This window comes from Streptopelia decaocto (genome assembly GCF_964273445.1).
Source record: "Streptopelia decaocto genome assembly, chromosome: 11".
Classification (NCBI taxonomy): Eukaryota; Metazoa; Chordata; class Aves; order Columbiformes; family Columbidae; genus Streptopelia; species Streptopelia decaocto.
Window position 1 is genome coordinate 10741131 of NC_138666.1, and position 1105276 is coordinate 11846406.

Below are 1105276 nucleotides of genomic sequence, written 5' to 3' on the forward strand. Positions count from 1 at the left end.
ATACCCACGAGGGAATCTGTACTGATTTCCTTTCAATGATCAGCAGCAAAACAGTTAATCATTTAGCTTCTGATTTTATTATTTTTAGGCCTGCAAGCCTTTCTTTTTATCTGCCATGTGTCCCCGAACCACTAGGAAATGGAAAACATTGACACTGACAAGTCTCCTTAGAGCTGGATGTTGAAAGTCACTGCAGAAAAGGGAGAAGAGTTCACACCTCAGTAAGGGTTATTGACAAGTTCGTTCTCATTTCGAGAAACCATAACTTGGGGCTCTCAGCAGACTTAGGTAATGTCCTATTTCAGGTCACACAATAATTTATTTTCACAATAAGTAGTAGAAATTTTTAACTTTATATAAAAAAACCCTTTATTGTGCAGAAACTGATGTGGATCCTTGGGAGATCATCGGTGTGAGCCACAGTACTGAGCAATGCTTTCATTCAGCCACTGTCTGCTGGGACTGGTAGACAGACCGGCTCCAAGAGCTCCTCCAGCCCTGGTACCTGCAGTTCTCCTCAGCTTTCCTGGCAGATCCTGGCATTTGTTCCTTTCCGCTCAACACATCCCAATCTCTCCCTGTTCTTCTCCTCTCTGTGGCCACAGAGACGTGAACACAAAACTTTCTGAGGTTAGTTCTAAGCACTTTGAGGACAAATTGTTGTATCTCTCTGCCATGCAAATGTGTTCGCCACTGCCACTCCGGATGGCAAATGTTTCTTGTCCTGTGAGCCTTTGCCCAAAAACTTCACCTGATTGCAAGACAGGAGTTGTAAGTGACTCCCAGGTCCTCTAGTTATCATCATCCACCTGGATGGGCATGGAAAACTAACAAAAGGAGGATTTTCAGCATTTGTCTAAACTTGGTCAGGCTGTCCAACTTCTTGATGCCAAGTATATTGCAGGTGATATTCTTAACCACAGATTTGTTAATGTTTTGGGCTTTTTTGTGTGTGTGTGTGGTGCTTTGGTTTGTGTTACTTTGTTATTGTCGTTGGGGTTTTTAATATTGATATCTCATTCTTGTTTTTATATCTATTTTCTACACAGTAAACCCACCCCACACTTTCTCTTCCTTTAATACTGGTCTCTACTTCTCCAAGTCACAAGTCAAACTCTAAGGTGCTTCCTCATTTGATTTGCTGGAGTAGAACACATTTGTGGGGTATAGAGTGAGTAAGAGTGAGGTAAGGATATTTGCAACCTGACCTAGTATCTGTGCATTTCATTAATCCTTCCTCCATCAACCACTTAACCTTTATGGGCATTCTTATTGCCTCTCATTGTATTGATTTCTGTCCATTTCTCCAATTTAGTGAGATCATGCAGTATTTTAAACCTGCCTTCTACTGCATAACTAGGTTTAGCCGAGGGGTAATTTACATCAATTTAAAGAATGAAAAATTAGTCTGAATATCCGGGGAAAACTTCCTAATGGTGAGATCTGCTAGAATGCATTGCTGTCTCTCCATGGGATTGGTGGCCCTTCCATTAGCATGTGCATTAAAACTGTACTGAAGGAATATAAGATTATAGATTGGACAGAACCATACTGAGTTAGGAGGAGAAAGACAGGCTGCAAAGTACCATCATCTCATCCTGGATTTGCCCCACTCCCTCTTCGTACCACCCACCAGTTCATGCTGAACCAACAATATCAACTAATTATGGGGACAGGATCCAACGTGCTGCTCCCTCCAATATTATTGCAGTTTCAGTTGTGATGGGAGTGTTGTGGTAGCTGTGGGACTTTAACTTAATGATACATTTTTCTTGGGGCCCACTGGATAGTTATCCCACCTTGATTTACCACCTGCTGGCAAGCTGTGAGGCATCCAAGAACACATGCTGGCATCAGTGGAAGGGGTTTGCAATCGCTCCCCAAGGCCACGTCTGAGCTCTGAGACCCAGAAAGGGTCCCTAAGTCCTGGGTCTGCGTGTGCTCCCTGGCTCCCACCTCGTCACATCACCTCCTACATTTCTATGTGAAAGAAAAAAAACCAGAACAGATGCCTGGGCTGGAAGAAAGCCAGAGCACTCTACAAACCCCTGACGTGGGACGCTGAGGTGTCCTGGAGGGCACATCTCTCCCCAGCCTGGATACAGCCAGGAGAACCATTAGAGATACCAGTCACTGCAGGAACACAACACACCTGAGATCCCAAGTCATCATCTGTCCCACAACATCACCTTGGCACACCCTGTTTCAAAGGCATCCCTTGGTTCTGTTACCATCCTTCACTTCTTAAAGAAATGACTACCTGATTCATTTTTTCAGCAGAATGGTTGAAAACTGGTAGCAGAAAGAAGCCTGTTTGTGCTGAGGCACAGATCAGAGATACAGGAGAATAAGGATTGCGGTTTAAAACATACTGCTGGCTACTAGTTTTGTAAAGACAATAGTCCAAGCAGAAACAAACATGTTCATTATGCACATCAAGTGAATTAGTTTAATTGCAGGAATGGCCAGAAAAAAGGTTCTTCTCCCCACCTTTTATAGAAGGGTTCTGTTATATTAAAAAAAAAAAAAAAAGCCTATTTTCATCTGAGGTTGTTATTGCTAGCAACCTCTTTTTCTTAAAAGAGGGCTTCTGTCAGCTCCTGAAAAAAGGAAACATCATTTTCAGCAACAAAACCCGACATATTTATATCAAAAGCCAAGTAGGCTGGTATGTATTTTGATTTTTTGGTGGGGGAGGCAGGCTTTTTTCTTTTCAGGTTCTTGAAATTCATCTGCCATGAATAAGCAGATTTTTCAAAAAATGAAATTTCCCTCTAAGAAAATTTCAAAGGAAATATTTCCATCAGCTCTGTTCAATTAGCAGCAGCACAAAAATGGTTCAAAAATGATTCAGTTTCACAGCTGCTCCCCTGAATCCTTCCAAGAGCTGGGAGAGCAAGAAGACTTGGCCATTTTGGATTTTCCCTTAAGAAGAAAATTCGAAGATATCCCTGTAGTGATGGGGATGTACATAGGACAAAGGGCTGAGCACAGACTCCACACTGGTCAAGCAGAACAGAAATCATTTTCTCCATGGCAGGAGGCACAGGCTACAAATTTTGTCAGATAACGAGTAGCCAGAGGCTGATACAAAAGACTAATTCTCTTAGTAAAACCCTTGGAGAGTATCCCAGTATGACTGCGAGGCTGGCAAGCTGCTGGAGAAGATGGGGAGAAAATGCAGCCATCTCATGAGGACACGGCCTCTGGATTTCTTGATTGCACTTTTCCTATATGGCACTTTTCATAATGCCCTCTGGCTAGAACCATTGAAATGAAACTTATTGATTGAAATTCTGATCCTATTGATTTTACACAAGAGATTTGCGCGAATATGAAAGAGCAGGAACTGCTCTGTAACCATTCCCATCTCCGTTTATTCCCTGCTGAACACAGACGGTAGGCTTGCTGGTCCATCTCAGTCCCCTGAGCTTCCAGAAACAAATTACCCAAAATTCAAATATACAGTACCTACTTGCTCACAAATGTGCGGTAAATATTACTGGTGTCTGAATACACTAACATTATTTATGAGTTCCCTTTTGCTTTCTTTTGTCTGCTTCTGCCTCACATATTTTCTTTAAGCACGTGCCATGTTTTTCCCCTTCATTTCAGAAGTGTGGAGGGAAAGAGGGAAGAATGTGTTCTGGGAGGAAGGTGGGATGGGAAACAGCACTGGGAGGAGATGACTTTTGCCTGGAAGGAAAGCGCCAGGGAAGTCATGCTTAAAATACCAGAATTACTATCAGAAATCGTATTCCTACCCCTAAAGGAAGGGTCCGCAAATAAGGCAAGTGCAGAACTCAGGACAGCAGGGCAGAAGTTGCCAGAGGAAGCAGCGAACACAAGTCTGACGTGGAAAACCAACACGGTGTGAGTGTTTGTTCTCCCACTCCCCACACCAGAAATGGGAGCGCTCTGCCTACCCCACGTCCCTGCGAGGCCCCAGCGCAGCCCAGACCCACCACACAGGGATGTTCCTGTCAAACCTCCTGTAGCCGTTTGATTTTTTGGCAGGGAGGTGGAATAGGGGTCAGAGGCAAAATCAGCTGCCTGCCTGTTCACATCTACTTCCCAACAACCAAAGCATCCTTGGCAGACTTCTTGTTTACTGAAGTAGTGGGTGTTCTTCCCATAAATCGGGCAGCAGTCCTTGATTTTGCTCATTTTTGTTCGAGGCATTTTAGTTTGCTGTGCTCAACTCTTTGTTCTTTCTTCCCTAGATCTTTTTATAGTCAAGACTGTCACATATCAATCAATGTTATGGATTAAAGTTGAATATATCGTGACTTGCCTGGGCCAGTAGGAAAGCATTTTAAACAAAGCCCTATTTATTTTATTTTCCCTGTTAATGTTTGTTTTCCTCTCTATTTCCAACCTTGTGAAATAGCAAAACCTGCCAGGAAAATTGCAGGATTTTAACTGGCTAGAATTCCTGAATAATTGTTAGATGTTGTGGCATGGTTAGTGACAAGAAGGTAGGTCATCTGGTGAGAAAGAGTCTGCGATTGCAGTGCAATACAATGGGAAAAACAAACAAACACACACACACAACAACAACAACCACCACCACCACAAAAAACACCCCCGAAAAACACTAAACAAAAAAAACCCCAACCACTAAATTACAGTGATGGAAAATATAATAAAAAATAGTGGTAAAACTTAGAACCATAGAATCATGAAAGTGAATAGAATCATTGCAAGTGAAAACTTGATGTGGTCTGTGGGAATCATTTTATGTAGAAGCGAAGTTTGGCCACAGAAGGATGAAAGCTGTGGCTGTGGAAGGTGATACAGGAACATCACAAATGAGTTTAGGGCAGAAAATTACCGAGCATGCAGTACACACAGCGGGTACTTGTGGGAAGGAAGAACTGGGGGCAAGAGGGTAAAATAGCTGTTTTCATATAATCACAGAACAGTTTGGGTTGTAAGGGACCTTCAAAGCTCACCCGGTGCCACCCCTGCCATGAGCAGGGACATCTGCACCAGCTCAGGTTGCTCAGAGCCCCGTCCAGCCTGGCCTGGGGTGTCTCCAGGGATGGGGCATCCACCACCTCTCTGGCCACCCTGGGACAGTGTTTCACCACCCTCAGTGTAAAGAATTTTTTCCTCATGCTGGAGAAGCTCAGGAGGCTGCCTGTGTGAGCGCTGGCAGACATGAACTAAGCCTGGGGCAGGTAAGATGCTGATGGGTACCCCCTTGTGCCTTGTTGCTGACTTGTGGAGTGCAAGTGCAGCACTTCTAGCTCTGTAACTTGATGGCTTGCATCGAGCATGTAGATGATTTGCATTGCAAGTGCTGATCAAAATTATTTAACCACGAGGCACTCCGGAAGGGCTCCTTGCAGGTTACATACACTGTGGGCTGGATGTGAGCACTGCGCACGGGAGCCATGGAGAACGCTCAGGGTGTGCGGGGAGCCAGGGCACCCACACGCTGCCCCGGCCACGCGTGTCCCCGTGCGGAGCTCGGCCCTGTGCCCCTGGGCCATGGCAGAACCCAGTGCCGGGTCACGGCGAAGTGGAGGCAGGAGCTCAGGTCCGGGTGAGGGCAGCGGCCCCGGGGAAAGCGCAGGAGTCCGGGTCACGGCCTCCCCCTGTGACCCGGGCCGAGCGGGACGGACACCCAGGCCGCGATCTCTCTCGGGGCAGGGCGGCGGAGAGGGTGTGCAGCCCGAGCCTGACCGCGCCGGGGCGCCTGCCCCCCAAGAGCCGCGGAGGGGCCGCTGGCCCAGGCGCGCCCTGGCCGGGACCCCCTCCGGCGGCGCCCCGCGGGCAGCGCGGCCCGGCCCGGCCCGGCCCTGGGGAACCGCGCGGGGCCGGGGCCGCCGCGAGCATGCGCGAGCCGCCCGCGTCACGGGAGCGGGCGAGGCCGGCGGGAGCGCGGAGCCCCGGCGCGCCCCCTCCCTCTCTCCGCCGCCGCCGCTCCCGCGCCTCCATCCGGCTCCGCCGAGCGCTGCCAGCGCGCTCCGCCGCCGCCGCCGCCCGTTAGAGACCCGCTGCGGAGAGGAGAGCGCGACAGCCGGGAGCACGGGAGAGGGAAGGACCCTCCCCCCGGCGCGAACCCTCTTTTTCTTCCTCCTCTTCCTCCTCCCCCGCCTCCGCCTCCGCCTCCCGGCCGGGAAGAGCTCGCCGTGCCCGCAGCAGCCCCGCTGGATGCACTGAGCGCTCGGGCGCGGGGAGAGGGGCAGGAGGGAGCCGGCAGCCCCGCCGCGGAGGCGCTGCGCTGCCCGGAGGCTCACGCCATCTGCTTTAATTCTTCGATTCCCCCCGCCCGCCGGTGGCTGGCTTTGCCCCTGCCTCCTCCTCTGTGCCCGCGGGAGCCAGCCCAGGCGGCGGCGGCGGGGGCTGCTCTTTTTTTTTTTTCCCCTTCTTTTTTTTTTTTTTTTTAATATTTTTTTTTAATAAATTTTCATCGCCGCCATGGGATGTACCCTGAGCGCCGAGGAAAGAGCCGCCCTGGAGCGGAGCAAGGCCATCGAGAAGAACCTGAAGGAGGACGGGATCAGCGCCGCCAAAGACGTGAAACTCCTCCTGCTCGGTGAGAACCCGCGGGCGGCCCGGTCACCCCCCGCTGCCCCGCGTCCCCTCAACCGCCGCCGCGCTTATCCCCCCCTCATCTCTCTTTCAACAGGGGCCGGAGAGTCGGGAAAAAGCACCATCGTGAAGCAAATGAAGTAAGTCCCGTGGGGGAAACCGCGGGGGGGGGGGGGGGGGGGCGAGTAAACGGCGTTGAATGGGCGGGAGAACGGGGCGGGGGCTCGTTGAGGTGAGTGAGGGCCGCGGGCGCCATGTTTACCTGAGGGGACCGCGAGGGCGGGAAGGCGAACGGCGGGGGGAAGGCCCCCGGCGCCGCCGCTCCCGCTGCTGTTCAGGGCCGACGTGGTGCTGAAGTGTCGGCCGGCGGCCTCGCCCGGCGGCGGGGAGGAGGGGAAGGTGCGGAGGAACCGCGGCCGCGGTTCCTCCGCACCTTCCCCTCCTCCCCGCCGCCGGGCGAGGCCGCGCAGATGTCCCCGGGAAGCGGACCGCTGTCACTTAAGCTTAATGTCGCGGTGTTATCTGCCGGCTCTGCGGATATGAATCAAGGCTTCCTATCGTTCAAAGCCCCTTTTTATTGAGATTTCAGCCTCTCCTTTTAATCAATGAAAGACGAGCGTGGCCGCCCGTCACCAAACCGTCCTGCCAGTCCTTGCCCTGGGGTCTGGGTCTCCCCAGGGTGCCTGGTGGGGACCGAGGTGGTTCCAGAGCCCGGGGGTGCCTCTCGCTGCTTAATTAGACATCACTGTGCAATAAACAGAAGCGAAAAACCCTATTGCGCGTCTCCTGCAACACATCACCGTGGCTGGAGTAATTGCATCCCATAGGAAAGCAGGTGTAGAGGAAGGCTAGTGAAGGGATGGAGGTGCTCCCGTGGCAGCGTTATTCTTCCTCCCTCCTCCCTTTTTAATTAAAATACAATGAAATACCCCGGCTTCCCACCGAAATAGACATGATGGGCTGGTTCGAGGCTGGCGCCATCACGGAACAAGCCCGGAGCGCTGTTTCAGGGTCTGGATTTCAGCTGGGGAGAGACACGGGGCGGTTTCTGCTTTGCGATGCCGGTGGTTGCAGAGGGATCCGTGGCTGGGAGGGGCCCCCCGGGGACCGGGGTTGCTCAGCGATGTGGGGAAGCAGCAGAGCTGGGTGTGGATGGGATGTAGGGAGGGGGTGCTGGCTGCGCTCCGCAGCCTCGGGAGCGGCTGCCTTTGCCGGGGGCCGGGCGGTGAGCTCGCCGCCGCGGGGGCAAGGGCTGTGCCGGCCGGCAGGCAGGTCCCGGCGCGGCTGCGGATTTCAGGCGGTTCGCGTGGTGGACAGCGCCCAGCGGGGACTCGAACCGCTGGCAACGCTGCCGCTTCGGCACCGCTCGGCTCCTCCCGGCGACGGCCGAGGCCGCGCTCGGCCACCTTCGGAGACCGCTCGGAGGAGGTCGGAGAGAAGGCGAACGGAGTCGGAAAAAACCGAAGGGGTTCATGGCCGCTCGGCAATCTGTTGCCCTGCACTCCCGTAGCCGCCCCAAGCGTGAGTGTGAGCGTGAGTGTGTGATTGTGCGTGTTAGTGTGCGTTGTGCGTGTGCCATGGGGGCAGATCGGGGCCTTCAGCCCAGCTTCTCACCAGCCAGAGTGGCTTAGCGGGTGACCCGGATATTTCTGTATCAATTCTGCAGCGGCCGTGTCCAGCCAAGCCCTCAGGGGCTCACAGGGGACTAAACCATTATCCCTGCCTGAGGCGACTCTTTTCCCAAGGCGCTGGGGGGGCTCACTGTGAGGAAGCTCACCTCCAGTGCACGGTGGTCTCCATAGCTTTTCCCACTGACATTTCTGTACCCTGCTTCTCTAAAGGCTCCAAGCTTCCCCTTTAATTGTTTGAAAAGGGGCTTTCCACCCCAACAGTTTGATTTAGGGCTAGGGTGAGTTTGGTTTGCATTTGTTTATGTGCAAAAGGTGGATCAAGAGAGATATTACTGCAGTTGAACACCTATAAATTATTTAATCTCTAGGAATTGCTTCTGCAGAAGCATGCTGGAATGGCGGGCAGTGGGTTTTGGTTGAAGGGAGAGGCTGTAGGTACCACAATAGCAGTGCGGCAGTGCTTACACCTCGAGCCCGCAGGCAGGAGGGCAGGTGGAGACCACTCTGGCTTACACAATTAGTGCAACTCTTGTTTTCCAAAGAGCAGAGCTCTTGTTTCTTGAAGCAAATTGCATCAAGATTGATGATTCTATGATTCTAAGATAATAACCTGTTTGTTGGACTAGATCAGCATATTGAGGACTGAAATATACCCTGTTATATATCTCTCTCTCTCTATATTTTTTAAATAAATATATAGGTACATTTTCCACGAAACAGTCTGAAAGTAACACATGCTAGGCTTGCCAGGCTTTGTACCTGACTTGAAAATGCCGAGAAGGCTGCTATGGTGAAAGGGCTTGTAGTGTCAGAAACTGGGAGGCGTCCGTCGGTGTGGAAACTCCAGTGAAGTGTGCGGAGGCTGGGTGGGGACAGCGGTGTTGCTATGAGCGCGGCAGCAGGCAGCTGGAGAGAGCCGCGCAGCCGCGGGGAGAGCGATGTGCAGGGAACAACTCGGGGAAATTAGCATTTCTGAAAATTGATTTAAATATAATGCAGGCATTAGCATTACACCTGGTCAAGCTCCATTAGATAGGCTTGCTGAGAACCTAATGAATTCTTAATAAAGATTAAATCGCGTGTTCATTAGATTTTGATGAAAGAGACTGCTATTTTATTTTTTTAATACTGTGTTATTGGTGTGCTTATAGATAATAAATCTCATCCTCATGAATTGCTAAAGCAGCTTCACACTTGGATATTGCCTTGAAAAGAGGCACAGGAATCTGTAGATAGATGAGAAAACACTAAGACAAAGGAAGATGAGTAGACATTGTTACAGAGGACTAAGAAAAGGTTATATGCTGTCCAGTTAATCCTTGAAATATTGGGTAGCAGGAGAAGTGACAAGTAGAAATCACAATAATTTCAGAGTGTAGCCAGGTTGAGGATTAGGACTTGTAAAATTAATTAAGCATGTTTTAGTGAAACACTGGGAGATACCTTTCAGCTGGTGATCAGGGAGTTATCCAGCAAAGCAAGAGGTACTGGTGAATGGCAGGGAAGTGGAACTGGAGGCCAGTGTGTACGTCTCGAACAGTGGCAACACAGGCTGGGAATGGCACTTTCCTTAGCACCCAAGGTCATTTTGACAACCTCAACCCTTGTACTTTGACTACGCCGATCTTGGCTTATTAGGTTTGCGTGTTATTTTTTAACAACCAGCCCTGCAGTCCGGATACTTTCACCCACCCCTTAAAATGTAAGGTTGGGGCCAAGCTGGTCAGGGGAAGAGTCCCAAAAGTCATGGTTCTGCCATGCAAGCCAATGACACTCCTGAGTGTGCCACAGTGTTCAGAATCAGGCTGTGACCAGATTCTAGTTTCACTCAGCTTAAACTAAAAAACAGACTTAACCAAGCAAATCTGCTGCCTCCTTTAAAGAACCAAGCCAGAGAGTGAGAGTTACCAGACAAAAGAAATTCTTCTTCCACTCCCACCACTCCATATAAGTAAATTCACTTTGGTGTAGGACTGCATTGGATGTCAAACCTTTTTAGAGCTTATATCTTGAAATAAATGTTGAGCACATGCAGAATTTGGAATATGTGATCTTCCTTCCTGGAATATGTGGATTGTAGCATGGAATAGAGACTGCTGTTATTCTAGGATGTTTTTGTGGGGACTTATAACATAGTGAATGTGTTTGTTCATCAAAAGCCCTAGCCTAGGAAGACACCAAGCATATCTCTGTCTGTTACTGCTCAGTAGAATAGTTAAATACGTGCAATGGTCCAGTGGTGAGCAGCGATGGACTGCTTGGGTGGGGACACCACCCACTGCCATCAGCGTGAAGCTTCTAGGGAATTCAGTGTTTAATTGCTAAGGCAGAGAGGCTGAGTTAGCTGCCGTGGCTTCCCAGACAAGGTCCTACCACCTACTCAGCAGCAGCCACTCTGGATGGCGAGGCAGGGCAATACTTCACCTTCCCCAATGAGGGGTTAGTGGTGGCTGTGGCATTCTGAAGGAAACGTGGCTTCACCTGCCCATAGGAAAAATCTTGGGGACTGGGGTTTGGTTTTGGATTTTGCCTCTGCAGAAGTAGCAGTTTCTGTTCCCTGCTGAGTTGGGAGCAGAGAGCTGGGTCTCACTCCCTCTCAAAAGATGCCAGAGCTTCCAGCCCTGCATGTCCTCTAAACCAGCTGTCTCACTTCTCCAGTAATGCTGGCAGTGCCTCCCTTGATAGGCTTCTTTGCTTTGCCATTTTTTGCAAAATGTTTTTAGGTTATGTACGACAAGGATGGGCATATGTAATGAGGAGAAAAATACACTAGCATACAATGCTTATCTTTAAATATCTACTATCTCATCCCGAACAGCCATCAGTCCCAATATCTGTCTGATATATTGTTTTGACCTTTTTCAAAAAACCCCTCAAAACAGCCCCAGGCTCTACTTGCTCTGTGTGTAACTGAATTACTTATAATCTAATGAACTTCTTCAGAGTGAGAAGCAGTCCCCGCCCACTGGTTTTACAGCCCATCTCAGCAATTTGATGGTAAATGCCATTGAAACGAAATGGTGTGTTGTGAACACCCACTTGAGTGCTCTTTGCTGCATATGTCTGCGTCTCAAAGCTGTAGCGATTTCACACTCGCAGTTGCTTCCCCCGGGAATACCTCACCCCACGGGGGCTTATAGCGTGGGGCTGCTTCGTCTTTGTGGCGTGTTCCCGAGGAAAGGACTGTGAACAACGTTTTCGTGGTCCATCCCACTCCTCAGCGCAGCTTTTCTGCTCTGCAGCAGTGGGTGCAGACCCCACTCGGCCATGGGTGAGCAGAGGGATGCCTTCCACCAGGAGCTGTTTGATCACAGTGTGAGCAGCAGCCCAGAGGCACAAACCTCACTGGCGCATCAGGTCAGAGCTGTCCTCCTCCTTACTTGTCTCCTGCTCTGTTTTCCAGGATTTCTGTGACTTGAGGCCCAAAGTAGGGCAGCGACAGGCTGCGCCTGGGCACTGTTTGAACTGGGTTTCATTAGGCAGGGGAAAGAGCTTTTTTGGTGAAGTTGTGTCATTCTCTCAAGACCTGCTCCAGTGCACTCTGTCACAGTATGTATAGCATACACTTGCTCTTCAGATCCCAACAGAGAGACAGCTCTGCTGGGGCTGTTTTGGCAGTGAAACCTGTGTCTGGTTTTAAATGACCTGCTGTGGCAGTTCTGGGGTGTGGGATGGCAGCTAGTTGATGCGTTGGCTGCCTTGGGGACGGCGGAGTCTCCTACTCGGGTGTGAGTGATCATTCCAGTGGAGTCTGCTGCAGGACAGGGCTCTCCCTCGCTGCAGCTTTTTCCCTCACCTCCTTCCCAGGTGCTTTCTTGCACCCCGGGATGCTCTGAGTAGCACGTTCCACGCCCTGCAATGGCACAGCACAGGGAGATTGCCTCTGCACCAGGCAGCAGAAAGAGCTGGGAACAGAGGAAAGTGAGGCTGTTCATTTTGGCTTGTAGTTGCAAAGGGTAATCATGTTTTCAGCGGTTATTTCCTTCCTTTTGGATTATTAATTGCGCTTATAAGCCAAAACATTTAACAACCATAGTTCATTCTTTTATACTTAAGGTTCTTGTTATTAGACTGAGAGAGGTTTCAGAGAAAAGCAGTAACAATATTAGCAGGCAGGATGGAATACAATTTGGGTTTAGTTTTTTTCTTTTTCCTTGACAGTTCTTAATTTGTTTCTCATTTTAGGGACTCATAAAAGTAAAAATATCTTTCAGTGACAACAGTGAACTGCATAGCTTCTCTTTCAACCTAGTTTTAAAACCTTAAAAGAAATTTGCCTGTCATATTCTGACATGGCACATCTAGTCCTGTTGGAAATGTTTTAGCAGTCTAAGGAGATGAAAGCAGTTCTTTTAATGAGCTCTGAAGAAAGAGACAAATCTGTACAAATGTAACCAGGGACCTGTTTTGTTTTATCTTTGGCTTGGCTAACCCAGAAGTTGTAAAAGACATTCAACTGAGTCATGACAAATGCAAAAAGGCTGTGGTTTTCCTCTTTGGTCTGTCCTTTTCTATCTCTCTGGGATACAACTTGACATCTGATGGGAGTTCTCCAGTATGCTCGTAGTCAAAATGGGGGAAGAGTGGAAAAGAGACAAAGTGATGGAGGCAGAGGCACTTTCTTGCCTCTTCTACTTGATCAAGAGGAAGAGTGAAATGGAGAAATGTTTCACTGCTGGCCAAGGCAGGAGTGGGTTACTGGTCAACTGGAGAATGAGAGTCAGGCAGTCATTAATGTCTTAGAGAATCATAATGAGCTTCCTATGCTAGAGCCTTCTTCAGTCGCTTTGCAGAGTTACAGCCAACCCCTCTCAGTATCGAGCTCCCCTGGTTTCTCCTGGATTTGCAGGATACAAAACCACAAATGAGTGTTGAAGCTGGTGGATTTGCAGCCAGAAAGCCTGATGCAAGTGCAGGGTCTGAGAGCTCAATTTTGCAAACTTCTGAGTTCATTTACCTCCTGCTCAAGCCGTGAGGAAGGTAAAAAGCTTTTCTTAGGAGCCAGCAGCAGTTCACAGTGCACAGAAGGACCTGTCCTGTGTACTCTGAAGTCCATGGTTAAACCCTGAGTGCAGAAGATGGGATTTAGTCCTTTTTTTCATTATGGGAATGTGAAGAGGAGCTCTGGCAGAAGCAGATTGGCAAAACCTTCTCAAATTCAGGTGGTCAGGGTATTTAAGAGTCTTGTCACTCTTCCTGGTGCAATTGCAAATCTCCCAAGATTTGTGGTTTTCTGTAGAGCCTGAAATTACTGTTGTGGAGCCTGGACTCACATGATGACTGGATGAGCTGTTTTCAAGTGTTCTTTGCTTACTTCTTCCTTTTGTTTTTGAAAGAAAACTTCCAGCTCTCCTCACTTTAGAGAAAAATTAAAAAGAAAATGTCTTTATTCTAGCCTGAGAATTGGGAGCAAAATAAAAACCAGCCCAAATGAAGAGACAGAAACCAAATGCATCTCAATTGCAGCCCCACTTATTTCATTTCCATTTCAGTGCTACTGACCCCAAATCCTCTCTTTGACCTCACTGGACTTCGGGCCAAATTCTTCCTACGCTGAAGATGGTGTCTATTCAATGTCCAATTTTTATGAGATCTGATGAATTTCAAATGTTTGCGTGATACTTGGTGGGATACTGGAAATGGCTACGTTTCATTCACAAAAACAAAACCAGGAAACAAAAAGCATTGGCACATTAAATGTAGGGCTGTTTTTCTTGCCTCAAAAATTCTTCAGTTTCATTCTGAGAAGGAAATACTAATGATTTTTGCCATGATTTTCCTAATGCTGAATAAATGCTCTGCCTAATGTAAAAATCCCCCTAAACTGTTAATTGAATCATTCTCATGTTATTTTTAAGGCCATTCATGCAAATGGCAGATGTAGGGAGGTTGGAGGATTACAGTCCTGATTATAAAATGCAATTAGAATTCTGCCTAAAATCAGAAAATACAAATGCCTGAAAAATGCTACTGGATAACAAAGCAAAGGAACTGATGGTTTTCTAGTGCTGAGCAAAAGGTAGAAAAACATCCTTTAATCCAAAGCTCGATCATTGTGTGCTTATTGCGATAATAGAATAAAACTCTTGATGGAGGCATTTCTTAGCTTACTAATAAAAATGCTTACCCTCCCCAGCTTTCAAGTTAATTGAGGAAACTGAGGAGCGCTCTCGCAGAAGGGAGCCCAGGGAACTGTATAGTAAGCTGACATCATGCCTGTGTTCACATCGCTAATCAATAATATTTTTGACATTGAAAGAAAAGGATTGGCAGAGCTGAAATTGCTTTGTCTTTCTTTAGTGGGCATGACCTGCTCTGCTTGGTCACCAAAAATTCTATCAGTTCATCAGCAGACCTTTCATCCGAATATAAAACCTGTAAGCTTAAAACAAAGGAGCTGAAGTACAGGTTGAGAGGGAGAAAAAAGGTTTGGGTAACATGGGGTCCTCCCACAGCTTAATGAGTAGGGACCATGGCTGTTAGTAACCCCCTCTGCCCTTCATGCCATCCTGTGGGATTTTGTGTCCTCAGGAGCCAAAGACAATTTATCACACATTCTGTTTGATACAGGGTAACTTGTGCCATCTTTCCACAGAAATTCCACTTGGTTAACATTGCGGGAGTTGCTTTTGGGGAAAGGTTGGGAGAAATCGGTCCCAGTAAGTGCACTGAGGTTCCTGTTCCCTGAGAAAGCCTGAAGGTGTTGGCTGACTCTGTTTAGGCTTGTGGCATTTGGGGAAACCTGGGAGTGGGTTTGGGCAGAAGCAGGGTCCAGTGCTGGTAGGAAATATAGGGTTTAACAATAAGGAAAGGAATTTTCTTCTCTTTGACATGTGGCAGGGTATTTGATAAAGAAATGCAGGAGTAAGTATTTCACGTGGGGAGGCCATGAGGGGTGTCTCTGGGAGCTGCTTCAGTGAGCAGAGAGGAGCGCAGCAGGTTTCACTGCCCCAGAATAACATCCCACAGAAACACCCTGTTCAGAGAATCTATCACCCCAGTATTAGCACCTTGGCAGAGAGGCCAGGAATGGACTTTTCACCTCTGTGTATGTCCCTCCTCTAAACCATCACCCCCCCGTGCCTAAAACAGTCTGAAAGGCAGAGCAGTGACTCAACTTGCTTTGAGGCTCTCCAGCAACTTCAGACTTGTATTAAATGCTCTTGTGTACAAGAGGGTCATCAACAGCAGCTTGTACACACTGTAACAGTCGGGCACATGACTTGGATCATTTCTGCATCAGCTGGGAATCATCATAGAAAGGGATAAGAACGGCCCTGTATTAAGGAAAATATCACTCAAATAATAAAAAATGTATGCTACCTCCTAGCAGAATTTGGTGGTTTACCCTCTCCCTGTTCGAGCTGATTGGAGTTAGTAGCTCCAGTTTTAAGGCATTAAGCAAAAGTGCGTAGGAAAGGCTGAGCGCACAAAACAGATGTTAGGCAGAATAATCTAGATAACAAATGAGAGGTTTTATTGCTAGAGTTCTGGAGCTGTGGTATGTGGTAGCTCACAGTGCTGTAGCGATGTTTCCTCACTGCCAGTACTGTGCTCCTTATTCATCACAGCCCTGCTCTTTGCCACCTCGGTAGCGTGGGCCTTGCCATAATCTGGCTCCTGCCTCTACAGCAAAGGTGATAGAGTTATCATCTCATTTCAATAGCTCTCAATGAAAGAGAACCATGTCTGTATTTCTGGAGGAATTTTCTGCGGAACTGGTGCCAGCCAGCTCTGGGTCTCCCCAAAGTTTGTGGTGAGATTTTCAAACCACTTCCAGGGCATCACAAAGTGGATCTGCATGTCTGAATTGGAGGTGGTGATAGCTAAGCCTACGTGAATTTGTCTTCCTCTCTCGTGCTCCTCTGTGGCTGGCATGGCAAGGATGTGTTCCTCCACAGCATGGAGGGACATACCATCCTCACAATGGCTTTTGAATGTAACAAAATCAGGTTGGCTACTTAAATAGTGCAGAACTGAGTTTTTGATTCAGTATATTTGGGGAATTTATTCTTACCTACCTACAGCATCTTTACATCTGTAAGGAGTGCAAAAGGGTGTTACAGAAAGGGCAGTTAGAGCTGGCTGCAGCTAAAAGAGCCCTTTCCACTGGCGAGATAGAGCTCTTTCCACGTGGCCCATGTGAGAACAAGACATTAGTCGCTTGTCAGCAGGTTGGTAAGGAGCACTGATGCCCTCAGGGTAGATGCTCCTTTCCAAGGTTAGGTGAAGACCCCATCTCATTGCCTACAAATTCTGAAACAGGCAGATATTTATCACTGTAATGTACGTACCCCCAGCACAGATGTTGCAGAGCCTTTATCTTCACACTTCATCGGTAACACTAGCATAAATCACTGGGATGAAAGAAGATTGCCGTGATGAACATCCACCTCAGAATGTCATCATACTGTTCATTAACACCAGTCACCCTTTGGTGATTAATAATTTAGCCAAATTGGACAAACTTTTCCACATGAATGAGAAGATGTTTACTTAATAAACTAGAAAGCTCCTAGTAGCATGCCCTTGTTTTCCTTGATTTAGCTGTACAACAGATTTATATTCTCCTGATTTACAGCTCGGCAAAAACCCAAAGTGCGCTGTCAACTTGTTATTTTCAAGGTGGTTGCTGCCCGGCCAGTTCTTCAGCAGGAAACCTGATGCTGCCCAATGTGTGCATTTGAGATGTTCAAGTTGAACAGCAGATATATGACCCGATGGTCCTTGGTTTGTTATCCGCATCTCTCTGCGTGCACTGAGCCCCCTGGGATGTGCAGGAGAGATGAAAGCTGGTGTTGGCCCCGAGGGATCCAGGTATTGATAGTGAATCAAAATCTTGGTATGGTCCTTGGTGATACTGATGTCTTTTCAGTGTCTTTCACTGTAGCTAATTATTAAAAGAAAACAAAAACAAAAAAATGTGAATATGATAGAAATACCAAAAGAGAGCCCATAAATTATAAAAAATTACAAATCAGTAACTTCCATGTGGTTCAGTAAATTCAGAATTTAGGCTTTATTTATCTAATTTTTCTTTTTCTGCTTCTTCTGTTTACTGATCCTTTCAAGAAATGAGTCTGTCTGTAATTCATATTTGAATAAAAAATTTGTAAAGTTTTTTGTACATGACAGAGCATGAAACTTGATTTATTACACTGGTACTTCTAGTTCTGATCAGCAAGATCAAATTTTACTATTTTTTCCCATCTGTGATCAAACAAATAGGGAGGCCTCCTGGCATAAAAAGATATTCAGGATTAAATTTACATTCTGATTTTTTTAAGTGCTCCTGAATAGGGCTTTCAAAGAGGTTTTTGGAGTTTCCAGTAAAAAATAGAAAAAAAAATTCTTACAAAATGTCCATAAGAATGATACAAACCCAGGCAAAGTGGTGTGTTTAAATTCCACCGTAACTAGATAAATATACTGAGATTTTTAAAATAACCAAGATCATAATGTTTTTAGTGGCTCCGTCATTAAGCTGGGCACAAACCCATGCAGGCACAGTGCCTGTCTGAAGCTCTCTGACACATCCTGCTCCCTCTGTTCTCTGGGAGAATCCTTCTCATCCAGCAGAACAATTGTCTGGATGCTCCTGAAGCCTTGCTCAGTGCTTCACTCCCCACTGTCGGTTTTCAGAAGCGCTCAGCCCCTCAACTGCCTGATTTCAAGACACTAACAGCTGCTCAGTACTGCTGACAGCGGCCACAGGACTTGTGGTGCTGCCAAATTAAAGATGCTACTGATCTGTATTTAGTTAAGTCCCAGCGTTAGACTTAACTCATGTTTTATTCATGCTCAGATCCCAAACCCCAGAACAATTGAGTTTTTTAATAATGTGCACATCAGCATCAATGGGCTCGAAGAGAACAGGGTTGTTGCACGCAAATAGGTTTGTGTGCACCTAAGCTTTGAAGACCAGCTCATCTCTGCTTGTGCTGATTGTCACCCTATTTTAGCATCACTTTGTGTATTCAACCTTTGTCCAGATATGCATTTTGTGTCTTACACCTCTTGGAAAACAGAGATCAGGAAAACAAAACGATTCTTATGTTGTGGACTTTTTTATGCCACCCTTGATTTCTTTTTGCCTCAGGTGCTCTCAGGTACCAGCTCTAAAATTTATTTCAGGTACAGTTATTTGCGATATTACTTGTATCGCGAGACAAAAAAAATACTCTCTAGTTTTAGGAAGTGCAGGTTTAACTGCAGCATTTTATATATGTATTTAATGACTTCAGTAAACGAGGTTGTGTGAAATCATTTGTAACTAAATCTTGCCTGTTCCTCCCTACTTAGTACTCCCAAAGTCGCATCTAAAATGCAGTGTTCAGTTTGGGGTCTGCTAAACCAAGTGGTAAACTGGGGCTCCCAAGGTTTTGGGGGCTGCTGCGCAGGTTGAGCCAGGGGAGGCCGAGGGAGCTGGAGAAGAGAAAGCTGAGGGAGATCTTACCGCTCTCTTCCACCATCCAAAGAGGACTAAAGATATTAATAAGATCAAGCCAGATTCTTAGAGATACACATGAAAGGATGAGAGGCAACAGACACAAATTTCATGGAAATTAAGACAGAATCTAAGGATAAAGTGCTTCATGGGGAGGTTGATGCAAAAGTGGAGCTGGGCCCTGGGAGGGAGAGAATTGTCATCCCTGGGGATTTTCAAGACTCAATAGGACAGGGACCTGTGCACCCTGACCTACCTGAGATGGCAGCTCTGCTCTGGGCAGGGACTGCTAGCCCAAGTTATTCAATGATTCTGTGACAAGAAAATCCAAATTAGCCTCTTTATTCAATGTGCCTAACTTCTGTTTTAACTAAAGAACTACCCCTCTATTTTAAAACCATTTGAGGGCCAATATTTTGCAGCATTAGAGAATTTTCCCTTAGAATGCATAAAAAATGAGGCTTAGCTGGGAGTATTTTGATTCCCCTTCACATCACTTTGGTCTGTTTCTTTGCTTCTAGGTGTTGTTTTCTTGGATTTATTCCATGCAGTATTTCACAGGCAACCTTCTGAAATCCTAAACTGGGGTTTGATTAACATCACTTTTTGTTGGTGGTGTGTGTTTAAGTCACCTTTGTCTGTCCCTGCTCAGCTATGGTAGTTTGATGATGCTTGTATAGATCTAGGTTAACATAACTCAAAAAAAAACCCAACCCCCCAGAAAAAACCAAATCAAAACCAAACGAACAAATCACTGAAACCAGAAAGAAATATCCATCAAATGCTCCCATAATGCTGCGGTATACTGAAGTTTGAGATGTGAGATTGTATTGAAAGATTCAGTCACTCCTGGCTAGTTGAGTGTGATAGGGCTTAATTTTTGAGGGCAACTTGGTCACATTCAAAGACTTTGAAAAGTAGTTTTCAAAAGTCTTTCTGTACCTTTAATCTTTTAAATGACGAGTGGTTTTTTCCAAACCAGCCTTTCTTTCTCCTATTAGTTCATATAAGAGAAATACAAATCTTTCCGTGGCTTGAAATTTTTGTGTTGTTTTAAATAAGTTTCCTATGATCCACAACGCAGAGAAAACAACGTGTTTCAGTGTATTTAGACCATCTTTTATGTTTGTGGAGGTCAAATCCATTTAATCTGGTTATGCTATTTCAATCACATTTACATTTTTAATGCAAAGCTCAGGTTTGCTTCACACTAGAATGATCTCTCTGGTTTTGTAACAAGCTTTAGTTGTCCTGGGCTTTGGAGACTTCTCTCTTCTATTTTCCCTTAGCCTTAGACACAGTCTTTGTAATTTATAAGGTAACTTTCCTCCACCGGGTTGCCAAAATGCTGCAAAATCCTGGTTAGGTAAGTGGTGAACAACACTTTCACATTCCATTTTATTGGGAGCAAGTTTTGCAGCCTGGATTAAAAGCTTGCTCCTGAATTTGAACAAACCACCTCTCCCATTGCCTTTTGCAGCAGTGACCTTCAGGCTTTAACTAAGTTCCTGTCCCCAGAGGGAACAGAAATGAAGTACCCACGTACTAACTTTGTTGACTTGTAACAAACAAGCAGCCTGGTAGAGGTTTGGCATCTCCAGTCCAGACAAGAAGTTACTGCGACAGTGAAACGCAAGCAAGAGGCAGAAGGAGATGGAGTTTGATCTCTAAAAGCAGGAGTCAAATGCGGAATCATGATCAAGTTCAGGCTCTGGGTAACAAAATGCGGTTGTTTCCTAAGCAGTCATCCAGAAGACTGACAACAGCTTGATACAACAGTGCATGGACTGGACACTGACATCTTCATGTGAACCTTGCTCAAAGCAAGTGCCAAGAATAAGAGAATCGGAGCTGTTGTGAAGGGAAAAGGCTGGCAGGAGAAATGGCAACCCCCATTCGCACTGTTAGATGTGCATGGTAGGATGTGACAATAAGAGAATGCCAACAAGAGACATCCCAACAAGCCCCCCTTTCGTGGTAAGCCTGGAAGACTAATGTCCTAAATGAGGCTGCAGAAGCAGGACTCAAAACTCTGCAAGCTGAAAGACAAAATGATACCATGTGCTTTTCCTTTCTTAAAAGATATCCTTCGATAATCAACACTAAAGCACAGAGGAAAGGGAGAGAAACTGTTCCAGTTCAGCCTGAGTTACAAGCAAGCCTTCTCTAATCTCTGATTTATTCTCTCACAGAAGACCTCCTTAATATCAGTATCATGAGTAGCCATCCTGACTGTAAATGGAGAAACACTGGACCATTTGCCCAAAGTTCATGCAGTGTATATCCAACAGCAGTGTGATGGGTGTGAAAAAAAATGCAAACGTACATAGGAACAGAAGCAGTTCTTATATCCAGTAGCAAAACCATGCTTAATTATTAATGCCTGAAGTGCTGTAGTCTTTCACTTAGTAGCAAAACATACCCTGAATGTCTCTCAGGTTATGTCAGATTGACAGACCGTCACTGTGAAAGACAGTGTCAGCTTTTCAGTGATGCATCAGTGCTGTGTATAAGAGCAAGAAAGGTGAGTATTCAAATGAGAATCTCTTTTTCCTCTGAATGCTATTTGGATAAAAAGCCAGGAATTCTAGGTTCAGGAACTGATTGATGGAAGTTGCCCTTGTCATGGACAAAATGGTAAACAGCTTCAGAATAATGAATTACAAGCAGAAATTGTACTAGGCAGTGATGGAATAGATCATGGAAAGGTCATTCAGTCCAGCTTTGCCCTAATGCAGAACCCTTCTTGATCACATATTCTGTAGCTTGTGTGATGTACTTATGAATGACCTAAAGAAACCAAGATTTTCACAACTGTACATCACTCCAAACTGCAAACAGATTTGCATTAAAGATCTTTCTCCAATGGCCTGAAATCTTTGTCTGAAATTTCCTCTTGCTTTTCCTTATCACTTCTCAGCACAGAACAGCTCTTAACAATGTCAGCTATTGGCGTACAAATACAAACTGGTGAATCTCTGGGCTAAAATGGAGCTTTCCAAGCCTTTTTACCAAAGTTTGGATGGAGAAGCTGGTGGGGCTTTCCTTTTCCCATACTGAAGATCTCCAGTGTGAGAGGTGTTGTCCTCAACCACAGGCAGGAATTGTTCAGTTGCCACAATGGGAGGAAGTGGTTGGAGGAAGCGGTACCAGTACAAGGTAGAAGGTTTCAGCGGTTGCATCTCACATCCCTCTTAGTGAAATTGTAACTGGCTGTGTCGAAGAGAGCAACCTCAAAGCTGAAAGATTGCAATGATGGCAAATGAATCTGGAGTAGAGAGGTCGTGGCTAGACTGCATTTTGAGTCCTGGCATTCTGGAGAATGTGGAGGAGAAATCCAGAAGTGTTTCTTTTTGATGCTATTTCTATTTGATGTTTGTCTGATGCAGGAGAACAGAGCTTGTAAACCCAGACATGGCTTTTTGTCCTCTGCACTGCCAATGTGTAGCTCTTCAGTCTTCCGTGTCCCACAGATGTTTCAAAGAGAGCAGCAGAGTTAACGAATAGCCTGGTCTTTCCGACAAGCAGACTTCAAGCTTCACAGAACAAACACACATGTTACTTAGCCTCTTGGTGGTTTTCTAAAAGTAGGAAGATGCCCAAGAACTCCCTATATCTGCAGCTGGTGCTTGGCAGAAACGGTTGTATGATCTATATGGATGGATGGAGAAAGAGGGGCAGGAGGGGAACAGGCCTCGGAGGGAAAACAGCTCAGGAGATACAAATGAGAATTCAAACTAGCATTGATGCTGTGCTCAAGGCTGCTGCTGAGTCTTGATTTCATCTCTAAATCTAGCAAATGAAGAAGGCAACAGTGAAAAAAATAAATAAGCACCTTGAGAGGAGCTAAATTAGATGACCAGGAAGAGAAAAATATTCAAATAAAGATCTTTTATGATATGTATGTCTAGAGCTTGTAACAAATTCAACCAGAACAATAGATCTTGGCTTGTAACTGTTCCAAAGCTTGTCCAATGTATAAGATTATTTTTTTTCCTAAAGGACTGAGTTTATTTGCCAACTGGAAGACTTGAAATGGACAATGAATGTAATCTCCTGTTGCTTTCCACCCTGGGTAGCCATCTCAGAATGATGCTAAGTGGATATATTAAAATCAGAATGGTGGCACATTGCACTCATTTGCCTTCTGCCCTCAGTTACACTGATGTGGGATATAGAAAGGGATCTGTTGTGGTTGTTCTGGTTGCTACTGGTTTCTTGTTTTGTGGGAAAGGTGTGCAAATGCTTGGAGCCATAAATTCTTGTAGCAGAGAAGCTGGATGGTCCTTTCTCTCTTAAGATAAACTGTAATTCTTCCAGAAGGTGGTTGCCATCAGTTTATTGCAGCTTTATTTTACTCTTTGCCAGCTGTGTAAAGAGCATGTTCAATATAACCAGTCATTCCAATAGCTTAATTTCTGCCATAAGTATTTTGCTTCTTTTGGCGGTGTCACCACAATCCCATTTAAAAGCTTACTAATAGTAATTGAAAGCCCTTTTAAGCTTGCACATAGTATCGGAGTTTGAAATGTGTTTTATTTCTGTAAACCAGAAATAATAGTTAGCCATGACAGATATGAGGAAGCTAAACAACAACCAGGGCTACCGTGCTTTTGGAAACCTACATTGCTTAAAGAAACTCTCAGTGTACAGGCTTGATCCAGAACTCAGTGAAATTAATGTAAATCTTCCTGAGGACTTCAGTGGGCTTTTGGTCGGGTTCTGAGTGCAAAGTGTGCTCAGCAGCGGCCAGGAAGAGGTTAAGCATAAAATAATGAGGAAATTTGCCTTTGCAAAGAGGCTGCCTGTGTCTTCAGCCTGTGTTTTAGAGGAGTGTTGTTGATCGTTCTGCAGACAGTGATGAGGAACAGCAGTGAAAGGGTGCTGGCTGGGTTGGACTAACCCAGATGCAGATCAAGTGGTCCTCTAGACCACTTGCAAAAGGATACCAGCTTTGTTGTGAAAGGTAAGTGGGCTGATGCTATCTGTTCAGTTCCTCATTCTTAATTATTTTAGCTGATATAGTCTATATGCTAAGTCAATCACAATGAATGGCATTTGAAACATCCAGACCAAAGTCATTACATTATCACATTCAGGCCAGGCTTTAAGTAAAAGAGATTTGGCTTGTTCTTTACACTGCTTGGCCCCTGTCCCGAATGTACTGCCATTATAACGGAGGATTATCTGCACTGGAGGTTTTGTTCATTTCCATTAGGAGAAAAAATTTCATTCAGCGCAGCAAGGGCAGCCTGAGATGGCAGGAGGAGATTGGCCGCATGCTGACGCCTTTGTTATCCGCCGAGCAGAGCCTGACATCCCCTGACACTGCCGGGGGCTTGGCGAGGGGCTGTTATTTATTTCAGTGTGTGGAACACATTGTTTTCCGAAAGGGAGGAGAATCAGCCCTTTATTGAACAGAAGTCACCGGGCAGTGTAGTCACCGAGCTGTAGTAGCTGGGGTTTGTTGATATAGTTGTCTTTTCAGCAAGTGCCTTTGTTGGGTTTATCGTTTCTTTTAGTCTGCATCTCTTTGCTGGTGTTTAAGGTGGATCTCGGCTCTGCCCGTCTTTCTCAACCCCTCTGCCTTTTCTAACATAAAACCACAGTGATAAAAACAGAGAGACTCTTATTTTTCAAGCCTAGGAATCTCCATAAGGCCCCTTCCCTGAGACACATAACAAACTTCTCATATAGAGATACCATCTGTCCTGCTGTGGGTTGCCTTAGTTCAGTGGGTTTCTCCAGTTATTGCGCAGGCCGCGGGTGGCCCGTGCTGCTCTGGTGTGAGCTGGTTTCAGGATCGCACTACGCCCACGCGTAGGGCTGCTGCTTGCTGCTTTACACCAAAGCTGTAGCAAAGCACCATGGCCTCTTCTTTGTCACGTAACCCCTTGTAACAAGCCCCATGACACATTCGCGTTGAAGTGGAAGCCAGCCAATGTAGTAGCCTCTTGTCTTCCTAGAGCCTTGACACTGCACACATGGTCCCCCCTGCCCTGAGAGACACTATATGAACATAGGACTACAGGAAGACTTCGTAGCACAGACCATTCTACACCAAATTCACTTAAAAGTTGAGAAAAGTCAGGCTTTTTCTTTTGGCATTAAGAACTGAACGAGCAGCAGTGCAGGTGTGGAAACCATGAGTTTTTCTCTGGTGTCAGGGGAGCATTAATCTCGCCTTGTGTGACAAATTCATCCTGCAATCATCCCCACTTGGCCCAACCAGAGCATTTTTCAGGGCCTTGGTCATCCCAGAGAAGTCTTCAGTTTGAAAATCTAAACCCAGAGTTGAATCAAGAGTCAGCAGTCTCAGAGTCTGCTCTGGACCAGTCGCTTACAGGTCAGTTCCTGCAAGACACAAACCCAAAAGTGGAAAGCAGCTGCTTTTCTCTGCCAAAAAAAATTGGAAACCTGGCTACAAGGGTCATCCAGTAACCCTGTATACACAGCCGCCTGCCCTTCCCCATGCTCATCTCATTGCTGCAAGGCTCCACGTCTAGCCAATCTCAGGACCAGATGTGCTCTGCAAGCCTGCACCACGCTTCACGTTAGGGTTTCGCATGTGTATTTGTGATGCTCAAGACAAAATTCAGGTCGCTATCTTGTTAGAGTGGCTGCTAAAGTAACGATTCAGGGGGCCAGGTGACTCACCAACAAGTTCACAGAGCGCTTTGAGTTCCCCAGCTAAAAAGGTCTGCTATAAATACATTTTTGCATGGAGGGGAGAATATATAAGCATGCAGGTTGCTTTTATTTATCATTTTTATCCAAGAAAAATGTTAACAGTAAAGCAGAAAGGGCAGAATATTTTGGCATGTATCCATAAGGAATAGCAGTAAAATGCTGTTTGCTGACCAGGATGGAAGTGTGACTTCAAACCCAAATGGAGAGAACTTAAGATCTGTAGATGTGTGTTAAGATAACTGATTCAGTGCTTGATGTCTCTGGGAACCTAGTAGATAAATAGGCCATCTCACAGATACCCAAACAAATTTAATCCAATACTGAATTTTCCATTTCCGGTTGATTTCTTATATTATGAATCTTTTAAACAAATCTGTCAATGTGTACTGCAAAACATGGGAAAACAGAGCTCTTATCTCAGCTGGAGGAGGAGAATTACCTGCGTTTTTTAATGCCTGCACAGAACAAACTGAAAGCATCCCAGGGCTGTCCAGCATGGCTGAGGGTCCTTTGGTGGGTCCAGGAGTGGGACGAGGACCTGTCCCAAGGCTGGACCTGTGCTGGGGCACAGATCTGCCCGCAGGAGCTGGCTGGGAGATGTAGCTGGGCTGTGCAAGACAAACCATGTTCCACTCGCCAGAAAATAAACAGGTTGGGGTTCAGCAGCTCAGCAAATTCATGACATCTCAAGGAAGATTTTCTTAAAACGTGCTGCTGGATTATTTGTTGGTGTTTCTCTGATCAAATTTGCTTTGGTGCCATAATAGTAGTAAACATGGTACATGAGAAACTCAGGGCGATGAGCCAGGATAAAGGGATAAGATAATGGATGTTGCTTGAGCCTTTTACCGTCTTTGTAGTTAGAGTAGTTATTGGAAGGCACTAATCCCTCTCTGCTGATTATCGACTTTTGAATGAATCCTCATACACTCTCCTGCAGCAAAACTTGTGGGTTTTCAGGCTCAGTAAAGCTCAATAGAACCAAGACCTTATCATTTATTTTCACTGGTACTATTATTTTTCTATTTCAAAGCAGAGTTTTCTGCTGTGAATTCCCCACTGTTTGATCACAAAAGCAAGCAAGGGAAATTGTTATTTTTCATCCTAAACCTTTTGTCCTTTTTATTTTTATAATCCACATGAGGCAACTTTGCTGGTCATTAGCTGAGTTAGTAAAGCGAGCTTTCTTTGTTGGGCGATAGCAGGGAAACATCAAATGTCTGGTTCCATGGTAGCAATTTGCTCTTGAAATAAAGCAAGCGTTGATAAGTTGCTACCCTCAGCTATATTTGTCCTAGTAAATAAACATCATCCGGATTTGAGCACAAATACACGTTGTTTTGCCCTGTTTAGCTATTCTGAGATTGTGTCAGGCTAACTAAATTTCCTCCACGTCAGATATCCTTGTTCTGTTGCGCTCTCATTCACAGATGATGGGTGTTTCTGCACACCTAGCCAAAGGTGTGGTTTTTAGGCATTGATCAGCACAGCAAACACCCCTGGAAATGCATCCCCTTAATGCAAGGCGGTGCATGCTTTTGGTGGGTTTCCTTTTTAGAGGCCAAGGGTTCTATTGGTGGAATTATTTGCCTCTGTGGTGCCTTGGAACGGCAGATTCACTTTGAGGGAGCTGTGGTTTGCCAGCTCAGGGCATGTGAGGGACATCACACCCTCGGTGCCCGTGCTGCCTGGCCAACATAAGGACAGCAATTGATACAGGCAGGCTTAAGCGAGCCAGAAAAAGCCCTGAAGATCTGGCTTTGAGAGAAAGATTCTGTTTTCCAGGATACCCATAAAAAAGGTCATTAACTATTTGGTGACGTGCAGTGCAGCTTAGAAGTGGAATTCCTCATTTGAACCTCAAAATCAGGATTGTGCCTCTTCCCTGACAGGCAGCAGAACCCAAAATAAAATGAAAACAGCAGCAGGAGACCAAGCGAAACACGACAGTGACATTTGTTCCACTTGGAGCAGTGGAGCCACTGCTAATTTGGGCTGGAGGATCGGAGCACATGGCAAGAGGTGGTTTGATGGGTTCAGGAGACAAACACATTGGGTCAGCCCTGAGCTGCAAGTGCCGCACGATTTGCAATGACGTGAATCACAGCAGAAAGAGGCAAATTCTGCCCTTTCACCATCACTATACCCCTGCTAGAAAATTCATTATATTGTTATACATGTTCCAGACAGAATCCTAGCATTTAACGGGGGTTTCAACTGCTTGGACATGCTGCAGGATTTGCAGTGTGCATTGCTCTTCCCCCTCACTTAAACAAAATGATGGCTGTACTCAACAAGTTGGTTGAGCACCTGAGACCCAGAGAAAATGCCTGTCTTCACACTTCGGATGAGCAGTAATTTGATTAGAGAAGTTCATTGTGATGGAGGATGTCTCTGCTCCTTGGAGGAACATCCTGTGGCAGTCAGTAGGAGAGCAGGACAGCTCCGTTACTGTGATTAACTCTGGGCTTTGCTGGAGCACACGCAAGCTGTAACCTGAGCAAGATCCAGTCGTGCTGGGAACTGTACATCCAGCACGAGAAGACAGTCCCTGCTGCAGGGCTCATGCTCCCCTCTCCTTTTAAACCACCAGATTAATCAGATCATGCCTTGAAGAGAAGAAACGGTGAGTTCCAGCTTGAGGGAGTTTTGTCTCAAGAGTGAGCACCGGTTTGGTTCCTCAGGGGTACGTGCCTGTTCCTGAGTGAGGGAACAGGGTGGGTTTCTCTGCTTTACCCTGGCTTTTATTTTCATACCACTTCCAGGAGCACAGTGCCTTTGAGGCCTCCACCGGATTTGGTAAAATTGGCCAAGAAACTGAAACATTACGGAGAGAGGGGCAGGAGGATCCCGCAGGAGCAGATGGGCAGACATGCAGCAGGTGATGCACTAACCTGGGGACCTGGAAGAGCTGACCGAGAAATGCATCATGGGAAACTATTGCCCAGGTTTCCAAAACCACTGGACAAATATTAAACCTAATTAGTTGTAGGCAAGTAGTCATACTAAAGCCACTCTGAAAACATTCTCCACTGAAACATTTTTTTTGACAAGGAAAAACTAATTCTGGGCTTATTAATCAGTTTCAATAAATAGAATCACACTGATGAACAGACGCTGCTTAATTGCCTTCCATAACATAGCTGGGGAACTAGGAGCTGAAACTCCAGGCCCACAGTCCCCTTCTTAGCGCTTCCCCCTCCCTTTTCCCTGAAAAACAACAAAAAAGATCAGATCCACCTTCCGGCAGAGATCAATTACATGCTGCTTTTTCGCAGAGTTTCAGTATATTATTCTCCAATTTAGGCCAAATTCAGCGGTGAATCTGAAGACGGTTAAGATGCATGTCAGAAGGAAATTGGTCAGAAAATGGATGTTGGGTGGGCGTGAGTAGCACAGCACAGTGTCACTTGCAGCACTTCAGCAGTCAGTGGGAGAGCAAAATTGGTTTAAGTGAGAATAACTTACACAGATTTGGGGCGGGGGTGGATGTAGAAGTACAAATTCCGAAAATGGCGTTTTTTTCTTACAGGGAAAGAAAAGGAGAGGCTGGGGAGGGATCTGTTTGTGGTGAGAAGCGGGTACCAGCCCCTAGGAACAAAGGGCCCTGTTTGCAGGATGTGCCCTGAGCAAAATGCGGATCTGTTCCCTCTTCCCGCTGCTGCCCCGCCAGCCCCCACCCCAGCAGAGTGCAGAAGGATTCATTTAGGGTTTGTTGATTAAAACAAAGCCAGGGAAGAGCGCTGCCAAAGCTGGAGGTGACTGGCAGCCCCCAGCCCCTGTGATTTTGGTTTGTCGTTTCCTAAGAGAGGGAATAATGCTCATGCTGATTGCTTTGGGGTAAAGAAAAAAATAATTGCTGTAGTAACAGAAAAATGTGGAGCTTAGATTTTGCGTAGATGGCTTATTAGGTCAGAGCTGGAACACGCTTTGATTTGTATTCCTTATGATTGTACACGGGCACTAATTGGCCAAAGAAGCAAGGGATCTTTGTTGCTTTTGTAGTTTAATGAGGAAAATATTGTGTAATGTGATGATTACTTTTAAATCAAAAAGCAGAGGAACAGAATGGGAAAGAAAACCTATGAATGAATAAAGACTGTAATTTTAATTAATATTTCCAGTTGCTCTGTTCTAGAACCAGTTGTTAGCCATAAATATGCCATAAAGTTATATAAATATAATATAAATTAATATTTAGTATTATGCTTAATACTATAGAAATATTTCCCTATGCTAAGTGTTTTGCCTATGCGTACTTTCAGTCACATGTGTGGGCCCATTTAAGCCAACAGGACTGCTCAGGGACTAAAATGAGACATTTATGTTTGCAGGATTGGGGTCTTTTGTGTCCTGTAATTGAATTCAGGCAAATCACTGCTTGTGTTTGTAAAAGCAATATGTAGTCTCCCTATGGGAGAGCCCTGCGTTCTGGAAAGTGAGGCAGGGACTTGTACTAAGCCAATTTAGAGCTGGATTCTGTCCTCACATCCAGTGGTGCAATTCCCTGCAATCCAGTGGGACTACCCCACTATCCAACAGTCAGATATTTTCTTTAATGAGTGATTTGCAAGACTAGATGGATAGATGAGAATAATACCTGCCTAGGCATTTTTATTAGTGAATCTCAAAGCATTTCCCAAGGTGAGATCGATATCATTGCTCCATTTTACAGGTTGAGGAACTGGCTTGTGCATCTGGCACAGCCAGGGGTCAAACCCAGAGGGTCTCCCATCCCCTCCCTCCTCCACGTCCTAACCACTAATCCTCACTTCCCAAAACACGTCCCCTTTCGGCTCATGCTCATGTCTTCACACACTGTGCGTCTTGGAGAGGGGCTCTCAGCAACTGACACTTTGTCCTGCACAAAGCAGAGCTGTTTGCAAAGCTGAGCCTAAGGAAGAGTAGGATGCCTGACACACCACTGTATTTTAAACAAAGAAATGTGAAGGATCAGAAGCAATAAAATGCCAGTGATCCCTGCAGCATTTGGAAGAACAGGTTGGTGCCTCTCTGGGTTGGAAGGACTGTTTGTCATGGCCATTTAGGTTCTCACGAAATATTCAGCGTGACTCTTTGCTACCTTTGGGTCTTGAAAGAAATGAATCTGATTCACTGAGCTTTCACATTACATACTGCTGTGGAGTTGTGGCTGGCCTGAGAAGCTCTGAGCTGGTTACCTGCTGGCAACAAAAAACCTCCAGTCCCTCATTGAAGCATAATCTAAGCAAATATTATTTGAAATGAAGAAGCAGGGCTGGCCATATTTAAAACAGCCATAAGGGATTATACATTTCAGTTTGACAGACAAATTTTGGAGCATTCAGTGAACAAAACTGGACCTTTATTTAGTAAATAATAGTGTATAATAATCGATTTGAGGTTGGCGATTTGTTTCTTTCAAAATAAAATGGTGATGTTAAGATTCCGTGGCTCTGCTCCCATAATTTCAGTGTACTATGCTCAGAAGCCACTGCAAGGTTCCCACTTCTGCTCTTCTGGGAAGTCTCATGAAGCCTCCTGGATTCTCCTTAAAAGCCCCCGAAGGCATGTGAATTTGAGAGACCTCAATTCCGGTTTTGTTGGGGGGAAAAAGATATCCTCTGTAACAGCATGGAAGTTGAAGGTGGACCCATAAACCTTAAAAATCCAAATATAACTAGAAAAAAGTGTGTGTATTAGTCATACTTATAAATAAGGGATTTGAGAAATGCAATTCTTATATGCTTTAGAACAGCATGCCTAATATTAGGCACCTGAAAATCTGCAAAACACCTAATAATCAAGATTTCTGTGTGTGTGACTTGTGTATGTACCGTTGCCAGTGTTCGTGGCTGCATGGTGGTTACACGTTCGATCCCTCCTTGAAAGTCTTTTGCCTTCATCCAGCATATGTACCTCAGAAGAGGACTCTGGTAATCCTACTCAAGGCAAGGCATCCTCCTTTCTGGCTCTTTGCTTTCTTGGTCTAGAGGTTGAAAAAATTAAATTTGGGCCCTCAAAATCAGCAGACTGGAGCCTGCACATCCCCCAGGAACAGAACTGCTGCTTAAACATGCACTATTTGCAGACGCTTTTTGAAATTGCTCTTTCAGAGCATGATTTCTTCCCTGTAGCCTGTAAGTTGCTAAAGTGGGAGTGGTGCCTGCAGAAAAAAAAATGTTTTAAAAAAACATGGAGGGGAAGGGGAAGAAACTTCATCCCCTTTGCTGGCATTTCGTAGAGGACAAGCCCTCTGAGAGGCACAGCCGGGGCTGCTCACACTGAGAGAATGGGGCCAAATGTCCCCTGGTTTCTTTGCAACAACACAGTATTTTCCTTATAAAATTGCAGAAATGTTAATTATCCTGATTCAGTACCAGCAATTGTTAGTTATTGAGGCTTGCTGCTTTCCTACCCAAGCAGGGTCTGGATCCCCGGCGGAACTGTTCCTCAGTGGTGTGACAATGACCGTCCCGGTGTGACAGTGACTGTCCGCTGCAGCACTTTCCGAGCATAACAAAGATTTCTTCACAGCTCCCCCTGCTATAGCACAGATTCGACAGAGGCAAAAGGAAAGAGAGTCACTTGCTAACACACCTTTCTCTTTCTGTAGCATATTTCTTTCTTGGTACTTCTCATGGCCTTTTACACAAGATAGAAAGGTGATGTTGCCTGCATTTTACAGAGTGGAAACTGAAGCCCAGAAGGGGAAAGTGACTTACCCAAACTTTTTTTCTGGTGACTGTCAGAACAAGGAGCAGGAGCGCCGGCCAAGCCCTGATTCCCTGTGTGCTCATCCAGCTGGAGTAACAGCCGCTCCATTTCCATGCACTTCACCTGTGAGCTCTAGGCAGAAGGGGAAATACAGAGTGTAATACAAAATTTTATACCCCTGTCGCAGTATCCGCCAAGCCGCTACTTTGTTCCTCCTTTGCCATATCGTGTACTTTGGGGACAGGCTGCACACATGCTGATACAGGGTACTTTGGCCCCCATGCATATTCATACCAACCAGGCTCCAGTTTCACTTCACCCAGGCTTTTCTCCAGGCAATTTTTGCTGCTGTTGTTGTTGTTGTTGCAAAACATTTTAATTAATCAGGAATTTTAATTAATTGTAACCCTGCTGAAAATGTCAAGAAGAAAGCACAAATGTAAGGGGACAGGTGCTTAGGTCAGAGCAGCCCATCTTCAGTTAACAGTGCTGGCTCGGAGATCATGCAGTGTAATTACAGACATGGGCACAGGGAACACGTTGCGTTCTGAACGGCATTTTAATGTCGTGGAGAGAGATGGTGTTTTTATCGAGTCGGGAAGCCTGTTTTGAAGCTCTGATGGTGGCACTGGGCTGGCACACTGTTAACTGGAAAGCCACATCCCAAAAGGATTATGGTGATGTTTTTTTCTAGTTCTTCAACTGCTTCAAACAGTTTCAACAAAGGACTTTAAATGTTCCGTGTTTTTATGTAGCTGATTTCTAGACTGATTTCAGTTGCAATGAATGAATTAGCTTGGCTGCCGAGTTCCACCTTGGGCTGAGCCACGTCCCGGGACACGTTGTGTGCTTTGGGGTGTTAATGGCCGACAGAGATCCCCTCTTCTTGCTCAACATGTCTGGAAAAGAAAAAAATCTCATTCTGGCCTTGTTACTTGTCATCTGGCCACAATGCCCAGCAAAGTGTGTCTCCTTTGGTAGTGAAGTAATTGAGGTTCCTTTGTCCAGTGATACAAAGGCCTGGACCAGCTCTCAGCACACAGATTCAACTTTTTGGGCCCAAAAGTAATTTTCTACCCTCTTAAAGTGCTTATGTGCCTTGGTGCACAGTCTGGACAAGCCCCAGTACACCATGAATAATAAATTATGAAAACCTGTAAAAGCTTTATTTATTTAAACACCTAAATACTTAGAATTCATTCATATCATTGGCATATTTGCCCCACTTTCCTGGCAGCAGAAGGTCTCAAAAAGGTTTCCACCTTGTAAACCTGCTGCGAGCAGTATTTACAGTCTGTTGGCTGATGCGCATTTAAGGTCCACACGTGAAGCAAACAGAGTTTCACCCTTGGTGAGTTTGCAGCCCAACCCCTCCTCTTTCTGGAGAGCTGGTTGGATGGGTTGCATTTTTCACCACAGAAATTCGTGTTTACAAATGTGACAAAGCCACAAGGGTTTTCAGGGTCTTTGCTCACCATACAACTTCATTCCCCAGTTTTCTTCCAAATTGGGGCTAACATGAACTAGTGCAGAGCATGGGGATCTGGGTTCACCTCACACCTTTTCCGTTGACATTCTGCTGCTTTTTCTCACCGTTTCTCTCTGACCACGACACGTGCTGTGTCCTGCTGGGGAGTGAGCTCGTGTGTGCAGGGAAGGGCTCTCACTGCGCACTTGTGTTCTGCTCTCTTGCTCTTGGCTGAGTCCAGGCTCGGCTCAGGCCCAGTGATAAGCAATTTGGAGGCTTAGCAAGAAGCAGGTGCGAGATTCCAGTGACTTGCTAAAGCAGAGGGGACGGGTGGGAGGAGAGGAGCTGTGCCTTATCTCAGGGCTTTCTGCAATACCTGCTGTTTCCTTCCGAGCTGTGCGCTTGCACGTGGGCACAACAGGCCAGGTCAGCTGCATCCCTAGCTCCATCTGAGAGCTTGGAGATGAACTTCAACAGCAGGACAAGAGCCATTTTTGTACACTGAGACTATTTCTTCTCTTGTTGTAACTTGTGTAAATCCACAGAGCTCCATCAACCTCAGCAGTGCTGCTTTGGGGGGTGAAACCAAAGACAACCATGTGCTGTAGCCTGGGGCTGATGTTTTACTCAAATTGATGAGCTCCTTGAGAAGATAGCTCTAAGTGACTCAGCTCTCAATCCGTTTAGACCTACTTCATGGATTGAGGTGAATATTGAGCCTAAGTAAAGTTACTCCTCATCTCCCAGGTTATACCTGGAAAGCGACACTTTGCCTGTGCACACTTCTTTGTCACAAAGTGGTACCTTAATGGCAAAACGCCCTTACTCAAAACCGCAATGTCCTGCAAGTTCACGCTGTGCACACACAGCTCTTGCTCTGCGCTGGGCAAAGCTGATCACTGTATTATCCTATGGCCACTTCTCCTCTTCCCCCATGTAATCTCCACTCATTGTCTCTTCTTATATCACTTTCTCAATCTTTATGGTTTTTATAAACAATTTTCCCCCCTATACTTGACTATTGTCTTCCTCTAAAACCTACCTTTTTTTTTCTAGACATTTGAGGGTTTCTAGTATTTTTCCTAATTAACAACTTTTTTTTTCCTTGCCTCCTTCCTGTTTTCTTTAGCCACAGGATTTCACAGCTCTTACAGCTCCGTTGTCCTCTCCCTGCCTTCCCGGGGCAGGGCGGGAGGGAGTGCTGGAGCATACATCCCACTTGCCTTCCAATGTTGACAAGGCTGTTTTGGAGGACAAGTGACTGACAGACAAACACCAGCCTCAAATACTCTGAATGTTCAGTTACTAACAGCTTTAGTCTTGTCAACACAGTAAGCAAAATAACCCTAGAAAGGGATAGGCCATATTTTTAGCCAACCTTAACCTCAGCTTCTAAAAAATAGCTTTATGCTCAGCTGTATGTCTCACTCCCTGGATTTATGTTCCCCAAGCAGATATTTAGAGGACTACTTTTCACTTTGACCTGGTAGGGACATGTAATTAAACTCTTGGAAGTGACGTTTCTTCACCACCTTGCAATGCCGCGTAGGTGGGACCCTGCAGCTGACCCGCAGCTGAGTGGGACGTAGGAGCCAGGAGATGCTCAGCTGGGGCTTTGCTGCAAACTGGGTGAAACTTGAACTCCACCAGAAACAATTAAATGATAACAGAATGCCAGAGTTTCCGCACCAGCTGCAGTCACCACCGAATTTGAATCTTGATTATTTCAACATATCTTGAAGGAGTTAAAGTTTAGAACAGCTTCGGGAAGATAAATAAGGATGTTTCTGTGCTGGTCTCTGATGTGTTTGACTGTGCCTTCCTCTTCTCCTATGGGCCTTAGGACAAGCCCGATTAAGGAGTGATCTCTTCCAAACAGTCTTCAGTTTAAGCTTGTAAACAACAGCAAGGGTGGAAACCATTGCAAGATGGATAAAGCTTAGAAATGCCAGCTGGGATTTCCCTGTGACGTGCCTGTAAGGAATGTGTGCTGGTTAACAGGGTTAATTCCTTGTGCAATGCTTGTCCTCTGGTTCTATGTGTGGTTCGTCTTCCAGCTTGGTCACTCACATCCCCCGTTGCTCACCAAGGCCACCACAGCCTTCAGAAAGCAGGGTCCCCATGGGACGTTAGCAGGGACAAGGATGAGGACCTTCCCCTGGGAGGAGGCCCGGGGGCTCAGCCTCTGTGGTCCCAGTGCGGCTGTGACAGCTCAGCCGTGTCCCTTCAGCCGGACACCTGCCCTTGCAGCAACCCAGCTCCAACAGCACTTTGACAGCCAGCCAAAAACCATCGCTGCTCAGCGTTACTGTGGTCTGTCTTCTTACAGCACTTTGTGTCAACACATCCCTCGCTCGAGCAGCTCAGGATCGCAGGCAGTGTGCTCAGCGAGGGCTCCGTGCTCACTGCTCCTCTAGGCTGGACAGAAGCCAGGGATCCGCAGGCTTGGGAGGGCTGGCTTGTAGCTGATCTGTTTGGGGCTTTTTTTCACCTGCTCCCTCACACAAACCGAAAAGGCTTTTGCCGGTGGCAGCATTAGAAGCTGCTGAGTTTGAAGTGCTCTCATTTGTTTTAAGGGATGTCTTGTTTATGGCAAAACAGTTCTGAAGCAGTAATTACAATGCAAATGAAGAGGTGCACCCTTTTATGGATTACCCCTGAAGCTCAGTGCAAGGGGAAAAAAAAAACCAGACCACTAGTTTAGGAGAACAAAGAGGGATTACAGAAGTGAATGTTGCTGTGCCTGACCTTAGCAATGAGGGATGCCATCAAAAATTAACAAGCAGTGGTATAAACAGCACCACATTGTTTTCATTGGCTTCCAAACTGAAGGAGTGCTTTTCCTGACATGATCTGGTCCTGCTCCCAGTGCTATTCAGTGTTATCATTCATGTTTGGGGTAGTAATATAAGAGTACAACTCAGAAGAAGATACAGCTCAAAAATACTGGGGAGGGGCTGCAGGGGCTGAGGAAGAGAACATCAGAAAGAGTGGTGCTGAAACGGCCCAGTAAAAGCAATGAGGTAAAACTTCGTAAGAAATACGAAGGAGTGAGAAACTGGATTGTCCCAGAGCTGCAGCTGTCCTCTATGTGCCCCACCAAGTTAAGCCAGGTCTTATGTAGGTACACTCTGTCTCAAGCCAGTGCACTGCAGGAAACAGCCTCAGTGCTTCGCGGCCAAGAGCCCAGCTCTAAGTGAAAGCCGTGAAGGAAACCCGCCCTCGCTGGTTGCAGGGCTGCGCTGTTCGCTCTGTGAAATACCCTCAATCCCCGGCTCTGCCCAGGCCTGGAGCAGAGCAGCCGCCCTTCCCCAGGCACCTCTGCTTTCAGATGCCACTGCTGCACATCCAGTCAGGAGGGGATGGCAAACCATGTCTACTGGTTATAGACAGACTGCTGAGAAGGGCTTTTCTCTCCAAACCAAGAAGGATCTTCTCTGCTAGCAGGGCCTTTTCTGTTCCTTTGGCAGTTCCAGCTGGATTACAGAAAATCCAGCCCAGCTGCAGACTTTTAAGACATTGTTTTAGGACGAGACCACGAGGAATGAGGCATTTAAGTGTCGAGTCCGCTGATGCTGTGACTGTCACATGTGCACAGGAGAGGCTATGTTTGCCTTTGTGCCTGCTGTCCTTTCTGTAGCTGGAAAAAGCAAGAGCCAGCCCAGTGTTTTCCTTTGGCCATTCAGCATTGAGTATGCCAATAATAGCACAGTCACATAGTCAGAGTTTAGGAGAAGGGACCATGTCTTCATCACAAGGGATGAGGCCCTGGCATGCAGGGGACAATGCTGCTACACACATAATGAACAGAAAGTGATGCTCCTCAGCAAATTTCTCCACTCGCCTTTGCTCTTGGCATAAAGCTATGATGCCCTTGGTAGCTGTACTATCAGAATGTAAATGTGGAAGGCAGGTCAGAATTCAGATGCAAAAGCTTCCGGTTGCTTAAGAGGAAAAGTCAGAACAAGTTTCTTCAACCTTCAAGAGGGCGGTGGGGTGAGGGACAGCCACCTCTAGCCCGTGGTGATAGGCAAGCGGGGCTAGTTGAAAGCCAGCTTTGCAGAATTAAGACTCCCTCCCTCCCCCAGATCAGGGAGAGGTTGAAGAAAAGCTTTTGGAGGACAGAGGGAGATTGCATTCAGACTGCACAGGTCAGATCAGTTCACGATGTGATGTAATTGATTGCACTGCAAGGAGGGCCTTGGGAAGCCACGTCACTCTTGAATCTTGCAAGGAACAAACCCCCAAACCCCATAGGTGGTCAGAGAATCCGTATTTTCCTGTCTCACAGGACAACCCGTCCTGTTTGCAGTGCTTGCATGAGGACAGGACACCTTGCCCAAAACATTAAGGAAAAGGAAGTTCTGTAGGGGGATGGTAGGGCCAAGTTATCTGCTAAAACTTGACCGACATCCTTGCTGCAGACCTGAGCCAAACCCTCTGTGGAAGGACTGCCAGGTTCAGTAAATATATGGAACCATCTGTGTATGCAGGTGTGAGTGACCATAAGTCCTCTGAAGCAAAATGATGGAAGTTCACCCAGTCGGAGATGTTTGCCACTATGTTTCTTCAGTGGATTTTTACTTGCCACAGGTTTTTTCCTTTCTCTGACCGCTCTCTGGTTTTCATGCCCATTTTTTGTATTTTCCCTCTGTTGTTTTCCTGAGCATTTTCTAAGTCTGCTGCAAGTCCAAACAGCCCTCAAGTTCTTGTTGAACTTCTGAACCCACGCTGCTCAAGTGGGTGCTAAATAAGGCAGGACAACTCAAACCAAGTCTAATTCTGATGACAGCAATTGCACTTTTGGAAAATAATTGACAAACATTCTGCTTTTAGACAAAGCCCGTCTAAGGGAGAGAGAATGCTTATATTTTGCAGCTCTGGTCTGCAGAGCGCCAGTGTTCAAGTAGGACATTTTAATAACATCCTTCATGGACAAGTGTTTTGCTTGGAACCATTTTTTCCTCCCTCCACTCAGACAATTGTCAGCAAAGGGACTCGCAGAGAACAAAATGGAATTAAATCTATTCAGAAAATTAGAACAATCTGCACTTCTTTCTTTCTGTGCTGGATTCATTACTAGCGGGGCTATAATCTGCATTTTTTTGCCTGAAGCACACTCCCACTCTTACCTCTTCACAGCGATGCTGCAATTCTCCCAGATAAACAGGTCCTCCCTGAATGGATTATAGCTCTCAGCCAAAGGCAGGCTGGTGACAAGGAAAAACAAACAAATGCATTCCCAGGGCCTGATCCAGCTCTTCGGGAAGAAAATAGAAACCCTCAGGGATGTCAATAGAGTTTCTCTCCAGCCCTTAACAGTCCTTTTGCTGATGGCTACTTGCACAAGGCCCAGGAAATTTGGGTTGTGAGGACTCAGCGTACGTTGTGTCTTCACTGGGCAGTTCAGGGTTCCCCTGCACAGCCACAATACCAACCAACTTCCTTGGAACAAGGACACTTTTGCTTTCCATGTGATGCAATTCCTTCTCCTGCCACACGTTATCAAGATTTTCTGAAGCTGTGAGTTCCTGGCTGGACAAACTGGCCAAAGGAAGGATCCAAACTACCAAAGGCAGGGGCTGAAGGGAACAGGTTGGTGAGGGGTGACACTGAGCCAAGACTGACAGTAATAGTCACGCTCCAAGAAAGGGAGAGTAAAAGAATGTAATGAGAGGCAAATGAAAGAAAAATAAGCCAGAAATATGTATTTTGAGATGGGAAGCTGCTAGCGAGGGGAAAGTGAGATCTGAGTTGAATGGTCAGGACATCGTGTTGGTGTTGAGGTGGAAATTTTCCTCTGAGAGAAGGCTCTTCCCCCCGAGCCCCCTCTGGAGGGTCTGTCAGCCGCCTGCTCATGCACCCATCGCTCTGTGCCGCTTCTGCCACTACTGGCGCATCTTTCCATCCTAGCTATTTAAACAGCTAGTTTATTTTTATTTCTCCCACTCAAATCTTGCATGCTTCTGCAGCTGGGCACCAGTGCTTTCAGCGGTAATAGGCTCACTATTGCTTTGAATTAAGAGGACTTTTATCAGCCCACTGTTCCTGTAATTTACCGTGGTTTAGAGTGATAATGAGGATTTGGGTATGTAAAGAAACCCTAAAGTGCACATGGAAATCAACACAAGGGAGTGCAACTCTGAGCCTTGGGCATTAGTGACTGTGAATGGGTGAGTGAGCGCTTAGCACAGGAAACCAAAACAGGGGAGACAAAAGCCACACATAATCTTCCTGGGCTGGCAAATGCTGTTTATCTTGTTTGTTTAAATGACTGAAGAACAGAAAGCTTTGCTTTTGTTGCTCTGTAGCTGTGTTACAGTTTAGCCTCAGCTGTGCACAGTTGCTTGCATGACTTTGGCAAGAAAGCCATCCTGGACAGGCCCAGCATGGGACTGGGAGGTGGTCTGGAGAGTCCAGGAACTGTGGGCATGGGTCCATCGCCCCACCGCAGAAACCAAAAGAATCGAAGGACTCCTTTCGATCTTATTATGTCTGAAGAACCACGAATAAAATACCAGTGGAGAGGAAGTTCTTTAACGTTCTTTTGGGGCAAAAAATGTGAAATGTTTCCTTGCCAGGGACAGTTTCTAGCAACAAACATTAACTGTGCTCACAAATAACCCTGCCAGTGGAGATGTGCCTGCTTTGAGGGGACAGCAGCATAACTGCACGTGCAAGTGGGGTGGAAGCACATTGGTTCGCTACCAGATTCCATAGCAGTGCAAACTGTTTGCAGCATTCTTGGCACTCAATTAGTGCTCACATCTATAATTTCAGAAGCCTCCTTCTAAGGGGGGAGGGAATACATCAGGCCTGTTATTTCTGCTGGCAATGCTGGTACTAAAAATAACCATGTGAATGACATTATGGAAGCTTTATTTGAGTTTGTCAATAGATAAATTTTGACAGGACAGCAGGAAATGTTGCTAATGATTAATGTGTTACATTGTGGATTATTACCCCTGGAGAAGAGGTGAAAGCCTCATTGCCTGGGAGCTTTTATAGGGAGGATTTAGGAATGAAGAGGAAGGAACATTCCTGCATCATGCCCTGATATTCTGAGTATTTGGGGGTCCCCGAGAGGTACCAGTAAAGAGCAACCATAGAAATCTCACTCGTATCAGCCATATGAAGGAGTCCACGGCTGGGTCTGGTTCCCGGATTGGCAGTGGCAGACTGGGGCTCCAGGGCCCACGTCCCTTCTTCCGAGGGCCAAATCCTGACTGCTCTCAGGTGCCCATGGGCTGTCTGTGGCCACACATTTCATGGCAGGGGCTGCTGTGGCCACAACACGCCTGTGAGAGATGCCCCTGGCTGGCCTGAAGGTGTCTGGACAGATAGATCTGCCAACCACCCCCTGAAAGGGGCGGCACCTTGACACTGGGGTCCTGTGTGGCTCAGGCTCCAGTGTGTGAGGTGTGGGATGGGAACCCCTCCGGACAACACAGCCTGCATCTTTGAGACTTCCCTCGCACTGTGGTTTAGTTCCTGGAGGGCATGTTGGAGCTGTTTCAACAGGTGCCACCGTATCGAAGTCCCCAGAGGCCAGGACAGCGAGGGCAGAGAGCAGCTCTGCCCCAGCCATACCTGGTCCTTGGAGATGCTCGCAGAATGTTTTTCCCAGGGGACCCTGCTCAGTTTATCGGTCTCCTTCCCATCTTCCCCATTCCCTTGCCCCTTTCTCAGGCTCTTGTTTTGGCGTTAGTTGGGATAAATGTGATTTCCAGCTCTTCACTCCAGTTCCCAAGCAGAGGCAGCCCTGCCAAGCAGGGACAGAGCTGCCTGCCCAGCCTCCCCCAGCCCTGCCTGCACCCTGCCAGGGCAGCCGAGCAGTGTTTAGCGTGAGTTATTCCATTTAACTTTATCAATTGATTGGTTAATGAGCCACTTGTTTGCCTTGGGTTACTCAGCACTATTGCCTCTGCTTATAGATTAGGTGCTGCTTTTTATCACGCACTTCCCCATATCCTGTAGACTGTAAATCTATTATATAGATACTAGTAAGCTACAATTACCACTGTTTAATGGGGACACTGGCAGTGCTATAAAATGCTAAATCAGCACTCCCTTACCTATGTTTCCCAAGTTCAGATCATCTTTGTGTTTGTTTTCTTGTCTTCCCGCCAACATCCCCAAAGGGCAGAGATGCTCCCAACCGCTCTCCTCCCCAGACCTCATGGTAGCAAAGCTGTGGGCTGTTGTTGTTCATGGGACTGCAGGTGAAGGGAGAAAAGCTGGGCCAAAGAGGAAAGAGAAGGTCTGCGCTGTTTGGAAAACTCAAAAGTTTTGAGAAACTGATGAGATGCCCAAGCTTTCCTAGATACATTCTGGAAAAACCAAAGCCTACCCCATCAAAATGGTGCATCATCCAAATGCCAGCAGTGCACCCGCTAGGTGGGTGGGAAGAGAGAGTCAGAGTAGTCTACACTAATTAAACCTCAGCCTCTACGAATCCAATCAAACCTCTCCAGAAGGCAGGAACATGTTACACCAGGGACAGTTAAATAATACTAGAGATAAGCTTAAACTCTGATGATCAGATGCAGAGTAAATTTATTACGAGGCAGATTTACCAAATCTTGCTGGATGCTTTATAATGCGATTCAGACATTTGCTTTGAACTGCAATGTGTCTTCTCAGATACTCTTGGTAAAGACTTATAGGCATTTGCAAATTAAATCAATAAGGAACTTTTCAATTGAAGATGAGGACATGGGGGTGACAAAAGGCTGATGAAAGTAGTAGGAGGAACACACTCATTTTCTGAGATGTTTGCCACAGCATTTGCTTCCCAGCACAACAGGCAAACATATTTATACATCCATTTAAATGCAGTTCTGCTTTCAGTTATTGTGTCTACCTAGAAAGCTGGTGGTGGCTTGTTGAACCAGAACTAGTCCATACACCAGTGACAGCAGCTTGCACTGTGGTACCCGCTGCTTCTGCTGGGGTCTGGTGGCCACCATGCAGTGCAGTAGCCAAAGAGGATGGGGAAGAGCAGCCAGCAAGCTTCCTGACAGCTGTCCTGAGGGACTCGCTTCCCAGCAGTCTCTGTCTTGTTTCTTGGTAGTGCAGTGCTCCTGGGGCTGCCATTAACAGAATATGGGCCTGACAAGGAGAACTTAAGTGCCAGCCTGGCTCTAAGCCAGGCTTTCAGATGCAAGAGTGTGTCTGGCCAGGTTATCCCAGACACTTGATTCTTGATCACTCCCTTCTGTGCTGGCAGGAGCTGCCATGCCAAAAGCTAACATGACACTCTAGGAAAGCGCAAGGACCTGTGCCTCATCCAGTGAGTGTGGTGGATGCTGCCACCAGCCTTTGGTGTGCCTAGGGGACAAGGGCAGCCTAAGTATTCCACCAGGCTGGCTGAGTCACCCAGGGATATAGGGGAGCTCCTCTGCTTTCTGCCAGCGGCCAGTCCTTGGTCCACTGATTTTATAGGAACTCCCTCAGTTAGAGCCACATCCTTCCCTCCTGCTGCTGCCGAGAGGTCACAGGGCAGTACTTGGATCTGGTTACAAAGCTCCAGCTCGCTCCTGCAGAGCAAGGACAAATAATTATTTGTGGGTTTTTTGGCAGTGGGTGCATTCATTGTGGCATGTTGTATTCTTCCACTACTCAGCAGAGGCATGGGAATATTTGGCAGCACACTGCCTCCCAGTTCAACCCAGTGCCCCGGCACTGAGATGCTGAGGGTGACCGAGGTCTTCAATCCTTTTTCAAACCGTGTTCCTTTGGAATAGCTTGACTGAAAGGCTTGGGGAAACACTGGGCAAAAATCGTTCCTTCTGCCTTCTCCAGGTGATTAATTGTAGGTGCAAGACTTGGAGCTGAGCCTTCCCCTATTGCCACAGATAGGGAACATCTCTCTGAGTCAGGCAAGATCTTGTCCCCTACTTGTATTTTCTAAACACCAGCTGCATTTGAGAATCCCCAAAGGGTTAACGTGATTTGACTGAATCCTTGTGGCAGGTGTCAGGGAAAAGCTGTGCATTTGTCTTTTCTTCAGATAACCTGTTTTCTGGGTACAAGTGTAGAAGTTATGATTTAAATATATCCAAATGCATGTAATTAATCACAAGTGCAACATACCTCCTTCCTGCTGCGAAACCTTATTAACGATGTGGGCGGAATCTTAAAATACTGTATCTGCCACATTTCAGCTCAAACTCTTCAGCTCGGGAAGCCTCAGCACAGCCAGGCTGTAGGAGCTGAGACCCATGACCTGGTGTCACTGAGCACAGGAGCCCAAAGCAAGAGCTCACCACTTCCTACTTGGAGAGGTCTCTACCTCTGCTCCATCTGAGCTGTGGTTCAGCTGCACACAGAGGCTTCCACGTCACTCCAATGAGTGCAGCCAGCAGGAATTTGGAAGCCCCACTGCAAGAAGTACCACAGTTAGGAAGGCGAGGTTTGGGTTTATGCTGCCTGCAGCAGCGGGGGCAACAGAAGCCAAACTGCTGTTCCTCTGGACTTTTATCATAGAATCATTTCAGTTGGAAGAGACCCTCAGGATCATCAAGTCCAACCATAACCTAACCTAACTCTGGCACTAACCCATGTCCCTAAGAACCTTGTCTAAACATCTTTTAAACCCCTCCAAGGATGGTGACTCCACCACTGCCCTGAGCAGCCCGTGAATAATTTTTTTCTTAAAATCCAATCTAAACCTCCCGTGGTGAAACTTGAGGCCGCTTCTTCTTATCCTACCACTTGCTACTTGGGAGAAGAGACCAACATACTCCAGCCTCCTTTCAGGCAGTTGTAGACAGCGATAAGGTCTCCCCTGAGCCTCCTGTTCTCCAGGCTGAACAGCCCCAGTTCTCTCAGCCGCTCCTCATCAGACTTGTGCTCCAGAGCCCTCACCAGCTTCATCGCCTCCTCTGTGCTCTCTCTGCTATTTCAATTTCCTTCTTATGATGAGGGGTCCAAAACTGAACACAGGATTCAAGGTGCATCCTCACCAGCGCCGAGTCTATACCAGACCTCCTCATTTTGATTGCAAAATTTTCTGGCAGTGGAGGATCCATCGCAGCCTTTGGGGGTTTTTTCTGAGCAGACAGATACTCTCCCTCGGACTGTGATCCTCTGGGTGTGGTGCTTGATTGTATCCTCTGACGGAAAGGCAGCACATTGCAGAACTGGGAACACCATGACTCAAAGATCTCTGAGCTGAGATTAGTGGAGGTTAATGTTGGCTTGGCAGCACACCCAGGGGCCTGTGGCAAGCACACAGCTCAGAGATGGAGCCCCTGAGCTGTAATCATGCCAGGGGAGATGGACAGGGTACGAGGAATGGCATAATCACTCTTCCCAGAATGGATTCCTTCTCAGCTTAACATGTTAAAACATCAAAGAACTGAAAAAATCCCCATCTGCTACCAGAGCTAATCAAACACATCAATTATTGCTTCAGAAAGACAGTTGCTGCTAGATTTGATATCCCAAAAAAGCAAAGCTGCTTTAAAGCGTCTTTTTATTTTAGCTGAGTGTTTTCATGACAGCACGCGGTTCCTAATGAGCGATAGTACAGCTAGGACATACAGGAAAACATGTCAGCTGTGCAAAGATCGACTCGAGACACAGGGGAAGGAGCTCAGAATCCCAATGGATTTCAGCAGAACAGGGGGCTTTGGAAGCCAGGTTTGTCACATGAGGGATGGCAACCGGGTACATCCTAGCAAACCGGGTACATCCACACCAAGTCGTGCATTGACCTTTAATACCTGAGTAAAATACGCAAGGTTGCTTTGTTCTTCTTGTGGGACTTGGTGGTGGGACTTGATTATTAGGATGAAATGCACGAGCCAATGAAAAGGTTGTGTATGTCCCTTGTTTCCTCTATTGTCCGCAGAATATTTGGTTATGGAGAGCAACATCTGAACAGGTTTTGAAAGGCAAAGTCACCTTCCAGCCATCAAAACACTTCAGATGAGGCAGATGAGAAACAAAAAATATTATTTAGGTTTGGGCAGTAAAACTGACATTGAACCCATTTGCTTCATTTTTCAGGCTTTGATGATAGTTAATGACAGCTTACAGAAGTTGTGAGTGATCTAAAAAAGCCATAAAAAGCTGCTTTGTGTCCTTGTTCAGGGGATGAATTTAACAAAACCATTATGGGGCTTTAAAACACCGTTTTGACTTTCTGGAACCAGCTGTGGGATGATCCAGCGGCAGTTGGATCCCCCTTGCATCTAAGAGAACATTTAAGAGGATTAATCCCAATAATTTTAATTCAACAAAATGACCTTATGTAACATTACTGAGGAATTAATGAGAATTCTCTCATGTGGGTCATCACCGGCCGCGTGGATTTCTTTTCCTCGGGGGATCTTATTGATCTGAGGCAGAGCGTGGACAAAGTAGATTGACTATGTAGCACATTGCATGGGATCAGAAGATAAGTCACTGGGAGCAGGAACCCCTTTTCCTTTGCTGAATTATTATTTGGGAACGCATAAACAAGAACACAGCTGTCAGCCTCCACTGGTGCTATTTGAAACCCTTTTGGCTCCAAGGCTTTTTCCACAGAAAAATGCAATCTCATCTAATGCAAATGCTGCTGCAGGAATTGTGTAGTCCAGCTGTCTTTTTTTAATCGAAACAAATCCTGATCTAATTGTTTTTGACTGTGTTTCTTCTCTGTTCTTACTGAGCAGAGCAGGACGCATATTAAAGCTAATTAGGTGCATGTAGGGTATTCAATACTTGATCTTAATATTAAAGGCCCCTGGAGAGGGCACATTATCAAAGTTACCCAACTGCAAATTTTAGTCAAACTGAACTGTGCCAGTGGCCTGACATTGCATAAAACCCAACTCTGCGCCGCTCCCCGCTTGGTGTTGGACGTGGGGTCTGGGGCAGCCACCTTTGTCCCTGATTGCGCGTTGGGCTTCTCCTCTGGGCAGACAGGGCTTTTGGGAGCAGAAGAAGCTGATTTGGGGCAGCAAGAAGGAAGGTTTATTATATTGCTTCTGTATCAGCAAGCCTGGTGGATTTATCTTTCCCCTGACCGCAGCCCCGCGCCACCTGTGTCTGTGCTCTGAGGTTTGGTTTGGTACTGAGCCAGCACCGGGGTCGGGTCCTTGGCAGGAACCGGTGGTTCCTTGGGGAGCCAGGAGCTCATTTCTGCTGTTGTCAGCACCTGGGAACAGGGTGCTGTGTCTGGGTGCTGGGACTCCTCTCTCTGGACACCAGCGGCCAGTGGTCTCTGCAGGAAAAAAAACTATGATTAGGTGAGTAAAACCACTTCTGTGGTTGACTCTGTGCAGTCAGGCTTGGTGTGGGAAATAATTAGGGATGCTTCATTTTCCTGACTTTGCAGTGTTAATTTTCAAAGGATGACTACGTCCCTTTTGACTACTAGCACAGTGGATTTGCTCTGCCTTCTTTTGAAATGTCAGTAGTGGTGTCTTTCATTTATCAGCAGTAATTAATTACTTTCAGGATGCAGTAGACTGTTTATGCTCTTAAACTTATTTTATACACACACTTAAAAACAGAGTATTTCACTCCACTGCTTTCCGTTACAAGATGTGAATGTTGAAATAGTCCTCACAGAGCAAAGATGGGAAGGGTCGTTGGTGCATCCAAAATGCAGGGTACAAAAACCAACCCAGTCCGATGCAGGACATGTGGCAGGGAACTGAGCATGCAGCCCAGAACAAATCATCTCTCCTCTCAGCTACAGTGTGGGGATCACCCCTCAAGACAGCCCAAAGCCAAAATTAAGCATTGGTATAGAACTCAGTTAAAAAATAATAATAATTTAAAAAAGACTAAGAGATGCTTCCAAAAAAACACAGGGCAGTGGGGATGCAGCACCACATTGGGAGTTTTCTCTAGTGCACTTGTTTCTGGTTTTGGTCTGTATTAAACTGGAAATGAAGAGAATTCTGCATATATTTTATACATCTGAAACCAAGCGGAATCAAAGGTTTTCAGGAAGATGCAGTATCTGGCCCCTACATGTCTTGAAGTTCATCATCGTTAGCGCAAGAGCTGCTCATCTACAGGCAAAAAGGTGGTAGCAACGTCCATCCTGAGTAGACACAAGAGAGTTTCTTATCATTTTCTAGCTTTTTGGCCCACAGTTAAGGTGTGGAAGTGCATGCCCAGCTTTAACTAGACCTCAGGAAGGCACCAGTTGCTTACAGACCTTTATATTAGGTACAAATTTATCTGCCTGAGAAGAGCAAGAATGTTTCTGCCCTGTACAGGTTCATGAAACTTTTGCAATTGATGCGAATAAACTCGGCCATTTCCAGGGTTATAGATTTCATCAGTATTTCAATTGCCTGATGGATTTGCCTATTTTTTAACGTGAACCAGCTGGTTAGTTAGAATAACATTTTTGCATGCAAGAAATACTTTGGTAGTAAGAATTCAGTTTTGAGTGACCCAAAAGTATTTCCTCCAGAAAGGAGATTTTCCCCAGCTGGGAGTCTGTCACAGGGCTCCATCAGTATTTATTGGACTGGGGTTAAAAATCCACTTTGAAAAATGATGCTTTTTAAAATTAGCTCCGTTTGCAGTTTTTAGGTGACCTAAGGAAGCTGTTTTTCTTTTCAAAAAAAGCGGGCGTGTAGGCAGTCATCCTGATCTCCATCTCGGAGAATTTCTTGCAGGAATGGGATGTACAATGTGTCATTCAAGCACAGCCAGAGGGGAAGAAGAATGAGTTTTGAGAGATTTGCACCCTGTCACGGAGGTCTGAACTGTGCCTTTGCAGTCTTTGAAACACAAGGTCATGGCCATCTGCGTTGATTTAGTTTAACATAATCCAGGAGTTTTTAATCGCATTTCAAGCTATTAAATGAGTGAGAAGAGAATCACTGGAATTTAGCTTCATAACTCCCTTGTAAACAAACTTTTTAACCTCATATCAAGATAAAAATAATTTCAAAGTAGCTGATTACCTCTAGCAGAGGATTTTCTATCAAAATTTGATCAACCCCTTCTCTTCCCTACATATTAAAGTCAGATTTTTGCATTATGATTTTCCCCTATTTGCAAACAAAGCTTACAGAGTTTTCTTCAAAATTAGAGGTTTTTCTTTTGACTCGAGCCCTCCCAGCCTCACCAGAAAAAACTGCTTGATTCTGTTATGAAACGTAAAAGACTATTTTTGAAAGAAAAAGAGAAGAAGGGAGAAAAAAAAATATCAGGAAAATTTGCCAAGCAAAAATAGATTTGTGTGTTCATTCCTAAATTCTTCGTGTAAAATCCACCTTGCATCAGTCTATACCCTGACCATATACATGTGAATGGGAGTCTCAGCAGCCTGAGCACAAATGCATCAGTGGGCAAATGCCCCTTGTCCCTCTCATGCCACCTCCCTCTGCCATGGCCCAGGTGATCTCCTGTGGCTGCAGGGAGCACTTTACACCCCATAGCATCTCACGCTCCTGGCATCAGCAGGGAAATTTTCCCTGCACGTGTTGTCCATGTGAATGAACTTGAGGAGCTCCTCGTGCAGAGCAGTGCGGAGACCTGAGCTGTCCTGCCGGGAGGGGAGCACTGCGGATGGACAGACAACCATCCAGGTGACAGGGAGCGGCGGGGGGTACAAAGGGTACCCCTGCCAGCCAAAACGAGCTCAGTGTCCCAGGGCTCGAGAAGTGGAACTCATCATCGCTGGGGCACAAGGCTCCGTAGGAAAGCTGTGCAGCGACCTTCAAGTACCTTAATTTGTCCAGGTAAAGGTGGGGAGCAAGAACTGGACCGTTCATACAAGGGGTGATGGTTTTAAACTAAAGGAGGGGAGATTCAGGCCAGACATGAGGTAGAAATTTTTGACACTGAGGGTGGTGAAACACTGGCCCAGGTTGCCCAGAGAGGTGGTGGATGAACCATCCCTGGAGACAGCCCAGGCCAGGCTGGACAGGGCTCTGAGCAACCTGATCTGGTGAACATGTCCCTGCTCATGGCAGGGGTGGCACTGGATGAGCTTTGAAGGTCCCTTCAACCCAAACTATTCTCTAATCTATGATTCTATTATTCGCAAGGTATTTGCTTGTGATGCACTTTGAGTGTAATAATCTCCCAGTGATTTCTGTAACTGTAACTGTAACTTTTGGAATGTGCATTGGTATGGGAAGATTTCATTCAGCTGGAAACATCTTGCTGATTGAAAGTATATCACCTTATGTAAAACAGAAACAGTATGGGATTTATTTTCTCTTGTAGGCCATTTGAAGTCTCCATGTGTGTCTTTTACAGTGATGTGGACAGTTTGAAGCCACACAGAGTTCCCTGAATTTAGCCAGAAATGTTTCAGAGGCATTAGCTCGAGGTTTTGGGGCTGATGGCAAAGTGCAACAGACGAGACAGGGCTGTGTCAGTCCCGAAAGGAGAACCCATCTTGCAAAGCTGTGACAGGGATGGAGGACGCTCAGTGCTGGCAGGAGGAGAGGGAGCAGGGATGTCCACAACAGGCTCCGCTTGCCACCATCTCTCTCCCTCTGGCACAAGAAGGGCAAGTTTTGTACAATTAAATGTCTACAAACCCGTGGTGTTTAAGGAACTTCTAGCTACATACTTAAAGGCTCTGCTGGCGCCATCTCAGAAATACAAACAATTCTCCTTGAGAGCTCTTGGAGGGCAGGTGAGATACCAGAAGAAAAAAATGTAAACATGGTGCCTATCTCTAAATATAGAAGGAGAAAAGAGGAGTAAGAATTATAGACCAGTCAACTTCTAGAAGCTTTCAAGAGAATTGAACTATCAATCAAAAAATTTGCAAGCACCTAGGAGATAAAAAGGGAGATGAGTGATATCCAGCATGGATTATACAAAAATGAGGCATCTTAAACTAATCTCATTTGATTTCTCAGCAGAAGTAGGAGAGGAATAGCTGGTGCCATATCTAGATTTTGGGAAAGGTTTGATACGATCCCACTTAACTTTCATAAAGTGACCTGGAAAACCAGTCTAGACGAAACTACTTCAGATCTTACACAAAAACGGATAAGTAGCACAACTCGGTTACTGGTGGTTCATGGTCAGAGCAGAAGACTCTGTTAACCAGGACTCCACAGGGTCTGGCAAGGTTGAATTTCTACAAAATTTTCAGCAGAGACTTGGATGAAAATACGCAATTACCCTTGGCAGTGATGTGGAGCCCATTGGAGGATAAACTTTACAGCTTAAAATGATCTTAGCAAGTTAGAGAAGTGAGGACTGAGTCTCTGTGCCTCAGGAAGGAGTAGGATCCAGTTGGAGAAGGTGTAGGGAAGAGTCATTGCATTTGCTAAACCTGACTGAGGTTGGAAGGGCCAGAAGGAAAGTGTCAGAATAGCTTGTCTGGGACTGGAGCAGGGAGGGGGGAACTGTGGCCTCTGCTCCAGGAGGTTTTCAGGACAGATGGACATGTATTCCCCCCAGGAGTGACCCGGACAAACTGGGTCCTCGCCTGGGCCAGGCCTGGCTGAGCTCAGCCCTCCCACGCTGGCGCCGTCCTGGGCCTTGCCCAAAGCTGCTGTTTCCCAGCTGCTGGGGCAGAGCGTGTCAGCAGCCACACATGGCAAAATTATCTCTGGCTTTGCCTTCTTAATACGTTCGTTTTGTAGTGAAAGGCTGAAGGCACGTAAGTGCTTTGTTGAACGGAAGCCAAAGCGAGCTGCTATGCAGAATGCACCCCCCTGTTTCCAAGTATTTCATTTATTTTGTGATTAAGCAATAATCACTGAGGCACTGGGCACTTCTTCAGGATTAATGACTTGCTAGGGGATGGCAGAAGATCTGATCTGCAGTGGAGCCATTTTCCCCAGCAAATACCTGTCTGTTAATGCCATTCTAAAATGAGTATGACAACATAATATGCAAACATATGGGTTTTGCTGTTAGCAGTTGAGGGATGGGGAGCAGGCATTAATAAGTACATTAGACAATCAGGTTGCTTCAGTTGTCTCTCACCATTCCATTCAGAGCATGGTGTTTCATTAGTCACTTGGTGAATGAAATGTCTTTTTAATTGCCCAGAATCGCTTTTAAAAATTACAGCATTGTCTCCCCCCACCCCCAGCCCCCAGGGATCCTCTTAAATCCCTTTTTTTCCTTTGCCCTGGAGAGAACCGGATCCAATGTGGCAAAGAGGAACCTGCCTGCAGCAGTTTCCTTTGCATTTCAGATACAGGATAAAGTATGAGCGAATTAGAAAGCAGAGGATTCACATTTTTAGTGTTGAAAACCCTCTGTTCCCATTAATTTGTGGGTTGCTTAAGGAGTAGCTCACCCTGCCTGTACCTTTAAAGACTTCTCAGTCTTGACACACTGCTCACTTCTGTTAGTTCCTACCCACTGTGCATTTTTAAAGCTCACAGCTCATTACAGTATCCAAACCCCATTGCTTCTTGTGTCCTGGGGCACCCAAGCTGGCTCAGGCACCCCCTAACAAAATACCTCCCAAGAGTGTTGTTGGAGCTTGACATGTCCTCTCGGCAGTAAAGCACAATAGCAGGTGAGAAGAAAGGTGTATCCCCAATGGGTGAGTAGCAGCATCAGCATTTCCAAAGGTCTATGGAAAAAGCTGCCACTGGAGTTCAGCCCTCAGATGGCCAAGGCAAGCAGGAGGAGAAACGTTGACTAAAAGCATATAGGACAATAAACCAGTTCACGGTGTCCTAGCAGCCTTTGGAACAGCACTAGTCAGCGGGGATTTGCTTGCTCAGATATTAGGTAATGTTCTAACCGCATGATTGATTAATCCATAGGTACTTCCTACAGCAAAACTTCAATACTGGCATCCGCAGCGCTGCTTTCAGTTGCTGTGGCCACCTTCCCGGAGAGATTTCACAGAAGAACAATCAGGGTGGTTTTTTCTCCACGCTCTTTTCTGCCTCCTTTAAAAGTAACGCTTTTATGTCTGCGCTTTGAACGATGTCGGCGTTGCTGCCCAGTCAGCATTATGTTTGCTGAGGGATATCAGAGCTGTTCTCCATTGCTTAGTTCTGCCCATTCAACACAAGGAGCCCTGTTACTTGATGGGGAGCTTGCTGGTTTAGAGTATTTGGAAACACTGAGTACATAGAAGTGAAAATTTCAGGCAACAACTTCATGGTGCAAGGCCAGAGATGGTTTAAGCTCTGAAGAAGACCAAGGCTCACCTCTTGCCCTCTTTTTGCCGTATCAAGTCCCTAGCTGGTGCCTGTCAGTGAAAGACAGAACCAAAGGCAGCCTGAGCTGTGGGCACCACTCCGGTCTCCACCAGCGTGGTCCATGGCTGGACCAGACAAATCTCAGCTGCATCCTTACACTGCCCCTCGTGCCTGTCCTCTTCTCACCCCTTTCTTATCCGCCTCTCACCTCTCCTTCTCCAAGTTGCCCTAACATTTAGACCACTCTGCCCCAAAATCCAACCCCAAGCCAACCAGACAGAAAGAATGAATTTTTTCTGGTGTTGCTTTTGCTGCCTGCCTGCCTCCCGGGGGACCCCTGCTCTGCCGAGCTTCTCGCTGTTGTCCTCATAACTGCGAGGAATCGGTGCTGTACGGTCCCTCTTGAATTCAAACAGGGTTGATGCAGATCCTTGTGCTTTGTACCAGCCATAACTCTTCAGGTTTGACTGCAGCTTTTGACAAAGAACACATTTCCCAGAAGTTCAGCAACTTCTCTGAGTAACAGTAAATGATCCATGAGATGTGGTGCCGACACGGCTCTTCTGGCCCTCTGCCTTCTCCGTTACTCAGATGTTGCTACTCCAGACCTTGGCACAAGCACTGGATTCATGCAAAATAAAAGCTACAGAGTACAAGGTCTGCTATTGCCCACATCTCTTCATCAAAATCAAAACTAGTTATAGAAAAAGTTTGGACAAATTGGCAAGTCTAAATTTACTAAGTCAGAACAGTTTTCATCCACCCCTGCTGAGGTGGATGCACAGCTCCTCGTGCTGTTCCCATTCCCCCTTCCTGGGGCTGGGCGACCTGAGCAGGGGTCTCTGCCCAGTTCCTTGGATCAGTGCCTTTAACATTTCCTGGACAGCAATTAATTTGAACCACCGTCTGTCTTGGTCTTTTTCCACTAGTAGTGATATTTTTCCAGGACTTGGAGGGTGTTGGAGCAGCTTCTCCCAGGAGCTCAGTGTTCAGTGACAAGTGAGAGAAGGTTGTGGTGGGGACAGCAGAGAGTCAGTTGCTTGTGTTAGAAAACCTTTCTGTGAGCTTCACATCACGGGGAGTAGGTCTGTGTCTTTGTCAGCATGTTTCCATCAGCCTTGTTCTTCATGTAGTCATCTGTTAATAACACGGGGCTGGCATCCAGCCCCGTTCTCCGCTGCCATCCCAGCGCTGTATCTATTGCAAGCTCACTATGATCCCTGCGAGCGCTGCCTCTCCCCGGGGGGATGCCAGCAATGGCCAGGACCTCGGTTTGTGCATCTGACTTAGGAAAAAAAAAAAAAAAGAAATAAAAATCCTGTTATAGACAGGCTGCAAGGTTTGATCAGTGTCCAGGTCTGTTACTGGAGGCCTCTCTGTTGTCTAGTGAGATATGAGGATGAGCAAGCAAGGACTTCATTTCAGCTAAGCAGATCATTCTCTCTGCCGATATTTAAGAGACAGGATCATAACTTATGTCTTCACTGGGAAGAATTATTGTCAAACACAATTAGCTCTGCAGATCCTAGCTGTTTTCTAGACACACCCGGGCATAGTTCTTGAGCTACTTAGATATGAAGAAATTACAGGGGTCAGTCATCTGACCAGAGCAAGGAACTGCAAGAACTCGCTCCATCAAATAGTTCCTTTTGCAGAGTTTAATAGAGACTAATACAGAGAGCGTCCATCCCACAGAGAACTGTGGATTTCATTCCCATGGTGCTTCAGGAACGATAACATAACATAACATAACATGCATCTAGGCAGAAAAACTTCCAGCACTGTTTTTAAAGGAGGGGGGAAGGAAGGAGGAGGTGTGAAGGGTTGTAGATACTTTAGATGCTGCACGACTAAGTCACTTCCCCGCTCCCTGCCTGTGTCCCCATGCGCACAGGGATATTTCCACTCCGGTTTGTTCTGTAAGGCACCCCAGGAGTTACTATGAAAAGGACTAGACAAGAGCTAGGGTTTTTCTACTACTTATTTCGGTGGTTAAGATCTGATCTGATGGTCACTGGAAGCATTGAACATACTTCCATGGACTTTGACAGGAAAGGTAACATAGGACCTGGAAACCTCCCCCTGTGACCAGTGAGCTCAGGAATACAGGGCGTTCCAGGCTCCAGTGTTCACGGTTCGATTGGGAGGGAGGGACTGTATGCGCCGAACCTGCACAAAACTTCATGAGAGACAGCTAAAGGGATGCTAATCCCCAGCACTGGGCTCAGACAGACTGCTGGTGAACAACTAGAAAGTTTCAAAAGAAATGCTGACTAAATTAAGTGAATCAAGCTAGCAGATGTGCTCTTCAAAAGAGCACAACTGTCTTTTGAACGCCTCCCCCATTGAAATTACATTCTCAAGAGGTTCTTGTCCTTTGCATTTTCTTCAGGATCATCCACGAGGATGGATTCTCTGGAGAAGACGTGAAGCAGTACAAGCCAGTGGTCTACAGCAACACTATACAGTCACTGGCAGCTATTGTACGTGCCATGGATACCTTGGGCATCGAATATGGTGACAAGGAACGACGGGTAAGTGAAAATCACCACTGCTTGGGTACAGAGAACTGAGCACCTGGAGACCCCAGAGCACAAACAGGAGGCACTTGCACAATCTGAATACCTTGGAGGGAAAAGCAGGGAGGGGAGGCAGTTTACATCACTGTTGTGTGCCTATTGCACACACGGCTTCTGCAACAAACAGTGGCACAGGCATGCCATTCATACACCTGTGCGAGGAAGTGTAGCCCTGGGGACCTTGGTGTCACAACAGCCACAATCTCTCATGCTCTGGCGGTAGCCAGGTCAGTACAAAAAAAAAAATCTGTTATCTGCAGACAGCCTAGATGGGAGGTACTGATAGGCTTGGGGAAGCGGTGAGAACATGTGTCGTGTCTACTCTGCATGTCCTGGATACACAGGCTGCAAGTAGAAGTGTCTCGGGGAGAAGTCTTGCTGCTGTTCAAACCCCTTCCACCAGCCTGATAACACAGGAAAGCTTTTACGATTACCTTGATTTTGCAGGGCCTTGACTGACTTTTACTCACACTTCCCCCATTTGAGTGTTCCCGAACAATTTCGCTTGTGAACAAGGGGAAGTATTACACCAGTGAGGTTGTTATGGACAGGGTCTTAGCCAGCAGCGTTAGCATGTGTCTTATCAGAATAACTGTGTGATGTCTGGCAGCCTTCTCATGCTATACACCTTAGCCAGCCTGTCAGTTGCTACTCTGTCATTACTTTAACCAGTTCCCTATTTTTAAACAATGGCTCCTCTGTGAGGTGCCCCAGCCAGCCTCTGCCTTTCCTCTTTGCATTTCTGGCTCAGACCAAGCCCACATTGAGAAACTCAAAGCCACACAGAAGTCAAGACTACCCTTTTTTTTGCATGCTCCCATCCTGGAGAAAGTAGAACTACTTGGTTTCACTGGAAATAAAATAATTTTGGATTAAAGACCTGGTAAAGGCAATGTCCTACATGACACTGAATTTATCATGACTATTTTTAGGTAGCTATGAAATGACAGATGTACGACATACCCCGAACTCCTTATCTGGGGGTTGATAATAAAAGCATTCACTAGAAAGGATGCCAAAATCCTGCTGTGGTGTTACTGTATGAAGAGGTACCTTATTTCTCCCCATCACAAAGGAATATTTTGATTTCTTTGCATCTAGGGATTTTTCCCACAGGAACTCTAAATCCTGGAGACATTTACATCCCAAACATAGAGATGATACCATAATGGAGTTCTTGTGAGCTTGCCGAGAACTAATGCTGATGGCTTTCAAACTGAATACATTAATCTGTTGATTACTCGGTGACTCAGCTCTCAGCTAGGCAACGTATCTTGTCTCAGCTAAAAACCTATGCCCAGGAAAACAGAAACAAATCATTCTCCATGTCTGATAAGTAGTCTGTGGCAGACAGCTTTAAATTGTAATTTTTTAATTTTTTTTTTTGTAATGCCTGAAGTCCTAATTTGAGGAGGAAAACTCAGCGCTGCTTTAGTGCCAGGCCTGGCAAAGTACGGGGTGTGGAGTGGGAGAGCTGTTATCACGATGGCCAGGAATGAGAGGCGGAGTATTGAGCTGCACAAAATACCTTGTCCGTTCATAATCCTATGGAAAAGATGCCAAATGTCCCTAAGATCATAAGATAACTTGGGCTGGAAAGGACCTCAGGAGGCATCTAGCCCAGCTTCCTGCTCAGGCAAGGTCAGCTCTGAGGTCCAGCCAGGTTGCTCAGAGCTTTATTCTGCCGGGTCTGAAGTCCTCCAATGCTGGAGACTGCCCAGCCCCTTTGGGGAACCTGCTCTACTGCTTTACTGACCTCACGTTGAAGAGGTTTCTCCTTATGTCCAGGGTGAACCACGCTTCTTTCAATTTGTGCTTCATGGCAGTAGGGATCCTGAGTTACACCTTGCAAAGTAAAAACCAAGTTAGATTAAATTTTCCCCAACTTAGTTTCCCCTGAAGTATTTAGTCCTGGAGGAATTACTTCTGTCTGAAAACACTGTCATGCTGACCAAGTACAGACAAGCCTGCGACAAACCACATAAACCAAACCACAGTCTGGGGGGGCTGATTCAGAGCATCTTCTCCCTTTGTAGATGGGAGCAATATTCCTTCATCCAGCAGTAGACAAAGGGGAAAGAAACCAAGTCTCTCACGTTGTTGTCTTCCACTTGCTCCTTTCTCTTAGTCAATCTCCACAGAAAGTTGCTGTTATTAGTATGAAATAGTATTTATTTTAATCTTACAAAGAAGCACATGGCTTCTGCTACCCTGCTTTTGTTATTAATGCACAGCTGCTATGAAGAGAGGCCATTAAACAGGCGATTTGTTGAGTATTATGCTACACGGTTCATCCCTTTTCAAGCAAAGCTTTTCTATTTTAAAAGTCATTTCTTAGCCAAGGCTTTCCAATGCAAATATTTTAGCGGGGGATTTTCCCCTACTCATCACTTAAGACCCCAAGAGAAGAGAGCTCAGGAGGGGGAGCCAGGGCTGTGGCTGCTCGAGCCTGATTCAGCAGCAGGGAAGGAGGGGACACGGACCCAGGACACGTTTTCCACTGGGGCTGCTTGGCTCTTGCAGCTTCCCCCACCCCGACTTCATGGGAGATGCATCTGCCCCTCTATCCCTTCCAAATAGCACCCTGACAATGTTCGGAGAAAAAAAAACCCTCCCTTACTTAATAAATGCGAATGAGATGATTTGTGCTTTTGTTATTGAAATAAAATAACCAAATCCTCCCTCACTGTTCTCATTTTTCTCCTGCCCATAATTATATTTAGTATTTAGTCTAATAGACGTGAAAGACTTGGGGAAGAGTCCAGACCAAACCCCTTTGCTTTTGTCAGTCAAAGTGAGCTCAAGGTAGGAAATAGGAGCCAAAACAACAAAATAAATCAGGAAAAGCAGATGCTCCAGGTCTCGCTGACCCTCTCTGCTGATAAGAACCTGTCCCCTGGTTAAGAACAAAACAGTCTGCATGTAGGATTTCACTTTTATACGTGCTCCTTGTCCAGGAGAGTGGGTTTTCTTGCAGCTGTGCATGGCTCAGGAAAGGTTCATGACCTGTGGGCAGGACCTAGGTCCTTGTTCCACATCCTTCAATGCAGGGAGGCAGGAGCATATCCAGCCAGCTCGTGGCACGCTGTTACTGCTACACAGCCCCGGAGGTCAGTCTGAAACTCTGGAAAAGCTGTGCAAGTGCAAAATCACAAATCCTTTACGTATTGGGAGAGGTCAATGGAAAAAGGAACAGTCAGTAAGGAGACAGGAGCCAGCTGCAGGAGGAGCGGCAGCCGTGGGTGTTTGTCATCCCCAGAGCCATCACTGCCCAGGTCTGGAGCCCCGACTGGCCAAGAGCCAGGGGTTACACAAGGGAAGAGGGGCAGAGGTCTCGCCTGGCTTCTCAAGACCCTCCAGCTGGTCCATAGGGCACTCCTCAGTCCTTACCTTTCTAATCAGATTAGCAGGCAGGAACAAGTCGGGCTGTAGCCTCTGGATTAAATGGTTCTCTAGAGTGCAAACGTATTAATAAAGCAAGCTCCTTGCTGAGTCCCTGTCAGTGTACTCAGGCAGGGCAAATGGGAAACGAAGGTTTGAAGCCAGGAATGCAGAAGCCGGTACAGGTGGTTGGATCTGCTTGAGCAGGAAGGGCAGGGAGGTGATGGGTTTTCATCTCTCCATTGGAAGAGCCAGTTCCAAAGTCTGGCTTCGGAAATCCCAGCCAGAAGGCATGTAAAGTCTCTTTATCAGTGGGTCAGTGCTGACCTCAGAAGCTGCTTGGAAATAGTCTCACTCAGGTGAAATGCTGGGCTAGGGGCTCTGGGGGTGTCCACAGCTTGGAGTGTTCCCAGGCTGCAATGCGCCTGCCCAGGCAAGCACACTGCGCCGTGCAGGCTGGTATGAAAACAGCTGTGGACCGTGTTCATATTAGCATAAACCAGACAAAAACAGGATGAAATTGTTCAGAAATTACTCAACATATGATCTTAATATCAGCCGTGTGGCTCAGATACAAGTGTCAGAGGTGGCAGGGTCACAGGACCAGTGCTTGGGGTCCAGAGGTGGCACATAGTGACCTTCAAACTGAACATTTTTCCTCGTGGGAGTCTGGGAATGTCTCTGCTTCAACTTGAAAGGGAAAACTAAAAAGCCACTAAAATGTTAAAAAATTCTGATAGGGAATTTTTTTCTTTCAGGCTTTGTAGCAAAATGTGTTTGGGGTGACATTATGCTTTATATAGTGTGTTACTCCTGAACTGTGAGCTAAACAAAAATATACCTGAGACATTTTAAAATATTGTTAGCAATATTAAAAAATTCTCTTCAATGTAATTGAACAGCCCACCTGAGGCAGCTGGCCAAGGGGGCCACGTGCACTCGAGCTGTGTTTAACCTGCTTCTGAACAGCAGGGTGCAAATGGAAACTCGGTGCTTCTCACACCATCCCCTCCGCACGTGCTGAAGGCGATTTTAGGAGCTGGCCTGATTTTAGGAGCTGCCCTTTTCCCCTTGCTCCTGTTCAGCAGTTTCAAGCCTGGGGACGCAGCCGCTGTCACCCGCTGCAGGAGAGAGCAGCCTGTGGAAGGAGCTCTCTTTCCTAAGACCTGCTCCTGTGTAACTGGCTTTTTCTACTTGTCAGCTCAAGATATTTGTGGATTTGACTTCATTTCAGGCAGGTGTCTGTTTAGACCAGCTGGCTCCTACTGCATGTTCCTAACCCAAAGCTCTCTGAGAAATGCAAAAAAGCTGCTAATAACTTTAGGGAGGGCAGGTGAGGTTAATCAGGCACTGCCGTGCTGGTAGGAAGCCTCCGTTTGCTGACTGGTAGCTAATGGGATGATCTGGGGATGGACACAGGATTCCTGGGTTTCTGCTGCTGCAGGGGGACATGGCCAGGCCTTGTAAGTGATGGAGCGTCACAGCAGTGAAGCGTAACTTGGGGCTGCTTTGTGCAGGAGCAGGATGGAGTGGGAGAAAAGGCAAAATGGAATTAAGGGGCATTAGCCACCCTGTTAATTTTACCGGGTTGCCAGCGTTTGTCTGGATGTCCAGCTGCAGCCAAGGTCTGTTTGTTTGCTGCATGCCCTATAGCAATAGCCACAGCATGTATAGAACCCTTTCTGCTATGCTGGGTCTGCTGGGCTCATCACAGTAATAGCACCAGACAAATATTTCAGCCTGCCCTTCACTAAGGTGTAAAGATCTGTCACTCTTTTGCATTAAGACCAAAGCTGTCTTTCTCTCTCACCTTCCCCTTCATCTCTCCACGGGCTGCGTTTCTGTTACCATCATTCAAGTTTTTGAGCAGTGGAGACACATAAAAGCCAGGGCATTTCTCACGAGGTGGGAAACGTAAAACAGAAAGGAAAGCACTTGTTATTTTCACAGCCTGCCTTGTTGCCGGGGAGATGGTTGGCTCATTCAAGAAAGGCTGGTTGTCGCTGGCTGAGATGGCCCATGTGCTGGGGATCATTGCTGCAAAATGAGGCTGGAGGAGAAAGAGGGAGACTGCAGAGAACAAGGGGAATCCCAGAGTCAGCTCCCTCTGCATGGTGCATGGCGCATGACCCACCAGCCTCGCTGCATCAGCTCTGGAGTCTCTCCAACCAAAAGCTCCATCTTGCACATCCCACTAATGTATTTTCTTCCTGTGCCGCCTTCCAATCCCCTAAGCCCTTGAAAATACAAAATCTTTCCCTAATAAATGTTCGCAGTAAAGTAACAGCAGAGCGTGAAGACAGTTTATGGGAGCCCTTTGCTCCAACTAAGAGAGCCTGAAACAGTCAACTTGGATGACTTTGCTCTGCCTCTTAGGGAGAGTCGAACTCAAAGAGATCCCAGCCAAGTTGGCTGAGACCCGCGGCCAGACCCAGGGGACCTTGTTTTGCTGCAGCAGCACCGGCACATTGGCTCTGCACGACTGCAAAGCTGGAGTCCTGATCATCCAGTCAATGACAGATGATGATCTTCACATAGCAAAAAAGATCAGCCCAGAACTGGTGTCTGGTTCACTGCAGTCATGCTACTAATAAAGGTAACATTAAAAAGGGAGACAAAATAAGCTTGTGTCGTGGCTATAAGAACATCAAGGCTTGGTCTTGTAGACAGAATTTGGCCTAGAAGAGCCATCCAATTAAATAAGCAGGTTGGAGGGTTGGAGGCTGCCAAGTCTTCATGCAGAGTTTTACTTAAGCTAATTTTGTCCAACCTGGGTAGTTAAAATAGAAAACTGGTGATTCATTTGGGGCTAAAATGTGATCTTAGCTCTGGCACCACACAGATTACAGCTCTTTATAGGACAGCAGTAGTGATGATGAACAACAGGCAGGATCTCAGCCTTCTGCAGACCTGTCACAGTGCTGGTGAGCAGGAAGAAATCCTGAGTTTGTGAAGGAGGGAGATGATACTGGCTCTGATGAAAAGGGGAGGGATGGAGACTCAAATAGATTAACAACCTAGAAAACGCAATAGCAGTGGCAACAGCTGGGTTCTCTAGTCAAGCAACTGAATTGCGTGGACACCGCTGCACCCCGAGGCGGCACCAACTTGACTTTCTCCCAGCAGAAGACTCTCAATCACTAACGGGGCTCTAGAATCCCAAACTTCCCCAGGCTGGCCCAATGTACCCATTTTTAGTTAAAACTCCTAAAGAGTGAAAGAAGGCCGTGTGAAATAGAGCCAGAGGGAAACAGGGGAGAGTGGGCGGCAGTCGCGTAGCAAGTTGGAGACGCGTGTCGAGTGGAAGGAAGGCTGCTCTCTGCAAGGTGCCACCTTGCCGAGTGGTTGATGAGCCAGCGTGATGTTTTGCACATTGGTCCTGCTTCGGAATGCTGTCTGTGGTGTAGGCATGGCAACGCTTTAATCCTCACTCAAAAGTAAACACTGGGTCTGCTTTTCACGTTCTCCCCGGTGGTGAATGGGCAGCAGTCAGGGGACAGGGTGGGACAGAAGTTTGCCTGATCTTCCAGTCCCTCTGTGCAGTCAGAAAGCTGTTCCTAAGAAATGCATTTATAAGGAAAAAAAAATATTTGTATGCTCTTTAGCATCATTTCTGAGTGAGCCAGATGAGAATAATTGATGCAATTGCACCTCAAAATACCACTCAGGTCTGTTTCTTTGGTGGGCGTTTGGCGTCAGCCAGACATGGTAGATTGGTGACACTTGCCATCCATGCCGCCTTCCTAATTCTGAGATTAGCTTTATAGCTAACCACCCTATAAAACCACTGACCAGAACAGATACCATCAATTAAAATTAGCCTTTTAATTTTCTTTTGAAGAAAAACAGAGGAGGGAAAGAGATGTCTCGGGAGATGATTGATAAGAGAGAGACCACAGTCATCTAGTTCCAACTCCAAGCTCCAGATTGAATCTAACCACATCTTTCACCACCTGAAGAGGGTTTTAAAGATAATGGTGCCTGAATCTCCACGGAGCGACACAGTGAGGGGTCAAGGCAGTGGTCAGTGGTGAATTTCAGATGTACACGGGCTGGGCTCGTAGCGCTTTCCCTCTTCTCTCCATGCCGTCAGGAGAGATAGGACAACCTGCTCTGGAAGGGCCACCCAGCCCTTTGGGCATTAGAAGTATGGAGGGGTAAGAGAGACCTGAGGACTTTTGCATATGGAAGAAACAGTGAAAATAGGAAATACCCAAAAGGTGATTTTTAAATTCTGAGTATTGCCTTCCCCTTCAGCCAGCCGCCCGGAGAAACGCTTGTCAGATGACTTCTGGCATTGTTTGCTCCCTGGCTGGTGGCAGCACAACCTCTTCAGGTGCAAATCCATCTTTAGATCTGCTTTTTTTTTTCTTGTGCCTCTGCTTTCAGCTGCCATTCCAGGCTTGATTTCTGAGTAATGGAGAACAGCAAAGGGTGCACTTGAAAAGAATCCCTGACCTCCCCCAAATTGTCCAGCATCCCTGTTCCCTATGAAATGCAGAGCCGGTGCTGTAGGAAGGTTCGGCTTTCCTGCTCCTTGCATGCAGACTTTCTCTTTTCACTGACAGAGGGATGTATTTTTCCTCCACAAGCTTCATGTGTTTGATACTTTTTTTTGGATGATGCAGGGAGTATTTTTAGTTTGAAAAGAAGAAGAAAAAACCTGTACCCTTGGAAGAAGGGCTGCCTGCCTTCCCCTGTGTGATTTGTTATTCAAATGCAGCGCAGTTAGGGCTGCCAGGGAGGTGGTGTGACAAGGAAGCATTGAGCACACAGGGGAGAGCGAAGCAGCCACGGGACGGTGACATTAGCGGTGACTTACTGAGAGGTGGGGTGCTGCTTTCCATTCCCACAACATACCAGAGGAAGATGGCTTCTCTGGGAGCCCCTGAAAAGTGCCAGAGCGGGACAACACGAAAGGCAAGACGTTCAAAAATATTTGGCAGAAGAGCACAGCTGGAGCAGAGCCCTGAGAAGGTGAAGACTTCCCCTCTGCCCGCAAAGGGGCTTCCTGGCAGCTCCTGGGTGCAGGGTGGGCTGCGGGTGAGGTGAGGGGCTGCTCCACAGCACCACCCGCTCCTTCCCAGAGGATGGCACCGCCTGGCCAAGGTGGATTTTGGCCCATCCGATGGGGCTCAGCGCAGCCGCTCCCCGCAGAGCAGACAGCAGTGGCCTTGCCCTGGGCAGCATCCGATGTCGGTGAATACTATTTGACCTTCTCTAGAGCCTGTTTGTCCATGAAGGGACTGAAGGACCTGTCATCCAGAACAAAAAATATGTCTGGTTATTTGATGTACTGCACAACTGAGGAGCTGAGGTTAAGCACATGCCACGGCAGAGGCTTCAAAGATGCTTATATGTGTTTCTGACTGTATGGGTGATCGGACACTTGCTCCAGTCCTTCCAGAAAGTCACCACCATTTTTGAGACTGAAGTTCAGGTTGCATCTGCTTGCATCCTGATGCGGACAGGGTGCTGTCTCCAGTTCTAATTGCAAGTCAGCTCTCCCAGCAGCAATTGCAGATAACTACAAACTACTCAGCACATTTCAAATACATGTCAGTTATTAAGTGGATTTATTTCCATCTCTGGGAAGTGTTGGGAAGCACTGCTGAGTCACACTGCTTACTCACTGGTTTTAGGAGTGCCATTTAAAATATTTGTTTTCCAAATGCCTTGTGTGATGTTCCTATTATCTGAATATCTCCAGATGTGAAATGAAAACATTGATGCAGGGTATCCCTGGCCTTAAACAGATCTCTGTTGTGTTAGCTCACAAAAAGACATAAAACAAATGTCTTGGGAAGGGACCTCTCCTGTGGCCCTGTTGTTTGATGTTTGTTCAGGGATGGCAGTGAGGGGTAGCACAAGCTTTGCTCGGAAGCAGCGAGAGCTCAGGCAGGCTGGGCTTGTGACAGTGGTTTGGGAAATGGGAAGGGAGGGAGGAAGGAGAATCCGGAGCAGCCGCCTGGCTGGGTCTGGGCATATGGGAGAGGAGGGATGGGGGCCATGGTCCCTGTTTACACTGGGTGCTAGTAAACTCTGGACACAATATTCTCCTGCAGTGGTCTGCTCTGGCCACAGACCCCACAGCAATTTGCCCCCCAGAGGGACAGGACATCAGGTGCACTGGGTCCCAGGGCTGAATTCTGGCGCTCGGCCACCTTGGGCTCTGCGCAGAGCAGGTTTCCTGGCAGCCCCAGCAAGGAGGTGTGCGGGGACCTCGCTGACAGCCCAGTCCCTTCGCACGCTCAGATCAGCCCAGACAGGGGAATAGACAGAGCGGAGAAGACATTTCTTGGCCTGTGGCGGTGAAGTCCCATCCTTCCTAAAGGGAATTTTGCTGAGCTGGTGAGGCAAGGAGGCTGATGCTCCCAGGTGATACACTGCCCTTGAGGAAAGTAATACGTGCCCCAGGCCACCCTACTCCTCCCTAAGGGGAACCCTGTCCTTCCAGAGCAAGCAGCTGCTCCTCGCAGCCCCGGTAGGTCACGGGGGGAGGCAGCTCTTGCAGCCACCACAGGTACAGCCGCCGTCCCCCAAACAGAGGCACAGCGAGACGGCAGCACCTCAAATGCGTCCCTTGTCCTGCATCCATCACAGGGGTGGCAGAAGACCTGCCACATGAGGAGCTCATTACTGGAACATGCGTTTTACTGAGGCTGTTAATCAGTATTGTATGCATTGATAATAACTGATTAAAGATACCACATGGGAACTCTTTTAACAGCTTGTTACTGCTTTGACATGAGCCTCACCTGCTGAGTGGGGCGTGAGGATGTTTAGTGGTGCCACAGGGATGAACCTCAACCAGGGCAGCCAGATCCCAAAGATGCCGTTTACCTGCATCAGGACTAGGGACCGGGCAGGAGTTCCTGGAGTTTCATTCAAACAAAGGAAAGAATCAAGGTCCAGATGAAGATTAGAAACAACAAATCCTCGAAGGCTGCTGTAAAACAATATCATTTTGCACCATGGCAGTGTTTAACCTTGTAGTCAAAGACAGAGAGAGAAAATGTGCAGGAAAAAAAGTGCAGGAGATGCGAATCAGCCTGTGTCCGGATTAGGGTTTTTGATAGATAGTCGCTGGGGGCCTAGGATGCCTCATCCTTCTCTGAATCCGCAGCACGTCTCCCCGGAATGGCTCCAGGCACTGCAGCACATCCCTCCGAGTGTCAAAACCCACTCGGGAACCGAAGAAAATCTCACCCACTGACTCTGAACAAATTTCCTCTTTTCTGCTGTGCTCTTCGTTTTCCAGGGCTGTAGGAGTTTCTGGCTTGTGCCATATTCTGTGTTGATGGCATGACTGTTGCTAGATACTTTTCCCTTGATAAGAAATAATTCCCCTAGGTTGTCTGTTCTTCATTTTCCTATAGATTGGTTTAAGACTAGATTTGAAACTCCACTGATTAGAGAGGAATTACTCCTGTTTTACACTGAGATGATTAGAATGGAGAATCAAGTGACACAGAGGAATGGTCCCACAGTAACATGCTCTGGTTAGTTATATGGTTCTCATCCACTTGTGATACCAACTTTCTGCATTTGAAACTGTCCCTGAGCAGATGTTTGCTCCGTTGTGGCAAGGGGCTTCACTAATTGAATCTTACCTGCTGGATATACACATTACAGATGTTCAGTCAGGTGTCCAGGCTGTTGGGTCATATGTTGAATACAGCCAGTTACTTTTTAGTTAGGCTGATATAGCAAGACTGTACTCCAGAGAAATTGCTTCCAATTTGAAGAGGTTTTACAAGTAGGGACAAGACAGGAATGTGTCGCGCAAAGGAAGTGAGCATCCGTTAATGAGAGAAGATGCAAACAGACTTAAAAATAGCTCTTCACAAGTTTGGGAAGCAAAAAGAATCCTATCCTGATCCCTCCTACCTGCCGGCAACCGCTGTGCTCTGGAGGAGGAGGAGGAGGTGGCCTGGCCAAGCCTTCCTCAGGCAGAGCCTGGCGCAGCTCAGCCCAGCTCCCGCCTGTGCCCATCACCCCGGCCACCAGAGCCCAGCAACAGGAGGCAGCGGTGCCAAAGTAGAGACCGTTTTTATCGGGTTTCTATTTAAAATTATGAGAGGTTTTAGTGCTGGTAAATGATGTTCCAGGCAACAAAGGAAGATTTTTCTGAGAAGAAAGAGATCCCTATAGTCTCCATCCAGTGAGTTTGAGTTATTTCTGTAAAGTTACAAATTAGTTTCTTCCAAGTGAGAACCGGGTCTCATCTCCATTCCTCCTCTCTACATGTCATCGCATTTGTGTACATTTTTATCTCTTATGCAGGACAGGTTTTGGCAACGCAACCTATCTGGAGGTGCAGTGTTGACATTACTGTGGATGCCAAAGACACTGGAATTTTAGGCTAGTTTTTCCTCACCACCTCACCAGCACCACAGCCAAAAGTCTCAAAGCCATTTTTCTTCCAGCTTTTACTCTCCTTAATTACTGTTATTGGTACTATAAGCTTAGGAAAGCTTTTCTGTTGCCAAGTTCACTGGCATATTAATGAGGCATGCAAAGGTTTCTAACCGGTGATATTGTGCTGTCCTCCTCGTCCCTTAGTTTTAAACAGACTTCTGTTTTACTACAGCTTCCCTCCATGTGCATTGCAGGCAACCTCTCCCATGGTGCACAGCTTTTTGCTGGCGAGTTCAAATTCTGCTTCTCTTAGCTGCTGTGGCACGCAAGTGTCTTCCCTTGCCCACTTCCACTGGTGAGATCCTTCACCTGGCATATGGCTTGGGGCTAAATCAGCTGTCTGCAACTGGTGTACGGATGGCGCTATTGCAGTCTTCTTCATTTAATTTACTTCAGAGGCAAAAGACGCACCAAGGCTGAAAAGACCATATTCAGCATTACAGTGGATCATCAGCCAAGTTCAGGCTGGTCTTGTGGTGAGTGAGTAGGCAAAAAACCTTATTTCCTCCACTTTCTCTCCAAGAACAAAACCTCAGGGAAGGCTACAGGACGATTTGTAGCAGCACACGAGGCTTTGCAGGGCTGGGCCTTTGGCTCAGCTGCTCTTTATGGCATTGCAGACTAAGCAACGAGCACCTTTTCTTTCCTGTTGGTGATCCAAGCGAAAAGTTTACATGCACAAAACAACCCCAACGCTAAAGCCCTGAATCATGTAGCAGGAGGAGGAAGCCTGTCCCTCAGCATGAGGACTCTGAGCAATTTCAGCGTGGCCCTTGGGCCATGAGATTTCAGAAACCAAGAGGAGCTGGACCCAAACTACACTGCTTATTTCGCAGTCATTTCACAGACATTTTACTATACTGAATCAGCCTAAAAGCCACCTCTTGGGCTGATACCCCTTTTCTGGCTCCCCCCTTCTCTTTCCTGAACGAACTGTAGAGTGCAAAGCCTGGCCCTGCTCAGGTAGTTGCCTCACGCGACTTCGTCCAGCAGCCGCCAGCCAGTCATGCCACTGCCTGCACACATCTCCAACAGCCCTTCCCTGGGCATCGCTGCACCGTCAGGCTGAGGAGCGAGCCACGTCCGGCGCATTTAAAACCAGAAAGCATGATCAGCTGATACATTTATTTGGAAAAAGAAGAAAGATGATAAGGACAGAGCTGCTAATAGTAATCCACACAGGCAGCGGCTCTGAGCTGCCTCTCCACCACTAATCATCTGTCCCCTAAATTCCTGGGCAGGCGAGACCCCAGTTCTGGGGTCATGCTGCTTGTCAACATGCGTTTTCAGCTTCATTTCTCTGGGTTGATCCAAGAGCACAAAGGATAGAGGGAGTGGACAGGCTATTCTGCTGTGTCCCTTTCTCCTTTGCCATCAACTTTGCAAAGGAAGAGTGGGCAGCAAATAAATAGTGAGGGCTGATGGGGAGGGGAAGCCTATCACTCCACACCATCATTACCTGACTTGCCTTGAAATCCTCCAAGAGATCACCAGGAATTAGTTCCAGTGCTAGTGAGTCTTCAGTGACCCTTTAGGAAGAGAACTGAGCTCAGCAGCCAAGTCCACCACAAAGCACCAGCTTTCTGCGAGTTAAATTCCAGATGTAAACAGATATTCTCCCCAGCAGCCCTTACAAGCCCTGTTACACGCATCAGGCAGCTCCAGCACACTGTGCAGTTATAAGCACTTTTCTCTAAGAAGTTGTAGGGATCAGGAAGAATTAGTCCAGCAAGTTCCTCGAGCCAGAAAAATCAGATTTCCCTTCATACTAATTATGCAGTTCCTGGTTCAGACCAGGAGTTACTGACCACATTGCTACACTCAACACTGCGAAGGAGGTTTAATAGTGCCAGGACAGTTTCCAGTGAGCTGCTAGTCCCTATACCCCTCACCAGCACTGAACTAGGTTCTTCTTCTGGCTGTTCTAGCAGAGGGATAATCATCCACAGGCTAAAGTGTCGGATCTTCTTGAGCGTGCAGGAGCGATGCTGACTTTGCTTTATTTCTTCCTCGCTGAACCAGATGTTTCCTCTCCTCCAGGGTGGGAAATGGGGGAATTATCGGTGCTTCCTTCCAAGGCGAGTGGCAGGATGTGGGTGAGCATCACTCAGGCATCCTTGCAAACGGCAGCCCAAATCCAAACACACCGCAGGGAGACACCGACTTAATTTGTTTCTTCTGAGGTGGAAGGGGAGGCTGCTAATCAAAAGTGCCCATTAATACTTGCAGTAAAGGTGTTAGTTCTGTGAGATGAAATTTTTCCAAATCCACAGAGACCTGGCCCTTGGCCTCTATGGTGGGCACAGCTGGGTTTGAACCAGACATCAGGACACTGTGTGAAACAATGAGCTGAACTGCCAGCACCTTGGAGCACACACTTAAAATTATAGCTATAAATCCAGGGCGACTGAAGCAGTGCCTGGCATCTCAGTCTGGGTGGACATATGCTAGAAGTGGTCAGAAATGAAGTGTTTGATGTATGGAAGGAAAAGAAATCCAATTTCATTCACAGGACCACCAGCAAAGCTTCTCAGATGGTTGTTTTCAGCTCTTACAGGAAAGAAAGGGGCAGTAGGTTCTAGTTGAATGCTAAATAGGGTACCAAGTGGTGAAGTGATAAAAGTAGCATCTCAGTAACCGTCAAAGGTTATTCTAAAGGTCAGATCTGCATGTACTCTCCTAGCTGTGCAAATAGCTATCCCTTCCATCCACAAGTTGAGCTTTTGACTAGGACAGGCTGAACTAAACAGAGCTAAAGCTGTCCCGTCCATTATCGCTGGGAATGGCTTGTTTCCAAGAGCAGGCTCTGCCTCTGCAGATAGGACACCCGACGTGGCAGAGAGCAACCCAAGCAGGCAGATGGCTCACGTGGACCATCCTCACCACCAAGCCTTCATCCCCTGGTTTCCAGATGCCGCAGTGCCCCTCTGCGGAGAGGCAGCGATGCCGTCCTGCTCGCTGCCAGCACCCCCGCAGCGCACACCTCCTGGCCAACCCCCCCAAATGCCCGGGCAGAAGCCAGCAGCCTTTCCTTCTATGTACACTGCCCAAGACTATTTATCTGGAGCTAGGCTTCTTTTTCCATCCCCTAAGATGTCAGTAAAGAAACTCTGGCAATTCTGCCTGTGTTTTCTCTTTCTCATACCAAGCCAGCAGAGAAGTGCCCCGCAGCCCTGATGGCACAGATGGACAGACTGACAGAGCTGCTCTGCACAAAGGGGACAAATGAGGCTCCGATGTTTGTGCCACCTGAGTTCCTGGGGGTAACACAGCCCTGCTCTTCCCATGCTTTTGTTGACGTCCTTCTGTTGCTTTAGCAACAGGGAGCTTTAATTGGCAAGTAAGAAACAATATTAAAACCAAAGCAGTTTATTAAATGTGAACCCAGGTCATTCTGCCTCACAGGAATGCCCCCAGGGCAGTGAAACGGGAGTGCAGTGACTCTCCCGGCGTTCATTCAGGAGCAGGACGTGTCCAGCAAATGGACGGGCGTGCCGGAGGAGAAGGGGACAGTTCCTCTGGGTCTGCGCATTGCCGTCACCTCCGCAGGAGGCATCCTGCCTTCTTCACACAGCAGTCCAGGGATGCTAGAGCCAGCCAGCCCCTGAGATACCTGTCTCAGCAAAACCAGTCCTACATGCAGGTGTAGGTGGAGGAAGGCAGATATCTTTGCAGGCTATGCTAAACCTCAGCAGACTACACAGTGAGGAGGAGGAGTAGTAGTCCTGCTGCTACCACCATCTCCATGTGGCCCGGGGGAAAGTCGTCAAGCAAGTGGTGGAATCATGCCCATTATGAACAGAGTCCAGTCCAGGAACCTTCTGTATCAGCAACCCTCTCTGCTTGGCCAATATAGGTGAAGTAGGCTGGGAGATGAACTCTGAGCAAAAGCAGCTCATCTTCATCCAAAAACTTTTAAAATGTTGTCAGTGACCCCTTCGTCTATGCCCAGAGAAAATATAAGCTGAAAGACTTAATTCCTACTTGTGGAACTAGAGAAACTAATCATTGCTATCCTGGGAAACAGCCGTCCAGGGTCGGAGGTAGGAAGATCTTAAAAGTGCTCTGGTTTCTGGTGAAGCAGCTGATCCTGTAATACTCTTTTGCTTCACCAGATTTCAAGAAGTAACTTCTTGTTCATCTCTCCAGCTGTCCTATTTATAACCAGTTTATGTATTACAAAAAGTGTATAATTCACAGTGCTTTCTAATTAGATGTTGGAACTACAGTCCTATTTCACGCCACTCAAATTTGCTCCATCACGTTATTTTAAAGGTTTGTATTAACTATAACATGCAGGGAGAACTCTTCAAGAGTGTGAAGCCAACAGTTATGCTTCACTTTGATTTGCAGATAAAGCTGATGTGAGTTCACATGGCAACATTGCATCATGATGCCTGAAAACCTAGGATTAAAAAACACTGTTAAAGCTCTGTCCAAAGTCAGGGGTCACTTAGTCCAAAGTGTGGCAACTCAGAGCAAGCTTGCCAGGCTAGAAAAGATTTTGCAGTCCCAGTCACTTCTGACCTTTCCAGAAGGACGGAATTTTCAAGAGTCCATATTTGGTAGATCTCCAGAGCAATCTACATCTAAGTTTGTGGCTGACATTCAAATCTCTAAAAATGGAAATGGGCCTTTGCCACTTGAACTTGAAGATTATTCGTTATAGAGGGAGAGATCTTGGAAGTAACTGGGCTAATGTGGTTAAGCAACCATGACCGGCTTAGCAAAGGGCAGGACTAGACATTTGCCATTAGCACACTGGCATGTGTAATTGCAGAAGCGATGTGGGCTGATTTTATATGTTATGATAAGTATGTGCATACAACTGTGCAGATCGGTTATCTATCTGATTCATTAAGAGGCTCCTTAGTAGGTGTGAACACCAGAGGTTTGCTAAATGCACTGGCAGAATTGGCCATAGAAAGTTTTCCCATGCACGTTTTAACCTTGGACCTCTGGTGTGCTCTTTGCAAGCGTTTATTAAAAAAAAAAAAGAACCAAACACATTTCCCTGGTACTCACAGAGCTAAAAAAGACAGCAAGACTGTAGAGATATTTTCAGGGGGCTGTTCCTCAGCTATGTGTTTTGCTTAGGAGTTCCAATTTGGGAAAAGCAACAGTTTCTAGAAGTGCTCTGTGTCTGCCTTTGCCTCTACCTCTCTCTTAAGGACCAAAACCTTTGAAATCCTGCAGACAGATGTGTGTTAACAACAGCAGAGTTGGTCTTGCCAGGTTTCTGACTAAAGAGAGTAGCAGTCCTGGGTCTCTCCCTCTTCCCCCTCTGCCCTCAGCCCAGATCCTTAGTCTGGGCACATCCAGTGCCCTTAAGTGAACCTGGCCCCGAGGCCTGTTTTGGCATTTTACACCAGAACAAATAGAGCAACTTTTCATAAACATCTTAATGAGGCACACTGAAGAATGCCCAGGAGACAGAGACAATATCAGTGTTCTTTTGGCACAGGAGAAAATCAAAGGCATTTGTTTGCTATCTGAAATGTCGATCTATGTTCCTTTCAGTGGTGGGCAGACATTTTTACAATGTAGGTCCCTGGAAATACTCAGATGTCACTGTTAGTGCATTCCAAGAGCACTGTTTACTTTCAGATGTACCTATAAAAACCGAGAGTGAAGCGAGGAAATATTCAAAGTCATTATGGAGTAATTAAGCTTTAAGTAGCACTTTGCACTCTCCGTGGCCCCAAAAGACCTAATGCTTTTGGACCCATTCTTCTTCCCATTGAATAAGAAATATATCATTGACTGGAAAAAGCCCTGGTAAGAGAGGAGTCCACTAAATCTCCCAGGGTGGAACCCAGCAGAGATCAAATTGAAAAGACACCAACTACATCTGGCTGGGACATTATGGGAACACTCTGTATCCTGTCAGAGTGAGCATTTGGGAGCAACTGGCCAGAATTTAAACCAGAGACCCCAGAACAGCCGTGCACATCCCACTGCATTACAGCACAACACAGTTTATGAGTGTGAGACCCAGCCCAACAGCCAGGCCAGTTCTCCAAGCACTGGAATCGCCCTCTCGCCTGCGTTGTGACAGCTGCTGAAGTCTCACCTACGATCCTGATAGTGCCTTTAGAGAACATGCTGTTCGCTCTGTCAAGCTTGCTGCTTTTTTTTTAAAGTTTTGACACCCATTAAACATCTTCCAGTTCTCTAGCCTTGGTAACCAGAAGACGTATCCCAAAGGCAGAAATACCAGTATCAAAATACATTTGGAGTCTGGCTCAGGCTCGCATTGGGACAGGGACTAGGACAGTGTCGGATGTGTTTGCTGGGACGAGATCACAGCAGGTGACCTCAGATGAGTCTCCTCAGGTTTGGGCACCAAAGCTCTTGAGATCTGCCCCTCAAGCAAGTGGCAGAGACAGACCAGGCTGCCTCTCCGCTCCCCCGCTGGCGATGGGGTGTTTGCCAGCCTGGTGTAGCTGCAGGTACAGGTGATGACAGGAGAGTTTGCTGCACTGCAATCCCAAAGCAGACGTGCTGCGGGATGTGTGCATCCAGGTAGGCTGGTCACAGGGGAGAGTCAAAGCCCAGGGAAGGGGAGCTGAGATGACTTATTCTTCAGAACAGCTCAAAACATCCTTTTTAAAGCCCTGAACAGTAAAGGCTGCTGTATTATTAAGAAACCAGGCAATTGGAAGGTATTATTCCATTAAAGGAAATATGTCTCCTGCAAAACTTGTTTCCTAAGGAAGCAGTGTTGTTCTGCTAAGGTCGACCTTGACAGAGACTCCTCTGTTCTCAATTGGGTCTGGGAAGCAAGTGCGTTAATAAACTCACTGCTGAGCAATTTAATGTTATGTTGCACAATCTACTCACTCTGGAAGCCCAATTAAGCATAAGAGAACAATGAATTTTTGCTTATTTAATAATGTTTCTTTCCTGAATGTCACTGCTTAAAAAAAAAAAGAGCAGATGAAATAGCCCCACACTCCTCAGCCCCCCCATCCCAAAGCCAAAATTATCTCAGCTAGGTCAGTTATGTTCATTGTGGTTTCTCCAGTTACAAAGCTGTCGTCTGTCAGGGTTGTAATCATCCTTTCATCAAGACTGTATCAGCTATCCAGCTTGTAAGAACGAACACTCTTCTGTTATTTTTGAGGACACACAGGCTGTTCCACAAGATCAGCTCGTGCCCACTATTTCAGAATGCCTCTGCAAGAGATTGAAAAAAGGAGAAGAGTGGTTAAAAAAAGCAATTCAGACATTAACAATGTCATGGCAACAGCAAATTAGAGCCTCAAAAGCAGAGCTCAGCTCACTAAAGGTTTAGGGAGTCACTGCACTGCGGGACTGAATGAAATATTCAGCACATAAAAGAGGTCCCCAAATGTTTTTTGTATGTGTGATAATGACGCCAAGCCGACTGCTATTTAAGTATATTCTTGCCTAACTGTGGAATTTTTTTCCCTGCAGAAGATGTAAAAATAGTATACTTGACAGGTAAACGTGGGTCTGTTTTTTTTCTTGGGGAACTTTGGCATTTGCAAGCATAATCATAAACATTGGCTTCTGCTCATGCAGAAAGTGACTGTTGTAGCAAAAATTGATAGAAGGAGAAACTGAGCATTTTTGGAAAAGTTACCCAGTAGGAGCTTTTGTATGTTGAGTAAGATGATGTACCACGAGGTGACAGCCTGACCCGTAACCAGTCGTGAGGTATGCATTCTCCAATTCTGTGTTTTCAGCTGATGCTGTGTGTGTGTAAAAGCAGACAATAAACCTCCTTTGCTGTTTTTTTCCCCTCACCACCCAACAGCTTCTCTTCTAGGTTTCTCAGCCGTTTTCTTCCCAATTAGGTCAATCCTGTCATAGTGTCCAAATATCCAGTGGCCATTCCCACCTCCCATGAGCTTTGTTTGCCTGACCTTTACTTCAAGCTTCATTCTAGTGCTTAGTGTCTTGATTATATTAGCTGCCCGTGGCTGATAGCAGTAACAGGATAGGATCAGGGAAAAAAAAAAACTGCATTGCAAAAAATATCCTCTAGTTCTAATTTGGGTTTATGCCGGACTGGCAGGGAGATAAAAACTCCAGCAGAGTATGTTTCTTACGCTAAAGAAGACTCTGAAGTGAGACAATACTCAATGTTGATTTGTCTTGTGTTTGTATCTTTCTTTTGTCCTCCACACCTCGCAACTCTTACCCTTCCCCTTTAACCTTCCTATACTCGCTTGGGAAGCAGAGGCAAGGTTTGAAACACCTTGGGACTTTCTGACCATGGAAGTGATCTCTCATGGAGCACTCCTTGCTGACATTTTCAAACTCATCTGCCTGGTACTGCATGGCAAAATCTCTGAGCATCTGAGGCTCTTGCAATATTTGCCCATTTGGTTGCCACATCCGGAGATCCTCCTGCCTTTGAAGATGCCGGGTATCTTTTAGTTCAGCCTCTACTTCCCGTTACATCTCTAAACTCTTTCAAGTAATTTCTTACAATGCTGGAATCTTCTGGTTTTGAACTTGACCTTAAAGTGAAACTTCATACACTGCTTACACACACACCCCGAGTCAGAGGGTCAGGTCAGTTTGAAGCTGTGAACTTTCCCAGTGTTTCAGACCAAGTTCTGCCTCCCAGTGACTCAGCACCAACAAGTCTTCAAGCCTCGTACCGTTAATACACAAGCATTAGAAAGACAGCAGCCTAGCAGGCTTTAAAAGTTCAGCAGCTGGGAATTCCTGATTCCTGCATCCAAATCCACTGTCCTCTGTACCGCCGGAGGGATTGGGGAGCACTTGGGTTTCAAATCAGTTGGTACCAGATCTGCCACTGAGTGAGGGTGGAAGCTTTTAGTGATTTGTGCAATTAAGCTCAAGTGAGACAAAAAGGGTTTTCAGCCTGTAACAGCGCTCCAGTTAGGGCACGGTGAAATTTGAAATCTGCTGTTTCTTGTGCTGTAGTACTTAGCACTGGCACTCCCGGACACTGTCATGGGGTTGTCTGGTGGGGGGTTTTTCGGCTGAATCTGGCCAGTGGGTTACTGAACAGGTTTAGGGTGGCAAGACAGCTTTGCATTTCCAGAAGGTGAGCAGGGAAATTACACATACACAAAACAAGATCTGAATAGTGTAACTTAAGAGCAAAAATTAGCTGCAAAGAGAAATAAAAGGTGTTCAGAAGTCAAAGTCAGACGAGTTTCCAAGGGTCCAGCCTCCAGTTTATGGCATAGTTTGCCATTTTCCTCTTCTTTAGGAACTTTAAAAAAAAAAAAAAGTATTACTATGGCTTAGATGTCTCGGATTTCCCTTTCTTCCCCGCCTGAGCTCCTGACTGTTCTCACTTACAGGAACCCTGAAACCAAAAGTACCTCCTACACTGCTGCAACGCCCAAGCAGTTGAGCCAGAGCCCAGAAAAGCCTTTATTGTGAAAGTAGTAGAGATTATTTTTCTCCCAAAAAAAGTGTGGAAGACTTAGATCCTTAGTCTCAATGCCGTGACATGAGTGCCACCTGCTTTGGGAGAGGACACAAAGCTGCGTGCAGACAAACAGCTAGCTGGAGAAGAGCAGTCGGGTTGCAGGCTGAATCGACTGGGGGCAGATAGCTTGGGTGACCCTTACAAAATGGGCATTTTTGCCTCTCCGGATTTAGAGAGGTGGCTATTTTGGAGAATCTATTGCATGCAGATAGACTCTGAAAGTGTTAGAAGGATGATGGTGAAGGGAAAGACAGAAGACACCAGCTGTATCCCTCCAGCTTTTTACTTGCTTGCCTATCAACAGCTCCACCTTAAAGAAAGTAACTGCTGTCAGGAGCTTCAGAGCCCCTCTGAACTCTGCTAATCTCCTGTTACTGTTTGTCAGAAGCCCCTTAAAGCAGAGTATAGATTTTCTAACAGAAGCCATAATTGCTACATTAGAACATGACTTATCCTCTCGAGTATGTGGAGCCCTTGAGTTATCTGAGATAGCGAGCAAGAGGTGTTCCCTCAGCTTTCCCCTGCATCTGCTCAGCTCTCTGGCATCCCTCATCCCCAGTTCCCTGGAGCTAAAGCCCTTCTGGTGCACTGCTCTCTCCATTTTTGTGGCTCTGCTAACCATCAAGAGCAGATGAATACTGGCTCTGTAATTGTCTAATGAAGAGTTCCTTGATAAGGCTGGGCACAAAATATTTGATGGAGCATCTTTAGGCTGAGACTAGCTGTAGTTGTTACTGGTTGTGAGCACTGGGGCTGTGCCCCAGCCTGCCCAACTCTAATGTGCACTTGCCCACAGATGTGATTCCTAAATCCCACACCTCTCTGACCAACTTGCTTGTGCTGGTACAGGAAATACCTGTGGGTTTTGTTAACCCTTGTTTATCTGCCTTTCCTGTTGCTATTCCTCTCAATAAACCTGCAGGGTGCTGGAAAGTGGACCTGGTGCTTTGTTTTTCTGCGAGGTGTGTATTTGCATGAGGCTTAGGCAGCTTTTGTTCCTGGGCGTGTGTTCCCCGTGGACATGCTCCCCGTAGTGCTCCCCTGTGCATGTGCTACCCGGTAACTTCGGAGAGTTTATCAGGCTCCCCAGGAAGGTAAGAGGAAGGAATGCAACTCAGGCCATCACAGCGGTATGTTCCCCTGACATTTTCTTGGAAAAGCTTGGTTGCTGTGTGAACTGCATGGGGGAAGCGCTGGCTCTGGGGTGCGATGTCGCACATATCACTGTGGAAAGTGAAGTGCTGTTGGGAGCGCCCTTTCCCTCTGCCACTTCTTCATCATTGCCTCCAAACCACCTACTTCTCTGTAGTTTTTGCCTTTAGAAACTTCCATCGGAGCTTTCAAGAAGAAGGGGCTGCCAGCCTCGCTGTCGCCCCATGTGTGTCTCTGATCTCCACAGCCACCCCTTCCACAACACAGGGCACCAACAGTGACCGGGGGACCCAAGCAGCCCGAGAGCTCTCCTGACCCTACACCTTGGCTGTCCCCTTTTGAAGATGCTATGAACTGTGAAACCACTGTAGAGCCTTTTCATTTAGCCCATCCCACACTTGAAATGCAGTAAATGGAGAAAGCATGAGAAAGGGGGAAATGTTTATTTTCCACTGATGTGCCAGGTGGCATCACCGTTGCAATGCTGAAGAATGAGGCCAGGGTTTGCTTCCTATCCCCCCAGCAAAACCTCCCAGGTGCTATGCTTGGTTCTTCACCACCAGGGCAAAAGTATCTGAGACACTTGTTGCTACTTCAGTGCATGTAATTGGCAAAAGCTGCCTGATGGATCAATTAGCACAGAATTTCTGGTCGTCTTAGCAGAAGATGCACATATGAGGTTCTTAGGGACATGGTTTAGTGCCAGTGTTGGGTTAACAGTTGGTCTCGATGATCTTGAGGGTCTGTTCCAACCAGAACGATTCTAGGATTCTATGAAGGAGCTATTAATAAGCAGTTACCTACAGATTTAATGGTCTGCAGATGAACGTGTCCACAATCTCTGTAACCCTTTAACCTTGACATAGTGGTTGTGCATGGGGTGGGAATGACCACCAAGCCGCACTTGGAGGTAGCTGGTTTCATGGTCTTCTGTCACTGTTCAAGGATAAACTTTCCTTCTTGCTGTCTGACACGAACACGCTCTGCATGATGGACAGGAAATTGATATTTTTGGACATTTTAATCATCAAAACAAATCAGAGACATTTTTTTCCTGCACATCCAAGTGAACAAATTTTAAAACAACTCTCCTTCCTCTAGATGAAAGGAGCTGAGCCAATGCCAGCACATGCACTCTATCCAATTTTATCTATTTCCCAGTAAGTAATCTTCTGTCTAAAAACACAGCTTTCTCAAAATCCCACAATTTTTAAGGAAATTGGTTCTGCTGGAATTTTTGACAGTGAAAAGCTGAAGAGAACAGTTTTAGTGTCTTCATTTTTGCTACATAGCAATAGCAATGCTTAGCTGGTAAGTGGAAGTGAGAAGAAAAATAAAATGGAAGGAAAAAATTAAAGGATGATATTTTGTCATTACTCTAAAGTAAACATTTAATACTGCTTCAGTGAGAGAACTTAATGCTATCTAAATGCGGCATGGAGAGACCTACTTGCCAAAATCTGTTGGCATGTTTGTTTTGTAAAAACCAGCATAACTTCTTGTCATGGCACAGAGGAGAAACCCCAGCATCCAGCTGGCTGATGGACACGGGATTGGCAGAACCGAATAGACATCTAGTGTCAAAAAAGAAAAAAACGGAAGCCTGAATTAGCATGAACATCAACTCTCCTTCCTCACCTAAATCAATGAAAGCAATGAGTGATCACCTTCTTTGCAAGTGTTGACGACAGCTCCGTGCAGAGGCTGGTGACACCTCAGCCAGGCACCCAGGGTAGGTGGTGTGAAAACAGCCCCTGCTCCCCCCTCTGCAGGGGGTTCCTGGACGCGGTTTGGGGTTGGCGCTGCTGGTTTCTCGCAGGAAGGCAGATCCTTCATCTGGCACCTGAGCCTCTTGGAGCTGCAGGCATCCTTCCTACCAAGCATCTGTCTCCTAGTCCTGCGGATGGGCACACTCCAACCTGCATCTCACACACTCCTGTTGCCTTCACATGATGGAAGAAAGGTATCACACGGACAGTGGTGGAGCAGGCTCGTGGCCTCTGACTCTCTTTTAAGTTAAGGCTGCCCAGGGAACTGGTTGAATCACCATCCCTGGAGGTGTTTAAAAGACACATAGATGAGGTTCTTAGGGACATGGGTTAGTGACAGTGTTGGGTTAACAGTTGAACTCAATGATGTTGAGGGTCTCTTCCAACCAAAATCATTCTGTGATTCTATGAACAGAGAGTCATTTCACAAAAGCCACTGGAATTTCAAACTGTGAGAGAGAGGAAACAGGACCCATCCATCTATATACTTTTCAAGGCTGGAGATGTTCACCTTCAGTTGAAGAGATGCGGAACAAGAGGGAAAGGTGGAAACTGTCAGTGAAGAGACAAGGAACATACTTGGTAGGAAAGAGAGAAAAAAATTAAAAAGGACAGAAAGTGGGCATTTATTGTACTTCTGGAAATGCTTCTCAGCTTGAAAGCATCTGAGTACAGGAAAAACGGAGCGTTGCTGTCATGGTCCCAAGAGAGAGAGGCACAGTTCTTAAAGTATGTGAACTTCAGAGAAATGCAGTCATCTGTTATGGCTATGAGGCCTCTATTTTATTTTATTTTTAATTAAAAGGATGCTTTGAATTTTTCCCACTAGCTCTTTCATTTTATTCTCTGATCTAGTCAGAAATCAGCTTCTAAGAAGGACTGGACCTGGAGAATAACTCAATGGGAAAGCACTAATGAATCTCTGAAATAAAGCTCTCCATCTGAGACACAGGACAAAAACAGTGCACAGGGGCTTCAGCACAGTGGAGACACACCAGGTGGAGCACAAGACATCTCTGCAATGGGCAAGTTACTTCCCACTATCTACTCGGGTACTTGGAAGGTACCTTGAGTGTATCTTCCAGGAGGGAAGAGCCTGGCGTTTTAATTCTGCATGAAATGCCGTCTGGTCCGTGGGGCCCGCTGGGAGCAGCGCGCGCCTGTGCCGAGACGTCAGTAGCTTTCCACTTCAGCTCCATGAACATGATTCCTGTGCATAACTGTCTGAGCATCTTTACTCTCCAAAGATCTCTGTGATTTCAGCCGCTTCCTTTGACAATATAAATAATACGGTCTATTCTTAGCTCTCCAGAAGTATATTCAAATCTTTATCTAATTTCTGCAGAATTTTCCATTTCAGATGTTTGGGCTTCCAGAAGCAGACTGTTGCTTATCCCATGTATGGTATTATTTCTTTGATACATGATCTGAAAATTCAATTATCAGAGCAATTACTGATTTTTCTGAAATTTACAAGGAAAATATTAAAGTTTGATTAAGTGAGAATTCCCACTGGACTGATCAGCAGTGAGACGAAAATCAAATTGAATTTTTAATAGCTTTGCCAGGTTGCAATGTATGAGCAGTATCTGAACGCGAAAGCCCGTTGGCAAAAATCAAAACTCCGAACGCTGAGCAGTGGCAGATGTCTTTCACTCATCATAAAGATGAATATGTGCTGCTCTAGTGTCACAGCAGGGCCAGGGCAGGTGGTGTCAAAGGTGCCTTTCCAGTGGCAGCACTGGGAGTGAGCTCCTCACATTAATTATACATTCAGTTAAACTTAAGTGGAAACAAGATGGGGTCCTCACCCTTTGGTGTTACAAGGTGCTGAACAGCATCATGTGGAGGAGCAAAGCAACAGGAAAATAACCATTTCTTATCTTGGAGCTGGATCAGCAGCAAAATGATGGGGCGTTGTCATCCCATGGTGACCCAAGAGACGCCTTGAAGCAGAACTAGGACAGCAATGTCCATTGTGGGCATCTCCAAAATGCAAGTGAGGGCTGCTGGTTGCGGAGCTCATGCACCTAAAAGATACTTTACGGGATAGATAGGTTTATCCCTTCTAGCAAACTGTAGTATGAACCCAACTTGTTAAGGGCAGATAAACATCTGCTTAATTATGCCCTTTCAAAGATCAGATGGACATCTTAAAATACGACACTTGTGCAGGCAGTTCATTTGCCTCTGCAGTTTGCAGGTGTGAAAAAAGCAAATTCTTTTTAAGCATCTGCTTGGGGAACAGATGAATCAGTGAAGAGTAAAGGACAGAGATGCAGATATATCCAGTTGCATCATCAATTAAATGAGTGAAAACAGCTTAGAAACTCCGAGCTCAGTCAGCTGCGGGTTTACAAACTCAGTGAGAAGGTGCAGTGTCTGTGCAAGGTCTCTCTTTGGACCTTGTGCCTGTTCTGAGTCCTTGCAGTACCCAGAACTACATTTCTTAACAGGGCTGTAGATGAGGAGTTGGGTACTTTTGTGTGCTGATGACACAAAACTGTTTAGAGAAAGTAAGGAATTTACTAAAGGAGGTTTGAAATGTTTGAATTTGGTAAGAGGTGTTAACGCCAGGGGAACACACGTCCTTCAGGAACTGTGAAACTCTTTCCATTTACACCGTGGCAATGGGTGTCTGGGCGCGGGAGCTGTAATTCTCCCATTTCACCACCCCCACAACATCGCTCCATCTTCCAGTGTGACACTGAGGAGTAAGGAAAAGCACAGAAATGCCTCTTAACCTGCAGCCTCCATCAAATCAGAACTCCCTGACACGGCGCACTGATGCATAATGCATGAGCGCTTAGTGTGCTCCCGCCCCTTCCTCACGTGGAGGGCTAATGAGTGAAACTAATTGTGTCGTGGGGGGCCGGATTCCTTTAGAAAGCTCGTCTCCCCTTCCAGAACCTCTGGATTCATCTTTCTTAAATAAACACACTTCAGAAATCTTTTGGAGTGTAAATAAGTCAGAGCAGCAGCAAGAAAGCAATTGCCAGTGAATAATTTGTCGAGCTGCTTGCAGCTGGCCTGTCCTCCTGGGGCCAAACCTGCTGGTTGGCGTTGCCCTGTTTATACCTTGTTGATCTCAACGCATAAGCTCCTTCATTTAAAGAGTTTCCCATGATCCCCGCTCATTTTTTTCCTCCACCCTCCCCCTCCTTTTTTGAGCTGTAATAGCCACGGCACTGTTGACTGCGAGTACTTCAAACAATAACCTTCTGAATGATTTAGCAATGCAGCTCCTTCAATAACAGCTCCTCTTGGATGAAATACATTCATATTTATGTAGGACAGAGGTTTTGGGATGCTATTAAATTTACATGGCGAGCTGGCACAGCAGCCATCTTCATCTGATATGGAGAAAGGGAAAAACAGCCTCGTTGCAGCAGCAGGGAAATATTTACGAACACAGAAAAATCCTGCCAGTGTTCATTACCCAGCTGGGGGATGAGGACAGTTAACATTAAAATGGAAAAACTTACTAAATTATGAGTCCATCAGGCTGGCCCGGCGGGGTGGGATGGAGAGTTTGGTGGTGTAGGTTATGCATGGGGTTTTTTCAGCTGGTTGTTTGACGAGCCCGTAATGTTGGAGGGGGTTTTGAGCAGCTTCTCACAGAAATGAAGAAGGAAGAAGGGGAAAAACTTGCTGCAAAGCAGTGAGGGTGGGTGGAGATACCACATCACACAAACTGGTTTGGACATGGATGGGCAGGTGACAATAGCATGACTAATGGTGAGGAGAGGGGAATTAGCTCTCCCACGGAAGAAGCAAAGCTCAGTCCAGTGCATGGACATGGGCAGAGAGGGGCCCAGCACCAGACAGCACAGCCCAGAAGGATGCTCACTGCACAACATCGTGCCTTAGGAGCTCCTTAGCCCTAACCCAGCAACGTGCAAAGCTTGCAGATGGATTTTAAAGACAAGACTCACCAAACCCATGACAATAAACAGAAATCAGGTTGACACAACACAGCCTGCTCTAGACCATGACCCTTTCAGCTGAGACTTTAGAGGAAGGAGACAGACTCATCTCTTGGGGCTTCAGCAGAGCAGGAGCTACCGATGCAGCCAGACGGTTCCTAGTCCAGCCAGAGAGCTGGAGTTAAAGAATGAGCCAAAACACAGGTGGTGTGGAGCCCTACTGCAGTGCAGGGTTGATGGGCCATGGTGGAGAGGAACCTGGGCCCACAAGTGGCACATCCCTGCTTTACCCGCCATGTCGGGACTGGGAGCAGAGCTGCTGGAAAGCTCTTGTGCCACCTCCACATCGCAGCGGGGCTCGACTGCCAAAAACACAGCACCTTAGTGCTGCAAAGGAGTTCAATATTGCGTAACCATGAGTGGGCTCAGCATGAGCAGCCGAAGGTCCATCAGGAGCAGCTGTGCTGACTCTGCTGCGACACAGCACCAGCGCAGGTGCTGGCAACAACCAGCCCCACATGTGTTTGCTGTGTCCAGGGCTGGGAGAGCCTGGTGCCTCCCTCCTGCACCATTCCCTGCCTGTGTGCACCAGCAAGCCAGCATCTCAGCTGCACCACCAGCCTGATGTCACTGGGAACGGCGGTGCTAGGGCTGCCCTCCCCTCCAGTGGCTCGGGCCAAGCCAGGATCAGTGCACACAAGGACAGATCGCTCAGGCCGGCCTTCCGGCAAGGAAGAAGAGTGTTGGAGGAGGGATGTAGGGCCACTGAGCACACAGCATCCTTCCCCACCTCGGGGCTAGCCTATTTTTCCCTTCAGTGTGGGGGGCCCAGTGTTGGCAGAGAGATACAACCCCGAGCAGCTGAGCACCCGTGACCTTTGAAGGGCCAGTGGCACATTTTTGCGAGAGCAGAGAAGCATTTACAGCGGTGCCATGGCCAACCTCCAGAGTGTGCAAATTATGTTTTGCCTCTTTAAATATTCTTTGCGGTGTCCGTGAGCTCTAGTAATGCCAAAAGCACTGGAGCAGCTCCAGCTGAAACAGATAACTTGGTGTTATTCATTTGGCAAAGCAACTTTTACACCTCCCATCCTAAACTGTTACACGTGGTAAACAAGCTGTTCAATAGCCCCTGTGTTTAACCCCGGTGGCAGCTGCCTCCTGGCCGTTTGCACGGTGGTAGATCTGTGTTAAATAAGCAGTTTGCACAAAGTTCTTTGGGATCCAGAGCATTATGGAAATGTACAATCTCCTTATTAAACTCACTGGGCTTTAGGTGGCAAATAATTTCAGCAATTCCCAAATGGCCTCAAAACATAGTGACTGCAGAAAGGCGAATTAGTCATTTTATGCTCTAAATACTTAATGTCAGTGCTAAAAATGAAGAGATGGAAGAACGTCCTGAATAAGCAAATCGGGATGCAGCCGAAAACAAACCCCATCCTCATCTGGTGTGAATTGGTGCTGAGCAGCAGCAGAGCCGGCGCAGCAATACTGATTTACACCCAGCCAGTAATGCCGGCATCGCTGCCCAAGCAGTGTTACGGGAGACACCCATACGATGCTTGAAATATTTATACTGAAAACCAACAGTCTCCTCTCATTTCTGACCGAGCAAGCAGAGTTTGAAACGGAGGCAAAAAAGATGACTTCACGTGTGCTGCCCGCTGACAGGCCCGGGGGATGTGAAAGGAACAGCATGAGGCTTTTCTCCTCCTTGTGGGAAAAAAGGAGGGGAGAGATAGGAAGCTGGCGTTTTGGAAAGGAATTTTTTAAAATATAAAGGCCTAAAGAGTACAGGCCGTGGTGTGCCTTGAGAGGGATCAATGCGGCAGCTTTCTGATGTGGGATAACTGAGGCAGCAGTAATGTGGACCGGGAACGGCGGAGCCCACGGCTCTCGCCCTGGGATGGGCAGAGCAGGAGCTGCTCAGAGCCCACGGGTCCGGCCAGCGGGTGTTGTATCCACAGCTTTGAGCTGGGAATGGAGCCTGGCACCGGGGCTCTTCAACTCGTTTGATTAGCTCCTTTTCCTTTGGCAGCTGAAAGGGCGCTTGGCAGCACCAGGGCTCCGCATCTTGTTGAGCTGAATAGGAGGGAGCAGGGTTTTGGCAGGCACAAAAGAACATGCCACGGCTCCATCAATGGCCTCATTACAGAACGCTGTGCCTCGCAAGGAGCGGCAAAGAGCAATGGGGAGCTTTCTTCTGGTAGGCAAACACGAGTTGGAAATGCATTTCCAGCTTGACCTATTACTCTGAAGATAGCAGCTCAATGGAAAGTTGAAAGCTTGACAATTTTTATCTGCAGAGATGTGAGCATGCATTGTCTATCCCTGGACTGAGGGTCTGGAATCAAGCCTCTGTGTGTGTCTGTGGAGAGCAAGCGAGCTAAGCCATCTGAAGCAGAACAGTTGCACAGAAAATTAAGGGACAGGCAGGTTTTCAGGAAGGAGTCGGAGTGCCCCAGATGTTCAATGGGTGCTCAGCACCTGATCACGTTAGGACCAAGCATGAGATCTGTATTGTCTCCTGTTCGTGCTTCCTGAAAGACTGAAACAACATGAGAAATCAGCCAGTAATTACTCTGAATAGGTAGCTGGTCACCCAGTTGGCTGTATTTTAGCTCTAATTTATTCTATAAATTTATTATAGTATCAATACTATTTATTCATTCAGACATAATGACAAGACCGTTCATGCAGATGCCATTAATGACCTGAGCAGATACATTTTTAAAGACATGTAGGTGAGAATTTTAACAAGCCAATAATAATGTATCCTGCAAAGTCTATTTTCTCTATTATGTCCAAGCGACAGGACTTTCAGGAACATTCATTGTTCCCCGTTGATAACAATCTGCAGCTGAGCTCCGTGTGAATCAGGTTAGGTCAATACCAAGTGCTTTGGAAAATCCCCAGCCCCCTTATTAATATTATGAACTATTCTGAGAGCCAGTTGTACAGAGGGTGGCACTAACCACACAATATATGTCATGTTGAAGTGGAGCTGAGCACTTTGAAAGAATATTTGCAAGTGAAAACTTGATGTGGTCTGTGGGAATCATGTCACATAGAAGTGAAGTTCGGCCAAGGAAGGGTGAAAACTGTGGCTGTGAAAGGTGATCCAGGAACATCACAAATGAGTTTAGGGCAGAAAATTACCAAAGTGCGATGCACACGGCGGGTACTTGTAAGAAGGAAGAAATGGGGGCAAGAGGGTAAAATGGCTGTACTGGTTTTCATAGAATCACAGGATAGTTTGGGTTGGAAGGGAACTTCAGAGCTCACCCAGTGCCACCCCTGCCATGAGCAGGGACATCTTCACCAGCTCAGGTTGCTCAGAGCCCCATCCAGCCTGGCCTGGGATGTCTCCAGGGATGGGGCATCCACCACCTCTGTTTTTGTTTTGGTGCAAACATCCAAATCCCACGCTTTTCAGATTCTTAAATTCATGTCTTGTTCCTGCCAGTCCATCCCCAAGCCTCAGGAGCTCCCAATTGGCCGGACCTGCCCCTGTCAAGTGTCCCCTGGGATGAGGGGGAGCAGAGTGACACGTCAGCCTGGTTGTCCCCAGCTTTCTCAGCAGACTGGTGACGACGGGCAGGCTGCCTGCTCACCCGGGCAACATCTTCTCACGGCTCAAGGGATGGTGACAAACAGGCGCCGCCTGTCACAGCCTGGGCTCTGCTCTTGGGGGGAAGATGTGGTGACAGCAGCCTGTGCCCCCCCGCAGGCAGACCCGAGGCAGAGACAGCCCCTCCATCTCAGTGCCCAGGGCAGGGTGACAGGTCAAATTCTAGCCTTGCTATACTGGGACAATTTCAGAGGAATTCCCTGGAGTTAAGCTAAATTAAAACCATTTCAAGGAGGAGGGGTGAGAAACAAAACAGCGTCATCTCAAAACCTGCTCAGATGGAGCTCTGCTTGGCATACCAAGATGAATAATAAATAGCAGTTGTCCATCCATGTGGATGGATTTGCTCTGCCCAGAGCAGAGGGTGTGAAAAAAAAGTGCAAAGGGAGCATCTCCCAGCAGCTCTCCCTCTGCAAACCTCTTGCTCACATGGTATTGATTGAGAGACAGTACAAAGGAAAGACATTAGTTAAATAAAATGTTTTAACATGAGACGGGACATCAATAGCTGAGTTGTTCATCATCTCAAAGAGTCTCTGAGGAAAAGGAGCGTGGGCCTGCGACTGGCTCCAGCCCAGGACAGAGACCAGCACACCGATGTCCTCCATCCTTCCTGGCCACCCCAGGGAAACACCCAGGCTCCCTCATCCTCCCCTCCCCGTGTCAGGAGCTCCATCCTGGCGTGGTGGGGCTCCGTGTCGGCCGTGCTGCCGTGGAGCTGGGAGCCATCTCCAGAGGAGCTCCCGATCCAATGCCTGTCACACTCCCCGGGCATCTGTGCCACCTCCTGGGACATGGAGGAGAAACTCCATCAGCTCACTTGGCGTCACGATCCCAAGCTTTTAGGCGTTCCCGTGGGACGTGAGGGAGAAGAAAAGCAGGAGCAGGGCGCCTGCAGGCAAACGTCTTGGCTGGCGCTGGGGAGCCTCTTCCTTCTCAGTCTGATATCAATCCCATAAATGATCTCGGGGGCATTTTACTGCAGCAGTGACTTGCGTAAAGGCAGCATGTGTGTTAAATAGCGCCGCAGCGGAGCCACAGACCTGCTCTCTTGAAGAGAAGGTGCTGTCCGACAGGGGCCACAGCTGTCACCGGTAGGACATGGAGGACAGAGGGGTCTTTGCTTTCCCCATGCCTGAAGCCTCAAATCTGCCAGCCAGCTCAAAATGCTAAACCATCCTTGCAGCCATAGCGAAAAAAATGATTCTGCGGTTTGGATTGCAGACAGATTCACATACTGCACAACTCTGGAAACCTAGAAAAATGAGTGAAAACTTGTTTCTTTCTTAATGGGAAGCGCCGGAGGGATGCTCCCGTGCTCTGGCACCTCCCGCCTCACTGCCCGGCGTGGTGGAGGGGAGGAGGCAGCTCCGGCAGTGGGAACCTGGGGTGAGGAAATCAAAAGTGTGCTACAGCACTGGCTGAAAAGCCCCTGGGACCCAGGAAGGTTCTGTCTTGGACAATGGATTATTTTTAACTAGCTCAAATCTTCAAACACTGTAGCTTAAAAAAGGGGGAAAAGAAAAGAATAGCCGATTTGTGCAAGCTCCCCTGCTCCCATTAAGGCGGTGGAAGTGGTGCTGTGCATTTCAATGGGGACAGGACTGTGCTTCTCATGAGATAAATTGCACCCTGGCCCTTCACGTGCTCCGTGCAGCTCATCCTGGCTCGCTCAGCTTCGCTCTTTCCTGCCCCCCTCTAAGAACACCCCTCCTTCCTTGATACGCTCCCCAGCAGATTTTTGTTGTCGTTGTTGTCACTGAGTTATTCATTTTCCATAGGCTGCCTTCATTCCCGTGGCCTTTTGCAGCTAGGAGACAAGATGTTGCCTTGGAAACAAAGCCCCTTAGATGTTTGGAGTCTCTGGGATTGCTCTGTCTGCTCCTGAGTACTTTTAGGTTATTTTTATTAACCACACAAAGATGCAGCAGGCTTGTAGCCAAGGCAGAAAGTAGCCCTAGGAGGTGGAGGGAAGGCGAGCATCTTACTGGCATCGTTCGCTCCGCTGGGGATGTTTTTTTTGCAGTGTAGCTCGGGCTGAACGCTGCGAGCGAAATGGCATCTCTGGCAGGGCTGTTGTGGGGCTGGGGATAGCTGCGGGCAGGCAGAGCTGCGGTACTGCCAGGGAGAGGGAGGATCGCCGGGGAGGAAAAGCCAAAGTAACAGAGAAGGGGAAGAAAAGAGGAATTAAGAATGGCAGACATTCGGGTTTGTTGGGGTTTCCCATTTTCCCACCAACCATGCGATGGAGGGACCACCGTGCCGAGATGTATGTGGTGGTTATAGGTCCCGTCTATTCGTTTTAGAGGAAATCTCATTTCCAGACCGATTAGAAAGCTGTGGAAATCTCTGCTCTGAGGTTTTGTTGGCAATTCTGCTCTGTGGCACAGGGCGAGTCAGCAGCAGGACCAGACCACAGCCTGAGCTTTGCGGAGCATATCAGCTTCTGCCCCAAACCCGCCTGTGGAGAGCTCTGACCCCTCTGCAAGGGGGTTTGTGAGGGATGAGGGGCTGACCTGTTCCTATTTCCCCTTATCCAGAGCCTTCGCTGCAGGACATGGCCAAATCCCGCTTACTCTGTGGAGAACATTTCAGAGTAGGCTTTTACTCCTTCTTCTGCAAAGATGTAAAAAAAGAAACAAAACAAAATAAAAGAAGCTCTCTAATCCCACGCTGGTACTTGAAATATTTCCAAGCCAGCAAAAGCATTCCAGAAAAAGAGTGAATATACGTTATCTTCCAAAAAATAATCAGTACATTATTAAGCCTATGCCTTGTTTCTCATGTCGACACGGTCCTCTGCTCCGTACAGCCCCGAGGGAGGGCTCCCAGCCACGGCGGCTGCGTGACTTGCAGAGCCGGGGAGACTGGTGCAAAGGGAGGAAGGAAAGGATGGGGCTGGGAGACAGGGGACGGGGACTGGGAGCGTCACGCCCCTGAGGTGAACACCACCAGGAGAGGTTCCATCGCAGTGCTTGAGATGTTGCAGCCATTTCCATTCGTGACGACAGATGGGTGTTGATGCCATCCCCACCGTTTTGTGGTGCTTGAGGTGCTCTGCAATGGCAGCAAAGTGTTTTAAGGGAGGAATTCACCTTGTATTCCCCATATGTGTCATGTATGATTGCGCACAAGGGAGGAATTTCGCTGTTTCGTGGCATTTTGCATTGGAGCTGAGCCTCACAGATGCCCAGGCTAGCAAGATGCTTGCAGATTTTCTTATCCTTTCTGGTGCATCCCCACCGGAGCGATGAAGTCTGCCTCATCCTCGCCAGTGTCACAAATGCCAGGCACTTTTTTCCCATTGTTGCTGATTTTCTTTGTCAGTATTACGTGATGCCGTGGTTATAGAGATGTAGGACTAATCAGCTACAGCAGGTTGTGGACTTTTTGGTTTTAACATTCTTTGATGCTATATTTGTGCCAGAAGAATAAATAATAAATACACAAAACAGCATCAAAGATTTCTTCCGGGCCCTATTTCTGCCTACCCTTGTTAAGCCACTATAAAGATATTTCTCTTCCAGCCTCTTATTTTACAGACTATACTGTCATCTAATGCTGCACCGGAGGTCCCATTTATCCACTCTCTTTGAAAAGAGCAGTTAATAAAAGAAAGTTCCTGTTAATAGCCTGAGAACAGCTTCCCCTGGCATGGCAATGCTGACACCCAACCCACCAGATTCCAAATCCTTCCCTTCTCTCTCGCTTTTCCTCTTCTTCACCCCCCCCCTTCCTCTGCCTACCAAAGTGTTGGGGAACTTTTTTGATGTTCTTGTAAAGAAAATATAGGACATTTTTTCTCTGCAGCAACCTGAAATGATATATAAGCAAATCCGTTAGTGTGTGAAGTGCCTCTGCTCGGGTAAAGAGGAACTTGCTGGGGTTTAGTCTCTGTAATCCCCGCTGATCAGAGGAAGAACTCCTCTGGGACCATTACAAGCACTCAAGTCTTGATTTTGCTGGCAATACAGCAGCACGGGAGAGATTTAGCTACAAATTCATCTTTCATTTGTTCCAAACGCTGGGGCTCCTTCTAGGCAGCCACAAACACCTCGACCAGTAATGTCTCAGCCTCAGCCCCGTCAGATGCAGCTCCCACTCACAGCAAGACCTCAGCCAAATGCTCCCCCGCCCCAACATCTTGGTCGTCCCTGCAGAGGAGGGTTCACAGACAGCTGGAAATTAGGAGAGAGGGAAGCTAAATGAAAGTTGTAATAATAACAACTCACAGGCAAAACTTTGCTAACCAGCCACTCAGTGAATCACATCTTATTTCAGGCCATCCCCTTCATGGTGTTACTATGACGTCTTTTGAGACCGCAGAGGCCCCCAGGTCACCCTGCGGCTCCACCACTGGCTGTGTGCAGCCTCAGACCAAAAAGCAAAGCGTTATCAAACCAGTGCAGGCGAAGGCAGTGAGCGTATGCATTCATAGGATTTTGGGTCTGCAGAAGCATGCAGGGGAACATGTTTGATCGAAGCTGGTTTTTTTACATCACCGTTTTTTTCGGTCCTGCCACCAAATGGAAAATCCCATATTATTTGGCTGCTGTGATACCTGCTCTCACACCAGCAATGCAAGAAATAATTTTGAGACACCCTGTCGGGCAGAAGGCTTGTATATGGACACCAAACCCACCGACTGCTGTCACTGTTTCAGTGGAGCACAGTATGAAATCCCTACCCAGATATCCCAATTATGGGTTAAGGAGAAGAGGTAACAGGGAGATGAAATTTAGCATGTTTGGGCTGGAGGTATTTTTACTCTCCACCTTGTTCCTTTGTCTTCAACACAGATCACCCAGTAAAACAGGACCATAAAATGCAACAAGGCTCTTTCTGGTTGAAACACCATCTCTTTCTTCAGGGACAGATGACTGTAACCCACAGCCCTAGTCCTTCATCATACAAGGCACTGATAAATCTGCGAGATTAATTGTGGAGTGGAGATTAGCACCCACCGTTCAGCATCAAGCTCTGAGCATTAAACTAATTACTAGTTCCAGCACTGCACGGCTTCCCAGCAGGAAGGCGCTGCCCTGTAAATCATCACACACGAGCGGCATTTAGCCAGAGATGTTTAAAAAATCTGGCTTTCTCCTGGGAATACTCCCACCATAGGGACTGGTTTCCCTTTCTGTTTCAAAGACAAAGCCCTGTTCTCCCATTGTGGTGGGAGAGCTTGGAACGTCACCATGTCCCCTCTGCCCTGCCACACTTGCACAGTTACCTGGAGGGATCTTGGGGTGGAAAATCTTAAAGACATTTGAAAAGTGGAAGACGTGCAGGCTAAAGCTGCTGGGAATTCCCAAACCCTGAGCGGCTTCCCAGAGAATCGCCATCACTCTCGCGTAGCTTGTCCTCAGCCATCCACTTTGCAATGAATGTAAAATAGCCATTTATTTTATAAATGCCTGGAGCTGATGCAGCGTCCCCACCTGCTTTCCCCCTGTGCAATATCAGGCATTTCCCCACCGTTTACTGCAACACAAACATTCTGGTGCCATTGCAGTTTATGGACTTCTAACCAGCAGAGAGGATTTTACAGCAAGCAGAAGAGCAGCAGGCTGCAAGGATTTTGTTCTCTCGTCTTTACGTGTTTCCAGCCTCCTCCTCAGCACCGCGGCAGAGCACTTCCCTGTGGAGCACAAAGCCATGCGGAGGATGTCCCCCTCTGTGACCCTCTCTCTGATCCCCTCGCTGGTGGGCAGCGCTGTGCCTGAGTGGTCCAAACGCCATCAGTGAGGGGTGATGTTTGTCTTTGTGGATCCCATGCCCAGCCCTTTTGCTCAGTTCTTGTAGGACAGAGGACCCATCAAAGCATCCCATGTTTAGGGGGATGCAGGTGAAGTTTGCAGCGGCTCTTGGTCTCTCAGGGATACCGACTTCTTGAATTTGAAGTGACTGGGACAGACAGTGGTTTTCTCACCTTCCATTGCAGCTAGTAGGTCAAAACCGATTTTGAGACCATTTGACACATTTTCTGGCTTTCCCATACTTGCTATCAATGGGAATGGGAAATGTCAGCTATCCACTGTGTTTGTCTTGCCCAGCTCAGGAGCTCTTCTGAGCTCCTCCAGAACAGGGGAGAACCTACGATTTGCTAGAACAAAGCAAATTTGGGAAATGACTTGCCCTTTGGTGGTATTCCTCTTGCAGGCTGAGTTCTGTGTTGTTGGGTGGTAGATTTTTTCCACCTCTCTGGTGAGTGAATTGCTATTTCCTACAGGACGTAGGGCTGTAGGAACTCTTACAATGGTGTTGGCCAACTAACAGTCCAAGGTCTTAGTCTAGTCCATGCGCTATCCAGTCCCTGGATTGCCAGATAGTCAGTAGTCCAAGCAAACATGGAATATTATTGTATGTGTGTTGCAGGAATGAAAAGAAGCTTGTACCCACCTAAGAGCTAGCAAATTTTATTTGCTCATCTGCAGTACCATACAGAATGGGTAGGAGTAAAAGTAGTACCAAACTCAAAGCAACTGGCCTGCTTCAGAGCCGTAATAATCTATAATATCAGTTCTGCTCAACATCTCCCCAAATAGGAACCAGCAGACAGAAAATACAGCAGTAACAAGGTTTCAGGACAGACATCCTAGACCAAGTACCAGACACACAGAAGTTGTTTGGCCGAGACAGAGGTGATGGGACCATCTTGGCTCCAGACGGATACAAAACGCAGGGCTTTACTAATTTCTAGCCAGACTGCACAGCCTCAGCAGGGGAGATCTGCACGTCACCGTGGCTGTCGGGTTATGTTTTCTGTACAAAACTGTCTTTGCCCGCAGCCAGACAGCAGCCCTTTGGCATTGTACCCAAGTCAACCGACCTTTTTGTGAGTTGTTTTACACGAGCAGGGTAGAAGATGGCCAGCGTGACACTGTGGAAAGCCAACCATCTCTAACTTAATTTGTTAGGCTTAGCTTTGCTGTGTGATGCAAATTGCTAGAGAGCGCTACGCTGAGCTTTGCATCAGTGTAAACCTGTCTTTCCCAGACCGCTGGGATCTGTTTCAGGAGCTTTCCAGGTCCACCTCCAACTAACAAAAGTGCAGAGGGGATGTAGTTTGGGTGCCCACCTCAAGGTATTCTCTGAGGGATAGATTTGAATAAGCTACTGGGTAGTTTTTTACTAGCTCAGCGCCTTCCAGGGTCTCTCAGCAAGCCAAATGCCAAGAAGACGTGGGAGGCCTTGATTAAATGTTCTGAAGGTGGATGAAAGAGTGGAGGAGGAAGGGAGAAGGTTGTCTCTCCTGCGATGCACAGCAGCTGCTTCATGCCAGACAGATTTCCACAGATTCAGAGGTCAGCTCTGAAACACAGATGTGTGAGAAAGAGAGGGAGAATGAGGGGGAGAGTCATACGTGTAGCTGTTTATTCAGCATCTACAAAAACTCATATGGACTTGGAGCTGGGCCCTGGATGTCTCTGAGAGAGGCGTATTCACCAGCCCAGCTTTGTTTCCAGAATTCATTCAGGCTGTAAATGCCGTGAAAATAACTGGCTTTTGCTGTGGTGTGGCCACACTGCAGCTGGGAAGCAGGGTCCAGATTCCTGACATGCTCTGGGAGGAGGAGGTTTTCAGTCTATGAGCCATGTTCTGCCCCCAGGTTACCGGACCTTGTTTCTCACTGAAGTAGAAGCAGGTACTGTCCTACCCCGAGGTCTGGGTCTGAGTCCTCCAAGAAGGTCTCTCTCCAGAGACATCCTTTGGGGATGCTTGATGCTTTCAAGACAATCAATCAATTTGATTTCCCCCAGGTTGCTGGCTGGTGATGGCCACCAATCTTCACAATATTGGTTTGCTGATAAATAGTACCATGTCTCCGATTTGTCTTGCGTGGCCAGGAAAACACAACGTTTGTCTTTTCTCCCCACCCCATGGATTTTCTGAAATGCTCTGAAATGCAGCTTTGAGTACAACCACCAGAGGCAGTTGCCCCAGTGTTAACCTTTGAGATGGGCTGAGTGACAAGTGTGATTAATCAGAGTAAATAACAGCAAAAATGATATTTACTGGAATTTAATTCACCAAAAGGAAAGCACGGTACAATGTGACACCCTGGGTCAGCTCTCCTGTGGGTGTAAGTCAGTGCAGCTCTGTAGGGTTTTGCAGATTTTTACCACATAGCTTCACATAAGGCTTTGCCTTTCCCTTAAATTGTCCCCTTCTAGAAAACTATTGCTTTTGGGGAAAAAAAAGAAAAGGAAAAAAGTCCCCTAGTTAGTGTCCAAGTATTTCCAAAGGATCAGAACCAGGATTTGTCTTGGGATGCTCACAGAGATGAGGACCTGGGTCCCACTCCAGTACAACTCCATGGCAGGCAGGGCAGGGGCAGCTCTGCTGGTACCTTTGTGGGCACAGATCATGGCTGGTGATGAGGAACAAATAATGAGGGGTGATATAGATCTTCATGATGCAAAATAACTGGCTTGCAGAGACAGACATGACTGCCAGTAACGTCAGGCTGCTAGGAAGTGCCCCTCTCCCTTACAGCAAGGTAACAAATTAATTGGACTCTGTGGCTGTTGCAACTGAAGTCACAAGTTTGCTTGCTGAGCACAGCCTGTGTGCTTGGTGACAGTTGACATATGGGAGACAATTAAATAACCGTGGTTATGTCCAGGTTAGTGAGAAAACAAATCCCCTTATGGACTGAATTTGTACCATGTGTCTGGTGCGAAGGTAAATGCACAAACCGGGGTTAGAAAGGAGACGCGCTGCCTTCCCACTAAGTTTACAAGCTTCTTGTTCACATCTGCCTATGGATTTTACTGTCATATTAAAACCCCGCCTTGCCCTGGCCCTACCGAGCCCTCTCCATTCCCTGACTGATACGGAGGTTTGCTCTTTAACAAGGGGTCTTCTAGCTTGATGGCTGAAGCCATCCCAGGGTTTCTGAGCTCAGCTGTTTCCCCAAGCCAAGCCCAACCAACTCCAGGTCTCCTGCTGTAGGTAGACACGTCCAGCGCTCAGGAGTGACCCAGAGATTAACAAATCGTGCCCTCGGTAGCAAACAACCCCCATGCGATCAGCTCAGGGCTGGAGGCTTTGACCCTCTGTGGAAAACACGGGCAGTTGGGGAGTGGCAGCGGGACGCCTGGGAAAGCTCCAGGGATGGGCTGGGATGCTCCTGCCAGGTGAGAACCAGCCTGAGGAGACCAGCCCATCCCCTTACCCTCCTCCCGGCCAGTGGTACCGAGGGGACGGGAGATGGAGCAGCTGGGGAAAGGCGGAGGCAGCAGTGGGGGGAGCAGCCCTGCACCAATTTATGGCTCCTTCCAGCAGTCTCAGGGGCAGAGCGCTGCCTGCTTTTAGCTCCCAAAGTAGCTGAAATACCACCGTGATATTCATTAACGAAAACCCTGTTGGATGGGAACTGTGGGGTGGGGGGCTGGTTGGTTGGTCTGTTTTGTTTTGCTTTATTTAATTGCTGGCTTTAGTACAGAGGCAGAGCGTGGCAGGAGGTTCGGCTCCTCTCGCCTCGGGAAAAGCGGGAGCACCAGACCCAGGGGAGGCGGGAAGGCAAAAGTCAATCAGGCCGTATTTAAAAATCTACCTGCTGGGCCCAGGGGGGGCTGGAGATTTTAATGTCATTCCCAGCTTGAGATGCAGCCTGGAGAGTGAGAAAAGAAAGGGGCATCTTTTCTTCTTGGATCATTAATTGCTCGTTAAATCATCTAACAAATGCCTGAACTCCTGGATGGCCCCATGCTCCTTGACAGAGGGACTTCATCCTTGGTAGGGGGGAGGAGTATTTTTAAAAATATTCATTTCACCTGCTTTTTCTGTGTCTGCACAAAGGAGAGTTCAATGGCTCACTCTGCAAAATAAAACTAAGGCTGGAATATTTTTATTACCATTCAGCAGGAGCAATAAACTTTCCTACAGGTCATTCCCCTGTCAGTTCTCGGTTGGCTGTGCGGGAGGACAACCTCTCCCATCCCCAAAAGGGACCTCTGGTGACTGCTGAGGAACATGGACCAACATAATCCCCTGTCCTACGAGCTCAGCCTCACTTCTGGCCCAAGCAGACCTGATAACCGCGGGCAGGGGTGCCTGTCCTGTTCACTCCCATTCTGCCCGGTCATCGCTGTTTGGCTGTGTCTTTTGCTCAAACCCTCTTGCGATGCATCGTAAGTCACAAGGGACTTCCACAAGTCTCAGTGGTGGAAAAGGTGAGGCAGCTCTTTCCCAGCACAGGAAGTGCGATGACTGTGATGTTCCCTCTAAAGCTTTGCAGAAAGCAACCTGCAGTTGAATACACAAAGCTCAGAAGCAGCCCAGACCCTGCCCATAAGAGCTTCAAATGTGCTTTACCATCACAGACAGATGAACAGATCTGTGACTTACACCTATTATTCCCCCGCAGTAGTCAAGATAACACAGGAAAGACCTCCTTCCTACCTGACTGAAAGCATGGATGCTTTTTCTGCACTACCCATGCACAAATAGCAAGGCCACGCCAGACCGCAGCTCAGAGCGGACTGGCCATTAGCAGGTTTGGTGTTATTTAGAGTCTGTGAAAAGAGCAGAAGTACAGCTCCAGCAGGGCAGGAAAACTGTACTGATGATTTGTGAATATTCACTGAGCTCAAGAAGCACTCCGGGGCAGAAAACAAGCTTTTGAAATTAACTGAACTCTTCAAGGTTTTTCGTTTGTCTTGGCTTTGAGGTGTGAGTCACCGATACTGTATCTGCAAAATGAGCAGTCTGTACAGAGGGCCGAGAGGATTCCTGGGCAGTAAAATATGAAGTTAAGTATTCTGCAAGAATACTTAAATGTTCATAAAGTCTTTGAAGCATAGAGACTCCACCCCATTAAATTTTATGGGATGGTGTCTCCATACAGTATGGAGATTTCCGCAGCCCATAAACACTGGATGTTCCGGGGGCTTGGGGCTTTCTCTGAGTATTGAAACCTCCAGCAGCACCAGTCTCCAGTGCTAGTGGTTTGTGATTTTTCAGCAGTTTCAGTATTCAATAAAGAGAGGCTGCAGAGGAGTTTTGATCCTGGCCTTGCAGGCCGTGTCGTACCCCTTGTCCTTCCCACCCCTGCAATTAGGTTATCGCAGCGCTCTTCAACATGGGCACTCCTCCACTTCTCTTTGTACTCATGACCTAAGGTGCAGTCTACTTGCTTTGCCACAAAACCTGTCACACCTTGTCCCCAGGGGGGAGCGACCCATTCCGCAGTTGGGCTGTTTCCTTTAGAGCTGCCCAAATCTGAGCATCAGGCAGGAGGACCAGCTGGGTGGGTAGAGGAGCAGGACAGAGCCTGCTGCAGCAGGAAGGATGGAGAAGTTCCTCCAGCAGATGATGCACAGGCTCCCCAGGACCTGCACACTCAACCGTGTGTGGCTTTGGGCTCATGAAATAGGTCACTGGGATTGACAGGGGTTGTTTGGCCATGGGACAGTGACAGCAGAGGACGGACACTGCCTGTACTCCTCTTTGTGAGACTTATGTTTCTGGTCAGTGTTCACTGACTTAGACCAAACACCCTGGAAGGAGAGGACTTCCACCTGTGTTTGTCAGAGAATGGGTTCAATCTAGCAGACAAGAGAAAGGGTCTCCTCCTTTTTTTAAAAAAGGAGGTTGTCTTCACTGTTTTATTGTAAGCACACATAAGGAATAAGATCTCCTATTTTCCAATTAATTATAGCAATAACAATTAGCTTTGTTTCAGCTGGTAGAAATATGAGACATGTCCAAAATTTCTGAATCAGTGAAAGAAGAACTCTGCCAATTAACCAACACCCTCGGGGTTTCATGAGTCTGTGGGGGGTGTGGAAGATCCACTTACTGCAAAGCAGACAGAGGGGGCCATGAATTTGGGCGTCCTGCTCCGCAAATGAGTGAAACATCAACCACTGTGGACTAGTACAGTAGGGCTGGACTCAGCTGTTCCAAGGCTGTCTAGACATTCCCATCCTAAATCTGAGACATCCTCCGGACCTGAGCTGTGTCAGAGCACTATCCTTCAGGAATAGACGCTGTTCCAGCGAATCACATTTTTCTCACCAAAAAAGATTCCATCTTAAAACAGCCAGCTGGCCCTGCCCTCCCTGCCAGACTCCTGAACCGCAGGAGATTCCGCTCCCTCTGAGTCACAAAGCACCACCGCCAGCCAAGGTGGTCTGTGTTAACAGGAATTATCCCCTGGAGCAGGGGCTCAAAGCAAAGAACAAGAATTCAGGAAAAGCAATAAACCACCATACGACAAAAAATTGTTTCTGGAGCCTTTTTGCTGTTTTTTGTGATACAAACAGCCCCTACTCCAGCAAGGTTACACGCTCATTTAAAACGGGTATCTTTGCAGGATAGTGTGTCACTTTGCTAACAATTTAAAATGTGCTTGTACGTATATGAATTTCCTTCTGTTCCCAAGAAGCTCCACTCATGTAGTATGGACTGCTTTGCCTGCTGAATACAAATATTTGTTGATTGCACTAATAGCTTCTTTCCTTCTGGTTTCCTTGCTCCATCCTCCTTTTGCCCTTTCTGCTGGATCATACAGTGTGGATCCCAAAGCCTCATCCCAAGAAACGGAGCCTCTTTGCCCCTGACAGTTTGTTGAACTTTTTCTGAAATCTCTGGCTTCCAGTTCTGCCTTGAGCGTCTCTGTGACCTCTTGTTTCTCTCCTCTGCAGGCTGATGCCAAGATGGTCTGCGATGTCGTAAGTCGGATGGAGGACACAGAGCCCTTCTCTCCAGAGCTGCTGTCAGCCATGATGAGACTCTGGGCAGACTCTGGGATCCAAGAATGCTTCAATCGATCCCGGGAATATCAACTTAATGACTCGGCCCAATAGTGAGTATCCCTGTCCATAGTCTTTTGTGGAAAGGAGCTGCATTTGGGCTTGTTAAAGTTTTAACTGAAATTAATGACCTTGTAGCAGTGGATCTGAACGTGGTTCTGCTTACAGACTGAGATGAATGTTGGTCACAGGCTGCTGCAAGGCAGAAGAGAGCAGGCAGGACATTTGTGTCCCCTCTGGCCAGTCTGGGGTCAGGTCTGTGACCCCAAGGCCAGGCTTCCAAACTGCTCCCAGATGGCTCAAGGTAGGTTTCTACAAACACGGATCTAGTGAGCAGGGACAGACCAAGCAGTGGACATGGCTGATGGCTTCTTCCTTTGTCTGACAGAGAACAGAGGGTGTGATCACCTGCCGTGTACAGCGGCACAGCTCCGGGGTTTGCTTTTCTGACAGTCATGCACTGTACTGGTAGGCAGCTGGATTACAACCGAGAGGAAGGCATGTCTTTGCCTTTATAGTGCCGTTGTCTTATTCTCGTCATACAGCCGGTGGCATCTCTACCACCAGGGACCACATCCAGATTTTTTTTAATGGTAATTATCTGAATCCATGTATTTGGTTCATCTTCTCATAAGGACAGGACGTCTAATAGCTGCTCTGGCTCTGAAGAAACATTGAGTGCTTCCTCAGTTTCAGTTCAGACACATTTCAAGTGATAACTCACCCAATCTGTTTGCATCCACCTAGGCAAGGAGGCTAAAGCTTTTCATCCTATCATTTAGATCCCAGCAGCTGTTGCAGTCAGGCAAAATACCGCCTGGCCCTGTACCGAGTCAGTAAAACGTGGTTAAGTATAAGAAGGAACAAGCAAGCATGGAGTGATCATTTCCCCGGTTATACCGTTGGATCTTTTGGTAGTCAGGAAAATAAAGGCTTCCCCAAATGGTGACAGGGGAATGTGATGTCCATACTTTTGGCTTTCACAATATCCCTTGTCAACAAGTTCACCAACTCACTCATGCACTTCTGGAGCTGTTATTGTGTGTTCGGATTCTCTGGCACCTCTGCTTAGGGTTTTCCTGGATATCTGTCAAAACACAAACCCAGACACTGGTGTGGTTGATGGGATTTTTGTGTGGTGAGCCTGACTGCCCCCAGCCTGCACCAGCTCCTCCCATCCCAGCTGGCCGGGCAGTTAGGGAGCGCAGGATTATTTCTGCTCTTGTGGTGCTGCAGCAGAAGGCGAGTGATGACACATCACTTGGCATTGACCAGAAACCAAATGGGAAACCTGCAGATGTGTGGTTGGTGTCACAGCATCCTACCCAACCATTTCTCACCACGAGCGACTACATCTCAGGGATGATCCTGACATTATGCTGCCTTTTAATCACTACTGGGTGGACATCCATGTTTAATATATATTTCATTGCCTGGAATAGCAAAATCAGCCTTCTCTTGCCAGCAATTTCTTTTTTCTTTTTTTTTTTTTTAAGGTCTGATGGCAAAAACATACCTTTAGAGATATAAATTACACAAAACGCCAGTCCTAATTGCATTACAACCTTGTGGAAAATTCTTCAATTGTTTTAGAGCCAATTACCTTGAGGAAAGTATTTTGATTTTCCTTCCGTGCAAGATAGCAGTTGAAAATAATAAGCATAGCCCTCCCAATGTGACCAGCTGCTGGGCAATTCATCAGCAAGGGCTCTGAAACCACAGGCAGTTTCTAGACATCAACTGAAGAGTCTGTGCTGTGGTCTTTGCAGCAATATCAACGTGTGGTTGCAGCCCCGCAAAATGAGTTTTTGTGTCTGTAACAAAATCTCCTGCACCCAGAGGAGGAGGCAGGATCCTCCATGCCGGGGGAGGGCTGTGCTGCCTTTCTTCTTGGCCACACTGTGAATCGTGCCATGGCTGGACACTTGTTTTCTCCGGGCTGGGTCAGATGGTGAAGCTGGAGATAACAAAGTCCTTTGCACTGGTGGACCTGCTGCTGTTTAGGAGGCTCTGGTGGTTCTGTCACCAGGAGCAGAGATGCTGTCACAGTGCCGGGCACTGTAACGCGTCCTGCGGCACCTCTAGGCCTTGGTGCCATCACACCAGATGGTGATGCGAGTGAGAGCTCAGTTGGCGCTTATTCACGCCCAGTGGACACCCAGCGAAAAGAGGCACATTTTTCATTTAATCCTTCAATGCTTTGGGGTTGTTTTCTTCTGCATGAGCAAAAGATTTGAGACAGTTTTCTTTTCTTTTCTTTTCCCCCTGGGAAAGGGCTTATCTTTATCGACACTGATATTGGATTTAAAACACTAGCAACTACAAAATGTGTTTTCATTAGGGCTGAGAAAAATAAATTCCAGACAAGAACTGCATCTGAAGTTCCCCAAAGTTTGAAAAACAGTGACAGGCAGTGAGCTGGACTAGCATTGCTCTTATCTCAGGCTTCTCTCGGTGCTAAGCCACAGGGACTGGTGTTTTGCTGGCAATAGGGCAGTTTGCTGCAGGAGGTAGAAATAGCAGTCTGTGGCTGCTTGACGCATGTCACAAAGCCTGAAGGCACCAAGCGAGCAGGTCCTGTCATGGCCAGCACAGGTGGGACCTTCAGGAATGGTCCAGGTCCCTTCGCCCCAAAAACCACCCATCGAATGCCCTGAATGTTTTTCAGAACGCCCCCTCCACTGCCTGGCTATTTCTGAGGAACCACCACTTGGGCTTCTCTGAGTCAGTGCTGCTGTTGTCCTACGTTGCTCCTCCAGTGCTTTACCTTGAGGTTTTTTAAACAGCTCAAACAACAGACCTTCTGTTACGGCCCCTGGGAGACCAAGTCACAGGCTCATCAACAGCCTGCAAGAGCTAGCAGCGTGGTTCTTATTAGTCTATGATTAATTTAACTGAAAACAGATTTAATGTTTTGTATTAGTCTAAACAAAAAGTGAGTAGTGGCTTTTCTCTTCTATGAAAGATGGGCAGGAGCGCATTGCTTTCTACTCTGCCGTGCATGGCTGCCTAATGGTATGAACTTCCCTGCAAAGATTTGCTTCTTCTAGGTTCTAAAGTCAGCTTGTCCCTTAGCAAGGATTTCATAACTAGTGCGAAGGAACAGAAGGAAACAGCACTTTTGAAGAAAAAAAAAAGCACAACCAAGGAAGAGAGGAGGTTCTGTAAAGGGACTCCGGTGTCTTGGACCACAAAATGTAAAACCATAAGGACAGCAAGGGAAGGGAAGAGAGTAAGATGGAGCAGTTGGTTTCATCTTTTTGTCATTACTGCATTTCTTTCATTGTTCCCTAAGGCAAATTTACGGGTGGGTTGAGTCCCATATTCCTAATCTCTTGATTATGTTTTTGTTCCTACTTCATCTCCTCTTCCTTTCTTGTCTCCATGCCTGGGAGCTAAATCTACCTCTGATCATCAAAGAGTGTGGGCACTGCTGATGTCTTTTTCTTCTCCAGCCAGTTTCTGTCTGTGGAAGCACATCTGTGACCCACATTTTGCTTTCAAAATCAGCAAAATAGAGGTTTCCAGCTGGCTTCCTTAATCTCCTACTTTTGTTCAGATTTTTAAATTGTCTTGTGTTTCCTTGCCTCGAGTTCCTAACTAGCCTGGTCAGTGGAGTACAGTGCATAGGGCAAGTTTGATCTTAACCACCCAGGGGTGGGGTCCTGCTTCGAATGGCCTCTGAACTTCAGGGGAAGAACAGAGCAGACAGAGCACCCACTTGAGCACCCGTTTTCTGTGCACATATCCAAACCTGCACCGGCCCTGCAAGATGTGTAGGCAGAAACAGTTTGCGAGTACACAGACACAAAAAAGCCAAAATCTGTCTCAAGTTATTCTCCTCCTGCTTCCAAGTACATTGAAAGAGCATTTGATAATTCCAGGGCTGTGAAACTACCGTGAAAATGTAAAATATTTTAGGCCTGCGTTCAACCTATCCATCTTCACACATATCGGAGGTGTCAGGAAGCTTGTTGCTCTTGGCTCTCTCCAGAGGGAGTGACAGGAGGGAGAGATGCCTCTGGAGACGGATACAGACCTCACTGCTCCGTGGAGAGAGATGCAATTGTGTCTGTACCATAGCTGACCACTGCCCTGGCATCTCAAGTCTATGCCAAGTACAAAGCCCAAAACAGAGAACACTTTGGTCGCTTCATCTTCAAGAACTCCTCTGGCAATGCCTTATAGAAAAGCGGCGTCAAACTCAGAATAAAATACTGCAGTGCCTTCCTTCTCACCCTGTCTCACGTGGGACTGATTTCTGGTCTCTTTTCCTTGCAAAAGAATTGTCTTTGCATGATGATATCACCTTCCCTACCGATACTTATTGCATCCCACATGCCAACGCACACTTTGGATCAAGAAAACAGTTAAGAAATTTGAGCCAGATGTTGTTGTGATGTGGTGAACGGCTTCCAGACTGAGCCCCGACCAGGCAGCATTGGAACAGGCTGCACAGAGAGGCTGTATAATCTCCGTCCTTGGAAATACTCAGCTCTGAGTCACCTGAGCTGACTTTCAAACTGAATTTAACTTTGAAGTCGGCCTTGCTTTGAACAGAGGAATGGTCCAGATGGACTCCAGAGGTCCAATCCAAACCGGCACTTTTGGGTTTGCCTTTTGTTTGTTTTTCTCCTCGCTCTTTCTCTCAAGACACAGGGTTTAGAAGGCAGAAGGGGTCTTTAGGGTTGGCTGCAGTCTCCTGTTCCCAGGCATGCAGGGCCATGCAGCTCTGATAATGCCCACGGCGAGCAAGTCCCATGGTCTAAGTATTTACCTTGCTGGTTTCACCACGTTTAGACCGTGGGACCTGTGGGACATGGGCATCATGCACGGCTGTCAGGACATGGTCTGTTTTAATGAGCTGCAATTGTTGCTAGCTCCCTCAGACTGAAAAAAGAAAAATTATAGGTCAAGGTTCTGCATTAATATTCCTGTCAGGTGCATAGATTCCATTTTCTCATCACAGCTTTTGCATTAGAATATGGTTTTCTGCACACCCATCTTACTCGTGCCTGTCACTTGCCCTCCCTTGCATTTAATTGGAGGGAGTAGAAGCATAAATAGAACAATACAATTAATTGGGATGACTTGCGTTGTGCTGTTTATTGAACAGCCCACCTTTGTTTTCTTGGAGCCCAAGCACCAATAAAGCAGAAAGGGAAAATACATCACAAGTGGAGATGTAGATACATTTGTCTGAATTTATGCTTTAATTTACCTCCGTGAGTAAATATGCCCACCAGCTTTGAATAATTAAGTTCCCCCTATGATAAGCAAAAAAAAATGGCTCGTAAAGGCCAGAGCTGGTTGACTGGAATCGCCAGCCTTGCTCAGTTCCCACAAATGAGATGCAAATAGATGTCCAGGGAGGAGCAGCCCTGCGAGGTCTGCGGTGCCAGGTCTGGAGCAGGGCTGCACCTGGAAGCACGAGGTGGGGGAGATGGGCACGGGCTGAGCATCAGCTGGTTGGAGTCTAGCAGGGCTTGGTAGAGGTCTCAGGCTTCGTTATGGGCCTCATAAATTAAGGAATAACTGTCATTATATGGTTACACCTAGGGCTGAGTATGAGCTGGAGGAAAGGCACAACAGGAAAGATATTGTCTTTGAAATCAGCTGAATGTTTTCCAACATCTCCCCCTCAGTCTTCATCCACCTGGAGATCCAATTTCACCAAAATTGGGTGCAGTCTCTCCAGAGGCTGCCTCTGTTGGTCCAAAGCAGGGTGGAGACCATGTCACAGTACTTTGAAGGTGGGTGTTAAACAATGCTCACCTTCCCATCACACCAAACACTGCCAGGAGAGCGTGAGGACTGAGCTTCCTCACCAGCAAACCAAATTACGAGCAGGAGGAGCAGAAGCCTGCAGGACTCTCTGCATGACAGCTCCATCGTGAGACATTGCCACTTGTTCTAATGGCCACCCCACTTGTCCCTTCTCAGACGCAGGCGCAGAGGAGAGGCCACCCAGAAGCTCAGTCCCAGAGCTGGGATCTGCCCTTTACCTTTTCCAAGCCACACATGTAAGTCAACAAGGAAAGGGAAGACTGTCTTAAAAGACATTTCCTGGCTGGAGCTCATGCAAACTCTACAGAAAATGAAGGAGAAGTAGGAGGTCCCATCCCTTGTGAACACCTGGTTTCTGAAGGACTGTATCCCCTCTTGGCCTGTGTGAAGGTATCTGAGATGCCATCACCCCCCCACTTAACTTCTTCCATCAAAAGGAGGAGCTACAGAGCTGGGCTTTGAAAGGGAGCTTGAGGCAGCACCCAGCGACATGGAAACATCCAGGAAAGCGTTCATCAGCTGAACCATCTGAAATAGCAAGTTCTGCAGGCACCTTCACTAAAAACTCAGCACCTCTTCTAATATGGATCTTGCAGGCAAAAGCTGGTGGTATAGCACTGTCACTTCCCCTCTCCTAATCCTGCTTTATCCCCAAAAAATCTCTCTAAGGTCTGTTTGAAGAGACCCAGGAGACAACACAGACTGCTCTGCAAGGAGGAGCTGAGAAGTTACATAGGTAGTTCATTCCTCGGGGACAAAGAGGCAGCAGTACCTGCCACCTCCCTGCCATTTTCATTGCCACGTTGCATTGTAACAATGTTGTCTTTGGCCTGGGGATTAGTAAAATCTTGACATCTTGACTTAATAAATTGCTATTTAATGACCCATAATACCCATCAGGGCTGTCCCACTTGTGGCAAGTCTCCCACCTGAAAGGGCAGGAGCCAGGCAGTAGTTCACGCTGCCTGGAGGAGGGGACACTGCCAGAATTTGGGAACAATCTCTTCTCTTTTCACACTTTGCTTAGAGATGAGGCGCAGCCAGCACCACTGATAAACATAGCACAGGGCATTCACCCCCAGGGAAACCTGCTGAACTGCCGTCTTGAACTCTGGATAATCTGTTCTCATCGCCGGCTGACAGACCCAACAGGAACGTCTTCCTGCCTTGCAAAGGGCTGTGGGTGACAGATTCAGTGCAGAAAGATTTGACTTTTTTTGGCTGAGTATTTGTCTATTTTTAGGCTGAAACGTCCTTACGAAACCAACTGGAGCTGGCAGGCTGCCGCCAAGGCTTGGGTTTGTGGTTTTTTTCTGTTCTGTTCAGTTTGTTTTCTCACTGCCACCCTACTGCTGTCCGCAGCCCCCCTCCCTCGGGCAGCGCTCACACCTGCAGCTCTCCCATCACCGCCGTCTCCCACCTTTCACCCCAACCTCCTTTCCACACCGTGGGACGGCAGCGCCGGGATACAGCTCCACAGCCAGGGAGTCCAGGCTCTCCTGGGAACCTGCAGCCCCTGCTCATCCTCTCCCACAGAGCCAGGGAGCCCGAGCTTCCGCCTCCCGTCCTGCACCTCACAGTTTGATGTACCATGCACTCCCAGCTCCACCATCACAGCCTGTCCTGCAAGACAAACGGCGTCACCCGTCCAGGGTGAGGGCACAAGACAGGGTGTCTCCTACCAGAGAGGGTTCCGACTGCTGTTAGAAGCTCCTTAAGGAATCGGGTAGCTCTAGCAAAGATGTCCCTCTGCGTGGGTAATTCCTGCTTTGTGCCTGCTGGTCAGTGTCCGGCTCATGGATCACCAGGGGCTGTGAGCCCATGTGTGGCCCAGTGGGGACCGGCCGGCTGCTGGCAGCCCCAATGGGTCTGCAACATGTCTGCAGGCAAAACTGTCAGGAGAGCACCGTGCCCTGGATCTTCACAAGCCTGGCGTCAGGTCTGGCACCATCTGCAACACTCGGAGGCGAGCGTGGTGGTGGCACGTCTTTTCCCGACGTATTTGCTGTCTGTTTGAAATCCTTAAATGGCAAAGAATGGCAGGAACGCAGAAATTTCTTTGTAGCCAGGCTCCAGCACAGAGCAAGCTGCCTTCCACGTGGGTCTGCAGACATCAGTGGCAACAGTGTGATGGGAAGATGCTCCCCTGCAAGGGTCCTGTCCCAGAAATCAGATAAGCCTCATGCTCTCAGGATGCAGTTACCTCTCTCTTCCCTGCTTTCACGGTTTCACGACCACCAGCCTTTCCCTGCCCCGGGTTTCTCATCACAATGCTCCCCACCCCAGACCACAGCGCACAGGGGTGCAATTCCTCCGTTGTTCACCGTGTCCCCTGTCCTGGCCCTGTTCAGGGGCTGTGCTGTGCCAGAGCAGTGCAATTCCTCAGGCCCCATGGCACGTGAGATTGGATATTAGGAAACATTTCTTCACGGAAGGGGTTGTCAGGCATTGGAACAGGCTGCCCAGGGCAGTGGTGGAGTCACCATCCCTGGAGGGGTTTAAAAGACATATACATGAAGCTCTTAGGGACATGGTTTAGTGCTGGAGTTAGGTTATGGTTGGACTCAATGATCTTCAGTGTCTCTTCCAACCAAAATGAGTCTGTGATTCTGAGAAAGCCCCAAAATCAGGTGAGTTAGTGCTGGATCTGTGCAGCCGCTGCCATCCCCCTGCCCTCTCTTGGGGTCCAGCCTGTGCACACACACACTGCCCCTGCTAGAAGAGGGGGAGAAGTGTAGCACCCCTGTGCTCAGGTGCTTAAGGTTAGGAGTTAAATCCAAAACCAATCATGAGCTTAGCTAAAAAGCCCCTGTTTTTCAATATATATTAAGACAACCACTGGAAAATTGCTTTTATCTGCTGCTTCCTAAGCCCTCTGGCTTATACTTTAAAGCCTTTTGTCTGTGAACATGAGAGCTGGAAAGTCCTTTTTTATTTCTTTAAGCAAATAGTCCATCTCATGTCCAGCCTTGAGGGGCTGGGCCTTCGAGAGAGAGAACAAAAATTAATAAGAAAATAAAAAATGTAGCAAACATTGTGGCAATTGTCCTGAAATTCCAGGACTCTGCAATGAAGGGGATGAAGCACCCAGAGCTGTACCCACCGAGGGAGGGTGGCACGGCCCCGGTAGGAAGGCAGCGCTCCACGAGACCCATCAGTCAGCGGGTTGAAGCTCCTTGTCTTGCCTCCCCATTGAGGACAATAAACACACTCCTGTTAACGAGACGCTGATGTCTATGGTGGTGAGGGCAGGGGAGGCAGCAGCAGAGCCAGGCAGGAGCCTGTTGGGTTGGGCAGAATGTGGCAGGGGTGTCCGGTGAGCCCCATGGGAGCAGAGTCCCAGCGCTCGGCCCAGACAGTCCTGCCGAAATCGGGATTCACCTGGTGGAGCTGTGGTCACTGCTCATTTCACAGACAAATTGATGTAATAGCTCTAATTAGCCCTGTAGCAAACACCACTTTGTCTCTTGCTTATCCAGGCCAAGCACTGAGCCAATATTCAGCCCCCAGCTGTTGGTTTCCTACTGCCTTTTGGGTGGCAAAGGGAGAAATATGGGGTTTCTTTCTTCAACTAGAAGACGTGGCCAGGGCTGGGCAGACTTGGCAGCACAGGCATGTGTTTGGGCACAGCTGGGGCCATACGGTGTGTACTTGGGGCATCTCGGAGACCTGGCACGGGGGTGTCTGGCCGCAGGCAGGGCAGGCAGGACTGTGCTTTCCCTCAGCCCTGTGGAGAGCAGCAGGCACGGCTGCTCCACCCAGCGCCTTGGGCTCCACAAAGTCGGCAGGACCAGCGAGGAGGGATGTGTCACCCGGCCATGGCCAGCTCCAGGCTGGGTCAGTGCCAGGGATGGCCTCGCTGCCTCCTCCTTCTCTTGGAGACCTGACAAAGGGCTCGTATCTGTTTTTTCCCAATGCACATGCTGATGAGACGATCATTGATTTGGGCAGGGGAACGTGACGCTGCAGCGTTACTGCCTCACGTGCCACTCTCCTGTACAAGCCAGACATGAGCCCAGCCAGCACAGTGAGCCAGATATACTGTAGGGAGATCTTTGGCCTTTTTCTATCATTACCTATCGTTACACAATGACCGAGTGCTAGTTCTGTATCAGTTAGTTCATCTGTACGTTTTACATTGACTAACTATTAGAGGGAAAACAACACTGAAACTGTCTATAAGTTATTTTACCTTCTCCAGATCCATTCCTTGCCTTCAGACCACTGGCATAACACACAGGTCCAAACCTACAACTCCTATTTTGCCAGCCCCCATCAGAAAACCATCTCATCTCCTGCCTGCCTCTGACCTCCTGGCAGCCTGTGCTCTCGGGGTAATTCTGCGTGGGCTACTGTGGACAGACACACACTTGCTCCGCTCTGTGGGCACAGGCTCTGGGCAGGCTGCTTGGTTTGGTCACAACCACACAGTTCAGAGCAGAAGGAGGCTGGAGCAAACAACCATCTCTGTGCCAAAATCCTTGTGCTTACACCTTCCTCACCTCTAATATGTTTAATGCATTTAACTGCTTGAGTGCCTGGAGAGGCACCTCCTCCGAGGTCCCTGGGGATTTCTTCTGGGGCTGAGTTTATTTGGAAAAAAGAGGAGAAATGGTGCTGAGTCTGGATCTTAGGCAGCACCTTCTCCACTCGGGGAGGGGAGGGAAGAGGTTTAGGGAGGAAAGAAACCAGGCACAAACCACGCTGTGGAGCCATGCCAGGGAAGCGTCAGCTTGGGTTTTGGTGGTTAGTCCAAGTCTTGCTGGGGATTTATGATGCACTTTGCCTCACTGTAACCCCTTCCCTGCTGGGCTACATTGTCACCTCAGTGCTGAGCATCAGGTTTGCTGGAAGCACCAGCACTGAAAAGAAATTCAGTGCCCCAGAATAGCAAGCCCAGGCCATGAGATACCCCATGAGCAGGCACTGTAGCTCTGAGGCTCTGACGGCACTTTTAATGGCATAAATCAGCATTTCCCAATCTTTCAGTATTGCTCTTGGTGCATAAAGTTTGATGACAGCATAAGAATAATTTCCAAATCCTTGTTCAGGCAAATAACAGCCAGTACATCCTACTGAGCAGCGTTAATGTCAGTTTAACCATTTCCAGTTAAATAGTCTTGCAATCCCCAACATGAGAAATACTGCACTGGGGATTGTGCTGAACAGTGAGGCCAAACCTGCAATGGGCAGGGATAGGAGAAAGAGAAGGAGGACGTGGGCACTACCTAGCAGCTGCTGAGAGCTGAGGAGTGGCAACAGAGTCCAGGCAAAAATCTTTGCTCAAATGCTGGAAGCAGCAAGTTTTACTAAGAAATCGCCAGAGAAGTATCTCATTGAACAAAAAAAATGTAAACAAAGAAATGACACAAATATCAAAGTTACAAATAAACTCAGGAAGAAAGGCTACACATTTCTACCCAGGAGCTCAACTACCTGTATCCTGCCCAGGGGACCACCACAAAGGATGTAAGAGCCTTTCACCACCCGCGATGAAGAGCTGCATCTCATGACCCAGAGTCTCAGCCGGGTCCCACCTGCACGCTGTGACAACAGTGCAAGTCCCGACAGTGACAGAGGGGACCTTGTATTACAGGGCAATATTTGAGAAGCATTTGGACAACTCCCTCAGACACATGGTGTGAATTTTCAGGTTGTCCAATGTAGGGACAGGAGTCAGACTCAATAATCCTTGTGGGTCCCTTCCAACTCAGGACATTCTATGATTCTATGACACCCTGGGTGTATCTCTGGGCCACTTCTTCCACCCCCGCCGCTCTCTGGGGAGGGCTGGAGGGGTTTTCCACCTGCCTATGCTTCCCAGCACCAGTGGAGCTTCCATTGAAGTGGAGCACACAGGCAGGGCACTGATGCTCATCCCCGCTGTGTTCATTCAGACATCTGCCATCTTTGTCTCCACTTGCCCCAGAACATAAGTACCATGGGAAGGCTGCAGGTTTTAGTTTTGACCCTGTAGACTCTGCTTGGTGAGTTGCTGCTTTCCACCACCTTAACAAGAAATCTGGGTGTATGATTAGCCCTTGTCCCCTGCCTGAAGCCCCAGCAAAGAACATCACAGAGTGGGACCCCCTGGCTCATCAGGGCATCTCACAGTGACAACAGGGAGCAAGCATCTTTGCTCCACGGGAGGAGAGATTTTCCATCAGACTAGACACAAGGAAGAAATTTTTGACACTGAGGGTGGTGAAACACTGGGCCAGGTTTGCCCAGAGAGGTGATGGATGAACCATCCCTGGAGACATCCCAGGCCAGGCTGGACGGGGCTCTGAGCAACCTGAGCTGGTGAAGATGTCCCTGCTCATAGCAGGGGTGGCACTGGATGAGCTTTGAAAGGTCCCTTCTAACCCAAACTATTCTATGATTCTACATGGACGTATAGCCCACATCAACAGGGAAAACCTGAAAAACAATTATATGAAATCCAGTATTTGCCTTTAAACATGCTACCTCGCATCCCATGCCATGTGTTCCCATAACAACAGAGCCAAATTATGCACCTCCATGGTTTCCACCACAGTCCCCCAGCTGCTCCCTTCACCCCATGGTGTGACACATCCCGCTGGCTCCCTGCCCTGCACCCCGAGCCGGGATTCTCTCTGGCACATGGGAGATGATCCCAGGGAACACTGGCTGCCTGCTGCTTCCTCCACACTGCTTATCCTCCTCCTTTCTCCTCACTTATGCCTTAAATCTCATCAGTCCAACCCTCAGCCCTAGGGACAGGTGGGTCGTGCAGTAAGTGCATGAAGAAGACCCAATGTGAACAACCTATATGGGTGTGCAAAGGCAAGGCCAAGCGAGCGCAACAGTGCAGGGGATTATTTTTATTTTCACCTTGCAGTGAGAGCCAAAAAGCTCTTTATTTTGAGAGGCTTCAAACATTGATTGGATACGGCTGAGCCTTCCATCAGCTGGTGCAGTGCCACCAGATGAATAAATCGTGCATGCATCTGTAATTACCACTTAGCTTGTGTTTAAATGCAGCGTCATTGATCTGCAGAATTCATCAAAATCTGTATAGGAATGCATGAAATTATATTGGATGGAGCAGAAAAGTACATGACAACATCCATTTTCAGTTTGCTTTGTTCACAAAAAAAAAAAAAAAGAGCATTTATTTATCTCTGTTCTGGGTTAACTTACAATTTAATCATCAATTGTAACACTGTTTTATAGGCTGCTCTTCATGTAGGGAATATATTTCTTTCTACCAGCCTTATCTGCCCCTACATGGGGAAAATCCCTGTTAAAAGCATGGAAGAATATTTTTTAAGGGTTATAAAACTCAGTGCAGAAAGGTCTTGGGTTTAAAGCTCCTGACTGCGATTTAGGGCATCCAAACTAGCTTCCAAGTACCACCACAGACTTCCCATTGTGTCCTCAGGCAAGTCATCTACCCCTTAGTACTTAAATTCCTCCTCAAGCGAGTGTGATTAATGACATTTCCCTACCCTGGTGGGAGGTTGGGAGGACACATCAATCATGCTCAGCAAGAGTTGAGGTGCTCCAGCAGCAGAGAGTGCAGAAACATGGGCCGGGCAAGGGCAATGCTTGTGCTAACCAGCCATCTGCTAGAGATGTTCTTCTCCCCTTCTGCAGCCAAGGGGAAGCTCAACAAAAGCATTTATTGGCAATAATGTCTGTTGACTGCTAGAACTTCTGATGTTTTCCAGACCTAATGCTACTCTGGGCCAGCTCCGTCCTCCCACTGGAACTGAAGTGCTCCTGGGTCAGTTCAGACGTCTTCCACCAAGCAGGCAGGGATTCCTGGTCTGCCCGCCTGGCTCCCTGCAGCACTTTGGCCCATGGCTCACTCCCAAAAGACGTGGTCACTGGCAGGTCCATGGGCAGACAGCAGAGACTGTCTCATTGCAAAGCCTTCTTCTGGTAGGAATGTGTCCCCAGGGCACAGGGGAATATCTCTACTCAATGTCAAGTGCAGAGATAGTAGCTGTCTCCAGCCGAGGTCGTGTCCTCAGCTCATCTCCCACACCAGCTCTGCAGCTGGGCCGTCCCATATGGAGCATCTCAAGCTGATTTTATCCCACACATGTCCCTGATGCATCTTCAGCTGAACACAGGGATCAGCCCACTCCTGCCGAGACCTGGGAGCAACCCAAACCACTGTTAGGTGGGCTGCAGGAGCCTGACCTTCCAGGGGTGCTTGTCTGGTGACAGGAGACAATGGCTACAGACTTCTCTGAGGTTGCTCATGCCCCTAAGAGAGAAAGGAACATCAGGACATCTCACCAGCCCATCCTAGCCCAGGTGACAGCCTTCCCTGGTGGGAACGATCAAGCCTTTTTGATACACGGCAAACAAATCTCCTAACAACGATTTGGATGAATGTTTTCTAAAGGGATGAGAAATTCCATTAATTTTCCCTTATGTGTCTCTGTTTCTGGATCCGGCCTGGACTGAAACCAAAACACTGCAATACTGCAAGCAAAACCATTCTCAGAGGAGCCTCAGCCTGACAGACGCTGAGAAGGACCAGAAAGTCCATTCATAGCACAGATTTTACGTGCCCCAGAGATCCAAGATATCTGGGATAGCCAAGACATTTTTAGCGGGCAGCGAAAGGGTGGAAATGCCAGGTTTTGCTGTTACTGGCTGTGGGTCACATCTGTCCGTGGCAGAGCATTGGCTGGGTTTGGTACCCATGGTTTCAGGCAGGGGTGCCTAAATGGGATTTGAAAGCAGAAATCCCTATAGCTTGTTAGTAAGTCAGGAAAACAGACAAATGAGAAGATCCAGAAACATGATTCCCGCTCCATCACCAGCAACCCATCTTCCTCAGCACAGTGAGCGTATAAACAAGGCCCCTGATCAAAGTCAGCTCCCGATAGACCCCCCCACTTCCTAACTGCGCCATCATCCAGCTACAGGCGTCCTCTCTCTAGTTGCTACAAGAGCGCAAATCTCAGTAATTAAGACTTTCCTCTGTGACTTCAGATCTCAGTCCCTCCCCAGTGCTGCCCTGCCGCAGACAGACACCTAGCACTACAAGAACACTGCGGCTACATCTAGTTTTTTCCTTCCAGTTTAGAAATGATGACGTTAATGCTACTTCACTGCCCACCACAAGTGTGTAAATGGATGTCCTGGGCCTTCATGCACACCCTGGTGAATCTCCCTGTCCAGTGGCTGATGAAAAGGTTAAAATCCATGGGAGTGCAGTCACAGCTGTTTGCTTTCCAGGGTTGGAGTAATTCTGAGTAATTAGCTTGTGAGATTGCCTTGGGGCCAAATTGAATCGGCCACCGTGTGATGGAAGGAGGGCTGGGATCGCAAGCCTTTGTGTTGCGTGTTCCCGGGGCTGCCGTGGGTGGGCTGGGGGGCCTGTCCCCTGGTTGGGCTCAGTGCCGTGCAGGTGAGTGGGGAGCCCGGCTGCAGCACGGGAGCTGCGTCCTCTCATCAGGGCTCCTTCCCAGAACAAGCCCTTCATTATCCCAATCTCCCCATGGCTTATTTTTAATCCCTCCTTTCTTTCTTTTTTTTTTTTTAATGGTATAGAAAGCCATCAGCTCCACTGTCAGCAGTTTAGAACATCAGTCCTGGAGGAAAAAAAAAGCATCAAACCCACTTACTCTGTTGCATAAAGGTTTAGGCATAGATCCTGCTCACTTCCAGGGTGCCGAGTCCCACCACGCTCGTCCCTGCTCCAGCTCAGCCACTGTCCTTCGGAGCTGGTTGTCAGAAGGAAGCAGAGGCTTAGATAAAGCAGGAGCTGGGCGGGGGCTGTTGAGCCGCCTTCTGCTTCAGCCGGGGTTCCATCAGTGCCTGCGTCTGCCCTGCCGTGCGGAGGACACCTGCATGCAGGGCCACCGGCAGAGAAGACCTTGCACGGCCAAGCCATGCGTCATCCCAGCAGGCTCGGATTGACCTCGTGCCGCTGGAAAGATCCAGCCAGACCCTGTACAAATCTTTTCATTATGAAAACAAAGGCGAGGGTGCCCTGTGGTCAGCAGCTCTGTGCTAAACAAGGATTTAAATCGCAGAGGCTTGATATAAACAGTGGCATCGCCCAGATGAGGACACTTCTAAAAGGGACCACAAGACTGCTAGCAAACCATGGTCACCAGGTCTGCCTGTGCAGCAGCTCCAAGGGGCTGGCGTTAAACTCACTGGTTCTCAAAGTAGCACCATATAAAGTGACTGTAAAGCAGATGGTAACGTATAGGTCAAGGCAGCTGTGGGTCCTTCCTTTCCCCATCTCAGATGGGATCCAGGAGATCAGGAAAACCCATCCCAGTGTGACAAAAGGCTCCATGCACGAATGTCATGGGAGCAGAGATGTTCCTCAGGGGACGTATGGAGGTCTGTGGAGATGTCTACAGAGAAACAAGTAGGGAATAGGGAGGACAGGACAACTGTTCCAATACAATAAGTAAGAAAATTGAACTCTGACATGGCAGTTTAAAAAACAGAAAGAGGCAGTTTTTCACAGACAGTAGCTGAGCTGGGAAATTTCTTGGTGCAGATGTGGCTCTTAGAAGTTTCCTTTGCTTCAAAAAGCACATAAATGCATTTCTGGAAGAAAAATCATTGAGGGGTAATAAATATAAAGATATTACACCTCTCTTTGAAACTCCATTATGCGTATGAAGTATTGGAGGCTGGGAAAGACGTCTGAGTGCTACATACTTGCCCTGTGTTTGTATTCTTCTCCCAGCATCTGCTCTTGAACCCCAGTTATTCTGGGCTGGTCACTGGTCTGATCCAGACACATTGTTTTTCTCTTTTGTAAGGACTCCAGCATGTAAAAAAAAATAATCTTTATCATCCCCTCTTACATACCGTCCAATTTTCAAATTTCATTGCAGAAAGATGAGCCCACATCTGCTTTCCCAGGGCTGCTCCAAAACCATTTCTGAGTAGATTGTTAGCATTGGCTTTTCCTCCAGAGCCCATCTCTCCCCCAGCCAGAGCTCTCTGATCACAAACTCAGACTGCACCACACTCTCCTTTTATTTCAGCAGTAACAACACCGTGATATATTGCTGACCAAACCACCACCAGTGAGCAAAGCTTATGCTTGGAAACTGGCAGCTCGCACTCCCTGGATGTCCTGAAGTACCTTTGTTATACGGTTGCTATTTAATGACTCTGCTCATCCACACGCGATGCTAAAAATTGTTCTGGATCCAGTCATGCCTTGGAAACCTGCAAGTCTAACTAGGACAGCTAAACTCCAACCTGCTTTTGTTCGTTCCTCCTTCCTATCATTAGTATTAATATCAACTTGTCAGGTTGATCTTGATGTACAAGGCCTGTACAGCCCTGCTTCAATGCAGGGAGGCGGGGGGAAAAAAAGCATTGCAAAGTAGCACTGTTCTGTCAAGATTTGGCACCATCCTCCTCATTTCTCAGGGTACAGTAATGAAAACCCAGGGTATCCAGCACAGTTCATTTGAGAAAATAACCCCAGTAATCTCTGGGCCTGGTGACCATCACTCCAGCCATTAGCTGCCAGCAAGAAACAGGCACTAGAAATGTCTTGTCGCTGGCTGGATTTAGGGGGGGGAAGCTGAAGAGTGTCCATGCCAGTATCTCATATGGTTGGAAGTAAGATGAGATTCATCATCAAGAGCAGCAGCAGAACAGCATAGCCTGCTGTGTAATTGATGTGATTCTCATTGAGGCAGGACTGGCCAAGCAGGGAACACAGCCAGAAACACAAAATGTGCTGCCCGAAGCCCAGGAGTGAATTCCCAAGACCTCACTTCTCTGGGCTGGGCTCAGAAAATGCCAGATGATGCTCTTGCCCTCTTAGCTGAATTACTTATCTCCTAAGGTTTGTTCCTCCTGCCTGCCATAACCCACCTGGAAGCTCCCGTGGAACAGCACGTAACACCTGATGGATTTGTTAAGGAGGACATGTTGTGGTCCCCACTCTTCAGTGGGATTGATTTCTGAAGGGACACAGTGTGACAGCGTGGCTCCATTTCAAGCCTTTCATAACTGACGATTATTTAAGACATTTCTTGCATCACCGCTGTGTGTGCTGGATGAGCGCTGGGCTCTGAGAGTGGGCTGTGGTTTATTTTTCCCCTTCTCGTAAAATAATAGAGCAGATATGGCTGGGGATGACATCTGCAGGCGAAATGCCGCGGTGCCACAATCTCTGGGTGTTTGCCCAGCGCCGGCTGCCCTGGGGAGCTGCACCGAGCTGTATCACACCTTCAGGAAGCAGCGCCCACACGATTCTACTCTTCTGGTAGAAGATACTACAAGAGTTTACTATGCTGTTGTAGAGCCACTACTGACACCCCCTAAGCCCCTTATCCTCTGAATCCTTACTCTACAATCAGTAAATATTAAATAGTTTAATGCTAAATATACATTGAACTATGTGTTCATCAGTGAAAGGAAAGAAGCTAGGGTACAAGCTGAGGTCAGATGCAGATAACCTTCCATCCATGAACCAGAAAGGAGTGCTCAGGTGGACACATCTTCACATAAGCATCTGGAGTGAGATGAGATGGATCCTGCTTGTGACAACCTTGATTAAAAACTCAGCATTCGCCAGGACACAATGTTGGAGCTGACCCTTGAGCACCTCTGTGCGTAGAGTAGAAAATATCCCAGTGGTGACTCAGCTGCATCTGTTGACAAACGGGGATCTGCTTTTTCAATCAAATACAACGCCAGCCAACAGAACGAGGCCAGGGTGTCCCACACACGGCCTTTCCTTCATGGAGGAGACATGGACAGAGGCCAGGACTGGCAGAACAGAGGAACAGCTGGGAAGATGCCGCTGTCTCCAGGTTTGTTCTCCTGAAGCTCCCACTCGCCTGTCCCAGACCAAGACCAATCTGTGGCCACTGCTGCACCACCGCTTCTCAGGCACTGGGAACGTGAGCTTGGCGTTGGCACAGTGTCAGCACCTCAGGTGCTGGATGCTGCCTGCCAAAAGCCTGCCAAGGTGTCACCTTTGAGGCAACAAAAACCCAACGGATGTTTAACCACTTTATTGCCATTAACCTCAACAGCCATGAATGTATGTCTGTGTAAGCCTTGCCACAGGTATCCAACTCCAACTGCAACCAGCGACCTCAGCTCTGCTTCTTCAGACAAGGAAGCCTTCGACATAGGCAGCACAACCCTGGGAGAAGGTTCCCATGGTGGCAGAGTGCCTGGGGACAGATTCCATCCACGCACTGCACGTAGGCTGCTGACACCGCTCTGTCCCCATGGGATAACTCAGACAACAGCCCTTTCTGCCTGCAGTGTCTCTGGCTCCAGCAGTGCTGCTACCCCATGACGTTGGAAACAGCAAGTCAAGGCACAAGAAACTATATTTACTCCCTGTTTTCAATATTATTTTCAATATTGCTGCTTGAAGATATTTAATAGCAACTAGTCCTTACAGAGTGTCTGCCATTTGTAGTCTCACTTTGATGAGCTCCTCTCCCTGTATTTGGGAAATGCCATTTCTTGCGCATTTTGCTTTTAGCAGGGTAATAGAGTTGGGCTTCACCTCCCTGAGCCCGATAAACTGACTCAGAAACCTGCAATCTGCTTCAAAACAAAGTATTTAAGATAAAAGATATAAGCAGTAATGGAGCTGCTCAGCTCAGGAGTATAAATGCTAGAGGGTTACTCATGTGCTCAGAAACCTTCTAACCTTTCTTCAGCTTTTTTTAACCCCTCCAAGCCGTGGGCAAGGCAGGCTGCAAGTAAGAGCCGATGTGTCATTTCAGATGCGCTTCCACTCCAGCGTACAAACCCCGGAGCTGGGAAGTGGAAGGAGCTCTGATGCCAGCATCATGCAACGAAGATGATGTGGAAGGGGGAGAGCCGAGAGCTTGCTCCATGGCCTCTGAAGTGCTCTTATTTCTGCTGGTTAAACAGATGCCAGCTTTGGAGCAGATTAGGTGTCATCGAGCCTGTTGGCTGCGACAACTACTCATCTCCAGCAAGTTTGGCTTTTAGATTTGCAGTTCAAAAGACATACCAGGAGTGCTCACATCCAGCACCATGTGTAGCAATTTGTCCCCAGGTGGGTTTCCCTGTTCCCAAAGAGATGACACCCCCAACACATCCCACCCTCTGCCAGCTCAGGCTCGCACCCAGCAGGTCCTTCCAAGCAGCATGGGCAGGGAGCACCAGCGCTCCCCTGAAGCCTCAGAGATACCTGGAGTAGGAACCGAGGGGAACAAGCAATAGCTAACATCAGCTCAACATCCAAACATCAGCCTGCCCAAGCATCCCATTCCCACAGCGGGACGTTTGCGTGGCAGCTGTGCCGTGGCACACTCCTGCGGCTGAGCTTCCTGGGGTGCATGTGCTGATGTGGCCCACGAAGCTGCCACCAAGTCCAGGGGAAAAAAATATAGCTGCTGCAGCCTGAGATGGGAGAAATTCCAGGGGAGAGCAGCCAGAGGAGTAAACAGTTTTGGAATGTAGCCTCTAAACCACCACTGAAAATGTATAAATTGATGGCTGACCCTCATTGAGACTACAGGGAACAGACGAAAAGCAGACCCAGGCAACTGAGAGAATTTAGGGCATTGAGAAATGCACAGAGAATCATGGAAACGACTAGAGATGAGGAAAGAGATGAAGCGGGGAGTTAATAGAAAAGGCAGAGGGTCTGTTGGCAAGCTGGGCTTAGAGCTGGGGTGCCCACCAGCCCGGCTGGATGCATCAGCCTGGGAGTGACCAATGACCCCAAGGCACTGGGCTCATGGAGCTCAGCTCATCTGAAGCCAGGACAGCCTGAGTACAGGGGATATTGAGTGTTCCTCAGTCACGCCACCAGTTAAGCACTGGGAAGCAGAGCCCTCACTCAGACAGATGCTAGAGAACCCGCAGCGAAGGTTCCTATGGAGATACCCCAACTGGGACTGGAAGCTGGATGCTGTCAGGACGGAGACGGTGAATGAGCTGGATCCTGTCACCATCATCCTGGCCCCTCAAGAAGCTGCATCAGCTCCCCCAAACCTCTCATACCACAGAGCAACTCCAGTGGAGCCGGGCATATGAGGCTGCATCACCTCCAAGGACAAGGACATGAAGAAAGGCGATGCTTTCCAAGCCAGGTTGTGATATCACATCACATTTCCAAGCCAGGTTGTGTGCAGGATCAAATCAAATCTGGAAATAATTCGCTGTCGAGCATCCAGGGAGAGGCACTGTGGGCTGTGCATGCCAGCAGCGAGAGAAAGAACCCCTTGAAGTCCCGGCGTGCGGCCTGGGGTTTAAAGGATGCTGCTGTTCACAAGCAAATCACTGCTCACCGAAGGCGGTAATTACAGTAATGAACTTCTCTGTCACTGTACTGCCGGGATGCCAAGTCCTCTGGCCAGTTTGCAGTAGATTTCTTCATTTGCTGCACTCCCATCATTAAAGGAGGATCTCAAAGAAAAGACTAGGGAATAGGAATAGGAATCAATAGGGAACGTTAAATTGAAGAGAGTTAAATCATAGGAAAATACAGAAAATTAAAACAAAGGAAGTGATAAAGGTCTTCAGGGTACTACCAAGAGCTGCAATAGGGAAAGAAAATCCTTCCCTCTCTTACACCTCCATTTTTTACCATCACCTTGAAGTATTTTGTTCCTGAGGACAGAGGAGGGCCTGGGTCTCTGGGTAACAGCCCTGCAGAGCTGCCTCAGTCTGCAGCGACATGTGAAGAAATCCAGCTGTCTCTTAAATAACAGGACTTGACACCAGTTGTGAATAGATGAGTGATCGTGGCTTCAGCTGTCACAGCGGAGGATCTGATTTCAAGTGAAGCCCCATTCATCCATCCAGGGCCCATCATAAGGCTATTAAGGGAGCATCTGTCACAAAACCACAATGCCTTTAAATGCTTGAAAAAAGGCACAATAAAAATAAGCCTGCTTAGCTTATATACTTTTCTCTGGGTGACATGATTCTTGCAATTCTCCAGCAAAAAGTGAATGATAAAAATGATGGGTAGCCAAAATACATGATGCAAGCGGGGTGAGGTTTGTTTTTCACCTTAGTGTAGAGTTTGGTTGCCTATTTGCTTTCGCAGGCTGGCGGGGTTGGCAGGAAAGCCGGTGGCGATGAGTTCTCCGGGGTAGCAGAGTGCAGGGCCTGGGCACACCAGGTGTCCTGCTCCAGCCGCCTGGCTCAGAGCTCTCTCTCCAGGACATGATGGAAAGCAGGAAAAGTTCCTCTGATGCCACCGGGAAAGCACCTCCAGCAGCAGGACAGGACATATCATTCAGGCCCAGCAGGATGTGCTTTTGCAAGGAACAGAGGGAAGTGTGCTCGCTACCGTGTTGGTGTGACTGCTCATCAGGACTAAACCCACAAAAGAAATCGTATTTAGCTAAATGGAAAGAGAAAGTCAAGCTTAGATATCATGGCTGTCTTTGCCCCTCTGCTCCACTCTGGTGAGACCCCCCTGCAGTGCTGTGTCAGTACAGGAAAGACCTGTTGGAGAAGGGCCAGAGCAGCCACAGAAATGATCCGAGGCTGGAACAGCTCTGCTGGGAGGACAGGCTGAGAGAGTTGGGGTGTTCAGCTGGAGAAGAGAAGGCTCCAGCGAGACCTTATTGTGGCCTTTTCGTACTTAAAAGGGGATGATAATAAAGATGGAGACAGACTTTTTAGCAGGGCCTGTTGCAACAGGACAAGGGGTGATGATTTTAAACTAAAAGAGAGGAGATTCATATATAAGGAAGAAATGTTTTACACTGAGGGTGGTGAGCCACTGTCCCAGGTTGCCCAGAGAGGTGGTGGATGCCCCATCCCTGGAGACACCCCAGGCCAGGCTGGACAGGGCTCTGAGCAACCTGACCTGGTGAAGATGTCCCTGCTCATGGCAGGGGTGGCACTGGATGAGCTTTGAAGGTCCCTTCCAACCCAAATTATTCTGTTATTCTGTGATTCTATCTCATGTGAATGGTTCCAGCTCATATGTACTTGCACTCACTGGTAAACTCATGCTCACCAGGTGTAACAATGTCTTTTCCTTCCCTACAACTGCACACCTCCTCTTGCCACCCTTTATTCTCTGCAAAGCTGCCATCCTTTGGCTGACACCTGAATGGGTACAGGGGTTCCTGTCCCCTGCCTGTCACCTCCTGCTCTGCTGCCTCTTTGGGCAGCATCCAGGCTGCCAGAAGTACGGAGATCCCAAGGGCAAGAGCACTGCTCATGCACAGACCTGCTTTATTATATTCACAGTATACTGAATGCATCGCATGTGCATTAGGTTGATGCTCCTGGGGCAAGAGGGATGCACTTAGGCCCTGTAATGCACATCAGACCCCCTTTAAGAGGAACTGGAGTGTCTGCATGCAGCTCAACAGCGGTGAGAAAGACTTTACTGCATGACGCAGCTCTGTGTTTATAATTCGTACTAAATTGTAATCCAAATTCCTCTTTTCTTTATAAAATACATTTAGTGGGGCTGAGTTGTTTTGAAAACCATCTTGAATACAGATGAAAAAATTGATTGTGGTCATATGTGCACAGCTGTTGGGTTCCTCTACAAAAGCATTTCCCATTGAAAAACAAGACTTCCTACCCAGAATTTCAGCATATGGAGTCATTGCCTATGTTCCTAGACTTTAAGCCTAAAGCAGAATAAGGGTAAATATTTTTAAAGTATCCAAGTGTTTTAGAAAGCTAAACCTCCCCTCCACCCCTCAAAAAAAACCCCTCAATTTAAACTCCCAGATTATCACCGTCTAAGCAGGCCCCTGGATTTTGCCCAAGCGCTGCATCTCCCGCAGTCCCAGCCCTGCGCTGGGTTTCAAACCGAAGCGGTGACTCACTCAGGCAGGTTCATCTCCCTTGATCTGAGTTGACTGAAAGCAAAGCATCTCGCTGGAGCAAGCTGCCCCGTCTTCCTCCCTTCCCAGCAGCCAGAGAGGGATCTCCCAAAGGTGACTTGCCCTGTCTGTTCTGGGAGAAAGATATATATGCTCCAACCTCTTATCTGAATAAACCCTTGCAGAGAAGCATGTGTGCATACAGCATCCAGCATGATGGACCGACTGGGACCTTTGTCCCTCAGGGAATAAAAATAGCAGGTAATATTAAAACTGTGTATTTTCACAGATTGCAATCAGGGCTCACAACACACACACACACTTAATTTCCTGCTTTCGGTTCACTATCAGATTTTATGCTTAGGTTAGTGGGCTTGTTAACATTTCTTCTTCCCCAGAATAGGATTTTTTTTCCTTTAACTACAATACATTCCGCTGTGAAAAATGAGATTGAAAAAGATTAATAGGAAGCTGAAGGATTCATCTGAGATTGACAAAGATTAGTGTCTGTCTTACTCTTATCTATTTTCTTTTTCTTTTCTCTTTTTCTTTTAGCTACCTAGACAGCTTAGATCGAATCGGAGCTGCAGACTACCAGCCCACGGAGCAGGATATCCTCCGAACCAGGGTCAAAACAACTGGCATCGTAGAAACCCACTTCACGTTCAAAAACCTCCACTTCAGGTTAGTCTAAAACTGCATGTACCAGTAAATTTTCAGGGCATCTCTTTGTCATGGTGTTTCCCCATAGCTCCCAAAGGAAAAATTGTTAAATTGCCGGTTAATGCATGGATAGCTCCCACTGCAGAGGACCCAGCATTTCAGGGAGTCAATGATATGCAGTGTTTGCAATCTTGTCTTGAAAATCACTGCCTTTAACATAGATGCTCATGGTACCTTATTCTAACCCAAACGACACCTCTTTGTTTGGAGGTATGAGATCATCCTCAAGTCTGATCAAGCTCATAAATGTAAAAATATTTGGTCAAATCTTTTCTCTAAAGCGGGTCAGTCACATGTGGTTAATACTATATATTGAATTCATTATGCCAGCCAGTAAAGAGAAGACAGAAAGCCACACACAAACAGTATTTAGAGCACATAAAACTCAAGAGCATGCCATATCCACCTGCACAGACCCCTTGGGACCCAGCACACTGCTGAACCTCTCCCACAGATTCCCACATCTCCTGCTGCAACTGCTCCTCCTGGGCTCCAGGCTCTGGAGGAGACCAAGGAGGTGGTGAAAGACCTGTTGCTTTGTGTTTGGAGCCTTCCAGGGACCATATAGTCGGAAAAAAATGTCAAGTACGCTAAAGTTTCTTCATAACTAAGTAAGAGCAGGCACTGATGTTCCTCTCCTGTGCTGTAGGCTCTTCGATGTTGGGGGCCAGCGGTCAGAACGCAAGAAGTGGATTCACTGCTTTGAGGATGTCACAGCGATCATTTTCTGTGTCGCACTGAGTGGCTACGACCAGGTGCTCCACGAAGATGAAACCACGGTGAGTGTAACTGGGTCTTGGAGACCCAAACACTTCTTTATGGGATACTGTGTAGCCAGCAACTGCTCAGAGCTCACCGAATACTCACTGGGGTGCTACAGTAATGTGCTTTTGTCAGTCGCTCCCCCTTGACAATGAAATCCTGGGGAGATCTGTCCTCCTCCACAGTCTTCAAAATCAAGTGCTGCAAGCCCAGGTAATGCTTCCTTGCACCGGTAAATTTGCAGTGTTTTATTTCTCTTTTCTAGCTGACCTATGTGTTTCAAAGTGTGTTAATGTGACCCTATATCCAACAAGAGATATAGCTAGGTGGGCTTTTAAAACAAATGTGCGGGACTGTTCACGCCATGGTGCAGAGGTGCAGGACGGCCATGCACACCCGAGGCAGGCTCGGTCCAGCAGTATAACCTATTTCTTCAGGTTACAGAAATTCATTTTCTTGAGTGAGATTGGAACTGTTTGATTCCTTGGGTAATTTGCTCTAGGTGAGCTTTTATGACTTCCCACTGTGACATTAGGCTCAAAATACCATCTGGAAATAAAGCTAGTGAGGACCTGTGTGCTCCCTGATATTAGAATGCAATTAATACAAGTGAATTAAATACACAGAAAGGATGCGAGAAGACTCATTACTGTATTCTGGCCGGTCATTCACTATGACAGGGATGCATGCTTTTGGAAGTAATGAGAGCTGTGGCGGGCACCCACTTGCATTTGTCTAACGAAAAGGAATCAGAGGCCACACTCAGTCTTGACAATGATTTAATCCATGTCCAGTCTGCAGCAGCACGGAAGGTCCCTCCTGCCAGCTCTGTCTCTCTGAGGGTCTATGTTCTCCTGCTGGTAAAGATGTCTGGCTTGCAGAAGGCTGTTGATGAGGAAGGAATCAAGGGAAAGATTGCTCTTTGGTATCTGTTGTCTCTTCCCCAAAAGACTGAGGGGGCTGTGGTTTCTGGCCTTTTCAAGCCATATTTATGAGTTCTGGCAAACTGTTTGATGAAGTCACCTGTTTGTTTGGGTCTATTAATGTCAGAGTTTGGGGTGATATTAACATCATAACTGTATGTCCCTCCAGACTGACTGAGACACCCTATACCTTCTCATGACCACTTATTTGTAATCCTCAGTTGTCACCTCCCTCTGACACGCTCAAGGATGCTCAGTCGTATAGGATTTACTGGGAAGGAACCAAAAATCTCCTGACGTGATTTGAAAAACTCAGCCATTAGCTCAATGCCACTGAGCTCTGCAGCTGGGCTGGGGAAACACACCCAGGAGATTAAGAAGGATGTGCAGGGAGAGGGCAGAGCCAGGGGGCAAGGAGCGATGCTGCAATCTGAGCACAGAGCAAGGTGCTCTGTCAGTATAACTTGGGCCGTGACACTCAAACCTTGAAGCCAAAGGCAACCTTTAATGCAGGTCAGCTTTGGGCACCTGTCTACACAATCCTGTGACTCAAAGCCATGGAGCGCGAAATGAAAGGACCTGAATGCCAGCGCCATTTTTTTAAATGTCAGCCTTAAGTCAGGTCTGAGGCTATTTTGTCTCATTTGAGATGAAGGTTACAGCATCTCCCTGAAGTGCCCTGCTGCAGAAACCAGGATTTTTGCAGCTCCAACTTCTCTCTTGCATACAGAAAGCAAGCAAGCTTGCTTTCCAGACGCAAGAGCGAAGTTGGAGCTGCATTCTGGTGCAGTGCTGACATTTGCTTGTGATTTCAATCCCTTTTCACAAAGCGGTTTCTGGGGATGCAGAGCAACAGGAGGGCAGAGGCAGCTGCTGTTCATTTACACATTCGGCGTAAACAGGGAAAGGATTCAGCATCACCTGCGGGACGCCCCTGTCTAATCCAAATAAACAAACCTGAATGAGGCCAATGCAAACAGGAAAAATTGACAGTGTCGGATCTTGTCTGCCCTATTATACCCCCAGTGCAAATGGCAGGTGGAAAATGCAGCTCTCACAGACTCGATCTACTCCTGGCTGGACCCGCAAGCACTCGGTCTCCTCCCTGCTAAAGTGGTCCCTCTCCAAAAACCCAGCGGTAAAAGCAGCATCTCTTCAGTCAGCTGATTTGCCGTCTGTCTGCATCCGTCACATCTGCTGGCTTTAATGACGTAAATCAGCTTTTATTGCCTCTCACTTAGAAAATACGAAGAGGAGGCAGCTGAGAGAGTGAGCTGGTTGCTGCTCCTCCATCTCAGTTTTCTATAAAGATACTTACTACGGTCCAGGCTCTTCCAGGTGTATTAAGCCACTGAAGGTTTGGGGGCTGTACAGATGTCTCTGTGAGTATAAAAAGACTTGTAGAGCTTTCATTGCTGCATGGAACCATGAGAGGGAAAGAGCTCTATTGCATCTCAGGTGCCCAGAAAGCTGCTTGCAAAGCTGGGTGCGTAGGCAGAACAGCTTTTCCTCGTGCGCTCGGCTCCCTATTGACAACAATTACAGGATTTCACAGGGGCTTTTTGCATTTCTCTAAGTCAAACCTCACTTCAGGCAGATGAAACTGCAGTTTAGGTAAAGTCAGCCTAACATGGAGCAGGGCCTTGCCTTGCTAAGCTCAGTTTGTGTGGGACCCTTGGGACCAGCCTAGTCGTAGGGTCAGCTTGTCTCGCTGAAAGCGGCTCACAAACAACAGGTTTACTGTGAATCCTTTCAAATGAGACTGAGCAAAGAACTGGTTGAACAAGACTGGGTGAAGCACCCCCTGAGCTGTCCCTGCCCTTAAAAGTAAAGTGCAGTTTTATGTTCATTAAGTTTTTGGGGGGTGTATTGCGCTCTTTGTTTTAAAAGACTGAAGACCCGTCCTCCTACAGCAGCTAAAAGGGCTGTTGCTTGCAAACATCACTCCCTGAGACCAGGTAGTCTTCTATAAGCAATATATTTTCTCTCCAACTCCCTGCCACAAAGAGCAACATGGCGGGAGTGAAGGAAAGTAAATACTTCTCTATGTCTGGATCAGAAAAAAGGTAAATAAAATTAAGAAGACTTTCTGCATCTGCGATTTCTAGGCCCATACACCCGTAAAGACCATGCTTTGCATAGAAATCCTCAATGCTGTTGAGTCCACCCTCTGCCATTGCCCCCAATACCTTCTTACACCACTTTTGATGGATCTAAACTGCTTCCCTGTGTGTCCGGCTCCCAGGGGAGGTGAGCAAACCTCCAGGGAAATTCAAGCAGCGCCTTTGCCAGTCTCACTGCTGCCAGCCACAGCCCACAGCTAGAGCTGAGGCAAAATTACACCCTCAGCCCAGCCCATCCAACCCACAAGACACCGTCTCCAAGGTATTACACCTGCCTCTGCATCTGCCTTTAGCGAGGAGCTGCAGGGCTCTCTGCCGTGTTTGTGCACAGTGGGAACATCCTGCCTTAACTAACTGAGCAACTCCATGGATTATGTTTTTGCATAACGAGGCTATTTTGTCTCATTTGTGACTTATCTTTATGTTTTGTAAGCTGATGTTACAGGAGGAAAAGCCTCAGATCTGTAATCTGGGAGGAGAGAGGGACAGCAGTCATGTTAATTGGTAAAATGGAGAAGATGATTAACAAAGGTAGATTTTTATTGTTCCTTCTAAATGGATTCCTGATGGAATTGTTAAAAAGGCAGCAATGTCATGGGACCTGTGGTGGGAACTGAGACTATCCTCTTTGGTTTTTAGCTCGCCAATTCAAAGGAGTCATGGCAAGAGAGGGAAACATTGATGCTGCACATTGCTGCCTCTGAAACTAAGATATTTAGGTCATCCATATCTAGCCAAGACATGCAAGTATTGTTCGTGTCCCCATTGTGGACATGGGATGGGTTGAAGGTGCTGTGGTGGTGACCCTTGGTGTGCATTAGTGTTGGCCTGTTGGTTCCTATTTCACTGCATGACCTGGTTAGCGTGCTCTCTCTGCTGTCATTGGGCAAGGAAAATTGAATTGCAGGGCTCAGAAATTGCCTTAGGAGTGATAAAGCAAGTGGAAGTGGCTCAGGCATCGTAGGAAATGTAAGCAAGAGGGGGAATATGGAGATTCTGTGCCTAGGATAACCATCAGCGTCCTTATAGTTTGCATGACAGTTAGCACTTATTCACCAAGGAAAAAGAAAAAAAAGATTGAATCAGCTGTGTATTGCAGAAATAACCAAGTCTCCTCCCATGCTCTGGTGGAAGAAAGATGGGTTTTATGAGCATGTTTCTGCCTGAGCAGAGTCTTGAGCGCAGCGTCCTTCATCCCTTACGCTCAGCAGAAAGCTGCTTGCCCTTCACAACAGCAATGGGAAGAGGGTTGTGCAATGGCATCTGAACTCAGCTATAAGCGATTCTGTCTCTTGTCCTGTGCAGGAAAAGTTAACTGGACTTCAGATTTGTATGGGTGAGTGGTTTTTGCCTTGTAACCTGGCTGATGGGGCTGCTTTCCTTACTAAGGAATAAATATTTGCAGGCGTGGGGATCCAAACTACGGATTTTGAAATAGGAAGTGACATTAGAAGCCAATGTTTTGAGAGCCCTTCCCTCAGTGATACACCCAACATAAAGTACGACAAAGCAGCACAATGAGTCCAAAAGCAGGTGAAGTGGTTTCTATCACTTTGTGTAGAAGTATGAGCAGTGTAATCTTTAGTGCCTCCTAGCAGAGCAGGCACGTCTGCCCCATCACAGCAGTGCGGGTGCTCCTGAGAGGGGCCCTGGGGAAGCTTTAAGGGACTAAAAGGGTCTTTCCCTGTGGATTCACTGGTAGAAGGGGGATTATTTGAGGGCTTTAACTTCTGACTCCTCCTTTAGCAGCAGCCTGGCCTTTTACATGTGGTACCTAGAGACAGCGTCCCCATCCTCACGCCTCAGCCAGGGCCTGCCTGAGCTGTTGGAGGGCTCCTGCAGACATCTAGTGAACAAATAATGGTTGGGAAGGGGAAGGAAAGGGAAGCAGTGGGGCATTCCTGGTGTTAGCCAGCACCAGCACAGCTTGCATCCATGCATGGGCTCCCAGGAGCCCTGCTGGGATGCGACAGCATTTCCCCCGTGGTACCCAGGTTTGGCACCAGGAGCATCCATACCTGCTCACCCGAACATTGCTCCTCACCTCTGCTGCACACAGAAAGCGGTTCTTGCTTCTGAGTCATGTCGTCTTGTCTTTAGTGACGGAGAAGGAAAAGGTGGATTTTGAAATCAGAACTTTTCCCTCGTAAATAAGGAAGAGCGGGCAGAGGGGGAAAAATCAACATGTAGAGACCAGAAAGCCAGGTCAGGCAGCCTGAGGGAGCTTCAAAACTTGTTTCTGGAGTCTGAAAGGAATGAAGGTGTTTTATTGTAACTCTCATTTTCTACAAGGATGTGTCATTTTGTGCTATGTATATGTTGTGGTTACGGCTGGACGCTAAGAGTCACTGTTTCTTGGGAAAACACTCTCATTTCCTGACAGGTATTAATTAACGCAAATTAATCAAACCACATAAGCGAAGCAGAAGGATTTCTGTAGGATCCTTACGTAGTCTTGCTGCTGTAGGAAAGTCAGCTTCACCTAGCCACAAAGCCCAGCTTGGGAGAAGTCCTCAGCTTCTATTTCCTAACCAAAACCCATCTCACTCATCGCGGTTGCTGTGCCAGGAGGTGCAGTCGCACACGGCTGCTCCCCGCAGCGTGGCTTGGGCTGGCACGGGCAGCCTGGTAAGCCAGGGAGCCCCAGGCCAATGGCTAATGCAGATGAGGGAATGGTTTAACCTACCAGCAGCGTACATGTGTTTCTCTCTGCTTTTATTTTAAATTGGCAAGGGTGATAAAAATGTCATAAAACATGCTATATGAGGGACTCTGCTTAAAAAATGGTTAATTATATTTGCTTTCTGTTCCCCTGACCGCCCTCCGCTTTCTTCTCTCCTCCCAAAGGCTTTGGGTAGCCAAGGATCTTCTGTACAAAACCTTTGCAGGTTTCTACATGGTTGCAATTTTGACACCATAAATAGCAAAGAGAAGCTTTGCTCTGGGGCTCCCACACCAGCCAGCCCAAAACGGGTTAGCAAAAAGCAGCACATAGACGTGGGATGGTCCAGATAAGCAACGTTTTGCAAGTGAAACCCAATAAGTAAATGCATTTTTACATCTGTACATGATCACTTCTTACAGTGCACGGTGGGGAGATGCTCGGTCATTTCCAGTTTGGTAGCAACACGTGTGGTATATGGTACAGCAAATTGTGTGCATCCTCTTTCATTCTGGGTCAGATTGGATGATTCCTTCATCTACAGAGCCACTTTTATCTAAATAAAACATTCAGCAGCAGCTAAAGTATATCAATGAAAAGGAAAGTGTTAATCAATAAAGTGCTGGGCTCAATTATGCTGCCAGCACAGGCACGAAATGGAGCGGGAGAGGCGTGAAAGCCCCCGGCACTCTCCTGCACCACACCGAATTTCTAAATCCGGGAGCGAGGGGGGAAAAATGCTGCACCTGCCCCCAAAAAGCCCTCCGGCAACGAGCCCGCGCAGCCCTGTTCTCTCTAGCGTCTCTCCTGCGGTCGCTGTCACCAGTCTCGTATGCGGCCTGGCGGGATTGGGGAGTGCTGTCCCAAGGAGATGCCGCTGGGAAAAGCCGAGGAGCCGGTCTGGTCTGTGCTGGGCTTTGCCTTTGCTGCTTCGTCCTCGCCGCGCCTGCTCCGCGCTGCTCCCGGCTCAGAGGTGGCCACGCGACACATCGCCAGCCTCGGCACCTTCGCAGCCTTTCCTCGGCCGTCTGACCTTATCTAGCCAAACAAAGGCCAAAAAATGAGCATTTGAGAGACCAACCAAATTTGGCAGGTATGAAGCTTCTCTTGAACGGAGAAAAAAAAAAAATGAGAGTTGAAAGCAGCAGGGAACATGACACTTGGTTGACTTTGCCGTGAGCTCTTTCCACCACCATAAAACCATGTGGCAGACCTCGCCACTCTCTAGCTGGTCTGTTTTTTTCACTTCTCTTATCTCTTTCCTTTCCTGTGTCGTTTTTTTGCATGACCTATAACCAAAGCGCTGACTTCTCGCTGTGTGTGCGTTTGAACGTATGGCTCTTCTGCTGGCGAGTAGTAATGTTCTAGAGGCATGAGCTAACATCAGTCGTAGCTGCCTGACTCCTAGTCTGGTTGTTCTTAGATGCCCTTTGTTATATTTCTCCTTTTTATACTATTTCCTCTTCCTTTTTCACTTTTTTCCTCTCTGCCAGACACTTTGTGTTGAGCCATCTTCCAAGAAAACTAAAATTTAAAATTAAAATCCCAACACCAGACAACACTACTAAACAAAATAACAAAACATGGCAAAGGTCACGGCAAGGTCATTTCCAAAATTATGTCACCTTGATATCTGCTTCCAACTCTAGATTAATTCAAGGATCTACCAGTCCTTGGTTAATGTATCCAACCAATTGTGTGCTACACACACTCGAGAAAGTAAAAAAAAAAAGAAATGAAAACGTTTTAGAAAATCTGCATGAGCTACACCGACACCTAAATCTGATCAAGGGGCAAAAGTAACTCCCCATCCATGCATGGTGCATGATGATTTCTGTGAGCTGGGATCCTGTAAATTACATGCTATGCAAAAATCAAAACAGCTCTGTAAAGTTAAATGCCCTTAAGTTACTAACTGTATGTCAGATGTTATAGGGATTGCATCTGTGTACGTATACGTTCAGCTGTATGTATACATAAATTTATTATGTATATGGTAGCTTTTTTTTTGCTTTCCTCCTTAATTTAGTTGTTTTAGATTTCCCTACATGTTGAACATCCCCGAGTCGCTGTCTTTGGCTTGATGTGATCTCTCCTTTCTGTTGCAGAACCGCATGCACGAATCACTGAAGCTTTTTGACAGCATCTGCAACAACAAATGGTTCACAGAAACATCTATCATCCTCTTTCTAAACAAGAAGGACATATTTGAGGAGAAAATTAAGAAATCTCCACTGACTATCTGCTTTCCTGAGTACACAGGTAATGAGAGAGCTGGCTGTACAGGAATGTGTAGCGAAGGGATCATGGAGCGTTTCCCATCTAGGCTGATGCTGTGGTGATTCACAGGCCATGAGGCTAAAGATGTGTAGCTACAGCTCCCATTCGCTTCCCTGCAAGTTTTATTTCAATAAATGCCCTAGGATCACCGCTACCATGTTCAGTGGTCCATGTAAAGTGTGAGGATGTCTTAAACCCAAGTTCTTTGCCAGCAAAGGGCCAGTAGTGCTGGGCAGGGCATTTGGTCTCTGCCCCACGGCTGGTTTCGATGCCAAGACCCACAGTGAGGCTGGCAGAACTCTCCCTAAACCCACATGTGGGTTCCCAGCATTGCTCAGGGACACGAACCCTCTTGCAGGTCTCTCAAAAAGATGCAGTGAGCTTAACCATAACAAATGGGTAACCGGTGTCCAGGAGACCAACACACAGGGCTTGTTAGGCTGTCCTGAGCTGAGTCCAGCTTTGCTGTTTCACAACCCATCACCTTCCCTCTGAGTCCTGGCTGACTATGATGAGGATCCCTCAGCAGTTCCTGGCCACCACCCGCTGCGAGACCCCAAGGGGCTGCAGGACCAGCCCACCAGCTGCAGACAGCAGGTCCCACCACTTGGCTCCTTCAGCTCAAGCTGCACATTTTTATCACATTACTTTAGGAGGTCCCCAGTTTCGCTCTCAGGCTCGCTGACGTCAACCATCTGGACATGAAAACACTTCCAGCTAAATGCAGATAGAAAACAAGGCGCTTCGTTTTCTCGTCCACTGGCCACCCACATCTCTTATCCCATGGTGCAGGCAGGGAAAAGCCGTGGCGAGCCATGCCCCGAGTTTGGCTAGGGAGGAGGAGACCTTCCTGATCCTTGGAGATCCTAGAAGACTCTGCAACAGGGCAGCGTGCGAGAAGCCGAGAAGCCCTCACTGCTGCTGGCTGCTGGCATCTGACCTGCTCATGATGAGAATACATCACCCGTGCAAAGGCTGCAGCTGCACCCCGCCGCTTCCCACTGCATCTCGCCAGCTTCCACAAACCCTCATTACCATTCCAAGACGGCTTAAAAATAAACTTTTATTGTCATGAATTATTTAAGCTCACCGGAGACATCCAGATGAATCAAGCCAACAGACAGAGAAGCAGATCTCTTTGTCAGGAAACACAGTTGTGAACTGGGAGTACCAAGAGTGTCACATTTCTGGGCAGGCCAACAAATTATTAACCAGAGCTTCCTATCTCTGAGCACTTGATTTTTCACTGTGAACAGGCAAAAGCGATCCATCATTGCTGCTTTGGGCTGAATGGTCTGTGACTATGGAGCTCGACAACTCCATCTGAATTCAGAAGAGCCTCTGCAGGCTTCCTCTCTGGGGACGGTTTGGATGTTTGTCACTAGCAACACGTTTCAGCCTCAGCTGCTTGGTCCAGACAGAACCAACATATTCCTGACATGTTTGTCTAAAAAGATCTAATAATGGAAATTTCACAGTCTCTACAGTCGAAAGCTCACAATAATGCCAACCCCAAATTTTTCTGGTTGCAAATTAGATTGCTGCTTGCCATCTTTTGGATGTCTTGTAGAGCAGATCCTCACAATCCTCTTTACAGCAGTGCTGCTATGTACAGGAAGATTTTTATCCTGCAGTCTTTCTTTTTCCCTTTTCTCCGTGAAGGAAATCTGCACCTTTCACTCCTTCCTGATTACATTTTGTGGACCTGGCTTTGTGGATCTTCACTGAAGTCTCCCAGTATCCCACTCTGAAATAATATCTTTACATGTCCCTGATGGCAGAGAGACTAGAACAAGAAGGGATCTCGGTTTACATATAACTTTTCCATCTCAAGCTACCCCAGCCCAAGGGAGGAGTTCAGGGGGAGTCAGACCCTCGTACACCCTCTCAGCTGACTATGCAGAGGAAAACAAATACAGCTTGTTTCTGGAGCACCTCAGCCCCAGGAGAACCAAACCATTCCTCTTCAAATCTCAGAGAACTCCAAAGATGCTCTGAATTCCTTCCAGGTGCTGTTCTGGAAGCTGGGAATTATCACAATGCCGGGTACCCTCCGCAGGCCTCATTTCTCTCGTGCCATCGGAGAGGGCTGGAAATCTGAAGGCTGAAAGTCTTTCCACTGATCCAACAGGTATCTGAAACAGAACTGAAGAATATTGCACCCCAAGGCGTTCAGCAGTTCTGTTAAAAGTTGGAAGGTAGCTCATACTAACATCAAGCCAGACTTTAGACCCAAGCGAACACTTAAGCTTGCTCACCCATGCCTTGCTGGCCACAGCTGGGTGGATGAAGCCCTTGTTGCCTTGTGAAAAAAGCAGCATTATTAGAAAGCTGCCCTGGAGTTAAAAAGAGTTATTTGATGAAAACCTATAAATCAAACAAGCAGACTTTCAACGTCACAAGTCGGTTCCACAGAATGCTTTTAATAAAATTAAGTTCCTGATGTCCATTAGTTCTGCTGACAGGGAATTATTAGAAGACTGCATCCACAAATTTGCTTGCTATATGCTGGAGCACTGACTGTTTCCATCCCCTTAATTCACTCATGCTTTTAACTAATCCACAATACTTAGTGAAACAGCAGCAGAATCCAGGGCATGTTTTAAACCAAGCTGGCACTACTGATTCCCTGCTTTCCCAGGTGGAATCCAGCATCTAAATCCTCATGCCTTTGAACAACCAGCTTCCCTTTCATAAAGGACCCACCTGGTGGTGTGCAGCATGTGAATCTCTTCCCAAACTCTTTACACAGGTTTTCATGCAAGAACCTGCTTCCAGCAAACATTTTGCTTGTCTTACTTCAAGCATATTCTTAGGTCTCACGGTCTTCATGAGCTCTTGTCTTCAACTAGTGATGCATGTGTAGAATCATAGAATGATTTTGATTGGAAAAGACCCTCAAGATCATTGAGTCCAAGCATTAACCCAACACTGGCACCAACCCATGTCCCTAAGAACCTCATCTACATGCCTTTTAAACCCCTCCAGGGATGGTGACTCTACCACTTCCCTGGGCAGCCTGTTCCAATGTCTGACAACCATGTCCATGAAGAATTTTTCCTAATATCCAATCTAAACCTCCCTTTGCATGACTTGAGGCCATTTCTTCTCATTGTATCACTTGTTACTTGGGAGAAGAGGCCAACCCCCCTCACTACAACCTCCTTTCAGGTAGCTGTAGAGAGCAAGTATGTATACGTGAGTGCAAGCGATTTCCCAGATCAGCTGCCTTCAACCACAGCATATCTCAAGCCCAAGTAAGCTTCTCTTTGGCAGATAACAACATTTCCCATAAGTGAAGCATCATAAAGGGATTCAAGAGCACTAGTAGTGTGACCAAGGTAGAGGCCACCGGGGCTCGGGGGTGCTGTGGGGTGCACTCCAGGCCAGCCAGAGAAACTGAGCCAAACTGGGCTTATCCAGGCTAAGCAAGTGCCAGCATGGAGCTCTGTGTGTGAGCACTGTCCAGGCTGGCCAGACCAGAAAGGATCTGCTCGTTTGTGTGGTGCTCTCAAGCTTTTTTAGCACAAAACCTGATGGCTGATCAGGTTTGGCACAGACATGTCTATACATCAAACCAAGAAACTCCTTGTGGTGTGATTTTAGCCACAGCTCTAACAGAGGGTACTGGCATCCGAGTTCCTCAAAAGGAGGGACATTTTGTGTTACCTTTTTGTGGGTTTTTTTTTTAAAGAACCCCACTTTGCCCTGTATTAGAGGCTGGATCTTTTCATGTCCTTTTCTCTTAGTGATTCAGGAAAAGAAGGGCACAGTTACCAATACTGCCTTCAATCCATGGACATTTTTGCTCCTCTTTTCCATCAAAAGCTGAAACTTTAATAAAAAAAACTAAAAATGGGAAAAAGCTAGGCCTTTGCACCAGGTCAAACACTTCCCGCATTCCTGGCAGGTCCTTTCTCTTTTTTGTCAGCATTATTTCTTCTGGCTTCCCCATCATAGCCTGTTTAACACTTGGTTCCCTCACCCATTTCATCTCTATACACTATAAAGAGCAACTCAGAATAAAAATACAGCTGAGCTGACAATCAGAGAACATCTCCTCCTTGCCGCAACCCTGGCTGGTCATAGTGCCTGTCCCTGAGATGGAGATGGGGCAACTGGGTTGCAGCAGCCTCATATGAACTTGCCATGAGCCCTACAAAGGGGCTCTTGCAGGCACCCAATGGATTTAGGGTTACGGGATCACTTTGACCCACTCTTTTTCCTTTTGTCTCGACTCTCACAGGCCCCAGCTCTTTCACAGAGGCGGTGGCTTACATCCAGGCTCAGTACGAGAGCAAGAACAAGTCCCCCAACAAGGAGATCTACACGCACATCACCTGCGCCACCGACACCAACAACATTCAATTCGTCTTCGACGCCGTCACGGATGTCATCATCGCCAACAACTTACGGGGATGCGGACTCTACTAACGCACTCTCCTCCCCTCCTCGCACCCGCCTGGGAGCATCATCCAGTCCCACGGACAGGTCCTCTCTCTTTCTTTTTTTTCCTCCTCAGAAGATGACGAGGAAGAAATAAATCCCTCCTCCTGTCCCAGAAAACTTTGCAGCGAGTTCTGCTTTCCCCAGGCCTGTTTTATTTTATTTTAGTTTATTTTTGGTTCATTCCCTTGCTGCCTCGTTCTACTCCTCCGTTCCAATTCACAGCACTGTAGGGGGAGCTACCACATTGCCCACAAAGTGCTTTTCAGCTGTCAAAAGACAAAAATACATCAGTTTTTTTTAAAAAAAAGGAAAAAGAAAAAACTCAAAGCCTTAAAAAGGTCAGCAACAGTGTAGTTTGGAACCAAAACTTTTCTTGTCCTTGAAATTAAGGGATGTTTTTAATTCTCCTGGCTATTTATCCTCTTTTCGTAAACACTATTCATTTGGGAAGTGCTAGGTAGAACATGATCATTTTGAGGGTACCTTACGGTTCCAGTTTCTACCCCAGAGCCAGAGGGGTTGGTGTTGAATGCAACCACCACAGCTTGAATTTGTTTATTCTCCTTTTTTCCAGACAGCTATTTGAACAAGTAAATCAGCCAGATTCAGTTCTGCTGGTGTCTGAGTGAGAGGGACACTGTAAAAAAACATACTAAGCCTTATCTAAAAGCATTCATTACCAGTAACAGTTTTACCTCAAGTTTTTAAAAATTGATGTTAAAATATGTCTAGTGGTTTCAGTAACCTGTATGTGAGGCGCTTTGCTGGGCTTGGATCCCTGGAGCGTAAGCAGCACGGATGTCCTGGGGACAGCGTGCTGGTGAGGACCCTGCACGTGGTGACATCCCAAGGAGGACACCAGCTGGGGGACCCCAGGACGTTTCCCAAAGCACCTCCCAGCCTCATGATTTCAGCACAAGCAATGCTCCTCTGCAAATATGTGGCATCTCTTTCCAGACTTTGACCCTAAAATACTTGGGGGTGCACCAAAAATACTTAGCCCTGGCTTCTTGTGGGCAGGGTTTGACCTTCAAGTACCTAAAATACAGAGAGGTGTTTTGGGAAACCTCAGGTGCCTGGGTGACTGCAGGGTGTGCAGAGCCTCGCGGCTCTTTATCACACCTCAGGCATGTAAATACCCTGGAGAAGCCCAATCGCAGGAGCAGGGAGCTTGCCCATGTCATCTCCTCCCTGGGCATCCAGGAGAGACAGCTCCAGGTTTGGTGTCTGCAGTCAGGGCATCTTTACCAATATCTAAGGCAAGAGGGATGGTTCATACTGGACATGTCATGGCAAGGGAAGGGTCAGGAAGCTGATTTGAGCTGCTTGATGGAATAGGAAGGAAAAGTGCAGAGAAGAGAGAGAAAGGAGGAAGGAAGGCAGGGGAAGAGGTGTGGAAAGGGCAAGGGGAGCACCCAGCACAGTGAAACAGGGAGGAGGACAGACATGGGGAGGACAAACATGGCTGGGCTGGGGTACGTGTGGCCAAGACTTGCTGTTGGGTGAAGGCAGAGGGGAGTGTAAGATTTGGGGTGTCACCTCTGGGCAGGTGGAGGGACCCTTAGAAACCCACCCCAAAAGCTTGTTTGATGGCTGGGTGACATGGCCACCTCTGAGGTCCCACGGCATGGCACCTGAGGGCACAGAGGCTACACTGGTCCCTGCCTCTTCTCTGCCTCTCCAAAATGTCCATGATCCTGGAAATCGTGAGGCTCTCCAGGCTGGCCACAAGCCCAGCTGTCCTCTCCTGGGAGCCCAGGCTAGGGGTGGCTTTCAGGTCTCAGGAGGTCTGAGTTTTCTCCAGTGCCATGTCTGAAAGGGACGACACCTCCCTTCTCACTGTGCCCACCTAGGATCGTGTGAGAGCAGCCTGGAGCCCAAGGCAAGAGGGGGCACGGGGTGGAGAGGTCTGTTGGGAAAGGTTTGCTGGGGTCAGATTGGGACAGAAGTTTTAGAAGGGAGATGAGGCAGGTTGAGGCAGCTGGAAGGAAGGGAAGGGCAGCTGTGAGGTGAAGGGAAGTCCCCAGAGGAGGCTGTTTTGCTGGGACAATGTGGGACAACCATGACAAAACCCAGCCAGGGATGCGAGTGGGAGCACCGCGGGGCAAACAGGGGAGGCCTGTGGAGGAGAATAAAGTGGCTTTTGCCCATCTAACCAGCTCCCAGCCCAGCTTGGGTGGCAGCTGGGTCAGCAACCCCCTAGATAGCGATAAATAATAGAACTGGATTTAATATTGGACCCTGAAGCTCCACTGCTGCTCTGCAGGATGCTCACAGTAATGACACGGGGGCTCTGCCTTCCCTGTTCTGACCCATCTTTGTCTTCTACATCTCAGCCTTAAAATACCTCTGGCAACATCAGCTCCCACAAAGAGCTGGCCAGCCAGCAAAGCCAGGAGCCCCTCTCTGCTCCTTAAGGCACATCCCACCCCTAAGTCTTGTTTTCCCAGGTCTCAGCCCTTCTCCCAGCTCCATTTAATGCCAACACACCCTGCTGTACAACCGTAAACCAAAGGAACACTGACCACAAGGCCTGTGTGTTTAATTGTATTTGGTTTAGCTCAGGATTTTCAGAGCCAGTGGGAAAGGTTTTCAAATAAAGGATTTTCAGTGGGAAGCACCTGCCCAGTCCTCTGGTTCCTTGGAAGGGACCAGCCACATGCCCCAACCCTGAAGAGATTTAAGTGCATGTTGAGCTCTAGTCCCTGGATTAAAACCAAGGGAATGACAGTAAAATGCCACCAACCTGTTTGTTTTTGCAGGAAGAGAAGTTTGGTGCACAAATAGGCAATGAGAAAAAGAAATATGCAGGAATCAGGGCCACCCCTGCCAAACTTCCCCTCCACTCCAAGCTGAGCTTTCTGCTTGCATCCCCTCTGCTGATCTCAGAGGTCATTTTACTCCAAATTCAGTCCCTTGCTTTGCTTTTCAAGCAATGCTCAGTGGCAACAGGACAGTGTTTCTGCTACAGAAGGGGCAGGGAATTAACTAGAGGGATGCAGAGGAGCAGGGATGCTCCTGGAGCTCATCCCATGCAGGTGACCAAGTCCCATCAGTAACACCCACTATCCAAATGTGTGCTGAGTGTCAGAATAAGGGCTAAAAAGCTGAGTGTTGGTTACATTTGGCACATGAAGCATACGTAACAACCAGACCCAAAGTGAAGCACCAGAGCTGCGTGTAGTGGTGAGTTCATGACTTGGGCTAGCAGTGAGGCAGGTCTTTAGGAAGATGTTCTAGAAGGATTTGATCAGCAGCACTAGAGGTTTGGAGGTTTTCTGTTCCCACCCCTTGCTCTAGGTGACATTTTATCCAAGCAAACAAGTAACAGAAGCTGTTCCCAGTGAAGGCAGCACCAAGCCAAGGCTACAGGAGTTCCCAGCGTAAAGCACACAGGAAAATTCTGGTGAAGACAATTTAAATTAACTCCAAACTCTACCAAATGCATCCGAGTCACCAGTGTCAGGTTGGTGCAGTTGTGCCATCCACCACACTAGATTCAGGAGGCAACCCATGCCCAGCTGTGAGATCCAAACCCTCCTGCCCCAGCCATTCCGAAGCTCTTGCTGGTTCCCTGGCACGGTGATGATGATCCACGGCTGGTGGTCCACGGGGAGAAAAGGGAGAAAAAGAGGGGGAAATGTTGACAGGCGGCGCCTTTTCTTTCATTTTCTTTGGCATATTGTATGTCTAAAGCTTCATTTCAGCTGCTGCTGCTGACATTCCCTCCCTCACACGGGTGTCGTGAGGATTCACTGACAAAGGCTGAACACAGCGTTTGGAAGATGAAATGCTTCCAGTATTAAACACTATTATTTCTCCCGCTTGATGGCCTTGTATAGATTTTTGTCTCCAGAATGCCTGCCAAAGCATTACTCACTGCTGGCTTTCTGCATCCTCCCAAGCCTTTTCTGACAGATGTGCCTTCTGCAGGCAATCTTTTGCCCCGCGCTTTTTCCAAACTCCAGCAATCCCTACACCAGTTACCTAGAAGGATCTTGAAATGCATCCCCTGCTTTCAAAAGCCCTCCTCTGAATAGTCCCTTGTGCTTTGCAGTCACAACACTCCAAATCCAGACCCTCAGAGGCCCCGAGTTGTGTTGAATTTGCCGTCACCCCGTAGTAGGGATGTTGCAACTGGTAGAGATGCAATAGAAATCATACCGGGCCATGGGGGACATGTTTTAAAAGCGCAGTGATTCACAAAACTGAAACACATACACCCTGCTGCCCTTCAAACCTAACATGAGAACTGGCAAAAGATGCGCTTTTTGGGGTGCGGGAGCTTTTTAATGATTCAGGTTACTTGTCCAGCAGCAGCATCCAAGGGGCGTTATATTGAAAGCAGCATTAGCAACTCGCAATGAGCTTCAGGCAGCAGCAAAAATAAAGAAGGGAGCCCTCCTGTTTGCTCCATCGACAACGAGAGGGTCAAAGGTGCAGAGCTGTGAGACAAAGAAAAATGCAAATAGCTCCTTTCTTTAAACAGCAATGTCAATGAAATAGAGAAACCTGTAGAAGGAAAACCTTGAAATGACTCTGTAGATGAGGCTGCAGAGCACTGTGCTCCTTGGGAGGATACAGGAGCTGGGCTTGTTAGGAGAGTGAGCAATAAACACACACGAGGAAAGCACACATTAAAATATTAGTACAGCCACCTACTTCAAAGGCCAGTTTTGTCTTTAGCAAATAGAGTTCACACTCTTGTTTTAACAGGCGGCCACAGGAGCCCAGGTGAGCAGCAGGGTAGCGGGACCATCTGTCCCCTCCGTCTGCCAGCCCCGGGCTGTCCCTGCTGCCCTGCCCTCCTGACAAGCCCAAGCCAGGTCTAGCGAGGGGTCTGTCAGGCTCCCACCGCCCTCCCAGAAATTCTTCCTCCTAAATCTCTCTCAGGAGTGTTGTACAAGAATTAGCTTCTTGCCTTCAGCCAGCTTTCCTGGCCAGTCTGTCCCTCCACAGGGCGGAGAGCATCCTCAGGAAGAGGCTGCCGTGCCTCCTCAGTAAATGTGATTTTGTTTTACAGGACACTAGGTGTATTAATGAGAGCAGTCAATACTGTACTGTAATGTAACTGGTGGGTTTAATCTGTTGTGGCATGAGCCAAATGCTTGCCTGCAAGGGAACAGACTTTGTTCTCAAGCCAAGAATGCCATCTCCAGGAGGTCAGGGTGGGACACCAATATGTCCTTTTGCCAAAACATCCCCATGAACCCCGTTGCTGCTGTGTAAAGCATCAGGCAGCCCTCACTGTGCTGTTCCACAAGGCACCGGGTTCAGTTGGGGGTGCCAGACATCCCTCCATGGATTGCGCAGCTGATGCTGTAAAAGGGACCAACCCTGCACTGTCGCCTGTGCGATGTGCCCGAGCATTTTGTGGCCAAAAACTCTCCAGCTGTAGCCAGGGAGACATTTGTTGTTGAGTTCCTGGGATCAAGGCTGACCATTTGTCAAGTCGATTAGAGAAGCTTAGTACTAGTGTGTTTGTGTCTTTGTCGTGGGCCAGGTTTGTCTTTACAACTAAAAACTCCACAACCATTTCCAAGGAGACTAGAACATTCATTAATGATCTGATGCTGGATGCGTCACGGTCAGTAGGGAAGGTGCTACTGAGCATCATCCCCAACCACCCAAACCCCTCACACACCGGCATCCCTGACACACACCCCAGAAAGCAGAGACGTCTGGGTGGCACTAAGGAGCGGGTCGCGGTCCTGCCTCCATCTCCTGGAGGAACCAGCAGACAGAAACACTCTCCCAAAGCGCCCAGAGACTTGAGTGTATGTTGTAATTTCTGAGCTTCTGTAATGACATGAGATAACTGGTGCTGACAGATATAGGTACGTGACCTATATGAGATGTTACATGGAGAATGTGGCTATAGAAAGGGGCTTCTTACAGGACTGCTTGGGTCTGAACCAGCTGCCTGCGAGAGCTTTATTTGTGCTGCCCAGGCTGGCGAGCAAACAAGAGCAAGTACTGCTCTGAAACGCTGAGGTGTTAATAAGAGGGGGAGAACCAAAGCCTGACAGCCAGCACCCCACAGGGGAAGGAAAGGGCAGGGAGCCAGGTTGGAGACAAGGCAGAAAAACCCATTTCCATCTCCCGAGAGAGCAGCTCAGCCCTCCCAGGCACTGTGAGCAGCAGGGATGGGAGCAGAGACACGGGGAGGAGGTGGAGGGCTAGGAGCCGGACTGACGCTCGCTGTCCCAGCCCCTCTCCCACCCAGCGCCTTGGAGATTAGTCTTGAGACCAAATCCTGACTGTCCTGTAGTGCAGGCAAGTGGCTCTGGGTCTAACTCCCCTGCTCCAGGTGGGTAGAGGAGATCATAGCGGGTAACAACAGGATTTGCAGCATTGCTGGAATCTCACCAGTTTTTCCAGTGCAGGAACAACCCAGCAGCACCAGACGAGCAAATAGGGTTGTTTAAAGACCGGATGTTGCTCCATTAAATAGCCCAGCCCCTAATTTAACATCCTCACCCCTTTCCCCCCCACCTCCCTTACCTCCTTTCAGCTCAACAAGGGAACGGTGACCATCACCCGCCTCTGGGCTTCCCACTCCCACCACAGCTCTTCCCCACGGATTGCCAGAGGCCGCCACGAATTTCTTTTTGCTGATTTCCCGCTGCATCATTTTCTCCTGCATGTTCAATGGCCCAAACTGTATTAACTGTAATTTTGTACGAAGAGTGACTGTCCACTGGTTTAATAGAGCATTAGTTATTGTAATAATTTATTGGCTGTTGGTAATGTATTTATTAGTTACAAAATGTTAATAAAGTGCCAGCTCTTTTCTAGTGTGAGAGGGTTTTTATTGTGTCTCCCTTGAGCGTGTCCGGCTGCTCAAGCCCGTTATTTACCCCACGTCTGCTCTGTGCATACACGTATGACATGTGCCTGTGGTGTCAGTCGTCTCCCACAGCCTTATTCGCCTGGAAATAAGAAATTTGGAAAGGATGTAACCAAAAGGTATTTAATTGTATGTAAGTATTTGATGGGGATTTTTTTTCCTTTGTTTTCCTGGCCACCCTCTTGCTCCTCCAAATGAGCAAGATTTGCAGTTCTTTTTCCGCCATCTCTTCACACGATCCTTGCAATCAGAGGCAAAAAGAGCCATTTCTGGGTCGATTCAATAAATGGTGCTTTTCCCCCCTATGCAGTTACACAGTACTTGGAGCACCTTTCTCTTCCTTTGAAATAACATTTGTGCCAGTTCTTTTATGTTTAAACCAAAGATCTTCCATTATTTGGGGCATGAAATAAACGCAAAGAACTTGAAGAAGCCAAGAGAAAATTTTCCATAAACCTCAGCAAAGGAAAAGAAACTGTTATGTTTATCAACTTCACCAATTTCCAGTGATGCGACTTCAGCTGGACCCATCCTTGGGCACGTATCCCCAAACGTCCCACCCTGCGGATCAGACAGAATTAGGGGCCAGCTCCGCGAAAAACTAACAGCTCTGAGGTAAAGGACTTTTCTTTGTATACTTGTATTGGAGATTTTTTTAAAAATTCCTTGAGAATTCCATCCCGCCCAGGGCCCAAAAGCCTCCAGGGCTATTCTCCCTGCGCTGAGGATGCTGAGTCCCACGGACACATGCTTTGTTTCAGCTGCTCCTCCTCCCCACCACCATCGCACCTTTATATAAACATACATATATGGGACAACAAGGAAAAAGCCCACCCAGACACTTTCCATGAAAATCTTAAGACCCAGCATTTTTGCAACAGCCGCAAGTCAAGAAGAACCACATCCTTTTGTGGCAGTTTCTGTTTTCCCTGTGAATGAGGCTTTTTTTTTTAATTCTAAAAGAAGGATCAGATGAGGACCTGAAGCTTTGGAAAGCAGTTGCTTGGCATCCCTCGCTACTCTTTGTCAAGGAACCAGCAGTGTAATCTCAGAGCCTTTCAAGATGAAATCAGACATCTGCTAAATTTTGCATGCAAAGCTACAGCTGAAGTGTAGCTAATAAAATGACTCACTAATAAAACATTCATGGAAAACTCCAAAATGTGTAATTGGGTCATCATTTCATTAGGAAACACGTGTGTTATCGCAAATCTTTGGCAAGACCAAAGCCTTCCCTTGCTGCGCCGCCAAAAAAATAAAGGGGCTGGGGGCGATGTTGCTGCAGGAGGGGGTCTCTGCTGCTCCCGGTGTCACCCAAGGCTTTTCTAAAGAGCTGGGTGTCCCTGTGTGACCAGCCCCGCCAGCACCTGGGGCTCAGCCCCAGGAGGGGGTTACAGATTGGGCAACAGCAGGACTAGCAGCTTTGGACTTTCCCAAGCCCTGGTTTGGAACCAGAAGCTTTGCAAGCGCAAGCAGTCAGCAAGGTGGGTATTGGCAGTTTGGGCACAGAGCGCCTGAAAGTTCTCCCAAAGTCATTAGTGGAGCAGCATGGAACAGCTTTCTGTTTATTCTAAGAGCAAGTTAATGATGGAGAAGATGTTTTGAGCCCTCCTCAAGAGCCAGATCTGTCCTGTCCAGTAGCACCTTCCCACTAACAGCAAGTGCATGTGCCTGCCCGCATGGACACCTTGTGGCTGCTTGAGTGACACCTGAAAATATGCAGTGGTGCCCTGTGACAGCTGCTTCGGCACAGGACAACCCCACCTCCTCCTCCTCCTCTTCTCCTGTCCTCCTGTCTGCTCTCTGCTCCTTTCTGGTAACAGCTTCTGCAGCACAGGGGGGAAATGGCTTATATGGCTTTGGTCCACATGTGAAAGGAGAATTACTGGGTTTTTTTTAAGTTACAGCTTTGTGAGATTTGCCTCTATTTATGCTCCTACTAAACACTTCTGTGCTGAACATCTCTCTGGAGCAGCCTGCAAGCCCAGGGTGCTCGGAGAGCTGTGAGGTGGCCAGCAGAGGCACCTGCAGTGGGTTCCTCACCCACAACCCAGCCACCACCATGGTATTTTCAAAGACTGGCTGAATATTTTCGCAGGGGCAGAAGGGCACAGCCAGGACAGGACCTGCCTCAGCCTCTGGGCAACCCCTCAGCACCGGTCACACCACACCATGGCACTGCTCAGCACATGTCCCCCTCCAGGCAGGTCCATGGGACCACGCCAGATGGCCAAAACTCCCTCCATCCCAGTCCCCGTGCCCAGCACATCTCAGCTGGTGGCCAGTGCTGCCTGTCCATCCTTTATTTAGGCTCTGCAAGTGATGCTTTGGGGTGACCAGCCCCTGAGGGGATGCAGGTGAGACCAGAAGGCTGCAGCCCCCTTTCCCACTCCTCAGTTTGTGCAGGTGACAAGAAGGTGAGGGGGTTTTTCTGCTGTTCCTTGGAGCTTCAGGCGTCAGCCCTGCTGGATCAGCGGCAGAGGCTCTGCAGGGAGATCAGCTGCATCCTCCAGCCTGGGCCGAGAGCAGCATCCTGTCTCCTCCTCTTGTATAACCACTCGCATTTACCGGTGTCTTGTTTTAGAGATTGTTTTTTTCTTTCTAACCATTTCAATTCAGAAAAGTGTTCTCCTCTTCTCTAACTCTTTCTTTCTCTTTGCCTTTCTCTCTCCCTTCTCCTCCCTCTGTGTTCCCTGTTGCAGAACCGCATGCACGAATCTCTCATGCTCTTCGACTCCATCTGTAACAACAAATTCTTCATCGATACCTCCATCATTCTCTTCCTCAACAAGAAAGACCTATTTGCCGAGAAGATCAAGAAATCACCTCTGACCATCTGTTTCCCTGAGTACACAGGTAGGTGCCAGGGCTGACACGGCACAGCCCAACATGACGCCCACCACTGCACCGCCGGGGCTGGGGGCTGCATCTCGCTGCAGAGCTGGGCAGGGGGACGGAGGGAACAGGGCATCTTTATGGGGGGGCAAAAGCACTGCCCACCTTGGAGAGCTGTGGTGCAGCTCCAGCACCCTGCTCCTGGGGAGGGGTCACGTCCTGCGCGCGGTCGGTTCTTACGGCAAAGCTGCACAACCAGCCAGTGGGACAGAGAGATGGTCAAGATGATGATGATGGTCAAGATGATGATGATGGTCAAGATGATGATGATGGTCAAGATGAGTTACGACAAATGGAGATGAGCTTTAACGAGTCTGGCCCCAGGCAGCTGTGGAAAGGAGAAGCCTCGGTGGAAGCCAACTGCCCACGTTTGCTTAGAAGCTCCTGCTAGAAGAACCAAGACATATGGTCCTCTGAGCTGCATCCCCTGTTTGTGTCCTCCCAGGAGTGCCTTCGCACAGGGTGCAGCTGGGGATGGAAAGACCCCCTTTACAGCAGAAATCTGTGAAACCACAAGATCATATGTTTTTAACTGAAACCAACGTTGCTTGGCAGAAAGAACAAAACCCAAGAAAATGGAGCAAGAATAGATGTCCCTTCTGAATTCTCTCAGGGAAATAAAAAAAATAAATCAGTTCAGATTCAGAGGCTCCAGCGTCTCCTACAGACACCTGAACACCTCTGAACAATCCCATCCAGCACACACCCACCCTGGACTCCAGACCCTGGGGACAAGTGGGTCCCCCAGCAAGACTGGGCCCATCCTCCCACAGCACCTGTGCTCCAGCATTTCCACCAGAGGTTCTCAGGTTTCTCCAGCACAACAGCAGCAGTACTTTCATCCCAGCCACCTGGGGAACATGCCAAACTACCCCACATGGAGCTGTACAGCACATCCCAGCCACCCCAGGGAGGCTGGGGGGGGGACACAGCCCAGTGTCACTGAGCCACCTGCCGCATCAGGAAGGAAGAAACCAGCAAACTGGAAAAGGAAAATAAATCTCCAGATAACAGCAGCTCTTCCAAAGGCGATTTTAGGGGCGTAATTCAGGCTTTGCAGCTTCCCCAAGGGGCTGGGCGCAGCCACTCTCACTGCCATAAGCAGCTTAATGCAATAATGCACATTTTTCAGCTCAAACATCTGGCCCCTCTCCAGTCTGCATTGCCAAAGTGAACCCCCCCACCCTGCTCAGCTGAGCGAACACAACAGCAGCGCATCCCTGAGCAGCTCCTGTTCCCCCAGCCCAGGCTCACAGACCCCGCTAAGGGGACCCACCCAGCACCCATGGGTGACATTGCAATGGCTACCAACCCTCCCCCTGCCTGACCAACCGGGGGGCCACCAGGCCCCCCGGCCTTTCTCCCCCCCACTGTGGGTCGCGCCATGGGGAACTCACCGGGGATGCTGGGACGAGGATCTGAGCATCCAACAACCCCTAGCACAGCCCAGCAGGGCGCAGCTGGGGGCTGCTTCCCCCTCCCTGGGTGATAAAGGAGAGAGGGTGGGGAGGGGAAAGTGGCAACACCTGGGGAGGGAGGGAGGAGGCTCCAACAGAGCCCAGGTGCTCGGTGATTTGGGGCAAAAGGGAAGGAAAATCACAGAATGTCAGGGATTGGAGGTGACCTCAAAATCTCATCCAGTGCAATCCCCCCATGGAGCAGGAACACCCAGATGAGGTTACACAGGAAGGTGTCCAGGCGGGTTGGAATGTCTGCACAGAAGGAGACTCCACAACCTCCCTGGGCAGCCTGGGCCAGGCTCTGCCACCCTCACCCCAACAAGTTTCTTCTCATCTTTAAGTGGAATCTCCTGTGTTCCAGTTTGTACCCATTGCCCCTTGTCCTATCACTGGTTGTCACTGAGAAGAGCCTGGCTCCATCCTCCTGACACTCATCCTTTATATATTTATAAACATTAATGAGCTCACCCCTCAGTCTCCTCCAGCTCCAGAGCCCCAGCTCCCTCAGCCTTTCCTCACACGGGAGATGCTCCACTCCCTTCAGCATCTTTGTTGCCCTGCGCTGGACTCTCTCCAGCAGTTCCCTGTCCTTCTGGAACCGGGGGCCCAGAACTGGACACAATATTCCAGATGTGGTCTCCCCAGGGCAGAGCAGAGGGGCAGGAGAACCTCTCTGACCTACTGACCACCCCCTTCTAACCCACCCTGGGTACCATTGGCCTTCCTGGCCACAAGGGCCCAGTGCTGGCTCATGGTCATCCTGCTGTCCCCAGGACCCCCAGGTCCCTTTCCCCATACTGCTCTCTAATAGGTCATTCACCAAAATGGGACAGATGGGGTGGAAAAGTGTAGGTGGGAGGGAAAGGATAGGGGGAGAAGGCCTAAATGGACCCTGCTAAGGGGTGAATTGGGGGGAAAAAAGTGGAAAATAAATATGTTTTACCTATGTTTGTTTTTTTAATAGACATAAAGCACTTTGCAAGCAGCGAGGGGGTGGGAAGGTGGTGACCGTGGCTCTGACACCCCCCGCTCTGTCCCCCCACCTCTGCCCGCAGGTCCCAACACCTACGAGGACGCGGCCGCCTACATCCAAGCACAATTCGAAAGCAAAAACCGCTCCCCCAACAAGGAGATTTACTGCCACATGACGTGCGCCACAGACACGAACAACATCCAGGTGGTGTTCGACGCCGTCACCGACATCATCATTGCCAACAACCTGCGGGGCTGCGGCTTGTACTGACCCACGGCGGCCACCCCGGCACCCGGAGAATGGAGGAGCAACAAACAAGTAAAGTTAAAAATAAAAAAACAACAAAAAAAAACGACGCAACCACACACAGACACACAAACACACACACACACACACACACACACGCGTGCGCGGGAATGAAGTAAAAAAAAAAGGCGAAACAAAATGAAAAAAAATAGATTGCGTGAGAGAAAAAAATCGTAATCGTAATCGTGCAAGTTGGTAAATAAAAAGGCGTAAGGAAAAATTATATATATACGTATATATATATATAAAAAAGAGTCCACACCCACCTCTTTAGTTAGTCTGACGGGGCTGCGGGCAGAACCCCCCGCACCGTCCCCGGGTCCCAGCGCGGGGCATTGGGGGCCCCCGAGCGGCACCCCCGCGCTGCTCCTGCCGCGGGGTGTTTGACCAGGGGGTTTATTTTTGAGTTATTGTTATTAATTTTGCGGGTTGGGTTTTTTTTTTAGCGATGACGAATTATTTTGATTTCCAGCGGGGGGAAGGCCGAGCTGCCCCCGCCCTGCCCGGGCCCCCCCGCCAGCTCGAGGAGCTGAAAGATAAAGTGTTTTCAATAAATACATAAAAACGGGGGGGATTGAACACTCGCGCCCCGGCCCGTCCATGTGCTGTAGCGTGAAAGAACAGTGACAAGCAGAGCTCTCCCATTTCCCGTGGGGGGCGCTGGGCTGGGACCCCCTCCTGCCGCCCCCCCAACGGGTTTGGGGTGTTTTGGGTCAGATTTTTTCAACCCCCCCCCCCCCCCCCAAAAGCCAACCCCCCAGAGCTGGAGCCGCGGGGTTTGTCCCCATTTTCACCCCCTCATGGTTTAACAACCCCGCTCGCTCTCTGGGTTCGGATCCAAAAGCACAGCCCGGATGGGACCCCCCAACCCCTCCTATCGGGGCAGGTTATACAGATATATATATTTTATTTTATCTTTTTTTGTTTGTTTGTTTAGGGTATATTTTGGTTTTGTTTGGGTTTTATTCATTTTTAACCCTTTCCGGTGAACGCTTTTCTGTGCTGCTTTCTCTTTCCCCCCCGCGACCCTCCGTCCCCCCCAGTGAATGGTGTTTTTTCTCTCATGTGGGGATGTTTGTGCTGAGAAAACAAAACAAAACAAAAAAAGGACAAAAAAAAAGAAAAAAACTTAAAAAAAAAACTTTTAAAAAAAAGCAAGAATGAAAATGATTTAAAAATTTTAAAAAACACACACAAAACCACAAAAAAATAATTAAAAATAATTTAAAAAAAAAAAAAAAACAACAAAAATCGAATGTAGTGTTTACATCGGAGCCACCGTTTCCATGACCAATCCTTCGTCATTTCTACTTTGGTTGGTACCCGACGTCATGGTTTCACTTTGACCTTTGCTGGAGAAGAGCGGTCACTCCTGTTTGAAACAAAACCCATAAAGCAAGAGGAAACTAAATAAAAAAAAAAGGAAAAAAAAAAAAAAAGAAAAATATTATATATATATATATAAAGCGCCAGGTCTTTCTAAGCCTTTCTATTACCAATCAGTGAGGTTTCTGTGATATATTACACACTGCCAATCTCTTTCTCTGAATAATGGAAAAATTCATGTGTAGCTCAATAAAGAGAATGTTTGTCTGTACCCCGGGCTCTCCCCCCCGCGCCTCCGCCTGCTTCTTATGGGGGGAATAACAGAAAAATAGCAACAAAACCACATTTTTGGGGGGTTTTCTGCTGGTAGCAGGGCCGGGGGGTGGGCTGAGAGCGGGCGCAGTGGGTGCGTGGAGCCTTTGAGACGGCTCAGGTCGCTTCCCAACATTGCTGGAGCAAAAATCCCTCCCAAAAAATTCCCCAAGCAATAAACTATTTGTGTTTATTTCAGGAATGCAAAGAGAGTCCTCAGGGTAAGTCCTTTGTCTTTGTGGCAACATCGGCAACCCCACAACGTGCGAGTTTTTTTTCCCCTGAGCTATAGAGGAAGGTTCTCCGAGAGGTTGGGATCTTCTCACTGCTGCAGAAGCAACTTGGGTTGGTTTTGGTTGGTTGGTTGTCGTTATTTTGTCTTGGTTGGTTGGTTTTGGTTGGTTGGTTGTCGTTATTTTCTCTTGGTTGGTTGGTTTTGGTTGGTTGGTTGGGTTTTGTTGTTTTGTTTGGCTTTAGTTGGGTTTTTTTTTTTGTTTGGTTTGGTTTTCCCCCACAATTTGGGTTTTCTTCTCACAGTTCAGGGTTTTGGGGATTTTTGCAGTTTGGGTCAATTTTCTTACATCCTCCTTGTCCCGGGTCGCCCACCGCTCCACACGCGCCTCTGCCCAAACCAGCCCCCGCCCCTGCAGCGAGTTGTGTCCCCAGGGTGCGTGGGGACAGATCCCGGCCAGGACCTGCTCCCCAGGGAACAGCGGGAGAGAAGGTGAGAAATCCAAGAGGAGCAGTCTGGACAGAAGAGCCCGGGAGTCTGTGAACCATCCCACCCGCCTCGGTTCAGCTCCAGGAGTTCTCGCATCAGCCCCTTCACTCTCCCTGCGGCAGCCGGAGCAAGCGCAGGGTGCTGGGTTTTCATAGAAACACGGAATGGTTTGGGTTGAAGGGACCTTCAAAGTTCATCCAGTCCCACCCCTGCCATGAACAGGGACATCTGCACCAGATCAGGTTGCTCAGAGCCCCGTCCAGCCTGGCCTGGGATGTCTCCAGGGATGGTTCATCCACCACCTCTCTGGCCAACCTGGGACAGTGTTTCACCACTCTCAGTGTAAAAAATGTCTTCCTCATGTCTGGCCTGAATCTCCCCTCCTTCAGTTTAAAACCATCACCCCTTGTCCTATTGCAACAGGCCCTGCTAAAAAATCTGTCCCCATCTTTTTTACAGGCCCCTTTTGAGTACAGAAAGGCCGCAATTAGGTCTCCCTGGAGCCTTCTCTTCAGCTGAACACCCCAACTCTCTCAGCCTGTCCTCCCAGCAGAGCTGTTCCAGCCTTGGATCATTTCTGTGGCTCCTCTGGCCCCTCTCCAACAGGTCTGTCCTGTGCTGAGACCCCAGAGCTGGACCAGCACTGCAGGGGGGTCTCACCAGAGCAGAGGGGCAGAATCACCTCCCTGCTCAATGGGCTCACGACACCTTCTCCTTCCCAGCTGATCTGCTGCTGGGTGAAGGGCTGGACCCCCCAGAGGGTCCCTCAGTAGGCAGAGAGGGGCTGGTGGCCAAGAGTTGCTTTAATGGCACCTTTCCAGGCCAGCATGAACATGAGAAATCAGGGATTGATTTTTCTGTTTTGTGGGGGTGGCTGAGATGCCGCACAGCTCAGCAGAGGCCGGGGGTGGTTTGTGCGGCGCTACTGCCCAGGGAACCCCCAGGGAACTGGGGGCTCTTCAGCTTCTGCACCTGAGGAGAGAGAAGGAAACCTCTCCAGGGGCAGCTGTCCCTCCCTGGGCAGGCGGGCAGGCTGGGAGAGGACACACCAAGGTGGTGGAGACCTTTAGGCCAAGCCCAAAGCTAGGCCAAAGCCTGTCCTGGCTGCAGGATCCCCTCTGATGAGATGAAGGGTGAGGGAGTCATTCTGCATCATCATGTAAAGTCTCCCAGAAATGCAGCAGGACAGAGGACCCCGAGGAAGCCCAGGGCAGGATTTCTGTGCTGTTTTCCCCTCTCCCATCTGTGCTCCCAGAGGTAACATCGACTCTGCTGCTTGAATAAAGCCCCAGCTCCCTCCTGTTCACACGTACAGCAGCTCTCACCCCTTCTGCACACTGCCAGACAGTTCAAAACCCCGTTTGATTTTTACAGTCACTCAAGACACTATTGCTCCTCCATTCCTATGCTCACAGCATGATAATTACAGGAGCAGCTCCTGCTCTGCAGCCCCAGGCTTGGGAAAACGTTCCCAAACCCGGCGCTGGGCGGCTGTGCCCCCTCTCATCACGACAGAAAGTGGGATGGAAGGGGACCAGGTGCTACATTTACACACCGAACACACACCAGGAACATAAGAAGTCACGCTACAGAAATTTCCAAACAATTTCCAACACTGACCAAGAGTTTATTTTTTTTTTTAAACAATAAAAACAAAGCAGCTCTGAGCAAAACCAAAGATCTCAAAAAAAAAGTTCTTTGAAGTTTACTAATAGCATTGCAAGGTAAGGCTTCCCAAAGAGTTTTATTGAAATAAATTATTTTCACCTAAACATCGAGATACAACTCCTCTCATTAAATTCACCCTCAAATGTCCTAAAAACCAACAGTAAAAAAAGTTACCAACAATTCTAGATAACACTGGGTTCCTTCTAAAGGACAGCAATACTAGAACTCACTCTTCAGAAGTTTAAAAATTAAGTAATTGCCGTGGAAAACTGAACTACGTGAGCTCGCTCCGGCAGCTCCACGGGGATCGAGTGTCAAAAGTTCTTTAAAAACACCAGAGGCTGGCGGGCTGGGCTGCAGGTGGGGCCCAGGCGCCCCGGCTCCCCGGCGCTCTGAATCAACTCACGGCGAAATTGTGGGGTTAAAAAAATGAAATAAAAAGCAAGATATTGGAGCTTTCTCCATGGAGTCCCATCCGTGTTGCTCCAGAGTCCAGAACAGGCGGGTTTTTCCTCTTATACTCCCTTGGTTTATGGTAACACTGCGTTGCGGGGGCTGGAACTCACCTCACGCCCCGTCTTCTTCACTCGATTCCCCTCAATCTCGTGCTTGTTTCTGGTCACAAAAGGCAAAGGAAAATAACGCAGCCCCTGGTGAGGGAACAGAGCCAGAGTCTGACAGTGCAGAGGGGCCCAGCAACTGTAAACAAACTATTTCATGCTGGAATCATGTGAACCGGCGCTTGCTACAAAATGCATTAATTAGGTTGGGTTTTTTTTCTGCGTTACGTAGCCAGACAACTTCCATCCATCCGTCTGCGAACGGACTTTCCAGCGACGCCACCCCGGCCCTTCACAGCGCCCTGTGTAACACCCGTTATTCTCGACACGCACAGGGACTGCAGAGCGGGCACCTGCTCATCGACCGCAGGGTTTGCTGCAAACTTCTAAGCTTTCTTGGTATAACTCTCCCTGACCTCGAGCTGAACGTGCCAGTGCCCTCCGCAACCTGCGCCCACAGCTGCCAATTCGGAACACACCTTCCCCGGCCTCTGCTGCGCGGCCGGCCTGGTACCACACGCTACCTGCAGAAATCTCGCCCGCAGTTTAGAATTTGCCTTTTGCTTGTGGAGGGGATCAACGTCACATAGAAAATATTACAAAAAAGGTTAATTTGTCAGCTGTCCAAACATTATTAGACCACATGCTTTATACAGCAGAGAGGCAGCCAGCTCACTCGGCAGCACAGCTGGCTGGACTCTGAAGAGACACTTTCCTGCTGGTATAGAAAGCGCAGGGGGGGTTGTATTTAATTTATTTATCAGCATTGCTCACGAGGAGGAGGGGGGGCCACGAGCGCTAGGAGTTCTGCTGCATCTGGAGCCTCCGTTCGGCGGCGGCAGCGAGCGTCCTGCGGCGCAGCGTGACGGCATCGGCGGGCGCTCCCTCGGGCGCAGCACAGGGCTTCTCTGGGGCCAGCTCCTCGTCAGAGGTTTTGTTTAAATAGCGCCTGCAAGAGGAACAAGGAAAAGACGGGTGAGCAGAGCCTGCCTCGTGTGGGCTCTGGAAAAGACATCACTGGTGCGTCCGTGGAGTCAGGGAAGATCGCAAGGCTCACCGAAAGCAGGAACATACCTTGACACAAGCTACGCACTCCAAAAACAGCCTGTATTACCTAAGACAGGCTTTGCAGAGCTGGCACAAGCTCTTAGTTTTTGTGCAAGATTCCTGTGTCCATAAGGAGCCAGTTCTAAGGGCTGGGGCTCTACCCGTAACTCAGAGCAGCTCCCTGAGGCTGCAGGTGAGTTACTGAATCTCTCTGCTCCTGTTATTCCACCACTTGTAAGATGCTGCAGCATCCACCACAAGAAGTCCCACCCTGATGATGAGTAAGCCGTGGCCAGAAGGGGCACCAGGGCCGCAAAGTGAAAGATGAGGCAAAAATACAAGGAAGCAGCTGCCAGAGTTAACATCCCAATGAATTTTTACACTTAGTGACAAAATATAGAAGTTTGTGATTCTGCAGCTCTTCACCGTTGGAAAGGAACCAGTAAACTAGAAAGTCAAAAATACTTTGTTGCCCTAAATGCCATTTTTCAGACATCAAGGAAAACGATGCTGTAAGGCCCTGGAGACAATTATTTGACATTTCAGTCTCTCACAGATGCTCAGAACAATCCTATTTATAGACAAACTCTTAAAAGGTGTCATAGTCCCATGTATTTATATGATGGCGTTTCAGTGTGGGGGAAAAAACAAAAAGAACCCCCATCAAAACCAAAAAGCCCCAAACAAAAACCCAACAGTGTAGGCAGCCTGATAACACCAAAGGATGCATAACTCAACATAGTTTTGCAGACCCTGTCCGTTAGTCTCCCTGTGATACAAATGCCGGGACAACATTTCTTACAAATGCTAAAAAGCTTTCTCTACACCACTGAAGTGCTTTTCGTTCTCTTTTTAATCAGCAACTGGATGCTAGTAAAGCTCCTCAATATGACTGGAACGCATGTAAAAGAAAAGTTGAACTCTACCTATAGCACCCATTTACCAGCTGGGCTAAAAGACGCCGTCCAGCTGGTCGCTCTCTCGCCAGCAGCGGTGACCGCGGGTCAGGAGCCGCTCTCTGCGCATTCGGAAGGGGGTGCCGGCCAACTGCAAACCGCTCCGTGCTGCAGGCACTGCTCTGTACCCGAGAGGAGCGCTGCCCGACAGCCGGGTCAGCTGTCAGAGCACAGGCAGCGCGGGCTGACACGTGTGCTGGGAGACAAGCTACAGATTACCAGAGAACTCGGCACAAGTGACATGTTCTCACTTATTACAGGCTCAGAATAAAGCCCATCGAAGCTGGAAAATCACCCTCTGATTTCAAAGAGCTTCGCATCAGCCACTTAGGAAGCTGTGTACACGTTGGGACACACGGAGCTATTTCAGAGTTGGGTTTATCAGTTGACTTAACCAGCACCCTGAGCCTGCTGGAGCAGATGTGTTTGTTCCTCTTACTATTTGGATCAGCTCAGGGTCTCGGTGGTCACAATCCATTTGCAACCCATTCTGGGGCACTATAACCAAGTACTCATCCTGGAACGTTAGGAAAGAACATACTTTCGAGCTTGCTGCAACAAGTCCTCCTTGCGCTGAACCAACATACGCTGCCTTTCATCCGCTGACTTGGAAAAGCGACTTCCCCTGGCCTCAAAATCTTCTGCTTCACTGGGCTCTGCTTCCATTTCACTGAATTCTGCCATTTCTTCCAGTCTTGAGTTGAGTTCGAGTGGCACTCGCTCAGTCTAAGAGAAAAGAAAAAGGAGAAAAAAGTCACAAGTCTCTGCAAAATTTGCTAACAGGTCTTCTTTGCACCAAATCAATGAGCTACAAAGAACTGTCATTTTCTGAGGCACTGGAAGAAACGAGACTCTCACCTGCTGTACCCAATTCCCTTGGGCTCCTTTGAAAACCTCAGCCAAAATACATAACAAAGCTATTTCAAAACATGTTCAAAGAGCCTGTATTCTATAATGCTGTATCTTTTATGCCATGCTTGAAAGTAATCTCAGAGACAAACATTAATTACTCATAATTAACGCTCTACGAAAATGGGGCACTTCTAATAGTCAGATTCTGCAGCTGACTTGACAAGCAATGCAACAGTAAAGAGTTGAAAGAGCAGCAATCCATGTACTACAGAAAGAATAGCAAATGTATTTGCAAAGAGGATGCGTGCTTGAGAAGGGAATTTATGAGGCTTCGGTTCACTGAAATCATCGTGTATTCGGGCTGCTGGCGCGGGGCTGGCAACGTCCCAAGCGCGGCGTGTCAATGAAAGGAGCTGGCAGCCCCGCGCACAGCTCGGCACCCCGAGAACTGAGCTGATGAACGATGACGCTGGTGAACAGGTGAAGCAGCAGATCCTGATCCCATCCTGTCATATACGATCAGATCAGCTCTGCGATGGAAAGGCAAGATGTTACTAAGCGTGGTAGCATCAAAAAACAAATCACCTCAATGAAAGGCTTAAGGATTGAGCCATTATTTGGTATCCCAGAGGATTACTCAAGTAGGACGCATCAAAGAGGTATTGGCCAAAGCAGCTCCTACCGTGAGTCTTGGGCCTTTGGTGCCCTCGTGCAAGAGCCTCGACAGATGGTGATGCGGCGACCGCGGGGGAACCGCTGCCCAAGTCCCACCAGCCCAGCTCAGCCGTATCACAGTGCACGATGTTTCAGCAGCTGATGTGCAAAACAAGTTGAGTCATCCCAAAGCCCTAGAGACGTCCCAGTAACGCCACCTCGCCAACGCAACGCCTTCGGAGCGCAAACACCGGGACGGCTGTCACTTCCCATCAACGCGGTGAACCAAGCAGGAAAGCCAGGGCCCCAGCCAGAGCAGGGCAAACACCGCAACCTCAAACACAAGTATGGCTTCAGCCTATTTCAGCAAAACCCATCAATTCCAGCGTGCTGGGGAAGGGCTCCCTGTGTCACACACACTAATGCACTGGGATAACATGGTGGGGCACTGCTGGACGGCCTCAAAGCAGTGCCACAGCTCAGAGGAGGAAGCCAGAGCTCCGCGGAACAATCTCCCAGGTTTTACACAGACTCACGGCAACCTCGGCAGACCAGGTATGAACAACCCAACGGCTGCATCCCATCATCACACAGGTGGGTGCGGAAAAGGGCAGCTCTGCTGGGCAAAGCAGCGAGGAGGGTGCTCATTAGAACCAATGTTCACGCAAGAACATTTTTCCTCCCTGGGCCATTTGTATCAGAAGATCCAAGCTAGCTCACAAAGATGCAAAAATCAATACCCAGAGCCCATTCCTTTATCTGAGCACAAGAGCGGTTACTGAGGAGGTTTTAGAGACAAAAATATCCTAACTAATTGCAGTGCGGGTTATGACAAGGCTCAGTTTGAGAGCAGATCTCAGATGCAGAAACCTGTACGCTACACAAACTACTCCTCCTTCAGGCTCCAAGAAGAAAAAAAGTTACTTTCATGAAAGCCATGGGATGCCTCAGAAGTGTCCCTAGAGTCACCAAGTACTTCAGCAATGACAATAAACTGGATTCTCAAGGAGGGGGCAGGAACTGCAGCAGGCAAATTTCAGCTTTGTAACAACAGCTTACTAGTGAGGTCTGAGCAGTCCTGCCCAATCTCCACCCAGGATTATAGAAACAGATAAACAAACACACAAAATTTTAAAGGATAATCTTTAAATACATTTTAGTACAGGAAAACACAAGCTTAAAGAAAGTAGCTGTAGCTGCTCCGGGATCTGTTGTTACAGGGAATAACAGCAGAGTGAGAAAAGGGGAGGGAGGGTAAATATGACGGGGATGGAGAGTGAGCGTGTGACCAAGGGACACGCTGCTGGAAACATTCGCATTTCCATGCACAACTGGAGAAAAGTCTGTGCACAGCGTCTTGTGAAGCGTCCAGGCCAGGGCTGTCAGAAGTTGTCAACGTTCAGAGCATTATCTCACAAACCTTTAACACGATTTATACCATGACGGTGCTCAGAGATGTCTCTCAACTACCCTTATGTCTGCACTGACACCCCAAAGCCGTAAGCTATATTTTGGGGGTGGGGGGGAACAAACAACAATCATCCCTATTTTAACATCTTTGAATTCTAGATAGAATTAAGCCATTTGACATACGGCACAGAAGAAAATCTATGCTACTCATGAAGAAGGGTGCTTTTATGCTTTTATTTGAGCATGTGTACTCCCCTAAGTACTATTTCTAACAAACAGAACTCCAATGGGCCTGGCACTTGCTGTTGGAGATCTATAAAGATTCTCAATAAGTGTGCTGATTTAAAAAAAAAAAAAAAAAAAAAGAAAAAAAGAGATGGAGAGCTTGTAAAACTTACTCCAAGGCTGCAGCACAAAGCAACGAGAGCTGCCACAGTCTTTCTTGGGGACTGTGCCATAAGGCGTGAAGTCACATCTACCCACTGTCTGTAAATACAAGTCTTACCCAGAGGAGATGATGATGGCTTCTTATGTTCCTTCCCACTTGCATTTAAAAAGCTTCCTAAAAACCAAGCGCAACCTGCTGAAGTAGCTTGTTTACTGCTAGACCTTTCCACACAAACTAGAGTTCAACTGACTACAGCAACATATTCTCCTGGCAAGAAGAAAAAGAACATCTACAATACACCAGGTGCTCAGTTAAAAACTGAAATCAGAATCAAAGAGACAGAAAAGCGACACGAGTTTCCCAGAGGAAGGACACCCCTGGGCTCCTGGGTCTTCTCTCCACAATGGAAATACTATGGATAGCAGGAAGGTGAGTGAGCTGGACTCCTGGGCAGAGCTCTGTGGCTGCATGACAAGCATGATCTGATTGTCTGAAGCCAGACGAAGTTAACACTAAATGCACAAAGCATTTACGAGGCAGGAGGAGGACAGCAGCAACTGGAGCTTTCACCACACTACCCAGCAGCAAGTTTTTCTGGGTGCACGGCAGTCTCAGTCTCCCACTTCAGCCTTTGCCTACGAACCCCATTTGGCACAGTAAGTATGCAGATGGGAAAACCTGCACGGAGGACACCAGCTTGTTCCACAAGTACAGCCACCGGCAGCCCTGCTCCGCCACGGGAAATGCACAACTCCTGACGTATCTCCAGGCTACCCCTGTGCTATTTCACAAAACAAAAATACAGTCTCTGTCCAAACTGCCGTTTGCTCCAACTAAAACACATCATTAGAGAACATGTTTTCGAGGATGTAACGCATGAACACCACTCCCAGGTTTTTCAGGTTCTGCAGAAGGAAGGACAGACACACAGGCAGTGCCAGGCAGGCAGGTGATCAAAGTGAGATTTGAAGACAGTAGCAAACTAAGGAGCATGAGTTAGATACCATTTGCAGAAAGAGAGGTTTTACTCATAAAGAACAAGGAAAACCAAAACCTTCAAGTTAAGCCGAAAAGTCACTAAAGAGTTGCTAGACTTAGATCAAGATTTTCACTCCTGCTACCCCAGGCTCTTATCAAACACTGGTACCGAGCCCCAGCACCTCTTCTTCAGCCTCGACTGCAGGGTCAAACCAGATTACATCTTCTCCTGCCTCGCAACCTGCTGACGAGGGAACTGCCACAGTTCAACTGCAGGTGAGTAACAGGGTGGCTATTCAGGTTATTAAAGGTTGCAAAGGCAGAAAGTCACAAATCTCACAAATTCATTCTCTAAGCCAGCAGAATAGGAGGATTATAAAACAGAAACCCTCACAATTTTGCTACTACAGTCAAGGAAAAGGAAAGTGGAATGAAACCTTATTCTACTTGCAGACTATTTTTTTTCTTCCTGCCACATTTTAGTTAGCACATGCTGCCTAATAAAGCCCTTAGTGAAGAACAGCAAAACCCATTATTGTGGTTTATACGTAAAAAGGTTGTTATCTCTTGGTCTTGTTTGTTATCCCACTCCGTTCACCTCAATGTTCTCGATGTCTCCAAGTGCTTACTCCAGAACACAAAATAATTCTTATACCCAGAAGATAAATACTAACTCATTTTAGGGGAAGTGTCTGGAGATGTACAGGATGGGAAGGGGAAGAGGAAGGAGAAGGGCAAAGCGTCCTGCTCTTCATATTCCACAGATGGGCACAGGCCTGACCAGATGTGAACAGAGATGTGATCTTTTCTGTTCTTTGTGTCACTTGAGAGCGCTTTCCTTCGAGGAGCAAAAAGAAAAGCACACAGGTAATTCTTTACAACCTGAACTCATACAGAACCAATCTGTCTGTGCAGCTTCTAATTGTGCTTTTTGCCCGTTTTGATGCCAAATTACCTGAGTGACAGTTTCAGTGTCCTCCTGATCAGTGCTGTGCCGATCCATAGAACTGTTCAATGCAGGTCTAATGCTATCTGCACGCTGAAATGCAAACATTGTGGGTTAATATTAATACAGCGTGTAAAACAGTAAAACAAAAACGAGCTGTTTGAACGCATTCAGACTCTGCCTTCTGCAACGTCATGTGTTATGTTCAATTTAGAAACAGATAAGTTAGCAATAAACAGAGTGCACTGTGTCGAAAGAGAATTGTCTCTGCTTCCCCGCACGCAGACTCCAGATAACAGTACTATCTGATGTGCACAGAATGAGAATTCAATATTCTTATTAACAGGAACATGCTCCCCAGACTGCTCTACTGAAATCTGCTGTCATTAATTAAGGACAAGGCATCATTTTGCCGACTACTTTCTTTGCAGAAAACCTTCCTAAGTGGTACAATTCAATTATCTGTCAGCAGAGAAATCAACTGGAAATGTTCTAAAGGCTCTGCACAAAAGGGACTGAGAAGAGCTGCTTTAACTGAGCAAATATTTTTCTGTAGTCTAGCTAAAACATTTTCAATATATTTTTGGTACATGACTGAATATACTACGTCTACAGAGATTTAAACAAAGAAAAAACAAATCCTGAGGTTTTTTAAGTAGAATTTGGCACTACGTAATGTGTTTGAAACTATACAGGCAAGCACTTTGTGCATCCTGCAGTCCAACCACATCAATCAGAGACAAGCTCTAGGGCACAGGTGATAGACCCTGACTTTCCTTCATAAAGAAAATACCCCGTATTAGGATGGATAATGCTAAAGCACACCCGAGACCCATCCTAATATATTAAAAGGTCACCTTCTAAGGGTCACAGCAAGGAACAGACATGTATACCTCAATCACACACCCCTGTGAGACCTTCCAATTGAGTCAGATGTTGCAACATGCAAAGACTAGATTGCCGAAAGCGGTTTGGCGCTTCCGACTACATCACCTTCCTATCTGAAGAATACTATTGCATTAAGCTAAGCTGGATTCACCAGTGCTTGAATTTACCTTGTTCCCCTCACTCATTATTAACAGGTTCAGCTCTGCAGTAATTAAGAAAGTTAGTTATTTTAGGCGTGATGATGACTTACCTGTGTGGGGAAAGGTACCTGGACGCGCCCTTCCAGGATGTTGTCAGTGGTGATCTCTACGGACCGGGTGAGCTGCAGATCCTGCAGAACTACGTGATAAGGAACCTGAGGGAACATCTCCTGAATCTGATGGGCCTGGAGAAAACAAGGTCAATACAGTCAGTATCAGCAGTACACAAAAGTTAGCTGGGAAGTATCTCAACAGAAAGAGATTTAAAAAATGAACAGCTCAAAGCTGCTGTTTATGATATGAAAACCCACACGCAGAAAGAAAAACAAGAGAAAGAAAACCCATGCTGGTATTGGCTTACAGGACAATATTTTGACTCCATTGAAGCCAACAGCAAAACTGCAACTCCTGTGAAGACACCACATGGTCCTGAAAATTTAGTTCCCTGAAAAGTGCTTGTAGATGCACAAAGGCTTCATCAGCTTCCCGACCCTCTTTTTATGACAGCCTTTTTAATAAAGATCTGCACAAAATTCACATGAGTGACTGAAACTAGATCAACACTGGAAAAAAAATGTATCTTTTTCTTTACCCCAGATGGGTTCTGAAATAGTGCTGGTAAGGACAAGCACAATAAGTTTTTTTAACCTACTCTCTTCAGCCACCCTGCCTACAAAACAGTTTAATAGGGTCTGAAAGCTCATGTAAATTAAACCAAGTTGTTAGGGAACTGTTACTATTGAATTTCAAGTTACTTAAATAATATCCATATTAAAAAGATTTATTAATAAAAGTAACAGGGCAGACAAAAATACGCTTTTAGAGACCAACAGCTAGACTTCATTAAAGACTAAAATCTCTGTTTTAACTAGTGCTGAAAGCTATGGGAGGGGCAATGAAGACAACCACAGTAAGAAAAGACGGGTGGAAGGAGTTTTGAGAGCAAAGCAAAAGCCATGCACCAGCTGACAGTGAGCTCAAACACAAGCAGCTACAGCAAACCTACCTCTCCATTGTACTATCTTGTGACCAAAATGACCAATTTAGAATTTCAGCCTCTGGCCTTTCTCTCAAAATACTTCCCTAGGTTTTTATTCAGCTACACAAAGGAGAATTTCATTTATTTTCTATTAAAAATGTGTAACACTTTTATAGTTTGCTAACCTGGGACTTTCCATTAAAGCAGGAATTTTCATATAAGTTGCTACTGTACTTTTAATCATACACACTGCTAAGAAATCATTACTCATCCTTAACAAAAGCCTGTTTGTGTCACTCTGCCAAGTAAAAGAAGAACGAAACTGGCCTTAAGAGATTTTCTGCATATTTAACTAGTCTATCATTTGCCTACACACCTCAATGCTCCCTACCCGTCCTCCCTCAAACCCCCTAAAAATCTTGGCCTTATCCTGTTGAGGCTCAAACAGTTGTGAAGGTTATGGGAGAGATCTCGCATTCTGAAAATGTCATCACTTTCATAAGATACCTCACTGAATATTAATTAATGTGCTCTAGCACACAGCAACTTTGAGAACTCACAAGAAACACCACTTCTCAAACTAAATGTACTAAGTGTGTTTCACAGGGCCGTATCCTTCTCTTTTTTGTACTACATTAGTGTTTATGTATGAAGTCAACAAACCTGGGATTTCATCCTCAATACTCCTATCATCATGATGAATCAGCAAGAATCGACTGTGCTACGGAGAGCCCCATCTCACACTGACAAGACACTCAAACAGAAACAGCTATACTGGAGCCCAGTGCTATTAAAAATAAATACTAAAAAAATCAAAAGCTATAGAATGCGTTTGATCAGTTACCACTAGACCAACAGCTAAATTCTCTGGTTATAGACTCACATCCTTTGTGACCGCAAGTTATGAGTAAAGAAAAGTACTAAAACAAAAACACATAAGTTGCTCTGAGCAACCTGAGAAAAAGTCTGCCTATCTACACAGAAAGTACATGTAATTTTTCTCTCTCATTTACCTACCTCCAGACCTGTTCTTTTATATTTACACACTTGAAGCAACGTACAGCCCTAACTTCACTAAAATAAAGTTTCTCTCACTCAAAAGAATAGCTTTCTTGTAACATCTAAACACTGTTCTGACTTCCCTGTTATGTTCTCCATCCACATGTATCTTTCTCCCCACATCACAAAGAGGAAGGCTGAGGCGCAGACTATTAAAGCAGCCTTACCATAGCATTCAGCTGGGAGTTGCTGGCTTGTGTGATTCCGAGGATGTTTGTAGTATGCATCACTTCCACCGAGAAACTGGGCAGCCAGCTGGCAATCCGAGAGCCTAAGAATAAGAAATCACCAAGAAAGTCAAGCAAGAATACGAGGTTCTCAGCAAGCAAAGTACTTCTACGTGTATTTAACATAACTCTTCATATTTCCACAAGGTATACACAGGGAGTTCCGCAGTGTGATCCACCCCTGACATCTCCCAAACATGGAGATAGCTGGAGCGAACAAGTAACTGCTGACAGTCTCTTCAAACACACCGTCATAGCGGCTTAACAGCCTGAGGGCCAGAAGAGGATCGAGAAACACCACATCCTTGTTTTCTTGTTTTAATGTCCCCATTAAAGGGAAAATTAAAATAATCCAGAGCCAAAATCAGTTCTGGAATACATTAATACCTCCAGCAATTTTACCGAAAACAGGCCACCTTCTAAACAGGCTGAATCTGGTCGCAAAATGGGTCACCTATACAGGGCTAGCATCACCCAGAAAATACTACCACAAAGGGACACGGAGTAACCAAACAAAGTGACTGCTGCTGCAATTATGTGTTCAACAGAGCAGGGCGCATGGCTGGCTCTCCTCCTGTGCTTCTTTTTAAATAAACACAGGGGTTGATCTATGTCACTTCTATCTCCACAGTAATTTTGTGGATCTCCAAGCCACAGGAGAGCACTGGGGAGGACAGCTGTTGAAAACCAGAGTGGTATTTTAAATACAAACGTCCTCTGGAGACCTAAAGCACCCCAGAAGTGGGAGCCATACATGAATCTATCAGCCAGTCTCAGTGTACCTAGAAACGTCTGACCCTTCTCTGACAACATCGAAAGATCGCAAAAGCTGCACAGACAAAGGCACTGTCTAAGTTTGCAGCATCTCAGCTACATCATGGGAGCTCCACAAGGACAGGGCCCGAAGCTGAGTATTTGCACTGGTGAAACCTACTGAGAAGCAACAAGACTACCATCAAAAACCTGGGAAACTGTGGAAGACAAGTACACACTAACACCAAAACTATGAAAAAAGAATTCAAAGATAAGCAACAGAAATTGTCTCTTACAGAACAAGTTTGTCTGCACACAGAGAACTCATCATGGTCTGAAATCCCAACTGCTTTGTGAGTAGTAACAACACCCCATTGAAAAAAATACACGTAAAACTGTTTGGGTTACATGATTCCTTCTAAAATCAAGCTTCTGCAGACTTCTGCACCGAAGCAAACATTGCAATTTTCTTGCAAATTAAGTGGCAATGGACTTCTGACAACCTCATATTAGCTACAGATAGAAGAAAGATCAACTTTTAGACAGTACCATATAGTTGTGGGCTTTTTTCTCTTTGACTGTCGCTGATTAACCAACCACCTGGTAACAAACTAAGACACATGAATTTCCCATTCTGTTAGTCAACAGGGCACACAATGAATAAATGCCAGCATTAAAGCTGCTAACCACAATAAATCAAGGAAAAGGGAGTACTTGTACAAAGTCTCTGAAGAAATCTCTGTAGCTCTGGACAACCTGAGAGACACTTACCTGAGCTCTTTCAAAAGAACTGTAAAAAACAGGAGTTTGACAAATGCAAGCAGAGGCACAGTTTAAATTTCAAATTAAACACAGACAGAATTCCCTTCGTTTCCTCAGGCAACAGTAGTGGATGTCAAATCTGCTGAGCTCACCGTCAAAGTGGAAGAAGTGATTGTGCTGGTTGAGGCGTGGTCTGCCTTCTGCTACTGCCACGGGGACCAGGTTCTCATCCAGATTTTCCCTTTGGTGATCCTCCCGCACGTGGTGACTGTCGGTGATATTAAGAGACATTCTGCAGGTGGGGCAAGATGTGTCTTGTTCCAGCCAGGACCGCAGGCATGAGCTGACAGAAAAACAGCAGTATTGTGGTGAGATTGCAGCGTTTTTCCAAGACGTCAGTATGATGAGTACATCAAGGAGTTGTAGCATATTCTGTACAAAACATCAACAGTGCACATGGGCTGTTCAGAGATAACCTGTGAGGTACACTGGATGAGCTCCTGGTGACTCTGGCACAGGGTTCTTATATCTTCCAGCTGAAATACTCAAGTGTTCACATTTTATAAACAAGCATGCAGATTTACCACTTAAAACACTCTCCCAATTTTGTTGTTCCTCTAGCTCAGAACAAGCAAGTGTTGCCTGGAAGGGGAAACAAAGTATTTCTCTTGTTTCACCATCCCCATCTGAAAAAGGACAAAAACCAACTGGACAAGCATCTAAAATGTACTGACACATTTTCACAGCAGTTCTGTCAGGGTGATGTGGCAATGGCACCTCCAAAGTTTTTCAAATATCTTTTCAAAAATATCAATACCCAACTCACCACTCTGTGAGCTCTCTGAACAGATTTATTAACTAACCAGTGCTGTGACATTCCGATGTTTACTTAATTCTGAACATTTGCTCTCTTGCAGAAAGTGAGAACTGTTTGAAATGCAGGTTTCACCACTCAGAGCTGTGCCTCCTTTTTGATTCAGACCGATATGACCTCGTTGTGGTATCTGTTGGCACATTAAACCTAATTTTCAGTATGGAAGAACAGAATTTCACAGAACTGAACATATGTCAGTACTACCACATGTACTTGCAGGATGGTGGTGGTGGTGTTTTTTTTTTCCAGCAGAAGGTCTCAAAATACTTTGGAAAGGTAGAGACATTTAAAAAGTAAAATAAACCTGTTTCCCAAATTGTGTATGTGCAAATAAAGGCAGAGATCACAGGTCTGGGCAGACAGAGCAAGGAAAAAGTCCTAATTGCAGGATTACAGCAAAGTGAAGGACACAAGTGCCCTGCACGACTCCTAAAGTTGTAGCGTACAGACATATCGCCAAAGTGGTTTCCATCATATTTAAATGGAGGGATACGCAGCATGTTCAGAAAGTTCAGTGATGGGCTTCCCAGAAACAACCAAGACACTACAGTAAAGTTCTACCATCTTCCACCACCCTGGTCATCAGCACAGCTCAGCACTGCAAAACCACCCTGCACACAGCAAACTCAGACTCTGCTGGAGTTGTACTCAAAAGGTCACTTATAAAACACCCAGACTGACACAAGCTCCCATCATACAGCTGCTCCTCAGCCGCTGCGGTGCTGGAATGGACACCAAGCCCTTTCAGGCTGAATCAGAACCAAACCCTCAAGGTTTGCAGCATCCAGCCGTGGTGATACCATCCTGTACCACACAGGCAGAAGGGCTCAGTCACCTACAGCACCTCAGCAGAAGGATGACTAACAACAGGTCAAGGCTGGCAATGCTTCAGAGAAAGAAAAATCTTTTGAAATTGCTTCCTAAAAGATAAAGGAGAGAGTTTCAACAGAGTCTAAAAGATTCAGACACCCACTCCTGTTAAACTTCTTAATATTCAGGCACAGAGATGATCTCCGCAATGTGAATTTTCCCTGCTGCCATCTCTTCTACTCCAAATAAATGGCTATGAAAAAATTCCCCTGTAATTGAGAATGGACACAATGTTTAGCCTATTGGCAAAATCATCAGGCTTTTATGAGGAGACAAACCACTCTGAGGTTGTAAATAATGTTATTAACTACATCTGGTTTTATATGCAAGCTTAAGTCATCCACTTTAACATGGTCCCTCCCTAAATGCACCAAGGAGGTAAGTGTAACTCGGCTTCAGAAAAAAATACAAAAAGATCCTTTTAGATACAGAGAAAACCACTTTCTGAAGAGAAGACCCTGGGCTTCTCAAGTGCTCAGCAGGTGATTAAATATTCATACGATTCAGAAGCATTGGAAGACGAGTTTCTGCTACAGGGGCACATTATCTCATTAGAGACTTCTTGGAACACGGATAAATATTTATGGCAAGGTTTGTCATAAATGACAACAAATTAGCACACAGATTATAACTTCTGGTTTGACAGTTACCAGAAAAAGCAAAAAGCTATCTGCAGAAAATAACTTGCTCCTATGACACCACAGGGACAATTTAACTGACCGTGCATGTAAATCACACAGTACTTCACAAGCTCCTGATCCCATATCTTCTTTCATTTTTAAGCACTGCTAAAAATGATCCAAGAAAAGGTGCATCTAGCTCAGCACATTGTCTCCACAAGCATCTGCCGCTCTTCACTACTGAGTGAGCCTAAGAAACAGCATATAGAGATCCTGTGGCCAAGAGCCTCCAAGTTTCAACTACCAGCTGCTTAGGGACATCTTCAGCTGATTTGTTTAACGGCTTTTACAGGTCCAATGGACTCATCCCCCTATGAAATCATGCAATCAGACCTGGTCTCCACAACTGTCCTGGAGGACTCATCACCATGCAAGGATACACCATATAAAAATATTCCCTGTTTTCTCTTTAAAGCTGATATCTGAAAGGGACTTAAGCATCTAACTCCAATTTTTCTTCCTCACCTAACACCCCCTCATGGAAGAGGTAATGGACAGGATAACAAAAGTGGGAAAAGCGTGTGCCTTACCAAACAGTTACACAGCAAAGCAGGGCACAGACTTAAAACTGAAATACCGTAACACAACGCTATCTACCCATTAGTTGACAAGATGCATACTCTTAGTTTGGGCAGAAAAAGAAATGCACCAACAACTCAAACATGAAAATGACTGAAGTGAACATGATTTATACTTTGTTATTCCAGGCAGACCCAGATGACGCAGGCAGTCAGCAATCACAGCTTTGCTGATGGTTTGGTACTTGCCATCCTGCTGTAACTCCCAAACATGCCCATATATCCCCTCCTTGTCACAGCCAGGTGTCCCCGTCCAGTCCCAGGAACGTACTTGTGGAAGAGGTGGCCGCAAGGGAGTTTCCGTGCGGATTGCATGGAGTCCCAGCAAATGGCACAGTCATCGTTATTGACTGCCAGCTCCTCCGGTGTTGCAACTGCAAACCTACAAAGAAGAAAAAGGAAGAGACAGGAGTAATGATTACACCAGCTCAGCGTGGCCTCCTGGCTAGAGAATCCCGCACTGAGAAAACCTTTTCCTCCACATTAACTTTTCCCTGGGAGAGATGTGCCAGCAGGTTTGCTGTTTCTTCCATAACAAACTCACACTGCAAAGACACAAACACACATTCCTCCCAGGACTTCTTACAGGCATTTTTTAATTTTTTTTTCTTTTACACAGCTTTGCATCCATTGTAGGTTCAAAAAGCTTTGTCTTAGTATCTTTCAAGAAGTACGATCATTAGGTTGGGAACCTCAAATTATTAATATAACCTGTATGGATTTGGCATATGTCATTTTTTAAAATGAGCTTTAATAGCCATACCCATTAAGATGTCTTATTGGGATCATAAGCATTTATGGTCTGACTATTTCTGGCTTCAGACTGTGCCCACCCCCATTTGTCTTTGATTTTTTTTTTTTTTTTTTTTTTTTTAAACTACAGTGCCTGCAAGCAGCTACTACATAGTACCCAAAGATGGACAATACAGAGCTGAGTGGTATAATAACATTTCACAGCTCTGCTGGTATGGAATATACCTGTAAAACAACTGCCCAAACGCAGGGAGCACACTGCCATTGCCAGCTTCAGGAGGAAGCTACAATGTGGTTCTTCCAGAACAGTCAGAATGACAAAAACACATTAAGTCGCTCAGACTGAGACACTTGCAACTCAAACAGCTTTGTGAGCAGCTTAAAGGGGTTGAGCAGCTGCATCTTACTGAAAAGAAACAACGTGTTGTGGATGAACTTTATTACGCAGATCTTAACCTGGTATTAAATGACTTTTCACAAAGAAAACTTTGTGAATTTCTAGAGAAACCAGTCTTCTCCATCTGGACTACAGCGGCCAGCAGTGCTAGCCAAACCCACTGAAGTCCACAATGAAAATGGTACAGCAATGTACAGAAAAACTCCGTTTTTCTCTTAAAATTGTTAAAGACATAGCGGAGTTATCAAAACATTGGATCAGAGGGGTACCTGGCACAACACTAGGTTCTAGCAGGCCTCTCGATTTCTCTGTACTGCCTCACCACAGCGGGATGGACTAAAGTAATCCCAAGGCGCTCTCAGCTCTGTTTGGAGTTGGCTTCAGGTTTCATGAACACATGAAGATGAGCAGGTTTTAATTAATATTAATTAATACACTCATCTCATTTCAGGCAGTAACTGAATGGTATGGCCTAATGAAATTACAAGCATTTATTTCTATCACAGCCAAAGTCAATATCTGACAAGTGAAACAGGTAGAGCTCTGCAGAGCTTGTCAGCCCACCAGGGGAGTCTACAAGAGAATACAGGAGAAGCAATACTGGACAGGGGAGTTCACTTGTTGCCAGTAATATGTTACCAGTAATACTATTATTATCCTTATACATCTGTTACAATCAGAAAGGGTTTCCACAGCAACCAATAATGTGTAAAAGCATACCCTAAGCGTAAAGACTTAAGAGCCAGATTTGCAAGATGGCATTTCTCCAGCTTACGCCATGCTATTGTGTATCAAAGAAACATCAAGGAATCCCAATTTCCTTATCAGGATCCTCCCATCAGGATCCACATCAAGATCCCAGAGCAAATAAGGGGCTCACCGAGCTTCCATGTTTCCAACCACGCGCAGGTAGTTCTTGTGCCGCCGAATTCTTCTTTGAACCTCGTGAAACAGGTAGCGCAGCTGCATGAAAATCACCAGGCTCGCCATTGACAACCAGATATTGCCAAATAGCTTTGGGGAAAAAAAGAAAAAAAAAAACACAAACAAAAATCAAAAAACACAATGGTGATTAGAAACAAATGCCACGGGAAACAAGAGGCTGCTACAAGAAACTGCATCAGGTCTTAATAGAAAAAGAAATCAAGAAACCAGCACTGAAGAATGTTTCTTTTGTGGAGACAACTCCGACTAACCACACGTGTCCATAAGTATTACTGGTTGTTACATCTTCAGATATAACATAAGCAGCGCGGCATTTGTAATAAAGATAAACTGCATTCGGTCCTGTTCAGCTTAATGTTCCCTGCTGCCAATGAAATAATTCAGTTTGATATTCCTCTATAACAAAGCCAATTAAACACCTAGTAAACAGATAATTATAGAGTAGTTAACAGTCCATAATAAAGTTATTTGTGAGGACTCCAATTACACAGGAGGAAATAATGCCAGAACCCACCACGCTACATCTTCATCTTCACTTAAATAACTTCTCTGTAATATTTGGTTCTTAAAATAAGCAAAGCAAAAAAATATTTAAAATATGTATACCTAGCACCCTTTATTTTAAGGCCCATCTATTTGCTTAACATTATGTCCAGTATTTCATACCAGCATATGAATATGATGCATCAAGTCCAGTGAAAGCAAGGTTAGCTCCATGATGAAATCTGTGTAGTAAACGTAAGTGCCTTTGCCCTCCCACGTTCCTTCATGGTTGAGATCCCACAGATGAATTACATATCTGCAAGAGCACGGAAATTAACATTATTTCATTTTTTTTGTTAAATAGCACCTCTAACATTCAAACATCCATTTTTTAAACAACTTCTGGATATGGATTATTTGCCCTTCCTAAGCCCAGTGCCCACACTCTGCTTTCCTGGGGGACTGGTTTTAATGTTGTTGGTTTCAAACAGCATCATTTTAAAAGGGCAAAAAGCAATCAATGCTTAGCCCACACTGGCATCACAGATACCACCAGCTGTCAGAGCAGATGTAGCATTTGCTTAAAACTCCTGTGAGTACCAGAAGCCAATCTAGGGTAACTTGGGTAACTACAGACCCACATTTTTCAGGGTGTGAGGTGTTTCTCAGGTGAGGCATTAGTTTGGCGACATACCTGAAATGCCAATAGTAACTCAGACAAAGAGGTTCTGTGCTACACGTCGTGTCCTACATATGCATAAATGTGTGCATTACAGATACACACACGTGCTGCTTTTTCAAAGCAAAAGCTCTAGAGATTAAGATCTGAAAAGAAACCCAGTAGGATGACATTAAGTAGTATATATCAACCCTCATACAGCAGCACCGATGCATTTTAATCTCTGCCTCGAGCCATCAGCACCCACTAAAGCTACCCACTAAAAGAATTCATGCAGAATTCATGCTTAAAAATAGTACAGGCTAAGGTTAACCAGCTTTGTCCATCTCCAAACGTGCACTTGCAATTCAACAAGGTAACTACATACACCTCTGAAATCAACAAATGCTACATGCACTACCTTCCTGAACAACCATCCTGCAAAACATAAACTACTCACCGTAAAATCACATGAGCAGTTCTGACTGTCACAAGAAGAGACTGGGGACAGAAAAATAAAGATACATTAACGACATCCTGGCAGGGACGGTGGTGCCGAGGCCGGAGCTGAAGGGCTAAAACACAAAATGCATTTAGTACAGCTTAACAAGTTCCTGTGAAGCAACCGTCGCTATAGATGACTGTGTGCACAAAATACCTGTGACAAAGATGAAGCTTATAAATAAACATGGAAAACATGACTCTCAAACACACAACGGTCTTGGAGCAGCCACTAGCACCTATGTTAAGTCTCACTTTTTGCCCCACTATGTAGGACATATCACCTTTTTTGATTCTTATCACTCAGTGAGTGTAGAGACCACAATCCCACAAACTACCTTTCCTCATGCCAGTGCTCAAGAAAAATCTGAAGAACTGAACAGAAGCAGGAATTTGAGGAAGAACCATGGAAGCACTTCCAAATAATTTACCCCTTTTGCCAAGATGTGAATGCTACAGCAGTAACCCTTCTCTTTAATCATACTTACTTCTAAAGGCTAAGCACAAATAAAAAAAATGAGTATATCAGAAAGTGTAAGTAGATCAAAAGTGTAAAGACAAACGACCACAAAGAACTGTTTCCAGTATTAAAAACAGCACAGAAGCAGTATCAAAACTACTAACTTCCCAATATAGCAACGAAACAGTTGGTTTGAATTAATTTTTCCATCTGTAAAAAGCATTCTTAAAATGCTTCTGTGCATGTTTAACCCTTAGCAATATCCAGCATATCTGCCAACTGTTTAATAGTTGGCTTTAAAGTAAGTACTGCTGTGACTATTTGAATACTGCTGCAATCTTTTATCCACATAAGGGATTCAGGATAAGATGCACGCATCATTCAAATAACAAAAAAAAGTCAGGAAGATAACAGCAAGTCATCTAGCATGGTATTCTGTTGCCATCACAAACATCTTTCATAAAAAAGTTAAATTAGCACACCACGTGCTCCTGCAAAGCACTCTAACGAGACGCTCTTCTGGCTCCTGTTATGCTGCATGTGGGTACCAGAAAGATCCTACATCTTGTTCACATGAGGTTTTTGGCTATGGAGAAACTCTGGGCAGACCACAGAGGAAAAGTAAACACATCCAAATTCTAGCCATGTAAGTGGTGAAACAGAATGATGACCTGAGCTGCTGGATGAATGTGCCATTGAGCACAAATCTGTGCCTAAACCAGTACACATGGCAGAAGGTCTCCAATAAGGAAGACAGCTGTCAGGCAGAAATCTGAAGAGTCTAGTCTCTGTGACTTTTGAGAAGTTAAAAGTTGACAAGACGTAATTTATCCTGGCTAGTGCTGAGGCAGCAAGAGCAACAAGATTAAAAGGACGAGCTAGTGCAGATTTGGTCAAGGCACTTGTCTCTGGTTCCTCCACTGTTTCAAGAAATGCATTTCAGCATTCTGACAAAATAAGCACTTTGCACAAAGTACAACATTGCATTACAAGTTACACATCTCCATAATCTGAGGTTCTAAATGGACAGCAGGACATTTTCAGTGCCAGCACCTCTAAAGCTCTTGCTCTGCTCCACTATCCACACACTTATTGCCCAGGGACTCCGCGGTACTGGCAGATACTGGTCACACAGATAAGCACACAACTGGGAAGCATTAAACCCTGACATAATGGATGCAGCGTGAGAAGCTACACAGGAAAATATACTGTTACCTGTAAGGTACAATTCTAAGATTTGAATATCAGTATCATTATATGGCCTTAGCTGAGATGTATGAAACAGGATCAGAGGACAGCTGCTATAGGAATGGAGTAATCTTCCTTACAATTAAAAAGGTGCAAAGATAGACTGGACATTACTTGCTACACTATAATTCTCAAATACCATATATTAAGGCAAAAACCTTAATGCTCACTTAAAAACACAGACTGTCCTTATTTGACTCTGGGCAATTTCACATTTCACATCCATTCTTTGCAAGATAGAAAATGCTGACAACACTGAAGAAGGGGAAGCCCAACTAGAACCCAATAAAAACATCTGTATTGCTTTCTTGAAAACCCTGAGGCACCAAGTGAAATCAGTTTGCAGGGTCAGGAGAAAGATGAATAGCTTAATGTAACTTAATGTAATTAAATACACACTAATGGAATACATTTGGCAGGGTCCCTCTCGAACAGCATCACACAAGCCATCACCAGGAAAACATTCTAGTCTGCAAGATTTAACACTTTTTGCTGAGCTTGGGGACTGCCACGAGGTGTCACTGCTAGTAACTGTAGAGAAAGAAACCTCAATGTTTTATTCCACTTACAGGAGTGCCAGGTATTAAAATCGAGGAAACTACTTACGGTTACCCAACCCATGTAGAGCATATTTAAAAGCTTCAGGAAAGGGTGAGATATTAGACAATCTCATGTGAGTAAATATTAAACAAACTACGATTATTTTGCTTGGAAGAAAAGTCAGAAGGGGAACAAGAGGAAGGTCTATAAAATCACAAATGGTGTGAAGAAGAGTAAAGAGGGAATGAGTCTGTGCAGTTTTTCACATAAATGTATTAGATGATAGTCAGGGACATTATCAGACAGATGATTCAGAACAACTTTGCCTCCACAAAGCCAAGTTAAATGTGGAATTTGTTGCCTTTAGATATTGCAGAGGCCAAAGTATAAATGAGTTCAATAAACAATCAGTCAACTTTCCAGAGTCCATGTGAGGATATCAAACCCAACAGGCTTGTGCAACCCTTAGCCCAGGAATGTCCTCAAACGCCGGCTGCTGCAAGCGAGGGTAGGAGACCCTTTCCTAGACACTCCCCACAGAGCTCCTCTGCTGTCCAGCAGCCGCCCCAGCTGGTGCTGTGGCCAGGGAGCACCCACGGTTGCTGGCTGAGCCATCCTTTGTTAACACGGAGACAGAACAGCTCTCACTGAAACAGCTGAGTCCCATCCTGCAACCCCAAAAGCATACGCGGTGCGGTGCTAACAAGGGAACACTTTGGCACCTTAACACTCCCTGATAAACCTACACCATGCTGGTACAAGGCTGATAAATCCATCTGCCAAGCCAAGATAAGAGACACACCACCACCAAGACCCCACCTACGAGAGACACTGACAAATCTTCAACACCATTCCACGGTGTAATTACAAATCTGGTCTCACTTATTCTCGTATTTAGGGAAAAGTGAACTGACAAATAACTGGTGTGACCAGCATCATATTCTCCTACCAGTAACTCCAAGTATGAATTCAAGATAGGAGAAGAAAAATAAACCATATATACTACTTGTAATCTGAACTAAGAGCTTCCTCAGGCAGAGCACAACCACCCACCTGTCCTGGGTTTGGCTGGGATAATCTTCACAGGAAGGTGGGAGAGCTGACTGGTCAGGGAAAGGGGATCACTGCCTGAGAGTGGGCTAGGCATCACTGGGTGGTGAGTGATTGCACTGTGTATTCCTCACCTGTATATTATCTTATTGTTGTTTACCTCTTCCTTTGCTGTCCTGTTAAACTGTTTTTATCCCAACCCAAGAGTTTTACCTTTTTTTTCCTGATTCTGGTAGGATGGAGAGTAATGAGTGAGTGGCTGTGTGGTACTTAGTTTCCAGCTGGGGCTTAACCACACCACCACCATAACATCAAAAACATACTGACGTTCGCTCCACAAACATATTGATGTTTACTCCACACTGCAAAGGGTTCAGAAGAGCACAAACATGAGTTGCTCATCTCAGCTGAGAATGCATCTCTTTGAACAAACACAAGCAAATAACACAAGCAGGCCTTAAGGAAAGGATGTTAGTCTCATTCCTGTTTGGGAGGAATGAAATAGAAAAGACAACCTCAAAGAAACAGGCTGAGGTGCACACTACACTTTCATATATGCTCCCTCTGTCTCTCTAGTGGCCATTTCAACTAACCCTTCCTGCAAAGCTCACGAAGCACAAGCATTATTTTTTCATAGGCTGCCATGTGATGTCAGTGTCATCTTGCAGATTTATCCTCTCATTCTCTTTCTCAGACAAAGATTGTTTTTTCCTTGACAGCTTAAACCCTAAAGAGAGAAAGCACGCAGATCTGGCTACTCTAAAACAGAGGAGGGCTTGTTTGCTTCTCTGAAGTTTCTTCCTTGTGGGAAACTGAAAGAAAACCCACCACGTGCCATGTTACCCCCACGTGAAGGACGAAAAGCAAAGCAGAAACCACCGCACGTATGAAGGAAGTCTCACCTCTGCTGCCATGAAAGCCAGCGTGTGCATGCCATGGGTGTAGCCAATAATCCCACAGATGACGGCTAATCCGCAGCAGGACAGGAGCATGGCTATGAGCAGGGTCAGGACTCTGATGTGGCTGCTCATGGGTGTGGTAGGAGAAAAGGAAAGCTGCAACAAAAAAGACTTTAAATACATAACAGGTTTAAAGGAGTCCTTCATCCACCCTGCCTTCCATAGTCACCTCATCAAACAGGTTCTTATTCAGGAAAATTTTTTGCTTTCTAGAATAAAACCAATTTCACAACCCAAATCACACAATGTAGTAACAAATGATACAGAATAAAGCTAAAACCACGCAACGTCTCAAAGACTTGTTCATCTCGCTGTCATTTACATTCACCAGGATTTTAAAGCCAGAGGGATCATTAGGATTATTTGGTCTAATGTTTAGATCACCTCTGCATAAAAATCATAGACACCTTCTCACATGGTAGTTTCTGCATCAAATCCATGGCGTCTGCTCAGGATGAACATGTGTTTTAGAAAGACACCTAACCTTAATATATAGTCTTTGAGCAATAAGCATAATTGTTCTGCCAGTTTTTCACCTTACAGCTGATCTGACTTCATTCAGCTTTATCTTCCAGCCTCTAGTTCTTCCAATGTCATTTTCTTCTGAAAGAAAGAGACATCTCCCCCAAAAATTTAACTTGCAGCTAAAGAAGGCCAGACAGAGTCTACTGAAAATAGCTGTCTCATTCAATAGCATGTATAGAATACTAATTTTCTAAACTACCTTAACAGTTGGCTACACCTAGGCTGTCCAGGTCAAAGACAATCCAAGAGACAAAATATTTAGGTGGTCCGTCCCCTTATTTTCAGGGCAGGAAGGGGGAAGAACAGGCCAAGGAAAGAAGGAGTTCCCCAAAGATTCACGCTGGTCTGACTGATGAAGTTGAGTCAAATGTTTTGTTTTTACAACAGTTCTTTCTTTCTTGTTTATATCTGGTTCAGTTCCACAGACCCCTGAGTTTGCAAGGCAGATCACACAAGTACCATTTGTCCAAGTAAGGAATTACGATATATGCTTTGAACGTGGAAGGAATATAATAACAATTTCTTCCCACATGAGCTTTGTTCTTTAACAGCTTTCTGAACAACACTAAAAATAGCAAATGACTGCCTTGTTCGCTTCTGTCTCAATTTTCCGAAGCCCAACCAATCTAGTTTCAAGTTGAGTTCTTAGCTACTTGGAAATTAACAGGCCTCACTGGTTATTAATAAAAATTTAAAAATAATTTTTTTTTAAAAATTGCAAATCACAGAACTACCAAAAAGAAATTCACAGATTCAACTTAGTTCAAACTTCTACTCCAGGACAGAGGAGCTGAGGAAAATGCATGTCCATTCCAGGTGTTTAAAGGACAAGTTTTACTGTTCAAATTCCAGTTCCTCCTTCCTTGCCTAGCCTTCAATTTCTGCATCTCTACTAAATTTATTCTTGATATTAACAGAAACCGGTATGTAGCTATGGAGAAAGTTGCACTGTACGTTGCAAAGACAGCGGCAATCAATATTTGGTAGATGTAAATAATCTTGAAACCTGCACAAACAGCCTTTAGAGGTGAAACCCAAAGGCCACCAGTCCCAGGGATGTTCTCTAGTCAAGATATTTTCACTAAGGGCAGCCAGGAAAACATCTCCCACAGTTACATAACACTAATTACAGGGCACAACTTATCAAAGAAAATAAGTAACTTCAGCTCCATCTGTCTGACGGGAAAACTGAAGGAGTAAGACTGACATTGCACTTTGAAGCAAGCGTGTTCAGCACTGCCAGGTGAGGAAAAGGTCAAACCGATCTGTCCCTAACCAATCACGAGCCAGTGTCCGAACCAGACACAGCTTTTGCATGTCTCAAAAGAGAGCCCTTAATCAAAACTTACATATTCAAATCGATCCTTGCAGAGTTGAACCATAAGATGAAGAAATACAAGTCCAGAGAACCAGAGGCACCACATCACCACTTCTTCCACTGTCTGCACATTCAGCACACCAAAAATGAAGATGAACTTGTAGAAAATGAAATTCCAGAATTTATCCTTGAGATGCTGTAAAGCAAAACATTTGGTTACTGCAGTGAAAGCACTGAAAATCTACATGCAAGGGAGAGAACAAGGGAAAAGGAAAAAAAGATGGAGGTAGAAATGTGACAATACATTAGTAAAAGCCTGCTGCGTGCACATCTTGAATAGTATTTGTTACCCTTACTGAATTAAAAATATATTAGAAATATTAGTGGCCCTTAGTATCTACCCAGTCTTTTGTACCAACCGCAGCATAACTGATCTCAGTTTGATTTTCCACACCCAAGCAACACATCTAATGGGCTGCAAACACAACGTCCTCTTTGCTAGGAGAACTGCTACCATTAGTCACACAAGATGCCCAAACCTTGCTTCCAAAAACCTGTCAAAAAGTACAGATGATTAAGAAAAGATGACAAAGCCTGCTCTTAAAAAGCACAATGCCTACAGTGGAGAAGGGGATTGATGAGCAATTAAAAAAAAAATCCCACGCACACACAGTATAAAAGAAACAATACGATGGTCTCAAGCAGCAGGTAGTAAGCCAGCTTCTTGGGGATTAAAAAATTAATGAAATAAAATATTTTGTTAAAGAACACGATGAAGTCACCAGGAGTTTGGTTAAGACAGGCCCCAAATTCCTTTGTGATGTGGCCATTTTTGGCTCGCCAATATTAATAACCAGCTTTCCTTTACATGAGAACTGAAGCAAATGCAAATGGATTTACATTGTTACTGCTTTTCACTTCAGTTTTTAAGAGGGTAGAGAACATCCTGGAAATTATCATGGGTTAAAATTCCACACCCTTACAGTCAACGCAGACTGGAAAGAAAATTTGGCCCAATTCAGTTTTGAGAGTGCCTTGTTTTTAATACACTCCACTCGGAGGCTCTGTGGGGTTTGAATCACAAACACAATAGGCTTTGAGAGGTCCATGGCTATTAATGAAGCTTTACATGCCTCAGTTCTGCATGTCAAAAATCCTCATGGCCTGATTTTTCCTAAAGCACTGCATTTACACACTTAAAAAAAAAAAAATGAACATACTTCAAACCACTGCCACTGAGCTCACACAGAGCAACTTATACATTTGCCTTTCTTTTTTTAAAAAAAAAAAAAAAATACAGATACTGTACAAACTGCTGCTGCTTTTATCTTCTGCATGATACTGTTTCTAAAAAGTCTGGACTTCAATAGTTCCCTCGCTGAACTTTTAAACATTCTCACTAAGCTCAAGAGCAGGACTAAACAGCTTTTCAGCCCGCTTACCTCCTTTCTCCAGGCATACACCTGCCTACTCCCCTGTAAACCTGAGGACAGGTAAACCACTCGCACCTATCTGAGCATGGAAAACACTTCTCCAGCAGTCAAAGCACAAAACAAGGTACAAGAGGGGGCTCAGCCTGCCAGTGTTGATAACTAACTACGAAACACAATGGAGAAATGCTGCTAAACGCAAACTGAGTAGAGAAGAACACTTTATAAATATTCTGAAATGAGGGTGCACTTGTAAGAAATCTGAAAAAGTTCATTAAGGAAGCAGGATTTTCAATTTGACTATAAGTTTATAAAATACAACAGCAATAAGGAGAAGCAAAAGTTCTGTTCAGAAACCAAGTGGAAGCTTGTGGCTGTGGATATCCTAGCTAACCGTGAAGGGTTTCCTGGGCAGACTCTCTTCTGTATGCTTTTACTGGACAGCATTTTCAGAAGCAAGAAGTATAACGGTAAGACTTAAGTTGTCCTAAAACTCATTTTTCTCGTGTAGTTTCAAGCAATTCCACACAGAACACCACACCAGTCATACACCAAAAATACTGAACCACAGATACCCAAGGCAGCAAGTGGCTGTCTTACCTGCCTCTCACTGACGCGAAGAGGACCAAACACCATGCACTGGATGAGCTTAGCAACCAACATCAGAAAACAGCACGCAGTGTTCACTAGTACCTAGAAAGAAATAAAGCAGTCAGCGACAAATACTTTTGCCCTATTTAGAAACAGAGAGAGAAAGCAAAAGAATGCATCTAACAAAACCTACCATTGTTCACAGACTAGTTTCAGTTGCCTTTTTTTTTTTTTTTGGTGAAATTTAAGCCTGGCCTCTTCCAAGACACATACAATAGCTCATAAGTCACTTAACTTTTTTCTAGACATACTAACACAGTCAGTTTGATACACCAGCATATCCAACAGACAAACATACCTCTTCCTGATAAATTGGTTTTTATATATTAACAAATCTTAGCACCAAGGGACATTGGGACAAAGTTACAGATCACCAAGATGCTCATTTTGTTTAACATATGGCAGATGAGAAAACTCCAGTGTGAATCTGTTGTTACAGAAAAAAGATTCAGACGCTGTTTTGAAACATACTGAGTAACACACACTCCTTCTGTAACAACAAGGCTTAAATCCTTCTCAGGAAAGTGCTTTAAAGCAAAGCAGCAAGGAGCAGAATACATGGGCCTGGGAAAACTCTCACATTTGACAAAGACACCTGTAATTGACTTTTGACCTACACAGAACACTAAAAAGGGGAGGAAGGGGTGACGAAGCTGCCTCACACTGTCATTTCTCTAAAGGACACACAATCAGCTTTTCCAGGGCTTGTTATTTAAGGCCCTAAGACCAAGTTTCACCAGGCTGATTGTATTTGGTATATTAAAAAATCAGCGGCTCAGCAGGCAAGCACATTGTAAAGCAGATGTGCAACCAACACCACCTCTGACTGAGAGACACATAGAAGTTCAATAGCAGCCGCTCAGCCAGGTTTTTGATATCTCCTTGTTGAGCCTTTATTTCAAATACAGAAATTTGTGAGCCAAGATTTATACACCACTGCCAGGTTTGGTTTAAAGAGATACAGAAAACTTTGTTTTTCTTAAACGGTGAGAATGCTTCCTCTTACCCGCACGACTTTAAACGTTACTTCAAAAAAAGAAGGCAAAGCTTGGGCTCGAATAGCTGATGTTCCTCACACGGGTTTGTGGCGGAGCAGGGCGCACAGCGCTGTGAGACGCGCAGGGACAGCGCCCGCCAGGCACCCAGAGCTTCACCCAAACCCCACCCGCGGCGACAGGCGGAGGCTCAGGGACGAGCACAAGCACCCAGCTGAACCTGCCGGGCGCTCGGCTTCAACCCGCCCCGGGGAGGGCGGGGGACACCGGCGGGGCAGCCGGGCCGGCGGCTCCCGCCTCTCCTCACCCAGCGGCCCGGGAGCCCCCTCTCGATTCTGGGAGCAGCCGTCAAACCGCAATAAGGAAACAAGCCCCTCCGTGGCCCGCCCGCCTCCCCCCGCCGCCAGCCGCGGTGAGGTGCTGCCACAGGCCGCCCCGGCTACCCCGGCCAGGCCGCGGGGCCCGCCGCGCCGCTCCACCGGGCCCAGTCCGCCACCCGCCCGGCCGGGCCCGCAGGCCCCGCCGCCGCCCGCCCCGCTGCGCTCACCCAGACGCAGAGGCTGTCGGAGAACAGGTAGTAGGCGACGTCCAGGGCCCGCGGGCCGCCGCGGCGCAGGGGCTCGGCCAGCTCGGTGCCCGCCGCTTCGCTGTCGGGCTGGGTGCCGCCGGGGGCCTGGCTGAGGGCGCGGTAGGCGCTGAGGCCGGTGCCCAGCAGGGCCAGGGCGCTGAGCGCCGTGTAGGTGCGGAGGCTGGGCCAGGGGAAGCGCTCCAAGAACAGCAGCGGCATCGCGGCGCTCTCGCCGCCGCCCGGCCGCGGCCCCGGCCCCGGCCCGGCCCGCCGCGCTCCCTCCGCTCCTGCGGCCTAGCGCCCGCCCCGCCGCCCCTCCCCGGGGCCGGGCCGGGGGAGGAAACGGGCCCGAACCACCCCCGCCCCGGCTCCGAGCACCGCGTCCGCCCGCCCCGGCCCGGCCAGCGCTGAGTCACGGCCGGGGCGGCGCTTCCAGCCGGGCCCGGCGGTGCGGGAAGCGCTGGACCCCCCGCCCTGCCCGTTGGGAGGAGGCTCCGCAGCCGGACCGCTCCGGGGCTGCTCCCCACCAGCAACCAAAGTTGGGGGATTGTGAAAAATCAGGAGTTCTCCTGAGGTAACTCCGGAACCTACAGGCACAGAGTCAAAGGAGAAAGCCGAGCACTGCACCCCACACCTGCGGCACTTCCAGAGGTGGCTCAGTGCACTTGGGAGATAAACTGCTCCAACTCAAAGTGGCACGCAGCGGTGGGAGATGCGGGATGCCGGTCAATGCCAGGCCGTGAGAGCAGTGCCCTGCGCCTTGTTGCTCCTGTAGTGTCTGACTTCCAAACCTTCCTCTTCCTCACTTCCCCCTGCAAGAGTTGTTCCGTTCTGCACTCTGCCGCTAGCTTTATTCTTCCCATCCGGCAGTTGCTTAAGAAGCCATGTTTTGCTAACTGTATGTCCGTGCCACATTACGAGCAGCAGCTGAGGGACCTGGGGCTTCAGCCTGGAGAACAGGAGGCTTAACTACTCTATAACTTCTCACTCTCTATAACTACCTGAAAGGAGGTTGTAGCACGGAGGGGGTTGGTCTCTTCTCCCAAGTAGCAAGTGACAGGATGAGAGGAAACAGCCTCATGGGAGGTTCAGATTGGATATTAGGAAAAAATTAATCATGGAAATGGTTGTCAGTAATTGGAACAGGCTGCCCAGGGCAGTGGTGGAGTCGCCATCCCTGGAGGAGTTTAAAAGGTGTTTAAATGACGTTCTTAGGGAGATGGTTTAGTGCTAGAGTTAGGTTATAGTTGGACTTGATGACCCTGAGGGTCTCTTCCAACCGAAACAATTCTATCATTCTACAACTCTACATTTTCCACTATTTTTTTCAGTATTGATCCCATACTGCCCAGCTTCAATTTGCCTGAAGCATCAAGATGTCACAATTGTTCTGCACATAGCTTACCAGTACAACTGGCCACAGAACCAAGCTCTTTGGCATGCTTCAGTTCTCTGCGGCACACACTCTCCAACACTGCCTTCATAAATGAAGACAGTGCACAAGCAACAGTGCACTTTCTGATCAGAGGCAGAATTTGGAAACAAGTCTTTTAGAAATAGCTAAGCAAAACTTTGGAAGGCTAAAGGCATTAGGAAGTGACACATCCAAGCAGAGTTGATCTTTAGCCAAGTATGTAAAAAATCCAAAACTAGTAAATGTTGGTATTTTCTCCCTGCAAGACTGAAATGTTGAGAAGCACCACAAGTATGGATAGCCCTTGCAGGATGACCCAGCACACTGGTCTGCTACAACAGCTCAGCATAACATGGAACCACTTTGCATACCGCATGGGCAAAACATTTCAACATGACCCAAATTCTCTCGTGTGGCTATAGAAAGTATACGACATTTATTTCACTTTCATATGTTAACTGGATTTCAGGCCAGTCTAACAGATTTTGTTGTGGTTATTTTCTTAACAGGGCACAGAAATAGAAAATACGTTGTATTTCCTCCAAACCCTATACTAAAAGTAATGCTTCCAGATCAGTTCTGGTAAGCTTTGAACAATTGCTACACTTGGCCTCAAAACAGCAATTCTGTTCTCTAAGGAAAAACTTAAAATTATCTCGCACCTACTTATACTGTTTAATCTCTCCTTCAGACTAACTATCTGCTCAGGGATGTAGAGATCAGAGCATCCAAATGGTCCCTGAATGGGTTAGGTCCTCCTCTCAATTCCAGGATCTTCTTTATTCCTGAAGGAAAGTACTGAAGTTTAAATAATGTACCTAAAGTAGGAGACAAAAAAATCACCACACCCAAGAAGGCACACATAATCTTAACCATTTTGTTTAATGTGGTACAAAAAAAAATTGGTGAGTATTAAAATGAAAAGTGATTAAAACACTGATATCATGTTGCCATCCCACTACCTAAACAGTTGAGGTTCACTTCTCTATTCATACAACAGAAAGCTCACTGGCCTTCAGGAAAAGAAAGACAAAAAAAAAAATCCTTGCATCAGACACATTCTTCTCTCTACATTTGAAAGCTGTGCTCACAGAGACGGCTTCTTCTGTCAGACTCTTCAGTTATACAGGAATTCAGTTGTAAATAAAGTTGAACCTAAAATCAAAAAGGATTATACCAGGTGAGGAATTTTCATTCTTTTTATTTAAGTGACATTTTTGAATACATAAATGATTTGTTTCCGCTCTTGATAAGCCACCATCTGACAGAACAAAAGTGTATTTTTTAGCAAGACAGCTTTATAGCATAGCAGGAAGCATAATTTTTAACAGCCAGTCCTACACTAGCACTGCACAACAGGCTCTTAAGGCTGCAGAAGAGCTAATAATTAACATTACATCTCTTGAGAGACCTTCACAGATATGAAAATACCAGTTATGTTCCCCCATCAGCAACTCTTTCGCAGTGTTTCTGCTGTCAGGGCCAACCTTATATACCCCAAGGTAACATGAACACACTCAACAGAAGAGCCAATTCTTCTTGAATTTTCACAGGGAACAGCGTTCACACCATGAGAGCAGGCATTCATCTCATCTCCCTGATATCCATCTTTAGGAAGTGTCTCTTGCACTGGCACCAAACTGGAGTTCGGCTGCACAATAACCAGTGCTTTGCTGGTACTCGGGAGAAAGAACCTGCTGTCTTTAGAGCAAGGGGAGGGGGAAGCCCCCATAGCTACAACTGCCAAAATTTGGACTAGACAGAGAAAATATTAGCACTATACAAGCCTGTTATGGGCAATACCAGTGCTGAGATTCTGCTAAGAGACTTTGTTCATCAAAGTACGTAGGTGACAGAACAGCTTCCCTGATTAACAGCTGACAGGCTGTGGGATGCCTGAACATTTGCTGAAGTAACAGAAACCAGTGAGACTGGTGAGCTCTGGAGAAGCAAGTTACAAACCATTTTCAGGTAAGAAAGTCCAAGAGTGTGTACATTGGGAAAAGAAAGGAAAAAATACAGCTGTCCCTACAGATACTTTTGTAAAGATGCTACATGTTATAAACTCTAGTACACAGAGTCTAAAAAGACCCTTCACACATAATCAGCACAAAGCTGTGATAACATGCACACCTAAATCCATGCTTCCAACACCCAGCTTGGCTTTTACTCTCAGTGTCCCTCACAGTTGGAAGAAGCTGCTCCTCAGCCTGCGCACAGCTTCATCCTCCCTGTCTTTCACATCCTTCACATTTTCCTTTACTACAACTACTTGGCGGGACTTTGGTGCTAGCAAGTTGTGATCAGTGCCTCTAAGTTGCCCATCACACCTTGTTATGAGGTAGATTCTAAGCTCTTTGGGAGAGCTACAACCTTTTCACAACTGGTTTCTGCAGTGCCTAGCCTTGCTCTGGTGTCCCACAAAAAAATGTGTTCCCAAGAACTAGAAGACAAATAAATTGTAATATACCTGCTCAAAAGTTGAGGAAGGCTGGAAATTATGGGTCCATATCCTGGTGCATTGTCATAGAGCTCAAACAACGGTGCAGCGACCAGCTTGTAATTCTTGGGGACTGCAAACAAAGCTAAAAACAAATACAAGTTGAGTAGTAAGAAAAACTATCATACATTCAGCCAAGGTATCACTGCCCACCCCCCCCACCCCCCTCAAAACAAGCTCATTACAGAGAGCACTATAGCAGGTTTATTCCTTTCCTAGTTAAATATGGGATTTATATACTGATGCAGGAGCAGGAATGAGAATTGACATGTCCAAAGGATCACCTACCTTCACAACTGCTGTCAGCATTTAACTTTTTTAGTGATCAACTATAAACAACTGCAATCATATGAACACAAACTTGCTACTACATTTCCATGCATGAAATGCAAGCATTTAGACATGGTTAAATACAATCCTTTGTTGCAAACAAACACTTACCTTTTTCTTGAAGCTGGACCAAGAAAAGCTTTTTATGCTCTTTTGGTTTCGTAATATGAGCTGGGATATAGGGATACTGGAAGAAAATAAAAATCAGTTGTACAGAGCTTTGAAAATATTGTGCAATCTTAAGTGGTACTTTATAAATTTTCAAGTACTGTACAAGCTTTCAACCTGTGGTATATTGTTCTTTCATGGCATCAAATAATAAAAACCACTTTTGTAAGGAAGCACTCAGAAAGGAATGCTGTTGTGGTCACAGCTATTGACAGAGGCACCAATACTCGTGAGCAGTTAAAACAACCCAATAAGACATAAATGCATAATGGCAAGCTGAGCAACTGTTTTCAGTATTAAAACATTTAGAAATAGGGTAGTGAGAATATTTTGTTTGCTGGGCATCTGTTCTCTATGCAGCAGCACAAAGTTTCCATTGTGGCTACAAAAGGAATTTAAATGGTGCATCTGGCTCAACACAGGACTGGAAGCTGTTACATTCCAGTGGTTTCTCATCCATCAGGATGGGTGTGGGGAGTGAGACAGCTTCCAGAAAAAAAAAAGTTTGCAGTTTCTTCTCAGTCACAGAAAGGAGATGAAACAGGTAAAAATGAGAAAAACTTATTGCCCATGCAGAAGGTATTTAAGCAGGCTAACTGGTAGGTTGATGGCTTTTGGAAGAACAGTATTTGACAGAAAAAGATGAAAGCCAGCATGAGTACTCACCTGTGGAGGTTCAAAGTTTGGTCTCCACCAGTTACCAATGCAGTCATCAATCACCCAGTCTTGCTGAACACCATCCTGACGACCCAGTATCTACCAAAAATCCAGTTACAGTCAAAACTCTAACCACCCCAAGTCTTTTTTTTTTTTTTTTTAACGTATAATGGAAGCATGAAGACTTGCTGTAATAAGGGTCTGATGTAGTTCAGAATTGCTCTGGAACAGTTTTTAATAGAATTCAGAGTATTTTTGTATAAAGTGACATTTTTTTACTAAAAGCCTCACCTGACAAGGACCCCTTTGAGAGCATTTCAAATTCCAGCTGAACTGAGTCCCATCAGACCAATGGGAAAAATTAAATGCATTGTTACGCAGAATTAATTTAGGCTACTTGGAGAGCATGGAATATTAACTGGTGCATTGGGAAGACTATCTCAAAGGCAAGTCCTTATCAGTTGTGCTCCACAACATATTTTATTGCCCATCTGCAATTTACTTGCCTGAAGGCAGCCAAAAAGCAAAGCTGCAAATGAACACAGGACATAAGTGGCAGGGAGGGGCTCAGCCACTGGACCACTCTGTCACACAATGCGGATAAATGAAAGCTTACTGCTTTATTTGTTAACCACCCCAGAGCATCACAAAGCATTAAAATAACAGAAGCAATAAGGAGACTTTAATGCTTTGGTTTATTCTATTAACACTAAACTAAACCAACATTCCAGCATAGCAAGATAATGAAAGAAAACAGACCTCTGTCATTAAGCGTTTGAGCCCTTCTACCTCATCTTCTCCTGGATTGAGTTCACCACCAGGTCTGTTAAAACAATCAATGATGACAGCTAAAGTTATCTTTTATTGTATTTACAGACTTTCACAGGTAAGTCTGGATGTGCTTCCAAGCAGGGAGTTACAAATTCACTCAAAGCCATTAAGTCAGAAGTTCCAAATCTAACTTTGCTGAACTTGGAGACAGTACACTAATTTTCACCAAAACTGTGACCAAAATGGCTACTGTATGTCCCTTAAAAACACCAACCATTCTAAAAGTACTTTAACTTCAGCAGAACAAAGTACAACAATGCACATGATCATAACTGGGACACTTAAAATGTAAAGTTTAAACAACAATATAAAACCACTAGAAATTGAAGAAAGGGTTGGAAATACCAACCATATTTGTTCTTATCTCAAGAACGGCACTCACTGAAGCACACAAGATGCAGAAAATAAAACTCCTGTGGGGAACCATCTTGCATTTGATGCAAGGTTAATGAAAAAAACTAAAACCAGATTTACTTCATAACAGACTTTTGCAAAACTTTTAGAGTCTAGCCTACTTTGTCCAGACACGTCCCCTCAATCAAGATGTCAAAAAAGAATCTGTATAAAAAATTAGATTTCACACACACAATTCAGAACAAACAATTTAAAAGTTAAAAACATAAGACCAAGAGCACAAGCAGGATAACTTGAGACAAGGCAAGACCTTTCAGTTTTTAAAAAATACTACAAGCACTGCTACCAGCACTATAACCATAGGATCCAAATACTAAAATTTCACTCCCGCAGTGATAACTATGAGATGAACTGAAGCAATTTTCTCAAATTCAGATGCCTGCCTTCCTTGCTGTACCCAGCTCACCTACTTGTTTGTAACCAAATACCATTCTGCATTTATTGGAGTTTATTCCTTGAGCTTCACTTTACCATTTTTGTAAACAAAAAGTTACATTCAAGAAGCAAACACTTACAGCTTGAAAAAAGTTGTACCGAGCTGCAGCAACAGCACGTGGGGCAGCCTGTGCTCATGTACGATGAGAACTCCTTCCACTGTCCGCCTCATGCCGATCTTGTCAAACTCTTCCCTCATGCGCTGAAACCGAGCTGCCACGGAACTGTCCTTCTCATACAGGGGCTCCTTTGTACCAAATGTGTAATTTGTCAGAGGATACCTATAAAGGGAGAAAATGTTACTGCATAACAAGAAATCTAAGTTTAAAAATCACTATGACACAGCATGTACCCTGAGGCAGAACCTTCTGTGCCTGATGGAATGGTAATTCATCTGTGGCGCTAGCCTAGAAGTTCTTGTCTGTGACTTATGGGGCCCCACCACAAAAAGATCTGCACTACGGTACATCCAACTGCAGAAAGGCCTGCTGATCAACCCGCTACTGTGGTGCTGACTCAAAAGAAGAACCAGCAGCTACTATTAGTCAACCAGAACCCTTCTTTGACCTCCACACTGCCAAGAAAAGGCAGCTGAGGGGTTAGAGAGGGAACAGGAGAGAAAAGCTCTGCTGAGACGGAAGGAAGCTGCATAGGACAGCAGGGGGTTTTCTGCAGAAGTAGTAATGAGCCTGAGACTAAACGATTAGAAGTGGTTTTGTTTTGAAGAGGGAAATCAGACATCTGGATCACAAAAGAGGAGCAATGCTGAGTGTCTACACGCAGGGTCAGGATCAAGGGCTTGAGCAGATCACCCTCCAGGAACTTGGCATTCTCCAGTGACAGCGTAGTTGAAACTCAAGAGATTTCTGCAACGGGGACTGAAAAAAGAGTCAGAAAATACAGAAGTGCCTAGTCAATAAATAGGTCAGTCCTGGAAAGCACAGATGGCAAGAGGAAAATGCTGTTGCACAACAAAATCCAGGTAACAAAGAGACCTGATAGCACGAGGCCTGGTGGGAAGACAGAATCATCAGGCTAAGTAAGAAGGGGAGAGGAAAACAGGTCTGGGCAGAGCAGTAACGAATTAGCACCACAGTTTTATTGACTTGGGGCATAAAGCAACTGAATTAACAAAATAAATGGCTGAATTAATGGGGAATGTTTCCCTTGAGATGCGTCTCGTCGTGTATTCTTTCCCCAATACTTAATCCTGTCAAACTGAAGTAGCAAACACCCTTCCCCCTCAAATTCCTCCCCCCACCAAAAAAAAATTGTCTCATGTTTTATAGTGGCAAAATCACAAGCCAGTTGCAGTTGTTAGAGCCCTTTCTCATGTACATAAGCCAAAACAACCAATTTCCTAACTGCAGATTCATTTATTAGCAAGCTCGTACCCTTTTGCCTATAGCTTAGAACCCTCTACATTTCTTTTTCCATTCATTTCCATCTTTAGATACACAAATAGATTTATTAATAACCTACTACACAAACCCATACTATACTAATGTAGGAACATCAATCTGTACATCAAAACCCTCAGCCTATACTGATGCTGATAACACAGCTTCCTGATGAGTCTTTTCTTCAGAAACACTATAAAAACATTCCAATCTCTGAAGTTCATATTTGAACTTCCACAAGATTCTAGCTAAATAAACACAGGTATACCAAAAAATATACAAGTCTGTGATTAATGACTAAAATTTAATACAGACAGTTAACACTTGCTGTTTCTGCAACTTGACAGATGTACTTAGCAAAGAATACATCAATTTGAGTTTGCTAGAAGAAGGTAAAGTACACAGCTTCTCATACAGAGGAAGGAAATAGTTACTAGCTAATAGTTTGCATCTATGACAGAAGTAAAGTTTCCCCTGGTTAACCACGCTGAATTTCAATGGCAATACCGGCACCAGAGAACCAGCAAACCCCAGGAGCACCCAAACACACCCCAGCGTGCGCCCACATCCCGCCAGGCCTCCAGCCCACTGCTCTCTGCTGCCGAAGGCAGATGCCGATGGAAGAGTGTACAAGAATCATGTATCAGGCTCACGGTGTCTAAACTCTCCCTAACCGTGTGATTTGGGGTTCGCACTTCCTGAGTCACACGCTCCTGCTATACACTAAAGCACATATACCAAACGCCAACCCTTCCCGATGGCTGGTGAGCTCTGAGCACCCGCACTATCCTACAGCTCAACTGCCCGCCCTGGCAGAGGGGCCGAGACCCGCCGGGCTCCCGCGCTGCCTTCCCCTCAGCCCCCGGAGCACCGGGATCCCGCGCGGCCCTTGCACTGAGGGAAAACCTCCCGCCGGCTGCCCAAGCGCGGTCCCGGGGAAGGTCTCGCTAACGGGACGGTACGGCGCAGGGAGGGGACCCTGGCCCGGACAGGCCCGAAGCAGCGCTCACAGGTTGATGGTTCTCTCCAGCGTGAGCGGCTTCGTCTGCTGCATGTACTTGTTCCCGAACTGGTTCACCCCGCGGGGCCAGCCGGTCTGCGAACGGTTTGGCGGCACCACGGACATGGCGGCGGGGCGGGAGGCGGCGAGGGAGCGTTCAGTGCTCAGAGGCGCGAACCGCGTCCGCCATTAACCTCCCGCCAGCCCGCTCACCGCCTCGCCGGAACCTCCCGCCGCACTTCCGGCGCGACCACAGAGAGGAACCACTCTGCCTCCACCGGCACTTGGCGGCCGCGCTCCGCCTTTCCCCCAACCCCTCATTGGCCAGCGGACCACGGCTCCGCCCCCCACTCGCGATCCGATTGGCCCACGCGGCGGCGCAGTGGCCGCCGGGAGCTGTAGTCCGGCCGGGCTTTTCAGCCATGGGCGCCAAGCGGCGCGGAGCCGCGGCGGCGCCGCTGGGGAAGAAGCGCGGGAAGCGGGAGGCGCGCACCGAGCTGTGCGGCGCCCTCAGGGACGCGGCGCTGCGGGAGCGGGCGGCGGCGGCCTGGGCCCGCGGGGAGCCGCTGCGCCACGGTACCTACCGACCCCCGCGCCGGCCCGCGCGGCGGCGCGACCGCTCCTTCCCTCACCGGCGTCGTTTCCCTTGCAGAGGCGGCGGCGGTGGAACCGGCCCCGTTCCTGCACGGCATCATCCCGCGCTTCCTGGCGGGCCCGGCCTTCGCGGAGGGGCTGAGTGACGAGCTGCTGGGCCTCGGGTTCCGTGGACGGCGCAACGACCTCCTGTCTCTGCGGCAGGTGGGCCCCGGGCCGGGCGGGCGGCGCTGAGCCGGGCCCGCCGCCCTGACCCCCGTCCCTTCTTCTCTTGCATGGGCCGCAGTCCCAGGATCTGGCGGGAAGGCCGGAGCCCCACGTCGCCGCCCTGAGGTAAAGCGCCGGGTGTGCCCGCTCGGGTAGAATCATCCGGTCTGGGACGGGGTGGGACCCACAGGGATCACCGAGTCCAACTCCTATCCCTGCATAGGACATCCCAGAATTCACATTATATGGCAGAGGACGTTGTCCAGTCTCTTCTTGAACGCTACCGGGCTTAGGGCCGTGGCACCTCCCTGGGGAGCCTGTTCCAGTGGGTGAAGAACCTTTTCCTCATGTCCAACCTCAGCCTCCCCTGGCACATCTTCCTGACACTCCCTCGGGTCCTGGCTGCCAGGAGAAGCCCTGGCTGGGTCCCCCAGGAAGGCAGTGGGCTGCAGGGTGGGCCCAGCCACCCTCTGCCATGGTGGTCTGGCCAGAAACCAGCCTTGAAGAGCCGAATCTATGTAGATCGCGGCCCTGAAGTCAGTTACCGGTTTTCCACTGAGCTGTGTGGTGTGATTCAGGCCTCGTGTACCCATCACTTCTGAACTGCTTAGCTGTCCCCTTACAACTGATTTCACACTCGCTGTTGGTTGTTGTCAGTGACAATGTGAGCACTGGGCTGTTTTCCTGGCCAGTTCTTTGTGGTTCTACTCTGTCACCAGCAGCAACAGCACCTTTAACTGTTTAAAGAGTTGGAAGGGAGATGATAAATTAGTGTAGGCTATAGTGATATGCTTTATGACACAAAAGGGCACTTACCTTGTGCTTGTCTTCCCAGACATGCTCTGTGTGACGAATTCCGAGCGTGGCTTTCTGCTGTGACCCAGATTGAGCTGGAGCCAACTATTGACATCTCCTGTGCTAAATATGAATATACTGGTCAGTCTATAAGCGATCCTTTCCCTAAAAGTTCTGTGGGTGTGTAGGAAACAAAATCTCTACAGAATACCTAATTACACAATCCACCCCAACTCCTCTCTAGTTCCAGAGCATCCCGGAAGCTATCAGCAGCAAATCAAAGTTTCTGAAAACGAAGTCACAACTATGGAAAAACTGTTGCTGTAGTCACGCTGCTGATAGCTTTAACTGGGCCCGATGCTGTTGCAAGCCCATGGCTTTTCGGAGATGTTCAGCCCGTGTTTGTGTACCTGCTCCCATGCAAAAGGGTGACATGTTCAGCTTCCAAATGCCACAGCTGAGTTTGTGAAGTCTGATGCTAAAACATCACCTTGGTGAGTCCAGTTTACAACTGTGCTTACCCTTTTAGTCATGAAAAGTCACTGTAGGAAAGGGAAAATTTTTACTGCTGTCAGCTCTGCTTTTTGAAAGTCTTTTGTGCAATTAAGTGTTGGTCCAGTTTTTTGTTCCCAGGGCTCCCACTCCCCTCTATTCTAGCAGCAAACCTACTCAAAGAGCAGTTCTGTATTTAAAAGAGCTTGGATCATTATTTAAGTCAGGATTCTCTGTCCACTGCCCAGTGACTGCCACAGAGGAGTGGATGATGAGTTATAACTGCCCATGCCTTCAGAGCTGGCTAATTCGCCGATAGTGCAGCAATCCCACAGAAATTAATCTTGCAGATCTTGGGCTGGCGATGCTGACAGGTGAAAATGCAGTTCTTGGGACTGGGCATGTTTTTTCTTGTATTCTTGCAAGGACAAAGCTGGGAGGCAGCCACCGGAATGAATCATGTGCGTACTGAAAAGGTGCTACTGCAGCAAAACGTGTGTAATTGCAGATGTCTTGCTGTGCCACGATGATGAGCTGGAAGGTCGGAGAATCGCTTTCATCCTGTACCTTGTCCCACCCTGGGAGAAAAGCGACGGGGGAACGCTGGACCTGTATAGCACAGACGGTAAGAGCTCGGAGCTCAGCTTGAGGCGGCTGAAAAAGGTGAACTTTATACAACCCTTGCAGCAACTCTCTCCTCAGACTGTACGAGGGAGATGAAGAGTTTCTCCTTAATCCGAGAAGCTGACCTATAGGTAAAATTCGCACCTTAGAGATGGTCTGTAGCAGTCAGTCAGTGCTAATGGGCAACAAGTGATGTTTTGTGCTCAGAACTCTAAAGTGATGAGGATAACTCCCCACCCCAGCAGCAGAAGTCCACTGATTCCTCTTCGAGCCCTTGCTCTGAGCTCCACCCCTGATACCCAGGTGTCGTGCCAGTCGCAATGTCATGAAGTCAGAAGGAGTTCTAGTGAGTTCCAGTTCATACCTTAACCAGAATACATTTTCTTCCTCCTCAGAACACTTTCAGCCACAGCAAATTGTCAAGTCATTAGTGCCTTCGTGGAACACGCTGGTTTTCTTTGAAGTGTCTCCAGTCTCTTTCCACCAGGCAAGGAGCTGTCTCTTGTTCATTTTCTGATTCTCATTGTTGTGGTTATTCCCTCTTTGTGTTGTTACAGTCCTGGTGGGGAGGGAGAAGGGAAAGGGAGATGTGTGAGTAGAGTGGATACTTGTGCCAAGTGCTGTGTGTTAAAGGCAGGACATCAAGGACTTTAAGGAGGACAAGAACTGACAAAGCCAACTTTAAACTGTCAGTCATCATCCTGGGGGAAGAAAAATTTCCATTTCTACTTTGCACTGCTATCGTGGCAAGCCATTGCTGTGGATTTGGCTGTGGTGACAAGAGAGATTTCTTGTTTGTTCGCTTGTTTTAAACAAGCTCACATTTTTCATGCAGATGCCATGACTTTGCTCCAGAATTGCTCCTCAGCGCACCCACTGAATCATTTCTTTGACCCTCTCATCAGTAATTACCATTAGAGTACTACGTAGTCAGACCAATACAGAGCCTTCACAGCACATGCCAACCTTAAAGCCCTCTCAGGCATCAGGCAAAGGGCATTTAGTCAGTACTTCCTAACAGATCTTCAGGTTTTGGCCTTCACGATGTACATTTCTTGAGGAGATGGCAAAGAAAGCTGTGGGTGTTTGCTGAGCAGAGTGAGTCCATGAGCTTCTGATGCCAGGCAGCTTTGTGGTTTCCATTTCCAAGAGATTTAGAATTCAGTAGCCATTCCAAATAGCCAACACCTCTAAGTCATGCAAGAAAAGGGCCACTATGGATCTGTAACAATCAGTAGGAGCCAAAACCTTTCCAGAACAGACTGTTTTCTCCTCCTGTTCTATGAGTTTTTTCTAAAAAATAAACTAAAAGGTTTTTATGTGCTATTCAGAAATTCACAAGAGTTTGTGGCTTGCAAACAGTCAGAAAGGAATGTCTCTTTCTTCACACTGCTATTACAATACAGCACCCTAGAACATTAAATTGTTCAATTTAGCTGTGCTTAGCCTGATAGGTGGGTAGACAAAGAGCCAAAGGCATCAGGCAAATGCCCTTCATGATGGCTTATATTACAGCACTTTTAAAAAAGTAAAAGACAAAAAAGTAAACCAGTATTGTCTCCTGCAGCTCACAGATGCTCGGTGTTTTCTGAGTTTCCAGATTAAGCTGTGACAGGTCATTTTTACATCCTGGGGTAGCTGGTTCCTCAATACAATAAACAGTAGAAAAATAAAATTCAATTACTTTTAATAAGAGAGTGACTCAAAGCTCTCAGAGAGAGGCAGTGAATTCTGCTGGGAGCTTGGAGGAAAAGCTTGGACTGGGATTCTGGAAACCTGCAATGGATTTGTGCATCAAGTTTGCCTTGAGCCGAGAATAATCCAGCCTGGTCCAGCCCTTGTCAGACCTCTCTGTGTATGCAGTAGGCTCCCCAGAGTCAGGTCCATTTCCTATAATGAGTTTACACAGTGCCTGTTACAGCTGCTCCTTAAATGGTTTGTAGTCTGAACAGTGACGTGATGCTCAATGTTGTTCCAGGTGTCAGAAATTCTGTCCAAGGAGAAATGCCGCCTGTCAGTGAGCGGCTGGTTTCACGGCCCGTCAATAGTCAGACCCATGCGCCACATTGAAGCTCCCTTGCCCAGGACCCCACACATCCCCTACGATGTGAGTAACAAGCCTACATCTGCTGAGCTGCATTTCTGTTTCTTTTGTGTCCCTGGAATACCTGTTATAGGATGCACTGATGCTTGGGTATGCTTTGTTCCTTAATTTATCCCTTTCTCGTTTTTGTTTCCTGTCCCTAAAGTTGTAGCTGGTTTTTTTGTTGCTTATCTTTCTTGACTCTATACATTCTGCATATCTACAATAGCACGGAGAATGCACCAAATACTCATGGTGCAATTAAAAAAAAAAAAAAAAAAAAGGATTGGAGTGTGTGTGGGGAGGAATCCAGCCCTATGGCCATGTGGAAGAGGGGGAATCCTTGTTATTTTTGCAAATTGATTTCCCTTCCAGCATGAAATCTTGTATGAGTGGATCAATCTAGTTTATTTGGACATGGACTCCCAAGCTCAAATCCAGGAGGAATTTGAGGAGCGATCAGAAATTCTCCTGAAGGATTTTCTTAAGGTGAGCCCAGTGGTTCAATCTGAGATGTTCTGCCAGAACAGGTCACAGGGCTGGTGGGTACCACACATGATGCAGGTTGGGAAAGGCCTTGGTTCTACAGCTGTCTACTCAAACACCTTCTAGTTTCCTTCCCTCAAGGGGAATGGAGCAGATCACCTCCAGAGGACCCTTCCAACCTCAACCATTTTGTGACAGTGCAGATGGGTCCCCTCTGCCTGCCAGTACACTGCTGCACAGGGACTCCTCAAAAAAATCACAACATTTGCTTCAGCATTCTTGTTTCCTGCAGGAAACAAAGCAGAAGGGTGGAAGCATGTAATCCATCCTGCTTCTAGCACACCAAGGGAAGCCTGGGAGTAAAATGTTAAAGTTTCTGCACTATTTTTCTCTCCTAGAAAGAGAAATACCAACTACTCTGTGAAGCTTTGGAGAGCAAAGACATCCAGTGGAGCAGCCGGGGCCCTGCCAATAAAAGGTGGGGACTGACGGTGCACTGCACTCATTGATCAGCCAAGCAGGAGCTGCCACGAGGCTGCACTGCTTGATGCTGCCCCCGTGGACATGGTCCTTGTTGGCTTTCCAACAAGGAGATATTTCTGTTGATACCTCTGCTGTGTTTCAGACTCTATGAGACAGCGGAGGAAGACAGCCTCCCCGATGTCCTGAAGAAATTCCTGCAGTTCTTACGCTCTGAGGCCTTGTTTTTACTGCTTTCCAATTTCACTGGCCTAAAGCTGCACTTCCTGGCTCCCTCTGATGAGGACGAAGATGCTGAGGAAGGAAGAGCAGCAGACACCGCCAGGCACAGCAGTCCCAAACAGGCAGAGGCTGAACAACACACTGACAGCAATCCCCATCAGCCAGACAACATCCCTGGAGCACAAGACAGCGAGATGCAGAACAGTAAGTCCAGCAGCAGCATCATGAAAGGACTTGAGCAGAATCCTGATGTTAAGGATGTTGGGAGCAGACTTCCCAATGATTTTTACGGAACTAGGATCTCATTTGTACTGCAGTCAGGACAAGGCACCAGCACAAACATGGGACTTGAAGCATGTCAGGCTGGGTGTCCAAAATAAGTGACCATTCTAAAAGAAATTGGAATAAAACAATTACTAACTTGAAGATACTGTTTTGAACAGAGTTAAGTCTTAAGGGTGAGACTTCTGTAGGAGTTAAGGCATGGGTGAGGAGGGGATTGTTAATTAATTGTGCAATAATCTTTTGCCGATAATTACACCCTTGCTTCATATAAAGCAGATTCTTGTACGAGAGCAAATCAAAAGGATGTGAACAGATCAGAAGTAAGGATCATTAGAATGAGAAAACAAATACCTAAAACTAAGATTTAACTTTTCAGAAAATGCTGCCAGCCTAAATAACCACTTAGTTGTCAGCAACAGGGTATCATTGCTATAAAATATTAATTTTTGATTCATGGATTGTGGCTGTTTATTTAAAACAATGCCTTTGAAGTTTAAGGGTAGAATTTTTGAAAATGCTCACCTTGTACTGAGTCAGGCAAGTTAACGGACACTGGAATAAAAGGTAATGAAAAACAAAGGCCTACTGAAAATCCCACCAGAAGTCTTACCTGGTACAAAGGCTTTGTTTTTCTGATTTCCACAGCCAGTGATTTTGCCCCTTTTATCTATGTTCCCACCATGTGATTTTAAATTCACAAGAGGAGGGCATAGTTTGGGGCTGCACGGATTGAAAACTGAGCTAGAGCCAGGAGAAAAGAAAGGTTTCCCCAAATTCTGGCGTACCTCTTGGGATGGCATGTGAAGAGTGAGTTCAGAGCAATATCCTTATCCCTGAAGCATTTGGTAGTTGCAGTGTACTTCAGAGCAGATAGGTTGCTGGCTCTTGAGGTTTGGAGCGCTACTGTAAATCCGGGGAGGACAAAACAAAAAACAAAGAACTGGGTAAACCAAAGCGCTTCACAGCTTGGACCTGTCAAAGAGCAAATCTTGGCCACACTCCTCCACAATGTTAAAAGGACGTAACTTAGAGCCACCTCTAGAAAAGAACTTAACATGAGATCAATGGTTTTACTTTGTCTTCCTGTTACACTTTGCTGGGGCGGGGAAGGATGGCTCCATGAGCCCTTGTCCCTTACATGCCTTGAACTCAGCAGGTGGCAGCTGTTGTGCAGCTTCATTGTTTTTCTGGCTTGTTTGCTCCCTCCCAGGCTCGGGTACCCCACTGTGTGCAGGGGAGCTGAGGCGCTGGACCCACGGGCACTACACACTAGTCCATGACACTCAGGCAACAGAATTTGCTCTCGACCTGCTCTTCTACTGTGGCTGTGAGGGTAAGCAGACAAAATACAGACATGTCAGACTCTCCTTACAAAGTCTGCATAAAGGAAGGACTTCTGAATTCTCAGCAGTGCTGCAATTGCGAAAATTTCCCTGCTTTTTCCTACAAAGAATGGCTCTATAGACTTCATTCTAGTCCCAGCTTCTGCATAAGCCCTGATTTCAGTAGCACTTAGACAAAAATTAGGAATTGTGGCCTTGAGATCAGCTCTGACCTTTTCTGGCAGGATCCAGGCAATACTGCTGGGGCAGAGAGAAGATCTGGGAGACACATACTCCCACTGTGCAGTGGGTCTGGGCATGGCGGAGGGTCTGGTGGCCAGAATACCCACTAAAAGTGTTCCCTTTTGCCCCTTTTCTCATCTAAATTATCCCCGCGCCTCCAATTCACGATGCCCAGGGGTTTCAAAAGTTACTTTATGCATGTCTGGGCATTTTAGGTTGATTGCTAGTTAGATAGTGGTGAAAACAAAAATCTAAATAAACCTAAGCATTTTGGACCAGCTGAGCCCAGCATGCACAGCCGAAACCACCTGGCACATGCTGGTAATTATACTGAAAGCCTTTTGCATATCTGCTAAGGCAAAACTGCTTTACACATGAGGACCAGAGAGCCAAAAACCTTAAACGGCCTGTCTGTGGTAAGAGGCAAATCTACATTTGCTTCAAGTTGATTCCAATTTGGGAAAAAAAAAAAAAAATAAAGATTGGCGGGAGGTAAACTGGAGATCATCCTGTATCCAGTAGCTGTGGGGAGTGGGGTGGAAAAAAGGCATCTCCAGGAAGGCTGCGTGGAGCCTGGACAGTGTTGGCCTTTCTAAGAATCTTTCTTTTCTGTTTTAAGGCTGGGATCCAGAATATGGTGGTTTTACTTCCTACATCGCTAAAGGTGAAGATGAAGAGGTAAGGACCTCCGTTGCCAGCTGCAAATTAGATAAAATTGTTTAGGGTAGAGAGACATAATTACACTTTGTCCTTACACTGACATAATCCCGAGGGTGCTCAGTATTGCACAGGAGCCTTCCTGCTTCAATTACTGTCCCTGGGCGTAGCTTTGGCATCAAGGGATGAGCATTCACTGTAACAGTTATGGCGCAGCTCTGATGGTGCCTGGTACCACCAGCACCATTTGGGAAGCCTTGGAGGGGCACAAGGCTGTCACAGAGGTGATGTTTTTCCAGGGTAGTGCTGATTACTGGGTCACATTTGGTATCCATACCAGTGACAGTGCTGAGTAGCCACTCTAGTAAGTCCAGAACCCCTTGCTGTCTAGTAATGGCTTCAGGTTGAGGGGTATGAAAATGAAAATAGTGACCTAGCTTGTTTTCTAACATCAGACCTTTGTTCTGAGTAGCTTTTGACATTTTTTTTGTTTCTTCCTAGAAATTATATCAAAGCCATTTTTATGAAACTCATTTACTCCCTTACTTTCATTCCTTCTAGCTGCTGACAGTGAATCCAGAGGAGAACTGCTTGGCCTTAGTTTATAGAGACAAAGAAACCATGAAGTTTGTGAAATACATCAATCATCGTAGCTTGGCACACCTGAAAAAGCATCCAAACAGAACAGGGTTTTGGGATTTTTCCTTTGTCTACTATGAGTGATGGCACAGAGTGTGACCATTGTCACAGAAAATAGTAGGGGTGGGTGGGAAGTGGGGGGCAGGCTTCTCCCCAGGCCAGACAAACTTCATCAACATTGTGTACGAGCTGTATCCGGCTGAGTGGAGTTCAGGTGACTTTTTTATTACTTGTACAAATGGAAATTCAGTCTCCTCCCAAATCCTTTGTTACAGGCACTCTCGGCTGCTTTTAATGCTATGTGGAGGGGGTCATCACCACAGAACTGTCAGCTTTCCAGCTGCTCACATGGAAGTAGCATGGTGGGATGTGTTTTTTAACTTATCAGGGTGAAAATTACTATTAAATATTGCCTGAAGAAATGGGTCAGTTAAATGCTTCAAAGTCTGGTTGAGCGAGTTTTGTTACAAAACACCCAAGACATTTTCTGGGGCTTAACTGTGTTTGCTGTTTTGTAGAGTCAGAAATAAATGAGCTGCCATGGGAAATATGAGGTTTTTCCAGCTGCACAGCTCTGTGGAGTTGGGAAGGAAGGCAGTGAGGCTGTAAAGCTGCTGGTGTTGAGAAGGACCTGGCACCATAACAAGGAGCAGGACTTTATTATGCTAAATGCTGGGCAGACAGACCCAGATGCAGGCCTTTCTCCAAAGAATTTACAAGCTAAATAGACGAGAGAAGAGACCTGCTCCTGTGTCCTTCTTTGCCTGCCTGGGTACATGATTGGGTCTGTGATTCAGCTGTGAAAGGGCTGTCCCTCCAGCCTTGGAACGGGCAGTGGGCTGGTAGCAGGATGGCAGTAACTCACCTCTCCTGGCTTCTTGTCTGCAGGCAGGAGCGTCCTGGGGTCTGCTGGGCTCTAACATGGCTTCTGTCACTGGAGATCAGCTCAGATCTTCCCGGGTAGCAGATCTCCAGCTCCTGTGGTAAACAGCACAAGGAAGGTGGTGCAATACCTTCCCCCTGCACACACTTCCAGTGCTGCATGTTCATGGCAAGCAGGACTGTGCCAGGCAGAGGTGTCCAGCCCACCAAGAGGTGTTGGTCGCTTTGGGAGGAAGCTGCCCTGCAGAACACCTGGCCGCAGGCTTGGCCCTGGCCTGCACCTGCTTGCCTGAACCTTTTTTCTTTGACAATGCAGAGACATAGGTTTACTTTTAGCTCATCCAAGCCAGACAGTGCCAGCCATGGGCTTGCAGGGAGCTGCGGAGAGTGTGTGCACATTATTCCTCGTGCCTCGCCTGGGTTGGGAGATGGTGGCTTTGGGTTAGTCTGCTGTCTCTCCAGTCCCAGGTCAGTTCCTGAAGCCCAGCACAGTGGTGCAAGGCCCCAACTGGCAGCAGGGGAGCAGTAAGCTCAAAGCAAGGCTAGCTGCATGGGCACAAGTGCTCTGCACCCCTCAGCGCAGCTGCAGGATGTCCTCCAGGCACAACTTCATGAAGATACAGGAGAAACAACCTTCAGCTGTGATCCCAGCACACCAGGTTTGTAAAAGGAACCACTGAAGCATTAAGCTGCTGCCATTGCTTCTAAAAATGAAAGGTGTCTTGGCCCCCACTGGTGCCAGAGCAAGAGGCAACCACAGCCGCTGAGCAAGTGGTGTACTGGGCTGTGCAGTGACCATGTCAGCTCAGTCCTGGACCAGGAGCAGTTGCTGTGTTCCAGCTGTTCCCTCTTGTGCTTCTGGGCAGGGAGAACAGCTGGAACGTGGTTGATCCAAGCTCCTCCTGTGAGATCTACAGCATCTTGTCTGCATTCTAACTTGTCTCCCTAAGCTGACTTCTCCATGTGCTGCCAAGACTTTCTTGCTCAGTTTTAATCCTTCTTTGCTACTATTTTGTGCTACTTAGAAAGACAAGGGGATGACACTAGAAATAAATCCTGAAGTGAGGACAGGACTCTGAGTCATCAGTTTCTGAGGCATTCTGCTGCCTTTCTGGGAAGCAGCTGTTCTTGGTGAAAAACAAGTTCTCATTCTGAGCCGCTCCAGTACAAAAACACAAGCAACAGAAGTTTTAAAGAGGGGAAAAAAAAAAAGGCAAAATTGTTTGGGCTATTTCTAACAAAGATACCACAGCTATTCACACTACACTCAGCAAGGCAAAGTGGGGAGTAAAATAATTAACAAAACGAAGTTACTTATTCTACTGCATCACCAACCAAAGAGTGTGCTTGGTAGATCTTGGAACAGCGTCCCAGAAGACTGGGGAGAAGCAGGGCTCCCTGCAGCTTGCTGGTTTTTAATAACAACTAACACACTAGAGGGCGTACCAGCCTCTGCTTGAGCGAGCCGTATCTGTCTGATCACACACGGAACCACCCTTCTGCCTCCGGTGATTGACATGAAGTAATTCAAGAAGCCAAATTTGCAGTTAGCATTCCAAGATTTAAATATCAACACGTCTCTGCTCTCCCATCCACCCTGTTTGGTCCCAAAAGCCAAAGGCAGCCCCAAGCATGGCTGCTACCGTGGGTACAGGGGAAAGACTGCGCTCACTGATATTTCAAATGACGTGAGCTACATGGGAGAGAGGGACATGTTTCCTTTCAGATTGTACAGATAATGTGAGTCCTCTCTATAGGTGCTCCTGGTGGACACGAATCTACATTTACAATTAGGTGCGGCTGCTTGCAAAAGTACTCTGATCATTATGGAAAGGAATATTAATATATCACAGTATCACAGTATGTTTGGGATTGGAAGGGACCTCAAAAGATCTAGTCCAATCGGAGATATATATTAATACATACCCACAAATGAGTAAGCAGGACAATATAGAAAAATAAAATTGAAATACAGTCGGGAACAGTAAGTGAATGGAGTTGTGGAACGTGAGCAGCAGAGAACAGGAACTGTACCAGGTAAGATGGCCTCATGCAGATGATGATCAGCTCGGCTGTACAAGGATGCACGTTTCCCACCAGCTGACTGCACCTCCAACGCCTGGCATTTGATCCAGGGTACCGGCAGCTTCCAGTTACTGAAGTGCTGAGTTGTCCAAGTACTTCACAATACATTTTTCTGCATTTGGTGGTTAGTTATTTGCAAAGCAGCTGAAAATAGGAACAGTTCAATACGGAGCAAGATAAAAGCTTAGTTATAGACCAGATTAAAGGTATGGTTTTGGCATTCATAAATATGCAAAGTAGTTCTGACACCAGGTATTCAATGAATTAGTATTAATAAAGATCAGCAGCAATCCATGGGACTTTGAGAAATGGGCTAAAATCAGATAACCTGTTGTCAAGTGTCAGTTCCAATTGTTTTTAGGTTGTTTTGTTTTGTTTTTTTTTAACTCCAAACTAGAACTTGAATTAGGACACTGAAAATCACTGTTGCATAGACCTCCCTTCCGCAGGCGCTGATCCAAGCACAGTACTTCTTCAGCGTGCGTCCCAGGCAGCAAAGGGCCCATATGAGGGAGGCTCCAGCCCAAACGGAGGTTCGGGCAGGCACTGAAGTGCCCCAGGTAGGGAGGACCATAGTTGAGACCCGACCCCAAGTTCGTGTACCAAGGTGTGGTGCCATCTAAGCAGCCTTGCCCATGCATTTTTAGCAACACAGCTCTACTAGTCTGGTTTCATCAGAGGTTACTCCATAGTTGACCAGCAGCTTAACCTGCTGTGACCAGTTCCCGTCCTGTACCCGAAAATGGGATCACTGGACTTTAGTCCTGGGCTGAATCATAACAGCAGGGACTGTTTGTCACCGATCTGCTGGTGCAGGTTCAGCTTACGTCAGCCAGCTGCTGCGCACCAGCCAAGGGCTGCTTTATTTCAACAGGCAATTGCAAACCTGGTATCACTTCAGATTACCGGATGTGGATTTTACATTTGGCAATGGTAAAAGTTGTTCTTACAGGAAAATAAATGACACGTCTGTTGTCAGAAATGTAGCCAGAGGAAGTCAGCATTACCAGAGGTCTGGACTGTGACTGAAGGACTGACCTCACTGCCAAGAACAGAACTGGGACTGGAAGTACCTGGTGTGTAGCTCTGAAAATCAGGCTGATGGGAAAGCTGCTTTCTGATCAGAGCCACTCTCTTATCGCTGAACGGACTACATAAATATAAGTAAGTAAGCGTTAGGATTCGAACACCAGAACAGGAGGTTGAAACAGTGGGAACAGGTACAGCAGGTGGCACAAAGCCCAGCACTTGTGCCAGGAGACTGTTCCATAATCAAGTCTTAAAGCTCGCTTGCTTAGAAAAGCACGGGTGGCTCACCAGCCCTTTGCCGAGGAGCTGGATTTGACTAACAACCAGGTTCTTAAAAGGACTGAAACAAGCTCCTGCTGCAGATCTGAAGTGACAGAGATCTCCGCTTTCCACAGCACAGTTCTCCGTACTGAAGGGGCCAAAACAGCAGCAGGGGGCTGTTTTGGGGATTACATTGCAAGGATTACGTTCCCATTGAACTGATTACCTGCTCACCAGTTGCTCTGTCATGAATGCTGGGCTGCCAGCTTTAATTCAGCAGCGGCAAGTAAGAGACAGCCCAGTCACAGGACACGGATATTCCTGACAGCCCTGAGAAGCGACCCAAGAACTTTGCTTCACAGAAGCGGACTGGACTGCCCCCTCCCCACAGGCGTTGCAAACACCGACCAGTGCAGTGAATGGTGCAGGAGCTAGGAGCAGTGCAGCCCAACCCTCACCCTGGGCAGGATATTTTTAGCTTCTAGAAGAAATTTGCTTTGGCAAAGGTTCTAAAATATCTTTAGATCTAAGATATAGCCTTATTGTAATATTTTAATCCAATTCTAAGAGATCCCACAATTAAAAAACAGGTTTGAGACGGGAGCCAAGAGATGTTTCAATACCTCCTTCTTTTGATCCCATTAAGTACTGCCAGCTCTTCATCAGTATGCACCAGCTTGAGTGTGCAGTTTGTTTTTATTGTTCCTGAAACGCACCTTTGCCCACCTCAGTGTCTGCAGTTTTTTCCAGCAGTAGCACAGAAACAGCAGCTGGAAGCAAAACTTTTGGCAATCCAGGTGTGGGGAGAGTGTTGGGTATGGAACAGACTGCTTCCTACCTGCATGCATCCTGGAACTGGACAGCTTTCAAAGATCTCAAAAGCCAGCAAGGAGATGTTATCTCTTTGGTGCTTCTAGTGCACTGAACTGTAGTTTACCTAGAGAGCAGCACATCCCTGCAATGAAACCCAGGATTCTCTGACACAGAGTTTAAATGCCTAGTGTGCACAGACTACGCAGCAAAACCAGAAAAGTGGTTGGTTGTTTTGTTTGTTTTTCAACAAATAAATGTAACCATACACATCTCCCCAACTAATTCAGAGCAAAAGCAGTCAAGCCAGTCTATGTTTTAATGGAGAAGGCCAATGCCTTAACTACAAAAGATATTAAAATACATAAATAAGTTACTGTAAGAAAAATAACTGTTCCAAGGTTATACCTCTGTCTTGCATAAATCTCACATCTACACTTAAATTCTGATGCTTTCTTCACGAAGCTTGCTGTCCTTTGGCCTACGTAACAACATTTATTGCCTGATGGCTTAACTAAAATGCTACCTTTGCAATTATTTCAGCCTATAGTGGAGGACTGAATTAACCGCTTGTCATTACTGGTCTGTTATCTGCCACTGCCCCTGTGCGACTGCTGCTCTTCCAGTCATTTTAAGAAGAGGCTGTTCCCACACACATTATCCTGAACAGCATGTTAAAGTTGTTGCTTCTTATTGCATCCCGACAAGCACTGATCACTTGTGTTTTAGGTTTGCCAACTGTAAAGAGAAAAAAGAAAAGAAGAGAGAGAACACTTCAGTTATTGAATAAACTGGTAAAAATGCTTAGTAGGTCTAGTCTGAAAATTTAGGGGTTCTTTCAAATATTTTTTTAAACACACAATGAAGTGCCACCTTTTTTCTAACACACAAATAAAATCTTTTGTTTAAAGAAGAATTTTCTGCAGAGCTACTATAGTAGAGCTTAAAGGGCTTGTTGAAAGGGGAATGCTATAAACATACAAAAAAACACCTCCTTCCTCAAAGACCTATAGAACTAGTATAGATAAACAACCTTGCTTAAGTTGATAGATTTTCTTTTAAAGCAGAATTATAAATGAAGAACTGAAGCACTATTTAAAAACATTTTTAGAGTTGTGTTCAACAAAACTACTGATTTTTATACCACTGCTTCAAACTGTTCTTTCTAAAACTGTGATCCCAGATGATACTGGACATTCACAGTTCACTGTCACAGGCAATTGGCTATGACTGAGAAAGGCAAGATTACTTCTACTAATATAGCTTCAGGCCAAAAATCCTGAAGTCATTAACTAACCCAGATGGCCTCTGAGACACAGCTTATCTGCCTCACTGGGTCCATGACTCCCTGTTCCCTACAAACACACAAACACACACTTACCACGTAGCCTCCCAGCCCTCTGGATTGCCTGATTCACAGCTTTCAGATTATTCAACAGCTCTGTGTGATTGTTGCAACGAATTTTGTATTGATTTATTAAATCTCTGTTAAGATCATACAGCTCAATGTACCGTGTCTTCATGTTTTTCCTGGGGGAACAATCAGTCCAGTTATTTGAATCTCTGGGGACAAGAAAGTTATTCCTGGTTCGTCAGTATAAAGGTGCAGCAATATGTGGGTGTGATGACCACAGTTATCCACCTGCCTGCCAGCTACAAGACAACAGTCTTATCTAGACATGTTGGTTATACTCAATATTTTACTGAAAAAAAGGGTCTATTTTTACAGTTACTTTATCTGGCAACCCAAATAGGAGATGCCACCTTCCCCAGTGAAAGTAACACTGCATTGGCTCAGATCTATTTTCCTGCTGCTCTTGACAGTGAAGACAAGACATCAGCAAGAGAACACAGCAAGTCAGAGTTAAAGGACTGACACATCAAATTTCTTTCTTGGTGTTCTCAGAAGTTCACACACCAGAGACAGCTTTTACTGCTGTCTTCCCTTAATGTGTCTTTTCTAATTATCTCACCATCTCAAGGCTTCACCTGCTCTATGCTAAGCCCCTACCTCTGCACTTTCACCTTCCCCAGACTGGTTTTCCACCTAAACAAAAAAAACAAGGCTCAAGAAGAGCTCAGCAAAGGTACCAATTCTACATCAAGAGTTGTAACTCAGCAACCTCTATATCACACAAATGGTTTTAGGTGCTCTTTTTCTGCCTGGAGAGCCAAGACTGGCCATGCTACACCCAAACCACACAAGCTAAGCAGCAATCACTCACATGTCTCCCAGGAGTCGTGCATCTTCTGCCTGAACCAACATGCTGCGGATGAGGTTGGAGTGTTCAGCCATGTTGGCAGTGAGCCTCTGATTCACCGCGTGGTGTTCGTCCACCTGCCCAAAGCAAACAGGCATGAGAAAGAGCCCCCGGCAATCAGGACATACAGGTAATGGTTCAAGCTAAACCTTGGTCTGATGTAACAGCAAATAACATCCCAATTTAAGCTACAGCATCCCTGGGACCATCCTCCTTCCCCTCAAGCCCTGATCGCCACAGTGGTACCTTGTACCCCCAGAACAGGGCGATCGGGCTGAGATACAGACCTTACACCCTGACCCAAATCCACAGCTCAGTCTCCCAGATGACATCTTTATATTATTCTAAACAATAAACTGCTGGGGACCAAGGACTTTTTCCACGGAACAAACAGAATGCTGAGGGTGTCCCATTGTCTTTGCACAGAATATACAGCAAGCCATCACTCGCTGATTTCCACAAAGAAGATAAAGCGGTTTAGAGATACTGTCATACAAATGCCCACAGTGACTGCTTAGCTACCCTTTTAGAAACGCCCAATGCCTCCTCACCTTGACCAACACTTTCCGCAGCTCCTCAAAGTATGCAGGGAAATCTGCTTCCACCTGCAAATCTTCGATGGCCAGAAAAGAGGCCATTGACTGGATGATGTCACCAGCAAGATCAATATCATCTGTGTTGATGGAAATCTGTCAGATAGGAAAGAAAGCACTTCCTTGCTATTCTGTAACAAAACATCTTGCAGACTCACCCAGCAGGACTGTCTTTCCAAAAGCTACTGAGGCTCAAAGCAGTTCATTCTATCAAAAGGCAAAACTGTTACATGAGCAAGCTCTACACCGATTTCAGTGGGGCTTTTATTTGGGCCTGGGGCAAAGAGGCATCTGTGCATACAGGAGCAGTGCAAAAGTTACAGGCAACCTTTGTGCCCCAAATTATGGCTCCCTGAAACTACTCTTGTGTGGGAACAAACACTTTCTACAGATCTGTAAGCTAAGCAGTTTTCTTCATTTAATAGGCCCTGGACTTTTACACACTAACAGTAAACAGACCCCAAAGTTTCCAAAAACATCCCTAAAACATGAGTATTTCCTCTGCCTTTTAATTCCCTTCATTTTCACTTCCTCATGTTGGCACCACCCTTAAGTTTCACTTGGGTACAATTAAACAGGTGTTCCCCTTGTCAACAAAGGTACTCACCTCTCCACCAGGCTTGATTTTGATGCAGAGCTGCCCTGCATTACGAAGGGAAGTAAAGCAAACCTGAAAGGGAGCGCTCTGAAACTCTGCATCCTCTGGTAGTAAAAAGCTCTGATTCAGCCACATAACAATCTTGCAAAAATAAAATAAAAAAGAGCATCAGCCATCACCTGTGTGGAAAGCCTGGAGAATCACATAATATGGTTCTGCACGTGATTTGCACCAGGGCACTCTGTTCAGGGTACCCTGGAAATTTCGTTTAGTAAATTTTATCCCCTAAACCCACATCAGGAACTTGTTAGAATGAGGACAGTTGAATCCTTGCTCCAAAGCTGAATATTCCTAAGAAAATCAGATCCAGCAACCAGACAACAACCCAAGGTCAAAACATAAGCCCAGGCCTTGAGACCAGGAAAAGCCGGGAAGCAAGGCTTGGTTCTACTGCAAGAAGTTAAAGGAAAGTTTTGTTTCATCCTGTTTTTTGCCTTCTTGTACTACCTTTTCTTGTTCTATGCTCATTTACAAAATTCATCACTCACTACAGGGCTCTTGCTGCTGACATCCCATCAAGCTGTCAGTAAACAATATCTGCAACGCCTCATGATCCCAGGCCATTAGCTTCTGCAGGAGTTCCTGAAGCAGGGAACACCTCAATTGAGGCATCTTTTAAAGAAGGGAAAAAACCCACTGAGTCAAGTGTAATACACAGACTCCAAAGGCCAGCAGTACAGCTCAGAGCACAATTTTTCATTTGCTATTGCAAATCTTAAGCTAATTGTGAACCCTCCACCTTCACAGGACTGGAAAATAGGAAGCGGACCAGAAACTCACCCTTTGAGGCCTCTCATTTGTTGTACAGTTAACAAAGCTCAGGGGCTCCGTGGCGGAGTCCGGGCTGCTCAGGGCATACATGGAAAAGCGGGGAAGCTGTCTCGTCAACTCAAATACATGGAACTGTGTGCTGGAAGCAATCCAAAGGAAAAATAGAGACAGTTACTAACATACTAGGGATTCACCTACTGCATGGTTCTTTTTTAGCTGGCTACTGACATCAGCAGCTTCCAGCTGTGTAATCTGTTGCTTACTGTTTTCCAGGAAAAAACACTGGAACTTGGAAATTCCAGGCTTATCACAGCATGAGATAATTCCTCCCCATTGCTTACACTTTCCATAATCCTTCCAATGAAATATATTCTCTGGGCCAACACATTTACTATTTTACTTTCGTGACTAGATATTTTCTTTTCAGGTTCAGTGAAGTCTTATTAAAAGCAATGATGAAAGACAAATACAGAAAACATAAGGTTAATCCAGTCCTCTATGTTCTTCCTGCAGTAGTTGACCATTTCTCAAAACACACCTCCGTGTTCAGGGAAAGGATGCTGCTTCCAGGGGTACCGTCAGTTCTGGGAGAAGTGAGCAGGAAGAAAGTTGTTTTCAAGTATATATGAAGACATATTTTATTTCTATGGGAAACTGGAAAAGTGTTGTCTTGAAATAAAGCATATGCTCCTTTCTATTTGCCCTGAAAACAAATGGGTTCAGGGTTATGTTGTAGTTTGACAGACACCACTGTGCCTCCAGGCTTGCTCAAGTACTTTGTCCAAGTACTTTGAGCCAGCAATGTGCCCTGTGGCCAAAAAAGCAAATGGTGTCCTACAGTGCATTAGGAAGAATGTGACCAGCAGGTGCAGGGAGGTTGTCCTCCCCCTCTACTCCACTCCAGTGAGGCCACATCTTGAGTTCTGTGTCCAGTTCCAGGCTCCCCAGTTCAAGAAAGACAAGGAACTACTGGAGAGAGTCCAGCAGAGAGCTACAAAGATGATTAGGGGATTAGATTTACTGTTTCTCATGAGGAAAGGCTAAGAGTGCTGGATCTGTTCAGCCTGGAGAAGACTGAGAGGAGATCTTATCAATGCTTAGAAATATCTTAAGGGGGGGTGTCAAGAGGATGGACCAGACTCCTTTCAGTGGTGCTCAATGAGAGGATAAGGGGCAATGCGCACAGACTGAAACATGTGAAGTTCCATCTGAATATGAGGAGAAACTTCTTTACTTTGAGGGTGCCAGAGCCCTGGAACAGGCTGCCCAGAGAGGTTGTGGAGTCTCCTTCTCTGGGGACATTCAAAACCCAGCTGGATGTGATCCTGTGCAATCTGCTCTGGTGAACCTGCTTTAGCAGGTGGGTTGGACTGGATGATCTCCAGAGGTCCCTTCCAACCCCAACCATTCCATGATTCAGAGCAGGCACCATTTGGGGCCAAGAGAGCAGGCAGTGGTACAGCCTCTGCCTCTTGAATCCCCCCACAACGACCCACACTAAAGCATCCCCTGGACAAGAAATGTTCACTGCTCCTCTAAAGACAGAGCTGGAGCACAACAGGTCTCAGTGACTCCAGAGCATTTAGACTTTGTCTGGAGAACAGCTCAGTATCACGGTTGTAACAGTGTTTTTGAGAAAGCATTCCAGCTCTCCTTCCAGTAACACAGAGAAGTGGGGCACCAGGGAATTAACGGTGCACTTCCCATGGGACAAGCACGAAGCCACATCATTGTGTTTCCTGGTCACACAGTCAGGTCTGGAGACCAGCAGAGATCACAATACAAAACTCACCTGTTCCTGTAACCCACAAAGGCCTTGATGTGCAAATCCACAGGGACATCTTTGGGTGGTGTAAGGGGAACACGAACACAGCTCGAGAGGTTCTGGAGACTGGGGTGTACCACATGGCTCTCTCCTTCAAATATGCCCTCAGCAAAGATCAGCACAGCACGGATGATTGTGTCTTAGCAACAGGAAGAAAAAGCAGTTCCTAAATTAACAGCTGCCCTCTGGCAAGAAACCACCACTGTCTTCAGGATTAAGCACAGTCAATGCTTTACACCCCTTCTCTGAATTGTTAAAATACCCCTGAGGACCAGCACTACCATACCGGGACCCAACTGCATCCTCAGCGTGCCTGATGCTAAGTGAATTTGCTGTCTTGGGGTAGTTCCAGTTTCGCATATAAAGTCAGCTGAGGCCCAGCTGCAGTCATGTAACACCCTCACTAACACGGCTGCAAGTTAATGTTTAATGTCAACACAAGGAATGTTACAGGGATTATCAAGACTTGTTTCATCCAAGTTAAATGTTAATTGCCTCAGAAAATAACACGTAGTAAGAAACAAATCCCATCAAACTCCTCTCCCGAGACCCAAAGGAACACAGCTTGATTCAAAACTCTGTGAAGGGAAAGCAACCACAAAGTGGAAATTACAGACAATAAAGGGGAGACAGGCAAATCATCAGCTAAATATAACTAAACATTTGCATGAATTTACATAAAATAAATGTCAATGGTTACAGGTTACCACTCACCATTTGTGGTGGAAATACACAGCTCTACATGGGCAGACTGGCTGTCAGAGCCCAGATTAACTGAGAGGGCCGTCTGGAGTTGAGTATTTGCTGGAATCACACCTCTCTGCCCATCAGCTTCCTTCAACTGAGTGTTCAGTTCAGCCTGTTGCAAAACACACACCCTTCAGTATGAGAATTTCAAGATTTTCATTCAAGCAACCTAGTAAACATATGCATAAGTCAGTTCTCTTTTTTTTCAGGAGAAGGTTGTACTACAGCAATTCCCAGTCACTTCACATAGCTATGAACAGTGGCCGGATTAGGCATGGAGCTGCAGACACTTGTGCTACAATTTGTTCAAGTGCTTTATTGTTGACAGAGCTCAGCTCTGTATCCAAACTTCTATCCAGAAAAGCACTTAACATATATTATATTTTAAGCACAAGCTTATATAATTCCATGCTTTTGCTATGGTGGTCATTTACTGTTCAAATATGAGTTTGCTCTTTCCTCAGACTACTTTTGAAGCTCTTTATTTCAGCCACAAGTGTGCTTCCTACACCCTGTCAGTGCTCCCAGCCTTCACCCAATTACTTGATCCCCTCACACAATCTGACCCCCGAGTCAGCTTATGCATTGAAAATTACAATTTGCAGTCATAAGGCAAAGCACAAGACTGAACAGAATCCAGCTCCAAACACAACTGCTCTGGCAAGACAAAGGAGCAAGGAAAATGTTACTTATTAAAATACAAAAAGCAAGTTCTGAACTTGCACAAGGAGCAACTCGGATGCAGAAGCAGGAATCCTCAGTAGACAATCTCACTGCATCCTAACAGGTTACAGCTCTGACTTGTCTGGACGGCCTCACAACGGGCTTCCCAGATTACTCAGATTCACAGCAACAGAAAGGTGTGTTTTGGCCCCAAACATTGTCTAAGTAGTACCTTTGCATTTTCTTCATAATTTTTTAATTCCAGCAGCAGATTTTGTTTCTTTTGACTAAGTTCTCGGATTTGATCCTGCTCAGCACTTGTATCCATTAGGTTTCCTTTCATCTCCTCACCTCCTGGTAGATAGCCTCGGACTGTACAGAAACAAAACACGGCCAGTTTCAGCAAAGCCTTTTACAGCCTCTTCAGAACTCTAGTTTCCGTAACAAGTTCCCTTTGTGCCATCTCAGCAGCAGACATTGATTCTGGTCTTTAGGTGTACCGTTCAGCTGAAAACCTGAGCACTGATTTACACCCACAGAGGCTTTGACTTTCCTGGTGATAAGAGAATTGCACACTTTAAAGGAGGTGATTTTCCAGCCTGTCTTTAAGCTGCCTTCACCTGACCAGACAAGCACAGCACCTGGTCCTTTTGTAAGAGGATTCCAACTGAAATAATTCTTTCAGGTGCTAAGGCAAGCTTGCAATTACACAAAATTAATAACTGTGTGCCTGGATTTTTAGAGCTGGTCAGAGGAGTTGTTACTGTCTGGAAGTGACTGTAATCACTGTCAATCAGCCAGTAAACAAGATTTACTTGGATTAGTTTTTCCCCAAATCATGGGATACTTCATCCCAAGGGGTAAGACCTGTTTCCCAGTACCCAGTGGAGCACAGAGTTACAGAAATATCTCCAGCTGCCTGCGGAGACAGGAGAGCTGAAGAGAGATGAGACAAAGACACATGCCGTAAACTTCCATTTTGCTCTAGGGCTGTGCACTCTGATTGCAGCTGACAATGAAATCCAGGGACAAACATCTTTTATCTAGGAAATACATGCTGCCTGACTGTGTAACCCCCATAAAAAGTTGCAGGGAACTTGAACAACATCCAGCATGCACACTGTCCTCTGATGAAAGGACCCGCTTTATTATTTGAGTGAATCATTAATTTAAAATGAGAGCAAGACAGAAAATATACTGAAACACAGGAGAACACCTTATGTGAAAGGATGCTGGCCCCAAACAGAGCTCTAATGACAAGGACTATGAGGATGTGTTGTCCATGTAACACCAACAACAGGCCTATTACTATTTAGTAACACATAAACACTCCAGCCTAAAGGGATCCCCATCATGCCAAGGTTGTTTATAATGGACTCATCAGAAGAGGATGATCATGTTCAGTGATATTAACCTACACAGCTCTGCTAGCACAAGGTATCTTCAGAACTGTGCGCAACATTCCCCTTCTATGAGCCTGGGAAAAAGGTTTATATGCTGAAGCCCAAGCACAGCAAATCCCTGCAACCTGTGATTAAGACAGGCAGCAAAACACTGTGCTATTTAACAAGGACGGGCTTTTGTTCCAAATGGGTTGTGCCAGACCTGCTTGTCTCAGGCCACTGACGCCAAGCAGTCAGATAATCACACCTGTGTCTTTCCTGGAGCCATCCCTGTAAATTCACACTGAGCTTACTTACATAATTTCTGATCATATTTGTTTCCACTCACAGTAACCAAGTCTGACTCCTTGAATGCATGGTGGGATAAATCCACCAGCTCTCCAGTTTCAGGAAAGCATTTTCCGGGAAACAAAGCACTGTTAACATCTAAAACTTCTACTATAAAACTATTCATCTTGAGAAAAAAAAAAAACATCTAACCCGCCTGGACATGTTCCTGTGAAACCTGATCTAGGTGTTCCTGCTCCAGCAGGGGGATTGGACTAGATGATCTTTCAAGGTCCCTTCCAATCCCTGACATTCTATGATTCTGTGAAAACACACATACTGTTAGCTCTCTAAACACCTTTACCCACTGCAAAGCACTGAAGAATTATCACATTGAAAAAAAAAAAAAACCCATCTAAAATAACGTTGCCTGAAGAACCACAGTCTGTACCGAATATAGTTATCTTTGCATTATTAGGATGGAACTTCTTCCATTAGGCAAATAAATTTTGATGGCTTCTTGAATCATAATGAAACACATGTTGATTATCACAGAGAAGGCCAAAATCACTCTTCCAGATAGCATAACTCAAAATTCCCTTAACTTTGCATATGGCAAAGGGAATCTGGCACACAAAAATGCCTGTGGAACTAATCTGTAATGACGTGCCTGATATTATTGTGTATTAAATTAATATCCTGAACAATGCTTTTACCTTCACCATCAACTGAACAGCAGATTAACTGGGTGCTCCCATCCATCCTGTAATCCCCCTCCACCACTCCTGCAATGGAGGAAGCAAAGTTGTCCTTAAAGATGACCTCCCCTGTCCGGTCACTGCGTGCATCAACCTGGAACAACAAAGAGTTCCAAGGCACAGCGTGAACAGAAAAGTTAACTCCAAAATACATGCCGTACTCTGAGCTGTAACCAAAAGCCAGCTCCACTCACAGAACTGCAGGTGAACCTGCAGCTCTGCTGATCAGACCAGCACACATCAAAAAAACACCATCAAGAAAAGACCTCTGCACAGACTCAGAATGAACTGCTCTTCAGAAATGCTTCCTTAAGTTACAAACCAGAGGAAGGGAAGGAGGACTGCAAGTCTGCACTGGGAAGGTTATGAGCACACTAACGCAGCAGTGATGGGACTAAACCAGAAATAATCTTAATGCAATATTTACAATCTCCTCTCTCAACTGCAGCCCTTGTGCAGCGAATTATTTTTTTAATCCACAAATACCACAACTTTTAATTATCTTTCATTGGAGAAGAACAGAGAGGGGCCTCAGTTCCATGCAGTGTGTCCTTGCCAAAGCACACGACCCAGCTTTACTCTTTTTAGGCGCTGGAGAATGTTTCAGACCGACAAACAGGGTAGAGACTGCCAGCGGAAAAGAACAAAGAGTAAAGCAAGGAGAGGTTCTGTCTTTAACAATGTTATACACCTAATCCAACATAAATTACAACATATCTGGGCTCTAGACTGCCAGATTGATATGAAGCTAATTAAATTCCCCCTGGGTAATAAGAGTAATGAGAGGTGTGAAGAAAGAAGCATAACATTACCGGAAAGAAAAAAAAAAAAAAAAAACACCACAACTGGCAAGCTGTGTCCAGGAGAGATTTGGCAGCTAGAACAGACATTTCTGGCAGAGACTAGGACTGAGTTGTATAGAACGCCTTTACATAAAAAAATTAATGCTCGATTAATCCTGCCAGAGTCAAGACTGACGCTGCTCTCCTGTTACATAACCATTTGAGAACATTCAGGAAACATCACAGGGGATTATTAGCATGTGCTCAAGACACAGCTGAAGAGAGACACTCCAGAGCTCTAGGATGTGGCATATGATCTCTGCTACCATAGAAACAACTCGACACACCTTAGCAATCGACTCGGAGCTAATCAGAGGAAGCAGCTTTTCTCTGATCTTGTTGCACTTGGCAGAGGATTCGCCAGCCAATCGAGGTTTACTGCAAGAGTTCTCCAGCACTCAGCTTTCAACGGTCTTTGAAAGTTTTTCACTGTTCTTCAGACAGTGTAACCGCCTTGTTCAAACACAGCTTCCAGACTCACAGGTCCTCATTTTCCACTGTATAAACTCACCTTCCCATTGGACCAGCCAGTGATTAACTCACACACACCATCAGAGTTCAGGTCAAATGCGTGTATGCTCATCGCGTGGTTCTTAGACTGAGGACAGAAAACAAAGAAAAAATTAAGCTTGTGTATGTTTTCTAAATTGCACATGATTGAAACATGCAAGATGCTGGAGTCTGAAGCTACAGAGATTACAGTAAGGAATATTAAATATCTCTTAAGATGAAGTTTGAGCATCACTATCTTTAAGGCCACACATGTCTGAAATCTTAGCCTTTGCATTACAAATCTAGTCCACTGCTCTCAAAGGAACTGCTCTTTCCTTTAAATACATTTTTATCCAAGCAGATGATTAGAACTCACAAAAGAATGGTATACAAAGCCAAATTCTGTAAGGAAAAAAAAAATACCAGGGCTTCAACACGGTCATAAAATGATACTATCACAGAAAACCATTAGTCTCTTCCTGCTACCTCCTAAGGAATCCTTTCCCTTATTACTGTTCTAATCCGTGTTATATTAAGAATATTTAAATGAGCATCACGAAAGGATCTTCCCAATATGACTTCCCGCAGCCGCAAATTGCTCTGGATGCAAAAAATGAGCTTTGAACGTACAGAATACAAGATTAATTCAGTCTCTGCAAAACAGTTTATTATTTCAACAATACAGCCAGAGGCATTTTTTAAAAGTGAACTCAAGTTTCTGTGTTGCATCTCTGCAGCTCAAGTGACCTAGAACAGACGTTTCTGGCAGATGGGATTAACAAGCAACAGGCTTGACCCTGTGAAGCTGAAGCATCCCTAGTTGTATGGTTGTATCAGTGCCATTTAAGCCATTACCAACAATCCCAAAAGCACTGAATGAACTGACATGGTATTAATATTGCATGCATATATAAAAATGCATAGATTTTTAAGAACAAAATTACATTAAGTGTTATGCTCACCAGAAAATTTCAAATTAATCTAAGGAGTCAGTATAACATCAGAACAACCTGAGACTAGGTACCAAATCTCCTAGCAGCCTTCAAGCTTTCAGTGATGATATTCCAACATGGGACTAACCTTAATTCTCCAGTAGCGAGCTGTCTTGTCATAAACTCCAACCGTCCCATTAGCGAGCGCATAGCCAAACCGACTGCCATACATGGGGCTGAGTGCAGTAATTGTCTTGTGGGGAAAAAGGGAGAGAGAGAACACACGAGTGAAAACTTCTGCATCTTTATGTAACAGAGAACAGACTGTACAATCTCTCTATTGTATGAACTCTACACTGACTAAATGCTAAATAAGTCTATTGTAGGAAGCATTAAGTACTGAAGCAACTGTTTTTAAAAATCAGTTTGAAATCACCAAAGGCCTTGTAGGATTTTCTCACCCAAGCTGCATTGCCAGTGTTAAGATACATCTCAGCGAAGACTGCAGAATTGCCCTCAAACTGTGTACTCTGACCAAATATTCCCTGACACAAGCAGCAGCACAACTGCTCACAGGATTCCTGCAGTCATCAGCACTAACATATTATAATTGAAAACCTACTCCAAACACACGACACTCCTTAAAGCTTCAGGACCTGAGGATGCCAAGGAGTTCAACTTTACACGGGTTTGGAAAGCCCTAGAGAACTTATTGGTAGAAAATTTTTGCCCCAGATTAATGAGATAAAAATTAACAGCTCCGATCAGAACACCAGGGTAGGTATTACCTGAATAAGTAACTGCTCCAGGGAAAAACCCAAGAGTCGTAACTCAGCCTGTTTCTCACTCCTTTTAAGACCTATTACCTTACAATTCTTCATTTTGCTGAGACTCTCAGTGCTTGGAAATGCAGTTTTTTTCCACACACTAAACTAGACATTTTCATGTCAGGAGGAACAACAGCAATTGTCTGTGTGGTCTTCTATACAATGTAGCACAGGAAATGTCCTTATATTAAATCCTTCATTAATTGCTTAAGCTCAGCTGACTGTGCTCCTTGATTTTTTTACCATTAAATATGGCTTCCAAACCCTCTACCCTTCCATCTGACAGATCTTTTACAAAGCCTTTCCCAAGTATCAAAACCCTTTAAATTTCAACCACCCAGTAAGGAGAGGAGATGCCAGCAACAGTCAGAAACTCACAAAGGCAACAACACTTCCTTTAAACCCTGGTTGTCCATTTATAAATCCAAGAATCACAACAGTCTACAGTTTCAGTTTCAACAAACTGATTAAACACAGAAAATGCAAATTATTCAAGTCTTCCAAAACAAGCACAATGTATAAAGCCATTGTTCCTTGAATTTACCTTCCCAAAAGGAAAGGTTTAGGTGAGCTCAGTCTCTCTAAATTAGAACAGTAGGATTGTAACAAGCCTCTAAAGACTCTGCAGGTCTGAATTTAAAACAATTCTACAATGGATCTGAAAGTAAATCATACAAGAGAGTGACAGACTTCCCTTTAACTAGAAATCACAATATCACTCTAGACTGGCTACTGTACAGACAGCAGAACTTATTATAGGCTCAGTTCTAATTCTAGCTACAGCAAGAGTTTCCTTTTCCAGAACACTCGTGTATTTGTCTTTAATAGCTCTTCCTAAGTGGTTTAATAGCTAACTAAGCCTTTTAGTCCCAACTTGGGCTGGGGGAGACCTCAGATCTCCAAGGACAAAGGTCTGTAGTGTGTCCTTACACTACCCTGGGCCCAGAAGAGTCATGAGAAGGCTAAGAAAACTCCTAAATGCAATGATAAGGGTATTTTTCTCCAAGTACCTAAAATTTAACAATGGGGATCTCTCAGTTCTTAAACTAAAAAGCAACTCTCCTGGAAAACCTACATGCCCCATATTTTACTTTAGGCACTACAAAGGTGCAGCTCTGTTGATACAGCCAGTATGTAACTCTAACTGCAATATAAACCCCTGGTTTTGCCTGGGCAACCCCCTCTGCCCTGCCATGCACTGTCTGGATACACACAGGAGCAAGTTACTTCATCATGATCGTGTTAACACATTTGAGGAAAACTGTAGAGGATACTCTTCTGCTCAGAAGGCACTGAGAGCTTCAGTCACAATCCAGTAAGCATCATCACCTTTGGACAGGGCCCTAACTTTCAGTCAAGCAATAGTTACTCTTTTCAACCTGGTGAAGGATTTGTAAATAAAGCAAGCAAAAAAGCCCATCTATAGTGAAAGACACTATGAAACTCTAACTTTCACAGCTCTAGTAGAATAAATGCTGTGCCAAATAGTTAAATAACTATTTAGCTACACAATATATTTGAACCAGAGAAGCTTTACAGTACACAATACTTTCAGCTCCATCAGCAGTTACAATAAACAATAGCTCAAAGCAATTTACCTCTGTCTCTGACATCTCTGCTACAATTTCATCTTCTTTAAACACTCGGATGTCAAAATCTTCAGAGCCGACAAGAAGCTAGAAAAAAAAAAGAAAAGGGTCTACCTTAAGAATAGTTATTCAGGCTAAAGAAATAAAAAGGACATTCTCCAGGACCCAGAGGGCAAATAAATATTCCAAGTCTGGCGATGAAGAGGTTTTAACAACTGTGTGAAGAGCTGCCAATGGAACAAAAAAAAAATCTTGTCAAGACAAGATTTCAGAAGTCTCCCATTGATCGAGTATTAGTTATACCTTTTCCTGCCAAGCCAGACTGTACAAAAGCATAGTAAAATATCTGGGGTAGGAATGAGAAAAGATACTTTGGAACATCAGGGCTATGCTCCTTTCTTACTGTAAAACATTCGGTGTTTTAATTTGTAACTACAATTATACACACCAAAAATACTATATTGCCTGTGTTGGAGCAGGAGACCTGCAGCTCAGTTCTGACTTGTGCTACGTGGGTTCAGGGAAACACCAACTCCCAGTTACTGGCCTGTGAACAAACAGCGGGAGAAAAATCATCGCGTAGCACTGAACATTCCTCATTTAATACAAACTCAAACCATCACTGCTCCTCCAAACTAAAGGGTGGCTGCCATTACTGCAAAGCATGGGTAGAATGGGCTTTAACCTGATGTAAACCATTATACAAATAGGACATCAGCACTGAATTGGGTCTTCTGCATTCTCATTCCTTACCCTTTCTTACATCTTAGTTCTTTTCCTATTTCCTAGCTGAGCAGGTAGAATCGATTCACCAAAGCAAGGCAGTAATGCTGTAAAGACCCCAGATACACCTAATTTTACACACTTCAAATAGTGCCAGAGACCAGTGCTGTTCCCTGTACATGGACTGAGCATTTGTGCAGATCTTTGCCGGATTAGAGCCTGAAAAAGGCACAACTTCCACACAAAGATCACTTTAGCTGGTAATATAAGGCACTCATATTTGATAACCCATTTTTAAAATTATAATTTCACTACAACACCATGAAAGCAGTTGAAATCACATGTAAATGGTTACAAACCTCAGTTTTGCCATCACCATCGAAGTCACACAGTGCTAATGAACGAACATTGTCTCCTGTAACCTAAAATAAGACAGACAGTCCTCAGTACAGATGACAGCTGTCAGAAGCTGAAGTATTTTCATGATCTCAACTGCAACACAACAATGAACACAGTCAACACTCAAGCAGTATCTGAGTGCACTGAATACATGATCAAAACACTTCATCTAAGGTCCGAGATAAATTAGGAAATATCTGATCTGTTTGACAACCAAATCAGTATTTATCATATAAAAAAAATCAAGGGGAATTAGTGCCATTGAAAGAACCTTGTAATAACATCAAAAGCACTATGCATAGCCTTACCGTCCAAAAAAGGTCATTTCCTTCATAATCAAAGCCCTGCAGGGCACAGTTTCCACCAATAATAGCAAGTGGAGATGAAATATCTCCCAGTTTTCCAAGAACTATTGCATTGGCTCCATCTGTAACCTACAGAGAAACATTAAAGAAACATGGCAGAGAATGAGACATCGGAGCACATATATCAAAAAGAGAGCTCCCAACGTTATCATGTTTGTCTCCTCCCTAATGGTGCCGAAGCCTTGCAATAAAATCTGTGTGTGCAGACCCACTCCTCCTCATGGATCCAGTTACAGCGGCGTAACCGTAACGCAAAGCAAAACTGACAATAACCATTTCTCAAACAGGCTAAAAATAAATGATACATGAAGTCAGGCCAAGAGGTTATAAAGTCAAAAGTAAGTTATTATGACTCGTTACGCACACGTTGACAATTAACCTCTTACTACATGCTGAAAAGTCGTACTGTTAAATAAATCAAATGCCGTTTCAAGTTTTTGCCATTAGTCTCTGCTTCCTTGACAAAAGCCACGATTCCCACCATTGCCAAGAACTGTAACTTGGATAGATTAGGGTGAAAAAGCTTCACCAGTGAAAATCGGTTTAATTGAGCTCTGAATGCCTATTAAATTTATTAAATTTTGTCTTGCTAGGTGATGTGTGACATATTATGAAAAGTTTTCTCGCATATGCATACACAGACATACATCACGTCCACACTTAACTTTTTAAAAAAATACTCCGGATATTCTAAAGGCAAAATATTCTCAATGCAGTAATAACTAACACAAAGAACAGAAGCATAACTGACAAAGTAACATAAAACTGTGGTCTTTAGAATGGAAAGAAAAAGAAAACGAAGACACTAAATAAAAGCAGACAGTTAAATTAACTTGCCTCTCTATAAAACAAATCTGAGTTATTATATACATCGTAAGCCAATAAATTAGTCTGTGTTCCAACCAGAAGACAATCATAACCAAGCTGAGGGTTCAGCACTCCCGAAGCCAGACAAGTGATCCCTTGATTAATGTTGAGAAGTGAAATGTCAGAATCTTGGTTACTTTGCACCATTCGGTTTGTGCTTGTTCTCTGCCCACGGGCATGAGGATTATGAATAAAAACCTGTAGAAACAGAGATATGTATATAAATATTATTAAATATTATATATGTGTTTGTACACAAACATTAAGGACTATTGTTTGGATAATAACTATGATGAGGAAGAAGGGTCTGTCCTCAACAAAACTGAGGACAAAAGACTGGGGGTTTTGCTGACACTACTGTTTCTGACAGTTATCCTTTAGTTTTAAATGATAACCACAAAAAGGGAAATGGCAGGAAAACCCTGCTCCAGCCAGGGGAGTTCTGCCACCTTTGTTTTGTTTCTGAAAATGGCAGCTGACAAGTCTATGGAGTAAGATAAAAAAGCCAACCAAAGAATGCAACAACAAATCAAACAAATTCTATCCAGCTGGTGTGTTACCAAAAAAACCAAACATTAGGACCATTTACCTGGTACCTATCTGTAATCTCTATCTGTAGGTGAACATGGTTAATTTAGAAAGGGGCCTGCAATAATGATGATTTTATTCTCACTCTGACCAATATTTAGTCACTGTAACTGTTTGAAGCAGTCAGGAGACCACAGGATAATACACTTAATAGCCTTTGCTTTATGTCTGTAGAGCCTGTGTCTTGAGCAAGCCCTTGTTCTATGCTGCTCCTAAAGGCTCTGAAATCAAATTAATACTGCTGAGAAACACCACAGATGAACCACATTTGTATTTACAGCAACCTCTGTGGGCTTATGTTTGAACCTGTTTTGTTTATTAGTTTAGTTGTATTTAACCCTCTTTTGTTTGTATTTCAAACTCAAACAGAGCACACACAACGTTTTCTGTTCCCACAAGGATCATTTATAGAAACCTCAGCACCGTCTCCTTCATCAGCACCAAGCTAAGTCCATAACAACACAAAGCCTCGCTGCTGTAACCGAGAGCGGTACAACAAAACGCATGGCTTGAAAAAAAACCCATTGTCCGCTAGAAAACGGTAAAGTTTCCTTAGCGACTTGAGTTACCAGCTATTAATTTCTGCGCAACCCCTGTCAGCACGCAGCAGAGCTGGACAGCCCCGCTGTCCCCGCCTCGGCCCCGGCCCCGCACGGGGAGCAGCAGCGAGACCCGCTCCCCTGCGAGGCTTTCGGGGCTTGGCAGGGACCGGCCGGGCGCCCACACGCTGCTCTGCGGCGGACACCAGCTCGGCACCGGGGCTGTTCGGCACAGCCGAAACCCCAGAGGCCGGCGGCGACCTCTGCGACACCCCGAGAGCCGCGGGCCCCTCCGAGCGCCGGGCCTGCGGCGGGAGAGCGCCCGCCTGGGTGCCCCAAGAGGCGGGAGAAGCCCCGGCGGCCCCAAGAAGGGCCTTTCCCGCTCAGCTCAGCGGGCGCACGGAGCCTTCCGCCCTGCCCGGCCCCGTGAGGGGAGGCGGGCGGGACGGCGGGCCGCACCGCCCCTTTACCTTGCCCGCCTGCGTGGCGGCCGCCAGGCAGGGGTGCGTCCCATCGAACCGGCCCAGCGCCACCATGCGGGGTAGGATCTTGTGGTTGAGCTTCAGCGTGAACACGGGCACCAGCATCGCGGCGGAGAGGCCGGGCCGCGGGGCCCGCCGCTACCCGGGGCCTCCGCCGGCACCGAGCACCGCCCCGCTCGCGCACGGCCCCGCTGCGTCACTAGGAGGGGAAGGGGTCGCGGCGGATAGGGGCGGGGTCGTGGCGAAGAGGGGCGGGGTATCGATGGATAGGGGCGGGGCTTCAGCAGAGAGGGGGCGTGCTACGGCACCTGGGACGGCTGCGGGGAGCGCTGTGGGACCGGGGGGGCAGTTGGGGCAAACAGGGGGGCAGCTGGGGTGTGGGATGGAAGGGTGGGGGCAGCAGGGGGAACTGGGCGGTGGGACTGGGGAGGGCAGTTGCAAAGGTCAGGGGAGCTGAGGGACAACTGGGGGCACTGGGGGGCATCTGGGAGACAGCTGGGGTGTGGGCCTGGAGGCTCTGGATGCGTGGGGCATTTGGTGGGGCTGAGGGGCAACTGGAGGTGTAGGACTGGGGGGAGCATTTGCAGAGGTCAAGGGAGGTGGGAGAGCAACTGGAGGAACTGGAGGGCAAGGGGGGGTAGCTGGGAGCAGGACAGCAGAGGTCATTGTCCCCTGGGCAGCAGCAGCGGTCCCCAACGCCTGCACCACCTTCCCAGTCCTGGCTCCCCTGTGGGGTCAGCACCCAGTTGAGGCCAAGAGGTGTCCCCTCCCTGTCCCCAGCCCCCCCACCTCATCCTAATGCTGCTTCTCTCGGCATCTCTCACACCTTCGCCAGTAGCCTAGTGCTCAGTTTTAAACCAAGACAATCTGGAACCGACAAGCAGGAAGCCAACAAAGCCAAACCTCCTGTTCAAATGCTCTGTGCTGCCTGCGAGAAAGCAACCTTAAAGTATTGGTGCTGATGTTCGTTGGGCTTATGCACCACTTTGTACAGAGTCCGGCCATCGTGGTGCCAGGAGGAGGTTGAAATGTCAGGGAGGTGGAGGACAAAACCTGCCAGGCCACAGCATAAACACTAATGCCTGTCCCCATCCCAGTGTGGATTTTGGTATCCAGACCCTTACAGGTCTCCAGGGTCCCTCCTCCCAGCAGTGACCACTCCCTACCCATCCACAGGCTGGATGGAGAAACCCCAGCTCAAGGTCGTGACTTTAGACATTCTTAAATTATTAAATTATTTTGAGTTTAAGAAATAATTTTAACACAATAACTTTCAGGAGTGCTGTAAATATGCCACCCCCTCTGACCAGCACCTGAACCAGCACCTGCGATCCACTGGCATCATCCATCACCCCCATCCCAGCAAGAGGCAGGTTTGGAAAAGGAGGCGCTGGGACAACAGCCTTTCCCTGCAGAGGCCACCAGATTGAGGCAAAGCTTCATTTATTTCTAGGAAAGCTGGCAGACGCATTCGGGTTGGCATTTACTTGTGCATCAGCCAAGCCCCGGCCGGCAGCAGTGTCCCTGCCCTGCATACGAAGGAGAGCTCTCAAAGGCAGCGCTTGAGGAGAGATCATGCGACTCAATGCGACAACCACCTTTTAATCTTTTTTTACAATTGTTTTTACCAATTTTTTCTGGAAGCTCTATCAATGTACCATTATACTTGTGCATAACAAGGCAGCAGTCACATGCGGCATATTAAAGAGGGTTTTTTTTCCCTTTGTGGATCTACTTTTGGGCGAGCACAGGTCTCAGTGCCAGCCTTGCAGTGAGTCTCCTCTCCTGGGTTCCGTTTTGGATATTGGAACACAAAGGCAAAGCACCAGCATGAACTCAGGCAACAGAGTGTTTGCTCGAACCCAGCAAATCCTGCTGCCCTCCCAGCAAAAATCCCCAGTTCCCTTCCCAGCAGCACCAAGCGTTGATCTGCCAGGCTCTGCAAACCTGACTGAGCAAAACAGGGAAAAAACTACACTCAGAGCTTTTTATAGTAAATTTGCAGCCAGATGAAAATACCAGCTTCTTGCTAAATATGTATGATCTGGATTGTAAATATTGTTTTGCATCTGTAATTATGGTATTGGGTTTAGTGTGTCTGCAAGATGGTTAAATTACGCTGCCTGTTACAGCTGCCACTTTGAATTTGCTGGCTCTGAAACCCTTAAAATTGAAATAATGACTTAGCACTCATTTCCCTTCGTTTGAAAGGCCTGACGTCTATATTATATGTACAGCATCTAGTCCTGAGTTTTGCAACTGCCCCACTCACATCACAGCCGTCCAGCTGTGCTCAGGACAGGACTCCTTCCCTTTTCCCATCTTTATCGCAGGGGAAATCCCATAAAATCCTTGCTGAGCACCCAGGAAGAGCACCAGTGTATTGCTGCTGCACAGCTGGGGTTGCAGTTCAGCTGTGGTGGGTGCAGCTGCACTCAAGGGGTGATTTGACTGTGTCATCAGGGCAGGAGTCTCAATATCCAGCAAGAGATCATGGCCATCATCCCTCCTGCATGACCCCAGAGCTGCTCTGCACAACCTGAGCAAGGCCATGTCCTATGACGAGTGTTTGCTCTTTTCTAGCTCCTGGGGATATATATATATATATATACATACACACACATATGTATAAATAATATCTCAATATAATATATTGAATTTTGACTTGATGTTCCTTATGGGTCCCTTCCAACTTGAGATATTCTAATATTCTATGAGTATAATTTATTGTAATGTTACATACACAAGATAGACTAGACTAGACTAGACTAGAACCACACTTGGTCGCTGGCTTTCTAGGCAGGTTGCACAGAGAATCTGGCAATGATAGCACAACAGGTATGAGGATCATCACCCACCCAGGAGCTGTTTCTTGGCAAAGACTTAAAGACTTCAAATCTAACTGAAAATTCATGATTCACTATGCCCTTATTTGCCTGGCAGGGGATCCTCCTGCTTGGTCTTCCCAGTGAGATGCTAAACCCTGAGGAGCACTTAGATACTGAGCTTAGGAAAAAATTGGCAAAAACAACTATCCCCAGCCCTCGAGGAGGGGATAATATGGCTAGAGGGAGTGGGGAGGGGTGAGCAATAGCATCTGCGCTCCAAATACTTTTTAAATTGAAGACTGAGCCTGTCTGAGCAGCAGCAAACCAGCTTTGCTATCTGCAGGGGCTTTTCTCTTTCCACATCCCAGGTTTGCTGCCTGAGACAGAGCAGAGCTTCTCCCCATTTCCCATGTACATCCCTGGGATGGGAGATGCCTTCGGATGGGGGTGAGAAGAGCCGCTGTGCTGGCGCAGCAGCTGTGTGAATCATTCCGGGATAGACAACCATGATCTCTGGATCTCAGGAGCAGGGCTATGAATACATCAAGGAAAATATCACATCCTTTTATTTCACACCTTTATACCAAGGGGGCTGGTGTTTGCTTTACAAGCTCAGACAAGTGCCTACTCGACATCCCAGGGGATTACTCATCCCCTACACTCTTGGCTTCTAATTAGCAACTAAAAGGGAATAAAATAATTAAATATGCCCAAGGTAACGATACTTGGAAACTCCAGGTCACGTTTCAGCCGGAGGAGGTGGCAAGTAGTTGGAGCAGGTGAGTTTGAAGTCTGTGGGAACCTGAAAGACACAAAGGCAAGGGAAGATGTAGGGGAAATAAAAACAAGAGAAAGAAGAAAATCCAAATTGTACACTGGGAAAGCATTACGTTTGTGAGCAAAAATGATGACAAGAGTTAAAGTGATGCTTAAAGCTTGTCTGTGCAGGTGCCAGCGGTGCTGGGCAAGGTGGGGGACATTTGGGGATCCCATTTCCCAGGAGGGTCTGCAGGGATGCGGGGGAACCCCTGACCCACCAGTACCCTGCTCTCACTGGTGGGGGACAAGGTAAATTTGAACCCTTTTTTTTGCCAGCCAAAGCTTAGTCCATCTTCCCCCCTTTCTTCCCCTTGGGGGCTGCAATTTTGCTCTCGTTAGGCCTCGAAGTAATTCCCATTAACATTTATGAGACTTTCATGATCAAAAGAGGAATCAGCCCTTTCATCTCCCAGGCATGCCCAAACACACATCACCCAGCCCAAAAACCCCACACCAGCAGGTGGGGGCTTGTGCTGGGGTCCCCCACCCCAAAACTGGTGGGGAGTTTGCAGGGTCAGGCTCACCCTCCTGGACCCAACTTCACAGCATCGGTTCAGCATTTCTTCCTTTCCCTTCCCCCTAAGGATAAATAATCAGCAAATCACCACCCTCTCAGCACTGTTTTTTCAAGAGGGAGGTAATATTGATAGCTCGTTTCCAGATAAGAAATACAGAATAAATTTCAAGCCCTTGCCCAGAGCTATGGGACAAGCTGGTGGCTGAGCCTGGCTCAGAAACCTGGACTTGGAGTCCCAGTCCTGGCACAGCAGGCTGGGTTGCAAGGTGGCTCCCAAACAACCCACATCAAAGCGCACTGCAGGGTTGTGAAAGCATTGCAGGATTGCATGAGGTGCAGTTCCTGCTTAATGAAAATCTGCTTATCCCCTTCCCACTGCGAGCAGGGCCCGTGCCAAAGGTTTCTATTGCTACAGGTGTGATCATGGGCCAGCGAAGCCCACTGAGGCGTGTGTTTACCCGGGCAAACGGAGACACGCCATGTCTTTGCTGATAGCTGAGCATCTGGAGAAGCGTCAACTGGGATATATTTTCCCAAAGCTGTGACTGAGGTGCAGGCAGGGCTTTGGCAGGAAAGCGGGCAGCTCCTGGGAAAGGAGTGAGGAGGGAAAGAAGGTGATGGGCTTAGCTCATGTCTGCCACTGAGACCAGAACATGTCTTTGCTCACCATTTCCTGGGGAAAAAAAAAAATAAAAGAAGCCTCCACAGTGTGAAGTCAGCCCACTGATCCGGTTTCACTCCCAAATGGTTTCCAAGGCTTTGCCTATGCGCATGGGGAACGGTTGGGATCGGCTTCCTGGGGCAGGCGAGGGGTGATTCATCCTCTTCCTCCTCTGCCAAAGGGCTGGCAAGCTCTGGCAAAACAAAATGACATCAGCACCTATTTCCCATGTTTTAAACACTTGTTTATCATCAGCAAATAATAACCTGAGATACCCGTCAAATAAAAGCCGAGTCTGCTTTCTAAGCAGTGATCACTCCCATGTCTTCCTGCTGGCTTTCAGCATTTTGAGCGTGCTGTGTGTTTGCTGGGTGCTGGGGGGGATGCGTAAAACCCTTATTTCCTCTTTTTTGGTTTGAAGATTGGTCCCAGGTGGGTGATGGCTCCTTGCACTCCCAGCAACTCAGCCCCAGCCATGGCTCTCCTGCCCAGGCTCCAACATGAACAGGGAGCTGGAATGGGCAGAGCTGAGCTGCCCTCGCTGCCACCGCAGGGTCAGGGACACCCCTGGGTGCCCTGCACACCCAGGATGCCATGGGCAGCAGCACCCTGCCTGGCAAGCAGCAGGCAATGGTGAGGGGCAGTGTAGCCCCAAGGACTGTTCCCTGTGATCTCTGTCCTGTGCCCACACTGGTTTTGTATCTCCCTGGCACCTGTACCTGTGGGCCGTACCAATTTGAGCCATGGTGCTTTGCCAACAGAACGATGGGTCACCCAACCCAGCACTACTTGGGAGGGGACAATGAGCACAGAAAGAGTGCCTTGGGGACACACATACCCTCAGAATGGGAAGAGTGGGACCTGTAGTCACCCACAGGGTCTGCTGAAGGTGATGTGCTGGGGTGACTACAGAAAATCACAGGCAACCGGAGGCAGAAGCAGGTTTGTCACGTGCCACAGCGTGACTGTGGGTGACAGGAGCCACACATCCCTCAGCGGGGAGTCAGGGCAGACCTGTGCCAGTCACCTCCTCGGGACCTGGCTGCTGCACGCTCCTCCTCACCTGCCTGGCACCAGCCTTGAGTCACTGCCAGCCACCGGCACCAGCCCCAGCGCCATCCCATGGCTTTTGGCAATCGGCTCTAGGCACCTTGGGTGTCACAGATGCCTGTCACAGGGATGGGTGCCTCCACCGTGCCTTCCTGGAGGTTCCAGCCTCCTTCACTCCTTTTTGGGGAGCCCCATTCCTGCCATGCCCTGCAGAGTCATTACCCAGGCTCAGCCATCACCAACCCACCAGTGAGTGTCATCTCCAGCTTTGCCTGAAGCATCAGAGCATTGTGCTGACTCACCCGCCCTAATTTGCCCAGCAGTATTGGGGTGATTGTCACGGATGTGCCTGGGGACGGAGCCAGGAATACCATGCAGGGGACATGACCACCAAGGGGTACGGCTCTGGCACGACAAGGGCTGGTGAATAATGGCTGTGCAGGGATGCTGCCTATTTTGCTGGGCTCTGGGGAGCAGCATCAGGCTCATTTAAATTATGGGGAACCCCCAGGCTTTCCCAGCAAATGGAAAGCATGGACCAAAAGGGAAACTGGGGCTCACAGGGCCTTGTAACAGGGGTATTTAAGCAGCAGGCGGGTTTTCCTGGGGTCCCAGCTCTGCAGCTCCAGGGTGCTCCTGGAATTGCTGTGGCTGATGCACGTCTGTTTAACAACACACTGCTCTAGCTGTATCTCAAATTAGTTACAGAACAAACTGGGAGCAATACAGGACCTCCCAGAACCCAGACCCCTGCTCCTGCATCACCTGGAAGATGCTTTTTCCCTTGCTGGAAAGAAACAAAGGAAAGAAGAGCAAAAAGGGATGTGGTTTGAACTGAGGTGCTGAAGAGATTTTCCTCTACCCTGTACTTTCATGGCAGGGAATGCACAGCACAGCTGATGTTGTTCTGTTCCACTGACATGGGCTTCACCTTCCTCCCCTGGGCTGGAGGAGAAGGACCACTTCAGAGGGGCTGCCTGTGCCCGCATCTCTGGGCCACCACCAGCCAGGGACAGGGACAATCTGCCCACACTATGGCTTTGCCTGGGTGGCCAAGGGTGCTAGACAGTGGGGGATGACACAGTGGCTGCCACGGTGGTGTTGCTGTTCCCCATGCATCCATTCCAACACAGCGGGAAGCACTTTCCTGGGCATATTCCTGCACTGTGGGAGTGCTCAGCTGGTTATTTCAGGAGGAGGACTCTGAGGAGATGTCCCCCCACTTCTGCCATGACACCCACAGCACAGGGGGCTGCAGCCAAGGCTGGTGGGCAGTCACTTGCATGCGTGTTCCCCAGCACGTTTGTGTTTCCCTGCTGCTGCAAGAGCGACTGACGCCCTTGGCACGCACCCGGTCCCTGGCACCGTCCCCACCATCACGCCCCGGTACATCAGCAGCAGCGTGACACTCACACGACCGCGGGGCTGGCATGCTGGGGCACTAACGAGCCACTGCCAGGGCAGCAGGGACGAGGAAGGGGCCCATCAGCTCTGCCTTCTTCAAGCTTTTATGTACCAATTTCCCACCCTGGCCTGGCTGGCCAGGAGGAGACGCCAAGTCGGGTGCTGGCACTGCTCACCACCCAACAAGCTCCAAACATGCCCAGACAGCTGGGTGGTAAAAATACTCCATGGCCCGCTGTTTCGGCTGGATTAGCGTTGCCTCCAACAAACCGCCTTAGCCAGGCACCGCAGGCAAAACCCCAGATGGGATAAAACCCCGAAGAAAAGGAGTTTCAGAGTGCGGGGCAGCCAGGCTGGGATATCACCAACATCGGGGAGCACACAAAACCCCAGGAGTGAGGAGGAGGGATGTTCCACAGCTGTCAATGCCTCCTGGCTGTTGGGCAGTCCCTCTCTGCACCCAGCATCTCAGAAAGCATCACTTCACACCTTCCACCCCAAACCCTCACTGCTCTTTCGAGTGGGTGGGTAAAACCTGCCAGAGGTGTTGACCAGGGTAATGGCAGCTTGCCCGTCACCCTCCTCCCCTGCACACCCGGATAATGGTGTGCGGAAATTAATTCAGATAAGTGGGACGAGGCACCAGAGCCGGGAAGGAGACAGGGCCCCCGAGGTGCCATGCACGGCGCCGAGGGGACGTGGGCGCCGCCATCCCGGGGCGCTGGGAGGGCATGGCAGGCTCTGGCTGGGCCAGTTCAGCTTGTTGCTGGTCCTGCTTGTGGGGAGGGTGTTGGAGCCACAGGATGGGGTCTGGGACAGGGACTGCACCCCTGTCACCTCGCTGTGCCAGCTCCCCATCACCCCACTGTGCTGGGTCTTGGAGGAGGGGTTGAGAGTTCCCAGCAGTGGTGGCAGCCCTGGGACCAATGCACCCCCACAAGACATCTAGGGGCTCAACACCTTGATTTTGGCAAAGCCCCTGCCTGTGGGGGGTGCCTTGCTGGGTACACCCCCTCAGTCCCTGAGAGTGCAGCAGTGCTCCCAAAACAGGTGCCATCCATGTGATGAGAGCTGGCTGTTCTCTGCACCCCTCCACCAACATCTCAGTGGCAGAGTGGTGGACACCCAGTCAGACCACCTGCTGCCACCAGCACCAGAGAGGGGACATGGGAGCCCCAAGTCCTGCCTGGCTGCCCGGGGAGTGAATCAGCAGCGCCCGGGGCAGGTGCCGGGCTGAGCCGTGTGCAGGCTGCGAGGGGCGGAGGTTTTGCACTCGCTCTCGCCTGGCCAAGGATAAATAGGAGGCGGCTGTGAGTCCTGCCAAAGCTGCTCTTCTCACCGCCCAACGCGTCTGACAGCCAGCACACAGCCCAGGCAGACATGGACTCCCAGGACTGCCCTTGTGCCGCGGGTAAGGCAGCGCTTCCTTCCGCCTTGGACCTGCGGGGATGCAGGAGACAGAGCATCCCTGTGGGACCACCCGCCTGGTGACCTCCTCCGCCGTCCCCGATGCTCTTGTCCTGGCCGGGCTGCCTGCTGGAATCCTCCTCCAGTGTTGCGGTGTCACACTTGGAGCATCTTGCTGGGAACGGGCGGGAATGCCAAGACCTCCCCACCGAGGGAGGCTGAAGCTTCAGCCCCAGCCACTGCTGCTGGAGAGAGGATGCTCAGAAGGGCAGTGGTGCTCTTCCTGCCGCACTTGCCCGGAGCATCCCTGGGGATGTGGGGATTTCTTTCCACCACTTCCTCTCAACCCTTTTTTCTCCTTTTCTCTGTGTTTTAGGTGGCACCTGCACCTGTGGGGACAACTGCAAATGCAAAAACTGCAAATGCACATCATGCAAAAAAGGTAAGGGGGAGGAGCCCAAGCCCCACAGGGGGCTGGGAGGCAGAAACACACGTGGGGGCTTTCACTACATATCCTTGGACACACTGAATTAAAGCAGGCTCAGTGTTGCCCGAGTTGAGTTTATTCCTCCTGTATTACTTTGCTCCCAAAGAAGCGCCCCATGAATTCCCCCTTCTGCCCCCCCCACCAGGTAATATGAGCCAGATGATATAACCCAAAACTCTGTGTACCCCTCACTGGTGCCTCAGGCCCAGGGCAAGGGGATGCTGCGTGAGGAAACCAGAAGTGGGAATTCTTCCAGCTGCCCCTGGTGCCATCACCCCGGGGCAGAGCCATGTGCGGGAGGGTTTGCACAGAGAGGGGCTGGGGGGTGCCCAGTGAGCCTCTGGGGTCCTGCACCCTCCCAGCCCTGGATGCAAAAACACCCTGGGAGATGCTGATGGGGTTGGGTATGCTGCTGAAGGGAGAGGACACGGGTCGGTGGGAAGTCTCCAAATGATCCATCCCCTACGGGACACCCCCAAGCCCCACCAGGAATGTGCCTGATTTCTTTTTCTTCCCTCCACAGGCTGCTGCTCCTGCTGCCCGGCGGGTTGTGCCAAGTGTGCGCAGGGCTGCGTGTGCAAGGGGCCGCCCTCCGCCAAGTGCAGCTGCTGCAAATAGGGACCCCTGGCTGCACATCTGCGGGTGCTGCACATCTGAGGGGCTGAAGAAAAATAACCTTATTGTGTATGTTGGAGTTTTTTTTATATGTGTTCAGGTATCTTTAGTGTTTGCCACTTTAGACATGTAATAAGCTACCTAAATAAAGCAATGTGTATATAAAGGTCTATAAGGAACCTGGCACTTTTGTTGAAGGGGGGATTTCCCTGGAGAGTGGGAAGGCAGCACATTTGGGGGTCATGGCAAAGAGCCCATGTCTTATTTTTGCTCCTTTCTTCCACTCTTGGCTCTGCCCTCCTTGTCAGCAGCTCTGACTCTTATTTTAACACTTTCTCTGCACAACGAGGTAATTTATAGTTTGGGGTTTTTTTCCCCACCCTGTTGTTACCCAAGGGCAAATCCCATGCTCTCTTCCTCCACCAGAAATCCTTGGGCTAATGAGCAGCTCGTTATTACAAGCCTTCACCGACAGCATAATAACCGCTGCAGCCCTGCCCATTTCCAGGGGTAACGTTTCCATGGCAGGTGCTGTGGCAGGGGAACAGGTTTGACTCCTGGCAATTTAATTGAACTGGCTGGAAGAACCACACTGCTTATCCCCCCCCAACCACTGTGAGCCTTGTGGGGAGCTTCTGTGGGGAGCCCCGACCCCCATGATGGGATGTGATGCCCATGATGGGGTGCGACGCCCATGCCAGAACATGATGCCTGCAATGGGATGTGATGCCTGTGCTGGGGTGTGATGCTCACCCTGCCCAAACACAGCCACACCACTGCCAGGATGCTGCCACAGGGCACTGTGCTGCTTCTTAGGACACACAAGGGGTCCTGTCTGTCCCTGCACTCCCCAAATACAGCCTTTTGGGGCTTTTGTAAGCTCCAAACCCCTCCCTGACCTGACCAGCCACCACCTCCAGGACTAAGCCAGGGTTTCAGCACATCTGAGGCCACCTCTGCCCACCAGTCCAGGAGGGCTTTTCCCCCAGGGCATTTCCTGAGATGTCACCACCACCCCACACTTCCGATGAATGTGAAGTACGTCCCCGTGCCAGCTGAAATGTAGGGCAGGGCAGGTATGCCGCAGGCAGGGTGCAGCACCGGCTCTGGAGCATCCACCTAAACTCCATTCTGCAAACAGCAGAGTTATCTCTGTTCCTTCCTACTCACAGAGATTTATGTGCCAACATTGTAAAAAACACCGTAGGTGAGCACCCAAACTGTGAATCCTATTAGGATTTATCCCCAAACATGTGGTTTAACCACTGGGGCAGACAGCAACCCTCCAGCCTTGCTGTCCCCAATGGGTTTGCATCAGTCCTGCCCTGTGGCTCTGCCCCTTGTGCATCCCCATGGTCCATGGCAGCACAATGGAGAACAGCTATCGGATGCTGTGCTCTGCCTGCGTGGGAAGCAGGGGACATATGGGGGTCCCAGCAGCCCAGCTCTGAGCCCTGACACCCATGCTGGGCAGCTGTGGTTCCTCTGCTCACTTTACAGCTGCTGTAAAAATCAGAGTTGGACCTGGAACTCCACAGGCACAGCCTCGGGATTAACTGTTCGTGGCCGGTCCCAGGAAATCGTAATTATCAGCAGCAATGTGAGAAACCCCACAAGGTCCCCACTCCCAGCTGATGTCTGGCATGTGCCCTGCATCCCGGCATTTGAGTAAGCCTGCGGCTCGGGGGGAGACATGGCTCATTCATCCCTGTCTCACCACGGAGTGAGTTCATTATCCAGCAGAAATGCCCAGATTGCAAAACAGGGCATTTTCCAGGTTCTTTTCCCGTTCCTGCTCTACACACTGTTCCATGGGGATGCAGTGCTGCCCTTTCCCGCTTGCAGTGACTGGAGGCCTGGGGCCACGTGCCCTGGGACCTGGCACAGCCTATCCATGGGTGACCTGGGGGGATTCCTAGAAATCTGGGAATTCTCCTGCCTCCTCCGCAGCCTCACCCCTGTACAGTCATCCCCTGCTTTCAGTACAGCCCCATGTTGGGGTGCACGTCCTCATTTTTGGTTGTGGGGGGCTCTGCTTTCTTCAAACAGGGGTGTACCAGAGCTCATCCCCGCTGGAGGGGGGGCAGAGGAGCAGCACTGGCCAGCAGCAATGTGCTGGGTGAGTGTCCAGGAAGCGATTTCACAACCCGTGTTTATGTGCAATAAGACCACACGTGCACTGTGACTTCACTTCTCCTCCTTTCCCGCTCAGCCAGTGGCAAGTGCAACGCCTGCTGGCTTAGCCTCGTATTTACACTCCCTCACTGCTGCCCGTGAAAGACTGCCAGGAAAAAAAAATCCATGTTTTTGCAAACAAGCACAAGCCGTTCCCTGGCACAACCTGCCAGGGCCACCAACCTGCTCCTCATTCCAGCACTCGCTGGCCCAGGCTCTGTGGGGACCAACCCCGTCCACACACCAGCACTGAGCCCAGACTAGTCCTATTTGCAACAAAACTGCCACCACCACGAGCACCAGGGCAGGTGTGGAAATGTCCTGTCCCTCACCCAGCCACTGTTTTCCATGCCAGACGCCAAGCTGGCTGTGGGCAGGAGGGGGGCAGTGGAAGCTAGCTGGGACGTAAACACTGTGACAAGGGGGACAACCCACAGGCACCAGCAGTGACACAAAGCTATGATTCCCAGCAGCCACTGGGCAGACTGCGCCACGCTCCCACGCTGCACCCCAGTGCTGCACCCCTATGCCCACCCCTCCTGGGGTCCAGCCCAGCACCCCAGCCCCATGGAGGCTGCCCCAGGGCCATCCCACACTCCCCGAGGATGCTGAGACTGCCCCATCCCTGGGGACAGCCACACACATCCCATAGCCTCCCCAAGGGTGGGGGCACAGCCGCATCCCAGCGCTTGGGCACGTGGGGCTGAGAAGGGCCAGGTGTTGTCACGGGGCTGTCCCAAATGTGCAAGAGTTGGTGGCGGTGCCGTGCCAGCACTGTCACCCCCCTCTTGGCATCTTCCAGCATCATGGACCCCCAGGACTGCAGCACCCTGCCAAGGGGGTGGTGGTAGAAAGGGGTGCGGGTAGGACCCCGTGGCTGGAAGCCATGAGGGGTGCGAGCAGGTCCGTGACCCGGGGTGAGCACGGCACAGCCATGGGGACAGCACGGCACGGCTCTCCGGTGACGGCACGGCACCACGGCACTGCCCCACGCTGGGCACGGCCCAATGGCACGGCCCCCAGTGAGCACGGCACCGGCCAGGACGGCGCACGACCCCCGGTGAGCACGGCCCTAGGGCACGGCCCCTCGGGCAGCACGGCGGGCGGCTCAGCGCCGCCCCGGGGTGCGCACGATCCCGGGTGCGCACGGTCCCGGGTGCGCACGGTCCCGGGTGAGCACGGTCCCGGGTGCGCACGGTCCCGGGTGAGCACGGCCCGGCGGTGAGCACGGCCCGGCGGTGAGCACAGTGCCGGTGCGCACGGTCCCGTCCCGTCCCGCCCCGCCGTGCGCAGCGCCGAGCACCGCCCTGCTCCTCCACCCCATAAATACCGGGCAGCCGGGGCCACTCGGTACCGCTGCGAGCCCAGCCGAGCTGTGCCGTGTGTAGCCGAGCTTATTCAAGCCGCGCCTAGCCGAGCCATGGATCCCCAGGACTGCACGTGTGCCGCCGGTAAGTGTGCTGTTCCGTTCCCCTCCCGGCCGTGCCCGGCCAGTCCCGTTGCGGCGAGTCCGCTTACGGCCCCTCTTCTGCCCCTCTTCTGCCCCAGGTGACTCCTGCTCCTGCGCCGGGTCCTGCAAGTGCAAGAACTGCCGCTGCCAGAGCTGCCGCAAGAGTGAGTGGGAGCTCAGCCCGGGGGGCACAGCTATTCTCTTGGGGGGCTGCCCTTGCCCTGTTGGACCCTCATGGGCACCTCCCTGTCCTTTAGTGGTACCCCCATGGGGCCCTCCTGACTCTTGTCCTGTATAGAAACCCCACCTTGCCCTGTGGGACTGCTTATGGAGACCCCACCCCTCTCCCGTGGATGTGCCTCTGCCCTGCAGTACCCTCATGAGGATCCTTCCTTCCTCCCTTGACCCTTGGAGACCCTCATGTTCCACTTTGAGGGGGTGTTCCTGCTCTGCAGGACCTTCATGGGGATCCTTCCATCTTCCCTTGCCCCCTGGAGAATCCCCCCCTCTCCCTTTTGGGAGGCTGCACCTGCCCTGTAGGACCTCCATAGAGACCCCCAACTGCTGCCCTGTTGGGATCACAGCCCTACCCATGGGGTTGGCGGGTGGGGTGTGTTTCCCACTCTCCATAGGGGTGCCCCTGCCCCATGGGACCCCCATTCCTTCCCATCCACCCCCTAACTCTCATGTCCCCCACAGGCTGCTGCTCCTGCTGCCCCGCAAGCTGCAGCAACTGCGCCAAGGGCTGCGTGTGCAAGGAGCCGTCCAGCAGCAAGTGCAGCTGCTGCCACTGAGCCACTCAACTCTGCCTGTAAATAGCTGGCATGCTTCAGGGATGGGGGGTGGGGGGCACAAAAACCCTGTTTTTTTCATGTTTTCTATTTTCTGTACCAGTGGTGAAACTGGAGGAAAATAAAAGACCTTGTCTGAAGGTGTGAGTGCTGCTGTTGTGCTGGAAGCTGAGCCCTGTCACCGCTTGTGACTCCTGTGTGGGAATTGTTGTTTTGGGGTGGTGGGGGGCTGTGTTTTGCGCCCTGATGGTGGGTGGCTGCAGCGTGCTGGAATCAGGAGGTGGGCAGATGGGAAAGTGTGTGGGGCTGTGATTTACTTCCGAAAGTCTCTGCCAAGTGAAAGTTGCTTTTTAGGCACAGGAGCTCCTGCTGCCGGCTAGGGTGGCTGCTCATGCCTGCCCGTGCACATCCCCTGGGTGTGCCCTGCCACAGAAGCAGGTTCCCAGCCCTGCTGCCAGGCCTGGCACCCCACTGCCATTGCCCCTTTCCTGCCTCTTCATGCAGAGGGACAGCTCAGCCCAGCGGGGATGTCCCCTCCAGCCCTTGGTGATCAGGTGCCAGAGACAGGATGAATTTACAAACCCTGGGGCGTGAAATGGAGGCCCTTTGACACCCATGCAGTCCTTTCTGCCAGGCTGGGTGGCACAAGGAGGGGTGTCTGCAAGGAGGGAATGTGGCAGTGCCAGTCCCTAATGCCCAAGCCCTTCCCAGGATGCTCCAGGCACCCAGGGGAGTTGCTTGCCCCTTCCCCAAAGGTTTCCCCAGCTTCAGTGTATGGCTCTGCAGGGGCTGCCTAGCCTGCTCAGCACCCAGTCTCACTAGTGAGAAAAGCAATACCCAGCTCAGCACCCATTTGCCTTTTAAATGTGTTGCCTTATTGCATTAGTGTGTCTTTTGCCTAAGCAGCATCCTAGCACCCTGTCTGTGTTGCAGTAGAGGCTTAGAGCTGAAGTTGAGGTTTAAGGGCATGCCTTGTCCTTAAAAAAAGGACATGGAAAAAAAAATGCGTTAAAAAAAAGGGGGGGGGAAAGATGCTTTGCTGCAAAACAAGACTGCTGGGGGGTTGATGTGGCCCCAATGCTGGAGCTGGGTGCAGCAGGGCTGTGACCCCAGCCAGTGCAGCAGAGGGGCTGTGGGTTGAGCTACCCCCCTGGGGCCAAACACCACATCCTTCGCCAGAAACAAAGCTGGGATGTGGATGGGGTTTCCCCTCTCAGGAAGTGCCCCGGGCATCAACTGCTCCCTGTTCCCAGAGGTGTGCCAGGATGGTACATGGGCACGAAACCTCCACACCTGTGGCTGCCAGCCTGCCCTGCCTGCTCCTGTACACCTATCTGACAGCAGAAGCTGCCTGAGAGCTGTGGGCCCCCAACCCCAGTGCCTTCTGCAGCCTCCCCAGATAAGATTTGGAGTTGGGAAAACCACCAGACCAGTGGAATGGGTGCAGGTGCCCATGGGAGGTGCTGGCCTGGGATGTGCACAGTGCCTGTAGCTGAGGTGAAGTGCCTGAGGACTTTCAGGTCCCCTCAGGAGCATTTTTTTCAGAAAAAACACTTTTTAATGAAGTGACAACTGCTCTCAGCCCGCACACAGTTGTGTGTAGTGGGAGAGCTGTGGGATAAAGGTTCGATTCAAGAAGAGACCAGTGTGCTTTGTCCAGCCCCTTGAAAAAAAGCAGAGCTCAGCTTGCAGAGGTGGTTTGAGGTGATCGTGTGTCTCCCATGGGCACCCAGGGGAGCCAGGGCAGAGGTGTCCTGGGCGCATAGCCAGCCAGGCAGCCGTGCAGTGGGGTGCAGCAGCCCGAAGAGCTGTGCTAAGCACCAGTTCTTGCTCTGCATGAGCCCCATGCAGCTGATCAGTCTCCACAGCCCTGGGTGGTGCTGGCACGTGTCCTGTGGAGAAGGGACAGGCACCATGTGCGGACAGGATGTGTACCCTGTGCACTGTGTGCAGGAGAGCTGTGTGCAGAGGGGACGAGCACCTTGCACACACGACAGGCACCCTGTGCAGGTGGGACATAAACCCTGTACAGTGGGGACACGCACTTTGTGCAGAGGGGACATGCACCGTGTGCAGAGAGTAAATACACCCTGTGCAGAGTGGAGATGCACCGTGTGCCAAAGGGACAAACACCCTGTGCGCACGGGCATAATACTCTGTCCTCAGGAGATGTGCACCCAGTGCAGAGGGGACGGGCACGCTGTGCACCCAGTGCAGAGGGGACGGGCACGCTGCGCCCCCAGTGCGGAGGGGACGGGCACGCTGTGCACCCAGTGCGGAGGGGACGGACACCTAAAGCAGAGGGGAAATGCACCCAGTGCAGACCAAACATGCTCTCTGTGCAGGGCAGACAGGCACCCCGTGCAGAGGGGACACATTCCCTGAGTAGAGGGGACGGTCACCCAATGCAGAGGGGAAATGTCACCTGTGCAGAGGGGGCAGGCACCCCGTGCAGAGGGGACGGTTCCCCCTCCCGCAGGAGCGGCTCCCCAGGGCTCGGTGCCGCCGAGCGCGACCGTAGGGATTTGCTGCCACCTGCCTGTGCCGGGCTCAGCGCCGCCCGCAGCACCGGGACCCGCCTGGCCCGGCTGTCCCTGCGTGTGCCCGGCTCCCCCCGTGCCACCTGCCCTGCAGCGCGGCAGCTACTCCCAGCCCGCCCCGGGGGGCACCAGGACTTGTCCCCGGGCTGCTCAGCGCTCCCTCCCGCTGGAGAGCTGCCCCGGGAGCCCGGACAGGCTGAGGGAGACAGCTGGGGTGACATGGCCACCCTGTCAGGGCACCCATCCCACCAGGACACCCATCCCACCAAGACACCCATCCCACCAGGTTATCCATCCCGTCAGGGCACCCATCCCACCAGCACACCCATCCCACTGTGTTATCCATCCCATCAGGACACCCATCCTGCCAGGGCACCTTGCCAGGAACCAACGCACCCCTCAATGCAGCTGGCCCAAGCACCCCAGTGACACAAGTGCTCTCTCTCCCTGCTAATTTTTGGGATGAAGCTTCATGAAGGGTGTAGCCGGGCACCCTGGGGCCATCGCAAATGCAGCACACCCCAGGGCATGAATCAGTCCATGGCATGGGGAAAAAATGCTTTGTATGTGCCAGCTCTCGGCATATGGCACTAAATGCATCAGAAAGAGTTAAAACTACAGATTCATAAAGAACACGGACTCTGGGGAGTCAGGCAGGCACCCAGCATTAGAAAAAAAATTGATTTTTGAGGGGTTGCTAGCCAGCTGCTGAACAACTGGTGAGTGTCACAGCACAGCACAACCTATCTGCCTCACTAGCTGCCTCACAGGGGGGAAAATTGGGGTTTGCACTTTTTTTCTTTTTCCCCCGGGAAAGGCAGCTCAGCTGGAATGGCTGCGAGTCACCTTTGCCTCCTTGGAGACATGAAGCAGGGCCAGTGGAATTGGGGCAGCCCCCGAAGGGCTATAAGTTGTAGCAGACATGCTTATGCACCACCCCATACTCTGATGTGGACCTAAGTCTCTGCCCTGCATTAGAGATGGTCCTGCCCTGGGTGTTGGGGTATGGGCAGACCTGAGCATTGAGGAAGGCAGCTCCCTGGCTAGCTACATTTTAGAGCCACCTTGGGTGGTTTTATATGCCCTAAGTGATGCTTGCAACTGGGAAAAAATGAAGTGCAGGAGGTGATTTATGATGGCTTTAAAAAACTTGCATTTAGTGAAGCAAAGAAACTCCTCAGGAGCCTTCAAGGAAAGCCATGTTCTGATATTTGTCATCCTGTGTGCAAGGAGACACCCTTGGGAAAATCTGGATTGTGGTGCTGGGACAGGCTGGGATGTAACTCGCCCAAGCACAGCCCAGTGAGTGCAGATTTCTGTGCAGCTGCTTCACAGGCCAGCAGGCAGGGCCATGAATCGATGGACAGGGATGAACCTGGACCCCCTTCCTGCACTTTGCAATTAGAGGGTAGCAACTGCAGCCCGTGTCAGCGCTGCCCCTGGGCTCAAAGCTGCTTTAGGCATGGGAACTGCTTTTTACATGGGAATCTTGTGCACAGAGGCTGTATTAATTGAGAAATCCATTCAGCTTTGAAGGGCTGTAGGAAATCTTGGTGTTGCATCTGTTTTGCTTACTGGATATAAGGAATGGGATCGGAAAGTGTCACTGCAGCTGGACCATGGCACTAAGGATCTCCGCAGCAGGAATAACTCTTCACCAGAGAGCAAGGTGGTGGGATATGGGGAGAGCTGGGCAAATGGGAGTCCCATTAAAACAAGCCTTGAGAAGGACAAAAAACATGACTGTAGTTATGAGGGAGGGGCTTTGAAGGTTTGATGGGTGATGTTTCAGAGCAGTGACGAGGTCTGTCCACCACCTCTCACACAAGCAGGCTCTTGGACGTGCCCTGTCGGGGTCCATGAAATCCCAGTTCCCAGATCTTGCCCTACGAATCCCAGCTCATTGGCAATATCTGCTGTAAGGCTTATGCTAATGTCCTGCCCCACCCTCTGCCATTATGCGTGTGTGCTTAGGAGGGGACCAAACGCAACGTGTCCCCGTGCACCTTCAGGAGCCTGTTCCACTGGTGATGGAGAACGTACAGCGCCGAGCGCACGGGGCGGAGCGGCGCAGGGCAGTCTCGAACCCCTGATCTCCGCAGGCAGCCGCCCCCCCAACACTCTGTCCGTGTCCGTCTCCGGGCGCCTCAATAAAGTTGTTGTCGCGAGAGGGCGGGAGCCGACGCACGGGGAAGAGCGGCGGCTGGACCAATAGAAGAGCTCGGCGCAGGCAAGCGCGGCATCTCGGCCAATGGGAGCGCGGGTTGGGACGTGAGGGCGACCAATGGGGACGCGCGGCGCGGGGGCGGCAGGCGCGGCGGCCGGAGTGGCGGGCAGGTGAGGGCGGCTCGCGGGTGTGTCATGGCTTTCCCTCCCGCCGCCTCCTCTTCCCCCTCGGTGGGCGGTGGTGGCTTCTAACGTCCCCCCCGCCGGGTCCCGAGCCCTCGGCAGCCGCCCGGGGCTCTGTCTCCTCGGTGCCCTCCGGTGAGGGGCTCCGGCGAGGCCTCCTCTGAGGCGAGCCTCCTCCCGGAGAAGGCTGCCTGAGGCCGCATGTGAGCAGCCCCGGGCGGCGCCACGGCCCCGGCGCTCCCTGACCAGCGCCCCAGCCGCAGTGCGGGCCGCTGCGGCAGGAGGCTGGTGGGAGCACTTGCAGGCCTCCCCGGGGGCTTTTCTTGGGCTCCTCGGGAGTTTCTATATATGTACTCGGAAAATAACCTGCGTTTAAACAGCGGAGCTGGTTTTGTATGTGTGAGGAGCAGTCTCTTCATTGCTGGTTTGTGCTGGTTTGCAGTGCAAAGCCCAGCTACAGAGGGAGAGCTTAGTGTTTAACCGAGGTGCTGTGTTGGAAGCTGAAGCTCGTTGTTTGAATGGGGAGGTGTCAGGAGAGCAGGGCTGTGGTTTTGTGTGGTTTGTCCTCACCGTTTCAAGTTCTGTGTGTGGGGGTTATTCCGCACCATGGTGGGGTTACAGGTTGGTTGCTGGCTGGGGCCAGAGCACCAGCTGCCAGGCATCTGGTGGTGGGAGCTTGTGAAAGGCACAGTGTTCTGTTAATGAGTATAAAACTTCCTTAACAGTTCTGTGCACTGTCCCTGGCTCAACGTCTCTTCCACAGCAGGTTTTGGTAAGCTCATGTGACCTTGTAGTTGCTAAGCATTACTTTCATATGTGCCTGGGAGGGTATAGAAGACTTTTGAAGGCAGCACGTAAACTGTAGATGATACTTGGGATTCTTGTGTTTTTCAGATCAGTAAGTTTGATGCAGGACAGGATAGCTGTCTTCAAACACTTAATGTGGACCCTTCAGACTGTCCTTGAATGAGAATGACGACTGTCTCTTTCCCCCTACCCCAGCTCACAAGTCCTCTCTGCAAGTGGCAGTGCCGACTTCTTAAGCAAAACAAGTGAAAATGACTATGAGGATTTCTTACAGAGCATCTTGGATGCAGAACTTGATATCTGAACCTAAAGAATGCTATTTGTTAGTCCCTCCTAGGCAAGATTCACTGTATGTTATGGTTTTGATTTTCCTAGAGTTGTCATAAAGCGTACAAAGTAACTTTTGCTGTTTGCCAACTGTGGGCAACAGCCAAACTTCTGTGCCATGACGTCGAACTGCCTTTGTGTTAGAATTTGAGCTGTGGATGCCCTGGGTATTGGTATATAATTAGCAATTACTGTGGAGTGCTGAGTGCCATCTGTGTCCCAATGTTATTCTAAACCAGAACATGCTAACATGAGTGGGCAGGGTTGAATTAAAGTCCAAGTACAAACAAGGGCTCCTCCTTTGATGTGACCATGTTGTCTTAGGGGGCAGTAATTAGGTCACAGAGAATTAAGGTGACAAAGAAAAACAAGTTTCCATGTGCTTTACTGCTCTTTTTACTGCTCTTTACTTGTGTCTCTAAAAGGGTTCCCTACTCCTTGGGTAAACTTCTAGGGGCTTGGAAAAACTTAAAAACTGCTTGGAGAATGTGATTCTGTGCCCTAAATCCATAATGTTCCTGTGGTGATAACATCACAGCAAATTCAGCGAGGGGAGAGGATCTGGGTTTTGATATAAAGATTTTCAAATACCAAACTAAATGTTCTGTTTAATGAGGGTCAGTTTGCCATCCTGTGGAAGTTAGTGACCTGCTGAGCTGGGTGAGAGTCGGGTGCTTAAAAAAAGTACTAAGTGTCTGGAAAAGAGGGAGAGTGATGAGATGGCAGAACTGCCAGCTGAGTCAGTTATTCAGGACAGTGGGGACTTGAGACCTCTGTGAGGAACTTCAAAGTCAGACGGCAGATAAAAGGCAGTATCGACAAATGTGTGACAGTGTATATTGGAAGAAATAATGTAAAATGCCTGCTGTTCAGTTCAGATTAAATAATGGACGGGATAGAGAAGAGTTGTGTGCCTTTGTTTGTCCTGTCTCAGAGTGCAAATAACTGTGAATGTTATTGCCTTTAAGACTTTGAAAAAACACTTTTATTCAACATATGTACTGTAAGAGCTCTTGAGACCAAGTGCTTAATACCAATCAGAGCAAGATTAGACATTTGCATGTCTACCTACAGATGAGATTAAAAGCCAAACATACAGGGCTGAAAATCTTATGGGAGGCAGGGGAGGAGTAACTGGTAGGTGGTAGAAGATAAGTAAGTTGCAAGATTGTTATGTATTCTGTTCCATTTTGAATTTTCCTGCATCAGCCTTTTGTTGCTGGGGGGATGGGCTGTTGTACCAGATGGAGTACAAAGTATAGATTGGAGCTTATAGGTATTTGGTTTTAAGCTGGCCTATCCTGACTTCATATTCATTAGCATAGCTAGCATATGGAAGTTTTCCCTTTGCTAGGTTTGATTAAACATTTATTGTTGTACTTTATGTACTAGAGGGTGATCTGTTGACAATGTGTAGCAGATATTTGGGTTGTACGTGGTCACTTCCACTTGTAGAACACAGAAAATAAGACAGGAAGAGACCTTAAGAGTTGACCTCAATGATGTGTCTCTGCTCCTGGTGAGGAGTCAGCAGGTCTAGACCATTTCTGCTTTATACCCATCCTACTCTTAAAAAGCTCCAGTGACAGAGCGTCTGCATGCTTAGAAGGCAACTTATTTCAGTGTCTCACTAATATCCTGTAAATGTAATTGTGCTTTCCTTTAAAAACAAACTAAGATTTGGCCACCTGCTCTTTGATTTCCATCTCTGCTTTTGTAAATCAGTTCTGTTGTCTGTGACACGGGGATTACGTTGCTGACTTCCTCTCTGAAATGTCTGGACGTCTGCTTATGCAGAGTGCTGTGCGAGAGCTGGGCATTGTTACTGCAGTTCATACACAATTCCCCAGGCCTGCAGAATTGGCCTTTTACTTATTCATGTGAAGCTTAGAAGATAGAAGCTGCTACATTATCTGTAGCAGCCCAGGCTTGGAGCCTATCAAAAAAAGCACTTTTGCCTCAGATTTCAGCTGCAGCAAGTAAAGAATTGCCCACTTCTCTTACTAGTGTGCTCTTGTGTCTCCCTTCCAAAACAAGCTGATCCCATCTGGTCAAACTGGGTCTCCTGACTGCTCTGGGGCAGAAGCCTCTACGAGAGGCTCTCCGATGCTGGATTTTTTTCCTGTTGGTTTTCCATTTTGAAAAATCTCTTTGCAGCTTGTGGAACTGTATTGGTCCATCAGTTATCCTGAACGTAGTGGGTGAGGCTTTCCTTCTCCCCTCTGAAGTCTTCCTGCTTTCTTTTTTCTCAAAGCACTGGAAAAATATATATATTTTTTTTTAGTCTGTTTCTCAAAGTTAATTAATTAGGTGACACAAAGACTGTCAGTATGTGAAATACAACAGATGCTTGCGCACGCATTGGAATATTTCAGCTTTGTGTCTTTCTGAAGCTAGAACAGAAAAATCTTCAACATGGCTGTATTGGAGTATAATGGCTACAGTGTTCTTCATTAGATAGCATTGTAGTGCTCTTGAGGAGTTTTTAGGGTTTTTTAGGTAATAAATCATCACTTATCACCAGTCTGAATAGACTTAAGAAATCTGTCATTATCTTTTCTAGTTTTTGGCTTAAATCCAGTCAACTTGTACAATATACAGCGTTTATTTGTGGTTTTAAATGTTGGGGAAACATTAAACTGGGCTTTAATGGAATAGCAGTCTAATGCAGCAGCTTCTATTGATAAGTCATCAAAGTTGTTTTACAGAAGAACCTTTTCAGTCTGGCTTTTAGCCCAAGGTCGCTCTGGTTTCACAGAAGTTAGGTTAATTTCTGATGTATTTTCTTTCCCTTAGGTGTCAGTTGTTGCTCCTTCCCCAGCCAGACATGAAAATCTGCCATCGCCCTGCTCGTTACTGTGGTAGCAGTTTCCATCCTGCACAGCAGCATTAAGAGTCAGACTGCAGTCTCTCGAATGCAGTAAATTCTGTCAGGGTGGAGACAAAGTTGTTCCTGCTGTTACTCCGTCTAAATATATGAGTTCTGCCGCTTAGGAAAAGCTGTTTACTGTTGGCTCTCTAGATAAGTTTTGAGCTGTCATTTCCAGCGCTTGGTTATAATCACAGGTAGTTTATCTTGCTCCAAAATAACTAGTTTATTCTAGATTTGCTGAATTCAATTCAATCTCACAGAGTTGTTGCAAGTGTCCTACATTGGCAAATTTAGGGGACAGACCTCATATGGTATTGATGTGGAGTCTGCAGATGAAAAGTGCAGGTTTGGGAGCAGTTTTATACTGCGCTGATTCTCCATGCTTTTGGTTTCAGTGCTCTCTGAGAAGTTAGTGCCTTCTTGCACTCCTGGCTTTTTATCTCATTGGTAATGAAGTGGACCAGATCAGATCAAATCAAGCCCAAGTCTGTTCTGTTCTTGCAGTTGCTTCTGGAGGATTTGTTTGCTGCATTCTTAACTGTATGGGAGTGTGGCTGTTCTGGTCAGTGTCTGCCAACAGAGGCAGCTTCGGCAGGGGTGCACCTGAGTTATCGCAAGTAAACGGTGGAAAGATGTTCTGTGCTGCATTGCAGGGCATGAAACTGCTGATTTCCACACCACCCCTCCCTGTTCCCCTCCATCTCAGTAACATGCTAATCTGTTCAAACAAATCCAGTCTCTGCTATCTCACCTGATTAACAAGTCAGTGCAAATATGAGCGCTGCCTCCCCCGGCAGCTCTCAGCTTTCCAGAAGTGGGTGGGGAGTGCGTGTGAAATTCCACGTTTGTTCCTGGATGCCGGCTGTCAGGGTTTGTCCTGGCACCCAGGCAGTACGAATCAGTTTCTCCAATTGCATGTGTCTGAATGAATCATCATGCAGTGCTTTTAAATCACTTGTCCAGACAGACAGATGCAGTGCTATTGCCACTGGTAGTTGTACTTGGGAATGGCTGTGAGACTGAGAGTGTGAGGAATATTAAAATCGTACTGTTAAATTGCTTTGGTATGGTTGAGGGTTACCAAGAAATGCTGAGTTGCAGGCTGTTTACAGTCTGAAAAAATGCCCTGTTTTCTTCTTGGTGGGCTCTGTTGAACCAGATTGCCTCCATTGATTTTTACTTTCAAGTAAATGATAAAGAGCTGGAATTAATTAATTGAGATCTGTTTTGTCTTGCTTGATCCCAAGCACTTTGAGTGAGGGTGCAAATGCTATGAGAGGTTGTACTGGACACTCCCATATCCGTAGCACCATTCAGCAAGACGAGATTTCTGTTCTCTTCAGTGGCTTTACAGAGGTGCCATGTGCTTGTAGCTGCAAATCATGGATTTGATGTGTGAAGTTGAGGGTTTTGTTTTCATATTTCATTAATGTGGATACCATTGCTGCTACATTTCTGTTTCCATGTTGATCCCAATCATGTACATTTTTGTCCTTTCTGTAAAAATAATGTACTCTATTCCAGTTTGGAACTGTGTGATGCTCTAATGACCTCATCTGTTACAACCCTTGCCTGATGCTGTGTAGTTTCTTTTAACTATTCTCTCATTTGGTCTATGCAAGCAATTCTCACACACACTAGTAAAACTTTCTGCATGCATCGAAGTTGCACACACATCTACGCTGGAACACCATATAATTATTTCTTTTGACTTGGGGGGTTAATGACATATGGATTAGCACATTTTAGTAGATGGCTGTTACAGCTTCTATGTACACACTTGTCTGTTTTGCTATTAATTTAACCTCATGGTGATACGTTATGTGTGTTTTCAGGCCTCGTGTATACCTATGCATGAAGATGTATGTGACTCCATTTATAATACATAGAAATATAGAATCATAGAATATCTTAGGTTGGAAGAGACCCTTGAGGATCATCAAGTCCAGCTCTCCAAACTACTGATATGTATACAATTAGTTTATAGCTAAATTAACACAAAATTCTTCACAGGGACTTCTCTGCTTTCACTCTCCTTTGTATCAAGGCAATACATGAACTGTCATATGGCATCTGTATCCCACTTCTGAGAGGTCCATAGATCCGTCTTTCCTGTAGGGCAAAGCTCTCTGAGGCCACTTGAAAGTATTTCCTTGATGTTTAGTGCTTGGGGAGGATGGGCAGAAGAGGATCCTCTTCCAGAAGACCCACTCTCGCTGGTCTGTCTGTACCACTGTCGGTATAGCAACTGTTGATAGCTAAGCAAGAATTTTCTCTTTCTCTAAAGGTTTCTGTGCATCTTGAGTGAAACCTGCACCAGAGATGGATACCGATGGCTTTGGAGAGCTTCTCCAGCAGGCAGAACAGCTTGCAGCTGAGACAGAAGGTATCTCTGAGCTCCCTCACGTCGAACGCAACCTGCAGGAGATCCAGCAGGCCGGGGAGCGCCTGCGATCCCGCACTCTGACCCGCACTTCCCAGGAGACTGCGGATGTTAAGGCGTAAGTGTGGAGCATGGGCATTGGAAACTCTGTGCGGAGGGTGGAAGCTGTTTACGTGTTTGGTTTCTAATGTGTGGGGAGTCTTGCTGGGAGGACACACCCTGGAGAAACAAAATGACTGCAAAGCTGTTTCCCGCCACTGTCCCTTTCTCTTACTTACAAATAGTGGTTGAAGGATTTATCTGAGGAGCTACCATTCCTGATTCCAGGCACTGAAGCCAAGAAATGCAGTACCTTGTTCTGGTGGCTGCTGAAGACGTTTACCAACATGCTATAGAATTTTTCTGTCTGGAAGGGCTTGGCAGCTGTGCAGTACTGCAGTGGCACAGCAGCCACAGTTCAGCCGGGCTGAGGTGGTTAGATACACACACAGGGCTGTTCAAAGTTACATTTTTGTGCAGTTTTCATGACACAGCTGAAAGCACTGTGTGTACATTGCTAGCTGCTGGCCTAAATATTGGCAAAGAATTTGGGGCTAGAGTTCTGTCTGTTCTATACTAATTTCATAGCTGTACAATTTCTTCCTTGTAGGTCTGTTCTTCTTGGCTCTAGAGGGCTTGATATATCTCACATTTCTCAGCGACTAGAGAGTCTAAGTGCAGCCACTACTTTTGAACCTCTTGAACCCGTGAAGGACACGGACATCCAGGTAGGGCATTTCTGGCATGTGAATTACACAGCCCTTGTAACTGCTGTTCCTGTTGTTGTGGATTTCTCTTGTTTTTCCTTTCTGCTTTAAGAGCAATCTTATTGTGGATTCTCAAGCCCAGAAACAGTGAAGCTCTTGACTCTTTGAATCTGAGATTTCTGCCACATGAGAAAATGGATAGGACTGTGTAATACTCAAATTTTAGTTTATTTTACTGGTTACCTAACCAAAATGTGAAGGCTTTCTTCTTTCTTAATTATACCAGATCTCAAGGCCTTATAATTCTCAGTATATTTTCTCATCTCCAGTATATATTTTTTTTTATGACCCATGTAAGTATTTGAATGTTTTTCATTAGAATGCATTTGTTTCTTTAAAAAAAGGAAGGGTTTAAATTTGAATTCATAGCAGTTGACATTATGGACTAAGGTTGCTTATAAACTATTGAAATTGTTTAAATGAAAATAAGCATATTTATTTTTTAAACAAAAAATAAGTGACAGATGAGATTTCTTAATTGGAAAAAGCTTGAAGGATGTAGGAGGAGATTTAAAAAAAATATCTTACCACCTGAAATCAAGAGTTTTTTCAGCCAATTTGGTATCTGAGACCCATTGATTTCAACTCTAGGTGATTTCTGTGGGAACTGGGTACTTGCCTTAGGTAGACATTTTTGAAAGTTTATTAAATGTTAGTCTGTTTGCATGTTTAGGTGCTGAAATACTGTGTCCAGCCATCATTTTCAATCTGTCTTTTTGCCGCTAATGTTTGATTTCTTTGGTCTCATAGACAATTTGAGATGCAAACATTTTGAAATACAAGTTGGATACTCTTTCATTTTTATAAGGAATTTTAATTGACTGAACATTTTTATTTGGTCTGTTTCTCATAGGAGTCTAGTCCATCCTAGTGGAGCTTGACATTAAGCACATGTGTAAATGCATGTGTGTCATCTAGTAAATAAGAAATTCCTGATTTATTGTTTTCAAGCTTAATAAAAATGTTTAAGATACTGAATAAATACTGTTCTTTTAAAATAAGTTTGTATTGTGAATATAGATACACTTGTGTCTTCATGTTTAGGAAAAGCTTCAAATTTAGCATAAAAGCAATATTTAATTGCAAGTCAATGTGTTTAAATGGCTAAATCATCCAATGAGATTCAGCCCTCCCTTTAGGAAAACAGCTAAAAAGTACAAATGAAAAACAGGATTAAAATCGATAGTCTAAATCAAAGTTCCCTGCTTGCTGTTTTGAATCATGATTAACACTGGTGATTTAATCAGTGATCACTTTAATTTAAATCTAACTACTCATGTCTCAGGCCTAATACATGTGTGCTTTGAATCTTAAATTTTTTTTGCAGGCCATGTGCAGAAAACTTTCCTAGTAAATGAGCTAAAACTGCTTTGCAGTGGGAAGCATGGCAAGATGCTCCATTTTAGATCATCTTGTAGGCATATGAGTAACTTGTTAGTGTTAAATGTTTTGTTCCTGTTTAGTTTGCAGTTAACAGGTGGAAGGATTTTTTTTGTTGCTTTGCAGAACATTATTTTCTGCTCTGTCGGAGGATATTTGGAGTCAAATCTCAAGCTGTCGGGCTGATGTTGACAGTGGTCTGTTATCTGAAAAGAACTTGCTTAGAACACAGCTGAGTGTCTGCACTCATCTGTAGGTTCTGGTATGGAGTTGTCAACATCAGGATCTTGTTGTTTCTCAGTTTTCATTAAGTTTTCTTTATTAGTTATGTAAGAGAACCCTCATGTTGGACACAGTCAACTGTCCTCTAATCCTAGTAACCAAGTAGGTCTTAAAATTATTTGATGCTTTAGATAAAGATGTGCTACAAAAGCTTCTTCTTATGTTACTTTTTCTTATGCCTTCTAATGATTGTTGGGATTTGTTTTTATTCTTCCTAGCTAATTAGTTTCATAAGGCTTCTTCAGGCTCATTGTGTTTGTTTTGGACCCGATGTAGCAATCGCTTTACACTGTGTAGAATTCTCCCTTCATAAGTTGCTCCCATTGTATCCAGTGTGCAGACTGACATAAGGAAGGGATCTGTTTTATTGTTTCATGTGACTTTACTGTTACTCTGCTGTTACTCACTATTGACACAGACACACTGGTAGGCTTTAATTCCGTGGATTGGGAAAGGCTCTTCTGTTCTGCATCAAACCCGCAGTCTGCACTTTCTAGTGTTACTGTTACTTTAAACAAACAAACAAACAAACAAACCCACAACCACAAAAAAAGCACAACAAACAAAAAAACACAAACAAAAAAACACCAAAACTTCTTCTCAAATACTTAATGAACTTGGTTTACAGTTTATCATCAGTATTGAAGGCTCAACTCTCCCTTCTCAATCCCATTTTTTATTGATGTTCAACACACATACTTGCAAGCCTGGATAGTTTGCAGCAAATTTATTTAGCCTTAAATCCTGCGTGAAACGTACTTGTTTGTAGATTCTTTAACACTTTATTCTTGTATGTGTGGTGTTCCTCAAGCTTCAGTTTGAGCAGGGAGTGTTATCAGTTTATAAATGCTTTACAGCATCATTTGATGAAGAGGCTGAAACTTTTTTTGGGTAAGCACCTGAAACTGCAGGGCTGTGCCCCCTTCCTCCCCGTGAGGCTGTGGTGGGACTGTGTGCCGGGACAGCCTGTGCACACCACAGAGCACGAGCAGGTGGTGACTCGAGAGCTGAATATGGGCACTTGTGCCAGAGGTATGGACCTAATGCTTGGCCTTTGCTGACTGTTGCAGTTATGTAAAGGTTACAAATATGATTGAATCTCTGTTGTATGAATTTTAGGTTTCTGCTGACTTCTAAATTCTGTCAATGCTCTTACAGAACTAAAACACTCCTTAGATTTCTTGCCATGGGCTCCCATGTTGCTTCTTTGAATTCAGTGATTTCTCTGACACTTTTCTCAAACCTCTCCAGCTTTCTTACCTAAAGTATTTACTTATCGTCTCTGTTCCTTCTTATGTTGCAGTCTGTTCTAGCAGCCTGTATGTGGGCAGCACAGAGGTGCTAGAATCTAACCTATCAAATGGTGGCAGTCAGCACTACAGAGGGAGAATTCCAGGAAATATCCTGTTTCTTATATAGAGAGTAAAACAAACAGGAAAAAGCAGAGAGGACCATTGTAGGGCATGAATTCCCAGGATGCTGATGTGAGACATTCAAAATCTAGGAATCCACTTTAATAGAAGCCTCGGCTTGGGTTAAGAAGCAAGAGGGACTTTCTGTACAGAACCTCTTTTGAAAGGTACTCCATAGTGCTGACTGAAGAAGTGCACTAAACTGCAGCTCAATTAATTATCTGAATTATTTATCAGTTGTAAAATGTAGATTGCTTGCACATAAAAGGGTTGTGAGTCCAGGAAATGCCTCCCACTAGAGCAGTAGGCCGGGAAGATTATGAAAAAGACTTTAGGCTTGCCATTAAATTATAGGACTTTGTATTTTTCCTCTCTCATTTAAAATACTGTGTTCTTAAATTGCATGCAACACAACAAATGCTTCTCACAGTAAATCTGGTTTGTAACAGTTCCTATGTCAAGAGTTTGTAAAGACCAAGCTTTTCTAAATTGTAAAAAAAGCCCTATTTTGGCAAAATATTTTCAAAGCTGAATATGGTAGTCAAGCAATTCTTGATGCCATATTTAGCACATAAATACATGTTGTTTTGTTTGTGGCTTTTAAAAATTGCAGGTAAGGGCTGATCATGCCAGCCGATCTCTCAAAGATGGGGTATATGCTTATAAGCATAACATAAAAGAATTTCTTCGTTTTTCCAAAAACGTAAACTCTGATGTCCTCTTGTTGTGAGCACTGTCATAGCAGACCTCTCTCAGATTGCAGTAATGGCAGCTAGAGGAGGAATTATTGTGATTATATGGGAAGGCTATGCTTCTGTAACATGTAAGGTAGGACGTGGCTCCTGCATGTGTGCTGGTTGGTTTATGTACGTGTGTCAGGGAGGGGTTCAGTGCTGCTCTAGTAAACTTGTTTGGGGTACTTGGTGGGGGTAGTTCCAGGATCAAAGCCTGATTTACACTTACTAAGATATTTTAACTGATTAAAGTATATGTTATGCTTGACTGTGTGCTTTGTGTTTTGAATGTGTCACAATGGCTTGATACTAGATTTAGACCCCCTCTATGCTTGTTTTGAAATATCTAATTGCAGAGTCATGGTGGTAATTTTAAGAACTGGTATTGCTCTGACTCTTAAAGGCTTGGTCCAGCTCAGTGCAGATCTGTGAAATGGATGCTAGAAATGAACACAAGCTCTCATTGCTTATCTGCTTAGAAAGTTTGAGGTAAACTCCTGGCTCCATTACACTGAAGGAAAATTTTGTTCAATTATGTCATTTGTACAACAGTTTCACCTTGGCCTTCTGATCTAGGCAGAACTGAAATTAAAGGTTGCGTTCCAGGTTTTGGTTTTGATTTCTGAGTGTGGATGTTCAGAGTAGCTCTCTGGAGGTCCAGATACGGAAACAAGAGCTTTTATCTAAATGAGGGCAGAAGGTTAAGCTGCAATCTGTCCAAGTGGCAACTGAGGCAGACTGAAATTAAGTATCTGGGATATTTTCAAGTTTTTCAGAGTATCATAAACAGGCTTCATTTCAAAGGCAGCTCTGACTTCTCTTTTAGTGTTGGTAGAATCTGGTCTCAGGATGCTCGCCCCAGCACTCTGTGTTCTGTTTGTGTGTACGTATGCATATAAGTCATAATTTAAAAATTCTTAATCTGACATCAGGTACTGAAAGGGTGTATTATTCAACCAGTGGGCTCTTACTGCTATTTTATATTACCATTTCTGGTATATTTTGTGGTATTTACTAGAATAATACCAAAGCCCGTGGTAATCTACTAGAGTGTAACTAAAATCAGAGTTTATAAATGGAAATGCTGACACAGCCTTAAAGGGGCAACCTCAAGTGCCGTTCACCATCCATTTTTTGCATTAGCTTAGCCTGAAAATGCATTTTTCCTTTTGCAAATTTTGTCCTTTCCCATTTGCCAAACATTGATTTCTCCCCCCCAAGTCCTTCAGTTCTAATGGAGCTTGAAATTAAGGTGGCTTTATTTTTCTGTCGCTTCCTTGTTCACCCCAATCGATGATGCCAACACAGCTGTGGGGACCTTTTAACTATTGCAGAGCCAGGACAGTGAATGCAAGAGGACAACCCTCTACCTTGTTTTTTTAGGGTCAGTCATTAGCTGTTGGTTTTTTTTGCATTTGAATGAAAAATATTATTTGCAGTCATAGCTGTGGATTCTTTAAAAGCTGTAGAAATCTTATGCTCCAAAAGTATCTCTATACAAAGGTTCTCAGAAGTCCTTTTTTCCCTTCCAGTATTACTGAATGCTATCTTCTTTGCCTAGGTTGTCTCACTGATTTCCTTCAGGATTTGACCCTTAATGTATACATCCTGGCATGTAAACGAAGAATAGAAATAGCTTGGTAATTAAATGTGGCCAGAGGCAGTTTTAACACAAGTGAAGAAAGTGGCGGTGTGGAATGAATATTTTGACATGCAGCAAATGAAGTGAAGGGATGTGGACCTTAGAAACAGAAGTTACAGAAACTTTCTCATCTCTGTGTTTGCATGTCTCCCTTCTTTTAGGTAAAGTTTAATAATTTTACATAAACATCTAGAGGAAAGCTGCAGCCTGTCTGGCTCTCTGCCCAGCGATGAGACTTGCAAGGGCTTCTGCAGCGCACAGCCTTGGCGAGGCAGCCGTGGGGTCAGCAGCCTGGCTGCCACCGTCCTCACCCTCAGCACCATCCCAGGGCCCCTTGGAATGAACAGGTTGGCCCTGAGTGTCCCGAGGCCTGTGCTGATCACAGAGTGTCCTGGCAAAGGCCGGGGTGTGCGTAGGCTGGCATGGGACTGGGCTTTAAGACTGCAGGATTCTCAGTTTTATAACCAGAGTGGTTGGTTGTGTGGGGTTTGTTTGTGTTAAATTAAAAAGTAAAACAAACCCCAACAAAACAAACCAACCAAAACAAAACAAAAAAACCAAACCAACCCACCAAAAAACACCGACACCAAACACAACCCCAAAGCAAACAAACAAAACCTAAAAAAAGCTCCTTTTGGCATCAGGTAAGTAGGTGAGTGCATAACACTATGAAAAGGTGGGGAGAGGGGAAGAAAACCAAAACATTGGGAATGTATTTGGGGTTTTGGAGTGTTATTTTTTTGCTTGCCACTCTTTCTCTCATATGCTTAGTTAACATCTAAGCATCATTTTTCTCTAGTTTTCGTTACTGGTTTAATAGCATGATTTAGTAGTGCAGTTTTAAGTTACCCTGGCCTTACTAACCTTAAAGACAAACACACGAAGCCCCCCAAAAACCCAAACCATAGCACATTTAATGTAGAACACTCTGACGTTTTGTTAGCTGGCCAGGTTACAGTCACTCAATAAATACTGTGATACTGAATTATTTCAAATTTCTTTTGTTTGGTTGGTTGCATGCTAGCTGGAGTAATTATATGATCCTCCAGTACATCATAGTTCTGATCATGGCTTCCTAACCTGAGGGGTTAGGAACAAGGAGAGGAGAGACATCATCTGCCTCCCTTTCTCTGGCATTGTGGGTAAACAAGAGTATGAAAGGGACATTTCAAAGCTTTATGTTAATGCAAGATCATGAGATGGATAAATGGAGAACTCTTGTTCTAGGAGCTATGTTTATTGATCTATTTAAATTCTGCTATGTCCTGGCACATTTTATATTTCCTGTCTGCTTAATCTGATATGTTCTTTGCATCTCAAATAGGTACGACTGTAGACTGCTAATAAACATCTTTGAAGTATCTATCATAAACATCTTAAAACAGAGGGCAGATCTGGAGTTGTAACACTTGCCTTAATTCCCTCCTTTCTCTTTTTACCTCCTTATGCTTTGTAGCTCTGCCCTTTGATGAAAATTGTTCCAATTCCTAATTGAATGTTAACTCGTACCCCGGTGAAGGGGCAAATACAGTATAAAAAGCAGTTTGGAGATCACTTATCCAAAACGCAGCCGCTCCTGCGCTGAGGTATAGACACCTCTGTTTCTCAGCAGCATTGCAAGAAGACCTTTTAAAACACCCCACGTAGTTGAAACTGTGGAGTGAACCTCAGCTGGTGATTATCTGAGAATACCACCAGGACCCTGCTTGGAGCGATGTTACTATTGCAAGAAGTACTGTGGGACGGGTAATGACTTTCAGGAGCCGTGTTGCATCTTACCGGGAGGATGGTGCTTCTGGCAACACGGTTCCTCTTAATGTCACGCCATCCCATTAATTTAGTGCTCGCTGAGGTCTTGCATTGACTACAGACCCAGACACTGTGTGCTCAGCATGTGCAAATGAACTATTGGAATCAGTGTTTTCACGGTGCTAGAAAAATGTAGTAGAATGGTTTCATCTCTGTGGTTATGCAGATTGGTGAGAAGAAACAGTGCCGAGATGCAAATTCCTGCAAGCTAGCAATTTGCCGTCTCCGCATAACATGTGATAGAGCAATTACTCAGGCTAAAGAGATGGGTTTATTTATCTGAGGCTCAAATGTAGGTTTTGCAAAGCACTACTCCATTTCATTTTGTGAAGTATTGATATTTCCATCAATTTTTGAAACCATTACAAGGAAAGAGAAGACTTTACAGGAGGGGATTTGGAGATTTCCAGTACCTTGATTATATCTCTGAAATAAAAGACCTGCAGGGCTGTCCTAGTATATTGTTGTGCATGCCCTCTTCTCCACTCTAGTAATTAGTCAGTTTGACTCCATATCCAAAATCTTAATCCTAGGCATTATCAAGCTTTGGTTTAAAATAGTCTCTAACAATAAGTGTGTAAACTGTTTAGCAATGCCTGGGCATCAAACTGCAGATCTACTTAAGCTTCCCCATGCAAAAGGGCAGCCTGAAAAATTGGCAGTTTGTAGAAGAAATTGTTGGGTGGTGTTTATGGATGTGATTTAACTTTCCTTTTTGAAGTCAAAATGAATTCTCATTCTTGCCAAGATATACTCCTGAAAGCAAGTTGTAGCTGTTTGAGGTGGAACTAAGGGCACATGCAGTTGCTTCATTCATTTAGATTTTTGGCACAACTTCTGTTCTTGCTGCCTCCTTTCTGTTTTCTTTCTTGTCCTCTATTTCTCATCTTTCTTCCACTTTTTTTTTTTTTTTTTCCTCCCCCCTCCTTAATCCAGTTGTATTTATTCTCTTTCCTACTTTGGATTCATTTATTACCTCCTGCCCACTCTTTACTCAGGTCTGTGGTTTGACAATATTTTGGGTGCAAGAGGGTTATTTACTTTGAGCTAAATCATTAAACTCCTGTTTAAACAAAAAGCAGTTGTTGCAAAATGTCTCGTTGGTTTTCTGTGCGCATGGAAGTGACTGAAAGAAGCTTAGGGAGATGAATTGAAAGTTTTCTGTGCTGTTCCATTATTTGTATCTCAGCAAGCAGGCAAGATGCAGGGTGCTTCCACCAGAAAGGATCTGCTTGTGAAGCATTTTAAGCCACAGCTAACAGATTATTTTTTACCTTAATTGGAACAGCATGCTTAATTGTTGCTTGGTTAGTTTTAAAATAACTTCATAGAGAATAAAATAGTGTGTTGCAGGCTTCTGTGACTGCAGTGCGAGTCTCTGTGGACTGTTCTTTTAAAGCACTGGTTTCTGGATTATGTGGTGTCTTCAGTGTTTATTGTGGGGTGGAAGTGGGGAAGGGAAAGTTTGCCAGTGTTACCCGAGTGCTGTCCAAAGGCTGGTGAATGAGGAACGGCTGTGGTAAATGTGTCAGTGTTTCATTTCAATTTCAGCAGCTTTATTAAACCATTTTGAACGGTTCGATTGGCTATCCTAGACTTGAATCAGAGATGTGGGATTAGGTGAAACTAAATTTGTCATAGTTGATTTATTAGATCGGATTTGGGATGCATCTATTCAGGTGTGTTTATGTGCTCGTGCCCAGCAGTGGATAATTTGGAGGAGGAACACTGACCAAGGTGTCTGTGGGAACACCTGCTTGCTTTAGTAGGCTTCACCCTGTTCTCTAGTGGTTAGAGATTGGTTAAAACCCTGAAGCATGAGGGATAATAATTCTTTCCACAATTGTTAAACACAGCTCTAGATATTGTCAATATTCTTATACATACTGAGTCAGTTTTTAATCCCATTATGTTTTTGGCCTTGCCGTCTTCCTGTGGTAGCAAGTTCCACAATTCAATTACAGATTCCGTTAAAATTTCTTTTTATTGGTTTTGAGCTTGGCATCGTTTAAACAGACATCCTTTCCTTGATGTTCAGACCTATATGCACTGGATTTCTGGTTTGGTCCTTTCTAGCTCATTTATTTCACAGGCTTTTAAAGTATCAGCTCCTATTTGATTCCTTTTTTTAATGTTATCCATTCTAAAAGCGTTCCCATCTCTCTTCACATAAGGGGGAACACATGCTTTTGCTAATTCCCCAAATCTGTCTTGCAGTTCTTCTTTTGAGGGTGGCTGTCCAGCTTACACGGTTTCTCAATAAAGCCACATCATTGTTTGGTTTCTCTGATAATAAAGTTCAGTGTTGGCAAACTCGGTGTGAAAGGCAGGAGGAGTGATCTGTGAAGGATTTGATTTTAATCTCAGATAAGTGGGAGTGCACAGGTGGGGATACCGTACGGTATCATGACAAATCCTTATCTCTAAATGTGTTTGCAAGCCCATAGGATTCTTCGGGCCAGATTCTAATGTATGAGAAAAGACATTTCTGAAGAGAAGTGGGGGAGGAAATTGGAGAGAAAAAATCCCACATTTCAAATGGATGAGTGGGAACCTGCATGTTATCTCCAGATCCTCTCAGCAGTAATTGATTTTGCCTGCTATGGCTACCATATAGTAACTCTGAAACATTCATTATTTCTTTCCTCTCCTGCCCCAAGGCTTCTAACAGAAAATGGCATGTTTAAATCCTTTTGCTCTGTCTGTTGAGTAGATAGAAAAACCTAAAGGCTTTAATGAATCAGAAATGAGCACTGACTCAGTAGTTGAGACCCACCGTTGTCTTCACTGAAAGGGACCATGCCCATCTTGAGGTCCTAGTGAAAGCTGAATGCTGGAAGCTCTATGCAAAGATCCACCGTGCTGTGGAATTACACATTTGGACACTGTACTCAGTTTTGGTGGGGTGTTTTTTTCTTTCCTCCTTTTTTTCCCCTCCATAAAGCTAGCCCTACTATATTTCTTTTCTTAGTCCCTGTCTAGCTTGATTGAATTTCTTCAAGGTTAAAGATGATTTATCCAGAAAATTTGCAGCTCATTTATAATGGTAAGAAGCTTGATTACTCAACAGATACACTGAATCAATATTGCTTCTCTTATTTTTATTTTGCCATTTGACTTGAGGTTAATGTTTCAGCTTCATATTTACTGGTAGGATGAAGTACATGATAGTGCTATATATAATGAGTTAATGTGCTATGCTAAATGTTTTGCTGTTTGTCTGTCATTTTGTACCCTCAGATGCCTCCTTCTCTATCTTTTCTAATATCATCTTTTTTTCTTCTTCTGAGGAAAAAATTTGTCTTCTCAATGGTTTCTGTTTTTAATAAACTTATAATTTAGTAAGTTATGGAAACAGGCACTCAAGGTAGACACCTCCGCTAGCTTGTTGCTGGAACTGGGGGAGCCAAGCTGGGAAGGATTACCATCAACTAGTCGTGTAATACCTTTGCCCAACAGTTGATCTGTAACTTGTCACTCAGTTATATTCCTGTTAGTCACCGCAGCAGACTTGTAAACTCCTTTTTTTTCCTCTGGGTTACTCTGCTTGCTTTGTCTGAGCCTTTTGCATTATCTTTCAGAGGAATCTCTCCAGCATGTGTTACGCTATGTCATTTGAAAGCTGTCAGAATGCAGCTGGGAACCTCTAGGTTTTCTTCTGAGCCTCTTTTATGGCAGGTCCACAGAGTCGCACAGGCATTCCTCCATGTGAAAAGAATCTCTGGCTTGTTTTGGAGGGTGGGTGGTTCTTGCTGCCATTTAGAGGTGCTGGGTTTGGGGAGGAAAGTGAGTCCATCCATCCCTAGGAACGCCAGAAGCGGGATGCCCTTTGCAAAGCATCACCAGGAAAAAAGAAGCAAGTCTTGTTTTTCAGTCAGAAGTTAGCCCTGCAATAAATACGCAAAGCTTAGCTTTGTGGAGAAACAGCATCCTTTTGGAGCAGAATAGCAGAGTGGATCTTCTTCCAGCAGTAAAATGAGCATCAGGGGATTGAATCTGCAGTCTGTCTTAAAAGGCAAGATTTAGTTGTTTGTATTACTAGATCTGTCTTCTCTTGGTTACAGGTTTGCTCTGTTTGGCTCACAATATTTCTTCCTCAAACCTTTCTGCATTCATTGCCTCTTCAGAAGTGCCTATAACGTTTTCTCTCCCTGAGATGAAATACTAATTTCCAGCCAATATATTATGTATTAGCAATGCATCCTGGCAACAATTGTTGCTTGAAACCACAAATTCCGAGGGGAAGGTGGGGAAGCACAATTCAAAGACTCATGTCGTTGCAGAGATGTCTCACCAGAACATGTTGCACATGGGACGTGCCCTTGTGGATCCAGAGAAGGTTCATCTTGCCACCTCAGAGGAGTTTCTAAATGCATTCATTTTTATGCAGACCTCCAAGGTGGATCCTTTTGCCTTTAGTACCCCTGTGCTGTCAGCCACAGGAAAGGGCACACCTTGGGACTGGGATGTGCAAACCCAGTGTTTGTCTTGTTGCAAGCAGGCTGGATTCTGTGATGGTCACGGCCGTCTCGTAGCAAGGAAGATGGTGTAAGCTGTTCCCCCATTTTGCTAAAACACATATCCAGATGTTCTTTGCTTGGTCCATGGCCACATGCATCTTACTGTATAGAAACAAGTGTTTAACTGGTTTATTGAAACAGAATTTTTTTCTGATACTTTATATGAACTTTAACATGGAAACTTTGAAATTAGAAAGAGTCAGATGCTGAAGCAGGAGAAGCACAGCCACCACTTGGAAGTGGTTTTTACTGGTCCTATTTTTATGCTGATTTAATTGAGTTTAAGCAAGTTAAAGAGGCAGAGGATCACTTTTGCTCTGCATTTGGTGCAACAATTATAATCTGGATGTACATGCCACAGAATAGTACAAATAGCCAGGCAGGCTGTGCCTTCCATTAGGGAGTCTCTTTTTCTAGTGTCAAAGGCAATGGCTTGCTTTATTTCATCATTTTTCTAACTGAAGTTCTGGAGTGATAAATTGAAAACTGTCATGACCAGTATCCTGTACCTATCTGCCTTATATAAAATGTATGCAGCAGACAGTGAAATTGAATCCCTGTCACGTGTGACTAAAGAAAAGGGCTTTTTGTTTTCCACAATTTATTTTTCAGCAAGTGTTGCAATTTATTTTTGTAAGCTGGATGTGTAGTTAATGCACTTCCTTGAGAAGCTGAGGAGTTCTGTTATATGTGTGAATTTGTGGAGGCTTTTGTTCTTGGGCAGGATAGGTAGGACCTCAGAGTTTAAATGTAACTCCTGAGCTTAATGATCTGTTTTACTCCAGGTTCTTTTTTTTGTTCATTTCCAGCTTGCAAGAACCCTTTGCCAGAGTTATAGCACCAGGTCTTTGGTCTTGCTGTGTACTATCAACCAATTATCTTAAAAAATGAACTTACAGCTTCCAGAAGAGATCGAAAGTGACACTATATCAGCGGCCCGGGTTGCAGCCTCCCCTCTTCCTCCGATGGAGAGGCCTTCGCATGGCTGCATGGTAATGCTGCTCAGAGTAAGGCTGATGATTTCAAAGGCTGAAGTACTGGCCTTTCTAGTACTATTTGTGAAAGCGGTGCAGTGTATTAATAAAATTAGCTTACACTAGACAGCTTCACAGTCTAAATCTTGTTTACTCAGATTGACAGTCTCACGGCTGATTCCTTTGGACTCTTCCAGGGCCATCATGAGTGTAAACGATTCAAGTGCAGCACTACCCTTCAACGTGTTTGTATGAAAGCAGTGCCTTTTATACACCATGGAACGTTCTGATGGATTAGTCTTATCTGTGGGATCATCAGAGCTTCCTTTTGCATTAACACCAAAGGCTTAGTTCCTTGTTACTTCTAATAGCCCAGCAAAACTAAAACTGTTAAAGGAAGAGCTGTCTTTTTCTTCCTTGTTTTTTAGGTTTGGTTTGGTGTTGGGCTTCTGTTTGTTTTCACTAGTAATCTTTTAGGACTTCCATAGGTACTACTAGGAGCATTTGCTGAAGAAGCTATTGCTATCAGTAGGAGAAGCAAGACTGCATATGTTGGATGCTATGTCAAATTTCTGTGGTCAGTAATTAGATGTGTTTATTACAAAATAATCTATTGATCCTTAGAATGCAGGTGTTATTGAAATATCTTTTAACAGAGTAACTTTATTTTCAAAGGAAACTTCAGCTGTTTTGGACCACAATTTCACTGACAGGCCTAGGATATAGAAGCACAGGGAAGCGAAGGCTGAAAGAGGAGCAGGTTCTGCTAATCAGTATTGAGCGTGACTGGAGATCTCGAGATGGGAATATCCAGCAAAGCTGCAGTTCAGTGGATTGGATTGTGAGAATGCAGCCAGGTGGGGTATTGGCAGGACACATCTGTGTAGCTTCTACCTCCATTTACAGCAACTTCTGTCTCATTGAATGTTGCATAGTTTAAAAGTAGGGGCTGGAGAGGGCAGCACAGGTAATGACTAATAATAGGAAGATGTTGCCCTACAATTTCATAATCATAACTTACATTAATGTTTGTCCTGATTTTTTTTCTATGTCAGGCTGTTAACTTTTAGTTAAGAGATTCAATTGCATAAGGAATATCACAATGCATTTATCACTGTGCTTTGATTTCTTAAGATTTATATTCAGATCTGAGCAAATATTATGTGTCCTCCATGGTTTGGAAGCATCTAATGACAAGACACCCATCTTACATTCTTGTATAGCTCACATTGTGAGAGCAGCCAAAATGAAGCCGAAGCATTTAGCTTCTGAAGCCAGAAGTTTTAAATGGGATATAAAAATTGAGAGTATTCTGAGTTTTTGGTGTGTGGTGTTTTGTGAGGGGCTTTTTGTTGGTTGTTTTTGGTGTGTTGTGATTTTTTTGTTTGTGTTTTTTGTTGCCTTCCCCCCGGCCCTGCGAGGGGATGCTGAATTTAGAACAAGGGCTCACAATAAGCCAGGGATATAGGATTTCAGCACTTTAGATACATCCACTTGTACTTGCTGACTGAGAGCAGCACATTCAAAATAAAACAGCGAACTGCTGTCAGATGTGCTGTGGATGAGCAGGGAATGTTTTTGGTGTTGTGGGGGGATTTTGTGGTGTGTGGGGTTTTTTTTTGTTTTTGTTTTTTTCAGAAGTTCCACAGGACAGAAGGGAGAAAGCAATGTCTGTTATAAACTTTGAAAGCAAGCAGCTGAAATATGTTCCAAGAGTATTTTGGAGTAGGAGTGCCAGTTTAAATATTTATGCAGTGTTTTATTGCACTGATTCAAATATTGAATAGCGCCTGACCCTTGAATTTTTGGATCCTTGCCTGACTGGCACCCCACGATGGGTATATTTACTTAGAAAACAGCCTTCTGTGGCAGCTGTTTTTTCAGCACAGGAAAGCTGGGTTTTGGTCCAATTTTTGTCATGATTTTCATGCTTGACTTTGAGTTCAAGAAATGCCTTCCCATGCATCGATTTCTTCACTTGAGAAGTTCAAGTTGCATTTACCACTGTCTCTCACAAGATTGTGAGATTCTGTAGTGGAAGCTTATATGGATGTTTTCATTTTTACTATTTCCTCAGACTCTTTGCTGTTCACAGCATGGATTAGGATTCAAAAGCATTTACATGGCCTCTACCTTTCCCCTCTAAGATACCAGACCTTGTGAAAAATAAGGTTGTTTGTTGTGGTGAGCAGTTTTCTGGTTTGGCAGTGTTGAGAAGCACAGCCCTTGGCTGCCCCTGTGCTGCACTGACTGTCAGCAGAGCTCCTTTCCTACCCTCAAACACGAAACTGCTGCAAACACCCATGCTCTGCTGAAATCACCCTTTTGTTGTAAAGACACCTGCAGTGGCTGTCACCAAGCTGGGCTGGAGATCTTCAACTTCTCTGAGCTGAAATTGTGCTAAAGGTGATACTAGTTGCTGCCCGGAGCTGAGACTGCAGCCACACAAAACCCCTTTAAGCTGGCAGTTGATGAGAGTCATAGGCTAAAACTTCAGTCAATACAGCTACTGCCTGCTACCCAATGTAATCATTTTATGCACCACTATTTTGTAGCGTGGCGACTCTTGCTTAAGGTAGATTATTTAGGTTGTGCCTGATTGTACAGCAAGATGAAGTAGCAAAACCTAATGACTGGAGATCTGCCTTAGCCTGTGGCCGGATGTATACCCGGCTGCTGAACTTGGATTGTGCTCCCATGAACTGCCCTGTGGTCTGTGAGGACTTGATGTTCCTGGTCCTTGGCTGCTGGGTCCTTTCGAAGGGTCCAGCCTCAAGGTGCAGATGCCCCGACTGCAAAACATCAGCATAAAATCTTTCCAGATTCCCAGCATTGCTGTGTGCTTGTTTATAGCCGAAGCCCCAGGGACGCAAGATAGTTTTAGCAAATAAACGTAAGGGATCTGTGGAGGGATTTCTGAAACAATCATTCTGTTTCCCTCTGTGTATTTGCAGGCTTTGAGAAGAAAATGGAGAATTTGGTTGGCTTGTTTACCCAAGCTGTTACCCTGGCTTAACTGTTCCATGATGAAGTTCCATTTCACTACTGAGCTTACTAGGCTACGGAGATAAAAATGATCAATTTGATTGTTTTTGTCCTCCTGTTTTTACCTTCAGGTTTCACAGGATTGGATCGATGGCTGACACCATTTCTTCCTGAAAAACAGGCTTACCCTGAACCTTTCTGCGGACGTAGGCAGCTGCTCCTAGCGTCCATAAAGCATGGGGTTTTTCCACTGTTCAGATATATAGCAGTGCCTCAGCATTATGGCTGTGGCTCAGAATGGGAAGCCGGAGTTAACTAAATTTAAATTATTTGTTCTGTTGCAGGGTGATACTGCCTGATGCTCGCGCTTTCCAGAGGGTGTCCAAATCCCGTACTCTGCAGAGTTTGCCTTTGGCTTCATTTGATCAAACTGATAGAATATGTTGAGAGGGGACATACAGGACTGATACTGTGCAGGCAATTAAAATCTATGAATTGGATTAAAACCCAAATGTTAGTATGCTTTGATGCGATTCTCTTTTGTTTTCTTTTGGCTGAGATGCTTTTTGGAGATAAAGTTGGAACCAGGCTCCTAATCTGCAGTTGCTTGGGGCTTAGCTGTTTGAAGTTTCTTTATTTTGCTGCTCTTACCTATTGACCTGCCTGATTAATTTTGTGTATGAACTTTTGTCCTTTGTTTTCCTGACTTTTCTGCCCTGTCAGTACACAGTTGGGGGAAGAAAAAAATCTGTACAGTGAACCAATTAAGTCTAGACTTTAAAATAAATGTTTGGCGGCTGTGAAATAATATGTACTTCATTTCTTGCTTCAAGACTCTTTTGTTTTTGTTTCTTTTTGTTTTTTTTTTTTTTGTTTAGAGCTGAGCTTGACAAAGAAGGATGAGGCCAGAGGCAGTTATAAAGGGTACATTGTATTTTTACTGTAATACTGAAGTATTGATTGTTGACTTATTGGTAGGCTTAATGCACAACCATTTCCTTACTTAGTGTTTGAATGTCCATTAAAATGTTGGCTTGGTGCCAGATGGTTGAAATCCCGTATTTTATAATATAATTTGGCTATCCAAAAGTACTAATGTGGTTTGGATTAAAAAAAGGCAAGTCTTGAGTCTCCTTGTTGTTCTGTATTTGTTAACCTTTACATACTGAAATGAACCTCTGAAGCAGGAGACACTTAGAAGACAGAGGGAGGCAGGAATCCTGATGTTTTGTGGTTTGTGCTTTTTAAGATTTCCCACATTTTACCTTTGAGCTGCCCAGTGCTTGCTGAGCTGCTGACAGATGTTCAGGGATGCAGAGTAATATTACTGAGTCTTTAATTGATTAGATTAAAACTAGTCATTGTTTTTTCTGGAGGAAGGTTTTGTTTGTATTGCTTCACAAGTGTGGTGCATGTTGGCACTGCCCATAAAAACATGTCTGTTGTCATCTTGTAACTCTTCTCGGATGTGAGGTAGGGCTCTCTTCCCTGCAGCACCATCAATAATCTGTGCTCAGTTCCCAGGGTGCTTCCCTGGATTATTTAATGGTACCTGTTCCACTTGGTCCCCTCGGGTCAGGTCTCGGGGCCGTGCTGCTAACCCGACAAATTTCTAGCTTGTAGAAAAGACTGCGTCGGGTTTTGGGGAGATGGGTATGGAAGGCCTGATGCAATAGCTCTTGTATAGGAACAGTATTTGTGCAAAGCAGTTGTCCTGACTGTAGTGGTGACTTTTTTTGTATTGGTAAGGTAGACAGGGGTGGAAACTTTAATGCTATGAATTGTTGGTCACTGTGATAAGCCAGCAGTTACCCCAAGCCGTTCCCTTCTAATTGCTCCCTGGAACAGGTACCCTGTACTCCTTTGGGTACATCTAAAGTTTTCTGCCTGTTGTCTCTCCTTCCTCTTCTGTCTCCCTTTTATAGAAATGCAATCCTTCAAAAACCAGAAAAGGATTAAGCTTGCTTTGGTTTATTGTAGAATCATTTTGGTTGGAAGAGACCCTCAAGATCATCAAGACCATATCATAACTCCAGCACTAAATCATGTCCCTAAGAACTTCATCTAGACGTCTTTTAAACCCCTCCAGGGATGGTGACTCCACCACTGCCCTTGGCAGCCTGTTCCAATGCCCCTATGTGGATATTAGGAAAAAATTCTTCAATCTAAACCTCCTCTGGCACAACCTGAGGCCATTTCCTCTTGTCCTACCACTTGCTACTTGGGAGAAGAGACCAGCACCCTCCATGCTACAACCTCCTTTCCGGTAGTTGTAGACAGCAATAAGGTCTCAGCCTCCTTTTCTCCAGGCTGAACAGCCCCGGCTCCCTCAACTGCTCCTCATGTCTCTTATTTTGGGGGGTGACATCGAACACACACTTTTGGAGGGGAATGACATTGATTCAGCTCTCTGGTTCTATCAGTATTGCTGTTTGTTACAACCTGCTGTGAAGAACAGTAATCACACCAAGCTGAAATACTTCACTACAGCTAGAAACAAGTACTGGAAGTTAAGGGAGACTGAAACAACTTTCTGCTCTGCCAAATGTGAGGGGAAACACTTGACAAAAGGTGAAGAGCCAAGAGTTTGCCCTCTGGCTACTGTCCTGAGTGTTATTTAATCTTACTCAGACTTGTGGCCAAGAGTTGCTGCAGTACCTTTCCTATAATTTCAACTTTCCATTAAATAATATGATTTTATAAGGTAGGGTTATTGCCTGTTAGAGTCTACCTTTCTAAAATAATTTTTTTCGGCAAAAGTATAATACTAATTTATGTTTTTCTCTTGCTGGAAAGTAGTAGCAGTGACTCCATCTCTTCTGTGAATACCACTGTGAGTGGTGCAGTTACCTACATTAAGCTTGTGTTGGTATTTGTATTAAAATTAACCTTTTTCTGCCATGGAAGATTTTGGGCTTAGTGTTTCTTTCCCCACCCATCTGACCTACTCCATTCCCCTGTTTCAGTGGCCTGCCAAACCTGGTTGTTGTGTGTAAAAAAGCTGCCTTTGGCATTGTTCAGCTGTCTTTCCAAAACATATAAAGATGCTGGGGAAGAACCTTCAGTTTGTTTTGTTTGTTTGTGTTTTTGTTTGTTTTTGCAGTTGCTATCCATACAATTATTGTATTTGGTCTGTGGAATTTTATGGCAACTTTTAAGTATTTTGAGTTTTGGTGACAGATGATGAACCGAACAAGCTACTTGGGATTTTCAGCTCATCTTTGTGTGGAATACAATGCAATTTCTAAGCACTTGTATTCACTTTCTGTGGACTCTTGTATGGCATGGTCCCTGCTTACCTGACTTCATCGGAGTTTAGCTTTAAAAGGTAGAAAAGAAAGGATGTTGCCATATAGCAATTTAATTTACACTGTGGCCTATTTATAGACTTTAATTGCAATGCCAATTGAAGTTGCACTGTTCTGCTTTTTTAGATACTCGCAATTCCAAGAGATGATAAACTTTCTCTCTACAGGAGGGTGAATTAATAGGTGTCCCAGTAGGCCTGGAAGGGGCAGGATTTGATTGCATTCCTCGAACACTTAACACCTAAGGCTTTCAAATTAGATAGCAAAGAGAATCTGTTGAAAGAACGTGTGGACTTGCAAGAAAGGCCCTTGCCGATAATGAAGGACCCTAGAGAAAATGTGTTTGGGATAGTATTAAACTTGAGCAGCTGGAAGATCTTGCTTGGAGCAAATATTGATAAAGTTTTCTTTAAAAAAGAAATCAAGTATTCTTTGTCTTTGCCTCCAGCATGTCCTTATTGCAATAAATATACACAGGAATTCTTGTTACTTGCCAGACCCGAGTTCAGTAATATGTGAATGTTACATCATAATTGCTTAACAACGAATATTTTTATGTAAAAATGTGCACTGATGTGTTTTATCATCAGTGTACTACTGAAACTTCTGGTCCACAAGGAAGTGTTCACTTAATGAATCATACATGGAGAGTAGTTTGACCCAAAGTCCGAGTAACTATTAGTGCATCTGCAGCCTGTGTTATTGTGCTCAGAAACAGCGAGAAGAGACTTTCCTCACTGGGTGTCTGTGTTACACAGCGTGGTGCAGTCATAGAGCTGCAATTCCCTGAGCAGATGGACAGGAGATGCCTCAGTCTTGCTTGATGACCAAAGTTAAAGGAGCTGCATTACTGGATGTACCTCCTGAGTACTCAACAGTGTGTGTTTACTACTTTTCATTAGTGAAATGTGTGTTTTGGAATCTTGTCTGCCCTCTTTGGGCATCTTCTGGAAGGATGCTCTGCAGTAAGGCATCTTGCAATCATAGAATCGTTTTGGTTGGAAAAGACCTTTAAGATAATAATGTGTGTGTCTGAGCCTGCAATGCTGCAAGATCTCTAGTGATAATTGGACCCTCTTCTGATCAGTGTTAGCAAAAAGGATAAATGATATTTAGTGGGTCTATTTTTCATGAACATGTAAGTTATATGGCATTAATGAATCGGCAAAGTAATTTTATTGGAAAATTTACTGACAAAATAATCCCCTGGAAACCCGCAATGTGATCTTTACGCTTGTTTATAGACTCTAGGTGGCTTATGTTTAAATGCAGTAGCTAATTATATGTACCCAGCAACTCACAGGTGAGCATGCTGAGTCAGAGTCACAACTAAAAGAAATAACTTCAATTTTGAACAAATGGGGCTGTGCAGCCTTCAGGCTCCTTTAGTGCCTCTGGGGACAGGTGTGTCCCTGGGTACCCACCGGAGCCCTGGCTGTTCTTGCAGGGCTGGGACAGAAGCTAAGTTCTGTGTTACATTCTGCAGTGAACTTGCAATATGGGCATTTGTGGTAGGAGCTAAAAGAAGATTAAGAACATGTTTTTGTTTAAACCACTAATCAGTCTTTAGATGCTTTAGTCTTGGCCACTACTGATCTAGTTCATGTTTGAACTAGTGATCTCTATTTGAAAGTCACTTGGTCCTTTTAATAGTTTTCTGATTCAACCTCAGTCCCTTCCTGAGAGTCTCTTCATCCGTTCACTTGAAAAGGTTGTTCTCTTTTGTAAAAGGCTAATCCCTGTTTTGTATGGCTATGCACATTGCATCAAATGAAAGCTGTGTGTATTCCCCTTGCTTGACGTGGATGAGTCCTTGCTTCTCTTCTAATCTGACAGTTTAACTTGGTTTTTGGTGGGTTTCTACTACTCTCAGTTTTGGAGTGTTTGGGTGGACAAATGAGGAGAAGGTGGTGGTAAGTGTCTCCTTCCCTGCAGCCTGTTGTTTCCAAATTTCTATCAAATTTGTTATTGAGTTTGACCTTTCTCCAGACACTTGGTTTTACTAGAAGCGCCTGCCTACTCACAGCTAGCTCATCTTAAGACATGTAGCATTGTTGATCCTGGATCATCTTGGTGGAGCTCAAAGATTTGATCCTCCCAGTTCTTTTCCTTCTAGCTCTTTCCATTCTCTAGCTATCTCAATACTTAACCACTGTCTTTGCAAAGAATTACGGATATCTCAGAAGCAAGATACAATGTATCTTGCCAGTCACTAGTGGTGTTCCCCAGGGGTCAGTGTTGGGTCCAGTCCTGTTTAACATCTTTATTGACGATTTAGATGAGGGGATTGAGACCATCATCAGCAAATTTGCTGATGACACCAAGTTGGGAGGGAGTGTCGACCTGCTGGAAGGCAGGAGGGCTCTGCAGAGGGATCTGGACAGACTGGAAAAATGGGCTGATTCCAATGGGATGAAGTTCAATAAGGCCAAGTGCCGGGTGCTGCACTTTGGTCACAACAACCCCCTGCAGCGCTACAGGCTGGGCGCAGAGTGGCTGGAGAGCAGTCAGACAGAAAGGGACCTGGGGGACTAATGGACAGGAAGCTCAACATGAGCCATCAGTGTGCCCAGGTGGCCAAGAAGGCCAATGGTATCCTGTCCTGTATCAAAAATAGCGTGGTCAGCAGGACAAGGGAAGTGATCCTTCCCCTGTACTCTGCATTGGTGAGGCCACACCTGGAGTATTGTGTTCAGTTCTGGGCCCCTCAGTTCAGGAAAGACATTGAAGTGCTGGAGCGAGTCCAGAGAAGAGCAACAAGACTGGTGAAGGGACTTGAACATAAGACCTATGGGGAGAGGCTGAGGGAGCTGGGGTTGTTTAGTCTAGAGAAGAGGAGGCTTAGAGGTGACCTCATCACTCTCTATAACTACCTGAAGGGAAGTTATAGCCAGGTGGGGATTGGTCTCTTCTCCCAGGCAGTCAGCAATAGGACAAGGGGGCATGGGCTTCAACTCTGCCAGGGGAAATTTAGGCTGGATATTAGAAAGAAATTCTTTACAGAGAGAGTGGTCAGGCATTGGAATGGCCTGCCCAGGGAGGTAGTGGACTCGCCGTCCCTGGAGGTTTTTAAACTCAGATTGGACATGGCACTTAGTGCCATGATCTAATAAATGGACTAGAGTTGGACCAAGGGTTGGACTCGATGATCTCTGAGGTCTTTTCCAACCCAGTCAATTCTGTGATTCTGTGTAAGTACTTCTCAACATAAAAAGGATAGAGAAGTACAGATGGAGGGTCACTGAGGAAGGTGAAAGGCATGTGAGCACAAAAGAAATAAAATCACTGATTTCAGTCTTCTAGTTTTGATATTCCAGGTGAAACCTCTGAAGTCTTAAGATGTGGTGTGTTTTGGAAGGGATTTAAAGGCAGGATAAGTTGTTCATGCCTTCGTCTTCCTTTTCAGTCAAATGCAAGAGATGGACACCTTTATTTCCTTTGCTGGAAATTGTATCTTCAGTATTGTCTAATGTAAGATGACAAGGCAAGTAGGGTCAAGCAGAGAAATGAATTGATGAACCCCTCCAGATTACTTAATTTGGTCCGCAAAGGACAGATTTTTGTTTGTCTTCCAATTCTGTCAATCCTGCACAGAAATGTTGCTGGGAGGAGGCTTGGTGCTGACCCATCTTTTTCATATGTACAGCTTCTTAATCATTAGGGTGATTATGATAATATTAAACAGTTAACCAAGCAGGCATGGCCAGTGCGTGCTCTGTGTGAGGAGGCTGAGCCAGGGCTGGAGGAATCTCCCTCCCCAGTTGCTGGCTGTTCCATGGGCCCCTCGAGCTCTGCGTTTCCTCTTCCCCAGGGAAGGGAGAACAGAATGAACAACATGTGATGGATTTAGTCATGTCACTTAATGCAGGACTGGAAGGCACTTGGATGTTAATGTAATGAGCACAGTATAAAGACCTGAATAGAGTAGACCTGGCTTCTAATTGAGCCCATCAAGGTGCCAATACCCTTTTTTTTGTACTTTATAAAAAATACATGGATGGTTTGGCAAAGCCAGAATGCACCGCTATGGTTGATTTTAACCGTCATGCTTGTGGGTGTTCATTTCCCGTGCGGGCCAGTGGTTCTAGTGCCACTTTCTTCAGCTCTGGCAGCTCTCATTAAAGGAAAAGCACAAATTTAGCTTTTTTGCTAAGGGAAGCCTAAAATTGTGCCTTCACCCTGCCTCTCTGCTGCTGATTGTGGAACTGCGTGGTATCCTATCCCAAGCAAACATCCCTGTTTTAGGATTCAGCAGGTCATCTTAGGTCTGTCACTGGGGTTTGTTGCCTCTTGGCACCTTTTGCTTTAGTACCAGGAGCTGCCTGGGTTCCCTCGGCAGAGAGGTGAGCGAGTTGTTCTCCCTCTATGTTGGGCTGGTACTGGAAGCCCACAGGTTACATCCAGCGTGCAGGGTGACCCCCTCTGCCTGCATTTCACAGGAGGCTGGGGACAAGCCTTTTGACCAGCGCTGGTCATGGTGATACAGGGAATTAACTAATTAACACTTAAAGAACTAAGGAGCTAACAGAGAGCTAACCCTTAACACGCAGCACAATTGCCTAGCCTCGCTTAGCTTTGTGTCTGCCTTCATCTGTCCATTGGTGAGCAGGTGGGAGCCACAGCTTCTGACGTGTGTGTGCCCATTCGGGCCCTGGGCTGGAAACAGCCTCTGCTCTATGATGTGACCTCGGAAAGAATGGGTCTGAAACTGTGGGCAGGTTTCCGTGGCTGCTTGGAATGAATTGCTGTGGAAATTAAGAATATGGGCTTGATTCTGCATATGTCACTCTTCTTCCAGTGATGCAAGTCCATGTACAACTGCTGTAATGCAGGGGGGAGGGCAGAGCTGTGTTTCTCAGACCATCCACAACCAATAATATAACCCTGACGAAACGAAGCTAAAAGCACAGAATTGTTTCTGCTTACGTATGTGTGTGTGTGCGCCTGTGTGATGCCTTTTGGGCTTTGTGTGATGGAGAATTCGGAGACATTTTGTGAGAAGCAGCAGCACTGATAATTGCATTCTGGTTAATCATCGTAGAAGGATCGTGATCACTGCTAGCTGATGCTTTGCGACTTCCGCTGGAGTTAATAATTCATTGATGGGCTGTGTCAAAGCGTGCTCTTAAGTCAGGTCCCTCTGTGGATTGCAGGCATCAGTAGGAGTCAGAAGAGATGAAAGATGAGCTTAGTGTTTGACAGTCATTAACTTGGTGTGGGCCTCCAAACAGCATTCAGTAACTTCCTTGTTCTGCGCTTTCCCGTGTATGGCAATGCAAGGGACGTGGGGATTCAGCTTCTTGTGAAAAAGTGTTAAGAAATCCAGTAGCCAGCCAGAAGAATGCTGACATGAAGGTGTGAATATCGGAGACCATATGGTTTTTGTTTAATAAGCTCTGGGGTTGAGGGGATTTTGCCTGCCACAATGCTGAGGTGACAGTTCTATAAAAGAGCTATTTTACTACGCAGTTGAGTTACTTTCCAGCATGCGGTGCTGAACCTCCCAGGGAGAGCGCGCTTTTACCACCGAGACCTGAATTTGGTCGTGTCGGTACTTGCAGTCATCTGCGAGAGGGATTGGCGTTCAGGGCTTGTATATAAAAAAGGGGTTAGCATTCAGAATTAAAAATTAACACGTTCTCTGCCTAATTACAGACTTACAACATGCACTAATGCTGTACAAAAGAGGGCTTTCCTGGCAGAGTTTAATGGCCCCACAGCAGAGCCATCACTTCTTTACCCCCCTTCCCTTTAAATTAGCATTGGCATGTTTAAAACACTCTTCAAATTCTGCTGCAAAATAGCTGTTTGGCTTCCAGTTTTTGTTGTGGTGGTTTTTTTTAAAAGGTGATTATTCTTTTTAATGCTAAAGATGGAAAGTGGTTTGCATATTCATGGCACAGTGTAATTTTGAAAATAATCTCCTAGTAGATATTTAACAATGGCTTTGGGTAAATGGACACTTGTTGCGCTTTGTTTAAACGATTACATCTCAATTATTGCTCGATGGTGAGAGCGTGGGTAATACCCTTGGTTCTTTGTTAAAAAGGCTCTAATTAAAACTGGTTCCTGCTCTTGCCTCTTGGATAAATATGGACGTGAGGTAGTTCAGTGACACTCTGTCAAATTGCTGAATTGAGTGCAAGTTCCCTATTCATCCTGACAAATGATACCATTAATTGGGGTGTGGATGGCAGAAACAGCCCTGCCAGTGCTGGTGCTAATCCTCTGCTTGGCTGGGCTTCCCTACACCTCTCCCCTGCTTGGGACTGTCATTCTTCTGTTACACAGTTTGTGTTTCTCTCTCCCCCCCTATCCCCTGCCTCTCTGTGCATTTACATCCTGCCTCGTGGTTAGTGCAAATTCAGCCCCAGAAAGCTGTGTTGAAACTCGGGGTCTCCTTTGAGCTCTGTAATAAGTCAGTGATTCCCAGTATGAGTGAGTTGGTGGTTTTTCCCCTGCAAGAGGAGGGCTTTCTGTGATGATGGAACTAGATGTTACTGGGGATGGTCACTTCCCAGTTCTAGTTTTTGCTTTGACTCTGGATAACTTGCGGTCTCAGTCCGTGAAACTTAGCCCTGTGCCACAAAGCCCAAATTCCCTGCTAGACAGGCCAGGGGCATAATAATACACTCAGTCTGACTTGTTTCTGTGCACTGTTTGCGTGTGAATATAACTGTATTGATGTGAAGGTGTTAGCCTGGATTTTCTTCCTCTCCTCTTTACCGCAATCTACTTGAATCGTCCGCCTCCTCTTTCTGCAGGGCGAGGATGAGTGTGCAGAGCTGAAAGCGGAGGCAGCGCGCTGGGGATGACAGCCCTCCTTGTGAAGAGACCTAGCGTGTCGTTAATGCTGGATAATCACCCTGCCAGCCTTGCAGAGAGGAAGGGAGCTAATGCTTTGAGGTGCTCTCCAGACCCAGTATGACAGTGCAGTATTTGCAGCTGCTACAGCGCTGGATTAAGCAGAGAAGAAAAGGGGTTTGGGAAGGAGCTGTTTTAACTCATTGCCAGCGATGTCTCTTACTTTTGCTGGCTAATGCTCCCTGATGATGGCGGATGTTGCGTCTGTAGGACTTGAAAAAGGAGCTAATCCAGAAGCACACCCAGGGATGATTGTAGACTAGCATGTTTTATGGGTTTTTTTGAGTTTAAGGTAGGGGTGACAGCATATTTGATTTTTGTAGTTGTGGTGAAGGAATCCACTTCACTCCAGAGATGCAGCTGTAACAAAGAGGGAGGGAGGTCATTGTGGACACCCAGAGATAGAGGGAGCGATCCTGAATACAAAAGAGGATATACAGATTCCAACAGCTTCTATGATGATCTTTGCATCATCGTTCTCTTAGGGATATGATGCTTTCTACTCGGAAGGAAAACTTTTACGGTTTTCCTTAGCTGTGGCCCAGCAGCCCTGAGCAGCAGTTTGCTCCCTTCTCCTCTCACAGTCACATTTGAGTGCAGAAGTGATTGCTGCGTGAGCTAACGGAACACTCCACTAAATTGATTGCCAGTGAAACAAATAGCGGTTCCGACATCTTAGCAGGGTTACCACTCAGAGTGTTAGTGTAAACAGCCATTTGGGGTGAGTAGTTTCTGTTCGTATCCCTCAAAGCTATTGCTTTAAGAAATCCATAGGTAAGGGGAGAGAATGCTGTGCTGAGCCACACTGGAAGAGCTTTCCCTGCAGCACCGTGAGCTGGCAATGCAATATGTAGAACAAAAAATATATAAACTGTGCTGATCTGTAATGCATAGCTCTGCAGTTGGGAGTAGCTTCTGCAGTAACATTACATGGCCAGAAAATAACAGAGAATGTCTGTTGATAAAAGCAGCATCTTTAAAAGCAGCATCCTTAAGTAGTGGCTATCAGCTCCAGATAGGTCATTACACTCCTGAAATCACTCCTGAAATCCCTGACAAGGCTACAGCCTGTCCCAAAGAGCTGACTGTCTCTCCAGATAATGCCCTTACCTGTTCTAAGGTTTGGCTAGAAAACTAAAGCTCTATGTATCCTCTGTGCTCTGGTGCTCTGCACCACTAGTGGGTTACAGTGGTGTAAACAGGGGAAAGAGCCATCAAAACCGGAGCCGTGCGTGAGGTGAGTGGCAGGTTACTGAGGCGAGCACGGCTGCCGGGACACGGCTGGGCATGGATGCTTGGAAATGCAGGAGGAATGCCAGGGTTAGATCATTCCTGCAATGTGTACTCTTCCTCTCACAAAAGGGACTTTGTGCTGTTGGGTGTAGCCGGTCGTGATCAATGGTTTTCCTGGCAATGCAACTGGACGGGGCTTTCCTCTAAGAACGCTGGTGGGTTTGGACCCATCTTCTCCGCTCCTGGTACGAGGATTCAGGTAGTCAGTGCAATGTTAATTTGGGCACAAGCAGGGAGGGTTTGAGGAAAATCACCGTTAGGATCAAGTTTGCTGGTTTCAGAGCTAAAGTGCACTGTATATGAGAAACCCCTCTGCCACTTGTGAAGTTCTGAGTTGTGTGAGGTGCCTTTGGGGTAGGTAAGCCTGAGTCACATGGAACGCTGTTAATAGGAATTGCTCCCAAACCCGAGTACAATGTTAATTCAGAGACTTGCTTTTTTTCCCCCTCTATATAAAACATTCTGCACCATTTTTACTGGTATTTCATGTCCAACTGATACCCCTGTAGTGTTGTTTTAATTAAAACAGAGGTGGAAATACCGAATTGGTGGTGATTCTGCAGAAACATCAATGTTAATGCACAGTAAAAGACTCTGCTAATAGCATTCTGTGCTGCATTAAATTAAATGTTGACATGCCAAATCTGGAAAATTTTTTTGTGCGTATGTGTTTGCAAATTCAAGACGTGCATTTGGTAAGCAGAGTTTCTGAATTGTGAAATGCAGCACTATTGCAGCAGGACTGTCCTGCGATTTACAAAGAACCAACTTCGGATTTGGGGACAGGAGCTGTAGGCACTGTGGGTTAAATGTGCACTCGGGACCTGTGAAAGTAACTGCCCGATAATGTCACGCTCATGTTTTGTGAAACACTTCATGGTTGTACATTTTGTGTATTAGCAAACGCATTTCTTATTTCTTTCGTGCTTCTAATTTTTTTTTCTTTAAGATGGGGGTGGTCCATTTCTCGATTTTTCTCTGGCTTTCTGCACTGTAATGATGGCACCATCACCTGACTGCTGGAATATACTGGCCTGACTTTAATCATCGGGTGACTGGCTCTTAGCATGGTTTCATCTCTGCTGTTTTACATCCCCTCTTGTAATTGCACGGTTGCTTGCAGCATTGTTTTTCTATTGGTGACAATGAAAGGCACATGTTAGTATTTTATGTAACCTTATAGTTTTTGTTTGATGTGTGAAGTGTAGGTGAAGAAGTGGCACTTTGCGAATAAAACCCTCTTTGTTTGGAAGCAGGAAATTTTCACTCCGCATGCAATCATTTGTAAGACAACATTATATATAAAACGTTCATAAGTATCCTATAGAGGAAGAAGTAGTTAGGCTAAGCTTGCATTAATAACAAGACTGCATTTCTATACTGCTGGCAGTTTCATTGAGGTATATATGCTTACAATTAAATAACCTGTTCAAAGCTACAAAAAAGAGCGGTGTTTAATGTAAATACTGTCTAAGTATTTTAACTGCTAAATAACCAAACCCAGCAAAACAATAGAGAATCAAAGCTCTGCTTTATACACCATTGACACCAATTAAGATGCAGTAAAATTATCTGCCCGTACAAGTTGTTTCAACAGCTCTGCAGGTCTAAAATGGCAGAAGCTTTCTATTGCTGTATAAAAATCAAACTACCGTTTATTTCAGCCTCATGGTATGTGCAAATTCATGCAGCTCAGTTAAGGGAATAGCTTCACAACTGGTGTTACAATCTGTGGCTGGAGTGCTGCATCACAATGCAGCAAATGCATTTTCCACATTAACCAAACATGACAGCTGAAACGATTATTAACCATGCAATATGTCGGAAGTCATCAAAAATTCACATCAGAGTAATTGCAGTGGCTCAGGGAAAAAAAAATAGCAGTATCTCTCTGCTCCTGCCTGCCTGCCGCCTCACCCCCTCCTAGTGCCTACATGGTACAGTCCGTTAACAATAAAATATCCTTCTGTAACCTATAAACTGTTACTCCCATCCCTTACTGGTTTCAGACTGATGCTTTCCCTAGAATTTGAATAAAGCACCACTGGAAAAGAAAATTATATAGATTCTTTACGGGCAGTGGTGCTCAGCCGAGGAAAGCAGCTGCTTTCTTATTGTCTTGCTGGACTCTTGACTGTCTCAGCCATTTCAGGACTTGCAGGTTTGATTTATATATATATATATATTTTATTTTTTTTTAAAGATGAGAAAACTTGAGCATTAATACAGAAAGATAGAGCTGTGTAAGCCTAAATACCAGGCACTTGAAGTGTGGCAGTTACAGTCAGCATTAACTGTCAGGTTTGTAACTCCTCTGTACTGAGATCTACAGGTAGGAACGTCTATGTTTAAAAATATATAAAATTAAGATTAAAAGCTTGCTTTGATAAGAGAGTTTTCCTTCAGGTGTCTTCTATGGTGTTTTTTCTTTGTGCCATTGCTGCAGGTTGTTTAAATGTGTAGGTGAGTAATGAAGGAGAACAGGTGGGTACTTTTGGAGATAGCACGCTTTGCTCACAGAAAAGAAACCTTAAGCTCGGTGCCTTTACCTTCTGATATTCTTGGCTGGAGCAGCTGTTGGGTGGGGCAGCCCAGTGTCTGCTGTGGGTTTCAGTTGTGTTGCCTTTTAAAGACCCTCTTGACATTGCTGACTTGGCTTTTCATTTAGGCAGAAATACGGTAGTATAACTTTCTGAAAGCCTTTATTCCTGTTTTCTCTTTCCTAGGCTATGAAATGTCTACAGAAGTGTTTTAAACAGAAAATAAAGATGATACTTGATTATATGATTTTTCTCCTAGTTTTCATTGTGCAAAGATATTGGTCCACTCTGTTTGCTCTTACCGATGCACTTATGATTTATTTAGAAGATGGGCTAAACTTTGATTTTATTTTGAAGTAAGGATTTCAAATGGCGGATAAGAATGAAAATTGCATAGAAAATACTTCTACTTGCCCAAAATAATTGAAATACTTTGAAATATTTTTTTTTTCTAGTTTCTTAAATGAGGTAGGGAAGTATATTTGCTTAGTCAACTGGAGTTTGCAGCCTAGACCCCACCTCTCTTCCAAGTGAATAGGATACGTTATGAAAGGGGTTAAGCCAGTAAAATCATAGTAAAGGGAAGCAGTCGGGGAATTAACATTTATATAACCGTGGTGGCCGTCACTGACTGGGTGGGTGGCAGCTGATTTAATACTCTCAGATCTAGGGACTGGGAGGCTGTGTGTGAACTGGGAGCTGTCTGCCTTTAGTATGGGGACAGAAGTGTGGGGTGGGTTGCTTTTTCTCCTTTCCTTTCAATTCTCTTTCTGTATATGGAGAAAAGCAGGTTAATGAAATGTGCTGAGCCAGGACAGCGCCTGGGCTCTTGCAGCAGAGAATGACTCGCCTCCTTCGGGGCTCGCTCCCCAAATATTAAGGTGCTTATTTGCCATCTTCTGCACTTTTGCTGTTGTCAGCTGAGAAATGTCTGAACTGCTCGGAGGGGAGACGCGGTGGCACAGCATGGCCAAAAAGTTGCCTCTTTTAAACAAGATTACCTGTGCTAAGGGGAGCTCTTGCTACAAAAGCAGCTCAGCAAGAAATCAAGTAAAAGACAATGAAATGTATGGTTTGCATGTGTAAAAAAGATGGAGGAAGCAACCTCCACTGACCCGATGTGGGAGATGGCTCAATTATCCTTCCAGTTGGTACGGTGTGGCAAATTATTTTCCTTTGTCTGAAGTGGGTGGGAGACAGAGTTCGATGAAGCTCCATAAATTAATGTATGGAAAAATGACTGAGCCACTGCAATTATTAATTAGCTGTAGGTCTCTTATAGCAGGGCTTTCTGTGATATCTGTCAGCAGCATCTGGAGTTGGCATTTCATTTACATTAAAGTCTGAAAGCTTGCGTGCCTTGTTAATGCAACGCGCAAATAAAGGCATGCACTGCTAGAGAGTTCCTTCGCAAGGGTGGAGTACAGCCGGAGGAGAAAAATGGAAACCTTTTGTCTCCGGTGTATCCTCAGTACACTGGTCTCATGCCCCAAGTCAGGAAAGTTTAAACCTTCGGTTTATTACACAATAGGAGAAATAATCTGAGAAAGGATAAAGTGTTTATTCTGTCGTTTGTTGCAGCAGTGAATTTTCTCTCTGAGCTTTATAGCATCTAACATTTTTAAATAGAAATGGTATAATTATAACAGACATATTCCAGACTTCTGGTTTTTATTTTAATGATCTGTAATTAATAATTCATAGGTAATTTAAATAATTAACTTTGTGAAATGTATCAGCAATGTAGTAAGGAAACACCATTTCTAAAGACCACAGCATATTTAAATTGAGGATTTAAAGATGATATGACACACAGGAACTCCTCCAAATTGCTTGCTTTCACTGTCAGTAAAATATTTATATTTATTCCAAGGCACATGCTGCCATGTTGAAAATACCTATTAGATGAACAAAGTAGCTGTGATTTATTTATAAATATTTAGGAAGAATGGGCTAACTGATTTGGGATTATTTTTTAACTCAGGTGGATGATTTTGTCAAATCATCTCATGTTATTTAAGAGAGCTGAACTTTAAATTTGCTCATTTTCTTGAAATCTCAGTGTGTATTTAAAAAAAGAAATTATATTCTTCAAGCTAAAATGCATGTAATCTTGGGTCTTTGTAGCATTAGCCAGCCAGTATCAGTGAAATAAAGTAGATTTAACTTCGGAAAGGTTTTCTTTCAGGGAGCCCCTTAGTGGAGCTGCGGCTCTGGGAAAGGCGCCTGTGCCGGGGTTTAGGGTTTGCATCCCGGTTTAACTTGGTTATCGCATTTACGGTGCTGACAGGGTTTTGATGTCTCTGAACCAGGCGTTGTCCCTTCGAGGCAGCGAGCGTTTGCTGCGTGCATCGCTTTGTGTCTGACATGCAGATGGAGGCTGGAAGATTTTTGCTTGGCTTGTGTTTTTGTGTTTGTTTTTTTTTTTATGGAAGCAGAAAGATAACTAGCGCTCCCGAGGAACGTTCAGGAAGGCGGTCCACGGGCTTTCTGCGGTGGGATGGGGGCACAGCAGCCAAAATCAGTCAGCTTGAGTCAGCTCGAGAACGGGGAGAGCGTCGGGCTCAGCGCTGCCAGGCTCCCTACTCGTGTCCACGGGAGGTAAAGAGAAACAATTACTATTTTTTTGCGTATAGTTGAAGGCATTTAATTGTTTTTATACATCTGAAATTGTGAAGGAAGAGGTGCACAGATGCCAGTAATGTGTTTTCTTTCCAAAAAAGATTGAGAACAGCCCTGTTTCTTGCAAACAGCAAGGTTACCTGCTCCCACCCAGACAGAAGGATAAAGCACTTTACGGGGTGGAGGGAGATTGAGAGATTGCACTAAAATTTGCAGAAGTGGTTTGGAGGAGACTGTGTGTTAATGGCTAGCAGATTTATTTAATATTTTGTCCCTATCACTGGTATTCTGTAAGAAATATACCATTTCAGGCTGGGAAGTACTTCACTGACTGATAGGGACGGCAGTTTGGCTTTCGGATGTGAACAGTATGTTCGGAGAAATGAATTCTCTGCCACTACGCTAAGTGGGTTATTTTTGCTGCCTATACGTTGATGTTAATATGCAGTTAGTCCAGCGACTGACACTGCAAGCTTGTCCGCATGCCTACTTTATGCCTTTTTCTTTACAAACTACTCCCTTATTAGCTAGTGTTTTCTGTGGCATTCGGAGAGAAACGTATCCTGTAACAGGGCTGGATGCTCCTCTCTCCTCGACTTTATCAATTTTTTGTGTGGTGCTGACAGATTTCCAGGGGCTGGTTTCTCAGTTTACACCATCTTGGGAGACTCCTCGCCAGCTCTCGGTACAGAAAACCGAAGTGTGGTCTGCAGTGGTGCTTTGTCCCTGCCCTTGCCGTGCAAGGACGCGGCACGGGCAGAAATTCAACGTACAGGCTTTATTTGTCACTGCGCTATTTGAGCGTGGTTTCCTCTCAGAGGGGCAAGAACGCGCGGCTACTTCTCGTGGAAATGTGGAGTAACCACGATGCTAAAATGGCAGCGAAAGAAATAAGAAAATGGCGTCATCAGTGAAATTAGTTTCGATGACTTGATTTGAGGGCGTCCTGCCTGATACAAGGATGTTTTCAGTAAGAGGTATTATATTACAGGCTTAGTTATGACTGTACAATGAAGATTTTAAATCATTGAAATCTGTAGCTTTTTCTCAGTATGCCCTTAAAAACTATGATGCCAAAGAGGCGGATATAATAGCTTATTCCACTGGATAATCAGAAATTCTTTGCTTGCATGCTATAAATATTTTCAATGTAAGGTGGCGTTGCAGACCTCAAGCCCATTGGAGTTACCTCATAAAGTAATTTATTTAAAATAAACTCCAAAAAAGAGCCATAGCCTTAAGTTTTGCTTTGATTGCGAATCTCTTGATGTATTTATGATTTTTGCAGGGTTGTATTTTTTAATCGCAATGCTGATACAAGGATACTTATAGCGCAGGGGAGAGACTCATCATGGCGCTGAGCAAAGCCTCACACCAGGGTCATTCCTCTGCATTTAAAAATCTTGAGGAAAACAGATGGCCATGTATGTGGGAACTCCACGAACGAGCTCAGATTTCAGATTGTGCGGCTTGTTCGCTCTGTGCCGATGCCGTTGCTGGTGGTGAAACGCTGGTGCCAAAGGAGATGAGCTTCTCGCGGGTCCTGCTGGCCTGATCTGCATGGACACCTCCCCTCGCTGGAGAAGTTGTATTCCAAATGAGGTGACATTGCATTTAATTGCATTTTGGTTTCTTTATTAAGACAAACAGAAGCTCTGTCTGAGATGCTTTCAGGTGTGATTCCCAGTGTTAGCCCGCCGAACAAGCTCTTTCTGGTGGCGCTCAGGTAATGTTTCCTACTTCTGTATTTGGCAGGCAAGAGTCTGTCCACCTCCTTTCTCTAATTCAGGTGTGTGTATATCTATATATATGTATTATTTTTTTCCCCCCAATGTTTTTCTTCCTTCTGTTCTTTGCATGACCTCTAAGCAGGCTGGGGTTATTCAGGACTTTGCTTTGTTATTGCACAGATTTCTTTGGTGCTTTGTAGCTTGGTAGGACCTGGGATTCTTGCTGTACAGCTCCCAGTTGCATTGTAGGGAGATGGAAAATGAGTAGATGGCTGGGAGGAAGAGCGGGTCACCAGAGAAGGTTGCACCGCTTCTTACACCGTTTTTGTGTCGCATTAACAGGTGCTGTCAAAAATGATTGTGCAGTGGAGGCTGATAATTGTATGTGGAAGAGAACCTCATTCTGAGCAATTTCACTGTAAAATTTTAGACTAAAAATGGGTTATCTTAGTTTTATGTCATTAAAGTGCTTGTGACTTTGAGAAAAGCCTGCTAAAACCGCTTCTGACAGCGTTCCCATGCGCTGTGTAGCCCAACATGACAGGGCAAAGATTTTTAGAGCCCAAGAATGAGAGACTAATCCATATAATTGAAGTTATTCTGGCTTCACTCTGATTAAGGGGAAAGACACAACAAACGCTATGGATAATTACTAATATTTTAATAATCAGCTATGCTGTATAAGGAATATATAAATTACATAAATTATTATAATTTATGTATTTTGGTGATTTTTAAAACTAAGTGTCCTCTTTAACTCAGTTTAATAGTTATGTTTGGGCCTGTCAAATCTTGCAATGTATCTGATATATTTTGTAAAATCTTGAAATGCATAGGAACATTGCAATGCATTTCCGTGTTTTGTTACGAGTTAAGCTGCTTCTAAGTAAAATTTTAAGAGAAATACTGAGATCTTTTAGTGCATGAAAGCCTGAACTGACTGAGTATCCTGTATTGAATTAGAAGAAACTAAAATTGAGCAGGGTCATGTTTTGAGCTGGGAGTGATGATCTTTGTTTATACACAGAACACACAGTGCCATGTAGCGCCGATAGTTCAGTTTTGGGGCTGCTATGTGGGAGCCTGGCACAATATTCCAGTAGGTAATGTGAACAGTGGCATTTTTCTAGATGTTTCCAGTGTGATAAAGCTGCATTCCATGTGTGTCTCATGGTATATGATGCTTATATTTGCTGCAAACACCTTGCGCTCTGGCCTCATGCTGCAGATGCGTTTTGGAGGACAGCGGTTGGATGTGGGTTGTGATGGTGCCTTTCCATGCTGGAGATGGTATGATATTAACTGATAGTTTTATATTAGCACTTCCATGCTTAATGGATGGCCTCTTGGCAGAAGCAGGAACTAAGAGATGTTTGTATTTCTTCCCTTGAAATCTGTATGTCTAAGGACATTTTCTTAAAATTGCTAGTGGAGATAATAAAATCAGGTGCTTCATCTGGAGCTACTGTTCCCAAACCATTACTGAAGAGTGGATTTTTTTGTTAATCATCATCCCTGCTGGTCCTTTGCAGGATTCACTGAAACTACTGGCAATCCAGCACTTGGAAAGATTTTAATCAAAGAGCAATTGACTTGAAATGGCCCCAGATTGTTCATTTCATTTCCTCTTTTCTTCCTCTGCCAGTGAAAAAGTAAGCATTGCTGTCAACATCCAAGGCCTCAGCATACTATTTGGCAACATTTGCCTTCTCTTGACAGCTTGAATACCAAGATCAAGTATTAAAAGTATGGCCTGGCTGATGGAAGTAATTAAGAGACTTCTGTGAGCCAGGAGAGAGTTTACTAACCTCATTTACTGCGGTAAATGGAAGACACTTTCAATCTCCTGTCAAAAAGAGACCATCAGTGCCTGCATGCCCTTTCGTACTGATAATGAATTAGTTACTGGGACACTTTCTTGCTGGAATTCCAGCTGGAGTAAGGCAGCCAGTGTCAGGGAGCAGCTGTCCGAGATGGGGGGTGACAGTGGAGCACGGTGAGACCAGGGCGATGGCACAGCCTGCCAGGGTCCTGCCCCCACTGCTGGGGACACTTCTGCAAACCGTCCCCGAGCGAGGCAGAGTGGGGCTGGATTTCAGCAGAGAGGGGAGAACGTGAGAAGATCAGACTGGAATTCAACGGGTGAGAGATCCAAGAGGAACCGGAATGTGCTGAGGAAAAATGGTGAGAGCCGGTAGATGTGCAAGAATGTGTGGGACGAGCTGGCAAATGGGAACCTGGAGGTGGGAGAGTGGGTGTATTTCTATGCGTGTCCTTGTTTTGCGAACACCATCTCATCAGATATTGTACAAGTTGAGTAGGAAACATTCAGCAGCAAGTGTTGCGGAGAACCTGAGAGGCGAGTAAAGTTGTGCTGCTTCCCTTCCAAACTAGGCGCAGGAAGATTGTGTGGGAGTCCCACAGTGACAGAGAGGAAAATTAAATACCTCTCACTAAAGCAGGACAGCGTGATATGTGACATTAGGGCACTGTGAGCTTTTTGCGTAAACTCACCTCAGGGAAATAAGATAAATTTTCTTTTTCAAGCAAAATCCAGACTATGTTGGGATCCTTGCAATGGCAGAGCTTGTGCACGGAGAGCTGCAAGGTGAGGATTTTGCTTCTGAGGTTTTAGCAAGGCTTGTATTAGCTATTCCTATCTTTGCCATCTGCCACTGTGAAATAGCCCTTTGTTTCCTAACAGTATCTCTGTTCTCCTCCTGCTTCTTCTCTATCTGGATACCGAATATGAAGCAATGCCTCCTTGCACAATCAGTAGCATCTCCCCTGAGAGGGCAGCTCCTGCGATGTGGGTCGTGTTCTCCCTTCGGTCCCCTGTGCGTGCTGAACGCCATACGACCCTGTCCTTGTTACCATCCGCAAGTGTCCGTGGCAAAGTCAAACCTTGCCTCTGGGATTGCAGGGAGCTTTTAGGACAGGTGCAACGCAGTGAGCACAACTAGCGCAGTTCGAGACCCAGACGCTGTAGGTGGTGAACCCTTGTAGCTGTTATGTGGCCTGGGGTTTTTGAGGACCAAAATTTTCTAGCGTAAAGTACATCTCTTCTATCTTTCCGCCCACCTTTGTTCCAGAGAGTGCTGCTTTTCCTCTTAGCAGATGGACATTTGTGTGCATTTATATACATCTGTGAATCTACATGTCCAGTGACCAAGAATAGTGCACCACTGGGGGGCAATGCAGTGAACCTAGGGAATAAATACTGATCCAGCAGCCTGACACTCCTTGCTTTCTTAATGGGTGGCATTTTGGCCACCAAAGCCTCAAGTGACAACCCCAGGAGCCCTTGTTTGGCCTAAGCACAAGCAGTCTTGTGAGCAGTAGTAGCAGGAGCCCCACCATCAGTTGCTGAAACTCCCTCTTCTGAGGTTTAACAATTAGCCTGTAATTAACAGAAGCAGCAATTGTGATGCTACAGTCATAATGTTTAGCATGAGGCATAGGGCAACCTTTTTAAAACGTACCTCTCCTCAGTGAGGCATTACAGATATTATCTGGAATGTGTGAGGATTTTCATTTGCTAAAGGAGAAGTTTTTGAGATTGAAAAAGGCAATTATCATCCCCTAATTGGCATTCAGTGCAACGTAATCCCTTAAACGGACCTAGTGAACTGCTGGGGAGCTGGGAGGTTTCATTAAGAAAGATACTCAGACTGGATTTGCTGACTTCAAGGGAAGTTCGAGCACATATTAAATGACTCTGCCGATTTACCGTTGTTGCTGTGTACCTTTCTAGGCAGGTACGGGCTCAGCTCGCGGCACATGTCCCTCCAAGGAGAGAGGGGCGGACCGAGGGCGTTCAGGTAGGATGTGCATCTCTTGGGGCTTTGAGGAGCCTGGTGCTCGCAGGATGAGCAGCGAGCCAAGGCAGCCAGGACCTCTGCAAGCTGCAGTGCCCAGCTCCGTGTGCTCAGCACCGGCTGTCACAGCTGGAAAGCTGTAGATCTGCGCCGTAGAGATGGTGGGCTGCTTTTGTGTGCAAAAGTAGCAGCATTCTTGGGATGCATTAGATACAGTGTTCTCTGCAGCATCAGATCCTCACCATCAGAATGTGGCTGTGTCTTCTGCTCATATGTTGGTGTGAGCTTTGGAGGTCTAGTCCAGGGGTGTCAAACTCTTGTTCACCAGGGGCTCAATGTAATTTCACAACTACTCCTACATTTATGCAGTCCTAAAATTGCGTTCCTGCCTCTGAAGGCAACCGCGAGGCTGATGCAGCCCCTGGTGAAAATGAGTTTGACATCCCTGGTCTAGAAACACTGTTTGTTGTAATTCAAGGTAATTTTTTTCCAATTTAAGTTGGAAGCAGGGTAATAAAACAAACAAACACCAACCAAATAAAAACACACACAAAAGAAGAGCCCACAGCAACAACCAGAAAAACCTTGTTGCCCTCACAAAGTCTTTCCACCCATGCAGACAAGCCTTACAAAGCTGTGTCTCCATCCCTCCCCGGCTCTCCTGCACCAGGCCGGTCCTGGCCCGGTTCGGTGACTGCGGCAGCCCTTCCCTTGGTGGCAGCTGCTGTATGAGTTGGTCCCCAGACTCATGCAAGGATCTGGATTTAGCTTTCCTTCTTCAGATTGTACCTGTGGTTTCTCTGCGAGCGTTGTCTAAAAATAAAGCAGGACACGGTGGGCAATGGGAAGAAGAAGGCTGTGTAGAGGTCGCCATTCTTGAGTGTGTCATTCAAGGGCTGTTTCGGGGGGGACCGTATTGCGCGTCTGTCTCAGAGGATGCTAGTTTGTTCTCTGTCTGGGGTACAGAAAGGGGTCACATTCTTGTTTCCAGCTGAAGGGGGTCACAGGCTGTCACATACCTCAAATGATTGCTCTACATATTTTGGAAGGAAAGGTTGTAGTGCCCTTTATCTCACACACTGGTGCTGGGTAGCAGGAAGGCAGACACCACACCTGTGCAGCAGATTTCTTCATTTTGGGGAAATGTCAAGTCCACCTCAGCTCCTAGAGCCAAGTAAGTAGTGAGTAGGCATGATACCTGTGATTGTGTGCAGAGCTGTTTGTATGACCTACCATAAATATGTTTTCCCAAAGGTCCAAATCCTTATGACGGCAAGTTTCTGTCCTGTCGCAGGCTCTGTGCTCCTCTGGAGATCCTGAGCTCTGCCTAGGTTGCTAAATTATATGGATCAACATGAATATTGTCAGATTGTTGGGGCAGGAACAATTTATTTGCAGGAAGATGTGGGGAATGGAGAACACAGAAGACTCCTGATTCCTGACAGGTTTGGTTAGGCACTGCTGCAATTGTGTATCCTTGTTGTAAAAGCATAAAGCACAGTAACGTTGCATACCCACTGCCTGGATTTTTTGGCAGCTCTTAATTTTGGAGCTGTGGAGTGAGTCTGCATACTTAAGATATTAGCACTTAGTGGAGTATGTAATATATAATGTTATAGTTGATTACTTCGGAGGAAGACAGAGGCTTCTTTTTCCTTTTTATGATGTGAATAATGATTAAGTTGAAGTCTGGAAGTACAAATCAACTCTGTTTAATTGGTTGTATAACGGTGAAAATGCAAAATAAAGACTTTCAAGTTAGGGTGTAATAAACGTTGCCTGTTTGTTGTCTGTGTGTGTTACTGCAGTTTACCCCACGGCTATTTGTTTAAAGTTCAAAATATCATATGTTTGCTAGTATGGGTCATGAAAGTAACCTTTAGGATAAGAAGCTAACAGCTCATCTGAATCAGTCTGTTCTTGTACACGTGACCTCTTGGAGATTTATTGATATACTGAAAACTAAAAGTAAAATTCTTACGCATTATTTTTTACCCACTCCAGCTGTGTGGATGGAGAGAGGCTGTGCGGTAAACTGTTCCTGTGTGCTCTCCAACTGTGTAGTTATTTCCATCCTTCCTCAACTGACTGTTTTTAAGGCTCTTTTTCACAGTTCCTATCAGGCTTCCAAGAGCTCCACTCCTGCCTGAAGCTGCCAAGTCAAAACCTTTTCTATTTTTTTTTCAGCATACTCAGGTCCAACAATCTTATCTTGGCTTATCGCTCCCACCAGCTTTCATCCGAGCTCCCTCAAATGGAGAGCAAGAGGAAGCAGCTGCTGGGACACAGCGATAAAACAGAATAGAAGCAGGACATTTCACTAGGATTCAATGCATATTAAAACAGGGGATTAATGCATTTTCATTTTCACATTGCTCTGTATGGGCACCTTACTGTACCTCTGGTGAAGCAGAGTGACCTTTAAACTTCTCAGGAGTGGGCTGGGGGGAGAGCTGCAAGCACTTCAGAGCTGGGTACTACAATATGTATCTGATGTTAGTGCAAGGCTGATATTTTGACTGACGCTCTCTTTCTCCTTTTCTGCAGGGATTCCTGAAGAATGAAAAGGATAATGCATTGCTGTCAGCCATTGAAGAGTCTAGGAAGAGGGTAAGTTGGAAAGGAAGTACTTTTTTTTTCGTTAAGGGGTGTCCCTAAGGAATTAATAAATTAGATATGTAATAAACTGGTGGAATTCAAGAGGATTGTATTGAGACCATAGAAAAATCAGACATTTGGAAGTACTCGCTTAGAAATTCCAGAAGAAATACTTGTCAGTTGTATTTCAGCTGTAGTATTTTGTAGATTCAGGAGGCTCAGAGCATAAATCTGTTTGAACAGAACAGCCCAGTGCACTCACTCCAGCCCGCTCTGCATGGGTGCTGCCTTTTCTGGAGATGATGATGCTCGGACATGGGGTTTATTTCCTTTGAGAAATACTGTGTGCACTGACTGCCCGTACAGTGAATGATGCTCAATGAATTTATTGTAGCTGTTTCTCCAGGTTACAGGAGTTGAAGTACATACAACTTCATTCAGGCCTATGCAGCAGAAGTGCTGTTGTGTGTGTGGAAGAGCCAGAACACTGTACTGCAGCACGCTGTCCAGAGCAAATCTATCATACAGAGAGAGAAAAATAATTTTTGAAGCAGTGCAAAGAAAAATGCTATAATAAGAAAGAAGGAGTTGTCACTTAAGCTCAGGGTTTGCTGAGTCCAGTTTTCTGCTCACGAAAGGAACCAGTACTTAAAAAGACAGACAGTGAGCCTCCTCTGTTCATCTCCTGTCTCTTTGCCTCCGAGCAAGTAGTTGTTTTAAGGATTTTCTGAAATGGAAGTTGTTTTCTGATGTGAAATTAATCTGATCCTGTTTCTAAGTCTGTTTATGCTTTTGGTATCTGTCATGTTCTGGGGCAATGGTTTCCACAATTGAATTATGCAGTGTGAAAAAACGCTTCTTGTTGTTTGTCTTAAAACTGCTGCTCAGAAATGTCATTGTGTGCTTCTTAGTGTTCCTTATGTTACAGTTGTTTCCCTCCATGTACTCTTGGGGCATCAGGTTTAGAATTGAGCCTGGGTTTCTTTCAAATGATAAGAAATAGTACTTGAACATTATTAAATTGTTTTAATTACAGATAATTATAGTATAAGTATCGAAGCATATTTAAAACATTGTTGAAGTGATTGTAGTAAAGGTAAGGTTAAGACATATATTCTACCATGAACGTATAAAGTGGATTTATGTAATAAAACAAAGAAACATAAACCTTATGCTTTAGTTGCATGCAGACACTATAATCAAATGTTTGCCAAATGTCACTGCCTCTTATCAATTAATACTGGGGAACATTTTGCCCCTTAATTGACTGTATCCTGACAGCGGGCTGGAATGAGATGAACAAGTTACTCAGCCAAGCAAGACATGTAGCTGTGAATGCTGCAGCACAAAGCTGTGTGAAAGATGGAGAAGGCTGGGAAAGGGAAAGAGGTGGAAGATCCAATATAGCTTCATATCTATTTAGAATTAGTGGAAATATTCTGATTGCCTGTCCTAGTATGCTCGAGGCTACTAGTTAGCATCACCCCAACAATAACAGGAAAGGTAGTGAAGCATCCTCTTTATCCTGGTGCTATTGCAAAAACAAGGAATATTGAAGGGAAAAACTTCTTCCTTCCATGAGTTCCCTAATTGGATCTGAAGACAATTTAGCAGATCAGCCATTTCACAGGCAAAAGGATGTTTGTTTGTTTTTTCTTGGGATGTGATTTTCCTGCGTACTTTCCTGAGTTACGTTCCTGATGAGAGAGATTTTCTGATTCTCTGGCACCGGTTAGTTTTCCTTAATACTTCTATTTTATCCTGTTTCCCATTTAAAAGAAAAACGTACTGGTAAAGACCTGAAAATGAAATACGGGCAGTAAACACACACCTCTGTTCAGAATGCAGTAAGTCAAACCTTTATAGTCTCCAGGGAGCTGAAAAGCTAGTTGCCATTAGAGAAGTGAGTCTCAACAAACTGCACAGATCAGTGATGACCTGTACATTGTGTGCATGCTGCTAAATTAAAGAAAGAAGCCTATTGATTTCCAGCCTGCTAAGTTTTGTGTGTATTGCAGCATCATGGAAAAAGACACAGTTTCCTTGTTTTACCAGCTGGGGGTATGTGAGAGTTGTCTTAATGCCACACACACCTACTCTCTGAATCCCCTTGTACCTGAACAGGAAACCTCTTAAAATAATATGCAGAACACTGTTAGCTCTTGAGGGCTGACCTGGTTGATTTATCTAGTTGCTATTTTCTGCTGCATTTTTATTCGGCCTATTAACAGCAGAGCTAGGTGGTTTGATGCTCCTGTATGTTCCTTAGCTCCTGTTCTTCACCAACAGACTTTCGCTATGGCTGAGGAGTATCACCGAGAATCAATGCTGGTTGAATGGGAACAGGTGAAACAAAGGATTCTTCATACTCTGCTTGCATCAGGGGAAGATGCTCTCGATTTCACCCAGGAAAATGAGGTAACTCTTGTCTTTCTAAACATCGTGCACAGTCACACACAGCATGTACGCAGCTGGCACTGCTGAAACCACCTCTGGATTCGTCTGTAGCTACAGCTGTGTGAAAATGAGAAATACCAAATCTCTAATTCTAGAACGGCTGTGACTAGCAGAATGCTTTGTCTAGAAAAATATCAAACCTTTTTGATTGCTTTTATTGACTGATGGGTACAGGCAATGGAGCTCCTATTGCTGAAGCGATGTTTTAAGCAACATATCTGCAAACTGGAAACTTAGTCACACCAATATATATTAGGTCAATATACCCAAGGGACAGAAAACACATTGGGGTGAACTTCACCTTCAGGAAACCTTTGCGAGGCTAATGAGACCAGACAGTTTATCAGGTGCAGCTGTGCTCAGATGTATGTCTTAGAGTGTCTCTTTCCCTTATCACTGTGCACTAGCCAGGACCTACGGCTTTTCTTAGGAGACTGATGAAATCTCTCAGGTTTCTTGGCAAAACCAAATTAATATGCTTTCCTTTTTACCGTAGTGTCTCATGCAGTGCAGATTACAGTTTTGTGCTGCTAAGACCTCCAGGGTTCAGCAATTCAAGGTTAATTCAGTAGTGACCAAATCCTTTTTGCAAGACCCCGTGTTTAACATGAAAAGGTATTGACTAGCAACTTAAAACATGCCTTATCATCTGTTGCAGTTTAAAACCTCACAGTTTATTCTCTTAAAGAAAATGCTTCAGTTATATGAGTAAAGTAAATCACAGTTAGCATGCAGACTTGTGGGAACTGCACTGCTCTGAGCTAGAGGCTTCAGGCATCCCTGAGATCCCTGGAGCGCAAAGTTACATCACGATGCTCGGTGAAAACTGTCACCTTGAGAGGAGAGGCGATAGGGGCTGGGCGAAGGCAACTTTCTGTGCTTTCAGGCCAGAAAACAGGCCCAGTTTTTTATAGTCATGTTCCCCACCCCCCTTTAAAAAAAATTAAAATCTTGTTCACTGGAATGACTTACAGAGCTGAAAAATACATCAAAATTTTAAAAGCCCTTGGTGTTAATGGGGTATGACCTGTATAGGGATTTGGAAATAATTAAAGTTGTTAATGAAATATCCCTTTCTGAATAGTTCTTTTAAATATAGGTTAATCCCAGTTAGCATACATCTTTTTATAGAAGCTGTCTTTCCCAGAAAGTATTTTACTGGTACTTTACTGTGACTTCTCAGAAGGTTGTCCAGTTTTCCAATATTAGAAATGCTAAATAATGCAGGTTGAATTCATTTAAAACTGGGAACAGCTATCACATTATTTTAGGATGTGAGTCTGAAGACTTGGCAGCTATTCTGATAGCTCTGAACATCTTTGATTTGTGTGAGAGTTACTGGTGTGGGGTTCTCCTTTCAAAGTGTGGATATTAACTGCTAGGAGAAGCACTTTGAAACATCAGAAAAGGGATTTTACCTTTTCAGAGCAGGTTATTAGTGTTAAATGGACACTACCCCCAGTCCACGGCACTCGAGATGCCAAGCGTCAAATGGGTGGGAGGAGGGGAAAAAAAACCCCCTTTAATGTGTTTCATGAATGAGTTTCAAGACTCAATATACACTGTCACTCAATAGTACTCTACTCTCTGTTTCAAAGCACTCGTAGTATCAGTATGTCATTTCAAGAGCATTTAAAATCCTTGATATATTCCAGTCTTAGCCTCAAGAAGTCAAAGGTCTGAGAGGTTTGAAGTGCATCTACTGTGTTAAAAGCCTGTTATCTAACCTCCCCACAGCAGGTTGCTCTTCTAAAACCTTGTTCCAGTCAAATAAGTTTTTTGTGTGTGTGTGACACAAACAGACACAGCCTGTGGAATATAGTAGAGGTTTAATTGATATCCTCTGGAGATGGAGAATCAACTGAAAAGGCACAGATCCAAACGCAGCAGGGCCGGTCTGCCTACGAGCCAATTCTTAAGCTTTGGGCAAGCTAATTTGGGCAGAGTGAAAATACCAACACATTATTCATGGAAATAAGACCAATTAACACACAAAGCTCATAATTTGAAGAAACTAGCACAGGACTTGCCTGTAGGGTTTTCTGCTCCCCCTTGTCTTCAAGCCCGACCTTCTTCCCATAAGGAAAAACAGAGCTGAGAAAAAAAAGGTGGTGCTTGGGGAAAAGGGAGGAAAGCCCAGGTCTTGTTCTCAAGGTGTGAAAAACCTGTGCTTGCAAGGTGTTTGTTCCAAGTCTTGTTCCACTAGGTGCAGAGGCATTTCTTTTTGTCCTTTTATTCCAGGTTTTTCTTTCTTCCACCCCCTCCCCAAGTTCTTCCACTCCTGCTGTTAAGCAACCCGCTCCCGCAGTGACGGGGAGACGCTGTCGCTCTCCGTTTCTGTTCTGCCCCGTGTCACGTCTTCATATCCCTTAAATCCCAAGGACTACAAGATGCTTTCCGCTCCCACGCTGCACTGCACTGTGTGTTGATGGTGTTTCTCCAGCTCTCTCTCCTGCCTGGTTATTCACCACATCGACTGGCCAAGCCAGTTGGAGCGCTGACAAAATGTCTGCCCAGATTTGTGCTGAGGAATGTGCATATGCATATGAGGCTGATGAATAATGCATCTCTGCATGCACGCGGTTTGGCGCGCGAGTGAGACTGAATGCTCGGCTGAGTACAAATGAAGGAGGGCTCCTTTGAAAAGCAGCATCGTTAGGCTAAATGAATGTAAAAGATAAAAATGTGATGGCAGTGCAGTATAGCTGCAGCTTTCACAAATGGATAGTATTCAGAATAAATATTAGAGTTCTGAAGAATGTTTTGGAAAGACCTTGATTCAGGGCAGGGAGAAGCAAATGTGGTTGATAAAAATGGCACAAGCCATTTAAGCAATATCAGAGTAGAGATGCAGGAAGATTTGTGTGTGTGCACTTGCACTTCTGCGGTCCTTTGTGCATCATCCCTTTTCTATTTTCCCTTTGCTCCTCCACTTAAGCTTTAGGATCTGACCTGAAACACGATCGTTCTCATACGCTTCTCTAGCTGCTGTTTCCAACGCATCTCTCGTAATCTTTTCCTTGCTTGAAAACTTGAGAAATTCTGACTTGCCACCACAGGATATCCTGCCCCTTCCCCAAATTCTCCCTGGGCTTGTAGGGTTTGCCTCTTCAGACACTGGTTACCAGCTACAGAAGGATTTGCCTGTGCAGTTCTCCATTTCTGCAGTTCAGGGTGAAGAGTGGAAACAGCCTTCCCCATGCTGACCCACTGCTTTAGTTTTCGTTTCGAAATTTCAGCACAGCCATGCAGGTAGTTCGATGAGGTAGTGCTTCCTTTAAGTTTAGTAGTTCCAAGATGAAGCCAGAATGCAAGTGTGAGATAGAAAAAGCAAGAAATAAGCTTGTTCCCATGGCTCTTGGCGTAAGAAAGAAAAGCACGACAAATTCTGGAGTTCCTGAATTTTATCCTTGCTGAAGTACCAAGTTGATAGTGGGCATTTAAAGACTTTAATTTCAACGTGGCAATTCTCAACTCATTATTAATTAGTGATTCTCAAAGCATAATGATGAGAGTGAAATTAAAATTGGAGAAAGGTAAAAAACCCTCAAATGTGAGAGCAGTAATTTCCTAGTTTCAGGCGTGCACTTGTGAATTCAGATCCTTACCTGTGGGCTTTAGCCTGTCAGTCTTACACCGCTCTCTGGAGCAGCGGCCACGTGGATGTTCTTTGGAGCTGCAAAGCAGCAGCAGGAGAAAAAAGGAACCAGATTCACAAAACAAAGCCCCGATCCTTATGTTCCTGGTGTTCGGGCACTGCTTGAAAAGTGACACTAAGTCACAATGTACCCTTCTTCGCTTGCTTTAGAAGATGAAACCTCATCAGTAATTAATGACAACGTCCATAATTTAGCGTTACTTTAAATAACTCTGCAATTTATCTGGCACAGCATAGGGGAAGGCTGCAAAGCGCTATTTCTGCCATCATGTCTGTTTCCCAGGAAACCTGCTTTAACAGCTTCTTTGTTCTTTAGAACAAAGAATTTGTCGGGTTTTAGGTGGGTTTAAAGGAATTTGTGTCAGATGATTTGGCACTGAAAGAAAAATGCAAATGTTTCTGAATATCAGTATCCATTAGGATTCACTGTGAAGAATATTTTTAGTGTAAGTTCAGTTGCAAAAAGAAAAAATGGGATTTCTTTGGGGTTTTTTAGTAAAGCATTTTGATACTGCTTAAGGTCTAAATGCATCTGCCTGATTTTATAATCAGGTTGGACATAATTTAAATTGCATTATTACCGAGAAATTAATGCAGTGATAAACTAATTCCAGCAATTTTAAATGATTGTCCAGGTTTACCTTGGATACCTTAATTCATTTATATTTTGCTATATCAGGGACAAACACAACTGAATTTTTTTTAATTCTGTAATCAACTGTTGTATGCTACACAGAAAGCAGTCATCACAAATATCAAAGTTCTCAGCAGAGGTTAATGCCCGTATCTTCACATATAAATTTGTAGCTAACTCAGAACAGCTTCTTGGCCATTGCAATTGCGTCACTTTATTTGTCTTTACATTTTAAATTCCTAAAATTTCCCTGTTCAAAGCTCCTGGACTAGGACAGTGGGCAGCCATCGTCTTTGCAAGAACATGTGCTCATGAGTGTGAGATCCCACACAATAGAAGATAACCTGGGTTAAACTGATCTAAAATTAAAATTATAAGCGTTTGGGAATGACTGAGAGACTGTTCAGTGCAGAGACTGATCAAGGCTGGAAGTTCATGTTTGTATTATTTCCAAGTTGGGATACAGTTCCCAAAAAAGCAAGATTATTTTGGAGACCCTGTCAGCATTTCACCCTCATTTGAAACAAGAAATTGAATGATGACAGCATCTGGAGAAAAGCTGCCCATTTCTCAGATCTTTTCCTGAAATCCGTGCAAACTAGCTCATGGCAGGAGTGTTGGTCCGACCATGCTGTAGCCTGACAGGCGTCACCAAAGCTGAACTTGAGCTAATTCAACTGAAAGTGAAAGCATTTTGTTTTCCATTACATTTGGGTTTTGTTGTCTGTTTGTACAGGCAGCAAGTTGGGCACATATAGCTGAGCTCTTCCAGGAAAGACTAGAACGTGTCCTTAAGCAATACATGAAGGTGATCCTATCTACACACTAAAGCGCTGACATTCTGGGTAACTGATGTAAGGAAAAGTAAAGCTATTTGATGGCAAAAAGCTTAATTTTAAAACTCTGCAGATGCACCTGCTCTTTCTCAGAAAAAGTTGCTGATTCCACTTTAGAGGAATATAGATGGATTTGGGTTGTACGTAACAAAGGTACAGCAAGGCCTCTTCTAGGTGTTTGCTTGGCCTCTTTCAGTATTTAGCTTATGTGCTTTGCATCCTCCCTCCTAGAGGAAGTAACAACCATCTGAGATCCTCGAAACTGTACGTAAGGTAGACACCTGTAGTGAGCTGAGCAAGGTGTGTGTGGAGACGTGTCATCTGTTGCCAGACCAGCTACACCTGGAAGAGTCAAATGAGCTTTTGGGTTCAAAGTCTGAAATTCTGAGACTGTTGCTTCAGTTTCAGACCTGAAAACATGTTTGCTTTTCCAAAAGCTTGTCTGTTCCTCTTTGCTTGCCCCAACTATGTCAGATGGTTTCATAATAAATATTATGCTTCTATACCGAGCTTGTCTTGCTTTTATCTTCAGACTATCACGGCTGTAGCACCACTCATGAAGCAGACGATATTAAAGGAATGTTTACCTCAAAGGAATCTGTCTTTATAATGACTGCACTTTGTTTTTCAAACCTAAGACTTGCAATGCTGATGCTGAAATGAAGAATTACATTTTCAGGAAGCAGGAACCATTAGACAGTATTACATACTTAATTAGGAGTATTCGTTCCTCCAGAGTGGTGAACATTCATGTTCAGTAGTGGATATACTGAAAACATAACTGTGGTTTATAGTAAACACTTATAAGGATAGATTTATGGAGCATTAGAATGTTATGTCAGTATTATATTTCCAGTTTTATAAAAGAGTACAAATTTTCCATGCTGTTGCCTCATCCGCTGTCCCTCTGCACAGAAAATAACTCAATCCTGACATGGTCTCTATAGGTGGGAAGATTTTGTTTTGTTTTCAGGTCAGTATATTGCCAGCATCCTCCTCCTTCCTACAACTGACCAGCAATGGGACACCTTTTGACAGATAGCTGAATGCCGCGGTCACATTTTGGATCCATGTCGTGGCACTAGGACAAAACTGGAGTGTCAGCCTCGTTAGACTGGATCCACTGAGCTGGTCCGTCGAATTCTGTGTCCTCGCTCTGATGGCGATTCAGACTAGCTGCTTCGCAGTGAGATGCTAACGTGACAATAGGCAACCTTTCAGGAAACAAAAGGAAAGAGTTAAAATTATAAGATGCTATCAAGAGACACTGATGTCCTAATTCTAGAGAGATAATGGCTGTTTTTTGCACTGAATAAGCAGGATTTCTGTCACTTTAGAAGTTTAAGCTAAATTAGGAAGATAATAGGGTATTGCAACGAGATCGTGCATTTTACTCTGTAGAGAGTTCAAAACCCTGTTCTTAGTTCTGTCAGTAACATAGTTATGCTCTTGTTCTTTAGGAGTAGATATGTTGGTAAGATGCATTGAACTGACTTTATACCTTCTTATCTGCTTCTCATTAAACAGCCAAGCTACGTTGGTGATTCGGGCCCTCCGGGTCGCAGCTCTTTGGACAGCGTGGAGATGGCGTATGCCCGGCAGGTGAGCGGGAAGAAAAAACATAGTTAAATGTTGTGTTCTGCGGAAAGAGAGGTGGGGAAAATAGAGATCTGTGAGCATAGCATGTACGATATGGTAGGTAAAACATGAAAACATCTGCCTGGAGTTAAAATGCAATTTGAAAATACAGAAATTTAGCCTGAATTTTAAAAGTGTACTCATCTGTATGCTACAGGATTTTTTTTTGTCAAAAGAAGATCCTGAACACCATATATGACTGTAGGAGTCATTTATGCTCATATAGGAAACAGAACTCTTTCACCTTTCAAAAAAAAGATTTTTAGAAATCTCTGTTAATGTGTAATTGTACGCAAATGAAGACTTTATATTCCCTTTATTCTCACATTGCTTTTCTGGTTTGTGCCTGTAGCAAAAAACATGCTGAAGTCTTAATCCTGATATTTGTCAAATTATATCCGGTTCTAATGGCATTGCTTATGAGAAGCTTTTGTGCATCAGTGATGAATTAATATGTCTGGTAGCATTAGTCTCCCTCTGAAAATTTTCAGGGAAAACTGATAAACCTTTACATAACCAATTTGTTACTTTTGTTATTTGAGATGATCTGTTTACCAGCACTGTTGGAAACAAAATAAAAGAGAAGGACTTGATTTTTCAAAATGGAATATGTGAAAGGATGTGGACAAAGCATTGCCTAATTTGCTCACAATTACTCCTATTGTGTGTACTGGCTCAGTCTTTGCTGAGCCAGATAGCAGTGTGTACATCTGTTTTTCTATGTGCGCGTTCAGTTATGGTAATGATGGAGAAATGAATCACAAAATAAGGTGCATAGTTGTGCTGATAAAGTGTACACTTGATTTACAGGTTATTAATGTACAATAATTTGTCCCATCTCTACTGTAATATTCCTGTATTAAGGATCTTCCTTGTGGCATAATTATATCCATACTCCGGGCTGATGGGATTGCTCCCAATGTTCTGTGTGTCTGGGAAGCCCAACCTCTGCAGCAGTGCTGGTTCCAGGGGCAGCTGCAGGGTTACGGTGTCTTCCCTGCGGGTTGAGGTCAGTTCTTGCCAGGTTTACGGGCTGCGCACGGGCTGCTCACCATGTGTCATGGGAATGTGGCGTTTGTGGCCAGGCTTCTGCTCCCAAAACACTTGGTGCAGTCGCCGTGTGCTCCCGGCAAGGCGCCTGGAGAAGATGGCCTGGCTGAGCTGTCCTTAACGCCACCCTGCTTGCGTGCAAAAATACCCGGGTTTCAGCGCTGGGTCTGTGGCTCCTGTGGATTTCAGGGGACATCTGTGAGTCCTGGAGATCAGGCAGCCCATGCTGTTCCAGTTTACCATCAGCTGCTTCATGGATAGCTCAGACTGTTTCACAGGAACACCCTGAAGTCCACAAATGTGATTTCACCGGTGCTAGATTCTGGTTACAATCCTGAGCTCTGCATTTTGTTTGCATGCTGGGAATGTTGAAGTAGTAACGCATGCAAAAGGGACTTAAAGTATGATGGCATTGCTTTTCTAGCATTGAGAATGATTACGTTCAGATGTAGCTGGAAGGTCTTTGGACTAAGAGTGGAATAAACAATAGTAGAAGCTAAATTAAGACCAAGATTTAAATCAAAATGGGGATGTGTGTGTGTGTATGTATATATGCTTAAGGGAAGGTTTTGAAGGGCCAGGTTTCTGTTCTCATTTCCCTGTGTCAGATTTCCCTGAATACTGCCACAAGCCAGCAAAATCCTGTTTCTTTTATGTCAGCAGGTAGGATGCTGCCATGCAGGGGAATATCACATCAACCCAGTTGTCAGGTCTCTTCTGAATCTTTGTCCTCCAACCATTAGCTGCAGTTAGTCCAACGGGGCATTCAGTGCAGTGCTTTGCCATGCAGAACCCCCCAACAGCGGGATTGCTGCCCGTCTTCAGGCAGACCTGGAGCTTTGGTGTGTTACGGAGAAACGGCTGGTGCTGATGCCCATTCCTCTTGCATTGGATTAAAGCAGCTGATGTGGGAGGGAAGCAGAAGGGACTTGCTGGGGATAATGTTCTTGAAGCCTCGTTCATATTTTGCTGCTGTGGCTGTGGAGTGGGAAAGGGAGTAATGTGTATTGTTAAACTTGCTTATTTTCAATATGTTTCAGATTTATATTTATAATGAGAAGATGGTGAATGGACATCTGCAGCCTAACCTGGTGGACCTTTGCGCTGTTGTTGCAGAGCTGGATGATAAGGTACTGCCAGTGTGTTAACATAAGGAAATGTATTTAATCTGTTTTCAGCTGTGATTAGCAGCCTGCTGACATTGGTGGAAAAATACTGATATTGCCAAAAAAAATTGCATGGCTCCACAAAACACAGAGCAAATACTGGAACCTTCTCTAGTACAGCAGGGCCCACCTGTGGTGAACTTGGTCATGGTGAAAATTTCTTAACACGGTGAGGAAGAAAAGAACCTGGTTTCACTGCAGTGTCCTGTCGTGAGTGATGAGGTGTTGGGGAAAAAAATTGCTTTTCATTTTGAATGGGTTGTGTTTGGGTTTCAAAATGTGGTCTCTTAATATTCTTTGAATGTGTTCAGTTGTAGGTGAAGGGTCTTCAGTCAGCCCCTGCTAGAGTTGAAGTAGGCTCCCTTAGCAAAGCAGAAAACCCATAGGATTGACTTTAAACCAGTGATCTGCCTGCCTTTTTCTAATCTACTCCTTTAATTGCATTGCATTGATCCACCCCAAAAAAACCCAAATGCACAACCCTGGCCATGTTTGAGAAATGGCTTGGAGGAGAATACTGAAGGAGGGTCAAGTAATGAAAAACTTTGCAAGTGGGAGAGCACAAAGCTGTTCAGAAGCTGCGGGGCAAATGCTTCAATCAGATCTGAACTACAGGTGTGCGTTTTGCTTTGAACAGCTCTGCTCATTTTGCTAGGGACAACACGTCGAGTTTCAGTGTTCTTGCTGCTTTGAAGCACTGAGATCAAACACCCACCCTTGCTGAAGCTGACAGTGCTGTTACTTCTCAGTATTTTGCCATTTCAGCAGGGATACCCTGATCCTGTAGACACTGATACGATCTTGTCCTTGTGAGGGAGCAGACCTGGATGGTTTTCAACTTTTTTTTGTATCCAAGTGCTCAGTGTCCTTTAGATATTTCTTATCATAGCTGATTGCACAGCTTTCCAATGGCAGCCAGAGCAGTTGCTTATATGAAAACCTGATGTTGCTGTGCTACTTACTGAGTGGGAAGTATGAACTGGGAATGGGCAAGGAGGCTGTGAACCAAGTACCCAGCCTAGTTTTAGAAATCCTTGTTGATCCTGGGTGACGATTGCAGGTACAATATTTATAGCCATCTTCTTGCACAAGAATTATACAGAGAAGCCTAGGAAATTTGAATTCTGCAGGACAGGAGTGGCTTACTTTCATGGCTGCATCCAGTATCTCCATTACAAATATAAACTGACATTACTCTTGTGTTTTTAATGGTTAAGAAAAGCATAAAACACCATGTAGCTCAAAACAGTGTTGCCGGTTCATCTCTATACTAATCGCAGTTACATGGAATGGCTCGTTTATAGAACATCTCTGAGATGTGGGCCATGGTGAAACAAATGACCGATGTTACCCTGGTTCCTGCTAGCGATGCCTTGAAAGTCCGGACCAACATGGAGGTGCGGATGGAGTTCGTGAGGCAGGCTCTGCGCTACCTGGAACAAAGGTAAGGTGAACGCTCTGGCTAGCACAGTTTATTTTTTTAATAAGTCAGAATGACTTTGTAATGCACACAAACATAATAACAAGTCAGCTGCCTCATGCTGCTCACAGAAGTGTCTGCTGCCTGTCTTTTCTGCAGGGCGTAGAGCAGCCACTTGAGTATAAAACTGTTTTAGTTAAAAACTGTTCCAGTTAAAAAGGCCTTGAATCCATGGGGAGTTTGTTTAGAAGATGCAAAAACCTTTTCTTCTTTCTTTTGTGTTGCCCTTAGAATATTCTTTATCTGTCAGTGATATGTGAAGATTTTTCACTAGTGGAAAGAGATCTATTTCCTCTCTGCAAAAGAAATCCCCTTTTCTCTGTACTCCCGTTCTGATTGCTGATCTCTGTCAGCAGCTGGTGCTGGGAGGAAGCGAGGACAGCACGGGGGACAAATCTGGTGCGATGAGTCAAGTTCTGATCGTGCCATTTCTACACTGAAAGGTTGTTGTAAAAATTGGAAAGGCTGAAGCTGAGACATCTAGCAATGATTTTCAGACTCTGGAAAGTGGTTTACTGTCTGTATCAGCAAGTATCGTGGGCACTTAAGCTCCTTGACCAAGAAAACGCTTGGAGAATCGCAGGCTGTGGAGCAGCCCAAAGCTGGGTGCCTGGGTGGTTGTATTGCATATTCACTGCACACGTGGATGTTGCGCTGCCTCGTAACCGTGGATGTAATGCCCGCAGGCTAGTTCAGCAGTGGAAAGCAAACAGTGTAGTGCTTGGGCATTTGTTACGGGTACAGATCTGCCATCTGAGCAGGGAAATTGCTGCGCTGCGATGCAGCACGCTGGGAAGAGACGTGTTCATCTCCTGGCACGGCCCCTTCTTGGCCCCTGGCTTTGGCTGCCACAGCTCAGCAGCTCTTGTCACCTCGTGCCTGTCTGAGCACAGAGGAACTGACACATTGGGAAGATCGTCTGTTTCTTTGGTCTCAGCAGTGTGCAATGAGCCAGTGACTCTTAACCTCATTTGCCAAATATCCAACTTTTGAATTTTTCAGAGTCCCACTAACTGCTAACTGAAATTAGGAATTGGTTACGTGCAGTTCTTCCCAACCCTCCCAATTGTGGAAATTGGGCCATTCAGGCTTGATTTTATTTAAAAAACAAAACAGAAAAAAAACCCCACACACCAATGTGCTTTGCTTTGTAGCTTTTCATTCTTAACAGGAATTGGCTCATACTGGGCTGTTCGCTTGCCTCCCCAGCCCCTCACACAGACAAAGAGGAGATGTTGTGTTGTTCCCAGCTGTTCTTGCCTTAGTTGCTTTGAAGCAACTGTGATCTTAGAGCCCTGAGGAGCATGTGCTTAACTCAGCCATAGTGTGAGTTATCAAGATGCACTGATGCTTGCCTGTGTTTAGCATAGCCTTTCAGTTTTGTAGTCTGCTGGTGCACGAGTCTGTTGTGTGCTGCAGAGAAAAAAAGAACTTGGTGTAACTTATTGTTGCTATATGTGGTGTTCAACAGTTCTTTTGTGACAGGATTGAGAGTTAAAGCATTAGAAGGGAAAGGCTTTTGGCCAGTTACATAATTGAGTTTAACTTAGTACTAGGAGAACCTGATGAGAGGAACCTCATGATAGAGAATTGAACCCAGAGCCATCCACCACAGGCTCCAAACACGCTTTCTATTGAGACTGCTGAATACAAGGATCTTCCTAAATCATCAGAAGTTTTCCCCTCATTTTGTCGTAATGATAATGTTTGAATATCAAGGTAATTTCCTTTAAACTGCTAATTCAGTTGAATCTGAAAGGCAGTGAATGTTTCTGTAGCAAATATATTTCAGTCTGTTCCCATGGGTTTTTTTTTTGTTTGTGGTGTTTTTCAGTTACAAAAATTACACCTCGGTGACAGTCTTTGGAAACTTGCACCAGGCCCAGCTGGGTGGAGTTCCAGGGACCTACCAACTAGTCCGCAGCTTCTTGAACATCAAACTGCCCGCGCCTGTCCCTGGTCTCCAGGTATGTCCATCACCAGCAACTGAGCTAAAATAATAACACAAATCCGTTTGCTCCAGCACAGCCAGGAAACTACTATGTCCTCCAGTGGTTTTTCTGTTGTTTAAATTGCTTTTAGGGCAGCTGGCTCTTAATCCTTCTCTGGAATTTTTCATTAGGAAAATGGAAGATAGTAGACAAAATTACTTAGAATTCAGAACTAGTCCCAAAGCACGGTGGTGCTCAGTAGTTTGAGTTCTAAATTCTAGAATGTAGGGTCTCTTCTGGTGGTCTTTTTAGAGACCCACAAGCAAGTATTAAAAATATGATGTTTCAAAAAAGCAGTAACAATCTCCCTGTTTTGCGTTTTCTCTTTTCTTACACTTATTGGGAGATTGTGACACCAGTTGTTGTTACCTAAATGTGTAATGTGTTAATCTGCACAACTCCTGCAGAACTTAAACCTCATAACCTCTGGCTTCTGTAACGCAAACAGAATTTTTTACCAGTGATAAAGAAAAATAATTTGAATGTGCTGCTTTTTTAAAAATTAATTATCTGTTATTTTATTTTCAGGATGGTGAGGTGGAAGGCCATCCCGTCTGGGCACTGATTTACTACTGCATGCGCTGCGGGGATTTGACTGCAGCCATGTATGTGGTGAAACGGGCACAGCACCAGCTGGGCGAGTTTAAAACCTGGTTCCAGGAGTACATGCACAGTAAAGACAGAAGGTAATTGGGAACTAGGAAAGATCTTTGTGAGGGGTGGGAATTGCTGTGCGGTAGTGAAATAATCAGTAGCTCGGTAGAAGCTCAGGTCTCTTCTGGTGGCGATGGCTGCCTGGTGGGTATATTACCTACCTAAATTACATATAAGAGGTTTGTATATTTTATATTTTGTGGCTTTGGAGTCTAAAAATCTCCAGAGATAAAGAGTTGTTTAAAAATATGCAAAAATGTACATTTCAAAAATTATACAGTGATGTAGCTTTGCTTTTTTACCATAGGATCTGCGCTGTGTAACGGCAGGATACAGCACACAGGATACCAGATTTAGTCTCCTGTCATGAATCCTGTGTCTTCTTATTTCTCCTGTTGCTTATTTTAGTTGCATTTCCTTTGGGGAATGCTTTTTCCTGCACCTGTTTTTATAAGAATGTGACACAATAAAAGCAAGTAGTGTTTGTTAGAGGCCTTTAGAGGCATTTACTCGCATCTTTCTTGTGCTTATTCTCCTCTTCCTGTTTTGCTGTCGCTTCACAGCGGCCACTGGCCAAACTACTACTTGTGTGGCTGCAAGCAGTTTAGTTACAAATGGTTTAATGAGATACAGTATAATTTGTTTATTTGGTTTTTATTGCAGCTATGAAAAGATTCTCTGCCTACAGATTTGACAAACGGGGTCTTAGTCTAGGAAGATACTTTATTGATTCAATTCTATAAATTCTGTACAAGAGAGTACAAGAAATAAAATTACAAAGAACATTATGACAGTATTTAATGATAAAGATGAAAATGTCTCTCCTGAAAGAGTTCATGGTACAATGACCTGCTCACTTGTTAGTTACTAATCCAAAGAGTTCCAGAGACTTTGTGAGCTCTCTTTTTCTGGAATGATGAAATATCAGACAGACAAAAATAGCTCCTCTACCATTACATTAATGCACCACTAAAAAGGATGTCCTCTGATTTATTTATCTTTTTTTTTTCCTTAGACTATCTCCTGCCACAGAAAATAAACTGCGTCTTCATTACAGACGCGCTCTGAGAAATAATACTGACCCGTACAAAAGGGCTGTTTATTGTATCATTGGCCGCTGTGACATTGCAGATAACCAGAGTGAAGTTGCTGATAAAACAGAAGATTATCTGTGGCTGAAGGTAAGTGTGCATGGCGGGGTGTGGTGGTGTTTGTTTTTATCTTTTTTCAGGAACAGCTCTAAATGGTGTTGCATTTCTGCACAGCTCTGCAAACCTCCCTGCTGCTGGATCTGGTGTTTCACATCAGTGTCACGTGTATGACTTGACCTTGCAGATTGTGAAGTGGGGGAAACCAGAGTCCCAGGGCTGCTCTGTGACCCTCCAAACTATCGGGTGTTAATTTGGGGACATTTGTCTTTTGCAGAAGTGTCACGTTTTTAATTTGACACTGATCTTTGTCAGCTGTTATCACAAGTAGTGTTAGCTTACTACAGTGAGGATCTTTTGAGTTTTCCATTCTGGATGGATTATGGCTGAAATGTTGGTGTCAGTTGGCAGAAGATGATGCTGTCAATGTATCTGTAGTCCAAAGTCCTCATGGTTTTGGTGGGGTCATGATAGATACTGGTCAGTACCCGTTTCTCTCCTTTATCAGAAAGAGGGAGTAGAATGATCTATTTGTTAAGATTGGGTAAAAATAATACTGCTTTCAATAACTGCTTAGTGAGTATTCAAACTCCCAGCATTGGAGTTTGACAACATGGACAGATAGAAAAGGGGTTAAATCTGCGTGGATTTCTGCTGTGTTAGAGTTCTTTGCTTCCCGGCAATGGCTGGACCTGATACTGTGATTAGAAGTAGTTTCTAGTCAGTCAAATCTTAGGAGGGGCTTCAAATGAAGTAAATATCTTGTGAGTGCATCCCTTGTGCAAGGTGAAGTTGAAATATCTACGCTGCTTTTTTTGGATGTGTTTTTTAGCTGAACCAAGTGTGTTTTGATGACAATGGTGCAAGTTCTCCACAAGACCGACTGACATTATCACAGTTCCAGAAGCAGCTGCTAGAAGACTATGGTAAGAAACCACAAAGAAATATGTTACTGGGGCTCTGCTTTTCTGCTTAGGACACTTTCCAGTTGTTGTTATGAAAACCTCAGACTGCACTTAGAACCCTGTAGCTCTTCGCTCTAGTGACAGGCACCCTCAGTGTGTTTGTGGGCAGCATGTTTTACCAGAGTAATGGCAGATTTCAGTAAATCACGATGAATTAATCCTGTGTGTTCACAGCAATCCAGAGAGTGAATGTTCATCTGTGAACAACACTGCTGCTATTTATACTTTATCTATCCTAAATTAGGAATTGCTTTCTCTTGTCATAAATATGCTCAGGTCTTTTGTCAAACCTTCCAACTTTTAGAATATGGAACAGAAAAGCAATCGTTACCTATTGTAGGCATGTATATCCAAGGCTTTTCTCTGTGTGCATCCATAGTTCATTGTTTCTCTTAAATTACTATTTCAAGCAATTTTCTGGGGACCCAAATCACAGTTCCTTCCACTTCAGAAATTTTTAGGAACATCCACAGCCCAAGAGTTTACCTTTTCTTGTAATCATCTAGTCAATCAAAATTTGGCTTCTCAGACTATTCAAAACATACAGAATTTGATTCTCCGCAGTCTTCTAGATTGTAACATCACTCACACCCAGATAAAAATGTGTGGAAAGGACACACAATAAGCCATCGTTGGTATCACTGAAAAAGAAAATCCAGGGGTTTAACATTATTTGTACCAGTTGGCATATGTATAAATGAAGACAAAAAGTTGTGGTCTTTAGAGAATGTATGTCAGTCTATCAAGGATGACACTTTTTTGTCTGAAAAGAAGGAACTTTTTTGAGTAACTTTATTCTCTTTCACTTCCTCAATGTGTCTTTATGCTGTGGTCTTTCGTGATACGTTTGCAGAGGAGCAGTTACAGATAAGCCACTGATGTGTGAATGGTTATTTAGTTTTGTCTGGTGTGTTTTTTTTCTGTTGGTACTGAGTAAACAACAGTGATGCACTGTGACAGGAGACATCCACTGTCCGTGATCTCTGATTGCAGAATCATTTCCTCTTGCATTCTATGTTGTGATTTTTTTTTTTTTCAGGTGAATCACATTTTGCAGTGAACCAACAGCCTTTCCTCTACTTCCAAGTATTGTTCTTGACAGCACAGTTTGAAGCTGCAATTGCTTTTCTCTTCCGGACAGAGCGCTTGCGTTGTCATGCTGTTCATGTTGCATTGGTCCTGTTTGAGTTAAAATTGCTCCTGAAATCTTCTGGGCAGAGTGCACAGCTGTGTAAGTCCCACACATTTAATTTACTATAAAGGAGTATTTTCTGAGCCCTTAGGGTATCCTGCAGGTCTATGTAACTGATCAAACAGCATTTATCAGAACAATCTCCTAAAAGTTAATTGATTTAGTTGTGTTAGAGCTCTGGATCATGGCTCTAATTTGAAATTAAGACCAGAGCAACGTTTCCCAGCATTAGGTTCTCTGACAGTGTTGTTTCTGACATTGCAGTAAGCCATGAGGCAGGTGACCCTCCTGGCATCAGGCGTCTAAATTTTGTGCGACTTTTGATGCTTTACACCCGTAAGTTTGAATCAACGGATCCAAGGGAAGCTCTGCAGTATTTCTACTTCCTCAGGTAGGAGCTAATATATGTCTCTAAATCTTTTCCTAGTTATTCCTGCTGAATTATTCTTTTCTGGGAAGTCCTCAGAAACAGGAGTACCTGGCCTCTTCCTTTTCTTTTGTAGGAATGAGAAGGACAGCCAAGGAGAGAATATGTTCTTGCGTTGTGTTAGTGAACTAGTAATTGAAAGCAGAGAGGTATGTTTGGCCGCGTTTCACCTTCCTCACTTAAACTGAAATTCATTTCTTCATTGTAATCGATATTTGGCATGGCAGTCTTGAAAAGTTGTTTATTCCTTCTGCCTGATGCAGACCTAGGTGATGGGAGATCTCACAAAGACAAATGTTTAACATATTTAATCGCGTCTTTTTGTCTGTTATTTATATATAAATGATTTTGACATCGATCACTGTTTTTCATTCATACATGACTGCATCTTTGTACTTAGTAAATATGTTGTGAAATATGTGAAATTCATCTGTTTTTGTTTCCTTTTTTCTTACTTTACGTCTCTGTGGATATAGTTTGATATGATTCTTGGAAAGCTGGAAAATGATGGTAGTAGGAAGGTGAGTTGACAATTTATGTTTATATTTTACATAAAAAGTACAAACCACGTGTGATTTCCCAAATAGTAATGAAGCACTCTCGCTTTTCTTCATTTTTCACCAGCCAAATTATTACTGTGTTTGAATACATACAAATTCTCCAAGTGTGAGGTCCTTTTACAGAATTACCTATGACCTGCCCTAAACCGCAGGGCAAACTGTCCCTGTAGACAGCCGATGTAACTAGAGCAACAAATGGCATCGGGTAACTTCAGTGAGGTCAGAATTGCATCTTTACAGCAGGAAATGAAATTCAGTACACAATAGTAAAAAACAATTAGTAAAAATTGCTTCCTTGTAAGTGGTTGCGACATTGTCCTGTTAACTGAGGTGTGTGTGTGGAAACCATCTACATGACGTTACCCGCATTCACCTCAGAGGATAAATGTATCGCAACTCATTAAAAGTTCTTGTAATTAAGAGAGCAAGGGCTAACAGAGCGCAGGCATAGCCACAACTGGGCTGTCCTCTCCATATGGATGAGGGTAAGTATTGGATCAAAGATCAGCCATTTTTAGTTGTGGTGGATCTTGCTTGTGCTGTAAAAGCAGTAATCTAAAACTAAAATGTAAGCTTACACAGCCAGAAGAAAAAGGAAACCTAAAGGTCTCACCTGAAACGAGGAGTGTGCATGCAAATTATTAACATTTTAGGTAATCAATGAAGTTTTTCTGTTCACTGTGACAACTTCGACAGCTTTCTGTGTAAAGCAGACTCTAGAATCATTTAAATCTTAACTTTAAGATTAGGGCTCATGCTGCAACCATCGCTATTATCAAACAAATAAGTGATTTCTGGCAGGGATTTTCTTTTAGATGTTTTTGTTCTGTCAGCTTAAAAGCAGTGAAATTGCACACACAAGAGCAAGGAACTCTAATATTTTATTTTACAGTTCTTAGACAGTTTTTTAGATTATATCATTAGTGATGAATCCTTTTTTCTTGACTTTGATTTCTTTTAAATATAACTGTATTCTTTTTCTTTGCTGAATTCTGGTTTCATACCAATCTTAGTTTTAAAATCAGTTCTTCTAGATTACATAGTTTTGTTTTTACATCTTCAACTACAGTAAAATCCTTTCCAGATATCCTTGACTCTTTCCTCTCTTTTATTCTACTTGTGTTTATTGTTTCTCTTAAAATTCATGTCACCCTTTCATTATCCCAGTGAGATTCCACTTGCAACCTGTCATGCCAATGTACACAAACAGCATCCCTGGAGACCCTTGCACAGTATATGCTGAAGTCTTTTGTGTTTTCTTCTGCTCTGTAATGTGTCATCAACAAATTAAAATAATTTAGAATTTGACCTGTTATCTGGGTCATTTTGAATGAATTAGAAACTGCAGATGTCTCAATGCTGCCACTGTTTTGGAGCAAGTCTCTCTCACAAGAGCGCTATTTTTAACGTGTCCTTTTTGCATGTTCCCATGGTAATGTACAGGCCATTCTAATCATAATCCAACATGTAAAATATTCATCGCCTTGACAGAATATTCAGGAGTTTTTAAGCATTCCGATTTCTCTTTTCTCCTTTTGTTTTTGTCTCACCTCTTTAGCCTGGAGTGATAGACAAATTTACAAGTGACACAAAACTCATTATTAACAAAGTGGCATCTGCAGCAGAAAATAAAGGATTGTTTGAAGAAGCTGCAAAACTCTACGACCTTGCAAAGGTAAATATCTTCTTGGTACCGCCTTAAATATGTACCTGGTTCACCATTTTTTTTCCCCAAACATTCTTCCTGTGTTTAGGAGGTTAAATTTATTCTCAGAGATTGAATTGTCCTTATTCAAGGAAGTTATGTCTGCCGCTGTTAAAGCAGAGCCATTGGGTATGTGTAGAGGGGTTTCAGTGAGCAAACAAAGATGTGTTAGGAAAGTACCTTTTCCCCAGGTTTCCCACAGCAGGGACTCAGGTGTGGATTCCAGAAATTCTTCTAAAATAAATATTTTTTTCTCAAAGTACAGCACAGAGCAGCACGAGGTTGGCTCCTCTTAAAGAGGGACGCTCAGCAGAAAAAAACTTGGACAATTATACCTTCGCAATCCAACCCCCACCCCCCCACACGTCACGCTGTGCCAATTGCAAAATTAAGAGGCTGGAGTCTCCCCGTTCTTTGTTGGATCTGTACATTTTCCTCAGGCAGGCTGTCAATTGAAGTTCAGACCTTCAGCTGCTATTTCGTACCTACAGCTGGAGAAAATTTTTTGGGAACAGCAGAAACATTCTTCTGTTAGACACCGTTCTGTTCCTTTACTTATCTCCAGGGATGCAGCTCCCCTTATCTTCTAGCTTGGAGACTGAGGTGATTTTTTTCTTAACAAAGCAGAGAGTTCAAAGGTTCCCAGCTTGCAGAAGTTATGCTAAGCGAATTCTATATAAGCAATTTTTAACCATGTTCTGTAAGAAGCAGTATACCCAATAATCAATAAGCTAAGGCAGTCTATTCCCTAGCAGATGGATTGCACTCCATTCTGATGTAAAACATCCTGGTTCTTGATCAATGGGATCTTTTGAAGAGGTTGTGGTTTTATTCTGGCTGTTTGCGATGGTAGTCAAACCATCACACTAGTGAAGTTATTTACCCAGAGTGTGCCCTTTCAGCTTCATAGATGTTGAATTCAAGTTTCAAATAGCTGGGCTCTATAGTGAATACTCTTGTTTCCTTTTGAAACGTATTTGAAATAAAAGTAGGTAGAGCCATAGCCACTGTTTTAGAGGAAAATTATGGGAAAATACTTCTTCACATGAAGCTTTACATTGCTGACAGCTAATATGATCTTGGTTCTGTGTGGGAGGGAGGCATCTCTGAGCTTGCACTAGGCACCACTGCATGAGACCTCTCTGCTTTTTAAATGAGTTTAAAGCACCGAGTCCCATCATGCTTCTCTTACTTGGGTGTAACTTTAATATCAACAGAACCCCGACAAAGTTTTAGAACTGATGAACAAGCTCCTCAGTCCCGTCGTTCCCCAGATCAGCACTCCCCAGTCGAACAAAGAGCGATTGAAGAACATGGCCCATGCCATTGCGGAGAGGTAAGACTGAAACCAGGAGGGTAATCTTTAGGGGCAGGTCAGGTAAATTTGGCAAGAAGCTTTACCTGTAGGTAAACCAGGAAAAGGGAATTCCAGGATTGCCAACTGGAGACAGACTATCAAGGAGCAATAAATATAATTAATTGTATGTTTTAGGTGATTTTTAAAGCAAGATATCATCATAGTTGCAGATTCATTGCACGCAATTGAAATAGTATGGAGAGCGAGCTACAAAACCAGTAATTCTGAGTTGTAACAGTAGAGTGGCAAGTTTAGTAACTGTCTGAAAACTGTATTTCCCTGCTGCTTAAATAAAAGCTGAAAAGGGAACATTTAAGCTGAGGTGTGTACAGGGCTGTTGTAACCGGTGGACCTCATTTCTGCAGCCTGTTACTTTAGGAAAGTGCCATGTGGTGTTTAGAAAAGAGACAGAAATGGAAGGGATCAAGCAATGTCACCTGCAGTATTGGTGTGCTAATTAGGATACATGTTTGGGAGACATCAGTGCTCAAGATTCATTACCAGCTGCAAGTTAGGAATAACCTGCTTCTGAAAGGCTATAATTGCAAAATAGCTTTGGGAATTTATTTTTAATCATCATCTTTTGATGCATCTTGTCACAGCAACTTCTGTGGACAGTTCCTCTATTTTACCAGAGCAAAACGTAGATACCTGTGAGAAATATCTTACTACTTTTCCTTAACCTTTCTGCTGGGGAAAGAATATAAATAAATGAAGCACGCTTGCTGGCACTTTGAAATTGTGAAGACAAATACAGAAATGTATTGATTTTGGTCAGAGGCCTTTGCCTTTCTTCTTTTTGACAAGTGGCGTTTGCCAGTGGCTCCTTCAGTCAGCCTTCCCTTCAGTGAGTGAGGCTGCACACCGAGTGAAAATTGGTGCTGCATTGACTTAGTGAGAAACTCATTTGGTAGCAGACATTAAGGAGAATTAAACCCGTGTCTTGAGTTGAAGCTTCAGCAAAGGCCATAATGGGCTTTGTTTCGCTGCTTGCTTTGATCTGTGTGAGTGCGCTAACTATTTCTGTTCAATAACCCCACTTTACAGCTGCGGACCTTCATGATTGTGAAGCCAAAGCAGTTCTGATTAGCTCATCTTCTTTCCAATTATATGTAATATCGGGCTTTGCTTCCCGTACTGCACTGCAGCCAGGACTGGGGGATGCAGGCAACGCAGCCTCTGCGCCTTTTCTCTTGGGTATCTGGCTTCCCCCGCTGCAGCAGCACGATGGGGAACACGCACTTGACCACACTGACCGTGACCTTGAGGAAGGAGCTCCTTTCTGCCCTCATGCTGTTAGGAGTGTGAGCAGACAGTCCTTTGGTTCATCTACAAGCAAGTGTAGCCAGAATGAGCACACAGAAGCATCTAATCCATTTTTAAGTCTTAACTTCTTGCCTGGAGCAAGCAGTTGTGCTGGAGAATTGTCTGCTGTAAACCAGCGTGTTAAACATGCTCATACAGCACTTGCCTTGCAGGTCTATGGTTCCTGTCACTGTTTTCCCCGTGAATAAGGGAAGTGTAAACATTTGAAAGGAAACAAATGCTGGATTTGATGAAAGACTAAAAGCGAATAAAAGTATTTTTTTCAAAGCTACAACCCATGAAAATTCTGCCTCCTGGTGAAGGAAAATTAAAGCTGTCCTTTGTTAAATGCCTTCTGCCCTTGTACGTGATGTTTCCGCTTCCAAGAATTGCACGTGCATGTTTATAAATGGTTGCCGTTTTGCACAATAAAATTGTAAACCAATTTCTTTCAGGTACAAAGCTCAGGGAATAAGTGCAAAGAAATCCGTTGACTCCACGTTCTACCTTCTGCTAGACTTAATCACTTTTTTTGATGAATATCACGCTGGTCACGTTGACAGGGCCTTTGATGTAAGTTGCAAGAGTTCTGTTTGAAGTGCAGCCTTCCTAATGCCCTTGAAAGCCCAGGATGTCTCACATCACTTAAAACAAAAAATTATATTTAATGAGTTAGAAGACGCTACGGTGCTATAGGAATTTAAAACTGTATTTCTTTCCTGCTGCTTGATAATCAGGAAGATCTTTCTGGAGCTATTTTGTAATCATTGTACAAAATATTCCTGCTACTCAACAAAGTGAGGAGATAAGCCAGTAAATAACAATGAAATTATTTCTCTTAATCTGGAGCATTTCATTAATGCTTCAAAAAAGTATTTTATTAGCATACATACATAGAACATTTATTACCTACCCTGATTCCTGCTTTTCTTTTTGAAGATTATTCAACGCATAAAGCTTGTACCTCTTAGCCAAGATTGCGTGGAGGAGAGAGTTGCTGCCTTCCGGAACTTCAGTGATGAAGTAAGTAATGGCTCTTGGTTTTAGCTTCCAAAAGCCTTTTGCTTTGTTAAAAGGATTTGAAAACCTTGTGATCTCATCATTCTTATTCTTTAACAAGGAAATAGGATGTAATTGTTTGGTTGGTAGACTCTCAGCTTGCAACTTTTTCTCCTTAGTGTTGCTCTTTGGAGCACTAGAATTCCCTGCCCAGAAATCTTGTCTCTGCTTTGCATCTGCAGTTCTGATTTTTTCTGAACCTACTGAGTCTGATTCAAGGATTTTGAGTATTGAGAACTTTCAACTGTGCTGCTGACTTAGTTCTTCTGTGCTTTAGGTGGTCATTTGTATGGTCTTGTGTTTCTTTCACTCTAATTAGAGAAGCTTATGAATTTAGCAATTAGATTCTGCATATGAAGCATAATGGAAGTCTATTATTGCTCTTGAACTGTTTTAACTGGAGGATAATGCTTCTCTCTCCAACGGTGTTTCTGTCTGTTTGGATGCTTTGGAGTTTTGTTGATATCCAGATGTTTTGGGTTTTATCTGAACTGCCGTTGTAAAATATGAAGGTGTAGCCATTATGCATGTCTGTCCCAAAGCTCTGGGCAATATTTTTTTGCCAAATGGTGCAGTCATGGTAGGGGTAACCCTTACATTTGTGACCATTATATGAGTAAATATCAACCAGAGCTATCATTATGTGGTTTTCTGGTGTTGAATAGCGAGGGTACTGATTCTGTCAACATGGTCGCCATTGCAATATGTCTTTTTCCCTGTCTTTGTGTAGATCAGGCACAATTTATCCGAAGTCCTGCTTGCAACCATGAATATTTTATTCACCCAGTATAAGAGGATGAAAGGCACAAGCCCGGCCACTCCTGCCAGACCCCAGCGGGTAATGGAAGACAGAGATTCGGTAAGGTTACAGTCCCCACTGTCTGACAAGTTTTCTTTTTCCCTGATTTCAAGGGATTGGGATTTAAGTGACTGTGAATCTCTAATGGTCTTTGCTTTTGACTGGCTTGCTCAGTTACTTTAAGTCCTGATACTGGTCCCTCATAACTTCAGCTTTGTGTAAAGAAAGGATATTGTTCTAAATGGCATTGAGCTAATTAAGATATATTGCATCCTATATCCACCTCCTAGCAAGAGAAAACAAGTGTTCAGTTTGATTCTTGGTGCGATCTTAACTAACCAGCAGCTGTGGCCAGCGCAGTGTCTGTAGGATGGTTGGCATTGCTGCATTGACAACTGAGCTGTTTTTCAAGAACCTCATTTCAACTCTTTTCACTTGAGCTAGTGCCCTGTTTATGCAAATCTGATTTCTGGCAGAAAAGGCCTTCCTTGACTCCTCCTTGGCTCACATCCATAGTGACGTGGGCTGACATTTTCAGAGTGTCCTTGGGTGACACACCAAGTTGTCGAGTGCTTTGAGGTGGCGAAGGGCTGTAGCAGTTTGTTGTTGAGCGGCAGTGCTGGGGCTGCCCTGTGTTCGTGGGCTGACACTGGGGGGTTGGCTGCACACCTGGGGTTGGTACTGAAGTGTTTCCCCCCCTCAGCTGATGGGAGCTCACACCTGCAACAAGCCTCAAAATAGACACAGCCAGATCTGCGGGCACTCACCTGTCGACATGCTGAGCAGAAGGGTTCTCAGCTTCCCTGTCGTCAGGTTTGGTCTTGTAGCTCTTATTAAGTTAAAGTTGCCACAGGCACGTGAAAACCAAGGCCAAACCAGTCATCCCATCTTGGAGATTAGGAAATAAGTATCAACTCCTTTTGAGAATGAAAACCAGCTTGGGCCACAGCCAGCTTTATTGCAGGCTTTAGTCATCTGCAAAAGTGCCTTTGGTCTGTGAATTTCAATATTGGTAAAAGTCATAGTAGCATTTCTAAATTACATCAGAAAATGAAAGGCTCCAGTGATGATACGGCTTTTGTCTTTGGAGTGCGTTCTGTGTGTGAGCTGTGGGATCCTGCCTTGCAGCTGCACTTGCACTCTAAATGGGCAACACCGGAGAAGGACAGATGCTGCTTAGGCTTCTCCCACCTTAAATTCTGTATGTGCAAAGAATTCCCAGGCTAAAGCAAGCTGGTACCTGCTCTTTGTGTTGGTCAAGGTTGGCACTGAGCAAACAGCCTTAGCTCCTTTCTTTCCAAGTGAGCCGGTTATTTTGATTTTGCAGTTTCCTTTTGTGCCTTACATAGAAGTGTTTACCATCTCTGTAGGGGTGTAGTGCTGTCGGGTGTCATCTTGATATAAATGCCCTGAGCGTGGCCCACCAAAGATTGTTGGGCTGATTGGTGATGGCATCAGCAGCTTTGCTGGCGAGTTCATTTAGAGAAGCCACCACAACATTGTAGTGTATCAACAACGTGCCTGTTAGCAGCGTGAGCACGTTCAGTAAATGTGCTGTGCTCTCATGCTGTTAGAGTTGTGGAGATCAGCTGACCTTGCTTAAAAACCCTTGAAAGTTGTTTTGGTTTTTTCAGGCTTCAAGTTTTGTTAATTGAGCTTCTGGCCTTGTAGTGGGATCTGATAGCAGCAGGGTGTTGGTGCTCAAGGCACAGGGTTTCCAAGTCATGGATCTCTGGCTGCTATGGATAATAAACGCTTTGCTTAACCATCAGAGGGGACAAGTGCCTGCTGCCTCTGCAGTCAGGGAGGCGATAAGAGAACAGCTGTGTCACTGTAATGTCAGAGGGAATGTTAAATCTCCTAATGTAGGATTAGCTAAAGTGAAAAAAATCTACAGCCGTGTAGCTTCTGAGTGCCTTTATGATTTGCATGCACAGAAAAACACCAGACACGGACACACGGAAGGCAGGGTAAGAACAGCTTCAGCATGTTTTCCCTGTTTTTCTTACCCTGAACGATTTCCTCTAATGCTGTGGGAGCAGAGAATCTAGATCACTCCAGTTTCCCTGTCTGGGAAGCAACTCAGGGATTTTAGAGGGGGGAAGAAATGAGGTCATTTCAAATGTGAGAAGAGAAGGGGTTTCTTCAGCAACATTTCCTCCGTTCACCTGCACAGAGACGGCAGATATGAACCTCTGTGGACAGAGCTTGGCAAGAGTTTTTCTTTTGAACTTCCCTGGGAGAAAGGCAGCTTTTCCTTTTTCCATGGGGAAGCAAACGTCAGGGGAAGTCACTAACACTGTGGATGTTCCAGGAGCTTGAACAATCTCAGCATATTGCCCAGTAGACAGTGTGAGCGAAAAATGACCTTTCCTTGAATAGGTGTTTGAAATCCCTGGATTTTCTCTAGATCTGTCAGAGCAGACATTCAGATCCCTCTGTTGCTCAGAAGAGTTTGAAAACAGAGGATAGCAGCTGTTTGTAAGTCTGAGGCTTATTTCATGTAGCCGGGAACAGAGTCTCCCAGCATAGGAACATGTGGGTCTTGAATTTTCCCCCAGGTGCCAAGCGCTGACTGCCCAAAGCAGGGTCCTGCGGTACCGGGCAGGGAGCAGAGGGGCTTTGACAGGAACAGCGTGGACATGGCAGCACGGATGGGATGGAGAGGGAACAGTAGCTCTGGAGCCCTCTGAACCCAGTGATTCTCTGCTAGAACCTCTCTTGTCCCACTTTGGAGACAAAATGGCCTTTATTTAGAGCTCATCAAGTTCAGAGTCAGAGCTGGGGTTTATGCATTTTGTTTATTTCAGAATGAAATTACCCAAACTGCGTTTTGAGTCTTTTTTTTTTTTTTTTTTTTTTCTTTTTAATGTATATACATTAATTAGTTGGGGAATGAGGGAGCAAAGTCCTGTCCCGCTTGGCGTGATCCGTTTGGTTGGATTTCAGCCAGCGGTTGCGGTGCAGCCCTGACCCAGATGCCGTGAGTGCACAACAGCAATGTCACACGCTCCCCACCCCAGCCAGGGTGGCAAACTCACTGGAGCAGCCCAAGGGCATTATCTTGGCGGGAAAATTAGGTCATGAAAGGAATGGAATTCTTTTTATTTATTTATTTTTATTTTAAATCGCAAGTGACTTTAACATTCATTAAGTAATTACCACCAATAGAACATCTAGACCTCCAGGCCGCTCTTAACCTCTGCAAACCTTCGATTATTCTTCCTGAAGTATTGCTGCTTGCTTGTTTTGATTTTTAAAAATAGACCAGCTCTAGTGTCATTGCTGCTGAACAGGTAAAGGGAACAGTAGCTTGCACTGGTCCTAAGCCTTTCTTAGTCACAATAAGAGTTTCTCCCTCTTAATATTTGAATTCCAAAGAGTCAGACACCTTTAAATGCCTTTTTTTTTGTCATGTATCACCTCTTTTGACCTCCACTGAAACACAGCAGGTCAGGTATAACTACACGACCTCGCTGTAACAGATTTGGAAGCAGACTAGAAGAAGTGTTGTGACCATAACTGGAACTGAATGATTAATTTTCAGGCTACCTTGTTAAGTAGCTGATAGATTGGTGTTAACTAGGGGGTAATTTACAGCTGGGGAAACTGTCCTGGGAGCTTTTAGGAACTGGGTCAGTCTTGGTTTTGCTGCTTACTCCAGAGCCCCGCAGATGCTGCAGTTCCTCAGAAGGAGGGAGCAGTCGCCTCCCGCAGCTCCAGCTGTTTGTCCATCCTCGGCCAGACAGAAATACAGCGCCAGACGGGAACACCGCCCTCAGTGTCATCCTGGCCAGCAGGTTTTGTGTAGGCAGTCACAGCTTTCCTTCAGATGGGGTAATGGAAACAAAATTAAAGAGCTGTGATCTCAGTGCTAAAGAAAACTTACTTTCCTGTTCTGTGTGTAGAGTCAGGGGTTTTTTGCACAGCTGAAGCAGTAGCATTTAGACAGCGTCTCGAAACAAACTGATGAGCATCTGACTTTTCCATTAGTGGCTTCCAAAGTTCCTGTGTTGCCATTAAACAGCTGGTTTAACATCGGCCTGAAATAGGGGTTAAAATTACCCAGATGGTCATTGGGGATGGTGTTTGCAACTGTTCCAGCCACGTAACGGGCTTGGGTCACTTCTCCGTTTGTATGTGCTGCTGTCCTGCTGCACGCCCACAGCAACCAAAGCTGCTGCAGCTTTCCCTGTAGTCAGTAGATTAAAGGAAGATTTGAACAGCGGGATCTTCTGGTACAGGAGTTTAGAGATGCTTCATGTTTGAGAATAAAACACTATGAGCGATCCAAACAATCAGTCTGCACAGCTTTCCATAAAGATGCAGACTTTCTGTTTTCTCCTGAGCTTTACCGGTTATCAAAATGGTTCTCCTCTTAATTTACCAACAGTTTTAACAAATGAAACAAATTATTCCTAAATTCCTTCAGCTGTTACGTAGCCTTGTGGTGCGCAGGAAGGGGGTTGGTTACTTTAGGCAAAGGTCTCAATGTGCTTGGTACATCTGCTTTTGTCATGTCACAGAATGATGAGCCTCTGAGGATGTTGGTGTGTTGTAGTTGATGTGCGAGATCTCCAAGTGGCTGTGGCACCACCGCTTTGTTTCTGGTGCTTGTACCTGGACAATATTAATCCTGTATTTCAGGGTCAACTTTATATTTCGCAAGATGGGAAAGAGTCCTGTTGCCTTGGCAAAGCCCGCTTCAAGCAGAAATTACAAGATTGCTGCAGTACAGCAGCGCCCCATTTGGCTGAAAATGTTTTTTCTTGGGTGATTTTTAATAAATGGGCTTTTTTTTTTTTAAGCAAAAGGGTAGATTGACATATTTTTAATGGCTGGAAAAGGAAATAATTGGATTTCCTTCCATATGGAAAGATACATTATCCAGAGAGCAGCTCTGAGAAATAAAGATTACATTTGCTTGTTTGAAAGGCGAGTGTTCCACTGGTGTCTTAACTCCACCTTCCTTGTGGGTGCTTTGATCCTAAAGTAACTGTACTTTATGTTTTTGGTTCTTTTAGCAACTTCGGTCCCAAGCTCGTGCGCTGATAACGTTTGCTGGCATGATCCCGTACAGAACATCGGGAGACACGAACGCGAGGCTGGTGCAGATGGAGGTCCTGATGAACTAGCAGAGAAGCTCTTGCTCAGGGTCGCGGCAGCCCCTGGTGTCTTTACCACGCTCAGAGGGTGGGACCAGTATCGTTTTGTATTCTGTATTTTTGTTGATGGAAATAAATTTCTTTGATTTTCTATTTGTTTTTGACATTTTCATTTTCACTGTTTTTTGTGGTTTTATGTTTTTATTAATTTTACTTTAAATTGGTTTATATTTAGAAAATCATTCTTAATGAGTTAATGGGCCATGTGGAGAAAGAAGTCATAGTTCTGCAGTAGGGAGGTAAACGAGCAATTTTATAGCAGAAATGCGGAAGAACTTTAATGCTTCCTGAACATCCAGCTTGGGAATTCTAGGAGGTTTGTTTGTTTGTTTTTTTGAATGCATGTTAAATGTTGCAAATCTGTTTGATTCTTCACACGTGTGACGCGCTGCTGTCAGCCCATAATGTCTTGTGTGGTGTGTGTGTTGATGTGCACATGAGCTCTGTATGCTGCAGAGACTCATTTAGGCTTAACGAGATTTAAACTCGGGCCGGTGTCTCAGGTGTACACACCTCTGCAAACCCTGGGGCTCCACTGAAGCTTTTGCGGGAGCAGCTGAGTTTGGAAACAGGTACATTTTGGCAGGAGGGATTTTTGTGATCGACATGTGGATTTTTATCCAGTTGAGTTCAAAATGATCCTGTACTGAGGTCACCAGAAGTTGGGAAGCTGAGCAGAGAAGTCCAAGTGCAGATGCATTGGGTGTGGGTGGATATTTCTGTTAGTTTAGTGGGAAACCTGGGTCCTGTTGAACAAGGGGCACTAAAAAATGGTTAGCTTTAAATATTTGGAGCTACAATTAAATGAGTGTGAAAGCCCAGGGAGCATGTTATAGTTTAAGCTTTTCTCTTTCATATAGCTGCCTATTTTTGAAATGAAATGGGAGGAATGTTGGTGATTCCTCTTACTGCTCCCTGCACACGTCCTTCTGTACCACTGCCCTCTGTGCTACTGGGACATGGGAACACGTGTAGTTCTGGGTACAGAACAAGCAACAAAACGTAGGGGCAGAATTTCAACCTTTGCATGTTTATCACTGTTGTGGAAGACAATCTCCATTTTGCAATATATAAGTTTGATGGCATAGAGGGATATTTGACTGACTTGATGACAATTTCCTAATTATTTTTTCCACCAGAAATGTTGTAGTGTAAATTTTGTCAAGCTTTTGGACAGGCAGCGAAGGGATGGCTTGCCGTGCCACCCAAACCCGTGTCTTGTGGCATTGGCAAACTGGCTGCTGGGGCTCCCAGCAACAGAGCTGGGATTGTGTCTGGGACTGAGGGTCCTGCAGCGTGTTCGAGATGGTTTCAGCTGAAGGCCGAGAGAGACCTGGACAGCAAAAGGGATCTGGTGAGTTCTTAAAGAGTTGCTTGGGGAGGCAGAATTGAATTACCTGACAGAATGTCAAAGAGGTGAGTATGGAAAGCTTTATTAGTTATTAACATTTCTGGTGTATTCGTGTGGGAATGTTTCTTAGTACGTGTCAGTTGAAAATTCATCCAAAAAGCAGGTGGCAGAACAAGGCACCTTTCCTGACACTTGCAGACATTCTTACTTGGGCCAGGGTTGCCCCACATACAGTCCTGCAGGATAAACCCTCTGCCTGTATTTTTCTTGCTGGCACTCAGCCCCTGTCCCCAGGTTACTCCTCGCATCAAACCACCTCATGTACCAAGAGGCTGGTGGGCTGTACCTGTCCTGGGGCAACTGCTGACCCGAGCAGGAGAGGGACAGTGTCTGCTCGGGTCTGTTCAGAAGGGCGAAGGCCAGTTCCCCACTGGAGTTCCCTCTCCCTCCACCTTTCACACAGGGATGGGCGTCCTTTGGCATTGCCCTCTTACCGCTGCCATTTGCAGGACCTTGTTCTCCTGCCTGTTGCCCATCCCCTGCTCAGCTGAGCTATCGTGCTGCCTCACTGGTATGTTTCTGATGTCAAACCTATGAACCTTTCAAAAACCGCGAGTTGCCTTTTTTTCTGTCTGCCCTTTGAAGACAGCTGTAGCAGACGCTTTCCGGTGCTTCTCAGCCTTCACAGGCGTCAGTAAAAGGGAAAATCGATGGCTGTGGCGAGTTAGCTGCCTTGGTGCTCAGTTGGTGTGACTCCACCCTCTGGTGCCTTCTAAGCTAAGCAGAAACTGAATTATTTCATACTTTGGAAAGCCAAGATGGTCCTTCTGTGATGCACAGACAGAGGAAATAAACCCCAGGGACTAACCCTGGAAAGGTGAGGCCCAGTCCTAGTTCAGACAAGAGAGGTTGTGGGTGTAACAGAAAGTGCCACAGACAGTTGGAATCCAATTGTTGATTGTCCTGTGATTTCTTCTTGCTCCTGTGCAGGTTGTGAACGCTGCAGCCCATCCATCTCGCCGCATTCCCGAGAGCAGCCAGGTTCCAGCTCCGTGCCTAGGCCTGGCTTTGGCAAACCTGGCTCCCCTCTGCACAACCTTAAGGGCTTTGCCGCATTGAGGTAGATGCTGATGCACATACTGGTGCTTTGCTGAATCAGGCACCCCCGTGGTTTTCCAGATGTCACTGTTTTCTCTCCACCCCACGCTTGTTCTGCTGGAGAGAACAACCTGATTCTGCTCCCTTGGGTTTCTGACCAGCAGACCTGCTGCTGCTGGAGCAGAGTTCATAACCCTTTGTACCTTTGTGCTCCTACTTTACTGCTGTGCAGGCTTAGCCTTGGTTTTCTAAATATTTTATCTGCCAGAGGGGCTTTTTGGGGTGTCAATTCTTACATTGTGTTTCGAGCAGCCTGCTCAAAGGTGGTGTCACTGAGCACTCCCTTTACAACAGGGAGTAGTGCTTGTTCTTACAGCGTGATGCTGTCGGGGCACAGCGGGAGCTCCGTCCGTGTTCCTCGTGCGCAAAGGGCTTCTCTCGCCTCGCACAGGTCGCACTGGAAATCGCGGTAGTGTGCAGCAACCTCTGAACAAGCTTGTGTTTGTAGTTCACCAGGCGTGGTTTGCAGCAGAGCTGTGGACATTGATCTGAGCTGAATTTATTGTTAGTATGAACTGATAAATCTTCTCCAAGTCAGTGGAGCTCTGGCCCTTGATACAAGACAAAGGTACAGATGAATACTGCAGATTAAATTTTTTAGGATAATTCCATCTGCTTTTTCCTACTCCAGGACTAATCCTCAGCAATAAAGATCCTCCAGGTAGATGAGATGCACCCTTAGGGAGGCTCACTGGTTTGAGTCCCATCCAGCTCGTGCTTGTGTTGCTAGAGACGACTCAAGGAAAGAGTGAAAAGGAGTTTGCCTTGGGAATGTGTGATGGTCAGTCCCAGTACGGTACAGCAGTGTTGTGCTGAGCCTCCAGGTCCTTTTTCCATGGTTTGCACAGCTCATCGGTAGCAAAACATCCACGAGTGCTGCACTACCAGTGTAGCAGCTCTAAAAGCTTCACAGTCTGCATGTCCTCTGATGATCGAGGTCCAAGTTTCTGTCCTGTTCCTGACTGGATCTGAAGTTGGGAGGGCTGGAAATGGTGTTTGGAGGAGGGTGGGAGATGGTCCCTTTGGCCCCATCATGGCAGGCTGCCAGCAGTCGCCCGGATAACCATCTGTGTTCTCTCCCCAGGCTTCCTTCCCTGCAGTGCCAAGACACTGAGTCCTGCTGGGCAGCGCGGGTTTGCTGAGCCCCCCTGTCATTCCCGTGGCCTGTGTCACCCAGGGCAGGAGGTTCCATCTTCCACAGGATGGAAATGGGACAATTAAACCTTCACGTAAGGCCTGTTGGAATATAGTGCTCTGGCAAACTTAAAAGAAGCCATATGTAAAGCATTGATTGAACCATTCTCAGCCTAACTCGATGCAGGTGTATTTGGTGTATTTAACAGACAAAATGAAGCGGGGGATGCGCTGGAAGTGAGGGAAGTCCTGCAGAAGCACCTCGGCACCTCTTCACCGTGTGAGCGGAGGGGTTGGAGGGACGTGCCCCAGAGCTCTCCTGGCAGCTCCCAGCGCCGATGGCCCCGGTATTGGTGCTGCAGCTGGTGTTGTGAATCAGGCCGACGACAAGCGCATCCTACTATCCGGCTATTTCACTACACCAGGGTTGCATCATACCACTCACTTCGCTCTTCACCCAGCATCTGGACTCTTCGTGGCTCTCCCTGAGCATCTCTGACCGCACTGTTTAAGAGAGACCCCCTCCCCTGTTTAAGAACCTCTGTGATTTGTGGTGGTTTGGGCAGGTTAGCATTTTTTAATGAAGTAATGAGGTTCTAAAATAAAACCATTTCTGCTGGGCCTGAGTCTGCTGCTGCTTCTGTTGGTTTGGGAGTGGAAACTGCTCAGCCCTGTGTGGGAGTGTTGCAGGAGGTGCTGGAGTGAAGATTTTTCCTCAACCCATCTCACCATTCTCCCTGTTCACAAAACCTGGTGTAGGAAACAATTATTTTGCAAATATAAAAGGCTCAGGCAGGATCTCTCAGCAAAGCAATTTCTTTTTTTTTTTAATAATGATATTGCAACACTGGGTGTTCTACCTAAAGGTCGGCACACATAATAGGGCAAAAAGCCCCTGCTTATATCCCCCCAAAATCCTGGCCGCAATTTCCTTCCCTTGTTCCCCGTTGGCTGGGTACTTCAGGGTTTACAGACTACCCCGTCACCTGCCTCAGTTTACATACAATACCCTTCCCCCTAAATTAACTTGTAAATACAGGTATCAGTATGTGTACAGGTATCAGTATATATTCCGGGAAGAGACTGTGTTTTACATTAAGGATTCATAGTCCGATGTCTCTCGGTCCTTCCATCTGAATTAACTTGTAAATACAGGTATCAGTATGTATACAGGTATCAGTATATATTCTGGGAAGAGACTGTGTTTTACATTAAAGATTCACAGTCCGATGTCTCTCGGTCCTTCCCCCCTGCTGGGGTCAGGCGCCAGGTCCTCAGTTATGTAAAAACAGCCATTCTTTGTTAAACGTTGCTCACACTGGTGTCAGGACGGGCAGCGGCTGTGCCCGTGCGGTGTGTTGGCACCGGTGTGTTGGCCCCGCGCTGCCCGTGCGGTGTGTTGGCACCGGTGTGTTGGCCCCGTGCTGCCCGTGCGGTGTGTTGGCACCGGTGTGTTGGCCCCGCGCTGCCCATGCGGTGTGTTGGCACCGGTGTGTTGGCCCCGCGCTGCCCGTGCGGTGTGTTGGCACCGGTGTGTTGGCCCCGCGCTGCCCGTGCGGTGTGTTGGCACCGGTGTGTTGGCCCCGCGCTGCCCGGGCTGCTGGCCTTCAGCCTCCCGGCTGAGCGGGTGTGCGCTGGCCTGTGTGGAGCTTGTGCAACCGAGGACAGTGTCTGTCGGTGCACAAACAATACAAGGGGGCTGGAGCAAGTCCTCGAAAACCCGGTTAAAATCTGTGCATGAATGCAAAAGACAGCCAGAGGCAGCAGGGCAGGCAGCCCCAATTTTCCATTAACTTGCAAAGCAGACTGGGCCTGCAAATTTTATTGCCTGCCTTATTTGCTGTCTTCACCGATCTTATCTGTAACTGCTTTTAAGGGCACATGTGACACGGGGCTGCAGAGGTATAAAAGATGCCCGTCCCTCCCCCATCCTCACCTGCCCATACCGTATGGTGAATGCTGAGCAGTCTCAGCTCCTGTTTTGTGTGGTGTGGGGAAGGGGTTAAGTGGCTGATGGGGTTTGGGGGGGTTTTGAACCCTGAGCGTTCAGTTTGGGAGGGGATGGGGGGCTCTGGGACCAGGGGTGTCTCTGCTGCCAGCCCCAGCCATGGGCAGTCACAGAGGAGCAGTGTCTGCTGCTTCTCCATGTCCCCTGGTGCCTCCAGCCCCTTCCCAGCCCCTCAGCACCAGATCCCGGGCAGGGACATCCCTCCCATCCCTCAGTGTCACACTGTCCCCTCTCTCCTGGTTTCACAGTAAGAAAGAGCGGCTGTTTTCCTTCCTGCCTCCAGCACAGCTCAGTGCCACAGACAGCAACTCGGAGGCTGGGCGAGATGATTTACGGGATCTGCCGGGTCTGGGGCAGTATCCCAGGGAAGGGCGAGTGTGTGTGGGAGTTTGCTGCCATTTCCCATCATAAATCCCGGTGGGAACTGAACGTTCCCTGGTGAGGGCCGGAGGCAAACTCAGCACTGCATTTCTCTGCCGATCTGTCCTTGGGACTTAATCTCAAATCCGTTATCGCCACCTCCATCTAACACTGTGAGTCAGTGATACCGATTATAGCGGTTTTGATATCCCTTCTGGCTATTTTTTTCCCCCTGACCAGCTCGGGGTGGTTCAAGCCAAGTCTTTTCCCCCGTTAGCAATGGTGGTGGGTGGGTGCCGGTTGCCTCGCTCCGCTTTTGCTGGGTATAAAGCCAGCGAGCCCCTCTCCGCCCCATCCGTCGCCCGGCAGGCACTGCCAGCGGGGACCTGCGCAGGGGCCATGGCCGAGCTGCCTGTCCCAGAGCTGCCCATCGCCCTGTCCCGCTGCAGCGGCCGCTTCACCATCAGCACCCTCGTGGGCACGGAGGAGGGCGGCCGGGGTCCCTACGCGCCCGCCGAGGGGTCCGGCTGTGACAGCGCCCACCCCACCCACCTCTCCGGCAGCACCTTCTGCACCAGGACCTTCGGCTATAACACGGTGGACGTGGTGCCCGCCTACGAGCACTATGCCAACAGCAAGGGGGTGGGCGATGGCAGGAAGGGCAGGCCCTCGCTGGCGGACCTGCACTCCATCCTCAAGGTAAGGCTGGGTTTGGCCGTGTCATCAGCATCCCCTGGTCCCCACGGTGTGTTCATGGCACCATGTCACCCGCTTCTTGATGCTGTGCTAATGCGCGCATCCCGAGAATGAACCCACTGTGAAGCCGGAGGGATAATCCAGCTGTTCCCAGCTGTGCACCCAGCCAGAGCTCTCCCCCCTGGGGATGACTGGCTGCCTCCAGTCCTGCCTGCCCTCACCTGTGTCCCCGTTGTCCCTGCAGCCCGACCCGGGCCGCCTCCACGTGCCGGTGCCCGACCCGCAGCGCAGCAACGGCCTGATGGAGGCCGGGCTGGAGGAGCCGACGGGGGAGCCGGGCAAAGCCCCCGCCCCAGAGCCCGTCCGCTTCGGATGGGTGAAGGGGGTGATGGTGAGTGCGACTCGTCCCATGGAGCATTCTCCTACCCTTCCACCCCTGCAAGCAGGGGCAGGTTGCATTTGCCCCTCATAATCACATTTTTCCCAATATATATATATTTTTCACAAGTGTCTGCACTCTGAACAGCTCCCTGCCCTCCGTGTTGGGCTGGTTTTCACTCAGAGGAGCAGGAGAGCCAGTGTGGCCCCAGCCAACCCCCGGTGCCCACACGCTGATGGCCGGTCCCTCTCTCTGTCCCCCCAGATCCGCTGCATGCTGAACATCTGGGGAGTCATCCTCTACTTGCGCTTGCCCTGGATCACTGCGCAGGCTGGAATCGGTGGGTGCCACGGCACATCGCGGGCAGGACGGCGGCACCAGGCTCGCTGTGGCCCAGAGCACCCAGGAGGGGGTGGAAATGCTGGCAGCATCGAGTGTGGGGTGGTGCAGGGGGGTCTGTGGGGCTGGAGGGGATGCAGGAACAAAGCAGTTCCCTCTGCCCACAGCCCTGACGTGGCTCATCATCCTGATGTCTGTGACGGTGACCACCATCACTGGCTTGTCCATCTCCGCCATATCCACCAACGGCAAAGTCAAGTCAGGTAGTGTGAGCCCTCCAGCCACCCTGGGGCTGCCCTGCATATGTGAACTCCTGGCACATGTTGTGCGGTGCAGGAGGGCCCCAAAAACGTGTGTGGGAGGCAACCAACACCCAGGGTGTTCCTGTCACCTCAGGGGGCACCTACTTCCTCATCTCGCGGAGTCTCGGGCCGGAGCTGGGCGGCTCCATCGGGCTGATCTTTGCCTTCGCCAATGCAGTGGCCGTGGCCATGCACACGGTGGGCTTCGCCGAAACTGTCCGGGACCTGCTGCAGGTGAGAAAGCAGCTCAGTGTGTCCTCTGGGTCCTGTCCCCCCCACCTTCTCCATCCTCACCTCCTTCACCTTCACCTCCTCCCTGCACAACCTGTATTAATTATCAACATCTGCGATAACATTGGGCCACCAATAATCAACCCCAGCTGCTAAAACTTGTGGCAATCCCGGTGGTTTGGTAAGGGAAAGGGTTATTTGCACATTGTGGATGGTCCCCCCGCCCCAGGAGCACAACTCCCTCATCGTGGACCCCACCAACGACATCCGCATCATCGGGGTTGTCACCGTGACGGTGCTGCTGGGCATCTCCCTGGCCGGCATGGAGTGGGAGGCCAAGGTAACGCTCACTTCTTGCGCTCACCTTCTTCCCTTGGGCTGGTAAGAGCTGTCCCTGCTGCCCACTGGGCATCCAAGGAGTGGAGGATGCCCTTAGCTCCCCAAAAACAGGCAAGGGTTTCTCCTAATGAGTTTTTCATCCTCTCAGTGCCCAAACCCCAATCACTCAGCCAGCTCTTTCCGCTCCGGCAGGCACAGATACTGTTTTTCCTGGTCATCTTGGTTTCCTTCATAAATTATCTGGTGGGGACGGTGATCCCGGCTACTGCCGAGAAGCAATCAAAGGGCTTCTTCAGCTACCGAGGTGGGTCCACCACAGGTTGGGGTCACGCTCAACAGGTCCAAGCACATCGCTGGAGCCCCGCTCTTTGTTGGGCGAGAAGTTTGCTATGGGAAAGTGCTCTTTGCTGGAAGATGTCATTGGAAGCATGATGTCTTCCTCCCGTGGGTTACCCAACATGAGTGATGTGCCTCCATCTAGTGCTGAGATGCCAGGAGAAAGGCGGTTGGAAGGCCCCAAATGCTTCTCCTCTGCTTCCTCCCCAGCTGACATCTTTGCCCAGAACTTCGTGCCCAACTGGCGCGGACCCGAAGGCTCCTTCTTCAGCTTGTTTTCAATTTTCTTCCCATCGGCAACCGGCATCCTGGCCGGGGCCAACATTTCGGGTGACCTGAAGGTGGGTTTTGACTATTGCTGCCTGAGTCGGCATTTCTCAGGGCTCAAGCTCTGTTTTCCCCAGGGTGTTTATTTTGATCTGACTTTTAGACTCTGTTTTATTTCTTCTGGAAACTTTGTGGAAGGCTCAGCCATGAGATGCTCTGCAGCTTTGTGTCGCAATAAATTAAAATTCTTCTTCTACAGCAGCCGCAGTTAAAATGCCACTTTAGCGCTGCTGCTGGAAAAGCTGTTTTACATCTCTCTGTGGTTCCCTTGGGCAGGATCCCGCTGTGGCCATCCCCAAGGGCACCTTGATGGCCATCTTCTGGACCACCGTGTCATACCTGGCACTTTCTGCTACCATTGGTAAGCGGCACATCATTGGGTCAGCTGGGCGGGACCTTGTCCCCTGAAATGGGTGGCCTGGGAGGATGCATGTGGTGGGAGCTGGTAGTGATACCCTGGGGCGAGCGCTGCAGGTGCCAAACCTCACGGGGGGCAAAGTCCTCCTGGGTGGGCAAAGCAGCTCATGGCATTGCTCACAGCCACCGTGCAGTGGGGCAGCCCCACAGCAGGGACTTGGGGGGTGTCCCAGGCAGCAGAACGTGGGGATGGGTTGTGTGAAACAGCGGAGAGATGCCAACCCCGCTCCAGCTGTGCCGGGGGCTGGAGGGGAGCGGGCGCTGAGGGGGCTGTGTGTCCCCCAGGTGCCTGTGTGGTCCGGGACGCCTCGGGCAGCCTGAACGACAGCGTGGCCGTGGGCTCGCCGGGCTGCGAGGGGCTGGCCTGCGCCTTCGGCTGGAACTTCACCGCCTGCGCCCAGCGGCAGAGCTGCCGATACGGGCTCAGCAACTACTACCAGGTGCTGCTTGGGGCCATCACCCATCCCGGTTTGCGCTCCTGGTCGGGTTTGTGCTGCAAGGGGTGGGTTTCCTGGCATCCCAGGAGGCACCTACGTCATTAAAGCACCTGGGATGCAGCAGGGAGCATGTCTTCCTTGGTAGGACAAGAGGAAATGGCCTCAAGTTGCCCCAGGCAAGGTTTAGATTGGATATTAGGAAAAATTTCTTCCCGGACAGAGCTGTCAGGCATTGGAACAGGCTGCCCAGGCAAGTGGTGGAGTTACCGTCCCTGGAGGGCTTTAAAAGACACATAGATGAGGTTCTTAGGCATATGGTTTAGTGATGGAGTTGGGTTAATGGTTGGACTCAATGATCTTAGGGGTCTCTTCCAACCAAAATGATTCTATGATTCTTTGGACACAATTCTTTTGGATTGCTTTTGGACACAGCTGCACTTTGCTGCCTGAATAATGTAAATGGAAAAGCTCTGAGTGTAGCAGGATGGGGTCCAGGGGCTGGAAATCCCTCAGGACCAGAGTGGAGGTTGGTGCTGGGGGTGCCAGAGCTCCTGACCCGCCTGGTTTTGGGGCAGAGCATGAGCATGGTGTCCGGATTCGGCCCCCTCATCACAGCGGGGATCTTTGGCGCTACCCTCTCCTCGGCGCTGGCCTGCCTCGTCTCAGCCCCCAAAGTCTTCCAGGTGAGGGGATGCTGTGTCCACGTCCCCAGCTCCCATCCCATCCCTGGCAGTGGGTGACGCTCCTGGGCGCACTCAGCGCTGCGGGGATTTGTGGCCGTGAGCAGCCCTGGAGCGAGGATGATGCTGCCATAAGTGAAGGCACAAGGCCAGTTCGGCCTCTGCTCTTGCGGGTGTAAGAGCCACCATGGCACTGTCACCCCATGTCCTCGGTGAAGCCACTGTCCCCAGTGTGTCTCTCCCCACAGTGTCTCTGCAGGGACCAGCTCTACCCTCTCATAGGCTTTTTTGGGAAAGGCTATGGGAGGAACAGTGAGCCCATCCGCGGTTACATGCTCACCTACGTCATTGCCGTTGGCTTCATCCTCATCGGTAGGTGCTCACCACCCCAGTGCCCTCCCACGCCCGCCGCCAGGTGAGCTCGGTCCCCACCACGGGTGACTCACTCTCCACCTCCTCTGCAGCTGAGCTCAACGCCATCGCCCCCATCATCTCCAACTTCTTCCTCTGCTCCTATGCCCTCATCAACTTCAGCTGCTTCCACGCCTCCATCACCAACTCCCCAGGTGGGCTGTGCCGTGCTGTGCCGTGCTGTGCCGTGCCCTGTGGCTCCCCGTCCGGCTCCCCGTCCCGGCAGCGGCCGCTGTCTGTGTTTCGTGCAGGCTGGCGACCCTCCTTTCGGTATTACAGCAAGTGGGCTGCGCTCTTCGGGGCCGCCATCTCAGTGGTGATCATGTTCCTGCTGACCTGGTGGGCGGCCCTCATTGCCCTCGGCATCATCATCTTCCTCCTGGGATACGTCCTCTACAAAAAGCCAGGTGCGTGGCAGTAACCCAGCACCGGCAATGCTCCAGGAGGTGTCTGGCCCCGTTGCTAATCCATCTTCCCCACCTAGACGTCAACTGGGGCTCCTCCATGCAAGCCAGCTCATACAACATGGCCCTCAACTACTCAGTGGGGCTGAGCGAAGTGGACGAGCACATCAAGAACTACAGGCAAGGGCGGCTTGGCGCGGTGCTGGGCACGCAGGGAGGGGGGGCGCAGAGCCAGGCACTGCCACCAGCAAACCCAGGATGCTACATGCACATGGCCACATTCTCACCACCATCCTTGGTAATGAGGAGCCCCAGAAAAATGTGGCTGTCTCCAAAATCCCACGTCTGCCGTGTGGGCAGAGATGGGAAGCTGGGCAAACCTGGCATTCTCCACACCAGGCAGATATAGACACATTGGCCTCATCAGATATAAAGAGACCAAAGAGTGAGGCTGGACCCTCAGCCACATGGTTTTGTCTCATCCTGAAGAAGCTCCCTATAGCTGCCACTGGCCAGGCATGGGAGAAGAGGCACAGTTTGTTCCAGAGAGGCTCGGTGCCCCCACAGTACCAGCCTTCGCCCCCTTCTCCCCCCTGCCTGCAGACCACAGTGCCTGGTGCTGACCGGCCCTCCCAATTTCCGCCCAGCCCTGGTGGACTTCGTGGGGACATTCACCAAGAACCTCAGCCTGATGGTCTGTGGCAACGTGCTGATCGTGAGTCACCTGCAAAAACTGTCTGGTTCCTTGTCCTGGGGGCTCCAGCCACCCGTGGGCAGAGGGCTGGGAAATACAGATGTGTTCGGGGGGATGGAAATGTGCCTGTTTATGATGAAATGTTTTGTCTGGAAGCCTTTCCAGCTTGGTGATATTAATGAAGTACTGGGATGTCCCTGTGGGCTAATGGCTTCTCCTTGCTGATTAATTGCCAAAGCAAAGATGTGGTAGGACGAGGTGGTTGCTCAGAGGACAGGGCAGCCCTGAAGCCTCAAAAACAATTTAGGACACGTGGTGCCACAAATACCAGCTCATCCGCAGCCACGGGGCTGCTGGCATCGTGTGCGCTGGCTGTTGAGTCCCAGATTCAGTCATTTTGTTGCTGTGATTGCAACCTCCCATGTGTGCAGCGGTTACACAGAGGTCTTGCCCATGATTTGGGAAGAGGGGAGCTGGAGATCCTTGGTGGTGACACCACCAGCTGGAAGGTGCCGCCGGTGCCTGAGCCCCTGCCCTTGCTTCCCCCAGGGTCCACGGAAGCTGAAGATGCCCGAGTCCCGGCTGATGGCAGACGGCCACACCAAGTGGCTTATGAAGAGGAAGATCAAGGCTTTCTACACAGACGTGGTGGCTGAGGATCTGAGAAGTGGCGTCCAAATGCTCATCCAGGTAGAGCCACCCCCAGCCATTGACTGTCATGGCCCATCCTCTTCAATCACTGCTCAGGAGGCTCTGACCACACTCCCCAACCTCCAAACACCCTTTTTGCATCGCTCCCCTGTGGACTGACACCACCTGCATCCCTCTGTCCCTGCAGAAGGGTCTCATGGGGACATTTATCTGTAGGCTGCTGGCCTTGGGAGGATGAGACCCAACACTCTGGTGCTGGGCTACAAGAGGAACTGGCAGACGGCGTCCCCGCAGAGCCTGGAGGACTACGTGGGCATCCTGCAGTACGGCCACGCTGGCTCCTCTGCCCCCGAGGGACACTGGCACCTGGCGGTGGCCCCGCCGTTGGGTGCGGGGACATTGTGGCCACATGTGCAGGGTCCACTGGGCTGGCAGCGCCACCCGACATGAGCCGGCCACTGTTAACTGCCTTCTCCTCCCTCCTTCCAGTGACGCCTTTGATTTCAAGTACGGCATTTGCTTAATGAGAATGAAGGATGGGCTGAACATTTCCCGAGTGATGCAGGCTCACGGTAAGCAGTTTTGGGCAGCCAGGGATGCTCAGAGATGTGCTGGAGTTGTAGGATGTGCCAACCAGCACTGTGTCCCCAGGAGAAGGTCACAGTCCTGGTGGGGACATCACTCCAGGGCTGGGACTGAAGGGGATGGGGACAGCAGGGCACTGCCTTGCTGCCTGTGCTCTTCTTCTCCCTCCCCAGTGAACCCCACATTCGAGGCAGCCGAGCACTCCAAGGAGAACGGTGCCAGCAGCAGAGCAGCCTCAGGCACAGGTTGGTTGGGCTGGGGGCTGCCCAGAGCACCCCCAGCTCCAAAGATTATTTTTGGGGGCCAGGTTTGCAGGCAGGGTGTGGGTTTCGGGGAGCAGGGCTGGGCCAGGAGGAAGCGGTGCCTTTCCCCAGGGCTGGCAGTGCCCCTTGTCAACACCGGGGCCCTCTTGCCCTGGCAGCAGACCCCACCGCCTTGGCTGGCGAGCAGCAGGCAAACACCGTCTTCCAGAGCGAGCAGGGCAAGAAAACCATCGATATTTACTGGCTCTTCGATGACGGAGGTAACCTTCACCTCTGGCTGCTGCAGCTCTTTGCCATCTGTCTGTTCAGCTAACGCAACCCCAGCACCTCCATCATGGTACCCAGGAGGGCTCAGTCCTTGCCAAATGGTGCCAGGGCATCCCTGGCATCTGGTTTTGAGACAGCACTGGTGAGCCCATGGGGTCACAACCACTGTGTCTGCCATCGGGTGTTTTGGGGACAGGTCTCACGCTGCTCATCCCCTACCTCCTGGGGCGCAAGAAGCGGTGGGGAAAGTGCAAAATCCGGGTGTTTGTCGGTGGGCAGATCAACAGGATGGACGAGGAGAGGAAGGCGTAAGTGATGGCAGCTGCTTGTGCCCCGCAGCCCCTCACAGCCACGCGGCCACCGTCACTGTGCCCACGGGCCGGTGGCAGGAGCTGCTGCCCCCCTGCCCCGAACCCCCCCAGGTTTTGCTGTGACAGGATCTGTGGGCTCCAAACTGGTTGCTCTGCCTCGCTCCTCCGAAAATCGATGGGATTGTGGGGTGGGAAAGGCCCAGGTGCAAAGAGGGGACGTGCCAGGTCAGCCCCTGCCGGAGCTGCCGTGCCCTGCTGGTTTTTGGAAAACGTGTCTTTTTTTCCCTCCGGCAGGATTGTCTCACTGCTGAGCAAGTTCCGCCTCAGCTTCCACGAGGTCCATGTCCTCCCTGACATCAACCAGAAACCCCGACCAGAGCAGTAACCAACACCCCACCCTTTTGCCTCCCCCTGACCTCCAAACTCGCCTGGACCCCCTTCCACAGCACCATCTGCTTGTCTTGCAGCATCAAGAGGTTCGACGACCTGATCGCTCCCTTCAGGCTGAACGACGGCTTTAAAGATGAGGCCACAGTGGCCGAGATGAGGCAGGGCTGTCCCTGGAAGATTTCGGACGAGGAGGTCAATAAAAACAGAGCCAAGGTAGCACCAGTGCTGGGGGAAGCTCCTGCAAAGGGTCTCGTGCTTTTGAGACAAAATTCAGTCTTTTTGCAAACAACTGTTCTGCGTTTGTCAATCCTCTTTGCTCCGCAGTCACTCCGACAAGTGAGGCTGAACGAGATTTTGCTGGATTACTCGCGGGACGCGGCGCTCATAGCCATGTAGGTGCCAGCAAACACCCTTGTCCCATAGAAATGGTCCCTCTGGATGTTCCCCTGCGCAGGGACGTCCCAAACAGACACCCCAGCACTGCGGCTGGGTGGTGCAGCACCCCCGGAAAAGCCCTTGGAGGGCACCAAGGGGCCCAGCCCGGCTCCTGTTGAGGGGGAGGATGTGACGTTGCCCCTTTTTAGGGAAATATTCTGCAAATTAGTGGGGGATCGAGAGGAGGGTAAGGAGGGGGCTCGGCCTGGGCGGCTGTGCCTGACGCGGTGCTCGCTGCGGCCGCAGCACACTGCCCGTGGGCAGGAAGGGTCGCTGCCCCAGCTCTCTCTACATGGCCTGGCTGGAGACCCTCTCGCAGGACCTGAGACCCCCTGTCATCCTCACCCGCGGGAACCAGGAGAACGTGCTGACCTTTTACTGCCAATAAAGCCCCTGCGGATCACTGCTGGCTCAGGATGTGCGTCTTTCAGGCCACTTTTGACCCCATAGAAGACTTGCCCGGGGGGCCTGTGGTCATCAGCCCCTGGGAAATGCCAGTTGCCCACAGCTGCCACTCTCTGACAAAGACTCTTTTCCTGGTTTAAATCTTTGTAGGTTGTTTACAGATATAAAATAACGCAAGCCTCATAGCATAGGTATTGCTCCAGCCCTGGGTTTAGCTGGAGCCATGCAGGTGAGATGTGGTGTCCCATCCTGAGAGCAGCAAGGGACAGCGGGACCCTGCCCTTCCAGAAGAGCCCAAGTGATGTGTGGGGACTGACCCACAGCCCCAGCAAAGCCACCCCCGGGGCGAGAACAACCCTGAGGGGTCAGCACCGAGCCCTGGGGCTGTGGGGACCCTGCACCTCCCCTCAGGGATGGGGACTCCCATACGCAATGGCCGAGCAGCAGCATGATGTCACCTCAGTCTGCAGTGCCTGGCTGCTGCCACATGTCCAGCCCTGATGGAGAGAGACACAATAAACCCCCAGAACCACAACGTTTCCCAACACAGATTGCCCAGGGAGGGAGACACCTGCCCCGTGTGAGGCAGAAGCAAGGCTCACTTCCAAAAGCACAAGCCAGGTCCCCTTGTCATCCTGCAGCAGAAACACACAACTCCTTTCACCTCGGTTGTTACAGAATTTACTGATAATCACCACCAGGATTAGAAGTGTCAGTAGAAAAATAAAATTTACAGAGTTCTCTATCTTACAAAGATTTGTTCACAACAGCTGCAGGCGTTAGTGGGACAGGGAGTCAGGAGGTTCCTCAGCCAGCCCTGCACAGAGGACGTTCGCACACAGAAAGCAGGGCCAGGAGTCTCGGCTCGGGCAGCGACATCTCTTCGGGGCAGGTGGCTTCTCTGCACAGTGTTCCCTTGACCCACACTCCTGGCCAGGGGCTCACAGCACCGCCCGGCCCAGGACACCCTCAGCATTGACATTTTTACAAACTCTTGGCAGCTTCTGACAAGTTTGACGGAGTAAAGTCTACCAACACGCGCTGCAAACTGAAGGGATTCCTCTGCTCGCCTCATTTAGGATAAAAGAACACAACGGGAAGACTAAAACGCTGTGGTGAGAGGGGAGGAATCTGGCAGCAGTCACGGAGCTCGTGCATCGACTCCAGACTGCTCCTCCTCCCTGTCTGGAGCTGGTTTTACCAGACAGGGAGGGCAGGAAGGCAGCCGGGGGAGCGGAGGATGCTCTGCGAGTACCGAGGTGGCACAAAGAACTCACCTCCGGCACTAATACCTGTCCAGACAAGTCAGCAGCTGATTCTTCACCACTTATGCACGAATTCCCTGAAAAGTTCAGGGCTCCTGGGCACATAGAGGTACCACTGGCTCCAAGCACTCAACTTCAAAGCAATGGCCAAGCTGCCAGCTCTTGAAGCAAAGCAGATTCCCCCCCCCCACCCCGAAAAAACCCAGACTTTTAGGAGATGACAATGGGTAGAAAACAGGTTTTCAGTCTGCTCAGCACTGAGTGGTTTTACTGAGCATTTTTTTTTTCATTTGTTCTGAGCTCTTAACAGCTTGGATTTGTGTCCTGCCTGTCCCGTTAACTGCAGAACTGTCCTCATCCTGCACCACATGACACACTGATAAAGCGCCTTCCCCGTTGCAATCAGCTACTGAGGGACATCAGGCACCAGGGCAGGGGGAGCTCGGTGGGTGCCCAGGACACTGATTTCTAGCTTCACCTGAAAGGTAAGGCCAGACCTGCCCAGTCTAAGTCCCAATCCATCCAGGATAATTAACATGAATGAAACCAGGCACTCCGGGAACACACCCTGTCTGCAGCCATTTGAAATAGAAAGTGGGAAGGGGAAAGCCATCTAGAGAGGTCATTGTTCCTGCTTTTTCACTGGGGGCAGAAGTGAAGAGGGAGGAGGGGCGCAGCCTTCCCCCGGGGGATGCCACAGTAAGAATCACAGAATGTCCTGAGCTGGGAGGGACCCACAAGGATCATCCAGTCCAACTCCTGTCCCTGCACAGGACAACCCCAAAATTCACACCATGTGTCTGCAGGTGTTGTTCATTTGTTTCTTGAACACTGTCAGGCTTGGGGCTGTGACACCTCCCTGGGAGCCTGTTCCAGTGCTCCAGCACCTCTGGGTGAAGAACCTTTTCCTAATGTCCAACATGAAACCTCCTTTAAGACCAGCTCTCTACAAGCAGCACAGCACATGGGGCACTCCAAAGATCCAGGGTTTAGTATATGTTCACTCTGACCTCACACACCTAAGGAGAAGGATTCACATTAAAGTCTTTCCTAAAATGCACAGCTTTATTCCCTGAATTTAGAGTAACCTCAGTAAGTGCTCCTGGAAAACATCTCTCGCCATCAGCCGTCAAGACACCACTCCAGAAAAGTTAGTACATGGAGAGAAGTTCTTTTTCATTATAAACATAGGGCCCCGTTGAGGGTTGTTTCAGCACAGAGCACATGGGGTTCATGGCAGACAAGTGGCCTTACGAAATGTTGCAGGTACAAAAGGTGAGCTGGTTTGGAAACCAGAGTTCAGCAAAAACACTCTCAGGATGAGTGTTCTGGGATGGTGGACAAAGATGGTGCCTTCCCGTGACAGCCCACGCGAATGTCAGCATGGACCACGTAAAGCCACAGGCTGGTCACACCACATCCTTGGGATTCAACCGCAGCTTCCCCAGGGGCCCCGAAAAAACAAATCCCCAGAACGTGCCCAGCCAGCTACCTGAGAGCCCCGGCCACATGGCACGGCTTCGGGCCAGAGCTGAGAGCTACCTAAAAGTCACCGAAAACAAACTAAAAGAATTCATTAGAGGCGACCCTGCTGCCGGCAAGGGTTGGTTGGGGGCTGTGTTTACATGGCTCATCCCTGATGGACACGGGAAGCACCAGGCTCCTCTTGGGACTCCCAGAGGACTCAGCATCTCCTCCTGGGACCCCACACCCACACACTGCAGGTCGGATGCCAAAACCAGGATGTGCTCCCCACTTCAGGTCATGACAACCCAGTGCCAGCTGTGCAGGTCTCACCAGCGCAGCCTCCAAAGCAGCCAGCGACGTTCGTGCGTCAGTGAAGACACCCCAATCTGCCACACCCACATAAACATGATCAGCAAGTAAAAGGAGAACAGAGAATTTAAATATACGAATCTCCTTCAGAGCCTGAGAAGCAGCTGCACATGCTTACGCACCCGCCGGGGGTTCCCAGTGCGGGCAGCAGCCGTTCTGCTGTGCTGCGCCTCTCGGGCAGAAGGTGCACAGTGCCTCGAGAGCTTCACCCTAATAAAATTCACAAAAATAGCAATCCTTTTTACATGGGTTATTTCCCCTGCTGCAGCATTCATAGTCACAGCTCTTGGCCATTAATTTGCACTTTCATCCATCTAAATGATTTTTCCTTTTGCTGCTCCCAAACTCACTATGACCAAGACCTGGTGTTAGGACGTTGGGGCCAGGAGGAAAACAAATTAAGTTTCTAATTTAAAATATTCACATTAAAAGAGCTTCAGGTTCACTGCAAACAAAGCAGTAAGAGGTCAAAGCATTAAGTGAGCTCTGAAGACATCACATCGCTCTAGTGCTGCCGCTACCCCAGAACAGACGGTGTTGCATCTTCACCACGTCCTGTTGCTACAATTCATCACTGGTAAAAGATACGTGGGCCTCTTCCTCTGGAAGCCCTTTTCCCATCCTCCAGAGAAATAAAGCTTCACTTGGCACTTAATGTTACCAAAAAGTAACAAAAAAAATCGCAATTTTTAGCTTAATTTCAAGCCACACCGGAGGCAGGAGCAGGCTGTCACGTATCCTTCAACCAGTGGAGAAGCACATGTCAAGTCGCGGTCCATCATGATTTGCTTCAGAGCCGGTGCAGGCGACAGAACCTTTGCTTTTCCTTTGATTTGTGATCTCCAGCATCTGAGGAAGAGCTAGAGAGTGGCTAAAATGCGTAGAAATGAAACCACCACCACGCAGAACGTCTGACCCACTCCTAAAATTAGGGCTTCAAAGGGAATCATTTTTTTCGCTGCAGCTCTGTAAACTCCAGCAATGGCAGCACCTGCGGAGAGGGGAAAGAGCTGAAACGTGAATGTGTGACGGGTACCGCAAGACAGACACTGTTGTACCACAGGGAGGAAGGGGGAAGTCTCAGAGGATCTGGGGCAGAGAACCGGGGGGGCCTGTGTGGCAGAGCCCTGAACTCCTGTGCACCCGCTGGCAGAAATGTCAGACAGCGTTTACCATGACAAACCTCAGCCAGTAACAAACACGCTGGTGGCAATGGGTAAATTGGTGGTAAAATTGTTGAGGCCTCCAGAAGGTGTGGAGGTTGGGGTGGTTTTGGACTTACTCTTATCACAAAATCCTCTACAGCAGAGCCCACAGGCTGCAAGAATTACCCAGTTCTGGACACAAACACCAAAACTATAAGTGTTTTTTCTCCAAGTGCTCAGAAACCTGAAAGCCCAGCTGACTCTGCACCTGATGGGCACGTTTGGTACCCCCATCAAAGGGCTCGATGGGTGGGATGGTCAAACTCTTAACGGGGGTAATATAGCCAAAACATTTGTCTCCTATCTACCCTGGCGAATGCTGCGGTTCCATGCCCTCCCGAAAGCAACCTCTGATCCTTACAGAGCCACCCAGTCGGTATTTTCGAGCATCTACCGTACTTGTGAGGATGCCGGCGGTGATGGGTCCCACGATGCCCATGAGGAGGAGGCTCACGGACATGAACCGGCCGTACTTGTGGTGCCTGAGCGTGAAGAGCGCCAGCAACGCGGCCGGGACGTGGAAGGAGAGGGAGGAGACGAGGGCCCAGAGGAAGACGCCGTACCACATCTCTGTGGAGAGAAGGGCCGTGAGGCGGGCTCGGGGCCTCAGCGCGGCGGGGGCGGGAGGACCCAGCTCCAAGCAGGCCCCGCGGCGGGGAAAGTACCTGGGAAGGTGGAGAGCGGGCTGGAGTAGGTGGTGGTGCCGTTGCCCACGCGGGGCACCAGGCGGAGGCTGAGGATCTGCTGCAGGAGGCCCCCGCCGCCGCCCGGCTCGCCGCCCTCCATCCCCTCAGCGGCCCCGCCGCCGCCATCCGCTGGCTGCTCTTCCGCCCGCCCCCTTCCGCCCGCTCCAGCCAGTGGGAAACGTCGCACGATGACAGGCAGTTCTCCCCGCCAATTGCCGCCCGCCAGGGAGTTTCCGGCCCTCCGCGCCCCGTCCCCACCCCCCACGCTGCCATGGGAACGGCGGTCTGCCGCAAAGAATGCCGGGAGCACCCTGGCAACGGAAGCTCCCGTCGGCGCGCGGGGAGGTGCTTGGGGGGCGCTCTAGTCTGCTGGCCGCACTCTCTTTACTGCTCCCAGTGCTTGGTGCCGCCTACAGAGGCTCAGCTGTCTTTCAGCCCGCTAGGGGGTGCCCCGGCCGCGGCGGCGACGCTCTAGGCCGCGGCGGCGACACTCTAGGCCGCGGCGGGCGGGCGTGAGGCAGCGGCGGCGGCGGCAGCAGCAGCAGCAGCAGCAGCAGCGGCGGGTCCGGCACCATGTCCGGTAGCGGGTCCGGCAGCATGTCGGGCTCGGAGGAGTACTCCTCGGCCGAGGACGAGGACTACGTGCCTTCGGGTGAGCGGTGGCGGGCCGGGGGGAGGGGGGCACGGTTCCGGTGCCGGTCCCGGTGCTGACCGGCTGTGCTTGTAGGTGCCGAGTACAGCGAGGACGACGTGAGCGAGCTGGTGCGGGAGGACCCGGAAGACAGCCCGCGGCCCCGCGCCAGGAGGAGCCCCCGCCGCCCCGCCAGCAGGTACCGGCCGTTACCGGAGCCGCCCGCGCTGCCCGGGTGGGAGAGCCCGACCCGGAGCCGCCTCCGCCCGCGCTCGTTCACCCGAGAAACACTTTTCATTGTTCTGGTTTAGCGTCAGAGATCCCCGTGCCAGCAGCGCTCCCCGGGAGCCGGTTGTTTTCCTTTTAATGAGCCTTTTTAAGTACAAAACACTTTCCGGTGCCTCATACGCACAGTTTATTTCAAGCCGGTTCCTGTCCTGCCCAAGTTCTCCCTCCCTCGTGGTTCCTGCAGCATCCCTGAGTCCATTCTGTATGTACAGATACATGCACACAGGTGACAGCCCGTGTCAGGGCCTGTCTGTTTCAGTGTCACCGTGTTTCCTCAACAGCATCATCTTTTAATTAAGTAGTTTTGCCCCCAAGATTAGGGGAAACCTCTCAGGTAGAATGTGTTAGTGAGAATACAAAATGCTGTGTTTCTTCACCCATGCTCACAGTTCAGCTCTGGAATAGTGCTTCAGCACCTCAGTACGTTCTTCTTTTTTTTTTGTCATCTGCTCCCAGGAAAAGGAAGAAAGGGGGTTTGCTGCTAGAGCCAGATGAGAAAGAGGAAGAAAAGGCTCAGCAGAACGAAGAGGAAGAGGAAGTGGATAATGTAGAGCAGATGGAAAGAAAGAGAGAAGAAGAAGAAAAGAAAAAAGAGGATGCTCTTTGGGCCAGTTTCCTTAGTGATGTGGGACAGAAACCCAAAGCGGCAGCTGCCACGCAAGTGACGCAGGCCAAGAAGGTAACAGGGGCCGGGGGTGTGGGAAGGGCCTCAAGCCTTATGGCCCACACCGTTGGTTCTGGCTGGTGCCCAGTGTCTGTCAGAGCTGGGAAGAGGTTGAGTTTACCCCTGTCCCATCTGTTCTGTTAGCCTGGAGCCCCACCCCAGGGCAAACTGTAAGCTCCAGGTTTTCTTCCAGCTGAGGAGGTGTGTGGTCTGGCAGTACAGCTCTTGGAGCTGCTTCTCAGCATCTCTCAGTGTCCCACGGAGCCCTGTTGGCTTCTCTGCCTGGTCCTGGGTCCTCCTTGTGGCACAGGAGCAGTTCAACAAGCTTGGATCTGAGTTGTGCTTGTGGGTGCAGCTCTGCCCTGAGGCTTGTGCCTTTCCTGGAGCCCAGAAAAGGGGAAGACTCTGTGTGTGTAAGTGGGGAAGCAGAAGAGACCTGTGCTGACGTCTCTGTGCTTTCTCCTTCATTCTCCTGCGGTGACGGCATCTGGAAGATGCTGCATGTTGGAATGGATATTTGTAAAAAGACTGAATCCACAGATGCATTGTTTTGCTTTCTCCTTTGTATGTTTTTAGGCTGACGAAAAGAGTGGGAACAAGCTTCAGGAGAAACCGAAAGAGTCTGAGAAGCCGAAAGATTCAGGAAAAGTGACAATCACCAAAGTGTTTGATTTTGCTGGTGAGGAGGTCAGGTAAGTTGGCAGATGTGACGCGTCTGCAGGCTCGGTGCCAGCTGGGTGCTGCTCTTTGCCAGCAGGCTGGAGCTGTGCTGTGAAGCAGGGTGTATCTTCTCCTGTTTCCTTTATGTGCCTTTTTTTTCTTTTAATCATGAGCACACATAGACCTCAAGGAAAACGAGACCAAGATTTTTCTGCCCGAGGGCTGCAGAGTATCCTTATATGCAGATCTTGGTCTTTGCTCAACTTCAAAATAAGCCTGCAAATTCACTTAGGCTTCCCCATCTGGACAGTGTTTAAAGTGGTTGGCAGAGCTTCGTGGTGGCACTGCCACTGTGAAGGCTGAGAGGAGAGAACCCCACACATGGCCCCCGGGGATGACAGTAATGCATTTTATTCCTTCAGTCTAGTCCAAGTCTTGTGTTTGGGGCAGGATATTTGCTGGCCCTTTCCCTGGTGTCCACTACAAAGATCTGCAGACAGTAAGAGGGGTTTTGCTGAATGGACTAATAGCTGAGTGTTTTTACCTTTGAAACAGCAGGATGAAAGGTGATGGACTAGGTAAAATAATCCTTTAGGCCACGTTTGTCTTGCAAGGTGCCTCTGGGGATGTGCTTCAAAAAGAAGCAGGTGTTCTATAGATATGTAAGACCAGAACTGAGAGGCCTCGGTGAGCCCACTTGAAATCTGAATACATTGTGACCTGGTGGTTATTACCATGGTGTATTTTTTTAATATGTAGCTGTAAACCTGTTTTTTTCGGGTGAGAACTTCGCCTCTACTTCTTGTGACAGCAGAGGGCAGCAGCTCCCAGCAATAACACCCACGCTGCTGAAATCTGGAGAAGGAAGCAGAGCAGGGGCTTCCGCTGCTCTTGCTTTTCATGTCAGCGCTGCTGCCAGAGCTATTTGAAAAACCTGAGAGCCACGAGTCATAGTAGTGACTTCCTTATTTCCCTGCACAGTCCAGGTTGTAGGAATACCCTTCATTCACTGGTGAAATGGCAAAGAACTGGACCACTGCAGCTTTTCTGAGAGAGAGAATCCGTCATACCCTTTCTACGAAAGAAAAGCTAAACCTTTCCCTTGGGCAGATCAAAACCTGTAGCAGAATTACAGACAGAAATGTTGTCTTTTGTTGTCCCCTCCTTAGCTGACAGCTTGTTTGTCCCCGATTTTATTTATGTATTTATTTATTTTAATCTGTTTCAAACGCGATGTCCTACCAGGTGAGAATAGCTGAAGCTGTAGGATCGCAGGGATGTCACACAAAAGCCTCTTGGGTTCTGATGTATCCTTGGATGGCAGATGGCAGAAGTGCCTTCCAGGTGCTTTGGGGTTGCACGAAATCAGCACGCAATCTTATTTGGAGTCTGGACATGTCTGTGTGTTGTAGCTGAGTATCGTGTCTGAACACCAACACACAAGTGTTTCACTTGAAAGAAGAGGTTGATTTACAGGGACTCTTGCATTGTAGGCTTACTTGAGAACATGAGTCTTCCACTTATGGAAGAGATTTTTTTTTTTTTTTTGTGCATTTTTTTGTGATGTACAGGACCCTTTAAATTAGGGAGCTACTGAAAACATCTGCCTTGGAGCTTCTTGTTTACCCATCTCTATGAAAAGAAGGCCCAGATAATCATGATTTTAGCATAGCATTACTCAGCTGTTGGTCTGATTCTGGCATTCTAGATTTTGGGTGGCAGTTACAGATTAGCTTTACCAGTGCTGCTCTTGCTTTTATTTAGTAATATTAGTTGGAGAGGTTAGAGAAACTTTCTGTCCTTCAAATGGTGGCTTGCCTTACGTGAACAGAACTTGTCCACGGCTCCTAAGATGCTGCTTATCTGTAGTTTTTGATAGCTATAGTTAAGTTAGATAAAGGCATATTTATCTGCACCAGTTGCTTTTCTAGTGTCCTTTGTACTGCTCAGTACTGTTTCCTTTGGAGACCTGAAAAGGAATCAATACAAGTTTCTACTAAATTGTGATCAAATAGGCAAAAGCTGGAGCCTGGGCAACAATGAGACCCTAATCTTGGGAACCACCAAGGCCAGCCTATGTTTTACTCACAGCAGATGCTGACTGTAACCTGTTGATACAGTAACAGAAAGTTTGCAGCGAGGTCTGGGGGGCTGTCTTCTGCTGGTGCCAGAGTTACAACATGCTATTTTCTTTAGCTCTTTGATAACAGAAAAATCCTTCAGTGGTTTTTTTTCCCCCTAGATTGGTTTTTTGTGATATTCAAAGCTGAAGCATTTGTGTTGTTTGCTACATCTTACATCTCTAAATGCATTACACTGTTGGCTGTGGGTAGGATCTAAGGAGTTATTGCTGCTTACAGCTGCTGGTACTTTCCTGGAACAGCAGAAGGTGAGGGCCAAGGGGCTGCTTTTGCTTTAGAAGAGCAGGAGATTGTCTTTGCACAATCCTAATGTCTGCAAATGCTTCGAATACCAAATGCTGATTTCCTTGCCTGAGGAAGCAGCTGGCAAATTGTTGCTTATAAAGGCCAACACACGGTAGTTGTGTTCGTGTTTCTGGACTGAAAAGAAATGAAATGAGAGAGCTGTCTCTGCTGCTTTCCTTTCTAAATGGTTTGAGGCTACTTTTGAGCGTTGCTCTTTTGAAAGCTTGAGAAGAATTTAGATCAGTATTTAAGCACTGATAGATTCAAGGCACAAATTTCAGCAGTCTGCTCACTGAAGCTCTTAACAGAAGATCATTTAGCCCTGATCTCATGTTGCAGAACAATTTATTTTCTCCTGTAAGAAGACTCTATAATCTCTCTTGCATGATTGGAGTAGCAGAAGCCTTCTGAAGGAAATCTCCAGCTACAGGGCTGTACTAGAGTAGCAAAAGACCTTCCTCTTGAAGCTGTCAACTCCCCTGTAGGTTATTGTTGCACTTAATGTCTATTTTGATTAATCTGTGCTTGTATCAGTTGTTAATGCTGAACTTTAGTTTCAGAGTGTTACAAATTACCAGTTACCAAATAAAGAATTAAATCAAATTATTAAATGCATGATTTAACATTACCTTGTAGAATCAACGCTGTTGAATCCTGGAACTAGAAACAACCTTTAGCTGATTTCTGTGTTTTCCAGTGGTAACACTGCTGTCTTCTTTTCATTCCACCCTGGTGTTAAATAGATTTGGCGCAGCAGGTGACTGTCACCCAAATGGCTGTAATTGAGGGCAGTGGGAGCAATTTGCAAAGGCAGTTCACTGTCTAAATGGAAGTTCAAGTAATTTCTCACTGGCAGAGGAGATTGAAGCCCCTTGGAAGCCTCAGGTTTATGCACTTGCCTCACGATGCAGGACATGTGGTTGCATTAATAGGGAGTCGCATCCCTGGTGCCAAATGTTGTAAAATGTGATTGCTGTATGATGGGGCTTGTTTTCTCTTTGACAGTCCAAACTACTTTGGCCCTTGTCTTTCTTCAAACTGCTGCTGTGCTCACTACATCAAAATGGTTCTTTTGTGTTTCTTCCATGAAAATCAACTTTGTGTCCATCCAGGACCGCAGCAGAATGCAGCTCACACACATCGAGCTGATCCAGCCCTGTGGTGTCAATGGCAGCATAACAACGTGTGAGGGAAGAGCAAAATCGTAGAATCATTTTAGTTGGAAGAGAGCCTTGAGATCGAGTCCAGCCATTAACCTAACTCTAAACTCTGGTCATTGAATGCTAGTGGGAGTAGGTTTTAGGTTGAAACATTACTGTGTACCTTCATTTGGCTTATGGGAAACACAAGGAAGCTGAGAGGTGTGCTGGTGTCTGGCTTAGAGGCTAATTCATGAATGGGAGGCCTGCATTTGGCACCCCATGTTGTTCATACATTGCAAATTCCAACTAAAGGACTCAAAACTAGAAGCTTTATATTTCTGTGCATGTGTGCTTTGTTCGTGTGATTTAAATCCAAAACTTCACACGCTCACGTTATTCTTCTGTGGGAATGCTTTCTGGTGCCGCAGAGTTGCTGTGCCGATAGTGTTGTGTTGTGCTGGCAGAACTGTGGCTTGTGCTACTTCAGTGACCCTCGGCCACTTCCCCCTGTGCGTGAACAAAGCAGCCACGCCAAAGCGAGGCCGTAGCCGAGCTCCTCTGTCTGTCTGTCACTGCGGAGAGCCCTGTTCTCTTCCTGAAACCTGGCAGGGGGTTCCTGTCACAGCTCCCTTTACCTTTCCACAAGACTGTCGTCTCCAGGAGTGCCAGTTTTTGGGATCCAGAGACTCCCGGCAGGCTGGGTGATGGTCTCAGACCTTCAGCACTGTGATTCCCTTTCTGCCCTGTCCTCACCGCTGGTAGGTACCAAAGAGCAAACTTCTCGGAGGTGATTGCTCCTGACATCTGGAGAACTTGCAGACTAGATTTTGCTATAACCCTTGAGTTATTTTCTTGAGCTTCTTCCCTGTGCTTGCACACTCTGAACCTGTTTCTTTCAGCGCTCTCACGTGTCTGGCAGGTGTTCCTGCGATGTGAGGAATTCTTGGCTTCTCACCACATCTGGGGCCAGAATTGTCGTGCAAGCTGTGTGGCTGCTGGCAGCACGCTGGGCCTGGATACACATAGAAATGTTTCAGGAAGAGGTTTCCAGATCCCCTCTCCGTGTCTGCAGTGTGAGCTCCCTTCTGTTGTCTAGATGCTGGGATAAGTGAGCCCAAAGATCCAGCTGGTACTTTCTTGCACGTTGCATGTCTTCTTCCTGCTGAGCAGCTCATAAGCACTGAAGGCATCATTCTTAGTGATGTGTGAGAAACTGCCAGATCACAGAGCCCTGAACCTGAAGCATTTAGAGCCAGGGAGCTGGGAGCTTACCTGGGACCTTGCACAACGGGTTAATGTTTGTCCAGTGGACTCTTCAGCTACTTTTATATTTGAAGGCTGAGCAGACAGGTGAGATTTTGCTGAGTTTGACCGAAGCTCATTTGAGGTTGAGCTCGTAATCTTTATCTACTTCTTAAGTGCCTGTTTCCTGATTAATTCATGCTGCTTATGAAAGTATTCCTCGATGTTTGCCTGATTAAAGCTTACTGTTGCTTTGTCTCAGTGCTGGAATGCCCACTGGGAGAGCTCTCAGCTTAATTTCACAGCCATGAAAACTGTCTGACTTATGGTGGTCTTTTTTCTCACTTCAAAGGATAGATGATGACCCAATTCCACAGATATTGTTTGCTTTTATATTGCTTTTTAGGTGGCTTTTAGTAAGGTATTTAGTCCAGAGGCATATACAAAGGTGCAGAAATCTCTCTGATGTGCTTGAAGTCCTTGAAGGCTTTATGGATGTAAAGAGGGAAAATCGTTAGGTTTCCTGTAGAACTTTCCATCCATATATATCTCAAAATGCTTTTTAAAGAAGTGTTGCTATTCCCCATTTGGGAATATGAAAACTGAAGCATGCCGGAGTTGATGACACCCACTGATTCACTGGGACTCCTGGACCTCATGGCTCGGGACACCAGGGATTCAAGCTTCACCCAGGCGTTGCTTGTACAAAATCAAATTGGGAAGGGCCGGTGTCAAACATACAGGACAATGAACAGTGTCGTGCTGGTGAATATAATGAATACTTTAAAGTTCATACAGTTTTGTAGAAGGAACTGAGCAAACTCATATCAGAAAAATTTGTCTGGGCTGTTATACATGAGATGTCAACTCCACCTCTGGATAAGGTCTGTTGACTCTTGTAGGAGACTGGATTTGGGACTTAGAGTAGCCTCTGGTCTGCCACAATATGACTGGTTCTTATTTGTGCATCCACCGTGCTGCAAAAAAACATTTTGTGCTGGCTATGAGTGCTGAGCAGAGTTGAGAGACAACTCGTATTCTGGGTTAGGGAAAATGGTAGTTCACAGTGCTGCTGCTGCATCTTAAAAGCAAAATACAAAGCTTTAAAGAGGTACATAAAGTATCTGATCAATAACCAAATGGTTATAAACTTAAATCATTGTAGTAATTACTGGGGTTTATACTGGTTGAAGCTGATATTTCATCTGCCACAGTTGAAGTGTGGGGTGAAAGAGAACCTGATTTTCATCCGTTACTGGTTTTAAATGATTATCATTTAGGATGTTTCTGGAAAAAAACAAACAAACAAAAAACCTAAACCAAAAACCTCATTACTTATTCTATGTTGCTTCTTCACATGTTTTCAGCCTACCTGAAGGATTCAAGAAAAAAATACTATTCAGAGGAGACTGTTCTTAAGTTGGAAATTAAGGACCTTAAGCTGGACCTGAAGCTGGATGAGTGGGTTTTGGTGCTGAAATTCATGACTGTTTGAGCAGAAGCAAAGGTGAAGTGAGGTGGCTGAGGGCAGGTTCTCGTCAGGAGGTTTGCCTGCACTAGTAAAAGCCCTTTCTCAGGTAGTAGTGCAGATCTCCTTTGCACAAGAATTCTCATGACAATGGGAATTGTGCAGGCAGGGCCGTGGCCAAAGTTTCTTTTTTTGGTGTCTCACAAAGTCGCCAAGTTCCATGTATCCCTTAACTTAGGCCTGACTGAGTGGAGTAGTGACGTCTGAGCCCAGTCTGGTGTCAGCTGTGCTGCTGGGCTCTTCACCTTGGTGAGCTGCTCGGGAGAGCCGTGCAGAGCTGGTTAGGGGCTGATTTATTCCCTCCCGGCAGGGAGAAGTGCTGAGCTGTGTGCAGCAGAGCTGATAATTCAGTTCCCAGCAGCTGAACAGTGCTGCTTCTTGGGGATTTCTTGATGATGCCTCTCATTACAGAAATATTGGTTTTCTTTTTTTAATCTTAGCTCATCTGTGTCCGTGTTGAATAGACACCTATGTCCTAGGCTGCTCGCTGTTTCTTCCCAAGCTTCAGCCCGTTGATCCCAATCCTTTTCAGGAGTGAGCAGGGGAAATGGCTGCAGGAGAAGCAGATTAGATACCTGAGAACAGCCTGACCTTTCCAAAGTCCTCGTTCAGCCTCTGATTTCCTTCTCAGCAGCTGTGATATGTCCTTTCTGCTCCTTGCATGACAACTGAGACTGATCAAATGTGAGAAAGTTGGGAAATAAAGAGGGTATAAGCCAAGGAATTTGGGGGACTACCACCTATTTTGTTGCTTTGCTTTGAACATAGTTAAAGTAGCTGTGTGAGCAATAGCTGCTGCTTCTGTTTCGTCCTGGCAAGCATTGAGCAGGAGTGGAGAGAATGAGAGGGCTGAGTTAATGTATTTCAAGGGGAAGGGGGAAAAAGAGCAGGGAGTTTACTCCCACAAGTCTCAGGGTTTGGAGCTGGCACAGAGAGCAACTTTAAAAACGTGTAATTGTCCATCTGCATTCTTACTCTGTGGTCTCAGCATGGCTCAGTCAGATGTGTTAGGTTAATTAGCACTGAGAGAACATGGAATACCATTAACTCTCTCCTCACCTTGTGATGCTTTTCAGGAGACTCAGCAGATGAATAATAGCAAGGGATTGGCAGCATGCTCACACTTCTTGCAGAGTGTGAATCTTGGTCATTTATTTTGCGCTCGTGGGGTTTTGCACAATGCTGAGTGAAGGACGGTTTCTTTTAAAATCAGGAGAAAGATCAGTAGTTTGGGTGTCCATCTCTTGTTGATGTTGTAGGTAGTGTGGTGCGTGTCTGCTCAAGGCTGGTATGTGTGTGACATGTTCTGTTTGTGCTTTTTTTTGCAAAAGCCTTTACTGTATTGCTTATACATGTGAGTGAGAAGATGGGGAGCATTACCAGAATCTGTGTCCTGAAGCCTTATATTTGGAAAGCCTTGCCTTTTTTCAGTGTGGATAGCAAGTGATACACGGCTTCCACCAGATGAGGTAGGTGGGTGTTGTCAGATTGGATATGGAAAGCAATGAACTGAACTAATAGGGGCAGAATAAACCACTCATCACATTTTGGTGTGCTTTTTGCACTGGCTTTGACTACAGCAAGGAAGTGTTAGGAAAAGTAAAACAATTAATTTCAGTAGCCCCTTGAAAAGCCACTCCAAAGCCAAGCCCCTCCGAGGACTTTTGGTTCATGGCAATGCTGGGTTAATGGTTGTACTGGACGATTTTAAAGGTCTTTTCAAACCAAAACGATTCGATGATTCTGTGACTGGTGATGCTTCATGTTCATAGGGTTTTATCCTCAGTCCTTGGCTAAGGCATTCTAGAGAAATGTATTCTAGCTGCTCTCCAGTGACATTCCGCTTCCTCAGTGAGGATTGCATGGTGCAAAAGCCAAGGTTTTTGAGATTTCTCCAGAAATTTAATCTGAGCAGTAGGAGCCTGGGGATGATGCCTTGGGCCCATAAGACAAATCAAGCCATCCAGAATTACGTGGAATATCAATATGACTTCTGTGTAGAGGTGACAGTCCAAAAAGTGACTGGTTGCTTTTCTACAAACAAGCAGCAAAATGCTGATCTTAGCATAATGGATTGTAGGCAACAACCTGCTCCTGTCTTTACGCAGTTGTTATTCTTAGAGGTCAGATCACGCCTCGGTTATCCACAGTTTGTATTGGCTTTTTCCAATTTAAAAACCAGCTATTGATTTTTTTTTTTTTTTTTTTTTAAGCCAATAAATGAAAATACGTTACCTTTCAAAAGATGCCAAGAATGAAAGGGTCTCAGGGGCATGTTTTGATAACCTTTCCTCTGTGCGCATCCATTCCTTGATGCTTCAGAATTCCCTTGGGGTATCTTGATGTCATACGACGCTGATGGGCACACGGTGGCCCAGAGATGAGTCAATAGTGTGAGCAGAAGCGATGTTGTGTGCTGCTTTGCTTGCTGGGCATTTGCCTTTCTCAAAGGCCACTGCAGAACCTAAAACTTCCTAAACAGTGTGACAAACCTCACCAGAACTCTAAGCTGGAGAGCTTGGTTCTGAAGTAAATAGTATTATGGTCTGCTTTGTGTGCTTTGAGAAAGAAAATGGCCTAATGAACAGCTCCTGTTCAGGGTTTTCATTAGTAGATGTGCAGATGAGGCTTCTGCTTGGATGGGGAAAGTGCAGCACGGAGGGGCTGTGACTGGCACAGTAGTGCCAGCTTGGCCAGGGCATTATCTGGCATTTACCAACGTGCTGACTCCTGTTGTCTTCCTTTATCTTACCAGGCTTTTGAAAATCCCAAAGCAACCGAGCAGATGTCCACCTGAAAGCCAACTTATGCCTCTAATATGGCTTGATGCTTTCAAGGAAATAATTGATGTGTGCTGGTTTCATTTGTATGTTTTTTGCTGGTAATCAGTGTGATGAAGGCTCAGGTGGTGTTTCCAAAGGTGGGAGGAGCCTCAAAGCATCTCTGAGATGATGGATTGACCATCAGATTCACTTGGACATTTCTAGGGCTGTCAAACCTGTGATATCTGGGTGCTGCATCAGCTTTGGGAACTGGGTGACCAACTGTGTTCTTCCAAATGTTTTCTGCCTGTGTTGTGTGTAGTTAGTGTGGAAACACTTAAGCAACAATCCCACCCTTCCTCAGTAGGTAAGGGAGGAGACTTTGTTTCTGTACCTGGTTCTCAGATAATTTCCTGACTTTAAAATCTGGCAAGAGAAGGTGCTTAGTGGCCTATTGGGGTTTCACAGGAGCTCTTTTGCTGTTCGTAAGGGGATCTTTTGTCCCTTTACTCACGCCTTCATCACAGCAGCCTCAGATCCAGTCCCAGTGTTTTGCTGCTTCCCTTGCTTCCAAACTGCTCCCTGGTTCCTGACAGCTCCAGGCTCAGAAAGGGGCTTTTGATGTCTGGTGAGGTGCTGGCAGAGCCTGATTTGCAGCCCTTGGGCCTGGGGTTTCCCCTGCCAGAAAATGCAGCTTGTGAAATGGATTAATTTTTTTTTTTTGTAACTAAGAGATTCTGAAGCAGGAGGGTTTCTGTGTTAGCCTGGAGGGAAGGCAAAGCTGTTCTCTGCCTTACTATCTCATTAACACATTACAAACTGAGTCAAGCTTAGCCTGGCCTTTTCCCCATGGGGATGCTTTTGCTTTGCAGTGTGTGTTGGCTCCTGTTGTGATCTGTGTGACCTTCGTATCCAGTGTGTTCATAGCTGTAAATGAATTTGGAGCCCCTGGCTCTTGAGATGTACGATACTCCTTTCCTTGGTGTGAGAACAGACCTGTAACGTGAACATTGCACCACTTTGCAGGAGCTGTGGGGTTGCAGGGATCTGTCTTGCTTTCGGGGTCCTTGGAAGTTGTGGCTAACAAGGTCAGAGGACTGTGCTGGTCACACGTACAAGCAGCTACATCTTTTCACCTGGATTGCTCAGCTCAGAGGTGTGTTCCATAATTTGAAGTTTATCCTTTTGGGAGGTACAAACAGAAACACTGGGATGCCTCAAAGACTGAAATGCTAAGTGCATGGCAGGATTTTGAGGCAGTGCAATAGGGCTGGCTGAAGGAATAGTTATCCAAAGAAAGAAGGAGAGACTAAATAATTGGAGATACTTAAAACTGGGGTGGATAAAGCTCTGTTTGACAAAGAGGTGAAGCTTTGTGCCCTGGCTTGTGGGTCAGCTATTCCAGAGAGCCATGCTGGTGTGCTCTACCTATCGCAAGCCCCAGTGGGAGCTCGGTAACTGGAATGCTGCTTCCCTTTGGATTTAGAGAGCCTCTTGTGGAAGTAGCAAGCAGAAGCCCAAAAGGGGCCTGACAGCTTGGTCAGCATCTCAGATGGCAGCACTGTCCATATGTTTTCTTTATATCTGTCACAGAGTCTTTGTCATACAGGAGATGATGGAAAATCAGTTGTTTCCTTCAAGGCTTACGCGGTTAGGATGTGGATGTCAAAAAGCACTTTGAATACATTATTGATGTTAAAATACCATTCATCTATGCTTATTTTCGGATGAACTGGTTTGAGGTGCAGCCTGGGCTGACTGCTTGGGTAGCAGCATGCACCTGCTGCGAGGAGCAGCACCAGGCGGGCAGGTTGGCCTTTGCCTGACTCCGGGAGAGCTCACATCAGAGTTTTTTCTTTTTAAAAACCATCCAGCAGCTTCTGTGCAGATAGGCAGCCCACAAAATTATCAGTCACTCCAGCCTGGTCTTGTCTGTGCTGCTTCAGGGAATAGGCTCAGTTTCCCAGGGAACAGCTTCTCCCACCTGGTTTGAAGAGAAAGGTTTGGATAATGTTGTTGTTTTTCTGAAAGGGAGAAAACCAATGTTTTGCTTTTGAAATTAGAAAAGCGATGGGGACTTGTGAATATTAGCTGTTTGCTCTACACCAAGTAATCCAATACAAAATAAACATGTACCCAGCATGCAGGCAGATGTAGCCTAGAGGATCAGTTCTGTGAGGACTTAAAGCTCTTTTGGAAGATGCTGAACATGTGCACTCCTTTGGCTTTGGTTTCTTGCAGGCTGGAGCACCTGTGTCTCATACAGTGCATCTGGCTGTGAAAGGCACCCAGCACATGGCAGATCAAGCACAAGAGTCCACTGAAAAAGTATTTAGCCACAATATTCCTCTTGGCTCAGAAGGGCTTGATTTTCTTTCTTTCCTTCTTTCTTTCCTTCTTTCTTTCCTTCTTTCTTTCCTTCTTTCTTTCCTTCTTTCTTTCCTTCTTTCTTTCCTTCTTTCTTTCCTTCTTTCTTTCCTTCTTTCTTTCCTTCTTTCTTTCCTTCTTTCTTTCCTTCTTTCTTTCCTTCTTTCTTAATTACAAGCCCTTGTAGATGATTATTGCTTGTTCCTCAGGTGATCATTCCAGAAGGCTGGAGGACTATTTAATGAGACTAGACACACATGGGGAATATTGAAAAAGCGTAATTAGCCTCATTTCCACCCCCTTGGTCTGTGATTCCCCAGAGCTAACAACATTAAGATCATGTGGAAAGTTTTGTAATTGTGTCAGGTCTAAACTGGGGCAGGTTTCCCAAGTGGGGACTGCGTGTCCTGAGTAAAGAGCTGGTGATTTTCAGAGCTTCCACTTCTGCTCTCCCAGACCAGAACGCAGGTGAAAAGCTGGTGTATTAGACTTACTCTGCCACTGAACCGAAGCATGAAAATTCGTGTTTAAGCTCCTTTTGCAGATTAGCTGGAGCTATGTGAATGTGGTGCTCGTTTTAGCCTGTATTCCTTCTTCCTTTTAGCTGCTTACATGGCTAAGGGGACTGCTGGGAACAGATCAAATGCTTGTTCTTGAATTACGATGCTACAGTTCATTACTGTAAGCGCTCTACGGAACAATTTCTGGGACAGAAGTGGGTTATCTTCATGTGGTTTGGTACCCAGATATGTAACTGGGGCCTCTTCCATGCACATAGGTTGCAGCAGTTCAGTTGGTAAATGTGTAAGAAAGGGAAGGGTGATAACTTGTTCAGTGCAAGATGGAAGTAACGTACTCTCGCAGCTGGGCACCAAAGCAACAGTCTAGGTGGTTGTGGGTATGTGTAAATGCTTTGGAACCGTTTGAGCTTGGTTCAGAGATGAAGGGTCCCAAGGAAGACACCTGTAAGTATTACAGGTACTTGGTGATCTCGTTTCTAACCTGTTTTCCTTATAATAACTTTACAATACGGAAGATCTTTCTATTTTACAGTTGCACTGCACCTTGTACAGTTGCATCATCTGTGCTACCAGGCTTCAGCACAGTCCAAAAATTAATAACTGTTCTGTGTTTTGGAAGTTTTATTATGCAATTTAATAGCATAGCAGCATAATGAAATCTTTACAGGAAAGCGATGAGAGTGAGTGGTTTTGTGTATGAATTACAGGGTCTGCGAGACACTAGCTACTTATGTAATTGCTGACAATATACTTATTTTCATGTTTATTCCAGGGTTACAATGTCTGAATAGCATCCTAGTAAACAGTCAGGCAAATAGTTATTTATCAAGTATTTAAAAGAGAAAGATCTTGTAATTTTCCTTAGTAATGACTGTGATTTCTTCCATCTGAATTAATGGCTCCCGTTTCTCCCCATGAAGAACAAGACTTGTTTTGGTTGCTACATGGTTGCAACATTGTCTGAGGACCAGAGGATTATTTTTTTTTCCCTTCTTGGTCTACGATGTGGGAAAGGTTGAAATGCAGATAACCCAAATTAATACCTTGTAAAGCCCTTTAATATTCTTTCTTTTGCCATTCCTGTTGAGAGTGGTGCAGGAGTCGCTGCTGGCAGCAGCCTGCCTCAGAGCTGCTTTTATTTCAGTTTGAGGCAATCGCCTCGAAAGGTCACTTTTAATTACGTTTCTGACACATTCCTCTGTCCCCAGCTGGGCAGTCCTGGTGGAACAGGTTGCCTGCAGCTTCGCAGCTGAGTTTCTACAGTGGGCAACTTCAAAATATGTGCTAGAGCAGTTGCTGCAGGCCAAAGGGAGCAAATTAAATTTGAACCAAGTGTTAGATGCTGTGCCCAGCCATTGCCGCTGGTACTCGGATGTGGTGGAGGATGCAAGTATCAAAGCATAAGTAATCCCTTGGTAGCAACCTGGATAGCAAATGCCGCTGAATTGTTTGTCATTGAAGGGCTGTGGCAGACCCTCCCTGTGCATCATGTCAAGGGGCCTCAGCAGGTAGAGGTTTCTCCTTTCTCATGCTTTTTATGGTTGAGCATCTTCCTGCTTTGAGAGATGTGACTTGTGTTGCTGGTCCAATGAACAGCGTGCTCAGTCCGACTGCAGGCTGGCACATCCCTGGAGCCATTTTCCATGTGCATCATATCTACGTGCCTTCCTTTACCTCAGCTGGTAGGCCAGGCACCAGTAGGTTTTATCTGGGTTGAAGGCTGGAGGTGCTCCTGAGGTGAAGACCAAGAGGCCCTGTGTTGAGATCCTACCTCAGGCACAGGCTTTGAAGCCTTGCTCCCCATTGTGCCTGTCCAGATCCTATAAGCTATGGAATTGCCAGATTCCTGTAGGTTTTTCGGGGGTGAGCTGGGCTGTCATCTCTTAGCACAACAAGCAGTTAGTGGCCAGGTGTGATTTTTGTGACCTCGGCTTCCTTTCCCAACCCCTGCCTCCTCTTGCTCCGACACTTGTCAAGTCCCATAAATGTGCAGGCTTTAACAGCTGGGCTCTAACCCAGGAGCAGGAGCAGCTCATGTGCCTGTATCAAGGGTTTTTTTTTCCCAGGGCATGTGGTTACTACCCTGTATCTCTCAAATTCCTGCATGCTCGGTGTCTTCCTGATGTTTGTCACTGCAGCTCCATGCCACGGGTGAACCGTGATGGCATGAGGGTGCCAGGGCGTGACACGAGGGGACCATGCTGGGAGCCAGCGCTGCAGAGTGCGTGAGAAATGGTGCTACTCCCCAGCTGGGCAGGGGATGGAGCTGGTTCTTTGGATGCTGCATTTGAAAATAAATAAGCTGTGTGGCACCTGGCAGTGGTGGTTATGGGTGAGCTCTGAGGGGAATTCTGGCTAACTGCTGCATGAGGACATCGAGTTTATTCTGTCGAAGGAAATTTGTGGATATAGAGTAACTGCTGGTGTGGCTGCTGTCACCAAGGGCTGTGGCTGGATGGTGTGTTTGGGATGTCCTGAACTATGACAATGCTGTAGTAAGGCTTTTTCTTCTTCCTGAACTACTTTTCCCCTTTTTCCAGCCCGGTCCTTTCCAATCCGATCAGCAAACACTTCTAAATATTCATAACATGGGATTTGCCTCTCCGCATGACTGCTGCCAGTTTGAAAGGCATGTGAGGTGCAGGGGGGGAAACGGGGTTAATCTCCTTCTGCACTGGCAGAACAAGGCTGAGCAGGAGGTGTACAGTGCAAGAATTTATTATTTCTGAACATACCTTTTCCAATGTATTTGCAGTCTGGGGAGAAGGAGGAAGAACAGTTTTTCTTCCCTAAACACTTCTTTAGGTGCTGATTTACTCTCAGGACAGTGGTGTGTGTGCAGTGGTTGTGTGCAAGTGAGATTTTTAGGGCATTGATACCTCCAGGCTTAGCAAATAACCCCACGGCACTTTCCCTTCGACCAAACCAGCAGTAACCCTGCTGGGTTTGCAGCTCTTTGTGTTTCTCTGTGTCCATCAGCCGCTTTCTACATGGAACTTGCAGTGTCAGGTTGGTGGGTAGGAGAGAAGCAGCAATTAGCCTGATCATAACCGGGGCAGATTGGCTGACTGACGAGGCTTTCAGGCTTTCATTGTCACATGCAGTAGACCAGGGATGAACCTGCCCCCCCTTTCTGGCAGGAGATGCAGCCAGAAGCCTGGGCCCATGGGTGGGATGGAGGATGGTGCCCTCTGGGCTGGCCGAGCCCTGGGCCAGGCTGCTGCTGTGCCCCAGAGATGCTCACAGGCTTCTGCTCCAAGGCAGCAAAATTATCTTGGCAAACCGGGGCAACCTCATTAAGAGCTACCGAGAGCGTGGAAAGCGTGTTGCTGGAGGCAGGTCATTGTAAATGAGGGGGCTAAAGTAGCTGGTGTTTCCTAATGATTAATTATTGAGTGGTTTTCTAGAGATTCTTTCTCATGTTTGTAATTCATTCCCTGCTGTAGATGCTGTATTGATTTATAATTTTTTCAAGTTCAATATTTTGTGCCCTCGGGTCCTCGAACAAAAATTAACTGGAAAATGAGAGAAAATTTCTGTGTTCTGCCTTGTCAGAGCTTTCTCTCCCATTCGCCATCCCCGGAGCCAGTTTCCGTGCTCTGGTTTGGGTTGCAGATGTTGCCAAGCCCGTGTGCCGTGGGTGGCGGAACAGCTGTGGCAGAAGAGCTGCTTCACTGACCAACAAATGAGGAAATCAAGAGCCCAATTAAGAGCCTGGAATTGCCCCCAGTGACCCAGTGACCTTAGCAGAGCATTCAGTATCTGCTAGTGAGACAGGCCTGTTTGAATGAATAAGCATTCCTGTTTGTTTGAAGAAAAAAAAAAATCTCTTCCTCCCCCAGCTCTAATTAGCTACTCTTCATTTTTTTCTGCCGTGAATATAGAGGGTTTGTCACTGGAATTAAATCTTAACAAAATGCAAGTTCTTCAGCTTGGAGCTGATGGAGGTGACCTCTGTGCAGGTGCTGTGGGGACTCCTGTACCTGTTTCCTTTGTTTCCCTGCCAGATCCTTGGTTTTGCTGTTGTATGTCTCTTCCTTACCCTCTGGTTTATCTTCATTCCTCCAACAGAGTGACAAAAGAAGTGGACTCAACCTCAAAAGAAGCGAAATCTTTTCTGAAGCAGCAAGAGAAAAGGCAGTCAGCAGCTCCAGCTTCCCTCCCGACAGTCTCTGGGTGAGTATGTGGTTTCTCTGCCCAGGTACGAACCCTGAGTGAGAAAGACAGTGCTGGGTAAGCTAATGGGTATTTGTTTTCTGCAGGATTTCAGTGGGAGCAAGACTAGGCCTGGAAGGTGTGGTGATCTGGGGGGAGGGAAGTGGCAGAAGCAACCCATGAGTCCCAGTGACTCACTTTGTAGGTTCAGGCTTGAATCATCATAAATCATTCATCTTAGTAAGGAAATATTGTTTTGAATGTCTTGAGCAGCCTGATGAAACTGCAGGTAGCCAAGGAACATGCCTGAGGTTGCCTGTAGTTCCTTTGAAAGGTGCTTCTCGGGATCATAAAAAGCCATGACAGGCTGGGCTGCGGCTTCTTATAAGCATTGGGGAAGCATTTAAATGAGAGATGCTTTTGCCTTAATGTGTTCTCTGTTATCATTTCAATGTGGATTTGTCGCTTACTGTTCAAGCTCTAACACCTAATTCTGAGATTATCGTAATGCTTGTCAAAGATACAAATAAGTCAGCCCACTCTGTGTGGTTCTTGATGAGCTTGGGAGATCACCCACCTCTCAGGAATAGAGGGGATGCTTCTGTGTTCCAATAATTATTTTTATTTAAGTCAATCATTTGCATTTATATTTGAAAGACATAAGCTGCGTATGATTTGGTTACATAGAAACAACACCCATTAAATAAATACATTGTCCTTCCCATCTGCTGAGGAGCAATTCTCCAGTGTGAGTTAAGGCTGCCTTTCCCTGAGATAGGCTGGTATTCAGTTGCTGCAGCTGGATTGTCACTCACGTTTTCCAGCTAAGTGTTGCATGGCTTGTAGTTAGATCAGCGTAGTGAAGGCACAATGTGTGTGTGACTCTTGACGGCTGCTGTTCCCTACGATGAATGAACGCACAGGTGAGCATAGTCTTGTTGCCTTTGTTCATGCTGCACAAGGGTTCGTCCTTGCAGAGCTCATTAATTGTCACCTAGGTGTTGTGTACAAGGTTTTGTACTGGAAAAACTCACCTTGAGTTGGGCTGTTCTTGGTTCAGTCCGTGTGGCCACAGGAGTGGTTCGGGTGCAGCTGAAGTTTGGGCAGCTCCTTGCCATGCACACTGCTGGTGGTCCCATGTCTTCAAACCTGCCTTCCAGTTCCCCCAGCAAACACCCTGCTGCTCTGAGGGCAGGTGGGTTTGGTAGCATACTGGGCATACATGGGCTGCTCACCTTCCTGCGGTGCTGAGGTCTGTGTTCCATCCTGTATCTCTCTGGCTCAGGGAAGTGGGTAGGTGGCCAGCGGGCCAAGATTGTACTGGAGAAATAGCCAGAGCCCAGTTTGAGTTAACACTGCAGGTATCTGAAGTGAAGAATCCACATCAAATACGGAAAAATTTGAATATAAATCAATATAAGAAATAACAAGTTCAAGGACTCCTTTAACTTTCCTCCAGTGGGATTATTTTGGAAGCAGCTTAATTAGGTTGCCATTCAGCTTGCTAATGTGTGATGTCCTACTGACAGTTGCTTGTCCAGATTATGAGGTGGCCTGGCTGCAGGGGAGGGAAAGGAGAAACAGCCTGAACTTGTACATCTTGCCTTCCTTCAGAGCAGCAAACCCTGATGCAGCACATCCCCACATGCCTTCCCTTTTGTCACCTGCTGCAGAATATCCTGGTTTTGTGCAGTGATAGTACGGCAGAGGCGTAGCAGTGGTATTTTGATTAAGGTGTGGAACAGCCCGGTGCTCTGGAGGGTTTGGCAGGAGACTGTCTGGGGCAGCCTGGCCAGCGTGTGTGCTCTGGTCTGAGAGAGCTCCAGGGAGTCCTCTGCCTTGGAATAGTATCTGAGACTGACCCTGAGACTGGGCTTAAGGTGGATACTTAGCTGGGAAGTCAGCCAGGTTATTTTCAGGTGAGAAAATTACTAACAGGTCTGCAGTGTCCATTAAAGCCAGAGAAGAGTCCCTTATGTTAAGAAAATTACAAAGGTCAGGCGTTAGCCTTGGAGCCAAGCTATTGTCCAAGCCCTGTGCCTCCGGAGCAAAAGAGCCACAAGCCTTAGTGACATTCCAGAGCGGCGCCTGGGGACCGACAGAGCCTGGTGTAGCCTGATGGTTCTTTGGTGGTGTCCTTTGCCTACTTAAAATTGAAGTTTTGGGGAAGGGAGTGCATTTCTCCCTTGTGCATTACAGGTGAGCCCGGCCTGGGTCAGTATAACTAGAAAACAGTGAAAAGCAGGTGATTTGGGATCCAAGATGTGCCTGTGGACACCCAGTGTGCTGTAAGCCATTGTCAGCACCCAGGAGCTTTGTCAGCTATTTAAAAAGAAAAAAACAGAGCCTTGCCCTGTGTGCAGGGGATTTGAGCAGCTAAGAGTGGCCTCTCCATCTGGCTTTTCTTTCTTCACCTTGCAAGCAGCTTCCATTATTTCTGGATACAGCCAGCCCACCCTGCATTTATTTAATTTCCCTTTTCTAAACAGACAGAAGTAATCCAGGAAAGCAGCGGTCACAAAACCAAACATCCGGTTCCACATCTCCACGTTACAAACCCTTGCAGCCTAACTGGTCCAGGGCAAGGGATGTTTGGGGCTGAAAGTGCATTTCCTGAATGTATTTAACATCCATACCGGATGTGCTATAAAAAGCTAGATTTGTGCTCGTGAGGGACATGGGGGTGGTTGGAGGAGAATAACTTAAACACTTGGCTGTAATTAAAGCCAGGAGTACAAAACAACCCACCCAGTTCTCTCAGCAGGCTCTGCTAGAAAGGTCAGAAGCCCTTGGTTCCCAAGGATGTGATCATTTCCCAGCCTTGCCATTGTGTCCCCCCATGACACCCAGCGAGGCAGTGATCTGTCAGCACCAGGTATGGGTTTGTTGGAGGGGTTTGGGGTTGATGCCCCGTTCCAACCATGTTTCTGTCATGCTCTTGGGTTGTGTTAGGCTCTCACCGATGGTGTCAGATGTGATGAGGGGAATCCACTGCTTCCTTTGAATTTGCAGTAAAAAAAAAAAAATGTGGAAGGCTCACAGGATTCCAAAAAAGCCCTCCACCCACCCTGCTAAGCCTTCTTGCCTGTCTGTGTGGTTTAGGGCTCATTTTCTATCCATACCACCACACCTGGGCCTTTTGGGGGGCAGCAAGAGTAGCTCCTGGCTGTAGGTATCATGACCTGATGGAGGGTCAGTCAGTCCATAGCCATCCCTGGAGCTCTGAGAGATGCTTTCTGCCCCCTCCCTGGGCCAGGTGGGACCTGTGAGCTGAGTCCATCACCCTCTGTGCTTGTCATAATATTTTGCAACACCGCTTCATATTTGGGGGATGTTGAGGCAAATTAAATCCTCTGTGCAACTTACTGCAGAACGACTGTGTGTATGTACTTGTGCCTGTATGGCTTGAGACACAATGAGAGGGTTGAGCTGCAGGCTGGGAAATACCTGCACGGATTTGTCCCCTTCGGCATGAGCAGCTGCGATCTGCCCATCGGTCCTTGACGCTTGTCAAAGCACAGTGCCGTTGCATAGGGAGCAGTGCTGCTCTGGCAGTCCTGAAAATGAAAAGAAAAAATGCAGTTGCTGAATCTTATTTGAGATTTTCCTCGAGGCAGCTGTTTCTACACCACCTGAACAGGAGCCAGGAATAAAAAGGGAGGTTTTTCACTGGCTTTGTTCTTGCCTTTGCTTATTACCAAAACCATTTGCAATTAAATGTGGAGTTGCTCCCTCAGCCCAGCTGTTGTTTTTCTGTTTGATCCTGCCTGAAATTACAGTGGTGGATGTGTGACCTCCTAGGCCTTTTCATGCCTTGTAGGCTGGTATAAACACAGGGTAAAATTTGCCTTTGAAGCGAATGGACACTGCTCCTACGGAGTTCAGGGGGTGCGGTGCTTGCTGATCCCCGGGCTGAGTTTAATCTATGAGGGTTTGGACCTCAGTGCAAGAGCCAGCAGGAAGAGGCACTGCAGGAAAGCTCTGACCCAGAGACACATACGTGCCCTGAACAAAGAAAACAAGGTAAACTTGAGCCTCTTAGCTGTGGATGCTTTCCTCCCCTAGTCTACCGTTCACATGAACTGACCATTCAATGGTGTGAAAAGCTTCAGGCCTTTGCTTTTAGAAGTCATTTACTCAGCTACTTGCTAGTGCTGGAGCAGAGGGGCTCCAGCAGGAAGACATCTCTCCGTGGCTTCTGTCCCACCTTCAGGGTGCAGGAGGAATGGTCACAGTCTTCCTGGGAGGATGTGGGAGAACTTCGAACCTGTTTGCAGCATCCTGACCTATTACTGTAATTTCTAAGCTAACCTTCTCCTCCAGCCTGGTTATTCCGTGTATCTAAAGCTTTTTCTTACAAGAGATTCTCTTTCTGTATGAGTTGGCTGGAGCTAATTGGATCCCTTTGCTGTCATGACCAAAACAGGTTACTTGAGATCTTATACCGACAGTGGTGAGACAGGCTCTCAGCTTCTGTAAACCTTCAGATGATCCAGAGCAAGTGCTGCAGCACTCGCATGCCTCCAGGGAGATGTTTCATTTAACAGCAATCCCACGGGCCTTTTTTATTCAGAAAGTGGGAATTTACAGTCCAGTTTCAGCTCAGCATCAACTGCAAGCGATTGCTTAACTAAAACTCCCACAAATTTTGCTTGCGTGGGCTGACCAAGGATGCATATAAAGCAAGTAATCAAGGCCTTTTGGGGATGTGGAGGTGGGTTTTTTTTCAGTAGTCACTTAAGTAATGGAATAGCTCAGTTCTTGCTAGTGCTTTCAAGGCTTCTCAGCTTCCTCCTGTGCTTCCCTTGCTGTGCTCCAGAGAGTGCTGTTTTCCCAGACGGAGAGATCCAGCCCCTTGCACCATAGCCAAATGTCTGGGTGTGAGTAGTGCATGACATATTTCTCTGTGCACAAGATGAACCAGCCAGGGGCAATATCCATGTGCCCTAGAGCTAGTTTTAGTTCTTTCCTATTCATACACCCTGGCTGTGAAAGATTAAATGTGGTGGTAGCTGTTCCAAGTGAGTAATTTCTCTTCAGGGCTTAGATCCTTTGTTTGTTTTATTTTTAATTATTCATTGTTAGTGTCTACTAGCTTATGTGTATCCACTCCTTGAATCAGTGTGGTGACAAGGCTGGGTGATTTTTTGGGGGATCTTGGTTTTATTTGCTAGGTGGACTGAAGTTAATCACCCCATGGGGGTCGGTGTGGAAAGGTGTTTGTATGTGCGGGGAAGGGGTGGTTTGTAATTTTGAAAACTGATGGCTGGTTTAGTATTGAAGAGAAGAGTTTCCATCACCTGTAGTAAGATGCTGATAGCTGCACTTCGTGAAGCGTGCCAAACGGCCTTATCCTTGGAACATCTGCCTCCCCTCTGGAAGCTGGTGTGGACTGAAGCTTCCAGTGTCACACAGAATCAGGCCCCTTCTCCAAAGAGTTCTTGCTCTTGAGCTTATGTGAAGCCTTTTCTGATAAGAAACAGAACTCTGAGTGTGGGAAATTTTGTATCCACTCTCCCAGACTCCAACCAAAACGTGCACTAAACATCGTTCTTTCAAACGAGTCTCCCAGGAGCAATCCTTTCTTGTTCTCAGGCTAAATGAGTCAGTGCCTTCTGCCCCAGCCTCTGTTTTGCAATAGAAATGAATGAGATTTTTTAGCTCCATTCCATGCTTTCCTGCGGCCATGCTAGCGAGGATGTGGTTGCTTTTGCTTGGGGCAATGGCATCTTATTGGAAAGAAATTTAGTGGAGCCTGTACAGCTCCGTGCCTTGCTTCAGTCCTCTGTCTTGATGTGGCTAAGCTGGATCCCTGGGCTGGACTAACTGGGATCAGCTGTTCCTTTTTCTAGTCTTATTGGAAGTTCAGCAGAATGGAATCTCAGCTATTTGAGGACTTATACTCTCTAAAGCATCTGTCTTATAAAATACAAACAACCCCCCACCAGTCTGGGGCCTTTGATAATTCCCCAATGAAAGCCGTGGGGCAATTTTCCCTTAGGCCAGTACAGGTTTTATGAGGCTTATTTTCATTTGCTTTCATCTCTCGGATCATGAACATTTCTCTTTCTCCCTCTGTGAAAATGATTGAGGAAATTAACTGCTAATGGGGAACAAAGCCAGCTGTATTTTTATTCCAGACCCCTTGCAAGGTTGCGAAGGGAAACCCCTGTATCTTCCCACGTCAGCCGTGGTCTGGTCGGAGTGAGAGGTGAGGGGGCAGCCTTGTTTTACGGTGGAGGTGGATGTTAAGAGCTCCTGTTCCCTACTGTGCCATGGCTTGGGGGTGTGTCTGTCGAGAAGATTTGTTTCCACTCCTGTCTTGTTTTGCTTTATAGTTCTTCTTTGCATATTAACTGAGCTGCACCATGTCCCTTGAGTGTCTCCCCCATACCAGATGCTTGTGTTACATCCTCTTGCTTTCCCACAGTCGTGTTCCTCCCTTTTTCTCACGTCAAGGAACAAGTTCAGCTGAATCATTCTTCATAAAATATGAACCAGCTAAGTAAGGCTGGAGTGGCAGAGCAGAGCGATGCTCCCTGCTTTCAGGCAGTCTTGTTGCCCCAGGCTTTTCACATACTAGTGGCTTCATTCATGGAAAATCACATGCTGGTGGCCTCTTTCATGGAAAATCAGCACACTAGTATTTTCCAGCACATTTGTTAGCCAAAACTTTGATCTGTGCGCTAGGTTGTGAGCCTTGTGCAGGACTAGGCTCAGAAAACGGGCATGCCCAGGCTGGCTGGCTTGATACCAAGATGTGAAGTCAAGCAATTAAGCTTAGTTACCAACTAAAATGCTGGCTTTTTCCATTCCTCTTAAAGGAAATGTTGGTGTGACTCTAAGCTCTTGAAGAGTGTGTGGTCTCTCCTCAGAGCTCCAGCCTCTTTGGACGGCAACAGTCTCTGCAACTATTCTTCTGTTTGTTTCCAGAAAAAGCCCAAGAGAAGCTGAACAAGTGTCTGCCCTGGCCATGGGGGTTTCCTGGGCTGGTTTCTGGCCCCGGGGATGGCTGGCATGGCTGGGGTTTGCTTGGGCTATTGCTGTCGTGGAAGTGGCAGATCCTCCTTGGTTCTTGCACTCCCCTTACTTATTCCTGCTCCTAACTCTGAACTTCGAGTGAACTGGTACACGGGCTGAGCTGCAAGGGTACCTTAAACAAGCTCCAGACTGTCTCAGGCCCTCCAGGGTGCTCTAATCCAGTCTGCTAAACCGTGGAGTACTTTGATTTTCCTATCCGAGGAGTTTCAAAGCCTTCCCGATGAGCTGGGTTACAGCCCAGTTGGCTTTGCCCCGCAGCCGCTGTGCTCTTCAGATCAAGCACGGTCCGTGGGGCGGCTGCAGCACCAAGGGACCCTCTGCAGAGGCTGATAACTGGTGTGGTGTTGGCAGCAGCTGCGCAGACATCCCTCCAGATGCGCAAGGACGTGTGAGATGCTCTTATACCCGCTGAAGCAGGGAGTGAAGGGAAGTGATGTATTTGAAGTTTCTGTTGGAGACCACTCTTTTTTTCTGGGAATCCCAGTGGAAAATACATTTTTGTGCTCTCTCTTCTCATAGCGTCTACTGTTGATTATCAGCAAATAATTGTGGATATGTGAGTTTGATCCGACCTTGTGTGGCAGTTTTGATGCCCGTTTGGGAACTCGTATTTCAGCACTGTTGCTATAAGCCTCCAGGCAATTAGTGGACAATACAGACGCCTGTTCATCGCCTGGCTTGAGAACAATGATGGCATTTCTTGAAGTAACAAGTCCTGGGCATGTGTAGGGTTGGATTGTAACACTACTTTTATTTTTTCCCTTAAGCTGCAGGCTTGAGAGCAGCAGGCCAGATTGCAGCACCCATGAGTGTAAGCGCAAACTTGCGCCTTTTGGAAAATATTCACCAAAAGAATGCAAATGCCTGTTCTTTAGGTGCTTGGCTGCTTTGTCTTGTGGTTGAGTATGCGTGTGCTGCGTGTTGCTGGTATACGTATGCTGGTACCAGGTTGGTTGAGACGCTTGTTTGGCAGCAAGGAGGGGGTTAAAGCGAACCCGCAAAGGCTGGCTGATCGCAGCTTATGGCTTTCATAATGCAAAGCCAGTGGGAATTCAGCCGAAGGCTTCCTTTCCCCCTGCCCCCTTCCCCGCTGCAGACTGACCTTCCTGACTGCTCTGGAGCCGCGGCCCTGCCCGTACAGCTCGCACAGGGATGCTCTGCAAAAAAACAGCAGAAGCGTAAGCACATGAGAGATGAGATTATTAAACTTTTTTAGGAGAGCGCTGAAAAAGTAATTTTCCAGCGAGGTCATGCTGTTTCCTTACGCGGTGGCTGGTACGCAGCGTGCCTGCCTCTTCCTCTGGGACCTGCAGATTTCTCATTGCAGGATGGCTGAGGAAGCAGCTGGTACATATGATATCTCAGACTCTCTGGAGACTGGTACGCGGGGACGTCCTTGGCTTTGCCGTGGGCTCTGGATGACGCAGAGCAGAGCCGCTTAGGCCACAAAACGTGAAGGTGGTTTATACTGCACCCGCACACTGCGCTGCAGCCAGGAAGGGTTCTTGCCATGGGCACCCTGCTACCAGGGTCTCCATGTCACCACATAACACCTGTTTTGTGTTAGAGGAGTGCTAAACAGACAATACAGCCCAGGGCCTTTTGTTGTACAGCGTTTGCTTTAAGGACAAGCACCATCACAGTATTTTTCCTAATGTGTAAAATCCTTTCTCCCTCCCTGCTGTTTGCCATAACCCTTTGGAAAGCTGGAAGGGCTCTCTGTTTCCTTTCCCGCTCACATGCGTGCACTTGCGAGCCTCGCCAGCACTGCTTGGCTGTTTGCGCTGGGGATGGGGGATATTTTTTTCTATTTTCCCAAGACAAGAAGAGTGTGTAGCATTTGTTTTGGAAACAAAACCACTTCTAGAGAATTACACAGGCTCTGCAAACAGATCAGTACAAAACAGGTCAGGCTGACTCTGAAGACTGTACAAGATAGCTGTCTCCTTCCTCACTTTATGGTTTCATGGCCGTTTCATTTAATGAGGGCTCTTAAGAAGCCTTTGAAAGAGTAGTCAGCTTTACTAGTCCTACGGGACAGTCAAGATGCTCAGCAGCTTTCCGCTGGTCAGTGTTGTGATTGCAGGGCAGGATGTCAATGTTTTATGGGGGCGGAATATCTGCACTTGGACAGATGAGTAGCATTTTTCATACTGGCTTTTTGTAAATTAAGGTGTTGGTGAATATTAGTAAGAAGTTGTTGGTTGTAGCTGTTGAGGGATACTACAGAGCTGTCTACAGCTTCCTTTGTTACAAACAAATGTCTCCTGAAAAAAAAAAAAGGCGTTTGCCTCCTTCCTTTAGCAGTAGCGAGCTGGATGGGAAACAGGTAGCACCGCGGTTACAAGGAGCGCTTTCCTGTCTCTGCACAGCACGGGGATGCTTCGGTCAGCTTTGATACCTTCTTCTTCCATGAGCTGCCATACCAGGTTGGTAGGTATTTGTGCTGTGTCGTCTATAGCTGCTGAAATCGTTTTTAAAGAGTGTGGGACTCGGTCAGGTCTGAGAGAGCTTGGGAGGGACAGCATTGGCACCATAGACACCTGTGAACAAATAAATGAGTGTTGCCTTTGGCTATGGGGTTTCTGGGCACACTTTGCCTTTAGGAGGCAATGAGATCATGCTGACAGGACTGAGAACATAAATCCATGCAGGCTTTGCCACAGGTTTTGGAAAACCTTGAGTGCAGTGTCCTGGGGCTTAAAATCCAGGCAGAAATTGGCACATTCCCTACATGCTCTTGTCTTTGTGCCAGAGCTTCTCCTTTGCTTGATATGTGACAGGCTGGGAAGTGAAGTGTCTGGATATCAGGCACTGCAGTTGTGAAGTCTTCATTTTCTGTATCAAACTTACTAACAAAAGGGACCCTGGGACAGTCTGGAAACTCCCAAGTCATTCTCCATCTGGGATTCCCAAAGCAAACCCTGCAGTTGTCTCCTTTCCCATTTGTGGTGCTTTTCTTCCTCTTTCCCCACGTCCTGTGTTGCATTGTAGCCAGTTGCATTGCATTGCATTGATTGCCAGTTAACATATCCCCACTCTGTGCTGGGTGTAACTTTACTACAGGGCACAACCCTGAACCAGAAGCCTGGCAAGAAAACCAGAGCAGTTTTTCAACGATCCCATCCTCAGGCTGACAGGGAAGGCTTGGAGGGTTCCTGTGCATTTCTTGGTGGATTGGCTTCATGTTTTACAGCTAGGAATAGTATACAGGAGGGAAAAAACTTTCACAATATACAGATTTATTGACACTACCTGCTCTGTAGGAGAGATGGCTCATGGAAGGAGATCTGAGCTGCTCATGAGCCACGTTGGGAGCTCTGAGAGCTCGTAGTTAGGGATCCAGTGGGGTGAATCCTAAACCCTGCTTATATTGGGATGGGGACCTCAGACAGCTTGTATGCTTTTCAGCCAGTAAAAGTGCAGCGTCCCAAGTATCTCTAAAAGTAATTATTCAGAGTAAGAGCTGTGCCTGAAATGAGAGCTTTGAGCGCAGTCCAGCTTTGTCCGCACTGTCAGACTAAACCATTGCAAACTTCTTGGCCTGCCGCAGCTCTGGGCAGTACGTAGGGCTGCATCGGGAACACGATGCCTTTACAAACCCACCCTGGCCTCTCGCTGCTGTTGTGTTTTGGGTTTTTTTAAGAAGCAATGAAAAAAATGCAAACTCTCAGTGCCCTTTGTTGTTGTTGCTCGGAGCTGTGCTTTGCAGACGGGACTCCAGGCTCTAGCATCATTCTCCAGGCAAGTTAAGCCAAAATAATGTTTTCATGATGTGTGTTGAAGGTATTGATACTGTAACTGGAACAGGTGAAAAAGTTTGAGACCAGCTGTCATGCTTGTGTACCCCCCTGGAGATGCCCTTTGCCTGGTCCTCATCTCTGTGGTGGGGTTAATCCTGACGGTTAAATGGAGACGTGAAGGCACCAGCAGGTTACCCGGGAAGTCTGGCAGGGGAGGTTTCCCACATCTGAGGCCGATCCTGAGCTTCTGGATTGCCTTTCTCATAACACTTGCTTTCCATGCACCCTTCGTGCTTGCTGGCTTAAATGCTGCTGGTTTTATGTGAAAAGTCTGGTTGTACATGGAAAGAGGTATTTAATTAAAAAAAAAAAAAAATACACACACAAAAAACCCGCACACACCAAAAAATAAAAAAAAGCCTGAATTGGGCATGCCCAGTGTGTCAGGGCTGCAAAATATCTCTGTAGTTAACTGTGTTCAGCTCCAGCCTCTGCCCAGCTGCTGGAGCTGAAGGCCAGAAATGCTCATGAATTCATCTGGCCTAAACTCTTGCATGACACGCTTCTCCCCAGCCACCCTTCTGCCAAACCGGTGGCCTTTGTTTGGCCTTTCTTGTAAAGGATTTTAGCTAATCTTGAGTTGAAGGCTTCAATAAATGAAGAATCCTCTCCTTTCTATGTGGTTAATTAACTGCGGCAGCTAATTGTTGAACAAATTGTTTGAAACAGTTACAAATATGCCCGAACTTCCCAGAATACAGCAAATTGCTCGAGCTCTGCCTTTGTGGGTTTTAGTTAGATGTCACTAGGACATGGTTGTGTCTAATTTGGAGGAGTCTGCCGCTGCTCCTGCTCTCCAGCTCTCTCTGGGTGCCCCCCTCTGTATTTGAGGACGCACGGTGGCTGATTTGACACCTACCAGCTTGACCAAGGGCAAACTCTGGAACCGCGTAGCTGTGATTCATCTTTCCTCCTCATACATGGAGATAAATATCAGGATTCAGGATGGATGTCAGCTGTCTGGCTGATGCGTGAGTGAATCTGTTTTTGTACGTGCACCTTGAGCCGAGAGTACATGCACACATTTTTTACTGTTTGTGGTAAACCTGAAAATGCAAATTGTGTTGGAGGAAGAGAGGCTTTTGGTTTTAAATATTCATACTAATATAACAAGGCTGTGGTTGTGACAATCTGGGAGCCTTGAAGCATTACCTTGGAGATGGCACTGAATGCCGTGGGGAATTCAGTGTTGTGCAAAACAAAAGAAAGGGCTTTGCAAAGTGATAACATGCTTCAGATGCAGAAATAATGGACAAGATCCTCTTGGGTCCCCACAGGCTGTGGACGTGTGGGGCTGAAAATGGGAAAGGAAAGATTCAGACTGAGTCTTAGGAAGAGGCCCCTGACAAAGTATTTTATTAGCTGTGATTTGTGATGTAACTGAAAAGAAAGCAGCCTTCCAGAAACCCAGACGCCTGTGGATTGATTGCTGTGGAGGAAGAGGTGAAGACCCTGTTCCTTGGAAATGCTGGAGGCATGGTGAGTTGGATGTGGTAGGTCGTCATCATCTCTAGAGCCTCAGATCAGAGAGTATTGAGTAGTTCTGCTGTGTGGTTCTTCATCAGCTAATCAAGTTGAGCAGTCATCCAGAAGGCACAGTAAGGGCTGAGAAACTTTTTAAAGTAGCTTTCAGTGTTGTTCTCATCTCTCTGATCCTTTTAGGACCTCGAGCCATGTGCAGAGTTAATAGGCAGTGAGAACACATTGAGTTTCTTGCATGTGCCGTTGTCCTTTTCCCAGCAAGGGACCCATCACGTGGCTGGTGAATAAACTAATGGGGGCCCATGGAGCTCTGGGCTGGCTCCACACAGAGCATACCTGCCACTTCTTGGAGGGCTTACTAGCAAAGGCAGAGCTTTGTGCAGGCTGAGCTCTGCTGCTTCCAGGTCTGAGCTGGCTTTGTGCCTTGCTGTGCCTGGTCTAATAAGCTCTCTCCCAATGGGATTTGCTGGGCTGTGCCTGTTGAGGCACGCGGGCTGCGCAGCAGCAAGCAGAGGTCTGGTGCTTTGTCTGGGCTTTGCTGTCCCTCTTCCTCCCCTGTTGCTGTGAAGATGAGGAGCTGACTGTAGGATATTTTCTGCATCTTAACACCAGCTTTTACATTAACTGGTTGTACTAAATGCAGTCTACAACATAACTAGTAGTCGATGGCTATTTAATTTTTGCAGGCTGTTTCAGTGTAGGGTGTATAGCTATTGCTGGGAGAAATATTTCAAATACAGGGGTAGTTGTTGATGAGGGAAGCAGAGAACAGCACAGCTCAGACTTGTCTGGGCAAGGTGACACTATGCAGGAGACCCACCTTTTGTCCTGTGCCAGAGGGGTCTCAGCATCTGATGCATCACATGTCGGCATGGGAGTACATGGTCATGAGTTAGCATGCGTGCTAGTTACGTGCACTGCCCTGTAGAGTTTGAGCACCTTAGCATGTTTAGTCAGTAAAGGAAGAACAAGTGTATAAAACTTTAGGGTAACTATTGTCATGTAAAAAACGCAAACTACACAAAGAGGCTGCAGGGGAGGGGGATGGCAACACAATCTTTTAATTCAACTGAAGGTTCACTTAATGTGGCAAGAGTAAATGAGAGGAAGTGATTTTTCTCTGCCAAGTCCTTTATTTAAATACAAAGGCTTTCCCTGGCTATTTGCAAACAGACTGTTTGCAGAGTGGTCCTGTTCATGACACTTATTTCAGGCTGAGGCTTCGCTGCAGCATCAACCAGAAGCTCTGGCCACTGGCTGTTGTGACCCCACTGTTCCTCTCACATCCATGCTTGTGTTGGATCTTCTTGCTGAGCTATTTTGGGGCACTCAGCTGAAACTGGCCTGGCTGCCAGCAGCACATGCTCAAACAGCTCTGCAACAGCTGGGTGCTGAAGCCCACATCAGGGAAGAGGTGGATGAGGTTTGAATTGTGAAGGAACTTCAGTCTTAAAGATCTTCATCTTTCCCAAATGAGCTTGTTTCCCTGAGGTGGGGAAGATACACTGAGGAAGGATCATTTTACACTTGAACTTTAATCTTTCCCTGCATGCGTGCTCTTGGGTAGTGCTAGAGACAAGGTCCTGGGTTAAACATGACCTTTGGACAGTGGATGGCTTGCAGTATCTCCTGTTCTGAAAGCTGCTCTACAAGCATGTCTAGTAAGGTGACTATTAGGATAACATCATAATTTGTCATGTCCCAGCAGAGCATTGCTGCAGTCAGATATGTGCAACTGCTAATGCCCATGGTCTTTGTAGTCATAGTTCACTCAGACCTGCAACATTGTCATGTAATTTTCTTCAGCTTTTTTATTAAACAGAGGCTTGAATTTCATATATTTCCATGTTTCTTCAAAGCTCTTAAACTCACCGCTTTCCCCCCACTTCAGCTTTCTCTAGTAGGTTGTAGCCTGCTGGAAAACACAGAACACATTGTGAAGCCCAAAGCAAAAGCTGACTCAGCGATCCTTCCCATTTAGGCTGCCGCTGTTCACGGAACAGGAGGTTAGCCTTAAAATACTTCTGCCAAAAAATACTGCTGCTGTAATGGAACTGATGCCCATTTTATTAGCTGTTGCTGCACCCTTTAACTTAGTTTTTTAAAGAATGTAGTCTACTATTGCCTTAACGCTCTGGGAAAGAGAGCTTGCTTAGGCTGGAATAATTCTTATTTTTTCTATAAGAAGTATTAGGCATCTCTTCTGTGTGTTTCGTGAGAAAGGCTCTGTTCTAGGCACAGCTCACATTGCTAACCATGGCTTTTGTCCTCAAAGGATTTCACTGAAGTCGTGGGAGCTGCTGTGTGGAAGTGAACGGGCCTTGCGTATGATATGAATGGCAGCACATGGGCCTGTCTTTACAGTTCAGGCCCACCTGTGGTCCTGTAGATCAGGTCTTTCTCTCACCCATGGGGCTTCTCCAGGTAGCACTCAGATCTAGGAAGAGCCACCCACCAGCTTTCTGCTGGGGACTGTTTCAGCTCCTGGAAGCAGGAGCAGTTCTGGAGCTGCCAAATTGGTTCCTGCTCAGAGCATCTCCCTGGCTGTTCACACTGCGTGGAGCTGGGGGGATGCTGGGGGTCCCCTTTAGAGCAGGCACAGGGCAATACAGGAGTAAATAGCATTCCTCATCATCCCCACCATCCTTACTAACTGGAGCAGATCCATTCGTGACTTTGGAGCAGACAAGTGTCAAGACCTGGTCTGTGTGCCCAAGTGTGATCTTGCTAATGTGTATGAAACTGGACGCGAACATGGCAGCAACGTGGGACTGGCCAGTGCAGTGACGTGCTGCTATAAAGAGAAAAGCAAGCATCATCAAATTCCTGCTTTCTCCATAAAGCAATCGGTAACAACTTGGGGTGATATTCCAGGGAGAAAGTAGGTTTTGAGGAGGGAGCTGGCTGGAGAGCAGGGCTTCACATGACAATGGTGGGAACTGTGGGTGTCTGTCGTTCCCGGAAATACTCTCAAGTGCCCTTTTTCCACCAGGGAACTGAGAAGTTATGCAGACTCAGCCTATTTTCATTAATGGATTTAAAACAGGTTTTGGCAGAAGGCAGCCAAGCACATCAGGAATGGAACAGAAAATATTCTTCCTGAATCCAAGAGCCTGGAAAATGCCTCTCACAGCATCTAAAGCAAGTGATAAATGCTGTTCTTGTTGTAATCTCAAATCTTTCTCTTTTCTCCCTCCCCCACATCCATCGTGTGCATGAGTGCATAGGCTATTTATTAGCAAATTTAAAGTCACAGGCGCAGAACTATTGTGGAGTCACCCTAGGACTCCTGTGCTGGAGGAGGAACATGTTGCATTACAAGGTACTCGCCAAAGCGGTTGAATTCAGTTTCTTGGTTGCCTTGGCTGCAGCTCCAGGTACTTGTTAATATTTTTTCCTTTTAACCCTTATTTTTTCTCCAGTCTGATCTGCATTTTTGACAGGTGGTTATTATTGCTGGAAGAGCTGACAGCTCTCATAGTCTCAAGTGTTGCAGAAGTCCTTATGCCAGTTGTAATGTATACAGATTGTCTTTGGATATTTGGAAAGAAAGGCTGTAGAAAACTTGTACTATATGAAGCTTGTCTGCCCTGGTCCCAGAGCACCCCTAAGATCATGGGGTGTCTTTGACATCAATAGGGAGCACTTCTACTCATGAAATCTGGAGCAAAGCGGGGCCAGCGACATCTAGGTGACTCCTGTAGGTGTTTTCAGCATTTCCCTGGCTCTGTCTTCAGTGCTGTTCTCTAACCCTCCACATTTGGGGTGACTGCCCCTCCTCTCTCAGCTTGTCCTTCTCCCAGCTGGGCTTCCCCAATGCCAGTGCACAGCCCTGGAGCCGTACATCAGTAACCCAGCTCCTGGGTTTGTTTTGCGCAGCAGGTGCCTCTTACAAAATTAATCTTGCTAGTGGATAAACTGTGACTTGTCCAAGTCCAAAGAAGCAGCTCATCAGTGTCAAACCCAGGCTGTCAGTGTGCGGATACCTTCCTCCTGTGCTGAAGGACTGTAGTGATGCTCGTATGCTCAGGATGTCTCAATTGAACACTGTTCAAAGTTGGGATAACTCTACTGTACAGGCTGCTGTGGTACTTTGAGACTTGTTGATGGGAAGAAGAATATTCCACCATGATGGACGATGGGGGTTGTGGTAGAAAGCCCCACGTACAAGGTTTGAACAACTAGCAAACACTAGGATGAAACTAATTCCATAAATTGCCCTATTTTTGATTCCCTAACATACACAATTCTTTGTGGTTGTAGTTGCAGTTTGGCAGGGTCCTACCTCTTGCAACAATGGGTCACTACTTCCATACAGTGCTAGAGCTGGTTTATCATATTTTTACTAAGCTGTGAAAAGTTGTTTTTCTAGCCTGCTGTGACTCTGCTTGCTTCCTCACCCTTAGACTCCATCTGTACACTTCAAAATAGTAGGAGGAAGAGGGCAGAGAAAGAACAAAGCCTCATAATACGAATGGAAGGAAACTAGGGAAATTCAGGAGGAAATGGACAGTGAGAAATACAAAAAGATCCAGCTGGGCTGAATGCATGGGGTGTGAGTGCACAGGGATGCTTTCTGCTTGGCATTCAGAGCTGAAAACCTGCATTGTGGAGCTGAACTTTCCTTTGAGTCAGTGACCTATTCAGCCACCTAACAATGTCCATTATGTACAGTCAGCTTGTTTATGCCCAGTGCTGGGGTTTCGTACCTTTTTTCATGTACAACTAAACAATATCCTACTTGCAAAGTGGCCAAGCCATGCTAGATTTTGCTGTGCAAGTGCTTGACGGTCAGCTTTCAGCAAGCATCTTGTTACTTACAGATTTAAGAACACAAACTATGCTCAAGGAGAGCACCTGGTGATGAGAACACCCTTCTTGATTGACAGATAGCAAAAGTCTCTTTTCCTCGAAGGATGCTGGGGAGGGAAAGAGAGGTTGCAAGAGGTGGGTGCCTGCCTCTCTGGAGTTGTAGGGATTAAATTGGCAGCCTGAAGAGGTGAGTCCAGAACAGCACTTGGGCTTGGTGGCAGCGTGGGACCAGGCTACCCGCAATGATCGGGCGTTGCTGCGGGGTGAGAGCAGCAAAGAGTCGAAACCCAAAGAGATGGGGGAGAACATCTGCTGCGGAGGGGCAAGCGGTGCTGCTGCAGAATAGGTGGGCCTGTCAGCCCATGTGGGAGCTCTGCTTAAATTTGTTCTACAGCTGCAGAGAAACCAGCTGGCTTGGGTTTAACAGCCGAGGGAATCCCCCGAGAGGCTTTGTATGCTCCCTGTGGAGTTCGGGGCAGCAGCTGCACAAGTGCCGAAGCATCCTCGGCAGCGGAGATACCCCCTGCGACGTTGGGCAGCCCAGGGTTTTAGCTCTGTTACTTGGAAACGGCTCCCACCTCCACTACACAACACAACGTGAGTTGTCAGATCGCGTGGTGTTTCTGATGAACGTGAGAGCTGACGTACAGCTTTGGGGTTAGGAGGAATCACATATGGTATCACTTGACCTTAGCCTGCTGTTTTCTGCACCAGGCCGTCATTCTCAGTTGAAGGAGGTGCTCCTTAACCCAGCCCACCGAGAAGCAACTATAAGCAGTGATTGAAAGAGACGGAGCTAGAAATAAGGTGTGCATTTTGTGGTGAGAGCAGTGTGGGCATTGGAGCACGTCTGTGCAGGTGATGGTGCTTTCTCCTCCTATTTAAAGAGAGGAAAGTGTTCTGGCAACTTGCTTGTTCTGTCTTATGCCCTTCTTTAACCATCGCTCATTCAGTTTAGAGCCACTTTGCAGCTTTTAAGACCTTTCTTTAGGGGAAAAAATGAATTCTGCGCATTCAGGGAAACATCTGTCATCATTTGGAGCAGAAACTGTAGTTAACGCAGTCCCTGGAGCATGTGGAAGAGCTCCAGTTCCTCACGGCTGCCATGCAGTCGCTTCTCAGAGAGCAGAGCTGGCTGTGAAAGGTGAAGGTGGTTTAGCAACATTGCCCAACATCTAGAAAAATCAAGCGGCGCCTCTTTGAAGCCTCAGACATGCGCACAGCACATAACGCACGAGGAGTGTTTTAATTCGTGTCCTCAGGAAATCATGTTGCTTTGTAAGCTGAGCCATTTTAAATGTCTTAAGTTTGGCACCCTGAAAGCTGGGCTTTAGCAGGCACTTCTGGAAGATGTCAGCCTGAGCTGTATTTTCCTGACTCAGATGCTTGCAGTAAGAACTGAGGGATGGAGCATTTAAATAGGAAAAAAAAAACCCAGAAGCTACAGTGGAGCTAGATAATGTCAATCTTGTAGTTGCTTTTAATATTCATTGCCAGCACAGCGATCAAACTTTGTCACTTTTAAGTTAAGCGACCTTTAGTCTTCATCAGCTTCTGTCTCTGTACATGAAAGGGATGACTGAGCCCACAGCTGCTAAAAGCATCTCTCGATTACTTATATTTCACTAGGTATTTAAAGATTAGTTCGAGGCATAGAGGATGAAAGGGTTTTTTCTTTATCTTTTAATAAGAAACTTGTATTTGCAGACGTGAAAAAGACCTAAGACCGAAACATCTAACGTGCTCCTCTCCTCCCCATTGCTTCCTCCGAGTGGGGTGGGGGTAGGGTTGCATGTGCTGATCCTGCAGGGAATAAAACCATGTCCCTCTCAGTCTGCTGCTTACCACAGCCCTGCCCTGCTTCCCAAAATTGATGGGTAAGGATGTGCTGTGCTGGAGTTCTCATGACATAGCCTTGTTTGCAATGCAGGAGACTGAGTAATGTACGTGGGAATTAAAGCGTACAATGCCTCGTATTTTTAAATTTGAACAACAAAGGGGAGGATGATCTCTCTGCCTGTAATGCAAGAAGCTTTGAGAGATTCCTGTAGTCGCTTGCTTTTGCTGTCTCTGCTGACTATCAAACCCTTTTTGGGGAAAGGATGTCTTCATTACTCTTGTGGTGCTCCAGCCCTTCAATCAAAAAATAACCATCCCTGAGATTTCTAGAAGATTACCTGGCAAGATCAGAGAGGACCAGATTAATAGTATCCTAAACAAAACAAAAACAACAACAAAAGAAATAAGCAGGGGAAAATAGTTTGGAGAAGGGCTTGCAGCTGTTTACGTGCAGGAACAGCGGAGAAAGACGTGGATCCAAATATAAAACAATACCAGCAGATTTCACGTCCCCTTTAGGGCAGAGATGTGTGGCAGGAGCAAAGATGCTCCCCTTGCTGTAGCCCCATGATCACAGAAACGAGGAGCATACAGGCTGCATCCGCACCAGCGTGTGCTCAGGAGAAGGGGGTGAACGATTCCCACACAACCTTCACAAGAGCGGCCTGAACCAGCATTTAACGTCCTCCTGCCAGCCGATCATCTTTATGCTGGCAGGGATGGAGTCGCTTCAAGGGAATTTGGTGGTGAGCTGGTATCACAGGTGTGGTATCGCAGGCTTAACTGGTGTCTTGGGGTGCTTGCTTTGTTAATAGTTTAGCTGGATGTAAAAAGCTCTGACTTTGTGATCAGTAGACTCAGGGGTGCGTGGGAGAGCTGGGCACAGCAGGCCCAGCAGCTTCTGTGTCACCCGATAGACGTGATGTGGGTGAGGAGGACGTGGGGAGCTTCAGCCCAAGCCGGGGCGGTGTGTCTGCAGGCTGCGGGGTGGTGGAGGTGCCGAGCAGCCCGGGTGCAGCGCTGCTTTGGGGACACACGGTCCTTCTCTGCATCCCGCTGGCGCGTTCCAAACCAGCTTGGGTTTTCCACATAGCTCTGTGAGGGAAACCCTGCTGCTGAAAGTGCCCTTTATTTGTCTGATTTTTAATTTGGACTGTATACTACCTGTATGTGCAGCTTGGCTGAGAAATCCTGGCCGTGCTGTGAAGTGCCGGTAACTCAGTTGCGTGTCTAATCCAGATCAGGGATTTTCGTTGCTATGCCTTGATCCCTTTTGCTTTTTCAGCTTATCCAGTTGTAACAGCCTCAGGGCCTGAAAGCAAAAGAAGTTCAAGGTGAGGAGGAGGTGATCTTGGTAGCCACGTGTAGCCAGGAGCCAGTGCACATCCGCTCCCCTTAGAGCTGCCTCTGAGTTTGCTGTGAGACTTCATCCCTCCGTACCGCTGTTCTCTCCCCCCTCATTCACACCCGTGGAGGGCTGAGGGGTTGTGTCTGTCCTTTTCTGACATGCAGCATCATTCCTTGTGATGGTTTAACCCTGAGAGTTAATACCTCTTGGTCACCCTTCCTGGTATAAACCAGCATCACCTGTAACTTTGGTCCTTCTGCTTCTGTGTTCGTGCCCCAGCAGTCCTTTGCTCCTCCTGAGTCTGAAAGAATTTCCTGGTGCTTCATACCTTCATCTCAACCAAATGTGCAAGGTCAGGAAGCCAGGAGGGAAATTCTGCCTCAAACTCAAAAAGCCGAGGAACCAGGTAAAATAAACACTCGCCTTCTGAAGTGGTTACCTGGGATTGTACTGACGCAGACTTTCCCATCTGCTCTGTTCTCCACAGAGCTGAATGTGGCAGGGTCTGCTCAGGTAAGCATCACCCCACCTGGGAGATGTTCCTGTAGGATTTTGCTGTGAGGGAGAAGAAAACTGAAGGGGTTTTTTGTTCATAACAGAAGAATCCTGCTTTTAAGCTGTGCCTTTAGGCGTTTATTTAAGCGGCAAGAGCTGTCAGTTTTTCTTCCATCAGAATTTATTCTTCTGTTGCCGCATTCAAGCGAGGGTATACTGTGAAAAATGGTCGTCTCTAGTGGCAGCTTCACTCCACAGCCTTTTGCCATTCAGAACTAGCCGCCTTTAGCTCTGCTGCTGAAAAAGGGCATTCAGGCAGTCTTGCTTTGCTTTTATTACCTCTGTGCGGAGCCAGCACAGCAATGATAAGAGGAGAAAATAAGCTTCAATTTCTCCTTGCGTGTTGTCACCAGACTGCCTATCAGGCTTTGGGTATCTTTGTGTTCTCCTCTCTCTTCAAGACAGGAGAATAAATTAGAGTCCCCAGGGTAGGTTTCAGCCTGCAGAGATGTTTGTGGTAACCCGCAAGCTAGGAGGAACCCTAATTTGACATGCAGACCTTTTTGTATTTCCTCTCTGCTGTGTCCACAAGTTGTTTGTGTTGCAGCGGAGGACCGTTTTTCTGAAATCTCTGGGGTTTCAGTTCTGTCCATGCTGCTGTGCCGGTATTGACATCTTTCCTACCCTGCTTTTACTCCTTCTCAGACAATGGCACTAGGAACCCTGTTTTTCTGCAGCATGACATTGCACTGCACCTGCTCCAGCACAGAGGATTTTAGTGGGTCATTCACATGGTCCGTGGTCATTCAAAGTCCACAGGCAGTTCAAGCCTTTAGTCTTCCTGCTGAAACTCTAAGGGACTTGGTGAAGAGCACTGATTTGGTGTCATAAACCTTTCCATCAGACTCCAGGCTGGGTTGTGGACAACAGCTCTACTCTACTCTTAGCCAGCTAGCACAAGCCTCTTGTTGCAAATCCGGAGTCACCCAGTGTCACGTTGATTGATTGTGGGAGGGGGCGACGCTAGCTTTGAATGAACAGCCACGTCTTAAAATATTTAGCAAATTTTCTTCCATGTGTTTAAATCTTGGAGAAAGGCAATCAGGTAAGAACCTCAGCTTTTGAGCAAGGAAAAGAAAGTTTCTGGCTGTAATGGCTGGAAGGAAAGTACGGCCACTCTGGTTGGCTTAACCTTAGGCTTAGAAACTAGGGGGCAAATTAATACTGTTTCCAATTTTCTTACTTTTCTGCAATGCCCAGTTTTTAAGAAAACCTTGACTGGAGGGGGTGGGGGGCTGACTCATGGCTTTTGAACACTGGGGTTGGCAGCTCTAGAAAAGAGCTCCCATGTGCTCTTGGTTACACTGGTGTCCGTGTGTCCATGAAATCTGGGCGTGTGCTCTGGTTTGCAGCGCTGTTTGTTACCAACATGTGGCTGGATGTAGGTGGCCTGCCCTTGTCTGTAATTTGGCTGGTGCTAATACATCAACACTATGCAAATCTGCTTTTTGTTAGCTGTTTCCTTTTCCCAGCTATATGACGGTGCATGTGGGGTTTTAGGTATTTGGGTCTACAAGTGGAGTTGCTGTTGGAGGATTGTAATTCACCCTAGTTTAATTACAGGCTCAGAGACAAGGGTTTGTCTTGAAAAAATTGGGGTTTTTAATTTGGCTTCTGAGTCCATCCAGCCCCCCTGTAGTCTAAAAAAAAAAATGCTTATTATCAAGAATTTACTGTCCTGGTTGGGATAAAACTGCTGGGTGACTTTTAGATGCATCCCAGTCTTGCCAGTTAACGATGGGCTGAAAGAGTGGATCAACTGCCTTGATTTAATAGCAGAAGTGGGGGAAGCTGATGGTGGTGCGTTTTTTTTTTGTCTGCAGTGATCTTTAGCTCAGAGGAGCACATCTCTGCTAATTGACTGTTAAACAAGATTGCTTGCTGAGGTGCACTGTCTTGCCATTTCAATCCTTTAAGGAATAAGTCTCTGATCAGCTGCACATAGAGCTCTTAAATGTAATCTGCCTAATGACTGGAGGGCTTTGACCTTCTGGTATTAAGGCGCCAATGTTTTGGGTTCCAAACCAAACCTTTTGGGTGGGGGGATGAGCAGGGGTGGGGTTTTTTCTGATATGGTAATGATCCAAACAACAAAGGCTGCTTTTTAATCTCTAAGCGAGACTTGGAAGCAGCACAGTCAGTCTAGAGATAAGTCTCTTTTAGCTCAAGATTTCTAGGATTGCACACATGTTACTGCACGCCTGGACCACCGGTTAGACACCTACCTGGCCACAGATCCTTTGTCCCAGTTGCTGTGCATGCAAATAAAATGTGTTTGCATGTGTTTACCCAGTTTGGAAAAAAATCTGAGCCCTGGGGGATTTGAGCTTCCTTCTGTGTTATGAAATGGGCCACACTGAGAGGCAGCTGAAGCCAGGCTCACTGCCCGCTTTGCAGGCTCCGGGAGGGTTTTGGAGCTGATGCACTCGCTGTTGGAGAAAGGATGGTTAGTCCCGTGTCTTAGCGAGGATTCCGGCTGCCATTTTAAACAGCTCTGCTGACGCCAGAGGGAATCCCGGCCCAGGCCTGAAAGAGAGCAGTGGCTTGGGGCTGGTGTCCGAAAGGGCCAGACAAAAGGAGGGCTGAGCTGCGAGCGGAGCGGGCTGGCTCTTTCCCTTCTCAAATCCTGCTCTGGTTTGTTCGCCTAGGCCAGACTCTGGCTCCATCCTCTGCAAGCGTGGATGCAGGGGAGGAATGTCCCTTGTCCTGGGAGGCTCGGGACACCCTCTCTGTGACATGGCTCGGGTGCTTTCCAGTCCCGTTCTCCCCCACCCCAGTTGGTTGATATACATCATCCTAAACCATTAACATCACGTGGTGATTGACGCAGCAGGCTGGAAATGGGAAGGGGGACAAGACTCACGCTTGCTCTGCTGTTTCGGAGTAAATGCTGCAGGAGCAGTTGTTGGTATTTCATTGCTGGTATTAAACCTGGATGTGGGGAGAGAAGGGAGAATGTGGCTAATGCAAAACACCTGCCTCTGACAGATGCCCAAACCTCTAGAGACCCTGCAGTAATTTTGTAAATCACAAGCAGGTTTTCAGCCTTCCCAGAAATGTGTATTTCTAAGTGCTAACCATCAAATAGCCTAAATTACTCATCCAGCAGGTTAATCTATAAATTGACAGGCTTATAATAGCCGTTGGAGAGCAGCGTTTAGTACATGGTATCTAGTTCAGTGCTGTCTGTCTCTTGTTATTCTGACCTGACAAATAATGCGGCCTCTTGTTTGTGTTGCAGTAAAATATATTGTAGGAAGGCCATTTAAATGGGGTCTTTCTGACCTGTCGCACAGCATGTATCTCTAGGAGAGAGGGCTTCAGCCTGCAGCAATGCTGCGAACGAAACGAGTGGGAAACTGAGTAATGAATGGTGCCTGGAGCTTCAAAATCTTGTCTGCCTGCTTTCCCTGCCTGCCTCTGCCTTTCTTGCACCAGACACTTCTAATCAGAGAATATTGAAGGTTTGTTGTATTGCTCATAATAAAACCTCAAAGCAAGGATCAGCCGTGGGAGCAGTAATTCCTGTTGTAACATGAAGTGAAAGTAAATCTGCTCCGTGCTGCACGTCCCACTGAGACCAGTCAAGTTGCCACCTCTTTCTAAGGTGACATTACAGGATGTCTGTCTGCAGACTTTGGCCATTTTTTTCAGGAGGGAAGAGGAGAGAGATGGTTTCCTTTGCAGCAGCAAGGGCAAAATAGGCTTTTAATAAAGCTTAAATTCTGCAGCTGCTGGCTAAGTTAAAAAAAGAAGTGCTGGCACTCTGTCCTCTGGGAGATGAGCCTTTTCCAGCTCTCTGCCATGACCCAGGGATGCGAGCCATCCCTTCTGGTCTCTTTTTCCTTTGTGCCACTTTCTTGGATGAGAATAATGGGAGAGCTTCTTCCCTTGGCAACACTTTACCCTGCTTGGGCTTTTCTGCTCACAGAGATGGTTTAGGTTGGGAATGGAAGGAAAAGTCTCAGAAGTCCTGTAGCGGAGGCAAGCTGGAGGGGGTTGTCACTTTTTATCAGGTATAAATCCACTCCTCAAATCTCTGATTAGAGATCCTGAGGATAACTAGAAATTCAAAAGCCAAGAGAGAAGAAAAATAGAAACACCTTTGTATATGATACAATAAACTTTTCCACCAAGGTGGATCAGCTGAGCACTGCCAGAGATCTGAGAGCACATTACAGCCCAGATACCGACAAGAACAATTTATCCAAGTATTACTGTGATTGAGCCAGATAAGGGAATTTTTTTCTTCCTGCAGAAAGTTTCATGCTGGTCTCCTGGGATGCTCAGTGACCTCCTTGCCAATTGCAGAGCCTGGTCCTGGCTCTGGAGAGCCCTGTAGTGTGGTTTGTAGGGGGATGCACAGCATGTGGCTGCTCCAGCTTCCTGATGAGCACAGGCTGGTTTAGGTGAACTTCAGTAAAATGAAGTGTTATTTGCACTTCTCCCCTGTTATGCCTACCTCTCTCCTCCATTCAAATGTTTTTCTTCTTCCCCTTTGTTAACAGTAGCCTTTGAAATGCATCGAAATTGTTTGCAGGCAGGTTCTCCACTGCAAACCACAAAATATTTTGGAACAGGTTGAGGCATCTGGTTGGACAGGAGAGGACTCTTAACACACATGTAATTGGGTGCTTCACATCATTCAGCACAGTGCGGTACGTGTGTCGGGGTGTCCCAGAGCAGCTCCAGGGACAGCGTGGTGGCCTTGACCCTTGCTGCAGTTGTCACAGATAAAGTTAAACCAAGGGAGGAGTTGTGCTATGGGTGACACTCAGTCTCTTCTCTCTCTTGCTGAGGAATCTTCTCCGGGAGCTGAGAGCAGACAGGGGGTAGAGGACGTGTCTCTAGCAGTGTGGGTTCTGCAAGCTGTGAAGGCTTTTGCTAGTCCTTATCTGGGAGCGTCACCATGAGAAACTGGTGCTGGGGGAACAGAATTTGAAGCAAACAGTCAGAGAAACTTTCACCAGGAGATCTGATTTGTAATTAAAAAACAAACCAAACCAGCTAGAGGAGTGACAAGGTTTAGAGGATTGCTCAACAGCTCAGGTCAAAGGCATTTTAGCTGGCCTGGGGCAGATCACAGAAACAGCTGAAAACTGGTCTGGGCAGGGACGGGAGAAAGGGGTATAGCCAAGAAAAGTCTTGAGTTGCCACAGCAGGGTGCAAAGGGCAGGAGTTTTGTAGGTTTGTAGCTGGAAGGTCGGAAGCAGCTGCTTGGGCACCCTGGTCTGAGCTCCTGCCTTTGCTGGGGTCGTGGCGTTTCCCTGAGAATCCCTGCAAGCGCTTGTGGTTGAACGACAGCCCTGATTTTTGAAAGAGGCATCCACTCGCAATGGAAAGACTTACAATTTGGGATCCACCACATCCTTTGGGAAGCTGTTCCCATGGTTAATGCGTTTACTGTGTAACTGTTACTGTTCCCTGAAGGAGTCTGAATCCTCCACTGGCAGCCTGCCTGCCTTGCTCAGCACTGCTGCAGAGCTCTCTGCCTCCTGAGGCAAAAGTCTTGCTACAAAGGGACCAAATGACCTGCCAGGGGTCACACAGGCTGTTTGGGAGAGCCGGGGACCTGAACTTACAACCAAGAGTATGGGAGTGAGTTTTATGAAGCATTTGTGTGTTCATTCATCAGCAGCCCGCTGGTGCTGTCTCCTTTCTGGATGATGTATGCCTTGCTGGTTTGCCCTCAGCAGCTGGTGGGTCACGCAGCATTTGAGAAACAGCACTGGCATCGTACCAAGCAGAGGCTGTGGGACGCTCACCAGCAAATTCCAGAGATGATATGTCGTGAAAACCCTGGCCCCACCACCCCTCTCTGCATGGGGGTGCTAGAGGCAGAGTGGTCCTCACATGTAGCAAGAGCCGTGGCTTTCCAAGCAGCTTTTGGTCAGTGGACATGAGCTGCAAAATCTGTTTGGAAGCCTCCTGCTTTGCGTGGGCAGAAGGGAAGCCTCGCTCCTGCCCCTTTCCCTGCCTCCAGCTGGAAGGAGACAACGGAGCTTGCGGCTGGGAGAAGTCAGCTGTTTCCGTGGTCTTCCTCCGGGGATTTGAAATCTATTTCCAGTGAGATGGGTCCCTGGGAACAGGAGGGGCAGCTCTTCTAAATGTCTGCTGCCAAAGCTGGAAGGCACTCGGAGGCAGCCTTGCCAGCCTCAGGCATTCAAGGCACTTCAGTCAAGCCCTGAAAAAATAACCATGGGATAATTTTGGTTTCTCCTCTTACATACATTTTGGGCTCCCTGCGCTGTCCTCTGGTTTGTTACTGAGATTCTTCTGCAGCCACCAGCCTTAGAAAGTTGTCGTTGAGAAGAAAAGCACATCCTTTCATCAGTTAACTTTTTATTGCTCACTTTCTTGTGGGTTGGACTTCAGGTTTCATATCGCAAAGATCTTTTAGGGTGTTTCCCTTCTTACCCCCTGAAATACCCTATTTGATCTGAATCATTTTGCCAGCTCTTAATCGGTGAAGGAACAGTTTCATGGAAGGGAAGGTAATTGTGCTGGATACCCTGGTGATGTTACCCTTTCCAAAAACAATTAAACTTGATCAAACCCTCATTCTTGTTTTATGGCTGCGTGTAGCCGTGCCCAAATGTTTATTGTCCCCCATAGTCCCACATGCTGCCAAGCCAGGCTTTCCACTGGTAGATAATATGTTATATTGATGCTATTTATTAACTTGCATGACCCTGCAAAGCAACTGCTCCACCGGGCTATAGTTTGTTGCTCCTCATAGCAATGCATTTGTGCTCATTCACCCTTATTTTCCTGGGAACTTTCCCGTGCCCTGAGCTGCTGAGCTTTGCAAACATTTGCCAGTGGAAGGCGGTATATTTGTTTTAATCAGAACTATTCTTAAAGCTGTCAGATTAATTGCTGGGGCAGAAGGGAGGTCCCTCCCTACTTCTGTTCTGCCTTTTTCACCTCGTTTTGATCAAAGCCAAGCATTGATCTGGTACAGTGGGAAGCTAATCGGGACTAATCGCTGGGGCTGTCTGTGAGTCACAGGGACAGAGCCGGGGACTCTGCATTGCTGGGGGGGACTCTGGGGGTTGTTTTCTCAAGAGGAGGCTGGTTGGGTTGTGAGATCCTCCTTGCCCAGCACACAGTGCTGTCAAGAGCAACCTGGGAGTCGCACCAGCTGCTCCGCCATCCAAGCTCATTCACTTTGAAATCCCGTTAGTGCTGGAACAATTCCATTAGCAGGACTTCTTAGGCGTGATTTGGAGCGGTTTCTCTGCCGATTAATGCCAAGTCCGGGCACCAGTCTGGAGGACTCGTCATCAGCAAGACATTCCCCGCGTACCTCAGGGCTGCTCACAACTGAAATCCTGAACAAAAGATCTGCTGTTAGACAAAGGAGGAAGGAGTGAGCCTCTAAGAGAGGAAGAATTTCTCCTCTGTTTGCCAGCAATTTTTTTCAAACTATTCTTTTTTTAATGATTGGTCACCAATTAATCCGTATCGTTTTGCAGACAAAGCTGTCAATGTTTTTAAAGTTGCACAATGAAATAACTTTAGTGCTGTTGGTTCTAGCAGTTCTGAATGTTCTCAAACAAATGCCTTTTAAGATAAAAATGGCCTGTGCTTGGTCCCAGCCCAGAGTTGTGGTCGTTATTGTTTTATTTGAAACGTCTCAACTGAACCCAATGAAGTCAGTGAGAGCTGCAAGTGTTTGCAAGTCAAGTCACACTTATTTCCATGGCTAAATATGGGCGTAACGCAGGGTGTTACTCTCAAATACTCCAGCGTATGACCCAGGCTGTAGCCCAGCAAGCACAATGTGCCACAGCTACCAACTCGCAGTAACTTCTGGCAGCTTTCAGGTCATCAGCCTGTTAGAGGTGGGTACCAAAAGCATCATGCCTTCTCACTTTTATTTTTTGCTCTTGCCGCTGTTGGGGTGTGAGGTGCCTCCCAACCACGCAGGAGTCTGAGCTCGATGGTAACTTGTTTATGGCTGCATTTTTGCTGGTTTCTGTGCAATGGATCAGAAATGAGAATAGTGGAAGCAGGGCATCTTCCCACACACACGTGCACACAGTGCGGACAGCTTTATAAAAGGCATTTCTTGCCACTTCTCAGTGGCAGCACTAAGATAGCAAATTGAATATAGCCAACCACCTTGGAGCGGGGTAGGTGTTCTGCGCTGGTATAGCAAAATCCGTCTGAAACTGGCACATGTATTATCCCAAAATGTTTACAGCACTTAAAAACAATGTGAAATATATATGAAGAGCATGCATGATATTTGCCAGTAAACAGAATAAATGCAAGCAAAGCTTTGCAGGTTTAAATTATTCTGTGTAGGAAGTTTCGGGAGTTCTGGTGCATGTAACGTGGTCCTTCGGTGGCAGGAGCGGATCTGTTTTGCGTTGTGTGGGTGTCCTGGGTGGAGGAGAGCTCACGTGAGGAGTTCCTGCAGCTTCCAGCTGGGAAGCGGCAACTCCGTCAGCGTTTGGCCGCAGATGCGGTGCTGAGTTAACGGGTGTAGCTTTGGCTGCTGACCAAGCCCCCAGTTACGTGTCCTTATCCATCACCCAAGCGTCAGACAGGGCTGGTTAGTGCTGGGTTGGAATTGTTAATGTCTTCATAGTATCAGAAGTCATCTAAATGCTACAGCTCTTTCAGTTAAGCTCCTGTTGAGCTCCATATGCAGATATTGTAATGTAATTGCCTGGCCCACTGCAAATGTGTTTGGAGAGCCTGCTACTGACACAGCCTCCGCCTGTGCTCCAGGCTGGAGAGGAGCCAGAGCGAGCCGTGACCTCTGCACAATGTCACACTGATTAGGGGGGTGTGAGATTTTTGTATTTGCTAAAATAGTTCTGCCGGTACAACCCGGAGGGCAGCTGCAGTTATATGGGTACAGAGGGGCCTTATGCCGCTCTGAATTGTCCCCGGCGCTGGGGACAGACAGCGATGCTGCTGGCAGCACCTTTATCCTGCGGTAACAGCCCGTGCGAGGCGTGTGCTGCCCGGCTCCACAACTGCAACTTTATTTTGTTGACAACCACCCCATAGCAACTCTGTCTCAGAGGCCCAAGGAAAATATTTTACTTCCTCTGGCTGTTAGGAAGCAGGTTCTCATGGCAGCAGTCCCTTCACAAAGGGTTCGGTCCTGCGCAGGAAACCCTGGTCCGTTCCCTAATGAGCCCTTCCTGCTGATAAGGGGACCTGCAGGCCAGGGGCTCGGCCGGAGCCAGCCAGCTCCCCGAGAACTGATGTGCCTTTTGGTGAGCGTGTCCTCCAGAGCCTGTAAAATGAGACTTCAGCGTGTGTTTCTCCACTAGGTCCTCCAGAGAGGTGGGTACAGACCTGGGTGCTCTGGCATGGGACCTGTTTGAGGGAAAGCAGCTCTGGCAAAGCTGGGCACCTGGGTTACTGCTGCTGCTCTCTGTTGTTCCTGAGCCGAAGCATCCCATCTCTCCCCTCCTCAGAAAATTTGTGTCTTGGTGTATGTGGAGACACAACTATGTTTTTATTCCTGGAATAACTATATTCGTGTGTGCAGTATTAGTGTGTATTTACACCCAGGTTGTTCCCCAGACTGGAGAACAAGGCGGTGCCAGATCTGTGCTGTCTTGTTTTGGAGAAAGGCATCCCTTGGGTGTGTTTTTCCAGCCCTGCGCTTTGGAAAGGCCCATCCAGCACGATCCATAACCTGGAGATGAGCACGAAGTCACTAACTGGAACCTCCGCAGGTACCTCGTGGCATTGGTGCTCTGCAAGCCCCTTCACCCCCTGCCACATCAGCTTTGCTGTTTGTAAGCTGGTGCTGTGACACTTATTTCCCTCCTGAAGGTGAGGTGCGTTCTGCCAGAGCGAAGGAGCATTGCACAACTTGTGAAATCCCATGGAAACTTGCTGCGCTGGATTAATAACAAATCCAGCAATAAATCAGTAGCTGGAACACCAAAGCGTTGCCCTTTGGTGGGCTGTTGCTCACTGATGCTGGGAGGTGGGAGTGACGTGGTTTTTTCCCCGTGACAAATTTCTGTTCCCCACGAACTATATTTAGACACAAATACATTAAGCATTATCCGTGCCTGTGGCAAGCTCTGCTGCTGCCTGCAGCAGTCCTCCCCAGGGCAGCATCACACGTGCATTTAGTCTGTCACATCTGCCCTTGGCTCTCCCTGCTGATGGAAACCGCGTCATCTCAGCCAGGCTTGGATTGCTGGGCTGTAGCAGTCTGGCTGTCCTTGCCTGGCAGCACCTTTTGTCTCCATCTTAAACTCTTTTCCATGTAGACACTGGCTATAGGAAGGCAGACAGGTGTGTGGGAAGGAGAGCTATCGCTCTGGCTTCTTAAGAGGTTACACCTTCTCTTCCGTACGTGTCTCCCATCTTGCTTATCTTAACAATAGGTGTGCTTTGCGCTGTGATCCTGGATTAGCTCCTCAGCTCAGCAGAGCCCGTGTCAAAGACTTCCTACGAGTGGAGAGAAGCTGTGCGCATCGGTGTTCGTGTAGGGGTCTTCACCGTGAGACTGTCCTGAGGTCTCAGGAGGTTTGGGGTGATCTGAGAAACCAGCAAGGACCTGGGGCTGGGCTTAGCTCTTTGCATTTTGCTAGCTTGCATTTCAACAGCAGTGTTGGCAAAGCAGCTTGGGGTCAACTTGGGCTGGCAAGCCTGAACAAAAGCCTGAGAAGAGTTAACTCATGCCGTCGGCTCGAGTTAAAACCCACATTTCCTTGTTTGTCATAGCAAGTACTTCAGGCTGGCCCTGCTGCAGTCAGACCAACCACCTTCTGCAGGGGTCATTGTACTTTCACCAGGAGCTGCTGCTGCCAGTGAAGCCCTCTGTGCTGTAGATTAAAGTTTGCCTTGGTCTGTTGGCGGGTTTGCAGGCAGGATAATTGCATTTTGCCAGCGTACCTGCATCTCTTGCTGCCTTTAGCTGTAGCTGCCCACGCTGCATGCTCCATTGTGCCCCATGGCACCGCCAAATGGGTTTTGTCCCGGTCGTGGCCATGTTTCCACACTGGTTTGGTGTGTGTCACTCTTCAGAGTGCGAGAGGCTTTGTGATCCTAGTTGCAAAAATACGGGTTTATAACCCTGCCTCAGAGATCCCTGGACTATTTCAGGCAGGTTCTATGGCTCACTTCATATTTGCTTTAGGGGGTAAATGCTGAGTATCTGCTACTAGCTCAGCCAGCGGAGCATATGGACAGGCACCAGTATCTGAGCTGGCAGTGAGCTCCTTGGCAGCACTGCTGTCCAGACGGGATCATCACCAGCATCCACCCTTCCTTTTATCTTCATTTCCTTCTTCCTTGTTTTTTTTTCCCCCCACCTGGGATTTAACTGTTTGTTTGTATGGTGCTGGGGAGGCTTTCTCTTTTTTTGTGGGTTTGTTTGTTTGTTGTTGGGGGGAGGTTTGTTTGTTTTGTTTTGGTTTTAAATACCTCTTGCGACAGGCAGGGCTGAGAATGAGTTCTGCTACTCTCCACATCCAAGTGCCCATCTGAGAAATTATGCCAAGTGGGGAATAAAAAAAAGGCAGTTGGGCTTGGCCTGGGAGATTTTTCTGTCCCTGGTCAGTTATGGAGGGTTTGGGGTCTGAAGAGGAAGACCTCTTTTATAATATGGGGGAAGGTTCCTGCAAGTTGGCAATGCTGGGATCCATCATTCTGCTGCTGCCTGCTCTGTCCGGCTACAGCACCTTGACCTTGAGGAGCAGATGCCACCGTGCATGTGCCCGTCTTCCTCCCCACCAGCGTTTTTGCTCCTCTGTCAAGGAAGATGACTGGGAGAGGCTGGGAGTGAAGAGTAGAGCTGGCACATGGTCTCTGCATCCATCATCCTCGTACACTGTGTCACCCACCCATGCACATTTTTGTTTGAAGGGAGAACAGCAGGGCAGGTGATCCATGGTGCGCTGGTCAGGAGTCTTCTATTTTATTAAAATGAAAGTATTTACTGGCTGCATTGGTTTCCCAGCTGTGGTTAGTTTGTATGAGAACCATTTCCTGCCGTTAAGGAAACTATTCAGCTTTACAGCAGTTCATGGCGGGAGTAGATAGTACTATTTACACAATCTTGTGCTCTTCTCTTTGCTGAGCGGCAGAGCTTCTCACCTGCATCCCTACCATCAAAGTGCTTGGGTGACAGGAGCAGAGCTGCTGTCACTGCCCTGCCAGTCAGTGTCGCAGGATCCAGTGGGGAAGGGAGCTGGGCAGGGGAGCCAGGGCTTGATCAGAGAATCATGGAACAGCTGGGTTGGAAGGGACCTTCAAAGTTCATCCAGTGCCACCCCTGCCATGAGCAGGGACATCTTCACCAGCTCAGGTTGCTCAGAGCCCCGTCCAGCCTGGCCTGGGATGTCTCCAGGGATGGTTCATCCACCACCTCTCTGGCCAACCTGGGCCAGTGTTTCACCACCACCGTAAAAAATTTCTTCCTCATGTTCAGCCTGAATCTCCCTTCCTTTAGTTTAAGACCATCACCCCTTGTCTTATCCCAACAGGCCCTACTAAAAAGTCTGTCCCCATCTTTCTTATCAGCCCCTTTTAAGCATGGAAAGGCCACAATAAGGTCTCCATGGAGCCTTCTCTTCTCCAGGCTGAACAAGCCCAGCTCTCTCAGCCTGTCCTCCCAGCAGAGCTGTTCCAGCCTTGGATCATTTTTGATGGTGAACATGGTACTTTAAGGGCTGTGCGGCCTGAGATGCCACCTCTCTGCACTTGGTAGCATTTACTCATCAGCATCTTATTCCAATAGTGGGATCTGATGTGCTGCTCTGAGTTGCAGGGAGCCAGCAGGAAAGCAGTTTGTGTTAGAGCTTATGTTTGAGTTGGGTTCTTCTGCCTGAAGATTTGCAAAGCCGTTCAGCTGTGCTGAGAAACCTGCGAGTAGATATGTCCTTCTTGTCTTCTTGTGCCAGACAGCGTAAGTGCCCATGGCCATTGCAAGGGTCTCATCATCTAATGCACAATGAAGCTATCCATCCTGGTTCTGAACCTTGCTTGAGAGTGGATTTTTAGGTTGTAGGTGTAACCTGCCTTTTTTCATGGTAAATGGTGATGGTGGTTTCTTTGATAATCTGTGTACAAAGCCTGGGGCAGGAGATAGGGGTTCTTTTCTGGCCTTGGAAGATTTCTGTTGGTGAAATCACGTCATGGCTGTGAGTCCAGGTTTATTTCTGTGTAAAGAAAGGTTGCTCTGCACTGCCTCTAGGAGGGTCACGAGATGTTTTGGATGTATGCTGGGTGGTGATAGAGTGCTGAGCACCAAATTGTCTCTGCTCTGGGACGTGCAAAAGCCTGTGATAAGGTCGGAGAAGATGCCTTGCTCTATTGTCTTGTCTCCCCATCATGTAGCTGCAGGGTGTGCAGATGTCTTGGAAGAAACAACATAATCTAAAAAAATGTCCTTCTTGGTTCTAGTCTTGTCACAAGATCCTCATTGACAAAACAGGTTTTATTAGCCACTCTGTTTAAAAGGGGTCAGGGGCTGGATTTCACTAAGGAGGAGAAACAAACATCTCACTCATGATTTGTGTACATCATTGACTGTCCTCTAAGTGCATTTGCTCACATTATCTCCCCAAAATGTGACATAAGAAGAAGGGAGGCAGAAGAGTGTTAGGGTGTTAACTGAGCATTAGTAACATCCTACTTTGTGTTCAGTGTTTGCTTCTGACAAATTGAGCCCTTCTTAAAAGTGTTGATAGGAAACAGAAGTAGGACCTTCCCGCTACAGAAGCTGCTGTTACCCACACAAGGAGGATGACAGAAGGTGGATGGAGAAGCAGCGCAGGGTTTGCGGTCTGCACGCTCCCACAGAGCCAGCAGAAACAGAGCAGCAGAGGGTTTGTGATCCCCAGGGGTGGAGGTGAGGCTGGAACTGGGGACACTGCTGGCTCCTTGATCCACACGTGGGTGGGTGTCCTTTGGGCACCCTTCAGTCGTCGGGTCGGATAACATGAACTGTCACAGCCCCTCCTGCAGGCCGACCCTGCTGGTCCCTGCCTGCTTCTGGCCAGACGCTTGATCTTGTTTGGCCAACTGGTTCAGGTTCAGCTGCTAAATTGTCTCCGCTGGTATTTCACAAAGACGGGAGGTACTTTCCCCTGTGTTACTCTTCAACAGCTGCAGCATGGGTGTTGTGAGGCGGAGAGGCTGATTTGCAAAGACATCCGAGATCTTCTATGGTGAGGGAAACGTGAGAGCAAACAGGAGGAACGGCACAGAAGCACCAGCACAAAGCTCTGTCTTGGGGTAGCAGTAATCATCTGCGTGGATCGAGAAGGAAATAACTGGCTTGGCAGCGGCAGAGCAAACAGAAATATCAGTGAATCACAGGCTCGACATGAGTCAGTGCTGTCACACGGTTGTGAAAAGGCACACGTCATAGGAGGCCGTGTAAGGAGTTGCATGCTTTGCAAGGCATCTGAAGTATTCCCGGGGCCGGTAAAGCTATGGATGGAGCCTTTTCTTTCCCATTTTGGATGCTTCGTTTTGAGGAAGATGTGGGCCAATAGCAGAGAGTCCGGAGAGAACGGTGAGAGTGGTCAGAGGGCTGGAAACCATGAGGAATGAGAAAAGCTTGAGAGGACCCAGGATTGTTTAGTCTAGGAAAGAGCAAGCTGAGTCAGGGGGGAGGTGGATACGAAAAGCTTTCAAAGACATAAAAGGCTTCTGCGAAAAGTGAGGGAATAATCTGTTCTTAGTAGCTACTAGGAAGAAGATAAGTCATAAGCTGAGCAAGGAAGTTTAGTCATTGGGGAAAACTTACATAAGTGAAAGGTCAATGAAGTACTGAAACCTCTAGTGAGTGTGGGGTTGGTGTCAGGAGGCCTTTGGAGGACCTACCTTGGAACCCACCATCTCAGAACCCAGCTTGCTTTGCCTTTCAGGATGCACTATGAGTCCTTTGTAGCCCCGTTCTCCTATTGCTTGAAGATTATTTTCTAAAGCTTCTGATGAAGTTTGCCTCTTTGGAGGCAGGCACGCGTTTCCCAGATGCTGCTGACCTTCATGTGACAAGACAGCAGGGATTACGTGTGGCAGTGCCACTTCATTGCTGGTAGAACAGCAATTCTCCAAGGTGCTGATGGGGCTGCAGGCTCACACTGAGACGGGAGGAAACCTTGTTGTTGAGGACAGGAGCACAGAACACGTTTGCCTATGGTGGGACAGCAAGGGAGCCCTTGGCTGGCTGTTTGTCCCTGTGTGTGACAGTGACAACCAAGGTCCTTGTCCTGAAGACACCAGATGGATCCAGGGGAATCCCCCCTGCCAAGGCAGAGCCTGCCAGCACGCTTATTTGCTGGTTCAGGGACTGATTTGGGCTGCGCTTTCTAATTGTGAAAAGAACGTGTCTTTTGTGTCCTAAATAGGCGATTGTCCTGATTCTCATCCCCAGGATCCATTATGTCTTAGCAAATTACTTTCTCTCTTTTAAATGCCTTAGTGATTAAAGATGCCACAGCAGATACCCTTAATGAGTACAAAAAGGGTAATAATTCCTCTTGTTGGCACTGAATGCAATTAATCAGGCCCCTTTACTTGCTTTTTTTAAACAGATGAGGCGTTTAAGGCCAAGCAAGTTTTTAATTGGACTTTAATGTCTCTCGTTTACTTCATTTTGGCACAAGCATAGGAATTCCCACCCCCAGGTTTGCTGTTTGATTTGTTCAGGGTGATGAAAGGCTCAGCAGCAGACTCAAACACGTCCCTCAGCCCGTGGCGGCTCCGCCTCGCTGCCTGGCCCACGCTGGTCCTGCTGCAGCAGCTCAGGATTGTCCAGGCAGGAGCAGAACCGGATCATCCAGCCCAGGGCCCACCTCCAGCATGGGCTGACACCAGGTATGAGCAGTATTTTGGGAGTAGTCATCAACACAAGGGTGCGACATAGCCTGCACCGTTTTGTTAGGTTCCATTGCCTTGAAGGGACTTCCAAGCGTTCTAGCGGCTATTTGGAAGCCCTTGCTGGAGGTCCGTGTTCATAACCTAGACTCTGTAGCTTCAAACGTGGGGTGAGTTGTAACTTTTAAGGGATATTTCTGAGATCCATGGCCAAGAGGAGATACAAAGGCCTTGAGCACTGTTACACATGGATGTGTGCAGGTAGAGGTGTATTTATGGATGTATTTATGCCAGGAATTCCCATGGGAGAAAAAATGCTTGATAACCAACCTTCGCTTATCCTGCAGCCCCTGTTCCCTGCTGTGAAGACGACACCGCCTCTCCTACCTCTGGCCACGAACCATCTCGCCTTTGGTTCCCTTTGCTCATGGATACCCTCCCCAGTGGTTTGGGGACAGCAGTTACCTGTCAGCGTGTCCCAGTCTGTGTTTCGTGCAGGGACATGTGCCACAGCCCAGCCGAGCCCGTTGGCCCCTGTCCCAGCTCAGCTCTTCCCGCCGGCAGCTGACAGCACCAGGTTCAGCCAAAAAGCCGCCAGTCCCGGCATGTGCCAGCCTGCCTCCAAGCCTGCCTGTCGCTCTGTGGGGCAGGCACACCTCTAACACCTCAGAGAGATCCTGAAATAGCTTCAAGTGGGTTTTTGAGGTGCGTGCCGTGTCTTTTGGAGAGTCGGGCCTCTCTCTAGTACAGTGGTTGTCAGTCCAGGGATGCCGGTGAGCTGTGAGTGCCCTTGGACAGGTGAGATGGCTCTTACCGCATCAGGGTTCTTTGCCTCAAAAACCATTTAGAAGCCACATAGGGACAAGAGACAACACCCTCCATTTCTGCATCCCTGCTTCTCCCACTTCAAAGGTACGCAGAACCATAAGCACAAGTGAGTCTGGGAAGTTAAATGTATTCAGAGAAATGTGTTATTGAATACCTTGTGTTAATTTAAACACCTTCTGCTTGCCAGGCTGAGGGGAGAGGACCGTTGCCAGCCTGATCAGCCATAGCCCTTCCCTAGGTCTGTCTCAGAGCATCTTTAAATCCCTTGCTGAAACCCAAGGCCTCCCAGTGCAGGGTATGGAGCTGCCGTGCACGAGCACCAAGCTCTGCCTTCCAGGCGGCCACTCAGCAGGGACTGCCACAGGGGATGCTTGCCCAATATTGTGTTTGGTTTTGTCTTCTTACTTGTCCCTACCTCCTCTCTTTCTCCCCCTTGCAACTTGAACGTGCATCTGATACTGGTTTTGGTGGTTGTGCAAGGCCCACATGTAGCCCTGGATAGCCAGATGTGGGAAACAATCTCTCTGGTTTTATCTTGTGCTGAGAACATCTTTGCACATTTTACCCCCTTGCACCACTTTGCTGCTACCTGCAGATAAGGATACTTGGAGCCATCCTGTCTTGAAAAATAAGGGAGAATTGGAGGCTGAGCGAGGATCAAGGTTTTGTTGCATGGTCGTGATGTGAGGGCTGTAGACGTCTTGATGAGACATTCAGGGATAAAGGTGAATAAAAGAGCATCCAGCTTGCTCTGTGTGCCTGCAGAGTGAGAAGTGTGGGCTGCTGGCACGTTCTCCGGCAGTGGGCAGGGACTGAACAAAATAAGAAGGCCAGGTCCAAGGATATTTCAGCTCCTCTGGCTGGGCACTATGAGGAGGGGCAGGCAGCTTTGTCCTGTGGCTATGGAGCCTGACAAGATGCCCTTAATCCAGCGTTTGTAGCCCAAATATATCTATGTCAGGAAGCTGCAAGCCCAAGTGACCATGACCAGCCGTTGTTGCATTGAGAATCTTCTGGCTAAGGCTTACAAAGATCTCATTTTCTTTGCTTTAATCCCGTATAAACTGCAGAATTATTTTCCTTTAGAGGCTTGCAAATTATGGAAGCACAAACCATGCTAATGGTCCGATAAGGACAACTTTGGATGGGTTCCCAAGAACAGCTACCCCTGGGCAGGTCGTGCTTGCAGAGAAGTGATGGAGAGCAGCCTGCCATGCTCACCTGGCTGCCCTCCTTGGGCCCCCCAACCCAAATTCCTCCGTCTCTCAGGAACGAGAATCATTTCCTCTCCAGCTTCTTGCAGAGGCAAGAGCTCTGCAGACCTGAAGTTATCTCTGGAATGTGTGTAAACACCGAGTTCAATGGGATGCTGTTTGCCCCCCTCTCCTGGGGAAGGTTAAGAAGGGGTTAATACGAGTTTGTTTTACGGGTTCTTAGCCCTGAGAATTGTCTTCCTCGGAGGGCAACCCGGCTGACCCGAGTCCCTGTGTGTGCCTTTCCCAACATAAAGGGAAGATTCAGGGGCCCCACCGCACGGGTGGGATTTTGGTTTTCTAAGAACAAGGAGATGAAAGACCAAGGTGGTTTTCTTGCTGAACAGGGACCTGGGAGCTGGCGTGGGATCACGGTGCACACACACTGGGACTCAACGTGTCGCGTGATGGTGTCACTAACATGATTTAGGCAATCCTTGGGAAGAAACAAATTTGCAATCAGAAGCGTGAGGGTTAAACGCAGCTCTGGTGCCCCCATCTTCAAAGACTTGAATTGTAAGCAGGGGGACAAGACCTTAGAAATGATGTGTGGGCTTGGACAAAATGTGTTTCATTGAGAGTCATAAAGAGCTGTATCTCTTAACAAAAAAAAAAAAAGATCAGATGTAAGTTCGTTATGGTGTATGTTACTAATGAGACCTGCCTGGGCACCAAAGTACTCTTAGGTTTAGAATAAGCAGTGGCAACCAGAACCTAAAGCTAGACGAAATCAAGTTGAAAACGGGCATGTTGATACCAACGAAATGGTTAATTCCTGGATGTGTTGTCAGCGCTGGTGACGCACTGAGGCTGGATCCTTTCCAGAAAACAACACTTTAAACTGAAGACAAAGAACCGGCTTAGCACGGAGGTGATCAGTGGAATGGCTTGGCCTGGTGTATACAAGGGGTCAAACTAGATGATTTAATGATCTCTCTTGGCCTGAAAGCTTTCTGTTCTCTTCAGAAGATAAATGAAAAAGCCCTTTCACAAAAAGCGAGCACTTGAGATATGTGTGTAATGAGCTCTGCTGCTTCCCGGGGAACGGCGGAGCGGGATCCGCAGGCAGTGTGACCTTGCTGCCTGCGGGCTGCCTGAACTTGGTGGCCATCTGCTCGGTGGCTCACCACCATCAAGGCCACCACTCTCACGCGTGACTTTTCTCAGCTGTTTTTAATTGCAGACCGGTGCTGTCTTCCTGCATTTAAGTAACATTTGCTCCCTTCTCTCCATCAGGCTGAAGAGGCCAAGCGGTATGAGCAGCCTCCTGGGGAAGATCGGCGCCAAAAAGCAGAAGATGAGCACACTGGAGAAATCTAAACTGGACTGGGAGAACTTCAAGGAGGAGGAGGGGATTGTGGAAGAGCTGGCGATCCATAACCGAGGGAAAGACGGGTAAGAGGGCCTTTGCCTGGCAGTCCAGCATTTCCCACCACTTCCTATATATGCAGGAACCTCTCGCTTGCTAGCGAGTTCAGCAAACCCATGGGATTTCTTAAGGCTTTGTTCTAGGGAGACCTAAAGCCAGTAGCTGCTCTAGGTATCACAAGGAGACAAGTAAGCCTGCAAGCACCTATCACTCCCTGCTAACAAACTTGTGAGTTCTTCAAGTCAGGCTGAAGGCGTCTGGCTGTGCTTTATCTTCTCTTCTGCTAGTGACACAGAGGCAGCGGGAACTGGTCTAAGGCAGCACTCCCATGAGGAAGCACAATTGCCCTTGCCCTGTTTTCTTTTTTTTTCTCCTAAAAAAAAAGAAAAAAGTCTTTTATTGAGAGGTCTGGTTTTTGTTCTGTTCTTCAAATGACACTTTCCAGCTGCATCCTTCCTCCCTCCTCCTGCGTAAAGATGTATGCAAACCTAGAACAGCTGGCAAGGTGCATTAAAGATTATGGCAGCACTGGGCATTGATTGTGTGCATCAAGCAGTGTTCACTCCAATGAAGTTAATGGAGATATCGTAAAAGTAAATGGCAATGCTGTAAATAAAACAGAAAGTTAATAACATACACTGCAGGAAAGGATAATAAGATCAGAAGCGGTGTTTCCACTACAAGTGCTTTGCTAAGCTCTGGAAAAACATAACCGGCTTACTGGACAGCTCATAAAATGTATTTTTATTGTAAGCTGTTCTTTGACTCTACAGGAAACATTCAGAGCCTCTGCATTCCAGCAGATTGGATTTTGTATTTCAAATAGGTCTTTTATAACTGTTGGTGTTTTCCAGTTTACTCTTGCACCCTTCCACAACACCCCTTCTCCATCAGATCTGCCCTAATCTGTTTCTGGACACTGTAGGAGTGCTAGAGGGGGCAGATGTTCCTCCGAGTTCTCTGAAATCCAAGGAGGTGAACAATTTACATCGTGTACAGGTGTGACAGAGCACACATGCACCAGCTCATCACCAGTGCTGTCTGTGGCACAGTGAATGTCACAGTCAGAGTCCTGTACGCAAGGGTCTCCATTGAAAAACAGAGCCAAGGCAGAGCCAGGCTGTGTGCCAGGCAGAGGAGGAAGAGGAGGGTCAGCTTCTCCCATGAAGCTCCATCAGGAGCTGCAGGCTGCTTTGGGAGAACCCATCTCCAGGGAAGGGTCCTCTTTCTGTCTGCTGCACCTGGCTGGTTTGTCCTGACGGGATGTGAAGTGAAAATGTGCCCCATGCAGATGTCCTGAGTGGCTGCCATGTGCAATAATGGCTTTGGGCCTTTGCCTCTCCAGACTGGGCTGGTGATGGTAATACCACCATTGAAAGCTGGACCATCTCCTGACAATTGCTGGGACACGCTGTTTCTTTTCACAGTTGGTAGAATCAGCCTGAATCAGGGTCCGTCACTCTTAGCTGGACTGTACGCACCCCAGACAGGCTGGGACAACCCCCGCGCTAGTGTTTTGTGGCATCTCTTGTTTGTTCAAATCCAGTATGTCGACCTGTCTTGGTCAGTGCTGTTTCTCACCCTGTACAAGCAGGACAGCTCTCTCTTCACGCCTGGCAGACCTTTTCAGAGATGCTAACGTAATGGTCCTTGAAGGCTGAAGAAGGGATCAGCACATGGAAAATATGAGCAAAGCAGAGCAGCGATTTTAAGAGCACATCTCTAAGCCTGGACTGCTTTGGGTTTTGCTGCCTGTCACATCCAGGCTAGAAAATCTGCTGGGCTACTGGCAAGTGATTTTTTTCATTAAACCAAATGAGGAACGGGATACCGTGATATCATTAGACACTCCTTACAAATCTGTTTGTGCTAGTCAGGCATGTAATGTGAGGGGATCAGTCGAGTATCTGCTCACTGGGAATTACATCCATAGAATCACAGAATCATTTGGTTGGAAAAGACCCTCAAGATCATCAAGTACAACTATAATGTAACTCAAGCACTAAACCATGTCCCTAAGAACCTCATCTACACGTCTTTTAAACCCCTCCAGGGATGGTGACTCCACCACTTCCCTGGGCAGCCTGTTCCACTGCTTCACACGTAAAGGAGGGGCGAAAGGAGGAGCACCGATGGATGCGCAGCACTCTGCATTTCTGCTTGCAGGCCAGCTCTGCTCCTTTAATAATGCAGACTCTGCTCACCCTTCAGTGGGCAATCATTTACACTTCTCCATAAAAACCATAACGAGCGGTTGTTAACCCTTCAACCCAGGCAGCGGGGAGCGGGGCACTGCCTTTATTCCTGGTGCCAACGTGCGTTAGAAACCTCTGATCCCTGCCTGTCCTGCTTTGTAATTATAAACGCCTGACAAGGAAAGCCACAACCCACTCCTGGAAGCGTCTGCCCCACACCTGCCCGCGCCCCACAGAGACCGTCCCTGCATGTCTTGAAGAAGGCAGGAGGTGTTTCTTTTTGCTCAGAAGGGAAGGCAGGCTGAATTTGTCTTTTTTTTTTGTGATAACCTTACAGAAGTCGGTGTTTACAGCTGAGAGTTCCTAGTGCCTTGGACCTCCCCAGCCCTTTTCCAGCAGCAACTTGTGCTTGGTGGCTGGCTGCGTAATGGGGCACAGCACCTTTCTGCTGCTGATGCCGGTGATCAGCCCGCTGCAGCCTGGCCCCGGGATGCCAGGGGCAGAGGGGACACGTGCTGCCCTGTGGCTCTGTCTACCCTCGCCTCTGATTTCCTTCCCCTTGTATCACCATCCCCAGACGATGATTTGTGTTTTCCCAGCAGCAGGATCTGGGCTTGTGCAGCCTGGCCACGTCAGATCCTGAGGGCCTGTCCTGGATTTGACAGGAGGGACTGAAGTAAGGAGCAGAGGCAGCTCTGCCCTTTGCTGTTGATCCCTCTGGTGTGCTTTATAAATGGAAATGTGTAGCAGCCTTTTAATTGGGCCACCTTTGTAGGGCAGACCCAGTGGGGGAGCAGCCCCGCTCCGGGTGCATGGTGACTGATGGTGACTGGCAGGGGACAGGCAGTGCTGATGAAACCCTCCCCTGGGCAGTTTGCAGCTGCCCTCGTTAGCAGAAACAGCCTCTTCTCCCAACAAATTCCTCTTCCTCTGCCGTGGATCACAGCTGCCCTGTTTCCACGCAGGCTGGTAATTTACAGGAAGGTATTGATTCAGGTAGCAAAGGTTATTTAGACAAGCACAAGACGGGTGTTTGTGCCACGCTCATGCACTTTGCACTGATGTTTGGCAGCACTTTGCTGCCGGCTCTGCAGAGCCAAGCTGGGAACCAGAGGTGGGGCTCAAGCACAGGTTTTGGGGTGCAGGGGGGCTTGCGCTGACCCTGCAGACCCGCTGCTTCCCCGCTTGTGTCCGTCAGCACCTCCAGCCTCCACGTGCACCTGTACAATCCGGCCGGGCTTGTTTCTGGGCTGTGGGCCCTATAAACCCCGGAGTGTGCACAGGTAGTGCCTTGTGGGGTCTGCGCTGGTCCCTGCGGCGCTTTTCCGGGGCCAGCCAAGGACAATGCCATGGGGTAACATCACAGTTCCTGTTCCATGCAGAGCCCCTGGCTGCGGTGGTGAGACCGCATTCCTGGCTCATGATCCGTATCGATCCCCAGGAGCCAGTCCCTGCCTGCCAGAGAGGCACAGCCGCCACGGAGAAGGAGGAAAGGGCCGAAGGAGCTTCAAATTCAGTAGCTTGGGCTGCTGCCGCCCATGCAGTTGGGGTGTTCCCAGGTTACCAGTGTTAACCCCTGTCCCTCGCCTTCCCAGCTGTGGTTGCGGTTGGTGTTCAGCAGCACAGGGGGAGGAAAACCCCACGCCCAGCAATATGACAGACTGTAACGTACAACGTGACCCCGCAGCTTCCTTCCCGTGGCCTCTCTGAGCCCGGTCGCAGGAGCCTGCTCGCAGGAACGAAGGGAAACGACACTCCCCTGCCTGCCTTTCCTGAGCCGGCGTGGGGAGGGGGCCTCAGTGCACAGCCCCCCTCCGACGGCCATGGGCAGAGGGCTGAAAAAATCCCTTCTCGCAGCCAGCGCATCGTCTGCATTACACCGGGCCCCTGCCCCTCGCAGCCGGTGGAGATAAGCTGACCCCGTTGTGTCAGCACGAGACAGGCTCGGGCTGCGATGGGAATGGGCTGTTATCCGCTCGGGGACAGGGCTGGGGGGGAATTGCTCGCTGAAATGAATTTGGATTAATTCGTTTCCAATGCCTGGGTAGGCAGGAGTGTCAGGGCTGTCCCTTGCAGCAAGGGCGAAGGCACCCTGGTCGCGGGAGCATCATTGATGGCTGCAGACCTTGTCATCAAAGGCAGAGCAGCCCCCCTGCCCTAGGGGGACCATTGCCGGTGGTGGGAGGGAGCTTCAGCCTTCCCACGCAGTTGGGTCTTGGGCACCTTTGTGCACGCTGCCAGCCGCCCAGGAGCCTGCAAAACCCGCAGAGCCTGCAATGCTCATCTCTCCTCTGGCTGCTGCAGCCTTCAGTCTTGCTTCCGAGCAGTGGGTGTCCCTGGTTCGCAGGCACCAGCTGCAGTGCAGGAAAAGCAGCGACCAACAGCAACTGAACACAGTGGCTTGTGCATATTGTGCCAGTGTAATGACCTTGTCATGACAGCCGAGTGTTTGCCACCCTGGAACAAATGCAAAACAATTGTGATGATTCAATTACAGCTCCTGTTTTGAATTGCAATTTCACTCCCTCTGTAGGTTAATTAGTAGCACAGCCCCAGGCTATCTGTGGCAAGGGTTTGCAGCGAAGTACATTAAAATTCAGCTGCATGCCGTTAATGAGCGGCAAGGTGCTTTTCCAGGCGCAGGCACGCCTGCCTTCCTTGCAGCACTCAGGTGCTGAGAGGCAGAAGTAAATAGTCGGTGGTGGTTGGGAGCTGGTCTGTGGCTGGGAAACCCCTGGCCTGGATCCCTGAGCTGCTGCAGACTTGTTGAGTGAAGCTCTTTGCATCCCTGACGCTCCCTGTGCCCGTTACCCGTTTGTATGGTGGGCTGTGCTGCTGTGGTTGGGTTTGAGAGGTGCTTTGTCGGGGGGTGTGTGGGCAGGGTCACCTGGGCAGCCAGGGAGCAACCTCAGAGCTGCCTCTCCTGCGAGGACCTGCCCTGAGCTCCTTCACGTTGTTCGTGAAGGTCATTTCTGAGCTGTATGAGAGGAGCTGGAACCAGAGCAGTCAGCCCATGGCTCCAGCCTACATGAACCCTTCACCCCAGACAAGTCCCCCAGAAGACACCCAGCAGTCTGTGGAGCAGTTTTGGTGTCCGTGGGAGATGCTCAGTGCAGTGATCAGCTCATGGAGAGAGAGGGAGAGAAGCAGAGGATGCCTTCCCTCCCTGCTCGTCCCTTTGGGTGGGCTTTGCCCCGGGCTGGGGACAACACTGGTTGCTGCAGACACCACTTACAGCCTGTGCCTCTGCCTCCCTGCAGGTACATTGAGAGGAAAGCATTCCTGGAGCGCGTGGATCACAGGCAGTTCGAAATCGAACGCGACCTCAGACTGAGCAGGATGAAGCCCTGATGTGCCAGGGATGGCAGCGGGGGATCCTGCTCCTTTCTGTGCCCAAGCGCTGGCTGGGGGCTGCCGGCCACCGCCAGACCACCGGGCACCAGAACCGTTCTCTACCCGAGACTCAGCCTGTATGTCTTATCATGCAGGTTTTTCCTTTTACTGTAATAGTTTGGGGAGGGTATTTGTCAGTGGGCAGGGGGCACTTTGAGGGTTAAATGGTCCAGAAGGTGACAGAAGAAACCAGCATGATCCTGGCAGGCAGCTTTCCAAGGAGAAGAGATGGTGGCACCCATCCTTTGCCAACCCTGGGTGCATCTGGCGGCAGGAGGAGCCCCCAAGGCTGGGAGGGTGCTGGAGCCTGGGTTGAGGCTCAGCGGGTGTATTTGATTGAGAGAAAAGCTGCAGGAAGGTCCATGGCTGCTGTGCGTGCACAAGCTGTGGGATTTGGGGCTGGAGCCCTTCTCTCTGCTCTGCCAGCCCCGCAGTGCTCCCTGCCCCTCTGTGCTGCGCTCCTGCACGGACAAAGCCGAACTGTCTGTACTTGTTTGTGGGGCCTGGTGATGCTGGGAGTGGGGGGGTAAGCAAGGCGATGAAGAAATCCTTCCTTGTTCACACTGTCAAGAAGATGGGAGCAGCTGCAGCAGGCAGGACGGGCCAGGATCCGAGCGTTTATGTGAATAAAGTATTCCATCCCAACACTCTTGCTTGCTGGCAGCATGGTTTGTGTGGGAAGCAAAGGACAAAGAAATTAAGGGTCACATACAGTAATGAGCGTCTGACTGTGATCATGAAACCCCTGCTCAGAGGTGGCTGGTGTCTGCCTTGACAGCAGCTTGAGGGGCAGGGCAAGTGCTGGGATTGTTTTCCCTGCTGCACTGCAGGGGCTGGCGGTGGGATTAAATCTGGAACTGGGGGATGATGGGGACAGTGTCTTGCTGTAGCTGTGCTGCAGGAGTAAGGAAACCCACCCAAGGCCTGGCCATGCAGGGATATTCAGCAAGTGAAGCTGCCTGAGCATGGGGCAAGTGGCCAGTGATACATGGTCACCTCAGCCACCCCCTGTGCTCTGGCCAGGTTCAAACCTCCCAAGGTTTGGCCTGTGCAGCAGAGGAGCTCCCCGGCCTTTCCCCACAGGATGCTCCAAGCCCGCTTGGTGGAGCAGCCTGTGCTGGGGGGAAAGCGGCACATGCCCCATCCTTCCTGCGAGCGATGCTGCTGCTGGCCCTTGCCCGCAGCTCCAAGCATGGTCGCAGCTTTGGGCTCACGTGTCAGCTGCTGAGTCAGCCCTTGCTCTGTGGCTGCGCTGCAGGATAGACGAGAACAAAACACCACGTGCTGGGGGGAGCCGCAGCCTTTGGCACCCTGTTATGTACAGAATCCACTGCTACAGACCTGCTTAAACGAGCCTGAAATTGGACAGAAACAAAGCAACAGGGGTGATGACACGTTTTCATCTCCAAACACTTCCAAGCCAGTTGCTGCTTTAGTTTTGGTTGCAAAAACAACTGGAGTCTGTGTACAAGGCAGTGTTGCAGGGAGGTTTCAGCTCATTTCTGGGGCCAGTGAGTGGTGGGTGCTGCCTCGGTGGCCGGGCTGCTGGCCCGCTGGGCGGGTACAGAACCATCCCCGGTTCCTCTCAGTGGCGTCCTGCCCTGCTCGCAGGGTCCCTCCCAGCAGGGACCTAAGCCGGGCTTGGTTTGCAGCAGATCCTCGCTGACAGCAAGAGGCAAGCGGGGCCGGAGGGCTGGACCTGCTGTAAGGGCTGAGCCGGCAGGAGGGAAAATTATTTGTCTTTTGCTGCACTTTGCTCTGCTGGGGCTGAGGAGGAGAGGAGGGAATATTTGGGATCTTCTCTGCTCTGTATCACCTCGTGACTGCACTTCTGAGTCCTCGCACACTGGATGGAAGTGGGGGAGGATCACGTCACCCCACACAGGGCAGGTCCCTGCAGCGTCTGGCTCCTCGGGACCTGCCAACCAAAATCCTCACTGTGACATGGGCATCCCGGCGGCTGCTGGTGCTGTGTCGGGCCCCTGATGCAGCTGCATTCAAGGGCTTGTTCTGCTCCAGCAGCTCAGCAGCAGCTCGGGGTCTAGAAATAGAAGATAATTCTGTGAGTTGTGTTATAAGCAAGAGCTGAATGGAGATGCAGCACGGGAACATCTGGAGATCCCAAAGGTCAGAGGCACCAAACCCAGTGCTGCTCCTAAAAGCCTTAAAGAGCTCCAGGCTGTGTTCAGAGAGAGCTCCGCAGCAGCATCCAGCTCCGGACAGCCCAGGGGAAAGGCTTTGGATTTACAGACACACTAATAACGTGTTGGTGGGATCTGGCCAGCGCAGCCTCCACTGGCACGCTGGTAAATTAGGAAGATCGGTGATCCCAGTGTGAGAGATCCTGCCTGCCAGCCCAGCGCCGCTTTCCCAAAGCACTCCGACCTCTCTTCTCTGTCCTCTGTGGTTTTTTTTTTCCTTCAGCTGAGCAAATGTGGAAAGTTTTGAAATCTTGGAAGCAAACTGACCTGCTGGAAAAGTGCAGTTTAACGACGGTGGCCGAGAGCCGGGGCTCCCCTCTCTGCTGGGCTCCCCAGCGCGCGGCAGCGTGCCCGGCCCGGCCCGGCGGGACGACGCGGGGCCGCGGTGCCGGCTGCTGGCCCGGCCCAGCGGGACGACGCGGGGCCGCGGTGCCGGCTGCTGGCCCAGCCTGGCGGGACGACGCGGGGCCGCGGTGCCGGCTGCTGGCCCGGCCCGGCTGGACGACGCGGGGCCGCGGTGCCGGCTGCTGGCCCGGCACGCTGGGCCGGGCTCGGCGGGACGGCCGCGAGGAGCTCCCAGCCCGCGGCTGGTTCCTGGCTTCCTCCACATGCGCTCCCAAGCGTCCCGCGTTTTTGCTTGGTTGGATCATGTATTCCTCGCCTCTCTTTCCTGAAGATGAGGAGTGATTTACAGGTCTCCAGAAAACACAGCTTGGCTGCTTAGGAAGGAAAGAAAAAAAAAAGCCTAAACCCCAGTCCGCTTGCTCTTTCCATTGCCCAGCCGCCTTCCCACGAAGGGGGGTGGCCCTGGTACCCACCAGCCCTCAGCATCCCCACCAGCCCCAAGCTTTCTGGAAGGAGCAAAGCTCCCAGCAGACGTGGGTCTCTCTTTCAAAACATGTCCACCTTGAGCTGTCTTCTCCAGGAAGCTCATGTATCCTCCATGGGTCAGAACCCACACAAGGGTATTTGCTTGGGATAATTTTGACCCTTCAAGTTGTCCCTCATGGCCTGAGCATCACCTCACCCTGAGGAGCTCCCCCTTCCCCAGCTGCCTGAAGGGGCCCCTTGTGCGGCTGGGCCCCGAACAAGGCAGCGATTGTGTCTGTGTGCCCGGACAGTGGCGGCTTCTGCCACGTCCCGGCTGCGTCCAACCAGTGCCCGTGGGCTTGTCACTACTGAGCTGTTCGGTGGGGCCTGGGGAGGCTGTTCCGGGGCTGCGAGAATTGCAGACAGAGAGGCAGCGTCGTGCATTTAAAGCTGCTTCAGTGACAGGCCTCAGAGAATCATAGAACAGTTTGGGTTGGAAAGACCTTCAAAGCTCACCCAGTGCCACCCCTGCCATGAGCAGGGACATCTGCACCAGCTCAGGTTGCTCAGAGCCCCATCCAGCCTGGCCTGGGATGTCTCCAGGGATGGGGCATCCACCACCTCTCTGGCCAACCTGGCACAGTGTTTCACCACCCTCAGTGTAAAAAATTTCTGCCTCATGTCTGGCCTGAATCTCCCCTCCTTTAATTTAAAACCATCACCCCTTGTCCTATCGCAAGGCCCTGCTAAAAAATCCGTCCCCATCTTTCTTATCAGCCCCTTTATCCCAGGGATGTGGGGAAGGGAGGAGGTTGAGAGGTGGCTGCCCAGGGGGGGCATCCTGGGGGCTGCACTAAGGACCACAATGTGATCCGGCGCTGGTGGCACTGCCGTGGGGCAGAGTGACACCGTGCTGGAGCTGGCAGGGAGAGGAGGGAGCAGAGTGCGGCATCGGCCCGGGAGGCATCTCCCCACAGCCGCGGCAGCAGTTCCCCATGGGAACCAGGGTGAGAAAAACCTGTTGCTCCAGAGGTGATGATGCTGGGGCACCACATCCTGCTCTCCAAGCTGCTGTTTTCAGCCTCTCCCACTACTTCTCCTTGCAGCAACGGCCCACCCAGCAGTGCAGGGGGGTTTCTGGCTTCAGCAGTGTGGGACTAACAGAGCGAGGGTCCCCATCCCAGGCATCCTGGTGCAGTGGTGGGTGCTGCTGCTGGCGTTTGAGGTTCAGCCAGCAGCGGTGGCACAGCCCAGCCGGGGGCAAGGATCAGTGCCCGCCCTCGCCGGGCAGTGAATGGGGAGATGAACAGAGCCGCTACTGTTGGGGCAGCCCAGGGCCCACGCTCCACCTCGGCTTTTCTGGAGGCGAAGGCAATGCCCCGCCATGCCACTCCCTGGAGAGAGGAGCAGTCGCTTCTCCACAGATATAAACCAACCCAACACCTTGGGAAGGCATGGGGATAAATCCTTGTTGTGATCCTGTTGGGTCCCATGATATTACAAGGCAAGAGAAATGTCCTCATTATTTCCAGAATATTGAAGTCTAATAAATCCTGTCCTGCCTTATAGGATTTATTTCTCCGTTCATTGCTAGGAGACTCAGTCCCGTGTAATCCTATTGCTGCTCCAGGAGGCGGGAGGCTCTTTTCTGAAGCGCAGACCTGGTGGGGCCACAGGCAGGAGCCGGCGGCCCCGTCCAGAGCCAGCGGTTCCCGCTGGGCACGGCTCCAGCACTCAAGTGTCCCAGTGCCACCCCCTTTCCCAGGATGTCCCGCTGTCCTGGAGCTGTGCCCTGGCATGAATTCACTGAAATGCATCCCATCCAACGGTTGGGGCATGGCTGGGCCAATGGGTTGTTAATCAGTAACTAGCCGATCAAGATGGCATGGCATTGCATGGCACAGCCTGCTCCCTCAGTCCGACATACACCCACCATGTCCCCCCAGCACCCCATTTGGGGTCCTCCAACAGCTCCCCATGCCATGACTCAGAGGGAGAAGCCGAGCCCGGCACAGACCGTCCCCGCAGCCGCGGTGCAGCCTGCGCCGTGCGGAGCCGGCCGTGCCTGGCTCACCGGACACAGGGGGACTCTCCCAAAGACAATGATGGACACATGAATGTGGCTGGAAATTTCACTGCCAAAGTGTTTTCCATAGCAACCGTTGCTGGGGCAACCTGCATCCATCCCAAAATGCCCAGCCCTGCATCCATCATAGCTGGTGAAGAGCCACGGTGTGGGGACAGTGGGGCCCTCACCACCCCACTGCCAGCAGCATGAGGATGCTCCAGCTGCACCACCCCGGCTCTGAGCATCCCCAGCGCTGCAGGGCCCCCGTAACGCTCTGCTTTTCATCTCCTTTTTGGCATTTCATTTTCTTAGAGGTGGGAGAAGCTGAAGGGAGACCTGTTGGTGCCTGTCGTCCCCCGGGCGCTCGACGGAAGCAGGAGGGGTGCAGGAGCTGTTGCCAGCTCAGGGCGCTCAGCAGATACAAGCAGCGATTTTTGCTCCGATGCACTGAAAATGGCCAGGATCGAGAATTGACAGGGGATGCTTTAATCTGAGTGTTGCCACGGGGAGGGGAAAAATAAAATCCCTGCTGCTTTGAAGTACCAAAGTGGGGAGCTCGGGCCCCTCAGGACACCCCTGAATATCTGTGGTGGCAGGTTCACCTTGGGGACACCCTGGGGATCCCAGGAGAGACTCTCGCTGGGCTCAGGGTCTCTGAAGCAAATGTGGGATCGGCTGCAGCGAGAGAAGAGCCAGGGAGCTCGGCGCCCATCCTGAGGATGCCTGGAGGGCTCATCCCCTGCATTGTCACCACTGTCACCACTGCCACCAGCAAGAGGAAACCGCAGTCCTCTGCCTGCGCCTGCTGGGGCAGCTGCGGTTTGTGGGCACAACCGCAGCCCCTTAATCTGGATATCTCCTAGCCCTGGCCATGCCTCAGTTTCCCCTTTCACCAGTGATGCACAGGGGACCCCGGGCACCCTCCGTGTGCCCCTGCACATGCGTGTGCTTTGCACAGTCGGTGGGCACCCCCATGTCCCATCTGCTCTGTCCACGCTCACACGCAGCCCCATGCTCGCCGCTGCCTGCACACACCCAGCTTTTGCACGCTGCTGCGCTGGACCACGCTCGCTCGGTGAGCAGTGTGTCTGGGCAGCTCGTGCACACTCCTGCAGCTTGCGTGTGTCCTGCAGGCCGTGCGCCTCCGTGCAGCTCACACGCGTCCTGCAGCTCGTGCAAGTCCACGCAGCTTGCACGGCTGGCAGATCACGCAGGCCCATGCACCTTACCACGTCCTGCAGCTTGTGCACGCCCATGCAGCTCACACATCCCGCAGCTCACACATCTGTGAAGGGAGCACACGTGCCCCTCACAAGCTCCCGGCTCGCAGGGAGCCCCGCAGCCGCCCTCCCAGCCTGCTCCCAGCTCTATGCAGATGCCAGCAGCACCGGAGCTGCAGGCAGGGACTGCGGCTCAGCGTGCAGCAGCATCGAGCCCAGGCTTGCCCATTGTTGGGGCGCCGGGGGGCCACGTGGCCGGGCTGTTGGAACAGGCTGGGTGGGCAGTGTACCGGCTGCCGTGGCGTGCCGTGGCGTGCCATGATGTGCCAACACCCCGGAGCAGCATTTGGGCTGTTGGGACGTGCAGCTGAGGGAAAACAGACCAGCAAGAGGGGAGCAGGGTTTAAACCCCAGAGGTTCATGCCCGATGCCACCCCCAGGTGAGACTGGGGTGACCACCCGCCCCCGCTGGGAAAAATGAGAGGCTGCCCCCAACCCGTGCCACCCCTGCTGCAGGCACACCAAACACAACCCAGTACTCACCCCGTATCTGTTGCACACTTGTTATCCTTTGCATAACCTTTACCCTTTGCATACCCGCCACACATGCATTACACACCTTCTACCCTTTGTACACTCTTTGCACACCCATTGCCCTTTGCACACTCATTGCACACCCATTGCCCTTTGCACACCCATTTCACACCCTTCATACCCCATCAGACACATTTTACCCTTTGCACACCCTTTGCACACTCATTATCCTCTGCACACCCATTACACATAATTTGTACCACTGTCACAGACCCTTTACCCTTTGCACACTCTTTGCCCCCCTTACCCTTTTCACACCCATAACACACCTTTTGTGTGCCCTTTTCACACCCATTGCACACCTTTCATCCTTTGCAACCCCATCAGCCTTTGCACACCCGTTGCATCCCCGTTACCCTTTGCACCCTTTTACACTCCCGGTCCCGGTCCCGCCCACTCCCGGCCTGGCCCCGCCCCCGCCCGGCGCAGCCCCGCCCCCCGCCGGGCGGCGCAGCCAATGGGGGCGGGCGGGGCCGCCGGGCCCGGGCGGGCACCGCGCTATAATGATCCCTACGGCGCCGCCGCCGCCGAGATCGCGCCGCCCGCCCGCCCCGCCGCCCCCGGCCCGGCCCCGGCCCCCGGCCGACCGGCGCTAGGGCCGGAGCAGCCCCGCGGGAAGATGAACTACTTGGTGAGCGGCCGCCGCGGGGATGGGGGGGGGCAGGGAACCTCCCCGCGGGGGGTGGGGGGACACGCGTGGGCCATCCCAGGCAGGAGGGGGGGCCCCGAGGTAACGGCTCACGGAGGGGCCCCACCGGCCTTTGCCCCGGCGTAGAGGAGGAGGATGAGGAAGGCCGCAACCCCCCGCCCGGGCAGGGCCTCGCCGGGGCAGCCGGGCCCCCTCGTGTGACCTTGGCCCGGCCCCGCCGTGCGGGGGGCGGGGAGGCCTCGGCCCAGCCGCGACCCCCCTGCCCGGCGGGCGACGGCGCTCCGGGCCCCCCGGGGAGACCCACCGGGGCCGCGGGGCTCCGCAGGCCCTGGTCTCCCTGCCGGCCGCAGGCAGGAGATCCCGGCAGCTGCGGGCAGCCGATCCCTCCGAGCCCGGCCGCGGCGGGAGAGCCGGCGGGTCCCGTCCCGCCATCCCGGCTGGTGGGGGGAGCCCACGGCGGGCTGCGGCCCGTCCCACCGCCGCCATGGCACTGGTGAGTCCCGGTAGAGGCCAGGGAGCTCTGTCAGGTGCCTCCGTGCCGTGGCCCCCGCGAGATGTCGTGGCACAGCCCGTGTCCGCCGTGGGGATGTTCGGCGCTGTGGGCTGGAAGGGGCCGGGGCCCGGTGGCGATTGGCGTGGGGATGGGGATGGCGATGGCTACGGCTGACTCACCGCCCTGGCACTTCCTCCCCAACGGCGGCGGGAAGGGGAGGGAAGGGCAGAGGAGGTCCCCCCGAAACCGGGGAGGCGGAAGGGACCAGCCCCTTCCTAGCACCACCTCCGGGAAGGATGGGTTGAACTCCAGCGGGGAAGGAAAAGGCGACTGGAGCCGAGGTATCCAGCCGGTGGGACCCGCTCAGCAAAGCCCCCCGGCCCGCAGGGCTGCACCGCGGTGCTGGGCACCGTTCTCCGCCGAGATGACTCCCCACCGGCCGGCGGGGCCCGGCTCACCGCCCCGGCGCGGGGCTCTCTTACAGAACGTGCTGGCCAAGGCGCTGTACGACAACGTGGCCGAGTCGCCGGACGAGCTTTCCTTCCGCAAGGGCGACATCATGACGGTGCTGGAACGCAACACGCAGGGGCTGGATGGCTGGTGGCTCTGCTCGCTCCATGGCCGTCAGGGCATCGTCCCTGGCAACCGCCTCAAGATCCTGGTGGGGATGTACGACAAGAAGCAGCAGCAGCAGCAGCAAGCACCCGGCCCGGCGCAGGGGCAGGCACTGCCGCAGCCAGCAGTGCCCCAGCCAGCTCTGCCTTACCACCACCAAGGGGGCTACACCCCGCTGTCGCCTGCCTCACAGTACACACCCATGCATCCTCCTTATGCCCCCCAAGGGGACAACGTCTACCTGATGCCAGTCCCCAGCAAGGGACAGCAGGGTCTCTACCCGGGCTCAGCACCCATCGGACAGTTTCCATCTGCCCCAGCTAAGCAGCCCCCCGCCTACCCGAAGCAGACGCCGCCTCACGCGTTCCCCAGCCCCGGCCAGGAGATCTACCAAGTGCCCCCCTCCCTGGGCCAAGCGGCAGAGGCGTACCCCGGGGGCTCTGCCACCCCTCCTCAGGATGTCTACCAGGTTCCTCCCTCAGCCGGTCAGGCTCAAGACATCTACCAGGTGCCCCCATCGTTGGACATGAGGAGCTGGGAAGGGCACAAGCCCCAGGGAAAGGTAGGACGTGGGGATGGGGAGGGGTGGCAGCATGTTTGTGGGGTGCTCTGTGGCTTATCTGCCCACCACTGTCTCTTGGAGTGAGAAGTCCTTGCACCCATTGCAGGGGGTGCATGGGTATCCTCCCCCCTGTCCCTGGCAGGAGTGGGTGTGACACAGGGATTCCTGCAGTGGCTGAAGTGCCCTGCTTGGTGTGGGCTACCCAGCTTGGGGCTGGCACTGTGTTTGGTGCCTTGGTCCTCTTAGTCTCTCGCATGGGCTCTGCTGGTGTCACCAAAGGCACAGCAGCTGTGCCTGGGGTGGGCATGGGGTGCTGGTAACCCCAGAGCTGCTTGGGGTGCCTCTTGGTTGGACCCTGCAGCTATGGAGGAACCTGTGGGACCCAGCACAATGCTGAGATGTTTCCTTCCTCCTGGAAGTGCAGACAGGGGCAGGCAGCCGGTGCCAGCGTGTCCTGGCCATGCCAGTGAGCTTGCTGGTTGGGTTTCCTGGTGAGGCAAGGGTGAGCCACCAATTTGTCCCCAACATGGGGATCCTGGTGTGGTGGCCCTGTCTGGGGCAGCCTAACAGTTACATCCTGGACACCAGGCTCCTCCTGGCTCTGCCCCTTCCCTGGCACGTCATCCCAGGGAAGGAGAGCGAGGTACTTTCAGCATCTTGTTTTCCGGGAAGGCTACCCTGACTCACACCCCTGGGAAGGAGCAGTGAGGGATCAGAGGGGTCAGCTGCCAAATCATGGCCAGGGCACTGGGAGCATCCAAAAAGGAAGAACCTGCCTGGCACCTTTCCTGGTTGCTCAGCCCTTCTTACCCCCCGGCACCAGCTCGGCAGAGTGCCATGACCTTCTGGGTTTGGTTATCCACTGTTCTCGTGTCCCCACAGTATGGCAAGGTGGGCACCGAGCTGCAGGGCGTTGGCAGATCCCTGCCTGCAGCTCAGTGCCCAAATTGGCCGTTCTCTTCTGCACACCGCGGCCGTGCCGGCTGGGCTTTGTCTCTCGCCGAGGCTCGCCGCTATAAATAACCGGTGATATCATCCCCCGTCACCGGGAGCAGTGTGCACGCCCGGCCGGGGAGCGCCCTCCTGTGGGCACCGGTTTGCCCAGTGCTGCATGGTCTGGTACGGGATCCGGCACCCATCCTCTCTCCAGCCCCATCGCTGCATTTTGGGGGGGACGATGCGGGGTGGGAGGCAGGCTGGGGATGCACGGCGGTGCCCACGTTGTTTCTTTTCCCTTTGCCAGGTGCTGGTACCCACCCGTGTGGGACAAGTCTACGTGTACGACTCCCCCAAGGGTGAGCAGGATGAGTACGATATCCCTCGCCACCTGCTGCCTGTGGGCTCCCAGGAGATCTACGATGTACCGCCTGTCCGAGGAGGGGTCCCGAGTCAGTTCAGCCAGGAGGTGAGGCTGGGCAGGAGGTTGTCACTGGCTCCGTCCCCTGGCACAGGAAATGCTCTGGCACAGCCTGGGATCCAAATCTGGGCAAATTACACCCAAAGCTGGGCATATTATAGGTCTCAAGGCTGTTTCTAGTGCCTTCATCCTTCCCAGTCGGTCCCTGGGGGGAGCTGGGCACCTACGTTACCATGTCCCCCCTTTCCAGGTCTATGACACTCCCCCCATGGCCGTTAAGGGTCCCAATGGTCAAGACCCAGGGCAGGAGATCTATGACGTGCCCCCCAGCGTGGAGAAGAACCTGCACCAAACTGTAAGTGCTGCTGGGAAGCTCTCAGCTTCTCCATATAACAAAAAGACACATTTTACAGTGAAAACAATTATTCACTGAAACAGCCTCCCCAGGGTATGTGGTGGTGTCTCTGGCACTGGAGGCTTTCAAGAGGTGGGGGGACAGGGTGCTATATCGTCTTATCTAGAGAATGAGGCTGGACCAGATGATTTTTCCAGATCCATTCCAATGTGGGCTGCTCTAGGATTTTGTGATTCCCTGCCCTGAAGGGGACATGGGAGGTTGGTGGTGCTGCAGCAGGGCTGTGGCAGCCCCCCTGGGATCAGGGGTGCCCAGGGGGTGCATGACTCCTTCCTATTGCACACCCAGCACAGTCTTGAGTGCCTGAAGCTGGTGCTTATGTGCACCACAGTACAGCATAACCCACCCGCGTGTCCATGCATGACCCAGCTGGCTCTCCCCGTGATGCTGACAGTGCTCACCTCTGCCCTTGCAGGTGTACGATGTCCCCCCGTCGGTGAGCAAGGATGTGCCGGATGGCCCAGCACGGGAGGAGACCTACGACGTGCCCCCCGCCTTTGCCAAGCAGAAAGTCTTCGACCCCTCCCGCCACCCCCTCATCCTGGCCCAGCAGGAGCCCTACTTGCCTGAGGATGTCTATGATGTGCCACCAGTGGCTGGGAAAGGTGCCCCTGAGCTGCCACTCTCCCATGAGATCTATGACGTGCCCCCCAGCCTCAAGAAGCTGGGGGGGTCAGCCTTCCCCTCCCAGGAGGTGTACGATGTGCCCCGTGACTTGCATGCTCCGGGCAAGGGCTCCCTGGACGTGGAGGGCGAGTACATCTATGATGTTCCACCACAAGTGGACCGCGAGGCCAAGGGCACCGACACCAAGCGCCTCTCAGCCTCCAGCACAGGCAGCACCCGCAGCAACATCTCCACATCCTCGCTGGATGTGGTGCCCGTGAAGGAACCGGCCAAGGGAGCCGGCAGGGAGTTCTCCCTGGACTTGGATGCTGCTATGGAGACGCTAGCAAAACTCCAGCATGGTGTCGGCGGTGCCGTCTCCTACCTCATGTCCTTCATTGGTGCCAACTGGCGCAGCCCCGAGCACATGGAGGCCAATGCCGCCAGCATCCGTGGGGCGGCCGAGGGTGTCCGGACAGCCCTCCGGGACCTGCTGGAGTTTGCTCGGGGGGCAGTGGGCAATGCCGCCCAGGCCTCTGACCGTTCCCTCTACGCCAAGCTCAGCAAGCAGCTGCAGAAGATGGAGGAGGTTTACCAGGCCCTGGCACGGCACGGCCAAGCGTTGGACGCTTGCCACTGGGCCCCAAGCGCCCTGGCTGGTGGCAAGCCAGGCACGGACGACCTGGAGCACTTTGTCATGCACTCGCGTGGCGTGCCCGATGACACCAAGCAGTTGGCCTCCTTCCTGCATGGCAATGCCTCCCTCCTCTTCAAACGGACAAAGCCGGCGGTGGAGAGTGGCAGCCATGGGCCCCCTCACCCCTCCGACAAGACCAGTAGCATCCAGTCCCGGCCCCTGCCCTCCCCACCCAAGCTGCTGGCCCAGGAGTCACCTGACGGGCCCTACGAAAACAGCGAGAGCGGCTGGATGGAGGATTACGACTACGTCCATCTCCAGGTGGGCGCAGGCGGGGAGACTGCTCCTCATGGGTGGCTTTTGTGCTGGTGGCTCCCAGGCACAGGGGCAGCTCTGACTGTGGCAGTGCTTCTGCCACATCCAGCCTGAGGACTGTGGGGACCAGGGGTGTCCCAGGGCAGGCGGGGGGCTCGCTCCTGGCAAGGCTGGTATTGCTGACCCTCATGTCACTCCCCTTCCTTCCCTGCAGGGCAAGGAGGAGTTTGAGAAGACCCAGAAGGAGCTGTTGGAGAAAGGCAACATCATCCGGCAGAGCAAGGACCAGCTGGAGCACCAGCAGGTAACGGAACTGTGGTGGGCAGCAGGGGTTTGGATCTTGCTCCCCTTGTACGCCCTGCCACCCATCTGGACCATGGTCTCCTCTTGCGTGGCTGTCCCCATGGTGGGTTCTGGCTCACCCCTCATACCATCAGAGAGGGACGCTGGTGCCTTGCTCCTGGAGAGGGGCTTGGCACAGCTGTCCTGAAGCTGGCACTGTCCCTTGCTGATGTTCCTGGGGCACAGCTGTCACACAGGACCGGTGGCCATGGCCACCCATGCTGGTGGCTCCACGGAGGGGAGTGGGGCTGGCTCGATGCCTGTCCTGCTTCACGCCTTTCCCTCCCGCAGCTGAAGCAGTTTGAGCGGCTGGAGCAGGAGGTGACGCGCCCCATCGACAATGACCTCTCCAACTGGAGTCCCCCCCAGCACTACGGCCCCACGCGGGGTGGGGGGACCCTGTGTCCCGCCGACCGCCAGCTCCTCCTCTTCTACCTGGAGCAGTGCGAGGCCAACCTCACTACACTTACCAATGCCGTTGACGCCTTTTTCACTGCCGTCAGCACCAACCAGCCCCCCAAGATCTTTGTGGCCCACAGCAAGTTTGTCATCCTCAGTGCCCACAAGCTCGTCTTCATCGGGGACACGCTGTCCCGCCAGGCCAAGGCCCAGGATGTCCAGCACAAGGTGATGCACTACAGCAACCTCCTCTGTGAGATGCTCAAGGAGATCGTCGTGACCACCAAGGCGGCCGCCCTCCACTACCCTTCTCCTGCCGCCTCTAAAGACATGATGGAGCGTGTCAAGGACCTTGCTAACAGCACACAGCAGTTCAAGATGGTGCTGGGCCAGCTGGCAGCCATGTAATGGCCTGGGGCTGCTGTCCCCTCCCCATGGCCCCCACCCTGTCTCCAGACATGCATCCCCCTCCACAAGAGCCCTCTCTGCCCGGTGTAAGCGGACATGTACATAGAGACTCCTACGCGCACCAGGGGCTGGGGCTCTGCTGGTAGTGGGGTGAGGGGCTGTGGCCGTCATCCCTGTTCCTCTTCTTCCAAGGACTGATTTTGGAGCTGTGCCCTTCATGAAGCAAAGCTGGGAGGTGGATTCATGCCCACTCCCTCCTCCCTGTCCTCTCTCCATACAAAGCCGGCCTGGAGGCTGTGGGGCCATGTCCCTGTTAATCAAGATAGGGGTACGCCCGGCAATTTGGGGTGATGCTGTGGCTGCTGCACTCTCGGGGGGCTGTGCACTCGGGGGGCCCAGTCTCTGGTAGTCAGCAGATTTTAATGGTGTGGAAGCCACCCCTCATAGTGACAGTGAGGCAGAGATGGGTTGTCCTGTCCCCCTGTGCACTGGGGGCTGTGGATAAGGGTCCCCAGGGGGTGGGGGATGATGGGGGGGTTAAGGGGCAGGAGGAGCCTGACTTGGGTGTTCTCATGTCTTGGGTTTTGCTGTTCTACCAGCTCCAACTGAACCACAAACTGAAATTGGTGCCTTTTGAATGCAGGGGAAGCTTCTGCTGGTTCCTGGAGCTACAGAGTTGCAGCCCTGCGCCCTCCCTGTCTCCCCAGACTCAGCCCCCTGTTCCCCCAGCAGCATAAAGATTTGCCTAGAAGCCCCCATTGTCTCCTGGATGTCTCTGTGTACATGCTGTGGGGAGAGACCCCCTTGCGGGGGGCTGGTGTACCCTGTTTTACAAGGAAAAGGCTGAGAGAGCTGGGTCTGTTCTGGACAAGAGCAGGCTTAGAGGGGATGTTATTTATGCTGATAAATATCTCAAAGGTGGGTATCGAGAGGATGGGACCAGACTCTTTTCAGTGGTGCCCAGTGATAGGATGAGGGGCAATGGGCACAGGCTGAAGCACAGGAGCTTCAGTCTGAATATGAGGAGAAACTTATTTACTCTGAGGGTGCCAGAGCCCTGGAACAGGCTGCGCAGAGAGGTTGTGGAATCTCCTTCTCTGGAGACATTCAAAACCTGCCTGAATGCGTTTATGTGTGATCTGCTCTGGTGAACCTGCTTCAGCAGATGGGTTGAACTAGATGATCTCCAGAGGTCCCTTCCAACCCCAACCAGTCTGTGATTCTGTCCCCCCAAAAGACACAGTGCATGGAGTCTGCAGGTGCAAAGGGGTTTGTTTGGTGTCCCTGTCCCACAGGGGTGGGGCTGGGGGGGGGGTGGGGAAAAAGGACAGGGTAGTGTCATTACCCCAGCCCTGACTCTGGGGGGCTGTCACCCCCCAGACTGGCTGTTTGCTGGTGTCCCTTCAGAGCACCTTGCCGGGGTTCATGAGTTTGTGGGGGTCCAACACAGCCTTGCTGCAGCCTAGGGTGTCCATCCGCCTCTCATCCCTTGTCCCTGGGCATCTGTCCCTTGTCCCTGGGTGCCACCATGGCTTCCCCAACCCTAGGCACCTTGTCTCTCTTATTATCACCATCCCCATGCTGCCTGTTGCTGCTGCTTGGCCTGGCTGTGCCAGGAGCCAGGGAGCTCCAGGAGGAGTGTGGGTGCTGCTGGCAGCTCCAGCTTGTTGAAGTGGCCACAGGCACCAACCATCACCTTGTCCATGTCCTGGGACCACGGCAGCCACAGCCCCATAGGCAGCACTGCTGCACCCTTGGCCCCATGGGCGCACCCAGCACCCCGAGTGCCCCCACCCCCAGCTCAGGGCTCCCCAGCGGCTCCCCGGTGTCCCAGTGTGAGGGCAGCAGGGTCCGGCCCGTGTGTCCCCAGTCCCACCTGGGAGCAGCAGCTCCGGCGCTCCAGGGTCCCCCCAGCCCCAGCACCCACTGCAGGGCCAGGCTGGGGACCAAACGCCCCACCAGGACGCTCCCCTCCCCCGCTGGCCCTGCCTGTCCCCTCCCATCAGCACCGCCATTGCCACGTTAAGGTGGCTCCAGCTGTCGCGGCTGGAACACGGGTCCCCTCCCCACCGGGGGTTCCTGTGCTCTGGCACTTGTGCCAGGTGTCCCACACCTCAACAGTTGTCACCACACCTGGCCTTGTACCTATGCGTCCGCACACCTGACCAGGTGTCTCCATACCTGACCTTATCTCCACATTCCCACCCAGGTGTCCTCGTACCAGGCCACATGACCCAGTGCCAGGTCATGTCCCCCACTCCCCAGCCAGGTGTCCCTATGGCAGGCCACATGTCCCCACATGTGGTGTACAGCCAGGTATCCATGAGCCTGCTCAGGTGTCCCTGCACCTGGCCATGTGCCCCTGCCTTGCTTAGGTATCCCCAGGGGAGTCCGCATGTCCCCAAGCCACCTGCCCTCCTTGGCCAGGGGTCAGCAAACCCAGACAGTTGTTCCCATGCCTGGTCTGTGTCTCTCCACCTGGACAGGTGTCCTGACCCTAAAGTCCTTCTAACCTCAACCACCCCTTGATCTGGTGACAGCCCACCCCGTGCGCCAGACCAAGGGGCACAATGAAGCCAGCACTTAGACCCCACCAGTGCAGACCCACAGCCCTGGCCAAGGCCACCAGCTCCAGCTGCTGCACTCCCAGGCCTCATCCAGGCACTGTGCCGGGTGCCATGCTATCTCCCAAGGCTGTGGCAGCAAGGTCAGCGGTGGGTATAAGAGGTGCTGAGCCCCAGGCGGGGTCTGTCCCCACAAGCAACAATGGCTCTGCTGTGGCTGCTGAGCTGCCTGGTGCTGGCGGGCTCTGCCCGTGCCACCCTCTCCCTGGCGAGTATGTGGAGCCATGGGGCTCAGCGGGCGGGCAAGGGGCTTGGAAGGGTGACGGGATGGGGGGAACATGGGGCTGGGGTGGCTGGAGCCTTTGTTCCACGGCTGCCTGTGCCCTGCAGGCTGCGGTGTGCCCGCCATTGCACCCATCATCCGTGGCTACAACCGCATCGTCAACGGGGAGCCAGCGGTACCAGGATCTTGGCCATGGCAGGTGTCCCTCCAGGTGAGTGCCCGCAGGGGGCTGGGTGCTGGGCTGGGTGCTGGGTCAGGGGCCAGGCACAGAGCACCCCAGCGGTGGTGCCAGCGGTGCCGGGAGCTGACGGCAGCTCTCCCCACCAGCGCAACAACGGCTTCCACTTCTGCGGTGGGTCGCTGATCAGTGAGAACTGGGTGGTCACGGCTGCACACTGCAGTGTCAGGTAGGCACCAGCTGTGCTGCCAGCAGCCTGGGGCTGTGCACAGGGTCCCCCCATCCCTGTGTGTGGTGCTCAGCGTCTATCTGTGCCCAGGACCACCGACACCGTGGTGGTTGGTGCTTATGACCAGGACTCACCTTCCCCTGATGAGCAGAGGCTGACCATCGAGAAGGTACCACTGGCATAGGGGCCATGTGCCTGTGGGGTCCCACAGCCACCACAGGGAGCCCTGGTGTCTAGGCCCCCCTTGTCCTGGGATCGAGTCCCCAGGGGCTCCCTGGTCCCCTTCTCCTGAGGGTCAGGTCCCCCAGGGTGTGCATGGTGCCCCACATCCCTGGGCTTGGGTGTTCTGGGTTATCTCTGCTCCCCTTCATCCCAAGGGTTGGGACCCCATCCCCAGAACCCCCAAGGGATGGGGATGAGGAACCCAGGGTCCACATCAGTCCCTGTGGGTGATATGACCTGGGTGTGTTGCTGCTCCCCAGTGCCCCTGGGCTGCAGGATGCCCTGTGGGGCCCTGAGCAGCCCCAAAATCCCTGACCACCAGCAACATGGGATGGGACGTGGGCTCCTTGCTGGCCCTGTTGTCTGGAGTGTTGGGGTCTGTCCCCTGCTGCCTGGCAGCTGTCAGTGCCTGGGGTTGTCACCTCCTTTCTGCGGGCACCTCAGGCAGGGATTTGGGGTTTGCTACCCTGGGGGTCCCCTGGGGTCCCTGTGAATCACTGCTGTGTGTCGCTGCTCCCCTCTGCCCCAGGGACTGGGATCTGCATCCCAGGGACCCTATCAGCCCAGGACCCACAGGGCAATTCCCTGGGATCCCCATCACTCCCCAGGGTTATTTTCAGTCCCTGGGGTCCCCAACAAACCCCACAGTCCCTGTAGAGTCCCCAGTGCCCTGGCCAGGGGTGTGGCCACTGGGAGTGTTGCCACCTGCTCCAGGTCTTCAAGAACCCCAAGTTCAACATGCTGACCATCCGCAACGACATCACCCTGATCAAACTAGCCACCCCTGCCCAGCTGTCTGCCACTGTGTCACCCGTCTGCCTGCCCCAGGCCACCGATGACTTCCCAGGGGGCTTGACCTGTGTCACCACTGGCTGGGGGCTCACTGACCCCTATGGTACCGCAACTTCCTGTTCCCATCCCCACCCCCATCCCTGTCCTCATTTGCATGCCCATCCTCATCTTCATCTCTATCCTCATAACCATCCTCAACCCCAAGCCCCATCCTAATAATCATGCCCAATCCCCATACCTGATATATGCCCATCCTCATCCCAATCCCTGTCCTCATCCTCCTCCTCATCCCTGTCCCCATCCCCGGGGCTCCTGGTGTTCTGTGGGCGCTGATGCCACCCCACTCGCCCATAGCCTCGTCGACACCGGCGGTGCTGCAGCAGGTGGCCCTGCCCCTGCTCAGCAATGCGCAATGCAAGGAGTACTGGGGGTTCCGCATCACCGACGTGATGGTGTGTGCTGGTGCTGATGGTGCCTCCTCCTGCAATGTAAGTGCCCCCAGCCCCTCCCCGCCCCTGCTCCCCCTTTGTCCCCAGCCCCTGCCCTCACCAGCTGCCTGCAGGGCGACTCCGGGGGCCCGCTGGTGTGTCAGAAGAATGGCGCCTGGACCCTGGTGGGCATCGTCTCCTGGGGCAGCAGCACCTGCAGCCCCAGCATACCCGCTGTCTATGCCCGTGTCACCGAGCTCCGCCCCTGGATCGACTCCATCCTGGCGGCCAACTGAGGCCGGCAATAAATACTGTCACCCCCACCACGCTGCCTCCTTGCTGCGGCACCAGGGCGGGTGAGATGGGAGGTCTGGGGCAGCTGGATGGCTGGAGGACACATGGCTGGGGACAGGGGCATGCAGTGGGCGTGGGGACATTTTTCCAGGCACGGGGACACCTAGCCAGCATGACTGGAGGCGTGGTGACACCTGGCTCGTTGGGAACACCTGGCCGGGGAGGGGGGGGATGTGACCTGGCATGGTGACACGTGGGTGGACATGCGGGAACAAGGTCAGGTATGGATACACCTGGCTGGGTGTGGGGACACCTGGATAGACATGGTGGGCAAGGACAGTTACAGGGACACCTGGTCAGGTGTGTGGGCACGTGGGAACAAGGCCAGAGGTGCGGTGGCACCTGGCTAGGCACGGGTGCCGGAGCACAGGAACCCTCGGCAGGGAGGGGACCCGTGTCCCAGCCCTGCGGCCCCGACAGCCGGAGCCACCTTAACGTGGCGGTGCCGGCGGCAGGGGACGGGGCGGGCCCGCGCGGGGGCACCGGCCCAGTCCCGGTGCTGGCCGGGACCTTGGTCCCCAGCATGGCCCTGCGGCGGGTGCTGGGGCTCGCAGGGGCCCTGGGGCGACGGAGCTGCTGCTCTCAGGTGGGACCGGGCGGAGACACAGGGAGCCCGGTGAGCATGGAGGGGCAGGGATCCTGGCATGGGTTGGGAGTCCTGAGCCCCCCGGGCCGGACCCTCCTGCCCTTGCCCTGACCGGGGTCTCACTCCCGCCGCAGCACCCGCTGCCCCCTGACTTTGTGGAAGCCCTGAGGGCCGTGGTCGGGGGCCCCAACGTCTCCACGGCCATGGCGGTGCGGGAGCAGCACGGCCACGACGAGTCCATGCACGCGTGGGTGCCTGGGCTGGGACCCCCGGGATGGGGCTGGGGGAAAAGGGGCTGGGCAGAGGAAGGGTCCTGGGGAGAGGAATGGCCATGGGGAAGGGTCCCGGGGAGGGGAAGGGTCCCGGGGAGGGGAAGGGTCCCGGGGAGAGGAAGGGTGCGGGGCGGGGAACAGTCATGGGACGGGGGAGGAGGCTGGGGAGGGGAAGAGGCTGGGGAGGTGAAGGCTCCGGGGAGATGAAGGCTCTCGGGAGTGGAAGGGTCTGGGAAGCTCCCCAGGGCAGCGGTACCACCATGTCCCCCAGCTGTGCACCCCCGGACGCCGTGGTGTGGCCCCAGGCGGTGGGGCAGGTGCAGGAGCTGGCAGCACTCTGTCACCGCTGCCGCGTGCCCATGGTGCCCTTTGGCACTGGCACCGGCCTCGAGGGCGGCGTCAATGCTGTGCAGGTACCAGGACCACCCAACACCCCAACACCCTTGCACCCCCTGCCTGCACCCTGCCCAGGGCTTCTCAGTGCTTGGCCGTGCCCAGCCACACTGGTGTCCCCATGCCAGGGTGGCGTCTGCTTTGACCTGAGCCGCATGGATGCCATCACAGAGCTGAGCCTTGAGGACTTCTCGGTGGCGGTGGAGCCTGGTGTCACCCGCAAGGCCCTCAACAGCTACCTGCGTGGCACTGGGCTCTGGTTCCCAGTCGGTACAATGGGTGCTGGGGCACCAGGGAACAGCCAGGGAACCCTGGGCTGGGGGTGGCAGCGCTGGGAGTGCTGGGAATGCCTGTGGTGCTGGGAGCACTGGGGATACTGGGTGTGTTCATGGGGCTAAGGGTGCTGGGGTCCCAAGAGTGCTGGGTTCCCCTGGGGGCTGGGGGTGTCCAAGGGCCTGGGGTGCTGGGGTCGGAGGGGCGTGCCCGGGGGTTGGCGTGTTACCAGAGGTGCTGGGAGGTCCCTTGGGTGTTCTGTTGTCCCAGGGGTGCTGGGATCCTCATGTGACTGGGGATGCAGTTGTCCCAGATGTGCTGGGGGTACCCATGGGTGTGCTGTGGTCCCAGGGGTGCTGGGGTCCCCATAGTGGGCACACTGGGGCTGCCACGGGGACAGGCTCCCAGGGTGCTGGCTGGGTGCAATACTGGGTGCATTGCAGGGTCCTGTGGGGATGTCCTGTGGCCACATCCCTGTGCCAGCCACCCAACCCTTACCCACCCCTGTAGACCCCGGGGCAGATGCCTCGCTGTGCGGCATGGCAGCCACGGGCGCGTCAGGCACCAACGCCGTGCGCTACGGCACCATGCGGCCCAATGTCCTCAACCTGCGCGTGGTGCTGCCGGACGGGCGCCTGTTCCACACTGCCGGCCCCGGGCGCCAGCCCAGGTGGGCACAGGGGGCCGGGCCGGGCTGGGTGAGGGGCTGCCTGGGCACCTGCTCACCAGCCCCGTGCAGGAAGCGGGCGGCTGGCTATGACCTGACATCCCTCTTCGTGGGCTCCGAGGGCACCCTGGGCTTCCTGACGCAGGCCACGCTGCGCCTGCACCCGCTGCCCGAGGCCACCGCTGCCACCATTGCCACCTTCCCCAGCGTGCGGGCAGCTGTGGACTGCACTGTCCAGGTGCTGCAGGCTGCCGTGCCTGTGGCCCGCATCGGTGGGTGCCAGGGGCTGGTGGTGGGACTGGCCAGGGATCCAGGGTCTGCATGGGTACCCAGTGCTACCTCCTTTTGCCCAGAGTTCCTGGATGAGGTGATGGTGGGTGCTTGTGGCCGCTTCAGTGGGCTGGAGCTGCCAGAGGCGCCCCTGCTTCTTCTGGAGCTCCACGGCTCCCGGCACAGCCTGGCCGAGCAGCAGCGGCAGGCGGGTAGGGATCACATCAGCACAGGGACCAGGGGATTGGGGGTCCCAGAGCCAGGGATGGGTGCTTGGGCTAGGGGGGCTGCTGGGGTGCCCCAAGGACAAGTACTCAGGGATGGGATGGGGTGACTGGGGTGTTCAGGTGTGAAGGACAGTGCTGGGGGACCATTATATGGTTCTGGGGTGAGGCATGGGTGCCCAGGGCAAGGGACTGGGCAGGACGAGGGATGGGGGGACCACTATCCTGGGGGTGTCCTGTGGATGTGAATGGGTGCTCATATACAGGGGATGGGAGGAACCAGGGATGTCCTGGGATGAGGGATGGGTGCCCAGGAGCGGGGACAGCAGTGTCCTGAGGTGTGGGATGGATGCCCAGGATAGGGGCTGGGGGTCTGGGTGCCTGGGGCTGCTGTGGGTCCCGGCCAGGCCCCATTCCAGGGCTCCTGGCTGCTGGCAGAGGAGATTGTGCGGCTGAACGGTGGCTCCGGCCTGGCCTGGGCGGAGGAGCCGGAGGAGCGCGGGCGGCTCTGGGACATGCGCCATAGTGCCTGGTACGCTGCCCTGGCCCTGCGGCCTGGCTGCCAGGTGAGGGACAGGCACAGGGCTGAGGACAATGGTGGCAGCACCCTGTGGAACTGCAGACACCATGGCTGTGCCCTCCCCAGGGCTACTCCACGGACGTCTGTGTGCCCATCTCCCGCCTGCCTGACGTGGTGGTGGAGACCAAGAGGGACCTGCAGGACTCCAGCCTCACCGGTCAGCGGGGCAGGGTTTCGGTTGTGGGGGCTGCTGTCCTCCCTGCCATCCCCCACCTGACCCACAGCTCTGCAGGCCCCATGGTGGGACACGTGGGTGACGGCAACTTCCACTGCATCCTCGTCTTCAACCGCCAGGACCCGGCCGAGGCGCAGCGCATCCACGCCTTCACCCAGCGCCTGGGCAGGTGGGGACAGGAACGCCCTGGGGGGACAGGGATGGATGGACAGATGTCCCTGTTCCACGCCCTGACGCCCCTCCCCATGCAGGCGGGCGCTGGCGGCGGGGGGCACCTGCACCGGGGAGCATGGCGTGGGGCTGGGCAAGCGAGCGCTGCTGCTGGAGGAGCTGGGCCCGGAGGGGCTGGACACCCTGCGCTGCATCAAGGCTGCGCTGGACCCACACAACCTCATGAACCCCGGCAAGGTGCTCTGAGGGGGCACCGGCACCCCTCCAGCGGGGGGGGGGCAGCCCCCCAGAGTCATGGCTGGGGTAACCAGAGTACCCTGTCCTTGTTCCCCTGAACTCCCTGTCCCCACCCCCATGGCTTGAGGATCCCAAATAAACCCCTTTGCACCCACGGCCTCCATGCACCATGATGTCTTTCGGGGGGCACAGGACACCTCAGCCCCTCCCTGGGGTCCCTGTCCCAAGCAGTGCACACACGCACCCCCAAAGTTTGGGGATCCGGGTGGGGGGAAACCTGCTTTAGCCACTTCCCCAGAGCTGCGGTGCTGGGGGTGCAGGGCTGGGAGCCCCTGGGACCTGCCGAGCACCACTGCAGCCATCCCCACACCAATGCGGGCATAGGGAGGGGGCAGTGGCACCCCCCAGGCATCGCCTGCTTCACCAAGAAAACCAGTGAAATAAAATAACAGTGAATATTTTATTGAACATTGTTTTAATACCATATCAAAACACCTTGACTAATGAAGGAAGCTCCCCCCAAGCTCTGAACTCATTTTTTTTCCCCTGTGGTTTTTTTTTTTTTAATATATAAATACAGAAAGGTTTCCCGCAGGGGCACGGCCACCGGCAGGGGAGGTCTCACCAACGAAAACGCACCCGCCGCGCCAGGAGGGGACGGGGATGGGCTGGGGAGTCACTGCCATGAACCGACTCCATCTTGGCACCTCCAGCAAAGCCACCCCCAAGGGCCATGGGGGGCCTTGCCCTGTACCCTCCTCAAAAGGGTTTGACTCCAAGGCGGTGGAAAGAAAGAGGGGAGGGCGGTTTTGGCAAGAGGAGCCCGGCGAGGAGGGGCAGGAGGGGGCGGCGGGGATGCTGCAGCTCTCCAGTCTCTGAGTGGTTATAGCTGAGTTAAAGAGTGACCAGTCTGTAAACATCACCGGGGCAGGGAAGCTCAAATCGAAGAACACGCCAGTCAACACGAAGCTTCAGTTGAGTTTTTTTTTTTCGTTTTTGTCAGTTTTCTCTTTTTTTTTTTCTTTTTTTTTTTTTTTTTTCCTTTTTTTCCTCATTGTAAACACTTGAAAGACAGACCCCCATGGCTCAGCAGGGGGGAGCAGTGGCCCCGCTCCTGGCGTGGGGCAGAGTCCCGGTCTCAATGCTGCCAGGGCTGGGGTGGAGATCTCCAAAAGGGAGACGGGAGAGAGGAGAAAATTCCCGTTTAGTCAGTGCAAAAAAACCGAGCAGAGCCCCCGGGCAAGTCCGGGTGGGAGGTGGGGGGGTTGCCGGTGAGAAATGCCACGTGCTCCGTTTGGCCGGCCGTCCCCTGGCAGCTTTCCCCTTTTGTTTTGGGGAGAAAAGCCAAACATCATGGCAGGGTTTTGGCCCAGGGTGTCCCCGGGACCTCCCTGGCAGGCAGAGCTCTCCTGGTGACCAGCGGCTGTGGAGGGGAGAGCAGGTCGCTCCGCTTTTCTCACACTGTCTTCTCCTGGATGTTTCTTCTTTCTTTCTAAATCTTTTAAATTAAAAAACAACAACAACAACAAAAAACCCCAAACATCCAAAAAAAATAATAATAAAATAAAATAAAAAAAAATTTGCTGTTGTCCCAAGTGGATTCAAGTTTCTGGGTTTTATTTTTGTCTTCTTGAGGAAATTTAAAGTCAGCCCAAAACTCCAGGCAGGGCAGGGGGGATGGGGAGAGGAGGTACAGCAGGTATAGCAAGGTGCCCTGCAAAGGCAGAGAGAGATGATGCCAGGTGAGGAGCAGGAACCACGGACACCCCATCCCACCCCACCCCCTCCTGGCCCTGGATTTACGTCCCCCAGGGGTAAATTCCAGGTGAACAGCCAGCCACAGGCTCACCTTAGAGAGAAGTCAGCAAGCACGCCCGGCGGGTCAATCAGAAGGATGCTCCGGGCAAGATCTGTTCACTTCAAACCATGAGTCTATACAGCTGAAGAGAGGAGAGTGTGTCACCACCGTGCTGCCGAGCCTCGGGATGTCCCCACCTGTCCCCCCGCCACCTGTCTTGCGTATCCGCTTGCCCCTGGTGCCCGGGCGGTACCTTTTGTGATAAATGCAGAGGCAGGGCAGCCTGGCTATCGTATCCCCCTGCAGCAGCTCCTCCAGGCAGATCACACACTCGCCGGCATCCTTGGTCAGCACATCATCTGGGAGAGAAGGAGAGGGCAGCGGTGAGACATGGCCCTTCGTGGCGTCCCCAGGACGGAGGGGAACCCACGGCCACCTCCGCAGAGGCAGCTGGGATCACAGAAACACAGAATCACGGAATGGTTGGGTTGGAAGGGACCTCTAGAGGTCATCTGGTCCAACCCACCTGCTAAAGCAGGTTCACCAGAGCAGATCACACAGGGTCACGTCCAGGCGGGTTTTGAATGTCTCCAGAGGAGGAGATTCCACAACCTCTCTGCGCAGCCTGTTCCAGGGCTCTGGCACCCTCAGAGTAAAGAAGTTTCTCCTCATGTTTAGTTGGAATTTCTTGTGTTTTTGTCTGTGCTTGTTGCCACTCATCCTATCATTGGGCACCAATGAAATGAGTCTGGTCCCATCCTCTTGACACCCACCCTTGAGATATTTCTAAGCACTGATAAGATCCCCTTCTCAGCTTCTCTTCTCCAGGCTGAAAAGGGATGGGCAGCCGAGTGGCAGCAGCCCCGGCAAACACTGGCAGGAGGCTCAGATGGAGACACGGGGGCGGAAATAGGGCAGGGGCGGCTACAGTGAACACACCCCCTACCCCTGGCTGTCAAAAAAGCACTGTTGAGGAGGGAGCGAGCATTGCTCTCCCATGAGAGGTCAGGAGAGAGGATGGGAGATGCAGGAGCTTGCAGACCCATGCTCAGCCCAGTAACCCCACTGCCAGTGAAGAGGGGAGGAAGGCAACAACCCTTCAGAGGGGCAGCCCAGGAGGACACACGTCCCTGGCCCCAAACAGGCAGGATGGCTCCCTCGGGCACAGCACCCCATGGTGAGGAACACAGGAAGGGGGCTGTAATCCAAAGGGTCCCAAGGCAAAAAGCAGCGGGTTTGAGCCATGCTGGGGGAGCGGAGCAGAGAAGGGACAGTGAGCTGCACCGCTCCGCTGGAGCACAGCCCTCTTGGCAAGCCAAGCTGAGCTGCCTGCCCGTGCAGCCTGCAGCAAGTATCTCTCCAGCCTGCCCGGAGCCATCCCAAGCCAGCAGGACGCCGTGTTCCCCGCACAGCCTGGCTATGGGCCCTTACCATTGTAGGAGAGGCGAGGTTTGCTCAGACACATGATAAAGTGCATTTCCATCTCATCAGAAGCCACGGATTTGGAGCAAATGGGGCACTTGAAACCTGGAGGAAGAGAGATGAGCCCTAAGTGAGGGGAGGAGAAGAGCCCGTCCCGCATCTCAGGGTGGGGCATGACAGCCCCCTCACCTGCTGCCTGCATGGTGGCACGCACCCCACGCAGCGCCCGCCGCGCGCCCACTCATCCTGTGCTGGCTGCCAGCAGTGCCGGCGTGGGGGACAGCCACCCAACAGGGGACAGCCACCCGAGCCGCCGTGCCGGCCGTCCCCGCCGCGCAGAGGGCATGGAGAGCGTGCCAAGGCAGCGGACACGTGGCCATCAGCTGCTGCCGGCTCTTAAAGGGCGAGGAGCAGCCTGGGGCACGCAGCACCCCAGGGCTGGCGAGTGCAGGGGCACGTCCCCACACCAGGACGGTGCTGTCACTGCTGCTGTGGTTCAGCCCTGCACAGCTGAGCCAGAGAAGGGCTCAGGAGGAAGGTTTTCCTGTGGGGCCACAGCAGAAGAAGGCAGGCTGGAGCTGAGAGACTGAATCAATGTTTTCTCCAGCTTTTTGCAGGAGGGAAGCAGGTGCTTGCACCTCCAATGCCAGCCAACAGCTCCAGCAGCAGCTGGACCCTACAGGCTGACATTCCAGCTTGACCTTGGCCTTGCCCTGACTCCTGGACCCGCCTGGTGACCCAGACTCTTGAGTGAACCTGTCCATGATGTCCAGACCTGCTCTGCATCCTTCCTTAGGCAGGAAAATGGGGCCCCGCTGATGCTGGGGTATCACACTGGTGCCACCACCTGCTCGAGCCACGCAGACCACCATCATCCCCAGCACCACTGAGCAAGGCTGCCCTAGACCCAGGTTTCCAAGTCTCAAACTTCCAGGAATCAAATCCCCAACCAGCCCTGCGGGTCACCCGCTGGTGCTCCCTGCAGTTCCACCACAGCCAGCTCGAGGCCGGGCGGTCCCCACTGCCCGGTGCAGCAGGGCTCAGGCTGATGCAGCCCAACATGTGCGTGCCACCACCATCACCATGGGTTTGCACCAGAATATCTAGCAATTCCCTGCCTGCAGAGAGGGAGAGGGTAATTTAAGGACCTGCCTTCTAAAAGCAGATCAGGTCTGACTGCAGTGCCGCTTAAGAGCTTTCTTCATATATATGCAAAGGCCGCTCAGGAAAGAAAAGGAATGTACACAAACTAAGGATGAATCAGGTTCATTTGCCACCACATGGATGTGGCAAGGGCATTTTTTTGCTTCTTGGAAGGGACAAAGTGCAGGTGGCTTTAAGAGGAGGCAGCTCAGACCTCTGCCGTGCATACAGCCAGGATAACCACTCAACACCTGAGCACTCTCTCATTAGTAGTGCTGATAAGTACAGATTACTTCCAGCAACCCAGATGAAGGTCTAGGACAGGGACAACAACTTCTGCCCCTCCAAAGGGCGGTTATTTCCCAGGAGGACACAGCAAGGACAAGTGTCACTGATGATGGGGAGACTCACTCTAAAGGGACCTGCTAAATCAAGGAGCCCTTGAGCCCAGCGGCTCCTCCGGCAGGGTGTCAGGCTGGCCCCTCGTGTGCCATTGCAGGGACACATCCCTGCCCCCGCCAGGCCGAGCTGCGGGGTCTCCGCTGTGAATCTGGCCCCATTTGCACCAAGCCCCAGCCAAACGGGCAGCGCCGGCAGCCGGAGACTCGCGGGCAGCAGCACCAATCTGCCTTCTCATCTCCAGCCTAATTTTACTCCTGACCGATTTATACCTCGTGGCAGCAGTGCCCATTAGCTGAAATAGTTGTGTTTTTTTTTTCTTCTCCCAAGTGTTTACCCGCCCAGTGTATTTATAGAGCGGGCTCAGATAGCCTCCCAGCCTGCAAGACCCAACTAGCCTCCCCTCGAGAGACACCGTCCCCGTCAGCCTGCCTGCCCCTGTCCCCATCTGAACCGATCCTGCCTAAAAACACAGTCTGCACTGCGGGCTCCAGTCCCTACCTGGGAAGCTCTGGGGACTGGTTTCCAGCAGCGAGCCCCTGGCACGGGGCGGCTGCGAAGGGCTCCCTTTAGAAATGGTGTTTGAGCTGTGAACACAATGTCAGGACAAGGCAGTTGCAGAGGTTTGGTACCATCCCCCATGCACTACACAGGAAGACCTCGTTTTCTCCAGTCCCCCCTTTTTTCTGTGCCAATGTGTTATTTTAAACAGCTGACCCAGATCTGCTGGCTCCAGCAGCACCCAAAGGGACACTACGAGACACACAACAGGTGCAAAGGGAGAGGGCCCAGGATGAGACTCGGCCTGTGGCTGCCTGTGCACAACCATCGGCAAAGCAGTAGGAGCCAATTGCATAAATTCCTGGGTCTGAGCGGGACAGAGGAGCCATCGCTGAAGGGCCCCCGAGCAGGGGGGGGCCCTGCACCCCAGCTGTCGGCACAAATACTTAGCATTACAAGAGCAACTGCTGGCACTGGAGCTGTGGGGAGCCCATCTCCAGGAGGACCGGGGAGGCAGGGAAGGGGATCAGGCTCCCTCGCCCCATCTCTGGGTGACCTCTGGGGGAAGGTGGTAGACAGAAAATCACTGAGGCCAGGGAACAGGCAGCACCCAACAGCGGCAGGCGCCGAACGCCACGCTTCAGAGCATCCCTGCGGGGTTCGGGTGGGTGCCGCGGCCCGGAGCTGGTCCTACAGATGAAAGGGCTGCTCTTCATAGAGTTGGCCCCTTCCAGGCCATGGTATTTTCCACATTCCCCGAAATCCCCGTTAATTTATCCTGCCTAAGCTGCCAGCCCAAGCGATGCAGGAGATTACATTTTGACAGCTGCTCATGGAAAATTCAGCTCCCTCCTCCTCGAACTCTTTCTGCCCTCCTCCCATATGCCTAAAAAAAGAGCGAGAGGAAAGGCCCAGCTATTCCTCCTTGCCTGAGCCTCCCACACCCCTGGGGAGGCTGGGGGGATACTCCAGGGAAAGGCCATGGATGCCTCCTCTTCCCCAAGGCACCCAGGGCAGCTGGCGACACTCCTGCCTGTGGCACATTAAACCTGAAGCCAGCACCATCCCCGCAAGCAGAGCTGTGCAGGCAGGAACCAGCTCTTGCCAGGAGCAAGCGAGGAAGAGGAGGGTGCTGCGGGAAGCAGGGTGGCCTGGAAAGGCAGGTCAGATCCAAAGCTGGACGCTTGTATCCTGCAGCAGACTTTGAGAAATCCAAGGGCTTTCCAGGGCTGTGAGACGCACGTTGTCAGGTCATCTCTCCAATGGCTTGGTCTAGAAACTGGGAGCAAGCAGTGCTGGTGCTCTCTGGGGGCTACTGCCCTCTGAGTAATTTTAGGAAGGTTAAATGGTTAATTTTAGAGAGCTACGCAAAGCAGAGCTGGGTACCTCTGAAAACCTGCAGCACACCCTATACAAACTGAAAAAGCCCCATGGTTAACCCTCACGGTGCCAAAAGCATCAGCACACAGGCTGACAGGGCTTTGGCGGGGGTTGGGAGGGTTAAGACACCTTTCTAACCATCTGTAAATATCTCAAACACAGCTGCTTCTTCATCTGGGACAGGAAATTCCCAGCACTTGTGTCTACCCCGCAGCAAGCAGCATTCAGGTCCTGGACCCTGCTACCACAGCAGGATAAACCATGAGTGGCTACGCAAACTCCCTAAAATGTGCCCACCCAGAAGGGGTCACTTTCCTGGTGCCCAGCCACCCCACAGGACACCCCGAGCACCAGGGACTCGGGGGTAAGCCCCTGATGTCCATGGGACATCTGGAAACCTCAGCTGTACAGCCTATCTCTGTGTCTCCAGAGAGTATTCTGGGTGCCCAGCCAAGGGAGGCAGCTTGCACCAGGTGAGGATGCATCCAAACATGAGATAAATACAGTGAATATTTGGTCCAAGCACACAGCTGAAGTAGAGTCCTGGTGCCTCCTCCTTGCCGAGCATCACACCTCCTGCGGCTTCCCTGGCATTGCCAGCTGAATCGGCACCAGGTGGAAGATGGAAGAGAGTGATCAGCTTAAACAAACAAACAAAAACCAACCACACTAGTGATTGAAGAAAAGGGAAAGACTGAAAGACCACATGTATGGTCAGTCTGAAGCAGAAATATGTGGATTTTGGTGAGACAAAGGGACTCCAAGTCCTCCCATTCCCTTGCCCCTCGTGAGCTCAGCCCCGAGAGGGAAGGGATGGCAGAAGAGCTGCCCTCCTCACCAGCCAAGCAAAGGGAACCTGCAGAGTAAAGATATTCAGACGCAACATCTCCTGGAAAATAAACTCCCTACTGGATTAAAGCAGCCTCATTTTTTGAAAGTGACTGTCACAAGACAGCACATTGGAGATGGCACATGGCGGGTGCAGAGCACGTCATCAGCACTTGGGCACTGCAGTGACCTGGCAGCTGAGGACCTCCATGGGTGTCCTCTTCTGAGAGCATCGCCCATGGTATAAGGATGCTACAACAGCCTCTGAGCGATGCAGCTGGTGATGCCACCCAGCTCCGGGGCCAAGAGGCACCTCACAGCTGCACCAAGGACCTGTCCCAAGGACTACGCTCCCTCTGCCAGCAAGGTGCTCACTTGGAGTGCCTGGAGGCCAAGGCACTCAGCAGGATCAGGCCCAAACCTTCTTCCCCTTTCAGAAGGAAACGGCATCAGCTGCACGGGAAGATGCAGGAGCCAGAGCCCGACACGGCCCCACGGCAGGACACAAGGCGCCGGACGAACACCGCGATGGTGCTCGGCTATTGTGCAGCTCAAGGGCTGACACGAGCGGGGACACGTAGGCAGGAAGGAGTAAAGCACTTAAGCGGACTAATTTGCCAGCTCCAAAAAAGGGCCCAACCAGTGTCCTTCCTCCTGATTCAAGGCTGCGGGGAAGAGGGGAAAGCATAAAGGACAGGTCCAGGCTGGAAAGACGACATCCTGCCTTCCTGGGGGTGGAAGGGAGACAGGGCTGGGGGATGCCAGTGCTCCAGCCCCAGACAACAAGCCAGGCAGTGGGGACATGGCTGGGCCGGGACATCTCTGGATGGTGGCACTTGGAGAGAAACCCGACGGTGAAGGTCGTCTCAGCAAAGAGACAATCCTGCTCCATCCCCATCCCATCTCATCCCACCGTTTCCTTGCTGATCAAATCAGTTCAGCTGGCTGAGCTGAGAGAAAATAAACTCTTGTAACATGAAGCAGCACCCCAAAAAGAAGCCACTTCTGTGCAATGTCTAAGAAAGGCTGTCCCTGGTTCGTGATGGCTCCTGGCAAAGCCACCACGCTGCAGGTGTTTGCTGTCACGTCAGCCACATGCCAGCCAAGGGTGGCAGGGACGTGCCATTGACCACGAAGCTGCCCAAGGTCAGCAATGCCCTAACGCTTGAGGCATCGGGTTTTGGAGACAGCTCTGCCCACTCTCCCCGCTCTCAAGCAGCAAAGAGGAGGTAGATGCAGCAGCAAGGAAAAGGCATCGGTGCTCCAGGTGGATGTGGGGACGCCACTGGGACCAGGGGGATGCAGGATGCAAAGCAGAGGGGCTGGGTGGTGTCACTTGGGCGCAGTCCAGGGCTGGCTTGCTGCAAGTCAGGAGGCAGAGATATATTTTTTTTTTAGCCAGCTGGTTTCTTATGGAGGCGGTGAGGTAGGACGGGAAGAAGCAGAACAGATTGCAATACTGGGGATGAGGAAAGCCAGAGAGTTGGGAAGGGGCAGGAGATGTGAGAGAGGGAGCCCCACAGACAGGAACTTCTGCTCCAAAGCACCCAAACCCATCAAGCCTCAGCAGACAGACACACCAAAGCCTTACAAGACACATCCAGCACAGCTTATGGACATTGAGAAGCAGGAGAGAGGCCTGGCTATACAGTCACAGGGACATCCAGAGCCACCCTCAGGGAAGATGTACAAACAGCCTCTGCACCCCAAGCACCCCCCTGCCTGTCCCTCTTGGAGTGTTGTCCCTTTAATAGTTGCCGTTGTGATTTTTGAACAAAAGTACCTACACTACAGGTAGAGAGCATATCCCTTCTATAGCCCAGCCTGTGCTGCAGGGTCAGTTCCCCCAGACCTGGAAGGAAAAGGTGACCTCCCAGGGTCACCCTGCCTTCCAGCTAGTCCTTGTTTACTGCAGAAACACTCCCCCAGCTGCTGGGAACAGGCTGCATAAGGAAGAACGTGTAGCCCAAAGCTAATTTTAGCATCCTGGAAAACAGCAAAGTTAAGCAGAAGGGTCCTGGGTCACAGCCCAGTGAAAGCATTAACACCTTAGACTCCTGCCGTGTGGCTGTAGGGCTTGAATTTGCTGAGTTACAAGCTCATTCAGGGCGCTTGCTTGTCACAAAACCAGCCTGGGGTTATCTCATTGTGCAGAAGAGCTGCAGGGATGCCCCGGAGCTATGTCCCCAACTCTCAGGGGATGCTCGGGGTTCCAAATTCACTGCCCAGAGAGGAGAGGGATCCTGCAGGCATGCCTGGGAATTTCCAAAGGCTTTGCCAGCACACCTGCTTTTTTCCTCCCAAATATTTCTTGTGTGAAGCTGAAAGCCTGACTGCAAGCCCTGCTGTGGGCAGCAATCACCCACAAGATGCACGGAGCCAACAAAGCAACTGAGAGGTCCCAGGTGCCAAAATGAAGGAGTGTAGGGGATCCTCCAGCAGCACGACAGGACGCAGCAACTGGGAAATCAAAGCCAAAAGGGAGAGAGTCGGATGCTTCGGCTTGGCAGGGGCTGGGAGGGAGCAGCGAGGAAACGTCACATCGGGGTGAGTCACTTCTGACTAAGCCATCCGTTGGGGAGGCACCCACGGAGTCCCCACCGCCGGGCTCCAGCCACCACCGAGCTGCCAGAGGAACTCCCGCTTTCGGAAAGGCTTAAGCACAAAAGCCTGACCCAAGCCACTCCCAAACACAACTGAGCTGGCGGGATGAAGTGGCACCTCCCAGGCTACCCCGCTCCTGACCCCCGGGTTATTCCACAGCAGAAAAGTCATTCCTTGATGCTGCTGAGACTCTATCACACCTCAGCTGATCTTGCTGGGAGGATGAAGGGACACTCCAGGGACACACGATGACATGCCCCAGCATCACGATGCTGGCAGAAGGATCAGAGCCCAGCACTGATCTCACACACGCGCTCCTGCTGGGAAGCAATCCCACCCAGCTCCTGGGACACTTTCTCCCCGGGCATCCCACAGCAGCACCGCACAAACGGAGCAGTGGAGGATCTCCCATGGCACGTCATGCCTGGGCCATGGTGGCAGGAGTTACTGGGACAACTGGTTTTCATTATTAGTGTAAGATCCCTGGGGTGTGTGGGAAGGATGGTGCACTGCTTTTCAGGGTAAAGAAAGGGCAATTTTTACATAGTGGGCAGCAAACAGAGCACGAAAGGCACATTGAGCTGTGTCTACAGGCAGTGCATGATGGGGAAACACCAGTTCACACTGGTTGTTTCTGCAAGAAGAAAGACACCAGTTGAAAAAAATCCTAGGGAGGAGCACACAGCAGAGCAAGCCATAGGCTGACCTGCCCCTTGCGCGGTAGGAGGATGCGTGACAGCGAGCATCTCCCTGCTCCCCGGGAGGGTCTGCGATCGCTGAGGGATGCCCAGTGAATGAATCCAGGCTACTGGGACAGCAGGAAGGGAAAAATGGGGGTGCAGAGCAGCAGGATGATCACACACCTCTGCCATTCAAGGTGCGGTAGGATGCTCGACAGCATCAAGCTGACAGCATGAGCTCCCATTCTCCGGACACAGGCACCCCAAAGACCAGCTTCAGGGTGCTGCCTGCTTCATACCTGTCCACGGGAAGCAGAAAGAAATCAAAGGCATCTACAACCACCCTTGGAAGGGCAAAATTCAGGCAAATGGCAGACTTCAAGTGCTATGAAATTATGTTGCAATAAATAAGCAGATGGACGATAGCATCAAAGCAACAAGATCAGTGTGGGAATAACTGAAATGCTGAGGCAACTCAGGCAGGGTGCTCAGCCTCACCTCGTCCCACTCAGCACCAGCTGAACAGAAGCCTGGCCCCAAAACTGACCTCAACCCATTTGACTCGACTTCCCTGCAGACAGTAATTTAAGCCATCTGGCTAGAGCCGAATCCCGCCTCATTCTCCCCAGCTACAGATGTATAGGCCTTGGATGGATGGATGGATGGATGGATTGAAAGGTGGATCTAATTCCCCTGCAGCACTTCCAACAAAAGACACCTCCATCACCTTGCAGGGAGAGCTCCCAAATGAATTACTGCAATTACTCCAGCTGCAGGAGAAACTGCAGGTTTTCCCTCACCAGCAAGAAAGATTTCTCCAAAAAACAATCCCCAAAATGCCCACCACACTAAGCTGTAACACAATTGTCTGCGATGCGACGGGCAGAGCCCCTGACACCACCAAGCTGAGCCATGATCAGAGAAACACGCAGCCACGGCGAAAGCTGAGGGGAGAACAAAATCAGTTGCCTTTCAAGGCAGCAACAGGCAAAGAGGGACGGAGGACATGGAAACTCTAATGTCAAAAGCCCCAGCCTGGGGGGATATAAAATGCTGGGCAGGGATGCGGGGCAGAGAGAACATCACTCGTTTCTCTTGCCTGACTGCTGCCTTCCTTCTCTTGCATTGCAGGCAGCTGGCCTCTAAAAATACCCGCTGTTGTCACGCCGTCTGCCTGCTAGGGCCAGGAAACAGCTCTGAGCAGCTTTCAGTTCAATTCTTCATCTGTGCCCTTGTGCCTCACTTTGCCAGGGCCCATCCCAAGCTCCATTTCTGGGCCTGGTAGGTGACAATCCCTTGGGAACCATGCCCATAACCCAACACAGCCTCAACAAGCCGAGGGTGCTCGGTGGGAATATATAGCCCTGGGAAATGTCTGCTAGCATTGCTAAAACTAGCAAAAGGGTAACTATTTCCACTGTATCTCTCTGCTCCTCTACAAAGCACCACAAGACCACTGCACAAGGCTCATGGTCTTGTTTCCACTCTGTTGATGGGAGGCCCACAGCTGCATGAGTGTGCATGAGAGCACAGAGCTGGAATTCCCCGAGCTAATTCAGCCCATGCCCTCCCGAGCGGCACAACCCTGCAGCTGCACCGGGGGCCAACCTGCTGCCCACACTGGCTGGTTAAGCTCCATGCGGAAGGAGAGAAGAGTCAGCTCCACCTTGGAGGAGCACAGCAGCCTCTCCAGCAGCCAGACACCATACCCGCTGGCAAAATACAGCTTGTATCAAACACCTTCAGCTGTCCACAGACCTCGGGAAGGGCAATGCCAGCTAGAGGGTGATGCATTTGCTCAAGCTCAGCCGGCCACATGCAGCACAAACCTGGCAGGATGCATGGATGGGCAACACCGACAGACCCAGCCCCATGCTGGCAGCACAGACACCAATAGCAATGACCTGCCAGCTCCCCACCTCTCCCCGCCATGCTCCTTAAACTGTGCAGGACCCACAGTGAGCCAGAAAGCTAAACCACACTGAGAGAAAAGCAGCCCTTGTCCCCCAGTTCTCCACCCCTCTCCACTACCCGCAGCCTGGCAGGGCAGGAAACCCGCCAGCAGCTGGGCTCTGCCCACGGGAAACATGCAGCAGCACGACAAGAGGCCCCAGGCCCGCAGAGCTTCCTGCAGCTGCATCTCCCCACTGTCCCCAACAGAAAGCACTGAGCAAAAGGGTTTGGCCAAGTAGTGCCTGCAAAGGATAGCAGGAGCATCCCCTGGGGGAGACCCAAACCCCCAGCGGGTTCACCCACATTTGAAAACTGCTCAGTGGGACTGGTGCAGGTGAGACATCTAAGGCCCAATTTTAACCACTCCAGCTCTATCCAAAATAAGAAATGGGTCTACCTCTCCAGAGAGAGGCTTGTTGTACTCTGATGCACAGCCAGAGCAGGCAAGTAAACCACTCTGCACCACAGCCTGTTGCTTTACTGTATCACTCGTGAGCTCTTACAATTTAAATTTTCAAGGGAAGCAGGAGAAAGCCAGGTCACATTTACTCAACCTCAAGTATTTGGCACACCTGGCGTTTTGGTGTACCAGCAGCAGAGGCAATGAGACACGCCTGGTGGTTGCCCACCGGCTGGCTGGGGTGCCACAGGACCGGCTCCTGCAGAGGGAATTCATTCAAAGAGCTCTTTGCTGCCTGTCTGATTTGTCACACGGGAGATTACATCGGAGGAAAAAAAAGCTTTATTTTTTTTTTTTTTTTCCCCAGAGTGGGTTTTTCTCCCTCCCCGCATTTCTCTTGAAATTAATTTTCGGCATTTAGCAGCATTTTCCCATGACTCTCCGCAGCTCCCTTGGCCAGGCGCCAGCCCTGGTACCACTCCTTCAAAGATGCCTGCATCTGATTGATCCTCTGGCCAGCGAACGAGAGAGAGAGAGATGATAGGAGCCCTAATAGCACATTAATAAATAAGAGAAGCCTTTACGGTTATTCCAGTCACCGAAACAAACATCTCAGCAAAACAAACCAGCATGGGATAAACTTACGTCACGGGCCAGGAAGACAATCCTGGCTGGTAAGTGGGTCAGCCCTGGGAGCACGAGAGCATCATTCTCAGCATCTCTGGAGCGTACGTGTGCAGAGGGGGGAGAGGGCACGCCAGCTCCCTGGTGCTGATTTATGCACAGGGCCAGAGAGGAGCGAGCCCGGCCAAGCCAATTAGCACATGTAGCAATTAGTGCGTCACTCCAGGGCAAGGCGGCTGAGAGATTTCAGAGGGCACCGGAGTGGCAAGGCAGCGCAGTGACAGCCTGCGCTAGCTCTCGCTGCGGGGACTGAAGACAACCTCTGCTGCTGCCGGCTTCTCACGCACAACACCAACGTTGTCACACTCAAACTTCATCTCCAGGCTGTGGGGCTGGGACGCAGTAAAGCTGCCCTCGAGTCTCCCATCTTCTGGTATTTGGTACTTTGTTCTTCCAAGGTAGCTGCTGCTCTTCCCCCGGCCCTGGAGGTATGCTGTCCTGCGGCCAGCTCGGAGAAGGTACAAGCAGAAGATGAACCTCTTCAGACCTGGAAAGTCCACTGCTGAATATCTCTGACCCAGGGAGTCATTGAGACCATTCCTGCACCATCTCCACAGGCCTGGCAATGCTGCAGGTTCCAGACTGGGCTGTCAGGCAGTCATCAGCACCAAACCCACAAGAAGATGATTTGAGGATGGTCTCGTTTGGAAATTTCCACTGACAAAACCAGATTCAACAATGGCAAGTTCCTGCAGGCCTTGGGGTGCCCTTCCCCTGGCCTAGCCCCTGGAGAGGGGGGAGGGAAGCATGTGTGATGTCTGTGTGTTGAAAAGTTGGTGGCAGGAAAGTCAGTGGTGGAAAGAGGACTCCCTCCAGCAGCTCGCTGACTAGCCAGCTAGAATTAAGCCTAGCTTAAGGTTTTGGTGTAGAGATTACAATGTCAGGGCAAGCTTGGGAGTGAGGACTGCCAAGCACCATTGAGAAAAGGCTCAGGACTTGAAGCTGTCGGAGCACTGCAAGGACATGCCACAGACTTGCCTCTTCCCAGCTGGGCAGAGATCAGGGCTGCCCAACCCAGGTGTTCACACACACTTTCAGTTCATCCTCCAACAAGCAATCCCTACTTCACATTCCTGACTCCAGAGCTGGATCAAAGAGAACCTCCAGCTTGTTTCACTCTAACCCTGCCTGGAGAAGGAACCAGCCCAGCATCCTGGCACCAAACACCCCTCTCCCCCAGGCTGGGCCCTCCTGCTGCTGAGAACACAGCAGCTCTCTTGGCAGAGGAGACCTCCCGACCTTGCTGCTGCCAGCAGCCGGGACAAACAGGTTGTTCCGTCAGCGCACAGAAAGCCTGCGACTTTCCTGATGGCACCGCGCAGAAGGATGAGCTAGGCATTTCCTTGGGCAGACAAGGAGATATGGATTTATTAGAGCTTCAAACACTCAAGGGCTTTAGGTGATGAGGGGGATTTCCAGATAAACTTTAAGCTACTTACAGCCTCTGCAAACTCCCTGAGATCCTCTGATGAAGATGAATAACATGAGTGATAGTGAGAGAACCACACAAAGCTGGAGACATACAGCACTAAACCACATCTCCTTTTTCTCCCTTCTTCCCACTAGCCTTGGCTTTTCCAAGAAGTCCTAATGGTCTGAAGCTACAGAGAAAGAGCGGTCAAGTGCTACAAGCAAACTCCAAAGTTGCAAAAGATGTTTTGTCATTTTCCACCCATGTAGGCAAGGAAACAGATCTCAGAAACCCTGGGCAGACAGGGAAATCCCAGAGCAGCTTCAGGTGGTGCTGGAGCAGTTACGTTGCTCGCAGGGATGGCAGACGTGCCTGGGAAAATCCCTGTAAAGAAATGGGATCCACTTACCCCCAGAGGTCCTGTCCGCTCAGAGCGAGGGAACAAGCTCCACCACAAAGGTCAGAGCCCCCTCACCCACTCTGTTTGAAAGGTGCATTTATGCTTTGCTGTTCATCAGAGCAGCAGGTCTCCACCCCTGGCCCTGCAGGGACCAGAAGCCATTGATACGTAACTGCTCATGCTGTCCCTGCGCCCTGGCAGCCATGGCACAGCCTGGAGGATTTGGCAGCGGGTTCTCCTTGCCAACCATCACGACTCACAGCACCCTGCACTGATGCTGCAGCATACGCTGGCCCTGGGGACCACTTTGAAACTCCCTCCGCACAGACTTCCCCGCACAGCCCTCCTCTCTACCTCTCCCAGCACGCCTGGCTCTTCTGTAAGCCTCCAACTGCAGAGAGGGGAAGGAGTGACACCAGCCAGGAAGAGCTCAGCCCACCCCAGCTCACTCCTTGGGGTCTCCGCTGACAGACCAGATGACCCATGAAGCAGTGGAGAAGCGCACAAAATCAGCATCACAGATAAAGGGAGCGGCGAGGCGCCAAGCCTATCTGCGTGCTCCCATTATCACTGACATGCTGCCGCAATGACAGCACCTTATCACCCGTGTTAAGCCAGGGCTCCTTGCTGTCCCACTGGGGTCCCCACACCACCCAGGTCACACTTCGAGGCTCCCAGCATTTTCGCCAAACCCAAGTACTCCTGGAAGACCAAGCCCATGAACACAACCTTCCCCACATGCCAAGATCGGCACCATGCGTGTCTCCACCCTGCGCGTCTCCACCCTGCGCAGAGGCAGGAGTAAAGGGGCAGGCAGGGCAAAGATCTACTCTCCAGACCTGTTAGCCACAGTTTGGGGGCTTTTCTCCTTGAGGCAGTACAGCAACTCGGGCAGACCCCCGAGATCCCCAGGCACATGTCCTGCTGCATGGGTTCAGTGCATCGGCGGGTGCCCTCATCCCCACCCTTGAGCCATCCTTCAGAAGGAGCAGGGACAGTCACCAGCAGCAATGTCAAAGCTCCTCTCCATTTACCCGAGCGATGCCGCTTCAGCACTTTCCAGTCGCTAATGGAGTGGCTCAGCACCGCGATGAGTGGGTCAATGGGGAGGCAGCAGGGAAGCAGCAAGTAGCTCCTGACTGCCCTGCCACAGGTTAACCAGCTGCAATGGGAGACTAGCAGGAATTTTAGCAATCTTGAGGTGGCTTACTTCCCCTTGGTCTCCAAATCCTCCATTAACCTCTTACACTAAGAGGAAGAACGCAGAAGTTTAATGAGCTCCGTTGAATTTTCAGAATGGTTTTTGAGCATCCTCCACTCCTTTTGCTATTAATTAGCAACAAGGAAGAACCACCATCGGGAGAGTCTTCGGCACGGAGTGAACAGCTCTCACTGCTGCCCGCGCGTGCTTTGGCACAGCTCAAACACTCTCAGATGGCCCCAAAAGAGGCACCAGAGAAACCTAGTTCTTGCAGCACTTCCCACAGCTCACACTGCAATCTTCCAAGGACACCAGGTTTAACTTAACATCACACTCACACAAGTGGCCAGAAAAAGATTACTTCATTTTGCAGATGGTTTATTTTTGTGAACAGGTTTTTTGCCTCTCAACATTATAGTTTCAGAACTATCATCTAATGTAACCCATAATCTCTGACTGACCACCTCTACGTACAGATTAGCTGTAATGAAACCCTCCCCGCTCCAGCATCAGGCGCAGTAGAAGGCCCCATGGCACTCATTCACACAGAGACTTGTGGAATACCTGGAAGGATGCTGCACCTTAGTTTCTTTCTGTGTTTAAAAACCAGAGCGGTGGCACAGTCTGCACAAGGTCACAGAGCAAAAAGGTTTGCAGAAGCGCTCGATCTCAGGTCCAGTGCCACACATCAGCCAGCCCTCTCCATCTGCCAGGGTGGACTGCAGGAGCCCAGCTTATCCAGATCAATAGGAACTGGGCCCGGGGCATTCTGCCACTGTGGATGCAATGCAAGACACAGCTTTGATCTGAGAAAAACAGCCCCTAAAAACTGGGTAAAGGGGAAAAATACCAAGATGGGAGTAGGAAAATGGGCTGCATGAGCCTCGATTTGCACTTTGCTCTCGTCCACTGGTTCAGTTTCAAGCCTTCCTGAAAATGAGGCATTGTCCCAAGGCATATTATGAAATTCCCAGACCACGTCATGCAAGGAGAACACTTACACCATCTGCAAGTGGGGCGGGTGGGAGAGAAATCCCAGACTATTCCAGGAAACGCAAGGAGACATCCCTGACATGACTTCCCCTCTAGCCAGGAGGGGAATGGAGGACCTCCCACCTCGCTCCCTCTACCCAGCCAAAACTAGGTCAGTGACACAGCCCTGCTCACTGCCAGAGATCCTCTCCAGACACCAGGACACACGGAAGGGCCCAGCCACGAGGGTTAGGATGGGGGCAACTGTGCCCCCTCCCTTAGCGTGACACATTTCCTGCAAAAGAGCTCAGCCAGCTCCCCGGCTCTGTTAAAGAGGCAGGCAGTTCCTCCTCTGCTTCCTCCCAGCACAGCAACAGTGCCAGCTGGCTTGGATGAGAAAACCCACTTCAGCCTCTCCCTGGCCCTTTACCAGACGAAACATAGAAAAAAAATTCCCACACCTCACTTTCAAAGGCTTCCTCTGCCCCTTTCCGAGTTTCTAAAGCATGGGAACCACTACACCTGATTGGCACCCCCAAACACTTTCAGAAGAAGCACAAGGAGCTCAGCCTGGTCTTCAAAACCAAGGGCTCAAGCTACAGCACCATTTTTCCCAGAGTCCAGGGGGGCAGGGGGTGCCAAAACCCCTGCTTCACATCCCAGAGCTAAAACATCTCCCTTCTCAAAAGCCTCTTCCCTTGACCTTGACACAGATGCCAGCCCCAGCCTTCACCCACCCACCCACACGAGGGAAGGGATGGGGGTCCTGCCTTCAGACAGGGCTTGACCAGCTGGCCAAGTGGGGCACAGCCCCCCCTTCCCACCCTCTCCCTGTTGCCGGGTGATCCGAGCCCATCGCCACCCCCGGGTACCCACCGCGGGAAGGGAGGGCTCCGGGGAGCCGGTACTCACCGCTGTGCGAGCTGAACCACCGCGGTGCGATGTGGAGGGGCAGCGCGTCGGCCAGCGAGGCCCTGGCGCCCAGGTACAGCATCCCGTCTCTATGGTGACCGCCTCCCGTCTCCTGGTAACCGTTGCCATGGGCGTACGTGGAGTCGGAGCCCGGACCGCCGCCGCCACCGCCGCCGCCCGGGGCCCGCTCGGCCTCCCCCGCCGCTCGCGCCGCCGCCGCGTACAGCCCGAAGGGGACGGCGCCGGCCGCCGCCGGGTCCATGCCCATCCCGGCCACCGAGCTGACGGAGCGGCTGCGCAGCCCCATGGCGCCGCCGCCGCCGCCCGCCCGGTAATGGCCGAAGGGGGGCGGCCCCCCCCCTCCTCCCGGCGGCGGCACGGCGCTGTCATCCGTCGACACCCCCGGGAAGGGGCCCCGCGAACGGGTCGCCGTGCTCTGCTTGCCCCCCATGTGGGCACCGCCGGGCCGGAGGGAGCCGAGCGACAGCCCCCCGTGGGGAACGGGGCCGCGCCGCCCCCGCCGCCGCTGGGAAGCGAGAGGGGGCGGAAGGAAGCGGGGGGGCGCGGGGAGCTACGGGAGAAAACCCATCCCCGCCCCAGGCATCCTCCCCCCGCTGGGCCCACAGGGGCGAGGGCGCCCCGAGTCCGCCGCCGCCGTCACCCCCGGCGGGGGCCGCCGAGGGCTCCGGGGCCGCGGAGGGGGGGGTGGGGAGCGGGACGGCGGGGGAGGAGGGGGGAGGGTGGACGCCGACCGGGTCGCTCCGCCCGCCTCGCTCCTGCCCGGGGCGCGGCCGGCAGCCGGGCGACGATCAGCTGCGGCCCATGGGGCGGCGGGGGGCGGCGGGGGCGGCGCGCCCCGCTCCGCTGCGCTGCGCCGGGCACGGCCTCGCTGCCGGCCGCCGCCAGCCGCCTGGGTGCTCGGCGCCGCGCCGGAGACAATAGAGGCCGGCAGCACGCATGCTCCCGCCCCCGGCCCCCCCGGCCCGCCGCCCTTAACCCCTGCGCTGCTGCCGGCCGCCGCGGCCCGGGCCTGCCCTCGCCGCCGCTGCCGTCTGCGGGTCATCGGCACGCCGCTCCCCGGGTGGACCGGCGCTGCCCCGCGGAGCGCAGGCCTCGGCCCCCCAACTTCCACGCTCCCCGGTCGGCCGCAAGGGCCGGCAGCGGGGCCGTCACCTCCCGCGGGCCGCCTCAGCGAGCCCCTCCGGGGAGGCTGGGCCCGCGCGGGCCCCGGTGCGGCGGCCAGGCCGTTTGGCCCCACCGGCCCCTCGGGACACGCCACCCCCGGTTCACCGGGGGGGGCACGGGTCCGGACTACAACTCCCAGCCGCCCCCGCGCGGTGCCCGGCGGTGCGCATGCGCCGGCCCCGCCCCTGCCCGGTGGCGTCGGGGGTTGCTGGGGCGGCCCAAGATGGCGGCGCGCTGGAGCAGCGAGAATGTGGTGGTGGAGTTCCGCGACGCCCAGGTCGGGGGGGCCGCCGCCGCTGCCGGGGTCTGCCGCTCCGAGCGGCCCGAGCCGCGCCGTCCCGGGCGGGCCCGGCCGTTCCCGTGAGGAGCGGGAGGGGGGCCGGCCTGGGCGGCCCCGCGGGGCCTCTCGCCGGCTGTGGACGGGGCCGAGCCGCTGGTGAAGCCGTTTGCGCGGTGTTAATGCCTTAATTCACGACGCGCTTTATTTCTAATCTTAATTAGAGCTAGGATATTTTTTGAAACTATATTGGCAGGCCAAATAGAAGATATTACCACTTCCCACACTTATTTCTCATTTTTCCTGTGAGTTTGTTATAGCTGCTTCTTCAGCTATGCTATAAATTGTTGAGTATTGCTCAATTAGTAGGAAAAGCAGGTTAGATTATTCTATAAATAGCAAAAAGGTCAGGTTATTGTTTTTGAAGTTGCCGGTTACAGGAGAACTCCCCTCAGTTTTATGTGCTTTCATGAAAGCTATTCTAAGAAACGTGTTTTTTAAGACATCGGCAGTTGCTTAGCAAAGCTGAATGTAGTGGGTGAACTATGAACCACTTCAGTGGGAAACCCAGGAAGATTCGAAAAAAAATGAGTTCTGGGAACTCTCTTCTAGTTTGTCCTCTTGTGCTGGAGCAACGTCAGCTCGGCACTCACCACTGCGAACAGGGGCACTGACTCCTGTGTGCCACATCCAGCCTGCCTTCAGTAAGCTAACAAAGCTTTTCACTTCTATACTCAAAACCTTTATATCAGTTGTGTTTTTCCTCCTGGAAGAAATGTTATAGCAGGCTTGTCTGCTATTGAAAGTTTGCTCGCAGGAAAAGTGGTAATGAGATACAAAGGTATGTCTTCCTAGATCAGGGATTCAGATTGCATCTGGCTCAGGAGTTATGTGGCCTCATGGTTTAAATGCTTATTCATAATGACTGGTGTGTGGGAACGGAGGGGGCAGAGAACAGGTGTTCCCATCCTCTTCTGCAGCAGTTGGTTTCAATCTCGCTCTTGTGCAGGCGTGTACCTTAGTAGAGAGGTTAACCGCTGGTATCTCGGTTGCTTCGGTTTACTCTGGTGTGATCTTTCTAGGGCCATTCTGACCTGCTTGCTCTCTCATATGAAACCAGAGAGCTTCAGTGTCTGGGGCTTCTGGACTACTGCTTCAGCCTAAACTCATTTATATGTTTGTGCTTGAGTTTTTTTTTAGGAGTCTGCACAAACATTTTTGCAGATGGGAAACCTGAGCTTGAGAAATGGAAACACCTTGGCTGTTATTATCCTGTGTCAAGCTGGAGCTCTGCCTGTAGGCCACACTGTCTCCAAAATCTCTGCCTCAAAACCAGCTTAAATGGAAACAAGAGTCAAAAAAGCAGGCAGCTGTTGCATTTATAGCCTGTACACGATGCAAGCACTGCAGTTGTCTTTGCTCACCACACTGGAGTGCGTTGTGTGGAAGCTACAGTACCCGACCTGTAACACTTCAGAAGATCTCTGGGTATTTTGGGGCCATTATTGCCTACAAACATCTTCTTTTTGTACGGTCTGGCAGAGGTGGCAGTCTCTGTACTCTTCTGATTTAAATGTGACCCACAGGCTTTTGTCAGGCCGCCCATGCTGTCAAAAGGACAGTGAAATGCCGCATGTCCAACAGTGGAATAGTGCCATTGCTAGCAACTCAGTGTGTAGTCAGCTGTGGAGGGAACTGGTCTTTCTTGCTCAGAGTTTGCAACTCTTCAAAACCAGCATAACCTCAGCAAATCGGGTTGGTCTGTTGCCTTTCAGGCAGAGAAAATTAAGCTGGATTCAGAACTGATCTAAGTTCAGACATGAAAAGGTGTTTTCCTTGGCCCACCTAGCAGAAATCAAGTGAAATGCCAAAGTTAGATGTTTGAAGTCTGAGAAAATGCTGCCTGGGCTGTGGGCTCAGAGCTGGTTTTCAGATGCGCGATGCTCCTGCTGTGCTTATTCATGTAATTGTTACTCATAAACAGCAATTCTGCCTGTCCTGATTGTTGATTTAGGATGAAAACTGCTTGCAGGTTGGTTTGTTCAGTTGCAGCTCCCCCCTTCTGGAAGGTTGTGCTGTGAAGACTGACACACCAATGTACCAAGCACATTAAATGACAGCTGGTTTTGTTTTGTTTTATTTTTTTTTTCCTTTTTCCCCTGTTGCCTAGATAAAACTGTAATATTGTAGAGAACTGTTTATTGCTGTAAGACAGCTTCATTTGTGACCCACCAGAGCAGCAGCCTGACGTGTGAAGCTTTTTACTGCATTCTAATTACTCATTACATTTTATGATGTGCCTGGAAAAACAGTTTACTAATGTTCATTATTAAAAAAAGAAAAGGATTTATGGGGTGCTGGTGCCCAAGCCAGAAGAAATAAACTCCTATATGAAATCATCAATCACTTTAAATTGACTTTTTTTTTTTCTGTCTTGGGGAAAGATGGCCACAGCTGTATGAAATACGTTGGATGACTTTCTCTTCATCACATGAGAAAGTTCTGGTTGTTGTAATCGCTTTACTGATCCTAATTTTAATTCCTCACAAGTGAAGTGTGTATCATCTGGGAAAACTTCCTTCACCTGCTTGTTTTTAGTAACCCACTTTGTTGTTTTGCAAGGTGCTGTTGAATCGAGGAAGCTGGAATTATTTCTTTGCCATTTAGAGACTTTAAAACTGGCTTATTTACAGCATTAGTTTTAGGACTAGGAAAACTGTGCCAGAAGACTGGATTTGTTACCTAGGAAAAAGCAGTGAAAGCAGGTCATTCCTGGAGCAGCAAAAGTGGTAAAACTCAGCTTGGCTGTGGTATAGATGTTGGCCTGGGGCTTACCGTGGACTTCTGTGAAACTCTACAGGCATCTGTAGCTCTATTCCATGTGGACTCTTGGTTTCTAGTGAAGAATGAGCCCATGATGCTGTTTTTCCCTTAGTTGGGGCTACTTGCAAGCAGGGGATGGGGCCCTGGTTGATAAAAAAATTATGTTTTTGTGATGGTTATTCTCCTGTCAAGTTGATTGGAAAGGAGCAGGATTGCCATATGGTCTGTCTGGTCTTAGTGATGCTTATGAGTAGTAGTTCTGGAACATCGTGAAGTCTTGCTACATCCATGTTGAGAGCACTTAGCAGAATCCTGAACAGCAGCAGAGACATCCTGAGCCTTCAGAGAGGTAGCTTTGAAGATGACAGCTGTTAGTTTGAAGAATGTGGGGCATATTCTGATTTTGTACTGTGAATGCTTAAAAACTGCTTTGAAGTTATATCTATGTTTATGGGCCGAACTGTTCAGCTTTCTGACTAAAATTTTCCTTTATTCACTTGGCAATTAAATGAGATGATCATCCGATTCCATTCTGAATGAAAAGAGGGGAAGACAATGTTCAAACAGTCTATTTTTTTTTTCTTATGGCACTTAAGTTATCTCTTAGCCTTTTTTACAAGCAATGCCACAGTAAGTTCTCATGCCTCTTAGCTATCTCTCATTTTTAGAGACCAGCCATACATAAATGGTCACATTTCTATCTCCCACTACATATATAATTAAATCTAGCCCTGCAATGGAAGAGAGAGAGATTGAGAAAGCTCCTGGGCAGGAGCAGAGGCTGATTAATACGGATTATTAGAGATTGCTGATTGAAAGGCTGCAGCTGTGATTGCCGTAGCAGGGAAAAGGGAGCAAGGCCTCGTTGCTTCTAGTGGTGTCTGCCAGGTCTTCAGTTTATTCTAAGAAAGATGTTTTCTGTGTGCTATCCTGCACTCCAAAATCAGCCACTACACCCATTTGTGGTTCTTTAAGGGGACATTTCTTCCACCATCCCTGACAGATATCAGCCTTGACTCTTACCATACCAGTTCATACCTTGAAGATGAGCTGGCGAGTTCTCCCGAACTTCTCCCCAGAGCTGTGTGTTTGACTGCGAAGCTGAGCTGACAGCTATAATTTAGTTTTGTTCTCTGTTTCTCTTTAACAGGCGACTGCAATGTCAGTGGATTGCCTGGGACAGCGTGCAGTACTCTCGGGGTGAGTGTGACAGTCATTTCCACCAGCCAAATCAGCAACCTTCAGGCTGACCTCAATTGAAGGGCTGATGTATTGGTTCAGAAAGGTGCAGCTGGATTCTGTTCAAGGCTTGATCAAAAGGATTCTGGGTCACATTTCCAATGGGATACAGAGTGGAAAGCCAGCAACAGCAGCACAATAACACAGTACCTTTCCTGATGCACACTTTCCCAAATCCACTTGTGAGAGGTGGAGTATCTGCTTGAAATACACATTAAATCATTTCCTTAAGATGAAGTTTGCCCCACATATTCCCATGGTGTATTTGGGCAGAGGAGCTGAGCTCTCTGACTTGCTCTGCTGCTGGTTCAATGCAGGATGGTACTCAACAAGAGCACTAGGTGCCACAGACTCCAAACTGCCAGAACTCCCAGGAGGGCTTGGCGTTATGTAGCCACTACCAGGGCAAGTCTTCAAACAGCTCAGCAGTTGCCTGCCCAGTTGCTGCCTTCCAGTTCTAACCACTGTTCCTGTCCCACTGTCAGTGACACAGTTACTGCACCAATTAGGATGTTCACTTCAAATTCAGGATCATGTGGGTGCAGCCAAACTTGGAGAAAACACATCTTTTGATACAATTTGGAGGCCCACTTGCTTCTGTGTAAACCCTTAGTCCAGCAGCCCTGCACAGGAATAACCAGCTCAGTAGCTGGTTTGGGTTTAATTTGATGCCTCTTCTTCCTGACACCTGCCCAGTTTCACATCTTGCTTATTTGGGCTGACAGTGAGCTGGAGATGACCCGTCTGCAATTCAACATCAGTTCCGTGGCCCTCTGTTTGTCAGGCTTCTTCATGCTCAGCAGCCGTTCAGGATTTGCCTCTGATATTTTAAAGCTCTGTGAGAGCCTCAGAGGGCTCAGTATCTTTACTCTTCAGAGCAGGGCGCCCTGAGGAGTCTGGTCTGGAAAGGGAGCAAAGATGTTCTTTATATTCCTTCTCTTGGGAAAATTCAGAGCAGCTGTATGCTTGCTATACAGCTGACATATGTGATGCTGGTGTGATTAATTATATATGATTCAATACGTTTTGGTGCTGCCCTTCCATTAGAGTTCAGCTGGCTCACAATTATTTCTGGATGGTTTATCTTGCTTTTAAGATCAATCACACTGGAGGGAAGGATACTTTGCTGAGTTTTGTGGGGAGCTGGCCACATCCGGCAGAATGTATGAGCTCAGGTTTAACATCATGTATATACATCTCTGCAGGATATAGGCTTAGTTCAGGTAAGGAATATAACCAGATCAGCGCAGTGCTGTGTCCACACACATTAATGCACTGCTGCAGCTGAGCTAGCTCTGTGCAGTACTCATACTGTCTGTGGCACCAATACCCCCCGCCCCCCAAACAGTGAATGTGGAAACGCCCAGCCAAGTAGAATCATCATCTGTTTGTCAGGGCTCATTTACTCTCAGAGCAACCTCTCCAGACTGATGCTGGCTCCTGGGAAGCTGTTGTGTTCCACTCCCAGCCCTGTGCCACCTCGGCTCTGCTGCATTAGGTCAGCAAGGCGTATTTGGATGCGGTTGCACCATTTCCCACCACTTCTTTTTGTATCCTAGTTATCTGGGGTTTTCTGTGGTTTGAGCTACCTGTTACGTTTGCAAATCCAGTCTAATTTCAATGTGTGTTTTCATATATTTTTTTAGATGTAGCCCTTTTTGAGGTATGTGGTCAAGTGTAGCATTGTCAGGAACAGTATTTTCATCTGTCTTGTCAAGTGCTTCTCTTCTTTGGTCTTCTAGGCACAAGGCTGTGAGCTCCATGTGAGCTTGGGGTTTTGAGATCAGTCCTGTGCGATACAGCCTCTTTGTGTGTCTTGCAGCCGCCGTTTCCTCTACATTGTCAACCTGGATGCACCAAATGAGGGCCATCGAAAGATCTCCCGACAGAGCAAGTGGGACATTGGGGCAGTGCAATGGAACCCACATGACAGCTACGCGTATTACTTTGCAGCTTCGGTAAGTTTGCTCCTTTAAAAGCTGTAGCTCATAATCTTCCCTGGTCTTTCATGGGTTGACTTGTGCAGCCTTGGAAGGCTGTATGGAGCTGGCACAGACATGCCCCTGCAAGTTGCATTACAAGATCAAGGCCTAACTCTGATTTACTGCCAGGGAGGTATTTGGCTTGATGGTTCTCAGTTGTTGTTGGTCAGTGTTGAATCTAGTTTTGCTTGCTTGTCTTTTATAAAACACCTTGCCAAATAAATCAGGCATCCAAACAGTCATTTTCTGGAAGAAAAAGGGTGTATGTGCTGTCTTTCTAACTTTCATTCTGTTATGAGAGTTGCACGCTTACTGGGTTTCTTGCTCTGTGCTGTTTTGTTTTCACCTCCCTGCCTTCCTGGTGGGATGTAGTGCACTGGGCAGTCTGTAAATAGCACAGGTCAATACTGGCTCACCACTGCAACAGCCTAGGTTTGCAGATGGGCAGGGACCAACTCAACGAGGAGTTCTTATTCAGTGTGTGGAGAAGTAAATTGACTGCTCTGAAGAAGCAGTAGTGGCCATCTGAGACTTGAGTGCAGTTTTTAGCTCTCATCTTTACTCAGTCTGTCATGCTCTGTAGCTTGTTCATCCAGAGTCCCGAGCTTCTGCTAGCAGCAGTCTCAGCCATCGACCACAGCGCTGCAGCAACCGGCAGGAGCCAGCTGCAGACCGTTCTTGTGGTGAAGTGCCTTTGTTGCCATGTTGCATCTGCTTTTGCAGTTTGAGAGTCCTGGAACAGCTAGGGGTGGAGAGACTTCATTTATTTTTTTTGAGAAAACACTTAGCTGAAGGTGGTTTCCTGGGATTTTTGTTTCCTGGACTGGCTGCAATTGAAATGAAAGGTAGTCTTAAAAGTGGATCAGTGTTGTCAGGCTTTGCTTGTTTGCTCTCTGACATTCCCCAGCCTGTGTCCTCCCAGCTCCGGTACAGGAGTGACATATTAAAGGTGCCTTCAGCAGCTGTCTGCTTCTGAGAGGAGAGTTAGTAAAACTTGCAAAAAGGTGTCCTCCAGTGCCACTTTTGGATACAGTCTGTGAAAATCAAAGCCAGATAAGTAAATGTGCTGTGCAGGCCACAGGTAGAGCAGGAAAGCTTCTTTTCAAACACACTCTGAAGACAGTATCCAGGGATGGGTTAATTCTGATCTGAGCAGGACCCTGCTGCAATGGGCAGCTGTGCCTGTCTCACCCATCAGAACCCTCCTGTCTGCTCCTGCACTGAGCGGACACAGGAACCTGTCTTGCTCCAGTCTGAAACTAGGTGTAGCTGGAATCAAACCTTACTGCTCCCATTTATAAATGAAGATACAAAGATGCTCTGCTGGTTTAGGCATAGTTGCTGACACGCATCAGGTGAGGAATCCGGAAGATGAGATTGGGCAACTTTTCTAGTTTGGGTCAGAAACACCTCCTTTCCAACCATCTCACAGTTGACTGGCATTTTGGTGCTGATGCAGCACAGCCCTGTCCTAGAACTAGAATTTAGCCTGTCTTGTTTAGAAGTGGAAAGCAGATTTACTGCGTTTGCTCAGGTCTGTGTGTCCCAGGTTGAGTCTGGAGGCAGTATGGATGTCACAGAATCACATATTAGTTTGGGTTGGAAGGGACTTTCAAAGTTCATCCAGTCCCACCCCTGCCATGAGCAGGGACATCTTCACCAGATCAAGTTGCTCAGAGCCCCATCCAGCCTGGCCTGGGATGTCTCCAGGGATGGGGCATCCACCCCTCTGGGCAACCTGGGCCAGTGTCTCACTACCTTCAGTGTAAAGAATTCCTTCCTCATGTCCAGCCTGAATCTCCCCTCCTTTAGTTTAAAACCATAAAAAGGATGTGTCTGAGGGCCGTACCTAAAGGGGCAAAGATGCGTTGGGGAAGCTAAATCAGCTTGGGTCCATCACTGTGAAGATGTGATTTGCTACTTCTGGACTCAGGCTGGCTGTCAGTCCCCCATGAGTCTGCTGTTGAGCTTGTCATATGTTCAGGTGTACACGCAAAGGTGTAGACTGTCCTGAGGGTCCTACTCTCTGCATCCTTGTGGGTGGAAAGGGAGGGTAAAAAGCTGCTGTCCTGTTTGCCAACAGCTTTACCTTGTTTGCAGTGCCATTAATTGGAAATGGTGCTGGTGGAGGGAAAGCCTGTCCTTGTGTTTGAATAAGGGCTTCTTATTTTTTTAGTTTCTTTCCAGAAGAGCTGAAACATGTCCTCTTGCTGTGCTTGTCTGTGTCTGCCCTCTGGTTCAAGCACATTTCTGAGAGCTCCTAAGCTGTTGTTTCAGAAATGCCATTGTTTTCCATCTTAGACCCTTGTTACTTCTTTTGTGCAGTGACAAATGCTTGAATGAGAGGGTGGGTGCTTCTAACACAAGAAGCACAGTTTTTAGAAAATCGTGCTAGGAGGAGCTGTCATTCTCCCACACCTGGTGCTACAGGCAACACTTCCCATGTGAGATGCCCCACTAAGAGTCTGAGAAACTTCTAGTGATCCTTATCTTGTAGCATCAACTCTGGAGTCCCAGACAAATCCCATTGGGTAATTTTACTCTCCCCCCTTAAATCCCTCTGTCAGTGAGAAACATGCAAGGAGTTTTCCTTGCCTCAAGCTCTTGTGCAGCCCTGCTGTGAGCCATTAGAGAAATGCCATGTTATTGCTGAGCTGGGAGGAGACCTTCCATTTCAGGGAGGGCTGGAGTGTTTTATCTTTGCAAGTTCAAATTCATATCAAGCAGCTTTGGGCTAAAACAACAGCAACAACAAAACCAAAAAGCAAGCCAACCAACCAACCAAAAAAAACCACACAAAAAAAGCCCCAACAATTAAAACCCACCACCACCACAAAAATGAGTCACAAACAAGGTAAAATATTTTCTCTATTATATTTTTCCCTCATTGACCTGTAAGTTTGAAAACAAAGGGCTAATGAACATAAAATTTTGAAGTCATGTTATTTCTGGTTTTGTAACATCAATGTGAATTTCCAGCCATGGCCCAAAACTCACTGTGCTTGGTGTTATAAATGACAATAAAAGACAATTCCTGACCAAGAAGGATTAGAGTTGTCCTGGGCTGAAGTGAACCTTGACTAAGGCAGAACATGAACTTAAAGCACAATAACTAGTTTCAAATAACTTTGTGTGTGGCTGCATTTAGGGGAGGATTTATTCCTGGAATGAGTGAAAAAGCCCTGAATAATGTTGTCATTGATTCATCTGGTTTGCTCCTGTGGTTTACAGTTAGTGATAAGCATTTAAGGCTTTTTTTTTTCCTGCACTGACAAGGATGGAAGTACCCTTGAGGAGGTGACCTTGAAGCCACTAGACTGTATTGTTTGTGTTTGGCAATGGCCCTGATTATCCCAGAAGGGAGTTGAGGGAGAATTGAGGAGGTCCAGTGGTGATCCATCATCCCCCTCACTGAAAACTCTAGTTGTGAATCCGAACAGACTGGCTGGGTATTCCGGCAGAGAGAATTTGGCTGCCTGTTGCCTGCGGTTACAGCATGTTGTTAGGAAATAAAAGCTCTGAGAACATAATTTCATGGAAACATTTTGCAATGTGTTGTTTTTTTTTTTTCTCCCATTCTTGTTTATCTCTCTTGTTAAGTGAGTGTAATTAAAGTGTAAGCTTTTGGGAGTCCTTGCAGTCTGTAGGTTTATCTTTGCTGTCCTGCTTTGGGCAAGGACTTTGCTAATCACAGTGAGACTCACTGGTAACTGAAGTTGTTCAAAGAGAAGGGAACCTGGCGCTGACACATGGATCCCTGTCCTGCCTTGTTCTTCTGACACTGTCTCCTTTCTTCCATCTGATTTCAGAGCAATCAGCGAGTTGACCTGTATAAGTGGAAGGAAGGTAATGGTGAAGTTTGCACGTCGCTGCAAGGACACACACGTGTGATCAGGTGAGGAGCAGGCAGTGCTGCAGACTGTTGGGTGGAAAATGATGGGTTTTTTCATAGAAAGTGAATATTTTGGTTCTGGCCTCACTCAGGCTCTGTTCTGAGACTGTTTTTATTCAATTTTGTGGACTATACTCTCTGCCCCTCTGTCCTGCCTTCCCATTTGGAGATGACGTCAGATGTGATGCTGCTCATCCTCTCATGGTTCCCCACAGTATACCAACTTAGCCTTTGATGGCTCGAGTGTCATTGCCTTAGGCTGCTGTCCTTGTGATGAACAGCAGCCATCATCTGGGAAACAGATAGCAGCATGTTTGTTAAATTGAATCCCAGCCATGTTTCTGTGTGATAGCAGCTTAATTAAAGCAGGTAATCCCAAAGACCAAGTTCACAGTATGTTATGGTGTGGTGCAGGGGAGATTTCTGGTTCTCAGGGTGTATTTTAGTGCTGGGCTGTAAATGCAGATAAAAGACTGTTTTTTACTCCAGCTCCTGACTGTGGAAGGTAATTGCATCCCTTGAAATGGCTGACTGGAGGCTGGTTGTGTCCCAGGTGCACTCGGTGATCCCAACAGGAGGGCATCTCAGAGTGAGGGGTTGGTGCTAAGAATGTGTGGTAACTGGGAACTCGCTGAGACAGTGTCCCTTTTCCTGTGGAGGAAAGAGCACATGTATGATAGCTGTAAAGTTCAGGGCTAGGAGGATGCTTCACTGGAATTTACTTAGAAGCATTTCATTGCTTCTTGGAATTTACTTAGAGAAATGATTAAGACCTTGCTTTTTACTTTAAAAGATTCAGTAGATGTCATGGAGTGGCCATGAATAGTCAGAGAAATGTACTGGGTACTTGTGAGAAGTTGATGTAAACTGTGTGTGCTTTTCTTTGCTGAACTACTGTGATTTTGCATTTGCAGCGACTTGGACTGGGCCGTGTTTGAGCCAGACCTGCTGGTCACCAGTTCTGTGGACACATACATCTACATCTGGGACATCAAGTAAGAATCAGTATGTTTCTGTGCTGCAGGGAAATTGCTCGACTCCTTTCCATAATTAGCAGATTTCAGGGTGAAGCACGCACTGATGGGTGCTGCTCTTCAGCTGTGCTTGCAGGGGCTCCATCTGCTTCCCATAGTCTCAAAGCTGACTTGTGTTCCCCTACTTTCAAGCCGGTTCAGAGGCAACATAGGGCAGCAGAGTGTTACGGTTATGCCGCAGTTGTGCTCCTGACTGGAAAAAGTACCGTCTGGCTTTACTTCCTGCCCCATTCAGATCTTTTCTCAGGAGCTTTTCCTGGAAGCCAAGGGTGTTCCTCAGCCTGTTCGGATTTTTTTACTTGAATGAACAAGCACCATTTTGTGATCCTGCAGCCGTTTTCCAATACATTCAGTGATTGTTGCTGATTCTCCCTCAGTGGTGGGAAGAGTGGGTGTGTTATTCAGAAACCTTTTCCTGTTCGTGCCTTCCCTTACTTCCAGGTGCTTTCTATCATGAGTAATTTCGGGCTAACAGATCTTTCCAAGCCCATCAGTATTAAACCCCCACATTTTGCACCTGGTGCTGGGACTGCTGGGTTCTCTTGCTGGCTGTACAGCAGCTCTTTATGACCCCCGGCAAGTCACTTTGTTCCTCTCTGCCTCCTTTGCTCCATTATAATAGGAGGATAATTATATAACCCCACTGCACCAGGCTACCCTGAGGCTTGTTTAGCTCCTGTGAAGCACTTAGGTCCCTGGTTAAATGGTGCTTGAGAATGGCAATATATTATTAATGTGTAATTAAAAGACATAGAGAGACAATAACTGCTGGTTGTGTTTTCCTGTGATACTATCTTAGTGCCAAGCAAAAAAATAGAGTTCTCTGAAGGTTATTATCAGAAGCCTTGCTTTAACTCTATTGTGCCTTTCCATCATTTTGTGTCCGTGTGTATCACTTGTCCAGAAACGCTTGCTCTGACCGGCCTCTACATCGCTGTTGTGCTACTGAGGTCTCTGAGCTTGCTGGGGCAGTGAGGTCCTGGGGCTGCTGGTCTCCAGCGCTGAATGTCCTGCTGAAGCAGCTGTCTCTAGTGACACCCTAAGGAGGTAGCCCTGCAGTAAGGGTAGCTGGAAATTCCCTGCTTTACTTTTTCATACAAAATCACACTTTGTTTAGGTGGAAATTCTTAGAGGGAGAAGTGTGGTCCATTTCAGAAAATGTTCTGCTTTTCAGCAAACACAAAAATTATAGACAATGTTGCTTATTTTCACTGGTGTTTTTCATGAAAAGGGTAGGTGAATTCCTGAGGAGCGAATTATTGCCTTGATCCATGTCCTGGCTGCTAGGAGTTGTCATGGTGCCACACTGGCTTATACCACCACAAAATTTGGTCTGTAGAGTCCACGCACAGCTGGGCTTATTTCCTCTAATTTTGTTGTTATATGCTAGACATGAAGTCTGTGCTCTGAAGTCACTGCTCCATCTGCCTTGAATCGGGGTCTGCAAAGGCTTGACAAACACATCAGTTGCTTTTGTTGGGTTTTTCCACAGCTCTGTTTGTCCCTTCTAACCCTTCTGGGAAAAGCTCTTTTGTTGCTTCTTGCAGCAACACTGCGAGCCCTGTGTTTCCTTACCTGCCCAATTGCAATGTGCCACTATTTGCACATGTTTCTCCTCCCTCTAGTCCCCTCCAACTCCATCCTATATCCTAAACTTGCTGCTGTATGTGGTGGCAAGCCAGAATGGCTGTTGTCCTCCAGCTGGTCACCTCTTTCTTTATTCCATTTAACATGATGTATTTTGGGGAGCAGAAGGCATGTTAGCTCCCAAGTGGCAGAATAAAGTTAGTCCTGGAATAGCAGGTAGCTCACGGGGGAGGCTGGACCTGCTGGACTATGCTGTGAGTGCTCATGTTTGCCGTTTTGTGTTTCAGAGACACCAGGAAACCTACAGTCTCGCTCTCTGCAGTCGGTAAGTATGGATATAGGCTTGTTTAATACCTACATTTGCTCTTATGTGTGCCTCTGGTGCTATTCGTCCCTCCCTTCGTACTCTGAGGCTGAACATGACAGAGTATGGAAGTGTTACCATGTGTGATTGTCCTGTGTAGTGGCAGCCTGAGAGGCTCCAGTTCACAGCTCCTTTTAGAAGAGCAGAATTCAGAAGGGATGTGGAGCCCTTGGGGGTTCTCAGGCATGAGGGCAGCTTGGACTGGCTGTCCTAAAATTGCTGGGCAGTCACACGGCAGTTGTGCCTTTTAGACATGTGTAGCTTCTTCCCTGCTTAACCACCCTGCTGCTCTGCTTGTCCTGTATTGCCCATCTGTAATTTCTTCATGTCCTTTTATGTTTGATTGAATCAGCTGAGAAACTAAATCGCACCCCGGGCAGTGGCACTGAATGCTGCTGACTACCAGCCTGTCCTCTGACTTACGGAGGGGCTGGGTACATTAACCGGCTCGATCTGCTTCCTTGGGGCACCTTCAGCATGCAGGCAGCTGTGGTGGTGACATAAAGGTGCTCTCTTAGGGCTGCGCTTGATCTGGAAAGGTACTTGTCATGGCTGCTGGCAGTGCAACTGTCCACTTGCCTGTAATAGCGCCTGCTGGCAGGTGCTGTGTGTCAGTCCTCAGCAGCTGCGTGTTGGAACCGGGTAAAGTGTGGATGACAAGCAGAACGTCATTTTCCTGAGTTATGTTCCAAGTACTATAGCAGTCCCGGTAACGTGGATCTCTTATGCTCTGCTGCTTAGATCTCCTTAGGCTCTACATCTGCAGTGGCTCCCCCTTCCCTCCCAGCCAGCAAACCTCTGCCACAGCGATACAGGATCCTTACTGAATCAGAGAGAAGCAGCATTTGGTTCTGGTGCCCGGACCGGGGTTTCACAGGTCAGCTGAGCCAGCCCAGCAGCCTGCTCCTCAAAAAGCTTCCTCCTGTGCCCCATTCTCTTTAGTGCTGGTCCAGGCATTTGTGTGCCCTTCAGTGAGTGGATCAAATCAATCAACTGGCAGCCTATTTGCAGCCTTTTTTCCCCTGGACTAGCAGTTTGCCAGGTTGTCAGGATGAATCTGCTCACTGAGCAGCAGGAGGTGGGTAGTGAAGGTGGGGAATAGCAGCAGGCTGAGAACCATTTAGCTTTCTCATGCACCTCACCTTTCTGATCACTAAAAATGTTTTGAAAATACTGGCAGAATAAGGATGAACAGAAATTTTTGTTTTCTTTTACAGTATCCGAACAATCCACATCAATAGAAGCTGTATTTTGCTTATTAGAAACGACCAACCAACTTTTGATTTTAGGCCCTTGACTGAGTCCCTTGTGATATCACATAATCATATCTGGACCCTCATCCAGTTTCTTTACAATGCCATTGATGTCTTTTGACTTCTGTGGTGTATTTTAACAGCTGGGCCTTCTGATCTACCCAGTGATGAGTCTGCCTCCAGCTGGCCAGACACGAGGTCCACCTGCACTGCAGCCTTCTCCTACATCTGTATTTTAATAATAGATCAGTAACTCTCCCTGTATAGCATTGGATAATATGGAGAGTGGTAGGGATATAAATAAATCAGTCCTTGAGCACCTGGAAGCAGCTTGAATGAAAACAGAATGGATTTGGGACGGAGAGTGATGAACCTGCAGTTCTTGTCTGCAGGAAGTTGCTGCTTCTGAGCTAATGGACATCAGCATTTAATTGGGTAGAACCCACAGCTAGAAATCGCAATGAAGATCTCTAAGCATGTAACTGGAACACTCTTGCTTTGAGGTATTCAGGACACAAATGCTAAGCTGAGGAATCAGGAGTTAGTGATTTTCATGAAAAGCAGCTTTAAGCCCACATCGAGGGCCTACTGTGCCATTTACTTTTTAATTGTTTATTTTGACCTGCTCTGTTTGTGCTGCAGCTGGAGCTTCCCAGGTGAAATGGAACAAGAAAAATGCCAACTGTTTAGCAACAAGCCATGATGGGGATGTCCGAATATGGGACAAAAGGGTAAGTTGAGGGGTTTTGGAGCAGTCTTTGTGTATTCCCACCTAACCAATACAGACGTCCCTCTGGTCACAGATGAATATTGAAAAAAATCTATTACTTCACCCAAAATCTCTCTTGTGGGTTGATTTAAAGTAGAAAGAGTTGGGAGCCCACAAGCCTGAAGAGAGCATGTAGATAGCCTTCTTCCCCAGAAATTATGTTCATTAACATTTTGCTTTTGATCTCTAGTACTTAACTGTTTTACCAAGTGTAAAGTGTGGTTCAGGGCTGAGCTTGGTGACTGGAATTCGTCACACCTTTGCAGGACCTCTTCAACTACTTTTGCTGAGCTATTTACCTTTCCCCAGCAGGAGGCTGTTCTACCTCTTCTTCCCTTGTTAAAGTGTCTCTTTTTATGCCAAAAGACTAGACCAAACTTCAGGAGCCCCATGCCGAGATGGAAACTGTCTGTCTTTGCAGAAACCCAGCACTGCAGTAGAGTACTTGGCAGCTCATCTCTCTAAAATCCATGGCCTGGATTGGCATCCTGACAACGAGTACACATTGGCCACTTCCAGCCAGGACAACTCTGTCAGGGTAGGTGTAGTATCTGGGACCTGTGCTTGGGAGATGTCAGGGTGGTGGAGCAGCTCCCTTTCTGCTGCTGCTGTAGTCTTGGGCAGTGCTTGCCATTGGCAAGATCTGGATCCTTATTATTTGATTTCTGGCAGCCTGTGTGTGTTGAGCCAGGAGTGCATTTACAGAACAGGAAGAGAAGTCATTCATTACAGGATGGGTGCACATATGTTTGCCGCATATCTGTGGTGGTTTGGGCAGTATTGAAGATCAAAACAACCGCCTCTGCCTGTTGCTTGCCAGAATGGAGTTGGCCACACATACCAGAAGAACCTTCTCTCCAAAATACAGTGTTGCCAGCCTCAAGCAGATTACAGCAACCTGGGGGGAGACATACTCCATCCTGTGGGGTTCCCAAACTCGTGTTGAATTGGGTTATCAATAAGAAACTGCCTGTGAGCATTGCTATGCAGGGCCTTTACTTGAGGGGAAATAGTGTGCTTTGTACGTCAGCCAAGTGGAGTTCATTCACATTTAGCTAAGCTCTGAGACAAATGCAATTGATGTGTATTCTAGCAAAGCGAAAGGTTAGATTCTTCATTACAAAATAAGCAGTAACAGCAGGGTGGGCCTGCCTCAGTCTGGACTGGCACATTGGCTGGGAGCCTGCAGGGTACCTTGTAGCTCTGAAAGCCCAAGCAGGCTGCCTGTCTCCCTGCTCTAATTACTCAAGCTATGATCACTGCGAATGTGACCCCAAGTCACTCATTGTCTAAGGGATGCTGCCAGATGCTGATAGCTTGATATTTGTCCTTTGGGGCCATCACTGCCGTTAATGAATGAGATTACTAATGATGCTGTGGGCACTATGGCAAGTTTTTCACTCTGGTATATCTGCAAGCTACATGGAAAACTGCAGCCTGAAAGTATAGCCAGCTGACTCCTGCCTTTGTTTGTGTTTGTTTTAAGTTCTGGGATTACCGTCAGCCTCGGAAGTACCTCAATATCCTTCCCTGCCAGGTTCCTGTCTGGAAGGCAAGATACACGGTTAGTGAGAAACTCCCACCAGCCCTACTTGTGCTGTGAGAGCAAATGCACAGAGAGACATTAAATAAAGAAGAACTGCTGCAGGGCTTCTCACCAGTTCTACTGCTAGACATGATTAAATTTATTTTTAAAATCCCTCTTGGTGGTTAAAAGGCCCAGAAAAGCAATGTCGTGATGGGGCACTCAGGAGAAGGAATGACAAGCAGTGTGAGATCCCACTCTTTGGCCTCCTACTCCTGCGGGGCAAAGACCCAGGTGCAGGTGGTTGGCTCTGGGAGCACGAGGCTCAGAAAATGGCTGCTGCTCTCACTGTCTTGTTTTTCCACTCAGCTCCAGTATTGGTACCTGTTACACAGAGCAATGCAGCGGTCTGCTGCGCTCTCTGAGCACCTCATTTACTCCCAAGATTTTCAAGTGTGCCACAGTGGGCTCTTAGAGCATATCAAATCCAAGAACTGTTGCCTTTTATAGAGCAAGCACCCACCTGTGTGAAGCTACGGCTCTTAACATCCATCATATCTGTTCTCTTCCCTGGACATCTGAATGCGGTCTGAAGCCAGTGCTGTGCCTTGAATCTTTGATCCCCTTTCCCTATCGCCGTGGTGGGGGCATAGGTCTGGGTTCCAGTGTTCCTCTGAGCAGCTGCTGGGGCTCAGTGCCCACATAGCAGTTCTTGCAGCTCTAGGCAAATTGCAGTAAAGATCCCATGGGAAAAATGAAGGGAGAAATCTCTCCAGCCTCACAGCTGAAATGTGAAGAAGCAGCGGAAATAAATACTTAAGTTAGCCCCATTGAATATCTCAAAGTGTACTACATTATTTCCCTGTAAGACACTGGTTTTTGCACAGCAGTTGCCTTCAACCCATCCCTGTTTTTAGACCTAGTTCTGTTTTGTGCTCAGCTCCTTTAAAACCCGTGTGTTTTAAGCATGATAACAGCAGCATGGGAGCATAACTCCCTGAGGCTAACTGGAAGGGTGTTTCTCTCTCAAGCCTTTCAGCAATGGGCTGGTGACAGTGATGGTCCCCCAGCTCCGTCGGGAGAACAGCCTCCTTCTCTGGAATGTCTTTGACTTGAACACGCCTGTCCACACTTTTGTGGGACATGATGACGTTGTGCTGGAGTTTCAGTGGAGGAAGCAGAAAGAAGGTGAGTTCGGGGCTGGATGTGCACACTCCCTTGCAATGTGGCTGTTGGCTAACGAGGGTGTGGATGCCTGGCTCCTGGATACAATGCTTGTGCTATTGGTGTTTGACTCTTGCTTTTCATTGGAGTAGCTCTGACCTGCTTTCCTGCCCCCCCTCAAGCTACAGCTGTTTTATACTTGGTTTACAGCAGTGCCCACAGAGCATTGCCCTGTTGTTTCCATGCTAACAAAGCAAATGCACTGAATGCTTAATGGGTCAGCGGTGACTCTAATTGCTTCCACTCTCCTGTAAGTCTATTTTTAAATGAATCTTTTGTTATAAATTATACGAACTGTTAGATGGGTGCGTGAGTGCAGGCATCCTCCCCCTGCTCAGAGCTGCAGGTTGACCCGTTAACCCCTTGCATCTCTGCCTGGATCAGCAGCCTCCAGTGTGTCCCAGACCACAAAACCAGAAAGCCCTCCTTATGTGTGTGCTGGCAAAGACAGGGAAGGGAGAGTGCAGAATAGAGAGCCTCCTGTTAGAGTTCAGTCCTGACTAAACTTTCCAGAGTAGGCAGCTAAATATAGGAGATTCCATATGAGAGGCTGGATCACCACACAGAGCACAGCTTTGTTTCCAGCACCTCAGCTGCCATCGACAGAACAAGCACATCTGACTTTGGTGTCACTCGTGGTACTGCTTTGCAGTGCCATGTAAAAGTTCTTGTACAACTCTCTTGATGGCAGCTGCTGGGGCAATTCAGTTAAGTCACCTTCTTCTCTAGAATTCACTTTTCCTCTTTCTAAAAGAGGAAAGTGATGTAGAACTGTATTAGGATCCAGACGTGCTATCTAAGACAGCTTGTCTGTGAACATTCAAGCAGGCTGGAACCACAGTTGTGTTGTCTCAGCTGAGTTAATAGATATATATCCAAGGCTGGAAGTCATGCGCATCTTAGGCAACATAAATCAGTCATACAGGCGTTCCAAGTCTGTTTCAGTGTAGAGGCTACCAAGATAGCGCAAATCTCCTTCCATAGATTCTGCTGTGCTGTATTTAGACAGCACTGTGCCTCAGCAGAGGGGCGTAGGAAGCAGCTGTGCAGCAGCAAATTCCTAAATGCAGCAGCTGCTTGATAGGGGAAACTTAATCTGTATCACTGGGCCTAAATATGGACATAAATAAGCCTGTGTACCTTTATCTGTGGACAGATAGTATGTGGCTAGATGTATTTCATTACAACCTGAACTTGTCTTGGCATCATCCAAGTCTCAGAATGAAAAAGCGGGAGGGTAGAACCAGCTTCTCTTAGCTTAGAAATGTTTAAAACATCTGCATCTTGAAACAGATATGGTGAACTAAAAGATATTTTGATTTTACAGTTATTGTAAAAAATAAATATGTTGTTGAACTATATTATTTCTTCTGTTCATGTAAGTGTTGTAGTAGAGCTTATTCATTCCTAGTTGGAAATCTTAAATCACATTCATTATACTTTGTGCTTTTCACTTGTACGTTATACCACATGTAGAGGTTTAACTGTGTTGCAGGCAGACATAAAGGCCAATGCGCAAAGGTCGGTTCAAAGTGGAATAAGGCTCATTCTGCCTTTCAGCTTAGTACCTTATCCATTACATCTCCTTGTTTGAATCCATTTACGCTAAATGCGGGGCTGAGATGGTCTCTGTTTTCAGCAGAGCCTTTAAGTTGTTTCTGTCCTTTCTAGGTTCTAAAGACTACCAGCTGGTTACGTGGTCCCGTGATCAGACTCTGCGGATGTGGCGGATTGACTCTCAGCTGCAGAGGGTACGTAAAAACTTTTGCTCTTGAACTTGTGAGAGTTTCCTCGCAGGCTGTGTTCACCTCCCTTTCCTTGTGCTCCCAGTCGCTCCTCTGATACCCTAAAGCTGCAAACGCAGCAGCCAGCTGCCACTTCACTTTTCTCTTTAGCTTCAACCCAGGAACATCCCCGAGGAGACCTGTGATTAAAGCCTTTCTGTGTCTCAAAAGCTTCTGTGGAAGTGCAAGGCTGCTTTGTTGTAGAAGTTGTTTGGGGAAGGTGGAGATCAGTTACTGCTTGCATTGCCTCTGAAGATGCCACCTCTGTGGCTGCAAGACTATGGGACTCTTTCTTGGCATTTTAGGTATCAGGTAAATGTCAGGATTGTGCCCTCCACTTACTCCCCTTGCTCCTGTTGCCTCTTAGCCTGGTGCAGGCAGCGCAAATCCTGTTGTTCTACCATCTGGCAGCAGTTGCAAATTGCTGGGTCAGACTAGAGCTTCATGTGGCCATGACGGCCCATATTGCCCTGTCTCATCTTCAACTGTGGATGTCTTGGAAGAGCATAAGAACAAGGCAAGTATGGAGTGATGTTTCTGTCAAATGCCCTCCCAAGCCTCCTGCAGTTTGCAACTTAGGGGCTCATTGGGTCTGATGTCTTTGTATTTGGCAGAGCTTGATTAACTTAACTTCTCTAGACTTGTTCTTTTTTTGCACCTGTGTAAATTTTTGTCATCTTAAGCATCCTATGAACAAGGAGGTTCATGGCTTTTCTGCATGCTGTATGGAAAAACAGCTCCGTTCATTTATTTTGCAACCTGCTAGTTTCCTGACATTGGAGATGAAAAGAGCGGGCAGCTTGTCTGTGCCACTCACGGTTCTGTAGACCTCCATCATATCCCTCCTCAGCTGCCTCCTTTTTCAAGTCAAAAGGTCTTGATCTACTTCATCCCTTGTTCGAGAACTTTGATTGTCCTTTTGCCTTTCATGAACCTTTTCCAGTTCTGTTATACGCTTGTTGGGATGAGGATCTGAACTTTGTTCTTTCCAAAGAATTCCCAGTACTCGTTTTGTTTTTTAAATTGTTGGGTGTAATTCCATGAAAACATCAGCTCAGTCTGGCCTCTATGTCTTGTTTGCTCAGTCAGCTTGAACTTGCTGGTTTTCCCCTATATGCATTGCTTTATATTTGAACAGAAGTTCATCTTTCATTTTAATACAGTTACTCCTGTAAGGTCCTTCTGTGATTATTTGCAGTCAGCCACTCTTGTTACTACCCTGAATAACTTGGTGGCATCAGCAAACCTGGTCATGTCACTATTCACCTCCTGTTCCAGGTTTTTAATGAATATTTGAGAAGCATATGTTCCCAGCACAGATCCTGCAGGAGTCCTGCAGGTCTGTAACAAACCTTCTCTGTGAAAAATGACCCTTTACTCCTCCCTGACATATCTGTGAAAATTTCATTTCTTTCCTGTCTTTAAACTAATTGTTCATCCATGTCAGAGCATTTACTTTTCCTCTGCTGGCTCGCACTTTTTTGTCTTTCCCAGATCAAACTTTTGTCTTTCCCATGGATCAAACTACACATGTGATGGTATGTTCTTGGTGACCAATGCTGTAATTTGCTACATTGTACCTTTATCCTTTCTCTCACCTGTGTTTATCCTCTTCATCTTCCCTGTTTTCTTGCACATAACTTAAAATACAAGTTTTCACGGTTTCTTTTTGATAGAGGATCTAGAGCAGTTGGGCCCCTCGTATCTACCTGGTTCTCTAGATCCTACTGGAGTATAAATATCAAAAGCAGAAGGTGTGCTATTATTTTATCCAATATAAAAATGAAACCAGTTTTGACAAATTAATCCAAGGACTTAAAGTCATATCAGCTTTAGTTTTGATTTAAGTAAAACCTCTGTTACTTAGACTAGCCATGTCAACTAAGTGTCTTTGTAAGTGAGCTGGAGACTTGGCCAGGCTGTCTGAGGTGACAGAGCTGAGGATGCTGGCAAGTGGAAGATGACCTGTCTTTGTCACAGAAACAATACTGAGGGCTTCGTCATGACTGTTGCATGGACAGATCTACCTGGCAAATCCAGCTCCCTGGAGAAACAAGTTGTTTAGTGGCGGCTCTTTCCCCAGCGTGGTTTCTGTTGTGCAGCATTTGGGTGTGTTTGTTCTTTTCAGCTGTGCGCTAACGATATCCTGGATGGAGTTGAGGACCTCATCGATGGGATTTCTCATCTGCCAGAGCCAGACAAGACCCTTCACCCCCAGGACTCTGAGCCCCAGCATAACTCTGGGCATGGGGATGAGGAAGGTGAGACAAGCGATGGATCGTGGAACTTCAAACACCAGCTCTCTTTGTATTGGGAAGATGTTGCATCACACTGTAAGAATATAACATTGTAGGCAAAGCACAAACTGGTGCAGTGTCAAAGATTAACAGATTCCTCAAAACTAGGGGTTTCTCAGGATGGTCCTACCAATTTTTTTTTTTTCCTTTAGCACAGTGATGTCATTCCAGCTGTAAAATGGAGCTCTTCCTTGTCACTAGTAGCATTTAATTGGATTGTCTTTAGGTTATGGTTGTGGCTTCCTGAGAATAATAAGGTAAATGGAAAGACAGTTCCAGCTCTTAAGGTAGTTCAGTTTAAGCTGAGAGATGAGCCCAGAGAAGAGGGGAGCATTTGGGTAAAGCACTCTGACACAAGCAGCTTACATCACAGCACTTCTGCTGGGATCACTGCGTGAACTGGTTTAACATGGAGGTGTTTGCTGGCGTCTTCTCCCATCCACCAGAAGTAGCACAGAGAGAGCTTGTGCAGTTTTGTTCACCATGTACTGATGGGAGGTGGCTGAAGGCTGGCAGAGCAGGGGGGGAAGGATGGTGCTTCTGACTTCTGAGTACCAGGTGGGTGGATGGACTTTAACGGAAAGCATTGATTTGGCTTTATGGAAGAGAAAGCAAACAAGGAAGGAATACAAAGGAGCATTTGTTTGGTTAAGGCTCTGGCCAGGTTAAACATTCAGGGTGTTAGTGTTTGAAGAGTGTAAGTACCAGAATAGAAGAAATTGCCACAGCTGAGACCCGTGGTGATGGTGTGCGTGTGAAAAAGCTGTCTAAAGAGGTTTTTGTGTCTAATACTGAGCAAGAAGAATTGGATGCTCCCATGTCTTTGTGTTGCCTTGGGTTTAAATTCACAGTTCCTTTCTATATTGTAGCGGTGTCCTGCCATGGATCCCCATGTGAGAGGCTTACTGGGAAGCAATTTGATTCTCCCTTTGACTTGCCAGCAAACTGGAGGGAAGGGGAGGAAGTGTTCTGATATCTGTCCTCTGAATAAAGGAGCCAGCTTCCCCTGAGGGAAGTCATCTCTTCCTAAACTGGAAGTTTCCTGCCCAGCAAATCCCAGTGAATTTCCTCCCTTCCACCTAGCCTGGGCGGCAGCAGAACACGTTTCTAGAGGCTGTCAGCACCTCCGTCTGCATGATGGTTTTATAGTGGTAGAAAGAGCCCCGGTTACCTGTGCTCCCTGTGAGCAGTGCTGCGTGGGGAACCACAGCTTCTCTCACTCCAGCTGGAAGCATTCAGTGTTCTCACTCTGGCTGCCTGACATCTCTTTTTCCTCAGGAGAGAGTTAACGCTTTCACTGTCACATTCATACATGGTTTCATTGTGGGTCTGGCTTTGGCTCAGACTGTTAAGGTTTCCCCTGTGAGCAGAGGGAATGCAAATGGCTTTTCTGTAGCAGGGTAGGTTTTGCTGCAAATACCATGCCTGCAGGATCAATGCACAACCAAGTCCCTAGGTAGGAATTGCAGGTTCCTTCTAGCCTAAAAGCTATTGTGGACTGTTGATGTTTCACCCTGGAGGTGGCTGCATTTCAGCTGCAGAAAAAGCTCCGTGTTATATTAGTAAAGCACCCTGGGGGATGTTTGAAGAAAACAGCGCTCTGCAGATAAAGCAGAAAACCCACCAGCTGTGTGTTCAGTGTGCAGCTCTCCTCACTGGCTGCTGCGTATAAAGGATCTTTAGAAATCCAGACAAATATGTGAGGTTTGGGGGATTAGAAACTAATTGGAAGGGAATGGGAGGAGAAGACAAAAGGAGGGTGCTGCCCGTATCAGGAACCTCAGAGATGGCTTTTCAGTAAGCTATGTGGTGTCTTGAGCTAGAAATAATTATCTTCCCTGAGAGCCACTGATCTTCCTTTAATCCCCTTTTCAGCTGCCTTTCATGAAGTGTATCTAAGCGCTATAATAAAATCACAAACAGGAATGAGCAGCTGAGCATCTTACCTATCCAAATTCAGCAACCCACTGGGCAGCAGTAAAACCAGATGTATTTGTCCCAGCAGCAAAATCAGTAACTTTTAGGCAAATGCCTATAAAAAGACAGCTTTTTGCATTTCTTTTCATTTATTTTTTTTGCTAGGAATAGTCTGTGGAATGTGATGTTGCAATACAAGACTCACAGCTGCATAATCATGACTTCTCTTGTGTCCTTGGAACCATCTTAAAAGATGTATTTGATCTTCTTAGGAAGTGGTGCCACAGCAAAACGCCCTTCAGCTGCCCCTGTCCTAATGGGCGTACACGGCAGAAGCCAGGCATGACCACGGGCAGGGACCAGTTCTTCTGAAACTCAGTCAAGTTCGCTATCTTAACCATAATTCGTTGTGTCCTGCAGCGCTTGCCTAGCTTTTTAAATGTACTGTGGCCTTCAGGGGTTATTGTCCTCCTGAAAACTGTTGAGAGTGAAACTGGACAGCTAGACCCAGCACTTAGATGATTCTTTAAAGGCCATTAAAGCACCAGAGTGTTTGGCAATGTTAAATGCACATGGCTGCTACAAATGAATTAAGCCTCTCATAGGGCCAGAAATACCCTGTTCTCTCTCACAAAGCCTTATTACACTTTGGAAGTGCTTTCTGAAAGCCAAGAGTGCTGGGGTGTGAGTCCCAAGGCCAGAGCTCCTCCTGGAGACTGCTTTGGCAGCGGTTCTTTCCCTCTGAACTGAGAGGCTCCAGTTCAGCTGTTTGTGACTCTGGCCATTCTGTACAGGGAGGAGAAAGGGTCTCCAATGAGTAGAGACAGACCATTTAGGGCTGTACGAGGTACAAGCAGCTTCTGTAACCTTCCTGGGAAACCTGTGTGCAGACAGGTTTGTTTTTTTGAAGAGCACAGCTCAAGCCTGCTTCTAAACCACAGCTGAGACTCTCTAGCTCACAGGTCTTTTCCAGATAAAACTCATACCTCCTCGTGTAGAAGAAGAGCAGAGGGAAGCCTGCTGTCTTGGCTGCCTCTTGGCATTGCTTGTCAAACATCTGTCTGTTACAGCGTGTCTCAACCTGTTCTCCATTTTTCCTGTCAGCCTTAAAAGAAGATTTTCTGAATGACCCCCTGGTGGGAAAGAAAACGGACCAGCTGGGGCTGCCTCAAACACTGCAGCAGGAGTTTTCTCTGATCAACGTGCAGATCCGAAATGTCAACGTGGAGGTAGAGAGTTTCCTTTTGCTGGCTTGTTAACAGGGGATCCGGGTGACCTGGCTCATCGGAGCTTTTTGAGGGGAACCTTCTTTGCTGCAGTGACTGCTGTCTGTAAACAAGGTTTATTTTGAGCTGCAGAGATCCTTTTGGCCACGGGTAGTAGGAAAGAGGATAATCCCAGACACTGGGAGTGAGAGAAGTATTTCACCACTGGCACTGCTCCTGAGAAGGCTGGACAATGTTTTTCTCTTTGTCTAGAGTGAAAAGTGACTTGTTGCACTACATGTAGCTGATCTCATTTCAGTTGTTTCTGAACCCCATCTGCTGAGCCCTCCTTGTCTACACACTCTCCCTCAGTTTTGGCATCTCCCTTGCATGCCGAATGCTCCTCTGGAGGCACAGCAATGTGCTGGAATGGGAGGTGTGAGGCAGCTGCCTGTCTCCTTTCCCCACCCTGGTAGCTCCACAGCTCATGGCATGATCCTGAGGTAGTTTTCTGACCCAGTGGTATATGATCTCAGAACATGCGTGGGCCTGGAGCTCTCTGTGCAGTGGGCTGGGGTGCAGTGGCTGTGGGGAGCAGAGCCTGATTTGGGCCCAGTGTGGGCTGGCTGTGGTCTCCAGATGCTACGATGCTGGACTGGTAGTCTGCTGGTATGAGCTGAGTCTGTTCGGATCTGCCTGGGGTTTTTTGCTGTCACTGTGTTTACTGCCCTTGAGAATAGCATGACTTCGTCTTCCGTGTGTGTAGAAGAATCCACCCCTCAGCATGAATTTAAGCCACTGGAAGCTTAAAGGTCCTTGGAGATCTAACTACAGAGCAATTGCTTTTCTTCACGCAGATGGATGCAGTGAGTCGCAGCTGTACGGTGTCAGTGCACTGCGGCAACCACAGAGTCAGGATGCTGGTGATGTTCCCTGTCCAGTATCCCAATAATGCTGCACCGTCCTTCCAGTTCATCAACCCGACCTCAATCACCGCCTCCATGAAGGCAAAGCTGCTGAAGGTGTGTGGGGACTGTACACTGTCTTTATAAATATACAGATGCTGGACTTTTGATGTTTAGATTATTGACACAGTAAAACATCTGACCTTGCTGAAGACCAGTTGTCACTTCAAACTGATACCTTGTGGAGCTCCTAGGATGAGGTTTTTGTTGGGCTTGCAGCCCAGTATTTGCCTTCCTCCACATTTTGAACATGGTTTCTGCACTGCTACTGCATTTCTGTGTGATGCATGTTGTGTAAGGATCCCTGGCATCCATCTCCTCATGCAGTTGCCCCCAACTTTATAATAGACAAAATGGCCAGCTAAGCATCCAGCTGCAGAAAGATCATATTTTTTGAGCTGGGGTGTTGCTTCCTGCTCTCCTCCACAAACTGTTTCAAAAGTGAGGGGACTTTTTACATGGGTCCTGCTAATTCCAGACCAGGTGTTTGGTCATCTGGTGTAGGAATTCCTATTGCTGATGAAATCCCTTCCCCAGCAGCAAGTAGATGAATGAATTTGGGTTCCTTCCTGGAAAAAAGAAAAAAAACTGATTCAATTTGCCACAAACGGTTATGGAACATGTGGGCTACAGTAGTGTAGGAGCCCAAATTCTGGTTCAGAGTGTACTGAATCTAAGTAAACCTTGAGTGCTCTGATCAAAGCTCACAGCCATTCCTCAAAGCAGACAGCACACCAATGGGTCAGTGTGGCTCCAGTGGATGCTACAGGATGTCTTTGGTGCCTTAGCCTCCTAGCTGCTCTGTAGACAAAAAAGGATGTGAGGAAGGTGTGGATGTAACCATGATTCAAGCTGCATCTTGTATGTATTCCAGATACTGAAAGACACTTCTCTGCAGAAAGTGAAGCGGAACCAGAGCTGCCTGGAGCCCTGCCTGCGTCAGCTGGTCTCCTGGCTGGAGTCTGTTGTGGTATGGAGAGCTGCATGGGCTTTCTGCCCTAGTTTGTTGTCTTCTCCCACATCCCACACTTCTGACTCTGCAGTGAGAGTCTGGCCTCATTAGCCATGTAAATAGACCCCTGTGACTGGCCGTTACATTTGTGTAAGCACTTCTGGTTAATGTTGAAGAAGACAGAATGGATGATTAGATGTGTTTTGTTTCTGAAAATCAGGCCCTGAGGGTTTGCTGCTTTGGGGAACTCTGCATGTCACTGATATTCAGGTTAGCAGGAATGACTGGGGATTGGAGCGTCTTAGTGGTGCCTGGTACTTCCCAGCTCTGAGCGTGTCTCACTGAGTGCCAGGGCATGGTTATCATCTGTGAGAGAAGATAAGAGGCCTCAGGGAGCTGATGGATTCATTCTTGTCTGAAAGGTAGTGGCAGATGTCCTCACCTCCTCAGTTCTAGTCAAAGATCCTGCTAGTCCTATTCTAGGATCTTTGTTTTCTTCCCTTAAAAAAAAAAAAAAAAAGCTGGGAAAGTCTGTTTTTTCTGAAGCCTTGTGCTAGGGTTTTGTAGACATAATACTGCAGATAAATCCAAGTCACTGCCCTTAGCTGAGAGAGATGTGATACCTACTCAGCATCCCAGTGTCAGGTATTAGGTCTTTGTGTGGGTGAAGTGTACTGGAGTGGGTGCTTTAGCATTCAGGAAAGGATTGGAGAGTCTTCTCAGGTTTCTTTTGCAAGAGTTTTTGTTTATTCATCACAAATAAAGGGCTTTTTTTTTTTTTATATGGGAAGGCTTAATTCTGCTTGGTTTCAATAGGAATGTTTAAGAGTGGGAATTTTCTCTATTGTATGGAAGTCTGATGACTCAAGCTTTAAAGCTAAGCTGTGTTACTTTTTATCCAGATAAATGCAGATTTCTGCCAAAATTCCTATGGATAGGCCTGAAGTCCAGTATTTCACACCACCTGTGTTCCTCACTTCCAGACTCCTAATCTGCATTTGACCCCCCTCAGTTGTGTGATATTCCTATTTAAGGAGACTTTGTCTCACTTGCATCATTGAGGTTATCAGGTTTAGCTCAGCTCCCTGTGTTGACAGTCATATCCGGAGTCCGAAGGTCATATTTTCTGTAGACTTTCCCAGTGTTTCACCCAAAGTTGAACTCTGTATTTCAACATGGCTGTGGTGAGAGGGAAATCTGTGGACAAGCAGCCAGAGAAGTCATTCCCTCAAAGGTAAATGTGCTTGCAAGTGCCTTTGCAGCAGAGCAGTAACCATGGTCTGTGCTCGATCTGCTCTGGCTCAAAGGCCGAGAACCTTCTGTGAGGCTCCTTGGCACCGTGATCTCTTGTGCTCCAGCTGGGTTTCCTTCCTGTGGCAGCAGGAGTGTGACCTTGAGTAACTTCTGTTTCAGAACCAAGAGGACAGCACGTCCAGCAATCCCTACGCTTTGTCCAACTCGGTAACACCCCCCTTGCCCACGTTCGCCCGGGTCTCCAATGCCTATGGCTCCTACCAGGACTCTAACATCCCATTTCCACGGACCTCTGGAGCCAGGTTCTGTGGTGCAGGTTAGCCCCATTGCTGATATGTTACAACAGCTCCCCAGGGAACAGTCCTCTTAATATCTTGGGGAACTCTTGCCTCTGAACAAGATGAGACTTTGGTCACTGCCATGCGATGAGTAAGAAATGGTATTAAAGTAGTGATGTGATAAATTTACAGACAATTAAACTAGTTAGCAACTGTTTGAAGTTGATGGTGCATGTGGGATTGTAGGATTTGGAAATCCAGGACTTGTGACGTGCCAGAGGCATAGTCAGACCTCTCTTTTACAAAAGACTGGGAATAACTGTTTTCCTTGCCTAGTTCTCTCCTACCAGCATCAAACTGCTGGACATATTCTGGTGCTCAGTCTTCCCAAAGTTCCAGTCATTTGGGGTTGAACTTACCCCTTGCTGAAGCCATATTTGTGCTACTAACCACTTTTTTCTCATTCTGCACACTTTCTGTTGTCTGAAATAGCTTTCCCAAGATTATTGGGAAACTTCTCCAAAATGGTAGATGAGGTACAATCATGTCCAGGTTTCACGGAAAGCATACAGTGCAAAGATCGTCCACAACAGATTTCACTCAGACCTTAACCTATTTTTTAAGTTCCACTGAGCTGTTTCAGATGCAAACGTACCTCCTCCAGACCTGACTGCATCCCAGTTTGAGTATGTTTTGAAAACTGCTTTTCATACAGGCATCGCCAACTTCCCAGCAAAAGTGAAACAGAGTAGTATTGCATTGAATAGGCTTGGAAACCTGGTGAACATCACCTTGCCTCTGGGATGACAAGTTCTGGTGCAGAGTTAAAACATGAGTTACATATTAGCTCATTTTCTTTTGCTGTCTTTTCTCTAGCCTCTGTAAGCCGCTTGAGTTGATGCTTTAAAGACAATCATCTCAACCAAACATGCTCTTTAATGGGCTTGCAGGGAATGTATTTGGGTTAAGAAAATGAGATTGTCTGCTTGTAGTTTACAAGTGCTCAGGGTGGTAGATGGGCATCCAGCCCCCTCACTCTACTTTAAACAACCAGATTTCCCTGTGTAAACCACCACGGGTAACCTCCTCCTCCTTGTGTGATCTTTATGCCGTGTCCTATCTCTTCAGGGTACCTGGTGTACTTCACAAGACCCATGACCATGCACCGTGCGGTGTCCCCAACAGAGCCCACACCCCGGTGAGTACCCGGTGTCACATTGGAGGTGTGCTGCTGTCATGGGCAGGAGAAAATCACACCCTCCACTGGAGCTACTGACCCTCAGAAAGCACTGACCTCTAGTGTTCGCTGCGCCCTCGACACAGAGAGGCTAGTCCCTTATGTTGCTGGCCCTGAGCCAAGATGCCTTCCTTCAACACCACCTGAAACATTGCTCACACCTTGGTTCGTGAAGATGTTGATGTGAGCCTCCAGGGCAATGTGGTGGGTGAAAGCTCCTGAAAGTGTGATCCCATGCTTCCAGGTCCCTGTCAGCCTTGTCAGCATACCATAGCGGCCTCATTACTCCCATGAAGATCCGCACAGAGACTCCAGGCAATCTGCGTTTGTACAGTGGGAGTCCGACACGCAGCGAGAAGGAGCAGGTCTCCATTAGCTCCTTCTACTACAAAGAGAGGGTAAGTACCAGACCAAAATGCCTTTCCTAACACTTCAGTTTTTGTGATCTGTATTTTTTTCATATAGTTGTGGGCATTGCTAGTAACAGAAGCTTCATATTCCTCTCAAGAAGGCATCTTTTTTACAGGCAGCCCTGTAAAAATGTCAAGTGGATTTATGCCCTATTAGTATCTTCTTTACTGATCCTCTCTAGCATTTGACCTGCTTATTTTGATCTCTCTCTAGTCTCCCTTTGCATTACATAGGTTTACAATCTCACACTTAAGAAGCTGTAGTTTCCAGGTACGTATGTGTAGGCAGCTCTGTTTTTCTTGGGACTCCCTGATGTATATAACTGCAAAGGGTTGTGGCTCTCTGCAGCTTACTGACAACCTCTCCTGGATCAATGGGGTATGTTTGGTTATTTCTGTTACAGGTATCTCTTTCAGGGATATGTGATCCTTTGGATATTTTTTTTTTTAAACAAAATTCATTCCTATGTGATTCTCCAACATTCTTTCAATCCACATACTTCTGGTTTAGGTGCAGGTCTTGCTGTTGTTGCTGTTAACAAGCAAGGCTTTGGAGGAGAGTAGGATTGTTTCCTTTGTGGTACAAGAATTACAGCCTGTTCTAGTCTTTGCAGGAGAATGTATTTAAAGAGTTACCCCTGTCCTCTGCAGCGTGCTTGTCTCTGACACACAGCTCTCTAAGATGACAGACAAGGCTAAAAATAACATGTGGAAGCAGCTTGGTGCAATTTCATGTGACCTGTCTCCCCAGCCCTTGTATTGATGGTGACAAGATTTTTGTCAGGGGGGGAAATCAAGAGAACAAAGTATGTCTGTAGCCACGTCTGCTGAAAGCCAGAGAAAATTAATGTGTTCTCCTTCCCCCTGTCCAGTTATCTTCTCACACACTGGGTTGGAAGAAGCGTAAGAGCCCTAGCATGGAGATAGCTCAAATGTTCTTGCAGATAAAATGGTTTAAAAACCAAAAAAATTGTACCTCCCTTCAGCAAAGGTTTTCCAGTTCTTCAGGAGTTGATATCATGGGCTCTGTTAGATCAATGCTGCATATTTTTATGTCATCGTGAGGATTTTAAAAACCCTGGCCTCAGTTTAGTTAGTTCCCTGCTCTGAAGCTTGGATTTTATATTTGCATTAAACAAAGATTGAAATTTTGCGTGTTAAATTCTCATGTTACGTAACGGCCCCCAAACTGAATTTGTCAGTGATAACCAGGTATTTAAATGCCATGTAGCAACAACTGGCATCGCTGCCATTAGCAAACAAATGGAATTTGCCCGTTGCTAGACAGGAAATACGTTGTATTCCCATAAAGGCAGGGGAGCTGCTGAACCCAACAGTTAAAAAAAATGAAACTAAATCTGGCACTGAGCCTTTCTGTGCTCATTTTAATGTTAATATATATATTTATATACAGACACACATATATATATATATATCTTTCTCACTTTTTATTCATGCATGCACACTTCTCCTTTCTTCCCCCCTCTTTTTAACTCCTCAAAAAAACTCACTAAAGAATAGTAGTCAGCAGAAAGGAGAAGCTGTATCTGTACCATGGCAATGCCATCAGTATTTCAAGCCTGGATTTCTCTTGAAGTGGGTGCATGACTGTGGTTTTCTCCCCCCAGTTAGAAGGTCATGCCGTTGGGGACCTGGAGACAGCTCAGCCCTGCCTGAGGGACAGCTGTACACAGGGGTGGTGACAGCGGTGTCCTCGTGCTTCCCATCAGGGACTTTGGCAGGGCTGGGAAGCCGCTGTTTCGCAGGTCATCCCTCAGGTTATCTCCTGGCTGCAGAGCCCTCGGGCTCACAGCACCAGAGCGCAGGCTGGCAGCAGTGGCTGCCCACAGGAGAGCAGCACTTTCTGGGGGCACTGAGCTTAGTTTCACTGCTTCTCCACTAGACCAAATTTCCTTCAACTAACCCGTTTCTCCTCGTGAAGCCTGGTGGAGGAACCCGTAGCACAAGGCTGTGGTCGTCTTCTCTTTCTGTGGGGCCCTGCAGTCAGCTTCAGCTCCCTCACTGCAGGGTTCTCCCAACAGCGAGAGGCAAGGGAAGGGAGATGCTGAAGGCATGGCTGATGGTCCTGACTGCCTCTCATCAGCCAGGAAGAGATGTAAAATACATTGCACACAACATAATCCTTTTTATTGTATTGACTCTTACAGAACTAGAACAGAAATTTCTTTTTCAAGTGAGTGCACAGTAATGTGCTTTGAGAGATTCCATTTATTGTTGCTATAATACTGCTTTGAGTACTTAATGAGATGTCTGCAGGTTCATAATGAAAGCCTACTTTGGAGCTATTCTGCATAGTCAATCGGAGAGTTTGATTGCTCACTCAGCCTGAATGAGTTCCTCAACCCATCATGACAATTTCCATATGGCCCTGCCAAGTAGAAGAGTCTCTACATCCCTTCTAATATCCTTGCATATGGCTTTTATTATTTGAAAATGAAAGTGAACAGTTACAGCAGGTTCCAGTCAATGAAGTCCTGGAAGATGCTGGATGTTAAAGGGATATCTGAATAAGCAGGAATGTTTATTTAGCTCCTGCAGATCTCTGTGCCATGGCACTTGGACAGCTGTGTTAAAAATGATGCAGTTTACACTTAGCTGCCTTCCTCTTCAGCCACGAGGAGTAAAACTGGTTAGAGTAGGAACCTGGCATGTGGGGCACTAGGACATTGTCCTCTGCTCTGCTGTCAATTCATGATATGAACAAGGTCACATGAAGCAGTTCAGTGCTTCTTGCAGTAACACAACTCTGTGTGGAACACTTTATTCAGATTTGTGGTTGCCGAAGTTTTCCACAGAGGCTGGTGTGGGGCACAGGCACAGTAGCCCTCGCTTTGCCAGGGCCATAGGTAATGTTGTATAATACAATTGTGTGTGGATGAAAGTGGGGATCATGGTTTGCAACTGTTCATTGTGTAACAGAACCGTTGGGAACAGTATCTTTTACTCTGCTGGTTCAGGGCACTTTTCATTTCAGTTTGTTTACCTTTGTCTTTAATTTTCTTGGTGTCTTTCTTCCCTTTTCCTGGGTATAACGTTTTCACATACAGATGTCTCCTCGCTCTGCTCGGCGACGTTGGTCCATACAAGCAATTAACGACTTCCCGGTACTGTGTGCTGTGCTAATACTGTCCTTGATATAATCCTGTCTTCTGCCCAAGGGCCCAAGAATAAAATGCCACCTGCCTGCCTTTGAGTAACCTACACACAGGTCGGGGAATCGCACTCCACACAGGGCCTAGGGCTTCAGTAAGAGTGAACGCACGTGTAAGCGCTCAGGAGCAGACACTAGTTTGCAGGGTACGAATCCTGACCTACCAGATGCCTGTTTTACCTGGCCAAGCAGTCAGGAAAGGATGCCAAGGGGTAGTTTGAGGTGTAAGAAAGGATCAACCTCTAAGCAACAGAGGGTGTCCTCTGCAGAGGACCTCAATGATTATTATGCATCATCAGCTGGCTGCTGAGACTGACATTAGAGCACCTCACTTCTGAAAAAGATGAAGCCTTGCAGGAGAGTGGGGATCCCTTAAGAGCTGTGGAAGAAACAGAGTGGTTGAGTTGCTGACAACGACCTGTCATCTCATTAAAATGAGCTCCCTATTCTCAGTGCAATGCACCATAAAGTCTTATTTCCTGGAGCAACAAGTAGAATTTCTCCTTAATTTGTGGTCTCCCAGCCCTTGGAATTGCAGCACCCTGCATTCAGCTTGAGTGGTTGCACTTCCAGCCTCCTCCTGGCACCTGCCCTTCCAAGATGGCTTTGACAGTCCTTTCCATTAGTCAGGTCCATATGTCCCTCACATGAACATCATTCATGTGAACATCTTGATGATATCAGTGTAGCTCAAGCTGTGCTGTAATTTTGGGCAATTACTATCTCATCACTGATCTGCCAAGCATAGGCAGAGCTTGGAAAACTCCATTTCAATTTAAAGATGATCTCTTCAGATCTTTCTTAACGTCTGTGTGAACAACTGGGTTTTTTTTACAGCTGCTGTCCTTCATGCTGTCTCTTGATAAGACAGCAGGGAATAAAATAGGATCCTGTAACACCTAATTTAACTTGGTGTAATAGGATCAAGCCTTCCTAATTACAACGGCTCTAAGACTATACTAGCAAATAATAGGTGAAAGAAACCAGAAGTCATTTACTTGACTCCATCAAGGCTTTTTTTCCAAGAGCTAATAAAGAAATGTGAGCAGCGGAGGCAAGAAATGAATTTCTGTATTGGATCAGGAACAGTCTGAAAGGAAGAAAGAAAACCAAGCAAGGAACCTGCCAGCTTGTGGTGTGGTAGATTGTGGTGCACAAAGGGCCACAGTTTAATTCCCTTACCACTGGCTTGGAAAGAGGAGCAAGTAGCAATGTGATAATGTTATAATTTTGTGTAACATATACTTAAAAATGATACATGGATTAGCCCAAACCCTGAAGGATTGATTGTATTTGTGGATAGCCTTTAGAACAGGCCAGTCACGCTCTCCAATGTGGGCTGTAGTGCCCAAGGCGAAGGCGCAGGCATGCACGGAGAGAGGTGTCGATTATTTCTGCAGACCAGGTGCTTCCTTCTGGAAGGAGAGCTCAGCATTGCTCAAGGTGCACAGGGAAGCAGGAGCTTAGCAAGTCTGGAAGGAGGAATAATTCTTCATTCTTTCTAGGTAATGACTAGCCTCTGCTCCAGCAATACCTGCGCTTCAGGGCAGATGCCAGCTATTCATTGATGGAAGCGATAAAGAAATATTCCCGTGGTGGAGCGCTTGATTCAAAAGTGCTTCGTATTTTTCAGCTCCTTTGTGGAAGTTGCCTTGTACTGTGGGAGATGCTAGAAATAGTAAATGTTGATTATTTTGAAGAGAAAATCCAGGCAGTGCTGCATGACATGCATGGGGGAGTTAATCTGTAGGCAGTTGTTCAGAATAAAGGAGTGTAGCTTTCTGCAGAGAGGCAGCAATTTTAAAATTTTATTTAAAAAATAATATTAGAAGCAACTTGAACCTGACCTCGAGCAGGTTTAACTCTTTATTTTGTAAATATTGCAGCTTAATCTTCAGCATCAAGTCTGTTCCCTACTGCCCGCAACCTTTCCCTTTGCCCCACGAACACCAGTTTATACTACGAACCCTGAAATTTTGCATATGCTTGTGCAAAACAGGTGCTTTACATTTCACGATGGTACTTAGAGCACTGCCTGTCTCAGCAGGATCCAGAGACACACACCTGACTGTGCAGCATCCTTTCCAGCAGGCACGCAGCGTTTTGTAACTACTTCTGCTGAGTATGCAGTGATGATGGTGGTTGCTACGAAGCAGTTGGTGGCTTATTCTTGGGCCGTCTGTTTCTACATGTAACCCATTTACTGCCATCGTTATCACCTCAGATTGCAGCAAATTACAGCCTTGGGTATGGTAGTGCAGGTGCAGGCTGGCTTTTTTAGTCATTATTCAGTGCTGTTCCCCGCTGTCACCTCCAACCCCATGATTGTCATAAATGCTCTGGTTTCTTTCCTTCTGGTGCTCTGAGGAACTGATGAGTCTTAATTTGCTGTCACTGTAGCTATTTTCTTTCTTTTCTTCCTCTCCTTAAGCTCTCAGGAGCAGCTGAGTAGATGCAGTTCTCTTTGGTGTGGATTCTAGGCTGCAGAAAGAGCTAGAAATATAGGGGGCAGAGCAGAAGACCCGCGTCTTTGACCTTCAGCTCTCAATAGTTAGCTTGGTGCACGCATGTTGATTTTTGCTTCAGCTCCAACCATTGTGTTCCCTGCTCCCCTCCATGACCCGTGCTTCAGCGCCTGGGAAGAGATGTGTTTTCTGTTCTACCCTAATGCCCATGAGCCTCAGGGACAACTTTTGATAGAACCATAGTGGGAGCTTTTCCTGGGAGAAGAGGTGAAGCAGAAGGGAGAGAGAAACCTGGTGGTAGGGACCTTGGCCAGACAGACCCAAGCTAGAGCTCTCCTTGTCTCTGGTAATCCCTATTAAAAGTGCTCAAATACTGCCTGGTGGAGAGCTACTCCTGTAATTAAGGCCACCAAATGTTTGATTCAAAGTAGAGCTTCTGCTGTCAGTGGTGATGAGCTCTACCATGATGGTTCTCATACTTCTGATTGTAGTTTTTTCTAACACTTTTTTGCTGTAGCTAAGGCATACCTGAATTGTAAAAAGCAGACATTTTTAATGGTGACTGTACATATGCTTTATTATTTTCTTCTATTACAACTCAAGGGGCAGGAATAGGGATCGTGGAAATGTAGTACTGTCAGGGCATATGGCTGTTGACTGCCTCTGCTCCTGGAGCTGCACCAGTAAAGAATTAGGGCTTCCCTTTTTGCCAGTACAATAGGCCAGTGCCAGGAGGAAGAAAACGGGAAGATTTCACTGTGAGTCCAAGTTTTCAGGGGGTTCTGATACATTTAATGTCTTCATGTGTCTGGTGATATGCTAACAGCAAGCAGAGGAAACCATTCATGGGATCTCTTTTCCATTCTCATCCTCATTTGTTGTCCTTCTCAAAAAAAAAAAAAAAGTGACTGAATTACCTGTGGAAAGTGATATGTGTTGTCCATGTTTTTAGTCTTTGAAATGCCTGTTGGGATGCTTCTTCAGTCTGCTCTTGCAGCGGGCAGGAGCAGGTTGAATCTGTTCCCGATGACAGGGCAGAGAAGCTGCCTCGATCAGAAGAAGCTCTCCATCGGCTGCAGGTTCCGGGGCAGCTGGCTTACAGATGGTCGGGAGGTGGCAAGTTGCTCTCCAGATTACCTGCCAAGCTCTAAAATCCCTTGGCGACAGACCTGCAGACTGTGGTTCTGCGTCTGCAAACCTGTGTTCAAACACCTGCTCCGAAACAGCACAAAGAACAGCTTTTGTTGTGGGAAGCCTGGTAGCCCTTGCAGGACAGTGCCTGAGCTCTTGCCCTGAAGGCATGTCATTGTACTGGGGCTCCCAAGCTTTGCTCAAGTCTTGGTTTTGACAGCGTCAGCAGCTCCTTGCTGCACATAGTAGGTGGCATTTGGCTGCCCTGACAAGGAATGAGGTTCCAGGTGCTGCTGTTATTTGGGAACCTTGTTGAAGTACAGTCCATATCCTTCAGCACAGGGCAGGTAGCTCTGTTTTTAGACGTTGTCAAAAGAGGTGTAGTCTGCCTGATGGCAAGAGAGCTGGACCTGATCCAGACAGTTCCTTGATTAGGAGCTGATGAACTGAAGAGAGTTTGGTCTCCCACCTGCCCACGTTCTGGCCACCTACCATTACATTGCTCTTCTCAGCTTCAGAATGACGCAGCAGATAAATCCTGCAGGCAAGTTCTCCTTGGGTGAATGAAGACTAGAGGGAATGTGGCAGAGAACAGAATCATGCCCTGGTCAGCCAGATTTTCCATAGTGCTGAACACTGACAGCCCTGTTTCCTCTAGCATTTGGCACCCCTGAAGACTGAGTTGCATCAGCATTCTGGTTGCCCAGAGAGGTGGTGGATGCGCCATCCCTGGAGACATCCCAGGCCAGGCTGGACGGGGCTCTGAGCAACCTGATCTGGTGAAGATGTCCCTGCTCATGGCAGGGGTGGCACTGGATGAGCTTTGAAGGTCCCTTCCAACCCAAACCATTCTGTGATTCTATGAGTCCCTTCTCCTTTTTACTCTGGGGAGCAGTGGAAGCCCAGGGCAACTGGTGATGCTCTGTCATGTGGGCATCACTGCAAAAATCCACCTTCAAGTCTGAAACATCTCATTCACTTACTGTCAGGCCTGTGCTCCAGCCTCTGAGCCTTGGTCACTCAGTGCCCAGAGTGACTTCAGGAGCACATCCTCACATCCTTTTTGCTTCTCGTGGTATGTGCCAGCAGTGTGCTCAGCACAGCCAGACCTCTCAGCACATTGGCGTAAGCTTGGACCAGGCAGGCATTGAAGGAGGAATTAATTTCTTAAGGTTATTTATTTTATTTAAGGGCATTTAATGTCTGTGATAAGCCTGCCCAGGTTCTCACAGGATTGCATGATTGTGGTCAAAGGCAGTTTGGCGCCCCAGCCATCCCAGAACTGGCCCAGCAGCCACAGGAGAGGTGACCTTGCTTGCAGGTCCAGGTCCTGCCCTTCCTGTAGCCCAGCCTGCTCTTTAGGAGCACCGATGTGTTGCCTGTGTGAGCTCTGCCTGCCCTGCGGAGCCATCAGCACAGGGATGCTTTGCTGGCCCCTTCAAAGGGGCTGTTCAGCTTCAGATACAGGTTTAGGAAGCCACAAGTGCCTCAGGAGACCCTCCATAACTCAGCATGACCAAGAGACACTTCTGTACAGGAGTATCGCCTCTGTGTGTCAGTGAGGGAACACGCCAGAGGGGAGCAGCATTGCAAAGCATCTTTATCCTTTGCTGCGCTTAGGAACCCTGTGTAGCAGCCAGTGCTTCCCTCGGTAGAGCTCCAGTGCCTTCTGCCTGCACATCCTCATCTCTCTTCCTCGAGCGAGGAGCTGGAAGAGGCCAGGATACCAGCCAAATACTCTGTGGTGTTTCATCCAGCCCAGATGGCTTGATGCAGCTTGGCATCGAAATGGCCCCTGGGTCTGGTACAGGGAGTATTTGGGAATATCAGCTTCTTGTTTTTGTTGCCTTGTGTTGATTCCTCTCCTTTCTTCTCCCCTACCACCTTATGTCCTGACCCAGCTGTATGTAGCTGTGAGCATGTTAGCTAAGGAGCCTTGCTAGGAAAACTTGGGCCCTGCTTTATCATCTGCCTATTGTTTGTTTGAAGCTGTTGATAAAGCAGGAGGTGGGAGCCCTGTCCCTGGCGCTAAACAGGGCTGTACTCAAACACAGGGAGACCCAAAGAGACAGTCTGGAGCCGCCAGGTTGCCCCGAAGCTGCCTCCCACATATCTCTGTGCTGATGTTGGCTGAAGTCAGCGGTGGTCTGTGTGCAGAGGGTTCCCAGACCAGATCTTGAATGAGAATTGAATCATCCTCCTGCCAAACCTGCCCAGGTTTGATTGGCATCCTGATGCCAATTTGTTCTCTTATTGGCTTTCACAGGGGAACTCACAAAATACTTTTCAGTGAGTTTGACCTTGAGCTCGCTGCCTTGATCTGCTTTTCACTTCCTACAGATGGAGATGCTTATTCTCCTGGGCATGTCATTGGTGTTTTGCAGGGTAACAGAGAGCCTTCTGAAAGGCAGGTTTGGGTGCTGCTTGCATTATTCCTGACCCTAGTGCTTTGTTCCCTAGCCCAAGAAGCCTGCTGTCCTTTCCACTAACATGTTGCCATTTGTCCTGCAGAAATCAAGGAGGTGGAAAAGCAAACGAGAGGGGACAGATGCCAACAACCGACCCATCAAAGCTGCCGGGAAAGTTATTATCCAAGATATTTCCTGCTTGCTGCCTGTCCACAAGCTGCTGGGAGAGCTCTACATGTGAGTACGTATGGGCTGACATCCTTTCCCAAATGAGAGCAGCTGTCTTTGGCATTGCTGTGCTATAATCCTGACATCAGTCAGCACTGATCTTTGAATGTTTCTGTACCTTCTTCCTCTGTTCTTGCTTAGCTGCTTTTTTATGGTATCCCTCTGTCTGTGAGGGGGAACTTGTCACCTATAAATCCAAAAAGTGTGATGGAAGAAATTTGTGATGGGGTATTGTATACAGAGTTTGAACTGTTGTTCCAGCATTATCACTGAAGATCACAGAATCATAGAATGGTTTGGGTTGGAAGGGACCTTGAAGATTGTCTAGTTCCAACCCCCCTGCCATGGGCAGGGCCACGTTCTGCTAGACCAGGTTGCTCAAAGCCCCATCCAGCCTGGCCTTGGACACTCCCAGGGATGGGGAATCCACAGCTTCTCTGGGCAGCCTGTGCCAGGGCCTCACCACCCTCAGGGGGAAGAATTTGTTCCTTATATATCTGATCTAAATCTCCTCTCTTTCCGTTTAAAGCCATTACCCCTTGTCTTATCACTACTTATCACCCTGGTAAGAAGTTCCTCTCCAGCTTTCTTGTAGGTCCCCTTTAGGTACTAGAAGACCTTAATGAGTAAGACCTTAATGAGCCTTTTCTTCTGCTGGCTGAACAATACCAACACTCTCAGCCTGTCATCATAGCAGAGGTGCTCCCACCCTCTGATTGTTTCTGTGGTCTATTTTTGAGTAGTCCAATATCTCCTTGGAAATGGTACTTCTTTGTATCAATCCCAGCTGGTTTGGAGCTGGACTTGATGTGTGGCATGATAGTGAAGATGAATAGTGGGAGAAGGACAGCCATGACCCTTGAAAAACAGAGAAGGAAGGGATGGAATCCTGGCCATGCTTGCAGGCTCATTGATGAGGAGGTTCTGGGTTACTCATTGCTGCCAAGAATATTTTCCCCCCTCTCTCTCCACCTTCACAGGTGATGTGCCAACCAGCACTGAGCTGTCTCCTTTCTTTTTAGATTGAATGTGAATAATATCCAGGAGACTTGCCAGAAGAATGCTGCCTCGGCGTTGGCTGTGGGACGGAGGGATCTTGTACAGGTATTATGCCGTGCTACCCTGAAATGGCTTGTGCTGTCACCTTGATAGCCAACAGCCACCTGGGTTCTGCAGTTGTTCTGGGAGTCTCTGGTTGGTGAACCGAGGCCAGTGGAACAGCTGCAGAGGTGGTCTCTACCTCATTGACTCTTGGCATCGAGAGATTGCTTCCCCAGGCTGTAAGCACATTGTTCTACGCCCTTTGCCAAACTGAGGGAAGCACATTTTTCAGGGAATTTCTGCAGGCAAAGCACGGAATGCAGCCTACTTTTGAGTCAGTAAATGGAGTAACTGTGCGCACAGTTGCCTAGCTGCTGTCAGCATTTTGGGAGGTGATTTTGTCTTATGCAATCGTTCCCGTTGTTCGGCATTCATCTGCACTGGCAATGGGTGCTGACTGCAGCTTGCTTCTCCCCACAAGAGTCTCAGCGCAAGGACCCAGCCCCAGAACTAGTAATAGGAGAAAAATGGCTATTGTGGCCCAACCTTTTCCTTGTGATTAGTCCATCACAAAAGGCAGAACATTTAACAGGACTCAGGAGTGCCTGAAAGCGACAGGAGCGGGCTGGCACTGCCAGAGTGACATGTGCACCTCTCCTGAGCATTTGGCTCTTCCTAGACCCGGGCAGGGAACACGTGTAGGTTTACCTGGTCTCAGCAGAAGCAAACACAAGCTGTTTTCTTGCTTCTTGGTGAGTTCTGCTAGACCAGGAGAGAGAACGTAGGTCTGGTTCTCCTTTGCTTGTGCTTCGTCTGGCTGTCTCGTTTTCCTGTGTTAGACCGGACCTCAGGTAGAATAACTTCAGCACTGAGATACCTCTGTTTGTTGCTTGTTTTTCTCTGTCCATTTTAAGTCCAGCCTGTACCACAGTTTGCCTTGCTCCTAGCAGACATGGAGGCTTGAGTTGCAGGTGACATGTGAGATGTGCTCTGCACCAGTGTAGGAAGCGACATCTTTCCCATTTCCATTCTATACTCATACTCAGCCCTGTCCTTTTTCCAGTTTCTCTCTGGTTTCAGAGTGAGCAGCTATGGAATTACTGTTCCTGGCTGTTTTTTGTACTTGGAGCGCTTGTTTTTTTCTTTACTTTTCTGTGTTGACAGTTCTCTGATTTCTGCTGTCTTTCCAGCACCATGCTCCTTTTTTTCCCTTCCTGCTCTTTTTTCATGCCGAACTAGGAGCTTTGCTTTTCCCTGGAATGTTCTAATTGCCCCGTTTTGAAAGGCACAGTAGAAAAAACATTCTTAGATCAGTGATGTAGAGACTGAAAATGTGGAACTGTTTTCAGAGTAGAGGATGCTAAATGAAGGAGAAATTTCACATGAAATAGTTAAACTGTTGGAATAGAAATGGAAACTATTTGTGTCTCTGCTGGGCCATGCTAGGAGAACAGAGGTGTTCAGTAACACTCGTAGCTAATCAAAAGATACTTCTCATGCAAATAATGATTCACCAGTAAACCTTCTGCCACCAGACATCTCTGAACCCAAGAACTATATCAAATATAAACCCTTTGAGGCTTGTGAATACAAAATGCACTAACAGGTCTGTTAAGCTACCCTGACAGATCTGTTAGACTATAGACTATTCTTCTTCAAAGTTTAACCCAAACTCAAAACAAATGGGACAGGGAAAGCTTTGGGTCTTCTGTGTTACTCTGTATATTTTTTGTGACATAGAAGCTGAAACTGCTCCCTGCTGCCAGGATTGAAAAAAAAAAAGTTTCATTATTATCTGTCCGTGAGTGAATTTGTGTACACCCATGCCCTGGGAGTGTGGTTATTTCTTAATTGTAGCTTTGATGCTCTTCCTTCCTGTCCACCAGGTTTGGTCACTGGCTATGGTAGCCACTGATCTCTGCCTTGGACCGAAGTCTGACCCAGATTTGGAGATACCTTGGGCACAACATCCATTTGGACGTCAATTACTGGAGTCCTTGTAGGTGTCTGAATGCCGGGGGGTGCTGGGGAATGATTGCTAAAGCAAAGCCCTCCATAACTATGTACTTTGTAATGCATCATTTCAGACTTGGAGGACTTACTGCCACAGCTTTTTTCCCCTCTCAAGCCTGAGATACATCAAGAAGGGAAGCTGCAAGTGTGTTTATGACATACAGGAGGCAGCATTTGGCCTCCCACCAAGCACCCAGGTCTTGGCTGACATTGAGCAATAGGCCGGGTGCAGTTGGGAGCTCTGCTTTCCAGCACACCCGCAGTGCCTGACTTGGAGATTTTGGTTTTCTGCTCCCCACCTCCTAAATGAGTGTGTTGCTGCAGCTGGTTTGTTCACCTTCAAATTCCCTGTTGCTGTGCAGCATTGCTGGGCAATCATTCCTCTGGTCCCCAAGCCAAGTATGAGCTGCAAGTGTCCACCTGCCAGTGAATCTGTTCAGGAGGGGACATAACTGATATTATCTGTCAATACACCCTGTTTGGAGGCCCAGGATTTGTGTGGTGTACTTTGCATGCAGTTGCTTGATCAGGCTTTTTCCTGCTCTGTGGCAGGGGAGGACAGGTAGTTCTTCATCACTCTGAGTCTTCAGAGCAATCCAGGAACTTCAGAACCATCCAGAAAAACTGTGGTGGGGTTTTACCTTGTGATCTAGATGCGGGATACTTGCTTGTAGAGGGCTTTGTCAAAAAGACAGTGTGGCTAGGGGTGAGTCTAATGGCTCCAGCTTTATATCCAGTTAAAATCAGTCCTGTGGACCTTGTTTCTGAAGCTGCATGAACTTGGGATAATAAGGCTATGAGTACTTCTGGATTCCCAGAGCTCCCATCCTTGTGTGTTTCCAGAGGGAGGATTTGGCTCCTCAAAGGTGTGATGGAAAAGACAACCTAGTCCTGCAGATGCCTCCTCTGAGCAGTGATATGACCCAGATCAATAGATCAATTTATGCAACAGGCATGAAATTAGTTGCCCTGGAGTCTTGATATGTTTCCCAGTGAACTCTGCCCAGTCACATACTATCTCTTTCATTTCCCAGGCTGGCTCATTACTCACAGCTCCACGATGTGCAGACCCTGGCCATGCTGTGCAGCGTGTTTGAAGCCCAATCCAGGCTCCAGGGATGCCCAAACTCCTACGGCCCCTTTCCTCAGCGTGCCTCCAACCTGGCCTCCCACAGCCGATACGTATGAGTGCATTTCTTTCCTGTTTGTCTTGGATATCTTTGACCATCTCTGATGTAGATGACATGATTTCCTCTCCTTTCCCTCTCAACAGCCAAGCTTTACTTCCTCTGGCTCCTGTTCCAGCATGTCAGATCCTGGACTTGGCACTGGAGGCTGGAGCATAGGTGAGTTAGACTAGATGATCTCCAGGCATCCCTTCCAACCCCAACCAATTTCTGATTCTGTGTATTGAGACCTGGGTAGTAAACAGAGGAATCTGTCTCCCTTCTGGCCTGGATTTTAGATGGCTCTCTTGGTGAGGAAGAAAGATAATTAGTACTGTCTGTAATTGCAGATGTACTTTGCCAGAGCAGCTTTCCAGGGCTTGGCCAACATGATGTGACTCCATGGCTGGAAGTGAGCAGGGCTCACAGTCACCGTGTCGATGCTCCCCCAGTCCTGCCCCTTCTGACTTCTGTAGCATATTGCCTGACCGGGAGAAACTGTTCACAAACTCCCTAGGCGTACCAAGCTAGGCCGCTGGATCACAAGTCGGTCCAGAGCCAAGAGCTCCCACTGATTACTTTTTCCAGTTGGAGACAATTACAGACCAGTTTGTACCATTTTGCTTCCAGCCTGGCCATATCAAGCACTCGGGGCAACTGCCTCGCTGCTGCCTGGTGCCGTCAGCTTTCCACAGCCCTGGCGCTTTGCGCAATTTGAGGCTGTTGTCTGTGCCGACTCCTCCTGGTAATTTCCTTGTCCCTCATGTGCCTGGAGATGGTTCCCAGGATTAGCTGCTCCATCAGCTTCCCAGGGAGGGAGGTGAGGCTGACTGGTCTGTGGTTCCCCGGGTCCTTCTTCTTGCCTTTTCTGAAGACAGGAATGACATTTGCTTTCCTCCAGTCTTCAAACACCTCTCCCAGTCACTACAATCATTCAACCATTATCACGGGTGACCTCATAGTGTCATCAGCGAGCTGGTTCCACAGGGTTCAGGGGAAAAAACAATGCTGTGCTTTCACCTGCCACAGACGAACAGCAGCAGTCAGGAATGCTGGGTTCTCAGTGGCATGAATGTCCATGGGCATAAGGACATTTTCTGTTCAAAGACAGATCACCAGTAAGGGCTCCAGTGTCAGAGTTGCAGCTGTTGGCTGATTCCAAGCGATATAAATGACCTGGGGCAGCATCAGCCCTGTTAGCACCAAAGCTGTGACTTTTCAGTGAGATATCAAGGCATATGTGACATGGGAAGAGCGGACAGTGGGGGTTAACGGAGTTGGTGTTGTCTTGTAGCGGTTATTAGCAGCCTTCTCCCTGCCCCCAGGGCAGCACCTGACATACAGAGGCCCCTTTACGTAACTGCAGCCCTGGTGATGACAGTGCTCCCTGCCCAGGGAAGAGGAGCCTGGCCTGATGGGGAGAATGTTCCCAAGCAAACTCCATGGGACTGATTGTCCAGATACTTTTTGTCTAAAGTGGAAGGCCAAAGGGGTTCCTCCATATTAGATTTCTCTGCCTGGTGATCCCCATTTCCATCCTGTCACCAGAAATGCAGTAGAAGCACTTGGCAAGTAGAGCTTGGCACGTAGCTTTCTAAGTCAGGGCAGTGTTTGTAGGAATGCAAAAGGTGATACAACCGTGTCATAGAGAGGAGACTGAGGTGTGTGGACATGTAGTCTTCCATGTCTCCTTCCCCACCCCAGTTTCGCGGAGGTTGTGCTCATGAGCTCTGAGCTACGCTCACAGCCTTTTGATGCTTGCAGCAAACAAAGACACAGAGCAGGCGTCCACTCCCTGGTGCGAGTCTTCTCCAGATGACTTCCGCTATGGAAACCTAATGTATCCCGATCATCGTGAACGTGAGAAAGACCAGCATGAGAAAAACAAAAGGTAGGTTATGGCATGTCTTGGGGGTCTTCAGGGACGTGTGACTCTGTGCCTAGGTCAGGTAGAACTCTATAGCCAGGTCTCTGTTCCTGTTGTGAAGTAGTATGCCTGCTCTTAGACCCTTTCATTCAGGTAGTTGCTTGAAGAAACTTCATACTGCAGATCAGCTCTGCTGGAATTGCATATGATATATCTATAAGTGGCCCCAGATGGTGGTCCACCCGTTCTTCACCCCCTTGTGCATAGCATTGCATTCAGCAATGTTTCAGCAAGATGTGGGAAGTAATCTGTGGCTCTTCTAGCGATATGAGCTGGTGGCATAGCCGTCACTGGGAAGAGAATTGCAAACAGTCAGAGAGTCAATCAGGTGGACAGCAACCCTGTTTGTTCCTTCAGGCTCCTGGATCCTGCCAACACTCAGCAATTTGATGACTTCAAGAAGTGCTATGGAGAAATCCTTTATCGCTGGGGCCTGCGAGAGAAGCGAGCTGAGGTTCTGAAATTTGTGTCTTGTCCTCCTGATCCTCACAAGGGGATTGGTGAGTCCTGGCTTCGGTCTGCTCCTGCTGCCCGGGCAGAGCCACGGCTGTGCCTCGGGGGCTTGGGAACCTGCGGTCAGCAGGCGGGTCAAAAGTGTCCATCGTTCTGCCCAGAGGTTTGCTCTGCCAGTGAATGGCTTTAGCTGCTTCGCAGCTCTGGGTGGAAATGAGGCTTATAGATGTTGGCCCAAGGGCTTTGTAGACTGTAATGTCTCCCCAGTGAAGCTGGAAAGATATATTTCCATGAGCAATGGAAATGTATTTCTACACGAGCAATGTTGAGTTATTTATGCTAATGGCTGTTCTTTATTCCCTCTGAAAAAGAGCCCAGACATGCACTGTCTCAATGTCTGATTCTAGGCTGAAGTTTCCTTGTAGTGCATGCACAAAATTGCAACATCTCTAACTGTAGGTGAACTAGCCAAGAAATGGCAAATAGGACATTTCTTCCAGAGTATTTTCAGCAGCATAGCTGCCCAGAATTGCTGCTTAAGGACAGTTGCTGAAATGTCTTCCTGCTAGGTCTCTGGGAGGAGAGGAGCGGGTGAGAGATGCCAGATATGCATCAGTTGCTTGCTCAGCTCTTGATACCGTCTCACCTTGTCACCAGGGGCAGCTCCAGGGGAGTAACTGGAGTGAAAATTGGTGGCTTTGACCACTGCCATTGCCCCTCATGACTAATAGTCATGACACTGATACTGTGCATCGAATGTACTGTGTTCACTCTGTGATGAGAAACAAAGGCCGTTCTCGTTTGCTCTTAGTTACACTTCATAGTGATGTGAGGCAGATGAGACCAGCAGGAACCCTTCATCTCCATAGCATGTGTCAGCATGTCCCGAGCTAAAAATCTGAGACACGTTCCCAGCCAATAGCTGTTTAGCCATCAGGGAAATCCAGGGGCCAGTTTGTGCCCCGGCATGCTGATTGCCAGTGTCTTTGCTCCTGCATGGAGACCAAACTGAGACCCGTACAACACACTGTCCTCTCGCCTTGCGGCAGGATCCCTCCTGGGCTGACTGGAGTCAGTCCTCTTGGGCAGTGGGTTCAGGGGGCTTGGCTGTCAAGTGGGGGGCTGCACACAGGGCTGCTTTGTCCACGATTCTGCCAGCACTGATTGCCTTTCTCTCCGTTTCTTTCCCACCTCCCCAGAGTTTGGCGTGTACTGCAGCCACTGCCGCAGCGAGGTGCGCGGCACCCAGTGTGCCATCTGCAAGGGCTTCACCTTCCAGTGCGCTATCTGCCACGTGGCAGTGCGAGGCTCCTCGAATTTCTGCCTGACCTGCGGACACGGAGGCCACACCAGCCATATGATGGAGTGGTTTCGCACCCAAGAGGTTTGCCCCACGGGCTGCGGATGCCACTGCCTGCTCGAGAGCACCTTCTGAGCAGTGGTGGCAGCAGGGTGCACCTGAACTGGACTTAATATTTAATTCCCAAGCCATTCGAGTTCTGCTCCACAGTGTCTGGAGGAGACGCCACAGGGACCTGAAGCAGGATGTCGTGGTGGTGCGCTGCGGTGACATTTACAAGTGCTTCCAGTGTTCCTACACTTCCCAGGTTGCTTTCAGACCGATTTGCCCAAACTCCCCATGTCCATTGCTGGCAATGGATGCCAGACCAGAAGAATTGCTCTCACCTGCAGAAGAGTGTCTGAATATTGGCCAGTCTCCATTGGGATGAGGGGGTGTCAAAAAGCTCCTTTGGAAAGTGCTCCCCTGGCAGAGTCAAACTCATTCCAGTGATGCAGTGTCTTGCCAGGTGCCTCCTGACAGGGCTCAAAGTGAGCAAAATAGTAATTTTGCACAGTTAAAGCAGAAATAATTTGCAAGTGAGTTCTAGAGGGGAACTGTAAACTGTGCTTGAAGAGCAAATAGTCCATGGGACTGTGCTCAAAGTTACTTTTGGAAGCAACAGGGTCCTTGTTTTGAACAGCTGTTTACATAATTTGGATTATCCCATAAAGCAAAAGAGTAAAACCCTGTTCTTCAGGATTACTTCCTAAATAGCTTCCTGCTCCCTGGTCAGTACCTGTGCCTGGTGTGACAAGCTCAGCTGTTCACCTGAGGTCACTGGGATTAGTTCCTTTCTTCCAGCAGTTTTAGTACCATTACTCTTATGGTGTCTCCCTCTCCAGCTCTGACCGGGTGATATAATGCACTTTAACTTGCCTGTCCCTGCCTTGTCGGCAACAAATCCTGGTGACTGGGAAAGGCATCTGCCTTTGGAGTTTGGGATCCACACAGTGTTTCCATGGATGGTGGCATCTGAAGGTGTTTCAGAAAACCTTTGCTTCCTTACTGAGAAAACTTAAGGACGACACCTGCTCCATGCCAGTTCCTTTGGCTGTTTTCTCCAGGCTCTTTGGAGGGAATCAATGAATAATTTGAGATTTGCTGCTGATGCACTTGAGTGATCAGGCTCCTGAGCCAGGGAGGCAGCAATTTCTAGGGGAAAAAGGGTTTTGGAAGGGTGGTGGGATTCACAGAGGCAAAAGGTTTGTGCCTTTTCTCCCTGTGGAGTTTCATTTGGAGAATGTACTGGATCAATCAATCTGTTTGGGGCTGTGCCTGCTGGGCGCTCCCATCCCGGGGATGCTGCTGTGTGGTTGTGTACACAGCTTGTGCCTCTCCTGAGCAGGCTTCAGCCTGAGCTTTGGTTTCGGGTAAACATGTGGTCAGGGCTTAGCCTGCTGGTGTTACCCCACGCCGGCACTGATCCCCTGCTCTGCTCTTGCCTGCTGAGCAGGACCGCGGGCCATGCCGGCTCCTAACCTCTGCGCTAACTCAGGCTGCGCGATCCTGCTGTGGGATGAACAGATGGTGTATCTTAAACATTAAAATTATTTTTTTAAGTGCTGTTCTGACAGATCTTGGTGTCACTATGCTAGTTCTGCCTCCCTCAGGACCTCCCTCTCCCAGCGTTGCACCCCACAGCCCTCTCCCTCCACCCCAAAGTGGGGATCCCTCTCTGGACACCTGTGCCTGATAGTGGCAGAGCCCTGTGGTAGCTGGGGGGTCACTGGCTGCTGCTGGGACCCCCACCCCTGGCTCTCGCAGCAGCTGCCTTTGTGCAGGGACGATGTGACGGTGTGTGGCACTGCCTTGTCACACTGGCCTGGGAACTGCCCACAGGGCACGATGTGCCTCTTGCAAAAATGAAGCGGGGTGGTGTCTGAGCTCCCAGCAAACCAAACCCCACATCCTGCAGTCTGGGGCAGCCCCAGGCAGTGTCTGTGCCCCCAGAGAGCAGGCGGGCGCGGGGGTGCTGCCGTGTTTGCTGCACTGGCCCTGGGGCAAGGGTGCTCTCTGCCAGGAGCCTGGGGAGGAGAGGGCTCCCGCCCTCCACCTTCCTACGTGGCAGCCATTCAGCTCGGAAGTATTTTCATTTCCATACTTGAGTGTGCTTGTAGGTTGGAAGGAAAAAGAGGCTTGTTATTTAAAGATGACGGACCAACAGATTGCAGTATTTATGTGTATTACAGTCCATTACAGACTATCTCTGCAGTATCTGAATACCTCCGAGCTGGAGGGCGACTGATGCTTCAGAGGAAGGCGGAAAAGCACTTGCTGTGGCTGTTTGTGCAACCCTGCACTGGTAGGTGGAATTTCTTCCCGGACGCTGCGGGCATTTGTCTCACACCCTGCAGCGTGTGTGGTGGCGGCTTTGGGAGCGGTCTTGCTCAATGCAGAACTGGCTATTACAAGGAGACAGGAATGGCTGATTTCATCTGCTTGGAGCTTTGAGAGAAGAGAAATGCATTGCAGTCGTTTTGCTCAGTGACCCCTGTCTGGAATAAATGATCAGAAATGGAGCGTGCTGCTGTGCTGGTGACTCACACCAGCCCCTTCATCTGCTCTGCCCCTCAGCTACTTGTCCTCTTACCCACCTGCTTTTTGGCATAACTTGGTAAAGTGCAAAAAGTTCTCAAGTCTGGCCGAATCTCACTCTGAATCTCAGATTTTAGAGAAGGGAGCAGTGGCAGGGATGGGAGAGGAGGCCAGCACTGCTTGGGCTCTTGGCACAGAACATGCCAGTGAGCACCAAACCAGCCCTGGTGCTGCTGCTATGGTCAAACCAGGCAAATCAAATAGAGCATCCAGCTGAAGGGCAGTGCTGTAGCCCATGGTTGGTTCTGCGTCCCAGGCGCAGGGTATCCCCTTCATGAGTTCTGCTAGTGCAGGAACCAGGGTCATGGAATTAAACTGGCTGCTCCGCACAAGGCAGGAGTTTGCTCTTCACATGCCACGTGGGAAGGGTGTGAAACCACTTGCCTTGGGGTATCACCTGTGCCACGGGTTTGCCGGTGCTCTAGGAGCAGCTGGGCACCTCCAGGGAGGGAACCTCCATCCCAGCCCCCACCTGCAGAGCCCTGCCTGTGCATCCCAACCAGCAGCGCTGGCAGCCGCTGCACCTCGTGCCTGTGCTCGCACCCTGCCCGTGGCTCTGGCCTCTGCACAGGAGGGTGCTGAGCACAAGGGACCTTTGGTCTGATGCTGAGCAGCTGCTTTGGCAAGGCTTGCTTCAGCTGCCTGCTAAGCACATCCTCAGGACTGTTGCAGCTGCATCCACACTGGCTCTCCCAAGGATGACTGGAAGAGAAGGCTCCCATGCCAGCCCACACTGTGCCCTCGAGGTCACCGACAGCTTTTTAAAGCCTTTTTGTGCTCTGCAAAGCTAGCGGGGGTGTAAGGAGTGTGGGGTGCCTTCCCTGTCCTCGCTGAGGTTCTCCGTATGTGGAGAAGGAAGTTTAATTCCTAATGATCAAAGTTTGGCAGAGATATGAGGGATAAAGATATCAGCAAAGGTGCCAAGGAAAATTTTTCCTCGTGGATGCTGCTCCTTGCGGTGTCTGTATCAACTCCTCCGCTGCATCCACACCCCCATATTAACCCAGCGTCAGCCTGTGCCAGTGCTGCGGGGCCCAATCCTGCCCAAAGCCCAGCGGCGCATTCCTGCCGTCTCCCTCGCGCCGTCCCCAGCATCTGCCCGTCTGTCTGGTGGGTAAACCAGTTCAGGAACTGATGAGCCAAAATCACTTGACTGCTCTGGTTTCAGCCAAGCTGATCATCAGCTGGCTCCACTCCCCAGTGCCGCTCGCCCTGGGGGCTGGCACAGCACAGGGACAGTGGAGGGCACAGGGGCAACAGGGGACATATACCAAATTGGCTGTAGAGAGCTTTGCCAATGGCTACGGTTACGGCAGTGTCTGCTGGGCAGTTCGGTTCCCAGCACCATCCCTCTCCCACTGCCACCAGCACTCGGTGCATCCCTGCTCCCCCATCCTCACTGCAGAGCTGAAGGGTGGCTTGTCCACCCTGGGGACACCCCTGTCCCTTGCGTGGGGGACAGAGCCCCACTATGCAGCCCAGGACACCCTGTAATGAGAGGAGATGAGGTGTCAGCTCACAATGGGCTCACCGATGTCCCTGAGCCCTGCTGCAGCCGAGCTGGGACATCAACTCCCCTGCATTCAGGAGGGGACGGTGAGACCCACTGGTGCAACCTGTGCTGTGCTGGGAACCCCAGGCTCGCAAAGGCTGGACCTGTCCCTGCCCTGAGCTGGGACCACGGGTGAGACCCCAGCCTGCCCTTTGCAGCATGCGGTGCCCAAAGGACATGCACACCCCGAAACTCAGCCGAGCAGCGCATCCCCCTGTGTCCTGGGCCATCACCATGGCATCCGGCCTGTCCTCCCTCACCCTCCTTGCCCGCGAGCACCGGTTGGGTGTGGGTGGGAAGGGAAGGGAAGGAAATGCCTTTCCCGGGTTTCGCCGGCCCCTGTGGCTGTGGGGAGAGGCCGGGACGGACTGGGAAGCGCCGGGGACACTGCTCCCAGCACTACCACGGGATGCTGTGGCAGGGTTGGGCCATGAAGGACGTCCCAGACCCAGATCACTGGCCAGACCAGCCAGGGCGGCACAGCCAGTGGGGACAGCATGGTGGGGTCACAGCCGGGGGACCCCTCTGCCTCCCCCAGCACCCCACCCTGTTTGGGATGTGGGTGCAGCGGTCTCCGTCTGAGCACCCCGGATCCACCTCTATCCTCTCCCCACCCAAAAAACCTTGATCCCCACCTGGAGCCACCCACTGTGCCAGAGAGCTGTGGGGGCTGAGCTCCCACCCGGGACCAGGGCCGCTACCAGCTGTGGAGGGTGTCGGGAAAGCCCCCCAGGAAAGTGGGTTGTCCCACCCCTCAGCACCTCTTTCATGGGCTCCTAACAACCTCTTGAGGCTCCTGCGCCTGAGATGTTTATGACCCCCCACCCCAAAACCCCCTCTGTGGGACCCCATCTGCAGAAGCACCAAGGATGCACTGTGGCAGCCCCGGCTAGGGATGTGCCCCCCCAAATTCTGCTGGTCCCACTGGAGTGTAAAATTAACCTGTTGCCCCCTAAAAAGGGACATTTTCCCCCAGGCTGCTGGCAGGGCAATGCTGGGAGCCGGTCAGGGCAGTGGAGCTGACGCTGGGTTTGGCATCTGTCTTGATTAAAGGCCTCTCTTAACGCCCAGCTGTGCCTGCTGGAGCCCCGCAGCACCCCAAACCCGGGGGGCTCCCCATTCCTGGGCCAGCGAGCCCCACCCTAATCACTGTCTGCAGCCTGGTGTGGCCGGTGATGCTGAAATTTGCCAGCATGTGGCTGTCCCCTGTGATCCAAGGTGTCACCCCAAAGCATGACCCACCTCCTGATCCCAGCGGCTGCTTGGAGGGAAACTTTCAAAAAAATGGGGAGAAAAGCTCCTTTCTTGTCATCCTCTGTGATTTATTTGTCTGTGATTTTCTGGGGGTTTGAGGCTGCTTGGCCCTGCCCCTGCTGCAGGGCTGCCTGCCCAGGCTAATTACGTGTGTGAAATTTAATTAAATATTGAAATAAATCTGCAAACAACCAGAGGGTACATAGTGCCTCATAGCAAGTAACGCTGGGTCAGGGCAGCCCCAGGAGTGAGTCCCACTCTCCTGGGGGGTTTCTGAGCAGGGACTGGGGTTCCCTCTGCTTTGGCCACCATGGAAGGGTGATACACCTGAGGGTGCCCTGTACCTGCCATAACTCCCTGGGGTTGCTCTATACCACCCAACTACACCCCTGAGATGCCTCCCAACCTCCCCAAATCCACGCTCCCTCTGGATGCCCCCACACGCCCCATCCCTCTCCCAGGGATGTCCATACTCCAGTCCCCCACCTCAGGGTGCCCCAGGGCCCCCCCAAAACCCATACAGGGTTGTTCAGACACCCCTCCCTTGCCCCACACCTCGAGTGTGCCCATGTGCCCCTCTCCCCTCCCTGGGGTACCCAATCCCCTCCTCCCAGAATGCTCCATCACCCACCCATGGGTGCCTCTTATTCCTCCATCGCCCACTCGTGGGCACCCTTTGTTGCTCCATCCCCCCTGGGGTGTCCCATCTTGCCCCTTCTCCCCCCACCTTTGCCACGACTGCCCCCATCACCCACCCGTGGGTGCCCCCTGCTACTCCATAACCCACCCATGGGAGCCCCGTGCCCCCATTCACGCCCCGCCTTTGCCCCCACTCCTTCCACCACCCTCTGTGGGTGCCCCTTACTCCTCCATAACCCACCTGTGGGTGCCCCGTGCCCCCCACCCGAGTAGAGCACCTGCCGCGGGGAGGAGCCTCCCCCACCCAAGCCCCGCCCCCCATCCGGGGCGCTCCAATGGGTAGCGAGGGGGCGTGGCCAGGAGGGCGTGTCGGGCGGCATATGCATGTATGCAGATGAGCAGGTGCGGGCAGAGCGCGGCGGCCGCGGGCAGCGGGACGGGCAGTTGGGCCGTGGCCATGGCGGCTCCGCGCTCCTTCAGCGCCGCCGAGGTGCGGGCGCGCTGCGCGGAGGGCGCCTGCCTGGTCCGCTGCCGCCGCCGCCTCTACGACCTGAGCGGCTTCGTGCGGCTGCACCCGGGCGGCGAGCAGCTGCTCCGGCGACGGGCGGGTACCGACGTGAGCGCTGCGCTGGACGGGCCGCCCCACCGGCACTCGGCTAATGCCCGCCGCTGGCTGGAGCAGTACTACGTGGGGGAGATGGAGCCCGGCGAGGAGCAGGTACCGCCGGGGGTCGGGCTGTGCGGGGTCTGTGGGGCTGCGCCGGGTCTGGGATGTACAGAGTCTCTATAGGGTGCTCCAAGTCCGGGGTGTCCTGCGGCTGGGATGTACGGAGTTTAATAGGGTGCTTTAGGTCCGGGGTGTTCAGGATGTATGGAGTCTATATGGTGCCTCAAGTCTGAATTGACCCATGTCTGGGATGTAAAGGGTCTGCAGAGTGCCCCAGTTCCAGGCTGTGTGTGATCTGGGCAGTGTGGGGTCTGTAGAGCACCCCAAGTCCAGGGTGCACAGGGTTTGAACTGTACAAGGTCTATATGGCACTCCAGATCTAGGCTGTGCAGGATCTGAGCCATATGGGGTCTATAGGGCACCCTGACTTCAGGCTGCACAGGATCTGAGCCATACAGGGTCTATAGGGTACCCTGGGTCTGGGCTGTGCAGGGTCCAAGCCCTGTGGGGTCCATAGGGCACCCCAGGTCCAGGCTCCAAGCCACATAGGGCATACAGAGGCTGTATAGGGTTTGGGGTGTATGGGGCATGGAGTCTTTGGGGCACATGTGGCATATAGGATGTATAGGGCACCCAGGTCCGAGTCTGAGCTGTATGGGATGTGGTGTGTGTTGGGTCTGAGTGGCGCAGGATGTTCGGGGTCCAGGCTGTGGGTGCGGGGTGTGTGGGGCAGGGGGTGTTGGAGGCTCCCAGGGTCCTGCATGGGTGGTGCCTGTGCTGTACAGGGTGTGAAGGTCCCACACATGTGGGGCATGCTGGCTCTGGGGAGCTTTGTGAGGCTGTCAGTCTCTATGTGGCTCAGGTCTGTGGGGCCTGAGGTGCAGAGGATCATGAAACACATAGGGTCCAGGCTTCTCAGAGCCTGAGATGGACCATGTGCCAGGTGCACAGAGCCTGGTATCTGTAGGGTCCCACCCCATGGTCACATCCTGCCCTGGCCATGCTGGGAGGCAGGGCTGATGGGTGGCCCTGGCATGCTAGTGCAGTGAGGAGGTGTTGGGGTCTTTGGAGGGGTGTGGGAGATGGGGACATGCAGCTCAGTGTCAGTTTTAGCAGGGCCATGTGGCACAGGGTTGGTGATGGGTCAGGGCACCATTCCTGGCACTTCCAGTGCTTGGCTAGGGCGCTGGGCGCCAGGGCTTGCCGGCGATGCGCAGCCACTGCTGGGGAAGGAGCCCAGCCACCTCCCGAACTGTCTGAGCGTGGGGTGAAGGTGACTGTGACTCGGTGCCGTCACCACACCAGCCCCGTGCTCCCAGGAAAACACCCCAGGAAGTGCCAGTGCCGCCAGGTGCACTTCCAGGAGGCAGTGCGGCACCAGGCGCTGCCGCCCCATTACCAGCCCTCACCAGCACACCGCGGGCAGGATTCCTGAGCAGCAGGTCTGGCCCAGCCCCCTTTGACAGCCCAGTGACTGCTTTTCCCCACTGCACATCCCAGCAGGGTCAGTGACTGGTCGGTTCCCCTGGGCTGGTTGTTTGCTCTCGCTGGTTCTGTCCCCGTGGCGCAGGCTCAGCCCCGATCAGCGGCGGCACCACAGACGAGGCTTTGTTCAGCCTGGGTGCAATGCCTGCTCTTTCTCCAGATCCCAGCGATGGCACCTCCTCTGTTGGGACACTTATTGCTGCCGCCTCCTCACAGGCGTGACGAGCCCGACGGGCTGGGGCAAAGGAAGGTACCGGACAAACGAGTTCTCGTGCCGCAGCCCACGCTGAGGGGAATTGCCACCATCCCAATGCAAATACATGGCGTGATAACGCAGGGAGATCAGACACTACCTGGCACTAGATAAACCATCCGGGGTTGTAACATGAGGGGGAGGGAAAAAAGCTGACTGCTGCGCAGCCGGGCTGGCCGCGCTGCGTCCAGCGCACGCGTGATGTGTGAGCTGTTCTGCTGGTCTTGCCACCCCCCAAAAATCCCCTTTGGAGGGAGACAGGGAGAGCAAATACCCTCAGTGGCGCTTGCGTTCTTGCTTTGGCTGCTTTCGGGCAGACGTACCCTAAGCAGCAATTTGAAGGAGATGTTGCATGGGCCCGGTCTGTGTTTGGAACCCCACAGCTTTGCTGGTGCCTCTTCTCACTCGTCAGAGGTCCCAGGGCTGCGCCATCCCTGCGCTCAGGGATGCAGGAGCCTGCGTTCCCTCAGGCATCAGCATCCTCCATGCTTACACCCAGGGACTTCGAGGGTTTTGGAAAGTGAGAGAAAAATGCATTAATGCAGGAAGGGTGAAGAGGAAGATGAGAGCCAGCGTACACCCCGCTGGCATGTCTCTGTGCCCCTTCCCACAGCCCTCAGGAGCTTGGCTCCCTCCTTCAACCACAGGTCCCTCTTCTGTGTCACCCAGCTCTGTTTGGCTAAGGACAAATTAACCCCCAAACCTTTTATCAGTGCAAAGAGAATGCATAGGGGAGATCAAAGTGAGAAGCAATAATTACCCAAACTAGACAGTGGATTTTTAAGAGCCCTGCTAGAGGGAAACTGGATCATCTAATTACCTCACCTTTTTAAGCAATGAGAGACTTTCATCACAGCCTCTTTGGCATGAGTGACGTGGCCATGAGTCACAGTAAATCCCCCATCCCTCTTGGGTTGGTGTCCTCCCCTTCCTCTTGCCAGCATTACTGCATGTTGGGCTTGCCCTGGCTCTCTATCCCAGCCTGAGCTCCTTTGAATGTGGGCGCTCGTGCGTTATTTGGAGGCGTTGTAACAAGAAGTGGTTTTATTATTGTTACCATTGGGACAAGTTACCTTCAAGCTCTTTTTAATAGTCCTGCTGCACCCAGTGTTTAATGGGCTGAGACGCAGCCCTGTGGGGCTCTGCCGGCTGCTGCCCAGGGATGGTGGTGCTGGTGGGATGGTGATGCTGGGATCATGCCAGCATGGGAGGGGACCTTGCTGGGGCTCCCTGCGTCTTGTGGGGTGTCCTCTTGCTACATGCCTGAGCCTGCATTGCCAGCACAGCTTATCCTGTGTGGACATCAGCAATTCAAGCTGTTTTGGAGCTTAGTGAAGGTGCTGGAGGCTCCAGCACGATGCTGCGGCACAGCAGGGCTCCTGCGGGGTTTGACTCACTGGGAAAATGGGAACAGGTGGAAAAACCGGGTCTGGGCTGCTGGTGGAGCAACTGTCTGTGGGCAGCATCCCCCTGCTCAGGCCAGAGGGACCTTTCCAGCTTTTCTTGCCTCTGTTCTGGCACATTGGACCCTGTGCTGGACTGTCCCTCCTGCTGTACCTGCTCCTGTCGCAGCTGGTTTTTTCTTTCTTTTATCACCCTGAGCTCTGAAGCGGGACAGCATCAGGGTGGTGTAGCTGGCACAGCACCAGTGCTGAGCTCCCCACAGCCCTGCCTGACCCGCACAGGGCGTAGGGTGCTCGGAGGCAGATACTGGGTTACCTGGTCACCACATCACGCCGTGCCGTGGGTGTTTGGTCCCGTTGCTTCGTGACGGGAGAGCTGACACCTCACCAGAGCTGCCGCTTGCCAGGGTGGTGCTGTGGGAAGGTGTCACTTTGTAGGCGTTAACTTTCCCTTCATTACATCAGGCCTCTTGTGCACCCTTCTCTGCAGGACCTGTTTGCCTGGGGACGACTTGGATGCCTCAGCATCACCCACAGGCAACAGGCAGAGCCCAGTGCTCGCAAAGACCCCTCAGCCTCCTTCAAACTCACCTTTTTATTTTCAAACCCACCTTTTTATTTTGAAGAGGACGGGCAGAAGCCCCAGCGCTGGTCCGGGTGCTGGTGGGGCTCAGTCCCTTGGGGTCTCTGTGTGCTCCGGGCAGGCAGGAGTGTGCCACCGCTCCAGGGAGCGAGCCAGGGCATGCAGACATGGCTTGCACCCCAGTTGCGCCATGGCTGCAGGCCCTTTCAGTTCACCCCTTTGCCCCAGAGTGAACAAGAGGAGAGCCTTCCTCCTCCTCCCTGGCCGAGGAGGATGAGGAGGTGACTCAGGTGAGGCTGGGTGCTGGAAGGGAGCTGTCGTAGCACGCAGAGTGATGGCATCTCTCTGGTGACACCCATCCTCCCCAGCCCGGGTGCTGCCAGTGAGGCAGGGTCTGAGCCCCCATCTGCCTCCCTGAGCTGGGAGGATGGGAAAGGCTCCAACTGTGATGTGGTGCTTGGGCATCCATGGGTAGGGCAGTTGGAGGCATGTGGGCATTTTTGGAAAGGGGATGAGAAGTGACAGATGATTGCATCAGCCCGGCTTTCTTAAGCATCCTTCCTGCTGCCGGCGAGGCTGTGGTGCAAGTGTTGAGGTGGAAGAGTACAGGCTCAGGGGACAGAGAAGCTGCCTCTATTGCTTAAAGCCAGATTTTTTTCCAAAACACCCGTGGGGAGGAGGCAAAACCATAACTTGACCATCCTCAGCTGGATTTCAAGGCATCCCACCTTCCCCAGGGTTTCAGGATGTCTGGCTGAAGGACAGAGTGTGGAGTGTTGAAAATCATATGATCGCAGAATGGTTTGTGTTGGAAGGGACCTTCCAAGCTCCCCCAGTGCCCCCCCTGCCATGAGCAGGGACATCTTCACCAGATCAGGTTGCTCAGAGCCCCGTCCAGCCTGGCCTGGGATGTCTCCAGGGATGGGGCATCCACCACCTCTCTGGGCAACCTGGGACAGAGTTTCTCCACCCTCAGTGTAATTAATTTCTTCTGCACATCTAGCCTGAATCTCCCCTCCTTTTAGTTTAAAACCATCACCCCTTGTCCTGTCACAACAGGCCCTGCTAAAAAGTCTGTCCCCATCTTTCTTATCGGCCTCTTTTAAGCACTGAAAGGCCACAATAAGGTCTTCCTGGAACCTTCTCTTCTCCAGCTGAACAACCCCAGCTCTCTCATCCTGTCAAAATAGCGGTGAGGACTGGTGCAGAGGGAGGTGTGGTGGCCCAGGGCATCAGCTCACACCGGTGCTCTGCCTGCAGTGAAACTGCTTCCTGCTGAAGTCCAATCTGGCTGGAAATACCCCCAGCCCTGCCCGCTCCCCCTGGGGCGAGGGGCTGCCTCAGGGCTGGTACTGCAGCTCTCATACCAATGGGATGAGGTTTGAAATCCAGTTATTATTAGAAAGGGGGTGGGAGCCCGTCAAGCAAGGAGTGTCTGCTGTTGTCAAACAGCACCCAGCTCTGCCTTGGCGTCACCAATGGAGTAAAGTCCTGTCCACCCAAGGAGGTGACACTGGTCCTCGTGCATCCCAGCTCCTCCCACAGCACTGGAGAAGAGTTTGTTCCCAACAGGGATGCAACATCCCTTGAGGGAATCGCATCCCTCTTGGAGCAGTGGGTCAAGCATCCATCAAGGAGCCCTGTTTGCCAGGAGAAAACCCTCCCTCACTGCCTGGGACACAGCTGGGAAACCTGGCGGGCCTTGCTGTGCCAGGGCTGCTGGGTTAATGGGTAACTCCAGGTGACAAAGTGGGAGAAAAGGCATGTTTGGCGTGTCATGCCTGGGGAGCTGCTGGGCTGCTGCAGGGTATGGCCGGACTGAGGCTTGCATGGACACACTGTGGCCTCACCAAGCCCCCCACCAGAGGCAGGGCCATGGGGAGGAGGCCGGTGCTGGCAGCCGGTGGTGCGTTTGCTTCCAAGCATCAGACAAGGCAGGTTTCTCCTGTTTTTCAGCTAGACCTGGAAGCAGGATCACAGCCTGCGCTTTATCCCGCTGCACCAGCACACCCCCTGAACCCCAGTGTGCCCTCTCTAGCCAAAACCAACCCCCCACCCCACCTTGCACTGAAGGTGCCCATCCCAGCATTGCCCTGTGAAGGGTGCTTTGTCCTTTTCCCCAGCACAAGTTCTTGCTGCATTTCTTCCCCCGCGCCTGGAGCCAGGGTGGTGGCACCGGCCATGCCACACTCCCCGGCTCCAGCAGCCTGTCTTCCTTGGGGACCAAAATGCTGAGCTGGGCTTTTGCTGGAGAGCAGCGGGGTGGGGAGGCGGGAGCCTGGTTGTGGGCACTGCCCGGCGATGCTCCCGGCTTTGCTTGCGGCGGGACTGGCTCAGGCTGGTGCTCACCAGGCTGCGGCACTGCCCGTTTGCAAGGCTATCGCTGGCCAAGGGCCCTGGAGCCTCTGCTCTGCAGCGCCCAAGACCCAGCACCCAGTGCCCTCCCAGCAGCGTGGTGGGGTGGCCTGAAAAGCCGGCTTGGGGGGAGGTTTCCAAAAAGATGGGAGTGTGAGATGCTCAGTGCGCGGTTCAAAGGGCAGCCCAGCTCGGCAGCAGCCGCATCCCTCAGGAACCTGCTCTGCAGGAACTGACTGACTTAAATTCATTAGATTTTTTTTTCCCCTTATTTATTTATTTAGCAGGCGAGCACAAGCTTGCCACCCCACCACTGTCCCCAACTGCATCTGCCATCGATGCTTCACTGGGGGTTTTCCTTCCCTTTTCAGATCCAGCCCGAGCCAGTGGATGAGCAGGGGGTGGATGCTGCAGCTCAGACCCCAGCACGAATGGATCCCCGCTGTAAAACAGTGGATGTGGAGAAGGTAAGACCTGGGGGTTTCTCCAGAACGCTGTTTGCCAGAGGGGTCCCAGAGGAGACTGGATCTCCTCCTTCCCACGAGAGCTCTGACGGGGATGGGAGGGATGCTGGGAGGGAGCTGGTCCGGCTGCTCCTGCCCTTTCTCCCAGCGCGGCTGAGATCGCTCATGCTTTATGGCCCAGGTGCGGCCGCGCTGGCAGGCTCCTGTGGCGGCAGCGGGGGCGGGGGTGGCTTTCTCTGACAGCGGCTGTGCCCTTTGAGCAGGGATGTCCTGCCAAGCCGCACCTTACTTGCTTGTTTTATTTTCTTGCTTTCTCGCTTTGTTTATTTTTTCCAATTTCTCTTCATGACTGAGCACTTGTAATGAGCGCTAATGGGTCCCCCAGCCCAAGCAGGGCAATCCCTATGCACGCAGGCTGCTCCCTGCCCTGCCTGCTCCAATCTGAGCATGCCACAGGAGTGGGCATTCGTCCCAAGGTCCCTTTGGACATTCCTGCTGTTTGTGGCACCATCTTGCACAGCCCCTGCTCATTGCTGAGTATACTTTTATCATGCAAAATGACTTTTTTTTATTTGAGCTGGAGAACACCTTTCACACACCCATCTTAATATTTTGCTGCTGATTGCCATTAAAAGTGGAATCTGCCATCCCAAAGTGGTCTTTTTGCTTTAACTTTTCCCCTACCTCCCCAACAGAGGGTGATTCCATCCCTGTCCCATGCACTTGCTGCAGGCTGGGGTTGTTTCCTCACAAGGGTGATCACATCCAGCCCTGCCTGCAGCAGAGCCCCAAAAATACCCATGGCCACCTCAGTTTTTTGCCCTGAAATGCCCGAAGCTGAGCTGCCCCCCACCACACACACACCCCCCAATGCCAAATGACCGGCAGCACAGCCCTGGGCCCTGGGTTGCCTGTGCGATGCAGGATGGCCGGTGCAGAGCTGCCAGACTGGGGCTTGGCCAGGTGAGCAGGATTTCTGTCCTGGAGTAAGGGTGGGACCGAAAAACCACCTGATCTGGCCAAGCCAGCAGAAGACGTGCCGGAGGATGCTGAGCAGCAGCAGAGATGGTGCTGCTGGTTCAGTCTATCTATTTTTGTCCTGTGCAAATGTATGCCTGCATGGGTTCCTTCTTGCTCTTGCAGCCATCTGAGTGCCGCCATGCATTTGAGGGCTTCAGAAATTATCCAAGGCTGGAACAGTTCTGCTGGGAGAACAGGCTGAGAGTTGAGGTTATTCAGTCTGGAGAAGAGAAGGTTCTATGGAGACCTTATTGCGGCCTTTCAGTGTTTAAAAGGGGCTGATAAGAAAGATAGGGACAGGGCTTGTTGCGGTAGGACAAGGGGTGATGGTTTTAAACTAAAGGAGGGGAGATTCATATATGAAGGAAGAAATTGTTTACAATGAGGTTGATGAAACACTGTGCCAGGTTGGCCAGAGAGGTGGTGGATGCCCCATCCCTGGAGACATCCCAGGCCAGGCTGGACGGGGCTCTGAGCAACCTGACCTGGTGCAGATGTCCCTGCTCATGGCAGGGGTGGCACTGGATGAGCTTTGGAGGTCACTTCCAACCCAAAGTATTCTATGGTTCTATGCATTGGAGCAGTGACTGGCATTTGCATTCCCATCCTGTATCCTGCTCCCCCATCCCTTTCTGCTTTGTTCCTCACTGCCAAAGGGCTTGAATGGCTGCAGCCATCCTGCATATCCTCTCTGCAAGGAGAAAAGCCCTTGGCCAGAGCAATGCCACAGGGACAGGCTCTGTGTCCTACCAGCGGTTCGCTGGCACAGCTAGCAAGTGGGGTATCACTGCTCGCTATCTAATCTTGGCAGCTCCCGGAGGGGTACAGAGCGTCAGTTATCAAGGCCTGATGCTGAGCCAGGTCCTGGTACAGTTGCCCTCACCTTGAACCACAGGCAGGTACCTGGTGGCATGGCAGTGAGCCCAGCCCCGTGTTCCTGGGTCGAAGGGGCTGATGTGTGTCTGGCTCTGCTTGTCTGCCCCACACTGGCGCTTGTGGGGAGCTCAGGGCTGCTTGGAGCAAGAAGTGGCTGCTCCTGGGGGATGGGAGGGGGTTTGCAGCTTGAAATCCCGTGCTGCAGCACAGCTTCGTGCTGGGTGTGGGGGTACAACTGCTGTCTGCTCCCCCAGGACCTGGTGGACTGGCGGAAGCCCTTGCTGTGGCAGGTGGGCTACCTGGGGGAGAAGTACGACGAGTGGGTGCACCAGCCCGTGGATCGGCCCATCCGCCTCTTCCACTCAGATTTCCTCGAGTCCCTCTCCAAGACAGCATGGTGAGCCCCCGGGGTCTGTGCCGTGGCCTGGCCGGTGCCTCCATGGGGAGGGGGGATGGCTCACCACCCCCTGTGACAGTCCCTCTGACTTGTCCCTCTACCCCGTAGGTACGTGGTGATCGTGGTGTGGGTTCCTGTGGTGCTGTATCTCAGCTGGGTCAGCTACACCTCCCTTGCCCAGGGCAACACCAGGCTCTTCTCCTCCTTCACCACAGGTATGTGTGGTGGCGAAGCATTTGGGCTGGGCTTGCTGCTCTGGCTCTGTGTCCAGGGGCACGACAGCCACAGGTAGGGGCAGACCCCTGCATCCCTTCCCCATCCCTCCTTCTGTGCATGCAAGCTGCATGTAAGAGCAGCAGGTGAGCCCCTGTCCCCACAGCCACCAGCATGTCCCCTGCACAAAACCGCCTGCCCTGCTGTAAAGCCTGAGCTCGCCCACCTCCATCCCCTTCTCTCATCCTGCGATTTGATCCCCCCGGGGGGATGGATAGAGGCACAGAGCCCACTGGCCCGGGCTGCAGCCTGCTCCCTCTTGCCTCCCTTCCCTCCACCCCCAAAAACCAAGCCACACCGGCGCTGCGGTACGTGCCACCCCCCGCTGACACCCACCCCAGGCCATGGCTGAATGCCGGCATGCCGGGTGAACAAACCCAGCTCTCAGCATCACCAGCATCGCACAGTGCGGGGCTTGTTTGCCCGAAGCGCCTGCCCTTGAATCTCCCACTGTCTGCTCCCCCGGGAACAACAAGCGTGGCCAGGGCAGGCTGGCTTCTTTGTTGTGCTTTATTTATTTATTTATTTATTTATTTATTCTGGGCTCCCTATTTTTTTTGCAAGATGCCACCCGGTGCCAGCTGTGCCCGGCTGTGGGGGGAGCGCCCGCCGCACCGCCACCCCCCTTGCTCCTTGGGGCATTCAGCACCTTGCTGCCAAAGGGTTATTTATTTATCTTTTTTCCCAAAAATGAACAGATTTTGGGCGGCATCCGAATTCTGCTAGCAAGGGTGCAGGGCTGGCAGCTGGTCCTGAAAGGAGGAGGTGGCTGAAAAATGCTCTGTGGGGGAAAGTGCCCAACAAACTGATTCTTCGTCTCAAAAATAAATTTAAAAAAAACCAAAATACAACAATGCCAGCAACACTGTTTAACTGTTACAAGTGTTGCCTGTGCAGATAAGGCCTGTCCTGCCTTTTTCTGGTGGGCGAAACAGCTTTGTAAGGACAGGGCTGTCCCTGGAGTGCAGGTCCAAGCCCACATTGGCATCTGGGATGAAGGGGACCCCCCTCGCCAGCTCCTTGCTGCAGCGAGAAGCCAACTGTTTCCCTAAAGAGTGTAAATTAGTGGGAGTCAGAGGAAAATGTATCTCCCTGGAGAAGCCCGAGGTAGGTGAGAGGGAGGATGAGGATGGCGATGGATCAGAGCACCCATGTGGCACCTGCCCTGCTGACCGCTGCACGTCTTGTTGTGTAGAGTACTCCATCCCTGTCCACAAATACTTCTTCCCCTTCATCTTCCTCGTGGGGATGTTCCTGTGGTCCCTGCTCGAGTACCTCATCCATCGCTTTGTCTTCCACATGAAGCCACCTGCTAGTAACTACTATCTCATCACGCTGCATTTCTTGCTGCATGGGCAGCATCACAAGGTGAGTCGCAGCTCCCACCTCCGCCGGCGCCCGCCAGGCTACGGGAATGGTGGCCTTTGCTCAGGCGGAGCCTGTTTGTGCATGTTGGACGTGACTTGTGGCATCTTCACCGCAAGCCAGGCCCTTACCTAATACCTGCGAGGGCTGTAAGACGGGCTCAGAGGAGCTGGAGTTAAACCTGCAAGCACTGGTTGGGTGAGGGGAAGACCTGAAAAGCCATGGGCTCCCTCTAGCTTCTCTGGAGGAAATGTCCCTATGGCACTCAGGACCTGCCAGCCAAAGCCACTAGCTACCTGGCCACCTTGGTGTGGGCAGGGGGCTGCTCTCGCTAGGTACATCTTTTGGGGAGGGTTTCTGGAGGCTGCTTTGGAGTTGGCTTTTCCCAAGTGGCAGGGATGTTCTGGGGGCTGGAGGACATGGGGTGAGCTGGGAGCTGCCTGTCCCACCATCCTTCTCTGCTTTCAGTCTCCCTTCGACAGCTCCCGTCTCGTCTTCCCTCCCGTGCCGGCCTCACTGGTGATTGGCTTCTTCTACGGCCTGCTGCAGCTCCTGCTGCCCAAGGTGCTGGGGCTCTCAGTGTTCGTCGGGGGGCTCTGTGGCTATGTCATCTATGACATGATGCACTATTACCTCCACTACGGCTCACCAAAGAAAGGCACCTACCTGTATGGGCTGAAGGCTTATCACGTCAAGCATCACTTTGAACACCAAAAATCAGGTAACACCACCTTTCCCACGTGTGCTAGTGGGGCCAAGGGCTGTCAAAGCCCAGCTTGCCTGCACGTTTGCAGCTGATGCTCTGAAATACTTGGGATTTGGGGTGGGGAAGCCCAAGAGCTGTGTCACTGGGAAGGGATGTACAAAGTGCTGCAGGCCCATGGATAGACACAAGGAAGAAATTTTTTACACTGAGGGTGGTGAAACCCTGTCCCAGGTTGCCCAGAGAGGTGGTGGATGCTGCATCCCTGGAGACATCCCAGGCCAGGCTGGACGGGGCTCTGAGCAACCTGACCTGGTGCAGATGTCCCTGCTCATGGCAGGGGTGGCACTGGATGAGCTTTGAAGGTCCTTTCCAACCCAAACTATTCTGTGATTCTATGATTTCTCAGCCCTCAGGTTGAGTTTGGGGAGCCAGAGCAGCACAGGGACGAAGGCAGCAGTCTGTCTCGCCGACGGGCACCAATGCCACCCAGGGATGGGGGTGTCTGTCCCCACCCAGGACAGCATCTCCTCCTCCTGGGAGGCATTGGCAGGTGCAGGAGACACCCTGGGCTTCCCTGGCTCCACCCCACACCTTCCCCAGCCTGGTGCTTGCTCAACCTGCCCTTTGCCCGGTTTCCTAGGAGAAAACACCCCATCCAGATAAGCTATCATCAGTGGGGCTGGTGGCATGGCCCAGCCAGCTCCTTCTGCTCCCTCCTCACCCGCACCTTGCCTTCTTCCCTCCCCAAAACATGGACACACCTCCCTCACCAGTCTCCTTGAAGGAACCACCTGGCCCTGGCACCACTGTCAGCTGTTGTCACTGTTGCACCCAGCTGGGTGACATCCCATCCCGGCCACATGCACCTTGTACCGGCTGCTCCCAGCCCTGCCGTTCTTGTCAACAGTGGCACTGGCTCAGTTAACATCGAGTGAGCTGCGCCCTGTCTGCAGCAGCATCCTGGTGACGGCGGCACCACGGGCTGAGCACTCTCTCCTCTACCCACAGGCTTCGGCATCAGCACCCGCTTCTGGGATCGCCCCTTCCGAACGCTTATCCCCGAGGAGACCTTTGAGAAAGAGGACTGATGGCTCCAGCACAACTCGCAGCTGCCGGCTCCATCCCTCCTGGGCTGGGGCTGCCATCTGTCCTGGGGACTGTGCCACAGTGGTGGCCCCACACTGGAGCATCCCCCCGGTGCACTGTTGTTCAGCTGCGGCACTGCCAAGGGGGGCGAGGATGCGGGGAAAAAGGGGAGGAGGAGGTTGGGGGGCTCCCTGAGGGGCTCCCACCCCTTCCTCGCTGCCCTCCTGCTCCAGGTCACGGATGCATGGGCAGGTCTGCTGCCCAAGAGATGAAGTGCCCGATGCTGCCCTCCCTCCTCTACCCCAGCACCTTGCTGGAGCCCCCCGAGCCCCTGGCCCTCCCGGGGTGCCCCCTCCCCAGGGTGCCCAACACACTGCAGTTAACCCCATCACCTAACTCGTGCCAAGGGGCTTCCGTACCCACCCCAGTCCCAGCACGGGACTTTCTTGACCTGCAGCCTGTGGGGTGAGGATCCCGCAGGTCTGGATTTTGCCTTTTTCTAACCAGTGCACCTGTATCTCTCTGCTAGATTTATCAGGTTCATGTTTCTTGTAGACATTGGCTACTTGAAACTCAAACTCCAATGAACAGAATTGCTACAAGATGCCATTTTTGCTGATCCTGTGATTTTATTTTTTTTTTCCTAATGTTTACTGCAGATATTTAAAGGTTTGGAATAAATTTATATGTAAAACTGTAGACACTACAATTGTAAATAAACTGTATATTTTGAAAAATAAAGACTTTTAAAAAGGGTCTGGCAAACGTATTCTTTGGGGCTGCTCCCATGTCCTCCCACCCTTGGCGCATCCCTTCCCGGGCTCCAATGGCCCCGGTGCTGCCGTACCTTGCGGTCACTTTTCTCAGCTCCGCGTGCTGACGAAAGCTGTGCTGTTGACCACAGTGGTGGTGGGGAAAATGCTCTTTGTAGAAGGGAACTGCAGCCAATCTGTGTGACCCCAGGCACTCAGCAAGCGGAAGCTGGTTGGAGTAACCGCTCACTTCTCCGAAGTTGGGCAACAGCATCATGTGCTGCGCTGTGCTTCCCAAAATCAGCCTGGCGCTCCGATGACGCCAGCCGCAAAGCTTCCTGCGCTCCGGGCAGAGGTCAAGCGTAGTTTCCAGCACTTTTTTTGATGCTGTCAGGTCCTGGGGCTGCAGGGATGAAGGGGGGAATGGAAAGTCCCAAAGGACCAGCATCCTTTGTGCGGGATGGGTGTGCTTTGGAGGGTCCTGCTGCCCAGCGCTGAGCTGATGCTGAGAGTGTCACTGTGCCCTGGACAAGCCTCACTGCAGCCGGCAGCACAGCAGAAGGGGTTGGGATCCTTGAAATGTCAGTATGGGGGGCACAGCCTACCCTGTCCCCTTCTTCCCAATTCACTTCCCGCAGGCAATTACTTCTTCCAACAGGCAAAACCCAGCATGGGGAGACATGGCTCACCTGGCCCCTTCCTCCACCACCCCGAGCAGCTTCGCGGAACAGGGACTGGGTGACAGGGGAAGCCCTGGCGCGTTGCACAATGTCCCTTCCGCTTGCTGGGGAATCACAGCCAGGGAAAGAACCCTATAAACCTGCGCTCATCCTGCCGTGCCGCTCCAGTCTGCAGCGACAGCCAAAGCAGAGACAAGCAAAGCAGAACCAAGTAAACCCAGCGGATTTCTCTTAGCAAGTGGACAAGCTTCTTCCTTGGGGGCCACGCTGGAGAGAGCCTAAAGAAGAAGGGAGCGTGTCTGCAGCCTGTTTCTGGGTGCGTTTCTGTCTTGTTTCCAGCTGGCAGAGCCCAGCACACCTCTCTCAGTGCTGGCTGTGCCAATGGCATGGGTGGCTGCTGCTCATTTCCCCGCAACCGGGGCAGTTTTCTGCCCCTGCTGCCTGGACGCAGACTGAGGAGTGGGGACCACCTCTGCGGGGGTGCTGAGCACACAGAAAGAGTTTCATTTAAAATCTTCAGTGGGCAATACAGGGCTACAGGGAGAAAAGATGGAGCTACACTGTGGCTATGAAGGGGTGAGAGCTCTTGTTAGATGGGTGATAATAGAGATGTTGGCTAGAAATGAGAATAGAGATCTTTATGGTCAAAAACATGGGGTCTGCAGGCAGGACCCCAGGGTGGCACGGGGTTGGTGCCGTGGGGGATGCTCCTTGGGCCATTGCTGACCCTGCTTGTCTGCATGTGAGCTCTCTGGTATGGCTAACACTAAACTAGCTTACATAAATGAAGCCAAAACATTTCTTGCTAATGCAGAGTGAGATGTGCCAATACCACTGCTACTGATGTCTCTGTGAGTGCCCACTCAGGTCTGCATGAGTGGCTGCAGTGCTGGGCGAAGTGGAGGAAGCAAGGCAGCTGGAGGAGATCTTAGGGGCTATAGGAGACCTGGGGGGCTGGCAAGCCATGTAAAGGTTTTTCTTTAGGGTGGAAGGTGTGGAAGAGCCACAGCCGGCTGATCTGGGATTGGTACCCAAGGCTCAACTCCACCAGACGCCACCAGCCCACGTCCCCAGAGGCAAAGCTCTTTGCTGCAAGCATGGACATCGTGGAGAGGGTCCTTTCCTTGGCCCAGGCCATCCACAGCCAATTTGAGCAGGTGAAGTGCTGTAAACACCAGTGCCAGCGCCTCGTGGAGCGCATCCAGATCCTGCTGGAGCCCGTGAGGATCCTCAGGGCTCAGCCACCAAAGCACATCTCCTGCCACGAAGAGGAGCTGTTGAAAAAGCTGCTCCGGGTGCTGGGGGAAGCTCAGAAGCTGGTGATGAAATACAGCCAGACCAGCTGGATACAGAAGTTCCTGAGAGCCCACAGCACCAGCGAGGAGTTCATCTGGGTGAACGAGAGCCTGGAGGACATCGCGCAGGGGCTCTCGCTCCTGCTGCAGGCAGAGCAGAAACAAGCTTTCCTGGAGGCTTTCCAGGCAAAGACCTGTCGCAGGCAGGATGCTGAGGACCTGAGGGACGACAGGGCTTTCTTAAGCCAGGTGATCGCAAGTAAGTGTGCGTGTAGCAAACCATTTTTCCTTGTGACCGGTGGTTGGCACCTCCCTCCCAGCTGCTGCCCAGCTCTTGTTTCATGGCCATGGCCAAATAGAGCCAAAGAAACACTTAAACCACAAGAAAAGCCAGCCACACCAGTCCTGCATGTTCAACCAGCGGCCCCACCTCTGCACGTTTCCCTCCCCAGGTACTGAGGAGCCCAAAGATGTGGCTGGGGAGATCTACATTGACAGGGAATGTGTGGAGAGCAAGGTGGACTGGATGCAAAGCGAACTGAACAAAATTGTGCGCGTGATGGAGTGTAAGTTGGCATTACACCACTAGGCACCCTGTGCCCTGTGTCCTTTCCCCCTGAACCCTGCCTAACCTGTCCCTCGTTCTCTCCTGGCACATGGCGGGCACAGGCTTGAAGAAAGTCAATGTTGATAAAAGAGAAGATATCACTGAGATCGAGCGGGACCACCTCACTTTCTACAGACATCTGCAGGACACCGAGAGCTATGACCTCTATGAGGGCGAGTACCTCAAGTACCCCGTTGCCATCAAAACCTTCAAGAGGCCGCTGACCACTGACCCAGCGTGAGTTGTCCTGGGCAGGAGTGACATGGGGCAGCCAGGAAGCGAGGGTGGCACGGTGCCATGTCACGTGGATCTCACTGTGCTGTCTCTTTCTGTAGGAAGGTGAGAGACATCTTCGAGAAGGAGATTCAGACCCTGAAGAAGTTTGAGTCTCCAAACATCCTGCGCATGTACGGGATCTGCATTGAGGAGAAAGGTATGGGGCGGCAGAGGGGTTGTCGTGGTCCCCTCCCAAGAGGTTGCACAAGGTGGGATGCTCAAGGTTTTGCCTTTCAGATGGGAGCCCCTGCTTCTCCATCGTCATGGAGTACTGCAAGCATGGAACGCTGCGGGATGTGCTGACCAAGCAACAGCATCTCTCCTGGGACATCCGCATTCGGATGGCCCTGGGAGCTGCCAGAGGCCTTTACAGGTGAGCTCCTGCCTAAATCAGTGACTAAGTCCACCTGACGATCCACAAGCCACGCTCAGCTTCTGATATCTCTCAATAAGCAGTGGTAACCTGTTAGACACTGTTTCCACCACCTTGGGACACTGGGATGGGAGGCTGGTGGAGATGTGGGCAGTGGGGTTTGGATGGAGTAGTGTCTATTTTCCCCGGCCACTGGCCCCTACATCTGGCTCCATGCCTGCAAAGGCCCAGAAGGGAGAAAACCCCCTTGCCTGCATCCATAGGGCACCTCCAGGCACCCTACAGCATGGCTGTTCTCCTTATGGGTCTGCTTATCCGCAAGGTTCGTTATTTTGCCCACAGTGATTCTTTCAGCAGCTGCTGAAAAGGTTGGCTTGGCAGGGTTGGTCCACCAAGACAGGCAGAGAGCTGCTGGCTTCTCTAGGTGCATGTCGGTCCATCCCCTACACAGCACAAGGGAGCCCCAAGGTGGGGATGGCTCCATCACCAGCATGTGTTGCCCTTGGTTCTGTGACTGCAGGTTACACCAGACAGAGGAGAAGTCCCGACTCCACGGCTGCATCTGCAGTAGCAAGTTCCTTGTAGCCGGGGATTACTGTGTGAAGGTAAGGACCACGACTGGAGAAGTTTTTGGGTGTTTTGCATGCTTTTCTGGCTGTCTTTCACCAATAACGAAGGGAATTATGATGGTCCAGAATAACATCTGGGGTGGAGTCATCTCCCCTGTCACCTAAGACACTTAACAGCTCAGTTCATCACCATCTTTGTTTTATTAGCAGCACAGTAGAGCATTTCTGAGACATCCACCCTGGGATGAGCTGGAGCCAGGGCAGTTCACCTGTCCCCACCTATTGGTTTCGCTTGCAGAAGGAGCCTCGTGCCAGGCAGCACACGCGGCTGCACGCCAGCCTTTGCTGCCCAGGGCACCGCACTCTGTTTCCTCCAGCTCGGGGCAGTTCCCAGCTGTACTACAGGTTTCTGCAGACTGAGTTTGAACCACTTGTTCTCTCTCTCATTCTCTCAATCAGCTGTCGGGATTTGAGCTGTGTGAAACGGAGTCATCCATCAAGAGGAAAGCCAAGAAAAACTGGAAACAAGTCTCTATGCTGGCTTATATCGCTCCTGAGAACCTGAAAGACATCAACTACCCCTACAAGAGACCCTGTGAAATATACAGGTGTGTCTGTCCCTCCCGGCAGAGAGGCCCACAAGCAGGCAGATGTCTGGCAGGGTAGTTGTTGAGTTATGGAAGAAGGCCAGGTTTAATCAGACACATAAGCAGCTAGTTGTGGTTGGCATAGCCTGACATGGTGGGATGTCAGGTGGGATGAATGCTGAGACTCTCGCTTGTCTCCTTCCAGCTTCGGGATCGTGCTGTGGGAGATTGCGACCTCCAAAATCCCATTTGAAGGTAAGACAGAGTTGGGTTGGCTGTGTAAAAGCCACACGTGTCCCAGGGCGGCTGCTGTCTGGCATTGGCTGCTCCCTGCTCCTTCCCAGAGCATCCCGCAGCATGCAAGTCCCAGCGGCAGTGCCCGGTGTGCCTGGCTCTGCACAACAGCTTTGTAGTTTCTCCTGGGACTCCAATATAGCAAAGTGTTTCAGTGACATGCTTAAACCACAAACTTGCAAGTAATTTTTGTCACTGTTTGATGTTCCTGTGCACTGAAGCGTGAACACATCTCCTTGCTCCACTGGAGCCCAACGGTGTCATCCAAACACAGGGTGGGTTCATTGCAGACACAGTTTGGGTGGCTTCTCTTCTGGCTCCTCCATGCTACAGGCTGCAGGAAGGCTCTTGGCTGGGCTCTGCACTGGGTTTCCTCCCCAGCACCCTCCTGTGGCAGCAGAGCTCTGTCCTGACGCTCCTGTTTCCACACGTGTTGTTTAGGCTGCACTCCCCAGGAGATCACGGAGAAAATCTGCAGCCACCATTACCAGGACCCTGTCGGGCAAGATTGTCCTGCAGAGCTGCGGGAAGTCATCGACCAGTGCCGGGCCTTCGACCCTTCCCAGCGCCCTTCTGCCGAGGGTAAGTGTCCTGGACATCTGCTCCACGGACCTTTGCGTCCCCTAATCAGCTGCTTCAGGGGGAAGTTTGCTCCTTATTTTCCATATGCATTTGTCTGACTTTGTGTTTCAGGATCCTTCCTTGTCCTACCTTCTCATGCTAACGAGTCCCTTAGACCTGTCTTTCTCCTGTAGCGTGATGGTTAATGTTTATCCACAGCAATAATCACCAGGCTGCTCGTTTGGCACCATGTAAAAGTAAACTGTTTCTCTCAAAGTGCCGAAGGGGGAGCAGGGGTGTGGGGGTTAATCCCCACTCGGGTCCTGCCTATCCTGCAAGCTGGAGGAGCAGCCACAACACAGTGAAAGGACATTTCCTACCTTGGGCTTTGAGCAATAGATTGCAACCTTGGGAAATTGCTCCACAGTGGGGAAGATTACTACCTCTGAAGCTGATTTGGGTCTGATCAGATAAATATTTGGTCTCCATCAGAATATTTAACAGTTGGAAAATATAGAGGAACCCTTCTGGTGTGCTTGAAGGCACAGAGATTGTACCCTGCCCTCAGTTCACCTCCCCAAGGGGAGAAAGCTTCTTTCAGACTCACCTGCCCCATCCTATGGGGCTGGTTTCCATACGAGAGATGTGGAGACCGTGTGTAAGAAACCCCCGAGCCCTGCTGTGTGCTGTGCTCTCTGTGCCTCCCGCTCCCAACAGCAGCTCCCCCAGCAGACCCTGCTGCAGAGGATCACTCGGCCAATGCTAAAACACTAAAATATAATCAGAGACGTTGGCAAAGCTGCACTGAGGATACAGCCTATCTTTATTAATATTCCCCTCACCCTGATGCTGAGCTGGGAGGACGTGTTCTCATGGCTGCTTCCAGGCACTTCTCTGTGTACATGGCTGCTTCTCCTTGGGCTGCTCACCTGTGTCTGCTCGGGGCTGCTACAGGGCTGCGTGTCCCTGTTGTTATCAGTGAGGGAGGAAAAGCCTACAACCGCTATTCTGTTTTGATTAACATCATCCTTGTTTTTTACAGAGATTGTGGACTTGCTGGCCGACCTGGAGAAAAGCAGGAACCAAGGCAGTTAACCATGGAAAGCAGGGCCGGGTGACCGAGAGCAGCCAAGGGCAGCCGCCCAAGGGAAACCAGCGGGCCTTCGCCCACAGGACTAAGAGTTCGGCTCACCCCCCTCCCCTGCCTCGCAGAGACTGATGGTTCAATACATGTTCATTTGTTCCCGTGTGCCCAGACTGCCATGTCACCTCTCTGAGGGGCCTGGGTTTGCCTGGGAGATGGCTGGTGGGCAAGGTCACCCTGTCACAGGCTTGCCCCCAGGGGACACACGGGGAGGCTGGCAGAAACCCCGGTGCCCGGGGGGATCAAGGGGAGGCGACAGCCCCAGCTCCTGCTCAGCCCCGCTCCCTCATGGCGAAGCGGACCCCGTCGCCATGGCAACGCCCCGCCCACCTCCACCCCTATTTGAATCGTCTCGTGTTCCCGCTCATTTCGCCGCTGCGGCGGCTCCTCCAATGGAAACGCGCTCCCCCACGTTTGCCCCGCCTCCTGCTTGCCCTGGGAGTCTCGCCGCCCAATCAAGCGGGCGATCCCTATCGCGCTCTAACCAATCAGAGCAGGCTCTACCGCCCCTCCCTTTGCCCCTTCACCCTCTGTTCCCTCGGATAGACGGACGGCATAGTTGGCCAATGAGAAGGCGGGCCTGGCTCCGTCTCGTCCAATAGAACCGGGGACACAGGTCGTGACTGGCCAGTAGGGCGGCGGGGGCGGGGCGGCGCGGAGCTCGAGCGGGGCGGTTGGGCCCGCAGGCAGGTGAGCGGGGGGCGGCGGGGTCGGTTCTGGGTTACCCGAGCTCCGCGGCCACGGCCGAGCCTCCGCCGCTGGTGGGGGGCGTGGGGTCCTGCCGCGGCCCGGCCTTGCGGGGACCGGGAGGACTGTGCGGTGGCGGGCCTTGCCGGAGGGCTGCGAGGCGCTCCGGGGGGCCGGGTGTGGCGCCCCGAGGGCCTGGGGTGCCCGCAGCTGTCAGAGGAGAAATCCCCCCCGTACCGCGCCGTGTGTGTGGCCGGTTCTCTGTTAAAATAAGCGAGCTCTGTAAAAAGCTAGAAATAAACGCATGCTTGTGGAGCACGCGTGCTTAATTTTAGGTGGTGTTTTGTTTGTTTTGTTAACTCTGCTAAAGCGGGTGCAGTGAACAACTCGTGCAGATGCAGGGCCCGGGGTGCCTGGGCAGCGGGTGGGAGACGCTCCGCAAGGGGAGGCTTGTGCTTCATCATTCAGCTGCTGCTTAGTGCTTCATCATTCAGCTTCTGCTTAGTGCTGCCGAGGCTTCTGTGCAGCCCTGTCCTGGGGCAGCGCTCTGGTTTCTCTCTTCTGAGCCCAAGAAGCTTATTTATGGAGACCTTCCATCTGTGGGCTCCTCCAGTGATTGCTGGGGACAGCTGCTGCCCTTTGCCCCTTGCAGGAAGACTCCACGATTTAATGGTGAAAATGCTAGTATTAACATATTTGTTTTAATCAACAAATGTGCAGGTTTAGTTAATGCCCAATAGTGACTGTTTTATGAAGTTTCACAATTAATTTATGCAGAAGATAAAGGGTCTGTTATAGGTGGCAATTGTGAACGTGAGTTTAGCACTACAGAAGTAGTAATTGATCATTGAATATTACTATATCTTGACTGTACAACTGTTCTAGTGGGAGGTGGCATTTAAAACCTATTTTTGGCCTAACTGGGGCTGAATTGGTATTTAGGAGCAGAATTATAAGATGTTGCATGAGTTAGAATTTCTGAAAAGGTCTATAAAAATATTTGAGCATTTGTATATTCCCCTCTAGTAATTCTTGTGTACACTTTCTAGTTAGTCGTTGTCCTAAAAGCAGCCTCTGCTCTGTTTGCACAGCGCCTAGTTTAGTAAGCTTTGGTGTGTGCTTTTTGCTCATAAGTAATGCTAAAGGTCTATAATTCCCAAAGTCTTTCAGGTTTATGATTGCCTGTTTTTTGAGAACGTAAATGACCTTCAGCAGCTTGCAGATTTTAAACCATACCACCCTGCAAAAGAAGGATTTTTTTTATGGGAGGGTACACTTATTTATTCCGTTCATGACATCCTTTTGAACTTTTTTTGTGTTGTAGGACTACCTGTAGAACAGGGTGACTAAAGTGCTCTAATTGGGTGGCTGACAGCTGTGTAATAATTACCATTGCACAGACTGTTGCCTCCTGTGTTTTTCTTACAAACCTAAGGCAGTACTTCTGTTTAGGAGGTAATGTGAAATCATTAACCTAATATGTTTGCAGGGCAACCATCCTTAAATAATGCCTGTGAGGTTTTACTGCCAGTTTCATGTTTATCTAGTCTCAGGCTGAATATGGATCCACAGAAGCTGCTGCTGTAGATAACTTGCTACACATAACATTCTGTGATACTCCTGGATTTGCGTGGTGTTGGTGAATATGAAGTACCTGCAAGGCCTGTTGAGTGGTGGGTAAGGGTCGGAGTGATCTGTTACCGTAATGGAATTTGATTTGAATAAACTTGAAAATAAACCTACCTTCTGAGAGCAATGCGACACACAAAGTGCTGCTTTGTTGAGTTTTTTTCTGGCTGGATTTGTGGGTGTTTGTGAAGTGCTGCTAACCATGGAGAATCTCTCAAATATTTCCAGACTCTGTTCTCCAAGATCCACATGAGTTTACTGGCAAGTTAATGATGGCAGCAAGAAATCTCTAACTTTCTATATTTGTGTGAAGGGTTGCTTACATGGATTTTTGCAATGTGCCTTTGGTGTTCGCTGCTGGTGAAACAAAGACTTGGAGCCAAGGACTCTGGGAGGCTGCTGCCTGCTGTGCCAGCTCACATACTTGTATTGACTTGAAAGGGTTTAGCTCTGCTGCAAAAGGATGATTTTCTCTCAAGTCTGAATTCTAAAGGCTTTTGTAGTCACCGACTGTTGCACCTGATTCTTGCCACTTTCAGACTAGAAGAAGAATGCAGACTTGAAGAAAACTAGTATTTATTTTCATCTCTTTGCAGAAATGGCTCAAGAAGAGATGGAAATTGATCTCCAACCAGTGGCTGGTTACTCTGTAGAGAACCTTGGAACACTTCCCACAGAGCTTTCTGTTCACGCTGCTCCAGTGCTCAGTGAAGGAGGAGGCAGCATTACAGTTCTTCCTGCTGACGACGCTGTTGTCACACCGAACGCTGGTGCAACAAGGGAAGCAGCTGCTGAACCTGACCTGCAGTCAGGTCCTGCCTCGGCTCTCAACGGGCTGCAAAGGCTACAAGGGGCGTTTGATCCACATCAACCATTGCCACAGGCCACGCAGCGTCCACGAGTGCGTCGAGCTCGTACACAACAGAGAATTGGTGGCTCCCAGAGGACAATCAGTGCCAGGTGAAGCAGAAATAAAATTGGCTCTGAGCTGTGCTCTTATCAAGCCTGGCATCGGTTTAAAACTGCCTGGTTTCCTGGTTTACAGAGCCCAGCTCAGTCCCTGTGTGTGGTTGTGGCCAAATTCTGGGTAGCTCACATAACCTTTTAAGCTCAATAACAGCACAGTGCTTTCTGAACTCTTCTGGCAGGATCTTTGCCCTTGTGAAGTGGATCCCTCTGGTTTTTATGTTGGCAGTGGCTGTGTTGACTTCTGAGCCCGTGTGTGCTTTCCACCTTGCCTGCAGAGCTGCTGCTCACACTGTTCCCTCTGCTCTGCCAGATTCCCGTTGATGCTCCCTGCAGCAGCGCTGACTCTGGGCAGTTCCAGCCAGCATTTAGCTCAGTGGAGCTTGTGCTCTGTTTTGCATTTCACCTTTGATTTTTTTGGGACTGCCTGATTAAGTTTTCTGGTGACAATTGCTGCAGAAACTTTCACAAACATAAAACTTAATATTTTTCTGTAGGAGGGAGGATTGTTACCTTCAGGCAAAGAAAATAAAAATTCTGTGTTTAATACCATTTGTGATGGATTTAAAGGGTGATGAATGGGAATGCTCTCCAGACAGAAAGAAATCCCCATTTCTGGTTTGTTTGGTTTTTTTCTCATCTCTGTAGCTTTTGTAAATGCCAAGGGTGAAATTTTAATTAACTGGAGCATTGCCTTTAAATTCAGCATGACCAAGAACTCCTTTCCTCCCAGATGATTAAACGTAACTGTACTGTTTGCCCTTGGATTGCATGTGAAGGTCACTGTAGTTCTTAGGGCTAGAAGGCAACCCCAAAAACGTCTCTTTTGAATATGAAGGATAATTGAGATGATAACTGAACTGATGGGGGAAGAGGGGAGGATGTTTCTATCTAGGGATGAAATTCCAGTAGAGAAGAAGAGGAAAAGTAGAAAAACTAGGCACAAAGTAGTGAATGGAGTGAGACTGATACAAGCCTTGGGCATCTAATATCACCAGTGGTTTTGGGAACCAGGTCTGAGTTAGGGTTGGAGGTATTGGTTAGGAGTTCCATAGGCAGCTATTAGTGAGCAATAAGTCTTTGCTTTTCTGATCTCCAAACCCCTCAATATCATTTTTATAATGAGAAGGAGATTTTCTTTGTGCTGAGCAAGATAAATGGTTGCTGTATGATACCGCTGATTGTTCATGAAGTGAGCAGGTTTGGGATTGCCCTTCTACCAGAGACTGTCTGTCTTTAACTTTGATACCTTCCTACTGTAGGAATTTTACTGCAAACAGGCTTAGAGAAACATTCTGAGTCTTTAGCTTACCTGAAATAACTGACTTTTATTTCTTGCTTTTCTGGGCTCAGGGCAGCATTGTACAGTTTCTTTCAAGTCAGCAGGAGCCGAGAGCCAGCTGCTGCACCAGTCCCGCGTCTGGAGCCCTCACATATTGCAAGGGATAACCAGGAACACAGCTCAGATGAAACAATAGAAGTGAGCGACTCTGACAGCAGCTCCTCTGCTGAGGAGGAGGAGGAGGCGGCGGTAGAGGCTACGGCACCACTGCTACCGTCATCCCAGGAGACACCTCCAGCAGCTAGTTCAGGAGGTTTGTGCTGTGTTTGAGCTTTCTAGAGCCTTAATTCAGAAACTTATATTGCCCCTTCAGAACTCAGTGGGGAAATCCTTTCCAGCTTCACAACAGACGGTGCTAAGAGATTGTTATGCCCACAGCTGACAGGAGCAGGTTGCTACCACAAGGCTTTCTGGCAAGCGGTTCTGAAGAGCAGTAACAGCAATGGGTGATTTGTACTGTAATGTTAAATACAATATTTTTGCTATGTGCAGGCTGCTGCTTATAAGTAATCCTGGAAATGGTCAGAATAACTTCAAGTTTAGAGATTAGTGCTTAGAACGCTTCTTCTGTTATATATTATCAAGAAATATTACTGAAGACATCAAGTCACATCTCTGAAGATCAGCAGTACTTTTGGTTTTCAGAGAAGGATCTGATTCAGTATTTTTTCATTGATTGGGATTTCAGTCTGCTTCAGTTTAGAGTTTTTCTTTTTATTTACTTTTTATTTATTTTATCCAGACTCATGTTCACAGGCTGTCACGCACTTCAGTGACATTGTTTGTGATGAACATACCCAGTTTATGTAAGAGTGACAAATAGTTAACCTGCTAGTCAAGGTTACTGATGCCCAGAGAATACAAGAACAGGATTTAAAAAAAAAAAAAAAAAAAATTTATTTCACTTTAGCCTCTAAGGAATATCCTTATGCTTCACTCTCTGTACTTAGTTTTGTTTTTGATTGGCTGACACACCTTGACACCTTTTTTTGAGGGTACATCTATGAGGTATCTTTTGAACAGGTTCATTCTGCTTGCTCTGAGCTTGTCTTACACGTGACAGGAGCTCAAGCTGTTAAGTGCTGTCTAATACTGTGTGAACATATGCTCTCTGTAGGGTTTTCTGGAATTCCCTTGTCTTTTTTTTACTTATATAAGCCACTAGTTTCTGTTCATCCCAGGGCCAGAGAGGCTGAAAATGTTATTAACATTAGCCATGGTTAGCTGATACCTCTCTACTGCACTGAGAATATCTGCCTCAAATACTAAATGTGACTAATAACTCTTTTGTTTTGTCAGGAGATGGGGGAGGCAGTGATTTCTGCTCATTTTTTTTTTTTTTTTTTAGTATGCTAGTGGTGGTAATCCAAACATAGCATTTCTGTGTGCCCATGCTTTGACAGAAGGGCTAACAAAGGCCCACCACAAAAACATATGGCCCAGCAGAACTGATACTTTGGATAACTACCAGCTGGAAAACTGCTTAAGTCAGGGTGAACGGACAGATAGCATACGGTAAACGCTTTCTTGGCACATGAAATATGCATGCTTAGATCCCTTGGCAAAATAACTTGTGCATATTAGTGTCTGTCTTCAGGCATAACGATGCAGGGTTCTGTCTTTTAATCAGTCTAACTCTAGACCTGTATGCAGATATATTTGTTTCTAACAGGTCAGAAAATCCTGATAATAATTGCTTTCTTTAAAAACCTCTCCTTTTTCATGGAATATGCTTAAATTCTACTGCTTTCTATGAAAGAAAGCATAAAGTTCTTCAGCACTATGGTTGGTGAACAGAAGGACCTGCACACAGACTACCTGACCTTCAGTGTCGAGGACAACGACCTGAAGCTTTGTATGTAACCTGTGCCGTGTTTGCACTGCTCACCTTTTGCCCCAGTGATTTCAGACCAAGTCAAGAAGAACTCCTTTTCCCACATTATGTGTCAGTTAATTTAAGCAATGTTCTCTTTAGTTTCCAGTCAGATTCAAGCAGAGCCACCTCCAGCTTCTGCAGAACATGGCAGTCAGGAAGAAGAGGAGGCTGAAGTCCAGCAAAAGAAGGTAAAGTGGCCTAAATGCTTTTGGAGAGAGATTAAATATGGTCAGTGCTGCATTTGTCTAAAAAAGTTGTGTGGTGTTTTTTTTTTATTTTAATTCCAGAGAACTCCACTAAGGAACCCAGAGACATCAGTTCCTGTTGCTCCACTGGATGAGGAGGAAGGGGATACCTGCACCATCTGCTTTGAGCAGTGGACCAATGCCGGGGACCACCGTCTCTCAGCATTGCGGTGTGGACACCTGTTTGGTTACACGTGCATTGAAAGGTGGCTCAAGGGACAGGCAGCCAAGTGCCCCCAGGTAAAATGGACATTTCTGTGCATGGGAGGGGACTTGCTATCAGATAGCTTCTGCTGCAGATGTGGTCACAATCACCATTAGCTGTTACAACTACTTGTTGTGTGAAGAATTCACCTTTGCCTGCTGTCAGAGATAACAAAATTCACCATTATTTTGATATAACTAGACCAGGAACAGCTAGCACTGCTTTAAAGAGGGAGAATTCTGACTTGGGTTTTCTCCCCAAAGTAAAGCATTTCTGAGCAGTAGACTCAGAAGTTTGAGTTCCAACACTAAACCTGTAAATGGTTTAAGAACACTGCACTGTGGTCCTGAAGTGTGGCATGGCAGACAGATTCCTAGAAGCAATTAACTAAGCATAAAGAACATGTTGTTAGACAATAAATCTGTTTGAGAACTGTTTTTGGTCAGTTAATCTTCTGTTTTGAACTGTGTCTGCTTTTGCAGCCTTTAAGCATGTTGTTAAGGAAGCTTGCAGAGTAAACCAAGAAACAAGTTGCATCCTTTAATATCCATTTGCAAGGGGTAGATCTGCTTTTTAAGGTGCTCCTTTCAGTTTTCTTTCCATGGCTAATACTGATCTCTTTTAATTAGGTCTGTGCTTCTCTGTGATGTGCTTCTATTCCTTATTTCTTTTCTCCAGAAAGGAATGTTGACAAAAAGTAGGTCAATGGTACCTTGTAAATAGGATTCAGTTCTGCTGCTTTCTGGGTCAGTGCCTGGAAGCCCAGGATTTCTTTGGCTTTGTCATTTTGAGAGCCTCCATAGTCCTGCTTGACTTTGTGCAGCATTCTGTCCTCTCAACAATAAACTTCCCATTGATGTGCGCTGCGATTAAACGTAAAGAATCACTGTTACCATAGCAAAGGCCCAAACCTTATTTCTCCTATCCCTGTCAAGTTTGTGTGAGCTTTTCTTCATGCAGTTCTGGCCCAGACAGAATTCTCAGAGACCTTCCCAGCATCTTTGCTCTCTGGAAATTTGTGACTGCTCTCTTCTTGAACCCTACCAACTCATAAGGGCTACTTGCACCTGGTTTTTCTTCCAGTGCTGTAATTACTGAAAATTCCTGGGAGAACTCCTTGTTCTGGAGAGAACCTTGCAGCTAAATCACCTTCCCTTCATTTTCAGTTGGTATCCTTTGCGAATGGGCATTCTCTGATTGAATAGCACAGGGTAGCTGTGTGTGGTGCTCTGTATACTAAGTGGCTTGAGTGCAAGTTACTGTGAAATTGCAGCATTCCTGATCCTGCCAGTGATGGCTGCTGGCTGCCAGGAAAGATGTCTTAGCCATTTACTGCTCTGCAAGGCAGTTCTTTACAAACGGAAGGGGGGTTGTCTGATCTGAAACTGTTGCCTGTGATATCTTCATGCTACTAAATAATAGAAAAGTCTGCTCTTTAAGCGCATATAATAATTTAATGTTCAGCGGAGGTGACTTGATCTGAGTATTCACCACCTCCTTTCTGATCAAAGTGCATTTGCAAAACAGCTTGCAGGTGCCATAATTTCTTCCAAGTCCCAACTCAGGGAGGTGTTATCCCTTCTATTTAAGGTGATTCTAAAGTACTAAATGGTCACAGCTAGATGCACAAGATTATTGAAATATCTGGCTCCCTGTGTATCACTGGAATCAGTGTGATGTCAGTGTTTCATACTGACACTGGAATGCTTTTATGGATTTGGGCCTATAAGATTTGATCAAAGGAATATAGTATGTAAATAACAGAATTGTGAGTATACTCAGGGGTTCTCAAAGCACCCAGTCTGGATGTTTGCAAAGCAGAAGTTGGGCCAGTGTTTTGTTTTAGATATTTTTTTTCACCCCTTTGTCTGATTTTTTTTTTTTTTTTTTTTTTTTTTTTTGGTCCCTGGAACTTAGTTATATATATATATAACTATATATATTTTTATATATACATTTTTATATATTTTTTGTATATTTTTATATATATGGTGCTGTTGCTGCAGAAATTTAGTGGAAAGCAAGGAGATGCATTATTAACGGTGCAATAGGACACACAACCTAAACTGTTGTAGTCATGACTGGAGCTCTGGTGTCCATATGTCTTGCAAATATGGTGTGTTAGATTTGTGGCATTGTGGATTTGTTTTCAAGCAGACAACTCCACCCTTCAAAGTGATAAGGGTTTTTCAAAATAATACCTAGCAACTTGTAGGGATGCGTAATTTTGATAGTTGAATTCTTGTAAATGAACTGAACTTGTCTTTTATTTCAGTGCAACAAGAAAGCAAAACGTTCTGATATTGTGATCCTGTATGCTCGCACTTTGAAAGCGCTGGATACCAGTGAACAGGAGCGCATGAAAAGGTACTGAGTCTCCACGTAAAGATACGCCCTTGCTGACTGTGTGCCACTGAAAGCTGCAGTCGGGCTTCATCTTCTTGCTTTCATTTCCCATATTCTCTAAAGCAATTTGTGTATTCTCTTGGGGATTACTGTGAGTATGGCTGGCTTAAAAAACCAAGGCTTTGCATGTGGCTTACCTGGAAGGAGAATTTTTATTTTGAAATGCAATTCTTGAATTTGTCTTTGCAGCACTGAAATAGCAAAAGCTGTCTTGGGCTGTATCCTGAAATCTCATCACATGAGAACATGCAGAGTTGTTGCCAGAAAGCTGTATATTGCTAATTAATCATTAGATAAGAAAGCAAGGCATGGTTAGAAATGCAAGGGAGGTGAATAGCTGACCTTTTCTGTCATCTTTTCTGCATGCATTAAACACAGTAATCTCTCATATGAATCACTTTCCATCTTGCTTTGTCAAACTCTTCATGTAGCTGTACTTATAAAAGGTCAGCAAGCATTACTATGACTCTACTTCCCTCTCCAACTTAAATGTAGACTTTTTATTGAACAAAGGAAAAGCAGGTATGAAAATGGGGACTAATTTCTTTTCAGTAAGATGCTGTCAAAGATACTATTCTGAAATGAAATCTGCAGATACCAGAGTTCTCCTGAATCTTGTAGTGAATAGAATTTAATTGGGGTCTTCTTCACGTATCTCTAAATATGCTGCTGTTCTTTTAATGCAGTCTTTCAAGACAAACCTTGCTATGTGGGTAATTATTAATTGGAAATGATTGAGGAGTAACTCATGAAGAGAAAAATCTTCTGTCCAGATTGCCACTGCAGGATGGTGTTCGAACCGTACCTTTAGAAGGGCCGTGCTTCTTTTACTGGATTGATAATACAAAACAAACAATAAATAAGTTAGTTTGTTTTTCAAAAGCATAGAAGGTATTTGGGTGTTTAAACCTTGTTATCTCTCATGGAGAGGTAGTTGTCCAACTGCTGCTTGTCTTAGAATCTTGCTGCAGCCCTTACCCGCTTGCCCTGCACCTCCTCTGCCTCCTGTTCTCATTGTGAGGCAGACAGCAGTGACTGCTTGTCAGTCCGGTGGAGCTGCTGGCAGCGGCTGCTCTGTGGCACACAGCCACAAGTGGAGGACAAATGTCAACACTGATGTATACATCAATATTATTTGCACATAGCCTTGAATTAGGTATAAGATCATGGCGTTTGTTTTTCACATCCAAAAAAGCCAGCCTTCAGGCTCTGGGTACTTGTGTAAAGAATGTGTTTGCAACTGTTAAATAGAGCATTTCACCTGTTTCTTCTGCAGAAAAATAAAAAAATTGCATGAACAAGCTATAGGGAAATGACAGAATTTTGTGCTTGGTGAACATGCGAGGATAGGTCTTCATATTAAGAAGGTACTTCGACAAGCTAGATCTCCCTGCACCCGAACTACTGAAATAATGCAATATTGTAGCTTTTGAAGTGCAGAATGCACTGGTCGACATCATAGACCAAATGTGCTGATAATTTTAAAGAATACTGTTGTTTTTTTCCCCTCTTTAACTATTCCTTCATATGTAAAGCACATATGAAAGAGAGAAGTATTGAAGTATATTATCAAAATTGCTGCTGCTAAATTGTGTGTATCCACCTTTAGGCTCAAGGTGAGGTGGTAAGTATGGCATTCACAGAGACTCTGTCTGTCTGATACAGCTATATTTTCCTGAAATACAAAATCAGTTACTGGTAGTAGGAACAAGCTTGAAGATCTTGTGTTATGACTTGCTGTATTACTGACATGGTATATTATATGAACATGGATGGTATAGAATTTACTAAACTGTTTCTGTAGGAAAAGAACCTGATTTCTCTTTCACTGTCCTCTACTAGATTAGCACATTTGGAGAGGGTGAGGAGAAAGGCTGTTGTTTCTATGGAACAATACTTGAGTGAGTCATTCAGTACAATTGCATAACCAAGAACATCCTGAGGTAAATGTACTGGACAAGTGTGGTACCAGATTTTCCGTTACTTTTGCATTTACCTGAACAGGACCAGTGTTGGGATGAAGCCTGGGTATAGGAGCAGGCAGCCCAGAGAAGCCTCTTAGCTAATACATAGTCCTAAGATTTGCTTTTCTCTCATTCCTCCAGCTCTTTAGAAAAGGAGCAAATGTTGCGGAGACAGGCAGAGCTGGAATCCGCACAGAGCCGTCTCCAGCTGCAGGTTTTGACAGACGAATGCAGCAAACTCCGCAAGCAAGTTCAGGTGAGTCTCATGCTACTAATACACAGAGGATTCTCTTTATTTTCAACCTCTTTTCAACCTGTTCCCTTAGAGAAGATAGGCTTTCAGTTTTAATAAGCAGCAAGATATAGTAAACTCAATTGGTGGATCATCAAGAGTAACCCAAACATCCCAGGCTGGCATATTCCTGTCTATGACAACACTGACTTTTTTTGATGCTTCTAAGATTTAATCGAAGTTGCAAGTACAGCTTAGCAGTAGTGTTTTTTTGCTACTGATGTTGCAGGTTCCTCTGCAAGTTTTGTGGTGTCTGATAAGGCCTTGTAATACAGCAGCAAACTTTTTCTGCTCCTCTTTCTCCTAACTGCAACAAAATAAGCTTTGAAAGTCTCTATAGTAAACCTGTAATGAGACCTATTATCACTAGTTAGTCAAGAGCTTTTGAGAAGTAGTTTGTGAAGAGGTATGGCTATTTGCAAAATAAAAACAAAGCAAAAAACCCTAATATTTTGATGAAGGTCAGGCAACATTGTCCTTAAGCACCTTCTGGTACCATGAGGCCTGGCCTGTCATTAGGTTGGCTACACACATGGGCTAAGAGCTGCTAAGAGGCACCTCTGGCCCCTTAGAATACAAAGTACAGAATATAAATGACTGGTTGCTGAACAACTGCCTCCTTTCTGGCTTATGCAATACTGTGATATTTTGTAACCTATCACAGCTGCTTTTGCAGAATTCCTATAAATTGTCGACTCTACCGATGCTTCCAACTGTGAATTATCTGGCATGTTCCACCAGTGCTAGCTTTTGTAAGAGCCTGTTTCATAGCCAGTTTGCTACTTTTTTGTTGTATGAAGTAGATGACATCTAATCTCTCACTGTCTAGTAACTCAATTTTATGCATTTCTCTACTTCTGGATTATTTTTTTAATAGCCTTGGCTATTCATGTCTGTATGTTAAGCAACATCCTCTTTGCTGAAGTCTTCCTGTGTGATGTAAGATAAGGCTTTATAAATTGCTTGCCTTGGTTCCTGCGTGAAACTGTATGCTCATCAGAGCTAATAAGAAAATTGGTCTGCTTTAAACTTTAGCTTAAAGAAAACATGAATAAGATAAAACTGCAGGTCCATAATATCTTCCTGCACTTCTTTTGGTGTTAAATGATAAAGGATCCAGTCTAACTGAATTGAAGTCGCATGTTATAAAGATTAAGTGCCCTGTGTTCTTTAAGCTCCGTTTCAGCATTTATACTGCATTCATCACTGTCCCATAGTGGTTAATGTGAATCCTGGAAGCAATTTTAAAGTGCTTGTTTATACTAAGAATAAACTGAAATAAAGCAATTTGCTGGGGAGCAGAAAATCAGCAGGAAGTCTGGAATAAGTCTCTGAAGTTGTTTGATTGTATTTTGAGTATATATGTCTAACTATTTTCTTATCTTACGAGTGGGAACAGTAAAGAAACTACTTGCATAGAATCATTTAGGTTGGAAGGGACCTTACTTGGATAACTTCAGCATTGGGTTGGGCTGTTCAGGGCACTGTCACACCAGGTTTTGAGTGTATGCAAGCAGATGACACAGCCTCTCTGGACCCATCCCATCGTCTGACCATCCTCAATGAGATTTTTTTTTTCTTAATATGTAATCTGAATTTGCCTTGTTGCATCTTGAGCCTGTTGCCTTGGTCCTTTCAGCAATCAATAGAACAATAAAACATGTTTAACCAGCTTACAAAGCTGTAAGTCAATGTAGAAAACAAAGTGCTGTGGGACTACAAATGAAATGTGTGAAATGTCCGTACGCCCCAAGGGACATTCAGTGTGGCACAGTTCAGCTGCATAGAACTTTATGGGAATAGTTATGATGCTTGTTGCTTGTATGCAAAGCTTGGTGTGTGAAGCTTTACAGAAAGCAAATGCTATCCGTTTTCTCCCAAAAGTCATTGTGTGAACCCTTTTTTGTTGCTAATGAGCTTGAGAGCTGTTCCTCATCAGCAGTCATGTCACTAGTTATGACCTTTTTTTAGGTTTGTATGCATTTTTCTGTGCTCTTGTGCGTTAACAATCTTGTCCATTGTGCTTTGTTGGAGTATTTAAGATGTTTGAGGCTGGAAAAGGGATGGTTTTTAAATGTGTAGCTAAATGAAAATATGCGAGGAAAGGAATGTGAAATTGAGGGAGAGAGGGTAGCTCACTAAAACTCTGGAAGAAAACTCTCAACAGCTTTTCTATATGTAAACCTGCAGTGTGTGCTGTGCCGAGCTTTATGCTGCGCACTGCCGGGCAGGTTCAGACTTGCACTTTGGAAGCAAGGCTACCAAAGCCTTGCTTTTGCATGAAGTTTTTCCTTTGGGAGCACAAACAACTCGGGACTCGGATGTGAGCTACTGTTGTACTCCTCCTGAATCTGGCAAAATCTTCAATAGAAGTTTGCTAACAATAAGCAAACCACCTCTGGCTTCTGTCATTAATACCACTCATCAGCTGGGGTAAGAGATTCATTTTTGCCAGTGGGAAACAGTAGCTCTGTTGGCATATGGAGCAGGAAAGGGAGGACTGGCAGGGAAACGACAGGAGGTTGCATGCTGCTGTGGAGGGGAAAGCAAGTGTAATGGTGAGCCTTGCGGAGGTCAGTTTATATTGCTCGAGGTATTGAAAAAGCTTTTTTAAAATAGGATTTTTCAGAGCATCCAAAAAGAATTGGATGGCAAAATACCAATAAAAATTTTTGAACCTAACAACTTTAGAAAAATTTTAGGCTAATGATTTTATTGCATGAAAATCTGACATCTTTGTGATCTTTGTGTTCACCTCCAGTTGATTTCTGGGGAAGATCCATAAGGAGTAAGTACAAACTGGTATTTCATTCAGCTGTTACTTACAGTGAGGCCAATTAAAAATGCTCTGTGGCCCTTTGCTTCAGGTTCCAATTCAGTCAAAGGAAAGTGGAAAGCCTGCAAGTGCTGCACCACAGCTCCAGGTTGCACAGTCCTGTGTTGATCTCCGTTAACTGCAGAGCTGGGGCTGCGTTGTGCAGGAGCGCAGCCAGAGAGTGACAGTCATCTGATAACCTCATTTGTCTTTAAAACCTCATATTAGCTATTAAGACTGTAACCTAATACTCAAAAGAAAACTATTCTGAATTTCCTGTAGCTGGTTGCTTTGCTTTCTTTTTCATGCTGCTCTCCTCCTTTGATTTCGCATGCGTGCGCCTCAGGAAGACTTCTGTATATCCTCTTTCCCCAACCTGTGTTCATTCAAGCTGAAATCCAGGAGGTGGCCGTAGTGTATGCAGAGAGATGAGTGTGCCCTCGAGGCCCTGAGTCAACACCAGGCATCAGAAAAACTCTGCAGAGCATCTCAAAGGAAGGTACAGGCCTGCATTACCAGAAGAATGTTCTTTGGAGCGCAATTAGTGGAATTTGTTCTGCAGTGCAACATTTTTAATCACCTTGGTAGCACGTCTCCAGTAAGACTTGCTGATTCTGCTGGGTTTGTCCATTGTGTTTAAATGTAAGCATCGTACTAATAGTCCTTGTGGTTTTAATTGCCTGGTTTCCCTTTTTAATAAGTTGTGTAAAAGTTGAATGTGGAGTGCAGGTGATGAGGAGAGCTTTGTAAACTCCCCAGAGCAACAAATAATTTTGGTTTTTGATCCCCAGTGGTGGTGGTAACCTTCTGCCTTTTAGAAATAATGAGTTTATTAAGTCTTTTATTAAAATACATTTTCTTCCAAGTTATCTGTGATTTCACTGACTGCTTACTCTAAGGCTGAAGCTACATTGTAAGTGTCCTGGCACACCCCTACACCTTTTTCCTCCCCAAGCTGTTTTGTCTTTGCTTGCTCTAATGGGATCATCTTGAGTCTTCAGCTTTGACTTTTGTTCCCTTGGGGAATTTGCAATGAGCTTGATGCAAAGCAGATCAGACCTCTGTAAAATAACAGAATGGCTCTCCTCTTGAGCGGTTTCCAAATGTTATAGGTCTTACTGATAACTATTAATGTGGAGCTTGATCTTTGATCTTGCCTCTTTGAGAACTGCTGCTTTTGCTTAGACATGAGTGAAGTGGTAGTGACTGGTTCAATATTGAAGCTAGCTTGCAGTCTACTAATATATTCACATCACTCTTGTGGGCCTTAATTGTTTAAAAATTACATAGTATTTGAAGCATAATCCATGTTGCTCAGACAACAGAAAGCAAGTAGCAATTTTCTTTATTACATCCCCTCATATCCCTGGGGTTCTGTACTGTCCAGTTTTGCCCTTGGATTACAACAAGTTGGTCAACATGCTTTTTTGAGGGGCATTTTTAGTTGAGTCACAATATGCCAGTGCCAGTACTCGCATGCCCACCTCACCCTTGATGATCTCTGCGGAAAGAGGAATTTTAGGAATGCTTTGTTGCTGATGGAAGCTGTCCTTGGCTGTGTCTCTGCTGAGCATCCTTGAACATTCATCAGTTGAGGTGGGGGGAGGCGGTGGTAGAAAACAGGGCTGGAGCTCTTGAGAGTTGTCTTGTTCCTGGAATTTGCTGCTCAGGGTTTACAAGAACAGGGTCATCTTCATTAAATAGACTGACTTGTTTCCTGCAACACCCTTTGTGTTGAAACTTGGGCTTTTATTTTTTTTATGGGGTATTCTGGAAATTCTGGAAAATGGTTCTAATTGACTGTCTCTTGTGGTTTAGCTGCATGTAATACTTGGCAGTTCATTCTCTTCTAAACAGCATTGATCTGGTAATAATTGTTATTGGCTTTTTTGTGTTGCCCAAGAGCCCTCTCATTCACAGGGTCTAATACATACAATAACAGACTTTGAGTACATTCTGCCAGAACTTGCATAGCCTTTTGAAGGCTTTTGTTGCTCGCTGTCATAATCGGTGGACTTGGAAATTCAGCATTTCAGGAACAGCATGGAAATGGGACCATATTTTCTCTTTTTATGTGAGAGCAAGTACAATTGGAGCATCTGGAACAGATGGCACAGAAGGTTAACATCGCCAGTGACATATTAAAGCTCTGTTGGGTCTTTTTCTTTGCAGGAGCTGAAGGCTCTGGTGGCCCAGCACAACGCAAGTTCTTCTCAGCAACCTGGCAGCTCCCGCACCTGCCCGCCAGGCAACCTCCCCTCCAGCCAAAGCCAACGCAAGTACCACTTGGAGAAGGTTTTTGTAGTGTCTCCGACTGGGAACTGCAGAGTAATGGCATACTGTGACTCGCTGAGTTGTCTCGTGGTATCACAGCCTTCTCCACAATCTACTTTTATTCCTGGTAATTAAGCAAGTCAAGATTTGGGAGTTCATAGGTGGAAGTTAAATATGTTTTCTACTTGGCTTCCTCCTTTTCTTGCTTGACTTCTGTATGTACCCTGTAAACTAGGAATACTCGTAAGGCTCCCTGTGGTTCATCTGGCCTCTGCATTGGGAACTTCTGGCTAGTGAAGTAGCTTGTTTTCCCCCATCACTTCTAGGGCAGAGTCCTAGCAGAGGGTCTCTGGCTCTTCTGTTGCAAACTGCCCCATCCACAAGAATGTAAAAGGTGTTTCTGGTATTCCTCAGTGAAGATGACCCTGTGCAAAAAGGTGGTTCTTCTGAAAGAACAAGGGGCCAGTGCACTAGGGCACACAGTGAAGCTTCCAGTGCTTGAGTGAGAAACATTGCTCTCCACATTGGAGGTGGATTGATCCACACGCAGCTGAATTGTCAGTACTCTTAAAAGGAGGAGGTGGGGAGGGCAAATACCTTCTAATATGAATGACAGGAGCACTGTTTCCCCAAGAAGTCCTGGGCAGCCTTTTTTCTGTCTCACTTACTGTCAGGCACAAGTGACCTGACATCTGGACCAGCACCAACTTACTTTTTCACTGAAACACATGTAGCATCAGGAATCTGAGAGAGTTTATTTGCAGAGTACTTCAATGTTTTCTAAATGATGAAACTTTATTTGGTTAATGGTTTGGAGATTAATATGCCTTGTCTGGGCATAACAAAATTGTTTTCTGCATTCAAATGACCTTATTTTTCTGGCTTGTGGAGCTGGGGAATGAATCTCTGAATAGAGGCTTTGTGGTGATGTGTAGCACACAGGTCAAGTTCACCTGTAAGCGTTCTTTGCAGTGACACTTGTTCTCTTAAATAGCCATGTAATCCTACTGTGTGTGTTTTTATCTAGGCAAGAATGTCTTTGAAGAAAGTGGCTAAAGAGCAGTAGGCCTTTGTAACAAGAATTGTAACACCGATATTGAATTTTCTCTTGCTGGCTGGGATCTTTAGGGATGCAGCCCTGTTGCCATTTGAACTAAAGAATGTTTTGTGGCTGTTCTTACCCAGAACTGGAAAGAACTTTTATGTGTGCGTCCCACCACAGGCTTCAGTACCGACACTGTAGCTCTGGCATAAAACTGCTAGTTCTGTGTGTATGCTGCTTCATGATAACCTGCTTTATCCTCCTCCTGTGACAGGTTGTGGTGTTAAGATGATGAGCGTGGCCAACCTGAAGAGCAGTCAGTACATCCCCATCCATAGCAAACAGATTCGGGGACTGGCTTTTGGCAGCCGAGCAGATGGCTTGCTGCTCTCTGCTGCTCTGGACAACACTCTCAAACTCACCAGGTGAGCCTGCTGGTTTGGGTTGCACCTCTCTGTGTACTACTCTATTCTTCCTTACACAAATTGAGCTTCTAAAGAATTAACACTACAAATATGCTTTTCACTGTCTTTACCCCAGTCACTGTCTCACTCTTGCTTAAACTGGATTCTTTTGAGGTGTAAGCACTGTTCCTCTCATGTAAAAAGAGGTAAATAAATAATGAGAGATGTAATCTGGAGAGGTGAACCCTGTGATCTCGGGAATATGCGATATTACAAGATTCCACCAGAGTCACTTCTCCTAATTGTTTCTGGAAAAGTAACTTAGCTTTCTCTTTCCAGTAAGGCAGCTGAGCCCCTGCTCTGAGATTTCCTTTCCCGGTCTCCAAAGATCAATCTGGAAAAGGAAGCATTGGCCTGGAAGGATTATAAAGCACTTGACAATATCCAAGTGATTATTCTGTCTAGATTTTCCAAATTTGTGACTGGAGTAAAGGAGGAATTAATTCAAAATTCAGTCTAGAGAGATGCTTCTGTTTAAAGACTTTAAAAAGCTATATCTGCTTACCTTAATTATGCTATTTTCTCATCAGTAGATGCTTGTACAATGGGCCAACACTTTGCTTTTCTTCTGCAGCTTAGCAACAAATACTGTGGTGCAGACGTACAATGCTGGCCGTCCTGTCTGGAGCTGCTGCTGGTGTCTTGACGATACAAACTACATCTATGCTGGATTGGTCAATGGTTCTATCATGATATATGATTTGAGAGACACGAACTCTCACGTCCAAGAACTAGTCCCTCAGAAGTCCAGGTATGGCATAAGGATTTTTTCATTCCTCTCAACTTCACTAATGTACATTAAGCTAAACGTAGCTTCTTCCATAAATCACACAGCAATTGTAGTAGTTGAAATTGTTTTATGTGAATCTGTTCTTCAAAAATTCAAATGTAGCATAGATATGAGAAGTCTCTCATGTCTGCATGGTAGATCTGTAACTTAGTATGAGTGCTTGGCCCCTGTGCCTTTTTAAGGCACACAGTGAGCAGAAATGGACCACCACGAGTGGAGTTGGGTTTAGTATTTAAAGCACAAATTACAAAGAGGTGTGCAATGCTGGCATCTCTCTTACTCAGGGAATCAAATGCTGATTTATACACATCTGATCTGTGCTGTCTGATGCTCCTTTAAAACAGAAGCTCAGTAGTTAAGTTGAATTTCATTTATTTTTGACAAACCCATTGAGGTTCCTTGCTTGAAGGACCATTTTGTAGGCTGCTTAGCCCCTCTCTTTGCGATGTGGCTGGAGAGACTGCAGCTCAGAAGTGTTGAGGCAGAATGCCTGTGCTGACTCCTGCCAATCATACTTCCAGGTGCCCCATGGTATCGCTGTCCTATCTGCCCCGGATGGCTTCAGCATCACTGCCCTATGGTGGAATATTAGCTGGGACCTTAGAAGGTGCCTGCTTTTGGGAACAGAAAGCTGGCAACTCCTACCGGCCTCATCACCTGCCACTGGAACCTGGAGGATGCATTGACATTCAAACGGAGATCAACACTCGGCACTGCCTTGCGACGTACAGGCCTAGTACGTAACAGCGTGCATCTGCAACGTGCTTTTTGGTGCCACTCTGGCTGCCTGTTTGTTGAGTTCAACAGCAGCTTTGGTGCTGAGGGCACAGCAAAAATGTAGTACTTGCCCTAGCCAGAGCAGCATCTGCACGCGGATAAGAGTTGGGTGAGGGCAAAAGAAGGCAGCTGCAGGGTGGTGTTGCTTGTGTTCCTACAGTCAAAACTTGTTTGTGATTAAATTTTCCAAAGGTTACCTTTTTTTATTTTCTGCCATGCAGGTAAAAATAATCCGTGTGTGCGTTGTGTGATGATGGAACTGACTTGCAGCCCACTGACAGAGGCCTCTGAAGATGTGGTGTGTTCTTCTAACCCGGTTCAGACCTTCAGTGCTGGGTCCACCTGCAAGCTGCTGACCAAGAATGCCATTTTTCAGAGCCCGGAGGACGACGGCAGTGTCTTTGTGTGTGCTGGTGATGAGGCATCCAACTCTGCCCTGGTATCTCTCATTCCTTTCTGTGTGGTGGAGGGTTTTGTTGTAATTCTTCAGCTAGAAACCTTATCAGTCACAGCATCAGTGTGTTTTGGTGGGAATTGTCTTGTAACGCACATTACCCTGTGCAGGTTGGCCCATTGTACTTGCTAGAGCAGGTGTAACTTTGATAGCATGGAACACTCAATATTAGTCAAGGCCTGTGGTCCACGTCCATTGGCAGGAACATGGGCAGCAATCCTGTTGTCCACCACAGGAATGCAGTTGAGCACACTGGCACAACTGGGCACTGCAAGTGGTGCAACAGGCTTGCTGGGAGAGCTGATGATGATACATGCTGTACGGGATGGACACAGGCTCTTTAGGAATTACAGGGAAGATGAGCAGAAGGGTTGCCCTTTGTATGAAAAAGCAGCTCAGATGCAGAGGATGGACAAGAGGCTGTGTGAGAGCTCATGAGTCAGGGTCTGAGAAGAGGGCAGTTGGGGTGACATCATGCTGTGAGTCAAAGACCACCCCGGCAGGATGGGAAAGCAGGGAAAGGGTCCTGTAAGTAACTCGAGGAAGGTCTTTTCTCTAGAGAGAGGAAGCTGGTTTGGATGGGAGGGGAGAAACCTGCAGTCTGTGACCTTGTCTGTCCCACAGCTCTGGGATGCTGGAAGTGGCTCCTTGCTGCAGAAGCTGCAGGCCGACCTGCCTGTGCTGGATATCTGCCCTTTAGAAGTGAACCAAACCCACCTCCTGGCGACTCTGACGGAGAAGATGGTGAAGATCTACAAGTGGCAGTGAAGAGCAGTCCCTGTGCCTGCCACAGAGAGACTTTCCAAAGATGCTGCTGATTAACCCTGTACAACTGCTCAGTCCCAGGCTCTGCTGTCTTGCACATGCTGCTCCCAGGAGGTGGGAACCACTCCAGCACCTTCCTGGAACTATCGGGAGCTGGGATGTGCTGGTGCCTGGAGCAATTCCCTTCTTTCTCCATCTTCCTTTATTAGGTCTGCCCTTTATTTCTTCTTTGGTCAGTTTTCTTCAGTCAAACTCCGCAAGCTGCCTCAGCACAGCAATAATTCTTGGATTGTCTCCAGCATGTGTTGCTGCACTTTTTTTCCAGTGTGAATACAGCACAGGGACTTGCAAATCTCTTCTATGAATCAACAAAATTAGAGGAACTTGAAGACCTAAGACTCCCACTGCACTTTCTCCTGGAGTCCTGCTGTGATTGCTGGATGATGAAAAGGTGGCAATGCTGGCATGGTTGATACTCAGTGTAAAAGCAAGTTCACTGCTTTAGGGAACATACTCCTGTGTTCTTTTGAAGGTCTAAGGTCAGTTGGCAGTTATTCCCTGATGATAACAAACACTGTTTTGTGGCCATGGAGAGAACAGGCTTGGAAAATCTACAGAGAACTTTTATATTTTTTTTTCCACGAGCATATACTTTGCACTGTAATTCCTTAATTCCCCATTTCCTTCCCCTTCTCCCTTCCCTGCTTTACCCACAAGCAAACTTGGACAGTTGATTGTGGAAAATGAAACTCTAGTACTGGAGAAGTACAGGTAAAGAGGGTGGAGATGATTCTTGTCCTGTTTGCTGCTGCAATACCTGGTGTCCTTTAAAGACAGCAATGGACTGAAACAGCCAGTACCTTGGTAAAGAACACTGGCTGCTTTTGCGGGTTGGGGTTTTGTTTTGGTTTTGTTTCCCCCCAATACCTTTGAGGAGCTGATGGAAGCTCAGGGATTTCATCAGCGTGCTTTCACTGACCTTTTGCCTTCCTTGAATCATAGTTGCCAGCTCACCGGCCAGTCACAGCTCACTTCCAGTTGTATTTGTGTGGAAGCATGCTGCAGGCTTGCTGGTTTATGTCAATCTGAGCCCCTGGGGTGGGATCACAGCTCGGGGGATGTGCGCTGGCCTGGTGGACGCTGAGCACCCTTACCATAAAAATGCTAAGGGGTGCGAGAACGTTTATCTCCAGGTCAGATCATGAAACAGGACTTTGATTTCATTTTATGTTTAATGAAAGCAAACTTGCAAGGATGTTGGAAGCTGCAAGATCAGTTCCCTGGGCTGGAAAAGCATCCCTCGGCTCACCTCTGGCTGTGGAACGCAGCTTCTGTCCTGTAGGGATTCAGAGTGCCACCTCTTAAACTGCCAGAACAATTTTATTTTCTGAAGTCTGGGGCTTGCACAGTATGATCCTGTTTGTTTTACCTCTTAAATGAGATTGCGAAGATCTCTTCTTAAGTTTATATATTTCTGTATAGTATTTTGTTGCTATATTTTTATATACCGTAAAAAATAAAGCGTTTATAGTTACCAAATATAACTGGTGCTGCTGTTCTTTAAAAATACATCTCAGCAGTGTACACTGCATGTCTTGTGAACATAAGCAGGCATCCACGTATGCAGGTAAGGTTTCTCATGCTTTGTAGTACTTCCAAGTCATGCTGAGCTTCAGACTAAAATAGTGGAGGCTTTTAGTGAGCGGGTCCTCACTGAGCCACGCTGCTCTGACCAGGTGAGAGGAAAGGACAGGGTTGAGCATGGTCAGGCCATGCACCTGGGACATCCTTTTAACTGGGAATAAACTCACTGGTGTGAGACCTTTTGGCATTTCAGCAATGATCAGGAACAAAGCTTAACACCGTGAGAAGGTCTCTGGTAACACCAGCTAAAACCAGAAGGAGTAGGCTCTTCTCTGCCAACTCAGTGCAATGAGCTGCTTGTTCTCATCATTTTGGGGCATCGTTTATGCTCAGTCAACTCCAACTCTTTATTCCCCACAAGAAATTTGGAAAACTTTAAACATAGGAAAAGGAATTAAAAGACCCCTTAGCTTTTCGTTTCCTAGGTAGCACTTGTTTTCTACTTTATACCACCCTACAGGAATAGAGGTACAAAGTTAAAGGCTATTAAAATAATAATGGAAGATGATACTTGCATATTCTTTGTTTTCAAAGTCAGATTTTAAGAAAATTTTCAAAGATTTGAAATGTGAAGAACCTTGTCATACTGTCCTAGTCACAGGTTTGGTACAGGCTCTGGGAAAGAGCACCTACATTGTGTGCAGAAAGCCATCAGCATCAGGGCTGATAAAAGGTCAAATGTGTTAATGAAATATTTGCTCATCTCTGCCTGGAGTCAAAAGGGCAGATTCTGGGATGGAAGGAATTAAAATCCATGTCTCTGCACTGTGCAGGGTAGCTGTTCTTAGAGGCTGAGCTGTTTCGCTGGTGTTTTAGGCAATAAGCCATGATGTGGCTATTTTTGCCTCTGTCTCTGGGAAGATTTTGTTATCGTGGAGCAGGGCGGCCCCTTGGCAGTTCCTGTAGTAAATCTGATGTGAGGTGATAGGTAAAGCTGGGCAGTGCTGTGGCTCCTGCAGACAAGGTCTTGCTCTTAGATGTGCACAGGCATTTTTAAATATTTTTTTTCCAGCCTGTTGTGAGGGAACACCTTTCCTAATTTTAATTCTTATAAAAGCAGGCCTGAGGAACAGCACCGTGTTGGCCATCACTGGCTGCAGTGGCAGCTTGGCAGGAAACCCAGGGGCCAAACACAATCCAGCCAGGGCAACCCTCACTGCTCCCCGTGGAGGTCTTGGGGGCTGGCAGGGTTTGTAATGACTCGGGGGTGAGACTTCAACAAACCTAATAAAAAATGTTGCAGATCACAAAAGGTAGTGCTAAAAATGTTTGAGCAAAGACATGAGCACAGCTTGGTGTGCAAGGCAGGACCTGCCAGCGCGTCACTTGGCTCTGGCTGTGCTGGCTGCTTCCTGGAGGGCAGAAAAGCGGCTATTTTATGTTCCCCCGAACCAAATTGGATTAAAACCAGGTAATGCAGCAAATGAAACAAGCAGCTTAAGCTGAACTTTGTTATGCTGAGGTAGCCAGAGCCTCCCTGTAGGATTTCACTTAGTTCTCCTTTTTGATTTGCAAAGAGAGGTGGCAAGATTTTTCTGCTAACGTAGATGAGCAGGTTTTCTACCAAGGCAGTAAACGCCTTAGTGGACCTGGCTTTCTGCTGGTTTATGAAGGAGAGAGAATGAGGAAAAGGTGTTCAGGGAGAAGGAAGAGGAGAGGGGGAAAACACAGGAACGAGCAAGGAAAAACTAGTTTTCTGTTGGGTTTGATTTGCATCACGTACCAGAACTAGTAAATGTGAAAGAACAGATTTCACTGCCAAGACAAGGAGGGAGAAAGGGGCAAGGCCTCCCCTGCTGGGATGTACTTTCAACTTTTTAGTAGCAAATCTGCAGTAAAGGCTTTTCCCAACTAAAATGTGAATTAGTTGAGAGCTCAGACACCCTGTGAGTCCAGCTGCATCCCTAAATGTTGTGGAGTTGCCCACAAAATCAAGCAGAGGGGTCACAGCACCTCGGCAGCAGGACTGACCCTCCGCTGAGCTGCTGTTGTTCCCTGTGAGCGCTCTCGGCCTGCAAAGTCAAGCATGTTGGTGTGAACAGTGTTCATCACTTAAGATAACAATATTGATCATCATTTATTTATATTTGTGATAGTTAAAGATATTTAGAGATGCTGTTGAGAGGCAGAAATGCCTTGTGTTCACGGTACTTCTCTTTGCTAAAGGAGATGGGCTGTGTCAGAGCTGCAGATGCCCTGGCGTGATGCAGTGCTGGGTGCTGCTACCTGTGCTCTGGTACAGGAGAGTTCACTGATACAGTCTTGGAGCCTCAGCAGCATCCCTTGAGGACACCAAGGGAATGTGGCATGTTGCTCCTTTCCCACCTCTTGCCAAATAGTGCCTCTAAGTAGCAAAAAAAAAATGGAGGAGTTTGGGCAACTATGCCTTAGACTTCTCATCTAATCCTTGGGACAAATGTAGGAGGTGAAAGGCAACGTCCAGCCTGTGCTGGTTAAGAGAAAAAATGCCTTGAAAAAATTGCCTCATATTCAGTGATTATCCCACTAAGTGAAGTGTAATTAACTTGAGGATCCAGGGGGTTTAGTCTCACATCAAGTCCAATTTGGAGCTCACACTAGTGTCAGAGAGGGTAGAAGGGGGAGCGAGCCCCCGCACTTCCGATAGCATCATGCTGGGAGCAACTCTGTGTGCTTGGGAAGGCAGAAGCAGGATTGGGAAAGAATTGTGTCAGGTTGGAGGAAGGGTTGGAAAATTGCCCTTTTTTTTTTTTTTTGTAAAGGTAGGTGCTAACTGCAACACAGAGCTGCATAAATATTGGCAGAGCAACAGGCTCTGCAGGAATGACCTGGGGCTTCTGATGCTTCACGAAGCAAAGATGCGTCAACAGCATGGCTCTTCTGTGAAAAACACAAATGTCACATCAGGCTAGATGAAGAGTTGTGTGTAAGAGACACCAAGTTCCCCTTGCGCCTGACATTCACAAGGTTCTAGCTGGAATGTAGTCGCCTGTTTGTCCACAGCTTCCTCGGAAGCTAAATACTGCTGTGGCCCTGTGGTTATTTCTCAACACGGATGAGCAACGGTGCTGCAGGACTCTTGTTGGAGCGAATAAGGACTCAGCAAAACAAGTTGATTCAATGTGAATCACGCTAAAGCCATTTATTACAGAAACAAGCCCCCTTATATATGCAACTATATTCTAATCACGCGTCCACGCTCCAAGCATGGATTTGCTAAATGAGTATCGTGGGCTGTCCGTGCGCTGGAGTCTCACTGATGATACGTCCGATGATTCACGCCACGCCAGGACCCCGGTGATTGTGGAACGCCCCTCTTTCTCACAGCAGATTCTGTTCTCAGCTTCCCGAAGCGGCCTTGAGATTCCTTTGAGCCAGACTAATTCATCAACAAAGTCTTTATCTACCAAAACCCCCTCCACAGACTCTGACCTACGAGAGAAACTGAAACAAAGTGGGGCTGAACTTGTGCATGTTGTGCAAATAAAACACTAAACTCCAGGCTAGTGTTGCTGCCTTAGCCATCAAGAAAAAGCGCTGAATGGTGATGGTAACGAAGCACTGGACTAGGTTCTCTGCAACAGCATTTATTGGTGGAGATGCTCACCAGTTGGGAAAGGCAGCGCTGAATTTTGGGGGACCCATAGCATTGGAGCGGGGCAGCTGAGCCAGTCTGCGTGCAAGGGAGAGGGCCTCAGCGCGCTGCCTTGGGGCTGTGCTGAGATTCGGAGCGGTGCCTGTGGCCACATGGGAGCCAAGTGCTCTGTAACCAATTAAAAACTGGAGCAGCTCCTCTGCCTGGACTGAGGAAGAGCTTTTCTTCTCCCTGAAGCGGTGAGATTGAGGGTGAGGATGCTCCAAAAAGGAGCAAGGGCATCCCAGCAGCTCAGCTCACCCCTCCCTCGGTCTGCAGAGCTGGGGCTACATAAATGCATTTTATTGCTTGAAACGGTGAGACTAAAATGTGCCGCCTCCTACAAAAGCAGACAACTGCAAGTGCTTAATGCAGCACCCAGGGTCTGAGAGCCTTCCTGGTAAAGAGCCTTCCTGGTAAAACACTTAAAATGTGGCAATAAGGGAATTTCCACCAAGCCTGTGCCAAGGGAGAGAGGCCACAGTTGCCATGAGTTGCTGGGGTTATTGCACAGGAAAGATGTTGCTATGTGCAAAGAAATACCTCTTCCTTGTTTAACTTGCTGCACGGTGAGTGTCTGGCTCTCTTTGTGAAATGCTTATTTAATGGCGGATGCCATGGGATGATAAAATCCGAGGTTAGGAGGTTTCCTTTGAGCACAGGATGCTTGACAGAAGGACATGGGCTGCTTGTCAAAAAATGAGTCTCGGGAGAGCTCCCAAGGGTGTGGGAAGAAGGGACTTGCAGCCCAGCTCTGCTGCTCCCCTCCATCCTCATCCTGTGACGGATGGATGAGCGGAGCCAGCTCTTGCATTGGGCGAGCTCTTCAAATAACTTCCACCAAGCCAAATGGGCTGCCAAGCGCGGGCTGGATTTCGCTGGCTTTTGTTCTTAAGTGTTCCCAGCTGTGTGGCCCCTGGGTGCCAGCACAAAGCGACTTTGCCAAGCGCCGTGTCCCAGCGTGACACTCAAATGCAAGAAGCACAGGGACTTTGCCAGCTGACCCCTCTCCTGCCCTTGTCTCCACCTGGACTAGGTGGGCTCCAGCTTGCTCACGGTGTCCCACCACTGCCACCAACCCAGCACCCACACAGCCAGTGATTTTACTGTGAAATTCAGAAGTCTGGCTGCCAGGCTGGAGGGCTCACGCCATTACCCAAACACTGTTCCGCTGGAGGCTGCGCAATTGCAGACCCCGCTTTTACATGATCCGTCACCAAATTCAGCATCCGTCTCCCCCTCGGTGCCCTAGGAGGAGCTTGGATAGCCCGTGTACAATGGGATCAGCTGTTGTAGATCCTGCTGTGAGGACAAGATCTCTCTTACAGGACCGCCCCTCTCTCTCCATGCCCATGCAGACAGCCCAGAGCCACAGCTGAGCACAACGCGCCAAATCCCAGCCCCGAAACAGCAACCCCTGCTCTGGCCACCATTCTTCATAGCTTTTCCTATATCCCCCATCACTGGGGCAGCCAAGAACTTCTCAGGCTTTTAGTGACTCTCCCCAATGCCCCCCTGAGGGGTGCAGCACCACAAGCTCCATTTCACGAACGGGAAATCAGAGATTTAGGACAAACAGGGCAAAAACTGGCCACAGTTTCTGGATACCCAGGGAGGTGCAGAGCCAGGCTGAGCATGTCCCCGGGCACAGCTCCTCCAGTCCCCTGCTACTAGTGCTGGCCCAGCAGTTCGGTAAGTGCTGCCCTGAGTGACTGACGGGCTGTGTGAAGCACTGCAGGGCTGCCATGGCTCCGTGGACTTTAATGGCGCCTCAGGCTCATGAGGCGACGACAGGCAGGGCGGGGCCATAGCGCGAGCGCTGAGGGCGGGAACAGAGCAAACCACGCCCCCTCCCCCAAAGGGGCGTGGGCGAACGAGGGGGCGCGGCGCGGTGACATCACCGGAGCGCTGATTTGCATACGGCGTGCGTGCCGCTGGGTGGGCGGGCGGTCGCGCCGGAGGTGGCGGATTCAAGATGGCGCCGTGCGGACGTGTCCGGAGCCGCTGTCCGGGCCCGGCGCTCCTCCTGCTCCTGGCGCTGGCGGCGCGGCCGGCGGCGGGGGGCCCTCCTCCCGTGGGCCCCGCCGGTGGTGCCAGTCTGGGCTTAGGGGGGCAGCAGGCGGTTGGGCCGGGCGCGGCGGGCCCGCGGGTTCCCCGCGGCGGCGGCGGTTCGGGCAGCGGGTGGAAGCTGTCGGAGGAGGCGGTGTGCCGGGAGGACGTGGTGCGGCTCTGTTCCAAGCACAGCTGGGCCAACAACCTCGCCGTTCTCGAGTGCCTGCAGGACGTCCGCGAGGTGAGGGCCGGACGCCCCGCCGGGCCGGGCCTACCCGGCGGCGAACAAAGAGCGGGGCCCCGCGCCGCCCGCGCCCCTCGGCCCCGCCGCTCCTCGGGGCAGCGAGCGCGGCCCGGGCCGCCGCTCCTTGTTTACCTCACGATTTTTGCTTCTAAAAGCGGGGTTTGTGTGCAGGCCGGCGCCGGCCGCGCTTCCCGCGCTGCGCCCCCGCCGCTGTGGAGCTCGCGGTGAGGGGGACGGGGCGGGCGGGGCCCCGGGAGAGGAGCCGCTTTTCCTGCCGACACCCCCTGTTTGCACCTCGGGCTCTGGGCTGCCACCCCTCGCATCGCCCTCCGGGGAGGGAGAGCTCTCGATGGGGTGGCTTTATTTGGGCTTTGGTGCATTACACGGTCATTATTTCTGAGGAGAGGTGCTTTGCTGGTAGCATCAGCGACCTGAGAAGACTTTAATCTTTCAGGCTCCGATTCTTACCTTTGCGTAGAGCTCAACTGCAGAGGTGGCTGGTTTCCAGTGGTTTATCAAACTAGAAACGTAATCTTTAGACCTGGTTTAGTTTATGTTAGGAGGGTTGGCTGGGCAGTCTGCTGTTCTCAAGCATCTGTTGTGAGTGGTTTAAGTCTAGCTCAAGAAAAAACTGAGGTGGCACCTCAGAGTCTTCTCTAGCCTGATCTTTTCATTCATTCCTCGATGTTTCGTGCTCAGTTTGAAGAAGGGGGAAGTGTTTTTGGTGTTGAGGTCTGTTTAGTTTTTGGCTTCTCTGCTGTGAAGTCCAGGAGTGTCAGGCTGGGTCAGTTTTCATGTTGTTTTATCAAGTGGAAATAAAGTCAGGAAAACCCTGTGCTCATTTCTCATCCGCTATTGCAGAGACAGCAGATGGCAGTGACTTAATGGTTACTCTCATCAGGGGGAGTCTTGGACCAATAAGTGTCACTGATTACTTCCTGGCTTAAAATGCACAATTAATTTAGGTTTGTTTTTTTTTTAATGTAACTTTATGTTTTAATTTTGGAGAGGTAGCTTAGTTATGGCAGAAGGTGGCTCAGAAGCTACAAACCTGCCAAAAAGGCGAGCTCTTGTTCCTTTCTTTCCAGTTGTGTGGCCCCTCCCTTCTCTTTTCGTAGTTCCAGCGCTTATTGGTTTTCTGCCATTTTAGCGAAGTGAACCTTTTTATCATCTAATTTATCAGCTTTCTACTGCAATAGTTTTATTGTTGTAGTGGGAGAGGCGGTGAGTGCAGGGCTAGGACACGGGTGTGCAGGGAGAAGCAAAATATGAAGGGATACATCGCATCACACTTTATTTTCAGCAAGTACAAGCCCTGAAGTTGGTTCTGCATATCTTATGAAAACTCCACTCTCTTTTGAATGATATGTCTTGCCTGTGGTTTTCTACGATTTACCTTTTCCCCTTTCAAAGCCAGTTTTGTTGTCAGTAGCTTGCTGGCTGTTGGTCTTGTCTAGCTGCAGTGCTGTTTGATATCCTGTGCCAAAGGTGAATCTTCTCCTGGGTGACATCCCAGGCATTGGTGGGGCATCTTGGGGTCGTTTTGGGTTGAGTTTTCTCTCAGAAGGTGCCTTGTCCTTATTTGTCTGTCAGCCTGTAAAGAGGACTGTCAGCTGGTCTTTGGCTCAACAGTTCTCATGCTGTAACGCAGATGTGATGGGCTGGATCCTGACGTAAAAGTGACTTCCCAGAGTGCTGCTCTGAGAAATGAATTAAAATAATTGACTTGTGTGTATCCCTGCTTTTTAACTCTTGATATTTAGACCGTGAGTAAAAGTCATTAATTGTAAACATCAAGTGGCACATCAGGTGGCAGGGAAAGGGTCAGATATTGTCTCAGATGTTACCTTTGCATTGGAGGTGGCAGCAGAGGAAATAAGTGGCATATTTACTGCTAGTGTTGTTGATATATAACTTCTAATTTTGATCCTAGAGCATCTGACAGCTTGTTTGGACAATACCAGAAAAGCGGCAATTATATTGTCAAATGGGTGGGGAACTAGTCTTAAGTCATAGGAGTCCATTTAAAAAAAAAAATCGGGCTACAGTAAATGAAAGATTTGAGGGAGCTGCTGTGTGTGTGATAGTATCGGTGAGGACAGTATTTGGACATTGCTTTACTACAAGTACCAGGTAAGATTTTTAGATGCAGTTAGGCTGCAGAAGCAGAATTTTTCCATAGGTGTTTAAGATTATTTTACTCTTCTCATAAGAAATATTCCTCTAAAGCAAAGAAACTTTCAGTTTGAAACTGAGAACATTACTGTTAAGATTATCCATTGATTTTTTTTTTTCTTCTTTTTAATGTGACATAGAAAAGCTAGGACACTTTTCAATTAGAATAACGAGGGGAAACAACTACTTGAAACATCCCTTTTGAGTCCATAAAGCATAGAGAAAAACAAAGATGTGCCTGTTTGGTTAGGCAGTTTGAATGTGGCCACATTATTTCAGTATCTGCTGTTTCGTTACCATGGATGTCTTTAAGTCTTTCGTTGCTTTTGCAGGTAGTTCTCCTGAATCTAAAGAAACAGGAGTACTGAGTCTGTGGTTGACTGGTACAGGAGCCTAGAAATGTTGAGAAAAGCTGTTTAACAGAAGTATTCAGCAAAGAATAGCTTGAAACAAAAGAAAACAGTTAAAGAAAAAAAAAAACCAAACAAATGAAAACCCCAACCAACGAAAATCCACCAATTCACATCTCTCCCCCCACACCCCCCCGCCTTAAAACCCAGAATCATAAATTTTAAAGTTTTACTTCTGAGGGGTTACTTGTAGACTGTCAATTTGAAATATTATCAACACGAAGTCAGTGAAGTTCTTGATTGACATAATGCAGAGTTGGCTTCTGCAGGTGCAGAACTCTGCTGCATTTCAGGATGTTGAGCCGTTTGAAAGATAGAAATCAAGAGACTATTGTGCTTTTCTGCTTTCCTTTCATAGTAGGAGAATGGGAAGGATGCTCCTTAATTGGAAGAGGTAGTGGTTAGAGGTAGTCAGCTTCAACTTCTTTGACTATAATCAGAAAATAGAATGAAAGGCATGTTTTGATGTGTTTTCCAGGTGAATTAGTTTCATTCTAGTTAAAATCATTTCTGCACTGGATACGTTGCTGTTTTGAGGGACTTACGTTTTGTCATCAACTCTTTAATTGTTACCCAAATAACTTCATGCCAAGATATAAAAAGAGCAGAATGGAGTGGTGTTGGCTTCTGTTTTTCAAAAATGTGTTTTAGAGTTGTTGTTTTTTTTTTTTTAATGAAAATATTCTGGTTTCTAGCCTGTTTCTAGAGAGACTTCAGAGTTTGCATTTCACTCAGCATAGACTGCAGCCTGTAAGCCCTTTTTTATGGGCTCCCTATTAAACTCATTTTCATGGTGGTTATAGTATAAATAAACCCATTAAATATTAATAGGTTTGCTAGGTAAAAATTTTTCATGATTAATGATGATTTGCATTTAAAGCATGACTGAGTTGTTGAATTTGAGGTAGGAAACATTAGCAGGTATGAAAATATCTTAACCAGTGTAGCTCTGTTAGCTGGCTTATTAGTGAAGCGTAATTTTGCTGTTAAAACATACGTTAGATCTGATTAATCCATGAATTAACTTGATGTCGTAATTGTTAAACTTTACTTGTATTGTGCTTGTAAAGATTATGTAATATTTAAAAAAAATATATCTATTATATGAAGTTAATGCTGCAGAAGGGTAAATAATTTTTCTAAGATCAAACGATCATGGTTAGGTTGGGATTAGAGATCGAAGTTCTGCCCTCCTGCTATTTTCTTCACCCTGAATGGTTCTGTTTCTTTGGTAGCACCTTTATGGCAGGAACAGTATAATTGAGCCTGAATGCTCTGCTCTCTGGGAAGAGTAAGACTCTCCTGATGTTGAGGATTGGGTTAGGAACAAAACAAGTTAATCTTAAAAGCTGTATATTTTAATAATAGTATTTTTTTTTTCCCAGATGCGTAGTCACTGTAAAAAGCCAAGAAATTAATTTGCTGTGACTTACAGACTAGGAAGCTTGTCACATTTGGCAGGTTTGGAACTGACATGTTTCTTCCATATAAATGTTTTGTTCTTTGCCCTGTGTGTACCTGAGCTCCCTAAGTGGTCTGATAAAATAGTGCCAGTGAAATTACCCATGTTTTAAACTTAGAGATGGAAAAGAGAAACCAGACAGTAATGAATGCTTGGAGTCTTCATCTCTTTTGGTAATGCTGTAGTTGCAGGAGAGGTCAGATGTGCTCAGTCCCTGTACTTGTTCTCTAATTTTTGTACTTTCTTGATACAGGAATTGGACCTGTGAAGGCCTCCCTGGAGTTTTTTGGTTGCACTGAGGTGCATAAGTGTGATCTGTCACAGTAGCTCGATTTATTTTATTTTTTTCCATTTTTATCTCCGCAATTTATTGAGTTGAAGGGTGAAGGTTTTGTTTTGACTCAACATGTGACGTTATCTCATATTTGAGCAGCTCCTCTGTGTTATTTCCATCTCTCACAGTTTTCCGTGTACAAGTGGAGCCTGGCATTTGAAGTGCCTTTTTTGAGATGTCTGGGGTGTGGCAGCAAATGACTGTCCAGAGCTGTAAGTAATTGAGGTCTGTGGATTAAACATAGCACAGGAGTGGGCTAGTTTTTAGGAAACAGTAAAGTGTCTTCACTGTTTGTAAGTTGACCACCTCCTTCAGTGTTTATGTTTTGCTTTTGTCACATGAAACCTCCAGGCATTCTCCTCGGCTTTCAGGCAAGCTCTTTTGAATGCGAATGGCCTGGCCGGTTTCTCAGGGTAGTAAGTATGTAGTTGTGGGTAGGAGGCTGTTCTGGTTCTCTAATCGTCACTCTTGCCACGGAGTAGGCAGTTAGTATTCCAGTGATGCTCTTACAGTGCCTACAGCATTATCATCAGGTTCAGATATCAACACGCAAAGGGATTTTTTTTAAATGCGATGATCAGAAACCTGGAAAATGTACCTTAAGCCTTGCCGAAGGCTTTGCTTACACCCTCCCTTTTTTCTAAGGGATATTGACTTGGTGAGGAGTCAAAGCCATCTGTATAGGGCAAAGGAGTTAAGGAACTCTTACATCCTTAAGGAATCAAAAACAGAAGAGAATTCTTACCTATAGTTGAAGTTGAGCTAACTGAAAGTAAAAACCTGCTGCAATTTTAAGAGATTGAGTTAATTATTGGGCTGTAACGGGATGCTAGACTCTGTGTGAATTGAAGGCGCTGCATCTGTGTTGCGAATCTCCAGATACCATTCTGTCTGAAACAGAATATAGTGAAGAATTTACAGTGGTTTGTGGCAGATGCAAATTAATTTGAATGGTCAAGACTGGTCCTTCCTGTTTCCAAAATTCATAAAATGGGAGATAGAGCCACCCAAGTCAATGGAAGGGAATGGCTGGACCTAGGAGGCAGTGACTGAGAAGATTAAGGTTTGAAAAAACCGTATAAGCAACAACAAATGCAAATGATGGAGACAAGGCTGAAGCTTTTTCTCCTGAGGCTTGGCTTCTTAACTGAGATTAGTCACATTTTTATTCTGAAGTTCTTGTTTTTCCTTGTATTCAGACAGCGTAAGCCAAATTTCATCCTGACTTTTGTAGTTGTCTTAAAGTAAAATTCTAAATACACCTAAATCTCATTTGTGTGTGGGTTATTTACTTTGGCATCAGCCTCTGGCTTTGTCTTAGGATGTAGCACTATTTACAAGTATCCTTTTTTGTCATGCTAAAGCCTTGTGTGAGCTGACTAGAGGGTGAGATGGTCTCTCTCCTGCTAGGTCTTGGGCTTAATGTCTTGTGAACAGAGCTTTAAGCACAGGTTCTTAATTCTCCATATCCTTAGTGATCTTAATGGTCATTGAGCTTCTTATCAGAGAGTGTCATTTTTGTGGGGCGAGGGTTTTTTCTTTTTTAGTTTTGTGCTGTTCTTGGCATGCTGATACTTGTGGTAGCTGGTTATGCATCAGTTGGGCCTGTGCAGTTTGGTTTAATAAAAGGGATTATGTTACAAGTCTGTTTCCTCTAGCGAGCTGGCGCTGCTGGCCTGCTGTGACTCGGAATACCAAGGAGAAAAGCATCGGAAATACAAGGGGCCAAGTGAAGTTTGATGCAGGCTGCCCAGGCTGAGCTTGGCTCAGGATGAACAGAGAAAGCTGTGTTGTGCACAGGTCTGGTTCTGGGAAGGTGATTTACTGAGCCAAACAGCTGACTGTTTTGAAAAGCAGAGACTCGGTCTGCATGACAGCAGAGACAGGTACTGCTAGATTGTGTTTTCCCTACTTGCATCTGCTTCTTCTACTGAAGGAAAGGAGATCTCTCCAGCTCTGATGCTGCTCTGGGTTGTCATGGTTGGAATGGAATGATGTGAGGAAAGATTAGGCAAATCATGTTCCATCTTTATTCTCTAGTATAACGTCTAGACGTTACAGTGTAGCTTTCATGCATGGGAGCACCACTTTCTCTGACTCTAGTTTTGGTCTTTGGAAAATGTATGCTTACTTTTGAAAAAGCTTTGCAGTTACTCTTCCTAATAATAAATCCAAAAGAACTGGATGAATGAAATGTTTAAATAATTGCTTTTTTATTTGAAATATTGTGTCCAAATAGCTCTTTTTATCTTCTGACCGATTTAGTTTGAAGATCTGTGAAGTTGATTGCTATGGTACTAAAAAATTCATTTCTGTTACCTGGTAATTTTTTGTCATCATGTGATAGTTTCATTTTCTGGTTGTTCAGTTTATCCGTATCCATAGCAGTGTGTTAGGTGAGGAACAGAGATCCTCCCTTCCTCAGGTGCCAAACATAATTGCAGCCTTTCTTCATGAAGACAGTAGATGAAAACCCAAACTGTTCCACTCCCGAGCAGAGGTGGCATTTATACAAACTGTCTCCTGGCACACTGGTGTCTCAGTGTTTGCACTTCAGACCTGAGGAATTTCCTTCAGTACTTAGAGAGGAGTCTTGTTTCAATGCTGTCGTTTTGGGAGCGAACTGCCTGAGTTTATTTTATTTTCTCCTTTGGATTAATGTATCTTGTAGTTCTTTCAGCTCTGTGAGCTTAGATTTCACACGTTTGCATTAGAAGACGTTACTTGGGTTTTGATGTCTGAAATTTTGCCTTAACTCAAACTGTACATTTGACATCTTTGCTATTGTCAGTGCTGTGGCTTAAGACTAAAGGTACATATCTAATGCTTCTTTTGCCAGGTAACAACATAGGGGCAAACAAATATAAGTCATGCAGAACACGAATGTTCATTTGCTGCATTTGTTGTTCATTGCATCTTTTCTTAAACAGTGCATAAGAACGGCTGCAGTGACAAAAAGGTAATATTTAATGTAATAAGTATTTGTGATTTCTGTACATGCCTGGAGTATTTTACTCTTTTGAAGTTAGTGGTAGAACTGGGCTCTTCTGTGGAAAAACTTCTAGTTTCCTTATTTGGTTCTCTGGAGTTTTGAGTCTCTTCTAGAGAACACAGCTGGTTATGTTGATATAATTAAGAACTTACATGTAACAGGGTAGGTTAATTACAAATAGCTGCTGCAGCCCAGCTGTGCAAAATCATTCAGGCAAATGTGCTGCCTTTTGTTCAAATCATAATGCCTGTTTTAATCTGGTGGCAAGTTTGCTGTCTAGATCTCTTGAATCTTAATAAGAGGCTCACCAGTCCTCATCATGCTGAGGAGCTTGTTAATAGGGACTTTCTTTTCTAACATGTCCTGTTAGTGCAGTGTAAAATATGTTCCACCAAATGAACTGCAAAACAAACTCGGCAGACCATGCATTCTTTTAAGTGTTGAAGTAATTGCCCTACAGAAAGTTTTGATAGAATTAAAAAAAAATAAACAAAAAACCAAACCCAACCTGCTTGGCTTGTAGACTTTCTGTAACAGTCCAGGCTTGATTTCATCTGAGTCAACTTCTGTTACACTGTTCTCAGCTGAGTTGAAATAAGATCTGGAAGAAGCTTACAGTAATCTCATTCATTATCAAATTAATTTGTTGCTGCTTTGGTGTCTGTGTGGCCTATCCACGTATGTCAGAAAATCAGAAATCTTCAAGTAAAATCACTGCAACACCACAGCTGTCATAATTTACAACATGAATTGTTTATGAGTGCAATTCTTTAACAATGTTCATGGTGATTTAAACAAATCTATATTAATATGGTCCTCCTATTGTTGAATTCAGACAGGCTAGTTTAAATCTGATATGAGGTCCTGAGTAAATGCAGGTGGAGAGAACTCTTGAGCCAGTTTTATTTGTCAAGCATTTTATGTTGCTATTCACATGTGACACTGTGGTGACCCTGCTGCTTTTTTGGTTGTTTGTTACTTTTGAACGGATGCTGTCTATGAGCACTTCATTTTTGGTGCTTTGGTACTTGAGACATGGGTGTTGCTGGGTCTCTCGCCATAGCACAGTTATCCAAACTCACAGTGACGTGTGTATTATCTTACTGAGTCTGTGGAGTCAACTCTGTGTAAGCAACACGTGTGCTGATGCCGCCTTTCCTGCAGCCAGTCTTCAGACCGAAGGTTCGGCCTGCTTTTCAGTAACATACATATGTTGCACCTTGTGTCATTAAAGTGTGGAAAAGCCTTTGAGTTGCACAATCTAGTTGGCAACCGGAACTGCGTTCTTAATGAGGAGTGTAGAACAACACACAGGAGAGTCTTTTTAGTCAGCGTGGAACTGGAGAAACTCAGTATGCTGTAAAGCCTGGTTTGAATGGGAGATTTCGTATGGCAACTGGAACGATCCATTTTTTCTGCTTAAAATAGCGAGGTGAATTTTCTGCAACTGCTTTTCAGGCAGGGATTCAATGGGATACCAGGTCAATGCTTACTGGAGGGAAGTACAGGTTACAAAACACTTAACAGCGGTTGCTGCTGGAAAACACAGAACTGTTTGAGTCACTGTCTGCAGCAGAAGTCAAAGATCTTTTGAATGTAGTAACATTGCTTATTTTTTTAACGGAAGGCTTCCAGGCAGCAATCAGCAGCCGTCTTTCCTTATTTTGTTTCTGATTAGTCACATGAAGCAACATTATTTTTTAAAGCTGAGACACCAGTTGATGGTTTAACTCTTTCCTGCATTTTATTAAACTGAGCACTGGAATGGACTCTTGTGGTGAATGCTTGTCCTGTCTCTAGGAATCCCAATGATAAGAGCTAACAGCATCATCTGGGAAGGTGTGGTACTGGGGAACATGCTTTTCCATTGGCTGAATCTCCGCTCTAAAGGTGTATGCTCATTCTAATGCTATTGTTTTAATAGCCTTAATTAGAAGTACATGTGCAAAATAGTTGTAGGAGGGATGTTCCTTGCAGAACACAAGCAAAGCCTTGCTGTGTTTTGTATTTTTGCTTCATGACCCTTTACCTCTGCTTTAGCAGGCACCGAATACACAGCAAACCATCACTGATAATAGTCTTAGCTCTGACTATCCACTATAGCAGCAGTGTATAGAGCAGACTTCCCTGGAATAACGCAGAGTTTGTTCTAGCTCAGACACTCAGCAGTGTGGCTTGAGCTTGTCCACATCAAACCTCCTTCACCTGCTACGTTGGCTTCCTTTCGATGAGCAGCTCACAGGTGAGGCTTACACAGCAGGGAAAGGTGTACAACAAGCCACAAGCGACAGGGTTTTGTTTCCTTCCCCTCCTCCAGGCATTTGTGAACTCTTCCAGCATCCTGTTGTACAAAACCATTGTCTAAGCTTGTTCTGCTGGGGAGAATACTGATGTACTTTAAATTCTTCTCTTTTTATGTCATCTCTTCCCAAAGTAATTTCCTCAAATACTTTCTTCCCTTGAGATATTCCAGTGAAATCCATCATGACTTTGTGATGCCCTCAAAGATTATTTAATAAATGTGGTTTTCTAATGTCTAATTTACTCGCTGGGCTTCACAGTGTCTTAAACTTAGAATGCTTGAAAAAGACATTTTCTGAAAACCTTTCTGGGAATACTGGAAAGCTCAGGTAGGCTGTGTGGTACTGGGGTACAACTGGGAGGAGTATTGAATTTGTGATATAACTACAAGAGAAGGTGAGAACCAGTGCTCCAGTCACTTTACTGGCTGCTTGTTAGCTCACCATAGCTGTATTATTGAGTCTGGTGTCTGAAGTGGCTTAGGACAAATGGAAAAAGGCAAAAGCCTTTCTATAGTTTAGTGTTGTACATCGTGAGTAAGTTTAAATAATATGACAGCATACTGTTTCCATCTTCAGGTGATCTCTGGTCTGTTGGGAGATGAAGTTTGATCTCTGGCTGTAATCACTTCTACACTGCCTAGTGGGATCATTAATTTGGAATTGAGATCTGTTTCAGAGATCAAGGTTTTGCCTTAGAAAAGGAAGAGCCCCTCTGTGAACCTAGTATAGAGACACTCAAGTAGAATGGTAAAAAAGGAAGATGTTAAAGCAAGGTAGTGGAGTAGCTTGTAGCCTGTTAAATATTGAAATGTTTGAAAATACTTGTATATCTTAAAAGCTTTATTGTCTCAAGGTTAAGGCAGAGTATTATTTCATATACTTTGGTTGTTCTGATCTTAAATTGAGCCGTAAGTGTGTTTCCCAACTGAACTTTTCTTTTCAGGAACCATCTAAAATAAACTTGTGGAGGCTGGCTGATAATAGAGTTCACTACCTTGGGAAACCATGTTGCTGAAAGTACTTCTGTACAACCCTTTGGTGGTTTGGCATGGTTTTCTGTAAGTTGTTTGTATGTTGCACGCTTTTCATAGCATTAAAAGCCATAAAATAAAGCGAATCAAGAGGTCATATTTGAAAAGTATCTAAAATCGAGTCTTAGAGCTGTTGAAACATTGCATATGAGTAAAATTTGGGCAATGCAAGTACAGTGCTGTTTGCTTCCATATTTGTAGAGCTGATTATTATTTTGTTTTGCCTTTCATAATAAGTTCATAAATTTGAGTCCTATGCGTTGGTAGCACTATTTTGGGTATGTTTTAATGTACATTCAGACCTGGATCCAGGACTTTAGTAAGATTCCTTCTGTGTACACTGGTGAATCTGAAACCATGTGGACAAGTGAGCTGCATGGGTTGTCAGCAGGTCAGCATAATTATAGGAAGAGATCAATGTAGATGGAGAGCTGAACAGCACAGCCATCTTCCCAGTCATGAAGCCACCTGGAGGTGAAGGGCAGGACAATGACATCAGAGTTATTCTCCTCTCTGCATCTAGAAGCTGAGGTGCTGAAGCTGAGAGGATCCAGTCTCAGGCAGGCAGTGCTCTTTGCCACTGTTTTCCTGCTGGGACTGGCTTCTTCTGGGGTACTGGAGCAGTAAGTAGGCTTGTGTTGAGCATCTGGGCATTTAGCCATCCTTAACAGTCAAGGTGGACACTCTTGCTGTTTTTTCATGTGTGGTCTTTTTTCTTTCTTTTTTTTTTTTTTAAACATGGAATTTTTAATATCCCTTATTATTCAATTGTGAAACCAAAACTTTGCTAGCTAAATAATCTTAACTCTTTCCAGGTTAAGGTACAGGAACTATTATTCTTGCTTGCCCTTGTGTGGAAAGAGCTTATTTTCTTAGAAACAGACTGTAATATTCCATGATGCTGATAAAATTACAGTATTGGCCTGATGACAGCAAATACAGTAGCTGTGTATTCAAATGATTGATTTCATAGAGAAGCAAATAAGAGGTTTCTATTAGAATCTCTTCTTGGATCGCATGGCGTATTGCTGGGATTTTGACAATGGAAGTATTTATCTTGAAGTTCAGATGTTTTTGGTTGGATGCAATAACAGTAGAAAGACACCGTCTTTTCCTGGCAGAGGTACACAATCAGGTGAATCTTTCAGAGTAGCAATGACTTGAAAAGGGTGGAAATCTTTCCTATCTTGGTGTTCCAGGTAGCAGTAGTTGTCAGTGGTCACTTCAGTAAAACACATATTGCATCTCATTCTGAGGACTGCTGCAGCTCTGGTGAAAGGGGGAGGACAACTTCTTCCACATCAATTGCCATTCCTGTAGAGTTATCCCTGTGGATAAGCTCTTAACTTGCAGCCCTGTCTGGTTTTTTTGTCTTACTGAATTGCTCACATTTGTTCTTTTCTGGGTATGGCTGTCCAAGAGAAAGGTACTGTAAATCTGACAGGTATCTGAGGTTGGTATTTTTGGCTGGACCTGGATGAGAATTGGTGTTATGGTCCTGCGTCACTTTGGGAGCTGCTGGTTAAAATAACTCTGTTTTGGTTTCCTCAGCTACAGTACTTGGCAACAGTAGAATAGTATACAGGCTGAAAGCGTGGGCGCAAAACAGCGAGTCTGTCTCTGTGCCATGAACAGAGGTGAGGTGTGGTGGTGGTTTTGTTTTTTTTTTTGGGTTTTTTTTTGTTTGTTTGTTTGTTTTTTGTTTTTGTTTTTGTTTTTTTTTTTCTTTTCAGCATTACATGTTCCATAACAGTTGAGCTTTGCCTGTATAATCTTGGGAATTAGTAGCATCTCTTACCGGTCAGCAAATTGTATATATGTTTTTAAATTAGTCTCTCAACTAGATGAGACAGCTGTGTTTGTTCTTTAAAAAAAAGTGAACACGCTTAATATTTACTGGCCAGACTTGCTGTATTGAAAGATAACAGTGCACGGGGCACGGATCAGAGTTACTTGGTGCTTTTCATCCTTTAATACTGTCTGTTGCTAGGTCTAATCCATGGAAAGGGCTTTGTGAAAAATACAGAAGAATTTCTTTTTGCCTGCAGTGTCTGAGTCTTAAAAACATTGTGTGGGACTGAAATATTGCTTCATCCTTCTTCTCAAGCAAATCTGCAACTTGTTTTAGTCCAAAAGGAACTCTAGGACTACAGGAACAGCAATATGCTGGTTTTGTACCAATATGCATGAGAGTTTCCTAAAAGAGAAGTGTGGTCTGGAGTAGGATGTTACTGCCCTGAGGAGCTTATTTGTTCTTAGATTTGCTATTCACATGCCTGGTAAATATTTGGGATTGGATTGCCCTAGGCATTCATCCTTCAGAAAACTGGAACTCTTCCTTTTAATGCGAGGGAGACCCTGAGAGCATCTGTGGAGGAGGGAAGGGGCACGGGCAGTTCATCCTCAAATTCTCTACACGATGAGTCTTGTGAAGTTTCTTGCACACAGTTACGAAATAGCACGTAATGTGCAACAAACTGTGGATCTGTTTGTGAGTGTAAGAGCCTGAGGTACATGTGCAATGGATGCTATGACTTCGGGAATATTCCAACGCTCTCTCTTACTCTTGGCTGCAAGACTGTGGACACAGGTGGTTTTATCAATGAGACTCGCCGCTTGCTGTTGAGAAGAAAGTACTCATTGAGAAAAACAACAGATAAAAGTTATCAAAATAACCTTTGGTCCCTGGAGAGCTGCCAGTAGAGTGAAGAGGGAGGCCTGTCTGTCACACTTGCATTTGAATAACATGACATGAAACAGTTCAGGATGAAGGAAGCAGGGGGACTGCACTTCTAGCCCCTCAGGCTTGCAGTGTGTTAGAGCTTGGTTGCTTCAGTAGGGAATGTGGGATCTAAATGTAAACCAAAGCATGTGTCAGGCTTGTCCAAGCTTAAGTAAATTAAGTATTGAACTAAAATTATGTATATCTCTTACATGGGTGTGTTGTAGTTGACACCTTGTTACGTATGTGTTCAGGGCCTAATTTTTTATAAGGTGTTGGAATTTTTACAAAATGTCCTAGTGAACCTATACTGAAATTTTCTTTTGGAAATATTTAACAAATTGTGAGCAATCTGTTGTTGGCTTTGTTTATTCATTGCCGTTGTTGTTTAAAAAGACTCTCCAGTTGACTTCATTTTGACTGACCGTTTACTTGCTGTTGAGGTACCCATGTCCTCTTCCGTTCTTAACCAAGCATTTTGTTTATTGTGTGTCAGGGGAAGATGACTGAAAGGTTCTAATGAACTTTTGCTGGAGAGTTTTTGTGCTTTTAGAAATGCCTTTTCTGTAAGGTCAGTGTTCCCTGGAGGTTTTCATGCATCAGCCAACCCCTGATACCCAGCTTGTGTCCTACTTTTTATGCTGTCTTTGTGTTAAAACCTCAGCAGAGTACTTCAAGGGAGAGCATGCTCTCAAAAGCCATGTTTTGCTTTATTCTGTTACGCTTTGTGATAACTCCTAGGAAGAGTGCTTTTGGGAGAGGCTTGCTGGCTAGATAAGTTTGCTTCGGGTGCTCAGTGCTCTGAGAGTCTTGGAGCTGATGAGAAAGATGCTCTAAAAGAGCACGTTAACATCCTCTTAAGAAGGTAAAACTGAGGCATGATCTTGTGATTGTGCCCTGCCTGTTATTAACATAAATCACAGTGATGGTTAATAGTTGGAGGTCTAGGCAATTGATGAAGTGGGCACTGATTTGACTTGCAGAAGCAAATTAAATCCAGGAGTACTAAGTTTTTAGCAATTGTCTTCTTCACTGGTGAAGGCTGCTGCTCCTGTGGCAGAAAAAACACTGCAGTTTTTGTACAGGGAAAGTGGGACCAGTTTTGGTGTGTTTCAGTGGTCCCTGCTCCAAATACACTCATCACTGGAGAGACTTGGACAGCGTCAGCTCATCCAGGTGAAGCCTTGGTGGCTGAAGGTGTGGGTCAAGTCCCTTTAGAGGAGCTTAATAGTAAAGTCAGGAGAAGGAAAAACTTTGGTTCCATGTAATAGAAATAAGGCAAAGACATGATGAGGCCTCAATGGGAAAAGATGTCCATAGTATGGGAAACTGGGCTTAACAGGGTTAAAGTTTTGCACCTGTGGCACATGGCTGTGTAAATGAATTCAGATTAGATATCTAGGGAGGCTAATGGAAGCATGTTTTAATGAATTCTGGCTAATTACTCTTAAGTTCTTGATCAATACCCAGGAGACCTCAAACTACTTGCAGATTGTTTTTTAAAAAACTCTTTTCTCTCTATATATATTTTAAATCTTCTGCATATAATCAAAACAACTGGAGGCAATTGGTTTGCAGAGCTCTAGTTCACCAGGGCTTTATGTATTTGGAGGCTCTTTGTAAATTAAAGCTGAAGACTTGAGCACTTGGAAATGTATTAACTGAATTTTTGATGGGAAGTGCAGATGAATAAGTGGGCTTAAGAGACCAGATAGTAGGCAAGAACATGAATTTTTGTAATAATTGTATTGAGATGTGTGGGACAATTAGTTGGGTTGTTTTTTAGTGTTGTGGGTGGTTTTTTTTTGTTGTTGTTGTTTGTTTGTTTTTTGCATTAGGGTTGGAACCCATTTCACATGCTGGTGTAGACCATACAAGGCAGATGTATGTGGTTTTATAAAGAAAAGTGTTCTCATGAATACTTGCTGGTGTATATATGTTCTTAAAATGACTTCTATCAGGGTGACCTCTTACGTTATCTCAGAAATTTGGTTTTCTCTAGAATATTGTGTATGAATTTCAGTGGACTCAACATGAATATTAAATAAAGATGTCAAGCAGGCAGCCTTACCCTTAAGGGATAAAGTACGGTCTTTAAATTGGCTTGTTTTAAGGAAGTAGGAATATGTTTAGTTGTTTCTCCTTGAGCTAATTAGCAAAACTGTATTGTGTGTTCATAGTTAGTATTTCACTGTGTGTGTGCAAATGGATAATGAATGCAAAACTGCAATCAGGCAAGGTAACTCTTCAGCAAACAGCCTGCAACACCATCTCCTTGAGTTTTGCTCGTGAATTCTTTGCAGCATTCAGTGAGAAATGCCGAGTCGGTCAGATGGCTTTTATTCTTGTGTATATTCAACCCCTTGCAGCTTCTGGTCTCTGTTGGTAGCAGCACTGATTGTATCAATGGAAAAGTAGCTGTGCAGCCTCCTTTGACTTGCATAGTGATGGAATGGGGATGCACACAAAGGCTTTAGGCAGCACACATTAATGCTGTTCCACTTGAAGGCTTGCTCTCTTCCTGTACTTTGGTGGCAAAGGGGTATGAGTAGAACCATGTGCCTTGTAAAAATAAAGTGAGGAGCCTAGTGGTCTCATAAAGGGAATCTCAAGTAGAGCATTCTCTGTATAAATGAACATCAGGTGGTGCTAACTTAAAAACACCCGCAAACCCCAAGTTGTAGGTCTTGCTGAAGATAAAAACCTTCACTGACTCCCACTGAAATGATTTAGTGGTTAATGGGCTGACTGAACAGATCCTTTGCCCAGGAGCTTTTCTGAGTTGAACCCGGTAGGCAGTCTGGGAAGTTGGTTCCTGAGGTATGAGCAATCTGCTTAAAAAGCTCTTTTATTAGACCTCAAAAATTTGTTAACTTGGTAGAAGTCTTGAGAGGGGGATATTGTCACAGCCAGAGAAACCAAAGCCTAGCTGGGTCTTGGACTTTGTAAGAGAGAAGTCCCTGGGGGAGCAGTTAGCAAATAGGGACAAGAGATAATATGGAAATCACGGGACTTTTGGGGGCAGAATCCAACTCTTTCCCCTCTTACAGAAAACCAAACACACCCTTTTCATAAAATTGAGATACTCCATCCTGTGCTATCGGAAAGCAGTGGTTGTGTAATGTTGTGTTAGTGGCCAGCTTTCTTTAAGTTTTCAGAAAGATGACAAGATTCAAAAATAGCCAACAAACTTTGTTCTCCATATTCCGTCAGAAATGAACAAGCAAGTTGGAATTTCGTTTTAGTGTAACTGTAGAGTTTGCTTTCTGTGTTCTCTTATCTTCCACTTATGTTGCTTTTGTGCCCAACTCTTGTCTGCTTTGCTTCATTGTTGATACAGCTTTTGTTTAAAAAGGGGAAAAATCCCTGTTACATTATCAAGAGGTTGTTCAAGCATGACTAGAGATAAAATTAACTAGTAAGTCAGTGCTGTGTGCTCTGAGGAGTGGCTTCAGATGATTCCTGTAGTAAAAATGACCCTAGGCAGCGATATGAAAAGACAGGGCTGGGCAAGGGTTATCATTTGGAGTGAAACTTTTCATCCAGTGGTGGATATGAAAGGACAAGATCTAACCTTAACAGTGGGGTCAGTTGAAGACTTACTTTTTAAAATTTTTTTTTAATGTGCAGAAGTTGTAACAAATAATTATTCAACATTTGTCACTCTTCAGTGCTTTCTGTGCTCATACAGGGCATAGCTGATCTGGCCCATGGCCTTTACAGAGCCTTTACTGAGCAGCTTCAGTAAATGGTCGTAATCACATTGGCTTTTTCCTGCAGTCTTGTAATTAGTCTCAGGCAAGAAGGTGAGGATCAAATATGGACAGGATTTTTAACTTCTGAGCGTACAGATTTATTTTATTTATTTTTTCACCTAGGTTCTCCTGGCTGTACTAGAGGAGGGAAGTAGCTGCTGTAAAGCTGTGGATCATATCAAAGGCTTAAAATACACTGGCAAATCTTTTGAGAACAGGCAAACACATTCTGTATCTTTACTGCAGTGAATTCCTAGTGCAGATCCCATGCACAGGATTCTCTGCTTGTGTGATTTGGTATCTGCTTGGATTTCCAACGGCACAGCTGTGCTGGTGAAAAATCATGTGTCTGGTTCATGTCATCCTAGGAAACATGTAGAAAAGGTCATAGCCATTTAGATAGACTTCATAGGAGCATAAGTGATGAATTAATACTGTAATAGTAGCAGGTTTTCATCCCTTACTCTTTAATTTTATGTAGTTCCCTGGCTAATAACATAATTGAATTTTAAGTTTTCCTCAGCCTCTCAGGTACTTGAAACAAATGCATTTTTTTTTTTAATGGGTCAGCTACTGGCAATTTTATTAATTGATGTAAGTATTATTAAAGAGGCAACACAGCTGGTGGTCCACAGCTTGGTATATTGATGGTTGTGTTCAGAAATCTGCTTAACTCTGTGTTAAAAATGGATGTCTGGATGTGTTGCTGTATGTAGACTCCTTTACAGGCTGCCTGCAAGTAGTTCAAAAGCTGTTCCTTCTTAAAAATCAAAGAGAACCTTGCAGCCAGCTGAGCTGATATAAAATCCTTTTCTTGATCTCACAGCAGATTTACATTCTCCTGCAAGGATATCCTGGACCACGTCTTTGGAGCCTTAGTTAATTCAACTAGAATGTGTTTACATGAAATGCTCTCTTTGCTGGTTTCTGAGAGAGCCTTCTGTGCCACAGCTTGTTGCTGAGTGCTGAGTTATACCAGTTGAGTTCCTTGCAGGACCAAGCTGTGAGCTGAATTCCCAATTGACCTGGAGGTCGTGGGGTGGACACACACCTTTGAACAATGCAGCTCCTCTATCGGTTGCATTTACAATGGTGTTCAGGATGCCAGCATGAACAAAGAGCTGGAGATGACGAGATGTGTGAAGAGTGGAGTAGGGTGGATTCTTAAGCACTGTTTGAACAGCAACGCTTCAGCATGTTGGCTCTTCAGAGTGGCAGGTGAGATCTAGCAAGTCCCACAGGCAAAATGTTTAAGAAGTCTTGCCCAGCTCCTTGAACAAGTCTCTCTCACTTAAAAGAGGTACATGAAGCTCAAGATCTGGAAGTCTTAAATCAAGTCCATTGGCTATGACTTTGCAATAACAACTCAAAACTGAAAATACAATATAGTGTTAAACTGAGGTGCAGCCTGTAATAGTACTTCTCTCTGTTTTGAAACCATGCAGTTATTGTCTGATAACTCCCAGGTGATCAGTCTTGGAGGTTCTGGAGAAATGAAATGAATTCTCAGAAGCTGAGGTGCCTGTAAGTCTCATGTATGAGAAACAGCCGCATTAATTCAGTTTTATTAGGCTTGGCAACGTAAGACCCCTAAAACAAAACTGAATGGGCATTTGATTTAAGCGTAATACTAGAAATATTAGTGTATAAAAGAAGCCTCAAAGATAAAGGATGCTACAGAGTGCATTTCCATGTAGTTAAAATGGCTGTAACACTTTCTTTCCTCACCACCTCCTCTCTTCTTAATCCTGCCATTGCCAGTGAATGTGACCACAGAGCAGAACTAGATGAACATGCAGATGTGAGAGCTGCACACATTTAACCAGTTGCTAAGCCTTCCCTCTGGCATAATTGTTTAATTTTGTACTGTGGTAAAAGGAGGCTTTCTGGTTAGACTAATTTGCCATTATTTTCTCTGGTGTTGCTTGGACTTGCTGACTTGTTTTGCAAAGTCTCAAAAGATGTCTGATCTGAAACCAGCTTTAGTCATCTGAGATATGCATGTATTGAAATGGATGCTCTCAGGCAACAAAAGGAGCACCTTGATAGACAGGGAACTTTTGGGTGGCTGACAGACAGATGGAAATGCGCTTAAAAAGGATATAGACTTTATGGAAATGCTTCCTTGTCCTTTCTAGTCAATACAGACAGGTTGTCTGGTGCAATTTTCTGGTGACCTGTTTCTAATTAACATGCAAATTAACTGCTTGGTGCTGGAGATCAGGATTGCAAATATGAAATGCTAATAACGTGTTAGGCTGGGAAATCCCCGGCATCTGTTAAAGCTCCAGCTCTGTCTACCTGCGGAGTGGTTCCCTTTGAAGGAAGAGAGCTACGGCAACCTGCTATCAAATGGATCCTTTGTTTGACTTTAAAGAAAATGGTTTTTAATTTTGTGATGTGTTGTGATGCGTGCTGCCCCTCGTAGGGTGTCACTGGAGTGTATTTACAGCCAGGTTCACCAAAACTGGCTGTTGTGAAATGAGCAAGATGGAGGAATGGCAGTGTTCTGTGAAGTAACTTATTTCTTCATACTAGTGTTGCAGATGCCAACTAAATGAAGAAATTAGCATATTTATTAATGCTTGTCATCACTTAAAATTTAGTTTTTCATTAAATGCTGCTGTACAATTTATATTTAGAAAGCGTCTTTGATCTTGACAGAGATGATTAAATTAGTACAGGTCTGGTCAAAAAGTGAGGTTGTACCTTTGTCCTTGAGGCATCTGATTATTTTGATGTCATGAAACATCTTGTCTTTCCTCTTCAGTGTTTTTGTGCCAACATTCCCTGTTACCAACAATTGTAACACCTGATTTAGTAGCACGTTTTGGCACAAGCTGTTTAAGGTACAATAAAAGTCCCCTTGATTTTTCAGATCGCAGCTTGTTTCTAGCGCTGGCAATTAAGAGAAGGATCTTTTGTGCAAACTGAGCAAACTTGAAATGGAAAAAATGAAGCAAATAAGTGCTCAAAAGCCCTTTTCTTCTCCAAAATGCAACAAAGACTTAAGCTTTTTAAGAGAATTATGTTGAAAGATCAAACAGTCAACAAAATTGCATCTGTTTTAAAATGGAGGGAAAATGACTTAAAGTTGTGTACGTTGGTTCAAAGAGTTAATAACCAAATGGTTTGGTTGCAGATGGTGTCAGCTCTCAGAAGCATCTTGTCACCTGGTCCCATATGAGGTGGCTCCAGCGAAGACAGTAGGACCACGTGTGGTTAGTGGTAGCAACTACTCCCTCCTAAATGGCACTAAACTGCACCAGGACGGGGGGCTGGAAGTGAATCTGCCAGAAATTTTGTGCTAACTAGGTTGAGGCACTGAAGTAGCAAAATTAGTTTTGTAAAAAACTGTAGCTCAAATAAGCACGGAGGCCGTTAATAAGTGTAATTAAAAGGAATGACTTCTGAAAAACCAGCATGAATGACTTTGAAATCCAGGAGTGTTCTTGCATAGCTTGTACTTCATTTTTTCAGAAGAGATTGTAAATCTTCTGCACAAGAATTAAAGCATTTCAGCAAACTGCATATCGGTGCCTTACATGACGGTGATGCTGTGTAAAGCCTGAACGCTGTGCACCTTTCCTGGCTCTCCTGTCTTTACAGTGTAAAGCCTCGCTCTGCTAATCCGACTTCCACCGGAACTTTAAATAGAAGATGAGGAAGAAGGATCAAGTCCTCTATTTGAATAATGGATGGATTAACTCTGATTTATCTCAAAGGGCAGTAAGAACTGGCTTCCAGTGCTGAGCCCCACCTGCGTTAGTAACATCTTGCTTGTTCTGGCAAGGTTTCCCACCGCACAGCAGAATCACTGAAGGAGGCAGTCTTCCAGAAATGTGTGGGAAACTACCTGCCTGTATTAGAGGGCATCTTACCGCAGAAATCCAGCAAACTTAGTGCCAAGTCTGTGCAATTGTCTGTTCTGGTTTTGAAGCAATGCATAGGGAAATTGGCTATTCCAGATGTTTGGTACTTCTGTCCAGAAACTCTTCCACCAGTTCTGAAGCTGTACTGAGCACTAGTGATAACTTGCTGAGCTGAAAATAGCAGAGTTAGTGTTTTTCCCCTTAGACTGGACAAATTGTGTTGCACCCGCCTCCCCCTTCCCTAAAAGGAAACCACAATTAGTCTCCGCAGAAGCAATTTTTATTTATGTAGCTGCAGAGCTCTCATCCGCCTGCTGCTGCGGGTGCTGTGTTCAGCAGGTTATCCTCATTTTGTTTGCTCTTTAGGAATGGGGAGGCTGGGATCAGTCAAGGACAGTTCACTGTAAAGCATGAGAGAATACATGCTTTAATAATGTGTTTTCTTCCTGGTTTTGCAAGAACAAATGGAACAACTTAGTTTTCTGAAGGCCGTTGTCTCCTCGTGCAGTAGCAATCAGTTACTTGAGGATGTAGGACCGTCATCACGCAGACGGGGTAGTATCGCTTATACTCTGAGAAGCAGCTTTGTAAGTTCAAATGAGCAGAAGCCTTATATCTCTTAAATTACTTGCAAATGTGTGAATCTGTGGGAAATTACAGTGTTAGTACTTGTGGTAACGAGCCTGGGAGCTCAGTCAAAGCAAAACAGCCTTTCTCGCAGCGGTTTGAGTTGGGTTTGGTGTAGGGGCTCCATTGAGGTCATTGCATGTCTCTAACAACTTGGTGGTTGCCTGCGAAGTGCTAGCTTTGCAAGGTTTGGGCTATGAAATATAATCGCAAATATAACAGATAAGGAACAAATTAAGTTTTTTGCCTGTGCAATTTTTTTTTTTTAAGAGAAAGTGCAGGTAGCACAGTATGGTGAAGACTTCAGAGTAAGTCCTGAGATTTCCTGATTCTAATACATAATTCTCATTTCTCATCCAATTTGCCTGAAGATTTGGCAGCCACTCTGGCACCGTGCAAGTTTTTTTTATTTACAAAAATTACCCTTTTGAGAATCAGCCAAGTTGTTCTGTCAGCCTGCAAGCATAACTTCTTTGCAGGTTTGTGCCCTTCTTTGGCCTCTTGTGGTAAGAGCTGCTCCCAAGGCTTTTTTTTGTTAGCTTCTGGCCTGTTCTCAGGTTGAGCTGAGCCTGGGGATTGGTTTTGAGGAAGCAGGTCTGTGATGGGTCAGGTTGACTTATATTAATTTTGTATTTATCCTGTGTTATCCTCATCCTTCCCCACAGCAGCACTGGCTCTGGAGGTTGTTTTGTGTGGCTTCAGCTCAGCAGAAAGCAGGAAACTAGCAGAAAACTCTTTACACAAGTTGCTAAGCAGAAGCAAGGAGGTGTGGTGGTGGTTGTTTTTTTAATTTGTTTTTTCCACTGCTCACATGGTCAACTGGTGCATGTTGTATTTCTACAACTATTCACCTGCTTCTTGAGTTCTGATAGACTTCACTTAAGTATACCTAAAAAGTACCCAAAACCTTCTGCTTTGTAATACAGATGCAATGCAAAGCTCTTTATCGCTGAGAAGGGTTAGATGAACACTTGATTGTATTGCCGCTCTGTAGTGATCCTGTTGCTTCCTTTTAAATGCTGGCGACAGTGAACTGTCAGTGCTTCAGCAGCTTGAGAGCTGTGAGGATGGAGTGAGGATTTCTTGCAGTACAGCTACAGTGATGTAGTTATGTGTAATACTTCATTAGTGTTTTATTTTAGAGTTAATTGTTTAAACTCCTCTGTTTTCTAAGACAAAGCCTAAATTAGAAGATTTCTTGTGCAGAAATTAAAGTTATTCCACAGTACCTTCTTGACCTCAGTGTTAAGGCTAGTTTGGTAACTTGCTAGATTATCCATTATAAAAATATCCTTGTTAATCTGGTTGCCTCAGGTCATCTAGTAGATGCTGTGTTACAGCTAGAAATGTAAACATGAATTTACTAAATTCAATTTTGCAGGCTTCAGGAACCCTGGAAATGTTGCTTTTGGAATGCCTGGCCTGTGATTCAATGAAGATTACTTGAATGTGGCAGTTCTTAATTTGCTCTAAGGCTTTGCTGTCCTTGCTGCTGGTTTTCGAGGGCAATGAGGATGAAGATAAAATATTACTTTGTCCTGTAGATCGTCTGGGCAAAGAGCAGTGAACCACTCGTGTTGGTGCCAAGCCTGGCACTCACCGTGAGCTACGTATTTTCCAAATGTAGCTGATAACAATGCACACAAAAGAAAAAAAAATGTTGTTCTCACTGTGTAAAGTCATGTCTCTTCCTTACCGCGCCATCTGAGTTCAAATGTAGTTCATAGAAAACTGTGTACAATAACTTTCCGTTTATTACAAAACCCCTAAGGATTGCATCTGAATGCTGCGTAGTCACGGGAGAAGATTTTGCTCTTGAGTTCTTTATCTGCTCCTTTTTTTAGATGCGTCAAACTCTCGTCATGTCACACTTGGGCTCTTACCCAAATGGTTGCCAATGGAGCTTTGAATGCTCGCTTTTAGTATATGCTTTACTAAGATTTATTTTTCACTAAAAAAAAAGAAAAAAAAAAGCTAGTATGTGTCTCATGAGAAGCAGTTGCTACTGTGCCAGGTATTCGTTCTTCATGCACACCTACCAGGAGTGCTCCTACCTCTTAATGTTACTTGGAAATATCTGACTTGTTTCTGAAGATCTGTTTGCATCTAATACCTCTGATATTCTGGGTTCTGTATTTCCTTAAAAATTGTCAAGGGAGAATCATATGTGCAGCCTCTTCTCTATTCTGTATTGTGTGGTAATCCAAAAATGGACAGATAAATTATTTGGTAACCTGATGGGTACCTTTTCAAGTTTTCTTGTTTTCCTTTTGTTTGGAGATTGACAAGTTTTTTTTACGCAGCCGTGTTAATTCTCACCCTGCACAGAACACTTCAAGGCTAGTCAAAGACATTGTGGGAGACCAAAATAGGTGGGTTTTTGTTGCAGTGCTGACCTGTGCTTAAAGCATTCAGAGCTCACCTTGCTGTTGCAAAAATTGCATTACCTGAACATTTTTTTTTCTTATCATTCAGATAGAAATCTGCATGCAAGGGATTTAACTGCTTGCACTGGGTGGAAAACTGCTTACCTGAGGGTACTGCTGTCAGCTTTTCCCCTGCACGTCCCCAGAATTACGCCACTGCTTTATTGTGGCCACACAAACTGCATCGTGTTCCCACGCCACTGGATAAGAATAGATCAGACTCTTCAAATCCTGTTCTCAGGTGTTATCTGCTGGGGAAAATATGTTTATTCTGCTTATGGGTTAGGACAAAATCTCCATGTGTTACCAGGTTCTGCAGTGAGGGCAGTCTGGGCTTTGCCATCAGAAATAGTAGAGGTAATCCTGAAAACTAGATATTGTCTGTTGGGCATTTCCATGCCTGTAGAGACCAGAGATTTATAACTCCATTTTTTTCAGCCACAACTGAGCTTCAGATGGTAGGCAAACCTTGCTTTAGTGTGTACCTTCAAATAGGTTAATAATACATAACTATATACAGACCACCACCATTAGCCAGAGACTAGAATAAAGTGTTTTCTATCAGGTGGCGATTGTTGCCTACTACGTACTTAAACTCTGGAGTTCTTTTAGGTGTAATTGAAAACGCAGGTTACAGCAGGAATGTGGTGCGGTGCTGCCTGTGTCCTTGCCTGCAGCCCAGCGCGGTGCATGTGGCTGGCTCACAGGTCTGTGTTCCTAAGCCTTGCAATTGATTTTGCTGTTTATCAGAAATAATCAGGAAGAAGAATAACCAGCCGTTTGTAGAGCAGTTCAATTGTTGATTAAATTCCTGTATTTTGACAGGTGAAAATGGTTAAGCAGTGAACTGGTGGTGGTACCATGCGTGTGTTGGTGCGGAGCTGTCTGCAGCGGCCCTGTAGCATGGCAGTGACTGGCTTATTGCTTTTCTCCCCTCTGCCTCCCTCCCCTGTTATTTTCTCTCTGTCCTTATTAGCAGAGAAGCTGTAGGTGTGCTCAGTCTTTTTAATTGCGGCTTGTCTTTATTCATAGCTTTTTAAGTAGGAGTTATGGAAACAGTAATTGAAAGGATTTGCGGGCAGGTGTCTGGCTCTCTGTTATACCAGTAAAACATCTTTCTACTGATGTTGCTTTCCAGAAAGCTCTTCAAGCTCACTTTTAAAATCCAGCATCAAACTTATTTTTAAAAGTTGCTCATCTGTGCGGAACTACTCATCTGTAATTTCTTCATTTGGCTTAAGGGAAACTGTTACTGATCTGGCTGCTTACCGTGGTATCAATTTAAATCCTCCATATTACCATTACGGTCAGAATTTTCAAGCAAAATGCTTGGCTTAACAGCTCTGTATAGCTATTGAGCTGAGCAGTTCAAGCTGAAAAACGCTAGTGCTTTTTGGAAAGGAGCTCTCAAAAATACAAAATGCATTAAAAGCCAAGCTTCTATGGCAGAGAAGACCAGTATCTATGGAGAAGCATGCCGCAGCTTGGCGCCTCAGGCTTCTCCTGGGAACAAGGTTAATTTAAACCCGTATCTGACCACATGAGGAAGTGCAGAGCTTAAATAAGATGTATATGCAGTTGTCTTTGTTTTAATCATTTAATCAGTGTGGTGAACTGAAGAAAGGTACATGGTTTGGTCCTGTAACAGGGCTTTTGTTTGCATGTTCTGAAGGCAAGCAGAATTTTTATTTGGTAGTTTGTTACTAATCCCTTGGAAACCTTGCATTAGCAGTGACTGTAAAGACTTATGTTGATTTTTTTCCTGTTGAACAAAATCCAAGTGATTTTATCCAGGGTTAAAATAAACATTAGAACTTGCTCGTCTTCCAGTTACATAAAGAAAACACTATGATTCATCCAGGTGAAAAGTTCTGTGGCTGTGTGCAATACCACGCTCGTCCTGTGCTCTTGAAGAAATTGCGCTCAAGCAGAGGAGGAAAAAAAATGCATTTAAATTAGCTTGTGTTTTATATCTAGTCTCTTAAAATCACTTGTGGCTTGCATCTGCCTTTCTCCTATATTCTGTACACAGATTCCTAAATAGCTGTGAATCAGGCCTGCCAGTGGGTTGGTGACTCATTTCCTTATTGGTGCAGATGTGTACAGTACATGTTTCTGGAGAAGTCTTTTCATATGAAATGCAGCTCTCCTGTGAGAAACTAAAAGACAGCAATCACTTACATTTGGTGGACACAAATACTCAGTCCTGAAGAAAAGCCCCAGTGGCTTTTCTCGCTGAAGACTGTGCTGTTAGGTCGTGGCAAAGGGTAAGTCTTGGAAACTGCTGTGTGATGCGGCATTAGGATTGTGGTTTTTTTAAATTTTCCTTCTCTTTCAAGCTTACAAACAAGCTGCCATGTATACTAGCACAATTCTTTAGGTAAATGCTCTAAGAATTTATTTAATCAAGTATGTTGTGCTTTTCAATAAGACTTACAAGAAGGAATAGTGTGCTCTACCTTTTGGCCAAACAGGAATGAAGCGCTACTATATTTCTCACATCAGTAAGGGCATGAACACTGCAAGTTTGTTGAAAATCTGCGTCATACACTTGTGCGTGTAAAACCTAGGTGTGCGTTGCTGAAGTGTAGCTGAGATGAAGGTAATAAAGGAAAATAAAGTGTGTTAGCTGTGCTGCGTTGCATGAGACTGCAAGAGGAAAAATGACATTTGTGATGGCGATGCTGCTGCTGTGGTCTGGGACTGAGCGCTGCGCCCAGCGGCTTCCGCGTGAGTCACCGCCTGGCTACCTTTACTTGCCAAGACATTTATAACTTGGTTTAATGTTGTGATGTATAATCTGTCTGAATGCAGAATGCCTAACGATGTTGTGAATCAGCTGATTTCGTCTTGTCTTTCTGGTCTTCTCTTTTCTGATGTCGTGGCTCTTACGAAAAGAGAACCAGATGCTAGGGAAATCAATTTACCACAATTTTTGTGGCTCCCAGGCAGATTGATTTAAATAAGCAAGAAGCTTAGATTTGAATAATCTCAGTCTTGCTTGAACACTCCAGTAATTTTTCTAGAGTTTTCTAGTCTGGTGATATTATTTTGCAGCTAATTTTAGCTTTTATTGCCAAGCTTGGTATATTTCCTGACTAAATTGATATGATCTGTAATTATTTAAATGCCTGCAACTTAATGTTTCTATCTTTTTTTAATAATGTTTAAAAATGGCAAGACATTATCTACTGAATTAGTTTTCCATGCATCAAGCTGTTTTTGGATAGAAATGGAAACTTAATTAAAATGCAGAAGATGAGTATTGTTAAAGTAGAACTGAAAGACTGAACTTAAATACTGGATCAGAACAGTTGTTTTACATGCAAAAATGGTTAATATATTAGTCTAACTTTTCTGATCATCATGACCTTTGAGACTTGAGAATAAATGATGTTTTTTTTCTTTCTAATGATTAGAAAAAATGATTCTTTGTCAGTTCCTATTCAGCCCCTTAGCTTCAAGGTATTGAATGCAGTTGTAACGGAGGCCCCATTTTGTCCACACGTGTGGAAAAGGCTCCTTTGTCAGCAGTCGGTGATGAGTTCCCAGAAGAGGAAAGGAATGGAAAGGTTTACCATGGCAGCATGCTGGCAGAAGCACCCACCACAGGTCCCCTGTCACACAGCAATCCTGTGACACGGTTTCACTTGCATCCTCGTGAATGCTCAATCTGGTGCATCTTGCCCAGTCTTGTTGCTGGTGCTACCATCCATCACATGGACTTGGGCTTTTTTCGGTCCTCTAGTGTGTGAGAGGGGACTCAACTTTTTCTGGCTCCTTGTGCTCTTTTGAATTTCTTCATTTTCTTGGTCAGAGAAGCTGGTGGTGGGTACCTCTTTGTAACTGAGGCTTTGGTCGGTGTATCCTGATCAGTGTTTTTTGGCTGGCCCAGATTGTATTTAACCATAATTTATGTTTCTGAGGAGAAATGCGGAAGAGATAACTAGTGCTGTTTAATTTTGCATGTAACAGGATGGATGCTCTACCCACCCACCCTAGAAAGTTTTGAAACTTACTGCTGAATGCATTCTAATTGTTTTTCTTTATAAAAAACATAAAATTGGTGGTAGATTTTTGTTGGCTATTTGCTCAGTCCTGCCTTGTGAAGTGCAGGGTCGTGTAGGGAGCAGGGGGTATACTGGACCTGTGTCTTCCAGGCTGTCCTTCCCGTATGTGAGGGACTGGAAATGGAAGCAGGGCAGGGAAGCAGGGAAGCAGGGAAGAGTGCTGTTTCTAGAACTCCCTCAAAATAGTCTACAGGCTTTTCCTGCTGAGTTCAGCAGGTGATGGGGAGAATCCAGCAAGACAGATCTCGTGGGAGAAGCTCCTACAGGGCTGGAGAAGTCCTGGCGTATCAGGGCAGTGTCCTAATTCTCTGTAGCAGAGCAGGGCTGCTTGCAAGCTGCCGTTGTGGGTTGTGCTGTAGACCTTAATATGCATTAACACTTTGTGCGTATTTGCACGTATTCCCACTGTGTACAAAGGCAGTGCTGTTCCTCAAGTGAACTTATAACAGCCTCTCTCTGTGACTTTTGCCTCTCTAGCGTAATGGGATGTGCTATTTTGAATAACCAGAAAGTTTTCAACAGAGGAGTTTCTTTGGGAGAATTGGGGAATTAATTAATGTAGCAAGTCTAGCTTTTTTCTAACATAGGTTGATCTCTTAAAGTATTTTAAAATCTGGACTTCTGGCCCATGTAGGTGGTGTTAAGTCAAGAGCCTGTGTGCAGCGTGGCTCTTCTCGGCTCTTGTGTTATGTTTGACGTAATGAACTTAGGTTTGAATGTGTTCTAACAATGTTTTAAATTACTGTCACCCTAGCACTGGGGAGCCTTAGGTCACCATTGGGTTTTCCCAGCAGTTGTGTGGTACCTACATCTTTTTCAGTGAGCTTGTGAGTGTTGTAATGAAGAAAGGATGGACGCAGCCAAGGAGAGGGCATGGTTGTTAAGCATTTGTGGTATAGGTTTTTTCATGTCTTGACTGGTACTGTGATAAAATTGATGCATACGGGGTGATAAAGTCAGTGATTGTGGTTAACGCTGAAGTGTGGGAAGAACTGGAAGAGTTTATTTTAACAGCAGGAAGTTGCCCAGCTCAGAGCTCTTGTTCTTCACCTGCCTATTACTGTGGGGAAGAAGTGAGAGATGTGTTGGGGCCCCGCAGATCTTCTGAAGAAAATTCCTGGCTTTTATTTCAAATCCAGCTGTTAGAAGTGGCTGAACACTACCTGTGCTAAGGCTGCTCCCGCTTTGCAGGGAGAAATCCCCATCATGCTTCATCTCTCAGGAAGGCAACTGGACTGACAGCCAAAGTCACGGAATCATAGAATCATTTACGTTGGAAAAGACCTTTGAGATTGAGTCCAACCATAAACGTAACGCTGCCAAGTCCACCACTAAACCATGGCACTGTGCACCTTGTCAACATGTCTTTGAAATAATTCCAGGGATGGTAAGTCAACCACTTCCCTGGGCAGCCCGTCCAGGAGACTGTGCTTTCAAGAAATCTCATGCAGGGTAATAGTACTACCAACCTGGCATGTGGGGTTCTTTAGTTTATCTTGCCCCGCTTTGGCATTGCAAGGTAACAGAAGAGATGCTGAATACTGTGTGCGAGTTTGGGAGGACATAAGCCACACAGAAAGCTAAAACAGTTCTTTTTTTGTAACAGCAAGGGACTAGTGCTGGGTATTGAACAATAGCTTTCGCAGGCCTCTTTATCCATGTGTAATGTCCAGCACTTCTTGGCAGTACTGTCGTTAAAAGTAGTTGTGCTTCCATTGCTCTGGTCTGAAATACTGACAACTGTGCTGGAGGTAACTCAAGGCTTATTTTGTCTCAAAGAATTCAGGCAGGTGGTGTGAGAAGAATAGGACTCTCATTGCTGTCCTGAAGGAAGGAAGACTTCAAAATAAAACTGCTGTTCTTGTGGTTTGTGGTTAAGGCTGGAGTGACTTCTTTGAGGTATTTGCTTTTTATTGCCTCTAAGCAGAATAGCGGACAGGAGTTAAAAATAGCTGAATCAGCTTCCCACCTGTTTGGATGCTCATCTTATTTTGGTTCGGAGGTGGAATGTATGAATGTAAGTCACCAGGATTAAAGCAGCACTGTTCGTGCCCCTGAATGATGGGCACAGGATGCTCATTGCTCCTTCATGAGGACAGACTCTGATTGATGTGAGACAAGTGCCGTGTTGAAGGAGTGGGAAGAAAATGCTCCTTGGGAGGGATCTTTAAACTTTCAGTCTGGAAAATCTGAGTCATGAGCTCACATGTTGAATAACAGAAATATGAATATTGGCTGGTTGAGGGTTTAGAGTGTCATTCTGGTTATGCTGAGTGAAGCAAGAGCCCTTGGTGGGGGAGCCTGGTTGTCATTAGAGATCCTCTCCAGCACACAAGTGATGGTAGCAGAAACATCCCAGAATAACTGAAGAGTATTCTAGTATAGAGGCGTAGTGTCATGAAGCCCCCTGCAAGTGGGGGATGTCGGAGCTTGGTTGCTTTGCAGAATAACACTTTGTTAAGTTGTGGGAGTGGGGAGATGAGTAAGCAGTGTTTGCTCTGGAACCTGCGTTTAAGTGCTGCGCTTTCCCTGTGCGTTGGGATGCAGAGCTTGTGCTAAGAACTTTTTTCTTAGTTTCTGTACAAAGTTAATTTAGAAGGGATTTTTGTAGTTCCAAAACATTGTTCTCTGAGGAGCGGAGTTTGTTTAGGACAACGTGTTCCTTTTGGGAGACAGGCACTTATCCGTGCCATGTACAGGAACCTTGTATTTTGTGTAAAACTGAATCTTGCTTACGAACTCCTTATGGCTTTTTGGAAGCTTTCTGTCAAGTTAAACTCAACCTGGAGCACCGTAGGGCACATGCAGTCAAAGCATATAAAGTCTCTGTATCAAGAATAAGTGATTAAATTTTACTTACTAAGAGATGGTGAACATATTTAATAAGTGTTTTCATTAGCCATTGCACTGGAATTATTTGTTGGGAGGTCCATTCCTTTCTTCACTCATTTCTTCTCTGCATCCCCCAGCAGACACTGTGCAGTATTGCTGAAACCTGTGCTGTTGGTTTTTACCTCTATACTGGAATACTCTTCAGTTATTCTGGGATGTTTCTCCTTGGGCTTAAGTCATCCAGGAAGGTAGTTCTAGAGGTAGGTTATCTCAGCACAGCTTAAACAGGTGTATGGACTGGCTGATGCTGCAGATGGAGATGCCACTGTGCCTTCCCAGTAACGTGACTGGTGCTGGTGGGACTCCTCGTAAGCCCATTTGTACTAGCCTTGCAGAGAACTCTCAAACAGTGAACAGCTTTTCTGTTATTTGCTGAGTTTTGACCTCTGCCACGAGCAGGAGCCAGCAGCAGGGGTGAGGAAGGCAGCAGATTCCCCACCATCACCATTAGTGGGAGATCAGGTCGGTTAAGCAGCCTTCTGTGGTTTCACCCTCCTCCTTCTAACGGCTCTGTTTCTCCTTTCCTCTGCTTTTGTGACACTGCCAGCATCCCTGCGTTCCTTTCAGTCTCTGAAGTTTTTTGCCAGTGTTGTAAGAGAGCTTTCCAGGAGCAAATCCTGAAACTTTCTGGGTGGATCGGCGGCTTGTTGTCGGTGCTATGCTTAGTAGCAGAGCTCTGTTGTGGAGGAGTGTTACGGGAAACATTATATGTGCTAAGAGTGCTGCCAAACTTCTGTGGCAAACACATAATTTCAGGGTCTGTCTTCTTCCACAACGCATTGGGACTGGCTGGAAAATCTCCAAGAGGAGGAAGACGGGACCAAGGGAAGAACAAACAAACATCTGGGATGAGTTTGCTTTGATCGTGCCAACTCTTAGAACATGCTGTGTTGCGTGGATCAGCATTGAAATGAGAAAGGTCCCTGCTAAGGGGGCCTAAGGGCTTGAGACTCCCCCACAGAGGGGGACAGGAGCAGCAGGGACGAGAACAGCTTGTGCGAGAGGCTGTTTGCAGAGCCTGGCATGTGCAGCATTGTGCCTCCCAGCACCTGCCTTGCAGCTTTGCACAGGATCAGCCAGCAGGGAGAGAATCATCTGCTGGTAAGAAATAACCAGCAAAGGTATTTGGCTTGTTAGGTGAGTGGAATTAGTGTGTTTCCTTTAATTGCAGCATGATCTGTGGTTGCTTTTGATGCATCAGAATTAAAATTTGAGCGTTTTCTGTCATTTTACTACCTCTGGTATTTGCACAGGGAGGGATCTCTGCTGTGGAGGAAAGGCACACAGCCTGCTGAAGACTGCAAGCAAATGTGAAACAAGCAAAATGTGACAATTACTAAAATTCTGTTGACAAATTATCAAACCTACATAGCAAAGTGTAAAATGTGCCGAACTTTGTTGGTGTTTGAAGCAGATGCTGAACACAGGATCCTCAAAGTACCAGTGGACATGATCCAGTTCATCCTTGGCCCCTTTTTCCCTGGCTGCTGGGTCAGCAGAACAGACAACGTGTTATGCTGGGTTTTCTGATCTTGCTTTGTGATCTCTTTCCTGAATGAACATGTGTCTTCACGGTGTCATACCCATGGAGGATATAAAATGTCAGCCTAGACAGAAAAGTTTGTGGAATCTAGAATTCAGTTAAACCAGTGAAAAACAGTTGCAGAATTTGGTGTCTGAGGTGATTTGCTACTTGTGCTTTTGTGTGTGGGGGGTGGCTAACGAAATTGCTGTGTGTCTTGATAATTTAACTTTCACAGGCTAAGTTCTGTGTATGTTTTGGAGGTGGTTGTTAGGCGTTTGTGTATAACTTGTTAAGTTTACGTAAACTAGGAGTGCCTAACCAATCTGGAAATCATTGTTTGGTTGAATGATTTTCAGCATTGCAGACTTTGGCTGTTTGTAAGTGGGGGAAAATTATTTATGTACAATAACCAAAGTATATGGAAGCTCGGATCTTTATAATTTTGCATGATAAAACTGGCTTTTTCAAAGAATGGAAAGTGTAGGTGTTTTTTGCTGACATGACAGCATTGGGTTTGGTTTTAGTTCCAACATTTCAGTGGCGTTAGATAATATTTCAAGCTCAGCTTAACAAGTTTAACTTTCATTGCTCACTGAATGTGTAATTAAATTGTGAAGTCTTCTCATTTGTTTTGAACTTAAATTATCGCTGGTTTTAACTTTTTTATCACACATGACTCTTCCAGGATTGCAGGATGTGTGAAAACGCATTACTGTAGCCATATGCTTGTTGGCACAGAACTCCAGGATGTTTCAGTAGGTTTGAAGCATGGGTGGCTGTGTGATGTGTGTTTTTTCTTTTACAAAAGCTGTGTTGATTCTTGCCTAGACTACTGTATCTGCTCTTGTTTTCACAGATTCTTCTGCAGAATCATTTCTAGTGGTTGCCTTGGGAAGGGATCAGGATAGCTTGATAACCTGCAGATTGAATTGGTTTATTGTGAGTTTGCTGTGTTGGCTGGGTGTGTTCAGTGCAAAGGGATCCCTGTGACCTGTGTGAAGGACACAGCTAAGAAATCAGTTTTCCCTTTATCAGCTTAATAGCCTCCTCGTTAGCTCTCCGGTCAGCAGGCCCGCTCTACTGTTTCTCAACAGATATTAGTAATAAGTGTGTTTGTTTAGGTCAGAGTGGAAAACCTCAATGGTGTGGCTGGGAACCATGAGCTGCCTGTACTGTGTCTCCGTATGCACCATCCTTTGTAGTGTATTGCACATATGACAGTGTAATAAACTGGGGAACGCTCATTGTCTGGGCTTCTGCATACCCCGTCTTTCATCAGAAGGTAGCTGCTTTAATTAACATGCTTTCCTAATTGTCCTGCCTGATCTTTTTGCGATCTGTTCCTGAATTTATGGAGAGAAGGTCTACTTGGTTCCTCCCATCCACAAGCCAATTGCTGTTGTATTTTGCTCATTTGCTCCATGCTGGTTCTTGGTATTTTTTGCCTGAGTGGGTCCAAAGTCTTGTTTTCAATACCTGAAGATTATCTGTAGTTAGAATCTGGGATATACCTAGTCCTTTTCAGCAAGTGAACTGTTATGCTTGCCTGAGAAGAATAGTGGAAACATGTGCTGTCTTCCCCTGTTCTGCTGTAAGGAGGGATTAAAATCTGGGAATAAAGGCACTTGTGTGGTTGACTTCAAACTCTTCTGTTTGCATGATGCTTGCAAGGGAGCAAAGGAGAGTCAAGCAGCTGCTGGTGATTAAAATAATCCCTGCAGAGAGTTCTCCCAAGACCTTGAGTTTCATCCACAGTAGTTGATTAGGATTCTTACCTTGGTTTTCAAAATACAATGGTGTGAATTATTATTTTTTTTTTTTAGGATGTGGTGAAATGACACCAAATCAAGTCTGTTTTGTATACACAGCTGAGAGAGGCTCTGACTCAAGCTGCGGGGCTGACAGTAATTGTACCCCAAGCAGTGATCTCTTCTCTAGATGGTGACACGACACTAGTTCCTGATACAGCTATGACTAGAGAAGTATTGCTGGGAACCAGCAGGATGATGGTCCGTTTCTGAAGCTAGAACACCAGCGCCTTGTGCCTCCTTGAGCCTGGGTGCTGGTGGTGGGTTGCTCATTTGCTGTATAGTTTTGACCTAGTTTTATGTCACCACTGAAGCACAGAGATTTAGGAAAGGGATGGCTGTCGCGGCTTGTTTTGGCGAGTTGAGATCTGGTGGATGAGAAAAGGCACTTTTAAACATAGCGGTGTTGACAACCTCATAGTCTGGTGGTGACTTCACACAAACCTTTGAATTTCTGTTTAGAGTTCACAATGCTAACAGGGTATGATTTGTGCCTGTTGTATGTTATTGAATGGAAGGAAATGTTTTTGCTGTTTAGGTTTTCTTATAGCTGGTACTTGTTCTAAACTCTGCCTTTCCTGGGAGGTAGGAAGTGGTGTTCGTTCTCTGGAATGTGAGTGTTAGTGCTCGAAGGAGTTTGGAGAGCTTTTTAGAGAACTGCAAAGGGAGGCAATATGTTCTCACCGAAGCTGCTAAACAGCAAAAGCTTCTGTGAGCCCAGAGGCACACCTACTTTCTGTAAAGTCTATTTTTAATCCTTCAATTAGGAGATATAAGAGGAGTCCTTCTCCCTCACTAATCGGTGGAACATCCTCCTCGCCATCAGCTTTCTATCATAAAAATCCTTGTCTAGCACGTGGTACCAGTCTGGGCTGCTCTCCTCCTTCCCCCTGTCCCAGGGGTCACTGAGCATCCGTATTCCTCAAGCTCACCATGTGGGAATGACACAGTGCAGCTTTTCTTGCTGCTCAACTTCTCTTAGTGATAATTTGAAATTTACCTTTTTTCTCATGACTCTTACAACACAAGTGTATTGTTCTGAAACTGCTCTTGTTTGGAAGGTTTATTGGGGGGCATGTAGTGGATAAAGGACCACAGATCACCTCCTTAGAAAGGCAGAACTAGTGTGGGTTGCACTGGGGAGGTTTTTTCCCCTGTCCTCAAACTCAGCCCTTCATTTTATCAGACACAAAATAAAAAGGATCGTTTCTCTCTTTTGGCTTTACTTCAATGTGGGGAAGCAGATCAGCGTTGCCACTGAACCCACCTCTGTTACACTTGCAAAGGTAAGAGGGAAGAAGGATCACAACTTCTAGCTAGCAGGTGGTCATCTTGTTCCACGTCTAAAGGATTATTGGCTAGATCTTGTACTTTTCCGTGTTTAAGTACTGAACTGTGAATGGCTGCTGTACTAAAGCTTAGTTAAGGTCCCATTTAACTTCGATGACTCTTCTCAGAAGAGTAAGGTTTGGTTTCTCAGAGCTGAGGTTTGCTGCAGAGCACCGGAAAGGCTGGTATTTCAATGTGCAGTATTTTAATGTTGTATATTTCAAGAAAAGCTTGTTTAAGCTTCCCAAGTCAGTGGGAACCAGTCTGCTATCTTCTTGGGCTCATCTTTCCAGAAAACCTGAGCTTTAACCTTTGGTGGATCTGAAGCAAAGGTTACTAGGTTAGAGGATGCAACCAGGAAGGGTTTTGGTACAGTGCTCTCTGGCCCTTACAAATTCTTCTGCTTGCAGATGTGTTAGTGAGTCCTGTTCTCTAGAAAATTACAGTGATAGCCTATATATTTTCATAAAGAAACTATCCTTGACTAAAAGACTGAGACAGCAGCTTCAGTGGAGGGCATTCTGACTCTCAGCTTTTAAAATTAGCTTAGTATAAAACCTCACTCTATTGCTGAATGATTAGGATGGGTGCAGAAAATTAAGGAAAAAACACCTTGTAAGTCATGATAGGGTTGTACTTTAGAGGCTGTGTTAAAATAGTGTAATTCGCATGTCATCGTAATTTTCAGTTGTGAGAATCAGTTCTGCAGTGTGAGGATAATGAGCAGGCATCTGCAAGCCTTCAAAAAAAAAAGTTGATATCCTAATTTTCAAATTTATTATGACTTTGGGAGATACGGTTTTAGATGGTCGCAGTCTAACCAAACTGCAATTAATTACTGTGGTCCTTCAGGTACAGTTTTCTTTTTTATGTTCTAAGTGGGGAGGTAATTTCCGCCACTTCCTGCTATGCAAAATAAAAGTGCTTTAGTTAATAATGGCTGTAATTAAGGACTTGGAAACATTTGCTGTGCTCTTTTTTTTCCTCCCATAAAGTTGTGCTTGTGCTGTCCAAAGCAGCGCTGCACTGAAGAACTCATTGCGATGTAGATTGCTTACTTCCCAAACTGATGAAATGCCAGTTCTCTTATGTCAAATATCTGAGGTCTAACATGTTAGTGTCAATGATGTGTTTAAGCTTTGAGTGGTTCTGAGTGTCTGTGGCTCTTAGAGCATGTCTGGCATCTTAAATATCAGTGAAAGCAGAGACTTTGAGTTGGGGTTGATTTTTCTGTGTGTATGATGGGCAGGTGATTTTGTCCTGTGTTTGTGCTGTTTTGGTACAGAGATGAGATAGGGATTTGTATGATTAACCTCTTTCAAGGAGTTCTCCATTGCGGGAGCTGCCGTGACTGGAAGGACAGAGTGGTTTGCAGCTCATTTCTATCCAAAGCGGCTCCTGGGCGAGCGTGGGTGTTTCTTTAACACGCTGCCTGGTCTGGTGCAGGCTGTGTGTTGGGACTTGTTGGTTGGATTGTTGAGAGGACGTAGCGGAACTTGCATTACTATAAAATAAAGAATATAGCAAATATTTTGAAATGATGCATGAATATCAGATGTTACTACTTTCTTGTGGTTGAAGGTGCCTTAGGGCTGCTTTGGACCAGCCCCTTTGGCACAGCTGAAAGAAAGGACATTGCTTCTCAAATGGGGAATATGAACGCTTTAATCTGTGGGAGGGAAGTGAGTCCTACCTTTGTCTGACAGTTGTATGCATAAAACTTATTTTTCTTTAAAACTTTACTATCACATCTTCAATTTTTTTACCTTCTACGTTCGGGCAATTGAGCCAAACACAAGCACGTTCATTATGTTTTTGCAGAGTCTGCATAAATGCTGTTACTCTTGTGTCATTTGTGTTCTGTAGCATTCAGACAGCATTGTTTGTAAAGTACCTGTTGTTTTGATCTTTTTGGTACTTAGATGTCATCACTTTTATTTTGCAGGTTTTAAAATTTTCTATTGCTTCGTCAAATTGTTTCTTAAAATGAAAATGTGTTGACAGTATGTTAGTTTCTATAAGCTTATACTCTTCTATGTGTTAAATGCATCACATCAGTAGTGAACTGACATTCTTTTTTTTCTCTTTTCAGCCAGATAATGAAATCTCTTCAGACTGCAATCATGTAAGTATCGCTTGGTTTTGTTCAGTTTCTGTAGGAATAGTTACATTTATACAGCCCTAAAATTACATTCGGCCCTTTGAAGGCAACCGTGAGGCTGATGTGGCTGCCAGTGAAAATGAGTTTGATGCCCCTGCTCTGTGGTCTTACCTGGAGACTTCAGACTGGAACATTATCTAAGAGCTGTATAAACTGTACTTGTATATTGGAGGAGGACAGCAGACGTCTTTCCTATTTCGTAGTTGGGGGGTGGTTCCTGTGAGTTACTGGGAGCAATATGATGTGCTCCTTTTGGGAAAGATGTGAGCAGCACTGAATTTAAACTCTTAATTTCAGCTGTTAAAGGCTTCTGTATTACTTTCACAGCTGCTAAATCTAAATTCCTAGACTCGCTTGGAAAATGCTGTGGGGGTGTGATGTTTAGAGGCAGTTTGAACCACTTGGCTGGTTTTAGAACAGATTTCGTCTCAGCACTCTGTTTAACAGTGAACGAACTGTTAGCCAGTCAAGCTGACTCTTAAAATCCCGAGACTCTAAAATATATATATATATATATATATATATATATATATTCAGAGCTAAGGTTGGTATTAGATTTCCTTTGGCTTCTCTCATTTGCATTCTGTTAGAATACACCTTATCAAGATGCTGAATTGTTTGGTTAGCCTTGGACACACACAGACAGGTGCATGCCTTAATGACAGTCTTGGTTTCAGATGCTTGAGAAGCTGTATTTTGGTTTATTATTGGAAGATCTGTTCCAGAAATGAAATCCAGCCATGCTGTACAACTAGTAATTTCCAACTGTGTTTATAAATTAACCTTTAGCACTGCGCTGCCTGACTGCATGGCAGCTGTAATTCTCTGTTGTGCCGTTTAAATGTGCCAACAGAAATTACCTGAATGAAAAAGAAGTGGAGAATTCTAGAAATCAAAGTTAGACCTTTCCTCTGCTGGATTAAATAACAATGTCTCTGCCACCAGGCAGATGTTGGGCTGCTGTGGATTGTAGGAACCATTCAGGAATAGGACATGTGGGCAAAGTCTCATTTTCCCAGGCAGAAATTGAAGGGGAGTGATCAAAAGCTGGATTACAGAGGGGCATCTCGCATCCAGATGCTTTCTTTGCCTGTCTCTGCAATCTTTGGTAGTACAGCTGCTGATCATCTGGGAAAACACTACCTAGTGCTAAAATCTGGATTTTTAAGCTGCAGGTTTAACCATCCTCCTTTCCTTTAGAGAGCATCTCTATTTTGAGATTCAAGTTCAAGATCACAAATGTATTGGGGTATTCTTACAGTGTTGGACTTTATTCTTGTCCTTCTGATCCTGCCTGGCAGAAGTCCAGAACACTCTTTATGAGGACACGTTCCCTGTTTATTCACATGTATCTATCAAACCTGAATATATATATATCAACTCCTTGCTCTCTCTGAATTACGCTGCAATCTCATCATCTCCTTTTTTAACTTTTCACACCTCTGTGAATATGAGGTGTGGAAGGCAGTGTAGCTGTGCTGATTCCATTTTTACTTCCCTTTGTGTGCTTCCACCCTCTTGGAGATGATGTAAAACTGCTTTCCTTGTTTATGAGCATGTTTGTGTTTTCTTAGCATTTTGTGTACAATTGAAACTCCACAATAAATTTTGACCAAACTGTTTGTCTTCTTGATACTAATTTGATGTTTCTTTCACAAAGGCAGAGTATTTGAAATGAAATTTTAAAACTATTTAATCTTTTTATTAATGAAAAATGTTTAAATGTGATTTAAGTTTCTAGAGAAAAAACAGATGAGCTAGTAGAGCTTTTCTTGGGCAACACCTCAGCTATTAATTTGCCGAGTTTTTGCTGTCTTACCCTGTGTTTTTATTTTATGGTGCCTCAGGAAGATATCTGGGATGCGCATATATCTGCAGAGCGTGACTTGCCCAAGATTGATTCTTGCACGATGACCCAACACATCCAGGCTCCTACATGAGCTAATCACTGGCTCCTAGAAGAGCTGTCATCCTTACCCTCCCATGTATCATCATGCTTAGCAAGAGAGAGAACCTCCCATAGGTTTGAAATATACTTGCATCCAAAAAATTGTCTGGTCACAGCCCCTTGCAGAAGGAAGTGAATAAGGGACCAGCTGCATTGTCCTCCTTCCTTTTTTGCTAGGCTTTTATTAGTTTTTCAGCATAAAATCTGCTCAAATAGAGGACTTTGTTTCTGTTACATCATTTGCATCTGGCAGATGAGCCATGGCACAGAAAGATGCAGTGGGCTAAACATGTTGCTAAATATGCTGCAGGTCACAAGTTAGAGTTTTCATTGTTTTATCCTTTCAGTTATGAAATTGTCTTTATTAGATATAATTCCTTTTAATGAGTCAGCTCACGACCTTATGGAGAGATTGTTAACATTCTGAATTTGTTCAAAGTCAGAAAATGACTGCAGAAACGAAGGGACAAAGTTGTTGTCTAGGAGACTTTGCATTGATTGTTGCACTCTAGAAAGATGACAATACAGATTGGGAATAAACGATGTTTCATTCTTTTCTGAAGCAAAACATTTGCCATTCTCCATGGCAAACAATTAAACTCCCTTTCTACAAATGCTCTTTCTATAGCTCTTGTGGAACTACAAACTGAACCTGACTACAGATCCGAAGTTTGAATCCGTGGCCAGAGAAGTCTGCAAGTCCACTATTGCGGAGGTAAGCCAGGAGATATCGTGGCACTAAGGGGTTTTTTCATTTCTTTGTGATAGTGAATTACTGTGCAAATAATTTGGGGTTTGGGGACGCTCTAGTTGTACATGCCAAATTACTAGGCATATGTATCTTGCCATTTGTTGAGTGCTTTTTATTTAAAGAAAAAAAAAAGATGCATTAGTAACAATAGCCTCATGTTTTATCTTCTGATACTTAATACTGAGGCAGGTGCATAAACTGTTCCACTGATTTTAAAAAATATTTCTAAGCTACTTTCTAAAACTAACATTTGTAGTATTCTTAGTTCATACTAACAGGTAGGTGTTTTCTTGTTGGTGACTGAGCTCTAATTTTAAGTATTGCTTTGTATTAAGAACAAAATACAACTAGAAGAGTAATTTCTAGTAGAAGTCTTTGGTGAATTGGTGACTGTCCCAACTGGGTACATTCTGAAAAGTTCATCTTCAATTTTATCAGCTAAATGTAGATTTAAATATCATTTTTTTTTTTCTCAGCTGTTGTGATTTTATAAGTTCTGACAAGAATTTTCATCTAGAATTATAGTTGGCTACCAGATAATGGTGGTTGTTTCAGAAGCAGCCAGGCAATAATGTGATTGCTTGGTCTTTTACGCAGTTCACTGGCTCAGGCCATAGAGCTCTGGGGCTCTTTCCAAAGCCAGGCTCTCCCAAAAAACACATGTTGCCGTTGTGTGCTGGTTTGGCTCGTGGCACTTGAGCTGAAATAAAGCCAAACCTAAGATGCAGCTTTCTCAGAGGAAGCTTGCTCCACTCTCTCCCTTTCACTCTGCAATGAATCAAATGTGGTTTTGTTTCAGAATATATTTTATGCTTTATCTATAACAATTACATTGACCTTAGTAGGCATATTTTTCTAATAGCTATATAGATTAAATACAAAAGGTTCTACCAACCTACATCTGCATTCAAATAATGGTCTTTAAAATGTTGCATGTTTTTATTATATAGAAAGTAGTGGCTTCATCAGCTGAGGCAGGAGAGATCTGTTTTATTCATCTAGTCTGACCTGTGTGAGTTTGTCACAGGATGCCCTGGTGTAATTTGTGTTTAAGTTGGAATATATTTTTCTAGAGATGGTTCTCCATTTTAAAAATTTTTCTATATAAAGATTCCAACTTGTTTGAGAACTGATGAAGTGGTTCCCTGCCTGTTTGCCTGTTCCCTTAGTGCTGCCCTTGCTTGGCACCTGAACCCTCCTGGATTATTGATTGTCATGGATCTCCTGTTAGATTGATGAGCCTTTCAATATTTGTACAGGAACAAATCTTTGATGTGATTCAAGTCAACTCACGTATCTGTTGCTTGAAAACTGTCACCACTGAACTTCAGCGTCTGGCTGTCAAGCCTGCTTTCTGTGTTACTGTGGCTGCAGTTTTCAGTGTTCTCCTGAACAGGGGGCACCAGAACTGGGCAGGTATTTCAACATGGGCTTCCCAGGGTTAAAAAGAATCTGTGTAAACTCAGCGGTCCTTGGAGCAAGGCACTGCACTGCTCCTGTCACAAGATTCCTAGGGGAGCATCCTTAACTGATAAGCAACCATGTTTTCCACTTGCTTCGGAAAGATGCTGTCAAAACTGCCTGCTTCTTGGACTTCAAAAGGTGATGGTTTTGGCCTCACTGTCTGCTTCCCTGAGCAGTGCGGGCTGGGACTTATACTGGGGACCTGTCTGTTCATGTACACTGCTTTTCCAATCCCTGCACAGCTTTCAGCTTCTGTTAGCCAAGATTTTTATTTTTGTTGGACCATGGAGCAAAATGGTTTAGTATCAACAATCACTCCCTATAAGAGCCTGATAAAAATAATTTGAGGATTTTCCTTTATAGTAATTTTCAGCTTCCAGCAAGTTATAAACAGTTCAATATATATCGTGTTGACTTTTGAATCAGTCTCACTTCTAGCCAAAATGTTATATTGTATGAGGTCAGGTGGCTAATGGGGTCCAAGTATGATTTAGTGATGTTGTAATACTCTCAGCTTTCTAAATAAAGGTTTGTCAAACTAGCATTTTTTCCTACAAATCCACTTGATTGCAAGGGTTCAATGTGATTATTATGAAAGATGATTATTAAGCAAGAGGGTTTATAATCCCCAAGGTCGCTGTGTTTGCTTTCTTCAGATACTGGCACACGAGGCATTTCTCATTTCTGAAATATTTTCAACTATTCTGACTTACTGCAAATCAAACTAAAGCCTCGAGGGTTTCTTTACCAGCAGATTTTGAAGCTACACATGCAAGTTACTTTGAGGATTTTTTTTTTAAGGTTAAATTCAGTAGCTGCAGCCACTGCACTTTTATTCTTTTTTCTTTTTTCATTTTTCCTTTTTTTAATTTTTTTTTTTTTTTAACAGATCAAGGAGTGTGCAGATGAACCAGTTGGTAGAGGCTTCTTGGTGTCATGTTTGGTGGATCACAGAGGCAACATCACTGAATACCAGTGCCATCAGTACATCACTAAAATGACAGCCATTATCTTCAGTGATTATCGGTTGATCTGTGGCTTCATGGATGACTGCAAGGCTGACATCAATCTCCTGAAATGTGGCAGCATTCGACCTGGAGAAAAGGTATCCAGAGAACATGTAGATTGTCAATAAGCTTGTAAAAGTCCTTCACTTAAGGAAACTTATGTGAAGACTCTGCAATAGTATTATTACCTTACTTGCAACTGAGAAAATACATGGCATATTTTATCTGTCTGAAAAGGGTGATGTCCTGATTCTGTGTAGTTCTTTTTAATAAATATGCATTCGTTCCTCTATGATGGACTGCTGTTCAGAGACGACTTTAATTTGTCTTTCCTTCCCACACCACAGGTCACCTCACAGGTAGTTGTCTTTTTGATCACGCTCTGTCAGGCTTGACTCAATACGATGAATCCAAACAATAGATTTAAGCAGACCTATTGCTAGGCTTATTTCACAGTCCAGTCAGGTCTGATGCAGGAAGGTCAAGGTGATGTGGTCTTTGCATTAACCCCTTCTGCTTTCTCAAGCTGTAGTTGATAGGACCAAGAGCTTTAATCTGTTCGCTTCCCCCTTCCCCTGCCCACCTGAAAATGGTTGAAGGGCACATGTACCTAGTGTCACATTTTGATGGTACAGACTTACTAATACTGTACTGGTTTTACTAAATCAATGTTCTTTTGCCACATGAGACTTAAGCAGAGGTTGATGCAAATAACAGTTTGTGCTGACTAGATGTGGGTTATTTTCAATGCACTTTCCCCATCTTCTTCAGCACAGCTAATGTGGGTGCTGCAGGAATGAGTGGCTGCTTTTACTGTACGTTTTTTTTTTTATTAAAGTGAAAATTAGCTTATCAGCTATTAATGAGGTGAAAAGATTTTTAAAAAAATCACTTTTTGGTATTTTGAAAAAAAAATTTTCCTAGCTGCTGTAAGCAGCTTCACATCTGTAGTGTATTAAACTGAAGTGTTAGTGTATTCCAGAAGACTTAGCTGAACAATGGAAATCAAAAAAAGTACTTGCTTTCAAGAACAAGAGTGGAAGGAACTTGCAGACACCACATGTACAGACTAGTAACAGCTGAGTAACTTGCTTTCTCCATAAAGCAAAGGTTCTTTTCTAATCCTGGCCTGAAGGACCTCATGAAATCAGAAATTACTTTTAACAGTCAGTATAGAATCAGAAGAGTAATATGGGAATCCTGCTTGTCAGGTGTACTTATTACTTGTAGCCTGACTGAATTAAAATTCATTAAAATACTGGTGGTAGCCCTGGAGGGAACAGAAGCATGGATTTCATGAGCCATATCCAAATCTCATCTTGTAGAAGTGAACCCAGTGCTGGCAGCTTCTATGGGTGACTGTGTAACCACCGTGTCGCTCGCTGAAGTTCAGATGGGCCGAAGGTGGGGATGGCCGAGGGGGTTCAGGTCACCATGTGTCTGGGAGAGGGAAGCAAACGCAAACTTTGGGTCATCGTGTTTCTGTGTAATAGCAAAGCGAACCGCTAACCAACCTTTTACTGGCGTTAGTGTGGTTTATGCATATTCCTCACAGTCTTGGTACCCAACCCAGAGTATTTTGCCTTGGTTTGTGAAAGCGTTGCAGCCTGTTGTATGATGTCTTTTGTTATACTGTCATCCTTGGCACTTAAAGCAATTGAAGTATTTTATACTGCTATGGAAACAGCTATAAATGGCTATGCTAGCATTTCTTTTGTTCTGTTCTATCCGTTTTGTGCTTTGGAGAAATCTCATCTAATATACTCCCATCAGCTGCTGGTTCAAGTTTTATTTCCATGCTCTAGCTTCTGGGAGTTGCCTGTAGAGAAACAGTCATTACCCTTTTGTATGAGTGAATGTAACTGTGAATTTAATAAATAGGACTTGGACACCTGAGGAGGAAGATGGGGGAAGAGATTAATCTCTTTGTTTTGTTTTTGTTGTTTTTTTAATGGAGGTAAGCACTGCTGGACACTGACTCCATCTACATCAGGCTGCTAGTAGATTGCAGTATGATGGTTTCATCATAGTAATCAGGATAAACTGGCTTTTTTAACTGTAAAAGGCACTTCAGTAGGTATTCTGGAATTACATTGCTTCTTGAAGCCCCTCTGTTAGCTAACAATTTTCATTTTCTATACTTCCTTTTTTTGTTTTAGTTTGCTTTCTACTTCCTAACTGAATTCTATTCATGCTGGGTTTGTTGCTTCTGATGTGGTGTTTTCTGTGCTTTCTTTTCCATGTTTCTTGCTGTTTTTCTGCTCTGTAAGAGCAATAAAAATACAGCTTAGAAGTCTTGATCTGACTGGAGACTTGATTTTGCTCTATAATGCAGAAAGGCTGTAGATGTGTCATTTGAAAGCATTAAGTTTTGTAATATGTCTGTTGTAGGGTTGATTTTTTTTCTCCCTACCGTGCCGCCCCCCCCCCCCCCCAGTTAATGGAGAAATATTTAATAGTAGTTTCAGTCACCTTTCTAATTGGCTGTTGTGCTTTATAGTGAATTCAGTCTCCTGGTATTTCAAGCTTGCTTTGTCTTCATGCAATAGGGATCTAGTTTTAAATTGAAATTGGTAGTTACAACGGAGCTTTTCTTCTTGGACTTTCTATCAGAATGAGCTGCTTTCCTGATCCCGGTCATGTCCAGGATTTTATCAATCTTGTGGGTGGCGCACAGGTGCCCGCGAGCTGGATTTAGCCATGATGTCTGAACGGGTGTTGATTATTTGCCATATTGAAGGCTGTGTAAGTGTCAGCTGCTCATCTGTTGTAGTACTTTACCAGATAATATTTTTCGGATTCCTAAAAAAAGGCACAATATGAGACTGTTTTCTTGATGATTATTTTTCCCCCCACCGCTAAGTGCTTCCAGTACAGTCGTTCTCACTCTTTGCCTAGTTTCATAGAAGTGCTGGACACAGAGGGGGAAACAAGTCTAAACGGGAAGAGATACCATTCAGCTGAGTCTTTTTTTAGTTAGTGTTGTATTATAGCAGCGTACTATCAGGTAAAGTACTGGGAATTGCCTAACGTAAGAGTTGTCCCCGTAACCCCAGTGTCCACGTTAGCCAGCTGGAATGCCAACCTGGAACTCATGACACATCTGCTGCCTGGTTTTCCACAGCATGGCTGCTCAACACAAGGTGCTCTGCTGATAAGACTGGTTGTGTTTTACCTGCCGCCTGCTGCTCCTTTCTACTCTTGACTCTTTTCTCTTTTGTAGCTTCTCTCTGCAAGTCTGCAGCTAGAAAAGTCATGAACTTTAGGCATGTCAGGTTTCAGCCAGAATAAAGTCTTTCCAGGGGGAGCTTCTGAAAATGGTTGTTTTCAATCATTTAGGTTTACCAGCTCCTCAGTTGTAATTACTGCCTTTGACTGACCTCAAGGGTTTGCTGAACAGTGTTTGTGTTTGGCATGGTTATGGATCAATAGCAATTTTAAGTAATGTAGGGAACGTACTACTAACTGGTGTTCCACAGATCCCTTTTGGGTTCAGTTCTAAAGGGACTATTGATATATAATCGTATTTCTTCAACGATGCTGATATCTGGTCAGCATGTGGGGCTGGCCAGTTCCCACTCAAAGAAAAGCGAAAACCAAAATATGGAGGCTTAGGGTGTGTGGTTTGGGGTTTTTTGCCTTTTTTAAGGGCAAAACTAGTTTTAGCCCTTTTAAACTGATGATACTTCTGGATTGTGTTTACAACTCTGCAATCAGCCAAATTCTGCTTGTGCTCCAAGTGTAGCAGAGTTAAAACAGGAAAGAAAGGCTGCCTGCCTGAGGAGGCATGTCAGAACAAAAAGATTTGGAAGAGTTGCATGGCTTTGAATAGTGATGGTTGTGTTTTCTGGAGCCTACTCTCTTACTCATGCTACTGCAACAGCAGTGGATGAACCTACTTGACAGAGCGAGCGGAAGGGATATTTCCTAATGCCATGCTGAATGATTGAGGTGTGTGCAAATCTTCATGACCTGTTGTTTATTCCAGGTAGTCTGATATAAGTTTAGTAGCAATATCCTTTCATAGCAGAGCAGCATAAATTAAGGTGATCTTCGCAGGAAAAACTTGCAGAAGCCTTGAGAGATCTGTTCCAGAAGAATTCTTGTTTATTGGAGGAGTCAGACCTTCTACAGAGGAATGGGGAAAGTACAGTTCCCTTTCTAAACATGTAAAAAGGATGAAGGAAACTAAATGGAGCTTCGCTTTGCCTCTTCTGGGCTTTCATACAAAGCACAGACTCTCTGTGTTTATTGGCAGTCACTGGTCATATTCCAAAATAATCTTCAGGTTTGCAGGACAGTGGATGTGGTGGACAGTAAGGGACAGAACTGCTTTGATTACTTATTTATTTATTTATTTTTAATTCTCCAAGTGGAGGAATTAGCATTGAGAAGGCTACATTGGTCAAAGCTCCTTTGTGGCCTTTCTAGCATCACTAATTATCACCACCCAAACTGAAGGCTTGTTTCAGCATGGAGAAACTGATTTTATTTTTTTTTTCCTTCCAAGTGTGTTTTTAATGTGATGCTGTTGCCATGGTGTGAAGAGAGCTATGTCAGATTAAAGATAATTTGGCTGTTTTCGTAAACTGCTCTGAGCAGTGTGACTAAGTAGTGATAATCTCATTAAATCACATTAAAACAAACCCAGAGCATTAGACGGGGGGATTTCATGGTGACCATCAGCAGGATGGTGTTGTATAAAGTGTGTGGATGGTACAGATATTAACTGTTGCCTCCTCTGAATCTAAATGCAGTTTAGGCTGAACTTTTGCAAGTCTATATGTTGACTGCTTGTTGCTTAATTTACGTGGTCCCTATCCAGAATCACAGACCACTTGATTAGATAAGTGGCTGATTACAGATGTTGTCTTGCTCTTGTCCTGTAGGATGCCCACTCGCAAGGAGAGGTGGTGGCATGCCTGGAAAAAGGCCTGGTAAAAGAGGCAGAGGAGACTGATCCTCGAATTCAGGTTTCTGATCAGTGTAAGAAGGCAATTCTTCGTGTAGCTGAGCTCTCTTCAGATGACTTCCACTTGGACCGGCATCTCTACTTTGCATGCCGAGATGATAGAGAACGATTTTGTGAAAATGTGAGTAGTTTCCTCTTGCTGTCTCTTCTACAATAATACATTTAAAACAAACAAACAAAACACACAGTGAAAGGAGGAGTGGAATGGTAGAGTGGAGCCTGAGTGAGATAGTGTAAAATTGAAAACAGGCACTATGTAGCTGTCATTTTGCAATAAATCTGGTGTTAAATTCACTCACCCAACAAACAAGCATTATTTCCAGTGGGTTAATGAACTGAATTGGCATAAATGGTTTAATGCGCATCGGAGCTGGTGTGACAGAGAGTGGAACCGCTCGCATGGGGAGGGGGCAGCAAAGGTAAGTAAGTGACTGCTGCCTCTGCAGCCGTAAAGCTGCTGCACCAGGTCAGCCTGGGCTGGCTCTGCTCACAGCGCTCCCAAGCCCTGGCGCCATGAGCTGGAAAGCTGCATTGTTCAGTCTGAAATGGCTTGTATCAGCTGAGCGTCGTCTCGCTGAAAGGGTGATGAACAAGACCAGATTTTTGTTTTAATACAATAAAATTTAAAATATTTTTGTAGTATAGAAGCTATCACTGTCATTTGAAATATTAACTTTAAAATATTTCTGGTTTAAAAAAATAAATCTCTTTAGGTGTATTTTAACCTGCTTGTTAAGCATTACAAGTCTTATCTTTAATGGCAAATGTTACTGTTCTGTTTCACAGACTCAGGCTGGGGAAGGCCGAGTCTACAAGTGCCTCTTTAATCACAAGTTTGAAGAATCGATGAGTGAAAAGGTAGGTATCTGTCTTAGTGAGACAAATCCTTAATGCAGAAATCATTGGATAATTCATCAGTCCAGGCTACCTTATTCTTTTCCAGTGTGAGGAAAATCCATCACCCACGTAGTCGGATAACTGACTGCTTTAACAGATGCTTTTACTTTGATATGTTTGTATTTCCAGCTACGTGCTGATGGCTTGAATTAATTGTACTCAAGTTACAGCCTTTAAAGTGGAAGGTTTAAATAAATCAAAGCTTTTGGGTGGCTAATTTGAGAAGGTAGACTTGGAGCTCAAGTGGTAGTACTGTGATAGAGCATTTAAAGGTGAAGTTGCACCATATGGGGTAAGCTGTGGATAAATGCTGTCGTACAGATTAGAAACAAAATGCCCAAATGCCTCTGCAGGAAGCTGAGTGTGTTTCACTCTTGCTTTCAAGGCTATGAGAGTCGGACTGGGAAGCAGAAAATCCTGTGGTCAGTTACTGACATTTTCCTTAACTTTTTTCCTGAAGATGTTTTTAACAACAACAACAAAGCTTTTCTGGAAAGCCAGTCCGGAATAGAGTTTGTACTGGTGTAGGTATTTTGGGAAGACAGCAATGCCTTCAGTGATTTCAGAAGCAGCATCATAGTGTTTGGGATTATACAGAGCTATAGAATCTGTCTGAAGGGATACAAAGATGGGTGTCTGTAAAGCCCTCCTTGGAGAAGCTCTGCTGAAGGATCCAGGTTCAGAGGCCTGGAGGGATCAGACTCATTTCCTTTTCTTTAAATGCATTAGCTATCTGAAAGCTTAGTTCCAATTAACAAATTCAAAACTGGGAGCGTGATCCCTGGGGGCTTGAAACAAAGCTTCGTTTTGTATGAGCGCATTACTGAAATGGACTGCTGTTTTTGATTAACCTGTTTTTTGTTGTACAGGGACAGTGGTGGTTTCTGAGGGGTCTTTTCTGTGGTCAGCTAAGATACGAATGTAAGATGCTGAGGGTTAGACAAAGCTGTAGCAGGTGACTTGGTAGGGAGAGAGGGGTGGATGCTCTGGGGGTGCAGTTTGCAGAGCAGGAGGAACATGAAAGCTGGTTCTCACGCTTGTGGCTGCCGAGGTTGGACTGTCTGTAGAGTCACTAGTTTTGTAGAAACTGCTACCCAGTAAAAAGTCCACCACATAGCTGACAATAGCTGCCCAGTGGGTGACTCGCTTTGTGTGATCCAAAACCGCGCACCCCCTTCCAGGGGAAGGAAAGTCAGAACCCTGGTGTAAGGAAGGGAAGAATGATATAGGCTTTCTCTCTTCCTTGTGCCAAGATTGCTCCCTGTTCTCCCCACCCTAAAATTGCACAATTTTCCTTCTTTTCAAATAGTCCAATAATGGACAAATTTGCCTGAGCTATTCTGAATTTTCTGCCGCCCTCACATTTAATTTGTATAGAATTTAAACCAAAAGCTATGAAGTGTAGCAGTGTTTTTACAGGCCCTTTTTTGGATGAAATTTAGAAGGGTGTTCTTGCAGCTGCTGGATTTGGGTTTGATCACAGTGCTGCATCCTAGTGAGCCTCACCCATTGTGGAAAATGGCTAGAAATTCCTGTGGTTGGACTCTTTATCTGCTGTCATCTGTTCAGCATGTTGCAGAACAAATCGAAAAAAAACAGTATTTTGTAAATATGACTGGAAAAAATTTTCTTGAGGGCATGGGGTGAGCATATACCACAGCTGGGATAAATGTCAGCAACTGATCCTAGTTGCTGAGAATGAGTCACGCTCTCAGCCGTAGCTGTTCACAAAAAGCTGGATGAATGTGCAGTTTTAAGTGCTTTGCAGAGAGCTGCTGCCTTTAAACCCCTTGATCTGTTCACCTCAGTGTGTGGTGTTAACTGTGTGGTTTCTATGAGACAAACGAAATTTAACTGCAGTCCAGCTTAAATGCATTAATTTTAAAGCATCAGTCATCTTTTGAAACGCAAGTTAAAAACGTAACAGCAGCAGGTTTGGCTTTCCTGCCCGCATTCAGAAGCTCCTTCAGCCACCCCCGTGTGTCTCCCGCAGTGTCGTGATGCGCTGACAACCCGCCAGAAGCTGATTGCCCAAGACTACAAAGTCAGCTACTCGCTGGCGAAGTCCTGTAAAAGCGATCTGAAGAAGTACCGCTGTAATGTGGAGAACCTCCCCCGGTCTCGGGAAGCCAGGCTTTCCTATCTGCTGATGTGCTTGGAATCCGCTGTGCACAGAGGTAAGTGGAGTTGAATCAAAAGATGTGTGACTTGCTGGGATCTAGATTTAAAAGTTTCTCGTGGACCTTTAGCTTGAACATGTATTTACAATCCCCTTCTCCAAGTAACCTTTTTCAAACATGGGTTCAAAGGCAGGTTTCCTCATTGTGATGCTTTCATCACTGTTGTTTTGAAGATCAGGATAGCTGAGTAAACCTCTGGTGCTGACTCCTATTGTGTAGGCAAGGAGTTTAAAATGCAAAATAGCAAATCTGATTTGGACTGATGATGTGTAGTTGCAAATCTTTCTATTCACTGTGAATTCAAAAAGCTTTTTTTTTCCTCCTCCTTTATGTAGTAAGCATTACATATGCTATTTGGTTAAAACATACAATAGAGAACCTGTTTATCATCACTCAGGGAAAGCCAGGAGTAGTCAGTCCTCTGCTGCACATAAGTAATGTTCTTTCCTTGCAGTTCAGTAGCTTGAGTAAATGCCTTAATATCTAACTCCTGTTTTTCCTATGTAGAATGAAGTGTGAGAATATTATTTTTGTTCATTTAAGTTAGTGTAAGCTGGAGATGTCCTAATGCCTTTGGGACAGCTGCCAGCATTAGAAGAATGTAGCAGGGCCATGCTAAAGATTCTGTGAAATTGCCATAATATGTAAAATGGCACATTACATCCTCTAGATTTGCACTGGAGAATTATTTGGTTTTCCCCTTGGTGTGGGGCTGGGTGGGTTCTGATTCAGCAGCAGGACTGCATGCTGTAGCGCCCTGGCACGGGACAGAATGGCTGCTGTAAAACCATAAGCAATCTGTGTATTTATGAGGTTGAATAACTCATTGCTTCTGATTGATGTGGAAATCATGTGTGCTGTTTGGGGAAGAGTTGTGGGTTGTTGTGTTTTGTTGTTGGTGTGGTGTGGTTTGGTTTTTTTTTCCCCTTCTCCATGCAGTAGTGCAGGTGTTTTCCTGAATTACATGCAGAAAACTGCTGTTCAGTTAGTAATTTCCACTTTCACGGTGGAACACATTCTGCAGTGTGTGGCTCATGCACTAAGCATAGCCCAGGAGGAACACTATTTATTCCTCACACCTCCATGTCTCTGTGTGTCTGGGAGCCCCTGTTGGGGTGCAGGACCTCCGGTGCATGGGGCGTTGTGCAAGCAGAAATAGGTTGTGATGGGGACTAAGGGGATGGCATAGCAAAACAGATGTGTTCCTTTTCGTTTAAAAAAAAAAGTCTCTATGGGGACCATAGGAAAGCTTATAGCAGATCTAAGCATTGATTTAAGTTACGTTTCTGTGCAATTGCAGTGGTTTGTTATTCCCGGTAACATATTCTATTCTGTGTTTTGGCTTCCTGAGCAAGTATGTGCCTATTGCTCTAGCAAACCTTTTCAGCTGTTCTTCAAAAGCACCTCCTGTAATGTGAAGTCCAAAATAAGATTCTCTGAATCTTTCAGGAATCCCTTTTTTCAAATCCATGTATTGAATCCATAGGCTCACTATTTTAAAGGTTCAATTAAAAGCTGGGAGCTTCCTTAACAACTGGTTTAATCCCCAGCACATCCACTCTGGTGCATTTATTGCAGTCTGGTGTTCTCTAGAGCGTGGACATCGTCCCTGTTGTTCCAATCTGATGGTAGCATAGGTCAAGAAGGGCTCTTCTGAGCATTAATACTAAATCCCGTTGTCTTCTCTTGGCTCAGGTCGACAAGTGAGCAGCGAGTGCCAGGGTGAAATGTTGGATTACCGGCGCATGCTCATGGAAGACTTCTCGCTGAGCCCAGAAATCATCCTGAGCTGCCGAGGGGAGATCGAGCACCACTGCTCGGGCCTGCATCGCAAAGGTCGCACCCTGCACTGCCTCATGAAAGTAGTACGGGGCGAAAAGGGGAACGTCGGGCTTAATTGTCAGCAGGCGGTAGGATGCTTTTCTATCACTTTACTTCTTGGTTAGTCAGTAGAGCGCTGATTTGTCTGTTAATGTTTTTTCTTGCGATGGAGATTCTTCCGAAGGCAGTCTGGCTCTGCCGGGTGCCAGTGAATGCTGGAGGCAGTTGTCTGATTGTCATGGTGTGAAGTGTAACTTTAGTTACAGCACATTAGTAATGTTCTTTTTTTTTTTTCTCAAAAAATACATTTTTAGATTGTTTTGCTCTGGATTTTGTACTGGATCTCCAGTAGTTCTTCTCCAGCAACTCTCAAGTCATGGAATTCTCTCATGGGTGCAAGATACAGGGAAACTTGCTTTTTTTATAAGTGTTAAAACATTCCCTCTCCTTCCCTTTTCCCTCCTATCTTGGAAATGCACTATATCTTCTTAAAGCACCTTTCCGGTTAGTTTTATTTTTGTGATTTCATTCAGCTTAAATATTAAAAATGGAACTTCAAGGACAGGTGGGTACAACATAATGCTGCATGTCATCGTAGTTGCAGCCACTGAAGGAAATGTTGTCCTTCTCCACAATATTTCTTTAAAATGGGATGATTCTTTTGCCTTCTTAAAATTCCATCTTGGCCCAGATGGATCCTGTTTGTGGTATCTTTAAATTGAAAGCAATGGTTTCATATTTATTCAAACTCAGTAGTGCTTTTTAATGTAATATTACATTTTTCTACTTAATACCTGCTTTTAGTGACCCATGAGCCTGGAAAAGTGACATCAATGCCAAAAATGACTGGGGAGTGTTAGTGCTAATGTGGGAATTTGGGAAGATATGTGCTCTTGACCTCCTGCAATATGCAGAACCACAATAGTCCATTTTCAGTGTAAATATGGCTTAAAGCCTAAGCCCAAAATGTTGCCAGTTTGTCTATGTTATTAAAGATAAATGAGTAGCTGTTAAATTTTTGTAGGGGTTGGGATGCTTTTGTGATGAAGCTTATTTCTCCATAAATACCAGGTGTATTGGTGCAGCAGCTGTAAAGTTTGAGTCATTTCTGCAGTGAGCTGTAGTGCATGACGTATGCTTTGCAACATTAGTGTGGAAAACTAAATACTTGTTTCTTTTTAAATATAAAATCAAACTTGCTGCCTCAGAACTTGATTATTTGCAAATTGTTGGAAGATCAGTTCACCTTGGGAATAACTTCCAGATGGTGAAGTCGTTCAGAACCAAGTAATAAGGCAGGGGACCCTAAAAAGCGATAGAAGATTTCAGGCTTCTGTGGAAAAAGAATGTCTGTGGGTCGGGTTGGTTTGGTTTTTTTTTTTTCAGTTTTTTTATACTTAAGCTTCTGCTTTATTTTTGTACAGTAAGTTGATGCAACAGCAGGGTTTGTCCGTGACTCCCCTTCAAGGTGAATGACCCATGTTCTGTTCTCTGTGCAAAAGCCAGCAGGAGCAAATTAAGTGTTGATTTTTGTAAAAATAATATTAGTTTGTCCATATTTTTATGGGCAAGAGGAATAGACGATTACAAGAACAGGATAAACATTCTAAGCTCTGGGTTTCTGAGGACTGGCATGATGCTATTATATAGCTGCCTGTGACTTCTGAGGTACTAAATCATTTATTATTAATGTTTTAGTGTGAATGGTAGTGGTTGTCTCAGTGGTCACTGGTTTTGCTCTGTTTTGATTTACTGTAGTTTTAGTAGTATTGGTAGGTAATGCTAATACAGCACTTCAGTTTCTTGGCTGGCTCAAAGCAGTAGAACTAGTCCTGAAACTCTTCAGACACAGTTGCCTAGACAGTTTGCTTGAGGAAATTGGAACAAGAAGCATCTAATTTGAATCTGTTTTTACTTACTGGCCTTTCTGTCAAGGTTTGCTCTGATTCTGCTTGCTTTACAAAAGGAAGATGTTTGCCCATCTGCCAAAAATGACATGAAGAATCCCGAAATGACAAAACATAACCAAAGAATCTCCATAATTTTATTTTCCTGCAGGAGCATCTGCTTGTTCCCTTTCCTGCACAAGGGACATGAGTGATTCCTTGTACTTAAAACTGACAATGAAATGCGTTCTCAAACCTTCTGAAACTCTGATTTCTTGATCTGAGGGTTTCAGTTTCTTGTGATGCCTCAAGCAGAATCATCTCGCTTGTGAGAGTCTACACTTGAGATTTAAGCGTGCTGTTGAGCAAGGGGCATGCCTAGACCCAAACATCTGAGAGCTGTGTGTGGGTTTTTTGTCTCAGTTTTGATCAGTGAACATAGCAAAATGTCCAAGTTCTGCAAAGGGTAGAGGAACGATGGCTTGCCGTGTAACGGAAGTGGTTCAGCCTAAGTCACAAAAATAAACTCGTGGGTGTTAGGTCAGCCTTCTCTTGCCTAACTGTAGGCTGAGCTGCCTTCCTCGCCCCCCATGTCACAGGTACACAATGTGCCCTCTCACAGGCTGGCTGCACGTTGGCTTTGCCATGTCAGCGAGTGCTCTGCCTGTTCTGAAGCAGAGGATAGAGCTCCTATTGTTTATACTATTGATGTACTCCTATAGGGGCCTGCATTTTATTAAGGAAAAAAAATGACTAGAAGGAGAGACTACTTCTGGAGCGTGTCTTCCCATGTAAAACAAGTTGTTCTTTGCTTTGGAGAAGCATGTGCAGCTTGGATATGTTTCAGTCTTCTGCAAATATCATTGTCATGTTATTCTTCAAAGATGGAGATCCTTCATGTAGGGAGGGTGGGTCTGTGATGCTGTAGGTCATCAGATAGCAGATATACATGTCCCTTAATGGTGAGCATCCGCCCATAAAAGGTCTGCAGCTCTACTGGCGGTGTCTAGCACCTATGCTGTTGCTCAGTGGAAGCAATATTTTATACTCGAGCTGCTGGCAGACTGTTTTTTGAATGTGTGGCTTTTATGTCTCTTCTGTTCAGTCCCTTGAGCATATAAAACTATAATCCTTGCTTGAAAGGGCACGTATTTCTGCCTCTGATTTCTAATACAGCTAATAAATTGATAGTTAACTTTTAATTTAGCTCCACATCAGGATAAAAAAATCAGAGGATTATGAAGTTTATCCAGCTGCTTTTCAGCTGCAAGGGTTTGTTGTGGGAGGGAGGAAAGATCCTATAAAATGTTCTCTTTTATCACTGGTGCCAAATTATTCCCTCACCCTTGCAGCCGGGGCAGCTGGTTCGCTGCCGCACATGTTGTGTGCGGTTGGGGGTCGAGGCCGTGCAGGCTTGTGTGAGTGTGCGTGCCAGCAGAACTGAACCATGCTGTATTTTTCTTCTTGCATTGACTCTTACGGAGTTTGTAAAGGGTGTATCACTTCTGACTTCCCCTGCTGATTAAGGTTTAGTTTCCTGTTGTGAACTGGACCCTGTATTGGCTTCTGTTTGACCACTGTTGGAGCTGTATAAAATTTTTCTTTTTTTATTATTTTTTAGTGAAAATATCCCAAGAATTTTTGAATCAATAGCTTGTGCCTGCTAGGCAATGCTCTTGCATCCCTTAGAAGCTGAGGCTGGGCACAATTAACTTTGGCCAAGCGAGTTGCAGGAAATCTTGTGTTCCTCCCAGGCAGTCTCTGGTCTGTCCCCTTGATTACAAGTTTCCTATTGAATAAATAGCGCTGGCTTGTATTTTCTCTAGTTCTCTGGTGCTTTTTTCTTCTCTGTGTTTAGTGATGTTAGGGCTTTGCACCTGGAAGTTTCCTGGATGATATTTAGGTGCAGACTTGGAAAGGTGGAGGTGAAAATTGTAATTGTGCTTTTGGATTTAGTTGGGCTGGGGATCAGTAACAAAAATCATTAAGTGTTTGATGTCAGCATAGGCCATTTTATGTCAGTGTGCAGCTGCCTTCTAAGCAAGCGCTCTTTTTTTTTTCCTCCAAATTTGTGAGCTAAAAATACTTGCCCTGTTGCATGATGATACCAGTCTGCCCCATGTCAGCATTGGGGAATTCACAGCTTAGAGGGAAATGAAGTGGGGTGTGGGGACCCTGGGCTGAGTGATGGCCCAGGAAGTTACCCTGCTCCCCAGAACTGTAGATTAAGTGAGATGGAGATTTACCCACCTTCCCTTCATATATATATGGGGAAATAATATAATATGAATAATAAATTGTGTGCTATAGGCTGAAGTGTAATTAATCTGGCTTCCAAAACCTAGAGCAGGCATACTTGAGGAAATTATATTTCATGGGCCAGCAGAACAGAACATTTTATACTGGATTTCGGTGAAATTTGTGTGTCCTCTCCAGGCAATTAAAAAACGTTTTTAAGCTTTGTAGTTAGGCAGCTGGTCTTTAAACATTTATTTGGTTTTCAGTTTAGACTAGTAGATAGTCTTCATGAAAATGTGACAAATTTGCGTGTTTGGTATCATCAGCCTTATGGAATTGAGGATGGATTGAAAATATAATACAATATTGAAATTTTACCTTTTCTGTTCTGTAAATTGGTATGTAACAGGTCCAGGTTTACAGTTGACCTGCACTGTGTGACTGGTTTCATACAGTGTTGCTGGGCTACTTCATAGGATTATTAGGCTTCAGCAACACTGGCCTCCCATGTCTGGAAATCGAGTTGGCAGCACGAGCGCTTAAAATAAGCAACGGTAGAACAGAGGTCAGACCTGGTAGTGTTGTTATTGCTGTAGAATTGCCGTGCTGAGAGGTTGCAAGCATGCTCATTTTGATCATTATAATTTGTTTTCCTATCCACAATTTCTTTCTTCCAGCTTCAAACGCTGATTCAAGAAACTGACCCTGGTGCCGATTATCGCATTGACCGAGCGCTGAACGAGGCCTGTGAGTCGGTGATACAGACTGCCTGCAAGCATATACGCTCTGGAGACCCAATGTAGGTGTCTCCCAGTTACAACTGGGTCTTGTTTCTGTTGAGCACCCATGGAGGTTGTGTGGCTGACCAGTATAGATACTAAAACCTGTCCAGAAAGGATGGACTCCCAACTAGTGATTCATACTGGATTGGAGGGGTGAACTGGGTTCTGTCTTCATTCCTGCTATATAAGCAGGCCAGTATTTTTACAACAGTTTAGCACTGGCGAAGGACATAGCTGTGTCAGGCACTTAGATTAAGTTTGTAACTTTTCATGTGCTAATTTCTCGAACTACATGAGCCTTTAGCAATATCACAAAGAAAAGTTACCAGCCTTGAAAGACCAGTTAAGGCAGATCTTACATAAAATATTCATGATGATTCTGTTGTATGTCAGGCTTGCTGAGAGAATTAAAACAATGGAATTTAAGAGGGTACAAATGTGGTATGCAGTTGATTTTTTTTTTTTTTTGTGTGTGTGTGTGTGTAAACTTTTTGAAGGAAAGGAAAGATCTTCACTGTGTTTGAACATCTTTTCTACGGTGTATTGGAAAGACTGATTTGATGACACCAGCTGTTACAGGGAAGCTCAGCATGATTATAAGAGTATGTTACCGTCTAACTTTTCTGTTTGCAGGATTCTGTCTTGCCTGATGGAGCACTTGTATACTGAGAAGATGGTAGAGGACTGTGAGCATAGGCTCCTGGAGCTCCAGTATTTTATATCTCGTGATTGGAAGTGAGTACTGTAAAACAAGATTTATTCCTCACTTGATGCTTGTATTTAGTGTCTGTATGCATTAGCCATTCCTTGTAAAAGAGAGTAGCTTATGCTTGTTCAAAAGAGGACTTTTAAGCATGCCAGGTCTGGAGAGCATTAATGTCTGTCTAGAACAGTAGAAGCAAAAGCTGCGTGGAAAAAATACATGTGGTGCCCACTTGAATCAGGTATGCAACCCTGAAAAATGCCTCAAGTTTGAGCTCTGAAATTCAGAAGTCTCCCCAGCCATACTGAAGTAGAAGACTGTTTTCTGTGCAGGTGGCAGGCAGTTTTATCTGCTCTGAGCACAATATGGGAGTTAAGAAAACCAGGCTACTGAGTATAAAAAAGACACACTGTGTGAGAAGCACTCTGCTTCCATTTCTGCCTTTTTTTCAACTTCTGTGACTACAGCCTTTAGAGCAGATGTAATTCCCTTTGGAGCCCTGCTTTTCCATCTTTCTCATCCGAAGACGGCAATGCTTTGTTTTAAACATACACAGAGCCCATTGTGTCTGTGTGAGTTAAGATGAGGAGAGTATAAATATTATAAACATGACCAGTGAGGAGAGAATAAGTATTTGACTTCTTCAGAAGATCATGTGGTGAGGAAGTCAAGTACATCAAACAGAGTTACTGCAAGAAAAGTTGAATTAATTGTTCTCAGTGACCACAAGGAGCATAAGGCAAGAAGTCATGGGCTTCGATTACTGCAAAGGGTATGCAAATCAATCATTAAGGAAATCTGACTCATAACTGTGTCCATGGGTGGCATTGCCAGCAGTTAAGAGCTGACATGATCTGTGATGTGCTGTGCAAGAGAATGGGAGATGCTTCAAGAAGTTTTGAAGATTTAATTTGTAATTAAAGATCTTAGTGTGTTTTCACAAGGTTGGGAAGTTGATTCCAAATTGAGCGACAAGCATTTTGCCACCTGTTGGTTCAGCTGGTTAGACACCACTGCTAAATGATGTAGATTTTCCTGCCTCAAAAGCGTTTCAGAATATGAAAAACATTAAAGGTTTGAATAAAGTGACAATGATAAGTTTTCTGTTTGCAGATTGGATACAGTCCTTTACCGCAAGTGTCAGGGAGATGCCTCCCGTCTCTGCCATACCCATGGCTGGAATGAGACTAGTGAGCTGATGCCTCCAGGGGCTGTTTTCTCCTGCTTGTACAGGCATGCATACCGCACAGAGGAGCAAGGCAGGAGGGTGAGTGCTAAGAGGGCAACTTACTGCTCTTTGTAATAGAAGGGTTGTACATAGGTTCAGATGTTGGACACGCTGTGCTAAAGCTGCCAGAACTCAGCAAAAGCTACTTAAAAGCATTTACTGTGGGTGGTACTTGTGCTGATCGGGATGCCCAGCTCCTCCTCCAGTGTGCCTTGAAGGTCTGTGGTGGTGTTCTGGTAAGGCAGAACAGCCACATCAAGATGTGACAATTGCCATCAGGGGGAACTGCATGCTGACAACAGGTAGTGCAAGTCCTTCCCGCAGTCTTTCCAAAGAGGAATGTGATTCTGTGTAGATAGTCAGAATAGCTGCAAAATTTGCTTTATGCAAAAAGGGGTTCCAAGCCCAGCCTTCCTACACTGTTTCTAATTAAGTTTTGGAGTACAACTTCAGATTATACTCCATTAAATTTTTCCCATTGATATAAAGCATCTTTTTAGTTCTTTGGAGCCTGTTGTACTGGTAAATGTGCTTATGCTCTCTTTAAAGAAGACAGTAGGGCTTGCTGCCCTGCAGTCTGGAGATCCACCACAATGACATTTGTTTTGTTCAGGGTGACTCTTTTCAAGTTTGCTGCCCTCTCGTGCCTTTATCAAGGCACTCCCTTGAAAGCCACAGGGTACTTGGTTCCGTTACTCTTGGCACTGTACTGTACACAGCCCCTAGGAGTTGGTGGGTTTACACAATGGCTTGGCTTAAAAATTAATTTCTACAGCTTGATTTAAAAGGTCTCTCATGGCAGGGGTCAAGTATTGATTGAAAGCATCTCTCTTTTAGGAATAATTTTTTTAAATGCAGCTTCTTAGTCTGCTGGGTTGGGACTTCTTAATTCCATTTTATATTAGTGCTGACTAAAGAAATCAATAGCCACCCTGCAAATAACCTGTCAGAGAAAAGGCTTTTAAATGTATTTTTCTTGTGGAAAGTAGGCTAAAGGAGCAGCTGTCTTTTTACTTGAAAGCAAACTCATCAGAGATTAGATCTGTACCTGTTTTCAGTGCTGTGCACAAAATGCTAGGTAACCTCCAGCGCTTTGGATTTTTAAATGTATGAAGTTTTAGGCTTTGACTGGTCCATTTTAGGTCTGCGGTATCCTTGGATTTTTCTAGAATTTGTCTCTTCCTCAGTCTGGGCAGATGCTGGTTCTGATGTGCAGCAGTGGGGAAATTACAGCTGGACTGTTGCCTCATTGTAGGCTTCCCTTTTGGACCTGAGGGCATGAGCTGTTTTGACATCTTCTCCAGAACCAAGTCAGTAGCTTTGAATGAAGGGAGTGGTGCAGCAGATAATCTAGGGACCTGCTTTGAGATCTCGTTTCAAAAGCAAAGTGAAGGTTTAAGAATGTAAAATTTATTTTAGTGGAATGAAAGGAGCCTCCCTCCAAACTAAATGACTAAGCCCCAAACTCTTTTGGAGCCTGGGTTGCTTGTGGGTGCCCCAGAGGGCTCGTGCGGAGCAACACAGCACTTGGTTTGTACTTCCTGGGATTGCTGATGGCATTTGTGGTCACTCTCAGTGCTTCACCTTACAGCACTTTGTTTGCATTGCATGAATTTAGAGACCCTATATGCTAAACGCACTTTGTCCTCATTGCAGCTATCACGAGAGTGCAGAGCAGAGGTCCAGAGAATTCTCCACCAGCGCGCCATGGATGTGAAGCTGGACCCAGCCCTCCAGGACAAGTGCATGATCGACTTGGGGAAGTGGTGCAGTGAAAAAACAGAGACGGGGCAGGTGCTGTACACAGTAACTCTGCTACTTCATTTGCAAAGCTGGAGGGGATGGAAGGACAAAAAGGGGGTAGAGACACTTTTTTTTTTTTTGGTTAGCTGGCTCTTTATAGCTGAGAACATATTAAAAAGGCATGCAGTTCGAAACATCTATGCTAGACTGAGGGACAGAGGTAATATGAAGAAACTTTGCACCTCCCACATGGTTTCAGTAGCTTCAAATGTGTAGTGGAATGAGAAGGGGAAAGGGGATGGTTAATAAGAAGGACTTGATGAAGCAACCCTACCCCACCCTGACTCTTTGTTGTAATATTCTAAGTTTGACATTTCCCACATAAACTTTATCCCATTTCCATTTGGCAAATACTGACATGCTTCCTGTGTTTATACAGAACTGAACTAACATCTGCTGCTACTTAAAGTTTCAACAAATACTTTCATGTTCAATTGCTGTGCCCCAGCAGAGCTGTAGGGAAGGAGCCGTTCAACAGCAGATGCAGTAGAGCATACACCACTGTGGTTTTGAAGTGTGTATCATAGGTCGTAGTTTGGGTAATTAACCTCTTATTAAGGTTATATGAAGGGAAAATTAAATACGATATTCCAGAAGTGAAAGCACATCATGCAGCTTTTGAGAGCAAGCGGAAACATCCTAGACCAGCTTTCTCAGTCATTACTATGTATGTGTGTTCTGGGACTGCCAGTAAAGTAGCTGGGATTAAATGAGATTTAGGACTTTACAAGGAGGATGGCAGTTTCATATGTGTTACAATATTTCAAGCCCAAATTTTCAACTGGGGTTCTTGGATCACATGCTAAAATGTCTGGTTTTTTTTAGGAGCTGGAATGCCTTCAGGACCATCTTGATGACTTGGCCTCTGATTGCAGAGACATAGTGGGAAACCTCACTGAGCTGGAGTCCGAGGTGAGCGGTTTTCAGCATGAGATAAAGGGAAGAGTTGAGCATGTCTGGTTAAACATGTCATTTTGATAGTGAGGGAAAGTGAGGTTAGAGTAGATGCAGAAACGCAGCTCTCTGGGGTCAGAAACTAGCCTTTTTACCCCGTACAATGGAAGTTTTCATGGGGCTTTTTGAGGTAGAGAAATGAAAAATAATTGAGGGTTTTAAGCTGGTGATGATGTTTCTCCTGCTTAAAAAAATGGATATGGTACTGAAGCTGAGATTTCTTGCACAGGTAACCCAGTTAACTTCAGTGCGAGTCAAGATATGTTACGGGACTTTATTTTTTGGTCTTGTTTGCAAGTTGTTTTGAGAACCATATTGCAACCTCCCTACTCTAACCCAAAAATGTTGCCAGAAATAACTGCCAGGGCATCATTAGAAGTTTTTAGTGAGGTCAGCAGCTTTACTTATTCTATGAAGTTGCATGTTTGACTGTCTTGCCCCACACTGTTCCCTATATCTCTTAAAATTTACGTCGTGCCCTCAAGAAAACTTTGTTCCAGTGATTACAGAATGGTTTGGCCAGAACTATCATAAATCTTCAGCTCACACCTAGGCGTGAGGTGATTTTTAGTGCTGTAGCATCCGATTTGAAGGAGATTGGCTGAATTATCCAAGTAATAAGTTTCTGTGGTGACCAGGCTCTTCCCTTAAGCTGCAAGGCTTGTATTGCATTTGCTGTGTTCTTAGCAGGAGTGAACCCTACAATTTCCAGAACTGAAAGCTGTCTGCATTGCATCTTTCAAGACCCTGTAAACTGGCTTGAATTTAACTTGTTATCACAGGTTGTTTTTTTTTTTTCAGAGCCTTTTTTCTTGTCCATTCACTGTGAAAATGAAATATTGCATGTTTTCTGCAGGACATTCAAATTGAAGCCTTGCTGATGAGAGCATGTGAGCCCATTATCCAGACATTCTGTCATGTGAGTACTCAGTAATAGCTTGAATATCTCTGGGGAAAAACTACTGTGTGGGAAAGGTTAGAGGTTTTTAAAATTAGTTCTTGATGTTCTTTCTGCACTTCAAAGGTAAAATCAGAGGTAAGCAGTTACAAAAGTCTTTAATTTAAAAAAAAAACACCCTGAAACAAGAATTCTTAGTTCAGTTTAGTGTTTCTGCTGCTGTCAGAGACCTAGCGCAAAAGCTAGAGGTTTAAAGATGAATGTTGTCCTGTAATTGGAAAAGTTACTCTTTACAGTGAGTTAAAAAGTAAACTCTTTCCTTACCCTGCCCAGCAAGCAGTGTGTGCAGCTGCTCGGCATTGCTGAAATAACTTCTTCGATTGCTCTAGGGTTGAGTAGTTAAATAGCAATGAAGGCACCTCACTGTAATACTTCATGTAAGCATTGAGTCTCTGTGGTATGTTCTCCTGAGTCTAAAGCATGTATGTGCCTGAGATTATTCTTTCCCAAACTATATCTATAAATACTTGTGTGGCACAACTCTCGGGTGGTCAGTTAAAGCTCACAATAGAGAGTGGGACTGCAAATAACATTATTTCTGGTCACTGTGGGCTAAAGGCGTATAAAAATCATGACTTGTAAGAGTAGCTCATTTTTAAGCCTTTTGTGTGTTTTGCAGGAGGTTGCAGACAACCAGATTGATTCTGGGGATCTAATGGAGTGTCTAATACAGAACAAACACCAGAAGGAAATGAATGAAAAATGTGCAATCGGAGTTACTCATTTCCAGCTGGTAAGCAGTGCTTTTGTCTTCTGTCTGTGGAAGCCTGTTCCGTTTGTTGAGGGTGTTGACAGAATTAGCTAATAATGAAACCCCTCCTTTGAGATTGATTTCTGCCTGTATTTAAAGTGCTCTTATGAATTCAGACAGTTGTACTTGCACGCCTGGTCATAAATGGTCACTTCTGGAGCTTATTTATTTTCAGTCCCTCCTTCCTTCCCTGCATGTGGTAGATAGGGTCCCAGCTTCTTCAGCGGTGAAGTGTCTCCCTTTTTATCATCATTAATAAGTTGTGGACAAAAGCATCTGCTGATTGTACAATTCAACAATTGTTCTTTTGGGCAGCACTTTTTTTTCCTCCGGGTAACCAAAGTTGCTCTTCTCATTTCTTGCAGGTTCAAATGAAAGATTTTAGGTTCTCATACAAGTTTAAAATGGCTTGCAAGGAGGACGTGCTGAAACTTTGCCCCAACATCAAAAAAAAGTATGTAGCACCTGAGCAAACAGCAATCTGATTTTATAAACATGTAATAAAGTTAAAGGATATTTCATGATAGGACAGAAAATGCTGGAATTCCTTTAAAGGCCGATTGTTTTGTGTGTTTTCTTGTAGTTACTGCATTCTGCAGATGCTTAAGGTAGAGGCATTGCATGCCTCTTTAAAATCACTTCTGCTTTACTCTTGCATACATGCCTGTCCTCTTTATTTTTCTTGCTCCAAAAATAGCTAATGATGACAATTAGTGGACTGTATGTCCCAGAGTGTTTTATGTCCTTGCTAGATTCACCATCTTCTGAGATGCAGGCTGCAGTTGTTCCAGTTGCTGATCTGGGAAGGGAAAATATGCCACTTGTTTTAGGTGGTTTGTTCATCTCAGGATAAGGGGTTTTTTAATATCATACTGCAATGACATAAGGGTAAATTACACACAAGGCCAATCCTGTTTGTGGATTGCAAGACCATTCACATTTTATGATATAAATGTCCTTGCCATAATGCGAAAGGATTGTTTGCAATGCAGTGTAGGTATTGACCTTCCTCTATCTCTGAGATTAAGTAAAGCTTTTCTGAAGTGCTCACATAACTTAAGAGCAGAGGTTTTGCTGGGCAGGGGTGTGGTAGGATTTTGAATATCTTCTGTCTGATAATCTAGACTCCAATGAGATAGCATCAGATTTAGGTTTCGTGATCCAATTACTCTGCATAGAGCTGTACCCAGGCTACAAGTAAACACAGATGCAGAAGGACTTTGTGTTGTCTTTGGATCCTTGGGCTCAGTTTCTCAGATGTGATGATCCAACACCAATCTTGGCTGGTCTGAGTGAAGGGTATATGAGTAAAAAGCTGTTTTCTTGCCTGCAGGGTGGATGTAGTGATCTGTCTGAGCACAACTGTGCGCAATGATACTTTGCAGGACGCCAAGGAGCACAGGGTCTCTCTGAAGTGCCGCAAGCAGCTGCGTGTTGAGGAGCTAGAGATGGTAAACATGCATGAAACTCTTGATCTGCCTGATCTTCTAGCGAGGTCCTTGACTGAAAGCTTCCTGGTTTGTCTGCCCTGGAAGAAAAAGGAAGCTCGTTTGTAAGATGTATCTAATTTATTTTTGCATTCTTCTTACAACATGAGGCTGAGTTGCCCTTCATGGTGAAAGACATGATTGTCTACTTTAATGTCTTAAATAATAGTCTCATGAAGGCCAAGGCAAGCAAAATGGTCATTGGAATTTCAGCTAGCAGTGATTATGTTTACTGTTAGATAGCAATGTGCTACACATGCTGGTGTCCTTAAAGTCCTCTAGGAGAGAATAAAAGCTTCATTTTACAGCCTGAGGAAACAAGCACAGATGAAGCAACTCGACTCCAGCTGCTCTAAGTTGCTCAGCGGATAAATAAGAGTAGTGTTTGTTCTGGTAGACAAGGCTGCCTCTCAACTTCCTGCTGCAGTGCTTCCAGCAATAAACTCCTGAGGTCTTTGTCCAGTAGATAATTGTCTGAGTTTTAAAGCTTCACCTTAAGTAGGCCCATGTCAGAAGATGCAGCATTCCTGCCTTTGTATGGAAGAATCCAAACGCTGGGCATCACAAAAAGCAGGAAACTTCATTCACGTCCTCCAGATCACTCAAGAGATGAGTGGTTATTAATGTGTCCTTTAGCTTTCACAGGAAAATATTTTGGTTGTCCTGAACATTTGTCGATGCCCATTTAGGAGGAGCAGTGGCAACAATTTGCCAGCTCTGAAGTTCAATTTAAACACTCTTTCAGTGCCAAAAGCTACTGTATGGATTTGCAAAGCTGATTTCCCACTAACACCACTTTTCACACCTTAGACTCTTATATTTAAAGAAACTGACACACCTGTTGTGGGAGTTGTTTGCTTGTGGTGAGTAGAGGGCTCGAGCTAACAGATTGACTAAGTAAAATAGTCCTTAGAGTCCTACTTCGAAGTTCATACTGTAATTTATCCTGCAGACTGAGGACATCAGACTCGAACCAGAACTGTATGAGGCTTGTAAAAGTGACATAAAGAATTACTGCCAAAACGTGCCCTATGGCAATGCTCAGGTAATGGATTTTATTAATAATTTATGATTTAATTTGTACTTTCATTTCAGAAAACTTTTGAAGAATACTTTTGTCCCTGTGAGGGCAGCGTTAGATTTTCATTTTGATAACACTGAAATGTTTTGTTAGTATTTTGGGACATTCTTCTTTTTCTTTCTCCTGCTGGTTCCTGGGCATTAATATCAGTTGGATACAATGCAGTGAGCACTTCATTCCTCAGTTAATGCTAGGTATAAGCTATTAGTAGCTGGTTACTGCAAATGTTAAAGATTTAGGCATAATGGCTGCAAGGTGAGGTTTAGGGTTTTGGAGTAAGTCCAGGTGGCCCTCTTCATCTCATTAAATCTTTGTGAGAAAAGATGAGCTTAACACAAGTCCTGGAAATAAGCATTGATAATGACTTCTGATAATATTGAGGCATTGGGAACTTACCTGCATAAATCAGGTGAAAACAGCCATTAGGGGAACACATAGCTCTGCGTTTTGAGCAGTGTATGGCAGAATCATATCAGTGTGTGTGTTCTGGTTGTAATACTGTGTTGTAGATTATTGAATGCCTAAAAGAAATCAAAAAGCAGTTGAGTACCCGGTGCCACCAGAAGGTGTTTAAACTGCAAGAGACAGAGATGATGGATCCAGAACTGGACTACACACTCATGAGAGTCTGCAAGCAGATGATCAAGGTAATGGTAGTGTGCTGATTGAAAAGGGCAGAGTTGGGATATAAGGACTGTCGGTTTTGAGCTTCTCATAAAGGCTTGTATACAAGACTCCTGTGTTGTTTTACAAGTATGATTGCTTTTTTGTAAAATAATCAGTTTCTTACCTCTGAGTCAGGCTGAGGTTTCTTCAGGGCTCTTCTCTTCAAATTTGCTTCCTTCAAATATCTGATGAAAGCCTGTGCGCTAATGACTTTCTTCCCAACTGCCAGCAGAATTGAGGAGGAATTCTGTGCTCAGGCTTCTAACACAGTTTTCATCCAGTTGGTTTGGATCTGGATTTGGATTGGCTTTTAGCAAAGGTGAAGAAGGTATGATAACAGTGAGGTGTAACATCTTCAGTTCACTGCTGACCTGGTGCACAGAGCCTTTCATCAAACTGATAAAGCAGGCCAGATATTAAAATTAGAAATGCTGCCTTAAAGTGGTACCATGTGGAAAGCAGCAGTGAATGTTTAATATGAGACACTCTTGTGCAGCAGCCAGAATCGCAAGCCCTGAAGTGCTGGTATATGTGGTCGGGATGCAGTACCCTGGCTCTGTATTGTGGCTGAAGCAGAACATCTTAAGAATTTATTGCTCTTCAGTACAAACTCATGCGTTTACAAAAAGACCTGTAGTCTCACCAGAACAGTGAGGACTAGAAAATGCAACAGCCTGATCTTACACCCACAGAATTAGTTTCTAACAAAAGAAATGAGTACTTTGATCTGAATTTTGGGTAAGCCAATTCACTTTTGACTATCTAATTCAAGGTGGGAATGGGCAAATTGGCATCAGTGAGCTGTTCTCTGCTTTCTCATCATGTATGGTCTTACTTGATCCTGAGTGTTACTAATAAAGTCCTTACCTGTCGCTTTGTCCAGCCAGCATTTATGCAAAACAGCACTGTGTGTGTAGACTTAAAAGATTCCCTTTTTAGTTTCTAAAATAAAAACAGTGAAAGTAGTATGAGACCTAATTTGGTGGTTATTTTCTGCAAAGTGTGCTGTAACTTAGGAATAGAAAATAAAGGCAAATTGATTTTGATATTGCCAACACAAAATGGAGCCTAGAAGCCAGTCAAGGCTGTATAGCGTTGTGCTGACTCTGAGCAGAGATTTTTGTGCCTGTAGTCAATTTAGACATAGTGCTGTTCCTTTTTAATAGGAAGTGTTGCGCCTGGCGAGTGTGTGTGTGTGTATACCTTTGAGCTGGGCAGGTGGTCATTCTCTTCTGTGAATATAATTGCACTCTTTTTCAAGTACCTAGTGATGAAACTTGTGTATGTTTGGTGGTCTTTTTTTTTGTAGCGGTTTTGTCCAGAAGCAGACTCAAAAAATATGTTGCAGTGTTTGAAACAAAACAAGAACAGTGAAGTGATGGATCCTAAATGCAAGCAAATGATTACCAAGCGCCAGATTACCCAGAACACAGGTATCGTCTTCTGAAAAAAACTTCATTTTCCTGCCTGAGCTGTCGAGTGGTCTGCACGGCTGAAAGAATATTTGCTTTGTTTTATTCTCCTTCCTGGTTGTCAGCCCACACACTGATGTTATTCAGTCAAGTTATTGAGGATCAGTGTGTGCTATTGGACCCACTTTATTCCTAAAGTTCTTACTTCACAAGTTAGTGTTTTTTCACAACAGAATTTTATTTTAAATTTATTGGTGGTACAGTGTAATCCAGGGAATTTCTATCAAATCTCTATTGGAGTCTTATGTTCTGTAATCTGAAGAGATGTGTACTTCAATGAAGTTTTGTCGTCTTTCCCGGTTAGATTACCGCTTAAATCCAGTGCTCAGGAAGGCCTGCAAAGCAGACATACCGAAATTCTGCCAAAATATCCTGAATAGAGCCAAGGATGATACAGAGTTGGAAGGACAAGTCATCTCATGCCTGAAGTTGAAATACGCAGACCAGGTGAGTGGAGCTGGAGCGTGCAAATGAGAAACTGGGCTGAGCAACAGTCAGTGAATGGCAGATCGAACTTGGGCTTGTGGTTGTTCAGTTTATGTAACAGGCTGCACATAATTGAGGTTTTATGCTCCTATACAAGTATTACAAAATATATACATATTAAAATGCAAGGTGATTGATTAATGAAAATAGAGGTCATTGAGTTGGGTTAATGACTTTTTCCGCTTAATAGCGTCTCTCTTCAGACTGCGAGGACCAAATTCGAGTGATAATCCAGGAATCGGCTCTTGATTATCGGCTGGATCCCCAACTTCAGATGCACTGTTCTGAAGAGGTAGGAGAAGTAGCTCCACAGCTGCTCTTTCAGGATGAAAACTCCCTCATGAAAAGATTTTGTTTCTTAAAAGATGAACTATCCTGATAATTAAAACAAACAAACCCTTTGAACTGCTTGTAAATAGTCAGGTTCTCTGCTTGTGACTTTTGCCCAACATGCAAGAATTCCAGTTTCCTGTGCAGTGCTAATATGAAGATAATTTTTTCATCTGGGATCTCATCAGTACTTGTGACTATGGGAAAAGTACTGCTTTCCTGTTGTAAAAACAATCTGTGTTAGTTCTCTGGTCTTGTCAGCCTTAACTGGAACACAGTCAGATCGTTGAGCTTTCATTTCTGATTGCCAAATCAGTCGTGCCTCAGATATTGCTTATTTCATATCTTAACGTTACTTCTATTCAGGTTTTCCCCCCTGCCTTCCTCCTTAGTGCATCAATATTGACTTCTTGCTGTTGGGTTTCAAAGGGTTTGCATATTGCATGAGCCAGACTGCATTTGGCTCTGGGGATTCTGGAGGTGAAGTATCTCGTCATGTGTTCGCTAGCTGTGCCCTGTGATGAACTAATGTATTTGAGATATAAATGTGCTAAAAGACAGAATGATTGTTCTGAGTGACTTCTGTTAAAATACCTTTTTCAAAATAGATTTCCACCTTGTGTGCAGAAGAAGCAGCAGCTCAGGAGCAGACTGGGCAGGTGGAAGAATGTCTGAAAGTGAATCTGCTGAAAATAAAAACTGAAATGTGCAAGAAGGTAAAGGAAATAAATTGAATGTGCTCTAAAAGGCACCTCATCCCTGGAAAAGTCTGTGATTTTTCCAGATCACAGCCCAGGCCATGTTCTAACTAGTATGAAGCCAGAGCTCTATAAATTTCCGTACACATCTCAGTTCTGGCCTGCAGCGATTCAATTCAATTTCAATTTGCCAGTGAAAATTGTGCCGACAATGCCTCCTTTGCAATCCCAGGCTTGGATCCTTTCTTGATTATGGTTGCCAAAGATTCTTGTTACTAATCTGTTTTCTGTTGCTGTCTCTATTGCTTCCCGAGTGCTGGGTGCGGCCAAGGTCTATATGCCCTGTGGCTGTGGCACCTTATTTCAGTTCTAACTGAAGTAACCCTGGCATGTTGACTTTGTATTTTAGATTAATGTGGCTATTTTAATGAACGTAACTGTGGTAACCCTTAAAAGCCAGGACATTTTATCCAGCCTAAACCAGCATTCATAGCCTCATTCGAGGACAGTGCTGTTTCTTCTCATGATCTTGGATTTTTAAGAAATTATGCACCTTTCAGAAACATTGAGCAGTATGAGTTTTGTCATTTCCCGCTCCCCAGGAAGTGCTCAACATGCTGAAGGAAAGCAAAGCAGATATATTTGTTGACCCAGTGCTTCACACAGCCTGTGCCCTGGACATCAAACACCACTGTGCTGCCATTCCACCGGGGAGAGGACGCCGTAAGTGCTCGTACTTTACTTGTATAACCTCTCAGTCCTGAGGGCCTTAATGCTGGCAAGAGAATGCAGCTTATCCTGAGTACCAGGTCTTTCCACCAGTTCTCCGTGGGTAATGAAGTGCAGTGGCTGCAGAGGTGGTAGATGCCACTAGAAGATGGCTATCAAGAAGTCCTTCCTTGTGTCAGAGGTGGGACCAGTTCTTCAATCCTGATATCTGTGCAGCCTTATCTGCAAATCTAATGAGTATATTTAGTATTCCATCATTCATATGATTACTCACAGTAGCGTGTGATACCAGATCCATAACCCTTCTATAAAGTCCCTTCTCAGTTAAATCCCATTGAAAATGAGCTCTTAATACACATGGACTGAAGTACATGGACTCATTTTTCTGCAAGGTTTATTTCCCACCCTCTGTCAGCTTCACACAAGATACAGCTCCCAAGCTTGCTTATGATAGTGTTACACCAGACTGCATCAAAAGCTTCCCTGAAAAGAAGCTGCTTCTCTTACAGAAGTGAATGAACTTGGTTTTACAAGATTCATTCTTAGCTAATCCCCTTGGTCCTTCTTTCTTTATGTCAGTCTTTGTCCATAGTTGGCTTGTTTCAGTATTTTTGACAGGCAAAATTAAACTGAAGTCCTTTGATCCTATTTTTTCTTCTCTACTTAAATGTACCGTTTTTTTCTTTTCAAACATCACAGAGGTAGGTAATCTTTACTACATTCTCTAAGTTCACTTAGCAGCTAAAGGCTCTGAGACTTCATCAACTGTTCCAAGTCCTGTAAGACTGAGTTCAGCAGGTTCAGACCACTTGAAACATGATAAGTATTTCCTAACCCATTATATTCCTGTTTGAGGTTAAGCTCTTGCACTTTGTTACAATTACGTTAGCTAACTGGATTGTCGGTATGGCTGTTTAAGGAAAGCTAGTGGAAAAAAAGGTTCTGAACTTTCCCATCTTTCTGAGTTTAGATGGCATTAAAAATAGCAGCCAAGTCTTTTCCTGATCATTATCTTTCATGCTGGTTACTGAATGCCTTTCTGAAATTCTGGGTATCCTTTATTTATTCCTGTTTCGTCATAGTTCTTTTGATGTGTGTTCTGATGTGTTTGCACTGGAAGGTGTGCAGAAGTCTGTAGCTGAGGGATCTGACTCTGAGTGTTTGAACTGACAATTGTATTTAAAAAGTGTGTGGAATTAGTTTAAAATTTGCAGCCTGTTTGCTATGAACAAAACTCTTCACTGCAAAGCAAAAAGCATCTAATTAGGAATTATTCAAGTAAGGTGGTGTAAGCATAAAATACCAAATTTTATGTCTGTGTCTCATACGAGCATATAGAAGAGCTTATGAGTTAACCAAGCTACTCTGTAGGCACCCAGAACATTGTGATCCCATTTCCTTTGCACAGGACTGTGCAAAAACTCAGGAAGTTAATCCCTTCCCAAACATTTTGTTGATCAATAGAAATTCTTAACAAGCCTAAGGAGATAACACTCTCTGTTTTCCTGAGCTGAATTTTATCTTCTCTCTAAAGGATAGTGGCACAGAATTTAGAGTATAGCCCATTGAAGGTGCAAACATGTAAGATATTTATAAAATCTTACGTAAATCACATGATGGATACACATCTTGGATATGTACTGTAATTTATTTTTGGAAGTCAAAATTCCTTATGCCTCAAAATTCAATATTAATAATGAATCTTGGTGGAACTGCTGGCTTCAAGGGTACAACACGGCTTTGTGTATAGTCTGTCAGGCTAGCTAGTCTGTTCAGAAAGCCACGGGACCATCAGCCTTTATGAGAATTGAAGTGTTCCTTTCCAGCAGCCTTTCTGTAGCATGTTGTTGAAGCCACCGTTTCCATTTTGTAACACCATTTTCTGCGTCTTACAGAAATGTCATGCTTAATGGAAGCTCTGGAAGATAAGCGTGTGAGGTTGCAGCCTGAATGCAAGAAACGCCTTAATGATCGTATTGAAATGTGGAGCTATGCCGCAAAGGTGAATATTTAAAGGATTTCCCTTTTTTTGTGTTGGATCTTTGTTGCGAGCCATTTATGAAAAACTTCAGCTGTAATGAAATTCTTGTCTCTGAATGAAGTTTAGCATGTCGAGTTTGGTCCAGAAAAACTGAAATTTGGTCTCCTTTTTTGAACTTGTCTATCTTACTCTCTCAGTGTCTGGAATGCATCTTCAACAGCACAGAATCAGAATGTCTTGTGCACACAAGGCTTGGTCTGGGGCAGTGAAATGGGGTCAGCAGAACTTGTGTTATGACACTGTCTCCTGAGCAGCAGTTCCCTTGAATGAATTGCTGCAGTCCTGCTTGTTTGTGGTTCAGGCCAAGTCTGATGATGACAGGAGGCAATAGTGGTACCAGAGACTAAACCTGATCAATGCCAAGGCTGAGAGTCACATGGAAAGCACTGCTTGGCTCAGTTATTCCCTTCTGTCTTCCAGGTTGCCCCAGCAGAAGGCTTTTCTGACCTTGCCATGCAAGTTATGACCTCTCCATCCAAGAATTACATACTGTCTGTGATCACGGTCGGCATCTGTGTACTCTTCCTCATCGGCCTGATGTGTGGACGCATCACCAAGCGGGTGACAAGAGAGCTCAAGGACAGGTAGAGCCTGGATTGCCTGCTGAAGAAATGCCTGCCGAGTGCCCAGTTTTGTACAGCCCTCCTCTGTATAGTCTACCCACCCCCTCTTGTGAGAGGAGAATAAAAAGAAAAAAAAAAAAAAAATTAGAACAGCAGCAGGTGTTGGCTCAGTTTTCCCATCCTGGATCTCATCCACAGCATCTTCATCCTATGAAAGTTTGTGTGCAACATTGGCAGCCCAGCCAGCAGCTTTTGTTACCCCTTTGTTAGCAGACTCTCGTTTACCTGCCTGTAGACAAGTCTCTATTGTACTGTTGGAACTGCCTTCACTCTCAAATTGAACTGATATGACCTGCAGCTCAAGCAGTTTTTAAGTAAATTTTTAAAGAAAGACATATATCGGCATACCGACTACATGATTTAGGTAATGGTTCATACTGAAATCTTGTCATCCTCTGTGGCTGGGTGAAATTGAGGCAGGAAATTAAAGGGTAAATTTCATCTTACACCACAGTTGGCCTTGTTTTGGACATCTTGCTGATCTTATGTAAAGCATCTTCAGAGCATAGTCTTGGACAACCTAAAAACACCAGTCACTGGTGTCATCTTCTAGTGAATATCCTGCTTTTGTTGCTGTGGATTTTTTTTGGCTGAAAAGATGTCCTCCCTTTCTTCCTCTGCCACTCGCAAGACAGAATAAAATACTGACCAGGATCAAATACTCATGTGAGCTGTACAACTTATATTTTAGTAGATTGAAGACACGGTGTAGACGTGAGGCACGTGGAGCCTGTCAGTAGTGCACAGCACTGCTGTCGGGGCACTAAGTGCCGTGATCAGTTACTTGGTCAACTTTTTTATTAGGGATGATGCAGTATAATTCTAACACTCCTTTTATTTTTCTTTGCTGCTGCTAAGCTATTACTCTTCTGAATTAACTATCTCCAGATGATATTGACACACTGGCAATACGTTGCTTTGTCAGTGATGCAGAAAGCGACTGAACACTCAATGCTTTGTCTGTACAATGGTTACCTGTGGGCTAGTGCAGTGGTTTGTAACTGGACTGTCTGGGTCTTAATGGTTTGAATAGTAGCGCTGAAGAGTGTTTTTAATTTCCACAACTACAACTGATACAGATAGCAACTGGTGTTGGCTGAGATGTAGGGCACAGTTGCTGGTCCAGAAGGCCAAGCAGGAGTGGATGGAAGGATTATAGTGGTGTGTGAAAGGCAGAAACATTTGGATCTTTGAGGCAAGTAGCTTTCACATTATTACCATCAGTGTGTGCACTTAAACTATATATAATTACAATTCCAGAACCTTCTACGTATACCAGAAAGCCTGAAGAAGTTGTTTTAGAAAAGCTGCACCAGCATTTGTGGCCTCTTCTTACCTGAAACATGAGGCGAGATCGAGTGTGCTGGTGAAATCCAGAAGTGACTGCACGAGAGTCCACGTGTACAGTAGAATATATTTTATTCTTTTTCTAAATGCGCTCATCTGCATTTGCTGCAGTAAAAGTAATGTGCCTGAAAGTGTCCAACTTGATGCTTGAACCATAACTTTTTCTCACTCAGTGCGCTGCTAGGTAAGACATGACACTTCCAGTTCTCTGTGTTGTTCTCTAGAACAATAGAGGTGGTTTTGAGACACTTTGGAGTGTGGGCCAGCTGATTCTGATGATGCTGCTTGTACAGAATGGCATATACAAAATACTGTGAGCTTTTGCTGCAGCTGAAGCTTTGTGCAAACATAGCTTCATCCCACTCTGAGGATGGACAGCAAACTATTATACAGTTTTAGACTTACTACACTAGTGAGTCTTTCACAGACACTTCTGGTTTTATATCAAAGTATTATGAACACAAGGCAAGCAGTAGAGAACATCTGAGCGATGAAGGTTCAGCGGGGAATTAGTGCATGGCAGGATTCCAGTTAAGTGATTAGTTAGAACAGAAATTAAGCCTGAATTATTTTCTCACCCCTCTTCCCTGATGCTAATGGAGCTTAACTGGCCCTCTGTCAATGTGAAGTAGAAAGAAGAGGAACAGTTGATTGTGTCTCTTGAGGTAGCACAGGTGTATAATGCCACAAATGTTAATTTGGCAATTATAAGTGTGTATTGTTTCACTTGATAGGGTGCTGAAATTACTGCGGTGTGTTTGCAGAGCGGCCGGCGAGAGAAGTGCGGTCTTTGTGCAGCCTCGCTTGTTTGGCACAAGTCCTGCTTCTCAAAATGTCTATCAGGCATAATTAAATCGCTATTAGAAGGCTTTTTTAAACTGTTGTGACTTTTTGAAAAGGCGTTTTGTAGCCTGATTAGCTTGAAAAGCCTAATTAGATGGTTTATTGTCTAGAAATAGCATCTTCCACTAAATTCCAAAAGATACTGCAGTGAATATTGTAGGTTTGTAGCCATAGTCCTGAATGTAAACCCTGTTGAGCTCTGAAGATGACTTTCTTTGCTTTCAGATATAAGACTTTCTGGTTTTTTTGCTTTTAAATTTGGAGGAGGTTAAGATAAGGGTGCGTGGAGCGCTGCATTAGGAGTCTGGTCTGTGGTGTTTCTGACTCTGTCAGCACGCTCACCTGAGAACTCCATTTCAGTGCACACATGCTCTGGGATGGTGTTACAGGTATGTGTCTGGAGGCTGTCTGAAGCAAAAACAGGATACTAAATTCATTTCTGCATTATTCCCTTGGATGTTGTCACTGTAATGGCACAAACCCACCTGTTAAAGGTATTACACTGGCAAAGAGTTCAGGATGTTTTATAGTTGAGTGTGACATTCTCAATTTAAAATGAGGCCTCCTGCCACTGCTAATGGCCAAATTTGCCTTTTTCTTGATTAGAAATCTGCCAGTCCCAGTCTTGAGACATCCTCCTCCTTTTCACAAGTACTTAGTGCAGAAAAAGCACAGAAAGCCCACACAAGTACTTGTCCAAAAATAACCTGCTTATGCTGTTGCAAACACAACCCCTGACCTGCAGGTAACCATTTTCCATTACAAGGAAAGGAAGAAATGGTTGTAAGAAACACTGCTGCTGCTTTGGACTCCGGGAAACCTTTTTAACTACTTTCATCTAATCGAGAGTACTAGGAATAGCTGCCATCAGCCAAGAGAAGCATGTTGGTGCGGCAAAACCTGGGGTACTCCTTCCTCTTCGTGACCCTTCCCTCTCGCTGGAGAAGGCTGCCTTCCACAGAAGGCGATTTGGGAGGTGTTTGGGGTTTTTTTTTCCTCCTTGTCATCACAAAACGTTCTCTTGAGGAGCATATTCTTGGCACAGTGATCCTGCTGCTGTAAGGGTTAACGAGTTGTTTCCTAAATGATGGTACGTGTTTAGATGATATGGGTAAGGGGGACCGTGTAAGACGTGCACCTCGTGACTTCACTCCTGCTAGTCTGTTAGTGTTCATTCTCGTTGACCTTAATAAGCTTATTTATTGTTTACCTAGTGGGTCTAATCAAGTCCTTTTGCTGAGTTTCAGCTTGGGATTCTCCTGCCTCGTCTCTGCCGTTAAGGTTGCTGGAGTAACTCATCTGGGTAGGAACAAAATTCCTGGCACTTCAGGTACTGTCCAGCGAGCTGAGTACCCATGTGTCTGTGTCACTGCAAAGGGCTGGAAAAGCCCTGGTGAAGTTCAGATAATTCTGTAACAAAATTGAAGCATTTCATCCATAATCAGACAGTTAAAAATCTGTGCAAATAGAATCTGTCTTGTTCGGAAAGAATCCGCAGTGAGCATATTGCGTGAAAAATAATGGAGAGGGGTGAATGTCTATAAGAACAGAGAACTGTGGGTTGGCACAGAGGAAAGAAATGTGATAAGCCAGAGAGGGATCACCTGGATCCTGTAATGTTGTGGAGGAATTGTGTTCAAGTTGGATGGTGACTTCTGTTAAAACACAACTTTTATTATTTAGTTGGAAGAAGATTGTAGTACTTTTTACGTTATCAGTTTTGCTTAAAAAAGGTAGTTTTGAGTTGTGTGTGTGTGCATGAGTGTGGTATGAAACTGGAACATTTCACCCAGCACTTCTGTCCCTTTTTGAGATACAGCTCTGTGGACTCAAACAGCTGCAGTGTCGGTTTGTATTAAAGTACATCCTTAATTATGGGGTTCAAAACCTTCAAGGCAGCTCCCAGGTACTGATCTTTGCGCCGTCTCCCTGCTCGGAGGCCAAACCAGCGGAAGCCAACTCGCTTCCACCGCTGAGTCGTGGTTAGAGGGGACCCAAATTACCCGTGTACATGAGAAAATTCAAGTGGTGCAGCTGTTTGGCCAGTACTGGTGGAATTTTGCACCATTCTCGACTTCTGAAATGCTGCCTGTGTGGGACAGGGAGGAGTAATTACATATTGCCGCTCACTGGCCAAAGGCAGATTGCCATTTTCTCCTTCGCAGCACCCGAATTTCATTCCATAGTTGACCAAAAGCAAGAGATCCCTTCCTGGGTGGATTGCTGCACCCCGAAACCCCACCGACCCCTGGTATTTACTGAGCAGCTGTTGTGTAGCTCTGACCTTGGAAGTGCTGAGCTGGGAGAGGTGGGACTGTCACCCACAGACACTTGTGCCGCGTGGGGGTGATCAGAGGCTGTGACTGATGTTGGTGTTGGGCTGGGAAACGTAGCAGGGAACCCAGAGCTGGGATTTTTGGGGGGGTTCCCCAGCACACCCGCCATTCCCCGGGATGGCACTGCAGCCCCCCAGTGTACAAACATCCAGTGGGTTCCTGTTGTACAGCAGAAGCTGTTTGAACTTAGTCTCTTTTTTTTAATTATTATTATTATTATTTTTAAATGTGACATTAAGGAGACTTTTTTTTGTAAATTGTTTTCCCTTTCTGTGTATAAATCCTGGCCGCTCCTCGTTTTGGTTTGATTGGTTTGGTTTTTTTTTTTACATGTCCATGCTGTGTAATTTTGAGATGTTACTGAGATTCTGAACATAATGTGCATTTTTTTTTCTTTCTGTACAGATGAAATGGGAGAATTTAATAAAAAGAGTCTGCAGGTTTTTACTTGTTGTAGTTTATTTCTTAGGGCTGGTCGCGCGCCTTCCCCCTGGGGGGCGGGGCGAGGGGCGGGATTACACGCGGTCACGCCCCCACCGTGGGGGATTGGCCGGCGGCTGCGTGACGCAGCGCGCAAGGTGGGGGGCGGGTGTCGCGCTGCCGCTACCGGCCGTAAAGCGCGGAAGGTCAGTCAGGCCTCCTCCTGCTCCAGGTGAGCCGGCGCGGCCCCGCTGTCCCCGCGGCCCCGGCCCATTCCCCCCGCGCCGGGGCCGCCTGCCTGCGCCGCCCCGTGCCCTCATCTCCCCTCCCGGCGGCCCTGCAGCGCTCGGCAAGGGGCCTACCCCGCTCCCCGGGTCGGGGACTCCGGCGGAGTCAAGCAGGCCCGGACGGCGATTCCCCCGCCTCGGGGGGTGCCCGCGGGGCTGAGCTGCTTCCCGCCCTCACACGCGGCCCGTCCGGCGCTGTGTCCCCCGCTCGGTGCGGGTGTGCCGGGCTGCGGGCAAGAGAAACCGCAAACCTGCAGCGACAAGGTGCCCAGCGCAGGCTGGTGTGAAATGGGTCCCTGGGCTGGGCTGCCGTGCGGTGTCACTGCGGTCAGAGGCCCTGGGTAACGTCCTGTGGTAAAATCGACATTATCAGAGCGTGTGTCTCTTGTTCCTTGTTACTCTGACCACAGACTTTGTTTCCTTCGTCAGGTAGAGGCCTGACAACATTAATATCAAGCTTATTTATGCTGTATTAGCCTTTATGAATGATGTCAGAAGCTGCTGGCTTTCTCCGATCTACCTGTTGGCCTGAGAGCATTCTCACTGTTCTTTTACAGCTTTCGTCAGGTTCTTTGCTCATTGTCAAGTTAAGCTGCCATCAAAGATGAAGATGTAATGCTTTGTACCCATTAATTATGTGATCTAAGTTTAAATCTTAATAGAAAGACTGTTGTTTCAGGACAGAGTAACTGTTTTCCTATTTGTTTACTCATCAGCTTTCCCATGCCCACTTGTACCCAACACACCACATGATGTTTGTTGCTGCCAACCTTGTGTATAATAAGATAAGTAGTAATGTGATTCTCATATTTTCCTTCCTAGAAGGAGTGGTACTGAGTTAACATCTGAACACGTCTAGGTGGTGCTTTCAGAAAACTGACAAACAGCTGCCAGGATGTTCCTGCGATTACTGTCAGATGTACGGTGGCAGGCGACTCACCCAAAATGGAGAAGAATGACCTGCTCACGGCGCAGTACCTCAAGTACAGCAGAACCTGCTCCGGTTCCCTTGCCAGCAGAGGCGCAGGTTGTCATCTGCGGTGGTGGAATCATGGGCACCTCTGTGGCTTATCACCTTTCCAAGATGGGTTGGAAGGATGTAGTCTTACTTGAGCAGGGCAGGTAAGGATTTCTGATAACAAAAACAAAGAAACAGGACTTCTTTGCATAATACTGTCTGCTGTAATGAGTTGTTTCTATCTTCTCACCTCATATTGGAGCCATGGAATAGGCTTACTTGGAACAGTAGTAACACCACTTACTACTTCTTCACAGTGCAGGGCAGACCTGCAAGGTGAAGGGTGTCCCCTGTGTGATTGTGGTGGGTTAGCCTTGGTTAAGGGCCCAGTTCCCACACAGCCACTCGCTTTCCTTCCTCAGCAAGACAGGGAGAGAATAGGCTGAAGAAGCTTGTGGATCAAAATAAAGACATGAAGATTGTTTAGCAGCTACTGCGGTGGGCAAAATAGGCTTGCCTTAGGGAGAATTAAATTTAAATAATTAAAGAAGTACTTTATTTCTTGATAGTTAAAATAGATTCAGGTAGTGAGAAACAAAACCAACAAATGTTAAAACAACGCCTTGCCTTTCCCATGATTAGCTTCACTCCTGCATTCTGAGGTCTTCTGCTCCACTCCCATCAACCTCAGGAAGCGCAGGGGGTAAGTGGTGGGTGTCTTGTCACTGCTGGGCCCTGGTGTGGGTCCTGTACAGGCTGCAGTTCTTGTTAGGTGAGCTGTGCCCTGCTGTAGGTTTTCCATGGACCACAGTTGCTTCTGGAGATATCCGTAATTACTTACACAATCACATAAACCACAGTGCAGCTGGCAAAGGCGGGCCAGTTTAAGACAACCGAAAATTGCTGTAAATCATTCAGTCCCTGTTGATTGTCTCTAGAAGTAGGATGTGATACGTATATGAAGCATTACACCACTAGCAAAGCTCAAAAGAGATTGTGGGATATGAGGAGGTTATAAGCAGACATCACTAAATCACCCTGTAAGCTGGTTAAAGGCTCGGATTATCTAGTTTGTCTGTTGCAGGATTTAGCGCCTGTCTGTAAAAGACAAAGGCTGTTATGGTTTGGCTGAATACCAGTGCCTGTGCTCCTGGGTGAGATGGGTCCACAGGCTGTGGCAGAGCACATAGATCCTGTTGAAAGTTGATGTGCGGCCCTTACCTGTTGTTTAGATTTCTGTTTCAGAGGTGGACTCATGGTGTTGTCATTAAGCAACTTGGTCATGAGACAGTGCTGAAGACTTAGGGGGTTTGATGAGGTGTTTCTTGCAGCAGCTCTAGCGTTCAAATAGTTTCTGGACTGATAATATTTACTGTGTAGCCTTAGAGCTTCCTACCTGCTGCTGCCTTCAGGAACAGTGAGCTGTGGCTCCTTGACTTTGCGTGGCTGGGAAGCAGGTAACAGCGAGTTCTCCACAGTTTCAAAGAGAGGAAATGGGGTTGTCTCATCCGAGGCCTAGTGAGCGTTGTCTTTCTGAGTGAAATTAGATGCAAGGCTAATTGTTACTAGCCTGGAGTGCGGTATGAATACCCCATTAGAGATCTTCATTGAGTTAGATGTGCTAGAAACTCAGTCTGTGTGTGTGCTCAATGAAAAAGAAGAACATGTCATTAGCAGAGACATCTTACGTGAAGCATGGCATGGTGAGACCCTGCTTCCGCTGTTCCCATTGGAATTGAGTAGGGATGTAGCAAAACAAACCACCTGACTTCCCTGATTCCTAGGTTGAACTGTCAGGAGAATATGGACACATGAGGCCAAGGGCAGTCTGCTCCAAGGCTTGTGTAGGCAAGTGGGAAAATGCAGGATTGCTTTAGCAGCAGGAAAGGTGACTTAGAAGTATCGTGGAAGCAGTTTGCGAGAGAGATGCTTAAAACTGAATTGTCTTCACCTCTCTACACTGCAGGGAGATTTTAATAGGTTTCTATCTGTACAGCAACCTTTCACCAAATATCTAGGGGGACAGTGGTTTAAGGACAGTTTAAAAAGGGACAAGGAATATGTGTACCTATCTATGGCAGTTGCTGCACAGTAAGAGGGACTTCTTACTGTAAACTGCAAAGTTGCAAGACTCAAATTGAAGTAATTTTCATTTGAGGGAAATCCTGATTTGGAGAAAACCAAAAAAATTATGCTTAAGTCAACCTGCCTGATTCTTTCTAAGTGCTTTCTTTTGAAAAATTTCACTATTTAGGACTAGTTAAAGAGAAGTGATTTTGAAATACAATGTGTTTTCAAAACCGAGCTAAAGGAAAAAGCATTCTAGAGGTTGCGTTATCCCTGCATCATCCACCTTACACCTTTTGGCCCAGTGTGTTTGGAGGAGAGGTTGCTGTCTGGTTCATGCTGGCAGCACGTGCTGGGGGGTGCTCACCTTTCTGCCTGCCAGCCCAATGAGACCTTTGCAACTTCTCCTGCAGATTGGCTGCTGGTACCACTCGCTTCTCTGCCGGCATCGTGAGCACAGCCAGGCACCTGTCCGTAGAGCTGAAGATGGCAGACTATTCAAACAAGCTCTACCAGCAGCTGGAACAAGAGACGGGAGTGAGCACAGGTACTGAAAGTGCAAACATTGGGTGGTCTTTGGGAAACAAAATCAAATTACTGACACTGAAATACAAATGTGATTCTACAGTCTTAAGAATTGGTGGTTCCTGTTCAAAAAGGGTACATTTTGACTGAATCAGACGCAAAGGGATGTTACTAATGCGATCAGAAGAATGAAAAGAAGGGTATGAGGTGGGCAAACCAAAGGCAGACTGTCTGCAGTTTTTAATTACTAGCTGATAAGAGTTTAAAGTTATTTGAGGACCTGGGATTTCCAGGCTCCTGAGTAGTGGAAGCAACAGCAATAATATTAAAGCAATGTGTCTGAGATTAAAAGGAATTGAAGATCCTGGCCAAATCTGATTTGACTTTGGTCACTGTCATAGGGTACGTGAAGACAGGCTCTATTTCCCTGGCGCAGACTCAGGATCGACTAATCTCTCTGAAACGCGTTGCTTCGTCACTAAAGTACGTATAAGCAGGAAATATAACTGATCTTAAGTTTGCACCAGCTCTCCTGCAAGACTGATTTTTCTTATGTTCTGTGGCAGTGTAATGGGGATACCTTGTGAAATTATCACCCCAAAGCAAGTGGCACAGCTCCACCCACTGATCAACATCCATGACCTTGTGGGGGCCATGTATGTGCCAGAAGATGCACTCGTGTCATCTGCCAATGTGAGTCTGGCTCTGGCAACCGCTGCCTCACGGAATGGTATGAGGTTTCTTTATCTATAGAGTGCTCTCCTGCATGATAGTTCTCTTCTTTCCACAAAAGACAATTATATTTTGTTTCGCTTTTGGTATTCTGAGGACTAAAGACCAAAACTTGGTTTTATCTATAAGTTTCAGATTCTTTAAAAATCTATTTTTTTTCCCAAGAGCAAGGCTGTCCTCTTTTTGAACATACTGAATCTTTACAGATCATCTGAGATAGATCATGCACCAGTTCTTACTGGTTATGTGTTTCTCTGAATAAGCACACACTCTTCTGTCATAAAAACAATCCTTCATGGGACCTGACTCAAAATTACACATCAAAAGAGTTTTAATTATCTACAAATGCAAAGGTGTGACTGAATCCTTATAGAATATTTCATTAGGCACATATGCTTTGGAAATGGATTTGCAAGTGTAGTAATAAGTGATGTTTGCCCAGCACTTGGACGAATTTGGAGTGATCTAAAAGTGGGAGAAAGGTTAGATATGATAACAGAGGTGAAACTCATTAAGGATGCAAGTCCATCAGATTGGAAAAAGCTACTTAGGAAGATACCTGTCTTAGTTTCTTTTAGTCCAGCTTTTTTTGCATACTGTTAATTGATTTTTTTTTTCACAAAATGACTAATTTCCTATAAAAGAACAACTGGTCTTGCTGTGTGAAACTACAGACTTTGTTACATAAATGAATTGTAATGGAAAGAAATCCATAGCTGAGACTCTTTTTTTTTCATGTTGTTTATACTGGGGTGTATTTATCACCCAGATTGTCACATGGAAGAAAGTACTGTAACTCTTCATAGTCTCAGCCCTTAAATTATGTACAAATTGTATGCAAGATATTTTACAAATAAGAGGGTTTCACTTAAGAATTGCTGGGTCAAGAATAGAAATTTTGTCTTAAAGAGAAAACAAGCATTTAGGTGGAGTTGAAAGGTTTAATGTTAGCAGCCTGACACATCAGAAAGAAGGCTTGTGGGTATACTGACTTTCTTGTGTCCTCTTCAGGTGTCCAGATTCATGAACGGACAAGTGTCAGTCATGTCTCAATCCAGAAGGGTCGTGTGACTGGAGTCGAGACTGACAGAGGACAGATTAAATGTCAGTACTTCGTCAACTGCGCTGGCCAGGTTAAATTATTAAATTTTTTCTTTTGTTTTTTTTCTTTGGTTAAGAACACAAGCACTTTCCTGAGGGTTGTATTCTTTTTCCTTTTCTTTTTTTCTTTTTACAGTTTGTGGTTTTGTTTGGTTTACTAGAGTAGATCAAAGTCGTGTTATTCAGATGCTTAGACCAGCATGTTGTGAAGGAAGAAAGCAGTGCTGGCTGTGTGCTTGGCACCAAAGGCTGGATGTTAACCTGCTGAGGAGCACCCTGCAGCTTGTTGGTACAGCTCTGCCCATGGTCTCTGTCCTGGAGGCGCAGCCTTCTGACAGGAAGAATTTTGCTTTGGCTCTTAGTGAGAGTTTGTCTCTCTCTACCCTTCTTTCCTTCTCTCACATGCACACTGAAAGACCCCTTTTCTGTTGTTTTTCTCTTAGTGTTGTGTCTTCTCCAGTTTGAAAATACGTCTGACAATTGTTGTTTCTCAGCTTGCAGCTGGTTGTTTTGTTCATGTTTGGCTTTAGCAGTACGGGCCCCAAAATCCTGACTATTCTGCTTCTAGAGGCTGAGCCTTGTGTTGACTTTGGTGTATGGATCTTAATTTGCTTTTGTCTTGTAAACTGACACTTCTTAGTCTTGAACCAGGGCCTCACTTTTCTAGATCTTTTATGAGGAACAGAAGAGCAGTCTTTGTCCTAAATGATTCAAATTCTAAGCCAAGAGGAAAAAGTGTGTGTCTGTTTAAGATTTAGGGGACTAAACAGAATCTTATTTGGCCTTTTTTGAAAGCAAACCCCGGAGGGGACCTGTGCTTTTGTCCTGCCTTTTTAAAATTGGCATTAGTTTTCTTTTTGCATTTTAACATGCACTTTTTTATTTCAGTGGGCCTATGAGTTGGGCCATTCTGGGAAGGAACCAGTCCATATCCCACTCCATGCCTGTGAACACTTCTACCTCCTGACACATCCTTTGAAGGAACCTCTGGCAAGCAACTTACCAAGTAAGGATTCTTCAGCTCTACCTCGCTTTTCTTAGTGAATTATATCTGCCTTGCCAAGGTGATGCATAGTTTACAACATAAAGGCCACCTAAGGGCTATCAGTTCTCAGCTCACTTGGGATTGTGAAGTACGTTCTAGCTGAATTGCTTTGAATATCATCTTTCAGTGGTAGAATCTCTTGCCTTACTCTTGGGGAAGCTTTTGCTGCAGAAATTGATTTTCAGAGTCAGTCATCTTAGCAGGAGAATGACCATGATTCTGTCTTGACTGGTAGGTGTGTCTGAGACTTGGATTGTTGCATTTTTGGGCTGGAGAGGGTGCTAGCCTTGGCACTGTGTTTTCCTTGCAGGCTGCTGTCCCCAAATGGCCCATCTATTCCTTTCCTCCAACTGAAGCTAAGGCTTTACAATGGCATTTACATGTCTATGAGCTGTAGGGGCAACCAAAGCACTTGAGGTAATTGCTCCTCCCCCTCATGTTCTGGCTTTTGGATCCCTTAAAGAAAAGCTCTTCTGTTTGAAAACTGTGGTTGGGAAGTAGAAAGCTTTGCTTATTTAGTCTCAGTCTTTAGAAAGACTTTTTGCTTCTAATAAATAATGTATATACTCTCCAGGGAATTCAGCTCTAACCAGAGACCATGAGTGCTTCACTTTTACTTGACTAAGTTTTTTCATATATATAAATATATATATTTACAGCTTTTCTGTACATGGGAAAATTGCAATGGAACATGTCAGGTGCAGTATCAGAAATGCTTCAAGTTTACACTACCACTGGGAGAAGCAATCCAGACCTGACTGCTTGTCCTCCCCCCAGTGCTGCTCACCTGCTTTGTGCTGGTGGCCTGCAGCACACTGGATCAGTGATGCATCCCCCTTAAAATTAATTGTTCTTAATATAGGAAGAGAAAGAAGGGGAGGGCAGGACAGCTCTTGGTGGAAGGTCTGGTCTTGAGTGCAGTTCCAGTGGAACTAAGCCGATATAATATAAGCTTATCAGTGCCCCAAGAGATCTGACTCCTCTTGTGTCCTCCCACTCTTGGTGACACTGTCCTGCTGGCTTGGGTGCTCTTCAGATTCTATTCAGTTTACTACGCTACCTAAAAGTTAACATGCATGGTTGTGGTGGGAGTTGGTGCTGGTTCAGTAATCTAAACTGGCTCACCAAGGCGTCATGTAAGAACCAGAATGGTGTGAAGTGTGGGATTGTGGGACTGACACTGTCCCTTCTCATGTCAGGGGGCCGCTAGCTTGGCCCAGCCTGTCACCAGACCCCATCATTGGTGTTTGTGGGACAACAGATAGCTCTCCATTCTCTCAATTCCCTTCCCACCTCTTCTCTTTCCTCTGCAGCTATTGTAGACCCAGATGGCAGAATCTACATCCGCAACTGGCAAGGTGGCATCCTCTCCGGGGGCTTTGAGAAAAACCCCAAACCTCTCTTCACAGAGGGACGGAACCAACTGGAGATTCAGAACCTTCAAGAAGACTGGGATCATTTTGGTATGTTAGGGAGGAAAGATGTCCGCAGCAATAAAACATGTGGCTTCCTGCAGAAGGTGGAGTTAGCAACAACGCAGGCTGTTGTTGACTTGTGAGCATGTGTCTACCTTTACCTGAAAGGTGTGGGAGAGGTGAACATTCTGTCTAATTCATTCATCTCTTCATTTGTCGGTAATTTGCATAAACACCTTTACCAAGGACTACTTTGATATCTGTGTAGTGTTTAAAAGCACTTGCTAACCATCACTGTATATTAATTTCCTTTAGTGCAGTGAGGCACTACATAACCTTTCCTACTCTGTTCTTCTACGATTTTTGACTGTCAGTGCCACATGCTGCTCCTCTCGTGACGCTGCAGATCAACACTGTTGACCTGCCATGTAGCTGAGGTATTTTGTTTCTGCAGCTCTTCAGCAGTGACTGCCAAGTGCATTTCCATCGGTGACTGTTGCTTTGTGGGCAGAACTTGAGATTGTTGCTTCCCAGAGTTCATCCCACCATCGACAGTGGTGGTTTATTATATTCCAGATGTTCTGTCTTTCTCTTCTCTTTCCATTTTATTAGATTCTGGTTTTATATTCTGTATGTACTTTTACAGGGAGCGCTATTTCTGCAGGAAAGAACTCTGCATGGTTTATGAATATTTTTTTTTTCCTCTTTTATGCCTCGTTTGTATGTGCCCTCTCATCTTCGAATCTGCCTTTTTTTCCAGGGATCCAGTTTTCCCTTGTGTCAGGGCTCTTTGCATCCCTTGTGAATGCACATGCCTCTCTATGTAACTTCAGGCATGGATGGATTTTCACTGATTTCTTTCTGCAATGGTAGTATGTTCTTCTAGCTACTCCTCAGGATAAATTGATTAATTTTACTTTCATGTCTATGGAATAGTGTGTTGGTACAATCGAAATTTAAACTCCAGGGAGTGGAACCAGGATGGGGTGCAGTTTTGTGCTGGCATATGCTAAACGTTTTTAGATCTGTAGATGCCTACAGACTTGCTTGAAGATATTAGCTTCACTAATGAGTTGCCTGAGCTCTGCACCCACTTCTGCTGCTGAAATGAAAAGTCACTGCTTGCTGGCACCCACAAATTGCCCATGTGTTGGAAGCAGCGGCATGTTATGTTCCAGCATTGCCCTTTTATCAGTTCAAACATGCCAAACAGTTGAGCAGAGTCAGAGCTTACTCAGCCAATATTTGATCCTTTTTTAGGGCTGTGGTTCCTGTGGTTTGAGCTCTTGCATTAGTGCTTTGATCTCTTTCATTGAAACACCCTTTGATTTTAAAATAACCTGTTCAGTTGCTTAAATGTTGGGCTGGATATGATAACAAATCTAACACTGATCCCTCTTCTTATCAAAAAATATCTGTAACTACAGGCTCTCACTCTGGAATTCCAGTGCATGTGAGAGAGGGAAAAAAGGCAGGTCAGAAAGACTGGTTCTGCTTATAACATTTTAGGTAATGTGCAATCTGATTATTTTACGGCTTGCCTGTAAATCTGAGGAGTGTTATTATTGCTGAATCTTTAAGACTTTTGTCTGGAGTACTCTGCAAGGTAACTTCTGGACAAGAAAAACAGAGTAGATGGCTTATCCCTTTATTAACGCTCTCAAATATCAGACTCTGAAGAATTGCCAAAGGACCTTTCCAGCGTGACTGAGCAATGAAGTGGCAAGGAAATTCAATGAGGATAAATGTGAAGTGACGCAAGTGAAACGTGCTGGTCTTACTTTCACCATACAAGATGATGGGCTTCAAACTGACGTTGGGGTTGTATTAGTTCTGTGAAGCTCAGTAGCAGTCAAAGCAAAAGACAAGTTAGGAATTATTAGGAAAGGAGCAGTAAACACAATCATTATGCAACACTAAATCCTTGCTTTTCCAGATAATAGTTGTTCTAGGCTCCCTATAACCAGAGAGTATTGCATGACTGGAGAAGACCTGGTGAAAGTGCAGCAAGAAGCTGATGAAAGCTTGGAACAGTTTCCAAGCAAGGAACAAGAAATGACTGAGTGGGCTGGGAAAAAAGAGATGACAGAAGGGAAACAGAGGTCTGTGAAATCTTAAATGAGATGGACAGGATAGATGGGGGTCTCCTGTTCACTGTCTCCTCTATTATGCCAACTGAGAGGCATCAATAAAAATTGAGTGTGAATTTCAAAATGAAAGGACGTGATTCCTCATAACAACAAATACTAAAAATGTGGAACTCCATGTCAGTGTCTGTTGAATATTCTCATGAGTTTGGGGAATACTGGTCACGTACTTAGAGAGAGATGGATTTAGGAGTTACTAAAGAGGGAAAACATAGCATGAGCTCGGAGGATTTCCTAAAAACCTGTTAAGTGGAGGCTGGCAGAGTGCGTGGGACAAGTGTCGTATAGATTTGCCTTTTCTTATTCCTTGACAGTATCTGTTTGACATCTATTCCTATTGTTTTCCCTAACAAAACTGAACGTGCTCTTGCACTGTTGAAAACAATCCTGGGCCCTTTTCTGGTATGCTGTGTGATCCCCTTCAAGTAGTTTATCCTATGACTGTATTGAAACATGGAAGCAGTTTCCATCTGTTCAGGTACCAGCAAGCCTCTGTCTTGCTGTCCACTTTGAAGGTGAAGTAGCTGAAATGTGTCGAGACTGAAGGCTGTGTCTTTTTGTCTTTGTCTTGGGTCCTAGAGCCACTTCTCAGTGCCCTTCTGCGCAGGATGCCGGATTTGGAGGCTCTGCAGATCATGCAGTTAGTGAATTGCCCGGAGTCCTTCACACCAGATATGCGATGCATCATGGGAGAGTCGCCCACCGTGCGGGGCTACTTCGTTCTGGCTGGCATGAACTCAGCTGGTATCTCATATGGTGGGGGAGCAGGCAAGTAAGTGGTTTATCACTGTTATGCGTGTAAGTAAGGTTTTAACCAAGAAAAGAGACTGCTCAGGTGATCCTTCTGTGCAGGATGTTCTATTCAATATTTGTCACCTCCTCCCTGACAAAGATTCCTCTTCTGTTTCCAACTTGAGTGAAGGAGAGGAGCAGTTGCCATGTTCTGATTATGTTCTCCTGTGTGTATTCCAAATCTGTGCTGGACTCCTCTCCTGTCCTGCACACCTCCCCACAGGCATCACATCTCAGTGATCAGCAGCCTGCTGGGGTTCACATAAGGTTCCTTAGAGCTAACCAGCCCAATTTTTTTTTTCTTTTTTAAATCTACCAGGAAGAGATAAAATCTTAGCAAAGCATATATTCCCTCATCCTCTGTGCTTCATGATCCTCTTTATATTATTTGATTGAAGTCCTTAAATCACTCAAGTTGACACAGCAGCTAATTTCTCTGAAAGGAGACTGCATCCGATGGAGAAGCAGCACCAAATCTGCAATGCCAGTGCTGTTAGTACTGTTGAAGACTGTCCTCTGCCAGTGAGCTAGGGATGGAACCATTTCCCAGTAAAATCCAGTTCCTATGTTGATGCAGATACTTTGACAGGCATATAAATGTGACCCTAGCAGCAAAGTTGCTTGCAGAATGGTCAGTACTCCCTCCGATTGCCATTTGGTTTTGGCAGCACAGCATCCCTTCTGCCATACAGCCTTCTTAACAAGCTGCTTGTTTTTCATGGCAGGTGTTAGTGTCTGCATCTGTCTCCACTGGTTTCTGTCCATTATCTAATAATTTAACTCACCAGTGAAGCAACTTGTGATTTTTTTTCTTTGTCATGTAAAACATAGCAAATCTTTGCAGTGGGGTTCTCTAAGAATCAAAATAATTTCTGAAGGTAAAAGCACTGTTTGTCTCTTTGTTGCTACACCCTCAAGATAAGCAGCTTAGCTTGCTAACGTAATTTTTAATGATCAGTCTCAAATCCCTTTGTTTTTCTGTTTACTGACTGTGAACAGATCCTTCTGCTCTGCTTTGGTCTGAGCTGCCTTTGTCCTTTAGCTCTGGATCATGCCTTCCTCCTTCACTGCTAGAAGTGTAGCTAAACATAACTTGGCTGGCACCTCGTACTGAAATGAATGCTGTCACTGATGGTTTGTGGCTGAGCCTACACCAGGTACTGAAAAATGACAAAGCCGTCAGCCTCCTAACTCCAACATAAAGGTACTCGGCACCTCCTTTTGTAGCGTAGCCTAAGGGCTTGACACAGTATCAGCCAGGCTACCTTTCCAGGCTCTGGTTCCATTTACCACCTGTCCTTAACTTCCTGCTGCCTTGTATGTTCCATCCTAACGGGAAATTAATAATTTGAAAATCTGGTGGATGGGTTTTACAAAGGGAAACCTTCCAGATTCTGCTAGTATTTAGAATACCGTGTTAGTTGTCTTCTCTCTCCCTACTGCAAGAAATTCTCATGTCCAAATTGCATTGCTTCTGACTTCCAAGCTAGACTCTTTGCTTTAGGACATTGGCAGATATCTCAGTCGTTCTTTATTTCTTCTGTCAGGTACCTGGCAGAGTGGATGGTAAATGGGTATCCATCAGAAAATGTCTGGCCTCTGGATTTGAAACGTTTTGGTGCCCTTCAGAGCAGTCGCACTTTTCTCCGGCACCGTGTGATGGAAGTAATGCGTAAGTGTGCTCTCTGCATTCTGTGCTGGCCAGGCTGGTCAAGATTTCTCTGTTGGCTCTTTGCTACCCTGTCGCTCCTCTGTCATCACTGTGAGAACCATTTTCCTTCTTCCTGGCCTCCTTTGGGGCAATACAGCCTCTCCTATATTGGCTGAAAAGGTATAGGAGCTATTTGGAAAAGCTTCAATAATTAGAAAAGGTTGAACTGCCAATATTTAAGAAGGTAAATTAGATGATCCTTGTAGCTGTGGGCTGCCTACCGCAGCATTAGTATTGTCAAAATGATAAGTGTCTTGGTATTGTGCGCTGTCAGGGAAGGAATGTCAATAATGCTAGTCAGTGTGACTTCATGGAAAATAGAGAGTTTTTGTTATCTTAACAGTATTGTCATGAGACCATAAGTATCTATAAATCTAAGCCTTCTGTTTCAATATTGTTACTCTGATTTTGAATAGCTATGAACAGATCAAAAAACAGCTTTGTCAGTTTTCAAAAACAGAAAAGAAAGGTCAGAACTGTTTTGAGGGAATTTAATTAATGATCCAGATATCAGTAAGCATGTTTATTGGTAATCTGGAGGAAAATTTTAGATAATCACTTTGCCTAATAACAGATCTTTGTGATGATTGCAGCCCTCATGTGTGACCTGAAAGTTCCCCGTTGGGACTTCCAGACTGGCCGGCAGCTGCGTACTTCACCACTGTACGACCGCCTGGATGCACAGGGAGCTCGGTGGATGGAGAAGCATGGATTTGAGAGAGTCAAGTATTTTGTCCCACCTGGGACAGGTGAGAACATATTTTCCTCTGTCTAGTGCATCCCTATTGGTCTGTTTGAGATCTTAGTTCATCCAGTTCATAAATTGTCCCTTTGGTTCTTTTTTACATCAGATCTGCTGGATTTGGAACAGAGCAAAACCTTTTACAAACCAGACTGGTTTGATATTGTGGGTTCTGAAGTCAAGTGCTGTAAGGAAGCGGTTTGTGTCATTGACATGTCATCTTTTACCAAGTTTGAAATAAGTGTAAGTACCTAGGAAGTGACAAAGCATCAGCCAGTAGAGGTGGCCTTTAGTTTATTATTGACTACTGTTGCAAAATTCTGTTTGTCCTATTGAGGATAGATAGAGGAAGTCAAGCTGTATGACCAGCTTCAGGTTGTACCACAATATTCAGCATAGATTGCTTTATTTCTGTTGAAGGCCCAGTTTATAGAAATACCAGCTCAGTCTATAAATAGAATTTGACCTCTGGCACTGTGGCACCATTGTATCCTATTACACTTGAGACATCAGTGTCACTATCATTATAAATGGAAAGAATTTGGGCCAGGACGTTGATGTGATCTTAAAGTGTCCCAGTGGATTTGTTTTGCTCAGACAGCTTGTCTGACTTCCTCTCCCTCTCAATTCCTGCAGTCCACAGGAGACGAGGCCCTGGAGAATCTGCAGTATCTCTTCTCAAATGACCTGGATGTGCCAGTTGGGCATGTTGTGCATACAGGCATGCTTAATGAGAAAGGAGGTTATGAGAATGACTGCAGCATAGCACGGCTGAACAAACGCAGGTGAGTTTGCAGACGGCATCTTTATCTGTCACCCTGTGGGTGTTAGAGCCTTTAAGAACCTCTTAATGGAGGGCACCAACTTTTTTCTCATCTTTAAAGAAAAAAGAAAAGTCTTGTTCTCTGCTTATGTTCCTAATTCAGTAAGTCAGATGAGAGGGAGCTCCTGAATTTACCAGTATTGGGAAAATACGCCTTTTTCTGAGACTACAGGTGAACATAGACTTCTACAAAATTTTAGACCTTCAGGTTTTTCATTTCTTAATTGAAAGACAAATTGTTTTCAGCAGTCATTGGAGTTTGTTAATTTAGGTAATCATTTAAAGTGCAAACCAAATGATTCCTCACTGGCTTCTGGCCAATTTCCTCATTGGAATTGCATGCTGAAAATAACACTTTCTGATTATTTCAACTTCCATTGCAGTATGGGGACTCCTAATTCTCAGCTCTGCAGTCTCATGGTTTGTTTTTATGTTCTCTGGTGCGAACTGCCATGATCACAGGATATCATCCTTAGGCTTAACGGTTTGGGCTCTCTTTGGCATTTAACAAAAAAACCTTCTAATTTTTAAAAACCTTCTTGGGCATGTCCTGACTGAATGTTGGTTTTATTTCTCTGGACCGTTTTCTATGTGTGTTCTCATTGTACTGGTGTGAAAGCATTCTTTGCTGCTCTTTCAATTAGAAACAGCTTTTCTTTCTCTTCCTCTTCTGTCTGCATTCATGTATTGCTTAAAAGTATTGTCCTTCTCTGTGTGAAACCAGTAGCTTTCCTCCTTGCCTAGTCATTGCTGCAGATGTTATCTCTGTCAATAATGTACTTTAAATTGCAGTTTGTATGAAAGAGACTTACACAACAAGTAGCTCATTTTCACATATCAAGTGGAGTTCTGTTTTTGGAAACTGTTAATAATAACCACCATTGTGTGTGAAAAGACTTTTGCTGCAACAAGAAATTGCTGTGTGAACCAAACACTCTTCTGACTGTCAGAGCAGACAGAATCACTGGTGGTGAAGAGCTGTGAATACCTTCTGCAAAATGATTGTGACTTTTGAGATACCTTGTGAACATTCTGTAGAACTGCCTGTCTTCCACTTCTAGTCACTTCTTGTCACCAAACTGCTGCTAACGCTGAAGGCTGGGGTTTCTTGTCATGATGGATGTGATGGCACTGAGCCAGAGACTTTGGCTGTGGTTTTTGCAAACCAGCTTGTTTTGGTCTCCTGTAGCTTGGAAGCTGCTGAATGGCTTCAGTAGTTCGTGGACAGAGAATGAACCAAATAGTTTTGTGGCTTGTCCGTTCATTGTTTGTTGATTTCAATGTGTCTGTTCCAGTTTCTTCATGATTTCCCCTACTGACCAACAAGTCCATTGCTGGACCTGGCTGAAGAACCGCTTGCCCGATGACAGCAACCTGACCCTGGAAGACGTGACCTGGAAGTACACGGGTGAGAAATCACTGAAAACAGACCTCTGTATACAGCCTGGAATCACAAATAGTGTGTTGTGCTTCATACCAGTTAATTGTTTAAGGTGTCTAGAGTGGTGACTGGGTCTCCTTTCCAGTTGAATAAAAATAGCGATTCAGAGACTTTCTTCTAGCAAGCCATGAGCTGGGAGACAGCATTCCTTTCCTGTGGACTGTCAGGAGAGAGAATTGAATTACTCTTTCCTCTGCTCTTAAATGTAAATGTACCTATTAGTTCAATGAACACTAAGAGTTTAGAAATTGGGGGATGCATATATACAGGTTAGGCACCGAGCAAGACCTGTCCAGTCTCATCCTAATACCCTTATCTTCCCCTCTTTAGCTCTCAATCTGATTGGCCCCCGTGCTGTGGATGTCTTGTCAGAGTTGTCATATGCCCCGATGACTCCAGAACACTTTCCCTCTCTGTTTTGCAAGGTGTGTGACTGTTCTTCCTTCCTCCTCACCCTGCTAGGTTTTTCAAAGCATGTGGAAGGAGGGGAAGAATTATGTTTTGGGTAGTTAGAGGGGAATTTAGATTTACGTATAGAATTACTGCAGTTACTGAGCTAGGTTGGTAATGTACTCTCTAGGCTCACTTTAACTATAGCTCTTTGGGTTGTTCTTGCCGAACATATAGGTAAATATGCATTTGTTTTCAGTATTTCACTCACTGTAGGCTTGATGCCATTTGATATATTGGTGTATATTTCATATAATCAGTTATGAAGGTGTCAGTCAGAGGGGCAGCTGGGATCGGTGACTCTAGAAGTCACTGTCTCCTGTCACATTAAAAGGCTGAGCAGAGAGCTCAGTTCTGTCTTGTATCTAGAATACAAGCCTGTGTCCTGACCTAGTTCCAAGGCTTAGTGCCAAGCATCCTGAAGTGATTACGAAGTCTGGATAATGTGGTGTCACTATTTGCATTTTTAAATTTAAATTCTTCGCAAGTATTTGCCCGTGGTGAGCTTCAGTGATGAAGGGGAGAGAGAGCTGGCCAGTGTAGTTTGTGTTAAGCATTGTGCTCCTTCTGGGTCTCTGTGCTGTGTTCCAATCTGGATGATTTCACCCCCTCTCATTCCACAGGAGATGAGCGTGGGCTATGCTAATGGCATCCGTGTGATGAGTATCACTCACACAGGAGAACCTGGATTCGTGCTTTATATCCCCATAGAGGTAAGAGTACACTGTAGCCTTAGCTGATTAAAACAATTGCTTGCATGCATAATCAGAAACACTTTCCGAGTTGACTCAGGATGATGAAATGTCTGGTCTGTACCATGCAGGCACCAGGGGAAGTTTCCCTGCTCCATATTGCCTTCCAGTTGGGCAGGTGTCTTGTACTCCAGAGGCAGGGCACAGTAATGGCCATGGTGCTGTGTCAGATGCTGTTGCCCTCTCCAGGTGTTTGTCCACAGCTCTGTGTTTCACCCTTCCTTCACAGTACGCCCTTCACGTCTACAACGAGGTGATGAACATGGGGCAGAAGTATGGGATTCGGAACGCCGGTTATTACGCGCTCCGCAGCCTGCGCATTGAGAAGTTCTTTGCGTTCTGGGGCCAGGATCTGGATGCTTTTACCACTCCTATGGAGTGTGGACGTGAGTTCCAGGTCAAGTTGGAAAAGGTACAGTGGGAAACTGAAATCTGCTCCTGCACTAGGGTCTGCCATTGCAGCAGGGGTTGATGGGAGAGCAACACTGAGCTGGAAAAACCACCGTCCAATGGGGTAGATATATGAGGTCCCTTCCAATCCCTAACATTCTGTGATTGCTTTTTTGATGGAGCTGTGTGCATTGTGTAACCACAACCTATGTTCCTGTACTTCATAAAGGTGTTGCAAATATCAAAAATAGTCTGTCCTCCTTCCTGGGCAGCATCCCCAGTGTTGTGTGTAGAGTCTCATGTTGCTCATGTGTGCAGTGCTTGGTGTGGCAAGGCTGCCATGTACCTTATACATACTCAGCATTCGTGATTCTCCCAGCTGTTTTCCCAGTCTGATGAAGTAAAAGCCAGCCTGTGCACCAAGTGGCATGTAATGAAATTAAATATGAGGACAGGTGTCAAGAACAGGTGTTCTCTGTTTTTACTAAAACAGGAAAGTTCTCTATTTTTATTAAAACATAGAACAGCATAGATTTGTATTCTGCTTGTGGTGGCAGGTGACATCTCTGTCACTTGCTCGTTGTCTTCTTTCTTGCATCTTTGCACAAGCCAAAACAAATGCTTGTATCAAATAATTCAGAGAAGGGAATGGAGTGGTTAGGAACACAGATTTCATATGTTCTTACAGTTTCACTCTGGTTTATAAAACGTGGTAGATTTATGGAACCAGAAAAATGGCAAAAACTAGAATGGTGACATATTTTCACTGCAGTGAAAATTAGAATGAATTTTTTAAAGGCCAAATTCACAAATGGTTTTGTATCTGAAACAACTAATGTGACAGAAAAGCTGCTGTCTGAGCTGGGCTTCTTGCCTATAGAAGCAGCCTGTCTTGACAGGGCATGATTTCCAAGCGCAGATTCACCGTGTGTCACAAAGTTTGTCTGCTAAAACTCAGCAACTGCTACAGTTCATGATCCTTTCATCAGCTGACGTTTCCTTTTCTCCCCAGGGAACGGAGTTTATTGGCCAGGAAGCGCTGTTGGAACAGAAGCAGAACGGTGTGTACAAGCGCTTTACCATGTTCATTCTTGAGGACCATGACACAGATACGGACCTCTGGCCCTGGTGGGGAGAGCCCATTTTCCGCAATGGCCGCTACGTGGGCAAGACCACCAGCAGCGCCTACAGCTACACCCTGGAGAGGCATGTCTGCCTTGGCTTTGTACATCACTTTGACGAGAAGACGGGAGAAGAGCTGGTGGTGACAGCTGACTTCATCAACAACGGCGACTACGCGATCGACATAGCTGGGCAGCGCTTCCAGGCCAAAGCCAAGCTCTACCCCTTCAGCTCCCTCTTCGCGCAGCGTCGCCGCAAGGATGAGGAGGAACTGAGTGGCTACCAGAGGGAGTAGTGCTGACTAGACCTGACTCCTTTTCCCAAACTGGAGTCTTCTGCCACCATCTTCCAGTCTTCTCACCCCATATATTTCTTTCTTTTCCTTTCTTGTCGTGCAACTTTTAAACTTTTCCAGTGTGTTACATTTTGTATATTTTAAAACTTTCATTTTCGAGCTTCCTCGATCCTGTCTGTCTCCCTCCTTCACCCCTTTGCTTGCCAGGAGCCCCAGTGGATGAAGCGCAGTGCTCAGCATGCATCCAGAAGTCCACAGTGATGGGAAGGGTTCAGGTGAAGCCCTGAGGACTACACCCTTCCTCTCTCCTCTCCAGCGTAAGGACAGCAGGTATTTGCTGCCTGTAGTTCAGACGAACACTGTGACTTCACCCTGCTCTCGCATATCATGTTGTAGAGGGGTCAGTACGTCGTTGCACACAGCAATAGAACGATCAGCTACCTCACTGGTGCGAGACGGAGCGGTGTGTGAGCAGCAGCCAAGAGGCAGGTTTTGGTATAGTTCAGCCTGTCACTGCCTCCCTTTGTACATTATTTCTTTACCCTAACAAACAGGGAGTCAAGTAGATTTAATCATCAGATCACTGAGGTGACAGTAGCACTGGTAAGTTTGTTGTTGTTGCGATTGGATCTTTGTGTGGGGTCACTGAAATTAGATGGCCTCTAAATGTAAGTGAAGATCAACACCTGTGTTTCACTTCTATAAAGGAATGGGATTTGTTTGGGTTTTTTATTAGCAAAAATACTGAATTCGAACAAAGACAAATGTTAGTGTTTAAGCAGTGTTGAAAAGCTGCTTCTGTTTAAGCTGCACAGTATACAGTCTCTTTGGGGATTTTCTTTCACTTTATGTGACTTGGTCAAGCTCCTCTGGCAAGGTTCGTGCAGTGAACTCAAGTTTCATGTAAAACTTGTGTTGGTTTGGGGAACTTGAACAGCAGGAGGGGACAACTTATTGTGTTTTCAGCTGCCTGTGGTTGTTTTGAAAGTCAAAGACCCAGCATTTTGCTCACCTGTGGTGCTGGCAGTATTGCAGGAAACACTGGGTTTTCTTCTGGTGGTGAGAGCATCTCAGCAGCTCCTGCCAGTCTCGAGAAGTCGTCTTCTGTTCTTCTTCTCAAATCTGTTGCCCTTCTTGCTTCTCTGTCTTGGTAGTTCCTCAGCTGGAGGGACTGAGTAGAGAGAGAACAGGGATCGTGACGGTGGGACTATAAATTTCTTTCCTTCAGCAAAGCTCTTTGCTGTCATGTTCCTCACGCAGATGCTGCTGACAATGCAACTGGGATTCACCCCTTCTTCAAGTGTCCAAGTGAGCTGATTCAAACATTGATGGTTAATGGTAAATAAGTGGGGGGATGCTGAATTCTATTGCACACATTTCTGTCTTCTTTTTCTTCTTCCCATTGAGAGCACAGTCAACAGCAAAGATTCTCTTTATTTACCTGAAAAAGGTCTGATAAACATTTCCTTTGCCTCTGCCACTCGCATACTCATCGTGGTGTTTCTACTCCATCACCTTTCTGTCTGGAGTTCAAACACAACCCCGCACTGATGTTTGCCCTGACAGCCATGATGAACATTTTCTCTATAATCTAGAATCTGTTTTGGGCGCTTTCTGTTCTGGGTAAATTGTGAGCATCAGTAGTGTAAATGGGAGCTCAAAACCTTGCCTTATTCTCATTTGAAGTTTGCTTTCTACTGCTATAATTGCTTCAGGTCATGCCTTCAGTTGAGTTTGTGGTCTGCGGGTTCATGAGTCAGATGTTCTCAGGATGCAGAAGGAGTTGGCAGCAAAGGTGGAAATCCAAAACGTTCACACCTTAAAGCAGGTTGTCAGAGCAAGCTCCCCCATCCAGGGTGATATGGCAGCTGTGAAGCCAAGGAGTGAGAGTAGAGAAAGGGTTAAGAGAATTAAGAATTGGAGCATGTGGTGTAGTAGGTTGAATGTAGATGTCACTTCTTCAAGCTCTCCTTTGTGAATGGTGAATTCCTTTGTAGAGTGTGACGTCTTTGAGGGTTTCAACTTTCAAATTGACATGCAAAAATTCCCATCTCTGAAATGCAGGGGCCAGAGTAGGACAGTTTTTTCTTGTTGGGAAACTTGCAGCTGAGAGTTCTCTGTGTGGCTGCTGGAGGCGGAGAACCCACTTGGTTGCTCTTTCTTCCAAACTCCCCTATTAATTGCTGTTTGAATAAAAATTTTGCCTGGTGTATCAGGATTAATTGCTTAAATGAAAGATTCATAAGGCATCTTATAGCAGTGTGAAATCCAGTTGTTTCTTACTTGTCTTTGCCGTGTAGAGGGATACTATGATCCCACAAGGAGGGCCTCTGCTCTACGAGCCTGTCACCTGGGAATAGTGCACCAGGTCACTCCAGAATACTTGTCTGTCCTCTTGTCCCTCCATTGGTTTTATGGGATGTTACTGTGCCTTCCTTATCCAGGGAAACAGGCACTTAACCAAAGAGTTCTATACGTGATATGTAGGATGTCTGTTAGAGCAGCCCTTCTGATTAGCATTTATTGGTGATTTGTTGCTGGTGAGGCACGATGCTTCTTCAGGAGAAAACGAGGTATGCAACTGAGGTGAGCTAGAGTACTTCATGCAGCTCCTGAAGAGAGAAGTCGGCTCGAACCCTTCCGTTTGTTCTCTGCAGTTAGAACTCGTTGAGACCAAACAGGAAAGTTAGCAGCATTCTGTCCTCTACCAACTGCACGTTCCTGAAGTATCATTTGAGTTGCAGCCAGATTATATTCCTCTTTGGGATTATTTTTTCTTTGCCCTGATTTATAGGTGCCTTTTAGTTCCTCAGACAACTTTTGATAGGGGTGTCTCTTCCCACAGCAGTTCTGACAATAAAATTGTGTTTTATGAGCTACTTTTGTCATTATGTCTGCTTGGGTTTATTTTATGTCTATAGCTACTGACTTTTCAGTACCAAAAATAGAGAGTGAAAATAGTTTTCCATCATGCCGATAGACAGAGCAACACTTTGTGTAATGTTATGTTTGCTGTTTGAGACTTGGAGATAGGTGGTTTGATAATTGCCAGTCTTGCAGCTCATTAACACCCACTCTGGCTTTCCTTGCTGTGAATTCTGATTCTGGTTTTATATCTGAACCTGTAGTCTTCAGCTGCCATTCAAGCTTAGTTGATTTAATGTCTGGCAGCTATTTTTAGCCTTATAATGTTAAAGAGTAGTTTGCCTTCACCAACTTAAATACTCGTCAAGGGGACAGTTGGATAGCATGTTTTAAAATAGTGCTAGATCCCAAGGAAGGTCCTTCTAGCATAGTATTTTCTTCCAGAGGTATTAAATGGTGATGTAAGACTCTAATGCCTTTATCTGATAAGTAAAAGTAGAGCACCTCAAAAAAGAACAAAAGCAGTTCAAGAGTTACCACCTTTAGTACGACTGGAAAGTAGAAAATTAGAAATCAGATCTTGGAAGCTGCTCTGACACAGCCTTAGCATCTAAGATGGTAAATAATGTGGACTATAAAATTGTACATCATGATTCTCATCCTTAAAGTTACCTTAAAATGCATTCTGCTGAGAAAGGCGGTTTGTTCTCACTCTGCGTGGTAAGAAGATGAACTTTGGCTGGGAAATACTAAAATAGCATCCCCCTCCTCTGCAGCAAAAGGGGCGATGGCCTCGTTCTGTGCAGCAGCAACAGCTCGCCCTGTGCCATTATCAGTTCTCAGAGTTTTGCTGTCCGGAATGGGAACAGCCCCATAGATTTTGTTCACACGGGCAGCCTTGCAAGAGAAACACTTGAAGGAAAGCTAACTGGGGATCAGTTAAAGAAAATATTTTCTCTTTTTGGCTAAAATGTTATAGGTTGAGCATAGCTCATTTTAGGATAAACTTATTACCCAGCAGTGACAAATGTTAAGGCAAGTGTGGCCTGTGGGCGTTGTGCACTTGGCACGTGTGGGATTGTTTGTTCTTACCCCAGAAGTCAGCACCTGAGTGGGTTTGCTGGCACATGGCAGTGGTGAAACTCAATGTGCAGTGTTCTGTGTGCTGGGAAGGGCTCGCTTGCCCCAATGCCGTCTGTAGTGCGGGGAGCTTGTGTAAGAGGTAGCACTTACTGGGCAGCCTCTTCCATTACATGGTTTTTCCAGAGGTATTGCGTTGTCTTACACTTGTTGTGCCCTTGCCTGAGTTCTCATGTTCTGTTAGGCCTTGAGTGAGTACTGAAAGGCTTGGGTAAAAATGGTATTAGGGAATAAGGAGTTTATTGTTCATGTTTAATGATCTGAGGATAAAATTAAAGCAGTCTATTTAGGAATTATGTTTTCTGTTTTAGGAGGGTGTGTTATAGTGATTTTCACATGTATCTTTGCCAGATTTAGTTTCTTCTTGTTTTCCCTCTCTTGTTTTCCCCGTGCTGACTCTGGTGTCCAGATTTGATGTGCCTTGTTGAACAGTTTCTTACTATTACTTTGTGGGAAGGAAGGGAGGCTGTGAAACCTGCACTGCATCTCTGAGTCTTGGTGCAGAGTTACTTTCCTCCTTTCTACTTTTGCATTCAAGCTGCCACTGATCCTGTTGCTGTTCCTGCAACACCTCCAGACTCCAGCCTGTGCTGCTGCAGGACCTCTTGTGGTTAAGGTTCTTCTCTTTGTTCCACCAAGTGCTTCATCATCTGAGCCAGGTTGGCTCTATATCTGTCTGTCTCTCTGCCTTGATTTAAGCTCTTCAGCTTCTAGATGGTGCAGGTACCAACATCTGAACTCCCAGGCAGGTTTGCAGCCACTGTGTGTTCAATCCCCTATCCCTGTGCCAGGGTTTTCCCGCTCCCCTCAGCACTTCTCTCATCTCCTTCCTCAGGCAGCTGAGCACATCACTTCCTTTTGTCCATCAGAGAGTGAAGCACAGCGAAATAAAACCAGGCAAGGGGATGGCAGAATGGCCGAGCTGAGGTGGAAGAAGAGACCACTTAAGCCCAGCCTTGGAGAGATTATCAGCCGTGATTCCCAGCTCAGGAAGCATCTTCCTCTGCAGAATTAGTGCTGGACAGGCGCTGGGTGACTACAATGGCTCTGGACAGAATCGGGACGGCGTTATCGAGGAAGCAAGAGTGGTGCTGGCACTTGTTTTCCAACGTACGTTTCCCTCTGTCATTTTGGGAGAGGTGGGGAGTGTGAGCACCAGTTTGCTCAGAACATTTGTCTCTCTCTGGCATGTTCTTGAAAGTCGCATCTAAGTGTAAAGGTACAGCATTGACATCGCTAACCTTGTCCTTCCAGCACACTTTAACCAAAATGGTTACATTTTGGGATAAATCTATAAAAACAAGATAGTTTCCATGCTTGGGTAGGAGGGGGCAAGCTGCTTGCAAGGGCAGAACTTGTTTTAATTTCAAGCAGAACACTTGGCTGCTGATTATGTCCAGCAAAAACATTCACAACCTCAAGATTTGTCTTCCCAAATTATTTCATTATCATACTTCATCAGGCTAATTTCAACCCTCTTCAGGATGCTTTTTTATTTTAAACTACCTTTTCTTTAACTGATTGTTTGGGGTTTTATTTTTAAAGAACACCTTCAGTCAGAGAACAGGACTTGGGGAAGGAGAGATTAATGTCATCAGATGACTTCAGCTGTCTCTAAAAGCATTGGGAAATTTTCTTTGCACTTTAAACTTTCCTTAAGCATTATGATTGTAGTGTGCTCATAGCCCTCGGCAAGAGTAGTCTGTGCATTTGATAGAGGAAAAGAAAAAACTTTAAATATTTGTAAATGCCTTAAAGCATTAAAGTGAGGTGTTTGGGCCCTGCTTGTGCCTGCCGCTTGATTTTTCTTCCTGGAAAGCTGTGTGCGTTCAGAGCAGACACAAATGTCAGCAGATACTTTTGAGCAAGTCCTAGGGAGGGTGGAAGCTGCTGTTGCAGTTTGCTGCTGATCTGAGGCTGGAATTTGTATTGAACTAAACTAAATGAGCTGGGAGCCCTCGTGCCTGTACAGCTGCCTGTGTTGATGCCTTCCCTTTTTTTTTTTTCCCCCAGAAATGCATTTATTCCCTGTATCACTCATGCTATAACGGGTTTTCTTCTTTCTTTAAAGAAAGAAGCCTGGGCTGGTGTAGAATTCTCTGCAAGTGTCCTGTTGCATTACAGGAAACAAAATTCTCTGCTTGAACGCCTTCCTGCTGTACCAGCTGCGTTTGCAGGCAGGAGTCGGGAGAAGCAGGAGCGGAGGGATGTTCTGCTGCCCGGGACGTTTGTTGGGATGGCTCTGAGACTTCTCGTCTCCCATTTGTCTCAAAGCTCTGCCGGGTTCCTGACGTCAGGCTGACTGCTGGGATCCAGCACAAAACAAAGCGTTGCTTTGCAGGGATGACGTGCCACGCTGACTTACTTTGTTCAGAGATATCACCTGTTTGGAATGAGGTAGTGCCATGAAGAGGAGTGCTAAATTACAATGAAAGAGGCACCAGAGGAAGGTGTTCACATTAATGGTTATCGATTTGTCAATGCTGGTAACAGCCGATCTTCCCACACAGATGCTTGACACCTGCTACAAGCAGAGCAGATACTTGGGAGCCGTCAGCCATCCCAAGTGGGGCGTGATCCGTTCTGTGCCTATGGAGAAAAGTCACTGTCACCTTTCGCCGTGGCACTGCTGAGATTTCTTCCACTCTACAAAGATTTTCCCTGCTTTTCCCATAGTGGAACAAGTTTCACTTACGCCTTTCTTCCAGTGTAACTGGAGGCACAGGAATGTCCCTGAAGTCCTCGATGGGTTCTCCTGTGCCTCATGGTCAGGCTTGCACCAGGGCACATCTGTGCTGCTGGAGAAGCGACCCAGGCCACGCGTGGGGTAAGCAGCACATGTGGGTGCGAGGGCAGGTGTTTCCAGCTCTCCCGCCAGGTGATGTTTCCTGCATCTTCAGGAAGAGTTGGGGAAAACCCTCCTTGGCCCAGATCAGCTCCTTGCTGCTGCTCCTAAGCTGACTTGCTTGCTTTCCATCGCTTTCTGCTCTGGTTCTGCAGCTCCCGCCACGGCCGGTTTGACAGGAGACCTGAGCTCTGTGGGAGAATCTGTCCCGATTCTTGGACAGGTACTTGGTGCAGGTCTCCTGAGCAGAGACTGCCATCTTCTGAACTTCTGAACCAGTATTCCCCATCCCCACCATCGCTTCTGGTTATCAAGTGCACCAGTTTCGTTGTCCAATGCCCCTTCATGCTTTTAATCAGTCTCTCAAGAACAGATTTTAAAGGGCTAGGACTTCTGAAGTGTGCTACTGCTGAAATTTCAAGAACAACTGAAGTTTGAACCTGTGAAAGCATTTTTCTAGTGCCTTACACTTGTGAATGTTGCACGATGGATGTAGCTGAGGTGGAACAGAACAAGGAGCAACTTAGTAGCTTGGTTCCCCAGCCACTAGAGCCATCTCCATCTCCCCTCACAGAGTCATGGCAAACGGACACCAACAGATCATCTCTGGCAGTGCAGGGATGATGCTTTTTAAATCCCTTTGAGCTCTGGGCTTGTAGAAATGTTGAACTGTAAAACCTTGCAGCGAGTTGCCTGCCTCTGAGAGGAGCGGTGCTCTCACCTCTGCCAGTTTTGGATTCCAAGGGGTTTAGGAGAGACAAAGCTGCTCTGACCATGGTGGAGGACATGGACAGTTGTTCCCAAGCGCACAAGTCAGAGTGAGTTTGCTGCTCTCCACTGAGGCCGTGTTGTTATGTACGCTGTATTTATATCAGGCTTTATTTCATTTCATATTTGGGTTGGCTTAAATGTTACTAGGTTTGTATATTAATAAAGAGGTGTTTTAACTACTCCCGAATTTGGCGATTTGTTATGCGAGACCCGTGTGTGTCTTTCAGGATCCAACCCCCTGGTCACCTGGATGGATCCCACAGGGACACTTGGCCTCTTGCAGGGTCCAGCCTTTGGCGCTGGGAACTGGAGCCAGTTCTGGCACAGCTGGGTCACCCTGGGAAAAGCCGCTTCCCCTGCCTGCACCTGCGCCCACCTTCAAAATCACATCCTAAGAGTTCCTCCATGTCCTTCCCTGTGCCCGTGTGGGATTGAAGCCTCTATTTTAGGCTCCAAGGATGGTCAGGAAGGGTGTACCAGAGACAGGGGCACCAGGCACCCAGGGGTGGGCTCAGCTCCTGCTCTGGGGAACCGGTGTTAATTGCAGCCGGTGGCTGATGTCCAGCCCAGAGGGAGAGGGAGAAGATCCTCCCAGCCCCACCAAAACTCCCACTCCTTTTCCCTCCTCTCCCGACCCCACTGACACCTGGGCTTGTGTGCAGGCGAAGGCACAGCAGGCAGGACTACTGAAAGGAAAGCACAGAGCGGTACCGATGCATGGTTTTTATTGACTTTTTTAGAAAAAAAAAAAAAAAAGTAGTTTTAAGACAGTTGTGTGCAGAAGTACCCATGTACACAGAGGCTACGGGCAAAGCCACCCGCCTGCTCCTAGCCCTGGGTCAGAGCACTGGCCTGTCCCGGCAGGGCGGGCGGCGATGGGTGCTCCGTCAGGCACCGCGTGATGAAGACTCTGCCAGGTGGGCAAGGACGGGCACCTCCTGCCTGCCTGTCCCCTGCCCGCAGCCTCTGCCTACATCTCCTCTATGTACAGTACAGTGGTGCTCGGCAGCCCCGCCGGGCGTGCAGTGTGCTCCTAGCGCCGCAGCCGCTCTGCCAGAGAAACAAGTGGTTGCGAGTCCTAGCGGGACAGCTTAAATAAAAAATAATAATAATAATTAAAAAAAAAAGGGGGAGTTACGGAAAGGAAGGTAGCCAAAAAAAATACTGTCAGGGCAGCAAGGAGCCGTGAGCGTGCTCTTTGCCAGATGCTGGCACAGTGCTGCTGGCGGGTTTGGTGCCCGGCGTCTCCATTTGCCCTGTGATTGTCTGGCCTGGCCCCACTCAGCTGGGACAAGAGCTGGTCCAGCCTCGTCACACTGGATTTGACCTCCCTGGCCACCGGCGTGGTGGCCTGGATGTGTCCATGTCTCCCCCAGCAGCACATCCCAGTTAAGATCCAGCCCGGAGCTATTTGGGAAGCAGGTACAGCTGCCGGATAAATCGGCCAACCCCCCACCACCGGAGCGGCACAGCCTGGCGTAGCTGACAGGAGATGGTCAAGGCACTCGTAGTTGCTCGTGGTTTTGTGTTTTTAATTTTTCTTCCCCTAAAAAACAACCCAGGAAGGTGGAGATGGGGGCTCACTGTAACCTGTCTCCATGTCCCGGGGTTGGGAGCGGGGTTCAGGCTGGCTGTGGTGGCTGCAGGTTGTGGGCAGGCTGCTTGTGTCGGGGGGGGTGCTGCTTCTACCAAAACCCACCACAAAAAAAGATGAATTTCCCCAGCCCGGGGGATGCTCAGTGCCTGCTCCAGGTGACCCAAACCTTTGATGATTGCAGAGAGAAATCTCAAAAAGAAGAAAACTCTGAAAAACAACCAAACCGAAGCAGAGAAACAGGTAAGAGGCTGCTACAGAAAAGCCAGATACAAAAGGGTAAAAAAAACAACCTCCAAGCCCAAAAAAACCCTATGGTGATTGTTCCTCAAATACCTACTGCAACCAGGCAGGGCAGGCAGGGCTCCTCCCAGCCCCACAGCTCCTGCCCCAGGAGCCACAGGGCTTGTGCCCCGGGCACCCATTGCTGTGCCAGGCACCCAACGCCATCACCGGCTGCACAGGCAGAGGGTCCCTCTCCAGGGGACCTTTCCCATGATTGCCTTTTTCTTGAGCTTTCCAGAATCTTCTAAAGAAAACCACCCCACCCACCTGATTGACCCAAAGAGAGTGGTTTTAGTTACACCTCTGGGGAGGCAGTTTCCTTCTGCATGTCCCCATCCTGTGCCCCAGGGCAGCCTGTCCAGCCCAAAAAGCCACAGGGACCCTGAGGGCACCAGCTGCACCAAACTGGTGTAAACCAAGCCCCACCCTCACAAACGGAGCAAAGACTTTGGGATTTCAGCTTCTCACCAGAGCTGTCTCTTCATAGCAACACAAAAAAGCACGGTTCATTCACCCACTAAAGCTATCTCTAATCTGTTTTTTTTCCCAGCCTGAAAGCAAAAGGAAATCTCAGCTCCTTCCCTCTGGCGGGGCAGGACCCGCAGCTGCATCCCGCATCCCTGGAGCATCCTCCGAGGGAGCCCAGACGGAGGAACCAGGCTGCCACTCCTGCGCGTTTCTTAGCTGCCTTTTGCCTGGTCGCTCCTGAAATCCATCCTACCCTTCCTCAATCCAAGAGGAGTGGGGATGCCTGGCCCCGAAGCCAGGGTTCTCTCCATCCCCCAGCCCACTGCAGAGCATCAGCCGGCGATGGTTGGCTTCCCACAGCCACCAGCTCCTCCTGACGGGTCCATGTACTCACAACCACGCTGGGACCTGCCTGTGCGCCAGGAGCCTTCCCCAGGGAAGTGACGGCAGCGGCTGCCCCAGGTGGGTAAAAAAAATTATCAAAAGAAAGGAAGAAAGAAGCAGCTGGCTCCACTGGCAAGGCTGCTCGGCTGCCACGTCTCCCTCGGCCCGGACACGATGCTTGGGTGCTCCCCAAAGTCACCCGGCTTCAGAGGGTGGGGGGGTTTGTCTTGTTTTAAAAAGAGCAGCATTTGGTTTGACTGTAAAGAGATGCAAAGCGGACGCCCCCGCCGCTCGGTCCATCGCTGATTGTGTTTACAAATCCTTTCTCAGCTGAGTTTCTTAATAATAATAATAATAATAATTAAAAAAAAAAAAAAAAGCCAACAGTCTCCTTTAGCTCTGAACCTGATTGGCTGCTGGAGGCACCAAATATTGCTGAGGGCGGCTCCATGGGTGGCGCGGGGCTGTGCTGCCCACCCGGCGCCCAACGCCCGAGGCTGCCGGGGAGACCCTCTGCCCCCGTGGGCAGACGGGACCAGCCAGGTCTGGGGAGCCAGAGGAGCCGCATCCCTCAGTTCCCCCGGTAAACCTCGATCTTGCTGGTTTTGGCCAGCATGTCGATGATGTGTGCCTCGAAGTCAGCGTCATGCACCCCTGTCTTCCTGAACTCCCCGGCGTAGCGGTTGTTCTCCCAGTAGTGGTGCCAGTTGCCCCGGCTGTCGGCGCCGAACCCGAAGACGTTCACCTGCGATGGGGAGGAAGGAGGGTGAGCCAGCCCTGACCCCCTGCCGGGCCTGGGAGCCCCTTGGCCAAGCACCCGCTTGGAACCTGCGAGGTTCAGGATCCCAGTAAAGCCACCTCCCAAGGAATAAGCGATAAGACGAGAGGAAATGGCCTCAAGTTGCACCAGGGGAGGTTTAGATTGGATATTGGGAAAAATTTATTGGTGGATTGGAACAGGCTGCCCAGGGAAGTGGTGGAGTCACCATCGCTGGAGGTGTTTAAAAGATGCATAGATGAGGTTCTTAGGGACATGGTTTAGTGCCAGTGTTGGGTTAGCGGTTGGACTCAATTATCTTGAGGGTCTCTTCCAACCAAAATTATTGTATAATTCTGTGCCAGTCAGGAACCCGTGGCCCGGAGGAGGACCCCAAGGAGCCATCACCCACCTCGTCGCAGACATGGAGGGCGAAGAAGAGCACCAGCATGCCGGTGGAGGGGTAGCGCCCGTGGTGCTCCGTCCAGCGGTCGTGGATGTACTTGAAGAAGGCAGGATTGTAGATCTGCACCTGGGAGGATGAACTGGGGTTAGCACCACATCCCCTTCAGCAACAGCACCAGGGGAAGGAGCACCAAGAGGTGGGGTGACCCGTGGGGAAGATGGGGTGAGAGAGGCCGTGGCCAAACAGGCACTCACTGCAGTGGTTGGGATGACACCTGCTTACCTTTTCTTTGTCCACCCGCAGAAAAGGCTTCACAGGTGCGTATGTGCTGGGGAAAAAGCAGAGAGGCAGGTAAGCTCCCCGGGATTCCGTGCCCCCACCCCAGCCTGAACTGCCAAGGGACCAGTGCTGTGGGATGCTCCGGGAGACAGGAACCGGCGGATCCCCACCGCTCCCAGGGCAGCTGGTCCTGTGACAGGTGAGCAGCCGCCCCGGCGCTGCCAGTGCCCGCCAGGTACTTACAACCTGATCTGGCCGGTGGAGAGGGCACTGGCGATCCAGAGCAGGTCCAGGGTTTTGAAGGGCACCAGCACGAAGCTGACGTTGGCAGGCAGGTTCTTGGCACTCTCAGGGTACATGAAGTGGTGTGTGGTCCGACCGCCCACGTCACCCTCAAAACCCACCGTGGGGGCCTGGTTCATCCTGGGGAGAGAGCGGGGAAGGTGACACCCCCCTCCCAGCCATCTTGTCCCTTGCAGGTGACACAGGTGTCCTCCAGGAGCTGTTGAATGCTGCCAAGGAGCAGTTTCCCAGCCTGCTGATGCTCAGGGTACTGGGATAAACTGAGGACCCCCTCGACTAGCCAGCCCAGGGTGATGGCAGGGCAGGACCCACTCCCACCCCTCCCAGCACCCAGCAGGACCCACGATGGGCTCTTTGACTGAGCTACTGGAGCTGGGCTGTGGCGTATGGCAAAGGGACAACCCTCTTGGTGTCTTCTGACCCACAGCAGACCCAGAGAGACGCTGCTGTGGTGCACAGCAGGAGCTCAGCACCCACTGGTGCTGCCAGCATTGCCCCGTGCCTCTGCACTGCTCGTGGGGCTGAGCAGGCAGGCAGAGTCCCCCCTGCACAGTGCTCCCCTGCCCTCACCGCATGACAAAGTCGTGCCCATCGATCTCCGGCCCGTAACCGGAGCCGCGCAGGTTGCCCGAGTTGCCAACCACGGCGCAGCGACGGCAGCGGCGCGGGTCGCGGGAGCGGTACGGATCCTCCCCCGGCACGATCTGGAAGAGCTTGCTCAGGACCTCGTGGGTGTTGTGGGACTTGAACTGGGGCTGCAGCATCTGCCGGAGGGAGAAAGTGGTGGTGGCAGCATCAGCCAGCAGCCCCTTCCTCGCTCGTGGAGGAGAAAACTGCGTCCCCACGCTGCTAGAGGATCCGTCCCTTCACTCACCATCCACCACCTCTGGACGTCAGGTGGCAGGTCCATGTTCTCCTTGGTCCACACCGGGGACACGGCACCATCGTAGCGCCCGTCAAACCATTCGGCAGCCCCAGCCTCCTCGGCCGGGCAGCGGTGGCAGGCGCAGCCTCGGGGGTACGGCCCCCCCTTGCTGAGCCGCTGCAGCCCAGCGTAGCCGGGTACCAGCTTCACCCGGTGGATGCCACCCAGCCCGCCAGGGTCCAGGTAGGCGGTGCTGTGGTGGGAGTAGGTGAAGAGGAGGGACATGACGAAGACGAGCAGGAAGGCGGTTGAGAGGAAGCAGAAGCGCAACGAGCACTTCATGGTCGGCGGGCGGCTGAGCCGGGGAGGGCACCTGCTCCGGCATAGGGCTGGGATGTAGGGCGCGGGATGGCGTCAGCCGGCCAGCGAGGCTTCCTGAGGGTCCGAGAGCTTTAAATCACCATGGTGGCGGCGGAGAGGGGGGATGTGGAGTCCCCCCCCATGTCAGGCTCCTACCTGCCGGGCTGCAGCTTTCCATCCGCGTGGTCCGGCCGTGGCGAGGGCCCCCGACGGCTCCACGTGCCGGGCAGAGAGCAGCCACCGCTGGAGTCCGGCACGGCTTGGCACACCGGCCTCAGCCGCGGCACTGCGCCTCAGTGGCTCCTCCGGGTCCTGGTTGGCTCTCGGCTGCGGTGGTTCTCATCGTCCCTGGGCTTTAGCTGATCCGCTGGCACGCTGCCCTCAGCCGCTGGCTCCTGATGACACCAACCTGGAGTGGGAAGGAGGGGTATGGCGGGTTCAGGGATGGCGACACACGTGGCAGAGCAGGGGGGCTGCCCTGAGCAGGAGGAGGGTGCTGGGGGACCGAGGAGTTTGTTTGTTCCCAATTGAGCTTTTCAAAAATGCCACCCAGCCCACCCTCAATTGTGGGGCTGCAGGGGATGAGCTGTCCCCAAAGGGGACAAGCAGGCGCAGGGTGCAAAGGGAGCTGAGATGCCAGTATCGCCCGCCACCAGCGGTGCCAGGGGAGCTCCCGGCAGCTCCCAGGCTGTGCCCTCCCTCTCTCTGCCAGACAAAGGCTCAGCCATGAACTCGCCTCTGGAGCTGAACAAGCGGCTCCTTTCTGCCGCTCAATCCTCCTTCTCTATCAAGCCACAAGCAGCCCCTCCAAAACGCTCTTCACCGGCTGCCGCTGCCGCCACGACAGCCGGGAAACAGCCGTTCCGCAGCCCGACGGGTGCCCCGGTGCCGGCGGTGTCCCCTCCCCGCGTGGCAGCGTCCCTTGGGGAAGGTCACCCGCTCGCTCGTGATCCCGGCGGGTAAAAATAGCCGAGGCAGAGGTGCCGGCGCCTGCGCCTGGGGAGGGACAGGGAGAGCAACTGAGCCCCCTAAGCTGAAGGGACAAAGCCAGACCCCACTCCTTGGTGAAAAAAAAAAAGGCTGAAAATCCCCTTTTAACACAGTTTCTGAGCTGGGACAGGATCCACCACCCCAGCGGGACGGAGATGTGACCCATCCGGGGCTTTTCAGGGAGGGGGATGCTGGGGTAAGAACCCTCCCAAGGCCAAACCCAGCTCAGCCCTGGCCCCAATTAGGCCAGCAGTGCTAATTAAGAGCTGGCAGGCACTGGGGATGCCTCTTTCCTACAGAAACCACCCTCCAGAAGCTACCAGCTTTTTTACTGGGGATGGAGGCTGCGGAACCCCCCAAAAAGCTTCTTGCCAGGATGGGGGGAGACCTGAGTATGGACCAAAAAATCCCCCCCCAGCCTATCAGGCTGCAGGCACAGATGACTCCTGCACCAGTCATTAACCCGCTGTCAAATATTTGTCCAAGTGGTGAGAGACTTTAAAGGAAAGAGACAGAAAATGGATGCACATCCCAGGCACGAGCACTGTCCCCAGTCCTTTTCCCGACTCAGGGAGGTTTTAATATGCCTACATGTCACATGAACAACCGGCGAGTGACTGCGACGAGTTTCTTGGGTTGCTGCCAGCGGAAAAAGCAGGGGCGGTTGTTAAAGGCAGGGTTTTCATCGAAGGGAATTTGGGAAAAAGCCAGTAATAAGCTATAAACCCGCTCTCCGGATGCACAATGCTGGAAGGTTTTGGAGGTAAAAGGTGATTTTGGGCTCTTTTGAGCTGTGACGTGGCGAAGATGCCGGGCGGGATGGATGGGCCGAGCCCCCTTCCCCTGCTCCCGCTGCTCTCTGTCCCGCAGGGCTTTTTAAAGGCTAAAGGAAATCGGCTATCACGTGCCTGCGGTATTTTAGTTCCCGGTGAAAGGGGGAAAAATCCTTTTCCGGCTCCTTGCCACATCCCAGCCTTGCCGGCATCTGGAGCATGCTTTGCCCAGCCCCATCCCGGGGCCTCCCAGAGCTGCCCTCGACCGCAGGCGGGGAAAAACCATCCCCCAGCCCAGGTGTCACAGCATCCTCAAAGCCCAGCGGCTCGTTTGAGTCATCACTTCCCTAGCAGGGGCTGGGGGCTGTTTCCATCTGCGCTGCTCCCCACAGACCCAACATCCAGAACATCCCAGCATCAACTGTTCCCTCCCTGCCAGCTCCCGAAATCAAACAAAACCTGCCTCTGCCAAAGCAAACCCCACCGGCCATTGCAAGGGCTCTTTGCACCAGGTTTTGATGTTTCCCTCTTAAAATAACAGGGGATTCCAGGATTTTTCCGTGGTGAGAGAGCCTAGTAACTCAGCAATATCATCAAATAAAAGTTCATCCCCTGGTCTCCTTAATCACCTCCTGAAGACCACATGCTCATCAAACATGAGTTTCTCTTTGATTGCAAGAGCTAACGAAGCGAGGCTATTAAAAGGTCCTGGTAAATCACTCTGCTGCTTTTACAGTTGGATGACTTTTCCAATCATATAATCTTTCATTTCAGGATGTATAATCTTTAATTTGGGGATGAATGCTGGAGTGACAGACTCAGGGCCTGGTGAATGCCTTCCCCTTCTCCATCCATTGTAACACCATGGAGCGCATCCCCACTCAGCTTTTTTAGTTCTTGTTGGCTTTGCTAATTTCTAAGATCTCCTGAGGTTGCTGGCACTGATTTCCTTGCTGGACAATGACAGTCACTGACCGGGTGCTGGAGCAGCACCCAGCTTCTGCAGCTGAAGGAGTGGGAAAAGCACAGGGATCCCTTATCCCAGACCAGCATCCCTCCTGTGTCATGCGTGGAAAAAAGAGATTTAGGGGTTTTTTTGACATGGAAGCGGGGGGGTGTGAGCTTTCTCCCACCTCCTTCAGCCCCAGGCAGAAAGAAACGCCAAGCGGTGATCTGTCCTTGTTTCAGGCCTGGCTTCAGCGAGCAGGATTACTACAAAAATTCATAAAACTGCTGAAATGTGCCTTTTCTCTGTGGCCCAAGTGGCTGCCCAAGGTTGCAGCCCCCCCAGTGCTGCTTTAGCCGTGGAGCTCGTCCCCGCCGGGGCCGTCAGCTCGCGTTAGCTCGCTGCAAACGGGGGACGGCGAGCAGGAACCTGCCCGGGGCAGCGCGGGAGGGGACGATTCTCCCTTCCTTCTGCATCGCTTGGCTTCCAAAGCCAAACCAAGGCCCGACGAGAAAAGCATGGTTAATTAAAATGGGCTTTTCCTGCACCACCCCATCCAGAGGGATCAGATTTTCCCCTGGGAGCAGAGAGAGAACCTAGGATAAGGACATTTCTCCTGCTATTCAGCGATGCCGTGAAGGATTGACGGGCACCAGGTATTAACAGGAGAAGCCAATTCATGGGTTAAGCCATCACCACAGCCCGAAGGCAGTGAGGACCTGGTAACTTATTCTTCATCCTTTTAATTAATCATACTCTTATCAGCCAGCTCAATCAGCTAATGGAGCCGAGTTAATTGGGTTTCCCATGCTTTAAACCCTTCTCGCACCCCCAGCTGGCAACGGCAGTGTTTCCTCGTGCCCAGCATCCCAAGGGGTTATTTTGGGCTCATCCCTCAGTGCTGGGATGGGGCCAGGAAAGAGCACAGGAGGCCAAATCCCCAGCGCAGAGCTGGGATGGAGCCAGCCACTCCCGAGGCAGTTTCCTATGGGATTTGGGGGCACAGAGGAGGTCCCAGCAGTGGGAAAGCTCAGGAAGGGATGCTCCCACCCTTTGCTGGTGGATGGAGCTCGCAGGCATGGGTCCAGCAGCATCCCAAACCCTTTGGCTTGACCACAGCACAGTGGGGACCCTTTGGACATGTGCTCCAGCCCCAACACGCTGCACTGCCCCACGGGGCGATGCTGGATCACAGTATCACAGTATCACAGTATGTTTGGGATTGGAAGGGACCTCAAAAGATCATCTAGTCCAATCCCCCTGCTGGAGCAGGAACGCCTAGGTGAGGTCGCACAGAAACATGTCCAGGCGGGTCTTGATGTGGGGGACTTTGGATGCAGAGCCCATCTGGCCATCCTCCCCCCTCCAAAAACACCCACTGGCAGAAGCAGCCAGTCGCCCCTGCAGCTCACATGCATGGACTCACTGGGACAGGTGAGCCACATGCACCACCAGCCCACACGGCTGATGCCCCCGTCCCCAAGAAGGGATACTGCTCGGCCGTGTGCCAGCACCGCTTCCCTCGCCTACGCCAGACCCTGCAGCCCTTCAGCTCTTCCTGCCTAGGCTGCTGGGGGGACAAGGGGACCCCCAGCCCCTGTGCCTGTGCTGCAGGGGGGTTGATAAGCCCAAGGCCACACTCACTGTGTGGCCTTGTTACTCCTGGCTCCCTGCACCGGGACAGGCAAGGAGGGGAAGGGGACTCGCTGCTCAGCCTGATGGAGAAGAGAGACTCTGCCCCCCAACCCCAAGTTCCTACAGAGCCCATCAGAGCCACGGGGCAGACCCAGCCATGCTGCCCTGCACCCCCCGGCACCAGCCCCAGAGCCCCCAGTTTGCACCAACTACCCTAGCTGCTGGGTACCACCGAGCAACCAGGTCAGGTACCACCAGATCAGATACTACTGAGCCACCTGATGACAAAACACCAGGTAAAGTGCCACTGAACCACCAGGTCAGGTACCAGCAGGTCAGGTACTGCTGGGTCAGATACCACCGAGTGATTGGGTTGGGTACCACCACGTCAGGTACCACCACATCAGGTACCAGCAGATCAGGTGCTGACCCCAGCCCACCAGGCTCAGGGCTGGCTAGCAGGCAGGACACTGGCCAGCCCACGGCAGAGCCCAGTTCTCACCACCCCCCTGCTGCCTCCTCCTGTTCCCATCCTCTCCACAGCTCCCCAGCCTCTGTAGGTGCCCAGCTGCTGGATATCTTGTCGTCCCATGGCTGTGGGCTGAGGTCAGCAGGGTCTGCACCCCCAAATCAGTCTCCCCACATCCTCAGCCATCTGTAAGGAGGTGGCCACGCTGCAGGCAGGCATGCTCCCAGCAAGGACAGGGCTCCTCACTCACTCTGTGTCACCAGCACTCAGGGAGCCATCGGCAGCACCCTGAGCCCCCCATCAGCTGCTGCAGCTCCCCCTCCACCACCACAGCTTGTTTTACCAGCCCACACTCATTAGGTACACACTCAATGCCTCACTGGGAAAATATGTGCAGGATGAGCGGACGCTGCACCAGAGAGGCAGCGCTGCCACTGGCCATGGCCTCTTGCCCAGGAAGGTGAGCAGGGGTGCGGGGGCTCCTTGTGCCTCTCTGTCCCGTGCCCTGGGGCTCAGCAGCACCGAGGATGGGAGGTGGTGGAAACCGAAAGGCTTTCAAGGGCTGTTTGATGGGTGCTGTGACCCAAAGCCCCCTCTGCCTCTCGGGACACAGCCTGAGCAGAGAACTGAAAACTCAAGAGAACTGAAGCCCAGTAAAACTGCCCAGGGTTTGCTCCATTTGTAGGTGGTGCTGAGAGGCTAAAGAACTCATTAAGAAAATTGTACCTACGAGATTTGATTGCAGGGATGTTACGAAAGGCTCCCCCGGCTGAAGGCCATCGGTCCCAGCATAGCCCAGTTACTGCCAGGGACTCCCATTAAATGTAAAATTAGAGCAGCTCCTCTGGCAGAGGAACACAACTTCTCATCTCTGCTAGCTGGGGCTCTGCTCAGACACTTAGGGAGAAGGAGGAACACTTACATTTTCCTAATTAGCCCAATTACTGCTGAAAATCAAAAGTCCCTTGCTGGGGACATGGTGGCATCCAGAGTAAAGTGACTGCACCTTGCTCTGGTTTCCCAAGAGTGACTGTTGTGGGAGTTACTTTAGAACCCCAGCACTGAGCTATTCATCCAGTAAGAAAAAAAATAAAGACCCATATATGACACATGCACATATATATATATATATGTATGTATATATTTATAATTTATATATATTCACCATTCATTCCTGTGCATTTTTGGGGGTGTCTTTGGGAACTTTGCTGAGGAGCTGTGGTCCAAATCTCCTGCAGTCTCCGTAAAAGCTTTTGGGAGATGCTGATGGCAAAGACAGACGCGGAGCCAAGAGATCGCCCAGAGCCCGATTCGGAGCCCAGCATAGCACAGAAAGGAGGTTCCCAGCCTCTCCCACCACATCCCAAGCCCTCGGGGATTTGTGGGCTCTGATAAATCACAGCTTGTTGAGAAGCACCGAAGTCAGCCAAGCTGCTGGAGAACAATTAGCAATTTGCACTCTTGCAAAAATTAAATGCAACGGGAGGAGACGAAAGCCGTTAAGCTGCTGGGTCCTTGGTGTGGGCCAAGCTGGGTGGCATCGGGCATGCTGAGAGCTGGTGGGGAAATCATCGTGCTCTTGCTGACGCTGGAGCCTTGTGCTGAAAAGCGGCAGTTTGGAGCTTGTTTGGGCACGAGAATCTAAGCCTGAGTCAGTTTCCTTGTGTGGCAGCCGGGGCTCTCCCAGCCTGCTCTCCCAGCCTGCTCTCCCTGCCTGCCTGCTCTCCCTGCCTGCTCTCCCAGCCTGCTCTCCCAGCCTGCTCTCCCTGCCTGCTCTCCCTGCCTGCTCTCCCAGCCTGCTCTCCCAGCCTGCTCTCCCAGCCTGCTCTCCCTGCCTGCTCTCCCTGCCTACTCTCCCTGCTTGCGCTCCCTGCCTGCGCTCCCTGCCTGCGCTCCCTGCCTCCAGCGCCGGCGAGGCGTGGGCGGGCGAGCGGATCGCGTCTTTGCCATTGCTGAGAACCGCCATGAGCTCCTCGGAGGAGAGGGAAATGCTTTTGACAGGCAGCCGCTGCACACAACCGGCAGCGGGGCTGCTGCTTGTTGCCAGATGGGGACAGACAGACAGACAGACAGACAAGCAACATGCATGGTGGGAGGGGATGGCAGCCAAGGTAGTGCCCCCCCACCCCAAGATTTACCGCTGCGGATGCAACATCTGGCTCTGATGAAAGGCGAAGAAAAATGCAAACCAAGCCCAAAGCACTGAGCAACTTTCCATCCCCACTCGCTGCCCTGGCTGGGACGTGGTTGGTGCTGCTGCTCAGGATGGTGCTGATATGGGGGAGCCCCACAGCCCCTGGCCTGGCATCCCCAGATAACAGGGGGCAAAACCACCTCTACCAGCTTGGAGGCCGTTTTCCTGCTGGGAAGCTCAGCAAGTTTTGTGGGGTTGATGTTATTTGGTTTCGCCCAGCCGGGTTTTTTGCAGCAGCAAGGCCATGGCCCTTCCTCTGGTCTGAGCTCACCCACTGCCCTAGCACCATCTTCCCCCCGCAAAATCCTCTTGTTAGGTAGGATGGGGAGCCCTTGGTTCAGGGGAATATTTGGGAGCTTTGCAATAAGTGCTCTGGCTCTGCAGTTAGAGCCTGAGCAAAACCTCACCTGACCCTGTGCCTCCAAGCCCCCTGAGTGCATGGGGACCCCTTGCACCACCAGCCCCTAAAAACCAGGCAGTGGTACCAACCCCACTCCAGCAGCCTCAGCCAGGGAAATACTTCACAACACCAGGACAGGCACACACCCAGGCAGGTCAGATGCTGATCGGATCCCATGACAACACCCATCCTGGCACTCCATAGGCATAGATGCAGGTAACAGACATTCCCCTGCTTCATGACAGTTTCCTACCCTGTCCCCAAGGATGCTTGTGCTGTGTTTGTGAAATCCTGGCTGCCACTACCCAAGCGAGGGACGCCGTGTGTCACACAGCCATGTGTCACACTGCTGCTGAGGGACCTTACACACACACACACACACACACACACACACACACGCGCGCAGGGACTGGTTGGGACTGAGGACACCCACAGCAAGCTCTGCTGTCCTGGACCCCTTTGTGGCCACCCCAGCACCTCCCTGGGGTCTGGGCCCCATGGCACCACCCCGGGACACACAGCTGGAGAGGGGCAGCTCCCCCAGGCTGCGGGGAGCCACACCAGGTCCAGCCCCAACACTCCTACCAGGGGCAAGCGTCCTCCCCAGGGTGAGCGCATCCTCTGGGGGGAGCACCCTGGGGCTGCACCCCAGGGCTGTGGCCAGTGCATCCTCATCCTCCCTGGGACCAGCACCGCAGGGCCTGGGCCAGCCCCCCGGCCAGCACATCCTGCCGGAACCAGCACCCTAGGACTGGCACCCAGGACCGGGGCCAGCGAATCCTCCCGGGGCCATCGCGTCCTCCCGGGGCCAGTGCACCCTCCCACGGGCCAGAATCCCAGGACCGGGGCCAGCACCCGGGGCCAGCGCACCCTCCCGGGGCCATCGCGTCCTCCCGGGGCCAGCGCATCCTGCCGGAGCCAGCACCCCGGGAGTGAATCCAATGCATACCGGGTGCGTGCTCCCCAGGGCCAGCACCCAGTACCGTGGTAGTTCCCCGCCAGCCTCCCCCGGTCGCAGCCCGCGTTCCCCCGCTCCCGGGACCGGTCCTCCGAGCCGGGCCGTGCGCGCATCCCCCTCCGGGCCCGCTCCCCGCCGCGGTACCTGGTTCGGCTCCGGCATGGCCCCGCCGCCGGGCGCACCCGGGCCCCGCCGCCGCCCCCCGCGCCGCGCCGCGCCCTCCGCGCCGTGCGGGGCCGGGCCGGGCCGTGCCGCGCTGTGCGGGGCGGGGGGCCGGGCCCGGCAGCCTGGGAGATGTAGTCCTCGGCCTCCCGCCGCCCGACGGGGCTTGTGGGACTTGTAGGAGGCGAGCGGGGCCGCGCCGCGACCACCCGGCGCAACGACATCCCCGGTATCTTCCCCGGTATCCATCCCCGTAGCCACCCCGGCACGACAGCATCCCTGGTAGCTACCCCGGTATCCACCGCGGCTCATCCGCCCCCCTCGTATCTACCCCGGTACCCACCTGGGACATCGGCGTCCTCCGATACCCACCCTTGCGTATGGGCATTCCCCGGCACCCACCGAGGTACCCACTCTGGTAACCCCCGCGGTGTCCATCCCCGCACATCGGCACTCCTCGGTACCCACCCAGTCCCTGCCCCGGCACATCGGCACTCCTCGGTACCCACCCGGTGCCCACCCCGGGACATCGGCCCCCCCCCGTTATCTCACTCCAGTGCCCACCCCGGTGCACCGCCTTCCCCGGTACCCACCCTAGCACTCACACCGGCGCTTCGGCACCCCCGGTGTCCAACCGGGCACCCACCAGCCGCCCACCCCGGCACCCACCGGGCACCGGCACCCACGGCCCGCACCTGGGCACCCCCACCCCCCTGGAGAGCCCCTGGGAGCAGCCGGGCTGAGGCCGAGTGGGCTCGTGACAGGGATAGCGCGTGGCACTTGGGGGTACGCGCCGCCGCCGGCAGTCAATTTGGGGCAGAAAAACGTCAAAACCTCTATTCCTCCCCTGCAAGGGGAGGGGACAGCGCCGAGGCAGGGGTACACTGTACCTTTAAGCAGCCCGGGGCCTGTCTGGCCGCGCAGTGCACGCTGGGAGATGTAGTCGTCACCGACGAGCCTCCCGCAGCAGGGGCGGGGCCGCTGGCGGGGCTGGACTACAGCTCCCAGCAGGCACCGCGCCGCCCACCAAGGGGACGAAGGGCGGCGTGTCCGGGCCGGCGCAGCGATGGCGGCGGAGTGGAGCGTACTCCTGCTCACCTGCCAGCGCGGCGGCTGCGTCTCCGCCTTCCAGCGAGGCAAGCGGCGGGGCTGGCGCTCGCCCTCTCCCCCTCGGGCGGGGCCGGGGGTGCCAGCCCTCAGCGCCGCCGGCCTCTCGCTTGGCAGAGCTGGAGTCCCGCCGGCTGAGGGGCAGCCTGGGCCCGCGGCCCCCCGCGCTCCTCCTGGCCGTGGAAGACCCGTGGGCCCGGCTGGGCAGCGGCGGGGCCACCCTCAACGCTTTGCTGGTGGCGGCCGAGCACCTCAGCGCCCGGGCGGGCTGCACGGTGAGCGGCCTGTCCCCGGCCCGGGAGGGGCTGTGGTGGGCGCGGGGGGGCGGCTGCCCCGTCCCCGGTGACTGCCGCCTGCTCTCTCCTCCCAGGTGGTGACCTCCGATGTCCTGCGGGACGCCCGGATCCTCATTCTGCACATGGTGAGAGCCGACCTGGCACCCCTACGGCACGGAGCCATTCACACCCGCTCCCTCTCTGTGACCCCCTCCTGGTTCCCCGTCCCGCCAGGGCCGTGACTTCTCCTTCGATGACTGCGGCCGGGCTTTCACCTGCCTGCCCGTGGAGGAGCCCAGCGCCCAGGCTGAAGCCCTGGTCTGCAACCTGGACAGCCTGCTGGGGACCATGACACGCCGGGTCTGTGTGGGCTGGGGTACGGGGCACTGGGGTCATGCCGTGGGATACTTGGCACCCCAGCTTGGGGGTGGGTTCGGCTCCCCATGAAGCTTTCGGGGTGCCTTCAGCAGTCTCCCAGCACGGTGGGAAGGGTGCTGGGTGTCCCACAAGAGCCAGACCCGCCCTGGGAATGTGACCCTTCTTTCGGCAGCTCTGTGTGGGCTCCCCGCCTGGTGTGTGGGTTTGCAGCACTGACATGCTCCTCACCGTGCCTGCGGTACCAGGTGAGTGGGTGCCAGCCTTGCCTCCAGCCCCCGCTTTGGCTTGGGACAGGAGGTGGAGCTTGCAGTGGCACAGCTGGTTCAGCCTGTGCTGTGCCCCCATTAGGGTGCATTTTCGCGGGTGTTGCTGATCTGTGTGTGGTAGGGAGCATCTGTTGTGCTTGCAGCAAGGTGGCCGAGGCTAGATGCTGCTGTCACCACCTCTGCTGTGGGCCCAGTTTTCAGGCAGCTGTGCCCAGTGTGGGTACGTGCGCTGCCCCAATGGGCACTGGTTTCTATCCCTTTCTCCAGGGATCAACTGGGATGGCTTCCAGGGTGTCAGAGTGATTGCGGTGCCCGGAAGCCAGGCGTATGCTAGGAACCATGGGGTTTACCTCACTGATGAGGAGGTCAGTAGCAGTTCCCCCTTCAAGGGGCATCCCTTGGAGGTGCAGGGTTCCCTGCCCCTTCGGTCCCTTGGGTGCTGAGGTCTGGCTTGGGGCTCCTTAAGGAGTTTATCTGGGTGTTCTCGCTGTCAGGGGCTGGTGCACAACATCGTCTACAAAGGCACGGAGGCCCAGATCCAGCAGTGCGCAGGGCCTGACGGCACTGTCCCACTGGTATGGCACAACTTGGGTGTTGGTGGCCCTGCCAGCCCCATCTCTCATGTCACCGTGGTGGTGGCCTCAGCCCCGCTGTGCTCTGGCAGGTCTGTGGAGTGGTTTTCTTCTCCTCGGATGCTGCCGAACAGCTTCTCGCCACCCATGTCATACCTCCTCTGGATGCCTGCACCTACATGGGGCTGGATTCGGGGGCACCACCCATCCAGGTAACAGTCCCTCTGTGGGGGACAGGACCCCTCACCTCACGGGTGTCAGGCATCTCTGTAGGGCCTGTTTGTCCCTGCACTGCCAGATTTGGGTGGAAGTGGTGGCAGGAGGGGAGCACCCAGCAGCAGGGTGGGGGGTCAGGGTGGCTGCACTAGCCAGCCCGGTTGCACCCAACAACTCCCTTCTTTCCCCAGCTCTCCCTCTTCTTTGACATCGTGCTGTGCATGGCAGAGGGGATGACGGAAGAGGAGTTTGTGAAGGGTGGTGGTGATGCCAGCGTGAAGAGCGCCCGCTCTGTCCTGTGGACAGCTCTCCACACCTTCCCTCTTAGCATGGGTGTGTGACACTCTGACCTGCATGTGTGACATGACCCATCCCTGAGTCCCCTTCCCTTGCGTGGAGAGAAATGTGGTGGTTGGGGCCTGGCACCTGGCTGTTTCTCCCCGCTATGGTGGGTCCCCAGGTCTCCTCAGCTCTTTGGCTGGGGATGTTCAGCCTGGCTGCCCTTGGCTCACATGGGTGTCAGGCACACCCACATTCGCCATCGGTGCGCTGACAGCTCTCATGCCTCCCTGCAGCCTGCATCCCCAATGCATCCTATGACTACATGACCACCTCTGCGAGTGACCACATCCGCAGCCTGACACTCCTGCCCGGCTCTGCCAGCCACCTCCGCTTCTGCAAAACAGCCCATTCCCATGTGGACGTACGTCCTCCTGTCCCCAGTCTTGCTCATGCACATTTTTTGGGGGTTGCTCCAGGCTGCGTGGCTGGACCCTGGTCCCACATGCCTCTGTGTCCCCGGCAGCAGCCCCATCTCCTGGAGGATGGCTCTTCGGTCACCAATTGCCTGCTGGAAGGAGCTGTGCGGCTGGCAGCCGGCAGCGTCATCCAGCACTGTCACCTCCAGGTACGTGGCCGGGGTGGGGGTCACCCCAGGTCCTCAGTGCATTGAATGGGGTGGGGTGGGGTGGGGTGGGATGGCACCCATGGCTGGGAGGGTGGACCCATGGCTGTGGGATTTGGAGTGCCCTTCTTCCTGGCTGCCTTTTGGCTGGTGCGGGAGACCATGGTGGTTGTCACTCTTCCCAGTCAAGGAGAGGATGTTGTCACTTCTGGACTGTCCCTCCCTGGGGACCAGGTCAGACACTCTCCTTGTGGGCTTTATCATGGCAGATCTCTAAAGGCTGTCACCTGGCCTGGATTTATGCAGTCCGTGTCCCCACAGCCACATGACAAAACGCAGGGTGGTTGCTCCCTTCCAAGGTTGGGGGTTCGCTTTGGTTTGGGGGCTTCTGTGGGGCTGGCTGTGCCATTTCATGCCCTGCTGCCTCTTCGACAGGGTCCCCTGGAGATTGGTCCTGGCTGCCTCCTCTCGGGCCTTGCTGCAGACTCCTCGCCAGCCCTGCAGGGCTGTCCCCTGCATGACATTGTCCTGCAGGGCCACCACGTCCGGCTGCGTGACCTGCCCTGCCGTGTATTCACGCTCACTGGCCGCCTTGACGATTGGCAGGTACGGGGGCAGTGAGGTGGCAAAAGGCTCCCCATGAAGCCGAGGTGTAACCATCCCCTCCATCCCCTCCAGAGCCCTGCTGATGAGGCCACCTACCTGAACATGCCCTGGGCTGAGTTTTTCCACCGTACAGGCATACGGTAAGTGCCACGTGCCAGGATGGGACAGGAGACCCCTGCTTCCCTGGGGATGGCTGCAGTGGGAGGTGGCATGGCCACCCTAACCCATCCTGCATTCCAGCTCCCCTCCTGGAAGGTGTCCCTGAGCCCTGGAATGGTGCTGACATGCTCTCCCTCCATCAGGGAAGGAGACCTTTGGGATGCCGAGATGCCGCAGAGGAGCCGCTGCCTGCTCAGTGCCCGGCTCTTCCCGGTGCTGCACGCCCACGAGGCGCTGGGGCTGGAGGATGTACTGTGGCTGCTGGCCCCAGTGGCCGGCGAGCGGCTGGCGCGTTGGCGGACGGCGTGGCGCATGTCGTGGCAGGAGCTGCTGCCCTGCCTGGACAGGGTGGCTGAGCTGGGCGCCCGCCGGGACCTTTTCTTCCTGCAGGGCCAGCACAAGGTGCGGCAGGTGCTGCTGGGCTGCCGGGACAGCAGCCTCCAGCCCCTCACCCGCAGTGCTGTCCATGAGGGCTACCACGAGGCCGTGCTGGGCACGCTGGACGAGGGTGAGCTGGACTTGCTGTGTGTTACATCTCTTGTGTATCAGGGCTGTTTGTTTCTCCCCACCCTCTCTAATGACCCCCTGCTGCAAGAACCCATGGATTCACCCCTCACCCCTTGTTGCAGAAGTGGGCTGCTGTGGGACAACCTGCAGCCTGGCTGTGGCTTTGCAATCTCCTTTTATTTTCTAGTTGCCTCCACAGCTGATGACGCTGGCATCGCAGCCCGGGCGCTTGCCTGCATCGCTGACGTCCTGGGCTGCATGGCGCGAGGGGAAGGGGGCTTGCGGAGCGGCCCCGCTGCCAACAGGGAGTGGGCCTCGGCTTTTGGACGCCTGGAGAGTGGGGACATTGCTGGTGGTGTCCGGGAGCTGGCTGCTGAGCGGCAGAAGTGGATGAGCAGGTGAGGCTGGGGCTGGTGAGGGGCAGCTGTCCCATCTTGAGCATCATCACGTGCAGGGCACCATGGCAGCGGGCTCAGCATCCTTCTTTTCCCAGTCCAGCTCTGCTGGTGAGAGCGGCTCGGCATTACGAGGGGGCTGAGCAGATCCTTATCCGGCAGGCAGTGATGTCCTCGTGCCAGTTTGTCACTGTGGGGGAGGTGGAGCTGCCACCCTTGGGGCACTGGGTGCAGGTGGCATGTCCAGCCCGCCTGGACCTCTCTGGTGAGTGTGTGTCCCCCAGATGGATGATCCGTGTGTCACCCCTGTGGTGCTGGGGGAAAAGGAGCCGGGGTGCTGCAGGGGGCTGACGATGAGCCTCGGCAGGCGGCTGGAGCGACACTCCCCCCATCACATATGAGCACGGGGGGGCCGTGGTGGACGTGGCGGTGTTGGTGGACGGGTGCCGGCCCATCGGCGCCCAGGTGCGGCGCATCAGCGAGCCGGAGCTGCGCCTCACCAGCCTTGGCGGGACGCCACAGAGCGAGGCAGCGATGGAGCTGGTGTGCCGGGAGCTGGAGCACTTGCAGGATTACTGCCAGCCACATGCACCAGGTGAGGCGTCACCATCCCCACAGCTCCCCTTGGTGTCCTGACCCCATGGTACCAGCTTGGCCCCTTTTTTTGGACAATGGGGTGAGGGAGCAGGTAGCGCAACAGGCATCAGCTTTGCTTTCTCTTTGTGTTTTCAGGAGCCTTGCTGAAAGCTGCCTTCATCTGCACCCAGGTGGTGCAGTTCCCCTCGCAGAAACCCCTGGGGGCCCAGCTGATGGAGAACTTTGGGGGCGGATTTGAGGTGCAGACCTGGTCCAAGCTGCCCCATGGGTCTGGCCTTGGTAAGTCTGCAGGGAAAGGGCTGGGGAGTCCCTCCCTGGTACCAGGGAGTCCCTCCTGCTGCCACCACCAGATTGGTGCATCCCCCTCACTGCCCTTGGCCCTACCTGTGCTCCCTGCAGGCACCAGCAGCATCCTGGCGGGAGCAGTGATGGCAGCTCTGTACCGGGCGGCCGGGAAGACAGCCAGCACCACATCCCTCATCCATGCTGTGCTGCACCTTGAGCAGAGGCTCACCACAGGTAGCGGCCGGGGGGAGAAGCCGGCCCACGGGGTGGGGGATCCAGCAGTGGCAGAGCACCCTCTGCTCTGCAGGCGGTGGTTGGCAGGACCAGGTGGGTGGGCTTGTGCCCGGCATCAAAATCGGGAGGTCGAAGGCCCAGCTGCCGCTCAGGGTGGAGGTGGAGAAGATCCTGGTGCCGGATGGTTTTACCCAGACCCTCAATGATCACTTGCTGCTGGTGTACACGGGGAAGACCCGCCTGGCCCGCAACCTGCTCCAGGTAACATCCATGTGGCCCATGGGTGCCACAGCCTTTGGCCTCTGCTCCCCTATGGTCTTTGTTGCCTGTCCTGTTGGCTGTGGGTGTGGTGCTACTTCCCTGGGTGCTGCTGGAGCCAGCTGGGTGGTGACAAGGGACGTTCTGGTGTCTTGCAGGATGTGGTGAGGAACTGGTACGCCAGGCTGCCCTCCGCTGTGCAAAATGCCGACGCGCTGGTGAGCAACGCCGAGGAGTGTGCCCAGGCCTTGAGGCAAGGTGTGAGCCCCCTGCCGTGGGCCGGGGCCCTTTGAACTGCTAAAGGAACACAAACTTCCCCAGGGAGGGTCTGTGCAGTCCTGGGGGAGGAAAAGGGCTGGGGGGTTGCAGACTTTTGCAGCTGCAGAAACCTCAAATCCTCCCCCCAGGCCTGGCATATTACTGGCAGTGCCTGAAAACCAGCACATTACAGGCAATGCCCTAAAATTCAGGCTTGAATGAAGACTTTGAGGAAGGGGGGGTTAGACAAGCAGAGTCCGGCTGATTTTCCACGGGCCATCTGTGATGGGGCTGGGGGCTGTGCCCAGCCTGTGCAGTGGATTCATTTGGGCTTTGGCTGCTGTAGAGGGGAAGCTGGAGCATTAAAGCATGGAAATTCTCCCCTTGTGGAGGATCAAAAATAAACAGCAATGTGATAGGGTTGGGGTTCCTTTCCAGCAGGCAGAGCTGGGAGGAAAACTGGGTAGATAAGAAGGTGGAATTTAGCTTGGGCTGAGCAGTTCAAGGAGATTTTACAGGCAGAGAAAGTAAAACAGGAGCTACAATACCAGTTTTAACTGCCTGAGCTGCTTAATAAACAGGCCAGGGAGATGCAACAGTTCAGTTAGACTGTATTAGGTGTTTGTAACTAGAAGCTGAAGGAAGTACATTAATTCATAGCAAGTAATGTGACAGGGAGGGGTTACTAGAATGAGTGTTGGTCTCTTTTCCCAAGTAACAAGCAACAGGATGAGAGGAAATGGCCTCAAGTTGTGCCAGGGGAGGTTTAGATTGGATATTAGGAAAATTTGTTCACAGAAAGGGTTGTCAGACATTGGAACAGGCTGCCCAAGGAAGTGATGGAGTCACCATCCCTGGAGAGGTTTAAAAGATGTGTAGATGTGGTGCTCAGGGACATGGCTTAGTGGTGAACTTGGTAGTGTTAGGTAAGGGTTGGATTTGATGGTCTTAAAGGTCTTTTCCAATCTAAACAATTCTGTGATTCTAGGAGAGGCAGTGACAGTTTTCTGCCCCTTGGGCATGAAACAGAGGCAAATGGTTTGCGATCTCCTCTCCCTTGCAGGTAACCTGCTGCTCCTTGGACAGTGTCTGGAGCGCTACTGGCAGCAGAAGAAGTGCATGGCCCCTGGGTGCGAGCCGCTGGCCGTGAGGCGCATGATGGCTGCTCTCCAGCCCCACGTCTACGGGCAGTGCTTGGCTGGTGCTGGTGGTGGCGGCTTCCTTTATGTCTTGACCAAAGCCCCTCAGCAGAAGGAGGCTTTGCACCAAATTCTGGCAAAAACCGAGGTGAGATGGGAGCTCCCAGGTGGTTTGCTGTCACAGGCGGCTCACAGAAACTTGCTTTACCTAGCACAAGCACCAGGAGCATCTTGGAAGTGAGAACAGGTCCCTTGATGGCTCCTGCCCAAACCCGTAACTTTTTTTTTTTCCCTAGGGACTGGGCAACTTCAGCATCCACAGCATCGAGGTGGACATGGGCGGTTTCCACGTGGATGTTGTGGGATGTGATCTGAAGGATGGTGCTCACTCCAGAGAGGATGTGGCTGTGTGAAGGTCTTCAGCCCTGACCTATTCCTGGCAAATGTGTGGGGCAGAGGAGGGAGAAGTCCCTGCTGTGTTAGGGGCAGCTCCTTCAGCTGGCTCCAGCAGGTGCCTTAGGTCTTGACGTGGCCTTTTTGTGCTGCTACTTGCCCCAAAAGCCAGAGAGGCTGGAGAAGTTGTGACGAGCTGGGCAGGCAAAACCATCCCCAGAGAGTGGTCTTGCTGGAAGGACAGTGTACTAGGGCCTCCAGGCTGATTTTGGGGTTTCACTCCGGTTTTCATGGCTCTCCAGCGAGAAAAGAACAGCACTTGTAGTGCTGCCTCTAGCAAGAGCCCTCCTGCTCTTCCAGCAGCCCGGGCCTGTGCTGCCCATTCAGCATCGAATGCTCCTACGTATGGAATCAAGTCCCTGACCTGTGCTGAGAGATGATTTCTGCAGTGAGTTACTAGTCCCTGCAGTCTCTTTGAATAAAAAAAAGTTTGTTCCCAGCATGAGTTTGTGCCACTCTGTCCCTAGCAGGGCTCCTCCCTCCCCGTGGGACAGCACTGGCCCAGCAGTGCAGGGACAAAGCCCTTCTGGGGGTGGGCGAGTCAGAACTGGGGTGCTCATTGCTCTCTGCAGCCCTGGGGACAGAGGACACAGGGGAGTGCTGCTGCAGGGCTGGCACCAGGTAGGCTCTCAGGGGTGTTTGTATTCATGCTGGGCCAATGCCAGCTGGGGGGGGAAAGGTGGGAAGATGCTCTTGAGGCTGTGGCACAGGGTAGAAGTGGTGAATAGTTCTTGTCCCTCATCTCTTCAGCTCCCTCTGGGCTCACAAACACACACACGACTGAGATGGCTGCTCAGCCAGGTGAGGTTTATTTGGAGATTAGCTGTACAGGACACAGCAGGGCTGTGTCCCTGCTGCCTACAGCAGGTTTCCAGGGATTTTCCAAGCACCGTCCCCACAAGGAAATAATTCCTTTTCCCTTCTACACAATGGTCCCCATGGCACCAGGAGAGCACCAGGGCTCAGGATGTGTAAGACTCCAGTAGCTGACCCTTGAACTGGTGGCACAGAAGGAACACGACTGCAGCCAGCAGCACGGGCAGAGCTCGCTGTGCACCCATATTTGAAACATTCCACAATGGCCCCCAGATTTCCTGACCTGTGGCCTCCTGCAGGGCAGCAGGTTGAAGGGAGTTGGGAGCTGGCGCCAGCTTGTTGCTCAGACTAGCACGTATTTTCAGAAATAGTGTCATACCACTCTCAACATGAGAGATTCCTCTGCTGCCTTTCTTTCTGCTCCCACAAAAGGACGGCAGCTCTTTTTCCCAGGCCCAGGAAAGCCCTTTGCTCTGAGGAACATGAACAGAAGGGCAGACATCACCCCATTCCCACACCATGTAACAGCCAGCCCGGAGCAGCCTCCAGGCCTACAGCCGTCCTGCCGTTGCCTCCAGCGTGATGCTGGCCCAAGCACTGACCAACTACAGGCGCAGCCGCTTGATATCCTCGCTGCGGAAGTCGATTCGGAGAGCCAGGACCTGCCGGACCTCGGCAGGGGTGAGGCGCCAGGTGAGCGGGCCAGAGTTGGGGCCCCAGTAATCCAGGATCTCCGTCACCTGGAGAAAGAGGAGAGCTGGAGGGGACAGCTGGGCACCAACCGCCCTCGCAGGTGAGTTCTAACTCCAGCTATGGTGATGGTATTTCTGCCACTAACCCCTGCAGGCAAAAACCCATCGAGCACAGGGTAACTTTTCAAGCTTCTCCATGCCCCAAGGGATCTTATTTATTCTTGTAAATATCTCAAGGGTGGGTGTCAAGAGGACAGGACCAGACCCTTCAGTGGTCCCCAGCAACAGGATAAGGGGCAATTGGCACAGACTGAAATGTGGGAAGTTCCATTTGAGTATGAGGAGAAACTTCTTCACTCTGAGGGTGCCAGAGCCCTGGGAGCAGGGAGGCTGTGGAGTCTCCTTCTCTGGAGACATTCAAAACCCGCCTGGACGTGATCCTGTGTGATGTGCTCTGGGTGAACCTCCTTTAGCAGGGGCTTCGACTAGATGATCTCCAGAGGTCCCTTCCAACCCCAACCAGTCTGTGATTCTGGGATTCTGTGACTTATAGGTGTGACAACATCTGGATGAGCCCAATAAATTAATGCGGAGTTCAGCTGGGCTTCCTACAACCCCCCCAATAAAAGCAGGCAAAGCACAGCTCACCCTTTCCAGATTGAGGATGGTGGCCATCTGGGAAAGACGGGCAAACTTGTCACGGATAGTCCAGGTGGTGACTGTGGTGAGATAGGCTATGAGAGACCTCAGCTCCTTGTCAAACTGCAGCCCGCCAAGCTGTGGAGACCAAGGGAGCTCCATTAACTTTTCATGCAGGTCAAATGCACATTTAACACAAGTGACGGGGAGCAGGGGGAGGTCTCTGAGCAGGAGGGTTCCAGTTAGACCATTTATTGCAGGTTAAACTGGGTTATGTCACACTCACTTTAAAAGCCAGCCCCCTTATTGTTGCAAGCTCTTCCCAGCCCCATCACAAAATGTACCTTCTCCCTAGTGCAAGGTGTCCCTGTGATGGTGGCAGAGCTTCTCTGAGGGGAATATTTGCCCATGCCCCATCCCTTCACTGAGGGTTTCCTGCTGGAGGGTTTGCAGTCAGACCACAGTGTTTTGCTTACCCTGCTGAAGGTGGATTTGAGCAGCACTTTCTCCAGTTCGATGGCTATGAGACTGGTCATGAGACCAGTGAGGGTATCGTAAATTACTGGAGACAGCCCAGCCTGGAAGCAGAAACCTGTGTCATTCTTGTCAGGAACAACTGAGCACAGCTCCACAAACCCCAACCCTATGAGAGCTTTCAACTGAAGGTCCATCACTTGCGCACTCAGTGAGTGGAAAGCGCTGGCAAAAGCGATTCAGGTATATAGGGCCTGCAAGCAGGCTTTGAAAATTACAGGAAAAGGGGTGATTGTTCTATAAGAGCCCTGCAAGGCACCGGGAGACATCTCTGTGTGCCGATCCTGAGCAGGGGAATAGTTAGGAGATGCTCTGTGGAGGTCTGCCAGGCTGCCATGTCCTCTTTCTCACCTTGAACTCTGTCATCTGCTGTTCCAGATTGACAATGAACTGCTGGACCCACGGATCATTAGCTTCATAGTCGCTGAACTCTTCCTGACATTGAAATACAAAAAAGGGTTGTTTATGCGGCCTGAAGAGCAGTAAATGGTAGAGAACAGGGAGGGAGGACCCTCCTGGATCAGCACCGCACCCCTTCCATTTTCTTGAGCTCCTCTTTAGCCAAATACCCCTTTCCAGGCTCAGATGCAGAGCAAGTTCTGGGTTATTTTGCTGTTGCTCTGTGCCAAGGAAATAGGGAGAACCAAAGGGAATGAGACAGTGGTTGCTCTGACTGTGCTGCTGGGCAGAGGATGGAGAGTATGGCAGTATGGCTGGAAGCAGAGAACACTGAGCCTCACCTCCTCGATGTTGTGGGAGACAGAGAGGAACAGGTTGATCCAGGGCTTCACCTGGGGTTTGATAGCCGTGCTGTTCAGCTCGTTGAGACCTTCCTGAGGGGGACAGGAAGAGGAGAATAGAGTGACTGAGCACAGTGAACATCCAACAACGCACAAACCGTGACAGTCAGGCTATCGTCACGCAGCCTCACGCCCTCACTGCAAGCTGGGGATACCGACGCACAGACTTGTACAAGACACTGAACCCACAAGTCCCAGATCCCACACTCCTCTGGCGCTGGAGAGCTCTGAGTACACCACGGTGACCAGAAGAGGAAGGATGTTGGCCCAGAAGCTGCCATTGCACTGACTTGCAGCCTGATCTGAAGGGTTGGTGCTTCCCCTGCCTGCAGCTACAGAGGTTTCCTGGCAGGAGAGAGGCATTCAGTTCACATCCCAGCAGGGAAGGAATGGACACAAACACCAGCCAGGACACTGTGATTGGACTCAGCTGATGCCTCCCACATCCAGTGCAGCTTAGCTCAGTAGGAGAAGCTAAAAGGAGGATAAAAGCTGTAACCACAGTTAGTTCCCTGAATTAATCATAACCCCAGCGCACGCCATCTCCCCCGAGCAGCAGGTTGTCGGCAAAGGCTGTTCTGTCCGCTTCGATGCTAGAGAGCTCTCCGAAAGCCCTCTCCTGCCGACCACCCCCGTTCAGCTCAGCAAGATGTCAAGAAAGCTCCCTCAGCATGGAACTATTCAGGTACCAATACTGCCTGACATTTGATGAAAGTTCTTAACTAAAATTGGCATTTCTGAGCAGGCCCTGCTGGCAATTGCCCTTTCCAAGGCAAATTCAATGCGTGTGTGACTCAAGCAGTGCAGGAGCTTGCTGCTCAGCTTCTTGATTGCTTTGCAGCCAGTTTTAATTCTGCACTAGTGCTAGACTGATGTTTTACTCCTTACTGATGAGCTCTTTGGTTTCGATACTGACCACAAGCCTCAAGAGAGTTTTCTGGCAATATTGGTCTGAAGGCATCTGGCTGCAGTGAACCACAAAGCCAAACAAAAAATGGTCTGGCCCTTCTGTGAAGTACAAAGCTGATGGCAAACAAAATATTCTGTTTTGCTGTTTCTTTCCACAGGAGATAGCAGGTCTTCCTGCTCCTGCTCGTGCCAGAGACCACTGAAATTTTAGGGTGACAGGCCCCAGCGTGCCACATGAGACAGTGGATTTAGCCAGAGAGCCTCTCCCCCATGTCGGGGAGTATTTCTGTCCGGGAAAAGAGGAGACACCTGAGAGAAGAGCAGCTGCTTTGCTATCAACAGCCCATCTGCAGCGTTACCTAGTGAGGCTCTGGACAACTCAACAACGTGCTGTGCCACAAGGGAGAATGGAGGAGATGGAAATGCTGTTCATATTTCTTCTCCTGAAGATGCTGAATGAACTACGATTCTGTGCTAAGTGAGGACAAACAGAGCAACATTCCTTTTGGCTCTGCAGCTGCTTCCAGTGCTTTTTATGCAGCTGCCAGCTGGTGCGGCTGTGCAGATGGGCTGGATCTGTTTCCATGCCTCAAAGGTGACTGATTTGCTCCCTCCTGTTTCCCTACCCAGATGTGGCCCAGGCCTTAGGCTGAAATGATTCCTGCCTGAGCTCACCCTGCAGACACCAGTGCTGGAAGACAAGAGCAACTCAGCAAGACGCCCACCTGCAGCAGGTCCCGAAATTTGTTGGAGACGGCGGCCATGTCAGCGAGGCAGCTATCAATCTTGGCCTGCGCTTGCTCACCCCCGAAGCCTTGGCTAAGCAGTTTGCTGCAGTCGCTCTGCAGGAAAAAGAGCCCGTTAATAACCTGGGCAGTTTCCACCCCTTCATGTTGCTAAGCTCTGGCTGCCCACCAGCACGCTCGCAGGCACCAAGCTCTTGCCCCTGTGGGCTCCAGCTGGTGACAGGACAGCAAGAAAGGCAGCCAGGAGGCCTATCTATCCAGCCCAGGACCGGAGAACCACAACCGTGCAACGATGCACATTTTATTCCACTTGCTGCTGGCCTGTGCCAGGCTCGTCGAGCTGGAGGAACTGGTACTTCCAGCTAGAGCAGGTTCTGCTACTCATGTATCAGCCAGAGATTGCTCTGCAAGCTCAAAATTGCCTTCCTAAAGCTGGAGGGCAAAGATCTCAGGAATCGCAGCAGAGCGAAGTCCAGGTGGTTTATTTGACCCACCTCCAAGGGGGAGGATATTACAAATTTGATTAAGGAAGAAACCAGTAAATAATTCAGAACGCACCTCCAATGTCTTCTTTAGGGTCATGATGTTTTCACTGCAGACTTCCACATTGTTTAACGTCACCTGGAAAAAACAGATAAACAATAAAACGAACCCAAGTAGAATTCATTGGAATTTCCTAGCACCTCAGCCCCAAAGTCCTTATGTTTTCCCCATGTATGTCACACTATAGGCTGAAATGCACAAAGGTGCTACTGTGTGATTAAAGTACTGCAGATTCATGGAGCTGCGCAAAGCCAACCTACAGTAATGAAGCCCGCGCGCTGAACCTGCAGCTAGTACAAAGCCTGAGTTCACTCCACTTCTTTTCCTCATCATTGCGTTCACGATGTTGCAGCAAAACCCCACTTGTAGGTGACTGGTAGAAGACAGGACAGCTTTCTGTGACAGAGAATGAAGAACAGTGCAGGAGCAGCCAGAGGTGATGGTTCATACACTGGGTCCAGAGAAGGAGGGGAGGCAGGAGCCATGTCTAGGCAGGAGGAATCAGCACCCCCTCCTGCCAGATGAGTATCTGTTCTTCACCAAACAGACTGTTCTCTACCTGCTGAAGCTGAACTAAATGTCAGTATAAGGTTGGGGTTTGTGCAGACAGGGAAATGAGGCAAGCTGACAGGTGAGTGAGGAATTCCAGTGGTTGAACTGACATTTTGACTTTGTTTCAAGAAATGCAGAAACCTGTAACCAATAATTTAATGAAATGGAAGAGTTCGGTCCCTCCTGCTCCCTTTGTTGCCTTCCCTCCTTGTACAGCGAAAGTCCCGAAGACCCTCTCCAGCACTGGGCGTTCACAGCAACTTCCAGAAAGGGAGACAAGCCAGGGTGATCCAGCCCCTCTCCAGGCCTCTCAGATCCAAAGTTGCTCTCCCAGTGAGATCTTTTCCACAATGCAAGGTCTATGCAGCATCCCACCATGGGGAAGGATGTGTTATGCTGCAGACAACAGCAATGACAGCCCTTCAAATGCTCTCCAGGGGGTCTCTAATGCTCGCTGCCATGTTCTGGCCTGCTCAAGCATGCAGGGAGTTGCAGTGCTGCTCTTCAGAGAAGGCAACAGGAGGATCTTGCAGGCCAAGCTGAGCAGACAACCCTGCTCTAATGGAAACACTCTGATCTGGTAAGCGAGAATGAAGGAGCCCTGAGCTTGGGCCAGGAAACTTTCTCATCTAGAAGAAGGTGCGGATTTGACACTCTCTCACCACTTTTGTGCGGAGCCTGTGAAGAACAGGATTGACGGACGCCTCAAAAGAGCACAGATCCTTCCCAGGCCAGAGGGAATCATCATCACAGCAGCCTAAGAGGCAGTCATAGGATTGTACTTGGACAAGGATGTTGTGGAAGCCCTACAAACATGAGGTGAGGCAGAAGCACCTACCAGACATCCAAACCCAAGCCACCCACTACACCTGAACAGGTTTTCAGGTTCTCTGAACATGTGATGGTCACACCAATCCTGTTCCCAAGAGCTTCCCATTGTCTTTCCCCTCACCCCAACTCATTCTACACCAGAACAGCCACCAAACCCACCAGAAAGGACTGCTTGGCCTCATCGGTGCTTTCAATGCCTTTGGTATCGAACTTGCCCTGCTGCAGGCTGCTGTGCATGATGTTCACGGCACTGGTCACCCCTCTCTGGAAGTCCTGGAAGGTCGTGGCTGGAAAGCCCTGCTTCAGCTTGTTGTATAGAACCTCCCTGTGGGACAAGCAGAACATATCAGGGCTTAGAGCAAATACTGCAGGTCACAGCAAAGTTGCGCCTTGTGACAAGGGACGGCACTCTGGCTGAGCTGTGACCTGAACAAGGTAAGTGGAATTTCATGGGCAGAGAAGAGGGCAAGCAAATATTTCCTGACAGCATCTAAAGGACAAAGGCTGAAAGAAAAACACAACCACCCAGTTTCTGAGCTTTCCCAAAAAATCCAGCCTGCAGCTGTCTGCTGTCTTCAGCCACAGTCCCTCACTTCCATGTTGGGATGAAAAACAGCAACAAGACAATTTCTGTAGGCGCAGCCTAAGTTCAAGTCACAACAGAACTAAGCAATCTCACAGGCAACCCACACAACTAGGGGTGAGGGTGTACCATCAAGCAGGGTAGAACTCCAACGCTATGTGATGACTCAGTGTCAGGGAGTTTGGGCCACAAGATTGCTTTTTCTTTTTTCTGTCTGTCATACAGGTGACCACCACTACTGCAGAGAAAAGCACACCTACCTCCAGCCTCCCAGCCCACATCTGCAGCTGCCTCCTGCAAGCATCTTCCATGGAGATGAGAAACCAGAAGTTCAAAGATAGAGAGCAGAAGGAAGAGCATCTGAGAGCAAACACTGTTTGCAGAACAAGAGGTGGAGGCAAGTTACAATGAACCTGCAGTATTTTCATTACCTGAAGTCAGACTCCAGCTCGGTGGTGGAGTGGTTGATCATGGCACAGAGACAGTCGATGCTGGAGCTGGACAGAGCACGCCCAATGCACTTCTTCACTATGTAAAACACGTCATCCACCATGCTGGAGGTGAGCTGGCCCTTCTCGTAGCTGTCCATGGCAACAGCCTGCAAAGAAATCTGTCTCAGTGCCCTGAGCTCAGTGAGTGAAGGTGCCTCCTCACACCATCCTTGTGAGTCCCTTCCAACCCAGGACATTCTGTGATTCTGATTCTATGATTCTGCGAGACCAAACTGTCTGCCTGTCCCTTTCACCCTGAGCTGAACTTTACCATGTGTGGGAGGGTGTCACTCATCGCAGTTTTCAGTAGCCCACAAACCTGGAAGATCTGGCTCAAGGGTAAGTTTGAAGTTGTAGTTCAGAAACAACCACTTGATTTTCAAAGCCAAGGGAAACAAAAGACCTTCCTGACAACAGCAGACTTGCCATGTACTCACGTCCCTCCCTAGGACACCCAGCAGAGGACCGTGGAGCAGACACAGAGGTCTCAGCTGCTGGCAGAGAGCACAGGTGACTGGCAGCAGCAGTCTGAGCCCTACCTTGTTGACGGTCTCCCTCATGAAGTATTCCTCCATGGTGATGTAGTAGCCAATGAGCTCTTGCATGGTGCGGCTCAGCAGACAGTTATTAAGGAGCTTATCCAGGTATATTTGATGCTCTACAAACAAACAAAAGAGAACCATCAGGAGGGACCAAGTGCCAGAAAGCAGTTCCACCTAACCCACTTGCTGCCTGTCTCAAGGACATTAACAGACACATGCCTGCAAAGCCCAGCCTTGGAATAATCACAGGTCTAGATTATGGAGCTGAAAGATTTGAGCCTGTTTCCCCTGTGACCTCCACCTTCAGGATCTGTGCCTACAGTGACCAGAAGCCCCTTCCTTTCTTTGAGGACCTTGTTTATTATGCTCTGCAGTCATTCCTAAGGTTGGTTTCCCTGTTAGAGGGAACAACTCGATCTGTTGGGACTAGAACACCGAACAAGGAATATTCCTGCACCAGTCATATCAACTGCTGGTCAAGAGCCTTTCTGAGAAGTTTACCCTTCTATGTGCCCTCTTCTCCAGTTATAAGTTTCCTGAGTGTGGCTTTCTCACACAAGCATCTGACATGGCAGCCGCAAAGGCTTTTTCCTAACAGAGCTGTAGTCATGAACTGCACAGCTTTCCAAGAGGCACTAAGATGTACCAGAGTTTGAACAAACTCAGTGCAGAGGACCGTTACGGTAGGACTTTGTCAACAAGCCAGCACTGCAAACGGATTTGGGGAGGCCAGGCTGCACAATCCTCTTCCACAGAGTGCTCCCAAAGTGTCTTTGCAGATTCTGTGTCATTCTGCCACTAACTCAGATACATTTCCACTTGTGGCTGCAAGGAGCAGAACATCTGCAAGTATTGGTATTCAAGGTGTTACCTTGCTTTACCTCCTCCGAGGCCATGGAGTCTCCCACCTCAAAATCGGATATTATTCGTCTCTTGATGAACCTCAAGTACAGCTCACTGCGGGCATTCATCAGGGTGACTTCTGTTAAAATAGGGTCAAGTTCCCTGGAAGGGACATAGCACAAATCAGGGTGCCAAAACTACAAAAGGAGAGGCACTAATTTATCTCATTTAAGTACTGTTTTCTCTGTTCTCTTACTATGAGATCAAAACTGCCCCTTTCCATCTGTGCCAGTGAGTGGCAAAGCTCAGCAGAATAACTGGTATGTGTAAAGAATGAACATACAATCAAAACACCCTGAATAAATCGTTACAGAGAAGCTTCTTTTTTCCTCATAGATGTGAGAACAACCACATTAAAATCCCAGCAGTGAGGACTGAAAGACTCTAAGCAACCTGATATAACTTCAGAATTAGCCCTGTTTTGAGTGGGAGTTTGGACCAGAGACCTGCGGCAGTCCTCAGCTTTGCTGTGATTCTGTGAATCCTACAGGGCCAATGTTAGAAATCCCAGGTCCCTGCCACGTCTGTATTTGTGCTCATGAGCAGAGATTCGTTTGTTTCTCTGGAAACTATGAAGAATCTGTTTAAGCCCAACAGCTCGGGAAATGTGAGACCAAAAAATCACGTGACGATACAGAACATGGTGTTCAGATCAGAGGTGACTATGAAAAAAAGACTGTCAGATAAGCAGCTTTTTCACCAGCGTGCACAAAAGAACTTACAAATCCTGCTGAAAGCCTCGCAACACAAAAGTGGGACAAGGAACCGTTACTCCTTATTTTCCAGATGAAAAAGCAGAAGCTCAGAAAACCTGGGATGCATGCACAGTTACTCAGAGCAAATGGTAAGTGGATCTTAATATTTCTGCTGAAATAATTAGTCACACAGGCTCACAGGCAGATGTTGCTTGAGGAACATTAAGTTTTCTTTAAAGGCATGTTTAGAAGTCATGCAATGCCAGAAGCGCTGGGTGCACTTTCAAATGGCCTTACTTTAGGGCTATATAAATACTTAAGATAAAAAGGAGGGAGATTGAAAGCACTTGGGCTCATTAGCAAGAAACTGATGTTACAGAGTTGCTGCAGCAGCAGTACAGATTAAATAGGACCCAAAGATTTATTCCTGATTCTGCCACAAATTATCTGCCCAGGGAGCTGCTCCATTTTGTGGGCTCTGAAGACCATACTCTGACTATCAAAAGCTGGGCAGAAGCAATTAAAGTCTCAGTCCTCTGTGTGCAGTGATACTGCCAGCACTCCAGCAATGTTTAGAGCCAAAGCTTAAAGTAACAAGTAAGCAAAATAAACCACCACCACAGGAGCTGCCTTTACATGAGGGCAGTGAAGGGCACCTAACAATTGGATTTTATGCTTTAGTAGTCACAAACCATCTGGAAGACCAGGAGAGTTATCTAAATGCTAAGTAGTGTTAATAACAGCTCAAGAGTGGAAGGTTAGAGAGCAAAAAGAGGTTTTGTTTATACCTTGGTTCAATCTTCTCTGCAGAAGAACTTCTCACCATGCTATTCTGAACTTGCTGAAACTGCAATCACCAGAAAAAAAAAAAAAAAAAAAGGAGAGTCATCAAAGTCTTTGTTGATGACTTGGAGTTAACAGTCGCTTCTTGTGCTGTAGCTTAAAGAGGTGCTTAGGGGGTGGGGGGTGCAGGAATGCTTTGCAGGAAGCACCCCTTCCTCCAAGGCCTGGCAGTCACAGCTGCCTGACATCAAACAGACAGAAGCAGCACTGACAGCACCTTCAGACCCACAGAACCTTGTGCCCAGGGTCCATTTACCATCCTCCCACTGAATCCTTCTCCACACCAGAAGGGAGAGCTGCAGGCTGGACCCCCTCAGCCATCAGGGCAATGTTTCTCTGAATACACAAGGTCACATGTTGCCACCTCCACAGCAGTTGGAGCCCCAGGGAGCTGGATGGAGGCAGCAGCTGCCTGCATCAGGCAGTGTGACACCTCTCTTACCTGCCTGTGATAATCCCTCTCTTTGATGAATTTGTCCACCACTTTCTCCACCTGCTGGTCGCACTCCACTTGCAGGTGCTTGATGAGGGTATACAACCTCCCCGGCCCGTAGTAGGTCTCCACGATGGGCTGGTGAGTCTCCACAACGCGAGCAATCCCTGCAGGGAGAGGGGAAGCACAAGAGAGAGACTCAAGCAGGAATTCCCATCCAGTCTGGACCGAGGGCAGAGCTACACAGGTCCGCAGGACCTAACAAGGGATTGTTCACTCTACCCATGAACAGTTTAGACTCTCCAGACACTCTGTAGTGCTTCACTGGAGGTCTGTTGTTATCACCCCTTGTTGCATGGCACCTTCTCTCTGCATATGACACCTTGCATCCTCTCTGCTGTTTACTGCAAGACTCCTGGAGTAGAACCCAACTCTCCTCCTGAAGAGAGCTCCTGCCATGCCGTGTGTGCCAGCTGCCCCAGAACCAGCAAGATACAAGCTATGAGGCTTCCACGGGAGAAAGCCACATGAGTCAAACCTGGCAGCTGACATAACTGCCATCCAAATTCACTCTCAGCTGTCAGCACCTACCAGGTTACAGGAGAAGAGCAGCACTAGGAACATCAGCCTAGGGAAAGTTCTGCTCTTATCTGTCACACAGATGCCCAAGAGAGTAAGTGTGAGTGAAGGCAGAACCTCCTTGGAGAAGAAACTCGTCTCCAAGGACGTATCTATCCAAGATTGTTTTCTTTTCAAACTCTCTACTCCAAGAGTTAGCAACGCTCCCCCATTTTGATGCAACTGCCAAGAAAGCCTCAGCAGCTCTAAGGACCTTCAATAGCAGCAAGGGTGCCAGGCTGGGAGAGTGACTTGGCAGTGGTGCAGCTTGGAATTATAGCAGATTTAACAGAGAAAGCACTTAATCACCATGGAATCTCAATTACTGCCTTTGGCCACATTCCCACAGAGCGTTCATATTCCCTTCCCTCCCTGCTTTCAAGCTCCCATGGTCCTCCTTGAAGAACCAGGCCTGGAGGCATCAACAGCTGCTCAGTCTGAAGGGATTCGATTTGTCTGGAAAGCTGCTTGTCTGAAGAAACCTTCAGGGAACACCCATTTGTTCTGAGGACACGGAAAACAGGAAGAGTCTCTGTCCTGGAGGAAGCCAACAAATCCTTTGCAAATCTATTTCATACCTGCACAAGCTGTACATAGAAAAGCTTGCTTATGTAATGCCCTCTCCTGGCCACAAAAAAGCCTGCTAGTTGTGTCCCTGTCCCTCTAACATGACATTCTCACAGCTCAAAGGGAAGGGAGGCGTTTTGTGATTTCCTGGAGCTAAAATTAGAAGCATTTAAATTGATGGACAATCTCATCATGGTCTATTTTCAATCCATCAGCAAAGAAGAAAGGAAGATCACCTTCGAAGAGAAGTGTCAAGGTGTCCGCAAAGATGACAGCAGCTCGACGGTCACTCAAGTCTGTCCCCATCACCAGCTGCAGGTTCTCCTCTGCTTTGTTGGCCACCTACATGACAACAGGACCTGTCAGGTGGTAACGCTCATAGGTATCCTTCATCCCACGGGTGCAGCTCTGTCCCCTGCCCTATAAAGCTTTTGCTGGCTCTCCCATTGCAAAGCTATTGCTGTTGTTCCTCCTTTGAACAGGGATCCCTTCCCTCTCTTGTGGAAAACTCAAGGATCAAGGAAAGACAGAAACTTGTTCTTCTCTTTCCAGACTCCCTCGTATGAGCTTTAAGCAGAATGAGCAAAGCACACGAGGAGAAGCCAGGCAGCCAGCGGGGTCTGTATTCACACAACATAAAGACCATCCCAGGGCGCAAAACACAGGGAAAGAGACAAACTAAGGCCAGTGCTGGTTTCTAAGGTCACTGAGCCAGAGCCAAGATCTCCCTCTGCAACATCTGCTGACAGAGCTTGGGTTTTGCTTTCCCCTAGGAGACCAGACGGGTCCCACAATGTTTCCCAGGAGCCATTACCTGCTTGCACAGGTACTCTGAGAACTTGCTCAGCCCCTCTTCATGTAAGCCCAGCAGAGGAAAGATCTTGAAGAACCGTTCCACCTGGGGCAGGTCTCCCTGCTTCATAGCTGCATCAAATTTCTCTGTGACAATGGTCTTCAGGCGCTGCTCTGCTTCCTGCAGGAGCTTCAGATTGGCATCAATTATGCCCCCTGGTCAAAAGGGCAGAAAAGAAAGGGAAAAGTGACAGCACAATGTTATTACTGTACCAAGGTCTACCTTTTTCCCAGCAGAGAGGGAATGCGAACACATCAAGGACATTTCTTTATTGATGGGGCAATTTACTCCTTCATTTCCACTTGGTAGCACACTGTAACACTGCTACAGTTCTCCCAGACAGAGCCTTCTCCCTCGCATCCTTTGTCCTACACATTTTGTCCTTCACCTAGTCGGCACCTGAAATGCTTGTAAAGCCACATGCCAGGAACTCTCCTTTCAATTAATCATAATTCAAACCTAATAACATTTCAAAAACATTAATCTCTATGTCACTTTATAATATACTAAGATCTTTGGCTAGCATTGGATCTTGAAACCATGCAGCCCTCAGCTGTCTTACTGGAACGGTGACTTACAAGCTTCTCCTCATGACCAGTACCCACCTTCCTTGCCCTGACGACTGAGCTCGATCACTGATTTGTCCAGGGACAGATAGCGATGGATATGAGCTGCTGCTTGTTCATAATCTTCATTTCGCAGGGCTGTCTGAACTCCATCCATGCAGAACTTCAGGTCAAGGATGTCGTCAGCTCTCTGAATGGCCTGATAGAGTCGGTTCTGCAAGAAAGGCAAATGGTAAGACTTCCTGCTGTGGGCTGGACCAGGGAACGAGAATTATGAGGAGAAGACAGCGTGGGGGTAAAAAGGAAGGAAGAAACAGACTGAACTGATACTTCTCTACACAATAAACAATTATGTAAGCAGAAACCCCAAAGTAGTTAAAAAGTCATAAGACCAATGACTCTGAAAGATGAACAGCAAAGCTTGGACTGAACACAGAGGCCACTTTAACAACCAGGCAGAGACCAGAGACACAACCACACAGCATCTGTTTTGATTTAAGCAGTGGTGCTGGGTACTGGGATCTGACGTCCCTCAGTCTATCTCTGTACAAAGAGTATGACAGCCTGGATTCCTGACCACTCCTGGGTGACAATGACGACCTCCACTGTCCTCAGCGCTGCAATAGTTGGCAAATGAGTGCTCATGAAGACTAATCCCAGCTTATTCACCATGTTCCACCAGGAGCTGCATGGACAGACGGGGATGCTAAAGAACCAACTGCTATATGGACAATCATATGCATTATTTACACTTGTACCTTACAATATCCAGGAGCCCAGAAAGATTCTATCACCGTACAACACTAGAAAATGCTAAAACAAGAAATGGAGCAGTTTCCAGCCCACCTGTCCACTGAAGAAAAGAGCACATTTCTCAGTTGTGCTGTGCGCACATGAGCAGCCAGAATATGGATTCGTCATGACAAATCCCAAATACCCCTCGGTCCAGTTACCTTGGCAAGGTCGAGCTGGCGGACTTTACTGCTGACGTTCTCGGCCAGGTTACAGGTGAAGGTGATCATCCCTGCCAACTGCTGGGCATCCCCCTCGATGAGCTGTAAATTAGGGCTGGAAACACAAGGGAATTGAACATGAGATGCAAATATTAAGGAGTCGGATAGTCTGCAACAGCAGGATGGCTCCTCCTGCAAACCCAATGGCTCCTGCCAGCAACAGTTATCTCTCATTTCATGCCTCTCCTACAGGAGCAAAGTATCAACATCAAACAGGCTGCTTTAGAATAAGCTGCACAGACAGACTAGTGACTTTCTGATGCCCACATAGGGTATGAACAAGCCACCAAGGCTTAAGGATACTCCCCACTTCCAAAGTGAAAGATGAAGTTTGTGAACCTGTGCTCCAAACTCCTACTAGACATGATGCCACTTATGATAATTTTCCAGGCTGCCTGTACAAGATCACCACAAAGAAGCAGTAATATTTGTCCACAACTGTAAACAGCCTGACAAAAGACATCTGATCTAAGCACTGAAGTTGAAACCTAGCAACATATGGGGTAAGACCTCCAAAGAACTGCTCCATCAACACCAAAATTAGTTGGTCACTGTGAGGGTGCAGCAGTTCCCTCTGTCAGTGCTGCTGGGAAGAACCAGGAGCCCACGGATGAGGATCCAACTACTCCTCCCTACCACAAACCGATGTGAAGTCTGACATTTCCTGCGAATTAATGTGCTTCCCTCACAACACTGGAATAAATTTTCACATCGTGAGGTAAGCAGGGAGGTACTGAACAGCACGCAGGAGCAGAAAGAAGGGGAGAGGGTGGGGATCACTGACCCCATGCGATGAAGTGCAACCATCTTGTTCTCTATCGTGCTTTGCTGTTCCAGGAGGGTGTCTAGCTCTTCCTGCACGACTTTCTGAAAGAAAATGACAAAGGCAGTGTTGTGTAAGCTCAGGTCTCCTCCAGGCCAACAACTGGTTAGACTCTACATCCAAGTCAAGCACATGCAGCCAACAAGGCGTTAGTGCTTCCAAGAGTTCACATGACAAGTCCTTCCTGAGCTTTCGTTTTAATCCTTCAAATATTTCTATTCGTGCCATTTTGACGTATCAGTTAGACAAACCTCACCACGCAACTTTTAAGTCAGGTAACCCACACACTCCTCCCCCGGCCCAGCTTTCAAGGCGTGAGGACCCTGAACCTGCAGACTGCTCTCAGCTGAGGGACACCAGCTCCGCGGACGCGGCACCATCCCCACCGGGCCCGGTCGAGCCCCTATTTGCTGTCACTGCAGAGCATCCCGACGACTAAGGAAGTCGCGACAGCGAGGCAGCCGCTGTCGGACCCACCGGAGGCCCCGCCGCCTCACGGGCCCGCCCCCACACACGCACCTCCTCCTCACACAACCGGCTATAGGCGGCCTCCAGGTCCGCCAGGTCGGTGAGCGACTGAATCCGTTCCATAGAGAGGGCGGAGGCGGCTGCCGAGCCGCCGCCCTCCCCCTGCGGCGCCCTCGGGCCTGGCGCCGTGGCCGCCGCCATCTTGCGATGCAGCTGACGCGGTGTCCGCCACCGTGAAGCCCGTTGGGGCTGCCCTTCGCAGTGCCTAAACGCTTGCAGTCGCTCATCTCCGCCTGGAAGAGCGGGAAACTCACGCTCCCACAACATTCTACACTAAGAGGAGCTGGATATTTTTTTTTCGGAGGTTCTTGGTCCGGGGAGCGGCTGCCATCTCCCCGCGATTAATCAGGCGCTGCTGCGAGCAGCCTCCACTCCCTCAACGATCGGCGCGCGCGCGCGCCAGGCCCCACAGAAGGCCCCAGCAAGGCGGGAGGGCAGCGCGCAGGCGCGGGGCTCATGGCGGAGCGGGTCGGTGGCGGGCCGGCCTAGGCAAGAGGAGCATCCGCCGCCATCCGCCTCCGTCCGCACGGTAAGGGCAGCTCCGCCGCGCCGCGCCCACCCGGTGGCGGCCCTTCGGCTGGGGGAGGCACGGTATGGGCCGCCATTTTGGCGGGAGGAGGGGGGGCTGCCGCAGGGCCCTCGAGATCTGGCCTGTGAGGGGCGGTTGGGCGGCCGGATCCCGGGGCATGCGGCCCCGCTCCCCGCAGGCCGTGGGGAGCTCGTCCGGGGTGCGGGACGGTGCGGGGTTACGAGCCCTGCGGGGGCCTTGGTAAAGCTCGAGGCCGCTCCGGGCCTGTTTCCGCCGCCTGCAGCGCACGGCGGAACGAGCGCGGCGGCCCGTGTGGATCTGGGGCTCCCTCTCGCCTTAGCCCCGGGGAAACGGGGCCACTCAGGCGCTCGCTCCGAGCCATTGTGGTGGTTTGGCTCGCGGTAAATGGAACGGCGAGGTCAGTGGGATGTAACGGCGCGGGGCACCTCTAGAGGGATTCCCGAACTTTGATTTCTGAACAACTAAAACCATAAGAGAAGTAACGAGCTGGCAGTGCTGACAGGATGGAGCTCAGGTCCTGTTTATCTGTGGGAGAGCTTTTTGCCTTTTGATGTTAGTAAATACCAAATAACTGTAGTTGGGTGGCAGTCAGTCTAGAGAACAAGTCTGATGGGGAGCGGCTGAGGAGCCTGGGGTGGTTCGGCTGACGGGAGACCTTCTCACTCTCTGCAACTACCTGAAAGGAGGTTGTAGTGTGGAGGGTGCTGGTCTCTTGCCCTGAGTAACAAGTGATAGGACAAGACGAAACGGCCTCAAGTTGCGCCAGGGGAGGTTTAGATTAGGTATTAGGAAAAAAATATTCCCGAAAGGGTTGTTGGGCATTGGAACAGGCTGCCCAGGGCAGTGGTGGAGTCACCATCCCTGGAGGGGTTTAAAAAACATGGAGATAAGGTTCTTAGGGACATAGTTTAGTTCCAGTGTTGGGTTCACAGTTGGACTTGATGATCTTGAGGGTCTCTTCCAAGCAAAAGTCTATGGTTCAGTCTTCTAATGTAAAGTGATATGTGCAGAGAAACCAGAGGGCAGTGGTTCTCTCTGTGTGCTATGGAAGGATTTATTTTATAAAGTATACATTTGTATTCTCCTTGTGGCAGACTCACTGGAGCTACAGTAAGGTGAAACAAACCCATTGCCAACATGTTCCTCTACAACCTGACGCTGCAGCGTGCCACTGGCATCAGCTTTGCTATTCATGGCAACTTCTCAGGTAATTTTCTCCTCCTTTCATGCATCTTGGCTTGAACTCTGTCAGTTAGTAGTAGAAAAAAAGGTGTTTGGTTGCTGAAGCTGGTCTGCTTCAGTGTAGTGTTTTTTTCACTGATATATTATCACTTGCTCTTGAGTGTGTTCCTTGAGTTGTAACTTGTGGAAAGATCAGAAGAAGTCTGGGTTGTTTATCTATGGATTTAATCTAGTGTTTTGTCCACTTTCCTGGTCTGTTAAAAGGTGCTCAAACAATAGTGGTGCTCAGTGTGGTAAATAAGTTGCTTTGAATTTTTCCATAGTAATAATGAAGCTCTTTGGCATTTAGCAGTAATGAAGTTTTAGCTATTCTCTTACGGTGCTTCTGGAAATCACATGTTCTGCTTTGTTGTTTCTAACTCTTTATCATGTGTTGGCTTCTTCAGGAACCAAACAACAAGAAATTGTTGTTTCCCGGGGCAAGATCCTGGAGTTGCTGCGCCCTGATCCCAACACAGGGAAGGTTCACACTCTGCTGACCGTGGAAGTGTTTGGAGTCATTCGCTCCCTCATGGCCTTTAGGCTTACGGGTGGGACCAAAGACTATATCGTTGTGGGCAGCGATTCAGGACGCATTGTTATTCTGGAGTACCAGCCCTCAAAGAATGTGTTTGAGAAGATTCATCAGGAAACCTTTGGCAAGAGCGGATGTCGCAGAATCGTTCCAGGCCAGTACTTGGCTGTAGATCCAAAGGGTCGCGCCGTCATGATCAGTAAGTCAGTCTTTTAGCTTCTGTTCTCTTTATTTTTTTTTCTCTCCTGTCTGGTGGATATTTATTTTAGAGCAAGTTTGTGACAGGTGTAATTGGAAGTGTTTCTTCTTCAGCAGTTTACTAGGCTATGAGGCATGTCAAGGAGAATGCAGGCATTCAGAATAGTTCTTTGATGCTGATGGAATTGCACAAATTCTAACACTAGGCCAAAACAATTTGGAAAGAGGCCAGTTTGCTCAGCGGTGCACAGAGCCCTGAAATGTGTTGTCTGGGAGAGAAGTTTGGATTGCGGCTGTTTGCGCTACAGCGCAGGCCGTCAGCTCCCTCAGCCTGAAATGATGTTCTGAACTCATGTCTCTTCTGAGCTGCATTGTGGAGACAGCAAGATGCATTTCTGATCAGGCTATGCTTGGGTAATTTTTTATAAGATTTATCGTGAGGTGCCTTAGTGACTTGGTACTTGAACTTTGCCCAGTTTGCCGAAGCCAGCTTTGTGCAATACCGCTTTCCTGTGCGTTGACAGCAGGGACTTGTAATGATAAGTAGTTTAACAGTGTCCCCTTATGTCAGGAATAACAGTAAATAATATTGTTTCCTTTCTAACAAGTCTTGTTTTCATGAGCAAGAAGGTGGCACAGTCACAATTGTGCCATTTGCGATGATGGTTAAGAGTGGTCTTTGTTACGTTATGCATGCTGTCTATCAGGCAAAAATTGTTTAGTTAAAATATTTCCGAGGAAAGGTGGTCTTGCCAAATAGCTTTAAATGGTGGAACATCTGGCTGCTTCTTTCAACTAGTTTTTCCTTCCCTACAGTCTGTCATCTCTTGCGTGGTTGAATGAGTGAGTAGATCTGCCTGTAGCCATTGTAGATTGGATATTGGGCTAGATGAATGTAGCTCAAGGGGTTAGTCTTTGGCTTTAAAGAGCTGGAGCTATCATTTGTACTTGCAGCCTGAAACATTTAGAATGAGACATCTGAAGTTAATTGGCAGCACAGAGATAAATACCAATAATGAACTTCAGCAGAAGTAGTGCTGACATTGTCTCGCTAAGTTATATAGTGATATTGCACTGCAGGTACGAGCAGGTGTGATCACCAGATGTGTTTCAGGGGCTGTTGTCCTTTTCTTACAGGTGCAATTGAAAAGCAGAAGCTGGTGTATATTTTGAACAGAGATGCTGCTGCTCGTCTCACCATTTCCTCCCCACTGGAAGCCCACAAAGCCAATACCTTGGTCTACCATGTGGTGGGAGTCGATGTGGGATTTGAAAACCCAATGTTTGCTTGTCTGGAAATGGATTATGAGGTGAGAAGAACTTGATCTTCCTTTGCTGTCTTCTGAGCGTTGTTGTTCCTCTTCTGTTCTTTATCTGTCTGTGGAGGCAGGGAACGTTGGTTGCTTTTGCTGCCTGAAACAACTTCCGTTTGTCGCAAGCTTACTTGCTTTTTGTCTTGCGTTCAGTCAGAATGGGCAAGTCTTTTCTGCCTTGGTGATTCTTCTTACATTCTTGCTGTTCAACTGCAAATGTGCATATTTTCTTTGAACCTTTTTTTCTGTATCTCCCAGCAAGTCTTCTTTTGGACTTCATTCTAATGTTAATCAAAACTGTTTTCCCATGTGCCAGCTTTGTTCCTCCTTTAATACCTTTCTTGAAAGACACCTCATGTATTCTGTTTTAGGAAGCAGACAATGATCCCACAGGAGAAGCAGCAGCCAACACACAACAGACATTGACATTTTATGAACTGGACTTGGGTTTGAACCATGTTGTTAGGAAATACAGTGAGCCCTTGGAAGAGCACGGCAACTTCCTTATAACAGGTACTGACCACCTGCCCACTATGTCAGTTTCCCATGGATCTTCTTGGTTCCAGTTCCCCAGGAAAAAAAGAATCAATGTGATTTACATCTTAGGAGTTGGTTTGATGGAAGTCTGAGGCATTAGTATAAATTAATGTACCTTGGAGTCAGGTAGTGCGTGGTGGTTCACACATGGAAATATGCAAGAATACATTGAGCTGCAGTTTGAAAGTGCTGCTCATCTCTTTTTTAGATAGCTTCAGAACCCAGGGAATATCCAGAATATAAGGGCTATTAATTGAAATGAGCTGGTAGCAGACGCAAAAGCATGTGTTTTTAGGTAAAAGCATAGATGCTGTTATACTCTCTTGCATGGGATTCTAGCAGCTAATATACATTCAAAAGGCAGTAGATGAATCTGTGGACTAAAATCCCACTTACAAGGATTGGATTGCAAAGCCAGCCTAACATCTTTGACCTGGGAAACTGCTGAATTGTCACCGATTCCTCTCTAGCCACAAGGAAGCTGAGCTGGAAGAGCTTTCCCTCTCATTGCAGCTGTCAGGCACCAAATATTGGGCTGGATCTGACTGCTACTACTACTACTTTGACATCTTTTGTTACGCTGGGATTTCAATAGAAGCATTTTACAAAACATGCTCTAAAAATGAAAGATATGTCAGAAAACATTTGTCAGCAAGCAAACATGTCAGTAACCCAAGGGTAGTGTTTAACCGACAAGTTGCTGCTGTGGTATTTTGGGCATGTTGTGGTTTTGTAGATGAGAATAAGCCATGAAGGATAAAACATAAACTGTCTGAAGTTGCATCCTTCCTTTTTCTCCATCTTGCTCCCCTAGTTCCATCTACCCTGACCCGGAAAGCTGTACTCAGTGTTTTGTCATCCCCTTTGATAAGATTAAATTTTTTATGCAGAGCGATACAGAGAAATGGAAACTTTCCTTAGGAAAAGCAAAAATAAATGTTCTGCAGTCAGTCATGTCTGTGGTACAGGCTATTTTCATAATTGTTTCTTTTTTGTGTTTCAGTTCCTGGTGGTTCTGATGGTCCTAGTGGGGTGTTGATCTGTTCTGAAAACTATATTACTTACAAAAACTTCGGTGATCAGCCTGATATCAGATGCCCAATTCCCCGGAGACGGGTGAGAATTTTGAGATTCCTACCCTTTCTTTAAGATTATCTTTGTCATTGCTAAACGAATGCTTGGCATTTGCTGTTAAAGGTGTCGGGGAGGTTTTAAAGTAAGGAAAAAGGGGTTGAAAGTTTGTTGGCCTCTCATCTACCTCCTGGCTGCACGTTACTTGTGAGGCAGTATGGGTATGGGCGTAGCCTGAAGTGATGAGTTTGGTTCATGTCTCTTCTCTGAGATTTATGCTGGAGATACTCCAAGGACTCTGATCAGGCACAGCGGTGGCAGCACTGTTGGTGTAAAATGGGATTACTTGAGATGTGAGTCATGGTGGCCATGGTGTACGCAGGTGAATGTGACAGCTGCTCTGTTGTATCTGAGGCTGCTTCCTCCTCTGTTGGTACTGTGCATTGTTGTGTCCTTTGTCAGTGCTTTGAACACCTGCCAAGGTTCAGGTGCTCAAAAACAGCTGTATGCTGATTACACCCCTTGCCTCCATGTTTGGTTTTGGTATGGGACAGAGTTGTTCAGGGAGGAGGGCAAAAGGAGATGTCATGCTCAGGTGCAGTGTCTTAGTGTCTTAGAAATGTATTTCCTTCTGGGGCAGAGATATATTAAGGGTTAACTGTGGGTGTAACTGAGGAGATGCGCTTTGTGTTGAAAACGTCCTCACATGCTGTCAGCTCTTAAGGCACCTGTGAAATGGAAATAGTTCAGTTGGTGAAATCACATCTGCACTTGCCAGGTAATTCCACCAATGACTTCTGCTTGCCTTCTTCACAGAATGACTTGGATGACCCAGAGAGAGGTATGATCTTTGTCTGCTCTGCTACACATAAGACCAAGTCCATGTTCTTCTTCCTGGCCCAGACAGAGCAGGGAGATATCTTCAAAATTACTCTGGAGACTGATGAAGACATGGTAAGCATCATGTGAAGAACAGTAAAAGCATTCATTAAAAAGAATCCTTAGTCAATTATTTTGATTCTCTAAGGTGGTAAATATTTAATATTGTGGTTTTAGCTATATAATGGTATGTGTTTTACGTGATTTGTAATACAATTACACCCACACTTGTAACTGTTGCTTACTCATATAGAGACACAGCACAAGGTTTGCAAAATCCTCTGAGAATTATACTGCAGATTCATTTGGGCATATTTTAGATGTTCTGCAGGCAGTCCTTTCTTCAAAAGCTGTATTGTAAAGTGTCGTCCATTAACCTGCTAGAGGGTATTCCAGAAACTAATTCTGAGGAGCTTAGTTTCTGTTGATCACAGTAGCTGCTGTCTCTTTCATCTCTTAATTGAATATATCTATGCTGCAATCAGTTTTTGTTGCAAATCAAGATAGACAGCTGATCCATGAGTTAAAATAATAAGCTTGAACTGGCTTGCTGCTGCTTGTCCTAATATTGGTGATGAAAAGATTTCTGCTGCAGTGAATCAGTTGGGTTTTTTGAGTAAATGTTGAATATTAGTTCCTCTTTCATCTATAGATGTCAACTTTGGTACAAGGGGTGATTGTGTAGCACCTCTAAGTGTCGTAAAATTGTTCTTGAATGTTTCACCAGGAGCTATTGTGACCATATCAAATGTAGAAATTTGGCCAGGACAGTTAATTATTCATGTGTTGGGAAGTGACTGGTGTTGAGTGAAGCAAATTTCTTCTTGTTTTAGATAGCTTGCTATTTTTGCAGCTGTTTTGTTGGTGTGTTTTTTTGTTTTTTTGTTTTTCCAAACAGACTCGGTGTTATCAAAGCCAAAAAGTCTTAGAATAAAACAGGCAGCCTGACATGTTTTTTGTAATTTACACCCTGCTGCCCTAGGCTACTGATGTGGTTATGCCTGGCCCACTCTTGCTTCCTTTCTTGGGAGAGGATAGCTAGGCAGTTTTTTTTTTTGTTAAATCACATGTATAGCTGTGGTACTTTACTAGTACTGACATGTCTTCCTTTGCCCTTCAGGTAACAGAGATCCGACTGAAGTACTTTGACACTGTTCCTGTTGCAGCTGCCATGTGCGTGCTGAAAACGGGGTTTCTCTTTGTGGCATCTGAATTTGGAAACCAGTGAGTAAACAGTTTTACATCAGCATTTTTCTCCTGAAATGGACTGTTTCTGTTCAGGACTGCAAACTGACCCTTGAACTTATTGAACGTAGAAAGACAACAAACATCTCTGTAACAGGGAAATTAGTGCTTTGTTCACATGGCTTGAGTGGAACAATGGGTTTAGACTATGACTGAATAGGGGAATTTTCTTGTTGTTTGAACAAAGGTTAGATATTAATAGTGCAGAGAACAAAGGATTACGTGGTGTTGCGGTAGGTTTTGGAAGAATTGAGCACTTGTAGTTCATATAGCATCCATCGTGTATCCAGGTGAATTATCTTTAATCAGTTTGATCCGTTTTCATTTAACTTTTGTGTGTTTTGGCCCACTCAGAAGTAGATAAGGGTTTTTTATCTGTAACCATGGTCAATAGGTGTGTACTTGAAGGCTTTCTCAATTCATGTTTGGGGTTCTAGAGTATTTTAGAGATTCAAAGGAGACTTTGTGCACCTTTGAAGATGGCTTAACAGTGTCTTAACTGGGGGATTCACAGGAACGGAGATTACGTGGTTGGTTGGTTGGTTGTTTTTGTCCTGGCTGCATCTGTAGTTGGCCACCTGAGGGAGCTCCAGGCAGATTACTGGGGTGAATCTGAATTCAGTTGTATAAACCAAGCTTTTGAGGAAGCCGTATTCATTTGAGCATTATTAAAACCGGGAAGTAAATCAGACTATTCTTGTAGTCTTACTTTTTTTGACTCTGAAGTTTAACTTGATTGTAGTGATATTTAGGCTGATAAGATGGAATAAGGGATGCAGTTAAAAACAGCGAGATGAGAGTATTCTAGTGAAATAGATAACTGTGGAACTGCAGTTGTGGCCATTGGCCTTGCTTGTAGCCTCAGCTGTCAGTTGGTGCTTTGGCTCTAACACAGAAATATTAAATATTTTTTCACAAAGAAGGCAATCCTTAAGGCTAAATTTTAATAGCTGTGTAATGTAGGGGAGGGTTTCTGTCTACCCTACTGCCTGAATATTTGGGTAAGTCTTACTTCGAGAAGGCTACATGAACTTTGCACTGAACATGCTGTTGCTCTTCCTTTCTGTCTCAAGTTACCTGTACCAGATAGCTCACCTGGGTGATGATGATGAGGAACCAGAGTTTTCTTCTGCCATGCCTCTTGAGGAAGGAGATACATTCTTTTTTCAGCCACGACCTCTCAAGAACCTGGTGCTGGTAGATGAGTTGGATAGTTTGTCTCCTATTCTGTGTTGTCAGGTATGTTGCCATCAGCAAGCTCCCATTCACCATATAAGTGGTTTTTTTTTTTTAATTACAGAGAAGATGATCATAGATGCATGACTTCTTGTTTCTCCACTTCTCTGCGGAATATTTGTGTGTAAACAGAGTCACCAGAGCTGCGTTCTTCTAAATTCTTCTCTGTACTAAATAGTGATAGAAAAGAAAGTCTGCTGAATTCACAGACAGCTGCCAAAGACTGGTCCTTGGCCTGGCAGCCTTTGATTCATGTGATGATAAATATCTCTGGACATGAGGTGTCAGCCAGCAGACCTCTGTGGCTCCTCTGACCATCAGACCAGCTCTCTGCTCTGCAGAGAGTTTGGTTAAAACTTGCCATGATTGCAGGGCAGCAGATGGTACACCCTATGGCGTCTCCACAGTCTTTGAAAAAAAAAATCTTAAAGCAGTAGTGTGGCATATATAGTTTAGTTTATTTTCTCTTCCTGTGGGCACTGTTCGACACTATTTCTCTATGCAGATAGCAGATTTGGCCAATGAAGACACACCCCAGTTGTATGTGGCTTGTGGTCGGGGGCCCCGGTCGTCTCTGAGGGTTCTAAGACATGGACTTGAGGTAAGACTTCCACCACTTTAGAAGAACAGCTTGAGATGAAGACAATGGTCCTGGAAATAAGGGTACTGAAATGGAGGGATTCTCCTTTTGTCATAGTCTGGAGAGAGAGAGAGAGCAGCTTTCACTAAGCTTTTTTCTTGCAATTTGAAGGGTTGTGCTGTTTACTCTTCGTCTCAAAGGTTTTTTGTTTAATTGACTCCAACCACCTGCATTTTGTCTCTTCTAATACTTCAGTGTATTGAGCTGGGACATTCCTGGTGTCTCTGCCAGCTGCTGCTGCTCCCTTTGCTGTGGGCGGGTGACCTTGTTGTAAAGCTGAACATCCAGAGCTCTAGTGCTGTCGTATCATTGCTGAGTGTATTCTACCCTGCAGCACATCTGGCACAGGGAGAGAGCATGAGAACTGGGAATTAGTAGCTTTCCTGCCCAGTTGTGGGAAGGCTTAAAAACTGCTGGTGGTTTGGTGAGTTACTGTACTAAGTCTAAACATCTGTTTGCAAAAGAACCTGCTCCTGTTTACTCTTAGGTATCTGAAATGGCCGTCTCAGAGCTGCCTGGTAACCCCAATGCTGTGTGGACTGTGAGGAGACATGTTGAAGGTATGCAGTATTTTCCTAAAAGACAGGGAGGTGCTAATGTTTTTTGGTGTGTTCTGTTTGTCGTGGGGGGATTTTTTTGGTTTGTGGGATTTTTTGGTTTTGTTTTCTGTCCAGGGAGTCAGGAAAGGTGCTGCATGATGGTTGTATGCCATCCTCAAAAGTTATGTTTTGAATCAGCAGCCACCTGTTTGTACTTAGAAGCCACCCTCTGGTCCCCTAGAATTGTCACATGTCCCTTCAACAAAGAAGCACCTGCTTGCAGCTGCATCCATCCCACAGTATGCTGGGTCAGCTATACATTTGCAGCCTGAAGCTGCTGAACTTCTCATCTTTTCCCACTTCCCATAAGTTCTTGCTCTGGCATCAGCAGGCAACGATTATGCTTTTTGTTCGAGCATACTCACTATTCTTTGTATGCGTGTTGACAGCTACAGTAATCAGCTCTTTGTGAGAGTGTGGGATACAAATTATGGAACAAAGAAGATAAATCAGCAACAGTATCTGTATTTTATTACTTCCTTCTATGCATATCTGCAAAGAAAACAGTCTGTTTGGGCTAGGACATGCTCCCTATTCAAAAACCCAGCAGCGTTATAGAATGCTGCTAGTTCCAGGAAGGTCAAGATTTAAAACTGGCAGAATGTGCTGGATTGTGGACTTGAGTTATTTTCCTGATATGAAATAATGGGCTTGCCTCACTAAAGTATAAGAGGAAATGTAATCCTTTGTCCTGCCTTTCTTTTGGGGGTGAGAATGGAGTGCCTCAGGAACACCTAAAAAGCCTGAAATTAATCTGTTCTGGATAATGACAGTCTCAGTGATTATTTCTGAGGCAGTGCTTTGTGTAAATCTTGCAAAGACTTCCTCTAGGTTTATGCACTGGATATAGAAATGCCAGATTGTTGCATTGGAGACCTTAGCCTGCTGCGGTGACATGGTATCTTGTTTTTAAGTAATCAGAGTAGTCTGTCTTCCAGGGAGACAGTAACCCTGTGGGTATTTCAAACATTGCTGTGGGATTTTCCTTGCCATCTGAAACCTGCCATCAATTCCTGTGGTCATATTCTGAGACTTGTGCTTAGGCATAAGCAGCATGGAAGGAACTTTGAGCACTAAGTGCGTTCATGTTCCGCAGAAATAAGAGTCGGGAGGAAAGTATTTTCACAGTTCATATTAAAAAAAAAAAAAAGTGCTTTCTTAAAAGAGGCATTCCAGTTTGTTAGAGACAAGCCTTTGCTCCTGCCTTCTGGAAAAGGAGTTGGTAACACTTGGTCCCTCTGTGAGATGGAAACTTCTGACATGACCTTACACTTCTAAAACCTTTTCTGTTGGGGTTCCAGAGTTTATCTTTGACTTTTCAGGAGACGGAGAACCATTGATAGCGGACATGGAACGGACCTGTCTCGCTGCCTCCTCTTTTTTCCTCCTTCCAAATTCTCCAGGTTCCTGCATGAAGATCTTCTCCATTATTTCAGAAAGGCTGGAATCTGTAGTTGTTGTGAACTATGCTACGTTTTGAACGTGGTTTAAAGTTATGTAAAACCAATCTCCAGGTTACAACTCTTTGAATTCAGAAATGGTTTTAGTGGGTTTTAAACAGAGACTGCAGAACCTTTTCAGACATGTATCTAATCTTGAAATTGGCCAAGTTCTGATTTTTTGAGTGTTCATTTTGCAGTGTCAGGCTGCCTGGTGCTACTGTGATGCCACAGTGTGTGTGTGCTGCAAGGCCTCTGTAAGACATATACAGGTTTGCAGCCTTTGAAGCAAATACTAACCTTGGCTGGTACGTGGTGATAAACACTACCAATACCAAGCCTCTTTTTTTCTTCCACAGGTGGCTGGTGGTGGAGGTGCTGATCACCACAGGTGTGTACCTACTGCTAGGGGCTACTGTACCATCCCACAGGTTAACCACAGAGAATCCCAAAATCATGGGGCTAGTTTTATCCTAAGTTTTTCGGTAAATTAATTCTAGAAGCTGTTGTGTCGTTTGGGCATAGTTGCCTTTGTAGTTCTGTAGTTGAAGAGTAGACAGCAACTGCCATTCCATCTTACAGTTTTTGGGGAACAAAATAATTGACTGTCTCTGTGGAAGGGTCGGTTCTTGATAAAATCAGAGGTGTGCATTTCAGGGGTGTTTTCAGCTCCCTCTAGACTGAGGATTGGCTCCCAGCTGCTTTGTACAGATCCAAGAGAAAATGATTGAGTGTGCTTGAAGCACTTATAGTTGTTGTTAGCATGGGATTGCCCTCTTGTTGTGGGATGTGTCAGCCCATCAGACAGAAGTGGATGGGATTTGGACCAAACCCTCTCTTGCAGTTAAATATCGAGGTCAGGGGAGCTCAATGGCTGTGTGCTTTGCTGTGGAGATAGACGTGAGCTGAGGCCTAACAGACTATGTTCTCTACCTGGCACTCTTGCATAAAAAGCAATGTGCAGTGAGTCACAGCTGCAGAGTCTCCATGCAGTAGTGAATGGAAGCCCAGGGAAATGTCCTGTCATCCCATCAATATTGTTTAAGTGAGAATAGTCCTGAATTTTGTCACTGCTCATGTGTTTATTCACTGAACTCCTCTGAGCTAGTGGTGACTAAGTTTGTATTGGTGCAAATTCACATGCTGCAATGTGTGATAAAACAGTATCAGGCATGGACTGGTGTATAGGAATGGCATTTTCATGGACTTACTCAGAGTCTGTGACAAATAATAGAAAGGACAGCAGTAGAGAGTTCATGGACTGAAATGTTTTCATAACTGGTCATGACGTGTGCATGAAGCTGCAGAAAACTTGTAATGAAGGCACAGGAGAGTGAGTCCAGCTGTAGTTCTTCAGGGTCATTAAAATGTCTCTATTACTTGCTGAAAGGAGCTAACTGGAGCAATTAGAACTGTAATAAGCATCTCTGAAGTCTTGTGTCTGCATACAAAATAACATCTATCTGCTCAGAACTCTGGGCAGCCTGATGTTATGCTTGGGAGTGTGCAGAACTAAGTAGATATCCTTTTCATAGTAAAATCTATAGAGCTCTTTTTCTAACAGAGAATTGCTTCTCAGTGTGCCCTGGGGATTTACTCTGCTTAATTTCAACTAGGCTGCTATATTTTCTAAACCAAAATTGGATTGTTTGAATCTAGATGAATGTATCTTATTCACTGACTTCATTCTGGTAAATCATTTCAAAAGCTCCATCAGAGAAGCATTAGGCAACACTACTGGACTTCAAGCAAAAATGCACTTGTCACTATTATTGACAGAGACTTAAAGGCATGCTCTAATATAACTGTAAGCCATGAAAAGAAAGAACTAAAAGAGTATTAAGAGGTAGGAATGAGTTTTCGTTTTGAGTAGGACTAAGGGAATCTGTTTCGCTTTCAAATGGGAGCTCTTTGTCCTGCTCCAAATCACGTGGTTAAGCCTCCAGCTGGGACATGGTGGTTTATCATGAGAATGGCAGCCCCCAGGGAGGAAAGCAGCAGCTCTCAAGAACTTTGGAAAGCAACGATGGTCTTTGAAATTGAATTTTTAGAACATCCTGTCTACAGGATATTTATGAATTAAATGCTTAGCCTGTGAACTGCTAGAATCTCTGTTTAAAGTGATCGAGGAATTCTTATAGACTTCTGCTGATCAAAATGCATGCAGGCTTGTGGGAGAAGCTGCTATTTAGTGTGGAAAATAACCAGTGTGCAATGATGTACATCTTACTGAACTCTTACTGTCTGGCATTAATGATAGTTGGTGAACTACTATTGAAGTACTTAGTGTTTCTAACCACTTTCTGTGTGCAGGTTCAGTTCTTATTTCCCCAAGTGGACCTGGTTCTGGGGGCAGGGGTTCAGGAGCATATTGGAGGTTATAGGCTATGACCCTTGATAGAGTAGTAATGGAGTTTATGCCACAAACCACTGTTGGAACAGATTTAATTATACAAAGCTCTTCAGTTTGATCAGAGCTGGGGTCTGTGTACCAGATGTTAAAGAGAAGAATGATGTTTTTTTTTTCACTTGCATATTTTCAGCTGTGTGTAAGAACTTTGTTACAAACGTGACACAGCAGGTTTGGCAATGCCTCTCTCTAAACAGGGTGGATAAGAAAAGGATCAGTTCCTGAAGCATTTGTTTCAGTTAACCCAGTTCAGTTTCTTTAAGCTGCTGCAAGTTATTTGCTCGCATCCTGTATTCATCCCAGTGAGAGTTCTCTATTTTCTTTCTCTACTCAGAGAGTCATTAGCCACTTCTCTATGTTTCCCACATTTGCAAATTATGGAGAAACTCTGCTGAAGGCCAAAAACTGTGGCAGCTCTCTTATACCCTCACCTCTGCTAATTGTCTTGGGCTGTGGTGCATAAGTCTGAGCTTTGGATTATAATGGGGAATAGCACTTGCATGACAACAGCAGCAGAGTTGCTTCTCTGAAGCAATCATACTTCTCCACTGAGGCTCCTGGCTCCATTTCCCAAGAGACTTTTATTTGTTTTGCTTTTGTTATTCTGTTTTAATGAGACTCTCTTCTCCCTCTGTTTAATGCCTATAGCTTTATGCAGAACGAAAATGGACAGCAGTAATCGGGGGCATTCCCTTTACCCAGTCCTACTATCCTTATTTCCCACAAAGTTTCCCTATTTCCAAATGAGCTCTTAAGACTCTTCTGATTAGCATAGATTTGCCATGTCCAAGCTACTGGACTTATCTCCCAAGCTGTTCCCTTTGGGAGAAGCCAGTACTGGAGATAATAACTGAAATATTTCACTTATTCCAGTAGAAGTAAAGGTCAATGTTTGCTCTGTCATCACAAAAATGTGATTGTTTCTTATCCCAAGAGACTGTGTATGAGTGACTGTGTAAGCTACTTGAGCTTCTGGCTGAGGGTAGACCAGGCTAACCCCAAGCTGCTCTGCTGCAATGCACCCTAATTGTTCCCTGCAGCTTTTCATTGTGTGGATACTAGACAGAGGTGTGGTCCAGCAACCTCCTGTTTGCAGCACCTGTGGTGCAGTTTCTGCAGATGGGTTCCTTGTGTGCAGATTATTGGATTTCATTTGACTTCATTGGATGTTAAATCTGGATTCATCTCCTTGTGTGAGGTGGGGCAAGTATCTTAAAGGCTTCTAGGCTTTGTGCTGTCTTTGAAAAAAGGAGGCAGGAATCTTGCTTGCCAGAATCCAGAGTATCGAGAATTGACTCTATTTGGATCATAATTTGATCCCTGGCTCAGTCTTGCATTTTTTGGAGTCTAGCAGTGGCTGGCTTTTGGATAGTGTGTCCTAAAACGAACTTTTACAATCCTGCCAGCAAATGTAATTATCACAGGAATTTTCCTGAAGGGTAACTGCTAGACAGCTGTCAGATTGCTAATTGTGATGGGAAGCCTTGCATTTATTTAATCAGCACCCTTTTTTTTCCCCTGTCTCCTTTGACCAGATGAATTTGATGCCTATATCATTGTGTCCTTCGTAAATGCCACACTGGTGCTGTCTATCGGAGAGACTGTAGAAGAAGTGACTGACTCTGGATTCCTGGGTACTACGCCCACTTTGTCCTGCTCTCTTCTCGGTGATGATGCTCTGGTACAGGTAATGGAAAGCTGCTTATGATATGTCTGTATGTCTGCTGCTTCCTGCTTGCTGCCCAGCCATGGTTTCTGCAACAATGCAACATATGTCACATCTAAAGGTGTGGATTGGCAGAGAATGATACTTACTCAGCCTTTCCCTTTTTATCACCTGCATAGTGAAACTGGACCAGCTGAAGATAATCCTAAACGCTTCCAGTGTGTGCTCAGTAATTCCTTGTAGTTCAAAGATTTGATGCTTCCAGCTGGCAAGTGGCATTGTGCTAGTTCAGCCTGTTGCGTAGCTAATGGATCACTGCTGCCAGGAACAGTGCTTGTCTTTGGCTTTTTCTGGGTCAGAATCACCAGTGAGATGGGAATTGTGGTGGGATGGTAAATACAGAATTGATGTGACCTTCTTTTTTTCCTTCAGGTTTATCCAGATGGGATTCGGCACATCCGAGCAGATAAGAGAGTAAATGAATGGAAGACACCAGGGAAGAAAACCATTGTAAAATGTGCCGTGAACCAAAGACAAGTAGTGATAGCACTGACTGGAGGAGAACTGGTTTACTTTGAGATGGACCCGGTAGGTGTGTTAATGATGTGAATGAGTTTGGAAGAGCAAGGTAGAGTATGGGGCATGTAGTGGAGCATCCTTCTAGAACTGATAAATCAATCAGTGTCTGCCTGAGATGATTTAATGGCCAATTGAAGTCTCTGAAGTTCATAACTAAAGCTTGAAATTGTGTATTTATCCTATTGTTATTCTGTTTTTTCCAATTGTAGCTGAAATAAGGCTGTAAAGAAATGGCTGTAAAACAATCCAAAGCACTATCTTGGAAAAAAAAAAAAAAAGAGGTGTGTAAAGAGAGATTTTTGTGCTGGTTTGCCACATTGGTTTGTTGATAAGTCTCTTGTGTTTTTCTTTCTCAGTCAGGACAGCTGAATGAGTACACGGAGAGAAAGGAGATGTCGGCCGATGTTGTTTGCATGAGCCTGGCCAATGTTCCCCCTGGGGAGCAACGCTCCCGGTTCCTTGCTGTTGGGCTGGTGGACAACACTGTCAGAATTATTTCCCTTGACCCTTCGGTAAGTAGCTGGGCTGTTTCTGCCTCTTCCATTGGCTTGAACTGTTCAGAAGGGTACCCCAGAGGTGGGCTGTGTCAGTGCAAGCTGTCTTTCCATATTCAGGTGGATGACCAGGAAGGAATAGCTTGCATGGCTTTTCTCTGCTGGTTGGGAGGAAGCATGGCCCTTGATCCTGACCTGTAACAGATTCCCTTGTTTGATCTAGTTTTACCCATGTCTGGAGGTTCAGCTGATAAGATATGAAAGCATTTTATTTTTTATTTGTTTTGGGCTGGGTTGGGTGGGGTTGGTTTTTATTTTAATTTTTGTTTTTCCTCTGTCACTGTTTATATACCCATAGTAAAAGTAGATTCATTCTGCAAGCAGGTCAGCAGCAAACCAGTGTTAACATTCCTCTGCCTACAACAGATGAGTGTTCAGAGGATGACTGAAGTAACATAAATGTTACTTGGGCCTCTCCATGCTAAATAGCTGCAAACTGTGCTAGAACAGTTTGGAAGGATCCAGTTTATCTTCTCCAAACCCCAGGGCTGCAAGCACTCCTGCTTGCCAAAATCCCCAGAGCCAGCATCTATTGTGACTTTTTTTTTTTTTCCCCATGCTGAATACTTCTTTATGGACATTTAAAAGGGCATCTTTAAGCTCCTTTGATGGAGCTTGAATCCCCTCCTGCCATGCCAAGCATTGCTGAGTGGTCTGGTACCTCTTTTCTGTCTCGCACAGGATTGCTTACAGCCGCTGAGTATGCAGGCGCTTCCCGCGCAGCCTGAATCGCTGTGCATTGTGGAGATGGGCGGCACAGAGAAGCAGGATGAGTTGGGGGAGAGGGGCTCCATCGGCTTTCTGTACCTGAACATTGGGCTGCAGGTGAGAGAGGCCAGCCTGGTTCTGACAGTTCTTGGTGAGCTTTCGCTTGAGAGTTGGATTGCTGTAGTAGTAGTCTTGTCATCATGCAGTGCCACACAAAACCTGAGTGTCCTCTCTTTGTTGCAAAATGCTTAACAGTTGTGGCTGGGGAATTTACTGTCTGACTTAGTAGAGGTGCAAATTTCCCCATACTTTCCTAGACTTGAGACTAGTCAGAAGACACCATATTGTCACATACTTTGTATAGGACAGATTGTGCTTTTTCCTCTTCTGGGAAGAGGGTACAGTGTTTAAAAAACAAACAAACCAAACCCAACACTTTTTGGGTGAAATGTTGTTGGGCAGTTCTTTAAAAACTGCCTGTAGGGCAGAGTATTAAAGAAGTAACTGCCCACAACCACAGGCTCTAATAACTACTGTTACACAGCTTTTTGTTGCATCCAGTACTGACTCTGATCTTTGACCAAAAAAATGTTGTTTTGACCATTCAACATGTGGTAAAAATATTCAGAGCAGCCTAGGTTCTTTCACATGCCTGGAGTTTGATGCCAGAATGCAAGCTCTTTTTAAGCAGCATGAACTTTTGGGTAAATGCTTTGTACGAAGAGGGATTATGATCTGGAATCAGCCCTCAGGTTTTTCATGGCTAATATGATGCACCAAACTTCTTGGTCTGTTCTTTTGGCTTTTTTGTTTGCTTTGAGGGAGGTCAGTTTGTTTGTTTTACAGTGATTCCTTCCTGCCCTGCAGGAGTGTGCAGGAGCTATGCTTTTTAATATTAAGAGCCAATTTAGATACAGCATAGTAGTAAAGGGACTTGTACTGCAAGCTAGGAAAATAAACACCTAATTCTTCAGATATTGCCTCTTGGTTTTGAATAATGGGCTGTAGCTAGTTATTTCTTATCTGGAATCTTGATCTAACTTTTTGGTTTGCTAATGTCAAGAACGGTGTACTGCTGCGAACTGTCCTGGATCCTGTTACGGGTGATCTTTCCGATACCAGGACCAGATACCTTGGCTCACGGCCTGTGAAACTCTTCCGAGTCCGAATGCAAGGCCAAGAGGCGGTAAGTGAGGCGAACTCTCGGAGGGGTGCAAATCCAGTCCCCAGACACAGAATCCTGGTTTTCCTTAGGAGTGGGCAAGGTGGGGAAGCATCCTTGCAGCACAGCAGGAGCCTCTGGGTAAGGGTGGAAAGCAGAATGACTTAATTATGGAGCTGCCTGGCTCACAATTTGCTCTTTGACAAGCAGCCTTGTTCTTGTTGGTATTCTCCTTACTTCTTAGGAAGTTACATGTAGTGCTGCCCTACCTCCTTTGAACGAGGGCTCATTGACCCATGGCCTGTGGTTGCAGTGTGTCTGGAAAGCTCTGAGCAGATTCTTGGGCTTAGAGACACTGAAAAACCTAATTCTTGCCTGCCTTAGTGCACAGGGAAAGAGCAAATCTTACCCACTGCTTGATGCAGTGGATTATTTTCTCCTGTGCATATTGAGAATGGCTCAGCCAGGGGCTGAGGAAAATATTTGCAGGATTTGGCAAAGAGGGAAGAATGTGTTTCATCAGAAGTGCCATTTCCAGCCCTTCTGATGTGGCACTGGGGAGATCAGCCACCCCCTGCTTGACTCATTTTTGGATGACACCCTCAGAGTTGAGAAATATTGCTGTTCAGTGGAGGGGGCTGGATCTGGGAATGTGGGCTGTTCTGATGTTATAGTAAATGGGGTCAGTCTCTTCAACTTGCTCTTGCTGGTCTGCCAGCTGTGCCTGGGAGGTGAGGTGAGCTGCAGCTCTGGCAGAGAATGCTTCTAGAATAGCCCAGTGCTCTTCTACTTCGAGACCAGTCTTGGTTCCTTGTCTCACAATATGGGGAGAAAAAGCCTATGCTGCTTATAGCCAGTCAGTGATGGGCTTGGAGTAGCTTCTAAGTGTTTTCAATATTATTCCAGCTAGGAAGTAAGGTTGCTCTGAATTTGATTTAGCTAAATGTTGAAAGCTGAAGAGTTTAGAAGTCCGTCTGCTTCCTTTGCTTCCCTTAACTTGTTTGAAAATAGGTTACTGATTATTTTAGGTAAATTTCCCTTACAGTGCTACAGCATTTAGATTGTGTCAAAGCAGTAAATATTTATTTTTAAAGACCTGTTCCCATTAAAACAGGCTATTTTTCTAAAAAAAAAGAGATATGAAAGTATTTGATCTTGGCTTTAACGGATAACAGTTTTTATTGAGCCTCAGTTTGAGTATTCGGTGTCTTGATAGAGCTTTGAAGTTCCTCATCATGCCATACGTATTTTCTAGATAAAACTCTTGAAACCAAGTAGTATCTGAAGGTATGCTCTGAGCTGGGTGAAGTCCACCCGCAAGAATTCACTTGTTCTAGCAGGCAGGAGCCTGGCACTATATATCCATTCATGTTGCCTGGAGTGACTTAATGAATTTGTCGTCTGCCTTTCCCAGGTGCTGGCCATGTCAAGCCGTTCCTGGCTCAGTTATTCCTATCAGTCACGCTTCCACCTGACTCCTCTCTCTTATGAGACACTGGAGTTTGCATCTGGTTTTGCTTCTGAGCAGTGCCCAGAGGGCATTGTAGCCATCTCCACAAATACTTTGAGGTAAGAACTAATGGGGAAAAACTGAATACTTTTGGGCCAGGATGGCAGGCAGAAGGCAGGGTATGTGGATTCTCATTAGACATTAAAAAGGAAAATGGTCAAGTGACTTACCTTAAGAATTAAGAGGTTTTTTTGAGGTTATTTAATCGTGGATAATGATTTGATAGAAACACTTGGATGGATTTCAGAAAACAGGGATAGTTATGCTGTCAAAAAGAAATAGAGTGCACTTCTCTGATTTCTATTTTCCAGATTTCTTTAAATAACTAATGTAATTCAAGTTATCCTTAAATACTCTGTTCCTTAGAGAGGAGGGAAGCTTTTAATAAATGTGAGCCTGTGGTTTAGTAGGATCTTGCAGTTTGTGAAAATAAGCCACATGATTTAAGAAATCAGAGGCATGATGGGTGTGTTTGTTGCCTTTTTAAAGTAGAGCTTAGATATTAAAAAGATAAATGAAAATAATAGGGGAACACAAATTCAGGAGCTCTGCTTTATGCACTTGAACAGGCACTTTCTTCATATCTGTCCTCATTGAAATATTACAGCATTCACTGCTTTTAAAGGACTCATTCTTTCTAGAGAGACTTGTGGTTTTCAGTCACCAAATGCCAGAAGAACTGGCATTTCAGCTGGCAAGTCACAGGAAGAAAGCATTTTTCATACTCTTTTAACTAAAGTGTCTCTGAGGAGCATTTGATTATGTGTCAAAGTCTATGGCACATTTCGATTCAGATGATGTGTTCCCCAAATATGCGCTTTCCCTTTTCCGTGTGCTCTTTGTTCCTCTTGGGATAGACTTGCTTTAGCACCACAGAAACCAGGAGAGGGTGCATTCCGAGAGCCCTCAAGTTAGGGGCCCTACGCTGCAGAGCACACCTGTCCTGCAGCATTAGGTCCCATTTAGGAGCTGGTTTTGCCCTCCCCTCTGGAACTGTTTTCAAGTTGCTCTCTGGCCTGAGAAAGGTGCTGCTTGTCTCCAGCACCAGCCAGTTTCACAGATGTAAAGCTCAACTCCAGTCATGTCCTCTTGGGCAGTTGCTTTCTGACCTTGTTTGACATGTCACATCTTTGTCCCCCAGGATTTTGGCACTGGAGAAGTTGGGGGCAGTCTTCAACCAGGTTGCCTTCCCGTTGCAGTACACACCCCGAAAGTTTGTCATTCACCCAGAGAGCAACAACCTGATTATCATTGAGACAGACCACAACGCTTACACAGAGGCCACCAAGGCACAGAGGAAGCAGCAAATGGCCGAGGTACTTGGGTTGGGGCAGGTACACGCATCCGTTTCCCAGAGGTGACTTCTGCAGCTGGAAATCCTCCTCATGCAGTAGTTCCCAGATACCATTGCCTGGAAGTTTTTGTGCTCTCTGTGAATGCAGGAGCTGAAAGAAGCAAAGATCTGCTTCTAAACAAATTTCAGCAGAATACACTACTTCCCAGTGCTCCTTTCACTGCATATTATCATGGCAGGCTTTAAAAAACATGTACTGGGTGCAGTCCTGCTTGTGTAATGCCATTCTCTGGGTTTTCTGTGACCAAAGATGATTAGATGTGAGTGGGTTATTTTCTTCTTAGTGTTGCTTCCAGAGTTGTTGATTTGAATACAAGTGCCCCTTGGGCAGGGCAGAGCTGATGCTGCTGTGCCCTGAGCTGCAGAGGCTCCCTTGGGAATAAGCGCAGGGCGGGTGGAAAATTTAGGATTTGGTGGCTTTTGTGTCTTCACAGGCAGTACCTTGCCCTGGAATACCTGGACTTAGGGGAAATGTGGGCTATATTTTATGCAGCATGTCTGGAAAGGAAATCCACTAAACTGTTGTTTTCTTCTGTCCTTTAATGTGCTGTAGGAAATGGTAGAGGCTGCGGGTGAAGATGAAAGGGAGTTGGCTGCAGAGATGGCTGCAGCCTTTCTGAATGAGAATCTTCCTGAGTCCATCTTTGGTGCTCCCAAGGCAGGGAATGGACAATGGGCCTCTGTTATCAGGGTGATGAACCCCATCCAGGGAAATACATTAGATTTGGTCCAGCTAGAGCAGAACGAAGCTGCCTTCAGGTAAGAAGCGGTCTCAGATGCAGCAAGAGGCTCTGCTTGTGATGAGTCTTATGTGGTTTTTTTTCCTTCTTATGCTCAGCTGTTACTGAATTGAAATCCAGATGCAGCATGTTGTCAAGAGACTGGCTGGAAATTCCAGAAGTGTTTGCCACATGCTTCAAGCTTTTGTCTTGTCTTTCCTTCCCTTCCCACCCTGATGTGTCTGCTTGTGACACTAAGAGCTGATGCTTCAGATATGTTTGCTGGACCCCAGTGTTTAAAGAACAACATGGGGATGTAAATGACAGATAAGAGAGCTGGGAACAAGAGAATGTGCTGCTATCTCTCACTTCCCCTTGTCATGCAGATAAACTGAGCATAGATTCAATGGAAAGGAAGTGTTAGAGGGACTGGAGAGGAAGACCAACACAATAATAATGAAGAATAGCGAGTGCCTCAGCAGGTGGAGTTAGGTCATGCTAGTCCAAAAGGCTCTTTTGTCCAGGATTCCCAACCTGGCTGAGCTCAGCCAGGAAATAACATTGGAAGATGAGGAAAGTTATATGTATGTGTCCAGATTGAGACAGCCTTTGAAAACTAGCTTCCAGTGGAGCTTTGTGCATTGATAGGCAGTGTCCAGCCTGTGAAAGCGTAAAATTAATGCTTTCAGAATATGTAATGGCTAGAGCGCTTTATTTTTTTTAATGGGGAGTGTGGAAGAATAGAGAAATCTGAGTTAAACATTTCTGCAGGGAGGAAAAATAACCTCTGAAAATGTCAGTGCTGGAAGGTTTGGCTCCTGAATCTCTACCTGGCTGAGTACAAGTTGTGCTGTCAGGGAATCCAGTCCCTGTGTGCAGCGTTTGTTTGTATTGTGATCACACTGATCTCCTGGCGTGTCTTCTTGTCCCCCAGTGTGGCTGTGTGTCGCTTCTCCAACACCGGTGATGAGTGGTACGTGCTGGTGGGTGTTGCCAAGGACCTGATTCTGAACCCACGCTCAGTTGCTGGGGGATTTGTCTACACGTACAAGCTGGTGAATAGTGGTGAGAAGCTGGAGTTTCTGCACAAGGTGAGAGGGGTGACTGGATCATTTACAGACAGAGTGTTGGAATAACTGCTACTTCACCCCAAAAGCTGTAGTAACATTGCAGTACTCAATGAATTCTGAGCAAGATCATCATGCTGATGTTACGCACTAGAAGCAGCCTTGGCAAAAATAAGCTGCCGCCTACAAAATCATTTGCCGCCTACAAAATCATTTGGGACATCTTTTACAGAGCTGAGGATTGAACACAGATATCCAGAGAGTCCCAGTCCTTTGCCTTGGCTATAATCTTATCCATGTAATTGAGTAAATGGGAAGGAGCAGTGTTTTTCATGCCCGTGTTAGGGAGGGGAGAGAAACAGCTCTATTTCCTTTTTGTATTATGAGCTCAGATTGCTGCTCTGAGCACTTGTTTACAAAGCTAATTCATACTTGGGTCACTTGAGCCCTGGTGTTAAGGCTCTCGGTCCTTGGCTGACCACATGAAGCTGGTGCAAGCTGTCGTCTTTCCTCTGATGCTAATTTTTTTGCTTGAAGAAATGATTAGTTGCATGGTGACCAACTTGCTTGACAGGTCTCTGGGGCTTTAGCAAGGGCTTCAGCAGAACTCTGTTAAAACAAAATTCTGTTCTTCCCACCTGCCTCCAGAGTGGCCAAGTTTTGAGCAGATGAACACATGGAAAGGAATGTTGTGGCTGATTCACTTCCTACAGTCCTCATGGCAATGAGTGGGCTCTGTCCTGGGCCAGGGCCTTTTCGGGTGCCACTGAACACCCACTTGGAAGCTGACAGAAGTGATGCTGTGAAAACTTGTTTTAGCCAGTGCAACCAAGCTGGGAACACTGTAACTGGAAGCTCTCTGCCTGTTCCCGTTCTCAGATGTGACTGATCCTTTTGGATTGATTAGTGGTGGGAGATTTACTGGAATTGTTCAGCTATAACACGTCTTCACTGACAGCTTCAGAGTGTCTATGGCAGATGGCTGAATTAGATTCATGCCTCTGTTTTAAAACAGACTGTCTGGATGTATTTAGGCAAAGCATATGGTGTTTCTGTTGGGGATAAGGTAAAACTAAGAACCAAGGCAACAAGATCCTTGCCTTCCTTTGCTGCCTGCCCAGTGTGGTGTTCTTGCAGCAGCCCCACACTTCAGTTAAGGTGCACTAGCAGCACTGTGGTGTCTGTGTAGTACCCAGAGATGTTAGCACCACGTGTGGTATGTGCTGCTGTCAGAAGGCCTACAGAGGACAGACCTTTTGCCCCTCCTGTAGAAAAGGATTCCGATTAGCCTTTTGCATTGAAAGACTTGGCTCAGCCCAGTGAGCTTCAGCCGAACCATTAGCTGAATCCATTCTGAAACTTGGTGTAAGGTTAGCTCTGTTAATGAGGGTCTCACAGTTGTCATCTTCTCTCTCTAGACCCCTGTGGAGGAGGTTCCTGCAGCCATTGCTCCGTTCCAAGGTAGAGTCTTAATTGGAGTTGGAAAGCTCTTGCGCGTTTATGACCTGGGCAAGAAGAAACTGCTTCGGAAGTGTGAGAATAAGGTACTGGCTTTTGTTCTTGACCAGGGCTGTTAATTTGGAGTTGAGTGATGCTTTGCAGCAGGAGTGAAATGAGGGTTTAGCTGCTGCTTCAGCCTAAGTGTGTCTGCACTTGGACTTCCGAACTGTGTCTGTACCTTGCTGGTGTGCACATCTTTCCCATCTCCATTCAGACAGTAGTGTTGCAGGTTCCTTTTTGTACCACCTCAACACAGGCTGTTAGTGGATAAGTGCAGAAGTTTTGCAAGCCTGTACAGACAGTGCCTTTGGCCGTCTGCTGCAAATGCGAGAGGTCTTACTCTTACAACTGCTGGAAATGTTTCCTTAAGTTAAGTGATCAGCAGGCTGAGGACAGAAGCTGGAGAATGCATATGAGCATCTCTTTAGATCCCAGAAACTTGAAAAGGAGATTATCTCCTTGAAGTAGATGATTCTTCTTGCTCAGCATCTCTGGTACTTCAGGAAAATAAATTGCAGAGCATAGTTTTCTAACTCTTAATTGCCTGCTCCTCCCTCTCTTGTGCAAGCTGCAGAACCCATGCCAGTTGCTCATTGCCACACAAAGGAACTCCAGCAAGCTCACAGGAAGACTGGGAACTTGTAGGGGAACATTTTTTTTGTGTGTTGGGTGTTTGTGTTTGGTTTGGGGTTTTTGTTTGTGTTTTGTTTTGGTTTTTTTAATTATGACTCATGAAAAAAATGAAGCTTTCCTTCTTGGGTCTTCCATGGCCACAGTAGTGAGGGCATGCTGAAGCAACGCCTGTTTGTAGGACTGCCTCTCGGTTCATAGGCTCACCAGCACACCAGCAATGCTTGTTCTCCGGACATGACTTGTATTCAGCAGGCTGAGAATGGTGTGTGGTGAGTGTTAAGCTGCAAGACCATGTATTGACAGTATATTTAGACTGGGGCTGTGGCGTGCCAGAAATGAGAGGTAGTTTGGAAGGAATGATGGGAAATAGAGAGTGAGCCATAGTTCAAAGGGGAAATAGTGTGTCAGTTGGAGTAGGGTAGAGCTAATTGGTTATGCATCCCTGTTAGAAGCACTCAGATTTTGTCCTTTTTCTCTCAAAAGCACATTGCCAACTACATCTGTGGGATCCAAACCATTGGGCACAGAGTAATTGTTTCAGACGTTCAGGAGAGTTTCATCTGGGTGCGCTACAAAAGAAATGAGAACCAGCTTATCATCTTTGCTGATGACACTTATCCTCGGTGGGTCACTACAGCAACTCTCCTGGATTATGACACTGTGGCTGGAGCAGACAAATTTGGCAACATCTGCGTGGTGAGTGTGCCTCAGAGAAGTTGGGGCTTTTTGGACATAACATATTTTTTCTTAAAACATCCATGATTTGTCTTAAAAGAATGAGGATCTGTGCTTAGCTGGAGACAACGCCCTGAATCATTCACTTGTTTTTATGGGGTGACTAGCTGTCGTCATAGCAGACGGCTGCAGTTTATCAGTTTATTAATTAAACCAAACAAGTTAAGGCATCAGCAGGTCAAACCCCATATTGCTGAAGCATTCAATAACCTGTGTTGAAATTGCCACAAAACTTGCTGTGAATAAGCTTTGAAATGAAGCTTGTAACTGTGAAAGGGCCCATGTGAACTTGGGTCAGGGTTATCACTCTTACTTTCCCTGGCTAAACCTCATCGCTGGCATTCAGCTTTCTCTGTCACTTCCTCTCGAAAGCTGGCTTTGTCGGTGCTGACACTTCCCCACTTGGCTGGATTTCAGCATGGGAGGAGGAAAGAATAGAAGGTCATTCTGCCAGAGCTTTGATCTCGTTCTGAAGTGTGCTTGGACGCTTTGGAGTGCAGAGTTCAGCAAGTGTTGGGCGCTGTGCTTGCAGGATTTGGCTGATGCACACAAATCAATCCTCTTCAGTTTTCCTGCCCCACATCCATCAAACTGTTTCCTTAGCGGGAACCACCTTCAAACCATTTTGACCATACCTCCAAGGGTGAGCTGCAGGTTCTGGGCCAGGCAGAGGCCAGTTGTGAGGACCTGCCCATGTTTTTGAGTGATGAGCCATCAGTCTTGACAACACAGTTGTCCTTTAAAGGCCTTGTTTGAGGGACAAATAGATTATTTTGTTCTAAACATTAAGTGATTTTTGTAGGGTCCACAAAAGTGGCCTTTCACAGACCACAGGGGTTCTCCAGAGTGCTGTTCCTCTGCATCTTGTTGACTCTTCCTCCCTCTTGCAATGCAGGTGAGATTGCCTCCCAACACCAATGATGAGGTGGATGAAGATCCCACAGGCAACAAAGCACTCTGGGACAGGGGGCTTCTTAATGGAGCATCACAGAAGGTAATGCTTCATGGGAAATGCATGGTTACTGTGGAAAAAGAGTACTCTGCTTTTCTCTGAAGTCCTCTGCAGTGTTGTCCAGGAGATGTATTGGCAGTTTTGCTCCTACACATCTACTGTGCTGTGGGGGATCAGTTTTCATTGTCACTGGGAGCCAAATTCAGCTTCTGAAATCACAGCTGATGCCTATTCACTGATATTTGATTGAAGCTGCACACTCATTTTCTTTCCCTGCTTTCCGTCATTACCTGCACCCGTTTGTCCAGCTCAAGAGGATAATTCGGTGGCATGCTGAGTTTTGCCATCTGGTCACAGGTGGACAGCGCTTCCTCTTTAGAAAGGCATTTCAGAACTAGCAGGTGGCTGAATTTATTCTGCTTTTCTCTCTCAAGCCTTTTGATGCTTTTTATATAAGCTGAAATAAAAGCTTGCTTCTGTGGTTGATTTTCAGGCTGAAGTGATCATGAATTACCACGTGGGAGAGACAGTGCTTTCCCTCCAGAAGACCACGCTGATCCCAGGAGGCTCTGAATCTCTTGTCTATACCACCTTATCAGGGGGGATAGGCATCTTAGTCCCTTTTACTTCCCATGAGGTAAGCAAGTGCCATCATTGCATTGCAGACTTGCTGCTCTTCTAAGTGCTTATCCCTGGCCAAGTATGTTAACATGCTATATCCCTTGAGGGTAAATCTGGAGCAAGTGCATGAAAATTTAGGCTGCAGGAAAACCTGTGGCTGTGGGACAGACTCTGATGCAAAGGGGAAGGATTCTCTTAACTCCTTCTTCTATGTTGGTTCTGTGAAGAGCTGAGGGCTTTTCTTGTTATACTGCAGTTCTAAATCTGTTTGTGCTCCAGAGGAGCTCTTGGGTGATTTAGTGTATGCTTCGTGTAGGGGTGGTAGGGGTGTGTTGCCTGTAAACTGTTGATCAGGCACTGATGCTTCAACTCCTGAAGATATTTTTCCCCGCTCTGTTTGCTGTGGCTTCTTGCAGCAGCAGGTGCCAAGACATTCCCTTTGTGAGCTGCACCTCTGTGCTGCACAGCTGCTGTGCACTCCAGTTCCTGGGAAGCTTATCTTGCCAAGGTGGCATCCTTGCCTGCATAGCTCTGCTGTGGGTGGAGGTGGTGGGGCTGCTCTAGCAGAACCTGGTAACGGCCGTGTTTCAGGCACTGGCGTGCAGCAAACTCTTCTCTTGCCAATTCTTAATCTCCCCAGGATCATGACTTCTTCCAGCATGTGGAAATGCACTTAAGGTCTGAGCACCCTCCTCTCTGTGGACGAGACCATCTCAGTTTCCGTTCCTACTACTTCCCAGTCAAGGTAGGTCTGAGGATTTAGGATCAGTCAGTCATGCGGGTGCAGAGACTTGATCTGGAACAGGGAACAGGTTTGAGGTGGGGCAGAAGCAAGTCACAGTTGCTGTTCAGTGGGGAACACTGGTGCAATGTGAGCCATTGTATAGTGACTGGCAGGAACTGAAGCCAGTGCTGTATTAGCACTCTGTAAGGAGAGCAGTGCTTAGCACTAAATATCACATCTTTTCTGGTTTATTAACCCTAGTAGTGAGCCTTCTGAGGGTTCTTCTTGAGACCCAAGCCCAGAGGTGCTGCTGCTGTCCTCCTCTGCTTGCCACAGCATGGCCTTTTTCAGGAGAAGCAGCATTACGTAGCTGGTTGTGTGGCTGGGTCGAACTGCATGTTGCCTGGGGGATATTTATTTTTTTTTTCCTGCTACCATTAAAAAGATAAATCTCGTAAGAAATAACCTATTTCTGCTTTTGAGGAACTGTGTTTAAGGCTGTTGGCTGTTAAATGTTGTGACCAGAAGGGTCCAAGGGACTGGACCAGAGTAACCATGTGGTAACTACTCCCAGAGTATGTAGTATCAGTCAGGAAACTGTCCCAGTTTCAAGTGCAGAGGTTGTTCTTGCTCTAGATAATCTTGAGGTTGAAGTGCAGCCTGCACAGCCTCCAAGATGTCTCGCATCTGAGTGAAGATGCCGTCCAGTCATTTTCTGCAGCTTCCCTCAGCCTCCCACACACAGTACTTGGACCCAAGTGGTATCTGTCTTCCCTTCCCTTATATTGATTCTTCAGTTGCACCCAGGCTTTTTGGGTTTCTCCTTTGTTAATCAAGCTGCCCAGTAATTAGTTTGATGCTAGCTGCTGCTATTCAGCAGATGAGGTCACTGAGCATGGTCTTGTTTCCAGGTCAGGATTAAGAAGCTTCTGGGAACAAACTGTTTGTTGCTGTTTTTCCCCATTTAGGCAGGGTTCAGTGCTTGTGTTGTGTTGATTCAGTGCTCTCCTCCTTGCCCTCTAGAATGTGATCGATGGAGACCTGTGTGAGCAGTTCAACTCCATGGAGCCTAACAAACAGAAGAATGTGGCCGAAGAGCTGGACCGGACCCCACCTGAAGTCTCCAAGAAGCTGGAAGACATCCGCACACGCTACGCTTTCTGAGCAGCAGCTGGCAGGAACAGAACTGCTCACTGGCTCCTATGGACGCTCTTCCAAGCACAGTTGGAAGGAGGAATATGTGCTTTTTTTCCCTTTTTAAATATTAGTTTGCTTCTCTTGGTTTGTGTTTCAAAGTAATGTGACTCGAGTAAATACAGTATCAGATATTAGGTTCCCAATACACCCCACTGCCCAAGGAAGGGGTGCAGACTGACCCTCAGCCCCATCTCCTTGGCACCTCTTTAGGATGGGGGAGCTTGAGGGTGTCTTGTCCTTGCCTTGCAGGAATCCCCATAGGGCAGATCCAGCTGAGCCTTTGTAGGATCAAGTGGGTTTTGCAATTTCCCAGCTTTTTGGAAAAGGAAACAGCTGTGGCACAACTCGGGCTTACCAGGCTCCTTTTAGTAGTCGGTAGTGAGAAGCTTTGGGCTTCCAGCAGCCCCAGGAGCAGCTGGTGGGCAGCCTGGCTGTGTGGAGGGTGTAACTGGCACACTTGTCTTGAATGTTTTATTCTGAATAGCAAGGGGGTTTTGGACTCACTATTTCTGACTGTTTTCCCTGTAAATAGAGTTTTGTACAATGTTGACTCTCTTGGGGGTGGGGAAGAGTGAGGCCTGAGTCTGGGACTTGATTTGTTTCATAATAACTTTGGCAAGAGCAGTGTCTCCAAGTTGTGCCTGTGAGCAGCACATGAAGAATAAAAGCCTGTTGGTTTTGTTGTTTTTTTAACTAGCCTGACTCCATGGCTCTGCAGCAGCAGCTGTTGCTGACCTGGTGGGAGCAGGAGGGGTGGAGGAGGACAAATGTACACACCCTCAACCCCATGCCCTGTGTGGATGCTGGGGCCATGCTGGGCCCCTGCAGTCGTTGGCCTGCAAGCCGTTCTGCACCCCTTGTTCTGCCTGGAACTGGTCCTGATCCTGGCAGCATGTTCTGCAGCCAGAGCTGCCCTGGGACGCACACAAAGTGGGGTATGTGGAGAAGGGGTAGGAGGGAACAGTCGTTCCCTCAGCTTCTGTTTTTCCAGCCCTTGCAGGGCCTGGCTGTGCCTCAGGACTCCCTTCTGTAGCCCTGTGAAGCAGCTGCAGCTCAGCTGGCTGCCAGGATGGCTGGGAGAAGGTGTTTCTCCCACGCAGCGGGTGCTTCCTGGTCTTGCCTCCAGTCTCAGCATTGGTCCCTGGCTTACTCCTGCCAGGGGTCTGTGGCTGGAGCTGGAGCCCTCCCTTGCTGCCGGGCATCTCCTGCCTGGGGCTTTGAAAGGCAGGTGACCCCCAGCTCGGTGCTGCACTCACATCAAACAGCCTCTGTGTTCCTCTGGCATGTGTGCTGCACGGGATGAGGGTGAATGTGCACCCCCCCCCCTCTCCCATTTTGGCTTGTTACTGCGGGCCTGTTTCAGCAGGGGCTGCAACTTTTTGTCTCTGTGGCACCTGGCCACTGCTGCTCACCACACCCATCTTCTGCCTGGGGGTGAAGAGCTTTGTGCCACCTTCCTGGTACCTTACCAGGAATTATGCCTTCCCAGCACAATGTTTTGTTTCCTTAGCCCAGCCTGCATAAATAACCTGCTTCCAGCACAAGGCAAACCTTGGGAGGGGTTGAGCCCCAGCATCGAGAGGCTCCCAGACCCTTTTGGCCAGGGGTGCTCTGAGCTGTGGCCCCACCAGCCTCCCCGTGAGGGCTCTGCCCGTCCCCTGGGACCCTGCAGCCACAGAGTGCTTGGCTCCTGCTGACACCTGGGAGCAAAGCTCCCGGGGATGGTGCCCTGCACCTGGGGCTGTTTGCCTTGGGCTCGCACCAGCGGTGATTTCCAGCCTGGTGCAGCCAAGGAGGGCAAACTGTCCCCAGCACCATGCTGCGCAGCTCCACAATTTCCCTTTTCTTCCTCGCCCCATCCCGGCTGCCAAGCTGATGACTACGTGGGCAGGGAATGTTATTAAATGGCTTCCTTCTATTGCTTGCAGCAGATGCGGGCAAAATCCCTGTGGACACCGAGGTGAGGAGCTAGACTGGCTCCTTCCCCGGCTCGGGGCTGAGCATCATGCCCCTGGCCCGAAGCGGGGAGGGAGGCAAGGGCAGTGCCCAGGAGCTGGCTGCAGGGGAAGGTTGGCAGGAGAGTGGCGCAGCCCTGACTCCACGCCAGGGGAATCCCAGCGTGCTCTCCTTGCATGCAGAAGCGCATTCCTTCCCACGCGTTTCCCTAGGAGCGCTGACCCCTCTTTGATAGCTGATTTCTATTCTCAACCCCTTGGACGCCCAGCAGCCCCCAGCACAGAGACAGCCAGCTTTCCCAAGGGGCTCTTCGGGGCAGTGGAGGGGAGGGCAGTGTCCTGTCGTCCCTGCTTCTGGCAGGGGTTCAGCTCTGAAGCATCCTGAGAAGACTGTGTGGGCTTGGGCTAGAGGGAGCGGGACCTCCTGCTGACCTGGAGGCAGCCAGGGTCCTCTCAGCCCCTCTCAGGTGGGTCTGGGCAGCCTCCCCTGCCCACAGTACAGGTGTGTGCTGGGTAAGGCCAGGCTGATGCCCACTTTGAGTGCCCCAAAATGCACCTGTGGGTGCCCAGCCCAGAGAGGGCCCTGGGACACACAGCCAGGGGAGCCCAGCACCCTGGGGCTGCCAGTGCTGGTGGAGCCTGGGGGTGTGAAGTGTGGTTAGCTGAGTGCCTGGGGGTGCATGTGGGCACCCAAAGGATCGGGGTGAGTGCCCTGGGAATATGCCACAGAGCTGGCTCAGCACCCTGAGGAGCAGTGGGCACGCAGCATGGTCAGCTTAGCACCGCAGGGGCTCCCAGCCAGGGCAGCCGAGCAGCAGGGAGGGGCTCAGAAGGGTTGGCTGAGCACCCCGGGAATATGCCACCTGGCCTAGCTGAGCACCCCGGGGACACTCAGACCAGGTAAGCTGAGCACCCTGGAGACATCTAGACCAGGTAAGATGAGCACTCCGGGGACACCCACCCAGGCTTTCCGAGCACCCGGGGACACCCGGCGGCGACAGCCGGACACCCTCGGCGGGGCAGGGACAGATGAGCCCCGGGCCGGGCCGTGCGGGGCGGTCGCTCGGTCCCCGCTCCCCGCCCGGCCCCCGGCGGCCGCCCCGCCCGCTCCCCGCGCCGCCGCCCCCCGCCCGCCTCCCGGGAAGCGCGGGCCCGGCCCCGCCGCCGCCGCCGCCCGCGGGGAGACGCGTCCCGCGCCCGCGGCCCCTCGCGCTGCGCCAGGTGGGTCCGCGGGCCCCTCGCGCGTGGGGGCGAGCGGGGGCGGGTCCGCGCGGAGGCGGTGGCGGGGCAGCGGGGGTGGCCGGGTGGTCACGCAGGGCCCCGCGTGGGGACACGGCACGGACCCTCCCTCCTCCACGCGTGGGGACACGGTGTGGGGGCACGGCCGGGTCGCATCTGTGTGGGGACATGGCTCCAGGGACACGGCACGTGGGTCTCTTCATGTGGGGACGTAGTGTGGGAACACGGGACAGCCCCCTTTGCATGGAGACATGGTGTGGCTGCTTTATGTGGGAATGTGGGGTGGGGACATGGTGTGGGGACACGGCATGGTGCCCGTGTAGGGACATGGCTTGGGGACATGGCACGGCTGCATTCCCCTGGGACATGGCATGGGGACACGGTATGGTTCCCTTTGCATAGGGACGCAGAATGGGGACACAGGTGGGGCCTCTTGTGTGCTGGGACATGGCATGGCCCCTCCTGTGTGTGCACCACACCATGCAGGGACACATCATGCCCCCTTCACGCTGGGACATGCTGTGGTCCCCTTACCGTGGGATGACAGCATGGGGACACGGCACAGCCCCCTTCATATGGGCGTGGGGACACGACATGTCCTCGTTTGCACAGGGACCCAGTGTGGGATGGCCTGGCCCCTTTGCAAGCCCCATTCCCCAGCGCTCCTTGGCTGAGCTCCTGCTGGGGCCGGACAAACTCATTGCTGGGATAACGGTGCTGGGCTGGGTCATGTCCATTGCCCGCCCTGGAAATCCCCTGGGGGAGGCACCGGGGGAAGCCCTGGCAGCCCTGCCCCCAGTGGGACACAAGCACCCGCAGCTTCACGGCCACCACAGCCCTCTGTGGCCACCCAGGGCTCACGTGGGGACGTCCCTGTCCCACAGCCCACAGGGCTGGAGCGGGTGCCCTCCCTGGGGCTGCAGCCGGGGCTCTCTCCCCCCAGATTCCCTCTTGCAGGGGAGTCCCACACCCCCCGAAGTGCATCCCTGCCAGTACCCTGTGATGGCCCTGGGACCTGCTGCCTCCCCGCAGCCAGCTGGAGAGGAGAAGCCAGCGGGGACGGCAGGAGAGGGGAACTGACCCCCCATCCATGGCAGGGGGCAACCACCTGGGGCTACCGGAGAGCAGCCCAGCACCCAGGGCCTGTGTTTGTCCCTCGTCCCCCTGTCCCACGCACCACTGCCCAGGAGGCTCCTGGCGAATTCCAGCCATGTAGGCGCAGCCTGGGACTCTGCTGACAGCCGCCATCAACATGCAGCAGGGCTACGCGGCTGTCCTGTGTGAGTACAGCTTGGGGATGGGGTGGGGGGATGGCCTCACCCTAGCGGGTGTCCCGGGGGGGGCTGACACCGCTTGCTTTTGGCTGCCCAGGTGTCCTGGCTGTGCTGGGGCTGGAGGCGGCTGCACCAGGCGAATGCGAGCTCACCCGCCTGCTCCAGGACAAGCTGCAGTACGAGATGCGCCTGCAGTACATGGTAACCCCCAGTTTTGTTGGGGATGGGGGGACATGTGACGTTGCAGGGCCTGGGTTTGCTCTGGGGCTGAATGCAGCCGGGGCTGGGAGCTGGGGGATGATTTTTTTACTGGGGCCAACTTGTGGCAAGTGGTGCCCAGCGCTGCTTCTGCTTTGGTTGTTGATCACGTCAAAGGGCTTTTCCACTGGTTTGCCAGCGTCACGCTGAGGCTAGCAGAGATATCGCTGTCGCTTTGCTGCCAGCCCCTGTGCTCTTCTCCACCTTTCCAGAAACACTACTTCCCCATCGACTACACTGTCCAGGTCCAATACGAAGAGGTGCTGAGGCCGTCCAACATCACCCGTCTGGTAAGACAGCGGCAGGGGACAGCCCCATGATGGGGACACTCCAGGGACCCACAGGGGGTGTGTGGATCTCACCCAGGGCACCCTCTCACCCACAGCGCAACAGGACAGTATCAGAGGCGGCGCTGCGGTACCTCTGGTTCCACGTCAGCTCTCAGGCGGTGCTGCGGATCCGCGAGGTGCTGCCGGAGAAGCACCCATCCTGGAAGTACACCCAGGAGCTGTGCCAGCTCTTTGACGCCCTGGGCAAGGAGTACAGCAAGTACCAGCAGGTAGGGAGACCCTGGGGACCCCTGGTACCCCAGCCCGGCTGCATGCTTCCCCTCAGCCTTGCACAACCCTTGCAGGGGCGCTACGAGCACACATGGTGCGCAAGTACCTACTGCCTGTGCACCCAGACGGGCGAGGGGGCACATGCACAGAAGTGAGGGTGCACAAGCGGTACACACACGCCTGTGGCACACAGATGTGCTGTGAGGACATGCACCCACAGGTGTGAGAACCTGGGGGCATGCACACCCCCCTGCATGTGGGTCTTGTGGCATTAATAGATTGATGAAGGGCAGAGGTTGGCGCCCGGGGCACGGAGCCGGGGGGCAGCACTGGGAAAAGTTGCACATCTGGCATTGGTGGTTCAGTGGTAGAATTCTCGCCTGCCACGCGGGAGGCCCGGGTTCGATTCCCGGCCAATGCAACAGGACTGTTTTTTTGCACCCCTTGGTGGGGCTGGTAGGGCTTGGAGAGAGAATTGGAGACTGTCAGAGGCAAGGAGAGATTCTGCAAAAGGCGACCCCCGAATTCATCCCTTTTTTGCCGATGGCAGTACCTTGCTGCTCTGGTAGCAGAGATCCTGCTGTTCCTCTCAAGCCTCTGCTATCCTGATGGAGCCACTGCACCCCTGAGACACTTGTGTTTGGGTGCAGAATGAGGGTGGCCTCTCACAGCTGGATCTCCAGGGTACCCAAAGTACAACTGGGTTGTCCTCTGCAGGTTCTGCAGCCCCTCCAATGTCTTCTCATCAGAGTGTTAACTCTGAAGGCTAATGACAGCCGGCCCTTGCTGGGGGTGACGGCTGAGGCAGCAGGGAGAGGCGCTCCCACGGCTGGAGCCCCAGCATGAGAGCTGTGTGTTGGGGTCCCCTCTCTGGGGGTTCACAGCTGGCAGTGCCTGTCCCTGCTGCTCCCACCCCATTGGGATTAGGGGCGACGGGCAGGGCTGGGGGGGGTGTTGCACATCTGGCATTGGTGGTTCAGTGGTAGAATTCTCGCCTGCCACGCGGGAGGCCCGGGTTCGATTCCCGGCCAATGCAACAGCTGCACATTTTTGCACCCCGGTGTGCATGGGGGACACCTCGGGGCTGCTGGAGTGCCTGTGGGGAGTGTCCAGAGGGACACCACTGTCCCCTTGGCCTCATCCCTGTGCCCACTGGGTGGGTGCTCAGGCTCTGATACTGGCAGCACCAGCTCTGCAGTGAGTGTCCTTGGTTTGGTGGCATTGTGGGTGCAGTGAGAGGCACTGATTTGGTGACAGGGAACATCTCCGCTGGGTGGCAGGTAGGGACACTGGCTCGGTGGCAGTGAGGGTCTGTGTCTTGGTGGCAGTGAGGATCTCTTGCTCTGTGGCAGTGGGTGGGTGCTGGCCCCTGTCAAGGTGCTCAGGCCACAGAGCTGTGGGGCAGCTGTATGCAGCCCCCTATCTGGCACGGGTGGCTCAGTGGGACAATTGTCACACTCCCCATTCCCTCCCCGAGAGTCCAGGTTTTGTTCCTGGCCAGTGCAGCCCTGATGTCCTGCCCTTCCCCTCTGCAGCCCCAGCTCCCTCCGCCTGTCCTGGGCTCCATGTGGCCTCAGGCTGCTCGGGGCTGTGGGTGCTGCTGAACCCCAAGAGGAATCTGCATTTCGGTGCTGGATGGGGGTGGCGTGTCACAACTGAGTCTTCAGGGTGAAGCTGAAGTGTGTCTGTGTTGTCCTGTACTCTGGGGCAGGTTCTGCAGCCCCTCTGAGAAGGGAGCGAGCTCTGCTCATTAGTCTCATCAGAGTGTTAACTCTGAAGGCTAATGACAACCGGCCCTTGCTGGAGGTGACGGCTGAGGCAGCAGGGAGAGGCACTTCCACGGCTGGAGCCCCAGCATGAGAGCTGTGTGTTGGGGTCCCCTCTTCGGGGGTTCACAGCTGGCAGTGCCTGTCCCTGCTGCTCCCACCCCATTGGGATTAGGGGCGAGGGGCAGGGCTGGGGGGGTGTTGCACATCTGGCATTGGTGGTTCAGTGGTAGAATTCTCGCCTGCCACGCGGGAGGCCCGGGTTCGATTCCCGGCCAATGCAACAGCTGCACATTTTTGCACCCCGGTGTGCATGGGGGACACCTCGGGGCTGCTGGAGTGCCTGTGGGGAGTGTCCAGAGGGGCTCCCTTGGGCACCACTGTCCCCTTGGCCTCATCCCTGTACCCACTGGGTGGGTGCTCAGGCTCTGATGCTGGCAGCACCAGCTCTGCAGTGAGTGTCCTTGGTTTGGTGGCATTGTGGGTGCAGTGAGAGGCACTGATTTGGTGACAGGGAGCATCTCCGCTGGGTGGCAGGTAGGGACACTGGCTTGGTGGCAGTGAGGGTCTGTGTCTTGGTGGCAGTGAGGATCTCTTGCTCTGTGGCAGTGGGTGGGTGCTGGCCCCTGTCAGGGTGCTCAGGCCACAGAGCCGTGGGGCAGCTGTATGCAGCCCCATATCTGGCACGGGTGGCTCAGTAAGACAATTGTCACACTCCCCATTCCCTCCCTGGGAGTCCAGGTTTTGTTCCTGACCAGTGCAGCCCTGATGTTCTGCCCTTCACCTCTGCAGCCCCAGCTCCCTCTGCCTGTCTTGGGCTCCATGTGGCCTCAGGCTGCTCGGGGCTGTGGGTGCTGCTGTATCCCAGAGGAATCTGCATTTTGGTGCTGGATGGGGGTGGCGTGTCACAACTGAGTCTTCAGGGTGAAGCTGAAGTGTGTCTGTGTTGTCCTGTACTATGGGGCAGGTTCTGCAGCCTCTCTGAGAAGGGAGCGAGCTCTACTTGTTTGTCTCATCAGAGTGTTAACTCTGAAGGCTAATGACAACCGGCCCTTGCTGGAGGTGATGGGGGGGGGAGGGGGGGGAATGTGCTACACATCTGGCATTGGTGGTTCAGTGGTAGAATTCTCGCCTGCCACGCGGGAGGCCCGGGTTCGATTCCCGGCCAATGCAGCAGCTGCAGCTTTTTGCATCCTGGTGTCCCAGAGGGGACCTTGGTGACACCCCGGTGGCCTGTCCTTGCAGACAGACGTTGAGGAGGTGGTGGCTGACCTGGTGAAGCTGGTCCACAGCGCGGGCATCGAGAGCCGGAGGAAAGCCGTCCGCCCCAAGGCGCTGCTGGACAACTGTCTCAAGGTCATGCGGATGCTCTACGGGGTACCCTGTGAGTGGGGCTGTGGGGAGCCTTCAGGAATGGGGGTGCCATGTGTGGGGGTCCTGTCTCATGAAGTGACATCTGTCCCCTCTGCTCAGGTCGTTGGGAGTCCACCTAACGCCGCAGAAGACCCCTCGCTTGATGCCTTCTCCTTGCCCCGGAGCCTGGGATGCTTCCTCTGCTCTGCCTCCCCCCAACAGAGCCCCTTTGGGGGTCACCAAGGAAGGTGCAAAGGGGGGACAAATGCCACCCCCTCCGGGACCAAATGCCACCCCCTCTGGGACCCTGGCACTGTGCATGGACACAGGGTCGGCTCCATCCGAAATGCCAGGGATGTTCTGCACAGGTGCAGGCTGGGGGGGGGCTCAGACACAGCCTCCCCTGCGGGCAGGTGGCTGCCGGCTGCTTTTGTGGGGGGAGATGCTGCCCTTCCCTGCTGGCAGCAGGGCCAGGTCATTGCCCAGTTCCTCTTGGTTTCTATTTTTTTCCTCAGCTTTCATTAAACACCAGGTAATTCTCTAGCGCTCAGCGTCGCAGCTTATCTTCCGACCAGGTCCTGGGAGCCTCCAACCATCCCCAAAATAAAGGACCAGCAGACAGAACCCCAGCTGCCTACCCTGCCTCCTCTTTTGGGGTGTCAGTCCCCTCCCTCAGCTTTCTGGGGGAGATATTTGCCCTAAGATATGGAGCCCCAGAACCATCGCCTGCCAAGTTGCTTCCATCAGCTCCCCCGGCAAGAAAACATCTGGATTTGTTTGTTGTGCTTGGCAGTGTAGTGCGGGCGGTGTGCTGGAGGGGCTGGGGGCTGGCCGGCTGCCTCCCCACTTCCCAGCTCAGTTATTTACCTTAAGCAGCTATTATAGACCTTAAATGGTGTATTCCTGGCTTTGTGCTGCTTAGGCTTTCAGGTCTATGAGAGTGCACAGGTGAGGCTGTGGGCACTGCAGCATGTGCAGATGCAGTATCTTCTCCTCCTCCTCTTCCTCGTGGCTAGTGATGGTTCATATTTATATAAAGCCCACGCAGAGCTCATTTAAAGCCCACCAGCTACTATCTGTCACTCGATAAGGGACTTCAGTTCTAGGGACGCCCCTCGCCCATCGCTGTTAGTTGTAACAAATAGCCCTGGGTGGTCTTGGGACCCACCTTGTGCTGCCTGAGCACCCAGGGCTGAGCTCCCAGCTCCTGTTCTGTCACATCAAGCATGGGAACAGTCCCCTCCTGTTCATCCACCGTGGGAAAACTGAAGCTGCCCCAGCAAAATGACCCCAGCCAGGCTTCCCAGCGCATCCCCGCAGCAAACAACTGGGCTCAAGGCTTGCCAAAGCCCTACGTTTCCAGCTCAAGTGCCCCACTTGAGATGTTGCGACATTATTTTTTTTCTGGTCCTTCTTTTGAGGGGTTCAAAAATGTGAACTGAGAGCAGCCGTGAAAACTCACTCACACGATGGGGAACCAGAGCCTGTTTGCAATATCTCGTGCTGACCCATGCGATGGGATGCGTGCAGGGACAGTCAGCCCTGGGCGAGCTGCAGAGGTCCCAGAGGACACATCTAGGGACGTGCTGGGGCTTGGGAGATGCTCCTGCTGTGAAAACTGCTGGAAAAAGCAGAGCCTTTTCTCACCTTGAATCAGCAGAAAAAAAGCCCGTCAGCAGCCTCAGGATGGGCACAGAAAGGCCAAGTGCTTTCAGGGAGCTGAGCTCAGTAGGGATAGAGCTGGGCGCCACTAACAATGCCCTATGGCCACAGTTTTGGGGCTGTCTGTGAGGCCACCAGTCCCCAGAAGCCACCAACCAGGTCATTTTCCGGTGTGGCTTATGGCCACAGAGAGAGGCTGTATCCATTGAGCAGTGTCAGGATGCCCAAGGGGAAACCTCCCCAACCGCCGGGGATGTCCCAGCAGAGCCTGGCACCAGGATTCAGGACCTTGGAGCATCCTTCCCTCTGCAGCCCCAGCACAGCTCAGCATCCTGGGGCAGGGGCGACAACCTCAGCTCTCACCCCACAGCAAAGGGTCCCTGCCCTCATCCCACAGAAACAGAACGAGCCTGGAAATGGCAATAATTAACTTTACTGAGCTCAGCAGTCTCACCAGGGCAGGCTCTGCCCTCTCCAGTCCCAGAAAGTGCCATTGCTGGTGGCCGATAGCCGCGCCAGCAGCCGCAGGATGCCCTGCACACTCTCCTCCATTGTCACCGGGCCCTGCTGGACTCAAGGACATGGGGACAAAATCAGCCCCAACCCTTTCCTGACACCCCCAACCCCAGGTCCGGTGGGATGCCAGCTCCGGCTGGTGCAGGCTGGGAGAAGCTGGAGATGCTCTGGTATCCATGGGATGCAGCTTTGCACAAATTAATCATCCCTAATTCAGGTGCTATAGTGATGGAGATTTATTTTATGGTTTCTAATAAAAAAGTGACTCATTTGTTGTCTCTGCAAGCCAGCGCAGGGTTAAGCTCTGCTTGGCGATGTTGCAAGAGCCTGCTCGTCACCAGCCTCACCTGCCTCCCCTTGGCACGGGCAGAGGAGAAAATGAATTTGGGGTAATGATGGCCCGGGGGTGCGTGGGGTGCTGGGGAAGCAGCACTCTGGGTGCAGCCTTCTCTCCTGGGCTGAGTGTGGGGCTGGGGTGCCCTCTGCTGACACACGTTTGGGATGGGAAATGAACTAAGAATTAGGAAGGAAATAGGATTTTTTTGGGGGGAGAGCCCAGAATGGGCTTTTTGCTGCTGTGGTGCAGCTCCCTTGGGAGCGAGGGGAGGAACAGGGGTGGGTGTCCCAGGGAAGGGGTGTCCCCGGGACTTTGCTGAGCCAGAGTGGCTGTGCACCTCTTGTCACTCACCATCCCCTGTCCCAAGGGAGGTGTCACACAGCCAGGGTCCACGGACACGCAGAGGATCCCGCTGTCCCCATACTCCAGAGCCAGGCACTTGGTGAGCATGTTCAGAGCAGCCTGCGGGGGGGAGCAAACCCCGTCGCCACCATCATGAAGTGGCACTGCCATGGCTGGTGGTGGGGGAGAATCCCACAGGAGCTGACACCCCCCCCAAATTCCTCCCCACTCGCCCCATGGCAATACCTTGCTGCAGCGGTAGGAGACATCCTGCCTCTCCTCCCAAGCCTCTGCCGCTGCAATGGAGCCAAGGATGCTGGAGATGTTGATGATGGCAGCTCTGCTGCAGCTCAGCCCCTGCTGCCCTTCAGCCTCAGCCGCCTCCTTCAGCAGGGGCAGGAATGCCTGCAGGGGTTGGGCACTCAGGCATCACCATCCTCTTCCTCCCTGCTGCCAGTGTCTGGGGCAGGGGGTGCCTGTGGCCTCACCTGGCTTGTCTGCAGGGGCCCGATGGTGTTGGTGGCATAGACGAGGGTCATGTTCTCTGCAGTCTCAGTGGCCAGTGTGCTGCGGCGCCTGGTGCAGGTGGTGTTGATCAGGATGTTGAGGCCAGCGCTTCCCACCTTCTCCTGCACCTTCCTGACTGCTGCCTTGATGCTGTTGGGGTCTGTCACATCTGCAAGGGGACAGGAGGGCTTGGGGGAGAGCTGTTGGCCATTATCCCAGGCAGGATGCTGTAGGAGATGGCGGGAGGCAGCTCCCAGCCACTGAGCATCCTCCTGGTCCTGGCAGTGACCTGGTTGTGATGAGCGAAACGGAGGGATCCGCGTGCTTGGGTGGTGTTTTATGGAGCCACCCACAGGTGCCATTAAATCCCAAGAGGCTTTGTCCCCTTCCCACGCCAGCACCTACCTAGAGGCAGGACCACGACGCTGGGGAAGCCCAAAGCCACCTCATTGACTGCCTACATGGAGAAAGGGGGGGGTGTTTCAGGTGGGGAGACTTGCTGGGAGGGTGACCCTGCACTGTGCTGACGTGGGAACCAGGCGGCCCCATGTGTCACAGCCGACAGGTTTCAACAAGCCCTGGTGGGAGCAATTTGGCGCAAGTCGCTCCTTTTCTGCATCCCGCTGAGCCCTTGGCAGCTTCAAAGCCCCCGCAGTGATGCCTCCAGCATGGGGACTACCAGCAAACTCCCCCCCACCCCAGCCACGTACCTCTTTGCCATGCACTTATCTATGCCAAGAGAAGAAAAAAATCAAATATATACAAATATATGTATTTTTCCATGCCATTCACAGTGTAGGGTGCTGATGCTCAGCCTTAAAGTAAGGTGGGGATGGCAGCACCCCCAGGCACTGTGTCTCCCAGCCCGTCCCGGAGCTGACCCCCACTTAGCACCCTCCTTACCTTCCCCTGGGGGTCCAGGCAAGCGGCAAAGAGGTGCTGGGGGGGGCTGGGTTGCTCCAGCAAACCCTTCAGCAGCCCCAGGCCGACCCCCCCGTCACAGCCGGTCAGCAGGACGCTGCCCACACTGAGTCCCTCCATCCCCACCGCTGCCACAGCTGGTTGTGCCGCCCCAGCAAGGTTTGGCAATCGGCCTTGGTAATTCGGGAGGTGCCGCCGCAGGTGCTGCTGGGATGGGTGGAGGTGGTGGGGGGCAAATTGGGTGTTACCAGGCTGGAGCGGGGGGTGGGGCAGGGTGATGCTCTTCTGCATCCCAGGTGTCACCCATCACCTTGATCATGGGGATACCTCACCACGGTTGTACCCCACAGCACCTGCCCCCTTCTCAGCCATGCGCACCCCAAACGGGTGCTGGGACCTTCTCACCTGTCCCCTATTATTGAGGTGACCCCAGGGGACCAGCACATCCATAGGACTGCAGGCAAGGTCATTAATTACAGTACAACCTTTATTAATACTGGAATCTTCACAGTGCATTCGTTACTTGTAGCAGTGACTATGGAAATCGGGGAGTGGGGGGGGGGCAGGTGGGAAAGGGGGGAATTACCACCAAAAAAAAAAAACGAAGAAACAAAAATTAAAATAAGAGAGGGAATGAAAGAAAGAGAAAGAAACCTGGCTGAGGAACAGGGGAAGCGGCGGCAGAGGCGGGACCACGGAGGGGAAATAAATTAAAAAAAAAAGGACCAAGTTAACAACAGCACCAGAAAAGTTACTTCAGTTGAAAGACAGGTCTTTTTTTTTCTTTTCCAAGGAATTTTCATTTTCTGTACAAAATAAGAGACTTCCCCCCCCCTCCCCCAAACCCAAACATTTGTCACTTGGCATCAGCGGTTCTGGGCAGGAGAAGGTGGGGGGGACTAAATCGAAGGCGGGGGGGGGGGACTAAGTCATTATTCCTAAGGGTGAGAGAAAGGGGGAGCTGCGATGCGACAGACAGGAGGGTGTCGGGGGGGGCTATGTACAGCGGGGGGGCCGGGGGTTTGTGCTTTCCTCCAGCCGCCGGCAGAAATCAGCTGCTTCGTTTTGGGAGAGGGGTCTGGGTGCAACCCCCTGTCCCCCAGACCACCCCCCCCAGCAGGACCCTGCGCAGGGTCTGCTGGTGCTGAGGGAGAGGGAGGGGGTCTGGGAGGGCTGTGGGAGGCTCCCCAGTGTTCTCTGGTGGGGCAAAGAGGAGGTTTGGCATCCTCAGCCGCTGGGCCCCGGTGTCCCCCGAGCTGGAGGGGGCTGTAGTGTCTGCCCCCCGCTGTCTACCCGTCCTCTCACACATGTGTGTGTCCTCCCCCTCCCCACTGCTTCTGACCCCCAAAATGGGGCTGAGCTGTGCTGGCCCCAAGCAGGCAGCCGGGGGGACAGGAACAGGGCCCCCCAGCTCCTAGTGCTGCTCCTGCCGTGGCCCTGCTGGCACTGTCCCCTCCTGTGGGGTTGGGGACAGCTGCTGTGCCCAGGGAGGGAGAGAAAAGAGAGGGAAAAAGCAAACAGAAAAAGGAAAGAGAAAAAAGGAAAGGAGGGGGAAGAGAAAATAAAAAGATGGGAAGAAAAAAGAAAGAGAAGAGAAGAAAAAGAAGGGAAAAAGAAGGGAAAAGAAGAAAGAGAAGAAAGAATGAAAAGAAATAGAAGAAAGAAGAAAAGCAGAAGAAATGAAGTAACAGGGAAAAAGGAAGTAAAAAAGAAGGGATAAAGAAGGGAAAAAAGAAAAAGAAGAAAGAGAAGAAGAGGAGAAGAGAAGAAAACAGGAGAATAAAGAAAAGGAAGAAAAAGATAAAAAGAAGGAAAAGAGAAGGAAAAAATAAGAAAAGAGAAGAAAAAGAGAAGAAAAAGGAAAAGGAGAGAAGAAAAGAAAAGAGAGGAAAAGAAAGAGAAGAAATAGAGACTAATAAGAAAAAAAGAGTAAAGCGAGAGCCGGTGCAGGGAAGGTGTCAGGACGGGCTGGGCTGGCAGGGGCAGCGGGGGTGTGGGCAGCAGTGCCGGCGGGCGGGGGCTCCCCGGGCAGTGCAGCGGGTGCCCCCGGGGGGTCCATCGGCCACAGTGGGGCCCATCCCCGCTGGCCAGGGCGTCATCACAATATCCGCGGGGCCGACCTGTCGTTGGTGATGGTCCTGCGCAGGCGCACCCCGCGCCGGATGGCCACCAGCATGTCTTCAGCTGGGGGGTCCATGGAGGCCGCTGGGGGGGGCGCGGGGGTCTCCTCACTGGGGCCGGACCCCGCGAGGGCGGTGGGGAAGGGGAACTGGCCTTCTCCCAGGGCATGAGCGCCGGCCACCAGCTCGCCAATCTTCTCCACCAAGCTATGCCGGTTGGCGGCCAACTGTTGGTCCTCCTCTTCCTCAGCGGAGAGGTGGTGGGTGGCACCAGGGTAGACGGAGATCTCCATGGCACCCCCGCCCCAGGCCGTGTTGGGAAGGCTCAGCCGCTTGGGCGAAGCTTTGGCAAAATCCAGGGGGTTTGGTGAGGCGTCGTCGGCATAGAAGACGCACTCTTCGCTGCCCACCCGCGTGGGGCCGGTGTAGCCGGGGGAGTCGGGCACCGTGGGGGTCTTCACAGGGACGATGGGGGGTCGGATGGGGATGGGGCCAGCGTTGGAGAGGGTACGTCGGACTGAGGGCTTGGTGGAGGGAGTGCGGCGGATGGTGGCCACCCCCGGGGTGGTGCCAGCTGGTAGGTTGGTGCCGGTGGGCAGCCCAGCAGTGGAGGCGGGCCGCTTGGTCTGGATCATCCGACGGTAGTTCTGGGCGATGTTGCTGTTGCGCGGGATGGTGGAGGACTTGTCGAAGTCGCTCTGGGGGTCACATTCCACATCGCCGTTCACCGAGTAGCAGTCGTAGTCAGAACCTGGGGAGGGGGCAGCACGGTCAGTCTGGTCAGGTGGGTGGTGGGCAGCCCAGCTGGCACTGCCTTCATAACGCAATCACAGTCAGCCCCAAACAACGTTGTTGCAGCACAACCACAACCAAACTCAGCCGCCACCACGGCAACACAATTCAAACTGGCTCCAGCCACTGCTGGCACAACATCACAACATGCTCCCCATTGAGCCCAACCACCACCATCAGAAAGCAACCACAAGCAAACCCAACCATCACCATCAGAAGGCAACCACAAGCACCACAACCATCACATTGAGATCACAACCAAACCCAGCTGTCACCATCACATCATGATCACAACCATCACAACTGGCCTCAACCGTCACCACCACACAGTTGTAGTCAAACCCAACTATCATCATCATAACCACCCCAAGCACCACCATCACAATATGATCACAGCCAAACTCCACCATCACATGCTCACAACTGGCTCAGCCAACACAATCAGAACACAACAAGACTGTCCCTGTTGTTACTTGATCTCCAACCACCACCCACCACCTGCCACCATCTCTGCCTGTACCCAAATGCTGTGCACAAACATGTCACCACCAACCACACTCTACATGGTGCTGCCTGTTATTGCACTGCCCTGCACAACCGTAGCCATGAAGATCCAACTAACATTCAGTCAAACTGCTGCAGTGGCATGGAGCTTGTGCTGCACACTGAACCCCCACCACACACAATCATAGAACCACAGAATGTCCCGAGTTGGAAGGGATGCACAACGATCATTGACTCCAACTCCTGTCACAGCATAGGACACCCCAAAATTCACACCATGTGTCTGAGGGTATTGTTCATTTGCTTCTTGAACACTATCAGGCTTAGGGCTGTGGCACCTCCCTGGGGAGCCTGTTCCAGTGCTCCAGCACCTCTGGGTGAAGAACCTTTTCCTCATGTCCAACCTAAACCTCCCCTGGCACGTCTTCCTGCCATTCTCTCGGGTCCAACTTCATCCCATCAGTCCCCATATGACACAACCACAGCCTGATGCTAGACACCCAGTGCACACAGACGTGCCTCTGGACCACCAAAGCCTCTGTTGTCCCATTCCCCTTTCCAGGTGCCACTTCAGGTGACCCCAGGTGCCCCTCGCCGCCGCAGGGGGTGGGTACCTTGGGAAGGGATGGTGTCCTCAGAGCAGGAGGGGGTGGTGGTCTGGGTGCTGTACCCGCTGGAGTACTGCAGCGAGTCCCGGCTGCTCTTCTGGTGCTCCAGGCTCAGCCCCCGCGTCAAAACCATGGCCAGGTCGCTGGCGGCAGGGGACACCTCCTCCCCATGCTGTGGGGGACAAGGGACAACCTCAGCACCCTCGTTCCTCTCTTGGGATGTCCCCCAAAAGCCCACCACCTCTGTGCTCTCCAACCAGAGCCAGTACCTTGGCAGCAATGGTAGCCGGTGACATGCGGGGCCTGGGAGCGTCCTCGGTGCCGATGGCCAGGTACCCACCGGGGGACGAGCCCATCTCCGCTTCCCGCAGGTGTTCCACACGGTCCTTGCGCCGCTGCAGGGGGGGGACCACCGGCTGGTCGTAGGCGCTGGCTTTGGACCAGTCCTGCAACAGGCAAGGCATGGGATGATGCTGGGGACACTGGGACCAGAAGCCAAAAGCAGGGCAGGTGGGATCATGCTATGTCCCCACTATGAGCCACGGGTGCTGCCTGGGATGCTCTGTCCTGTGGCGGGATGGGGTGAAGGGGACCTGGGGGCTGAACCCCTTGAGGTGTGGGGGGACCCACACGTGAAATGCATAGAACCACAGAATCATTTTGGTTGGTTGGTTGGTTGGAAGAGACCCTTCAAGATCATTAAGTCAAAACATTAACCCAACACTGGCACTAACCCCTGTCCCTAAGAACCTCATCTCTATGTCTTTTAAATCCCTCCAAGGACAGTGACTCCACCACTTCCCTGGGCAGCCTGTTCCAATGCCTGACAACTCTTTTCATTAAGAAATTTTCCCCAATATCCAATCTAAACCTCCCCTGGTGCAACCTGAGGCCATTTCCTCTCGTCCTGTCACTTGCTACTTGGGAGAAGAGACCAACACCCTCCATTCTACAACCTCCTTCCAGGCAGCTGCAAAGAGCGAGAAGGTCTCCCCTCAGCCTCCTTTTCTCCAGGCTGAACCCCCCAGGTTCCTCAGCTGCTCCTCATCAGACTTGTGCTACAGACACTTCACCAGCTTCATTGCAACCTTGGTGGGATGGGGGACAGCACCAGGGAGCAGCAGGGAGGGGAAGAGAGGAAGAGGAAGGTGCTGATGCTGAAGGCTTCACCTTTCCACCACCCGCCCATGCTCCAGCACTCACCGATGTGGGGGAGCTGCACTCGCTGACTGACTGGCAGGTTTCAGAGGCCTCCGAGGACGCTGAGCTGGAGGATTTCTGCCGTGCCAGGTAGCCGTGCCATGATCCAGCAGGGAGAGAAGAGCTGTTTAGTCAGCACAGCCATGACCCCAAGGTACAGCAGCACCCACAGCCCCTGCGGCCCCCCACAAGCCCCCAGCCCGTGGCAGCAGATGTGGGTGGGCAAGCAGGATCCGACCCGGCAGCGGGGCTGCAGAGCCAGGGAGATGCCAGCTGGGTGATGCCGGGATGTTCAGCCCCTTCTCCCTGTTCACCCCAAGCCCCACAGAGCCAGAAGTAATTTTGGGGGGGAAAGGATGGTCCCCACAGACATGGTGTTGGGATCCACAGGGGCTCAGGCAGCACCAGGGATCAGCAGCTCTCAAGGGACCTGGAGCGTCCTCAGCACTGGGGAGGGGGCAGGAAAAGGTGAAAGCTTTGCTTGACGTTGCCTGCTGGGGAACTGGGACAAACGAGGTGTTACCGGGCTGGAGCGATTGGGAAATACCCTGTTTACACTGCACCAGGTGGGGGGATACATGTGTCCTACCCCTGTGGGGGTCACAGATAGGGTTTCCCTTCAGTGTAGCCTATGGTGTCCCCAGGCAGGGCTGGCACCCCTCAATATTCCCAATATTTATGTCCTGTGATGCCAACACAACTGGAAAGACACCATCACCTCTGCAGCAGACAGACCCTTGTGTTGCACCCAGCAGCACCCACCCATTCTACAGAAGGGGAAACTGAGGCACGGGGTGGGGGTTGGTGGCGCTGACCCTCTCTGTACCTGGCTGGTGATGTCCGAGGGCATGGGGGACGGCGGTTTGGAGTAAGCGGTGTCCTGGGAGATGAAGCCGGAGTCGTGGGAGGAGACGCTGGAGAGGCGGGTGGTGGCGGCGGGGGGCTGCGCCAGGCTGCGGTAGCGATAGGTGGAACTGGGTGAGCAGGTCTGAGCCCCGCCGGGCCACGCCACACCACCCTTGGCACTGCTAACGCTGCTGAGGGGGCGCGGGGCGGGGACGGGGACGTGCCAGTGGGAAGGACAAAGGAAGGAAAAGAGAGTTTAAGATGGAGGTTTGGAGGTGGTGGAGGGCCCCCGGACAGCAAGCCCAGCACCCTGCCCAACACCCCAGCCTGGGGAAATGGAGGCACATGGTCCTCCCAGGGCATTCCTTTCCCTTCTGTGGTCCCCCAGTGGCAGGGGACAGGTTGGGGACCATGGCAAAGGCAACATATTTGCCCCCAGGGCCCCCCAGACAGCTCACATTGTCCCCAAAACTCGGAGGACAGGGCACGTGCCAGGCACCCATCCTGCCCCATAGATCCATTGGTCCTGACCCTGCACCCAAAACTCAGAGGACGGGGTACGTGCCAGGCACCCATCCTGCTCCACAGATCCACTGGCCCTGACCCCGTACCCATCCCAGCATGCCAAGATCAGTTCCTCCACATTACTGGGGACCAGTCTGCCATATGAATATATAGAAGTGGACATACAGTTTGTTAGCACCCCCAAAGGCCATAATTAGCATAATTAGCCTGCTGAGGTTAACAGAGGGAGCTGGATTTCCCGGCATCCCCTGCACTGTACCTGCACATGCTGGACTTGCGGGAGCTGGAGCTGCTGGGCGAGGACGGGGGCGTCTGGTAGGACCAGCTGTAGTCAGAGCCCTTCAGGTCCTTGATCACCTGCAGGAAGGATGGGGTTTAATCCCCCAAAGATAATTCTCCCACCCGTCCCTCCCCTCCATGGTCCTCTCCGCTGACCTGCTCGCTGGCAGGGGGCAGCTTGTGGGGCTCAGCAGTGAGCACCACCAGGTCTTCAATGATGCCCTGCAGGTGCGTGATCTCCCCCAGCATGGTGAGCTCCCCATTCTGCAGCCAAAGAGGAGCATCAGTACCCACCGGGCAGCAGCAAATGCACCCCCCGCTCCCCCAGTGCCCTGTGCTCACCACCACAGGCTGCAGGAAGGTGATGAAGGTGCAGAAGCGACCCCGCTCCTCGATGAGGGCTTTGCGGACCGCCTGCTTCTCTGTCTCCTCCAGCAGCAGGTACATGTCATTGACGTCCTGCAGCGCATTGTCCAGCTGGGGCTGCAGGTCCCCCTTCCCTGCAAGATGGGGTACCATCAGCGCTGGGGTCCACCAACACCCTCCCCATATCTGTTGGGGGTCCCACGGCCAAGCCAAGGCCACCCTCAGGCTCCCAGTGTCCCCATCACCCCATCCTCACATCCCAGCGGGTGCTACGGGGTCCCCCTGCTGTATCCCAGGAGGGCCTGGGGACACCCTCACCCTGTGGCAGCCCTGGGGGGGCTCCTCTGCCACCCTGTCCCCATCCCTGATGGCACTTGAGCCCAGGGATCTGCTGGGGTGCCACCGCGGCAGGGCTGGTATTGTCCCAGGATGGAGGGTGCAAGCTAAGCTAAGCTAAAAGCCGGGGGGCGGGGCAGGGGACACAGGGAGCGGATGGATGGACAGACAGACAGATGGATGGAGGCAGCCCCAGCCCCAGGGAGACTTGTGGGGGGAGCAGATGAGGAAGCAGAGAGAGGGTCAGGGGAGGGGGGGGGCAGCGGTTCACTTACCAAGCAGCTCTACAGGAAGGATGTGGAGGGGAGGGGAGAGAGAAGGAGACAGAGAAAACGTGTGAAAAGAGGCCGAGGGCTGGGGCGCGTGCCCCCGCCTCCCCACCACCCCCTTTTTTCTGTGGGGGGAGCAGCGGGACCCCCCAGTGCTCACCATCCCTGGGGGGGCAGCCAGGGGCCCCCCTCCAGGATGCCCGTCCTGGCCAGGGGTGCTGCTGAGGGGCTGGCAGGGGTACCCTACCCCCCCCCCGAATACAACCCTCACCTTTGCGAGCTTTTTTCTGGAGCTTGAGGGTGTCGGAGGATTTTTTCTTGATCTCATGGCGGGCTCGCTTGTACTCTGGGGGCACAGAAGTGCTGTCAGAGGGGAACCCCCTTGCTGACCAGTGCAGCCCCCCAGCATGGATCCAGCCCATCCTGCCCATACCTTTCGCGTGGTCTTTGTCCAGCTGGTTGGCAGTTTTCTTCCAGTCCTCAATCCTGTCCTGCAAAGGGTTGATCAGGCTCTCCATGAGGGCGCTGGAGCAGGGAGAGAGAGAGAGAGAGAGAGGCAGGGAGTGTGGGAGAGCGCTGGAGATGCACCGTGCACCCCAACCCGGGCCCAGCTGACATCCAGCATCTTCTTCATCAAGGGAAGGCTGAGCCCGGCCAACTCATGTCACCGATGCCCCAGGCACACTTACTTGGTGAACTGCCGGAGCTTGGCCTCAATGCTGCGGTGCCGCATGCACATGCGGGTCAGTGCGGAGCCGATGTCCCTGGTAGCACCTGCGTGGAAGTGGGGGGAGTGAAATGGTGCTGTTGAGGGGCTGGGGACACCCCCACACCAGTGCCAGCTCAGTTTGTATACTGGGACCAGGCTGGCTCACAGCAGGGACAACCAGCACTGGGATGCCCTGGGTTTGGAGATGCTTTGGGTCAGGGATGTCTCTTTTTTCCCCCAACAAATCCACTAAATAAATAAATCAACATCCACTAATAAATAAAGCACTAAGTATCCCTTCCTGGTCCTTCAAAATGAAAACTCACTCCTGTTTTTTCCCAGTTTGCCTCACATCTGGTGCTGGGAGGTGGACCAGGAAGGGAGGGGGTGAGTTACCGCACAGGCACAGACAGAGAAACCGGCCGTCTGGGAGCAAATGGCTCCTGGACCAATGTCCCTCCCCAGCTCCGTGACAGGCTGGTGGCTGCTCTGTCACCTCCAGGCACAATCCCAAGGGCATAGACAGGGAGTCAGAGCTCTCTGGGGGACATTGGCCAGCAACGGAAAGCAGAAGCATCCCGTTTTGGTGAAACTCCTGTTCACTCTGAAGCCTAAGGATGGCCACATGGTGGCAGTGCTGCTGGCAAATCCCAGGAAGAGCAGCAATCCAAAATCCCTGGGTGCAAGCTGGGGAGTGATATTCTGTTTTTCTCTTCCCCCCCAAAAAGCCTCCAGAGACACTTTCCACCCTTTGCAAGAGTTTTGAGCACCCCCAGACCCTCCAGTGCTGTGGAAACAGGGAACCCTGCGGGCTGAGGGCTTTCTGCACTGGGGTATTCTCCTAATCCAGCTCCTAATGCTCTTATCCTGGCTCCTCCTGCTCCTAATCCGATTCCACTGCTCGCTCACACACCGTGTGTGTGAGGCTGCCAGGCAGTCCCCACCCAACGCCCTGCCTCAGTTTCCCCATGCTGCTGCTCTGCCTGCCACTGCTCCTCCCCCAATAAAAGCAGGGATGTCCCCAAGATACCACTGCTTAGCACAGCATGACAGGGTGGCCCCTGTGACACTGACTCCAGTGGTGCTGGTCACCAGCTGTCCCCAGCATCCACCCTGTGTCCCCTCCCTTGCTTTCGGTGCCTGGGCTGGAGAGGAGCTGGGGCAGCCCTAATCCCCCCGGTGCAGTGGGCTAGTGGGTTTGGAGGCAAAGCTGATCCAGGCTCAAGCTGCCTACTCCTCCTTCTCCTCCTCCTCCCTGCGCAGCTCCAGATGGCTTGGATGCCGCCAGTCTGCAAACCAGCCCAGGACCATCTGCTTGGCAGAAGCCGAGCGGTGGGAAGCGGCTCCTCGCCATCAACAGGCACCCGGAGAGGGTCCAGAGGTCCAGGGGTCCAATCCCCCAAAGCAGCATATAGGGGGCCCCACCTGCAGCCTCAGATCTTCATGTTACCTCCCCGGTAGATTGGGGTTTGTCCCAAAAGCAGTCAAGCGTGGGCTCCCGCATCTTCTCCCTCCACCTAATGCCCCTTCCCCAGAGCCCCCCGGAGCAGCCAGGACTCCCCAGCACCTCCTGTGTGGGTGCAGGGGACAGGGGGCACCCTGGATGGTGAGAAGCAGCACCCACGTGGGTGCCCACCCCACCCGCTCCCCAGCTGCACCCCATCTTTCCAATCCTGCTTCCCAGGGGAGGCTTCACCCCAGGGTGGGGACAGGTTGGATATGTCTCCATGGATGGTGGAGCTGCTGCTTGAAGACCATTGCAGTCATGTGGGCAGGGGACACCCCACAGGGGACACTCAGGACCTGTCGCCCTGCCCGGCCCAGCCCAGGGACACCCACCCCTGGGTGGGGAGGACCCTACCTCGGGTGTTGGTGGCCATGTCAGCCACTTTCTGGAAGGCATCCAGGAAGGCAACTGCAGCCAGCACCGTGGTCCTGGGGTGGAGAGAGTGAAGTGGGGAGTTCAGTGGGTGCTGGGCACCCCGAGATGTGCCCGTGGGGAGGAGGAGGGTCCCTGTCCCACCCCCACCACCCTGGCCACCACTCACCTGAGCTGGGAGTGCAGCTTGGTGGCCTTCGAGTTGAAGTCCTCCCAGATGGGGTAGGAACTCTGCAAGAAGGGAATGGGACAGTGACAACCAGAACCCCTCACCCCCTGTCACCCCCTCCCCAGGCAGGGCAAACCTCCTCTTCACCATTACAGAGAGATGGGGCAACTTGGTGGCTGTGCCTGGCTTGATGTGGCTTCTCTGATGGCTACTAAAGGCTGAGCACAACCCTGTACCCTCCTGGATTTTTCCTCTTGCAGTCTGGCCATGCAAACTCACAGACCATGGAGACCTCAGGATTTTGGGTGATCTCTCTTCCTTTTCTTAAGGTGTGATGACGATTTATGAGTTTGGAAATTTGAGAGGAGGAAAGGAGCTGGTGCACAGAGAAGCTTTGAGACCCCAGCCAGCAGCAGAGCAGAGCCCTCCAGCGCCCATGGCCTCCCCCAAAGCAGAAATGTCCAAAGCCACCATCATTGAGGGCTCCAGTCCCACAGTGGATTGCCCCAGTCCCCAGCTCCCCCAAGCCCACGAGGACTGACAGGGCAGGAGAAGAGCACTGGGGTCCCCCCCAGCCATGAATGGGGCAGTTGTGTGGGGACAGGGACAGGTCACAGGTGCTGGGGCGGCCACCCCAGTGCTATCATGGTGAGGCCACCCTGGTGCCATCCTGGCCAGGCCATCCCAATGCCATCCGGGTGAGGCCATCCCAGCAAGACCAGTCCCAGTGCCCTTGTGGTGACGTCATCTCGAGGCTGTCCCGACGCCACTGTCCCACCGACGCCATCTGAGTGCTGTCCCAGTGAGGCCATTCTTGGCAAGACCAGTCCCAGTGGTGTCTTGGGAGATGCCAGTCCCAATAAGGTCATCCTGGTGCCACCCCAGTGAGGCCAGTCCCAGTAATGTCAGCTCCGGTGCCATCCCAGCAAGGCTGATCCTGGTGTCACCATACAGCAAGGCCACCTCAGTGAGGTGTTGTCCTGATGAGGTTAATCCTGGTGCTGCCTTGGCGAGGTCATCGCAGTGCCAGCTGGGCACAGCTAGGCCAGGTGCCACCATCCTGGTGCGGCTATCCTGGTGCCATTCCAGCATGGCTGGTCCCAGTGCCACCATTCCAGCAAAGCCCTCCCAGCATGGTCAGTCCTGGTGCCACCATCCTAGCGAGGCCATCCTGGTGCCACTATCTGATGGCAGTGCTGGGGGCTTGCAAACTGCCCCCAGGGTGGCCACCAGACTGGGATATAGGTACCAGAGCCAGCTTTGAGGGATGTGGGTCACTGCACAGCCCTGTGAGCCTGGCTTGGTGGCACCTCTGGGGACAGAGTTTGCACTGAGGTGGCACAGGACCAGCCCAACACCAGCTTTTGAGGACCACGAAAGCCTCCATTTCCTCAGGAGTTGGCAGTGCCCTGGGGACTGCCATTGCCAGAGAGTAGGGCCACTGTCCCCCAGCCACCCTGAGAAGTGCAAGCAGATGCCACCCCCAAACAAAGGGGCAGGTCACAATGACCCCAGCCCTGCCATGATGCTGGGCAGAGGATGGGGATGAGGACAACAGGGACAAGGACATGCCAAGGTCACCCAGGGATGCTGAGCACGCTGGAAGAGAGGCAAGAGGAATGAAGCTGGCTTGGGGATGGGGACGCTGCCAGCTTGGGACTGTCACCAGCCTTCACTGCCTGAGTCCTCCCCAGTGGAGGCCAATGAGTGCCAAAAAGCCCCTTGTCACTGAAATAAGGTCCCTTTGCACCCGTGTCCAGTGCAGGTGGCCTGGCTGCAGGACCCTAAGCACATCGTTGCCATTCAACGCTGTCACCTCCTGGTGCAGGGGGTTATTTTTCCTGTCCCTCAGTGATGGCGCCAGGACACCCACGTGGCTGGGAGATGGGGACAGGGACGATGCACTCTGGGGGCCACTGGTGCTGGGCAGAGGTATGAGCCAAGTCTGGTGAGGCCTTTTTCCTCTTTTTATTATGATGTTTTTCCTCATCTTTCTCACCTACAAACAGCACAAAAATGAATCCAGCCTAGTTTCCTCACGCATGCCGGTGTGCGACACCATGGTGAGGGGCTCCTGCCTCAACCACGTCCCAGTGGGGCTGGGCACGCCGCTGCATGGCCACACTGGCACCAGCTGGGGAGGTAACAGCTCCGGGCTGGCTCATCCCCTCTGCAACCTCAGCGGGGGAGTGGGGAAACTGAGGCACAGACTGCCTCCACTTCCACCCTGGGGACATGGGGCTCAGCAGGGCTGCCAGGAGGGGCTGGTTGGGGTGAAGGCTTTTGCAGGGACTGATCACCTCAACACCCCCACCAGCCCGGGTCCCCACTGCCCTGGGGCTGGCGCCTGGGGACAGCTGGGGTTTTCTCACTCGAGGGTTTCTCCCAGTCCCGAGCTGGAGCCAGGCCCTGCGGAGCCACCACTGCCCCTCGAAGGGGTTAATCTCAGCAAGGCTTTTTTTTTTTTTTTATCCCCCCTCCCCTGCTTTGGCAATGACAGCATTGTCTGGACTGGGCTGCAGCAAGAAGAGAGGAAGAGGAGGAGGAGGAGGACGAGGAGGAGGAGGATGAGAGCTTTTGCCTCCCAAAAATGACTGGGGCTAAAACCCAGCACGGGAGCAGCCGGCAGCGGGAATTTTGGCCCCCGGAGATGAAGAAACCCGGCTGGTCCGCTCCTCCCCATTCAGCCCCCGGGGAAAAATGCCCCCCAGCTTTTTTTTTTTTAATGAAAACAAACAAAAAAGCCTTTTTTTAAACACAGCCCCATCCTGCTCCCAGGGAGGGTGGAGGCGATGTCGCCTCCCCAGGCTGGGAAATGGGATCGAGGAGCTGGGAGACCTTTTTGTTCCACTGGTGCAAACCCAAGCGGGTCCGTCAGAAATCCAAGCTGGCGAGTGGAGGGTGGCAGGGACAACACGATGCCCCAAATCAGTGGTGATGCCCAATGTGGGGCCAGTGGTACCTGATGTGGGGCAGCATTGCCCGGTCTATGATACCCGACATGGGGCTTTGATACCCACTGATGGCTACAGGGTTGATACAGGGCTCCGATACCCAATGCGGGGCTCTGGTAGCCAGTGACGGATACGGGGCAGATATGGGGCTGCGATCCCCAGCGTGGGGTCCGATGCCCAACGCAGGCCCCTGATGCCCAGCATGGGGTTGATGTGGGGCTCTGACACCCAGTGCCAGTCTCCAGTGCCTGCAGTGGGGACCAGATGCCCAGTATGGGGTTGATGTGGGGCCCCGGCACCCAGTGCTCATCTCCCATGCCCCGATATGTGGCCCTTATGCCCGGTATGGGGTTGACGCGGGGCTCTGACACCCAGTGCCAGGCTCTGATGCCCAATATGGGGCCCCACTACCCGACCTGGCGCTGATGTGGGGCTGCGATACCCGACACGGGGTCGCGATACCCGGCTCCGGGGCTGGACAGCGGAGCCCCGGTACCCGCCGCGGGGCTGACGCGGAGTTGCAGTCCGCGATGCCGGTCGGTTCGTGCTCGCAGCAGCGGCGGGAGCGGGGGCTGCCCGGTGCGGGGGGAGCGCTGTCACGGCAGCGGAACGGTGGCGGTAGCGGGGGGGTCCCTACCTTCATGTCGTTGATGATGGCTTGGAAGAGGCCGCCGAGGGCTCCGCACTCCTTCTCCGCCGTCTCCATCGCGGCGCTGCGGCAGCCCGGGGCGGGCGGCGCCGCCGGGGGAGGCCGCGGCGGCGGGCCAGGCTCAGCGGCGGCGGGGGGCGGGCGGCGCCCGGGCGGCGGGGCGGCGGCGGAGCGGCGGGGGGGCCGGGCGGAGCGCGGCGCGGTGCATCGCCCCCCCCAGCGCCTTCCCCGGGGGCTGAGCGGGACCCGCCGCCCCCCTGGGCCGCCCCTTGGCGGCGGAGCGGAGTGCGGAGCGCGGAGCGGGGAGCGGAGCGGGACGCGGAGCGGAGCCGGGCGCGCAGAGCGGCGCCCCGGGGCGGTGGCGGGGGCGGAGCGGGGCGGGACCTGCGCGGCACATGCGCCGCCCGCCGTGGGGCCGGGGGGGAGGTGGAGGACGCGGGGGGGTGCGGGGTTGCGCCGGGATGCCGGGGCCGGGGGCAGGCCCGGCGGTCCTCGGTGATGCTCCGGGAGCTGCGGGGAAAAACGGCTCTGGGAGCCCCCAGGGCTGCAGTGGAGGGAGCCCCGAGGGATGATTTGGGATACTGGGACTCGGGGGCAGCTCCACTAGCTGGGGGAGCACCGGAGCAGTGGAGGAACCCCACGGGATGCTCTTAGGGTGTGGGTGGGGAGTCCCGTCGTGTGTGCACAGGGATGCCGGGCCTGGGGTCAGCACTGTGTGATGCTCAGGGGCACCCCCAGATCCCTGGAGGTGCTGGGGGGATGCAGCTTCCAGGCCAGGGCTCTGTTACGCCTCCCTCCAAGGGCTTTTTGAGCCCCACTGCATCCCTTACCTGGGGAAGGCATATGCCATAGGTGTGCTGCAGGCAACCACCTTGGTGCAGGCTGAAGTTTAACGCCCTCCAGGGTGATTATATAGCAGCTCTGAGACATCTTACGGCACTCGATTACCACAGAGCCGTGGGAAATGTGTGGCCTGTCAGCAGACGAACTCTTCCCTGTCGCCATCCCGAGGCCTCATCCCCGGCCTCCTGGGATCTCGAGGGATGGGCTGAGCACCCACGCACCTCGCTGCATAGAGCCGTGAAACAATGCCCAATCGGGCTGAGGGGCTCAGCCTCGGCCGCCTATTCCCCCTCCTGCCAGAAAAGCAGCCCTGATTCCCTGCCATTGCTGCCCCGGCAGCACCGTGCTGCTCTGGCCGGTGCTGGTCAGGAGCCACCCATAAGGAAACTATTACAGCTCAGTGCTCCGGCAGCTGGCTGGAATTTCTCCCCATAAGCCCTGTTCCTTGGCGTGGAAAGAGGCCGCTCAGTGGTGGCAAGCACAGCAGGAGCAATGGGCAGAACCCTGGGACCGGCAGCAGCCCTGGACCATGCTGGCAATGACCCGGCAGCGGCTGGGGACAGGCAACACGGACCCTCTGGCACTCTGAGCAGTCGGAGGGCTGGGGAAGCCACCGTTCACTCATCTTGAGTGTTAAAATTAACCCGCCGTGACCGGGTTTGGAAAGCCCTTTCCTGGGAATGACAGGAATGTCTTTATCCCAGCCAAACCAGCGCTGGTGTGGGGCTGTTTGGGGAGCCCTCTGCCAGAGCCCCGCTCCACTGTAAGCAGGCCAGGAGCCATAAAAACTCCACAAATTCCTTCAGCTCCTTGTTCCTGGGGATCAGGTGAGGGCCTGAAAAACACCAGGGATGCAACTGCAACCTCTTGAACCACAGCAGCCGGGCACATGCCAGCAGCGGGACACATGGTGAAGGCAGCGCCGGCGGCTGCTTGGGGCTGGGAAAATGCCTGTCGCCACTCTGCGGTTTCATGACCGTGGCCTGGAAGAATTTTGGTGGTGATTTTTTTTTTTTCCTGCTGGGAAGAGGAGCAGGCAGAGAAGCCCTTGCTCACTGGTGAGCCAGCGTGGCAGGGCTGGGTCTGCCCACGGCTTGGGGTTGAGCGAGATGCTCCAACACTGCCCTTGCTGGGTTTTTGGCTCCCCTTGAGGGGTGGATCCACGAGGATGGGGCACCCAGCAACCAGGAACGGCCTGCTCTGCATCAGTTGTGTATTTTATTGTGGGGAATTTAATGTAGGAATAGAGTCCTGGGCTGGTTGCAATGGGGGCCTGCACCACCCCCCGTGCCCCCGGTGCCGGCTGGGAGTTAAGGCTGCGCCATCATCCGTGCCAAGAGCTGGGGGCTTGGGGAGGGTAGTGGACGCAGGGAGAGGACTGAGTGCCACACACGGGAGTGTGAGTCTCTGGGTGAAGTGCCAACAGCAGCCTCCGACACAGCCTCAGAGCTGGAAGGTGGAAGTCGGGGTGGCAAGAGGTGGCCGGTGGCCCCGCGTGCTTGTTTTCCAGGGCGGGAGGCCAGGGGTTGCTCCCGTCTTCCCTTTCCCTCCAGTCTTGCTGGCAGGAGGCTGGGCGCTCAGCTGACAGTCACGGGGAAGGCATTAGCAAAGCAAAGGGGAGTTTCCTTGCCCTATTGCAAGAGAAGATGAGGTGCCTTTCCTTGGCCCTCGCCTCTTGTGACCCTTCCCCATGTCCCTGCATCGCCCACAGGAGAAGGTGAGCACAGCCTCAGGGTCCCGCACCATCTACACACACAGAGTGGGGAGTAAAACCAGCCCTATGCCAAGCACTTGCGTGTCTCCCTCTGCGACTAACCCCCACTGCATCCTCCGGTGGCCAGCAACCGGTATCCCTGTCCCCTGGTCTGTGTCCCCTGGTCCCTGCCCCAGCAACTGTGCACACCCGTGGCTGCCGTGGGGATGCTCAGAGGACCACCCGCCGGTCCAGCTGCTCTGCCCGCCCGGCTCGCTGGTGCCGCGCTTCCAGGTGCTTGTTTTGGACCTTCTCAAAGTGCTGCAGCAGCTCTGTGTAGTCGATGTTGGAGGCTGTCATCCTCTTGAAGCCAGTGCTCGGTTTGGTGCTGTCCCTGCAAGAAGGGAGCAGAGGCTGAGGGCAGGAAGAGGCAGGAGATGCCCGTACCCTGGGCGTCCATCACAGGCAGCATCAAGGGTCTGGCCCAAAGAAGGTGAGCCCAGCACGTCCTAGTGATGGTGCCCCATTAATCCCCCCAATAATATCTGCTTCCTCCCTCCAAAGGCATGAGATGGAGCCCAGGAGATCTAGGGACAGGAGAGAGGGGACAAGACACATCTGCCTCAGCACCCTGACCCCACAGGGGAGGTTTAACCCCTCCAGCGTGGATGCTCCCCCCAGTCTCAACCCATTCCATCCAAAGGCAGCGAAGACTGGCTGGAAAGGATGCCAGCATTACATGCCTCAGTTTCCCTGCCCAGTTTTACAAGCAAGCAAAAAACATCCATGTACTATGGCACAGGGGAGGGCTGGTGGCAGTGGAGACAGCTCTGGGAGATGAACGTCTGTGGCTGGAGACTCCAAATGGGGGGTTCCAGCCATGGGTGCTCATCCCCCAGAGCTGTCCCCATGTGATGGAGCAGAAGGAACCAGCCACAGGACATCCATCAGGGGACATGGGGGAGCCCACAGGAGGATGACAGGCAGCTCTCGAGGCCCTGGCATCGCCCCGGGGAGGGGGCAGCTGGGGCTGGTCTGTTATGAAAGCCGGCTTCGGTGTTTGAAGGAATGTAGGTCAGAGTTAATCAGATGCTCAGGCCGTCTGACAGCTCCGGTTGCTCGAAAAAAAACCCCCGCTGCCGGGGCCAAGGTGGGGGCAAAAAAGGGGGGGGGGAGAAGCACATGCAGCCCCCATCTGCCCCCGCCCCCCCATTAAAATCAGTGCCGGGTATTGTGGGTACGAGCTCAGCACTGGAGGGCATGAGGGATAAAAGCCAACCCAGGGGAGCAGTTAAAAGCCAAGGAGCAGCGGCAGTGGGGGGTTAATTCAGAAACCTGCCCATCTTGTGAGCTCTTCTTTTTGTTTCCAGGGTTTTGCAGACACAGAACCAGCTTCACCATCAAGCCCTCCTGCTCATTAGCCTGAGGGCTGGAGAGCAAATCCCACCGCTGGTGTCTAACGAGCTGGGTGGGCAGCACCGCTGGGCAGGGAGCAGGAGGATTTCGGCTGGTCCCCAGGGAGGTGCTATCCTTGCACATTGCTGCTCATGGCTCCCCAAAAAACAGGGGTGGGGATGGAGCAGCCAGCCTCATATGTGCACAGGACGCAGCGTCCTTTTGGATGCTGCAAAGGCTGTCCAGGCTGGGGGGGAGGACGCACTTTGGGAGCACCCCCCAGCTGCCGGAGTCTCTCTCTCTGTAAACCTCCTTCCCAGCTCTGCTCGTTTCCATAGCGACCCCACAAGTGAAATTTTCCATCCCAGATGCCAAATGCCTGTGGATGAGGCACAGCCCTCCCAGGGTTACCAAATATAGACACAAAAAACCCCCCAAGCCAGCGCTCCCGGCCACGGGGCAAGGAGCAGCCGTGTCCGCAAAGGAGCCGGGGGGGTGACAGAAGAGTGTGGGGCTGAGCCCGGGATCGTGGGGATGCTCGACTGCGGGAGGGGGGGGATGGCTGGTCCAGCCCCGCTGCTGATGGCCCATCCCCATGGCACTTACGTGGTCTGCATGAGCTCGGGGTTGGGGACACACTGCAGGCGGTGCGAGAGGAGCTGGAAGGCACTGCTCTGGGGCAGCAGCATCAGGAGGCCATAGAGAGCCTTGATCAGGTAGGGGTTGTTCTTCACATCCAGCAGCTGCAGGCGGAGATCTGTGAGAGGAGAGGAAGAGGATGGGGAGGTGGATAAATGCATTTTGTCTCCAGCCTGGGGCACCACAGGTCAGGAGGGTTGGGTGACACCCTCTTGGGGACTCTCTGGAGCAGAAGGGAACTTCTCCACTTGGCCTTGATGGTTATGTGTGCTGGACCATGGTGTTGCTCCCCAGAGGGGAAACCACCTTCCTGCTCCATCCCTCATGGTGTTCAGGGGTAGAAGGGCCTCCTGGAGCTCTACAGACCATTGAGGTCCCTCCCACCTGCGGTAGCCCAGGGGATGGGGCAAGAGCTCACTGCCCCAGCACAGAATCATATAATAGTTTGGGTTGGAATGGAACTCCAAAGCTCATCTAGTCCAAGCCCCCTGCAACGAGCAGGGACATCTTCACCCAGATCAGGTTGCTCAGAGCCTTGTCCAGCCTGGCATCTCACCTCTGGGTTGCTACAAGCACCTCTGGTGTCTCCCAGTGAAGGGGGAGCCATGTTCATCCTCTACTCCAGGTCTTGGAGATTAAGGTGAGCAGAGTGGAGAACCCTCAAGGAATGGTTTGGACTGTGGAAAACCACCACAGACACATGGGTGCCTCTCATGGTGGGAAAGTCATCCTCAAGATGAAGCACAGGGCACCAAGGAAGGGAGCATGACCAAGGGCTACCCCACCTCTACACTGCCTGGCTGCCCTAACCCTCTTCCCCCAAATCTTCTCCAGATCTGGACCTATATAGTCCCTTCACAAAGCCATTTCTGGGACATTTCCCAACACCCCCCGTGTCCAGCTCTACCTTCTATGAGAAGGAGCCCAAGAGCAGCCAAACATCATCACCGGTGTGAGAAACACCCCTGCAGCCAGGGGTCACCCCAACACATGTCCACCCCTCCCCATCCCGGTTTCCACCACAACATCCCTGAGCAGGCCCCGGCTGTGTCACCCAACGGAGGGGACCCACACTGCAGGGGCTGGATCTGGGGAGGGAAAGAGATCTGAATTTTTTAGGGCTTAATTTCCAGAAAATAAACACCTTCTCTCTTGCTAAGGGCGCCAGCAGCACCCACAATGCCCCCACACTGGTGGCACATGTGGCTCCCTGCAGCTGCCACCCTACCCGTGTTCCCCCTGAGATGCTCAGTGTGGCGCAGGCTCCCCCTGTCCTCCCCCCCATCCAGTTGTTTGGTGCCAGCTCTGTTCGCTCCCTTAACCTATATCTCAGGGGGGTGAGCTGCCCCCCCTGTGCCCACCCCAATGGGCAGCTCCAGCACTGGGCAAACCTCCCGGCAAGAAGTCTCATAACTTCTGCTCTATTTATTTGTGCGGCGGCTGCCGCTTGTGATGGAGGAGCGGGGAGGGGGATGTGCCTGGGGTGGGGGGGGGCACCACGTGCCCAGCCCTTCCCCACGCAGGGTTTCCTCCTTACATGTGAATATGGGGCACTCAATGAGCTGCACCAGCTTGTCCACCTCGGTGAGGAAATCCACGGTGACCTCCAGATCCCCGCTGGATGCGGCCGTTAAGGACATTACCTTGGAAAAGGGTGGCCTAGCAGCAGCAGATCACAGAATCATAGCATAGTTTGGGTTGGAAGGGACCTTCCAAGCTCATCCAGTGCCACCCCTGCCATGAGCAGGGACATGTTCACCAGATCAGGTTGCTCAGAGCCCTGTCCAGCCCAGCCTGGGATGTCTCCAGGGATGGGGCATCCACCACCTCTCTGGGCAACCTGGGACAGTGTCTCACCACTCTCACTGTAAAAAATTTCTTCCTCATGTCCAGCCTGACTCTCCCCTCCTCCAGTTTAAAACCATCACCTCTTGTCCTACCACAACAGGCCCTGCTAAAAAGTCTGTCCCCATCTTTATCATAGGCCCCTTTTTAAACTAAAAGGGGGTTGGACTAGATGAGCTTTGAAGGTCCTTTCCAACCCAAACTATTATATGATTCTGATTCTATGACGGTGTGGAGGCAATGCCGAGCGTCCGTGTTCCCCAGGAGAAATGCCGGTGCGTGTTGGGAAGGGAATCCATGTGTGTTATTAAGCCTCTTCATATGCAAAGCTGCTCAGGGAGGCTCGGAATTTGCCACCACATTAAAACAATCATTCTGCTGCAGGCACAGGGTGAGCTCACCAGGAACCACATCGTGCTGGGCGCTGCCTGCTCCTCATCGGGCCAGGAGGCCAAAACCTTCGCCTTCCTGGGAGGAAGAGGATGCTGAGGAGCCTCCCCTGCCGGGCAGGGGAAGGTCAGGGCTCAGCCATCGCACGCTTTCCTCTTTTTACACCACAAAAAAATAACGACGACTCAAGGGGAAGGGAGCTGGTGCACAGCCAGCACAGGCTGCCCTGCCCTCCCATGGTGGGGACACCACCCTGGTAATGATGGGCTGCAGGCAGGAGGCTGGGCTGGCCCACAGGGTGACCTTAGTGGCCACAGAGGGACCAGGGACCAGCCCAACCACAGGTCTTGCGGAAAATCCCCAAAGGATACAATTTCTGGATGAGGTCGTAGGCGTGCTTGTAGTTCTGGGTAAGGAAGCAGAGGGACACGGTTGTCACAGGGTTGTGACACCAGGACCGGTACAGGCAGCAGAAGAGGTTACGGCTTTCCTGGGGAAAGAGGGAGACACCGGGGTCGGGTCACCAGCAGGAACAAGGATGAGGCACCAAGAGCCCCAGGTCCCCAACACCAACCCACTGGGCTGGCAAGTGCCACCAAGACACGAAGGGACATTTGTGGAGCCACCATGGCAGCCTGGCTCTGACGTGAGCTCATTGACCTTGGGAGATGGAGGTCAGGCAGGTTTTGGGGTGGCCCTGGGGGATGCTGCATCCACCGCAGGATGTTGGGGCTGGAGAATGGTGGCTGACCCAGCCCAGGGGACACCACTGCATTGCTGGCCTTCCACAGGAGGAGGAGGAGAAGTCTTCCTCCCTCTCCTCGCCTTGCTTGGGTGTTGCCAGTGCTGGTGGCAGCTGCTTGGCAAACCCTGTGGGCGCATTCCCGGCAGGGACAGCTGAGGGACCAGGGGGCTCTGCTCTTGCTGTCACCTGTCCCCTGGCCTGTGTCAGGGTGGAGGGAGGTGGCAGCTGCTCGAGGGCTTGGGTAGCCTGTTCCCATCCTAGGGGAGAAAAACAAGAGTTGGCCATGTCCTCCAAGCCCCCCTCAAGTCCTGAAGAGAGGAGGAATGAAAGGGCCACCCCAGGTACCCAAGTGCCAGTCCTGGGACCTACCAGGTGGGGACTGAGCAGCAAGACATGTCCCCAGGTGGCTTCCCAGGTCCCCACCACCCCCATTACATCCTCTGCAGCAGCTGAGCCCACTCCCGCTGCCCATACCGGGGTCCTCAGATCCTTCAGTTGGTTCCTCAGCTGGAAGAGCTCAGAGGATGTCAGCAGGATGGTGTTCAGGGTGTGGACCATGGTAGAGGCGAACTTGAGATCCTCTTCCCGAAGCAGTATGTCCGCCATAGAGTGGAAGATGTTCTCTGCGTTCAGAAGTAGACAAAGCTGCCTGGATAAAAAACAGGGGGGGAGGATGAGACCCTGACCTGAGCCCGCACATCACCCCTTTCCTGCAGAGAGGACCAGGGATGAGAGATATGGGTGCACTAGAGGTCAGGCGAGCATGGTGGCACCAGAAAGGAGCTGTTGTGAGGCAACACCAGGGTCTGCATTTGGAGGGTGCAGCTATTCACACCAGGGCAAGGCCAAAAAATGTAGCTGGGCTAAGAGACATCCTCAGTCGTGCTGCTCTGGGACCTCACTGGTGCCCCCAAACTCCACATCACCTCCCTCGGTGGGTTTCAGCATCGCCTTCCACCTGGACAACTGCAGTGCAGTTACAGATTGAACATGATGACCCAGTTAGACCAGTATACGTGTATACTGGTATACTCCTGAGCTCTGGCCAGTGAAGCTGCAATATGCCCCTGCTCCGCTGGACACCCCGCTGGCAAAGCTCTCCCCAAAATACAGCACAGTCGGCGCCACAGCCCGTGCTGATCCGCCTGGCCGGGCCCGGAGGGTCATGGCAGGAATGTTCTGCTTAACAAACCTTGGGGCGTTTTCAAGGTTTTCAACATTGTAGACCAGAAAAAAAAACCTATTTTTTTTCTTTCTTTTTTTTTTTCTTTTCTTCCGTGTTTGTTTGGATTTGGGGATTTCCTGTTTTTCTCCAGGCTCCTGCCTTCTTGGGCAGTTTGTCTGAGGACACCTGAAACGCTGCCCAGCACTGCCTCAGCAGTCTGGTGTCCACATTGGGGGACCCCAGGGAGCCCACCCAGCTCCCCAGCATCCACGGATTCTCCTGAAACTGGGATCCTCCACAGGTCCCCATGTCTTCCCCATGGGCTGACAGGGAACCTCAGCACCAAGGGAGATGCTGGCATCCCCCAGAACATCTCTGCTTTCCCCCAAGCACTGTTGCTCACCAAATAATCTCAGCTGGCAAACAATTCCTTCCCTGGAGGCATCTCAGAAGGGTTTAGGAGGCAAAACAAGGAGCACCCATTTGGGAGGCTGGGTGGGAGGCATTCACTAGCTACTTGGTGGGTCGTGGTTTGGCTCAGAGGTGGGAGACACACCTGAACCCCCCCTGGGGTCACCTTTACAACTCCTGGGGTGAGGAAGAGGAAGGACGCAAATTTCCAGCTCCTGTTCCTGCGGGGAAGGACTGTCTGAAGACGATACAGCTACAGAAAGACACCACAAACCATACTCTAAAGCCTGGTGTTTTGGGGGCACAGGAAGTAGACTAGGAAGGAAGAAACATATTTTTCCCTCCCCAACACATGGAGGAAGAAACCCCCCATTTTCCTCCCACCTCCCGATCTTGCCAAACAACCCATCCCCTCCTCGCCCAGCCTCGGTTCCTCTCCATCCCGCATCCCGCGTGGCCACCGCCGGACAATGAGATGCTCTGTGTGGGCTTTTACGTAACCCAACCCGGCGATCGCCCTGGACCCCGTTAAAATGGAACGGGCCGGGATAAATAAGCTCATTTATCCCAATTATTCTTACGTAACCGGCTGCATTCATGGGGATGAAAACGCTTCCCTGATTTCTCACTGCTTGGACGCGGGCTGGTTGGAGGAGGGAGAGCGATGGGAAAGTAAAGCATCGAGGCAAAGAAGGGGAAGGGAAAAGCTTTTAGTCCAGCCTGATAGAGCCAAAAGCAAATCAATAGCTCAGCATTGCAGGCAGGATCCGGCCATCGCCAGCTGCAGCAAAGCAAACCCAGCCTGGGCAGGTCCCCAAGAGTGACCTGGCTCCGTCCCACTCTTTCCCAGTATGAGGGGATAACTGGATGCCCCATCCTTACTGGGTTTCCTCCAGCAGCCGTGCTGGATTGGGCACCAGGCACTCAGACCATGAAGTGGGATGATTTACTGTGCCCAAAAAGGGGATAGGTCCTCCAAGGAGAAACACCTGGGAGAGTTTTATCCCTATCGCAAAGTGCCCGGTGTGCCGGTACAGGCGGGGACCGGCTCTGCTGCACTGTCGCCAGCTGCTTGGGGCTGGCGAGGAACCGGTGTTTGACACGCTCCAGGTAGAAAGGCTATAAAAAGAGCTCGAACAAGCTCAGACAAACCAAAAAATTGTGCTGATGAGCATCAAGGGCAATTCAGTGACCTTTGGGGCTGCCTTCATCCTCCCATAGCAAAGATGCTGGTGGGGTTCTCCCTCTGACACTCCTCAGTGTAAAAGGAGGGCTCTGGCTTTCCAGAAATAGGAGCTCTGACATTTGGCTGCCTGACGCCGCGTTCCCGGTGAGCAGGGGGCTGAACGCGAGCTGCTTTCTAATTTCAGGCCTGGTTTTGATTAGCTGGGCAAGGTTGGGTTTGCTCCCCCTCTGTTCGGTGGCAATGGGAAACTGGAAACCATCCGGGTGTTAAAGGAGCAGCTGTGCAGAGCCTGTCCCTCCGCTTTGAAGCCATGTCACCCCAGGGGATGCTGCCCCATCAGGGTGCCCACCCCCTCCAGCTGCCCCCAGGCAGGGGCTCTCTGGGAGCCACCAGCAGAATGAGTTTCCCAGTGCTCAGCAGCTTGTCCTGATGCATCCGGAGACCCCAAACTTCCCATCAAAGCCCAGAACTAGTCCCAAAAGGAGGGGACAACTGGTTGGCTATGCAGCTGCTGGCCTCTGTGACAGCAGCCAGCAGCTGAACCCAACCACCAGCACCGGGTGGCTGCCGGTGGAACGGGAGGGTCCCCTGGAGCTGATCCCCCAGGAGGCTTCAATGGCATGAGGGGAACGTGAGGCTGGCTGGGAGGAGGCAGGAGACGGGCCACACAGGGGACAGGTGGCTTCAAGCTACCCAGGCAGCAGCTGAGATGCAGGAGGGGCGTCTGTGGAAGTGCATGGGGCCCAGGGCACAGCGAGCAGGAGCCATACCCCAGATATATACACCCCAGACATGAATACCCCATAAATATATACACATATACAGCCATGATTTTATAGACCTTATTCTGTGATTCTATAAACCTTATTGTGGCTTTTCAGCCCCGAAAAGAGACTGATAAGAAAGACGGGGACAGGCTTTTTAGCAGGGCCTGTTGTGACAGGACAAGGGGTGATGGGTTTAAACTAAAGGAAGGGAGATTCAGGCCAGGCATGAAGAAGAAATTCTTTACACTGAGGGTGATGAAACCCTGGCCCAGGTTGCCCAGAGAGGTGGTGGATGCCCCATCCCTGAAGACACCCCAGGCCAGGCTGGACGGGGCTCTGAGCAACCTGACCTGGTGAAGATGTCCCTGCTCATGGCAGGGGTGGCAGTGGGTGAGCTTTGAAGGTCTTTCCAACCCAAACTATTCTGTGATTCTATGATTCTATAAATATATATATCTCTCTATATATATCTCTATATCTATATATATCAGATTTATATAGCCCCTGAGATACACATCCCATAAATACACATACACAGAGCTCAGCTGTAAGACTTAAACCCCCAGTTAATAAGGGGTCTGGCTGGGGCTCACCCATCCATCCACTTGCCCCCCACTCTGATGTGATGATGGAAGGAGCTGGCTAATCCCTCTCAAAGCATCATCCCAGTGAAATGCCTGTCCCTGGGGCTCTCCCCATATCCCCCTGGGTGACATGTGCATCCCCTTGCCTGTCCCCTTGCTCATGGGGACCCAGCAAGTCCACAAACACCTCCCAGTGTGGGAGAGGAGGGGAAAGAGCAGCATCCCTGGGGAGGCAGCAGCCGCCGAACATCACCGCATCGCTGAGACGTCAGGCAGCCCTCGGCGCAGGCACACGGCAGCGATAATGAAGTGTGGTATTTAGGTCATTAAAATTTAACTCCTTAAATTAAAAGGGTTATTCAAGCCTTTCCAACACAGCCAAGGAAGGCGGCTGCAGGCAGATGGGAGGCAGCGCCTGTCTGCAGCGTGGTGACAGGGGAAACTCCCCTGCCCGTTGCCTCAGATGAGGCCAGGTCACAGTGGGGCTCCCCAGGGACCCAGCAAGTCACCTCCAGCCCTGGCCATGGGGAGAGAACCCTGCCGTCCCCCCAGCCTAAAGGACCCCTCCACAAGATGATGCTGACCAAGGGAAGAGCCACAGAGGTCATCACCATCCGTGCAGCCCTGTGCCATCCCAGGGTCCCCCCGCACCCCCCATATGCACCCCAGCTCTACCCCATTTTGCACCACATATCCCACCCTGAACCGGTGGCCACTGAGTCATTTGCACAGTAATGTCAATCGCAACTAATTCCCATCACGTTAACGATCGGTGAGGTGGGGTGGGGTGGCCGTGTACAGGGACAAGCCGAAAGCCTCGGGGCAGGGAGCTGCTGGGGGGCAGCGTGCCGAAGCCCAGGGACGTAAGAGCGATGGGGCGGCTTCAGAGCCACATCTCCAATTAAGGGCAGGCCTGGGCGTCCCTCCCAGCTCTCTTGCTTTGACAGCACGGTGATGATGCCTGGAAACCCGTCTAATCTAAACATCACCCTTGCAGGGAGCTGTTGGAGCTCCCACCCCATCCGCTTGCTCCTTTAACCACTTCAGCCCCGAGCCATCATGCAAAACACGGGGTGGCAAAGGGTCGGGGCAGCCTAGTGCTTGGTCAAAGGGGGTGAAAGTCTGGTTTTCCATAAAAGTAAATAATAAAAAAAAAAGAAATCCAGCCCCACTGCAGATGGAGAGACCGAGCACTCCGCTGGGACCTGTGGGGAGCGCTGGGAGGGAAGCACTGCTGGCCCCCTCCCATTGCCTGGCCAAGCTGAGCACCGTCCTGCTGCCTTCGGTTAAGCAGGTGCTTCTTCATTAAACACCAGTGATTTGCTTTACTAGCTCTGGGCAGACATGGGGCCCCAGCAGGGAGAGAATTGTGCCTCGTTCCACTTCCAGCAACTGGGACAAACCCAGAGCTGGGGAAGGAGCCAGAAAAGGTCAGGGGGGAGCGATGCTCCCGGGGGCTCTGCCCTGCTTTTTGGCTCACAGGGCCGGACCATTGCTTCGCTCGCGGCTGTGAGGAGGGCAGAGCCACTCTGACCTTCCTCTCCACCCTCCTCTTCCTCTGCTCCCTTCCCTTCTCCTCCCCAAGGCTTTTTTCCACCACCCTTCCTCCCTGCAAGATGCTCCAGCTGGAACCACCTGCCCGGGGGACCTGCAGCCCCCACGATGCCCATCCCTGGCCCCCCGAAATCCTACTGCCAGGAAAAGCAGCATCCCTGGCCCAGCCCAGCAGCTGGGATCCTTCAGGAATTTGCAGAGGAAGCACAGATAAAATTAGGACGGATGACAGAGGGAGGAGAGAGCGCGGAAAGCAGAAGGATGCCATTTCCCTGTCCTTCCCCACCACAGTGGTGAAGAAAATCCCAGTCCTCCATTTTTCTCCCCTCCGCTTTGCTGAATCCTGTCTCCGGAGCGTGCTCCTCCGGGCAAGGGAAACCATGGCAACCCTGACAGCTCCCTCTTTCAAAATCCATAGTGTTTAATATAAGGGATTGGGAAGGGTTTGGGAAGCTTAGGAGAGGTGGGGGGTCCTTCTGGAGGAGGCAGAGGGACGCTCTGCCCCCCCCACTCTCTTTCAGCCACCCGTTCCCATCTCAAAGCCTCTGCTGGCACTTTTCCCTAACAAGCTCAGGTCCTTGTAAAGATACAGACAGAACCTGGTTGGGGTCTTTCTCCTGGGGATGGGCTTGCAGACACCGAGATGGAGTGAGGTACACGGTGGAGCATCAGCATTGGCTGGACATGGGAAACCATAAAGTGCAACCTGGCCAAGAAAAGCCCCGGAGAGCACGGACAAGTCCTGGGCAGCTCTGGAGCCGGGAGCTGTCACGGCTCGCCCCAGGTGAGCAAAGAGCCTGCTCGAGCAGGAAGAAAACAGGACTCATGGCAAAAGCAGGACTCATGTCTCCTTCTTTATGCGGCTTTTGGACTCTTCTCGATGTCCTGACATTCAGGTCTTGCTCTTTGAGACACCAGGAACAGGAGTATTGGATCAAAGGGAGCCCATCAGCAGGAAGGATGAGAGCCTTTGGGGGAGACCTAGTTTAACATACAACAAAGCCTGAACTTTCTTTTCAACCTCACCAGGCCCAGTTTCCTGTGATGGTTATCAAGTTCCCCCAGGAAACTCAGTGAAAGCCACAGACCAGACATGCATGGATCTGGGGAGGAGACGTGTGGATCTCGGGAAGCTGGAGACAAGCCCTGCGATGCCTTTGCTTGAAAAGGGAAAGGTGCAGAGTGTTTCAGTGCAAACAAGAAAACCCTCCCACGGAGCGTCTGCTCGGCAGAAGCCGTCAGCATGACAACCGCTGAAGGAGCCGTGGTGCCAGCTGGGCACTGGGCCAGGGCTGCCTCAGCCCTAAGGTGCTCCCCAGGCATCCCCAGGGACCCCTAGAGCAACTGAGGGGGATTCCCGAGAGAAGCACGGTGCCTCCTTTCCTGCAGCACAAACCTTCATGAATATTTCAGACCAGAGCAGCATCTCGGTCCTGCAGAGCCTCAGCTTCTGCTCCTTGTGATACTTCCCTTTGGACAATGGGACCAGCGGGAGGTCCCTGTCCTGGCTGGCAGGATGGCTTCCCCACTGGGAAGTCACCTCCTGGGCATGTCCTTCTTGACTTGTGATGAATCCAGCCTAGTCCCCACCACGGACATTGGCTGCCTGGAAAACAGTGCCCTTGGAAGAGGTTCCCCTTTGGTTTATAAAGCACATATCTAACACCTTCGGGCACTTATCAATGAAATCCCCACAGCTCCAGGTCAAACCGGGGGGGAAACAGGACTGTACCAAGGAGAACAAAGAGTTTCTTCAGAAGAAGTTTCTTCAAACTTCTTCAGTTTCTTCTGATCATCTACAGCACAGAAGATGATGAATTGCTAATACCCTCTGGAACAGGCCAGAAGCTAAAATATACCTATTTTTGGAAACTTAAGGGTCCATTCAACGCAAGGCATTGCCCAAGTCTTACACATGCCACAGATGAATGTGACAGCTCCTCCAAGGGCAAGCCCACATCCAGCACTAGCCTCCACCCACCCAAGTTAGTGTGTCCCACAAGTTTCCTTGAGGAAACCTTACAGTGACACATGGATTAAGCTCTTCTGCCTGCAAGTGTGTGGTCATTGATGACCTGCAAAGCTTACAAGCTGCTGCAGGAACATCTGAGCACCTACAGCAGGCAGCTGTCTTCCTTGGAACCCTCCAGGAAAGCAAAAATAATAATAATGCCCTGAGACAGGACTTCTCTGACTTTTAAACCTGTCGATGACTCGACGGCAAAAAGGAAGGGAAATGTGAGTCTGGAGCCCCAGGCAGGAGGCACAGGCAGCAGTGTCACAGCGTGTGCCTGGCTCCAGCCCACCACCCCAGACACGACTCATGTTCAACCGAGCTCCCCAGAGCCTGACCTCAGAGCAGGAATCACAAAGAACAGCGATGTTTTCAGGCAAGCATCCTTGATTTCGAAGGCGAAGAAGGGCAGGGGCTGGCTGGGGATGGGGGGAGATGCATAAAGCAGCAGCAGATCCTTCCTTGGAGATGTACGCTTCCCTTTCTGGCTGACAGCTGTGGCCTAATTTTCAAGAAAACTGACAAGCGCCTTATTTCTCCCCCTATAATTTCCCTTTGCTGCAAATAAAATAGGTTAAAGGAGCGGGCGCAAAGCTGTGACAACAGGAGCTGGGAGAGGCTGATCCGGTTTGGGGCGTGCACGGCTTGCAGAGAGGTGGGAGCCGCAGTCCCTGTGCTCGCCCTTCCCCTTCCCTCCCCATTGCTTTACTTTAAGATAAAGAAATAAAAGTGCTTTCACTCCTAAAAGCGTGGCTGAGGAGCAGGTCACTGCCCCAGAGGTGGATGAGCTTTTGCATCCCCCTGGTAGGGACAAGTTGTGTTTCTCCCCGCAGGGCTGGACCCGCGGGTGGCAGCTGTGGAGCCTGCAGCTGGGCTGAGCGCTTCCCGGGCAGCGTCCAGCCTCGAGCATCCACCTCTGCTGGAATCCTGCAGCCAAGTGTGACTGTGGGACGTGTTGGAGCATCCTTGCCCGCCTGCCACTTGTGCCTGCAACCATGAGGAGGGAGGGTTGTGTACTCGTTGCTGGCGGAAAGTGATGGGCTGTGAGATGCTCGAAAGCAGCCAGGAATGGAAAAAAAAAAAAGGTCCCTTGATGAGAGCAGCAGGAGGCAAAACACTCAGCCTTGCCTTGAGGTTTTTAACCGAGCGTGCCCTGTGCCTTGGGGATAATCCCAGGCAAGATCTACTGTAAGAGAGAAGGAGGCAAAACGCTGTTATTCAGCCTCTCCCAGACTCCTTGTCCTGGCTTTTCACTCCGCAGAGATGAATAAACCGAGATGTCACATTTGCAGAGCAAGAGAACAAAACACCATCAGAACCCCCAAGCCCCAACTGATGGGATCAGACAGGTTAATTTAGCAGCTGATGGGTAAAATCACCGCCCTCACCTGTACCCACTGTCACCTCCTCATGAGCAGGCTCCTCTCCCCCATCAACTGGGCAAGGAAAATTTGGGAAACACCTTGGAAGCTGCTCATGCTAAAACCCTGCTCTGGGGAAGGGATGGTCAGAAAGAGCTGTGGGCTCCTCTCCCCTACCCAGCCCACCTTTTCCCAGCTTCCCCCTTCCCCAGCCTGCTTTTCCGGAGCACTCCTGCTGGGAAGGAGCAAATATCCCCCTCTGGTGACCTGCCCTTTGAAGAAACTTGGCCATTTTGGGAGGATTTTCCTCCCCTACGCACACTTCCCTTTCCTCCCCTCCACCCTCGCGCTGACCCGAATTAGTCCCAGCCCACTCCGGCGCTGCCGCTCACATGTGGTTCCCATTTTTCTACAGGAAAATCCATTAAATCCTTCCAGGCAGCTCCGTGTACGGCTGGTCCTGGAGCAGCTTCGGTGGATAGGACAAAGAGCTGGTCTCCCCCAGGCTCCTCCAGTCCCCATGGCTCACTGGAGGCATCTCCCATCCTTTCAGGGAAGGGCTGGCCCAGCTCCTGCTACCCCAGCAGGGAATCACCCTTAGAGCAACAAGGTTCCTCCATCACGCAGGTCACATTGCTGATGGCTCCCAGTGCTTCGCAACCCCAGATCCATCCAGCCTGAGGGAAATCGGGTTTTCCCCCCCTCCACCTCCTGCTCCATGGGGCTGCGGAGGGTATCGGAGAGTCCCACACCCCTGATGAATTAAAACCTCATTAAGCACATGCTCCCTGGGGCTTGCAGAGCCTATTGCATGAAGTAAAACAGGAGATTTGAGAGCTGGGGGTACAGCTTGGTTGATGGCTCCTGTCCTAAATTCACATTAAAGCCTGAGAGGAGCCTGTGCCCAGCTTGGGCAGCCGGAGACACGTAAAAGCAGAGCCTGGGTGTCCCCACAACACTAAAACGCCGCACTGGATCTCCAGCCATGGGGTTTCCCATGGCTGCATGGAGGCACAGTTGGGGAGAGGAGATTCTGGGGAGCAAAAGCCGGGGATGCTCCACCACCCCATGCCTGGCCGGGGGCGCGGGTGGGAGGGAGCCCTGCTTTCTGCTTTGTAAACGGGTGGAAAAAAAAAATAGAAAGCTTTCTCCGGTTCTTCCTTTCTGCAAGGCACGGGGGGGTGGAGAGCACACAGTTCATTAAGCCGAAGGGCAGGCGGCCAGCGAGCATCCTGGCAGGCAGCGCAGTGTATTTTCGCAGGCTCGCTGCCTCCCGACACAGAAGCTTCCCTTGTAGCGCTCACAGCTGTTTGGATTTTACCCGAGTTCATATCACAGTTTATCAAAGGGGCTGCATTTTTTTTTGTGTGTGTGTTTTGCACTTTGCTGAATACAAGCTGAACAGCTCCCGCAAAAACAAATGCAGGTTTTGTTCTGCAATGCAGCGGTACGGAAGGTGGGAGAGAGGAAGAGGTGACACGTGTCTGCCCCTGGGCCCTGAATCACTTGCTGGTGGAGGGATTTTTGGGGCACAGGTTTGGAGCTGGAGGTTGCCCTGTGGCATCAGCACACCTGAAGGAAGGAGGAGCAGGAGGGGATTCCTGCATCCCAGCCCTGGGAGCATCCAGCTCATCAGGAGGTATGGAGATATTTGGCCAAGCAAACGCTCTGATCTCTTCGCCGTCCAGTTCTCCACTGGCCTCATCCCCACCTGACTCTGAGATCTCAAGGAAAAAGCAGGATTTCCAGCCAGGTGAACTTTTCCCATCTGCAGGAGCCATAAACCAGCGGCTCCGTCACGAGACTTGGGATTTTCCAGCTCCCCAGCTAACGCCATAAATTAGCTGAATAAACTTATGTGATCCAGCCTACATCTTTCAGAGCGGATGGAGAACCAGCCCACCCTCCTGGCCATCCTCCATGGGGTTTAAGCATCCCCCAAAAAGCCAAGGACCATCCTCATGTCAAACAGCCAAGCCCCGCAACGTGCATCACACAGGATGTGGCTGAAAACTCACCCCAGGCCCCTCTCCACACAGCTTAACCTCAGAAGACGCCCTGTGAGAAGGTGCCAGGCAGCGGGGAGGTGTATTTAACAGCTCTATAAAACAAGCTGAGACAAACCCTACGCATGGGGTTGCTAAGTGCTGACTCAGGTGTCCTCTCATGCCCCAGGGTGGCACAGCTTGGCAAGAAAATGGCCTCTCTGGTCTTAAAAGTTAAGCCCTGAGCTTCAAAGCATCTGCACACAACACGCACAGGGATGTCTCCAGCCCTTCGAGCACATCCCGTACCCTGGAGGATTCATTTTTCGTCCTGGCAAGGTACCTCAGCCACAAATACCTAAGCTGCTCTATCTCAGAGAATAGCAAAATGCCAGCTGCTTTGGCACTAGGCTCAGCTTAATGAGCTAAACCAGCTCTCAGAGCTCAGACAGACAACGAGAACAGCACGGGGGCTGTACAACCAGCCCTGTGGAGGGACAAGGAGGAAGAAGATGGTTCTTTCCAAGGGCAGCCAACCCTGTCCTCAAACTATGCTCTGAGCAGCAAACCTGATGTCCATGGGGCAGGGCTTAGCCTCACACTTAATCCCCCCATCCCATAGTGCTGGTACCAACAAGCAAGCGTTAAATCCAGTCTGTAGATCTTGGTGTGAGCTCAAAAAGCTTGGTGCCGCTCGGCTGCCTGCCTCCTGACCATCCGAGCAGCTTTCCCCCCGCAGGGTTCCTGCCCGGAGGACGGCCGTGCTGCTCCAAGGAGCCATGTGATGCTTTTGGAAGCTCCACCGCATTTTTCTGCTGCTCCAAGCCATCGTCGGGAGGCCAGCACAGCTGAATGGGAATATCTGCTTCTTGCTTAACGGCTCTGTTGAGTCCAGGATGGCCACGTGCCAACTAGGGCAGAGAGATCCCAATTAACGAGAAGGATGGAAGGTCTTGGGTCTGCTCATCAAGGTGAGAGGTAACACTGATGCTCCTGCCTCCCATAGCCCTTTGGGAGGCACCTTTGAGTGCAAACATGCCTGGCTTGAAAGGAGAAGGCAGCGCTTTGAATTCAGAGTTTAGAAGGCAGAACAACTTTCCTGGCTTCCAGCTTAAAAATGTCACAAGTGACAGCGAGAGAAACAGACCCTCAAAGGAAACCCCTGTCTGCTGCGATGCAGGACACTGATGCCAAGCCAAAAAAATCCTTGGAAGAGACCAGGGGAGTGGGTTTGCCACCTCTCCGGTGTCTCAAGGGGAGAGGGGTGGAAAGTGTGAGACTCTGGGCAATTTGTACCACTGGAGCCCCCTTGGCATGTCTCTTCACAATGAGGATCCTTCTCCCAGGCACTCAGGAGGCATCTAAGCAGCTTTGAAGAGCCCTGAAGAGCCCTTTTCTGTATACTCCCTTCCCTTCTCCTCCTGCTAGGGCCCAGCCCCAACACGAGCTCCACCGTGGCTGTGGGCTCTCCCTCCCGGAGGTCCCCTGGGGTAGTGACACAGACCAGGCATCACACTGTGGTTTGATCTGGTGATGCCATGCTGGATCCTGGCCGGGGGTGGCAGACCAAGAATGGCACCTCTTGGATGCACCAGAAGACGGACTGTGTGCTGGTGATGTGTTTGTTACTCCCCAACCCAGATGGGGACAACGGAGAGGAAACGGTCTGGGTTCTTCCTTACAAACAGAAGCTTTCAGAGCTGTTTGCCCGTTATTTTAAAGGTAGTTTGTTTTTCCATCTAGGTTCTACCCTGTCTTTTCTGGCAAACCACCTCGAGATACCCAGATTGGGACCGGGGTCACTGGTGGTGAGACCACCCATCACAGGCCCCACCTCTGCCCAGAAGGGCTGTGAGTGCCTCTCCACAGGACCACATGTCCCTACAGAGCAAGGGATGGTTCCACCTCCATAGGTTCCTGCAGAGATCTCTGCTCAAACCACACGAGGTACCGTAACCTCTGCCTCTGGGACTCTGAGGACATACCAGCAGAGAGACTAAAGTCCTTTCGGAGTCAGCAAACTAGGAACAAACAGGCCTGAACTGGGTTAGAAAATAAACTACCTTTAACCATAGACCCTTTGCTTAACCTCACAGATCTTTGAACTTGCCCACTGGCAACATGACAGGGAAAACTGCTGCGCTGTGCTTTAATAAAATACCCATCCCCTGTTTTCCTTTTCCATGAGCACTCATCCTTCGGCTGGAAATCATTGCCTAAACTTAACAGGTCTATTTTCCTTCCCTGCTTTGCCATTCCTGGGCTGGCCAGGAACAGAAAGGGCAGCACTGGTCCCGGAGGGGAGGGGAAGATGACAGGGACAAGGGGAGCAAAGGGCTTGTGCCAGTGCTGGGGGAGGATGACACTTTAGCATACACCATCCTGGCTTCTCAAGCATCCCCCTTGTGCTCTCCAAGCCCAGGAGGAAACATCACCAGCATCTCCCAAGTCAAACAAGAGGTTGGCTTCTCACCCTGCTGTGCAAAACAGCTGAGCGGGGTTGTGGACAGGGGAAGGATGTAATGTGGGAACGCACATATGGCTTCAATTTGAGAAGCGGCTAAAAATAGCACCACGAGGCTCCCACGTTCACTGGGTCTCTACGGCAAGAGATCAATCTTTTCCAAAGAGTCCTGTAAAAGTTTTCCTCCTCTATTCCTGCTTTGCTTTTTCAGGAGGCAACAGATGTAGTTAACACCAGCATTCTGACCACTGTCAGTAGGTTTCAGAGTTAACCACTAGTACGTGAGGGCACGGCTCACCCCTCGGGCTCCAGACCTGCACCTACCCCACGTGAGCCACAACGTGACCTGAAAGAGTCTTTTCTTTTTTTTTTTTTTTTTTTTTTTGGCTTTACCGGATTTTTTGGGGCATGAGTCACTGTAAGAAGCCCTGGCAAGACGGTCCCACTGCCTCACTGGCCGAAGCTCATCCTGCTAGAGCCGGAGGGAAAAATTTGAGGTGGCCGCAATACAGAAGAGCTTTTAACTAGGACCCTGCCCAAGCTCACTATTGCTCTAATTGCCCTGCTCCCTTAACGAGGAACAGGGCTGCTTGCCTGCCAAGAGTTGCTCAAAGCAGGGGCTGTGCTGACCAGGGAGAAGAGGGGGGACATGACAAATGGGATATTTTCTCTGCCCTATTCTGAGATCATCATACGATTAAACCAAACATTTCCAGACTGCTGTTAGGAGCTAAAAACCATATGCTTAACTAGATTTTTTCGGGGGGAGAAATGTAATGCATTACATTAAAATTTACATTAAAATTTAACCTAAGTGTGGGGAGACCTCTGACAACAGTGGCTGCAACCCTGCCCTGCCCAAGTTTCATCATTTTTGCAACCTGCCACGCTTCGCCTTGACGTTCATCACTCACGGGATGAATCCAGTGACAACTTTTCGGCACGCTCTAGGGCTGCCCAAACACTTGGGCACAAACTGCTGCCCAGGCAAGTACAACTCAACACCTGGCTCAGCTTAGCAGATTTTGAGAGCTCTGCACGCTTTATTTTCCAGTCGCAGCGATGTGACTCCCCCATCAGTACTTTGTGCCTTCGGAGAGGCAGCTCTGCTCCCCCACGGGAGCAGGGTTTGGGTTTCATGCTCTCCTTATGTTCATTTTGTTGCCACCTTCCTGAAAGCAAGGGAGGAAAGCCCAGGGTCCTGCCCCTTCCTCCCACCGACCGCCTCACCCATTTCTCCACCCGCCTCGACTCTTAAGCCCGTTATTTCCCAGCGAGCTGATGAATTGGTGTCCCTTGCCCCAGATTTCATTGCATTACGGCTGATGCGCTGCCAGCTGCCACCATGCTTGGCTTTCCAGCCTCTGCTCCTTAAAAAGCTGAAGCAAAATGCACCAGCTCTAAGCACCAAAACGTGACTTATGGGGACGAGGCTTTTGCCGGGCGAGCATCTCACTGAGCCGAGTGGAAAGATTCACTTAACTTGGCACCCTGAATGCAAACCTGTCCTCATGCTCCGGCTGGTCTAGTTGTTCTGTAGTGAAACGGGCTCTGACAACGCTATTTAATAAGGAGCTACTTTGCCTCTGGGGATGGGATGAGCAATATGGTGCCTCGACATGTGAAAGGCAAGTCCTGTTTGCTCAGAAACTGTCTGCGAGAGAGGCTTGCAGAGAGAGAGGCTTGCAGAAATGGTTTTGGCTCTGAGGGAGCTGCTCGACCCCATCATCCCCATCCCACCCTGCCTGGGGGTGCTCGGGAGCTTCGACGAGGTTGGTGGGGTGCTCTGACCTTATGATGAAGGCGCCTCTGGTCTCCAGAAGTTTCCGTTCGCTGCTGAAGCGCTTCAGCAGGTTGATCATGAACTTGTAGAAGTAGGAGTTCATGGTGGGGGTAGAGGGCGAGCACTCCAAGCCTTTCGTACCTGGGGAGGCAGGGGAAGAGGAGAGCAAATCAGAGCAGCCAGGGCCTTCCTGCCAAGCAGTCTCAATCAGAGAGCAGACACCTAAAATACAGTTGCAACACTCAGCAGAGGAGGGTTGGCACATGAAAAGATTTCCAAGCCTCATATAACCCCATTTGCTGGGTTTGAGCAGAGCCGGCCCTGCTGCAGCTCTCTCCATCCTGGGGGAAAGCGTCTTGTGGTGGCCCCAGCCCTTGAAGCAGCACATGGGGCTGAAACGGACTTTTTAGGAGATCGTCCCAGAGCAGCTCAGCTTCAGTAGTTGATAGCAGAAGAGTGCCCAAGGCCCTAGATCAATAGGCATTCCCGTCTCCTGGGATACAGCATGTACACTTATCCCCAAAAACAGGCTGCTGGTGAGTTGAAGAGCCTTTAATCCAACCCCACATGCCACAGATGCCCCGAGCACAGCACGCACATAGCAGCACACACGCATGTTCAGCCCTGGGTCGTGGCATGGCCACTGGTTTACACTCGGTGACGTGATTTCCCCCCCAGCAGGAGCCACTTGGTGCAACAGTGTCACGTACGATGTGCCCCAGGGCCATCATAAAGTACTGGTCAAAACACAGCAGAGCTCCAAGCTTAGAGATTGTACCAAAAACTGTGGGTTTGTTTTTTTTGGTGTTCACTGTTTGCAAAAACAGCTTATAAGAAAAGCAGCTGAAGGGTGAGGAAGGGAGACTGGCACGAAGGAGCAGTGGTCCCTCCAGGCTGGAGCATCCCTGCTGGGTTGGGGCACAAACCCTCTCGCTACTTCTGCAGCAGCCATGGTTTCTGCCCAGAAGGCAAACAAGACTTCGCTTTGAGGCAGCAGCTGTCACAGATCACATTTATAAGTCTCAAAGGCAGAAAATTACACTTAATGAGAGCAGCAAGAAGGGTGTGGGAAGCGCCTCGGCCAGAGGGAAGGCACAGGGTGCGAAAGCAGAGAGAGGAGAAATGGCCAGGAGAGACGGGGTGCTCAGGAGAGCTCAGATGTGCTCTGACACACTCGGACTCAATGCACCTCCAGGACGCAAAGCTTTTGTGTTTCCTCCTTAGGCACTTTGCTTGGGGCCAGGGATGTCTCATGGCACGGGGAAGGGATGCTCTGCGCCCTCTTGTCGCGCAGGGCACTCTGCCGAGCAGCCAGCATCCCTCTCCACAGCCCTCAGGGTCATAAATTCCCTCAAGATGGGCTCCTATTGCTTGTTTAACAGCAAATGGCGCTCCAGGGTGTAAGGTGCATGGGCTGATGCCGCAAGCAGCTCTCACTGCTCGTTAAGATGTCCTAACTTGGTCTGAGACTATTTTCAGGGCAGGTAAGCCAGGGAGGGCTGGTGAAGGGGCATCTCCCAGCTCAGGGTATGCAGAGAACATCAGAAAAAATACCTCTTCAAACCCACCAAGTGCAGGGAGCTGGCAGGTAAAGATTGCTTTTCCCACAGTGAAACTACAGGGGAGATGGTTTATTTAGCAGGATGGTTTTCAAAGCAAATGTTTGCAGAGAGGTTTTAAAGGCAGCTTTGCAATGAGGGGAGCTCTCTCCCTTAATTTCTCCTATGGGAAGCTCATGTCTAACCCTGGTAAGGAGGGAAAACGGCACACACAAGTGTCCCAAGGTTATTCCCCCCATCCTGAGAACAGCCAGTCTTTCCATCAGATCACTGAAGGAAACCTGAAGAGTTTGATTTATGTGTGTTGTCTGCTTCTACCGAGACTCAGCAGAGCATGGAACAGCCAATTAAAGATGCAATCAAGCCGCCAAAGCCCAGGAAAGCGCATGGAAAAGCCACTGGGCTGCTTTCCACCCTGCCTGTCCCAGTCATACGCAGAGATGCAGACATGGGCTCAGCCAGGGCAGCTGCCCCAGGCTTGGATTTAGCATCCAAGAGAACATACACAAAGGAAAATAAAATACGAGGTCATCAGGAACAAAATTCAGTGTCTCCTGCCCGCTGGAGCCAAGTGTCCACCCTGCTTTGGTGCATTCGAAACCCCAAACCAGGCTTTGAAGCAGGGATCTCCCGGAGCACAAGTGTTTGCTGTAGCATCGTGTTTCCCCTCAGCTGTGGGGAAGATGATCCGGGCAAAAAAACATAATAGGATCTAGCTGAGCCGATGTGCTCCAAAACAACGGTGTGTTTGTTCGAAGGCAGGGGGTGCCCGGCGTGAAAATCCAGTCGCGCCCCTTGTGTCGTCACTCCAGCTGCTCAGTAAAGCTCAAAAGCAGGTTGAGAAGAGACATGGTCTGGACAAGGTGACACGGAGCAGCTCTGCCTTCCCACCAGGCTCAGCCTTGCATCTCCCAGCCTATACCACGGGCAGAGCCTCAAAAGCAAGGCCTGGTCTTCTGCCTGGTGCCCAGGCTGGGGAGGGGAGGTGAAGAGCAGATGGAAACCATCTTTCAAAGCTGCAAAAGTGATATTTTTTGTCTGTTTTGTTAGCATTGATGAGGCAGCCAAACCAGAGCTGTGCTGCAACCCAGGAGTGAGGAGTGGGCAGGACATCACACCTTCACCGGCACCAGCTAGTAACGCCCCAACATTGTAGCTTGGCCAGGGCAAGGTCTGATCTTGGAGTTTTTACCTTTTCAAGACCCCAAAATTGACCTCTCTGATCCCTTGTCTCTGTTGGCAGCAGCACAGGCAGCAGCTCCTGCGCAGCATTTGCTCTGTGCAGCAAAGCTTCAGCTGCCTTCCCACCAAAGCCCAAACCATGACAGATCCCAAAATGCATCCCAAGGGAAAAATAGAAGCAGCGATGTGCACAGGACAGAGCCAGGAGCCACACGGCTGGGAATGTTGGTGCAAGACAGACCAGGCAGAAGCAGCCTCAGATCTGCACTCCTGAGGTGCTGTTGTGTCTCCTGCATCTCCAGCTGGAGTCTCGGAAGGACCCACTGGGTCAGGTGAGCATCCAAAAGCCAGGATGGCCTCAGAAATAAGCTCCCAGCTGCAATCTGCAAGATCATCAACCTCCAGCCTCCAGTCCTGCCACCTTCTTTCATCGACTCACTGCCAAACCTGCAACCCCCCTGCCCAGCCAGGGTCAGGGAGCTGGGAGCAAGGAGGGACTTAGATGCAGACAGCAAAAACAAGCTTTAGCCCTGTTGTTTTAGGAGAGGAAAGCGTGATGTGAGGGTCTGCACACCCCAGGGAACAATTTCATCATCCTTTGCCTCTGGGAGCATCCAGACTAAACTCAAAAGGGATCATTTCTCCATCTCTTGCCCACTTGGCGCCCAGCAGCTACATCTGCATGTCCCTAAGGAAGTTTTCCACCACGGCACACCGTGCCGGACCAGCCTTGCCAGTGCTCTCTAGGGGTAACACCAGGGGTGAGAAACCAGCGTGTAACAGCCTCCCAGGCTGCAAAAGGCTCAACCAAACCTCAGCTGGAGTTTAAAAGGGCAATACTTTTTCCAAGCAGGCAAAACATTTCTCTCGCAAAACCTCCGGATCCTCTAAACTTCCCATTTGTTCTGCATTTATGGGATGTCTAGGAAGCGGCTGGCACCTCATCTGCCATCGTGTAACCCTTCCTGGGGTAGCCTGGAGCTCAGCTTGTCACCCCGCGGGTTACAGCTTGGCACCACGGCATCCCCGGCTTGACAGAGCCATAGAAGCAGCTTGTCAAGTGTTTCTATGAAGCACGAGAGACAAGCAGAGAGAAGTGTGAAGAAAACTGTGGCTTAATTAATTGAAGCTTGCACCTCTCCCCCTTTCCCTGAAGCGAGACTTTGCAGATCCGTAACCTGCCAGATCAGCTGTTAACGTACCCGGAGCGGGGCTGGTGGCACGTCACGGCTCTGCTGCCTTTTTTCAATCTAGCATAGAGGAGGGAGCTGGAAGAAGAAAGATCTCTGCTCAGAGAAATGACGAAACTCAGCCCAGATACCAGCTGTAATGGGAACAAACAGGAATTTTGGGCCCACAGAAACATCAGAGCAGTGAAACAAGAATCAGCAGAAAAAAGCTAAGAAGGCACATGGAAATTGCAGCTCTGTGGCTGAAATGAATCCTCACCATTCAGCCAACCTGGATGCTTCTCAATGACTGCAGCATCCTCCCGCATCCCAGGGTGCTGGGCTAACAAATCCTTTCCCGAGGCAAGCTTCACAGCCTGGGGTAGAGCCAGGCACTCAAGTGCTTCTTGCAACACCTAAACCAGTGCAGCATCCATCCCCCCCACCCATGGGTGACAGCTCAAATGGAGCGCGGCGAACACCTGCCCAAACCCCCCTGTGTACCCCAAGTGCTCACTGGCGGTTCGTACCGTTCCCATCGCTCACATGGCCACGCTATAAATCAACCGAGACAGGCAATTAGGGATCTATATTAAAGCCCTTATAAATATATATTGTATAGCTGCCTGGAACATTCAGGCTGTCTGGCTGCTTGATGGGCTGAGTTGTCTCAAGACCTACAGTGGCCAAAGTGTCCCCAGATTGCTCCTGGGGAGCCTGGCAGAGTCTGACATGAACTTGGATTTTCAGCTGCAAAATGCTGAACTTCACCCTGGCAGAAAATGCAACTTCCACTAATTTACCGTAATCGGTTTCAAACTGGTCTTAATTAAAACTGGTGTGGACTTGCTTAACTCCATTTAAACCAAATTTAAATAAGATTGGACCAGAATTGATTCCTTTCTGAAGCAAGCTAAAGCTGGGTAAGCTGGTTAAAAAGTATCCACCAGGGTATTTGCGGCGGTTTAGCTAAAATGATTTACCACAATCCCTAATTGAAGCAATTTCAGCTCGGATACAGCGAGGGTGAGCTAAGAGCTGGTGGGGGCTGAGCATCCTTCCTACCCCAGTGCCTTCCTCGGGGCATCACATTTCCAGCTCAGCTGGAGAAGGATCTCCCACGGCTCCTCCGGGAGCAATTGGGATAAACCCAGCAGCAGCCGGAGCTGGTCCAGGAGCCTTCGACCCGCGTGGGGCTCGTGGGAGCCGGCGCTGCCAGATGGTGTTCGGTGAAACCCCGAGCGGCGACGTGGGAATCTGCGTGGCATGCCCCCCGCCCCCCGCGGCAGCTTTCCCCAGGATGTTTTGAATTTTAGCTTTTGCAAACACAGGCAGCGAAGCCTTGTGGAGCAGGATAAAAATAGAGCCGTAAAAAAGGCAAATCCTCTCCGCCACACGCCCCCCCGCCCAAAACTCATCGCAGGGCGTAGCTGGAAACAGATGCGAACGTGTCGGCAGCTCAGCTGGGCTCTGCAAAACCTCTGTTCTCCCCTCTCTGGAGCGCAGGATGCTGCTGAGGAAATAAAACCACCGAAATCCTGGACCATATGGCCTCAGGCTGTGCTCAGCTGCTTTTGCAGGGCTGTCCAGATCCAGGCATGCTTCTCCCCTTCCTACCTGGCTAAAGAGCTCTGGGTTTGCAATTCCTGAGACTTCAGCATCTCACCAGAAAGCAGGTACCCAGATGGGCTGGGGTATGTATTTTGATGCCCTGATCTTCTGGCTTCCCCCACTCAACGCAGGGTCTGTGCTTGTGCCTACCTTGGAGGAAGGCAGCAACGATAATGCTGATGGGTTGCTTAGGAACGTTAGCAGTCCACTACTGGATCATTTTTCTCCGTTAAGGTAAATCAATAAGTAAAAATGCAGCAAGGGTATAGCTTAGACAACATACAGGAGAAGAAAATTCTCAGCAGTGCTGCAAAAACAGGAGCAGTTAAGCTTGGTGGCAAGTTTAGGGTGGACTGATGCTACTGCATGGAAAGGTGAAGCACATGGAAGAGAACCTGCAAGCAGGAATGAGAAGAAATAGGCTTTGCTGGGCAGTTTCTGCACCAATATTCATTTTACTAGTTTAATTGTTTTAATGTCATTCCTCACCCCACTCTCCAATTCCCTTGCAGCGCCTTGGGGAAACAGAGGCAGCTCAGCAAAGTAACTACACAGGGGGTGTTTGTCTAGAAGTGATCTTATCTACATCATAATCATCATCATCATCAGTCCCTACAAATCAGCAATCCTGGCTTTTATTCAGGAATCCTCAGCCTTTCCAACCAGCCACATACTGTAGCTGTCTCAGGAGGAATCTAAACCTGAAGGTGCTCCAAGGGAATTGCAGCTCTGGTGTGGACAGTTTCTCCTGGGGTTTTCTGCAGGGTCCCAGCGCTGTCACAGCAGAGCGTCCAGGAAAAGAAACAAATCACCCATTTCTTCTCATTCCTCTCCAAAAGACAGGAGACCATTTTGGAAAGTCAACCCTCTTACACAGCTCCATGCCAACAGGGCAAGGGATAGCAGAGCCACTGACCGTCAGGAACCAGAACACTGAGCTCAGAGCACTCAGGAGCAACAGGTCTCTCCTCTCTTGCTTGCTCGGCTTTTCTGCTCCCTTCTGTCGCACTCCTGATTCTGGCAAAGCTGTTGGAAACCGGCTCCTCTGAGAGCAAGAAGTCCACGGTGCGACATCGGCTGTCACCTTGCCCTCCGTGGAGAGGACGAGTATGGAGCGGTTTCCCTTCTACCCTTGCCAGTTTAGCAAATCCAAGCCATGTGACAGTGGGACAGCTTTTCTTTCCTCCCCTTCACAGACCCCATGCACCCTACAGACTCTCGCTCAGTGTTTTTAGAGGCCAGCCTAACATTCTCCAGATCATATGGAGGTGGAAACTTGTGCTGCGCGGCCATCTCTGCATATCTATGATTACACAAATGAAGTGATAGAAAACGTAAAGGGAGTGGTTTGGCTCACTGAGAACAAAAGCGCTCAAAGAGATGGCGACAGGAAACCCCTATCACAGCACATCTCAAGCTTGGTCCAGGCACTGGAGCGCCACTTGTTCTCCCGTGGGGACACAGCAAGTGTGAATTCAACAGATGATGTTTCTCAGGGAAATTCCTTCAGAGTAAGCCACCGACTCCTGTGATATCCATGCACTGCCTGTGGAAATCAATGACCTCACGTGTGTTAGTGCAGCCACGTTTGGAGTCAACCTCCCAGTAAACTTCCTACAGTGTGAGGTGTTCAGGGGGTTTGGCACTGTCCCCATCAGCTCCGGCAGGACGCCAGGCAGGAGACACAGGATCAAGCCACAGAGGAAAGAGCTTCTTGTGAAACAAAGGGTCATAACCACTTCTTACAAAGCTGTGGAGAAAGGAAGGAAGAGATGTGTGTAAGAACTACCCTGTATGAGGCAGCAGATGGTTTTGGCATCCTTTTGGAGAGAGCGTTCTCCTCCTGTGCAGGGAAGAGCTGGAGTCTGGGCTGGAGGGCTTGTCCTTGTGCTATCACAGAATGGTTTAGGTTGAAGGGATCTTCAAAGTTCATCCAGTGCCACCCCTGCCACGAGCAGGGACATCTTCACCAGATCAGGTTGCTCAGAGCCCCGTCCAGCCTGGCCTGGCGTGTCTCTAGGGACATCCACCACCTCTCTGGGCAACATGGGCCAGGGTTTCACCACCCTCATAGTGAAAAATGTCTTCCTCATGTCTGGCCTGAATCTCCCCTCTTTTAAAACCATCACCCCTCGTCCTATCACAACAGTCCCTGCTAAAAAGTCTGTCCCCACTTTTCTTACAGGCCCCTTTTAAGCACTGAAAGGCCAAAATAAGGTCTCGCTGGAGCCTTCTCTTCTCCAGCTGATCACCCCAACTCTCTCAGTCTGTCCTCCCAGCAGAGCTGTTCCAGCCTCGGATCATTTCTGTGGCTCCTCTGGCCCTTCTCCAGCAGCTCCATGTCTGTCCTGTGCTGAAGGATCCAGAGCAGATCCAGCACTGCAGGGGGGTCTCACCGGAGTGGAGGGACAGAATCACCTCCCTTGATCTGCTGAACTTGGTGACAACAACTCTTGGGTTGTCTGCTACTTGTCCCAACTTCTACTCGGCTGGCAAAAGAAAGCAAAGCAAGCAGCTGGATTGCCATTGTACAAACTTGATGGGTCCTTGTACCATGAGCCCAAGAAGTGGGGAGCTCTTGGGCACAGCCCTGCAAACCTTGTCACAGAAAACTGGGCAAAAGAGACCCAAGGACAGACTGATGGAGCTCAGCACCCAGCCAGCCTCTCCCAGGGCTGCTGGAGCAGGTCGGGAGATATTGGGTCTCCCAAGCGGCGCTTGGCTGGGCTGGCCCCAGCTCATTGTGTTTGGAGAAGGCATCAAGGGCAGCTGACCTTACGTAACTGGAGAACAAAGCGACTAAATAAAAACTGGAGCTGGGAACGGGCTGCGGAAGTGGGACACGGCTTTCCTGACTAATCAACCCAGCATCTGAAGGAAACTGAACTCAATGGCAGGGAAACAACTGCATAAACACATCCCGAGGGAAGAAAGGAGTTAGAGGAAGCTGGGGGTGAAGACCACGGGGGCACCAGCCCCTTCCGCCCCCCTCCTGCCCTCGCCACTCGGGTGGCAAAGCCTGGAGCGCCGAAACAGAGAGCACAGCACGGAAACCTGCTGTGCGCTCAAAGGTTTTATGGAGTGCCCATGCTTGCTTACCTGCAAGCCACCGACTGCATCCTTAGGTAGGAGAGAAGCAGACCTGAGCACTACCAGCTCCAATAGCACCTCGGTCTAAAGTGTGGTGATGGGAATGGAAAGATTTAATCCCAGGGAGAAGCGCTGGTACCCACAGCCGTCCCTCCAACTGTGCAATAGCATCCTACTGCTGAGAAATTGTGGAGCTAGCCAGGGAGGTGTGCCTGGGGAACACTCCCATGCATCCGCGTACAAAACCAGTCACCCTAGAAAGGGAAACACCCTCTTTTCAGTACCAGAACCTCATCGTTTTTGCCTGGGAAGGGCTGAACTCACATCAGCCTGTGGGGCAGAATTTGGGTTCACTAGCTCTCACCATCCATCACTACCCCAGGACCAAATACAGATGCAGGGATTTCCACTAGCCACCCTCCTGCTCCCAAAAGAGTCTCCACCTTCAAACAACCTTCCGACAAAAAGAGTCTTCTCCAAAAGCCTCTGCTTCTCCAGGAGTAATCCAGGAGGGTCCTGGCCCAGCTGCGACCCCTTGATTCCCCCTGGAGCTGGAGCCCAGCAGCTGATCCACTCTCAGCCCTGGGTGGTCAGAGCCAGACAGAACTGGGGCCGTATTACACGTCCAAGGCCAACAACTTGACTCGTCTCCCCTCTCCAAAAACATCTGCCTTTGGGTAAAAGCCAACGACCCTGCAGAGCTCAGCCCCAAATAAATTTTGAAAGAAACAATTTTCTGATGCATTACAAGGAAGAGGAAAGCAGGTAAGGAAGCCAGAATCTGTGTGGGGGCACAATGCCCCCATACTGGGAGCTCCAGCTCCAGCAGATCCACTCGACGTGGGGAGAGCCAGACTCTTTTCAAATGTTAACACTTCAATATAAGCGAAGCCAAGTTGCTCTTCCAGATAGCTAACAGGGGCCACGGCAGCCGTTAGGATCCACGCCATCCCGCCTGCTATTTTTAGCTCATCCACAAGGAAGGAAACCTCAGACAAGCATCAGCGTGAGCTGAGCTGCGGCTCCTCAGCTGCTCGGCCAGCGCCGCGGGAGCCGCTCCACCCAGCAGTCTCGCTTCTGACCCCGGGAGGATGGAGGAGACTTGTGGAGGGCTTGGATTGTACCCCCACCCCTCCATCACAGAGCCTGCTACCGTGAAACAGGTAGATCTGCAAAAAAAAAACCCACCCAAACAACCCCAAACCTGATCTGGTTGCTGGCACAGACATTTTTAAGCCCAGGGAGGGGTGAGTGATCCAGGATCTTCAGAGAAAACAAAGCCTGGTGAGTGGAAAGCAAAGCCTCCCTCTCCAACGGTGATTTTGCGAGGCCCCGTGGCCACGTCCTGTGCGGGGAGAGGCAGCCTTGGCTCCGCGTGCGGGTTGCGATCCAAAGCTGACATGAAATGTGCTTTTGGCCGAGACGACCTGGCCCAGGGAGTACAACAGGGAGGCCCTTAAATAGCAGCAGCCGAGGAGAAGGGGCAGCCAAGCAACCGCGAAGGATGAGCCACAGACGAGGGAATGTGGAAAAAACTTCCTATGTGCTGGGATAATTAATTAAAGGGTTTTTTTTCTTTTTTTTTTTAACTACTGAAGTCCCCAGAAAATAGGTTTGTCCATCTTAATCTCTCTCCTGAGGTCCTGCTGGACACTCAGAGGAAAATAGCAGTCCATAGTCAACCTGGGCAGCCTTGAACAGGCAACATCATAGGCACAGACTGAACCTTCTGCAGATCTGTCTATAGTCTGGACACCTGGGCTTGCAGCCAGCAACCCATCCTGAACCAGTTTTAGAGCTCTCAGTGTTTTCACAAGGAGAGAAGCCACTAGCACCCAAGGTCCTGTAAAAAACAGGACAATGCTGACATCCCTCCACGCTGGCCCCTACAGCATCCTGCTGCTAAATAGAGTCCTAAATCCCCCAAACAGAGTCCTGTGTCCCCAAAACATGAGCCAGAGCTGCAGCACTCACCAGAGGAGCTCAGCTGGCTGGTCCTGGCTGGGATGTGAAGTTCCACCGGGCCAGGTCGCACATCAGAGCTGTCAGAGGGACCGTGACCTTCTGTCTGTCCTGCTGGGGAAGATGCAATTTCAGCCAGAACTTCCAGGTCCTTCAGGATAACCTGTAGAGAGAGGGATGGCACGGGGTGAGCAGGCACAGGGGTGGTGGCAGCTAGCAGGGTGACCTTTCCTTTCCAAACCCACGGCTGGAGAGGGCGAGATGGGAAGCAAACAGCAAATCTCAGCACATCGAGAAAGGCGTAGGGAAAAGAGGGCTACCTCTGGGGCTCCAAGTGGAAGTTTCAAATGATTGCAGAGGGGATGAGGCAGGAAAGAGAAAAGGGGAAGACAAAAAGATGTTTCTGTTCTGGGAGTCCCAAGGGAGCATTTGAAATTAAATCTAATTTATGCAACCAGGAACAGGGTTTGCTTCTCCCTCTTCCCAATTTGGGGAGCCCTGAGCTTTGCTTCCACACTCCCCTTCACAACCACAGATTTGGGACAACCCCAGCAGGAGCACGGGGATGTTCTTGGGGGCAAACATCCCTCTGCCCCCCTGGGTCAGCTGCCTGCACTCAGGACAGCGAGGCAGAGCTGCCATTTGGATTTCATAGCTCTTTCCTTCCAGAAGTCACCGAATTAGTCTATATATAGCATTTCTGGAGAAGCTGTTACAGGGTGGGTGGTTTTTTTTCATCCTCAACCCTTCTCATGTCTCAGGCTATTTTGGGTCCTGCTTCATCCAAATGTCCTTGGGTCTAGATGTTTCATCAGCCATCCCTGATCTCAGAGTGTAGCAGGGCTGTGGGGAGCAGAAAGGCTGCCAAAAAGGGCCGATTGCCATGTCTGACCAGTCAGCATCCAGCACAGCACAGCCCCGACCACCCCTCACCCACCAGCACGGTGTTCCAGCCTTTCCATGTATTCTCACACGGCATCTTCCTGAGGAGCTGCAGTTACAAGGGAGTTTAAGCTTTAGATTTATTAAAAAAAAAAAAAACCCTTACACCCTGAACAAAAAACCCAATTACTTGGGTTTTTTTTGATAGTGTAGAACTTGAAAATATGACCTCTAAAGATCAGAGATACAGGAGCCCCTGGGTTTTGCTGTTGCACAGATATCTTAAGCTGTGGAGGTGGTTTTCTTCTTTTTGGGGGGTTTGTTTTAAATTAGGGCTGATTTTTAAGCCCCTGGCAGTACTTGGGCAGGCAGCGGGGTGTCCAGGCTTAGGTGCAGCGCTGGCCATGGGGAAGCAGCCTGTTGTGGGCATCACGAGGTTCCAGCACGCTGGGGAAGACCCTCTGCCTATAAACATGATTAAGTCCCAGTCTGCGGCTCCCCAGGGGAGGAAAAAAAATAAGACAACAACAACAACAACTTGTACTGCTGTCCCTGAAGAACACGGCACCTCCGTGATGCTGTCAAGGATGGGACCTGGTTGCCAGCACGGGAGGTCGCTGCCATCGCCAGCCTCCATCCTCTGCCGGGGAAGGGTCTGTCGTCCCTGGCAAAGGAAAGACCTCGGTCCTCCCTCTCCCACCGGCTTTCAAGCATTGGTGGCTCAGATAAAGTGAGGCTGACAGTGTTTTGTTTCAAGCAGAGGATGCTCCTGAGATGAGCTCAAGATCCCTGGTCTCCTGAAGGCCCACGTGGATTCTCTGGTGGTTAATCACATGGCTCAGCTGAACTTTCAGCCTTTGAGTGGGGAAAGGCAGTAATTTGCGTCTCAAACTCTCACAGCTGGGAAAATAACACCCGTAGAGGTTTCTAAATCTCATTGTCTTTGGCTAAAACTGGCAAAAGAGACTCAGGACTTGGCTACCAGGGCCAGTAAGTGGGTGAGAGCTGGGACTCTGGTTCATGCTACTGATTTTGCCAAAGCCAACACAACCAGGATGACATATTCTACCATACCAAGGCCATAACAACACATGGCTGATGTACAGCATGAACCAGCCACCCATGATTGCCACCACTGCTACCCTGATGCCCCTTCCCAGCCCTCCCATCCGGCTGAGGGCTTCAGCTGTTGTCCAGCACAGACTTCACCAGCAGCTCCCACAGCATCAGGAAACAGGACTGAGACCCTGGGCTGGGCAGAAATCACTCCTGCTGCCTCCCAAATAATTTAGAGCCATGTCTTATCCTGTGAGGTTGAATTCTTGATCCAATCTTCCAAAGCCATGTGCCAAGCCCCATCTCTGAGATGCTGCTTGGGCTCGGGATGCTCCGGCAGTGATGGGCACCAGTGAGGGTATGGCTGTACCTCTTGAGCTTTGGAGAGGTTAAGGGGTGTCCCCACAAGCCAACTGTGCAGGTCACAGGCAGGAGGTGATAAAAACCAGCACAGGCTGGATTTTACAATTGGAAAACTTAGAGGAAATAAGAAGCAGGAGGGATAGGTGCATGAGCATCTGGAGGAAGAGGAGGAGCAGGCGGCCGTAAAGACATGGAGTTTTCCAGCCGTGGGAAAGAGGCAGAGAGCTCCAGCTCCTGCTGCTTCTTCCCCACACGCTCCAGAGCGGGTTCCCAGCTGGGGACAGAGCAGAGCCAGGAGCGCTTGGTATGCACCGCACATCCCTGCGCAAAGCAAAGCTGGAGCCGGTGGCTGGCTTTGTGTGAGCGAGGACGCTGTAAGAAAGCAATATCCTGCCATTGCCATGGCAACAGGCCGGCTGTGCCAGGAGCCAGCGGGTCCCATCCGTCAGGAGCTGAGCGGCCGTCAGATCCAATCCCAATGGCCAGCCTGGAGGAGCAGCCACCAAGGATGATTTTCCTGGCTTGGAAGGGATTTCCATGAAGGTTTCCGAGTGGTGGTGAGATGTAGGGCAGTGTGCTCCCGCTCCGGGTGAGCGTGGGGCTGGTTAGCGTGAGCTGGAAGGAGCAGGGAAAGCAGCATCGTGATGGAAGTGGGGGGACCCGGCTGACGTCACATGGGGATGAAGAGCAGCATGGAGGGGGACGAGCTTTTTGCACAGACGGGGAAAAAGGAGCAGGTTGTCAGACAGTTATAAATGAGCTGTTATAAATAAGCAGCTATTTCTCCTTCCTGGGAATAGGCAAGATTTCTTCCTGTATTGCCCCCAGAGCACAGATTTTTGAGGGCACACAAAACTGTTGGTCTCTCTGGCTTCTTCAGATTTAGGTCAGGTTAATTTGCCACTTGTTCTGGTTGAACGGAGCCGAGACCAGCTCTGCTGGTGGTGGCAACGCAGAGGAAGAGCAGGAGAAAAGCAGCCCCCAAATGGCACATGGTGGGTGGATACACCTCCCACATGCAAAGCATCACCTTGATGCTTGGGGAGGACTTTCCCTCCGGCCAAAATGCTGGGCTGGCCCTGGCACATTGCAGAGGAAAGGCAGGTGACCCCAAATCCTGGGGAGCAAGATTTAACACCCTGCAGCACACAGTGACTACCAGGGCAGGTGGCAGCAGCAGCTCCTGGGGCGGACACAATAGCAAGGACGAGGACTGAGCTCCTGAAGATGCTGTCCTTGCTGGTATTTATGGAAAAGTTAAAAAAAAAGGAAAAGATTAACAGGCCTGTGTGCAGCAGGGAGGTGCTCAGAGGTGGCCTCGGGTGTCCCAGGCAATGAAATGGGGCACAGGACACCAGGATGAGGTTATTCTTGCCAAGGAGAAGACGCGAATCCAGCTGAAGCAAGATGCCATCAAGAAGGAGAACAGGAAGGTTAAGGGCTGCAAAGCACTTCTTCAAATGAGACCAAGATCAGGGTGGCTGTGGAAAACCCCATGGCATTACCAGCTGAGGAGCGACCCAGTGGGGACCAGGAAAACAGAGAATGCTGCTGGTGCTCCCTCCTGCTCCAGCGCTCCAGCGCAGCCCCTCGCTGCTGCAGCGGGCACCGAGGCTCCACCAGAGGCCTCAGTTTATTTTTTCTCCCTCCAAACCTTTTAGCTGTAGCCAGGGGAGGGGAGGTGAGCACAGGCTGGCAGTCCCGGAGCCAAGAGCGGCCAGCAGCGAGGCTGGCCGAGCCCCAGGCACACACGGGGTGAAAAGCAACTTGCATCCCCCCTGCCTCCACCGGCTTTAAAGACAGCAAAAGAAATGAAAAAACACCATTAATCTTCCCACACCAGTTTAACCAGACCTCTTTTCAGGTCCCCGGCACAGCAACTTTTATCCTATGGTCTTGCCAAGACCTGTTTTTTTTTACCCCGTTACAGCCGCTTGGTTTCAGCCTGTGGCTGGGAGGGGATAGGGAGCAGAGGGAAGGCAGCGGGGCTGGGGGTTTCTCCTCTCCTCCCCATAGTAAATCTTGCCAGGTTCTGCTAACACACACTCACAGCATCAGCAAATGCCGTGGGGGGGGTCACTTGGTATTATGGCCATAACTACCCAAAACCTGAAAACTCGCTATCTCCTCTCCTGCAAATCCCCCATTTTTTCCCTGCTGCGGGTGTGTGAGGGCCAGACCTGCAGCACCCTCAGCAGCAGGAGCACTGTCACAGCTCAGAGCACTTCTAAAAAAAGTGTTTAATTAGCACATGGGGAGCTTAACATGCACGCCACCTGATGCCAGTCACAGGATGGGATGCCAGTGAGCTATTCCTTCACGTGTCAGAGGGAAGGGAAGGAGCCAGGACAGGACCAGCCACCGCGACAGGGCTGGAGAAAGCCAGAGCTGTATTGGAGCATCCCTGCAGGCCACACTGTGGCGGGTTAAATACCTGCAACCCCTTCAAATTCAGCACCCAGAATCCCAGCACTTATGACAGACAAAGGGTTTGCTTTCTTTGCTGCCTTGTCTCCCATCCAGCACGCCCCTCTGCACCCCAGGGAGCGAGGCATCCAAAGCCAAGCTCACCAAATCCTGCGTCCTTCACCTTCATGACCCCCCGGACCCACCCGAGTCAGGTCTCTGGGACAGTGATTGCCTGCAGCAGGCAGGTTTCCTGTGGTTTTAGTTCGCTCCACGATGTCACCCGGGAATGATACAGGCACCACCTTGAGCCCAGACTGCCAGTTTACCACTAGTTGTTCAGTATAAGTATAAACTGTATTTGCATACGTACACGCTAGCCTTGCAATTATGGTCTGGAACTGGTGCTGAGCCAAGAAACTCCCTGTGGATCGTGCTCTCCCCAAGGAACTTCCTATTCCTGCACGATGCAATGCACAAATTATCCTTCAACCCAGTGCCCTTGCAATGCCTGGAGTCCTCGGAGAAAGCATCACCCCACTCTGCCTTCAGACTTCTGCTTAGGGGCTGTTTCCACGTACAGCAAGCTGGGCCAACCACATTTTCCACCATCCAACTGAAATTATACACCTCTCTCTATACCCCATCATTTCAGTCCTGAGCTCATCCTCAGCTTAACTTCCCTCTCAAAAACGTGTAGCCTCTCCGCTTCAGTATTGTGTAGCTTGAGTCTCTCTCTGGAGAAGCTTTAACAACAAAATAATGAAAATAAAAGCCAAGCACACGTACATTAGAGTTCTTATCTTCACAGTCTTTAGTTTACACTCTCTGCTTTGCATGGGGTCACAATATTTCGGCTGTGGTGAATTAAATGCCAGAGCACAATGGCTCTAAAGCCAACAGAGCAAAGCTCCAAACCAAACCACACTAAAGCAGATATTCGCTTTGGCACAAGTTTTTGTCAGCTTCATTGTACTGGGAATTGGGCGCGATGGGAGAAGTTTGCCAGGATTTAGCGGGACAGCAGAGCTCAGAGAGCAAGACAGAGACCTGGGCTTCAAAACCCCACGGTGCTGCAGCAGGACACACAGGAGAGGTGTAGGACTTCACAGCAAAGGAAAGAGATGAATACCAGCATACCTGGGGTTCATAGAATCATAGAACAGCAATTGCTTACAATCCTGTCTCTCCTGGCTGATTTTGTGAGTTCTTTTTCTTTTTTCTTCCCTCCTCCCCCTCTTTTTCCCCCTATAGAATCACAGAATGGTTTGAGTTGGAAGGCACTTTCAAAGCTCCCCCAGTGCCACCCCTGCCATGAGCAGGGACATCTTCACCAGATCAGGTTGCTCAGAGCCCTGTCCAGCCTGGCCTGGGATGTCTCCAGGGATGGTTCATCCACCACCTCTCTGGGCAACCTGGGCCAGTGTTTCACCACCCCCAGTGTGAAAAATTTCTTCCTCATGTCTGGCCTGAATCTCCCCTCCTTTAGTTTAAAACCATCAATCTTTGTCCTATCACAAACGGGCCCTGATAAAAAGTCTGTTCCCATCTCTTTTACAGGCCTCTTAGAAGTACTGAAAGGCTGCAATAAGGTCTCTGCAATAAAGTTCTTCCTCTTCTAGTCTAATACTGGAAACCCAACAGAGGGGCAAAACGTTTCAGCTCGCCATGGAGAAATTTGCTTGATGTTCACACAGACGTTCAAAGCCCATCACGACCTCCACAAGCAGCAGCAGCCCAGGCTTAGCTAAACCCTCTCTAGGAAAGGGCACCAGCTCCTGTCCAGTGCCAGGAACAGATTTCTGCAGCATGCTCTAAAGATACAGCTGCAACAGCAAGCTATGAAATCATTTGGATCTTCTTGCTGTATTCAAAGCCTTGCCTGGCCTCTGCATAAACACAGGTAGGTTTTCCTGTTAGCAGAGTTTGAGAGGAAGCTGAAGTTTACCCTCCTTCACATCCAGCTCCACCTCATGCATCATTCCTGCATGAGTCAGATAAAAGTCCCAGCACAACTTCCAACCTCCAGCAAGATTGAGAGCAGCAGATAAGCAAACAGGAACATGTTCCGTCGTAATGAAAAAACTCCATTTTGGAGATGGAGAAAGAAAAAACAGAGAAAGAAAACCAGCAGCGTTGCTGTGTCATGGTTTCCTCAGCGATACCCTCACTGCCTGTTGTGTCCACCTGAACTCAGCACCTGGGTCCAGCTGGGAAGGACTGAACAGTTACTTCAGAAGCTGCCGCTGCACCAGGGGCTTGCCCAGAGAGATAACCCGAAGAAGAACAGGTCTGCTTTTCAGCAGTGCCTACCAGCAGCGGTGCTTTTAACCTGTGGGGGGAAAGGTACAACCCACTGCTCCCAAAAAAAGCATTCAGGTTTTGACTTTTCACCTTTTCTAACATCAATTCTTCACCCAGGTGTCAGGGCTGCAAGACTCACTGTGATGAAAGGAGCAGATTGGACAGAAAAACCCCCACTCCCAGTGGGGTCCTGTTAGTCTTGCAGCTGTGAGGAAGTTTTTAAGCACATCAAAATTTAACCAGGGCTTTTAAAGATTGCCTTCAAAACCAGGTCTCAAATGCAGGCCGGCGCATCTCCCTGCCGGGGAAATCATGGGAACTGGCGCGAGGTGATGCAGTGCAGCATCTGACAGCCAGGAATCCTTGTATCCTGACTTGTCTACATATCAAAGGGAACTGCTTGCTTCAGCTTCGCTCCAACTTCTCTGGGCTGCCTTTGTGAATCTTAACTAGGTCTCTTGACCGTTTCTTTCCTGGCGCCTGAGAACTGGGTAGGAAGGCTAACAGGAGAGAAAGCAGAGATGACTCAGGACACCGCAGATGTACCGTGAGATACTGGCCCCTGTTCAGCACAGCGGAGGTAGTGCAACACCTTGTGCTACTTGAATGATAAAAACAGGCGTGACAGCTGAAAGGGCACGAATCCAGCTCCATCCAGCGCGAGTCTCTCCTTGCTTTGGGCTTGATTATTTATGGCAAGCGCACAAAGAGACTTGGAGCAGCTCAGCAAGACCAGACCGTAAAAACAAGGTGTCTGAGCAAAGTCTTTCAGTCTTGTGCAAAGCCCTGACTAGCACTGACCCTCCAAAGCCAGATTCTCCTTCGGTGAGACAAGCTAGCGAGAAGCGACAGCTTCAGGGTGCATCAGGAGAGCATCTAAATTGTGCTTGGGGCCAGGGGCTCTGTAAAAGGATGTTCAGCCTTGTTGGGAAGAAAGATGGTATCGGCACTGCTGCCCAGCCAGGTTCCCTGGGGGAGGGCAGTATCGCAGGATGAAGACAGCAAAAAAATACCCTGAAGATGCGTGTACACCTTGTGCTACACAATACAACATGCGGAGCCCTATCTGGAAAAGGAAGGGAGGTGATTCCCCATAAGAGAACTGATGGGTTAAGCTCACATAGGACCCCACACTAACCCGGTGATCCCCAGCCCGTGAGCCAAGAGCTTCTGGGGATCCTGATCTGCTCCAGGACAACGTGAATGTGCATAAAATACTGGACTGAGCCAGGAGTAATGGCTGAGAGAGCACCCCGCGTTCCCTTTCCTAACAGGCACTGACGCTGCAGGTTTGCTAGCTCAATCTCTCCTCATCGTTCTCAAAAACACCCAGTGCAAAACCCCCTACTATTTCCGTCATTTCTATTTCCTCTGCAGCGAGCAGCAAATCTGGTTGGGAGCCAGCTGAGCGGTGGTGTTTAATGGATTGACTCGTCTATGGATTTCCTTAAACCCCCCTCCCCTCCAAACATTTAAATAAATAGAAGACAGGATTAAATAAATCAGCTTAAAATTACTTTTGAGCCATTCCCAGTTATGTCACATGGAGGAAATGCATCACCAGGGTCCTTTCTTCACTGCTTTTTTCAAATATTAATAAGCAGTGTAATTGCAACATGACTCACAGCAATCTCCTGCCAAGCTGGAGAGACTATCTGCAAGATGCAGGCTTTCTAGAGCGTTGCAAAGGCAGATGTGTGCTTGGGGACTCTTTTGGAAAGGTTTGCATCGTAAGCAGCAGGGTATGGAAAACAGCCAGGCAGTCGCTTGCCTTTGCAAGCGCAAGTCATTCCCTCGCTTGCTTATTCCCTTCCCTCCTCTCTCAACAACCCCCTCGCACATGGGATTTACTGCAGGGTTGGGGTTTGATGTCCTAAGCATGTTAGGCGAAGCAGAGAGCGTGTGATATTTATTCCACGAGGAAGGTCTGGCCCAAAAACCCAGCCGGGATCATTGGCAGCTCATGGCATGAGGTGTTCAGCTGACAGCAGAAGTGCTCCCGGTGCCCGGCCAGCTGCATGCCAGAGCTGCCAGCCTCCCACCCAGGCACTAGAAATGCCCCAGGGTGTAACAAAGAGCGGGCGAAGACAACAAAGATGCCAAAATTCAGATGACTGGAAGGAAAACAGAAGGGTGAGGAAGAAAGACATGGAAACTGGAAAATGGTGCAGCACCTCAGGAAGGGAGCAGTCTGGGAGACGAAGAGCACCATGGTGGAGCAAGGCACAGGCAGGAGAGTGAAGGCAGAGCTGGTTCACTCACAGAATCACAGAATAGTTTGGGTTGGAAGGGACCTTCAAAGCTCATCCAGTGCCACCCCCGCCATAAGCAGGGACATCTTCACCAGATCAGGTTGCTCAGAGCCCTGTCTCCAGGGATGGGGCATCCACCACCTCTCTGGGCAACATGGGCCAGTGTTTCACCACCCTCAGTGTAAACAATTTCTTCCTCATGTCTGGGCTGAATCTTCCCTCTTTTAGTTTAAAACCATCACCCCTTGTCCTATTGCAACAGGCCCTGCTAAAAAGTCTGCCCCCATGTTTCTTATAGGCTCCTTTTAAGCACTGAAAGGCCACAATAAGGTCTTCCTGGAGCCTTCTCTTCTCCAGCTGAACACCCCAACTCTCTCAGCCTGACCTCCCAGCAGAGCTGTTCCAGCCTCGGATCATTTCTGTGGCTCCTCTGGCCCCTCTCCAACAGGTCCATGTCTGTCCTGTGCTGAGGGATCCAGAGCAGATCCAGCACTGCAGGTGGGTCTCAGCAGAATAGGGCAGAGTGCTCCTTGCTGCCTGATTTTCTTTGCTCACTTCCAAGTAGAGCGATTCCCAGACAACCTGATGCCCCTGGGCATCTCCTGCAGCCCCATCAGGCAGGGCTGATGCTGTTTAATCATCCCATGACTTGGATTTTGCAGCACAGGCCAGAGTACGATCCTCTCACATCTCTACAGAGCTGTCACAAGGCACTCAAATTCACCAAGGACTTGCCCATGACCCAGCTCTATGGGGAAGATACCAGCTCTGGGACCTGAATCCCCACATGTCTTCCCAGGTAGGCAAAAATGATTTTCAGTAGCTGGCTTGGAGAGATCAGCTCTCAGAGATGGAGAGGAAGGTTTATACAGATAGAGGATCCCAAACACGCCAGCCTGAGACAGCCAGGCTTCAGCTAGGCAGTTACCTGCAGGCTCTGCATTGGGTCTTCTTTAGTTTAGCCAACATGGTTAAACCCCCAAGTGCCAGCACTGGCCAAGCCTCACAAAATTGCTCAGTTCAAACGAAAAGAAAACAAAAACAAAGTCCAGCTGGATGTGGAGACAGTAAGCCTTCAGAAGGACTTCTGCAGCAGGTGCAGCACTCACCTCATCCGACTCATCTGAGAGGGTCCGGAGCAAGATAGGGAAGAGGCTGTCAGTGTGTCGGAACATCTAGAACCAGAAAGATGGAGGGTATCAGTCCTACAGGCCTGCTTATCCTCCACCACAGGACCTCTCACCCTGGGGAAGGCTGCTGAAAGGTTCATCAGCATTTTCTACCTAAGCTGGATACTCAAAAAAGGCAGGTGGACCCTTGGTTGCAATGCTGCCAAGATAACTGCAGTCAATTCAACAGCAAGGAGTAGGGTGGGAGCAGACAAGTGCAGTCCCACAGAGCAAGCAGCAGGCTTGTATGCAGAGTCCCTGACCTACCTTACGAGGAGTCTTGATGTACAAATGGTAGAGCCATTTCAAGACTGCAATTCTGGTCATCATCCCAATGGACGTGTCATGAAGGTGGCAGTCCAGCACCTGAACTATTCCATCCAGGTTCAGGGTCACCTGGATCCTCTCGGAGCTGCATGGGAAAGAGAGAGGTTGGTTCAGCGCTGGATGTCCAACAAACTCCTCCCATGGTGGGCAGGTCTACAACACACCACAGGCTGCATCAAACATCTCAGCTCAAACCCTAAGAAACACTGACTGTCCCCTTGACCTGCTCCTGCCCCACTCAGCCTGGCCACCCCCACTTCTTATTCTGTGCATCCAGATATGCCCATGGCAAACCCAAGAACCGTGCTCATGTCTTCAAGAATTATGACAGCTGGGATGCAAGCTCTGGGCTTACAGGCTGTGAGGTCACGGCTGGCCATGGGCAGGTTTGCCCGTGTGGCATGGGTAGCTTCTGACTGGCATGACAAGCTGGGGAAGCACAGCAGCACACCAAAAACTTGCTCTGGAATCAAGAGAAGTCTTCCAGATTTCAAGGTTTACCACTTTCCCAAAACAGCTTGTACCCGTACATGAAAAAACTCTGTGCTACATTAATCCAGTACTGTGGCTGTGTTAAGAAACTGGCCCATATTGCAGTCATCAGGTTTTGGGGTTTGAAGACAAAAGACCCATAAAACACACTCAGAATTCAACTCAAGTTTGATCAGCTCAACCATCTCCAGAGAACGTCAACTCACATGTCCTCAAACTCCACTTGTTGGTATCCCTCAACCAGGCGAGGACATCCAGTCTCTGCTAATCCCAGCAGACTCATGCTGAGGAGCACGGGCGGTGCCCTGGCTGGCAGGTTTTTGGGATGCAGCTCTCTGCTACAAGGCTGCCTTGAAAATGTCATCTTGTTTCCCAAAAGATTAAGACAACTCTTGGTCATCAACCAGGGATGAAAGCAAACAAGTCCCTTAGTTCAGCAAGATGTTGCCTCTTTTATAACACTGACAGCCTGCAGATCATCAGCTCTTACTCAGGTGAAAAACACCCCACTTCTCCAAATAGTTGGGACCTGCATTTAGCACAGACAGGAGACCCCAAAGCAGAAGAGGTCATGTAGCAGCATTTTCTGTCCTGTTTGTGATCCTGAAGTCTACCTGATGGTTTCCCACCTCCTCAACAGCAATGAGGTGGGAAGTACCTGTCACAGGAGACCAGGTTAAGGAGAGATGGTTGGACTTGAGACGGTTGAAGCAGACCTCCAAGAGGTAGCTGCACTGAAGAGCTAAGTCACTCCTGTCCTACCCAAGCTACTGAATTATTCAAGGCTGGACCAGACTCCTGCCAATTTTTCTAGCAAACGTGCCCAGAGCTGCTCTGCATCTCATTTGATAAGAACTCCTAAGGGGCAGATTTCTCATGGTATAATTTGCAAGTAGAGCTGCGGCTTAATAGGATTTGATCTTCCCCAGGACACACGTTGTAAGGGCGAGACGAGGAGGCTGCGGCCTCTCACAGATATCTGACGGCTTGATCCACCTCATGTAACAGATGCTGGGGGCTGCAAATTGCATTTTGGGTTGGACTAAGTTTCGCTTTGTTGTTGCAAACAACTGCCAAGGGGCAAACACTCAGAAGTGCAGAACCAAGGGGAAGGAAGGACCCACAGCACAGGGAGTTTGAGAGAGGGGATGTCCAAGGGAGCAGCGTCCCAGGCCATTTAAGCCATGCTGAACCAGCCCCATATCTAGTTTTCCTGCAAAAGCAGCTCCGGCTGCAGTGGCACAGCCTGTCACACACCCGGCACAGGGCTCCCGATAGAGGAGGAGCACAAATCCTTGACCCGATTACACCTCCATGCCAAAACACACATCACCTGTGCAGGATGGGGAAAAAAAACCTCAGGGTAATGCACGTTTTCAGAGGGAAGCAGCCGCAAGGATGGCACAGAAAAGCAGCAGGTGAAGCCAGCTGGTTTGGAGGTGGCCTCGACAATGTCACATCCAGCAGCTCCACGCTGCTGTGAGGCAGGTGGGAGGATGCAGGGCGGCATCGTTTGCCATGGCACGGTTAGCGGAGTACGCTGGACTTCTGCCAGCACAGCAACAAGCCCTTTCTAGTCCAGTTTATGCCAAAACTGCTTGTGAAAACCCCTTCCTCAGTCATGCAGCACCTGGGTGGCTCAACCCAAAATCCACCTGAGCTGAGCTCGGATGTGGCTGGGCAGCACCAGGCTCACCTGAGCCAACCAGCCCCCAACCATGACATGTCCCACCGCCCCGCTGGGCTCAGCTCCTGCTGACGAGGCCGGCAGCTGTGCAAAGCTCCTCACCAGCTGTCCTCTCCCTGCATCTGCCGAGATAAACCTGTCAGAGGGGTTGCCAGAAGAGAAGCAGCTCATTTCACAGAGTCACAAACTGATTGGTGTTGGAAGGGACCTCTGGATATCATCCAGTCCAACCCACCTGCTAAAGCAGGTTCACCAGAGCAGATCACACAGGAATGTGTCCAGGCGTATTTGAATGTCTCCAGAATAGACTCCACAACCTCTCTGCGCAGCCTGTTCCAGGGCTCTGGCACCCTCAGAGTAAAGAAGTTTCTCCTCATATTCAGATGGAACCTCCTGTGCCCATTGCCCCTCATCCTACCATTGGGCACCACTGAAAAAGAGTCTGGTCCATCCTGTTGACACCCACCCTTGAGATATTTATCAGCATCGATAAGATCCCCTCTCAGCCTGCTCTTGTCCAGGCTGAACAGTCCTGGCTCTCTCAGCCTTTCCTCATAAGAAAGATGCTCCAGACCCCTCATCATTTACTCAGCACAAAACCTGGGTGCTACCCTGAAAGAAAGGCAAGAGGTCTGATGAACATGTGAAACTGGGGTAAAAGTCTCCCACCAACCACACTCCTCTGCCCCCGAGCTGGAGCGGCACCAGATTCCCGTGGGCAGATTCCAGGGGGACGGCAGCAGCGGTGACGCAGGCCCACAGCCCGCCCCGGCTCTCCTTAATCCCCAGGCAGGCCGGAGCGGGAGCAGCCGTGACGGAATCGCGTTAATGCGATCCTCCGGGCCTGCCACGCTGGCTCCCAGCGCCAGCATCTGCAGCAGGACAGATGTCAGATGCAATCGCTTCCATCTAACCCACTACCCTAGATTCTCCTCTGGAGGATGAATGTGGCCCTGGCGCCGCCTCTGTGGTTTGCCTGTGACAGCAAGAACATGTTTTTAGGGCAAACAGAGCAACAACAGGAGCTGTACCAGGCTCTCACCTCTGGATACTGGTACCCTTTGCTCAAGATGAGCGGTGGGACAGGAGACTCACCCCCCAGCACATCCCCCCATCTCAGAAAACATTCCCCAGCACAGGAACAGAGCTCACCTTCCCACTGCTTTCAACCCACAGCGATGTTTTTGACCCCATATGTCCCTTATCAACTCATTTTCTCAGTTCTCCTCTTTCTTCAAGGGCTTCTGCCATCCCTCTCCTCAGCGGTTGCCTTTTCTCTGCCAATGCCTGAGCTGTCATCTCCCTCCTGGCCTCCTGCCCGGCCCAGCTGCTTTCCTGACCCCATTTTCAGACAAGGTTAAGGTCTAGGCCAGGCTCTAGCCTTTAAGCGGCCTTGCCAAGGGTAGAAATATCCAGGTTCTTTCATTGTGGTCCAAGTCACAAGGGCAGCTCCCATACGGGCTGGCAGCTGTGCTGCTCAACGGGCTCGAGCCAGTGGACAGGAGGTAAATAGCTCCTCTCTGCTATCGGTCCCACAAGCTGTCGCTCTCTCCTCCTCCATTGCTCTCATTTCGGTGCTCTTGGCTTCCTTCTGCTCACTGCAGTTTTCCAAGCACTGGAAGTGCCCGCAGCACCAGTGCAAGCTCATCTCCCAGGGCACTGATGGGGCTGAGGACTAGGCAGAGGCATCCAGTCCCACGAGCTGTAGATCACAGTGAAAAGGGCTGGGGCAGCGTGCCCGAGGTTCTCCTCCAGTCCATCCATCCAACAGTGCAGTGGGAGCAGGGAAGGGAACCCACCTCCTCTCTCCAGGCTGCAGAGGGAAGCCAGGAAGAGCCTCACCAAGAGGAAACCTTGGATCTGAAAACTGCAACAAGACAAACTCCACCATACAAGTTGCTGGAGAAAGGGACTCTAAGACAGAATTTGTGCATGAGCTCAAAACAAGCCATGGTGCTGCCTTCAGCCAACCATCCCCTGGGTGCTGTGGGGCACCCAGCACCATCCCCACCCTCCACCCAAGCATTCACCATCTCCATGAGCTCTCCAGCTTGTTGGGTGCACCCCTGAGGTGTGTCAGGCTCTGGGCATGGGGCTACAGCAACTTCCAGCACAAGACAAGCAGCAGCAATTTTAGCTTTGTACTAAGCTCTAACTACCACCTTTAAAAGTCTGGTTTAAATGTAGCCTTGGGCAGCTGAGCCACGTGGCAGCCAACTGCCTTTTCTGCAGAGCAACAAGTAGCTTTAGGTGTCCATGTACTGCTCAATATCACCCAAACCAAGAAGCCTTCTTTACATCAGGAGGGACCACAAAGGCTCCTCCAGAGCCCCCATGTCCCTTACGCAGTTTGGTGAGGGATCGTGGTCCCATCGCCCTTGTCCAACTGCTGCATGCCTCACCCTGGCAGCCCTGCTGACCATCTGCCCAGCAACACGGTTAGGAAGTTGTCTCAAACCATCCAGGTCTTGTATTGAAACACTGATACAGTCACAAGAGCCTAAAAAGGCACTTGCCAGCTGTTTTGGTCCAGCGAGGCAGGACAGATGTGCCTGCATCTCCTCCTGCAGCAGCTCAGACCAACAGGAGGAAGCCTGGGCTCTGCTCCAGCAGCCTTGTGTCCACCTCCCCTTCCCGAGCGGGGCTCACACCAGGCATCGCAGCCTCAGTGGGGTCAGCCGGGCCACGGGAAGGCTCCAGCGCCTCTGAAACTCAATTCTGGTCCACTTCCAATAGCATTTTTTGCAGAACCTGGAAGCAGGGACCCCCACTTGCACAGGGAGCCCCACAGCCCCTCCAGCCCCATGCAGCCAGGCTCTCCAGGGAGCCAGTTTCTGTCTCGACACAGACACTGTCCTAATTCCCTAGCAAATGCCACCAGGAAGCTGGCAGTTACTCTGGAAGCATTTTGGATTGCCAGCAGCATGTTTTAGGAGCAGGGAGGTGCATGCATGTCAGTTTGTGGCCACAGGAACGTGCCCAGCATCCATCTATGGAGCATTCGGACCTCCTCATCTTCTTGGACAGCATCTTCATGGAAGAATATCTCTCTGCAGACACCGGGGCCACAAGCTTGCCACCCCTGCTGACTGAGGTCCTCCTGTCCCTGCTGCTGCGGTGCTGTCCCCCTGTCGACGGCCGCGCAGGGAGGGCAGGAGAAGGGGGCGTGAGAGCCGGACGCCTGGCGCCGGGCCACGCTCCATCACTCGCTCGCCGGGGAAGACGGGGGGAAGCAGGGGAGGGAAACGAACAAAAACACAAGCAAAGAGTGACTTCATCTTAAAAGGCAGCTGCAACTTCCTCCGTCTGCAGGCTTTCACAGCTTTTCAAAGCAACGCAAGGGTTTCCTGTGGTCCTGTCTTGACACCCAGTGGGCATTCAGCGTGCAGGCAGCTGCCTGCTCCCCGGCGTGAATTACGGCTGCAAGTGGCTTCGGGTGCCAGCTCTTGCCTTCCTCCAGTTGTAGGACCAAGCCAGACGGCCTGAGGGATAGACAGAGCACCAGGCAGATGTCCAGGGCTCCTCTTGGCCATGTACAGCCCCCCAGCTCCATGCCAGTCCCCCACAACGGGCACCACAGTGAAAATCTTCCAGGTCCCAACACTGAGCCAAGCACAGAGATCACACAGGATGGGGAAATGGGCTTCAGGGTAGGCAAAACCTCAGGATAAAACCTGGCATCTCCTGTTTAAAAGGGCTTAGGAGAGCTAAAGAACAAGTCCCTCCACAAAATCAGGTGTTTTAGAGATGCAAAGGGTCTCACCTACTGTCCCAGATCGCTTTTCCTGGCACTTCAGCTCAGGCAGCTCTTCTCCTGGCTCTCAATGACACTGTGACTGAGTCACTCCAGTTCCTCTACTACTGTCCCCCATTTGGTCTTTACTCCCGCTGTCCCCCAGGTGTGAGTTCGGCAGCACAGAGACTCAGTTATCACTTGTCCCCCTGACTTAATGCTTCTCCTTTTCCTTCCCCTTCCCAATTTCAACCTTACACACACCCACTACAGCACCTACTAAAATTCAAGGGCTGAGCAGGGCCAGGACACAGCAACCACAGGAAAGCTGGGGAAAACCAATTAGCAGCCACAAAATGAAAACAAGGCATAAACGCAAAGACTTCTACTTTCAAGAGAGGAAAAAATTAAAGACATCGTTAAGACCAAGGAGTATCTGGGCTTTGCAGGAGTGCAAAAAAGGAACCGAGCGTACAGACCGTCAACCTGAAAAGCTGACGCTTGCATTGCTCTAGGATGCGTTGTGATGGGCATCACACATCAGCCTCACTGGCAGGATCCAGCCAGAGTAACACATCCTATTTTGAGTACCACAACAACAAATAAATACATGCATCAGCACATCAAAAGTGCTGGAAATCACAACCTCTGAGGAAAGGAACTGCAGGCAGTAGGAGGAAAGACGCATTATAAGAGCAGATGGATTTGTCCCCAAATTCACCGACAGCTAGGTGGGAAGAAAGGTATTTGTAGGAGAGCTAGTTTAGATGAGATATTGGGGGAGACTGTGCTGGGCATGGAGCTGCTCTCTGCTGGCATGGGAGTGAGTAATGCCCCGCAAGGCGGGCAGGGGGACAGGCTGGCAGCAAATGCTGCCAAGATCTGACACCCCTCACCTTCCAGCAGTTGGCGCCGGACAGCATGGCCCCAGGCGCAGCCCCACAGCCATGGTGGGCTGCTAGGACCGCAGCACAGGGGGCTACGGGGCCCAGAAGCAGGGTCAGCACCTTCCAGGCTCTTCTGCCAGCCCTAGATGGTTCACATACCACCTTTCCCACGAGGTCTCTGCACCTCTGGCAGACCAGCACACCCATTCCTCTTGGTCCCTCTGCAAAGTGCCTCCTATTTTGGCCAAGATAGAAGAGCCATAACCAAGACAACCATCCACCTTACTCTATCTTTCAGCCAGAGTGCCCAGCCATGGGGGCTTGAAGACAGGCAAGGTGCAGGACTCTGAGTGCACAGACACTCATTGCCTCACCAGACCTCCCTGGGGCGCTTTGCAAAGTCTCCTGGGAGGGGCAAACACCTCAGTTTACCATAAGGTCAAGACATTTTGATACAAATGCATCAGAGAGAAGCAGTCAACTCCCAGAGCATCCCCAGTCATCCACCCCACTGTGAGCCAGGAGGCCCCTACTGCTTTCCAGCCCAGACCATCCTTCCCCAAAGCTTTGTCAAGCATCTGCCAGTTGTTGCCCGCACCCTGAGAATCTATCCCTTCTTCCATCCATCCCAAGCCCCTCCGAAGCAATGAATGGACCCTACCTGGTCACAGTGAAGACACTGCTGTTGCTCAAGTTGGAGTCACCAGATGCATCCAGAGAGCCTGGGGGCAGATATATTGGAGACACAGTTAATGGGATGGCAGGGAAGGTGGAGAGCAGTAGTGGGAGGCTGGAGAGCTGCACGACCTTCTGCAAAGACATCACCAGCCATCATTCGAAGGTCCAGGAACCCTGAGAATCCCTTCTGCCAGCTTTTCACACTCCTTGTCAAGCTCTTATCCACTGATAAAGGTATGGGATGAAGTTGGCACAGGACTGCACTTATCCAGCAAAACGTGGGCTGCACAGGTTCAGACCTCTGCCCCAAACTGGGTCTCCTCTGTAACGGAGACCCAGACACATCCTTCTGAGGGTTTCAGCCATTCTCAAAGAAGGAGCTCAGACCCACAGAGCTGCCTTCCATCATCCAGATTTCAATGCCTAGAGATACTGACACAAGCACAGCAAAGGCTGAAATCCAGCCCAGGACATTTCCACCTGGCAAGCTCTCCTGTGGCGTGACTCCACATGGAAGCCAAGTGACTCAAACAGCTTTTCAACCTCTGCTCTGCTCTTAAAGCGGGTCTTACAAGCACAGTGACAAAGCACAAGAGGATGAACTTGACTCTTCATGCCCCCTTGTGCCAATGTCCTCAACTCACACGCAGTGGCACCGCCACATCAGCACAACTGGGAGCAGAGCCGAGAGCTGGCGATGCAAAAGCGTCACAGGTTCATCTGCTCCCGCCTGCTTCGAGGTGCAATCTCACCCAAAGGGGTAGAGACTAAAGCAATTCAACTCTCTGTTGATGCTTCAAAGTTCTTTTGCAACAAATTTTAATAAAAGGAAGTATCCTCAGGACAAATAGAGAAAATGTTTTGCTGCTGGGCTACAGCACTAAGTTTTTCCCCTCTACCTCTTCCAAAAAACACTGCTGCATTGGCCGGGAATCGAACCCGGGCCTCCCGCGTGGCAGGCGAGAATTCTACCACTGAACCACCAATGCTGCCTGCATGCTGCCTGCATGCTGCCTGCAGGCCCTGACTGCCTGCTCCTGCCTGTCTTGTCCGCTGCCCCACGTGGGTCCCTGCCTCCTCATCTTCCACCTGCCTGCTGTTGCACAATAAAACCCTTCGGCCTTTTAACTCCCCGCTTCGCGCTCCCCCTCATGGCAGGATTTTCCAAAAGCCGCTTGTAGACCTCTTTCAGATGAGCAGGGGCGTGAATGTGCAGCCCTAGAAGGATAAAATGGATGGGCCCAGGTGATTTAAATGTTACACATATTTCACATGCCTGGACAACACAAATGTGCTAGAGGGAGCATTCAGTCATCCCAGGACAACAGCATCAGAGGGATGCTAGGAGGCAAAAGTTGCTGTTGTTTTCAGGCATTGGTCCACTGAGACCTTCTCCATTTAGCGTCTTCTTACTTACTCTTCCAGGGCTCAGCCCAACAGGGACTCACCGCTGGATGCTGCCTCTGTCTTGGAGAGGGACTCCTGCGAGGTGGGCTCTGCCAGTAGGGTCACTGACTGCTTGGTCTCATCCATTTCATCATCCTCTGGGATGACCAGCTTCATCAGGCTCTGGTTGCACACATTCGCCACCTCCTTGATGTCTGAGCAGAGCACTGTAAGGAACACACAGTCCCACACATGGCCAGGTGCCACATCTGGTCAGCCACGGAGAAGCCACGGCAGCCACACCACCCCAGCCCAGCTACTGCAACTCCCTCCTGTCCAAAGGACCAGTGTGGGTTTTAGGACTCGGTGGGGGGACTTCTCCTGGCCCTCTGCAGCCACACAGCTGGCCCTGTGCCCCAGGGGCAGGAAACAGGAGCTTCCCTGCAAGTTGCTGTAGCAGGAACGGGAGCAGCTCTGAGTTACAAGGATACTCTTCTTGCGATCGTCGTAGGAGAGACACGGCAGGACAGCAGTCAGGATCCCCGAGGAGTAAGGCAGCATCACCCGGCCAGCCAGCTGGATGAACTCCCTCATCCAGCACATGGCTGTCAGCTGGATCAGGTCATCTGCAAGATATGGGACAAAAAGGTGAGGAAGGGGACAGCACTGGCACCTGAGCCAACTCCACAGGACAAGGACCACTGCAAGCAGAGAGCTGCCTCTGCTCCATCCAGAATGACCCTAGTCCAGGACACTCTAGTCCTAAAAGAGCTAGACAAGACCCGAATCTGCAGTGACGTTGAGATTAAGCACAATCATTAGGTTTCAGAGTTAACCGAGTTTGATCCATAATCTGGTTTTCATCGTTTGCCAAGATTTCTGTCAAGCTTCTCAATACATAAGGATATTTCCTCTGTCACACCCACAGCAGTTACATGTCTGGGTCAAGCATCAATCCTAGAGCTGGGCTTTTATTAACCTCCCCAAGTTCCAAAAAAGGGAGCACAGCTGGGGCAGTCAGCTGATGCAAGGCCAGACTTGGGGCTTAAAGAGCAGTTTAAGCTCAATAAGCACCGTAACCCGCTGCCATTGTCTGCACAGCACTAACACAAAACACCAGACACATGGTGCTTAACCATCCTGCTAACATACCCAGTGCCATCAGAAGTTAAAATAAACCCCTAAGGAGACTCTTCCATATGTGCTAGATAGGCACAGGTGCCCTCCACAGACAGATATTTTATCTTCAAGCACCTCTGGTTTGATGGGTTGCCAGACCTGTATTTGAGGCTGAGGGATCAGTAGCGCCAACTGCAGGAGAGCTGCCTGTCTCCTGTTTCAGCAATGTTTGCATGCATGATGACAAAAAAAGGGCAAGTGGGCAAAATGGTGGGAAAACTTCTGGCCTGGACCAGTGGCTGGCACCAGAGACTCCGAGGTGGATGCTGAAGCTCAGTCCTGTGCACTCACCCGCTGCCTGGCAGTGGATCACCAGGATATTTGCCATTTCTGCAAATTTGACACTGGAGGGATTCTTCTTGATCTCCTTGAGGAATTCCCCGAGAGCCACCTCGCACCTGCAGAGAGGCAGAGCAGCTGCTCAGCACTCTAACAGCACGGAGGGAGAAGTTACAGAGACCAGGCTCCTACACAAACACATAGAAAGGATGCTCGTGGCATGACGTGTCTATGCACAGAGGCAGGAAGGACAAGGCTGACAAGCTCACCCTACCCCAAGGCAGAGACTGTGCACAGCTGTGAGGATGGAAGTCATGACTGCCCAGAGCTCCTGGCACCTTCCCACAACTCCCCATAAGCCACACAGGCTCTGCTGAGGAAAACATGAGCCTGGGATGGGGAGAAGAGAGGGGAGCAGGGCGGCTGATGATCCTCAAAGCTTCCGGTGCTTGTTCCTTGACATGTGGACATGGGGAAACAAAACAGTGGGGAGGATCTAGTAGGGTATGGCAGTGGGATAGTCCCAGGCCAATCTCAACCACTGACTTGTGCCCTACAAAACAGGTCCAGTTCTTCTGTCCTCTCTGAGAACACCCAGCCATTCCTCTGCTTCAAAATGCCTCTGTCTTGAGACCAGCAATGGATATGAGGGGCAAGCTCGCAACAAGGAAGACATTTTTTTACACTGAGGGTGGTGAAATACTGTCCCAGGTTGCCCAGAGAGGTGGTGGATGCCCCATTCCTGGAGACACCCCACGCCAGGCTGGACGGGGCTCTGAGCAACCTGATCTGGTGCAGATGTCCCTGCTCATGGCAGGGGTGGGACAGGATGGGCTTGGAAGGTCCCTTCCAACCCAAACTATGCTGTGATTCTATGTTAATGCTCGTTTCTCTTCTGCACCCAGGAGATGCTGGGTGGATGCTCTACCTTGCTGAGGGAAGCTCATGTGCTGTAAGCTTCTTCCCAGAGCTCATACCCCATCCCAGCAGCACACGTGAGCCTCTGCAGCTGTGATACTGGGTGCAAGGGCTGGGAAGGCAACAGCTCAAGCGAGTCAAAACAGTTTGTCCCCCAGCACAAACAGACCACGGTGTCCTCCACAGCCACTCCAGCCACAACAAGCCAAGGTAGGGAGGTCCTTGTCAAGGACACTTTGATCCACCAACCCAGCCATCCAGATTGCTTTGTCTCCCACCACACACATGAGGTTTCGCTGCAGTTATACAGAAGAGTTGCAAACAAAATAAGAGGGTGATGGAAAGTGATCAAGACACAATCCGTGGACCCAGGCAGCCTCCACACTCACATTTTCCGTATCTCCTTGCTGTTGTCTCCCAGGATCTGGAAGAGCCCATCTAGGATTTCTGGCAGGTAATCCAAGAGGTTGATGTCAGGCACAGACTCTAAGACCAGGATCTAGCTCAAAGGAGGAATAAGAAAGAAGAGATGAATTTTGGAGAAGCTAACTAACATCAGCAGCACTAATCTGGTGCGAGACTGAGGAATTCAGAGGTGAGCTGTGTGGGACGGGGGAAGGACAAGAGAACAGCATGGAGTTGCCCATCTTGGAAAGAAGCTGGGCTAGCACAGGAGGCAGGTGATTGGTTGGGTGACAGAAACTGGTCTGGCACTGTCCCTTGGGAGACTGTAACCTCTAGACCATGGTGTATCTATTTATACAAACAACGCTTTGACTGTATTTTCTAACTTCATGTGCAAAGTCCTGAGCCAGGTTGGTAGAAGCACAGTATGACGTCCCTGCAACTGAACAGCGAGATGACAAGGACCCGTCGTTTTAAAGGAGCAGTGAAAACCTCTACTGGCTTAAAACACCTGCCTACGTGCATTCAGGTGCCTCAGCTCACACACCACTGCGGATATCTGCGGTTTAGCCAGACACAGGATGCTGACGGATCACGGTATTTTGGAGTTTGGAGAGGCAGGAACACGTGTGGCCATTCACACCTACCCAGGATATGATGAACTGTCGGGCATACTGGTTGTTGGAGTAAATCCTCTCCCGCAGCAGTGGGATGAAGCCTACCAAGTCAAACTGGTTGCTCTCTGTCACGATGTCCTGCAGAGCCCAAGCAGAGGGTGTCAGGCCACCACCCCACGCCCATGCAGCCACCCCCACCCAGCCTTTTTTGAGGCACATGACAGGATAAAAGATGACGAGCAGTTGATGCAAGAGTCTGTGGCTGGGAGGCCACGGGAGAAGGAATCACGCGGTTTGCTCAGGAGATGAGGCAGCAATTCCCCTCGGGCAGGGACTAACGCTGAGCAGGACCCAGCGGAAGGTTCCTGCCTGCTCCTGTGTGCCAGCCCTGCTGAACAGGAGGGTGGGAGCTTCTCTGATTTATCCTCAGTGGTACGTTGCACACATGAGCAAGGACCCTTGACATAACCACGCGTCTCACGGGCAGGAGAGTCCCCTGGCCTTCCTTTAAAGCTCTTCTTACATGCTTGGTGGATTTTGCTGCATGGTTAAGTCTCTTGCACCAGCGCAGTGGAGCAGATCTCCCAGCAGGAAGGTTTGTAGCTGTTGATACGGAGCCTGCATTAACTGCTGGTCTAGTGAGGAACAAGGGCAGGACCTGGCAGGGAGCCACTCACCTCCGAACAGCAGAAAAGGAACTGGGAGGTCTGGGAGAGCACAAGCCTGTCAACAGGCAGAACAGGAACCGAACCCCCACCCCGACGCAGCAGAGCAGCTCCGCTCATGCTGCTACTCGCTCAGGCAAGGGAGGAAAAGCAGAGGAACAGCCCTATTATTGCCTGAGACAGGGCTGCAACCCTGCTTGGATTAAAAACCTAATTTCCCCAGACACCCAGCTTACAGGACCTGAATGCAGATGTGACATCTACCACCTTCTGGGTGAAGAACCTTTTCCTGGTGTCCAACCTAAACATCCCCTGGCACATCTTCCTGTCATTCCCTTGGGTCTTATCACTGGATCAGCACTAGCCCCTCAATTTAAAAGACTACAGTTGATGAGAAAATTAAATGTTTTGACAGTAGCGACAGGACTGAGCTGGGATGGTTTTAGCAGCTGCAGACTCGGGGACCAAAACATCCCCAGCCAGGACGTGCCTGCAGCCTGCAGCAAGGATTCTCAGCTGGAGAGGAAAAATACCTTGAGAAGCCGGTCGAGGAGCTCAGAGCCACTTTTGACGTTTGGGTCAGGATCAGCAGCCAGCTGTGAATGACAGAAACAAGAGCCATTGCAGCATCACAAGGACAGACACAGACAGGTCCCTTTATCTGCAATTCTTCATTAGGCTCCAACAAATTCTGCTGAGAGACTCCCTAATAGGGATATCAAGCATCCATCATCTCCCTCAGCTATGTAGGTTTTCATGGGCCAGCAGCCATGCTCTCAAGTGGCAAAGAAATAAAAGTTTCCAGTGAAAAGCTGCAAAGATAGGCACTTTTAGACATGGTTTTAGTCCTACAGACACAACAAAACCATAGAGCTGCAGAGCCACTTCGCCTGCAGCAATCCTGTCAGCTTTATTTCCTAACAGCACTCAACAAGAAGCAGGAAAATCCATCCTGGAGATGAGGACAGAGAACAAGGTATCTTACAGTGAACTCCAGCCCCCACAACATCAGCGGCCACTGTTGCTGCTGCAGAAACTGCCCATTTGGTCCATCAGACCTGCCTGGGTCACAGCAAATCAGTTTCCTTGGAATGATGACCTTGGACAACTTGGTTTGTTTGATCCAAAGAAGAAGAGGACCAGGGAACGAGCCTTAATTCTCTAGTGTGGAACAGAAAAGCACATTGGGGTTGAGAGGAAGGTTCTTACCTTGCTGAGGCCATCAAAGAGCACATTGAAGTGTGGGAGGACGGAGCCCCTGGCCACCTTGACGATGTTGTAGAGGGCCTCGCAAGCGTAGTACCGCAGCCGACTATCGGCATCGTTGAAACACGTCAGCACCGGCTCAATCAGCTCCTTCAGGTAGAGCCCAGAGTCCTGGCAGACAGGAGGAGACTGGTGAACTAAGGACCAAGCCACAGCGAGAGGGAATAGATGGTGCTGCCCTGGAACATACTCTAAAAATTCAGGCCCATCACAGCTTAGTGCTCCTCAGCTGGACAGGATTTATTAATGAACTTTGAATTTTATTATTGAAATTACTGACTCTGCCCACTAGCAAATATAGTCATTAATGAGGCCAACACCCCAGCCTGAAAGACTTTTGCTTAAGGATTCACCAGCACAGCAGGAGTTTCAGACAAACTAAGAGCTAGAGGCAGGAGTTTAACTTGTTTTGAAGTCAAAAAGCCCTACTTTGGGGACACGGGCTGGCATTTCCTGAGTGTCCAGCAAAGGAGATGGTAAGAAAATCAACAGTGCACAGACTAGCAGATTAAAGAGCTGAACTCCAAGTCTTATTAGTGCCCCTCAATGCCACCAAAAGCAACTCCTCCATCCCCCAGCATGCCTGTTCCTGTGCTGTGCAGGAGAAGGTGGGCAACATGCAGAGCAGGGCTTTGCTCATCCCAGGGAGGAGGATTTTGCAAAGAGATACTGTATTTGTACAAAAGGATGAAGACAGGGACGCTGCTCAGAAGCCCCCAGCTGCCAGCGTAAAGGCAGGCAATGTAAAAGACATCAGGCTTCAAAGAATCTACTCAGACTGATTGTGACTCTCATTAGAAGGGGAATGATTTAAAATCTACCTGATAGCTCTTCCAACAGGCACAACCTGCTCTGCTTTCTTTCACCTACACTTACTACAGACCAAAGCAACTCCTTCCCTTGCAGGCACTTTCAAAACCCAACCCCACGGTTTAACTCAAAAAGCGTGATGGAGCTGTGAGCCTGCAGAGTCTGTGCTCCCCACCACGAGGGCCTGGATGCTCTTGTCCAGTTCAGAAAGCAACTTACTGAGCTTGTTCTTATTACCTAGAGAAGAGTTACAGAGAGACCCAATCAGGACAGAAATCAGAGGACTTTCGATGCAACAGCATAGATATAACTCCTCTAGAATAGGACCCAGCAATCCATGCATTCAGCAGGTAAAACTTACGACAAGACAAACAAAAAACTACTTGTTCAGGCTAAGGCAGCTTGATATCTTATGCCTCTTGCTTATTTGGACTATGACTCTGCTGCTGTTCAGCCCATAAATTAAGCCCACTTCCCAGAGGCCCTGACTGCACTGTTGGAGCCAGCTGAGCTGGGGGTGGGAGATGGAAAAGGCTGCACCTCCTTTCAATGCTGTTAATGGAAATTAATACTTGATCCACTGAGTTCAGTCCAGCTGCTGGAGACAGAGGATGGACAGATGCGCTTAGACCGCGCTTAGGGAGCTGCCAAGATGCAACCCAGACCAGAAAGTGCTCCTGTGCCCAAGGATGCGGCTGGGTGCAACGGGGAGACTCAAACACAACCCAACCACATACTGCAATGCAGGGAGGGAGCTGGGGGCCACCAGCCCGAGTCTCCCCATCACACTGACCCAGGAGAAGCCGCTGTTCTCCCACTGCAACCCGTACAATCAAAAAAAAACCCACTCACACCTACCTTGCCCAGGGCAATGGAGCAAGCGGCCAGGCCAATGAGCCCCCCTTTCCGGCTGTGGGGGTGCTGGGAGAGAGCGAATTCCTGCGACAGGATCTGGATCACATGTTTGATCTGAGATGTGTTGTTCTGAGCCACAAACTCTCGCACCAGCCTGAGGAGAGAAGGGGGAAGCACCCAGCCAGCTGTAGCTTCTGCCAGATACAAACGCTCGGGTGCTGGTTCCCCGTGGCTGTCAGAAACAGGGGTTCTCAGCCACAACAGACACCAGAAAAAGTAATACTAAAATGGGGAAGGTTGAAAGAACCCACAACTGAAACCAGAGCTCTCCTCCCCTCCCTGCTCACACCCAGCAGCCACTCGCTGCGCCCCTGCTGCTCCCAGCCTGCAGCCTCCTGCACCCTCCACCAGCTCCCAGCCCAGGACAGGCTCTCCAGGGCCACCCTACCACGGCTGCGTGCTTGCAGTGAAGAAGTCACGAGGTTTTTAAACACCTTCTCCAACAGGGCAGGTTATGAGTCGGTTACCTTCGACATGGCATAAGACGGCAGCAGAGAAGCGCTTGGCATGCCCAGCACCAAGATTTTGGACCTTTCCAGCCACCCATGCATCGCCTCAGCTGATATTCCACATATCGTATGTACTCTTATATAGCACAAACCTTAACAAAAGCAGACGAAGCTTCTGCATGCAATACCTGCTCCTCCCTAGGAACTTGTAGCTCGTTACCCAAAAGTAATTAAGACATCAGGCGTGCTTATACAAGAAGACCTGTAACCCCGCTCCTGCCTTTGCAACCGCTTCAAGGTCCCAGGTCACCCAATCAACCCTTCAGCCCCAAGTGTCCCTGCAACAGAGCCACCAGCCAGCTGTGCAGCCAGCTGTGCAGGCAGCAGCACACAGCTGGAGCATTGGTGGTTCAGTGGTAGAATTCTCGCCTGCCACGCGGGAGGCCCGGGTTCGATTCCCGGCCAATGCAACGCTATTTTTTCCTCTTTTTTCTTTAGCTTATCCATAGCATGGAGCTAGGCATCTCAAAATCTCAGCCCAAACAAGAATCTTCACCTTAACCTTTGATGAACACGCAAAAGCTTCTGTTACTTAGCTCCACGCAGTGATTTTTTTTTGGCACTATACTGAATCTCACACTGCTCTCTCCCAGACAGCTACCACCAGCCAGTCACCCACTTCATAATTCCCTCAAAGCAAATAACACCAGCTCTGTTCTCACCCTGCAGCTGCCCCTTTACTCCCTGAGACCCTCACTCAGCCCCCACTTGCTCTCCCCACTCCAAAGCTGAGTTCTGCCCGACCTGCTCTCACAAATTGCTGCCTTAGGGCAAATGGCTCCATCTCCAGTCCTACTCCAGCAGGAGAAACACACTAAGCTCAAGCAGTACAGACTGCCAGGGCAATCTTTTTATTGCCTAGATTTAACAAACAGAGCTTTGTTTGAACAGGAATAACTTTACAGACTTCCTTCAAAAGTTTAAAAGGCTTGAAATTTAACTAACGAAGCAAAAAGCAGCAAAAATCAATGTACGGCGTCAGAGGGTCTGCAGGCAATGAGAGCTGCTCCCATGTTACAAGCAGAGAACAAGGAGGTACCTGAGCTGAGAGACAGCGAGACACAGGAGGGAGGCAGAGAGACACGAGAGCTGATCTGTGATGAGTTTAAACTGATCTAAACCCATGTATCTCAGAAGGAGTTGGCCCTTACCTTCCTCCTCCTCATACCCTTCCCAAATCGGGTTCCAGCTCGATTGGTTGAACTGGCTGAACCCAAATCAGACTTTGGTTGGTATAAGCCAAGCATGAAACCTTAATTCTGGGGCAGAATAAGTTGGAGCAGAGCTGCTTGGATAAGGGGCATCATCTCACGCAGCAGCAAAGGGACAGGTACCGAAGCTGTGAGGAAAGTGTGAGGCATCCACGACAAGCCACCTTTAAGAAACTATTCTTGCGAAAAACAGAAAAAATGAGGAAAAGCTAAACATGTGGAACAGAAAACAGAACTAGATGTGTTGAGCTTTGTACCTGAGCAAACACTTACCCTGTCCCAAAAGCCATTCTGCTCTGCTGGCCATGTACACCCACATGGAACCTCCACCTTCAAGGCCCACGGTTCCCACCCCACATCCCTCCTGTGTCTCCTGGCCAAACCTCAGCAGAGCAGCTCTATCCCCAGGTCACTGGCTGCCTCGAGTGGTTGCTGTACCCACGTCTCCCACCTTGAATTCACCATCCAGCCCAGACCGTCACCCCCAGCCCCGTGCTGGGCTGCCCCTGCAGGGGATGCTTTGGGTCCCCCACAGGAGCTAAGCCATCAGGCAGTGCCCAGGGATGACACAACCCAACCCAGGCAAAGCCATGGAGCAGAGCAGCAAAGAACACTCAGACCAGCACCGTGAGAGTGAGAAAACACACAGAACGTGTACAGACAACACTAGAGGGGGCACAGCCATGCCAGCAGACCTTGGCTGGGATGCTCTGAAAGGCCTGAGCTGCACCGTAACAGGAGATAAAGGAAACGCCCAAAGAACAGGGGTGACAACAGGGGGTGACAGCAGGTGCTTTCCACCTCTGCAGCTGGGATGGAATGTGGGACAAGCTCAGGAAAGACTCAGGGGACAGGTAGGATGGCACCATGAAGTGACAGAGCCCAGCTGACACAAAATTGGTGCTGGATGATGGGCACGGCCACCCCAACACCAGCCTGCTGCCTGGTGGGACTGTTGTGTCCCCTACGCCATGGCCAAGGCTGGGCACAGAGCCACCACCTCCGCTGGTGTCACAGAACAGCAAGAGCTGAATTTCTGATGCGTTTCTACAGTTATGCTGCTCATGCATTTATTTCACAAGGCGCTACGCAATAGCACCTGGGTCACACCGGGTGTTCTGCAATGGGTTCCCCAGCACCACTCCCACCCCGGCATACATCCTGTACCAGTGGGTACCAGAGGGTCCCCATCTGCACCCCAGAGCTGATGGGCTCAGAGATAAACTTCACTGGCTGGTGGTACAGGGCTGGGAGACAAGGGGGAGAGCCCCTCCTGCCCAGCACCGTCCCCTGGCAGGGTCACCGCGGCACCCGCGTCCCCTCCCGGGGCTCCCGGCCCCACACACCCTCCCGGGCTGCAGCCCCCGGTGCCCCGGGCCGACTCCCTTTTCTCCAAACCCCCCGCTCGCAATAAAGTGACCCCGTTCCCCCAACTCTCCGGGTCCCCACAGTACGGCCCGGTCCCCCGAAGGCCCCCGCTCGCACCGGGGAGCCCGGCCGGTCCCCTCCCGCGGCCGGAGCCCCGGTGCACAGCGGGAACCCCCACCCTCCCCCAGCATCCCACGCCGACTCCCGCCACCCTGGAGACGCAGGTGGCCCCAAGACCGCCCCAGCCCTCCCCAGGGTGCTGGACCAACCTCCCCCCTCCCGGCCCCGGTGCGCTGCTGCCGCCTCCGTTCTCCTCCCGGTTACCGGCACCCCCCGCCCCTCACTTCTCGATCTCCAGGGCCGCCACCTTCCTCTTCTCGTACAGCTTGTCGTTCAGCGCCCGCACCACGCTGGGCGCCAGCGGCGCCAGGTCCCGCTCCGCGTTCATGGTCCCTCCGCCCCCGGACCCGCCGCCACCGGCGGCCACGTGACCCCTCCCGGCCGGCCCGCCCACGTGACGCCATCCGCAAACCCTCCCGCAGCGCCCCCGCGCGGCGGGGAGGACGCCTGCTGCACCCCACTCCACCGCCAGGGGCGCCCTGTCCCCGGATCGGGCCCCTTCCCAACACCTCAGCACCCAGGTTTATTCCAAAGAGAGACTTTAATTACCCCTCGCTCGGTTAATTAACAAACTCCCACAGGGAGGGGCAGCTTCACCCACAGATCCCCTGAGTCACTTCTGAGAGGGGAGGCCCCGGAGGTAATAGACCCAGCAGACCCCCACAGCCCCGGGGCAGGACACCACCATCTTGCTGGAGACAGGACATCCATCAGGGGCTACCCCACCATCGAAGGAGACGGTGATGAAGATGTTTTTCTTGGGACGCAAGCTCTCAGGGGCCCTGACAGTGAAGGCCGGGTGCTCCACCGTGTACTGGAAGGCCATGGGCTGGAGGAAGACGTTTTTGAAGGGGATAGAGGCGGTGCTGCCAGCCTTGATGGAGAAGGGGCCCTGGGGTGTGGGTGGGAGGGCGAGGCCGAAGAGGGGGATGCTGTAGTCACCACCAAGCAGGGAGGAGAGCTGCAGTGTAGCCCGGGTTTCACCCAGCTGGTAGGGCTCATAAGTCACCTCCACGCTCACCTCTGAGCCCCCAGGGCTGGCAGGAGGTACACTGATGGTCTTCTCAGTCTGGAAGTCAACACAGTTGGTCTGCACAGGAGGGAGAGAGAAGAGACCAAGGAGGGAGAGAGAAGAGACCAAGGAGGGAGAGAGAAGAGACCAAGGAGGGAGAGAGAAGAGACCAAGGAGGGAGAGAGAAGAGACCAAGGAGGGAGAGAGAAGAGACCAAGGAGGGAGAGAGAAGAGACCAAGGAGGGAGAGAGAAGAGACCAAGGAGGGAGAGAGAAGAGACCAAGGAGGGAGAGAGAAGAGACCAAGGAGGGAGAGAGAAGAGACCAAGGAGGGAGAGAGAAGAGACCAAGGAGGGAGAGAGAAGAGACCAAGGAGGGAGAGAGAAGAGACCAAGGAGGGAGAGAGAAGAGACCAAGGAGGGAGAGAGAAGAGACCAAGGAGGGAGAGAGAAGAGACCAAGGAGGGAGAGAGTCACCTTAGCAGCGCCACAAACTGATGGTCTCCCACCATCACACTGGCCAGGGTTCCTTTCCCTTGCCTGTCCCATCCCCACCGTACCCTTAGTGAGTCCCCATAAGGACTGTCCAAACATGCTGAGTAGGGACAACCCTGCATCAAACCCTAAGAGACTTTACTGCCAGAGCTGGGGTTTCAGGTGAAAACCATGGGATCTGCAAGAGCAGCTCCAACAAGGCCAGAGAAGGGTCTGCATGTGAGGACAGTCCAAGTGGGGACAAGCCCACCATTGGTGTGAAGAACCCATGGCTCACACAGCCACCCCAGCTCTGCCAGACCAAGCTAAAGGGGCTTCCCCAAGCTAGAGGGGATCCCTCAATGGGAAGGGCTGATGCTGGCTAGATGAGCTGCTTCCCAGTAGGAGCCCAGGGCAGGCTGGGGTTACCTGGAGGAGGTAGTCGGTCTTCTGTCGGGCATAATTAACTATTTTGGTGGTGATGGTCTGACTAGAGCCAAGCATGGTGGAGAAGTAGAGAGGCTTCTCGGGGTTGCTCACACTAGCTTTCAGGTGCAGGTTGTAGTAGAAACAGCCCAAGTCAATGCTCTGGAGAAGCAGGCGCCCAGTGCTCTCACCCACTTTCAGGGGCTGGTACTCCAAGACAAGATCAGCCTGAGGGGAACAAAGGGAAAAGCCATTGGGTCAGGAAGAGACGGGGAAGGCAGGACCAGGGGAAATCAGTCCCTGGTGCGCTCACACAGCACTGGAAGGCAGCCCAGCACCCTCCCGCACTTCAACTCTTTCTTTCTGTGGCAGAGCTCTGCTACATGTGGGTGACAGCTCACTTGGGGGACTGTCCCCAACAGGTGAGAGCCCTCCAGCACTATCCCAGAAGCTTTCCACCCTAAAATGCCCTTATACTCCCTGAGGGCACAAAACAATCCAGGCTGCAAACGCCCTCCTGGTGGGGTGAGGCAGGCCCTGCAGCCACTCTAAACTGAAAACACCCCCAACTAAATAATGAACATGGCACAGGGACCTGCCATGTGAGGCCTGATGGGACCATTATCACAATGGGTAGCATGGCTGATTCCACCAGCACAAAGAAGGGACTCCCACTGGGGATATTCTCACACACTGCTTCCCCTCCAGATTACTAGCAGGTCAGAGCTGACACCCTTGGAAAGTAGCCCCAGGTGGTTCATGTTCACCTTTTGAGAGCACCCACTCCCAGAAAGGCTGCAGGGAGAGGAGGGCAGTACTGGACGAGCTTTGCTCCTACCTCTGATTGCGCAGGAACAGTGAAATGTGGGGGAACACTGACGTCAGGCACTTTGCATTCTATGGTAAACCTCACGGAGGTAGGCAAAGGGTTGTCCAGTTTGATGGTGGAAGACACTCTCTGCCGAACAGCAGTGGTTAATTCGATGGTGCTGATGGGTCCCGAAGTGGTGGCCTTGAAAGTCACCATGTAGAACAAGTACTCCTGGGTCACCTCGTTGAGGAAGGTCACCTGAACCAGATAAACAGGAAATCACTAGTAATTTTGTACATAAAAATGTTCCAGATGTGCTAAGCCAGCCCAAAGAGCTCCCCCCAGCTCAGCACCCTATCTCCAAGAACAACCATAAGCAGCCACAGAGGACCAATGCAAGACCGGGGAACGAATGTGCAGTATTTCCACTTTGTACTCTCCCCATCGCCCATTTCTTCCATCTCAGCTTTGTCCTGACTCACCTGTGCTTAGCGGCCCACAGTGGGACTCACAAAGAGACTGACGTGTGTGGGGTGTATGGACAGGCATCTGCTCTTCAGCACCCACCCAGGACACCTACAGTCCCACCAGCAGGCACATAGAGGTATGAAAACAGGTGTGTATCTTCTCAGTGAGCTAACAGGTCCTGGAAGGGCCCCACAGCCTCATGTCCACACTCACTATTGCGCTAAAGATTCCTTCCTTGTAGGAGTAGAATGTGAGCTTGTAGTCCTTCTTGGCAGAGCCTGGCACATCAATGTATTCCAGCCCTTGCAGCATAGAACTGCTTTCCAGGTTTTCTGGTTTGATTATGTGGAATGTCACAAGGAACCTGTGGGTGAGAAGGATGCAGTGAAAGCAGAAAGGATTCCCATAGGATACCCATCATGTGGGGGTACAACACAGCCTGTCTCATCCTCAGCGCCTCACGCAGAGGGAACCAGCTTTCTTGGGTCTGTTCAGCCTGGACAAGAGCAGGCTGAGGGGGGATCTTATCAGTACTGATAAATATCTCAAGAACGGGCCAGATTCTTTACAGTGGTGCCCAACAACAGGATGAGGCGCAACAGGCACAGACTGAAGCACAGGAGGTTCTGTCTGAATATGAGAAACATCTTTACTCTGAGGGTGCCAGAGCCCTGGGACAGGCTGCCCAGAGAGATTGTGGAGTCTCCTCTGGAGACATTCAAACACACCTGGACACATTCCTGTGTGATCTGCTCTGGTGAACCTGCTTTAGCAGGTGGGTTGGACTGGATAATCTCCAGAGGTCCCTTCCAACCCCAACCAGTCTGTGATTCTGCTTTCAGGAAGCAGATTCCAGGCAGTGAGTGTGAAGTCTTTTTCTTGCCCTGCTAGAGGGATTGTTGATGAGATGAGACTTCCTGGGCCAGACTCACCTCTGTGGCCTGGTCAGCCAGTTGGAGACAGGGATGAGCTCAGTGTAGGAAGTCCTACACGGCACCTGCCGGGAAATGGTTCCTGAGCACTTTGGTCCCCCAGCAGTTCCTTGCAGTTGGTAGTACAAGCCTGTCCCATCCGGCAATGGGAAGAAAATGGAGCCCTAGAAGACAAGAAACAGGATAAGTGAGCTCTCCTGCTGTCTGGACCAGTTACAGGCTCTCAATCACGCCTGGACAGTCCTTTGTCTCAGGTTGTCACTGAAGCAGCTTTAAGCAAGTCCAGCTAGCAGAGCTGTGACTGCAGCCCCACATACCTGATGCTTCTTGTTCTCAAAGCTCATGGTTAGGGGGCTGTAAGTGATCTTGTAGGGCTTTTGTTGATTGGCCTCTAGATGGAAAACTTCAGGCCCCTTCCAGTGCTCCCCCTCAATGACAGGTTGCACAGTCCAGGCCTCGTTGCTGGGGTTGGACAGGAGGATGGTCTGGCTGTGCTGCTCACGCACCTCACATGCGAAATTCAGTGTCTACAACAGAGGAGCACAGAGGCTGCTTGATCATACTGAGGAACCCTTTCCACTCTCACAGACTCTGACTAGCTCTACACCAGGACCTGGAGCCCAGCGAGCAGCTTTTCCTCCTCATGGGTAAAATTTCCATTTGAGCTGTAGCTTCTGGTGTAAATCAAGTTGTTGATTCTTAGAGAGGGAGAAGAATGGGTCTTTTGCGTGCTGGGTGAAGGGGGTTGCCACCTCCCAAAGAGGAAAGAAAATGGGGAATCCCGGAAGGATCTCTCTCTTGAGCAAGGACAAGACCTGCAGCCGCACTTTGTGGGCAGGCTGAAGAGCAGCTCTAGGCTCTTTTTTTGGGAGCAAGAGCCAACACCTCCCAGCTGCACCTCTTGCAATGCCCATGAGGGCCAGAGGTCCTCCACACTGCATTCCTGTGCCCCAGGAGCTGGATGCAGATATTTTGCCCACTCCCAGCACTGAATCATAGAATCATTTTGGTTGGAAGAGACAAAGATCATAGAGTCGAACTATTAACCCATCACTAGCACTAAACCATGTCCCCAAGAACCTCATCTCTGCTTTTAAACCCCTCCAGGTATGGTGACTCCACTACTTCCCTGGGCAGCCTGTTCCACCGCTTCACAACCCTTTCCATGAAGAAATGTTTTCTAACATTCAGTCTGAACCTTCCCTGGCACAACTTGAGGTCATTTCCTCTTGTCCTATCACTTGCTACTCAGGAGAAGAGATGCCCTCCCCTGCCCCGACAGAGAGGAAAAGTGTGGCTGTGGGTGCAATAGCGTGGGTACAGCTGGGGGGCTCTGTGCGGGGGGTCTCAGAAGAGCCATGCAGGGTGTCCCCACAGCAAGGGTGCTGCAATGCAGAGCCAGGGCTGACAACGTGCTCGCTGGAGGAGCAGCAGCCTTTAATAGAGCAGGAAAGTAGTAACAGGACTCAGGATTTTGGGAATCCTGCCCAGTGTTGTTTTCCACTCTCTGGGATACCCAGGCAGGAATGAGTCTACACACTATGTTCTCCTGCCCTGGGAGAGATGTGGTGCAAATGGCGGGGTAAGGGGGTGACCCAGTTACCTCTCTGGTCACAGGGGTTTCCATGCAGCACCCTGTCAGCGTAAGCCGGAGCGGCTCACTGCCCTGGATGAAACACTGCAGGCCCTCGTACTGGATAGTGCGGCTCAGCGTGGAGGGGTGGAAGGTCACAACAAAGGGGACGTCCATTCCTGGGAAGATGTAACCCTTCGTGGGACGGATGGAGAAATCTGGTTTGAAGCTCTCGATGTCCCACTTAAACCTTGCCAAGGAAAGCACAAAGACAGAAAGGATTAGCAACTAGGAAACCTGTGAATGCCACGTGCTGTCCCTTGTCCTCTTGTGGGTTTTCCACAGGATCTCAGGCATGGTGCTGAGCCTCCTGGCAATAAGGCAGGACTCAGCTGCACCCATCCGTAAACAAGCCTTCCATGACCTGACTGCACAGCCTTGGCTGCACAACTTTCCACTGGGACAGGAAAGCAGAAGGGAATCTGGGGAAGCTACAGCTCCATCCAACCCTCATCCAAGCTCTCAGACCTCAGAGAGAACAGGGTTTTACGTTACTTGGCTCCTATGTCACCCGTGTTCTGCATGACGACTCGCTGGGATGTGAAGCTCTGCTGCACCACTGCTCCAAAGCTGAGGTGTTCCTGGTCCAAGCTCACGTGGATGCCATGGCAGGAGCCCCGCACCATGAAGAGGGAGCGCACCAGGCCATTGCACTCCAGCATCACCTCTGTGGTGAATGGCTGTATGCGGCACTTCGGGGAGAAGGTCACCTCCACTTTGCAAGTATCTCCTTTGGGCTTCAGACTTAGTTCATGGCTGGGGTTCAAGCTGAGAACCTGCCCAAAGAAATGAGTGGAGACTGCTTCATCTGACAACTGAGCTGCGAATCCTCCACAGAGTCTCCCAGTTTCTCCTCCGTCCCCATCAATATTGCCCCAATCCTACTAACTCCCTGGTATGCATCCCTTGGTATCAAATTTTCCTGTGTCATGTCCATCTGGCCATGGTGAGCTGGACTACATCTTCCAAAATAATTTGACATGAACTCCAAGAGAGCTGTAACTCTTGGTCGTTAAAGATTACCTTTCCATATCTAATATACATGGCCACATCCTAATGTATGTGTCTATGTACCTTCTCACTTCTGGCTGTTGGGGGGGGTCCTGACACCCAGCTCAGATGAGATACTCACATTGCATGTATCTGCTGGTAGGGCAGTCCCAGCAGGGAAGAACACACAAGCAACCAGGACAGCACACAATTGTAATTAGCTACTAGCTCCCAGCTAGAGCAGCTCACAGCTACCTGCAGGCATCCCTGTAGGCACAGCAAAGTCTTCTTCAGTGAAGGAAGGGAACTTACCCCAGGTTTTTGCAGCTCTGGGCTGTTGGACACGAGACTGAGCTTAAAAGCGAGAGGGGCAGCACTGTTGTTCGCTATGGTGACAATCCTCTTCACCGTCTGTCCGATGGAGAGGGCTCCCAGCTTCACCACCTTTCCTTGTGGTTCCACAACATCAACCTGAGGCAAGAGAAATTAATATAAAGTGAAAGAAAATAAGAAGAAAAGGTTTTCTGCCACCCTCATAGCAGAAAACCAAAACATAGTAGGCTGGGGAAAAAAGATGAGGAAAAAAGAGAGAAAAAGTCATGCTGGTTGGCTGCCACCTGGAGTTTTAGGATTTGGATTTCATCTCACCTTCATTTCTGTGCCCCTTCCTCGGACCTCAACAATCTGCTGGTAAAGATCAGTGATTTCAAAAGGGATGAGCTCATGATAAGACGCAACCTCTCTTGGATAGAAAGTGATGGGCACCTCCACCATCTGTCCTGGGGGCAGGATGCCCCCTGGGAAGTTCACCTCCAGATGCGCGGTGCTGGTGAACAAGCAGTTCAAACTGGCAGAAAGCACAGGAGAGGGGAGCAGAGGTGTCACAAGGCCATGTGTGCTCAGATGACAACATCAGGGCAACTCTGTCTCCTCTCCCTGCATCCTCAGGATTTCACCCACAGGGGTCAGGAGGATGTGGAGTAGGCACGTGTTAAGCAAGGGCCAAAGGAATGTGTGGAGGAGGAGGCCTACCTGACATCCTTGTCTGCCTTGTTTGTGATGACGAGGGTCTGCTGGGCAGGCAGCATCCCGGCATGGTAGATGAAGCAGGCTCCAAAGTTAACTCTGGTGGTGGAGAAGTGGACAGTGGGCACTACCACGGTGGCAAGTAACATGCAAGTAAATGTGGGACCCTTGCTGATCTGGTGAGGAGAAAGAGAGCATGAGCCAATTGAAGAGACATGAACTACACCTGCAAACACCATGGATGTCTGATATACCCCTCTTGACAGGGGACAGCTGGCTGCAGTGACAATAAGGAAAAGCAGGTACCAAAGGACTTCAGAATGAAAACACATGGAAGGCTTGGGCTGAGAAGGAGATGGTTTTTGGAGAGTCGTGGCCCTGGTGTATGCAGCCATGTGCTGGCAAGACCTTTCTGAGCAGTGGGACACAACTCAGAAGGGGCTGGCAAAGAGAAACAGGTCCACCCCCATGCTCATCTAGTGCCCCTCCCAATTAGGGGCAGAGAGGGCTGGGGTATATGTCCTCCCACAAAAGCACTTCCCAAAGTCAACCTGGATAAGCACTTCTTAAATATTCCATCCCAAAACTGTCAGGCTCTACTTCGGCAGCAGGATATTCTTTGCCTCATTCAGGCTCTTCAGGTGATGGAGCTCACCCCTAAGCTCTGGGCTCCTGCTGCCAAGCTGCTGCGTAGGAAAGGTGAAGGTCCCGTATTAAACACTGGTGCCTCACCTGCAGAGTCAGCTCTACATCCTTAAGAGAGCCCAGCTTCTGCGGGTGAAAAGCCAGCTGGGTGTCTGCCTTCCCCTCCGGCTGCACGGCGCCCATCTGAGGGGTGATGGTCAGGACCTCCTTCCAGGCTGTGGGGCCACTCAGTTCCCATGAGAAGGTGAAGCTGAACTTGCCATTATTGAAGATGGTGAAGATGTGCTTGATATTCTCATTTAGCAGTACCTACGGGGTCAAAGGGGTGAGGACCAGGGCTCGAAGCATACACGAAGTGCTGGCTGGCCCAGCAAGCACCCCTTCATCTTTCACATTCGGCTGATGACCTGTCTGAAATATCAATCTCCCTCCCTCTAGAGACCAATAAATGAAGGAAAAACATTCCCTCTCGTTCCTATGTATTTGCAAAGCGCGTGCTTAAGGCCCAACCTTGCAGGGCTTCGTGGGAGGAACAGTTCAGGGAACTGATGCTGCTCACCTCGTTGAAATCAATGATGTTGATCTCTTGTGCACTGAGCTCAGTGACACTGCCGTCACTGCCCTCACACCTGACAGACGCATTCACGCTATAGCCAGTGGCCTTTATATTCAAGGAGAGGGGCTGAGTCTTCCTCTTGACATTGCACTTGATGTTGAAGACCACCTCTCCTTCCAGCGTTGGTGTGAAGAAGACTGTAATAGGAAGCCTGGGGAGAGAAAATCCTTTTTGCTCTGTTCACAGGCTCTTAGCTTTTTCAGCCCCACACTGCCTACTCTACAGGAGAGTTGTTTGTGCAACGGCTGTGGTGAGACTCCAGGAGAGACCCTGGGAGAAACCAGGAGCAGGACTCTGCCCTTCCAGGGCCTTCCACCATGGAGCAAGCCCTGGAGAGAACTGTGTAGGGTATGATGATCCCATGCAATGAAATGGCAGAGGACAAAACAAGGCAGCAAGCCCTGAGCTAATGCTGCCCTTACTGCCCTGCCCAGGTGCTACAGGACAGCATTGGTTTGAGAGCCCACTTCTGTTCCAAACACAGAACAGGGCACCCCCAGAGACCCCCAGTCTCTCTGATCTGTATGACAAGGGTAACATCCTCTTTGCAAAGAGGAATCATCCAGCTCCCGTGACAGCTGTGCAACACGGGTGCCACCAAACTGCCTCTTTGTAATGTCTATGAGTAATTTCTACATAATTTCTGAATTTCTCCAGGAAGGAAGCCTAGAAGACCAGGGTAACCTGGACACAGCCACTTTATGGAGAAACCCGCAGTTTCATGGTGTCCCTATTGGGAAAGAATGAAACAAGGCAGAAGTGTGCTATGACTGAGAGTCACCTGGTGACTGCAGAGGGGAGGGAGCCTCAAAAGCAAAATCACAACGCTGTGTTTGGCATGTGGGAGAGGGAATCTGGCCTGTGAGCTGTGTTACCTTGAAAGTGGAGCAATGGAGCCTTTCAGGGGCTCTATTTTCACGGAGGAGTTGCATCCCTCTGAGAAGAGAGAGCCTTCTCTGAAAGCAAAGCTGTAGGCTTCCTTCTCGTTGTTGATCATATAGAGAGTCTGTTGTACTTTGTGCCCTGAGGAGATGACAGAACAGCCGCTGAAAACATTCTTTTCCTCTGGCCATCAGACCACCACTGCCCACAGTGGTTCTGCCTACTTCTGACACCCCAGCTCCATTGCATCACCTTCAAACCCCCACCTGGAAACAGCTTCAATCACATGCCATGCCTCTGACACACACCTTCCTTCCCATTCCTCTCCCTTGTACACTTGAGTGCCAGGAACTGAATGTTCTGCTCATAAGAGCCCATTTCCATCTCCATCTTCCTCGTGGGAGCTGCTGGAATAACGGGAGTGCTGGCCCCCTGGAGATGCCCATTTCTGAGTGTGTATGGTATAACCAGGGTGCTCACCGATTAACACCAAGTGGAAGTTCAGGTGGGATCTGTCCAGAGTCACTAGTGGGTCAGTGGCATTGCCCACCAACAGAAATGGGACTGACAGGCTCTGCTCAGGGATCTCAAAGACCCAGGATGATTCCGTGATTCCCAGGTGCCGGGGAATGAATTCAAACTTCATCTGAGGAAGAAATAGGCAAATGAAGGGAAGCTGTTGCCCTTGGCAGGGTCAGGGGAGGGGGGGTACAGTCTATACCAACAAGAAGCCCCAGGAACCTCTACGTTATGTTGCTGTGAGCTCAGATGTAGAGTGCTGTGTCGCTTACACCCTGAAAACATGGCAGATATGAGATGGCAGATGAACCTGCATCCCACTTACACTGCAGTCAAATGTTTCTTCATGGTCTTGGCAAGCTCACAGTGACATGGGACAGCCAGTAAACACAGACATGGCTCATGTTAAACTGGAATGTGTGTGTATTGGATTTACCTTCTTAATTTTCTGCACCTACCTCTGCTTTCCTCCCTGGCTGGATCTGACCTCTCTCTGTGAGGCAGAAGAAAGCCACCTGTCCTGGTGGGGCTTCAGGGTCCTGGCAAGTCCACTGGAAGGAATACGCGGAACTGGTCGGGTTCATAACCACGAAGGTCCTGGGCACACAAAGCAAAAAAGATTACTGAGGTGGCGTTCAGACATTCATGACTCTGTCCTGCAGTAGACATCAGGCACTGCCAGTCCTGGACACCACCTGGAAGGAGTTATTTGGCAGAGGGGAACAATGCCAAGTACCAATATTTTATCTGCTTTCTAGGGGCCCTGTTTGTTTCCCAGGGGGCTACAGATTAACAGCTATCAACAACAACAACAACAACAAAAAAATCAGCAAGAATACAGCCAAGCTTTTGCACCTTAAAAATGGTAAGATCAAATGAAAAATGGTAAAATCAAGCCCAGTAAGGCACCTTTGGAAGATGGTGTTCTCTGTTGTGGTTGCAGCCTTCACTGATCCTGTCTGACTGGTATCTCTAAGGAGGAACATCGCAAGGATTTTCTTAAATAGACAAAGGTTGTATTGGCCACAAAGCACAGGCTGGGGATATGTGGTCCTCCCAGACTGACCCATACCTTACTGAAGAAAGGGACAAAGAACAAAAAATGGCCAGTTGTTTTTTACTGAATAGCTTATTTCAGCCCCAAAACAGACTAGTGGCCAAATGTCAGCAGATCACAGACAGGTACAGATGTGCCTTGGAGCTTGGAAAAATTGTGGTTAAAGGGGATAACCAGGAGACCATCGACAGGAGAAGCCATGCCCACACCTACCTGCTGTTCCTGCTGCACACTCCAGTTGCTGCAAACTCAATCACTCTTGTGTTGAGATCCAGCTTTGGTCCCTCCAACTCTGAGCTGCGCCTTTTTGCAGTGATGTAGTCAGAGTCTTCCAGCTCAAAGTGGCAGTTTGTCATGAGGCTTCTCCCCTTCACAGTCACCTCTGGGCCTTTCTGATTTGGTTTCAGGTTAGGAATACTAGGAAGAAAGGGACCGGTGTTAGCCAGACTAACGTTTCTAGACAGCCAGCTGCTTGCCTGGCTCCTTGTACAGCACACAGTGTTGCACCCTTTCTCCATGCAAACACTGAGCAGCAAATCAAACAGAATTGCACTTCCCACCATGGAGGCAGAGGAGGTGAAGTGACAGAAACGTGAACAGTCACGTGTCTAGAGAACAACCACAGCACAGAGGTTTATATGTAGATAAGGAGGCCATGCTTATCTGATAAAGCATCATAGAATAGTTTGTATTGGAAGGGACCTTGAAAGCCCATCCTGTCCCACCCCTGCCATGAGCAGGGACATCTGCACCAGATCAGGTTGCTCAGAGCCCCGCCCAGCCTGGCCTGGGATGTCTCCAGGGATGGGGCATCCACCACCTCTCCAGGCAACTTGTGCCAGTGTTTCACCACCCCCAGTGTGAAAAATTTCTTCCTCATGTCGCTTGCCCCTTGACAGCCTTTCTGGATCTTGTTCCAGATTTTGAAACCCTCCAGGAGCTTAATATTTCATACAATGTCTTTTCCTAGTGTTTCCTCCCTGCTTCTACCAAGACTGGATGATCATCTTTTTTTGTTCCTGTACGCCAGTTGCTTCTGCTGCTTCTCTGGGGCTGCCTGTCCCCAAGTCCACACTTCCACTCACCCCAATCAGAGGCAACACCACAAGTATTCAGCAGCAGAATGAGTTAAAAAGCACCTGGATGTTGCCTACCTGCAGAGCATACGGCTCTCAAAGTCCCCCACACACACTGGAGAGAACTTCATCTGGAAGAGCTGCTCCTGCCTGGCAGGGATGGTGCCACTGCGGGGCTCCACAGAGAACGGTGAGGTGGCACTAATGGCGTTCAGAGACGAGCTCAGGGAAGATGAGACCTGCTCAACAGTGCGGCCCAGCCGGCTCGGACAACGGCTGGACTGGGACTTCACAGTAGTACCAGAAGTGAAGGAGAGGAAATCCCCTGTAGCAAATAAGAGGTTATAGCAGGACATCTTTCAAGGAAAAAAAATCTTCTGTTTCCAGCACCTCAGCCTCCTGTTGCAGGTGGACAGAAGCAAGCTGGGATGCACTAGAAGCATCTCAGGTCAAATACTTTCAGCAGGAGAACTCCCAGTGAAGAACAGGGAGAACAGTCTGGTTGCTTTTTTTCCTCTGCATTACTGCTTGCCAAATCATAATCCCAGGAAGTCCTGGGGACAGGTGTGAAAGTGAGAACAGACAGGAGGGAAAACTGAGGATTGGGGGCAGCAAATATAGTGAAAAGACCCAGCGGACACCCAGAGAACAGCTTGAATCAAAACAAACCGCTGAACATCTGTTAAAGATGCTTGGATGACAGACAGGAAGGTTAATGTGCCCAGGACAGTAACCAGCTGCTTTGCTCCACACTATTAAACCCTCTCCATCTCCAGGACCGAGATGACGACAAAGAGAAAGTCTCCAGCTGCAGCTGAGAGCATGTTGATGAAAACAGGAGACTGGACAGGGATGAAGAGGCAATTCATATGCATGGTCTTCTCCCAAAGCCCTCAGCTACTGACTGAAACACCCCAGACATTCCCAGCTGCCACAGAGACCCAGTGCCTCACCATACAGATTGGGCAGGAGCAGCTCCCCAGTCTGGCTCAGTGGACTTTCATCTGCAGCAGCCGCCATCCAGGTGTATTCCAGGGCCACATTCCCTGTATTGGACAGCTGGAAACTGAACAACAAGGAGGAGAAATAAAACATCAAATAAATACAAAGTGAGTAGAAAAGTTAGCACTGCATGGTGGGCTCCTGGCACCCCTTTCTTTATGCTGAATAACATCATCTTCCCCAGGCAACTCTGCCATGTCTAGATCACTTCCCTGGGCTGCCCCAAGATAAAGTATTTCGAAGTCTAGAAATTAAAGAGCAAACACCAGTCATGGCGCTCAGAAGACTTTTGTCCAAGGGTGTTATTCTAGTCTTTTGGTCGATTCGACATTATTTCGATTGCAAACTCATCCTCAAGGAGATGACGACAGACAACACACAATGAGAGCAAAAGCATGGTTGTTCTCAGCAGAAAGGCATGGCAGAATTGAATGTCTCCTGGCACATCTTGGCAGGATGGCAGCCACCTGCTTGGCTTTGTGTGCAGATACATGGGCCCCAGCACCAGGACTTGGAAAGGATGAAGCAACAGATGATTTGTTTAAAGTGATGAACAGCAGGTGAGACTGAATGTAAAGCCCTATAAAGGACTCAGGTCCACATGTGGGAGATCTCCAGGCCCTGGGATGTGCCAGAATGTGTGTGGAAGCTGAAACCTCACGACCCAGCAAGCAGCAGCGTCGCAATCCAAGGCTGATCAGCCTGTTTACAAATTAAAACAGGTTTATTAAGTGGCCAAGCAATGAGCGTGTCAGCATAACCTCTGTGGCACAGGAGCATGAGTAGAAGTAGAGGCCACCTGAGAGCACAATGTGGCTCTGGGGAAGCAGCTCCCACTTGCAGGTCCCTGCCTGGTCTCCAGCACCCACCTGAACAACCTGGTCTGGAAGAGCAAGGTCTCCTTGAACTGAAACACGTGCATATCCAGCTTGAACTCGGCATAGTCAACAACAGCACTGAGACAAAGCTCCACCTCGCGGCTGCTCTCCTCCAGGACAGTGTGAGCTGGTTCTGGGTCTGTCTCGATCACCTCCAAACAAGACAGAGAAGAACCACTGAGCAGAGCCCAGAAAGCCAGGCGGAGCAAGGAGTCTTCTGGCTTCCAAAATCAGACACATATAGGGGTTAAAATGGACCATTCCTATTTATTTCCCTGAAAATATTACAAAATTTAACTCTTCCACTATAGTATTTTTTTCTAGCTACTAATCAAAACAATCACCACCATGGCTGTGAACACCCATGGGGACTGTGACTAGGTATCAGTCCCTGTGTTTCAACCCTGTAGAGTGTCTGACCTTTATCCTGGGCCCATAAAAATCCAGCAGGCCTTTAAACTAAGATTAAATTTCCCTGCTGGAGCTCTGTGGACAGGGAAGCCCAAGAACGAACAAACATAGAAAGCACCTTTTCCTTCTTGTCTTAGGAGAAAGTGCTTTTCAGATATGATGTGTGGGGCAACAGCCACACTGATGGGTGCTAGGGGTGGGCATTTTGGGATGGGAATGAGCTCAGTAGGAAAGTCTCCAATTGCTGATGCTCTCCTGGGGAAGAAGTCTGGTTTAAAGATCTTACCATGGTTCAGAAACTAGGGAAGAATGATCACCCAAGATAAGAATGTTTGGCAATAATGACAGTAAAAGCAAGAGTTTCTGGACATGATACTTCTCTGGACTCCTGCACAACTGCCATACAGTGCCTGGCCTGCCCCATAATCAGATATCCCACACAATATAGAGACCACAACCAAAGTCTTTGGTATCAGTGCACAGAGATCTCAGAGCTCATCCACAATGTGCTGGTGGGTTACCCAGTATACACAGGTAAGTACTAGTTTTGCTCTGTACTTCAAAACAAGAGACAGAATGCAGTGAGTTTAACTCCTTGTTGGTGAAAAAGTGCTGAATAACAAAGAGATTTTAACACCATAAAACATGTTATCATAAAATGTGACCTCCAGTTCAACGCAGGCTGCAACACCTCAGCTTTTGGCAGAGACTGATAGTTTGAATGTGGCTAAACATCTCCTGTCAAAAGATCAGGTCACTGTACATCCAGCTGTCCCCTAAAATGCACTGCTGGTTAACCTCACAGATGGACTAAATGTCAGAAGGAAGCAGAGATGCTGGTCTGCTGCTGTTGGCAATTCTTTTTGTGGAAGCTTGATTAGCTTTTGCTATTGTGCTTCTTACCTTCTTCTTCACAGGCCAAGTGGCTGCTGGGCTCTTCACAGCATCCACCCACTTGACAGTGCGCAGGCGGTCGTCCCAGTCAGTAACCTGCTCTGGCAGGTGCTGGAAGGCGATCTTGGCCACCTTACACTTCACAGGGTGCATTTTGAAGGTGACTGCGACATCCGATTTCAAGGTCACTGTGATGTCCTTAGCACAGCCAGCATGGAGGTGTCCCACCTTGGGAGAAGCAGAGTGTCAAGACCAAACTGGAGTCACTAGCAAGGGCAGGATTGACAGCGAAGGGGTAGATGTGGTGAGCAGCTGTGCCATGAATCTGCATCTTACTGTGTATTGATCTGAGTTTTGATAGAGAAAAGCACAAACAAGGTATGTCACCAACACTTAAGCCAGCAGAGTGCCCAGGGGGCCAAGAAGGCCAACAGTGTCCTGGCTTGTATCAGGAATAGTGTGGCTAGCAGGACCAGGGCAGTAACCACCCCCCTGTACCAGGCACTACTGAAGCCACACCTTGAATCCTGTGTTCAGTTTTGGGCCGCTCACTACAGGAAAGACATTGAGGTACTGGAGCAAGTTCAGAGAAGGGAATGGATCTGGAGAAGGGCTGGAGCACAAGTCTGATGAGGAGCAGCTGAGGGACCTGGGGGGTTCAGCCTGGAGGAGGCTGAGGGGAGACCTTCTTGCTCTCTACTACTATGTGGAAGGAGTTTGGAGCATGGAAGGTGTTGGTCTCTTCTCCTAAGTAGCAAGCAATAGGATGCGAAGAAATGGGATCAAGTTGCACCAGGGGAGGTTTAGATTGGATATTAGGAAAACATTATTCATAGAAAGGATTGTCAGGCTCTGGAACAGGCTGCCCAGGGAAGTGCTGGAGTCACCATCCCTGGAGGGATTTAAAAGACGATCACATGAGGTTCTTAGGGACATGGTTTAGTGCCAGTGTTGGGCTAACGGTTGGACTCTATGATCTTGAGGGTCTCTTCCAACCACAATGATTCTATGACTCTACAACATGGAGCAAGGTTGACAGCCCTGCCCCAGCAATGCCAAGGAGCACATCTATGTGGCACTGAGACAGGCTTCCACTGGTATGTGGTGACTCCCAGCGACCTCCCAGGAACCTGCTGGGCAGTGCTGGAGCAGCAGGGAGAGGCAGAGCCGTCCAAGCTCACCTGGGGGGAGAAGTGAAATGGGGAGTCCACCAACCACTCAAAGCGCATTGCCTCCACCCTGCTGCGATTGGTGATGGTGAAGGTCGCAGTGTAGGGTGTCCCAATGTGACAGTCCCCGAACTGGATGTGATCTGCTCTGGCAGCTGTTATGAATGACAGGAAGAGATGTCAGCATGCGGTGAGGTCCACCTGCCCCCTACATGTATGTCCAACTCTTCCTTGCTTCAAGCATTCCTCCCTCTGGGAGATGCAGCTTCCCATTCTACCATTTTCAGGGAAACACCAACACGTCCCTGAACACATGTCTGTGCAGTGAGACATGCAGTGCAGTGTGCCCTGCCACTGTGTACGTGGCAGCTACACTCACAGACACTGTGTCCAGTGGGCAACAGTACAGGCCTCATTATATAGAGAATGTAAACTATCACACATGGTCTTCATCTCCATTGCACACCATGGGCTGGTAGATTTCCTTTCAGAGATACTCAGCTGGTATCTCTGACCCTTCCCTACAAGCCTGCAAACTTCTCCCTTGACAGAGGATCTTCCCTTATATTCTCAAGTGTGGCCACTCCGTATACCATGAAAGATGACAGGATCTGTCTGCTAAGGCTGGAACACACCTGCACTGTCACAGGGTGAGCAGAAATGCCTATTTTCCTCTTCCTTGCTCCATTTTGGCAGCTTCTCCCCTCTTACCCTCAATGTCTTCCTCCAGATTCCACTCAGTGTTCTCCTTGCCGTCCGCGTCTAGTCCATGGATGTTATCTAGCGTGAAGTAATCCTCGTAGCCTTCACCCACCAACTGAATGTTGGTCTCTTCATATAGATTGCCCACCACCGACAGGCGGATCTTGCCTTCCACACGTTGGGCCAGGGTGGGTTTGAAAAGCACATCAAACTCCGCTAATTCCCCATGATGCAGGACCAGGGACGCGGTGTGAGGCTTCCTCTCTGCACAGCAATGGAGATCAGAGACAAGTGAACCAGCTGTTTAGAGGAAACTGTTCCATGGGGTGTAAGTGGAATAAGAGCCTGAAACCCAGCTGCCTCTAAGCACAGACTCTCCTACCAACGGTTTCAGACTATTGTTCACAAGACTATGACACCACCATATATATCACTGCTTTAGTGTCTTAACCTCAGGTTAACACCCAGCTCTCACTCAAACTTGCATCCAGCCAGCTCCTGCCATAAAGCTGAGTCAAGAGGGGTTTTGGCTTTTGTTGGCTGGCTGTGGATTCAAGACCTGCCTCTGTTCAGGCTGGTAACTTCCCACATGCAGCAAAGACTTCAGACAGTTCACTGAAATGGCAATGGTCCCCCACAACTCAACCCACCATGTCTACAAGAACAGAAAAATTTCCTATGACTTGCTAGAGGGAAATCCTGCAAAGAGTCCACATGAAAAATTACAGGTACAGAGAGCCCCCAGAAAGAAACTGTGTCTAACATCTGGCTGCTGCTTGGCCAAGCCAAGAGCAGGGCACACTTTCCCTCTGCAGGTGACCACACTTCATGGTTAATGAATTTACCTTTTCTGGGACAGTCCTCCTTTGAATCCATAGCTTGGTAGATGCAGTTTGTAGCAGGCCTGGCTTTCAAGAAGAAAACTCCCCCTTCATCCAGCAGGTCTAGCATCAACTGAGAAAAGTGAACATAGAGCAGGACCACACTGGTGTGGGTACAGGATAGCAGGAGGATTGACACTGCCCTGCTGCTGGTACTGCATCAGGAACCCAGCATGCTTCCCTGCTTCAAACACAGCTCTTACCACAGGGATTAAGTAAAATCAGACAGGAACAAGTGTTCAGAGGCATTGGGATATAATTAAAATACAGTAAAACAGGATAAAGTACTAAAAGTAGTGAGCAGAATGTAATTAAACTATAAATGAGTTTAAATAAAATGTAGTAAAACAGGATCAAATACTATCTACTGTGACTAGGACATCACACATGCCCACATGAGATGCAAAACGTGAGAAGAGAGATGGGGAAAAACAGCCCACCAAATTCCTTGTGTTGTGTTTAACTGAAAAGGACAGACTGGTCAGAAAAAAAATCACATTTCCAAGAGGAACTCCCTTCCTGGAAAATCAAAATCAGTCATTTGCTTAAAAAGAACTTCTGAGATCTATTCCCAGGTCTACCATGTTTTCTAGGACGGTTCCTCCATGGGACAAGCACTAGTTCCCAGACCAGAGCATTCCCTGAGCAGGCCCTCACCTGGACAGGTATGATGCCATTGTTTTTAAGGACCAGAGGGAGTTTTTCCAAATCACCCAGCAACAGCTTCTTGAAGAGCAGCAGAGGGTTCCCCCTCTTATTGCGAAGGACCGGGCGCAGGACCGTCACCCGAGGCAGATTCCCATCTCCACTGATATCGAAGGTGAGACTTTGTGCTTTAATTGTGGCAGGGCTGCAGGAGAGCCAGAGGAGAAATCATTAGGGCTGGTACCAACCTGTTCTCTACTTGGTGAGTAATAAAGCGAGTGCCATCCACTGCTTTTTCCCTGGCTGGTGCTCCTGTACCCCAGAATACATCTCTCCCTCTCCTCCCAGTCCAATTTGGGGACATTCACAACAGGAACTTGCTCTGAAGAGCCAGAGCCTTCCAGAATACCAGTTAGAAATCATTTCACTTAATCAAATCATGCAGGTAAATAACGAGGCAACAGATGAGACATGGCAAATTCACTGGCTGCAGTGATATGAGACATATGCAAAAAGCACAAGCACAGCATGAAAACAGTATAAAAGCAGGAAGGGCGAAGTCAATAAATAATACCAACAGTAAAGATTATTTCCGAGGACACTAAGCCAGGAATTGCTTATCGAGGCAGAAAGCTGACTTAGCTTGTCCCAGTTCAGTCACTAAAGGCTTGGGGAAATGCAGGTCAGAGCCCCAGTACAGAGGAACAGGGCTTCTCTTTTAGAAGGGGTCCAATCGCTCCTTAACGTAAAATAACATAATATACCCCAGGTAATCACATAGGGTCATTTCATTGTAACAAACAAGGAGGAAACAATGCATGCTGACTTGCTGGCACAGAAACCACTTCATCTCATCACTTGTCCTTGGAAAACCCCAGCTCAGCGGTTGCATGTGTTTATTTCTTTCTGATTCAAGAACTTCCAGTACCTAATGTTACACTGTCTTCACAGTTACTCATATAGGCTAAACTTCAACTCTATTTTTTGCCCTGTTATATCTAATAGTTACTGCCTACTGGATTACCAAATGCTAAGTACTCTACCAAAGGCTACTGAAAGAGTTATCATTAACAAAAGGTCTGCATGCTCCCAGAGGAGAGGCAGCTATCAGAAAGACACCTCCAAGACTTCCCAGGGTGAGTTACCTTGCCTGGACATCAAGGGAAGCCTCAAAAGTGCACTGGTAGTTCTGCATCGCTTGTGGAGTGAAGGTCACCGTAGCAAAGGTGTGGGAGTGGCTGGGCACTTGCATCCAAACAGGATCCACCTCGAAAATGTCGCTAATGCGGCTGTTATGCTTGGGAGAACCCACAAAGTGGTGTTAGGAGAAAACATCCCTCAACATGCTGCACTCTTTTTCACATATGCACCACGGGGAAGAGCCCCAGACAGCATCTTCCTTCCTGCTTCCCCGGATGGGCTCCTTCCATCTCAGGGGGTGACTCCATCCATTGCACAGGGACCTGCCATAAAGCCCAGGAGTGCAAAAGCTTGTTCTGAGCACTGGGCAGCCACCCCAGCATACGTGAGAGTTAGAGACTGCATGGGATACCCTGCAAATAATCTAGAATTGACCTTTAAAGAGAAGGAAAAGACCAGGAGCCTGAGAAAAAAGTCTGCTTTGAGTCCTGGCACATAAGTTCGGTAGAAAAGCCCACTCTGAGCACATTTCCCAGAGATATTCTGAATGGTTCAGGCTACACATAGCCTTTAAAGAGCAATGGTCACCTTGGCCTCTTGTTCTTACCTTCCCAGGGACAGGTTTGATGGAGAGGACCACATCACATGGGACTTTGTTCACATTGCGGATCTTGAAGCGAGCTTTGGCCTTGTGCCCAACCAGAGCATTGGTGAAGATAAACTTGTTCTCATCTGTGATGAACACACCCTTGTCTTGCACTGTCTGTAGGATCTGGCAGAGGTTGATGTTGCTGCAGATTCGATGCTCCTCAAAGATGGACTCTATGTCATCAACCACAAAGGCTGCAAGCAGACCAGAGGGAGGCCTGAGGATGGAGAAGCCTTCCTGCTGAATGTCTCTGGACCCTGTTGAGCTCTCAGAAGGTTTGATAAGCCCTTTCTACCCAGGTCACTGCAAAACCCAACCTTGGCTGGGGGAGTTGGCTGTGAAGATGGAGCTCAGTCACCCTCAGTCTTGAAGGATATTGTTTTCCTTTGATCCTTCCATGCATCCCTCCCAGCCTCTACCCACTGGTGGACTTGGAAAGGATGGGAACCTCTGAGAATTTTAAGATGAGACTTAAGGGTCAGGGTGCCTCTCTAGCCAAGCAGAAAGTTTTGGTGCTGATCAGCAGCAGGTCTGGCCATGGGGATCTATGAACAGGGCGTACCTGGGAGGCAGGACTCGGCACACAGGGTATAGGGGATGCCAAGGGGGTTGTCCTTGGGGTCTCTGCCGCTGATATCGATGCACAGGTGCTCCTTGCATGTGCCCAGTGGCTCTGCCTGACAATCCACTGTGATCATCTGCTGGCCTCCAGGAGGGAGGGAGCCAAAGCCAGGGTACACTGTGAACATGCCGAGAGTGAAGCGAGCCTGCAGAAAGAGTCCCAGGAGAGGCTGATGTCCAACAGCCTGACCTGGAGCAACCCCAGCAAAGAGTACATCACTTCTTGGCCTCCAGCCAGGCCCAAGGCCCCAGTTCCAGGGAAGGGAGGGATGACCCCATTGCCCAAAGGCACCCTCAGATGAGATGAACAAGCCCGGAGGAGCTGCAGGCCTCTCCTGAGTGGCACAGAGAAAGAAGTTTGGGTGTAAAGGGTGAAGATGGCAGCTGGGATCCTTCAACCTCCAGGGGTAAAACAGGAGAGCAGAACTGTGAGAAATGACAGGAGAGACGAGGACCAGGAAGAAGAAAAAGCAAGGTGATCTGGTATCTATGGACTGGGAGTTCAAACAGGGACATTCTGTATACGTGGTATTCACAGACTTGCTTTGGCTAGCAGGTACCGAACACAGCACCTGCTCCCCTCTCCTGACCCCACAACACTCACAGGGACTGAGCAGCTCCTGCCTCTGCTTGTGGCTGGGAGATGATGGACCTCCACCACACACCACATCCCAACCCGTGGCGATGAGCCCCCAGCCTGGGCACAGCAACATCTTCCCACACCTCCTGTAGCTGCACCTGCTGGGGAGCAGGAGCCACCCACCTGCATGGTTGGGTTTGCATCTTTGGACAGTGAGTTCTTCCTTTGCTTGGCTGAGGAAGTCATTTTGCTTAAGTTGTCATTCTCGTGGGAGTGGTCAGGTTTCATTTGATTTGCACTGAGAGGAGAAAGCAGAAAATACCCATCATGCTGAGCTCCCCCTGCCTTTCTCTGAGGTTAAAGCTGTCCTTTCCTCCCCATGGAGGAAATCCTTCCTGCTCCCCATGGCTCCCAGGTCCTGCCTGCAGCACTTAACTGCTGTTGCTTATGGATACATCAGCCATATCACCAGCCTTGTCCTATACATGGGGATACCAAGGCACTTTTCTGCCCCCTCTTCACAAGCCAGTGACACAAATGGACAATAACCCAGGTGTCCTGGCTGCCTGTCACCCACCAGCTGTGCTGTGGTGCCTCCTCAGGCAGGAAGGCTGGTGCAGGTCTTCTCTCACCTTCTCTTTAGCAATACAGCTGCATCCTGTTCTGCTTGGTAGATGTGGAATTTAAAGTCGAGGATGCCTTTGTTCTCCAGCCTGAAGGTGCAGGTTTTCTTGGTGCCATTTATCATGGCACCAAAGCTGATGAGTGAAGCAGGGCAAATGCTGTATTTGCTGAACGTGGCTCTTGCTGACACTTTCACTGGGATGACAGCGATGGTCTCACCTCCTTCACCGATGCTGGGCTCAATCACCTGCAGCCAGAAAAGGGGTTGGTAAATACAGCAACGAGGCCAGTCTCTATCTCTGTCCCCTGGCCCTGTCACCTCACTCTCCCTGTTTAAATGCCTCCTCCAGAGCCAGATTTTTTAGCTCTGCATAGGAAGCATCACAAACGGTTTCTGAAAGACTTCGTTGTTCATGTATGAGAGGGGATTCCCCAGCTAAAGCCTTCCTTCCAGAAGACACACATCCTGCTTACACTCCCAAGACTTGGTGTGCTAACACCACCTGGCCCAGGCAGCTCACCTGGCAGTGCAGGATGGGTTTGTCCTCAATATTAATTTCCACCTTGGGGTGGAAGAGCACCTGGACCTGCACAGGGCGATCTGAGGCAGCCAGCAAGCCCTTCTGTGGCTGGACAGTGAAGTGGGATGCCAAGTCAGGTATTTTGGTATCTGCAGTTTCCAGCTTCAAACTGGGGAGAAAGGCAAAGAGGTTTCTGCAGTTAAGAGTACAAGTGCCATCAGCACAGCCAGGACTTGGCATAGGGCCATAAAAAAATATAAAAGTGAAAGAGTCCAGCTCTGCTTGGGGAATCCTAGATCTTGACAGAGAGTGCAGACAATCACAAGTTTTGCAAGCTAACCTTGACCCCAAATTTCTTCATTTCCTCCTTTAAAGAGTCTCAAAGCTGACCCTCCAAGGAAGGCAATGAATCTTAGCAGTGAGTGGTTTATATTTCAGGGTCTCTCCATCTAGTTCCTGCTGAGTTGTGAAGAACTGCTGGACTGTGGGTGGATTCTCTATTCAAATATTTGAAATCAGAAAGCCCAGGTTTTATATTTTCCTAGACCATGAGGTAGGCATAATGGAAACAGGTTCTAGCCACTGCATGAGAATGCAGGCCTGGGCAGATGGTGGCACCATACATTCACAGACCAGGCAGTTGGACCCACCTGTATCCAATCTCATACTTCCCTTTGTTCTTCAGAGTCAGCATTTGTTTTGCATCATCCAGGACCCTAAGGATTCCAAAATCCATGCCGCCATCTGTACCTGCAGAAAACCCGCAGAGCAAGGTAAGAAGTGGTGAACATTTGTGAGCTGCTGCAGACTACACTAAGCGACAAGATACATGTTTGGAGTTCTCAGGTGACACAAAATCCTTCTCAGCAACTTTCTGTTCTTGGAAGTTTTCTCCAGCTACTTTGCTGCCCTTTCTCTTCTTACTTAGAGAAGATCTGCAGCTAAGGAGCTTGGTTTCCATTCCTTCCTTTCCAAGGGTGGATCCAACAACTTTATGTGCTGTGCTGAGCCTTCAAGAGTTGCCAACTGCTTGTTCCCATCACTGTTGTTTCAAAGCCCCCAAGTCAATCTGCACACTCCAAAGTTCAGAGGTGAGAGACTCAAGGCTGTGCCCTGACAGTGCTTTACTCCCCACAGCTTGCAGGATATGTGCTTTATGTATTCGTGCCATACTTACATACTATCCCATCCCAAGTGCTTTGGTCATCCACCTGCCAAGGCAATGCAATGCACCCAGACAACTTTGTTTTGGTGGCATCCACTGACCTTTAGAAATGGTGATGCTCAGAGCAACATCATAGGGCTCCGCAAGGATTTGGATATTTTCAATCTGAACAATTCCCAGGACGTTTTCTGCATCTGAAACCTGAGGCAGCAAGAAACAAATACCGCTTAAGTGAGTCTCTTAAATTACTTTGGTAGACAACATACAAGCCCTTGTCTCTGCCAACTGCTTCCACCATGGCCTCCCCTGCCTGACAAGCATTTGTGGACTCCCAGGCTTTCCTAACCTGTTCATCTCATGGGCCAACCCAGTGGGATTCTGCCACAGTAAGAAACTCTCTCAGCGCAATTCTGCGCTCCTACAGAGGGAAATGCTGCTGCTAAAGCAGCTTGGGAGTCACAGTAATGTAAAAACAACCACAATGAAGTGTGAGTTGTCCCAGAGCAGGTGGCATTAGCAACCAACCCTCTCCTCTTCAATTGCCCAGCAACGTCACTGAAATGCAGCTCCTAAAACATAGGGAACAAAATCCCGGGGTGAAAGTTTGTTGCTCCCTGGTAAGAGCCCCAGAAGGACTCCAGGATAGGTGCAGGGAATACGCTAAATTCTGGACAACCAAACAACAGTGTTCAGCCATGCTCAGAGGCAAGTTGGGTGTAGTATAAGCTCAGGATGCCGTGTCTGGTTATCTGGGGCGTCATGGATGCTCCGGGATGCAGCGAGTGTTCTGGTGAACTCAGTCTGTGGCAGCAGAAGTTGGGGTTGTAGCACCCTTGTGTCCATCAGGTGCATCTCTCCCTGACTCCACAGCACACTTGCCCCATGATGCTCAGCTACCAGAGCATCCTGCTAGTCGGTTTCCAAAACATGATCCTTCAGTGAGAGTCCCTTGCTGCTAAGGGCTGCTCCCCCCAGCAATGCAGACAGAAAGGAATCACATGAAGGCTCATCCTTTTCCCACTACAAGCACAATTTCCATCCCTAAGAGCACCGGGCTGATCTCTCTGCCCTGCTCTGCCAGGGTGGGCACAGACCCCCTCACCTCTAGTCGGATCATCTTCTTAATGTTGACAGCCTTCCTGGCCTTCAAATAGAGATGCACGACAAACTCTGTGCGAGGATTGACGATTCCCACGTCTTGTGACACAGAGAAGTCCTCCCCAACGTATTCCAGCCCACTGAGCCGCCAGGCCATGGGCAGCGGGGTACGGTTTTGCAGGACCAGGGTCCTGCTCTCCCTCCTGCAGAGACAGGAAAATGCTCAGTACCAGCTGTTTGATGGTCATGCCAGCCTTGCAACTGAATACAGCTTGGAGCAGCCCTGTCCATGTGTCTGAAACACAGTTAAATTATTTGCTTTCTCACAAGTCCTGGAGGTGAGGTTCTGGGGGTGAGTTGGGTGTTAAAAGTGTAGCCAATAGAAGCAAGACAAGGAGAAGCAACTGGACTGCTCTCTGAACAAGCAGACAAGGTACCAATGCATCAGGCTGCCCATTGCACAGCATTGCTGGGGGGCTACAGAGCTTGTGGCTGTCGTAGGATCCCCAAGCCAGCAAGGAACAGTGAGCAAGATACTGGGAATTCTGGCAGAAAGAGGGACGTGAGCCCTGTCTGATCTGAGCGGGCACCAGGCCAGCGAGAGAAGCTGAAGGGCAGCTCACTGTTAGCTCTTGGCCCTGCAGAGCGGCCAGTGGGGGAGACTGACCTGTGCAGGAGCAGCTTGTTGAAATGCACCTGTTTGGGGCTGACCCCCAGCTCCACTTGCACCCCCTGGCAGCACAGGGGGAAGATCACTGGCTCAGGGTTCTCCTTAATGCAGCAGACAAGGTTGTCTTCCAGGAGTCCAGCTGAAGTGGGGTATGCCCAAATGGTCAGCTCCTAGCCCCGTCCCCACAAAGAGAAATAGAGAAGAGTATCCAGTGAGCAGGAAGAACAGCTCCTGGGAACTTCCACCAGTGCCCACCCCACCTGCCCAACTCCTACCTGCTTCTCCTTAGGTTTGAGTGTCATGCTGGGAGGGTCTAAAAGGAACGTGTCTGCCTTGAGATCGTGCTCAAAGGAGAAACGCACCTCTGCTTCCAAGGGGGTGACATTGAGGATGGTTAACGTCTCATAGTTGTTGTGAAATTGCGGTGCCTTGTACCTGTCCACAAAAGAGGAAAAGGCTGCAGAGGAGACAGTTGCCACTATCACACATCGAGGACAGCACCGTGTCCCAGCAGTCCCAGGGAGGTGGCACTGGGAGACCACGGTCTAATGAGCAGGTTAAGAAAAAGGATCACTTTTGGGGGCACATTACATGGTGTGTTCAGCCTTGCGGTACTTTGATATCTGCCCCTATACTCAGTGCCTCCAAACCTGAAGCGTGACAATGCTCAGGTCACTTAAAGAGCATTTTACAAAATATAAATTCAAAGGCGCCTGGAAAAATAAAAGTACTCCAGGCAGACGGGTTCTTCCCCCTTCTTTGTTGGGTTTCCTTCCCTGCAGGGTATAAAGAAATGCTTTTGAAAAGAGATTTTAAATATAGTTTAGCTTATCTCTTCCAAAAAAGTCATGAGACTGCCTTGTATTTCATGGTTTAGCTCAAAGCCTGAAGGAAGGAAATAGAAAGTATTAATTCCCATGAGAAGTGTTAAATTTAACAAATGTCCCTTCTTTAACTCCAAATTCTGTTCCATATCTTAAAGAGTTAAAAAAGCAAACAGAAACCTGAGACTACTCATCAGCCTAAAGATCCTCTTTTGTTTTTTTAACTGTTTTAATTTCCTGGGATTGTCAAAATACCACCAGCTGTCCAGAGCTCCCATGAATACAAGAATTTATTTTCTAATATTAAAAAAAGAGACATGTTAAAAATAGAAATATGCCAACAGCTACAATGACAACTTTTTTAGGCAGACTGTATCCAACAGTAAGGATCAGGAAAATGTAATTCCTATTTTAACTCCTCTGCAGGTTCCCTCCATGTGCCCCCTGCCATATTGCCAGGGAAAATTCATAAAGTCTCACTAATATTACAACAGATTAACAAATGGTTTACAAAACCACCAATAGAATAATTGCTCATTTAGGCTACCTATAGAGCTCAAAGCACTTAAAAAAAAAAAAAAGCACCATAATGTTCATTTCATAGGTGGTGAAGCTGAGATGTGGAAGGGGGACACAGGTTGCCCCAAGTCACCTTCAGGCTGGAAGAAGCATGTGACTGTGGCCACCAAGGCACCCACCAGGTAGGAATCACAGAATGGTTGGAGTTAGAAGGAACCTCTGGAGATCATCTAGTCCAAGCCACCTGCTAAAACAGGTTCACCAGAGCAGACTGTACATGAGTGCATCCAGGTAGGTTTAGAATGTCTCCAGAGAAGCAGAAGATCAACAGCTCCACCTGTCCCCAGCTCCTCCAAGATTCATGTGCCTTTTATCTCCTCAAGTTCACACATCTGTGGCCCTTCAGCCTCATGTATCTCCCAGGTCTCTGCCTGGGCCTGCCCTGAATTGTGCCACTGGGACAGCACATTCCCAAGCATGTCCATGAAAGCATAAGGCTGTGGAGATCCCATCCCAGCATCTCCCTCCAAGCAGGCAGCACATCAGGCTGTTCACTCAGGGTGGGAGCACATACCAGTCTCTTGACTTGCCACACAGCAGAGGTCCAAAGTGGAATACACCTGTTTCCATGACATACTGCTTGAAGATGATGTCATCATCTGCCTTGCTCTTCCTGCAGTGAGGAAACACCAACCTGGGCGAAGAAAACAGGGAATGAGGAGCTGTGAGATGCTCTAAGTAGAAAACCTAGTCAGAAAGCAACGACCCTTCTTGTTGGCTGAGGTACCAGCACTGGTTCCCAGTTCCAAGCACGGGAGGAGCTGCTGGGTGGCTCGGGCAGCACACTCTGCCCAAGCCACAAGGTCACTGTGGTACGAGAGGCAGCCGTGGCTCTGAGCTCAGCCATACCGTGGGTCCTTGCTGATGGTGGGGTACAGGCAGGTGCCCCTGCAGTGCAGCTGGTACAGTCGGTTTGTCCCCAGGATCTCAAAATGCAGTGTCTGGTCAAACTGGCCCTGCACCGTGGAGCTGAAGTGGACCCTCAGCTCCACCTCACCACCGGCAGGCACTATCCATCGGCATCTGCTCAGCCTGGTAATTAAAGAAGAGGCATCAGACATTGCTAACAAGCAGATGAGACAAGTAAGAGGGTTGTGGATTTGCCATCCCATGGAGGCACTGGCAGAAGGTCACTGAAGAGCTGGGGACCATGGACCTCATTTGACAACATGGCCATGGAGCAGAGGGGTCACCTCCCCCCTCACAGCTCACCTGACGAGCCTCCTTGGGGATGGGATGGCATCCACACCACTTTGGTGCACCCTGGTGGGACTTGTGGATGTTGCTGAGCCCGACCCCTGACGAGGTTTCTTGCGGCCCAAGCTTCGCTTTCGCTTCTCCTTCCCAGCCTCCTGGCTGCCAGCCACTTTCTCCTTCCTTGACCGACTCCTGGTTGTGGTGACCTGCTGCTCTGAGGTCTTCACAGCAAAGGGGAGAGAGAAAAGGGAGAGAAAGGTGAGACCTGCCCTAAGACATTCCCATGCTGGAAAGTAAGCTGTGGGTCTGTTAATGGACAGGTGAGAGAATAAGTAATAATGAGCATCTACTGGTTTCACATCTGCCCAGAGGCTTGGTGCTCCTAATTAGACTGTGTTTTGTCTACAATATCTCTCCTGGTCCAGAACCCTCGATGTACAGCAATGGTGCTTCTTATTCATTATTCTGAATACTATTTCAATGTTATATTGCTTCTCTCTGTGCTCTCATCCATCCCCACCTTCTGTCAGCAGAGAAATGAAGTTGAACCACAACAGTTTAGAAGTTGAGGATTTTAGGTGATTTTTTTCTCATCCTACAGAACTACCCTGTGTCTCAAGCAGAGCTGTCTCTTCTGCACAGACAGAAGTCGTGTCTGCAGGTATGCAGCCCTGTCACATCTCCACAGCCCTTCCAGAGTGACCCTTTTCCATCCCACCTGCCCCCACACCCCCACCCAGCCTGGCTCCTGCCCTGGCACCTTCATTGTGGGCACAATGGGAACATCCTGGAGGCTTTCGGTGTCAGTCTTTTCTTCTTCTGCAGTGGCAGCTTCTGGCACAACAAAGCTGAAGTGCTTGAGGGCTTCTCCTGATGCTGTGGCCAACCGTGTCTCCGGGTAACGGACCACAGAGTAAAAAGCGGTCGGGGGAATGGGAGGCCCTGAGGGACCCAGTCCCAGGTCATCCAGGATCTAAAGCATAAGAGAAAACCCTGTTTATACTCCTGACACCTTCATCCTCACACTTCCTTAAAGGCACAAAGCTTTTGGCAATGTTTTGATTTTGTGCAGTGGCAATTTTTGTTTGTTGTTGTTTTGGTTTGGTTTTGTTGTTGTTTTTTATTTGGGGTGTTTTTTTGGTTGGCTGGGGTTTTGGTTTGTTTTTTGGTGTTCGTGGTTTTTTGTTTGTTAATTTATATGGAACACAGTGTGTTTTTATGCCTAGTGGGGTGGGCAGGCTCCACAGCAGGGCCAGGACCTACAAGTGGGACTCAGAGAGAAACCTCTCCTCTGAGTGCCTCAGCTGAAGAAAACAATAACCATAAGCTGCCCTGTGACCATTTTTAATGATTTCCAGACTAGGAAACTCTTGGAACAGGTAGGATGCTTAATCAGAGAGCACTCCCTCTTTATACCCATCCGAGGGATGCTGAGAACTTCCCCAGCCACCTGGCTGCTGTGGAGCCATTGTGGAACATCATCAGTGGCCTGGACACTCTGTGCCATTGTCACCTGTCAGGACACAATGCACCAGGGTCCACACCATGGCAGGCTCAGCATCTGAGCCTTGCAGGACTTTACCTGTTCTGCTGTGGGCAGCTTGCCACTCTCCAGGATCATCCTGGTCACGTCTTCTGAGCCCAGCACCTGGATGTCTAAGCAGGGCACACCGATATCCTGGCCTCTGGACAACCCTTCTGCACCTTCCCCTTCCAGCTGAGAAACCTCTGAGTCCTCGAGAGCCTTCACTTTTTCCAGTCGTTCCTTCTCCAGGCGCTCCTTCTCCAGCTTCTCTTGACGCTCCTTCTCTCTGTCCTTTCGGGTCCTGCGGCTGGATAAACGCTGGCGCTGCTCTTCTGCTTGTTGCCGCATCTCCTCATAGTTCAGAGGGAACAGAAGGATACCCTGAACCCTGTCCCAGAATGACAAAATATGCATGACATTCTTCTGCGATGCCTCGTAGATCTTAAACCTCAGGGCCAAGTTCTTCTCACTTTCACTCAGGGTTCTGGTTTCCCCCTGTTCTGGGTCTGCAGGTTCCACAACCACCACCGGGCAGGAATCTGTTGGGGGAACCTTGTTCCGCTTCTTATCTTCCTTGTCACCTGCCACAGAGTCTGGGCGCTCCTTTACTGATGCCTTCTTGTCTACCCCCTCGGTGACATCAGACTGGTTGCTGGCGGATGCGTTGGTGGCGCTGGGGGATATCACGTTCTGGGCAGGAGGAGCAGGAAAAAACAGTGAGCATTTCAAAGCACCAACTCAAATGCTGTAGGACAGCAATGAGCTTTACAATAGCACTCCAAGCCTTGCCTGAGACCTGTGCTAGGTGGTCTACAAATCCCAGTTCAGAACGCAGCTAGTTCCCAGTGTAGCTCAACTGAAAGCAAACTCCCCAGTGCCAGACTGATGAGGAGTCCTGCAAACCAGCTGAGAAATAGAACAGCTTCCCAACCCAAATAGGGAACTTGAGACACCCCCTTACTACTGTGCAATCCTCTGACCTTGTTTCTGGTGTGCTGAGCACCCCTGCAGCAGGCTGACTCTTTGAGAAGTTTGGTTGCTAATGGATACCTAAGGCTTGGTGCTACCTCCTGCCAGACACATAGGAAAAGACACCACATCCCAGGTGGGTCAGTGGCTCAGAGGTGTAAGTCACATGCAGAGTGGGGAGAAATGCTGGACTATAACTCCCTAGGGCTTCACAGTGAATGTATGGAGTTATGTGAAGCCATGACTCAAAGGCAGCATGATCCAAAGAGCAGGTCTGCTACAAACCCACGGGAAAACACCCCCAGTGAAGCAGCTGTTTCCCAGCACACCCCCATGTGTTACTTATGGCCAGGTCCTTGTCCCCAGCACTGTGTGTGGCTGCTGGTTTCGCAGAGAATGGTACAGCCCAGCAGGAAGGTCCCCAAGGGCTTTTACTCATCTCTCTAAACACAACCACTCACTTGTTTGATTGCAGACAGGCTTCTCTTCCTCAAAGCATGATCTTTGTCTTTTCCAAGATCTTTCTTTCCCCGCTTAGACTTCTTCTTCAGCTCTTCTTCCTCCTTCAAGCGTTCTAGCTCCCGCTGGTGCTTTTCCTCAAGCTCTCGAGCCAGCCGCTCCATCTCCCTGCAGCAAGCCAAACAGAAAACATGCCTGAGAGTCACCACCAGAAATCTGGGCTCGCTGCAATCCCAGCTGGTCCCACACTTCATTCCTTGACCTTGAGGCCAGGCAGAACCATTAGACCATCTCCATGGGCATCCCTCAACCTGGGGAGGCTGGGAACATCCAAGCTGCAGAAAGGTGGGAGGGAACCTCCAGGGCCAGCCAAATCTAAGCCTTACTCTCATAAGCCTAAATGGTGCAACTTCTCTGGTAAGGTCCACCTGGACACCTCCAGCACATTGTCAAAGACTGATCCACCATTTCTTTGCACTGATGCCTGAAGGGCTCCCTTGATTTCTCAGTGTAAACCAGCTTGCAAATCACTAACACCCAGTTATCCCTGCACCAATACTTCGCTTTTCCTGTCCTCCTCCCTGGGCATAGTCTGCTCCTTTGAGCGAATAATCACATCAATCAGAAAGCAAAGGCTGCAGTAACTCCCCTCCTGCAAAACAGGCTCCAATCAACCAGGTTTCCTGCTGGAATCCAGCCCTGACTATGGGAAACTTGCACTATCTGACCTGGAAATCATGGTTTAGATCAGTCCTAGTGATCTCTTCCCAATTAAACTTCAACTCAGGCTGAAAGAAGTGCTGAAATACAGGCTGCTTTAAGCAGGTCCCCCTCCCAGTTTCACACTTACCCTATGCATCCCCCTGCTGTGGTGGATCAGAGCTTCCCCCAGGCTCACCTGCTGCTGCAGCTGAAGATGAGCCCAAAAGACATGAGCTTTTATGGTTGGTGTCACTCAGTGAGGAAAACCCTGGGAGATCAGCATTGTAAGGACTTCACCTGCAGCAGGGTTGGTAGCTATACCAAGCCAGTACAGCTGTGCCTCACACCAACCCACAAAACAACCCCTCTGGTTTAGTGAAGAAGGTGAGAATCAACACAATTAACTTAGAAATGCTTATAAGTGCAGTGGCAAAGCAAACCGAGAGCCCAGCTCCCTGCAGACAGCTTCTAAGCTGGAGGGTTCATCATTAAAATGGAGAGATGTCATCTCGCTGGAAGAAGGTCCTTCCTCTGTTGGGAACCAAGGAGTTAGAACTAGCCATCCCTGTGCCACTTGTAAGGGTTTTGGCCTTTGCTCTATAACCCCTCTGAGCTCAACGAAGGTGTCCAGAGCATGGAAACGCTTCAGAGACACTATCCTGGGGAGTAATCCATGGAAGGTTTACAGACCTCTTTCTCCTCTCACGCTGGGCTTGTCGTATACTGTTATTAAACCGAGTTTTCTGCTCCTCAGTGAGGGCATCATATTCATCCTCATCCATCTCCAAGAAACGTTCTTTCTCCCTCCTGGCAGCCTCCTCCTGCTCCCGCTCTTCAGCACAGACCAGAGGAGAAACCATTAATGACCGCAAGGAGAGCTTGATATTCAGGGTGAGCTGCAAGGACTTATAACTGTCCCAACCCAGCTTATCATCCTGCCAGGAGATACTAAGGAGCTCATAACCCTGCTCCAAAACTCAGACAATCCCCCCAACTATTGCCCATCAGTGAGTTCCCATGTACCAGCATTGTGGACAGCTGGCTGGTGGTTAGTTATTGAGCCACAACAGGTTGCACTTGTGCCCAAGCTTTAATGTTAGAGACTAAGGTAAGTCTTACTGCCTTAGCTCTGCTGTATTTTAAGCAACCATGAACTGAGTGCTGGCTACATCAAGGTAGAAAGAGGAATTATTAATAAAAACATTGCTTACAAACTCTGCTGGTTACATAGATACCCACAGATAAGGTTGAGGGCTGGAGAGAGAAGATTTGAGAGGTATGGGGATGAATAGCTTTACCTTCCTGCTCTTTTGCAGCTTTCTCCCTGGCTTTAAAAGAAGCATAATCCTGGAACAGGTTCACAAGATAGATATAAGGCCGATTTCTGACAGCTTTCAGCAGGCAGAGGAGAGCAGACTCTATATTGCATGCAAAGAGGGTCTCCAGACCATCAAACACCACTCCCTGGTAGCAGTCACTCAACTGCAAATGAAGTGGAAAAGGAACAGAAAGTCAGCTATCACACATGTTGGGCTCTCAGCTGGACAGTAAAGCCACATGTCAAAGGATACCAGCCATTGTTTTTCCATGTGCATCAGCTCAGAAAAGCTCTGAACTTTCCTTGTACTCTGCCAACTTAGAGCATCTGCAGCTTCACCCCAGGATCTCTGCACACAGCCCAGGACTTCTGCAACTGCAGATCTACATCCCCTCCTCTCCAAATTGTACTTTGCTGCCTCTCTGTAGCAGGAACATAGAATTTGCCCCCACCCCACGTACCTGCAGCCTTTCAGACAGGATGGTCACCAGCAAGTCCTCAGGCAGCACGCAGCTCATGAAGCCCAGCTCTCCCACCGCGCTGCTGCTGATGCTCAGCCATTGCTGCGTAGGAACGCAGGGAAGGGAAGACACGGGATGAGAACTGCACAAGCCCTGTGACATTGAACACCACAAGAAAAATCAAACACTTTGAAAACTCACAAACAATTCCAACTGCCACACTTGGAGCTGGGGTTTCTCACTAGCAGGTGACTAGAACAGGACTGCAGGCCAGCAGCTCCAGGGGACAGCCCTGGGGGTCACATCCCTTGGCCAGCACAGACCCAAGCTTGTAAGCTCCCAGTGCCACACTGTGCAGCCACATTAGCCAGGACTGCACTTTGCCAACAAACTTTAAGACCCAGTAGAGTTTTTCTGCTGGAGGACAGGATTTTGTTCCCACCCCACGCCCTCCCCAACCTGCCCAGCTGACTCCCTGCACTGCATAGTCCTGCACCAGGCTCTGGGGGACATGGAGCCTCCACCATAAGCAGCCCCTTCACTTTTACTAAGGCCTGTAGCAATAGGACAAGGGGTAAGGGGTAATGGTTTTAAATGAAAAGGAGGAAGATCCAGACTAGATATAAGTTTTGTGATGAGGGTGGTAAAAGACTGGCCCAAGTTTCTCAGAGAGGTGGTGGATGCCCCATCCCTGGAGACATCCCAGGCCAGGCTGGATGGGGCTCTGAGCAACCTGATCTGGTGAAGATGTCCCTGCTCATGGCAGGGGTGGCACTGGGTGAGCTTTGAAGGTCCCTTCCAACCTGATCTATGATATATGATTCTCAAAGCAACAGAAAGGTCCCATGTGTAAACCAGTGCAGATCACACTTCACCTGGGAGCCTCTTGGATCCATTAGATGCTGTCTCTGTGATTGGGATGTATGGACACTTGTCCTTCTCTTTCCTCCTGCGATGCTGCCCTGGACTCGGGAACTGATGGACTTCAGGCTGAATTTGTCCACAGAACTGGACTGGCTCACCCCTGGGCTCTGCTTGGCCTCAACGCTGAGCTGCAGGCTGGGGGACACATCTGTGTTTTGACCTGCAGAGGGGAGAGACAGCTCGGCAGGGCTGGGGACAGCCCTGTGCTTTGGGGAGCAAGCAGGCACCTGCAACCCACTGGCAACAGCCCTGTGCCCTGGCAGGGACACAGCCCATGTCCCTCAGCCTGCTGGGCACTAGCAGCACTGCCTTGAAGCAGCAGCTCCTTCTTTGCTTCTCTTATGAGCATGACAAAACACACCATCAGATCGGTTTTAAAGCCAGAGAGTTTTTAATGCACTGCCCTGCGTCCCTCCCAACAAATGGGTGTGCAGGTAACAACATTTGCACAGCAGCTCCCCTGTGGATCAAACCAAGGGTTTATCCTCCAGGACCATCATTCTAATACCTTGCACCCATTCTGGTTTCTCACATGGAGACTGTAACACACAGCCCTGCCCCAGCTGCATCACCCACCTCCGCTGGAGCTGAATCCTCTGCGTGGGATAACCCTGTCGGTGACCCAGGCCCCTCTTTCTTCCATCAGCTCCCAAGCCAGGAGCTGATGAACCAAGTTCAAAGCTGAGCCAAGGTCTGGCCTCACCTGGCAGAGCTCCAGGCATCAACTGCCCAGTAAAGTTTCCTAAAAGTCTCCAGTTTCAGGTGGAGAACAGCACACCACACACGATCTGCGTGAACTGACAGCACATACAGGAAAATCTTCAGAGAAAACAGCTCATCTGCAGCATGTCTCATCTGAAACTCCCCTGGGAGGTTATTCTTTCCTTCCTCTCATGTTTGTGAAGCCACCCTTAAAGTCACTTGTCTACTGCTTAATGAGCCACTTCAGAGGGCTTTTTCCTCATTAAAGTGGGCAGTGGTTCTGTCTGATGGCCATGAGAAGCAAGCTGGATTCAACTTTGAGGAAATACTAAAAACTCTGAAAAGATAAAGGTGTGCTTCACTTCTCCTAGAAAAAGTAACATGTGCCAAGAAGCCCGAGGGCAGTAAAAGTGCCCCTGTCTGAGCTCTTAAAACAGACATTGTTTTTAATAACCAGAGATGCTTTATGAAATGGCTTTGTGTTTCTACACACTGCACCCATCCTCTCTAAGAGACCCAAAGGCTGTCAAACTTCTTCTCTGGAGAAAGCAGAAGTGGATGGTCATGGTGGGTTTCTGAAATGCTGCTTTGGGTTCAGCATTTTTCCTTACCGGACTCCTCTATCTCCTTACGGCTCTGTTCGATGGCAGCCCTGATGCACAGCTCCCGGGCACGGAGCCCTGCCGAGCTGCTCTTGTCTGAGATGGCTTCTGTCACCACAGTGTCGATGGACAAGCAGGCAGCACCATAATATTTGGACAGAGCAACCGCTGCTGAAGTCTTTCCTTGAGGGAGAGAAACTCTGCTTGGTGACCCTTGCACATGAGGCATTTTCAGGGACAGGCTCTGGAAAACCCCCAAACAGGGTTTTGAAATGTTAAGGACAGTCACCATAAGGGAGGCAGCTTGAGCATGGTTAGAAGCGCTGAACTCTTCAGCCAGGTGGATCATCTCCACCTCATGTTCAGCTGAGGACTTTATCCCTTGTGGTGACCTCAGTCCTGGGCCAGGACATTGTTTGGAGCACTGTCCCACCATCACCCAGACTGTCCACCAGCCTGTGCTGGTCAGTGTTGTCTCAGGCAATGCCTGGGCATGGTTTGGGGCTCAGTACCCCAGGGTCTGCTCCCATAAGGCAACATGGACACTGAGCAATGCAGTCCCACAAAGCAACAAGGACATGGCCACCTGGTTTGGGGGAACAAGAGCCCAGCTGTACAGATGCAAGATGAGCCACAACACTTGCACCAGCAGGGTGAAGGCTTGGGACCGTTTCATGTACCAACAGGGCTATGGCTTATGTTGCTTCCCTTTGGCTGGTCAACCAAGCACCACAGTCCACCAGGATGTGTCTCTCCTGCTTCCCCTGCTCCTTGCAGCCAAGGGCTGCAGTTCACCTACCTGTCAGGGGTGCCCCATGGACAATGACAACAATCCCTCTGCGGTTTCGGGCCGTGCGCCCTTCTGCAGAGATGTCGATGCCGAGGTGGCGGGCGATGGCCCTACAGACAGGGCTGTCATCCAGTTCTCCCGCAGTCACTTTGCTGCTGACAGCGCTTTGCCGACGCTCTTCTGAGCAGAGGCAGATAAAAGTCAGATTGCTGCCTACCTGTGATCCTGATCACCCTCCCCATCCCTTCAGCTCCTGGGAGAGGAGACACTGCTGAAACCAATGTCACACCCGAGGTCTCCCCATGCCCTTTGTTTAGGCTTGTGCAGATCAGGGTCTGCCCTAAATGCTGGTGAAGGTGCCTGTTTAGAGTATAGTAAATGGCGTGGCAGAAAAAGAATGAGCATCTGGCAATATCTAAAAGGACTGGACCCAGTCTCTTTTCATGCACTGTCAACATGGTTCTCATGGGTGGTAGGTCCCAGGTCCCGCTGAGTAAGGGGGGCACAAGCAGAACCTGACATTTTAGACAGTCCCAAGGGAGAGGCTCCATGATCAAGCAACTATCCGAAAGCTGGATGCTTTAGAAATATTACACAGGAGGTGTCTGGGGTCTCAATTCACCATAACAGCATTTGGAAAGAGCTCCCAGCTCTGTCCTTAGGAGGTCACCAAAAGCCACCTCAGCCTGCAGTGCTGGAGGACAGAGAACATGCTGCCCTGCTTAGGAAATGGAACAGCATCATCCCAACCCCAGCAGCTCCTGAGGGCAACAGTGTTCATTTGGCAAAGCAGGGGAAGACCTCCCTGGCCTCTCACTTGTCCCTGCCCCAGACTCCTCTCAGGATCCTACAGACTTCATACAGAAGAGCAGATCCAGGGCCTACAGGAGTGAAGATGGCACAAGGCTGCAGTGAAGTGATGCAGGTGACACCGAAGTCCTCCACCAAGGTCCTTTTGTCACAATGGACATAAGTGAAGAGCATGGGGTTATTACCTGTCCCATATCTCTTCTCAACACCTCCCTCCTCCTCTTCTAAATATTCAGATTTAGAGTCCACCTTGACAGACTGGTTTTCATCAAAAATGGTGGAGGGAACAACTGAGCTATGGGATGAGATGGTGCGAACAAGCCCAAGAGGGAGCTTTCCTCCTTGATCTGGCAGAGACTGGACATCTTCAGAGTTTGCTGAGGAAGAAGTACACAGAGAGGAAAGAAGACAGTGAACATGGCCAGGCAACCTGCTCTTTGCCATTCAACACTTTACATGGCCACATGCAAAAGATGAAACGTTTCTCAAGGGGGGAGACGCCCAAGGCACTGAGAAGCCTGTCCAGGCTGTCTCTGCCCCAAGGGGGTTTTGAGCTTGTGGTTTTGTTGCTGGAAAGGAGCAAATATAAAATAGCCAGTAATGTTAGACCTGGCTCAACTGCCTGAAGAACTCATCCAATCTTACTCTTTGTGGTTGAGGGACACAAGTGGATATCCTGATTATGTCCCTATCCCATGGCAGGCAGGTATGAGTTTCCTCTGCCTGCACTCAGGGCTGGTAGAGGATGCATGTTACAATCCACAGACTTTCACACAGAAACTCCTCCACCAGGCTGAGGAATTGGCAGCTGCTAAAAGCATGGGCTATCCATGGAAAAGGTGGTTATGGAGAGCTCAGGATATATGGGCTGGACTCCCTGATGCGTGCACACTCGGGACAGTCAATGTCAAACCCTCACCGTTGTCCTGGCCTGTTGATTCTCCAGTCTTGGACTTCGCCTGCTCATCCTGCAGCCTGTTCTGGTCCTGATAGTACTCCAGCAGCTCTGGAGGCAGCTTCTCACCTGGGGCACGCAGTGGCAGCAACAAGGTGTTGTGGCAATCATAGTCCTTCAGCATCCGCAGGATCTGTGCATGTAGTGAAGAGAAATCACAAACAAGATGAGTTTCTTGACCCCCATCGCATGAAGGGATTCCCCAGGCAACCCACCTTCTCCCTCATTTCTCCCTCCCAACAATATGGACTATTCAAGCCCCTCCACAGCCTTCCAGCAGAGCTGGCTGGCCCTGAACCACCACCAGGCTTTGCCACCAGGCTTTGCCCTGGGGATGTCTCCATTGTCCCAGGATGGGAGATGGAGATGATCCTGGGAATGCTGGAGCACTGTGAAGCTATGGGAACATGTGTGTGTGGACCAGACCTTCCCTCTCACCTGCTCCTCAACAAGGTACTGCTCGTCAAACTCCAGTGAGTAAAACTCAATGGGGAACTCGCATGGGTTCCTCACCAGCACGGTCCCCTCCACCCCACAGCTGTAGGGCAGCAATGGTCCCAGCTCGAGTACAGTGGGGCTGAACTCCAGCTGTGGCTCCAATCCCCGGCCTGACACCTGTAGCCAGATGTGCTGGCTGCTCTGGCAAATGTTAATCTTCAGCTCGTTTCTGTAGAATTTCTGAAAAAGAGAGGAGTGCAGAAAGTACTCCCATCAAGTCCCAGGTGATAGGGTCACAAATTCAACCCTTGCCCCAAGGTCAGGGCTGTTACTGGTACCTCTAAGGTAAATGGAAAACAGGTATTTACACATAGCAGAGGCTAAAGCACCTGCGTGCTGGCTCTGAGTAACTGGGATGAATTGTGCTGTGAAGTATAACTGGATATTTTCATATCACATGGATCTGAAATGGTGTATCAGATGTTTTCACCTGAGGGAGCTCAAAGCTTATGAGAAAGGTCCTCAGGGTTATGTTGCCCAGACACAGTCCTGGCAAACATCAGCTGCGTGAAAGAGGCAGATGAGCTCTCACTGGCCAAAAATAAGGGTCATGTTCTCTGCTCAGAGCTTGGCTCTAGTCAAAGCCAGACACAAGATGGTGACACCTCTACAAGCAATTAAGTGATCTTTGGGACTGTTCCCAGGCATGGAAGCACTTGTGTCCACACTGCCACACACTGCCAGTTTCCACGTCACAAGTGGCCACACAAAAACTGCCTTTGGGGATGCTCCATCACTTAAGCGGATTCCCAAACTGCCTGAGAACACGCAGGCAGGCTGGGCCAGAGCCACAGGGACCGGTGGCAGCACACCATGGTAGGTGACCATCGTGCTGTGCCCAGGAACATGTCCGGTGGTTGTTGTCTGCTAGTACCAGCAGCAGGATTAACCTAGATTGGCCTTGCCAGGGTTAACCCCCACAAGTGTGCCAGCTGCTCTGTACCAGGGCATTACAGCCTGTAAATACACCCAACACAGTGGGGAAAGTGAGAGAAAACAGGTAAATTTCCCTCCACATGCCAAGAGGGAGTCACACCACAGTGCCCTGATGCTCTCTGTGCAAGCTCCACATGGGGATTTCAAGGCACCTCTCAGAAGAGTTTACTGCAGGGGAAACTGAGGCACAGCATGTATGGGGCTTGCAGAAAGCTACTCATCTCCTCCTGCCTGCGCTGGGTTCTTGTTACCACACTGGTCTGCCAGACCTCCTGGGAGTGACACCTGCTGTTCTCACCTCTTCTTTTGGTGAAAACCTGACTTGCACATGGCATCGCTCTCCTGGAGCAAGGGCTCCAGCTGAGGGCAGCACTTGGAAGATATGGGACTTGGCATTCAGCTCCTGGAGCAGCCGCAGACGTATGTTTGCTGGTAAATGTTTGTCCACCTGAACACAAAAAACAATTGCATGAGGCCTACTTGGTCTGCGAGGATAGAACCTTGGTTCCTGCAGTGCTGAGATACTGTCATGGTGCTGAGAGCAGCCACATCCAAACCAGCCATGGCCACTACTGGCCTAGAACTGGAGGGAAAACGTGCAGGCAGGGCAGGCAAATGGAGAGGCACTGTCCTCAGAAGACAAGGAACAGGTGAAGGTGACAGAGAAGTAGAGGTATCAGCTAACAGGTTCAGGTGAACCAGCCTTGCTCTGTGCCCTCCAATGCTTCCTCAAAGGAGCTGTAGCTCAAGTGCTCAGGCAGTCGTAGGGGCAGAAAATGCAACTGAGGCAAATAAAACCCAACCAAGAAGGTCTATGTTACATGTTGTCTGTCCTTTACCTTCTGAACAGGCTCATTCATGGTGATGAACCATTTACAGGGGACCTGGAGCCGATTATGGAGCTGGACAGTTTCTTCCTGACACTGGCCACATTGGATAACAGAGAACTGCAGTCTGTCCCTGGAGAGGCAGAGGGACGGCACAGTCACGTTGGCACGGAGGCGGAGGTGAAACGTGGGTCCTCCTGAGACCTAGTGAAGGACAGAGCATCCAGCTGAGAGTCAAGGTGACATCTGCTGCTGTGTCTGACCTGACAGCTGCCCCGAAAGGTGGTGTGGGCACAGGGAGGTGAGGAAGCATGTGGTACCTTGATGGGCATGAGCACATCCACCTCTTCCCGTGGCAGGCTGGCACTCTGTGGGTCAAAGCGCACTTCGAAAGTCTCTGTCTCACAGTAGGGCAGGTGCTTCACACGGTCCAGCTCCACTCTGAAACCTTGAACAGATGAAAATAAAGCAGCTGAGATACACAATCGACATGAATGTGTCACAAGCACGTTAAAAATATATGGGTGTCCTGGCTGGCAGCATTTGCAGAGAAACCTGCCACTCTTTCTCGCTTGTCACCACACAAGGAGAAAGGGTGTTCACAGCCAGAATCCAAGACCCACGTGGTAAAGAGGAAACATATCCGTTGAGCAGCCCCAGCAGCACCTTCCCAGGGAAGGATGCACAGCCAAAGGAGAATATCCAACTATGATTCCCCCAGACTGTGGTGCTCCCTGGAAAACAACTTAGACAAGACACCTGAACACCCTTCAGACAGTGAGTCACTGTCTGATGGTACCACAGCCTTACCTCAAGGCCTGTTTTGATATACCAAAGGACCTCACAGGCTGTTTTCTCAATAAAGGCTGAACAGAAGTGCTATGACATCATGATCTCTAAACAAAGCACTTCCAAACCACAAAGGGTCCCATCTGTTCGCAACACAAGCCCACAGAGTGCACAGAGAAACTCAGATGATGCTTGTGGTGGCCAAGAGCAGATGATGTTGAGAGGTGACCAAGGTGATGAGCCCACCTGGCCCATGCAATGAGGTATTCAGGCAGCCACAGGCAGGCCAGGTCTCAGGGCACTGCTGGTCTGGCTCTAAAGCAGAGGGTCCCAAGGAGAAAAAAGCTCTGTAAACTCTCAAAAAAACTCCCCATGGCCAGTGGATTCAGCTAACCTGCCAGAGCTCCTTCAAGCCCATGTAAAGTTTCTCCATCACTAGTTACCTGAGTCATGCAGGACCTGTCCGTTGGCATGGAAGGACACAGGGAATTGTCCGGTGTTGGTGATCTTCACTATGTGTGTGTGGATGTTACCAAGAATGACGTAGCCAAAGTCCAGGACATACTCGGGCAGCTGAGCTCTGAAAGGAGGAATAAGGACAGTCAAACCACAGCCTGGCTCAGTTTCCAAGTGGGTGGAAGATGCAAATAAAGTGGATATTTCTGTAACCACTGCTGTAAAAACTCAGCTCTAGGCAGTGAAACCCAAGGCCTGACCATCTGGTGATAAGACTTCAGAAAGTCACAGGGAATGTAGGTCTTAGGTTTTATCAGCTAGCAATGGGGTGTTAAAATAAAATTAGTTTAAAATGGATACTGGTCACAGCTCCTCTGCTAAGAAAAGCTGTTATAAGTACACTGGACCTCCACTGGTCTCAGTGGAACTGCTGAGCCAGGGGTACAGCCCAAGCCTGACACTGCTTCAGGACCTTGTGATAAAATTTGCCCCAGAGGAATCCTCACGTCTCTGCAACCACATCTGTCCCGAAAGCAGCACCAGCAAATGTAGTAATCTACACCTAGGAGATTCACGGGAAGGTCCTTTTCCAGAGCAATCCCACTAGGAAAAACATACAAACCATCTCTTCTGCAGAGCATCATCTTCCTGAACTGGAGCATACAGTTCCCATGGCTCACCATGAAGAAGCTAAAGGAAGGACCATGTTACCCAGGTAAGCACTGCAGTCCCACCAGCATCCAAGCCACCTGGATTTAGCATTTTTCAAGCTACTACCTGTGCATCACCTGCTCTTTTTGCTTAGCATGATCTGTTTGTTGGAAAAAAATTGCCAGCTTTGAGTCACCTCTTTCAGAGCTGGTCAGCAGGGCTGGTGCCCATGCTATCTGGATAGGCTTGACGGTCTGCACTGGAGCCGTCTGTGGGGAGCTGAGCACCCCCAAAGCTTGGGGTGGCACTGTAGAGGTGAGGACACTCAGTTGCTCACAGAGTCCATGTCAAAGCTTGCAGGATCACACCCTTCTGAAGGCCCCAGCTATGCCCAGCTGTGCAGGCACAATGAGCTCTCAGGAGCTGCTGGGTGTTACCCTTGGGGTGCCTGGAGACAGAGTACAGGAGTCCCCACTAACTTGAGAAGCCTCTGACGAGCACGCTGGTCAAAGGCAGCGTCCTCTGGGGGAGCATCAGCGAGAGTTTTCTGCTGCTCCAGGGCGTGCTCCTCTATCAGCATCTCCTCCATCTGCATTTGCAGCAGAGTGTCAAGCTGCAGGAGAAAAGCAAGGATGGTGGCTGGTTAGCAAAGGCCCTTCCCAAAGCATAGGCTTGTCTCTGAAAGAGGATCCCGCCCTGCTCTTGTTGAGAGGGATGGTGTGATTCTCCTGTCTCACTGCTTAGTGTCTGCAACACCTCCTGCTCTCTTGGCCAGGACCTTGTCTGAAGGGAAATGAACTCCAGCATCTTCACCTGCCCAGCGACTCCTATAAAAGCTGATCTGGTCAGACAAACAAGCCAGGAACCTTCCTGTGCTCCAAGTAGCTGCCTGCCCCAGCCACTGCCCAAGCATCTTGGACAAAAGCTCTCTTGAAAAGGGAGCTGCCACTACTAAGCTCTGTAAACCTGGCAGGACTTGGGTTATGAGCAACAAATACCCCAGTGATAAACCTGCATCTCCTTCAAAGTACCATAAATTCAGTCAGGATCTCTCCCTGGGACAGTCAGGAAGCTCATGCATCTATCAGAGGGACAACTACCAGAGGTGGGCAGCCCCTGAGGCAAGGCTGTGCCAATGCATGACAACAGTCAGATGTGGCAGGGAGGTCTCAAGTGTCAGCAAGGCACTGGGAACCTGCTGCAGGGTGCAAGGGGCCCAAGTGACACGGCGGGAGGGTGGCACATGCCAAACAGGGCAGCAGTTGTTCTCACCATGGTGTCTGAGTCATCTGTGGGTGGCTCTGCGGCCGCAGCCTCCCCCAGAACAACAGCTTCATTGCTCTGTCTGTCTTTTTCCATCTTTTCTTTTGCCTTCTTGAGGACCTTCTCATATTTTTCATTTCCTGAAGGAAAAAAACATCCACAAATAGGGTGGGCGCAGCACCATTCCCATTTAAGCTGGGAAGTCCCACTCCCCTGACGCTGGCCTCTCTCAGAGAACACAACTCCTTGAGCAATCTATGGAAAGTGGATGCTGCTGCTCCTCTCTGAATCCTGATGTTCATTCCCACTCATCTGCCTCTCCAAGTATTTTTGGAACACGATGCAAATCCAACCCTGCCAAAATCCCTGCCAGCCCACATTACAGCTTTCCTAAGCATTTCTGTCCAGCCATTGTCTTTCCAGGACTGACAGATATGCTGGCGAGCTCTGCAGGATGGCTCCTGGGGCAAAGCCCACACAGGCTTGTCTGTGAGAGACTCAGCAAGCAACCAGAGGGTTGAGTGTTGGTCTGGCAGCCCTGACATCTCCAGGCTTGGGGGAGGTGTGAGCTGCACTATGGATATATGACATGAGGCAGGAAAAACAAACCCAAAACCCCCAAATGGAGGAGCTTCCTGAGGAGCAGACAGGCAGTGCTCACCTTTGATGCTCCTGGGAAGGTCCAAGCAGATCCTGGGAAAGCTTGCCTCTCCTTTCAGGGAGATTTTGTCTGGCTCCAGGTGACCCACTTGGATCTGGAAAGTCTTGCAGAAGACTCCAGGCACTCCTGGCAGGTAATAGACTTTCAGCACTTGCTCCTTGCCAGGTTCAATGTGACCCTGCAGGACATGGGAGAAGAGGGAGGGATGGCTCAGACAACAGACACACTGAGAATAGAAGGAAAGTTCTGAAGGATAAGAAAGCATCAGACAAACTCGACTTCTGGCTTTCTTGTATCCCAAAGCCAAAGTCTCCCACACTAGGATGCAGTATCCCTTCAGAGGGCTTATAGGAGTCATTCCCATGGGAAAGACCTACAGCACAGCTCTTCTGTCACAGTGTTCACCCTCTGCTAGCAAGAGCCAGACTCAATAAAAGGTCTTTTAACATCTACTATGGAAGGTGAGTGAAGTGCCCAGACTCTCAGCAGGGCCAGCAGCTCATGTCACAGCACATCAGTGGTTCCCAGGCTGGTGTCAAGGGGCCTGACCCCTTATTAACAGATACCAATCAAACATCTTCTGCCTGTGCAGTTACACTGAGGGTACACAAGCCTATCCAGACCAACAGTGACTGGCAGATGCACATCTCTGGAAACACAGGAGCAGAGACTAGGATGAGACCCAGGGAAGGAGGTGTTGCAGGGAAGGACATTTCCAGGCTTCCAGAAGAGCTGTTTAAGCCCTGGGTGGGCTCAGGGCAGACAGGTAGAGAGCAAATACAAGCAGACAGCAACACTGCTCTGGGTGACAGGACACAGTTGCAGCTTTCCTCAGCATGTGAGGCTGAACCCTCAGCTTTCTGCTCCCCTCCATGCTGCAGGGAGAAGCTGTTGAGCAGGATAGATCCTGGACAAGCTGCCAGGGCCGGTGATGCTGTTACAGCAGCAACTGCATGGGTCCAAGCAGAGCTGTGTCTTCAGAAGCTCACAGGAAGAGGGCATCCGTGTGTCATCCCTTGTGGGAGACAGGCACAAAGAAATGTGAAATCCATTTGGCTTCCTCTTCCCATTGCAAAAAAAGGACACAGATAGGACCACCACTTCAGCTCGAAGACATCCAGACAGGACAGAGAAGGTGGGATGGTGGGAAGCTGCAAACTCCTCTTCTTGCTATTCCAACCCCACAAAGCTGGAGAAGTGAGGGGCCAGTACAGGGGCTGTTAGAATTTCCGGCAAAGGAGCTTCATGCCCACACAAGAAAGTATTTAATTCCTGCTTAGTGCTGGCAGGGGGCAGGCAGGTTTTGTTACAGGCAGGAACAAGCAGTAAGTCCCATCTGATCACACAGCCTGGGTAAAGTGACCCTCAGTAGTGCCTGCACTGTCCAGCTCCAGTGCCAGCACCACTAGAGAGCACAGCAGTCAGGGTCCCAAGAGATACGGAAGCACCAGTGCCCCTGACAGCAGCTGCTGTGTGACAGCAAGGCCACCCGCTGGCTAAGGCCATCATTAATGAAGGCTAGCAGGACTGCACTTACTCAACCTTCTCTGCCCCCCAGCAAGAATTCTTACAACCCTGTCTCTCCTAGCTGTGAGTGTAACTCTCCTGGCAAGTTGTTTTTCTCCCCTCCCCACCCTTTTTCCTCCCTATAGAATAGTTTGTGTTGGAAGGGACATTCAAAGCTCATTCAATCCAACCCCTGCCATAAGCAGGGACATCTGCACCCACATCAGGTAGTTTAGAGCCCTGTCCAGCCTGGCCTGGGATTTCTCCAGGGATGGGGCATCCACCACCTCTCTGGGCAACCTGGGCCAGTGTTTCACCACTCTCAGTGTAAAAAAATGTCTTCCTCATGTCTGGCCTGAATCTCCCCTCCTTCAGTTTAAAACCATCACCTCTTGTTCTGTCACAACAGGCCCTGCTAAAAAGTCTGTCCCCATCTTATCAGCCACTTTCAAGTACAGAAATGCTGCAATAAGGTCTCCCTGGAGCCTTCTCTTCTCCAGGCTGAACACCCCAACTCTTTCAGTCCGTCCTCCCAGCAGAGCTGTTCCAGCCTCAGATCATTTCTGTGGCTCCTCTGGCCCCTCTCCAACAGGTCCATGTCTGTCCTGTGCTGAGATCCCAGAACTGGATCAGCACTGCAGGGGGGTCTCACCAGAGCAGAGGGGCAGAATCACTTCCCTCAACCTGCTGGCCACTCTCCTTTCCCTGTCACCCTCTCCTGACCCAGGGTTCATCCCTGGCACTACTCACCATGCTGGGCAGGACCAGGGGCACACCGGGCACAGGGCTGTCTGCAGGGGCCGTGCTGGGGTTCAGCACCATGTAGGTGAATCCAACCTTCCCGCTGTTCTGCAGGGTGACCTCTGCTTCAGTGACTTTGTTAAACAGCTGAAAAGAGGGCAGAGGAGTGGGAAGCTGAAGACACAGGTTCTGCTACTGTGAATCATTTTCTGCTTTCATTGGCATGGGAGCAAATAAACAACACAGGAGAGAAGCAGGGGAGGAGGAGATATGGGCACTTGACTCTCCCGGGTTAACGTGGGGAACCCACAGGGCACCTCTTAGCCCTACAGAGGAATAGATGTTCACAGCAGCCGGCAGAGAGGAAATACCAAACACAAAGATCAGCAATAAAGAAACCAAAGAGGATGCAAATCCTCTGCCCTTTGAGGTGTCATCTAACAGCCAGCTGAAACAAAGGAAGAGGCATCAAGACATTTCAGAAAAAAAAGGCATCCACAAGCAAATATTTGCAGACCTTGCAGTGACAGCAAAAGCAGAGACAGCGCAACATGTGCAGGGCCAGCAGCTGGAAAGATCTGCAGGGTTTTTAATGGAAAATAAGTCGGGATTATTCTGAGACATTCTCTCCAGCTACAGTGATAGGGAAGCCAAATTTAACTTCCTCCCTGGACTATTTTGTTGATTAATCAAGACCACTCACAAAGAGCATCTCCTTGGACCTCAGGCTTTAGGGGCGGATCAGCAGATGGATGTCTTGGGTACATGTTCTTCCGGAGATCACCGGGATCCTGCCTGCCCTAGGAGGCAGTGTTAACTACCCTGAAGAGGAGGAATTCCCAACTTTGGCAGGGCTGGAGATGCCATTAAAAACCAGCTTGGATACAGAACATATCACTCAAAGGCTGTACTTCCAAGACATACAGCCAACAAGGTAGTTGGGAATGGGAGAGAGCCCTAGACCTAGGTGGCCAACAACCCAGTGGTGATGGTTTCAAGACAAAGACATCTACCAAGAGAAACACGTGGTACCTGCAGCCCACAGTTGATCTCCGTGATGTCTAGGAGGTAGTTGATAAGTGAAGCCTCCCCACTCACAGCGACCTCATAGGTTGGACCTCCCTCCACCCTGCACAGTGCTGTGACACGGGTGACGATGTTTGCATGGCCAAAGAAGGTGAACGTGACCTGCTGGCTCTCGCCCGGCTGCAGCATGCCGTACAGCGGCTGGATGTCAAAAACCTGGAGATAGGGGAGGAGAGACAGAGGTGTGGAGGATCAAAATCAATGCAGAAGAGCAGCCATGGCTTAGAGCAAAGGACAGCCATAGCTGGAGGGGCCTCTTCCTCAAACACAGGCAAAATCATCCTAATCTCATCCTGTATCCATCCTACTTACTGGTAGAGGGACCATGGGAAATATCTTGTCCTATACTCACTAATGAATGCATTAATTAATACACTACATTAAAGTAATATGGGAGGTCTCCTGGCAGCAAGAAATTCTCTTCACTGCAGAACTTGCCTTTAAAAAACACTTTTACTGCCTCCAGAAAAAACACAAGACGCAGAGGTGAGAGCCCTTGGAGCCATGGGAGGACTCCAGCCCAGCTCAGCTGACTCCTGACATTTTTCACTCTCCCCTGGATTTCCACACTGCTCTCCCAAGATGCTACAGCAAAAGCTACTCCAGATCAGTTACAAGATGAATAATGCACTCTATAGGTGCTGCACAGGTAACATCCTTGGTGAACCCTATGACATGTCCCACATGGCCTCTCCAATGACCAGTTGCTTCAGCAGTGCTGGGTGATACATTTGGAGAGGTGAGGCCACTCTGAGCAGCCTGGAGGACCACCAGTGGGAGGAGGGGCTACATAACTGCTTGTCACTCTGGAAATGAAGAAGACAGACAGATTCTCACTTACCTCCTCCACTCCCAAGGCAAGGGGCTCTGTCTCCACAAACTGCATCAATTCCTTGATCCTCACTGGGCGCTCAGTCTCTGCAGGACTTCCCAGCTCTGCAGCACCTTCAGCCTCACCAGCACCATCTGGCTCTGCAGCAACTTCAGCCTCACCAGCACCTTCAGCCTCCCCAGCACCATCTTCAGCTTCGCCAGTACCTTCAGCCTCCATAGCACCTTCCAGCTCAACACCTTCAGGCTCTTCAGCAGTGGATGGCTGTGGCTGAAAAACAAGCACCATGGGCTGCAGTAAGCAGCTGGCTGGTCTGGGCAAGACCATTCTGCTACAGCTTCCACCACCTCATCAAGCTAGGAGCAGCCGAGATAGGACCTGGGTACAATTTAAGTAGGGTTATGTCCATGCCTTCAGTTGCACATGGGTCCAAGCCCACCCACAGATGAGACATGGGCTCCATCTGCACTTCCACATGCAAGCTTGCAGCACTTGGTCCTGGCAGAGATCTCAAGGGCACTTTGCACCCTCGTGCCAGTCCAGCTTTGCTCACTTCTACCCAAGGAACACGCTGAGAACCCCATGCCTGGACAGGTTAGGCTTTCTGTGACAAAACCAGGAAGGCAGCTGCAAGTGTGAATTATTAAAAACTGGAAAATAAGGACTCAAAGTGCTTGACACAACTATCCTACTTCAGATGGTGCTTATGTTTCATCCTGTGCACTCACAGTGCTGGAGAGCTGAGCATCTCCAATGTTCTCCCCCAATGGCACCTTCCAGAAAAAAGTTTGATTCTTTATAAACAAGGGCTTTGTGATTACTCTTGAAGATTAAGAATACTTGCTTTTTCACTAATGTGAAGAAGCGTTTTATGTTGTGGCCTAGACTCGGGCAGAATCCGCAAGAATACTAACAGGACATCCTTAGACCTAATCTCCCCAGCAGATAAAGCACATGGGGGGGAAGATTCTTCTCACACAAGTGTTTCTCTGTTATCTCCATATTTTCAAACCTAGAAAAGCTTTGCCAAGCATGAATTCCCAAAGATGCTAACCCATGTCTTTCCTAGGGCTACGGTCTCCCACCTCCCCAGGGAGGTTATGTGGATATTGCCTTGATACAGTGACACAAGCAGAAGACAAAACTGCAATCCAGATGTATCCTTAAAAGCAATTTTGGATCCTACTTATCCAGGTCCGTGAGCATGGCTTCTCATTAGGAAGCCAGGGAAGGCAACACAGGAAGTAGGCGTACAAGAAAATCTACCTTTGCTTCCAGAGAATCATCTGCATGTGCTGGTTCTTGGGCATGATCACCTGTCGCTCCCAGGGCTTCTGCTGGCTCCTCCGTATCCCTGTCCCTGCAGCTGCTCTCTGCAGACACCAAGCACTCTGACCAGACTCCCTCCTCCTCTGGTGGTTGGGGTTTGGTGAAAAATTTAGGTGTTGGAGGGCTGAACCTGGAAAATAAAATAAGTTTGAACATGAGAAAAGGACAGAGGTGAATCACAGAATCATTTCGGCTGGAAGAGATCAAGACCATTGAGTCCAATCATGAACCTAATTCTGGCACTAGCCCATGTCCCTAAGAACCTCATCTATGCATCTTTTAAACCCCTCCAGGATGGTGACTCCACCACTGGCCTTGGCAGCCTATTTCAGTGCTTGACAAACCTTTTGGTGAAGAATTTTTTCCTAATATCCAATCTAAACCTCCCCTTGTGCAACTTAAGGCCATCTCCTCTTGTCGTATCACTTGCTACTTGGGAGAAGAGACCAACCCCCTCCATGCTACAACCTCCTTTCAGGTAGTTACAGAGAGCAAGGTCTACCCTCAGCCTCCTTGGGAAGGCAGAAAGCACAGAAGGAAAGGAAAAGAGACACCAACTGTGTGAAAAAGTGAGACTGAGACACAAAGGAGCAGATGTTAACAGCCACGAGCCAGTACAGACCTACTGGCGCCCTCCTGAAACACCCACTGCCACAGACCGTGCCTTCCCCACCCAGAATCATTGAATGTCTTGAGGTGGAAGGGACCCGACAAGGACCATCAAGTCCAACTCCTGTCCCTGCACAGGACAACCCCAAAATTCACACCATGTGTCTGAGGGCACTGAATCTGTTAACCCCAGGATGAGGAAACAGCATTGCAAAGCAAAAGAGGGACCTAAGGAAGAGGAGAGCTGCCCACGCTGGGACACACAAGAGTTTATTATTATGGGCAGCCAAGGCACTATCGAGTGGTGGGATCTGAGGACACACAGAATGTGCCAGTGAAATGAAGGCTTCTGAGGAGGCCACGATTTCAGCACTACCAATTTTTAGTTCCAGAGTCATCTTTTGAAGGCATTTTGGAGATCTCTAAGCATCAGAATTAAGAAAGAAGAATTTTTACAATAGAAACATAAGTATTTCCAAGGCACAACACTATACTATGAAGGTCCAAAGGAAGAAGTTTTGTAGCTCTACTAGATATTTATCTTGAATATTTCCCCTGACAATTCCCTGTAGCTGCAAGTCAGACACCAGCATCACTGCTTGCTTGTACTTTCTATAAGCGTGATCAGGCAGGAGCAGGGATGGAGCCGCAGCCTGCTGTGCCCTGACCAGACAGGCCCCCACGGAGCCCATCGTGGGACATCCCCACACACACAAGGCAATGTGGAAAGACACGTGCAACAATTCCAGGCAAAGGCTCACAATTAAACGGCCCATTGATCCCAATGAGTGCCAAATCAGCAGCGATTATTACTCTGAGGAAAGAAGCTTTAGTAATTTTTAATCAATATACTGCAAAATGACAATGACAAGATGCAGCTCCCTGCTGCGCTGCAGATATTCCACGGTTGCAGAACAACTGCTCCAACAGCACCTATTGCTAAAAGGGCAGCAGCTCTGCTGAAACAAGGTTGTAACTGACATGGCACTTACTGGTAGCATGATTACCTGGTTACCTCACCAGCAGTTTCTAAACACAAACTCTTTGAGGACAAATTTGGCAAATGATTCAGCAAAGCAGCTCAATGGCTCATTCTATGAACAAAGCTGAGTTTATAGTTTGACCAACATCTGTCAGTAAAAAGTATGTGGTTTAACATTTTCAAATGCTCCCAGGTGACTCTGATTACATTCTCACTTTTAAATCACAGCAGGTGCTCACAGTAATTCTGCTCATCTTTCTAATGCCACACAGATGGACACACTCAAACCAGGCCTGCCTGTCACCTTGTCTGATTGCAAGTGTTCCACATCAGCAAACAAGGTGGATTTTTACAGCAACCTGGGTGCTTCATTCCCAGATGGGAATTCAGGACCTTTAATGAATATTTGTCTTTAGCTTTGTGGGTTATCTAATGCTGGTTTTCATTTCTGGATTAGAGGCTCTGCTCTTCCCAAGCCCCAAGGGGTCCCACCAGACTTGTCTTTCCTGCAACCAGATGCAAGAACAAGGCTTGGCCCAGGTGAGCTTCCTTGAGCAGGGACCAACAAGCAGCGGTGCTGTCACCCCTCTACCTGCTGCTGGGACCCCAGTGGGGGACCCTGAGCAAGACTTTGGTACTGTCCACATGGAAAAACACACCAGGACTAGACACAACGAAGGTATTTCACTTGCCCCTGCAGAGCATTGCCCATTTCCAGGCCCGTTCCAGCCAAAGCACCTTGATACGTGTCAGGGTGCACTTGTGGGGGTCCAAGCTGCTCAACACCTCCAGCAGCCACTAACTTGGACATCCGCATAAGGATGAAGTTAAATTCAGCTCTGCTGTGACAAGGCAGCAGAAGGTAAAGCAGCAATGATAATGAGTGCAAAAGAAAAAAACAAAAAAAATCTTCAGTTTAATATATGTCCTATGGTCACATCCCACAGCCACCTCTGGATAGCCTGCAGCCGAAAACTGCTTCTCCAGGGTGATGAGGGAGGTGCCTGCAGCACAGAGGTACAATTCTCCAGGGCCAGGAGCACCTCAAAACCCTCCGGCTACTCACCAGTCCATGCACCAGTTCAGCGCATGGGTCTGGCCACCACTGCAGTGGCTGTCCCAAAACCACGAGCCGTGATCTGTCCTAGCAGCGAAATTAAACTGCAGCTCTTAGAGCTGCTTGTGATAAATACTGCGGGTTAATAACAACTCCTGAGGAGAGCTAAACTGCCGAGATGAAAAATCCATAATCATTTATTAAATTACCTTTAGTTTTATAGAATGGTTTGAGGCAACTTCACGGGACTGCGGTGCCTAGACAACAACAATATTTTTCACTCTAAACTAGAAGCCCTCTGGGACCTGGTGCTGGGAGATTATGTGATTAGCGAGTCCTGCTGCGGAGAAGCACAAAGCATAGTGAGGGACTTTTTCCAGTGGGGGAAAAGTCAAAATAAATAACAAGAAGTGTAACATGAAAATGAAAGGAGTGAGGAAGCCAAGGTGTCGACAGAAACCTGACCCTTGGGACAAGAAATCTTCCTGGCATTAAAAGGGGTTGTCTCAGAGAAGGAGAAGAAAGAGGAAGATAAGATGTTCAGCATCAGACCAGGCTTTAGGCAGTTCTTTCTCTGATGTGAATTGGCACATTCCAGCATCTTCCAGTGCTTTCAGACAAAGGTGGTGAATGTAGGGAGGAAGAAAAGGAGCAGAAAGCAGTTCCTCCAGCTGCAGAGAGGACCCAGCCCAAACCAGGGGGGGCAAAGGGCTGTGGAAGTGCCTCCACCAGCACCATGCAGCTGAGACAAGGAGCCTCCTGACATAAGCAGGCCAGCCTGGAGCTGGAGGAGCTGAAAGCAAGGTGTTAATCTCCCTGGGTCTGTCTCATCCAACCCAGCCACCCATCACATGAGATGAAACACAGCCAGGAATGTAACCGTGGGGATCTAATGGGAGCACAGGCAGATCAACACCAAGGAGAGTGGAATCCTTCCTGCTGGGGCCAGGACAAACTTGTGCCACCCACTGTCCCCAACCTCTGAGACATCAGTAAAAAAAACCAAACATCTCAGCCTGTCTCTTGGTTTCTGAGCCTGCTAAGGACACAGCTTCACACCGCTTCCCACACCCACCTCCCAAAATAGAGGAGCTAGAAATCACACTCCTTCTGCAAACTAGATGTGAAAATTCATGCAGGAAGACGTGACCCTGCCAGCTCAGGCTGTGCAAGAGCCAGCAACATCAGGACAGGCACCCCAAAACTGTAACGGGAATGCCAAGGTCTCTGTAGCCCCTGCCAGCACCATGTGCCAGAAGCCACCATTCCTTCACACTGAATGTAGGAGTTTTAACAGTGTTGAGTGGCTTCTCCAGAGCACAGCGCCCTCATCCCAGCCCCCAATAACCACCCACTGCTGCACCCCTTAGGCACAGCCACAGCACTGCGTGAAAATAAGGCTCCCAACAAAGCATGAGCTCTTTTCAGGTTATCACAGGGCTGAGCACTGGAGACCATATGTCCATCAGGCATCTAAACAGGCTTATGAGCCCCTACAATGTACATTTATTTCTTCTTCAGGCCATCAGATGAATGGAGAAAGGCACAGACACCTCAAGGATGCTTGTAACTGAAAGAAAAATAATATAATACAGGAGTAAACTGAGTACCTTCCGAGTGCACTGCGTGGGAGCACTGGGCTTGAGCTGGGCCACCTGGCCAGCAGCTGAAGAAATCAGTGATGATGGTTTGCCCTCATCAGCAGTGACTATTAAACTGTATTTCATCCAAATAACCCTGAAGCCTATTTCTCTGCTGGGATAGATCCCTTGCTGAGCTAGGGCTTGTCTATTTACTGAACCACCCACTGAAATTCAGACCAGGCAGTGGAGAAAGAGAGGCAACATCCCTGCAGTGAGATTTGACACCTCCACCTTCTGTCTTGCACATGCTGGAAATGATTAAGGTGGATCTGGATTTTATCTGAACGCAGCGGGTGGTCCTGGGGATGTCCCACTGTGACCAAACATTAATTAACTTGAAGTTAATACACAGTTTTAACAGCCACTTAAGTCAAAAAAATGTCAGTTTTGATAGGTGAGAGAGAATATTGACTTCTTGTTTGAAAATAGAAATTGTGTGGAAATGGAGGCAGAGATGTTACTACTGGAAAAAAAGCAAAGTGTCTCACGTTCCTGGGGCAGCAACAAAAACTCTCCCTTACCTTTTAGCAGGAGCCACAGGATTTCATTTTGGGGTGCACTGAGAGTCCTCGGCTCCTGCTGAAGCCCACAAACCTCAATTGCACCATCATTTTCAACAAGAAGAGTCAGGGGAGGCTCTGAGGTCCCTCAGGCTCCTTCTGACACAGTTCCTGCCTCTCACAGAGTATTTCCAGGGGATGTAGCTGGTCTGGTTTTGCAGGGTGCAGGTGTTAAAGCTCCTCAGACACCCTGGCCCAACTTAAAGTGCAGGTACACAGCCGGTCTTCCTGGGGATCACCCTCAGGCAGCAGTACTCACCTCTCTTGACAACTTAGAGCCCTAGAAAAAGTCTCCAGTTTTTCTGATTTGCACTAATTTTACAGACAGCAAAACGTTACCTATTAAGTCCTTCCTCATGCTTTGCATATCAGCCAGGTGATTTATAAGCTCCTGATCCTCCATCAGACAGAAAAATGCTTCTCAATCAGACTCCAGCCAAAGGTCCCTCTGAACAAATCAGTAGCTCTAATGACAAATACAATTCATAGTCTTTGTTCAAAATTAAACAAGCCCCGACAGCTGTAATTTGGAGATACTATTTAAAGTAATGAGCACCAATTACCTCCTCAGCAGCTACTTAAAAAATTGGTTCTGCAAACAGACAACTGTATTGACTCTTGTGACTAATAGCAAAGGAGGAGAGATGTGCTCCAGCTGCCTTTGTGGCAGGGATCTGGACACTCACCATTCTGAGATGTCTTCATGGGGTCAAGCCTGAGAGCTTGGCAAACCACGAAGGGTATGGCTGAAAGGGTTAAAAATACTAGGAAGCAGGGGGAACAAAAGAACAGGTTGGGAATAACCAGTTGAGAGCAGCAGACCAGTCCTGGGTGTGTTAGGCAATCAGAAAGCTCCAAGCCATGGGAAGAACATACTTTTCAATCTGCCTTTTCCTTGGGGCAAAGGCTGCAGGAAACTGAAGCTGGATCTCAGCAAGGTTGTAAAAGGGATGAACAGGACACAGCCTGAGGTCATAACAACCAGGCTGGGAGGGTTTGTCAGGCCAGCTTCACCCTTCAAGAAGCCAAAAAAAAAAAAAAAAAAAAAGCAGCTTGAGCCTGAGCTGAGGCATCCTGGGGGTCGAGGACCAGCATGTCCTGTGCTCCAGGTGCCTTGTTGCACCCCACAGCAGCCTGCAAAGAGCTCAGAACACCTGGCCAAGCAACCTCTGGAGCACTGTGGCTTGCAGCTGCCATAGGGGAACCAAACCACAGGGACAAGCTCACGGTATGGCTGCCGGCCTCTCTGCTCACCAGCTGGCATTGCTGCCTCTCTGCAGTGCCAACCACAGAACAAGGAAAAGGAGGGAGATGAAATGATGGAGCACATCCTGAAGTCCTCACCTAGATTGAAGCATGCCTGCTCATCTTGACTGCTTCTGCTGAACCCCAGAAGGTGTCTCCACTGGCCCATGCTGTTGCAGGCTGGCCGACATGTCCCAGGGGAGCAGCGATGCCACAGCCCAGCACAGCCTCCCAACAGGACTCTGTGGCAGGTCACCCCAGGGAAAGGCAGGAGAAAGTAAAGCAGCAACAACAATGAACACAGAAGAAGAAACAAAAAAAAAAAAAAAACCCACCTCTTTGGGTTAACATACTTCCTAGGGTTATATCCCAAAATAAATCAGATAAACGCTGCAGCTCCAACCCTCTGAGTAGGCAGGCATCACCATCCATCTCCTGTCCAGAAGGAGCAGGGCTCCTCACACCAGCAGAAATCACAGGTTTAAGGCTGTGTGTGGCTTTTACCCTGTATAAAAGGCTTGTTAACATCACCGCTGAGTTATTATTAAAGGTCACTCACATAGTACAAGATCATTATCTCCCTGCTTCACAGAGAGCAAGGCAAGATGTACTCCCAGGAAATGTGGCCCCACTGAGCTGCTGAGGACAGGGCGAGGGATGATTAGACAGGACTGGTCTGGTCCAGGTGACATTGGGGACAGCTGAGGACAACTGCAGGGTGATGGAGGCAAGCAAGAGAAGGGACAGTTATCACCAAAGAGGAAGGAAGCAAAGCAAGCTCACAGCTGGAAAGGTTTCCTGTGAAAAAGATAGATGACTCCCCAAAATGCAAAGAGATTTGACAAACGGATTCAAGCTTGGCTTGATCCCCTGCTGCTAGGAGCTTAAAGATTTCTCAGCTACCCTGTGAAGCCAGGGATGCACCAGCAAAGAGCACAGCAATACTATGAATGACACTCTTGAGCAGAGCAATGCCAGTGGGTTTAGGTGGATTTTCCCTTAAGGAAAGCTGTTTGATGCACAGCTTGCAGGAAGCAGGAAAAGAGTGAAGGGTGAGAAACAGCTGGAGAAATTAAGAGAAACAAGGTCTGGAAAAGTATATCACCTTACTCATCATTGCCACACACAGTGACAGCAGGTCAGCAAATAAAGAGGAGTAGGGAGCCCATTCCTGCCACCCAGATTTAATCTGATGGCTTCCTTAATCAGTGCTCTGCCAGAGAGATGAAGTGGAAGCGACAGCAGTGGTTCCTAAATCGACACTCTCAGTCTGCCTCAGCCAGGTTATGACAGCGACCTGCTCCCATGCACCAAAAGAAAGAATTTAAAAAACCCAACCAAACGAAAATCAACATTTGTTTCATAAACAGTAAAGCTCTGCAGAGAAAGGACTTGAGCAGCAGCCCAGAGGGAATTAAAGCACGAGCCACCCAGCAGCGCAGGCGTAATGGCATTTACAGGGAGAAGGACACTGTTTGCAGTGCAAACATAGCTCAGGTTCCCACTGCGTGCCTCAGGTGATAAAGATGTTCAGAACACAAAGACAGAAGCTGGCTGCCGCCCAGGTGTGCCAGCTGAACATCACTGGCAGAGCAAGAAGTCACCTTCCAGACAGTGTTTGCTGTCTGGCTATAAAACCAGAAGAACCACCCAACCACAGCCTGGTCAGGGTGTGCATGACACATGGACACCTCCCATATTTAGTCCTGACGGCAGAGACAACCCAAGTACAACAGATAAAGTGATTCCCATGCAGCCTTCTGAGCTCCACACTCTGTTGCAATAGCCTGGGTAAAAGTCATCCAGGTGTGTGACAGCATAACTGGTGGTCAGAAGCCCTGGGGCAGCAGAACCTGTCCCAAATCTGCAGCTTCCCGGCAAATGAGAGGGGAAAAAGCAGGGTTGTAATGAAGGCATGAAGGGTCGACAGTGAGGATCACCGTGCTGAAGGTGATCATAGAGAAGCTCAGAGATATATTGCAAATGGGAAACCATCACTCCTTCAACCTTCATCCTGATAAGGCATCACCATCCCACACCCAGTATCTGGGTTTTGTCTCTAATATAGACTTGGCAACAACATTTTTGCTTACTCCTGACTCCAAACCCCTCCTTGGCACTCACCGTGTTTACTTCTCATTATGTCTGAGTGCAACAAGAACCAAATTTCCCCAAGTTTGCTTTGCTTCAGCTCCCCAGCATCCACAAGCCCAGAGCCAGATCGCCATCCCGAGGCAACGCCTGCCCGGCACCCAGCCCATGTTACCGGAGGCTCCATCTCCAAGAAACAAGAGGCTGCTTCTCTGTTACACTGAGCAAACCATTTCTCCAAGGCTGCCAAACCACGCGCAGCTGAAGGACACACTCAGCAGCACATTTCTGTCGTGCCTCAACCTCCTTTTCTAAGTTACCCATGGGATTTAAGCAGGAAAAGCGGCACCCATGGGGCTACCAAAGCCCAAAATGTACTGTACCAAGGAGACAATAGCTCTGGGCGGGTGAGAAGGGGATGTGCTCTGCTGTCACTCATCTGAGACTCCTCAGCACCAGGGCACAGTGGATGTATATTCTGATGTATATTCTCGCTGCTGATGTTGCTACCGCTCTCCTCTGGTGGCTGACAGAGCATTGCTGTCAGATTTTTGCCTTGCACTGTTTTTCACTGTCTGCATTTTCCATTTCTTCCTTGTTATAAAAACAACAAAGAAAAAAAATCCATCAAATATAACAAAGAATTGGGGTTTTTTTGGTCAGTAACAAGGCTCGGATCTGGCTTGCAGGGTCCCCGCAGTGCAGCCTGCAAGGGGACATGGAAGGAGAGAGGGCACAGGCTTAAGAAATTCTTAATGCTATAGGAAGATCCACTTGGGAAGAGAAAGGCTCCTAGTTTGTTCAAAACAAATTGGCAGAGAAAGTCCTGGATGGAAAGGAAAAAGTAATTTTCTACATGTTTAGCTCAACGAACCCTTTCCCCAAAGAATCTTCTGGCAATTTATTACACTGGATGTGCAGCCAAGAAGTTCCCACTCTCCAGAGGTGTCAGATCAACACACAGAGGGGGTTTGACATGTGCCATGGAGATGCAGATCGCTCTGTCCCAGACAAGGAACACATCTCTCAAGGGGGACACAAAGAGGTGATGCAGGAACAGCAGCACTCAAAGTCAATGACAAGTCATAGATCCTTAATAAAGGATGAAAACTCTAGAGAACAGCTAAGTTTGGGAATGAGCCTTTGGCAGCTTTTGTCAGAAGTATCTAAGAAAATCCTAATGTTTTCCTTCTGATGGGAATCCCAAACAAAGCCGAAGAGCTGGACACTGCCCTTAGAAAGGGGGACAAATCAGTCTTTCAGAAATAAACCTTTAAGGTAATAAAGAAGATGAAATGTTTGAATTTGACTTCAGATCTACTGTCTCCTGCTGGACAATTCTGGAGATGCATTCCAACATTGCAGAAAACATTTTAGTGCAAAGGCTTTTAATTCAGCTCTGAGCTATCAAAGGTCCAAGGGATAATGGACAGACTATTCTCAGTCTGTCTCTAACCACACAGGTCTAGAAGAGTAACCACAGAAGATTTATGGCTCAGCAGCGTCAGAGAAGGGGCATGGGGTGGCATGACTTGGGCATGTCCAAACACACAGCAACGGTTGGATTGTGGTGCTTACATGACTAGTCCGCTCGAAGTACCAGCAGTGACTAAAGACTAAGGAAGAAAAAAATGGGTCGAACAATTTGAAGACAAAAAAAAAAATTAAGCACAGAGTCTTGTCCAGGCAGAGAAACAACATTTTTCTTTCCTGGTCAAAATAAATTGTATGTTTGATTGATGCTGGGAGTCTCTGATGATCAGCTCCAGCAAGGTTAGATGTTTGGATGGTTAAATTCTATTGATCTCACTTTCATGAGACCTGATGTTTGATTCCCTCTATGTCAGACTTACTTAGTTTGATCTGATAATTTAGAATACCAACAGTGCTTAACGTGGACCAGAAATAATATCTGACATGCTGCCCTTCTGCCAGGCTCTTAATGAGCAATTTAAGGTGTTAATAGCTTGGAGACCATCTTCATTTCCAGCTCTGCCACAGAGGATCACATGGTGTCTGCTGAGAGACCCAGAGAGAGTACATTACTGCTTAATTAACATGCAAAGCAGAAAAGGGAGCTGTCGTAACGTCCACAGCGCTAACGAGCCAGCAAAGGGGTTACAGCAAACCCTTTGGAGCAGAGGCTGCTGTCCCCTGCCAGATGCTCAGGACCCTCAACTGTCACCAGCTCAAGAGCTGGGTGACTCAGCATCCACTGGAAGAACAAGCACCTGCAGGCTGGGGTCCAGCAAAGCCAATTTAGGTGGAGATCGGATAATTAAAAGCTAAAAACTGATTCAAGCATTCACATTTCCAAAACCCTAAATTGGTTCTAAAAATAAATAAGAGTAAAGATAAACAGGCAACCAGCCAACAAGCGGCCCCAGAGGAAATTAATTCCACACAGGTTTTGCTATAATGTGCTTGTTTCTCTGTTATTATAAAATATATGCATTGTTCTATCATCAAAATTAGATTTTCCCTTTACCTTGTAATTAAACCTTAATCTAATTTACCAGGAGATGTCATGGGCCTCCAGGCAGAGCTTACAGCTCTGCTCCTATTTCCTTGCCCACCTCCCTCCACCTGCTTTTGCAGACTTTCCTCAGCATTTTAGGGTCTAATCTTGAAGGTGCTGTGCATCAAGAATGGCCACACTAAAGACTTGCTCTTACTTGGTAAGACCCAGCTGTGAATGGGCTTCCCCAGTGCCCAAGTCTTCTCACCCCTCCTCATAGCAATAGCTAATTTCCAGTTCCCAATAGGTCATGTCCTCTGAAGCAGATCCCAGTTCCCCAAACAAAACTGTTTATTGATGATCTCTATTATTTGTAATAGCACTTCAATGCACAATGGTTAACTTTGCTTGGTTTCCTGGGGCATTATGGAAAAACCATTTGCTACTGCAATTAAAACTGCCCTGACTAGACTTTTGTAATATTTGCAGAGGCCACAGACAGAAGACTGGCTAGAAATGTGTTTATAGATGTGCTGCAGCATGACTGCAAGGTTACTCCTGGGCTTGGAAGCTACAGGCCAACACTGGATGGCCCTGGCTCCCCAGGGATGCTCAGACAGTGCTGACACCAACATCTACAGCTGCATGCGAAGCCACAGCAGAACCTGCCATTTTGCTGTAAAACACTACATGGCTGTTTTGTGAATGTGCCATGTAGATGGAAACTCACTTCACTAAGGTGGTGTTTGCCTCAGGCCACAAAGGTCTGAGAAAGCAGCTTTCCACACCAGCTTTCCTTCCCAGGAGAAGCAATATGGGCTACAGCAAAGTAGCAGCAAGAGACTGGGACATCAGCACACTGTTCAGGTGACAGTGCCTGTGTAGATTCTTAGCATGAAATCACAACAAACACAGTTGGCAGGGAAGGAAAAGAAGGCACTGGGACAAGTAGGTATATCACGTGACCAAGAATGGGTTTGTAGCTCCAGAAATAAAGAGTGACTCTAGGTTATGGGCTATGCAAAAAGTGTTAGTAGTATGTCACAGCTCCAGCTTGGGTCCTCCTTCCCAGCATCAAAACTGTGGAAGTCACCTACTCCCTGAGCTTCTAGCAGGTGTTATTTCCACATAGGAAAGTTGAAAGTAACTTGGCAGATCCCAGGCAAACCGCCACCTTGATCTTCACGAAGTACAAACAGGACACCAAAAGGAAAAGAGCTTCAAGGAGAGGGCAAAGGTGCACGTACCTCATCTGGCTCATGTGGCTCTCTGTCAGGAACGACCAGCAGTACTGGACAAGAAGCGGGCTGCAGTTGGTCATCTCAACGTAACGCACATCTTCAGTGTCATTCAAGATGCAGCCAAAATCCAGGGCCATGGTCTCGATATGAAGATTCGGAAAGTAGACTTCTCCCCGAATGGTAACCTGCTCCTCATGAGGATGCTCAAGAAACTGTATTGTCAGAGCCTTCTCCACCACCCTGATATTCAAATCCTCTTCATGAGCAGGGTTAAATCTGATGGAGAGATGAAGTTCCTCCCCTACCTCCAGCTTCACAGGCTGCAAGGAGATGAAAAGCATTAATCACCAGTGTGATGAAGTCCCAACGTCTGACAGCATGAAACGTGTAAATGTTCAAAGAGTGACACCCGCATAGGCTGCTCAGCTCATCCTTCATTTCCTTCACAGTGTGCACCTGACTGAAAGCACAACACGCTTGTCTGAGACCATCTCAGGCTCAGATCTCTTAGCATCGATACAAGAGGGACATAAATATTGTTCTACTGAATTCTGGATAACTCCTTTATCCTCACAGCACAAGTGACACAGCATTGCAGCCTTCCTCTTGCACAGGTCAGTCGCTAGCATAACACAGAAGTTGCGTAGAGTCTGTGACCATGTCCAACACCTTCCACTGACAACAGGGCAGGTGCCAGGCAGAGGCTGGAGGAGCATCCTCATCCTTTCTATAAGCAGGGCTGCCCTTGAAGAGAGCAACTTGCTCTTGAGGTTATCTGAGAGTGCCTGCTGGGGAGCTGGGATAGCTTCCAAGAGACCTTCACTACACAGCTTGCCCAGACCTAGTTGTCTGCTCCCCTCTCCTTATGTCTTAGAGCCAGGATGGATCTCCGCAATTCAGATGATACTTTGTTCCCTTCAGCTGCTTGTTCCAGATCTGATTTAGTTCAGGCCAGTCTACTACTGACTCTAAAGAATAAACTTCTCTATTAGAGGTTCCCCCAACAGAAACATAGCACCACACTCCTCCCACTCCAAACCCCACCAGCAGGAAGGTCTGTGATTGCTCACCTGAACATCTGCAGGGAGGGGTTGCTGGTCCACATCACAGATTAAGAAGGGTTGCTCTAAGGCCAGGACAAGGCTGAGTGGCAGGGAGGAGATGTTTTTTAAAGAAAGAGGCTTGTACTGAAGAGTCAGGACATCACAGGGTTGCTGCAGAAACAGGAGACAAGGGGAAAAAAAAACAGCAACCTGAAGCAGCCATGGACCTCCTTTCCCTTTTTGATGCTTTTCAAGTTTTGCAATGCTGGAAGTGCATACATCTCTATTTACTATTTTTATTAGTTTCCACCATTCTAGAAGGCTTTTCTCAAAACATATCAGATGTTATTCATGTTTAGACATCACAGCATCCTCAGGGGACAGGGAAACAGTAGTCTCATGTACAGATGAAGGAATAGGACCCTGAGAGGAGGCAGCTGCTTGAACAAGGTCAAACCAGAAAGTGAACCCAGACCATTTGTCTCTGGTTTTGTACCTATCCTTGGGCAGACGACATTTTTCTCTTACCTACAGTAATTTCTTATAACCAAATTGGCTCCAGTAGCCTCATAAAAGCAGTGACTCTAGTCAGAGGAAAAAAGCGAGTAGGATTTAGCTCATAGTCGAGAGCCTGCAGCAGGCTAAGGTTCACTTTGAACATTCACACACACAAAGCCAGCTAGAAACCTCAGCAGTCTGGTCACAATGTGTCTCCTGCTGCCCCTACTACAGTGACAAGGCACCTGTAGCCTCAACGCTAAGCTCAGCCTAAGCTATTTCTTCCTGTTTATACATTGCTCTAGGCTTCCTGTATGGTTTATATAAACTAAACAGTGTTTGGGAAACTAGTTCTGGATGTATTGGATATCAAACAGCTGCAATGTCATAGCACTCAATAAATCAGAGCGCATGGCATCAAGCAGACCACAGGCAGACATCAGGGATAGCTGAAAAGCTTCTAATTAAATCTGAACTGCCTGTTCACAGGATTTTGTGCTTCTCTGGATGCCTGGGAACTGGAGGAGAGACTCGAGGGCACAGAAACTAAATAATGAAATATCTTCTCATTTTCAGACACCTCGTGGGAGAGGGAAAGATGATGCAAGAGTCAGGACTCAAAGACTAAAGGGCACCTGCTTTGCCCTGGTGTTCCCATCACTGCTGCTGAAGGACCTTTGCGAGTCGTTCGAAGGAGGCGAGGCTTGGGGAAATGCAAAGAGCTAGCAGCCATACCAGCTTCAGAGACAGCCCAGAGAGACAAGAGGTGACTGTTTTTCCTCATCAGCCTGAGGATTTGACAGCCATCTCCGTTTTTCTCATCTTTCCTACAGGATCAGTGTTCAGACTTCACTGTGCCTTGGAGGATCCTCAGAAATCTCCCTTTACACTGAGTACAGAAACTGGTGTTTCTCTAAAAGTGGTCGTGATCCTCCTCAGTGGAACAGCTCATTTTCTGATGAAGTTAAACAGTCCCATCTCTAAAAAAATTCTCACTTATTTTACAAAGGGTGTCAGGAAAGGTGAGGACAGGTTTTAGCATCGCTCAGCTGCAGCCATCCACCTTCCCACCTGCAGCCCCAGCACCCGAGGTGGCTGCACGAAGCCACCCTGTTCTGGTGGTCCCACACATCTCACTCTGTGCCCTTGGCTCAGCAGCTCAGCTCTGTCTCCACATCAAGAAGGGCAGAATATAGCTGAAGAAAATGGTCCCAGCTCCAGAGGAACAAAATAATGATCTCAGTGTTAATAGCAAATGCTTGGTCCTGCTCAAATCAATAGCCAAAGCCCCATGAACTTGAAGAAGGCATTTATCTTCCTCCTTTGAACACAAGCACACACACCACCCATGGGCTTCTAGTCACCAGCCATGCTATTCAATGCCAAGATACAATCCAGAGACTTACCTTCTCCACCCGGAAAGTGATTTCTCTGGAGGACATTTGCAGAACAGGAGCAACAAACTCGCAGGTGACATCTACATGCATGATCTGTACCTTCCCCGCCTTGTTTCCCACAATGGCGTGACACAGCAGCCGCTCCTTCACTACCTGTGGGCACGAGTCACTTGTTACCTGACAGCTGCTGGCAGGGGACCCAGAAAACACACTGCATTTGTTAGCCACCTAACCATGGACCATATTACTGCCATAAAGTTACAGTCAGTTTTCTCAATAGCTCCCCCCCCCCTTATTTTTTTAAGGTGATGCTTATTTATTCTGCACTTAAATGTCTGCAATGCTACACCCCAACATCCACAAAATGCACTTGTAAGTCACGTGCTGTCTGTGTTGTAATAATCCCTGCCACAAATGATCATCTTTTTTAAGTACCCCACTGCTAAGCATAATGCTAACAGAAAGCTGTAGGAACTGATTAAAAAGATATATAACTATATTAAGGTAAACAGGTAATAAAAGGGCCAATACCAGCAAACCCTCACTTGGAAGCTTGGTGAAAAGGATACACGGCAAAAATCCAAACAGCCAGCCTGCCTTTGGGTAAAGAGGGGATCATTCCTTCCTAGGAGGCACTGCTCTTCTAGAGCTGGTTTTAAGAAACATTCACATGGAAGAGATGTCTTGCATTTAACATGAAAAGCCTCTCATTAAGCTGGATGCTCTTACATTCAAGACTTGTTCCTGATTTCTAACTGTATCACCTCCCCAAAATCCTCCCCTCATTTATCAATTCCTCCTGCTGGTACAACAGCACAACCCAACTCCTCCTCAGAGCCAGCAGCCTTCAACATCATCTGTGTTACATGTGCAATGCAGGGAGTTCAGCTTCTGACCAACCTGAAGCATATTAAGTTCTCAAGATCCAAGGAAGGTGAAAAGCTCACTCCCTGGGTCTTGGCTTTAACTCCAGGAGCCAAGTAGCCACAGCTCTGCCCCTGGATGCCCTTTCAGCTTTCCAGGCAAGACACCCCCACAAGCACCCTAAACATTTTGTTCCCTTTCTGGTACCTTCTTCCTCCTCTTCAGTTCTAAGCCCAAAGGTTTTGCTGCACATGGACAGTCCAAAGATGAGTAATCAAGTCTTCTTCAAGCTACCACTGAGGCAGTCTTTTAAAACACCTTTCAAAACTCCTATATCAGCAGGAGCTTAATTTGCTTTTTTTTATATTCACTTAAGCATCTTTGCCCAGCAGTCCCAGAGCCAGGGAATGAATACCAGGGATAGCTGGCAGCTTCTCTGCAGAGTTGGATTTCTCCCAGAATGAAGGGGCCAGGGAGGAGAACACCCAGTAATCCTGCTGAAATCCCCCTCTCTGAGCTGCCATCCAAGGGTGCTGCAAGACCTGCCTGCCCTTAGGTCACCAGGGCTGGCTGAGATACTAGGGCAAGCTGTTATGGAAATATTGACAAAAGTCAAGCTGTCAATTATAATGATTCCTGGGAACAGTTTTTCACGTGGAGAACGTCACTCTGATTATTAGAGCTGGCACACTGTGCTTGTTTTTCTCCTCCAGGACTCAGTGCTAGACAAGCCTGCTGCCCATGTTTGTCTACAGAGGAAAAATGATGCTGCTCCCAGACACTCCCTCCCTTCACAAGTGTTTTGTTTTACTTTCCACTTCCCTCAGATATATTACTTTGCATTTATTTACTTTCTGCCTGTACTCCTAGTTTAAGCGTAACTTATGTTCTCTGCCCTCTCTTTCTCAGCACGTGACACCTCAGAACCTGCCATTTGCCCCTGAAGCGGCAATACTTCCTTCAGCCCGTGTTTTGGCATCAGCAAACTTGGGTTTACGGTAGCTATAGAAACACGAAAAAGCCTTAGCAACTGATGGTGGCCAGCAAGAAAAGCACCTGGTGCTGCCATGGTAACTTCTTGCATTTTAAAAGAGTTTCTTGAAAGCATTTGCTCATTTTTTCAGGCAAATGTCAAGGGGCTGCAGAAGCCCCAGTGGAAGGGATCCGGTGGGGAAGGCTCAGGCTTTGTGGGGACCTCACCTGTGGAATGCTGGAGGAGCCTTCCAGCATCATCTCCATTGTCTTGCCCGGCATCAGCTCCATTCTCAGTGGTCGAAGCTTAAACACAGGGCAGGCAGGTTTGGAGCTCTGGAAGGAATCTTTGCCCTTGGTGTTACTGATCGCAGGGAGACTGTCACGCTGACGAAATGGGGCAAAACCTTCTGTTGTCCAATAGAGCTGATGGGTGCGCCGTCCTTTGTTCGTTATCTTGAAGTGGTAACAGCAGGGATCCAGGCTAGAAGAGAAGCAGACATGGAAAGTGTCACAGGAACTGCTATTCCCCAGCGGTCACCGAGCTTCAGCACCCTGATGGCGTTACCTGACTGCACACTCAGCAGTAAAGCCCCCTCTGAAAAGGCTGACCTAGCTCGAAGCTTCAGCAAGAGCCAGACCTTGGTTGCCACTAAGTTTATCACCATCCAGCAGCTGGTCTGTTTGCATACAGCAAGGAAAAGCTTCACGAAGAACATCATCTTGGTTGCTGTGGACAGAGCATCACCAGCCTTGGGTGCTTAATACTCAGAGTGCTTTTCCTGAGGTGTTTCCTGCAGGTTTCGCTCCATCAGACACTAAGCTGGCCTGCCCTGGCTGGAAGGGGATGGAGGAATAGATTCCTCACCATTTCACCTTCCCCTTGGGAGTTGCTGCCTCAGCTGGTTTCCTCTGAAGATGCTATTTGGGAGCTGCAGGGTACAGAGACCCATCTGGCGAGGCCACAGCCCTGGCACACGTTATCTCCCTCATCCCTTAGGGACCAGCCAACCCTCATCGCCCCAACATATCACCCTTTGCCTGAACGGTGCAGATGGTTTGTAATTCAGGAAGATAGATGCACTGTGAGAATGTAAGATCAACAAAAGCTTCCCTAATACAAACACAGCAGCAAGACCAGGTCCCACTGAGGAGGGAATGAAGCAACAGCAAGAGCTGAATAACTACAGCGAGACATAAAACAAATTCAATGGAAATTGATTCCTCCATCTAAAGAAATACTAACTGCAGGCTAGTCTGGAGTAATTATTTTACCCTCTATAAATCTGAGCATGACCAGAAAACGAATTGTTCCTGGAACAGTTATTGTCTTTTTGAAAGGTACAGAATATGTGGCTTACAAAATGCACGGGTGCCATAAACAGCTGAATACAAACACAGAAGTGACAGGATAGGACAAACTAGTGTTTGAAACAGACTGTTACAAAGTGATGTATACAAGTTCAGTATGAAATGGTTTATGTTGTTGACAGCAACAGATGAAAGCTTGGAACAGCTCTGGGTAGATGCAGAATTTGTGGCTCTGGGAAAGTCCAACTCAACTGAGACGTTACCCGGGTCCCATCTCAGCTCCCTCAGTGGCCGCTCTGCAGCCCACAGCAATGACAACAACTCCAAACAGCCTGCAGAGCTGGGGGGCAGCGTATGGTAACATGACAGTGTCCCCTCCATTGTATAGCCCGTTTGCAGCTGCAGAGCACAGGAAACGCTGGAGAAGCACCAATCTCCCTGCAACATCCTTGCTTAGGTAGATGGCTTGTGGGTGCATATTTAAATCCCTCAAATCTACCCTAAAGATTAAGGTATCATTTATCTGCCCTTTCTACCCCAAAATTTATGTATCGGAGCACTGTGGGTCTTCTTTGCACCCAGGGAAAGGGATAGGCACCTCAAGAAGACTCTTCTCATCCCAAGAGGCCTCACGCTCAAAGCAAGCAACACTTGAAAATCCGTATTTTTCTGCTATCTGCATAATATACCTGGTTTCAGACACATGCATAAGAATCAGTGAATCCCCCACCTCAAGCTAAGCTCTTTCAATTAACACTCCCAATTTCTCCTGCCTGACATCAGCAGACTTTCTCTCCTCTCACTTAGAGCTGATGCTGCAGCCGCCCTCTCTCAGCCACATCCTGGGCTGCTGCTGTGGCATTGACACAAGAAAGAGTGAGGAAAGCAGGTGGGAGAAATGAGGAAAGAGTGAGTACATCTAGTGAAGAGCAGCCCAGCAGGGGAGCTGGGAAAAACAAGTGAACTGCGGAATGATACAGGGCTAAGACAAATTCTGCTGCTCCTCCAGGACTCTCAGGCAGAGGGGAAATAAAACAGCACCATTAATTTAGTCAAGGAGTTGCTAACAAGCTACCACCACGGTTTTCTGCTGTTGCGAGATGATGCTTCACAGTGAGTGGAAAAGCAAGCAACATTATTGCAGAGGGAAATATGTTTATACTTGTAATGGAGCATCTTTCAGCTGGAGGCTTCTGGGACCTGCTGTTTTCCTCCAAATCTTTATTAGATAAAATGAGGAAATAAATGTATTATAACTAAGGGCAATTCAGTGACAATTTAGCAACTGGTTTCCATTTTGGTGGCTTTTGAAGATACCTAATGACTTTCAAATGGCCATAAAATGTTTCCTGAGGCTTCACTGCATTCCCAGGACCTGGAGCACTGTAGGCCTACAGCAAAACTCCTCCTTGCTGAGCCCACAGGAGAAGTGGGATCTGAAAGATTCCTTACCTGAAGTGGGGTCCCAAGTTGAGCGCTGGAGCAAAGGGCTTATCTGTGACAATCGTGGTGCCGATGCCAACAGCACGGACGGGGATGACATACGTGTGGCTGTTCTCTATGAATAGGTTCACCTCGTCCTTGAACTTCTCAGTGTCGTCCAAGTTGGCTATGACAGTCACAGACACCTCGGTCTCGGGGGGAATCACTCCTTTACTAGGTTCAATCCTCCAGCGTGAGCATTTGCCAGTCTGTAAGACAAGCCAAACACTAACTTAGGTTGGAAACCACGGAGCCTGGTCTCTTGTAGGATGCAGGAAAACAAAGGACTAAAGATATGAGGGTAAAAAAGAGAAAGGCTTAATCTACGTCAATCTAAACTACGGTGTCTGGAAACAGCAACTATGCAGGAGCTTGTACAACTTCTATTTTACCCTCCTTCAGACTTACTTCATTAACCCAGTTTTGCTCAGCCCAAGGGATGCTCATCCTCAGGAGAAGGCTATTCCCCCTCCAGTATCGCCTTTGGAGTGTGCACCAAGGGAAGTTACTTGATCTCTCCTGACTACCCAACAACAGTAGCCAGGTTTGCAGAAAGGCTCAAGGCCAGAGGAAACCAGGACTTGCTCAAATCCCAGCGCAGCAGCCACATGGCTGGGGGACACGGCTGAGAGCTGGCAGAATAACTCTGACAAACAGGTTGATCAAAACCCCAAAGACTTTTTTCCCCAAGAGTTAGACAGTGCTTCTCAATAGCCCCTGAAGGACTGAAGCACTTGGGTCTTACCAATCATCAGCTGCAGCAATGCCCTCACCTTAGGAATATTCAGCTATACATTACTATAGCAGGGCAGAGTGGTTTGTTTTTTTTTTAAAATATAAAGCAATGATGTGCTTGGAGGCCTGACAGGATCCAAGTACTGCTTGATCCAGGCACACTTAGCTCAGGTTTCCATCCATCAGGCTGGCAGGACTGAGCTCTAACAGCCAGCCCAAGGGAGAAGAACATCGGAAAACCAAAAGCAGCACTTCAAAGTCATGGCAAGCATTTTAACAACCCAAAATGACCTCTGCTAATGAGGGTGAGAGTAGCTGGAGGCCAGGGAAGCAATAACTTGCTGAGCATTGGGGGTCCCAGTAGCATGTGTGCCCCAGCTACAGTAACTCCTTGGGCTGACTGCCTCACATGGGGAACAGGTCAGGTCTGTGTGCCTGCTTCCCAGGTTGGAGCACTCCAAAGGCATCAAAATTATTCCAGGCACTGGCAAAATTAATAAACCCAGCTCCATTTAATTTGTCCTCTAGAGCTGTAAGAGAAAGTCTTGGAAAGAAAAAAAAAAAAGCAAGATGAGAATGGACTGGAGGAAGTTAGCTGGCACGGGGTGAACACTGAGGCTCTGCTTCTCCATGAGGACCAGTGAGGCTTTTTTCACTCCTACATCTCCCACATTCATTATTATCCACAATCTATTCTCCATTCTTCTGGTTTGGGACCTCATACTCTGTTAGGGAATATTCTTATATTCCCTTTGAGGTCTGGCTAATTATCATTTTGTTTCCTGCACTCCTGACACTCCTTGGTTGTAGCGGAGCAGCGGTGCTCAAAAATTAGGCTGAACTCAGAGTGTTTAGCTAGACAGGAACACAGCAAACAAAGCAAAACCTGTCAGCAGAGTTCTGCCTGCTTACCCAGAGAGACTACAATCACTGAGCCTCCTGAAACCATTCAAAAATCAGCACCAAACTAATTTTTGTCTCGAAGGCCAGTGATGCACACAACCCCAGGCAAGCAAACAGGAGAAGCCTGACCTTGCTGACCACATCGGATCCCACCAACCTCTTCTGTTGTCCCTGCATCCCTTGCATAGTCTCAGAGGCATCCACTCCGCTGCCACCAGCCCAGGGCTACCTGCTCAACACGTTCACACTGAGCTGGTGGGTGTTGGGTTCTCATTGACATTAACGTACAGCTTCTCCTCTGATTCATGCTGACACAGGGTAGCTCGCTTGAAAAGGAGACCCGATAGCTCTGCTCCAGAGGTGAATCTGCAAGTCTGCTATCTGACAAAGCTCATTTATCAAAGCTTGGCAACAAGCCGGGCAGTAAATTGTACCCAAGAAACTATTACTGAGGAACAATGATAGGTTGTCTCAACGCAGCCAGAGTTCGAATTTCCCAGAGTGACCCAGTGCAGACCCTTCATGTGCTGCCAGGCCACCAGCCCACTCCAGAGCAGCGTGATTTGCATCATGTTCTCATTCCTTCAGTTAGATTTGGTGTGGGTCCAAGGGGCAGCACAGTGCATCACTGCACAGGAGACCTGCCAGGACCAGAAGGCTCTGCCAGGCCAGATGCACTCAGGTTTCTGGGTCAGCTTCTGCCTGCACCCATCCAAGCTGCACCCCAGAGACAAGAAATCTCTTGGAGCCAGGCTAAAAACTCCATCACTTCAGAGACCAAGATCTAACTTGCAATAACATCCCTGCTACTTGCTTATCCCCAAATGCTCTGAAAAATGATGCAATAGCTGTTTGCACTGGATAGACAAAGACAGTGCCTATTTCTGTCCCAGTAGAAGCTTGCACTATCAAACATCACAGTCCCTGAGTGCTAGGCAAGGGTAGGGATTAATCACTTGAAGTTCAACACCAAAATCTTTAGCTTCTCCCAGGACAGATCTCCATTGTGAATAAGAGCTGCCAAAATTTGGCGATAATGGACACCAGCACGTGCCTGAGACAGACAGCTGACTGCCCTAAGGGATGACTGAGGAGCCACCACACTCAGTTCTTTTGAAGCTACTTAAAGCCAGTTAATTAAAAGTGACCTGGTTGTTCTGGCCTTGCACAAGTGAAAAAGGAAGCAGAACTCAATGTTAAAAATGCAGCTGTACTTTACCAAGCCATAGCTCTAGCGAGAGAGGATTTGCGCCTTGTCAGGCTGACCCATCGCTCCTTGTGGAGGCTGCACATGAAGGAGAAATAAAACCCCATCCTACGTCAGTGGTGCACAGAGATTTGTCCCAGGTGTTTCAGCATTCCCAAAAGGCGGGGGACACTACAATCCTCATTGCAAAGCTCTCTCTTTATCTCTCAGTGGCAGAAAACAGCCCCAAAGCACCATGAGCCTCAGCAGGAGGTGGGGACCAGAGCACGAGGCTGGGAGATGCTCCCACCAACAACCAGCCTCCTCCTGGCACCTCAGCAGCAGCATCTTCTCAGCAAAATCATGGGGACCACTTTGGTTCCGCCTCCGCCCCAGAGCACCAGCAAGGGCATGCGTCAAGAAATCAAGACGCAAAGCATCTAAAGCCAGTAAAAAAAAATAAAAAAATAAAAAAATAAAAAACAACCTCAAAGTGTGGCACTCACTGCCACTGACAATGGAGCCTAATTTGTAACTCTTAGTTCAGCTAATAGCAGACTGCTGACTGAGCTGACAAAGCTTGTCTCCATCCGTGTCCCAGTCCACAGCTCACGCCCCCTCCCCACTGGGCTGGGGAGACCAGAGCCACCGCTCCACACAGGACATGGGTACAGCTTGGCCACATGCTGCCAGCACGACATTCAATAACCAAATTTCTCTGGATTTTCCTTTGGGAAAAGCATTCCGCTGAGTCACTCTTGCTTGTAGGAACATAATTGCCTTGAAGACTTCTACCCTTCTTTAATTTAGTTGGGCAACAGGTGCAGCACAATGCGACAAGCTTAGTTTTCCCAGACGAGCAGAATAATAATTTCTTCAATTATGGAAATACAGCAGTTTTGAAAGGGCATGAACTCATATAAGATGCCCCATCCCTGGAGACATCCCAGGCCAGGCTGGACGGGGCTCTGAGCAACCTGATCTGGTGAAGATGTCCCTGCTCATGGCAGGGGTGGCACTGGATGAGCTTTGAAGGTCCCTTCCAACACAAACTATTTATGGTTCTATACCTGACATGATAGAAAATCCTCTTTCCCGTGGCCAGGTTTCAGGCACCATTCCTAATGTCTTCTCCAAACCTCTGCTCCCATTTTGAGAGCCAGACGCCCCAGACACTGGGAGGAACACAACCTTCCACCTTCCTCAGGTTTTCAAACAACCAGCCACCAGCACAAGACTGCTCACTCTTGGCCCTGAGACTTGTTCATGAGCAACACCTGTGAGTTTTCCAGCATGAACCAGCTCTGGCAAAACCAAACTGGGTTCAAATCAGCAAATTGATACTGCTGTGTTAGCAAAACATAGCCTTTAAAAAACAAATCAATGGTTTCAGTCTAAAGGTGATCTTCCAGAGCACCATGAGGCTCTGGTAGGACAAGCCTAACTCTTTCCAGAGCTATGTATCTTCAAAACTTCTGCTCATCTTGGAAGATAGCACATATTTAGGTCCAATGCTGTCCATACCCTGGAAAGCTGATTTAACACTCACTTCTAAATAGCATTGCAGATACATTTGAAGGGCACAGCACAGTTTGCCTGTGTCTTGCTACAAGCAAACACTGACAGGCTGGCTAATTATTCAGATGCTCAGGAGGAAAAAAAAAAGTAATTTACAGTAGATGTAAAAACCACCCTCTTTCCAATTCCAGTCTGCTCTGACTTCAGTGAGAGCAGTTGCAAAGCGCTACAAACAATGCTGACATACTCTTCAAAGTCTTCCCTCCCCACAGCCAGCACAATTCAACCAGATAACAACAAAATCACCTACCAGCCAGAACAAGAAACAGAATCACTAAAGCAGCATCCCTTTATCAGCACTGTTTTTAAGTTTATCTCCATGTTTTGCTGTCTCTCCATATGGCTGTTTCTTCAATAAAGGGAATGTCGTCAAAAGCTTGAGATAATAAGCAATAAAATTAGTAAATGAAACAAATCCTGTGCTAATGAGGAGAGAAGCAAGTGGGGGAATAGGAACTGCGCCTTCTCTCTTTCCTTTTGCTGAGTTTGACCAGGAGCCTTTATATGCTGCCTGGAAATGATTTGATTTTCTCTAGTGAAGTCCAGTGAGAAGATAAACAGTTACAGCTTTTTTTTTCCTTAAACAAAACGTGGACTCTTCTGCAATGCAAGCTCCAGTTAAACCTGATGGCAGCTCATCCCTGGGAACATGGAAGGGGACTTGCTCCCCAGGCACTCTCCTGAATACACCACAGCTGGCTGCATGACCACATCCGGCTGTATGACCGCTGCTGGAAAGCAGGCAGCAACCAGCTCCATCAGGAGCACAGGGCTCCAGGTTAGGGAGATCAGGGATCAGGTCAAAGGAGACGATCTCAAACTAGGAAACAGAGCACCATCACCAGGAGAGAAAGTCCCAAGTAAGGTTTTATCTCTCTTCCCTCATCATAAGGCACCAGGAAACCACCGTTTGCCTCTCTGCAGTAGCACATAACAGACCCAGCACGGTGGTTATGCAGGCAGAAGAAAACTGCCACAACAAAAATTACACCCTAAGCCTTTTCTTTCCTGATCACACAGGCATGACAGGCCTTCTGTGATGCCGAGAGATGTCGTTCTTGGTAGCCAAATATAAGATCCTTGAGAAGACAGAGAGACAAAACAAGTATGAAATTATCAAAGAAAGACACTTTTTCCTCTCTGCCTTTCTGCAGGGAGAACAAATACTTCCATTAATCAATACAACTCTTGCACTTGTCAATATGGTAAAAAAAGGAAAAGAAGACAGCAGCAGCAAGGAGGGGAAACAGCCACTTCTTCCAGTGGGTCACATCAGCCCCCAGCTAACCTGCAGCAGCTCCTTCATACTGAACTTCTCCAGTCTCTTCTACCCACAAAAAAAGCAAACCCTCCCCGTGCTGGATCCAGAGGATGCTCTAACAGGGCTGCCTGGCAGCTGGGAAAGCAACCTGACAAAGAGAAGTACATCAGACAGCCAGGATTCAGTGGATGAGCAGGGGATGACACACTGGTCCAAAGGGTCACAGACCTGCTGATACCCCAGCAAGCAGGGACGAGCCAACAGAGGACCAGAGTATGAAATCCCTACACTCCCTTGCAATCCCAAAAAGGAAACTCAGTGCACAGATTTGGAGGTATTTTATTTCTTTCCTTCTGGCAGCAGAGATGCTCAGTGCTGCTCCCTCACAACTCACCAACAGAGAAAAGAGAAGATGGATACAGGGAGGCCTGTGCACAAGGGGCACTCCAGGTAATTCCTTAAGTCACTCTCCCAAAGTGAAATCATCTACAAAAAAGCATCTCGGCTTGCTCCGATAAAGCTCTTTTCTTCCACAAATCTAGGAGAAAAGCTTGACTTGACAGGAACAGCCATTTGCATGTGATGGTTGAGACCACCACCAAGGTGGCAGCACGGCCATCTGTGTTATAGCATTTTCCTTTTCTGTTTCAAACAAGACACCAGCCTTTTACTTACTCTGTTGCTGCCCCTTAATTTAATCTCATTCAGTTTGTTGAGCTGCCAGTCAGTGTACTGTAACATTGCTGATCCAACGCTGCCGTGAAAATTTCAATCAATAGCTTTTTCTTTTGAGTGGGGACCATGATCTATAAGCCTAACTGCAAACAGCCACGGTTTTGAGATTAGCTATCAAACGGGAGACAGGGAAATCACAGCTCACTGTCCTGCAGCCATCTCCAAGCAGAAAATCAAAGCAGCAGCTTCGTCATCTTAGAGAACACAAGTCTGGGGTTCAGGGGCACAAGGAAATGAAGGATGCCCAAGTCACTCACCAGCTGGAGCCAGTTCTGCTCTCAGATGTACATGTGCAGTTCACCCTGACACTCAACTGCATCTCAAATTTTAGTTCAAAAATTATTCAGTCCTCTCTTCTCCCCAACAATAAACCACCAGGCAGCCTAAGGCAGCAGCAAAGGGCAAAACTTCAACAGAAGCAGCAAAACAGCACCAAAGGAGGTGGCTGCTGAGGGTGAGGGAGCAGCTGGAGCACATCTCACCTGCTGCAGAGCTGCTCCCATCAGGCAGGCTCAGCATCCCTGTGCATCCCTGTCTGAAAAGCCCTTGTTGAAAGGGCTGATAGAGCAAGTTCCCAGGACCTGCCTCCTTGAACATCTCCATGATCTCAGCAGCTACTTTGAGAAGCCGAGATGCTCACCACGGGGTAATTCAACCCTGTGGAGTCAGCAGTGGGGGACTATGGAGCAGCAGAATTCATCTTCACTGCAGGAAAAGAAACTATCCCTGAACCACCTCATATTATTGTTCTGACTAGCCACAATATTTGCAGAGATTACAGGGAAGCAGGATAGGTTTTATTGCCCAATCCCATAAATGAGGGCACTGAGGCAAGGGAGAGGCAGATCTACCCCTGCAAACCGCCTGGGGAGGGCAGGCACAACACCAGCATGGTGGTACCTTAACAAAGCTCTGCAGGACAGCCTTGGGTACAAGCATGCAAAAACCAGTACGACCCATCAGAGGTGGCTTGCTCTCTGCAGAGATGGAAAACAGACTTCCACTGGGGAATCAAAGCAAGCTGCCCTGGCAATCCCCCACTTTGAGGTTACATTTATTCTCCTGGGTACAGAAACTGGAGCGAAACAGCTGGAAAAGCAGCAAGATTGAAATTCAGCCTGGGTTGACCAGCCCCAGAAGTTCAACCCACCCAGCACAGAGGAAGACAAATCGCCTCCAAACCCTGTTTTTTGTGAGAAGCACATCCCACCCAGCCTCAGCACACGAGCCCTTCCCAGCTGCATCCTTCCTGCTCTCCCCACCAGGGACACAGCCAAGCTCTCCTGCTGCTGCAGAGCTTGTCACACTACCCAGCCTCCATGAATTAAATAATGTGTTTGTATAGCTGATCTCCAGAGATGCTCTGCAACACTACAGGGTCCACAGACTCCACAGGGACATGACCCTTACAAGTATACTTTGGGCAACAACCCAGCTGGTTTGACTCCCAGTAGGTGTGAACCTCACCTCATCACAGCAGTTTGAGGACAGACATCACACCTTTGTCTCATTCATCAACAGGAGTATGACACAAAGCAAATGCAGATATAACAGGGAGACCATAGGGAAACTCATGCCCTTTCAGGAGCAAAGGGGCCATAGGGTTCTCTTCATCTCCTAGAGCATGACTCTCAGAGCCAAATACCTTTCACAAAATAAAAGGAAAACTTGTAAAAATGATCCAGACTAATTTCTGCTCAAACATCTATGCAAACTCTCTCTTTTACTGGGGAGTGCCCCAGCTAAAACTGCACTCAGAACCATGTTGTTCTTGCTACATTGTGATGGAATAACTTCCTTTCTCAGATAGCAATATGGAATTGTATATAAAAACAAAGTCACTGACTGCTATGGACCAGTCATTTTTGTTAGAAAATAGCCCCACAGATACTTACCATCGCTGTCGAGAAGGATGCAGGGATGACAGTCTGATTGGAGAGGTGGAGAATTCGGGAAGCATCCTGTAGAACTTGGATATTGCCAAAATTTATCTTACTCGGCTGCACGTAGACAACTGGTCCTTCTCCAATGCTCACTAAGTGGATTTTCTGCTCCAGGAAGCAGGTAGGAAAGATCAAAAAGAACAGGGAAAGTTTAAAAAGATTAGACAGCTTTAAGTGTACTCCTAGACCAAGGGCTAATTACAGCTGTTTGAAGTTTTCACTGTTGTAAGACTGAAACAGAAAGCCTGGAGCAAGTGTGGGGTCTCCAGCAATCCTGTCTAGAAGCCACAAGCTCCCAGTTGCCCATGTTTGCTTTTTTCACATATTTGCTCTCATTCCTCTACCCTGTGCCTGCTCCCATCCCTTTTACATGTTGGTCTTGCCCCAAACCACCCTCTGACTCCTGCTGCTGCACAGTCACACTTGGAAAGCAACTTCTTTAACATTCCCACAACTACACCTGTGGAAACCAGCACAAGTCCAAAGCAAAGCAGGCTCTTCTGAGCAGAGATCATGCAAGTTAGTTGCCTCTGATTTGTGTCTTTGTGTATTACTGGTATTATTTGCAGGGTTTTTTTTATTTTGATAGTCTGAGATGCCAAATTTTATTCTTGCAGAACTGCGCAGACTATTGGAGAAGGAACATGGGATCCCTTTGATAAACTACCTTCTCAACCATTAAAAACAATGAGAATTTATCCACTCTGGCTGGATTTCATCAGTTCCACACACCCCAACTCTTAAACAGGATCTGAATGCATAAAACTCCCAAGACTGACAAGCTGATGCGCGATTCACTGGAGGGCACAGGGTATGATTTAACCACAAAAGAAACCAGCCTCCCTGATGCAAAACCTTTAATGATGTCTGACTCAAGGAAATGCCATTGACAGCTGTCAGAATCACTAGCCAGAAGGAGCAGCATCAAGAAATGTTCATCCCTTGACAGGACACTGTGCAAGAGTGAGCCAAAAATCATGCACTAAGGCTGGTACCTCAGAAATAAGGAGCTGAAGCCATGCGTGATGGACCTTTTAACCCTCTGGGTGAAGGGAGGCACAGAGAGCTGCAGTTGGGGTGATGCTGCTCAAAGCTCCCAGGAAGAGAGAGCGGGGGGAAAGAGCTCTGCTGGCTTTGCCTCCAGGTGACAGTGGTACAAGAGCAGCAAAAGCAGGACAGAACCCTCTGGAGACGGGCAGAATAACTTCTGAAGGATGCCCAGGCTAGCTGGCTTCAGTAAGTGTGTACTAACATGGTAGATATATCCTCACCAAGGAAAGGCCTTATTAAAAAAAAAATCTCTCCAGTCTTAAAGAGACAAGAAAAACCCCATTCAACAGTGTTAAGGCAATGTTAACACACGTGGAAAGGCAGTAACAAGAATTGACAACTTTGCCATCAGTAATATTGCCACACATACAGCCCCTGTCCTGCCCCCAGCAGCACTGCTGGCTTGTCAATGGGTAATGTCATGTCACATTTTATCATTTAGGAATGAAGAGCATCTGTCCCTGGCAGACAGATGTGGTTTGAGTGACCACTTAATTCTGATAGCAGCCAGCTGCCCAATCTCCTGCCTGTGGCACATGAAGCTTCCCTTCCAGTAATCCCAGTGTTGGGTTTTAGCAGCTCCTTAATGCAGGAGATTACACACACAAACTGAAGCTGGCACACAGTCACCGGCAAACAAAATACCAGGCAAAAGACCCATGGAGGGACCCTACACAACCTGGATGAAAGATCTGCACCACACTTCACCTAAAACAGTGTAAAGACTTGGTCTCAATACCAGATGGCATAACTTAAGACCAAGTTTATATTTTGCTTTATTGGAATACATTGCAGCAATTCTCCTGAGTTCAGATTTGCTCCAAATGATCCACAGGGGCAGGATTAGCCACCAGTCCAGGATGTATAACAGGATGGTTAGCTGTTCCGCTAGCCCAGAAATCTCTGGAGAAGGCAACTACTGAAACCACACACAATCTATAGGACAGACCTATAGAAAACACACAGAATCTCACCTGACAGCCTTAAACTCAGGCCCGTACTGTCAATCCACCCAGTGAGGTTTCTACCAGCACTCGCTGGGTCCTAGCAGCAACTCAGCATTAACACTGCACGTTAAAATTGACTTAATGGGCAAAAACACTGGCTCTATCTCATGCTAGTCATTTATTTGGGGACAGTTAGGATTCTCCAGCTGAAATGCTTGTCCTTTGGGCAAAAAACTGACATATTCATCTCCAGATAAAAATTATTAAGGTAAAGTTTGAAACTATAAATTGTCAGTTCAAGTGTAAAAGCTTTGCAAAAACACTGTAGTTAAGCAAACAGTTAAAGAGCTAGGTTATTCTAGCAGGGAGAAATTGTCCTTTTCAAGGGAAATGTGCCTTATATTTATGAGCAACTGTTTTGTCTAACTTCAGTCTTCCCTGCAAAGCCCACATTGCCTGGCATTCCTGTTGACTGGTTTCCATGCACATCCACAAAGGCCTGGGTTGAGTTGTTCAGTGGTGTCCAGGGGCTTCAGCAGCATCATCTCCATTCGTTTTAATAAAAGTTTAAATCCCTGCGACTACTTTCAAAATGTCAGTCTTCCTTTCTGTTACAGAAAGCTTAACATTCCCAGCAATCCTCTGACATCCTCTTCCGTGCTCAGGGAGATGACAAGACATTTTAAAACAGCTGCTTCAAAAGTTAATATCATTTTAAATGAAAATTTAATTAACTAAATTTATTCTAGATTTCAGCTACGCAAAGCCAGGACACTACATACAACTTTCTCCTGCCTACATTTTGTTGTCATTGCTGCTGATGCGTATGCCTGAATGCAAACAACATATTTCAGGAGGCCCTAGCCAAGGAATGCTTTGCCTCATCCATTTCCAAGCTTGGCAAAAAACAAAAGTCTCTGTGCTCCAGCTGTAAGCATTTTGGAGACTCATGTGTCTTCAGCTGGGGCTTTTGGTAAAGAGATACAATGGATATTTCTCAGATGTAACAAACCTGACTTTCAACATGGTTTCTTACACAGAGCTCACTTTAGCAGGATTCAGAGATGCCCCTGTGTGCTCCTGAACAAAAGCCCTAATGAAGCATCAGCTGCTGTTCATCTAATAACAGAGCAGCCTATGAGACCCAGGGATTGTGCTGGGTTTCAGACTGAGCTTGTTATCCTGTCTCACATATCCGTAAATTAAGCACCATGTCAGACTCTTAGATTATCGCCTGCCTAAGATACCATCCTTCCTCTTCTTCAGACAGTAACTGTTGCTCATGCCATGAATCTCTTCTTTCCTTGTCCACATGCAGTTATACATTACAAGCTGTTGTTTCCCAGCAAGGATCCTTGCAATTAGCAACCCTGCCTGTACACTTTACACCCCATCAAGATGAGTCACACAGACTCACATTCGAGGACTCACCAGTGGGGATTCTTCGCTCCCAAATATCGCGACACGAACAACAGTGTCCTGTTCTCCCATCCTCTGGGCTTCCAGTATCAATGGGACCTCCACCGAGCTGTGAGGCTGGATGACCCCACAGGGCGCAGGGCTGGAGTACCACACAGCAGCATCCTCCTTGTGTTTCTATAAAAGGGAAAGAATCAGAGTGACCTTTGAGAAAAACTTCTTGACATCTACCACAATGGCAATTAAATTTTTTAAAAACCCTAGGAGAAGGCAAAAAGGCACAGAACCAGATCCGAAACTAGTACGGGATTAGCATCCTGAAAGGGTCCAAAAACTGACACATCTGCAAACATCAGCTCCTTTGCTGGCAGCCTCCTTGCAGCAGCTTTTCACGGTCCTCTAAGTTCTCCTGCCTGAAAGCAACCCAAAGACTACAATAGAAACTACTTCCTAAAGAGTTTAAAATGCTTCCTAAAGTTTATAGTCAGGTAGGTTTCCATTTAAGCACTTCCTAAAATTTATATTCAGGTAGGTTCCTGTTCTCAAACCTTTGTTTGCTGAAAACAGGCATCTACCTGAATATAAACCTGCAAGGTCTTATCCAACCCCCTTTTTGTTCCTAATTAATACCTCAGTAACATTTGAGGCAAAAGGCAAATGCAATGCCAAACCTGAGGAAGAACCTTGTAGCAGCCTGGAAGATCGCTGTCGTTCACAAGGGTCAGCATCTGCTGATAAGGGAATTTTAGAAAGCACCGTCCAAATGTCATGATGGGATTGAGCACTTGCAGTGGCGGAACTATGCATCTAGAAAGAGAGATGATCAAAAGGGAATTAGAGATACTGAGAGAATGTAGAATTTGTTTACTCCCTAAATAGCATGAAATGGAGCATAACACATTTGTCACTGTCAAATAGACATTTAATACCCCTACAGCAATAAATCACTTTTAACTTCTTTATATTCATTTTTATTCTGCAATCTCTGGTAAGGGAAGGACAAATTGAGTCTCGGTATTGCAGCAGCTTGCCAGCGTGGCCAAGTGTCCAGGCAGAGCAGTGTCCTGTCCCAGAGATGTCTGACAGGCACCTTCACCCCAGGTGGTTTGCAAGGACCCTCTCAATGCTCCCAGCAAGACATGAGCTCTGGGGAAGCCTTCCCATCAAGGACCAATGCTCACCAGGGCTCACGGAACACAAGACTACCAGTGTCTCACCAAAAACAACTCCCTCCTCTCCCATACCATTGTTACCCTGCCTGAAAACTCAGCCATTTGCCTCAGCAATGGAGGGAACGAGCCACCAACTGCCTTACGCAGTGGGTGATCACCCTCTCCCAGTTCCTGCAGCTACCTTGGTCCTTTATCCCCACACGTCCATACACTCTGTTCCCATTTTTACTTATTTTACAGAATTGCAGCCCAGGCCTGGGAGAGAGAACAGCATCAGTGAGCTGCATCCCGCTTGTAATTAAACTGACACCAACTGCAGCACAACAGGACTGAATCCGGCTGCAGCAAGAACAACTTTTGGCTTAAGTTTGAGAACATAAATGCTCAAAAGAACTAGAGGGAAGCAGAGAAATTTGAACTCAACTTCCACACAAAGAACTATTTTCCCTTTTGTAAGATCTTGCCCTCATTTTTCTCTCACCAGTCCTGCCACAAGCCCTTCCCCATTTGCACGCCTTCATTAACTGAACCAGACAGCAGCTTTCAGTAGGCTGCTTGCTGCATCCCTAACAAATGTTGCATTTTGGTCACAACCCAGCAGAAGTTCATCGCTTGCAGGAAAGAAGAGAGCCCTTTGGAAATTTGCTACACCTCAAGCACCAAAAAACAGGCCAATAATGAATATAATTACTGTTCCCATTAGAAAAAGGCTGAGGGCTGTGCCTGTCCATTGAGCACAGGTGCCTCTCAACATGGGCTGTTTTCAGAGCACTGCTGTTCTCATATCTAGCTGGGCAGAAATAGCTCATTAAGCAACGCTTCTCATTTGGAGCTGGAGCCAGCAGACCATGTGCAAGGCAGCAGAAGGGAAGTGCTGGTACCTGGCTGTGAGGAGCAGTGCCGACACCTCCTTGCCAACACCATCCACATCCACCACCAGAGCCAGCTCGTAACTCTTCACTGTGTTGGAACACAGGGTGACCTAGTGGAAGAGAAGAGCATCAAATACTTGATCACTCCCAAAAGCCATTGTGTCCATGTGTGGTGTCCTCTGGTTCTTGTTCCACAGTACGGAAGGGAAGGTTTTCGCCCTAATTCTGCTGGCCCATGTGTAGAGCACAGTCTCCGACAGTAATAAAAGCCTTCTGACAATATCTTTGTTAAATACACTGTGCAGTTATCAGGGCATATGTAAGCTAAATTAAAGCACAATTAGGCTAGTGCTCTACTCACCACAGTATTAAAATTAAGGGATCAGTTTTTCATCTCAGCTACAATAACAAATCTAGAGAAAGTCTGTTGACTTCAACAAAATGAGTTCAGCTTTACAGTGGGATGCTGAGGGCAGTTCACTGCTGCCAAAGCTTTTTCAGTCCCCACTGGAGATCACCACAGTGAATACAGCTCCTTCTGCTCCACAGGAGAGGAGAAATAAGACAAGAAAAAAAAGCAAACTGCTTTATATGATGACATCTCTCTTTTTAATAGCCACCTTCTGTCCTCACCCTTCCTCTGCCCACTTTAAATCAAATAACTCTAAGCAGTTCTTGAAAACACATGAATGACTTTCTGCACTTGACCATATGGTACATGGTCTTCAGGTTATGATTTTGGAAACAAAATGGTGCTCTTTCAGAAAAGTCCTAGAGTAAACCAGCTAACAAAAGCCTAACACTAGTGCATATATCTTACATTATGCTTAAATCTAGCAGTGCTAAAGCTCTCTTGTACATCAGTGAAGCTTCAGCTCAACCTGTGGAAACACGTATGGCCAGAATCTTCCCATACCTGGATGTTCACGTTTCCCTGGGAACGGATGGTCCCTCTGCGGGGCTTTATGATAAATTCATTTGGCTTGAAGTGACGCTGAGCTGCCCTTCTCCGGGGTGGGGGAGCAGAGTCCAACATATGAGCAGAGCTGGTGACACTGGCGTCCCCTGAGCCATCCCCAGGAATACGAAGGTTGAAAGTCATGGGCACCAAGGAGGTGTTAGTGAGGCAACATGACAAGGTGCGAGGAAAGCCTAGGAAAACAACACGAACGAATTTATGCACCTATTATCCCACGATTCCTGGTGTGAATATCCTGTTACAGTAAAACTGCGCTCAGACTTTAGTTCTTTTCCATCTGAATTGCAGCTAATTGAGAAACTAAGCAAGGAATTAACTGACACTTAAGTTCCTTTTTACACTGATCATAGAGACTGCTTCCTTGGCAATGCCCACTCTTAGTGAGCCTGAACACCAGAAGTTTTTCTCTCTCTGAGGAACACCATCACCTGCACCAACAGCAGCACCAACTATTTCCTCACTTACAAGTGTGCATTCAGACAGACCATCTGTTCTGAAAATTCAGTCCATGAAATTCCCTGTTAACTCTGTGAATGCTCCCAGTTTTCAATACATAAGAATAGTACATTGTCATCAAGGATAAGCTACAGCAGAAGAAAGGATGGATGAAAGTAGGAGCTATAGCACGATGCAAAGCACTCTAATGCAGTTTCTCTAGGCGGGATCCTTAAGGCAATCTCCAGTTTTGGGGCAACCAGACTGAGCACATGACAATTTGCAGCCCACTTCACATGAGGCAAGCCTGATGCTTAGAAATTAGCAGGAACCACATCCCACCTTACTTAACAAATGGGGTCATCACATCCACACTGCACACTGGCTTTTATTACTGCCGGCAAAGGTTTACATCCCTTTAGCTTTCATGCTTGCTCTGCATAATGGAAAACCAGTGATACAACCACATCTGAGACAGGACATCAGCCCATAACCTGTTCTGCAGCAGACACCTGGCTTGGCTGGCCAGCTCAGCAAGAATGAGACATCTCCCATGGCTGTTTCCCAAGATGGGAAGGAAAGATGCAGAGGAAAACCAACTGCAGACACAGCGGGGAGTTTCTCCAGGCCCATCTCCAGTGCCCACTGCCCACCTCCAGCAAAGACTCCAGCAGGGAGGTGGGAGCTGCACAAAAAGGACAAACAGACTTAACAATCCCAAACAAGACTGAAGTCGCCAGGCACAGACAGCCAGCAGTACAGTTAAAAAGCCAAAATATAATAGCTGCCTTCAGCTGAAAAGACCTTATTAACAAAATCAGATTAAGTAGGATGAATCTCCTATTGCATAACCGTATTTCTTGCCTGGTATGTTTCTTGTTGTTTTATTTATTCAAAAGGAAACAAAGAAGTGGCAGAGTGGTGATGTAGGGAGGGGAGGTAGCAGCTCAGGAAAGGTAATGAGTTTTCTTAAAAAGTCCACAAACAGCATGAAAACACAGAGGCATCCTGGGCACAGAATGATAATGGCCCTTCAATCAATCCACAATTGATTTCACATTTAAACTTTAGATCATCTCAGTAAAAAGCCTTTTGTGAGACTGAGATGGAGAACCCAAATTTGCATTTCAATGGAGACACTCTGGATGCTCACCAGGGCTGTCAGCAGAGCTTCGCTTTTGGTGGGGAAGGAGAAGGAGTCCAGGACACTGGGGACATCAGTGCCCAATGCAGAGCTATTACCTGGGCATACTACCTTAAATGTGATGAGGTACCCTCACACCACTAATTAACATCTCACATTAAAGGTCAGGTGGGTAAAGAGCATCCTTGCCTTACAAAAGGAACATTTACCAAGAGCAGCTACAGACCAGTACGCAGTTTAAACTCCCCTTCTCTTGCAGTCCCATCCCTTGGGCCCTCCCAGGACAAGGACTTTCATAGCCATTCTGCTGCCAAATATTGGGAAGTTGGGGCTGAACAGAATATGACACACCACAAAATACCAACTTTCTATTCCTTTGGTCCTATTTGATCTCATTATGGCAAAAACACTGCCTAAGCAACCAGCAGCCCTGGTTTGAACACCCCAAAGGCTGTTTTGGAGGAAAATGAGTGACAGATGCTCTTATGTTCAAGTGCTCCATTTTGGTAATGCACAGACCTCCCAACTTGTGTCCAAACTCACAGCACACTCACCAAATGAGACGTCACCAAAGACGAGGGAAGGTACATTGAAATGAAAAGTCGGTCCGATGACACAGCCCCTGTGAAGACAAAGGCAGAGGAGGCACTGGCTTAGTTAAAGAGAACTGCAAATCTTTCAGCTTTTTTTACTGCTCAGATGGATCCAAGCTGGTCTCAGAACCATGGTGGGGATCAAATCAAACCTGTCACTCTTGTGCTCAGCACAGCATCCACATGGACAGGAGGCAGCCAAAGCAAAGTGGTCAGCAGCTGAAAGCTGCTGAAATGGCTGAGGGCACCATGTCAAGGCAGGGGAACAAGGGTATGTCCCCAAGTTGTTCCTGGCCCAGTGAAGAACCATGAACAAGTCATGGCTCTGTGCCTCAGTTTCCCCATCTCTAACATGATGGACACAAAGGTGTCCACACCAAACTCACTGTACTCACTGTTACTCACTGTAACTCACTGTAACTCACTTTCCCTGCTGCAGGTTCCCCTGCTCTGGTATTTCTTAGCTGGAACCAGTGCTTGCATGGAGTATATCAACATGTTCCTCAGATCTTGATCCAAACAATCATTATGTATGCAGGATTTTGAGACATGAATGCAGGGGAGACCCAAACATCCATTGAGAAAAGCGGTAACAGCTCTAGACCGCAGACAGTTGCATCTTGGAAGAAAGTACCAGCTAGTCACCAATGCACCAGCTGACACACCCAAGAGAAATACATCTTAAACTACCAAACATGCTTGTCCTGAACCCACCACACCTCATTGCCTGTCCTTACATTCAGCAGCCAGGCTCAAAACTCCTGAACTCACCAACATCCACTGAAATCAGCACTTGGAGCTGCACAACATTAATTAATTTACTTCATGGTTGATGCCAGTCAATGCCAGCTCTGCCTCTTAGTTCAAAATCAAGGACCACAGTGAATAGTGCCTTCTAGTTTTCTTCCCAGGACTGCCACTGGGTCTGTTCTGCACATGAACAGACCCCAGTATCCCACAGGAGGGACCTGATTTAATTCAGTATACCTTTTAAACACCAAAGAAACAAACATTCAAGACCTTGTAAAGTTGGTTTCCAAGCAGAGGAAAGAATAATCGCTTACAGTTTGGGCATCTTCTGATTGCATAGTCAAACATCAGTGAGAAAAATTAACATTGGATTGAAACTCCTAAAAGTTAATTCTTGATTCTTGGAGATGAATCAGTTCCTGACAGTAAGTCAGGTAGTAAATCCCTTCTGCTGCTGAAGTTCCTTCTCCAAGGACCTCATATAATCACACCTAACCCCCCAACACCTTACTCTGGATGGAGCACAGGGAGACAACTGAAAACTACCTCCAAACCAACCATGACTGGGGATCGCACTGGGAAAATGCCAAGGATGAACCTTTCCAGGCAAGCGGGGACGTGACTGCCATTTCTGCTGAGCACACCGTGTCCAAGTGACTGCCCAGAAGATTCAGGCAAGGAGCCAACCCAGAGCTCTGTGCACCACAGCTGATAACAGTGCAGCTTGCAAGAGAATGGAAGGAAAGGCAGTGTTTTTGGCAACGGCTGTGTTTTACAGTAGAACTAAATAATGCACTTGTGAAGGGAGATCAGGGTCCTTGCAGAGTAGGAAGGATAACTCAAGGTGGGAGAGGAACCACTTGCACTCTCATCCCTGTCCCCTCCTTTGCAGCCCAGTGTCCCACCAGTCATTTCACCTTCATTCAAAAGAACTGGGAGTTTTTCCTCCCTCCATGGAGGACTAAATCCAGTACGCAGAACCTCCCAAAGAGGGAGACTCAGGTTGACCTGGTGGGTGGACATCTCAAAAGAGTTTGTAAACAAACAGCTTGAGTTGTGGGGCTACAAAATGAGAGATGATGGATCCTTGAAACACAGGCAAGACAGAAAGCAAGGAGACAGATGACATCTGAGAGGGGACTGCAATGGGAGTTACTACTGAGGGATAGCTGTAGAGGAGCAGATGGGGACACTGGGATACCGTCAGATGGGCTACACAGGAGCCACCATGCAGAAGGAGAGGAATACAAGGATGAGGAAGAAGGTAAAGAAAGGAACATCCCCTGTTTTTACTGAGACAGAAGGTCTGCACTGAGCTCAGGGCTGTGCTGGCAGAGAGTGGCCAGAGAGGAGGAGGTGCTGGGTACTGGGAGACAGGGCATCAGTGGGAAAACAGGACCTTTTCATTTGCTTGTGGGAAGCTGACAGCTCTTCCCTTCCCCAGGAGCAAGGCCACTGTGGGGCAGAGGCAGGGGGCACAATCCAAGGAAAACTGTTTTTCCTGTGATAAGCACAACTTTACAAGTGAAACCTGCCCTTGCTCAAGGAGAAAGCTGCTTATGCAATAACATCCCGTGACCAATTTGGGGGAGGGACAGAGGAGAATAAATTCTTTGATTGTGAAGTGTTCCCTCTTGATTTCCAAAAAAAGCAGCACTTTCCCTCCAAACACAAAGCCAATGTAATTGTTTCTCTACTGAGGTCAACAAACCTACTCACCTCTCTTCTCTTGCAAAGTAATAACCTTGTTGTTCTTTTTTGTCCATTTCCCTTATCTATTGGTAAAATCAACTGCAGATTCCTTTCATTCCTTTACTACCTTGATCTAGTGCCTCTCAACAGCAGCAACCAGCCTCACAGCTCCAGAGCACACAGCATCAACTTTCCTGCCTACACCATGTTATCCCACCAGCCCATGGTTAAGACCAGCTTGGATAAGTTTCTAAGTGAGCTTTGCCTCTCCTACCCTATCATCAGCTTATTTCCCGCCGCCTCCTCCCCTTTGCTTGGTGAGGATTATCTTTTGCAGCAGCACCAGCCCATGGGATGATGCCCAAGTCCTTGTGACAGGTCTTGCTGCAGAGCTCCCCATCACCCACATCAGCACTTTCTTGGCTGCAGAAAGGAGGTACTGTAGCACTCGCTGTGCAAGAGCCAGGAGGACAGCTTGTCCTAATGCATTAGTGTGAGAGATGATGAGGCTGCTGTCACCCATTTTGCAGAGATTAACAGAGGATCTTAAAAACACTGCCTCCGGCTGCAGAATCACCCAGGGCTGGCCCACCACTCAACCATCTCCAAAATTCTATTTGCCTTGCTGTGTTCAGGTGGGACACCCCAGGCCATCCCCCGCCCAAAGCTGATACCATCACATTGGCCATGGCCCAATGAGTAAAGAGTTACCTTTAAGAAGGAGTCACTCCAGCTCCTGGGTTCCCAGACTGGGCAGAAGGCATCTCCACACCTTCCCGTCAAACTTTTTTCCAGCATACTTAATCACTTAAAGCCCTGGGGTTCTCACAGAGAGATGTCAAAGGGTCACAAAAGGAACCTGCTGTTGCCAAATTCTGTGCAAACAGTGTCCTGGAAACTCACAGAACCACCCTGGCTCAACCATGAAGGCAAAGCTGCTTCCCAGATAAACCCAAGACTTCAGAAGTTAAACTGGGTATTGAGACCATAGGAGGCATGGTCATGGGTGGCCAGCAGGTTGAGGGAGGTGATTCTGTCCCTCTGCTCTACTCCAGTTGAGACCCCACCTGCAGTGCTGGGTCCAGCTCCAGAGCCCTCAGCACAGAAAAGACATGGACCTATTGGAGGGGGCCAGAGGAGCCACAGAAAAGATCAGAGGAATGGAACACAGGCTGAGAGTTGGGGTTGTTGAGCCTGGAGAAGAGAAGGCTCCAGGGAGATCTTATTGAAGCCTTTCAGTACTTAAAAAGGGCCAATACGAAAAATGGGGACAGGCTTTTTAGCAGGGCCTCTCATGATAGGACAAAGAGTGACAGCTTTAAACTAGAAGAGGGGAGACTCATATATAAGGATGATTATTTTTTTTTTTTTACCAGGAGAGTGGTGAAGCACTGGCCCATATTACCCAGAGAGGTGGTGGATGCCCCATCCCTGGAGACATCCCAGGCCAGGCTGGACAGGGCTCTGAGCAACCTGATTTGGGTGAAGATGTCCCTGCTCATGGTAGGGGTGGCACTGGATGAGCTTTGAAGGTCCCCTTTAACCCAAACTATTCTATCATTTCTTCTCACAGACAACTATACTTCATTTCCTGCTGCAATTGCGAGGTTCAAACTGAAGTCAAGGTTAAAACACTTTGGCTCTTAGTCTTATTTCTGATCCTAGTATCCCCACACTAAGACCTTAGACAACATCTTTTTTCTCTGCTCAATCGTAAAATAAGGTATGTGTGAGATGGTTACCCAGAGACAGCCACGGATGTGCCCACTGAACTCCTGTAACCCTTCTCACCTGATAGTCAAGGTCACAGGCTCGGGGGATCCATTCACCCTGAACTTAAATTCTTCTGTGAACTGCCCCAGGACAGTGGAACTGAAGGAGATCTGGATGACTTGGAGCCCATCTGGCAAAATGGTGCCTTCCTGGGGAAGAAAGGTGAAGGAGGAGCCCAGAGCTGTAGCTGGAGGGACCAAGCTGAAGATACCATCAATGGCTCCTTTATTAAACAGGATCGCCTGCAGCAGCAAGAAAGCAAAACAGAAATACATAAGGAATCTCCCTTTCTTACAGAAGGCTGATTTATTTTCTGGTTTAACAATTAACATCTGTAGGAGGCAGAAGATGCTGTGTGCTGCTGCTTGGCAGAAGTCAAAGAAAATACAACAGGACAAGTTCTGCCTTATGGGTTTTTTCATGCAGAGCAGTAATAACTACACAAAAGCAGAGTCACTTTAGGTTTATTCCACTGACACAGAGCAGTCCACTTGAACTTGCAGTGCAGAGGACCTGCTCAACATCACCAAGTTGATTGCAACCCATCCCAAAGACCAGTTGCAGCAACCACCAGACAAGTCCAGACCTGCTAAGCACAGAACATGTTCTGCTTCCCTTGTACTCCCCAACTCTGCTAGGGTATATAATTTCAGTTTATTTTTTCTCTTATCTGATAGTTTCTTAGTTTCTGCTCAACTGGAAATGTCAGGAAAGGACAAGAGGGAAGTGCACAGCAGCTCCCTCTATTCCAAAGAATTCCTTTCCTAAATACTCACCACCACCACCTAAAATTTTCCCATTATTAGAATTAACTACAAATTTAGAACAAAGTCAAACTTTGAACATTCAAGAGGTCTAATGCCTCAAACAAGTGACACAACACACAGCAATTGTTGAGGTTCACCTTTTATGTTGATCAAGAAGTGCCCATGTCTGCTGCGAGCACTGGCAATCAGTCACCAATAACTTACCCAAAGCAAAGCTGTAAAGTTTCTGATTGCTGCAGGGCAAAATCCTGCCATTTCCACAGACTTATCTGCTTTGGATTTTGCTTCCACGCTTTTTATCCTTGCAAAATCAGTCAAAAACTGAGACAGGAACACAGAAATGTCCTTTTTTTAAATTCTGGGGCTGCTATTGAAAATATTTGTGTATTCAAACTCCACAATGGTAATCTGAGAACTCCTCTCTCCTCTCATGTGTTTCACACCTTTGTTACAAATTGCACTTAGGGATGCTGCACTGAACTGAGGTTTACCTTCGGTCCAGCTGCTTAGTACAGCACTAAGTATCATCTACTTATTCACATTTTGTCAAGTAATGAAAGTAATAAATTGATATAGAGAGAATCAATAAAGTATCAGCATTAAAAATGCATAGAGAGCACAATATTTTGGTAAGAAAACACCTTAATGTGTCCTTCCCTGACACAGTCAAGCTTTTGAAAGTGTCTGGCATGATATATTGCCTCATTTTCTACCTCTTTCAGTTGCTCTACCTTATTTTTTTGCAGAAGATTTGACACCATTGAGGGGGAGGCAAATATGTAGAAAATTCCTCTGCTTCATTTTCAGAAATGCTTTGCTCTTTATAGAGGCAGAGATGTACTTAGTCCAAAGTGTGGCAAGAGAAAGCACTCCCCACTTCTTTGCAAGGGGCAGCTCTGAGCCAGGAGGCTGCACAGCTTTCCTCTGCCTCCCAGGAATCAGCAGGATGCATTTAACTGAAAAAAACATGCTTGCAATGGTCTTGAGTTCAACTGTAGTAATTTGTTCCAGCTCCTATTCAACAGCCAGAGTACAAGGGTGCATTGCATCTTGGGCTGAAACAAAAGTCTCTGAATACTTATATTTTTGACCCAGTGTTGCTTTCATGTGTCAACAGGGTTGTTTTATTTTTCTTGCACAAAGTCTCCCAGCTGCTCTCAAGAGGAGGTTGCCAAAAAGCAGGGATTAGAACTTCATGAGCAACATACACACCTTTCGGACCCCATCAAAAGTATGCAGATCCTGTGAAATCCCCCCAATTTGACTATTATGTCAAGTATTCCCTGTTCACAACTGCCTAAGTTGCCAAAAATCTCGCAGGTGCACAATGTTCACTGCTGCCCTGGGAGCCACCAAGATCTAGTCCACGCTGCTCACCTCGTAGCTGTGGGCTGATCCGACAAACACCTTCCCGATGTCCAGCTGCTCAAAGTTGAAGCGGAGCCGGGGTCCGATGCCCTCCCCTCTGATGCGCAGGGGCAGTCTAGTCTCACGGCCTGGGGAGACATTTCCATTTCAGCACAAGAATTCTCTACATCTTGGGTTTTACAGGCTGCCTCAATGTTATTCTCGTGCTGGAGGGGACCAGCTCTAGATGCTCCAGGAGAAGATACAGGATCTTCTCTTCCCTCAGGAGCCATGTCCTTGAGCTGGTTTCTAATTTTTAACCAAGCCCTGGGGTTGGTTTCTAATTTAGTGATCTGTTTGCACCTTGAAAAAAGTGATGCTGAGTTTAAAACACGATCTCCAAATTTCTTCTCATGTGATCAGATGAGCTTTGAAATCTATTCAGTGAAGGCACAGAGCTCATGAAACAGAACTGAAGATAAAAATACACTCTCTATACTGATGCAATCAGAGATGACAGCACAGGAGTGGAGAAGTACGAGCCCAAGCAAGGTGAAGCTCCCTGGTAATGGTGATACGCACACCTGAGGGCTGCTTAGAGCAGGCAGAGCCTCTGCCCAACGTACAGGTTTGTACCTGGGTGCTCCAGGGCTCACCTCTTGCAGCAGCACCTAAGTAAGACAGGGTTTTATGATCTCCAGGGAGGAGAAGGACTCATCTAGTCCCAGCATGATACCAAGAGCTCAGCTTTGTAAAGACACCTTACCTGAGGCATGCTGAGCAGATATGGAAAACCAGCCTCCTCACTACTGAGATCAGATGAGCCATTAATATACTTCTAATACACACATCCCTTCCTGCAAAGGTAACTGAGACCACGAGGCTTATAGTTTAACTCTAAGATGTTAATTTTCTTCCATAAGTCTGCTAAGATGACATAGTGCAGGATGTTTTAGTCTGAAGGCTGTTCTGAACAACTGAAGCAGCCTAAAGCACCTGAATCCTTGCTCAAATTTCAGCTTGCCTCTCCCTGCCATCCCGTTCTACTCCACAGGGAAAGCAAGTAGCACAAGGAGAAAAGAGCCCCAAAAGTTGTATATAACCTTTGCTGTAGCTTTTGTGCAAAAATATTCCCCTGTCCTTCAAACTCCTCCTGTGTGATGCTCACCACTCCTTAAAGATTAGAAATGGAAGGTTGCTTTTTTAAAAAGTCTGCTGCATAGTTATTCTAGAAATTTCCAAAATTACTTTTTATTGCAAAGAGCAGCCCAGGTGTGACAACACAGTGCTGAGATCACAACTTGAAAAAGCTCTCCTGGAACAGCCTTTTTGAGGATTACTGACTTTTTGATCTTGCAACCATGGCATGAGGATGTTTGAGGATGTCCAAAGCCAGAGACAAAGAGCTAAGGAGCTTTTGTTGAATTCAGCATTTTGAAGTGGATGTAGCCAAGCCCAGCTGAAAGAGATGAGAGTTATGTTTCACAGCTCAGGCATTAATTGAAGGGCTATGTATTTCCACTGCATAGATATTATAAAAGAAACAGTACTGGGTGCTCTCTGTCAAAAGATTAGTCCAGCTTGCATCACATGTCCCAGAGCACACAGACCACAGTGTGGAAGGGCTACAGCCTCCTTGTCCTCAATCCCAAATCCATACATCATTACCATGGAGTGAGAATTCGATCTCAGAAGGAATAATATCTTGGCACATCATGCAGGGTGCACAATTTGGCATTGCTGTCTTGCTTTCAAATACTTTAAGGGTGTAGGTGGCCCAACAGCACAGGATTTTGTTGCCCAAGTCCTTAACTTCTGCTGGTGCAGGACAGTTCTGTCACAAGGTAAGGGAGTGATCATCCTTCGGGATTTTGTTTCTCCCTGCAAGAGTGGCTTAGACAGGGGTTTTGCAAGGTACAATCCACTACAGCTCTGTGTGCAGACAAACTTAAAAATGAATTTTAGGTGTCTGAGCCCCCACTGTGTTCTTCCTTCTAGCACTCAAGATCATGGCTTTATTTGCATAAATAACTAAGAAAGTTAATTTTGAGCTTAAATATTTGCCAAGAGCAAATTTCAAACCACTTTTGAACTGCCAGCTTTGCAAATTGCACAATGCTGATCAGTTCTGTAAATCACCTGATCCAGAAGCATCTGCTAAGCAATTTACAGAGGCACCTGCAAAAAAAAGTGGAGGCCAGCAAAGCCCTTTTTCAGTGGGGCATGAGATCAAGCTGCACAATTCACAGTGCTGCACCGGGGCAAAGCTTCCAAATATTCCCAGCAAGGGGCAGGCATCAGCACATCACACTCCAAAGAGATTTGTGACTGGCATGCAAACTCATGAGGAACTCAGTCATGCTTCTTAAGAGGAACCAAGAAGCAAAATTAATTGACTCCCTAGTTAAAGATTGATATTTTCTTCTTTAAACATTTTTTGCACCCAGGGAGCTTGACTCTGGGACAGTTTCCATTCTAATAATACAATGGATCTGCTCTGGTTTTTAAGAGATGGGGTACAGGCACATCATTTAAATAATCACCTCAAGGTTCTCTTCCAAGGAGCCAGTGGAAAAGTAAATCTCTCCCAAGGGCCCGTCGGGGTCTTTGAAGAGCAGGATCCTCTTTCTAAACACAGATCATTTGCCCAGCTCTGTTTCCTATAACTCCCAGATCAGCTCAAGGGTTGCATGCAGGTAGTTTTCCTATTTCTCTGTAACAAAAACAACTCTCCTGGCACAAGCCCTGGAGATCCCTGCAAAGTGATGGACACCATCACCAGCGCAAAAATCCCAGAGCCAAGAGCACAGCACTGAGCAAGGAACCCCTTGGGAACAACTTTTAAAAAAAATCAATCCTTTCCTTCCACAGCTCTAACAACTGCAGCTGGTGGGCAGGAAGACAGTTTGTTAACATAAGCCCTGCGTAATTATTGTAGGTGGCATTTGCCAAGTAAACCCTGCACAATTACTGTATAAATACAAAGCTGTTTTGTGACATTTGTACCCATCAGCTCAGAGCAGTAAGGAAAGAAACAAAGCAGCTGGGTTAGTGATTTCCCCACCCTCCAGAATGGGAGCCTGGCTGCTGGAGGACCACGAGTCCTGCACCTCTTCCTCTTAGGTGGAAAAAACCATGATGATCCCTGGATAGAAATCTGACAGCCTTATCCCACTTTTGAAAAGCACCTTAAGCAGCACCTTGCAGAGACACAGAGGAAGGACAAGGTAACGTGAACCAGGCAGCTTGCTGCAAGCATTCCCTGCCCCATGCTAGCACAGCAGAGCGATCCCCTCTGTAAGGGTAAAGATGGGATAACTCAGGTGGGTCAATGATAACCACTCCCAGAAAATTACTTGATAGCACTTTTGTAAGACAGGATGAGCATAAAGCTTGTCTAGCAGACGGCTTGCACTCTGATTTCCAGGAAGGGTGATCGCCCTGCTGAGTACAGCAAGCCCTGTGCAACACTACCCAGGTGCACCATAGACTAGGAGCCCCAAGGTGACAATTCCCACACAGGGACAGAAGAACATGCTGGCCACAGTTGGTCCTTTTGCAGACACCCCACACTCAGCAGGGCTCAGCCACCTGAAATCTGGCAGGGTCTGTGCAGCAGGAGGGGATCCAGGGTTTGGGAGCACATTGGAACTCAGCTTGTACCAGCTCAGGAATCTGATGATGCAATCACATAATAAAGACTCATCCTGGAGTTAAATGGTCTACAGGGGCTTAGTGGTCATCTGCTAAAGCTGTTCTGTTGTGTAGCTTTGTGGTCTTTACAGACACCTCACAAGAGCAAATGCTGGCAAACCCATGGCATGAAAACTTATCCTTCCACTGCCTCGGTTGTTCTGGGATCAATAATCCAAGCTCAGCCAGGCATCCTGAGGGCTGGCCTTGGACAGGAGACCCCCTGGAGACCCCAGAGACAGTGGGCATGAGCCAGCACTGCCCTGCTGACCACTGACCCTTCCTGGCAATTACACAAGAACCAAGTGGGATGGAAGCCTATTTGTGCCTTCACTGTACCTGAGATGTCACAGTAGACTGTTTCTTGATACACTCTGGCTTCTTGGGGTTTAAAGATGACATTAATTTCAGCTGAAGAATTTGGCCAGACATCTCCCTCCTAAAACAGAAGCAGACAGCAAACCATTTATCTTTAAACGTTACATTTCTTGTTTTCAGCCACAGCCCTGTAGCCTATATTTAGAGCATCAATGAAGAACAAGGAGCAAGCAACACTTATCAACAAAAGTTATGAGTTTGGAAGCAGCTGCGAAAAAATATTTTAAGTCCCTTACCTTTAGTGGCACCTGGTACAGGCATTTTGTTAAATCAGGGGTACAATGGAGCAACCAAACTGGCTCATACTCCATAAAATCTAGCAGGTTTTCTTCAGAGGTACCAGCTGGTCTAAGGAAAAGGTACCTCTCTCCAGCAAACCTTCCCATATATTCCTGTATCACTATGGCTACAAGAACACTTCTACTCTGACCAGGAGAGACTTAGCAAATCAAACAGGTTTTTCTATTCTTAGTTACAAAGGTCTTGCTTCTTATATCCTTCACATGCATGTGTATTTAAGTATATAATGCTCTCCAGTGAGTCTGGGATCAGTGAAGAACAGACACCTTCCCCGCTGCCGGCTGCTTCTGCCCCGTGCCATGAGTGGTCAGCCAGCACACAGGTTACAAAAGATCTGGGAATGAAGCTGAGAGTTGGATGTGTCCTGTTTGTCTCTGCAAAGCGAACACACTCCTGCTTCCCTGAACACAGGCTCAAACAAGGAAAGATGGGATTTGCTAACAGCTCCACACCTCTTTCAACCAAAAATCAACTAAAATAACTTTTCCTTGTCGTTCTTTGAGATTTAAGTCTGGGCCATGCTACCAGTGTTTCTGTAAGCTCCTGCGCTTCCTTGGGAGCCTTGTCACTAATTTTTGGAGGCATCCCTGGTTTGTAAAGCTTCTTACTTCTTGCAACTGGTTTAAATAAAGGCAACACTTATACTCCTTCAACTGCTACATTACAAATGTCTGTTCATGCATTTGTTGACAAATACATGCACCTCTGACAACTCTAGTAACACTCTACCAAGAATGAAAAATGTAGCTCATAGGAGGAGATAAAAAGAACAGAGTTATTTTTCTATCAGCAAAGTGTGGCTTTGATTCTGCTTGCTTCTGGGTATGCTCAGCACTTTGTCCGGAAGAGTCTAGAACTGACTGGAGCCTCCAGCACTCCTGCAGCATAAATATTAAATAACAACAATACTTCTCATCGACTTAGCGCTTATAGCTCAAAAGACAGTCCCCACAAAAATTAAAGACCTATGACATGGTGAGTTATTGGGCTGTAACTGCAAATAATTTCCTAATGCGCAGCCTGCTCAGAGTCAATAGAACAGAGGAAAGAATAGGCAGAGGAAACTTTTTCAACCACCAACAAACCAATAAGAAAAGAAAAGTCTGAAAGAATTAAGTCACTTGGAATTCTTCTCAAAACCTAGAGAAAACACATTTGCCAGATCAAATATACTTCAGGTTTGTATCCAGCAAGCAACTGGATGAAGATGAAGCCTTACTAGATGACAACACATTTGCTTGAGAAAGCAGACTGGGGACATTAGCCTGCAACCCACAGCCAGCATGCCAGGTATCAGATCCCCAGGTCCCACAGGGATGCTGCAGGGCGACACAAGCATCCAGAGAGTTATCTTGGATTTACAGGAATAAAAAGCATTTGGGGTGCTCTGAACAACATAAGCTCTGCTACAATGCCCTGGGGCTTGCCTAAGCCAAGCCACTGAGTGAAAAAAAAGTAACACTCAGATGACAGATTTCCCTAGTTTAGCTAATTAGAGACTAATAACTCACCAGTGCTCATCACCCAGGGGCTCACTGTGCATTTAACAGACTGAATTTAGTTGTCTCGCACTGGGCAGACCATTCCTGAGGAGGAGGACATGCACTAGGTAGCTGCTTGTATTTGCTTCAAGCCCAACAGCTGCCGCAGAACACACATCTCAGTTCACCGGCACTCTGTGCTCCTCCTTAAAGGGTGCTGAGCTGCCCAGTGGTGTGTTCTGATGCTGCAGCTGCTGTGGTCCTCTGCCCAGATACCTGCAGACAGCCTTTGTTCGGTTCCTACCCAGCAAACGGTGCCTTGCCGGACTGACCAGCACCATCGGCCACACAAACCATCACTGCTGATACACTGGGGAAGGACATTAAGGAAATGCTTAGGACAGTGATGATGCTTGAGGTCTTCACCTTACAGAGGAGCACAAAGGAAGGGAGGAGAGCACATCCTGAGCCTTAAAACCAAAACACAGGCATGCTGTAAAAGGGAGAGAAGCTCAGCAATGAGTGGGAAATGAAATAAGCCAAATTTCAGAACAGCCACCCAGATCGGTCTCCGTTTTCTCTGTAGAGCCTCATATGCCAGACAGCAAGCCAGGGATAAGGTATTTGAATGAGACAGGACAGCAGTGGCAAGGCTGAGGATGAAAACTGATGCTGGGCTTTGACTATAGTTCTGCCATCAGGCTTATGAAGGCTGTACAGAGTCAGACTACCAGGGGCAGGCAGCTCAGTTTCACTGGCTGACAGGCAATGCCTACCGTAAGCTGAGCATCCGATTTGTTGGGACAGTGTTATACCTTGCAAGACTTTGGGATCTATCTGAAAAAGCAGTGTCAAATTTTACACCATGTCATCATTTAGCACAACATTGACTACTCTAAAGCAAAGCTCATACAAAGAAAAATGAGGTCTCATAGAGCCACATCATTCCTGGGAAACTTGAATAACATCCCTCCTTCCACCCAGGCCAGAAAACAAATTTCTTTGAGCCTAACACCGCAGTATCAGTCTTTCAGCTCAACTGTCTAACAAAGTACTGTTTTGCTGCTTGTTTCTACTGGATCACAAGCTGATGGTACTTACTGGTCTATTTTATGTCCTGCAATCAGATATATTGGCCCCATGGACACTTCGGGCAGTTTGTTCATTACTCAGAGGCTGACAAATGCAATATATCTCCCTTTAATGGAAGCAAGTGTAATACAATTCATAAGCAAAAATGAAGCTAAGCAGGAAAGGAAGAAAATTGAAAAGAACTGTTGGCCTGATGAATATGTATCTGCTAACAACAGTGCACTTTTCTAGCTGAGTGAGTTTAGCTGACTTTGGGATTCGACAAATTCCAAGGCCAGCACATCTGCGACAAATATAACCAACACAGTGATCTTACCCCACTGTTTTGGAGCACAGTAAAAGCAGCAATAGGGACAGACTTGGCAGGGCAGGGGACCTAGGAAGGTGGTGACAAGAGTGGGAGATCAGAAACAGCCCATGTTTGGTGTTCGCGACCGCTCTGTCCTGCTATGAGATGCATCCGCATCACCTGCCCTGCTCTGGTCTCTGCCAGTGGAGCTTTGGGTGAACCAGACTAGGAAGGAAAACTCAAGTGTTGCTTCATTAAACTCTGGCAGACAGTCTGATACTCTGCATGTCTGAGCCCTTAACATCACTTGCAGAGCAACAATTCCCAAATGCAGAGGTGAATACACACATGGAGACATAACAGGAATAGAATTTAATTTAAAAAATAAGCCAGTAAATTCCACTTCCCATTTTACAGCACAGAGAAGCAGAGGCACAGCAAGGCTTTCACCCACCCCAGAGTCCATCCAGGCTCCTGCGGTATTTCCAATGCTCCTCTCAGGGCAGCCAAAACCCTCCAGGAGCTCCTTGGTAGCAGGATAGTACTGTTAGACCCATTTTCTCCAAGAAGGTCACAAGGTACAAAAGAAATAAGGGCTGAATCTTCAATGCCTGAATGCCCAAGCAGTCAGGAGATGTGTGAATATTCACATTTATGAACCTGATATATCTAACTCAGATAATCTACAGGGAGCCTCAGGCTACAAAGCCTACAACCCCTTGAATGTGGAAGCTGAACATCCCAGGTTTTCCACCAACCCCTGACACCTGAGTTGTGTGTCTAAGGTGGGCGGTGAGGATACCTTTCCTCCCCAGAGTAATGTAAAAACCTTTGACAGTGCTCACACCACAGCAGTGGTGTGCCAGCCCCAGGAGTGCACGGCTACACACCATTTCATAGTCCAGAGAGCTGCCTCTGTACCTGTGCTGGGCTCTCTGCTGACACTGGACTTTATACCAAGAGCTGCCCCATGGAACAATCCCTGCCAGTCATTGCAGTTTTGGATTAACCTGGTTTGAGATTTGCAACAACGCCCACACTTAACCTGGCCTCATGGGACAAGTCCTCTTGCCACAAAACTGTCTTGTGCAAACAAGTCTACTTCAATATTCCTTCTCTCTCCTCTCTAGGACCTGTCCCCAAGAAAGCCTAATCCCCAGCAGTCCCTGCACATCTAACAAGCACCAGGTAGCTGGACCCTGGCAGCGACACCCTGCCTCCCACTCAGTGCAAGTGTCCCAGCAGGACATCTCACAACAGCTCCTGGAAAGAAAGCTGTGTCTGCCTTCATCTTCACAGAAGATATTTGGAAACCAGCTGGCAAATGAAGGTAAGACATTGTCAGAAAGCTGGCTGCCCCAGCTGGGACTCACTGTCCAAGGCTCCCTCTGCTTACAGACAAGAGGGCACAGAAGGCAGGAAAGCAATATTAGGACTTTGCTATCTGCTCCAGCTTCCTGCCAGTCTCCATGTGGGATATGGGACATCACTCATGACATGGAAAGCTCTAGTTGTCCTGGCTTCCTCCCAATTCCTGCATCACCATTGCTGTCAGAAGGGGAACCAGAGCTGGGTCAGTGCCTGCATGGCATTTGTCCAACACCAGAATTTGATCCTGGCCCAAGGTAACCCAAACTGAACATCAAAACTGTGAACTTCCACCACACCAAAAAAAATAAAGCTTCAGAGAACCTAGGAGAACATTGCAAGTGTACATCTCCAAACAGTGCAGGAGTAGAAATTAGTCCCTGCAGGTGTTACTCAAAGTGGCCCAATTCCTGGTGGAACAATTTGCTCAATGAGACCACAGTGACTGCTGCAATGTTACTGCGATATCTCTGTACACTGTGTTATTAACCAGTGTAGGAGGGAGCCCAGAGTTTTGGGCCCATATAATTTCTTCTTTCACAACCTAAACAGACAAGGGTGCAGCAAACAACCCCCATTTACCACTCAGTGATGCACCAAGATCCAGACAAGGGACAGATCTCCCAACATCTGAGGAGGTGCTGGATCCCAAGACACAGGCGGATGAGATTCTTCTAAGGCACCAGAGGAAACAAGTCTAGGGACTGACAATAAAACCCATCCTTTTATATGCATCAGCACAGCTCTCTGGAACAATCCTAAAGCAGCATTATTGCTGGAGCCTTGCACTCATGTCCTCACTCCCAAGAAAAACTGCACCAGCAGCTAACAGACTCCATCTCTCGACCTCCTGATAGGAAATCACCATTCTGCAGTATTTGGTGGGAAACTTCTGGCCATAAGTCTACAGATAGTGTCCCTGTATTGTCAGTGAAGCTATACGCCAGACCATTTGACTGCAAAGGTAGAGGGCAAGAAGAAATAATCAGTTACACTTTATTCTACTATTCCATAGCTAAAACTAATGCTTTAAAGACATAACTGTTCTGGGACACTTCTGTCATTCCTCCCTTCATTAATGCCATATATCAGTCCATAAAAACAGAAAAATGTTGTGAGTTATTTCTCCTGGGAAATTATAATAGGCTGTTGAAGACGTTCCTCACATTTCTGCTACCCAAAAGGGAAAAAAGAACTACTGGTTAAAAGGATATGCTTCATTACCCACCCTCACAGGCTACTGCTACACGCGTATGAGCCTCAGGACACCTCGGGAGCCAGCGAGCTGCCTGGACTAGCATGTTCTCTATAGGATGGCAGTTGAGTCAGAGCATGGAAAACTAACCAGGACAGAAATAAAACTATGCAGTGCTGTGACCATGATATTGCAACACTTCTAGCTTAACATCAGCCTCAGACTGGCTAAAACTGGCAGGTGGCATAAAATACAGAAGGTGGATGTCTGATGACACAGCACAACAACCCCAGCTGTTGTACCCTGGCTTTGCTACAGCGTAAAACAATGTGACACAGAAGGGGACAGCACACCATGACTCAGATGCAGAAGTTATCTCTATGCAAGAGCTCAACCGTAAATACATTCAGATCGTTAATTCCCTCCCTCTGCCCCTAAATAATGAAAACCTGCTAGTTCTCCACCAGCCTGAATAAGAAAAGCCAGTCTTGAAAATCTGGGCACCACCAATTGCTGGCCAAATACCCTGATTTGTTTTGTAGAGGGGGAAAGGTGATCCACAGAATGGAAATCACTGCTCGAAGCAGACAGAAAACCAAAGACTAATCTGGCAACAACAGTACCAAAAAGACACTCCAAGTGTATCCTGCTAGTTCAGGGCACTTAGGAGAAAGGCAGTGCCAAAGTCAACATCTGCCTCTTTCCACAAATAACTGAGCCCACAGCAAGCAGTGGGATGGACCACAGCTCCCACAGGAGATCGTACCTTCTGCCAAAAACTGAAGCGCTCTGCAGTTACCCCTCATTTGGATGGGGACCAGCTCGGTTCCCCAGCTGACGCAGAGGTTTGCAGGAACAAACACCACTGTTACCTCCTGGCCCAACCTCTGGATCAAAACCAGCAGCAGTTTCATAACATGGACATCTTAAAGACAACTTCCATCAGCTCAGAGTTAACACATGGCACTGAGGAGTCACTGCCAGGCAATGACAGGACAGGGATGACTTGTCAAGGTCAGTGGAATGGTAACAAATCCTTGTCCTCCCTTCCCTCTGGTTTCCATTTCCGAGGAGTCAGCTCCCACATGTCTGCAATGTGACTTACAGCTAAGCTGCGGTGGGGAGGATGCAGCAAAAAGCAAGGCCTTTGTCCTTTGGTAGCCACCTGGGCTTCTATCACAGCTGCTTCTGCTGACATATCATGTGTATTTGCAAAAATAAATTAAACCAAATTTGAAATGTGCTCAGAAAGCCAGAGTTGCATAACAGCTTGTTTCCCACAGGCTTGGACGGCTGCTCAAAATGTTCAGTCACATGGTTATTCCAAAAATCACTGCCTTCTCTCTTCTGTTATTATTTTCTTCAGTGAGTTAACCCTACACAGACTGCAGGGACCTACTGCAGCTTCTACAGATAGCAACACCGGAAAAAAAACAGCAGCTAATGGCCCACTTACACAGCAGAACTTCTGCGCAAACACTGCAAAGCCCCTCTGCCCAGAAAGTGTTTCCAAGACTGTCTTGCCATCAGCTCCCTAACTGCTGGAAACCATTATTTCCTCTAGTCAATTGTTAGCAAGGTTTGTTTATTTCTACAAGGTGCTCCCAGACATCACGGGTGGTCAGCAGGAAGAACAGAGCAGCCACTTTTGGCCAGAAGGTCTGTAGGGCAGCAAGGCCTCAGCTTTGGGGGGGATTCTCCCCCCAGTTGCCATTTATGTGGCAAGAAGGGTGTCTGTCCAGACTAAAGGTTATGAGGCCATCACCAGAGAGAAGGTTATGAAAGTCAATAGCAGTGGATTTTTTGATTCCACAACTGATAAAGAGGTGAAAATACTATCATTTGAGGTAAAGACACCCATATATCAGGAAGAGAAGAAAGACATAAGCAAAACTCTGAATAAGAAGCTGATTGTTCCATAAATAATTGAATTAATGGAAATCAAAAGGTTGATAATGCTGGACAATGCAGAAGGGGAGAGACTCATGTAGTAGCCCACTTATATTCAGTTCTAGAACAAACTGTAACATTAACACAGCATTTAGCAACAACTTACATCAAGACTTGAGGCCAGGCTACACTTCATGTCCATACATCCTGACAGTCCTGAGTACCAGGACACAGTACCATGGGCAGCCAGACTTCCAAACCTCACCTTAATGCACTTCAGGAGCTCAAGAGCAGGTTAAACTCATTGTAGAGACAATCTAACTAATGAAGCGGGAACCCTGGGACACACTCCAAAACCAGCTCTGACACACAGCAGGATGCTCTTTCTGCTCAGCTGATCAGCTTCCACTCTCAACAATATTCCAGTTGCTCTGACACAATCTCTTGGTCACATCACACTGTTAGCTACAGTGGTGTAAAACTGCAGTTGCGCTGACACTGGTGACTCTCAGCCTTATATGGGCTATAAGAATAGCCAAGAAGAGAACATGATCCCCTTCCCTATGAAAAAAATAGTTCACCTATTTTGAAAGAAATAAGAAGTTGGAATTATCTTCGTATTTACTCCAAGATGAGGGACTTCACATTGCTCAGACAGCAGGCACTCTTTGTCTCAGACCATGCAAATGCTCAGGATCAGGGCTCTGGTTGATTGAAGGACATGGGGTTTTGCTTGCATAAACAAAAAAAAAAACCTGTGCAAGAGAACTCAGTCTGTTGAAACCTGCTAGCCTTGTGTCCAGGCTCACAGGTGACACTGGATGGGAGATTCAGACATGATGTAAGTCCAGGTTATACAAAGGGACTGGTATTTCTGTGATTAAACTTGGGCTGAATTCAGTTTCCACAAAGGACCATTTCGTCCTTCAGGTCAATACACGAACTGACAGTGCTTTAATATCCTTTGTTAATACCCATACAGTATGTGCAATGCGTGCCCTTACATGTAATAATCAATACTTCTGAACACTGTAAGGACACTTAAGTGCCCTTAATTTATAGCCCTTGCAGCAGAGCTCAGCTTTAGGCAGGTTTTGCTGTCCGTAGGGAGCCCACAGCTCAGAAATGCTTCTTGCAACCAGCTCTCCCCACATCACTAGAAACCTGATGTCTTCTCCCTCAGCACATCAAGCCAGCTGATGCAGGGATTTGCCAAGATACCTCATTCAGGGAGGAGGAGGAGGAGGAGGAGGAAGGGAGGGTCTCAGCTATCACTTACCACTGGCTCAATGGCAAAAATATCATCAGAGAAAAGCATGGAATCTCCTTGCACCTTTGCCCTCTGGTTCTGGAAGGTGCGTGAGAGAAGGGAAAGGCGTTCTTGAAGAGCGGGGTCCACCATGCACTCCTTGAGAAAATAATCCCTCTTGTCCTCTTCCTGCCTCTGCAGACTGCGACACAGCCTGCAGTCATGGGGAGAGACAAACCAAGCAGATAATTTAATAAGCAACATGTTTGCAGAGACTGCTGTGTAAGTGCAGGGGCAGCAGCACAATCAGAGGAACAACAGCACAACAAGGGGCTGACCCTAAGCCACAGGGCCCCAAAATGGATCAAATTATCACTTGTTGCTTGCTGGCATAGCAGGTAGCTTTACTCCACACCTACAAGCTAACAAGGCTTTTTTGAAAGCTAAGAGTCCTCAAGAGAACCTTCTGGCTCAAAGCTACTGCCACAACTGATGGAGAATTCACCAAGCACCTCAACTGGCTTTTCCTACCATAGAACTCCTCGGGGAGGCAAATATAATAACAGACAGATCAAGGAGCACCCACTGCAGAACATCACTGGAAGGTGAGAGGAAGCTCAGTTTCAGCTGCAGGTTACTGGCATCACCCTTTCTCTTCCCTTTTGGACCTGCAGGGATAACCAAACTATATTTGCTCTCTGTTCCCTATACTGCTTTCCACCCAAGGATACTGAAGCACTTTAAAAGCAAACCAATGGATTCAGGCATTGCTTCACTTAGGTTAAAATAATGGGTTTATATGTAGGAAAACAAAGGCTCTGAGCAAGGAAGAGACTTGGCCCAGCATCACCCAATAAAGAAGTCAGGACTTCTGACTTCTTTAAAGCATCTCCAAATCCAACCCTTACATTTGCCTTTGAACTACCTTATCTTTTTCCTCTTTTTGGCCTCCTTTGCAGAGCTTTGACACAGTTAATCTCTCCTTTGCTTGGTAATTGTAGTAGAAATAATTCCAGTGTTTAAAGATCACAACCAAGAGATGAGAAGGGAATGGTGCTGCAGAGCAGTTGCTTCCTAGCTGGCATATTGCTGTCCTCCCTTCACGCTCCAGTCCCCTGGCCATGAAGAACCCGCAAGTGACAACTCTGGGGGGATGAGTGGAAAGCTCCATATGTACCAAATTGAGGCAATGTAGTATAAACAGGATAGTGATCATCACCCAGCTAAATTCAAATACAATTAGAAAGGAAATACAGTAACGGACATTACCAGCTGCACACAGACAGAGCCCCAGGCAAATGCTGTCACCAGTACCAAAAATACTTGCTGCGGCTACAGCTCCCCATGGAGTGTGATTGGAAATGTGTCTCCATGGCTGACCTCTCAAGCTGTGCGTGACGAGGGTGTCCAGCCACTGAGATGAGCAACCCTCAACTCCACCAACAGACAACAATTCTACCATTACCCCCCAGAAAATCCTGCAGGAGGGAGACAGAGCAAACCCCTGGATAGACTTTCTAACAATTGGGCCTTTTGGGTCACATCCCACTGCAGGTTCCTGTGCTGCCTTCTGCCACAAAAACATCCTCCCTGATCCAGAATCCCAAAAACTTCTCTAACAGCAAAACAGTGACCTTGGAGCTATGACCACCCCTAAGACTTCAAAGTAAGGAAGAACAAAAGAACCTCATCAGAGTCTATGACACAATCTGGCACAAGATAAAATGTGATTGGAAAAGAAATCAGGTCAAATTCTGCTGTGGGGAAACCTGGTTATTTCTGAGGGGAAAGAGGATCAGTTGGGGTTGAGACCGAAACAGGCAGGTGGAAAGAAATGACAAAGGAATGGTCCAGGGAAATACCAAGAGAAGGTCGTGAGATTTTCTTTTAACACAGTGAGCTTGAACAGAAGTCACACACTGTGTAATTAAAAATAGAGAACAATGGAAAACTAGTTTTGGCCTTCAAGGCATTTCTGACCTAATTATGCTGATCTTTATTTGCTCAGAAGCCCTTTAAAAGTGTTCCAGTTTAAGGCACTTTCCTGATCAGCTATGGGTTCTGACTAGCTCCTATTTACCTTACCTACATCTATCCAAATCCAAAAAGTCATACAAGGATTCCCTAAATCCCCCAAGCTTTTACGTGCAATTTCCCATTCTCTCCCCACTATAGGCTGTTTCTCTACTGCCTGAAACAGGAATTTCAAAGCTTCAAAGACACAAAGATCCTGCTTCATCTGTTACCACCATGAAAACAGGTTGCTGAAGCCCAAATGCACATCCCAGGTCCCTGGGCTGCCCCACCTTCCCCACAGAACCCTCCACCTCCAAACTCTCCCCAGCCTCCAAGGAAGGGCAGAAACACCTTGTGCTTAAATCAGGACAGTGCAAGGCAAATCAACAGCAGGGTGGGCTCAAATTTCTGGGCCAGTGAAGCGCTCTACCTTGCACATTGCTGGATAAAGAGCCTGCCATCTCAAAGCTGAAGTGGAGGAAATTGCAGGGACTATCCTAATAGTTATGTTACCAGCAGCTATGTTAAGTTCCAGGTAATGAGTGCTGACACTTTCTTCAGCCTCATGTACCCCCTGTAGCCCAGGGATCTCTGGACCTCAGTGGTTTGTGCTCCCACAAAACATAAATTTGTTACTCAGTCATTGCAATCAAGCTTTCTTCCCCAAATCATCACCCTGGAATACGGGTAGAACTGGGATAGGAAGTACTGAGCTCTGTTACCCTGAAGCCCAGGGACACATACCCTGACACTGTGGATGGTTTACTTGTCCTAAACCATCCAAAAGCACCAACATCCCTCTAAGGCCATACATTAGTTTTACCCTTGAGCAGTATACCTTACTGAAATGAACATTTCAAACAAACCTCAGCTTCTGCTGATCCTCCTCTTCCTGATTAACAAAGGCCTTCCACTGGAAGTGGGCTATGATTTCACTCCGATTGTGGATGACCACGGATCTGTGGTTTAACAGTGTGAGGTATGTCTTCTCAATTGTCACAGAGTTCCTGTCCAGCCTGATGTTGACATCTACAGCTGCTCCATAAAGGCTTGTGTGAATATCTTCACCTGGAACAAAGAGGAGTCTTTGCTTATCTTACTTGTGGAGGGAAGTACAAGGAACAGAGCAAACCACAGGTAACAGAAGAAATTGTCACAGCTCTTAGCAGTATCAACAGCTCCACAGATCAGTACGTTTATCACATTCTGATAGCTGCCTACGTACAGAACGAGAATATCCTGGACAGTACCTTGAGCACCTTATTTCTGAGTATGTTTGTAGAGATTTATCCCCAAGGTGACAGTATTTACAGCGAGATTTTTCAGGTGTGCCCAGGTGGCCTTTGGGTTGCCATCCTACTCAGGTCAGAGGGAATTCTGCATCCAAAGCCATCCAGGTGACTTTGAGGAATCCCATGTGGGTCACAGCTCACCCAGGGTCTCCTGCAGACACACCACCTATGTCATCTCTCTCCTGATTCCTTGTTGCTGACAAACAAAGGCACCTGGGGACACGCAGGCAGAAAAGGGAGGTTCAGAGGAAGAAGCGAAGTGACAGCCCATGGCAGGATGAATGGTCTGGGAAATGTGAATAAGGTAAAAAAATCATCATGGTTTGCCATAGAACAGGAACCCAAGGGCCCAAAATGGTTTTATTAGTAAGAAATTACACAACAGTAGTAATACTTCTGCAGAGAATACTCCTTCCTTTGTAACACTGCCATTGGCTGCTGCAGATGCTAACAGCCAGAGAGCAACCGGACAAATTCTTGGAAGATGAAACCATCAGAAGCTATTAGACAAAGATGAGAATAAAGCCTCCAGCACAGAAAAAACACTGACACCAGAGCCCCCAGGGCAGAAAAAGCATATGCACTGCCTGTTTCTACACGCTTTACTGAGCATCCCTTGTAGCTGCTCTCCTGGAGCTAGGGATGCAGGCAGCCTCACGCTCCTGGCTGCAGGACTCTTTTGAAGGCCAGAGGGTTTGCTGGAGCGCTTTCGACCACAAAGAGAAGTATTTGACGTCTTGCTGAATATATAAACCCAGAAATTGCTGGGTACAGTAGAGCGTGGAGAGATGCCGGCATAGAGCTGTCTGCCAGGCAGATGAACCGACACTGAGAGCGGAGCTGTCAGGGTTGGCCAAGGGCAGCTGCAGACTTCATGTCTTGGGTGCTAAATTAGATGTGACATTTCATTTAAGACTCTTGGTTGTTTAATATATAAGTTTAAAAAAAAAAATCTGTACTATAACAGTGATGTAGCACTAGGTATTTCACTTGACAGGGTAATGTCCACGGTGTGTAGTTTGGGATGCTTTGCTGTCATGAAAGCACATTTACTGAATTGGAACATATCTGCCCTATCATTGTTTACACAACACAATCTTATTACAGGCTGTCAATTCTCTCATTCTTACACACTTCTGATACATTTCCCACCAATGGCAAGACATGCTCCCCCTCTGCAACCCAATCAAAACAAGACCTGAACTTGAAAATAAAAGCTAGACATTTTTGTACAGCAGTAGAGCAGATGCTTTGGGTTGTGCACCCCTGAACAATACTCTTTGACACAGCAGAAACCCCACCGTACTTTATTCCAGGACCCATCTGCACGACTATGGATGTATCTGAACACATCATGATAACTTTTCATAATCTAGTAGAATGAAATCTATCTTTGAGTCAACCTCTGTGGGGGCTGCTGGGCAGGGAAAAAAGAAAAAGAGGAAATCTACAGAAGAGCTAAAACATCCCTTCTGAATTCTTCTAATACGGCATGATCAGGCTGGTGGCAAGAGAGAATGGTTTTCAGAGCAGCACAAATTGTTTTCTAATAGAAAGACAAATCTTGTTTAGCCTGAAAGTATAGCTCAATGAATGGATGAGCAAACCTTTGAATAAGATTTCAAAACAAATTTGGGGGTTTATGAAGAATGGTTTGCTAGCATTCAACAGCTGGTACTTTCCTGCATTGACTTCTGCTTTAAATACTAGGAAACTGGTAGCCAGATTGATTAGACTGAATAGAAACAAGATAGCACCCTGCTGCATTTTGTCTTCACCGAGAGGTATTCTTCCTTTCTCCCTGTCGCTCCCTCTTTGCTGAATTTGGATTTAAGATCTTTCAGGTGCTTGAGTGCCAAATTTGGACTATTTGGGGAGCATAGAAAGCAAGTTTAATTTCATTTGCCCAGTTTGTCAAAAGACTGTCCCTTGCTCTCATCTTTTCTATGAACACAACTGAAGAGAGACAAGTCCTGCTGCTTTGTCAGTGAAAATACAAGCAAGCAGTGAAAGCAGAGCTCTTCATTCTGAGTGTTATTGTACTTCCACATCAATATGTGATAAGTAATACTTTTGCTCATGCTACTGTCATATCCAACTGCTTCCCATTCTTGTTTTTCACCCAGCATGCCAAGGACTGCCATTACCACTTCACCGCAGGAGTCACCAGGCTAAGTGACCCCGACCAGCTAGAGGAGTCACCTACAGCTGCATCCGGCCCTCCCCACCAGATGCTTTTTGCTGCACCTCCCGCAGAGCCACAGCTGGATCAGAGTCAGGAGCATCAGTGGCATCACCCAGGAGGTGCGCTGGGGCTCCGCCGGCCTGCGAACTGCCACCTGTCAGACCCCACGCTTGGATTTCCAGCACTACAGCAAAACATGTAGCAGCAACAGGCATTTTTAAGTGTTTCTTCAAGGCAGCATTCACAAGCTACCTTCAGACACTTAAATCATCACATTATTTACTCCAGCCCTAAGAGCAGCTTGTTTATAAACCTCACCACTAAATAACTGCTGCTGCTAACAGTGATGTTTCTAAAGAATCATTCCCAGTCTACAACAAAGATCAGGGCACTCTAATCATTACTACTGCCACAATTGTTGCTGTTAACAGCCAGGAGTCTCCAGCCTCAGCAAAACCCCCACTGAGTCCATGTCACACATTGCAAGAGGAGAGTCTCTACTCCAAAGACAATACAAGGAACCATAAGGTAATAGATGGGAAGGAAGAGAGAGGTAGAAAACAACAACCAGCCAGCAGCAGTCTATGGGACAGGTTACAGGCTCTTCAGACTGCTTTCCTGCACATTAGAAGTCATCTCATTTTCAATCAGCTTCCTAGTCGTGCATCTTTCTGTAATGGGGCACCCAAAGTACTCCCCATTACCTTCCCTGCACCGTGCTCAGGAAGATCTGTTTGTCTTGTTATAGGATGAAATACTGTGACACAGGAATATCCGGGAGCCAGCACAGAGCCTTTGTTCTGCCCAGCGTGAAGGAGCCTCGCAGAATGTATTGAAAAGAACAATGAAACCATCAGATGATGAAAGGTTGTGCTGCTGCATATCCAGGATGCCGCAGGCTATTTTTAATCATTATTGCTACTAGAATAATGATGCACTGAGGTACCTGACTGGCTGAAACATTGCTTTTCAGAAAATAGTGCAGGAACTTTCATTCTGATTGCCTGGCAAAGACATGCCCAATATACCACTTTATAAATCAATAACCCTTCAAGCTGTTCTTCTGCTTCTCAGCAGATGCTGATTGATCCACAAGGAAAGGAGGCTAATGAATGGTCAGTTCTGCCCTGAAACGCACCCAGAGTTAATGACACTGAAGAACATATTAGTGATTTCTACTGATAATAGGGCAGACAAACTGCAGTCGAGGATGACCTGAAACAAGAGATGAAAACCACATTCTTCCAGAAATCTTTCACATGCTAAAAATGGGATATGTGCAGTCACGTGGAAGTCAGTTTCTGTGCATACCTGCAGATGAAAAAAACAGCCAAAAGAACTTTTCTTTTTAACTTTCAAATGACCCTCCTAGTATACAAACCCCAGTCGGTGCTCATGGAGTGAACTCCAGGTGAGGCTTCAGCACGGTTTTGTCAGGAAGGGTGTTACATAGTTGTGGGGCTATAAAGCTGTGCAAAAAAACCTCAAGCAAATGAAGCACATACTTAATTCCCCTTCTTCTACCCTCAAAGTGACAGACCATCTGTCTTGAAACACAAGACCCTGGAGAGCAAACAAAGGCCATACTCTGTTTGCAAGAAGCAGAACAACCTTATCTAAAGCACTGTAAAAAAATCACTATTACAAACAGTTCTACAGAAAGGGAAAACAGACAAACAGTTGTTACCTATTAGCTGTTTTGACATCAGCATTTGGGAGAGCAATTAGACTACCCATCAATCTCATTGATTTAGACTACAAAAGCCTATAACCAATCAGTTGTATAAATTATTAGTTACCAATCCTCAGTCTGTTGCAGTGCTGCTACTGTTACAATGCCAAGTCAACATGTAATTGCACAAGCACCTTTTTACACCTTTTTTGCCTACAATATATGCCTCCCTCCGCTCATTCTGAGGCAGACATACAAGAACATAAGTCATAAACCAGACACTCTGCTGGGAATTCTCATGAGTGAAGAAAGAAAAGCCCAATTGGCACTCACCACCTACAACCAGCACAAAGAAAAAAATCCCTTAGCAAAGTTTTTAAATGCCTTATAGTCCAAGGAAAAGCTAAAGAAGCCTCTTGAATAGTTGCAGAATCAGAGTCTGGCTTACACCTTAAGATGACACAAGAAACAAGATCTTATTTGAAAACTCACAGAATAAAGTATGTTTCTAACCACCCACCACCACTAAACACAAATTAAAAAGAATACATCACTTAACACACTATAGTGAAGCTTCAGAGGCAAAAGCAGCAGCTGCTTCATAGGAAGCAGATATCCCCACCTCTTAGCACTTGTAAGAAGCCCCTATAAATTTGCCTCGTGTTGAAGGAATGGAGAATTGCATGAACGCTACAAACATGAATAGCAATGGCACACAACGGTGGCCACAGAAGCTCAGGGTCCGTAGCCACAAATTTAGCTCAATAGTAACTTAACACTACTCATAGCAACATCAGAGCCCTGCTAAACACTCGCAGAAGACTTAGAACCAGAAAATGGTTTTGCTATTCCTACCCTGCTATCCTGCACAAGGAGGAGTCAGATAACTATCTAACAAGGGAGCAAGTTTGCTCATGGAAGTATTGAGTCTCCTTCATTCCACCTCCATTCGAGCTGAAGTCAGTACAAATTGAGAGCACTCAGCAACTTGAGTGATCTCAGGAACATAAAAAGCAACACAATGAGGGCTAAACCTCAGTTAAACCCTGCTGCCTATCCACATCTATCAGTGGATTTACAAAGACGAAAAAAGAGAAAGGAAAAGGCTTGATCTAGAGACTAAATCAATAGGATTTTCATTTCATTTTCAAACAAGTTCCTGGAAGCCATTGATTGCAATGCCAGCCTTGCAAGACAGATGACAAGACCTTTGGTAGAAAGGGGGTTCTTAAAGGAAAGAGAACAGAGCGATGCAAAGGTGCGTGTTTTCTCCAAAGTCTACACAAACAGATTAATATCACAGATATTCATCTTTTCTCAGATGCTTTATCCTTGTGGGTAGCTGAGATTTGCAGAGGTGCTGGCACATTCCTGCTACAGTCACTTTTTCAGCCTCAAAGAGCAATAAACAACCAGGGCTGGGATTTAATGAGTCTCCTGCATGTGTACAGGGAATCACTAACACTGCCAAGCCCTTGCATGGGTGGCCTCATTTACCAAAGTAAGCTGATTCAGCTAAAACCAACATCAAGTTAACCTAAAGAAAGGGATTCAGCATCCCAATATGTTTATATTCCCAGCTGACAGCCCCATGCAGATCCAGTCAGGAGCTGAACAGTCACTAACACAGCTGGCGACTCCCCCTGGCCTCTTTGCATGTGATGCAGCCTCTACAAGAGTTTATCCCCACTGCCAAGAAGCAAAGGCTTTGCTTCCCCTGCTGCCAGTCAAGCACACCCGGTTCTGCAGTTACCCATCGTCTTCACCAAACCCAAACGGCTCTAATACATCACTTCAAACTCGCTGTCATTCCATGGGTGACTAAAGAGCTCCACCATCAGCTCCCTAATTAGTAGTTTTTTAAATATGCCTTAATTTTTCCAGTGATCTCATGCCTCATTTTCCCCATTTGAGATTAAACGTCAGTGTTTTCTCCAGCTGGCAGTTATCACTCATGGCTCCAGAGGCTGCTGCAGCTCAGAAGAGCTGTTGTCTGTGGTCAGACCAAGAAGGGCAGAGGCATCTCAGGGCAGTGGGTCAGGGCATCCTGTGTAGGGTAGAAGACCTGGATTCACCTCTGATACCCCCTGAAACCCTGAGCATCGCTGCCACACTAAGTACAGCGATTCCCATTCACCTCAAGATGTACCCAGGAATTTTTAAACTCTTTTTTCTTCTTACATTGCCCCAAGGAAATCACATCTATCCTACAAGCGTTCGTGCTGGCTTAAAGGGGAAGATCATAGACGTGCTAATCTCGCTGCGGACACCAACAGGGCTAATGGTCATAAAGTCCGCAGAGGCAGATACTGCTCAACACAAACTGCACAACATGGTAGTTCTCTGGTGCCAAAAGCCCCTGCAGCAATGCCCTCAGCACAGCCTAAGGACCTGGCTGTTGGCCAATCTGCAGGACTGGAGAGGACCACAGGAGAGACTGGAGGGACATCTCAGGTCAGGGTTTCCTTCTCCAAAGCTGCAGCCTAATACTATGTAATATGAGGCTGATGTTCTGCCTCACATCAAAAGCAAGCAGCAATGGGAGGGAAGAAACAACCCTGGGGACCCAATACTTTCAGGGTCAGCCAGCAAAGCTCAAAGGCAGGGGAATAAGACAGCCAGACCCTGCCCTGATCCCGGGCAGAGCAAAGCTCAGCTCCACACCACCTCTGCATTTGGAGTGTGCTGCACTGGAGAAACATTTAGCTGCTCTCTTCTCCCAAACAGGAACAACCTGAATTTGGCAGAGAGCAAGCTTTGCTCCCTCGGGCTCAGGAGGGGAGACATTACTTCATCCACTTCCTACAAGGACAGTAACTAAAGCAACGCAGGAAAATTAATCCAATCTGATTGACAGCTATGAAGCTGGAGGCAGGAACTGTCTTCTACCTGCCCACATCTTCTACCTGCCTTTGGAGTAATTAATTAAGGAGCTGAGGCTGAGCTCTGCCTTGCCCTGGGCTTGCAGAGCCACAGAGGATGCTCTGAGCCTAGGTCTCTGATCCACAGCAAACACACTGATATTTGCTTTAGAAAAGCTCCTGCTCAGGAACTGTCAGCCCTCCCGTAAATTGTGTAGGAAGATGAGGGAAAACAGGGTATTAATCTGCCAAACACCCAGATGGTTCCTCAGCCAGCTTTTAGCATGAGGCTGGAGGCTTCCAGCAAGACTAAAACCACTGAGAACTAGTCTGGAGCCACAGGTTACATCTTTTCTGGGGAAGCTGCTTTCTGGAGCTTTGCACCAAGGGGAGACAGGACAGTAATAGAGCAGACATCACTGCTTGAGGGCTGGCTCTTAGTTATGCTGTCTGCTAAAATTCACATATGAGTACTGGCTCTGATCTCTCCCCTCAAAGAGGGTGAGATCCTGCCCCCAGGCTTTCACTTCTGTGTTATAGCCTCACAGAGCCACTGAAGGAAAACGATCTGTATAATTACCCTTATTACTGACAGCAATAAAAGCATCTCAATATATAGTGTCTGTTAGGCATGCACAAGCTCAGTGGGGCTTCACTAATTACTGAAGTTTCCTGTGCTGACAAAGGGATCCCAAGGGATGCAGCAACCAATGGGAAAAAAACCTGTAGGGAGGACTTCCAGTGCCGCACAGCAGATCTCCCAGCCTTAGAAGCACGTTGTAGCCCTTGTCACAGAGTCCCATGGGCACTGCAGGAACCCACAAGCAGAGAATCTGGCCCTACACCTTGAAGACCACCCATCATATCACACTTCTTCGAGACAGAAGTCTAATGTAAGTCAAGGTTTAGGGAGCTCTGAGCAGAGAAGTCATTCTCCTTTCAAAACTCCCAGCATTTCTTCAGCACGTCCTGTCTCCAGTAGCCACCTTTACTTACATGGAGCATCTGCTGTAGCTGTTATTGTTTCTGGGTGCTACAGGACTGATGAGTTTGTTTCTCAGCTCCAGCACAGCTCTGGGAAGCTGTCACATCTCCTTAACCAAGTGTCCCTGAGCAAAGCTCACGCTCCCACACCGAATTTGTGATATATGGTCAGGTTGCAATGAATGTTGTAACTGCAGCAAACTGGGTTTGATATACAAACAGTAGCACTCAGGGCAACCAGCCTAGGCATCTTGCTTGAGAGCTAAGAGAATATCTAAGCTTCACGAATACTGACTTGTTTGAAATGAGACTTAACTTCACAAACTTACTTTCCCTCATCCACGTGGGGAAAAAAATCATCTGGGAAGGGCTAAGCCACCAACCAGACATACAAGTGATCCTGAACACAGAACTCTATCCAAATCAGTATGTGCGCTCGGCACCAGGCTTCAGAAATCCCTTCTGATGCCATCATCTGATCTTAAGGTGATGACTAGAGATGTGCTGTAGCCCAGAACATCTTAAGTTACCTTTATTTCAGGATTGGCTGGGATTTTTCATATCCAGACATATGTGTATTGGGGAAACAGAGGAGTTTGGACATGTAAAGCTCTGAACATCAAATTTTCATTGTAATTCATTATGCTTTTAGCAGCAAAGACATTCTCTTCGCACTCATCTGTAAAGTTTGTAGGAACAGGACTAACATCACATATACAGTCTATCCAGGGACAGTACCTGTATTCCTAACCAGGGCAGTCTAAAGGATGCACAATTTAAATCAATCAATTAACAGGCAAAAGGAAAATTGTGACTTATTCATGCTGAAGAGCTCTGTGATTTGACCCAACTTCAGCAAAAATTCAACTGCAGTAACATGCACCTGATCCTGTGTAAGTTACACTGACAGCAGCATGATTCATTGAGAACTAACTGCCACTTGTGAGCTGAGCAAGTCAACAGAGATACAGAGTAAAGCCAGGAAAATGCCACCAACATCCTAAACTGCTCTTTTGCTCTTAGCACTTCTGTTTCATAACAAAGTCTGTTGGCGGCTCTGGAAGAGCAACACAGCTGCTTTTTGTATGCGAGTCACAGGGAGTCCGACTCAGTACAGGACAAATTAGCCAGGGCTTGCCATGCAAGGTTGGGAAACATTGTTTAGTGCTCTGTTCTACACCTGCAATAAGCAGCTTTTAGGACTGATTGATTAAATGCTTCAGTTTCACTTTAGCAATTAATCTCAGCAGCCTTTTACCTATTCGTATGCTTCAAAGCTAGAGAGATAATCCCTTAATTATTCCCTTGCTCTCCTTAATCTGTGGTTTATTTAAAAATAATCACAGTGTTGTACTGACAGGCAGGAATGAATCCTGGGTTCACCTCCCAGTTAGCTGCACATGTTCCTGGGAGGTCACCCATCTCAGAGCCAGCAGGTAGTTTGATCCCTGTGGCCTATCCATGGAAACCGCTTTTGCAAATATTAACCACGGAGGAACCAGGTGTTTCAGTCCAGTAAGAACAAGACTCAGCTTTTCAAAGCAAGCCATGAGATCCTGGGCCTGATTATTCACTCAGTCTTTTCATTCAAAAAGTATAAACCCTACAGCCCTAATCTCTAGTGTTATACTGATTTGCCATGGAGAAAGATCTAGCCCTCTGAATTTTATCCTATAGATTCTCCACATACATACAAATGAGGCACTCTTTGTGCTTCTCTATTCAGTAGTTCTTTCAAGGAAGTGTTATCCAAACCCATGAGCTTCTCAGAGTGATCATCAACCACTCACTGCCAATATGTAACTAACTGACAAATATTACACAAAGCTGTGATAACTCATAAGGCTACAAAGAGCATTTAGAAGATAGAGGAGCATTTGTACTACTTCTACACACTCAAGACACCTAAGATGCTCATTGCTATGCTAAAGCATCACAGTAGCACCTAGGTAAGAATATCATGCGTTCCAGGACCAAAACAAACCTCTCTCAGGTAAAAGAAAATATACACCAAAAGCATTTGTGCAACTGAGAAAGTGTCTCATTCAGCATCACAAGATACCTCTGCTGAACCAAGGCTGACAGAAGCATTTTAACATCACATTTTTTCCTTGAGCTTTTCCCACTTAAAGTGACTTACAAAGCTATTTCTGTGGCCTGACCTTGGTTTCCGCACACCTTGGTATGAATTTTACACCCATCTCAGGAGGTAGCGAGCACTTGTTGCCAAATCCCAAGAGACCTCAAGTCCTGATGCTGTGAAGTGTGGGATGCAGATAGCAACATAGGAAAAAGGGTTTGTGGCAAGACAATGGAGAAGAATATGTGGGACAGAGCTGTGTAAGAGACAGCGGACATTGGAGAGTCTGACAGATGTGTGTTTCCCATGTTACACTTCAAACATAGCGTTTTCTGGGAATAAAGCTTCACACATGCATACACACAATGCAATGAAGAATCGTTATCTCTCCTACTCAGCAACTCCCGGCAAAACAGGATGCCAAAAATCTCATTCCTCTTTGATGGGATCTACTTTAACAATCCCCTAACCATTTTTAAAAATCTCACCAATTGTTTTTCACTTTTACTTGAGATAAAGCTGGGACAGGGGAGGTACACCAAGGAATTCAGGTGGCTGGGACAGTGGTGAATGATGGCCGATGACTGTCACCGGGGGTGCTGGGTGGAGTACACAGCAACACAGGACATACAGAACAAGGAGAGACTCAGCCTTTGCCCTTCATTTCTAAGCACGCAGAGGTTTCAAAAGCAAAGACTTAGAAGTAGTTTGCAAAGCAAGTAATATTATTCTGCTTAGAAAGGGCTCTGTTTTGAAGGATGCAGAGTGTGCACCATGCAGTGCCCAGCACTTACCTGTGTCATAGTGAACTATCAGGGATCTGGAATGATCCCCGGTCTTCAGCGGGTGAAACTCCACTGTGACTTGCATAGTGTCCCCAGTCCCAAGAGTCCCGATGGAGGGATCGACAGAGAAAGGGCTGCAACACAGAGAGAGATATCAGGACTTTTGTGGGAGAATTGAGGACTATATTCCTTTTGCAGTCCAGTTTAGCTCACTTGTGCAAGCAAGCAGCAAACAAACCACAAGACAGTAGAAGAAAATCAAACCATACAGGATCAGAAACAGAGCTGTCGACTTTCACTTCTGAAGAGATCCAGCCCTCAGAACATCCTGTGGTATAAAAATCACTTCATCTCCCTCATACTCTGCATCCAGTTCTCTGCAGTGAGGCTCAAGAGTCTGACTGCCAGCAATACAGCCAGAAAAGGGGTTTTCAATAGCACAGAGGTGGTTAAGAGCTATTTGCATGCACAACTCGACACTGACTTCCTCAGGAATCTGTCTTTTCCTGCCACCTATAAACCTCACCTCAAGAGATGCAAATGTCAAGGCAATACCTGTTCCAATGAGATTACAGCCTAGAAATCAGACTGGGACAATAAAAGTCTGCCTTGAAGACCAGAGAATTGTTATGGTTTAATTCGCAGAATTCATTTTTTACCTTGAAAACACACTGATTTAGTCTAAGAAAGGCATGTTTTATCAGCATTTCAATGAAAGCTGCTCTTAAGAGGAAAAAGAACAATCAGAAAAATCTGAATGAGTGCAAATGCAGATTAGAGTGATACTATGACACGGAAACAAGACACAGAAGGAGTATCCCATTTACAGTGTGAACGATTAAATCCCTAGCTAAAAGCAGCACCATTAGCAAGAACATAACATGAGTTTAACAGCAGGTTTTCTATAATATATATTCACCAGCAACGCAAACTGTTGCTTGGTCCACCAGACAAATTCTGTGCAATGTGTTAGTGTATTTTGGATTGAATATGAGCAATTATGATCTGTTGCCAGGTAAACAGCTCTTGGCTGATAAGACAAAACTCAGTACTTCAATGCTTCAGGGTAAGTCAGGTGAAACATGCTTCTGCACAACAGCAGCTGGGCTTTGTGGCTCTTGTACAGCCCAACTTCAAAAACAGAAGTTATTTTTTTTTAGTGCTTTGCTGGTGGTCAATTTGTCACCCTAAAAACATGTTGTGGAGAGTTTTACCATGATTAGAGAATGCAATGCACACACAAAAATAAAGAGAAAACTGGAGCCATGCACAAGCTGAACTTTGTTCATGTAAATAGTGACAGCTGATGAAATTGCTGGAGTTTCTGCTCATTAAGGAGATATTGCTGCAATTAAGGGCCTGACCTGTTCCCATTACAACTAGTGAGAACATTGCTGCTGACTCTAATGAAGAAGCACCGGGCTCGTACTGTTTACATGCTGGACCCAAGACTTTTGAAAGAGGAGGGAAAACAAGGCACCACCAGCCTCAACTGAATTGCTCGACATGGTTCTGTATCTGCACTGATGGTTATGCCAAGACTGCTGCAGGCAGGACCACTGCCTGGTGTGGAAGAGACTATTTTTTCCCCCAGAAACACTGCTAGAACAGAAAAGCTGCTAGTTAAGAACAGGGATTCCTGGCAACACATCAGCACTACCTCCCATCTCATCACCTTCCTAGTCCCTCCCCATGTCTACATAGTCCTGACCTCAGATGGCTGGGATGGGAACAACACTCCTGGGGATGCCTGAGTAAGAAGACGACTTCATCTTCTCAAATTATCAGAAGGAAAGGATCCAACCTACTTCAGGACTCAGTTCTCAGGACTGAGTCTGATTTGTGCTCAGTTTCTATCTCCTACATCCCATCCCGTGCTGTACCCACAAGACAACTCTGTTACTGCTGTAGCAGGAGCTCATTATCCCTCACATAGACCTGGTTCTTCAAGACCCAAAGATACAAGCTCCACAGTTAAATTTAACTCATTTGAATTTCAGTCACCATCACTAAGCTGTTCCCTGCAGCCTACAGATAAGAGGAGATGCTAAGGAGACATCCCTGACATGAAATGCAAACCACTGCCAAGAGATGAAACTGGGTGGCTAAACTTTGGCCTTTTATCCATTAATTGTGAGCTATTCTTTAAGATAATTCTGGTCCTGTTAGATCTATGCTTTTAATGAATCACTACTGCTCCTGAAAGAGAGTAAACACAAGGTTTGGAGGGGTTTTTTAATAGCTTGTTTACTTCTGATATGGTTTTTAACTATGGCCATTTGGATGTTCACTTTGTGCATCTAAACTTTCAAAGGTCTAGATATCCCGATGATACCTCACAATCGCCAGCTTGTATAAACTCATCCAGCCACATCAATTTAGGAGACCAGTACCTGCAGAGATCTAGCCTATTATTGCTTTTTGGAAAGAGATCCACACTAGATTTGTAAGCAATTTCATAATTATATATTTTGGCATTTACATCTTGCTTACTGTCAGCAGGCATCAGCTCCCTTTCTTTACAAAAGAAATACAGGAACTTCACAGTAATCCAAAAGAAATTTGAATGAAAGTGGGGCCAACTTAATTAGAATAAAATGCTGCTTATATTCAAAGATTTAAATCATCTGTTTGAAATTTCAAACTGGCTTTCAGAAGTTCATAATGAAATGGAAGAGATGACAGATGCCCTCAGCTGACAAAGGAAATCATATCAGCTTTTGATCTCCATAGACATGCAATCCAGTTATTCAGAATTGTATTTTATAGTTTGAAATAAAACTTTTGTAATGCTTCCCATTTTTTTCTTGCAAATCAGGGCAAATATTTGGTTGCTGAAGTTCAGAAACTCTTAAAGTCCATATCAAACAAGATTCAACATATACTGTATCACTCAATAGTTGGTAAACATTTTGTAAAAAGATACTAGACATTTACTAGGTATTATTTTGGTGGTGACAAGTAGATCTGGAAATCCCAGAGGAAATCTGTACAGTGATTCACAAGTTCCAGCCTATGTATTTTCCAAAGTGAAAAGGAGCAGTCTGCTTAAATAGCTTTGCCAGGCTTTAGTGGAAGCTTCTATTGGACCCTACAGTTCACAGGAGAAAGGTAAGAAGACTTCTTTTGAGGCCTGTTTTCTTGGGGAAGAAACTGAAGCAACTCAGGTTGTCAGACAGCAGATCGTTGCTGCATTCTTGACCTCAGCTCCTACACCAAGACCTCTGGGACCAACCAGCTCTGAATTACCAGCCAACTGAACCACTTTCCTTGCAGATGCAGTGTCAAAAAGGCAGTTCAGCAAACTGGAAAACTGGTGACAGTCTCACAATACCAAAAGGAAGAGTACAGGCTGTCTGCAACACAATTCACACCAGGCACTTGACTAGGGGACCATCATGTGCTTGTAGCCCCTCAGCGAATGCATGCGTTTGACTAACAGTGGTACGTAACCATTTCAGAAGGTACTTACAACCAGGAGGTTGCAAGCTAGATACTAACACGTCCTAGCACTCTCCAGGAAATCTGGGAGACAAAGCTCTAGTAGAAAAGGCTCCCAAGTCACACACCAGATATTTGCTGCATCTTTTGCCTGTGCCCTCATGAGCACTCTGATTTAGGGCTGTAATGCAGTTTTGAAGCCAGTGTCTTGCTCATCTCCATTTAAGAGCTCAGAATACATGGTTCTAGGGACCAGACCAAACCTATTGGAAAAATAAAGCTCCTGGACCACCCAGTGTTATTGTCAGGGCTTCCATACCAATTGCTTTGATCTCCAATCTCCAATTGCACTTGCTAATACAGACAAGGCTGCTGATAAATTCTTAAATATCTCTTTGGCCAGCTCTTAACTGTCCATTTCCTAACACTGCATTTGGTCCACCTGACCTGAGCTTCTGGAGCTGTCACCTGCCATGCAGTATCCTACACAGCCCAAGGGCAGTCACATTGCCTTCCTATAGTTGTTCTTTCAAACTAACAGTATTGGTCTTGCAGGATGCTGTGCTGGAGACTCCACTGCAGTGTAAAACTTCACTGCAGCTTGCAGAGTTTTATCAAAGGTCACACCATGCTTAAAATACTGTCAGCAACTGCAAAACCCACATGTCCTGCCCATTTCTAGCTATGGCTGCAATACAGCAGCTCAGATGCTCTGGTTCCTTTTAGTTACTGCTTATCAACTATATCAATCACACAACAGCATTTTGCACAAACAAGATGTTGAGCTCCTTTACCTCTGAGTGCTGATGCTGTAGCGGGCCTCCCGATTACCGATGTTGCGAACCAGCAGAGTTTTCTGGGTGCTGTACTTGACCGGACAAACAGAGAAGTTCAGCTGGTCTGGGAAGTCCAGAATAGCTCGAGCACCTATAGCTCTGATTGGCACAATAAACTTTTCCCTTTCTGTGATGCAGGTGAGCTGGTGGAAATAATCCTGCAGGGAAAGAAACAATCTCAGCACAGTGCATTTAGTACCATCCCCATCACAGAAGAAAAACTGTTGTTTTCTATGACTCTAACAGTAGCATTCAATAATGTCATAGTTCTTTTTACCTTAATGACCCTTCACTCCAGCATCATGACTTGGAAGGGGCTGTTAACTTGCAAAGAAGAAACAATCTAATTGATTCACCTGCATTTGCAGCAAGCTGGCAGAATGAAACTTAGCTGATACTTTGATTCTTAGGCACCAAAATAGAGTAATTTCATCTAAGGGATTACAGCAGTAACAAGAACCTGCTTCGATCACCCCTGCAGACTGTTAAAGGCACCACTAAGAACCCAGAACTAATTCCAATCCCAGCAATGCGGCAATATCACTAAAGCTTGTCAGAGGATGCTCACGTACATTTTCAAATAGATTTCACCACATGCAGACTCAGTCAGTCTTTGAAATACTTAAACTGGACGCAATTGTTTTAATGTGAGTGTAGAGTATGTGTATATTTCCCACCCCTTCCCATAGCATTACAGGGACAAGACTGGGGAGACACAACCTTAAAAAGCTACTTGATCCACCTCCCCAGCCCAGAACTGGCTCAGCTCTGCACTCAAACTATTCCTGAGATGTTTAACAAGTACATAAAAGCACTAACAATTCCACCTCTGCCCTCAGCAGCCTATTCCAGCTCTACCCTAGACTTACAGAGAGTTCTTCCTGCATCTAATCTCAATTTCCCTTTACATCTCATTGTAGCCTCAGGGGACACAGGCCAGAGTTTTGCTTTCTCTTTGCTGCCTGTTCTGGCATTGCTGATGCTTTAATCACATCTCTCTTGTAAGGTTCTCTACAATAAGTGATTTGGTGCCTCATTAGCATGTCTACCTGAGGCAGGTGGTATCAGGAGCTGCAAACAGGAGACACGCAGACACCCCTACAAGAGCAAATTGTGCTATTCCCAACTGTTGGCTTGTTCAGAAAAAAAAGCCAGACAGTCCCCGCACCTCAGCTGTCTGGCACTTAGCAAGGAAGGCAAATCAAATCACCAAAATCTTTTACTGTACGGTTGGGCAGATCAATCTCCAGATGTACAGTGTGGCATCACTATGCTGGAAGTATCACCTGACCCTGCTGAAATCAGTGGTAAAACTGTTGAAACGGGCCCAAGAGCCACTGCCTCCAGCAGCTCTTATCGACAAGTGGATAAAAGCTCTGCCTCTTGTCACTCACTTGCTGTCCTGTTTTTTTTTCCCACTCCATGCTTTTAACTTATTTGATATGTTTATAATTGTTGAAGCAGCAAGCAGACAATTTGATTTAGGAACTGCAGAGAGCAGCAAGCTCCTTTAACCAGAAGTGATTCAGATTCCTCCATGCTTGGGATTTCCTGCTCCCATACTTGTCCTCTCCAAGCCTGGAAGGAACCAAAGGCAGGCAGACAAGGCACAGACACACAGTTATTGCTTTAGCCAAACCAGCCCTACCCACCACGTGCTCAGCCAGGGTTTAAGGTTGCAGTAACAGAGGCTGTCACAACTAAGACTTCAAAAGAATAAAGAAGGATTTTTTTTTTCTAGACTTCTCAAATATTCGCACCGGAAATTGCAGAAGGGTTTTTGCTTCTCATATTTGGAAGGTAAAATACCAGGAAGGGAACTGCAGCAAACGACCTAGAGAATTGAATATCACATTTCAGAAGAGCGTTTCATCTTCAGCAAGTCTTTCTGAATTAGCAATTTTGTACTCAATCGTGCAGCCTAAGCCCTCTAAAATGAAAGCTATGGGCAGCCCATGGGAATTTAAAGCACCTATTATCTGGGTAATTCACGTCCTGGACTCTTTAGATCCTCAGAAACTGCATTAGCAAATGAAGAATGCTATTTACTTTTTTTTTGTTATTTTGGCCACACTACTGTAACAAAGGTATTGTAAATCCATCTGAAAGCTGTGTGCCTTATTAAGTCTTGGCATGCCATATTTACTTATCTCTCCCTTCCAGATGCCAGGTAGACAGAGGAGGATGCAAGAAGTTCAGATCAGCAGGAAGATATAGTAAAAAGAAACTTCAACAATTGGAAGTATTTGAGGGAAGTTAAATAAAACAATTTAAGTCATTGTCATTGTAACAGGGTGAGTGGATTAACAGCAATGTAAATAAGAGCCCAAGGAATAAAGCCCCCTAGAAACAAGACACAGGCAGCCTTCCCAGCTCCGCTGCTAGTGAGAGTCAGTGGGAAAGGGACTTTTCTGGTTACAGGAAAGCAAGGCTAAAGCAAAAATAATTTGGCCTTATGGAGACAACCATGGACCGTAGAGAGAGAAAGCTGCACCTCTCTCTGCTGTTTGAGTCTATGGACGAGCAGAGATGCACGTTGTATGCTGAGCCCCTTCTCCAGAGACACCACTTCTCATACAAGCCTTGGCTGATCCTTGGCTTGAGAACTCCAAGGTGCGACCTGGCACCATCAGGCCAAACCGGGGGGGAAACCCAAGGAAAGAGGGGTGCTAGACAGAATCTGGCTGCTCATGCTGCTGCAAACCCACGGTCCCTTAAGCATTTGAAAGCTGAATCAGGGTCCCCTGGGATAAGATAAAGGCTGCAGTTCTCCACTGCAGCACTGCCCTGTGCTACCAGCTCTGCTGTGCCCTTGCTTACAACCCACAGGTACAGGTGAAACCAGGTTACAGCCTCCATTTACTCTGTAACTGCAAACCCTTCGACTGTTTCAAGCCAGGTTTCTAAAACACATCTGGGTGAGAGAGGGGTTGCATCATTTCTGTGCTTTAAAGATTGTGTTTAGATGCAGCTTCGGGCTATAGATTTTAATGAAAATATGACTTCATCTTCCATACAACTCCCCTCTCCGTTTCACAGAAAACACAGATTATTGTATGACGGTTCTTTTTCGCTTATTCCCCTTTGATAATCAGCAAGTTACAATCTTTGGCCTTACAGGTATCTACACTGGCATTTGAATCAGAACCCACTGAAACTAAAGCAACTGCTTGTATCAGTGATGGCATTTCAGACTCTTTGCAAACTCAGGTTAACATTTATTACTGCCACAGTGAGACCAACATTAACTGCCCAGTACAGCAAACTGATGTTTTTGCTGCGTAACTGATCTTAAATAATTCACTGAATTCCTTGCAGCAGACAACTGCAAAGCAAAGATCCTTGTAGCACGAGGCAGCAAAGTCAAGCAGGAAAAGTTCCCTGGTGAAACCATGATACCACAACAGGCTGGAAAATTAGGGCAATTAAAAGATGGGGGAAACTGGAGGATGAAGATACAGCTTCACATCAGAAGGGGTACCACTTTTTCCTGCCTCCCTCAGCTACCAGTTCACAGGATGCTTTGAAATTAGTCACTTTGCTCCAGGTTCATTTTGCACACCACCATTTGCCTTGATCTTCTGCCCCTTTCCTCCACTCAGGACTCTTCTTAAAAGTCTGCTTGGAATAGCTGCTGTGTGCTACAAAACATCTCTAACAGGGCTGGACTGAATTTTAAAGGAGTTAATTTCACTAATGTAATAACTCATCGTCCTGTCATATTTCATATTATCAGTGAGCATTAATTCAGTCTCTACGGAGCATCAGTAATGAATTTTGCAAATCTTACAGACTGAACTTGCATTGCTTGAAAATAGTGTATTGCTGCAGCAAAAAGAGCAAGGGGACAAAACACAATAAGCTGTGCTATATTTTTATGCACTACTTTTTTCCTTCTTCCTTTAAGATAATCTATTAATAAGCCTGAAGGACATACAAATCTAAGTAGTCCTGTCTGTTGTTTGTTTGCCAGTCAGTTCCACAATGGTTTCCAATTAGGCAGAGACTGTCAGACCATAATGCAAGAACACCTGGAAACACAGGGCAACATGAGAACACCCACACTACAACCAGAGCCATAAACCAGAAATGTAGAAATCTGAAGCAGCAAGAGTAACTAATTGGAAACGTTGCCCAGCAGAAAAATTAGCATTTCATATTTATAACACAAGTGCCAATAAACAAAGACATGTCAGCTCTTTATTTGCTTTCTGACAGTCTGGTCATGTGGCACATTCCCAAATGACTGTGAGACAATAGGAAATTACTCATTTTTCAAGAAAGGGCTACATGGCATTTCAGCCACTAACAGCTCACTTGGCTCTTTTATTTAGGACTTAGCTAAAATTTTACTCCAGTGAATCAGGAATTACTTCACTGAAGTCAGGCTTACTGCAGGCAAGAACAGATTCAAAGCAAGAGAATTACATAAACCAACTCCACACCAGCAGGACTCTCCAAGCCTGACAGAGGGGTTTGCACCTGCACTGCAGTTTGCCGGGTTATCCACAATCCCTCTGGATCACGGAGCAGCAGAGATGCAGAGGTTGTTCAAAGGCAGCACTCATAAGCCTTCCACAACCAGAACATGGGTATTCTGCATGCCAGTGACTGCAAACCCAAAGCAGCTGGCTTTACAGAACCATTTCCCAAAGCTGCCTCTTTGCTAAGGAGTTTTCAAGGTGCTGGGCACCTCCTGACCACACTTATTGATGCATTTCAAGCAGAGCTACAGCACTCTGGTACTTCGCTGACTCACACTCCATCAAGTACAAGACAAAACATTCGATTTGTACAAAATTCCGATTTGGCTGGATAAATCCCACGTGCTCCTCACTGAGCAGTGTGCATCCTTCTCCCAATGTTCTGCTCAACCCCTGCAAGGAGCACAAAGCCAGGTCAGCAGAAACCGCCAGGGTGTTGCTGAAGCTGTGCAGAGGACCCTGCGCTGGCAGAGCTCCCTACACTGTACACTTGCCAGTTCAAGGGCAAGACAAGGGACAAGGTATCAGATATTAGAGCCCTTGGGGGTTCTCTCACCCTACTTGTATTCATGGTGGTGTTCACGTGTTGCTCTCTAAACTTGGAGAGCAGCACTTTGACCTCCACAGACACCAATTTACCTCTTCCACACCCAAAATGAAAACTAATTAACTCAAATCACATTTTAAAGGCATCAGTGTACTTTGCAGAATCTACCTCAGTGAGATTAAGCTCTTGTGTCATTTGTGTAGTATGCAGAACTGCCCTAGGCCAATGTGATTTTCACCCTAAATATTAATGACATTAAATAATTTCTCAGTCCTTCCAAAGGAACAGATTATTTCACAAGCATGGGGTGCTAGGGACCATGAGGCATTCCCTCTTCAGTTTTCTATATCTGTACTGTTTAGGGATAGGAGAAATTTAACAATTTAACTAACAACAATAACTAAATCTAAGCAGCAAACAGAAGATGAGAAAACAGCTATGCCCAGAGAGATCTTGCACCTCTGGCATGGTGCAGAAGCATCAGCTGGCTCAGAGCTATCCCCTGACCTTGCCTCTCCAAAGCCATGCAAAGAACAGTGCTAAGAGGTAGCAGGATGCTGGTGGAAAGAGTCAGCCTGACCATCTTCATTTCTCTGCAATGCTTCCTCCCTTCCATGCCACATTCTAAATCCTTCTGTGTTAACAGATCTCCAGACAACAGCATTGACCCTTCACATCACAGCACTGAGAATCGGACTTACCAGGGCCACGGCACCAATGTTCAAGCCTCCAAGCAAAAGCATCGCACGTTTGGCATGGAATAGGTACCAGCTAACAGAGCAACCACAATAGCATGCATGAAGACACAGCCACACCACAGGCTCTGGGGTAACATGTCTGACTGCACATTGTACATGCCTGTTTTCTCCTACACCTGCTGTTTCAGGGAGATGTCTCAGTGATCTGCAGCACACAAACCTCCTGCTGCATTAAGAGAATCTAGAGCTCAATGTGTTGTGCCAGGCTGACTCCCTCTCCCCTAGACTCACAGCTGGATCGCAGGCAGGCAAGTGTCCTCATGGACAACACAGCTGCAGGGCTTGAAAATAGAGGGTATGAGAAAGCATTGTCTTTGCTCCGGTCCAGGGGGAGGCAGGGAAACAGCTGCCAGATGGGAAAGAGAAAAGCTCTCTGAATCTATTAGTTCCTGCGGTGTTTTCCACGATAATTCAACCCCTACCACTGAGTACAGAGCTGGCTAAACATCATATCTATACCCCTCCTTGCCATTTTCCTACTGGTCCATGTGCATCTTTCCTCACAAACGCTCAAGACAGCAGAGGGAAGGAAAGCACAGCCTGCCAGTCCCTGCTGGCAGCAGGGCAGCAGCACCGTGCAATGCCTGGATGTGTCCAACTGCAGATTGCTGGACCACAGCCTAAGCTGACCTCACAGCAGGGCACGGGCTACAACCAGCATGCAAAAAAGTGATGACTTTAGACATAATGTTCAGCTGTCTCGCTACTGTGTCCAATGTGACAGATATTAAGGTGAGTCCAGTTTTCAAAGGTGGTGGTCCTCACTCTGATCTGGCTCACTTTGGTTCCTCCAAATAGCAGGTCACTTGTAAACAGACTTCTGTGTTTATAATTAGTGGAGCAAACCCATAATTATGCAGCAACAGACATATTAGAAACCAACACCCTGAGAGGCTGCCCACCACAGACAGTAGACTCTCTCATTCCTGAAGCCAACAGACATTACATTAAATGTTCCAGTGCCACAGGATAAAAAAAACCAGCCTGAAACATGCAACAGCCTCCAGCCTACAAGAGCATAATCTTCACCATGGGGAAAGAGTTTCCCCCAGTTCCAGAAACAGTGCAACCCCACTGAAACCAGGACAGCTCCTCAAAACCCACACCAGATGCCCTGTTCTGGATCCAGGCCTGCAGGTTCAGCTTCTTCTAAAGGCAACAGCCTGTCAGAACCTCCAGTCTCACCTTGTTCTCCTCAGGGGTGAAAAGGATGCGGAAAGTTGAAGACATGCCAGGTGCTACCTTACAGCACATATCATTTGGGCTGATCAACTTGAAATAAGGTGAGCTCTCTAAGACAACCTTCACCAGCCGAGGAACCTGCAGAAAAGACATGAAAATATAATTTTGCCACTCGTGGAAACATGAGAAGAGATCTGGCCATGCCCTGGTGACATCATGCCTTAACCAACTTTCCAAAGCACTTTTAGCTCTGGAGGTACATGGACATACAACACAAGGGTGGACTTGAATCCCTTCCGCCCAGACAAAACAGCCCTAGACCAGAGGCAGCAGGACAATGCCCTGCTGGAAAGGAAGTGCCAAACAGGTAAGACAGTACTATGGAGATAATATACCTGAATCAGGTCATCCACATATTCAGCAAGCCTAAAGAACCCACTTGCTTCTGCCCTGCACACATCCATGCAGTCATGCCTCTAGAGGGGAAATTATTATCTGAAGGCAAAACTGTATTTGTTATACCAGGGCAAAGAGGAACTTCACTTCTGAGATACTGGGTTCCAGTGGGGCAATCAAGCTGCAGAGCTACAGAATCACACAGGCAACCAGCAAGAGAAGGAGATGGACACCGTGGACACCTTACTAGAAATAAAAGCAAGTTAAAGGAGAGCACATGAGAAGGAACACAGGAAAAAAAGACAACACCAGAAAGAGGGAGATGGCTAAGTGAATTTTAAGGAGGCTGTAAAGAAGCAAGGAAGAAGCACAATAGTCTACAAGGAAAGGCTGATGCAGAAGATGAGAGCAGTCCATTTACCGAAATAATGGAAAAATCAGACAACCCCCCCAGGCTGTGCCTATCAATTATGGGCTTTAAAGGCATTTTCTGCCTTGAGATACATGACCAGCACTGACTCACTGTGTGGATTCATTATTAAAAGCCAAGTTCAGCTCTCCGGGGTTCTTGCTGCCTGGTGATTGTAGCAGACAGTTGCCAGTGCAGGCAAGGCAGATTCCTGGGTATTCCTCCCCATAACCAGGAGTGCCCTGCAGGCACATTCCTGCAAGTTTCTTTGGGATACACAAGCACAAGGACAGCAAACAGATTTTCTAGCACACACATCAGCCCTAAGCACCAAAGCTCTTAAAGTCTAATCCAGGTGATTTTGACTGCCAGGCAGCTTCACTGATAAACCACACAGGGCTTGTGGAAAAAAAATGAATTCATTCTGCACCACCCACCCAAGGCTGACAACCCACAGCCAAGGTAGTGCTGGACTCTCCAAACACCCTTTGCTCCCAGAAATATCCTGATGCAGCGAGTTCCAGGCACCAATTTCACACTGCGGACAAATGCTTTGGTCACTAAGGTCCTTGAGAGATGAGCACACATGGCTGAGACCTTCAGCAAAAGCCACCCAGGTATCTGAGGGTGGTGGGGTACAGCCTGAAGAGAGACAAGCATTTTACAACACACAAGAACAATAAGTATATACCAATGTACCTCTGTACTTCAGTGATTACAGAGCCTCTATTTGGAATATAGTTTGCTGTTACCTGGAGCAGAACCTCAGGCTACTCTGCAGCATAAGTCAGTATGACTCAGAGGAATCTGGGAAACCGGTGAGAAAACCTTGAGATGGAGCACAACATTGCTTTTCTCCAGGACATGACCAAAAGTCAACAAAATTAGAACATAATAACCTCTCTTGGGATTATTTCTATCTTCGTGTACTTAAATACACCAAGGATTTTCTTAAGAGCTGATCTTACTTTTATACCAGTGTTGTCCAATGGTTGAGGTCTTACTAGCTTGAAAACTAATTCATTTTGGAAAAAACAGATCACACATTGTCTCCCCTTTACAGGGCATACAAACCCCAAGGTGCAGCTGTACAAGTTTATTTTTTTTACTGGAAATGGCAGAAATGTTGATGCAGATGTTCTTTTCCACTTGAGGAAGCATGAATAGAGCAAATTAACTGTTTGCCTGTTAGCTGGTACTTGGCAAAGACAAACACTTTGGAGTGCCACATGGATAATGGAGCAGCTGAAGCCAAAAGACTTAGTGGGAATGAAGCAGAATCATAGCAAAAGAGAAACTGAGGCACGTTTTAATCAGGAAAGAAGATGCCACAGCAAAGAGTGCCAAGTGTGGACCACATAAATGGTATAGGGTCTTGGCATCCAAGCTCTATCTTTCCAATATTCCCAAGCTAAGTGTTAGACCAGGAATGGTGCAGTCCGCTCCAGAAGTAACTGAGGTACCTACCTGCATCCTTCCTTGCCAAAGAACCTGCAATTTTCAGCTATGTCCCAGTCACAACCTGTTATCTCAGAATATACTTCAACTTCGTTTGCTGTTCCTCCTCCTGCCATATGCCCTGTCAGTATTTTGTCCACCTGTTTGCTTGCCCCAACAGGTAGGTTTGGAGATGGGGTTAATTCACCTTTTCTCATGCACACTGCCATCTCCCCATCCTGCCCTCCCCTCTGTGCACATTTTACTCTTCATTACAGACAATAACACCTTCTTCTGACCTTTCTCCACTTCCAGTAGACTGACTGTTACTTGTCTAGAAAAACCCTTGTGTGTACAATGTTCTCTCCCAGAGCACTTTCTAACTCAGCTCCTTTCCCCTATCCTGTCTCTTCCCACCAGCTTGCTCTTGGCACATGCCTCATTCCAGCAAATCTTTCCCCTGCTGAAATTCAAAAGGTCTCAATTTTCCTATTTACAGTGGAACAAAATGGCTGACATTTTTCAGCTCTTCCCTTCTCAACTTCCTTGGGAAATCTCAGAATGATCAAAAAGTTTTTTCAAGTAAAGGTGAAGACCTTTAAGCACACATTACTCTGGATGTGTTGTGGTTCTCCAAAGGGAAAGCAGAGTCTTAGAAAAACCTCAGCAGAACTGAATTAAGCTTAACATGAGCCTCAAGTGGCACCCAAAGGCCTCCCACTGCTTCTGCTAATTCAAAACACCTTTCCTAGAGTGCTAATGCCATTAATTATAACTTATTCCAGCATAAATCAGTGAATACTCAATCCCCATGCTTTGACAGTGAGCTGCTCAGAGGCAGCTAAAGAGGCCATGAGAAGCAGAGACATCTGCCAGGAACCAGGACTAACCAAGAAGCCACCAGGATGTGATGTACACTCTCAAGCTAAAGCATGAGATCAGGTAACTGTACAGCCTTCAACATTCCCATCCATCCAGGGCTTTCAAGTGGAAGGACACTAACTAGAAAAGCTCCTTTGGGTCAGATATCACCAATGCATGACCAAAAATCACAGGGAGAATGTCCAGCATGGGAAGATTTCCACCATCTTGCAAGATAAAAGACATTTTATTCTGGATGTGCCTAGCTGCAGCAGATAACTTGCCATCCTGTATAAGAGGTAAACTGTACTGCTCTCCCCTTCCAGCACAATATTAAACCTCCACATCCCAGCACTTACCTTGTCGATGTTCCTCAGAATCAGCGGCACTTCGTAGACCTTGCAGGGGACATACCTCTGAAATACAACCTCTGATGGGAAAGGCTGAAACAAGCTCTGTTCTAGGTCAACTGCTGAGAACTGCAGATACAAGACAGACAGCAGTGAGAGGTTCAGCTGCTGGGAGGAAGAGTCATGAATGAGAATCCAACGCTGTGCTAGTGCAGTCACACCTTTCCAGAGCACTTACTGAAAGAACCACAAGCACTCATGGAGTAACTGAAACACAGGAATTTACATGAGACACCATGATATACAATTAAGGGATGATCTTTACTCTGAGACTAATGGACCAGGTCCCACATGGTCCCAAATGTCTTTTTTTGATACAGAGCCCAGAAAACAGTAAGATGAGAATAGTACCCCAGAAGTAAGGCCAAAAAGAAAGTAACACTCATTAGGAAAGACAAGCGAGGTGAATACTGTCTAGTGACTTGGTATCTCCTTTTTCCATGAGCTTTAAATAGATGCTTTATTGTATTCTATTATTGCTGTTTTATTTAATAGCACTGCAGAAGCCTGTCTGAAAATATACACAGACAGCAAATGTTCACAGAGCAGAGGCATTACTTTGAGAAAAGTCCTGCCTGCTTCATCCCCCCTCTTCCAGCTGGGCTGTTCCCACTCCAAAGACACAGGCAGGTCTCGTGCTCCTCCCCAGAAATCAGGTTCACACTGAAGCCAGTAGCTGCAGCACACTGCCGGTTATTTGTGCATTTGCCTAATGCGTTCCAAACCCTTTGTGCTGTCTAGGGAAATCCATAACAAATTTGTTACAGGTCTCTCACTGGCAATTTTCCGCTCAGACTACCTCAGTCATCTAGTCATTCGGACTGTGTTTTACTGAGCAGTCCTGTAAGAAAAGCAACTCCAAACATACATTTAAGTAAACATTGATCCAGATAAAGCACATCTACCCAGGGCGATTCCCCTGTATATCTGGCAGGATCCTGCAGCCCACAAACCCTTTTCAAGGTCACACATGTTGTTCCAACCCAAATCATTAACACAATTGGTTTTGATAAATTCTAAGTAATTACTTTAGGGCCTACAGCCTTCAAAGGCCAATGCTGCCAGCATTGAGGGAGTTGTGACCCCAAGCATTTGACAGTGACAACACCAAAGCAAGAGAGGAGGTGGCTGTTTCAGAGGGAGGATGGAAAATGGCAAGCTTGCGCCCCTGAGTCCTGTCCCAACCTTCCCCCATATCATGCTTTAGCAACAGCAACTAAACTCGAGCAAAACCCTACAGTTTCAACAGAAGTTATTTATATTGGCTTCACACAGATCAGTACTTCAACATCTGACTGAGGAAAAATGTTTTACCTTTCCTCCAGCAGAAGGAACTCCATCACCACCAGCAGTTCAAAAGGACAACAGGACCTACCCACCGAGGTATTTAGACACACTGGCAGAAAGCCTGTCACAAGCACACACCTTCTTCAAATGCCACATCAAACAGCAAGGAAAAGGGCAGGAAAAGGCTACCTTTTGATGTGAGGTTTCACTCATGTCTAGAAGCTGGATAATCTGGGGCCGCCTCATCTCCCGAGTGCTGGCCAGCCTCTGCTCGGTGGTGAGAGACATTTCCTTCAGGAAGGCAGAGGGAGTCAGCTGAAATGCAAAACACCAACAAGAGCTACAGAAATGCCTTTGTTCAGAAAGGCTTTTCTTGTTCAAGAGCCACTGATGAATAATTTGTCATCACAGCCACTAGGATAGTCCTGGAAGTCCTGTAAGTTACCTGCTGAAATATTTAACATCAGTAAATTAATGATATAGAGCAGAATACACATGCTCTAACCAAGTGGCTCTGTCCCATTAGCTTCTCTGTGATTTGATGTGACATGTTTGGGGATTTCTGCTCTTCGGGCATTTGTTTCCTCTTTAGTTTTGCTGGATTGAGCCAGTGACCTTTGAGGAGAGTGAGGAAGAGTTATCAGAAATCCCCGAACTCCATCCTTACACAATGCTCACAACCAACACACATGTGGAGATGTCACTGCTGGGTGAGTCAGAGGAAGGCAGAAAAGCAGCATTGTGCCAAGACTGATGTGAAAAGGAATGGGTCCAAGTTTTAGTTATCTTTTTTTAATTAGCACTTGTTTTTTCTCTGCTCTGGCCTCACAGAACCCTCAACTGAAGTATACAGAGATATCTCCTTGACAGAGCCTCAGCACTGGGTCATCTCCAGTCAAGTGAGCTCCAGTCAGCAAAGAGGACATCTGGGGATGGGAAGGAGGAATCTCCCTGACCCCACTGCTGTTTGCAGGGCTGGATGTGTGCTCCACACAGGATCCAGGACATAAAAACTGTTTTGGAACCTGTTCTAGCTGGGAACAGCCATGTGTCTCAAGCTTTCAGGCAGAGTTTGAGCAGCCCATGACACACCCAGCTGCCTGGAGGGCAGGCATGGTCAGAGCAGCCCTGACAATCATGCCTACATGACAGAAGATATTACTGCCCACACAAAAAAGATGGAGAGAAGCACACACTCGTGCTTCAGCTATCCCAGCACAATGCCCAGATTATTTGTCTAGCTTGGCTCCAGTGGCACATTCAGATAAGGCCCTGGACCTTCCCTGAAGCAGCACACAGTTCAAACACCACTGCACCATGACAGCCACCTCCAACAGCAGCGAGGCAGAGAGATAGGGAGGTGGTGCTCAGCTTCACAGCGCTGCTGGACAACCGGAGGGGCAGGCAGAGGAGGGACACAGGGGAGTTTCCACCCTTAACACAGCTCCTACCTGCCCACAGCAGTACTTACAGTTACTGGTTCCTCTGCCTCACTGACTAGCTTTGGGGTACGAGGTGCTACCACTTTGCTCTGGAATCCATCAGCTGTTTTAGATGACCCCATGGACTGAGAGAGCTTGCCAGTGGCCATGTCTCAGCTCACCTGGAAGGAACAGCAACAGGACTTTTAGAATCCAGAATCCACAGCAGAATCAAAGGATCCACCTGTCTCTGCAGACTGTGCCATGCTTCATCAGTGGAGAATATAAGCACCCCCTGCTTCTATTTCATTATTAGACCATATTTAAGTGGCAGAGTTGAGAATCATAAAAGTAAACCCCCATAATAAACGTTCCCTGAGCCAAAACAGAGTCAAACCAGCCTTTCGCTGTGTGTGCAGTCCCATGAGCCACAAACACACACCAGCTCCTGCTCGCACATCTCACCTTCCCCCCTTCCATTACTTTTGGAATCCCATTTACAGGAATTATTAACATCCAAACTGTCCCTTATTACTCTTTAAGAGTTTTTTTTGGTGGGAACAGAGGGAAGGTAAGTGCCATTAGCTGCTTCGTTTTGCAAAAGTAGCTGACCTGATGGGACTTTGTGCCTGACCCTACTAAGTGCTCAGAGTATTATGAACAACTTTAAACCCAGGGATGGCTGCTGACCCGAGCATTAACAGAAATCAGACCACCTTCCTACTTTGCAAACCAAATATCCACCCTTTGTGCAAGGAGCCTGGCGATGTTTCTAGCTAATGAAGCACAGAGTTCAATATTCTGATTAAGAACTATAGTTTCTCAAGGCTAATTTGCTTGGTTTAAATTACAAAAGTTATCCAGTAAGTATGACTCCTTCCAGGCATGAAATTACCACAGTGCCCAAGAGCATTTCTCCATGGAGAATGAGGGCCCTAATTTTCACTTAACACCCAAACTCAAGGCTCCCTACAGGCATTAGAGGCTGTAACAGCAGAAATAAAAGCATGAAACCATCAAAGGAACATGAGCAATTAGCTCAAAATAAATGCGATATATGTGAAAGCAGAGCCACTTAAGACTTTATCCTAATGGCAGTTCTCCAGCATCCTTATCCCACAAGTAGCACATGTTAACAGGTCCATGGGCCATTCTTCTTCCAATCACCAGCCTGCCAACCACCTCTCCATGTGTCACACAAAGTGGATGTGCAAGAACAGGCAAGAAGAGAAGAAAACCCCAAAAACTGGGTTTCAGGCACCAACAAAAATCAAATATGGACATGCACAGCATTTGCTAAGCATGACTCTGGACTAGAAATAATTTTTGCCACCCTTTCTGGCTAACTGGACCAAAGAACAGTTTATTTTATGGGACATAAAAGACCAGTGCTCTCAAACCCAGCTCTACCCTAAAATGTTTTGCATCCTGACACTGAGTAAAATCACAGAACATATTCCCTTCTGCTTCCTTCTGTTCCACACAGGCTTTTTTTGGTGCAGATTTGCTGTATTCAGCAAGGCATCATTTATACAAAGATGACCATTCCCTTCCCCTCAAGTTTTACTGACATCCTGAAAAGCAATAACTTCATTCCTTTACTCTCCAAACAGCTACTTCATCGTATGTGTTCATGCTGCTGGGCCCTTTACAGTATTAGGAAATGACAAGGCCACCATCTCCTTTTGCTCTTGCAAGAAACACAAGAGCACAGCACTGTCCTGCAGACACAAGGACATGCTGTAGCAAGAGCTAGGATTTAAACCTGGAAATAACTATTTTTCAAGAGAGAAATCTAATGGGGATGATACAACATTAATCTGAATTTCAATGTCTTATTATTTGGTCCTGAGAATAACTGGATTATTTGTTCCAATTTTCTAACTGTAATTTCACTTCACTTGAAATTAATCCTGTTCATCATGCCCATAATGCTTATTTCCAAAGAGCTTCCAACTTCCACGCTCCCAACCCAGTTCAGCAGCTTCCCTCACCCTCCAACAAGACATTTTCCCAGCCCCACAGCTCCATTTCCCTGGAGCCTGCCAGGATCAGCCTCCCAGACTGGGGGAAAGAGGCAGAACTAAGAAATCAGCCACATCTCCCTGTCAGGGCAGGAGAAAACAAGCAGCCAGGCCACAGCACACATCCAGCCCAGCAACCCATCTGGTGGGGGGAGATCTTTATTTTCCCCACCTCAGACAGCCCTCTACTCACCCAGAACCATAAGGAAGGATTGCAATTTCCCCTCTGCTTCAGGCTCAGGGCACAGACAGCTCTGGCACCACAGCTTTATGTTCTGAGCACAAATGCCCTGAGTCTGGGCAGAGGAAGCAGCTGTGCCAGGACACAACTGCTAAGATCACCTAGAAAAGCAATGAAGAAAAATGCCCAGGGCTGGGGCAGGAATTCCTGACATGCCTCAGGCAACCCACAGCAGGGTGCCAAGCTGCAGATCAGCAGGGACATCTGAGCTTCAGCCTCCTCCCCAGGGCTCCCTTTACTCTACCATCCCTACAAGTGGCACAGCAGTTTTAGAACCCAATGAAAACCCTTCTGCCTTCCCAGACTTGCTCTTAGACCAGGTATATAGTTAAAAACCACTGAGTGTCGCACAGATGGTGCATCCCTGCTGTTGGCCCTCCTGTCCAAACTGCCTCCTTCCCACCCAGTGCCCAGACACGACATTTGGACAGGTAATTCACGCTTCTCTTAGAGGACTCACTCTGTGTAATGCCCAGTCTTGCCTCCTGAACCACTGTGGGCTACTTGGTGGCTGTGGACGGCCTGGAGGGACAGGAGACAGCCAGGGAACCGTTGGTGTGACCATGCTCCGACCAGTACAGCAATAACTGACACTGGGCTGGTGGCTTCCGAGAGCCCAGTGGAACCTGGAAGGCAACTGACAGGACTTGGAATGCCCGGTGTCCCCTCTCCTCAACTGTTACAGCCTTGCCAGACAGAGCAGAAGAATTTTAGCAGGATCCCAAGGAAGCAGAGAGTTCAGAGCTTGACATTAGTTGAGCTCCTCCTGCTCTAACACTGGGAGATGCTGCACTGTACAGGATCAGGGTGTGTGTGGAGAAGCTGCTCAAAACAGCAGCATCTCATCCTGTAAGTAGCATGATAGAAAAGATCCACTAACCCAGTAAAGACTGGGGATCTACCACCCTAACCAGTTCCACACCAAGGGAACAGATGCATATTCAGACATTTACAGCTTTGTGATTTTTTCAGCTCTAGGCTGGAGTGGAGACAATGCTTTCTACTTTCAGTTTTCTCAGTATCATAATTGGTTGACTTGGTCTCTACTCTGGTGGTTTACAATGCCACCAAAATGCCTTCATAAAGTTATAGCCTTGCAAATCACTGCAGCCCATCTATTTCTTAAACATCTCACTCTGCAGTGAATGATTGCAGCAGTATTAGAAAGTACGCCTTAGAGTAGCATTTATTAATGTTCCACAAGCTTCAGATGAATTAATTTAGGCACTGCAGACAAGTTAATCATTTCTTTGTTTAAGGAGTAAAGAAAAAGTTTCCATGCTGACTTGCAAAGCAAGAATTTAATTTCTATTTTGCTCTGCCTGCCCAGGGGCTACCCCAATCACATCAATGCAGAAGAGAGCAGGCAAATCACTGTGTTGCTGCAGCCCCAAAAATGCCTTTGGGGGTGTCCTCTGTTGTCGCACCCATCTAATGAGCTTGTTCCAATTAATCGTGCACACACTTACACACACACACAAGCCAAGGATGCTCAACTTACAAGAGCATCTCAGCTGCCAGGGAGCTTCACACATTTTCAGCACAGCATATGCTATAAACAAAAGCTTCTCATGAGACTCTCTGCCACAGGCAAACCAAACCATCAGATTTGCTTGGCAGGGAACAAGGAATCCTCAGTCTGAAAACCAATAATTGTTATTTGCAGCTTTACAATCCAGTCAGGGAAGATCTGAGCCCTGAAAAACTAGCTGGCTCTACAGTCCACTACCTGCTCAAACTTGCTCCAAAGTATCTCCAACACAGTGTCCAGCCACAAATCTGAGCAAAAAGAGGAGAGGTGCAGGCAAAGAAACCTCAGATGGGACACTCTTGTGCACTCAAGGCACCAAGACAGAAGTGCTAAAAGGAAAATAAACTGAATGGTAGGTGATGCTGCCTGTCTCCGAAGGCAGAACTTGGAGACAGATGCCAAGGTGAGACCAACCAAGTTTCTCATGCTTGGTCTGAGATGCATTCCCCAAGCCGTCACCTTGTGCTCCTTCCAACAGCTCCAGCAGCTCAGAAGCAAGTTGACAGCCTCACCTGCTCAGCACAGAAGTGACTCAGGCAAATAGCACACCTGGAGCCAGCTTTCACACTCAGAGGACTTGCCAGAGAAGCCTCAGGTGCTTCACAAGGTAAACTGCTGTCCTTAGAGTATCTTCAGAGCTGCATTGTAGAAGGGACACAAAACTCAAACACAGCTTGCAAGCATCTCAGCACCCCAATGTTGAACCTGGTGCTCATATCTCAATCTGCTCTTGTCAACTTCAACACCCTTGCTCCCATGCTTGGCTACACTCCTGCTATCGAAATCATCTGTTTTTCCAGCCCAAACCTTTCTGCCCTCCCAGATAGACAGAGGGGACCAAAGCCATTCCTTAGTCATGCTTGTCAGTCCAGACAAGGTCACTTCCATGTCTCCTAGCACTGCTGTGTGGAGAAAACAAACAGAAAAAAGCTTGATCTGCAGGCTGGCAGCTAGAACCCTCCAGCTAAGGAAAAGCCTTGGCTGGAGGGCTCTGCTCTCTGGATGACAGTCTTTTAGCTAATGATGATTTAACTTGCAATGCATAAGCAGTCTCAAGAGGAAAATAGTATCAGAGACCAGGATCTTCAAAATGAAGGGAAAAAAATTTGTTTCACTATGTGGGCTCACAGCTACTACAGACTCGTTGCTTCAGACTAGGCAGAAGAGAAGCATCTGCATGGAATTGCTCTGCTCCCAGGCCATGGAGCTACATTAAGGGTAAATAGAAGTATCTTCACCTCTTCAGGGCAGCAATATTATTAACCTCTGAAAGCTGCCAGGCTCATGATACAGGCTGGGGTCACGCAGCAGTGCCAGGAGATGTGCGCAGGCACAAGCAGGGCTTCGCACAAGCTCAGTCATGCCAGGGCCTGGAAAATTCAGAAGGCTCAACAGCACAACTACAGGCACAGAGGGGCCCTTCAGGGCCTGTGAGCTTGGCAAAAGCTGCGCTGAGGAAAAGGTTGATGTGAGCACTTAGATATAGCTCTAAAGCATCCAAATCCCTTCATGCATATGTTCAACAGCTTCCCTCTAAAATAAAATGGAATAGCTCTCTGATGATACTGTGCTGAAAGAGACAGGAAATTAAGAATAAACAGCAAATTTCTTAATGGACATTAAGAAAAAAAAAAAAAAAAAAGAGTTTCATGCAACAGCACAGCTTCACATCCATGCAGACCCTGTGGCTGTCACTATGCCACAAGCCAGTGCTCTTATTTCAAAGGGCCCCACTGAGCTGGTCTGATACCAACTGATCACCCTCCAAACTTGAAGGCTGGGGGGATATTGGCACACTCTGCACTACAGTACACAATACCCAGGTTTTCTTGCAGGAGCACAAACTGGTGGCTGCATTTTGCTTTGGTGTATGCAATAAATCATCTTTCATTCTCCAGCAAACATAAACCATTTCTCTCTGGAGTAACTGGTTAATTTGCTTTTCTATTACAATTTGCTGGAATAGTAAGACAGGAGATCTGTTGAAAGTGAGAGTCAGGATCCTATTGAGCAATTTTGTTCAGCTAAATCACCTTGCACTATTCAGACTTAAGTAGTAAGATCACATTTCTGGCTTAGAAATCACCTGCTTATCTATAATTACCATATAAACAGCATTTTAAGGAAGCCAGGAAAGGAGAAGCATAATTTCCAGGACTACTCTTTTGTCCCTTCAGCCCACTGCTAAGTGGCTGAGTGCTTTCTAAATCAAGTCCCACTACCCAGGAAGCTTCACCTGTCACCTTTATATTCCAGTCCCTCTATACTTTATCACTTTGGTACCATCATCCTGCATTTTATTACAAAAGCTCTACCACAGCTGAGATAATTAATAGGAGACTAGTGTTATACCTTCCTGTTATTTCTTTTAATAAACTTCAGCTGACAGTGAGATGGACCAAGCTCCCTTCCATGGGTCTGCTGGAGATTCCCCAGCTCCACATACTATAATTTACAGCTGTGGCTCCTGCCTTAAGTATTTACAGTACTGATTTCCTTTTCCCAAATGCTTCTCCTAGCATTTGATCTCTGCTATCCTGGCTTTACAACTTTCCAAATCCTTTTTTATTTACTCTTTCTGGCATCTGGACCCCATATAATTTTGGTCCACACTGCATCTGAGCTCCCATGCAGGTAGCAACTTCGGAGTGGCAAAGCAGAAACCAAAGGATTATTAATGGATCCCCAGGTCAGAAGCAAGTGGCCATACAAAGGGTCAGAGCTGACTCTGCAATGGTGAGTACTCTGCAGTACTGCTCCTTAGTAGCTACCATCAAGACCTCATCCAAAGTTGATGGAAAACATAAAAAGTCTCCTGTGGATATCAGATTGTTTCCACATGCAATATCTTACTGCACAGCAAGTGCTTGGACTTACACCACTTACACCAGCCCACAAGGGAGAGTGGAGATGAAACGAACAGTTCTGTACCCCCTGGGGACTTGGAGCATGTGAACCTCTGCTCTGCTGACATGCAATGATTTGTTAATCTACCATTTAACTGCACACCCAAGCTGGAACAAGGGGCACAGCCAGCAGCCCTGAAAACCATCCTTTCTCTGTGTCTGAACCATTTCTTAGCTTCTGCATCATCAATTCACAGTGCACAGCACAGGCTGCACCACATTCACATCCTGACCAGCTGCCTTCACCAGCCAGGACCCTGAGAGGTCCAGGCATCAGCAGAGATGTCCACAATGCTCCTGTGAACCTCAAGCCAAACCATTGCAATCTCAGTCTTCAAAACTTTCTTAGTGAAATAGTTATGCGTAATCATGCCCAGTTCTTACAAAGAAGTTTAAATCTCTGGAAGAACATAAATTGAATTCAAAGCTGCCAAACTGGCGACAGATAAACAACCAAAAGCAGAGGCAGGCATACCACCCTCCAACCTGCCCTTGGCTAGAACCAGCCTCACATCCAGTTATATGCCGCACATACGTTACTGGCTGTCAGAATGGTAAATATTCTGTATTTACTGGATTGCTATAGCACTAGCTGTCACCCTAAGGTGTTACAGAGCAGACTTAGGCTTCACCAATTTCTTTCCCATCCTTCAGTGAAGAGGCCAGGCTGGACAACTTGTTATGAGCAATCTGCACCCTCCTGGAGTAGTGTAGCCTTTGTGTTTTCCCTAGCTATCTACAGGAATCACTTGTCAGAAAATCACCTATGGATTTAAAATGCAAGGAAAGGATAGTTAAGGTGCATTAGCTTTGCAGTCACTTCTAGCTAGGCCATCTGCTGCATTTTTCATCATAAGCCTTCACAGCATTTTTTAGACAGAACAAGAATAATCAATCTCATTCCTCATTTACAGACTGGGCAAAGACTTAAGGCCAAAACATCCAAAAGCCCACATGCAAAATGAGGAGGGAAAGCAGTGGCAAGGCAGGTGGCCTCCATCACCTCCACATTTAACCCACAGCTTGGACACAGTCACCTCTGCATCCCACAGCAAGAAAGGAAGGAATCTAGGAAGTTTTTCTTTCAGGGAGCCAAGTTTGCTCCCTGTCCAGCCCTGGGAGGGGGAAGAAAGGACTTCAGCTCCCAGTCCCCAACACGGAAAGTGCTGCAGCCTCCAGGTGCCTCTCACCCAGCAGAACAGCCCCCACTTTGCTCCACAGCCAACCTCACCCCTAAAAAAGTCACTTCCTTGCAGGGAAACAGATCCCATGGGAGGATGAGCACAACCTACTGCCATGAGATGTCTAGCAGGACAGAGGTGGCCCTGTCCCACACACACCCCCGCCTCCCTCCTCCATGTCAGGTGTGTGGGGCTGGGGGTGTCACCCTCCCCGAGCTCCCCTGCAGCCCCGGGTCTCCGCTCAGCCCCGCTCCCAAGCCCTCTCTCCCGAGGCTGAGCAGCCTGGGTGCACCCACACCAAAAGACACCTCCATATTTCAGCCAGGGAGGGGACACAGCCACTGTCACCCCAGCACAGGATGGTCACTGGTATCCCCCAGCTCTCCCGCTCCTCAAGGGACACACTCACACAGGGATCTCCGCGGCCAGCCGAGCTGTTGCCCTTGTTCCCGCAGCAACAGGGCCTCCCGGCAGGCCCCGGCACCACCATGGCAACAGAGGGAACGCAGAGAGGGGAGGAGGCACAGGGCACACGGGGAAGTTCAGTGGTGGCTGCCGGCTGTCCCCCTGCTCCAGCACAGCATCTGCCAGCTCAGGGGAGACCCAGAAAGCACCAGAGGGGCCCGGGCCTGGCCCCACTTCAAAAGCTCCCACAGGGAGCTCCTGCCTCAGTGTAACACAGACCAGCTGCATTTCCCTCAGCTGTCGGGGCACAGACACTGGAGATGCCTGGCTGGCAGTGCCTTATCCCAAACGAGTAGCAGCACCTCAGGAAAGCACACAACATCGCAGCAAGCACACAGCGGAACTGCCTCCAACACCCCCTCCCAGCAGCAGCACAGCCACATCCCCCTGTGCATTACCCTGAAACACAGCAGCAGTTAGAGAAATTCAGGGCAGAATTCTTCCAGGTCTAAGATAAAGCAAGCTAGCACAGAGGACTGATCACGAAGAGCGCCACATACCACCTGCAAACACCCAGTATATCAAAATACCCTAAAAAACAAATCACACACAACCCACAGAGCTGCCAGCACTGCTCTCAAAAGGGAGCATCTGCCCTGCTCTCTCACTTTGTGATAACTTGCACCCCCATTCGACCAGCTCACCTGCTTTGCTGTCATCTCGCACCTCCCAGTCTGCCTGTGGCTCTCAGCACAGGCTGACACTGATGCACAAACCAGCACAGCCAACCTTGTCATTTCTCAGGGAAGCTCTGTAATAAATAAATCCTGATAAACACAGCCTAACAGACACAGCTCTAAACTCTTTACTGAACCTAAGCTTCCCTTTTCTCCCTCACTGAGGAGCTCCAGACAGGCCCTGAGCTCCATCCACCTGTGGTCCATTCAAACAGATGCATTTCACCTGAGTGCCTCTGCCCAGTGTTCTCATGCAGGGTCTGACACAGCACTGAAGGGAGGCTGGCACTTGCTGAGTTATACTTAAATCCCTCATGCTCATTTCAAGGCCAGAGATGTTTCTGCAACTTGGAAAATAGAACTGGTTGTTTCCACCACAGTGGAAAACTAAGTTGCATAATATGACAAACAAGAAAACTTCCAAATCAGATACCTGGAGATTAATTCCTGCTTCATAGTGAGCATCACTGGTATTTCATTAAGAATCCATCCAGGACACCTCAAACTCCGAGCCTTGGGCAAATGCCAGGGGATTGCAAAGTGTGAAATAACTATCTAAAAAGAACATGTTGTCTATTCATCTTCCCTATGCTTCCTCTCAAACAAAAAGCCTCCTGCCTATGACACTACACCTGACCCAAAGTCATTAACATGCTTCACCTGGGAGCATGTGCACTGTGCTCCTGGGTAACAGCAAACCCTCAGGCAAGGCTCACCATGTGGTACAGGAAGGTACATTGTGGAATGTCCAATTCTCAGCACACAGTCTCTTCCAAGGACTGAGCAACAAAATACAAATACATGCAATAAAAAGTCACCCCTGGTATGCTGCACATCACTCCGATGCCTCAGCACAAGCACAACCCGGGCTTATCCTCCTCCCACTATATTTTGACCTCAGAGTTACATGCTATTCATTTTTTCCTTATGTTTCCTGAGCCAGTCATTAACTGACAGAGGGAAAACCAGGGCTTTGACATCAGGTAACCAGGGCACTGTGTGACCTGCAGCTCTCCCCAGCCACTGCTTTCCTTCCAGCAGCCTCAGGTCAGCAATGCTCAGCTTTTTCGCCCCCATTTTACCAGGGGGACATTGCGATAGTCCCAAGCCAGCAGAGAGAGGATGACACTTGGACACAGCCCAGCACAGAAGCAAGCCGGCCACCCAAGCACTTAAGACAAGCCACCCTTCTCCATCCTAGCAGGGTCTGGCCAAACAAGGCTGTTGGCCCTGCTCTCTTCAGACACACAGATAACTGTCAGTCCATGCAGGGAGCTGCCTGACAGGGCTGAAAATCCTTCCCTCTGTCCCCTGGGAAATGCTGTTTACACAGCTCTTATCCTCCTGCAGAAACAAATGAGCATATAGTCAAGGGCAACAGGCAGGTATCTTGCTTTATTAACTCATCCCTCGTTGCAGAGCTGGAAAGACAGAGAACACTTATCAGCCAGCGTCCCCCAACAGCCCTGCTGCAGGCTCTGAGGAGACCTGAGGGCACAGGTACTGTCTGGCTTCTGAAGACCAAAACCAGAACCCCTTGGGGAGGGTTTGAAACAGGCACATCAGAAATATCACTTTTCTGTCACCAGATCAAACCCACAGAATAACTGGACACGTTTGGTGCCGTCCAGAGGACACAGAGCCGCAGCAAAGACAGACAAGGGCTGCAGCGAGGATCCAGGGAGAGGAGGGAAGCACTGGCACAGCTTGCACGGTCAGATGGGAGCACTCACCACCCCCAGCGCCCAGTTAAAGAGGACTGACTGCAACACTCACAATTTCACATGCTATCAAAACATTTCCTACTGAATAACTGCAGTGAGATCACTTACCAAACTGCAACTTCATAAAGTCCCAATCATGATGTCTCAAATATGCAGCCCATAATCCTCTTCAATCTAAGCAGGCTTCATATGTTTTTTTCTGAAAAAGAAGGAAAATCAAGTTGGCTCCTTTCAGTGGTGTTTCCCCCATCTTCAATCCCCATTTCAGGGGAGAACATTGATTTTTTGTTTGTTTGTTTTGTTATCACAGATCTCAACGCACAGCCCTGGGTTTGCTTTCTCCCTTTTTATTCCTATGTTGGCAATCAATTTTGTTTTCTCACCCTTTGTTTAGTTTCCATCTCACTTCCAATCCCTGAACTGATTTTCTATTCCTTTTCTAAATCAAGACAATATTTCAAATGCCTACATCTCGGAGACCCTGACATTAGCTGTGCGGCCATGAAATTTGAAAAGAGTAAATTGTTTTTTTCCCCCCACTGCTTTTTAAAACAAAGTCCTTGGCCTCAACAACTGTAATGCCTCCAAAGTTTCTTGCCTTAATACTATGAAACCATTTAATCCAGCCAGCTGTCTTTGTGTGAGTGCAGAGGAAAATTTACAAGCCTCAAGAAGTTAATCACAGTTCAAGGAGAATCTCTGACATGGAGGTTAGCAAGGCAGTAACTGAGGCTGTGACTGCCAGGAGACAATGCCACAGGAGGATGGGTAGGCTTTGTATGGAGGTTCAGGCCTGACTCAGCAAGGTACTGACACAGCATCTCAGCCTAAAGAAGAAAGTGGACAGATGTCAAGGGCACTGATCATCCTACACAGTTACTGCATGGTTCAACAGTAGTTCCTGGGGTGAACTCTACCCTAATCATTAGTCCTGGCCTCAAGTTTCCTCTGGCAGCTAAAAACCACCTCGGTCACCATGATTTTGAGGACAGAAACATGCTGCAGTACCACTACACTGGAGGATGAGGGCTTAGTGGTCTTTCATGGTCACGGAGGCAGAGCAGGGGTCAGCCTCTCCTCCAGCTGTCTATGTCCTGCCAGAGCATCCTCGATCCCACCCAGCGCCATGGGGCATCATGGGCTGGGGAGCACCAGGCCCTCTCCTCCAGCCAAGATGCAGGACCTCCTTCAGTGCTTAAGCACATGGCAGCTCTCTACTACTTAGCATCACACATTTAAAACCATGGCAAAATACCTGAGCACTCACAGGAAGATCCTCCCAGGGTCACACTAAACACCACAGCAGTCTTCCTCTACAACTTTTCCAGACCAAGAAAAATCATCCTCAGCTTCTGGCATCACTTGGCAGCTTCATTTGCAGCAGGACTGGTCTCCTTGGCTCTGGCTTCACAGCAAGTTGCTCACCCACATCCCCAGCAGCTCTGGTACATCTCTTGCAGGGCACGTTCAAACACCAGCATCTGGTTCTGTGATTTGAAGCATGGGAGAGGAAGATTAGGAAAAAACAACAGGGAAGGGACAAACCCAGCACACAACACACATTTCAACCTGAGCCCACAGGAGCACCTGGCACAATCACAGCAGCTACAAAGCACCACAGGGTGTTCATAAGCAGTGCTGTGAAAGGAATAGTGTGTTTTATTTATCACTTGTGAAGCACTGAAGGGACAAGCTGGTCTCCTCATGCTGTCAGGCCAGCTGGTGCAGCTCCCTGCAGCACACATGGCTGCACGAGGAGTTGCTGGGGTCCACGGGCAGCAGCTCCGCTCTGCAGGCACTTACAGACTGAGGCGGGCTCCAAGAAAAAAAATAAAATCAAAGCTGGATGTGGCTTTACCTGCTCTGGGCAGTTGACTTCAAAGGCCCAATACAACCATGCAACAGCCACAACTGCTAAGCTTGAACTCAAGCAAAATCCTGGAGCAATTGCTGGCTTAAGGATGGACTACTGGATTGCCTTTTGCTTAGTCAAATATTTGACGGCATTTGTATCTGAAAGTCTTCTGCCAAAAAGACTAGGAGTTTTTGTTAAAGAACAGCCACAGAGAGGCCATCTTGGACTGGAATCTGAGGCAGGGCTTCCCATTCTTTAACAGGGCACCTAGTACATCCCCTACAAAGAATCTCTGCCTTCCACCATGAGGCAATGTCAGACTTTACATCTTTTATGTGATCAATGTCTCCATGCTGACAGAGCACATCACATTTTGGCAGTGGGAGCAAATTTTCATTTTCCACATAGAGATTGTCCAAGCCAAACTATTAAACAAACTCCTCAGGTTCTTCCTTTGAACTTCTTCTCATCCTTCACACATCCCAAGAACCACCATGAAATCAAAGAGACAGCAAAAACAAAAATAAAACAAAACAAACAAAAAAAAAACCCAGCCCCAAACATCTCCTGCAGATTCTCCTTGAGAGAAACATTCACACTCATGAAAGATCAGCTTTGTAATAAACATATGGTCTCAAAAGCAGATGGGAAAACCCTTCAAAACACAAAGCAGGAGTGGAACCACTAATGAAATTAGTGTGGTTGATCAGAACAGCTGATAGGTCTGTGTAGGGAGAACCAAAGGTCTGAAAAAATGAAGTTGTCAAGCCACTGATAACATTTAAAATAGCTGAGGTTTTACAAGATAGTAACAACATTAAAAAGTGGAAAAAAAAGATAGGCCCCCCAGTGGGCCCAGGAACAGGCAGGTTTGTGTCTCTGCAACCATCAGCACAAGTATCTCTGAGCTGCAGGGCTCAGAGCTGCAGGACAGACCCAGCGATGCTGAGCTGTCAGCCTCCCCACAGAGTCCTGGTTCCCATTACTGGGGCTGTTATGGGAGCAGCTCAAGAGGGTGCAGGTTTGATTCGAGCAGCCTCTCTCTGCCAAAGACAAAAGCAAGGACCTGAGAGCCCCATTTGTGACTTCCTCTCACATTGAAAAGTCTTCCTAGTGCACTCTGGCACCTGATCTCATTAAAAGGGAAAAGAGGGAACAGATGGAAACACAAAAAGACACTGTCAGCTGCCAACCACTGGCCCCATCTGACTCCATCCCACTCCTCACTGCAGCAGGAGCACAAACAGCTGCTCTTGGAAGGACAAGGCAGCCAGCAGGAGATGAGAAGAATTTCAGATGGTTAATAAGCAGCAAGAGCAGATGAAAACTTGTAAAGGGCTCCTTTTGTCAGGAAGAAATTTGTCTGCAATCAGGAAAGATGATACATGAGGACCATGCACATCCAGGAACCCTCTTGTCTCTGCAACCGATAAGAAGTGGGATGTCAGCTGAAACAGCCATGATGTCCAAATCCTTTCCAGCACACCTCTGCCTCCAAGCACCAGCAAACACAGGAGCAAAGTCCCAGTACATGAGCTTGGATCTGCAGCAGAGCCTGCAGCAATCTCACACATCTCAAGCCTGCAGCTTGGATACTCAAGCATTCTAGGAAGCCTCAGCAGACCCAAGTAATGTCCTATAACCAAGAGCATCCACATATGTATCCACCACCCTTCCTTTCAAGGTATCCGTTCCATTCCTGTCCCCAGAGCATCCCCTTGGGGCTCCACCACAGAGAGCCCAACAACTTTCTCTTACAAAGCAGCACAGGGACTCCCAGGGCAATGAGGCCAAGAAGGAGACGTTCCCCATTTCCTTAACCAACCCAAAACCTTTTCCTCTTTCCTACAGATAGAAAAAGTGCCTCCCATGCCAGGGGCAGCACATAACATGGATGAAGAATGACACCGAAGGTCACAAATTTGCACTCCTCTAATTTCAGTCCTGCCAGGGACCAGGCAAGGTATTTGATTTAACAGGGACTCAACTTTCCCACCTGCAAGGCATGTCTAGCAGTACATATTCAGGAAAAGGCAAAGTCACAAGGGGAAGCAAACAACTCTCATTCACAGTGTTTGAGTACTATGGAGAGGCTTATCTAGCTCCTCTCTGTAATTAGCTCCTCTCTCTGTAACATCTGAGCAGCCCAGTGCTTTTAGCAACATATAGAATAATATATAAAACTTTCTTAGTAGAAAATCTTTTACCAGAATAACTTGATGGGAACAAAAAGTACTATTGACAAACCTTATCCATATCCTTACAGCATGCTGGCTAGATCAACATATATTTAAAATATGTGTTCGCAGCAGTCCTGAAAGGCAGGGGAAAAACATCTCAGTTTTATGGATAGAATGTGATGCACATGATATTGCACAAGAAAATTAAGGTGTATGTTTATAATGCATCAGCTGTTCTCCAGCAACTGGCTATGAGCAGGGTCTCGTCCCATAGAAGACAGGAGGTGTCATACTCCACACTTGCTGTGGGGTCAGATGGCCAGCACACCTGCAGTCAGGTACAGCTGCCTGCCCTGGTCACCCACCTAAAAGCCTTGAAGAGGGAAGTGGGAGGGCACTAAGCATCCAGCTGATGTGTTCAGCCCTCAGAAACCTCTGTTTCTAAAGAAAAACAGAAAAGGGCAAGTAAACTTATGCCCAAGCACCACAGCCTTCTAGAGGCATCCATCACCTGAACTTTAATTGAGAAACAAATATCTGCAGTTTCTCTTTAGCACAGCCTAAAGGCAGACACCTTCTTTTAACTCTCTCTGGCTGCTGCTCCCACCTTTTTAATTAGGAACTGGATGCGACTTTCTCCCAGTCAGGATCACCAGAACTTGCTGGGCTGAGTGCAGAAAGGTGGCTTCGGTTTAATTTTCCTATGACTAGAAAACAGAGCTTTCCAAAGCTGATTGGAAAATGGTTTTTCTTTCCTGGCTGGTCTCACTACCAGCGAGAACTCCTTTTACAAATGATACCTCATTAAAGATACATCTGGGATTAACCAAGCTAGCTACATCAAACCTTCACAAGGAATAGCTGGACTGCAAAGGGGAACTGATGTATCTCCTTGTGGAGCAGATCTGGGCAATTAGCCCAGCAATGAGACTGGTGAGGAAGCCAGCTTGTGAATAACACTTCTCCCTGAGCAAAAGCAGTGACAGCTTTGCAGGCTGACTCTGGAAGGCTCCAGCTGCTAACAGCTCAGCTCCCTCCTCCTCTGGCTTGCAAGCCCTCTCTCCCCAGGCAGAGGCAGCAGATGAGACAGCAAACCTCCCTTCAGACAGGACATCTGAGTCTATAATGGCACCTTCAGTCCCTGGGCTCAGCTTTGCCCCTCTCCACAGCTCAGAAAGCTCTTCCACCTCACTGGACACGCTTGTCCCTCCCTGCCCTGAACTCAAAAGGGAACCTTGGGGAGGTCAGACCTGCCCCTCTGCGCTTTCAGGCTCGCTGGGCTGCATCTCTGTGCATTCCCCAGTCCCTGCACATAAGGGCTGCTCTTTTTCCAGTCTCACTAGCAAAGTGAACTGAAAAGCAGTCAAGGAGGAGCATTTATTTGGGAGGGCAGGGTTTCTCCTTCCCAGCAAGCAGCATTTGCAGGGCAGCACACAAACTGGCTGACATTTGCAGAGAGCTCTGAAGGCACATAAACCTCTAGAAATGCCCATCATTAGTCCTGCTATTCTTGGCCCACAAAACTGGTTTGTCTCACATAAAAGCTATGACAGGGCACAACTTTGCACATATCTTGTCTCCCTAGGAACTAATCCTACACTTGGCCTCCTTGACTTAACTGTCCATTTGAGCCCACAGCAAAATTTCAAGGCCTAGAAACACCTGGCATGAAATGAAAACAAAGATCAGATATCAACCTCTCCTGGGGACATATGTCCACAAAAACAAACAAACAAAAAAAAAAAACACCACAAACCCCTCTCTCATTATGGGCACTATCCAGGTAAATCTGAAACAGCTGCTCTTGAAGAGGGAAGCAATCCAAGGAACTCCCCAGCACATGCCTCCCAAAGCCCTGCTCAGTCCCCTGGCAGGGCAGGGTCTGCTGCCAGCATGGGCTCCCTGCCTTCCTCAATTCCCCCCTCGACATTCCCGCTTGCTCCAAATCTATGTTCAGGTCCATCTGGCAACTTCACAGCAACAGCAGTTGTCTTTCCAGTAAAATAAATTCATCTAGGAGAGAAAAGGCAGCTAACATCTGCTCCCCTGCAGAGCTTGCAGCAGACAGGAATATCGCTATATTTTATAATGCTTTTTTTTCTCTTCCTTTCACTCCTTATAAAGCAGACTGCACAGGTCATCGGGGGGATCAGGCACAGAGCCACGGAAAAATTTAGGTGGAAGAGACTTTGGATGCCACTGGTCCAACCCCTCCACACAAAATGGAAAATTTCAAAGTTAAAACAGATTGTGCAGAGATGTGTTCAGCAGTGTTAAATATCTCCCAGGATGGAGATTCCACACCTCTCTAGATCACATAAGCCCTTACCTACTTTTACAGTTACAGACATATATTTGTCCTCAAGTACAGCACAGGGTCCAAGAGATTGTGCATTGTGATCCTGCAGCCCTTGTTGTGGCACTTAACCTCAGCACATGCCCTCCAAGTCCTTGGCTCCTTGAAAAGAAAAAGTCTCCCATTTCATATTTTTTGTTTTTTAAGCAGCCATCTGTTGAACTATTGTCTGAGACCAAAATGCCAGCTGCTTCATACCAAGGAGGAAAGCCAGAGCAGAACAGAAAGGCACTGAGGTTATCTGCCTTGTGCACCTGAGTGCCAGAAAATGTGCAACGGACCAATAATCCCATGGAAACAAAAGCAACCCTTTTTTAAGCAGCCTTTCTCTTTGGTCCTGCAAACATAACAAGATACCTACCTCTTCTTCGTGGTCTCTTGCAACCCAACAGCGCCAAGGCAGCCAGTCTTCAAGGCCAGGGCATAAACACGAGCATATTTCTCTGTACCTGGGGTGCTGCCAGGGATGGTGAGCAGAGAAGCCCCTGGTTACACACCTGTCAGAGAAGGTGAGTGTTAAGATGGAAGAACCACCAAGGCTCTCAAAACTGAGAACAACATATAGTTGGGTAAAAGAACAGTAAGAGCCACAGTCTTAAGGAACTGCTAGATCCTTAACTGGCAGCAGGAACCATAGTTCCAACATACTCCCATGACAAGCCTTTGCACCTTACTCTGAAAAGGCTGGTTGCATCCAGCACATGGGCTAAGCAAAACTTCACAGCCACCCAGACTGCGAGCTCTGTGCTTCTTGGGGTGGGGAGGCAGATGATGGTGACAGAAGAGCCATCCCAGTGGCCAATGCTACACACCGGGGGTGAGCATGCATACCATACCCTAAACCTGACAGCAACAATAACTTTCAAAAGTGTACTTAATTCAACCCTGTTGCTACTACAAGGTGAATAGGCACCATTCACCTTTAAATAGGGGTGAGTGCAACAAATTGGTGCAGACTTGTATCTGCTCCAAGCAGATAAGGTGCTCTAAAATGCCACTGTCTGCCCTGGGAGCTTTCATGTAAGAAGTACATGAAGATACAGGATTCCAGACCATCCCAGGGAGAAGAGGAAGGGTCAGCATGTCAGTGATTCTTGCTGAACTGGCTTTTGTAACAAAGCTGGGAGGAAGATTCTGATTTTTTTTTTTTCTTCTGTTGTGCTACATCTGTTTGTGCTGCTTCTCTGTCCTGCAAAAACTGAAGGTGATCATTGGAGCAGTAGCACAGAAAGGGCACATCGCAGTCTCAGTGATGGTTACCTACATTATAGAAATGTAAGTTCTGGTCTCCCAAAGCCACCCAGAGCTCCCTGCAGTGGTAGGAGGGGGTTAACTGTGACATGCTGGCATCTCTTCTGCTTCCTGGTCTATCAGCTGAATACAAACTCCACAAGTCAGAGATGGACACCCAGACAAACAGTTGCTTATAAAAACCAAAGCGTTTTTCAGCGTTTCAGAAAATAGTACAGAGAGGCCAGCAACCCAAATAACCCTTTAGAGCATGTGGTAAATGGACTGATGAAAATGAAAGAAGGAAAAGGGTTCTTTTTCCACCCCAGGGAGGAAAAAATCAGAAAGCAAGTAACCTTCCTGAGTCAGGCCAGCTGAAGGCAAACGCAGTTCATGGGCTCAGAAAAGGAAAGTCATAACACATACTGAGCGCCAAGCTTTGGTCAGCCAATATATGCCAAACACTCAATAAAACAGCAGCTCTTTATTTCCACTGTATGAATAATCTTTTCTATCAGGATGCAGTCAGGAACCCAACTCCAATTTGTCTCCGTCAGCCTTTCCTCTGATTGGGAATCCGGCAATCTCAGCACAGTCACTCACAAGTTTCTTGCTTGCAGGGAGATTGGTTATAAGAGTCCAGCAGATTAAATACAATGGGCATCCAGTGCAGAAATCAAAGCAAAACCAGAGCTGCTGCTTGCCTATTCATACATCTGCAGAGCATTTTAGTAGAGAGCACTGAGGAAAGGATCATGCTTTCACTGGTCTCTTAAAAGTATGCAACTGCTCCCCATCACTTATTTTCATCCAAATTTAAAAGACTGAAAGTGTTCATTTATTTCTGGAGTAACGGCAAAATAATAGGGCTTGTCACCTCCACACATCTGTGCTTGGGGCTCCTCCACGTGTGACTTACACAACCACTGCAATAACACAGTGCAAAACCAGCCGTCTATCCTAACACCCAATAACCAAGCCTGGGAGCATGCAGCTCACTGAGCAGGTGGGCCAAAACCTGAAACGAAGATCTGACCAGGACATGGGGAACAACAGGGAGGAAGATGCAGTGGTGGAAGCACTGGGTTCCTGAAGCTAATGGCAGCATGGATGCAATCTAGACAAAAAGCTCTACACATTGCATTCCCATCAAGTAACTAGCGGGAGGTTTAGCTTTCTGCAGTTTTAAGGTTGTCCCGTACCTTGCTAGAGGAACATGATGCCTACAGATCTGAAGCGGAGGATGTCTAAATTCACTCAGCCTTGGCAAAACAAAGCTGTATCCCAATGACAAAAAGCAGACCTGAGCTGAAAGATGGGACCATTGTGAAAGCCACTGTCTGAAGTCCAGGAGAAAAAAGCAGAGGTCTCAAGTTTCCATCAAAAAGGGACAACTGCCAAAGTGCCTCCTACTTTCTGGCCAACAAAGCAGCAACTTGCAAACCAACCACATCTTTGGGAGGGTCTGAAACCTCCACTATGAACACCAGACAAGCCCCAGATGTCTTCAGCACAGGGCTGGTTGAACTATTTGCAGCCAGGGTATCAGCTAAATTATTTTAACTTGTTTGTCTGCTTGATCTAGAATGCTTTTAAATCTGCATGTATTGATCCAAGTTGACAGAGGTATTTTAACTCTTGAGACCCCAAGATGCTAAACACTAGTTAAGAAAGCAATTTTAAATATACAAATCTGATTCTCTTCTGTGTTGAAGTGACTGTGAATGAACTGCTCACCCATCCTTGCTACCAGCTCTTGCTAGAAGGAGGATTCATTCAGCTCCAGACTGCATGCAATGCCTGTTTAAAATACCAAACTGGATCAGCAGATGCTGTCCTGGAGGAACATGGGACGCTGCCCCAAACCACTGTGCATCACACAGCCTCTGCAAATTAGGGGTCAGAAGCAGGACAGAAACAGAACAATTAATAAGCTGGCATAAGCTGCTGGCTTTTGAGGCCTGACCATCCCTCTCTCAAAAGACACATACAAAGACACCTGGACTAAAGGATTATTCTTTCAAGTACAAGTAGTAATACGATAAATCCTCTATTTTTCTCCTGCATTTAGTCAGAGAGCTGTCCATCAACCCCTGGCCAGAGAAGCACACATTGTAATTAAAGACAACATGTAAAAGCCCAAAGCAACAAAACCAGAGATTAATTGGTGGCATTTAACAAGTGAAATAAATATAGAAGCTTTTGGTAACAATTATTTGCAGGGAAAACTAAAGTTTACTGGCATCACTGACAGAAGTCTCTTACAGAGAACAGTGTTAAATATCATCAATTGGCAGATTTAAGCATAATCTGGGAAATGTCAAATGCTGTCAAAATATGACAAAGCTCTCTGCAGCAAAGCCCCCAGCGAGGGACTCGTGTGGGCTCATCTCTGGGAACACACGCTGATGGGCCATCAGCCCTGTCAACAGGACACAGTGTATTAGGAGTGGGCACACAGCACGGCCCCCTCAGAAGAGCGGGTCAGCCCGCTGGGACAGCCACAGCTCCCGCCGGTACCTGCAGCCTGGAGTCCCCTCAGCCCGGCCACCTCGCTGCTCCCAGGCTTCCAAACCCCGACTGTGAGAGCTGCACTCGGCCCCTGTCAGGGAGGGAAAAAAAAAAACCAAAACATTCCTTAACTCCATTGGACTTTGAGGAATTCTTCCACCTCAAGGAAAAGAAATAGAAAGGAACATTTTTGTTCAGTTATTCCAAAGCAATCTGAGCGACCTGATCTGGTTCAAGATGTTCAGCTCATTGCTAGGGGGTGGGCTAGATGAGCTTTGAAGATCCCTTCCAACCCAAACTATTCTGTGATTCTATGATAAAACCAACCCCTGCAGCAGTGACTGTCACTGGAGTAGAGACCTTCAAAGTCCTGAAATAAATAGCCTTGCCTCTGGCTCCCAGATGCATGGGATTGCTCTATACCACTTTATGCAAAACCCAAAATAAAATACCTCCTACAAGTTATCAAAGAAACAGCATTAAGGTTGTCCACAGGATTAGGCATTGGCTTTTAAACCCCCCATTCCTTGGTACCTTCAGCAAAGCTCCAGATCTGATTCAGCCCTAGGTTGGTTTTCTGACATGGTAACAAAAGCAGCTTCAGCAAGATCAGAGTTAGACCACAGATCCTTCCTTCCAAACCACAAAACCTTCTTTCCTTGATAGATCAGCCCCTACTCTCTCTGACCACCTTGAATCCCACAACAGCCACTTCACCTGCAGGAACTGAAGAGCTCCAGAGCCCGGCCAGGAGACCAGGCAAAGCTTGGGGACAAAGGCCAGCTGTGAAACAGTTTGACAAAGAAAATGTGTGGCAATATATCTTCCAAAGGAGATGGAAACCCACCCATGACTGAGACATATTTCTATCTGTACAGATGTTACTCTACTTGGAATGGCATAACACTAAAATTCACTGCACAAAGAGAACAGAGAAGCTGTGGAAATGAGCAAAGTATGGTGCTGTGAACTCTGTAGGAGCCAGCAGAGCACATCTCCCCCCGGGAGCTCTAATTGCCACATTGCTTCCCAGTAATCACAGGGGGAAGAGAGGCAGGACAGCTGAAAAAAAAAAAAGTAAATGAGTCTTCTCAAAGGGTAAAAAAGGAACAAGAATAACCAAGATCTTTTTACAATGCTGTTTGTGACAAGCGCCATGAAAACATGAGAGTCTGTGATGGACAGTTGAGGAGAACAGTCAAGATTCAACAAAACAGTTTGGACAGCATGAAATCAGAATGGAAATTAATATTTGTCCAAAAAAAAAAAATCACTTAGCAATTTACTTTGCCCTAGAGGTACCTCTGTGTGACACAGTGAATATCCCATTCTGCTGCCCGGGCAACCTCCGGAGCTCCCAGGCAGGGTGAGGAGGGGACACCGTCTCTTTTCCAGCTGACAAACCTGGCGAAGAGGAGCTCCCTCCCAATCCAACATGCTCACTTAACAGGAGCTAGAGTGGGCTCTGCTGCTCAAGGTCATGTATGGTAGGATGGGCAACTGCTCACAGGCTTGTCAAAGCCACAGCAGAAGCTAAATCAGTCACGCCAACCTTCCGCTTCTGCTCTGGTTTTATAGAGGTAATCAGCATTTTGAAACTAACTCCACACAACTCACCTTTTGTGTCAGTGATCCCATCTTCATCAGGATTTGTCATCTTTCCTTCAGTAAAAAGGAAATGGCAGGGGAGAGACTGAAAATTGTTTCCCTTCTGTGGGGAGCATTTGCTCAGAACCTCCAGCACTGGGAAGCAAATTATCCCTTGGTGCAAGGGCACAGAGTTCAGCACAGTTCCACCAGCAAAAAGCCTGGCCCAGGTCTCTCTTCTTGATTCCTGCTTTCTAACAAGCGTCCCACTACTGAGCCAGGATTAAAAAAAAGGGGGGGGCAACCACACAGCTGAGAAGACCCAGAGGCTCCCATTCCCTCCTCCTGCCTTCCACAGCAGATCTAACACCCAAGAAAAATAAGATATAGGAGTCAGACGTAACATCTCATTTATTCCTTACAGCTGCCCCTGTTCTTTCCCCCATATCATTATGGTCAAAATACATGGCAATTACAGTCCCCCCTGCGGGTACATCCTCCATGAGGTTTTGAAGTGCAGCTCAGAAGCAGAGCTCCATCTGAATAGAGCCAGATTTGAGATCTGCATCCCAAAGCTCAGTGGGGAGCAGGCAAGTCCTTGACAAAACAGTCTTCCCCAACAAGCCACCTAGGACAGAGATTTCTGTGCCCTCTGCTCTGGCAATTCCCTTTGCCACAAAGCCCTGCGATCTCTGACAGTGTAATTTGACAAATTGCTCCCTCTTGTTGCTTTACAGCACTCCTATTGTCAGCATTGCCTCCAAAGCTTCACATTTCCCCTGCAGAACAAAGTTACTCCAGCATTTAAACATTAGACAACAGGTTAACCTAAGGCTTCACCATCAGCTGAGGTACAAATCAAGCCCTGCACAATTTAAGGTGCTACTGGAAGCTGGTGGATACAGTTCAGGTAGCTGTACATTTAGACAAATCCTTTCTCCAGGCACAGCCCCTCTCACCCAGTCTCCTGGTCCTGAAGGCACATTTTTCATCGTCCCTCTGAGTCCCAAACTGCAGAAGTTCCCAATCTCCTGTTTCTCCAGACCTCCATGTGCCCAGGGACTTGGCAGCTCCAAGCATTTGAAACTATCATTATCCACTCAAATCCCTGCTTCACTGCCTGGACTGTGCTCCATCCCCCTGATTCAAGGGGACACATCTCTCCCCTTTTTCTGCTCAAACATCCCCAAGTAACCAACCAGCACTGGGCTCACATTTGTTTTAGGGAGCCCTCTCTTTCACCCCAGCTTGCTACAGCCACTTGTCCAGCTCCCCTAAAGCATGCAGCTTCTCTCATTTTCTTCAGCGTCCCAGATCCAGGAGACCCCACACCTTTCACAAGGCCAGCTGTGCTGTGACAGTCCAAAACTAGATGTCTGTACCACACTAACACAACAGGTATCTAGTCCCCAACTAGTGCCCCCAGCACACAGCAGGCAATGGCTAAATAAGCAGAGACTTCCCATTTTGAGAAAAAACCTCTTCTCAGTGAGGGTGACAGAGCACTGGAACAGGCTGCCCAGGGAGGTTGTGGAGTCTCCTTCTCTGGAGACATTCAAAACCCACCTGGACATGTTCCTGTGCGACCTCACCTAGGCGTTCCTGCTCCAACAGGGGGATTGGACTAGATGATCTTTTGAGGTCCCTTCCAATCCCAAACATACTGTGATACTGTGATTTCTTCTTAGCAAGGAGGGGTGTGTTTCTAAACAGCTCTCCTGCTGGCTCACTACAGCAGATCTGTGGCCTTAACTCCTGCAGCTTGGGGCAATGGAGCTGTGTATTTGAGCATATGCACATGCAATGCGCACAGGTTCATAGCTGAAAGCTTTGCATCCTTCTGTCTTCATTGCTGTTGAAACATTTTGACTCCCCAACCTTAAACTCTGGTTCTGCAATAATTCCCCATACAGTCCAACCACAATCTCATGCATAGCCCATTACCTGCCGAGGATGTGATCATGAAAGTGTGACTCTTAGCGATTCAGTTTTTCCTGTAAGAAACAATAGGATAGAGGGATGTGTCCAGACACTGCAGAAATGCACACACCCTAAATACACAAGGATGACACGGAAGACAGAGACAGAAGGAAGACCAGTGAGGTTGTCAGCTGCCAATTCAACATCTGGTAATCACAAAACTAAAGGAGACTAACTGCTTAAAAAAAAAAAAATCACAAACAAAAAAAGCCCATGAGAAATAGCTGCTTACTGGCCTGAAGTTTAGAGTAGAAAATCTCTTTATAACACAAAATTAAACTTTATGATGTCCTGGTGACCCTGTCTGACCCATCTTAAAACAGATCACCATCTGAAAGACCTCAGCTGCTTCACCTGCGAGACTGAACAACTGACAAATCTCTCACTGCCAGTGATTCTGCTGCCTCTTCCAATCCATTACATTTTCATCATCACCTTCAGATGCCTGCTGCTCACCAAGGTCAATTAAGGATGAAGGATGAAGAAAAACAGGACAATGACAACAGAAACCAGTGCAGTGCACTAAATAACTGACAGCAGAGCTCTGAAATGGAAGCAACAGAGAGTGAAGCATTACTGTACACAAGCTCTCAATGCAAACACAGTATATATGGGATAATAATCTGTAAAACCCAATCCCCTCAGCAGCAGCACTGCTCATACCAGCAAGTTTCCTTCCACAAGTTTTAAGGACAGACAAGCTTCACCTTGACCCAGATCCAGCCCCCGTGAGCTATACTGCCATTTGGAGGTCATCCCTCTGCTACGGAGCATCTCAGTATCGAGGAACAAAACCAGAGACCATAGAATATGCATGGAAGGCTGCGTGCAACCATCCAGATTTAATATTCCAAACCAAACTGCAGAGCAAGAAAGTCTGCCTTATCCTCAGAGAGCCTGCAATAAGCACTAACAATACTTGTGCCACCACTTTTTCACATGGAAAAATCCTTCCCAACCCCCCTGTCTGGTTCACTAAGAAAATACCCGCTCTGGATCAATCCCTCCTTATTGTCTTCTTTCTCCAGCATCACCATTTCCAGGCTGGACATCATTGTTCTCCAGTCATGACTTGTCTTAAAAGTGTTGTGGCGGGTTTTTTGTTTGCTTTTTACAGTCTGTATTTGCTGCGGTACTTCATGATTTTAAGTTTGTTTTCAAATACTTCTTCACAGTTACAGACATAAACAAACAAAACCACCAAAAACACAACATACAAAACCACAACAGAACAAAAGAAGTTTCCCAAACATAACACAAGCCAGGGCTTTCATGAAAAGTCTGATATAGAAAGTGAGCAAGATTTGAAAGACTGTTCTGCAATTCAAGCAGAGTCCTCAAAAATAACACAGCAGAACTGCAGAGGGTCCCATCAAAACATGCAAAAGCCCTAATTAATGACTTTTTTTTTAAACCCTCAGCTTCACATGCAGATCAGAGGCCCCATCCATGCCTGCCAGGCCTCCGCAGCAGCAGCTTTCAGACCCATGTCTCTTCCACTGGGTTTGCCAGTGAGGCCCATCAAGGAACCCTGTCCTTCTTCAGAGGGCCAAAAATGAGCATGTTGATGTGTCCACGCTTATCACCCACAACTATATTGCAGAGGCCTGGGAAGGCTTCTTGGGATAGAGACAGCTCCTCCGAAACAAATGCATCTTGCACCAACAGCGACTAGGCCTTAATATTTCAGTAGGAATCAAGATTTCATGTGCTGGCCCTATTCCAAAAACTTGTGCTTCTTACATCACATGCACTAGAATCAAACAAAGCATTATGGTTAATTTTTTCTGCTCCATATATCTCAACAAGCAAAAGAAATAGGCTTCTGAATTTGAAATAGAATCTCTGAAGTTTCTGCAGAGCTTCATTTCCAAAAAAGCAAATATTTACATCCACTAGAACCATCTGCCTCTTTTATTTTCTCCTCCATTTCACTTCCAGATGCATTGTTGATGCATCTGCTCTATTAATTAAAACTGATTTACACAAGACAAAATTGAATCCTTAATACAACCCTTCAGTAGAAATGAGTGACGTCTAAAATTGCACTTACGTCTTCCAAAATTCCCAAGTCTCTTTCTCACCTTTGCTGCTTGAAAAGTGGTTTGCTCTGTTCAAGTCCATAAGGAATTCTTACAGCTGACAACAAAATAGAATTCAGCCTAACCTGACCCTCCTGACTTGCTCCTGGCTCCTGCTATCAACAATTTACAAGGTGGGGGCTGAGAGGAAGGCAGGTGTTGTCCAGCTATTTGTTTTCCTGATTCTGACTATTTTTCAGGCTCATCTTTAGGAGAGCAAGCAGCAGTGATGTAAGTTTGGCTTCTGACCTGAGCTGACTTTCCAGCACTCAGCAAAGCATAAAACAGCACATGACTGGTAAAGCAAAGCGGTACAAGAGATCCGAGGAGCAAGCAGCTTTGCCACACGTGTCCTCCTTCCTCAGAACAGACTTATTTGCCTCTGACTCCAGGGTTTGCCTGTTAGGAATCCAGTGGTAACTTCAGGTCAGGAGGGTTACGTAGCAATCCTTGCTTTTCATTATCACAGGATCTGTAAGAACTTGACATCTTCCAGACACAGCTCAGAAGGGCTTGAGGCAGAAAGCAAAGAGAAGAGCACACCGATGGCAGTTTCAAGTTGTATGCGCTCAAAAAAAGAAAATCCCTCTGCAAACTACAAAAGAGGTTCTGTACACATTTCTCCCCGGTTTCCTTCTGAGACCCTGCTGGCTATTTTAAAAGACCCTCACCCTCCCAGTCTCTGCATGACACATCACTCAAAGACCACTCAGCCCCCATATCTCAACCCAAGCATCCGTTTCACCTCTGCTGTGAAAAGCCATGGAAGTGGAGTCCTTAAAACCTCATCTACCTTTGGGGGAAAACAAATATACAAGTTGCTTCTAAGAGCAGATGGTGTCTAAAGGAAATTATGATAATTAAGCTTCAGAGTTGTAGACTTCTGAAGGATTACTTCACCACCATACCTCTAAGCCAGTGCAGCAGTTACTAAAATTACAAGTTCCACCACATTTTATTAATTGCTAATTACTGCTTCATTACTTCCACTCATGCTCCCGAGACTGCTGCTGTCACCATTTCCTTCAGGAAGCAGTTCAGGTCACTTCAAAACTGCAAAGAGTGATGCAATAAGTCAGTTACAAAAACCTAAGTAGGTTTTCTCAGCTACTACATGTGTTCAGACCCAAACCTGTTCTGAGGTATGTTAAACACGCTAAGCACTTTTTACCAGATCACACTAAATATCCAGAGCTTTGAACAGGCTTCTGAGTCTAAAACCCATATTTAAGTACAGAACTATATTCATATAAATTTATGGGCTTATACTACCTTGTTTCATAATGGAAACAAAGGCAATTTAGGTTTTATTCAGTGCCAGTGCTATTAGTTGTGCATCTTAGGCATAACTGCACTTCTCTATAATCTAAATTTCATTAACACCCTGAAATCTATTACTTTGTGACTCAGAGCACTGACAGTTACTAAACACCCAGCTTAATCTGGTTTTCAACACGAAGTGCAAGCTCACCCTAGCTGAGGACTAGGCTCTCCAGCATTTCCACAGAGCAGAGGGAAGATTTTTGAACCAGGTCTCCTTTCCCAATGCTGGATCCAGGTCCCTCTCAGTTCGGGCAAACGCTCAGCACCAGGTCCAAGAGATGCACAGTCGCTGTGTGTTCTTCAGATGCAATGACAAGTCTCTGCTGCTGAACATCACCATTCATACCAGCCCGGAATCCTATAGCCAGCCCAGCCCTAGGCACACTGATCCAAACACATCCTGTGCTATCAATCCATTCCATGTAGAGCTCTATACACTGTTCATGCAGTGCGTGGCGTGGTTTTCTCAAGGTCCATAGCTGGGTACCTTCTACCGGCATTGCTGCAGCGATGAAGGTGTGGAGCCCTGGGTGCGCAGTTGGCCTGGAGAAGGCTCCAGTGAGACCTTATTGTGGCCCTTCTGTACTTAAAAGCAGCTGAAAAAATGGGGACAGACTTTTTAGCAGGGCCTGATGCAAGAGGACAAGGGGTGATGGTTCTAAACTAAAGGAAGAGAGATTCAGGATGGACACGAAGAAATTTTTTACACCGAGGGTGGTGAAACGCTGTCCCAGGTTGCCCAGAGAGGTGGTAGATGCCCCATCCCTGGAGACATCCCAGGCCAGGCTGGACATGGCTCTGAGCAACCTGAGCTGGTGCAGATGTCCCTGCTCATGGCAGGGGTTGGATTGAATGAGCTTTGAAGGTCCCTTCCGACCCAAACTGTTCTAGGATTCCAGTGTCCCCAGCAGCAGCTGTCCTGCCCAGAGCCCCACTTCTCCACCAAACACTCAGCTCCTGGAGAGCATCATTATTTGAGGGAACATGTGGTTATTCAGCAGCCATCTTGAAGTTGAGTTTAATTGTGACCCCAAGACAAATTTTATGACATTTCAACTCAACAGCATTGAATTGTGCTCTGTCATCAACCTGGGGCAGTCAACTGATTATAAAGCAAGTATTTCATCACCTTAACTCTCTAGATTTAAATTAAGACACTTAACTACCACAGATCCTTCAGTCCTCAGTCGAATTGAGGCTCCATTACCAATTGGCTACTGGGTCATTGTTTTGAGGCACAGGTACCTGACAGCTTAGGACCTTGGGGTACCTCCACATGAGCTTTCATTTATATCAGGCTGCATTCATCTCAGCTATACAGATAATGATCTCTGGCTTCAGCAACAAATAAGATTTGAATATTGAACCACTTCTCCCTGCTGTCCCCCAATTTACACAAATCAATTCACCAACAAGTGACAGTCACTCTTCCCTGCTATCCCCTCAGTTGAGACAACTCAATTCTTTAACAAGCAACAGTCATCTTCATTTAGTAAAGCACCATGAAGATGGGCTTTAATACATGTGTTCAAGTTTCCTATGGAGGAAAAATATTGTTTCAATAAAAGGGGCCACTAACTGTGATGCACTAGTTCGAATATGACTTGTATTACAGGCAAAGTTTCATCTCCCAAATCTTGCTGGGGGATACTGAGGACCTGACACAACACAGTAAAAAAGAATTTGCTAAATATCTGTTCAGGCAGGGAGAAAGCCGATTTGCTATGTGCTCAGTGATTTGGCTTTGCTTTCAACATCAACTACTTAAACTCAAAAACTGGCAGGCATGCTAGCATATTAAGATCTATCAAAATTCAAACAAGATTTATAATCAACATAATGTGTATAAATTGACTTTAAGGACTGAAGAAGTCATATGCAGTTTTTAAGATCTGTAACAGCAAAATGAAGACATCCACATTTTCCCTTTAGTTTCTAAACTGCCATGTCATGGTTTTAGGCACTGTTTTTATACTGTTCTATTTGGAATGCAAATATTTCATATAACTGTTTGAGTTTTAATACATTTCTGAGCATTTACATTTTCCTATAATTCAGTAAAACCATATTAAACAATATTTCCACCAAAATCAACCTGACAACCCTTCTAACATGCTCTTCCAACCCAGCCCCTCATTTCAAAGGCCATTCACTTCCAAACTCCTCACATCTCCTGAAGTACATTTTGACACTAACAGCCAAAGATTAGTATTGAGCTTCAGGAAAATCAAGCGAGACAGCCCTGTCCTGCATTCCAGCATACATTCAACACCACTTCTGGTTTAGAGATTTCCCCAACAATTACCTGTTAGCTATAACGAAATTAAGGTATCAAAACAGTATTTCTTGTGTTATCTCATACCTTTAGGACATGGAATGGTTTTCCCCAGCTCCCTAATCTGGAGTTCACTTCCAAAGCAGAAAGGCAATGAAAAAAAGATTAGCATTAATAATTGCAATCAAAATGAGCTAGCAAGCAGTCTCAAGATATGCACAGCCAAGCCAAAGACAATCAGCTGGAACCCTCATCAGTGCAGCAGAGCCAGCCCTGAGGAATCAGGCACACAGCTTTTTCTCAGTAATAACATTCAGTCAAGGCAAGGACTTGGAATGAAAACATTTGGATAAGAATTAATAATAGACTTTGCAGACAAAAGTACAGTGTATAACAGCCTTGTCCTACCAGAGTGGCTGTCACAGCCAGGAGAAGCTGAAGATCATTAAGACAAAGTCCTTGCTGTAAAGTAAGTTTCAGCAACCACACAAGGGGACACAGATTGTGATAAGGCCAAGGGAACTGTGCAAGCCTCCTACACGCTGCTTTGACCACGTTTGCGACTGAAGTCTCTCTTTGAACTGGTAAACTGCAGAGCTAAAGACAGTTAAAGAAAGTGAGAACCAAACACCACCCCCACTGACCAGGCTGCTCCAATGACCCTGTATCCTTCACTCAGTAAGGATGGATCCAAACAGCAAGATGAGGGAACTGCGGCTCAAAAAACAACGAAATATTAAACCTCCCCAGACTTCTTCCTACTGTGTTTCATTGCTTTGTTGCATGTTTGGTAAAGAAATATGTAAACAGAAACATTTAAAACCTAAAACACTTTATTTTCCTCCAAATAACATTTTCCCTTCCCCTTTTTTCATTTAAACAAAAGGTCTTTCAACGCTCATTTGCAGACCAAATGAAAATATGCAATAGCCATGTAAACCAACAGCCCTTCATCTACTTAGAAAATACATCCACCCTTCTGAGCAAAAGCACACATGGATTTTTTACAAATCAAAAGCTTCATGGCTGTACAATCCCACAGGTTTCCACACACGCAAACATGAACATACCCATGTGTGCAAGCAAAGCAGCACACAACTGGGGAACTGTTTGTTCAGGTGCTTATGCCTCAAAGTCTTTTTTTTAAGAATTTTTAGCAAGGAAAGGCCAACAAACCCCACCAGCTGCATGTTACATTAGCCTCTCCCAGCTGGTAGAAGAGTTTCCTGCATTTAAATGTTTCCTAAAGGTTCCACTTGTTTTAAGTGTCTACAGCCACCGGCTAATTCTTTTAGCAAATTTCATTCTTAAGACTTGAAATCAGCTCTGGACCCATAAGGAGTCACAAGAGAGGGCTCGATGGCAATCCAAATTATTGCCTAAAGAGTAAGCAAAGAACAGCCACAGGCTGAGCGCTTTTCTGGCATAAACAGCTCCATTTGATCTTTCTGTCAAGTGACTGACGTGCACAAAGAACTAAGGATACCAGCAGGGCATTCACAAAAACAGTTGCAAGAGCAAGATGGAGAAACCATTACCAGACTTTGGCAAGGAAATTCTCATCTCAGCCTGCAGCCACTAGAGTGCTAAAAAGGAGACTAATATTCGAAGGCTACAAGGTGAAATTTAGACGCTCTTGTTTAAAACTGAGAAATGGGGACAAGTACAGATAAACACCACCACTTCATAGCATCCCACATGGTAAGACAAGTTACACAGGATTGCCCCACTTCACCATTAAGAATCAAAATAAGCGTAAACTAAAGGGACAACAAAAGACAGTTTTTAGGGATGGTAACAGAGGCTGAGGCTTCAACTTACTGGTCAGCCCTTCCTTCCAGTGAACCAAGGATTCAATGTTGTCCTGCAGCCTAAAGCGCCCAGTTTAGTGGCCAGAAATCCAGGTGTGGTTTTCTTTTCTCCTGCTTTCTACACAGGCAATATTAATCCCTTTACCCTTAAGTACCAAGTTGTTTTTCTAATAGAATACAATTCTGTTACATATTTTACATTTACAACCAGTAATTTGATAGATCCAGCTTAAATTAAGATGAATACACACCAATTAGTACTGTTTTAATAGACTAACAGATTTCATACTATAAATCTCATTATGTTTGTCGAAATTAAATTGGAAACCCAGTGGCAAAAAAACACAATCTGTGCACATCCAAATGAATCTACATACAATACAAAATCAGTAAAAATAGTAGCAAGTCTTTACTGGAATTCAACTTCAAAAGAAGAAAATCAGTATTTTCACTCACTGGAGTACCCAATAAATCCAGCACTCACAACTGATTTCAAAACATTATGCTGGCTTAAAACAAAAGATCCAAAAGTTTTCAGAAAAAATAATGTAGTTCATAGCTAATCAGTGGGCCTAGATATCGGTCCTGTATTGGAAACCTGCAACAGCAGGATTATAAAACTACATTTACCTTAAGTTCATGTGAATCTCAATCACATCATAACCAACTTATTCTCTCCACATCCTCTATTTTCCCCCTGTGTGAAATGTGAAGCTCCCAATTCTGAAAACCAATACCCAGTTCATCTTCAAACAGGTTTAAAAAAACAACTTAAAAGCAGCCAGGATACCAAAACACTACATCAAGTGTCACCCAAAATCAAATCAAAATGGCAAAAACTTGACAGCCTCAATGAAAGCAGGAGTCATCAGCCCCTCTCCACAAAGGTCAATACATTCTTCTCATGTATTCTTACATATTCCAAAAGTCACAAAAGAAAATAGGTGTCACTTCTCTCAAAGAAATCTTTGGTCTAAAGACAGCTTGGACAATGCAGGATTCTCATAATTAAAAGGACAAGTGTCACTCCTAACTTTGAAACCCCTGCCGTTAAAACAATCATCATAAAGAAGAAAAAGAAAACACCTCTCCAAAGCACAACCTTTTTAACAGGCACAGCTGCTGTCAAAGCATTTCTCCTGTCATCCCCCCATGTCTGCCAAAACCAACAAAGATCCAGATCAAATGGGGAATCAGGATCCACAGAACACTGGATTCCCTTCAGTTTAGAGACCTGGCTTTCCACAGCAGAAAATGCACACATTTTTGGGGGGGGGGTACTTCCAAACAGATGGATTATGTTTCCCTGCCAGGTCAGTCTAGCATATCTTGAAGCAGACAGTCCTAACTGCCCCCAAAAGTTCTGTGACCATCTGCAAGACTTTCTCCTAAAAATTTATGAAAAAAGGGAGACTGCCTGATGGTATGGGGAATGATGGCATAGGAGGAATCTCAAGTAAGTCTGCATAGTTCATTAGCTGTATAGAACAGACCAAGGAAAGCTTGAAAAAATGGTCCTGTCACCTCAGGATTTTACTTCACTATAAAATAATAATTTAAAAATATTAGACTAATGTTAGTAAGAAAAACATTATTTAAGTACCTATTAGACAAGATGATTCTGGATACTCATGCCTCCACAGCAGAATATCACAGTGTGAGCACGGCCCTGCACATGAAATATCCCATACACTGCTGCTTTACGAGATCTTTTCAAATGCTTCAGGCCAGTGGGAGTTCCAGAAGCATTAATCACCTCAAACAGTGGCAGAGGCATCGGGGTGTCTTTGGTGGACAGCACCATTATCCTGCTTTTTGTTTCAGACAAAAACTTTTACAGATGGTCTTTGATGCTGTCTCATCATTCATTCTTCTAAGTATTTCTTTCCTCCTTCATTTTGGTTTTCAGTATTTGTTTGCATCCCTCAGTGAAATTCAGCTGTGGCCCTTCTGGCCCTCTTGAGTTTACACGTACAAAAGATTATTTACAGGAGGATCTCTTATTATATATCTCCCAACCTGCAGCCTCTGTTCCCTCCTTCCCTGGTCAGAGAGGAAGCATGACTCAGCGTGCAGCAAAAACGGCAAGTTCATTTAAATAAATTAAAACAGACAACGACCAATGCCAGAAGCTTTTGTTTAGGCAGCTTCTATTTATGTGCAACCATAAAAAGCAAGAGTTTTTAGAAAATGTTATGAATTAGTCAGATCTGAGCCACTAATTCATTCACCTATGAAGTTCTTAAATAAAAAATGAACTGTTAAATGCATTAAACTCTGCCCCAATCAACGTGGCAAGAAAGCCTATTAAATGTGCAGCAACTCCAGACCAAACAGTTTTTCAGCAGTGCTTTCACTCCCTGACCAGTCATCAATTATCCTTCAAGCTCCCACATTATATAATTAGAAGTGCTTCCAAAAGGTGATTGGTAATTCATCAGGAGACTACATTTTCCTTTTTACTAACTCCACTCTTTCAACCTTTTTCTATGAGATTTTGCACCTATGAACAAAAAAGCCACTTTTTCTTTAAACATCATTCTCCCTCTGAGTAGGTTTTTCCACATATACTACAAACTTTAAACTAAATGTTAATCTACACAAGTTAGGCCTCAAAACTTGGCTCTCAAAGGAGCGATATGGAAAATAAAATCTGACTCCTTTAAAGGAACAATTAGTTACCAATTTCAGCATTTTTATCCTTAAGAGAGGAACCAACTGAAATCTTAATCATACTTTCCTAAAGAACATTATCATGTATTTCTTCAGCTTAATGCTCCTCCAGTGGTACCCAGAGCATTTATTGATACACAAGAACTGTGAATATTCATGTTTTTAGCCTCCCCAAAATTTGTAATTCCTCATTAATAGCTGCTGCCATTGACAGATGTAAGTCTTCACTTGTACTAGGAGTCCCAAATAATTTTATGGACTCATAAGCCATATAAAAATAAAGTTATAACAGCCCGTTCATTGATGGGGAGACAAAGCCACACAACCTGTCAAAAACCGTACACAGCTGGCTGCTCTTCAAATGAAATTAAAATCAAAGAGCATCTCTCCCTGGACATCTCTGTTACTGCTTACAGGCAGTCATTTCTAAGCCAGCCTTTGTGAGACAGCTGCCTGCTCATAAGATACTCATCCCTCAAGTATTACATCAGGCTTGCACACTGCTGAGCGGTCTGGCCCAAGTCTCACATTTTGGCTTCTACAAGTCCTGGGAACGTACGCAGGCGAGTCAGAACTCCCACATTTTGCTCCGCAGAAGAGGGCTAATGTCACACAACCAGATCCGCCATTTGTGGCCTGATGCAAGAGGTATAGCTCACCATAGCACCTCTCAGCATGAAGGTCACAGTTCTGGTCTACATGGTCCGCAAAGAAATTTGCCTGGAGTGCACTGGGACGCTTTAGTCCCTGCCGAGTCTCCCATGCCCAAGATCAAAGCCTCAGGTCAATCCAACAGGCCAATAGGGTGTATGTGGGATAGATAGCTCAAAACATCCTCCCAACACTAAAAATGTCACACTAAGGTTTTACAACAACATTACTTTCTCATTAACATTGTTTTTAACACCGTCTATCTGCCTGTGACACAAGGTCTAGCAGCAACAACTTCTTCTGTTCTAGAATTATTCTAAAGTGAAATATCACTAGTCATTTGCTGCTGCTTTGCTTGCACAATCAAGTGGAGCTGTCTCTTTGCAATGGCCGTGTTCAAGTCCCACAAGAACTCCAACAGCTTGCCCTGGAGGAGAACCTCCATGGGCACAAACTGCAGAACTTGCTGGGGAGATTCCGTGTCTACCAAAGAGCTCATTAGTTTATTCAGATGCTGCAGATATTCAACAGCTGGACTTGGGAGGCCTCGGTACCCAACGCACAGCAAAGCAGCACTTGTCCTTAGTGGCTCATAGGAAATGGGACAGGCAAACGTGATGTATCTAAAGCAACAGTGCAATATAAAGACCAGGCCAGCTGTGAAGCGTGTAAAACAAGAGAGGACAGGCAAAATCAACGCATCTCCCATTGTAAGCTGATTCAGAGAATGCAGAACACATTCCAAAAGCTGCTGCTGGTATTTTGGTTCTCCGTCATAAAGCAAAGAGAAGCTGAAAGTCAACAGTGTGGCTGAATCCAGGAGCTTTATTTCCATACTGGGTTGGCTTTCAGTATCACAGAAGGATGGCAAGTCCACCACAAGGCACTTGAATTGGTCTCTACACCTTTCATTTAAGGCTTCCTGATGACACCTGGCAAGATCAGACACTTCTGCCAGTATCAGTTCCCCAGGGAGAACTTCACATGAGTGACAAGGCTGTAGCATTCTTTTGCTTTTCAGCTTCCCCCCCATCAATTCATTCATAGCTTCATTAAGGTTTTCCAAGACTTGACCATCACAAAATGGAGAACATTTTACCACTGGTAGTCTTTTTCCTTCCAAAATGTACCACAAGCTACACTCAAGGTTAGAAGACAATCCTTCCAAGATGCACATTTTACCAGCATTATTTAAACTATGTTCTTCAGCCCAGTGATTAAAATAGCCCTTTGCCACTTTATCATTCCATGTAAGGGTTTCCAGCATCTTCCTTTCATTGTATGTACCAAAATATTTATTTCTTTGCCCAAACCATTTTGCATTCGTGCTGCAACCATTCTGAGATTTCTTGACAAGCCAGTTATTTCTGGCAATGGGTTTCATATGAAGTCTTTGCATGAAGAACTCTACCGCACAATCTCTTAACTTGTTTAGTTTCATCTGCTCTGCTTCTTCCATGCACTCAAAGAGATGTATGTTCTCAGAGATTGTCTCTACCTGGCACTTGTGGAAGAACATGCAACACTCCTCATGTATTTTAAGAAAGGATTCTGGTATTGCATGCTGGGGAAAGAGTGCTTTGTTGACCATTTCTGCTCCAAAGTTCTGTATCATCTTAGAAAGCAGCAGATGAATGCTTTCTCTGCCCATATAACGAAGACAAATCACATAAGCCTCCGAGTTTCCAGCTTTGCTAGTGGCTGGCTTGAAAACATGGACCTCCTCAAAGGAGCAGTTTAGCAGAAAGAGCAGATTGGTAGAACAGTGTTCAAACAGCGTGAACATCTTCAAAACAAAGGATCCTCCAGTGCCCAGGATCATTAAAGCAGTGACTGTTTCACAGTAATGAAGGGGTGAGACAAGGGCTTCCTGTTCCCCTGGGTTTCCCTGGCAATCAAAGCTGCCATCAGCAGTTACCAAGTGAACTGTGGCCATATTACTTACAAAGTTCTGAAGTCCTGTTAGATGTTTCAATGTCATCACATCACCCGTGTTATCTGGGCCAAAGTACCACCAAGGCAACGTATTCGCTATGAGACGATCATCCATGATCATCATAAGGGTGTCATTTGCTTCATGATAGGGGTTTAGAGTATTGGCTACCCAGTTCCAGTCACAAGGCACCTGGTGGGATTTCAAGTAGTGATTGAGGCTGGCTATAAAAGCTCCAGGTGCTTCACAGAGGTGGACAGAATTCAGTTCTCCATCCCGAAGAGCTTCTTCAGGGAGAAGAGGAAAACTGCACAGGATCTCATGAAACTTGCACCAGGCCTGTGTACACAGCTCAGCATTCACAGATTTCTTCACATGAGGAATTATTTTCCCTGCTTTATTGGTAAATGAGGTGTGCTGATGCCATTCATCCAGGTTCTTATCACTCAGCTGATTCTTCACATCATTCATTGAGTCCTTCAGAGCCAGAAGTGAGTTGAATTCCTTGTGATCACACGTAAAAGCATCACTGGGATCTGGGAGCTGCCATTCATTATTCACTGGCTTAGTGTAAGTAAACTTCTTTGCAAAGAGCTTCTCAATTTCAGAAATAATTTCAGGACTGAACTTTTCAATGTTCGTAGTCTGGTTAACATAAGGCTTCTTGCATTTGTTCATTCTTGGATTGATTTGCAACCTGGACAACAGCAAGGCAGAAGAAACAATGTCACTCCAATCACAAGTATACAGAAATAAGCAAAGCTTTTTAAAAAAAAAAAAAATACAAGTTTCTTCTGCTTAACTTCTGTATTATAGAATAAGAGAAATACTTCAGAGAATCACATACCAATGAGGAAAATAAATGAGGGCTGCCATGGATAAGGGTATTTGGAAACTAGGAGGTTCATAGGTTCCATCACCCTTCATGCATTACATAGAAAGTGAAGGAGCTGGCTGCTGCTTTGGCTCTTCTCTGACCTCTAAATATTCTGCTGACTATATAGCTCTAAACACTTAAATATAAGTATCCTTCAGTCACAAAAGAACATACCACAAGCCATACAAATTAAACAAGTGGCCCAGAAATATTTCCATCTGCTTATGGCAGTATTAATCCATCTCCCTCAAAGTACAGAGAGTGGGAAGCCACAAGCAAAGGCAGCTTTGCAAGGGAGCACTCACAACAGCCAACCCTCACACCTTCTTCCACCAAACTTGTGTGATGCTGGGAGAGCCCCCTCGCTGGCACCCTCAATAATATCCCTTTGCTGAAGGGACCCTGGTAATGGGTTTAACATCAGCTTGCAAGCAAAACCCCTTTCCTGCACTCAGCATTACAGCTCTGGCCACTGCAAATCCTTAAATCTAGCTTTCCTTTGTGGAAAAACAGTGATAAATCTGAAGGGGGAAGAGACTTTCTTGCATCTATCGTCAGTGCTAACTAGCATTTGATATTAGAGAAGAAACTAGTGCAAAGTGTTGTGTTTTGCGTGGATAAAGGCAGACTAACATGAACACACTCAGCACAAAGCTGATGAGGCTGCTGCCCTCTGCTCCAGTGCCCAGCACAGAGCACACCAGACCAGGTAGAAGTTCAGCTCACTAGCCAGAAAACAGCCAGCAATCCACTCAAAACTAAGGCATTCATTTAAGAAAAATAATTTCATCAAAATTACCACAAGAGGCAGGAAATCCCTCAGCATTTTAACCATCCCATTCCCTCTGAAGCAAAATCCAATGATCTTAAGTGTTACAAAACAGTTTAGTGAAAAAAAAAAATGGATTAAAACTGAAAGAGTTGAAAAACTTTGGGAGCAAACAGGACAAAGAACACCCAACCTCAACACTTCACTCCTGCCCTTGAACCACAGCTGTCTCCTCTCATAACCATCGGCCCACTGAGAGGCACATGGTTAAACACATACAGGGGAAGTTTCATTTCAACAAACGTATCAACAACAAACGTATCTAGCTTCACTTTCCTTTATGCAGATATACTTTGGTTTTAATCTAGTCCTTTCTCACAATATGTGCTGGGGAGAAGAGGAAAACACAGGAAAGCACTGTGCCCTATACTAGTTTTACTTCATTTTAAATACCAGCTATGAGCAATGGCCTTTTTATTAGAGCCCACACCAGCGAAACCCTGAACAAGCTATCACCCAACACCTGACAAGGGAACAGGCAGTCACATCCTTTTTATTATTATTTCCAGTCCCCATTAGCCTGGCCTCGACTCAAGGCCGCATAAGGGCTCTGGGCTCCTCCCCACCCGCAGCTCCTCGCCCACCAGCCCCCGCTCGGATCGGCCCTACCCCGCTGCCAGCCCCGGCACACACCGGGGGCTCACAGGGCCTCGGCTCCCCGGGGAAACACGCTCTGCCCTTCCCGCCCGTCGCCATGGTACAGCCCGCCCGGCACCGCGCCACTGCGGCCCGGCCGCCTCTCTTCGCCCCGGCCCGTCGTAGAGCCGCGGCCGGCCGAGGCGCCTCCCAGAGCCGCCCGCTCGCTACGCAAGGCCGCGGCTTCCGCGCGCTCTAGAGGAGCCCCCGCTCTTACCGGCGGACTGCGGCGGCGCGGCAGCAAGCGAGGCAGGCCCGGCCCCTCCGCTGCGCGGCCCGGCCCCGCAGCCGCGCCCCGGCTGCTCCCTGCCGCCCTACCCAAAGGCACCGCCCCCGCGCCAGCGAAGCTGCTACTTGTGTCTCTTAATAAATATAGACCTGGTTTTAGGAGCAGGTTTAAGCAGAGGGAGGCGTGGAGCGCGACCCATCACTATTAACCCTGGGAGAGAGTGCGAAGCATCAAGGTTTCATATTGCCCAAGCAAAGGCGGCTCGGGCAGGAGGGAGGTCACACATTCGAGGCTGTTTCATTCACAGGAGCTAAAAAGCAGGATGCTTTTCCCCACAAACCCCCACTTATTTAAGCTGGCTTGTTTCTGCAAGGTGGGGAGCAGAGGAGTCACCTCCCAAAAGAAGTAAGAAACATTCACAGAAGTTATTCAACACAAGGTAACACTTACAGGTTCTTCAGAGAAGTACAGGCAGGAAGGCTCTGTTGCAATCTGCTAGCGCCGTGTTGGAGAGGACAGGCTGTGGCTGAGCACCCTGACTCTTTCTGCATGAAGGCTCGGGACATCAACCCTGCAGAGCCAGGTGTAGCTGACCAAGGAACCAGAGCAAAGCACCACCACGTCTCAGCCCTACAAATAGCGCATCTCAGGACACCTGTTCCAGGCCAGTGGGGATGCTTCTCCAGAGCGCACTTTGGCCTCTGCGACGCACAAACACATACACGTGATAGCCCACTTTGCTGCCCTTTGTAAGTTTCCAGGGGACTCTTCACACCCGGCTTGCAACAGCAGGAAATAAGAGCCTTAAAATATTAACAGAGCAATAATAAGCAGAGTTGAGCATCCATTGCAGGATCCCTGGAAACACACGTACACTTTCTAAACAGCAAAACAACAGCCAATCTGCAAACTGAAGCAGGAAGGTTAAAGCAGATTAATTACTACAGCAGAGAAAGAATGCAAGTTTTAAATAGCGTAGGGATTTTCCTACGGGCAGGTTAGGAAATGAGGCACTTGGCAGCTCATTTGGGAGCAAACACCCAACAATGTACCATGAGTTAGCAGAAATTCTTTTGCTTTAATGCCAGACTTGCTACTATTGACTTTTGCACTCTCACATATTTCTCCTTGATGAAGCACAGCCTTAAGACAAAAGTAGTTTTAGCACAGAAATTCAGTCCTATGACTACAAGGGACTCCAACACTGATATAGTTAAGGAAAACTTTGCCCATTGACAGAAGATATATCCACCTTAAGGATATAATAACATACAGGTAAACAATCTTTTTTCCTGTTCTATGTATATTAGAGGACTCACATGTTAAAGTCATAACTGGACATGTAACTCTATAAACACACAACCTCCCTCCACCTTTTTAAGCTGCTTCCTTGTTTTCTAAAGTGAAGGAATATTACTATAAAATTGAAAAAGCTTGAAGCACAGAAAAAAAAAATCCCTGTATTTCCTGTTTGCCCAAATAGAGATCTGAAGTTTCTTCTTCAAATCTGTTCTTTAAGGTAACACTAGCATAGCCAACTCAGATAAAAACTGTGCAACAAAAATATACTTACAGACTCTTTCATCACAAAGGAGTTTTACCTCACTAAGAAGGTGCTTGGGTCTGGATGGAAGATTTATATGTATGTCTGCAATGCCCCTTCACCTTTTGATTGGCCTGTTTGAAAATGACTTTCCAATCAATCAATATCTTTGACTACTTAAAGGGAGGGGAAGCTGTAGTAAATTAATTAAAGCAGATGAACAACTAGTGAGGTAGGTTACTGAGGGTGTTGTAGTCTCTCTAGTGTCTGTTAAGGTCTGTATTTAAGTTTGATTATATAGAGCACATAATAGTTATTATTTTTTTTCTTATGCTTAGCTTTGACAAACTTAAAATTAATGGGAATGTTAAAAAAGAAAAGTTGCAAGCTTCCTAACTAAAAGAAATTGAAGTGGATCACGTACTTGAGAAAAATATGATACTTTTTCTGAAATTAAACTCTTAACTCAGTTTCTGAGTTTCAGTTTCCTTCTGTGTTTTCTAAAATTGTTGAAGCAGAAGTTCAAGCAGATATTTCTATATTATGATAGATAACGTTTTTGCTGTCTGCAAGAGACACTCAAAATGGGAAAATACCACTTTCTTCCTGAGGAACTAATCTTCTATCCTTCCTATCAGATCAGAAGATGTGTGCACAGCTGTGGCACCGAAAGCCCCAGACAGAAGCATCTGTTTTTAAGGGAGCATTGTGTAATCAAACATTTAAGTTAAATATTTGATCAAGAGAAAAGTAGTCTTGTTTATGCCTCTGGCTTTTTATTTTTTTGGTAGTTAAAAAACATATATGTAGAATAGTGTAAACATGCATGTGATGGAGCTGAGGAGTGTTGCTGGAGCATTTAGGAGTTCTTTTAATTATATCAGATATGCAGGAAGGCTGCTGGAAGGACTGTGCTGACCCCTGGAAAGAATTTCATGGATCCTGTAGGACACCAGTACTTCTCACCCTTCTAAAGATCAGTGCCAAACCTGTGTAATTTTGCAGGAGGTCTTACCATGTTTTTAGCAATCACTGTGCAGGATGCAAGATGTTTGTAAGTTGGGGAGACAGCACTGGTCTCTAAATGTCTCTCTAAGACAGGCAGGTAACAGTCTTCTATTTTTGTAAAACTGCACATCAAATACTAAAGGTCAAGTAGAAATTTACAGGGATAGGTGAAGCTAGTAGTTTCCCCAGGGGGATTTGCAAAGGCCCATCAGTTTCACAAATCCCCCCCAGCTTCAATCTTCTTGATGTCTCTAGAGGATCTTGCTGTGCACTTACCTGTAGGCCAGGCTATGCCAGTGTGGTTTTTTAAAGTCTTTTGTAGGCATTTCTAGAGGAATACTTTGAATTAAAACTGAGAGGCCATCATGGGGCTTCTGAAGGGCTCAGCTGTGACTGCCATGCTGGGGTTATGTTATGACCTGGGTGGCCCTAGTCCATGCCAGGAGGAGCCATCCATCCACATGGGACTGTGAGGTTAATGCTGCTGATTTGCCTAGAACCAGTTGCCTATCCAGCTGAGCCCTATCCTTCAGTGGAGAGCTGTGACTATTAAGAAGCTGTTTCTATCACACACTCTTTGAGCCCTGTCTGGAGCTGTCTCTCTTACTTTACATGTCTTGCGGCTCTCAGCTATATCAAGAAATGGGTATGTGGTGTATGAGGCTGGGCTGGTTCATTGCACTTAATGTGGTGGCTTGGTGTGACCTTGGGCATGAGTCTATAAGGGCTCTTGTTCTGCTGCTGGCTTGCAGCCCAAAGTCAGGCAGGTTTGCCTTTTGGTTTCCTTGCTGGAGGAATCGCAACCACGGTTTGCTAGAGTGAAAGTAAATTGTGAGACTTCAGTAAACCATATCTGATGTGGACAATTAGTAATATGGTCTACAGTTGCCTGACCTTTGCTTATTTAAATTAAAAAAAAAAAAAAAAAAAAATTGCTGAAATGGAAATTAAAAGAAAAAACCTATAGACTACTTAATATTGTAGCGATATTACACTGCAGATGAAATAATGAGGAAGCATTAATCCTGTTGGGACAGCATCAGTACATCCTGCTGGACCATGGCTACAATTGGTAGTATGTTCATCTACTGACCTCCAGAAAGCAGAGTTTTCCACAGAGAGGTTTGGGGAAACAGGAGCATGGTTTTGGAGACCAGCGAAAGGTCTGCCCTTGAGCTCCACTGTGTGAAAGTATTATCAATTATTGAGAGAAAACTAGGTCACAGAACAGAATAAACTTTGCTCCTATGTGATCTTGGGCTCTTCTTCCCATGGAGAAATCTTATTCTTCCCATGGAGACACAAACTCAGAGCTCCAGGCTGGTGTTGTCTGTGATGCCAGGATGTGAACCCTATTTACTTGTGTTGAATAGGGGAATGTATATATTTTCAAGAGTCATTATTGATATGTATAGCTGTGTAGTATCACTTAACTATTTGGGAATTGTTTTCTTCTCTGACAGGCCTCAAAGCATTTCTTCCTTCTTACTTAATTTAGTTCTTTTTTTCAAGTCATATGTATTTATTGTAGGCCAGAGGGATATCTGGTCTTTTATAGACTCTAGTCCACTGGGATCCATAGTTTATTTTCCCCTTATTCTCACTAAACTGTTGTTGCAGCCCTCCACTACATTTTCCCATGAGCTCTCTGTTTTTTCTGCCTGTCTCAAAGAGCTTTCACAGCACACAGCCCATCCATCCGTCCCCAGCCTGACGTACCACTCAGCCTCGGTCATGCTGTTTCTATCCCATCAGAAAACACCAACTCCCTTTCCTCAAATCCCCTAATGATAATTTTCTTTATACCTCATTTCTGCTGAGTTCCTTGACAGAAACTCCTATGGCCACAACCCCAGTCTTATCTTTTAGCCTTAAGTTTCTGCATCTCTCCTGCCTCCATGGCAACATTTTCAGGCTCTCATAGTTTTCATTTTGCTCAGCTAACCATGACAAGCTTTTAGAATGCCCTGTTTTCTGGTCCCCTGGACATTACTTTTCTGCATTCACTATGGCTGGAGTTCTCTTTCCTGAAGATGTACGACAAGAAGCATCACACATCACTTCAGGCACATCCTCTTAGAGATTTCTATTAATATGATCCATAGAGGAAAACTTTTCTGATAAATAATATGATTTTATTTACCTTCCTACTAACACTCCTATGGCTGTCTATGATAACCAGTGTACAAACAAATGATGAGCTTACCAAATGATTAATTCCAAATTACTGCAAAAATCCTGTTGAGTGCTTAGGATATGTTCAGTAATTTTTTTTCACCTTCCTCCAAAGCACTGAGGCAGAGTCCTGGCTTTTCTAAGTAAAAGAAATTAAGGAAAAATGCCCCCTGAACAGAGATAAAGGTGAGCACTGTACTTGAGGGCATGGTAGTGCCTGCAGGACTTTGCTGGGGGGTGATTTCCACTGGACCAGGCCGACTTAATTTGTCAACACCCTGTTTACCTTTCTGCAGCTCAGTTCTCTTTCCCAAAAGGATGATGTGCATCGCACATGAGCAGACTGCAAGATAATTTGATGCTGTCATAACATGAGTGCACAGGGAAGTGGGAAACTTACCCTAGAGCATTAATTAAATGTTTTGATGAAATGCTTGTGAAACATTTCTCAACACCTCTTTAGATATAAATTGCTCTAGGAATGTAAAGCATTGTTGTAATTATTTCAGGTGATTGTGTCTGCATCCTGTAGCTGTTGAAGTTCCAGCTACAGAAACAGGATTTGAATGACACCCAAGCCAATAAGATCATTATTATAGATACTATTTGCTGCAGACACATACATACAGCAAGAGGAAGAGATGACTGAGAGTTTTTTCAGGACGGAGGACTGTCAATACTCTTTCTTAAGGACCATGCCATCTATTCAATAACTTATTTTTTTTAGGTAGATCTGCTTTGGAGTACTCGCACAGGAACTGAAGCTTAATTACTTTTTTCTTTCTCTCTACAGTGTTATTGGGATGAATGCCCTCAATGCTCAAATTAATTTTTTCTATTAGGTGAACCTTTATCTGGTACTTGTCCAGCCAATGCACCATTACAGGTCAAAACTCAAGTATTTTTTTCTTGCTGTTAAATAACAGGCACTGCAGAAACATAGATAAAATGTTCCCTTTTTTATAATCCTGTTTTCCATGTAAATACAAACTAGGGAGTAGATTGTCTTAGATGAGAGCAAATTGGGAAGAGCTCTCAGGCTGTCTGATCTCTCTTGTCTGCTTTGCAAAAGGGAATCAGATTAATGAACGTAATCAGGTTAAGGCTGAACAAGGGAACATATCTGGGGGGCATTGGAACTCTGCTGATACCAAAGAACTGTATGGAAAATCAACATTAAGGACCTAACATTGCTATATCATTTAATTTAATAGGAGCAAATAATGGCTTTCAAATAAGTCAAGAGTGCTGGCAAGAGGAGCGTATGTTTCCAGAGAGCAAAAAAAGAGGGAGCTGGGAGGTGGCTCTAAGGCACTGGCTTTGGGCAGAGGTTGCTTGGGCTGACGGTGACTTGCGGAGTCAAGAGATAGCGATGGCTCAGGTTCAGAAAGACAAGAATGAGGGGGAATGACAAAAAAGGGGGAGTGTGGTAAAAACAGAATGAGAAAGAGGGCATAGAAGGGAAAATGATGGAGCAATATTAGACCCTTATTGTTGATTTCTTTTTTCCATGGCCCCAAGCAAACTGAGAGCAGGGTACAGCATTGTGCCACTGGTTCATGAAGAGGCAGTGCTCCTGCCTGCTGGTCTTCATAGAAGAAGCATTTTAAGTTTTCTAGGAGAATGTAAATAAGAAGTGGAAATGTGAACATGAGGAAGAAGGTCAAGAACTAGAAGGGAAAGGGCACTTATGGTTTCTGTTCAGATCCATTTTCTGTTTTAGTGCCAATTGTATCTCAACAAATACCTCTTATCAACAGAACTTGCTGCTGCACATGATGCCCAAATCCTGCTGGTTGTTACAGACTCCCAGCCTGTGCTGGCATCGAGGGGGTCACTGTGGGTTTCTGCTTTCCAACATGAAGTAAATATCTCTTAAAATGTCCAGGTTTTTCTGGCTGCATTTATTGTCTTGTTTGTCTTTGAAGTTGTCTGAGTTTCCTGGGGCAACCAAGGGGATGTTTGATGTGAGGTCTTGAAGACCAACAAGCAAATGTGAATGGAAGTAATAAGAAATATTATGAGGCCTGAAACTGATGCCACTGTTTTTTTCTAATTTTTTAAATGTCTGGCTGATTTGTCTAGGGATTGAAAAGTTCTAATTGAGGTTTTTTCTCAGCTTGGGATATTTATAAATTCTAGTCCCTTGTGTCCCTTCTGGATCTGGTAAGCTCTGAGTGTAGCTGTAGCCTTTTACCTGGGGCATGTAAGGTCTCTACTTATCACAGACTTGCTTGAATTTTTTTGGCACTCAATTGTCTTAAACACATTTATGGCTCCGTAAAATGTGGTTCACATCAGTTGTTGGGATGAGACGCTGTTGCAAGGACATGGCAAGGTTGGTGTAAGCTTCATTTCCATATTGAACAAAGCTAAAAATCAGAGGGGCAGATGGTGGGACCCCTGATGGTTTTTTTTTCCTTATATCTTCCATAATGTAATCAGCTGAACAGAGGCTTAGCATATCTGCAGGCAATATTTCATTTTGAGATGGGTGAGGCAATGTGAGCAAAAAAAAAAACCTGGGGGAAGCTAATGGGACCTCACCGCTGGTTCCCATGAAAGAACGGCAAGAGAACTATGTGAGATATGGGAATTATCTTGTTGCCTGTTGCAGAAGTAGGTGGCGCAGGTCACCCTGCACAGTCGGCGCACACCCAGTGAGCTCGTGCCACGTCCCAGGGGTTTGAATTGCAAACGAGCAGGTGACTCCAGCTGCTGGTGGGTTCCCAGTTGATACACGAGTGTGCCCATCTCTGCAGATCCCTTGTCAGCTGCTCCTCTCTGGGCAGCTGCTGGAAAGTTGTGCATGGACACATGAATGTTCTAGGCTCCATCCGCATTATGAAGCATGCGTGTAAACTTTCTGCAGAGCTCTAGAACATGCGTGTCATGGGGGTGAGGCCGGAAAAGCAGTTGTCCTGAACATGCCCCTCCTACTCTGGGATTAGAGATGCTCAGGGGAAAAGCATAGAGAAGCCAGGACACACCTCCCTGACTCACTGCCAGGGGCAGCAGCAGCTCTTGCAGGTTCACTGGGCCTCTGCTCTCTGGTTAATTAAAACCCTGCAGCTCCATTTCCAGCAACCATCTCCTTCTGTGGGTTAAGCAGAGAGGAGGAGGATGGCCTATGCTGAGGAAGACAGGTAAGGTGCTGTGAAATAGGGGATGTGCAGACATCCAAGCTGGAAGGGGCTGGTGAAATTGCATCGCTTTTCCTCGCCTTCTTTTCCTCCTTTTTTTTCCTCCTGTGTGCTTAATGCCAAACAAGGGCTGCTCAGAAGTAAAATCTTATTACTGAAGAGGAATCTGGCCATCTGCCTGTGTCAGGTGCTGGTATTATGAAATATGGCAAGGAGCAGGTGACCTTGGGAGAGGTTATGGGCCAGAAAAGGCAAGTTTTGTGGTTTGGAGAGGCATACTCTGCCAATACGTATGGTGGCGTGCCCCTCCCTGAAATATGATGTTTTATCTGTTTATTGGTATATATCTGCTTTATATGTGGACTTTGCTTTCGACCAACCTAGAAGCACAATGAAGGTGGGGATTTTTTTCATGCCATGAAAGATCTGTCACCGGTGACAGTCCTGTGTTTTGCAACAGATGTGTTTCGCCAGCGGATGACAGCAACCACAATGAAGGGGATTGTGTTTTCAGCTGATCCTGTGATTTAATCCAAAGTGACGCTACTGAGCACTATTATTAGGTGTGCTTTGTTGGAGATGGAGTAGCTACAGGGGGCCTTGTGCTACATGTATTAATTCAGGCTGTCAAAAAGCTTGCACAGACCTCCAGCTCATGCAGTTCCAGGCTAAATGTTGCATTTGGTGACCCATGGGTCAAGCCTCCCCTCAGCTCCCACTGAGCAGGTATCTTCTTTGCATTTGGAACTCATCTATGCCTGCTGGTACCTTGCAAGGAGGGCACTGCAGATTAATTTTGGCATCTTTATGCTCTCGGCCCTGGGGACAGCTCTGGTGTGTCCGAAGGCTCTGGGATGGAGAGGGCTCTGCAAGGCCCCTCTGTACTCACTGAAATTCCTTTTGATATTTTAATGTCTTCTGTTTAGAAGGAAAAAAAGGCCCTCAAACTCAGCACAGCTCCGTCAGCAGACATTGAATGGAGTTCATCCCACACTCCTAAAAATTTGGGGGATATAGGAGTAATATCCACTCCTTATTGTTATTTTGCAAGAATGTATGCGCCTTTTGAAAAAAAAAAATACTGGGAAAAAAAAAAAGGGAGGATTAATGGTTATGAGGAAGAGCAGATCTTGGTGACCTCATTCTTTTCCCATTACGGCCACAGGTATGTCAAAAGCTTAGATATTACATTTAAATTCTCTTAGTTCCCTCTAATTTGTAAATGAGGATTATAGTTATTCATCAGAGAAATTCAGGGAGAATCATTTGTTAATGTATGTAAAGCATTTCTAAAGCTTTTATCTGAAAGCAAGGGATAATATAGTCAAGTGCAGGCTTCATTAATGTCGCTTCCATAGCTTTTATTTATTTCAGGAGCTCTTGGTACACACGGAAAATGCAAAAATATGCTATGGTAAATAAACTTTCTCATTTCCAGACTTTTCCTTTGAGAAGTATTTCAGCTAAGCATGACTCTTCATTTTAATTTGTGCATATGGAAGTTTTTTCTTCTCATTGATCACAAGTTTCTGACATAGTGAGGTATTTTTGACATCAGTTTGTAACTAGGAACATAAGCTGGATGTGTCAGATGTTGGACAGGACATACAGCAGGAGCTGGACAGCAAGGAGAAGGAAAAGCTCACAGAAGATACCTGTGCAATAACTACTGATCTTTTCATTATAAAGAAGCAAACATGGAATTGAGTTTATTTGAGTATATGATGTTCCAGTTAGAAGAACCAGTTGTATGCTGACAGCCAAATCCTCTTCATCAATGGTCTGAGACCTCCTGGAGTGTACAGCACCACTTTAGAAGCTTTTCTGTGTGTCCCGTAAGGCTGCAGACAGCAGAGTCACAACATGACTGAGGTTTGCACCTCTGGAAACAAGAGGCTTGATTAAAAAAATTTTAAAAAGGCAGGCAGTGTCTGCTTATGAGCATCTCCAGTCAATTTTACATCACCTTCAACCTCTCACTATCTGATTCTCTCACACCTTAGTAAGCAGAGCAGTTTTTCATATAGAGGACCTGCTGCCCCTACCTGTGTTGGTTCACTCCATGACCCAGTTCTCCACCATATACAGTCACTAATTCTACTCATCAGTGATAATGATTGAGTTGCCATCAAGAAATGCTGTCAGTGCTCTTGCTTTTGAAGAGAGCTTCCAATCAACCTTGATATTGACTTTCATAAGATACCTGCTTTGTCCTATTGGAAACAGGATTATGGGCTCATTCTGCTATTGATTATGTTCTAAAACTGTGATTAATGCATCTGATGAATACTGGGCTGACAGCCCTGAAAGTTGAAGTCCTCTCTCTTCCCAGGAGACAGATACACAACAGGCAGTGCAGCTTCTATCCCACTTTCTTGCAATGTGCCTCAGTGCTGGTTAAGAGAGTTTTTTTGCCAAGGCATTTAAGCAGTCCTGCTCTTAAATGAGACGGTGTAAGTCCGGGAGCCCGAATTCCTGTTTTAAGTTTCTGTTTTGACATAGATTGGTGTCCTTGGGCCTCTTGCCTAGGATGAGTCGGCAGGTGTGACCCACTGCCCAGCCTGTGGGAGAGGATGAACGAGATCCCCATGTTTAGCCTCCTGTACTGAAACCACAAGGTATGAAGGAAGTGGATGTTTGAGATGTATTACCAGCCCCAGATGGAAGCACTGAGAGCTGATGGCACTCAAATCTGATGAAGATTGTGTTCTCCGTTTCTGTAGAAGATGCTTGTCCCATGTCCCAGTAATCCACCTACTGCAGAGGGTGGTGTCTACTCCATGAGCACAACATCCCAGCTGTGCTGTACAGGTGCCCTCGGCCTCTGTCCTCTTGTGTTTTTCCCCATCAGAGGTTGGACATTAATATGTACACACATATAAGCTGCAATTTCTCCATCTAACTGAACTTTTGCATTCTTTCAGTAACTCAGGAGAGACTGGAGACCATCAGAAGCTGGTGTGGTTATGCCTTGTGACATGTCTGTGATCTAGGTATCATTAGCCAGTTCTCCACTGTAGAATGAAACCAGCGAAGAGGATTCAAATGATTTGCCTGTGGCCAGGGGTAAAATGTATGAGATTAAAAGTGAAACATCTTCAATAATACCAGCAAAGCTCCTAATATTTTACTTTTAATGAAATTTGTTTTTCTTTACAGCTTTTCAGGACTTTTATCCTCTGAAGCTTGTTCTTTGTGTGGGTTGATAGCCTCACTGACCTCTTCTCCTTTTGCAGAAATAGCTATGAGGCATACAAGGAAACGGCAGATTGGTTACGTGCCCGTACCGCCCAGCGCCCAAAGATCGCTATCATCTGTGGGTCTGGACTGGGAGGCCTGGCCGATGCGCTGGATAACAAAACAGTCTTTAAGTATGAGGACATCCCTCATTTCCCACGGAGCACAGGTTAGCACAACCACAGGTATCAGCAACCCATCCATCAGCAACCTGCAACAGCCTTGCAGAGAGAGAACTCAAGTCAACGTGCCCCACTTGGCACTGGTCTCAGTCCCTCAGTGGTGAAATGTGTGTTCATAGTAAAAAAACCCACTAGATATTTCTGTGTTGTGGTATTTATTTAACTTTCAGCTCCAGGTTTCACAGCACTTGGCCCCACTGTAATGCAGAACCATCAACTGACAAATCCCTTTAAAGTAGAATACCTTGAGACCTGTACTGAGAATGACACTTTATTAATTTCCAGTTGTAGGGCATGCTGGCAGATTGGTGTTTGGGGAGCTGAATGGACAACCCTGCGTGTGTATGCAGGGACGTTTCCACTATTACGAAGGATTTTCTGTCAGCATGGTGAGTTCCGCTTGAGAAAATCGTTCATGTGAGGGAGATACGTTCTAAAAGATGTGAAAGTGACTGCAGGAGGTTACCTCCTGCAATGAACTTACATGGCTCTTGCAACGGATCTTGCTTAGGTTTTAGATTTCTCTACAAAGAGTAGAATGGGGAGTTCAAACCGAGAGGTAGTTGGCTTCTGCCACGTGAAGCTGATGCTGTGCAGCCATACAAGGTGGCTTGTCCTGCTGTAGTCACAGGGCAAAATAGTATCTCATACAAGGCAGATTGATTTACATGCTTTAACTCATTTTAATAAAGATTTAAATCAGCAATCAGGAAACTTTGAGTTATAGGAACAATTTATATTAATGCTCTTTTGCATTTATAGAGTTTACAGCTCTTTGTTACCTAGAAAAAACTCCCTGGCTAGTGTAACTTGGTATAGTCTACCAGTTAACATACAGAACTATGTGAATATTCAAGTATTACCTAACATGCATGTATATATGTTTATGTTGCGAACACCAATAGTATTTATTTACTGGCTGATTGTTTTGGCCGTTCTTTATTTGGATAGCTTTGAGGTTTTATTGGTGGCTGAGGTCAGTTTGCATTTGGATGTAAACTGTAATGCTTGGCAACACTCAATTTTTCATACAAAAAAATTAATGTACTTGATCCAATACTAGGTATATCAAAACATGTTTATCTTTTAAAATTAACTAATTTCTTAAAGAAGTGATGTCCATAGTTAGCAAATTTTCAGCCTACATTTAGAGGTAGCAGATCCTCCCAATTCCTTCCTGACTCCTCAAAATCAAGCTTTTAAAATTTTTTTCCAGTTCCCAGTAGTTCCTTAATTTTGCATGAGCAGGTCACTGAAGTGAACTAACATGGATAAAATGAAACGAATAAAAGAGTCTATCTGCTTCTGCAGAATGCGTCATTGCTGTAAAAAGCTGGTTTATCAATTACACTCCAAGTCCATGAGCATTAAGTAGTTACTTCAATCAGCATAGTGGTTTGATCTCTGCGAGGCCTCGGCAGTGAGGAAAAATTATCTGCGTATTCTTTTTGTACTGCATTTATTTGACCTTAGTGCAACTGTAGGAAATCTCTGCTTGAATTTTAATGGTTTTCATTTTGAGATTAGTTTTTAATATGTTTAAAAAAACCCTAAAATTCTTTCTATTTAAATTAGAGGAATATTTAAAATTGGAGAAAAAGTTTTGTCTTCTTGTAGCCTCATAGACCCTTCTCTGTGCCATGTAAGCTGTCCACAAATTGTGATACTACAAATGTAGTAGTAGCAGCTGTCTACTACTTGTGATACTCATCACAAATGTGCCCTTGGTTCTTGCAGGTCACCTTTCCTGTCAGGGTCTTCTTTCTCCTGGGTGTGGAGATCTTGATTGTCACCAATGCTGCTGGGGGACTGAATCCCCACTTCCAAGTGGGGGACCTCATGCTCATTAAAGATCACATCAGCACATTTGGCTCAGGAGGGCAGAATCCACTGCGTGGACCAAATGATGAGAGGTAAGAGGCATCACCCATCCCGGAACTGGGCAGCATAGGCATGCAGGAGCAGAACAATATTTCTGAGGTTTTAATGAAGGATTAATGTCACTGCCTTAAAGCAGCTGCATGGCAGGTTGTTTAGTCTTCCAATGCAGCTCCGTTACTGGCTTTTGCTCCTGTCCTGATTTATCTCCTGTTACCCAACACTGGAGTTCAAGTGGTGCTGTAGCTGAACAGATCTTTACTAGTTCCTGGCTGACCCCTCCTTTCTTCCTCCAGCCTCAGGCTAGGATTGCCAGTTGTGCCTGCTGGCAAATACATACTGAGGTCAAGTTTGGATCCAGGTACCCCTGAGGGCAAAGTCAGAGCAGTAGCTGTGTGTGCTGTGCCACCTGCCCCAGTACCCTTCCTTGGCTGGTGCTTACTCTTGCAAGCCTATAAGGAGTTTATATGCAAACCTCCAGAAGGTTTTGTTTTATGAAAGCAGGCTTCTGATCTTTCTCCTGACATGACCAGACATACCATCTGCTAAAGAGACCCAATGCTGTCTCTTCTTGTCTGTCCCTCTCTCTGCTGGTTCCTCTTCATTGAGCAATCTGGTGGACTCCTGTGTCTCTAGCCAGCATTTTTCAACAGCTGTTTCTGGTGTGATGGAACTGATAAGACGGAGACCAGGCAGTAAGTTGATAGAAGAGCAAAGATAAAACTTCAGCCTCCTGATAACCATGTTGTATCCAGGTCATTAGCCTGGGCTGTCTTTTGCTTTAACATCATGTGTTCACTGAAGGCATCGATCTGAGAGGTGGTTGTCTTGGCAGCTTCTCAGAAGACCTCTACATCTAAGGGAGTGACCTGCTGCTGGTTTAGCTGGGAAATTGGGTTTTCCATTTGAGCTGTGTAATGGCACCCTTATCCTCTTGTGCACACAGGGACATGTAGCACAATCTCACTCCTGAAGTGCAGTTGCCATCAGACATAGAGTTGCTTTGAGCAGGAGGTTGGACTAGATGACTGCAAGGTCCCTTCTAACCTGAATTAATCTATGATACTAAAACCCAAGGCACCACCAGACTGGCAGGGTGGAAGACAAACAGCACCAACAAGGTCATAGCACCAAGAGGGAATATTCCAGATGGGCCGGTGTTTACAAGAAGTTCCTTAGTTCTCAAATGGAGCTAAAAAGGGTGGGAGGACACATCAAGTCTCAGGAAAGTCAACACAGAAGCTGTAAAGATCCAGGGATGTCAGAGACTTATGGCAGGAAAGAAAGGATGGATTGTGATAAGAAGATAACAAGAATTATTTTCTAACCAAGCTGACAGGAGAGAGGCCAGATGAAAGCCAGGTGTGTGAAGCCAGAGGACAGGCAATGGAGGTGGTAGTTTATGAGCAAAGAGTGAGTTTAGATAATGAAATGGTTAAATCTGTTGTTGGGCTGGTACTTTCATCTTGAAAAAGGATGTATTTGCAGGGCAGGCATCTGGACTGTCCTGGGGCCTTTCCAAAAAGAAAGTTCTGGCTGAGAGTAAGGTGGTCTACCTGGCTTCCAGTTAGTTATTTCTTTCCTGATGTAACACCAGACCTGGCTCCTGCTTCTGAAGAAGTCTGAAAGGCGCTAGCAAATGCCTCAGGAGAAATAAATGCTGCTCTGCAATTCAAATGGCAAGAGGACAGTACCCATCTGAAGCAGAACACCTTTACATCTTCATAGGTAGTGTTGTGAGTTGGAGGAAAGAAGGATCAAAAGCACAGAAGCCACATGGAGGAGCGTTCAAAGTTCTCTGGACCTGCACAGTCACTTAGGACCAGGAGGAGAAATGCCAACCAAACATTAACTGTGTCTGGACAAGGTTCAAAGGCAGTGTAGTTGTCTCGCTGCCTCCCAAGAGCAGCTTCCCCGGGAAGGCTGCAGTGCTCTGGGAGGTGACTCTTGTACTGCTGACCAAGGCATCAACGTGGGCAAAAGGTCTTTATGAATCAACTTTCAAAGCATTGCAGAGCTTTAGCTGAGCTAAGTCCTCCTAAAATCCAGTCTAGCTCAGCTACCAGGAAGGATTTATCTAAGCACAGCAGAGTAAAACCAGAGGCAATGAAGTGATGTGGAAAGGAAATATACTGTGAGAATCTGAGGACTGAATTTAATAAATTAGAGATTGGCTTCTGCGTTGCTGGCCATCCTTCAGGAGAGAGAAGCAATTTTCATGGTGATGAATACTTATTACCTCAGACCAGATGGAAAAGCTTGGTTTTTGTTTATATAACATTTTAGTGTTTATAAATGTTAAATAAGCCACCTACTGCCCTAAACATTCAGCTGGAAGAATATGAAAACAAGCAGGAGCTTTAATAGCCTAGATGAGGGACCTGGTCCACTCCTACTGAACTGAGTTGGTGGCTGGCAGTTTATTTTTTGGATTTTCTCAGCAGCAGCATGCCAGTCTTGGCCATTTTCTTCTGCTCTACTTGAATCAATAGTATGTTTTGCTCAGTCAGGAACAGAACCAAGCTCTTACCTTAAGATCCAACGCAAGCAAGAGACCCAGCCTTGAAGCATAGGATGAAGGCTACCTAAAATACAGCCCTGGGGATCCAACATGTGCTAGTCTTCCCATTTTTCCCACAAAGGAGGACACCTGGAATAGGATGCCATTGCCTTAATGTAGACATTTCATACCATCTGATGTTCTACTGAGTATCCAATACCCATTCTCTGGGGCTGGCAGGTGCAATATGAGACCTGCAGGATCTGGACAGGCAGCTGAGGGGCACATAGAACCTGCTGGGGCATCTCAAACTGGCAATTGGATTGTACTTCTGTCCTAGAAGAGTCTCCAAGCTTGTGCTTGGTGTGATTTTACTGTGCCAGAAACCAAGTGCAGAGCTGGATGCTCTTTCCTGAGTTGTATTTCTGACTAGCAAGCTTTGTTCATCTGCCTTGCCAAGAAAGTCATTCCTTGAGGCCCTTCAAGCTGGTCTAATGTAGAAATGTAACGTGGTAAAGACTCATATCTCATGGGATTTGTCCAGTGCAGCCAACTCTGTGTCTCTGTTTTGAGCATGTGCATGTCAACACAGGGGTGGGACAGCCCTTGCTGCTGTGGTACGGGGCATCCCTGGTCATGAGCCTGGTTTAGTAGCTGCCTGAGTCTTAAATGTTGTGACTGATGCTCCATCAGGCCCTGTGCAAACCCTGTCCCTGGGGACAGCTGCTGGGACTTGGTGCCACAGGGAGCCTGTCTACAGACTGTCGTGCAGGAGAAGCAAAGGGCAGCAGCTGTCTGGACAATGTTTAAAAGTCACTGTGGGAAGTTATTGGGAAGAGAATTGACCATTAGTGCTCCCTGCAGACAGGGGCCTTGGAAAGACTGTTCCTGAGGGTTTGTGCAGCAGGAACACAGCGCCAGACCTTCCGACAGCCACGACCTCTGCATGCTGAGGGTCTCAGGTGATTAGATCTAGCAGGAATGTCATGGTGCCAGAAGTATCTCATGATGTGGCTGGGATGAGGCAGACTGCGTCTGTGGTAGGTCTGCCCTTAATATTTCCCTTTTCTCCAAAGGATGATCATCCCTGAACTCTGATGGAGGAACGTAGTGGTAGCAATATCACCACAGCTGTACCCTTTGTTGCCTTGCAGGTTTGGGGTGAGGTTTCCGTCCATGTCAGATGCTTATGAACAAGATCTGCTTGGTCTGGCGATGGAGAGCGCACAGGAGCTGGGCTTTCTGAGCTTCATCCGAGAAGGGGTGTACTGTGTGCTGCCCGGTCCCTGCTATGAAACCATTGCTGAGTGCCGCATGCTGCAGGCGCTGGGAGCGGATGCTGTAGGTAAGCTGGTAGGCTTGGCTGGGCACATGGATTAAACATTTAGTTCTGCTACAGGCTGACTTTTTTCAGTCTGCTGGGCCTGCAGAAAGGAGCTCTGTGTATTTCTGCTTAGTTCTGTGGTGGCTTTAGCACAGCTCTTAGGATAGATCTGCAGAGGGTCTGTGTGTTTGTGGCTGCCCAGGACAGGGATCCCAACACAATGTTGTTTATTTCCCAAACACAAAACTCCCATGCTCAGATGGCTCAACTTCAGCAGGGCTGAGTAAGCCCCAGTAAGAAGTAGTCCTTTTCTATCATCTGATTAAATTCTGACACTGTAAGGATTTTCACTGGGCCTCTTCCCTACAAAGCAGCCCTCTACAAGGATTGTTTAGGGATGTTAATTTATGGATACCTCCCCAGCTGTATATGAGGAGGACAAGCATTATCATCCATATCATTCCTCCAGCTTGACTCCTGTGCCATTGAAGCATCTCATGGAGATCCATTCATTAATATCTGCAGATTTGTGTTGTGTGAGGAAAGGAGCTCAGCTCCTCACAAAGCCATTTTTCTTTGCAATTTGCTTTTTTTTCAGTCGAGGAAGAGCCAAATGACACAGCACTTCAGTACTTCTCTTAGGGCTGCAAGCAGTCTGACACATCTTGAGGGGAGAGAGACATAGCGCATAGGAATCAAATGTGGGAAGTTCATTGTGCTGAGCAGGGTTGTAACTATTACAGACTTCTAAGTATCACAGCCTTGAACTATTACATGGTTCAGAAATAGAGAGCTTCTGGGGAATGAGACAATGGCATGTGCTGAAGGTAGGATCGGGGTTTCCAGTTTTGGAGAGATCTTGTTTTGGTGTAAATCCCCACTCATCCCAATCCTTTCCTCTCTTACTGTAGGCATGAGCACTGTTCCAGAAGTAATTGTAGCCAGGCATTGTGGCCTCAGAGTCCTTGGGATCTCCCTCATCACCAACAAAGCGGTGACCAGCTACGACAGTCAAGAGAAAGCCAACCACGAGGAAGTCCTGCGCGTCTCGGTGGTCCGGGCTGAAGCCCTGCAGAAACTGGTCACACACCTGCTTGGCAAGCTGGGGGAAAGCGCGAACTCCCCCTGACTTCTGGCCACTTAACATTCATATCGTAATGTGTGAATGCTGGCAAGTGCTGGGGGAGAGCTGTGGGTGAGACTGTCTCCTTCTGCTCTCCTGATTTGAATAGACCTTTTGATCTTTGTCCCTGTGTTTTTGCTGAGCAGGTGCAGAGGTTTGCTTTGAATTTAACCAGAATGATCTCCCAGTTAGCAGCCAGTGACCAGAACAGCTTTCTGGCACTTAAACAGGGTCTGACCTCTGGCAGATTCCCAAACCCACGTGTTGGCAATGAGCCCCTCAATACTGTGGCCTCCAGTTCGCTCTTGTTTTGTTGCTGAGTGTTTGGTGTTTCTCAGCTGTGGTGCTTGTGTCTCTGCAGCATCTTCAGTCTCTGCTCCCCCACCACACTGAGCCCCTGTGCTGTGAGCCAGGTCAAGAGCTGGTCGCAGGGCTTGGTGACTGCTAAGGATGCTTTGATAGGACCTGATCTCAAACTAGTAGAAGCCTACAAAAAGACTTTGAGTTTTGGATGAGGACCTGCATACATAAAATGGGGCAGACTAAAGATGAGAGCTGTCTGGAACAAGCAATGCTGCAGAGCAGGCAGGCTGCAAGTGACTTTAGAGCTTTGAAAACCACTGCATCCCCATGCACGGGGTGGTGTTCCCTTACCATCCTCAAAGATCTCACCAGAAAGCCCTGCTCACTTCTTGGCTCTTCATGACCAGCTGTTCACTACAATTCAGCATGTCCCAAACACCCCCTCACACCTCTCCTCTGCTTCCACCCTTGAATCACTATCACCCTGTTTTACAGGGGGTGAAAGTGCAGCTCAGGTACAAGACATGACTTGTGTGTGCACAGTGTGAAGGTGGCCAAGCTCTAAACAGGATCCAGGTCCAGCTCTGCCTGGCTTTGTTCATTGTGTCTGTGTGTCTCAGACATCAGCAGCTTGAACCACTTGCACTGGAGACTCATTGCCTTTTGGTGTCCCATGACAGAGATATCACAGTATGAACCAGCGTTTCACCCCAGCTTTGCTGAAGTTGCAGCAGCGGATGTAGGAGCACCAATGGTTTGTGGAGTTCAGAGATATGAAATTACTGTGAAAATAATTTTGGAACAGGTACATTTTTTTTTCTGACTTTTGTGGTCCTCTTATATGAAGAAATTGAGCCTAACAGTAAGTAAAGGACAAATAGGAGAGGCCACCATGCTTTCTTCTACCAGCGGTGGTCTAACAAGGAAGTGTGACTGTTCATCAGAATGGTGCATTATTCATTGTTCCCCGAAGGTCAAGCTGAGCTGCATATGCAGCTGGATGTAAAACAGTGACTAATTATGAGGTAACCTTTTCCCTTCATTTATCCTGGAGTTCTCTATAAAGCCCATCACTGTCATAGCTAAATGTTTTCAGTTAACACAGTGCTCTGAACTGAAGACACCCAACTGGTCATGAAGAGCTCCCAAACTGCCTTCCTAAATTTAGCTGATCAGTTGTTTATCATCGATGTTCGCCCTCCACTGCAGCCTTCAGCCTTCTGTGACATTTCTTCAGCTCTGGGTGCAAAAGAACATTGTGGCCTGGCGACTTTTTTTCCGGATGGGTATTTGCTTGAAGCCCTTTGTGCTGCAATTACTGGTGCCAACTGCTGTATTTGTGGTGCAAATGTTGCCACCAGGAGGAACAGAGTTGTGCTATGCATGTTTTCCATGACATGGTAGCACTTCAGACACAGGGGAGATCTTGGGGTGGACACCCCATCCCTCTTCTTCTGGGCAGGGTAATCTGTGGTCAGTCCTGACAAATACCTGCCCAGCCTGGTCTTGCAGGCTTCTGGAGGAGGAGGATTTGTTGCCTGCACTCTAATGGCCAAGCCACTTGTTCAGCAGCTCCTGGTGCTTGGAGGAGCCCTGTGAGACAGCAGGCCTTTCCATTTGATGGCTCTGACTGTTGGGATGGTCTCAGGGGCCAGCTCTGGTGGTGACATGCAAAGGCAGAGAGACTCCAGCTCCTCCTTTCACAAGGCTGCTGCTTTTTCAGGTCCAGCAGGAGTGAAGTGCTTGTCAGCAGTGGCAGCAGAAGCAGTGAAATGGGAAAAGCGGCAGATGTGCAGAGCAAGAAGGAACCACTTCTACTCCCTTTTCAGATTTGTCCCAGTATGGGCTTGTTACAGGGTGGAGAGAGCGAGCGCAGATAATTTCCCCTGCCTAGAAAATGGTGCTTAACATTCATCTAATTAATAGCTGGTAAATACAAAGTCTCAAGTGTGAGTAAAGACAGCTGTGCAGCTAGATGTAACTACAGAGCTGCCAGAGGAGCTGAAGCTGGGGTTTCAGTGGACTCACTCAGAGTCTGGCTGGGCTGCAGCGTGGATGGAAGCATCCCAAAAACCCATGGTTGGGTTGGTACTTCTAGAACCAGGCTGGGGATGATGAGGAGGATCTTGGCACCTGCTTTCAGCAGGTGGGTCTGCTCCTCTCTCCAGTTGTACCAAAGGCAGAGCATGAAAACCAGGCTGTGCACTTGTATCTGAAAACACCTTAAATACAACTTAAAATTTAATCTGTATACCACCATGCAACTAAATCTTTGGGAAATCATGTCTGTTTCTGAAGGAACATTTTCTAAATAGCATTTGAGGCCTGTAGTATCCCAATTTTTGGCCCTGTAAATGATAAGGAAGATGCCCTGATGACCCCCTTGCTTTGGGGGAAAGAGGGGAAATACAGTTAACAAGTGGGTTCATCTGGTTTTGGAGAGTCTTTTATTATTATTATTTTCACTTTACTGCTGCTGAGTTTCAAAAAGCTGAATTACAATGGTGCAAGTGGGGGAAGATATGTAGGGAAGAAACTGGGAGGGAATAAAACCTGCTGTTGTCCTGGAAAAAAGGTGCTTTTGTCTGCTCAGCCACCACCATGGGTTAGAGAGGAAGGAGCCGTGTAGCTGTACCCCTGCATCCAACTCTGGGCTGGAGAACAGCCCTGGGGACCAGAGCAGCAGGGCTCAAAGCTCAGGATAATCAGGATCAGAATTTGTCCAGGACTTTGCACAGGTATTTCTCACTGATCCTGCTGTACTGGGGAACTCTCAGATGAAGAAATAGCAAGAATGAAAGGACTTTAACTAACTTCTGAGCAGCTGAAAGCTGTGATGGGCTGTGGGGGTATTGGAATGGCAGGTCCTCTGCACCAGAGGCAGGATGTGGTTTCCTTGATGCTGCTCACAGGACATTCTGTGGGACATGGCACCGTCACTCAATCCTGTGCCTTTTATTTTGTGCTCTTGGTGCCTTCTGGCAGTGTGCATGGCAAACTTATCAGGTCATGGACTTCTGCTGCTTCCAGTCCTCTGGGGAAGACGGAGGTGGTGTATCAATGCCCTCATGTGTGATTCACAGAGAAGCCTGATGTTAAGAGGCCAAACCTCTGATGAAACCCTTGGCTGGACCATACTCTTAAGTTTTTAAGCTGTTATCTGAGAAACAACCCTGCAACCAAGCCCCAGACAAATCTCATTGTCGGCTCTGTCCCATTTGCTTTACAAGGCTTGGTTTCCCAGACTCTCCTTTTACATGAGATTTGCCATTTGCACTCTTTTCTACATAAAAGTAAATGGAAAAACCTTTTTTTTAAAAAAATGCACTATCTGTCTCAGCTCAGCAGCTCAACATATGCTTTGCCTTCAATTTATCAAAATTCCCTTAGACATTTCTCTTTACTGAAAACCTGCAGTTGAATTAAAGGGGTTTTGCTATGGTGTGTGGGTCTTTTTTTTTCCCAAATGCTTTAGGTTTTCCCTGCAAGGATTTCATGTGCTGGAAAGAATTAAACTCTTCCCTGCCATGCTGAATATGCGCAGCAAGGAGGAGCAATGCAGGTCATGGCATCTGGCTGATCTCACTTCATTACTGAATTAAAGCCTGATTCTGTAAGCAGCGCGATGGTCTGTTATTTCCAAAATCTCATGGCACTTTCAGAGATGAGTTGGTTTAAGAGCCAGAACGTGGGTGAAGGCTGGAGGGGGCCATCCAGCCCTTTCTCCTGCAGAAGGAACGTCCTCTCCTGCCATGCCCGAAGCCTGGACACCCATGCTGGGAAATGGCTTTAAACCAAAGGACAACCATCATTGGCCTTCCTTGAGCAACGCTTCACAGCCTGCTCTCTAAAACTCTCTTTCTCAGTCTTAGCAGAGCCCTTCTGAAGTCATGAGCCACTCTTGTCCCCCGGGTGCTTTGTCCCCAGGGACAGCAGGGAGTGGGTTCAGGGCACTGCTGGAGCCCACATTTCACTCCCAGGTGCCAACTTGGAGAAACCCTGTGTCTTCATCAGTGGAGAGGTGCGTGTCCTGGAGCAGGGGGACAGTGCCACGCTGTTGTCCCAGAGCCACCCCACTGTGGGCTGGAGCTCTGCTCCCAATAGAGTGAATGCGGGACCAGTGCTGGGGCTCCAATGCTGCCCTGTGCCCCTTCTCTCCCCAGGCCAGGTACACATGGGGACACATGTCTAAACCCAGTCCTGTGGGGGCGGTATTGGGTGTCCATTCTCAGCCCCCAGGAAGACTTTGCTCTGGAGGGAGGGGGCTGGAAAAGCAGTGGGCTCTGCTGAGGAAAATTGTGCTCCAATAAAGGGAAAAAGAAGTTTTTTAGGACTCACTTCTATGCCAAACCCCAGAAAACGTGAACTGAGTGCCTGGGACACTGTTCAGTGTCTCGTGTGTGCTTGTAGGCTGTGTTGTGCAGCAGGGAGGTGGAGGCTGTCCCGCTGCGCTGGTCCCAGCCTGGCTACCCCATGGGACAGTGGCACAGCATCTGCCTTCCCATGGCGTGAGTCTGGCACCCTGCCCTGCCCCAGCTCCCCATGGCATTAAAGCCAAGCTTGGGGACATCTCCCACTCCTCAAGCTTTCTCCCAAAAAAGGGCTGTGGGCTCTGTGATTTAGGATAAGCACCTTGCATCCTCTTTTCTCCCAGCCAAGAGACAAAAAACAAGAAGCACCAGCACCCAGCAGGATGAGCAGTCCCCCCAATAACTCCCCGCAGCTGCCTGCCACCAACTATGTCCCTGCTCTGTGCACATCTAAACTTCCCTGCCTTCTTCTCATCTTTAATTAAGCACTTCTATCAGCTGAGCCTTCTCACTGGTTCTGAACTATATTTTTTTCCCTGTAGCCATGGCAATGCTTCCCCTGGGCAGGCTGCGCTCAAGCCAGCGATAAACCCCGTGTGTGGCTGTTTGTTTGGGCCTGGAAATTTCCCTCCTGTTTGGGAAAACTTGGGAAAAGAAAATCCCCCGATGAGCCAGTGAGCAGCAAGGGGAGTGGGGGTGAAAAGCGTCACTGTTTGGGGTGAGCATCGCTCCCATCCCTCCCAGGAGACCCCCTCCAGCATGGATGGCAAAGCCTTTATCTGAGGTTTCCTTATTTTTTCCTCCAAAAGATGGGCACAATGTCCAAGTTTCGTGTCCTCACCCAGCCATAGGTCGTGGGTTGATGGTCCCACTGTGGCCATTGCGTGGTCCCTCTGTGGTGGTGGCACTGGGGCTGCCTCTGTCCTGCTCCTCCCACTGAGATCAGTAAATCATGAGCCGTGAAGCTGCTGTCAGAAGCCCAGTGAGGCAGAGGGGCAGGGACAAGGTGCACAGATGCTGTGATACAGGGCAGGGATGCGGTGACAGGGGTACGGCTGGGTGACAGGGCTGCGGCTGGGTGGCACAGGAAAGGATGGAGGGACTTGGGGAAGGGATGGAGTGACAAGCAGGAGGAGGTGGCAGGCCAGGGCAGAGTGACAAGGCAGGGCTAAGGGTCAGGACAGGGGTAGGTGACATCAGGCGAGTGGCATGGAGCAAGGGTAGGTGATGGAGCAGGGGTAGGTGACATAGGACAGGGCTAGATGGTGTGGGGCAGGGGTGGGTGGCACAGGGGAAGGGTCAGTGACATTGGGCAGGACGGGTGACACAAGACAGGCATTGGTGGTGCAGGACAGGGGTAGGTGGCGGAGCAGGGGTAGGTGACATAGGGCAGGGGTAGGTGACAAGGCATGGACAAGTGGCACAGACTGCCCCCCACGGTGCCCAGTGCAGAGCCTGCCGGCCCCGGTGTGCCCGTGTCCCGGTGTACTGGTGCCTGGGTGTCTCGGTGTCCCAGTCCCCCACTGCAGTGCTGGAGTCCCTGTCATCCCGTCAGTGTCCCGGTGTCCCTGTCATCCCCCCAGTGTCCCGATGTCCCAGTCATCCCCCACCCCCGGTGCCTCTGTCACCCCCCCCGCGGTGTCCCTTTCAGCCGTCCGGTGTCCCTGTCACTCCCCCCGCGATGTTCCAGCGTCCCTGTCACCCCCCCGCTGTCCCGCTGCCGCCCCGTTCCCGGCCGGTGTCCCGGGCCGGCTGCGCCCCCTGGCGGCGTCGGGCGGCGCCGGCGGCGTCGGGTATAAAAGGCGGCGGCGGGCGGGCGGCGGTGGCAGCGGCGGCAGCGGCGGCGACGGCGAAGGCGGCGGCAGCGGGAGATGGCCGGCCCGCAGCAGGCCCCGCACCTCCACCTGGCCGAGCTCACCGCCTCCCAGTTCGTCGACGTCTGGCGACACTTCGACGCGGACGGTCAGTCCCGGGGCGCGGGGGACGCGCCGTCACACTTCACACACCGGGATGAGCATCCCCGGGAGCGCGGGAGAGGGAGGGACGATGGAGAGTCCCCGGGCATCCCGTCGCGGGGAGCCCCGAGGAGGAGGGAGAGCCTCTGCCACCGCAGCCCGGGGAAAACGGAGGGTCCCCGGGGCGATGGAGAGTCCCCGAGGTGCAGCCCCGTCGGGAAAGCTCCGGGATCGGGGGAACGATCGGCCGCCCAGGACCTCCCCGTCGGGAAAGGATGGGGCGTCCCAGCACCGGAACCCTCCAGGAGCCCCAGCCCGTGGGATGCTGAGCCCAGGGGTGGTCCAGGTCTCCCGGGGTGCAGGGTCCCCCGAGAGCTGGGATTTGCTCAGGACTGGTGTCACCTCTGGGTGCTGCCGGAGGGTCCTACTCTTCCCAGGGTGCCCTCTCCCAATAAACCCTTGCCCAGTGCCCACCCTCTGTTCCCTCCAGCCCCCTGCCTCCACGGTTCCCCATCCTTTGTGCTTGGGTTGCCCAGAGATGTGCGGGGCAGCGCAGCCACCAGCCTCGCCACAGGGCCACTCCATGGTCCTGGAGGTGGGGGGTGACACAGAGGGTGTCCCCTGCCTGGAGCAGGGTGAGGAATGGCCCCTCCCAGGCTGGAGCAATTTGTCCCTCCCTGCCTGCTCCCCAGCCCTGCAAAAACCTCTCCCCAGGGATGCTGTGGCAGTGGCTGTGTCCCCAATGGGGATGTTGTCTCCCCACAGAGTCACAGCTGGGCATGCCACCCCCTGTCCCCATTGCTGCCAGCCCCCCAAAAAAGGGGGGAAATGCAGAACACAGCATCATTTTAGTGAGAAAATAGTTTTGTTTCAGCACCGTGGTGCTGTGAAAGAGAGCAGCCCAGGGAAGAGCTCTTGCCTTTCTCTGAGTCTCCCGGCCCTGGGGGAGGTTTGGGGACCAAAATTCTGGGAAAGCATCATGCAGCGTCCTCAACTGCGCTTCTGGAGCCAGAGTTCAGCCTGCATTGGGTGTCCTCCTGGCCACACCGTTGGCTGTCACTGTCACCACTGGAGCTGGCACTGGGGCAGCTGTGGGGGCTGGGGAAGGCGGGACGGCCGCAGCCCTGTGGGAGCAGGCAGCTCCCGGTGTGGGTGTCCAGCTGCGCCCTTGGCTGTGCTCCATCATCTCCAAAACACAGGGGCAGGCACGGGTCCAGTGTGGCCTGTGGGCAAGGTGCCCAGGAGAGGAGGGCCTCGGGTGCCAGGGAGATGGTGGCCTTGACAAGGACAATGTCTGGCCACATCGGGTGGGAACACCAACAGTTCCGGCCACTTCCTTCTGCCCATGGGTGATGGAGGGACCCGGGGTTCACGCTCCGTGGATAGGGCTGTCTCATCCAAGCTCTTCCCCACACTTAAACCCCTCTGATGGGACTTTTACCTATTCCCTCATGCCTTGGAGATGTTCCCTTGAGGGTCTTTGATGTTCTTGCTTTGCCAACCACAGCTCCGCAGCACGGGGAGGCTCCGGGGATGCTGGTGCAGCTGTACAGAACAGCCGTGGCTCTCCAGAGGAGATTTTCTGTATGGCTTCACACCCTGCCGCTCTGTGGACATGGATCAGACCTGTCCAAGCTGCTGCTGGAGGAAAACAAGCTACTGGCCATGGCTTTTCTTGGCATTATTATTTTTCCTGGCTCAAAACTCTTGCTGATTCTTTTTTTTCCAACTGAATTCAAAGGAGCTTGGGGCTCTCCCATATCTGCAAATGCAAAACCCTGGGAAGGGCAGTGGAAACCCAAGACCCTCAGCAGCTCACACCAGCACCCCGACATCACCCGAGCCCCTTGTGCCCTCCGGGGAGGGATGCTGCTCGTCTGGTGGGAGGAAGGTGCCCAGGTCCTTCCAGCCAGGATGTGGACAGGTTATTCCCAGCTGCTGCGTTGCAGCGGGGAGAAGGTGCTGCCTGGGAGCCCACGGATGACAACACTGAAGGTGGTGCAGAGCAGGGGACCACAGTCCAAGCCTCCGGAGGCTGAAATGGGAAAGGGTTTTGGGGGGAGGATGACCACAAAGAAGAGCTCAGGCTGTCCCTCCTTGGTGGTTACATGAGACAGGGACCATTCTGAGCCCCCGGACACCTCAGAGCTCTGGGCTGCCCGCCCTGGGGGCTGACCCCATCGTGGGGCTGATCCTGCACCCAGGGGCTGATGCTGCGCTGGGTGCCTTGTCTCTGCTCCCCGTTTGCCCCTGCTGACTCCTGCAGTAAGTCAAGAGGAGGCAGTCCTGGATGGGGGATGCTCAGGAAGGAGAGGTTTAGTTAAACCACCTGGTTACAGCACCAGATGCAGAAAAAGCCGCAAATAACAGGATGGGGACAAAGTCCCCTGCGGTAGCGATGGGGACAAAGCCCCAGTGCCCTGCAAGTGGGTGCAGGGAACAAGCGCAGGGCTGCACCCCCTCTGAGCTGCAATACATGGGGCTCCAGCTCTCTGCAAATTCGAGTATCACTGCATTTGTGTAACACTCGCCATCAGACGGCTTTTCTTTGCTGCGACAGTCACCTCACAGCCATGTCCCGGTGTGGAGTGGGATAAGCACTGTGCCCCCGGCAGCATCCCTCCCTCGCTTCCCGCCCTCTGACACCAGGGGGGTCTTACTGCATTTTTTCCTTCCCCAGGAAATGGCTACATCGAAGGCAAAGAGCTGGAAAATTTCTTCCAGGAGTTGGAAAGCGCGAGGAAGGGGGCGGGTGTGGTAAGAACCTCTCCTGGTTTTGCTGCCCCTCTTCCTCCTTTCTCTCCTGCCTGAGGGTCCGGGCTCACGACTCGGGCGCTGTTGCTGGTTCCCAGCAGTGAGGCAAGTGGGGGACACTGGCACGGGGAGGGGCGTTAAATGCTCCTCGTCCCCTCTCCTTGCTGGCAGGACTCCAAGAATGACAACCTGGGTGACAAGATGAAGGAGTTCATGCACAAGTACGACAAAAACGCGGACGGCAAAATCGAGATGGCGGAGGTGAGTGGTGCTGGTTCTGCTGATCCTCGGGATGCTCCTGGTCCTCCCCTGACATTCGTGTTCCCCCATGACACTCGTGTCCCCCCGATGCTCGTGTTCCCTGCAGCTGGCCCAGATCCTGCCCACGGAGGAGAATTTCCTGCTGTGTTTCCGCCAGCACGTGGGTTCCAGCTCGGAGTTCATGGAGGTGAGTGGGATGGGCTGTGCCAGGGCTGCCCACGATATTTGGTCCTCAGTACCCAGCTCCACCACGGAGAGACAATTTGGAGCTGGCATTGCCCAACCCACCCCAGCCTCCTGCAAACTCTTGGCTTAAGCTCAGCATCAGGAGGGGAGGTGGGGGCATGCTGGTGTGGATGGTGCTGGTTTAGGTGGGGAGAGCAGGAGTGTGATGAGTTCCCAGTCCTCAGTGCTCCTCAGGCACCTCTCAGGGCAGCTGGGCACCTCGTCCTGGTTTCCAGGTGAGGTGAGCTGTGGGGATTTGGAGCTTTTCTGTAAATTCCTTCTCCGGGGTGGTCAGTCCTTAGTGCCCGAGGGATGTGCTAAAGCAGACAACGATGCTCTAGGCCACCCCAAGACCTCACTGTGGGCTTCAGCTGGGGGTGATGTGCAGCATCCTGAGGGGAGCTTGTGCTTGGAAAATGAAGCCAAAGTGAAGACAATAGCAGAAAGAGGAGCGCCCTGTGGCACAGGCAGGGGGGAAAGTGGGCACTATTGTTTAATTGGGGGATGCAATAAAATATTAAAGCCCGGCCTCACATGTCGGGGTGAGGATAATAGTGCTTGAACTCTTGGCATGGGGCTGAACAAAAGCATCCAGCACCCAAGGGAGAGCAGGTGGCACCGGTGAGGCCACCACGAGCTGAGACCGGAGCTGTGTGATGACGTCACCTCTGATGGGTGGTGGGAGATGCTGCGGGCTATGGGGACACACACATGTTGAGGGGGAAACATGGGACACAAGCCCACGCTAACATTCATGGTGGTTGCTTCTCAGGCTTGGCGCAGGTACGACACGGACCGCAGCGGCTACATCGAAGCCAACGAGCTCAAGGTGGGCTGTGGGCAGGGGGTGGGCTGAGCTGGGTCCCCACCAGGGATGGGGACATCCAGCACAGCCCTGTCCTTCCAGGGCTTCTTGTCGGACCTGCTGAAGAAGGCGAACCGGCCCTACGACGAGCCCAAGCTGCAGGAGTACACACAGACCATCGTAAGTGGGACCTGCGGGTGGTCCCGGGGGCCACGGCTCTCCTGGGGGCAGCGCAGGTCCCCTCATGGGGGTCTCGCCACCCCATGCAGGTGGGAGGGAGAGGAGGTGGCAATGAGTGACCAGGTGCTGCTTGTGTCCCCGCAGCTGCGGATGTTCGACATGAATGGTGACGGGAAGCTGGGGCTCTCAGAGATGTCCCGGTAAGGTCACGGGCGGTGGGGAGGGAAAGACACCCCAAAACACTCGCCTCTAGGGAGAGTCTGCTCCAGCTTCCAAGGAAAACAGTTTTCCTCTTTAATTTGCTTCTGTTTCTGAGCAAAAAGTAATTTTGGATTTTAAAAGTGTCTTTTCCTGGTGGCTTCCCACTCATTCCTGCCCTTCTTCTTTTTCAGACTTTTGCCTGTGCAAGAAAACTTCCTTCTGAAGTTTCAGGTAAAATAAAAAAAATAATAATAATATTAAAACCAAAAGTTCCTGCTCCCTGCTTGTGGCTCCATTTCCCCACTTCACACCCTGGTGTCCCTTGCCGCTGCCCAGGGGATGAAGCTGTCCTCGGAGGAGTTCAATGCCATCTTCGCCTTTTACGACAAGGTAGGGAGCCGGCTCCTGGGAAACTGCCACCAAAAAATGTAACTCTGAAAAAACAAACAAACAAAACCAAACAAAAAACCCAAACACACACCAAATTCTAAAAATCAACCAAAAAGTAAAACAAAACAAAATGAAATTTTAAACAAACAGACAAAAACAACAACAAAAAAACAAACCAAACCAACAAAAAAACCAAAGCCAAAGCAAAACCACATGGTTTTGGTTGGGTGAGTTCCTTGCTCTGATTTGGGGGGCTAGTGCTGGGTTTTCCCTGGGCTGTGCTGGATGAGGGTCTGGGGGTGCCCCCAGCACCCATGCCCAGGGTGGGCTTGTGGGGGTCGGGTCCTTGTCCCCGCTGATGTCCCTCCCTCGTTACCCAGGATGGGAGCGGCTTCATTGATGAGAACGAGCTGGACGCGCTTTTGAAAGACCTGTATGAGAAGAATAAGAAAGTAAGAGGGGAAGCATAAGTGGGGTACAGAGCCTGGGTGCCCCCCAAGCTCTCCCTGTGCCTCCTCCCCTCTCCCAGCAGCATCTTCTGCCTGTGTCCCTCCTCCCTGGGGACCAGGAGAGATGCTGGTCCAGATGCCAACCCTGCATCCCCATGGGATGCTGCACTGGACCTGGGGAGGGGGCATTGTCCCAAGCCTGGGAGTGCCCCCCAGGGAGAAACTGGGGTCCCCAGCCCCACCAGTCTGCCTTCTTTGCAGGAGATGAACATCCAGCAGCTCACCAACTACAGGAAGAGCATCATGAACCTCTCTGACGGGGGCAAACTCTACCGCAAGGAGCTGGAGATTGTGCTCTGCAATGAGCCCCCCATGTAGGACCCCCCCAAACAACGCTCCTCCTCCCCAAAAATGAGCACAATGGGGGAGTACCCACCACTACAGTGCTGCGGAGGGGACACGGGGGAGTGGTGGGCCCCCCATTTCGGGGGCTCAGTGCCCACCTCCCCCCAGTGCCCCCCAGCAGCTCTTGGGTTGTTAAAGTCCCAATTTGGGGGGAAAGGTGTTTTTTTTTTTTTAAAATCCATCCACCTGTTTGTTTTGTTTTGTCTGTTTGTTTGTTTGTGGTTTTGTTTGTTTGTTTTCCGGGGGTGGGAGTGGGGGTGTTTTCATTTGTTTTATTTCTTCTTAAGTTTTTCTCGTTTACCAAAGAAGAGTTTACAAATAAATTCAAGTACTGCTAGACCTGAGTCCCACTGTCCCCGTCCCACAGGGGGTGGCAGGGAAAGGTGGGGCTCCCCTATGGCCTCACTGGGGACACGGCTGCTGGGTGGGGGGTGAGGGAGAGAGATGGAGCTTTTCAGAAAGCCCCTATAGATTGGGGGGGGAGGGGGTGGAAATTCCTGAGGAGCAGAGCGCAGGCAGCCTGGGGACACTGATGTCCCCAGCTGGGTGACCTCCAGTCCAGCACACTTCCCACTGTAAAGCTTCAGGGGGATCGCAAGGGTTGTGCGTCACCCTCCTCCCACCCAGTTTAGGAAACCAGTTCTGGGGTGGCGGTGCCGGTGGAGTCCCAATGCCACCTCTCCCGCTGGCAGGGGTGGGCACCCTGGTCCCCCCACCCAGTGGCCTCTCACTGGGGTGGGCGCTGGGGGCGTGCAGGAGGTGGTGGCTTCAAGGCTGAGCCCCCCACGGGTGTCAGGGGGTGCAAGGTGGGGGGGCCGTGGCAGTGGGGTGAGTGCAGTGCTGGGAAGATGGAGGGCCAGCCCCTGTGCCCCAGTATGGCACAGTACAGGTCTGTGTAGCCCACTATGGTGCAATACAGTCCTGGATGACCCAGTATGGTTCAGTATGGCCCAGTACAATCCTTTACTGACCAGTATGGCCCTGTACAGTCCACTATGGTGCAATACAGTCCTGGATGGCAAATACAGTCCACTATAGTGCAGTACAGTCTTTTACAGAGAAGTACAGCCCAGTATGGCCCAGTACAACCCTGCACAGCCCAGTATGGTACAATACTGTCCTGTATGCACCCAGTATGGCTCAGTACAAACCTGTACAGCCCAGTATGGCTCAGTACAGCCCCGTACGGCTCCATATGGTCCTGTACAGCCCGTTACAGCCCAGTGTGGCCCCATACCACCCTTTACAGACCTGTGTGACCCCATATGGTGCTGTATGGTCCTATAGAGCCAAGCACAGTCCAGGACAGAGGTGTGCAGCATAGCACGGTGCAGTACAGTTCTCTATGCCCCAGTACGGCCCAGTATAGCCTGGTTCGAGATGGCCCAAGGCAGAGCACCACGTCCCAGCCGACCCCCCCGTGTCCCAGTACATCCCAGTACGCCCCAGCACAGCGCGGGACGGGGCGGGCGCCGCGGCTGCACTGAGACCTCCTGGCCGCCAGGGGGCGGGTGTCGGCACCGCCTCGCGCCGGGGCGGCGCACGCGCGGGGCGGGGCGCGAGACCGGTGCCCGCAGCGTGAAGTGTCCGCTCGCCAGCCCGGTCGGCTCGTTGCCGCTCGCCATGGCTCTCCTGCACACCCGCTGGCTGCTCGCCGCCCCGCGCCTCGCCGCCACCCGCGCCAGGTGAGGGCGGAGGAGCGGCTCAGCCCCCCGGGGCCGCCCTCCGGTGCCGGCGGAGGGGCTTTCCCCCGGTGCCGGTCGCCCCGGTGAGGAGGGCGGGTCGGGGGGCCGCGGGTCGGCGCGTGTCCCTCTGCGGAGCCTGTGGGCGCTGCCCGTGACGCCGCGGTGGGGAAAAAGGGGTTGCCGGCGGGACAGCGCGCGGATTGGCTGGGGACGGCCGCGGGTCGGGGGGCACGCAGCGCTCCTCGCTCTCTGATTGGCTGCGTCGGACCCCGACGCCCCCCAGCCTGCCCTTGAGGAGCCGCTGTGGAGGGCGCGCGGCGCGGGCACCGTGATACCGGGCTGCGGAACGCGGGCCCTGAGTAGCGGGAAACGGGCCCGGGTGCTGCTGGCGCCGCGCGCCCAGCATGGGGCTGGGGGGAGTCTGCAACACGCAGTGAGGCCGGGGAGTCCTGTGCAATGGGGCTGGGGTCCTGCTGCTTGTCCTGCACCGTGTAGCAGGACCAAAGGGACCCCGCACACCGTGAAATGGAGCTGGGAATCGTGCACTTGGGTGGTGGGTCCTCTGACCTCACGCACCATGAAATGGGGCTGGGGTGGTGCTGCCAGCGTGCAGCGCTGCCTGCGCTAGAGCCGTGCTCTCAGACCTGGCATGAGCGGGCTGTAAACAAGGGGGCTTCTATGAGCACCAGTTCTGTGCTGGCAGCTCCGGCCTCCGCTGCCTGTGAAGGCAGCAGATGGGTGGGTGGGTGGCTGCATGGATGGGTGGATGGATGGATAGGAGGATACAGGGTGCAGCCCGGAGCAGCTCCACAAGGTACAGCTCACCCGAGAGCTGCAGGTGGGGTGCTGCCCCACCATCAGCAGGTGGACAAGAAGCAGAACGTGCAGAGCGGTCTGGGCAAGGCCATGCTTCTCTCCAGAGCCCCTTTGGCTCCTGGCCCACGCTGGCTGGGGAAGCCTTAAGAAACAGCTCCCAGCCCTTGTTAGCGCAGGATAAAAGCGGCTAATAGATACTGATTAACTGTCCAGCATGGCCCCTTGCTGCCTTGGGAGATGAATGCTCCCAGCCCCTGCTTTTCTCGAGGGAGCCTTCTGGCTCTTCTCTGCAAGTACGGAGGAGCACCTGTCTCTGTGTTTTCTGCTCTTGGTCTCTAGCAGGTCTGTGAAAGGTATGCTAGCCTGCTGGCAATCACTTTGCGTTTCTCAAGCTTGTTCTACAGCAAACTATAAATTATCAAACTGAATCTAGGTCACCAAAGACATGCAGAACATCCCTTCTGTAAGTAAAGAGCCTTTGTGTGCAGCCTGCCTGAGATAGAGGAGGCCAAGCAGCGATTAGCAGTTTTCTGCTTCCTTATCTTTAGCAACTTGGAGCTGTTACCATTGCTCTGCACTTGGAAGGGGCTTTCTGAAATCAGGACAGAGGTGAAGAGATACAAAATGGTTAAAGTGGCTCCTTTGACACACAAATGCTAATTAAGGTGATAACTCAGTCTGTTGAGGCAGCAATTTTAGATGTTTTTCTTGGTAGGAAGCTTACCCAAGCTGACTGGGATAATGGATTTTTTAGGCTTGAAAGGAGGGCAGTAGTCAGGAGCCTCTTGGCATTGTTCTTGTTTAAATATTTGCTTTAGTTGTGGTATCGCCACAGTGTGGCCAAAGTTGCCTTTGACTACTCCACTGTGCCCTGGCTTGCAGACATGCCGTAGGGGCTTTGGCAGAGGTTTTGAAATACAGTCTCTTATGTGGCTGTACCTCAGGGAACATAGATTGGCCTCTTCACAACAGAAGCCTTCACTGGACTTGTAAATGCTTGCAAACTTTCTGAGCTTGGCCAGAGTCCATCAGCACACTCTTAGGTCTCTGCAGCTCAGGCTGTGAGTTCCACCTACATCTTTAAAGGTTGTTGCTGGTTTATACAGTTCCTGGTGCATTTCCCCACCCTCTCTCTGTCCATGTATCACGCCACACTTGCAGCTGTGCAATAAACTGGCTCGGGAGACTAGCCAGGCTGAAGAGTGTGCAGGCTACTTGAACATCAGCTCTGCTCAGCATCTCAACTCTGACTTGGGCCACCAGTGCTGTAGTTGGAGAATGTGCTTTCTTTGGTTTTCATTCGGTATCAAGTTTTTAGTTTTCTGCACCAAAATACCCCCAGCCTGTCAGAGAGAACAGCCAGTTTATAACTTTTGACCTTTATTCTATTCATTGCTCAAAATAAAATATAACAGTGCAGAGATGACAATGTTACGGTATTGTAGGGGTAGCAGCGTGTTAGGACTTGTGGCCTTGAATCCCTGGTAGGTCTCTTGTCCCACATCTCTGCCTAGAAAGCTTTGTCTCTGTGATCTCTTGAGTATCCTGATGTGTTTGGACAGCTCAGCCTGGACTTTTTTCTCCTGTCTTCCTGCAAGCTCACCTCCCTGGAAACAGCAGAAGAATCTTTCTTTGGCCTTCACCCCAAAACCTGCAGGCGGGGAACGGGTAAATCAGTCCTAAACCTACCCTTCGCTGCCTTAAGCCGATAGAAAGACCGGCTCAGAACAACAGTACTTAACTCTCCAGAGTGCTGCAGCTTAGGTAAACACCCGCAGGATCAGCATTAATTGCAGCAGCAGTGTATTAGAGCCCAGTGACCTGCTTAAGTGTTCGCAGGATTGGGACCTAAATGCCCAAAACACCGTAAGCTGCTTGGTGAAAAGCCCAGCAGAAAGACGGTGCTATCACTGTCTTGGAAGCAGCCACTCTTTGAAAGAGAAGGCCAGGCCCCTGCAGCCCTCGGTACCAAAATAATCGCAGACCAGGTAAACTGCAGGGGGGAAGGATACGCTCCTGTGCAGAGTGTGTTTCCTTCTTCCCTCACCCCTGCTTTACCAGAAAGGCATTGGAAGAGGTTTTTTCAAAGCAGCATCGCACGCTGCCTGAACCTGCAGCCAATTTTTGCCCAACAGCCCCTCGGCCTGTCCCGCTCAGGTTGGCTGCCCAGGTCTCTCCCTCCCTACCCGCTGCGTCCCTCTGCGGGGTGTGTGTTCCTGGCACGACTGACTCATCCTCCTTTCTAAGTTGATCCTGTGCTTAACCAGAGGTAATTAAAACTTGTTAGTGGTCTAGAAGATGATAAGCACATCTTCCATTTTTAAACTTACCTGAGGTGGCTCTGCCTCGTATGTGTGTTGCTGCCCATTTTTTCACAGTGTCTGTCAAGAAGAGAAATGGAGACTTTTTATTTAGAAATACTGTACCGATAGGAAGAGCAGTTAAGTCTAAAAAGGGCAAATGATGTTTGGGGCTCCGATGAAATACAATCCATGTACGTGTGTTAGTGCAAAGTATGCTTATGTAGTGACTGAACTGGGTCTAAATGGACCCAAAACAGGGGCAGAGTGGAGGGGGAAGATGACTTTGTGGATTCTGCTAACCTGCAGCTAGTGTGAGAGCCTCCTTAACCTGCCTGGCCCTGCTGCCTTCAGATTCGCTGTGTCTGTCCCCACACCAAGCAGGAGGGGGTGGCTGGAGGCTGCCTGCATTGCCTGGGGCAAAACCCAGCCCTGGGGACAGCATTCCTGAGTTGGGAAAGGGTGTTATCTTCACAATAGGCATCCTTCCCCTGGCTGCAAAGCTTTGTAAAGCTGATATGTGGCAGCATTAGCTGTGGGAGCCCTCTGGCTGTGTGTTTCTACTTTAGCAATTCGGACTCAATCCTTCCCCAGAGGAGATAACCCAAATGTACCTTGTGCTGTGTGCTTTGTCCCCCAGAGCTTGGGGATCTGGGTAAGTGCTGCTGTGATGCTCAGGGTGCTCAGAGCTACCTTTAGTAATCCTGCCTTCGGGAAGGGGCTGTTACAGCTGCAACCCTCTGCCAGGCAGGTTAAAAACCACCACACCGCTTCTCTTGCATTATCTACAAGCCTGCAAAGCCTGGGTGTGGGACTGGGCAGAGGCTGTGGCCAAACAGAGAATAACAGATTTCTTTTTATAGCATGGTCTGGCCTGCCCTTGACATTAAGAGAACTTCTCCGTCTTCAGGATGTCCTGCCAAGAGGGCAGAAGCAGGTTGTTTGTGCAGTGGCTGCTGAGGCGTGGGGCACAAAGCTCTTGCTGACGCAGGGAGGTTCCATGCCTGACAGCAAGGGAAGGGGCCTTTGCAACAGAGTTTGTCACTTCTCGCAGTGGAAAGAAGGCATCCTCTGTGATTTCCAGGGAAACAGCATTTGGCTACAACATCCCTCTTCAAGCGAGGCAGGGTTTGCAGGGCAGGGAAGGAAATATCTTCATTAGGTCAGGCTGTGCTGCAAGAAAAGCAAATTAGTTTCCATGCACAAGAGCCCTTCCGGGAGTTTGGAAGAGGCTCCGTATTTGTGCTCAGCGCAATTACCTGTGTCTGGCGAGGTTCCCTGGAGGGGACTAACCTGCGTGATCCCGCCTCCGGTCTGTTAAGAGATGGTGCTTGGCCAGAGCGTAAGAGTTTAAGACTTGTTTCCTGGGGCCTTTCTGGTGTTGGTACATAAGGCAAGTAGGGCCATTTCTACACATTAACAACCTGGAGGAGGTCAGTCATCTTCAGCCTCGGTGAACTGAGGCTCTTTGCCCATTCTGCAATGTAAAATGTAGCGCCAGATAGCATAGAGGAGCTGGGGTTTATTCCTCCTGAATAAATTGTCTTGCCACTGCTTGTACCTTTTCCAGTGGTTTAAAGACCAGATTTCCTTGAGGATTTCTCTCTAGCCCTGTCCTTGCCCAGTTCTCAAGCCTAATTCTTAGCTTCCTTTTTGTTTTCCCCTTCAGCTCATGGTGGTCCCATGTGGAGATGGGTCCCCCCGACCCTATCCTGGGGGTGACAGAAGCTTTCAAGCGCGACACCAACTCCAAGAAGATGAACCTGGGTGTGGGGGCGTACCGGGATGACAACGGGAAGCCCTTTGTCCTGAACTGTGTTCGCAAGGTGAGCCTGGTGCTCTTTGCTGGGATGGATCCAGCTGTTGGGTGCCCTGGGGGGGTCAGGGAGGGGCAAGACCTCTAGGTGAGGTTTGTCTGTTGGTCCTTAGAATAAGCTTTGTCTCTGACAGAGCAGGACACCGTTCCTGGATGTCTCCCTTAGCAGTACTAAAGTTTTTGAGACACAACAGAGCTGGCTGTTACGTAGCAGTGGATAAAATAGGGATCACATATCCTGTTCCCATCTGGGTAAATCTAATTTGTTGCTGACTTCCACAAGCCCTCCAACCCAGCTGTCCTCTGAATTTCAAGGTGTTCCTTGAAGAGGCTGGTGTTCCCTGGGCCAACCCACATGGGAGGAAAGAGCTGACGTTGTCCCCTTAATGGATTAGTCTTAGAAATTCCGCTGAGCCGTTGTTACCAGTTTCTCCATAAGCCAGTCTAAAACTCCAGCCCAGGTAGTTGGATGTGGACACTGCCCTTGAGGGGATTACCGAGCCTTTCGTGGCCGTAAGCGTAGAAATAGGCCATTAAATAGCTGGGAGTTGACGTGCACATTGACTGGCTGGTCTCCTTGGCATAGGGAGGACGTGTTGTCCATGTTTTTCATCAGTGTGGGGTTCAAAGCCATCCCCTCCCCTCGCTGTCCCTGTGTCAGCACATACTGCAGCTGAGTCACAACCGGAGAGCCTCGATGGTGTCACAGGAACAATTTCCTGGTGGTACGTGGGTGCTGCCGGGGTCTGTCCTGCCTCTCTGGGGGCACTGATAGGGTTCCCAGAGTGTTCTAAATGCCTCTGTCACAACATTTTTCCTGAGCGTGGCTCCTTGTCTGCTCTTCTTGCTGCCACGCTCTGGTTCTGTGTTAGGCAGGGACTTGGACTGGTTTCTGATGCAGGATCTGCTTGAAAGAAGTCGATATTAGCCAAGCTGAGAGGAGCCATGTTTAAGGGCTGGGTGAGCCAGCTTTCAAACAGGCTGTTTCCAACATTGCCCGCGGTTTCTGGATATTTTTTTTAACCTGCTCCATCTAATTCAATAAAATTCCCAGAATGACAAGGCCGTACAACGGGCTCGCTACCCTACCTGGGATGTCTCCCTGTGTAGAGACAATCTCTGCCTTTCAGTAACAGTCAAGTCTTGCCTTCCTGCAGGACAGTTCCTGCTTGGGCAAAGAAATGTGTGTCCTTGTGTGGCAGCACTGACATGTAATGAGCTGGAAGTGGTGCTGTCCCTTGGTGCTGGGTGTCCTTGCTCTGCCATACCAATGGTAGCACCTGCTCAGGGATGTGGTGGCTGCTGGGGACCACGCGCTGTGGCGAAAGCAGAGCGTCACCCAAAAAGTTTATGGCTGTCCTGGCTTTTGAATGAGCCCTGATCTCTGAGGGAAATTCCTGCCCACCAACCTTTGCCACTTTTGAGTGAGCAAATGTGAAGAGAAGCGACCTTGAGCTGTCCATGTACCTCTCTGCAGTGGTGCTTTCCTTGCTGAATATGTTTCCTCCTTCCCAGGCGGAGGCTGAGATTGCATCCAAAAAGATGGACAAGGAGTACTTGCCCATTGGCGGGCTGGCGGATTTCACCCGGGCATCTGCAGCACTGGCTCTGGGTGAAAACAGTGAGGTTTTCAAGAGTGGCCGGGTAAGGAGCGGGCTGGGGAACAGGGGGTGGGCAGCGCTGTCTGACTTATGGTTGGTATGTGAGTGCCCAGCAAAAGTGGAAGGACTGTCAGGTACTCCTGCCTCCAAGTTGCAAGCTGGCCAAGCCCAAGGATAACTGTGTCCTCGGAAGGCTGGAGTGAAACAGCCCGTCCTGAGGAGGGGATTTCAGCTTGCCATGGTCCCAACTCTCTGCCCTGCAACTGGAGTTGCTGACCCATGCAGTGTCCCCTCCAGCCCCATGTCCCCATGGGTGAGCTGTTGCAGAGCTGTGCTTCTGCCAGTGCCGACATCGTGCCTGGACTTACCCTGTATCGTACTGTGGCTGCTCAGACTCATGTACTTGTTTCATCCCTTGCAGTATGTCACTGTGCAGGGTATTTCTGGGACTGGATCTCTGCGAATTGGAGCCAACTTTTTGGTGAGTCCCTGCCTGGTGGGGGAAGGAAAGGACGTGTTTTGACCAGAGTTGAGTCTTTGGGGTTTTCAAACTGCTTGAATCTGTTCAACGTATTTGAACACTGTATTTTATCTTTATCAGCAACGGTTCTTCAAGTCCAGTCGTGATGTGTATCTACCCAAACCATCCTGGGGTAATCACACACCCATTTTCCGTGATGCTGGCATGCAGCTTCAGGCTTACCGCTACTATGACCCCAAGACGTGCAGTCTTGACTTCTCTGGAGCCATGGATGACATTTCTGTGAGTTGTCTTTCATGCCTGGAAGCAAGGAGGTGATGTGGGGAGATGGGTGATCTTGCTTTAGCCTAAATATGATGCCTGAAGGCACCAAATCAAGGCTAGAAGAGTTGCAGAGCTTATCTAAGCTGTCTAGGGCAAGAGTCTCAGCTGCTGAGGAGAGTGCTCAGGTGCTATTAATAATTCCTTTTCTGTAACTTCTTTCATAGAAAATTCCGGAGAAGAGCATCATCCTCTTGCATGCTTGTGCTCACAACCCCACTGGGGTGGATCCCCGGCAGGAGCAGTGGAAGGAGCTGGCAGCTGTGGTGAAGGTGAGTAGTTGAGTGTCCCAGGGGCACTGTGCAGTTCCTGGGATAACCATATCCCTGGAGTTTCATGGGTGGTATCTGGTCTTCACTACACTAAAGGTTCTTCCCTTCCCTGAAGCTGGGATGGGTGTCATGTTCTTGTACTGAAGACGGGAGCAAGACAAGTGCACCCTTAAAGGTTCTAGGTGACTATCAAGACTTTGCTGGCGCCTTCCCAGCAAATGGGGGAGACCTCAAAGGAGAGCAGCAGGTTTGAAAGTTTGAGCTGGGATAGCTGGAGAGGGTCTCCCAGTGCTGGTGTATTTAAAATGCTGGAAGATCTTTCACGTGCCTGGTGTCTTCTCAGAAGTTTCAGCTGGAAACAGATAGAGGCAGATTCTTCCTTCATCCTTCTCCTCTTCCTCCCTGCTGCTCCCCCAAGCTGTAACCAGTGAAATTTGGCTTAGGGTTGCCTGCCCTTAGTAGTGTCCTGAATAATTAGTAGACATCAAAGTGGCCTCTGGGGCCTACAGATGGTTGTGGGTCTCCTGACGGAGGGGCAGTGGGGCTGGGTTATCTGCCTGGAGGCACTGGAAGGGCTGGCACCTGCCCAGAGGGTTTCCAGTTGTTTTTCCTGGAAACTGATGTTAGGAGACATGGAATGATTTATTATTGCTGAATGTACTTTTGCCTTCTGGGTTAGGCTGCACACCCCAAAAATGCACTGGTAGGGTCTTGTTCTGCTGTTTTGATGTGTGGTGGGCAGTGGTGGGTTTTGGGCTGCCTTTCCTATGGCAAATGAAGGGGAATGGCTCTGCTTCTGGAGGAGAAGAGTTGCAGTTGAGCAGGCTGCTGCTTGTGTGGCTCTTTTCAGCCTGTTTACCTGCTCCCTTTAGAGGTGTTCAGCTCCTGTGATACTCTCTCCCCTCTTTGCTGGCAGAAACGAAACCTCCTTGTGTACTTTGACATGGCCTACCAGGGCTTTGCCAGCGGGGACATCAACCGGGATGCCTGGGCTGTGCGGCATTTCATTGAACAGGGCATCAACGTCGTCTTGTCACAGTCCTACGCCAAGAACATGGGGCTGTACGGTGAGTAGGGCAGGTGGTGTGGAAATACTTCCATCCAGGCTGCTGGAAGAACCCCAGGTTTAGCAGCCAGTGTTTTTCTGCTGCCTGTGCTCATCCTGCAGTGCTGGGTGCAGGAAATAATCTGGGAGCTGGTGGAGACCCTTCTAGAGAACAGGGCTCTGTTAAGGCTATGTGGCATTTGGATAAATCCTGCCCCAGCCCTGGGTACTGGGGGGCAGAGCCTGGGACCTGACTGCCCCTATTTCAGGAGAGCGCGCGGGTGCCTTCACGGTGGTCTGCAGTGATGCAGAGGAAGCCAAGAGGGTCGAGTCGCAACTGAAGATCCTCATTCGCCCCATGTACTCCAACCCACCCCTGAACGGAGCCCGCATCGCCTCTATCATCCTGAACACCCCTGACCTACGGAAAGAGTGGTAAGAGGGAGCTCCTAATGCTCACGAGAGGGAGGTGTGAGGTCTCTGTGGCAGCCTTGTGCTGTCCTCACTGCCTGCTGCTGTCCTGGGCAGCTCAGAGCTTTGGTGGTACAGTCAGAACTATGTGTCACCCCTTTCCTCTGGAGAAATCCCGCTGTTTTTGGTCCAGCCTGACACAGGTTTCCCTTGTGTTACCAAGACAGAAAACACTGTAAAGGAGGGCATAAAGCTCCCTAGGATTGAGCGCTGCAGGAGCTGTGTATCCAAGCAGTGTGAAAGACTGACTGAGGCGTTGTAGCCATTGTAGTATGTCTCACATGGGGGAAGTGGAAGCATAAGCCACCTGGAAATAAGACCCTCGTGCCCTAAGCCTGCTTCCCGGCGTCAGCCTGTGCCAGCCCCTTGGTGTCAAGTCCCTGCCAGCAGCTGGCCTGGCAGAACAAAGGCTGGCAGTGTGCTGTGGCCTCACTGGGAGCTGCGTCCCTTTGGCAAGGCTGACACTTGTGCCTGATCTAGGTCCTAGCAGAGATGTCTCCTGTGCTGCCTTGGAGCAGGGGATGTCTGCCTGTGCTGGGAGGCACCCCCGCACTCTTCATTTATCTGCAGATATTATTTTATCTGAGTTTGGGCAGTGCTGCCATGAGGCCTCCTGCTCAGCTGTGGCTTTCAGAAGTGAGAGATGCTGATACTCCAGTAGTAGCATCCAATAGCTGTGGAATAAATAAATAGCAGTTATCTTCAGGAGATAGGAGGAAAACTAACAGGAGAAAGAAGCAGCTCCTCAGCTAGAGCTACAGGTTCACACACTCTGGTCTTTGCTTATCTGCATTCCCTGTGTTTTGGGGGTGTGAGGCCCTTCCAGGTGGAGAGGGTTGATTCCTGGTAGTTAAGGGAGGAGGGGGAGCAGCTTTGGTGCATCCCAGCCCTGCTCTGAGTGGCTCCTGGGTTTGCTTCTCAGGCTCGTGGAGGTGAAGGGCATGGCCGACCGGATCATCAGCATGCGGACTCAGCTGGTGTCCAACCTCAAGAAAGAGGGATCCTCCCACAACTGGCAGCACATCACCGACCAGATTGGCATGTTCTGCTTTACAGGGCTGAAGCCTGAGCAGGTAAAGGCAGTTCCTGTGGTCTCAAGGTGTTGTTTGTGCTACTTGTCTGTAAGCTCCTGACTGCAAATTCCAAAATGAGCCCTTATGGGCAGCTCTTCCTCCAGGAGGAGCTTCTTCTAAGCAGCACTGGAGCATCTGGGAAGCCAGGCCTTGCTCAGCTCCCCACTATGTTTGCTGAGGTTGGAAGCAGACGCAGCCTGCTTCACTGTCAAAGGAAGTGGTCACTTGGCACCGCTCTAAGGTGACCTTAAAGGTCAGCTCAAGTGAGGTGACTCTTCCAGCTGAACATCTGCAGTCATGTTGCCTGAGAGCCGAGCAGCATCTCTTGGTTTACAGGGGGCACTGCTGACTCTGCAGGTACTGGGATGCCATGTCTGCTGGCACCCAGTTTGCTTTCTGTACTGGCTAGCTGGGTAAATTTGCAACCTGTTGACAGAGTTAGAGGTTGGCCTGCAGTTTCATCTCTGCTCTCTCACCCCAGGTGGAGCGGCTGATCAAGGAGTTCTCCATCTATATGACAAAGGACGGACGAATCTCTGTGGCGGGAGTTACGTCTGGCAACGTAGGTTACCTGGCTCATGCAATCCATCAAGTCACAAAGTGAAGACAAACGCGTGCCCTGGAGCTGGTGGCCTTCCCTTCCCCACCAGCCGAAGATGGGGAGGGAAAGGAAACAGAATATTCCAACCACAACGCTTTATGCTGCTGCTGAATGTATCTTGTAGATAAGTTGTTGTAGAAGCCTAGTGAAAAACACCCCATGTTGTGGGGCAGGGACATGGCTGGCTCCTGATCGTCACAGCTGTTGTCCCCTGCTGTCCATCCTTGTCCATCAACCCCAATACCCATCTGTGCTGGAGGGAGCAAATGCTTAGCACTGCCATCCTACTGGCGTAGGCACCAAAGGCCTCCCCACACTTGTTTCTCCATGAGAAGGTTTTGTGAGGCTGTTGGCTGCTGGTCCAGGCAGCAGTGGATGGGGAGTTGGGTGGGAGAGCTGCTCAGGTGTGCTCCTGTGACCTCCTCAGCTGGTCCATGCTGCCACCAGGCTCTGTCCTCCTTCACCCTCCTGGCCTAGGGCTGACAACCATCTCTGATGACTTCTCACTAAAATCTGCTCCATTGTTGGCTTCTGTCTTTCCATCTGGGAATCTCAGGTGTAATTCACAGTGGCATTGGTGTGTGGGCCAGACCTGTGTCCCTCCTCTCAACCTGCCTGGTACTCCTGACTATGCTCCCATACCCTGAAGTCAAACAATTTCTTATCCTTCCCCAATAAGAACATCTGAAAACAGCTCTCTTGGTCTCTGCATCTCCCTGTGCCTGTTCCAACCCAGCGTCCCTCCCTGCAAAGCGGAGTCTTCGTGTGTGTCTGGTGTGCCCTGCTGTGTCCATCCTCACATGGGGCTGCAGGGTGTCCCTCATCTGCTCTGTTCAGCTACATTTCTGGTGACACCAGAAAATGGGAGGGAAAGATCCTAAGGGAAGTCTGAGAGTTGATGACTCAAAAAACATTCTGCCCTTTTATACTGAGTCTGCCTGAGGCCCTGTGACTCACTGGACTCTGAATTTTAATCCAAATAAACTGGTGCACAGCTGTGTTGGGCTGAGAACTTTCTCCTGTCATTGCACAGCTGGATCCTGCCCCTTCCATCTACCAAATGTTCCCTCTGGGGGAAGTGCCAGCACAGGGGATCTGGTATGGTCACTGAAACCCTAATGGGAGAATCCCATATAGAGAGAGGGCAGCTCCCACCCATGTGCCCCAAGAGCACCAAGAGGGAGTTGGTGTCACGGAGCTCAAATTGAAGCCTATGGGGTTGAACACAGGTATTGCTGGGGGGAGTGTGAGTTCCCAAAGGCCGCAGGCCCCATGCCTGGCTCTGCTGCACAATGGAGTTTCCCCTTGCAAGGAGCAAAGCTGGAGGGGTTAACTCTGTGTCTGCCTGAGCTGCCTCCATCCACTGACACCTTTCTGCTTTGCAGCTGTGCCACAACATTTAGCACAGCAGTCCTTGTTTCTCATTCCTTCCCTTCTGTCTTTTGGAAGCCAGGATGGGCCTGTCTGCTGCTCCTTGGCACTGCACTTGCCCCACACCGAGGAAGGCTGGAGCCTCCCGCACCTCCCTGGCAGACGGTTTCAACAGCGCTGATTGTTTACGCGGCCCGATGCCCGCAGCTGCTGCTCGCTCCCGTTTGTGCAATAAACCACCGTCCGTGCTGCTGCCGCTGCCGCGGCTGCTGCCCTGGGCGCTGTGGGTTCCTGCGCGGCGGTTCCCGGTTCCGCGTGGCTCCGCGGCTGCTCTCTGGTTGCGGAGACCCTTCCCACCTTGCGTTAGGCCTTTCTGCAGCTTGTTCTCTGTTACAATAAAGGCAGAGCTGGCGCGCACAGCCCTGCATTCTCCTCCTGCCTTTGCCGGCGGGTCTCCCAGCCGCAGAGCGGTGCGGATGGGCAGCGATTGGCTTCCCGGAGCGGGGACCCCCCGGTCACTGGTTCCCGGGGCTCGGGCGCAGGTTCCGGGCCGGGGGCGGACCACAAGCCCCGGCGTGCAGCGGGCGGGGCGGGGCCGGGCTGCGCCGCCGCCGAGCCGGGAGCGGGGCCGGGGCTGGAGCGGGGCGCCCGCCGCCCGGTGAGTGGGGCCGGGACACGGGGGTACCCGGGGAGGGGGGACACGGGGAGCCCAGCGACCCGCTGTGGCCGCGTCGCGTCCCGGAGGGCAGCGGGGTGAGCGTCAGCAGCTCCCGGCCTTGCTTCGCCCGGGGGTGTGTGGGTGACCCGCGGAGAAGCGCTTGGTCTCGGGGTCTGTGGTTGTCACCGGCTTTGGTGGCTGTGCTTGGGGTGAAAGGACAGACGGGCTCCCCGCAGCATCCTTCTTCGGTCGTGGGAGAAGCATCGACCCTTCCTCGGTCGGGCAGGGGGTTCAGCCAAACCGCACCCGCCGTGCCAGGAGATCCACTGGCCTGGGGACCTGGGACGTGTCCCCTGTGCGCTCCTACCCCCGGGCTGCAGCGCTGCCTTTCTTCTGCTTCCCCTTCGCAGACCTGCGGGGATTTTCCCCTTTCCTGGAAACCTTGGGAGCATATTTGTAGCACAAGGTGGGGCTTGAATAGCCTAGAAGCAAAGGGAGGGCTGGTCAGGAGGAGCCTCTGGTGGTGTTGTCTAGGAAAAAAAAAAAAAAGATATTTCTCTTGAGAAGAGATTTCCCTTGGCTGTGTAGGGCCTTGGGAAGTCCTACCGGGCTGTGAGGGTCAATCTCCTTCAGCTCGGAGGCACTGGGGAGAGATCTGGGCTGTTCAACCCCCGAGGGCTGTGGTGCTGGAAACACCAGGTCTTCGAGTCCAAAAGCTTCTGAGACATCTCGTGTTGTTGGTCACCCTGGGGTTGAACCAGAATGGACCAGTCCTGCTTTCCCTGGTGACACGGTGTGTCTGCTGTGTGTGCTGGCCACTCATATTGAGCCCAGCCTTGACCTTTACGCAGGAGCACGTGCATGGTGGCTCTTGCAGAGCTTGCAGGAATTGGGCTGGAAATCAGGAAGTGAGTTGTGATGCCGGGTCTCGTGCCCACAGAAAAGCGAGTCCTGCCGTGAGGCTGCAGCTCCCCAGCCCCACGGTCTGGGCTCTGTCCCTTGTGCAACGGCGGCGGTGTCCTCACCCTGGATTCGGAGGACGAGAGGTGAGTCCTCCTGCCGTATCTCTGCTGCTGTGAGGACACCTGGGTGCTGTGACCCCCAGGCTGAGACCCAGGGAACTCATTTCCTCTGTGTCGCTGTCTGATGCCCATGTTGCCCCTTGTTAATGTACCTTAATTAACACTTACCGTGTCCTCCTCCATCCCCTTCTAGGAGCAGCAAAGTGCCTGACCCCTGTGCTGCCGCATTCCCAGCCTGCCTGTTCGCTGCCCTCCCCGCCTGATGGAGCCAGTGCTGGCAAAGGACCCTCCTCGAGGCAGCCGACTGGGCCTGGTGCAGGAGCGCTAGTGGCACGTGGACGGTGGCGTGTGCCACCCTGAGAGGGACAATGGCTCAGGGCACCGGGAGCATCAACAGTGACTACAAGGACTGGGAGTGGAGCGCCGATGCTGGGGAACGGGCCAGGCTCCTGCAGAGCCCCAGCGTAGAGACGGTGCCAAAGAGCGGAGAGAGCCAAGGAAATGGCTTGGGGGCCACGTCGGCTTTGGGAGCCGTCTTCATCGTGGTCAACGCGGCCCTCGGGGCTGGGCTGCTCAACTTCCCTGCCGCCTTCAGCATGGCTGGCGGCGTGGCCGTGGGCATCACGTTGCAGATGGTGAGAGGGCGGGCAAGGGACAGTCCCATGTCCCAGCCTGGGAGGGGATGTGGTGGGGATGTTTGGAGTCCCAGAAGGGCCTCAGGGAGAAGCTGCCTCCTGGGAGGAAGCCCTGTTGGGTCAGGTGCCCCAGAGATGCTCTGTGTGTTTGGGGCTGGCTGTCTGGGGTGGCTTTGGGGACCTCATCATGCTGTTGCCTCAATGTCCGCTCCCTGTCTCTTCCCCACCCCAGTGCATGCTGATCTTCATCATCGGAGGCTTGGTCATCCTGGCGTACTGCTCGCAGGCCAGCAACGAGCGGACCTACCAGGAGGTGGTGTGGGCCGTCTGCGGGAAGGTGCCAGGTGTGCTGTGCGAGGTGGCCATTGCTGTCTACACCTTTGGCACCTGCATCGCTTTCCTCATCATCATTGGAGACCAGGAGGACAAGAGTAAGTGTGTCCCATGGAAAAAAATATACAGTTGCTGTCCCTTTGGATGGAAGGTGACAACCTGACCGCCCTGGCTGTCCCCACAGTCATTGCTGCTTTGGTGACGGAACCTGGGGAAGCTGAGAGCAGCCGCTGGTACACGGACCGCAAGTTCACTATCAGCATCACCGCCTTCCTCCTCATCCTGCCCCTCTCTATCCCCAAGGAGATCGGCTTCCAAAAATATGCCAGGTGGGTGGGGAGAGCCCTCCGGGGCTGGGAGCCGCCAGGATGCAGCAGCCGGCACCCACCGAAGCGTGGTCCTAGGGGATGCAGAATGGAAACACTGTGGTTCTAGTGCCATATCTGCCCACTCACCCTTGAGGGGTTGGACATCTCCTTCTCTGCCTTCCTGTGTCTCAGTTTCCCCATCTGGGAAGCAGAGGAGCTGCTGAGCACCGTGTGACCACATTGTCACACTCCAGGGCTTGGTTTTGTCTTTTCTGCTTGCTGGAGGAAGTCGGGGGAGCTGCTGTCAACTGTGTTGTCCCCTCTCTTTAGAGCTGGCCAGCCAGCAGAAAGGAGAGCCAGTAAGGGTCCCCAGGCCGGGCGGTCTGTGGGCCAGCCCTGCTCCACCAGCCATCTTGGTGTCACCCTGCAGCTGGACCAGGGCTCCTGAGAAGTGTGACTTCTTTAACGCTCGCCTCTTTCTCCTCCCCAAAACCCAGCCCATCGCCTTGCTGACAGGTCCAGCACCCACAGTGGCACAGGACAGCCCCTGAGCACAGCGGGATTGCGTTGGGATCAGTTCTGGGGACAGTGGGTGACAGTGCCTGGCATATTCCCACAGAAAGCGAGAGCAGGGGTGGTCCTGATGGGAAGGGTTGGGGTGGCCTGTGCTGTGCAGGGAGGAAGACGGGGCTGGAGAGGCTCAAGGAGACCCTCTGCCGAGTGGGGAGGCAGCACACTGATGGCCTCCTGTCCCCTCTTGCAGCTCCCTAAGCGTGATTGGCACCTGGTATGTCACGGCAGTCATTATCATCAAGTACATCTGGCCTGACAAGGAGCTGGTGCCTGTGGAGATCCCCACCAGGTGCGTGTAAGAGCCAGGATGCTGATGGTGGCCATCACAGCCCTGCAGAGCCAGGTAGGGCTGCAGGGGCGAGGGCTGCAAAGGCTGGGGACAAACCCTTCACAAGTCCCGTCCCTGGGCCTGGGGACACCACGTGTTGCTGCCAGAAGCTCCCAAGTGGCTGCATCTCTGCATGTTTCAGAGAAGTAGGTGGTGAAGGAGAGGAAAAAGACCTCTTGGAGGTCCCCACGGCTCCATCGCAGGTTTTGGGGAGCACTGATTGACTTCTCACTCCGATACAGCCAGGCCCAGAGTTCCCTGTGCAGTGCTTGTGCTCACCCAGCAACCAGGACTGTGTCTATTTAGGGTGATTTCGGTTATTTCCTTGGCCAGCACAGCCCCTGTGGCTTGTCTTCTCCTTCACACTCTGGGGATGTTTCTGGACCAAGTGCAGACAGTGGGAATTTTAGAGCAGAGCAAAATTTAGACCAGTTTTTGGCACTGCTTCAGTAGATCCTTGTTTTCTTACCGATTCTTTTGTTAAGTCCCCAATTTTGGCTGATTCTGTCTCAGTGAAAGACCCTGGTCTTTGGGGAGTGCTGTGTCCTGGGAAAACCTCACTCCGTGCAAGGGCATCATCCTGGGTGGGGGGACACAGTTACTGCAGGAGACGCAGGTCAGCAGAGGAGTGAGCCCATCACTGAGTACCGCCGGGGGGGCTGGGTGGGGAGCATGGGGGGCCCTGGTCTGACCAGTGGGTGTTTCTCTCCTGCCAGCCCCTCCACCTGGACAGCCGTCTTCAATGCTGTGCCCACCATCTGCTTTGGGTTCCAGGTAAGGCCACGAACCTGGAGCTCCCTTTCCCACCCCGCAGTCACCTGGGCTGGGGACTGGTGTGGTCCAGGGATGCTCCCTTGGGTGTTCAGCCAAAACCCTCCTTTATTTGCTCACCACATGGCACTGCAAGTGGGCTGAAGCCAGTTTGACATCTCACCACCCCTGGATGGAGATGGATCAATTTTACCCCAGCTGAGAGGTCTGGGGCAGCCTGTTCCTTGCTTTTCTTCTTCAGTGACAAAGCTGGGGGGATCACAATATCACGACAAACCTGAGGATATCATGCATGGGAACCCACGTGGGTCCCCGTGACTCTGGCTCAGCACATCGTGTGTCTCCACTCTCTCTCCGTGTCCCTGGCAGTGCCACGTGAGCAGCGTGCCCGTCTTTAACAGCATGAAGCAGCCGGAGGTGAAGACCTGGGGGGCGGTGGTGACAGCGGCCATGGTGATCGCTCTCTTCGTCTACACGGGCACTGGTAAGCGAGGGGATGCCACGTGAGTGAGGCACGGTCCTCAGAGGAGCCGTGAGTTTCTGGAGAGCAGGGGTCCTCTGGTCAGCAGAGGGACAGAGCAGGAAAGGAGGAGAGTCCATCTAAACACCCCTGCAATGTCCCCCGTACCATGTCCATCCGAGTCTGGTCCCCCAAAAACATGTGCAGGAGGCTTGTCCCTGCTCCCCACTGACTGCTGCCTTCCTGGCAGGTGTCTGTGGCTTCCTGACTTTCGGGGCTGGTGTGGAGCAGGACGTTTTGCTGTCCTACCCCTCCAACGACATCCCCGTTGCCCTCGCTCGCGCCTTCATCATCCTCTGCGTGCTGACATCCTACCCCATCCTGCATTTCTGCGGCCGGTGAGCATGGGGAGGAGGCAGGGGCTGGTGTGGGCAGGAGGGGCAGCTCAGGGAAACCCCCCTGCCCTGGGTCTGTGCCTGCAGGGCGGTCTTGGAGGGTCTCTGGCTCCGTTACACTGGGGTGACGGTGGAGGAGGACGTGGTTCGGGAGCGGAGGAGGCGCCTGCTTCAGACCATCAGCTGGTTCCTCCTGACCCTCCTTCTGGCTCTCTTCATCCCTGACATTGGCAAAGTCATCTCTGTCATCGGGGGCTTGGCCGCCTGCTTCATCTTCATCTTCCCAGGTAGGGCATCTAGGGATGCTTGGGGGCCAGTGGAAGTCTTTTGGCCTTGTGCCTTGAAGAGAGAGAGGTTGGGATGGGGACGGAGGAACCAGAAGGTCTTTAGAGAAGGACATAAATATGGCACGAGGTGGGTTGGCAGCCCAGCTGTTTTGACAGGACTCTCTGCTCTGCAGTGGTGACTGCGGCTCCCTGGATGTGGGGTGTCTGTTCAGTCCCCAGAGGACAGTCCTCGTCTAGCTCTAATTTGCCCCCCTTCTTTTCAGGGCTGTGCCTGATTCAAGCTAAGCTCTCCGAGATCCAAGAAACCAGGGCAATCAGGTAACTGAAACATGCGTCCCCTCTCCCCTTCCCCTGTGGATATGGGGGTGAAGCTCCTCTCTGAATGTGCCCTGTCCTCCTGCATCTGCAGCTGGTGGGCCCAGGTCAGCTATGGGGTGTTCATGGTCACCCTTGGAGCCTTCATCTTTGGACAGACCACTGCCAACGCCATCTTCGTGGACCTCACAGCCTGACTCCTCCTCCAGGCTGGACTGTGCTGCTGCTGTGGGGATGCAATTTCCCCTAGGACCAAAGGGAAGTGAGGAGAAAACATGTTGGTGTGTTGGGAAGATCCAAGAGGCACATTGTAATCTGGGGCTTGGCTGAAAGAGCCCCGCGGTGGTTTGTATCTTGTCTTAACGCACCAGGCAGTCAGGCTTCTCCTCTCTGCCCTGACCCCCTGGTGAAGCCAGAGCATCACTACAAGGGGACCTGCAGTCCAGGTCAAGCCCTTTCTGCCCCTCTGGGGTGGACATTGCTACCTGAGACATCACTAAGGGATCACGGTTGGGGGTTGTGAGGACGAGCTGCTCCCACCCGTGTACCCCGTGGTGGTGGAGCTCTTCTCCACAGCTTTAGCTCCTTCTCCCAACATTGGAGGGAGACTGTGTGTTTTGCATAAAGGGAACTAGTAATCTTGTTTCATCAGACAGGGTGACATCCCCGTCATCCTCCTCTGTGTCAGTGTTTGGTTTGGTTTAACTCCACTTTCATGTGTCTCATCTCCTGCCCTTATTCTTACATCTCCCTCCACCTGGGCTGCACTTTGTATTACAAAGTGGAACCATCACCTTCAGCCTGATTTTTTTTTTTTTGGAGGATCAGGAGCAGCGCAGGGTAGGGACACACCAGTGCAGTGCTTCCCCTGCCAGGGGCTGCTCACTTGCTAGAGAAGGTGCTGTGGCTGCATCGTCCTACTGGAGACACTATGCTAGAGCAAAACTCTTCTCCATACTTCCAGTCCTGTTCTTCCGGGAGGTGTCTAGACAACGGGACGGGGTCAGGTGTAGGTTTTCAGGGATGCTTTGGGGATGAAGCAGTCAGTATTATTCTGTTTTATATTGTTCCTTTGGTTGTTTACACTCTCCATGGCTGGTGTTGCTCTGGACTGTCCCTGCATTGTGTGTCTGGTTGATACTTTCAGTTCTGTGTCTGCTGGGTTGAGCAGTTCCCCCAGCTGCAGATTTGGTTGAGGGAGTTAAACCTCAACAGCAAACTGTTCTTGTTCAGTCTGAGTTCCCTCATTCCTTGTTTGGCCTCCAAAACCCTGGGGGAGGGAGAAATTCATGTTTATCTATTGCTGTGTCTGTGATGAGGATCATCAGGATGAGATGGGGAAACCCAGATGGAGGAGGAAAAAGCCTCAAGCACAACATGAATGTTTGAGGGACTCTGTGAAAGCGCATGTCCCTCCTGCCTCCCCCAAGGTACCTCTGGCCTCTGTGCCCTCAACTTCAGACAAAACCAGGCTCCAGCAAACCCCCCGTTCGCATGGCACCGGCTGCCCCCTGAGCCCCTTCACCCGGCTCCCGCCCCGAGAGCCGGCGCTGGGGCTTGGGGACCCCTGGGCATAAAGACAAGGGTGTCCTCCCCCACCACCCAGCCCTGCCCACCTCCTGGCAGCTGGACCACAGAGCCGCGTCCTGTGGGCCCCGCAGAGATGGTCAAAGCTCAGCAGATGCCAGCGCCAAGATGCCTTTAGTGCCTGTCCCCAAGCAAGATGGAGAGGGGGCGTTGGATTAGGTGCCCGTTGAAGGTCCCTTCCAACCCAAACTGTTCTGTGGTTCTAGGGGTTTGGTACCCAGTGGCTTTTGTGGCTCTGTGAGGTCCCGCTGCCGAAACAGGAGCAGACGCGGCGTCGCACAGCTCTGGTTGTCACCCGGGGGGCCGTGGGGCTGAGGGCAGGGAGCTGCTGTGGCCGTTCATCTGTTTGCCTTACGGTTCCCCTGACTGTTTACAAAACACCGGCCTTTTAAAATGTATTTTCTGCCCGCAGAAAGCGGCGGGACCCCGGCTCAATAAACGTGACGTTGTGGTGCATGCACCGGGTGGGCACCGGCTGCTGTCTGTGGGGCTGGGGGAGGGAGCTGCTCCCTGGCGGGACGTGGGGATGACGCCGTGTCCCTAAACGCCACCCGGGCTGAGTTTTGGGGTGGGTTTTGGTGCTGCCCCCGTGGCGGGGGGTCCCTGCCAGAGGTGGCACCTCCCAGCCCCTCACACCTCGGGTCCCCTCCCAGGGGTCCTGGGGGCCCGATCACGGCCGTACCACGGCAACGCGGGGGGAGTCGTTCCAGCGCCTGGGCCGTACCACCGCGCTGCGCGGGAGGGGGGTGGTGGTGCGTACAACCGCCGAGGGGCGGGAGCGCGGCGCCGGGGGGGGGCGGGGCGGACCGCACCACTTGGGGAGGGGTGTCCCCGCCAACCCCCCGTGACTCCGCGCGCACTTTGGCGCTCTCCCCCACTTCCCCTTTCCGCCCCGCCCCAGCGTAGCGCCCCGCATTCATTGGTTGGCCTCACCAGCTCGGGTTGCCTGCTAGTGCGCATGCGTGCATCGAGAGCCCTGCCCGCTCTGATTGGCCACAACGGTAGGAAGAACTCCGTCCGCTCCCGGCCAATGGGCGCGCGGCGCTGGCTCCGCGCGGAGGGCCGGGAAGGGCGGGGGGAGGACGGCGGAATGTCCCCCAGAGGTCGCGCCGCGCTGATTGGGCAGGTCGCGCGCGGCCCTGCGCTCTGATTGGCGGAGCGCCGCGCCAGGGGGGCGGGAGGCTCGGCGGACGCCCCGCCCACCCGCGCCCCCGCTGCCCCCCCCTGCTGGCGTGCCGCGAGGGGACGGGGGAGGGGAAAGGCCGCGACGTGAGCGCGCGACCCCGTCCGCCATTTTGTAGCGAAACGGCGGAGGCGAGAGGATAAAAGCGCGAACGGCCCCAGCCTGGCGCCCCGTTCCGGTTCCCTTACACCCCCTGAGGTGAGCGCCGCCCGCCGCGCCCCGCACAGCCTCGGCCCGCGCCCCGGCCGCCCCGCGGGTGGGCTGGGGGAGTGGGCGGGGGTGCGGGAGCACCGGAGTCTCTGGAGCGGTGGGTTCCGCGGCCGTGGGGTGGCGAGCGGCGGCGGGGCCTGGCGGGAGGCGGCGGGGCCGGTAGAGGGAGCCCGGCCGGGGTGCGTGTGGGGCAGCCCCGCGGCCTGGCCTGGCCTGCGCCGCTCCCCGCCCGGCCCTCGGCCCGGCCCTTCCCCCGCCGCCCGGCCCGCGGGACGAGCCGCCGAACAAACTTTGACGGGCTTTTCCCCGGCCCGGGCGGGAATGCGAGTGTTCCAGGTCCGTGCTGCCGCCCGCGGGTCCCGGTGCGGGCCGGAGCCTCCGGCGGCGGCAGCGCGGCCGTTCCGAAGGGGCACGGGAGGCTCCGGCGCCTGGGCTGTGTTCGTTCCTCTCCCCGCCCGCTCTTGTAGCGCTGACCGTGACAGGGGGAGCTCGGAGAGACTCGGCGGCCGGGGCTGGGCCTCCCCGAGCGGCCCCGGGGGCCTCGTTAGGAGATCGGCGTTATCGTGACTTACTCAAAGGAAACAACCTGTAAACAGGGAGCTGTAGCAAATCAGCCGGTGCCGCAACCTTCCTGCACAGCACATGGAAGAAACGCTTCTCAGCGCTGCCCTCCGGTTAAGAGCACGCTGTCCAGTAAAATGGACTTACTTATTTTGAAACTAGAAATAGCAACAGTTGGCTGTGTTGACAAATGCTGTGGTGTTAGAAATAGCTCCTTTGCAGTAGTTCCCTAACTCGCAGTAGTACCATGCTCTCCTTATACAATAACATTAGTGAACAGCCATAGTTTAATTTCAACAAACTGCAAACAGTTTTGGGCTGTATTTACAACAGAAGTGAGATAACACTGAAAAATGCAAAACCTGACACTTAATCTGTTGATAGGTCATGAGTTTAGACTGGATGTTTCTGAATCCCACTTGTTAGAAGGAAGCAAGACATTGCTCTCGGTGGAACGCGTTTCTAAATGGGTAAGAAAACAGGTCTGACACCTGACAAGTCATCCTTAGTGCACACGACTTAAGTGTTTCCTGTTTCTAAGGTAACTACATTGGTATTGACTAAAATTACAGGCAGGATGAGTCCAGGTGAGATGACTCTTATGAACAGGAAACAAACTTAGTTGGAAGTATATGTGTTTGTCCTTTCTAGACTTGTTGTTGTCTTGTTGGGTTTTTTTCTGCCCTTATGCTTTTAAGTTTGTAGTTAACTGTTGATCCCATTGGCCTGTTGTCTCCAAAACAAACCTGAGCAAGCTTGCTATCTACCTGTCTCTCCTCTTTAGAGAAATACCTTATCCAGTTTATCCTTCTAGCACAGTGCCCCTAGATATTTAATTCATTTTAATTGCTTCTGAAATGGCTGCTGTCTGTGTTCAGTTGAGTAAGTGGAAGAGAAACTGTGCAAACCAAACTTAGAAAAAGTGGACAGTGACATTTTGTGACCCCAGGACAGGTTATCGCTAAATTGTATTGGGAATTCATATTCCTGAGAATCGTGATTGAGGATGTCACTATTTTAGCTGGATTTCTCTTTTGTTCTATAGTCATCCTAACTATGAATCCTGCAGTTCTCCTTTGCCTTTTGAAATAGCATTTCACTGTTCCAAAATGGTTTTTGGACCTGAAAATGGCACAAAACCTTTGAGAACAGCTCCCTAAATTTCCTTAACTTCCCTTCAATGGAAACTTTATATTACAGTATTTGACTGAAGGGAAAGTAGGAAGTGAGAGTTTCTTGTGTGGGTGTTTGTTTTTTTTTTTTTTAAACAATCCTAGTTGAGATGTGAAAATGCCTGAAGCAGTTGTGTCGTGATTGGTGCATGCCTGATGTATTTGAGGTAGGTTCCACACCTGAAGCTTAACTGGCCTTAATGTATGGGAACAAACATATGTGCTTAGTTCAGCTGCTCTCTGTAAAGTTCCTGTGTCTAATGAGCATTGTGGCTTCCAGTTGACTGGAATTGTGTGTAGTTTTCCAGTACATGGAGTGTTCAAGTGGCTTTTCTACTTGTAAACACCTGAATTTGAATTGGTCAAATTAATCAGAAACTTACTTTGCTGTTAATGTGACTTAGACTGTAAGGTTTTTCTCGCTGTAGATTTCAATATGATTGACATCTTGAGGTCTGACTTACCTATGGTGTGATTCAGAACCTCCTTTCCCCCTTGGGGGGCTTCAGAGAGGAGTGCTGCTCTTCCCTGTGTTCCGTGTGCGTGGGTTAGGGAAGTGGGTAAGAGACCATGTGCTGAAGAACAGGTTTGCAGTGCCACTTTTGGCATGTTGTATATAATGTTTTTTGACAGGAGTTTAGAACCTAATTGGTGAATGTGTTGCTGTTTGTCACTTGAGCTGTTTTGTCTTCTACATGCAGTACATGTGGCCCAAATCTTTACAGCTCTTGAAACCCAGTGGAACTAGTTGCTGACCTCTGCAAAATGCTAAAATAATTCCAACATTCAACTTAAAGTAATTTTGCCTTGCTAAGGCTGTTTCCAAATTTGTGGGAGATTTTGGGTTTGTCATCTTCAGCAGCAAGACTTAATTACTCCTAGTGCTGCTTCAGGTTAGTAGAGAGTGTTTTTGTCAAACCCATCTGCTGGTTAACATATTGGCCCTATCTTGTGATGTTTGGCTTCTTGCCTAAATTTTTATCATATTTATGTTTTAATAACCCAACAGAACTCTGCTACTGAAAAGAATCTACTGAAAAGGATGCCAAATGTTTTACTGATGGCCTGTTCATTTCGTTAGGAAGTGTTGAGGCTATGTAATACTGCAGATTTCAGTAAATATTTTCTACCTTTTTAAAAGTCATATTGCACAACATAAAGTTTGTGCTCTTTTAAGAGCTTCTGGCTCTCATGTCCAATAGCTTAATCCATTACTATATCATAGGAACTGTAATTGAAAGTAGCTCATTTTGTCAGTGAACTTAGGTTGTTTTGTAAAATAGTTCTGTCTGAGGCCTAAATTTTCTGAACCTCTAAAGATGGTGGGTTTGCCCCATGGACTGAAAGCTTCTTGAATTGAGGCTGGTATAGAGAAATTCATTCCCACTAAGAATATATGCATCTAAAAATAAAGTCTGCTTTGCATAGCATTCATAGCTTTCTTAATCAGTGCTGTATAAATTGAATTTTAGCCTTGCATTGGATGACCAGGGAGGTGCCTGTGCACATCTGCTTTCTGGGCAGGGCTCCCTTAATTACTCTTATTTTTATATACTACTGTAAGTTAGATCGCAGCATTTGGAACTCTGAAATGCTGTTAGTCTGGTGCTCATGAGAGCTGTCAGGCTTTTTCTGTGTATCAGCATACATACTGTGCATACCATATATTTAGAACATAAATAGGAAGCTGCTTCCTTCAGCTATTGTGTTTTGTCCTTGAGTGTCGGTGTCTGCTCAGGCTCTTGTGCTGCTTCCTTGAAAGGGAAAATCCCATTTTGACCGCTGGTTTGGGTTCTCCCACAGCACTGCCAGATTTTGCAGTTAGAAAGTGGCAAATTTTCTTGTGCTTTCTTGCAATTAAAGCGTGTTGAGGTGGTAGTCGTTTTCTTGGGAGAAAGCAGTGATGCTGGTGGGGTGGGCTGATCAGCGTCAGTGCTCTGCAGGGGATCGCATTTACCACTGAGCCGAACTCAACAAGAGTTCTAAGCACCTAAAAGCTTGATTTTTGGGTGGAGTAGGTGTGATTGCTGTGCTGTCTGCATTGATCTTGGGAACAATACCCAGAGTAATGTCGTTTTTCTTCCCAGGGGCCTAAAGGGAAAACTCCAAAACTTCTGTCATTGCCTTAAAAGTGATGGAGTTTGGAGTTTTGGTTTGTGTCTTGTTCTTGAGTCCTCATTTCAACCAGCCCTTTTGTTCTTCAGGCTGGTTGCTGAAATCTGGTGCTCTGGTAGGGACTGAATTTCCTGCGGTGGTTTGGTGTCTGTCTGCTGTGTTTGTAACAAACGTTTTCCAGAAGCTTTTTGTTGGGCCCATATGTTACACCTTGCCATTAAGAATGTCTTGGAAAGTGTGTACTTGCCATGCCCAATGACACTTTCTGGATTGTTCCGAAAGAGGAATAGAGTTCTAAAAAAAACAGAACAAAACACAAAACCAAAGGAAAACAACAACATCACCCCACAAACAACAACAGAAACCCCAAACAAACAAAAATACTCACCAAAATCCCAAACAAACAAACCAAAACCAAACAGGTACTGTGATACTGAGAAATCTTTAACTTTTGTGCCTATCTCCTTTCCTGCAAAGCTGTTTCACAATCATTGGGCTTTTAAATGTCTAAAGGTAATGAATTGTAGCTTGTCAGATGTACCAAAAAAGAGAAAAAATTGAAGTTTTCTGTAATTCTTCTTGCTGCAGTTTTAAACATTTTCTGCAATGCTTTTGTAGCACAACTGCCTTGTCATTGAATAGTAGTATCTCTTGAAAATTTCACAATATGTAAGGGGTTTTTTGGTGTAATAAAATCTATAGCTTCTAGGAGTACACAGGGTTTTCTATGGCATTATGAAAGTCTGGACGTCAGTTGATGATTTTACTTCCCTTACAAATAGTTTACTCACATTTTATTGAATGTAATAAACTTTTCCCAAAGAGCAGAATAACCTTCATCCCTTGTGATAGGATTTGTTACTCCTGATGCTTTTGGTGCCTGTGGAGGACAAAGAGGAGAATAATTTTCCCCCACATGTTGTGTATAAACGTACTCGTCCTCCCAGGTGTCTTGCTGCCTTGACTGGGTTCTTCCCTGTCTGGTGAGCAAAAATGTTTTAAAGTATAGGCAGGTGTTAAATAAGCTGTAGTTCTAAGTGTGAGTGAAAACCTTTGTATAAAGTGAGAGGGGGAAAATTTTTTCTGGTCCTACACAGGAATATTTCCAGCTTCCTTCCATGCTGCTCCTGTAGGATCCTTGGAGGAGGATGCCCGGCGAGGAGCTGCGCTGCCACAGGGGCTGCTCCAAATGACGTATGTGCCAAGTTGACATATCACCTGTGCCATCATCTCCGTGATGAGGCAGAAATCCCGTACTGGGGATTCTGTCCGTAGATTGAAGATGCTAGAGCAGTGGGTTTTTTTATTCTGAAAAAGTTGTCTTCAGACTCTTGGTATGAAGCCTGGTGACCTTTGTGTTTTGATCAAGTACAACTTCAAAACAGGGACCCTACAGTTTGATTCCACCTCTGATAAATTAGAGCGCTGCGTCTCAGAGCAGCGTACGGCTTCCTTTGAGACTCCTCAGGCTGCTGGTTGTACAGGACTTACTGTGGGATGCAATTTTATCACATTGGCAATCTGTAATTTAACAGACAGGTGTCAAGTGCCAAGTTTTCTGTTGTCATAGAAATTTATTAAGCTGGCAAGCTCAGCTGTTGTAGCTCACTGGAAAGCTGTTTCAGTACAAGCCAAATGTTAGGGTTGGTTTATTGCAGTTCTTTGCATGCGTTGCTCATTCACAATTGCTTGTTTTGGTGTATACGGTTGAGTGCAATACTGCTTTCATGGTAGTGAAGCAAAGTATTGCAGAGATGGCTAAAAAGCTTTTTTTTTTTTTTTAATAAACTTGTGATTGATGCTTTGAATGATTGACCTCTGCTGTGCAGTATTGAATTCATTATGCATCTTGTTTTCTTTCTCACAGTGCTGAAAGGGTAGTCACTCTTCTCACAGAGCTGTTTGTTAGCTCTTTCAGACTGGCAAAATGCAGAAATGAATAAATGTGGTTGGGTAGCATGAAAACAACTAAGCTTGTGTTGTGAAAACTTAATAGTACTTCTTTTTCCTTCTGGACATAGTTGTGGCAAATGGTTTATGTAAGTTAAGGTATCAAATATGTCTGTATTATCAATTTCTTTGTTAATTTTTTGTTGTTGTTTGCCAAACTAACTTGTAAGCAAAAATATAAAAGAAAAATCTCCAAGGCATAATACTGAATTCTCTAGGATTCAACTTTCTACCCTATAGTGTTCTGATGGTAGTAGAAAATACAGAGAGACTACTGACTGCTTTTAACACCATGCAGACAGCTTAAAGAATTTTTTTTTTTTTAATTAAAACAAACTGTCCTGAAAAACTTAGTTTAAATTGACTGGTTCCATGACAAGATAACAGTGAAGTTGTTACAGAATTTATATCTAATGCAATATTGTTTTTTCAGGTGCCATGTTTCAGAACAGAGGAAGACAACTGAGAAAGAAGAGCTGAAGAAAGTAACACAGAACCAGATACAGGTTAATTGGGGGAAAAAAAATTAACCTGTCTCTGAGGTGACTAAAGGGGAATAATGGTGATTTTGCGCCGGGCTCGGCCGCCTGCTTCCGCCCCAACCAGCAATGAATCTTGACTCGCTCTCGCTGGCCTTGTCTCAAATCAGCTACCTGGTGGACAATTTAACCAAGAAAAACTACCGTGCCAGCCAGCAGGAAATACAGCATGTAAGTAAACGAATGATGCTACAAAGGAAATTTTGGAAAGAAAAAATGGGAGTGTCAAATGGAATTTCTCTTCCCGTTTGTACTGTACTTTGCAGTGCTCTCATCTGCTTTGCTGTTTGCTGGTTTCTGCAGTGCTGAGAATTCCAGCTTGTGTCTCTGATATTTCTGTCCCTGTTGGTTTCATCTGTCAGGTTGTGCAATTTGGCAGCTCAGAGCCTGGGACCAGTATTGGTAGTTGAGTATTAGGATTAACTGCTGCTCTTGGAGTGTGGTATCAAAGCTTTCCTAGCTCCTTTGGGTTACATCTTTCAGTTTTTGGACATTCCATAGAACACAGATTGGGACAGAGGGGAGAATATATACACTTACTGTTCAGAGGTGTTGCACTGAAAATGTGGGTACGCGATTACTTACATCTGAATGCTTTTGCTTACGTTGGGTGAAGTCTTTTGATCCTCATTTGATGAAGTGTGGCTTGGTGGTGAAGCCAAGCTGACTTTCTTGGCCCTGGGTTTTCAGCGGGCAGGCAGAGTTACTCTAGATTGAAACCCAAATATCTAAGATCTGGACAAGAATTCTGGTTTAACTGACCCTTTTAAAAATAGCTCTGACAAGCAGGATGGACTGAAAAGCATTATCTGCAGAGGAGTGTTTAGGAGGAAGTGAATGTTACTGAGCCAGTTTTAGAAACTGGTTTAGTTCAGTTCCCAGCAGACAGCTGGGCCGGTTAAATTTTTTTATCTTACCCTAGTGCAGTCCTGCGGTGATTTGAATCAGAGTAGGAGGCCAGAGGGCTTAAGCAGAGTGAGTTTCTGGTAACAGCTGACTTCTTTAAAAGTGCATTCTTTACTTATCTTGAGGTGAGAGGGGTTGATTGCAGCACTACTCACTGCTCAAAACAATCTTGTAAATGATAAAATGGAATAAATTTCTTGTAACTTTTGTAAAGTTTCCATGTCTTTGCAAGCTCAGTACTTTCAGGGCCTCGTCTGAGATCATGCTGTCCTTTCGATTGCTGTTGGCTTCACCAGATTGTTTTTGCAGGAAGGTGTGACTGAGGCATGACTTGCAGATCTGTCATGAATGTTTAAGTAAGGGATAATAAACATTTATTTGATTTGGGAGGAGATATGGTAGATCTGCTGTTTAGCTGGAATATAGGTCTCTCAAGCGGGGACGGATTGTTCCTTGTCCTTCATAGCACATCTCTTAGACTTGCTGCCGTGAGAGTGTGGAAACTGGTCTATGGAAATGGCTGTTTTGTGTATGTTTGGTTACAAGATAGATCTTGGATTTCAAGACTAAATTCCTAAAATCTCCGTGATCCCTTGTTTTTTGTTGTGTTTTTTTTGTGTGTGTGTGTTGTTTTCTTTTTAACTTCCTGGTGTTACTTTTGTGGTTGCTAGTACAATTTTTCCTTAGACAGTTTAAGAAGTTGTGTTTACATGCTTTAATTGTCTCACAGTACACTGGTGTAAATTTTTGGCATAATTCACTCTATTATACAAAGCTTATATCTAAGCATACAGAGTGTGTGGAAAACCATACTTGCAGTTGTTCTTGTCACAAGTGACCAAAGTGACATTTGCATTTAAACACATCACTCACAAGCATCGCTTTGGCAAAGCTTGAAGAACTGATTTATGCTTAAACGTGCTTTCAGTAGTCATTTAACGTGGGTGATACTCTAAGACTGCTTAACAAATAGGAAGTAGGTTTAAAAAAACACCTTTAATGCATTTGTCAGAGAGACTAATGGCTTCCTCTGAAGTGAGTGTTTGTGGTCTTGTTCTCTTAAAGTATTGCTAAGGAGAGCCTGGTTGGAAAGGAGGGAAGGGCTTTGTGATCAGATTCATCTGGGAAAGCAAAATTTTCTGAATCTAGAAAAACAGAGTTACTTTTGATCTAGCCCTGTGTTTGCCTAGACAAAAACTTGTCTCTGTGTGATAAATCCAAATATGGGTGGGTCACACTTCATCCTGAATCACAGACTGGTTGAGGTTGGAAGAGACCTCACCTGGTCCAACCTCCTGCTCAAACAGGGACTTCTAGAGCTGGTTACCCAGGAATATGTCCAGACAACTTTTGGGTACCTCCATGGATGGAGACTCTGCAACCTGTCTGGGCAGCCTGTGGCAGCACTCAGTCACCCTCATGGTAAACAAAAAAAAAGTGTTTACAGATTATTTTATTATCAGGCACACCGTCTTGTAAATGTGTATGAAGGCTGCCAATACAAAGGTTTCTTTCAGCTCTTTCTGCAGGAAAACTAGCAATTCTCATTCCCTGTTTCTTGGAAAAGCTTTTCTGTGAATGTAGTTAGAGTTGAAAGATGCTGTACTGAACTTCTAGTCGTCTCTTCCCCTCCTCCCCATATGTTAAACTTTCAAGTTATTAACCCTGTGAACTTCTACGCAAGGAAGCAATCTAATTCTGATGTGGAGAAGGTTATGTTGATGGCTTGAGTATGTACGGTTTCCTTCTGCCTCCATCTGCTTTGAATTTATCATGGTCATGGCACCAGATATCTCCCTAGGAGTCTGATCCAGCTTCATGCCAGTCTTGTTACCACATCTAAATCTATATATTTAATTGGGATTGCTTAAATGAATTGCCTGCTTTCTGAAGCCTGAGCTAACTAGTAGAACTTGCTGTCAGTTCAGTTTTGCAGCCTTTTGCACTGATCTGAGCATCTTGCTACCTAATCACGGGGGGTGGCTGCCTTCCAAGACAGTGCTGTCAAAATAACTGAAGTGGGGTATTTACCCTGGACCGACATCTCACAAACACATATATTCCAGCCTCTGGTCAAGAAGCAGAGCTATATCTGACTCGGATGTTTCCTTCCAGCAGAACAAAACTTGGCAGCCCCTGGAATAAGCAGGTTGTAAGGGAAAGGGAAACATAATGTCAGATAACGGTTGAAGAATTGAGATGAGAACAATTGGAAACAGCAGAGCTGGAGCAGACACAGCCTCAAGCAATGCTGTTTGTCTTTTTGCGCAAAGAAGCTACCGGCAAACAGGATATTTGTGATGGAGTGAAGCAGTCAGAGTGTACGCAGAGGTGTTGGTTTGTACTGGCATGTCTTGTGTCTGTCCTACAGCGAGTAAGGGGGAAACTATGGCAAAAATTTTGCCAATAGTTGAAGGTTGGATTTGATGCTAGCTGCTACTAATGGACAAAAGACGCAAGCTACTGGTGATTAAGTCCCTTCAAATTTCTGCCAATATGGATTTTATTAAAAACAAGTAATGTCTAGTGAGGTGAGGTTTAAATAAATGGATAAGCACTGAAACAAACTGAATGTTCTTCAAGCAATGAGCTCATGAGCTGCTCTGTAGCCAAGAGTTGACCTTAAGGCAAGTGATAGGGGATGCAGACAAAACTGTAATAGTGTTGATGAGATTTAGTACTGAGTGATAGGTGTTGCAGATCACCTGTTTATGATGTGAGGTATAAAATTCAGTTGAATGAGCTCTAATGACAGGGCAAGGACTTGGTAAAAAGTCTCAGCTGCAGGTGTTCAGCACGTGGTATTTGATTTTAAAACTTGCTAATGAGCAGGTTTGAGATGAACTTTTCTCATTAAATGGCAGGAAACACTTCCTGTGTAGTATTCCCTTAATTTCTTGAGAGACCCTGGAGTAACAGTGAAGTCAGTCAAGACCAGGAGACAATATAGAAGCTACCTGCAAGATCAGTAAAGATGCTGGATGGTGGCTTGTCTCTGGGATAAATCCCTGCTATGTAGGCATAGAACAGGGGTGCAAGCTGTCCCAAGGCTGTCCTCTGGCAGAGTTATACACTGTAGCTGTGGGAAGAAATGGAGAAAAGTGAGGCTATGGCACTGTGTGGATTTTGGGCTGCTTTGGTGGTGGAGAAGCTTGAAATAATCATCTAGGTGACTTGAAAACCCCTTTTTTACTTGGCCTTTTAAGAATACTACTTGTGAAATGCATGACTTCTGTGTCAATGACTAGTATCTAGATTCTTTATCTCCTAGTTTATACTTTTCATTTGCTAATAGGGTTTATGTCTTGGTTTCTAGGTTACTGATTAAAAAGGGACATTCTTAGCAGTTTTGTTGAAACTGTAGATGACTTAACCACTAGAAGTGCTGCTGTATTCATAGTACTAGACCCAGATCTTACTCTGTAATGACTGTTTGCTACCAAGTTGCTTTTTGCGTTTTTTTTCCAGATTGTGAATAGGCACGGTCCCGAGGCAGACAGGCATTTACTACGCTGTCTATTCTCGCACGTGGATTTCAGTGGCGATGGTAAAAGCAGTGGCAAAGATTTTCATCAGGTACAGTTTGCACCGAGGCATCTGCTTATTAGTTTTGGTTGTTAAAAACCTGCAGTAGAATTCGATCCATTTTAAGTACGAAGACAGATTAGGGGTAGTAGCTTCAGGCAGACTTCTTTCTTGATATATGGCCTTTCAACTGCAAGCACCTTTGGCCAGTCCTCAAGTCAGAAGACAACAAACTGTTGATATCTGACTCTTACAATCCCTTAATCTGGAAGAACTCATAGTTTAGTACAGCTGCTCCTTCTACCACATGCAGTGCTCTGTTTTGAAAGTCTGTCTTTTAAAACTTCATCCAAATCCACTCACTGGCCCTTGTGGAGCTGGCTATGTCCGCAGGAGTGTTTGCATCCTTAAGCAATTTTGCCACGGACTTTTTAGTTCATAAACAGGAATCAGATGTTCTTAAATTGCTTATTACAATGCGTGAGGATGTTTACAGAAAATGAAACATTGCCTATATGATGGAGAATGTTTGACCTTCTTGGCCTTAAAAGAAAAAACAAACTAAAAACTAAACCTAAAGAAAACTTGATTGAAAATAAACTAGTTAATGAGAATTTGGGCACTTACAAGACTTAAGCACCTTTGTTTCGTTTGACTGCACATAGTGATTTATTGTCCTGTTACCAAACAATATGAGTGTTGAAGTTATCTTGTTCTTTTCAGACTCAATTTCTGATCCAGGAGTGTGCGTCGCTGATTACAAAACCAAACTTTATCTCGACGCTGTCCTACGCCATTGACAATCCGTTGCACTATCAGAAGGTTTGTATGCTTCTTGAAGGGGATCCCCATGTCAGAAACTGGAGGGAATGGGTCTGTAGGAAACCAGCTAGTTTTCCCTGTGTTTTTTCCTGTTTTTTTAATGGCTAAAATTGATTGTAGTAAATTCTTCAAGAAGTGAGCTTGCCCAGAAGTTGTTTCTTGTTGTTGTTAAACTGAGCAAATTATTAAATTACTCAGAATGTCTGCAAGCTATTTTTGAAGCTTAATCTAATGTTAGTACTTTACAGCTTGTTTGTGGTAGCCACAACCAAAATAAATCATCAGTGCTCCTGTTTCTTTCAATATGAAAGCCGTGATAGTGGTTTAATAGTAAAAGAGTGGGATATACAGTAGGAACTTAGTTTAGATGTATCAAAAAATAGTTCCAAATCTGTATGTTTAGCCATATGAGCTTTGTGTTCAACTACAGCAGAATAGTTACTCATCCTCCAGATGTGCAAATGGCCTGTACATAGTCTGCCACATTATGAATGAGACTAATCCCATAACAGCTTCCATTTAACTGTTCTTACCTCTTTCAGAGTCTAAAGCCTTCACCCCATTTATTTGCCCAATTGAGTAAAGTCATCAAATTAAGTAAAGTTCAAGAGGTAGGTGAACACTTATTTCAAAAACATCTTAATGTTTTCTGACTAAGCTTGTTAAAAGGATGATGTCCCCTTACTATGATGTTTGTTCTTGTTTGTAGGTGATTTTTGGTCTCGCTTTACTGAACTCTTTCAGCTCAGATCTACGAGGTTTTGGTAAGTGAAGCTTCCAAAACACTGCAGCAGAGATGCCTTTTTCCTTTTTGAGCAATGGGCTTTCTAGATGTATAGATGTGTGTCTGTGTCACCTGAGGAATTCAAGACCTTGCAATTAGTGGTGCCATTGAAATTTAACATCATTTTGAGTGGGGCAATAGATACCACAGTCGTTTTGTATGAAGTTGAAGGTCCCTTCCCTGAATAACTTGCTAGATAATCATTCAAATTGAGGCACTGTGATATCTTACCTTTTAATTGTCCATTAGTATTTGAGTTCTGAGGTATGGATTATGAAACTTCTCTTTAAATCTGACCTGTTGTGGCTTGTGGTAGACAAACTCAGATTAAGAGCCTGGTACCTAGCTAAAGAGAGTCTTCACATTAAAAAGAAATTTCAGGTTTTGACTCTATCCTCTTTTGTTTTCAAAAGCTGCCCAGTTTATCAAACAGAAACTCCCGGATCTTTTGCGCTCTTACATTGACGCGGACGTCAGTGGAAATCAAGAAGGTGGCTTCCAAGATATTGCAATAGAGGTCCTGCACCTTCTCCTCTCCCATCTCCTCTTTGGGCAGAAGGGAGCCTTTGGGGTAGGACAGGAACAGATTGACGCTTTCCTCAAAACATTACGTAGAGGTAAGTGTGGTGGTGTTTGGGAGCCCTGACTAAATGCCAGCTTTGAAATGGATTTTCGTAACTTACTGTCAGTGCAGGCGGCTGCCGAAATGGTGGGGAGCTTGGTGCCACTGTTCTGGCATTGGGTGGTAATGTTCTGTTTTTCATTCAACAAGCAGTAACTTGGTCTCATGTTTGGGTTTTTTTTTAAAGTTGTGATAAACAGACATTCAATTCTGTGTTTGCTTTCTTGTGTGGGATGGTATTTGTAGACTCAAGTAAAGCAAATCAGTGCACTGTAGTTGAAAAACTTGAACTCTTTCCAGTGTAAGGAACATACATTTACATTTCAAGCAGGTAGATCTTAAGCACTGGGTTGTTTACATTGGGTGCAGATCTGTGAGGAAACACTAGCACAGTGAGGGAAGTGCTTTTGAATAAACTCTGGTTCATTTCCTAGAAGGTACCATGGTCATTGCCTGATGGCAGGGGATGTTATCGATATAGTAGTCTCTTCCTTTCCGAACCAGCAGTGTTTACTGTAAACTCATCAGAATAAGGGGAATTTGGACTCAAGAAGCTAACTAAATTTAACTCAACCCACTCCTTGGTTCTGCACAGACCTAGAAGAAGGCTCTCTTTATACAAGAGCAAAATATTTGTTCTCTTAGTACAACTTCTTAGTTCATGCTTACTTTAATGAAGATCAGTGTATTAGCTTTTGTAAATCCCCTCACTTTGGTGTGGGAAATTGGGAATTCTTCTCTGAATAGCCCTGAAGGGTATGGAGACATTAAGCATCATCTTAAAGATAATGCTGTCTTAGGAAGGCCCACCCATAAGGTGTCTCTGCTGCTTTCCACTGTGAGCAGAACTCCCATCCATGCATCTGATCCTCTCATTACTTTGTCTCTCTTAAATTTTGCTTCCCTGGAAGGAAGAAGGCAGTATTCTCTCTTTCCGTGCCCAAGTGCCCGGTTTAGGTTTGCTAGACTTCTTAGATGCAATAGCAGTTCCTTTGTTTCCTAATACATCCTGATTTGGAAGAGAGGCTTTTGTTTTACTACTTTGTTGCCTACTCTGTGCTTTTTTTGGATGACTGCTGTTAGTGACAATCTACTTCTAAACTTGGCACCAGCACAGCTGCCTTTTGGGCAGCTGCAGCGAACCTACACGAACTTAGTCTGTTCTACATTCTTGTTCTCGAGGGATATCCAAGTGCCAGTACAGAAGCGGGAGGTGGGATGGAGGGATGCTGCATGAGTGCCCTCTCGATGTCTGCGACAGCAAGGGAACTCTAGCACAGCAGTTATTTTGAATAGTCACTTGCATGCAACTTGTGTTCTGGGGTTTTGACACTGTTTTTATTACTCTTGCATTTAGATTTTCCCCAGGAGCGTTGCCCTGTGGTGCTTGCACCACTTCTATACCCTGAAAAACGGGACATTCTAATGGACAGGATCCTGCCTGATTCTGGAGGGATAGCCAAAACCATGATGGAGAGTTCTCTGGCAGATTTCATGCAGGAAGTTGGCTATGGCTTTTGTACAAGGTTTGTAGGAAAATGTGATTTTCAAGCATCTTGGGTGGTGTTGGTTTTGGTTCTTGTTTCTTGAGGCAAAAGGTAAAGAGCACTTAAAGTACTAAAACAACTAAAATGCCATTAAGTATTATGAAGTCATTTGTTTTGATTCCTGTTTTATATTTTCCTCTCTCCTAATGTGTATAGTGTGTCTGTTGAAATTGTGTAGGATTTTGTCATGGTAAGAAGCTCTAGGTAAAGTATTAAAGTATTAGGTATTAAAATTCCTTTTAAAGGTTTTATAAAAATTTGACCTTCACCCCCCTTTTTTTTATTTTTTTTTAAGAAAAAACTAAGTGGCTAGGTAGACACAAATTTCAACTAAATCCGACTAGATCTTTGGAAAAGCTTTGCTCTTGTGACTGACTCCTGTTAGCTCACTGTCCCCACGGAACAGACTACAGAAGAACTGAAGTTAGTAGTTGTCTCACTCTAAGCAACAGCTTTCTGTTTGTGTTGAGTTTTGATCAGTGTGGTGCACAGTAAGACTGGGATTATTTGTAACTTTAGAATCTAATTATGATCACAAATTGCTAGAGTATCTTGACAGCTGCATCAGTCTTTGTCTGCTTAGGCTTATTTTGGTAAAAATGCAGCTGTCTTGAACTCTCCCTGGGTTTGTGTGTATATTTGTAGACATACATTACCCACATCTTCAACAGTGTTCTGTATTCTTGCTCTCTGTTTGTTGTCTGAAATGTTAGATGGGCAGTTCTGCTGACTTGCTGGAGCTGTGTGAAACAGGCTGTCGTCAATAGATCTGTGTGGGTTTGCAGGAGTGGTGTGAGCAGGACTGAAGGTCTTTGCTTATAGCACCTAACACAAGTATTGCATTACATCCATTACGTGGGCTATTTGTTTAGATACATGTGTGAATTGGAATAGTTACTAGGGAAGTGGAAGGAGAAGCTAGACTTTAGTCAGCTGTCTATTGAAGAGTTCATCTGAATACATTAAAGGTTTATTTCCTGCTGTGTATCTGCACAAATTCAGTTCAGTTTTTGAATGTTGTGGGGTTTTTTTTTTAAGGAAGTAAGTGAAGTAAGGAAACACAACATAAATGCGTTGGAAGATATTGAAAATTAGCCTTTGTTAACATGGTAATAAAATATTGTTTATACTGATGCACTGTAAATTGTGCTGGCCTAACTATGAAGTGCTCCCAAAACGAAGCAAAAATTACAAAAAAAGCTTTCAGTTCTAAAATTGAAACCTAAGCATCTGCTCATTGTTTGCTCTTTTGGGTCCTCAAAGCTTTTTGTGAAATTGAAGGTGCCATAACTTGCATCAGGCCAAAAGGTGTACTTGCACAACTTACCTTTTGAACAGTGCACGTCATTTTGAAATGTGCATTCTCAAAGCTCTTGTTTCACTTTTAGCTAGCAGAAGACTTCAGTCCCTGAAGCTCTGTATCACAGGTCAATACGTGGAAGTGCTTAACAGCAAACAGCTAAAGCTGGCCTGTGCATTTACTTTGACAGAGCATAGCCTGTGAAACATCTCTCACTGTTGCTTAAGTAGACCTGGCTTTGAACTGAATACGTGGCACGGTGTGTCTCATGGAAATAATTGCACGGACATTCTGCTGAATTTTTCTTCTTGCTTGTCCTAGAATTTTGTTATGGTGGATAATTTGACTAACAACTTGAGTCACGTTTTACAGTCTGTGGTTAGTTTCTCCCAGCAGTCTCTGCTGTCCCAGCTGTACTCACAGGTCTTGTTTTGGTTTGTCTTATGTTGTGCCACAGTGAAACCTGCTTTAGTATTAAGAGCTCTCTGTTTTGTTGCATCTTAGTGTTGAAGAATGTCGCAACATAATCATGCAGTTTGGTGTGCGGGAAGTCACGGCTGCCCAGGTTGCCAGGGTTTTGGGGATGATGGCTCGAACTCATTCGGGATTGACAGATGGTATTCCATTACAAGTGAGTGGCTTGCTGGGGTGGGGATTATATGTATTTTTAGTCAACAGAAAATGAGGAATTAAAATGCTAGCCTCAATACATTATGAATTGCTTTTATTATTCAACACTAACTGTTCTGCTATAAATGTCTACAATATATTCTCGAATGAAAGATTCCAAGAAGTGCGCAACTGGTGCCATTACCTGTCTGAACTTCTGCTTACCTTCATAGTGCAGGGAGTTCTGCAGCTAGTGGCTTTTGAGACTTTATTTTAACAAGTATTTGATTGAGTGTATTTAACTTGCAGTCTATTTCGGCTCCTGGCAGTGGGATTTGGAGTGATGGGAAAGATAAAAGTGATGGAGCACAAGCCCATACCTGGAATGTGGAGGTCTTAATTGATGTTCTTAAAGAGCTGGTAAGTTTTGTAAGCATCTTAAGTATTTGATGCAGAATATCTGAAAGAAGGGTGCATCTCCATGTGAATATAAAGCTTTTTAAGCTCCTAGCAGCCTGAATGACTTTTTTGAAGTGCAATCTCACAGGCTAGTTTCAGACAGTAACTTGCATCAGGTTCTCACGACTATCAAAATTGTGTTATTTTTAAAACAAAAACCTTGCTTTCAACTAAAAGTTGGGTGAGTGTTAAGCTGAATAAAATACTGATGAAAAGGAGTCCTTACAGAACAGTACTGAAGATTCTAATGTTGAAAGTTGACTATTTTCTTGTTTTTCTGGTTGCAGAATCCTAGCCTGGACTTCAAAGTAGTTACCTATGAATTGGACCATCCAGGATTTCAGATTCGTGACAGCAAGGGTCTGCATATTGTAGTGTTTGGCATCCAGAGAGGGCTGGGCATGGAAGTTTTTCCAGTGAACGCCATATACAGACCGTGGAAGCACGCAGAGGGCCAGGTGGGTTTACCAGTGTTTCTGCTGTATTTGTACAACACTCGAAGTTCCTCAATTTCTTGAATGGCAAATGTGGATTGGTAACGTGAACTTTTAGACAAGCCACACTTGAACTTGGCCTGTAAGTCATAGGCCTCTTAGATATGTTACTGAAGTACAGTTTCTTAATCGAATGGTATCTGGGTTGTTTGGGAGGATGGTGACTTGCTACACATGTGTGACAGCACATTCAGTTTTAGCAGAGTTCTGATGGGTAATGCAGCTCAGTGTAGAACTGTTGCTGCATTGCCATGCTCTGAGGTTTTTACCTGGTTAGACAAAAAGGTTACAACTTCTTGCAAACAAGCACCCTCAGCACACGCGTTATCTGTTGCTTTCATAAATTCTGGGAGAAGTGTGAGGTTTAGTCTTGCGTAAAACACATTGGTAGTAAATCTTGGCTCATCTCTACTGCTTTATTGATTTCCTAAAGTGGAAGGAACCTGAAACTGTATATATCTAAACTATTTTTTGGATGTCTTATATTCCAGCTTTCCTTCATTCAACATTCCCTCATAAACCCCGACATCTTCTGTTTTGCTGACTACCCTTGTCATACTGTTGCCACAGACATCCTGAAAGCACCACCAGAGGATGACAATCGAGAAATTGCTACATGGTAAACCTGCTCTTGGCTGCTTTTCATACCTAGAGTTAGAGTAAGATTACTTGTCTGGTCAAATGTGGCTTTATACAACCAGATTTATTTGTAATTGTGTGTACATCCCAATAGATCAGCCATTAGTATTTGTTCCATGATTTAAGCAGTAAAGTTCCTGTATTATCAGAACTTTGTTTGTCCCTCTGTAATATCTGAATATGTACTGCCAGTTCTTGCTTTTATTGGAGTCTACTGGTTGTCTGGAGAACTTCTGCTGATGTGTTTTGGCAGATACTGTGAGCTGAGAGCAGGGGATAGAGGGAGGTATGAATTTAAACCTGGCTTTCTTGGGATGGTATTAGTGAAACTTGCTCTACTTGTCTGAAAGAAATCCTGGGATTTAAATAGAAGTTTATGTAGCTATTGCTGAGTTATTGCATAAAGCTGACTAATGTGACTTCCTGAGCTGACCTTTCACACCCCTTCTTTAGATACAGCTGTGTACCTGATTTCAGTGAATATATTTGCTTCTATTTCTGTTGTATGCTCCAAAATAGGGAATTGGAGGTTGGGAGAATATGGGTAAATTGGGGAAGGTGGCAATTATTACTTGTCTGTGAGGCAGACAAAACAAGAATATATTCATTAAGCTTCACAGGTTGTGACTCTGAGGTGTAGAAAAACAGTGTATTGTATTTCTGGAAGTATGTTTCAAGTTAAATTATCCAAGTGACCAAGCTGAGGTTTTTTTCAACATCAGCTTTCAATTCTCCTTCTTCCATAATAGAATTAGAACCTCTTAGCTCTCAATTTTTTTTTTTTTTAATTATTTTTCATGGTTAAGAATATTCTTGTAGACTTGACTGTATGTGATAGGAGCTGCAGTCTCAGGTTGTTTGCAGTGGGCTTTGCTTTAAGTCATGTTATGGTTGTTGCTACAAAATGCTTGAATCCAGGATCTTGTCAGATAACTACTTTGTAACTTTTTGGGGTGGGTTGTCTGTTTCTTTTTTTTTCTTTTGTTAGGAAGAGCCTGGATTTGATTGAATCTCTATTACGATTGGCAGAAGTGGGACAGTATGAGCAGGTTAAGCAGCTCTTCAGTTTTCCTATCAAACATTGCCCAGATATGTTGGTATTGGCCTTACTGCAGATCAACACGTCCTGGCACACCTTGCGCCATGAACTTATATCCACGCTCATGCCAATTTTCCTTGGCAACCATCCCAACTCTGCCATCATTTTGCACTATGCATGGCATGGACAGGTCAGTATTTTCACTGGAGTGTGCCTGTAGTTTGTTCATGTAACTGAAAGTGTGTTAAATGGGCTGAACAGTTAGAACAACAATGCTTCCATTGGTTTATAAACTGGGTAATTCAAAGCCCAAGAGGTAAACTATCAGTGGTTTATGCAAAGTAATGAGAGTTGTAACAAGTTCTCTCGTCTCCGTCTTGAGGCAAAGTATCGTGATTTTATTTTCTTTGGGGAAATAGAACAAAGAGATAATGTTCACTGAGAAAATATTCCAGGAAAAGTAGAGAGGCTGAAGTTAAATTTGACTTTTTTGGTTGGATTTTTTGTTGTTGTTGTTTGTTTTGTTTTGTGTTGGTTTTTGTTTGTATGTTTGTTTTAGCCTTTTAGTTTTAGAGTTTACAAAAGTTTGATTAAAAACAAACAAACAAAACCTGAACACAACCACATGCACCAGCAGCAATCCCCTCACCGAACTCTCAGCCTCACACATTTAAAACGTAGAACCTTGAAGCAGTAAGAGCTGGGGGGGGGTTAAACCAGAATAATCTCCATTTTACTTGCTAAAATATTAAGGCTGTTCTAGGTATATAGAAAATACTTAGACTGTAGGTTTTAAGAATCTACTGTGTTTTCTGCAAATAAGACTGGCTGCTGACCTTCAAGGGGAGCTTCCCTTTAGAAACAGGGTAGCTATGTATATGAACACCATGCTTTGGTGGGCAAACAAGTGGGCTTTTATGGATTTGATTTTTGGTGTGGACTTCAATGTTGTGTCCACTGATAGTTAAGCCAATAGGAGTTACAAGAAGAAACTCAAGGCAGAGGAAGCCTCTGGAGTGGGGTAGAAGCTGCATTAGGAAACATCCTGCCCTGTTAAGTAAAATGGAGTTAATGATAAGAAGTGTGACTTCTGAGGTTTTGGTCCACGTTCACTGCAAAATTATGGCTATTTGCTAGCTGAAGTGCTATGAATGTGTTCTGTGTTTTGTTTTGGTTTTCTTTTCCTGATAAAAGTCTTTGAACTGAAGAAGTGACAGGGTGGGGGTAGGATAGGGGTGAGGTGCTTTTTTCATAAAGTCTTGAAATGGCAGAACACGCATTTTTTCTGAAGGGTAGCCTTCACAGTAAAGTACAAAATAATGGCTGCCATCTGACATGGTGCCACTACACAACTTGATGTTTTTCTTCCCCATGTGATGGAACCGTAAGCAAAACCCTTGCAGCTGTCAAAACCTTAGTTGTGTTGTAGTTTACGATTGCCTCTGTGTGAGCAAAGAGCTAGATATGCTTTTTTTCTTCCATGTTAAGGTGACATTGCAGTCCTTGCTTCAGGACAGCATGTCAGGTGTAGCATTTTGTAAAAGATTTGCATATTCCAAAAAAGCAATTTCTCTACAATTGAGAGAAATTGGACTTGTACAGTGGTAGGAAAGAGACGGGCATGTATGTACTTACCATTTGTAGTTATTCTACATCCTTTAGTTGTAGCTCCTGAATAATTTATTGTTGTGTGGTACAAGCCCAACTCAGAAGCCAAATTCTGTAGCTAATGAGAAAGTATGTTTGCATGTTAAGCTTTAGAGGTAGAATATCTTACTTGATGTTCACATAGTCGACCCTTTTCCTAAAACCATGAAGTACAATCCTAACTCAATTCTCCTTAGGGTCAGTCTCCTTCGATTCGTCAGCTTATCATGCATGCAATGGCAGAATGGTACATGAGAGGGGAGCAGTATGACCAGGCAAAACTGTCACGTATTCTTGATGTGGCGCAAGACTTGAAGGTGAGTTTTGCAAAATGCTGCCATTATTTTCTGTCTGGTGTCTTATGCAGACTTCCTCATCTTTTAACAAAGGCAAAGCTTAAGTTAGATGTGACTAATTTAGTATGGATTACTTTGTTTAACGTGTGTGGATTCAGTCGTTGGTGCTGCACCTCAAGCAAACAAAACAAAACTGAAAAGCAACCAAAACCAGCCTATGTTAATTTGGCTTTAAGTGCTCTTCAGCTGAGTTGTGGTACCTGACTATGGATGATTTCTCGCTTGTCCAGTTGTGAACCCAAGACATTTTACTTGTTGTTTGCAGTAGAGCTGGTTATCATGGCTTAGCTGACAAGTAACTTGGGAAGCAGTGTGATAGAACTGCTTGCTGTGTGAATGTACTCTAAATCCAGGAAGAGCTTCAACTGTTTTAACCTTGAATGTCATTGAAATGGGAATGTAGAAATAATCCTTCAGATATGTGTGAATGTGGCAGTACTAAGCTTAATGGAGTAGGGATTTGTTAAGAATATTACTTCTTTTCAGTTGTTTACACATTCACGAAAGAGACTGGAAGTTGTGACTGACTTCTTTGCGGCCTAAAGTTAGATGCAAAATGATTGGGTGTCTCCAAGTTCAAGAGCATCAGCTGCAGCTTCAGTCCAGCTTTGTTGTAGCAGTTACTGTGCTCAAAGATGAGCGCTTTGAGCAGATGTTTTCAAAACGGCTCTGAGGGCCTTGAGGTCTGTTTGCAGGGAGATGCTAGGCTCTTCTGATTTAATTTTGTTGCAGTATCAACTTGCTAGCTCTTGGCCACTTGCTGGTGGATTTTCATTAGAGGAATTTAAAACTGGAAGCACAAGGTTGCTTCAAAGAAGGCAGGTTCATGCTTTAAAAGGAGAGCTCTTGCTTATTTGTCTCACGAGCAAGCTGTAAGTGAATTGATGGTACTGATCTTTTTGTTGACAGAGAAAGCATAGCAGCATGTGGTAGCAAGACTTCTTTACTAAAAGTATATGGGGATTAGAAAGAAAAGAAGGGAGAAGGAATATCCTTGTGTCTTACTAGTAGTCTTCTGATTTTTTTTTCTTTAGGCCTTGTCAATGCTGCTAAATGGTACTCCATTTGCCTTTGTTATTGACCTTGCTGCACTTGCCTCTCGACGGGAATACCTCAAACTTGACAAATGGCTCACAGATAAAATTCGGGAGCATGGGGTAAAGCAGGATTTTTCTTTTTATTTCTGCGCTCTATCAGTGGCTAACTTAAGTCACTTTATTGATTGTGTAAGTAGCTTTAAAGTTGTGGAAAGTGTCCAGGTCTGATAGTTCAACATTTTCACTGAACTATAATAGCTTAGCGTGATTATTTCCACAGTGCAATTGCCAAGTTTGAAATAGTGTCTTGGATGCAATTTGGGAGATTAAGGCAACATTTTTTTTCCTCAGGAGCCCTTCATCCAGGCCTGTATGACTTTCTTAAAACGAAGATGTCCATCTATCCTGGGTGGCCTTGCTCCAGAAAAAGATCAACCCAAAAGTGCTCAGCTTCCTCCAGAAACCTTGGCAACTATGCTGGCATGTCTGCAAGCTTGTGCTGGGTAAGGATTCTATTGCTTGTGCTGAATGTCTTATCTACTTGCAGCTTGTTTGCTGGCACATGGTCACAGCTGGTGTGGAATTTCACATGGAGAATGGGGTTAATGAGACTATGTAAGCTTGCATGGATAGATGCAGTAGCATGTTTAATTTTGCACTGAACCTTCTGTTGTAGGCTAGGTCACAAGAGCTGGAAGGAGTGTTCTTGTCTTTATAATCAAGCTGGTGAGGTGATCTTGATAACTGGGAGATGGCTTATTAGTCAGAGCCTGGGTTGTTAATGACTAGATACAGGGCTGTAATTTGGACAAAAAGGATTACAGGACATAGCTACAGAATGGAACAGCATATTGGAGAACAGTGACTGTATAAAAGATTTTGCAGTTGTGTTAAGCAAATACCTCCATGTGTGGTTATTACCCAGCAGCAAAGGCTAATGCAATCCTTATGTGTAGAAGAGGTAAGTGCTGATTGTAGTGTAATTGAGACTGGAACCAGACATGTGTCGCTTCTGTTGTCTTCATTTGAAGTACTGACAGTCAAAGCAGTCAAAGGTTGGAAAATGTCTAAGATCTTTTGCAGGTCAGATTGTTTAGCTGAAGTCCGGAAGAAAAAAGTGTGGGTCCTAGAGAGCTGTGTTAGTCTGCTAGAGGGAGGGGCAGGCTGCAGAGACACGAATGGAAACTGGAGTTGAACTAATCAATTTTTAAATACGCTGTTATCATTTAGTAAAAATGACTGAATGTTGTGAGATATTTGTGGTGTCACTTCTTAATACTGTCAGATCAAGATAGCATTTAACTGCAGCAGAACTTCAAAGATAACTAGGCATAGCGTAATGCGACTTAGAAGCCAGAGAGACTGAAAGCTGGAGGTGGTGCTGGTTTTGGTGTTTAATTTTGACACCAAAACAGGCTGTCATGTCCAAGCGCATCTTACCAGGTGTAAGGCTTATATTGTGTCCTTTGGCTTAGGCAGTGTCGTCCTGACAGGTATAAAAAAAAAAAACATTTTTAAAGGTATCCAGGATGATTCCTGGCTCTCATATAGATGCCAGGAAGTGAGTCATCAGCATAGCATTGTCATAATGGGTATTTGAACTGGAAGGATACCTGTAAGGGTACCTTTGAAGATACCTCTCAGATTTTAAGGAGAAAGAATACTCCTGTTTTTTACTGGGACCTGTGCAATTAAACTTCAAAATGCACTTGAAATATTGTGTCTCAGGTACAATGGTCCAGCATGCCTCTTGGGCTGTCATTTTTCAACTCAAATTGCATCTTATGTGTGGTGCCATGTCCAGATTTTAGAGGTTTAATAGTTAACTGTAGACTTGCATCTAATGTCCCTGTGTTCTGAATCTTAATGCGTTACCAAGTTGTTTTTATTCAATTAATTCCAAAAGCCACTAGTTCTCTACTGGCACAATTCTCTCAGCTTTTGGTTTCTTTTTATAGCTACTTGTATTCCCTTTTATGCAAGAATTTGACCTACTTGCAGCCATTTTCCATTAGTTATTCTCTTTGAGCTTTAAAAAGAAAATGCTTGGGTTTCTTTCATTAAGCAATTGCTTTGATTAGCTTAGGTTTCAATCACAAATGGAAGCAGGCGTTGTAAAGACTAGATGAGTGAAATTGCAGTAAATATTAAATACGTCTGGGAGGATAGTTCCACTCTACTGGCTGAAGTCTGCCATTTCCTAAATCTGTCAATATAGGAGCCCGCTATTTAATTAGGCTGCAGTTATTTTATGTCCCATTTTGTGTCCAGGGAGACTCTTTTCTTAACCACAAGGACCCCACATGTTCCGAGACTCTTTATTTTTGGTGCAATGTGTTTATTTCTGGTGAACATTGCTGTTGTGGCACTATGTAGCAGTGAGGCTTCAAAAAGAAATAAGTATTCCTTTTATTACTGAGTGTTTTTCAAATGAAGTCAGGGTGGTTGTGGGCACCGCAGGCTGACCAAGGCTGTGATTTGGTAACAAACAGCTCATGAGAAGTCCTCCCCTCAAGGAGCTGTGGTGAGTTGAGGGGCAGCAGAGCCTCTTCCATGCAGTCGTGTCCAGCGTGGTCCAAATGTGCCCACGTGGGGAGTGCTCGTTCCTTCTCAGGCCCTGCCTTGAGAAGGGAACAGGCTTCTGGCTACTGGCACATAAGGGAATGAAAAGGCCTTTCCTTGCTTCGTAAAAATGGGTTAAAAAAATTACGAGAGATATGAACTTATTTCAGCAAGCTGTGACAGTTTTGTTCCTCTGGAACTGGCTGACTGTGGTCCCTGGCTCTCTTCCTTGCTTGCCTTTCAGAGTTCTCCATGCTGTAGTTTTCCCTTACTTCTCTTCCAGGAATGGCTCTGATTAGTTTAGTTGCTTGAATATATTTCTACATAGAACTGGAAAATATGAATACTTTCTTTAAGATCTGGTTATCAAATCATGCCCACCTACTTACCACTTCATATCATGTGCCTCAAGCACAGGGTTTATTTTGTGAAAATCTGCGGTTTTGTGCTATCTAAAAATATTCTGATGTTTGCATCTTGTTACAGCAGCGTGTCTTGTGATGTGATAAAGTTCACCTGCAATCTGTCTAGAAGGCAGGACATAACAACATCAGTGGCTCGCTCTAAAGCATGAATGGCCCAGCTGGTCCTCATAAGTATCGAACTCTAGGATTTTAAGTGTGTCTTAGCCTTCACTGTGGGTTGCCCACAGCAGACTGGCATTTGTTTTACTAAAGCATGCTGTAGTATTATATTTAAGCATAAAGACTGCAAATTTAACTGCTATGAAACAAAAGAAGAGGGCGAAATATGTGTGAACTCAGCTCTTCAGTCCCTGGTCCTGTTCCCTGTTTAGCTGCAGTGCTGTGTGATCTTGGAATGCCTCCTGCATGAGAAGAAACTGTGAATCGGTCATATGTACCTTTAAATGTTGAGGTTTCTGAGACTGTGGCATTGAGGTGTGGGCAAATACATATTGTAGATACTGAGCCTACCGTGTGCTGTGCTTGGAGCTCTGTTGTCAGGTCTGGTTGCGCTTTCTCAAAACAGTTCCCTTTTGTTGGTGTTGGGTTTTGTGTTGTTTTGTTTTGGGTTTTTTTGGCAGGTTCCTGACTTCATTTTGATACACACCTCCTGACCCCCTTGCTTTTAAAGTCTTTGACACAAGGCCCTGGTGAGAGGATGTTAAAGCACGTAAAGGAGTTGGTTTATGAAACAGCTGATAAAGTATTTGTTGTCCTGTACAGAATCCTGCTCACCTGTGGTACCGCCCCAGATTCCCCTGTCTGTCTTGGGTGAGCTTTTTCCCACACTACATAGTAGGTGACTGGCTTTGGAGAACAACTGGAAGCCCTTAACATTGTGTAAGCCTGCAATGGGATACTTGCCAAAACTGATCTGCACTTTGCTTTCCCGCTTTAATCGTCAGGATGGTTCCTGTGCAGTAAAAGCTTTTGAAAATTGAGTTAAAATGAGGAATCACCAGATGAGGTTAACAGAGCTGTGCTGGTATAGTTGTGCAATGTCAGGAAGGAATCTGTTGCTTTAACTGCCCTCACCAAAAAGGTTGAACTAAAGTTTGGGAAAGCTATAAAAATTAGCTGTATTTTCCAAAAGGAACATGTTGGTGGTGTGTGTTTGTGGTTAGGTAGGTCAGCAGCAGAGCTGACTTTCCTTCCAGTTTGGGAAGCTGGCAGTCAGCTATGGAATACTTTGGAAAGAGGTGCAGTGACTTCAGGCCTACCTTGGAGTTCTCTGTTGGCTTTTGATCATAATTTCCTTGAATAGTTAGGTTTCCTGTCTCTGTTTTGGTTAAATGTTGGTGTGTGAAGCATTTATTTCAGTTTATGGACAGGTGAATTTTAGTGAATTGGGTGGTGGTATTTACCCCTCATCCTTGTCTTTGTGTAGTCCAAGTTCTAGTCATGTATCTCCTCTTTTGGAGAGACCTTGTGTGTAATGAGATTAAGAATGGGAATAATAGTGAATGGTGTGAAGCCTGGGAACAGGAAGGAGCCTTGAGAAGTGGATTTGGACAAGGGCTCATAGCATCAGTTACTGTAATTCATGAGGCTGAGCTCTATATAGCCCATAATGTGGACAGAAGGAGGCAAAGGCTGTTGTAAATAGTCTGCTCTCCCAAGGGCTATTGGAACCCTGCAGATACATATCCCAGCCTTCTGTAAGTCATTACTTGCTGGGGTAACTGTAAAGCAGTATTGGAATTTTTGAAAATGAAGGAATATACTATTGGAGATGAAATTTTAGAGCTACAGTTTAAAATTTTCTGTTAGTATATAGCCATTTCTCTTGGGCCAAGCTCTAATGCAAGTTTTCCAAATAAAAGGTAACTTCTCTTGGGTTTGTTTTGCAACTTCTGTTTGCGAGATATGGCTCCAGTTTCTGTAGGAGAACAAAATAAGCTAGGGGCCTCAGTTTGATCAGTGTTGTGTGGCTCACTATTGTACTGCTTTGTTCTAGGAGTGTTTCTCAGGAGCTGTCAGAGACCATCCTCACCATGGTAGCCAACTGCAGTAATGTCATGAACAAGGCTAGACAGCCGCCACCCGGAGTCATGCCAAAAGGACGTCCGCCCAGTGCTAGCAGCTTGGATGCCATCTCTCCTGTACAGGTAGATAAATAAAATGCTGCATTTTTAGAAGGTACTGTTGCTTAGCGTTAGTTTTGCCGCACTGCTTGAACTTTTTCGGCAGGACTAAGTGAGAGATGATGTGGCTCCCTTAGATTTTCTGCTTGCATGTCTAGATAACTTGGTAATAACTACAGAACAATGCCTGAGGGTTGTAGTTCACAACTGTCTTTCACTTCACAACTGTCTTTAAGAAGTAACTGAAGTATAGCAGGATGGGAGCACTGAAGAGGGATGGAGATTTGGCTTTTTTAAAATAACTGAGGATTTATTTAAAGTGCTAAAATTTACTAAGACTTTTGAGAATTAAGCACTGCCTTTGAACCTGATGTGTCTTGTTTGTAGCTTCACGGGCCAAGCAACAGTGCTAGAGCGTAAGGACTTGTTATAACTGGGGCTCTTCAGCTCTCAACTGAACTGCTCTTTTAAAAACAAGGTACATTTAAGTTACTCCCTGCCACTCATCATCCCTTCCTCCTCTGGGAGCAACACATTACAGACAGGTTTTGCTTCTAGCAATTAAATTCAATGGCAGATTGTGCAATGGTAAAAGCTTTTTCACATGGAATAGTGGCAATTCAGCATTTAAGAATGTCTGAAGCATCAGTAGATTATATAAACTAAATACAGAGAGCAGTTTCCTTGTAAATTGTTGCTTTAATGAAGTTGCTCATCAAATATACCAAATATCTTGGCAACCTGCTGCAGATAAGTGATGTGAACAAATAAAGCAGCAGATGTTAGTCTGTATCCATGCTATCTTTTGGACAGATAATAGAGTTTTTCTGCTGTTTCTAGCCAGGAGCTCTTAATTTATTGCTTTGTCAGCTGGTACTGTGCCTTCCCTCCTACTCATCACTCAGGTCTTAATGCTTTTTGTTGAAGCCTGCATTCAGGTGTTTAGCTGTGAGAAGTGGGCATCATGGGATCCTTCAGACAGTGACAAATACTCTGTGAGCTTGTTGTGGAGTAGCCTTTGCAGGTCTTGGGGTGAGGTCAGAGGTCACAAACTGCAGAGCATAAACTGCTCTATGTGCTCCTGCTTGTAAGCATTTGCTGTTGCGTTACACTTAACTAGAGACTATGGAACAATCAGCCTTTCTGTAAAACCTCTGATAGAATAGGATTTTACGGGATTATAGAATAAAAAGTGAAATGGCATTTTGTAGATAAACTGATCTTTTGGGGTAATCTGGATGACTTCAGAATTTAAAGTAACCATCAGAAAATCTCTTCTCAGTAATGTTTTTATATGTAGTTGCCTTTATACAAAACCTGCCAAAAGCTTGATTTTTTGGTTTATGGCTGTCTGTGTATAATCTTCCTTTCTTCCTTCAGATCGACTCGCTTGCAGGAATGGCATCTCTTAGTTTAGGTGGCTCAGCGGCTCCTCACACCCAGAGCATGCAAGGCTTCCCTCCAAACCTGGGCTCTGCGTTCAGTACTCCTCAGTCACCAGCAAAAGCGTTCCCCCCTCTTTCCACCCAAAACCAGACAACAGGTTTCAGTGGCATTGGAGGACTCTCCTCACAGCTTCCAGGTACTGCTATCTGGGCGGAGTGGTTTCTGGTTTTGACACAGAGCTAAAGTGCCATTATTGCTGTGGTTGGAAATACTGGACAAACAGCTGGGTGTCCCGTGGGAGGGAATTATGCAGTTCGTGCTCCTGGGTCACTGCTGAGCCGGCACTTCAGAATGTTGCAGCTGCAATGAGTAAAATATCTAAAGTCAAGATGCTTTGACAGATTTTTAGCAGTATTATTTCAGTTTGAGACAGAGGTGAGGAATTGCTTGAGATAAAACTGCTTGATATTGGGTAGTTATGAGGCTGTATAGCTCTGAGTTCTTGGCAGTGGTAAGTGCATGCTGGGAAGGGCGCAACTGAGATGACCAGTCGCTTGCTTTTCGGTTGGTGGTCTTACTACGGTTTTATTTTTCAGTAGGTGGTCTTAGTACGGGTAGCCTGACTGGCATAGGAACCGGAGCCCTGGGCCTTCCTGCGGTGAACAATGATCCATTCGTGCAAAGGAAGCTGAGCACATCTGGACTGAACCAGCCTACATTCCAGCAGAGTAAGATGAAACCTTGTAAGTGGTAGTGTTGTCTGTGACTGTGAAGTGTGACTGTGGTCTGCAGCTAATCTGCATTTCCTTCAGGGGAGGCTTGGATCCGTAGGTGATAAATGTTAGAAATTTGGCTTTTATTATGTAGTGAGGTCTAAAAGATGTACTTCTAAAAGCTTGTCAAGTAATCTAGGGGAATAAAAACAAGCTGTTAGTGTAAAAATATAACATTATGGATTTGCATGAACAGTGTGTTTCTGTGTTCTTTTTTTGTTGTGATGTGTTTTGAACAGAAATGTCATCCTGCTCTTAACAGAGTTGTATGCATCTGGTAAGAGAGTGTTTTTGTTTTATTTGTAGCAAGGTTAAACAAAGCTACCTGCAGCAGATAACTTGCGGTCCAGTTCACTGCTTGACCTGTCAACATTGGAAAGAAATCAGACTAACATAAGTTAGTGGGAATGTGGGGTTTGGACAGAATAATTTGGTTCTCAGCAGTGAGACATTATCCTTAACTCATTTATGTCTCTGAAGTACGCTCACAATGAAATATTGAAGCAATCGAAGGCCTTTAGGAAGCATAGCTATATGCTAAACTTTCCACACTGCTCTTATTACTTATCTCAGTCTCCTTCGATAGCTCATCCATAAGCGCAAAGTTACCAATCTCTACATATGTACCATTTTTGTAGTTAACAATTAGTTTATATTTTTGGGCTTGAGCATTCAGTATGAACTTGCTTAAAGCTCACTGACTGGCCTGAAAGGTTGTGTGAAAGCTCGTGTGCATGTCAGTGTTGTGTAGCATGCTTTATTCTAGTCTGGTTTACATTCACCTAGTTTAGGCATCGGTTGAGGTTAGCTTGGGAGGCAGTGGGTTCTAGAAATACAGCAGTATGTGGTTAATTCTATCTTAGTATTTAGGTTTTTTGCATAAATATAATGTATGAAAACCATATTTTTTAAATAACAGTTCCCATCTACTAGAAAGGTTACATATTCTGCTTTTCAGGAGAATTAGCAGGTTTTGTGCAGATTGGAAGAGTTAAAAAAGACTAGATGAAATCCTGACTGCCTGGAGTTGTTCTGAGCGTGTTATCTGTTTCCTTTTTTAACAGCCGACTTATCTCAGGTGTGGCCAGAGGCTAATCAGCACTTTAGCAAAGAAATAGATGATGAGGCAAACAGCTACTTCCAGCGTATTTACAACCATCCACCACATCCAACCATGTCTGTAGATGAGGTGAGTTCCCTTCTGCAGCGGTTATATCACCTGCTCAGAGACTTGCTGTAATGTTGATAGTAATTATTTGTTCATGTATTACTTTAGTGGAAAATGATAAAGGGCTGATGGGAGATGCTTGCAGGACTGCTTTTTTAATGAAGTAAATTGAAAGCATGCTGCCTTAGAAATATACAGAGTAAACTTGCAGTTGATCATTACATTCAGCTTTGATTTCTGTGGACTGAAGACTTTAGATGTCTAATTAACACTTCTAAAATGATACCAAGTGGAAAGAGTTCAATGTGGAATGGAAGCTTTGTGTATTCAAAACAAGTGCTAAAGTGTGCATGGTCTGTATAAATTACACTTATCTTGAATACATTTGTTTTTAAAGTGTCTAAAAATTACTGCAACTTCTAAGTACATAAAGGTGTCCTAAGTTCTACCTTCTGTGTTTTGTTAATTATTTTGATTAGTCTCTATGAGAGTAATTATCAGTCTGATGTATTTGCTCTTTGAAGTACTTCAAATTTACTTTAATGTATTTGTGTGGTTATAAATAATGGAAGACACTGAACATTAATTTTCATTTTTCTAATTTTGAAGCAATGGAGTAGGCAGTCACAAAAAGGTTTTATGTGAAGACAGCTACTTAAAACAAAGGGGAGAAAATTCAAGTCTGAAGAGGAAACTCATAGTCATGTAGTGTCTGCTGGCTGAAAGAGGTTTTCTTGAAGCAGTTACTTTGCAGTCTAGCTTATGGTAGTGCAATTTACCTTAGTGGGTGCAAGTGCTCTTGAAACCTGAAGATGCAGAAGGGCTGAAATAAAGCAAATTTGTTGGTAACAATTTCCAATTTCTTTGCAGGTCTTGGAAATGCTGCAGAGGTTTAAGGACTCCAACATTAAACGAGAACGAGAAGTGTTTAACTGTATGCTGAGGAACTTGTTTGAGGAATACCGCTTCTTTCCCCAGTACCCGGATAAAGAGCTGCACATAACAGCCTGCCTCTTCGGTGGGATCATAGAGAAAGGACTGGTTACTTATATGGCATTGGGCCTGGCCCTGCGCTATGTTCTTGAAGCCTTACGAAAGCCTTTTGCATCCAAAATGTACTATTTTGGTATTGCTGCACTAGATAGATTTAAAAATAGGTGAGTGTGGTTTTTTTGTAATACTTGTAACATCTCATTAACCTTGAACCTGCTCTAAATATGCAGCACGAGATTGTTTAAATGTGTTAGAAATTTACACATCTCAACCTCAGGATTACTTCAGAGAAATGCTGAGCTGAAAAAAAAAATGTGCTAATGTGTTAGTTAAAGGGTGGGGTTTTTTCTTTAAATCAAAATGTTCAGTGCAGGACCTGTATAAATGTGGGACAAACTGAGATGCTGAAACTGTTTAGCAGACTTTGTTTATAAAAAATAATTCAGTGAAGTGTTAAGTTAAATGAAGTTGTCAGCTTGTTAGAAATGGGGTGAATGTAATCATTCAATAAGGTTCTATTTGCACTCTTTGTTACTGAAAGACTGGCTAGGTCTGGGACTTCAATTTTTACACAGAAATCTCAAGTATGGAAAAAAGTATTAAAAAACAAACTACCACTTTGTCAAAACTCTTAATGGAATGCAGATAGAGGAAACTCTCCAGGCAGGCTGCAACAGTAGTCAGGATTGTGTACCCATGGGAAAAATCTCCATTCTGGAAGAAAATAGTTGAACTTGAAAAGTATTAGAAAGCTTCCTGGAATTATTTAATGACTACAAATGCGTAGACTTGAAGTGTGGACTCACAAAGCAAGGAGCACATTATCTTCTGTCCTTATTCGTCCTCTATAGTTCATCTGCTGTGCAGATGTGTTAAAAGCTGTTGTTGCAGCATTCATAGTTGGATGTTTTGTTGTGGAGTTTGCTGAGCAGAATGAATGAAGACACTTAAGGCTGATATACTGGAGACTTTGCCACCTCCTTACTCCTTAAGAGCCATTTTAAGCAGGACCTAGAGATTTTACTCTCCATGAGTAGTAACAGTGTCCACCATCCATAAGTTGAACTGTAATAATTGGTGTGAGTAGCTGAAGCTTCTGTCTTGGGTGTTAGGGACAGTCCGTGCTGTATAAAATGCACCAAACCAGACTAAAAATTACTTAGTCAATAACCTTAGTGCAAACACTGAGTATAAATGCAATTGTGTGCTCAGTCAGAAGTACTGAGATGTAGGATGAGATGAGTTGCTGTGAATAAACCTTGTGTTTCACTCTTAAATGAATTCATTTCAACTGGATTTTGTGACAAAAGGTACTTTGTAGAAAATGCTTTGTTTATAATAGGCACGACTGCTGTAAGCAGTCCAGAATTAGTTCTGTGATGCAGTATGGGAATGACATACCAGTGCTGTATTTGTATTTCTCTGTAACGCTGGTTTTGATCTGGGCTTATGTTTCTGACTAATGCGTATTTTATCTGACAGACTGAAGGACTATCCCCAGTATTGTCAGCACTTGGCTTCTATTAGTCACTTTATACAGTTCCCGCATCATTTACAGGAGGTGAGTATATTTGTTTTATCACACTGACTTTCTATGATTTTAAGCTCTTTTGAAAAAATTCCTGTTTTCCTTTGGAAAAGTAGTCTGAGCTGTCACATTTTTAGGTAGCACACATCTACAAAAATCACATGCCTTTTCTTACAAGTTTTTGGGTGAAGATTGTTCACCTGGTACCTCTTCTGTTTCCATAAATCTGTTTGGGTTGCTTATGTTGAAGGAGCTGCCTGAGCATAACTGCATCATTGAACAGGACACATGGTATTGCACAAAGGTTTTAAAGTCTTTCAACGGATTCACGTTACAGTCCCTTAATGATTTGGAGTTTTTCTCTAGAATAGAGGGCATCCAGCTGGTTTTATACAGTTTCATGCTCAGACCTGCTAAAATAATTCAGATAAAGGTGAGAGAAATTTCATTCCTGAAGGTCTGATTAGAGTAATGGGTAGTAATGGGACCTGTGGTCCAAAGCAGTGCCGATCATATGGTGTCTGTTAGAACTAAAGAAAAGCTGATCCCAGAGGCAGAGTTTGAGAGTGTAATCTAAACAAGGAAAGATGTTCACCTGAAGGTAGAGAGGCCCTCTACCCACAGCTGCCGAGTCACATAGCAGTCTGTTTCACTGACAGGTGTCAGACCCTTAAATGACCATGTGTAGTCTGATGTTACCAATTTCTGTGTAAATGTGTTAGAGTGGGAAATAAACTAATTTTCTACTGTGGAGCTGTTTTAGAGGATGTAAACATCTTAAAGTTGGACATTTCAGAACTGTGCTTTTGCTTATTGGCTGTGGACTTCAGACTTTACCATTCCTGTGTAGCTGTAGGAGGCCTTGGGGAATACTTCTAGCCTTCTCATGTGCTTTTTACCCAGTTTCTTGATATTCACACATTTCTCTTAGGCTCTTTCCCCTCTTGCTCTGCTATCCCAGGCTTGCAGGGATGGAGGTTTTGGGTAGTGCTCTGTAAAATGTAAGGATGTCAAGTCCCTTGATGCTTGAGAGCTCGGGGCTCCTCTCCAGTAAGTAAGTAAACAGCGTCAAGATGTGCTCTATAAGGGTATTCGGTTGTAGTTTTCAGATTCCCTTAAAGGTGTTAGTGTCAAGTCTTTTAAAGATTGTTGGCAAACCTTTATACTGCTCATGCTAAAAGGCAGCTCACAGTTCTGTTGCGGTGTGTGAAGTTTTGTATGTGCTTGTTTGCCCTGTTTTAGTACATAGAATACGGACAGCAATCCAGAGATCCTCCTGTGAAGATGCAGGGTTCAATCACCACCCCTGGAAGTATTGCACTTGCCCAGGCTCAGGCCCAGGCCCAAGTTCCAGCAAAAGCTCCTCTTGCTGGCCAAGTCAGCACTATAGTAACCACCTCAACCACCACCACTGTTGCAAAAACCATTACAATTACCCGACCGACTGGAGTCAGCTTCAAGAAAGATGTGCCGGTAAGCATTCCGTGACTCCAGTGTCCTTACCGGAGAAACAAAGGAGTTAAATTGCTGGTCTGGATTGAGTACATGGAGACAAAATCCAATTTAATTTATATTCTGCAAGTTTTCAAACTACAGTCCATATTTTGTATCTACAGCATATAAACTTTTCAAATATGACCAACGTTTTTGTAGAGAATGTATTTTTGATCACAAAACTATAGAATTACTATGGTGTCCAACTAGAAATGTGTTAATTGAGGCTTTAGTTGTCAAGAGAATTACAGAATGATTGTTTCTGTTAATGACTTGCAGTAGGGCTCTTGAAACATTTGGCTTGGAGCTTGGGAATGCTTAGTGTACACTGAATCTCATTTGACCCAGCATTTCTAACTGCAGAGGGGTTTTAAAATCTTTAGTCACATATATAAACATCTCTGGACTGTTATGCAGAGTTATTACAGCGTGGGCAGATTGACAGTATCTGCTATTCCACAGAATGCTCTTCGTCCCGCATGTATGCTGAGGGTGTGTAGAGCTGTTACTGTACGATAACTGATGCTTTGTGAGGTCACATCTGTCAGGCTTCCTGGTACTGTCTTTGTATAGCTCTCTTAAAAGAGCTCCTCAAATTAAAGGAGGCAAAAGCCAAAGGTGGCTGAAAGTGTTGTGAACAAATTGTGGGGGACAGTTCATAGTGTGGTTATTAATGTCTTTCCCACCTGATTATGTCATGTAGATAGTATTTTCAGGTGTATATTGTCCAATTTTAAACTCAAGTCGCGGTGGAGATGTAAAACTGTATCTCCTTTCCCCTTACTTGCCGTGTCCCAGGTGCTAAAGGCCCTGGGTGTAGACCTGCAGCTGTAGGGATGTGGGTCGCATTCTGTTGACTTACAGCTGGCATGCTGTCTCAGAAATGAAGCTCTGGGGTTTCTCCTTCCCAGTTCAGCCCTGAGTGCTCCCAGAGACTCACCACTGTGCCAAGTGCTGCTCACTATTGCACTGTGATTTTCTCCAGGCCTTAGGGGTGCCATTGCAGTGGCACCTGTTGTATGTGAATTTAAGTGCTAGAGGTTTCCTGTACAGCAGCATTCTTCTGCTCAGTATTGATCTTTGTTTGTACAGTAAAAAAATCACTGGGCTTTATTAGAGTGCTGCTGAAAATGAATCTGAGACAGTAGGTGTCACCTGACAAAGCTCAATTCTTTTTTCGTTTGACAAAACAGAGCGGAGTTTCTTTTGATGTTGCCTTGAGGTATTGTTCTGAACATTTTGTTCTCCCTCTAGCCTTCCATTAATACTACCAACATTGATACGCTGTTAGTAGCAACAGATCAAACTGAGAGAATTGTGGAACCTCCAGAGAATGTCCAGGAAAAAATTGCTTTCATCTTCAATAATCTGTCTCAGTCAAATATGACACAGAAGGCAAGTATGGAAGAACACTACAAAATTAATTTTAATGCATATTCCTGGAAATCTATTCTGAAATGGTGGGGGGTGATGTTTCTAGAAAAATTCCAACTAGCAAAATAATAGGGGGGAGCACACTGTAAAGAAACAGTATTTTCCAGCACTTTCTGCTTGAATCTCTTCAAAGGTACAACATTTTAGGGAAAGGAGAGGTGGGTGAAATTTATGTCTGTAATTCTTTGTTTTCAGGAAATCACTTCTAGTAGATGCCTTGAATAATTGCTCGGTAGTCCATTCTGATGTTTTTGTAGTTTGAAAGCACTGAAAAAATACTAATGCAAGTTTCTGAGAAACATTAACATGAGTTCAGACATTCATATCATAAATGGGCTGGGTACTGTTTGATATTACAAGGTTCAGCTGCTGGGCTCATATTTCAAGCTGAAATTCAGGGAATTTTTTCTGAACTAGTAGAAATGTGCAGTACTGCTGCCACCCGTGCTCTCTGTCATGTGGACAGACAGCTTTAACATTACATGCCAACATATTTTGCAGTTACCTGGTGAAAAGCTGAAAAAATGGGGAGGAAGTAAATTATTATGCCTTGCCCATTTTATGATTAAGTCCTTACTGGTTGACCAGTTCTTTGGATAATGACACACTGATTTGAAAGCTATTTTTAAAAAAGCAAAGAGCATTATTGTTAAAAGAAGTTGACTGAACACGACTCTTGGTCAGAGCTCACCCCAGACGTTTGTGGCCATCTTCTCATAACTTCTCTGGTGTGCTTTTTCCTCTGGTATGGGGACAGGTTGAAGAGTTGAAGGAAACAGTGAAAGAGGAGTTCATGCCTTGGGTATCACAGTATCTGGTGATGAAGAGAGTCAGTATTGAGCCGAATTTTCACAGCTTATATTCAAACTTCCTTGACACGCTTAAGAATCCAGAGTTTAATAAAATGGTTCTGAATGAGACCTACAGAAATATCAAGGTGAGTAGTGCAAGTTTTCTAATTCTTAGGTAGATTTAAAGATTTAAGAGGGTTCTGTTCTCAGGCTATTTGCTTACTGTGTTGCTGATCTTCAAATATGGAATATCATTCAAAAAATCTACTTGCTGGCTTACAATTGAACTAGCACGTTACCTCTGTAAATACTAGGATTCTTCTGGTTTCAGTCAGGTATGTACCAGAGATTTAATTTAGATTGATAATCAGAGGACAAATCTGCATTTGAATTCATCTATGTAGGTGGACTGTAAATTTGTGTGAGGCTTGCAAATTATAACCTAGGGGAATATTGCTTATGGTCTAGTTCTTTTGTGTGGGGAAAGTATAAAGATAAGAAAACCACACGTTCTGCTGTTTTGGTCAAAGAATAAAGAGGAAGGGGAGGGTTTAGAAAGTGGCGTGTGACAACCAGAATTCACTAGAGGGCGAAACTGATGTGAAGGGGAGGAGGAGGGAAAAGCAGTAGCCTGGAAGAGATGAGCAGATGAAAGAAGTTTGACAAGCAAGCACTATTTTTAAACCTGTTGGTGGAATTTCCTGACCACCGTGGGTTACGCTGTAGTGCAAAAGAATCTCCTGGCTCTTTAGAGCACAGCTGACCTTGCTCTGTTCAGCTGATGCTCTTCTGCAGCTAAGGAACACAACTAGCAGCAGAATGCTGTGACGTGATTGAAATCTTGAAATGGTTAATTAAATGGTTTCTCAAGAAGTGTAAACTGAAGCCTTCAGGTCTGTGATGAAACATTAAGTGCAAGAATTGCCTTCACAAATTGTACTTTACTAACTGAGTAATCGCAACAGTCTTGACAGAGTAACTGTTAAGATCTGGAAAAGTGTAGTCCTCTTTTTGATCCGCTTGAAAGAAAGGAATTTTGAAATTGCTACAGGGCAGATTTACAGGGTGCTCTCTTGAAGGCTGCTCTTGATTATCTCTGTAATGTGCCTGAAGCTCAGAATTTAGTGTCCTAAAATTTTAGGTCTTAAGTCAGATCAGCTGTTGGATTTGATTCTGAGTCTGTGATTGTCTTCTAGTTGTTGCTCAAGTTGCTTTTTCTTCATTAGGTGCTACTGACATCAGATAAAGCTGCAGCCAACTTTTCAGACCGTTCCTTGTTAAAAAACCTTGGTCACTGGCTGGGAATGATTACGCTGGCTAAAAATAAGCCCATCTTGCACACGGTGAGTTTCTGTCTTTACAGATTTGTTTGGCGTGAGTTGGTGTGCTGTTACGCAGCAGCGTAGGGTATTTGGGAAACTGTGACCTTCCTGGTGCCTCTCTTTTGTGTGCCAAGTACAAAATATGATTCCGGAGTTGGTCATTTAACACTTCTACATTTTTTTAATCAGAAAAATTAGTAGTTAAATTCTTGACAAAATAAGTGTAGTCATCCCATGTAAAAATGTGTATCTGTAAATCTTTCTTCAAAAAGTAACTGCTGCTTAGCAGTGTAAAATTCAAGGACAGGTTGTCCTGTGTAGGGACAGGAGTTGGACTCTGTGATCTTCGTCCATTCCAACTCAGGACGTTCTGTGATTCTCTGACTCAACTTTACCAATATGTCCTGTACAGAAATACTGTGTAAGTGGCATCTTTGCAGTATGCTTGCCTTTTTTTTCCACCCTCTTCCCCTTTTCAATTGTTGATTGTATTTTTCAGGATTTGGATGTGAAATCGCTACTACTGGAAGCCTACGTTAAGGGCCAGCAGGAATTGCTTTATGTAGTGCCATTTGTTGCCAAAGTCTTAGAATCCAGTGTCAGAAGTGTGGTAAGTGACTTTGTGCTGACAGACTTATTGCTCAAGTGGCAAAATAAGTCTTGCAGAAAGTAAGTCTTGCAGTAGCTTTTTTCATAAAGTGAAAAATGGTTGAATGTCATGGAGAGAAAGAAAAGGGAATGTAAGGTCTTGAAGTGAAGGAGTTCCATTTTGAGGAACGTATGTGGCCTGTGCGTTTTTGCAGTCTGAATAGGTGGTGTTAGCTGAACAGTGCTGTGGTATCCCTGAACAGAACTCTGTTGAGAAATGGAAGGATGCCTTTGAAAAGGTTCTAGGATTTATTTATTCTTGCTTCTTTTTTTTTTTAATTTCTCCCACCCCTTTTTGACCCTGATCAGCTCTTGTCTGTTCTGCTTGACATAGAGCTGATCTCTCAGAAGGCCCAAGTCATTGTGTTTCCAGTTTAATGTTCAACTAGCACCTAGTACTTTCAGTCAAACAGAATATTCACTTCAACCCTAAATGCAGCTGTACAAACTTCTCCACAGCTGTATGCACACAACAGGTGTTCATGTTTCAAAAATTTTCAGTCGTAAGTTATCCAAATTATTCAAGAAGTTTGTGTAATACTGCTCTCCTCTTTCTCTTTTAGGTCTTCAGGCCTCCAAACCCATGGACAATGGCCATTATGAATGTTTTAGCTGAGCTGCATCAGGAACATGATCTAAAAGTAAACTTCTGTTTTTATTTCCTGTACCTACTGAGTGTGAGGTTTTCTTGACATACCAGTCAAGAAGGATGTTGTGAAGGACTAAATTTCACTTCTAGTTTCTTTAGCCTGGGGAAAATTGGGCATTGCTTAATTTGGCAGAACTTGGATGAAACTCTTTTCCTGTGAGGTCAGCATGCAAGGTTATTTGTCTAATCCTCAGTCACTATCAAAGTCTCTAAAAGGCCTGGGGTTAGAATAGGAAGCTTGGGAGTCAAGTGGCCCAGTAAACGTTTCGGGTATTTTCTTTATGACATAACCTAAACTAGAATTGTTGTGCAGTTGAATCTGAAGTTTGAGATTGAGGTCCTCTGCAAGAATCTTGCACTAGACATCAATGAGCTGAAACCTGGAAGTCTCCTGAAAGATAAGGATCGTCTGAAAAACCTGGACGAACAGCTGTCTGCTCCAAAGAAGGATGTGAAGCAGCCAGAAGAGCTACCACCCATCACAACAACTAGTAAGTACATTTTGTATAGAATCCACAATCACACTGTAGAAGCTTAAATAAGACAGGTAATGCTATTATGAAGAAAACTGTGAATCTACACGTGCTGTTGTAATATTGCTGAATCCTTGGGAGCACTTGAATAGTTTTGTAATAGAAGTAGCTGTACAGAGTGTGGAGACGGGAAGGGAATGGAAACCATCCTGAGGACTAATTCTACATGTACCATGTGTAGCACTCCCTTAGAAGGGAGTGAAGCAGGTTGATCTATTAACAAAACATCAGATGTTCAACTGTGTCTGAAGAAACAGCTCTACTAAAATGTGCTGAAGCTAGTTTGGCACTAATCGTTGGGAAAATGGAGAATAAAAATTGCTTGAAAAGTTTAGGAGGCTTCATGATCAAAGTTTTGCTTCTTGGTCACTTGCTGGTTTAAAAGAGAAGCACATACTTCTGTTAGAAACATTTGCTTTTCAGTCATGTTTCAGTACAAACATCTTGTATTCCACAGCTGCTTCTACAACTCCAGCTACCAGCACCACTTGTACAGCCACAGTTCCTCCACAGCCCCAGTACAGTTATCATGACATCAACGTCTATTCTTTAGGAGGGTTGGCTCCACATATTACCTTAAATCCAACGGTAAGTTTTAGAGCTGATTTGGTGTGCTGAAAAAATGTTTGGCACCAGTTTTGCCACAGATCTCAGCTGGTCAAGCAGCATTTTGTAAGTTATTGGAGTGTCACTTCTCAAAGTATTGGGGAGGATGAGTGCTAACAAATAATCAAACAGAGAGCTTCAGGGGTGGTTGGTAGTTAATGTTAACTGATGATTTCAGATGGTCAAGTGATCTTTCACTGTGACATTTACATTAGCATCTAATTCATTTCTGGCAATACATAACAGTTGAGATAGTTGCTATCGGAATGGAAGCTTAAGAGTAGCTTCCTTGTTCCTTATGACTAGTCAGTGACTTAGCTGTCAAGTTAGTCTTTGCATTATGCTCAGCTGCAACTTCGGAAGAAAAATGGTCAGATACCGCCATTTAAGAATTATCAAACAGACATTGTGATATCTGCATATGGAACACAGGAGTGCTGCACTGTAGGCGAGCTGTGACAGTACACTTAAGTCGATTGGAAAATGGGAATGTCTAGAGTAGATGGGATTCTAGTTTGCAATATTCTCACTTAACTTTCTAATCCTCCTCCAGATTCCACTGTTTCAAGCCCACCCGCAGCTGAAGCAGTGTGTGAGGCAGGCGATAGAGCGAGCAGTGCAAGAGCTTGTCCATCCAGTGGTTGATCGGTCCATCAAGATTGCCATGACTACTTGTGAGCAAATAGTCAGGAAGGACTTTGCACTGGATTCTGAAGAGTCACGGATGCGTGTGGCCGCGCACCACATGATGCGGAACCTGACCGCTGGGATGGCCATGATTACCTGCAGGGAACCTTTGCTGATGAGCATAGCTACCAACTTGAAAAATAGTTTTGCTACTGCGCTGAGGGTAAGATTCACATTGTCTGAAGCTTATTTCCAGTTTATGGGACTATAGACATCCAGCATTAGCAGATCAGTTCTCCACACTGTAGACTTGTTGATAATTACATGCTGTAACTAGTGTGGAGATGAATTCAGTGGAAAAAAAAACCAAAACAAAACAAACATGTTTGACATGAGCTGTTATTTCAGACCAGTCCTAAGCCTGCATGGTGAATCCTACTGTGGTGCACTAAAACTTCCTGACTACCCTTTTATATTGCCCCAATGTTCTCTTCATTTTGATCCCATCATCTTGGGGTGCTTTATCTTTCTGTGGGTTTTGAGGTAGAAAAGCCAGAGTGGGGAAGGCTGAATTGTTTCTGAGACTTGCTGGTGATGTCTTGGATTGTCTCAGCAAGAATGTGTGTTTCAGGCAGATTTTATTTCCTTGAGTGGTTAGCAGATATGAAGTTAAGATTTTTCTGTACAGCTTGTTAATTCATTGGGTGTTCTAGAGGATATTTTCAAGTCTCTTAATGAAGAAAATTGGAGCTGCAGCACTAGCTTCCCATTCTTGGCTAAATGGAACACTGTTTGTGAACTGCTGGCCAGAACAGCAGCTGCTACCCAGAAGTCTCGCTGTGCTTACCATCAGTGACAGACACAAGAGCATGAGGATCTTGGAAAGATCAAGGCATTGCTATCCTTTCAGGGATTAAAAAAATTAAATGGACTGCATACCCCTTGCTTAAGGGCATGTCACTATTTCCCATCTGTCAGGGAGTGACAGTGCAAAGGCCCCTTTTGCAAAGGTATTTCCCTCTTGCATGGGAACTGGCTCAAGAGGGCAGGATTTCATGGTCTGAAGGGAGCACAAAATGGTAATAAGAATTGCATCTGCAGGTACGGGATGGGTGATCTGTGGTGTAACTCCCACGCCTCAAGCACTATTGACCCTTCCTTCATACAGAGAACTTCAAGTAACTTGATTGCTGAGATGAAGAGCAGGAAAGGCATGCAAATGAATCTTGTTCCATATATCTTAAGGATGAGAGTAAACAGTTTTAGTGTTGTTTTGTTAGTGTGAGCTGAGCCCTTGACCACTGTTAGCACCTATGCTGCTTATGATTGAGTTTGAGTGTCAAGCTGGCAACCATAAGAGAAAGCACTCGTTCTCTGTCTGATAGGAGGGACACAAATACTCCTTTGGTGTGCAGTCTTGTTGTGGTTCATCCGATGTGATGGCAGTTCAGATAGGGAGGTAGCTGGGGAAATGTCGGTTGTCTTTTGGGTGGTATGAGAAGGTCTAGATGTGACACATGAGTTATGGGGACAGAGTTGGCGTTAGAGCTGTGTGTATCCACCAGGTATGATGTGCCACTGAAAAATGTGTGTAAGTGAAAGTAATTCAAGTTTTGTGGAAGACCGTGCTGTGTATGGTGCTGTTTGCAAAATGTCATAAATGCTATGAAAATGTAATGTAGTAGTCAAGCTGTTTTTATCCCTGAAGACATATGGCATTGATACAGGGCCAGCTGTAATCCAAGGAAGTTTTCTTAAGGGCTAATTACAGAAAACATTGTGTTGCAGAAAAAGTGTTGTACGAGACATAAAAAAAATTGCATCTGGCTTATTGTATGAAGTGGGCTAACATGTAGGAATTTATTTTATTTGAGAGAAGCAGTGTAGTTCTCAGGAATTAATGAAATAGGGGTAGATCTTAATGGACAAAGAAATCCAAGTAGATTGGACTGTTTGCCTTTATATGTGTATTCCATTTCCAGTGGGAGTTGCTGCTTTGCATCCTGAAAAATAAGTCCATCTGTCCAGGATTCTTTTAAAGCAGTTTTGAAGGAGGAAAGAAGAAAATCTGTACCAGAAAGGGAACCCACTGAAACAGGCTTAGGACTGTGATCCTGCATTGTTAGTGATACACCTCTGTATCTTCTGATTACAGCCTAGGAAGCAGAAAAACTTCTAGGCTGTGCTGCAGGGCTTAGTTTTCCTGCATTAGCATCTGTTGTATGTGCATCAGTCTGAAGCAGGGCTTTATTTCTGTGCCCTGGAGACAGGTTGGTGGAGAAGATGGAGAACCTCCTGCTGTTTTGTTCCTTGTTGAAAGCCTTTACTGTCGTCTTGCCTACATGTTTTATTCAAAGCTATGCAAAATTAAATTTATTATTGTATATTCCATGCAAAGAGAGTGCATTCCTAAGAGCATTCCTTTTTATTGCTGCTGTTCTGTATGGTCAGTGGTGCAGATTTTGAGGCTAGTAATATACAAGGAAAATTTACAGCCTTCACTGATTATCGTGGTTTTCAATAGGCAGCCTCCCCACAACAGAGGGACATGATGGAGCAGGCGGCTGCCCAGCTAGCGCAGGATAACTGTGAGCTGGCGTGCTGCTTTATCCAGAAGACAGCTGTGGAAAAGGCAGGCCCTGAGATGGACAAGAGGCTCGCAACTGTAAGTATGGGACTCCTGTCTTTTAAAGGTATTAAATGTGCTTATATACATCCAGACTCAGTGTCTAAAATTCAATGTGGTGTTTGGGGCTTTTTTCCAGGAATTTGAGCTCAGAAAACATGCTAGACAAGAGGGTCGTCGGTACTGTGATCCTGTCGTGTTAACGTACCAGGCTGAGCGGATGCCAGAACAGATCAGGTTAAAGGTGAGGATATGGACTGAGCTGTGTTCTGATGCTGCTCTTTTCCCCCTCCTGATAATGAACAGTGGATGGTGCAGCTGCAGCTGAGCAGTCCTGTATATTGTAAGTCTTGTCTAACAGTGTAACTGCTATTAGCTTCATTAGTAATGGAAACACTTGAATACGTTGTTCCAAAATGAGTGTTCATATCATTTCATTAAATCTGTGAGGATGTTAAAACTCGTGTTTCTTCCTCTGCGCTGCTTTCACTGGAAAATCACTGGTCTATCTCATTGTCTTGTGTCCTTTATAATTTACTTCCTTGAAGGACATACCTTATGCTCTCAGCAGAGCATTTCTCTTGTGCATCAGACATGCATGAACCCATATTCAGTTCCTCCTGTTTCTGGGAATGTGGGTTCCAGCTGTGAAGCAAAATCCTGCTTGTTAGGAGCTGTAGCAGGAGAGACAGGACCACAATGTGGAGCAGATGAACACTAATTTTTTATGTTTAGGCCACTCTGCTTAATAATGTGACTGAGCAGCTATGTCTTGCACAAACTGCCCTCATTTCTGAACAATTAGGCTAATGCCTGTTTTTTTCATTGCAAAGGTTGGAGGTGTGGACCCAAAACAGCTGGCTGTTTATGAAGAGTTTGCACGTAATGTCCCTGGCTTCTTGCCTACCAATGATTTAACTCAGCCTACAGGATTCCTGGCTCAGCCTATGAAGGTAGAGACTTCCGAGTTAATCAGCTTGAGAGTGCTGTTGCCCTTTTGGTGAATGTTGCAGAACTCGTGTCCTTTCCTAGAAGACTAGCGAGAATCAGGCAGTTGTATTACTTGAGAATAGTGGTTGAAAGATGCATTAGTTTTAAAGTCAAATTATTGGCAATGTACGACTTATACTGATAAGGGTTGCAACCTAAATTGGGACAAGATCTGCAAATTATTATTACTACACGTAGTTTCAGTAGCAGTGAAATGTTTTATTCAAATCTCAGGTTACTTTTGGAGAAGATCATGGATGGTGAGAATGGATTTTGAGATAATGAACAGGTTTTTGTTTGTGTACTTGGTCTTAAAGACTGCTAGAATTGTTTGCTAGTTATTTCCACAGCTTAATTCACTCACATTTATTTGAAATGCCAGGATAACTGACCACAATACTGTAGAGGTCCGAATTTTGGATGCTCTAATTTCCAAGGTAGAAGAGCTGATCACTATTTGAGTTTTGCAAACACAGTCCTTTAAAAAATCACTCACTCCCACTTTCTCCTAAGCAGCAAGCTTGGGCTACAGATGACGTAGCACAAATCTATGACAAATGTATGACAGAACTGGAGCAGCACCTGCAGTCCATCCCACACACCCTGGCCATGAATCCTCAAGCTCAAGCTTTGCGCAGCCTCTTGGAGGCTGTGGTAGTGGCTCGTAACTCCCGTGATGCTATTGCTGCGCTTGGGCTACTGCAGAAGGTGAGTGTCAACAACTCCTCTCCTGTAACAACTCACCAAGAGTTTATTACTCATCTGGCTTGGGGATTGTCTTGCGGATGAGTCTGTCTTCATGCGTCCTGTGGAACTTGCTTGGTGAACAATACTGAACAATTGCTGTCTTTGGAAATTCAGTAAATAAAATTGTAAGAGGGCCATGGTGTTCATTTGGCGTCTGTACACACAGTGGCCAGGCTGCTGTGGGAAGCAGCAGGTACAGAATCCTGGGACTTGGGGGAGTTTTGTTCAGATGTGGCAAATTGAGAACTGTTTCATGCTACAACAGCCTTCTATTTGGGCATAATTTGGAGGCTAAGAAGATATTTGAACTGCCTTTGTAGGTGGGTAGTATTGAGTATAGTGCTGGATTTATAGCAGCACACTTGTGTATTGTATTTTTGCAGTAACTGATAACTGAGCACATGTGGTGCATTGACCCTGGCCAATCCATCCAGCTGCTCGCTCTCTCACGTCTCTTACAGGGCAGGGGGAAAATAGAGGGAAGGCAAGATGACTTGTTCATTGAGATTATGCCAGTTTAGTAGGGAAAGCAAAAGCTGTGTCGACAAAGGAAAAAGATAATTTGATTTACAGAAGCTGCAGCACAAACTAATATGGTCTTTCATACTACTTGGTGCTTATATAAAGCCACTGGGGCGTAGAGAGACCGTAGGCTTGTTTGTGGTAGGACAGCTGTGTACAGTGAAGGTGTAGATGCTGTAGAAGCTGGTAAAATCTCACCTAGCCTTATCCAAATGGTCAGCACAATGGCTAAATTGGTTTTTTTGCATGTCTGCTGAATCTTCTGGTGCTAACTCTTGCTGATCTAATTTGCAGAAGATTTGGAAAAGGACCCTTTTTATCCTCTGCTAACAGGTTGCATCTGTTCTAGGCTGTAGAGGGTTTACTGGATGCCACCAGTGGGGCAGACGCCGACCTCCTGCTTCGCTATCGTGAGTGTCATCTGCTTGTGCTGAAGGCTCTGCAGGACGGCCGCGCATATGGATCTCCGTGGTGTAATAAACAGATTACTAGGTCAGTTAGGAGACAATAGGAACACTGGTGTAGCTTTCATCATCTTTTGGGAGCTACTGTGTTAATTTTAATCACTTGTCTGTTAGTATTTTCTATTGCTGCCATTTGATGAAAAATAACTAGCTTTTTTGTCAGAAGTGACTAGATCTGATAATGGTGCTCTATCCTAGAACATGATAGGAATCTTAAATGTAATTAAGCATTAGAGATGCTCTGTAATTTTTTTCCCCTTGTTCTATAGAGAATGTCTCTATACTGTCACAGACTGTGACATGGCATATGCTCATAGCAGAAGCACCCCCAGAAGCGAGGCTTCTTACGCTGAATAAACTGAAGCTGTTGAAGGGTTGTTGTGACCAGTTGTGCGGGGTGACAAATGCTTGAGGCTGACTGTTCTGAGCTCAAAACGTTGCCTTAGAGAATGCTCTAGAAGAGGCTTTTTTTGGAGCAGAGTCATTGAATCACAGTGAATGGTGCGGTTTCTGAAGCGTTAGAATTGAGTTGCTTGGCTTATACTGTGGTGCTGAAGTACGGTTTTTAAAAGAAGTCTAATTCTTCAGGTGCCTGATTGAATGCAGAGATGAGTACAAGTACAACGTGGAAGCTGTGGAGCTGCTAATCCGCAATCACCTTGTTAACATGCAGCAGTACGACCTTCACTTGGCTCAGGTAAAGCCAACTTGCTCTTTCGGAGGAGAAGAGTTCTGATCAGTCCGTTGTAAGATAATGGCTGAACTTTAATTGCCTTTTTCCTGTTGACAGTCAATGGAGAATGGTTTGAACTACATGGCTGTGGCATTTGCCATGCAGTTGGTAAAGATCCTGTTGGTGGATGAGAGAAGTGTCGCCCACGTAACAGAGGCAGATTTGTTTCACACGATTGAGACACTCATGAGGATTAATGCTCATTCCAGAGGAAATGCTCCAGAAGGGTGAGATTGAAATACTGTGCAATACATGACTTCTCCTGTGCTAATTTATTTGAAATGTTATATAAGTAACATCTCAGGTCATTCAATCATACAGCTTTAAACTTTCTTTGGGGTTGCAATCCTGTGTTAGTTTAAACTGTCACTCTAATGTAATTATGTTGATTTTATGTCAAAATAGAGGCAGCTGCAGCATGATGTCAAACTGAATGCTTGAGCATGAAAATCTACGTGCTGTGCTCAAAAATACTGTGGTAATGTGAGAAACTTGCTTGAATTCCTGCTTTATCAAAAATGTAGCCAATATTCTTACCTATTTAAATATCTAGGTGTTAATATGGTTATTTGTTAATCACAAGCAGTTCATCAAATTAGATGATCCTTCTTGTTTCTTTAGACAATTTTCTGTTTAGAATCTACAAAACAATCATCTGCTGATCTCATGTGGCTTGTGGCAGCAGATAATTATGCAGCAAATCTGGAAATACCTGTGGGACTTGCAGGCCTCCTGTTATTAAAGTGGAAGCAATTACTGCTGAGTTTGAGAACGACATGGATAGGAGCTTGGAGAACTCTGGGTTGCTGAGACAGCAGCCAGGAGCTGGCCGGTGGTGGCAGTGGCTGCCATCACCAGCACCACAACTGCTGGTGGGATGTCCCAAAACAAAGGTCCTTTTGTCTGCAGTTGGTGTGGGTTGACTGTCTTTGCTGTGTGAATTGACTTTCACTGCAGCCAGTTTGAGGGCCCCAGTCAGGCTGGTTTAGCACTGACATCTCATCATCTCTTGGTGCATTTTAGGCCTTCTGAAATCTGGAAAAGTGAAACTGTTTCCAGTATTTCTGGTGCTGGTTTAGCACACTGCTGTATGAATTGGAGAACTTCAAAGCTTGTATTATTTCCGTGTTCCTTCTTTCATCATAAATGCATCTGCTTTCATTACTTATTTCTGCTGTTTCAATGAGGACTGGGAGATATGAAGATTTAGTATAAAAACTAATTTTTCTTTCAGCTATATTTGTCTGAGCTCCCAGTTCATGTGCCTTCCAGGGCAAGAGAAGTTCTAACCCAGCTCTTGCTCTGGTCTGTTGCATTAGGTTACCCCAGCTGATGGAAGTGGTCCGATCAAACTACGAAGCAATGATTGACCGTGCTCATGGAGGTCCCAATTTCATGATGCATTCAGGAATTTCCCAAGCCTCTGAGTATGATGATCCGCCAGGTCTGAGGGAGAAGGCGGAATACCTGCTGAGGGAGTGGGTGAACCTCTACCATTCAGCTGCCGCAGGCCGTGACAGTACCAAAGCATTCTCTGCGTTTGTTGGACAGGTAGAGCTTTTGGAAAGAAAGGTGCTTTTTATTCAACATCAGTAGGGTGTGATGCCCTCCATTTTAAAACAGTGTTATAACCCATGTTAGACATCCTTTTGAAACTTCCAGGTGTATGGCAGTTGACTATCAAAATTTTGTCTGGTTTTGGTGGTAAAGTTCTGTAGAAACACGTACTCTTCACCAAATCATGTTCTTCAGATACTGTAGCAACAAGCTGTCAGTTCAGACCATGAGTTTTGTCGTATATCTGGTGGGAAAAGAACTTCAGCTGAGAGCTGTTGGGAATAGCTCTGACGCACTTTGTCCAGTGAAGCGTGACTAGTGTTGCTCCTTCTGGGTAACAGTAGAAGCTCTGAGAGCCTACAGAAGGAAATTGCTAATGGACAGAGATGCAGGTGAATTGTTCCAGACCATGTGAACAAGGGAATCCTTTTCCTAATTAGAACCGTTAGAGTGAGGAAAAACTGGAAACTTCATTAGCTAAAGTGGTGCCTAAATTTAAACAGCTTCCCATGTTTTGCTCCTGGGCACCTTCCCAGGTGTGATGAGCAGCACACATCTGCCTTCCAGGTGTGAGTGAGAAGGGTGATGCCCTCGGTAACCCAACCTGTGTGGTAACAAACTGCCTTTGTATGTGCTGTCATCTCCCTAAAACTGTTTCTGGCAACTCTTTGACTGCAGCTGCAAGGAAGCCCCTGGCTTAGTTCATTTGCATTGTGTTCTCTTTAAATTTCCATGTTAATACCACGGAAATGCTACAGGTTTTGCAGCTACTAATGAAAAAAAGTTCTAGCTACAACATGTGCATAAAGATCTTGACTGATGTAGTGATTTTTTTCATGTGACTTTAGTGGCCTCGTGTACTGGCTTGTAGCTGCTTTCTGTTGGTCTTCCACTGCATAACATCTTTTTTTGAATGTTCTAAATGGCTGTTGTGTTAAACTCACTTTTTAAATATGAAGTTTTACCTCTTTGTGCAACCTCACTCTTCTTATACTTTAAAAGTGTATGTACTTACAAAGCACACTCCAGTATAGCGTACCTATAATACTCAATGCACTTTAAACCTGCTTCACTTCATCGCACTTGTTTCTTTACCTTTTGTACATAATTGATCAGATTTGAAATAGCAATTGAAATATACGGAAGTAGAGTGTTTAAATATAGTTTTGTTTTTTACAGGCCTTAGCTATGGGTTTTAAAGGAGTATTTTGTAGTAACTGCATTAAGCAAGGTTTTGTGACTGAACTTAAATGACCATAATTTTGGCTGCTTAAATTAAGTGTTGCTTCTGTGCCACTAGTCTTTAGGACAGGAAGGGCATAGAAATTTGAAGGCACATACGTTAATTCCTTATTTAAAAAAAAAAAATAAATAAAATAAAACAAAAACCAGAAACAGTTTCTCCAGAAATACTAGAAGTTCTTCAAGAGTTGGCACCCATGCTGTTTCCATAGCTTCATGTCTCTGCAGGAGTTTAGAAGATGCTTTATGCAAAATCCAGAAGCTTCCTGCAGTGCAATTTCTTTCATTTTTATGGCTGTAATAATGTGGGTAACAAATAAAGAGGTCTCTCTCTCTCTCTCTATATATATATATATATGTATGTATATATATGTATTTATATATATATATGTATATATATGTATTTATATAAATGTTATTAAGAAACAATAACAGCACCCCCTCCAAGGAAAAAAAAAAACATCCAGTCTTCCTCTGCATGTTATGTTCATGTGAGGAAAAATCACTATCCAGATGCAGGTTGTTTCTGTGGCATGCTTCTGCAAAATAGTGATGGTTCCTGAGCTGGTAGCTGAAGCTGCCATTCCCAGAGCTTGTGAGCTTCCAAACTGAACTGCTGCTGCCTCTTGCTGTCCCTCATGCACGGCTGAGTGCTGGAGGCAGAACTGATGCTGAAACAGGCTCCTCAGCTGTGCTGATGGTTGAAAAGAATGGGGACCAAAGGACTCTGTCTTCTCTAAAATTGTGTTGCCACCCTCACGTCACCTTGACAATATTAACCTTAGCAAAGAGTAGCAGAGAGAGCTTGCTGCCCATCTGATCTGTCTTGTGTGGTAAAATTAATGATGCCAGGCAAGGTGGGTGCTTTGTAAATTATTGTTTGAAATAAGTTGTAAAATGAACTTCCTGTGGTTATGGTTCTGAGGGTTTGTGGTTTTTTTTTTTCTCGGATAGATGCACCAGCAAGGAATCCTAAAAACAGACGACCTGATCACCCGCTTTTTCCGTCTTTGCACCGAAATGTGTGTTGAAATCAGCTATCGTGCTCAGGCTGAGCAACAGCACAATCCTGCTGCCAACCCCACTATGATTCGAGCCAAGTGCTACCACAATCTGGATGCCTTTGTGCGACTTATTGCCCTGCTAGTGAAGCACTCTGGGGAGGCAACCAACACCGTTACAAAGATCAACCTTCTGAATAAGGTTGGGAACCTTTTCTGTACTTACAGCATTCAAAGTGCATGATCTGGTATAACTTTGCTGATAAATGTGAAACGTAGACCCTAATGAGGTTACTGCTAACTTACCAGATGGGGACTTCAACTAATCGGTCACTAAACTGATAAACTGTTGAGTGGAGCATCAAGATGTTAAGTGTTCACAAAGATTTCATATCAAACAAACTTGAACCTTCTGTGAGGGCCTCTTACAGTACTTGGTTTATGGTTACATGCTCTTGAGTAGTTAAGACCTTCCAACAGTGCCCAGTCAGTTGTTGTGACTGTGATCCATGGGAAACGAAGAGCAAAGTATAGTGGTTGGGAGTTGCTGAGACAGATTATATCATTAATTTACATAACTCTTCCCATAACTAGTTTTTTTTTTATTATTCTTGCCAGTATCTGCTGATTTTATTTTTTCGCTGATGGTTAAAGTATTATCAATAGCCTGACTTGCAAAGTAATTCTTAGTGTCACCACTGAAATGTCTCGATCTCTTCAGGTTCTCGGTATTGTGGTTGGAGTTCTTCTGCAAGACCATGATGTTCGGCAGAGTGAGTTTCAGCAACTCCCTTACCATCGCATTTTCATCATGTTACTGTTGGAATTAAATGCTCCTGAGCATGTGCTGGAGACCATCAACTTCCAGACACTCACAGCTTTTTGGTATGTATTTGAGATTGGCCATAATGCTCATCCTTTCCTGGCAGGATCAAGATCTTTCATCTGAAGGCTCTCTGACCATTCCTTTGTGGTGGCTTAGTCACATTTGGAGTAACTGGTTCTCCTGTAGTCTGTCCACTTGCTTGTTCTACGGACAATGACTGGTAAACCCCAAGATGCTAAAATGCCTTGCTTTTAGGGCTGTGTATGTTTTCCCTCAATGTTATGAAAAGCAGTCTTATTGCTGTGCACTTCTAACCTGCTCTAACTTTTCTTTCAGTAACACATTTCACATCCTGAGGCCTACAAAAGCTCCAGGTTTTGTTTATGCCTGGCTGGAACTCATCTCCCATCGGATATTTATTGCAAGAATGCTGGCACATACACCACAGCAGAAGGTGTGGCTGCAGTTTATCTCTTCTGAATTAAAAGGCTCACACAGATGCTTATCTGGTGTGGTGCTGTTTCATCTCTCGAAGTGCACTACTGGCATGGCTGTTCTGTTTTTGTTGTCTTCCATATTCACAGTAACCTAACTGCATGGAGGAGAGTCTGTGTCAATAAATGGTGGAATACAGGATGAACTGAATTTAACAAACATGCCTTTGTCAAACTCCAGAAGAACTGTAGTCTAGACCAAGACCTGTAAATTCAGAATGGCTTGTTGAGTGTTGTGGGAACACCCATAGCACATGATGTGCGGCTCCGGTTCTTGCAGTGGGCTGTGCTGCACTCAGTGCTAGAGCTAGCAGTAGGACAAAGTTTCAGTCCAGATTCATATAAAGACCAATCTAATTATAGTTTTGAACTTAAGATAATTGCTTTTCTTTGCGTGTTTTCCACCTGCTGTTTTTTTTTCTTGACAGGGTTGGCCTATGTATGCCCAGTTACTGATTGATCTTTTCAAGTACTTGGCTCCTTTCCTTAGAAATGTGGAACTCACCAAACCTATGCAAATTCTTTACAAGGTAAAAAAAAAAATTTCAGCTAATAGATGCCACTTCCAACTAAGCTGTCTGAAAGCAGAGGTGTTGTGGTAGCAAAATAAGATTTACTTTTCTTTTACAATTTATTTCGTAGAGTTAAATGCAAATCTGGTAGGGGACAAACAGGTTGCCTTCCCAGATTAATTGATTCCTGTTAATGTTAAGCACAGGACATAGAAGGATGCCTCTGCAAGATCTTGGGCAGTTTCAACAGCCACTCCTCTTTTATATTAATTCTGCTTCACAGGGCACTCTGCGTGTGTTGCTGGTCTTATTGCATGATTTCCCGGAATTTCTTTGTGACTACCATTATGGGTTCTGTGACGTGATCCCACCTAACTGTATTCAGCTAAGGAATCTGATCTTGAGTGCCTTCCCACGAAACATGAGGCTTCCAGACCCTTTCACCCCCAATCTAAAGGTAGGACTTACTTTCATGAGTTGGATGATGGGAAGCTTTAATGCTGCATATAATCTTCATCCCTTTTTTTTTTTTTTTGGCAGAAACTGGAGTTTTGGGCACAATTTTAACTGATACTTGAATTAATGCAACCATTCAAAAACTCAGCTTTTGCGTGGAACACGGAGGGCTTTTCTTTTTTCAGAGGGAGACTTGATGGCATCCCCAGATCTGAGTGGCATATACAGCACTGGGGCAAGGGCATCTTTATCATTTTAGTGTCTTATTTCTCACTGAAAAACAGATACTTAAGCAGCCTTTGTGGCTTTGCTGTTTGAACATTCAGCCAACAGTTCTTGTCTCAGTTGTGTTCGGCTCACGCTGAATTGTACAGCTTCTGCTCTTTAGGATCTGTGAACTGCAGTTCAGTTAAGTAATTATTGAAGAGCTGTGTCTCCAAGCCCTATGCAATTGTAAATAATTTTTGATGAGAAACATGGATGCCACCCTTTCTTAATGAGATAAACCACCATTCTGAAGCAAGCCTCTTGAATAATGGGGGGAGACTTTGCAAAGTGTTAATGTTATCTAATTAAATCTTTGGGCATGTGCCAGCCTCCTAATGGTGGAAGGATTAGGAGTAAACTTTCTCACAGTGCTGCAGCATTGTCCTATTATTCTTGATTGCCTGAGCTTTGCAGGGTGATGGGAGTGAAACTGTGATACTCATTCAGTTAGCCTTCTTGAGATTGAAGGTTGGTCTTGATTTATGTGGATGTTTGTACTTTTGTAAACTGCCAACTGTCTTGAGTGTAGATAAGGAGACTTCAAAGGCAGTGACTGAATTCCCCTACGGCTCTTGAGTTAGTTTATCCTCTACTCTCAGTTCTTTGAGTCAGTAGTCATCTATTGAGTTTGCGCATTAAAGACCAAGTTTCTTCTGAAATGTGCAAAAATCTAGTGTTTCCTTTTCATTGCTGGTAGGAAAAAGCAACAGAAGTAGTTGATGTAATATTGCTTACAGATCTGCTTTTGCAATTTGTTCCTTGTGGTTTAGCTGACTGGGTTTTCTCTCAACAGGTGGACATGTTAAGTGAGATTAATATTGCGCCACGAATACTCACGAATTTCACTGGAGTGATGCCACCTCAGTTCAAGAAAGATTTGGATTCCTATCTCAAAACCCGTTCTCCAGTCACCTTTTTGTCTGACTTGCGCAGCAACCTACAAGTGAGTGGCTGGTTTCTGAGGACGCTGAATTTGAGTAGTGTGGCACAAATGATATCCTTGGCTGAGTCACCCTCTTTTCTTGTAGGAATTCTGTTGGGGTGTAGCAAGTATGTGTTCCAAGCAGTAGAAAAGCCTCTGAAAATGTACGCTTTGAATATTTCCTCTACCACTCTTTAGCAGGATGTTTAAGTCTGTGTGTTAAGGAGTTTCAGTCAGGTGGAATTTAAGGAAAGAGGAATGTAGACTTTCAATAGCCCTAAAATGATCTAATTTAAAAGCAGTTGGTTTTATCTACATGAGCTGCCAAATGATCACGTAAGTGAATGTAGGGTTATCTAAAACTTCAGCTTTTCTGCTTCCATGTCTCTAGTGCACAACCTTGCAAAGCTTTAGGGGAGAATGTAGTCAGAGCTGATCGCATCAAGCTTGCTTTTTTTTCTGAAGTCTTGCGCCTTCCATCACATGACTCCAGCACTGTTTATCCATGTGCTATCTGAGATTCAACTGGTTTTATTTATTGCAGGGTTTTTTTAATCTAGTTAAATTTTTACCCCAAATGGATTGTTATAGGAATGTATGGATCATGGTTCAGGAGTGGAAAAAAAAAGGGGGGGGGGGGGGTGGGTTTGCAAATTAGCTAAAGCCTAATTCAGAATTGTTAGTCAACATTTCATACATCACATGGCTTGGCTTGCAACAGACTTCAGGACTGAAGCTGGACCTTCTCGGAAAATGGCTCAGACTGGAGCATTCAGGCAGGTGCTGTGTGTTTCAGCCAGCCTCTGGCACTGCAAGTGAATTCAGGCTGCCTTTACCTGATTTTATTCTTTTAGGGAGTACAAAAATGGTTTGTTGGGTCTGTCAATGCTTTGCTGTTGCTTTTTGAATAAATAAATAAATTAAAAAACCTGCTATATTATGAAGAGGTAAATGCCAAATTGAATTTGTGGATGTCTGACTGTGTTGTCGTCTGTATAATCAAGAAGATACTTGGATGCTGTTGTTGTACATGCTGTACCTTCAATTGCTGAAAGAATATAGAATGTTAATGGGTTTCCTATCTTTGCTATTAGGTATCAAATGAACCTGGCAACCGCTACAACATCCAGCTGATTAATGCACTGGTGCTCTACGTAGGTACTCAAGCTATTGCGCACATTCACAACAAAGGCAGCACACCCTCTATGAGCACCATCACCCACTCGGCTCACATGGACATCTTCCAGAATTTGGCAGTAGACCTGGACACTGAAGGTGGGCTGGAAACGCTTCTAGTTCATGCGATATCAAATTTAACGGTATATTGTCTGTGTGAGCGATGAGAAATGCAGAAAATCACCTCATGTAGCTGCTAGTGAATTCACAGTAACGCTATGGCAGAATATTAAACTCTGAATATAGGAGCAATATTAAAATCTGATGTTCAAAGTATTCAAAGGAATAATAAGATAAGTGGAATTCTTACTGCCTCGTCAGCTTGGATTGATAAAGATTTTTCATATTTTAAGCTGGTTTTGTTTCTTTATGCCTTCATAAGGTAGGCTCACAAACCTTCATCTTAAGCAATACAAGTTGCTTCTTTACTCCTTTCTGTATGTGTGGAAGGGAAACCATATGGACTCACTGTTCCTCTTCTGCAGGCCGGTACCTTTTCTTGAACGCAATTGCCAATCAGCTGCGATACCCCAACAGCCACACTCACTACTTCAGCTGCACCATGTTGTACTTGTTTGCAGAGGCCAACACTGAGGCTATCCAGGAGCAGATCACTAGGTGAGAGGGAAGGCATTTAACTTGCCAGCATTCACCTTTTTGCTCTCCTTCCTTGGGTATTTCTGATCTTTGAGTTCTTACTGTTTTTACTTTTGGATTTCAGGGTTCTCTTGGAACGACTGATTGTAAATAGGCCTCATCCCTGGGGTCTCCTTATTACTTTCATTGAGCTGATAAAAAACCCAGCATTTAAGTTCTGGAACCATGAGTTTGTTCACTGTGCTCCAGAAATTGAGAAGTGAGTATAATTTAACCATAAAAATCACTAAAACAATATATTTGAAGCCAGGGCTGAGTCACACTCCGAGTTTTTGGTCCTTGATAGTGGAAGCACCGTTTGCTGACGTAGATGCACCTAATGCTGTGTTGCTTCTGTGCTCAGGTTGTTCCAGTCGGTTGCACAGTGCTGCATGGGGCAGAAGCAGGCCCAGCAAGTCATGGAAGGGACTGGTGCCAGTTAGATGAGCTGCATCTTGTGCTGTGTGCCAGCCTGGAGATCCTCTTCCCATCGACTGACAGAAGACTCTGTAAGGCTCCTCCTGACCTTCCCAGCCCCCTTGATTGGGTAGACGCAACAGACCATGGGTTGAAAGTCTATGTTGGGCATGTTCCAAAGTTTGAAACAAATTTTTGACTTTTGGCCAAAATTCAGAAGATGCTGTGAATATCATTTTGAACTAGTGTAAATACAAGGAACAGAAACGTTTGTCTGGACTTTTGGGTTTGTGCAAATTGTGTAAAAGGCAGGTGGGTAACTGGTGCCTGTCCAGCTTGTAATAAAGGGGCAGCTGCTGATGCCAAGCACTTGTCTGGGGCAGACCTCCTTGTCCTGACATTCCCAGACTCCCAAAGAATATTGAAAAGCCAGTTATAATATTATGTAACTTATTTTTCGTTATGTGGATGGGGGACCTTTCAATCACTAAGTTGTTTTACAAAAAAAAAAAAAAAAGGTGGATGTGTTTGGAATATGGAGTGAGGGAGGGGTTAAGGTTCAGTGTTGCTTTTCCCCCCACCCTCGTCAAATGCTGACAGACAGCAAGTGGAGCAGCAGGCAGAGAATGCCTCCTTTCTGTTGGAGAAGACACACCTCAGGCCCTCTGGGAGAGGGTCAGCTGTTTTTAGTAAAGAAAGCAGAGACCAGGCCTATAGCTTTTTTCTTTTTTTTTTTTTTTTCTTGACACTTGTAAATTTTGGAAGGTAGGGGGTTAAATCTAGAGCTTTTCCCACCCCCCACCCTGTGACCACACAATATAAGTTTGTAAAAAAATACAAAAAAAAAAAAATCCAAAAGGAGAAAAAAAAAAAAACTTTAAAAACCCAAAGGACCAATACAGCCCATTTTGTAAGGATTTTGAATGTTTTGTAAAGTATTGGTCCATGTGTTGTATTTTGTAGCCTTTCTAGTTCTTGGGCTTTAGTTCTCCCACTTCTTGTATGTATGCATACTGTAGTTACACATTAAAGTCATGACATGCAGCACGTGCCACTGTGCTTATTCTCTCCAGTTCCATCCTGCCTGGCCAGTTGGTGTCTTTCAAAGTCTGTTCCACCTATCCAAAATCTGCAGTTTTCCAGTTTTGGCCACTGCCTATTGAGAGCAACTGAACTTGTTTTCTAGTGTGAGGTCAGAGGGGAGAACTATGATGGGTCTTGCTGTGAAATGCGAAAGGACAGTTGTGTGGAGAAATATCTTAGCTGCGAGTTTGTAAGTGGAGTTTGAATTTGTGCTGGAAAGGAGCTGCTGCAGCGCAGGGATTCAGGGCACAGACAGCAGAGCAGCCACATTTCTCACCACTTGTACCCTGCTGTGGGTGAGATCACTTCAGCCAGGATCTGTGCAAGGGGTTGCTCATTAGCTGTCCTAAGGGCAGGTGGCTTTAGTGTTGCCAGCACTGCAAACTCCTGTAGCATATGCATTGTGACCTAGCAGACATTAGAAAATAGAGCTTCACTATTTTCTTTTTATGTAACAATACTAGTTTGGTAAAGCTGGTTGACTGCTGTTGTATGGGTGCAGAGGTCAGGCCGTCCTGCTCAGGTTTAAGGGATTGTGT

The 1105276-nt window shown here is 48.1% G+C and overlaps 36 protein-coding genes and 2 long non-coding RNA genes across 82 annotated transcripts; 24 read left to right on the top strand and 14 right to left on the bottom strand.

Moving 5' to 3' along the window:
- Window positions 1–6429: 6429 nt before the first annotated feature.
- GNAO1 (G protein subunit alpha o1) lies at window positions 6430–151207 on the top strand (the record flags this gene model as incomplete). Of its 2 annotated transcripts, none has more annotated exons than XM_082063177.1 (8): window positions 6430–6547; window positions 6641–6683; window positions 54971–55112; window positions 99539–99699; window positions 123769–123897; window positions 124586–124715; window positions 146688–146841; window positions 149396–151207. In XM_082063177.1, the coding sequence occupies 8 exons, from the start codon at window positions 6430–6432 to the stop codon at window positions 149581–149583; spliced, it is 1065 nt and encodes a 354-aa protein (XP_081919303.1). In that variant the 3' UTR covers window positions 149584–151207. The 2 variants fall into 2 exon arrangements, with proteins under 2 accessions (XP_081919303.1, XP_081919302.1); XM_082063176.1 differs by lacking the exons at window positions 146688–146841; window positions 149396–151207 and adding exons at window positions 132515–132668; window positions 136933–143938.
- Window positions 151208–153573: 2366 nt separating this feature from the next.
- AMFR (autocrine motility factor receptor) lies at window positions 153574–183149 on the bottom strand. Its single transcript, XM_082062913.1, has 14 exons — window positions 182768–183149; window positions 181175–181267; window positions 179176–179340; window positions 177245–177397; window positions 173004–173044; window positions 172069–172201; window positions 171338–171471; window positions 169579–169689; window positions 166458–166648; window positions 164731–164834; window positions 162576–162710; window positions 161447–161530; window positions 156751–156935; window positions 153574–155155 (listed from the first exon to the last, which is right to left on the bottom strand). The coding sequence occupies exons 1-14, from the start codon at window positions 183005–183007 to the stop codon at window positions 155005–155007; spliced, it is 1920 nt and encodes a 639-aa protein (XP_081919039.1). The 5' UTR covers window positions 183008–183149; the 3' UTR covers window positions 153574–155004.
- Window positions 183150–185065: 1916 nt separating this feature from the next.
- Window positions 185066–192208, bottom strand: NUDT21 (nudix hydrolase 21). The gene is made up of 7 exons (XM_082062374.1): window positions 191948–192208; window positions 189618–189818; window positions 188617–188680; window positions 187867–187956; window positions 187144–187219; window positions 186673–186787; window positions 185066–185357 (listed from the first exon to the last, which is right to left on the bottom strand). Exons 1-7 carry the CDS (start codon window positions 192061–192063, stop codon window positions 185336–185338), a joined length of 684 nt encoding a protein of 227 aa, XP_081918500.1. The 5' UTR covers window positions 192064–192208; the 3' UTR covers window positions 185066–185335.
- A 19-nt stretch (window positions 192209–192227) lies between these two features.
- On the top strand, window positions 192228–201614 carry OGFOD1 (2-oxoglutarate and iron dependent oxygenase domain containing 1). 2 transcript variants are annotated; one of them, XM_082062372.1, is made up of 13 exons: window positions 192228–192513; window positions 192590–192735; window positions 192818–192864; window positions 193574–193674; window positions 194534–194650; window positions 195045–195136; window positions 196628–196756; window positions 197108–197221; window positions 197617–197696; window positions 197844–198124; window positions 199416–199538; window positions 200390–200448; window positions 200989–201614. In XM_082062372.1, the coding sequence occupies exons 1-13, from the start codon at window positions 192360–192362 to the stop codon at window positions 201148–201150; spliced, it is 1605 nt and encodes a 534-aa protein (XP_081918498.1). In that variant the 5' UTR covers window positions 192228–192359; the 3' UTR covers window positions 201151–201614. The 2 variants fall into 2 exon arrangements, with proteins under 2 accessions (XP_081918498.1, XP_081918499.1); XM_082062373.1 differs by lacking the exons at window positions 192228–192513; window positions 192590–192735; window positions 192818–192864; window positions 193574–193674 and adding an exon at window positions 193874–194027.
- LOC309444504 lies at window positions 195098–201092 on the bottom strand. Its single transcript, XR_014185059.1, has 3 exons — window positions 200974–201092; window positions 198991–199108; window positions 195098–195208 (listed from the first exon to the last, which is right to left on the bottom strand). It is a non-coding gene; the product is annotated as an uncharacterized lncRNA (long non-coding RNA).
- A 4824-nt stretch (window positions 201615–206438) lies between the features above and the next one.
- On the bottom strand, window positions 206439–224924 carry BBS2 (Bardet-Biedl syndrome 2). The gene is made up of 17 exons (XM_082062371.1): window positions 224713–224924; window positions 223086–223313; window positions 222192–222317; window positions 221844–221906; window positions 220771–220848; window positions 218494–218598; window positions 217433–217519; window positions 216038–216173; window positions 213884–214023; window positions 212956–213100; window positions 212209–212380; window positions 210426–210555; window positions 209595–209726; window positions 208946–209083; window positions 208359–208471; window positions 207515–207663; window positions 206439–206871 (listed from the first exon to the last, which is right to left on the bottom strand). The coding sequence occupies exons 1-17, from the start codon at window positions 224827–224829 to the stop codon at window positions 206765–206767; spliced, it is 2166 nt and encodes a 721-aa protein (XP_081918497.1). The 5' UTR covers window positions 224830–224924; the 3' UTR covers window positions 206439–206764.
- Window positions 224925–227591: 2667 nt separating this feature from the next.
- On the bottom strand, window positions 227592–229902 carry LOC309444482. The gene is made up of 3 exons (XR_014185051.1): window positions 229825–229902; window positions 229556–229742; window positions 227592–228354 (listed from the first exon to the last, which is right to left on the bottom strand). It is a non-coding gene; the product is annotated as an uncharacterized lncRNA (long non-coding RNA).
- Window positions 229903–233275: 3373 nt separating this feature from the next.
- Window positions 233276–234687, top strand: LOC309444467 (metallothionein-1). The gene is made up of 3 exons (XM_082062318.1): window positions 233276–233414; window positions 233787–233852; window positions 234421–234687. The coding sequence occupies exons 1-3, from the start codon at window positions 233384–233386 to the stop codon at window positions 234513–234515; spliced, it is 192 nt and encodes a 63-aa protein (XP_081918444.1). The 5' UTR covers window positions 233276–233383; the 3' UTR covers window positions 234516–234687.
- A 3223-nt stretch (window positions 234688–237910) lies between these two features.
- On the top strand, window positions 237911–239068 carry LOC309444580 (metallothionein-2). The gene is made up of 3 exons (XM_082062539.1): window positions 237911–238138; window positions 238236–238301; window positions 238837–239068. Exons 1-3 carry the CDS (start codon window positions 238108–238110, stop codon window positions 238929–238931), a joined length of 192 nt encoding a protein of 63 aa, XP_081918665.1. The 5' UTR covers window positions 237911–238107; the 3' UTR covers window positions 238932–239068.
- A 4686-nt stretch (window positions 239069–243754) lies between these two features.
- NUP93 (nucleoporin 93) lies at window positions 243755–322862 on the top strand. Its single transcript, XM_082062960.1, has 22 exons — window positions 243755–243805; window positions 250111–250324; window positions 250856–250973; window positions 291473–291535; window positions 293813–293941; window positions 300636–300710; window positions 302837–302926; window positions 304267–304406; window positions 306277–306409; window positions 306962–307119; window positions 308103–308268; window positions 309068–309161; window positions 310240–310431; window positions 310657–310783; window positions 310896–310968; window positions 311296–311340; window positions 312938–313054; window positions 314302–314420; window positions 316202–316319; window positions 316686–316769; window positions 317536–317664; window positions 322629–322862. Exons 2-22 carry the CDS (start codon window positions 250146–250148, stop codon window positions 322737–322739), a joined length of 2460 nt encoding a protein of 819 aa, XP_081919086.1. The 5' UTR covers window positions 243755–243805; window positions 250111–250145; the 3' UTR covers window positions 322740–322862.
- A 2743-nt stretch (window positions 322863–325605) lies between these two features.
- Window positions 325606–696884, bottom strand: COG4 (component of oligomeric golgi complex 4). 3 transcript variants are annotated; one of them, XR_014185165.1, is made up of 20 exons: window positions 696488–696884; window positions 695930–696012; window positions 695086–695200; window positions 694172–694346; window positions 693528–693721; window positions 692950–693055; window positions 691538–691695; window positions 691041–691099; window positions 689526–689659; window positions 688652–688770; window positions 688053–688219; window positions 687198–687363; window positions 685671–685733; window positions 685092–685208; window positions 683398–683490; window positions 683009–683092; window positions 682600–682701; window positions 682133–682261; window positions 680813–681532; window positions 325606–325621 (listed from the first exon to the last, which is right to left on the bottom strand). XR_014185165.1 is itself a non-coding variant. In XM_082062996.1 (19 exons), the coding sequence occupies exons 1-19, from the start codon at window positions 696761–696763 to the stop codon at window positions 681398–681400; spliced, it is 2475 nt and encodes an 824-aa protein (XP_081919122.1). In that variant the 5' UTR covers window positions 696764–696884; the 3' UTR covers window positions 680788–681397. The 3 variants fall into 3 exon arrangements, 2 of the variants coding, with proteins under 2 accessions (XP_081919122.1, XP_081919123.1); XM_082062996.1 differs by lacking the exon at window positions 325606–325621 and having other exon boundaries at window positions 680788–681532; XM_082062997.1 differs by lacking the exons at window positions 325606–325621; window positions 696488–696884 and adding an exon at window positions 696233–696251 and having other exon boundaries at window positions 680788–681532.
- SLC12A3 (solute carrier family 12 member 3) lies at window positions 329180–338062 on the top strand (the record flags this gene model as incomplete). Of its 2 annotated transcripts, none has more annotated exons than XM_082062766.1 (26): window positions 329180–329479; window positions 329721–329867; window positions 330120–330195; window positions 330362–330457; window positions 330591–330730; window positions 330957–331067; window positions 331259–331370; window positions 331613–331743; window positions 332006–332090; window positions 332432–332586; window positions 333159–333266; window positions 333512–333635; window positions 333728–333829; window positions 333926–334081; window positions 334159–334258; window positions 334682–334793; window positions 335322–335462; window positions 335640–335746; window positions 335913–335995; window positions 336182–336262; window positions 336430–336531; window positions 336735–336846; window positions 337144–337230; window positions 337317–337452; window positions 337564–337631; window positions 337921–338062. In XM_082062766.1, the coding sequence occupies 26 exons, from the start codon at window positions 329180–329182 to the stop codon at window positions 338060–338062; spliced, it is 3114 nt and encodes a 1037-aa protein (XP_081918892.1). The 2 variants fall into 2 exon arrangements, with proteins under 2 accessions (XP_081918892.1, XP_081918891.1); XM_082062765.1 differs by having other exon boundaries at window positions 336182–336253.
- TMEM170A (transmembrane protein 170A) lies at window positions 338745–343209 on the bottom strand. Its single transcript, XM_082062319.1, has 3 exons — window positions 343051–343209; window positions 342785–342955; window positions 338745–342171 (listed from the first exon to the last, which is right to left on the bottom strand). Exons 1-3 carry the CDS (start codon window positions 343169–343171, stop codon window positions 342041–342043), a joined length of 423 nt encoding a protein of 140 aa, XP_081918445.1. The 5' UTR covers window positions 343172–343209; the 3' UTR covers window positions 338745–342040.
- CFDP1 (craniofacial development protein 1) lies at window positions 343501–407834 on the top strand. Its single transcript, XM_082062731.1, has 7 exons — window positions 343501–343723; window positions 343799–343901; window positions 344447–344669; window positions 345231–345346; window positions 361374–361478; window positions 401474–401632; window positions 407062–407834. Exons 1-7 carry the CDS (start codon window positions 343645–343647, stop codon window positions 407150–407152), a joined length of 876 nt encoding a protein of 291 aa, XP_081918857.1. The 5' UTR covers window positions 343501–343644; the 3' UTR covers window positions 407153–407834.
- Window positions 414580–421636, top strand: BCAR1 (BCAR1 scaffold protein, Cas family member). 4 transcript variants are annotated; one of them, XM_082062915.1, is made up of 7 exons: window positions 414580–414718; window positions 415714–416406; window positions 417650–417811; window positions 418014–418118; window positions 418594–419742; window positions 419951–420040; window positions 420370–421636. In XM_082062915.1, exons 1-7 carry the CDS (start codon window positions 414707–414709, stop codon window positions 420883–420885), a joined length of 2727 nt encoding a protein of 908 aa, XP_081919041.1. In that variant the 5' UTR covers window positions 414580–414706; the 3' UTR covers window positions 420886–421636. The 4 variants fall into 4 exon arrangements, 3 of the variants coding, with proteins under 3 accessions (XP_081919041.1, XP_081919042.1, XP_081919040.1); XM_082062916.1 differs by lacking the exon at window positions 414580–414718 and adding an exon at window positions 414799–415229; XR_014185161.1 differs by lacking the exon at window positions 414580–414718 and having other exon boundaries at window positions 415276–416406; window positions 420370–421213; window positions 421529–421636.
- On the top strand, window positions 421106–425877 carry LOC309444795 (chymotrypsinogen B-like; the record flags this gene model as incomplete). Of its 2 annotated transcripts, XM_082062917.1 has the most annotated exons (7): window positions 421106–421213; window positions 423840–423943; window positions 424060–424139; window positions 424230–424308; window positions 425076–425256; window positions 425508–425641; window positions 425716–425877. In XM_082062917.1, exons 1-7 carry the CDS (start codon window positions 421129–421131, stop codon window positions 425875–425877), a joined length of 825 nt encoding a protein of 274 aa, XP_081919043.1. In that variant the 5' UTR covers window positions 421106–421128. The 2 variants fall into 2 exon arrangements, with proteins under 2 accessions (XP_081919043.1, XP_081919044.1); XM_082062918.1 differs by lacking the exons at window positions 424060–424139; window positions 424230–424308.
- LDHD (lactate dehydrogenase D) lies at window positions 426404–429940 on the top strand. Of its 3 annotated transcripts, XM_082062735.1 has the most exons (11): window positions 426404–426551; window positions 426656–426768; window positions 427065–427206; window positions 427315–427456; window positions 427970–428129; window positions 428199–428398; window positions 428480–428608; window positions 429059–429186; window positions 429267–429357; window positions 429433–429544; window positions 429627–429940. In XM_082062735.1, exons 1-11 carry the CDS (start codon window positions 426459–426461, stop codon window positions 429790–429792), a joined length of 1476 nt encoding a protein of 491 aa, XP_081918861.1. In that variant the 5' UTR covers window positions 426404–426458; the 3' UTR covers window positions 429793–429940. The 3 variants fall into 3 exon arrangements, with proteins under 3 accessions (XP_081918861.1, XP_081918859.1, XP_081918860.1); XM_082062733.1 differs by having other exon boundaries at window positions 427970–428398; XM_082062734.1 differs by having other exon boundaries at window positions 426412–426521; window positions 427970–428398.
- ZNRF1 (zinc and ring finger 1) lies at window positions 430225–433406 on the bottom strand. The gene is made up of 5 exons (XM_082062736.1): window positions 433193–433406; window positions 433013–433108; window positions 431835–431940; window positions 431633–431723; window positions 430225–431497 (listed from the first exon to the last, which is right to left on the bottom strand). Exons 1-4 carry the CDS (start codon window positions 433203–433205, stop codon window positions 431666–431668), a joined length of 273 nt encoding a protein of 90 aa, XP_081918862.1. The 5' UTR covers window positions 433206–433406; the 3' UTR covers window positions 430225–431497; window positions 431633–431665.
- On the top strand, window positions 448611–498843 carry WDR59 (WD repeat domain 59). 2 transcript variants are annotated; one of them, XM_082062732.1, is made up of 26 exons: window positions 448611–449933; window positions 453907–453956; window positions 455818–455953; window positions 459787–459872; window positions 460784–460864; window positions 462778–462815; window positions 464750–464838; window positions 465298–465414; window positions 466363–466440; window positions 467433–467589; window positions 469297–469376; window positions 471538–471670; window positions 474728–474852; window positions 475686–475850; window positions 476668–476763; window positions 478159–478315; window positions 479406–479475; window positions 479759–479912; window positions 489204–489337; window positions 490351–490432; window positions 492256–492368; window positions 493417–493564; window positions 493656–493728; window positions 495313–495439; window positions 495833–495975; window positions 497128–498843. In XM_082062732.1, exons 1-26 carry the CDS (start codon window positions 448806–448808, stop codon window positions 497361–497363), a joined length of 3996 nt encoding a protein of 1331 aa, XP_081918858.1. In that variant the 5' UTR covers window positions 448611–448805; the 3' UTR covers window positions 497364–498843. The 2 variants fall into 2 exon arrangements, 1 of the variants encoding a protein (XP_081918858.1); XR_014185140.1 differs by lacking the exons at window positions 490351–490432; window positions 493656–493728; window positions 495313–495439; window positions 495833–495975; window positions 497128–498843 and having other exon boundaries at window positions 493417–493558.
- Window positions 503713–516999, top strand: FA2H (fatty acid 2-hydroxylase). Of its 2 annotated transcripts, none has more exons than XM_082062781.1 (7): window positions 503713–504028; window positions 510428–510523; window positions 512671–512813; window positions 512922–513028; window positions 514282–514454; window positions 514920–515172; window positions 516166–516999. In XM_082062781.1, the coding sequence occupies exons 1-7, from the start codon at window positions 503768–503770 to the stop codon at window positions 516243–516245; spliced, it is 1113 nt and encodes a 370-aa protein (XP_081918907.1). In that variant the 5' UTR covers window positions 503713–503767; the 3' UTR covers window positions 516246–516999. The 2 variants fall into 2 exon arrangements, with proteins under 2 accessions (XP_081918907.1, XP_081918908.1); XM_082062782.1 differs by having other exon boundaries at window positions 512707–512813.
- MLKL (mixed lineage kinase domain like pseudokinase) lies at window positions 517853–523486 on the top strand. The gene is made up of 11 exons (XM_082062962.1): window positions 517853–517991; window positions 518660–519229; window positions 519423–519536; window positions 519640–519814; window positions 519913–520010; window positions 520091–520226; window positions 520747–520831; window positions 521255–521403; window positions 521588–521637; window positions 522118–522258; window positions 523280–523486. Exons 2-11 carry the CDS (start codon window positions 518773–518775, stop codon window positions 523330–523332), a joined length of 1458 nt encoding a protein of 485 aa, XP_081919088.1. The 5' UTR covers window positions 517853–517991; window positions 518660–518772; the 3' UTR covers window positions 523333–523486.
- Window positions 523632–545908, top strand: RFWD3 (ring finger and WD repeat domain 3). Its single transcript, XM_082062961.1, has 13 exons — window positions 523632–524071; window positions 526294–526657; window positions 528017–528258; window positions 529981–530069; window positions 530169–530366; window positions 532607–532698; window positions 534843–534957; window positions 539981–540209; window positions 541399–541549; window positions 542163–542339; window positions 542900–543114; window positions 543377–543594; window positions 544234–545908. Exons 2-13 carry the CDS (start codon window positions 526296–526298, stop codon window positions 544375–544377), a joined length of 2232 nt encoding a protein of 743 aa, XP_081919087.1. The 5' UTR covers window positions 523632–524071; window positions 526294–526295; the 3' UTR covers window positions 544378–545908.
- Window positions 551576–630750, top strand: GLG1 (golgi glycoprotein 1). The gene is made up of 26 exons (XM_082062919.1): window positions 551576–551924; window positions 589753–589785; window positions 592398–592484; window positions 594874–595089; window positions 599881–600084; window positions 600750–600821; window positions 602854–603037; window positions 604736–604950; window positions 609663–609784; window positions 610401–610502; window positions 611584–611737; window positions 613355–613492; window positions 614327–614413; window positions 615312–615374; window positions 616033–616146; window positions 616530–616618; window positions 617498–617615; window positions 618604–618696; window positions 619242–619379; window positions 620708–620831; window positions 621175–621317; window positions 621547–621648; window positions 622295–622402; window positions 622987–623107; window positions 625009–625115; window positions 625575–630750. The coding sequence occupies exons 1-26, from the start codon at window positions 551607–551609 to the stop codon at window positions 625740–625742; spliced, it is 3420 nt and encodes a 1139-aa protein (XP_081919045.1). The 5' UTR covers window positions 551576–551606; the 3' UTR covers window positions 625743–630750.
- PDPR (pyruvate dehydrogenase phosphatase regulatory subunit) lies at window positions 630886–657320 on the top strand. 9 transcript variants are annotated; one of them, XR_014185179.1, is made up of 19 exons: window positions 630911–630955; window positions 631833–632132; window positions 634449–634582; window positions 634962–635043; window positions 635127–635290; window positions 636304–636425; window positions 637282–637399; window positions 638752–638901; window positions 641580–641772; window positions 643340–643464; window positions 644097–644252; window positions 644355–644488; window positions 644882–645030; window positions 646364–646476; window positions 646840–646934; window positions 647583–647672; window positions 647941–648123; window positions 649114–654633; window positions 655595–657320. XR_014185179.1 is itself a non-coding variant. In XM_082063209.1 (18 exons), exons 2-18 carry the CDS (start codon window positions 631906–631908, stop codon window positions 649516–649518), a joined length of 2640 nt encoding a protein of 879 aa, XP_081919335.1. In that variant the 5' UTR covers window positions 630886–630955; window positions 631836–631905; the 3' UTR covers window positions 649519–657320. The 9 variants fall into 9 exon arrangements, 4 of the variants coding, with proteins under 4 accessions (XP_081919335.1, XP_081919334.1, XP_081919336.1 ...); XR_014185180.1 differs by having other exon boundaries at window positions 649114–650121; window positions 654359–657320; XR_014185181.1 differs by having other exon boundaries at window positions 649114–650121.
- On the bottom strand, window positions 657848–672008 carry ST3GAL2 (ST3 beta-galactoside alpha-2,3-sialyltransferase 2). Of its 4 annotated transcripts, XM_082062811.1 has the most exons (9): window positions 671350–671404; window positions 663577–663836; window positions 662997–663249; window positions 662490–662915; window positions 662186–662379; window positions 661556–661735; window positions 661316–661361; window positions 661040–661159; window positions 657848–660615 (listed from the first exon to the last, which is right to left on the bottom strand). In XM_082062811.1, the coding sequence occupies exons 4-9, from the start codon at window positions 662820–662822 to the stop codon at window positions 660442–660444; spliced, it is 1047 nt and encodes a 348-aa protein (XP_081918937.1). In that variant the 5' UTR covers window positions 662823–662915; window positions 662997–663249; window positions 663577–663836; window positions 671350–671404; the 3' UTR covers window positions 657848–660441. The 4 variants fall into 4 exon arrangements, with proteins under 4 accessions (XP_081918937.1, XP_081918938.1, XP_081918939.1 ...); XM_082062812.1 differs by lacking the exons at window positions 663577–663836; window positions 671350–671404 and adding an exon at window positions 671961–672008; XM_082062813.1 differs by lacking the exon at window positions 663577–663836 and having other exon boundaries at window positions 662490–662930; window positions 671350–671718.
- Window positions 672414–680573, top strand: FCSK (fucose kinase). Of its 3 annotated transcripts, none has more exons than XM_082062992.1 (23): window positions 672414–672503; window positions 672592–672749; window positions 672845–672895; window positions 672984–673109; window positions 673300–673372; window positions 673661–673758; window positions 673888–673968; window positions 674058–674177; window positions 674373–674514; window positions 674757–674884; window positions 674987–675088; window positions 675521–675691; window positions 675764–675831; window positions 675994–676358; window positions 676545–676755; window positions 676851–677017; window positions 677120–677347; window positions 677485–677628; window positions 677749–677868; window positions 677942–678129; window positions 678285–678384; window positions 679448–679671; window positions 679820–680573. In XM_082062992.1, the coding sequence occupies exons 1-23, from the start codon at window positions 672434–672436 to the stop codon at window positions 679934–679936; spliced, it is 3252 nt and encodes a 1083-aa protein (XP_081919118.1). In that variant the 5' UTR covers window positions 672414–672433; the 3' UTR covers window positions 679937–680573. The 3 variants fall into 3 exon arrangements, with proteins under 3 accessions (XP_081919118.1, XP_081919119.1, XP_081919120.1); XM_082062993.1 differs by having other exon boundaries at window positions 674990–675088; XM_082062994.1 differs by lacking the exon at window positions 674757–674884 and having other exon boundaries at window positions 674940–675088.
- A 16-nt stretch (window positions 696885–696900) lies between the features above and the next one.
- On the top strand, window positions 696901–726741 carry SF3B3 (splicing factor 3b subunit 3). Of its 2 annotated transcripts, none has more exons than XM_082062990.1 (26): window positions 696901–697025; window positions 698141–698253; window positions 698675–699001; window positions 700138–700310; window positions 700685–700826; window positions 701854–701966; window positions 702738–702875; window positions 703921–704024; window positions 705119–705284; window positions 705787–705882; window positions 706409–706481; window positions 711905–712056; window positions 712468–712623; window positions 712971–713126; window positions 713850–713993; window positions 714940–715062; window positions 716453–716607; window positions 717690–717864; window positions 718456–718661; window positions 719556–719712; window positions 721107–721232; window positions 722305–722517; window positions 723452–723550; window positions 724002–724145; window positions 724770–724874; window positions 725877–726741. In XM_082062990.1, exons 2-26 carry the CDS (start codon window positions 698184–698186, stop codon window positions 726015–726017), a joined length of 3654 nt encoding a protein of 1217 aa, XP_081919116.1. In that variant the 5' UTR covers window positions 696901–697025; window positions 698141–698183; the 3' UTR covers window positions 726018–726741. The 2 variants fall into 2 exon arrangements, with proteins under 2 accessions (XP_081919116.1, XP_081919117.1); XM_082062991.1 differs by having other exon boundaries at window positions 696949–697087.
- Window positions 726742–729122: 2381 nt separating this feature from the next.
- IL34 (interleukin 34) lies at window positions 729123–734998 on the top strand. 5 transcript variants are annotated; one of them, XM_082062672.1, is made up of 7 exons: window positions 729123–729226; window positions 730277–730524; window positions 730616–730719; window positions 730989–731066; window positions 731162–731335; window positions 734348–734486; window positions 734576–734998. In XM_082062672.1, the coding sequence occupies exons 2-7, from the start codon at window positions 730497–730499 to the stop codon at window positions 734593–734595; spliced, it is 543 nt and encodes a 180-aa protein (XP_081918798.1). In that variant the 5' UTR covers window positions 729123–729226; window positions 730277–730496; the 3' UTR covers window positions 734596–734998. The 5 variants fall into 5 exon arrangements, with proteins under 5 accessions (XP_081918798.1, XP_081918799.1, XP_081918796.1 ...); XM_082062673.1 differs by having other exon boundaries at window positions 729127–729226; window positions 730342–730524; XM_082062670.1 differs by having other exon boundaries at window positions 729128–729226; window positions 730188–730524.
- A 117-nt stretch (window positions 734999–735115) lies between these two features.
- On the bottom strand, window positions 735116–738860 carry LOC309444659 (C-signal-like; the record flags this gene model as incomplete). Its single annotated transcript, XM_082062669.1, has 6 exons — window positions 735116–736681; window positions 737322–737432; window positions 737559–737717; window positions 737801–737988; window positions 738225–738276; window positions 738723–738860. The coding sequence occupies 6 exons, from the start codon at window positions 738858–738860 to the stop codon at window positions 736568–736570; spliced, it is 762 nt and encodes a 253-aa protein (XP_081918795.1). The 3' UTR covers window positions 735116–736567.
- Window positions 738861–739209: 349 nt separating this feature from the next.
- Window positions 739210–753051, bottom strand: MTSS2 (MTSS I-BAR domain containing 2). 6 transcript variants are annotated; one of them, XM_082062819.1, is made up of 14 exons: window positions 752934–753051; window positions 749343–749404; window positions 749156–749229; window positions 747275–747359; window positions 747019–747110; window positions 746857–746931; window positions 745957–746114; window positions 745771–745878; window positions 745595–745692; window positions 744791–744917; window positions 743968–744042; window positions 743034–743210; window positions 742771–742936; window positions 739210–741611 (listed from the first exon to the last, which is right to left on the bottom strand). In XM_082062819.1, exons 1-14 carry the CDS (start codon window positions 753000–753002, stop codon window positions 740839–740841), a joined length of 2139 nt encoding a protein of 712 aa, XP_081918945.1. In that variant the 5' UTR covers window positions 753003–753051; the 3' UTR covers window positions 739210–740838. The 6 variants fall into 6 exon arrangements, with proteins under 6 accessions (XP_081918945.1, XP_081918942.1, XP_081918944.1 ...); XM_082062816.1 differs by having other exon boundaries at window positions 744791–745001; XM_082062818.1 differs by having other exon boundaries at window positions 746848–746931.
- A 2527-nt stretch (window positions 753052–755578) lies between these two features.
- VAC14 (VAC14 component of PIKFYVE complex) lies at window positions 755579–816588 on the bottom strand. Its single transcript, XM_082062549.1, has 19 exons — window positions 816451–816588; window positions 812962–813112; window positions 811237–811404; window positions 810561–810623; window positions 809393–809500; window positions 808730–808839; window positions 807435–807541; window positions 806456–806590; window positions 806027–806179; window positions 804562–804622; window positions 797042–797186; window positions 796715–796780; window positions 786355–786505; window positions 775778–775910; window positions 760970–761144; window positions 760122–760240; window positions 759053–759132; window positions 757483–757633; window positions 755579–755875 (listed from the first exon to the last, which is right to left on the bottom strand). The coding sequence occupies exons 1-19, from the start codon at window positions 816552–816554 to the stop codon at window positions 755713–755715; spliced, it is 2343 nt and encodes a 780-aa protein (XP_081918675.1). The 5' UTR covers window positions 816555–816588; the 3' UTR covers window positions 755579–755712.
- A 251-nt stretch (window positions 816589–816839) lies between these two features.
- HYDIN (HYDIN axonemal central pair apparatus protein) lies at window positions 816840–954016 on the bottom strand (the record flags this gene model as incomplete). Its single annotated transcript, XM_082062599.1, is given in 84 exon segments — window positions 816840–817316; window positions 818140–818364; window positions 818975–819205; window positions 819629–819779; window positions 820348–820511; window positions 820665–820874; window positions 821951–822170; window positions 822476–822756; window positions 823283–823441; window positions 823619–823817; window positions 824003–824172; window positions 824729–824950; window positions 825201–825408; window positions 826133–826280; window positions 826620–826785; window positions 827117–827255; window positions 827929–828132; window positions 828870–829116; window positions 829745–829857; window positions 830663–830823; window positions 831986–832204; window positions 833158–833300; window positions 833857–834111; window positions 834693–834801; window positions 835386–835578; window positions 836519–836670; window positions 837121–837356; window positions 837725–837929; window positions 838547–838661; window positions 838996–839234; window positions 839509–839677; window positions 840159–840258; window positions 840775–840874; window positions 841776–841974; window positions 842439–842611; window positions 842717–842876; window positions 844359–844478; window positions 844694–844876; window positions 845057–845262; window positions 845802–846014; window positions 846624–847256; window positions 847997–848162; window positions 849387–849528; window positions 849995–850178; window positions 850476–850628; window positions 851351–851559; window positions 852713–852886; window positions 853503–853673; window positions 854489–854680; window positions 855223–855391; window positions 855697–855936; window positions 856991–857140; window positions 857532–857723; window positions 857840–857959; window positions 858747–858888; window positions 859895–860028; window positions 860688–860818; window positions 861340–861517; window positions 863596–863733; window positions 864619–864828; window positions 865514–865642; window positions 866771–866963; window positions 878726–879039; window positions 879790–879933; window positions 881667–881810; window positions 883722–883977; window positions 886257–886495; window positions 894580–894732; window positions 898056–898220; window positions 898715–898850; window positions 900097–900197; window positions 901004–901239; window positions 903200–903267; window positions 907472–907695; window positions 909598–909716; window positions 913600–913699; window positions 922533–922716; window positions 925385–925586; window positions 936387–936511; window positions 940613–940812; window positions 947629–947763; window positions 951088–951207; window positions 952615–952740; window positions 953897–954016. Coding segments are annotated over 84 exon segments (15345 nt in total).
- A 30768-nt stretch (window positions 954017–984784) lies between these two features.
- Window positions 984785–993637, bottom strand: CMTR2 (cap methyltransferase 2). Of its 3 annotated transcripts, none has more exons than XM_082063212.1 (2): window positions 993601–993637; window positions 984785–991738 (listed from the first exon to the last, which is right to left on the bottom strand). In XM_082063212.1, exon 2 carries the CDS (start codon window positions 991717–991719, stop codon window positions 989425–989427), a length of 2295 nt encoding a protein of 764 aa, XP_081919338.1. In that variant the 5' UTR covers window positions 991720–991738; window positions 993601–993637; the 3' UTR covers window positions 984785–989424. The 3 variants fall into 3 exon arrangements, with proteins under 3 accessions (XP_081919338.1, XP_081919339.1, XP_081919340.1); XM_082063213.1 differs by lacking the exon at window positions 993601–993637 and adding an exon at window positions 993357–993425; XM_082063214.1 differs by lacking the exon at window positions 993601–993637 and adding an exon at window positions 993381–993411.
- A 7824-nt stretch (window positions 993638–1001461) lies between these two features.
- LOC309444737 (purine nucleoside phosphorylase-like) lies at window positions 1001462–1011731 on the top strand (the record flags this gene model as incomplete). The annotated part of the gene is made up of 6 exons (XM_082062824.1): window positions 1001462–1001484; window positions 1004718–1004887; window positions 1005186–1005289; window positions 1006638–1006813; window positions 1010433–1010623; window positions 1011514–1011731. The coding sequence occupies 6 exons, from the start codon at window positions 1001462–1001464 to the stop codon at window positions 1011729–1011731; spliced, it is 882 nt and encodes a 293-aa protein (XP_081918950.1).
- Window positions 1011732–1018173: 6442 nt separating this feature from the next.
- On the top strand, window positions 1018174–1024302 carry CALB2 (calbindin 2). Its single transcript, XM_082062767.1, has 11 exons — window positions 1018174–1018300; window positions 1020974–1021050; window positions 1021219–1021308; window positions 1021415–1021495; window positions 1022306–1022362; window positions 1022441–1022518; window positions 1022663–1022718; window positions 1022911–1022950; window positions 1023056–1023109; window positions 1023490–1023561; window positions 1023820–1024302. Exons 1-11 carry the CDS (start codon window positions 1018210–1018212, stop codon window positions 1023934–1023936), a joined length of 813 nt encoding a protein of 270 aa, XP_081918893.1. The 5' UTR covers window positions 1018174–1018209; the 3' UTR covers window positions 1023937–1024302.
- A 1201-nt stretch (window positions 1024303–1025503) lies between these two features.
- GOT2 (glutamic-oxaloacetic transaminase 2) lies at window positions 1025504–1037443 on the top strand. Its single transcript, XM_082062920.1, has 10 exons — window positions 1025504–1025648; window positions 1030434–1030590; window positions 1032096–1032224; window positions 1032603–1032662; window positions 1032783–1032944; window positions 1033151–1033255; window positions 1034172–1034322; window positions 1034570–1034735; window positions 1035694–1035844; window positions 1036326–1037443. Exons 1-10 carry the CDS (start codon window positions 1025587–1025589, stop codon window positions 1036446–1036448), a joined length of 1266 nt encoding a protein of 421 aa, XP_081919046.1. The 5' UTR covers window positions 1025504–1025586; the 3' UTR covers window positions 1036449–1037443.
- Window positions 1037444–1038345: 902 nt separating this feature from the next.
- SLC38A7 (solute carrier family 38 member 7) lies at window positions 1038346–1045941 on the top strand. Of its 2 annotated transcripts, XM_082062676.1 has the most exons (12): window positions 1038432–1038474; window positions 1039326–1039520; window positions 1039690–1040131; window positions 1040364–1040562; window positions 1040649–1040793; window positions 1041536–1041634; window positions 1042390–1042447; window positions 1042814–1042928; window positions 1043155–1043302; window positions 1043387–1043586; window positions 1043850–1043904; window positions 1043996–1045941. In XM_082062676.1, the coding sequence occupies exons 3-12, from the start codon at window positions 1039865–1039867 to the stop codon at window positions 1044096–1044098; spliced, it is 1389 nt and encodes a 462-aa protein (XP_081918802.1). In that variant the 5' UTR covers window positions 1038432–1038474; window positions 1039326–1039520; window positions 1039690–1039864; the 3' UTR covers window positions 1044099–1045941. The 2 variants fall into 2 exon arrangements, with proteins under 2 accessions (XP_081918801.1, XP_081918802.1); XM_082062675.1 differs by lacking the exon at window positions 1039326–1039520 and having other exon boundaries at window positions 1038346–1038474.
- Window positions 1045942–1046714: 773 nt separating this feature from the next.
- Window positions 1046715–1104698, top strand: CNOT1 (CCR4-NOT transcription complex subunit 1). Of its 6 annotated transcripts, XM_082063216.1 has the most exons (50): window positions 1046745–1046869; window positions 1047827–1047912; window positions 1053113–1053389; window positions 1057593–1057700; window positions 1058373–1058471; window positions 1059014–1059082; window positions 1059181–1059235; window positions 1059669–1059872; window positions 1061235–1061403; window positions 1063229–1063355; window positions 1063643–1063753; window positions 1064080–1064250; window positions 1064778–1064905; window positions 1065914–1066154; window positions 1067809–1067928; window positions 1069002–1069124; window positions 1069356–1069507; window positions 1073988–1074138; window positions 1075495–1075696; window positions 1076097–1076243; window positions 1077338–1077462; window positions 1078312–1078598; window positions 1079917–1079995; window positions 1081205–1081435; window positions 1082711–1082851; window positions 1083648–1083827; window positions 1084908–1085024; window positions 1085503–1085613; window positions 1086215–1086292; window positions 1086614–1086791; window positions 1087291–1087421; window positions 1087993–1088289; window positions 1090591–1090731; window positions 1090832–1090936; window positions 1091526–1091645; window positions 1092199–1092390; window positions 1093301–1093443; window positions 1094004–1094112; window positions 1094206–1094375; window positions 1095468–1095720; window positions 1097902–1098150; window positions 1098670–1098833; window positions 1099111–1099228; window positions 1099697–1099798; window positions 1100064–1100237; window positions 1101297–1101446; window positions 1102520–1102700; window positions 1103087–1103219; window positions 1103323–1103457; window positions 1103602–1104698. In XM_082063216.1, exons 3-50 carry the CDS (start codon window positions 1053288–1053290, stop codon window positions 1103678–1103680), a joined length of 7152 nt encoding a protein of 2383 aa, XP_081919342.1. In that variant the 5' UTR covers window positions 1046745–1046869; window positions 1047827–1047912; window positions 1053113–1053287; the 3' UTR covers window positions 1103681–1104698. The 6 variants fall into 6 exon arrangements, with proteins under 6 accessions (XP_081919341.1, XP_081919345.1, XP_081919344.1 ...); XM_082063215.1 differs by lacking the exon at window positions 1047827–1047912 and having other exon boundaries at window positions 1046715–1046869; XM_082063219.1 differs by lacking the exon at window positions 1047827–1047912 and having other exon boundaries at window positions 1046715–1046869; window positions 1095468–1095699.
- Window positions 1104699–1105276: the final 578 nt, after the last annotated feature.

What these genes read in the sequence shown, in the direction of transcription:
- GOT2 (XM_082062920.1), top strand. Translation starts at nt 1,025,587, where the DNA reads ATGGCTCTCCTGCACACCCGCTGGCTGCTCGCCGCCCCGCGCCTCGCC. An exon ending in GAATTGGAGCCAACTTTTTG is followed by an intron (nt 1,032,663 to 1,032,782) that starts GTGAGTCCCTGC and finishes TATCTTTATCAG; the next exon opens with CAACGGTTCTTCAAGTCCAG. An exon ending in CCTGACCTACGGAAAGAGTG is followed by an intron (nt 1,034,736 to 1,035,693) that starts GTAAGAGGGAGC and finishes TTTGCTTCTCAG; the next exon opens with GCTCGTGGAGGTGAAGGGCA.
- FA2H (XM_082062781.1), top strand. Translation starts at nt 503,768, where the DNA reads ATGGCGGCTCCGCGCTCCTTCAGCGCCGCCGAGGTGCGGGCGCGCTGC. An exon ending in TGGAGCCCGGCGAGGAGCAG is followed by an intron (nt 504,029 to 510,427) that starts GTACCGCCGGGG and finishes TTCCCTTTTCAG; the next exon opens with ATCCAGCCCGAGCCAGTGGA. An exon ending in TCCCTCTCCAAGACAGCATG is followed by an intron (nt 512,814 to 512,921) that starts GTGAGCCCCCGG and finishes TCTACCCCGTAG; the next exon opens with GTACGTGGTGATCGTGGTGT.
- CNOT1 (XM_082063215.1), top strand. Translation starts at nt 1,053,288, where the DNA reads ATGAATCTTGACTCGCTCTCGCTGGCCTTGTCTCAAATCAGCTACCTG. An exon ending in CAACCATGTCTGTAGATGAG is followed by an intron (nt 1,077,463 to 1,078,311) that starts GTGAGTTCCCTT and finishes ATTTCTTTGCAG; the next exon opens with GTCTTGGAAATGCTGCAGAG. An exon ending in TGTAATAAACAGATTACTAG is followed by an intron (nt 1,093,444 to 1,094,003) that starts GTCAGTTAGGAG and finishes CTAATTCTTCAG; the next exon opens with GTGCCTGATTGAATGCAGAG.
- MTSS2 (XM_082062814.1), bottom strand. Translation starts at nt 753,002, where the DNA reads ATGGAGACGGCGGAGAAGGAGTGCGGAGCCCTCGGCGGCCTCTTCCAA. An exon ending in CCTTCCTGCAGCCTGTGGTG is followed by an intron (nt 745,879 to 745,956) that starts GTGAGCACAGGG and finishes CTTTGGCTGCAG; the next exon opens with AATGGGGAGCTCACCATGCT. An exon ending in GGACACCATCCCTTCCCAAG is followed by an intron (nt 741,612 to 742,770) that starts GTACCCACCCCC and finishes CCCCCTCCCCAG; the next exon opens with GTTCTGACTACGACTGCTAC.
- CMTR2 (XM_082063212.1), bottom strand. Translation starts at nt 991,719, where the DNA reads ATGAACAAATGCAAGAAGCCTTATGTTAACCAGACTACGAACATTGAA.
- MLKL (XM_082062962.1), top strand. Translation starts at nt 518,773, where the DNA reads ATGGACATCGTGGAGAGGGTCCTTTCCTTGGCCCAGGCCATCCACAGC. An exon ending in CTTAAGCCAGGTGATCGCAA is followed by an intron (nt 519,230 to 519,422) that starts GTAAGTGTGCGT and finishes TTCCCTCCCCAG; the next exon opens with GTACTGAGGAGCCCAAAGAT. An exon ending in CCAGCGCCCTTCTGCCGAGG is followed by an intron (nt 522,259 to 523,279) that starts GTAAGTGTCCTG and finishes TGTTTTTTACAG; the next exon opens with AGATTGTGGACTTGCTGGCC.
- AMFR (XM_082062913.1), bottom strand. Translation starts at nt 183,007, where the DNA reads ATGCCGCTGCTGTTCTTGGAGCGCTTCCCCTGGCCCAGCCTCCGCACC. An exon ending in TTCGCGTCAGTGAGAGGCAG is followed by an intron (nt 179,341 to 181,174) that starts GTAAGACAGCCA and finishes TTTGCTTTACAG; the next exon opens with CATCTCAAGGATAAATTCTG. An exon ending in TGCGGCCACCTCTTCCACAA is followed by an intron (nt 166,649 to 169,578) that starts GTACGTTCCTGG and finishes TTTTTCTGTCAG; the next exon opens with CTCATGCCTGCGGTCCTGGC.
- FCSK (XM_082062992.1), top strand. Translation starts at nt 672,434, where the DNA reads ATGGCGGCGGAGTGGAGCGTACTCCTGCTCACCTGCCAGCGCGGCGGC. An exon ending in TTCCACCGTACAGGCATACG is followed by an intron (nt 675,832 to 675,993) that starts GTAAGTGCCACG and finishes TCCCTCCATCAG; the next exon opens with GGAAGGAGACCTTTGGGATG. An exon ending in CGGCAGAAGTGGATGAGCAG is followed by an intron (nt 676,756 to 676,850) that starts GTGAGGCTGGGG and finishes TTCTTTTCCCAG; the next exon opens with TCCAGCTCTGCTGGTGAGAG.
- VAC14 (XM_082062549.1), bottom strand. Translation starts at nt 816,554, where the DNA reads ATGAACGCGGAGCGGGACCTGGCGCCGCTGGCGCCCAGCGTGGTGCGG. An exon ending in GACAGTTCATCATATCCTGG is followed by an intron (nt 808,840 to 809,392) that starts GTAGGTGTGAAT and finishes CCTTTGAGCTAG; the next exon opens with ATCCTGGTCTTAGAGTCTGT. An exon ending in AGTGTCTTCACTGTGACCAG is followed by an intron (nt 797,187 to 804,561) that starts GTAGGGTCCATT and finishes TTTCCCATGCAG; the next exon opens with CTCCGAGAGGATCCAGGTGA.
- IL34 (XM_082062672.1), top strand. Translation starts at nt 730,497, where the DNA reads ATGCAGCAGGGCTACGCGGCTGTCCTGT. An exon ending in GGGCTACGCGGCTGTCCTGT is followed by an intron (nt 730,525 to 730,615) that starts GTGAGTACAGCT and finishes TTGGCTGCCCAG; the next exon opens with GTGTCCTGGCTGTGCTGGGG. An exon ending in AGATGCGCCTGCAGTACATG is followed by an intron (nt 730,720 to 730,988) that starts GTAACCCCCAGT and finishes CCACCTTTCCAG; the next exon opens with AAACACTACTTCCCCATCGA.
- BCAR1 (XM_082062914.1), top strand. Translation starts at nt 415,291, where the DNA reads ATGTCGTGGCACAGCCCGTGTCCGCCGTGGGGATGTTCGGCGCTGTGG. An exon ending in AGAAGAACCTGCACCAAACT is followed by an intron (nt 418,119 to 418,593) that starts GTAAGTGCTGCT and finishes CTGCCCTTGCAG; the next exon opens with GTGTACGATGTCCCCCCGTC. An exon ending in ACGACTACGTCCATCTCCAG is followed by an intron (nt 419,743 to 419,950) that starts GTGGGCGCAGGC and finishes CCTTCCCTGCAG; the next exon opens with GGCAAGGAGGAGTTTGAGAA.
- ST3GAL2 (XM_082062812.1), bottom strand. Translation starts at nt 662,822, where the DNA reads ATGAAGTGCTCGTTGCGCTTCTGCTTCCTCTCAACCGCCTTCCTGCTC. An exon ending in TGCGGGTGGACAAAGAAAAG is followed by an intron (nt 661,160 to 661,315) that starts GTAAGCAGGTGT and finishes TCATCCTCCCAG; the next exon opens with GTGCAGATCTACAATCCTGC. An exon ending in CCCTCCATGTCTGCGACGAG is followed by an intron (nt 660,616 to 661,039) that starts GTGGGTGATGGC and finishes TCCCCATCGCAG; the next exon opens with GTGAACGTCTTCGGGTTCGG.
- TMEM170A (XM_082062319.1), bottom strand. Translation starts at nt 343,171, where the DNA reads ATGGAGGGCGGCGAGCCGGGCGGCGGCGGGGGCCTCCTGCAGCAGATC. An exon ending in CCCGCTCTCCACCTTCCCAG is followed by an intron (nt 342,956 to 343,050) that starts GTACTTTCCCCG and finishes TTCTCTCCACAG; the next exon opens with AGATGTGGTACGGCGTCTTC. An exon ending in CACCGCCGGCATCCTCACAA is followed by an intron (nt 342,172 to 342,784) that starts GTACGGTAGATG and finishes CCCTCTCCGCAG; the next exon opens with GTGCTGCCATTGCTGGAGTT.
- NUP93 (XM_082062960.1), top strand. Translation starts at nt 250,146, where the DNA reads ATGGATACCGATGGCTTTGGAGAGCTTCTCCAGCAGGCAGAACAGCTT. An exon ending in CAGTATTTCTACTTCCTCAG is followed by an intron (nt 310,784 to 310,895) that starts GTAGGAGCTAAT and finishes TTTCTTTTGTAG; the next exon opens with GAATGAGAAGGACAGCCAAG. An exon ending in TAATGGAAGACAGAGATTCG is followed by an intron (nt 317,665 to 322,628) that starts GTAAGGTTACAG and finishes TGGTTCTTTTAG; the next exon opens with CAACTTCGGTCCCAAGCTCG.
- SLC38A7 (XM_082062675.1), top strand. Translation starts at nt 1,039,865, where the DNA reads ATGGCTCAGGGCACCGGGAGCATCAACAGTGACTACAAGGACTGGGAG. An exon ending in TGGGCATCACGTTGCAGATG is followed by an intron (nt 1,040,132 to 1,040,363) that starts GTGAGAGGGCGG and finishes TCCCCACCCCAG; the next exon opens with TGCATGCTGATCTTCATCAT. An exon ending in TGGAGACCAGGAGGACAAGA is followed by an intron (nt 1,040,563 to 1,040,648) that starts GTAAGTGTGTCC and finishes CTGTCCCCACAG; the next exon opens with TCATTGCTGCTTTGGTGACG.
- BBS2 (XM_082062371.1), bottom strand. Translation starts at nt 224,829, where the DNA reads ATGCTGGTGCCCGTGTTCACGCTGAAGCTCAACCACAAGATCCTACCC. An exon ending in GAAATGACCTTTTTTGGACG is followed by an intron (nt 221,907 to 222,191) that starts GTAAGGCTATGC and finishes GTCTTATTTTAG; the next exon opens with GTTACAGGAGACAATGTTCG. An exon ending in CTGGCTGGTCCAATGGGAAG is followed by an intron (nt 216,174 to 217,432) that starts GTGAGTTTATAC and finishes TTGTTGTTCCAG; the next exon opens with GTTGATGCACGCAGTGACCG.
- OGFOD1 (XM_082062372.1), top strand. Translation starts at nt 192,360, where the DNA reads ATGGGCGCCAAGCGGCGCGGAGCCGCGGCGGCGCCGCTGGGGAAGAAG. An exon ending in TGCTAAATATGAATATACTG is followed by an intron (nt 193,675 to 194,533) that starts GTCAGTCTATAA and finishes GTGTAATTGCAG; the next exon opens with ATGTCTTGCTGTGCCACGAT. An exon ending in GGACCTGTATAGCACAGACG is followed by an intron (nt 194,651 to 195,044) that starts GTAAGAGCTCGG and finishes CTTCCTCCTCAG; the next exon opens with AACACTTTCAGCCACAGCAA.
- LOC309444467 (XM_082062318.1), top strand. Translation starts at nt 233,384, where the DNA reads ATGGACTCCCAGGACTGCCCTTGTGCCGCGG. An exon ending in GGACTGCCCTTGTGCCGCGG is followed by an intron (nt 233,415 to 233,786) that starts GTAAGGCAGCGC and finishes TCTGTGTTTTAG; the next exon opens with GTGGCACCTGCACCTGTGGG. An exon ending in ATGCACATCATGCAAAAAAG is followed by an intron (nt 233,853 to 234,420) that starts GTAAGGGGGAGG and finishes TTCCCTCCACAG; the next exon opens with GCTGCTGCTCCTGCTGCCCG.
- CALB2 (XM_082062767.1), top strand. Translation starts at nt 1,018,210, where the DNA reads ATGGCCGGCCCGCAGCAGGCCCCGCACCTCCACCTGGCCGAGCTCACC. An exon ending in CCAGCTCGGAGTTCATGGAG is followed by an intron (nt 1,021,496 to 1,022,305) that starts GTGAGTGGGATG and finishes GTTGCTTCTCAG; the next exon opens with GCTTGGCGCAGGTACGACAC. An exon ending in AGGAGTACACACAGACCATC is followed by an intron (nt 1,022,519 to 1,022,662) that starts GTAAGTGGGACC and finishes GTGTCCCCGCAG; the next exon opens with CTGCGGATGTTCGACATGAA.
- LOC309444580 (XM_082062539.1), top strand. Translation starts at nt 238,108, where the DNA reads ATGGATCCCCAGGACTGCACGTGTGCCGCCG. An exon ending in GGACTGCACGTGTGCCGCCG is followed by an intron (nt 238,139 to 238,235) that starts GTAAGTGTGCTG and finishes CTTCTGCCCCAG; the next exon opens with GTGACTCCTGCTCCTGCGCC. An exon ending in CTGCCAGAGCTGCCGCAAGA is followed by an intron (nt 238,302 to 238,836) that starts GTGAGTGGGAGC and finishes TGTCCCCCACAG; the next exon opens with GCTGCTGCTCCTGCTGCCCC.
- CFDP1 (XM_082062731.1), top strand. Translation starts at nt 343,645, where the DNA reads ATGTCCGGTAGCGGGTCCGGCAGCATGTCGGGCTCGGAGGAGTACTCC. An exon ending in CCCCGCCGCCCCGCCAGCAG is followed by an intron (nt 343,902 to 344,446) that starts GTACCGGCCGTT and finishes ATCTGCTCCCAG; the next exon opens with GAAAAGGAAGAAAGGGGGTT. An exon ending in AAGTGACGCAGGCCAAGAAG is followed by an intron (nt 344,670 to 345,230) that starts GTAACAGGGGCC and finishes GTATGTTTTTAG; the next exon opens with GCTGACGAAAAGAGTGGGAA.
- PDPR (XM_082063209.1), top strand. Translation starts at nt 631,906, where the DNA reads ATGTTCCTGCGATTACTGTCAGATGTACGGTGGCAGGCGACTCACCCA. An exon ending in CCGTGTGATGGAAGTAATGC is followed by an intron (nt 643,465 to 644,096) that starts GTAAGTGTGCTC and finishes TGATGATTGCAG; the next exon opens with CCCTCATGTGTGACCTGAAA. An exon ending in TGCTTTATATCCCCATAGAG is followed by an intron (nt 647,673 to 647,940) that starts GTAAGAGTACAC and finishes CTTCCTTCACAG; the next exon opens with TACGCCCTTCACGTCTACAA.
- SF3B3 (XM_082062990.1), top strand. Translation starts at nt 698,184, where the DNA reads ATGTTCCTCTACAACCTGACGCTGCAGCGTGCCACTGGCATCAGCTTT. An exon ending in TTCGGAAGTGTGAGAATAAG is followed by an intron (nt 721,233 to 722,304) that starts GTACTGGCTTTT and finishes TTCTCTCAAAAG; the next exon opens with CACATTGCCAACTACATCTG. An exon ending in AATTTGGCAACATCTGCGTG is followed by an intron (nt 722,518 to 723,451) that starts GTGAGTGTGCCT and finishes CTTGCAATGCAG; the next exon opens with GTGAGATTGCCTCCCAACAC.
- LDHD (XM_082062733.1), top strand. Translation starts at nt 426,459, where the DNA reads ATGGCCCTGCGGCGGGTGCTGGGGCTCGCAGGGGCCCTGGGGCGACGG. An exon ending in CCCTGCGGCCTGGCTGCCAG is followed by an intron (nt 429,187 to 429,266) that starts GTGAGGGACAGG and finishes TGCCCTCCCCAG; the next exon opens with GGCTACTCCACGGACGTCTG. An exon ending in GCAGGACTCCAGCCTCACCG is followed by an intron (nt 429,358 to 429,432) that starts GTCAGCGGGGCA and finishes ACAGCTCTGCAG; the next exon opens with GCCCCATGGTGGGACACGTG.
- NUDT21 (XM_082062374.1), bottom strand. Translation starts at nt 192,063, where the DNA reads ATGTCCGTGGTGCCGCCAAACCGTTCGCAGACCGGCTGGCCCCGCGGG. An exon ending in CTGGAGAGAACCATCAACCT is followed by an intron (nt 189,819 to 191,947) that starts GTGAGCGCTGCT and finishes CTCCCTTTATAG; the next exon opens with GTATCCTCTGACAAATTACA. An exon ending in CAAACTTTGAACCTCCACAG is followed by an intron (nt 187,220 to 187,866) that starts GTGAGTACTCAT and finishes ATTTTCTTCCAG; the next exon opens with TATCCCTATATCCCAGCTCA.
- ZNRF1 (XM_082062736.1), bottom strand. An exon ending in ACCTCGCCTCTCCTACAATG is followed by an intron (nt 431,941 to 433,012) that starts GTAAGGGCCCAT and finishes CTTCTCTCCCAG; the next exon opens with ATGATGTGCTGACCAAGGAT. An exon ending in CTCTGCATTTATCACAAAAG is followed by an intron (nt 431,724 to 431,834) that starts GTACCGCCCGGG and finishes TCCTCTCTTCAG; the next exon opens with CTGTATAGACTCATGGTTTG.
- GLG1 (XM_082062919.1), top strand. Translation starts at nt 551,607, where the DNA reads ATGGCGCCGTGCGGACGTGTCCGGAGCCGCTGTCCGGGCCCGGCGCTC. An exon ending in GCCTGCAGGACGTCCGCGAG is followed by an intron (nt 551,925 to 589,752) that starts GTGAGGGCCGGA and finishes TTCTCTTTTCAG; the next exon opens with CCAGATAATGAAATCTCTTC. An exon ending in GGCTTAATTGTCAGCAGGCG is followed by an intron (nt 604,951 to 609,662) that starts GTAGGATGCTTT and finishes TCTTTCTTCCAG; the next exon opens with CTTCAAACGCTGATTCAAGA.
- RFWD3 (XM_082062961.1), top strand. Translation starts at nt 526,296, where the DNA reads ATGGCTCAAGAAGAGATGGAAATTGATCTCCAACCAGTGGCTGGTTAC. An exon ending in ACAATCTACTTTTATTCCTG is followed by an intron (nt 540,210 to 541,398) that starts GTAATTAAGCAA and finishes CTCCTGTGACAG; the next exon opens with GTTGTGGTGTTAAGATGATG. An exon ending in CCTTGCGACGTACAGGCCTA is followed by an intron (nt 543,115 to 543,376) that starts GTACGTAACAGC and finishes TCTGCCATGCAG; the next exon opens with GTAAAAATAATCCGTGTGTG.
- COG4 (XM_082062996.1), bottom strand. Translation starts at nt 696,763, where the DNA reads ATGTTGTGGGAGCGTGAGTTTCCCGCTCTTCCAGGCGGAGATGAGCGA. An exon ending in AGAGGGATTATCACAGGCAG is followed by an intron (nt 691,100 to 691,537) that starts GTAAGAGAGGTG and finishes TGGTGATTGCAG; the next exon opens with TTTCAGCAAGTTCAGAATAG. An exon ending in AGGCCAAGCAGTCCTTTCTG is followed by an intron (nt 685,734 to 687,197) that starts GTGGGTTTGGTG and finishes TGTTTTTTCCAG; the next exon opens with GTGACGTTAAACAATGTGGA.
- WDR59 (XM_082062732.1), top strand. Translation starts at nt 448,806, where the DNA reads ATGGCCGAAGGGGGGCGGCCCCCCCCCTCCTCCCGGCGGCGGCACGGC. An exon ending in TGGAGTTCCGCGACGCCCAG is followed by an intron (nt 449,934 to 453,906) that starts GTCGGGGGGGCC and finishes TCTCTTTAACAG; the next exon opens with GCGACTGCAATGTCAGTGGA. An exon ending in GCCAGGACAACTCTGTCAGG is followed by an intron (nt 465,415 to 466,362) that starts GTAGGTGTAGTA and finishes GTTTGTTTTAAG; the next exon opens with TTCTGGGATTACCGTCAGCC.